The 847,385-nt window shown below is 37.5% G+C and overlaps 8 protein-coding genes, 4 long non-coding RNA genes and 1 pseudogene across 14 annotated transcripts; 6 read left to right on the top strand and 7 right to left on the bottom strand.

The window, feature by feature from the left end:
- The first annotated feature begins 164,935 nt into the window (after positions 1–164,935).
- On the top strand, positions 164,936–165,260 carry LOC110676829. Its single transcript, XR_002500759.1, has 2 exons — positions 164,936–165,039; positions 165,110–165,260. It is a non-coding gene; the product is annotated as an uncharacterized LOC110676829 (long non-coding RNA).
- A 48,738-nt stretch (positions 165,261–213,998) lies between these two features.
- LOC5569383 (protein arginine N-methyltransferase 5) lies at positions 213,999–216,635 on the bottom strand. The gene is given in 3 exon segments (XM_001658412.2): positions 213,999–214,623; positions 215,148–215,772; positions 215,774–216,635. Coding segments are annotated over 3 exon segments (1,875 nt in total). The 5' UTR covers positions 216,491–216,635; the 3' UTR covers positions 213,999–214,090.
- A 697-nt stretch (positions 216,636–217,332) lies between these two features.
- On the top strand, positions 217,333–218,008 carry LOC110675849. The gene is made up of 2 exons (XR_002499847.1): positions 217,333–217,713; positions 217,780–218,008. It is a non-coding gene; the product is annotated as an uncharacterized LOC110675849 (long non-coding RNA).
- Positions 218,009–225,392: 7,384 nt separating this feature from the next.
- On the top strand, positions 225,393–226,082 carry LOC5569390 (small integral membrane protein 4). The gene is made up of 2 exons (XM_001658413.2): positions 225,393–225,696; positions 225,758–226,082. Exons 1-2 carry the CDS (start codon positions 225,540–225,542, stop codon positions 225,844–225,846), a joined length of 246 nt encoding a protein of 81 aa, XP_001658463.1. The 5' UTR covers positions 225,393–225,539; the 3' UTR covers positions 225,847–226,082.
- LOC110676827 (coiled-coil domain-containing protein 93) lies at positions 226,077–237,437 on the bottom strand. Its single transcript, XM_021846150.1, is given in 9 exon segments — positions 226,077–226,332; positions 226,445–226,650; positions 226,710–226,915; positions 226,976–227,060; positions 227,063–227,393; positions 227,455–227,499; positions 227,561–228,026; positions 236,970–237,178; positions 237,243–237,437. Coding segments are annotated over 9 exon segments (1,818 nt in total). The 5' UTR covers positions 237,327–237,437; the 3' UTR covers positions 226,077–226,146.
- Positions 237,438–237,544: 107 nt separating this feature from the next.
- Positions 237,545–238,934, top strand: LOC110676828 (replication factor C subunit 3-like). The gene is made up of 2 exons (XM_021846151.1): positions 237,545–238,277; positions 238,388–238,934. The coding sequence occupies exons 1-2, from the start codon at positions 237,687–237,689 to the stop codon at positions 238,871–238,873; spliced, it is 1,077 nt and encodes a 358-aa protein (XP_021701843.1). The 5' UTR covers positions 237,545–237,686; the 3' UTR covers positions 238,874–238,934.
- LOC5569391 (U3 small nucleolar RNA-associated protein 18 homolog) lies at positions 238,928–240,729 on the bottom strand. The gene has a single exon (XM_001658417.2). It carries the CDS (start codon positions 240,586–240,588, stop codon positions 238,957–238,959), a length of 1,632 nt encoding a protein of 543 aa, XP_001658467.1. The 5' UTR covers positions 240,589–240,729; the 3' UTR covers positions 238,928–238,956.
- Positions 240,730–243,341: 2,612 nt separating this feature from the next.
- On the bottom strand, positions 243,342–244,017 carry LOC110675848. The gene is made up of 2 exons (XR_002499846.1): positions 243,637–244,017; positions 243,342–243,570 (listed from the first exon to the last, which is right to left on the bottom strand). It is a non-coding gene; the product is annotated as an uncharacterized LOC110675848 (long non-coding RNA).
- A 1,758-nt stretch (positions 244,018–245,775) lies between these two features.
- Positions 245,776–269,939, bottom strand: LOC5569392 (VWFA and cache domain-containing protein CG16868). Of its 2 annotated transcripts, XR_002500758.1 has the most exons (5): positions 268,939–269,939; positions 251,255–254,119; positions 247,906–248,191; positions 246,879–247,849; positions 245,776–246,372 (listed from the first exon to the last, which is right to left on the bottom strand). XR_002500758.1 is itself a non-coding variant. In XM_021846149.1 (4 exons), exons 1-4 carry the CDS (start codon positions 269,371–269,373, stop codon positions 246,987–246,989), a joined length of 4,449 nt encoding a protein of 1,482 aa, XP_021701841.1. In that variant the 5' UTR covers positions 269,374–269,939; the 3' UTR covers positions 245,776–246,986. The 2 variants fall into 2 exon arrangements, 1 of the variants encoding a protein (XP_021701841.1); XM_021846149.1 differs by having other exon boundaries at positions 245,776–247,849.
- Positions 269,940–278,187: 8,248 nt separating this feature from the next.
- LOC5572327 (angiopoietin-2) lies at positions 278,188–820,010 on the bottom strand. 2 transcript variants are annotated; one of them, XM_021846146.1, is made up of 8 exons: positions 819,676–820,010; positions 772,566–773,115; positions 324,210–325,193; positions 323,858–324,137; positions 282,581–282,712; positions 282,318–282,505; positions 281,250–281,436; positions 278,188–281,173 (listed from the first exon to the last, which is right to left on the bottom strand). In XM_021846146.1, the coding sequence occupies exons 2-8, from the start codon at positions 772,793–772,795 to the stop codon at positions 280,958–280,960; spliced, it is 2,217 nt and encodes a 738-aa protein (XP_021701838.1). In that variant the 5' UTR covers positions 772,796–773,115; positions 819,676–820,010; the 3' UTR covers positions 278,188–280,957. The 2 variants fall into 2 exon arrangements, with proteins under 2 accessions (XP_021701838.1, XP_021701837.1); XM_021846145.1 differs by having other exon boundaries at positions 323,858–324,152; positions 819,676–819,999.
- Positions 313,415–315,314, top strand: LOC110676825. The gene is made up of 2 exons (XM_021846147.1): positions 313,415–314,761; positions 314,873–315,314. The coding sequence occupies exons 1-2, from the start codon at positions 314,221–314,223 to the stop codon at positions 315,220–315,222; spliced, it is 891 nt and encodes a 296-aa protein (XP_021701839.1). The 5' UTR covers positions 313,415–314,220; the 3' UTR covers positions 315,223–315,314.
- LOC110676826 lies at positions 553,657–559,678 on the bottom strand. The gene is made up of 2 exons (XR_002500757.1): positions 559,387–559,678; positions 553,657–554,154 (listed from the first exon to the last, which is right to left on the bottom strand). It is a non-coding gene; the product is annotated as an uncharacterized LOC110676826 (long non-coding RNA).
- On the top strand, positions 636,442–637,045 carry LOC5569021 (annotated as a pseudogene).
- Positions 820,011–847,385: the final 27,375 nt, after the last annotated feature.

Here is an 847,385-nt window from a genome sequence, read left to right as displayed (position 1 = left end):
AAGCTTTTGATATGCAAACAAATTTTCAGGCCAACCATGTTGTATGCTGTACCAATATGGACTAGCTGTTGTAATTGTAACCAGGAAAAAAGCTCTGCAGAGAATTCAAAATACAATTTTGAAAATGATTCTGAAGCTTCCTCCCTTGTACATATAGTACTAATGAGTTACATAAAATATCCAGTGTTGAAATATTGGAACAAATTTCAAATAAAATAATTAATAATTTCAGGCAAAAAAGTTACAATCTTGTATTGCCACGATTAATGCATTATATATTAAGGTTAAGGATACTTATAAAGAAATTAAAAAAATGATATCTATCAAGCCTACCGAATATTTTTTCAAAAAAGGTTATAATTTTCGAGAATTTTGAAATTGAATGCCTTTTCCACACAAAATTGAATTATTAAACTTCTGCTGTTATGAACGAATAATTTCTTTAAATTCACTTAACACTTCAGTCGTCGCGATGTTGTATTTTGTACAACACTTTTGAAAAAAAAAACTCGCTTTTCGTCCTCAACAGCAGTGTGGTGGTTTTGACGGTGGTGAACCGCGCGACGACTGGAAGTTTAAACAATACACTAGTTATAGATATAATATCATGTTTGTATCTATGGAATGAAATAGTATGTTAATTGCATACCTTTTCTACGAGTACTGTAAATGTTTTATGGGAATCTTTTCTAAGCTTGAATCATCGATATTATAAACAAGATCACGAATGGTTCCAATTGCAGTTAATTTTTAAGTAAATATTGATTTTCCGAACGGGTAATAATCGATCAAATTTGAGAGCAATTTCCCGCTTTATTAAAGTAAAAGCTATGGTTTTAATGATTGATAACAAATCGACTCTCTTATTTATAAGTCGAGGAACATTGTGCACAACCAGAAAACCATGGTTTTCTTTTTTTTTTTTCTACGGAATGGCCGAGTGATAATTTTGAGTTGGGGAATTTTATTGTATAAGATCAGTTCAGTGGTACAAAGCACACATTTTTTTTCAATATAAAAAAGAACTTTTTTTGTGTTTGTTAATTTAGTTTACTTACAACTGTTTTCATCAGTTCGAAATTCACGCGCAATATTAGTGCTGCCAATAATAGTTCAAATTATCTTCAAGCGTTTTCGCGCGTCGAAGCACCACACGAACTGCTTTCACGCTTGACCACACTTTCCATCCCTCTTCGCATCGCTTCAGTATGCCAGGTAAGCGCGATTTTCATACAACATGCATGGAGAGACCTTCAACGCGTACGCTCCTCTTTCACATCCTCGCTTTCTGTCTGTACTAAATTAAATTATAGATTAGATATAGTTTGAGATTTTATCAAACATGCCTTGTCGATTTTTTATATACCGTATTGACAAGTGATCCACAAGGAGCAAGTTTGTTTTACGTAAGCCATAGTGTTGCACAAAATATCTAGATATTTCACAAAATTTTATTGAACTGGTGCTTGATATTGAATCGTAATCAAGAACTCTAGGAAAATTTCCTGTTTCTTGAGGCGTTTTACAAACAGTTACTTATTCGATCGAATTGCCCGGAACCCATAATGGCGTTGTTTTGTTTCACATTGGGCTGGATAGATTATTTGGGAGGTGAGGTTGGGACGGAATGCTTTTACCTTGAATTTCAATTTTCGATGGAAAATACATCTGAATATTTTTTTTTTTTTTCAAATTTAGATGTCAGTATTATCATTCTGTATTTCTGTTTATTTGCTGTCAAATCATCTAACAGCAAACACTCTGCTCTTCAAATCAGCAAAATGGAGTCACATAAAGCCAAGAGTACTCTGAAAATTACACAAGAGTGAATGTTCAAACTGATGAAAGTTTAAATCAAAACCTGAGCTTACATGATCAACTGATCATATTCTTCAACATCTTTTTATCTCGATTTATGAGGAAAATGTATACAGGAAACAAGACAAATAGAAATAAGGAATAGATGATTGACGAATTATAATTATTCATGATTGTAATAAAATTGTTGAAAAATCTAGATATTTAAAAGAGAGATTAGTGCTGAACAAGCAAAATATTATTCACCCCTGTTCTTGTTTATATTCAAATGCCATTTCGATCGAAAACAGTTTTTCATTTTCGCCAACAATACCAAGTAGGGATTCTTCCACCACATTTAATGATAAAAGATGTTTTGAAGTTGTTATCAACTGGAGAAAGCAATAAAATAATATAGAAAACAAAAATACTGATTACTGTGATGCATCAAAACCCGGACACCTAAGATGATACACATATTCAAATGCTTGCATACGATTGGTTAATCGTTATTTTATTATGTATTACTTTGAGATGATAGCTTTTAGGTTAGAACTTGATAATTTTCACCAAATTTACAATGAATTGAATGAAAATTGAGTTAATTCTGCATCATGTCGTGTCCATAAATCCGGACACATGAATCAAAATCCGGACATCGGTGCATCAAATTCCGGACATTCAAAAAATCGCAGTAGTTCTTAAAATAAATAAAAATCATTAAACATACCTTGATATCACGATACAAAGATTCATGTATTTGTAAAATTAATGTTGTTCCTCTGTTGGATTATACAGAAACATCATAAAACGTAGGTTTTGAAGTCTTCAAAAAATACTTGTGATATGTGCATCGTTCCCCCAATAATTTCACATAATTTACAAACATTTTCAGTTAATACTATTTAAAATCACAACGGTTCAACATTCAACGAGTTTTCCAGGTTTTCGAACAATTATGATGTTGTATTTCTTTTTGAACTTTGAAAAATTGTATGCTAACACACTGTGTCAGGATTCGAAACCACACATATAAGTATCCGGACAGTCTTCTTCTGGGAAAGAATTAAATGCTTTGTAAATTTTTTACGAAACTATTGACTTTACCGAGAACAAAATACAAACAAATCACTACAGAACATGAATCACATATGATAAGCACGTAACAAACGCGTGATGAATCGCCGAAACGCGATGGCGCATTGAGTAGAATTTCTTTGGTTATCGTTAATTTTGAAAGCAAACGCGTCCTAGCGGAACCGACTTTTGTTTTTGTCTTTAATTATGTTTTACAAGGCTAACTTGATGTCAATTCATGTTACAATGGTCAACAATAGTTAACATTAATAGTAGGAATAATATTCTCACACTAGGAAGGATATTTATCATTGAAATGATTGAATTTCACCAGAGTGTCCGGATATTGGTCCTGTCCGGATTTTGATTTATCACGGTAACAGTTTATCAATAAATCAGTTGTAATTATGATAAGTTACTAAACTTAATTCATTTAATTGTAAAATTCCCTATTTGTGGATTTAATTTACTAGCAAACGTTCTGATCCGTGCTCCATTTACGCCAAAAACGAGCGCAGTCATATCATATTTCTCTAGCGTTCACTAGCGTTCTTGCGCGTCGAAGCAGCAGATGATTTCCACAGATCTCTTTGAACCTCTTTGCTTCGCCTTCAGTATACCAGGTAAGCGCGTTTTCCATATAGTTTGCATTGAGAGAGCTTTGACTCTTTTCTCTTTTCTCCTTTTATCCCTTCTCTACTCCTGCAATATGTCATCACCCGGCAGTGTGGTGACAGTGAGCCAGACCGGTCAACGAGGCGATCGGTTGGCATTTTTTCCCTTTCCTTTTTCTCTGCTTCCACGAGATCGTGAGCCGAGACGGCGACGAGTGTGCCTGTGTCTCTCTCCCTTTCGGGTCAGCGTTGGCGAGTCATCGCGAAGAGTGTGTGTGTGCGACGCTCATCCGAGCCGGCGTTGTCGAGCAAGACAGTGAACGTGTTGCGTCTTGTTCAGCGTTCCTCTTTTCTTCGTTCGTCAAACGATTGGTGTGCGGCGGTGCTGTTCCAGTGAAGCGAAGCTGCTGTGGTGGTGCTGTTCGGTCGAAATTGCTAATGCGACGATTCACAGGAGTGTGCCGGGAGTTGCTAAGATAATATTATAGAGTCGTTTTCACGATTAGGGCGATGACATACAGCAGGAGTAGAGAAGGGATAAAAGGAGAGAAGAGAAAAGAGTCAAAGCTCTCTCAATGCAAACTATATGCAAAACGCGCTTACCTGTTATACTGAAGGCGAAGTGAAGAGGTTCAAAGAGTTCAGTGGAGAATATTTGCTGCTTCGACGCGCAAGAACGCAAGTGAACGCTAGAGGAATATGATATGACTGCGCTCGTTTTGGGTGTAAATGGAGCACGGATCAGAACGATTGCTAGTAAGTTAAATCCGCACATAGGAAAATTTATAATTAAATGAATTATTACAACTGATTTATTGATAAACTGTTAATCAGGGTTTTTGTTTTCTAAATTATTTTATTGCTTTCTCCAGCTGATAACTACTTCAGAACATCTTTTATCATTAAATGTGGTGGAAGAATCCCTACTTTGTATAGGTGGCGTAAATGAAAAACTGTTTTCGAACGAAATGGTATTTTAATTTAAACAAGAATAGGGGTAAATAGAAATCCTTTATAAGAGAGATTCGCGGAAGCTGACATTTCTGTCAAAGTGTGAGCCAATCGAGCAGCGAGAGCTGTCAAAGTGTGAGCCAAACGAACATGCGTTATGTTTGTTTTGAACTTTTCTTGAGGAGTAATGTAATCTGCTTGAAATTATTTCGGTAAAAGTAATTTTGCATGAAGCAAAAAAAATGAAATGTTTTACTTTTTTGAATTTTTGTCAATGCGATTTTTAGTTTTTGATTTTTTCGGCTGTTCATTAGTTTTGATATGTAGCTCAAAGATCTATAACGAAACAAAATACACTTTATAGCAATGAGGAAGTCATGTCAGTGTTACAATATTATTCTCGACGCCGAGCAAAATCAGCACTGCTGGTCTGTTGCCAAATCATTCCATTTTACTTCCGCTTATCTCTCTATAAAGGATCACTAGGGGTAAATAATGTTTTGCTTGTTCAGCACTAATCTCTCTTTTAAGTATCTCTGATACTGACATATTACAACACTTAGATTTTTCAACAATTTTATTACAATAATGAATAATTATAATTCATCAATCATATATTCCTTATTTCTATTTGTCTTGTTTCTTGTATATATTTTCCTCATAAATCGAGATAAAAAGATGTCGAAGAATATGATCAGTTGATCATGTGAGCTCAGGCTTTGATCTAACCGTTCAACAGTTTGAACATTCACTCTTGTATAATTTTCAGAGTACTTTTGGCTTTATGTGATTCCATTCCATGACTCCATCTAAATTCGAAAAAAAATATTCAGGTGGATTTTCATCGAAAATTGAAATTCAAGTTAAAAGCAATATTCTTCGTCCCAACCTCACTTATTTAAAATAATCTATCCAGCCCAATGTGAAACAAAACCAAAACAACGCCATTATGGGTTCCGGGCAATTTGATGGGATAAATCTTAAGTAACTGTTTGTAAAACGCCTCTAAAAACAGTAAATCTTCCAAAGAATTCTTGATTACAATTCAATATCAATTCAATAGCACCAGTTTAATAAAATTTTGTGAAATTCCGTCAAACGGGGTAACATTTCGACATGTAACCGAATTGTCGTTTCGTTCAGCACTGAGTTGAATTATTATAAATTATTCTGCCATTTATTGACCTTATGTATACAACAGAAGATTTTGGCGAGGGTTAGGGTATCGTTTCTATTTTGGTTGGTTTGCTAGAGATAAATATTATATTACACGTTGGATTGTATAAAATAATGTTGAAAAACGTTCCTCGTACCACATAAACGGTAGAATCATTCGAGGCATTTGTTATCAATTACATAACTTAGTAGTGTACAAGTGGACAATATAAAAGTTTTGATAAGTTGATGCTTATACACTATAAAAATTCAAAAACTTTTTTGACTACCCTTGTAGGGTAACATGCAACATCAATTTAGATTTAAATTTTTGGATATTTCTTGCCGTTTGTCATCGAAAATATATGAAAAGACAAAATTGAACATATATTTGGTCAGTAACATTAAGATTTTTGTACCTCAATCAATTCAATACACGTTTTATACTAAATATTAGAAAATTTACATGAATCGCATTATTATAAGATTTAGTTTTATTTTCTTCATGTAAATAATGAATAATTTTGAAAATCTGTATAAAAATTCACTTTCAAATCTGCCATTCGGAACTTTCTGCATGAAATATGATGACATTTATGTCAAAACACTAAAACGGTCTCTTTTTAAGATGACTGTCTTAAAAAGACATATGTGATACGCTTTGATTTAAATGTGTATATAAAATAAGTTATGTGAAGTATAAACTAAAATACCATTGTGTTTGTAGAAAAGTTGCATTAAAGCGTTTCAATGGCTTTCCAATAACTGTCAAGACTTATGATATGCTAGATTTTCCTTGTCTGGACACCCTTTGCAATGCCAATGGAGTTTTCAATCGAATTGGTTTAATACTCATAATTGAATCAATAATATTTTGATTTCTGAGAGTAAAGTACCTTTTTCTGATAATTGCCATGCTTTCACTGCAGAATATTATTAAATGATCATAATAACAAAATATAGGTTAAGTTTTTAATAGTGTATTTCAGATAGCACCGTGTGTTGCATGTTACCCCACATTAGGGGTAGCATTAAAAATGCATATTTTTCGTCTCTCCTGATCCCAAAAAACCAAATACTGATGAAACTAATACAGTGTGGTATTTTTTACATGGCGATTAGGGTACCAGGTGGTTTTTGACTCATCTGAATTCTCAATTTTTTCATCTATATAGCTTTGAAGTTGAAAATTGTTTCAAGTTACCCCGTTTGACGGTATCTAGAAATTCTATGCAACACTATGGCTTACGTAAAACAAACTTGCTTCTTGTGGATCAGTTTGTCAATGCGGTATAGAAAAAATCGACAAGACATGTTTGATAAAATCTCAAACTATATTACTTAGTACAGACAGAAGGCGAGGATGTGAAAGAGGAGCGTACGCGTTGAAGGTCGTTCCTTGCATGTTGTATGAAAATCGCGCTTACCTGGCATACTGAAGCGATGCGAAGAGGCATGGAAAGTGTGGTCAAGCGTGAAAGCAGTTCGTGTGGTGCTTCGACGCGCGAAAACGCTTGAAGATAATTTGAACTATTATTGGCTGCACTAATATTGCGCTTGAATTTTGAACTGATGAAAACAGTTGGGAGTAAACTAAATTAAAAAACACAATAAAAGTTCTTTTTTATGTTTGAAAAATAATGTGTGCTTTGTACCACTGAACTGATCTTAAATATTGTACAATAAAATTCCCCAACTCAAAATTATCACTCGGCCATTTCGTAGAAAAAAAACCACAATGTACCATGACTAATAAATAAGAGATTCGATTTGTCATCAATCATTAGAGCCATAGCTTTAGGTTATTACCCGTTCGGAAAATCAATATTTACTTAAAAATGAACTGCAATTAGAGCCATTCGTAATCTTGTTCATAATATCAATGATTCAAGTTTAGAAAGGATTCCCATAAATAAAACATTTACAGTACTCTTAGAAAAGGTATGCAATTAAAATACTATTTCATTCCATACATACAAGAAGTCGAATTCTTATCTAGCATGAGCCCTAGATACTTAAGGTGATTATAGAACGAAGCCACACCTCAAATTTTCAAGAGCACAAGACTTGAGAACCAAACAGCGCTCCGTGTTGAAAATTTATCGCATTGGTCACCGCCAGCAAGCAAGCAATTTGATTGGTTTTCAACTCGAACTGTTGTCAGGTTCTCTCGTCTTGTGCACTTGAAAATTCAAAGTTTGGCTTCGTTTTATAATCACCTTAACTTCATCTGACCAATTTATTGGAACTCCACTCATCGTGACATGTCTACTTGAAGGTTTCAAATAAAGAGCTTTTGGTTTATGTGGGAATATTATTAGTTGAATTTTGGAAGCATTAGGAGAAATCTTCTATTTTTGCAAGTATGAAGAAAAAATATCCAAACTTTTTTGCAATCGACTACAGATGACACGCAGACTTTGTCCTTTGGCGGAGAGGCCTGTGTCATCCGCAAACAAGGATTTTTGACATCCCTCAGGGGCCCAGATAGCCGTAGCGGTAAACGCGCAGCTATTCAGCAAGACCAAGCTGAGGGTCGTGGGTTCGAATCCCACCGGTCGAGGATCTTTTCGGGTTGGAAATTTTCTCGACTTCCTAGGGCATAGAGTATCTTCGTACCTGCCACACGATATACACATGCAAAAATGGTCAATTGGCATAGAAAGCTCTCAGTTAATAACTGTGGAAGTGCTCATAAGAACACTAAGCTGAGAAGCAGGCTTTGTCCCAGTTGGGACGTAACGCCAGAAAGAAGAAGAAGAAGACATCCCTGAGGTAACTCAGGTAATTCAGATGTGAAAATATTGTATTATATTGGTCCCAAAATGCTGCCTTGAGGAACACCAGCTCTTACAAGAAGTCTTTCAGACCTGGAGTTCTGACAATTAACCTGAAGTGTACGATTTGACAGATAGCTTTGAATTATTCTAACAATGTATGTTGGAAAATTAAAGTTTTTTAATTTTACGATCAAACCTTCATGCCAAACACTGTCGAATGCTTTTACTATGTCTAGAAGAGCAAGACCAGTAGAATAGCCTTCAGATTTGTTGGAACGAATCAAATGTGTTACACGTAAAAGTTGATGAGTGGTCGAATGTCCAAGGCGGAATCCAAACTTTTCTTTGGCAAAAATTGAATTTTCGTTGATGTGAGCCATCATTCTGTTCAAAATGACCTTTCCAAAATTTTACTCATGGAGGAAAGCAAACTGATTGGACGATAGCTAGATGCTTTTGCAGGATTTTTGTCTGGTTTTAAAATTGGTACAACCCTGCATTTTTCCATTTGTCAGGAAAATATGCTAATTGAAAACATTTGTTAAATATATTAACTAAGAATGATAAGCTACTTTCAGGAAGTTTCTTAATGAGGATGTAGAAACATCCATCAACACCAGGAGTTATCATATTTTTGAATTTTTTAATAATAGTTCTCACTTCTTCCAAATCAGTATCCCAGGAATTTTCGAAAACGTTCTCTTGATTGAGGATATTTTCGAAGTCCTGAGTAACTTGATTTTCTGTTGAACTAGTAAGACCTAAATTAAAATTGTGCGCTCTTTCAAACTGCATAGCAAGTTTTTGAGCTTTTTCGCAATTAGTTAGTAGTAATTTGTTTTCCGGTATGGCCCTCTGAGGTTTTATTTTTTTTTTTCAAAATTTTAGATAATTTCCAAAAGAGCTTTGAGCCAGGGTTCAATTGAGAAATTTGATTTTCAAAATTTTTGTTTCTTTATGAGAAAAACGTTTCTTGATTTCTTTCTGCAAATCCTGCCATATAATTTTCATAGCAGTATCGCGAGTGCGTTGAAATTGACTTCTCCTCACGTGTTTTAGGACGGATCAAGAGTTTAAGATCATCCTCTATAATCACATATTCAAATTTTACTTCACATTTTGGAACTGCAATGCTCCTGGTTTCAACAATGGAATTTGTTAAAGTTTCAAGAGCATTGTTTATATCAAGGTTTGTTTGTTAAGACATGTTAACATCAAGATTAGAGTCAATATACGTTTCATATATATTCCAGTCGGCTTGATAGCTATCAACAACCAGTACCATACATGTTTTGAATTATTTTTGTTCTCTTGAATTAATTAATTTAACTTTTTAGTAGTTATTTTGATAATATATGATAGTGATTTAAATATAAAAACTATGTCACGAAAATCTTAATTACCTATTCATTGGTTATTTAATTAATGTAGTCAATCGTGTACTCAATCAAATTAATAACAACTTATTAATTCTGTTATATGTTTTTCTAATTTTAATGTTGTATATACTCTGAATGATAGCCTATGATTGCTATTTCTGCTAGTTTCATCCAGGATGTATCGGCCCTACATTGTAATTTCTAGCGGACAGGACTGCCGAATAATGACGAAAAATAACTTGCTTCGTGATTTGAACGTTTTTCTTGCACGTCATCTAGAAGCAATGCTCCCGCTTGGTGAAATGATTTTTACCCACTTGCTATACATTCTACAGAGTCGCCTTTACAGGCGCCAGTTGATGGAGATGGACATGGGAAAAAAGAAAAAACCGAATGAAGCAGCCATGCGCGCTCTCTCTGGTTGCAGGCAGCATGCTGTTGCTGAAGCACAAAATCAATGAAAACACGGAGCGCATTGAAACTCTTTCGAAACCTCTCCCAGTATGCCATACCATTTTGAACTCTTCTCTTCTCTTTTCGCCAACACTTCACTTCACTTCTCTTCTCCTTCAGAGTGTCATCAGCCTTAGGCTACACTCCTGGTGATTTATCGTTAGCGAGCAAGCGATCACGACCCGAAATTGGAAAGTGTGAGGCATAAAGCTGGAAGTGTGAACGTGTTTTCGGCATCCTTGCCGTGGTCCTTCGTCGGAGTGTTCCTGTGCTGGTGACCGCAACGTGTGCGGTTGTCGGCATTCCGTTGGTGGCTGTGGCGTGCACGGCTGCTGGTGGTGTGTTTCCTGCGCTGGTGATCGTGACGTGCACGGTTGTCGGCAATCTCGTCTGCGTCGGACTGCTTGTGGCTGTGATGTGCACGGCTATTGGTGGCTCGATCACGAGGTAAGTGTGACGATTTCCCTCCTGAGTGTATTGAGAGTTTGAGTACCCAACACGCACCTTTATTTTCAGATCATAAAAAATCATATCACAAGAACACAACAACTTTAGTACTTGGTTTGTTTACCATTTTTCAGAATTGTTTCATAAATTCGTTTCGGCATTGAATCGACGAGGTTCTGCAGCATTGTCAAAGGAATTTTACGCCACTCCTCTCTAACAGCTGCTTCCAGCTCTCGAACTGATCCGAACTGCCGTCCTCCACTGTAAACCCGTCTTGCGAGGATTCCCCAAAGATTTTCGATTGGGTTTAGGTCCGGACTCCGCGCTGGCCAATCCATAACTGGGATGTCCCGCTCCAAAAACCATTGTTTGGAGGCCTTGCTGACATGGATCGCAGCGTTATCTTGTTGAAAAACAAATTCGTTTTCCATCACATCCTCCGTAAATGGGATCAAAACACTGTCCAGAAGCTCAACATAGTTTTCGGACTTCATTCTGGTAGTAATTGTTGCAATCGGGGTTTTACCTCTACGTGAAAATGCAGCCCAGACCATCAAACTTCCTCCACCGAAATTTCTGCTCAGCTTCACTTGCGGATCCTTCCGAAGATCGTGCCAATAATACGCGCAGCAGTCAGGACCATCAAGATTAAACTTCTTCTCGTCGGAAAAAATCACGTTGTTCCATTCCCGCTTCCAAGACATATGGTTTCTGGCAAAATCCAGTCTTGCCTGAACATGCCTCGGAGTAAGGTTGGGTTTTTTGGCCTTTTTCGTGTACACCATGTGTCCAGATCCACGTAGTATTTGAGATACTCGCCTTGTTGTGATGGAAAGCCCCAATTCCTTCTTAATACCGGATGAATCCAGCTCCCCGGCTTCACCAAGCTGGATAATTCGGTTCCTCTCACGGTTGGTGATCTTGGAGTTGCCCTTGTTTTTCTTCCGGATGCCGTAATTCTCACCTTTCTTCAGGAAATTTCGCACGACCGTCTCTCCTCTACCGATCCTCTTGGCGATTGCACGGTTACTTTGGCCAACATCCTTCAATTCAAGGATTAATCTTCGCTCCGTTTCGTCCAAGAACTTTCCTTTCGGCATCTTGAAAACTGTCAACAAACAACACTGTGCACGAATCGCGAAACTTTCCGCACGCATCCGTTTACATCGGCAGCAAAAGAAAATGACAAGTTTTTGTAGTGTGAGTGAAGCAAACACAAATGGCGTTAGCTTGGACACTGTGCGCTTATAGGAATTTCCTGGCCAAAAAATGATATTTTTATTTCACAAAATCGAAAAATTATTAATTTTGACTGTCTTTCATACAACCAAGTGGAAATATAGTAAATATCATTTTAGTAACAGATCGTCAATGTTTTACGTAATAACTAGTCGCAAATGTTGAAAAATGCGTGTGCGCTTATAGGAATTTCGGCCACTGTATAGGTGTTATGTGACTGTTACCGAATGTTGTGATGTATTCTACGATCGAACCAGAATTGTTTGCTTTGTTGAACGTGTTATACAAAATGTCTTTCGAACTCTGTTACGGAAGATTATCTTTTTTATTCTTTCTACACAACTTGATAAAATCTTGTGTCTCCCACAGTTCTTTGAACACCCTCTATTATTTTCACCAATCTATCTATCTCTATCTATCTATCTAACAGTTGTTTTATAATAAGCAATACAAGAATACTTGATTCCAAAGGAATTTGTTCCTTATCTCGTAGGTTTGGGCGCCAAAGTTGAGATTTTATGTTTCATTTTTTACACACAATCAAAATGGTCGAGATCACCCTCGTTTTTTGAAAAGAATAGGATGAATCAAGACATTGAGGATTAATTATGTTTTTGAAAATGTAACGATTAGTTGTCTATAGATGGTTATTAACGATTTAAAATCTCAGCGTTGGATGGCAAAACGACTCGATTGTCATCAAAATTTCATGTCATATCATTCATGAATATATATGCAAATGGCCTACATTGATGAAAGAAATCAAGATAAGATCGAAGTTCAAAATTCACAGCAAAATACACGGGTAGAAATCAGAATCCAAAAACAAGATTATGACTCATGATATCATGATTCTAGTGTGTTTTCATCTTATGAAAATGATGTCAAGATATCATGAGTCAAATTGCCGTAACGCAACACACGCGTTAGGTTTTCGTTGCTGAATGCTCGGAATCATGATTCAAATGCCAAAAATGCAGACGCGCGGTTTATGATCGACAAAATAAAAAAAGTTAAAAACAGCATACATTGAGATTCGAGCCAAAAACCTTCCGATTGTAAGCCACGTACTCTACCACTCAACCGCTTCGTCATCTTGAATTAGGAGTGATCAATACGAATGAGATGAAGCAAAGTGCGCCGCTTAGTGTTTTCACACTGGATGTTACGCTTATGAGGAATCATGATTATGACTCCAGGAACCATGATTTGTGATCCTGATATTATGAACTAACCAATTTATGAATTTCATGATTTGTAAATCATGGTATGAGGATCAGATTTTTATCCGTGTAGCAATATTTGATGCTCAGGAGAGCATGAAATAGGAATAAATTTGCAGTTTCACTAAATTTTTCATATGAGGTACAACATTATTTGGTAGCGCTTAAAAAAAATCATTGTATCAATTGTCTACTAACACCCAGCAACAAAGACATTGTCCTCTCTTATTCTTGTTACAACAATCCTATTCCGCAACAACAGTTTATCATAACTTGAATAGAATAAGACAATGATTGCTCTCCGCTTGCGTGACGATTTTAAGGCTTTGTATTGCAATTGTTCCAGTAACAATTTGATTCACTGAATAAAATGGATAAAGCTAAATGTTTTAATTTGGATTCTATTAATTGAAGCAGGCCTTTTCTGTACTCAATTACCTTTGTGGAAGCGGACTTATTATTTATGCTGGCAACAATGGTGAAACGGAAATAATAAAAGCTGAATAAAGGATTACCAGAAAAGAAAGTGAAACAATAAATTTTCGGCAAAATTGAAGTGGCTATAAAAAGTGTTTTGAGGTAGCTCAGAAAAATATTACTAGGATGTCAACTGTTTTTAATTTTTTTATGACGGATACATGCTGAAACGGGTAACTTGCAACACTTTTCAACTTCAAATCTATTTGGACGAATATTTGAAGGACTCAGATGAATCAAATACAATCTGGTATACTAATCTCTACGTAAAGAATACCATTTGGTATTTGTTATAATTTTGCTTCCCGGAATCAGGATAGGCTGAAAATATGCATTTTGCATGCTACCCCTGATGTGGGGTAACGTGCAACACACAATGCTTTATATCAATACCGTGTTTTTTATCATTAAATAATTAACTACAGTAAAAGCATGACAATAAACATAAAATAGGTACCACACTTTTTGAAAAATCATTATTATTGTTTGAATTATGAGTATTCAGCCTATCCGATTAATAAATCAATCGTTTCTGTATTTTATTGGTTCCACATATGGAAACTCTAGCAAATCACAAGTCTTGACGGCTAGTGGAAAGCCATTCAAAAGTTTTAGTGCAACTTTTTCATTCAAATACAATGGTTTTAGGTTTTGCTTCATATAACTTATTTTTTATTCATATTTCAACCAAAGCAACGTATCAAATATTGATAGCATGTCTTGAAATGGCTACTGTTGGTCATTGAAAATGGCTATCTTTATATTTCATGCAAAAAGTTCACAATGATAGATCTGGAAGTTACAATTGAAACATATTTTTCAAATAATCATGACTAATACGAAGAAAAATAATAAATTCCAATAATAATGCAATTAATGTAACTTTTCTAGTATTTCATACCAAACGTGTAATAAGTTGGTTGAGGTACAACAATTAAAATGTCATTGTACAAATAAATGGTCAATCTTGTTTGTACAAATAAATGGTCAATCTTGCTTTTTCATGTGTTTTTGACGACAAGCGGCAGTGAAGGGGTTGGTGGTGTAATGGCTACCGCTTCTGCTTCATAAGCAGAAGGTCATGGGTTCAATCCCAGGCCCGTCCCTTTCCTCGTACTTTGTTGTTGTATCTTTCACTTGCTTCTATATCACAGTTGATGTATCTATCACAGTTCATAGCATTTGCTAGAACCCGAGACGGACAGAAATAAATCGTTTCCCTACGCTTCCATTCGTTCATCATTATAGCATGCCTTCCTTTACGCCTGATACATAGGCAATCTGCTAACCAAACCAGCAAAGCCTCTTCTCTGCCATAAAAATTACTCTACCCTTTCACCCTTCCCGCATGAGCTGGTGTTGACGCAGTGGTATATACGGTCAACCATGAGAGCCAGTTGAATGCATCATCAATTCTTTCCCCTTCCCCTCATTGGTCAGCATTCTGACGTGGCAGGCACCATTGTTGCCTAAAAATAGAAGATCACCAGCGCTTATACACTGAGGATGCCTGTTAATCCCAAGCAGTCATCTGGTTGGTTCCTTGTGTAAGTGCAGCTGATCTAGCGATACTGGATTAGCAACCACGGGCGGCCAATCAAGCTCAAGCTCAAGCTCAAGCTGTTTTTGACGACAAGCGGCAGAGAACATTTTGCCATTGAGATTGAAATTGCTGTTACAAGGGTAGTCAAAAACGTTTTTAATTATTTTCAGTGTTCAAACGTGGTATTAACTAAACTTTTTCATAGTCCTTTTCTGCCCATAACTGCATTTTTGTAACATTAGACAAAAGTAGGCATTGAGTAAATGGCGTACCAAGTTTGCATTTTATGGCAGTATGGGAGGGAACTAAAATTTCTTAACATCATTAGGAATTCAAAAGAGCTTATTTGAGGCTGAAATTTTGTACAATTCATATTGCATATTGGGTGAATAGTCAGAAAATAATTCTGATAGAAATTTCGTTGCATTATGAGGCTCATGTATAATCTCAATGTGACTGTTATGCGGTTACAGTTGCCAATGTGACAAAATAACTTGGTATTTTTTTCGAATTTTCTAGAACAATCTCACAGATTTTAGTAAGTTGATCGAAAGAATTTATCATTTGATGACTCTCCATGGTATTAACTCCAATTTGTCAAAAATGTCGAATGTGACTGTTATGCAGTTATGGGCAGTTTTGTACACTATTAAATACTGTAACGGATAGCAAATACCTAGCATAACATTTATATCCCGTTTGTGTGGTACTCGGAACGATTTTTAGTCTTGTTTGTATACGATCAAACGTGTGATATGATTTTTTCCTCCAGCAAACTAACCAAAATAGAAATAAAACCCAAATCCGCACCAAAACCTCTCTTTTTTATACCTAAAGTCATCAACCGGTGTAAAAAAAATAGAATAATTTTACTCAATTGCTTTAGAAAACGTCAATTCAGTTACAAGTCGTTGTGTTGCAAGTTACCCCGTTTGACGGTACACAAAATTGAATACGATTCGCACAAAATCGAGCTCTTCTGAATAAACACATCATGCATGTAATTTGAAAACCTTCTGGAAAACTTCTTTTGCGTCTTTGCAAAGTATATGACACCTGAAGATACTTCGCAATATTATGCCTCTCATTGTTACATGAAATTCGTCAAAATAAAGCATAAATCAGCACAAAATTGATTTTTCAGCATGTGTGGAAATTACACGCAGGTGTTGGTCTAGAAGGGCCCGATTTTGTGTAACTTGTTTTAGGAAAATACACAATTATTTAATTGGCTAACAGCACTACTAATTAAGCATTGAGAATAAATCTAAACCAACTCTGAAATAGATGACCCTAATCCTATGAAAAGTTAGAATGGGCAAATGAATTCTATCCAATGAAATGACAAATTTTCTAGTATTTTACAAAACTGCTCGGAAAATCACAAGGTTTTAATTCCACAGCCTATATATCTTTTCAGGGAATGAGAACGTTCAAGGATGCCTTTACGAATTCTTTATGAAACTCCCTATCATTTTTCCAGAAGTTTTTCAGGAATCAATTTAAAAATACATTTCTAAATATTATTGAATTGTCTCCATAAAGGTCTTTTGAAGTGAGTACCGTAAAAATTATGTAATTGATACGTAAGTCAATTTCATTTCTCACAAAAAAAAAAAAGTACACTACAATTTGTGGGAAATGAGTCTTAACCCGTATCCGCTCAGCTAATTGATTAAAATTTGAAGTGCTAGTAAATTACACTGGATGTTTTTCTTGAAATTTGTCAAATCGGAAGTGTAACTTCATGAAATTCCAAATCCGGCTTATTTAGATTTTTAACTTCATGAAGTTTGATTGTCGTACGGAATCTTTTCAAAAACATTGGTCACTGGGTATTTGACATTCATCAGATTATTTTAATAATTGATGTGGGTGCCAATCCACCTGAATTTGACTATTATGAATAAATCAACATAAAATTGACTCACATGGGACCAGTTTATGAATTTGTGGTTTAGGAAGATCCTGCTTTAAAATATGTTGATGAAAAATGTTGATTTTCATAACCTTGGGCTTGAAAATCTCCACCAGGAGGGCAAATTCGGGCAAAATAGACTTTATGGAAATTTTTCTAGCTTGCTGGCTTACGAGGGGCCCTCAAACACGTGATAAAACTTGAAATCTAAAGATATGTACCTACGGCGGTCTGGTTTTAGCGAGACTAACTAAAGAATCTTCTTCTTCTTCTTCTTCATAGCATTACGTCCTAACTGGGACACCCAGCCAACAAATTTGTTCGCACAGCAGAGTTTCAACTCAGTAATGTGAACGCTTATTCGAAAATGATAGATTGTTTAAAATGCATAGATTCATTCTATGTAAACAAATGTGGAGGCCATATACGTACATTCCTGAAAATTCAGTGCGGTATATACAACTTCAGACGAGTGCGTTTGATGCTTTGTATAACTTCGCATATGATAGTGTTTTGCATTTTATGTAACTTTGTTTTTACAAACAAACAAAACACAAAAAAGGTAAAACATGTAGGTGTAAGCCTCCATGCAATGATCTTCAGATCGCTAATCATTCAAGCTACCACTGTGCCGTTGAGTCATTGTTGAGTGATACGAAAATTTGGCAAATATAAATGCAATAATATAGTTCATCTGCACTGCCACCTATGTGCAACAGAATTTGCCATAGGTATATTTCATAATTACATAAATTATCTCCAAGTATTACTCAGTTGAAACATGTTATGAAGCAATCGATTTGTTCTTCATTTGACGGTGACTCAAAAAAACGATCATTTATTCGGTAAAAATAAATGGTTGAAAATGCATGAATACCCATGATTCTCATAAATATGGAGGCCATATATGTACATACATTGACCATAACACAATTCCAGACAAGTTTATTTGGCGTTTACTGTAATTTCGTGTATGACTGTGTGTTGCAGTTTATATAACTTAATTTTTACAAACAAAGAAAATGGACACGAGTAGAAGATCGCGAGATAAGCTGCAGATTTCTGACCGTTGGTTATCTAATTAAAACAATAAACGTTGTTACAATTTGCCAGTGAGACGGTAAGGTGATAGTTTCTCTTCCTGTGTGATTCAAAATTTTCATCGAACAAATGTAAGTATGCAGCTGTGACAGCTCTGTAAGACTGGGGAACAAATTGGGAACGATTTGTGACCTCAGTCGCCCCTCTTCAAAGAGAAGTGAAGTGTTGAAAAATATACAGAAATGCTTATATAAAGTGATGTCATTGTGTTTCTATAAAACTTTGATTTCTAGTTGTTGATCTACTTTGTTAGTTTTATTCATTTTTTGATTTCTGCTTGGTTTTGTGATGCACCCGGCAATGTGTAAACTTCCCCTGTATGATATAATATTTACAACTGATGAACTCATATCCAATCTCACATTGAAGATTATAATAGAAGCAAATCAAGTAAAACACAAATCGTAAAAAATGACAATTTGAAGTTGCATATTTTGTCAAATGAAATTTGTATTTGATAAGATGCAAATTCAAATCAGATCATATTACTTACTCCATAAACAATTTCAATCAATTCAATTTTGCATCGTATCCGATTCCAACGTATGATCTTGTATGATCTCTGGTTTGTTAGGCAGAGCTTGCTTCTCAGTTCTGTGTTCTAATGAGCATACTTCCACAGTTTTTAACTGAGAGCTTCCTTAGCCAATTTGGGACTTGGGTTATACTCACGAACAGTGCATATATAACGATTGCAGTGACCATTGGCGTAAATAGGGAGGGGCCAGGGGGGGCCTGGCCCCCCCCCCCCCCCGAACCGTGGGCTTGGCCCCCCCGAAAGGAATGGAGAAGAAATGACAATACAGTTAAAACTAGTTTTTAGCTGAGAGAGACTCGCGAAGAGGAAAAATATCAACGTCATATGCAGCCCAGATTCCCCTCTCACGAAACGTCAAATGCAGCCCACCGTTTTTATGGCTGAAAAAGTGAAAAGTATTGTGTTCAAAGTAAACTGTTATCAAAACCCTCAGACGGCGGAGCAGTTTTTTCCAAAGTTGCTGATAATTCTAAGAAGAAGATTAATTATGTCTAATGTCTGCTATGTTTGCTGGCATGAAATTTCACTCAAACGGCTATTTATGATTCGATGTGATGCAAACTCAATCATTTTTTGCTGAGAGGTTCATGTGAGGATTTGAACAGCATGCGCATAATTGGTATAAACACAAAGTGGAAGAAGAAAAAAACTCAGCTATCACAAAAAAAGAAGACCGTCTTCGCGAGTCTCGTCTCAGGTTTTTAGTATCAAACACTTATGATACTAGACTCATGAAATGCACTTTGAATATAAATTTATGGATGACCATTGTTTGACAGGCAATAGCAATATGTAATTTTAAAACATCACATACTGCCATACTGTTTCCTTTTTGCCTTTCCCAATATTGAAATTCATTGAAGCATGTTTTAGAATCAGAAAAACTGGCTTGATCCATTTGTAGTGGTATTGTTAATTAGAAAACCAAAATCTTTTCATATTTCAAAACAAGCTGCAATATTTTGTGATCTATTATCTAGAACGAATCGTTGTTACTGAAAAATGTTCGTGTATGAGAGTTATGGTAAAGTTTACAAAAAATAAAATCTCGAAAATAAACAATGGTGCAGTAAACGAACTTTTGTTTGCATACTTTTTTCGCGGACTTCTAAATGTTTCATATTCAAATTTATGAGCCATTCGATAAATTTTTGTCTCCGAGATGTCGGGACCAGATATAATCTGCTAGTAAGTAGACGACAGTGAAGCAGTTGCATTCAAATGTGACAGCGAAACTGTGAACATTGAAATTCCTTTACATATAGTAACAATTTTTTTTCAATGTTATGTTGACATCGATTTTCTTAAATTTTTTGATTGAAAAGATAATAAGACCATGTTACTATTTGTTTCTTTAGAATAAACGTATAACTGAGTATAAGTGTTTATAATATGACCCTTTATTTTATTTATTTTTATTATTTTTTCTTGCGCCAATATTTTTGGCGTCTTACGTAGTTTGTATGGGCATTACATCAATTATTTTTGTTTGTCTTTGTTAACGAGATTTTCAACCCTGGGCTAGTTTATTTCGAGACCAACAGCTTCACGTCCCTTCCAAATGAAGTCGCCACTTTATCTTTTTGAGTCATAAGTGACTACCTCCAGAATGGGATTCGATCCCAGGTCCTTGACGTGTGTTCTACATCAGGTCCGTCATTACATCAATTTGGTTCAGAGATGTTTTTTTTTTCGTTATAAATATATATGCATTCATGTAAAATTTCTGTAATTAGAAGACGTTGCGTTATTTGTAAGAACAATAGATAAAACTTGTTTCTAGATTAATGATAAGATACCTATCGAATATTTAGGATTTCTAGCTCAAATCAAAGCTTATAAATGTCATAGTGTTCAAGTAAGAGACTTTCACTACAAATATCATAAGAATCGATTGAGATTTGGAAAAATAATGGCTATTTGTTGTTTTTTGACGTAAACATTATAATGTTTTATCAAACTTTCATTGCATGGAAATAAATAAGGATAAAATCTTATTTGATTTTTTATGCAAGGGCGTTTTTATGCATCATAAGGATGCTTTGAGGTGTATTAGTTACTACATAATTGCTTGGAATCAATTTTTGGCCCAAAGTGTAGCAAAAGTTCAAATCAGCGGGCCAAAAGTTCGACCCATTTAATCTAGCAGAGAAATTTAAAAATTACCCCAAATTCACATATTATCTTCAAGTTTAGCGAAATTTGTCTAATCGTGCGAAAAAAGTCATCAATATTTCACATATTCACCTAGTTTTGCGAAAAACGTTTTTTTTTGGCAATTTTTTGATGAAAAATTAGAGTGTATTTATCTGTAAGCATAAGTTTATATAAAGTATGTCTGTCATAAAAATGTCGAACCCCACCGATAGGGCGAAAGTTTGTTTAAGACAATTAGCGAAATTATAGCAAATATATTGAAGGTTCACTGTATGGTATTTATTTTCAACTGCTATTGTTTTTATAAAAAAATTGATTATACCACTAAGGTAAAACTTTTGCTCTGCCTTACTATGATTGGATATTAATAAATCCATGAGCAAAATACCTTCCATCTTCTTCTTCTTTCTGGCGTTACGTCCCCACTGGGACAGAGCCTGCTTCTCAGCTTAGTGTTCTTATGAGCACTTCCACAGTTATTAACTGAGAGCTTACTATGCCAATGACCATTTTTGCATGTGTATATCGTGTGGCAAGTACGAAGATACTCTATGCCCTGGGAAGTCGAGAAAATTTCCAATCCGAAAAGATCCTCGACCGGTGGGATTCGAACCCACGACCCTCAGCTTGGTCATGCTGAATAGCTGCGCGTTTACCGCTACGGCTATCTGGGCTGCTTCCATCTTGTTTTCTTCAAACAACTGCTATCGTACGAATTTGCTGACGACAGCTTTATTTGAATACAAAAAACTTCAATTCTTCAATATGATGGTAGCCAAGCAGCTTTATGATTTAAAGTTTTAAACTCTAACAAAAAAGGTATTGTTCGATCCTATGTACACATTTTGGTTTCGAGAGGTTTAGAGAAATGAATCGTTTGCTACAGAAATGCTGAGCAACAATAATCCATATTTTCAAACTAGCAAGCATTCGAGATCTATAAGATTGAGTTGAATACGTCTAAAAAAGTTGATCAGTCGGTTTTGGACGATTTTTAGGTTTTGATCTACCTCTGTATGAAAGTGCGCCACTATAATCGGTTCCCAAATATTATCGAAAAAAAAAGCATTGTTAAGTTATCTAAATCCTTTACGACTTTTATCTCTCATGAGAAGGGGCCGTGGCCCCCCTCAAGTCTGACGGCTATTTACGCCCATGGCAGTGACTACGAGTTTACTTTATCGTTCAAAAAACTACACAGATAAAAATTTTTAAATTTCATTGTAGTGTAAACTGAAGAATATAGTAAAAGTAAACCAAATTTATCTCTTGTTACAGCATCACATTAAATTTTAAACTAATGATGGTTGAATTTCACATGCTCATGTTAAATTATAGCTCATTGGATTCAAAAATAAGAGATTCATTGATGCTCAAAATATGGAATCTATGACATTTGAACGAAAGACATTTAGTCGAATGACATTTGTTCGAAAGTACGTTTGGTTGAACGGACATTTCGTTGAATGGACATTTAGTCTAAAAGCGTTTAATTGTAATAGAACGCATATGATACTTGGTCTAATAGGATCGAAACGAAGTTATTGCATACTGAGTTATTGAATAATTAATAGCAGTGCAAGCCAACAATGAATATGCAATTATCAATTCAACGTTTTACGCTCGTCATGCTATAAAATATGAACCACTGAACTGAAAGTCGAAAATAAATCCTTAGTAACCCATCAATAAAATTGATACTTTTCATTACTGAGTAACAACTCAAACTAAAATCTAATTTAGATTTGCATATATAATGCTTTAATCGCCTCATAATCACTCCCTTTCTTTTTTAGGTTTCATTGGAATGGAATTTGTCTTGAAAATTGAAATTATCTGCTACTGCGTAATTTGCACAAGATTTTTTGAAAATATCTCCAAGGATTTTATTACCCAGAGTTAAAATCGTGCACAATATTACGCTAGACTTATGCTCTTGCCAAAAAATCTGTGAAAATGATGTCCAGGATTTTGCAATAATCCTACTCAGAATTCTGTTGCAAATCTACGAAACATCGCGTGAGAAAAAAAAATAATAAAATAAAGTTTCCTAATACAATCGTGTCGTGGAATCTGTAAGGATGTTGTTCAGGATTTCATCACTATCACCCAGATATATGAGAAAAACATTCCCTGAACTGATTCAATGAGGCTCCATCCCATAATTAAATGAGGATGTGTTTAATCTATTTTTATTTATCGCAAAGTTGTTGTGAGGTATGGTCAATCAATCCATAAAATCCATAAAATCCTAAAATAAAAAGAGAGTTCTTCATTATTAAACATAACAGTAACAAACTATGACTATTTCCGTAAATCAGAACAAACATTTCATTTGATTGACACAAACAGTGATAACCATAAAAATTAACTGTTTGCCAAGGCAAACTGAGGACATATTTCCATGTTTCAGTTCAGTGGTGGTTGCCATCTTCTGTCAAATATTTCATAACATATTGTTTTTATGGCGAGTGTAAAGAGCTGGATATATGGTTATTCAATTTGATCAACCATACTCTCCTTGCATATTTATCAATCCCCTTCGTTTTAATTATTAGCCGCTTTTTAATCCATGTTCTGCTGATCTCAAATGGTAGCAAGTCTTACGTCACCCAATATGCAGAATAACTACAATTTTTATGTTCGATTACTTTGCATCCTACTATTTTCCAGTTCTCTTATCCTAACCATTCAGACAAAAATCCTGCAGAAGCTTCTAGCTATCGTCCAATCAGTTTGCTTTCCTCCATCGGTAAACTTTTTGAAAATGTAATTTTGAACAGAATGATGGCCCACATCAACGAAAATTCAATTTTTGCCAATGAACAGTTCGGATTCCGCCATGGACATTCGACTACTCATCAACTTTTACGTGTAACAAATTTGATCCGTTCCAACAAATCTGAAAGCTATTCTACTGGTCTTGCTCTTCTAGACATAGAAAAAGCATTTGACTGTGTTTGGCATGAAGGTTAGATCGTAAAATTAAAAAAAAAATAATTTTCCAACATACATTGTTAGAATAATTCAAAGTTATCTGTCAAATCGTACACTTCAGGTTAATTATCAGAACTCCAGATCTGAAAGACTTCCTGTAAGAGCTGGTGTTCCCCAAGGCAGCATTTTGAACCAATATTATACAATATTTTCACATCTGACTTACCTGAGTTACCTCAGGGATGTCAAAAATCTTTGTTTGCGGATGACACAGGCCTCTCCGCCAAAGGACGAAGCCTGCGTGTCATCTGTAGTCGATTGCAAAAAAGTTTGGATATTTTTTCTTCATACTTGCAAAAATGGAAGATTTCTCCTAATGCTTCCAAAACTCAACTTATAATATTCCCACATAAATCATAGGCTCTTTATTTGAAACCTTCAAGTAGACATGTTGTCACGATGAAAGGGGTTCCAATAAATTGGTCAGATGAAGTTAAGTATCTAGGGCTCATGCTTGATAAGAATTTAACTTTCAAAAATCACATTGAGGGCATTCAAGCCAAATGTAATAAATATGTAAAATGTCTTTATCCCTTATTAATAGAAAATCAGAACTTTGTCTTAAGAACAAGCTTTTGATATTCAAACAAATTTTCAGGCCACCCATGTTGTATGCTATACCAATATGGACTAGTTGTTGTAATACCAGAAAGAAAGCTCTGCAGAGAATTCAAAATAAAATTTTGAAAATGATTCAGAGGCTGAGATCAACTCACCTGTAAAAAATCTGAACTGCTACGGCAAATGAAATGTAATATGTTGTTAACCAAAATTTTAATAAAATCTTAGATTTGTGTTACTAAATAAGGATGATAGTGTTGTATAATAACACAGAGCACCTAGATATAAGAAATAATAAATGTAATGAAATTAAAAAAAAAATACGGAGAATATTTATTCTCTCATAAATTCAACCCATCTTCGCATTGTCGCCGCTTTCCAAGTTATTCATTCACTTCAACAGCCAACGTTAGCTGAAGAAGCAGAATGAAAATTGTAATAAAATTATAATTTCAATTTTATTTCTTCACCTCCGGAAAGAAGCTTGGAGGTGAAATGAACCAAATTGGATTGGCCGTGTACAACAACTAGAACTAGGCGACAGTCACTGCATCGGGATTGTTTTATGGTGCAATAACGTAAGCAATTTCGAGTAGCAGAAAATCGAAACAGGAGCACTCATTGGTCTCCTCCTGGATCAGTGCCCTGGACGTTCCTGGAAGAGAAAGCAGTAGCGAAAAAAACGGAACTTCTTCAGTCGATGCAATAAAAACTTAATCACCTTCCACGCGAGTGAAATGAACCTGGACAGTTTCTTATCCCTCCATTCAAGTGCCATAAAACTCATCACGTCTCGTTTAAACTGTTTGCGAAGAAAGTGGACGAACTTTCCAGCGGCTACCTACCGGTCAATAAAGAAAAACTGGGATGAAGCACATAAAGGAGAGTTAGCCGCACTGAATCGTTCCCGAAGATGAATCCTGAAATTGTCCCAATGCAAGAAGAATCCAGGGCAAGGAAATTAATCACGACAAATAGTGCGCAGACAAACAATAATTCCGAATGGATTTGGGTTCGATCTAGCCAGGACCGATCCGGTGCCAACTTTCCATCCGCTTCAACTACACTCGCTCGTATATTGGTTAGGCTATGGTGTTTCTCTTGGCGAGCTTTCGTCGCAGCACAGAGGAGTAACTAGATTGAGAACGGGGCCATTATATCGAATTTGAAAATTTGGATTTTCGATCTTTCTCTAGCTTAGAGTAAGGTGAGGTAAAAGTTCGACCATAGTGGAATAATCAATGTTTCTGAGTACAAAAAACTTTAGCAGTTAAAAAGAAATAAATACTACACAATGAACCTTTATCATATTGGCTACAATTTTACAGAATAAAGCTGTGTCAAAATATCTACCCATTTTTAGTTATAACAGTTTTAAAATTGATTGTTCTCAACGAACTTTTGCCCCACTAGTGGGCAAAAGTTCGAATCTAGTTTGGGGAATAAGTTCACTGCCTCAAGCACAAAATATCGATGCTTTTATGATAGACTTACTTTCTGTTAGTCATGAACATTTAATTGTAGAAAAATACACTCAATCACCAAAAAATTGGTTGAAGCCAAAAAATTGCAGCTTTTGGAAAACTAAGTAAAACGTGAAATAAAAATGGTTATTTAGTGAATATTAGGACATAAGAACATAAGACAATTAGGGGCAGTAAATGAATTTGACCATGCTTCAGCCAAATCATTCATGTGTGCGCAGCCAGCGGGAGGGAAAGAAATTTTATTTGTTATTGCAGCATCAAGCAGTCCGAAGGTGGGTCAGAGATATACGTGGAGCTCTAAGGTTCTGATAGCCAACAGCAGCAGTGGACGACGACCTATTTCAGCAACAAGGAGGACGATGATCCGGTGCAATAATTTGCCCAAGTTTTTACTTCAGTTGGCTTCTCGGGCTTTCTCACTTCGCTTTCCCCCTTTGCTTTTTGGTTTAACGATGATTTTATGTTCTGAAAATGGCTGCATCCATCGGAGGCAATGATTTATCGTTTTAATCTGCACATTTTGAGGCGATTTATCATGTACGAAAATGGAATGGATTCTACCGGGAATAAATTGAAAATTTTGTACATATCAGCAATCACATAAGCCACATTTCTATCGAAAATTACTTTTAGGTAGCTTCGAATTTTCTGAATATTTCAAAGAAAGGAAGCTCTACAAACTTGTTTGAACTGAAACAAAGTGCTCAGAATTTACTAAACTAGGGTGCCGGTGCCATTAGTGGACTACCTAAGCTATAAAAAATCAGAACAAAATAACAAAAAGCCTTAACAGAGATCTTTTGGCGTCAACAGAAAGATTTCAACCTCTACTATATGAGAAAAATATAAAAAGAGTGATAAAACTAATATTTTAACATAAAATCGCTTGAGCCACTATTGGTACACGTGTTCCAGTAGTTGCGCTAGTGCTCCAGTAGTAGACGTTCGGGAATGATACAAGGAATTTTAAACAAAATGGTAAATTTTTACATAGGTTTAACATTTTTCCCTCGGAACAGCAATTAATATCTTTCGAATGAAGCATAAAGATCATCTCTAGGGCTTTTCTTCATTTTTATACATCCATTTTAAAAACTGCTTCCATCCGTTGATCCACTACTGGAACATGATGGCTACTACTGGTGCAAGGGAGCAAATTTTTTGCATAAACTTAATTATTTATAGGACTTTTTGATAAAATAAAAAGCTGAAATTTGACAAGTCGACTAAACTAGAGACGATCTTTCCACCAAAAATAACACATGTCTTTTATATAAAAAAATGTTCGTTTTATTCCATAGTCCAATCTACTGGTACATTACAACCATTGGTACCGGCACCCTAGTATTGAAGTTTTTTGACAAAGTTTTTGTAAATTATTGTTTTAACCTATGTCACATAAGTGACTTTTACGCCAACATTTGGATTGTTAATTTATATTTATACTTAACATTTTGCGCTGCAGGAAAATAACGTGAACCTTTAAAACTCGTTCTGAATTAGTGTATATTTCAAGTTTCAAAAACCTGTATATGTTATTTTGCGCAACATGATTTCTCTTCAATAAAAAGTGTATTAATAATATCGCTAGTGTAAGAGAAAGATCCAAACTGAAATACAATATGCTACACTCTTCTGGAGTTCTTTTTGAGTGTTTTTCGAATACATTATACACGCAAAGGAAGGTACAATCGAAAATATTTAACTTGAAATCAACAAGAATTTCCTATTGTTTTGATAGCAATAAGATCTCTTGTAGTTTCAACAATCTGTGATTGTTGTCTATTAAAAATATTGTTTTATTTAAATAACAAGGTATCATTGATCATCCACATTATTCTTCGTATTTAACGATGCATTTCATGTCACTTTGTTCAGTTTTTTACGCATCAGTAATTTATCATTTTTGTATTCTATCCATTTTTGTTACAAATGAAACAACAAAACATTAACACTGGACGTCTTATTGAATCAATCAAAGGTTTATTGACGATCAAAGGATTTAGATATACTGTTGAAAAAAAAAATCAACAATGTCTTCAATGAGCTGTCTACCCAAGAAACATTAGTAGCTGAATGATAGTTTATTCGGTTGGAGTACGCTTGAGATTCATTTGCTCGACTTTTATTCAGCAAAAATGTTTGTTGGGTAGCGACATGCATCATTGTGAGACATAGGTGTCCATAACAATATGCATAGAAATCAAGAAAAGCAAGACAGCTTCTCCGGATCCTGCTTGGATACTAGCGCAGTTCAAAATTTAAAAATGTTTTGAGAATCCAATCTCCCTGCTTACCATCATCACCATAAAAATAATGTTCTGTGAAATTGTCAGCCTTTTAGGTGACGATTTAAAGGTGGCCCAAAGACAATGTAGGTTTATATGGAAATGGAGAAATTTTAAGATATGTGCCAAACACGCTAGTACTGTAATGTAAGTACAAACTTATTATCTCAAAGTAAAAACTTATTCTTCAAACCATAATAAAGAAATTTGCTGAAGAGAGAAATTCAATCCGACAGATATCAGAAAAGATATTCATGAGTTCGTTTGCTATTATTTAGCAAAATATGGGATTATAGCCCTGCAAACATGTACAAAAATCCCAAACAAAATTAGCTGAAAAAGGATTTGTTTTTTGAGCAACACACATCTTTCATTGAGGTTTGGAAAATGAGTTTTCACTATGGGATGATAAGTTTTTACTTATATTACAGTAGTAGCGTGTTTGGAACTATTCTCAAAATTTCTCCATAGTAATTTCCATATGAACCAACATTGTCCTTAGGCCACCTTTAAATCACCACCTAGAGAGCTGAAAATTTCACAGAACACTATTTTTATGGTAAGGATGGTGAGAAGCATATGGGAGATTTGATTTTCAAACATTTTTAAAATTTGAATCGCCTTATTGGATACCTCCTTTCCTTCCTGACCTTCTGATAATGTCCGACGCAATTAATCCTTTAACAATGTAAGAACTATGAAAACACTTGAATCAGAATCTGTCCCTGAGATTGTAATGTCAGGAGCAGGGATTGAATCCTGAGAAAATTGAGATAATCTCTCACTTATCGCTCCCTGTAACAATCATGATTTGTAGCAAATTTTGAGAGCCTGTTCATCGTGTACTGCTGAAGCCCTGATTATATCGGAAATATAAAAAAAGCCCTCTAAACAAGCTCCAAACCTGGAAAACATTATTGCTATCGTATGTTCGGGGATTGCTTATCGTTTCAGTAAAATTAAACAGCTACCCCCAATGATAAACAAAAGAGAAAAAGGATTTTATCATCTCTTTCTCTTTAGGGCTCTTGTTCGCTGTTTTAATTCTCAAACTTGTTGCAACTTGCGATACATTGACGATCATGGACCGCTACAGATAAGGATGCTTTTCTACGCTTGATTTGATCGTGCTTCTAAATCTAATGAGAACGAATTCTGCAACGCCTGCCTCCTTTACTTTCAAGCCTTGCACAGTGGCGGCCCTTCATATAAAGGTCGGACAAAACCTCAAATACGTCCCAAATCGCTTGATAATGGTAATCTATTAACTATCTTGAATACCTGATATCATCCCGTTGGAAATAACTGTCAAATTAAAAATTCGATTTTCTAGTCAAATTTGTCAAAATTAAGTTCTTTCATACAATCGAATAAAAAGGTTTTTATTACAAACAATTGGTTATAATGCAGAAACTTGTGTATAAACCTAAACTAGAGATACATATTTAAGTTCCTTGTAGTAATTTTAGTCAAGTTTTAAACGAGTTATGACACATTATACAGATTTTAACGATAAAATAGATAAATTATAATGAAAAATTAAAATGGAATTTTCACCTCTAGGGGCAAAGAGGGGCAAGAAAAACTATTGCACGTTAGAAAATATGGATGATTTGCTGCTTCATAGTGAAAGATTCATTTTCTCGAAACACTTCACATAAAACGGACGATGTTTTGAAAATTTATCAAAATTTTGAAGAAAGATTGCAAACAACATTTTTTGCTACAAATAACAACTTAATGGGTTGAAATTTCTGTTATTATAGCCAAGTCTAAGGCTTAAGACTACGCTTTCAAATGAAGCCTATTGCGCTTAAATCGATTACGATTTCGTTGAAATACAGCTGTTTGAAGTTTGTTAGGTGAACCATAGATGATGAATTTGAAGCAGTCCAATTTTGCCGACTTTCTCGCACTTACGATACTGCCAAAAATCGAAAACAAAACAGATCAATCTCAAATTTTGAGAAATCGTCACTCAATGGTAAAGAAGTCTGTAGAAAATATTAACAAGTGATTTTGAGAACATGAATTTTTGAGGTTTTGTCCGGTCATGCGCCACTGTGCCTTGTGGTAACCAATCATGGAAAGTGGCGAACGTGGCTGCTGAACGGGGACAAAAACAAACCAAACTGCTCGAGAGCATCGGAGTGCCGATTCACTCACATCTATCATGCTCGCGAGTAAACGAAGCAAAAGTAATTCGTGACCGTGTTCGTAGCTGTTCAGAGTCAATTGCGCTTTTGGTAAAAATAAGTCTGTTTTCTCTCCGAGATTTCTGGTTTTCATGGTTTTTGATTGACATGTTTATCAAAACCATAATAAATCACTCCTTGTTCGGTTGTTCGGTAATCCGAGTAAATGTTGGCGAGCGTTTGCTATTTTTGTTCATATTCTCCTGAGCAGGTGGGTGTGAACTTGCTCATATCAAACCTGTTCGCGAGTCTATCATGTTTGTTTTGCATTGGTTTTCACTCGTGAGGTACTTCGTGATGCGAATATTTTCACTACTAATGGTAACGTCCGTCGCTATAAAGCTAAACCAAGACAAACAAGGTTCGTTTCTTACTTTGGTCCGTTCATCCCTGGAAGTTTCTTTGATTCCTTTTTCACTCTGTCTTTAAGTATTATAGCTCTTAACCCTATCTGCCCAGAAAGTATAAAAAAGCTTAAATTGCAGCCAGGTCAGAAATTCTTCGTTTTAGCTCGAATTGAATTGTCTGGATGTCTAGTTTCACAACCATCATTGGAATTTTCGAAAATTTCCACCGATTCGGAATTATTTCGAAGGGTCAGTGGGCAAGTCGAGTAAAAATGATCCCAACTTCCTTTTCACTTAACATTTACTCAACTTATTGATATTCTTTTGACTCCATTCAATTTGTTTTAAAAGTTTCGACTACAGACGTCATGTGAGAACTAAATTAGGCAATGTGATCAGCTTTCGCATTGTGTATTTTTTTCGGTTATTTATGGGATCTTCGTCGAACCAGCCCTAAATAGAACAATTTTATTTTGCTTCTAAACTGGCAAGTTTGGGTATTACACATTTTCATCTTGGGAAAGCAACTGCGACCTTATCGAACAAAATCATTTTAAAGATATTGGCAACCTAGAAATAGAAGAATAGTTGACGATAATCCCTTTACTCGAAATTTTCCCATGTGAAAAACCTGGTTCACAACTAAGTCACTGGACCTATAATCTAGGAGGCCAATATCCTTCATATGATTTCCCCCAACCATGCCTTAGTTAGTTTTTGAAAATGATAAACTTTAACACCCAAACTAAGACGTTTAGGGAAAAATATTAAATTTATCTATCTTCGGCTGATTCTAAGGACTTTCTTAAATAATCGAAAAATACCAAAGGCCAAATCTGGCTTCAATGATCAATTAAGTTCTCACATTACGTCCGTAGTCGAAACTATAAAAACAAATTGACGCTTATATTGAGCTGTTCGGTAATCCAATCCGCATGGTTATTAAATTAATTAACTCATTAAGCGTGGTAAAGATGGACAAATTATGGGTGAAATTATGAAAAAAATCCACGTGCTCGGCTGGGATTTGAACCCAGGACTCTTGTATGCTAGACGAGCGCTTTACCAACTAATCTACCGAGCCACTTGGTGACCCAAACTTGTAACCAACTCAGTTATTGGGTCACCAAGCGTGAGAAGAACCTCCGCAAATCATGCATTTAGCATCCATGCGGCAATTTTTTGTACCATGACCCCACTTTTGGCACCGACGGCACTGAGTGGGGTTCTGGTAATTTCCTTCAGGTTTCTGTAAATGTTCCCATGCCACACGGACATCGAACATAAGTCTAGCTTTTCCTAAAGCTTCAATAATATTTAGATCTTTTTTGTTAAAGTGAACTAAATAATATCCTGTCCCTTTCCGAACAATGCCAGATTGAATTCTCTTTTTTCATAATGATTACTTGGACTGGGGAAAATCTAAGTAAATCATTTATTCCATTTTTGATCTCTTCAGGTCACTCGAGTCACTGCAGTCACTTGAGAGACCTTTCAAGACAACTTTGAACAAACGTTCAGTTTTGTCGTCATAAGTAAAAAAAAATTGTGCTTCTTCTCTTCAAGATGTTTGAGAAGAAGTTCGCGATCTTTAAGAGTTTACGGCAAAACGCGACAGTCTCCTTTCTCTGCGATTTGGAAGGAAACCTTGATTCCCCTAATTGAGTTCTCCTGCCTAAATCCCCCAAATTCGGAACAACTGACCACGATAGGCGGCACTCTTTGCTTCCTCACTTGAAACAAAGAGCCTGGGCTAGAGGCTGTTTCGATTTGGTGTTCGGAAAATTTGTCTAGAGCATCGAACTGATTGCTCATTTCGATGCAATTAACAAAATTATTCATTTCACCCTTGGAAGAAAGTTCGCATTCCGGAGAATCGTCCTTTCTTCCATTCTTGCCACGTTTAGTGACAGTTTTAAATCCCACTTTTTGGAAGGAAGTTGTGAATTCAGAGATTCATCCTTCCTTTTGTTTGTAGTTGCAACCATGTTTAGTTAATAAACGAAAGAAGACGAGACCTCCTAAGAGATTTTTTTCCAAGACGGTGTCCAAGAAGGATTACCACCGCTAGGTTTCGCCAACGGGTCCAACGAAAAATTGAAGGCACGGGTTCAAACAAGGATCGGAAAAGGAGCAATAGTAGAAAAAATAGTACTGAAAAGTACTGTTTTAGTAGCACTGAAAAGTTTTATAGCTTCAGGTAGTTATTAAAGAAAAACTTCCAAGAGCAGAGAGAATTCGTGTACGCACAGCACGAAGGTACGATGCGCACTAAGCAAACTACCCAAGTAACAACAGTAGCTGAACTACAGTTTATTCAGCTAACATTTTTTTAGAGTGGTTTGTTCAACTCTTATTCAACTAAAATGTTTGTTGGATAAAGCTGTTATAGGTAAACTTAGGACAGTCTGGACGTATAGATGCCATTTTGGGTTGTGTTCAGTAGCTCCGGTATTGAAATATGGAATTCAAAAAAAATCGCGTTATGAAAGTTTCGGCCTCCTATATCTGAATGTGTCATATGGTTAAGTGATTATTGTGGTTCAAAATGGTACAAATATGATCGTCCACGCCTTTTAAGGGATAAATTATTAAAAATATTTGGAGACTATGTATGCTTCATTTAAATGCAACGTATATGTACAAAAAGTTAAGCATTTTGCAACTACGCCTTCAAAAAGGAGTGACTTTGAATTTTGTTCAATTATTTCTTTTAAAAACATAGAGACATTTAAAGTTTCAATGAATATTTTTAACAATAACGCCAAATGAAGCACCGTAAGCAAATAACCATGTAACATCATCATTAGAAGAGTCATAATTTTTCCATTAAATTCTGTTTCCCCAACATAACATCCAACCAAAACCATCCGGATTCCAAAAACTCAACATTCATGGAGTTGGCAGCAGTTCGTTCCCCGAAGCAGCACCACCTTCCTGACCCCCGTCACCCAACGCATCTCTAGAAGATAAGACTTGCTGGCGTCAACGTTCTATTTCGTTTAGCGTGCTAAGCTCGTTTGCTGTGCTGCTGCTGCAGAACCCCGTAGTGCTTTTCCAGTGTTCTCTTCCATGGCTGCTTCCCTTCGGCACCACCGCGCGCTGTCACCATCAGTAATGTGCAACTGCAGAATTTAATTTTCTGTGCATGCCTCATGCTCTGAATGCCACCCTCGTTTCCGACTCAGTACCACACTGTAAAAATAAAATAGCTCCGTTTCATTCCATTCCAAACCGTGCTGCCTCCTGGCTTGCGAGCCCGGCGTTCTTGGCTGCTAAGACTATGCTTCCGTCCACTGTGGTTTAAGCTGTCGATTTCAGTGACAAATTTTTAATCTTTGGACCCTGAAATAAGCGGTATTGACATGATGTTGGATATTAGCGTACAGAATTTGGCCACAATTTGGTAAGGCGAAGGCCGATCAACTATTTTCAATATTCCATAAAATCGTAGGGAAACTGTGTAGACTTGATCCGTTTTCTTAATGTGGCTGAAGTAAACCAAAATTTGAAGATTTTAGGTTTCAGCCACAATTAAGTGTTGATTATTTTAAGTTATTGAAAACGTTTCGATCCAGTTGTTGGGATATTCTTCAGGGATCGATAGAAATCAAATCGAGCTCTGATGTAGATCCCAACAACTGGATCGGAACGTTTGTTCAACGGTTGATTATGACTGAAAGCTGAAATCTCTAATTATCATCACCAGTCGACCATCCTTATAATTTCAACATAGACTCATGTCTTATAATATCAAGTAATACGACAGTAATGCCTCGATAATGTTGTTAAGACATTCAAAACATCGTTTTTCATAGATCTTAGTATCTTCAAAGATTTGCTGACCCTTTCTCCTCTTCTGAAAACATTCAAATCAATAATTTTGAAACATATTCAATCGCTGAAGATATCGCAATTGGATTTTGAGAGGGGTTGAAATTATTTGAATTTCAGATTACTTATTAAAGATTACTTATTAAAAATCATCAAAATTCGATTTTCAATAGAAAATCCATTTAATTTGAAAAGCTTTTCATTAACTAAGTATTTCAAATCCGAAAACCGAATAAAGTCAATAACAGTTATATTCAAAACTATTATTGACTTCATTAATGGGACTTTCAGCCCATGACTGGTTCCCATTTAATCATATAAAACCTTATCATAACAAGAGGCCGTCCATTAACCACATGTTCATTAAGAGGGGGCAAATAACCACTAAATGCCATGTCGGAGTTGGTGGTTATGAGGGAAGGCGGCCTTGACCACGTGGAAGTATGGTTTTTCCAGAAAGTGTTAACTCAGCACATAATGCTGTTTTGGGTTCACTAATATTGAACTCTAGGGGCCTTCCTTAGCAGAGTGGTTAGAGTCTATGGGTACAAAGCAAAGCCATGCCGAGGGTGTCTGGGTTCGATTCACGGTCCGCCCAGGATTTTTTCTTAATGGAAATTTCCTTGACTTCCTTGGGTATCATCGAACCTGCCATACGATATACGGATACGAAAATGGCAACTTTGGTAAAAAAAAGTTCTCAGCTAATAACTGTGGAACTGCTCATTAAACGTTAAGCTGAGAAGCGGGCTATGTGGAATTTTCTATATTCTTTATCAATTTCCATTTTGTCAAAAATCTCAAACAGTCTCAACAGGGCGTAAAACGAGGTGCTTATTTGCCCGACGTTTCGACACGGGTCGTCGGTCAAATAAACACCTCGTTTTACCTTAATAAAGACTGCGTTGCCGGAAAATTAAGATTAAAACATACAGTCGATGCTTCACAAATTTGAAAATATTATTTAAAAAATTCTCAAGGAAATTCTTAAAATATTCATTATTAGTTCAGAAATTTCGTAAACCTGGAAAGTTTTAAGCTTAAACTTTATTGTTAGTAAAGAAATCTAACCTATTTCTAAAAATTAAAGGAATTGACAAAGTAATTCATGTAGAGATACAGTCGGGTCTCGTATTAAACGCATTCCTATAACGTGCACTCCTATTACGCTCACTCCTATAAGACACACCAGAACGTTATAGGAGACCCAGGGCTTATGGGATTTCATCACTTTGGGGGTGTTGTTGAATATCTCGTATGCCAAAAGAGATGGCACAGTACTGTCTTCGGCGAAGTTTCAGTGCTAAGTACGATCTACCATTAGGAATTGAGGATAGTTGAGAAATTGGCCGGTAGGGGCGCTTTTTTCTGATTTGCGCTACATGAACCATGAGGGATAAGAATGCAAAATTTTGTAACATATGATATCTGTAGATCCTGATGTTTTGGAAGGTTGGTGTCTTCGGAAGAGTTGTTCAATAGCTCAAGGGCTGACATGCGGTGGTCATTCTGATACGGAATTACGCCACCAGGCGGCGCTAGTGGGCATGGAATTTTTGTTTTACGCAAAGCTCAGTTGCCTGACCACTTAGAAAGATGGCGTCTTCGGCAAAGTTGCTCAGTAGCACAAGGGCTATGTTATTTGAGCCGAAAGTTTCGAAATTTTGCCATTAGGCGGCGCTAGTGAGCAAAGAATTTTTGTTTTGCGCATAGCTCCGTAGCCTGACCACTTAGAAAGATAGCGTCTTCGGCAAAGTTGCTCAGTATCACAAGGACTAACATTATTTAAGCCGAGAGTTTCGAAATTTTACCACTAGGCGGCGCTAATGAGCAAATAATTTTTGTTTTGCGCATAGCTCAGCAGCCTGACCACTTAGAAAGATGGCGTATTGGGCAAAGTTGATCAGTATCACAAGGACTTACATTATTTGAGCCGAATGTTTCGAAATTTAGCCAGTATGCGGCGCTAGTGAGCAAATAATTTTTGTTTTGCGCATAGCTCAGTAGCCTGACCACTTAAAAAGATGGCGTCTTCGGCAAAATTGCTCTGTATCACAAGGGCTAACATTATTTGAACCGAAAGTTTCGAAATTGTGCCACTAGGCGGCGCTAATGAGCAAATAATTTTTGTTTTGCGCATTGCTCAGTAGCCTGACCACTTAGAAAGTTGGCGTCTTCGGCAAAGTTGCTCTGTATCACAAGGGCTAACATTATTTGAGCTGAAAGTTTCGAAATTTAGCCAGTATGCGGCGCTAGTGAGCAAATAATTTTTGTTTTGCGCATAGCTCAGTAGCCTGACCACTTAAAAAGATGGCGTCTTCGGCAAAATTGCTCTGTATCACAAGGGCTAACATTATTTGAACCGAAAGTTTCGAAATTGTGCCACTAGGCGGCGCCAATGAGCAAATAATTTTTGTTTTGCGCATAGCTCAGCAGCCTGACCACTTAGAAAGATGGCGTCTTCGGCAAAGTTGCTCAGTATCACAAGGACAAGGTCAGTAGCTCAGTAGCATGACCACTTAGAAAGATGGCGCCTTCAGCAAAATGGTCAGGCTACGGAGCTATGCGCAAAAATAAATATTTGTTCACTAGCGCCGCCTAGTGGCAAAATTTCGAAACTTTCGGCTCAATCAATGTTAACCCTTGTGATACAGAGCAACTTTGCCGAAGACGCCATCTTTCTAAGTGGTCAGGCTACTGAGCTATGCGCAAAACAAAAATTCTTTGCTCACTAACGCCGCCTGGTGGCGTAATTCCGTATCAGAATGACCACCGCATGTCAGCCCTTGAGCTACTGAACAACTCTTCCAAAGACACCAACCTTCCAAAACATCAGCATCTACAGGTATCATATGTTATAAAATTTTGCATTCTTATCCCTCATGGTTCATATAGTGCAAATCAGAAAAAGCGCCCCTACCGGCCAAATTCTCAACTTAAAGTATGATCCTCAACTCCTAAAGGTAGATCGTACTTAGCACTGAAACTTCGCCGAAGACAGTACGGTGCTATCTCTTTTGGCATACGAGATATTCAACGACACCCCCAAAGTGATGAAATCCCGTAAGCCCTGGGTCTCCTATAATGCAGATTCCTATTACGCCCCTCAACCATGTGTCTAATAGGAGACCTGACTGTGTCTTTGGAAAACTAAGAACTTTGAGAGGGACTGTTAGAGAAATCCCCTGCCGATGATTCCCTTGAAAATTCTTGAAAAAAAAACAATCAATTTTTTTGGAAATGTATCTAATGAAGCGAGTACAGCAATAATTGGCATCCGTTAGAGCCTCTGAAATTATTGCGATATGGCATACATTTTGAAGAAATTAATGATTTGCTGAGTGAATTATACTGAAAAATCCAGAAGAATCTCTACAAGGTTTATGGACTAATCTTTGATTTACCGTCGTTGGGGGTGACAATGGGTCAAAAAGGGATATGTGCGATTTATTTTTTGAATAACTATCGCAATTTAACTCCAATAAACTTCAAATTTGGTGTGTATGTACTTTGATGGTACATTAACAACTGTTCAAAAAATTAAAGACAAATATTTATTCACAGCAGCACCACAAGTGAATGAAAAATGACCCAATCTCACCCCATAGAGGGGGTGACATTGGGTCACTGTAATTGAAATAACTTGTTTTTGAGAATATGATTTCTAAACCATTCACAACTGAAAAATATTGATAAAAAACGATGCAAACAAGACAAAAAGATATCTAAGATGTTTCACAAGTAGATAAACCCACTTAAAAGTACGATTATACTGAAAATTGAAGAGCTATGAGAAAAAATATGTAAACCCAACATTTATCGTCAAATTTACAAAAATTTTCTTGGTGTTTCCCTCAAATTGTCTTCAAAGTCTCATCCCCATTGCTATAAAGTCCATTCAGTTTACCCAAAGATGTACTGAAACAGTGATTATCTTAAACCTTCGCAAATAGTTAAATTTCGGTGCGACATTCCACGATCAATAAATTTCAGTTGACGTCATAATCCTAGTATTTCAGCGATCCGACTCATTTGTACTTCCGTGAGATGTTTCTATTATATGAAAACACTGATAAATACTCAAATTTAGGAAAAAAAACACCCTTTTGATAAAAATTTACGATATTGCTGCGCACGAAACACAGTTGCTGGTTTGAGAAGTTGTCAAAATGCGTTGTATTTTTATTCAATGCACGTAATACTCAAGTAAACTTGTTTGATATTTCAGAGATGCTGTATTTAGAAAGAATAAACACATCTTAATGAAAACAGAGAACACCCGGCACCGTAAAATGTCAAAAAAGTGGACTTGGAATTTCATTTACTATCGTTCTTGCTTGACCCAATCTCACCCCCATTTTCAATGTTTTAGACATCGTACCGAAAAAATATTTTTTTTTTGTGGGAAAATCAAACAGATTCCGGAAAATACCTGTGATGTGTAATGAAAAGACTTTCAACATTCTACGAATACAACGATAGAGGCTAGAGTACATGCGTGATACTTTGTACAGGAGAAATTTAATGTTGTAAATTTTGTCTAGTTTCAACATGCAAGTTTATTGATGTAGTAAACAAAAACTACTATTTCTAAAAATGCATATTGTTATGAATTATGTGTAATAATATATTTCCTAACATATGAATTATTAATTTTAGTTATATCAGCGTTATTAGCTGAAATATTTTACAAAACATATTTTTCCGTTTTGACCCAATCTCACCCCCTAGACCCATTGTCACCCCCATCGACGGTACTTTTCTTTTTTCATCTTTGAGAAATTTTCGGTAAGGTTTTGACATAAGTCCAGATATTTTTTGTTGTTGTATCATTTTGTAAATACTAATAAACTCTGAATTACGGACACAACATTTGTAATAGTTTCAAATCTGGAGTTCTAGAATAGATGGATGGGCATCTAATTCTTCCGAAAGAGGTGCACTTTGCGAAAAAGGACCACGTGATCATTGAGCTGAAATCGAATTCAGGTTAACTTCTACGTCCATGAGTCCTCTCATGGCGTAGGGGTAACGTGCCCTAACTAGAGATCAGGGAGTCGTGAGTTCGATTCTCATTGAGAAGACGTGTAACTTTTTCGCAAAACTTCACATCAATTTGTCCATTTAATCCAATTGCAAAGCATATGTAATGTTTAGCTTTTCGGTAGATGTTTTTCTACATGTTCAGACGTTAGATAGCTGCACATATCCGAAAAGATGATTTTTTGATAATAAATGTTCGAGCAGTTTAGTAGAATACCTATAAGTAGATGAAAAAAACGAATTTAGTACTATACCGTTTAATTCCACTAGAGTTTGTATCCTTTGACAGATACGAGTAATACAAAAAATGAATTTCGGCTCCGTAAAGCGTTAAACGCGATTGAGCCTTAAGTAAACGAACTAGTAAAGAAACTGGTACAGATACTATAGTAGTTTCAAAAGAAATTTCAAGACAAATGCTTTGATAAATTCCTAAAATTCGTTTATTTATGGGAAGTCCTTGGATGCATTTCTTCAAGAATCTTCAGAGGAAAAAAACGATCCATTAGTCGATTAAATTGTTGTAATGCAAGAAAATCATTGTAAAATCACTGAGGAGTTACCAGGAGTAATGTTTTAAGAAATATTGACAGCATATCTCAAGTAAAGAAAATTCATAATAGTAGTTCAGAAAGAAGTCTGAGCTAAAATGTAAAGACCAAGTTCCTCTCTTTCAAAAAAAGTAATGAGAAATGCCTGAAGGAATTTTGGGAGCTATTGTTTGAATTTACACTAAGTAAGTTTCTTCTTAAGGTCACCTTAGAGAAAACCAGTTTATAATTCAACATTTTGTACAACGAAGATATCACGCTCACCAGGATCACTTACTAATCAGGGCGAAATCTTCGGTGAATTGGACCTCCATCAATTGATTCTTAATTTTTTTATCCAGTACCGGTCTAAACCAGTAAATGAACCCTTAACCGATAAATTAAAGTACATTTTTGTTCAGAATAAAAGTAATAGAGGCCGATTTCCATAAAAATTGCTCAACTTTGACATGCTGTAACTTTGTTTCTCATGGCTTAAAATTTTGATAGATAACTATAAATATGGTTGATTCTATTATTGAAAAACTAAAAAAAATGTGGATACTCATTAGTTATTGTGCAATTATTTTCTAAGCGCTAAATTTATTGAAAAAATAGCATTCTATTAACACCACTGTTCACACCCACCACGCAGGCAGCCTCCATTTCAGTTCATTTTTCTTCCTTTTTGAAGCTCATTTTTAAATGCTTGCTGTACCAAAACATTCAAAGGTCCTCCCATGCATGGCAAGCGACTAAGACTAAGAAGCAATAAGTCTTTGGCACCAACCAGAGCCAAGAAGCCAGACGGCAAATTCTCATCTGAAGCAATTTTGAAACCGGAAAGAAACTGAAATACGCGCTGGGAATTGTTAGAAAAGTGGAAGTAATTTCATTCTCATTTAGCATCAAGAAGGAGGAGCGGCAAGTCAGCCAGTTTAAGCAGCACCGACGCGGTACGGTAGTGAGGAACAGGAACGACGATCTTGCGTTTGTCGAACTTGTAGGAAAGTTTATTAAGTTTGAAACGCCAAAAAAGAATTCCAATGAAAATCTCCTCAGTAAGCTGCATTCGAAATAACACTTTCTTTCAAGCCACTATTCATGTTTTCATTATAATAAAAGCCAGTCAAATCTATCCAGCATGTATCCATCTGTTCAATTTTTCTTCTCAGCAAAGTTCTATCAAAAATTGAAATTTACACTTTGAGGGACATAAAACCCTTAAATTTTCCAATTCCTAATCGTTTCCTATGATGTTTGACGTGGAAGTCTCTTACTTGAATAGCATTCGAACCAACAGCTGTGAATTAAAAATAAAGTTTTGCCCTACCTTACTCCGATGTTTGAAATTAGCAAAACGATACAGAAAGTTACAATTGCATTGCAGACAGCAAAACGTAATCAAGGAAACAAAAATGTGGAATTTTCGTTAAGTAAAGAAACCGAACCTGGTATCACATTCGAACGCATCTTCTACAGATTAACTGACTAACATAACCGCTCAAAAGTCCAATATAAGATCCGGAAAGCACAGAAGCAAGTGATGGTTACCAATACCATAAAGAACGCACTTGAGGATAATTGACTTTTACTACAGTTATACAATCATCGGCACTATGTACAAAACTAATTGAACAACTGCATACACTGCGATCGACACTTCCTTCTCAACAGAGTGCATTAGAATTTCTCTCATTACCATGCAAAGCCATGGTTAGAGGTCGCGGTCAGTGCAATAAAGTGCACTCATCAAGGAATCCAACTGTAGGTTACCACGTTTTCCTGCACGGGACACCATCCTCCCGATTGGGAAGACATAACAAAAGGAAACACATTTATATCAACTGTTGGTGTCAAGGTTTGCTTTATCCGGATATGCTCATTAAAAGTTGTTAACCTGACATTGATCCGACATTAGCTACAATTTAACTTTCTGTCAAGTTTTTTTTTGAAAATTCGGATCTTTTTAAACTATTGAGGTATTCTATTATGATTTTGTTATAATAAATAACACCGATTGTTATAATTATTTTTGCTCTTCAGCTCGGACTACTAGCCATTCCCATCACTTAAAATCATATGTTGGTTTTCGAACTGTAACTAACAGCCATACCCTTTGTTGCGTACTTCCTGATGGTTGATGCTCGGTTTGCTAGCAAGAGGAAGTTTACTCGAATGAGTTTCCTGCCCTGGACGTTGACGTTGTTGGATAGCGATAACTCCCGTAGTAGCTCATGGTCTGTACGCCACCCGTAATGATGCGGTGTGAATGTGGCAGGTTCGCAACGTTAAGTCAGAACAGGAGCCCTATCGACCTCGGATCGAACACATTCCTAGTAGGTACAGAGGTGGGTTGATTTCAATGAACCCCAACCGACCGCCATCCATGAGTGGAGAGAGCAAAGGACCAAATGCAATAAACACACATGATCCGTGAACCAATTTTATGGCGGAATCTCTAGCAGTGGAAACACGGGCGTAGCCGGAACCCCTATGGCGTACGAAAAATAAGTTCAAAATGAACTAGTTTGATAAAAATATTGAAGAAAATTTAATATCTTCGAATATTGCTTACAGTTTTTATAATCCTAAAAAAAAGCGTCAAAACATTTGTATCCGAGTTTTTGTGGCGAACTCACCAAGGGCAAAAAAGATGAAAGGGATAAGGACGATGATGATAATATTAATTTATTGAAGTCCATCTTAAAACCAGGCATCTGCTTAAAACTATTCAAAGAATTCTCGAGTAATCCCCTGAAAGAAAAGCCTGTTTATGCCCATGATGGAAATAGATGCACCACACTGATGGCGGCCTGGATGTTGGTGTAGCTTACCCATTTGCGGCATTTAGTCGCCAAATGGGTTCATTTTCCTAGCCGTCAGTGTGTGGGTGCTCGAATGGGAGGTGATTGTGGTTTACGAGGGGCCACATGACAGACAATCGCTTGTACTGCACTATTTAGTCAAATGAGTTTGAACAAACAAATTTCATGCGGGGATTTCATATGGTTAGACAACTAATGAACGTTGATCCATCGAACATCAAAAGACAATAAGGGGTTACTGTATACATAACCCTCTGGGCCCGAAACCCGTGTGTTAACAAGGAATCGATCAATTTCAAACGATCCGCTTTCGAAAACAAATTACTTTCAATGGAGCCATTGGCTGAAAAGCTCCCGGCATGTACATATCTTGTCACTTCAGTTAACTTAAACAAAGCAAATGATGTCGAGCGGAAGCATATTTTGACAACGTTGGCGACCGCGACGGCGCTCAATGAACATTATTGATGACATGTCCTCCTTCACTGCTATAAATTCTTCTAAGGACTGTATAGAAAAGAAGTAAGCAACATACGAGATGCTTGTTCTCAAAATGTGTTGCATGTTTTTGTACCTGAATTTCTAGAAAAAAAACCCTCAATGATCTAATGTATTGGGCTTATTGCCCAAAAGGATTTGTTGTATTGAAAATAGATAAAGTACTGCCCATTCAATTTATTTAAAATTTGCACAAATGAGATTTTGAAACATTTTCTGGTTGTATATTAACTAACTAGTGGTCCCGGCAAACTTCGTCTTGCCATCAAGTAGGCTGTTGAAAAATTTCATGGGAGCTCGCATACAAAATAACATATTAGTACTCCCCGTTCTACCAAATTTTCCGAAAACTTCCCTAAACTTTTTCGTCGCCCGAACACGTCGGAACCCTTCAAGAAGACAACAGTGAAAGAATTGTGCAAATAGGTTGTCCCGTTCTCGAGCCATTTCGTGACATACAAACACCACTCCATTTTTATTAATATAGATAGATAGATTGTTAACTAACTTCTTACGAAAAAAAAATGAAATATGAAATGTTATGTATTAATTGTTCATGACATATGTAAATTATTTTGATTGTCGTTCAAATATTATGACAAATAATACAAAAATGTCACCGTGGTATTGAAATACTATAGTATATTAAGAATATACACAGAACTTAGAACCATGAAAACGTTGGTGATATCGATACAATTTGAACATCTTGCTTATCACTTTTCGATACAGTCCTTACTGCTCCCATCCAGCAGCCCAACAGTCGGAGAGGATCCACCCTGAAGAAATAACAAGACAAACCCGCAAACCAAGGATGGCTGTAAAAGATTGATTCTCGTATTTTCTTTTGCCATTTTTCAGAGCCATGCCAGTAGCTACTTCCCATTGGATACATGTTTCACAAACTCAAACTTTTTTGGCAGCTCTCTGTGTGAGCTATTGTCATGGTGCAGTCGGGCGAGTGATGTGAGCTACCACCCCCCCATGCCAAGTGATTCTTTTGTATGGATTGATCTAGCGTGAAGGAAACTGAGAGTAAAAGCAACTCGAATAGATTTTGTTTTTCAAGCTGAAAGTAAACCCAACCATTTCTACGCTTTTCTATTCCAATTCTTTTCACACTAACTTTATGGATGGGTATTGTTGCGGCTACAGTAAGGATAAGTGGCATTTTGTAAGATTTTCTACTTGTGGTGGAAAGGGGCCGTCCATACACCCCGTTGACAAGCGTGGACATTTGGATAACCTATTGTGACCAGATGTGTCCCAGAAAAAATCCGGGACGCTTGTCAGATCTCATCCCCAATGAAACGCTGCATATATTTGATGTGCAATTTACATTCATATTCAACTTTAGACCTGTACTATAGGGGAAATCAGGGTAAAACCGACACTGTGGGTAAGATCGACACCCTTTGATTTTTCATGTTTTGAGCAGATTTTCAAGCAGTTTCCACCACGCTCTATCTTTACTTGTGAAAAGTTAATAGAAATAAACAATATTGAAAATGTAATGTCAAGTTTAAAATTGTTCTGTCCCGGTTACTTTAGGATAACCCCTATCTGACTCCTAAAATTTATAGTTAGATTATTTCTTGGAGCATAAACATTAGGGTGCCAATGAAAATCGATTTTTCGAATTTCAAAAAATGGTAGTGCTCAAAAGTTTTGTCTCCTCGAAAAAAGTCCCCATGCAAAATTTGAGCTCAATCGGACTTCATTAAGTGGACCCCCAAAGCGGTCAAAGTTTGGCCTTTTTGACCCATGAAAAATCTCCAAAGGGTACATGAAATTTCCGAAATCGAATTTTTTTTTTTTTTTTTTTTGATGCCAGATGTCTTAGAAATGCATGAAACGTCGAAAAAATTTTTTTTTGAAAAAATCGACCTTTTGAGACTTTTTGAGTTGGGGGAGTGAATTGAATTTGAAATGAACGATTTGAATTCAATTGCTGAGAAATTCAAGGCAATAGTATTGAAACATATTCTATATCATTGTTGGCCACTGAAAGCATATTAAATGTGATATTTCATTAGGGTGGTTCATTTACTTTCCATTAGGGTGGTCCTTTGAAAAATTGAATTTTCATTGAATATTGAAGACAATAGTATTGGAACATCTCTCACATTATCGTAAGCCATTTTCTACATTTAATATGTGGTATTTTATTAGGATGGTTCACTTATTTTCCATTAGGGTGGGCCTTTCTGTCGAAAAATCATAATTTAAATGGGATATTAAAAACAATAGTATTTTATCACCTCTTTCATCATCGTAGGGCATTTCCTTCATTAGATTCGTGATATTTTATTAGGGTGGCTCACTTATTTTCCATTGGTGTTTGCCGAAAATTAAAAACAAAATCAAGAAATTTTGAATTTGATCCTTTTAGTATTTTAACACCTCTTTTATAATCGTAGGCCATTGTCTTCATTTTTGTTTAGAGAGGCTTTAAATTCCTCTGAATTCATGCGCCTCTAGTTCCATTTGATATGCGACATCATCGTAGGACACTGTTAACATATTTCATTAGGGAGTTTCTCTCATTTTCCATTAGGGTGCATCATTTTTCGTACAGTTTGAAACCATGATTTCTCGAAAAAGTTTCGTCCACTTTCCTTAATTATGGTGTCATTGTAAAAATTTCAACCTTAATATCTACAGACCGAAAGATTATGGTGCGGACTACTACATAATATTTGTGTAATGTTCGACGAAAAATGTAAAGGTAACTTAGTTAACAACAAAAGATTTTTCTAGAAAGCCTCTCATTGTTAGAAAGGTCCTTTTGAAAAGTTTTGCGTGATTTTCATTCGGAATGCAATACTTCACTAAGCTGAACCAGTTCGGATTTCAGATGCACTCATCTAACAGATCAAGCATTGAGCCTCAGTGATTTTTCCAATTCCAGAGAAAACTCTGAAGGAAATACCGAAGGAAATTCCAAAGGAAATTCCAACGGAAATTCCAGAGGGAATTACGAAGGTAATTCCAGTGGAAATTCTGAAGGAAATTCCAGTGGAAATTCCAAAAGAAATTCCAGAGAAAATTCCGAAGGAAATTCCACACGAAATTTCTCAGGAAATTCCACACGAAATTTCTCAGGAAATTCCAGAGGAAATTTCGCAGGAAATTCCAGAGGAAATTCCGAAGGAAATTCCAGAGGAAATTCCGAAGGAAATTCCAGAGGAAATTCCGAAGGAAATTCTAGAGAAAATTCTGAAGGAAATTCCAGAGAAAATTCTGAAGGAAATTCCAGAGAAAATTCGGAAGGAAATTCCAGAGAAAATCCCGAAGGAAATTCCAGAGGAAATTCCAAAGGAAATTCCAGAGATAATTTCGAAGAAAATTCTAGGGGAAATACGGAACGAAATTCCAAAGGAAATTCCGAATGAAATTCCAGAGGAAATTCCGAAAGTCGAACGAAAACTAGTCGCGCATTATAAATTTTCATGGTTTCATATAAAACGTTCAACAGTGAGTTGTTTAAGAACAGATTTAAATGAATGTGGTCCACCGCATCAGAAACTACATGAATTTTTCAACACATATTTTTAAGTATTTCATGAGTTATAAAATAAGAACGGTTTACTCATTATAATTTTTAGACCATATTTTGTTAGTTTTATAATTCATAATAATGAAGAGTAAGCTTCAATAAAATTGAGTTTTTTATATATTCGGTACTAGGAACCCTAGTGGGTCCTTGAAATACCAGTACTTAACAATCCTTGTTGAGTTAATACTCATGGTTGTTATCCTAGCTTCAGGTGTAGTCTAGGGACTGACAAACTCCGAGTCTTTAAAATAGATTCATTTTCAGAAACTGTTGCCAGTAATAAGGACTTCGCACCGTAAATTCTTGAATTAACAAATCATATTACCCTAGCCCGATAAACAAAATGAGACTTGGGTTCAAATTGGTGCACCAACCCGTGTTACAGGACAAGTATTTTTATAACGGATACTTGTAGTTTTTAGTTCACCATTTTGATCACTTTGGTCACTATTATTTTGCTGTCTGACCGCTATCAGCCCTATCTACTGCTTCAAGTTTGAAAGATACATTTACCGCGACTCTAACGTGGACTCTTTTATACCCCCTATGGTACATGGGTTCACATGTTATACAGGCGGCCACGAAGTTCTTGAGTTGCCGGGAATTGTTTTTGGGTAACATTTTCCACTAGTAAAATAATGTTGAATACTGATGCTTGGCAGTTGATTTTTCCACTCTGTCACCTTCATGAAAACATCTTCTGTCTCAGCTCTTCATATGATTGGCGGGTGAGCAAAACATCCGATCAAATGGTTATCGAAGTTCGTGCAAATATTATACTTTCATGATTCCCATCAAAATAGTTCTATCATGCAGTGCGACGAAAAGACTGCAAAAACAAAGGCGAGACAGAATGATAAGTAAACCTTTCTACGTTGTTGAAATCTTCATAGATTATTTAACTGGGAAATGTGACAAAGAAGTCACTGTTTTTTTTAAAGCAGGAACGTCGCATCATTACAATCTTTTCCATTTTCATTGCTACCAGTACCACTACTCTTAAAAGCATTTGCTTATGGTGAAGATGTAACGAAGCCAATCATCCATTTCTCAAACAAAAATGAATTGATCTGGAGTACCAAACATCCATTCACGCTTAAAACTTCATCTCAAGTAATGATTAATAGATCAAGTTTTCAGTGAAAAACAGGGATGCCAGGTGAATTTTTTGATGTCCTCCAACTAAAATTGTCAATTACTAAGGCAATTTCACCAGTAATCTATTTTTTTTACTTCATTCGTGGATCAAGTATTCTATAACTCTTATCAGCAATAATAAACATGTGAAAGATTATATCCAATTTGACATTATTATTGAGGTATGAATGTGGTCATATTTGTATCGTTTTCTGAATAAAAATGGGTCAGCATAGTGCAGTTCCATCAGCCAAGTGGTTAGAGTCCGCGTCTACAAAGCGAAGCCATGCTGAAAGTGTCTAGGTTCAATTCCCGGTCGATCCAGGATCTTTTCGAAAAGGAAATTTCCTCGACTTCCCTGGACATAGAGTATCGTCGTACTTGCCACACGATATACAAATGCGAAAATGGCAACTTTGGCATAGAAAGCTCTCAGTTAATAACTGTGGAGGTGCTCATAAGAACACCACGCTGAGATGCAGGCTCTGTCCCAGTGAGAAGAAGAAGAAGAGCTTAACAAGGCTCGACATTCGATTTTCTCTAAATAATAGAATTAAAGTATGACAGTAATCATAGTATATTTACACAAAGATATCCAATAAAACCTAAAGCACACCATCACTACCAATTGTTTTTCCGAATCGACTCTTAACTGGAATCATACCCGTGTATTTTTCAAAGCTGAACTTGACTTTTTTTGGCTCCCAAAAGCAAATATACTGCCAAACCTACAAACGTCAACCTTTTCTCCCCAGCATAGTATATTGGAGTGTTTGGTACAGTTCGGGTAAGTGAACACTTAGTTATAGACGAGTAGCTTAGCTGATGTGAAGTATTGCTTGCTGTTGTTCAAACAAAGAAAAATCCCGAGAACGATCAGCCGAACAGCAGCCAGAAGGAAAACTCCAAAGCAACAACAAATGATTCTGGGTCAGGGTGCTCTCCGGACGATTGTGTGCTGAAATATGCGAATGTACAACTTCCCGAATTAGGGAGAAATGCAAATGAATATCAAATTCTACCATTAGAAAGAATATTGAAACTTAAAAGTAGATTGGAGTATCTTGTACCTTTAAAATCCGTCCTAAAGATTTATCTTTGACAGATACGCGTACTTCGACTACCACTTGCAGTCTTCTTCAGTGTCAGTAATCGTATCAGTGGATACGAGTAACTGACACTGAAGAAGATTATGGGGCCTTCCTTAGCCGAGTGATTAGAGTCCGCGGCTACAAAACAAAGCCATGCTGAAGGTGTCAGGGTTCAATTCCCAGTCGGTGCAGGATCTTTTCTTAATGGAAATTTCCTTGACTTCCCTGGGCATAGAGTATCATCGTACCTGCCACACAATATACGAATGCAAAAATGGCAACTTTGGCAAAGAAAGCTCTTTCAGTTGATAACAGTGGAAGTGCTCATAAGAACGCTAATCTGAGAAGCCGGTTCTGTCCCAGTGGGGACGTAAATTCCAAAAAGAAGAATATATTACGATTATTTTGTTATTCGCCTCCACTCAGGTTCCCAACTTACCCGCCTCACCAAAGGGAGGAGGACCATTTTAGGGTGATTCTATGCTCGTGTGCTGTTCGTGAGCAGCAATTCGGTCACGGATGGTATGCTTCTGGAAGACATGTGGATAAGTCGCCCTTAGGCAAAGCCACCGAGACTTGACTCTAGAGTCTTTTCCTTGGTTTGGCCGAAACCCGATGAAGTGTGTCTGAGCAGGAAATGGATGCAATCGCAAGTGATGAACTTGGGAAAAGGTTAACACATCTCTGCCGAAGCGCATGGAATCGATCGTGCGTGAAAAGCGAGAAAATTTTCTTTAAATAAAAGTCGTGAAATTCAATCTTCCTGGAAATCAGTACGAAAGTGGATGCGGATGCGAAATGCTTCGCTTTGCCGATTTTGCCTTCTGTGAATTCAGGCGGAAGCCTAGTGTCGATAGGGATCAATTTCTTAGCAACGGGTAGAGTAGCGGGCAGAATGGGTGGTAGGATATTTTTTTACGTCTTTCGATTCTTTGTAATCGTGAAACAATTGTGGCGTAAAATGTACAGTGAGTCCAAAAGGTGCAATAGGGAAGGTGTACCGGTATTCGTCATGTACCAGTTATTCGCCACCCTGAATTATAAACTGTTTTACGACATATATGGCTGCCAATTGTTTAATGTTCGCTAAATTGCTTTAGGATGATATGGAAACATTCTAACCTATTTTTTGCCGTTGTGTTCCTGATTCACCACCTTCCATAAGAAATCAACGTAGGTGGCGAATTCAAGAACCGAAATTTAAAACGTGGCGAATACTGGTGCAAGTGGTCCAGTATTCGCCATCCCTATTTTTAATAAGGTACCGTGGGGTAAGTGGATACAGAAAAATCAATAGTTAACTTCATTGATATGTACAGCTAACGTGAATAGTTTAACTCAAACTTTTTTCTGTGGATAACAAATAAGGGACTATTATACTTCAAATCGTCATTTATTTCGATTTTTCTGATTGTTATGTATTGAGAATGAGAGACTTAAAAATTTGCGCCAAATGATCCACTTGCCGCACCATGGTGGGGTAAGTGGATCACCATTAAAAAAAAAATCTGATCTCGAAACAAATGTAGTATGATTATGTTTATTAAGAATGATATTACCCTCGCACTTGTTATTAGTGCTAGTAATGTTACATTTTATTACTTTAAAATTAAAAAGTATCTTTATTTAATCAAAATATAATAAAAAGTATGTATATATTAGTTCATACTAATTAGAACAAAAAAAAACATTGTAACTAGAAAAAATTGGAGAAAATTCATCCATTTATACGCATAAGTTATACAGAAATATTGTAGGATTATTCTTAACGATATTTTCGAAAAGCACTCTTGGTTTAAAAATATTAGTTACATTTACTTTTGAATAACAAACTGAAATCCTTCTGTTTTATTTATGAATATATGTGTCTCATCTGTCTAGAAAAATTTATATGGTCAAATCATGTACGAGACTATGCTTTCGATTGGAAAAGTATATTTTGCTCTTTTACAACCCAGCTTAGATAAACCACGAAAAATTTCGTGTGAATTTTGAAATTATTATTCTTTTTATATTTATTTTTTATACCAGAAAGGTTAAAAAAAACTTTAAGGTGGATTAATTCAAATTTTCTATGGTCAATTTAACAAATTCAAGCTTGGAATGGAACAAAATAAAGGAAAACAATATTTGCGGGTATTGAAGCTTATTAAAATTCTCATAAGCAGTCTGCCAATAAATGATAATTATTCTTGATCCACTTACCCCACCCCACTAAAAAGTAGGGGTAAGTGTACCATGTCCAATATATTTGTATTTATTCATAAAAATGACATATTTTTCATTGTGATTCATTCAATTAGAACTGAAATGCTCACCATGTGTCGGAAAAAATAATAGAATTTGATTTTAGACAGAGATACAATGGATTTTTTATTGATGGAAAACAATTTTCAAATTAATTACTTTTTGCAGCTAACAAGTTTGCTTGTGTTAGTGTACGTGTAGTACCAGTTTTGCAATAGTATCAGTGTGGGCGTAAGAATCTAACCTAAAACGAAGCAATGGTGCGAAAACATTCAACATATCCAAGTATTTAGGCTTTATATTGACAAATGATCCACTTACCCCACTGATACACTTCCCCCACTGTACCTTACAAAAACAAAGTTTCTGATTTGTTTTTATATTTTCCCTGCTGAGTATAAATTTAAAGCATTCGTTTAATGTATTGACAGTAACCAAAGGTCTTTTGATATATAAATAATATTTTTCCTTGGGGTGGCCAAAACTGGTACACCTCCCCTACAATGAAGAAGTAGACCTTATTTTCTGGAATACATTCGAAGCACAATGGTCATCATAAAAGTATTAGTACGAGACTTCATATCAAAGCTGCTTTCAGTGGAATGGAGAACATTGGATGCTTTATATTTTAGTATTTGAAACTGGCGGTATTTTAGCATTTTTGATAGGTTTAAAAAAAACAAGACACTTACACGTTAATGATTCTAGTGGAATTCTTCTTTTGGGGGGTGGGGTGTGGTGTGATTTTTGTGCATCTGAACTTCTATTACGCTTTTGACGTTTTCCCGCCCTGTGCTCTTGGACTCTGCGCAGTCTGCCAGTGGTTTGCTCTTGCATGTTGAGCAGCTGCCTTTCCATCTTCTTCCGCTTCTCTCTCTCCTTCCGTCGTTTATCCTCTTTTCAGCTTCTTGCTTCCATCTCCTCCTGACTTCCCCCCCACGTCGGAGGTTGTCACCAGTACCGGTTGGGGAGGCGTCCGCACTGATGGTGCCCCGACTACCGACGGCTATCGCAGACATCTTCGTCAGGCTGACTCGAGTGTCGAAGTCAGTCTATCGATTCCGGTTGGAGGTTGACTTCCAGTTCATTAGCGACCTAATGCCAGGCACTGCCTGTGCCTCTCGGTTCGCAGCTCTTCCCGCACAGTTTCTATGCAAGATAGATGTTATCTCGACCACCATATTGTTCCCAAATTCCAAAGGTTAGGATCGCTTATCATTTTGCTTACCATTCTTTCTGCATTGAAGTCCGCCGCCGCACTTCGTTCCATGTTGAACCTCGATCAATCGAAGATAACATGTTCCGGCATTTTCTCTCGCTCATTACACACTGGACAGAACGGTGACAGCGAGTGCCCAAACCGATGCAAGTACTGTTTGAAGCAACCATGACCTGACAGGAACTGTGTCAGATGGATGTTCACTTTGTCATGCTCCCTGTTTACCCAGGTCGACACATTCGGGATGGATCTGTGGGTACATTTACCTTCTCAGAGGCATCCCATTCTTGCTGCCACCTCGCAAATGTCCTCGCCTGTCTAGTGCCTCTCCGCTGATAGCGCTCGATGTCTTCTTCCAGGGTGATCCCCCGTTGATCCTACATACTGCCGCCGACGATATTGTTCTGTATGCACTTGTGCTGTTGAGCTTGTCCCGAAAGCGCATGGTTTGCAGTGCTGCACCCCAAGCCGACACTCCGTATCTCAGTATCGACGATGATACGCTAGTCAGAAGACGTCTCCTACTGCTTCTCGGACCATGAACGTTCGGCATGATCCGTGTAAGTACGTTGGTCGCTTTTTCCGCCTTCTCACATGCAAAGTCGACGTGGCTAATGAAGCTTATCCGATCGTCTATCATCAAGCTCAGGTGTCTGAGCGACCGTTGTGGTGCTATAACATGTCCTCCGATGGAGCATTTTGAACCTCTAGGCGATTGCTGACTAGTAGCACCTTCATTTTGTGGTGGGCTATCTTCAGCATGACTCCATTCATCCAGTTCTCGACAGGCTTTATTCTGCTCATCTTGATCTTATAGATGAAGCGACCTCGTACGCTCACAACAATTATGAATCAGCATTCGCTGTTGGTTGAATAATCCGTGGCTGAGAGAGTGGAGAGAAACGTTGGCTCTATCCAAACGCACATCTTCCATTTGACAGCTCTAGCTTACTGCGAGGCTCTGCAAACACATCATCATTGCTTTTGGGATGAACTGAGGTTGGTTTCTCCGTCAACACAAGAGCATGATTTCGCTGTCCTCTTTGCCCTTTTGGGAGCTACAAAGAGACAACGAAGAGCTGTCTGGAAATGCTCTTCCCCGAACTGAGAAATGGGAAAACATGCTCTCCCCCAAACTGAGAAAGGGAAAAAATAATCTCCTTCTCTTTTAAGCACTGAGGTTGTCAAAACAAGCTCTTCCCCACTGTGGGAATGAAAATAACAAAACACAAACGTGTGAACTCTTCATCCCGCAGAGCTCGTACGCTCACTTTGTGTGTGTGGGTAAAATCGCTTCTCTTTTGTAGTTGATCATTAAAAGGGGGAGAAAGAGGATAAGTCAAGAGCAAGGAAGAAGCCTGGTTCTCGACCGTTCCTATTGCATCCGTGGCAAGCACTGGCACATTTGGAACGGTGGCAGACCTGTACACCCGCCTGAAACGTGAAGCGACAATAGTCGGCCTGGTGGTGAATGCGTCAAAAACAAAGTACATGCTGATAGGCGGAACCGAGCGCGACAGAGCCCGCCTGGGAAGCAGTGTTACGATAGACGGGGATACTTTTGAGGTGGTTGATGAGTTCGTCTACCTCGGATCCTTGTTAACCGCTGATAACAACGTTAGTCATGAAAAACGGAGACGCATCATCAGTGGAAGTCGCGCCGACTATGGGCTACAGAAAAACCTACGGTCGAGAAAGATTCAACCCCGCACCACATGTACCATGTACAAAACGATAATAAGACCGGTGATCATGGACATGAAGCAGGGATAATGCTGGAAGAGGACCTGCAAGCAGTTGGAGTTTTCGAATGAAGGGTGCTTAGGACGATCTTTCGCGGATTGCAGGAAAACGGTGTGTGGCGGCAGAGAATGAATCACGAGCTCGCTAGGCTCTACGGCCAGAAGGTTGCGAAAGCCGGAAAAGTGTCCTGCAAAGTTGGTGTTCGCGTCGAATCCGGTTGGCACAAGAAGACGGGGAGCACAGCGAGCGAGGTGGCTTGATCAGGTGCAACAAGATCTGGAGAGCGTGGGCCAAAATCGAAGTTGGAGAGACACAGCCATGGACCGAGTAAATTGGCGTAACATTGTTAACGAGATTTTATCAAATTAATTGATGTAACACCAACTAAATAATTAATCATAAACACCCGATTCTCGAAGTAGCAGAATTTGGCATTCTGTGCAACGCAGTGACGATGCCCTCCCGACTGGCGCCATTGAACGCGTACCTCACGTTTATCGTAACGACGGCGCAATAACGATTTTCTCTTCGTTTTCGCATCGATGCCTTCTCGACTCTCTCCAGGACCGTACGAATTGCGTCCACCGTCGACTTTCCTTTCCGGAACTGCCTTTCTGATAATCCGTGCTCGCTCTTCGTACATTTGGCCACTCTGTTTACAATGACCCGTTCCAAGAGTTTGCCCAGTGTATCCAGCTAGCATATATACAAGCCTGTTTGATGATGGTGGTTTTCCTGGATTCAGTAGCAGCACCAGCTTCTAGATCCTCCATATATCTGGGAAGTGACCTTCGAACATACCCGGGTACAATAGGATCGCCGCGATTGTGCGATATTTGCCAGAAAACCTATCGCCAGAAAACTATTCGCCAGAATGACATGTGCCAGAAAACCATTCGCCAGAATGTACCATTTACCAGAAAACCTTTTGCCAGAATGTACCATTCGCCAGAAAGTACCATTCCCCAGAATTATTTTTCTTTTCAATTTTGATCAACTAATGCATGGTGAAATATCTCGGAATCCAAAGAAGGCCGTCACAATATACGACGGTGACACTTTTCATATCTTCAAGAGCACTAAATTGAACTAATAGTGCGGTAACAATCTCGTTCTTCTCACATTAAGCTTTCTGCTAGTGCACAGAGTGGAGACAAACACTGTTATTCTACATCTCTTGCGAGATTTTTGCCTATGAGATTTTTGTACAATATTATAAGCTGTTTTACCTTGTTTTAACTTCGAGAAAATTGTATTTCCTATCACTGCAAGCTACTTTTCCTCAGAATATTGTATTTTACAGAATTTCTTGTACAACTACCAGATAATTTTTGTTTTTCAATGGGCAGTTTATTGGAGCTGTGTTACTTTCTCCCGAGTATCGATACTCCGAATGTCCTTTCCCCGAACACCAGTTCCGCAAATGCCAGTTCCTTGAATACTCCGTTTTCTCAATGTTTGGCACTCATAATTACCATAACTTATTGTATATTTCAGGGTGATGAACCGTTCATATGATATGCACCCTTCTTTTGTGATCAGCGGTTCTTTGAAGTTTCTCCTAACTCAGCATTTTTTCTTGTTTTCTTTATCGTTCTTTCTAGTTTACCACTCTTAAGATGACTCTTAAGATTGTTTCTTATTCATTCTGAACTGCATCTATTTTGGTGCCGGTCATAAACCACGTGGTCGTTCAAGGGGGGATGGGGTGTAAAAGGGGTGGTTCTATCCTAATACCACAATCCATACAAATTTTGGGTCATTCGGAAGAATAGATTGCGGGGAAAAGTGTTATTCGGATAACTGGCGTTCGGGAAATGATATTCGAGAGTACAATTTTCGGGTAAAAATAGACCAAAAGATTTTTAGTCACCTAAATTTCAGTACATGCAAAAGTATTCAAAAAAGAGTCATTGCCTATCACTACTTCATATGGTTTGGGGCAAATAAGAATCTCCATTCTTCATATATAGGATGTTCTTGTTAATTTTACAACTGTCATATTTGTCAGAAAGCTCCTTAAAGTTGTTATAGTAAATGTAACTTTGGTTTGCGAGTGGACGCATTAATTACTTCACAGAACAGACTGCACAATTATCGAAATCTTGTAAATATCCAATGAACTAGCCCTTAAGAAACAACAACACTTTAAAGAACAGATTATGATGAAAAGAAGGGAGAACCACTTGTGAAATATTCCAAATCAAAATCCCCTGTAAAACTTAATAATATTAAAATAGAAAAACATTTATTTGAAAATGAAAAATTCAGAAAGAAAATCGTATGGAATTTACTAATTATAAAATAACAATCTCATGCTACAACATCTGCATAACAATAGTTGCAACGTATATTAAAATCTCGTTAATATTCAATGAATTAGTCCATAAGAAGCAACAAAACTTTGAAGAACAGCTTAGGATGAAAAGAAGGGCGAATCTTTTGTGAAGTCTTCCAAACTATAATACCATTTAACAGGGAAAACATATATTTAAAAAAACGTACTTTATTATCTTATCCGTCATGCTGAATATCAAATCTTTACATCAGTAAGCAGCATCTTTTATACATAGTGGAACAGCGTCTAATGAATGGAATTGTAATTCTATTAAATGTTTTCTTCTTTCTAGTTCCACGGTCCCAAAGGGTTAAGTGCTGTATTTTCAATTTATATTTATAATGCTTCAGATGTTGATGTTGATCGTTGAACCACCGAGAAATCGATTTTTTTTAACCGTAAGGAAGTCATGTGTTCCTAGTCCAACAAGTAGAATACTAGAACCACAATACCCAAAACGGAAATTTGAAGCTGGCTCACTAAGTCAATTTTAGATGTTGTCCAACATATCTTGTACTTTTTTAAGTAGGGTAGATGTACCAGTTATGGACATAATAATTCCCTATTTCGCTACACGGGAAAAATTTATTTTCCTCAATTTTTAATCATTCTGTGTGTTTAAGTAGTATGATATCAAATGTATCTTGATGTTGAAATATTCAAAAATATTCAAAATGTGAAAGTTTTCTAGAAACACATATGGCCAAATAGGGAACCACTATAGCCATAACTGGTACACTTTTCCTAACTAACAAAAACAATCTCACATTTTTTTTATCGCTCTGGCTCGATTATTTTTTCCTACAACATGATTCATCTGAAAAAAAATCTAGGGGATGGTCCATTCTGGGGAATGGTACATTCTGGCGAATGGTTTTCTGGCGAATGGTACTTTCTGGCAAATGGTTTTCTGGCATATGGTACTTTCTGGCGGATGTCATTCTGGCGAATAGTTTTCTAGCGAATGGTTTTCTGGCAAATATCGCACAATCATCGCCGCTTTAAATGCCACATTCGTTATTCCATCCGGTCTGAGGGTCTTCTTCACCTTCAATGCTTTCGCCACTGCTACAAGCTCGTTATTTTAGACCTGACAATCTTCAGCGTTTGCTTCTTCCTCGTCGACATACGATGTGGGAGGCCACGGTGTCAGATCATGCGTAGGGAAGAGACCCTCAACAATAACCCTCAGCTTTTCATCACACGTTTTCACCGGCATTGATGGACCCTTAACTTTCGGCATGACCACTCGATAAGCGTCGCCCCAGGGGTTGGCGTCAGCTACTCGACACAGCTCCTTCTAGCTGTCTCCTTGGAATACGATCTTTCGCTCCTCTTTGACTTCTACGTTCCTTGCTCTCTGGTAACGCCTCCTAGCTTTAAGGCAAGCAGCGCGGAAGGCGTACGCCAGTACGCCGGACGACAATTGTTGCGGGGCGTTACCGTTTTCGTGACATCGTTGTATGACATGCTCTTGCCATCGCTACGGTATCCAAGTTCAGGGCATCGCTGTCGGTGCGAATTACCTTAGCCAAGAGATCTTTGTTGAAAGCCTTCGTCTTCCACTGCCTGTCGCCAATTGTGTTCCTCTGCACTGCCGCAGTGCTTCGCTGGCCAATCCAGTAGCGCATCGCTTGGTAATCGCTATGGGTATACTCTTCGCTTACCTTTCATTTCATGTTGCCCAGTGATGGGCTACAAAATGTTAGTTCGATGATCGACTCCCGTCCATCTTTCCGAAATGTGCTAACAGTGCACACTGGTCCAGGAAGCTAATTTAGGCGGACATGAGGTTTTCGTCAAGATTTATTGATTTTAGAGCCATAGTTTATTCTGAGAATATGTTCAGAATTTTTAGTACTTCAAAATGTACGGAACAAAAATTTTTTTACGGTGATCGCAAGAGTGACGCATACGCCAACTTTTTTATTTTAACGAATCGTAAGTTGGTATGTTCAGCAAAGTTGTAGCAAATGATCATAGAAACAACTTTGCCGAACAAACTTTTTCTCGGATTTGCTTAAGAGCCGAGATAATTAAGTATTTTTAATTAAAAATCGTTTTTTGCTCTTAAGTGTTTTATTTTTTAGTTTTATTGGCCTACTATGTTCTACAAAGTTTTTATACTTATCATTTGCTACAACTTTGCTGAACATACCAAAGTTGTATTTCTTATGGTTTTCATGTTATTTGAGTTTTTCATCTTAAAATTAGCTATTTTGTATGCCGTGTATCTCAACTATGAGCACCTCAAAAAATTATATCTTTCCACCAAATGATTTTGCAGTCTTTCAAGTACCTGTGAGCAAAATTTGGAGAAGATGATATTTTTCTATCTCGTTTAAAATCGATTTTACTAATAGACGATATGAGATAAATCCATATTTGTTGAATATTCATACATGTTCAACTCACAAAAGTCATGGCTACCTAAGCATATCAAACCAAAGGTAACACGTGTATTTATATAGAAATATAAAGTACATCGTTTTTCAGTTGTTTTCGATTAACTTGGAAGCTTCTGCAAGAAATTCATCGTCTTTTCCTCTGTCTGTATTTAATCTATTCCTAAGCAAGATCACCGGGTTGGAAGTCAACATAAGCCGTATAAAATACTTATACAAAATTTACAGTCCGATTGAATTATGTGGCATGATTTTCCCAGAATCTTCTGATGGATTTATTCCGCATTTTTTATGCTTCTTCGGCGCATACCGGACAACATCACTTCATGCGAAAGTAGTTTTTGCACCGTTGGAGAGAGTACATACCAATCGTAGAACTGGCGATACTAACAGTACGTTTCTGACAAAAACTGTTCAAATGCCTTCTCGTTAATCTTCCGATTAAAGTTGACCTCTTTTAAAATGATTGAGATCCGTGAAAAGAAGTTATTACAAGTGCGGAAACGCTAAAAAAAAGTGCGCAATTGAATCAAATCGGGTAGGTGTCTTCGGGGGACTTATTCTTCGTAAATCGAAGAATAAGTGCTCTGAAGACACCAACAGGATTCAATGCAATCCCTCACTTTTATTCACACTTTCGGACTTATGAGGCCGCACTTCGCAGCTCAGTAGTGAAAAAATACACAATATCTACTTCCCGTAAAAAATGGCATGCCGTGTTACGACCATTTGAGTTCCTACCAGCTGGAAGAGGTTTGTACAGTCTCAGCCCTAACCCTCCTTCGAGGGCTTTTCGTGGTGATCCTTTAGAATGCTGTTACACTTACTGATACGTCTACAACTATTGCACGGAAGTGGTGTTGTCCGGCATGCCGCATTACCAAAGAAAAACATGAAACGTGGAATCTATCAGAAGATTCTGGGAAAATCATGCCACAGAATTCAATCGAACTGTAAATTTTGTACATGTATTTTATACGGCTTATGTTGACTTCCAACCTGGTGATCTTGCTTAGGAATAGATTAAATACAGGCAGAGGAAAAGACGATGAATTTCTTGCAGAAGCTTCCAAGTTAATCGAAAACAACTGAAAAACGATGTACTTTATATTTCTATATAAATACACGTGTTACCTTTGGTTTGATATGCTTAGGTAGCCATGACTTTTGTGAGTTGAACATGTATGAATATTCAACAAATATGGATTTATCTCATATCGTCTATTAGTAAAATCGATTTTAAACGAGATAGAAAAATATCATCTTCTCCAAATTTTGCTCACAGGTACTTGAAAGACTGCAAAATCATTTGGTGGAAAGATATAATTTTTTGAGGTGCTCATAGTTGAGATACACGGCATACAAAATAGCTAACTTTAAGATGAAAAACTCAAATAACATGAAAACCATAAGAAATACAACTTTGGTATGTTCAGCAAAGTTGTAGCAAATGATAAGTATAAAAACTTTGTAGAACATAGTAGGCCAATAAAACTAAAAAATAAAACACTTAAGAGCAAAAAACGATTTTTAATTAAAAATACTTAATTATCTCGGCTCTTAAGCAAATCCGAGAAAAAGTTTGTTCGGCAAAGTTGTTTCTATGATCATTTGCTACAACTTTGCTGAACATACCAACTTACGATTCGTTAAAATAAAAAAGTTGGCGTATGCGTCACTCTTGCGATCACCGTAAAAAATTTTTTGTTCCGTACATTTTGAAGTACTAAAAATTCTGAACATATTCTCAGAATAAACTATGGCTCTAAAATCAATAAATCTTGACGAAAACCTCATGTCCGCCTAAATTAGCTTCCTGGACCAGTGTGCAGTGGCTTCGTTGCACAATCGTACGACTAGCTTTGCTAGAGCCTCTGGCATTGGTTACCCTGCTACCTCACTCCACGGCCCATGCATTGAAATCCATCTCCAGTCAGCACTGGTTTTTGACCAACTAGTTCGTCGGTCAACTCCTCTAACGTCCGACTAAATTCTTCGAGCGTCCATCTTGTATGGCGCGTAGCAGCTTCAAAAGTAGATTTCGTTGATTTTGGCGATCATGAATCCCGCGTTTGAGCTGGCAACCACTTCGTCATTCGTATTATTTCTGCGCCTGTGCTATCCGCCACCCAATTGGCGTTATTGAGTGGTGCTCGATACGGTTCAGCCAAAGACACATTAAAGACCTCCATGTCTCTTGTAGTTGCCCAAAACTTTATGGCTCATAAGGTAATCTAGAATGCCGTGAAAAGTGTACTGCGATCTGTCAAACTTGGGTACCTTTTGTACTACCGAGGGACCAAATGCAGTACTAGAAGTGGTACCCAATCTGAGCCCGAGTGGGACGCACCTGGTTCAGCTATTATCGCATCGTCGCACTTAGTTTCTGTTGTCGACTGCCACCACACGCTATTTCTGAACCAGACGATTATAAAAATCGAGTGTACATCAGATTTTTTCTCGCTAGAGTTTAGTATTTGGGTTTTTACTAATCGGAAAGATTTAAAATATTCCATCGGTGAAATTTTGATATTTTTCACTTTTTAGCCATTTTTCATACTATTTCCCTTGAAAATCTCGTTTTCGACGCATTTCAGCCCATACAAAATGTATGGAAAAAATTTCACCGATAGAGTATTTTAAAACCTTCCGATTATGAAAATATAGACCAAATACTGATCTCCAGCGAGAAAAAATCCGATGTACATTCGATTTTTATAATCGTCTGGTTGATCTGCGTTACCTCCGTTACTGTTGGGCTGCGATCACCTTTTGGTCCGCACGGCAATTGAAGCTGCCCGTCGAATGGGTGTTTCCTTCCTCTGACGAACAGAGCAAGCACCTTGGTCGATTCTTGCAGTCTTTCCCAATGTGAGCTCTTTCTTAACATTTCCTGCACAGTTCGGTTCTGTCCGGACCTTTACAGCTCACCGCCGGGTGTCCGAAGTCCATGTACTAGAAGCATCGCATCGGTGACCTATCTGCTCGTGTGACGAGTCTCAGTGGGTATATCGACCAGCCAATTCTCATCGCGGCTTTCTCCACCAGTTTGTTTGCCGTGTCAACTGGTATCCGAATCGTCGCTGACAGTGTGCCGTCGTACGACTTCCTCAGACGGATTACCATGGCCTCCTCTCCAAGGCTGCATTGCTTACGCAGCTCCTCACTCACCTCGTCCACTTCCTCTTCTCCTTGTGACTCTCTGTCTCTCTGTCTCGTTTTTTCGTAGGTTTGTCACCTTGTACTTTCGGGGTCCTAAGCTTGTCAGCCACTGTTTGCTCTGTAACCTTTTTTCAGTGCCTTTTCGGTAAGCTCTGCTCTTATCCTCAGTGCTTTCTAATCGTTCATGGCAGCGTTGACAGAGGATTTGATGCTCGTCAGTTTGCTCTTGATCGCGGTATGCGCATTGGGCCGGTCCTTGACAAACTGAATTCGGTATGTACACTGGACTCTGAATCCCTAATCCTCCTTGTTGTCCTTGTGTCTCACATTGCTTCGAGTTACTGCTATACGTCAGATGATTCTCCGTGGTATGCACCGGCGATCGTGGCACCTTACCGCCTTTCTGGAACGCGCCTGCGTCCTCGATTCCTGCTGCGTTGAACTCCATTGTATCGACATTGTTTTGGAAATTCTCCATTGTAATGGGTCCCCTCTTAACCCGCTATCCTCACCCGCAGTAAGTAGTCGCCTTCGTGATCCCATGGTGATGTACACTCCCGTGCAAAAGTTTGGGTTCACTCAAAAACATACAAAAATGTTCTGTCCATATCTCTGTGATTACACGTCCAATGGAAACTCTTTAAGCCGCATTTGAAAGGCAAAAAGTTATTATTACTTCGTATGTGTTTTTCCAAAAACATTTTTTGAATTTTGTATACTAAATTTATACTTAAAGTTGTGACATTTTTCAAAAAACACACTGAAAAACCATATTTAATTTCCTCAGCTTTTGGTCGACCAAAATTTTAAATCAAAGTGTCATTAGAATCGTAATCTTATATTCTTTGAAGAGACCCCACGAAATTTTGGCGAAAAAATCTGGAAAGTATTTAAAATCAATGAAACAGTCAGTCAAGTCATCGTGCAAAAGTTTGAGTTCACCCCTCAGTATGATGCAAATCGTGCGAAAGTTTGGGTTCCCCTGAGCCGCACGCACATCATTTTTGTCAATATCTCTGCCATTTTTCAACCAATTTTAATAGTTTAAAGCTTTTTTGAGCGCAAACAATAACGCGTTCATGATTGGTTTGAGATTTCACAGATTTAAGTAAGTTCAGGTGAACCCAAACTTTTGCACGACACACCATTCTGAGGGGTGAACCCAAACTTTTGCACGATGACTTGACTGATTGTTTCATTGATTTTGAATACTTTTCAGATTTTTCCGCCAAAATTTCATGGGGTCTCTTCAAAGAATATAAGATTACGACTCTAATAAAACTTTGATTTAAAATTTTGATCGACCCAATGCTGAGGAAATCAGATATAATTTTTCAGTGTTTTTCTTGAAAAATGTCACAACTTTAGGTAAAAATTTAGTATACAAAGTTCAAAGAATGTTTTTGGAAAAATACATACGAAGTAAGAATAACTCTTTGCCTTTCGAATGCGACTCAAAGAGTTTCAATTGGACGTGTAATCACAGAGATATGGACAGAACACTTTTGCATGTTTTTCAGGGGGTGAACCCAAACTTATGCACGGGAGTGTATGCAAGCAGACGCCATGCTAGGGTTGACCCAGCTGTTAATGGAGTGCCAAGTTCAGAGCCAGATCGGCGCAAGTTAGGAAAGATTCGACTGAGCCTACTTCCACCAGCTAAGATGGTGGGTTTAGAACGTACTTAGAGACCTGCCAAGGTTCTAACGGAACGGGAATAACTGTACCATTAACCCACTCATTATTTCAGGGAGGTGTCATCCATGGCTGTCAGCTCTGTAGCGTGGTTCCTAGGGGTGGTCCGTAGTCGTGTCTAGCGTTGGGCAAATTTAACCAGAACATCGATGTTACTGAATCGATTCAAATTCGAGATGTCGAATCGATTCACCGATTTAATCGAATCATTTTAATCGATGTTTTTAAATCGATTCGATTTTCAAGCTCATATGAAAATTTACGGAAAAGCTCTCAAAATAAAACCAAGTGCTATTGTAAATATTTATTTAATCCCTTCAATCAAATAACGTTTGAAATTAAAGATTATGAATTCAATGCTTCAAAACTTGGTTCAAGATTCTCCAAGTCATTGAAAAATTCTAATCAATTTCATACTTTTGAATCGGAACAAGAAATCGAATGATCCTAACATCGATTCAAAAACTCGATTAATCGAAACGAAAAAATCGATGTTCGGAACATTGACTCAAAATCGCTCATCGCTAGTCGTGTCCATATTAGCGTTGGGCGATTTTGAATCGATGTTCCGGAAATCGATGCTTGCTTTCCGATTAATCGATTTTTTGAATCGATGTTTGGAGCACCTAAAATCGGATGAATCGATACTCTTCATTCGATTTTTTGATTCGATTCAATTTGTTGAAATCGTTAAATATTTTTAATGAGTTTGTGGAAAAGAAACCATATTTTGAACTTATCTTGAAGTAGTAAATCTGTTCGATTGATTTTCGAAACTGTTTTGATTTTTTTTTTTATTTTTTTTTAAGGCACTCTGTGCTTGTGGTCACTACTGTGCCGGAATCAGTTTATCTGTAGCTTCTTTGCCGATACGATATATTTTCAACTAATCTATATTTACATCTACTTTCACTATCTCCTACTCTTTTACTCTCACACCGAGCAGGTAGGAGAGAGCTCTGTTGTTAGTGAGGCTAGCTGCCTGCGAAGAGGGTCAGTTTGTCTCAGTCACCATCTGATACTGACGGAGGATGGATGTGCTCCCCAAAGCACGGTCCTCGGTGAGGCGTCTTCTGGTGGCTGGACGGGTTTTTTTGTGGAGGGGCTGGGAATCGAACCCATGACCTTCCGCTTATGAAGCGAAAGCGTAACCCCAAGGCTACAGACCCCCCTAACTGTTTTGATTGAAAGATGTCGAAATTGAATGCTAATGCATTTGGTCTCATTCCAAGCTCCAATGTCAATTTTCATCCGATTTGAATCGATTCAAATGATTCGATTTAATCGGTGAATCGATTCGGCAGTTCAAATGTGAATCGATTCAGTAACATCGATGTTCTGGACAAATTTGCCCAACGCTAGTCCATATGCTTATGCTGCCAGTCTTCCACAATCAGCATCGCGGTGAATTGTTGTAAGAATTACTACCTCTTGATGTTAGATATTTTCAAGCGAGAGAAACAAACGACCATTTTAAGGTTATAGTATAAAAAAATATATTATTGATACACAAATTGACCACTGCTCTAAGACATATCCACAAATAACTTCACCACAAAACATTGAGTACTCCGAAAATAGCATCCCATTCATGGAACACTGGAAAAAGAACGCTCATCCAGATGGAATTGAATTATGCAGCAAGTTGAACCGCATTTTTCAAACGCTGAGTAACTTATGAAAAGGACCTAATGTTCATTTTTTTAATTCGAAACTCACGTGGTGACTCCATGCATTGATTTGGTTTTGCCAATGTATTTTCCTGAACACTTTTGCATTGGAAATAAATAGAACAATCCTTTTTTGAATATTACGTAGGAATGTTCCTTCCGAGAATGCCTTCTTGAAGCCAACGAAGCCACCTGATATGAGCTACCACCGTTCCTACCTGTTCGAGTACAGTGAACACTGGCTTCGTGGCATCACAAGTGGTTGTACAATACAGTGGCATAAGCAACAATTCCGAGGCGAATAATGGTGCTCCGGTTGCTGGGGGGAAAGCGATTGTTGAATTTCGGGAAGAAATGTGACAACTTGACAGCCACCGCAGCTGTAGTGGGATTTAAGTGGAAGTTTAAAAAAAAGTTCTCCGAACAAAGCACCTTACGAAACACGTGTTAACTGTCATGTTAAACTTTCGCCAAAAGAAGACACGAACAATAATTCTTCAATCCAAATCGAATGGAATGAAGTGTGGGATCCGGCATGATTTGATTTGATGTTTGGTCCTTTGATTGTATGGACGGACAGACTTGACATATGAATGCTATTTCGGATGGTCAGATCGAAGCATTCAAAATACTCCAAAGGGAAATGATTGTGGTATGGCACCATAGAAAATTTTCAGACGGATTTGTGCAGTAAAACTCTAACTTTATCACGTCCGGTCATCAAGGGAAAAGCTTATTCCAGACAAGGCTGAATTTATTTTATATGATGACCTATTACTTATATATTATTTTGGGCCGGATTCAGACCACATATTGCGCATTTAGGAAATCGGAACCCAAAGGTAAACACAAATTGTTAACTTTCACACCAATAAGATTTAAGCGAAGTATCACAGATCGATCGGATAATGTTTTCTCAAGAACCGATTAGTGAAAGAATCACGTACGAGGAATAGCTCTAGAATGGGCTATAGTACATTAATTGATTCACTTACTTATGTAACTTCTCACTATTAATTTGAGGTGAGTAACTTTAGATTTATACAAATGGTTTTGTTCATATGAAAGTGGACCTCCTCAATCCATTGCTTCAGTTGATAGATTCACAAATTTCATGACGCTGGAGGGGGTGGCTGGGTGTCCTTACGATGTAACGGTTCGTACAAAAATAGAAAAACATCAATACAAAAAGCGTTACATGGGGGTGGGTGGGTGTCCAAAATAGCCAATTTTACCGTTATGAAATATATTAACAAGCCCTTATTGCAATGCGTTCACTTCAACGTTCACCGAAATAAATCTGATGTGGACGCATGGTTGCTCACATTTTGATAGAGGGAATCAATTAGTAATTTCCGTTTACGCGGCTGTTGCCCTTATGGAAACCATAGACAACGTGTAGATGAAGTACGTCTTACATTCCGGGATAGCTATTGTAAATATAAATGAAACTTATTTCGACCGCTGTAGCACATTACCCACCAAAGTCCTCACACTTCGTTATTATGCAGACCGAAGGAGCGTACATTAATATGCACTTCGCAACGAAACGGTGTCAAGTGCATTTTTACGCTTGTTGCCCTACTTCCCTTGGTGACAACCCGACAACAAAGAGCCGTAGCAACGACCATCCCACAATATTGACCATCATCCTTCTTGAGCTACCTTCTGACAAGAGAATAATGGGCCTTTTCAAACGCAGGACAGCAAATAGACAGGTAAGTTGAGTCGAGATGCTTCTCTTTGAAGATGGTATAATTCTAGTTTTAAAATTTATCGATTACTGACATGTTGCACTAATCATTGAGATGAAAGGCGGTTTTCAACATAGTTTACGCTTCCAGTGCAAGTGACACAACTAGGACAGCCATCAAATCATTTTTGCACCGGACAGAAACTAAAAATATCAGATAATCCCCCTAGAATTTCGAGAGCTTCATCGCATGGCAACTGTATGCTTCACACCCAGAGATACCGGTCATCTTCTGTCGGAAAACGACATGGCCATTTAACGCTGAATGGAGCACGTGGTAGGTGTGACCCAGTTGTCGTCTCTGGAATACCGGCACGGTGTGTCTAAAATCGTTATTAACAAAGAAATGATCATCAACTCTGCACGCACCATTAGAATGATGTACCGTTTTGATTCATATTACGGACACTTAAGGCCTGAGTGTAGTAAAACCGATCGAAAAGCATATAAATTGCAACATAATATACGATACATCTGCGTTATCATGCTTTCCAAACACTAATCTTTCGAATGACGACCGAAGAGTCGGATTTTACAGCTTGAATTACCTGAAATGAATAGAAATTAGTGAACTTTCCATGATTCTTATTCCGGCCACAACCTCACTTTTGTTCCATATTGCGGACACTTTGTTTCAAATTCCGGACAGCTCACGAAAAGCAAAACTGAAATGGTTAAATCAAAAATTAAACTTTCTCATCCGTTAGAGCAACGTCAAAACTAATCGCGCATCATAAAATTTCATGGATTACTATGGTAAATTCATATTAAAACGTGCCTGAAAATTGTGAACTTTTGAACTGGAAATTTTGAAACATTTCAAGTGAAACCTTTCCCATACAAAGTAGAGTGTCCGTAATTTGAAGCTGTCCGGAATTCGAATCAGAACGGTAGTATGCTAGCATCCTCTCAGTGAATTTGAAAATGTTTTATCGAAAGAGATGAGGATTATAGTGATTTGAAGGATTAGGGATTTTCTTGTTTGAAACTGTTCCCATACACTGTATTGTTTACCATAAAAAATAGCCATCAAGTCCACATTTAAAATTTTAATTTGAAGACGTTTGAATGATGGAATAACAATTTACAGTGGTTTCTGTATTTAATAACATATTCATATGATACATTATATGATTCATTTTATTGAACCCATACTGCCTGTATGATATAGGCCTGAATGATAGAAAGAACACAAAAACTCGCGCCAACCAGCGAATACTTAACGGATTTCAATATTTTTGTCAGTATACTGAATCTACTTCTTCTTGGCATTACGTCTTCACTGGGTCACAAGATCATTGATCGACAGGAAATTGAACTCAGACACCTTCAGCATGGCTTTGCTTTGTAGCCGCGAGCTCTAACCACTCGGCTAAGGAAAGCCCCTCAGTATACTCGTACACATATTTATTTTCTAAAAGTGGCCAGAGGAATACCCTGTGGCTAGAGTTATTTTGGTGGGTGACTGGGTCAGGTTGGGTAAAAAGGTTTTTATATAACCGCAAAGGGTGAAGTTTTTCGGAAAACATTTGCCCTAAATTATTGTATCAATATAACTCGAATGAACGGCCAATGTTTAAAAGAAGGATGAATCTCTATGAAAATTTTAGTATACAAACTACAATGTAAGCTCATGTACATGACCTAGTTTTCACATTTTTAACAATTTTGGAAGCATAACTCAACACGAAGTGAATGGAAATCCCATATTTGAGTATTTTTTAACTTAATTTTGAATTCCGGCTCTCCCTTTTTTATTCGCTCCTTCTATTGTTGTCAGAGAGCAAAGAGCAAAACAACCAGAAAACCGAACCTCAGAACGTTAACTCAAAATAAAGTTAGTGGCATAGTAATTAGCGCCAACTTGTGACGTATTTAGGGGGCAACGTGTTCCGAATTAATGCGCTTCTTTTCACATAAGTAATAAGTCATATTCTGGTGAACTGTATCGAAATTAAAACAACTTTAATCCTATTAACTCAAAATTAGGTTAACGCATAAACCCCCCGATTGGGTGAAATGAACTCACTTTTGGCTACTTCATTCTCTTCATGGAACAAACAGCCTAAATCTCAGAGAAGGGAAATTTCTAGATTGAAAATGTTATCATTCTAAATAATTCATTCTCAACATAAAACGAAAGTGGTCATGTAAAAAGCATTCTCATAGCTACTGAATAAATGGTACGGGGGAGCAAAAAATATATCGTCAATTTGATTCCTATTCAGATTCAGGCAGGAGTTATATGAGATATGAGCTCCAAAATTGATTAACGTGGTGGCTAAGCTTGTTGATGTTTCTAGTTAAAAAACGATATCGAAAAGTATTTCTTAATTAGTAGCCATGAATCGGAGCAGGTCATTGTCCATATGAAGCTTTATTTTATGGTCAAATTTTTTTTTAACCAGACAAATTCTCCTTTTGTGGTGGTTGTAGGACAATTCTCAGAAAGTTAAATCCCAGAATACCCTTCCCCAGAATCATTTTTATTAATTTTCAACGAATGAAAAAAAATAATTCAATACTTGATACCTTGATGCGATACCTTGAATGCTGTTCTACAATCTTTTTCCAACACTGCGTCGGATAGTTCTCTTTAGTTTTTATTTTGTTCAATAATGCTTTATCCACTCGTATTTGTGGTCGTGGTCATGAGGGGAAGTAGAGAGATCTAGCCAAAGAACATGGTCCATACAAATTTTGAAATATGTGTATGGATAAAAGAACTTGATGGAAAAAAGTGGGGGATTTAGAAAAAAAACAATGCCACAGAGACAGACAGTGTACTCTGATGCAAACGCTGTTAAAATACTGTTTATTATATGTTCGATCAATCGTTAGAAAATGCATTTCTTTGTTTTTACAGGGTCGGCAAAAAAAACATTTCTAACTTTTTACCGCGCCGACAATAATAGTTTTATAACTGTCAAACATAAGCAACAAATAGCTGTTAAGCATTTTGTTGGAAAAAAATATATTTTCTTGTTTTCATAAAGACTATCTTAGCCTTCTTTTAAAAATTGATTGTTCTTTCTAATTACATTTTCAAGAGGGTAGTTTGTACTGGTGTTATATGATTTATATTCTCAAAATAAATTGATGTCATTTATTTCTTTGCTTTTATAGCATATTCTTCTTCTTTTGAACATTGACTGTTCTTCCTAGATTTATTTAACGATCATGAATCAACTCAAATTTTCAAATAGCTTCTGGGGGTCTAAATGAATAAAATTGAAGGGTGGAACTCGAGATTTTTTAATTAAACTTAACCATCTTATTGGGCACATTATTATCATCTTTGATTGTTCCCAGTTAAATGCTGTTGAACATTATCGGTGTCTATTTATCTGGATTTTAGCAGCCTGTTATATATTATTATTATTATTATCTTTATTAAAGAGACTTTCAGCCGTTGGCTGGTTCGTCTCTAGCTTGTTATATATTTTTTCTTTCAGGGAAAGATCCCAATCTGGAGAATAACGTTTTGGTAAATGTCATTCTGGGAAATGGTTTTCTGGTAAATGTCGTAAAATCGTCATTGTTCATGGAAAAAATATAATAATCATCCAAGGCACATGATTAGAAATCATTCTAAATAATTTACCGGCCGTTGTGCGGTTGACCACCACCTATAAACACCACCCACGCATACCTGGAACCACGAAATTATCGAAATCAAATGAACCTTAAATTTTTGTCGAACAGTTTTGAAAAATGGTCTAACCATTCAGGAAATCCTTGTCTCACAATATTCTGTCGGTCAAAAACTGAAATATTCGAGTTTTAATATTTTATATAAAAAAAAGTTCTCGGTGGACGACTTATAAGCAGTGCTGGAAAACGGTGAACAGAGTCTGGTCATGCACAACAGAAAAATGCTACCGCAATAATGATTCTTTTTGTGAGATTGCGTTCTTGATTTCTTTGCTCACGATCGCCTGAACACATATACTGTAGAGAGCGACGAATCATTTTATTTTGACACGCACTCACGCATCCGATTCCCTGTGATATTTCTACAATAACAACATATATCGTTCAATTTTCTCAATACTGTCGTACATTAGTTTGTAATATATCTATTAAAATCATAATCCACCCATAAATCATAATCATTAGTTACAAAAATAGCTATGAACGGAAAAAAAAACTGCTGTTGCATTAACTTGGCTATATTATGGTACTCTTAGTTTTTTTCAAGGGATCTGAAACATTTAATTGATAATATCGTATTATTAATCTACTTTTGCACCTTATGCAAAACAAAGGTCATTGTGTCCAATAAATCACAAACGTGGTCAGCGATGCAGCTGTGTGTGAATAAAGTTCGCTAGTTTCTTCAACTTATTCAACAGAATGTTGATGAATAGTTGATTGCCATAGGTAAGATTTAATAACTGCTATCTTTTTAAGATTCAATTGAGTCTTTTATCTGAAAAAAAAATATTCTCAAAACCATCATAGACAGCTAAATCTGACACAGAAAAAGTTCTGCAACTTATTCAGCTCCGTAATGCAATATGCTACATGAGCCCGCAGTTAAAAGTAATAACATTTCGATTTCAAATTCCTTCGAATCTTGTTTGCATGGTTTTGGACTGTTGAGAAAATTTAATGGCTAAGAGTCATGATAGGTACACCCCAACCTCTTTTTACGACCGTTATCGGGGGGTCGTAAAAAAATCAGGGTTATAATTATGTTTTTGTAAAATGCAACGTCTAGATGCGGAAATACTGATTAGAGATATTCGGCAAAGTTGAAGCATGCGTTGAGGACCGTTCAAGTTTTCATATTTTGGTAATATATGGCAACACTGCTCGATTGTTATCAACAGAGCCAGTTTTGTGGGGGTGTGATATGCAAATACCAAAATTTAAAGATAACGTTACCGAATGTTCACCAAAGTTGAAGGAAATGTTGCGTGCCGTACAGTCGGCCGAATTACAAATGTTAATGTGGCTGGCAACACTGTTAAGGAAAAATAAAGAAAATATCAAAGCAATAAAACTTGAGCGGAATAGAAAAATATAATGCTTAACAACATAGCAATACTCTTCAATTGTAATCTAGTTTTTCATGAAGGGTTCAAAATTGTGTCGTAGCTGGCAACACTGCTTAAGTGGAATTGCGCCACCAGGCAGTACAAGTGTGCATGCAACTATTGTTTTGCGGATATCTCAGGATCCTGACCACTTAGAAAGATGGCGTCTTGGGCAAAGTTGTTTAGTAGCTCAAGGACTATCATTATTCTAGAGATTCGAGATTTTGCCACCAGGTGGCGCTAGTGAGCATATTATTTTGTTTTGCGGATAGCTCTGGATTACGACTATTCAGAAAGGTGGCGTCTTCGGCAAAGTTGTTCAGTAGGTCAAGCGCTATCATTATAAAAGCTTCTTCTTCTTCTTTCCGGCGTTACGTCCCCACTGGGACAGAGCCTGCTTCTCAGCTTAGTGTTCTTATGAGCACTTCCACAGTTATTGACTGAGAGCTTACTATGCCAATGACCATTTTTGCATGTGTATATCGTGTGGCAGGTACGAAGATACTTTATGCCCTGGGAAGTCGAGAAAATTTCCAACCCGAAAAGATCCTCGACCGGTGGGATTTGAACTCACGACCCTCAGCTTGGTCTTGCTGAATAGCTGCGCGTTTACCGCTACGGCTATCTGAGCCCCATTATAAGAGCTATGAGATTCAAAATTTCGCCACCAGGTGACGCTAGTGAGCATAGAATTTTTGTTTTGCGGAAAGCTCTGGATTATGATTATTCAGAAAGGTGGCGTCTTCGGCAAAGCTGTTCATCAGCTCAAGGACTATCATTATAAAAGCTATGAGATTCAAAATTTTGCCACCAGGCGGTGCTAGTGAGCATGAAACTTTTGTTTTGCATATATATCAGGATCGTGACTACATAGACATGGCGCCTTGGGCAAAGTTAAACTACTCAACAAGTTTACCGAAGACTCCATCCTTCTCAGTGGTAAGGATACTGAAATAATCGCAAAACAAAAGTGTCATGTTCACTAGCGCCACCTGGTGGCAACATTTTGAATTTCATGGCTTTTAAATTGATAGCGCTTGAACTACTGGACAACTTTGTCGAAGACGCCATCTTTCTAAGTGGCCAGGATCCTGAGATATTCGCAAAATAAAATTTCATGCTCACTAGCGCCGCCTGGTGGCAAAATTTCGAATCTCATAACTTCTATAATGATAGCGCTTGAGCTACTAAACACCATTGCGGAAGGCGCCATCTTTCTAGTGGTCAGGATCCTGAGCTATCCGCAAAACAAAAGTTATATCCTCTCTAGCGCCGCCTGGTGGCGGAATTTTGAATCTCATAGCTTTTATAATGATAGCGCTTGAGCTACTGACCAACTTTGTCGAAGACGACATCTCTCTAAGTGGTCAGGATCCTGAGATATCCGCACAACAAAATTTCGATGCTCACTAGCGCCACCTAGTGGCAGAATTCCGCAATTCAATGACCACCATTTGTTAGTCCTTGAACTACTGAACAATTTTGCTGAACATAATGATCCTGTATTTTGAATACTTTTTAAGATAATGATCATTTATATAAACGGTCGTTAATCTGAATTTCGGTAGTAAAAAAGTGGTCGTAAAACGAACCGTCGGTAAAAAAAAACGGTCGTAAAAAGAGGTTGGAGTGTATTATCATACTCTATGTAATGAGTCGTCCACCTAGAACTTTTTCATGTAATATATTAAAACTCGAATATTTCAATTGTTCACCGATAGAATATTTGAGGCAAGGAATTTATGAAAATGAACTGCTAAGAAGTTTATTGTCTTACATGAATTTTCATACAAATTAAGCAATACTTGTACTGTTTAATTTTCCAATTGAATAAATATCTTCTTTCTGTTTGGAAGGGCACGCTAAATCTGTCTTACAATCATAAAAAAGCTTTTTTTCTCTACACAGTCTAAAAAAATAATCAAACAAGTTCACATGTAATGTGATTCAATAACAGGCATGTAATGCTCCACGAAATGATTGACGGTAATAAGTATAATCATTTGAAGGATGTAAAACATAATCGATTAATAAATCGCTGTTAAAAAAATAATGGGCAATATACATTGTATGCCATACAAATAATATCGATTGTGCTTTGTAAGAATCCACGGGAATCATATGTCTTGTAGATACTCTACTAAATTAACCTGATCAGTGAAAAGTCCGGTAGAAATTTCCCTTATCAATTTAAATTCAGATAATAAGATTGACGAAGTTAATATTAGACTAATATCACGTTGCGGGTCACGTTTCATATTGATCAATTGATTGATCCTTGTTTCACTGACCTATTTTTCACAACCAAATTTAGATGATTTTTTGGCTCTAATTTCCACAATTTTCAGCCGATTTCAATAAATTTTGACAGAACATCAAAACATTATCCAAGTTTCATGAACTGTACTAAAAACCCAAGTGGGAATGTCGGTTTTGGATTTATACGGACATCCCGTGGGTTCTGTCCAAAGGTTATGTTAGACATTTTCGTAATTATTTTGTGTAACTGAATCGTGAACCATTAATATATTCCAACTTTTTCAACTTATTTTCATTTGGTTCCATCTGGCCGGTTCCGAATTTCCTGTAACCGGTTCCTAGGGCATCAATTGAGGTCCAAAATTTATTTAGCACAAATCGTATCACACGACACATCAATTTTCAAGATTTTTCAATGCATGATGATAATTTTTTGTAACATTTTTTGTAACATATCTACAAGTAATTCCAGAATATCTTAAAGCTGGTTCTAGGACTGTAAAAAATTCAATCTCTACACCCATCAATCCGATGATTACAATCCGTATCATGCGAAACAGCAATTTTAAAGTTTTTTCGCCGGGAATATGATATGATGCATGTTGAGTAATTTCTTGCAACATAGGGTCATTTACAAGTACATCGGAAGGTTCTGAAGCCGATTCCGGAACCGTGGAAAAGGACATCAATACAATGATTGCAAACTATTTTTTTTTTTTTTTTTTTTTTTATTTGGCTTTACATCAATTATCTTGATAAAGCCTCGCCAACAATATTTCGCCAATTCCCTCGGTTCATGGCCGCTTCTCTCCATCCTCGACTGTGACCCACGCTCTCCAGGTCCTGGTGTACCTGGTCCATCCACCTAGCTCGCTGCGCCCCACGCCTTCTTGTTCCGACCGGATTCGTGGCGAACACCATCTTTACAGGGTTGTTGTCCGGCATTCTTGCAACATGCCCTGCCCAGCGTATCCTTCCAGCTTTAGCTACCTTCACGATACTGGGTTCGCCGTAGAGTTGAGCGAGCTCGTGGTTCATCCTTCGCCGCCACACGCCGTTCTCCTGCACGCCGCCGAAGATCGTCCTTAGCACTCGGCGTTCGAAAACCCCAAGAGCTTGCAAGTCCTCCTCGAGCATAGTCCACGCCTCATGCCCATAGAGGACTACCGGTCTTATGAGCGTTTTGTACATCGTGCATTTGGTGCGGGGGTGAATCTTTCTTGACCGCAGTTTCTTCTGGAGCCCATAGTAGGCACGACTTCCGCTGATGATGCGCCTTCGTATTTCCCGACTAACATTGTTGTCAGCCGTCAACAAGGATCCAAGGTAGACGAACTCGTCCACCACCTCGAAGGTATCCCCGTCTATCGTAACACTGCTTCCTAGGCGGGCCCTGTCGCGCTCAGTTCCGCCAACCAGCATGTACTTTGTTTTCGACGCATTCACCATTAGCCCGACTCTTGTTGCTTCGCGTTTCAGGCGGGTGAACAAATCTGCCACCGTTTCAAATTTTCTCCCAATAATATCCATGTCGTCCGCGAAGCAAACAAATTGTCCGGATCTCGTGAAAATCGTGCCTCGACTGTTAAGTCCGGCTCTCCGCGTGACACCTTCAAGCGCAATATTGAACAACAGGCACGAAAGTCCGTCGCCCTGTCGTAGTCCCCGCCGAGACTCGAACGAATTGGAGTGTTCGCCCGAGATCTTCACGCAGTTTTGCACACCGTCCATCGTTGCTCTGATCAATCTTGTGAGCTTCCCGGGAAAGCTGTTCTCGTCCATGATTTTCCATAGCTCAATGCGGTCGATACTGTCGTATGCCGCCTTGAAATCGATGAACAAATGGTGCGTAGGGACCTGGTACTCACGGCATTTCTGGAGGATTTGCCGCACGGAAAAGATCTGGTCCGTTGTCGAGCGGCCGTCGATGAAACCTGCTTGATAACTTCCCACGAACTCGTTTGCTATAGGTGATAGACGACGGAAGAGAATCTGGGATAGCACTTTATAGGCGGCGTTTAGGATGGTGATTGCACGATAATTTTCACACTCCAGTTTGTCGCCCTTTTTGTAGATAGGGCATATAACGCCTTGCTTCCACTCCTCCGGTAGCTGTTCCGTTTCCCAGATTCTGACTATCAGCCGATGCAGACAAGCGGCCAACCTGTCCGGGCCCATCTTGATGAGTTCGGCTCCGATACCATCCTTGCCAGCGGCCTTGTTGTTCTTGAGCTGTTGAATGGCATCCTTAACTTCCCCCATCGTGGGAGATGGTTGATTTCCGCTGTCCGCTGTGCTGACGTAGCCATCGCCTTCGCTGTCCTGACCTTCTGTGCCTGTGTTCTCTGCGCCATTCAGGTGTTCATCGTAGTGCTGCTTCCACCTTTCGATCACCTCGCGTCCGTCCGTCAAGATGCTCCCATCCTTATCCCGGCACATCTCAGCTCGCGGCACGAAGCCTTTGCGGGATGTGTTGAGCTTCTGATAGAACTTCCGCGTTTCTTGAGAACGGTACAGCAACTCCATCTCTTGGCATTCCACCTCTTCCAGGCGGCGCTTTTTGTCCCGGAATAGGCGGGTTTGCTGTTTCCGCTTCAGTCTGTATCGTTCCACGTTTTGCCGCGTACCATGCTGCAGCATTGCAGCCCGCGCTGCATTCTTCTCCTCTAAAACCTCCTGGCACTCCTCGTCGAACCAATCGTTTCTTGAGCTCCGTTCCACATATCCGACAACGCTTTCGGCAGCGTCGTTAATAGCTGCTTTGACTGTCCTCCAGCAGTCCTCAAGAGGGGCCCTATCGAGCTCGCCCTCATCCGGCAACGCTGCCTCAAGATGCTGCGCGTACGCATTGGCGACATCCGGTTGTTTTAGCCGCTCGAGATTGTACCGGGGCGGGCGTCGGTACCGTACATTGTTGATGACGGATAGTTTTGGGCGCAGTTTCACCATCACCAGGTAGTGGTCGGAGTCAATGTTGGCGCCACGATAGGTTCTGACGTCGGTTATGTCGGAGAAGTGCCGTCCATCGATCAAAACGTGGTCGATTTGCGATTCTGTCTGCTGAGGTGATCTCCAGGTGTACCGATACGGGAGGCTGTGCTGGAAATAGGTGCTACGAATGGCCATGTTCTTGGAGGCGGCAAAATCTATCAGTCGTAGGCCGTTCTCGTTCGTCAGCCGGTGGGCGCTGAACTTTCCAATCGTCGGTCTGAACTCCTCCTCCTGGCCAACCTGAGCGTTCAAATCTCCTATGATGATCTTGACGTCGTGGCTTGGGCAGCAGTACTCGCGTTCGAGCTGCGCGTAAAATGCGTCCTTGTCATCATCAGTGCTTCCGGAGTGTGGGCTATGCACGTTGATTATGCTGAAGTTAAAGAATCGGCCTTTGATTCTTAACTTGCACATTCGTTCATTGATCGGCCACCACCCGATCACGCGCCTTTGCATATCACCCATCACTATGAAAGCTGTTCCCAGCTCGCGTGTGTTGCCGCAGCTCTGGTAGATGGTATGATTACCTCTAAACGTTCGCACCAATGCTCCTGTCCAGCACACCTCCTGCAGCGCTACGATGTCGAAACCGCGGGTCTTCAGTACATCGGAGAGTATGCGAGTACTTCCAATGAAGTTGAGAGATTTGCAGTTCCACGTACCGAGTTTCCAATCGCTAGTCCATTTTCGTCGCTGTGGTCTTTGCCGATTGTTCCGGTCCGTATTCTCTCGTTGACGTTCCTGTGCTGATGTGTTTTTACGGTTGGCTTGCAGGGCCTGACACCAACCCCCTAGATTTCCGGAGGACCATGCAAACTATATCAATCGAAAAATCATTCTTCAGGTTTTTTTCTCAAGGAGCTTTTATGATGCAGTACTGTTCATGAAACTTGAAAAGTGCTGTCTCAAAATTTTATTGTTATCGGCTAAAAATTGCCAAAAGATCAAAAGGTGGGAAAAAAAGGTCAGCGACGCAAAGGTGAATAATTAAACATCACAATTATTCTCCAATTATTTTTCTTATTGATAAGATTTTAAGCCCTAGGCCAAACGGGCACCTCAAATTTACTTTGAAGTAACCAACTTATCTTTAAGCATTTAAGTAAATCTAATTACACAGTTCGAACGAAACGTGTAAATTTCTGAGACATATAATGCACATAATTGGAGCGTGGAATATCATGGATATTTACATGATATGTCATGTAAACTTCAATTATATGTCATGTAATCGAGCAGGACCCTGAGTGATTACATGACATATAACACATTTTTACATGATTTCAAACTGAAGTTTACATGACATCATGTTTACATCGCATAAATGAAGTTTACATGACGTGTAATCTTCATTATTTTTAACTGTGTAGAACGCATTATGAAAACGATTATGTTTAGCCCCTCAACCAGCAGCTTAATTTTTTAACACAAACATATATTCAAATAGCGATAAACTTTTAATTGCTCAATAGTTAATTTCTCTTCTAAATTCATAATCTGTGTCGTTATTAATAATTTGTCATATAGTTTTGAAGAAATTTTGGTTTTCCTTGGTTGACTAACATTCCCCATATCGAATTTCGTTGGCCGCCATTTTCTTTTTAGTAAATTTATCTTAAAATTAAATATTGGCTATACAATGTCAGGTTATAAAGTGCTTCCGTTAGAAATCATACAAATCGGTTGAGTTGTCTCCAAGAAATCTTGAAATTACAAAATTATATATTTTGAAGTTGTATTACAAACATCAGTGGTCATTTCTCAAAAACGGTTGTTGCACCATATTACTTCTTTTTTCACAATCGCCTCTCATCAAAGTACTGTTTCAAAAAGCGAATAACCGAACTCGCGAAAAAAAAAACTGTAGTCTGAGATATTTGATATGGCTACGGGACGGTCCCCCAAGGAATTTTGGAATCTCTCCGGGTCAATATGATCAACGATCGAAATCGACATATATTCTAAAAGTAGAGAGGTCGTGAAAAAATGGTGCAAACATATCAAAAAACAGCTTGTAGAGTGGTTCATATATATTTTTCGAGGTTTGAGACGGTTCCGTATCCAACAGCTGGGAAGTATTACCTTCAAGTTATGTGTTTTGTTTGTTTGGCGAAGATGTTTATTACATGAGTTTTTATAATAAATCTTCGAGCTATTCAGCAGAATACCTAAAAGTAAATGAAAAAACGAATTTAGTACTATACCATTTAATTCCACTAGAGTTAGTATCCTTTGACAGATACGACGCGTATTTCGACCTCAACTGTAAGTAACTGTAACAAAAGTTTAAGATATAAATTTGGAAAACATCTTTATTTACTTTAAGCTGTGTCATTCCAAGCAATGATTTAGAATCATAGTTGAAATATTCTTGATAATAGGTCCATAACTTCAAGTCAATATTTTACTTTACTCTTATAATATGTTGTCGTATTCTTAGAGAACGTGCTCAAATGCTAAATTCTTTGAAATCAAAAAATTATATTGGTAAACGATGCAGTATACAGGATTTTTGTCAAATAATAAAATATTCTTGAAAGTTTCCTTCTTCTTCTTCTTTCTGGCGTTACGTCCCCACTGGGACAGAGCCTGCGTCTCAGCGTAGTGTTCTTATGAGCACTTCCACAGTTATTAACTGAGAGCTTACTATGCCAATGACCATTTTTGCATGCGTATATCGTGTGGCAGGTACGAAGATACTCTATGCCCACGGAAGTCGAGAAAATTTCCATCCCGAAAAGATCCTCGACCGGTGGGATTCGAACCCACGACCCTCAGCTTGATCTTGCTGAATAGCTGCGCGTTTACCGCTACGGCTATCTGGGCCCCATCAATTTCAAGTTCAAGTTTCAAGTTTCCATCAATTTTGAAACTACTATAACTTTGATGTCCCTCCATGAAACATTTTCATGCAGAATGAATTATTTCGCTAATAACGATCCAGATCACACCGTGACCCCACCCCTCGCCAGCCATTTCGCATTTACTCGAAATATAGTTCGATAATGTGTAGCAACGTTAGTGGTGTTCTTCCACAAAGAAATAAAAAAAAAACTTTGTGCAGCTGCAAGCACTCTTCGCAGATGGCAGTCGAGAAAAAAATCTCTTCTGTTATGATTTGCGGAGGAATAAAAGTTTTTCAACAACCATATCGTCGTTAGGATGGGGTCAAGGGGGTGTGAACTGAATCTTGGAGTTGGGATTCGTTTTTTTTTTGGTTGTGTATGTCTGTGACGGCCGCAACCTGATTCTGTTGCAAACTGGATAAAAAGTTGTTTCCTCTGGTTAGCTCGGCGCCATCAAACCGACTGTAACCAAGGAATATTTCATGATTTGTGGTGACAATAATTGGATGCCACACACTACGAAAAAATCATGTGATTTACGTCTTTTAGGATGCACATAAAAGAAGCGAGCCGAATGACGTAAATTTGTGTCCAATTTAAAATACGTTAGTGTCTGATTCGGGAAATATCGATCACAGTTCTATCGTTTTCGTGTCCATTCGCATGTAAAATTACATTTTTTGTTCAATACATCTTCATGGACACATTTTTGTGTCATTCAATCACTTACATCATGTGTCATTCAGTCATAACCAGAATTACGTCCACAGTAATTTTCATTATTTTTAAGAGTGCAGTTAGGGAAGATATATTTGTGGCCGTATTTTCGAGCTGCAACAAACCGGGTTTCGTTCGTGGACGTTGGATTGTTCGGTGACCTATGGGTATGATTCCGGAAAGTCTTTGACGTTTTACATATGCATAAAATAGATGATTCAAGTTTGATGAATTGGAAAATCTTCACATTGGCTGTTTGTGAAGACAGATATCGGTGCATTACTTAAAGCTGGTTAATTTGATGGATTTTTTTCATTTTTCGGACAGTTTTTGGGAAAAGTCTTGGAAAATTCATAAAACAATTTAAGGAAACATTCGAACAAGCCTTCAGGAATGGTTACAGAGCATTACTTCTCACTGTTCGGTGTATCCGGGAACACAAGTGTGAATGCATTTATTGTACCAACATACCCTGCATAAGAACCACGAACTCGCGTTTTCGGAGACAAACAAATGTATTATTACTATGCGCATAATGGATTCAAAAGAGTGTAGAACAATGCAAATTATGTCTGTGCAAACATAGCTATGCAAAATACCACACAAGGCGTCTGTGATACTGGTCAGTATGAAATATGGCAAAATATCCCAAAGAAAACCAAGCATATATCCACCATATCTCAAAAACGTCCATGTTGGTACACCCCTCCAGAGCAGCACCATTTCCTCACAACGAGGAGCACCCAATTCCTGGAAATAATCATTACAATATTAACATTGGCCATTATCCATGGCAAAATCGTAGCTCGTTACCCGATGTTTCGCGATTTTCTTGGGGAAAAATATTGGCATGCCCCAGGAAAGCAATGACCATCACTTGTTTATCAAAAAAAAGCCAATGCAAAATGCAATAATTGGGTGCAAATTTGCATTTCAAAATTCACACAGATCTCGCTGAAAAAAACCGCAAAAAAACAGCTTTAAAAATTAGAAATTTTAACTTTACCCCAAAAGAAACTGGAAATAAGCATCACAATATTAGAAATTTTCCAAAGATAAGCCATTTTCTCATTCGTATATCGTAAACTCTATGGGTATCATTATACGCTATGCCCAGGGAATTCAAGGAAATTTCCATTGCGAAAAAATGCTGGAACGACCGGGAGTCGTGGCTTTGCTTTATAGCCACGGACTCTAACCACTCGGCTAAAGAAGCATGTTTTTTGGTCGTTAAGAGCAAACCGTAAATATTTTCTTAAAATATTTCAAAATGTTTAAGGTTAATTTTATTTGTTTTTTTTTTATTTCCAATTTACAAGTATTTTAATAGGAATATTAGTTGCTTATTTCTATATATTTCTCATCAGGAAATATGTTTTTAGTTTTTTTTTATTGCTTAAAATGTTCAAACTACTGCTAATGTCCAATTTATTTTTGACTACTTTTTGATAAAACACGCAGTATTCCTCTGTTATACATGCTTGTTATTTTGGCTACCATTTTTGCGACACAACAGTCTCCAGAGCTAATTTCCGTCTCATTGCTTTCTATATTTCTTTTTCTCTGGAAATTCAGCATCATCTGGAAAACATCAAACGCCAAACGAAACGGTTGACTATGGCGTCTCGTGCCAGACTATCATTAGGTATCCAAACGATGGCGAAAGCTACCCAACGACGGCCGCCGTAACAGTCTGTAATTCAGTCATCGGACAAGCGCAGACGATATCCATTATCTGCTCGAGGAAGGAGATTGGCTAATTGAAAGAGTATACCTCCTGTGATGTATTTTTATTGATTTTTTTAATCCTGGATACTTGCCTATATTATGAAATACAGGCTATGGATTCGTGGTACCAAATGCAACAATTTGCTATGAATACTCATTTGGTACATAACAAGCTCCATACATGTTTGATGCAATATTTGCGTAATGTAGCAGTAAAATGAACGACTCTGTTACTTTGGAGCACTGATTAATCCTGTTTTTTTCTGGAATGCATCCAAAATTAAATACATAACTAACAAATAACACAGATTCCGAAAAAAAATTTTTAAAGATGTGAAGCATGATGTGTATTTTCTAAATGGACACCATAATTGGATGAATCGCGAAATTTGGAGGTGTTGACCACGATTGTACCCCGTTTGGCATAGAGTCCATTGGCATAAGGTCGTTTGGCATAAAGCCGTTTGGTATGAAGTCGTTTGGCATAATGGTCGTTTGGCATAATGGCCGTTTCGAATAATGATCATTTGGCATAATGGCCGTTTGGCATAATGATAGACTTAGAATGATTATCGGCATTTTAGAAGCTTTAACAGAGATCAACACCACCACCATATTAAAACGTCAAAGAAAGTTTGGAACCGTCAAATTAATAAAAAAGGGTGCATATTAGATGGTCAGTTCGTTCACCACCCTGAAATGTATAAAGTTACGACAATTATGAGTGCCAAAAACTTTTCGAGGAAGTGGGCTAATCGGGGAAACGGGATGTTCAGGGAACTGGCAATCGGGGAACTGGCCTTTAGGAAAATGACATTCTGGGAAAAGTAGCACAACCCATCGAAGTAACTGCAGTAATCGATTTCAATGTTATCGATTGCCGCCCTTTTGTCAGCTGGAAACAAAAAAATATCTAAAACATATAGCTCTAAAGAACAGCCTATGTGTTAATTAAATTATTCAGAAGAAAAAAAATAACATAGAATAAGTAGATGAACATAGAATGTTTCGCAACTAGGGTTGTTTTGTCTATTACGGCTTAAACCAGCCGACGGTGTTTCGAAAAAAAACCTGAAGTGCGTAGACACAAAAGTCAATTTTGACAAATTGAGAAATAAAATTGTGAAAAAATAATGGAATCGTTCTGGTGGGATTCGAACCCACGACTCCCAAAACGCTAGACTGGGCACGTTAACCAACTACGTCACAGAACGGGTAACGATTCTGCAGCGCAATCGGCAAACCTAAAATCAAAGTCCGTCACGACCCTATATTCTCCCTCACATCCCTACATCTTCATGTTTGAAAGAAGGGTAAATTTGTGCAAAATATATCAAAATGATCAGTGCAAAAATTCATTCCAATAGCGAAACTCAAAAGAAGAATGAATATTTTAAAGAAGGGTAATTTCTGTACATATAATAAAATACTATTGGCAATAACTTTCCTAGTATGCTTTAGTTTCATCAAGAGCATATGATTGTTGAATAAAGTGTCATTTTGTATCAATTGATTCCAAAACAAGCCTGATATCAGAAAGATTCATTAGGAACGTAAAAACAAATGTAATCTTAAGAAATTCTTGGTTTCAGACACATTATGCCAAACGACCATTGTGTCAAACGACTTTATGTCAAGTGACCATTATGCTAAACTACCTTATGCCGAACGGCATTATGCCAAACAACTTTATGCCAAATGACCTACCACCATTGACCACATATAATATCTCTAAAGAGTATCGTCCACCTCTAGATATTAATTGACATGGAAGCTGAAGACACAGAAACACAGATAGATACTCAACGAAACGAAAGAACTCATTAAAATCGTTTTCTACCACTATTGCTACGAAACCAAAGTGATATCACAACCTTTCAGTACAGGTAGATGAAAAACATAGAGCGTTCAACACGAAACTGAACTACTTCCTTGCATGGTTAGATAACTTATTGGACAGGTCAAAATAAATTCTCGAATTTTATCTACATCTTTCCAAACATAGGTGCAGTTATGAATCTAGAAATATTTTTTACTACTAGGTTAATACGTTTCGTATTTTATGTTTCGTAGAATCTATCAGCCATTCCATAAAAAACCGATCTAGTGGGTCGCCGAATTCCGTGAAAATTTGCTATTTTGTTTCTTATCCGAAATAAGGATACACGTGTTTTGGATTTTTTTGTTAGGGTGACCATTTCTTAAATAGGGTGACCAGAAAAATTGCGACTTTGTAAAATTTTTATTATTTTAAAAATCATAACTTTTGAACCGCTTGACCGATTTTCAATTTACTTGGACGAAATGAAAGCTATAGATTTTGACTTTTCAAGAAATAAATGCTAAGAATTTCACAAAAAAAAATTTCACGTGAAAAATAAATTTAAAATTTCTGTTGTTTTCGTGTTTTGAAGGCCTCGGGACCAAATGGGGTTATTGCTGTTCTCATTTTTTCTTGAAAGTTAATATTTTTTTTTTATTTTACGTTTACTATCAAATTTTAAATGATGTATGTTTTATAGTTTTTGAGATATATTTTTTTTTTTTTTGAAATAAGATTAAAATATCAACTTTTCAGAAAAACATATAAAACTCTGAACACAAAAAAATATTACTTAAAAATATATAACTTTTATATTTTTTATGTAAAAATAAATTCTACGGATTTTTTTCTGAAAAGTTTAAATCTTAAGCTTAAATCTTTAAAAAAAATGGAAATTGGTTGACATGTTCAAAAGCTATGATTTTTTTTAAATAAAAAATCTAATGTACTGATTTTTTATTTTCAAAAAAAAATATACCTCGAAATTTAAAAAACATTCTTTTTCTTCTTCTTGGCACTAACGTCCCCACTGGGATAGAGCCGGCTACTCAGCGTAGTGTTCTAAGAGCACTTCCACAGTTATTAACTGAGAGCTTTCTTTGCCTAAATCACCATTTCACATTCGTATATCGTGTTGGCAGGTACGATGATACTCTATGCCCAGGGGAGTCAAGGAAATTTCTTTTACGAAAAGATCCTGGACCGACCGGGAATCGAACCAAGACACATTCAGCATGGCTTGGCTTTGTAGCCGCGGACACTAACCACTCGGCTAAAAAAGGCTAAAAATCATACATCGCTGAAAATTTGACAGTGAACGTGAAATTTTCTGAACTTTCAAGAAAAAATGAGAACAGAAATAGCCCCTTTGATTCCAAGGCCTTCAAAACACGAAAAAACGGAATTTTTATATTGTTTTTTTTTCATGTAAAAAGCCAATTTTTGTGAAATTCTTAGTTTTCATATCGTCCAAGAAAATTGAGAATCGGCCAAGCAGTTCAAAAGTTATGATTTTTTTTAAATAAAAAAATGCAAAGTCGTGATTTTTCTGGGAAGTCTATTTCGGAAATGGTCACCCTAATTAAAAAATCCAAAAACACGTGTATCCTTCTTTAGGATAAGGAACAAAATAGCAAATTTTCATTTTGCTATTGGAATTCGGTGACCCACTAGATCGGTTTTTCATGGAATGGCTGCTATGTGGATCAGTTTGACGGTTTATGCTTTTATTACAAGAAGGACAAAGTACTTCAATAAATTAACTCCTGTACCAAAAAACAAGCAAAATTCAAATGACATGTTTAAAAGTATAAAATGTCCTAATTCAATAGAAATTCGAGATATAATTCTTGAAGAGAATCGTTGTGCGTACCTTAAAGCAGTGGTGCTCAATCTGCAGCATATTGTCAGAACTGTGGACCGCACTAGAAAACTTAAATTGTTCTGAGAAAATTCTTATACGTAGGGGAACTTATGTATTCTTGGCAGTCTAAGCCAATGTCGCACTTCTTTTGTAATTTTCTCGGACATCAGCAGCCAAATTACGTGTTTGTTTGTTTACATTCATGCGCTGCTCAATCATCTATCGATTCACACCGACAGACTTGTTGAAATCTCTCTGGAAACGCTTTTACACGCTGCGAAAATCTCTTGTCAGTGTGACTTTTGTCGGCAGCTTCAATCTTCGGCAACTTTCCCATAAGCGCTGCAGGCGAATCTGTTCAGCAGCTCCAAATCAGTCGCATTTTGAGGCTTGTTCATTTGAAGTGAGGGCATCTCTAGTAACATTGTGTGTTCCTTCTCGGAAATCTCTGACAGAGTAAAGTATCATCTGAATATTTTCATTGGTGTGTTTTGATAAAAAAAAAACTGTATTTGGCGTTTGAAATATGATTGCCGATAATAGTCGAATGGTGCCGAAGCCGTAAGTCTCCCTATATCTTTGTTGAACTCAAATTCTAAACTAAACAAACATCCCGAAGCATTCGTTCAAGAGCCAGCTTCCCATTCAAGATCGTTCTTAGATATTTTAAAATAATAATCTTCCTTCTTTCTGGCGTTACGGCCCAACTGGGACAAAGCCTGCTTCTCAGATTAGTGTTCTTATGAGCACTTCCACAGTTATTAACTGAGAGCTTACTATGCCGATTGACCATTTTTGCATGTGTATATCGTGTGGCAGGTACGAAGATACTCTATGCCCTGAGAATCGAGAAAATATCCTTTACGAAAAGATCCTCGACCAGCGGGATTCGAACCCACGACCCTCAGCATGCTGAATAGCTGCGCGTTAACCGCTACGACTATCTGGGCCCCTAAAATAATAATGGAAGTGTTCAAAATTTTAGGCGTTCATTCTGTCATTAGGCGCCGTTCACAAATTACGTAAGGCTCTAGGGAGAGGGGGGGGAGTAGGCACAAGCGTTACGGCTCATACAAAAATTTAAAAATTTGCAAACAAAGAGCGTTCGGAAGGTGGTAGGGGGTCAAAAAATGTCAATTTTAGCGTTACGTAATAAATGGATGACGCCTTAGGCAGCGTCCATTTATTACGTAATGCTAAAATTGGAAATTATTGATTGCTTCCCAGCTTTGTCAAATTGACGGGCCACATGAAATTTCAGTATTTGGATTTTGTCAAGACTGTCAGATTCACAGTGATTTTACAGGAATTACTTCAGATGTTCCTACGTCAATTTTTTCCACAATTTTCCAAGAATTTTCCAAACAATCGTTGAAAAGCTTTCCAACGAATTCCCATAGGAACCGCAATAAAATTTCCATTATTATTTTTCCCTGGAAATCATTCGGGAACTATTCCTGGCACTCTTTTATCGATTCCTCAAAAAATCTAATGTCCCATGTCAATTCATGGAGTATTTCATGGAGTTCCTCCAGGAATGAATTGCTTATTTTCTCTAGGAATTTTCCTAGCATTTAATCTAGTAATCACTACTCTACCAGATGTTTTTTTTTAAGATTTCACGAGTAATTTCCAAGTTAATTGTCAATTTAAGAAGTTCATTTAAGATATCGATAAGGATATATTAAAGTAATTATTCCAGTACAAATTAATACAATACTGGAATAATGTTTGCTATAAAGTTCATTGAGTATTTCTCAAGACGTTTTGTAATAAATTACTTTGAGATATTTAAGATACCGGTAAGAATTATATACCGGGACTTTTTTAAATGAATTCTGGTAATAATTTCTCGAAAATTTCCTAGTGGGATTCCGGCAGATATTCATTAAAGAATCATTAAATCATTAAAAACCATTGAAGGAATTCCAGAATAAATCATTTTCTTGAGATATCTTTGAAAAAATACGGGTCGATAACTTGCAGAAGACCTTAATGCAATTATTGAAGTGTATCCTGAGAAAACCCATAAGAAAACCACTGGATGAATTTCATATAAAATAATCGAGGGCTTCCTTGAAAATTATCGTGTGCCATTCAAATAACTAAATTTCACAATCTATAGTCCGTCGAGAAGCAATTTTTTTTTATTTGTCCTCTACCGGGAGCATATTTTTTTTACAACAAAAATATATTTGAATCGCATTTTTTTTCACAAGTTATCAAAAAAATCTTTTGTTTTTAGAATCCAAGTCGGTTTTGTAAATTGGTCACCTGTTTTTGAAGATAATCTGTTTATTTATTTATTCTTCAATCATTTGTAGACTATATAGTTACGTAATTTCTTATGTTCTAAGGTTTTTCAGTGTGTTGAAATATGATTCCAATTTGGTCGGGGCATACTTATATCAATCATTTCGCAATGCTTATTGTAAAAAGACATCATTTGATTTAGAGGACTAAATTAGGCGTAAACAAATTTATGTGCATAGTCGAGTAGGAGCATAAAAGTAATTTGAAAAACAGCTCAAATGAATCAATACGTTGTGAAACGATATCGTTAACAGATGCAGCTATGGCAAACCATGGAGGAAACGCTGTCCATCCTAATTTGCGGAGTGCATATAGTAAAAACTGCTTATGAATCGAATAGAGTCGTTCTTCATGTGATTTCAAATATTAAGACCAGACAACACTACAATACCCTAATATGGATCTCACATAAGCAACGTAAAGGGTTTTGATCGTATAAGGACTCGAAAATGACTTCCAAAACGTTTAATAAAGTTTAGCATATTGCCCACTTTATGAGTTATTGTGTTTTTAATGTTCAACGAACGTTAATTTGGAATCCAAAATTACTCCTAGATCTCTAGTTTTATCACATTTTGTTTTCTTAACTTGATTGTGAAACTCGGGGTGTCTCGCTTTCTATGTTATGAGATTACATTCTTTAAAATTCAACTTCAATAAACTTTTACAACGCCAGGTATTAAGTAGGAGTATTTCATTAAATGAAATGTTTCATAATCATCATCTTTCATGATTTCTAAAAATAGTTTCCTGTCATCTTCATATACACTCCCGTGGGTTCACCCCCTCAAAAACATACAAAAGTGTTCAGTCCATATCTCTGTGATTACACGTCCAATTGAAACTATTTAAGCCGCATTCGAAAGGCACAGAGTTATTCTTACTTCGTATGGTTTTTCCAAAAGCATTCTTTGAACTTTGTATACTAAATTTTTACTTAAAGTTGTGTCATTTTTCAAAAAACACACTGAAAAAACATAGCTAGTTTCCTCAGTATTGGATTGACTAAAATTTTGAAACAGTGTCATTAGAATCGTAATTTTATATTCTTTGAAGAGATCCCACGGAATTTTGGCGAAAAAATCCGAAAAGTATTCAAAATCAATGAAACAGTCAGTCAAGTCATCGTGCAAAAGTTTGGGTTCACCTGAGCCTCATGCACATCATTTTTGTCAATATGTATCTCTGCTATTTTTCAACCGATTTTGCAGGGTTGCTGTCCGGCATTCTTGCAGCATGCCCTGCCCATCGTATCATTCCAGCTTTGGCTACCTGGTTCGCTGTAGAGTTGGACGAGCTCGTGGGTCATCCTTCGCCGCCACACAGTTTTCCTGCACACCGCCAAATACCAAGTGCTTGCAAGCCCTTCTCGAGCATCGTCCACGCCCGTAGAGGACTACCGGCCTTATGAGCGTTTTGTACATGGTACATTTGGTGCGGGTGAGAAACTTTGTTGACATTGCTTCTTGTGGAGGCCATAGTAGGCCCGACTTCCACTGATGATGCGCCTCCGTATTTCACGGCTAACGTTATTGTCAGCCCTCAGCAAAGATCCAAGGTAGACGAACTCGTCGACCACCTCGAACGTATCCCCGTCTATCATAACACTGCTACCTAGGCGAGCCCTGTTGCGCTCGGCCCCACCAGCTAACATGTACTTTGTCTTGGACGCATTCACCACCGGTCCAACTTTTGTTGTCTCGCGTTTCAGGCGGCTGTACAGGCAGTGTTGTAAGCAATCACAGTAGTCGACACGTTTTCGCTGATATTCGGCATCGCTTCGCTTAAACATTCACAACACGAGTGGTCAAACGAATGTCGAAAAGAAAAATGTCAATTGAATGCCACTGACCACGATAGCAATGTTAGTAAGTGTTATGGTGTTGTTTGTTTCTGTTCTGTTTTCACTGTAGGTGTGTTACATTCGACATAACAGACAAGATCAAATTATCCATGTTGTTTATTATCCGATGTCTGAATTTTATGCAAAACTAATGATTTATGCAAATTTTCTCGTATCAGACGACATTCAATTGACACTTTTTTGTGTTTGTCGACGTTCATTCTACCGCTCTTGCTGTGACTGCTGACCATGGCAACGAAACGAACGTCGCTCAAAGTGTCGAATGTTTACAGCACTGTGTACAGGTCTGCCACCATTTCAAATGTTCGGCCGACAATGTCCATATCATCCACGAAGCAAACAAATCGACTGGATCTCGTAAAAATCGTACCTCGGCTGTTAAGCCCGGCTCTCCGCATAACATCTTCTAGCGCAATTTTGAACAACAGGCACGAAAGTCCATCACCTTGTCGTAGTCCCCGGCGGGATTCAAACGAATGCTCGTCTGAAATCTTCACACAATTCTGCACACCTTCGATCGTTGCTCTTATCAGTCTCGCGAGCTCCGCTGTTCTGTTCTCGTCCATGATTTTCCATAGCTCTACGCGGTCGATACTATCGTATGCCGCCTTGAAATCGATGAAGAGGTGATGCGTTGGGGCCTGGTATTCACGACATTTTTGGAGATTGTGCCTATCAGCTGGTGTAGACAAATGACCAGCCTCTCTGGGCCCATCTTTATGAGTTCAGCTCCAATACCATCCTTACCAGCAGCTTTATTATTTTTGAGCTGGTGAATGGGACCTCCCTGGTTGGTTTCCATCGCCTGCAGTACTGACGAAGGCATTTCCTCCATTGTCCCATCCTTCATTGCCTGTGCTCTCAGTGCCATTCAGGTGTTCGTCGAAGTGCTGCTTCCACCTTTCGATCACCTCACGCTCGTCCGTCAAAATGCTCCCATCCTTATCCCTGCACATCTCGGCTTGCGGCACGAAGCCGTTGCGGGATGCGTTGAGCTTCTGATAGAACTTACGTGTTTCTTGAGACCGGCACAGCTGTTCCATCTCCTCACACTAAGTCTCCTCTAGACGGCGTTTTTTCTCCCGAATGAGGCGGATCTGATGTTGCCGGTCCCGTCTATAACGTTCCACGTTCTGCCGGGTCCCTTGCTGTAGCATGACCGCCCGCGCTGCGTTCTTCTACTCCAGAATTTGCCTACATTCCTCGTCGAACCAATCGTTCCGTCGACTCCGTCCCACGTATCCGACGTTGCTCTCAGCTGCATTGTTGGTGGCTGCCTTCACTGTTCTCCAGCAGTCCTCAAGAGGGACTTCATCCAGCTCACCCTCTACCGGTAATGCAGCCTCGAGGTGCTGCACGTATGCCGCTGCGACATCCGGTTGCTTGAGCCGCTCTAGTTCAAACCGGGGCGGCCGTCGGTACCGTATGTTGTTAACGACGGAGAGTTTTGGATGCAGTTTAACCATCACCAGATAGTGGTCAGAGTCGATGTTAGCGCCACAATAGGTCCTGACGTCGATAATGTCGGAGAAGTTCCGATCATCAATCAGAACGTGGTCGATTTGCGATTCTGTCTGCTGTGGTGATCTCAAGGTGTATCGGCATGGAAGGCTGAGCTGGAAGTAGGTGCTACGAATGGCCATATTCTTGGAGCCAGCGAAATCAATTAGTTTTAGGCCGTTTTCGTTCGTCAGCCGGTGGGCGCTGAACTTTCCAATAGTCGGTCTGAATTCCTCCTCTCGGCCAACCTGGGCGTTTAGATCTCCTATGACGATTTTGACGTCATTGCTTGGGCAGCTGTCGTACTCGCGTTCGAGATGCGCGTAAAAAGCGTCTTTATCATCATCAGTGCTTCCGGAGTGAGGGCTGTGCACGTTTATTATGCTGAAGTTGAAGAACCGGCCTTTGAGCCTCAGCTTGCACATTCTATCATTGATCGGCCTCCACCCGATCACGCGCCTCTGCATATCACCCATCACTAAAAAAGCTGTTCCCAGCTCGTGTGTGTTGCCGCAGCTCTGGTAGATGGTATGGTTACCTCTAAACGTTCGCACCATTGATCCCTTCCAACACACTTTCTGCAACGCTACGATGCCGAATCCGCGGTCCTTTAGCACGTCGGCGAAAATGCGTGTGCTCCCGAAGAAGTTGAGGGATTTACAGTTCCATTTACCGAGCTTCCAACCGCTAGTCCATTTCCGTCGCTGTGGTCTTCGCCGACTGCTCCGGTTCGTATTCTCTCGTATATTATTCCTTACATTCAAACGATATTTAAAAAATAGCTTCCAGGCACCTTTGGGACAGTTTTTTCATTAATCGTTATAAATTAGAAAGTGACATGGAAACCGAAACCCTACACACTGAGTGAAACCGAGCAAACGGTTCTGATGGCAGGACAGAGAAAAGTGCAAATTTGATAAGAGCGTTATTTACGACCCGCACCCGTTTACCCCTTCGGAAATGAATGAAAAGCCGGTCGGTGTGGTCCCTGATGGTGCCAAAAAGGGAAACCGCACCGCAAAAAGCATCCACATTCAAACACACACATCCGTTTATCCGATGGATGTGGAAGCAGATACACGTGTTTCCGGCGGTCCGAACCTGATACGAGGAAGGGTATACGACTGGCTGAAACTATCACAATTGAAACTCGATGTGTTATTTGGAAACGGTCATTTTTTTGTGACAACGATTATCATAAAATGAGATGAGGATATTTTTAAATAACTGAAATTTAGCACTACGGCATATCAAAATTGTAACAAATTTTATTACAAATACCACTTTGAGTAAGAATCAATTAGAGTATAAACTATATATGTTTTACTCGTTTTGTTTTGAAGTGTGTAGCTCATTTATAGAAAACGACTGAAATTTATAAAAAAAGGATTCATATTGGTTTAAAAAAAAAACGAGACTATACCGGGAATCGAATCGAAACATGCATCGTACCACCGATGTTGACCTGTGGCCCCTCCATTGAGGCTACCTCTTTTCAGCTTATTGGAACATATCGGAACATTGGTAACTATTCTTCGTACAATAAAACGCAATTAAACACCAAATCCTGTTATCTAACAACTTATTATACAATTATGTTACAATGATGAATGTTATAACAAGATTGAAACAAGATCTGTTTTTACTTTTTGTAACAAGAATTGTTATGAAAAGAATTGTAACACATTGTGATATTATCTTGTTATTAATAATTGGGGAAAATTGTCATATCGAAATGGGATATAATTATATCCCAATATGGTATAGAATCAACTCTTCCTAGCTCGATATTCGGTATCTTGATATCGGGCTAGAGAACCATAATAAAAGCTGGTTTTCATGTCTACCTCAATGGTCCCTTGGATCGTATTTGTACTTGTTTGGTTTTCTATAACTCGATGGTCCCATTAATATCGAGTTATGTAGAGTTGGCTGTAGTTTTGATACTATCAGCTACTCGGGTCGGTTGCGAGCTTTTTCGGTCCAGTTGACATTGAATGGGATTGTGGTTCCTCAAGGGAAGCAAACACGTTGCACACACGTTTCTGTGAGTGTTATCGCAACTCCCGCCCCGATTACACAACTGATGACATTCATGGAAGCTGTTGGCTGGTTAGTTCGTTGGTTTCATCACCACTCACTACCCTTTTGAAGCCGCTGGTTGGTTGGTTGCAAGCGGAAAACAAAAGAGTAGAGATTACGCAAATCACTCGGCAGTTTGCGAAGCTTTGTCGGGCTAAATATTTTGGAATGGGTTTTTGTTGGAAGTGGTGTTGAATTTATGACTCGGATGTTACCTTTTCCGGCTGTGTAATAATGCAAATAAAAATCATAGGAACCCATTTGGAAGATCAAACTGATGCGGACGTGATATTATAAAAATTCAGGTGAGAATGGGACATTCGTAAGGTCCTAAAACATGCTAGCAATACAGTGAGATACACCCCCAATTGTGGCAACAAAATGGATCCGATTTTGGCAACAATTTCAAATAGGGGAAGTGGTGGTAAAATGAACAGGGGTGGTAAAATGAACACCGTTCCTTTTACCGAGAAAAAACAAATTTCGATGAATTTTTATCACACACGGACGATTTAGAGCATAAATCTGAGTGTTCGAGTTGATACCGAGGTCAATTGAAGTGAAAATATCAACAAAAACTAAGATTTTAGAAAACCACGTTTGAAAATTAGAACTGACGTAACTTTAAGCTCGGAAGGCTTCAGGTTTTTCAGTGAGGTGAATATCGTTATGATATGATGTCAAATCTGATACCTTTATAATTCTTTTTGAATGGGTTACAATCATGATTGGATGTATTTTCGGTGGGGCAATGAAAATTTTCAGAAATATTTGTTTTGCTCACGTTTTTTGCGTGGTGTTCATTTTACCACCAACTGCTGTTCATTTTACCCACATAGTGCAGGTAAAATGAACATTTGCATCGCTTTTTGATAGCGATGAAAAAATGGGAAAATTTAGCTATTTTAGTCTGAATCCATGTCGCTGCTATAGATTACATCTTTATTTTCAATGTTATGCGATAGAACTACACAAATTCCTCGTTTTTCCATCAGAAACAAGATGATTTCCTTAAGGTGTTCATTTTACCACCCCTTCCCCTACCATTAGAATTTGTTCATAAATATCCTCGTGTCTTAGGATTTATCCATTTGAACAGCTTGTCAGTTTCACGCCGACGTATTCCAGAGTTCCAGCTTATTCGATATTTATCCAAATCCCACCAATCCACAGTGATTTTTTTGTCGATTTTGTGATTGAAATCGAATAACGTCTAAACCGTTGCACACTGGGGCAGAATCGAAAAAACGCGGAAACAACCTGTAGTTCTTCGGAATGCAGAGATAGACGTTTGGTGTCTTCAGCGAAAATGGTCCTTTCAATGAGACCGATTTTTTGACATAAAGTCATATATTTTTGTATTATTCGCATAAATGGCTCATATGCCATTTCGGCCAAATGACATTTTAGGTGTATGGTTTCTTCGACAAAGTTGTTCATTGTTTTATGCTGAAAATTATTGCTGAAGACGTCAAATTTCCAAGGCCAACTATTTTTAAAATATAGACAATTTATGAGAAAATGGTGCTCAAAAACGTAATATTTGAGTTTTGCATGTATTTTTTCAATTAAAATGCCATATATCGCCTATGACTATGTCATTTATTGACATAAAGCAGGTCTGGTAAAAATTGGATGTTAAAAATAAAGTTTTGTTTGATTTTTAAAAGAATATTTCCAAAAAAACAGGGATATTGCGTATAGGCAATTCTTGCGATCGGGCAAGTTCGGGCAGTTATTTTCATCGTCATCCACTTACGAAAGGTCAGAGCATTATTGTCTATTAATTTCTAGGATATGGTATTTAATATATTTTTTCTATGCGATCTGAAAGTATGCTAAGCTTATAAAAAGGTTAAAAATTATTCTACATCACAATGAAGCAGTTTTCCAATGAAAACAAAATTTCAAAATAATAATTAACATTCTTGCGGCTCACTGGTAGCTAAATTCACTCAAATACGTGTTATATACATTGCCTTTACATTGCTCTATTCGCAAAAATGACCTAAGCGTCAGACTCATATCAAACCATTTCGGTCGAATGACAATTAAGGTATGTATATGATTTCTTCGGCAAATTTGATCGTAATTTTATGACATTAATTGCTTAAGATGTAAAATTTCCAAAGCCCACTATTTTTGAAAAACTGATAAAATTGTTTTGGGTACTATATTCGGTTTCTCCGTACTACGCTCAGTACCGAAGTTTGGCAAACTTGTGTTACACTTGCACTCGTTTGTTTGTTATACACTCTCAGTATTTTATATGTTTGTATATTACCTAACCTGCCATCAAATTTTAGGCAAATGGAAGCGAAATGATCGTCTTTATTTCGTCTTTGATTAGAGTGAATGCATCTGTGCATTGCGATAAATTTTCGTTTTGGAATCATTGGCTGAAATCCAATATGCTACGAGTACTTCATACACGCTGTATGAATAACTGTCCAACATAGAAAAGCTGTGCAAGGCTTGACATAGTTAACCGCAAGAATATTCATCATTATTTGGAGCTTTTTTAATTGGAAAACTTCTACTTCAAGCATGTTTATAGCTTAGTCAACTTCCAGATAGCATTGAAAAATATATTAAACATTATGCCCTTGGCAAAAACAGATAAGTGGATAGCGATAAAAACACCGGCCCGAACATGACTGATCGCAAGAATAGCCTATACACAATGACCCCGTTTTTTTATTGAAACTTCCGTAAAATAATCAAACAAACAAACAGCTCTATTTCATGCCAAGAAATGACATAGGCCTATATGATATATGGTATTAAAACTGAAAAATTACAAGCACAACAATAAATATTTTGTACAAAATTTCTTAAAATTTTGTCGGTTTGTCAAAAACAGTAGGCTTCGGAAGTTTGACATCTTTAGCAATTATTTTCAGGATAAAATAACGATAAACTTTTCAGAAAAAAATATAGCTACCTATATATCGAATCGAACGATATTGTTTGACATAATGAATCTGGCGCTTATGGCATTTTTGGGAATAGAAAATACATAATTAATGTATGTAATAAATATTTAAGTAAATGTTACCACCAGTAAACCGGAAAGATGTTAATTATTATTATGAACTTTTGTTTTCACTATAATAATTTTGAAACTTTTTATAAGCTTATCATACTTCCAGATCGCTTAGAAAAAATATATCGAATATCATATCCTAGAAAATAATAGACAATAATGCTCTGACCTTTCGTAAGTGGATGGCGACGAAAACACCTGCCCGGAATTGCCCGATCGCAAGAATGGCCTATTCGCAATATCTCTGTTTTTTGGACATATTCTTTGAAAAATCAAACAAAATTTTATTTTTACCATCAAATTTGTACCAGACCTGCTTTATGCCAATACATTTCATAGTCATAGGCGATATATGGCATTTTATGTGAAAAAATACATACAAAACTCAAATATTACGGTTTTTAGCACCATTTTCAGAAAAAAATGTCTATATTTTGAAAACAGTAGGCCTTGGAAATTTGACGTCTTCAGCAATAATTTTCAGCATAAAACAATGAACAACTTTGCCGAAGAAACCATACACCTAAAATGTCATTTGGCCGAAATGGCATATGAGCCATTTGTGCGTATAATACAAAAATATATGACTTTATCTCAAAAAATCGGTCTCATTAAAAGGACCATTTTCGCTGAAGACACCAAACATCTATCTCTTCATTCCAAAGAATTACAGGTTGTTTCCGCGTTTTTTCCTTTCTGCCCCAGTGTGCGTTGGTTTTAGTGAAAAAGTTTATTCAAAGAAGTTTCTTGATTTGTAAAAGCGCTTCTTTTGATACTAGCGGCCAGGTGATTAAATAACCTAAAAGTGTGATAAAACAAAACTTGTTTTACCTGTTTGCGATAGACGGTTGGTGTCTTCAGTGGGGTTTTTTTGGACTAATAGCATTCGTTTGGAATCAGATTGACGCACATAGTAATTTGCGATTCTGAATGGACTGTTTTTTTCTTTTTCAAATGACATTAAGAACTTTTGGCCAGAAGCGGTCTATTGATTTTTATGTTTGAACTAGTTAAACCATAAAAATGCATTTTTTGCGGTTTTACGACTTTTATTTCATTTTCATTACGTTATTTCATATAAAACATGTTGCATTTGATACGTTCTGACCATTTTTATAATTTTTGATACACTCCCTCACCCACAAACTTCATTTAGCATTGCAATTACTTCGACTCCCGTACACGCTTCTCTACTTCTGGATGGTCATGTGTTTGCAACGTTTCATGAAGTAATTGATCTCTATAAGTAATTCAACTATAGTTTCAACATCTTTCCTCTGACATTCATATTTTGTAACCCAGTGGCGTAGGTAGGGTTTTTGGGACCCGGTGCGGAGTTCGATTTAGAGGCCCTCAAAATTAAGGTGGACGCCGTCACCTGAAGATTCCTATCGGGTTTTTGACGTTTCATAGCGGGATCCTTGGTTAATTTCATATGATTGGTTTAAACCATATTACAAACACAACTTCTAGCACATAATTGAAACTCTATTTAAATTAGAATTATAAAAAGCCTATTTCTATTCTACAAAATTTCGGATCGCATTTTCAGACCATGAGGACTTTTAGCGGCACGGTTTTGACAAATAGTTTAATTGTTATATACAGCAATTAATTTCAACTGCTTATGTTTGGCTGGAGGCAAAATCAAAATCACTAGAGCAAGGCGAGTAAATACCGTTACACTCTAATATGTTACATATCTTGTGATAGATAGGCCTATTTCATATGTGACTTGCAGACTTCGTCAGTGTCGAGTGCTGTGCTCTTAACACATACCTTAATAATTCCTCAAAAGTGAAAGTAAAGTTACAGAATTATGTCAAATTTAAAGCTAAATCCATTGAAATAAAAAAAAATCAACCCTGAACATTTTTTAGAATCACGTTGTATGTATTTATGTATTTAGTTCTGAGGAAACTATCAGTTCTTGAATAAAGGTCACTTATTCGATTATTATTTATACTATATATTTTAATTATTCAGATAGTTTAGCGTATAAACCAGGTTGCTATGACAGTCACCTGAAGTTTACGTCAATTCATCCATATAATCATTCAACAAACTCACTGATTAGACGGATAATTCGATGTATGCGTTTGCAGAAGACAAAAGTAAGAAATTAATCACAACTTTCGAATTTCAATCTTTAGCAAATGCAGAGATTATTTTACCGAAATTGTTGAATGATTCTCAAGAATTTAACTGGGAACACAAAAACCCATTTTTTTTCAGTAAAGATATTGTTGGTGGTTACGTCGGCCATGCAAACATGGGCAGTTTTGGCGATAAAAAGTTTTTCGATCGTTTGTCACAATCAACATTTAGGGTTTGTAGATTCATAGCATAGTTCTTCCCTACGAAAATTTGCTTCGAAGTTGACCGTACCAAACTCAAGGATAATGTAACAGCATACTTAAGGTATTTTAAAACAATTATTGAAAACTGAAATAAGAAAAAATAGGTACCGATTTTAGCACGGTTCAGTTTTTGGCAAGCTAATATTTCGACCTTGTTGCCAAAAACGAAACCCCGCAGTAATAGTAGAAACAAATTTTTATGTAAAAAAAATGATGAAGCATGGCTATCCTGTCAAATTGGTTTGGCCTCTTAATATGGTAAATAAGCGTGAGTTTTAGTGCTGTTGGTCTCACTTGACATGCAATCATACAGAAATGGTAAGCAAACATGTCATAATTTGTTATGTTTCGTTAAAAAAATCTAATCCGTTTTCTCAAAACAGCCTTTTTTATTCATAATTGTGTCACCACAATAACATGTTTTAACTTATCGTCAGTGAAGTATTTTAACAAAGTGCTCAAAATATCTTATAATTTAAAGGACAAAAACCCCAAATCAAACCGGAAAAAAATTCTTTGTATACTAATAGCAGTATATGCAACAAGTTGCAGAATGACGATTTTTACAGCACGAGTCGTACATTTATCCAACGAAGCTTGCCAAGTTGGATAATTGCGACGAGTGCTGTAAAAATAGAGTTCTGCAACGAGTTGCGTACAACATTTTTTGCAATTTCGTAGAAGACCACTTGAGGGTACCAGAAACCATATCGGAATGCATTCACCATTATTTTACAATTTCTGAAATATGTTGTGTAATGATTTATTACGCAACTCAAAACAGTTGCGTAGCGAGAAAGCGTTGTGTAATGAATCATTACAGCACTGTTTTCAGTTGTGTTATGACTATTACCACACTGCATAATTCAGTGCAGGAAAGTAGGCCGTTTCATGACAATTTTGCGTGATAAAAAACTGCCTATTACGATGAGAAATTGCAAAAATAATATTTCATGATATTGTCTCAGGTGCTTGAGGTTCTGCTTGACTAAACGAATATCTTGGATTGAAAAATCATTCGCTGTCCTTCATTTTTCTTTCATTGTATGTGTAAGTGTGTACATCACCCACTCATGAATGATTATTTGACAAAATAATACGACAAAACAATATTCTGGTTAAATCATTCTCTCGCTATTATCTGATCCATTTAATGTATATAACTAAGCTCGATTAAATAAATGTCGACCACTGTATTGATTCCAAAACGTGAAAATGCTTGCAATGAAGAATCCAAGGCTCTGATTTTACTTCTGCTAATTCGTCGGTGCTCAGACAGACCGGACTAGACGATATTTCAGCGTTACAAAGATACGTTAAGTAGTTCAACAATTCCGATGCTATTTTAAGACAGATGTATCATCAAAAAGATAAGTTCCATTATCACAACAAATAATGCAAATATGTTGATATTTCGAATGCTTTGGATACGCTTTCTTTGAAACTAATAAAAACACTTGGTTCTGTCTGTCTGAACACTGACCAATTAGCATTGAATAATTATAATCTATAAAGAATAATGAACTAATGAATATTTTGAGACTTTTAGAAAACAAAAATTTTGATGACTGAATTAAAAAGCTTCCAATGTTTTCGATTCTCTGACATAAAGTGTCATTTTAATAACATCGTGCAAAAGTATGAAAACTCCGAGATAGCTATGTAAAAAAGTTTCGTTCCAATTGGGACAGAGCCTGCTTATATTAATTCTCTTCTTAGAACTTTCACGATTATGAACTGAGACCTTGAGAGAATATTTCCCTTACGAAAAGATCCTCGACCGGCGATTATCTACTAAATATTATTGCTAATATAAAAAAGTAAAAGAAAAACTGCAACTTCTGAACTAGTGCAACATTTCTTGGTACAGGAAGTCTAAACTTCGACCAGCCTCCGTTTCTCAGCAGTCAAAAGGACGTGGTCTGTTTATCCCCTTGGTGCACGTGGTCGCAACTCTTAGCTTACAAAACACGGTAAAAGTTCAAGCAGTACACCCGTTTCGTTTCATCATCACGTCCTCTCATTCATCCATCCATCCATCCAGATCCTGTTCCGGACAGCTAGTGATGGAAGTTTATATTGTTCCGTTAGTATTGTTTTCACATCCTGGTACTTTCGCAGCAATAGCGCAATTGCGCCGGGTTTCTCTCTCGTTTGAATGCAACTTGACGATTCAAGACGAGAGGAGGCACTGGAGCACAAATGAAATTAAATTAGTTATCCCGCTGTTAAGCTTGTCGGTCTTGTACCAGATTAACTTGCTATGGTGAGACAGTTCCATTTGAAAGGGATTCAGTTCTTGGTGTACCATATTCGGGAGAAAGGCAGTCAAATTAACAGGCATTTAAAGAAAGGGAACACTCTGTCTTATATCAAGTTAAAAATCGTTGCCATCTTCTATTGTCACGATAATTGCGTTATATATTTAGGTTAAGTTAGGTAAAGTTAATTGAAAACGTTTTTTCTCTTATAAGAAATTGAAATAAACTCACCTGCAAAAAAATCTGCCCTGCTACGACCAATGAAATGCAATATGTTGCTAACAAAATGTTGATAGAAGCTTAATTTAACTTTAACCTAATTTGAATGATAGTGTTTTCTAACACAGAACACCTAGATGTAGGAAATTTTTAGTATAATATTGAAAAACATTTAAAAGACACCGACACGTTAAGGTGAAACATCTCGGAGTTCAAAGATGGCCGTCACAATGGTCGACTTGTGACCCTACTCGCGTTTTCAAAGGCACAAAACTGTAGAAATAGTAGGTAAACATTCCTGATCTTCTTATTTTAAGCTTTCTAATAGTGCATAAAGCCAAAATAAAAAGTACACTGTCGTTGGATGCTTCTTTCGCGAGATTAGTGCCTTTGAAGTTACAGTGACATCTTAGAAGTTATATTCCAAACTGTTTCACCTTATTGCTTCCAGTGGACGATTTGCCCTCTAACACTTGTCCGCCTAAGATATTCGTCACTTACACGGACGACGAAGCCTCAAAATCAGTTGGAACGCTAAATTCAACCCACTATATCTCGGCTGTCCTAAGTCCGATTTACAAAATTTTAGCACCTACAGAAATGTATGGGCTTCTAGATTCATGTCAGATTTTTTAAATATTTTTGGAAACTACTGTTTGATTTGTAGTACTTAAAACACCGGAGCAAGTCCTAAAAAAATTTCTAACCGCCAGTAATTTGTACATAACTTAGAATTTATCGCAATAACCTATAGATTTTTTTTATTGTATGATGATCGTATTAATGTAACCAAACAATTGACATTGAATTTTTGATTGTTAGCTGTTCAAAGAACTACAATATATTCACAAAACTACGTAGAATACAGAAAAAATGCATTTTCAACTATAACTTGAAATTTATCGCGATGACCCAAACATTTTATGATCTTAAAATAGACTCAAATTTAAGGCCATCAAATTTGCAGAACACTGATAATGAATTTCTGTTGGAAAAACTACAATATTTTCACAAAATATTGAAAAATACAGGAAAATATAGGTTTTCTACAGTAATTTCATATTTATCGCAATGACTCATCAGTTTTATAATTTTAAATTCTTCGTATGTTCATGAGAAACAAATTTCCTAAACATCGTTGATCGCTGTTTGTTTAAAGAACTACAATATATTCACAAAACTGCGTAGAATACAGAAAAAATACATTTTCAATTATAACTTGAAATTTATCGCCATGACACAAACATTTTATGATCTTAAAATAGACTCGTATTGAAAGCCATCAAATTTGCAGAACACTGATAATGAATTTCTGTTGGAAAAACTACAATATTTTCACAAAATAGTGAAAAAATCAAGAAAATACTGGTTTTCTACAGTGATTTCGTATTTATCGCAATGACTCATCAGTTTTATAATTTTAAATTCTTCGTATGTTCATGAGAAACAAATTTCCTGAACATCGTTGATCGCTGTTTGTTTGAAGAACTACAATATATTCACAAAACTACGTAGAATACAGAAAAAATGCATTTTCAATTATAACTTGAAATTTATCGCCATGACACAAACATTTTATGATCTTAAAATAGACTCGTATTGAAAGCCATCAAATTTTCAGAACACTGATAATGAATTTCTGTTGGAAAAACTACAATATTTTCACAAAATAGTGAAAAATTCAGGAAAATACAGGTTTTCTACAGTAATTTCATATTTATCGCAATAACTCATCAGTTTTGTAATTTTAAACTCTTTGTAGAAACAAATTGCCTGAACATCGTTGATCGCTGTTTGTTTAAAGAACTACAATATATTCACAAAACTGCGTAGAATACAGAAAAAAATACATTTTCAATTATAACTTGAAATTTATCGCGATAACCCAAACATTTTATGATCTTAAAATAGACTCATATTTAAGGCCATCAAATTTTCAGAACACTGATAATGAATTTCTGTTCTACAATATTTTCACAAAACAGTGAAAAATACAGAAAAATATAGGTTTTCTACAGTAATTTCTTATTTATCGCAATGACTCATCAGTATTATAATTTTAAACTTCGTATGTTCATGAGAAACAAATTTGCTGAACATCGTTGATAGCTGCTTGTTCAAAGAACTACAATATATTCACAAAATCTTGTATAATACAGAGAATTTTTGAATTTCTTCTGCAATTTATTGATTGTCTCTAGATCAATTAAAAGATTTGTAGTATTTTAAGTTATAAAAATAAATATATTTACATAACATTTTTAATGCTTTTTAAGAACTATAACAGTTTCACAAAACTATGAATACTTCAGGGAAATTACGATCCTAACAACAGTTTGAAATTTATTGCAATGATACATGGATTTTGTGATTTTTAAAAATTTGTTATAATGCGTCATCGCAATGAATATCAAACTACACTAGATATGAGAAAATTTATAAATTGTAAAATTCACGGGTAATAGCAATTATTATAAACCATAGCTCAAACCATTTTTTTTTTTCTGCCATATGCTACGCAGTTTAATATGTATGTTGTGATTCGCTAAATGTACAAATTACAATGAAAAATGTTTGGTAATATAAATTCGAACTTCATTGTTAGATAAGTTTCAAGTTATGTACAAACAAACGCTAATTTTTTTTAGACTAGCTCCAGTGTTTGTAGTACTACAAATCAAACCATAGATTCTAAGCACATTTCTATAACCGCACATGCATCTACAAATAAGGACAAACTAGGGCTGAAGCGATCCACTTTTTTTTTAACACCGTCATCCATGTAAGTAAAATATCATTAATTGCGTTATTATTAGTAAATTGAAAAATGATGTCATTGCAACAATAATGGATTAGCTACAGCTTGTAGTTGTAAGTCTCAAATATGAGAATAGTTTAATATCACAAAATCTATGGGTCGTTGCGGTAAATATGAAGTAAGATTGTTGAAGGTATTTTTTCTGTATTATTTACAATTTTTTGAGAATGGTTTAATGCTTTGGAGAAACTATAAAATTTGCTCAGTTAATTTATGGTTTATGATATGAAAAAATATAATAAAATCATGAAAATGATAACTCTTTGTCACAATTATTATACTGCAACGAAAATCTGATATATTTCTATTATAATAGATAATAATAATTAGATATGATTTGTGTAAATATTATCAATAAATAGAAATTGTTATACAGGTCGGACTCGATTATCCGGAGTATCGATTTTTTTTTCACTCCGGATAATCAAATCCTCCGAATAATCGCATCACTAAGAAAAAAATTGAAATCTTCGAATAAAGAACTAAAGTATTATCTTTTTCTGTTGTTTTATTTATATAATGCGGTGGCGTAGCTAGAAATTATTTCTAGGAGCAGTAGGAGTCTCTACAAGAAAATAAAAATTTTGACCAGCATACACAAAAACCCACTTTTTTAAACCCCCCTTTTCTTAAATACGTTCAAAACTACAAAACCATTCATATTGTATATTGCAATACCAAATTATCTCAGATTTATGCATAAAAATCGAAAAACAAGAACATCAAAAAAAAACAAATTCCGGATAATCGAGTCTAAAATTCCGGATAATCGAATCCCGGATAATCGAGTCACCGGATAATCGAGTCCGACCTGTATTACCAATTTTGTAAACTGCTTGTCGTGCTTTGAAACAGAATTTATAACTGCTCTATTTTTTATATATATTACGTTGAGAAAATTTCAAATCGTAAACACAACTACTATGAAAACGCAACCATAGTCAGAGACTGTTCTGTATTATTCGTGATTTTGTGAAACTATTGTAGTTCTTAGAGCAAATAGCCATTATAATTGTTGAAAAAGTTAGTTTTTTTTTTTCAAAACCTAATGACGGTTTTGAAAAATAAAATCAATAAGTCATCTTGATAAATATGAAACAAGAGCAGAAATAGTATATTCTTGTATTACATGGTATTTTGTGAAAATATTGAAGTTTTCTAACGAAACTTCATCGGTTAATTTACACAAGCTTGCCAACTCTAAATGATAACATTTAATTCAACATTTTCAAATAATAAAATCCATGGAACATTGTGGTCAATTGCAGGCTGTTATTACGATCTAACTTTTCTGGTATTTTCCACAGTTTTGTGTAGATGTTTTAGTTCTTTAAAAATTTCCAAAAATGTTCTGTGGATATATTTACTTTTATATATGAGTATGCTCCAAACCCTTAAAATTATATGGTCTGGAGGCAATCAGTGATTTGCAGTTGGCTGTCAAAACGTATTGGAAACGGAATTGGAAAAGAACGAAATGATCTTGGAAGAATTATTCTCTTCCGAAAGAATAAATAATTCGATATTTTTTTCTTTTCGATGTGTTATTCCTTTCGACGTTTTGTCATTCAACGTTTGTTGTGTTTTGATACGTTCTGTCAATTTATATGTGAATCTGAAAAATTTGAAACTGTGGAGATTATAAGGCAATGCGGCAATTTCAAAATTACAGGAGAAATTTTAAATGTTTCTGTATTATACATGATTTTCGAGCACACTTATTTTTCTTGAAAATTTACAACAATTTAGAAAATAATACAGTTGATAAAATGTTCAAACTTCGGTAGCAACAGAATATTTTTGTATTATACGGTAATTTGTGAAAATATTGTAGTTCGTTCAATAAAATTTCATCGATCATGTTGTGCAAACTGGACAACCCTATATATGAGAATATTTTAATATCACAAAACCCATAATTGCAAAAAAAATCAAACTGTTGTTAGGATCGTATTTCTCCTGTATAATTCACAGTTTTGTAAAAATGTTGTAGTTCTTTGAAAAACATAAAAAATGTTTCAAAATATGTTAATTTTTATATCTAACAATAACTTTAAATTGATAAGGTCTAGAGACAATCAATAAATTGCAGAAGAAATTTCAGAATTTTCTGTATTATACAAGATCTGGTGAAAGTATTGTAGTTCTTTAAACAAACAGCGATCAACGATGTTCAGGAAATTTGTTTCTCATGAACATATAGAGAAGAGTTTAAAATTATAAAACTGATGAGTCATTGCGATAAATATGAAATTACTGTAGAAAATCTGTATTTTCCTGATTTTTTCACTATTTTGTGAAAATATTGTAGTTTTTCCAACAGAAATTCTTTATCAGTGTTCTGAAAATTTGATAGTCTTAAATATGAGTCTATTTTAAGATCATAAAATGTTTGGGTCATCGCGATAAATTTCAAGTTATAATGGAAAATGTATTTTTTTCTGTATTCTACGCAGTTTTGTGAATATATTGTAGTTTTTTGAACAAACAGCGATCAACGATGTTCAGGAAATTTGTTTCTCATGAACATACAAAGAGTTTAAAATTACAAAATTGATGAATTATTGCGATAAACATGAAATTACTGTAGAAAACCTGTATTTTCCTGAATTTTTCACTATTTTGTGAAAATATTGTAGTTTTTCCAATAGAAATTCATTATCAGTGTTCTGAAAATTTGATGGCTTTAAATATGAGTCTATTTTAAAATCATAAAATATTTGGGTCATCGCGATAAATTTCAAGTTATAATTGAAAATGTATTTTTTCTGTATTCTACGCAGTTTTGTGAATATATTGTAGTTCTTTAAATAAACAGCGATCAACGATGTTCAGGAAACTTGTTTCTCATGAACATACAAAGAGTTTAAAATTATAAAACTGATGAGTCATTGCGATTAATATTAAATTACTGTAGAAAACCTATATTTTCTTGTATTTTTCAATATTTTGTGAAAATATTGTAGTTTTTCCAACAGAAATTTATTATCAGTGTTCTGCAAATTTGATGACCTTAAATATGAGTATATTTTAAGATCATAAAATGTTTGGGTCATCGCGATAAATTTCAAGTTATAGTTGAAAATGCATTTTTTCTGTATTCTACGTAGTTTTGTGAATATATTGTAGTTCTTTAAAAGGCTAACAATCAAAAATTCAATGCCAATTGTTTGGTTACATTAATACGATCATCTTACATTAAAAAAATCTATAGGTTATCGCGATAAATTCTAAGTTATCTAAAATTTACTGACGGTTAGAATTTTTTTTAGGACTTGCTCCGGTGTTTTAAGTACTACAAATCAAACAGTAGTTCCCAAAAATATTTAAAAAATCTGACATGAATCTAGAAGCCCATACATTTCTGTAGGTGCTAAAATTTTACAAATCGAACTAGGGCAGCTGAGATATAGTGGGTTGAATTTAGCGTTCCAACTGATTTTGAGGCTTCGTCCTCGGTGTGTTAAAGAAAGCACCACACTAGACAACGGAGTAGCATGCAACGCCCAGTGGCACAGACGAAATACATTTCTGACGAAAAGTTTTCCAGACTGAAGCGTGAATCGATCCCGCACCCCTTGACTCGATGCGGCCAAATGCTTGGTAACACTAACCGCACGGCTACGAAGCCCACAAAAACATTTAATTTTTAAATGCTGGTTTTTGATTGGTTGTTTTTTTTCGTTTCTTTCGTCGAAAAACATATTCTTAAATGCTATTTAAAAATGTTTAATTAGTAATTTACACCCAATTACACTGCGGAACACGTTTTTGTCTCAAGCACCAAAATATCGCTATTTACTAAATTAAGGGTTGTTGAATCCATTGCCGTTTTGAAAAATATCATAGCACGTCTAGTTTTTGAGATATTCACTGTTGAAAATTCTAAATTTGACTATTTCAGCCAACTTGCATGCAAGTTTGCCAGCTTGTATGGAAATTTATTTGCTTAATTTGCCGCAGAATTCAAACTTCATGTGTATAACAATTATTATCAACAAAATTCATAATACTTTCGATGCTCAAAAATAATTTTTTGATGGTTTCGAAAAGTATTGTATTTTCCCATATAAGAAAAACGTAGAATTTTGTACGGAGACTGCAAACATGTTGAAAAATTCGATATAATCTAAATTTATTCGCACAAGTTCAACCAAATTTTATCTCAAATGAAAGTTGAAGTCCTATTTTACATGCTTGGTGGTTTAGATCACTAAAAAGTTTGACAAATCATTCTTTAAATTTTGTATAAACATCAATTAAAACAGTGTTTTATACAACTTTGACGACCTGTAGCTAAAAATTGTGACGTGCTGGAACATTTCTGAGAACGGCATCATATACAGCAACCCCAAATCTGCTAGAGACACATAGTTTGATCCTTGAGACACGCAAAAATGTCATTTTTGTTTCGCTGTGTTATTGCTCATTTCAAATTATTTCATTGGCTGTTTCTGGATAAACTAGTGGTGAGTTGTCCTTTTTCAATAGAATGATATTATTTTTCCAATTCGGTAATCGATACAAGACGACTCCACATCAGCACTAATTAGAAAGCCTTTTTTTCTCCGGGGGGGTCGTTTTACTGCTGATCGAAGATAATTACTCAGCAGGACAATGTAAGAAAATTCGGTACGTAACAGCTTTGCAATTGGAATTTTGTTATTAGAATAACATTTGTTGCTCACAGTTCCTTATTACCAAACCATTACAAAATAAACGCTTAACTTCGAAAAGCTACAATTGCACAATCCGTCTTTCTCTCTCAAATGCCATTTGTTGCCACTAAATGACGCGAAGATTAAGCTGTATTTGGACATCTGGCAGAAAGTGAACGGTCTGGCGAAAGAAAATGGCGAAAATCTGACTGAAAAGCAACAGCCCATTACCACCCTCCAGGGTATTTTAACACCACTGAAGGATCGTTTAGTATCGTTAAGCCGGATATGATGGGGACAAGACTGAAGACGAGGATAATGGAGAAGAGGTAAAGCCAAGAAGGGAAACTAGGGAAACTGTGTATTTGCTTTCTTAGCGCACTCCAGTAAGAAATGTGTTAGCGGGCCTTGATCTTTTTCTTGTCCTCCTTCTACATGGATTCACCACCAGAGGAGGCATGTTTTGTTCTCGAGGGATCAGGTCAGATGGGCCACTTTATGTGGCAGGAGCAACACGATAAATAATGGAGGTTTTCTTGCTCATCTGACACTCATTTTATTGCTCTTCATTAACTCGAGAAGATGCTCGAGGGAAAACTGTAATTTACTGAATCGTTTGCATCAGTACTGGTGAAGGAGATTCGCTGACGTATCACAAATATTTTAATATTTCAATACAAGAAAGCTAGTATGATTTACCAGTTTATGACAAATTACACAAATGCGGCCCCAGAAAGGCTTTGTGCGGCACATGAACTAATTTTAGATGATGAGTTGTTTAGTGGAATACCTTTGAGTAAAAGAAAACCGAATATAGTACTATACGAATCGTATCAAAGTCGAGTCTAGCACACGACACTGAAGACGGCCTTACAGTTGCGGTATGAATATGCGTATCTGTCAAAGATTACAAACTCTAATGGAATTGAAATGATATAGTACTAAATTCGGTTTTTAGAAATGGTAAGTATTTGAGTGATGTGGCCCGCATTGCGTGAATTAATAGTTTAGACTGTTATTAAGTTATTGGACTCATAACAATATTTTTAGTGTTTCTATAGGTAAAATAATAGTTATCAGGAAACGAAAGAAAACTTTTTGAATTTCTCGGATCTCAAGTACTTATATCTGAATAATGGTTTCATCTGTTCTGATTTACCCCACGACCTAAAAGCTCTCGTTATATGAGCTCATTCAATTTGAATTTACGTATTAAAATATTGCATAGCATGAATCATGGTTTGCAATGCAGTTTACATGAGCAGCATGTTTTTTTATAAACACTCGACCAAAAAACAACTAACTAAAATGAGCAATACCACATTTTTATCTACAATACATTTCCATAGTTATCATTATTCGTCCCGTACAGAAGCACCTTGACGCTGGTTTCGTATCACATGGTATTAGGATAGGTGCAGCACTTGCATTTACGATTGTCTACCGTTCGTCGTCTAGCTCAGCAACCTTGCAGAAAACCAGGGGCAGTATAGGATATGAACTGACACAATTTTAATTAAAAAACTTTATATCGATTCAACTGATGATGACTATCAGCACACATCACCGCTTTTTTGCCGCATGCTGCCGAGCGTTGATCAGTGACATGATATAGCCCGTTTCCTGTACAGGGTTCATACAATGAATGGTGACGAACCGGAAAACTACTTTCCGCGCACATCCGCTTTTCTTCCGGGCGGATTTGTGTTTCTTTCGTTCCATGTCCTCTTGGCCTACCTATCGGAATCCATGACTCTATTCATCCAATCCTGACACGACTGTCAACTTTAATTCCGGCCTGGCCTCGACCGGTGTGTATTATGAAGACAACCGGGCAGCGCAGTCATTCGGATGAATATTCTAAATGTCAAAAGAGCTTCCTCGAATCGTTATATCACCCAGAGGCTGACCGGCTGTGGTTTGGTTCGTTGGCGGAAAGAATCTGTCCCACTACTATTCACGGCCCCAAACAGGATAATGTGAGCTATTATAAAGTTGTGAACAGCTTCCTGTTGCCTATATCCTCTAGGACGTCTTTCCACCCGAAAATGTCGCCACTATAGAGGAAAATGGCTCAAAACGATAACCTTAACTCATTTGCATGTTACAGAAAAAAAAACAAAATTCTACAAAAAAAAAAACTCTAGCGTACCACAGTAGTTTATTAGTAAATTTGTCGGGATTGTTGTCCTGCATTCTATTAACGTGCCCGGCCAATCGTATCATTCCAGATTTGCTGACCATCTGTATTCTAGGTTTACCATGAATCTATGACAAAAGGTCGAAAGACAAAAGGTCTAAAGGACAAAAGGTCGAAAGACAAAAGGTCGATTTCGACTCCTGGAACCATATCACAAAAGATATTTCATGGTTTTTTTGATGGTCCCTTCAAACAGCTTTTCATAGTATTTTTGTTTTATGACTCGATATTTCCATGAGTCGATGGTCCTTTCAAATATCGACTCATGGAAGTTTAACTATATTTCTTATCCGGTAAGCAATGTATATACTATAAATTTCATTAAAATTTTAAATTACATTGTAAACTGGGCCATTTAACTCCATGAGTGTAGTTTGCACCACTTTGCCCTACTTACTCCGCCGGGCTACCCCTCTCCAAACTAATATATAGAATTCATTTTTCAGCTATGGAAATAATTTTCTTCTGTCGCTTGCCTTTCACCGAGGGAGGAATGGAGCAAAGTTCATACTAGCAGGGAGGAACTCATCGCTCAATGGAACGGCAGAAATGCCTCATCTATCTCCTCTCTGTCATTGTGTGTGTATGGTGGTGGACATGGTACAGAAGCTGCTGGAATAGACCTTACTAACGCTGTCAGCAGGAGGCCTAGAAGAGGGCGGAAGTGCTTCATTGTATCGCTGGCTGCCGTTCGACGGGGTCCTGGCGGTGTAGAATTTGTAGCGCTCACCATGTGGGCTGATTCGTACTTATTTGTGTCGCACAATGGGGAAGCGCTGCCTGAGTGGCTGGTTAGCAGCAGTGGAGGAAGGGTTTCTGGCAAAATAATAAAGACATCGTTGATAACTGATGACGATAGTGGTGATGACGGTTCGATCGGCTCCATGACCGGAGATTATCTGAGTGCTTTTGTGTGGTTCGCCGGCGTTTTAATAAAGTTGGATGAGGAAACGTGACAGGTATTTTGCTCAATAGCATGTATTGAAATCAGTAGGAATAAGCTAGTTATGTTCAGAAATTAAAAAAAATGTTTCAAGACTCACTAGTCCAACATTGTTTTCTAATTCTCATTTTCTAAACTACACATGACCAAAGCCATATAATGAGTTACAAAATTAAAACAAGATCCGACAAAAATCATTGCAATTTTGTATTTCCACGATTAATGCGTTATATATTTAGGTAAGTTTGGTAAGGTAAATTGAATGCGTTTTTTTTTTCTCTCTTATAAGCAGGTGAAAGCAACTCACCTGTAAGCATTCTCACCTGCTTTGTATAATGAAATGTAATATGTTGGTAAACGTGTTTTTTTCTCTTTTAATCAGGTGAAACCAACTCACTTGTAAACAATCTGAACTGCTACGGCAAATGAAATGTAATATGTTGTTAACGAAATGTTAATAAAATCATAAATTTGTTTTACCAAATTAGGATGATAGATGATGTCTAATAACACAGAACACCTAGATATAAGAAATGAATGTAATGATACTAATAAAAAAATAAAAAAAAAACTTTTACCAAAATCATACTTTTGCCTTATTTTACGCTAGTGGAACTCCAAAGAATCGCAAACCAGATTTTTTTTGTAGAAGTTGTTAAAATTTTCGGATTGCAACGGCTTGTCGCACAGTAAGTGAAAAACCATATTCCACAATAAATTCAAAGCGTATCCCAGTTCTTGTGTGAGCAACAAGCCATGGTTTACGACTTCGAACCACATATGATTCTGAATTATTGGAAAAGCACACAATGCCCAAGTTATCCGAACGATTGGCCACACAAGCATACCTCGAATCTCCTAATTCTGGAACATATTCTAGTGGAATGTATCGCTCAATCTGGCAAACATTCCTAGCGCCAGTCAGACATCAGTGCCGTGTTCAACCGGAAGAGCCATTCGGTTACTGTTGCTGCTGCTGTCACGCGCTGGCTGATGACTGAGCCATCATCCATATTTATGACCGACTGTCACACGGTGTGTATGTGTGTGTTTTGCTACGATTATGAATTGGAATATTTCAGCGCAACTCTAGATGGCGTACCCAGTTTCCAATTCCGTCCATTGTAGGGTTGCCATATTTGCCATTACTGCAAAGACTACTTTTTTCGAAATTTCATAACCATTAAAAAAATAAACTTCTTCTCTACAAGATTTTTTGTTTGCTGTGGTCATTTTAGAATATTGTAAGCCGATGTCATTGAATGGGTTTATCTCAATCAGTTACAAGAGTATTGAAATTAAGAGAGGACTTCAGAAGAATCGGTACACATAATCGAAATTCTTTCTGAAAATTCGTATTCTATGATTTTGTCATAACTTGCTGAACCTACAAATGTCATTTGCATGTTTGTATAATGGATTTCTCCAAAGATTAACTAGACACTTACGGTTCTTAGGAGTTCTAAGTAATCCACAGCTATTCAGCAAAACCTTGCTTAGGGTCGTGGATTGAAATTCCACTGGTCTTGGATCTTTTCAGGTTGGAAATTATCTCGACTTTCCAGAACATATACAGTCGACTCTCCACATCTTGATGTTCTACATCTCGATATATCTCCCTATGTCGATGATGTTTTCGGTCCCTTCATTCTGCAAACATTTTCACTCTCCAGATCTCGATATCCTCCATATCTCGACATCTCCCTATCTCGATGTGTTTTTTTTTTAACATTACATTCATTTCTTATATCTAGGTGTTCTGTGTTATTAGACAACACTTTTATCCTAATTAGGTAAAACAAATTTAAAATTGTATTAACACTTCTTTAACAACATATAACATTTCATATGCCGTAGCAGTTCAGATTTTTTACAGGTGAGTTGATTTCACCTGCTTATAAGTGAAAAAACACATTTTCAATTTACTTCACCTAACTTAACCTAAATATATAACGCATTAATCGTGGCAATAGATGATTGTAACGATTTCTGCCTGAAATTATTAATTATTTCATTTGACATTTGTTTCAATGGTTCAACATTGAAAATTCTATGTAACCAATTAGTACTATACCAGGGAGGAAGCATCAGAATCATTTTCAAAATATTATTTTGAATTCTCTGCAGAGCTTTCTTCCTGGTATTACAACAGCTAGTCCATATTGGTACAGCAAACAACATGGCTGGCCTGAAAATTTGTTTGAATATCAAAAGTTGCATGAGTGTTCTTAAGATAAAGTTTTGATTTTCTATTAACAAGGAGATAGAGACATTGTACATATTTGTTACATTTGGCTTGAATGCCCTCAATGTGATTTTTGAAAATTAAATTCTTATCTAGCATGAGCCCTAGATACTTAACTTCATCTGACCAATTTATTGGAACCCCTCTCATCGTGACAACATGTCTACTTGAAGGTTTCAAATAAAGAGCTTTTGCTTAATGTGAGAATATTATTAATTGAGTTTTGGAAGCGTTAGGAGAAATCTTCCATTTTTGCAAGTATGAAGAAAAAATATCCAAATTTTTTTGCAATCGACTACAGATGACACGCAGACTTCGTCCTTTGGCGGAGAGGCCTGTGTGATCCGCAAACAAGGATTTTTACATCCCTGAGATAACTCAGGTAAGTCAGATGTGAAAATATTGTATAATATTGGTCCCAAAACGCTGCCTTGGGGAACTCTTATCTTTCAGACTTGAAGTTTTGATAAATCATGAAGTGTACGATTTGACAGATAACTTTGAATTACATATTCTAACAACGTTTGTAGGAAAATTTAAGTTTTTTTCAATTTTACAAAAAAGCCTTCATGCCAAACAGTGTCGAATGCTTTTTCTGTGTCTAGAAGATCAAGACCAGTAGCCTTCAGATTTGTTGGAACGGATCAAATTTGTTACACGTAAAAGTTGATGAGTGGTCGAATGTCCATGGCGGAATCCGAACTGTTCATTGGCAAAAATTGAATTTTCGTTGATGTGGGCCATCATTCTGTTCAAAATAACCTTTTCAAAAAGTTTACTGATGGAGGAAAGCAAACTGATTGGACGATAGCTAGAAGCTTCTGCAGGATTATTGTCTGGTTTTAAATTTGGAACCACCTTAGCATTTTTTCATTTGTCAGGAAAATATGCCAACTGCAAACATTTGTTAAATATATCAACTAAGAATGATAAGCTACTTTCTGGAAGTTTCTTGATGAGGATGTAGAAAATTCTATCATCGCCAGGAGCTTTCATATTTTTGATTTTTTTAATAATAGTTCTCACTTCTTCCAAATCAGTCTCCTAGGAATTGTCGAAAACATTTTCTTGATTGAGAATATTTTCGAAGTGATTTTCAATTGGACTAGTAAGTCCTAAATTAAAATTGTGAGCGCTTTCAAACTGCATAGCAAGTTTTTGAGCTTTTTCGCAATTAGTAAGTAATAATTTGTTTTCCTCTTTCAATGCCGATATTGGCTTCTGAGGTTTTTTTTTTCAAAATTTTAGATAATTTCCAAATGGCTTAGAACCAATTGGGAAATTTTATTTTCAAAACTTTCGTTTCTTAATTGTGAAAAACATTTCTTGATTTATTTCTGCTAATCCTGCCATATAATTTTCATAGCAGAATCGCGAGGGGGTTGAAATTGCCTTCTCCTCACACACTTAAATCAGAATGCCGATTTCAGCTGTACAAATCTCGGTTAAAGTTCGTTTGCTGACATCTCAGCAAAAGTGACGTTTCAAACGTTTCACGGATTCAAATTTTGGAATTGCAATGCTCATGGCTTCAACATTGGAATTTGTTAAAGTTTATTAAAGTTAAAGTTAGAGATTAGAGTCAATATACATTTCATATGTATTCCAGTCCGCTCGAAAATAATTGAAAGTGAAGCTGATAGGATTGAGAATCGCTTCATGGGATATTTGAAATGTAACAGGGACATGATCAAAATCAAAATCAGCAGGTGTAACTAATTGGCTACAAAGATGACTAGAGTCGGTTAAGACCAAGTGAATCGTAGAAGGATTTCTAGAAGAGGAAAAACATGTAGGGCTATCAGGGTATTGAATTGAGAAATATCCTGAAGAGCACTCATCAAATAAAATTCTGCCGTTGGAATTACTTTTAGAATTATTCCATGACCGATGTTTGGCATCAAAGTCACCAATTACAAAAAAATTGACTTATTGCGAATCAATTTTCGCAAGTCAGTTCAGAGCAAATTAACTTGCTGTCCAGAGCATTGAAAAGATAAATAGTCAGCTATGAAAGTATATTTTGCAAGCTGTGTTTCAACAGAAACACCTAAAGTTTCAAAAACTTAAGTTTCAAATGACGAAAACAGTTGATGTTTCATATGCCTATGAATGATGATTGCAACTCCCCCCCTTGTCCTATCAAGTCGATCATTACGATAAACAAAAAAGTAAGAATCACTTTTAAGTTAGGATCCAGGTTTCAAATATGTTTCAGTAATAACTGCCATGTGCGCGCCATTAACTGTAAGAAAATTTTAAACAGCTCGTCCTCTTTACCATTCAAAGAACGAGCATTCCAATTTAAAATATTTAAATTATTATTTGGATCCATTAGAAAAACGTAATCCAATAACAATTTAATTAGTAAATTTTACACCAACTTGGACTGCTTCAGTCATAGTGGTGGCTTTGAACATTGTATCAAGCATTAGATTCAATTGTTCAGTTAGAAAATTAAAATCAGAGGCAGACATATCACTTGAAGTGGGTACATTTGGTGATTTTCCGTTAGAATTTTAGGTAGACGAAGAGGCGGAGTAGGAGTTACCTGTGGCGGTAGGGTTTTTCCCTTTGATTTGAAACAAGTAGAATGAGTACTCATAGTACGAATAGGGGAGGAGTTCAAATTACCTGCTACGATATCGGCAAAGGATTTTCCTTGGGTAAATACATTAGAAATTAAAAGATTCGAACGGCTACCCGACGGATTAAAATTGGTTTGTGAATGATCATGATTATGATCTTCCTGATGAGTATGACTCCTAATCAAGCGATCGTTAACTGAAAAATGAGCATTGTTCGATACTCTACCAGACAAATTCCGAAAACGATCGTTATCGTAATGGATATTATCTTTCATCTGCCTGGCACGAGCCTCGACGACTCTGCCACCACAATTCGAGCATATGAACTTATCGGTATCTTCCTTCACTGGACAGACGTCCTTAGCTTGAGAAGAACTTCCGCAAATCATGCATTTAGCATCCATGCGACAATTTTTTGTTGTACCATGACCCCACTTTTGGCACCGACGGCACTGAGTGAGGTTCTGGTAATTTCCTCCAGTTTTCTGGAAATGTTCCCATGGCACAAGGGCATCGAACATAAGTTTTGCTTTTTCTAAAGCTTTAATATTATTTAGATCTTTTTTGTTAAAGTGAACTAAATAATATTCTTGAGGAAGCCCTTTCCGAACAATGCCAGATTGGGTTCTCTTTTTCATAATGATTACTTGGACTGGGGAAAATCCATTTTTGATCTCTTCAGGTGACTTATAGTCACTTGAGAGACCTTTCAAGATGACTTTGAACAAACGTTCATTTTTGTCGTCATAAGTAAACAAATTGTGCTTCTTTTATTCAAGATGTTTCAAAAGAAGTTCGCGATCTTTAAGAGTTTCCGGCAAAACGCGACAGTCTCCTTTCTTTGCGATTTGGAAGGAAACCTTGATTACCCCAAATTCGGAACAATTGACCATGATAGGTGGCACTCTTTGCTTCCTCACTTGAAACAAATAGCCTGGGCTAGAGACTGCTTCGATTTGATGTTCGGAAAATTTGTCTAGAACATCGAACTGATTGCTCATTTCGATGCAATTATCAACATTATCCATTTCACCCTTGGAAGAAAGTTCGCATTCCGGAGAAACGTCCTTTCTTCCATTCTTGCCACGTTTAGAGACAGTTTTAAATCCCACTTTTTTAGAAGGAAGTTGTGAATTTAGAGATTCATCCTTCCTTTTGTTTGTAGTTGCAACCATGTTTGGAGTTAATAAACGAAAGAAGACAAGACGTCCTAAAGGAGTTTTTTTCAATATGGTGTCCAAAAAGGATTACCACCTCTAGCTTTCGCCAACGGGTCCAACGAAAAATCGAAGGAACGGGTCCAAACAAAGATCGTAAAGGGATCAATAGTAGAAAAAATAGTACTGAAAAGTAGTGGTTTTGTAGCACTGAGAAGTACTGTTTTTTTGCTTTAGGTAGTTTTTAAAAAACTTCGAAAAGCAGAGAGAATTCGTATACGCACAGCGAACGTACGAAAGTACGATGCGCACTGATTTACATACGTAAACTGAATTCACCTAAAACAAGACTTCGTAAATAAGGCTCCAGTGTATCGCCAATTTACTCATGTATTCTAAAAGAGTACAGATGGTAACCTTAGTCCAGTACTGCTCCTGCTGCAATCGCCGGCACGAACCGAACGAATGAATCCGGTTCCATCCGAAGGCTCGTGTCAGTCAGCATCCACCGGTTATGGCGGTTGTAGTGCCACCCGGAGCTACCTCCACAGTGAGTGCCGACGATAATAATGTAAATTTTATTCATTGAAATATATGAACGAACATAATTTCCACACTGATAAGCATTTAATCGCGCTAGAGGTCTACTGCAGACGACTGTCGACTTCTGGAAATGCACATTCTGGCAAACTTGCCCAAACTACACCGTTGTCGTCGTGATGGTGGTGGTGGTGTACTTCCGGTGATCATCCGCCTCTCCACTTCTTTGCTGGCGATATCTAGTGAGTGGTGTCCCGCACACGAATGGAAGATAAAACGTGACTTAAATCCTGGCGCACTTATCGATTTTCCAGCTAGCATATTTCACCCATAAAATTATAAATGTCCGTTTGTGTTCGTTGTTCCAAACAGCTTCCAAGAGACTGAATTCATTATTCTCACGCTTTTTGTCAGTCATATTTTTCAGCATACGTATGGGGATAACTCTGATCGAACACAACGACCATGGTTTGATGCCATTTGACCGAAGTTATTCTGTAAAAAAAAATGCATACGATGGTGACATTCGGGAGAACAGATTTCCGGAAACCTGTCCGACATGGAATCAATTTTTTGGCACCAATCCCAAATTGATTCGTTTTAAATAAGCTGCTATGCATATTTGCCATTGGGATTTCGGTGGTGTTGTGTCTATATATTCGTTGAATAATGTGCAAATAGATGTGTCCAGGATTGAACGCGCAATGATCCAGTCGCATTGGCTGCAGGACCGATGTTTATTCAGCCGGAAAATTAAATCTATCTGTGGAATGCATAATTACCTTTTCGTTAGCGGTTGACAGTGGAGGCTGAAACGACAAAACATAATAACAGCGATATAAGTAACAATAGTTTGCAGATTAATTCTTTAAATTAAAGCTCATTTACTTCATTGGATCAATAGAGTGTGATAACTGTAGATTAATTTACAAACATTTATTTAGTTCATTGACTCAGATGCTAAATAATTTATTACTCACTCAAAATAGCACAAAGATATTCACTTATAGGTTTATGGACAAAAGGTCGAAAGACAAAAGATTGAAAGGACAAAAGGTAATTTTTCCTTCTTTGGAAAAACAAAAAATAAGGGACAATTTTTTGTTCTTCGACCATTTGTCCTTTCGACCAGTGGGCGTTTTTGCCCTTTGAAGGAAGCACTAAATAGCAAAAACAAAACAATAAACCAGCATGGAACTTCTAGTAATACAGTAGTAAAACATAACTCGCGAAGAGTTTACCGGACTAAAGCTGGAATCGAGCCCACACATCATGACACGATGCGAATAAATTCCGACGACACTTACCGCACGGCCATGAAGCCCTTTGTTATATATCGTAGTGTCTTCTTCTTTAGGCTTAGTGTTACCAAATATTGTTGATGCCACTCAGAATATATTCTGAGATTCAAAAGTACTTCTTCCAGAGTACGTTCAGTAGAGTATTAAAGTATCTTTGACAGGAAGAAGATGATAAAAAATGTAACTAATTATATTGAGGTGGTACGTTTCACATAAAGACCTTCTATTCTTGTACAAAAACCGCTTTATGCGCAACGTCCATTATTCCAATTGTCCTTATATAATATGTATTTATTTATACGAAATAGACCTCCTCCTATTTTCTAATCCTTGAAATCTTTTAAACATTTCGTAAGAGCATGTCGGTCACTTTATTAGCTAAAAGGATTTGGACACATTAAGGAGATCGCAGCAAGCCGTGCGCGCGGGCGGTTGCGTTTTGAGTTTTCTGTCATGTTTACTTCGTTCTGCGTTTTTTTTTCGGATCGGCTGATGGTGCTACACCGACCATCGATTCAAAACGAATAGGGGAGAGTGGTCCAAAATGCCACTCTGATGATTTGTACATACAATTTTTTTTTTATTTTCAACACAATTCATGAAAGGGTTTCATTTATTCAGGATACATACATTATAGATTTCGGTCGGGAGGGAGGTCAGAGTAACTTTTCTTCTCGTTTCAGAGAGCGAGTAAGGGCGCTTAAGCCTAGGCTTCATAGCCAGGACATACGGAAGAAATACCTGTGTCCCATCCTTGGAAAAGAACCACAAACAACAATGGAGTGCGCATTAACTTTCTTAGCAACAACACTCCCAACGATTTTACCCGATCTCCCTGAATGGAACGGTTGGTACGGTTGTCCCCGTTTCTTCCATCACAATATTTAAAAAATATTCCGTCTATCATGTTATTCATTCGTGAATAATCTGATCGCCGGATTTTTTTTTAAATTACCTTCAAACCACGAGTCTGCACAGTGGGCCTGGCCATTTTAATATTTGTATCAAATCATTGATATGCTACAAATATTAATGCTGACAAGAAAATACTGGATGGAATTTCGGTATTTCCAGGATGCTTTTCAATATTGGCTGTGCAAGCACTTAGAATAGAATAGAATAGAATAGAATAAAAGGATTTGGACACATCAAATTTTGTAATGAAATCAACTGAAGGAATTATTTTCTTAGTACATATGATATAGTATCTCTGTTTAATAAGTTTGGCAAAAATAATGGCAATATCCTGAATCATAAATAATAATTTATTTTATCAAAAATATTTGGAGCAATATGCCCTTCTGCTAAAGCGACCATATATGTCCCACGAAAAGCGGGACACCCTGTCAGATCTCGTTCTCAATGAAACATTATTCGTATTGGATGTGTATTCTATAAACATGTTAGGTCTAAATCACGATCTATTTGCTCAGATTAATTAAACAATTAGATTTGACGCAGTAATATCATGTTAAAAATCTCGTTGTCCCGCAAAACGCGGGCGGTCTGGTCACGTTACCTTCTGCAAAATAGTTGAATTACATTAAACAAACAAGTTTGTTAGTTATTATTTTTCTTGTAAAACTGATGGTTTAGAACATAATTTCGAATTAAATTTATGGTAATTTTGACAAAATGTGAAATCTGCGATAACTAAAGAGTTTGTGTTTAAAATATTTTGAGTTTTGGCTAAACGAATTCATGTTATTTCTGAGCTGCGGAGAAAATTTCAAGTAATTCGGAGTAGCTGAGTTCCATGCCTTCAAACGTGACGATTTCTAATTGTAAAACAGCCAATACGTACTTTATAAATAAAGTATTCTGTCCAGTACTGAATATAAAACAACCCGTGCCCTCGTAAGCCGGGGTATGCTTTCCCTACGTACAAACAAAACAACTCTCGCAAAACTTTTCTCCGACATTGCACTCAACGTCTGTATTGCTGGCCCATATCCAAGCCAAATAGATATAAAACAGTTTGTTTTACAGAGGAAGGCAGAAAAATCATCAAGGAAAAACCAACATCAGAAACGCGATATGCTCCCATGCACAATCCGCCTGGATCCACTTGTTAGGATCTCGCACGCAAAGAACGAATTACATTTTGCATTTGTTATTTTCCTGCAAATGAAGAAGATTCTTTTGTTTTTTGTTTGTTTCGACTCCAAAGTGGATCCACTCGTAGCATGAATTCGTTTGGCATAAGGTCGTTTGGCATAAAGTATTTTTCCCATAAGTCATGTGGCATATCGTTAGGCATAATGGTCCTTTGGCAAAAGGGATAAGAAAAATGGTCAGATTGAAAACCCAACATATTATTAAATAGAAACTGAACCCTTCTTCCTTCTTACATCGGATTATCATATATTCTGGCAATGTAACTGTTTTTGTAAACAAGTGCAGTAAAGTTTAGTTGTATGCAGGGTAGTCAATCTTCGAAATCACCTTTATACCAAACGACTACCACCGATCCACTTTAAGGTCGCAAAATGTGTGAAAAAAATAAAAGGGTTTGCATTCTCCGAAGCAAGAATCAACCGTAGAGAGTATAATGCATTATGAGCGTGTTCAAATTGATGTCATGCGAACTAGAGGAAAAATCACCATCACAGTGGAAAACTTCCGAAGGATAAGCTGATGTGTCAACAAGCGGGATGCAACCAAGCGCGCATTAAAGCTTTAATTGTATTTCGCAGATATCCAGGCTGAAAGGAGTAATTTTCATAATTATATCCAAAGTCGGACAAAACAGTTGATGCTTGTTGATGGATGCGCTCTTAGCTGATGAGATGCTGGTCTGCATAATGTGTACGGATAAGCTCACTGACAATCAAGCTCACTTATTGCATTAGCAGCATTAGCTCTCGCTCTGTTCGAGTTGTCCTTCATCAGTGTCCCTTGTCCATTTATCTGATATATTTTTTTACTGTTGACCATCGTTGCCATTTTAGAATTGGTTTTGTTAACATTTCATTCGTTAGAATGAAACTAGCGTTCAACGATCTAAATAGTGGTTTCTGCGCTCGTGTACATACACGTTACATGTCACAAACACTAATTAACGATTGCGGGTTGAAAATATAAACAAAGATCAGCTGTTCCCAGCAAAATCAAATGGCAGTACACCCGATTCTGTTTTTGCACGGGGGATGCGTACCGTGTAAAAAAATACCGTGCAAAAAAAATCCGTGTTATTTCGAGAAACCGTGCAAAAAAAATCCGTGTTATTTCGAGAAACCGTGCAAAAAAAGTTCCATAGAAATTATTGGAGTTCCGAAGAGATTCTTGGAAATCGATGTCCGGTACCAATTGGGAATCCAAGATGGCGACTTCCGGTTTGGGAAAATCACTTGGAACCCATGCAATATGGGTATAATTGGAACGGGGCTGACGAGTAGATGCCGGAAATCGATGTCCGGTGCCAATTGGGAATCCAAGATGACGACTTCCGGTTTGGGAAAATCACTCGGAACCCATGCAATATGGGTATTTTTGGAACATGGCCGACGAGTAGATGCCGGAAATCGATGTCCGGTGCCAATTGGGAATCCAAGATGGCGACTTCCGGTTTGAGAAAATCACTTGGAACCCATGCAATATGGGTATTTTTGGAACGGGGCTGACGAGTAGATGCCGGAAATCGATGTCCGGTGTCAATTGGGAATCCAAGATGGCGACTTCCGGTTTGAGAAAATCACTTGGAACCCATGCAATATGGGCATTTTTGAAACGGGGCTGGCGAGTAGATGCCGGAAATCGATGTCCGGTGCCAATTGGGAATCCAAGATGGCGACTTCCGGTTTGGGAAAATCACTTGGAACCCATGCAATATGGGCATTTTTGAAACGGGGCTGACTAGAAGATGCCGGAAATCGATGTCCAGTGCCAATTGGGGATCCAAGATGGCGACTTCCGGTTTGGGAAAATCACTTGGAACCCATGCAATATGGGCATTTTTGAAACGGGGCTGGCGAGTAGATGCCGGAAATCGATGTCCGGTGCCAATTGGGGATCCAAGATGGCGACTTCCGGTTTGGGAAAATCACTCGGAACCCATGCAATATGGGTATTTTTGGAACATGGCCGACGAGTAGATGGCGGAAATCGATGTCCGGTTCCAATTGGGAATCCAAGATGGCGACTTCCGGTTTGAGAAAATCACTTGGAACCCATGCAATATGGGCATTTTTGAAACGGGGCTGGCGAGTAGATGCCGGAAATCGATGTCCAGTGCCAATTGGGAATCCAAGATGGCGACTTCCGGTTTGGGAAAATCACTTGGAACCCATGCAATATGGGCATTTTTGAAACGGGGCTGACTAGAAGATGCCGGAAATCGATGTCCGGTGCCAATTGGGAATCCAAGATGACGACTTCCGGTTTGGGAAAATCACTTGGAACCCATGCAATATGGGCATTTTTGAAACGGGGCTGACTAGAAGATGCCGGAAATCGATGTCCGGTGCCAATTGGGAATCCAAGATGGCGACTTCCGGTTTGAGAAAATCACTTAGAACCCATGCAATATGGGCATTTTTGAAACGGGGCTGGCGAGTAGATGCCGGAAATCGATGTCCGGTGCCAATTGGGAATCCAAGATGGCGACTTCCGGTTTGGGAAAATCACTTGGAACCCATGCAATATGGGCATTTTTGAAACGGGGCTGACTAGAAGATGCCGGAAATCGATGTCCAGTGCCAATTGGGAATCCAAGATGGCGACTTCCGCTTTGGGAAAATCACTTGGAACCCATGCAATATGGGCATTTTTGAAACGGGGCTGGCGAGTAGATGCCGGAAATCGATGTCCGGTGCCAATTGGGGATCCAAGATGGCGACTTCCGGTTTGGGAAAATCACTCGGAACCCATGCAATATGGGTATTTTTGGAACATGGCCGACGAGTAGATGGCGGAAATCGATGTCCGGTTCCAATTGGGAATCCAAGATGGCGACTTCCGGTTTGAGAAAATCACTTGGAACCCATGCAATATGGGCATTTTTGAAACGGGGCTGGCGAGTAGATGCCGGAAATCGATGTCCAGTGCCAATTGGGAATCCAAGATGGCGACTTCCGGTATGGGAAAATCACTTGGAACCCATGCAATATGGGCATTTTTGAAACGGGGCTGGCGAGTAGATGCCGGAAATCGATGTCCAGTGCCAATTGAGAATCCAAGATGGCGACTTCCGGTTTGGGAAAATCACTTGGAACCCATGCAATATGGGCATTTTTGCAACGGGGCTGACGAGTAGATGCCGAAAATCGATGTCCGGTGCCAATTGGGGATCCAAGATGGCGACTTCCGGTTTGGGAAAATCACTTAGAACCCAAACAATAAGGGTATTTTTGGAACGGGGCAAACGAGTAGATGCCGGAAATAGATATCCGGTGCCAATGGGAATCCAAGATGGCAACTACTCGTTGGCCCCGTTACAAAAATACCCATATTGCATGGGTTCCAAGTGATTTTCCCACACCGGAAATCGCCATCTTGGATTCCCAATTGGCACCGGACATTTATTTCCGGCATCTTTTCGTCGGTCCCGTTACAAAAATACCCATATCGCATGGGTTCCAAGTGATTTTCCCAAACCGGAAGTCGCCATCTTGGATTCCTAATTGGCACCGGACATCGATTTCCGGCATCTACGCGTCGGCCCCGTTCCAAAAATACCCATATGGCATGGGTTCCAAGTGATTTTTCCAAACCGGAAGTCGCCATCTTGGATTCCCAATTGGCACCGGACATCGATTTCCGGCATCTACGTGTCGGCCCCGTTCCAAAAATACCCATATTGCATGGGTTCCAAGTGATTTTCCCAAACCGGAAGTCGCCATCTTGGATTGCCAATTAGCACCGGACATCGATTTCCGGCATCTACGCGTCGGCCCCGTTCCAAAAATACCCATATTGCATGGGTTCCAAGTGATTTTCCCAAACCGGAAGTCGCCATCTTGGATTGCCAATTGGCACCGGACATCGATTTCCGGCATCTACGCGTCGGCCCCGTTCCAAAAATACCCATATTGCATGGGTTCCAAGTGATTTTCCCAAACCGGAAGTCGCCATCTTGGATTCCCAATTAGCACCGGACATCGATTTCCGGCATCAACGCGTCGACCCCGTTCCAAAAATACCCATATTGCATGGGTTCCAAGTGATTTTCCCATACCGGAAGTCGCCATCTTGGATTGCCAATTGGCACCGGACATCGATTTCCGGCATCTACGCGTCGGCCCCGTTCCAAAAATTCCCATATTGCATGGGTTCCAAGTGATTTTCCCAAACCGGAAGTCGCCATCTTGGATTCCCAATTAGCACCGGACATCGATTTCCGGCATCTACGCGTCGGCCCCGTTCCAAAAATACCCATATTGCATGGGTTCCAAGTGATTTTCCCAAACCGGAAGTCGCCATCTTAGATTGCCAATTAGCACCGGACATCGATTTCCGGCATCTACGCGTCGGCCCCGTTCCAAAAATACCCATATTGCATAGGTTCCAAGTGATTTTCCCAAACCGGAAGTCGCCATCTTGGATTGCCATTTGGCACCGGACATCTATTTCCGGCATCTACTCGTCAGCCCCGTTACAAAAATGCCCATATTGCATGGGTTCTAAGTGATTTTCCCAAACCGGAAGTCGCCATCTTGGATTCCCAATTGGCACCGAACATGTATTTCCGGCATCTTCTTGTCGAACCCGTTACGGTATTTACAAATATTAATGGGTTCTAAGTAACTTTCTCAAACCGGAAGTCGCCATCTTGGATTCCCAATTGGCACCGGACATCGATTTCTGGCAAAGTCGCCATCTTGGATTGCCAATTGGCACCGGACATCTATTTCCGGCATCTACGCGTCGGCCCCGTTCCAAAAATACCCATATTGCATGGGTTCCAAGTGATTTTCCCAAACCGGAAGTCGCCATCTTGGATTCCCAATTGGCACCGGACATCGATTTCCGGCATCTACGCGTCGGCCCCGTTCCAAAAATACCCATATTGCATGGGTTCCAAGTGATTTTCCCAAACCGGAAGTCGCCATCTTGGATTCCCAATTGGCACCGGACATCGATTTCCGGCATCTACGCGTCAGCCCCGTTCCAAAAATACCCATATTGCATGGGTTCCAAGTGATTTTCCCAAACCGTAAGTCGCCATCTTGGATTGCCAATTAGCACCGGACATCGATTTCCGGCATCTACGCGTCGGCCCCGTTTCAAAAATACCCATATTGCATGGGTTCCGAGTGATTTTCCCAAACCGGAAGTCGCCATCTTGGATTCCCAATTGGCACCGGACATCGATTTCCGGCATCTACGCGTCGGCCCCGTTCCAAAAATACCCATATTGCATGGGTTCCAAGTGATTTTCCCAAACCGGAAGTCGCCATCTTGGATTCCCAATTGGTACCGGACATCTATTTCCGGCATCTACCCGTTACAAAAATCCGGTCGGAATCCCAGGAATTCATATGGAATCCCAAGAATTACTTTGAATAACAAAGAACCGTGTTATTTCAAGAAACCGTGCAAAAAAAATCCGTGTTATTTCGAGAAACCGTGCAAAAAAAATCCGTGTTATTTCGAGAAACCGTGCAAAAAAAATCCGTGTTATTTCGAGAAACCGTGCAAAAAAAGCCGTGTAAAAAAAATCCGTGCAAAAAAAATCCGTGCAAAAACAGAATCGGGTGTATTTTTAACCAGCAAATTTGCGCACGTGTTCGTGACACCGCTCGGCGAGAGCTCAATGAGGCAAGCATTGGCCGTGAAAAAAGAATGAATGAAGTCGAAAAATTTTGCCATAAAATTGTTGTTTGTGGGAAATTGTCTGTGCAATCGAAAATGACGCAAACAATTACGAAGTATTTTTTTATCTGACGGCGGAAGTTGATGATTCTCAGAACGGCATTAATTAAGCATAAAATGAGTACGCAATGTTGTCCATTCATGGGGCAATTGTTCACTGCGCATTGTTTTCTTGAAGCCTTCCATCATTGGTTGCACAAACATAATTTTACGAAATTAATGTTGAATTTTGTGTTATTTATTTTTTTTTTTTCGTTCTGTTTGTGCATCTCCAGCATGCTTTTTCGACTTAAACTCAGCCGACTATCATGTTAGATACATTTTTTTTCTACAAAAACCGTACGACAACTGGCCGAATATCCGGTGCATTACTAGTAAACACTGTAACGGATTGAATGAATTACTTTGTTTTCCCATAGTAATTGGCATACAAGTTTCGAATGCATTGTGCAGCATTTATTTTCATCTCAACATATTTAAATCAAACTTTCAATAACAGTTAAAGTTTTTAAGAAGTGGTTTCAACTTTTTTGAACCATGTCGATAGATTTGAAAGATAAGGTGATTTCAAAACTTCAGAACATTAATAACGATTCAAAACAAAAGAACAGATTTACCACTTTGATAAATATTACGGACAATTGTGGTCTTAGTGAAGCGAAATTAAAATAAATCGTATTAATTAAATAATGTTATTTTCTTGAGCATTAACAAGTTTTGAAAACATCTAAATTTCGAATTATGGGTAAAAGTTTCAGTTTTACTATGTCGAAACCCTTTAAACAAATAGACTTGCGTGGCTTTATCATTTTCAATGAATGAATGAATTTTCTTTATTAAAGAGACTTTCAGCCCTTGGCTGGATCATTTTCAAGTCACATTTTAGAAATTTTGTTTCAAATTCCAAAGATTTATGAAATATAGTAAGAAAAGTGAATAAGAAAAGTCATTGAATTAACAAAAACAGTAGGGAGTTGAACGTCTCTAATTGGTGATTGTCCATTTCAATTGATGTTCATGGAAAATCAAATGTTAAAGAAAAAATCCTTATATTAAACAACAAATGAAAATTCTCGAGTGTCAAATTATAAAACCTTTCCCATATTTTTTTTTATCTGGAATAAAAAGTTGACCTGAATTTGAGTGAAAGGATAATGTACCGTAATCCAAAACGAAACATCCAAATTTATTGGATGAGATTTAGTAGTGTCAATTATATTCAAAAAATTAACAAAGAATAAAAAACTATTTGGATCACATAAAATTTTGTAATTTGAAAACTACGTCATTAACCATCAAACGATTACATTGATCTCTACAATTGAAAACAATAAATTTAATCCATATGTACAAATATATGCAAATAAAAACGTTACGAAAGATAATTTGGTAATTGATTATTGTTTTTTAAGCTTTGCAAACTTGGTAAAATAACGTAGTCTTTTAAATAATCTGAATCATGAACTGTATTTGGATAAAAACGGATCATTTTATGCAGACTTATTTAAAATTTTCAAACATTTTTTTATTTAAAATTATGCCAAATTTAAGGATTTCGATAATTTTTCAAATGAACTTATTAAATGAGGTTTTTTGTACATTACCTGAAATATTTGGCTCAAGTGAATTAATTTTTTTTTTTAAATATCATCATTCTTTGTAAACTGCTGAGCAAGTTATTTTATTTCTCCACGATGTGAACATCATTTTTAATTATGTTCCATTCTCTTAAAATGTCATCGTTCTTAGTAATTAACTTCTGATATTCATCTCATGGAAGCATTCGGAGAGAGTGCTTGGGATCTTTCTTTAAATTCCGGGTCTTGCAGCTTTTAGACGTTGGTAAGATTTTTGTATGCGGAAATCAGAATTAAAACAACAGAAAAAAAATTGCTTTAAGGAAAACCTTCATGGCGAAGTGAATGTGTCGGTAACGCTACTTATGGCCAATTGGCTTATTGTGGCTACCAGCTTAATAACATTCCTCAAGCACATACCGTTTTGATTCATATTACGGACAGCTTCAAATTCCGGACACTCTACTTTGTATGGGAAACATTTCACGCGAAATGTTTCAATTTTCGCCGTCCAAAAGTTCTCATTTTCGAGGCTCGTTTTATTAGGTTTTTTCCATAAATATCATTGCAAATTTTTAATGCCCAACTAACTTAGACGTCTCTTAATTGGTTGAACGACTTCAATTGATGATTTGACTGTTCCATTAATGATTATCATGAGCTGTCCGTAATTCTAATCAAAGCGTCCGGAATATGAGGCAAAAGTGAGGGAGCGTCCGGAATAAGAATCATAAAAAGGCCACACGTTTTGATTTATTTAAAATTATTCAAGTTGCGGACGCGTATTCTTTACCCACCATCCGAAAGTTAAGGGCTTCCGACGCTCGATAACGCTAAAAAATCATACAGAATGATTTATTTTGTATGGTCCATGCTGGGTTATACTTCACTGAGGCCTTAAATGTCCGTAATATGAATCAAAACGGTATATGGCATTGCTGGCAGTGTTGATGACCTCGGGTGCCTAACAGATTTTGCAGTAGAAGCTTTGAATTGTTTAAAATGAAAATTGTGCTAATTCTTCCGCGGAAACTAAGGCGAGTTAACTAAGACTACAAGTTCCCATTTAAGATCAGCCGAGATCGGAGAACATGCCTGCACGAAAAAGCACTTGAAACGTAAAAACACAAAAGGTTCTATTTGTTGGGAGAGCGTCCATCAAATTAAATAACAAAATTTTGCTAGTTGCATATAGATTGTTGGTAAAATGGCTGATACTTTTTCAATGATTCAATCACTTCTGTTTTTGCGACAAAATACTGCTCTTGACGATAGTCACACCGAACGTAAAACTTGGTTTCCATACTATTTAGATTCGATTACTATCCTTTCCACGAAATGTTGGTTTCTGTTGCAACTAAACCTTTTCGACCAAATGTCCATTCGACGAAATGTCAGATCGACCAAATGTCATTCGACTGAATGTCATTCGACCAAATGTCTTTCGACCAAATATCATAGATTCCTTCTTCTTCTTTCTGGCGTTACGTCCCCACTGGTACAGAGCCTGCTTCTCAGATTAGTGTTCTTATGAGCACTTCCACAGTTATTAACTGAGAGCTTTCTTTGCCGATTGACCATTTTTGCATGTGTATATCGTGTGGCAGGTACGAAGATACTCTATGCCCTGGGAATCGAGAAAATTTCCTTTACGAAAAGATCCTCGACCAGCGGGATTCGAACCCACGACCCTCAGCATGGTCTTGCTGAATAGCTGCGCGTTTACCGCTACGGCTATCTGGGCATATATCTATAATATATGAATCTATGACATTTGGTCGAATGACATTTAGTCGAATGACATTTGGTCGAATGACGTTTTGTCGAAAGTAAATTTGGTCGAATGGACATTTCGTCGAATGGACATTTGGTCGAAAAGAATTAAAATATTTTAAGAAGCGTATGATATTTACTTGGAAGGACATTTTGTCGAATAGGGATTTTTGAAGTTGATGCACAGTGAGAGCATGTATGAATGGTGCTATAACCGGAGATTGCTTATGCTTGAACAACATGATAGAGTGCATTGGTGTACTGGTATTTCTTGAACAAACTGTAACCTTCAACAAGCGCTACTTTGGGATTCCAGTTGATCATTCAGACTTCCTCACAAAATCACTTCAGGCTTTTCTGCGAGTCGGATGAATTGCGGAGAGCTGATATCAAATGAAAGCAAATCAACTTTTGTTACCTAAGTAGACTCGTCTAACCTTACGCGATACAAAAAATGAACACAATTATCTTGTTTAATTATTTTCAATTGTATTATTTATCAACTTTTAATCAATCGAATTCATCGACTCCCTTGTAAAAGTCATATGTTTGCTCAAGGAATATAATTTAACTGGAAGCCAGTTATAACAATAATTCACCATGAGTAGGAAAACGTATCTTACAGGTGGATATTTTGATGCATTTCGTTAAAATCCTAAAAGCAATGAACATTAAAAGCGATTCCTTTATTCTATGTACTTAAGTACAGACATTTCAAGGTAATAAGGTTAGCCTATGCACAGATCTGGTCACCGCCATCTGGTCATCAGATTACCTTTGAACTACTACAAATCGGTTGAAATAAAACCTCCCATCTTTCTATTTACAAAACGACTGAAGACTAGAAACATTGACAAGATAAATTTATCCTTTATGAACATAAGAATAAATACTAATCGCGATGTAAAGCGTAAGTAATAATGGGCATGTAGATAGTTTCGTTTTTGACTTCTGACAAAAATTTCATTCGATGTGCAAAAATTCTAGCTTGGTTTTATATCTGCTGTACCAAACGATTTTGAATCAATCATTTCAAAATACTTTTTCGGTGAAATGTTGTAAAGCTATTCGACCAAATGTCCATTCGACCAAATGTCCCTTAAACCAAATGTACTTGCGATCAAATTTCGTTCGACCAAACGTCATTCGACCAAATGTCGTTCGACCAAAAGTGCCCTGAAGCCATAATATAATACATCCCTAACACGATGGTCCCTTTAAAATCGAATTATGGAGAGTTGACTGTAACTTAAATCAAGAAATTAACGTGATCAAAAGATTGAATCAATTTCGTCGATTTTTTATCATCGCCCAAAGCTTCTGCACTCAAGTTTTAATGCAGTTACATACTTACTTAGAACATGGTCGGTATTTAGTCAGACCGAACCAAGTCCTTTTGAATAATTTCTGAAAACGGTACTTTAAACATTAATTTTTTGCGTATTTTTGTTGTAATGTTCGAACTTATCCATTTATGCAACAGCTGTATAAAAATTGCATTGAAAATTCAGAATTGTAAGAGCTCTTGAATTATCTTCACAAGGTCAAAATATCATCTAGATCAGTCTGTCTGAACACCGACCATTTAAAAGCAAAATTGTGTTCAGTACATTCTATGATGTTCAAAAAGTTTCCTGGGAGAAAGGCCCCCAAAAAAACTCTGGTCACCAGGCCCCCACGTTAGTAAATCCGGTACTGCATCTAAATAAGGTCAAATGCTAGAAGGACATTCGAATTTTGACCTTGAATCGGTTGAGCAATGTGGAGGAAAACGATATTTTGAGCCACCCTAATGGTCATATATCCTCTTGGAAAAACCTATAGATAGCATGCCTGCTGAATAGGGCAAAAAACAAAACAAAGTATCATTTGTGCATCATGCAAAAGTGCAAAAGTTTTGTATGTTTTAAGGAGGTGATCCTAAACTTTTGTACGAGAGCACACTATCAGACTGTAAGACTGATAACTTTGTCGAAGAAAGCTCTCCATGATTAACTGTGGAAAAGCTCATAAATCACTAAGCTGACAAACAGCTTGTGCACCTATTGGAACATAATGCCAGGAATGTCTTCTTAAAGTTCCGTGGCCAAGAAAACTAGATGAGAATTTAAAGAACCGTCATGAACTTTTTGCACATCAGACCATGTTGTTTTTTCAGAGCGAACTTTCGTCCCATGCACTGCCGTTATAAGCATAATTGTCCCATGTTACTTTGTATGCATTTTGACTTGTTGTCATCAAGCAGTTTATTTTTACGTATAGTTTTAGAAAACACTTGCCAAAAAATAACTTTGTTCGGAAACTCAATGAAAAGCAAGTCAAGTCAGTTTGTCCCATTGTTTAATTTCCACGCATAACTGTCCCACTACTGCATTTCTACGCATAACTGTCACACTATACAATTCGCTGCGCTGATCTCGAGCAAAATGTTCAGTAGGCAGTTTTTAATTAGCTGATGTTTGGGAAAATTGTTTTGAACATCTTCCCATGTTGGCTTGTGGAACACAACCTGTTTTATGTGTTTGTATTATCGGGATGCATTAATAATTCATGCTAGCCTGGCGTCAAATTTGATTGGAATTTTCAATATCAAAATATTATTTCCCATCCGTTTTTCAATGAATTTCAGTTGAATTTTCAGGGTCCATCACAAAATTCTTCTAGTTTTTGGAACCGCGGTCATCGATTAGAAATTTATAGGAATTTTGGATTCATCACGGGGAGTACTGAAGTAATCACACTTGAAGAATCAGTAACCACTTTAATTTCGAACTCCATGGCTTGTGACAAATCAACTTCAGGATTTAGCACACCAAGTCTAAATAAATGGTCGAAACTGTTTTTGGATGACTTGGCCACAAGCTAGGTTGTTCCGAATACCGGTTCACTGGTGGAAGTGGCCATTATATTGGCGAATTTGAAACCTGGCTTGCGACATATCATTTCCATGAATTTGCAAATCAAGTCTGAAGGTGGTTCAAATGTATTTGAATGACTTGACCACATGTTGGATAGTTCTGAATTCCCTGTTCCCTGGGGGAAATGGCCACTAAACTGTCAGTTCTGAAACCAAGCTGGCAACATCAAACTTCTTAACTTCCCAAATCATGGCTAAAGAAGGGTAATTCAAACGTTCTTGGATGACTTGATAACATGCCAGGTTGTTTTGGATACTCTATTCCCCAGAGGAAGTGACCATTATATTGGCGATTCTGAGACTTATATTGCGACCTATCAAACTTCATGAATTTGCAAATCAAATCAAAAGAAGAATAGTTCAAGAGGTTCAAGATGACCTGGTCACATACTGGGTTATTCCGTATGAGTGGTTCTTCGGTGCAAGTGGCAAATATGTTGGCTGTTCTAAAACTTAATTTGCGATGTACCAAATATCATGATTTTGCAAACCCAGTCCAAAGAAATGTCAAGCCGTGTGAAGATTTGTGTCGTGAATTTTGAGTTAAATATTTTCTCCGCCGAATAACCTTGAATTCGCAGGTGAGTTTCTGCCAAGCCTGTAGCTGGAAGAGTCAATATAGGAATTTATTACATCTTATAAACTCTCTAACTTACTCATCCACTTTTTTTTTCACTAACTCATACATTTTCTCATTATCACACATACGACAAACAGAAAACTTTGCTTTCCATCCCAAACTATAACATCGTATTTCTTCACTTCCCCACACGTGGCTCCGTTTGGCACATGTCAATTGAGCCTTTATTAGGTGCCTTAACATAGTCTTGAGGATATACGTCCTCTACCTTCGGTGCAATCTATACGTAAGAACGGTCATCTACAGCAGTATGCTAAGCACATACCGTTTTGATTCATATTACGGACAGCTTCAAATTCCGGACAATCTACTTTGTATGGGAAACATTTCACACGAAATGTTTCAATTTTTGCCGCTCAAAAGTTCTCAATTTTGAGGCTCGTTTTAGTAAACTTTTTCCATAAATATCTTTGAAAATTTATAATGCCCAACTACCTTAGATGTCTCTTTAGTGATTCGACGATTTCAATTGATGATTTGACTGTTCCATTTATGATTATCATGAGCTGTCCGGAATTCGAATCAAAGTGTCCGGAATATGAGGCAAAAGTAAGGAAGCGTCCGGAATAAGAATCATTAAAAGGCTGCACATTTTGATTAATTTAAAATTATTCAAGTTGCGGAAGCGTATTCTTTACCCACCATTCGAAAGTTAAGGGCTTCCGACGCTTAATAACGCTAAGGAATCATACAGAATGATTTATTTTGTATGCTCTATGCTGAGTTAAACTTCACTGAGGCCTTAAGTGTCCGTAATATGAATCAAAACGGTAATTTATCACTACTATCAGTGGGACTATTAGGCGTATTTCTAGGCATAACAGTCCCACTTTGAATTTCATAGCCAAATTGACTTTATTCCCATAATACAAACTCTTGACTTCAATGAACATGCTATTCTTTATACTATTGTAAAGATTTTGATTTAATTTATCACACACCTGGTCAATACGAGGCCTAAATGTGTTAAAATCTTTAAACGCATTTTTCTCGATTGCATATTTTGGAACATTTGACAATTATGCGTATAACGGCTGTACAATATGCGAACTTTTGCCCTAACTATGGGGAAAAAGTTCGCATTTGACTTTTTTTGGATAACAAACAAAACTTTAAAAACTCTAGTACCGTTTTGATTCATATTACGGACAGCTTCAAATTCCGGACACTCTACTTTGTATGGGAAACATTTCATACGAAATGTTTCAATTTTCGCCGTTCAAAAGTTCTCATTTTCAAGGCTTGTTTTAACAAGCATTTTCTATAGATATCTATGAAAATATATACTACCCAACTTCCTTAGGCGTCTCTCTAGTGGTTTAACGATTTCATTTGATGATTTGATTTTTCTCTTTATGATTTGTTTGACCTGTCCGGAATTCGAATCGAAGTGTCCGAAATATGAGGCAAAAGTAAGGAAGCGTCCGGAATAAGAATCATGTAAAGCCCACACGTTTCTATTTATTTAAAATTATTCATGTTTCGGAATCTAAATCTTCACTCACCATTCGAAAGTCATACAGAGTGATTTATTTTATATATTTTTTTGTGAGTTATTCTTCACTGAGGCCTTAAGTGTCCGTAATATGAATCAAAACGGTACAACGTTTCGAAAGCAATATGTTGAGGTATAAATGGGCTTAAATGCTTTTAGTGCAATGGACATCGTCTGCGACAAGTTAGGTGCGAATCTTTGCCCCAATTTACTCTATTGTTGTATTTCTACTTCTATTTCTTAATTTCTATACTGGATTTTTCTAGCTGAAATTTTGTCCCAAGCAAATGCCATGAAATTCACACTACAAATACCGTTTTCATTCATATTACGGACAGCTTCAAATTCCGGACACTCTACTTTGTTTGGGAAACATTTCACGCGAAATGTTTCATTTTTTGCTGTTCAAAAGTTCTCAATTTCAAGGCTCGTTTTAGTAAACTTTTTCCATAAATATCTTTGAAATTTTATGATGCGCAGCTACCTTAGATGTCTCTTTGGTGGTTTAACGATTTCGATTTATGATTTAACTGTTCCATTAATGATTATCATGAGCTGTCCGGAATTCGATTCAAAGTGTCCGGAATATGAGGCAAAAGTGAGGAAGCGTCCGGAATAGGAATCATGAAAAGGCCACACATTTTGATTTATTTAAAATTATTGAAGTTGCGGAAGCGTATTCTTCACCCACCGTTCGAAAGTAAAGGGCTTCCGACGCTCGATAGTGCTAAGGAATCATTGACTGTTTAACGATAAACTTGTGACGATCGACGCGCCACCATATTTCATATAACGGAAGTTATTAGAACTAACTTGGAGGTGATGTTTTGGAGGTTATTTGGCAATTTGGAGGTTAAAATCACCTCCAAACACTAGCGATTTTGCGGTGGGATGTTGACGTTTAATCACGAATACAGAATGATTTATTTTGTATGCTCTATGCTGGGTTATATTTCCCTGAGTCCTTAAGGCTCAAGAATCCATCATTCAATCATCAGCAATCATCAGAAATTAAAAACCAGTTTTTTCGTTCAAATTCAATGAAATTCTCTTGAAAATCTATCATTGCATTGCAGGTAGCAAGTGTAGTGCGATGATAGATTGTCTTGAACATTGCTTCAACTTTGAGCTAAAAAACTGGTGTTGAACATTTGTAAAACGATGATGGTTATTTTCCTCTTAAGTGTCCGTAATATGCATCAAAACGGTATGAGTCCAATAAGCCTATCAGCCTGTTGTTAAAATCATCGCATTGTCTGGCATAAAACAGAAAAGGTTGTCTGATTATGCATTTAAAATGAATTGAAGGATATGGCAAATCCTGTCAGTCGGTGGTGGTAGACTATTACCACATCACGTTCCCCTCTTCTCGGAATCGAACGCAGACGAAGAAAATCTGAAATAGTTCCAAGAATCAAATCGTGTACCCCTTAGCAACGCCTCCGATTCCAAAATAGCTCTTCGAGGAAAATACTAATGATTCCCGACAGTGCTCTCTATCATCGTGGTGGCGAACAGGTTTCACGATGAAAATGAGCCATTAAAACATACCCGATAGCCAATGGCAATGGCACGAGAAATCGTCACACGAACGATAGAGCAGAAAATAGCACTCATCTTATGTAGTGGGAGAAGATGACGACCACCAACATCGCAACATCGCCATTATCTTCGTCGTCGTCGTCGTCGTCGTCTTCGGTAATTTAGCAATTAAATGGAAGATCACAACAAAACAATCAATTAGAAATTGTTCCCCTCGATGACACCCATTGACTAAATGAGCCATACAAGTGTCACATTTCCATCAGACGGAAAGCAGTCACTAGTTGCTGTCTTCTTGCCTGCCTGAGCCCAACTTAAGTCCTAGCGGGAAAGCTAACATATAGACGCAGGAAGGAATATTTTAATTCATTTTCTGTTTTATTTCTGTTTCTATTGGCGTTGGCAGCAGAAATAAGACTTTTGCAAGTGGTTGGTGCACAGATGTGGCCAGGCCCGGATTTGAAGTGGGAAATGGGGCAAGTGTTACTTTGAGATAATCCCCGTCCATACAGTCTCAGGCCTAAGGCTAGATACCCAAGCAACACACATGTTATTTTTGAGTATTCTCAACTTATAAAGCCTGTCCACGTTAAATTTCGGACACCCAAATAATGGCAGCAAAAAAAAGTTACTCATAATTCAACAAAAACAATTGTTTATTTCAGAATAAAAGAGTTATATCTACAAAATAAACAGTTGACAAGGATGTTAATCCTTCTTTCTGTAAAATTCTCGAACTTTCTGTGGTACACCCGCCATCCGTGTCCGAAATTTATCGTGGACAGGCTTTATATGACCAGATCGGGTCATATATCAGTTAATAATGCTCTATTATAACATGTTTGTTACTCGGGTAAGGGTAGTATTTTGGATATGTTGTAATAATCATCAAAATAGTTGACACTATAACTTCCTACATTATGAAAGCTTTTGAAGAAGCTTGTGCTATGCGGTCTGTGAAGTCCACCAGAGGGACCCCATGGTAGAATTCATGCTTTTAAACTACCCTTCTACGCCCACTTGTCCCATGTTCTATGTACATCTTATGAACCGCGGAACAAATATGCGTGGAATGGCAGTAAAATTTTTACTTCGGCTAACTGAAGGTCGATGCAGTTATTGCAAATTGAAAAACTGATCTCAGTCAACTCTGTTAACCTTGTATGAGTACTGTTAGGACGCCTGGTTGCCTCAAGGGCAATGGTCAGGGGTTGGTCCTTCAAGAAGAAAGAAAACGGATATTTTCACTAACACTTTTATTAACTAACTTGACCCTTTGCCAGGTCGATCGAAACTGTATGCTACAGCGTTCCAGAGGGTCCGTTTTTGTAGCCCAAAACGATTGTTTGGATCCTTCTAGAACGCTGCTACCATGGTGACAACGTCGATGCCTCCTTATATACAGAGGGTGGTAGACTGTCTAAGGTACATAATATAAACTTTTAATTTCTTCCAAGTTGCTATGATTTGTTAATATTGAAGGAAATCGTGGCTGAATACGTGGTTACCGGAGCTATCAGTTTGGGCGCGAATAGGTGCCTAGACATTTTTTCAATCCCTGGATACTGATTTGCTGATGAGTTAGATCCAGGAATTGAATCCTTAGACATTTGAGAGAATTTCTCACTTATCGCTCTCAGTAACAATCATGATTTGCAGCACATCATGAGAGCTTGTTTATGGCATACTGCTACAGCTCTGATTAGATGATAGCAGTTCATGATAAAAACTCCTCTAAATAAGCTCCAAACCTGGGAACACTTTTGATATCGGATATTTGGGGATTGTTTATCGTGCTAGTAAAATAAAACACCTACCCCCAATGGTAAACAAGCGAGAGAAATAGATTTTATCATCGTTCTCCTGTAGGGTTTTTTATCGCTACTCTTATTTAACAAACTTTTTACAACTTGCGATATTGCCGATCATGGACCGCTACTGATGGGATGTTTTCCTACGCTTGCTTTGACCGTGCTTCTAAATCAAATGAAAACGAATTCTGCAATGCCTGGTGAGATCACAATGGAGGATAGCATGACTTCATTAGTCCAGAGCAAGCTATTTCAATCTTTAAATACTGCGTGGAACTTCAGAAGCATTTTTGGGCGGCAGCTCAGCACAAACAGTGCTAGAAAGGTTTGGAGTGTATCGTTGAACGAAACTATATGATAGGGTTTGATGTAAAATTAAAATGAAAAAAGTTCTTTTTGAGAAGGTCTCATAAAAGAACATAAATATAAAGGACTCATCATAGGATTTTCTTTTTCTTACTAATCTCCCAACATCAGTAAAGTTATGACAATAACTCAATACCTTTCCATATAAATTGAAACTGGTACTACATAATTTATCCGAAGATTGAAAACCTCCATCCCAACAGACTTTCTTGGTCTCTATCCACCAGCAACGCTATCTGAAATCGGTGAGAAAAGACGAACGCAAAACTTCTTTCGATTGCAGCGGCCAGGGATATCAACCGGATACCGAGTCAGAGCGCACCCAGGACTAGCGAAATCGGTGTTCCGCCGTTTGAAAGGACGAACCGTAACTATTAATATTCATTAGGTCCCACATGGGGCGAACTGACCCGCAACAAGATGAAGGGATCTGCTCCCAACGGATTCCGAAGCTCAGCTCGACAATGGCTTTGCTGCGTCAGAGCCAGAGGGACCAATGTTCCCATAAATTACTTGAGTCGGAGACGGTTGGGCTCTGCTCGGGTGATTTGTGAGATGCGAAAAAATAGGAAACAATGTAATCACGTAATCGGTTTGTAGCAAATGAATCACGGGATTCCAGGGAGTCAATTCGGCTGGAAAATGGCCAATTTGGTGATTCAAGGTCTACAAGGCACGTCGAAACGTGGCAGCTTCGCTTAATTAACTTGTTCGAAAGCTTCATTACGAAGTTAATCCGAACTAATACAGTTTTAAATCGTTTTATTGGCATCGTAGGCGTTTACTTTTAAGAGGAATCCAAAGGACTTATTAGATAGAACCTTTTAGTTTTTTTAATATTCTGTAAAATCAAAAAAAAACGAGTACCGTAATCTGGGGTATCATTGATCAGCGGGGTAACATTGATCGGAATGACTCACCTCATCAAAAGTTCGTATTATCATTTATTGATGAAACATTTCCAAATCATGAATGGTGTTTCTCTTTCTTATATTCATAAGCTAATAAATGTTAATATTTTTGTGAAAATTGCGTTTACCTTATGCGTAAATTTGTCAACTTTTCGGAATAATGATTTTGGTTGGTTAGGATGACACTACCGAAGATTCATGTCTCACATAAGTTCTGCAAACGATATAAGCAAGGAAAATGTTTTTCGTACTAAAAATGACATCGCCGAAAACGATTCCGTTGTCAAAACTTTTATAAGTATGCTCAATTAAGCAACATTACCGAATTACTGTTAAGAATGTAAAATTCCCTTTGGAAATTGCCTACCTTTAGGCGTATTCCGAGGTTCGAGGTGTTTTTAATTTTAAAATAACTCAAAAAGTAAATGACTTGTAAGCGTTTGGCCTTCATATTCGGCTTCAGGGGCCATGATTTAAGTAAGTAACGACATTTTCAGTATTACCGAGCGTTGTTTATATAGGTGATCAATGTTACCCCATATCAACTAAATCAAAAAACCGCCTAAAACATTTTTTTTAACATGCTTAAATCTTTCAATAAAAAATAAATACAGAAATACAGTATATAGTCTCGAGCTATGGGTGGCAGTAGTTGTTTTAAAAATTTAAAACCTGCAACATTTGCATTTTCAAACGAAATATTGAAGAAACATTCAGAAAAATGATCAATGTTACCCCGGATTACGGTACTATAAACAATCTCTTGAAAAATCGAAAAAGATTTTTTTGTAATGTATGAACAAATTCCTCTGTTTTTATACATTTGAATGAATATTGAAAATAAATATTCTTAGTGATTTTAAGAAACCTTCAACTGATCTGGTATGCTATCCTAAGCTTCTTATATTCAATATTAAACTATACATTGAAAAACGTTCTTTGGCCGACTGTATTTTTTTCCGACTTACAATAACAAAAAGTAATTCAACACTTTCCAACGCTCCGAAGGATTCATTGAACCGTTTAAAGAGACACGGTGAGCAACACGTGTGACTCGCAAACAAGTTCGCGCAAAAGTCATTCGTTATGATCATCCCACTTGATTTGATGTTCGCGACCAATCACCGCACATGAACGAGAGGAGCAAACATGTTTGCTCTAGCAACCAGATTTTCGTTGAAATCATGCGGCGGAGAATCAGGATGCTGGAGGATATGTGAAACATGACAACGCGAATCGAGGGGTTTGTAGCGGGAAGCCGTCAATGTTGGGACAGCCATAAAATTAAAAATGTACACATTCAAAGTGGAGAAATGCAGCAGTTTGAAACAATATCAAACCAAGCTATAAATGTTTATGGATCACTAAAATGCCAAATCAACATCTGGAAGCTATTCAAGTGGTCTTTCTAATCTAGACATTTTGATCAAACACGTAAGTGAGTATTTTTATTTTGCATTTTTGTTATTGAAATCCGTTGGAATTTCGTTTAATTCGTCGAAACTTGAACCAGGATAGACCCCCTTCCCCTACTGGCAAAATATAATTGCCCAATCGATGAGATTTGCTGGCGACGTGAGTTCTCATGCCCCCGTAACGGTAGCTGAGCAGAAGACGCGCATCGTTGCCAGCGTGAATACGTTATCTTCGTAGGGGAAGGGGTGGTTAAATGAACACCTTAAGGAATTCATCTTGTTTCTGATAGAAAAACGAGGAATTTGTATAGTTCTATCGCACAACTTCAAAACTAGGGATGTAATCTATAGCAGCGACATGGATTCAGACTAAAATAGCTAAATTTTCACATATTTTCATCGCTATCAAAAAATGATGCAAATGTTCATTTTACCTGCACTATGTGGGTAAAATGAACAGCGGTTGGTGGTAAAATGAACACCACGCAAAAAACGTGAGCAAAACAAATATTTTTGAAAATATTCATTGCCCCACCGAAAATACATCCAATAAGGATTGTAACCCATTCAAAAAGAATTCTGAAGGTATCAGATTTGACATCATATCATAACGATATTCACCTCACTGAAAAATCTCAAGTCTTCTGAGCTTAAAGTTACGCCAGTTCTAATTCTCAAACGTGGTTTTCTAAAATCTTAGTTTTCGTTGATATTTTCACTTCAATTGACATCTGTATCAACTCGAACACTCAGATTTATACTCTAAATCGTCCGTGCGAGGTAAAAAATCATCGAAATTTGTTTTTTCTCGGTAAAAGGAACGGTGTTCATTTTACCACCTCTGTTCATTTTACCACCACTTCCCCTACAACGAGCAATAACGTTCAGATGTGTGTGTCGTCGGTCGGGGAAAATTCAATCTGTGCTTATTGATTTCCAAAGTAGAGCCGTGCCCATTCAGCAAACGTCAGAAACTCAATCAATGATGGTGAAATTGTTAGGAGACTTTTTTCCGTTCTGGAAGAAACCGTTGAACTTCAGAAAGCTGCAAAAAGAGATGGGTATGTGTCATAAACCGTTGTATCGTGAATCGCTACAAAATTGAATAACATTAACTTAATGATGCCACTTTTTTGGTGCACTGTTAAGCTTCGACTTCGACTTATCAAAACTTAAAGAATCAAATTTACATAGGATTTGAGCAAACAAGACTGGTGCATTTCATATAAGAACATTTCAAATGCGATCCTTTGGCTTAAAGAACACTTCGCACGAGAAGCGACTTTATCTGCGATTTGACAGATAACTTTGGATTATTCTATCAATGTATGTTGGAAAATTAAAGTTTTTTAATTTAACATTCAAGCTTTCATCCCAAACACTGTCGAACGCTTTTTCTAAGTCTGGGAGAGCAAGACCAGTAGCCTTCAGATTTGTTGCAACTAATCAAATTCATAACACGTAAAAGATGATAAGTGGTCAAATGTCCATGTCTGAATCCAAACTGTTCATTTGGAATTTTTGTTGATGTGGAACATCATTCTGTTCCAAATTACCTTTTCAAAAAGTTTACTGATGGAGAAAAGCAAGCTGCTTAGAGGATAGCTTAAAACTTCAGCAGGATGTTTGCGCGGTTTAGGGATTCTTTCATTCGTCAGGAAAATATGCCAACTGAAAACATTTATCCAATATATGAACTAAGAATGATAAGCTACACTCTGGAAGTTTCTTGATGAAGATGGAAAAAATACCATCATCGCCTGGGCTTTAATATATTTCGCAGCTAGAGGATGGGAACACCGCTTCCTGATCAAGGCTGTGCACTCCGTTGAAAGCTCGAAGCTGCCGCATCACACATTCGACGTTTCGCGAGTGGTTCAGCAGTTCGCATACCTCCGAGAACTACCGATCGTTGGCTTCCAGCAAGCTGGCCCGCAAATACTGACCGGGCTGCGCGATATGTACCTGTCGGCACCACTTGAGTCGCGGATAGGCCGCTCGAAGAGCTGATAGCGGTCAGGACCAAACTTTGATGGACCGATCGGCCGTGAAAATGTAGAAGAAGGAATCATCGGGCACCACAAGTGCGTCACCGTGACAAACCAAGATCTCCACGACTTACTGAAGAGCAACTATACGATTGAACAGTCCGGCATTTCCGTCGTTTTGTTTCCGAGCTGGAAGACAACATAAGAGCGACAGAAATTTTGAAGAAGACGACGAAGTGGATCGGCGATCGATTGAAAACGGGACTGCTTTGGAAGGACGATGTCCCGGAGTTCCCCTATAGCTACCCGATAGCGTTCAAGCGTCTGAAGTGCCTGTTGAACCGTTTGAGGTAGGACTCAGATCACTACGCCAAAGTCCGCTCGATGCTCGCCGAGTATTTGATCAAACGATACGCACACAAAGCAAAACCGTCAGAGCTAGTGACGTTAGACTGCAGCAAGGTGTGGTATATACCGCTTAACATCATCTACAATCCGAGGAAGAAGAAGTTCGGCTTGGTGTGGGACCCCAGAGCAAAAGTAAAAGGCGTTTCGCTGAACTCCAAGCTGCTGAAGGGTCCGGATATGCTAACTGCCCTACTGACAGTGTTCTGTAAGTTCCGAGAGCGACCGGTCGGAGTGTAGATATCAAGGAGATGTGCCACCAACTGCGGATCCAAGAAACAGACAAGCGAGCGCAGAGGTTCCCATTCCGGACCGAACCTTCAGAATAGCTGGAGGTGTACGTGATGGACGTGGCGACATTCGGATTCACAAGTTCGCCTTGTTCCACACAATATGTGAATAATTTGAATGCGAAGGAGATGGCCGGACAGTTTTCGGAGGCAGCGAAAGCGATCGACGAGAACCAGTACGTTGACGACTACTGCGATACAGATACAGATACGATCGACCAAGCAGTGAAGCAAAGAAGGAAGTTCGGCATCGAGCTCCACAACAGGGTCTCCAAACAGTTCCTGGTAGAGATGGAAGAACGTGTGAAGTCCCTAAGTAGAGAGACGATCTGGAGCCATTCCTCTCCGGCCAACAGCTGCCGACGAAAAAGATCGTGATGAGCTGCGTAATGAGCTTTTCGACCCACTTGGCCTACTATCCGTCTTCACGTTTAATGGCAAGATGCTGATCCAAGACCTGTGGCGAAGTGGATCCGAGTGAGACCAGCCGATCGACAAGGTTGCGTAGAGAAGTGGAACAACCTGGATCAGAAGATTCCCAGAGATAGAGGGCGTTCGCAAACCCCGTTACTTTTCCAGAGAGGCCGTACCCTAGACTGCAGCAGCCTTCAGCTTCTCGTTTTCGTCGACGCAAGCCAGGACGCGAATGGTGCAGCTGCATATGTCCGCATCTAGACGATAAACGTGCCGTTGTGTTTCCTCGTGATGTGAAAGGTCAGTCCCCCGCCTAGAGCTGCAAGCAGCAGTCCATGCAGCAAGACTAGACAATTCTGTCGTCTACGTTCTTTCCCTCGATGTCGAGCAACGTTTCATATGGTCCGGCTCGAAGACTGTTCTATCGTGGATCCACTCCGACCACCGATAATACAAGCAGGCGTTTAGGATCGTCGAAATGCACAGGATGATGAGACTTGCGGAGTGGCGCTGGGTGCCAACAAAGTGCAACGTGACGGATGCGTTGACCAAGTGGGTGAAAATGAACACCTTCCATTCTGACGAGCCCAGTGGATCCGCTGCAGTTCTCGAAGTGGAAGGTCCTAGTATGGACGGTCGAATGCTCCTACCGGTTCGCATCGAACTTTAGAAGGAAGCGAGATGGTATGGAGACTGAGACAGTTCCATGCAAGGCGAGGGTTAGGGAGGTGGTGAAGAAGGAAGTTCGCTCGAATGTAGTACCACTGAAGCGTGAGGAGTACCGAAAAACGGAGGTGTTCCTTTGTTGGTCGGTTCAATCCGACCACTTCGAAGACGTGATTAGGACCCAGAGAAAGAATCAACAGTTCCCAACACAGCAACGTCACCAGCTGGAGTAGTCTAGTAGCTTGAATAGCCTGAGTCCATTCCTGGACGACGATGGTGTGTTGCAGATGGAAGGCAGAGCGCTTCCCGATAATTCTACCGAAGCTGCAAAGCCCACGGGAACGTGGAAACTGTCGTGAACGAGATCCGGCAGCGGTTCAGCATCGTGAACTTGAGAACGAAGATGAAGAAAATTGAGAACGACGAGGGCTGTCCACCTTGATGGCCATACGGTGATTCATGTGTCGTAGAGGAAAACCGCTGGAGTTCTACTCCAACAACGGCACGAGCTTCCAAGCTGAAAGCAAGGCGATCGTGCCGAGATTCAAGCCACGAGCGAGGACGAGTTCACGGATCCCAGAAAACGGTGGAATTTCAACCCACCTAGCGCGCCCCACATGGGAGGGGTCTGGGAGTGACTGGTTCACTCAGTAAACGCAGCACTCTCTGTGCTGAACGACGGTCGGACGATAACAGGGGAGGCGTAGCTGACGACGATCGCGGAGGCTGAAGACCTGATTGAATCGCGGCCGCTAACGTTCGTTCGTAGTGTCGGTGCAATCGAGGTGGAACAAGGCGTTCCACAAACCAGCGAAGGTAAGGCGCTTCGGGATCGCTACAAGCGGACCAGCTCAGGGCTCGCTGGGTAGCCGAATATCTGCCGACAATCAACCGAAGGACCAATGGCACTCAGAATCGCCGCCATTAGTTTGTGGTGATCTGGTGTACATCGCTGACGAAGCCGTACGAAAGAACTGGATCCTAGGCACCGTGACCGAGGTCTACCAGGGAGCGGACGGCCGAATCCGTCAGTAGTGAAGACCGTAAGTTTCGAAGGCCGGTGACCAATCTGGCAGTGCTGGAGGTGCAACAGTAAATCCGGTGCGGCCCAAGGACCCTCACCAGAATTACGGGGAGGGGTATGTTCACAACGCCGCTCACAACCCTGCAGTGGCATGACGATTGCGTATCTGGCTGCGTACCCCGGTGGCGTGGCGTAGGAACTGTCAGTTGAGTTTGTTGTGTAAGAAAGAGAGAGGTATGTAATTCAATACACGGAGAAAATGAAGTACTCAAAAGTGAGTTCATTCCACTCAATTCCGGGGGTTCGTGCGTTAACCTAATTTTGAGTTGATGGGGTATAAGTTGTTTTCATTTACAGCCATGCGAAAAAATACTTACTGGCTAAGTTGTTTTCACTCAATCGGCAGATCAAATAACTCAACTTCCAGTACTGTGCCACTTACTCAAATTTGAGGTAACGCACTAAGGTTCGGTTTTTGGGTTGTTTTGCTTTTCGCTCTCTGACAACAATAGAAGGAGCGAATGAAATGGGGAGAGAAAAATAACTCAAAAGTGAGTTAAAAAATACTCAAATATGGGTTTTCCGTTTTCTCCGTGTAGGTCTGTACCACAATAAGGGAGAGAAAAAAAAAGAGGTATGTAAACATAAATAAAAATACAAACACAGGCATAAACATCAACAAGAAACAATGGTTAACATAGGCAAGGCATAACAAAACCTGTTTTACAAGGGAAGTTTTGTTAAAATTTAAAAGGAGAAAAGTTCAGTGGACTAGGCAGCTAAAATATAAGTTTTAGTGCAGAGAAGTGTATTAAGATTGCGGGAGAATTACCTCGTAAAGTGTGGAGAATTTCAAAGTTAGGAAAAATCAATGTTTTGTAAAATTTAGGTTCAAAAAGCGCTTTGAGGTTCAAAGAGCGCTTTGAAAGCCGCCATACCCGATAAAAGAGGGGATTATTCAGAAAACTATAAAATGTGAGCAGTCTTCCCAAACGAACACCAAACACGTTGGTTCAGGCGGTTTCGTACTATCCTTGTACTCTGTTCTCGTGTGCAAACCGAAACGTGCGAACCTGAACATAATCCCAAAAATGTTCAAAGTGAACATCGGTTTAAACGCCGTTTCTAAAACCGGTTCTAGATTGCAACCACGGTTCAAATTTTGATGCAAATCTTCGGTTACATCCGAGGTTCAGAACGATGCCACAAAAAGGACAGTCAGAAAAAAAGTTGAAATCCACGCTTATCAATTTTTACTTATCGTGTCTCTAGTAAAATCCTTGTTTTTTCATAAAATTACCGCTAAATGTTACCTGAATATTGGTTTTAGTTGATCTGCTTAAATAAACCATTTATTCAATCCTCAAGGGTCTTGCGATATGTACCAAGGAGTTCCATAAATTTTCGTATAAATTTATCTTCGTAGATTTCAACCGTTCTCTGTTTGTCTGCTTTGTGTCATCATTTGAACCAAAGTTTGAACCGAAGTACATATGTACCGGGTTTGGCGTTGTACACTGGTAGAGACGAAGCGCGTTTGTGGTTCAACACAAGTTGCAAGGTTTAAACCAAAGTTTAACATCGGTTCTGTTTATGGGAAGACTGTATGTAACTAATAGAAAAGTCAGCAGTTTAAAAAGAAAAGTAATTATATCAATTTTGTTTCGTCCTGTTCTTCTATGATCAAAAATAATATAGTTTCAAGCTGTTGCATAAACACACTAGCACTGCTTTGAGAATTCGTTTTCGATAGGGTTATCCAAATCCGAACAACCTGATAGGTATGACTTTTATGCAAGCGATTGTCAAATTAAAAATAAGCATTGTTTGATATTTTTCCTGGGAAATTCCAGTTACGAGAAATAATGCCGTTCATGTGCCTAGTACGAGCCTCAAGGTTTGCGCGTAGGGCAATCCTAAAAGTTAGACTTATGGATGTCTCCGCAATCCACGCATACAAACTTTTTTATATCTTCTTTTACAGGACAGACGTTCTAAGTATAAGAAAACCCTCCGCAAATCATGCATTTAGCATCCATGCGACAATGTTTGGTACCATGGCCCCATTTTTGATACCGACGGCACTGAGTGTGGTTCTGGAAATTTCCTCCAGATTTCTGGAAATCTTCCCAGGTCACACGGACATCGAACATAAGTTTTTCTTTTTCTAAAGCTTCAATCTTGTTTAAATCACTTTTGTTAAAGTGCACTAAATAATATTCTTGAGAAAGCCCTTTCCGAAGAATGTCAGTGATTACTTGGACTGGCGAAAATCCAAGTAAATCATTTTTTTCCTTTTTTGATCTCTTCAGGTGACTTAAGGCGAAGTAGGCCGTCATTGAAATTTGTACGTGTCGTTGATGATTGCTGCTAATTCATCTCACGATTTCGAATCAAAGAAAATCAGTTGGTTTTGCACTGACTCAGCTGAAAAAGTATCAGCATGCTTTACGCATGTAAGCGCGTACAGTGATACTTTTTCAAGTCAATATAAACTATCAAGACTGAGTTTTATCACTTTGAAATGCAAGCTGAAAAGTCATCATTGATGCCAAAACTAATGACGGGCTACTTAGCCTTAAAGTAACTCAAGAGAGCATTCAGGACGACCTTGAACAAACATTCAGTTTTGTAGTCATAAGTAAAATATGTACTTATTCTCTTCAAGATGCTTGAGAAGAAGCTCGCGATCTTTAAGAGTTTCTGGAAAACGCGACCGTCTCTTCTTTGTAATTTGGAAGGAAACATTGATTCCCGTAATGGAGTTAAAGATCTCCTGCCTAAATCCTCCAAGTTCGGAACAACTGACCACGATAGGCGGCACTCTTTGTTTCCTCACTTGAATCAAAGAGCTTGAGCTAGGGGCTGCTTCGAAGAAAGTCCTTAATTTTTTGGCGCATTCAACAACAGTTTGAAGATCCACCTTCTTGGAAGGTAGTTATGAATGCGGATGTTCACCCTTCCTTTCATTCGTTGCAGCAATTATACCTTTTAAAAAAGTATTACCACTGCTGTCGAAATTTTACTTCCGCTAACGGGTAAAAGGTAAAATCGAAGGCATGGGTGCTAACAAAGATTGAAAAAAGGTTCAATAAATATAGGGAAAAAGTATCGCTGAAACGCTTCAAATATGTTGTCATGCTGAAGGTGTCTGGGTTCGATTTCCGGTAAGTCCAAGATCTTTTCGTAATTCGTCGCTTTGCTTCCTAGGCATAAAAATCATTGTAGGTGTACGATATACTAATTTTAAAATGACAATCATAACCAAATAAGCTTTCGGTTAATACTCTAGAAGCAAACTCTACTTAAGTGGAAACGTAATGCTAAGAAAATGAATAACATTTGAGTGGTGTTGTCAACGCATATTTCACACCGATTTTCCTTCCTAGTTATCACGAACTGAAAATTGCGCCTACAGGCTCGCGTTGTTCACAAGTTCACACCCCTCCGGTTGAATTAGCGAGCTTCTTAGGAGGACGCCAAGTAACGCCGTAGGGGAAAATTAGACAAATTTCAGCACAGCGTAGATAATAATTAAAATATAATTACGCTAACTGGTGGGACGACTTTCTAGTGCGGGTGACGGGTGGCAGGATGAATGACGGTTTCACGTCTCGGTCTTGTAACCTTTGATGGTGTTGTCTGAGGAAAAGGCGCTTTTCTTGGAAATGTATCTCGATGCTGTCGTAAATAAGTACATGGAACAATTTCGCGACACACGCGTTGAAGAGAGTTCGCTGAAGTTCACACCGCTAAATGTCAACAAAATTTCCACTCTTCAGCAGAGTTAAAAAGCATTTAAACTCAATTCACTTTAAATGGAGCAAAACGTGTCCAACGAACTTTGTGATTCGGTTCAAATGCTTCAATCATCTCGTGTCCTGGAAACGTCAATACCAGCACTTGATTGATGCATTTTATCGCTATCGCAAATCGAGCGACAATCCCATTTGTCACGGTGAAAGGGTACTCACAAACTTTTCCCCATCTCTCCCACGCGAGGCTTCCCCCTTTATGCATCCAGGAAGCGTGTTGAACCATTACGAGCGACGAATCCTTTTGGGAAATAGCTGATACCGCAATGGTGGAGTCGACCGACCGCGCTCAGTTTATTCTCATAAATTAAGAATTCTAATTACTGCTCTAAATCATCATTTCTCGTCGAATTGAACACATTCGCTTGCCGGTAGGGTGGTTACCGAATCGGGAATTTGAAATGATCACCGGTAAATGTTTTCGTATCAAAATAGTTATTGTTGTATTTCATATCGTTTGTACCATTATAGGAACAGATTTACATCATTTTTAAAAGCCGCACTAGCTTCATGGCGTAAGCAAAACACATTAAAATCGCATGTTTACAAAACTTTCATACTTTTTCCGTTGAAGAATGATAACAAGTTTTTTTCCTTCTTCTGACGTACATATTGCGAAGTAAATTAAAGCAAGGTAACAAAAAATAACTAAATTTTTAAATAGAGTCTTTGACGAAAGATATTATCGATGCAGTCGCCGTCGGGTCTTTTCGAAGAGCGTCTCGCATGCTGCCTTAAAACACGTAGATCCGCCTGGAATTCTCGTCAGGCGGGCATACACAGATTACGTTTTCAACTGTGTTGTAGACCTCGCAGATTCGAGGGAATGGTGTCCCTCCAAAATTGTATCAAACCCTCGTATTACCAGTTCTCAACCGGGAGATTATTTTCTAGTCCTTCATTGACATTGAGGAAAACTTGCCAACTCTCGCAATAGGTGATGTTAAGGATGCTATCAAACAGCTGAAGAACAACAAAGCAGCTGGAAAGGATGGTATTGGATCGGAGCTTATTAAAATCGGCCCGGACAGGTTGGCTATTTGTCTACACCGATTGATAGCCAGGATCTGGGATACAGACCAAATCTTTAAGTTGCGGTAGATCTCCGAAATTAGTCGCGTTTAACAAGTTCCTACGCACCACCTATTCATCGATTTCAAAGCGGCATATGATACCATCGACCGCGGAGAGCTATGGAAGATTATGGACGAGAATGGTTTTCCCGGAAGACTGATCAAGGCAACGATGGATAGTGTACAGTGCTGTGTGAAGATATCGGGTGCGTTATCGGACCCGTTTGAAACACGCAAAGGACTTCGACAAAGCGGTGGTCCTTCCTGCCTCCTGTTCAACATTGCGCTAGAATTTGTTATGAAACAGGCGGGCTTCAACATACGGGGCACGATCTCCAATAAATCCAGCAAGTTCATCTATTTCGCTGACGACGTGGACATTGTGGGAAGAACGTTCCAGGTGGTTTCTGAACAGTATACTAGGCTTAAACGTGAAGCAAACCGGGTTGGATTGAAGGTAAATACGTCGAAGACAAAACATCTATTTGACTGGAGGAACCGAGCGCGATAGAGCTTGTATTGGCAGACACATGATGATCGACATAGATGAGTTCGAGGTGGTGGACGAATTTGTCTACCTCGGATCATTGGTAACGTCGGTAACGACTGCAGCAGAGAAATTCGAAAACGTATCATTGCCGGAAGTCGTACTTAGTCCAGATTCCACAAGACCTTGCGATCTGATAAACTTCACCTCCTTACTAAGTGTACCATGTACAAGCTGATATGACCGGTAGTTCTCTACGGGCATGAAACGTGGACGATGCTCGAAGAGGACCTGCAAGCGCTAGAAGTTTTTGAACGACGTGTGCTTAGGACGATCTTTGGCGGAGAGAAAGGCGTATGGAGAAGAAGAATGAATCACGAGCTTGCACAACTCTACGGTTAACTCAGTATCCAGAAAGTCGCCAATGCGGAAGGGTTCGATGGGCGGGACACGTTGTGAAAATGCGGGACAACAATCCCGCAAAAATGGTGTTCAACTCGAATCCGGGCGGTACAAGATGAAGAGGAGCGCAATGAGCTAGGTGTTTTGACCAAGTGGAGCGGGATCAAGGAAGTGTGGGACGATCGAGAAACTGGAGGTTAGCAGCCATGGATCGAATTTGTTGGCATAACATTGTGGCGCAGGTCATGTCTTGAAGGACGTAACGCCATCAAAAGTGAAGTAAACCAGGCAAGACACCGCATGCAATTTTCGACTTATTCAAGTTATTTATCAAGTGCTAGATTCCAGACCTTTTGAGATTTACTCTACAGCAACTTTTACGTATACTGGGTGACCTGATTCTAAATCATAACGGCTCCTTAGGCTCACTTAAGTCAGATACGAATCGCCCAATGGTTGCAGAAACAGAAGCATGGTCAAAAACTAGTCATTGAGATATACAGGGCAATTCAATAAATGGTGGGGACGGACCTGGCATGCCTCTCACGCCAATGACCTTTAATCGAATCCCATCCCCGAGATAGTCACTTATGACGTAAAAGTTAAAGTAGGCTAATATGCAACGTAATGACAGAAAAAAAATCACTTCGGCTACGCGAAAAACGAATCCGCTTGCTGGGCTTTACGAAGTGCACTCATCGGAACACGCATATCTGTCAAACGATAAAAACTCTAGTTGGAATTAAATGGCATAGTAATACATTCTGTTATCATTTACTTGTAATTTTCTAATAATTTCCAAATTTTTAACAATTTACAACCTCTTTCAAGATTGTTTTCAAATAGTTTGAATATGCTGCGGCATAGAAACCGTTATTGAAAGACCAAATAAGTATCTGTAAAAAAAATAATTTTTGGCGCCCTGAAATGGATTGTCAAACAACGTTCTACTGATAATATTGAAATTTATAAAATATCCAATGAATATCAATCGTGGTTTGCGGCTAACCAGCCGAGTGGAAGTTTAACAACTACCGAAAAGCTAAACATGACATATACTTTGCAATTGGATTAAATGGACAAATTGATGTGAAGTTTTGCGAAAAAGTTATACGTCTTCTCAGTGAGAATCGAATCTTCCGAAAGAGATGCACTTTGCGAAAAAGGACCACGTGATGATTGAGCTGAAATCGAATTCAGGTTAACTTCTGCGTCCATGAGTCCTCTTATGGCGTAGGGATAACACGCTCTAACTAGAGATCAGGGAGTCGTGAGTTCGATTCTCACTGAAAAGACGTGTAACTTTTTCGCAAAACTTCACATCAATTTTTCCATTTATAAGCGGTTTCTTCAACACCGCTTAAGCCTTAAACCTAGTTTAGCTATATGGGTAAACGTGGTTTACGGCTTAAGCGAAGGTGAAGAAATCGGCCCTTAATCCGATTGCAAAATATATGTAATGTTTAGCTTTTCGGTAGTTGTTAAACTTCCACTCGGCTGGTTAGCCACAAATCACGATTCATAATTAAAAACAAGGGACATTGGTGTTTGAGACAAAAACGTGCACCGCAGTGTTATTTGATTTTAAGATTTTAGATCAGAGTTGAGTACCTCCTGATCAAGTTTTTTTTTTGTATTTAAAAAACTATTGAATGGGAAATTTTCTACAGTTTTCGAAAATTCACAATAAATCATAATTTTCTTAAAAATAAAAAAAAAACACTCCGATTGTATATACCGCTCATACTCCTTTAGGCAGAAATGTCATGAATGTTGTATCATTCCATTAGAAATCAGAAATTTTGGATTTTATTTTTAACAAATTCAGTAGATCTGAAATTATTAGCTTTATGAAAAGTTAGGAAAACTTAGCAGCATACATTACTAGGAAATATACATGGAAAACCGGGAAAAAAGCGAGAATTTAAAAATTGAAATTCGGTGGCCACCCTGCCGCCGTTATCGCGAGGAGGAACTCTTTGCGACGAATTCTCATTTGGACAATCGCGTGGAGGTGTCGTCGCCGCCATACTAGTCACCAATGCATTGCATTGCCAGCAGATCCGGGCCGGGCGTTACTTTCCATTCTTGGTAATTTATTGCTTTGTTATTGGAGTGCTTAAGCTTCTTTGTTTAGACGCGAGGTAGGATGGTTCGTTTAGCAGTGAGACAGCGCCGTTCAGGTTTGTCCCTCAAGGGATAGCTGTCACGTGATCACATAACCTAGCTAACACTCTTTAACCCCTCTACCTGCCGGTATCATTTTCGTACCACAAAAAAAAATAATTAGTTATAGTACATGATTCCAAATTTTCTAAAACAAGACTTTCATTTTCAAAATAGAAAATAAATTTTATATGAGGAGTTTCAACCTTAAAAAAACATAGGAATATAAAAATCGATACATGTTTTAAAAACAGAAAAGTTTTGAAAACTTAAAATGCAGTATTTTTAAATACCCACCAGATAAAAAAAAATCGTTCTAGGATAATCGTACAAATTTAAAGAATTCACCAAAAGTGGGCTTCGTAGCCGTGCGGTTAGCGGCATCAGTTGTTTAGGCGTATTGTGCTACGGAGTGTGGGTTCGATTCCCGCCCCAGTCGGAGAAAACTTTTCGTCAAACGAAAAATTCTTTACTGGTCCACTGGTCGTTCTGTGTGTCCGTTGTTTAATGTTTGTTATGTTCAGTCTGTGCAGCCTATGGCTGAAGACGGTGTAAATTGTCCTTAAAAAAAAAAAAAGTATAAATGTTGATCAATGAACAATAATCAATTACGATTTATTACGACATTTGAAACATCGTCTATATTGGCATTTTTTCTGCTAAATAAAGCCATATTTTTCCTCCACACTAAAGCGTCTATTCGGAGAATCCTTCAACGATACTTTAACATGCTCATATTGGAATGAAGCTATTATCTATCAAATTGATGCACGAATGTTCCTCTTACTCATCCAACGGCTTAATACACGCCACATCCCCTGGGTGACCACTTATCCCAACTAATCCACTTTGCTATTAAAAACATAATAATCTCGGAGGATTTCACGCTTCCGAAGTGTACCGCTCTCTTTGACTCATCCTCACCCTTACTATACGCCCGAAATTGATCTCTTCTTGCCATCATTTTCATTCATCTCACAGCAGGAACCACCAAAACTCCGAACTCCCATCCCATTGCCACCACCACCCTTGCCGTCACTTGCCGCTGATAAAAGGAGGAATACCGTAAAAAGGGATATCTTTGATGATGTGAGTAACTTTGATAGTACGGGTCCTATGACTTGCTCAACGAAATAACAAATTTTTTAAGACTTCAATACAGCTGATATGCCCTATATTATCCGTATAATGGCTCTATAAGCCCAAAAAGGTGAATAAACGGGCTAGTGGTTACTTGGGTTCCTATTTGTATATTTTGATGCATAAAATCTAATCCACATATTCTATCAACATCCCCCAAACAATTTCAACCAGTCGTTTTAATGTTTTTCATGAGTTAACATACCGATTTCATGCTATACCGTTATGCTAAGTTATACCGAATCCGTTCATCAACTTTCCATTGTGTGAAAAATTGTAGATCAATTCAAAATAAACCCTTTTGCATTCCTTCAACTGCGATCGATATTTAAGATACAGGTACTTGTTTTAAAAATATATTGTTTTAAACAGAATACAGAAATAAACGAATTATCTTCCAAAAAAAACTATCAAAATTACCCCAGTTTACGGTATTACGCTAAGATTCTGCAAAGATGCTACTGACAGGAGGGCTTCTTTTCGTGAACGGTTTCCAAGAAGCAAAATCTTCACACCATCCGGTAGACCCGGTGGATCCGTGCTTCACCTGACCGCCATGTCCTCACAGTAACCGGAGCCGAGAAAAACGAGAGAAGGCAATTAAAATCAATTTAACGATCCCGTAGAATTAAAATTAATGGACACTGAAGCTCTCTGTCAAGTTTGGTTCGAAAATGGAAGGAAAAAGCAGCTGCGGACACAATAGGTTTTCAATTTGTGTTGTTATTTTCGTTGATTAGTTTTCTACATATATTGATCATTGTTTTCGATTTCGAGCTCTATGATAAATATAAAAGAAATTCAATGTTAAACTTTTAAGCGCTTTAAGGGGATCTGAGCACTTTATGTTTTCAAAAATTTTGTAGCCTTAGAAGGTTCAAAATAGAATCAACGTACTATAATATCGAAACTCATTTTCAACATTGTGTACCACACCTTCATTACCAATTTCTTACAGAAACCTTTTTCATTACGAAGAAAATTTGACATCTGCATGTTGATTTCCGCCCTACTAAACTCCCTCCATGTTTACTGACACATCAGCTAGAGAACGTGTTACCACCAAGCTTCTCCTCGTGATTCACGAACTCCTGTAATGGAAGTTCGAAAACTACTTTATAGAAAAGTTGCATTTTCCCCAGTTGAGGACTTGTCCATGTCGCATTAAGTGCATTTCGTATATGAAAATGCTTGAAACGTGTAACCGTGCTGATTCAATTCCCGGACTGCTTTATAGATAATCACCTGTTTACAATAGATTTCAATAAAAACTTATCCGTTGACGCCACGGGGTCCTTAATGAAACTATAGTTTGAAATAGGATTTGTCTAGAATTTGAGTCAATACGGTGCAACTGAGGTGAAGCTTTTCCCGCAGAGTGTGGATTAGAAAGTTTCGCTCGTTTCATGCTATTCAATCGGGAGAGCTTTGGTTAAATCCCATCTAGCCATCCAACTGCACTTTATTCGTCTTGGCACCACTGGTGAGTAAACACACAATCTCGAGGGGAAAACTTCGACACTGGGAAAGTTGTACAGATTTCACACTCGACTACTCCATTTTCCCAGCTTGATTAAAGCCGCCCCTTGACAGCACTTTCTAATGGCGTACTTGTTGTGATTGTCTCGTTATAATAGAATTTCAGCCGGAAACTTTTTGAGCCCTCGAGACACGATGCTTTCGTCTGTTAGATGAAGATGTTCGGAGAAAGCTTTGCGCAGGAAATCCGTGACTGATTTGAAGATTTAATTACGAACGCAAACTGAAGACGATGGATCCCATTTGCGAGCAATAATTTATTCGATGAGCTCGTTTGAATTGTCTTGTTTGTTAAAAAGTGTAATCACTATCTGTGTGTAAAAGGAAAAACCTGACTGACCTTTTATCCTTCCTAAACCATATGGGTCAATCCTTACCAAGTGGCCACAAAAAAAAGTAAAAACGTGTAATCGGCCATCACCGATTTCAACTAAATTTTGCTCAAATGTTCATTACCTTGAAACATACAAAAAGCCAAATGTTCATGCCAATTGGCCTTGCCCCATGGGACCTCCCGCGTGGTTGTAAAAACACTATTACAAAAAAAAACATGATTTTGCTTACATTCTTCCATTTAAATATATCTTCGAAACTTTTAGATATAGAGTAACATGTAATTCAGCTCTTATTGAGAAAATCATTCGAGGAATTCAGAAAAAATAAGACAGAATCAAAAACATAACATGTCAAACTTAAAATGTGGATTCCTTCGTGCTTTTCAGACATTATCGTTTTTATGTTAAAACGTCATAATTTTTAAGCAATCTTGGATTTCGACGAATAATTTGTCAAATTTGCTATCCGTTGGCTTTTAAGCATTTTGCATGTTTCATGTGAATGAACATTTGACCAACATTCGGTTGAGCAGTTTCCAAAATATCTGAACGGGTTATGTCAACGCGTTGGTTTCCCAAGTATTTTCAAAACCAGTTCACCAATGATCGAAATCGATACAGATTCTTAAAATATAAGATTTTTTTAAATTTGTGAAAATGTGGAGCAAATTTATTTTTTTCTTAGGTTTTCTCCGCTTTATCATTCTTGAGGCAGCTAAAACGACGTTTCGTGGTATATTTCACCTTCTTCAAGGGTTTAGAGGCGGCGTTTTGTTGTGTGTATTGGTGTCTTGTCCGACTTGTGACCGTCTAAAATTGCTAATGGCGTCCCACTACGAGCTTTGCGTATCATTTTTTGTGGCTCTCACTGTGTTCCGAAATGTTTAACTAAGCTTCTAATCTATAGATTAGCTATAGCTTTCGCCAGCACCTACGCTTTTCGATAAAAGCTCTAATCGCCCGCGCACAGTTGCTTTTGCCTTTTCTAATATAAAAAATAGCACGATTTAATAAATTTAGTAGAATATCTATAAGCAATATTTTACAGTGAAACTCCATGAGTCGATATTCCGTGACTCGATATCGACTCATGGACTAAAAACCAAAGTTCATGGCTATTATGATGATCCCTTCAAACAGCTTTCCAAAGCATTCCCGTATTAATCAATAATTCCATGAGTTTCGACTCATGAAGGTTTAACTGTATTAATTAATTTGATGGACGGACCTGCGCAACACTACATAGAACTTAAGCGTCTCACGCCGAGGACCTGTGATCGAATCTTATGCACAAGAAAGTCACTTGTGATCGTGAGGTTATACAGTCGACTCTCTACATCTCGATATCGAAGAAACCATCGAGATAGGGAGAGATCGAGACTCTCTTTCATTCTGCATGGAAATTTAATCCCATTTGTCCATTCGGCTGGGTTGAAGCATCGCTAAGCTCCAACCCAGTCGATATGACAATTAGTGTAAAAAATCTATCGCAAATCTATCTAGAAATACAAAAATATGATGTGTCGTTAGTTTGATGTTGCTTCGCGTTGCATCACGGCATTTCGAAAATTACTTTGACTTGTCTTGGCATGAAGTATCATCGCGCTCCTCACAAAACCCTCGAATGCAAAAATAGCAAACTTCCAAGTTAAGAACAGTAAAACTGATTAGAACACTAATCCGAAAGGCTGATTTTGTTTCAGTTGGGGAAGAAAAAAACGAGAAAGCACCATTCCCACATCATTCCTCAAGTATCTAACGCATGCCTTCCGCATTTTGTTTGCCGACGCAACCTTGGAGCAAATTCCTGGAGTTTTCCTTCCTGTTGACTTGCGTTAGCGTCGTCACCATTTCCGTTCCAATCAACACCACCGACGAAGGAACGACCACAAGATGGCACCGGACGTGCCTACATCGAACCGCAGCAAATTTTCTCGCTCCTTCTCGTCGTCATCGACTGTTGCGCCTTTGGTTGCCATCCCGGGCCGGGGCCCCCCGAAGAAGGAAGGGTAAATATTTTGATGTGATAATAATTTTGTCACATCATTTTGAAATTAATACCCACGGGGATTGGCAAACAGTTTTAGTATGGGGCGGTATTTCTGCTTCTTCCTGTTCGGTTTTTATCGGCACATTGCTACACGCCCACATGTTGACGCTAGAGCTGGCACCAGGGCCGTATTTACGAGGAGGCCGAGGATGGCCCCCAGAAACCACAAATCAGAACTATAAATATTTTCAATTATTTATAAATCAAAAATAAATTGAATGGAATTAAATGATACATACTTATTCAAATCACGGGTTTACGCTAAAAGATTTGGAAAACTCAAGCACGAATAATAAGCCCTAAAACAACATCACAAATGCAAAGTAATCTATCTACGGCTCATGATAAATAAGAATTTAACTTTCAAAAATCACATTGAGATCATTTAAACCAAATGTAACAAATATGTAAAATGTATGTATCCACTTATTAACAGAGAATCAAAACTTTGTCTTAAGAACAAGCTTTTGATCTTCAAACAAATTTTCAGGCCAGCTATGTTGTATGCTGTAATATGGACTAGATGTTGTAATACCAGGAAGAAAGCTCCGCAGAGGATTTAAAATAATATTTGAAAATGATTCTGAAGCTTCCTCCCTGGTATGGCACTAACAGGGGACTGACACGGCTGTCATCCAGCATACATTTCGGCTCTTCCTCACATCGTTTTGGTACTTCGTGTTTTGGTACCCACTTTCTGGTCGGTTTGCCCTAACTTTACTCCTGATTTTCGAGTATACGGCTCATACGCTGCTAGTGCTAGATTCTGGCAATTAAACATATCGCATTGAATCGTTGTTTTTGATGACGCTTTTCATTAGTTCATCATTTTGTTTAATGTTTTACGCATCAGCGAGGTATCATTGATGTCTCCTACCCATAAAAACATATGTTTTGTCCCTCCCAAAATAATCAAAACAAAAACACTGGACGCCATGTTGAATTGATGTTGGGTTGGTAAATATTGGCTCATGCCACCCCCCTGGGCACTAATGAGTTGCATAGAATATCCAATGTTGAAAGATTGAAACAAATGTCAAATAAAAGAATTGATAATTTTAGACAATAATCGTTGCAATCTTCTATTGTCACCATTATTGCGTTATATTTTTAGGTTAAGATTAGTTAAGTAAAGTGTTTTTTTTTCTTTTATAAACAGGTGGAACCAACTGACCTATAAATAGGCTGACCATAAGCCAACCAGATAAAAACGGGACAAATAAAAAACAAAAAACGGGACAATTTTAAAAGACATAGATTATGCGATTGTGCTACTTTTCCCCGAATGGCCCGTTTCTCCGAAGCCATTTCCCCGGATCACGCGTACCCTTGTAAAGCAATGCAGCTCAAAAAAGTGCAATAATAGTCTTTAGCAGGCGAAAAACGCTAAGTAATACCATATTTAGAAATGGACATACAAAAGTGATATTAACTTGAAAGATATAATAGATAAAATATCCGAAAATAATATCTAAAATTTACTCCTGGAATACTATAAGCATATCATATTAAGCTATTATAAGATCTCACCAATATCAGCGAACTATTCCTTAGATCTTTCAACATCAAATTAGAAGTTCCAGGAATAAAATTTTGAAATTATCTTCAGATCTTTTATCTCGATTTGCTTCTGCTCGGGTAGTGAAATAGTGGTGAGTTAGAAAGATCGATAAGCTACCAAAGAAGGAGATATTTGATCATTCTCGACTCAATACATACATAGGGTAACGGTCGTATTTTGGACCCCCTAAGGAAGTGATTTCAGTTTTTTGTCCCTATTAATTAATTGCACTGTTTTTCATTATTTTGGACACACTAATACATTTTGGACCCTCAAAGTATATATTTTGGACCCCCGGCATTTTTTATCGTTTGGCGACAAAGTCCACGACACTGGTTGTATAATATGCTTGCCTATAGTCTGATCAATCGATTGACAATGGAAAACCTAAAAAATTCTACGCTTTTAGTTCAGAAATTTGAAAAAAGTTTTTGTTTACATCTGGAAAATTTCTGACGGCTTCAATTTCTGTGTGTAACGTGTTGTAACGGTTGCATGGATGAACCGATTAAATTAAATTAATTTCAGATAAAATAAACACATTTTCTTTGTACAAATGGTTGATGCAAGTACGGAATAGTCCTATCTTTCCAAATGACATGCGAATTGAGTTGGCCTTTCGATTTAAACTGGGAAATTTGCAGGAAAATGGCCCAGGGGGTCCAAAATATATTGGTTACCCTATTGCCAAAAATACATATTGTTCACCACCTTGAAATGCGAAAGGTTATAACAATTATGAGTGTTAGAACTTTTCTGAGAACTGAGCTATTCGGGGAAACGGGGTTTTCGGGGAACTAGCGTTCTGAGAACTGGCGTTGGGAGAACGACATTCAGGAAACCGCCATTCGAGGGAAAGTAGCAGAACCAGATTATGCAATCCCAAGCTACCTGTCTGTATGATTTAATAAAATCACTTAAGAGCCTTGAAGCGCATTCTTTAATTTCCGAGAAGCAGCGTTTTTTTTTAAGAATTTTCTAAAAAAATCGTTACGCTTTTCAATTTTTCCAATTCAAACTTAAATTTTTCTAATATTTCATTACTTTATTGAAATATCCACTTTTTAAACAGTTAATCCAATAAATTGCGTATCAGAAGTAAACACATAGTTGTTCTTTTTCATTTTAGGTATTATAGAATAATTATCTTATGAAGATCCGTATTTTGGAAATCCACCAAAATTTGGCATAAATATGAGTAAAGAAACGCAAAAATTTAAGCAGAACCATGTACGGATCAAGTTTAACTCTGTCTGAGAAACTAATAATTACTAGGAAAATAGATGAGTAAGACAAAAAACTGTGAAATATTTCTAAAAACTGTTTGTTATGTTGTTATTTTTATTGTTTTACTGGTGTTCAAAATTATGTGCCAATTCTCCATTTCCTAAAATACGGGACAATTCGAGCATTTTCCATAAAACGACGGGACAACCCGTCGAGGGGACGAAAACGGTACTGTCCCGTTAAATACGGTACGTATGGTCAGCCTACCTATAAAAATTCTCAACTGCTACGGCAAATGAAATGTAATGTGCTGTTAACAAAATGTCAATGAAAGCTGTAAATAAATTTTTTACCGAATTAGGAAGATAGTAGACACAGAGCACCTATATCTTGCGCTTTATATCATACAAGCGTATCTGCAGTGGTCGTTTTTTTCTTATCGAGTTTCTCTTTGGATAAGTACGGGACGTTCAATCGATTTTCGGAATATTTTACGATGCAGTATGACGCAGGACCTCACGGCCAAGTAATAAGCTAAAAAGAAAATCGATTAAGAGAAATCGATCACTGCAGTTACGCTCTTATGATACTGAACGCGAGATATGAATGTAATTTTCGCAATGATACTAATAAAGAATTTAAAAAAGGCATTGTATTAAAATGCAGACACGACTAATGAAAGCAATTCTACCACGTAGAAACCCTATTACGGCATCATTCATACTTCTAAGCATGTAATCCATATATATATACGAAGTAAGATTGTACAATCAACAAAAATATGGGTCAAACTTGGAAAACTTGTCTATCATAGCAGGACCTAAAAAAAATTGTTGAATTTAATTCGGAATGTTTGTTAGCTTGAGTCAAGGCATTGAAGATGCGAGCGATCACTGTGAGTGCGATCCTGCAATGATCATAGTACCCACCCTCTGTGAGCGAACTATGCTGCTCGCTCGGACTTCAATGAATGATCAAAGAAGTTCGTTGCCATGATAAACAATGAGCTGGAGTTTTCGCATAACTTAAGGTGAAGATGCATCGAAGCCAAACATCGAATTTTCAAGAGCACAAATCTTAAGAACCAGACAACCGTTCATGCTGAAAATCTAATCGATTGGTCATCACCAACGAGTGACCAGTGAGTAGCATTTTCAGCACAAACGGTTGTCTGGTTCTCTAGAATTGTGCTCTTGAAAATTCGAGGTTTGGCTTCGATGCTTCTTCACGTTAATCGAAGTGTGCTTTTTCAAATTACAAACAGTTGACCTGACATCAGATGCATAAAAAAGAGCGAACGTTCTAAATGTCACGTAAATCCACGCGTTGCTCAAGGGAAGCGAAAGCTGCCACTGCAGGTATTCTAGAAATGGTTTCAATTCTACTGTCTAGCCTGACAAATTTATGAATTTTGTATGCCAATTCTAGGTTCTTCATCCGTAGTTTATAATATCATGAAGCGATGTTGCAGGGGAACAACCAGCAAAAAAAACCGCAGCGTTTCGATAGTACCAGTGAAGCGCCATTGTTCGTCTACATTATCGTTTGATTGGTTTAAAAAAAATCAACTTAACTTGTATCTTCTGTTTCATTCACGAACAACATATTGGTACATTGTCTGCGGTACAAAAGTAATTGTGAGTGTTCACAATGCTATCTTCGAACTTTCTGCAAGATACTGTTTTCTACTAATTGAACATATACACAGTTTAGATTTTGTGATATTATTTGTTGTGATATATGCAGTACAGAGAAAGAAACGTGTGATACGGTTAACGTACGAACTTGGAATGAAACTTTTATTTCTGGTTTGAGTAATGAACATTGGTTAGTGTGATAGTGTGCGTGTGATACATAGTGTGTGTAGTATACAAAATACACTGATCGAAAAAAGGATACTGTCTTTGTTGTAATATAGAATCAGGAATTCAACACTCCTCCTCAACTTAGACGGTATCAGCCATCAACTTAACGCCGATTGCACTTCGATGTCTCTCTAGTTTGACTCGCTCAAGGGGCTTCGTCATTATATCCGCTTGCATTTCAGATGTTGGAATATACTTCAAATCGATGACCTCTCGTTGCTTCAGATCCTTGGCGAATGCATGTTTAGTATCTATATGTTTCGATCGTTTACCAATACGGTCCGATTCAACCAGCCTAATACAGGACTGATTGTCTTCCCAAACTGGTATCGGTGTAAGCTGTTTCTCGTTGACGTCACTCGATAGCTTCAAGTGCCACAGAAGTTCTTGGCAACCCTCCGCTAAAGCAATAAACTCCGCCTCTGTAGACGATAGCGCGACGCACGACTGCTTACGTGTTCCCCAGCTTACCAGTCCACCACCGTATTTTATAAGAAAGCCGGAATTTGACTTCCTGTCTCCTTCGACGCTGGCCCAGTCGGCGTCAACGAAACATTCGAGGCCTCCGGTTCCAGAGCCAAGGTGCAACCTCAAGTCCTTGGTCCCCTTGAGGTATCGTAAAACGCGTTTGGCTTCTGTCCAATCCCGGTTGGTTGGCGTTGTTACTTTGCGTCCCAGCAGTGAAGTGCTGACACAGATGTCCGGACGGGTATTGACGGCGACGTATAACAAACTACCAACCAAGCTGCAATAGGAAGCGTTGTTGGGAAGCTCCTCCTCCTCCTTTTGTTTAACGTACGCCGGATCAATGGGAATAGCTGAAGTTTTCGCATCTTCGTGTCCGAATCTCGTGACGATCTTCTCGATGTAGTTCTTCTGGTTGAGAGTATAGTGATCTCCGATTTTCTCCACATGAATACCGAGGAATTGTCGCAGTTGTCCAAGGCTCGATAGTTTGAAATGCTTCTGTAATACTCCGCAAATTTCTTCAAACTCACGTTCTGAATGGCAGAAGACGACAATATCGTTAACGTAAATTAGAATGAATGACGATTTGCCATCTCGATTACGTACATAGAGGCAAGGGTCTGCGTCGGCCGCGCGGAACTTCATCTGCTGGAGTACGCTGTCAATTTTCTTATTCCAGACCCGCGCCGACTGTTTGAGGCCATATATGCTGCGCTTCAGGTGGCACACCAATCCATTATCCTCAGAAAAACCCGGTGGCTGCTTCATATATATGTCCTCTTTCAGCTCGGCATACAAATACGCTGTTTTTATGTCTAGATGTTTAACCAGCATACCTTCTCTACTTGCGATTGTCAGCATTGTACGCAGGGTTGACTGTCTGACAACGGGGGCGAACACCTCGTCAAAATCACTACCATATTGTTGCGAAAACCCCTGCGCAACAAGCCTCGCTTTATACCGGACGGTTTGTCCGGATTCATTTTCCTTTTTCTTGAAGGTCCACCTGCATCCGATAGCCTTTTTACCCGGAGGAAGCTGAACTAAATCCCACGTTCGGTGCTCGGTCAGGGAATCCAACTCCTCCTTCATCGCTGCTTGCCACTTAGACTTCTCGGAACTATTGATCGCCTCGTTATAGCTTCTCGGTTCGCCGATGTTGTGCGCTACAGCACCGGATGTGTTACCATACCTTTCCGGTGGCATACCTCTAGTCGAACGCTCGAAACGTCTTGTTGGTTGTCCGACTTCGACACCCAACAGTGGCTCATCGTCGCTGAATCCGTGGAAACTGTCATCTGATTCTTCCATACTATCGGCATCACGATCGTCATCTTCGTCGACTGTAGGTGGTACTGATGTTGGGCGATTTCCAGGCTTGAGCTCGAACTCGACGATGTCACTCTGCTCGTTACCGGATGCAACCTCTGGATCACGGATTGCAGGCGATCCTTCCATGAATGTGGCATCGCGACTTACGATAATCTTCCTTGTTGCTCGGTCGAGAAATCTGTAGGCTTTGTGTTCTGGGGAGTAGCCCACGAACGTAAGCTTCCGGGAAGTTTCACTCAGCTTTTTGCGTTTTTGCTTAGGAACGTAGACCCACGCACTGCTGCCGAAGATTCTGAGATGGCTCACGTCCGGCTTCCTTTTGAACCACAGTTCGTATGGGGTAGCTTCCACAGGTTTCGACGGTAGGATATTCTGCAAGTACACCGCTGTACATAAAGCTTCTGCCCAGTAGCACTGTGGCAACCCAGCATCGAAAAGCAGACATCTTACCATCTCAATTAGATATCGGTTGCGACGCTCTGCTACCCCATTTTGTTGCGGGCTGTATCCTGCTGTAAATTGTGGGGTAATCCCCTCTTGTTTGTAGAACTGTCGCAGTCTCTTGCTGGAGTATTCCCCTCCTTGGTCCGAACGCACAATTCTCGGTTTGCGCCCGAAATGATTTTTCGCATAGGCTACGTATTCCTCAATTTTCTCGGGAACTTCTGATTTTTCCTTAAGCAGGTATACCGTGCAATGGCGAGAGAAATCGTCTATCACCGTCATGAAGAATCGATACCCGCTTACCGATGGGACTTCTACCGGGCCACATACGTCCGTGTGGACGATATCCAACGGTGCCGCGGTTTTCGTTTTGGACTCTTTAGGAAATGGAAGACGTGTACTCTTACCTTTAAAGCAACATTCGCACGGTTCATCAACGTCGCACTCGGAGACTTTCAATCCAGATACCAGTCCGCGCTTCTCCAGAAATCTGATAGCATTCGGCTCCCGATGGCCAAACCGCTTATGCCAGACATGCTTACAATTCACGTTATGCTGGCTCTTCGCTACGGAAACAGTCTCGTCGGGTAGCTTCAACTGATACAATCCTTGCTTTAGACTGGCCACTGCAACTGTCACGTCGTCTCGTTTGATTTGGCAACCACTGGCACTGAAGATCACTGTCGCTTGCTTTTGTGTTAGTGCCGATACCGAAATCAAATTCATCGCTAGAGTCGGAGTGTACAGTGCTGAGCTGAGTCGCATTTTTCTCCGCTCACCTTCTTCATTGCAGCACTCGATTTCTCCAGGACCTTCGCCTTCCACTTTAGCCACTTTTCCGTCCGCCAACTTAACGTACTGAACATCACTACGGTGCAATTCGACGAAAAAATTTCGATCCGCGACGGTGTGGCTCGAAGCACCAGAGTCAACAATCCAGCACTTGTTTACACTGTCGTTCACGGTCGCACAGGCCACGAAGGCGAACGAAACACTGTCTTCTTTCTTCTTCGTGGGCTTCTGTTGGGGATTACTTCGTTTTTCTGATTCACGAATGAGCTGCCGGCAAAACTGTTGTTTATGCCCCGGCTGTTTGCAGAAATGACAGATGATTTGCTTCTTCTTTCTATATCCTTCTTTCACTTTTAGCACTGAATCCGTTACTGCGCTTTGACGTTTAGCAGCTTCGTCCAAAAGCTTTCGCTTTACCAGCTCCAACGTTAAATCGGCCTCGGCCCGACTCTCGAGTGCAGTTGTCAAGGCGTCAAAAGAGTTTGGCAGACTTCGCAAGATCATTGCGACGGCGAGATTTTCTGCCAGCTCTTGCCCGGCGTTAGCAAGCCGCGAAAACAACTCCTCCATGGCAAACAAATGTTCCTCCATACTTTCCCCCTCCGAATAGCGTTTATCGCAAATGCGTTTCAGAAGGGAAACTTTCGAGGTTAGGCTGGTTTTTTCGTGATGGTTTTTCAGTGCGAGCCATGTGTCTCTTGCGGTTCTTACGGCACGAATCAGACTATGCTGATTATCGTCAATCAGGAGCCCGATGGTTGCCCTCGCCTTAGCGTCCCCAGCGTCCCAGGTAGCGTCTACTTCACCTTCCGGCTTGACTCCTGGCTCTACATAGCGCCAGAGCTCCTCGCGGATCAATAGCAGCTCAACTTTAAAACGCCAGCTGGGATAGTTACTATTGTTCAATTTCTGGATGCTGAAGCGGGATCCATCCATGATTTATACGGTAACGGCTTTCACGGCGAATCAACCAAACTCGCGACGAACCGCGACGGAACAATAGATTTTCAACAGAAATGGTATTTCGACAAAATGGCGTCACTTTTACTTTTCTCCGCGTACAGGCCCATAACCTGTTGTGATATATGCAGTACAGAGAAAGAAACGTGTGATACGGTTAACGTACGAACTTGGAATGAAACTTTTATTTCTGGTTTGAGTAATGAACATTGGTTAGTGTGATAGTGTGCGTGTGATACATAGTGTGTGTAGTATACAAAATACACTGATCGAAAAAAGGATACTGTCTTTGTTGTAATATAGAATCAGGAATTCAACATTATTTTCTTAGCATTATAGTGGTCTTATCCCATGGACATCAAGAAGAAGGATAATTTATATAAAAGGGAATATACGAAGGCTTACTTTACCATAGAATTTTGGAATCGATCCGCTCCTTGTTCTGCTCACGTAGTAAATTGACATATCAGTATTAACTCTTCAGCCGTAGGCACAGTCTAGATCGGAAACCTTTTTGATTTAGGATCAATCAGGGAAATGAATCGTTGATACCCGTTTCTCACCACTTTCGAAAATTACCCTGTTCCGTTTTAGGGAGATTCAATATTACCAAAATATTTCCAATTAAAACGAAGTAATATCGGGAAGATGAACAATAAATTGAAGGGACGGGCTGCATTATTTTATTCCAAAATATAATGACCATTTGATGCTTTCAAATTATCCAAAAAGTAGCAAATTGCCAATAAGATCAGTTGATTTTTTATTGATGAGCGACGACGATCACATGCGGCTCTGAAGATGAACGTCAAAGTTCACTGATCGGTGTTGCTCACGGTCTACCTCTGTAATGAGCATCAAGATAGCCTGAAATCGTCCGATTTTTGATCATGAGCTGAACTTTTTCTATACCTAAGCTGCTTGACAACCATGCTGATTGTCACTTGATTCGACATTTTTGTCAATCTAGCAATCATTGTAGTTGACATAACAATCATCAAATTGACTACCTTGTATATTGAGAGTGTTTTTCGATAACCCAAGCGTGAAAAAATAACTTACGGCTGCTCGATGATGGAGAATCAATTTGGTGATCTCGTTTCATGCTTGCTTTTACATAATTGTATACTATTATGGAGCAAATTTTGTCGCAACAACGGTAGGAACGTTACCTATATGTATTTATTCAACATAATAAGTGTTTCATCACTATAAGTGGAGGCATATACCCTTATTCATCAATAGTGTTAGAACCACTTACATTTCCTTTTACATCATTTTCGTTAAATTCATTTAATTGATTAGACACTAAACATGTTGACTTACTATAGATTTACATTTTCTGACTAAGACAGATAGCTGACTTATGATCTGAGGTTGTATGAACCACATCACTTACCAAGGTGAATCCAGCTTTTGAATCTCTTTCCAGGCATAACATGGCAGTGTCCTGTCTCTAATAGTTTTTGGGAGAACTCCTGGGTGTTTTTATCAGACCTAGTGGGGAATGGATTCCGAAACGAAGGCCCCTACCGACATTTGAGAGTGAATCCACTACCCGGGCTCATCAAGCTTACAGACAAAACCCTGAAGGACTGCAAGGCGATCATTGGCGAGGCTCATTTGAAAGAGTCAAACCCTATTCTTCGACGGATTAAAGGACTTCCGAAGATTCACAAGCCGGGAAAAGAAATGTGAGAAATCATTTCGGCCGTTGGATCCCCCACTCATAAACTGGCGAAATGGTTAGTCAAGGAATCCCAGAGTATGCCGAATCCATTCCCCACAAGGTTAGTTAAAAACACCCAGGACTATTAGAGACAAGACACATCGAGGATAACGAGATGATGGTTTCTATCGACATAGCGGCTCTTTTTCCCAGCGTTCCAGTAGAGAATTCCCTAAATTTTCTCAAGGACTGGTTATTACCCCAAAGGACGGATGCAGCATGTAAAGGAAAGGTCAGGACATACATGAGGATGGCAAGATTGTGCATGGACGAGAACTACTCATGGTGAATTTTGAGGAGAATTTAAAGAAACAAGAAGTATTACCGGATAAATGGTGGAGAAACGTCGACGACATTTTCAGCGTGATCAGGCGGAACGATCTAGCTAGAATTTTGGATATAATCAACAGCGTACACTTCCATCCCACTCCTCCTCGTGGGTGAATTCGATTAGGATATTAATCGAATTCACCCACGAGGAGGAGTGAGATGGAAAACTACCGTTTTTGGATCTACTTGTCACCAGGGAAGAAAGTTCATCTTACAACTGCGAAATCTATAGGAAGCCTATAAACACCCAGCGAGTCATGCCCTACACATCGAATCATTCGTTCCAGCATAAGATGGCAGCATTTCACGACATGATCCACAGTATGCAAACTCTACCTCTCAGCGAAGACGGAAAGACCAAGGAACTGGAATATATCTACGAGACGGCAAGAATAAACGGGTACAAGGAAAGGACGATAAAAGCCATCATCGACAAAAATAGAAAGACAGCAAATTCGGAGTGCTTTGACGACACTAACCCCTATCACCGAACCCATGAAGAGAGTCTCCATCCCATACGACATACAAATCAGCAAACAGCTCCACCCAAAACTAAGGAATTTCGGAAACGATTTGATGTTTTCCAGCAGAGACAACCAACTTAAGATTTCGTTAGGCTCTACCAAGGATCCGGTAAACACACTAAACAAGGCTGGTGTTTACAAAATTAACTGTCCTCACTGCAACAGGGTATACATTGGTCAAACAAAGCGGTCTCTCGAGGTTAAATTCAAGGAACACTCAGCGGAAATAGGAAAAGTTCAGAAGGTGATAGACAAGGGGATGACTTACGATTTGGAAACTAAGGTAGCAGAATATGTCTTTTCAGAGGGTCATACAATTACGACGCCCGATATCAAAACTTTGTGAAATGTTTCTTCTTCTTGGAAATTGGATGTAGCCGAGAGTTTGGAAATTTGTAAACAGGTTCCAAGGCAAACAGAGACCAAGGCAACAGCAATACATGGCTTTTCAACCTGATACCTTCTAATCGTTCCCGTGATGGACCTTACAGCTCTTAAATTTTCTTCAAAAGAAAGATGGGATGTACCTAAAAGCTTTTAAATTTGAAGATTCTTGCAAAAAAAGATTAAGGAATTATGACTATAAATATATAATGTGTGCTTACGATGGTTTTCTTCAAGTCAAAGCTAGTAAATACACGACACTAAAGACGGCCTTACAGTTGAGGTCGAAATACGCATATCTGTTACAGGATACAAACTAGTGGAATTAAATGGTATAGTACTAAATTCGGTTTTTCACCAACTCATAGGTATTCCACTAAACAGCTCGAAGATTTATTATGATCAAAATAACATTTTCCATAAGTTTGCAGAATAGCGCAGCCACAAATTTTCTCAAACAAAAAAATATTGAGTCAAAATTTAAAATTTTTCCCAGATGATATAAAACTTAATTACGAATAACTTCTCTGGAGACATCATACGCCTAAAATCGATGAGAACATCCTGTTAAATTGTCGATTCGGACCATTGTACACTGTGATTTTTTCTACAAACTACATATCTTCAATTTCAACATTTTTTTGTCAAATTGAGTGACAACTTCGTTAATTTAAAAAACCGCGTTGCAGTAACAAAATATGATTGTTATTTGAATAAAATAGAAGAGTTGCACGCAACAAACAGTTTTATTGATTCAACCTTGCGAAATCTATGAGCGTATAAAAGTATTCTAAAGTAAAAGTATAATTTTTTGTTAAAATAAATAAATAAATAAAAGGTTAGGACTGTTTAAAACTGACTTCTAATTATTAAAATCTTATCCAGAATATTCACCAAAAAAGTTACAAAGGAAGTTAACTTTCAGTTCATTTCATAGACCCCTCAGCCCCCGGGAAAATCCGGCCCTGGCTAGCACGCATATTCGCTCTTGCTCGACTCACACTGGTCACATGTGGCTCGTGAAGATTGATAATGATGATGCGAATATGATGACCATTTATTGGCATCATTCCCATAAGGGAGGGCTTGAATTGCCACGGCGGGGTTGGCATAGGGAAGGCGCACTTCCGGAGAATATTGTGATCGGAAGAATTCATCGACTTGAGGTATAGAAGTATAGCCTTCCCCTTAACAATGCGTTCTTGAGGTGTACAGAAAGTTTAGTTGGAGTGCTATGAATTCCACCACATTCTAATGAATGAAATATAACGTTTTCAGGCATTATCTCAATTTCATGCTCATGATCCTCAGGTCCTACCATGTGGATCAATTTGAAGATGAATGATTTCAATATTCCAATTCTGATCTGTCTTCTTAAGTTAGTTGATCCCGATTTTATTCAATGAAAATGATTGAGTTTTTTATATAATTCTCCAGTATATCATCTGAATTTATTCTATGTTCGGAAATCACCTGTCGACGGCGGCTGCTTTACTCGCTGTGACTGGTAAAGTTTTTTTCTCCGAAATAGCTCAGGAGAGCAGGTGGTTAATTTAGACTGAAATTACATATCAATCAATTTCGCGGAATGTTTTCGTAGCTTGACTCGTGGTGGATGTGATCGATCTGAAATTACATGCCAATTTAAAAAATGATTGTCGTCATTATGCTGTCTAAATTTCTTCTTGCGTATTCATGAAAAACCTGTACCATTTTTTTTTCTTTTGGTGGGTTCTATTTTCTTAGGCTGCTGATAGAATACAGTGTCAAGTTACATCAGTCAACAACCTTAGCTGTAATTGCATGGAGTGTAGAAGATATTAAGTTCTCTGTACAGTGTACCTTCGGGGCCTTTCCTTAGCCGTGTGGTTAGAGTCCGCGGCTACAAAGCAAAGCCATGCTGAAATTGTCTGGGTTCGATTCCCGGTCTGTCCAAGATCTTTTCGTAATAATTTACTTGACTTCCCCGACTATGCTCACGATATACGAATGCGAAAATGGCAACTTTCGCAAAGAAATCTGTCAGACAATAATTGTGGTAGTGCTCATTAAACAAGCTTAGGAACTGGTTTTGTCTCAGCCGGCTTCCCCGCCAAGAAGAATAAGAAAAAGAAGAAGTGAACACTTAAAGCGTACAAAGTAGCCCTTTTTTTGTCTTGAATGATATTTTGGCTATTCATGTTTTTTTTTTATTTCTCGGTGGATTTACCTCATATTTTACACATTTGTCGCGTACATATACAACTGAGAAATAGGGCAAACGGTCCCTTAGTGGAGGTAGCTCCAATAGTGGAGGTAGTGTGTTTTGGCATGTTTCGCGCTAATAAATGATTATGTGATTTTTTCTATTATGCGCGATGCGATAATGATGCAAGTAATCGAATAATATTTGTAAAATTGAACCGTAAAACTATTGAAAACAATTATTTTGCTTAAAATTTTTGCTCATTTGCACCTATAGTGGTGCATCAGTACCCATAGTGGAGGGTCCCATAAGAAATCAATGGATTGCGCCACTAAAGGAACCATTCTTAAAACATACCTCCACTAAAGGAACAGTGTTCCTATTATTGGTGCAAGGCTTTTTGCAAGGAAATTTCAAATGAATCGTGATTTTTATACATTTGAATGATAGAAGGATTTGAGAACTATCGAATGATACGTTAAAATCATATATTTCATGATTTTATCACCATGTTTTAGCAGTATTCCCTTAGGTGCACCAGTAATGGTACACTTGCCCTATACAAGAATTATCCAAATCTATTTTTAATTCCTTAAGTTACAAATCCTCAAAGTTGAAGAATACTGAAATAATGTCAAAAAAGCCCCGTTTGACGGTAAATGTAAAGTGTCCAATCTTGTAATTTTATGAAACTCGACAAAACTTTCTGCTGCAACCCGTACTATAGTACTATAAGCGTGTTAAAGTCTCCAGGATGAAAATAATTTACGATTTTTTTTTTGCGATGTCTCATCTCCCATTTGTAAAAAAAAATCATCGCGTTGTGTACGCCTATCAGCGCCGATTGACTCGCAAAATAAATGAAGATTTTCCCATCGATGTGTTGTTTGTGACTGACTAAGTGACTCGACTACGAACGGAATATGTATGTGTTCATAATGCAAAAGCATAACAGTATTACTCTATGAATAGCACGCAGTGTTTCCACTCAAAACCACATTAATTTTCAAGGAAAAAATGTAAACCAGCGAAACATCAGGCTCCGTAGGTTGTAGCTCTAGGGCTATTAAAAATTTAAAAAAAAAAAAGTTGGGATTATAGAACTGCAAACATCTACAAAAATCCCAAACAAAATTTGCTCAAAAGGCATTTGTTTCTTCAGCAACGTCCTTCATTATGATTTGAGAAATGAGTTTTCACTATGGGATGATTAGTTTGTACTTACATTACAGTGCTAACGTGTTTGGATTTGTCTTCCAAACTTTCTCCATTGTAATTTCCATATAAACCTACATCGTTTTTGGCCACCTTTAAATCGCCAAGCTGAAAATTTCATAGAAGGCTATTTTTATTATAAGGGTACAAATATGTAAAAACAATATACAAAAGATATAAGAGATTGAATTTTCAAACTTTTTTTTTAATTTTGAATCGCCCTATTGTAGCTGTGGTCTTGCACACGCCGTCGACGACGAGTCCTGTCGGTCGACACCGTACGACGTAAGCCATTCGCTCGGTTTCTACGTGTCTCAAGCCGAATCAGCTTCAGGGAAAACGAAATTATGACTCTCGTCAAGAGGGCTGAAGAGGCAATGATGTTTTCCCGCATTTCTTCTAGCGATTTCAATTGAAATGAAGCAGGGTGTTTCCGTTTTCAAAAGGTGCAAGATCTCCGGCAAGATGAATGGCCTTTAGGATTCGTTCTGAGCTTGATGGCTTAGGGAAATATTGACCCCGTGTTGACAGATTTACAATCCCGTGCAAAAGTTTGGGTTCACCCCCTCAAAATCATACAAAAGTGTTTTGGCCATATCTATGTGATTATACGTCTTACTGAAAATTCACGTTTTCACTCTCATTATCTTTGAGGATTTATAATCCGAAGACGGCGGGCTGAATTACTAGACCAGTGAGGAATATTTTTCTGCGAGAATTTTTCCCGACCTTCTGGACATATGTTTTGGTGGGTTTCCAACTATTACCTACCAACTTAATAGTTTCTTACGGAAAACCTGGATCATGAGTGATATCACAAATGTTTTTGTGGGCTGAGGGCTCACTGATTTAGATTTAGCGATCAAAACTTGGCAAAAGTTTGGAAAGATCATTAAATTCTAGCTTGAACAAATATTTAATTATAATTTAAGCTAATTAGGTGATCGCATGAATCTTTCTATGGTTAGTTATCATTCGAAATAAACACACTTCTACGTTTTTACTTCAAATTCATTATCTTGGAAATACAAGAAAGAGAAAACAATTTTATTCCCATTTGCTTAAAACCAACTCGCATTTTTGTTGACCATGATGATGATGGTTCACCAATTATATATGATGAAACAAGTTGTGTGCCGGCTTTATGCAATTAAATCGATTCGCATGTTTAACCACATAAAAAATTTATAAATAAGTAGATTCATCACAAATTGTTTAATAAGTAAAGTCGAAATGTTAGAATTTTTTATCCGGGGAAACACTGGTATGATTTTTTGTTATTCAAATATATTTATTTTGTATTTCAAATGTATTTCAAATATATCTAATATTTTTCAAACAAGTAATAATCTACAAAAAACTTCATTACAAAATGGATTTTACATTTTGAAAGTCAGAAACGCGTTTAAGAATATTTTGATCAAAATTTCAATTTTGCTGATTTTTTTTTGTAACTTTCATCACCAAAATGAAGAGTATTCGTTTATTTTTAGAACATCGTTCCAAACTAAATTGATTGTCTCTAATACGGATATAAAGGTGAAATTTGTGCAACTCGTGTATTATTTTAGTACCGTAAAATCGGGTGTAATTGATCAGAAGGGTGAAATTGATCATCGTATCACACGATTTTATTTATTCGTAATGGAGCACAAATATCAATGTAAGCTGCAGTAAATGAACGTTGTTTGTCGTAACTATTGTCGAATTGTATGTTGTGAAGTTTTTTTGCGAAGAATGTTTATTACTATGAAAATAACGTAAAATTTCAAAATCATGCACGGTGCAGTATTGACAAACACCTATGAACTTTTATTCATAAGCAAGCATTTGAACATGGTATAAACCTGAAAGTTTGTGAGGATGCTTGAGATATACACAGTTCGAACGAAACGTGTAAATTTCTGAGACATATAATGCACATAATTGGAGCGTGGAATATCATGGATATTTACATGATATGTCAAGTAAACTTCAATTATATGTCATGTAATCTAGCAGGATTCTGAGTGATTACATGACATATAACACATTTTTACATGATTTCAAACTGAAATTTACATGAGGTCATGTTTACATCGCATATACGAAGTTTACATGACGTGTAATCGTCATTATTTTTAACTGTGTATCCCCAAACCAGATTTCATCACCAAAACTCGTACCAATTAGCTCATATGGTTGAAATAATTGAATTTCTGTTAGATATCATTGAATTCCTTTGGAAATTGCATACATTTAGGCGTTTTTCGCGTAATTCTTGAAATTTAACTATTCGTTATTTATATAAATATTGCATTGTTGAGAATTTTACAAGCATATTCGAATTCAGGGAGCTCAAATTTATAATATAGAGTTGTTTTGGAAACTAACAATAATGGCATTGACAAGTGATCAATTTCACCCCGAAATATGAGATCCTCTGATTTTTTATTTTAGAGATATTTGTTAACACTAAAATGACATTCGTTAGAAAATTTCGGTACATAAGTCGAAGAGGCTCACCTTCGTACTTGTTTTCTTGCATTTATTTGTTTGGCATTGTTAACATTATAGAACACAGACTTGAAAAACCGTGAAAAATGGTCAATTTCACCCGAAATTACGGTACTAGATTCTTTGCAAGCAATTATTTAGAGAAATTCTACACTTTAGGCAAAACGAGCACTTTACAATGAAGAACTTATAACATTTCGCATTTTCGAAAAATAAGGGACAGCCTAGTGTCCACTTTGTCCCGCTAGCTTGATGGTGACTACCAAATGTAAGCTTTTTTTAAACCTTATTTTGGAAACAAAATATTTTTTTCCAAATTATGCAATAACACGCAGAAGAATTTCTGTATGTTAAGATTACAATCCTGTCAATTACTTTTACTTACGCACAAATAGTTGTTTCGAAATAAAATTAACTTACGCCAACACTAACGTCAAATCTAATACACACACTTCTTTGATTGAGCTATCCACTGGTACTTATAACAATTATAATTTTGATAATTATCACTATTCGGAAACATTCACCTCCCTAGACTTCAAGTCATGCTCACAAATCTACTTATTTCTAACTTGCAAGGAATAGTGTATGTGCTAAGATGACCACCTCTCACGCAGGAGACCACATATCAAGTTTGTCGACTCGCCCTTTGTTTTCATTTTTGCAATGTTTTTTTTAGACCGATAAAGCAGCACCGATTCTTCTGTTGATAAAGCAGAACAAAATGCTGAGTAAACATTGAAAAATATTGTAAACTCAATAAAATTCACTTTGAGTCAACTAAAATATAGTTAAATTTAGACGTTTGACGTTTGTAAATTCAATCAAAAATATAGTTGTCAACAACTATATGGTATAGTTATGTTTAACAATATAGTGTCAATTCAACTATATTTTTAGTTGTCTCCAAATTAACCTTAAAATATAGTTAAATTGACCGGAAAAATGATTACGAACACTATATTTTGTTCTCCGTGAACTCCGACCAGAACCACATAACAAAATTATAACACATTCCTATCAGCAGCTGTTAAAAATAACAGAAGTTGATAAAATTTCATAATCAATATGGCTTTGCTCTCAACTTGATATATATTTAGTAACACATTTATAACAACATTCGTTATATTTTTGACATCGCTTTTATAAGTTTGTTGCAAATAACATCCGAAGTCATAAACAGTAACATAGTTTGCAATAATTTTGTTATCTTGTTACATCCTTGCAACACATTATGTAATAATTTTGATATAATTGTAACAGGGTTTGTTAAATTTTAGTTTAATTTGGTGCAAATTTTGTTAGATTTTTTGTTATTTGAACTACTAACGGTACATGTTTTATAACAAGGGGTGATATCAAAAAATCATATCATGGGACCACATTCTGTTAATATCTTGTTTCTTCCGTCTGGTCGGGATGTTTAACAAATGCTTAAGAACTCTAAAAAGCGTACTGCACATAAAAACAGTACAATATTCATATCTTACAGCCAAAATAGGCAAACTCCTTAGGGTGTCCCTACTGCCCCGTGTCCCCCTATATGTTACTGATAAGATCAAATAACCATTTCAATTCACTTTTAACAGCTGCTGATGATGTTGTTCATAGAGGTTGAGCTGATGGCTATATATTCCAATCAACGATTACAGAAAAGGTGATAGAAAACTTTACTTATTATACATATGCTTTTCACGATTTCAAATATTTTGTCGTTTAACATCACTATGTAATGTTTTCATCTCTGACTCAAAGTCTCAATTCACTTCTTTAAAACATAGAGCTTTCCATCATTTTCTAGTTCCCGAAAACAATATATTTTTTTCATTATTAGTCAAATAATTAACAAATAAATAGCGAAATACATCAAGTATTCATCTCAAACCAAGCGAAATAACTTTCTCTCCCACGACGGATATTTTTGACCCCATTCAAAATCTTTCTAATCTCATTTAGATCTTACTAATGATATATGACTAATCTGTGTACATTCCGGGCCCAGATTTGCCCAATCTCCTTTCCTTGACTTTCCTGGACATAGGGACTATAGAGTATCATCGTACTTGCCACACGATATACGAATGCATAAATGGCAGCTTTGGCAAAGAAAGGTAACAGTTATTAACTGTGGAAGTACTCATAAGAACTCTGAGAAACAGGCTCTGTCCCAGTGGGGACGTAATGCCAAGAAGAAGAAAGGTGCGGCTTTTTTCAAATGTTCTCAAAACCAAACATTCGTGTGCTCTTATGAATCTAAATCACATAAACAAAAACAAATAAACTTTAGCTAAAAATAATCACATTTAGATGTGGCGCAATCGACTTAAAGGTGAATTTTCAAGTTATAAAAAATGGCCTTCAGTGAAGTCACTATAATTTAGTTATTTTACAACCAATTTTGAAACTTTTGGCACCATTATCTTTAAAATTAAATTTATAAAAACTCTGTACAACATTGAATTTGTCTAAAATCGAAACTAGTCTTAAATTAAAAAAAAAAAGAGTTTTCTCCAAATGTTTCTTCATTTTACTAAAAAAAATAGTTTTTGTTCTACTAAACCGATTCCAAATCATGTTTTTGAAGTAAATTTAGTTGTTTTCAAACTATTCATACCACACATTTTTCTAACAAAATGGGTTTGACTAAGTTAGTCAACAAAAAATACCCAAAAACATGATTTTAAATTAAAAAATCTAATTTCTTTAGATTATTTACGTTATTTTGACGAAAATTGCATTTTTTTCATAAAACTTAAATTAAATATTCGTCGAGTCTAGTACACGACACTGAAGACGGCCTTGCGTACGCGTATCTATCAAAGGATACAAACTCTAGTGGAATTAAATTGTATAGTACTAAATTCGGTTTTTTCGTCTACTTAAATTAAATATTTTGTTTTTATTATGAGTTGAATAGTGCATAAAGTTTTTACATCTGAGCAAACATAATTTGGTTTGAAAATTATTTGAAAATTGTTGCAAAGTCCTTTTCAAAGGTTTAACAATTGAGAAATGATTTGACTGAGAAAAAAATAAAAAAATGGTATTTTCTGTTATAAAATCATTATTGTGTGCAGTTTTTGTTTGATAACTTGATTTAACGATTTCAATTAATGATTTGATTTTTTTAATTATGATTTCCATGAGCTGTCCGGAATTTGGAACCAAGTGTGTGAGGCAAAAGTAAGAAAGCGTCATGAAATGTCTACACATTTCTATTTATTGCGCTTCTCGAGAATTTTTAGCATTTCGATCACTTCCTCTATACTTCGTGTGTTACGCGCCACGATCTGGTACTAGTTGGGCACTTTGCGAATCTTTTCTCAAAACCGCAGACCACCAAATAAGTTGCGCGCCGATCGGTTATGCGCCGAGTTGTGGGTCATTAAAACGATTTAAATCGCTTACAAGTTGAAAACAAGAAGGTACGAACAATTTTATTCCATACGTTTTTTATCGATTAAACAATTATGCTCACTCTCCAGTTTAGGACTCGAGCCCTAAAAGTGATTCACTTCCTCGGCGAGATATTTTGACACTTCTTTATTTACTTTTGGCTGGCGCACAACTCGGCGCTTGGGCCACCGGCGCGCAACTTGTTGGACAGTCTGCGGATTTAAGTGTTGCGGAATCAAAATCTTCAACCACCTTTCGAAAGTTAAGTGTTTTGAAGGCTCGATTACGCGGAGGAATTACAGAATGATTTATTCTATATGTTTTTTATGAGTTATACTCCACTGAAGTCTTAAGTGTCCGTAATATGAATCAAAACGGTAAAAGGTTTGGAATTGGTTGAGTATTCATGATTTTTTCCTCAAATAAAGATGAAATTTTTAGTAAAATAAGGAAAAAATTGGAGTTAACTACTTTTAACTAGTTTTGATTTTAGACAAATTTGGTGTTCTTCAAAGTTTTCATAAATTAAATTTAGAAAAGAATGATGCTAAAAGTTTAAAAAATTGGTTGAAAAATATCAAAGTTTGTTATTAAGTTAAGTTATGTATATTTCACTAACGGGCCTTCTTTAGTCGAGTGGTTAGAATCTGCGGCTTCAAAGCAACGCCATGCTGAAGGTGTCTGGATTCAATGCCCGGTCGGTCCAGGATCTTTTCGTAATGGAAATTTCCTTGACTACCCTGGGCATAAAGTATAATCGTACCTACCACACGATATACGAATGCGAAAAATGGTAAGATTGGCAAAGAAAGCTCTCAGTTAATAACTGTGGAAGTGCTCATAAGATCAATAAGCTAAGAAGTTATCTCAATTATTCGTAGTTATAAATAGTGCTCAGATACGCATAATCAATAATTTTAAGTAAAATATTCAATTTTTCAACTGGCAGAAAAGTGGCAAAGACACGCGAAGACACGGATGAGTCCACCTGGAAAACATAGTAGAGATGTTGGTCTTTCTAATGCATGTAATTTTGTTTGCAACTTTTAGAGATATTTTAGTGTAAAAACGTGAATTTTCCACAATAAAATGCTTATAGCAAAAATGAAAATATTGTCTTGGTATGTTCAGAAAAGTTTTGTATTTTGAAAATATATACATAGTCCTAGAACATTGTAAGCCATTACAATCACTGCGAAAAAATTCAAGTGAGTATTTGTACTTTTGAAATGGTTTTTATATGAAAATCGCTATAAATCCTTTATTTGAATAGATAGAGTTAAAATGTCTTCGTCAACTTTTCTTCATTTTACAATTCCAACAACTTTGTCGAAGACACCAATTGCTTTTAACGACAAACAGAGAAAAAATGTTTTATGTCATTTATGAGAAAATTAATAAAAAAAATTGTGAATGTCAAAAGTTTCTTCTTAACATATGCAGTAGCTTTGCCGAATATAGTATGGTAATATCTTCACTCTTTGATACTGAAAAAGCTGGTGATCGTGTTTATTGGGTTTTAAGCCACTGTGCAGTAGTTTGAACCAAATCTAACAGTCTCTTTTGAGGATAACAATAAACTTTGAGGATTTTTCGGAACTAAAGTTGAATATTCTGGGGTTTTAAAGAATATTTTGTCAGAATAGAAATTGCTGTGAGATATGGGACAGTTCCATAACTCATGATTTCATAAGATTTGTTGCTGAACATTTGGACAAAATCGACGATAGGAGGACAACAACTCATGAATAGTAAACTCACAACATAATTATCTATCTAAATAACACTTTCTGGAAAACCCATGAAACCACGTGGTCGACCTTGCTGTTAATATGTTCTGTATAAACTTGTTTTACCTTTTGAAAAATCTTTACAACAACGTTGTTACTATTGTACGATTGTACAATGAATGGAATTTTATAAGCTAGCTTAAGCTGTAATGATAGCGAAGAGAATGTCTTTTACATCTATAAGGATTGAGAAAATAAAAGAGTTATTTTATCAGAAACTTCCCTTCACTAATTCGTAGACAAGTTTTGGCCATTTTTCATTCGATTAAATGTTCTGAGATCACTGATCCTGACACCGCAACGAACAAATCATATCTAAACCCACAATTGGAAAGTCAAAAAATACCGGAACCAATACAAATGAACTCACATAACCATCAATCCCCAATTACACTGCATTTGACATCAATTATCCTTACAATTTATACAAGTACCATTAATCAATGGTGCAAAAATGGTTACCTCATGAATGCCCTTCCAGCGGCGTCACATGTGCTGAGTTGAGTAGTGGTTTGGTGGGCTAGCCCTGTGTCCAATTACCTAGCTGTTCGTTATTTATGTATTCACACCGTGCTTCCTGAACACGAGTATCTACGGGTATGCTGTTATCTCTCTTCCAGTGTCGAAATGAAACATGCACTCGAGTGAGATTATTCTAAGCCATCGAATCAATCACCGGAACACCCCATAAATCACACCTAACCTGGAATCATCGACACTCGACAGGACAGATATTCACCGGCAAGAGAAGCGCTAAATCCACTTCAATGTAAATTTTTTTATCGCCGTGTTAATTCAATTTACAGCTTCTTCGCCAAGCCACACAAATTCACATCCTGACTTCTTACAGATTTGGCGTTGCCGCCGTTCCCCGACAACAACTTCGAAAAGCACTTTGGTACTCGGCGGCACTATCTCAGCACTATCGCAGCTTTTCGAGAGCTTCTTGTGACTTTGGTTCGCCGAAAGGGAAAAGTTCTGCCACAACAATTTTCCTTGGTTCCAGCATCCACTAAAAACATTTGCCACCCGGCAACGTACCGCAACACATTCTTCGGACCACTTCTTCAGCCACTTGGGCCTCCCGGGTTTCGACACTAATAAATGAAGTCCTACAATTTATTCCAACGGCAACCGACGACGACTACTCGCTTCTGCCAGTCACGCTTCTCTTCCTTTGGAGAACCGCGCGTAGAGGGGCTTCTCTTCGACAAGGACGACAAGGACACTATGGAGTCTGCCTTCGGGGCCAACTCAACAACGAGAAGATGCACCCCATGCCACTACTGCGCTGGGTCTTGGTTCAAGTTCATTATGTTGCATTGAATTATCCTTGGGTTTTCCTCTTCGCCATGCCGAGAGTTCACTCCGCAGGCATTTGCTTCTTTTGTTTTCCAATAAATTTCACCTTCTCTGATTGCACTTTGGTGTCTTCTTCAACCTTCTCCTAAGATGCTCGAGAGCAGCAATTTAATTAGCGAACTTTTCGCATCTCAAGGACCACGCTTCCATCTGTTTCCCGTTCCGTTGGCAAAGCTGTAGCCGGTCACTTTTTAAACGAACTGCTAATTTTCCTAGCACAAATTGGAGCACTTCTAAATGCAATTTCCGTTTGAACCACTAGAAGGCAGGATACCCCCCAAGGATTAGTGTATTCCATTTTCCAGGCTAATGAGTTCGAGACACCACCTCGTGTTTCGGAGTTGGATTAGATTGAACCTACCAAAGGATATACGGTATAGTCGCGCGGCGGTTCATCAGAAACTGATCCTCTTCAGGCGGAACGAAGGACACATCTCATCAGCTCCACAGCATCCACGAATGGGTTTTTGCCACGCGCTCCCGCTGTTTGTTTATCTTGGACTGGACTGGAGACTCCACTATGCGGTCGTTGCGTGCTAAGGACTCGGCGAGGATTCGACGAAAACCACCCATTCACGATGAGGATCGAAATTAAATCCGTGAGAAGAGCAAACACGACGCACGAACAACATCCATCCCGCCAGGATTGAGGCGAAACGGTTTCGAGACCGGGAGAGAAATTGAGCATTTTGCACACATTTGGCGAGATGAGATTTGCCGGTTTTCTCCACATGGCACCATTGGCGTAAGAAGGACATGCTTGAGGATCCATTGTGATTCTAACTGGTTGAATTTGTGCTTTTTCAATTTTCTTTATCAGTATCATTTCAAACATTTCATCATTTTCTTATATCAAGGTGTTCTGTGTTAGACAACACTATCTTCCTAAATTTAATAAGGTGTTATCAACACATATTACATTCCTATGCCACGTCAACTTCTACAGATGAATTGATCTCACATGCTTGTAAAATTAAATTAAAACGTTTTTCAATCAACTTAACCTAATATGCATTCACATATCGCGGAAAAAAATGGAAATGATTTTTGTCTCAATTTATTGATAAATTTTTTCGACATTTGCTTAGGCTGACCATACATCCCGTATTTAACGGAGCAGTACCGATTTCATCACTTTGACAAATTGTCCCGTAATTTCATTAAAAATGCTCAAATTGTCCCGTTTTTTTTTAATTTGAAATAGAAACTGCATAGAAAAAGATGGAATGAGACCGTTCGCCTAAGCAATTTAATTCATATGTCAAAATTAGGAAACAATAAATCCTTTTTCGACCCAGCATGTCGTTTTTCGAAGCCTTAGGCATGTCCAAAAAATATCACAGGTGTTGTTTTTTAAAAATATATATATTTCTTGAAGCTTTAAAAAAGTGATGTCTTATCACGATTATTTTTAGCGACGGGGTAAAACCGCCCACCCACGTGGTAAGAGTGACCACCACGATTTTCGTACACAATTTTGCAAAAATATATATCAGTTCCCTGTGATTCTAAAAAGTATAATGTTTTATGAATTCCACATGGATTAATGTGGATATCGAACCATTTTCAGGGTTAATTATTTAAAAAAAACTTAGATATATACTTATTATTACCTTGAAACTCCCATATTTTGGAAAACAAAATAGCTATGTGGAATTCACAAAATTGATTTCATTTTTTTTAAATTGACTGAAAAGTTAAATGTTCACAGGGGTGATAGTTCACACATTTGTAATGCAAAATACAATTACCTTAAATAAATTTGTTTTTATTTTTCTAAAATTAACGGCTTTTCAGTCTTACGGATTTATTATTAAAAATTATGTGTAGTGTTTTCTTTTTATTCTTCTTCCAATCAAGACAAAAATAATCGTTTGCCGAATCTCGGTAATAGTGTGCCGAGATTTTCAGCAATGGATTACCGATCTCTTCGTTAAATTTTGACAGCTGGGTTGATTTAACATTTCACGGAACAATCGGCACTTTGAACTTTTACCGAGATTTTTGCCGAAATCTCAGCTGTTGGGTTCTCGGCAATTATTTTTGCCGGCCTCGGCGAAACAAATTAAGTGTGTACATTTTTGTTCAAATTATAACATATTTTGTTTAGTGTAGAGGAAATTATGTTAAGTACTAAGTAGCCAAAATTATAACATATTTTGTTAGAAAAAACGCGCTAACTGAGTAACCAAATCTGTTATAACTCTGTTGTAATCCACTTATCAAGAATTCAAATCAAAACTTATAAATGTCATCAGAGGCGAATGACATTAATTAAAACCTCTATAATCAGTGCGCATCGTACCTTCGTGCTGTGCGTACACGAATTCTCTGTGCTCTTGGAAGTTTTCTTAAAAACTACCTAAAGCAATAAAACAGTACATTTCAGTGCTACAAAAACAGTGCTTTTCAGTACTATTTTTTCTACTTTTGAACCCTTTACGATCCTTGTTTGGACCCGTGCCTTCGATTTTTCGTTGGACCCGTTGACGAAAGCTAGCGGTGGTAATCCTGCTTGGACACCGTCTTGGGATAAAACCTCTTAGGAGATCACGTCTTTTTTCGTTTATTCACTGAACATGGTTGCAACTACAAACAAAAGGAAGGGTGAATCTCTGAATTCACAAATTCCTTCCAAAAAAGTGGGATTTAAAACTGTCACTAAACGTGGCAAGAATGGAATAAAGGACGTTTCTCCGGAATGCGAACTTTCTTCCAAGGGTGAAATGAATAATGTTGATAATTGTATCGAAATGATGATATTCAAGTGAGGAAGCAAAGAGTGCCGCCTATCGTGGTCAGTTGTTCCGAATTTGGGGGATTTGGGCAGGAGATCTTCAATCCATTAGGGGAATCAAGATCTCCTTCCAAATCGCAAAGCAAGGAGACTGTCGCGTTTTGCTGAAAACTCTTAAAGATCGCGAACTTCTTCTCAAACATCTTGAAGAGAAGAAACACATTATTGTTACTTATGACGACAAAACTGAACGTTTGTTCAAAGTAGTCTTGAAAGGTCTCTCAAGTGACTATAAGATCAAATATGGAATTAATGATTTACTTGGATTTTCCCCAGTCCATGTAATCATTATGAAAAAGAGAACCCAATCTGGCATTGTTCGGAAAGGGCTTTCTCAAGAATATTATTTAGTTCACTTCAACAAAAAAGATCTGAATAATATTAAAGCTGTAGAAAAAGCTAAACTTATGTTCGATGTCCGTGGGAAATTACCAGAACCCCAATCAGTGCCGTCGGTGCCAAAAGTGGGGTCATGGTACAAACAATTGTCGCATGGATGCTAAATGCATGATTTGCGGAAGTTCTTCTCACGTCAAGGACGTCTGTCCAGTGAAGGAAGATACCGATAAGTTCATATGCGCCAGTTGCAAGGGCAATCATAAGTCCAATTTTTATTCAAGTGATATGTATGCCTCTGATTTTAATTTTCTAACTGAACAATTGAATCTAATGATTGATGCAATGTTCAAAGCCACCACTATGACTGAAGCAGTCAAAGTTGGTGTAAAATTTACAAATCAAATTGTTATTGGATTACGTTTTTCTAATGGATCCAAATAATAATTTAAATATTTTAAATTGGAATGCTCGTTCTCTGAATGATAAGGAGGACGAGTTGTTTAATTTTCTTACAGCTAATAACCAGCATATATCAGTTATTACTGAAACGTATTTGAAACCTGGAACTAAACTCAAAAGAGATTCTAACTTTTTTGTTTATCGTAATGATGGACTTGATGGGGCATGTGGGGGAGTTGCAATCATCATTCATAGGCGTATAAAACATAAATTCCATTTAATGAGTGCTCTTCATGATATTTTTCGATTCAATACCCTGATAGCCATACATGTTTTTCCTCTTCTATGACATTAGCCGTTTGTTTAAAAAACCCTCCAGCAGTTGATCAAACATTTCCCAAAAAATCTGCTATTCCATGATTTTATTATATAGAATGTAAAACAAAATTTAAGAAAAACATCAGATAATGTGGCATAACATAACCTGTGATCATTGAATTCGTATTATAGCTCTCTAGACAGTCTATAATGTGAATACGGGAATGATCAACTACGATATCTTTTTTAATCCAAATCTTTGGTAATGACTAGGAACAATGGAAATCCGTGACATATAGTCGTCGACGCGAAATCCCGCGTAATGCCGTGAAATCAGTAAAATTTGGCGAAATTACATTACAATCACAGTAAATTTCTAATTTTTGCCTATGAAAATGGTTTATTCATTTTTGAGTCGAGGTTACATAAAAATGATCCAATCGTTTAGTTGCAATTTGGAAGTCTTTCCCGGTCAACCAGTCAGTAATTTTCGATAGCGATCGATATAGATTCGTTTTGAACCGTTAGCGATCGCCATCGTTGGTCAAAGATCTATAAAGAATTATGAAGACTGGTTGGTCGGGTTCTGGTTTGTTTGTTTCGTTTAAATTTTGATGTTAAACTTACAATCTCAATTTGTAAAATCAATAAAATTCGTGAAATTTACACATAAAAAGGTTATTTTTTCTGTTGGAAAAATGCGTTTTATCTTCTTCTTCTTCTTCTTATTCTTCTTCTTGGCATAACCGTCCCCACTGGGACAGAGCCGGCTACTCATCAATGAGCACTTCCACAGTTATTAACTGAGAGCTTTCTTTGCCTAAGTTGCCATTTTCGCATTCGCTATCGTGTGGCAGCCTGCACGTGCTGTAGCCTTAGGTGCAGGAGCCTCATTGCTTGTAAGCGCACGGGAGCGCTGCACATCGTGAGACCTTTTTTGGTGCGCCTCATTTTTATTGAGATGTGTCTCACTGCGGTCTCATGCGATCCATCACATGTGCTGTTTAAAATTCAGCGCAATAATTGAAGTGATTACAAAAGTTTTCAACGAGGATCGAAATTGTAACTTTTGAATCGCGAGTCTTCGATCATATCATGTAGGCTATCTAGACACCTGCATAATGAGGCGAAAATAGCTGTAGAGGCTCTTCGTTACTAAGCAGTTGTTTCACAACTTGAATACCGATGGCGAGCCATAGCGCCGAGCAGCGCATGTGACGAATCTCCCCGAGAGCACATCACCTAGCGCGCGCTTTTAGAATTTTCGTGAGTCTCCACCTAGCGCAGCACACTAGGATTCCGATGAGCTGAGAGACGGTTTGGTTGGAGGCTCGTCAGTACATTTATGTGCTCCTGAGAAATATGTAACTCTAGTGGCAGGTACGACGATACTCTATGCCCAGGGAAGTCAACGAAAATTCCATTACGAAAAGATTCTGGACCGACCGGGAATCGAACCCAGACACCTTCAGCATGGCTTTGCTTTGTAGCCGCGGACTCTAACAACTCGGCTAAGGAAGACCCGTTTTTTATGTAAAATGTGAATAAAACTTAAGGTGAAACAGTTTGGAATCATCTTCTAAGATTGCACTAAAACTTCAAAGGCACAAATTTCGCGAAGAAAGCATCCTACAAAAGTGCACCTTTAGTTTTGGCATTGTGCACTAGCAGAATGCTTAAAATAAGAAGATCAGGAATGTTTGCGAACTATTTCACCAGTTTGTGCCTTTGAAAACGTGAGTAGGGGGAGAAGCCATCTTTGGATTCCGAGATGTTTCACCTCAAAGACCGCGACAAGCCAAGAGCTTTTTAAATTTTGGTTTTATCGCCTTGGTCACCCACGAAATTTCAATACCGTCAAGCCACCATTCACCGTGCATTTAAGAAAAATCTGCACTTCAAAAAGTTATATTTTTTTTTTCAAATTATTTTAAGCGAACTAGAATACCACTACGAGGCGTACAATTATACCATAATTCAGGGAAAAATCTAAAATTAGCGATGTATAACAAAAAATACTCAAAAAATGTGTTTACAAATGTATTGTTAAGGTCGCCTCGTACCGTGCTATGTCACCATTTACCGTGCACACTGGTGCACCATTTACCGTGCGTATAGTTTTCGTCATGATTTAATTTTGTATCTTGAAGAAACGTTGTTGGTGGAGCAACTACGTTGCTAGTAGCGTGCGCACTCAGTTTTAAGGGTATTCAAACCTTATTTTACAATGAAAGCCATAGAAAGTTTAAAAAAAAACTGGCTAAATCATTATTTTTTCATTTAAATCGTTATAGGAGGTTTGACTGTATTGTCCAAACAATTTCATATTAGCTCAACAATTGAATATGGAGTAGTTAAATCATGTCATAACAATAAATCCAATATTACCCAAAAATTTCAGGCCTTTTACACTAATGCACGGTAATAGGACCCAGGTAACCACTAAGCACTGTTATAAGCGGTATATAAGACGCTTTACGGATTCTCAGTGCTAACAGGCTCCATATAACATTTTCAAGTGCTTATAGGCACTGTGACCTTGAGCACTGATATAAGCCGTATATGTGTATATAACGCTTCACCACAGTGTTTGTAAGCTCTGTGTCATCAAACAGCTCACAGCGGCTGTCAAAGCTGTCGAAAGGGTGGTATATGTGATATTTATGTCAGCCGCATCAAAATGGACTTTACCCCAAAATAAAAACACGACCAACGATGTAATGGCATGATAGAATAAGAAGTGATAAATTTGGAATTGCAGCAGGATTGTTGTTATGGGCGATTTTCAAAGGAGACGAACCTGGTGTCGTAATCTTAATAGAAATCCTCGGCATCCGGATAGTTTCAGAAATTGCAGGATTTTTTTTTATCAAAACAAACTGTCTGAAACTCACTCTCTCTGTCGTTCCGGTGCCCATCCGGATTCTGAAGACTGCGACACTTGAACACATTAATGAAATTGATTCTTCGTTGTTTGAGGGATCCTTAAAGTTGTCACTCCTCTCTCATTGCTTTTCGCTGTGTTTGGCTTCTTCCGTGTTTAGGTGCATATAATTCCAGGTTAGACCGCTGGGATTTGCAGCCTCCAATAATCTTCTGCTTTTTATACGACGCTCAGCAGTACAAACCATAAGAGCGTCGATGGAGCAGATGGGAAATGAGACCGAATCATCCAATATGCGCCTGGAGAACATCAGTTCAACTCTAAAGCACCTTACAAAAAACTCAACTTGGATAAGCTTAAAGAAAGAAAAAAAGAATAGTACAAAAGATAAACAATCTTTTTTTTCTTCGACAAACGTGCTATAAAATTTTGACATCTCTCCAGAGACTCAGTACGAGTAGGCAGTAAATCAGCCAAATAATTCGCCAAAAGTGGCTTTTAAACAACCCTTAATCACGTTATAGTTCCTATAAGCCCTGTCAACCATGTCTTGTATTCGACTATAGAACCGTCTTCGTGCCAATCTTTACGGCTTATTGGTTACTTGGGGAGCCATCACCGTGCATTTGTGTTTCGACTGAAACACAATAAAAAAATCTTATTTGCATAAAATGTCATGGTTCATACGATGGAATACATGTAACTAGAAGTATCAGGGGCCCAGATCGCCGTAGCGGTAAACGCGCAGCTATTCAGTAAGACCAAGCTGAGGGTCGTGGGTTCGAATCCCACCGGTCGAGGATCTTTTCGGGTTGGAAATTTTCTCGACTTCCCAGGGCATAGAGTATCTTCGTGCCTGCCACACGATATACGCATGCAAAAATGGTCATTGGCACAGTAAGCTCTCAGTTAATAACTGTGGAAGTGCTCATAAGAACACTAAGCTGAGCAGCAGGCTCTGTCCCAGTGGGGACGTAATGCCAGAAAGAAGAAGAAGAAGAAGTATCAATTGCGAAAAAATATTGAAATTTTGAAAAATTTGATACTCAAACGTTATAATGAAAAATGTGATTTTTTGGCGTTTCTACTAAGAGTTTTAAAAAATTCATTATTGAACATGATTTTGACTACTAGAATCAGGTTTTTCAGAAGGCTTTGTGACAAGAACTACTTAATTCCATCAGTTTTACCTTATATTGCTGACAAAAGAATAATTTGTAAAAATTGTATGAATATTCTGTAGGAATTTGTATGTGTGCACGGTGAATGGAGACCGCACGGTGACTGGTGACTTAACGGTACGTTCATTACTGTACATTCGCAGGGCTCACAACTAACCCCTTCAAGGAACAGCTGCCACCCAGTCGTCAGTAAAGACTCGTCACACCTATGTATCCACAGCTTACACCGCCGCGGCGTGAGAGGACCGGATTTTTTCTCCACACGCACTTCGGAGAGCAACCGATATCCTCGCTCTCCAAATGTGCCATCCATTCTAACAACACATGTGAGTGATACCGCCATAAAGCATGTCCTTTTTATCGTTTTTATCTCTCGCCTGTCTGGCTAATAGCCGAAGTGATAAAACGGCGCGCGAGAGGAAACCAACCGAGATCGTCTTTATTGCGCCGTTTGACGGAGTAACGGTTCGCTGTTTTTCCCGATTTCCCCGCCACTTTGCCGGTACCATTCCATCCAAGCGTCCAGACTGTGTGTACGAGCACATCTCTCAGCCGCCACTATGAATGAAATTGGGAGCAGCGTTGGCAGATCGGTGATTTGATAAAACACTAGTATTTTCTTGTGTTGATAGATGTTCTATTATCAGTTATTAGACGAATGTGCATGCTTTGAACTGAATATAACAGTTTCAAGAAACTGTTTAACGTCTTTCTTCTTGACTATTATCGCTTTAAACTTCGGGCTGTCAAGCTGTTGTACCGTAAGGACGCCATTCACCCTAAGAATGTGGCCCTATATATACTGCCCATAGTCGCATAACAGTCCCATATTATATGGAATTTCCCATTATGCGAGTTGAAATTAATTTATTTCCATTAGCTTGTTATCTTGGTTCTATAGGAGGACAACATATTAAACCGTGGCAGTTAAGAAGCATTTTTGGCTGTGCCATAATAAAATCATTGTTAAACTCATGTTATCTTGTTACTCAATGCTTCGTTCTGTTACTAAATTTTTGCAATTTCTCATCGTAATAGGCTGTTTTTCATCACGCCAATCTGTCATGAAACGGCCTACTTTCCTGCACTGAAGTATGCAGAGCGGTAATAGTCATTACCTTACTGAAACCAGTGCTGTAATGATTCATTACGCAACGCTTTCTCATTACGCAACTGTTTTGAGTTGCGTAATGAATCATTACACAACAATTTTTCAGAAATTGTAGAATGATGGTGAATGCATTCCTATATGATTTCTGATACCCTCAAGTGGTCTTCCACGAAATTGCAAAAAATGTTATACGTAACTCGTTGCAGAACTCGATTTTTACAGCACTCGTCGTAATTACCCTACTCGGCGAGCCTCGTAGGATAAACTTACAACTCGTGCTGTAAAAATCATCATTCTGCAACTTGTTCCGTAAACTACTATTATCAGTGCTCAATATTTCTATACAGCTTTGATTGTCTTCATAAATAGTTATTAATGTGTTTTCTCCAAAATCAGTGAGCAGTCGTTGTAACCACCATAGAGCTGCTTGCGATGCCTCGGACAATGCGATGAACTCAGCTTCAGCAGTAGGAATGGAAACACACGTCTGTTGTATTGACAAATTTAACAGCTGTTTGACTTCTTGTCTCCACAACAGCGTATCCAACAAGTTCTGCAGGCCTTTTCATGTTACTCAATTGTAGTTTCAGCTCGCTTGTTCCCTTCAGATATCGAACAACTCTCTTTAATTAATTCCAGTCATGTTGTGATGCAATTGCTGCCTTTCGGTTTCGGATTGATATTGAAGCTGAAATGCCCGATCTGAAATTCACCACCAAATATAAAAATTGTCCTTCATTTTTTTGATATACATGATTATCTGGGAGGGATGCTTCTTCTTCATGATGTTTTTCGTATCCAGGATCCAAAGGAAAACAACATCGAATATCTCCAAGGCTAGTTATTTCAAACTCCCCCAGTCATATTTCTTCAAGAATATCCAATATCAATTGGTATTTACTGGCTGCTATTAGGTCATCCATATAAATTAGCACGTAACTCCATTTTCCGTTGACGTACTTCCGATATAGACATGGATCAGCATCACCTTGTTCGTAACCGATAGACACCACCCAAGTAACCACAATCATTATATCATTGCATTAATTTGGTCGAAAGTCAACATTTTTTGCATTAATAATGTTATCATGCCTTTATTCAACAACTGCCAAGCAATGATACATTTGATTGACATTGTAAATGTTTTGTAGCATTATTTTAGAGTGAATATACAGTTACAGTCACTCAATCTCATTTTCGTACGGGGCACTGTTTTCATATCAAGTTGGTAAAAATCTATTAAATGGTGCATGGACTTCGATATACTTTGTCAATAATGAAGGTTATAGGTGTCCTCTATTGTTTGGCAATGACAAACTGTATTCATTTGCTTAAATCTTCGGAATAATGGAAAAGTATTGAGATTGTGTCTATAATTGACCCAATTCCATATTCGTACACCTAACAAAAAATAAATATACAGCATTGAAAACTAATTTTTAATGGACTAGATGATTACTTAAGCTCTTCGTTGTGTTGTTCAGATGCAGTAGAATACATTTGGAAAATTTAAAAGCGGGCATATTTGAAACTTAAGTAAATTTAAGAAAAATACCAGTTTTCCCATGTTTTTTGCTAAAATATTCGGTAAGTCGAACAATAAATTGCATTTTTTCCAACATCACTTCCTTAAGAATGATAACTGCGAATATTGCACAAGTTTCAAAAAATTATAATCAGTTTGAGAGTAGCTAGGAGTGGATATCGACAACTTATACTTTTGAGTCTTAGGTAGTATAACATTTATAACAAATCCAAAACTAAAAATTTTAACAACTACCGAAAAGCTAAACATTACATATAATTTGCAATTGGATTAGATGGACAAATTGATGTGAAGATTTGCGAAAAAGTTACACGTCTTCTCAGTGAGAATCGAACTCACGACTCCCCGATCTCTAGTTGGAGCGCGTTACCACTACGCCATGAGAGGAATCATGAACGCATAAGTTAACCTGAATTCGTTTTCAGCTCAATAATCACGTGGTCCTTTTTCGCAAAGTGCACCTCTTTCGGAAGAATTAGATGCCCATCCAAACACTACGCTTTCTATATATATCTAATGCCTAGCCCGAGAGCGCATTGTTTTTTAGGGGAGATCGGGGAGTCGTGAGTTCGATTCTCACTGAGAAGACGTGTAACTTTTTCGCAAATCTTCACATCAATTTGTCCATCTAATCCAATTGCAAATTATATGTAATGTTTAGCTTTTCGGTAGTTGTGAAACTTCCACTCGGCTGGTTAGCCGTAAACCACGATTCATAATTAAAAACACGTGCAAAAATTTTAGTCAATTTCTTTATGTTTGGCTCCTAAATGTATATACATAATCCATAGTTAATGTTCCTATCAAAACATTGCGTAATTATCATTTTTAATTTACATTTTACTACCAAACATGATTATAGAGATTTAAAGAATAAATATTATTGCCATAACCGCAACACAAACGTTTTTTTAAAATGATGAAAACAACAGGATATATTCTATTAAATAGTATATCAATGCTCTCTGCTCATTCAAGTTATTTTGTATTTTTCTTATTAAATCAATAAATTGCAAAATAGGGTACTATTTTGAATATAATTTGAATATTATTTCAAAGATAATTGAATATTACGATGACATCAACTATGTGGAGGTATGTACAGCGTAGTTTAGGGTACTTTATTGTAAAACGAAGTTCGTAGTTCAAATTATTTTTACAGACAAATTCAAAATTAACATTTACCTGTTGTTTAGAATGAAAATTTGGTTTACATTGATTAAAAATATCATTTTAGAAGAGCTTTGAACTTATGGCACAACAATTTTCTGAACTGTTTATGATTTCTGTAAACTATATATATTTCAACTAAATTTCTATCAGAGCTTACGAATATAATCTATAGATTGGATCCAATGACAAAAATAAACGTTATTGTTCGAATTATAGGATTTAATAGCAAAAATCATTGGAAAACTGGCATTTCTCATAACTTTACCTAAATTTCATATATGTCCACTAGTAAATTGTCCAAATGTATTTCACTACATCTGAACATCATAATAAAGCATTTCAGTAATCAAATAGAGCTTCTAAATTTAGTTTTGAACGTTGTGCGTATGAATTTTGGTAGGTGTACGAATATGGAATTGGTTGAATTTCAGACATCAATTCAATACTTTTCTATCAATCCAAAGATGAATGTAAATGGAAACATTTTGTGATTGTGGGATATGGAAGAATAATGAAATGAGTTTCTTTCATCTCGAACCCCCATTTCATGATCTAAGGATATATGTATTCATTTAGAATTGTTGTATTTTATCTATGAGACTCTTTTATTCATAAGGAGCGAGAAGAAATGTCGATCAATTTCATTCCCCTGAAATCTTTTTAATGCGCTAGGGCTTCGATTTGTGGGTAAGGTTCTGTTATTTCCTCTACGAGAAAGAATGGTGATCAAATTCTTTCTATTGATGTTTCATTTGGTGAGGAAAGGAAATCACTGTTGTTCAATCGAGAGAATTCTTTCTATTCGTAATACTGGGCGAATAGTAATGTTAACACACATAGTGGCTTCGTTTATAAGGAACTTTTATCCTACCTTATTACATCAGCAGCAACGCGCCAGGCATCCAGCACACCATCATCCTAGTTGTGGGTTCGGTTTCAAAGATTTTGATTGGTGCTGATAATGCTCGGTTGAAGCTACCCTTCAACAAGCGAGAGAGACGAGACGAAGAGCCAGTGGCTGTCAAAACGAGACTGGGTTAGACGATATTCGGTGGACGGCGAGCAACCGACACATGTGCGATGGTGCACGTACGAGATTATTTTGAAATGGATCAGCTGGGTATAACGGTCACTTCAATACTGGAATCCGAGGAAAATAGGCGTGCACGACGGATCCTGGAAGATACTACTCGGCGTACGGAACCAGGTCGGTTTGAAACCGGATTATTATGGAAGCACGATGAAGTGAAATTTCCCGAAAGCTATGCGATGGCGGCACGGAGGCTCAAATGTCTTGAACGTCGGCTACAATCGGATCCAGAGCTTCGAAAGAACGTGGAAGCTCAGATTGACGAGTATCAGGAACAAGGGTATGCTCACAAGGCCACTGACGAAGAGCTTCGAAGCTCTGATCCAAATCGCGTGTGGTATTTACCGCTGGGGATCGTTCGAAATCCACATAAACCCCATAAGGTGCGCATTGTATGGGATGCGGCAGCTTGCGTCAAAGGAGTTTCTTTGAACTCCATGCTCTTAACCGGACCCTATTTGATGACTCCGCTCATGTCAGTTCTTTGTCGATTCCGCCAAAGACAGTCTGCTATAACAGGCGATATAAAGCAGATGTTCCATCAGCTACGGATTAAAAAGGAGGACAGACAGGCGCAGAGATTTCTCGCGTAACATTACTAAAGGACCTATCTAACATTGAGAGGCTCTCTTTGTTTACTTTCTCTTTCATTAATAACTGAGTCACATTAATCTCTTCTGTTGCTTTTTTTGTATGAAACGCTAGTCAAGGAAATTGACTTTCGATCTATAGTGAAAAACTTCCCAAAATCTTTAGTATTCCACTGTTATAATCAAAAGAGAACGAGAGAGGAGAGAATCTCTCATTTGTACATAGGTCCTTTAGTAATGTTCCGCGAGATTTCTGTGGCGCGCAAAACCCGAGTCAACCCCGGATGTGTATGTCATGGACGTGGCCAGGGACGAAAAAAATCATGCTCACTATACTCAATTCACTGACATTTATGCCACCATCAAAGTAACCGCACCACCACCAATATGATTGCACCAATGAAGATGGCACAAAAGTAGATGAAAAAACAAACAACGATGTCCGTACGTCGCTGGTGTTTTTGATTATCAGAAGCAGAAGAGTGTCAGTTTTAGAAATTTGATTATCATTGAGGTTCATACTAATTAAAAAATATGCTGCTTTACGGGTAATGAACGATCCGATGCACGGAATCGATGATGTTGACGCGTCTTTACTGTGCTTTGTGCAAAAATTACAACTTCCCGAAGCGGAATGTAAAAAAGTCAAGCTGTCAAGAATTAGGGTAGAAGTACCAATTATGGCTATAGTACCAATTATGGCAATAGTGGGAACAAAAAGAGATTTTTCTTATTGATTCACTAGACTATAATGGCTTATATTCACAGGAATGATTAAACTATTTGTTTTTGATGGTAACTAAACCTTGAAAGGAACATTCGTGCAACAAGCTTTGAAAAATGAACATTTGAAAATTTTGCCTCACATATATGTCACCTTCTTAGCAGTTGGCTAAAGGACCTCCGTTACGAAATGTATGTTTTCATCCGGATAAACTGTTTCAACCGATGAATGTATATTACCTAGTGAGAACAAATGAATAAATTTAGCTGGTATGCAATCAATTATACTGTTTTAAGTTGGAAATCGTGTTATTTCCACTATGTCGATAACTGGTACAAAGAATGTATGAGAGCCCAATTATGGCAATACTCTGGAGGCGGTTTGTTTACATTTTTTGATCAGTAAAATAAAAGAATTAAAGCTATTTTACGGGTTACTTCCACGACCTGACGGTTCGGTAAGGCATTATCTTCATGTTTTGTACTCAATTACTAAGATTTTTCAATCACACGTTCGAAAACGTTCGTGAGCGGAAGATGCTAATTTCATGATAGAGAGGGGTTTTCAGCGACACTGGATTTTTGAATTTTCCCGCTTTTTTCGTTAAAAATTGGCACTGGAAAGGTAATGTGAGATCATCAATGCTGTTTTGTATCATAATTTGCATTTACACTACATTTTGACTTCTTTTTCGAAAATTAATTTTCTCCCATGAACCCATTGCAAAAAAATGATTTAACATCTATTTAACCCAAAATTTTTGGAAAATTTTATGAGCGCTATCTTTATTACATATTAGCGTTGCATTATCATTCGCTCTTCATGGCGTTTTAGTTCATTTCGTGCAAATATTCGATAGTCCATAATTGGTACACTTTTATGTCGAATGCTAGGAACGCTATTGCCATAATTGGTACAAAGACAACGCTTTTAAAAATCCATTTTTAGAAGCTTAAAGTCAATTTAGTACTAAAACTGTTTAAATCAACAGATTCGCAAGGCTTTAAACTAGTAATTGACACCAAAAAGTCATGCTTGCGTTTTAGAAACGCGGTTACAACTTGATTTTTATTACTACTGTTGACATATTGCATCCATAATTGGTACACCTACCCTAATATCATTTTTTGCTTCCGATGATCATAAAGCGGTTGAGTATCAGCAGGGTGAAGGGAACCGACAATCTTGCGGCAAGCGCTTTGCCAATCTTTGTTGTGTTGTCAAGGCGAGGATAAAAACAAATAAAAATCAACGAAGATTCTACCCTGCAAGTATCAATGTAGGCGAGGGTAGATTGAGTATTTTCGTCCCTGGACGTGGCTACATTCGGGGCCACCTGTTCACCGTGCTCAGCCCAATATGCTAAAAATTTAAATGCTGCCCAGTATGAAGCACAGTATCCGGAGGCTGCACGAGCAATTACGCAAAACACCTACGTGGACGACTACTTAGACAGCCGAGACACCGTTGAAGAAGCTAGTGAATTGGCAGTACAAGTTCGTGAGGTCCACAGTAAAGCCGGATTCGAAATCCGGTACTGGCTGTCCAATGACCGGAAGATTCTTCAGCGAATCGGAGTTGAAAATAGCCAAGATGTCTGCCCAGCAGTAAAAAGCTTCACCGCAGAAAAGACGACGATTGCAGCCCGCGTCTTGGGAATGATGTGGGAACCGTATGAGGACCTATTCGTGTTTACCATTCAATTTCATGCAGATTTGCTTCCTCTACTTGCTGGTGAAATTGTACCTTCTAAACGGCAAGTTTTGCGTGTGGTCATGACTCATGAGCCTTTTTGACCCTCTAGGTCTTATTGCTTCATTTACGGTCCATGGAAAAATACTTATCCAGAATATCTGGAGATCAGGCCTCGGATGGGATGATCCCATTATCAACAGGGACTTCATGGACTGGAAAAGGTGGATAAGCTTATTGCCAGAACTAGAACGAGTGCACATTCCGAGATGTTACTTCCCAAACTACGAGCGAGAAGCTACGGTTCACTACAGCTACACGTTTTTGTGGACGCAAGTGAACTTGCGTCCTGTAGTGTGGCATATTTTCGCATAATCGACCGCAGGCAACCTCGATGCGCCCTGGTAGCTGCAAAAGCTAAAGTAACTCCTCTGCGACCACAATCAATTCCCCGAAACGAGATGAATGCAGGCGTAATTGGGGTGCGGCTAATGAAAAGCGTTATGGACAATCACTCGCTGCAAATTACAAAGCGGTATTTTCATACTGATTCCACTGTATTACTGGCTTGGCTGCGGGCGGATCCTCGTAAGTATCGTTCATATGTGCAGTTTAGGACTACTGAAATCCTGGGGGAGGCAACCAAATGGAGCAGCGGTCCCAGTTTTGATGGACGGAGCAATTGGTATCGCGGGCCAGATTTCCTCTGGCAACCGGAATGCAAATGGCCTGTAAGGAAAGCCCAAGAAACAATTTTTGCTTTGAGAGAAGTTTCTCAGAGCTGTTTTATTGAGCTGTTAGTTGCTTAATTATTGACTTGGTTAAAATTAAACTATTATTCAAGCCCTATTCGTCCAGAAATGTAGAATCTGTTCAACAACAACCATTTTATTAACGTAATCTAGTACATGTTTATTCAATGACTTTACATCGGCTGTTAAACAGTAGTAACTTATAAATAAACTTTATAATGATTATTCAACATTTAATCCACATCCATAAATGCTTATTAGACGTTTGTTTGACAGGGTTTCATAACGTGTTTTTTCTAAATTGTCGAAGATAAGTTGTAGATACCATTATTACTCAGTGTACAAAACAGTAGACTTTGTTCAGCATTCGTTCAACAACAAAACAACACATGCTGAGCACAGTTTGTTTAAGTGTTTTGTTCAACTAAATTGGACATCATATTTATTTATAGAATTAATTATATAAACGTACAAAAAGAGGTTTGTTCGATGTTTCTTCAACATTTATTTTATAATGGAAACAGCAAAAACATGTAAGTTAATTGCGCACTTTATTTAATACCCGCATCTGGATGCCTAGGAATTTGACGCTTCATTATTAAATTTCAATTAATCAAACATTGTTGCGATGTCGGGGCTCGAACTCAGGACCTTCCGATTAACAGGCGCATGCATCTCCACTGCTCCAACCAAGGTTATATACACAGACAAACAGACGTCACACTCTCATCATTGTCCATCGACCACCTTTTTAACGGTTAATTCGAAAATACGGTAGGTGGCCAATCTGCCAACTGCAGTGCTCGCATCGTTTTTGCTCGTATTTGACGTTTACACACTACCGCCATCTGTTGGCGCCGATTTTAGCATTGAGTGCACATGTCCTCTTGACTATAATTTTGATCGAAATTGGTTCTAAGTATTACGTCTGTTTGTCAGTGTTATATAGATCAGCAGATTGAGAGCAGTATTTAAAGATAATAAGATAATCGAACAGATTATCGTACATATGTTGTTTAAACATTGTCTAAGTATGTTGCTTGCCTTCGGTGTATGTAAACATCATTGTTGAACATTGCTTGTGAAAAAGTCTCAAACGCAAGTTTTATTACAGTTTAATAGAAGATGAATAATCACCTTATGAAAATATGGTGTTGAATTAACACTGTACAAAGGTTTTTTTTGGAACGACGGTGATTATAAGTAATAAGGACTTCTTCAACTTTTCTTCCACGATTTAGGTATTACTCGTTATAAATCCCTGTTAGACAAACGCTGAACAAGCATTTCTGAATGTTCAATGGAAAACTAGTTGTGTTATTGATGAATACACATTGAAGAGTCTATTTAAAATGTTATTACTGTTTAACAGCCGATGTAAGGTCATTGAATAGACATCTACTATATTACGTTAATCAAATGGTTTATTATTGAATTGATTCTCCATTTCTGGGCGATTGACGCTTGAATAACAGTTTTATTTTTACTAAGTCAATCATTAAACAACCAATAGCTGAACAAATCAGTTCTCAGAAACTTTTCTCAAGGGAGAAATTGTTTCATGGTAAGTTTAACAACACTTGTGATTAAATATTTGAATCTTAATCGGTAATAATGGTTACTACCGCACTTCTGCAATTTTTGTACAACGATGAGCCTACAACTGTGTTTAAGAGCTTTTATATTACGGGTGGTTGAAAAGTCGAATTCAAAGCTTCTCAAAGCAAATATATCACCACTGCCGTTTCGACCCATTTAAGTATTGTTGAAAAAGTGACGAAACAAGTGTTTCTAAAAATTGTAAAAGCTTGTCGTTCAATTGTATGTCGCATATGAAACAACAGAGTCCGGATCTATAGAAACAACTCATCTTCAATTATAACAGAGAGGCTTTTACACAACTAAACTAAATTATCAACCAACGTTGCTTCAACTTTAGTTCTACTTAATATTAAAGTTCCATGAACTTGGAACTAAAGCGCTGCTAAGAATATATGCAACATTTAATCATCGCATTATACAACTTATACTTTTGTTCAACTAACACGGCTGTTGTAAAGCTTTAGTTAAGCAGACAAGTTTATTAATCGCCTACAGTTGTTTCTTGGGAGGTATAGTAGATGAACCAATGGAAGAATTGAGAACAACGAAAGTACACCGAGAAGCAGCGACGACCAACGTAATTGATTTCAGCAAGTTTTCACGTTGGGAGGATTTGGTCAAATCTCTAGCCTATGTATACCATTTTGTCAACCGTTGTTCTAAGAAACAACGTGTTCCAACGAAATCCCGCCTTGTGACACTGGTACGTCAAGACTACGTAGCGGCAGAAAATGGATTGTGGCGAATAGTTCAAGCGAAAGAATTCGGAGAGGAGATTGCAGCATTAAAAAATGTGAAATTACCTGTAAAAACAGGTCGCATAATAAAGTCCAGTCCATTGGCGAAACTGTCGGCATTCCTAGATGAACAGAATGTTCTGAGAATGGAAAGTAGGATCGACCCAAAAGCCGCATATTACCCATACAATTTTCGAAATCCAATAATTGTACCTAAACAACATCGTGCCTCTGAGCTACTGATACTCCACTTCCATGGAAGATATGGTCACGCCAATGCTGAGACCGTTATAAACGAACTGCGACAGACCTACTATATTCCTAAGATCCGCTCAGTAGTAAAGAAGGTCATCAAACAGTGTATGTGGTGTCGTGTAGCAAAGCCGGACACTCCAAGAATGGCACCGTTGCCACAGCCACGTGTAATACCATTTGTTCGACCATTTACGCACACAGGTATTGACTATTTCGGACCACTTCTAGTGAAGCAGGGTCGTAGCAACGTTAAAAGATGGGTTGCAATTTTTACATGCCTTACCGTTAGGGCGGTGCATCTTGAAGTGGTGCATTCATTGACAATCCAGTCCTGCAAGATGGCCATTCGGCGATTTGTCGATAAACGGGGAGCACCGCAGAACATCTTCAGTGACAATGGTACCTGTTTTCGTGGAGCCGCCAGAGAACTAGCTGCTGAAATAAAATCGATTCATCTGGCCATTGCGGGTACCTTTACTAACGCTGAAACAGAATGGCATTTCAACCCACCATCCGCTCCACACATGGGAGGTGTGTGGGAAAGAAAAGTTCGCTCTATTAAAGATGCCTTCAAGGTTCTAGCACATCGTGAAAAGTTGGACGATGAAGGGCTGCGTACCTTGCTTGCAGAAGCCTCAATGATCGTCAATTCACGTCCTCTTACCTTTGTGCCGTTGGAATTTCCCGGTCAAGAAGTATTAACGCCGAATAGTTTTCTATTGATGAGCTCCAGTGGCAATAACAACAGTCTTCTGCGTATCCCTACCAATCAGACGGTTTCGTTGCGTACCAACTGGGGAGTAATGCAGCATCTGCTCAATCAATTCTGGCAAAGCTGGATAAAATCCTATCTCCCTACCATCGCAAGAAGAACAAAATGGTTCACAGATGTACGACCACTTCAAGAAGGCGACCTCGTGATTATTGTCGACGAAAGTGTACGAAATGGTTGGCTTCGTGGACGAATTACCAGGACGTATCCAGGTGTCGATGGACAAATACGCAAGGTAGACGTCCATACCAGCTCAGGAACATTTCAACGACCAACGGTTAAAGTGGCTCTCTTAGATGTGCTGGAAAATAGTAAGGCCGACGACAAGTTAGGCCTCACGGGTCGGGGTGTTGACGCACAAAGCGAATAGGCCCTTTGGATAGATAGGACTGAACAGATCCATAATCCATTTTATGTGACGTTTCGAATCATATGTTTTTTGTTTGTTTACCAGCTTTGAAACTTGCTGGCGGGCCCATTTATTTACGTTTCTTCTAGTGCCACATTTGGGAGGAGCTCATTCATTAATGGCGTGCAACGAGATTTTCAATCTTCCCCAGTAAAATTAAAATTAGCAGGCAGGGAAGAATTTATTTTATTTACTGGTAACATCAGACATGTAACCGCGTAGAAAAATAGCCAGAATGAGGCGAAAATGTCATCACCAACAAAAACGTTACCAGCGCCATTCACATATCATGCTAGTTTTTAAAACAATAACAATGAGCGGCCCGCCAGAAAACGTCAACCGACTGTCTCGTAAAATGGCTTATTGAGCTCTCGCCGAGTGGTGTCACAAACACGTGCGCAAATTTGCTGGTTGAAAATACTGCCGTTTGATTTTGCTGGGAACAGCTGATCTTTGTTTATATTTTCAACCAGCAATCTTGAAGTAGTGTTGGTGATATGTAACGTGTATGTACACGAGTGCAGAAACCACTATACTATAACAACCTGACAGATGGCATTTTTCTATAGAGGAGAATAGAAGAATAGCTCACACGTTTTTGCCACAAACTTAGCAATATAATTAGTTTTTTTTTTCTTATTATTTCAATATAATTAGCCAATAGGCGATTAAATTGTTAGCTAAGTTGCTTCTACTATTAAAATAACCTCTTGAGCATTACATCAGGTAAATATCGATAACATTGAATTCGTTATGTTGATCTAGATGTGGTATACTTAACAAAGTTTACAATTATGTATCAATTCAGGAAGAATCACGTTTCTTTGGAAGAAGAGCATATTTCAGTACCCTTACGAAGTTGCGATCAGGTGTTAACCGTGAGTAGCAGTTTGTATTGGCCAAGCAAAATGTCTAAGAATTACATTGAAATACACAGGTATCTACTACAAGCTGTCCTAGCACATATTTGAGGTCGATTTCTACTACACCACTGTAAAACTTAATTGTAAGTACTAAATATGTTATTTATTATTTATTTATTTATTTTAACTAAAATTTTGAAAGAGGGAAAAACCCCTTTGAGTGATCACTTAATTAGATCTTCTCAAAAAGGCACAAAACCTCTTCATCTTTTTTAAAACGTTATAATAAATATCTTATAAACTAAAGGCTCACTCGGATAGAACCATAACAGAGCCAGATTCTTGATCTTCTGAAATGTTCAATCAGAAAAAAGGGAAATAATCACTCTTGGTATGTGTTTCATATTTGAATCCTGAAAAAAAAACAAAGAAAATTAAGGCAGATACAAATCAAACAAGATATCATATCTCATTTAGATAATTACACTCTTAAAAATAATGAGATTTACAGGTGACATAAAACATAATCTGACGTAATATTTCGTGACATAATCACAAAAACGACTAAATTTTTAGTTTTTAGTGATGTACCAGAATATCTTATTTATCTATTTTTACATCATCATTAATAATACACATCGATCTTTTAAATTCACATATATGAGTGCAGGAAATAATAAGATTGAGGTGTTCTCTTTTCAATAGTTTATTACGTAATGGTCATTGTCAGTCATAAGTCTAAGTCGATGCCTACTACAATTTAGATTTATTCACCAAAGCCTACTACAATGAGGCTATTAAAGTTAATCATATCACTTAAATTTGTGTTCATCAAAACGTGAATTTACATGGCTTCCAAATTGTTGGCGGCGTCATGCTAACCGTCAAGTTTGTTTTCAAGTATGGCCGCGGTAAGACGTTAATATATATATATAATAGTTTCAAAGTAGGATAAAATTTACTTCCAAGTATATCACGGACAGAGGTAAAGGGAGTTTGGTAAAAGATTTTCAAATTTTTAATGAATTTATTTCTAAATATCATAAATTTGGTGCATACAAACACAATATGATCAATATCTTCATAAAATTCCCCACAATCGCATAAATTTGAATCCTTCATATCAAAGCGATATAAATAACTGTTGCATATGTAATGATTCGACATTATTCGTGAAAAAGTGCAAATAAAATTTCTATTTACAGATATGTTTTCAAACCATGGGAATTTTTCAACAAACGGACAAATGGAATGACACCAACGTCCTTTATCACTCGAATTCCAAAAATGTTGCCAATTATCCATACAATATTTATTAAGTTTTGAATGATATTCTGAAGCACAAATTTCTCTATTGTAAATAATTCCACGAGCAACCCCTAATTTGGCCAAAGAATCAGCTTGTTCATTGCCATAAATATTACAATGAGCAGGAACCCACAAAAATTTAATTAAAAACCCTTGAGTATATAAATCATACAAAAGATTTTTAAGCTCCAAAAGAATGTGATGAGTTTTTGAATTAAAGTTTATGGAATTCAAAGTATGAAGAGAACTCAAACTATCAGAACATGTTATAAATAAGTTTGGAGTAAAAAGTCTAATCAAGTTACATGCAAAATATAAAGCAGTTATCTCAGCTATGAATATAGAACAAGGATTTTGTAATTTAAAAAAGTGAGCCAAAAAATTATTAAATACTCCAAATCCAGCAACATTCTGAATTAAAGATCCATCAGTGAAATAAAATTGATCACGACTGATACCTTCAAAATTACGTTCAAATAAATAATTTGCAAAACGCGGATGTTCAATTTTTGGAATTTGTTTCAATTCTTCATATAAAGATAAATCAATAAGGGGTCGAAAAGTATGAATATTTATATTGTAATTTTGGAATCCAGGGGAAGAAATTGGCGTTAAATTCTCATTTAAACAATATATAAAGGAGCTTAATATTTTACTTGACGGATTGATTTCAAATAACGATTTTAAATTATCAATAATCGGATGTTTGTACGAAACACATTGCAACAGAAATTTACAATTTAATTTTTGAAATCGAATTTTGAGAGGTTCAATTCCAGCCAATACTTCAATAGATTGAGTATGCGTTGAATTCAAAAGCTTCAAACAAATTCTTAAACAACGAAATTGCAATTTTTCAAGTTTTGAAAAATGAGTTTGAACAACATTACCAAATGTAAAACATCCATATTCCATCACAGAGCGAATAGTTGTTTTGTAAAGCGTTATTAAATCAGACGGATGAGCACCCCACCAAGTACCAGTAATTGATCGAAGGAAGTTTATTCTTTTCGAACAAACTTTTTGAATATATGAAATATGACTTGCCCAATTTAATTTAGAATCAAACCATATACCAAGGTATTTATAATCAAAAACTTGTTCAATTTCATATCCATTTAGATATAAACTAATACTAATTGTTGAATGCTTTCTTGAAAAAATCATATATTTAGTTTTTTGAACTGAAAATGTAAAACCATTATCAAATGCCCAGGTATCAATATTGTCTAACGCAGATTGCATGAAATGTCTGATAATTTCTCTATTTTTACCACTAATAGATAAAACATTATCATCAGTAAACTGTATTAAAAAACATCCATTAGGAATAATATTCATCATATCTGATGTAAATAAATTATACAAAAATGGACTCAAACTTGATCCTTGAGGTAACCCAAAACAACTATGACGAATAATTTTTGATGACCCATTATGGAAAAAATGCATTATCTTCAAAGAAATAAGTTATACAAGAAATTTGAAATTAAATTAGGAATTTTTAAATTGTTTATTTTCTTGAAAAGCAAATCAATCAAAACAGAATCGTATGCACCAGAAATATCAAGAAAAGTAGAAACTACATCTTGTTTTTTATTGAATGAAAGTTGTATTTGAGAAGCTAAACGAGCGGTACAATCACGAGTACCTCGACCTTTTCTGAATCCATATTGGGAAGATGAAAAAATATTATTTTTCTCTGCCCATAATTCTAACCGATTTAAAAGCATACGTTCCATAAGTTTACGTAAACATGATAATAAACTGATAGGTCTTCGACTATCAGCTAATGAAGGATCTTTACCAGGTTTAAGAATACTTACTACTTTCACGAAACGCCATTCAAAAGGAATAATATTTTGAGAAAGGAATATTGAAAGTAAAAATTCCTTACAATCCTCTGGTAATTTTTTAAGAACTATAAATTTAATATTATCAATACCTGGGGCAGTATTTTTAGTGAGTGATAAAGCCAAATGTAATTCCTCTAAAGAAAAAGGAACACAAAGCTCAGGAAAATAATTAACAGTTTGATTTTTAAAATTAACAAGTGTAGGAACAAAATCAGGACATATTTTTGATGCAAATTGTTCAATCAAAGCTTCAGAGTATTCCAATACATTCGGATCTGAAGAATAATAATTTCTCAAATTTCTTGCCACAGACCATAATTTAGCTAAAGAAGTTTCTTTATCAAGACTTTCAACAAAATGTCTCCAAAAATTTATTTTCTTAAATTTGGTAATTCTTGTAAATAAAGCTTCAGCTTTACAATACAAAAAATAATCTTCTCTTCGACCTGATTTACGAAATAATTTAAATGCAAGAGATTTTTCTTTCAAAGCATTTGAACATTCATCATCCCACCAGAAAGAAGGCCGATTTTTCTTTAAGTTTCCTGTAATAACCTTCTTTTTCTGAGATTTATGTAAGCATTCAAACAACAATTTTTAAAAGAGATTATATTTTTCAATTGCAGAAAGAGAAGTATCACTCCTTATAATTGAAATTGACATCAAATTCGCAAATTTAGTCCAGTCTACATTTTTACATAGATCAAATACAAAAGTCTCTTGTGTAAATTTGTCACATCTAGTATTTTGGAATTCAATCAAAATAGGTAAATGATCACTATTATTTGGATCATTAATGATCATTAATAAGGGATAAGTTAATACATGAAGGATTATTAGGAGTAACTGCAATTCTAGTGAAAGATCCATCATTCAAAATATTCAAGTTTAATTCATCAATCAAATCCATTATCAATGAACCTCTACCATCAGATTTGTGACTACCCCATGCTATATTATGAGCATTAAAATCTCCCAAAATATAGAAAGGGGAAGGAATCAAATCTAAAATATTTTTAATTTGGGGTATTGAAAAAGAAGCATTAGGAGGAATATAGAAACAAATTATACAAAAAGTAAAACCATTTTTTGTAATTGAAACAGCTACATATTCAATTTGGGATTCCACCGACAAATCTAAATATTTAAATTCAATATTATCTCGAATACCAATTAAAACACCTCCATATGAAACTGTTCTATCTTTACGTATAATTTTGAATTGTGGAATTCTGAAAAATTTGGTTCTTTCCAACCAAGTTTCATTTAAACAAAATATATCAATATTGAAGTTTGTTATCAATACTTTAAGTCTGTCAATTTTGTTAATTATGCTGCGACAATTCCACTGTAAAATTTTCAAAATTTTTGAATCCTTCGAAGCCATTACAATGAAAAAAGAGATGAAATGATGGGTCCAACTGCATTCAGTTTATTTAAAATAGAAGCCAAGAAAGGTAGAATCATTTTAATTATTTTTTTCCAGAATTCACTAAGTTCCAAAAAATCAACTAATTCTTCTAATATTTTCAAAATTGAATTGTCAGAATTTTTATTATCATTGATCTTATCGGTTTGTTTAAATTGTTCATCAAAAGAAATATTATTTTTTTTAAAACCAGGAATATTTTTTTGCTGACTACAATTTTTAAGTACAGGAAAATTTGTGTTATAAGAAGATTGAGGTTCAAAACTAAATGAATTAGTTTTTGATGAATTATTATGTGTTTTTTTTCTTTTAATGGGAGGATTGTAAGTGAAATTCTGTTGTTTCCCAAAATCATTATCATCATTATCTGGTAAAATTTCCTAATTATTTGGAGAATTGATATTGTCTGATGATTTCATAATATGTATCTGCATATGATAAAAGATTTTTGTTTTCAATTTTTTGATTTAATTTGGATTGGTTTTCAATATAAACTGTACATTGTTCAAAAGAAATATGTTTTTTTTTCTACAATGAATGAAAACACCAGAATTTTCCTTACAATCTGAGGTCGGATGCCCATCTCCGCATTTAGAACATTTTAATTTGTTTGAACAAAAACTAGCAGTATGACCAAATAGGAGACAACGCTCACAGTGCATTATCTTTGGATAGTAAAGCCTGACATGAAAAATTACATTATCAATCATTACATAATCTGGTAACACAGAACCAGAAAATGTAATTTTTATACAATTTGAATAAACATATTTAGATTCACTACCATTAAAAAATAATTTGGATAATCGATTGCATTCCAAAATCTGAACTGGTGCAATGGATTTGTTTCTGAAAATACCTAAACCGTGATTTTTAATGTCATCACAATTTAAATCTTCATCGTATATAACTCCATTGATTTCACAAGAATCACATGGAGCATATACACGATATGAATTTACAAACAATTTAGATTCTAAGAGGGCATTGGCATCCTCTCTAGATCCAAAAACAACTCTTAATTTATCTAAAGAAATTATTTTGATTTCTTTCACAGATTTATATATTTTATAAATCTCTGAAGAAATCAATAAAACATTAATGGGTCTGTCTTTTTTACGAAAGTAAACAACAAATAGACCCGAGAAAGTAGAAGGATAAATTTTTATCCGAAAAGGTTTTGAAGGAGGCGACTCTTTAGAATGAGAATTATCATTCGAATCTCCTTCCCCTCCGTCAGTTTCCATAATATAAACTAAATGTAAACAGAAATGAACAGAATAGAATAAGGAATAACGTAAGGAACAAAATAAATACAAACGATACTTAGATTTTTAAAGACGGCCCTTCGATGAATAATTCCACAAATAAACAAATCTTGAAATTTTTGAATCCCGGTTTCTGAACACCAACTCTTGAGAGTGGTCCTATAACACTTCCCCGAATACCATTACCCCGAAAACCATTTCCCCGAAAACCAGTACCCCGAAAACCATTACCCCGAATGTAACGTTACCCCGAATGACACATTACCCCGAAAACCATTACCCCGAATAGTAAATTACCCCGAAAACAAGTTCCCCTAATACGACACTTCCCCGAAAATCAGTGATGCACTTCAAGAAATTCTTCAAGGAAGCTCGCGAATTTGAGCCTGAAAGTTTTCGACTTAGTAACTACTACTATTCCTATTAGTGATTTTTTATTCAATCATCGGCTGTTCTTTCGAGGTTGTATAATGGAAGTGTAAAAATTTTAATCAATGATTTTCTCTTCATAGAGTTATAGGCTGTTCTTTCGAGTTGTACCGTTTGAGTTGAAGTCTGAGCGACAGCGGTAAAAAAAATCGACTGACAAAATTGTCTTGAGCGAAATTCAAAGTTGACAGTGACTTCAAAAAATAAATGAAAATAAGCCCCTGTATTACTTGTCTGTATTACATCTTGTCAGTATTACAATTTCCAACAAGAGATTTGTCCTTCTTTTAGTTATCGGCTATTCTTTCGGAAGTTGCACTTGCAAAGTGATTGTTGGCATCACAGTTATTGACGCTTTCAACAGTGGTTTTTTCTTCTTTTATCATAGGCTGTTCTTTAGCGATGTACTTTTGGAATAGTGGTCAGTTTAATATCAGTTATCATTTTCATCTGACATTTTTCAAACCATAGTCTAATGACATTTTAGAATATGTTGAACTCGCATTGCCTCCAGCAATATAAAAATATAATTATGCATTACCGAATAATATAACGCTTTTGAAAGAGGGCGGGAAAGGTCTCTAATATTAACATGTCAGCATTATCATCAGTTCGAAAAATGATTTATTGCTGTGAACACAATCATTCTCACAAAATCAAGTACACGCCTGTGAGTAAAATTTGGGTTCTCACTTGGCTCATGAAGAATAGCTGTTGATTAAAAGAATAATAAAAATCTTTGATAACATGAAGAACATGAATTCAAATGAAAATCAATATTCTATGAAATAGGTATATGGGATTCATTTGTCGGATCTTCAATTTTTCGTGCCAAGAAAATTCGGGGTTATGGTCCATTCGGGGAAATGGTATTCGGGGTAACGGACTATTCGGGGTAATGGTTTTCGGGGTATTGGTTTTCGGGGTACTTGACCATTCGGGGTATTGACTTTCGGGGTGATGGTTTTCGGGGTAATGGTATTCGGGGAAATGTTATAGGATCCTTGAGAGTAAGTTCAAAACAGGAAAAAACGTATTCAACATCAACGTCCCAAATTGAAATCATTGGGAAATCTCGAATGATACTTAGAATTTTGAAGACGGTCCTCCGATAAATAATTCCACAAATCGACAAATTCTTGAAGTTTTTGAATCCCAATATCTGAAGACAAACTCTTGAAAATAAGTTGAAAACAGGAAACATCGTAACCAACATCAACGTCCAAAATTGAAATCCTCGGAAAATCTCGAATCTGAAATTGGAGAAAAAATGACAAGCGAAGAAAAAAACCATGTTGCCTGGTCAAGGCCTACTTACCGAGTATGAACTAAATATGTTCAAACTACACATTATTAACATGCAATAAAATTTCAGTCGAGTCTCGCTTCGCTCGGACTACGGAAAAGTTTAACAAGAGTCATAAGGTTGAATAATAAATACCGCTTTAGATAGATAGACATAACACCCATGAACTACAAGTGTTCCAAGGAATGTGTATTGGTAATTAATCAAATCACGACTCAGTGCAACGTCCGTACTTTGTATTTCATCCAATTCCGAAAGATTAGTCAATTTCTCTTGCAAATAAATACATCTCAAATAACCACCCTGTCTATTTCCAGATCGGTTGCGCCCGTCCCTGGACGTTGTGGATGTGACTCTGCCGGGGTGCTGTAATGTTCCACTCGTACCAAACCTTGTGGGAAGCAACGCATCGCCAAAAGTTGACCACGATCTCCTCGCCGGCCCGGACCTGCACCGGTTCCGTCAGCGGGAAGAACATCGAGAACCACGAAGCGAGGCCCTTGGTATGCGTGAACGGATGAATACTGATGGTGATGTCTTTGTACAGGACGGAATCGAAATAGCCGCAAAAGCCGTGCATCACACAGTCCAACTGAGCCTTGAAGCGGAGCGTTTTGTACCGAGAATTGTCGATTATCGGATCCAGGTTCGGATGGACGAACTCGAAAACCGCCTGGGGATTGTCGATGTGATAGGCGTTTTTCAGGTAGGCCACGTAAGTGCCTTCCATGTACCGGGACGTCACGATTCGGTCCTTGGCGTGTAGACTCTTTTCCATCGACCTTATCTGGCTGTAGATCTTTGGCGCCATACATGGATTGAGATAAGATGTAGATTTGCCTGGAATTTAGATAATGTCAAAATAGTTATTCGACGAGCACAGATAAATCGAATGAAAATGATCATTGTGCCATACGATTTAATTTACAAATAGGGTATACCAATATTAATGTAACTGGTGATATTTGAGCAGCATGGAAAAGACTGACTGTACATGTCTACTCCGTGATTACTCGGAGCTGGTAAGAATTGCACTTGTATCCAAATTGATACTAAACGGGACTTTCTGCTTATTCTCGAAGTGCACGTATCATTGATCAATAACGGCGCCGGCCAAGTCCTCACAGTCAGTTGGGATGATGAAGGAATGTTAGTGTGTAATGATTGGTGCTTCTAGGTAAATATTGTTCATAAGATATTTAGAATATCCATAGGAAATTGCCTACAGTTAGGCGTTAAGCGTAAATTTATTGAAACTTATCAATTGAATATTCTCTTAAGTATTGAAATGAGAAAAATTCAGCAAGCATATTTAGATTCAATTTCACACAGAAAGTACGGTAATTCAACTCAGTAAAACTTACATGGAATGCTGACTCCATCCGGCTTCAAATGCTTCTGTGCGCCATCCAGGCATTCCGGCGAGAGCTCGTTATCCCCAAACGATCCTAAAAGCTCCGAAACCAGAATATCCGCCTTTTCCGGGGGTTCGAATTCTCGCATATCCGTAGAAATGAGTTCGATGTTCTTGTCCTTCCACAGTTCATTGATGAGGGCACTCAGTGTGACGATGGCGTTGGGATTCTTTTCGACGACATAGATCTTCACCATTCGCTTACTCTTCGAGGCGGCATTTAGGGCGGCTCGAACCAAAGGACCTCTGCCACCGCCCACAACCATTATGATGGAGGTGCGGGTTTGGATTTCAGAGGATGGGACGCGGTCCCGGAGTGCCTCTTCGATTGCATTCTGGTACAGAATATATTTGACTGGGTCTTTCTCGAACACTTCGTAGGTGAAGCTGTCCAGATTATCGTACAAGGGCTGCAGAGGGATCTCCAGCAGGTCGTCATATCCTTGCATCGGGTCTTTCTTGTAGTTCGACCGGAGGATGTACTTGATGTAATCGGCGTAATGGACTAGCCGTTTATCGTCCGGATTGGCCTTTACTATGAAATGACATCCGAACGTTCTGTAGAACAGTACCAAGCAATTCCTGATGCGCTTTGGACAAAACTGCGTAGTTGTTGGCATTGGTCAGAAAGATGTTCGAGGACAAAACCACCGCATCGACCGGTTCTCCAAGCCAACGATAGATTTCCCGTTTTTCCGGGATGTCCGCCGTAAACTCGAGGGCAACTTTCACGTGCGTGTCGAAGTCTGCATAGGATCGGAAATTGTTCCACCAGTTCCACGTATCATCCGCTCCGCATTCGTAATCCGCGTCGCTTCTCCAATTGGCCTGCGCTACCTTCGGATTGACCATCGGAACCTCGACCAGCAAGACTCCTTTCAGCCCCACGGTGGTAACCCTGGCCAGATTCGCACAATTCCCGCTCTTCAACCGCAACAGAATGTATCCATTTTGCACCAAATGTTCCGCGTAGGAAAGCTCCTGCCTGAGTGTCGATTCACCCTGCTTTCGGACATTATCGTCCTCCGAATCGCAATCCACACCGCAACTCAACCGGCAAATCACCCGATTAAGCCACTGCGTTGAACTGAGCAGCAGATCCGAACGCGTGAAGCGATTGTGGCCGGTCTTGAGCGGTTCCTGTACAAACTCCCGCTCGAATCTCCGGTGAGCCAACGGAATTGTGATCGAGTTGTAGTTCGATTTGGCGGCGTGCTCGATGGCCGTTTCCAACTCGTAAAGCGTGTCCTGGTGCAGCGAGATGGACACTTTGATTTGCGGTGGTTCGGACATTGTATCGGTGCGCGATCCGAACGATGGAATTTAACTGTTTTGGGGGACGTTTTTCCGGAAAATTTTCACTGATAAGAAAATCGGCTACAACCGTGTGTTATTCGCGTGAAAACGAGGTTCTGTTTGGGTATTTTCGAGCTATTTTGTTTGGGAGTGCGCAGAGTCGAGCAGAATGGAAATGCTGCCGAACACGAGATAATTTTTTGCGATGTGTGAACGTTTCCGAAGGGATTCAAAACCACGCGCGCAAAACAATTCAATACAGAGTCAGAATTAGGGCGAATGTGAAACTAATATAATACACTCTCAGTGAAATCGGTTTGAAGTTACACGCAATAAAATTGTGTGGTAACAACTACCATTTTAGGGGGTTAACTTAATGGCCGGTACGCTGATCATAAGTACTGTGCAAAAGGATAGGACAAGAAACGGTCAAGGAATGATTCCGGTACCGAAATTACTTGAGCTGTACGCTGCTGATAAGTAGAGCTGATTTCATAACGTCAGTAACGCCTGCCGTGCATATCAAATGGAGCTGTCACTTTTCCGTACGGAAAAATGTGCCGCTCAATTATTCCGCAAGTAAAAGTGACATTTCGCTCGTATTGGATCAGCTGTCAAAACTACTTGGGTAAAAAGGAGAAATTTTACTTGAGCGCTTTACGTTTCAGGTGCATACTACGCATAACCCGCATAGAGAATCACAGTTCGCCTTACATTGAAAACAATTAATCACTTTTATCTGTTAAGGTTAATGTACTCCGAACAGTTGGTTTTATGTTGAACTGTATTCAGTCTAAGGCTTAAGACGTTTAACAATGATTTGCGTGATGTTTGCCAAACAGTAACAATAAAAGATACTGTCCAGATATTGTAAAATTATACGGAGTTTCAAATCTCCAAGAAATGGTAAAATTATTACTTGACATTCTGCGAAACGGTCATTATCGCAAAACACTAACACATTTACATTTTACCGTATACAACCTATTTTTAACAGTTTGGCAAACAGTGGTTCGCTTTAGTGTTTGTGAGCGAAGTACCTAGAATATTTTCATCGTTTCGCCATTTGTTTTGTTTGGTTTAGGAGTGAAAAAAAACTCGTGCGGAAATAAATTTTCAAGTGGCGGATCTTTATTTGAGAAGGATTCAAGCTTCTTCCCTCTGGTTTAAGGCTTATGAGCTAGATCCCAAGTGACCCGTTTCATATCCAGATTTCTCAGGTAAGAAGAATTTATTCCGTGTAACTTAGATCCAAGTTCTAACGGGCACCAATTTGTTTTTTCCAGGATGTGTTGTTGCAGTGACCTAGAAATGAAACCAACAAATTATTACCGTTACCGATCTTCCCGTAATCTTCTAGCTGAGAAATCGTGCTTTCAAGGCCCAGGATTGTGCGAGCAAGAACCCCCCGAGTTTGGAACGGCGAAAAAGCAGAAAAAAGTGGTTAAATAAGAAACGCAATCTGTTTTACAGTGTGATTGCTCTAATATGAATAAAAATGCATAAACGATCAAATTCGTTCATCTTTCACTGATTAATCACAACAGGGATAATTCTTGGGTTAAATACTATACTTCACAATTAAACGATAATTACATATACAGTATTTGTTTTGATTTAAATTATAAAGTTCAACCATTCTCTACCTGTTTGGATTATAGTAGATTGATCAAAAAATGGAAGGTATGTGAACAGTTTGGCAGATTGTAATGAAAAAATTTTGTTCGACAAAATCGGCCTATTTAAATGGTTACATAACTTAACCGCCTATTTCCCACATTGTAATTTGTGCAAATACCATTCCCCGAACTGTAAAACCCGTTTATGGTACTGTTGGTTTATTGTTATTTTTAATTTTACAACCGAATTATACGAATACTGTTGTTAATTGTTGTGGATTGAATGGGAAACAGTAGATGTATGGTTCATAATTATGCGGGAAGCGCTCGCATCGGCAATTTTCAGCAGACCAAAAATGCGCTTGATTTTACGTCTGCAGTCGAAATCAGTTTGGTGAAAATGCTTTCTGTCGAAAATACCAGTAATGTGGTGGGATGTACCGTAAACATAGTAAAATTCCATGGTAGTATTAAGAATGGGCGTAGTCAGCTAAAATAGTAATTTTCACCACAGTATTTTTTCCCGTGTAACTGGACATAATTCCAATGGATCATTGAATTAACCGAAACGGCCGCTATGAAAAGCATAGAAAACGTGTGTTTGACAGAACAGCAATGCTGTCACATTGTCCCATATACACCCGGATAAAAAATACAATACAAAAACAATATAACATATTGAAACAGTACCATTCAATATATTGGAAATACAATACAGTATATTGTAAAATGACAATACAATTACAGTACAATATATTGTTTTGAACAGTTCACTGTACGGTATATGAGATTTTTGCAATATAATGTATGGGTGGTTAAAGAAAAAAGCAACAGTTGTTTTACGCGAAAATAGGAATTTGACCAAAATTGTAAGGTATAAAACCAATTAAAAACAATACAATGTTCTGTTACAATAGGGGTATTCACTTAACAGCGTAAAGCACTGCGTAAGCCATGCTAAATTGGGTATTTGCAATATTCCATGACATTGCATAAACTGCGAATGGAATATTTCAGAACGATCAAAACCAACGGCCCAGCAATCCATGAGCGCTCTGGTGATTTAACAAATGTCAACAGTTTGTTTTAGTACGTATTCGGAAAATGCATTTTCATGTTTCGATACCCGGCTGGAAACACTGTGAACACTGTTCACTGTGAATTGGAATTTAATTACTGACAAAAGATTGATGATTCACATTCCAATAAGAGCTTGTAGCTGGATGTTGAACTTCATATGTGTCATGGTGACGGAATTGGATACATTGATCTAGATCGGGAAAAAATTATGATCGGTTTAGCAACGGATACGGATTTTGCCTGAGAGGCTCCGGGAACAGCTAATGCTTTTTATTCATACCGATTGAGTGGAAAAAAAACAATAGACTAACTTATCTACTTCAGTGGTCTGGGAACGTTTTCAATTAAAGTTTAACTACCTCCCAATCGAATCATGCGAATCCAAGTACGAGTGGCCAAATAGCGTGTTTAGGCAATATGAATACGGAGGTATCTTCACCAATCCCTAATGTTCTGGGGTCAGCTCCAGGTACCCTGGTAAAAAAGGTCATATGTGAAATTTCTAAGCACCAAACTTCGCTGTTTTCGATATAACATTGGTACGCCAACCATTTACCTCTATTGCATACCTGTCACCATCTGTAATATCAATTCGTGTGTCGTTAAATTACAAAACCCATCTAAAATAAATCCCAAAAATAATCAATTTACGAGCTGAAATATCAGATTTAAAAAAATATATAGACGTTGACAGCGGTTAGACCTAGATAACTAGATTAAAAATATCCGTTTTGACACTCCGTCACATGCAATGGGGAATATTTCATTTGAAATATTTCCTTGCTGTAGTTACGCAGGTTTATGTTTTACGAGACTTTAAGTGAATACCCCTAATATATTATATTGTTTTTGAATTGTATATCCAAACATGAATAATATTGCTTCGACATTCAATTACAATATTTTATTTGACAGCTTCAAACTCAGCCAGATTAGGGTTTATTCACAAATTTCAGACGCCAAAAATGGCCATTTTTGACACCCACCCACCCCCGCGTAAAGCCCCAAGCACAATGTGAGCGGCAGCGCGGTACAACGGCAAAACGGCAAGCCCATCTTGAGCTACACTCTACTTGTCAAGTCAATGTTGAAAAGGATTTAGTCAACATGGGATTGATAAGTAAAGTGTAGATCAAGATGGGCATGCCGTTTTGCCGTTGTACCGCGTTGCCGTTCACATTGTGCTTGGAGCCTAACGCTGTATGTATGAATATTTTATAAATTTTGTATGAGCCGTAACATCACGTGGACACCCACCCGAATAAAAAATACAATACAAAAACAATATAACGTATTGTAACAGTACCATTCAATATATTGGAAATACAATACAGTATATGTAAAATGACAATACAATTACAGTACAATATATTGTTTTGAACAGTTCACTGTATGGTATATGAGATTTTTGCAATATAATGTATGGGTGGTAAAGTATCGTAACAATACAAATATAGATATTTTCTCATACAAACATTTTGAAAATACAATACGATATAATGTTCATGTATTGTCTTGATTAACAATTCGTGTATTGTTGTACAATACAAAAACAATTCAACGAACTGTATCATGGTTGCATTCGTCGTTACACCTAATGTCAAGTGACTTCTAAAAACCTACTTATTTTAAGTTTTTGAATATTTTTTCACCCACCATTTCTTGCTTTCTGAACTTGTTTTGTTTTTTTCTTTCAGCAAAGTTACATAGAAAAAAGCAACAGTTGTTTTACGCGAAAATAGGAATTTGACCAAAATTGTAAGGTATAAAACCAATTAAAAACAATACAATGTTCTGTTACAATATATTATATTGTTTTTGAATTGTATATCCAAACAAGAATAATATGAAAGACAAATTAAAGACTCCCATGTCGCTTGCAGTTGGCTAAAATTTTATGGCTCATAAGGTAATCTAGAATGCCGTTCAAAGTGTACTGCGATCTGTCAAACTTGGGTACCTTTTGCACTACCGAGGGACCAAATGCAGTACTAGAAGTGGTACCCAATCTGAGCCCGAGTGGGACGGACCTGATAATATTGCTTCGACATTCAATTACAATACGCTGTATTGCATCCAATACGTTATATTGTACATTAATGGTTTATTCCATTCACTGAATGATACGTTTTTATCCGGGCAACCACCCCCTTCAGCGTTATGAAATTTTTTAATGGGCCCTCAGCAAGGATGAAAAAAAAATCGCCTCTAGCGACTAACAACATAGTATTTGAATGGTCTAAGATGACCGTCGCTCTTGCCGCAGCATGATTTGAACATCTCACTACGCGCGCATAGTAAGGATACAGCGGGGATTCGCTGGTTGGAACACGATTGCCTTCCATCTAGCGAATCCGACCCGTTAGTTGGAACGACTGACAGCTGGTGAAAATGCTCCACACTAACGCATCTGGAGAGCAAATCGTCACGAAACGCACATATACATACGCATTTGTTCTATATATGGAGACTTCAATTGAGCTCTCGCCGAGCGGTGTCACAAACACATGCGCAAATTTGCTGGTTGAAAATACTGCCGTTTGATTTTGCTGGGAACAGCTGATCTTTGTTTATATTTTCCACCAGCATTTTTTAAGTAGTGTTAGTGACATGTAACGTGTATGTACACGAGCGCAGAAACCACTATGCGACGGTACTCAGACGTCAGAGTCAGTTTGACATTTTCTGTTGACATTTGAGTGCTTTTTAGTTGGAATATTTTCCAACCAGCGAACATCCAACCATCGAGTCATTCCATGTAGCGGACCTCCAACGAGCGAATCCCCACTGTATATGGAGCATCTGATGCACTGTTTGTCGCGGGACAAACCGTTTGTCGAATGTTGTAACATGTTGAGATTAACATGAATCAGAACGCGTTCACAGCATAATTTGCCGCACAAACTATGCCCGATTGGTTTTCTGATCAGAAATGACATACCAGAAGACAGATCGCGGAATAAAAGCTTCAAAATCCTCGAAATGTTATGCCTTTGATTTGCGAACAATTGATCGTTAGCACACATGCCAAGTGATTCATTTTTCGCGGAGCGGAGTTTGTTGTTAGGCTTTGACGACTAAAGGTTTATCGTTGTTGCTATGCTCGCATGATAAAGAACAACCGCGATGCACTGTAAACTCGTCATTACCGTTTAATGTGGAAAAATACCCATTATTTTCTGATATATGAAAACGTCAAAATAAAGGGTAAATTATTTTTTCGAATAATGGGTGCCCAATTAACATTTAGTGCAAATGTAAACATTCTCTAGGCCTTCTTTATACGGCTTCATGCTGAGTAAAGGCGTTGTACATACGAACGAAAGCTTCTATGCGATCCTTTTACCAACAAATCTGGCGAATCTACTCAGCTACTATTAAGCTGTGTTGGCAGCTCTTATTCATATTGATCATTGCTCTATCTCGACAGTTATACGACAAGTAGCCGTGTAACGTTTTCGGAAGGCGCTTTCTCAACCATTTCGCAACTGTTGAATAATTAATATACAGCTTCGCTGTATTATCAATTAAATATTATTTTCAAGCTGTTTCATAGCTTTCGGAATTCATATCATAAATATCTGAGAATTTAATGTTCCTAACGTTACCTGCCACCGCTTGGAATCGAACTCACGATCTCTGCATCCACAAGTCTCGACGCTGTCCTTGTTGCCACCACAGTCTATATCGAAAGGCAAAGGAAACACACCGTTTTGTTCTACATCGAAAACGGTTCACACAATATTTTATAATGATAATGCAATGTTTACATCCAATAAGCTGAGTAGATGCGCCACAAGTTGTTGTTTTCCAGCATACTGCTGTATGCTCGCTGTATAACTAACGACAAAGCGCTTCTTAAATATATATTGAGCAGCATAACAAATCATATTGTATAGAAGCAGCCGGATTGCTGATGGCGAGTTCTATTCCACATCATAAGGTTGCTATCTTTTACGGTGTTGAGTTACAGCTTAGTGAAAGCTGCAAAAGCGATAACTGACGAAATTTATCCAGCTAAGATTTGTAGCTGCAAAACGTTTGCGTTACAGCTGTATTAACGCTAACCGTTCTATTTTTGACAGCTTTCATTGTTTGATGCGTTCGCTACTTCAATTCAGCTGTTATACAGCACAAAGCAAATAATCTTGGTTTATAGCGCTAAAATTGTTAGTTGGGTGTTTAGTACCCTTTTATATATTCCGGCCATTTACTCTTTAATGGGTGAAAATTTCCTTGTAATTTGAAAATAGATTTAACTTCTCCCTCAGACCCTGCACAAGATATAATAGTTTATGTACACAAACCCGTAACAATTTAATAAAAACCAGGATAGCCAGTAATTTCAAGATATGTGCATTCAAATTATTTTCCTATCGTGTTCTTACTATGAAAACAATCAAATTTCACAGGATGTTTGCTCGAGACTTCTGATGCCAAGTCTCGTATGCTTGTCCCGCTGCACATAACCTCCGGTAGCAGCAGTATTAGGATTGCAAGTCAGCCTTTAATAAATAATGCCCCCGCATCGGACTGAATTATGTGTTATTATATTATTCAATAAAATGTTTTTTATGGTCATAGTTTTCTATTGATTATTTATCTTAGAAATGAAACATTAAAATCGATTTGCATTTTATATATTTCAAAAAGACTAAATTTTACTCTGTTTCTTAGAAAAATGTTTTTGGATAATGGGTAAAATTCACTCGTTAATCTGACGTACAAGCCGTTTACTCTTTAATGAGTAAAGACCCTTTACTCTTTTTATGAGTTAAACTAGTTTCTTTCAAAGAGGGTACTTTTTTACTCTTTAAAGGGTACTTTGATCTTACAGTGTGCATCATTTATTTTGTCATGATCGTCATGATCACTAGATTTCCATCCTTGGCCCTTAGTGGAAGTCTTCACGGTGGTTTGCGAATACCCTTTAATGGGTGAAAATTTACCCATTTTCAAATAGCTCACACTTCTGTCAAAAAATGGGTAAATACAGAAATGAAAAACGGGTAAATAAACACCCATTATGTTTTGGCCATTGCAGATTAAAAATGGGTATTTAAAACTCATTTATGGGTGAAAAAATAGTTAAAGCAAACATTCCATAGATGCAGCTGTGTTGTGCGCAGTTCCGAAGATTAAGTATAATTATAAATCTTTAAGTTCATCTTTCTATTTTTGTATATACAGCGTTCAAAGAAGAGGTAAGTTATTGACTTATATAGTAATGTTAAATTTATATTGATCACAAACTACACAGACATTTCAGATTTACCTGTTATTCCTGCCTCGGTTCCAGCCGGCTGCAGCAAAATTCCAACAATTGACAGATTAGAGGAGCTTATGTGTAAACAAAATAAATGTGTGTTTCAATTAGTTATATTTGTATAATAATGCTTATTGTTTGTAATAAAAATGTATTTGTAATTGTAATACTTTATTTCAAAACACATTATTAAAGTTGAGGTTATGCTAATTTGCATTCCCCTTCCAAAAATGGGTGAATTTTTACTCTTTTTATGCCACAAGCGAGATTTACAAAAAGGGTAAAAATTTACCTATCATGTGACAGAAACCGCTCTTACCCTTTAAAGAGTAAAGCTAAGTATGCTGTTTCGCTCAAGAAAAGTAAAGAAATTCCTTGACTGAAAGGGTCAAGAAATTTCCTACAGAGAGCCCCCTTTGAAGTGACATATCTTCTCAACTGCGTACTGCGATCAGAAAAAAGTGATTTTCTTGACCATTTCTTGGAAGAAATTTTCCACGCATCGAGATAGGCGATTCCTTTTCTTGTCAGTAGCAAACCGGCCTTAAACCGTGTTTACCCTTTAAATGTGGAGAGGCACTTCTAGCGAAAATGGGTGAATTTTTACCCATTAAAGGGTATTTGCAAACGTCCGTGCAGGTCCGTCACACTCGGGCTCAGATTGGGTACCACTTCTAGTACTGCATTTGGTCCCTCGGTAGTGCAAAAGGTACCAAGTTTGACAGATCGCAGTACACTTTGAACGGCATTCTAGATTACCTTATGAGCCATAAAATTTTGGGCAACTGCAAGGGACATGGAGGTTTTTAATTTGTCTTTGGTCCGTGCTTATGAATTGCTACGCAAGAAATTTGGCAACACTGGCGTGTACGAAACCCCTTCCCGGGAATTTGGATAAAGCATCCATTTATTTTCCATTAGTCCAACAATTGTCAGTTTTGCCCTGACTGTCAGTCGCTGCGGCCGTCGTATTTTTGCTATTTTGTTGTGATCTCGCCTGGTGCGTCTGCATGCCATCAGCGCGAATTTTGTTACATAAAATCGTCCGCGGCATGAAAAATCAGCACTAAAAATTGTTCCAATGCGCTTCCGTCGTAGCCAAACGCTCAAACATCTGCTGGACCTGTGGCCAGGCAAAAAGTACCTGGGCATCTACCGGTTTCTGCCGCTGTTCTTCGGTCTCGGCGCAACGCTGGAGTTTTCCATGATCCATTGGCGCGTGGGCGATACCAATTTCTGTGAGTATGATTTGAAATAATGATCTAAGTTGTATTAAAACGGTGCCTGTCGTGTTTTTAGATAACACATTCAAGAAGAGACAAGCCAAGGATATTGTCGAAGAGCGGTTACGACTTCACCAGCTGGAACCGATTCGGGAATCAAACTAAGAACAACGAACGGTTGAAAAATCGGCACAAACATGCCAGCAGGGGTTCCCACAAAAGAATACGTTAAGTTCATGGCTGCGGCTCTGTTTTCGATGTTTGCTGGTTCGCAGATCGTGCACCTTTATTATAATCCGCTGAAGGATTTGAATTATTATATCGAGAAGGAAATCCAGTCCCAGCGGTTAAGGGTAGTTGAACAGCAATCCGACGATGGAATAAAAAAGTAATAGTTCAAATCTCATCTCTGTTTGTGATTATATTTCGATAGCATTGGGATAGGACTAAACTTAGGTATGGAAATTATTCGCTTCGGTCGACTTCTGCTTGCAGTTGCTGGTGGCGTCGCAACAGGGCCTCGTTCCGTTGGCACTCAGCGGTCAACTGTTTTACGGTTGTAGCATATTTGCGCTGCTGTTCGACTAGACACAAAAGCTGCGCATTCAAGCCATCCCGTTTGGCACGTTCGTCATCGCACTTCGTTTTGACCTACGGGAAATGGAAAGAGCAGTGGGGGAAGTTTAAACGCAGGGCACGTGTATGTTCCGTTTCCTCTTTCAAGCGTTGTCTAATGAAATTGAAGTAAAGTCGCAACACGTACCTTAGCCTTATTGTTGCGGATGCCTTCGACAATCGTTTCGAACTGTTGCACAAATTGCTCCCGCGAGTTGAACGACTGCATGGCGTTGCCGTAGTTTTCGTAGATCGAGTTCAGCAGCGACATTTCCTTCTCCAGGTATAGCTTGGTGTCGTCGAGAGTGTTGTACAGAGTGTAGAACTGCTTCGTTTCGCGATGTGTTGCACTGACTGCAAATTTTGAATCGGATTAACTACTCCGTTCAAGAACTACAATCTCAATACGGTACCTTGATTATAAAGCTCGAGGAATCTTCTCTGATACTGAGCCAGCTCAGTACGATCTGGAATGTTATCTAGCTGGCGATTGATGGAAACATAGGCACGGTTTTTCTTGGCCAGCTGCAGACGTAAGGATTTCAAACGTTCCTGTTCGACCTCCAACTGCTTCTGATATTCGATTATGTCTTCGTCTGGGGTGGAAGTTTCGGCTTTCCTGTAATCAAAAGGACATTAGTTCCCGAGATTTCAATAGAATGTTAAATCAACTGCTCACAAAATTTTCTCTTGTAGATCAGCCAACTCCTTCTTGCACTGTTCCTTAAATTCCGTCTCCAGTTGTTTCATCCTTTCGTTTTTGAGATCAACTCCTGAACGTGAGCCAGAATTTTCTGGTTCTTCTCGTCGATTTCCAAGTTATCTAGATTATGGATTTCCCCCTCCAGGGAGCCTTTGAGATTCTTCATCTCATCCAAGTCTAATTGTTCCTGCTGCAAAGCTTCCTTCAGCTTGCCATTTGAAGCCTTGACGCGGTCTAGCTTTTTCTCCAGAGCTAACTTCGTGGCTAGAATCGTTTTGATCTTGTTCTGCTCGGACAACTGGCTGGTGTCGATCGACATCTCTCGTTTAAGATCCTCGTAGTGCTGATTCAGGGCGCTTCTTTCAGCGTCCGTCAGTTCAACCGAAATGTTTTGCTATTAAAAGAAAAATTTTAGCTTGCGATCTTTGTGAACAGAAGGCTAAAACTAAATTTACCTCTTTTGCAACTGATAAAGTTTTGAACAAATTATCGAAATCAAGCTAAAATCAATAAATTAAAACGTAAGAAGCTGCATGCCATCTCTAGCAAATCAAAATCTACCTCCTGTTCCGTCCTTTGCAGGATGCCCTCAAACACATCCTCGGAATCATGGGCATCGTCCACCTCGGCAATGTCCACATTCGTCTTTACCGAAAAGTCCCTCGTTCCGTACTCCATTAGGGTGATCCTCACCCGGCTCATAACATCGTCCGGACCCTTCTCCGTGCGTCTGAACTGCCTTTTCGGAATGTATCTATCCTCAACCGTTCGGAGATTCTCCAGCTGCTTCGAGTGCACTTGCTTGGCTTCTCGGTCCGATTGAAGCGTGAAGTGATTTTGGAACTGAGACGCCGCTAGCTTCTTCAGCTTTTCGGCCTTTTCGCTGCGATTTTCGGCTGACCGTTTGACCAACCACTCCACCACCGGGTAGATGTTGATGAAATCTAGACCCTGAATCTGGTGCGGTTCCAGCTGGAAGGGACACTTCATCTTCGGTAGGACCACGACGATCTTTTCCGTTAGGGAGCTGGAAATAGTTGGAAAATCTTTAAAAGTGTAAAATAAACAGGGTTGGTAGCAATTGAGTGTCTTAAAATAGGAACTTTAATTATTATTATTATTGTTTAATAAAGAGAAGAAACAACTTAACAGATTACTTAAATTCTATCTAGTAATCGAGTTTTCTTCAGAACTCGATCAATTTCTCCTCGTTTGCTTCGTTGTTGCTGAGAATAGGGTTGATACCCGCGTCCAACTTGGCTTCTAGCCTTTCTGTATCATATTTGCGACAATTTGCAAGGATGTGCAGCACGGTAACCTCGTCCCTTCAGACCTCGCAAACGTTGTTGTGAGAAGATTGCACTGTGAGAGATGTTGGTGCGTCCTATACGCAATCGAGTAATTGCCCTTCGTTCTTTGCTTGATTTCCTGTCCCGCCAAGGAACTGTTGAGTTCTTTATCCTCCGAAGAAAACTATCGTTCGAATTTCGCCACTCGCCTTCCCAGCTGTATCTGATGTATATTTTTACTATTTTCTTCGCTTCCATCGCAGGAATAGGTATATTAGGTTCATTATCTCCACGCCCGATTGCCGCAAAATGATACGCTTTTTCGTTTCCGGCAATTCCCACATGCGCAGGAACCCAACATAGCGTAGCGCTTTTATCCCTCTAATACCCAAGTTTTATTTATTATTATATTTTATTATTTTTATCCACAAATTTATGAATTTTGGTTTTTGATTTTTATAATTTTTATTTTTGAACGTTCCCATTCTTTTACATTTTTTTTGAAGCCTCTTCTGATTATTGATTTTTGGCAATAATAAAAATTCAAGTTTTTACAATACTTTTAAATATTAAATTTTTATTATTTTTTCTGGAAATATTTTTATTTTCCGTGTAATTACCGGAAAACAGGTTTGAAATTATTTTAATACCACCAAGCTGTTCTTCTGTGATAGGTTGATAGTAGAAAAATATATATGCATTGAAGGTTATACAAGAATACAACTTTTCAAACAATTTTCAAAAATACAAAAAAAGTATCAAAAGTCATAAAAAATGTTTTTTATATGCGTGCCATGAGTCAAGGTTAAAGCCAAAAATAAAATCATTTTGATTTCCGAGCTACGAAAAAATACACAAAATTCCAAAGTGTAGCCCGTCTAAAGGCGGGGTTGAGTATTAGAGGGTTATCTCTGGCTAGCATTTCAGCTAGCTGTATCCAGTGATGGTCTGAGGTACCGTTATCTATGGCCATTAAACAACTACCGTGTACGCACCTTACTTTGCGCAGTTCCAAACTTTGCGCATTTTTAACAAGCATGAAAAAATTAAAATTAATCAATGATTTTTTCAACAATTCTGTTTCACTAACATGTTTGTTTATGTGAAATAAGTATTTGACATACATTTGTTTACTAAGAAACCCTTGTTAATGTTAGTAAATAACCAAAAAACCTTATCGTCACACGTATTATCCTCAACTTTTACACCGTCTTAGCACAAGCACTAAGGAGTGGCTCTTCCAAAAATCAACATTTTTCTGAACAAAACTGTGTTATGAGAAATATATTTCTCGCATACTCTGAGATAACGCCCTAAAAGCCATTGGTAGCCACGTGTGTAGCTCGTTGTTTCTGAGCAAATGAAAGAATAAGCATCCAAACCAACATCACGGGCAGATAGATAATGATCCTTTCTTCCCCATAGCGTTGTGAAATAACATGAAAATCCATTCAAATGCTCAGAAACAATGAGCTACACACATGATTACCAATGGCTTTTAGGGCGAGATCAGAAGTTATGCGAGATTTGCGGTGTATTTGCAAAAACGGTAATATTCTAGTAATTCAATTAATGTTTCATATAATATGTCGAATTTTTATTTGAAAAAAAAAAGCGATGCGCAATGTAAGGACCCATTTTTTACATGAGGGTCTTAATTTTTGCGCACTTCTAGCAATTCAAAATGGATCTTAAATACATGTACGTCATTGCAAATGCTAAAAGCTGTCGATCTTACCAGGAGTCACTCAATCCATAAGGCAACGGCCACATATAATATTCCTGAAAGTACTTTTTGTATGAAGCTTAAGGCAAGGTGTGCATCGAAAAATGTCGGAAAACCCACTGTATTGACGCAGGAGGAGACTTTCACTGTAAACATATTTATGTGGCAGCCCTGGATAGGACTGACAGCTCAAAGTGTGAATGCAACCGAAACGAATGAGTAAACAAAGTATGCGAGTGTTGCCGGAGCTTCACATTTTCCTTTGTAATCGAACGGTCACTCCGATGGACTTATCCACGATCTTCTTTTATTGTCGACTTTCTTTTTCTTTTCCGTTGTAAATGCGGGCCATGTTTACATAAAATGACATCCGGACCAACATCCAGTGAATGAATGTTCACCGGATGAACATTGAGTGGATGAATGTGCAGCGAAATTGTTCATTTTTTGTAAACACGGCCCGCAGTGGAGATTTTCTTCCCGCTGGAAGTTGCGGCGTGACGTCATCGTAGATTAGTTCATTGCGAAACGTCAAAAGCTCTTGGTAAACAAAAAAACCAGCTGATCGCAGCTGTCTCATGGATTGCTTTTAACCTTTCGGTCGTCGCGCGAATTTTTGTAACGCGAATAGTCGCTCGTTGTACTTTGTACAACACCCTTGGTTTTGCGAATATCTAATGAGTCTGACCACTTAGATAGATGACGTCTTCGGCAAAATTGATCAGTAGCTTATGGGCTTTTATTACTATAGCCAAGAAATTCGGGATTTCGTCACTAGGCGGCGCTAGTGAGCATTAAGCTTTTCCCAGATCTCATGATCCTGACCACTTAGAAAGATGGCGTCTTCGGCAAAGTTGTTCGGTAACTCAAGGACTATCATTGTTTGAGCTAGTTGATTCAAAATGTTGCCACTAGGCGGCACTAGTGAGCATAAAACATTGCTTTCGCAAATATCTCTGGAGCCTGATCACTTAGAAAGATAGTGCCTTCGGCAGAGTTGTTCAGTAGCTCAAATTCTTTCTTTGTTTAATCCTTAAAGTTAAAGATTTATTAAAATAATGATAGTCCCTGAGCTTCTGAACAACTTTGCCAAAGGTGCCTGTTTAAAAAATCAAGATCCTGCAGTATCCGCAAAACAAAAATTTCATGCTCACTAGCGCCGCCTGATGGCAAAATATCGTATTTCTTGGCTCAGATAATAATAGCCCTTGAGCTACCAAACTACTTTGCCGAAGACACCATCTTTCTAAGTGGTCAGGCTCCTGAGATATCTGCAAACAAAAGTTTCATGCTCAATAGCGCCACCTAGTGGCAAAATTTTGAATCAACTAGCTCGATAGATAATGATAGTCTTTAACTTACTAAACAACTTTGCCGAAGACGACATCCTTCTAAATGGCCAGGATCCTGAAAAATCTGCAAAACAAAAGTAAAACTTCCATGCCCACTAGTGCCACCTAGCGGTCAAATTCCGAATTAAATGAGGTACCATCAGATAGCGCTTCACCTCCAGAACAACTTTACTAAAGACCCCAAGTTTCTATATTATCTGGATTATGACGATTTCAAGCTGTGTTTTTTTTTTTTTTTTTTTGGTGGGGATTGCTCATCAAACCTTCCGGTCCGCCTCATAGTTACGTACTATTTGGTGCTGGGTGTAGTTCTTGTTTTTCCAGCTGTATTGAAAAGCATGAGCCATAGTCTTTGGCATAAAATCGGATCTATCTTTAGCAGAAAAGAACCGAAATGTCTATCGACGACCGGTGATTGCTTGCAGATATAGTGGAGAGCTTGTCTTGAAACGTTCATCGCTTCAAGCTAGTTGAAAAACTGAATACACTGATTGCCTGTCGATCAGAGCCGAACTAGGCATAGATCGTATGCATACATCTGAATCTACATGTCTCCGATGTATTACATCGTTCCAGGTGGGAGTTATCTGATATGTGAATATGGTACCATAACAGAATTTTCCATCTGAACGAAGTGATAAATCATAATATTCCGCAAACTGTATCACACATCTACAGAATGTATTGCGTGAAGTTAAGACACAGCAGAGTATTGGGTACATAGGACCAAGTCCCTGCCGGGTGGCGCGAAACTGATGAGCGATAGACAATAGAATCAACAACACTGCCATAAGGGATAGTAAGCATGTGACTATTGTCGAAACTATGATTAGGAGGCAAATCAACATCCCAAGATCAAATTTTTGTTACAACCCAATGTAGGTATTATTAAATTAGGCTGTAGAAAATGATAAATATCTGATCAATTAGGAACCTTGCAACAGGTAATAAATGCTCGTAGTCTGTTTTCTTCGAATACACATGTATAAATTGTTAAAATTGCCGAATCATACGCGGAATTTATTAAACGGATCATGAAATTAGGACTGAAATCATAATGATGATAGATTATCAACTTTCCTTTCGTCTTGCTATTTGTTACCGTTAGAATCACCAAACTGATTGGTTTCCCACTACTTACACCAATACAACAGCACGAAAACTGAAGTATTATAATCGCGCGTTGGAACTTTCAATATCCATATATTACATCAATAGTGAATTCTTGTATGTAGCCAGTATAAATAACAGAATCATCAACTTCTTGAACATTCTTTAACTGAAAACAGGATGCTTGTTTTATCAAACATGCTCAATCTGCACCTAAAATTCGGATCCAAATAGTTTTCTAAATAAAAATTGTGTCTAAATAAAACGTGTAGGCCAACAAAACATAATTGAGTAGGAGTTTACAAGTTACTTAGCACATGAAAAGCAGTTTAAATTAATCTATTACTAGATCAACACTAATGCTCACATTTTTATATTCTCATTTCATCATGGTCCTCATTGCTCGAGCGGAGACGAACACCCTGGAGATGGAAAAAATCGACAGCGCTACGATAAGGAAACGTAACAGATGAGAAACTATCGATACATTTATCAATTATAAAACCCCGTTTTAATGTTAACACTTTGTTTCTGTTTTTTCTGTTTTTTTTTTCGTTTCAGCAATCAAATAACCGAACCAACTCTACTACAGGGTGTCCGCAAATTATCCGTACAAACTTTGAAGACATGGCTCTATACAATCAAGCATAATAAATTCAATATTTTTGCATGGTTTTAAATATTGGCTTATTATATTCTTAAGAAGTAAGTTTGACACATTTCCGATTTCAAATAATTGCACAACCAACCCAAATGTATTGAGGTGTCTTAAAGGGAGCTGTTTTCCGAGCTTTATGACGGGAGAGAAATGTCCATACAGTTCACTGGATTTGCACCGTACAATTTTCTATTTTCAGTCTAACTTGAAGCCACTTTCCTGTAGATTACTTCAAATAATAATAGGACATTTGGATTCATCTCTTTTAGGTTTTAGGGATAACACATCTCCAGTATGACTAGCGGCCCTCAGGAAAAACGTTTCCGAAAAATTTGAATTTGCCTATCTCAGTAACAAGTAATTATTTCGAAATTTTTTAAAGTTGTATTTTGTGTTAGCATATAGATATATTATAAAAGGTACATGGACATTGATTTTTCATTGTTTTCAATGCGAGGTCATCTTTCTAATATTTTGCTGTTCGGATAATTTGCGGACACCCTGTATCTTTTCATTTCTTCTTCGTTATACTTATAGTCCTTCTGGCACTGAACCGAGTAGTGCGTCTTCCGCTTTCTTACTGGTGCTGTTTTTCCTGTACATTTGGCATAGTGTCGGAGGTGGTGTACTGTATTTGCTATACAACGCGCTATTTTCGATATTGTGCTTGGCGTGTGGGGAAGCAGTACTAGTGGTGAAGCGGAGGGCGCCATTCGGTTTATTGCCAGAGGGACTATATCTATTTAATGTATCTGAAGCTTGTGGGACCGCTTTAATTCCGGCGCCTGCTTGTGGAAGATCCCGGTGTGCTAAACGGTATAGGACATGTTAACGGGGGAGGCTTGGTAGGTCCTCACCCAGCCCGTGTCTAGATGGGCGGATAATTGTCTGCCAGGGTGTGGATTGAGCAATAGGGTCCTAAAGCCCTGTCCCAATTTTAGTGCCAAACGCTTAAGTTTAGGCCAAAAACGCAAGTTTACTCAATTTTCTAATGTTTTCCGTTGGTTTAAGCCCAAAAAACATTTTTTTAGATTTTGTCACATCCTTTGGCTTAAACTCAAATTTTGGGTGTATTTTGTTTTCCGTGTCCCTTATGAAATGTCAGATAGGAACAACCCCAGTGGTCGAACTAAAACCCCTGTGGTGTTTTTGTCCACTAAGCGAACGTCAAACATGATCAAAAGTGTCAAGGTTCATTTATGGACAACATTTTTAATTTAAAGTTTAAACATGATACAGCCAAGTAGATGAAAAAACCGAATTTAGTACTATACCATTTAATTCCACTAGAGTTTGTATCCTTTGACAGATACGCGTATTTCGACCTCAACTGTAAGGCCGTCTTCAGTGTCGTGTACTAGACTCGACTAGTCGAGTCTAGTACACGACACTGAAGACGGCCTTACAGTTGAGGTCGAAATACGCGTATCTGTCAAAGGATACAAACTCTAGTGGAATTAAATGGTATAGTACTAAATTCGGTTTTTTCATCTACTTATAGGTATTCTACTAAACAGCTCGAAGATTTATTATGATACAGCCATTATTTGAGCGAGAAAAATTGCTAAAGTAGGTAGAGTAACATGCTCTTTCGTGTTATTAAATAAAAACAAGATTTCATTAAAAATTTTAGGACCCAATTACAATTACAATGACGATTTCAAGCTGTGGTTTTCTTGAACCGTACATAGTGCATTCATTATTATGCGACTTCCATGTACATTTTTTGATTTTACCGTATTATAAAGGGTCATACTGTAAATAAAAACTGTCGAGTATTGTTCTTAAGAAGATTCTTGAGGAATACATTTTGGTTGGGTGTCTTTTATCTTTGTTGCAAAATGCTAGAATATAAATCACAACTGTTGTACAAAGTACAACAGCGCGACAGCCCGAAGGTTAAGGCGAAAATGACGTTTGCCTTCGTTTTAGGTGGGCTGTAGATCAACTAACGGGAGCCCAATTAAAACGTAGCCCATTTAAAGAAAGTGCAACGAACGAAATTCGACTGTACTTAACTTTCATAAAATTTGATTCCAAGAATGTTAATTTTAAGAGGTCCGCAAGATGTTTCTAGAATATCGAAGAGAGCCGCGGCTTCAAAAATGTTGGGAACCACTGCTCCAGAATTATGTACCAATATTAACGATCAGCAGGATAATGTAAGAAGTGACTTTGAAGACCATTTCGAATGCAATAGAGATTTCTGAGACGTTCCATTAAAAATAAAGACTTGCATTAAATCAGTGGTTTTCAAATCGTGCTCCGCGGAGCACTTGGTGCTCCGCGAGCCCTTAGCAAGTGCTCCGCGACAGTTTTGAAAGTTTGTATCAATGCTTTGAAATACACTTAACTTTTTGATTTGAAAATGCTTTTATTATCCCAAACCAAGCCATACATAGAGAACATTTAGAGAACAAAACAACCAATCACGCTGAAAATTTGATAAATTAGTAACTCGCTGATTGCGACCAATCGATCAAATTTTCATTTAAGGCCACTTATTTGTTCTCTTGATTTGCGATCTTAAAAATTTAGCAGTGGTTCTATTCTTTCATTCATTCTCACCTTATGATGTTTTCGAAGTTATAGTGGATGATGAAACACAATTTTTACGTGTGTGTATAACGGTGTCTTGATTTCGATCATTATCGAAATTTCATGTACTTCGGATATAGTCACGAAAACGTTCAGAATTTTACTAAAAAAAAGGTTAGAAATGAAAGGTTAAACATATTCTGTTGGCGTTTGTTTGACCAGATAGTTTGATCACGAAAATTGACATTTTGTATGGAAAAGCTTTGGCTGCAAAATTGGGTTTTTCTGGATTTAGATCCAATTTTCACGAAAGAGTAATTTAAAACTTTCAGGTTGCGAAAGTTTTGTTGGGATACTTATTTTCGTCGAAAATACAACTGATGTAACTCCGATAATAGTCAAAATTTGGTCACGGTGATACAAAATTAGAAATATTTCACGGATTGACCCATAAATCCTTGAGTGTTGAACTTGTGGTTAACTTTTAATGAAGGACTCAAAAAATAATATATTTCACTGCAGAAACTCGCTGTGTTCGAACTAAAATTGAAAGTCAAAAAAAAGCAAATAGGTATAGCTCCATTTGGTTTCCTTCTTGTCAAACTTTTTGTATGAGATCTCCAAAAATTTTGTTAGGCTTGTCACTCAGTACCTGAACCTCTCCTTCCTGGAGCTTGACATAATTTGTACATGAACCCTTAGATGCCTAATTGGTACAGTTTAATTCTGAAATAAAAAAGCTTGCTAAATCAAATAAAAAAAAAATTGGAAATTATACTGAAGAGATTAAATTAAAATCGGTATTTATTGGCTTTCTCGGCGAAATCATTCCCTTTCAGAAGTTACACAAATTTACTAGAAACATCAACCACCCGTTTGTGAGTTAAATAAAATATAACTCGATTACTTACTTTAGTCTTCGAACAACTCTCTAAAAGTCATTGTAATAAATTCACAAAATTTCAGGTTATTTGTAGTTCATCATCAGAAACTACCAGAAGCTGAGATACGAAGCTCCAAACTTGGGCATTTTGTATGGAAAAACAGCAATTGGTTACTCAACTTTTGTCACTGACTATAAATCTCACTTTAAGATTTTAGTAGGAATTACAGTCTCGATTTAAGTGTGTAAAAAAATCAGATTTCAAACGGATATCAATAACAGGTGCTCCGCGCAACAATTTATTTTAAAAAAGTGCTCCGCGAGCAAAAAAGGCTGAAAACCCCTGCATTAAATAATAAGGATCAAGTCTTTATGAAGAGCCCCGCTACCAACCCTGGCAAACGAATCACTTACATCTTCTGTCCGATGGTCAGATTCTCGTGGAAGAGCAGATCTACGTCCACGTCGTAATCGCAAGCCTCGATGCACCAGGTCATTCCGCCGACGATTTTGTCGAAGATGGACAAACCCTGGATATGCGCCCGGTAGTACCCGGCCCCCACCAGGATGTCGATGATTTCCTGCTCCTTGCGCTTCTGTTCCTCATCTTCGCGACGTTCCACCTGATTATGAGGTACGGAAACATAAGAAAAGTGGAGAGATCTTTGGGGGATTTGGGGAACTTACCTGAATCTCATTGCCATCAGCGTCGAAACGAGTGGCCAGTTTGATGTTTGGAAGGTGCTTACTGAAAAGATTCTTCGAACCCATTTTCCTCACATTCTACGTTGATTACAATCACTTTTTTATGAAAAATTAAAATTACAAATTTCCGATGCAATTTATTTTGTGATAACAAAAATGCACTTTTATGTTGTCAGTTGAAAACAGCTGATTTTGACAAACTCAATGCAACTGCACTGGAGTGGTATCAGCTCCCGGGATTTTGAGCACGTTTCGAGTAGTTTTGACATGTCTGCAGCTGTAACTGTATGTTTCCGAAGGGCTTCAATCTAAAGTTGGCGCGCAACGATCAAGCGATACAAACAAAAACTTCAAGTTCCAACGCTCTTCAAAAGTTAATAATTTTTGTGATTATTCAGTGATTTCCGCCTGAAAACCTCGTTCAAAATGGCTCTCTGGGTTGACCGTTACCGCCCGCGTGAACTCTCGAAACTAGACTACCACAAAACGCAAGCCACGCACCTCACGAACCTTTGCGCCCAGGGAGACTTTCCGCATTTGATGTTCTACGGCCCGTCTGGCGCAGGAAAGAAGACCCGGATCATGTGCCTCCTGCGGGAACTGTACGGCTCGGGAGTGGAGCGTCTCCGGAACGAAGTGATGAACTTTACCACCCCCTCGAATCGCAAGGTGGAAATCATGACCGTCAGCAGCAACTATCACATCGAAGTGAATCCATCGGATGCCGGAATCTATGATCGGGTTGTCATCACCGATATGATCAAGCAGATTGCCCAAACGCAACAGATCGATCCCAGTGGGCAGCGCGAGTTCAAAACGATCGTGCTCTCGGAAGTGGACGAGCTGACCAAAGACGCTCAGCACGCCCTAAGAAGAACCATGGAGAAATACGTGGCCACCTGCCGGTTGGTGCTTTGCGTCAATTCCACTTCGCGAGTCATTCCGGCGGTGAAGAGTCGTTGCTTGGGGATTCGAGTGTCGGCTCCGACCAACGAGGAGATCGTCAGTATTCTGAACGTGAGTATTTCCAGGCATTTTCATTATTAAGACAGGGTATCGTAACGTTAATAAATTACAATTACAATTACAATTAAGAGACTATCACACAAACCTTAATCCCTTCACAGAACATCTGCAAAAAGGAAGGTCTTCACATCCCCTCGGAGCTGGCCACAAGAATCACCGAGAAATCGGAACGTAATCTTCGTCGGGCGATTCTTATGCTGGAAGCCTGCAAGGTCCAACAATATCCGTTTACGGTCAACCAAGAAGTGCCGGAAATCGATTGGCAGGTGTTCCTCCGGGAAACCGCCAACCAGATCGTCCAGGAGCAATCACCCCAAAAGTTGGAAGCCGTCCGGGAGCGTCTATATGAGCTTCTTTCGCAGGGCGTCCCATCCGATATCATCTTCCGAGGGTTGGTGGAGAATCTAGTCAAAAATTGCGACATGAGCCTGAAGACGCAAACGCTTAACTTTGCCGGAACTTACGAACATCGGATGCAGCAGGGAAGCAAGCACATCTTCCACCTGGAAGCATTCGTGGCGCAATTCATGGCACTGTATAAAAAGTTCTTGAATCAGGCCTCCGCGATGGACATGGATGACTTCTAGGCTGCCCGGAAATCTCGAAATTGCTTTTCTTTCTTTAATAAAAACTAACTTCCGTCACTTACACAATAATGTTTATTAAACTTTCAATAGTTCTGATAATGTTTCACCCGGAAGAGCGAAACCACACCCTCCCGGCTACCGATGGCCAAGAAACCACCCCCTGGGGAGAACGCTACACGTGTTACGCTTCCCAGCCCCGCTTTAATCATGGGGAAATTCCGGAACACCGTTCCACTCTTCATGTGTACCAACTTTACCGCATCCGGCACTTCCGCTGAAGCAATGGCCAACAGCTCAGAAGTTACGTTGAATGCCATCGATCCCACCGAAGTGGTCAAATTGGACACGGTTTTCTCCGGGCTAGGATATTTCTCCTTGAGGACCTTTTCCAGCAAATAGATGTTGACGATTCCCTGGCGATTTCCGGTAGCTAGGTAACGGTTATTTGGGCAAACGGTTATAAATGATCCGTTTACACAGCCCTCGTCTACGAAGACATTGACGAAACGACGTTTCTCCAAGTGGTATATCGAAACTTCGTTATCCGTGCTGTGAGCAATAAGGTACTTCGAATCCGGAGTAAAACATAAAGACGGACAAGCGTTTTTCTGTTGGATGGTGGTTAGAAGCTCCTTGCTCCTAGCGTCCAGCAAATGAATCTCCCCGAAACCCCCAGTGACGGCCAAATACTTGCCACAGTTCGACAGCTCGAAGTTCTTCATGGTCCAAGCGCCATCTCCTCTCAACTGCAACGTGTCGCTCTGGCCAGATATCAAATTATACACATGATAGAACTTCCGGAAACTCCCAAACAACACCTCGTTTCCATCCGGGGTCATCCGACAGCAAGCGATCTTAAACCTCTTCAGCCCAATCGTGTGCAGCTTTTCGTTCTTCGTGCCATCCACCGCCACAATCGAGGCTAATCCATTTAACCCAGCCATGACCGCAACCATCGAAGTGGGATGGAAGTTAATCGCCGTAATTTGTCCTTCGTTTTTGGTTTCTCGATTCAGATTCTTCAATCGCTTCAACTCAATGTTCCCCTTGGGCAAATCCACCGTTGATCCTTTCACTACATGTCCGACCGTTTTCAAAATCTCATCATCTGAATCAATCTCCCGCTCACGGTCCAAATCGGCCCACTTCGGTTGGCCAACGATCTTCTCGAAGTTCTTCCTCCGCCGATTGACCGTCGCTCGCATTTCCACCTTCCTTTCCTTCTTGGGAAAATCATCATCTCTCTCATCGTCCGAATCTTCCCAGGCCGCGGAACGTTTTCGCTTCTTCGTCTCCCCGTCATCTGACTCTTCCCCGAAATCCTCGACGGAAGCCTTCATCAAATTGGACACGAGTTCCGCGCGTCCTCCGAATACCAGCGACATTAGTTCCTTCTCCTTGTTGGTTTTGGGCTTATCGATAAGCTGCTCGTCCAACTGATCCAACACATCCTCCTCCCGATTCTCCGCTTCATCTTCACTGTCCCCATCCTCTTTTTGCTTCTTGATCAACTTGCCTTGTTCCCTATCATCATCCTCGTCCTCTTCCGCCTTAACATCCGGCGCTTCCGCATCGGATCCCTCCTCGCCGGATTCATCACTCAATTCGCCCTGACCGGAGTCCTTCTTTTGAGGCGACTCCACATCCAAACCAACTTCCTCCCGGTACGAGTCCAGAAGCTGGTTTATTGCTTCGTCGTCACTGTCGATTGGCATTTTGCGGGAAGTTTTCTGTAAATGGAATCACTTTTGTAACAAAATTTAAACAATCATTACAAAAACTCGGCAGCTTTTGGGAAAACACGTGAAACTCGCGCAGCGCAAAATGTAAACAGCATTCGAGAAAACAATCGACTGTCAAAATGTTTGAAAACCCCGCTGGAAAAGAAACGGATGAAGCGAATATGGACCAATAAGCCATTTTATGAGACGTTTCGAATCATATGGTTTCCGTTTGTTTACCAGCTTTGAAAGTTTCTGGCGGGCCGATTTATTTACGTTTCTTCTAGCGCCACATTTGGAAGGAGCATATTCAACAATGGCGCTGGTGGCAATGCAACAAAGTTTTTAATGTTCGCATGTAAAATTTAAATCAGTAGGCGGGGAAGATATTTTTCATCTACGTAACTTGTAATACATGTAAACCGGGTAGAAACATGCGCTGAAAGAGACGGGGAAGTCATCGGCAACAAAAATGTGACCAGCGCCATACAGATATCATGCTAGTTTTTTGAACAACAACAATGAGCGGCCCGCCAGAAAACGTCATTCGAACGTCTCGTAAAATGGCTTATGCACGAATTCACTATTTGACGTTTTAGCGGTGCCGTGTTATTTATGTCACCATGGAAACTAGTGAATTCGGCACCGCTGAAACGTCAAATTAGTGAACTCGTGCATCGGCCCATAGAATGGATCAATGCACGAGTTCACTATTTTGACGTTTGAGCGGTGCCGAATTCACTTGTTGCCATGGTAACATAAATAACACGGCACCGCTAAAACGTCAACGAGTGAATTCGTGCATTGGTCCATAGATCAATGCACGAGTTCACTAATTTGACGTTTGAGCGGTGCCGAATTCACTTGTTGCCATGGTCACGTAAATAACACGGCACCGCTCAAACGTCAGATAGTGAACTCGTGCATCGGTTCATAGGGCGATTGGTGCCAACACGGAAACGCGAACCAACATTTCAAGACTTAATAGACCAATGCACGAGTTCAGTATCTGACGTTTGTGCGGTGCCGTATTATTTACGTGACCATGGCAACGAGTGAATTAGGCTCCGCTCAAACGTCAAATTAGTGAACTCGTGCATTGATCCATGGACCGATGCACGAGTTCACTAATTTGACGTTTGAGCGGTGCTGAATAGGGTCCTAAAGCCCTGTCCCAATTTTAGTGCCAAACGCTTAAGTTTAGGCCAAAAACACACACGGAGAAATATTTTTACCTAATTTTTGAGTTTACTTTACCCAAAATTAAGTATATCGATTATAGTTTCAACCCAAAACCTCTCGGTTTTCTCTTTCTCCCACACGAATGTTGTCAAAAATAGAGAGAGCTACATCTACCCAATGGGGGTACTTTGGCCCAATAAGCCAAATTTGGGTAAATGCAACTTTTCTTATGTTTGGGTCGAAAGAACTCAATTTTGCGTTAAATCAACCCAAAATTGAGTATATTTTTCTAATGGAATTAAAGCCAAACTACCTAGTGGGGACCTTGGAAATTTAGCCAAAATTGAGTTATTGGGCTCAACTACGGAATTGCGTTGAAACAACCCAAAATTGAGTTGAATTCCGTCTCCGTGCATGTTTACTCAATTTTCTAATGTTTTCCGTTGGTTTAAGCCCAAAAAACATTTTTTTAGATTTTGTCACATCCTTTGGCTTAAACTGAAATTTTGGGTGTATTTTGTTTTCCGTGTCCCTTACGAAATGTCAGATAAGAACAACCCCCGTGGTCGAACTAAAACCCCTGTGGTGTTTTTGTCGATTAAGCGAACGTCAAACATGATCAAAAGTGTCAAGGTTCATTTATGGACCAATTTTTTAAATTAAAGTTTAAACATGATATAGCCATTATTTGAGCGGGAAAAATTGCTAAAGTAGTTACAGTAACATGCTTTTTCGTGTTATTAAATAAAAATAAGATTTCATTAAAAATTTTAGGACCCAATTCACTGGTTGCCATGATCCCATGGACCGATGCACGAGTCCAGTAATTTGACGTTTGAGCGGTGCCAAGTTCATTCGTTACCATGGCGACATAAATAACACGACACCGCTCAAACGTCAAATAGTGAACCCGTGCAAAGGTCCATTAATAACACGGCACCGCTAAAACGTCAAATCGTGAACCCATGTGTAAATTTCTTTGTGAAATTAACAATGAGATAAGTATTTAACAATTTACACTCATATCTGCTAATTGGGTCCTAAAATGTTTAACGAAATCTTGATTTTAAATAAAAACATAAAAGAGCATGTTACTGCAACTACTTAAGCATTTTTTCCGCTCAAATAACGGCTATATCATCCCGCATAATTATGAACCATACATCTACTGTTTCCCATTCAATCCACAACAATTAACAACAGTATTCGTATAATTCGGTGTAAAATTAAAAATAACAATAAACCAACAGTACCATAAACGGGTTTTACAGTTCGGGGAATGGTATTTGCACAAATTACAATGTGGGAAATAGGCGGTTAAGTTATGTAACCATTTAAATAGGCCGATTTTGTCGAACAAAATTTTTTCATTACAATCTGCCAAACTGTTCACATACCTTCCATTTTTTGATCAATCTACTATAATCCAAACAGGTAGAGAATGGTTGAACTTTATAATTTAAATCAAAACAAATACTGTATATGTAATTATCGTTTAATTGTGAAGTATAGTATTTAACCCAAGAATTATCCCTGTTGTGATTAATCAGTGAAAGATGAACGAATTTGATCGTTTATGCATTTTTATTCATATTAGAGCAATCACACTGTAAAACAGATTGCGTTTCTTATTTAACCACTTTTTTCTGCTTTTTCGCCGTTCCAAACTCGGGGGGTTCTTGCTCGCACAATCCTGGGCCTTGAAAGCACGATTTCTCAGCTAGAAGATTACGGGAAGATCGGTAACGGTAATAATTTGTTGGTTTCATTTCTAGGTCACTGCAACAACACATCCTGGAAAAAACAAATTGGTGCCCGTTAGAACTTGGATCTAAGTTACACGGAATAAATTCTTCTTACCTGAGAAATCTGGATATGAAACGGGTCACTTGGGATCTAGCTCATAAGCCTTAAACCAGAGGGAAGAAGCTTGAATCCTTCTCAAATAAAGATCCGCCACTTGAAAATTTATTTCCGCACGAGTTTTTTTTCACTCCTAAACCAAACAAAACAAATGGCGAAACGATGAAAATATTCTAGGTACTTCGCTCACAAACACTAAAGCGAACCACTGTTTGCCAAACTGTTAAAAATAGGTTGTATACGGTAAAATGTAAATGTGTTAGTGTTTTGCGATAATGACCGTTTCGCAGAATGTCAAGTAATAATTTTACCATTTCTTGGAGATTTGAAACTCCGTATAATTTTACAATATCTGGACAGTATCTTTTATTGTTACTGTTTGGCAAACATCACGCAAATCATTGTTAAACGTCTTAAGCCTTAGACTGAATACAGTTCAACATAAAACCAACTGTTCGGAGTACATTAACCTTAACAGATAAAAGTGATTAATTGTTTTCAATGTAAGGCGAACTGTGATTCTCTATGCGGGATATTTAAACTTTAATTTAAAAATTTGGTTTTATAAATGAACCTTAACGCTTTTGACCATGTTTGACATTCGCTTAGTCGACAAAAACACCACAGGGGTTTTAGTTTTAACACTGGGGTTGTTCCTATCTGACATTTCGGAAGGGACACGGAAAACAAAATACACCCAAAATTTGAGTTCAAACCAAGGGGTGTGACAACATCTAAAAAATAAAATTTAAAAAGTTTTTTGGACGTAAACAAACGGAAAACATTAAAAAATTCAGTAAACATATGTTTTTGGCCTAAAGTTTAGCGTTTGGCACTAAAATTGGGACAGGGCTTTGGGCTCATTCATTTATTTCATAACGCTAAAATTGACCATTTTAGACACCCACCCACTCCCTTGTAACGCTTTTTGTATGAACATTATATAATTTTTGTATGGACCGTAACATCCTTAGGACACCCACCCACCCCTTCTAGCATTATGAAATTTGTGAATGGGCCCTTTACGACCCTATTTGTGAAATTGTGTTTCGGTTGGAGAATAGAATACAGTGAACAAATTTTCCTGTAAATTTTCTTGGTTTTAAACGAAAAAAGTGCTTTTGAAAATTCCGAAATCAATGACGGATCCTGCCCTCTTAAAACAAATTTGTTGACCCTGAAAAGGGCCGATTAAATTGGGTTGTTTAGTGATGAAAAATTCACATTTTTTTTTGTAATTTGATAGAAAGAGCACATTTTTCTAAGTGTAACACGATTTTATGGACCGATGCACGAGTTCATTAATTTGACGTTTGAGCGGTGCCGAATTCACTTGTTGCCATGGACACATAAAAAACACGGCACCGCTAAAACGTCAAATAATGAACTCGTGCATTGATCCATTGCGCTTTAATATCTTAATTTTGATATAGTAAATGATTAAAAGAGATTTAATTCCGGCGACTAAATGACATTTCTATTTACATAATGACAGCTCGTCCCGAAGTAAAATTTTCCAAGGGGTGATTCAAACGCGATTTCCATACTAAATTCAAACGTGTTTTAAAAATAGTTACAGTGTACGGAAAATTGTGAAACTTTGGATTCTGGCTCAGTTTTAAACGAAGAATCAGAATATGTGAAAAACAGGATACACCTACACAAGCCAATTGTTGAAGTTGCGTAACACGGACACATTTTGACGGCGCACAGGTTGAAATCCTCCTCGCCCGATGAGCTTTGCGGTGGGGATGACAATGGTTCCACTCGCGTCCCATTGAAAACTGAGCTAAGAATGCGAAAGGCACACGAGAATTGCTCGCCAACCATGTTCACAGTCTGACCATTTTCCAAATTTTCAATAGTTTATTGTCGATAATCAGTAGTTTTTTCCCATTCGACAAAATTGTTGTTTACATTTTCGACCGATTGGTGGGAAAATATTGAAAATCTATCGAGTCGCAGATTTGAGTTATTGGCGTTCAAAATCTTACATAATTTCGTGACGGTCGCAAAATTTTAGATTTTCAATTATCACCCAGTATATTGTCGTAAGACGTAGTTAACGTCAAAAAAACATTGAAGAGTTAGAACCGTTAGAAAGGAATTGTTCGGATTCAATACAACACTGCTTGATGATTAGTCAATATTTTTTTAATACATTCATTGCAATTCGTTTCGACCATCGAATATGGGTCTTGTTGTAGTTTTCGCGGTTGTTACAAATAAAATACATTTATCTGGTACAGTTATAGTAAAAATGAGAACACCAATCAACATTACATCGATTAAAGTGCCACAAAGGAAGAAAATAGTTACCGCAGATAATCTAATTTTTATCATTTTTTTTCGTTCAGATATTAGTGTATAAATTCAACTATCGCCTAACGTTAAAAACATGCTAAAATTCGCAACAGTTCACCGACCAGTAAAGTTTTTGCCGATTGTTTTCTGTTATATAATTTGTTGTCTCCATAGAAGTAAAGCTTATTACAAAGTTTCCAATGCACCATCTGTGGGGAAGAAAGCGCGTCTTAATAGTAGAAGTGCTTTCCGGAAAGTAACAACCTTTCGTTTTTTATCAGTTAACGTCACGTGTTTTCTGTTTTCACATCTAATTGACAAACGTAAGCTTGTGTTGGATAAATCGTTTCATCGAGTAAGCTCTAACACTTCGGTATGTCAAATTGCCACGTTTCCAAGTTTGGTGTCTTGATTTAGAGATGAGTCAGTCTATTTTAGATAAAAATGATTTGGATCAAAATGACGCAAAAATGCAAGGTAAATGCGGGATTATGTTCTGTATGGTTGATGTTCTCTATCGATTAGTAACAATAAGTTTCGTTTGGAAACATTTAGCTGGACAGAAAGAAGGTATTTTGGATAGTTGTCTATGATGGCGGTTCTTATTCTCTAGCGGCAAAAGCCACACATTTTGAAGACGCAATGTAAGTATAATTAAATGCTTATTAATAATTTCAACAGTCAGTCAACAGTTAGTAGAAATTGTAGGGAGGATAAAAGGTTATACTATGTAGTAAACGTTCGTCAACATTTCGCAGTTGAATCAAAACATTGATGAATGCTGTGCCAACGGTAAAAATAGCGCAGTGTGGGTTTGAGCTATTAGTGTCAGCAATCTAACTTTCATAATTCGTTGCATGTATAGGAAATCTCTGGATACGTGAGCCTCGGTAGGTCTCATTGATAAGGTACATTTAAAGGGGTTTAATTCTTACCCTATAGCGTTGGTCTCGTTTTCTAACGGTCACACTGCGAACGAGTACAACTAATTGGTCAGCATGGGATTCTACGCCTAAAATTTATAAGTAACCTAGCACTGTTCGTTAGGAAACGTCCATGTTCCGATGGACGGTGACCGGAACGAGGATATGGTGTCCTCCACCGTAGATTCCCGTTCGCGAAACGGACGTCGGTGAAGGCAGAACCGTTTGTGAAGGATCGATGAACTTCTGCTGCTGCTGCTGTTGTTGTTCTTCGTCACTGGGAACAAGCTGCGGAGTTTGCTGCTTGGACAGAGCCAAGAAATTCTGGTGATTGCTGTAAGGACTCGAAACCGACGTATTGATCGATGCCGAGTCGGACATCGAGAGACGCTTTCCAGAAGCGTTCGGAGCTACTGGTTCGGCGTTTGATAAGCATAGATGCTCGGACTCCTCGTGATGTGTCATGGTCGAATAGCCATGGTCCGAGGATCCGGCGTTTGGGCGTTGGTAATTGGAAGACATTTGATACGGTGAAGTAACGTTCGGGAAGATCATATAGTTGGCATTGCTTTGTCCGTTCATGAGTAGGTTTTGCTTGGCATTTGTACGACCTAGATCGCCATCATCCGGTGGACTGTGGTCCTCGATATCGAACCTAGACAGCGGAACACCGTTACAGTGATCTGCTACGAGGTCATCGTAAAGCTGATCAGATGTACCACTTTGATCGGTATTCTGCCGGTAGCAGTACATGGCAAATCCGACTACCAAACAAAGAGCCAGGATGGCTCCAGCTACAGGTCCTATAGCACTGTAAGCAGGTGGCAAAACTGATTCCATAATATTACTGCTCATGACATCGCCGTAAGGAGTGGCTGAACCGAAGATTCCATTGAAACAGGTCAACTGTGACGTACAGAATGGTGTCGTTAGGGTGTTTTCACCATCGATGTCCACTTGACACCACTCACACCCGACAAGCCCTGGAAATGTATGAAGTTATAATTTGTACCCTTTACATCAATTTAATGGAAATTACCGAGACATTCGTTTTGCGTTGTGTAGTCTTCGCAGTTGATGTTGATGCAGCTTTTCAGTTCGTATTCACTTTCATAGTTGAGGGCGTTCATCGAGATCAGATCCTCCGGAAGGGGCGAACAGAGAGGAATGGACTGGGGTGATGGCTTACGTCCTGCACTAGTGCTCTCGGTTTGCCGGCACGATGAGTCCTTCGCATCATCTTCGTAGTAATCCAGGGGACATTCGCACGGACACTCGCATTCGGTTTGCTCCATTCGGTTGCAGTTGAGGCACGAGTTGCCGACCTGGAAGTAGATCATTAAAAGTTTGTTATATTTGTGCAATTGGACCTACTTCAAAATATCTACACAATTTGGAAGGAGGGGAATAGGATAGATTGGAGGAAATAGGGGTAGGGACGCTTGAGGAGGCATTGGGGCTTTCCTTAGCCGAGTGGTTAGAGTCCGCGGCTACAAAGCAAAGCCATGCTGTAGTTGTTTGGGTTCGATTCCCGGTCGGTCCAGGATCTTTTCTTAATGGAAATTTCCTAGCCTTTCTTTAGGCGCCTGACGACCATTTGCCGGTGCTGTTCCGTGAATTACTCAGCTAGTGTACTCAGCCTACTCCGACTCGACGTTGGCCGGCCAAGTGTCAGGGTCGGTTCTGCAATTCCAGTTGGAGAATTAATTCCGATTTGCAGGCGCCATGACAACTTATTACCGATACTACGATACGCCCGCTCTACTCGATCTAGTCCCCGACGGAGGTCCTAGCTTACTCCGATCGCGACCCGGAGCTCTCTGGTCTTCACGCCATCTCTTTTGCAGCAAGGACATAATCGCCGTTATGTGGCAGGTACGATGAGACTTTATGCCCAGGGAAGTCAAGGAAATTTCATAGATCAAAACATTTCTATTAGAGGTAGACGGAAATCATATACCGTGCACCCCCGCTAATTTGAACGGTACCTCATGCAAATTATCGGGGCTCATTTTTAGTTTGAACATCTAGTCACCCTAGAACCGTGCTACTGGTTACCCCTTTTGCTGTTATGTTTTGATTCTGCATTCCGTTCCACAGCTTTCCATTTCACTTTACTCCGTTCCATGAGCTAAATGAGGTTTGAACCATTTTTAATCTGAACGATGTGAAAATTATCGGGATACAGATTAAAAAGTGTTCAGATTAAAAGTGGTCAAACCAACGGGGGTACCCGGTATTTTGCTGCACATTCAAATCTTCTGGGCTTATACTGATTCTGCTAAATTCCAATTTGATCTATGAAACGATATTTTGGTCACTTTAATCGTGGAATTTGTTATGAAAAAGTTCAGTGTCAAAAAAAGTTTGGCCCTGTTTATATGATGGAATCAAGTCAATCTTTGAATGAATCATAGTTTAAATTTTAAAGGATCACAGATTTGGTAGACATAAAAGTGGATTTATCAATTGTTCAACTTTTCATGCCATAATCATCAGCATGGAATTTTTTATGTTTTATCCCCATAAATCTTGAACATTTTCACAGGACAATTATTTCTGATAAAAATAACAGTGGGGCCCAGGTAGCCGTAGCGATAAACGCGCAGCTTTCCAGGAAGACCAAGCTGAGGGTCGTGGGTTCGAATCCCACTGGTCGAGGATCTTTTCGGGTTGGAAATTTTCTCGACTTCCCAGGGCATAAAGTATCATCGTACCTGCCACACGATATACGCATGCAAAAAATGGTCATTGACATAGTAAGCTCTCAGTTAATAACTGTGGAAGTGCTCATAAGAACACTAAGCTGAGAAGCAGGCTCTGTCCCAGTGGGGACGTAACGCCAGAAAAGAAGAAGAAGAAGAATAGTTATAATTCTGAAGTTAATTAGAATTTTTGTACTATTTTTACCAAGCCCAAACAAGAAGTGAATGGCAAATCTACAATGAATATCAAAGGTTGTAAACGCATTTAATTTGATCTTAGTGATCTGCAAGCTTGCTTAGAGAAACTATCATCAAATGTTTTTAATTTACTGGTTAATTATTTACTGGATTAGAGCAAGTAATAAGATTTGTATAAATAATATGTTCTTGACTTTATTGACAAACTAGGGATTCGAATTCAGAAGCTTTTGTAAAAATCCACTTAAGTTAAGATCGTGCTGGTTAAAACATTACTTGGTATGCAAAATTTTCCCGGTGCTAATTAAAATTCCCGTATATTTCCCGTTTTCTCCCGGTGATTCGAAATTCCCGGCTTTTTCCTCGTTTTCCCGATTTCCCGGTGCGCTGGTCACCCTGCTGAACCGACCGGGAATCGAACCCACACACCTTCAGCATGGCTTTGCTTTGTAGCCGTGGACTCTAACCACCCGGCTAAGGAAGACCCCTATTGGCAATTGTCAATTATTCATAACAAATCAGATATTGTGTTATGCTACGGGAAGAATTAAGTGATTATAGCAAGTATGTGGTAAACACATTAGGGAATATTTCACAAATAACTCTTTAGTACACATATGTTGACCCTGAAAAGGGCTGATTGAATTGTTGAATTCGAGTAACACGGACACATTTTGACGGCGCACTGGTTGAAATCCTCCTCACCCGATGAGGTTTGCGGTGACGATGACGATAGGCGCTTCAACAAGCGGCTTTGGCTGATTTTCTTCAGCCATCTCGTATAAATCTTGCGTTAGCGCACCGATTCCTGCAGGGCCAATTCTGGAAGCGCGAGTCAATTTAGAAATCTTGAGCGATTTCACAATCTGGACGCCGGATTTGCAGCAGCTTGATGATCAATAGCTCTGTGGCACAGAATGAGCCTCCTGCATGACAATGACAGCGGAGCACTGGCTGGTAGCGACGAATTTCTGGCCGAAAACGATGATGCTGGTCACGTGAGAGCAGCTTTAGTCGCGGTGGATCCGATATGCGTGTTGTTCCATTTGCGTCCCATTGAAAACTGAGCTTAGAATGCGAAAGGCACTCAAGACTTGCTCGCCGACCGTTTTCACAGTCTGACGGCAAAAAGAAGAATGCGCGAAGAAGCAGGAATCGGTCTGCTTTTATAGTGCGAAGCGGAACGCAAAAGAAGCGTGAAAAACTGCTTGCAAGTGATTGGTTGCGTAAGCAAGAGGTCGACAATTTCCCAATTTTCAATAGATTATTGATGATAATCAAAACTTTTCTCCATTCGAGAAAATTGTGGTTCAAATTTCCGACCGATTGGTGGGAAAATATTGAAAATCTATCGATAAATGGCTGAGTTATTAGCGTTCAAAATCTAAAATTATTTCGTGATGGTCGCAAAATTTTAGATTTCCGTAAAAAAAAAACATATAAACGATAATTAAAATTTAATAAAATATACATAATCCTACTCACCGTACTGCACGGACAGAACGCCCCTCCGTCGTTCGTCGAGTTGACCACCCCGATGAACAGATTGGTTCCCGGGATCAGCATTATCTGGTACTTGGTCTTCTCGCCATACATCAGATTGGTCACCACCTCCGCGAGGGACATGTTGAACTGGTAGAACCGCTGCACCGTCCGGTTGACGTAGTTGTAGCACATTTTCTTCGTTACCAGCTGCTTGTGGTTGAGTATGTCATTGGCCACCTGGGACTCCTTGTGCGTGATGTGCTCCAGCATGCGCCGATTGTTGTTAATGGCCGGTTCGATGAGCTTGGGGTGTGCTATCAGGTAGCCTCGGTCGTCCATCAAGAAGCACTTGATGTTTTCTGCGTTGCAAATGCTGGACGATTCCATGAGCAGCTTGTAGAAGAACCCTTGGGTGAAGTCAAGCGAGACGACCACGATGGGTTTGTCGTTTTCGGCGTTGTGCAGAGCGTCTGCGATCCCTTCGAAGATGGTATAGGAAACACTCACGATGTAGCCAGCGCCACCAGCGTCCAGGTAGGGTTTGGTTACCACGATTTTCCCCGGGTATTCCATGGCTTTGACAAACCAAGGTCGTTTGGTGGGTTCAATGTCTGTATCGAGCAGGCCTCCGGGGTAGACTTCTAGGACGCCATTGACAGTAGCCGCGTAGCGACGAATTATGTATTTGTTTAGTTTGCTTTCGCCATGTCGCCGTCGATAGTTGGAAATTACTTTGAGCAGCGCGAGGACATCGCGACGGATTTCCGGAAGCAGACCGGGATTGGCGAAGAGCGATGTGGTGTCCTTCAGATAGGCCATAATGTTCTGAATGGCTCGAACATTATCGTCGTCGTTGGCAGGTTCTTTGTTGTTCCGGATGTGGGCATAAGGGGATTCGAACGATGAGGAACTGAGATATAACGTGGAGTCATCTGCCAGGGCCAGTTGTTTCATAAGACGGCAAACGCGGGGCGATTCGATGGACGTCTGATCGAACGGTATGGAATTGGACGACGTACTAATTGAAGGTCTCTGCAGATGAGCTGGATAGATGTCGATGCGGTGGTAGATTAGATCGGATAGAAGATTGCGACTGGTGACACCATTGCTGGTGATAAAACTATAATCTGCGTTCGATTTTAAGTGATAATACTGAAGTTGTTGCAGTTGACTGAACCGCGAGTTGGCACCATTGAGCAGGATATTAGGATTGCGGTCGGAATTGATCGTTCTAACAATACACATGATATAGAATCGCGCTCGCTTCCAGATATAAACCGTGCTTTGATTTGCGTTAGGTTTATTGAGGGTGATGTTACCGCTTTCTTCGGTAATGATAGACTGGAAGTCGGACATGGTCAGTTCCCGCTCAAGGCGGGTAATGTTCGTGATAAAGAAACTCTCTCTAGCCGCCAGCGGTCTAGGAAATGAAGGATGCATAATGGTATTTCCGTGAAGATCAATCACAAATGCATAACTCTCGTCGTCTTGCTTGTAATAGGAGACGTCTTCCACCAAATCACTCAAATAGAGATCGATTCCCATGAGTCCATTGGTTCCAACGGGGACGGAAAGCGTTACCAAAGTATCGTGCGTGGATGGTTCATGATATGGCAGATGGATGCGAACTCCGCTTTCGATAAATTTCAAGTCATTCAAGAATGGTTCCATCAACGCAATTACGAATCGATGAGCATCAAAACTGTGCTTCGAAATCATAACCATCTTTCCTGCCAGTGGTTTGAAGAACACCCCACTTAGGTTATACTTGGAGAAGTTCTGTGTTGTGACGTCTGCAATAAATTGCTTCTCGTAAGGGATCTCCCTCTCATCCAACAAAATCAAACAGGTATTCAGAACAACTGGATACGGAAGTCGAGATTGTCCTTCTGCAATTGTTCGCATCACTGTTTTAGCTGCTGTAGTGATTGGCGAAAGTTGAGCTCTGCCCAGATACAGGAAAACCACCGGAAGTTCCGTGTCTACACCCACGTAAACATCATTAATCGCCTTGAACGCATACCTAAAAGCCGTTACGTGTGTAGCAGCCGATGAAGTCTTATTAAGCGAATCTACAAAATCCACTAAGCGATCTTTATTGTCCACAGTAGCATTAACGAACGGACCATCCATGCAGTCCAGAAAGCTTTCCGTTGTTGTTAGTTTCTGACTGACCGCAACAATCGCAATCTTATCGTTTTCATTCAACAAATAGATCATGAATTTGACGATCGCTTTCGCTACTTCTAGTTGATCGAAGCTGACCGAATTGCCAACATCCAGCAGAATCATAAAGTGTTTGTTCCTCACAGAGGACAAGTACAAAGATTTCAAACGACCATCCTTCGGATGGTAATGACATTTGAATGCGCTCGCCTGGTCGAAAGACGACAAATAGAACACCTGTTTCAAGCTGTAAAGAAGGCTCTGCAAATGTGCGATCTGATCCAGAATTCGTTTCTGCAAGCTTTGATTGTTATCTTCTACGGTTTGATCACTGATTCGAATCCTGGGACGATCATCCGGACTTGCAGGAAACGCCGAAAAGTCCAGAAATCCGTTATCACCCGAAAACTGCTTCAACGTGTTCGACGAGTTTATCAGCTTGGCGTTTTGGATAAAGTTCTGCAAATCGAACTGCGGCTCGTCATCCCACGGATTGATCAGCTCACTGTACGGACACGGGTTGATGATTGTGTTGTATTTGGCACTGTGTCTAATTGCAGATTCATGAATAAACGACCTCAGTCGATCTATCACCGCAGCGGATTGTCCAAACTTGGCCGTCAGCTTTTTGGTCATCTTCTCCAACTCTTCGATGTCATTTCGAATAACCGAAGTAAATTCCATCGTGTCATAGAGTTCCTGGAAATAAGACAATCATACAATTTATTGCAAAATATAACGTGACAGAATCAAAACTTTTTTACGCGCTGAAAAATTTCAATGGATTCAATACGTTTGGGCTCGCTGTTCTCCAGTTCTTAGAATTTTCGTAACTCGTACAGTTTCTGAAGTAAATAGGGGTTGTATTCACAAATTTGTATATTTTCGCTGATATTTAACTTTTTTGTTTCACAATAATTGATTACACCTGGTTACCGAAATCTATGCTTAAAAGTCGTTTGCTGACATCTCAGTAAAAGTGATGTCAGCGGCACCCAAAGGTGCTGCTTTGAATAAATTTGATTTTTTGCTCACATATCAGTTAAAATTCATAATTCAACTGAGTGTGTACTTGCACTATACGAATAAGTGTCTCATGGCTTTTTAAATCCACGACATCACATAGGACAGTTTTGTCCATTACAACATGTAACCTTATTGTTAGTATTGCAGATTTGTTCAGAGAAATAAAAAAATGAATTTAACGAAGGTTGACCCATTTTGCCGTTAGGTTTCAAAAATGTAGTTTAATCATACGTTATGAAAACCACTCGTCAAAAGGCGAGTATCAACTTTATATCACAGACAAACAGACGTCACACTCTCACTGCTATCCATCGACCAACTTTTTAACGATCGATTCGAATAAATGTAGGTGGTCAATCGACCACCCGCAGCGCTCGCGTCGTTTTTGTTCGTGTTTGACGTTAACACACTACCGCCACCTGTTGGTCCATCGGCCACCTACAGTGTTTTTAGCATTGGGCGTACATGTTTTCGCGACTATGATTTTGATCGCGATTTGTTCTAAGTGTTACGTCTGTTTCTCTTTGTTTATATCTTTTCATTCCCTCATTATCATAGCTCATTAGTGTGTGAGATTCCAGGAAGAAAAAAATTTAATCCTTTTTTTCCCATGGTAACACAAATGGTATACCGGTTTTGCTAGCTGAATCGAATAATTGGTAGGATTAGTTCAATATCCTGTAGTAGGGTATGGTGAAGGGGTCTCCCAACCTGTGCAGTCAGGCAAGTACACAGAATGTGCTGACAGTATACTACCTGACGATCTCATACCTTCCAGTCTGCGCATCTACTACCAAAACGTCCGTGGCTTGCGTACAAAAATCGAGTCCTTCTTCCTTGCTGTTACCGAGCTGGATTATGATGTGATTGTTTTAACCGAAACCTGGCTAGACCACCGCATATTGTCAGCTCAGCTATTTGGGAGTCACTACTCCGTGTTCAGGACAGATCGCAGCGCTCTAAACAGCAATAAATCGAGAGGTGGCGGAGTCTTGATAGCTGTTTCTTCGCAATTCAATTGCTGTTCGGACCCTACACCTGTCAACGACCAGCTTGAACAACTTTGGGTTAGGATCCTGTTGCCTGACAAAAATGTGAGCATTGGGGTATTTTACCTACCACCTGACATGAAGAACGATGCGGATGTTATTCGTTGTCATATTGAGTCAATCGCAGCCGTTCACAACAACCTCTCAGAAAACGACTTAATTCTTCAGTTTGGTGATTATAATCAGTCAGACATCTACTGGGCTGCTGAAGCGGACAATCGTCTCTCTTTCGATCTAGATCGCTCTCGTATGTGCCCAGCGAGTTCTTCATTTTTGGATGGGTTTTGCTTCCATGGACTCTCTCAGGTCAACACATTGACGAACACGACAAACCGTACCCTCGATCTCGTCCTCGTCTGTGTTGCCTAATTTCACACTTCTTGCAGCGGCCGAAGCACTCACGACACTTGATGACCATCATCCTGCACAATTGAGCTGATAGTCATGTGCCCGTTACCAATTACATACGAGATGTCACACGACTACACTGGATTTAACTTCCAAAAAGCTAATTTTGAGTCATTAAATGTCGCATTAATGTCTGTTGACTGGAACCATCTGGATTCGATCCCTGATATTAATGAAGCTGTCGATTTCTTCACGAATTCTGTGCTCCAAGCAGTCACGAATAATGTTCCACCGCGTCGCCCGAACAGCAAGCCGCCTTGGTCTAACGGTCAATTACGTCTGCTTAGGCGCCGACGTTCTGCTACCCTTCGGTGCTATTGCAATAATCGATCGCAACAGACAAAATTGGCATTCAATGAAGCAAGCCGTGAGAACAGGAATTATAATGCTTTACTGTATGCTCGCTATAAACGAAGAACGGAACAGAACCTTCGTACGAACTCAAAACAATTTTGGTCGTTCATAAACTCGAAAAGGAAAGAAAACGGCCTACCGACATCGATGTACCTAGACGAGCAGTCAGCCGACTGCGCCAGCGACAAATGCGAACTCTTCGCGGCACAGTTCCAACGTGCTTTCAACAATTTCGTTGCTGCGCCATCGCAAGTTCATGTTGCATTGGATGATACTACTCGTGATGTCTTCAGCTATGAAATGTTTGAAATCTCTGAACGGGAAGTAGCAAGTGCGATAACCAAGCTGAAGCCCTCCTACACTCCTGGACCAGACGGGATTCCGCCAGCGCTACTAAAAAGATGCTCAGCGTTGCTTATACCTTTGGTGAAGCTGTTCAATCGTTCACTTGGATGCCGAGTATTCCCACGAAGTTGGAAAATGTCGTTCCTATTTCCAATTCATAAAAAAGGTGACAAACGTAGCGTGAGTAATTACCGTGGTATTACTTCACTATGTGTCTGCTCAAAGGTATTTGATATTATCATCAACGACTCCTTATTCAATAGCTGCAAACAGTACATCTCCAGTGATCAGCATGGTTTCTTCCCGAAAAGGTCTGTCACTACTAACCTTGTTGAGTTTTCAACGCAATGCATACGAGCGATCGATGCTGGTAAACAGGTGGACGCAGTGTATCTGGACTTGAAAGCGGCGTTTGATCGTGTTGACCACGGAATCCTTCTACAAAAACTTCGCAAATGTGGCGTGTCCGATAGCTTCATCGATTGGTTTGAATCATATCTCACCAACCGATCGTTATGCGTAAAAATAGGCTCTAATGAATCGAGCTCATTCACGAATTTATCCCGAGTGCCACAAGGCAGCAATCTTGGGCCTTTGTTGTTCTCACTATTCATCAACGACGCATCTCTAGTCTTACCGCCCGGGACCAGGCTGTTCTACGCCGATGATACAAAAGTCTATATGATCGTCGACTCCTTGGATGACTGCCATCACCTTCAGAGATTGTTGAATGATTTCGAAGCGTGGTGCTCACGAAACTGCATGACGTTGAGCATTGAAAAATGCCAAGTTATATCGTTTAACCGAAAGCGGAACCCTATTCATTTCCAATACACGCTATCAACGTGTCCGTGATTTGGGCGTTTGGTTGGACGAAGAATTCACGTTCAACTATCACTTCAATGACATCGTTTCGAGGGCAAACAAACAGCTTGGTTTTGTTCGGAAGGTAACAGAAGGTTTCAGCGACCCGCTGTGTCTGAGATCCCTTTACTGCGCTCTAGTTCGTTCTATTCTGGAATTTGCTGCGATAGTGTGGTGTCCGTTCCACGCCAGTTGGATTACCCGAATTGAATCTGTTCAGAGAAAATTCCTGCGCCACGCCCTTAGAAATCTTCCTTGGCGTGATCCCAGTAACCTGCCTCCTTACGAAGACCGCTGTCGTTTATTGGGATTGATACTTTGTAGAACAGGCGTTGTGTATCGCAAGCCGCTTTTGTAGCCAAGTTGCTTCAAGAGGACATCGATTCGCCATCCCTTCTGGCTGATGTTAGCATCTACGCTCCGGAGCGGAATCTGCGTAGACGGAATTTTGTCAGTCTCGGCAGTCGGAACACTCTATATGGACAGCATGACCCAACTAGATATATGGCAACGAAATTCAACGAAATTTATCATCTTTTCGATTTTAACATCACTATGACGACGCTTCGTAATCGATTTGCTGAATACTTTAGACATAGTTAAGTGTGCATTTCATGTAATGTTGATGTTTGTTACTCGTTTTGTTTTTTAGTTTTACTTATATTCATTAAGACAAATTTTATGTCAGATGGATCAAATACAAATAAATAAATAAATATTCATTGGAATAAATTGTCCCATAAAACTTCGAAATAATTGACCTAAGGGTCAATCTATTGTAGAACAATCAACTAACTATTGATGTCCATAAAAAAATTGCAATTTTTAATAATTTAGCTTACTCGGAACCGCTTTTGTTCTTCTTCTTTCTGGCGTTAACGTCCCAACTGGGACAGAGCCTGCTACTCAGCTTAGTGTTCTAATGAGCACTTCCACATTTATTAACTGAGAGCTTTCTTTGCCGATTGATCATTTTTGCATGTGTATATCGCGTGGCAGGTACGAAGATACTCTATGCCCTGGGAAGTCGAGAAAATTTCCATTACGAAAAGATCCTTGACCAGTGGGATACGAACCCACGACCCTCAGCTTGGTCTTGCTGAATAGCTGCGCGTTTACCGCTACGGCTGTCTGGGCCTCCAGACCGCTTTTGTTCTAGAAGTTTAATTCTTTATAGAATTAGACCAGACGTTCCTCTAAGATCTAAGACTTTTTTGGAAATTATTCGTGATTTTACTACAAGACAGTACTGCTAGTCAGAGCTGTTTGACCAGCCTGCGGCATAGCATAGACTGACTGTACATGTCAACGGTTGCTATTCCGTGATTGATAGGAACTGGTAAGAATTGCACTACGATCCAAATTAATAAGGGATGGGAGTTTCCGCTTACTCTCGAAGTGCAATTTTAGCAGATCTAATATTATTGATCAATAACGGCGCCGGCCAAGTCCTTACAGTCAGTTGGGATGGGGAAGGAATGTTAGGGTGTAATGATTGTTGCTTCTAGAGACCAAGAATACCTCTGCATCTCCACAATCACCAAAGGAAGGTTGTTTATTAGTGAGGGAGGAAAAGATCTGGGAGTCACCTCTGGTCGATGATGCGATCCATGGACAAGGGGGAAATATACGACTTATATCCCTAGTTTTGTATTTTTGTCTCGAGAAGTTTTTGGTAGAAGCTTTAAAAAATACGTCAACATCTATAACAGAAAATCACATGTATAAATTTTAAATTATTTGAAACAGCAATAATACCGACACTTAAAGTGACGAACTATACATAGTTTGTTTGAAAATTACATATGAGTATTACTGTGCATTTTGTCTCGATATGGTAGAAGTTTTAAAAAGTACGTCAACATTCACATTGTCGAACAATTCAAAAGATAATTTTTAGTAATGTCAAAATGAGAAAAATATATGTATATTGAAATTGTATAAGAAAAAGCATAATGCCGACACTTATAGTGACGAACCATACAAAGTTTGTTTTAATATTACTTAAAAGTTACGCTTTCAAGAAAAAATGTGTTATCACAAGCATGAAACGAACTCACCAGTTGGTAATCCATCCTCGACTGAACACAAAACTGAAACTGACAGCAAAACTTCTTGGCGTCCCGAAAACAAACCGTCTTGCTTGTGCCTTCCCAAATATCTACCCAGCAAGACGCTCCAAAACAGGAAAAAAAACTCCAGCGACACACGCGCGAAACCGTGAGCAAAATTTATCGGACGACGCAAAACCGAACTGTCCTGCTTGGGCTTCACGAAGCACTCACAGAGCTGTTTGACCAGCCTGCGGCAGTGACGAAACGAGTTTTTTTTTTCGTCACTAGACAAAACTATATTTCATGAACTCACTTCGTCATGTCTCAATGACAGAGCTCTCACGAGAGCAATTTTATTGTTGTTTTTAAATTTCAATATAATTTTGAAGACTTTCGGGAAATAAATGTGTTTTATAGGTTAAACTAATAGCTGTAGTGACGGAAAAATGAACGAGAATTTCAAGAAATTCTTTGTCATTGTCTTGCCGTTACAGTGAGGAAAGCATCTAAGTAAACGTCGCACGATAGCCTTTATTTACACTAATGCTTTCCAACAATGCTGTTAGTATTACTTTATGTATTTTTTCATGATTTTCTTCACGAATTTTAACAGAACATTTTTCAGGTATTTGCTCAGAGATTCTGATATTATTCCGAAGATTTCTTCAAATGTTCATTTAGTTATTATTTCTCAGGGAAATCTTTCAATAATTAAAAAAAATCCTCTAGGACTCTCCTTGGATACCACAAAAATTCGACCTGGAGTTTCTCAACAATAATTACAAAAATTACCATAGGAATTTTACCAAGCATAATTTCAAAAACTATCAGGTGTTTCTCTATAAAGTGTATGACAAATTCTTTAGAGGTGTCGTCAGAAATTTCATAGGATTTCCTGAAAAATGTTTTTCAGGATTTCTAGAAATTCCCACTCCCAAGCTACATCTGTTGATTCCCTGTACAATTTTGATTATTCCGGTCAATCTCGGAGTAGCAACTACGAATTGTACGGTCATCACTGCTTAAGCTTATTTCTAGAAATTCCTACACTAAGTGTTTGGGAGTAAGGTAGGCAGAAAACCATACAAACATTATAAAAATTCATCCGATCCCATATCACCCCAACATCCCCCAAAAAGAAGTAGTAAATATCCCTTTCCCGGAGATAGCCGAGGCAAGGGTTTTTAGATTGCAACATATTTTCAATGCGAGCACTTCTCAGTGCGTAGTAAGGCCCGACGGAGTCCAGATGGACTAGAACGACCATGTGTTTTACGTGTTGTAACTGTTTATAATTAGTATTTAATAATGTAAATAAATGTGTATAATAAAGTGGCCTGTTATTGTAAAGCTGTGAATTTATGGATAATAAATGGAGAGAACAAACTGTGTGTGGATAATAGTATGGAAGAAGTTCGACAACAATCTTCACCAAACTATCGAATGAAGCAATGATGGATGGATATCTACCAGTCCGTTTGACATCCCATTTTAATTCGTGTTAGGCCCTGGAAAATGTTCACTACCGAAGGTGTCATCAGGCCTAGAGTCCAACACTAAGGTATCCTGATAATGCATTTCTTTGAAATATTTTTCAAGGAAGTTTTAAAGTATTTTATCCAGGCATCATAGACTTTTAGGAAATATTGAGTATTTTTTTCGGGAATGTAATTTTTACAAAGCAACTTCAGATGAAAGTTGCTTAAGTTCTAAAGTCACAAGGATCTCTGTAAGAACTCCTGCACTCTTAAGGGGGCCGGATCCGTCATTGATTTCGGAATTTTCAAAAGCAGTTTTTTCGTTCAAAGTTAAGAAAATTTACAGGAAAATGTGTTCATTGTATTCTATTCTCCAACCGGAACACAGTGAACACATTTTCATCGAATAATTTTCAGTCTTGAGCAGAAAAACTGCTTTTGTTGTTTCGATGATGACGATGATTACGATGACGGAGCGTTGAACGTTAAGGAAGTTTTAACAGATTTCCTTGATGAATTGCTCGAAATATTGGGAAATCAATCGAATCTCTGGGTTAAATTTCTAAATGAATTCTGCTAAAAACATCGAACGGAAGCCCTAAAGAAACTTGTTGAGGAATAATCGAAGGGATTAATAAAAAACTGCTGTAGAACATCAAATAGACCCAACAGCAGTGCAGAGAAGCCAGTCGGTTACATTGGATGAATAGATATTTATTTCGTTCTGCCGATCTCTTTTGTCTGCCCGCCTATCTTTCTTCTCGACGCTAGCCGGTGATCAACTCACCTACCAGTGTGTAGTTGCCCTTTTGCGTTAATTATTTTTCTCACTGAATTTTTTTTTTTTTTTTTTTTGTAAATATTTTTTTTTCTTTTCTTTTTTTTTCTAATATTAGTGATTAATTTACCTAAAGGTAAATTTGTCTACCTCAGTATTATTATTATTATTATTATTTTTTTTTTGATCAATTTTTTTTTTTTTTTAAGGTGATTGATTCATCTGAAGTGCAAACGAACTTAACCGAACTTTTAAATTTACAATAAGTTGTTATTTATTTCCTTTTTATTATTATTGTTAAGTGTAAATATTGTTCAAAATCTAATCTAGCAGGGTGCTAAAAATTGATTGCACATACGATTTTGAATTTTTCCTGGTGGGGTAGTCTCACCCCACAATGGAACCAAACGATAAAGGCGGGGGTTCGTCGCAATACGAAATATCCTCGGATGATGAATCAAATCCAAACCGGTCAAATGTCGTTCTAACATCGATTCCGCAGAATATCACGGAAATGGAGACCAACGAAGTCTCACCCACCCTCCTTATCACCCCGCAAGGATATGCATCCCGTACAAACGGTTCATCTAGCTCTATCCCCTCGGAAGATGGTGAATCGATTGAATCTCCGTCATATGAATATTTGACCAGTGCGCAAGTAGTGTAGAACTAGCCCTCGTGCGTTAAAATACACTCTAATAAAGTTTAAAAAAAAAAAAAAAAAAAAAAAAACAGTGCGCAAGTGCCGATGGATACCTCCTCCAATACGCGTAATGTAAACCAATCCCTGGTGCCCTCCTCCTCTTCTGGTACTGTTAAGGAAGCGACCCCCCGCCTAAAAGCCTATCCACCCGGATCTAAGGGTCCCTTTCTGGTTTTCTTTCGGCCCAAAGGCAAACCATTGAACAAATTGCAAATAGAAAAAGATCTGGCAAAGTCGTTTCGGGGCATCGAATCATTAGATGCTCCTAGTCGTGACAAATTGCGTGTCACGGTTAGTGATCGTGAACAGGCCAATAAGATTGTTGCCTACGATCTCTTCTCGATGGAGTACAGAGTATACCTTCCAAGTCGAGAAATTGAGATCGCAGGAGTGGTCACCGAACCGTTTTTGAGTTGCGCTGACATCAAATCTGGTGTTGGAGGATTTAAAAACCGTGCCGTCCCTCCGGTCGCCATACTTGATGCCAGACAAATGAACCAGGTGGCTCCTGATGGCACAAAACAGCCGTCGAATTCGTTTTGTGTAACTTTCTCTGGATCGGCGCTTCCGGACTACTTGGTGATCGGGAAACTTCGGTTGCCCGTTCGCCTCTATAAGCCGACGGTTATGCACTGTGATAAGTGCCAGCAAATTGGTCATACATCACCTTTCTGCTGTAACAAACCACGGTGCGCAAAATGTGGTGAGCTACATGTGCAGGGTGCCTGCAGTTCTGATCCCAAGTGTCCATGCTGTGGTCAAGCTCCACATGAGCTCACTGCATGCCCGAAGTTTATAGAGCGGGAGAAACATCAGATACGCTCTCTAAAACAACGGTCAAAGCAATCTTACGCAGAAATGCTAAAGAAGATCGCACCGACTGTTGTTCCACCAGCCCACTCTATCGCTAGTAACAACCTCTTTACTACCCTGCCTGATGATGACCAAGGCTCTGACTCTGAGGCGGGTGAAGAATATAATGTTATACAAACAGGAACAAAGCGAAAGCGAGCTATAGCACGAAGGCACCGTCAGCAGCCTTCTCATGTTCCTGTTGCTCAACAGAATTCTCGACTCTCCCTGAAAAAGTCAAGAAGTGACGGAAATACCACTAAAGTTACTCCCCCAGGTTTTAAATTCAAACCTGGAGATTTCCCTTCACTTCCGGGATCATCTAAAACCCCAGATGTCCCAGTTTTTCGCCCGGAAAGCCAACAAACAAACATCTTCACATCTCGACAAGAACATGTCGAAACTTCCGACAAAATAACGCTTTCTGGGATTGTGGAAATCATCTTCGAAGTAATGGAAGTCTCTCCCGCAATAAGAAACCTTATTAGTAAGGCACTCTCTTTCATAAAACCTCTTCTGAAGCGACTGGCTTCAAAATGGCCGATTCTTGAATCGTTCATATCTTTCGATGGATAATACATCCAATGAGGTCGGGGATATGGTCGAAATCCTACAGTGGAATTGCAGAAGCATTTCTAAAAATATTGAAGCGTTTAAGTATTTAGTTCACAGCACACGCTGTGACGTATTTGCTCTCAGTGAAACATGGCTAACTTCTGATAAGAATCTCTCTTTCCACGATTTCAACATTATTCGCCAAGATCGTGGGGATGGTTATGGAGGGGTATTATTGGGGATCAACAAGCTCCACTCCTTTTATAGAATTGATTTTCCCCCGATGACAGGCACTGAAGTAGTTGCATGTCAGGTTACTATACGAGGAAAAAGCTTTAGCATAGCAAGTACGTACCTACCTCCTAGTGCCAGGATATCTCGCAGAGAGCTTACAGCCATCTGCTGTGCTATGCCAGCCCCACGGTTGATTGTAGGTGATTTCAATTCACACGGTACAGCCTGGGGGTCAATGTACGACGACAACCGTTCAACCTTGATATACGACCTATGCGACGACTTCAACTTGACTATTTTAAACACTGGGGAAGCAACACGTATCAAACCTCCAGCTCCTCCAAGTATTTTAGACCTCTCAATCTGTTCGAATTCATTATCATTGGATTGCACGTGGAAAGTAATTCAAGATCCCCATGGTAGTGATCACCTGCCTATCAAAATTTCAATTTCCAATGATTCGTGTCAGGTCCGCCAAATCGACGTAGCATACGACCTCACCAAGCACATTGACTGGGGAAAATATGCTGAAGCGATCTCTGATGGCGAGCAGTCGGTCGATGCTCTTCCTCCGTTGGAAGAGTATCAGTTCTTATCCGAGTTAATTATCAACAGTGCTATTGAAGCACAGCGTCGACCAATACCGGGAGCGAAAGTTCGAAGACGGCCACCCACCCCTTGGTGGGATGATGAGTGCACCGCAGTATATCGGGAAAAGTCCGTCGCGTTTAAAGAATACCGGAAACGCGGTTCTCGTGAAAACTATGAGCGCTATACCTCTCTTGAACGCAAGTTTGGTAGCCTCGTCAAAGCGAAGAAAAAAGGATATTGGCGCAATTTCGTAAACGGGCTTTCTAGGGAAACTTCCATGACAACATTATGGACCGTCGGGAGAAGAATGCGGAACGCGACAGCGGTAAATGAAGACAAAGAACACTCTTCTCGGTGGATCTTCCAGTTCGCCAAGAAAGTGTGTCCTGATTCCGTTCCAGTACACGGAAAGGTTCGCGTTAACTTAACCGAAAGGAACGAAGTTGATAGACCCTTTTCGATGCTAGAATTCTCACTTGCTCTCCTTTCATGTAATAATTCTGCCCCAGGAATGGATAGGATTAAGTTCAACTTGCTCAAAAACCTCCCAGACGTCGCGAAGAGGCGCTTGTTGAACTTATTCAATCAGTTTCTGGAACGCAACATTGTTCCGGATGATTGGAGACAAGTGAGAGTGATTGCCATCCAAAAGCCCGGAAAACCCGCGTCGGATTACAACTCGTACCGCCCTATCGCGATGCTGTCCTGTTTACGCAAACTGTTAGAGAAGATGATTCTTCATCGGCTTGACAAATGGGTTGAATCGAACGGTTTTCTATCAGATACGCAATTTGGTTTCCGCAGAGGCAAAGGAACGAGCGACTGTCTTGCGCTGCTTTCGACAGAAATTCAACTGGCCTATGCTCAAAAGGAGCAAATGGGATCAGTGTTTTTGGACATTAAGGGAGCTTTTGATTCAGTATGCATAGATGTCCTTTCAGACCAACTACACAACTGTGGGCTTTCACCATTATTAAACAGCTATTTGTACAATTTGTTGTCTGAGAAACGTATGAGCTTTTCTCACGGTACCTCAACAACTTCACGAATTAGTTACATGGGTCTCCCCCAGGGCTCATGCTTAAGCCCCCTTCTTTACAATTTTTATGTCCGAGACATTGATGATTGTCTCGTGGGAAATTGCTCGCTAAGACAGCTTGCAGATGATGCCGTTGTTTCCGTAACAGGACCAGGGGCGGATGATTTGCAAAGACCACTGCAAGATACTCTAGATAATTTGTCTACTTGGGCGTTAAAGCTGGGTATCGAATTCTCTCCGGAGAAAACTGAGTCGGTTGTCTTTTCTAAGAAGCATGTCCCAGCACAGTTGGGGCTTCGAATCATGGGTAAGGAACTAACTCAGGGTCTTTCACATATGTATCTTGGGGTCTGGTTCGACTCCAAATGCACTTGGGGAAAGCACATTAAGTATCTGTATCTGAAATGCCAACAACGAATCAACTTCATGCGCACACTGACCGGAACATGGTGGGGAGCCCACCCGGACGATCTGATAATGTTATACCGCACTACAATCCTCTCGGTCCTTGAATACGGTAGCTTTTGTTTCCAATCCGCCGCGAAAACACACATTCTGAAGCTTGAGCGTATCCAGTATCGCTGTCTTCGAATCGCGTTAGGCTGTATGAATTCGACTCATACAATGAGTTTAGAGGTATTAGCAGGAGTTCTTCCTTTATCAGATCGTTTCGCGGAATTGTCCCTCCGGTTCCTCATCCGCTGTGAGGTATTAAACCCATTGGTTATTGAAAATTTTGAAAAGCTAATCGAACGCAATCCTCAAACAAAATTCATGACACTGTACTACTGGTACATGAGTCTGGAGATTAACCCTTCTTTGAATGCTCCCAATCGTAGTTGCTTCCCAAATCTCTCCAACTCCACTGTAGGTTTTGATCTGACCATGAGGCATGAAACCCATGGAATTCCAGATCTGCTCCGATCGGAGGTCATACCACTATTTTTTGCAAACAAGTTCGGCCAGGTCAGCAGCGACAGAACGTTTTATACTGACGGGTCAAAAACAAATGATTCCACTGGATTTGGTGTATACAACGAATTTCATAGCGCCGCCCACAAACTTCAGAACCCTTGTTCAGTATACGTCGCAGAATTAGCGGCTATACACTATGCATTAGAGCGAATTGCCTCTCTTCCCTCTGATCGATATTTCATTTTTACGGATAGTCTCAGCTCCATCGAGGCTATACGTTCAATGAGGCCGGTAAAGCACTCACCGTATTTTCTCAGTGAAATACGATCTAAATTGAGTGCTTTGTCGAATCATACCATCACCTTGGTTTGGGTCCCCTCGCATTGCTCGATTCCGGGCAATGAGAAAGCGGACGCACTCGCCAAGGTGGGCGCTATGGAAGGCGAGATTTATGATCGACAAATCGCCTTTGAAGAATTTTTCACAATTGCTCGTCAGCAGACCTTGCTCAGTTGGCAACAAAAATGGGATAAAGGGGATTTGGGCAGGTGGTTACATTCCATTCTCCCGCAGGTGTCAAAGAAGTCGTGGTTTAAAGGGATGAACATGAGTCGCGACTTTATCAAGATAATGTGTCGGCTGATGTCCAACCACTACTCGTTAGGCTCGCATCTCTATCGAATAGGGCTCGCAGATAATAATCGATGTGGTTGTGGAACTGGTTACCAAGACATCAACCATGTTGTCTGGTACTGTCCCGAATACGGAATTGCCAGATCAAATCTATGTATATCTCTCAGGGCCCGAGGAAAATCAGACAAGGAAGACATTAGAGATGTGTTGGGTAGACTGGACTTTGACTACATGTTACTTGTTTACAAGTTCTTGAAGCAAATCGACGTTTTTGTTTGATAATATGCTTTTTTGTTCCGCTTGTCCACCTCGTATACCCCTTCCCGTTTTTTGGATGTCCACCTTGTTTCCCTCGAAACCCGTTTGTTTGTACCGTTACAGGTTGTCGTCATGTCCACTCTGCGTTGATCAGCACCAATAACGCCACTACAATATGCTGCTGTTGAAGATCAACGAGTAAACCCAAAATTCCCATCCCTTCCAAAAATGATTGTACTCCTTAACCTCGACCAAACCGCGAGTTTTACGGTTCCCCAAAACTAACCTAGATAATTAGAAGCAATTATGATTTTGTAAAATAAATCAATAGAATCCGGCTCCGTAATGCCTAAGAGCGCTTGAGCCTGCTAAATAAATGATAAGATAAAAAAAAAATCAAATAGACTTTTGGAACGATTTATAGAAAAATTCTTTGAGAAATGTTTGGAAGAATGTATAGCAGGTGTATAGCATATAGGGCGAATTTATGGAGGAATTTCCGGAAGAGTTTTTAAGAGTAAACGTGGATGAATTTTATAGGAATCCACATTAATAGACTAAGGAATTCTTACAGAGTTTTTTGGAAAAAATGCTCAACCATTTTTTTTTCCAAAAACTTGTGCATTTTCTCGGAAAAAAATTGAAGGAAACGTTAGAATAGCCTTTGAAACAAATCGAAATAATCCCTGAGGGCAACTATTGGGCATTTCATGAAGTAATTTCTATATAAATTCCGCTAAGCTTTCTTCGAATAATCGCTATAAGAAATTTTGGGAGAATTATTAGTAGAAGAATTTTGAGGATTTCTGGTGAAATCCTTGCAGGGTTTCCTAAAAGTATTCCAGATTAAATTTCTGGAAAAATCACTAGGATGATTCCTGAAGCTTATCCTCGAGGACTCTGAGACGAAATTCTTGAAGTTTTTTTTAACGGACGCTAAGGTAATAATCTGAAGGTTTCACTGTAGACTGTAGAATTTTGCATCTAGATTCACTACGAGCAGAATTAGGAAAAAAAGATACTTTAGAGATCATTTGGGTTAAAATTGAGACTTTATAGACCTTCCGTTGAAATAGAGACCTTTTAGAGTTGCATTGAAATACAGATCAATAGGCGAATTCCGGAGCGTATTTTCTCCGAAGCAAAGAAAATTTTCTTACTGGTGATGGATTCTATTCGAAGAAATTGTTCGCTGGAAAGTCTCTAAAAAGAAACCGCCATTTTTCTAAAAAACTAATAGGTGTTACGAAAACTCTCAGAACAGATTCGAAGACCGCGAGTCTAATTAAATTAAATCAAATTAAATCCATTGCAAAAGCATTTAAAGTACGCAAACTAGTACTGCCTAGCAGTGAAATCTGCTAGCATCTTAAAACACTCACCTGCACAACCGGAACATCCAACTCCTGGTTCCGTATTCGCTTCAATTTAATTTCCAGCGTTTGCGTCAGCTGCTGTATGCTGTTGTAGTCTCGGTCTCGGTCGGATCCAGCCACTTGTTGCTGCTGAGCCTGAATAACCGGTGCCATCGGAACGTACGGGAACACCGGAACACTGGGCGTCGAAGCCAAAGGCACTTTGCTGTTGCTGCTATTGTTATCAATGCTTATCGCATTGTTACTACTACTAGGACCACTTACATTACTACTTATCGAAGGAACTATGTTATTTACAAAGATATGATTGAAGGAGGACCCGGAGGAGGCATTCGTTTGCCGGCAGCCCCCAAAAAAGGCCACCACCACCGCCATCACCAGCAGATAATGGAAGCAATAAGAATAATACTGATGCGGCGATCGTCCACAGGAGGAAGTCATCTTGTCGCTATTACTATTTGAAATCCAGTCTCGTCTCGGGGTGTGCAATTCGCTGCTCTGTTCTGGAAGGAGACCTTCCGCTTTTTCTTCTATCGAATTCCTCCCGTTCTTATTCGTTTCGGGATTTTTGTGTCGGAACTCTTTGTTGTTTGTGATTTTCCTTTCCTTTCCACCCGCTTCTTTTTTGTTTAGCACCGCTTTTGCTTTTGCTGCTCTTGTTGATGTTGTTTTCCATTCGTTTCGGCTGCCTTTGGTTGATGATGGAACTCGTCTTCTTCTTCTTGTTGGTTGTCGATCGTCATATTTTCTTCGGATTTTTTCGTGACGAAGACAAGTTTCGATGGGGCCAGAAATAAACCTTTCCCGACGGCCAGCATTCTAATTTCACGTACAAACTACACTTCAATTCAATAAAGCAAACACTCCGGAACGATTTGTCACTAGTTTTGGCACGGAATAAGTGTTGAAATGGGGAGGATTCTAGCAAAAATTAGCGAACTACGCGAGGACTATGTCGATTCATTTTTTGTTCCTCGTTCACTTTTCGTTCGAAGCAAAGCAAAGAGCGCACACGCATACATGCATGCAACAGTTTTTTGTTTTTGACGGATGACAGTCGAGGCTCTCGTGCACGCTGATATGTAGTTACCCAAAAAATGAGTAGTTGGCGTATGATACAATAGGGTGAGCCACATTTTGTTCAGGTTAAATGTAATAACTAACATTTTCTTTCATACTGATTGCCATATTCACTGATAAGTTTCCCAAAACTCAGTTTTTCTCAGATCTGGAAATCAATCAATGATTTCTTCTTATTTTTCTTATATTTGGCATTACGTCCCCACTGGAACAAAGCCTGCTTCTCAGCTTAGTGATCTTATGAACACTTACACAGTTATTAGCTGAGAGCTTTCTTTGCCAAAGTTGCCATTTTCGCATTCGTATATTGTATGGCAGGTACGATGATACTCTACGCCCCGGGAAGTCAAGGAAATTTCCATTACGAAAAGATCCTGGATCGACCGGGAATCGAACCCAGACACCTTCAGCATGGCTTTGCTTTGTAGCCGCGGACCCATCAGGAAGATGTGTTCAGTGCGCATCGTACCTTCGTGCTGTGCGTACACGAATTCTCTCTGCTCTTGGAAGTTTTCTTAAAAAGTACCTAAAGCAATCAAACAGTACTTTTCAGTATTATTTTTTCTACTATTGATCCCTTTACGATCCTTGTTTGGACCCGTGCCTACGATTTTTCGTTGGACCCGTTGGCGAAAGACAGCGGTGGTAATCCTTCTTGGACACTGTCTTGGAAAAAACCTCTCGAAGGTCACGTCTTCTTTCGTTTATTCACTAAACATGATTGCAACAACAAACAAAAGGAAGGATGAATCTCTGAATTCACAACTTCCTTCCAAAAAAGTGGGATTTTAAACTGTCACGTGGCAAGAATGGAAGAAAGGACGTTTCTCCGGAATGCGAACTTTATTCCAAGGGTGAAATGAATAATGTTGATAATTGTATCGAAATGAGCAATCAGTTCGATGCTCTAGACAAATTTTCCGAACATCAAATCGAAGCAGCCTCTAGCCCAGGCTCTTTGATTCAAGTGAGGAAGTAAGGGCCCATTCATAAATTTCATAACGCTAGAGGGGGTGGGTAGGTGTCCTCGCGATGTTACGGCTCATACAAAAATTTAATAATATTCATACAAAAAGCGTTACAAGGGGGTGGGTGGGTGTCCAAAATGGCCAATTTCAGCGTTGTGAAATAAATGAATGAGCCCTAAAGATTGCCGCCTATCGTGGTCAGTTGTTCCGAATTTGGGGGATTTAGGCAGGAGATCTTGAACTCCATTAGGGGAATCAAGGTTTCCATCCAAATCGCAAAGAAAGGGGACTGTCGTGTTTTGCCGGAAACTCTTAAAGATCGCGAACTTCTTCTCAAACATCTTGAAGAGAAGAAGCACATTTTTTTACTTATTGCGACAAAACTGAACGTTTGTCAAAGTTGTCTTGAAAGGTTTCTCAGGTGACTATAAATCACCTGAAGAGATCAAAAAAGGAATAAATGATTTACTTGGATTTTCCCCAGTCCAAGTAATCATAATGAAAAAGAGAACCCAATCTGGCATTGTTCAGAAAGGGCTTTCTCAAAAATATTATTTAGTTCACCTTAACAAAATAGATCTAAATAATATAAAAGCTTTAGAAAATGCAAAACTTATGTTCGATGTCCGTGTGACGTGAGAACATTTCCAGAAACCTGGAGGAAATTACCAGAACCCCACTCAGTGCCGTCGGTGCCAAAAGTGGGGTCATGGTACAAAAAATTGTCGCATGGATGCTAAATGCATGATTTCCGGAGGTTATTCTCACGCCAAGGACGTCTGTCCAGTGAAGGAAGATACCGATAAGTTCTTATGCGCCAATTGCAAAGTCAATCATAAATTAAATTTTTGGTCGTGCCCTTCTCGCAAGAGAGTCGTTGAGGCTCGTGCCAGGCAGATAAAAGATATTATCCGTTACGATAACGGTCGTTTCCGGAATTTGCCTGGTAGAGTATCAAACAATGCTCATTTTTCAGTTAACGATCGCTTGATCATGAATCATACCCATCAGAAAGATCATAATCATGCTCATTCACAGACTAATTTTAATCCGTCGGGTAGCCGTTCGAATCTTTCCATTTCGAATGTATCTAGGGGTAGTCGGGGCGGTTTGGCCAATGGGGTGGAATGAGCGCCCCCTTAAAACTGCATAATTTCTTTAAATTTCATCTGAAATAACATGCAACCCCAAAGCTGATGAGGAAATAATGCAATAGGCATGTTATAAGTCAATGTTCAAAACTCAAATAAAAATAAATAAATGATGTTCGAAAAAACTGCCCATATCGCCCCGAATGATACTTTTAAATTTAATCATTTCAGAATTATGATGTTTGGCTGTTAGAATGTTTTTAAAAAATTATATCTTCCTGCACGGAGTATTTATAAATACTAATAACTTTCAATTGTGGTAACAAAATAATTCAATTTTTAGATTACATGAGATTATTTTTTGATCCGTTCCAACAAATCTGAAGGCTATTCTACTGGTCTTGCTCTTCTAGACATAGAAAAAGCATTGGACAGTGTTTGGCATGAAGGTTTGATCGTAAAATTAAAAAACATTAATTTTCCAACATACGTTGTTAGAATAATTCAAAGTTATCTGTCAAACCCTACATTTCAGGTTAATTATCAGATCAGACTTCAGATCTGAAAGACTTCCTGCAAGAGCTGGTGTTCCCCAAGGCAGCATTTCTGGACCAATATTATACAATATTTTCACATCTGACTTATCTGAGTTACCGTTTTGATTCATATTACGGACACTTAAGGCCTCAGGGAAGTATAGCACAGCATAGAGCATACAAAATAAATCATTCTGTATGATCCCTCAGCGTTATCGAGCGCCAGAAACCCTTAACTTTTGAATCGTGAGTAAAGAATACGCTTCCGCAACTTGAATAATTTTGAATTAATCGAAATATATGGCCTTTTGATGATTCTTATTCCGGACGCGTCCTCACTTTTGCTTCATATTCCGGACACTTTGATTCGAATTCCGGACATCTCATGAAAATCATTAATAGAAAAGTCAAATCATCAAATGAAATTGTTAAACCACTAAAGAGACGTCTAAGGCAGTTGTGCATTATAAATTTGCATAGATATTTATCAAAATAGCTTATTAAAACAAGCCTCGAAATTGTGAACTTTCGAACGGCAAAAATTGAAACATTTCGTGTGAAATGTTTCCCATACAAAGAAGAGTGTCCGGAATTAAAAGCTGTCCGTAATATGAATCAAAACGGTACCTCAGGGATGTCAAAAATCTTTGTTTGCGGATGACACAGGCCTCTCCGCCAAAGGACGAAGCCTGCGTATCATCTGTAGTCGATTGCAAAAAAATTTGGATATTTTTTCTTCATACTTGCAAAAATGGAAGATTTCTCTTAATGCTCCCAAAACTCAACTAATAATATTCTCACATAAACCAAAAGCTCTTAATTTGAAACCTTCAAGTAGACATGTTGTCACGATGAGAGGGGTTCCAATAATTTGGTCAGATGAAGTTAAGTATCTAGGGCTCATGCTAGATAAGAATTTAACATTCAAAAATCACATTGAGGGCATTCAAGCCAAATGTAACAAATATGTAAAATGTCTTCATCCCCTTATTAATAGAAAACCAAAACTGTACCAATATGGACTAGTTGTTGTAATACCAGGAAGGAAGCTCTGCAGAGGATTCAAAATAAAATTTTGAAAATGATTCTGAGGCTTCCTCCCTGGTATAGTACCAATGAGCTACAAACTATATCCAATGTTGAAACATTGGAACAAATGTCAAATAAAATAATTAATAATTTCAGGCAAAAATCGTTACAATCTTCTATTGCCACGATTTTCGCGTTATATGTTTAGGTTAAGTAAGGTTAAGAAAATTAAAACATGTTTTTTGTTTCTCTTATAAGTAGGTGAAATCAAGTTACCTGTATAAAATATCTGAACTACTGCGGCAAATGAAATGTAATATGTTGTTAAAAAAATGTTAATAAAATCATATTTTTTTTACCAAATTAGGATGATAGTGTTGTCTAATAACACAGAACACCTAGATATAAGAAATGAATGTAATGTTTGGAATGATACTAATAAAGAAATTAAAAAAAAATAAATAAAAAGAAGACCACTTGCTAGAAAAAAAGAGACCTAAATGGAACCAAAAAGAGGCTGAAAAGAGGCCAACCAGAAACCAAGAAAACAAAATGAAATCCAATAGGAGCCAGGAGGAGTAAATTTGACTCTTGGAGAAAAAAAATGCTGTGAGAAATTCATAACTTCTCCAAGATTTGATCGAGTGATTGATCCATCGATTTCTCTGGGACATCCTCCAAGATTGCCGGTCGAAAATTCAACCAATAACTTCTCCATAAATTTCTACGGATTTCCTTTAAAACTGTCTTAAAGAATTCATTCAAAATTCCAACTTCGCTGAAATTTTTGAAATGTACTCTTTTTACGTTTTTAAGTTATGGCCAATTTTGTAAAAAATATGCAAATGTGCCATTTTATTAATTTCTGCTGATTTTCCAATATTAGTATCTCTAGCCTGTAACTAATGGGGCGATCCCTGCCCAGCACTGGTTAGACTCCCCTCTCTACAATAGCCTCAGGGTCGGCGTACGCGCTTAACTATCGCGACCATGAACACACTAAACTACCTTTGCTGGACACAAACCCACTTTATTCCGATTTTCGCACAAAAGGTACCTTTATTACTCCCACTTTCTTAAGGCCGCACGGGACGTCATCATAATCAACCTATCCATTTCAAGAAGCAAATCCCAAGAACCACTCCATATATCGATGCGAAAATGTATCACTATGATTCTATATATGTAGTGCACACCCCGATAAATTTTCAGCTGCATCGGTTCACGAAAAACTCGAGATTTGCTTCCACAAAGTTTTGATGATTATTGTTTGAGTGAGACGAAAGATAGGGAAAATAACACGGTCTCCCGTGTCCCCTTAACGCTATCTCCTACCTCACTTATTCTCTTCTTCTTTCTTATCGGCGGGGCCCCTTCTTCGTGTCCCGTTACTTCACCTCTTCTCCATCCTGAGCGGTTCTCCTCTATTTCTCGCTTCGACTGGTCGGTCGGCGGGTACTTCACCTTCTTCTTCACGGTCTCGTTTGGGGTGGACGGCCGGCTGGCTTTACTCTTCTCTTCACTCTGCCCTTCGACTCCGAGCTTCAGGCCGTTCACAAAATAGCCGCCTCTATTCACAGAGTAGGTGACGCCTATGGCTCGCTGTGGCAGACTACGGAGTGGCACCCTTGTCGACTCTAGGCCAACTCCGAACTATGCCGAGGCCACGGTTCACGTCCACTGATGCTTCGGACGGGTCCAATCTCCGGTTCAGGGCCAAACCCAGGAGAAAGCTCAGGGTTGAACTATTGGTAAACTACGGTGAATTACGGTGAACTACGGGGTCCTGGATGTCTATCCGCTCGCTCTTATCACTTCTACTCTTTAGACCGAAGTCACTTTCTATTTTATGGATTTGAAGTTTTAAGCACTCAATTAAGCTAGCTCACTTCTTGTTCTCCCGAATGTTGCAAGGTAATTGCCGGTTCAGCGATGGCGGTTAATATTTGTCCGTTAAGAACTTTCCTCCCAGCTCATTTCGCCTCATCATGGCCCCCTTTACACCACCCACAATGGCCGCCCATCCTTATCCTTCTCGGTGTCTGTTGGTGAGTAGCGAAACTAATACAATGCGGCTGCGTTCTTCACAGTGGGTGTTGGGTGGTGTCCAGTTTTGAATAATTTAATATTTTCTTGGCATTGGTTATTTAACAACAAAACGATACACAAAATCACGATAGTCTCGCAAATCTTGGACACTTCAACACACCACTGGATGCAAGCCATTCGCTTAATGTTGCCACCGATACCATCACAAGGACCTTTTCCATGTGAGGTTGGGAAAAAGTGCCATTCTGCTTTGATTTTTGAAATTTGACATTAAGCGAATGGCTAGAGATTCTAGTATTAGAAAGTCAGCAGAAATTAATAACGCCAAACATTTTTTCGACTGAGCTGTGTCGCAAAAGGTGAAAGACTAATTTAAAAAAGATTGGGAATTTATCTATGCTACTGAAAATGACTATTCAGAGGCTGAAAAATTTCTTCAGGAAAGATTTTCTAACCTTGTTCCAATTCCTGGAACAAAACAAAAATCATTCATTTATACCAAAAGACAAACGAAGCATTTTTGCTAGTGAATTCTCAGATGCACATGAAAACCAAGAAAATACAGCATGCTTTGTTCTTAATAATACAAAGAAAAACCGAAAAAAAGTACATTTTAAAAATTTCAGCGATTAAAGCTTATGAAATTATCTATCCAAAAATATTTTTTTGAAAATTTTCCACGAGTTGGAGCATAGTTTTTCCGGCTTTTCTTTACAAATTTTCTCAACGGTGGAAAATTTTGTGGAAAACTTTTTCAGTTAATATTTTTTTTATTTCTGAGAAAATTTGCTTTTATTTTCATAAAAAAAAAAACTTTGTTTCTACGATGCTTCGTTCGTGAGTTATGATTTTTCAAAGTAAGTAGTGTCAGAGGAAAACAAAGAAATTCCAACTGAGTTTTCCGGGAAAATAAGCGACCCTGAATTTTTCTCAATTTTTTTATTCATATATTGATAAGCCCTGCCTGTGAAAAAAGTTTCATGCAAATCTAAGACCCATCGGCCCACTTTGTACGGAAATAAAAAAAATCCCCTACACTGAAAATGCTTCGCCCAAGATTTTCATCATCATCACATATATTATCCCGTATAGGCCTGAGTGAGAGCAAAAATTGTAAAACCCTCACCGCTCAGCGAATTCTCAATGGATTCAAATGATTTTTTGTCAGTATACTGGCACACATATCTAGTTTCTAGAAGTGGACAGAGGAACTCGGAAATATTCTTGTGGCCGGAGTTATTCTGGTGGATCACTGGGTCAGGTCGGGTGAGATGGGTACTGTGCGTTTGTGCCCCTGAAGGTAGGCAAATTTGAAGTAACAGATAATTTCCGGACTCAGCTATAATGTGGCCAGTACATGGCGGAATTTCAAGAAAATTGCTTCAGTGTACACCTTTTGAGAAGCGATTGAATTGGATTACTATGAGTTTTGCATTTGATTAATCCTACAAATAACCATTTTTGGCTCCCGGGACGCCTCAAACTTATGATAAAGTGGTCAATTTGCATCTGAACATCTGTGCCAAGCTTATGGGAACGCATTTTAGTGCACAATTATGTTTGATTTCTTCTTTTCGAGAGTTGAAACGATTTAGTATCCAACAAATCTACAGCCGGTTCTTGCGGGCATTACGTCCAAATGGCCACATCCGGTATATTTTAAACGGTGCAAAACTCTTCATTTATACTGTTGAATATCAGATCTTAATGATTTATGCAAATTAAAATGATTGTCATTGCAAATAAATAAAGGTAACTTGGCATGTCCCAAAAACTAGCCTTTTTTTAGCCTACCCGACTTGACCCAGTGACCCACCGGAATAATTCCGGCCACAGGAACATTTCCGAGTTCCTCTGGCCACTTCCAGAAACTAGATATGTGGGCCAATGAACTCACAAAAAATCATTTGAATCCGTTAATAATTCGCTGAGCGGTGAGGGTTGCAGTATTTTTGCTTTCACTCAGGCCTATACGGGTTATGTAAGAATACCTAGAAGCACTGGAGTGATTCTAAATCCCTAGATGTGTTTGTTTTTTCGACATTCTCAGGATCCATTTGAATATCATAGCTTACTTTTGAAAAAAGATCATTTTTCTTCCCCAAACCAACAGATTATTTTAAATCAGCAGATTATTCCATATTTTCCAGAAATTTCCCAAATTATCTTCAGAACTCCTACTTTTTTTCTAAAATTTCATGATCTTCAACTTTGATAAAAGTTTTTTTTTTCGGATACAATCCGTAGAAAGTCTTTCGTAGATCTGACATCGCTGTCTAGTGCTGTATATTTATTAAATTACACTATTGAATTCGTTCAGCCAAAGACGAAATGAAGACATAGTAATCGGGCTCAGAAACAGTAGTACTTCTTGTACTATATTTGGTTACTCGTAACTAGACTCGGTACCCAAGTCGGTCATTGTCACAATGCTATGTTTCACCACACTAAACAAATTATTGGTAATTTCGGATATTTGAAACAATTAGACCACCCTCAGTATTTTTTTACAACTATTTTCACATTCGTTTTACTTCAGTATAAAAACATCCTAACAACTATTAAATTAAAACGATATTTACAATTGGATTTCTCTGCTGCGGTTTTCGTATATATCTTGTTTTGCTTATGCTTCCGCTAATGTATGTGTGCGTGTGTATGTGTGTTCCGAAGATGATTTCGTTTCGCCGAACAGGGTTCCTATACTTTTACTTACAATTATTTCTTCAAAAATGTTGTGCATCTGTGGTGTGTGGTGGTCTGCGTTGCTTGTTTTTTCTTATATGGGTGTGTTTTTGTGTGTGAATAATTCCAATAGTTTTACTTACTGCAAACAATTGACGATTGCTGTAGATTTTTTTTTTCTTAATTTTGATTGTTTTTTTCGATTTATTATTCTGTTGAGTTGTGGCTATTTTCAACTTCGATTTTCTACACTTAAATGATCGAGTGTATAGATGATTCTATATTTATTGATTTTGTTGCATAACAGTATTATATATTTTCTTTTTCTTTTGTGGTGCAGGATGGGTTTCTTTTCTGTGACAATGTTTTATTTTTCTTAGTGACTGAACTTGAACCTTACATGTTTGTCCATAGTTTTTCACATGATGAAGATTGATGAGAGTTTTGATTTCCATGGTATGTTACTAGATTGAATAGTGACTTCGCTCGTAGTCTCGGAATGATTCACGTTAATCAATAACTGATTCATTGTCGAATTTGTTTGCTTGGCAAATTTATTGCACTTAGAAATGCTAAATGTTAAAGCTGAAGAAAACTGCCTATAAAGTAAAATTATGTATCAAAATGAGTAAAAATTTCACGCCATGTTGGAATACTTTCATATTTATGGACTTATTTAACAACTTCGTCAAAGTTTATGAAAAAACATCAAACACCCTGTTCTGATCAATTGTTTTTTTTTTTTTTTTTTTTTTTTTCGAAAAACTTTTTCTTTATGACTGCTTAATGAAATACGATAAAGCCTTTATCAATAACATAATATCCATTCGGTTTAATTGCGAACAGCCAACTTTGATTGAATTGCCATATTTTTTAAACCTGTAATTCTCATAGGGTTCAAAAATTGGCGAAAGAACTGTTATTCTGTTCCATATTGTTTAAGGTTATGAACCTGAAGGCGCATTCGTTCAACCGCATGTTTTACATAACGGCAGCTGCACTTTATGCCTTCACCATCCGGATCTAAAAACTCGTAAAAGCATCTCTTTTCACAGTCAATATAAGACCTCGAGCGTACTTAGTTATTATGATTTCCTAATGATGATGGCAAGCTTTTGCAACATAAAAATCTGTAACCACCGTTGGCTAACTCTAGAATTGTATGTCTATAGCTCAATCCTTTTGAGCGAACGAACGTCCGCATGCTAAAGACGGTATAAGGCAAAAGACTCTGTTCCGCTGAAGCGAAGAAAAAGCGAAAGGTTTTGAAAAATCGCAATCCTCGCGACATGGTGAAATGAATTATGATCCTCTTGGTAGCAGCATGGTTGTTAAGAAGAGGCGAGGTCACACCATGGCAGAATTAGGTAACGTCAAGTTGTTTGTGCAGAGTCATGGTGGTCCGCACTGTATTCACAGAGATGGCCAACGGGGAAACCTAATTCCGGAGAGATCCAAACGTGATGACCTTTCCGGTTGCACAAAGCTGTCACCAGGTGCATCTCACAGTAGCAAGGGATTGACAATGGAATGTGCCACATTTGACGTGCATTTGACATTAGATGGCGAATGTCAAATGAACTCGCCGTGGTTTATTAGGGGTGTCTTCTTGCAGAGTAATATGAAGGCAATAGTTTGTGACGGATCATAAATCTCAACGATAGACATTTAGCATTTCTCAGTAAACCAAGACACAACGCATTCCACACCCTCAATGTAGCGAATAAACCAAGTAGAAAAATAAAACATTCGAAAATATATTGTGCATGAGGGATGATCAATTTTATCTAATAAAAAACAAATACACTATCGTTAAACAATCTCTTTCAGTTCGTGATCTTCGGATATCTTCTCTTCGTCTGCGTATAAAGGCCAGAGTTTATAGGATAAGAAAAGAAAAATATCGCTTGGTTTCCATACTTTTTGGATGTTTTGGAAAAAATGTCAAAACCGTCGTTCGTGTTGTACTCTCTTTTCATCTTCTTACCGTATAAGTTTGGTCATTTGGAAGTCAAATTTTCCAGAAAACCCATGGCGGGATATACAACAATATATAATTAACGTTCCCTTCTATTTCGTGTCTCGCCACAGACCGTAAGACTAAGATATTTCGCTAAATAAAAGTGATGGTTTCTTTTGCTTTCGCTCTCACGCTCGTCCTTTCAACTAAATTTAATAAATTAAACGTAAAATACATATACAACAAAAAGGACGGAGGATTGGAGTTGCTCAAAAAGGCAGAGTTGGATAGAGGAAAGTCCCATTCACTCTAAGGGCAAGACATGGATAAATTTACAAGCATCTCTAAACATTATTGCGGGTGTTTTTGTAATTGGCGGGGGTCCCTTGGATAACCGAAACAAGGGACACATTTTTAGGCAATTTTCTATCTCGAGAGCCTGGAAACATCGTTATCTTCCATGTTTCGGCTTGCGTTTTTCGTAGTCGCATCATTTAAAGACCGATTGTTTGAAACAATAAAAACAAAACAGAAAACAATGAAAACAAAAAAGAATTTGTACAAAAAACTCTTGAGTTTGCGCGCGAATGAACCAAAAACAGAACGCCTCCTCGTTGCCCCTACTTTTTACGCCGTCGTCGCCGCCGCTGCCGCAGCCGCTATCTGTTGCTGAGCCGCTGCCTGTGGACCTCGCGGTTTGATCATCATGGTGGCCTTCTTCAGGGTGTAGTCCCAGCCTCTCCAGCGGAACCAGACGATGCCCTGCCGGGCGGTCAGATCCTGGGGATCGTGCAGGTAGAGTCCGTTCAGTCCTCGGCCGCATGACTTCCACCACCAGCCGCCCTGTTGGGAAGTGGCCAAAAAATAGAGTCGAGGTTATTCCTATTCCCGTGAATACCTAGGCACGTAAAGGGCTTACCTTGAGCATGCTGGCGCAGTTCAACGAGCTCCGATCGTTGTCCCTGTTGTACGTCGAGAAGGGGCTATTGTTGGAACCGTACCAGGGGTCGTTCAGCGAGTCGCCGGCATTGCCTTCGTAGCCATCGATTTCCAGTTTGTAGTAGTCTTGCTCGGAATGGATCTTGAAATGGGAGTATTGTGCGTACCTGTGGGAGGGATAATCAGATGTAGAGTTTCTTCACATAATGTCATAATGCATCAATGTCAAAATTGGAACAACGATAAACTGACATTTCCATACAAATTCGCGTTACAAATGAACAGGACACCTGTTCAAGCTAGAATATTATGTCATTTTCTCTTGATCTCTGGTAGATTTACCGAGGTTATGAGATAAATCGATTGAGAATAAATTTACGATTGAATCATGCTTTTGTAAACTACATTGACTAGATAGAAAAATATTCAATTTTGTAGTTGTCAATGTCAAAAATCTAATTGGGTTTTTGATGATTTTGTTCCATTTTCAGAATAATTGGAAACTGACTGATTTTTATAAAGCTATAAACAACGTAAATTATAAAAAAAAACTTGAGAATATATTTTATATTCTGTTGACTATGGTACTATGGTTAACTGCAAATAAAAATACAAAAAAAAAACCAACGTTTTTTCATACAACTAAGCGTTCTTCATTGCACCAAAAACTACACCAAAAGCTGCTGATCATGTTAATTTCGTATTATGTTATGAGTCCAATCTATACAACATTATTTCAATTTATACATACCCATCAGCAGTGTTGCCCGTTTTTTAAACTTTAAAGTATCACCAACGATAAGTTTGGATGTTATTTTGAATCTACTCCAAGTTTGCTTGCAATTTGAGTTTGCTCTTCCCTCAGATCCAAGACATAAAGATTAATTTAATTCTAGCTGAAGAAGGTTGTCAGTTGCTAAATTGCTAAATACGCTTATTTGCTATCTTGCAGTGGATCCGTTATTTCAGGACTATGAATGAATTTACTGCAGGCAGTGTTGCTAGTTTCCGAAAGTTCTCAGTGTCACCAATGAAAGGGCCCACTTACCTCTTGTTTCCTTCGAAATCTTCCAGCTCGACCCGGAGCGAGTAGTCCTCGTTGTTCGTCAGCATGTAGATGTTTTCGTTGCCGAGCCAGAATTCCTTCGCCGGATCGCCGAATCCGTTCTTGTAGTCAGCCCAGTCGCGGTTGAAGTTTTCCCGGGGCTCGCCAAAGTCGTCACGTCGTTGAATGACCTAACGTTTGGAATAAAAGAAGATTTCGAAGTCATGTTACAACCCAATTCGGTTATTCTCCAATCGTATAATTACAGTCCATCCACCGTCGGCAACTTCCTGCTCGCAGAACACCTTCAGGAACCAGTAGGTGGTGCCACGGATTTGAAGATAGTACACTCCGGATTGGCGCATTCCGGCGTTCATCAGGTCGGCACAGGAGAATCCCTGCAAGAGAAAGCGAAACCGATGACGACGGTGAGAGTTAGATAACATTTTTCGGTACGACGAGAACGGAAACGGATGAAAGCGATAAGTGGAAGAAATAATGAGAATCAAGATCAATCAATCAATATCGTTTAACACCATCATCACGGCACTCGATAGGTTTTTGGGATGAATGTCAAGCGAGAGTCAAAAGACGATTTGTCAGCTGATGGTGCTTGTGGCAGTCATCCTGTCTGCACCTGATACGATCTCGGGGTATCTTTTGGGGTATTATATCATTAACGAAAACTGATCACCTGTTTCGTATAAGGTACCGCGGGGCAAGTGGGTAAATGGGGTAAGTGAAAACAATTGATATATTTTACTGAATATGTGAATTAACATTTTAAACTCATGCGTAAACCTTTGAGGCCATTGAGAACATTACGATAGGTAAGAGATTTCTGAGATTTTTCAGCCATTATTGCATAATAGAGCGAAAAATAGTTAACCTGTCAACTGTTACTCCGTAACAAGTTGGCGGCGTACAATCTTATTTTAATATTTTCAGTGGAAAAAAGTTGCGGAAAATAATTTCCTGTACCACTTCTTAGTTGTCCTCTGTGACAGTTTCAAACTGCAATAAAAAAAATTTTAAAATTAATTCGACGTAGACCTAAAAATAACTAAATTTAAACACCGTCAATTTTCTTATCAGGTGGGGCAAGTGAAAAGTTTATCATTAGATTGAATTTGTGTTTTCTCTTTAAGTAGCCATAAATAAACATGGTTCGCAATTATCATAGAAAAACATAACGTGCTGATAATTCAAGAAACACTATACTTAAGCGTTAAAAGCTATTAGAAATCATGGAACTTCTCTAAAAGATGTTGCCAAACATTACAATATTAATATGTCTACTTCGGGCAGCCAATTAAAAGGAAGACGTTGACTGAAAAGTTGCAATATTAGAGAACACACGGAAATCTCGAGAAATGTCTATGTAAAGCTAGTTCAAAACATAAAAATGGTGTATAGGTCTATCCACATAAAAAAAATTCTAAATACGTTATTGAAGGATTCCGTTTGATTTCTCCCGAAGAGTTATCCGACTTTCTCAAAAACAAATAACGAGTGGTGGAAATTCTACAGAGCGGAAATGCAATTGCTGTCCTATAATGTAAGAACTAACATTGGAAATGTTGCAGTTATAATGTTGTCGAATCATTTCAACTAACATAACTGAACAGAAGAAAATTCAAGTGAAAAGAATAACATTTTCTTTGTTTACATGTTACTTATGTTATTGTTCATTGGGAAGCCTTAACAAATGTTAAAGCTAATAGAAATCATGAATATAACTGTTTGTTTTTGAATTTATTGTTCAAAACAGTAAACTTTTCACTTGCCCCACTTTTGAGGCAAGTGAAAAGTAAGGAGACATTTTTCAAAAACTTTTTCTGTATTTTTTTCTTCAATTTTTCATAAAAATCAATTTCAGCATGCTGCTTATATTTGGTGAGAATCAAGCTAAAAAATATACACGACCTCATTTGTTTCAATTTTAAGTCTCTAGAATTTGAAGAATCTCAACTATGCGAATTCCATTACCCACTTGCCCCACGGTACCTTAACCTTCGAGCTGTCGCGCTGTTGTACTTTGTACAACAGTTGTGATTTATATGCTATCATTTTGCAACAAAGATATCTATCTACACCAAACCAAAATGTATTCCTCAAGAATCTTCTTAAGAACAATACTCGACAGTTTTTATGTACAGTATGGCCCTTTATAATACGGTAAAATCAACAAATGTACATGGAAGTCGCATAATAATGAACGCACGATATACGGTTCAAGGAAACCACAGTTTCAAATCGTTATATCTCAAAATCCAGATAATATAGAAACTTGGGGTCTTTAGTAAAGTTGTTCTGAAGTTGAAGCGCTATCTGATGGTACCTCATTTAATTCGGAATTTGACCGCTAGATGGCACTAGAGGCATGGACGCTTTACTTTTGTTTTACAGATATCTCAGGAGCCAATCCATTTAGAAAGATGGTGTCTTCGGCAAAGTTGTTTAGTCTGTTAAGGACTATCATTGTTCAAGCTAATTAATTCAAAATATTGCCACTAGGTGGCACTAGTGAGCATGAAACTTTTGTTTGCAGATATCTCAGGAACCTGACCACTTAGAAAGATAGTGTCTTAAGCAAAGTACTTCAGTGGCTCAAGGGCTATCATTATTTGAACCAAAAAATAGAATATTTTGCCACCAGGCGGCGCTAGTGAGCATGAAATTTTTGTTTTACGGATACTGCAGGATCTTGACTTTTTAGACAGGCACCTTCGGCAAAGTTGTTCAGAAGCTCAGGGATTTTATTTTTTAAGGCACTCTGTGCTCGTGGCCACTACTGTGCCGGAATCAGTTGATCTGTAGCTTCTTTACCGATACAGATCTATTTTTAACTTATCTATATTTACATCTACTTTCACTCTCTCCTACTCTTTTACTCTCACACCGAGCAGGTAGGAGAGAGCTCTGCTGTTAGTGAGGCTATCTGCCTGCGAAGAGGGTCAGTTTGTCTCAGTCACCATCTGATACTGACGGAGGATGGATGTGCTCCCCACAGAACGGTCCTACGAGAGGCGTCTTCTGGTGGCTGGACGATTGGAGGGGCTGGGAATCGAACCCATGACCTTCCGCTTTATGAAGCGAAAGCGTAACCTCAAGGCTACAGACCCCCCCAAGCTCAGGGATTATCTTTATTTTACAAAATCTCGAACTTTAAGGATCAAACAAAGAAAGAATTTGAGCTACTGAACAACTCTGCCGAAGACGCCATCTTTCTAAGTGATCAGGCTCCTGAGATATTTGCGAAACAAATAGTTTATGCTCACTAGCGCTGCCTGGTGACGAAATTTTTAATCAATTAGCTCAAACAATGATAGTCCTTGAGTTACCGAACAGCTTTGCCGAAGACGCCATCTTTCTAAGTGGACGGAATCCTGAGATCTGCGGAACAAAAGTTTCATGCTCACTAGCGCTGCCTAGCGGCAAAATTCCGAATTTCATGGCTGCAATAATGATAGCCCTTGAGCTACTGACCAATTTTGCCGAAGACGTCATCTTTCTAAGTGTTCATACTCGTGGGATATTCGCAAAACCAAGGGTGTTGTACAAAGTACAACGCGCGACTACTCGCGTTACAAAAATTTGCGCGACGACCGAAAGATTAATCGAAAGTGGAACTAGGTATTATGTATCGCTTTTGAAAAAATGAGTCAAAATACATGGATTCGGATTATGGTAGCTAGATTTTTTTTTCCAGATTTGATTACCTATGGTCGAGTTTTCCACAAGAAAATATGGTAAATGACCAAAGATCGAAACTTTCATATCTCTCACTATTATTCACATTCATTAAATCTGATCAAAGTAAATTTGATCTTGTTCCCTGCTGATGGCATCATCAGCATGAGTTCCCGAGACGACTGCAGATAGTCTCAGGTTGCATAAAATTATCGTCGATGATTGAAATCCTACCAGTTGGCTATGTATACAACAATCGCCGTTTAATTTGTCCATGGATTCAATAAACAGGTGCCCAGGCGTTGCAGAATTCGCTCTCATTTGAGAATGAAGCACGATCAAAGCAAGCAAAGAAAAATATCCCATCTGTTGCGGTCCACGATCGTCATTGTATCGCAAGGTGTAACAAGTCTGATAAATGGAAGCAGCGAGCGAGAGCCCCAACGAGAGAGCGATGATAAAATCCATTTTTCTCGCTTGTTTACCGTTGGGGATAGGTGTTTTTCTTTACTGGCAGGATAAACAATCCACGAACTTCCAATAACAACAGTGTCCCCCAGGCTTGGAGCATGTTTAGAGGGGTTTTATCATGCACTACTATCCCCCCAATCTGATCAAACTTGTAGCAGTATACGATAAACAGTCTCTCATAATGTGCAGCATGTTATGATAGTTACAGAGAGCGATACGTGAGAGATTCTCTCAATTTTCTCAGGATTCAATCCCTGCAGGTGCCAGTGCACTTGATAGTGTTTTGCGTAATTGAACACGAAATGGAAGATCGTGAGTGAGTCCGCCTACAAATAAGTGATGAGATGGAAGGGTTGACGTGGTGTTCGTATGGTTGACCATTTGATAGGTGTTCAACTGCTTTAAGTTGTTTATTTGACAATGGCATGCATTACATAGATATATGAACTAAAAATTATTTGAACAATTTGTATGGAATCACACGAATACCCGTCCCACGTGACCATGTATGTGGCGATAGTAAGGTACCTACCAATGTAAACAGTTGCTCAGAAGAATCATTCACTAAAAAAAAAAATCCGAGATTCTCAGGTTTAGATTAAAATATTTCGAGATTCAGCGATTTAGGTTTTTTTAATATTATGATTTTTAGATTTTAGATTATTAGATATTCAGAAATTCACATATTGAGAGATTCAGAAATTTAGAGATTTAAAAAGTCATTGATTCAGAAATTCATAGATTTGGAGATTCGGATATTCAGATTTACATCCAGAGATTCAGCAATTTACATATGGATACAGAGATTAGGAAATTCAAAAAAAATCGAGATTCTAAGATCCAGGGATTAAGAGATAGACATTTTTAAAGATTCACTGACCCCAATATCCAGACGCTTAAAGACACCGACACGTTATTGCTTCCAGTGGACGATTTGCCCTTTGAAGGAAGCACCACACTAGACAACGGACTAGCATGCAACGCCCAGTGGCACAGTCGAATTTCGGACTGAAGCGGGAATCGAACCCACACCCCTTGACTCGATGCGGCTAAATGCTTGGTAACACTAACCACACGGCCACGAAGCCCACTTAGCAGTTTATAAGTTTCGAGATTAATAGTTTCCTTTCTTAAAACAGTTTATGGTGAAATTACTGAACAGATATCTGACGAACAATTAGAAAATCTACTGAATCAATTCGCGGACAATTTTTTTGAATAATCCATTAAAAAATTATTTTTTTTTGGATACCTACAATATCGGGAAAAGGTCTACCTTGGCACTTTCATGATTCACTTTCTCGGCCGAATTGTCTTGAACTTTGCAATGAGAAGCACTTTAATACGACGCATAATGTGGCGCATATGAGCTCAGCAGCTTTAGTAAAAACGCTTACCCAATGAATCAAAAGCAACTAGAATAGGATACGGCTTCCTATTGTTTGAAGAAACCACAGAGAATACCTCCAAGAATCCTATAAAGTTTTTTTTTTCCAAAATTGTATGTGTTCAAGAGTGATTACATCTAAAAAATATCTACGAAGAGCGCTAGCAACGAGCAATATTTTCTGCTAGGCAGACCTTTTGAATGACGAAATCTGTGCTCTAATGCGAATAGAAAACAAGGATACTAGCTATCTTGTCTTTAAAGAGATTTTGAGAAAATTGAACTTCGATGTACCTAAGAAAGCATTTTTGGAGAAAACTTTGGAACAAACATTTTTCACGCAACTTTTGATAAGGACCTATCTAACATTGAGAGACTATCTTTGTGAACCTTCTCTTTAATAAACAACTGAGCCACATTGATATTCTTCTGTTTCTTTTTTTGTATGAAACGCTAGCTAAGGACACCGTCTTTAGATCTGTATTAAAAAGTTTCCCAAATGCTTTAGTATCGCAATGTTATAATCGAGAGCGTTATAAGAGAAAGCGATACAGGCGAGAATCTCTCATTATAACATCTCATCTTGAAATGTTACGTAAGGATTCATCTGGTGAAATTCAGAGCACAATTTTAGTTAATTCCAAGCCATTCTTAGAATATTCCAAAAAACATCCTCATTAGTGGGCTGCTGACTTTTTTTAGAACTTATTTGTGTGAATTTTAACTCATCCGGCGGCTAGTTCTTCACTTAGTTGTGCTGCTGACGAAATTTTTGAGAATGTTGTGAAATGAACTCATTGATTGACTTAACTCTTGATCTATGACATAGTTCTTGTGAGATCTCTGATGATATTTTATGTAGAAAGTCCCCAGTGCATTCTACCCGACATCTTTAAGGGGTTTCGTAAGAAATTCTTCGTGATTTTATGAAGAGTTTTTTGGTGCAATCCTCGAGAAGTCCTTAAAGTTAAGCAGCTTGGAATCCAACTTTAATAATATACCAACACTTTCAACGCCCAAATATCGTGAAAGAAGCATCAAACGATAATGGAATTTCTAGTTTAGCTTTGTACACTAGTAGAAACTAAAAAATAAGAAGATTGACTTCTTTTATTCAATATTTCTGCAGATTAGTGCCTTTGAAATAATGAGTCAAGCCGGCCATTACGACAGCCATGTGTGAATTTCGACATGTTTCACCTTAAGCTATGGATTGGAAAATAGTCAACTGATTTCTGATAGGATACTATGTGAAATGTTTTAGGCGACTCTCGGGGAGATGCTTAGTAGCTTTATGCCAAAATATTTATTGTTTGATAGGAGCACAGACTTCTGATGGAAAGATATCAATTCTTTCGTAGACCTTTCTCTGGGAACAACCAGACCCTTGGTTGATTCTTCGTCAAGAATATCTTCATAAGAATCAATCAACGGACGTGTTTAACGCAACAATTTAAAGGCATTCTAATTACATAATTCGGGGGGTCACGAACCTTTGATCTTATCTTGAAAGCAGCATAAATTTTGATATGCATAGCGGTACTTTTTAAGTAAATTTCCAAAATTATAGGACTTCTTCTTTCTGGAGTTACGTCCCCACTGGGACAGAGCCTGCTTCTCAGCTTAGTGTTCTAATGAGCACTTCCACAGTTATTAACTGAGAGCTTACTATGCCAATGACCATTTTTGCATGTGTATATCGTGTGGCAGATACGAAGATACTCTATGTCCTGGGAAGTCGAGAAAATTTCCAACCCGAAAAGATCCTCGACCGATGGGATTCGAACCCACGACCCTCAGCTTGGTCTTGCTGAATAGCTGCGCGTTTACCGCTACGGCTATCTGGGCCCCTCATTATAGGACTATTATCAATAAATCTTAGAGCATTGTATCCAAACGTTTTAGAAGTTAAGGTCTTTTGAAATTTCTACAGCCCTTTCGTGGCTTCTTGAAACTGAATTGTTTTGATATGAAAATTCAGAGGAGTAATTAATTAACCCGAATAAAAACATTAAGTTTGCGTCCAAATAATTCAATGTCAAAATCCAAACAAATTTAGTGAAATAATACTTCATCTCATCAGGCATGCTGAACGGAGCTAACAAAGATCCTGTTCAGAAGTTCAAAACAAATCTTCCAGAGATCTATAAGAACAATCTGATATCCTTGGCGAGCATCTGTATGGAACCCATCATAGAGAAGATGAGAAATTTGATTCAAAAAATCTAGCAGATCAGGTTCTTTGGATGATTTCACTAAAAATCCCTAAAATTTTTCATTTACAATTTTTGACATGCCATAAAAATCCTCTATAGAGAATCGCTACCACTTCAATCACGAGAAAAACTACCAAAGATTACACCTGCAATTCCAAGGTAACGAAGAAATCCGCTATGAATCTACAAGATTTTTTCATCAATGGATAGAATCAGTTAATCAAGGTACTTCTTAGGAACTTTCTTGAATCTAGAATCCGAAGAACCAGAAAAATGTCTTACAATTATGGCGATTTTTTTTCCAAAGATCAAGTCCAATCAAGGAGTCATGTACAATTTATGTCACGCTCCAACGGTGGGAGAGGATGGAATCAAGCGAGACAAGCCTTACAAAAATTTAAAATTTTCGAGGTTCCATACAGTATGGCTCATAAAAAATGCGAAAAATATTTTAACATGAATTCAGTATAAGGGTCGCCTATTAACTACTTTAGGGGTTATGAGGGGACGGAGGGTTTGAGATTTCTTACACGCCATACACATTATTTTTGATTTTCAGACAAAAAATCTTATCATGTGAGGACTGGGCGTCTTAAAACTGACGTAATGTCCTTACATTATAATACACAAGATTTATTTTTATTATATTTGCGAGTGAATGAAATTTATGATTTACCCCTCTACCAGCAGCATCATTTTTTACCAACAAAATATTGAAATCGTCGAATTTTTTGTTTTTCGATTTTGTCTCCATTTTTTTACAACTTCTATTTTGAGATTTTGTATCAGTTTTGAACATTGGTCATCTGGTTCAAGAGATATTCCGAAATTCCTTGAGGGACTGACTCGTAGTCATAACCCTTTTTAATTTCTCAGGCTAAAGAATTTTCTCATGTTCGGTCACTCGCTTTTTAAAACATTACTTTGATGCGAGTCCGTTGTGAAAAAATGAAGCAAATTAGTGCGCCCGTTTTTTAGTAATGAGCATTAATGTATTTGGTTCCGCTCTAGCCGATCTTGAAAACTTCAAAAACTATCATTTTTTAATTGTCGGTTTTCTCAGAGACAACTTAACCGATCTTTTTGATTTTTTGAGAGAAACTCTTTCATACATGACATTGCTTAGCCCATAAAACAAAAAAAAAAAACTTAAAACAAAATGGCGTCCAAAGGAGATCTGATCTGATGAAGGAATGTTGATCTCCTAAGTTATTAAGGAATATCTTCAAAACCAAGTAACCAATGAACAATATCGACACAGACTCCAAAAATAGAAGAGTTTTTCTGAAACTGGTGAACTGGTACAAAAATATCGAAAAACAAAAAAGTTATTGCGATTCAACTATTTTTTGTGGTAAATAAAATATGCTGCCGGTAGAGGGATCAATGTAGTACAGTCGACTCTCCACAACTCGATGTTCTATTACTCGATATATTCTACAACTCGATGGAATTTTCGATCCCTTCAAATTCCCACACATCATGCTCTCCATAAGTCGATATTTCTATAACTCGATGTCTTCACTATTCGATATCACATGTGAGGGAAATTTCCCTCTATAACTCTATATCTACCTAAAAATCCTTTTTATACAGTGACAATGTCCATTTATGGTTTGAAAGTGAATAAAGTCTTTAACCAGTTAAGTAAGAGTAAAAAAACATGAAAATAAAAATTTGCATTTTCAGTAACAATAAGTGAAAAAGTTTTCAAACATAATTTTTCAAAATGCTATTGCTAATAATAATATTGCTTTCTTACAAAAGTGATCATAAATGTATTGGAAATACAGACATTTCATACTTTCATTTCTTGATTTTTTGTCTCGGTATGTTCTATAACTCGATAATTCTATAAGTCGATGATCCCTTGAAAATCGAGTTATGGAGCAGACAGTATATTCTGACATAACTTGGCTATAAAGAACAATTTTTGTCGTATTTTTTATACAAATCTAAATAATGTACTCAAGTAAAATAGTTTGATGGATTTGTTCTCTAAGAGTCAGAAAAAGCGAATGATCGTCATATACTCTGATGATAAACTTTCCACCCTAATTGTTGAAAACAATAGTGAATTTGGTATAAGTTGATGGAAGAGATCTCAGTGAACGTGTTTTTTTGGCCACAATAAAATATTTTGTCACGATCATCGTTATGGGAGCATTTGCCGTTGTTTTTTGTTAAAGTTTTATTAAAATATAAATGCAGAGATTTTTTTTAGGAAGACGGTTGTTTTTTTGGTTGGATACAACTTTGATCAGTACTAGCTCATAGATTTTTAACAGAGCCGCTTATCACACTTATATGAAGGTTCAAACACGGCTCTCCAGAATAAACTAGTGAAACCGTTGCACAATGGTCCAGATAGCAAGTTTAGGCGGACATGAACTTTTCGACGTCATTTTGTGGTTTTAGAGTATAGGTTGCTTCCCAGAAATTAGTTGTACTACAATTCGTACGAAAGGGATTTTTTTTTCTGCACTAATCGCAATAGTGTCCTATACGCCAACTTTTTTATGTTAATAGATAGCAAGTTGGTATGTTCAGCAAAGTTGTAGCATATTTTAATATAAAAAACTTTGTAGAACAAACTTTTTCTCTATTCCTTATAATTTCTGAGATAATTGACTTTTTATATGAATAAAAAATGAAGAAAATCATTTTTTCACTCATAAGTCATTGATTTACAAATTTTAGCAGCCTACTATGTTCTACAAAGTTGTTGGTACTGTTATATTCTACAGCTTTGGTGAATATACCACAGTTGTATTTCTTCTTGTTTTCTTATTGTCTTCTTCTTCTTCTTCCTGACGTAACGTCCCAAAGAAGATTTTAATTTAAAATCATGCCATATTAAAAGTCATAAATGGTAATATGTTGCAAGAGTTGAGAGGCATTCAATTTATTTATCTTGAGTCTTTGATTTATATATAGCAGTAATTATTACAGTACTTAAAGTCGTATTGAAATCAGTCATAGTAACCATGTCAAAAAAACTACAATTGCGATTGCTACTCACATCAGATCCAGTGATCTCACTGACAAATCGTCGAATCGCACAGAAGCATTCGGAATTGCACGAAGAAGCGCAAGAATTATTGAAAAAGTTTAGAAAATTATGTTTTTTAACAAATATAGTACACTCTACAAAATCTAAACAGGTGTTGATTATTTCATGCTGAATCGCGGCGGCCATGACTTTTGTATGTTTTATAGAAAAGATGACTAATTAATGTGTTTTAATTGCAAATCACCCGTCATTGAAAATAGTCTTAAAAATATATTAAACATAATATATTCACCAAATTTCACTGAAATACAGGTGTGTCAGGTAGGTTCATTTTCAAGTGCATCTTGGCCTGTAATACGGCATGATTTTAAATTAATATCTCCTACAATAAGAAAACCAGAAGAAACACAACTGTGGTATATTCACCAAAGTTGTAGAATATAATAGTACCAAAAACTTTGTAGAACATAGTAGGCTGCTAAAATTTGTAAATAAATGACTTATGAGTGAAAAAATTATTTTCTTCATTTTTTTATATAAAAAGTCAATTATCTCAGAAAGTATAAGAGATAGAGAAAAAGTTTGTTCTACAAAGTTTTTTATATTAAAATATGCTACAACTTTGCTGAACATACTAACTTGCTATCTATTAACATAAAAAAGTTGGCGTATAGGACACTGTTGCGATTAGTGCAGAAAAAAAATCCCTTTCGTACGAATTGTAGTACAACTAATTTCGAGACACTTTTGGGAAGCAACCTATACTCTAAAACCACAAAATGACGTCGAAAAGTTCATGTCCGCCTAAACTTGCTATCTGGACCACTGTGCGTTGGTGAGAACGTCAAAGACAATATGAAAGCGGGCTTATGAGGCCTTTGTTTTGATAATGTAATATGAAAAAATTAAATACCTACATTAATAAACTGAATAAATTCCATAGTTTATCACAAATTACCAATCTTTCAAGGAATCATTTGTCACTACCAATCGTTGATGATTCCTGCAGTTCTCATTTATTTTTTATAAGCTTCGATTCTCGGTTACGTGATTAGTAAAAGGTCAGCTTCCCATTTAGATAAGTAAATGGCATCATTATGAGAAACATAAATCTAGGGAGATAAATAAATAAATACTTCCACAAAATAAAATAATCAGATATCGATTAGTCCAACATTTTGTTGCAACAAATAAATTTTAGATAAGCCCCGTGTCCCTTAATTGCATCTCGAAAAGATAAATCTTCTATACAACTAGGTATAAAACATCTCTAACTGCATCACCCATGATTCATAGCGCGATTGTGAGTGCATCATAGTATCCCAACCGAGACGCTATCGATAGCTCCCAGCATCCGCAAGGTCACGTTCCCGAAGTGCATCGTGCAGGTGCATCGATTGCAACTTCCGTGGTTCCTTTTTCTAGACCCTAGACCGAGAGATGATTAATTTGCGTTCGCCGTTCTATTGAACGAATCGATTGATGGGCTCAAACAGACCCCCCTCGGCAAAGCGATCGTGTTTACCCAGAAGTTCGCCAAACATTCCATGTGACGCCATCGTTCCGTCACGGCAGGCAGGCACTCTTAAATCATCTCGTCATCTTTGTTGGTGTTATGGTAGCAGGACCCACAAACGTGACACAGTCGTTCCAGCAGTCGTGATTCATGTCATGCTTCAGTGATGATGAGAGCGTGCTACGCGCCAGGATCCGATTAGATTGATGATGGTAGCCAAATTGGCAAGCATTTAAAGAAAGGGAACACTTTGTGTTTTATCATAATCGATTTTGGCAAAAAAAAAATCAAAATGGCACTAAAAATATATTTTCTACCAGTACCGGGTACCGCCGTTGGTTTGACCACATTTAATCTGAACACTTTTTAATCTGTACCTCGCCAATTAGATTGATGGTAGCCCAATTGGCAAGCATTTAAACAATTATATATGAGCAAAAGTTTGAATAGGTTTACTAATACAAAATCTAATCAGGTCTGAAAAAAAATGTGTGTTTACAAAAAATATTAAAAAACAGCACTAAAATAATAAAAAAAATCTTTAGCTCAAAATAATCAGAAAATCCCAAAGAAAATTGAAACTGAATAAATTGAGTTGGTACTTGTACATTCGAAGTACACCGCCGAAAAAAATAAAATCAGCACTAAAAAAACAATAAGTTTCCAAAAAATAAAAATCAGCACTAAAAAAAGCAATAAATTTCTAATAGAATCAGTATGATTTTAAATGCTAAAATTTGTAATATTGTGATTCATATTTTCAGGTTTTCCTCGAAAAATTCTTGAACTCTGATTTTAATGACTTTTTCTGCGAAAAAGATATTCCTAATGTTATTTTGGAATTTGTAATTACTTATTTACATCCAATATTTGCTTTTTTGGAATTATGTAATTGGCTAATTTTAGACGAACAAGTGATGGTTATCCTTTTCATAGGGCATGATCATATTTTCCCCTAGATTGATCGAAGTAAATTCGCTGGGGGTTGGAGCTGGGCTGGCAATCGTAAGGTCAGCGTGCGAAGATAACGCGTGAGACTTTTTCGACTTGGGCTTTCACTTTTGGGCGTTCGCCCGTCGTCACTTCCACGATCTCTATCTCACTTCACGGCATGATGAATGGGCTCGAGTTCCGTTTTTGAATGGATTTCAGCGGAAAATCGCGACATTGCGGATGGAATGGAGTCGATGATGGTGGCAATTTTGGCACTCCAGCGTTTTAAGCTATTTTGCTTGACTTTGCTGTATTAATTAAATTATTAATATATTTATTGAAGAAAATCTTGAGAAGTGAAAATGCGTAATATATCTGAACTAATGTATTATCATAATATGGTGCGAAGGAAAGCCATTGCCGTTTTTAACACAGAGCTCCCCAACCGGTGATCCGCGGAGCCGTCACGACATCTTACGATGAACGCGAAACCATTGCAAATGATTGCGTCTAAATCTTGATTAAAAATTGTTTGTATACATATTAATGTAGGTTGCGAATGATTTTACCTCGTCTAATTTCAATGAGTTTTTTTTTCGATAAAATGTAACGTAAACTTGATAATACAACTCTGCAAATACTTATAATATATTTTCAATGTCAATATGCTTGCTTCCCAGCTAGACATAATCATTATAAAAAACGTTCCTTCAGGTAGGGCAAGATCCCCAGTGCACTTAATACCGGACGAAAAAATAATGGTCCAATTAGGATTGTATTTTTGAATCACACAAGCATGATCAAACACTTACATTTTTAATTGTGAGTATCATTAATTTTGGTCTTGTACCCCCAGTTTTGGACAGTTTGATTTTATATGTAAGGTAAATGTATGACAAAGAGGCTTGCTTTTGGTTAGCAGACTGCCAATGTATCTGGTGTGATATAATGGAAAAATGGTAGCGTAGGGAAACGTTTTTTTTGTTCTTCTCTGGTTCTAGCAAATGCTACGAACAAATAGATCAATTGTGATAGATTAAGAGTGGAAGATAGATGCAATTGAAAGATACAGCTAAAATTTACGAGTAAAGGGTTAGGCTAATGATTGAACCCATGATATTCTGCTTATGAAGCAGAAGCGGTAGCCATTAGGCCACCAACTCCGCCCTTCTTCTTCTTGGCATTAACGTCCTCACTGGGACAGAGCCTGCTTCTCAACTTAGCGTTCTTATGAGAGCTTCCACAGTTATTAACTGAGAGCTTACTTTGCCAAAGTTGCCATTTTCGCATTCGTATATCGTGTTGCAGGTACGATGATGCTCTATGCCCAGGTAAGTTAAGGAAACTTCCATTACGAAAAGATCTTGGACCGACCGGGAAGCCTAGACACCTTCAGCATGGCTTTGCTTTGTAGCCGCGGACTCTAACCACTCGGCTAAGGAAGGCCCCTACCAACTCCGCCCTATACGTTTCTAAACATTTTGATTACATGAACTCCCATTTCCAGGGTTCCACGAGATGTTTGTAGAAATTCAAAGGGAGTCTCAGCTCCGAAAACTTTGGGAATCCCTGCTCCAATTAATTAATTAGAGACTCGCCTCCGCATGGGGTAATGCAATTTACGATTCCCAAAATCCCACCCCATGAGTGGCGTTCCGGAGACCCCTGGCGAGAGTGTTGTTCACATGGAATAAAGCAAATTGTAAAAGCAGATCATTACTCATTCGTTTTCGTTCCGACCTTTTCCTGTCATCAAATTATTATTAGGAAAGAAAAGGGCGCCACAAATGCTAATTAGCACCGTCACCTATTACGAAGCGCAGCGCTAGTTCAACACTTTCTTTTCACACCTTACGTTTGGATCCAGGAGGCCGGTTCGTCGCGCACTGGAGGAATCCAAATTGAAATACCACCCGATAGGGTCCCAAACATACCACCCGCCGGACGACTAACTTTTAATGCCTCGATGGAAGGTGTTGAAGGTAGATATCCCTACAGTGTGGCTCATAAAAACATGCGAAAGTCTTCACATCATGTTTTTTTTGTATGAAAAGTGAAAGGTAATAATAATTCTATTCATTAATTATTTTTTTAATCTGTTTAGACTGTTTTTCATGGGGCCCAGATAGCCGTAGCGGTAAACGAGCAGCTATTTAGCAAGCTCAAGCTGAGGGTCATGAGCTGGAATCCCACTGGTTGAGGATCTTTTCGGGTTTGAAATTCTCTTGACTTCCCAGGGCAAAGAGTATCTTCGTTCTTGCCCAGGATATAAACATGCACAAATAATCAATCGTCAAATAAAGCTCTCAGATAATAACTGTGGAAGCGCTCTGAAGAACACTAAGCTGCAATGATCAAAAGCTTTTTCTAACTCATGGGCAACACAATCTTCGACTTGTTTTGCTTTAGTAGATTAACTGATTAGTAACAAAAATATGATACAAACAGTATTTTATGGGGAGGGACAAATATAGAACTATTTTATAAAATTTTCGCATTTTTCTATAGGCCACACTGTAGTTTTACGATCAGTAACACCAGCTCACAGTTGTGTAGCCAGGTGTTAATAAACACTTCCAACATCATTGTAAACCATTTTAACGCCCGACTGCAGCACGCTGCAGCAGTTTGAGGCACGCGGGAGGGAAGTGAAGAAACCACAATTGGTGCCCTCTGGCATCGGGCGAAGATCTCCTCTGCTCCTCTGTTCATGAACCGCACAGCTCAACTGCATTTCTGTCGCGGTTACCTATATGAAAACCATGTGCCGTGAAATGGATAATTTGACGGACAGAACGAGGTGTCAAAATGCAAAATGGGATTGTTCGCTTTCAAGAGGCGCTAAACGACTTGGATCATAAGAGCTAATTATAGGTCTTACGATGGGTGGGTGGGCGTTTTCGTTTCAAATATCTTACCTTTGAATAGCATTGGCAAAAAAGAAGTTTGAAAAGTTCTTCAGAGATTGGAGGGTCAATTTTGTTCTCATAGAATTCTGTAGCGAACACTTGCTGAAGGTGCCTGGGTTCAATTCCCGGTCGGGTTTGTTATTTAAATTTCCCAGGCTTCCCTGGGTATAGAGTATCATCGTGCCTTTCACACGATAAACGAATACGAAAATGAGAACTTTGGCTAGAAAGTTCCCAGATAATAATTGTGGAAGTGCTCTTAAAACACTACGCTGAGAAGCAACCCAAGCAGGAACGAATAACTCCCTAATAAAAAAATATCATGTATTATTGAGGTCTTGCAATACTTGATCCAATTATCAGTTTGGTGTTTGTAGAATATGCATGATATATTATTTGAGGTATTCTAACTCTTGTGCATCATCATTGGATTTTTTGAAAATGTTCACCGTTTTGGAGTTATTCCGGTGGGTCAAGTCGGGTAAAACTGACCCCAACATTTTCAATCAACTTTTACCCAACTTATTAGTATAATTTTGACTCCATCTCAACTTGTTTTTTTTGAATCTATGACATTTGGTCGAAAGACATTTGGTCGAATGACATTTAGTCGAATGATGTTTGGTCGAAAGTACATTTGGTCGAACGGACATTTCGTCGAATGGACATTTGGTCGAAAAGGTTTAGTTTCAACAGAAAGCATATGATATTTGGTCGAACCTACATTTCGTGTAAAGGATAGGGGTCGATTCTAAAAAGTATGGAAACAAGGTTTTACGTTTAGTCTGACTATCGTCGAGAGTAGCATTTTGTCGCTAATACAAGAGTAATTGGATATTTGAAAAAGTATCAGCCATTTTACCAACAATCTATATGCGATTAGCAAGGTTTTGTTATTCAATTTGATGGACGCTCTACCAACATATTGATCAACCTCTTGCGTCTTTGACGTTTCATGTTAGTTTTTTCTTTCAGGCATGTTCTGCGATTCGAGATAAACTGATCATAACACAGCCAACTTTTGTCGCCTCAGTCAACTCGTCTTACCCTATACATAGAATTAGCACAATTTTCATTTTTAATAATTCAAAGCTTCTACTGAAAACTCTGTTATTCATCCGAGGACATCAACACTCTAAGCGAAGTCATATATTTGCTTGAGGAATGTTATTAAGCTGGAAGTCACAGGAAGCCAATTGGCCATAACCGACACCTAACATTCACTTCGCCATAAAGGTTTACCTAGAAGCAAATTTTTCCTGCCGTTCTAATTCTGATTTCCATATTCAAATATCTTATCCACGTCCGTATGCTGCAAGATCCGGAATTCAAATAAAGTACCCGAGCACTCTCTCCGAATGCTTCTATCAGATGAAAATCAGAAGTTCATTACGGAGAACGATGTCATTCAAAAAAAAAAATAATATATAAAAAAAAACTTTATGTTCCCATCGTTGAGTAATAAATAATACATGTTGAGCACTTTTTCAAAGAATGATGATATTTTCAAAGAACAATAAATTCACTAGAGCTAAATGTTTAAGTCAATGTACAAAAAAAAACTACTTCTTAAAATTTGATTTGAATAATCATCGAAATCCAAAATTTTGGCAAAACTTCAAATTACAAAAAAAGGATGTATGAAACTTAAAAATAAGGCTACATTAAATGTCCCATTTTTCATTCAACAACATTTAATGATTCAGATTATTCAAAAGAATATGTTATCTTACCAACTTTGCAAAACTTAGAAAACAATAATCAATTTTAGCAAATGATCCTTCCATAAACCATTTGAAAATAAGCTTTTAACCAAATTTCCGTTCAACTAAGCGTCATTCGATCAAAATAAATTTTTCAAAGCAATTCGACCAAATGTCCATTCGACCAAATGTACTTTCGACCAAATGTCATTCGACCAAACGTCATACGACCAAATGCCATTCGACAAAATGTCCTAAAGCCTGTTTTTATAGTTTCGACTACGGACGTTGTGGGAGAACTAAACTAGAGACTGGTCACTTTGGCCTGGGGTATTTTTTCGGTTGTATATGGGACCTCCGTGGAATTAGCCCCAAATAGGCTAATTTTATTTCTCTTCAAAACTGACATATTTGGGTATCGAACATTACAACTTTGAAAAAGCAACTCATAACTGATCGATCAAGATCATGTTAAGGGGTTAAGGGTCACCTAGAAATAGAAGAATAGTTGACAATGTTCCCCAAGGTCGATTTTTTCCATATTGTAAAAAAAACTTGGTTCACGACTAAGTCCCAGGACCTGTCATCTGGGTAAACAAGTTGAGTAGTAGTTATATTTATACTAATAAGTCCAATGATGATCGAAAGACTAGACAACCAGGCGATTTCAATCGAACTAAAACGAAGGCAATCCGTTAAGAATTGCCGAAATGGCAGCAAATGGAACCTAAAATTTTCAATGAATTCTTGTTTTTATTAAATAGACTAAATGCCACAGGGGTTTTAGTTTTAACACTGGGGTTGTTCCTATCTGATATTTCAAAAGAGACACGGAAAATAAAATACACCCAAAATTTGAGTTTAAACCAAGAGGTGTGGCAAAATCTCAAAACTTTAAAAAATGTTTTTTGGACTTATACCAACAAAAATCATTTTTAAATCTAGTAGACATGTGTTTCTGGCTTAAACATAAGCGTTTGGTACTAAAATTGAGACATGGCTTTACAAACCTGAACTTTTTCTTGTTTTAAACCCCTTCACCGACAGCTTCATATTTTACCCACAAAAATATTTGAATCGCGATAACTTTTCTGTTTTTCGATATTTATGGGCGGGCAAGCGACTTCAAAAATTTTTTCACGAATCACAGTCTCTGCATCCTTTTCTGTACGAAGCTTTAAACTATGAAGGACATCTTCCCTCCTAGATCTTTTTTTTCTATCTTTTTTAGCCCTAGGCTAGTTCATCTCGGGACCAACGGCTTTACTTCCCTTCCGAAGGAAGTCGTCACTAAATTTTTTAGTGACTATCTCGGGGATGGGATTCGATCCCAGGTCCTCGGCGTGAGAGGCGTGTGTTCTAACCACTACACCAGGTCCGTCCCCGAAGAGAGATATTTCTTTGGACATTACTTCTGTTAATTTTTCTGTGACTCTGTCATATACACTCCCGTGCATAAGTTTGAGTTCATTCCCTAAAAAACATACAAAAGTGTTCAGTCCATATCTCTGTGACTACATGTCCAATCAAAACTCTCTAAGCCGCATTCGAAAAACAAAGAGTTATTCTTACTTCGTATGCATTTTTCTAAAACATTTTTTGATTTTTTGTATAATAAATTTTTGAAATTTTTCAAAAAACACACTGAAAAAACATAGTTAATTTCCTCAGCATTGGATCGACCAAAGTTTTAAAAGATGTCATTAGAATCATATCTTATATTCTTTGAAGTGTTTTTTCGATTTTTTTTGCGGAAAAATCTGAAAACTAGTCAAAACCAATGAAACAGTCATTCAAGTCATCGTGCAGAAGCTTGGGTTCACCCCTTAGTATGGTGTATCGTGCAAAAGTTTGAGTTCACCTGAACTTACTAGAAAAACGAAAATTCTATTACATCTCAAATCAATCATGTAAAATTATTAAAATCGGTTGAAAAATGGCAGAGATATTGACAAAAATGATTTGAGTGTGTCTCAAGTGAACCCAAACTTTTGCACGATTTGCATCATACTAAGGGGTGAACCCAAACTTTTGCACGGGAGTGTACTTTCCATTTATGGTTCTTCCGTCGACCTTTTTCCTGAGGGATTTATCTCAATGAAATCCATACTAGAATTTTATATAAATTCATCTCGGAAAATATCTTTGAGAAAAGCTATTTTCAGTATTTCTTGCAGAAATTATCTATAACACATCCTCTAGGATTCTTTTTAAAATTAACATCAACAGTTCATCAAAGATCTATTTACGAATTTCTCCACAGATTTATTAAGAAACTCCTTCTAAATAGTAATATTAAATTCCACATGAACTTAATATTACTATTTAGGGAGGGGCTCAGATAGCCGTAGCGGTAAACGCGCAGCTATTCAGCATGACCATGCTGAGGGTCGTGGGATCAAATCCCGCTGGTCGAGGGTCTTTTCGTAAAAGGAAATTTTCTCGATTCCCAGGGCATAGAGTATCTTCGTACCTGCCACACGATATACACATGCAAAAATGGTCGATCGGCAAAGAAAGCTCTCAGTTAATATCTGTGGAAGTGCTCATAAGAACACTAATCTGAGAAGCAGGCTCTGTCCCAGTTGGGACGTAACGCCAGAAAGGAGGAGGGGAGGAACTCTTTTTGGAATCCTTTTAAGTATAGTAGAAACAAAATCCTTCGATTTCTACATAAATGTTCGCAATTATGCTTCGAAAACACATCCAAGTGTATCTTCATAAATTCTACCTTTTACTTCTTTAAGGAGTTATCCTAGATTTCATCTTATATACCTCGCAGAAGCCTATGGAATCCAAGTAGAAAGTTCCTTTGAATTCTGCAGTTGGTTTTTTGGTGTTGCTATGGGAAAGTATAGTAAAACCTTAAGTAAGCATTAGATGATGTCATGGGGGACCTTCTTTAGCCGAGTGGTTAGAGTCCGCGGTTACAAAGCAAAGCCATGCTGAAGGTGTCTGGATTCGATTCCCTGTTGGTCACGGATCTTTTCGTAATGGATATTTTCTTGACTTCCCTGGGCATAGATAATCATCGTACCTACAACATGATATACGATTGCGAAAATGGCAACTTTGGCAAAGAAAGCTTAGAAGCAGGCTCTGTCCCAGTTAGGACGTTAATGCCATGAAAAAAAAATGATATCCTGAAAAAATCTCTGAAATTATTCCTGATGCATGTTTGGAGGAATTCCTGCTTGAATATTGGGAGAAGTCGTGACAAATCTTTGTATGTTTCAACAAGAATAATTCCTAGACCAACCAATACGATACGTTTTACAGATGTAATTCTTATTTAAAAACAAATATTATCACTTGATCCACTTCTGATTGAATTCTAAAAATAGTTTTTTTCGGAAGAAGCCTTGGAAGTTTCCAAATTTCAACAACATTTTCCGGGTAAATTTTAAGGAATTCCTCAAGAAATGGGATAAGAAATCCTGAAGTTACTTCGTAAATTAAATTCTTGAAAACATCTTTAAAGGAATCCCATACAATTGCCTAGGGAAATTAGTACATGAATTTACATATGATATTGATGTGCAGTACCTATAGTAATTTCTAAATTTAAAATAATCCAAGAAGAAATTCTCTGAAAAAAAAAACAAAATAAATATCTAAAATTTTCAAACAAATTACAGTTATCGAAAGTATTCTGCATACTTGTTTTTAAGAAGGCCAAAACGTTTTTTATGTCTAAATTTTAGAATAGTATAAAAAAACTATTTCAGGAAAATTACATTGAATAATTCCAAGCGCATTATCTCAGGCAACCCCTTCCTAAGGAAATGCTTATTAGAGATGTTACTTATTTAATTTCTAATTGAAAGCTTAAAAAAAATAAATCAGAATGATTACTGTAGCAATGTTTGGAAAATCTAAGTAGTGTCTGGTGGAATTATTTTGATTACTCACATTAAATTGAGTTTGATGTTAAATCTTAGAAAAAAATCAGAAACAGAAATTGTAAAATTTCAGTATGAATCTCTGAGAAGAATGAATGAGAGAAATTCTTGAAAATATACAAAAGACTTCATCTTAATCAAATACATGGCGGAATCCCTAAAATTTCTTAGTAAGCTCTTTGCAATTAGTGAAGGAATTTCTTTAAGTTTTTAAGAAACTTTTTGCAGGATTCCAAAGATGCATTCAAAAAATACTTCTCGGTATTCGCTGAAAACATTAAAAGTATTTTCAGAAATTCTGGAGTGGTTGTTCAAAACATTCCTTGAAGAACGCCAAAACTCGTCAGAGAAATCCCAGGGAATCTTATCCAATTCTTTGATGTATTATTAGAAGAATTCCAGATTCCTCTCAAGATATATTGCGAACTCGTGATAAAATCTTTGAATGATTTCTCGTAAGATCTTTGGAGAATCATGAAATTCTTCAACAAATCCTACGGCCAGGGATGAGGATAGCAAGGGCCAAGGGGGCAACGGACTTCCCCAGCCCGCCTCTGGTTACGCCCATGACAAGTTCTCAAAAAAATTGTATTCCTGGAATTTGCGTGAATATTGTTCGTTGATTACTTGGTTTCGAGGATATTTCAAAATTCAGTGGGGGACCGATATTTCCCATTTTAAACTTCTTTGGACGCCATTGACTAAACTATGTCAGGTAGTAAGGAGCTTCTCGCAAAAAATCTTAAAGATCGATTGAGCTATCGCCAAGAAAATTGGAAGTTACTGATGTTTTTTTAAGTTCCGTCGATGGGGGTGACAATGGGTCTAGGGGGTGAGATTGGGTCAAAACGGAAAATTATGATTTATGTGATATATCAGCTAATAACGCTGATATCGCTAGAAATAATTATTCATATGTTGGGGAACATATTATTACACATAATTCATCACAATATACATTCTTAGAATCAGTCATTTTTGTTTACTATATCAATAAACTTGTATGTTGAAGCTAGATAAAATTTACAGCATTAAATTTCTCCTGTGCAAAGTATAACGCATGTACTTTAACCTCTATCGTTGTATTAGTAGAAGGTTGAAAGACTTTTCATTACACTTCACAAGTATTTTCCGGAATCTAATTGATTTTTCCACGAAAATTTTATTTTTTTCGGTACGGTGTCTAAAACATTGAAAATGGGGGTGAGATTGGGTCAAGCAAGAACGATAGTAAATTAATTTGCAAGACCACTTTTTTGACATTTTACGGTGCCGGGTGTTCTCATTCCTCATTAAGATGTGTTTATTTTTCCTAAATACAGCATCTCTGAAACATCAAACAAGTCTACTTGAGGATTCTGTGCATCGAATAACAATGCAACGAATTTTGACAACTTCCCAAACCAGCAACTGTGTTTCGTGCGCAGCAACATCGTAAAATTTTATCTATTGTTTTTTTTTTATAAATTTAATTATTTATTAGTGTTTTCATATTACAGAAACACCTCACGAAAGTACGAATGAGTTGGATCGCTGAAATTCCGGTACTATGAAGTCAAAATTTGCCTGAAAAATATTGATCGAGGAATATCGCACCGAAATATAACTATTTGCGAGGGTTTAAAATAATCACTGTTTCAGTACACCTCTGGGAAAACTGAATAGGCTTTATGGCAATCGGGATGAGACTTTGAAGATAATTTGAGGGAAACAAACAAGAAAATTTATGTAAACTTGACGATAAATGTTGGGTCTCATATATTTTCTCATAGCTCTTCAAATTTTTGGTATAATCGTTCTTTTAAGTGGGTTTATCATACTTGTGACACATCTTAGATATCTTTTCGTCTTGCATCTTGCATTGTATTTCATCAATATTTTTCAGCATCTTGCATAGTATTTCATCAATATTTTTCAGCCCCCTCCCTCTATGGGGTGAGATTGGGTCATTTTTCATTCACTTGTAGTGCCGCTGTGTATGAATATTTTTCAATAATTTTTTGAACAGTTGTTAATGTACCATCAATGTACATACACACCAAATTTGAAGTTTATTGGAGCTAAATTGCGATAGTTATTCAATAAACAAATCGTACATGTGCGTTTTTGACCCATTGTCACCCCCAACGACTGGTTTAAAAATCTGTATACAGCCAGAGCGGAACCAAGTACATAAAACCTTATAACTCAAAAATGGTTAAACCAATTTGCTTCAACAGAAACTCATCAAACTAATGGTTTGAAAAACATGTAATCGAACATGAGAAATATTCTACAGTCTGAAACATTAACGTGGGTTATAGCTATGACTCGGTTCACCAAGAAATATCGGAATATCTAACGAACCAGATGACCAATTCTCGGAACATACACAAATTCTTAAAATAGAAAAGTTTTTTTAGAAGTTGTAAAAAAAACCGAGCAAGAATATAATGAACCAGAAAAGGTAGGGCGATTAAAATATTTGTTGTGGGTCTCGTGGTCTTGCGGTTAGTGTAGCCAGGCATTAAAACGCATCGTGTCAACCATTATTGCAACTTTTCGTTTCGCTTCAACCATTATTGCAACTTTTCGTCAGGAAAGTTTCTCGGCTGTGTCACTGGAGCATGCTTGTCCGCAGTCTTGTGTTAAGTTACAACGGTGTTTGAGACCAGTGGCAGAAATGTTCGCATCACGAAGCACCTTACGAGTGTAAATCAACACAAAACAAACATGACAGACTCGCGATCAGGCTTGGTTTGAGTATGTATGCACCCGCCTGCTCGGGAAGAAATAGCAAAAAGTTCGCGAACATTAACTCGCGAGTAACCGAAGAAGGTACGTTTTATTATTGTTATCACATACTAATCAATTGTATATCCATCAAATAGACAATAGACCACTACTGCCCATAACTGCATACATTCGACAAAAGTAGGCATTGAGTAGATGGGATACCGTAATTTCGGGTGAAATTGATCACTTTTCACCAGGGTTGCAAATATTTGAAGAAACAAATTGAATGTGAAAACAAAATAATATCAGTGTGGGCTTTCAAAGTTGCAATGATTCCCTCTCTCCATCTTCGTTCTCACGACGACGAGATACCAAGTTCATCTTCTCGCTTGCTTTGTTTTGGCTATCAGGGTTGTCATTTTCGATGATGATGAATGGACTGAGTTCATTCATCATTTTCATTTGGATGTTCCTTTTTGTTACATTCATCCGCAAACGTCTCAGTTCATGCGCGATGTCATTGAGTGCATCGAGCCGCTAAAGTCATAATTCGTTTTAAGAGGAAAACAACCATCATCGTTTTACAAATTTTCAAAACCAGTTTTCTCGCTAAAAATTTAATCAATGTCCATGAAAATCTATCATTGTATTGCATTTGCTATCTGTAATGCGATGATAGATTTTCATTAGGATTTATCAAAATTTGAAGGAAAAAACTGGTTTTTAATATTCGATGATTGCTGATGATTGAATGATGGATTCTTGAGCCTTAATCTAGTGAAATTTTCACGCGGAACGCCGGTCTTGTTTTGTGGAATTTTTAAAGTGTTGTGCGAAAAATGGCTTCTACTTCGAGCAGTTCGAAAAGAAAACGGTCCATGATGGAGATTGCCGCGTCCTTCATTATACGAGACGACGATAAAGCCCGCTGCAACATAGAACCGAACGGAGGATGCAATTATGTGCAGTCGAAGTATGACCCGGGAAACTTCATACGACATTTCCGCTTAAAGCACAGCGAACTCGCGAACGCCAATGGGTTGCTGAAGGATTATGTACCACCTCCTAAGAAACCTCGGGTTGTTGCAAAACGCCCCATCGCTATTGATTTGCAGCTACTGATCGAAGCGGTTGTCAGGTTGGTCACCGATCATGGATTGCCGTTGTCGTGTTTCGAGTGGGACGGCTTCCGCTTGCTGCTGGAACCTATTTGCCAAGCTGTTGGGTGCACGTTGAACAGGGAAACCGTCAAAGAACATCTGCGGATTATGTCCCAGCGAGTGAAAGAGATTTTGAAGGATGAGATGAAGGAAAAACTTATTTGCCTGAAGGTGGACTCTGCATCCTGTCACAATCGGCACATTCTTGGCGTGAATGTACAGTACGCCCATGGGGAAAAAGTAGTAATACGTACTCTCGGTAAGTGTAATATTATTAGGAAAAAAACGCAAATATTGCATCACAGATAAACAGATGTCACACATTCGTCACTGTACTGTGTCTGTGGTAGGTGATCAATCTACCAACCGCAGCGCTCTCATCGCTTTTGTTCGTGTTTGAAATTTACACACTACCGCAACCTGTTTGCCCATTGCCCAAGTACAGTAATTTTAGCATTGGGCGTACATGTTCTCCCGACTATGATTTTGATCGTGATTTATTCTAAGTGTTACGTCTTTTAGTCTGTGATTGGACATTTTATCGCAGCAGTTTTTCCAAGTGCGAAACGGGAATAAAAGTGCGCTATTGAACTGTACCGGTGTCTTCAGCGGAGTTGACATTCTTTGTAAATCAATTATGCATTGCAATTATGCAATAATGATTCAATGCAATTATGCACTTCATGACTATCTGCACAGACTATTATGTAGTGGAAAAAATGCATAATAAAAACACATACCACAATACCACATACAGCGCACAAACTTTGCATTGAATTAGGACAAGGCAGGGCAAGATGAGCACTTTAATAACAAGGAACTGTTTAAAGAACATATTTTTTATCATCCATAAAAATAAAGGGTTCAAAAAATAAATAATTTATTGAATAAAATGATTAAACGAAAAATATGTTTTCCTGCTGGCTTGAGTATGCTGCGGGCAAGAAAGGCAATACCTTAAATTTGTTAGCTATCAATGTTTGCTCCACAGACAAACAGAAGTAACACTCTAATAATTTTCATCACACAGCAGAATAGCGCCAAATTCTAATATTACCGCCACCACCGTGGTTGGCCAAATGAAGTATTTTTAGCATTGGGCATAAATGTTCACGTGACTATGTTTTGAATTGATAATTGTCTACAGTCAAACCTCCATGAGTCGATATCTGAAGGGACCACCGACTCATGGAAATGTTGAGTCGTGGAAACAAACTCCTTGTAAATCTGTTCGAGGGGACCATCATAGTAACCATGAAATTTTGTTTTTCGTATGGTTCCATGAGTCGATATCGAGTCATGGAACATCGACTCATGGAGGTTTCACTGTAGCTGTTATGCCTGTTTGTCTGTGGTTGCTCATTACTACGCGTTGCTAAAACACCATCCTTTCACTCCCAGCAAAAATAAAAAGCGTATTCAAAACTAGTATAGATTACTAAAGAAACTATATTTGTATAAACGAGCGCTAAATCGTGAGTTTAAACCACAGTCTTCAGTATAAATTTTACTTTTTATGATAGTTTTACTAAAAAGTCTCATACTTTTAAAATCATGTACGCATATTTAGCGATCTACAGCAAATTGTAAACGGTTTTCTCCGAATATTTCCATTGGTAATCTCAGAATAACATATTATGGAAATAATATGTGGGAAATAAAATCGATTTTATAACAGCAGTGTTGCCAATTTTGTTGATTGTCAATGTACTTTGAAAGGTCTGCTAAGAATAAAGCAATTGTGTGTCTATTGTGCTTTAAATCTGACGTAGGGGCTAAATAAGTAACTATATGAAGGCGTAAGTCATTTTTCATAATAATACTATATTAGCACTTCCGTCAGAACGTACTTTAAACCAAAAAATTCTACTCATATCAGTTCCCTTCAAATTTAAAATATTTTTCTCTAAAAAATATAGGGGAAAAATGATTTTATTATACCTGTAAAATTGTTGCTCCAATAATAACTTGATTTTTTTCATCAGGCTCCTGATTGATAATGCTTTCGAAGAACAAGATTTTTTTTCAAAATAAAAGACATGAATTGTCGAATTTTCCAGCCAATTTCTAACAATCATTGATTTGGATACCCTCCAAAAATCGACCGTTCTAATCGTTGTTCCATATTCGTGTGAAATTTAATTATTTTGGAGAATTTTTATTATCACAACATTGTACAATACTAGTCGAACTATGTACAGAAAACCGATTGAAATTTCAATGATAATTTAAAAAAATACAGCATGCACAAGGTGTCCACTTTATAAAATAAACAGTCCTTATTTTGCTGAATATTTTCAGCAAAAAAAAAACTTGAATCCATTCTTAACTTGGAGATATGCACATTTTTATTTTATTAGGAATGCAAGTAAAAGATAAGACACTATTATTCAACGGCTCAATTTTATGAATATAACCTGAACAGATGTAATCAAGCTAGAGCAATTGCTAAGGTTTGCTAAGCATATTTGAATTATTTCGAAAAAAAAAATCATATTTAAATGACGGGTGCTCATCTTGCCCCGACTTGTTAAAACAAGTTAAATCATGTGAAATACCGTAAAAAATTTTGATTATATTTTTCTTTACATACCGTCGATGGGGGCGAAAAATATTTATAATATATTCCAGCCAATAACGCTGATATTACTAAAGCAATAATTCATATACAAGGGAACATATGATTACGCATCATTAATCGAAATATAGACTTTTAGAAATAGCAGTTTAGAAATAGTTGTTAAGGAACTTAAATCTTATATGTCTTTCCGTCTTGTTCGCATTGTATTCCATAAATATTTTTCAGCTGTGAATGGTTTTGCAATCATATTTTCAAAATCAAGTTATTTTAATTACAATGACTCAATGTTACCCCATCTATGGGGTGATCTATTCACTTGTAGTGCCGTGGTGGATAAATATTTGTTATTAACTTTGATGCACAATTGTTAATGTACCATCAAAGAACATACACCCCAAATTTAAAGTTTATTGGAATAAAATTGCGATAATTATTCAATAAATACATAATTCGTACATATCCTTTTTTGACCCATTCTCGCCCCCAACGACGGTACTAAAAAACTCTCAAAAAGACTTGTAATGTCGGCTGATAAATTTGGTCAAAATACTGTTAGACAATCAAAGCCTTATTTTGTTCTGTCATTTGTTATGAGAATTTTTAATTTTTACACAAGTTGTGATAATTTACTAATATTTTCAAATTCTTATTATTTATATTAACTTTCACCAAGGATGGTCCTCTTTTCAACAGTGTATGGCGTTATCTATCCAAAGTTATTTAGCAATAGACATTTTCTATAGAATGCCATAGCATTTTGGACAATAATTCAATAATAAAATTAAATTCAAAACAGTATTCTCGACATAAAATTCATTATAGAAGTGCAGTGAAAAGATTTCAGCAGAAATATATTTTTTGGTTACGTTTAAAATGTATTTTACTATAAAAAAAAATAAACACACTTTATTTTAAATTGCTTGTTTATAAAACAATATTCAAAGCAGCGACATGTATTTTCATAAATTTGATTGCAGCAGTCCAGTGAACATTTTTGAGTAGAATTATGAATAGGATTGTTTACAGTGATGCAAAATTCACAGTTTTCTGTAGCTTGATCGACAGAGCAGATTTGCTTAATTGCGCTTTAACATCTTAATTTTGATATAGTAAATTATTGAAAAAGATTTCATTCCGTATACTCAGTGATATTTCAATTTACATAATAATAGCTCATCCTGAAGCAAAATTTGCCGAGGGGTGAAATAAACGCGATTTCCATACTAAATTCAAACGTGGTTTAAAAATAGTTCCAGGGCACGGAAAATTATGGAACTTTGGATTCTGGCTCAGTTTTTAACGTAGAACCAAAATATGTAAAAAAAAGAATACCCCTAAACAAGCCAAACATTGAATCCACTCAATGTTTGTTTTACTCAAAAATACTTCTCAACCTGTTTGCATGTGAATCAAATTCATAGCGATGATATCTAGCTTTTTCAGTATAAATTTACTTATACAAATCCAGTGAACATATTTGAGCAAAAATAGAAAATTTAGATTGCACTCAATATTGTTTTACTAAAACCTAGATTTTCAACCTTGCTGCCTGTAAATCAATGGAGAAGTGGATGAACTTATCATTAAATTTTCCTTCAAAACCTACCTTTGCTCTGCTATTATTTCATACAAGGTGAACCACTTCCCCTGGGCTATGTAATATCATTCGTTTGGCATGAACTTATAGAAATTCAGTGAGCATATACGGTGAGTAATAGTAATTTTTGAAAACGTTAAAAAAATATTTTACTAAAAAAAAACGAAAAAACTTATACATATTCATACTTGTTTGCACATAAATTGAATTCCAAAGCGATAACATGTACTAAATCTGGTTGTACAAGGACCGTAATTATATTTCTTTGATTATACTTAAAATTTCATTTAGCTACAAGAAAAATAAAATTTTAATACCACTCAAAATTTATTTGCTTAAATTATAAAAAACTCATTGTTTTAAACTATTCGCTAGGTAAATTCACACTTGAAGCAATGATATTATTATTTTTTTTTCGACATGAATATCATTATAGAAGTCTAGTCAATATGTTTGAGTAGAAATAGAAAATTTGGGAAACACTCAACATACCTTTTACCTTAAAAACTACTAAAAATCTTGTTATGTTAAACTGTTAATAATTCATAAATATAGTGTAGTTAGCCGTCAGAGAAACACAAGGTTTTAGTTTGTTGGCCCATAAACAAAATGCAAAGCTATATTTTTTGACAATAATTTGCTTTTAGATTTCCAGTGAACATGTTTGAAGAAAAATAAAAATTTTAGATAGAACTCAAAATTGATTTTACCAAAAAAAAAGAGCTAGAAAATATCCTATTATTTCACAATTTTTTTATTGTAAATCAAAGCTCAAAGTGATGATATGTTGTATTTGGACCTGAGTTTGATTGCATAAGACATGTATGTTTTAATTTATGATTTGCTGGCAAATAGTGCTGGCAAAAAGCCCTTTTATGTAGTTATTCAATAAAAATAAATTTTGAATGCAATCAAAAATTTCTACTCCTACCCAAACATGTTTAGTTCACTGCTATAATAAAAACTTATGGCGAAAAAACTAGATGCCATCGCTTCAAATTTTGATTTATTGATATTTAGTTTAAAAATAGGGTTTTGTAGTTTTGAAATTGAAATAAATTTGAAGAGTAAACAAAAAATATATTTCTGCCAAAACATATTCAATACACTTACTTCAGAAATTATGATTCGGTCGAAAAAATCACCAGTTATCACTTTGAATTATGCTTTATTAACAGTTTAAAAAAATGAAGTTTTCCGTAGTTTTCTAATTGAAAGATATTTTCAGCGTAAACTATTTTTGCTTAAGCATGTTCGCCGAGCTTCTACAATCAAATTCATGTACAAAGAACTACATACCACAGGGTCAAGTTTTACCACTTTCAATTTTTTGTTGTTTCTTAAGTAAAACAAATTTGAAAATTATAATTTATCACCTTAAAAATAATAAATTGTTTAATTTATGCCATAAATCCTAAACAAGTAAAACGAGGAGGTACATTTTGTTAAATAACTTTGGGTATACTATGTATATAAATAACTTTTCAAAGGATAACGATCATGAATAATATCTGATTCCAATGCTGGAAAATAAATTGAAAATCGCTTGAAAAACGACGGAGCCATGCATAGTCAAAGTTTAGTTTATTATGGACACTTTGTAGTAAGCGTAAATTTTCTCCCCTTGGTAGTTGAACTTTTCCAACCGATATTATTTTTTACAATACTTACTGCTTCTAAAGGTCTGAACAAAATGCAAAATTTACCCCTTGTGGAAATGTCAGATAGCGACGACATACTTTCAACTTTTTTTTTTGGAGCTTCACCATAGATCCATTTTTTGTTTTGCTGAAACTGTGTTTATTTTATGGGAACATAACTATTGATAACAACTTCGGGACTTAAGTACAATTGTGAGATACCTTAGGCGTTGAGGGGTGCTCATCTTGATCCGTCTTACCCTTTATTTTAAAATCAATGAAGATCCCCCCCCACCCTCTGTTACACATTATGTAACTTTATGTAACATAAAAATTTACGTATGAGTCATCAGCTGGCAAACTTCTGAAAAATCCCCCAGTCCTCCCCTCTGAAAGCTTAACGTAAACTATTGACGCATTCCAAATAGATCACATATGCACTACTAACAAAATACATACATTTTTTAGGGATGGTCGAAGTCAAACAGAGTCAGACCGCGGCATTTCTTAAAACTAAAATATTGGACACATTAGCTGAATACAACGTGCCAATTGAAAATATTTTCTCGGTAACAGTAGACAACGGGGCCAACATGGTGGCAGCTGTTAAAAAGTTACGCCAAGAATTGGAGCAAGCGTTGTTGGAGAAACTAGATGATGGAAATGAGGATTTTGAGAAGACAACAGATGAGCATGAACCGGAACGCGATATTTCCGCTGAACTGTGCGTTGAATTCCAGGAGCGCATCAATCTCGTGAGATGTGCGGTGCACACTCTGCAACTGTCGATACTGGATGTTGTGAACAAGTCCCACGAAAGCGTAAAAGGTCTAACTGAACTGGCGAGAAAATCAAAAAACATGAAGTACCAGACAAATTTTGACCACCACAATGCCACACATCCTCAAATTTGGTGCCAAACCAGATGGGGTGGAATCTTTGAAATGGTGGAGGCATTTAAAACTCAGAGGACTTTCTTCGAACAACTGGCTGCTCAGTTTCCAGAGCTTGGTACGTATCTCTTAATCTTTTCAGAAAAGCACACCATGAAAAACACATGAAAGTCTCAAATAACCATACTTGCATGACACTCTAAACGTGAAACATTTTCACTATTCACAGATCTTACCAACCATTGGAAATTCATAGACGACTACTATGAAGCATTCAAGCCTTTGTACATCTGTACCAAGAGGATGCAAGCGGAGCATGTTTCTTTGCCTGACTTTTACATGCTTTGGCTAAGGGCCATAAGCGAAGTGCGAAAGGTCACCGGTAATCAATTCGTTCCTGGCTTGCTTACTTCGCTCAATACAAGGCTAACAACCCTTCGAGGATCAAGGGCCTTCAAAATGGCTCTTTTCCTTGATCCACGATTCAACTATCGTGGATCAAAGTTTTTCTCACCTGAGGAGAAAATGGAAATTATGGTAATCTATTGTTCAAACAATCTTACTTTTCATGTTTGTTAACATACTGTTCCTATTGACTCACCATTGATTGACTAACTCAAATAAAAATGGAGCAAATTTTCAAAAGTGAAATAGTAGTCTCCGCCCTTAAAATCAACAAATTGAAAAGAAAATGAAAACAGCAGTTTTATTTGCAAAAATAAGGCTGTGCGTTTTGTTTTTTCGATTTGTTGATTTCAAGGGCAAAATGCTTTTTCATTTCATTTGCCATTTGCTCCATTTCTACTTGGGCCTTAACGATAAGTCATTGAATTAATTCATTTTTGAATCCAATCTCCAGGGGTACATCAACGAAACATGGCAGCGGATTCGCCAACTATAATCGCCAGCATCCACTTCAAGCACAAGGAACGAATCTCTGTCAGAGTCCGAACGAAATGATGATTTTGATGAGTATCTCACTGAGATGTACGGTGGCTCTGTCAATACTGATGGAGAACCCAGCGAGACGAAGTTTCTACAACAACTACAGTCACTGGACTTGGAACCACGCCAGAATTCTAACTACAACGTTTGGGACCACTGGTTGCGACGTAAGACAACACATCCCGAGTTGTATGCTGTGGCCATGGTTGTGTTGTCCACACCATCAAATCAGGTCTCAGTAGAAAGGGCCTTTAGTGTTCTTGGTCTAGTGTTGAGCAACCTTCGCACCAAACTCGCGGAGGATACATTAACCAACATACTATTAGTAAAGTTGAACAAAGCTCTATTCCCGCAGGCTATTGCGACGGCCTACAACTGGAAAGAAGACGAAAGAAATTAGATCACTGTTTGGTGATTGAATGTTTTTTTCATAAACCCTTCATAAACCCTCGAACATATATAAAATATATTCAAACACACCCCAGCATACAACATTATTCCTCGATTATTTTTTCAAACCTTTTTCTTTCGTCGTGTACATCGCCTAAAACTTGCATGCAATCAAGTCGCATTCATACATTAAAATAGTGTTTAGGTTTCGAATATTGAAAATTTTTCTTACGTAGTTTTGTGAATCCGAAAATAAAACGTTTTAAAAGCGAAAACCGAGTAGGTTCAAAATGAAATGTGTCAAATTTTGTTTGCGAAATACGATAAATCGGTAATTAAATTTTGCTTTTCAGAAAGCCCTAAGTATATTCTAACTCATTTTCGAGATTTCTCTTTCATAAACGCAATATGCACATTCAGGTCCCTTAAAACACGGTATCACCCACCTTTTACTACATACTATTAGTAACGATTATGCTTCGTATTTGAATCTGATGGTCAGTGGTATGATGAGGACTGGTAAATTTTGATAGATGGCATCGTGTTGTAAGAGACATGTCTGTATTGTATGTTGAAAAGTACAGTATTGGACAATAGATTTGCAAATTTTTTGATTTTCGACTTTGGTGAGCTGGAACTCAGAAACTTTAATTTTAACATATATTACAAGTTTTCTTCAATTACGAGTTTAAAAAAAATAACAATTTGACTAAATTGAAATTTTGACACAATAATCAAAACAGTATACAGTGAAACCTCATTGAGTCGATGTTCCATGACTCGATATCGAGTCATGGAACCATACTAAAAACAAAATTTCATGGTTACTATGATGGTCTCCTCAAACAGTTTTCCAAGGCATTCGTTTCCATGACTCGAAATTTCCATGAGTCGAAGATCCCTTCAGATATCGACTCATGGAGGTTTGACTGTATTTGAAAATCTAAAAACCCTTAACAAAAACTGTTTCTAGCAAGCTCGTTAAAATCTAAAACTTTGCTTAAAAAATATCATAAAGTTATTCCTTCCATTTGTTTAGGTTAAGTTAATTAAAGAAATTTGTAAAAAAAAAAACATTTTAAGCAAACCGCTATTGCCTTTGAACCAGAAAAATCATGGAAAAATCACTTAAAAATGTATGTTGATATTCAAGTTACACCTGAAGAACTGTGAAACTATCATTCATAGTAGGTCCTAAACAACTCAGATCTAACCCTCTAAAGTTCATCATTTTGCATGAGAAAACGAAAAAGTTACAAATATTCTGTCCAATACTGTATATTCCTGTAACATCACCATTATTTATTACACAAAAAAAAATAATAAGTTTGTCAATACAATAAAAGTCGTATTTCTGCTCGCAGGAAATCTCGAATAACTCCAAAACGCATAAAATTAGGGGTATGATGTGTTCGGCAAAAATTTGCCTTACAAAATTTTCCATCTTTCTAGAAAATGATTCTAGCAACAAGTTTGATACCAACTTTTGATGATATCAAAAAATGTGCTGGAAAAATCATTGTTTGCGATCATTCATAAAACAGTGTGCAAAAATTTCGTGCAATATATATGGTAAATGATTTTACCCAGATAGACCTCAAGGGAGCTGGAAAAATAACAAAAAACCGTGGGTTTTACGAAATTTTGCTGAACTGGAAATATTTCACTGACATATCTTACAAAAATCGAACTTTTTATAAAAATCTCAACATGGCAACCTCTAAAAGTCATTTCTTAGAGTTCCTCCCTCGTACAAAAGTTTGATTGTAATATTCTAAACTGTCATTGCACCCTCAAATTATCTGACAAATTGTAATTATGAGACACCCTAATGGTTATGTTTTTTGGTTAAGTCAATTATATGGTAATAAGATAAAACAAGACGAATAATGCACAAACATTGAACATTTTTATGAAATTCAAATTTTGGAAAATACTGTTTGAGCAATTCCATGATTTCCATTAGCTTGGGTTTTGACAGTAGACTTTTCTGAAACTAATCAAAAAGAAAACCCTGTGTCCAAGTGGGTCAAGTGGGTCATTTGTCGCAAATTTTCAAGTCCCTTATACTCAATATATAAAAAGCAGAAAAATCGAAACAAATACCGATCAGAAATGTATTAGTCCCTCATTTTTTATCCACAGAATAAAGTAACAATTACATTATTTATGTTATCTGAACATAAATATGAAGTTCACTGTTGATTTCACTGTATCCACTTACCCCACTGTACCTTAAATTCATCATGTTTGAAAATACGGGACAACTAAAAATTTATGTTAAAACGGGGAATAGTCCGCCGGGATCTGAAAAACGGTACCGTTAAATACGAAACGTATAGTCAGCCAGGAACACTATCCACTCTGAGTGCCTGATAATCCCCACAATCACCTAGATAGAAACACTGATATCAGATTACTACTCTGTTTGTCACTAACAGTAACAGTAAACCATGCTAATGGTGCGGTAGATGGGTTGGTAAAGTATTTCGAATAATATACATGATATAAATGGATGACTACATGTATTTATTTGTATATTCACATCACAGTTTATAAAAAATGTTATAAGTACAGTAAACTTGCTTTGTGCAGACTACAAATCCCAGGCTTTTAAATATATTTTAACGTTGCAGGTGAAGATTGAATTTCTGAACTAGCGTTAAGTGATGGCAGATGACACTTTTCAAATGCTAATATGCAGTGTATGCTGACCATCTGATCCGTTCATTAGTCGTTTCATGACGAACACTCTCACCTACCGAACTTTTCCCCAATCTTTGGCACATACCAACGCCACTCGTCGTGGTGGCCACATTGATAAATCCACTGGAACCGTTACTACACACTTTCATGCTACCTTCACTTCACTTTCGTCGCCAGTGGCACCGAAGCTAACGAAGACACTTGATTCTGATGGAAGATTCGTTTGGTCCGGCCGGGATACGACCATCAGATGCCGTGTGCGACCAGTGCGTAACGATTTAAGTTTGACGGTCACTTTGGGTGCTTTCTCCGGCCGGAGTAGGTAGAACATTGACTGCAGGTGTCGCTGGATGTCACTCCCGGGGGACGAAGCAAAAGATTCGGTGCTACACGTCGAGGTGAAAAATTCCTGTTCGTCTCCACTGTCGGAACGGGACTGCGGCGGCTGACGATGTGGGCTAGAGCTAGTTAGAGCTGTTGGTGCAGTTGGTTGGCCATAGTTGGGACTCCGTTTAGAAAGCCGTGGGATGGGTACCCGTCTTGGTACTGATCATAAGGAGTTTGCTGAAGCTGATCACTGGCTGAGGAGTCCTCTTTGCATCCGAGCAACGTCGTTTCGAGCAGGGAAGCACTGGAATATAATCACATTCATCAGAATAATAGCAAATCCACCAAGTAACAAACTATTACCTACCTTTAATATTGTAACTGCTTCGAAAACGATGGCGGAGCCGATAAGTACAAATTTTTAATTGAATCAATTCGAGGAAGCCAAAATAAAATATCAAACAACCGAACCGAATCAAAACACTGTTGTTGTTGTCATTTGAATGAAATTCATTGGACTGAACTTTTGTTTTTGTTACCTGTGCTTGCAACTGAATGAATATGACAAATTGCTGGTTCATTTTCAGTGAGGCCGATTACGAATGAGTGTGGGCAAGAAATAGAAATGAAAAATATGAAAATGAAGCAGTGCTGAAATCATGAAGATGAAATTAGTTCATTTGCAATGTGTTGTAAAGCATGGGTGAATGAAATTGATGTTGTCTCAATTCCGTAGATTGTCAGTAGAATGAGGATGACTTTTTCAACCCTGCTTTTCACTGTACACACACAAGTACGACGGTGAGCCTCATTGGTTTATATGCTCAAATTTTCATACAGTTGTGATTTTAGTGCTGAAAATCTTCTCTAAAATAAAAAATCAAAGAATTCCATTTCGGGGTGAAATTGATCACCTGTCAAAACAATTATTGTTAGTTGTGAAAACAACTTTACTTATTTAATTTGGCCTCCTGAATCGAAATATGCTTGCTAAATTCTTAACAATGCAAAATTTATGGAAATAATAAACAATTAATTTTCAACAATACCGCAGAAAACGCCTAAATGTAGGCAATTTTCGAAGGAATCTTCTGATATCTATAAAAATTCAATTATTACAACAAAATGAACAAATTGGTACGAATTCTGAAGATAAAATTCATTTTGGGGATATGTTTCAAGCATCCTTACAAATTTTCAGGTTGACACCATGTCCAACTCCTTGTTTAAAACTATAAGTTAATTGATGTCTGCCAATACCACACAGAACACGATTATGGAATTTTCTATTATTTTCATAGAAATTAACATTCCTTGACACAAAAAGCTTCACAACATGCAATTCGACAATAGTTAATACAATCAACGTTTATTCACATATGTTGCATTGATTTCTGTGCTCTATTAGAGGGAAATAAAATCGTGTGACACAGTGATCAATTTCACCAGAATTTACGGTACCAAGTTTGCATTTCATGGCAGTATGGGAGGAAACTAAAATTTCAAAAAAAAAAAAATACTAAGAATTCAAAAGTGCTTATTTGAGGCTGAAATTTTGTTCAACTCATATCGCATATTGGGTGAAAAGTCAGAAAATAATTCTGATAGAAATTTCGTTGCTTCTGCATTCTGAGGCTCATGTATAATCTCAATGTGACTGTTATGCGGTTACAATTTCAAATGTGACATATCAACTTGGAATTTTTTCCGAATTTTCTAGAACAATCTCACAGATTTCAGTAAGTTGATCGAAAGGATTTGTCATTTGATGACTCTCCCCGGTATTAACTCGAAATTGTCAAAAATGTCGAATGTGACAAATAATAAAGTTAATAAAGTCAAACCAAATATGCAGTTATGGGCAGACTAGTTTGTAGTCAACAACCCAAGAAAACCAGAAATTTCGGAGGGGAAACAGTTTTTATTTTCTCGAAAAGCGTAATTGACTCTGAACAGCTTCGAACACGTTCTCGGATCACTTTTGCTTCGCTTGCTCGCGAGCATTGCAGATGCGAGTAAATCAGCATGCTGATGCTCGCGAGCATTTTGTTTTCTTTTTTTTTCGATTCTGCAGCCATGTTCGCCACTTGACACAAAAACTTGTTCCACAGTAAAATTGATAAATTCTGAGAAAACTGTTCAAATTTAAGGCAATCGGGACTAAATGAGCCCCGTAGATCGATTTTCAGTCGCGAGCGGTGAAACCAGTCTCATTCGATATCCAAGATTTTTTTTATTTTTACTGTGTGAATTCATTTAAAACCTATCATCCCACTATTACGATTTGGTGAAAGTCAACCTTTCGGTTGTAGCGCGAAATTTTTGTAGCTACTCACTTTGTACAACACCCTTGGTTTTGCGAATATCCCACGATCCTAACCACTTAGAGAGATGGCGTCTTCAAGAAATTCGGGATTTTGCCACTAGGCAGCGCTCTATACCGCTCTATACATGAAACTGATCTTGACCACTTAGAAAGATGGCGTCTTCGACAAAAATGTTCGGTAATTCAAGGACTATCATTATTCGAGCTAGTTGATTCAAAATTTTGTCACCAGGTGGCACAAGTGAGCATAATACATTTGGTTTGCAAATATTTCAGGAGCCTGCACTTAGAAAGATGGCGTCTTCGGCAGAGTTGTTCAATAGATCAAATGGTTTCTTTGTTTAATCCTTGAAGTTCGAGATTGGGTAAAACAATGATAGCCGTCAGCTTCTGAACAGCTTTGCCGAAGATGCCATCTTTCTAGAAGTCAGGATCCTGAAGTATCCGCAAAATAAAAGTTTCATGCTCACTAGCGGCGCCTGGTGGCAAAATATTTTATTTCTCGGCTCAAATAATGATAGCCCTTGAGCTACTGAACTACTTTGCCGAGGACATTATCTTTCTAACTGGTCAGGCTCCTGAGATATCTTCAAAACAAAAGTTTCATGCTCACTAGCGCCTAGTGGCAAAATTTTGAATCAACTAGATCAAACAATGATAGTCCTTAACTTACTGAACAACTTTGCTGAAGACGCCACCCTTCTAAATGGCCAGGATTCTGAAATACTTGCAAACCAAACATAGCCGATTTCCAGCAAATCCGGGACGTGGGTTCGAATCCCACCGGTAGAGGATCTTTTCGTAAAGTAAGTTTCCTCGATTCCCCAGGGCATAAAGTATCTTCGTACTTGCCACACGATATACACATGTAAAATGGTCGATCGGCAATGAAAGCTCTCAGTTAATAACTGTGAGAGTGCTCATAAGAACACTAAGCTGAGTAGCAGGCTCTATCCCAATCGGGATGTAACACCAGAAAAAAGAAGAACAAAGACATTTTTCTACATTCTGGCGGTCTACAGAGAACTTCCATGTTCCACAGAAATAGACAACCACAATCATAAAAAAAGAGATGTAAGCCCAAATTTAATTAATAATGGTGTTGTATAAGAGACGGATAGTTCATCTTCGAAAAGTTTTGTAGTAGATTTTTTTACGAACAAATGGTTAAACATGTAACATTAACATCATGATAATATTAACGATCAAGCCACTTATAAACAAAACGTTTACAGCTCAATCAAGTTAACCGTCATCAGTTCAAGATGCACGCTTCAAAGATTGACAACCAACAGCACTAGTGCTTAATTATTTGTTAAATCTTTGATCATAAATTAACTTACAAATGGCTAGTTGCGCACTTATTGCGTGTTTACTGTAAAACTGCATCGTTAACTTCTTCGAACTGCGCACGACGAGTTCACCGCGTTCTGGTGGACACCGGTCGCCTTTACGGGCTCAGGTTACAGCCGAAAAATTAACGAGTTCACTTTTATGCCCACGTTTATGGTTGATCGAATGAATCGCTTCCAATTTGTTTCCCCGACCGCGAGATGTGAAGGAGATTAACTGAATCAGCGTGTTGACGGCTCGCTCGAATCGGCGTTACATCATATCTACAAGTTGTGGTCAGCATGAAGTGTGATGAAAGGGATACAGTTATTTAAATTAATTTCGGGGCGATTTGCGCACAACACGGATGGCGTGAGAGAAAAATTCACTGTAATGGTGGACAAGTTATTCCTGTTCCGTTAAAGTCCGAAAAAGTGTTCATCAATCTAATTTCTGTGGAAGAATAATTTATGTGCCCCAGGAGATAAATCGTTCGGGTTCACTTTACACAAAACCACAAAAAAATATATTCATTACCGTTGGGTTAAGTTTCGGCGAAGAAAAAAATCATGGCTCAAGTGAGCTATTCCGAGGCATATCAGCGGTGAAAAATGATGATTGCGGCTAAACTGTGGAAAATGATCTTTCATTTGACCATTATATTAATCAACTTAAACTCTCCGGAGCCTTTGATGACTTTCAAGGTTTTTTTTTCCTTCGAAAATGATTTGAGCTCGAGTGATAAAATCATATTATGTTGAACTAGAGTTAAGATAAACGAAATCCGCATCGTACTCTCGTGCTGCTGATGGAAGTTTTGAAACTACCTAAATGAATGAAACAGTACTTACCACTACTCATCAGTGCGTATCATCAAACAAATTTTTGGACCAGATATATTGTATGTTGTACCAATATAAATTAGTTTTCATCAGGAATATCAGGAAGAAAGCTCTATGTATTTAGGTTAAGTTTTTTAAAAAGCAGGTGAATTTAATTAACCTGTAATAATTCTGAACTGATATGGCTAATCAAATATAACAAGTTATTAACAAAATGTTAATAATAGCTTAATTGAGTTTAATCAAATTAGGATGAAAGTATTGTCTGTCTAGCACAGAACATCTAGATTCTAGATATAAGAAATAAATTTGATGGTTGAAATGATACTAATTAAAACAGGCTTACCTTAATGTCTTTGAAGAGCAGGCTCTCGCTGGCAAAGGTGTTGTTGAGCACGGAAGGCTTGTTCTTCACACTGGGGAAGATGATTCCGCCTTTACGGGACACGTTTTTGCCTCCTGCCTGAACCGTCTGCGCCGAAGCCGATGTCGTGTTGGGAAGATTCACGTTGCTAGCGGTGGTGGTGCTGCTGCTGCTGCTACTGCTGCTGGTGCTCGTCGTCGAAGATGAAGTGGGGTAGGTCGTCGTTGGCAGGGCTTCCGTGAAGTCCTCCACGATTGAGTACCTGTGTTTGTTGGAACTTGGTAACTGTTAATCACAAAGGCTAACTTATGGCTGATCAAAAAAACATTCTTACCGGTTGGGATCGTATTCAACGAGTCGGTCAATCGTGGGATCCATCAGAAGTTCAGCGGGAACGGGACGTTGTGCCAAGACTGCCACGTCATCTTCCTGTTTCTTGAGTCGCTTCTCCACCATGTCCAAGTTGTTGATGATCAGGTTCGTTTTGGTTTTCAAATCGTGATGAATTTCGCCGATGGCACGTTCCTGCCGTTGGTTCTGCGTGAGAAGAGCATCCGATTTGGGTACCAGATCGTCAACGGAGCTCTTGGTTCCCACGACAACGTCCCACACTTCGTCCATTTTCTCCGAAACGGACATGATCGGTCGGATCTGCTTCACCAGGATGTCGATCTTGCTGGCCTTCACATATGGTGGAATCGTAGAAGTCGAGTTGTAGTTGAAGTTGATGTTGTGGTCCACCACCGCATCGTGGACTTCATTCAGCAGGTTGATGGTCTTGCCCAAATTCTCCGATACGATGTTGATGTGGAATTGGAGTTTCTTATCGATACCTTCCTGGATCGCTCTTAGTTGACCCAACTCCTTAGTGATATGCCCCATCACCTCTGAGTGCATTGCCTTTGTAATTTCGGCCACATTCATGCTAACAGTCTTACGTTCACTGGCTTCAGCATTTATATCGTCCAGCGGTAAGAAATTACTGTCGATCTGATTCTTGAGTCCGTTCAGCTTGTTATCGATATCGCTAACCTTCTGATCCAACGACACCAATCGACTGTCCAAGCTGTTCGTGGACTTGGCCGTCCGGACACTGTTTGGCCTATCATCGTCTCCCGCTGCCGACAGTTTACTGTCCAGCGTCCGGAGCTTAGTGATGACCGAATCAGTTTTGTGGATATTGTCCCCCACCTTACTGTCCAACGATTCCACCCGTCGCATCAGGTGTTCCACCGCTTTGTCCAGGTTGTCTATCCGCTGGAGTTTACCCTCCAACGTCGATACCACTACTTCGAACACATTCAGCAGCTGCTGCTCCCTGTTGGAATGGAACGTGAAAAAGTGAAAGAAGTGGATTAAAATTTGTCCTTTCCTTTTCGACTGAGTCGAGTTTAATTCCCACAATTAAAACAGATTAAATCGTTTAATTTCGTAAATTAAGACACTCCCATTAACGTCGGCTTATCATTTATTTTTGCGCAGATAAGTATGCGGTATTTAGTTCCTTCCCGGAACGATCCATTTTTAACAGGTTTATTTGAGCATCTGCTACGATGAAGTTACTTGTTTGACGCTCCAGTGAGCAAAACGACGGTTCAATTAACAGAAACAGGATAAGGATGCAGTATACTATCAGCTGGTCGCATGATTTGCTGAATAAGGTTGTGAGACTTTTGTTTTCCACTTTTTCACTGCATGGAGGTTTTGATCGGCAATGCTCGTGTTGCTTATCAAGCTAATTTTACTAATTACATTTTTTTAGCTTTTGCTCCCATATGTTGGATATCTAAGTTATTTTTTCCCAATATTTTTGATTCCTCACCTTAGTACCGTTTTGATGTATATTACGGACAGCTTCAAAATCCGGACTCTCTACTGTGAATGAGAAACATTTATTACGAAAAGTTTCAATTTTTTTCTGCTCGAAAGTTCTCATTGTCGAGGCTTGTTTTAATAAGTATTTTTCATAGATATACATATATGCAATTTATATTGCCCAACAGGCTTAGATGTCTCTTTACTGGTTTGACGATTTCAATTGATGGTTTTACTTTTTTATGATTTTCTTGAACTGTCCGGAATTCTAACCACAGTGTCCGCAATATTATGTTAAAGTGAGGAAGCGTCCAGAATAAGAATCATGAAAAATCCACACATTTCTATTTATTTGAAACTAGTGGGCCCGGCAAACTTCGTCTTGCCATCAAGTAGGCTGTTGAAAAACGCCATGAATCGTCCCATACAAAATGACAGTTCCGTTCACGCTCGTTTTTTCCGACTTTCCCGGTGAATATCCTGGGATTTTTATACTCACAAACACGTCGGAACACGTGACAAACAAAACAGAAAAGTAATCATTCAAATCGGTTGACCCGTTTGGAAGCCATTTCGTGACATACAAACATAACTCCATTTTTATTTATATAGATTGTTCATATAGTGAAATCAAAATCATCACCCACCATTTAGAAGTTAAGTACTTTGAAGGCTCGAAGGAATCAATCGTTCAAAATCAAGAATATTTACTGGAAATTGTGTTCACTGTATTCTACTCTCTAAGCGAAACACAGTGAACACATTTTCATCGAATAATTTTCCGTTTTGAATCGAAAAACTGCTTTTGAAGTTTCAATGATAACGATGACGGAGCGTTGAACGTTAGTAGTTAGCTCTTAGTAGTTATTATTCATCAGTTTTTCCTGAAGTTTCTTAAGGCGTTCCTGCTTGAAAACTGTATCTAGTTGCTTAAATAATCTTTTAATAGGTAATCCTTTTAAACATTTCTCCAGGAAGGAGCTCTACGTGCTTCTTACATACAAATTTCAATCGTTAATTTCAAGTATCATACAGTTGTTTATTAATGATTTGTTTAGGATTTTCTAGAAATACTGAGAATTTCTCCAATATACTTCAGAAATCTCACCAAAATTGTCTCAGAGATCATCAAGCAAGGATGCTTTCCAAAAAATCATCAGAAAGTTTACCAACAGTTTTTCCAACTTCGCATTTGAGGATCTTTTTCATTTTCTCTTCAGATTTCTTCAAAAAATCTTCCGGAAAATGTCTTGGAAACTCTTTAAGGGTTGCTTCAAAAGCTCACAGAAAAATTATCAGAACTTCCTGCATAAACGCATTGAATGATTCTTCCAGGTGTTACTCTAAAAATTCATTCTTATATACACAAGATTTCTCTAAAAACAATAAACATAATTCTATTTGTTAAATGTTCTTAAGGATTCCTCAGAGAAATTCTCCACAAATCTTTACATTTTTTTCGCAGAAAATTCTCTTAGCGTTCCATAAATTTCTTCAAAAAATTGGGGTGGGTAATGTCTGTTACATTACCGCGGGGTTGACGTGGGACTACTATGGACACAACTTTGATCAATTCTGAGTCAGACTCTAACAACAGTGCGGTAGCTTTTTGCAGATGATAGGATGTTTGATGATAGATGATGGGTGCTATGTGGCAGGTACCATGAGACTTTATGCGCAGGGAAGTTAAGGAAATTCCAATTACGGAAAGATCCTAGAACGACTGGGAATCGACCTCAGACACTTTCAGCATAGCTTTGCTTTGTAGCCGCGGACTCTAACCACTCGGCTAAGGAAGGCCTCAATTGGCAATTTTGAATTGTCCATAACAAATGAGATATTGTATGATGCAACTAGAAGAGTTAAGAGATCAACGCAAGTATGTGGTATACTCATTAGGGAATATTACACAATTATCTCTTTAGAACACATTTGTTGGCTCTGAAAAGGGCCGATTGAACGGTGAGATTCGAGTAACACGGACACACATTTGGACGACGCACATGTTAGAAATAGGCTATATGGCATTGATGTCTTGGCAAGGGATGTACAAGATGAGCATTATGCTGTTATTGCATCCCGACGGCACTGTAGCAGCGTTCTCGGAAACAGCTTCAAATTGCCGTATTGTCGATTATTCGTAATAAATCAGTATTAAGAGATTACAGCAAGTATGTGGTAAACACATTAGGAAATATTACACAAATAACACATTTGTTGGCCCTGAAAAGGGCCGATTGAGTAGTTGAATTTGAGTAAAACCGACACATTTTGATGGCGCACTGGTTGAAATCCTTCTCGCCCGATGAGGTTTAATGATTCTCGGATGCCAGCCACAGTTTCCCAGGATTTCACTTCACACTTGCCAATCTTGTAATCTTGCCGACATCGCAGTTGTAGTTTCCGCCTATGTATTTCTCGATCACCTGCAGGAAAGACCCATTCCGTTCATTTAGGGCTGCAATGGCGGCCACAACCATCTCATTCTCCGGTAGCCTGCTTCCTCTTCTTCTTCTTGGCGGCAGCAGTGGTGATGACTTTGGCTTCAGACGGCATCTTCTCTCGGTCGGTCGACGGTCAGTTTGATTTGAGCGAAGCAAGACAAACGGGACCCCCCGCTATCGATGTCTGTGCCTGAGAAGCACTCCTGGTCAGAGCAAGCCGATCTGTTGCCTGCTGAGATGCGATCCAAGCGGAGAGTGAAAGCAAATTAAGTCAACTGTTTTTTTAGCACCCCTATTTATAGGTTTGCTTGAAATCAACGTTCTCTTTTAAAACAGTTATTAAACTATTTGGATAGGTATGTGGGATTCAGTAAGTAAACGACATGACCCTTTGATGCCTTGTCTTTCGATTGAGGTGCTAATCAAGGAATTTTGTTAAGCCAGTAATAAGTTATAAACGTTTAAAATATTGCATGCCAACGTAACGCTCTTGGTTTTGAAATTCCAATTTCACTCCTGTATAGAGAAGAAAGACGTAGTCCTACGTCAAAACAATTCGATGTTGCTCACAGTATTTCTTCTTTTCTTTCAGATTCTAGAAATTACCCCATTTTTTTGAATGTTAATCCCGGGTTTCTTCCATAAATGACATCTAGAAATCAATCAAGTCTTAATTTTTGGTTCGAAAATTTCTTCAATGTTTTAGATTCCTTTACAAATTACTTTGCGAATCACTGAATATCAATTTACGATTTATATTAGATTTTTGAAGAAACAAATACAAAAGTTTTGGAAGAATTTCTGAAGAAATTTGTTGTATAATTTCACCTTAAACTGAATTCGGGAAAATTTACTTAATTAAGTAAACTTCAAGAACTAACCGTAGAATTCGTGAAACTTTTTAACAAAATTCCTGACGGTATACCTTACAGAAAAACTGATTTTAGGATTTACTACAAAAATTATTGTTCTTTTTCCTTTTTTTTTTTATAATGGGCAATGGTTGGCGTTAAGACGGATGGAATTTTTACTGAATGTTTACAAAAAGTTTCGCATGAACTCCGAAGTTTTATGATTGTGGGCTTCGTAGTCGAGCAATTAATGTCGTCATGCAGTTAAGCGCATCGTGTCATGGGGTGTGGGTTCGATACCCGATTCAGCATGCTAGTCCATTGTCTAGTTTTAAAACATAGAACATAGAAAAACATAGAAGAATTTCTGACGCAATTTGTGATGTACTTCTGAAGACCTTTTGATGAACTTTGCAATATTTTTTGGGAGAAATGGAAATGGATTTGAATGGAAATAGCTTAGCATAAGATTTGATAAAATTAATGTTTTTTTAGAAAATGCGAGAGAAAATTTTCAACGTTTGAACGGTTAAGAATTTTACAACAACAATGCCGTTTTAATATTCAGAAAATACGATTTTTGGGAATCGATTTTCTAGGATATTGACGCTTTTTTATACCACGGCATTTTTTGCGCTGGCCCCCTACTCCTTCTCTAATGGCCTTAAGGGTCCGTAATATGAATCAAAAAGATATTTCTAGCTTCTTTAAATCAGTGTTTAGGTGTCAACGTGTTGGAGAAACACAGCCATGGACCGAGTAAATTGGTGTAACATCGTTAACGAGGTTTTATCAAACTAATTGATGTAACACTAAGTAAATAAAATAATAATAGTGTCAACGTGTTCAGCATACATTGTAACCCATGCAGCATCTGCAACACCTTACAATGAACTGTCTCAAAGCATTTGGTCAATTATTATATTCAGAAGCTTTTAAATGTCAAAATGCCATACAGTTTCATATATGTTTAACTAAAACTGCAGTTCCCCACGAATTTGATGTCGAAACAGCAATACAGTCATGTTTTACAAGATGCTTTGCAACTAGAAACAATGTATAGCTTTAGTTTGTTGGTTTCAGTTAAGTTTCCAGTATGTTACAAAAAAGCTTGTGTTAGAGCGACAACACTACTCTACCTTGTGACTGAAAAGATTCAAGAAAGTCACAAGAGACTTGAGTTCCTTTTATTGTTTGTTTGCCATTAGTTCTGTTTTTGAGGTAAGCTGAAAAAGTAAGTTCCTAGCGTAAGTGGTTGTGATGATGGCAACGACGATAGCGATTCAAGACACGGTATTAGATTGTCATTGAGTGAATTCACCAACTAACCGCTAATAAAAAGACTGTGCTTCAAGAAATCCATTCAAAAGCTATAAATTTTAAGGCATCCCGACCACCATTAGAGCATCAATGGATATCGTTAGGTGAAAGATTTGCAGTTCGAGATTCGCTCATCCTTTAATGTCCCCTTCCGTCAACCCATTTGTGCTTATCTACAGCATGTGTTGAGCATTCTGAAAAAAAAAAGCACTTGAGAGGTGCTCATTTAATCGAGCTTTTGTGATCAGCTAATTGGTGATTCATTAGCCGAAAAGTACGTTTGGCCTTCATTAACTGCAGTCGTAGGTTTTAGTCGCTTTCCAAACTCGTATATTTTCCCTATCTTTATTAACGACATTTGAAGACCCTGGGCTTATTCACAACTTTCGAAAGAAGATGCCTTGTAGCCATTAGTGATTGTTTTAGGATTAGGATTTAGGTTTTTGTCATTTATCAAGTCTAAAAGTGTACTTAGCACTAATGTTTTTGGATTGGGGAATTAATCTTTTGGAGCAGAGAACTCTCTAACTTGATTTTCAGTTGGAATAGTGAGTCCTAAACTAAATTTTGCACACTTTCAAACTGCATAGCAAGTTTTTGAGCTTTTTCGCGATTAGTTAGTAATAATTTGTTTTCCTCTTTCAAGACTGGCTTCTGAGGTCTTTTAATTTTTTTTATAGTCTCCCATAGGGCTTAGAGCCAGGGTTCAATTGAGAAATTTTATTTTCAAAATGTTTGTTTCTTAATTGAGTGAACCGTTTTTTGATTTCTTTTTTCAGAGCCTGCCATATAATTTTCAAAGATGGATTGCGAGTGCGTTGAAATTTTTTTCTCCTCACGTTTTTAAGATGAATCAACAGCTTAAGAACCTCGTCTATAATCACAGGTCTTATTACACATTTTGGAATTGCAATTCCCCTTGCTTCACCAATGGAATTAGTTTAAGTTTGCAAATAAATGTTAACATCAAAACTATTATCGAGTATTCCAGTCAGCTCTAAAATAATTGATAATGAAGCTGATAGGATTGAGAATGCTTCATGCGATATTTGAAATTAACATGATCAGAATCAAAATCAGCATGAGTATCCAGTTGGTCTCAAAGGTGACTAGAATCGGTTAAGACCAAATCAATCATAGAAGGGTTTCTAGAAGAGAAAAAACACGTAGGGCTGTCAGGGTATTGAATTGAAAAATATCCTGAAAAGCATTCATGAAATAAAATTCAGCTGTTGGAATTTCTTTTTGAATTATTCCATTTGCATTGAAGTCACCATTGACAAAAAATTTGGACCAATTACAAGTCAATTTGAGTCAATTTTTGCAAGTATTTTTGAAGCAAATTAACTTGCTGCTTAGTGCATTGAAGAGGTTAATAGACAGCTATGAAAGTATATTTACCAAACTGTGTTTCAACAGAAACATCCGAAGTTTAATGACGGAAAAAGTTTATGTTTTTTAAGCCTTTGAATAATGATTGCAACTGCCCTACATGAACCATCATGTTGATCAGTACGATAAACAAAAAAGTTTTTAACTCTTTTGAGTTTGGATCCAAGTTTCAAAAAAGTTTCTGTAATAACTGCTATATGCGTATGTTATTAGCGGATAGAAAATTAAACAGCTCGTCCTCTTCAATATTCAACGCACGAGCATTCCGATTAAAAATATTTAATAAAGTATTTGGATCCATTAGATAAACGTACCCCAATAACAATTTTATTGGTAAATTTTACACCAACTTGGACTGTTTCAACCATTGTGGTAGTTTTGAACTTTGCATCAATCATTTGATTCAATTGTTCAGTTAAATCAATCAAAATCAGAAGAAGACGTTTGTCCAGAAGTAGGTGCATTTTCTGATGATTTTTTGTTGGAATTATGCTTTAATGAAGACAGAATAGGAGTTGCCTGCACCTCCGCTGCTTTTTCCATATGATTTGAAAGAACTAGAACGGTTATCCGTTGGAAGACAATTTGAAGGGGAGGAGTTGTAACTGCCTGCTACAATATCGGCATATGAGTTTCGTTTGGTAAATCCATTCGAAATTAGAAGATTCGAACGGCTACCCGACGGAAGAAAATTAGCTTGTAGATGTGCATGATTATAATTTACCTGTTGGATATGATTCTTATGCAAGCGATCGTTAACTGAAAAATGAGCATGGTTGAAGATTGTGCCTGGGGAATTTCAGGAACGAAAAACGTTACCATTTATCTGTCTGGTACGAGCCTCAACTGTTCGCTTGCGCGAGAGGCATTCCCAAAAGTTAGACTCATAGTTGCCCCGCAATTTGCACATACAAACTTTTTGGTATCTTCCTTCACAGGACAGACGTCCTTAGCGTAAGAAGTTTCTCCGCAAATCATGCATTTAGCATCCATACGGCAATGATTTGTACCATGACGCCACTTTTGACACCAACGGCACTGAGAGGGGTTCTGAAAATTTCCTCTCGGTTTCTGGAAATGTCCATGTCACACGGACATCGAACATAAGTCTTGGTTTATCTAAAGCTTTAACATTATTCAGATCACTTGTGTTATAGTGTACTTATTAATATTTTTGAAAATGCGCTTTCCGAAGAATGCCAGATTGGGTTCTCTTTTTCATAATGAATACTTGAACTGGAGAAAATCCAAGTGATTCATTTATTCCATATTTGATCTCTTCGGGTAACTTATAGTCACATGAGAGACCTTTCAAGATGACATTGAACAAACGTTTAGTTTTGTCGTCATAAGAAAAAAAAATGTGCTTCTTCTCTTCAAGATGTTCGAGAAGAATTTCGTGATCTTTAAGAGCTAACGGTAAAACGCGACAGTCTCCTTTCTTTGCGATTGGGATGGAAACCTTGATTCTCCTAATGGAGTTCAAGATCTCCAGCTTAAGGTGAAGATGAATCGAAGCCAAACGTAACATTTTCAAGAGCACAAATCTAGCGAATCGAACGCCCGTTTGAACTGAAGACTCAATCGATTGGTCACCACCAGCGAGGGACCAATCGATTAAGTTTTCAGCTTAAACGGAAATTTGATTCTCCAGATTTATGCTCTTAAAAAATTAAGGTTTGGCTTCGTTTCATCTTCACCATAAATCCCCGAAATTCGGAACAATTGACCACGATAGGCGGCACTTCTTGTTTCCTCACTTGAATCAAGAGTCTGGGCTAGAGACTGCTACGACTTGGTGTTTGGAAAATTTGTCTAAAGCTTCGAACTGATTGCTCATCTTGATGCAATTATCAACATTAACCATTTCACCCATAGAAAAAAGCGCGCATTCCGGAGAAACGTCCTTTCTTCGATTATTGGCACGTTTAGTGACAATTTTAAATACCGCTTTTTTGGGAGGAAGTTGTGATATCAGAGATTCACCCTACCTTTTGTTCGTGGCTGCAACCACTTTTAGTGAATAAACGAAACCCTTTTTCTTTCGATATTTAAATTTTCTTTCCTTCTAAGATATTTAACTAAAACTAATTTCGTGAAGTAAAATCAGTATTTTAAGAGAATGAGGTAATGTGCCAATCCACATTTTGAAGAACATTTGTCGAATTGCAAGAACAATCGTTTACTGAATTTGAACCCAATTTGCTAGCCATTTCTTAACGGATTTCTCATACTTTGTTAGCCATAACCTACCTATTCTAAAGCTTATTCTTCTATTGACTTAAAGTGACACGGGAGACCGTGTTATTTTCCCTATCTTCTGTCTCACTCTAACAATTATCATCAAAACTTTTTGAAAGCAAATCTCGAGTTTTAGTGAACCGATTAAGCTGAAAATGTATTGGGTTGTGCACTACATATATAGAATCATAGTGATACATTTTTCGCATCGATATATGGAGTGGTTCTTGGGATTTGCTTCTTCAAATGGATAGGGTGATTATGATGACGTCTCATGCGGCCTTAACTGCACCGTCCTTCCTTTAATCAGTGCAGAAGGTGTAAATCTCGATGTTTTAATGAGAACTGTGAACAATGTTGATTTGATTATTACTGCAAGATTGACTTCGGCTCCACGCCTATCACACAGTAGCAGGGTGACGTATCGCATTCCCGACACTTGTTAGTCACTTTATCATGGTTCATGAGAGCTGTGGGATGCAGGATTGTCTGTTGGTTTCGTCGTACAACAATTTTGCACAATTCAACTCTCAAAATTCTCATAGCAAAATGAGTCACCGAGGTGCCTAAGTAGTTCTTCACCCTATGTGCATGAGGTGCAGAAGTCGATGGTCAGAATGGCTTAGATTGGTTTTTCCCTAGAACTACCGGACAAAGCTCACAACAATCGGCCCACTCACTGCCACTGCCGCCAGGTGGGTGTTCTAGTTTGGTACCAGAATGACATTTAACTTGAGCACGATTCGACTGGGCGTTGTTTCATAATCGCGTGTATGTGCATGCCCAATTCCGGTGCCTTTGGCGCGGTCCACATCGGAAGGCTTTTTTCACGACCATCCTGCTGAGTAGAATTCAATTAAATCCAGACCTCTCAGTGTGGTGGGCTATTCAAATGGTTGTGACGTGACGGTTAGAATAATCGAATAATAGTTACGGTGAACCCTGTGGCACAATCAAGCGCTAATTTGTGCAAGGTTTGTAGACGTGACGCTGCAGATATTGGGACCACAATGTTGAATCAAATCGACCTGCATTGGACCTCGGCGAATCAGAATTCCATCAAATCGCGTGTTTTTTGTCAGTGGCTGTAGGAATTGAATCTTTTGTTGTGATGTTGGAATCAGTGTAAAATAAATAGTTGAATATGCACAGAGCACTAACGGCGAGTATCGTCGGGACCAATTAAGCACGATCACCGAAATTTGCGAAACGTTAATACATTCCTGCCACGCCGGCAACGATACCAACCTGCCCCTCGGGCATCCAACCTTGCTGTTTATTACGTACCTCTGTTTTTAGCACACCTTTTGGGTGAAAAGTGAAAGGCCGCGACATGACTGCAGGAACTTTTTCGATTTTATTTGACAAGGGTAAGGCATACCTTATCGTCATCGAGAAACAATACGTGCTAATCATTGATTACCCAACGACCCTCGATCAGTCATTTACGTCTGAACATTTCCGACAGAAAACTCGATGTTTCTGTGCGGTAAATTTATACGCAAAATATAAGACTTGTCTCCCTCCATCACAATTTATTGTGAGACATAGGGCCAAAAACTATTTAGACACTTATATTTGCTAGGTCAAATTATTATTTGACGGTTCATAGTGTTGAGAGGCACTCCTTAGCCTTGTGGTAAAGTCCTAGGCTACAAAGTTAAGCCAAGCTGAAGGTGTCTGGGTTTGATTCCCGGTCAGGTTTCCTTATATAAATTTCCTTGACTTCCATAAGCAAAGAGTGCTACCGTGCCTGCCACACCGTATATCGTATATCGTATATAATGAAAAATGACAACTTTGCTAAAGTAGCTCTACAGTAATAACTGTAAAATTGCTCCTAGAATCTGAGAAGCAGGCTCTGTCCCGGTTGGGACGTAATGTTGGAAATATAATATGCCTCTCTAGAGTTATTTTTACGTACAGTCATAGAAACGAATGCAGATTTTGAGTTGAAAGTTAAGAGTATCACAGTAATATCTCGTAACATTTATTATTTATTTTCATCATAAGGTATAACATAATTCTCATCGATAAATAAGCCGACACATTCCGGCTCCTGCCAGGAAAACCAGACTAGTCATCAGCAATCTTATCCAAGTGCGTCCCTGTCCCGGCCTTTCTGCGCTTCCATAAACATCTTGAAGACCTGTTTGATGTCGGCAAAGTGGGCATCGCACCGACCGTTCCGATCCTCCATCGAGTTTGATCATCTGATGAATACAATCGGTGCAAAATCGATGGTCACACTGCAGCTTGAGAGTATTACGTCTTTTGAAATCTTCCATACAAATCACGCACTGGTCCACGTGGAATAGGTCTTGCTCGTGGTATGGGATGTGATTACTATCGTTTGCCTCGTTCTTGGATCTCTTCCATAGTTTGAGCATTATTGGTACAACGCTTGATATCAAAATATAATCTATTACTGGGAAGATGCCTCCTTTGGGGAATTGATCAGCAGTACAACTTTTACAAGAAAGTTAAGCCTACTATGTTCAATGACGAATCTGAAATTCCTAACGAAAGATCTTTTTAAAAAATTTAATCTTCAGAAACCATAATCCATTATTTCGCAATCATCATTAGATCAAATCCATTTGTTGAGTATTAAGTCAGATCAGACTAGATAATATTTTGGCCTTTTTATTTTCATCAACTTCGATTTTTTCGACGCTTTATTGATGCAAATGTTTCATGAACACCGCTAGCGCATGACGGCTCACCTTAGTAGCATGTCCGAAAGAACTTGAAGCTATTGAGAACCAGAGATACAGGTCCAAAGCCCTGATAAAGGTGGATGGTTGTGATGGCTATGACCGTGGTCATCATGTAAAGAATAAACGAACAATGCTGTATCGTGTCACAACCCTGGTTCGGTGGCCTATCGAAGACTCTTTACTAATCAAGAAAGGCAAAAGTAGAGCAAACGGATTGATTTTGACCCGGCAACGAATAAAGGACAACGATTGGAAAGTTGGATCTTAGAACGTGAGAACTTTAAATGAACCTGCGCGGTTTGAGCTCCTGGATCGTGAACTGCGGAATGTCGGTGTGGCCGCTATCCAGGAATTACGCTGGCCGAGAACCGGAGAACGTGAATTCCGAGCGGTGGACCCCATCGCCAATACTTCATTCAAGTACCACATCTACTACTGCGGTGGCGACAGAGCAGAACGTGGTGTTGGCTTCATAGTGATTGGGAAGCAGATGAAGCGAATTATTCGGTGGAAATCGGTAAGCGACCGAATCTGTGTGTTGAGAATGAAGGTCAACTTCTTCAAGCATATATGCGAACGAACGATAAGCCCGATTACATGAAGGATGAGTTCTATGAGAGCCTGCCTACGCCTATGGAGAGTGCCCAAAATAAGATGTCAAGATAGTCATCGGCGACGCAAACGCGCAGATCGGGAAAGAAGATTTCTTCCAACCCGTTATTGGGACGGAAAGCCTTCATTCCTTTACCAATGATAATGGCCTGCGGCTAGTAACCTTCGCTGCTACTAGAGGGATGGCAACCAGCAGTACCTACTTCGCACGAAAGAATATCCGCAAACCCACCTGGCGACAGACGAGTGGCGATGCCTGCTCCCAAATAGACCACATGCTGGTTGATGGGTGACATTTCTCAGATTTCATGGATGTCAGGACCTTCCGAGGCCCTAATATCAACTCGGATCATTATAGTCGTAGCTAAAATTCGGGCGCGATTATCCAGCGTCATGACTTCCAGATCAACAGAACGCTGCGCTTAAATGTACAGTAGCTAGACAAGCAGTTGGGAAGAATCAACGTTGCTGAAGATGTCAACAGCCTGTAGGACTCTATCTACGAAGCTGAGACAACAACGGCGCGGGAAGTGATTGGCACTGGTCAACGACGAAGACGAAACGACTGGTTCGATGAAGAGTACCAGAGAGTTACAGACATGAGGAATGTTGCCAGAAGCCGTATGCTTGTGGCCGGTACCCGACAGTACAGAGAGCGGTGCCGGGTAGCGAGAGCCGAAGAAAAGCGAATCCATCACAGAAAGAAAAGGCACCACGAAGAAAGTGTGGTAGCTGAAGCTCGAGAAAGCATGAACCGGAACGATGTGCGGAGATTCTATGCAACGGTCAATGGTGCGCGGCACAATACCGTACCAGTGCCCGCCATGTGCAATGATCAAGAAGGGAATTTGCTGACCGATAAAACGGCGGTGGCTGCCAGGAGGAAGGAGCACTTTCAGCAATTGTTGAACGATGAAAATGGAAATGTAGCGAGGAACAGGTTGAACATTGATGATGACGATCAAACTGTGGACACACCGACTAGGAGAGGTTAAAAAGGCTATCAGCGAGCTGAAGAACTGTAAGGCTACACTGAGCTGAAACTGCATCTAGATTGTATGTGCAGTGCAGATATATTTTTGCAATCAAGCTTCGCATTTGCACTTTATTAATTCTGCACATAAAAGTTACGACTCGGTAACGCTTAGCTTTTAAATGCAGTGCCTTTATAAAATAAATGCGATTGCAAATAATTTTAAGTAATCACGCCAATATAAATAATCTGTGACCAAAATGTTTATTTTTCCCCATTTATTTAAATAAAAAAATAAATCAAAAGCTAATTTAAGGCTCATTTGCGTTTATCGAACTCTCGGCTGCATTTTTGTGGCCTTAATATTGATGAAGTGAACTGTATGCTGTAGGTGGGATTAGCGATGGGTGTTTGCGCTAGAATTTGTTCAGAGTCGGAGAATCCTGTTAATTCTTAGGAGCCTGGCACTGATTCAATGGCAGTTCATGGCATTCACCATCGTAGAGTTTAATCCGAAGCAGTCCTGTTGCTTCTCGGAATTCGTTTGGAAAACAGGAACCATAAATACTTAGTACATAACGTATAATAAAAATGGGATTACCTCCAAAAAATGATGATACAGAAGGCGTCATAATGTTGTGTCCGTTGCACTACGAGTTTCTATTCTTGAATTCAATTTGCAACCTTAATAGGTTGTAACAACGTGACCTTCATAATGCATTACAATGCAAGTGAAAAATATGTGCATGAACATTTTATATCATTGGTATCAAATAAAATTGATATGCGGCACATAAAATCTACTGCGAGGTAAAAAATTTGCATCTATCTGATTTCTACACATAAAATATAATGGAGATTTGATTTCAGTGTACTGAGAAGGACGAGATCCCGGTCGAGCTTCTCAAGCACGAAGTGAGCAGCTTTATCAGTCGATCCACCGAGTACTTCTGAAACGTGAAAAGAACTCTACTCAGTGAAAAGAAATGAGCTTTGGCATGATGAGCTGAACATGATTTTCCGGCGAAACTAATTAGGCTGATACGTGCTACGCTGGATGGTTCGGAAACAAGTGTTCTGATCACAGGCGGGTTGAAGCGGGGAGACGCACTTTCGAATTTACTGTTCAACATTTCACGCGAGGGTGCTATTAGGAGATCTGGCGTGCAGAGAAATGGCACTATCATCACAAGGTCGCACATGTTCCTTGGCTTTGCGTACGATATAGCCCTAATTGGAATCGATCGCAGGTCAGTGAAAGAGGCCTTCGTGCCTCTGAAGAGAGAGACAGCGAGGATAGGCCTGACCATTAATTCTACCAAAACGAAGTACGTGGTCGCAGGTATAGATAGATTCAGGCTTGGTGGTGTAGTTGCTAAGGTAGTGTTTGATGGGGATATGTTTGAAGTTGTTGAAGACTTTGTTTACTTTGAACACTTGTGACATATGACAACGACGTTTCCCGTGAAGTGAAAAGACGTGTTGCGGCTGCGAATAGGGCCTTTTACGTACTACGTAACCAGCTTACATCCCGCAGCTTGCAAACGGAAACAAAATTCGCCCTGTAGAATACATTGATTTTTCCGGTGGCTCTCTACGGGCACGAAGCGTGGACGTTGAAAGAGTCAGACCGGAAAGCTCTCGGTGTTTTCGAGCGTAAAGTGCTGTGGACAATACTCGATGGGAAACTCGAAAAAGGTGTGTGGCACAGACGCATGAATCACGAGTTGTATCAAGTGTACAAAGATGCGAATATTATCCAGCGTGTAAAATACGGCAGACTTCAGTGGGCTGGTCACTTAGTGAGAATGTCGGACGAAAGAATTGCGAAAATAATATTCAGCAGGGAACCAGGTAGAGGTCGGCGGCTTCGGGGAAGACCACGAATACGCTGGCTGTACCCAGAAGTTTTGCCCAAGACCGATGAAAATGGAGCTCTACAATACGCTCGGCAATGGCGTGATGCTACGCTGTAGCCATCAAGGTATCAAGGTAGGTTTCATGAAACAAAATTCAAAAACATCAACACCAATCATACATGTTTGATCCAAAATCAAATTTTTGATAGAGAAATCGGAGGAATAAGATACGTATGTGTTCGATGAACTGAAATGATGTATTTACCGTCAACTAATAGAGAGTCTCTATAACTTGATATTGAAGGGACCATCGAGTTAGGGAGATATCGAGTTACAGAACACAAAACAAGTGCATGAGAAATTTCTTGCAAGAAATGCTCAAGAAAAGCATTTTTCTTTGATCGTAGTACGCATTTGAAAAGAAATGTCACGTCAAATGGAGCTTAATGTAGACATTTTTTTGACCATTTCTTGTGCAGAAATTTTTAGTTTTCTTGAGCGGAACAGCATACCTAGCTTAAAGAGTTGACAGTAGACCAATTCTATCCAGAATGAGCCCAAAAAAAAAAAAAAAAATAAAAATCGTGCAGACTATCGATTCGTTTTGGATTAAATTTTGCACATGTTTTTTGGTATAATACAATAAGTGTTTTCCATAGAAAAAATGATAATTTTGACTCAAGAAAAACTTTTGAAACAAAACTATTGATTTTAAAGAAAAATGTTCTTTGAAAAAGTTGTAGTGAACCGTTTGGACTATAAGAAAAAAATAAACACTGAAAAAATATTTTATTTATTTTCATAAAACAATCAAAAACAAAACTTCAATATGAAATTACACAAAAAACCCCATTTTAAATATTTTTAAAATTTTCACCGTTGATTCTTGATAGTTAACAGATGTTTGGAATAGAGTTTCATTATGGAGAAATTTTTAATAAAAAAATTGTTCTAAGAAACAACTTTTGGTCGATTTTCAAAGTTTTGATTTTTTCGTCAAAATTAATACGTTTTGATGATACAATAAGATTACTGAAATGAATCTGAACCATAATGATTATATAGATAATTTCACAAGAAGTAGCTATTTTCGAATTATATCGAGTTTAATGCCAACAATATTATTTAAATATTAAAATAGGCTATTTTCATTAGTTATTCGCGATTATCCATCAAGGAAAATAAGTAAGTGGAAAGAAATAAGGTCTCTCGAAAACGTATTATTATTGATGGAGAATCGCGAATAGCTAATTAAAATTGCCTATTTTAACATTTAAATAATATATTTTGCATTAAACTCGATATAATTTGAAAATGGCTATTCCTAGAGAAATTATTCACATTATCATTATGGTTCAGAATGATTTAAAGATTCTTATTGTATCACCAGAACGTATTTAGTTTCACAAAAAAAAAACATTTTGAAAGTCGACCTAAAGTTGTTCTTGAAAATTTTTTTTACTAAAACCATCTCCATCATAAAAGTTTGTCTCAAACATCTGGTTACTATCAAGATTCTACGGTAAAAATTTTAAAAATATTGAAAATGAGGGTTTTGTGTAATTTAAAATTAAAGTTTTATTTTTGAATTTTTCATGAAAAAACATGAAATATTTTTTTGCTATTACGTTGCAAATAAGCCTATTTTATATCAAGGTAATGCACAACATAATGACCTACTTTTCCTGACAACAAAAACAATGCTGAAAAGTGCTACTTTTCAGCACTCATTTCGGTGCTGAAAAGTAGCACTTTTCAGTTCTGTTTTGAGAGTCACCAAATCTGCGTCTCTCCATACTCATCATATACCACTAAACAGCTCGAATATTTATCGTCTCTTTATACGCCTGTATCTCAAGTTTTTGACCATGGTCATGCATACTACTGCTTCTGCAACCATTGGGCGATTGGTATCCGAGTGAAGGGAGATCGAGAGCCATTCTGATCTAGAAGCTGGTCACCCAGTGTTTGTTAAGGTTGATGTAGGGTAAATCCCAAAATATCCGGAACCTAACTTCAAGCTTCTTCACGGTTCTTGCAGGCAATTTGGTACATGAGAAATAACTTTTAAAAGTCGAAATTGTGTGCGGCGTCTAGTCTGGTCCCTCATCGAAATCCGATCAATAGATTCTCGTTTGAAGCGTGAAAATTTGTGACTGTCATAATTAAGATCAGGCTGCTGTGCCACAGCCTACCTGATTGAAAACTACGGAGTCTATGCGTCGCATGGAAGGCCATGTGGATACTCTTGAAATAGGATTGTGCTGTTAAAAATAATTCAATAGAACGGTATTTTTCGTAATAGCAAAAAACGTTGTATGCAACTCGATGTAAAACTCGATTTTTTCAGCACTCGTTGTATTTATCCAACTCGGCAAGCCTCGTTGGCAGGGATGAGAAAAGTACTGGAGCAAACATTTACCGCCTCTACATTTACATCTTTCTACACGACCATCAACATCCAAAGCAAACCATGACGGTTCAAAACAAAAAAATGTCACGGCTCTTCAAAAATGTAATCTTCTTCTTCCTAACGTTTTTCAACCCCGAATGCGAAATGACTCGAGCACAGTGGTGACACGATTTTTGCGGTTTTCGGGGTTTTGCATTTTTGCTCGATAAAGGCAGTATGAAATTGAACTTGTTTATATGTATCCTAACGGAATGATTATTGTCTTTCTGTTAGAGCTAATAGATTTCAATTAGTTGAAAACACAAGCGAAATATTAGCGATTGAATGATTTAACACTTTTTTCAATCATTCAGCTTGGAATGGCTGCCCGAAAATGGTCATAGTGGAGAGACAAAAACAGTCAAGCAGTGTGTGAACCGTTGGCAGCGCAACGCCTGATGGTATTGATGCTGCTGCTGCTTTGTGTTTTGGTGGAATGGCAGAATCGATGAACTGTGATGAATTGTGGTCACAGTTCCCAAGACTGCTCGTTGGATGAATGTACAACTCGTGCTGAAAAAATCATCATTTTGCATCTTGTTGCATAAATAACTATTTTAGTGTATATTTTGTTCTTGTAGGCCAAAGGGTTCACTACAACTTCTTCATAGAACATTTTTCTCTAAAACCAACCGTTTCGAAGTTGAAATTTTCCAAATAAGTTGCATGCAAACATGTTTAGGCTATTTTCATAAGTTTTTCAGGAGTCAAAATGATCGATTTTTCTATGGAAAAGACTGACTTATTGTATCATACCAAAAACATGTGCAAAATTTACTGCAAATTGAAGATGGTCGAGTGCTGTGACAGTAGAAGCATTAAATGCTAATGTCGCTACTGTTCGTGTTACCTACATCTAGTTTGCCACGCGCTGACAGCGTGAGTACCGGGCCTCAAAGTGTCAAATCAATTTTTAAAAACATAACAAATTATCCTCTACAACCTGACATTGAACAAACAATAAAAAACTACATTTTAAGGTAATTATAAATTGATTGAGTTTTGTGAGAACAGCGCCACTAGCGTTCTACTACTAATATTTCTATTGCTGTGACTGACCGATTTGACATGGAATTCGTCAGTACATGTGTTACTAGTTGATCCGGCAAGCGTTGTATCAAAGACAAATTAAAGACCTCCATCTCCCTTGCAGTTGGCCAAAAATTTATGGCTCATAAGGTAATCTAGAATGCCGTGAGAAATGTACTGCGATCTGTCAAACTTGGGTACCTTTTGCACTACCGAGGGACCGAATGCAGTACTAGAAGTGGTACCCAATCTGAGCCCGAGTGCGACGGACCTGGTTGTATTGCCACCCAAGAGCCCGTTCTATAATGCTTGAAGACTTCCACCGTAACAGCTTTATTTTCACTCGATTTTTTCATACTCTCCATGTGAGTTTCTTAATAGTAGTTTACGGAACAAGTTGCAGAATGATGATTTTTACAGCACGAGTTGTAAATTTATCCTACGAGGCTTGCCGAGTAGGATAATTACGACGAGTGCTGTAAAAATCGAGTTCTGCAACGAGTTACGTACAACTTTTTTTGCAATTTCGTAGAAGACCACTTGAGGCTATCAGAAATTATTTCGGAATGCATTCACCATTATTTTACAATTTCTGAGAAATTATTGTGTTAAGATTCATTACGCAACTTAAAACAGTTGCGTAATGAGAAAGCGTTGCGTAATGAATCATTACAACACTAGTTTCAGTTAGGTAATGACTATTCCCGCACTGTATACTTCAGTGCAGGAAAGTAGGCCGTATCATGACAGATTAGCGTGATGGAAAACAGCCTATTACGATGAGAAATTGCAAAAACAATTTATTCATACAAACACGTCGGAACCCCTAAACAACGAAACGGAGATAGAATAATTCACATCCGCTGATCCGTTCTCAAGCTACCTCGTGGCATACGGGATAGGACATTTCGCATAAGAACGTTTCACATAAAGACGTTTGGCATAATGGGCATTTGGCATAATGAGAATTATATGCCTTCTTTAAAATGCTACATTGTTCTTTTATGAAACTACTGTCTTAGATATCGTGGAAAGATTCAAGATTTGGTTCAAAGGTTCAAATCGCTTATTTTGATTTTTTTTTAATTTTCAAACCATTATACGCAACGTTGAATTTCAGAGTCGTTTCTTTGATATTGTCGAGATTGCACAGTAGTGCAAATCCAGGAGCATCAGAACTATTGATACCATCGTGTTGATTTTTACTGTTTACAGAGGAACAGGTCACCATCACCCAATTTCTTCCTTGCAAATTTGCCCAATTTGTAAGCAAATCCCGCCAGGTTTATTCCAACATTGTAAGGTAACAAGCAAACCAGTTCGAGATGTATCACCTTCTCCATGTGGTAAACGCTACCTTTTGACAATCTCCGTCCCATGCTCTCCTCGTGGACCTCTTCGTAATTTCGCGACATAAATATTATGCAACACCATGCGCCCCTTGTCGCGGCAAGATCCGAGCACCGAAACAAGTTTCTTACAAACATGTTTCTGCAGAAAATACGAACCGAAACTGGAGTAATCAGATCACACGATCCATATGGTTAACAACGCATGCTTGCCTGCCAAACTCCTCCACATTTTCTCCGACCAGCTCTTGGCTACAATTATAGCTGGAACCGATACTCTTCTCTCACTGTCCAACTGTGGCTGGTATGTGGTCCTCTTTTGATGCCGTAGCAACCTCGAGAATTACGAACAAAAACTTCTTGCTTTCCCCACTGACCCATAAATTGTCCAGGCAGGACTAGATGTACGGACAGGTAGATCGACCCATTCATGCAAACCGCTCGCTGTGTGAAACTACCCCCGACTGGATCAACAAAACTGAATGAATTATTCATTAATGTCTACTACTGAGGCGCAGTCCAGGTCGTGTTGGCGACGAACAGTGGACCAAAGGTGGCCAAGAGTAAAACAATAAGTTTGCAAATTCTTTCTATGATATTTTTTTCTGACTTTCTTAGTATTAAGTTATTTAGTAATAACAATTCTCCAAAGTTTTAGATTGAATGTTGCATATTTTGGGTTTTTAGTACATGTGAATTCTAAAGATGCCTGCTATTTTTTTTTCGATTTTTTTCAAATTTCTTGACTGTTGTTCCATTGAAACTTCTATTTCTGTACTCAATCTCGAAAAAATCTGGCTCAGCCGGTCTTATTCAAAAGAATATACTCTATGCTTCGTTTTGAAGTTGTTTTTAATCGTATTTGATATGTTCACTGTTTGAGAAAGTCAACAAGTGTACAACATCAAATTTATAAAAAATGATATTTTCCTAATCTTGTGCAAGCTATTTGGGAAAAGTTTTTCATTTGTCAGTTAGTCCTCCATGTATCACTAACATTTCATAATTCTAATTAAACATGACTTCATTTGTGCATTTTTACGTCAAGTTATGGAATTTTTATTTATGTTACACAATGAATCAGACTTATGACAATTTTAAAATAAGTTTAATATGCCAAATCATTTCAAAATTACATAATTTTGGCATTGTTTGGGCATTCGATACTATACTTCAAATTGGTGCGCAAATATGTACTAATATTTCAATCAATTTTGAAGTTGATTCACAGTTTAATAATTAGAATAACAGTTTTAATGAAATTGATTTAAATAAAAATTTTAATTCAATTTTGCCATAAGAAAATATTTTCTGATTTCAAAGACTATTTTTATCAAATCCACTTCGAAAATCATGTTTTGCCAATGAATTAGGATTTTCAAACGATTTGGATGAAATTTCTACTTTTGACCACCATTTCTATGGAGTGCTGCCACTGTGCGCCAGCAGGAGTCGCGCCGTGTAGTGTGTGATCGAATTAAAATTTGATTCTGGTTTGTGATATTACGATATCGTGTCCGCGAGCCAATGCCGTTAATGGACCATCAAAAGACCATTTGTTTAGAAGTGGGTACAGAAAAAAAACGAGCGCAGAGTTCTAAATGCGCAGCACAAACCAGTCCAGTGAACGGATTTGCGATTTCGCAGTGGGTCACACAGCTGCTTGCTGGTGGAACTGTGTGAACCAGTTCGGCGGGTGGGTAAGTAGTTGCATAATTGGGTTCCTGTTGTGAATTGCGGTTGGATAATAAAGGAAAGAGTATATATGGACATTATCTGTTACGATATCTGGTCACTTTCCTTGGAACAGAGTAGGGAACCGAATCTTATTCTTGGCACTTTTGAAAACAACTTTTGGCACTTTTTGAAAACAACTGAGCTCATGTTCGGCCACAATATGCATTGCATTGAAGTGCTTCTAATTGCAAAGTTTCAGTCAACACGACCGAGAAAAACCCCTCATGCCAAAGTGAATCATGGAAGTGCCCAAGTAGCTCTGCACCCTAATCCAAAGCTACTGCGACCGATGTCAAAAATATTTGATTTGGATCTCAATTGACACCAGTCCAAATATTTGTTTGAAATTAAAGGAATTTCTAGATCATCGTTACCCAAACTTTGTTTTCACGACCCCCCGACCTGTTAGCGCCTCGCTTTGTATGTACAACAAAATGCAAGTTGGCGAAGCGTTGGGGGATCTCAAAACCTAAGATTGGGAAACGATGTTCTAGAGAATCTAGAGAATAAAACTCATTTTTCAGTGGTTATTTATTGGAAGTCTGTCCTTTTTCTCTGTTCGGATGCAACCATTGTTTAGATCTATTGCGGCATTACCCGTATCCTCAGTGTATAGTGCACGTCGCATTACTCCATTTCCATTGATAGGTAATGAAGCATCGATATATGTACAGTTCTCGCTTTGATTCCTCAGAGATTGATAAACATCGAATGCGATAAAAAGGTCCCGCTATTTACACCCTTCATATAGACTTACATCTCAGCGAAAGCGCGCCCCTTAACAAACATAGGGTGCAGAACTTCCATGATTCACTTTGGCATGGGGGGTTTTTCTCGGCCGAATTGTCTGAAACTTTGCAATAAGATGCATTGGAATAGGACACATATAAACTTTGTAGCTTTTAAAAAACCCCACTGCCGAAGTGAATCAAAAGTGCCAAGAATAGGATCCGGCTCCCTAATCGATTTAATTTTTGAGGGACCATATCGGTACTACTGATATTTGACCATGCAACGGAGCTCTAGTCCCATCCATACTAGAAAAAAGGGGCTTTGTACTAGCAGCAAAACCGTATCAAGCTAGAAAATTTGTTTAGTAATCAGCATTCACGTGAGTTCTTGAATTACCAGTACTTAACCTTGTACTTAACTGTCCTTGTTGAGTTAATACTCATGATTATTATCCTGGCTTCAAGTGTAGTCTCGTGACTGACAAACTCGGAGTCTTTAACCCTCTGCTAGGTAAACGCACTATTCAATTTCAGAAACTACTGCCAGTAACAAGGACTTTGTACCGCGAATTCTAGAATTATCAGAACATATCCCGACCCGACAAACAAGATAAGACTAGGGTTCAAATTGGTAGATCGTACCCCATAACGCACCACGAAATGGTGATTTACCCGCGTTACGGGAATAAACTTAGTCCGTCTTACTGTTTAATTTTCTAACAAGTAATAACATACATACAGCAGTTATTACTGAAACTTATTTGAAACATGAATCCAAACTCAAAAGAGATCCAAATTTTCATGTTTGTCGTAATGATTGACTTGATGGAGCATTTGGGGAGGTGCTATCATCATACATAGGCGTATAAAACATCAACTTTTTCCTTCATTTGAAACCATAGTTTTTGAAACTTTGAGTGTTTCTGTTGAAACACGTCTTGATAAAAGTACTTTCACCATTTCAATGCACTGAGTAGCAAGATAATTTGCTTCAAAGTGATTTGCAGAAATTGACTCGAAAGGTTTTTATATTAGGGTAACGGTCGTATTTTGGTCTTCTGATACCTGAACCAAGTCAAAGAACATGCCAAAATGTAGAGAAAAACTTCCTTTACGAGATAAAAATGCCCATACTGTCATGTAGGATCGAGAAACGTAAAAAATAATTGAATTGTGAAGCATTGTATATCATTATTTTGGACCCCCAAAGTATATATTTTGGACACCCAGCATTTTTCATCGTTTGGCGACAAAGTCCACGACACTGGTCGTATAATATGCTTGCCCATAGTCTAATCAATCGATTGACAATGGAAAACCAAAGAAATTCTACGCTTTTAGTTCAGAAATTTGAAAAAAGTTTTTGTTTACATATAAAAATTTTCTGGCGGCTTCGATTTCTGTGTGTAACGTGTTGTAACGGTTGCATGGATGAACCGATTAAATATAAATTAATTTCAGATAAAATAAACACATTTTCTTTGTACAAACGGTTGATGCAAGTGCGGAATAGTCCTATCTTTCCAAATGGCATGCGAATTGAGTTGGTCTTTCGATTTAAACTGAGAGATTTGCAGGAAAATGGCCCAGGTGGTCCAAATATATTGGTTACCCTAGCACATAATTTTTTTTTGTTAATTTAACTAAATCAAACTACATACAAAAGGAAATTTTGAGTCTTATTTTGCAAGCTTCGTGGATTATATTGCGTAGAAGTTTGACAAATCATAGTCCGAATTTCATATAATTTTATACAACTTTTGTGTCCTGTAACACGTGCTGGAAATTTCTGAGAATTGTATAAGATTCAGCAATCCCATTTTACTACAAGAAACATATGTTTTGATCCTTGAGACGCGCAAAAATGTTATTTTAGTTCCACTGTGTTATTTGAAGTTAAGCAATTTAACTATAGCTATTTGATCACTAAGAACAACTAGCGCCGATTTTTTTCTCTGATTAATATGTGGATCCATCAACCACGTAAAATGATTATCCATTATTGACTTTGTTGATCCTTTTCATACTCTATTCCCCCAAATAAAGATTTTTTTAAAATGAAATTCAAAATAAAATGCATGGCACGTGACAAATACTTAACTGAACATTGCTTGTTATTCTTTAATTTTTTGAAAATTGTGCAGATCTGAACCCTTTTCGAACTCTACTTGAAAGTTCATGTTGTTTGCAAACTTTCCTGATTTTGCCAGCCCAAAATACATCGAGGAGGTGACAAAATCAGGTCTCCACTGTATTTTCAAACCGGGATTGATGGAAATTTTGTCTGCTTTAGGTAGACTACCTCAGATACCGTTTTGCTGAAAATCACGGAGAGCTTCAAATTCCGAACACTCTACTTTGTATGGGAAAGATTTCACTCGGAAGGTTTCTAAATTTGCCGTTAAAAAGTTCCCAATTGCGGTCTCGAACATTTTGGTCATTCAATTTGAACACATTTTTTTCACTAGTGCTAACCGTTGTTTGATTGCTTGTTTGCGATGCGTGGAAAATAGGCCAGGGGAAGTGGTTCACCTAGAGTGAATTTATATCAGAGAAAAAGTAGATTTTGTATGAAAATTGACAGGGAAATGAATGACAAGTTCATCCACTTCTCCTGCCCTTTTTCTTCACAGAAATGGTCCAGAAAATCACAATTTTCTGATCGCAGTACGCAGTTGAGAAGAGATGTCAATTCAAAAGAGGCTCTCTGTAGAAAATTTCTTGACCCATTCAGTTAAGAAATTTCATTACTTTTCTTGAGCGAAACAGCATACTTAGCTTATCGCAAGAAACCATTTTCAAGGTGCACACTTAAAATGCTTCACACTAAGCTTCTGCAATTTGATGAGGGCAATAAGTTCAGTGAATCAGCTGAAACAGGCAATGTCTGACCGTATCAAGGACCGTATGTAATTATAAATATATTTGAAAAAAGTTCTGAAAATGTTACGCATCAATAAGACAAAGTAAAACTTTTTTTTTTTCAACAGTGAATTGTTTCTGAGTCACAAAAAATGTATAACATTTTTTAGCGTGACGAAATAATGACCAACAACTTATTGGAATACTCGGATCCAAGGGGACGGACCTGGTGTAGTGGTTAGAACACACGCCTCTTATGCCGAGGACCTGGGATCGAATCCCATCCCCGAGATAGTCACTAAAAAAAATTTCAGTGACGACTTCCTTCGGAAGGGAAGTAAAGCCGTTGGTCCCGAGATGAACTAGCCCAGGGCTAAAAATCTCGTTAATACAGATAAAAAGAAAAAAAAAAGATACTCGGATCCAAGGTAGGTAGTCCAATATGTCATATTTCCCATTCCACCATTTTGAAATGCCAACAGCTGGCGAGTTTGTTTTGGTTGTTTGGATATCACGTGCATGGCGTAACAAGGTAGGTATAGAAGTATATAATGTTTCTTTAACATGTGTGTGGGCCTGAACACCATGGTACATTATCTCTTTCATCGGTGGACCTTACCAGAAGAACTATTCGGATTACATGCAACTTTTCAAGTTTGTAATCAACTTTTATGCAATTCAAAACACCGACATGGAGGTCTACAAGCAAACTGCCAAGAATATCAACGTACGATCAATATTACACAAGTCGATTTCGTCAGAATGAAAACGTATCGATGTTTGTTTAACGTCATTTGATCTTTCGGTCAACGTCAGTCTAACAAGAAAGTAAATGCTCTGCAGCAATTCTATTTATGTATACTTCCTCCCAGCAAACAAAAGCAAAGTTGTGACAGCTCTTACGCCAAACAAAGAAAATTTTGTCAATATTGCACTACTATGCAGAAAATTGGATTGGTCTACACTACATTAACGACGAAATTTTGATTCGCGACCAAAAAGCTCATCAACGCTGGAGAAAATTTTCACTTTACTGTATTTATGTTTGATGGAGTAAATATTCTCTGACATCCCCATAGAAACGGTAGAGTGAAAAACAGTGTACACAAATCCGCCAGCTAGTCAACTCGCCAGCTGTCACTTCCATCTTCCCTGCAGCTAATCACACCGCGCACCCACTAACTGCTTAGATCGGTTAACCCTGGGGCAGGGATTGAATCCTGAGAAAATTGAGAGAATCGCTCACGTATCGCTCTCTGTAACTATCATAACATGCTGCACATTATGAGAGACTGTTTATTGTATACTGCTACAACTTTGATCAGATTGGGGGGACAGTAGAGTATGATAAAACCCCTCTAAACCAGTGATGGAAAGTGGCGAACAGTTCTGCTGAACTGGAACAAAAACAAACCCGAAGGCTACCGAGCGTCAGAGCGCTGGTTTACTCGCATCCGTCGTGCTCCCGAGTAACCGAAGCTAAAAGTGATTCGTGAACGTGTTCGGAGCTATTCAGAGTCAAATTGTGTTATTGAGAAAAAAGCTGCTTCCCCTCCAAGATTTATGGTTTCCAAGGGTTTTTGACTACAAACTAGTAGTTTACTGTCGGCTTGATGGTTATGCAATTAATTTGTCTGTCAGAACCATAATAAATCACAACTTGCTTGGTTACTCGCGAGTAAAAGTTCCCGAGCTTGTTGCTACTTCTTTTGACATGTTCTTCGGGATGCGAACTTTTCCAGCACTGCTCTAAACATGCTCCAATCCTGAGGGACACTATTGCTATTGGAAGTTCGTGGATTGTTTATCGTGCCAGTAAAGAAAAATACCTATCCCCAACGGTAAACAAGCGAGTAAAATGGGTTTTATCATTGCTCTCTCTTTGGGGCTCTCGCTCGCTGCTTCCATTTATCAGACTTGTTACACCTTGCGATACAATGACGATCGTGGACCGCAACAGATGGGATGTTTTTCTTTGCTTGCTTTGATCGTGCTTCATACTCAAATGAGAGCGAATTCTGCAAAGCCTGCCCTGGGGGATGCGAAATGAAAAACAACAAGCAGCCAGGCTGCTGTCAAACAAAACTTTTCGTAAAAATGATCCGAGTATGCTCAGGAATGTTCGGTCATGGTTTCGCCACGCTAAAAAATGTTATGCAATTTATATAACACAAAGATTGCCATTTGTTAAAGAAAAGTTGTGCTTGGTCCAAATTATGCAGAAGTCTTTTACAACTTTTCTCAAATATGTTTCCTTTTAGCACAAGGCCAGAAGCTTTCTGATTAAGTCTGAAAAAAAAATCGTCAGCATTGAACTGTTTATACTTTGTGTGAAGTATTTTAAGAATGCACTTTGGATATGGTATCCTGCGAGACAAGCAAACAAACAACGGTTAGCACTCGCGGAAAAGATTGTGTTCAATTTGAACAGTTCAAATATTCAAGTCCACACCCCCTAAGGTTGACCTGTCATTAAAAAACCTTGCTCGGATCATTTTGATAAAAATTTGAGCTTGATAGCAGCCTGGCTGCTTGTTGATATTTAGTTCGCACCCCCAGATTTTAATAAACATTTTCTGTAGCAATCCCATGAAAATTTACAATGCTCAACTAGTTTTGACGTCTTTCTAAAGGCTGAGTTAGTTTAATTATTGATTTGAATATTCTAATTATGTTTTTCAAAAGTTGTCAGGAATTCGAATCAAGGTGTCCGACATATAAAGCAAAAGTGTGGTTGTGTCCGGAATAAGGATCATGACGTGGTAAGAATCGATCATGAATCAAGACTGGAAAAGCAGTTTTCTTCGGTCCGTTTGTCATAATTGACAAAATAAAGAAACGGACGTTTTATTTTTTCTATATGTTTTTTTTAGTTTGGAAGAAAACTGCTGTTTTAATTTTGGCAAACGGCAAATGACCGGTTATAAATAGAACTTATAAACAAATTCAAGATGTGAAATCCAAATCTTCACCCAACATACGATTGTGCTGAGATCTTATACAGATCGATTCAATTCATAGGTTATTAGATTAGTTGTATTCAGCTGAAGTCTTAAGGTCTGAGGTCACGCTTCTCGCGCGAGAGAGGATTTTGAAATTTTCAGCGATCGGAATAGAATTTCTCGAATCCTACTCAGAATATCGTAATTTCCAAGCGAGGAGCTCTTCGAAATCTTTCTTAGAATATTTTGTGAAGATTTCATAGTTCAGGCTTCATCCAAATTTTAATAATTTTAATAGATCATAACTTTTTACTGAGAATTTTTGGGGACTAACCACCGTTGTTTGATTTTTTAAAATATTTATAGTCAATTTATTGAAAAACCGGCTCGAGAAAGCTTGCGTTTTGTATTTATGTTCATTTTGGTATAATAATAAGTGGTGTACATGCTTTTAATTTTGAGTAGTCTCGATTTAAAACCAAGGAAATTTTCAAAATTTTCAGGATATTCTCCGAACTTGAGAAACAACATTTTCTCATTTTCTCCGAGCCTGAAAAAATACGAGAGCACCAATGATCGCAGTTGGGCGTAGGGTAACCAGCACAAGATCACTTAGTATTCAGCAGCATTTCTGTTGGTATGATCTTGCTATGAACAATGATATAAAGGCACAGCATACACACTGTATATGTTCAAAGAAATTATAAAATATTACCATATTCATAATTTGCATTGTATCAATCTGTTTTATTTTCATTTGATTATGGTAAACATGAATTGAACCAATAGTATTTTGGAAACCCTATGCGGTTAGGAATCACTCTGTCCCTTTGGCTCTCTGTCCGTAATATGAATCAAAATGGTACATAAATTCGGGGTTTTGAATGGAATTGCTGGTCTTTACAGCCTGAGGGCAAGCAAATGAAATAAGACTTATTCGAAATCAGCATATTCCTATTCGACATACAAATAAAGGGTCCTGCCCTCTTTTCTGGCACTTCTCCGCGATCGATGATCATTTGAACCACTCTTACTACTAAGACTGCATCATTGACTGGTTAGGTATGTTCTAGCATTGCAGAATTTGTTCTCATTTGATTTCGAAGTATGATCAAAGTAAGCGACATCCTTCAGTTTCGAACCTTGATCGATAGTATTTCGCAAGTTGTAACAAGCTTGATAAATAATAGCAGCGATCGAGAGCCTAAAACAGAGAACTCCTTGGTTTGGAGCTCGCTTAGGTGAGATTAATCGTGCACTGTCAGCCCCCAATCCAATCAGAGCTGGAGCAGAAGACAATAAACAAATTCTCATGATGTGTTGCGGATCATGATTGTTACAGAGAGCGAAAAGTGAGATTATCTCATTTTTTCAGAATTGAATCCTTGAGTATGTCCGAAGTGGGCCTTCCTTAGCCGAGTGGTTAGAGTCCACGACTACAAAGCAAAACCATACTGTCTGGGTTCGATTTCCGGTCGATCTTTTCGTATTGGAAATTTCCTTGACTTCTTTGGGCAACGAGTACCATCGTACCTGCCACACGATATACGAATGCGAAAATGGCAACTGGCAAAGAAAGCTCACAGTTAATAACTGTGGAAGTGCTCATTGAACCATTGAACACTAAACTGAGAAGCAGGCTCTGTCCCAGTGAGGACGTATTTCCAAAAAGAAGAAAAAGAAGAAGATGTCCGAAGTGTTGATTTCTAAACCGTTGGTTGGAATAACCTGTTATCTTATTTATTGGTTTCCCTGATCTCTTGGCAAGTATTGATCACACTTTGAAATCACGACACACAACTTTTGAATGTTTTGGATAGAAAGCGATGCAGTTGTTTGATGTTTTTTTTTCTTCCCGTATCGAAAACTAGCTGAACAAGCTTTTAGAATTTTAATAGTTGCACTTTGGTTAGTTTCAACAAGTGATTTTTTAGATTTTTTAGAGAACAGAGTTTCAACTGAGAATTCATTTGCGCAATAGGTGATCAATCTATGTACTAGGCAATAATCTTGTAGAAATGGAAAACACTAGATCCCAGGATCCCCTGTGGATTTGACGAAAATTCACTTTCATCCCACTAATTGAACTATTCCCTGCGAGTTTTGAGAAAAGGAAAAAAATCCGATAGCAGCACCTAGTGGGATTAAAGTGACGCTAACGACCATCACCGTCACTATTCGCCGCAGGAGTTATCCAACTCTTGCAGAGAGCGTTTCAAACCATCGTCATCGGATTGACCGTGTCAAAATATTTCGCCGGCAATTTTCGTACTTTATGGTTATTGGCCGACAACGGCGATAGGACCTCGACTGTGACGACAGTCAGCGTAGATCGTGGACATAGAGTGTCATTCAACCGAGAGTATCTCTAGCCATATTTATGATGATATTGCAATTGCAGATCTTTTTAGCCATTGCTCCGAAACAAGATTGTTGCAGAAAGGATACCTATTTTAGGCTTTTCTACCATGCCTTTCAGTTGGGTTAAAGAAAAAATCCAATTAGCACTATTAGCGGAATGCCGAAAGCTTGCAGTTGCAATCTCTAGGTTTTTAATTTATACGCGCATCCATTAACGCACTAACAGCTGTTGAGCTAAGACTGATTGGCCATAAAGGGTGTTAATTAACCAAGACCTTCAATGATGTATTCATCCTAATCTGTCTTTCTTGAGACAAATGTTGAATGAATTCCGAATGAATGCTTAATTCGGTGTTTGAAAAGTGATGTGAAGCTGTTACAAATCGAATATGATTTGATCAATACTATGAATCGATAAGTTTAACATATATCATTCCTTGCTGTGCGCTTGAACAAGCCAGTTCAGTTTTTGGCAGTCGGTAGTTTTTTGGTTTTTTCTTCCACCGCCCGTGTGGTTTTTACCAGTGCAGTATTGTACCGTAGTGCTTTAAACCGCGCATCGTGAAGGAAGCGAACCAGATTGGCAAGGGTCAACTGGTATCGTGCCACGAGAAGATATTGTCACCATCATCCCCTGGTGATTGGATTCCCCGTTTGCATCAGCAGCAAAACGACGACACGTTTTTTCTGCCTACCTACGGTGTAGAAGACCAGCTGCGGTCATCGAACGGGAACGGATAAGTATCAATTGTATACCTACTCCACATCCTTTTGAATTGCTTTCGCATCTCCGAACAAACAAGGTTGAGTTCAAGGTTGTTTTTCGGTTCACTTCTGTCTCTCTCCCGGTGCCAGTTTTGCCCGAATAGGGGAGGCTTGTACAAAACAGCCCTAATCGGTTAAGTTTTTTTTTCTCGATATATATTTTTTTTTTTTTTTTGGTATTATTTTTTTTTTTTTTTTTTTTGCCCGTATAGGGGAGGTGTGTACAAAATAGCCCACTGATAAGTTAACTTTAAGCATTTTTTGTTTTTTTTTTTTTTGTACTTTATTATTATTATTTTTCTTTTTTTTTTTTTTTTTTTACTTTATTGTTTTTTTTTTATAATTATTTGGTTGCGGTTGATTTTTATCCCGCATGGACGAATCGGATGGAGGCGATACGCCTCCTAAAGATCTCGTTGCTCGAACGCGGTTTTATCAACCGTCTTCGGCTGGGCCTTGGGTTGTCTATTTCCGGCGCAAAAATAAGATTTTGAATGTGCTCTCGATCTCTAGAGAGCTGACGCGTAAATATCCTGGGACCGTTATTCACCAAGTGAAGCAATCCAAGCTGCGTGTAACTGCACCTAGTTACAAAGCAGCGAATGAGATTGCTCAGCATGAGGCTTTTACTGTGGAGTATTTTATCTACATACCTGCCAGAGAGGTCGAGGTGGAAGGGAAAATTATCGACGCGAGTCTGACATGCGAAGACATTAAGACTGGCAAAGGTGTTTTTGAGAACCGGTCCATTCCTGATGTGGCTATACTGGATTGTAAACAATTACAATCAGTTTCCATGGAAGGAAATAAAAAAGTGTTTTCGCCGTCAGCCTCGTTTCGTGTAACTTTTCCTGGTTCCGTTCTCCCGAAATTTGTTTGCATTGATAGTGTTTTTTACCCAGTGCGCCTTTACGTGCCGAAGGTATTCAATTGTACCAACTGCAAACAGCTTGGTCATAGTGCTAGCTTTTGCGACAACAAGCCCCGTTGTGGCAAATGCAACCAAGCTCACTTGGAAGATGATTGCACACAGGAAGCTGAAAAATGCAGCTACTGTCGTGAGGATCTTCATGATTTGCAGAAGTGCCCGGCATACAAAAGGCGCATTCGAAATGAGAGTCGCTCCATTGTGAAGCGCTCCAAGAAGACGTATGCGGAAATGGTGAAAGCTTTAAATCCGCCTGCAAAAGAGTCTTCATCAGCCATCCCAGTTGGTAACTCTTTTCAAGAGTTGTCTTCCGACGAAGCGAACGACGACGAAACCGATGGGGGAGATTCTTCGGAGGTACACGCACCCGGAAAACGAAAGTCTCCATCTTCTCCGGGACTGCGCCGTAAGGTAATGAAATCTTCCCTCAAAAGTTTGCCGAATTCTAAAGGAGGTGGGGCAAATTTGAAAATCCCGAAGAAACAGGTCTTTGATGCTTCCGTTCCGTGTTGCAGCAAAGATCTGCCGCCCCCGCCTCCGCCGATTAAATATACTTCGAAAAGATGCTCTAGACAAGATAGCAAGAAAAAAGCTACTGAAGTTCCTCGCTCTTCCTCGAAAACCCCCCGGGCCAAGCGAGGACTGATAACTTTTACGGCCCTTGTGGATCGCATATGTGATGCCCTCGGAGTTTCAGACTCATTCAGAGGCATACTCGACCTTTTTCTCCCCGCAATAGAAGAGTATCTCAGGGAATTGACTATCTCGTGGCCCCTCCTTGCTTCGATCATATCTTTCGATGGATAATTCATCGAGTGAGGTACAAGATATGATCACTGTGTTACAGTGGAACTGTCATAGTCTAAAACCTAAATTAGACACATTTAAGTTTTTGCTTCACAATTCAGATTGTGATATATTTGCACTTTGTGAAACATGGCTTTCTTCTGAAGATGATCTTAACTTCTACGATTTTAACATTATACGCCAGGATCGAGATGATAATTACGGGGGTGTGCTTTTAGGGATCAAAAAGTGCCATTCATTCTACAGAATCCCCATCCCGACTCATCCAGGCATAGAAATCGTTGCTTGCCAAATAAACGTAAAGGGTAAAGATCTTTGCGTAGCTTCTGTTTATATTCCTCCAAGAGTTTCAATAAACCGCCGTCATCTTTGGAATGCAGTCTCTATGCTTTCATCTCCAGTTTTAATACTGGGTGATATGAACTCACATGGTACTGGATGGGGCGAATCTTATGACGATTATAGAGCGGCTATTTTCTATGACTTATGCGACGATTTCAACTTGAACATTTTGAACACAGGTGAAGTGACACGTATTTCATCCGACGGCAAAGAAAGCCGTCTTGACCTGTCTTTAGGATCAAGTTCACTATCATTCGATTGCATGTGGAAGGTGATCGATGACCCCCATGGTAGTGATCACTTGCCCATAATAACCTCTATCAGAACTAATTGTGAAAGGTCAGAACAGTCAATTCAGGTTCCTTTTGACCTCACTAGGAATATCGATTGGCAAAAATTTGCATCAGCGGTAACTTTTGGTATCGAATCATTCAACACTCTCCCACCGTTGGATGAGTATCGATTCCTAACAGAATTGATTTATAAAAGTGCATTAGAATCCCAAAAGCAACGAGTTCCAAGTGCATCCTTCAAAAGACGACCAGCCACACCTGGTTGGGATGATGAATGCACTCAGTTGTATCGAGAAAAATCTAATGCCTTTAAAGCTTTTCGTAGATATGGTACCTCAGAACTTTATTTAGAGTACTCGAAGCTCGAAAAAAGACTGAAGAATCTTATTAAAGCGAAGAAGCGTAGCTATTGGCGGCGTTTCATCGATGGCCTCTCACGAGAAACTTCAATGACGACGCTTTGGAGAGTGGCTCGCAACATGCGAAACCGCTCATCCTCAAATGAGAGTGACGAATACTCCAATCGTTGGATATTCAACTTCGCAAAAAAGGTCTGTCCAGACTCAGTTCCAGCTCATCCGCCTTTTTGGGAAACTCCAAGAGACGATGCTTTGGATAGACCATTCACTATGCTGGAATTTTCTATGGCTCTTCTTTCATCAAACAACTCCTCTCCGGGAAGCGATATGATTAAGTTCAATCTTCTTAAAAATCTCCCTGATATCGCTAAAAGACGGTTGCTTGACCTGTTCAACTCATTCATGGAACACAACATTGTTCCACCTGAATGGAGACAGGTCAAAGTAATAGCTATTCAAAAGCCTGGGAAACCAGCGTCTGATCATAATTCGTACCGCCCGATCGCTATGTTATCATGTTTAAGGAAATTGTTAGAAAAAATGATCCTATCCCGACTCGATCACTGGGTCGAATCAAACAACATGCTTTCCAGTACACAATTTGGCTTTCGCAAGGGCAAAGGAACAAACGATTGTCTAGCGTTGCTTTCATCAGATATTCAACTAGCCTTTGCGGACAAGGAGCAATTGGCTTCGGTTTTCTTGGATATTAAGGGCGCTTTTGATTCAGTTTCCATAGAAATATTGTCAGAAAGCCTGCACAATAGTGGATTACCTGGAATATTGAATAATTTCTTGTACAATCTGTTGTCAGAAAAACACATGAGCTTCACTCTCGGTCAACTGACAACTTCCAGAATTAGCTATATGGGCCTTCCCCAAGGCTCATGTCTGAGTCCCTTGCTTTATAATTTTTATGTTAAAGATATTGACAACTGTTTGGAAGAACCATGCACGCTTAGACAACTTGCAGATGATGCTGTGGTCTCTATGAAGGGTCCACGAGCGGAAATCCTGCAAAGACCATTGCAAAATTCCCTTGATAATCTATCCACTTGGGCTAGAAACTTAGGGATCGAGTTTGCTCCGCAAAAAACTCAACTGGTTGTATTTTCTAGGAAGCGGAATCCTGCCCAACTGAAGCTTAAGCTTTTGGGAACAGACATCGACCAGTCTTTGACTTCAAAATACCTTGGGGTCTGGTTTGATTCAAAAGGCACTTGGCGAACCCATATTAGGCATTTAACGGAAAAATGCCAACAAAGGATCAATTTTCTACGAACAATTACCGGAACATGGTGGGGTGCTCACCCGGAAGACCTCATAAAACTCTATAAAACAACCATTCTCTCTGTTCTAGAGTATGGCTCTTTCTGTTTTCTCTCAGCAGCAAACTGCCACCTGATTAAATTGGAACGAATTCAATATCGTTGTTTGCGTATCGCCTTAGGGTGTATGCACTCAACACATAATGCGAGCCTAGAGGTTCTGGCAGGGGTTTTACCGCTACAGAACCGATTCTGGGAGCTCTCGCTAAGAATACTGATTAAGTGTGGAGTGAGCAACACACTCGTTATCGAAAATTTCGAAGAATTGCTCAAACTGAATGCTCAGTCAAAATTCATGAGAGTTTATCTCTACTACATGTCATCTGACATTAGCCTTCCATGTTACAACCCCCCACGTGTACGCTTCACCAATGACAGTTCCTCTGTTGAATATGATCTATCCATGAAACAAGCTATTCATGGAATTCCAGATCAACTTCGATGTATTACTATCCCACGTATTTTTAACGCAAAGTACCAGAATGTCGATTCCTACAGGAGATATTTCACTGACGGGTCCCGTATAAATGGATCCACTGGCTTCGGTGTCTTCAATGAAAACTCTTCCGCCTTCCGAAAACTTCAGGAACCTTGCACGGTTTATGTTGCTGAGCTGGCAGCAATCAACTTCGCTTTGGGGATGATCTCAAACATGCCCGCAGACCACTTCTTCATCTTCTCGGATAGTCTCAGTTCTATTGAGGCTCTCCGATCGATGAAACCTGTAAAGCATGCATCTTACTTTCTTACAAAAATAAGAGAGCAGATGTGTGCACTGGTCGAAAGATCATATAAGATTACCTTTGTATGGGTCCCCTCACATTGCTTAATTTATGGCAATGAGAAGGCGGACTCTCTCGCAAAGGTGGGCGCTGAGGAAGGTGAGATTTATGATAGACGAATTTCACACGATGAATTTTTTCATTTAGTACGTCAAAATTCTCTTCACGGTTGGCAAAGCGATTGGCTAAATGACCAACTGGGACGGTGGTTACATTCCATAATTCCTAGAGTTTCCTTGCGAGCCTGGTGGAAAGGTTTGGACATAAGTCGAGATTTCATTCGCGTGATGTCAAGACTTATGGCCAACCATTACTCGCTAGATGCACATCTACATAGGATTAACCTCGCGCTGAGCAATATTTGTAGTAGGTGTGGTTCCGGTTATGATGACATCGATCACGTAGTTTGGCAGTGCCCGGATATGGACGCCTCCAGAGCGCAACTTTTGGATACCCTTGCGGCCCGAGGTAGACAACCCTATGTTCCAGTTAGAGATGTGTTGGGCACCCGCGATTTCACTTATATGGTCGCAATTTACGATTTCCTTCGCTTGTCTTGTATAAAAGTTTAATTCTCTTGTGTTCTCTTCTCCAGTTTTTTTTTTCTCTGTGTTGTCCCTTTTGTGTTGGATTGAGGATCCTGGCCATCCGGCAGACGAATACCGGCAAGAAATTGGTACCAACGCCATGACACGATAATAGAGCTACCACGCTATACCTCCCGGATGAGCTGCAGAGAACCCTAAACCCAATCCTTACCATGTCCTTCCCTTTCAAAATTGTGACCATTAACCTCGAGTTGCCACGAGTACCCTGGCTCCATCCCATACTAACTTTGGTAATGAAAATGTAAATAAATTGTAAATAGTACAAAAATGAACTTCGGCTCCGTAAAGCGTTACACGCATTTGAGCCCCAAATAAACGAACTAGTAAAAAAAAAAGTTTAACATATACATATTAATTAATCAATCTTTCGTAATTAAATAACTTCACCATCGACCTCGATATGACTTTCTCATTCCTCAGCGGCAAACATAATCTCAATTAAGTAGAATTCTTTCCGATAAATTCCGCTCTCGTCGCTGACATACATACAGGTACTTGAATCAAAACAACTATCTATCAGACCAACATTGTAACATAGAATCGCATGTCTAAATCCCATCGTTAGACCCTCGGCTCCCGCCAGCATTAGCAACAATCTCCGGCACGCAAGTCAATTTTCAAATCACCAGCCCCGTCAAGAATGCTGCCACCAAGACCGCGACTGTCCGCTGCTCCATCAATTCATTGGCTGTTATCTGAAAAGTTTTGCACGTCTTTGACTTGTCTCCGGCTCTGCTCACACGGATTAGCGAGCGGTGCTGAGTCGCAAATGGCGCTATCCGGTGTGGCTCATGGTGTTTCGCAACATTGGCCAACATAATGAACCAAGCGGCTCCGGTTTAGACGACCGATGGACGAAGTAGACTCACACGCACCAGAAGGTTTTGCCAAAGTTCTATGGAAGCTTGAACTAATCCAGCTATGGGTGGATCGTAGCTACTTGTAGAGTTTCATTACCAATTTCATTTTATTATAGTTTAACATTATTGGCAATGTTACTTTCTACACAAATTCAATTACTCTATTATAATTTTGTATAACTTTGGCGAAAAGGGGAACCATTATATCTAAAACTGATACATATACCCTATAGTAACATAAGTTTTTTTTCAACAAAATTGTAGCCATTACGTTGAAGATCCACTGAGGATATTTGCTCCTTACAATTGTTACAGTTTTATTAGGAATATTGCCTATTCCACTACGGTCGAAATTTTATTCCACCTTACTCTTTGGGCTGCAATAGTGGCAGGAGTTGATCCCATTTCAGGTTCTATCATGAGTTTCAAACTGATTGAAAATCAAAGATTAGGCTCTGAAACCGTTATAAAACCAATGTGTTACTGGTGCTCTGATCATGAACCCAATTTCTCCAAATAAATGCATGAAATTCTTTTCGAAAGTTTCAATGTACAAAATGAATGAATCATCAAAAAATTAAAACCAGTTTTTTGGATCAAACTTCAATGAATCCGCATGAAAATCTATCATTGCATTAGGTTTAGCAATTACAATGCAATGATAGATTTTCTTTAACATTGCTTCAATATTGAGAAAATAAACTGGTTTTGAAAATTTGAAAAACGATGAAGGTTATTTTGCTCTAAAATTACTTGTGAAACAATTTTCCAAAGATTCTTGGACCTTTCTGACAAGAACCGGTAAAAACTTGTGCTCTATGGTTACTTAGATTATCGTCACCCTTCTCGGCTGGGTGCACGGGGGCTTAGCGAGACCTGTTAGCACTTAATCACTCTATTAACAAGAAGGGCCCCAGCGGCCACACATTCCTCCATCATCCGTCCATCGAATGGTTGATGCGTGCAAAAATTAAAATGTTTTCGTGTCTGCAGTGCGATAATTACGCGCATGTACTACTTTTTATTACGTTGGCCGTTGTTGCCGTGGGAGAACGATGGAGTGACACGGTTTCTGGCAGCGGCACCCTTGATCGACGTTTACCCATTTGGAGGTGATTAGATGGTTGGTGTTTTTCTCAGCCTCAATATCTAAGCGAGGGATATGTTTGCAAATTTTTGCAATCCTTTGGAACATGGACTTGTGAAAGGTCACTCGCTTTGCTCGTGTTGAACGGTAATTCAAACGTTGCTCCGATTGTCCGGATGAAGGGGAAGGGATCGAAGTTATTTTTGTGGAATTTTAATAAACTGGCTCGATTTGTGACGGTATTTGAATTGGACTAGGTTACATACCCTCTGAGGGCTTACGAACTGAATTCGTGACACGGTCCGAAAGGTGAACTGATTAAAATTAAGCGGTGTGCTGATAATGTAAGTCGTGTATTTGGATGGCGACTATCTGTTTTCAAATAGTACACTAAATTGCTTAGGGACTTGCACCGAAGACAACTGTTTTGGGCCAATCTTCGGCCAGTCTAAGCTTTATTCGAGAATTGACGCTGTTCTAAGCGCTTTCTAAAACAAGAATGTTAATCAGAGCTATCTTAAACAAATTTAAAAATTTGGGATCTTCTGCACCTACCATGAGTCAATTATACATATCCTAAATCACATCTAAATTGGATTCTTTGTGATGACTTTTTCTTTCAATTCTCATTTTTTTGACGTTCATACTTTTAAATACCTTTTGTTACAACAACCCCCCCCCCCCAATTTGTGCATTTGGACCCCAGGAATCAACTGTGAAAATTTGAGTCAACCTTAAGGCAAAGCAAGCTTGAAATTTGTTTGATGAAATTCGATCAACTAAATTGACAAGGCCACGACACTGAAGACGGCTTTACAGTTGAGGTCGAAATACGCAGAGGGTTTCGTTCTACTTCGTCGTAAGCGTTATTATTCGTCGTATCAAACTTAAAATGTTCCACTACGGCGGATATTTCAATTTACCTGCAGCAAAGTTTCATTTTCCAAGCGTAATTTTGTGAAAGCTGTTATGGTTTGTACACTTGTATACCAAAAATGCAATAAAACTACTGTATTCCGATCAATTACTTCAGTTTAATTATCCACTTTGCGCTTTTTCACCGAATTCGCATGGACGAACACGATTTGAACGAAATGCTTAACGATCGACAACAGTCACACCACTTTATGACACAAGTTTCTTCCCGCCCCCTGTGTGACATACTTCGCCGGGCATTTATTTTCATTTTAGAAAACCTTCGAACTTCTTCACTGAAGGGTTTCATTCCAATCATACGCCGTAAAACTTCCATAATTCACGAAATTTTATAAAACTTCCTGATCAACCGCGTATAATTGAGAATGTAAACAAAGTTCAATCCGTCGTACTGAGAAAAAAAGCTTGTGCACATCAATGTGTGCGCGATGCTCGGCGTAAAAAACGATTCCTTTGATTGTGTTGTTTTCGATGCACCGTGAGCGAATGTCATGATTGTTCGTCCAAAAGGAATTGTGTTTAGATGTTTGAGCTGAATGTTGATGGCGAACAATGAATTTTAAAGGAAATTAATATATTTCATCATGCTGAAAGAATGGAGGTAGATGCCCGTAGATCAATATATTCTAGTAAAACATTTTATAATAGTATGGATATGTTGTATTTTGACCACTCACTATATCACAGTGACCCGTAGGTTGTGAGACGAATCTGAAAACTGATTGCGACAGAAATGAAAACGATACAATGGATTGAGAATACGGCAAGATGCAATTTCATTGCATTATTTCCAAAAAGACGATGAAGACTTATCAAAACCTTATTGTACAATGCGAAAGCCGTTTTGGGAAAGAATTGTTTGGCATCGGTTTGTATCAGCATCATTTACTGCAATACTGGGAGAATTGCAGGTTTTCACTGATCAAAGCTTAATACGATGGATACTAGCACATCACCCTATCTGTCAAAATATACAAACTCTAGCAGAATTAAATGGTATAGTACCAAATTCAGTTTTTCATTTATTTAATATTTGTATGCTCAATTAGCTTCATTATCATTGTTTGTATCATATTCGCACATTTTCAAAAATTATCACATAACGTTTTTTTGTGCGAAATATTCCAAAACGCACTTCTTCTAATAAATATTGGAGCTACAACTAAGGGAGTGTTTACTCCATTTTGAATGAATGTTATTCAATTGTGTAAACCCTTGCCTTATTGTCAAAAAAACATGATTTGTCATTATTGTTATTGTCTTTATATGAGAGATTTTCAGCCCAAGGCTGATTCATCTCAAATCAAATGTTTTTTTTTTTAGAATGTGTTCATTCAGTATTTGTAAGCCCATTAAATATTAAACTTCCACAGGTGACAGACTTACCAATACTTTCCCTATCTTCCCTACCACACATATAGTCGTTGGATACCTGTAAAGTAAAAAGAGAAGAAATTTAGTAAAGGATTTTGTTCATTGAGAGCACAAATTAATTCCAGGGTGGAGGTAGGGTGATGTAAATATCAGCTTTGTTACGGACTTTTGATGTTTTTCAAGATTTTATCTATCTTATAAGAATTCAGTAATTAGAATTGTTGGGTAGATAAAAACTCCTTCATGGAAAAAATGCTGTCTTAATTACCAGTTTAGTAGACTATGGTTATTCTAAGATATACTATACAATTTTAGTCAAATTTATCACGTATCCAGTACAGTCTGCTACATTACTGGTATCGTAATCCAGGGTTAAATAGATCACTGGGGCAAAATCGCATCGGTACCAAATATCAATTTTATATAAATATGCTGAAAGCCTCATTGCTATCAAATACATTCCATGGTCTCTAGTTTATAGATGCTTGATAATGATTTTAAACTATTTTAGTTTTTACAAAAATAGTTTTCCATAGTAAATACCAGTGAATCAATTGTCACCCAACACGCACCAACAAAGACATTGTCATCTCCTATCCTTTTTGCAACAATTTCGTTCCGCAACATCAGTTTATCATCTCTTGAACAGAATATGACAATGATCGATCACCACGTGCACAGCGATTTTCTGGGCTTCGCACTGCAATTTTTGAGAACTTTCTCCGTGTTGGTAAACATTGAAACATTATCGAACAGCATCCATAAAACAAATTTGGTTTTGTGTTTAAAATAATTAATAATGATTAATCGCGAGTTAAAAAGGTTGCAATAATGTTGCGCTCTATGATTGTCATGACAATTTTGCTTTCGATTGTATCCTTATCCGCAACAGTTGGGACAAACGGTTGTGAGCGAGCTTGCTTTGTTGTTTGTTTTTCGTCTGTTTTGATGACAATTTGATTCACTGGTAAATACACAATTTTAGAAAGTATAACCAGTACTGCTAAAAAGGCAGTACTAAACATCTGTGCTCACCAGTCGATTTCTATAGCTAAGCTGCATGTCTGGGCAAAATTTAAAAAAGTCGTAGCGCTCGTTTTGAAGTTACGCCCTTTTGATAGTGTAGGTCCACAAATGCAAAGGAAATCTGAGATATTTTAACGGGTTTTCATTGGCCTTGATCATAAGAAAAAATATACCATCAAAATTTTGTTCAAAGTTGGTATGTTTGGTTATTAAGAACCGCTTGAAGGAGTTTTAGTGTTTAGAAATTTGTTCAAAAACACTAATAATTAATAGATTACTTAGGCATTCTATTACCGTTGAGCATGTTCAAATTCACCTACATGTCGCCAAAGTCTTTCACAATTGATTGATTTTTCAAAGACTCAAGTGCAGTAAGGCATTATGGATTTTTTATGTGTTATTTTTGTTATTATTCATTATCCATTCGGCATTTCCGGCTATCTTTGTACTGCCCTTAACCTTCAATTGGTAAGTAATGCACTATCGGACAAGCTATAGAATTCTAAACTACTGTCAATACTTTCGTGATCATTTGTAACTGTCATTACTACATTTAGATTTTTAGATTTATAAAATCTACAATTTTATATTTGGGCTTACCGGTCTTTTCGATTACACAAACACGTAAGAGCCCTGGATAAATACAATAGTGAAATAATTGCATAAACCAATCAACCCATTCCCAATCTAACTCAATCTAAGTTTCAGTACTTGAATACGCTTAAGAAAAGTAAGAAACCTGCGTTATTATTTGATTTCATTGAATTTAAAATCATAATACTTGCAGAGCTTAATATTACATGTATTCCTTAAAAATCAAAACTCTCTTGAGAAAATTATACACCTTAACTCCGAATTTAATTTCCTCGAATTTCATTAAACCGAGTGTCATTACCCTGAAGGCACTATTACGCTGAATACTATTGTCCCAAATATATAATTACCTTGAATGACATTGTCCCGTGATAATGGAATTCGAAGAAATGCCATTCTAGGATCTGGTACTCGCGGTGATGGACCTCACATATTCGGGGTAATGAAAGATATATAAAATATAATGAAAATAGAATTGATCATGGATTTTACGTAAAATCTACTTTTGGTTACCGTTTTGATTCATATTACGGACAGCTTCAAATTCCGGACACTCTACTTTGTATGGGAAACATTTCACGCGAAATGTTTCAATTTTTGCTGTTCAAAAGTTCTCAATTTCAAGACTCGTCTTAGTAAACTTTTTCCACAAATATCTTTGAAAATTTATAATGCCCAACTACCTTAGATGTCTCTTTGGTGGTTTAACGATTTCGATTGATGATTTGACTGTTCCATTAATGATTATCATGAGCTGTCCGGAATTCGATTCAAAGTGTCCGGAATATGAGGCAAAAGTGAGGAAGCGTCCGGAATAAAAATCATGAAAAGGCCGCACATTTTCATTTATTTAAAATTATTGAAGTTGCGGAAGCATATTCTTCACCCACCGTTCGAAAGTAAAGGGCTTCCGACGCTCGATAGCGCTAAGGAATCATACAGAATGATTTATTTTGTATGCTCTATGCTGGGTAATATTTCCCTGAGTCCTTAAGTGTCCGTAATATGAATCAAAACGGTACCTTAAAATCGTAAATTGTTCTGTGGCCCGGATTACCTGCTGATCTACCTACCGTAATATGGTTTGAATCCCACTGAAACTGAAGATTTATATGTAAACTTTCGATCGCAAACTGTGCTTGCGATGTAAAGACTCACCAGCTACTATGAGCCTTCACAAACGAAAAAAAAATATACCTTGGTTAGCACCAAAACTGACAAACTGGCATTTAAAAGTGACAAAATAATAACGGATGTTCTAAACTTTGCATTTTTTCCATTTTATATCGCTTCTACGTAGTTAATTTATTTTATTCCATACATTTGTTGAATAACTTATGATGTCGCCCTGAAAGCCATTGGTAACTATGTGTGTAACTCATTGTTTCTAAGCATTTGAATTGAGTTACACGTTTTTTACAACGCTATGGTGAAGAAAGCATCATTTTCTACCTGCCAGTATTGTTGGTTTGGATGCTTATTAGTTCGTTTGCTCAGAAACAACGAGCTACACACGTTGTTACCAATGGCTTTTAGGGCGTTATCTCAGATTATGCGAGTCTTCTACCCATAACCGAAAACTCAACTCGTATACTCCGCTTCGATATACAAAAAGTAGCAATAAGTTGCATGTAAAATAATCTGAATCCTGAGTACATGGGTTCACAAAACTAGCACAATATTGATACGAGCACTAATTTGATTTTGATGAAATTTGCTCCGTAATGCGTTAAAGCACTTGAGCTTATAAAAAATCAGTTGATTGTGATAGACTTTTGTATAAAATGCCTAATTATTCTATTCACAATTAATGTTTTTATTGGCTACACTTCGAAAAGGGCGTAACCCCATTTATTTTGATCTTCTCATTCAAAACTCCTGCCATTAGTTACAAATAACTGTATGGACTAACTTTAATTTAAATTTCAACATTATATTTCTTCTGATAATCACGTCCATGTAAAACTCGTTTGAATGGCTTAAATTTCTTTTGAATTAGTGGACTTATACATTCAAAAGGGCGTAACTTCAAAACGGGTCCTATGATTTTTTTTAAATTTTGCCCAGACATGCAGCTTAGCTATAGAAAACGACTGGTGAGCACAGATTTTATGAAGATTTTTTTCTGATAATAACGATCAGGGGAGCACCACGGCGCTGCGATAAAATGACGTCCAGCCGGAGCAATGTAACTTATTTTCATTTTATTGGTTATTTGGGAATGTTAACTAGATTTAAAAAAAAAAAAACATTAAAATGTTCAGAAGTATCATAAATAGTTAATGTGATTAAAATATGGCAGAGTAATATTTTATTTTTCCTTTGATTAATTAAACTTGTCAGAGTGTCCGGAAATTGGTACCGTCCGGATTTTTATTCATCACAGTATCTCAGGAGCCTAACCACTTAGCAAGATGGCGTCTTGGGTAAAGTTGTTCAGTAGCTCAAGGGCTACATCATTTGAGTCAATAAAATGGAGATTTTGACACCAGGCGGCGCTAGTGAGCTTGAAACTTTTGTTTGCGGGATACTTCACGATCCTGACCATTTAGGAAGATTGCATCTTCGGCAAAGATGTTCAGTAGATCGCTATCATTGTTTTAGCCAATCTCGAACTTCAAGGCTTAAATATATAGAGCCTTTGAGCTACTGAAAAACTTTGCCGAAGACGTCGGCTTTTTAAGCGGGAAGAATCCAAAGATAAACGCAAAACAAAAAACTTATTCGCTTACTTAATAATAAATCGATCGAAGAATTCATCGAAAGGTTGAAAATTCTGCATGTACTACATTATGGTTTTCGTTACCATCGGACCTCAAAACTATTTAAGTATGTCACCACTCGTGAACTAACTTTCAAGCAATAGTTTTACCATGACTTTCTGAATATTCAGTAGGTATGTAACAGACGCCAAAGAGTGCGAACCTTTGAACTTTCTAATCAATTTTTACGTGTAAATTGATTTACCTGTTATCAAATATCTACATTGACTTCATTCCAAATCATCGCTTCTACAAAATTACCCATCTAGAGAGTATGATCTCTCAATCTGCCAAACCACTCAATGCCGTAGAGATCAATCGATTTATTCCCACCCGCGTAGCACCTACCACCTAATCTCACTTCAATTCCTTTCTATAGATCTTGATCTTAAATTTGATTGACCGTTCGGTCAACCACATCACACGCAATCTCCCTCTCCACCCTTTGAATATCCGGCGCCGTCGATTGGCTTTAAAAAAACGTGACGTTTGTTTTAGTTCACTTTCAATAGCCGCCGTCACACTGTGTCCAAGTGAAACCCCCTGAAATGATTGCTATCTCTCAAACCCTGTACTATGGGGCTATGAATTGGGGGGTGCACGATCGCAATCTTGACATTATCGTGATATATTTTCTAAAATATAAATGTGCATTCATGAATGTGTAAACAGACAGTTGCTGAATGTACTATGGGCCAATGATCGAAATTTCGCACAAACGTTACAAAGGCTATAAGTTATTGAGGAGTATACAGATGATTTTATTCTATTTATTACAGTTTTTCATTTCACTTTATGGAGTAGAATTTTCTTCAAACATTTTCATCATATTACTTTAAGTTTTGGTTTGCGGTAAAAAATCGCAAAGTAAAATGTACTCAATATTTATACTATTTGCCTTAAAAGTTAAAATTTTCCGCCGTATTATTTGGAAAAGATTGGAATTTTGTCCCAAAATGTTGATTTCTAGCACATAGTGGAACGGTACGGGATGGTGCCAGCGGCGCGAAGTGCGATCGATCAACTGATCGATAGCAATCCACCAAAGAATGAAACCCAAAGTGCTACTTCACACCTCAATTTCTGTTGAATGGTTGCTGCTGGGAAGGGAGTTTACAGGCGAATAGCTGTTAGTGTTGCCTTTTGCAATCATCGATTGTTTTGGTTAAATATTTGTCGATTGACGGTGGATCATAATGATGCCTAAAGCCGACAAATAGAGTTCGTTTGTTCAAGGTTGGTGGCCGCTGGGAAAATGGGCGGAACTCTGTATTCGTGGTACTGGTCAAATAGGCCTTCGCGGTGAGTCATGGCAACTGACTTCGACTTTGTAGACTGACCCAAAGAGATTATGTTTTAAATATTTTGTCAAGCCTTACAGCGATCTATGATGTGTTGTTCATGACATTATTGTCGCTGATTGACGAGCTCGAGACAATTCGGCATAAAGTTTTAAAGCCGTCGATATATCTGATTCATGCACTTTCTAATAACAGTTTAATTATACCAACAATTCGGCTTCCATTTTAAGCATCGGTTGAAAATGTTTGGATTTGTTGTTGATTGCCTTGAGCGCACTTCACACTGGAAGATTAAACATTGTCCATTGATCATTTGCTGGCACAGGTCATCAATCATACGAAAGTCATCCCACATTACCGAATCTCCTATGGCATCACGCCATAGTATTCACTGATATTTTCAGTTCGCTCGAAAATGTTTTCTCAATACTATGTAAACAACAGGTAGGTGCCCACTTTGAAATAGGTGGGTACCATATGCACTACGCTGGCATTTAGTCGTCATGGACCATTTATTAGCCTGTGTGTACTTTTGATATTTGTTAGAAATGAGTGTCGCTTCAAGGTGTTAATTTCTCAATTCAGTTGATCAGGTTGATGTGAGTAGGAAGGTCCCGAACGATCGAGAAACTTTTATCATGGGATTTTTTCGTTACTCATCTATTTTTGAATCATGGGCTTGTAATAACTTATAACGATCATAGATCGATACAGATAAGATGTTTTTCTTCACTTGTTTTGATCGTGCTTCGAAATCAATTGAGAATGAACTTTGCAATGCCTGGTCATGAGGTAAAAAGAACAAAAGCCTAATTAATAAGTTCAATGGTTTCATTATGCAAACAAGTTGGCTGATAATAATAATATTATTAAAAAATATTTTAGCGTATTTCTCGAAAACTACATGATTCTTGGCAAAAATTTTGCACGGAATCTGGGGAAACATCGAATAAACATTTGTGTAGCCTACAGAAGTACTATACGCTGGAAAAGATTCTTCAGAGATTTATAAGAGATTGCTTACAATAAGGTTATTCAATATTTCTTTAAAAGCTTCTTTGAGAAATACTTTACAATAATTCTTCAAAAGATCTCTCCAGAAGGTCTTCCGATGATTTTTCTAGATATGCCTTCAGTAATTTGTTCATGTAATCCTTTGAAAATTTCTTCAGCCTTTTGTACGTTGATTGCTACAGTAATATTCAAGGAAAAGCTCTCCAGACTATACTCACTTCATTGTCTACAATAAATGGCTATATGTTACTACCAGAAGGGCTACATGAAGCTCAAGCTAAATATTATGCATATAAATGGTTTATATGAAGCTAGAACAATTGAAGGATTATAAACGAAGACTTAACGTGAATTATCATCACGGGAAATATAATATCCATTTATTTCGTGAAGGTAAAATAATCGGAAGCATCATTCGAGTGTTTAGTAACAAGGCTCCAATGATTTACTTTTGAGATTTTAATTCCATTCGGAATCCTGGAAGGAATGATGATAGACCTTAAATATTTCTGATGAATCCTCTCAGGGATTCTCCATTGGATTCTCATTGAATTCCTCTCACAATTCTCACTAAAATCGGTACATAATTCTTATAAAAATTCTCGTAGGATTCTCATCAGAATTCGCCTTAGATTCCTCGCAAGATTTACATCAAAATTCCCTCAGGATTGTTTTCAGAATTCTCTTAGGATTTTCATCAGAATCCTCTCAGGATTCTCTTCAGATCATCAGAATATTCTTAAGATTCACATCAGAATTCTGTCAGAACTTGCATCAGAATCCTCTTAGGATTCTTATCAGATTCCATTAGGGACTTCTTTAACATCATCTAGTACTCACATCAGATTCGCCTCATGCTTATTATTGTAATTCTTTAAACATTATTTTTAAAACTCGAGTTTTCTCATCAAGTTTTTCTCATCACTATTCTCTTTTCTTTTTCTTTCTGGCGTTACGACCCAACTGAAACAGAGCTTGCTTCTCAGATTAGTGTTCTTATGAACACTGGAAGTGTCCACAGTTATTAACTGAGAGATTTCTTCGCTGATAGACCGGGATTCGAACTCATGACCCTCAGCATGGTCATGTTGAATAGCTGCGCGTTTACCGCTACGGCTATCTGGGCCCCTACCACTATCCTCTCATTATTCTCATTATTACCCTTAAGGGATACTTGTCGACCAATCGTAGGATTGACATCACAAATTTTTCCAGGGTTTTCATCGGATTTCAAAGTTCTCATCAGAATCCTCTCAGGACTCCCAGAATTTCATTATCATCGATGCTGAATTCCCATCAGAATGGTTCCAGGAATCTTATCAGAACCGTTTGAGAGTCCTGGAAGAAATGACGAGATTACAAAAATGTTTCTTATCAATCCTCTCATGTATTCTTCGTAGGATTCATATTGAATTGATTGTCATCAAAATTTCCTCATGATGAGAATATCCTTTTCATTTAGATTTTTGTACCAGGAGATAGGGAAGGTGTACCAGTATTCGCCACCCTAAGAAAAATATTTATACATAAACCAATAAATCATTTTTTGAATTCTGTCAAAACTTTAATGAAAGCTTTCAAGATTTTTAGCATGAAAAAATAAGATCTGGCCAGAAGCTTTGTTTTTGTGTTAAAAATTGATGTATCGAATACTGGATAACCTGCACCAGTATTCGTCACTTTTTAATTTATGTTCCTGAATTCGCCACCTACATTGATTTCTTATGGAAGGTGGCGAATTCAGAAATACCATTGCAAAATAAGGTTCAAAGGAGATAAAACTTTAAGGAAATTGTTTTTTTTTTCTATCATTTTACCAGCGATTCTTTAGGTTTCTAAAAATATTTCCGCATTGTATTAAGGTAATTTATTTAACGCCTAATTTTCATGACTATTTGCATCGCAAAACGGCATATACTATAGGGTGCCGAATTCTACGCTGATTTGTTAAGCAATTTCAACAAGGATTTTCTGGAAATATATTCCTGAATGCTGCTAAGAATTACTCAAAGGTTCTCACACTGATTTCTTATGTAATTAACAGAGTTTCCTAAACGAATTTATCCAGGAAAGTCCAAAATGGTCTTTGTGGTGTTTTAAATAACTCGACAAGTAATTCTCGAGTTGTTTCTTCGAATATTCTTGCCGATTTCTTTCAACATTTCTTACAGGAGTTCTCCAGTTTAGGTGGGACATATTAATCCAACTTCTCCATATTTGACAGAATAAAATCAAGGACGAAAAATCACACTTCAGTTGTAGATATGATACAGGTGAATAGCTGTAGTAGTTTAAATAAGAATGAAAATTTCTGTAGTGGTTTCAACAGGAGTCAGTAATCAACGAGTCCTGCTGAAGCACCCTTGGAAACATGTGAGAAGCCTGTGAAAATCCTTAAGCAGCCCATAAAAACCACTTATAACTCCATTAGTTCTTCTTTGACCCCATGGCATGGGAGCTGCTTCGGAACCTCGAGTTATGTTTGGGATTCTGTGAACATCTCTTTTATAACCTGAGAGATGCTATTGGGTCTATTTTCCCCAAATCTCTGGACCTCAAGCCTCTGGAAACCATCCTGACGGCATCGCGTACAAATCCCGTCAAAAACTGTAGAAGTATTGATCAGAACGCCAAACTGAGAAGCTAGCTCTATGTCAGTGTGGACATATCACCAGGAACCAGAAGAAACCAGTGTTGTGAAAAACTCAATTTATCATAACTCACGCTTGAGATTTTTCATGTGTGACTTGTCAATCACGCAACTCAGCAGTCAAAAAATCATGGATGAGTTGGCTCACCTTTTTGATTCATTGTCTCGTATTTCCACAGTTTACTAACATGCGGCAATAATTTATTGTTACTCAGGTATAATTTTAGTGATCCTTTCCAACGTAAACAACAACGTTCAGGTTTCACGAGTTTTTGACGGGTTTTGCGACTGAATCATTTTTTACGGTTTGAGTTGATTGAGTGATTTTGCATCAAAATCTCAAGCGTGAGATTTACAAAGCAGATTTCGGTAGCTTAGTTGGTAAAGCGCTCGTCTAGCATACAAGAGTCCTGGGTTCAAATCCCAGCCGAGCACGTGGATTTTTTTTCATAATTTCACCCATAATTTGTCCATCTTTACCACGCGTGATGAGTTAATTAATTTAATAACCATGCGGATTGGATTACCGCATAGCTCAATACAAGCGTCAATTTATGAAAGATTGGACTTTCTATTTTTTTTTATATATATTTTTGAAACGCCCCATTCAAGATCCTGCTGGATTACATCACATATAATTGATGTTACAGAAATTTCCAAGTTTCGTTCGAACTGTGTGGGATCTTCTTGAGAAGCTTGAAGTGCTTTGGCAAATCCACTAAAATCCCTCGGAACCTTTAAAGAACCCATGGAGTCTTTTTGAGATTCATAGCATGTTTTTGAAAAGTGTTCATAAAGGTTTTGCTGCAAATTACTAATCCAGAGGCAGCTAAAAGTTTTTGTCGCTGCGTGTTAACATAAACAAAACATATGATTGCTGCTCTACAAGCCCGTATGTTGAATTAACATGTTAACTGAAACGGTTCCAATGGTCCATTACTCACCGTGTGTGACAGCTAAGGTTAGCAACGTTAAAAAGTCAGGCCATCAGCATTCACCATCATAATTGGTAGCAGCTTGAGGTCTTACCCGCGATCAGCATCGCAGATACAATCACACTAAGGTTTCATTTTGCTCGTAGTGTAGTACAGTTGTACCTACTTGTTATAAACAGAGTTAAAACAAGAGCTTTCTTCCTTCAGAAGGTAGCTGTGCAGTAAAGTTAGTGCCACACATACCAAAAATTCCCATCCTCGAGTACGTAATATAGATAAAATCATGAAAGTGCAGTCGTACAGCCGCCGCGCAACAGAACAGAATGGTATCGCCGCACAGCAATCCAGTTTTTCAGAAAGCTGACAAATTCCCAAATTCTAAACCTGGGTTTTAGTTAAAACACAAAGCCGAATATTCATCTACCATATAAGACATTGAAGAACAAGCACGAGAGTACCAAAAGATGATCGTTATGCATCATGTTTGGAGGCTTAATAGGTGCACACTGCCCATGTTTAATAACCCTGTTTAAACTTCAAAACATGACTACTCCCAGATAATCTGAAAGTACGTATAACGGGATCACGTATTGCATTATGCGATGCTTATATGTGCACAGTTTCACGTATAAGATGTCACGGAAAGGTCTTATACGTATAAAAGAGGAGACAAAATACGTACACATTTTATACGATGAAAAATAATATGCAATGCGAGTGTGTAGATTTTATTGCGAATTAATTTGTACTCTTATGCGACTTATTTTGTGATAACAAAGTTCATTTGACAGCTGCTATGTTTAGACCCGACTTAAAGGGTACGAATATACGGGGCGAAACAAAATGTACATATTAACTCATAAAGTAGCGTTTTATGTGAAGAAACTCATCCATCGAACGATTTCATCCACCATGTAGTGCGGGTGTGATGCAATTTTTATAAATAAACGACTTTGTTCGTAAACTGTTATGTGACTTTCCGTTGTCTGGACATCATCTTTACCATTAACATTGTAAATTTGGTTTTTTGTATATTTGTTTCTGGTTGATAACACTCACCCTGATTTGAAACAGTTGAGAGCTTCAAAATTTTATGAAAAAACAACAATTTGGTTCACTGAAATCCAAAGATACCGTCTGCGACCCTAAATCATGTTCCACAGTTCTGGACCACTGTGTGCCACCGCGGCAGCCACATAAGAGCGGGGGATGATTTATGTTTATATGTTTAGCTAATTTATTTACTATCGTATCGCATTAACCTTACCGCAAGATTCGCGCACTGGATCGCAAGGCGCGTAGATACTGTCCACCGTGCGTCACTCCATAAGAGTTAACTGCCGACTTCTGAAGTAGGCACTACTTAAACGGCACCTTGATAGGTACCTACCTGCATGCAAATAGACGAAAGCATTACCTTGTCGGCTGAGCAGTAACGTAAAGGTCCCGCTTGTTAGCTTTTGCGACCTTTGGACGACTTGGATTCTTGGAATGGTTTAATTGGAATGGATGGGCCGTTGCAGAAGGTCTTCGGCAATTGTCTGCGAAATTAAGTGCTACAATAATGATCTCGTTCTCCGTTGGCAAAGGTTTAGAATTGGGTCAATCGGGCTTTTGCCATTCTAATCAAATGAGATTGAAATCGCCAGTTGTAATGACCAATGCTCTTAGCCAATATTTTCGGTCATAGGTCTGGGTGTGTCTAAATCTATGTTCAATTCCGTTCTTATGTAGAACGTCAGAAACAATTCAATAAGATCCGTTCGTGATTGTCTGACGGTTATCTTATTGGTTTATGGTATTGGCAGCCATTCATTCTTCTCAGATCAGATGAGGCCAAGCACAAGAGCTCTTCATCCAACAGACCTTGATTGGAAGCGGGAAGGTGTTGTTTATTGGCTATGAAATGAAACGCTTCTTATTGCTTCGCTACTTGGGAGAATTGGTTGAGCAATTTAAAACGCAGATGCAATGTATTGTGGATACTAACTGGAGATTTATATGATCATTACAATTTACACAGAGTAGCACAACAAAGTGAATATAATCCTGGCTTACCTGAAGATACTCAATCAAATCAGCAAGGCTTTAGAAATTTTTCTTCTTGGCATTACGTTGCCAGACAACCAGAATATGTATAATGAGCTCACCCTTTGCGTTATGCCCTGCTTATAAATGGTGTACGGAATCAAACTGCACCACTTTTAAATGGCTGTAATTTTTTACCAGTTGGGTATTTTCTATTGAAATTTTGGATGTTATTTGTTTAATGTGTATTTGTTTACGCTTTGTTAGTTTCACTAGCAGATGTGCAATCGTTGTGAAGATGGAGTCGGAGAAACAGTAGCGGCGCAAAAAAATTTTGCGCACGTACCGTAAATTCGGGTGTAATTGATCAGTAAGGTGAAATTGATCACCGTGTCACGCTATTTTATTTCTTGGGCATTTTTTTAAATTATCGGACAGGTTTGGGCCGGAGGTTCTCCGATTTGCATGAAATTTTCACCAGAGGTAGAGCTCGTGGATACATGACCAAAAGTGAAATTCAAAAAATTTATAGTGGCCTAATTTCCCGGAAAACTCTAGATGAATTTTCACGATTTCTCTATATACCTCAAACTTTGAAAATTCATATCTCCTGAACTATGCATCGTAGAACAAAAGTTTTTCAGTGAAATCGAAAGGAAATTTTCTCAGCAATCTTTTAAAAATATGAAAAGAAAAACATTTCTCGGAAAATTTTTCACCATGGAGAAAATTGTCGGAAAAATAGCAAAAAAACTATCGTCTGTATCATGAAAAATTTTCAAAAAAATATTTTTCGTTTCATCAATTCATACTCTAACTTTCGTCCATAGACGCCAAAGTGGTATCTTTTACCGTTTATGCGACAGAACTGAAAAACCGATGACCACCCGCACGCTTCCCATAGGAAAATGTGTTCTATTGTGGGCCTCATAACCGTGCGCTAACGGCGGCAGTAATTTACACGCATTGTAAGTGTAACACAGTAAACCATCCTTTCCTTTCCAGTCAGAAGAAGCTTTTCGTCAATCGGACCACTCTCCATTGGTCAGTTGGGTGTTTTGTGTGCCCTTCATCAGCAACGTTATTTAGTATTAAAGCTAACAGCCTCTATGAAAGCCGCACGGGAAGTTCTTGTTACAATCAATCATTATGGTAACGTTTGAAGGATCAAATCTCAAGATCCACTTTCTTTGAAAACTTATGAATATATTGTTAATATGTTGTTTCGGCCAGGACGTCTTTCCTACGTGGTGTTTTTTACGATACAACGGACGGCAAATGAAGCGAACGGCTTCACTTTAACAAATTTATTACCACTGAGAGGCAGCATGCCTACTCGGTGGAGAAACGAAAGAAACTACATTCTTACAAATTCAATGGGTGCTCCTTATATAGGCGCACTATACGGCTAGACAAAACATACAATAATTATTCATTAAGCGCGTACGCTTCTCAATACAGTTTGGCGCGCTGTTTGGTTGGCGCCAACTGTAGAGGCTGCACGCTGACTGGCAGTGGAATATTCCACAGCAGCCATCAATGGAACAATAGATAGCGTCCCTGAGTGTTATACAGTTGATTGATATTACATACATGCAAATACTATACTATATTCTTCCAAGGAACAATAAGAATTTATATCAAATAAATCACTTTGTATAGAAAACAAAACAAAATTTATTCGCGCGCTTTTAGTTAATAATCTAATTATTTGATAAATTGAACGAAATTTGAAAAAAGCAAGAAAATTACAAATAGCACTTTATGTATGCAAAAATATCCTTTTTGCTTGGCAACTATATGATACTGAGGGTCAAGCATGGGAAACACTCACTCAGTTATTGTGTTTCCCTCACTCGCTTCCACGCACAGTCGGGAGCGAGAAAGCCATTTTTTTAACCAAGCCGAACGTTTCAATTTCCAGTGCCCATTCTGCTTTTTCGGCGAGCACTAAGCGAAACAAAAAAACGGCATCTGATCAGTCGAATGCAAAACCAAAATTCGGACAAAGGACAAACATTTGAAAAGGGCCCAAGAGGTCTTGAGCCTTTTTTCAGAAACGTTGCTGTTGAGCCCTTTTTAGCCCGCCCACGCAAACTAACCCCACTATCAGAAAGATTGGTGTTAGCTCTTCCTGATAGTGGTAGGTATTGGTGAGCGTGATCGAGTTGAATTGGGTTCAACAGCGGCTTGCAAAGCCAATGTTTACCAATGTCTATGTGCCCTTTTGAAATGTTTGTCCAGGAATGATTGTTTACATTCTGATTCCGTTCGAATGGCATTCGGGTTTGAGTGCTGATGAGCGTTCACTGACTGGCAGTCCACACCACGGAATGATTCAGTGAGTAGGAATCCTCTCAGTCAGTTCAATGCATTCGGCGAGTGGATGCTAAGTGCATTAACTCGTGCCTCGCAGATACAAGTGTATTGGTATTCACTACTCTTCGCTTTCCTTCCGATTGTCGCTTTTACACAATCGGTTTCGACGCTTTCATGCTACACTCCGCCTAGGACGGCAGCTATCACTGAATGTTCGATAGCAGCAGATTTTTTGCTATTTTTCATCGGTGGCGTTCGAGTGAGTGAGTGAATTTTCCCATGCTTGCTGAGGGTCAGTTCCTATTACCTATATTACACAGTTCAACAAAAAAAGTCGATTTGAATGCACAGAGATCGGACACCCCGGGCTTGAAAGTATAAAAATAAACAAAAATAATGGCGTTTTCAGAATGTTCGTGTCTGCCCCAGGTCATTTTTAAAATATACTTGAACTTTTTGCATTTTTTATTTAAAAATCTAATCTAATCAATAAGTGTTTTATATTCAGGACAGCGGAATTCATGTGCCATATAATGTTTTTAACTTTAAATACAATATGAAGTGTTGTAATAAGATTTGCAGGGAGCCCTCCCACCTTGTTTTGTACCCTCCCCATTTTTAAAGTATTGCAAATGATGGAATATTTGAATATTTGGGGTTGTCAAAATAACTGGGACAGGCAAAAATTGGGCCAACTTTGGAATGCTGTAACTTTGACAAAAAATGACCGATTTCAATTCTTTAAGAAGTAATAGACGGGTCAACTGATCTAGTTTTGAGGTGCATCCACGGAGATGAACTATGACCACCGGATACCGGTGATAATCCGGATTTCCGGAAGCATGTCTTATGCAGTAAAATTATGACGTGATTTTAGGAAAGGTCTCGGCTAAAAAATCAAAATTTTACTACACATGAAGATAGAAGATCAAATTCTGAAGCGATTGGGGCGCCAAGTATTAAGATCGGTCCAGAAACAACGAAGATATGGCCATTTCCCTGGAATCGGTGCCGGTAGTGGATCCGAATTGGGATCAAACAATTTATTCACTCAAAATATATCGCGCAATATTGTTTTCTCCCTAGCTCATCATAAAATATCCTATTATAAATTGAAAATGAGTCTTGTACAGATTTGGCCACTCATGGCGCCGCCAAGTGCCCCGGGGGAACCTTGCATAGGGGACATTTCGATTTTGACACCAAAGCAGATCATGCGACGGCTCATTCTTCATGTCTTGTCGTAAATAGAGCAACTGTAGACTCAAAATGGATATTTGACTACAGTGACTACTTTTGGGACCACCGGAGGTCCCCGAGGGAACCTGTAATTAGGGACAATTGAAATTGAACTCCAATACATATCGTGCGACGGTTCATTTTTCATTTCTCGTGCTAAATAGGGCTATTGTAGACCTAAAATGTATAATTGACTACAGTGGCCACTTTTGTGACCACCGGAATTTCCCGGAGGAACCTGTCATTGGGAACATTTCTGTTCTTACACCGAAACATATCATGCGACGGCTCTTTCTTCATGCCTTGTCGTAAATTAAGTAACTGTAGACTCAAAATGGGAATTTAATTGAATTGGCCACTTCTGGGACCACCGGGTGTCTAGGGAACCTATGATTGGGGACAATTGGAATTGAGCTCCAATACTCATCGTGCAACGGCCCATTCTTCATGTCTAGTCATGAATAGGTCTACTTTAGACCGAAAATTGATATTAAACTAGAATGGCCACTTTGGGGACCTCCTATAGTTCCCTAAGTAACCTATCACTTTTAAGACCACCGGAATTTCCCGGAGGAATCTGTCATTGGGGACATCAGGCCTCCCTCAGAGATATCCGGTGGTCCCAAAAGTGGCCACTGTAGTCAACTATCCATTTTGAGTCTACAGTTGCCCTATTTACGACAAGACATGGAGAATGAACCGTCGCATGATATGTTTTGGTGTCAAAATCGAAATGTCCCCTGTGCAAGGTTCCCCCGGGGCACTTGGCGGCGCCATGAGTGGCCAAATCTGTACAAGACTCATTTTCAATTTATAATAGGGTATTTTATGATAAGCTAGGGAGAAAACAATATTGCGCGACATATTTTGAGTGAATAAATTATTTGATCCCAATTCGGATCCACTACCGGCACCGATTCCAGGGAAATGGCCATATCTTGGTTGTTTCTGGACCGATCCTAATACTTGGCGCCCCAATCGCTTCAGAATTTGATCTTTTGTCTTCATGTGTAGTAAAATTTTGATTTTTTAGCCGAGACCTTTGCTAAAAACACGACATAATTTTACTGCATAAGACATGCTTCCGGAAATTCGGATTATCACCGGTATCCGGTGGTCAAAGTTCATCTCCGTGGATGCACCTCAAAACTAGATCAGTTGACCCGTCTATTACTTCTTAAAGAATTGAAATCGGTCATTTTTTGTCAAAGTTACAGCATTCCAAAGTTGGCCCAATTTTTGCCTGTCCCAGTTATTTTGACAACCCCAAATATTCAAATATTCTATCATTTGCAATACTTTAAAAATGGGGAGGGTACAAAAAAAGGTGGGAGGGCTCCCTGCAAATCTTATTACAACTCATCATATTGTATTTAAAGTTAAAAACATTATATGGCACATGAATTCCGCTGTCCTGAATATAAAACACTTATTGATTAGATTAGATTTTTAAATAAAAAATGCAAAAAGTTCAAGTATATTTTAAAAATGACTTGGGGCAGACACGAACATTCTGAAAACGCCATTATTTTTGTTTATTTTTATACTTTCAAGCCCGGGGTGTCCGGTCTCTGTGCATTCAGATCGACTTTTTTTGTCGAACAGTGTTATTAAATGTTAGGATCGTTTTGAATTAAAGACTGTTGGTCTCAATAGTGAAGGTTACGAATAAAGGACATACAAAACACCCAACAGACCAAAGAAGAGTGCTCCGAGGGACGAAAAGTTTCTTCTGACTGGAAAGGAAAGGATGGTTACTGCGTTACACTTACAATGCGTGTAAATTACTGCCGCCGTTAGCGCACGGTTATGAGGCCCACAATAAAACACATTTTTCTATGGGAAGCGTGCGGGTGGTCATCGGTTTTTCAGTTCTGTCGCCTAAACGGTAAAAGATACCACTTTGGCGTCTATGGACGAAAGCTAGAGTATGAATTGATGAGACGAAAAATATGTTTTTGAAAATTTTTCATGATACAGACGATAGTTTTTTTGCTATTTTTCCGACAATTTTCTCCATGGTGAAAAATTTTCCGAGAAATGTTTTTTTTTTATATTTTTAAAAGATTGCTGAGAAAATTTCCTTTCGATTTCACTTGAAAACTTTTGTTCTACGATGCATAGTTCAGGAGATATGAATTTTCAAAGTTTGAGATAAGGTACAGTGGGGGAAGTGTATCAGTGGGGTAAGTGGATCATTTGTCAATATAAAGCATAAATACTTGAATATGTTGAATGTTTTTGCACCATTGCTTCGTTTTAGGTTATATTCTTACGCTCACACTGCTACTATTGCAAAACTGGTACTACACGTACACTAACACAAGCAAACTTGTTAGCTGCAAAAAGTAATTAATTTGACAATTGTTTTCCATCAATAAAAAATCCATTGTATCGCTGTTTAAAATTATTATTTTTTTCGATACATGGTGAGCATTTCAGTTCTAATTGAATGAATCACAATGAAAAATATGTGATTTTTATAAATAAATACAGATATATTGTACATGGTACACTTACCCCTATTTTTTAATAGGGTGGGGTAAGTGGATCAAGAATTATTATCATTTATTGGCAGACCGCTTACGAGAATTTTAATGAGCTTCAATATCCGCAATTGTTGTTTTTCCTTATTTTGTTCCATTCCCAGCTTGAATATGTCAAATTGACCATAGAAAATTTGAATTAATCCACCTAAAAGTTTTTTTAACCTTTCTAATATAAAAAAATATGAAAGAATAATAATTTCAAAATTCACACGAAACTTTTCGTGGTTTATCTAAGCTGAGTTAGAAGAGAGCAATATATACTTATTTTCCAATTGAAAGCATAGTATCGTACCTTATTTGACCATATAAATTGTTCTAGACGGATGATACAAATATATTCACAAATAAAATAGAAGAATTTCAGTTTGTTATTCAAAGTAAATGTAATCAATATTTTAAAACTAAGAGTGTTATTCGAAAATATCGTTAGGAATAATCCTACAATACTTCTGTATTACTTATGCGTATAAATAGATAAATTTTCTCCATTTTTTTTCTATTTACAATGTTTTTTTTGCTTGAATTAGTATAAACTAATATATACATACTTTTTATTATATTTTGATTAAATAATGATATTTTTTTAATTTCAAAGTATTAAAATGTAACATTACTAGCACTATTAACAAGAACGAGAGTAATATCATTCTTATTATACATAATCATACCACATTCGTTTCGAGAACAGATTTTTTTTAATGGTGATCCACTTACCCCACCATGGTGGGGCAAGTGGATCATTTGGCGCAAATTTTTAAGTCTTTCATACTCAATACATAACAACCAGAAAAATAGAAATAAATGACGATTAGAAGTATAATAGTCCCTCATTAGTTATCCACAGAAAAAAGTTTGAATTACATTATTCACGTTAGCTGTACATAACAATGAAGTTAATCATTGATTTTTCTGTATCCACTTACCCCACGGTACCTTATATAGAGAAATCGTGAAAATTCATCTAGAGTTTTCCGGGAAATTAGGCCACTATATTTTTTTTGAATTTCACTTTTGGTCATGTATCCACGAGCTCTACCTCTGGTGAAAATTTCATGCAAATCGGAGAACCTCCGGCCCAAATTGTCCGATAATAAAAAAAAATCTCCTCTTACTAATAGTTCACCAAATTCATTGCAACTAGTAAATGAACGGTGTTTGTCATAACTTATGTATATTTGTGTATAGTGAAGTTTTTTGTGCCACAGAATGTTCATTTTTATAAAAATAATGTAAAATTCCAGAATCAAGTTTGGTGTGAAATTGATACTGTAAAACTTAACATAAACTTCTAGTTCTAAACAAGGAGTTGGACATGGTTGTGAAGCTCCGAATCGTTGTTGGCAAACGGGAGCCCCACGAAGAACCTTTCATTCCATTCTGACGTTACTGTAGGAGTGAGGCGTCGAAGTTGTGCCATGCCTACTAGATCGTTTGATGTCCGATCCGATGCTACATTTTCGGAGTTCTTTCAACAGGCTTTTGATTGTCAGCCATCATAACAGGGTAGGAAGACAAAATCTATGACAATGTTCTTTCAGTACCACACATCCTCCCTCTTCTCAGGAAAAAAAAAGTTGGAAGTGATGAGTTTTCACATCGTTTTCGTAATCACGAAAGGTTTTAGGAATTCAGGATATATCTTTCACATCGCTATGAACTTCACCGACGTACACTGTCTCATAACTCAACGGTTCACTCGTACATGCGACATTTTTTTTTTTTTTTTTTTTTTTTTTTTTTTTTTTTTTTTTTTTTTTTTTTTTTTTTTTTTTTTGTATGGTATTCAGTTGGAGCTGCCTGACAGCTTAACTTGTCAAGGCTGAACCCTCGGTCTGGCTTTTGCCAAGTTTCCCCTCTACCAGGACCAATACTCAGACGGACTAGGCAATGGCGCCCACATGAACACTGTTTTTTTATTAGAATTGTGACGTGGTAGTTTTTGAAAAGTACCCATATTCCCTTGCTTCTGAGAAAAGGAAGCATTATGAAAATCAGCAGCTCCATTAGCATTTGTTTGAAATAGTAGTGTAGAATTTGTTTGAAATAGTAGTGCATTACTAATACTGTCTAGTCGAAATGGTTTTGAATAATTTGTCATTCAAGTGCTATTCTGATTACTATGGACCGATGTACGAGTTCACTTATTTGACATTTAAGCGGTGCCAAATTCACTAGTTGCCATGGCCACCTAAATAACACGGCACCGCTCAAACGTCAAAAAATGAACTCATGCATTGGTCCATTGTCTTTTACGTAAGATTAGAGTCTTAAATGTCAAGTGTCGTCAAGTCTTAACAAAATTAGGCTGTTTAGTAGTAGTTCCAGTTAATTTCATTTTTTGTTGTTAAAAATATTTATTGCTCATTACGTTCATATATCCTTAAAGAAAAAGTCGCTTTCCTTGTCTGTTCAACAATTTTTCGAAACTAGCAAGTGTACCCTAATGATCGATCTCAGCGTCTTACTTTCCATAGTCATTTTTATAGTGAATATTGAAGAGTAAAGTTACCTTAGGATTCTATTACAGTCTCCTACAAGATTCACTTTTCGGTGGCAAATGCAATGCTTCACAACGCCTACTTTCTACTTGTAAATTTTGCGAAAATGAAGCTGGAATTAGATTATTTATACCGCTGTTACAAAAGAGGTATTTCTTATTATGGCAATGTAAAAACCATATTAAAATAAGATTGTCGCCACTCATTTCTACTCAGTGAATCTACTAGTCATTTTCCTAAGAGTTCCTATGTATTCCCTACGTCGTATATGATAACGATGTATCTAACTAGCTAATAGTAAGAGCGGCTACGGATCATTCTGGTTAGCAAAAGGCAAACTGAACGTCACCAATAGTATTAATGTCCACTTCGAATAGATTAATTATTTGAAATGGGCATCAATTCTATCAATGACGCAGAATGTCCGTTGGATCACATCCGAGATATTATTGCGTCTATGCCATATGAATTATGACGCGGCTTTAAGCAAAAAGTGCCAAAATGTGATACCACCACTACAGGTTACGCCTTTGGTTTCCATCATATGGGCTAATGGATTATGCCCTCCCATCGCGGCAAGGTCGCATAACCAAGGGGAGGGGTTCACTCGTACATGCGACATTGAAACATTTTTCCGCTATAGGATACCCACACAATCAGAACGGCGTTGAAATTATTGATCGGTTGAATGTCGGCAAGCTAATTCTATGTAATGATATCTCTAAGACGAACTTATTTTGGACAAAACATTTCTATTAATAAACTGACATTTACGTGTTCAACAAAGTAGCATCAGCGTTTGATTTTCATCTTGTTGTACATTCAAACCACCGTATTTTTACGAAATACTCACTCGAATACTTGTTTGACTGTTGTTACTTGTTTTGATATAACATGTTTTGATCTACTAAATTACTAGACATATTGGGCTTACTATCTTATTCTATAGATACATTTTCGACCGCCAGTCGCGCATGCATGTGAGCATCACTTTTATTAGGAACCAATTTGCGACCACTAGTCGCGATAGCAGTTGTACGTCACCATTGCTTATAGCAAATATACATCCACTAGTCGAGCTAACAACATCAACCATACTAACGCTAGGAACAAAAGTATACGACCACCAGTCGCGGTAGCAAGTGTACACCACCATTGCTATAAACAAGTATACGACCACCAGTCGAGTTAACAACATCAATAGCAGTTACTAAGAACAAGTATGCGACCACTAGTCGCGGTAGCAAGTGTACACCACCATTGCTCAGAACAAATATACGACCACTAGTCGAACTAACAACATTAACCATACTAATTGCTAGGAACAAAAGTATACGACCACCAGTTGCGGTTGCAAGTGTACACCGTCATTGCTAAGAACAAGTATACGACCGCCAGTCGCGGTGGCAAGTGTACACCACCATTGCTTAGAACAAATATGCGACCACCAGTCGCGCTAGCAATATCAATAACATTGGTTGATAGGAACAAGTTTGCGACCACCAGTTGCGTTAAGGACATATTCATTGCAACCATCTGTCGCGTTAAAGACATTACTTTTTTATATTTGCAACCACCAGTCGCTTTAGGGGCAATTTTTTTTATTGCAACCATCAATCGCGGCAGGAATATTTTTTTTTATTGCAATCAGCAGTCACGTTAAGGACATTTTTTTTTGCATTGCAACCACCAGTTGTGTTAAGGACATTTTTTCCATTGCAACCACCAGTCGTGTTAAGGACATTTTTTTTTGCATTCAAACATGTATTTTTTTAACATGGCAATTGTTTATAAATAATAATGAATTAAGCACACGGTGCTCCAATTACCGTTATTATCAATTAAAATATACCATTCAAACGGCAGTCAGCAGTTGATTCCTGACGTTGTTCTGCACCTCTGGGTCGATTTTTTAAAAAATCCTTAGGCAGAATTTTGAGTTAAGCCCTTTTGAAGTTTATATGATAGATATCACACGAAATATGCCACTTTAACTTGTTTAAACAAAGAGATTATAATAAAATTTTGTAGTTTTAATTTTTTATATGGTTTTAGATATTAAAAAATACATTTTTCTAAACATTTTCTCGACCGACATTTGAAAAGGGCCAATGCTTTGTTTGATTATTACTAATTTGATTATTACTAATAATACACGAAAAATGATATCTACCAAATTAACGCCTGTTAGTGATTTTAGGAAATTGTCCAAAGCATTTAAATTTGTATGAAAAATTCTTGGACAGGATATGCAGATACGCCCTTTTGAAATGTATGGAAAGAATATGGAATATGGGATATGGTGGATTCTGCTCCATCTGTAATCAACGGTTAGCTAGGTGCATACATAATCATTACACTTTTGCGGTTGTTCTTATTTCATTCAATTTAGCAAGTTGCATCCTCCCAGTTCCTCACCCACGTTACAGCTTTTGTATGGAAAATGTATGAACCGTAACACTACCAAACCTCCTCGTTACGTAACATTTGAACGATTCCAAATTTACACGTACACATGTTGTCTATACTGACATTGAAAAAGGACCAAAGTATAGTATCAATACAGTTGAACAATGACTGTATCAAAGTTGACCGGAACACTCGAACATCACTTATCTTTATCTATATTATATATTCATACATACATACTTCTATTCTAATCGGTTCTATTCTATTCAATAATACTCTACTTAAATTTATTCTACTCTGATCAACCCTACTTGTTCTTATACATATTTTTACAAATAGACACTGTAAAAATTACCAACTGCGCTCAAAAGATTTGAACGATACTCCTTCGATATTTGTATGGCTTTTTAGCGCTCCCAGCTCTGTAAAAAAATGCTATGCACAGATTCTGACTCCTAATGCGTGCTTCTCATATGATCCATAAAAATGAAGATTTGAATTATCATTTCACAGTAAGTCCAAATAAGGGTTTCAACTTATATATGATAGTTTTTATGTATTTTAAGGAACTTAAGCTTTTTGTATTAAATGCTTTTCATTTGAGCTGGATCCTCGTTTTAAAGGTAATTTGAACAAGTTTGTCGAGAGCTGGGAAGAGCATAGTCTGACAAAATCTTCGAAATATCATATCACCATGTTTAATGTAAAAGACTTCTGCAATGCAACTGGTCGAGGACTAGGCTGACATAATGAGCTGGCGTCGGATAACGCTGTGCATAACGCTGTTTCACAGACCTGTCTGCGCTATAAAGTCGAACTAACATCGAAAGTGTATCGTTCAATTCTTTTGCGCGCAGTTGTTGATTACAACATTGGCATTTGTAAAAATATGTTTAAGAACAAGTAGGGTGGATCAGAATAGAATAAATTTAAGTAGAGTAAAATTGAATAGAATAGAACAGATTAGAATAGAAAAGAATTAAATAGAATTCAATAGAAAATAGAATAAAGAATTGTGTAGATACAGATATGTAATGTTCGAATGTTACGATCAACTTTGATGTTCAGCTATATTGATGTGTATATATTTCAATTATACTTTGGCCCTTTTATAATGTCAATCTAGACAATATGTGTACGTGTAAATTTTGTGCAACTTGCTAAATTGAATGAAATAAGAACAACCGCAGAGGCGTAATGATTATGTATGCACCTAACCGTTGATTATAGATGAAACGGAATTCACCATGCAATATTCTTTCCATAAACTCCAAAATGGCGTATCTGCATATCCTGTCCAAGAATTATTCATTCATATTTGAATGCTTTGGACAATTTCCTAAAATCACTATCAGGCGTTAGATTGTTAGATATAATTGTTCGTGTATTGGTTGATAAGTAATAACTTAACATAGCATTGGCCCTTTCCAAATGTCGGTCTAGAATTTTTTTTATGAAAATGTTTTTCAATATATAAAACCAGATAAAAAATCAAAACCACATTTTTTGTATAATCTCTTTGTTTAAACAAGTAAAAATGGCATATTTTCAGTGATTTCTATCATATAAATTTCAAAAGGGCGTAACTCAAAATTCTGACTAAGGATTTTTTTAAAAATCGGCCCAGAGGTGCAGAACAACGTCAGGAATCAACTGCTGACAGCCGTTTGAATGGTATATTTTATTTGATAATAACGGTAATTGGAGCACCGTGAAGCAGGTTTGAATGGTTTGGATCTAATCGATTATCGACACAAAATTCACAAAAAAACGCAGATTCAGTACGCTTCACACTTAACTTGTTCGGTAAACATTACTGGATACACAATGTACTGAAGCAAATAGGAAATAAAACAATCATGTGCAATATTGGGCAAATTTGACCAAAACATCGAAAATACTGAATGGATTCAAATTCGGTACATCAAATCGATTCGTTTATTAAATCGAATCCTTTGTATCGACTTTTTTCTAAATCGATTCGATTTTTTTCACTCGTAAGCAAATTTACAAGAACAACGGCTCAAAATAAAACCAAATCCCTAGCATTAGGATTTCATGTTTTTTCAACATAAAAAAATCCATTAATTGGAACGAAAAATCTACTCTTGGAACATCAATTCAAAATCACCCATAGCTAGGAAAATTTTCACACACTAACATTCATTTTTCACTCTATCTTACTTTATTAAAACTGCCTATTTTGTTTTAATTTGAAAGCAGGAGAGATAAGATATAGAAATGTATGTATTATCACAGAAGAAACGATAAAATGATCACATACAACCAAAGCGAAGTTTCATTATTGTTTATATAAAAATTTGCAGAGTTGATAAATGTTACGGGAGTTTTTTTTGTACGATTGAAATTACTAATTGATAAGTTCACTTCTCTTTTGCAAAATCACATTATTATACAAATTATACTTTATTGTACGATATTTTTATACACATTTTGCACGGATATGTTCAATTGACTTCTGCACAAAAATAGTTCAGTTCCTAACGTTATTCTTTTTCCGTTCAATTTATGCAGAAAATAGGTCCCTGATAAAAGCAGCAGGCGCACTTCATAACTTAGATGAATCAGCTCGAAATGAACATAATCTTTGAATCGGATAAAACAGATGAAACACTTTCTCCATTTGTTTTACATTCAAATATTTCCATCCAAGCAATCTGTTTGAATTCTAAAGCAAAACAAAATAATCACTTCAAAGCCTGCATCGCGCAACTCAAATAGGTGATGCTGGTGTTCAATAAGAGCAACCACAAGAACAGAGAGAAACATTGCTGCTTCAACGAGAAGTGAAGCGGCTAATACATATTCATGTCATATTTCCTCTTCAATCAGTTTTCTCTTATTTGTAGAAAATATCACATTGCTATTTACTTACAGATATATGCCTTATTTATCAGATTCAAACTTCACTCGACAATCACTCTGAATATTTTCACACGCGGTTTAAGAAGCACTTGACATAAATACATCTTCTGGTGGACACTCCCGCTTGCTAACGAATCCAGGCTCTCCAGGAACACGAAAATTTATTTAAAATTCTGGCAGGATCGCCAAATGTGAAGCTCCGAATCGTTGTTGGCAAGCGGGAGCCCCACGAAGAACCTCTCATTCCATTCTGACGTTACTGTAGGAGTGAGGTGTCAAAGTTGTGCCATGCCTACTAGATCATTTGATGTCCGATCCGATGCTACATTTTCGGAGTTCTTTCAACAGGCTTTTGATTGTCAGCCATCATAACAGGGTAGGAAGACAAGATCTATGACAATGTTCTTTCAATACCACACAATGGTGTAAACCTAGAAGTTTGTGAGGATGCTAAAAATATATCTCCAAAACAGATTTTACTATCAAAACTCTTACCAATTTGCTCGTTTTGTTGAAAAATTTGATTTTCTGCTACAAAGTAGAGAAGTTCTTTGGAAATTGGCTACTTTTAGGCGTTTTTTGCAGTTTTCGTGAAATTTAATTATTGATTATTTCCATAAATATTGTCTCGTTAAGAATTTGGGAAGCATATTTGAATTCAGGAGGCCCAAATTAAGTATGTAATGTTAATTTCATAACTAACAATAATCACATTGACAAGTGATCAATTTCACCCCGAAATGGGATTCCATTATTTTTAACTTTAGAGCTGATTTTTGGCACTAATATCACATTTGTTAGAAAATTACGGTGCATGAGCCAATGAGGTTCACCGTCGTACTTGTTTTCATGCATTTAGTTGTATGTTATTGATAAAATTTTAGAAAGCATACCAAGAAAATAGTGAAAAATGATCAATTTCACCCGAAATTACGTTACCTCTAAAATCCGGATCTATCTCATCGTGCCATCAGCACAAAGCTGGGAATGGTACATTCTACGGTGCCTTGTGTTTTAAATCGGTACCCTAATCCGGGGTAACATTGATCATTTTTTTTAGTTTTTCTTAAATTTTTCATTTCACAATACAAATGTTACAAGTTTCATAATTTTAAAACAAGTACTGGCACCCACCGCTCCTAGCTATGTACTTTATTTTGTTTTTCGAAAGATTTAATTATGTTTAAATAAATGTTTTAAGTGATTTTTTGATTCAGCTGATATGGGGTAACATTGATCACCCAAGTAAACAACGTTCGCTAATATTGGAAATGTCGTTACTTACTAAAATCAGGGCCCCTATGAAGACCAAACTCTTACAAGTCATTTACTTTTTGAGTTATTTCAAAATTAAAAACACCTTGAACCGCGTAATACGCCTAAAAGTAGGCAATTCCTTAGGAAATTCTACATTCGTAATAGTAATTAGTTAATGTTGCCTAATTGAATAAACTTATGGAAGATTTGACAACGGAATCGTTTTCGGCGATGCCATTTTTAGTAACACCCGCATTTTCCTTGATCACATCGTCTGCAGAACTCATGTGAGACATGAATTTTCGGTAGTGTCAGTGAAAATGATAGAAATCATTGTTTCAAGAAGTTGACAAATTTGCGCATGAACTAATCGCAATTTTGGCAAAAACCTTAATTATCATTAGCCTTTAAATATACGAAAGAGAGGCACCATTCATGGTTCGAAAATGTTTCATCAATAAATCTTTATTTGAACGTTTAACAAGATGAGTCATCCCGATCAATGTTACCCCGGATTACGGTACCACGAACGTTTGACCATCGAACAGAAAGAAAAAAGTGGTAAAATTGGATCTCTGTATAGTGTAAAGGGTCACAAACGGGTAGTTCAAGCTTTCAAGAGTAATTGGAGATATGGCGAAGAAAATGAATCTGTCCATCCATCCATCCATCCATTTGTAGGTACATACGTACAAAGTACAAAAGGCGCCTAATCGCGATGAACTGCAAAATACGGTAGGTAAAACACGTGCACGGAAGCTCTACACCTAGATGTTGACGAAACCACATTGTCTTGTTATGGATGATGAGACTGTGAGGTGTAGAATAAACTGTGTTATAGAGTGCCAATGGACCAATGCACGAGTTCACTAGTTTGACGTTTGAGCGGTGACGAATTCACTCGTTGCCATAGTCACGTAAATAACACGGCACCGCTCAAACGTCAAATAGTGAACTCGTGCATCGATCCATAGGATTGATCACAGCAATCGGTTTTATACGTTTGTCTGTGATACACATTGTCAGATTGACAATGTTGGCATCCCTGTTGAAGCGCAACTGTCACTCGCTCACTAGATGCATTCATGCAGCTTCACTTGAGAACCGACACTTGCCTGGGTAAGTACAGTGTACATCTCGTGGAGGGTGAATCTTTACCCGGTGATAATCTAAACTCCACAGAGACGTATGTAAAATCAGACTTACATGTGTTGTTTAGGACCTTATATGGAGTTGGATATAGAGTTGAAATTGAATAAAACAAACATTGGAAAATATTCCTAACATGTTTTAATTTACTCTATGAATGTTTGAAGATGATTGGTTGAACTTGCGAATTTTGTCAAATATTTGTGTGTACCACAATTGATCAGATTTTTCCATACTCCATTTAAGACCTCTATCATGGAAGCTGCCCTAGATGGAATTCAGTGATTCAGCGAAAGTAAAGATAAACCTCTGTAGATACAGAGTAGATTTATCACCTTTTTCATAATTAACCACTTTGTGACAGCTCTGCGTAGCTCCTCGCATTCTAACTTATTGGCAATTCATGAGACAACTTTAATTACGGTAGGCGTCTATCGTATTTTTGGCTTAGCAATGCCCACATGTATAAAAGTGCGTATCGAAAGCAATTTTTTCAAGTTTACACCACCGTCACAAATCCGATAGCCAATTTGAATATGCAGGTCGAAAGTGCCAGGTAATGCCGGCCAAAAGGTGGCCGAGGTGATTAATTTTGGCGAACGGTTCTTTCTCCACACATATGATTGGCTTAACGCCGCGGCGAAAGGTGTGTTATTATGGCGCTTAATCGCAAAATAATAGGCATCTGTTGGCTGCCGTGGGATCGTTATTTTTCGGTCGGTGTTTCCTGCCGAGAAAAAATGGAGCGTTATTAAGATGAATTTAATTTGGCAAGTTGGCACTGCCTATGCTCTCATAACTTCCTTTCAGAAAGGTGTCATTTTGGCCACGAGTTGTGGTTATGCAAGCTGGGTTATTTTTAATTTCTTGATTACGTATATTTTATTGGGTTTTGTTACTGAACTACAGAAGTGTAATACTGTAAAATTACTTGTAGTATTTTCTTCTTCTGAGTAATACACTCCCGTGTAAATGTTCAATGCCACCCACTAAAAACATATAAAAGTGTTCTATCCATATCTCAATGAAACTCTGTACCTTTGCCTCATTGGAAAGGCAATAAGGCAAATCTTACCTCATAAATATTATTACAAAAAGGTTTTTTTTTTTTTTGCTTCAAGTTGTGACATTTTTTAAAATACACTTAAAAATCATGGCTATTTTTCTCTGCATTGGATCGATATTTATTTTAGATCAATGTATCTGTCAAAGAATACAAACTCTAGTGGAATTGAATGGTATAGTACTTAATTCGTTTTTTTTATTTATTGATAGATATTCCACTAAACAGCTCAAAGATTTATTATCAAAGCTATTTTTGTTTTCATATTTTTTTTCCTTCGAGAAAATGATTCTGTGTTCAAACTCCCGTTATGTGCTCTATCCTGTACTATTCTAGCTATCCCAAACATCATCAAAAGTTTAAACAACCCAGTAAAACCGGTACGGCTGAAACCCGTTTTTGGCAACATCAGTTTTTGTTTACAGCGATGCAACACTCTCCTTCATCTTCATTCCATCAGATGTTGTCCCGCATGATCGATCAACTGCCTTCCAGCCAGGTGTACAAGCTTACGAAGATGACACCACTAGTTCCGAACAAGCTCGTAGAAGAAAGGTCGTTGAACCTCCCAAGCTGCACGCGTATTCCACTGAGAAAACGGAACGTATGAGGTACATAAGAATTTCTTATGGAATAACGACATAAGAAGTATTTTGTTCTTCATTCGAGAATCTTATAACATTCCACAACAGACTTATGAAATTACACTCATTACATAGACAGATATAATTCCATAAGAAACTCTTTTTGGATATCAAACGCATTGCTCATTGACATTCATAAGACAATCTAATGGAGTACGGTTTTCTTAACAATTTCATACGAAAATCTTATGGATTACGTGGAGAGATGCTAATAACAAAATATTCACGATTGAGATTCATAAGCGCGTGTATGACAATGATTAGTAACACTTGTGAAAAACAGTCGACTTCCTATCAAAAACCACGTAAGAATTTCATACGAAATTCTTTTGGAATAAAGACATAAGAAGCATCTAATGAGACTCATAAGAAAAACTTGTGAACTTCCATCGATCATTGCGTTCATAATACAAATAGGTATAATATCATAAGATACTCTTATGAAGGATCATAGATATCAATTATGGAATTCTTTAGGACCATTATGTATTTAGAGAATCGCTCTTTGAATTTAGGAAAATAAAGATATTCATAAGATCTCTAATGATAACGACAAGAATTTCTTGTGAATATCGGACGTTTTGTGTTTCATAAGAATCTTATGAAAGAGAGAAAACCAGTCAAGAAATCAATTCACAAGCGTTCTCTTATGAAATTCGTACGCAATTTCTGGCTCAGTGTCCGATCCCCCTAGGAGAATATCCCGCAGATTTTCAACATTTCAATTCGCCGAACGGTGGCGTCTTCGTGGCTAAGCCGAGATGTCTCATCATCCGCTAATAATTTAGCGCTTAATTTATTAATCGCAGTTAAAATTAACAAATGGATACCGTCGCATTATCCATTGTGTGTGCGAGAGAGAAACTGCAACCAATCAATTTGACAGCGAGCGACGAAAAATCGATCCGCGACCCGGATGATCAACGCACGCACATGGAACGGATCGCAAATGGCAAACAGGTGCGACGAAAAGCTGCGAAATTTTGGAATTCGGAAATTGGCTAGTGAGTGGGTTAAGTTGTGCAAATTAGAAGCTGAAGGGGGGTTGAGTTTCATGTGGAAAATTTCCGTTAACTTTATTTTTATTATTATGGATGTTGACTTTCGCAAATCAGATGCAGATAGGAAAAAAGCTGATGCCGATATTTATGGGATTAGATTATGGTTTTGGATATTTATAACTCATTTGTTGCCACTTGAGCATAATTTATTCCGAGGAAGAAAACGATGTTTTACGATATTATATTGATCGGTTTTATGCTAATACGGGGAAAGATGAACCAGATAAGCCATAGGGTGATGTGCTAGTATCCATCGTATTGAGCATTGATCTGTGAAAACTGCCATCTTCCCCGTATTGCAGTGAATGATGATGATACAAACCGATATCAAACAATTCTTTCTCAAAACAGCTTTAGCATTGTACAATAAGATTTTTATAAATCATGATCTCTTTTTGGAAATAATGCATCTTGCCGTATTCTCGATCCGTCATATAGTTTTTATTTCTGTCGCAATCAGTTTTCAGATTCGTCTCACAACTTACGGCTCACTGTGATATAGTGAGTGGTCAAAACACAACATATCAACGCTATAATAAAATGTTTTACTAGAATATATAGATCTACGGGCATCTCCCTCCATTCCTTCATCATGATGAAATATACTAATTTCCTTTAAAATTAATTGTTCGTCATCAAAATTCAGCCCAAACATATGAATACAGTTCCTTTTGACTGTACAATTATGGCATTTGCTCACAGTGCAGCGAAAACAACACAGTTAAGGGAACCGTATTTTTACGTCGAGTATCGCGCATACATTAATTTTCTAGACAATAAAGTATTATCGTGATGCCACACGTAATACACTCAGGCGAACAAAGTTACGAAATAAATAAAATAGCATTAGCAATAAATGAAAAACCGAATTTAGTGGTATAGTAAAATTTAAGATATGTTAGGTACATTTTAAGTTTCTACGAAAGGGGGAAGGAATTCTGACTATCCCTAGTTTGAATATATAGTGTATGCATACGATGATTTTTTTCAAGTTGAGTCTAGTACACGACCCTAAAGACGGCCTTACAGTTTAGGTTGAAATACGCGTATCTGTCAAAGGATACAAATTCTAGTGGAATTTAATGGTATAGTACTAAACTGTGTTTTTCATTAATTTGTAGGTGTTCCACTAAACAGCTCGAAGAGCTCAAAGTCGACTACAGAAATGTTTTTTTTTAAGGAATATACGGTCGCTCAAATGGTGAACTACACCTGTTTTGCTTCACTGTATTACTAATAGAATTGAGTTGCATTAGGTATTTCAAAATTTGACTTGATTTTCCTAACGTTTGGACAAATATTTCATTTTTAAGTTTTATACATATAGTTTTATATATTATTGATATACTACGACAACTCAAGAAATCATAATATAGGTTTATGAACCTATCTTGACTTGAATATAAGTTCATAATATGATATAACGATTTCCTTAAGATTAAAATTGGTCCATATTCTCTTGTTTCATATTAAGCTTTTAAAACTTACTAATGCTCGTGCAAATAATAATGAACCTTCGAGCTTCTTCTTCTCGGCCTTAACGTCCTCACTGGGACAGAGCCGGCTACTCAGCATAGTGTTCTAAGAGCACTTCCACAGTTATTGACTGAGAGCTTTCTTTGCCAAGCTTGCCATTTTTGCAATCGTATATCATGTGGCAGGTACAAAGATACTCTATGCCCAGGAAATTTCTATTACGAAAAGATCCTTGACCGACCGGGAATCGAACCTAGACACCTTCAGAATGGCTTTGCTTTGTCACTGCGGACTCTAACCACTCGGCAAAGGAAGGCCCATGCCAAATACCAAACATAAATTTCTTTATTTTCTTTCTCATTTGCGTTACTCATTCCATCAAGAGTTCTTCCCGAGATATGTGCAATGTTTTCATCAGCCATTTCTCCAGACAATCTTCCAGAAATTTGTCTAGGAATTCCTTCGGAGATTTCTTCAGGGATTTTTTTTCAAGATAATCTCTATCGTAATCCCTACAGTGATTTCTCCAAGAATACCATTGTGGTTTCGTCGGAGATAGCTCCAAGAATTCCTCCAAGGAGAACTTTTGATCGTTACCAGATTTTTTGTACCGTTCTTCAAGAATACCTTCAGCAATTCCTCCAGGAATTGTGTCAGGTGTTTCTATAGAGATACCTGCAAATATTATTCTAGGGATATCTGCAGGAAAATCTCTAAGGGTTCATTTCTTCACCGTGGCTTAAGCCGTAAACCACGCTTACCCGTATAGTTAAACTAGGTTTAAGGCCTAAGCGAGGGTGAAGAAATCGAACCTAAAAGGATTTTTCTATAGATTTTGCGAGTTATTTCTCCATGGGTTCCTCCAGTATAATCTTTACTGAGATTCCTCCAGGTATTTCTCTGGGAACTTTCCAAGCAATTATTAAAGGGATTGCTTCAGGAATTCCTTCGGAGATTTCTCCAAGAATTATTCAAAAGGTTTTTTTTCCTGCCCAAAGAGTTTCCTCCAGAAATCTTACCAGAGACTTCTCCAAGGATCCCACCAGGAAAGTCTCTACGAAAACTCTTGGCTCTATCCAGGAATTTCTACATGGATCATAAAGAATTACTCCTGTTTTTAATCCAGTGATTTCTTCAGAAATTCCTCCAAGCATACCTGCAGAAATTACTCCAGATAGACCTCTCGATATTGCTCCAGGATATATTCCGGAGATTTCTTTAGGGATTCCATCAAGCATTTCTTCAGAAGCTCCGCCGGGAATTCCTACAGGAATTCTACAAGAAATTAAAACAACATTTTCCTTTAAGAATTCTCCAAGGAAATAGCTGAATATTCTTGCAACTTCTCCAAAAAATGCAAATTTTAATGTCATGTTTCAATATACTTTCATTAGGAGCATCCGCAGCATAACTTCATTGCATGCAACCTGCGTTTCAGTACGTACATCTCAAGAAGATTCATCCCAGTTGCGTGAAAGTTGCACTAAACTACGTGTTTGACAGCTAAAAGTTTGTTTGTTTCAATCAAGTTGCAGTATAGTTGAGTTGCACTTCACTTATAGTGTAACAACGAAAACATGTTCTAGCAACAGTTTGTTTATTTACATGGTGTTTCTCATATGTTGCACGAAAGTTTTTGCAAAATCTTTAGCTCTGAGGGGCGTGTTCATATTTTGCCAGTAATGAACTTGTATTACGAAGGGTGCAGTAAAGTAATAAGCAACAAAGCAATGTGGTCGCTTATATAGTGCATTGGTGTGGCAGTTTTTCGAAGAACTGGTGGAGTAGTGCGTAGAGGAGAAGATTTATGATCTAAAAGTCGGAAGTTCGATTTATATTTTTGTTTTCATTTTTTTTCCTCTTAAGTGTTTTGCAACATATATGCATTATCTGTATTACATAAATATGTTGCAAACAGGCTCTGCCTATTGCGCTTTTCGGGTTGCTATTCAGTGCAATTATAAGTTATATTTTCAACGATTTTCAACTCAGATTTGTTTCAAGAGATATTTTTATTCTTGATTTGAAACAAACTGTGTTGCTTGGGTTATACCTGAGGAGGATACTTGAGAGAGTCACTATGATTATTGTGAAGGAGGGATTCCTGATGAACTCCCTGCGGATATATTTCTGGAGAAATCCCTGAATGATCCTTGGAGGAATCCATGGAGAAATATATGGAGGAATCTATGTAGGGATTTCACTAGAAAAATCTAGGTAGAGATTTTCCTAATGTTATTCCTGGAGAATTTTTTGAATGAAATTTTTTGATAAAACTCCAGAAGCCTTATTTCATGGTTAATCTTCGGAGAATTTTTTAGAGGAATTCTTGATGAAATCTCCGCAGAAATTTGTTGAAGTCCAAAAAGGAATCTCTGACGAAATTTCTGATGTTATCCATGGAAGATTTCCTGGAAAATTCCTTGGAGTAATTCACAAATTCAAAAAAATCATGTGGTAAATAATCCTTGAAAGAATTTCTGGAAATTTTCCTGGTGGAAACTCAGGACCAATTCCTTAAGGAATCCATGGAGCCCTGAAGAGGACTACCTGGTGAAATCCCTCTATGTATCCTTGGAGTAACCCATGGAAGAATTTCTGATGCAATATCTGGAGTTATCCTTGATGAGATTGTTCTAGTGTAACTCCTGCAGAAAGAATTGGAGACATCTCTGCTAGGATCCCTATAGAGTTTTTCCTGGATTAATCCTTGAAGCAGTCTCTGAAAAAATCTCTGATATAATATCAGGATAAATCGCTTGAAGGATTCGTGGAGGAATATCTGGTAGGATTCCTGGAATAATCCTTGGAGGAATACCTGGAGAAATCCCAAAGAATATTTTACCCTGTAGAGATTTTCCTGCAGAAATCCCTGCAATAATCAACTACGACAACTTTTATATGTAGAATGTACGTATTTCCCGGTGGTTGTTCGATATTAGATTGGCTTTTCAGTCTTCATAAAAATAAAAAAAAACTGTTATTTTATTTTGTCCAGCGTTTTGGTCCGTTTGGGACCTTCTTCAGGGACTCAATTGTTACAATTCTTTTGCACAGTGATTCGGTAGAACTACCAGACAGTTACAGGTTTTGCCGAACCACACTGGACAAAAAAAAAAGATCCCAAACGGACCGAAATGCTGGACAAAAATAAAATCACAATTTTTAATTTTGTCAAGATTGAAAATCCAATATAACATGTACGTATATCGCCTCCTCTTTTGTACTTTTTTTCACTATTGTATAGGATTCGGTGTTTAATGGGCCATTTGTAGAATCTCAGTCACAATTCTGAGAAGGTGGGAGACCACGTTTGAATTATGTTCAAATACTGTTGAAATATTGATAGACTACTGAATACGATTGAAAATCCGAAATATATTTGAACTTGCTCTTGAATAGCCCATTAGAACATAAATGTTGTTTATACACCTCTGAGCGATTACTGGTTTCGTTTGAGACCTATACCGTGTTGATTCATATTTCGGACACTTAAGACCTTTTTGAAGTGTGAACCACCTAAAAGCATATGAATTAAATCAATGTTTACGATTCCTCAGCGTAATCATGCTATCAGGACACCTACCTTTCGAATGGTAGGTGATGATTTAAATTCCACAACTTCAATCAATTTAAATAAATAGAAATGTGTGCCCTCTTCATGATTCTTATTCCGGACACCACCTCACTTTTGCTTCTTATTCCGGACGCTTCGATTCAAATTCCGGACAGCTCGTGAAAAGCAAAGTTGGAAAAGTTAAATCGTTAAACAAACACTACCAGCCATCGGAAAAACGTCAACACTAGTTGAAAATTGTAAATTTTCATAGATTGCTATGCAAAAATCATGTTAAAACGAGTCTTCAAAATGGGATCTTTTGAAGGGCAAATTTTGAAACATTTCAATTGAAACCTTTCCCATACAAAATTGAGTGTCCGGAATTTGAAGCTGTCCGGAATTTGAATCAGAACGGTACTCACGAGATAAACATACAACATTTTCAAATAGGAAAGAAAGCTCCAATTAAATAACTGTGCAAGTGCTTATAAGAACATTAAGCTGGGTAACAGACTCTGTCCTAGTAGGAGCATATTGCCAGAAAGGAGAAAAATATCTCGAAGTAATGCTTGCAGAATATCACCTAAGAATCCATTAATTTCAATTACATCATCTGAATTTTCCTTACGAAAATTCCAGTATCAACTCTGAACTAATTCATAAAAGAATTTCTAAAATTATTTTATAAGTAGCACTTGAAGATATGTTCGGAGAAAATTTTCAACGAAATGCTAGAGCAGTACTCAGAGGTCTTTAAATTAAAATATCTGGTCAAACCCACATAGAAAAAAAGTTTTTATTTTCGATTGTCACTTATAAAAAAGTTTTAATTGAATTTTGTTGTTGCAATTATCACAGAGTTCCAGAAAATTTATTAGAAATTCTCTTAAGTAATCTCTAGAATGGCACCTTACATGGAAAAAATCTGGTACGAATTCCTGATCCAAATTACCGGCATTATGAGTATAACTTCTAAAAGAGTTTGAGATGAAATGCTTGAAGATATATCGTAAAAAATCTCTTGAAAAAATCATCGGGGTTTCAAAATTGAAAATCGTTAAAGAAAATTTGAAAGAACCACTAAACATTCTTTAAAAGAAAATCTCGGAATAGTAGTTGTAATTGTAGCGTACCAGAAGGAATATATTTAACATACCTCCACAGTTTGTGTTCACCCAATATTTTGCACGATACACCATACTGAGGGAGAACCTTAACTTTTGCACGATGACTTGAACGACTAGTTTATTCATAATAAACAGTTTTCACATTTTTTCGTCAAAATTTCACTAGTGCTTCTCAAAGAATTGAAGATAACGGTTCTAATGACGCATTAATTTAGAATTTTGGTCGATTAAATGCTGAGAAAATTAGCAATGTTTTTCCAGTGTGTTCTTTGACAAATGTCACAACTTTAGGTAAAAATTTTGTTAAAAAAGTAAGAAAATGTTTTTGTCAAAATACCTACGATGTTAGACTAACTTTGTCTTTCAAAAGCACCATAGAGAGTTACAATTAGACGTGTAATCAAAGAGATATGGACAAAACACTTTTATGTTTTTGTGGTGGCGAACCCAAAATTTTGCACGGGAGTTTATTGATTGATGCGGTCACAGTGTTTACTGTTGTTCTTTAATAGTTCTACATGTGTTTTTGCATCACAAACCTTTTATTTTTATCGTTAATTTGTATTAAACTGATAGAGTAAAGTGGGTCAAAAGTTCGAGTGGGTGAAGAGTTTCTTTTTAAGATTTCTAGCTCAATTCAAAACAAATCTCATAAATGTTACGGTGGTTCGAATGCTATTCAAGTAAAAGACTTTCAATCCAAATATCATAAAAATCGATTGAGATTTGGAAAAGTTATGGCTATTTGTGAATATTGTAATTTTTGGTCAAACTTTCGTTGCATGGAACCAATTGAAGATAAAATCTTTTTAATATTTTATGTAAGGGCGTTTCTAGGCCTATCATAAGGTTGCTTTGAGGTGTATTAGTTTTTGCATAAATGCTTGAAAACAATTTTTGGCCCATAGTGGGGCAAAAGTTCGACCTATGTATAAAATAACGGAAAAATTTGCAAATCGCCTAAAATCCACATATTATCTTCAAATTTAGTTAGGGAAAGTGTTCCCTTAGTTGTGGGTGTTCCTATAGTTGCGGTAGTGCCGTTTTCACTGATTTTATTACATTAACTACAAAATCGACACTGCCAATCGACGTTTTGGCTTGTTGATACACGGAATAGTTAAAAAGAGCGTTCAAATTGCTTAAAAACTGATGATATATCACTAAAATTGCTAAAACTTCACTTGCTTGTACCAATAGTTGCGGTAAAGTGTTCCTTTAGTGGAGGATCCCATAAGAAAACAACGGATACCGCAACTATAGGAACACAAATTAAAAATATACCGCAACTAAGGGAACAGTGTACCAATAGTGGAGGTATTATTTTTCACTGACATGCCGTGGATTACTGCGATGAAATCATTTTTCTCGTTAAGCCAACGGTCGTTACTTCCCGTTACAACATTAACATGTACATTAATTGCGCTTCTTGAATTTAGGCGTTTAAATGAAGTTCAATAGTCCTTAGTACCTCCACTATTGGTACATCTACCCTAAATCAGTCTGATCGTGTGAAAATTGTCACCAAAATTTTACATTTCTACTTAGTTTTGCCAAAAACTGCTATTTTTGAGTATATTACAATTAACCCGGTTTTGGGTAATTTTTTGATGAAAATTTAGTGTGTATTTTTTGTCAAACTTAAGTTTACGGCTGGTGTAAAGTATGCCTGTCATAAAAGAATCGATATTTTGTGTTTTAGCCAGCGAACTTTTGCCCCACACTAGATTCGAACTCTTGCCCCACCGGTGGGGCAAAAGTTCGAATAAGACAATCAATTTTGAAACTGTTATAACTAAAAATGGGTAAATATTTTGACACAAGTTTGTTCAGCAAAACTATAGCCAATATGTAGAAGGTTCACTGTATAGTATTTGTTTTGTTTTGACTGCTATTGTTTTTCTGGAAACTTTGATTATACCAGTAAGGTCGAACTTTTGCCCCACCTTACTCTACGACTGAAAGAATCCTGTGCTTTGTGGTTCTGAAGTTTCTGAAGATAAATATATTTCATAAAGGAAACAGATCGACTAAGCCGAGAATCGTGCTTCTTAAATTTCAAAATAATTTAAATCCTGCTTCACCGAACCCAATAAAACCGCGTTGTTTTTTGTGAGCAGAATAATTGGTAAGATGCTGTTAATGCGTACATTCAGGATGCAATCCATCATTTAATTAGCTTGACATCCTACCTTTCCTCATACACTCCGAGTTGAACCATGAGTTGTAAGAAAATAATCGTCGTTGTCTTTCCGTCATTTTACGGACCCACGTAAAAGCTGCGACATCCCATCATTCGAATGGTCGTGTTGCCAAGCGTGTTTGCTTACCTGTAAAACAAGAGAAAGGGACACACATCAGTGAGGAAGTTATTGAAATGTTTCGCGCTTTTTTTCGGGGGGAAAAGTTATCAGTAAGTCATGACCGAAGGCAGCCGATTATTGGCACTGCACTATGGTCCAGGAATCAGTTTTACGCGGAAAGATGCATTTTGAGCTTTAGAATTAAACATTAGACAAAAACGGTCTTCTACAAAGTTGTTTGTATTAGTAAGGTCCTTTGTTTGGTGTTATTTAAAATTAGGGTGGACCACATTTTCATAGAAATTGTGTAACTAACTTTCTTATTTGTAGAAATTATACTATACATGCTTCAGCAAAGTTGTAGACCATTCAATTTCAAGCAACTTTGCCAAAAAAAGTTTTTTTATATCTCTTAAATTGACCGATTTAGAGCTATTTTCCTACGGTGACATAGGGTGGTCCGAACAAAATTGGTTTTCTGGCTCTAGAGTTTTCAATTCAAATTTCTCATCAAAGTAGTCTATGAAACACTTTTAGAGCTTTAAAAAATGCGTAGTTTGGTGAGTGAAGAAACTCGCTATCTCTTTCCGTTTGGGAGTTATTATTGTTTTTCTCTCAAAAACATGCCTACTTCGATTGTGAATATTTCTGATTGGGGCAAACATAAAAAATATCTTTTGACGGCATTCAAAAGACAACAAAAAATTGTAAATTATATCAAAAAATTACAGATGTGTTATTTTTGTAACTCTATTAAAACACCTTGAAAATTAAATATTTTTTATCACAAAAACTTTAATAACTTTTGAACTAAAATAGATATCAGCAATATTTTTGCATGAAAATTTGCGTTTTGTTAAGTTCTAAAAGTCGTTCATAGACGACTTTGACGAGAAACTAATATTAAAAACACTAGAATTGAAAAACTGATTTTTGTTGGACCACCCTTTGATGATTAGGAAAAAATGCTCTAGATTGGTCAAATTTTGAGCTACAGAAAAACTTTTTTTGGCAAAGTTGGTCAAAATTCTAATTTCTTCCGCTTTGCCTAAGAGTATATACCAGTATTTTTGCAAATAAAAAAGTTGATTATATGATTTGTGTGAAATTGTGGACCACCCTAGTTTTGAATGACTCAGTATGAAAGCCTACATTTTTATAAACAATTTTGTAGAAGATCATTTTTGTCTAAAATTTTATTTTCATGCTCAAAATGCAAAATAATAAAGAAATACATACTATGAAAATCTTCAAAATAGTTTTAAAGCCCTATCTTTCTTATTTCAGATTTCTGGTCAAAGCGGTCTATGAACTTAACAAAACGCAAATTTTCATGCAAAAAGATTGATGATATCTTTTTTAGTTCAATAGTTATTAAAGTTTTTCTGCTTAAAATCATTTGTTTTTAAGGGCATTTTATTAGAGTTACAAAAATAACACATTTGTAATTTTTTGATATAATATACAATTTTATTTTGTCTTTTGAATGCCGTCAAAAGATATTTTTTATGTTTGCCCCAATCAAAAATATTCACAATCAAAGTAGGCATGTTTTTGAGAGAAAAACAACAATAACTCCCAAACGAAAAGAGATAACGAGTTTCTTCACTCACCAAACTACGCATTTTTCAAAGCTCTAAAAGTGTTTCATAGACTACTTTGATGAGAAATTTGAATTGAAAACTCTAGAGCCAGAAAACCAATTTTGTTCGGACCACCCTATGCCACCGTAGGAAAATAGCTCTAAATCGGTCAATTTAAGAGATATAAAAAAACTTTTTTTGGCAAAGTTGCTTAAAATTGAATGGTCTTCAACTTTGCTGAAGCATGTATAGTATAATTTCTACAAATAAGAAAGTTAGTTACACAATTTCTATGAAAATGTGGTCCACCCTAATTTTCAATAACACCAAACAAAGGACTTTACTAATACAAACAACTTTGTAGAAGACCGTTTTTGTCTAATGTTTCATTCTAAAGCTCAAAATTCCTCTTTCCGCATAAAACTGATTCCTGGACCACTGTGCACTGGTGAAGATAATGGCACAGCATTATTGCGTGACTTGATTGTTTTACGTACGATTCGTTGATGGGCTACCGCGGGTTGATTGGAGGTAACGGAATCGGGGAACAATAAGATGTTGCCTAAAAGCAGGATGGAAATTTTTGATGGAACACGTTTCCCACCGGCTCATTGTATTGATATGTTGCGGAAGTTTAAAAGTAAAGGCCACATCATGGCCAACGTCTCTCAATGTCAACCCTTCAAGGGTTGTGTCCAGAGTGAGATGTTGTGTAAAATATGAATAATAAATTTGGTTGATCTGAAGTTTCTGTCTAAATTTTCTGAGGTGTTGGATTTATTATCATAATGTAGGATTTATTCTTTCCAAGTCTTGATTATGGAAGTCATTCATCCATGAGCGAAGTTTGGCATCAAAGTCATCAATGACAAAAAAAATGACTTATGGCGAGTTAATTTCCGCAAGTCAGTTTAAGGTGATTATAGAACGAAGCCACACCTCAAATTTTCAAGAGCACAAGACTTGAGAACCAAACAGCGCAGCGCGTTGAAAATCTATCCCATTGGTCACCAGCAAGCAAGCAATTTGATTGATTTTCAACGCGAATTGTTGTCAGATTCTCCAGTCTTGTGCACTTGAAAATTATTCACTTTAAAGCCAATTATTTTGCTTCTCAGTGCATTGAATAGGCAAATAGGCAGCTAGGAAGGCTTATATATCGAGCTGTGTTTCAACAGAAACACCTAAACTTTCAAAAACTTTAGTTTCAAATGACGAAAAAAGTTGATATATTTTACGCCTATGAAAGATGATTTTAACCATTCAAAAACCATGTTTTCCAATTCAATATATTCAAAATATCATTTGGATTCCTTTGAGAAACTTAATCCTAGTATGATTTTATTCATAAATTTCACGCCAACGCAGACTGTCTCATCCATAGCTGTTGTTTCCAGTTCAGAAAATTCATAAATTAAATGCATTACTGTTGAAAAAATCTCATATTTCACAATCCTGACAAATTTCCCTTCTGTCCAATTACCGCAACCGTCCGCCTATCGAAAACCGTTATCAGACACACTCGATCACTGCCGAGTACCTCCCAGAGAGTGCAAAAACCATCTTTGCATCCAATTTCAACCCGGTCCCCTTTAATTAAGAGACAAATCGTGAACATATTCCGCCTGCAATGATTCGATAATGAAAGTTGTCCTGACAGTTTGCCGCAAAGGACCTCATGTTCCGACTCGTATGCATGCTTTGCTTTGTATGAACCAACCTCCGGCGGGCATCCGTTTGTCGTTCAACCGGCAGCAGAAAAGCCAAATTTATTAAATTAACGAAAGAGAAGCAAACAAATTACGGAACGTGAACGGGAAAGTGATGGTGAATTGTAAAGGACGGGATCTACAGTACTGGACGGAATTAACTTCGCATTGGCATGGATCTCCAGTACAAATTGATAACAAAATCAAACAAAATTTGGTTACCTGGTTACCATCATTCGATAACTGAGTTTGTTATCATCTTGGTTGAATTGACGGTCAAAATAATAAGGAAGGAAAACACAAAATTGTTCGACCAAATAAATTTATGAATTTCATGACTTTTAATCATGATGTAAGAATTATTCCTGTGGAAAAATGCTCAATGCTTCCTTAAATATATCCAGTACTGTGGCTTTGCGGTACCCTAGCCTGGGTGGAAAGCGGACGATCGTTCCGAACTGGGAAATTATGCGAGTCCAATCTGTTCGGACAAGGTGGTTCACGGACATAAGAAAGTAATAACCGACACGCTGACAATGAGCGATGTAAACGAAAGCAATAAACAACGCAAAGTGAGATCGGCAGGTTTGGAGCTTTTCGGTATTAATTAGCACCGGATGCCATTTTTTGTTACGTGGAGTGATTGGCTGTGTTGCTCGGTTGAGGCGGTTCAAGAATTCGTCAAGATTGATACTAAACTATTGAATTACAGATCAAATTGTGGCGACGCGCCAAGTTCAGATTACGTCAGCATTGTTATGAAGATCGTGGGATGGGAAGAATTTGGCTTGAGTGCTTCCTCTATTTATACCTCTATTGTTAATATTGCAATATCAAGGTTTCCCGAAATAGACGTCTCTAAAACCGCCGCATGCTGACCATAACTTCTTAATTGTTAGAGCCTATATTGAATGGTTCCTCAATCCAGTGAGTCAATATTTTCGTTTCCTTCCATTCAACGCCCTCGACCGGTGGTTGCTGTGTGGTGAATGAATGGGTGTAGTCGGAGGGGGCAGAGAGGGGCCAACTAAAATTCAGACTTCTTCCGATGATGTTCCCAGAAATCATACAAAGAATTAGAGTTACCCACCTCTTTCCTTTTCTGAAGCAAAAAAAAAAAAAAATGTTTCTGAAATTTATATTGTGTTTGAGTTCTTGGGAGTTTTTTTCAAGCATTCATATTTATGAAAAAGTTGCATCTTGATAGATTTTCTCATAGAATTTTAGGACTATACGAACAACTAGACTTCTGCAGAAGATTTTACCAGACACCATTAAAAAGATTTCTCACCAGTAACAAATGGATGGGGCCTTCCTTAGCCGAGTGGTTAGAGTCCTTGGCTACAAAGCAAAGCCAAGCTGAAGGTGTCTGGGTTTGAATCCCGGTCGGTCCAGGATCTTTTCGTAATGGAAATTTCCTTGACTTCCCTGGGCATAGAGTATAATCGTACCTGCCACACGATATACGAATGCGAAAATGGCAAGTTTGACAAAGAAAGCTTTCAGTTAACAACTGTGGAAGTGCTCATAAGAACACTTAGCTGAGATGCTCGGAATTAACGATTACCTTAAAAGAATAAAGAATTTACTTAGGATATTGCCTACCTTTAGGCGTATTCCGCGGTTCATGGTGTTTTAATTTCAAAATAACTTGAAAAGTGAATGATTTGTAAAAGTTTGGCCTCCTAATTCGGCTTTAGGGGCCATGATAACAAAAAATATCAACATTTTAAAGAATACCACCGATAAAAGCTCATTATAATACCAAACAGTGTTTACATAAGTGATCAGCGTTAAAAATAATAAAGAAAACGCCTTAAACTTTGAATTTGTAAGAAAGCTTAAAACTTCCAGAAAACAAAATACAGTTCACTGTCACGAGCGATGGGTGCCTGTACTTGTTTTAAAAATATTAAACATGCATTATTCGCATTTTTAAATAACTTTTTGAAGAAATATTTGAAAAAAAAACTGATCAATGTTACCCTGAATTACTGTACTTTAGGAATTTTTCGTAGTGATTACAAGAATCTGATAAGGGATAGCGCCAAGCCACACATTCCTCTTTAAATCGTTCTAGACTTATTTCTTGTAATTCTTTGAGGTTTTGTTTTCAATAATCAAATCCAGGGTTAATTCCAGAAATTGTTCGAGGGAGTAGTTCGAACTTATTCTACGAGTCCTTAACAGTATTTCAAGGCATTTTTGCAAGAATGCCTCTAATATTTTTCCAGAAGTTCAATCATGAATTTCTTCGATAACTCTACGAAAATTTCACAATGGATTTCTCTTAAGATGGCTGAAAGAATTCATCTCTGCAATTCTGACAGAACATTCTTCAACTCTCAAGGAATTGCATCATGAATTGGTTCAGAAATGCTAGTGAAGGTCATACTTGGAAGTTTCTAGGGTTTCCTCCATATATATTAGGGCTCCTTCGAGAAACCTTCTATTGATTTAAATAAAACATCTTCATGCATTTTCCTTTGAATTCGGTCAGGAAAAACTACCAGAATTTCACTTTGCAAATAATTTATTTACTACATAGTTGCTCCAATAAATTTCGTCTTGTCATCAAGTAGGCTGTTGAAAAACACCATGACATCTCCCATACAAAATGGCAGACTCGTTTTCTCCCGTTTTGTCGACTGGTCCGAAGACTTTTCTAAACCTTTTCGTCACACGTACACGTCGGAGCCCTGGTTGAATGCAACAGTATTGTTCAAATTATTCAAATCTGTTGATCCGTTCTTAAGCTAATTCGTGACATACAAACACCATCCCATTTTTATTTGTATAGAAGTAGGATTTTCTTTGAATCTCATTAAGATTTTTTTCAGTATACAATTCGTCCACTTTTTTCCTTTAAATATTTTCTAGTAATTGCTTCAAAAATTCAAGCGTGTGCAAAAATAAGGTTGTGAGTAACATGATCCATTTCTCTTCATCGATCATCTCTTCTACGAATAAAAGTGACAAGATGGAAGTTTGTTGGCATTTTTTTTTCATTTCAGGACGCATGATAGTATCGCTGCCAAGCGTGAAAAAATTCCAACAAACTTGCATCTCGTCACCTTTATTCGTAGAAGAGAGGATCGATGAAGAGAAATGGATCATGCCCTTATTCGAGCATCGGTTTGAATTTCTCCTGACAATCCTCTTGAGATTTAGGCTTCACTAACATCATAAACTCTTCAAAGATCTCACCAAAAATTCTTTTTTTTTTTATTTTCTTTACGAATCTTGATGAAATGTATTCTTAGACTAATAATAAACTATTCAGTTCAGAGATACCACTGTGAAATCCTCTAAGAACAGTTTAAGAGATTCTCTCAGAAATTCAAATAATTTCGCTTCTACAATTCTTAGAAAAATTTACACCAAACTGCATGCTTCCAGATCTTTCTGGGTGGCTTCAGAATTGAGAGATGCTTACATCAATCATTTTAGGGATTCTTCAATAATCGGATCAGGAATTAAGCTAAGAACAACTCCAAGCATTATCTAAGACAGGTAGAGGCGCGTCCACGTTGGGTAGGACAAACGTTGGCAAATATTTTGTGCAAAGTGAAGCTAAGAAAACGTTGGTAAGCTAAGGTAATGGACAAAATCAATCGAATCTTGGGATAGGATTTCGCAGGATTTTCTTAATAAATTCTTAAAAACATTGGACACAATCTCTTCAGAAATTTGTGTAGAAAGAGTTATTGATGTAGGAGGAGTGATTGGAAAAAATGTTGCAGTATTAACTGGTGTGAAAAACTTTTGAAGATTGCAAGGAAATTTTTGAGAATCTTTAAAAAAAATGTGGAGTGATACTTGGATGAAATGAACTCGTAAATTTCGTTTGAAATTCTTCAACAATTCTGCAAAAAAAAAAATCATCGAGAGAGTGTGCTGTGAGAGTTCTTTAGAAATTGATCTGAAAATCGTCAAGAGATTCAGCAATGCTCTGAAGAATGATTGCACGTACAGAAATCGTTAGGACCATCACGCTCGTGCTGTGTATAACATGATGTGACTACAGTCACTCTATTCACAGTCTGGCGGATAGAACTATCAGAACCAATCGGATCGGAGCAATGACAGGTAGAGAGTACTTGATCCGATGGTCAGTATGGTGACCGTAGATATATTTAAATCAAAGAATAACAAAAAAATAATTTACATTTAAAAGCAAATTAACAAGAGTTCATTGATTTTAAATCGTGCAGTTCATAATTATTCGACAAAATTTGAGCTCAACGAAACTTATTGATTGATCGAGAAAACATTTTGTTTTGTTAAAACAAAAAGACTACTTGAATGCTTAAACTTTTTAGCGAGATTATCACGTTGCCAGTTATACTCGCCAGACTGTGAATGGAGTGACTGTAGATTCGACTTATATTAGATTAATCCATTACTTCACACACAAATTCTGCAATAGTCTTCTGATAATTCTCTATGGAAGACTTCCTCGTGTCTTCCATCCTTCATAAGAATAAGTACGACGTTGATCAAATTTGTATTAATATTAAACAGGTGATAAATAGTTTAATTTATTTGTCAAGCTTTTTGCTTATCTTTTTTTTTTTGTTGAATCGTAGGTAGGACAATCCATTCCTTGTCATACCCAGGTGTTGTTGTGGGTAGTACATGTCCTACCCACTTCTCGCGCCACTGTAGACAGGTATCCCTAAGACCCTTCAGGGATTCTTCTAGTAAATTGCCTTAAGTTGTTGCTCTAGTAAATTGCCTTAAGTTGTTGTTGCGATTAGAATTTTGATAACGGGTAAAATTGTAGAATAAATCTGTCAAGAAGATCGATTTGAGATTCATTATAAAAAAGTTCATTAGATTATTTATGTTAGAATTATGGCGTTATTCTACTATGGTTTTCTTCAACGTTCGATAAATGATATCTGGACAAAAGGCTGCATTTTCAATTTACGCAGAATTCTTGACAAAAAAGGATTGAAGGGGATTTTTAAAGAATGTTTTACACGAGTTTCATGGATAACATGAGCAGAACTGTCACAGAGTCTTCAACAGGGCTCCATAGATTTCTGACCAGGATTTACACAGAATTCAATACGTTATTTCCTAAAACCTTTGACAAGACTACAATATAACCCTATGTAAGATTTTGACAGAATCTTTAACGTTTTCATAATAGGATTGTGAGTAGGTCTCTTTGAAAAACTGGACAACACGACGCAGTACTGACGAAGACATTTCCTTAGTTGTAAATAATATTTATTTATTTATTTTCGTCAACCGACGTAGACTAGTACATTTTACATATACATATTTTTGTTTTATTTCTTAATACTAAAATTATGAAATTTATAAAAAATATTGAAAAAGAAAGTGTAGTGTAAGTAATGTTAATTTCATTTTGTTTTATTTTATGTGTTGCGATTTCTAATGGATTTGAAGTATGTTTTTAGATTTTGCCGAGACATGGTAAAGTCAATAGTTTCGCAATGATGATTGTAAATGGCCATCATTTGATTTAGAGGCCCGTTTTTGGCATAATTTGTTCGATGATGATTTGTCAATAATAAGTTACGATTTCGTAGTTGCCTAGAAGGAACGTAGAAATTTAATTTTGATAAGATTTCTGTAGAATCAATACGTTGCGAAACGATATCATTTACAAATGAAACTCTTGCGATTTCACGCCGCTCTTTCAAAGTTTGTATGTCAATAAGCATGCAGCGTGCTTTGTAGGGTGGAAGTGGAAATGATGTCCAACCTAATTTACGAAGAGCATATAGTAGAAATTGTTTTTGTACAGATTCTAATCTTTCTTCGTGTGTCATTGAGAAAGGAGACCATACAATGTTGCAGTATTCCATGATTGATCTTACATATGCAATATATAGAGTTTTAATTTTGTATGGGTCATGAAAGTTGTAGCAGAAGCGTTTTATGAACCCTAGCATGTTATTAGCCCTGTGAATTATTGTATTGTAAATGATATTAGGTTGCATTTTTTTACATTCAGTTCTAATAGGCTTTTTTTTTGCACCATATGTAAAATTTTTCTATTTCATTGCGGAATACATTGATGTCTTCTTCATTTCTTATTTCCAGGTAGAGCTTCATGTCATCGGCATAAATTAACACTTTGAGTTTATTGAAAATGAAGGAAATGTCGTTTACATACATAATAAAAAGAAGAGGTCCCAAATGAGAGCCTTGAGGGACACCCGAAGTGACTTGAATTGGTTTTGATTTGTTTCCTTCGAATTTTATTATTTGTTGGCGGTCAGTTAAATACGATTCAAGCCATTTCAGCAGTCTTGGCTCGATTCCAATTTTTTTTAGTTTGAAAAGTAGCATTGGTATGTCTATGCGATCAAATGCCTTGCTAAAGTCCGTATAAAGAGCTTCTACGTGGTTTCCATTGTGCATTGCATTCAATGGTGTTCACCAAAATGCTGTTTCCACATTTCAATCACGTCGAGATGCTGCCATCCTTATCCCTGCTCAGTGGTAGAACTACAGTGTCTCTTGAGAATGGCACAGCCGTTCCATCTCCTCACACTCCGATTCCTCCATGTGACATGTGACGTTTTTTGTCTTTCAGAAAAGGCAAAATCCCTGAAAGAAATCTTGGTAAACACAAGAAATCTTGCGTTGTACAACTAAAGCAAAACAGTTTATAGAACATATGGATAACATTGGCATATCATATTTATCTTTTGTAAGATCTACCAAATATCTGCGAGCTATTCATTAGAACTGCAAGCCTCAAATTTTGCTATGGATCAGAAGTTTCAAGACCAAAAATTTTATATTATCTTCAGATCTTTAATATCTTATGTTAATCAAGTCAATATCACATTTTGATTGTCACAACTTCGCTTTTACTCGTGATATGTTGAGAAAAATTTGAAAGAACATCTTCAAGATTTCCAAATATATGGAGAAGGCACTAAAACAATTTTCAGAGAAATTTCTACAGGAACCCCGAGACATGTTCTTGGGAGAATTTTTGTTGTATTTCTTGAAGACATACTTCGAAAAACAAGTTCAAAGATGCACGTTGAAATTTGGGAGCTATCTTGGCAGAAATCCAGATAAAGTCTAACTAAGGAATCATCAGACTCTTTTAATCGAATCCTCAGACCTTTTCTAGGATTTTTCAGTCAAAAAATTAAACCAAGATGCGATTTGAACTCCTCTTTGTTCACAGTGAATGAATAAGAAAACCTGGCTACGCCCATGGGTATATTCATCGCCTATGAAGCCAAATCAAACAACACCCTCGGCAAGATCAATGTCAACGACAATGAGCATCGCGCCGCAAATTTGTACTTTAAACTATCTTGTTAATAGCATACTCCAACAAACCCCAACCAGGTTCCAATATGTACGTACTCAATCCCCGTTTCATCAACAATACCCGATCATCATCCGGCTGCACTCTCGCGGAGGTCACGGTTCTCACTCACACGCACATTGTTTGCATTTCCCATTATCTACCTTCAAGTTGGTAAACGGCTGTCACAGAAATGTCAAACGAACCTACTCGCTTCAACCTGACGAACCCTGGCGAGGCGAAGACGAGTCTACAATGCAAAGGTGGGTGGCTGGAATTGTCAACGACAACGCCATACATGGGACCTGAGAGCGATTCGCCATGAAGATATCAACCTTAACAGCACAATCAACTGGCGATGTGTCGCCGCAGGACTAAGCAATTGTCTCGCTGATGGCTTTCGACGAGATAACGAGAACAAACTTCGAATGCATTGTCAGCCGTTTTGTACCGAGCATAGGTAACTCACATGACACGAACTGTTCGCATAATGAAGTGCTAATTGTTCTGCAACGATAGACCCCATGGACCCGGATGAACGTGATTATCTTCAGGGCACTTGAGTTTTCGTTTTCGGCGACTTTTGCTGCGATCTTCTTTGAAGAGAAGAATACCTGGTTTGGAACTTGAACTTTTGACAGCTGAAGGCTTCTGGTGAAAAGTTCGCAAACAAGTGCGTGAGTTTACGAGCACTGACTGTGTTGTTGAAGCTATAGGTGATGAATGATGGATGACGGCCAGAAAGAAGAGCACCAGAGATATGAATTGAGTCGTAAAGCGGGTGAAGTTTTAATTGTTTTAACGTGGAACCCCGCAGCATCAGCGACCTCAAGGCTGCGTTTACGCGGTCAGAATCACTAATTAGGTTGGTGCATGTTCTTGCAGTTTGTTGGAAAAGGTCTAGAGAGTCATTATTGGCACGAAGCGATAAAAGACCGGATGGGTCTTTGAAGGCGAATGAAACAAGTGCTTTGGGGGTGAAATGTCAACAGGATCGGTATATGATATTAACTTTATGATAAAGAGTTGTTCGTGGATGATTTATTTCCAACGCATTCAAGACCGTTCTTGGAGGTTAAAAGAAATAAGGCCAGAATTGAGTTTCCAGTGAACACTGCTCTACTGGGTAATTACTATTTCCTGACAGTTAAGTAAATTATCACACAGTTTAACAACAATAAGCTTTTTTCGTGTCTCAAAGGTGTCTCTAGTAAATTTGAGGTTGCTGAAGCTGATGTCGTTCTTAGACATGTTACTGCAAATAAAACACTTGTTTTATTTATTTATCGTTTTTTAAATTATCAAAAAATAACTTTTGAGCGTGAAAGCATTGTGAACTATGCTATATCTATTGTTTAACATATGAAGTTTGAAATCTGTTGCAAATTAAGTAAATAAATCGTCATACAAGCGGGCAAACTTGGTCTCAAATTATGCATTTTCAACAGCCAGCGTCTCAAAAACTAGACGCTCTATGATACATTTTAAAACGGCAATGGAATTAGCAATCGTAAATTAAGCAAATAGCAGTATTTTTGTGCTTGATACACCAAAGTTTTGCGCAGTGTCATAGAAAAAATATTCATGTATGAATTTGAATTTCGAGTGTACATCCTATTTTGTACATCTATAACGTTTATTTTGACAAAGATATATTTAATCTCTGCGATGTTACACAAACTATGTCAGGATAAATCGAGACTTTTTAGAATTTCTGAAATTATTGTGAATTTCTCAATGGAACCTTGGACGAAATGTTTTACACATAAAAAAGTATCTTTTGTGAACATTTTGTTTTGCACTTTTTTCAAATCATAATTCATAAACCGTTTATCACGGTGCTCCCCTGACCGTTATTATCAGAAAGAAAATCTTCATCAAATTTGTGCTCACCAGTCGTTTTCTATAGCTAAGCTGCATGTCTGGGCAAAATTTCAAAAAAATAAATCGTAGGGCCCGTTTCGAAGTTACGCCCTTTTAAATGTACAAGTCCACAAATTCGAAGAAAATCTGAGATATTTCAACGGGATTTTAATGACCGTGATTATCAGAAGAAATAAACCATTAAACTTTGGTTCAAAGTAGATGTTCTTAGTTATTTGTAATCTCTGGGCGAAGTTTTGAATGAGAAAATCGTCGAAGTTTTGATTGAGAAAATCGTCGAAGTTTTGAGTTACGCTTTTTTTGAAGTGTAACTATTAAAATCATCAATTTCAAATAGATTAATTAGGCATTCTAATACCGGTGTTCGCGCCAACGCGAAGTTTTTGAGTTGTGAGTCCTTCCCACCCCTGTCCCATGTAACCTCGAGCCGCCGCGAGTATTTCGGCCTCTCATCCCGACCACTAACAACCACCCCAAATAACACACACACACACACCACGTCGTTAGTTTTGCCTTGCACCCCATCCATTCGAGCGACATGATCAAACATGTACCTGTACGCAGTCAAGCCGACCAACCATCCAGCTATGTACAGCGTGAAGCAGCACCCAAAAGAGTTTCCACTACCACCACCACAACAGACACCAGTTAGGGCGATGACATATTGAAAGAGAAGAGAAGTGAAGTGAAGTGTTGGCGAAAAGAGAAGAGAAGAGGTAAAAATGGTATGGCATACTGGAAGAGGTTTCGAAAGAGTTTCAATGCGCTCCGTGTTTTCATTGATTTTGTGCTTCGGCAACAGCATGCTGCCTGCGACCGGAGAGAGAGCGCGCACGGCTGCTCTATTCGGTTTCTTCTCCTTTCCCATGTCCCATTCGCATCAACAGAGGCCTGTAAAGGCGACTCTGTAGAATGTATCAAGTTTGTTAAAATCATTTCTCATCAAGCAGGAAGACTGCTTCTCGATGGCGTGCGAAGAAATCTACATTCTTTGGATGTGATCCATAACCGTAGTAAACAATCATTTCCTGGTCCATATTATGGATCACTAGTTAGAAGTGCTAATATTTGGTATTTAGAATCAACAATCAAGAAATATGTTTTCCAATGATGAATTCATACTGAATCGAAGCGAACGAGCATGTTTTATGCTATAACATTTGAATTTTACCACCTGTGGGAGCTTATGAATGCTGACGGCACTTCTTACAGAAAACGACCATATAATGATAGCTATGTGGTACCAACTAAACATTTGTCAAATACACCGTTATTTAGCGGTTGAACATTACAAATGGTAGAAGACAAATAGTGTAACATGGGAAAAACATGTTTTACGTAAACGTTTATGTTTTGGGCAAGTTATTCGATGTTGAACGCCAAAGTGATCCGTCACTGTGGGTGATCCGTAACTGCGTGGGCGGAACAACATAAAAATTGGAGAAAAATATAACAGAATAAATAAGAAATCTAGAAACGTTTTTCTCAATTAAGAAACAAAAATTTTGAAAATAAAATTTCTCAATTGTACCTTGGCTCTAAGCATTTTTGGAAATTATCTAAAATTAAAAAAAAAACCTCAGAAGCCAATACCGGCATTGGAAGAAGAAAACTTCTATGCAGTTTGAAAGCGCGCACAATTTTAATTAAGGACTTACTAGTCCAATAGAAAATCAAGTTACTCAGGACTTCGAAAATATTCTCAATCAAGAGAACGTTTTCGAAAATTCCTGGGATACTGATTTGGAAGAAATGAGAACTATTATTGAAAAATTCAAAAATATGAAAGCTCCTGGCGATGATGGAATTTTTTACATCCTCATCAAGAAACTTCCCGAAAGTATATTTTTAACAAATGTTTTCAATTAGCATATATTCCTGACAAATGAAAAAATGCTAGGGTTGTACCAATTTTGAAACCAGACACAAATCCTGCAGAAGCTTCTAGCTATCGTCCAATCAGTTTGCTTTCCTCCATCAGTAAACTTTTTGAAAAAGTCATTTTGAACAGAATGATGGCCCACATCAACGAACATTCATTTTTTGCCAATAAACAGTTCGGATTCCGCAATGGACATTCGACCACTCATCAACTTTTACGTGTATAAAAAAAGTGATTCATTCCAAAAAATCTGAAGGCTATTCTACTGGTCTTGCATATCTAGATATAGAAAAAGCATTCGACAGTGTTTGGCACTGAAGGCTTGATCGTAAAATTAAAAAAAAATAATTTTCCAACATACATTGTTAGAATAATTCAAAGTTATCTGTCAAACCGTACATTTAAAGTTAATTATCAGAACTCCAGATCTGAAAGACTTCCTGTAAGAGCGGGTGTTCCCCAAGGCAGCATTTTGGGACCAATATTATACAATATTTTCACATCTGACTTACCAGAGTCAGGGATGTCAAAAATCTTTGTTTGCGGATGACACAGGCCTCTCCGCCAAAAGACGAAGCCTGCGTGTCATCTGTAGTCGATTGCAAAAAAGTTTGGATATTTTTTCTTCATACTTGCAAAAATGGAAGATTTCTCCTTATGCTTCCAAAACTCAACTAATAATATTCCCACGTAAACCAAAAGCTCTTTATTTGAAACCTTCAAGTAGACATGTTGACACGATGAGAGGGGTTCCAATAAATTTGTCAGATGAAGGTAATTATCTAGGGCTCATGCAAGATAAGAATTTAACTTTCAAAAATCACATTGAGGTCATTCAAGTCAAATGTAACAAATATGTAAAATGTCTCTATCCCATTATTAATAGAAAATCAAAACTTTGTCTTAAGAACAAGCTTTTGATATGCAAACAAATTTTCAGACCAACCATGCTGTATGCTGTATCAATATGGACTAGCTGTTGTGATTGTAACCAGGAAATGTGGGCTTCGTAGCCGTGCGGTTAGCGGCGTCAGTCGTTTAGGCGTATTGTGCTATGGAGTGTGGGTTCGATTCCCGCCCCAGTCGGAGAAAACTTTTCGTCAAACGAAAAATTCTTCACTGGTCCACTGGTTGTTCCGTGTGTCCGTTGTCTAATGTTAGTTATGTTCAGTCTGTGCAGCCTATGGCTGAAGACGGTGTAAATTGTCTTTAAAAAAGCTCTTCAGAGAATTCAAAATAAAATTTTGAAAATGATTCTGAAGCTTCCTCCCTTGTATAGTACTAATGTGTTACATAAAATATCCAATGTTGAAATATTGGAACAAATGTCAAATAAAATAATTGATAATTTCAGGCACGATTAATGCGTTTTTTCTCTTATAAGCAGGTGAAATCAACTCACCTGTTAAAAATCTGAACTGCTACAGCAAATGAAATGTAATATGTTGTTAATAAAATCTTAAATTTGTTTTACAGAATTAGGATGCTAGTGTTGTCTAATAACACAGAACACACAGAAGAAATGAATGTAATGTTTGAAATGATACAAATAAAGACATTAAAAAAATGATATCTATCAAGCCTACCGAATATTTTTTCAAAAAAAGTTATAATTTTCGAGAATTTTGAAATTGAATGCCTTTTTCCAATCAAAATTAAATTATTAAACTTCTGCTGTTATGAACGAAAAATTTCTTTAAATTCACTTAACACTTCAGTCGTCGCGCTGTTGTATTTTGTACAACACTTTTGAAAAAAAAAAACTCGCTTTTCGTCCTCAACAGCAGTGTAGTGGTTTTGACGGTGGTGAACCGCGCGACGACTGGAAGTTTAAACAATACACTAGTTATAGATATAATATCATGTTTGTATCTATGGAATGAAATAGTATGTTAATTGCATACCTTTTCTACGAGTACTTTAAACGGTTTATGGGAATCTTTTCTAAACTTCAATCATCGATATTATAAACAAGATCACGAATGGTTCCAATTGCAGTTTATTTTTAAGTAAATATTGATTTTGCGAACGGGTAATAATCGATCAAATTTGAGAGCAATTTCCCGTTTTATTGAAGTAAAAGCTATGGTTTTAATGATTGATAACAAATCGACTCTCTTATTTATAAGTCATGGAACATTGTGGTTTTCCTTTTTTTTTCTACGGAATGGCCGAGTGATAATTTTGCTTTGGGGAATTTAATGTATAAGATCAATTCAGTGGTACAAAGCACACATTTTTTTTTTTTTCAAATATAAAAAAGAACTTTTCTTTTGTGTTTGTTTATTTAGTTTACTCCCAACTGTTTTCATCAGTTCGAAATTCACGCGCAATATTAGTGCTGCCAATAATAGTTCAAATTATCTTCAAGCGTTTTCGCGCGTCGAAGCACCACACGAACTGCTTTCACGCTAGACCACACTTTCCATCCCTCTTCGCATCGCTTCAGTATGCCAGGTAAGCGCGATTTTCATACAACATGCATGGAGAGACCTTCAACGCGTACGTTCCTCTTTCACATCCTCGCTTTCTGTCTGTTCTAAGTAATATAGTTTGAGATGTTATCAAACATGCCTTGTCGATTTTTTATATACCGCATTGACAAGTGATCCACAAGGAGCAAGTTTGTTTTACGTAAGCCATAGTGTTGCACAAAATATCTAGATACAGTGAAACCTCCATGAGTCGATATTGGAGGGACCATCGACTCATGGAAATATCGAGTAATGGAACAGCAATTCTTTGGATGATAGTGTTGCACACAATATTTCACAAAATTTTATTGAACTGGTGCTTGATATTGAATCGTAATCAAGAACTCTAGGAAGATTCCCTGTTTTTAGAGGCGTTTTACAAACAGTTACTTAAGGTTTATCCGATCGAATTGCCCGGAACCCATAATGGCGTTGTTTTGGTTTTGTTTCACATTGGGCTGGATAGATTATTTTAGATAGGTGAGGTTGGGACGGAGAATATTGCTTTTACCTTGAATTTCAATTTTCGATGGAAAATCCATCTGATTTTTTTTTCTAATTTAGATGTCAGTATTATCATTCTGTATTTCTGTTTATTTGCTGTCAAATCATCTAACAGTGAACAATCTGCTCTTCAAATCAGCAAAATGGAGTCACATACAGCCAAGAGTACTCTGAAAATTATACAAGAGTGAATGTTCAAACTGATGAAAGTTTAAATCAAAGCCTGAGCTTACATGATCAACTGATCATATTCCTCGACATCTTTTTATCTCGATTTATGAGGAAAATGTATACAGGAAACAAGACAAATAGAAATAGGGAATATATGATTGACGAATTATAATTATTCATGATTGTAATAAAAATGTTGAAAAATATAGATATTTAAAAGAGAGATTAGTGCTGAACAAGCAAAATATTATTCACCCCTGTTCTTGTTTATATTCAAATGCCATTTCGATCGAAAACAGTTTTTCATTTTCGCCAACAATACCAAGTAGGGATTCTTCCACCACATTTAATGATAAAAGATGTTCTGAAGTAGTTATCAACTGGAGAAAGCAATAAAATAATATAGAAAACAAAAATATTGATTACTGTGATGCATCTAAACCCGGACACCTAAGATGATACACATATTCAAATGCTTGCATACGATTGGTTAATCGTTATTTTATTATATATTACTTTGGGATGATAGCTTTTAGGTTAGAACTTGATAATTTTCACCAAATTTACAATGAATTTAATGAAAATTGAGTTAATTCTGCATCATGTCGTGTCCATAAATCCGGACAAATGAATCAAAATCTGGACATTCAAAAAATCGCAGTTGTTCTTAAAAAAAATAAAAACCATTAAACATACCTTGATATCACGATACAAAGATTCATGGATTTGTAAAAATAATGTTGTTCCTCTGTTGGATTATACAGAAACATCATAAAACGTAGGTTACTTGTGATATGTGCGTCGTTCCCCCAATAATTACACATAATTTACAAACATTTTCAGTTAATACTATTTAAAATCACAACGGTATAACATTCAACGAGTTTTCCAGGTTTTCGAACAATTATGATGTTGTATTTCTTTTTGAACTTTGAAAAATTGTATGCTGACACACTGTGTCAGGATTCGAAACCACACATATAAGTATCCGGACAGTCTTTTTCTAGCACAGAATTACATGCATTTCATTAATTTCTTCGAAACTATTGACTTTACCGAGAACAAAATATAAACAAATCACTACAGAACATAAATCACATATGATAAGCACGTAACAAACGCGTGATGAATCGCCGAAACACGATGGCGCATTGAGTAGAATTTCTTTGGTTATCGTTAATGTTGAAAGCAAACGCGTCCTAGCGGAACCGACTTTTGTTTTTGTCTTTGTTAATGATTTACAAGACTTGATGTCGATTCATGTTACAATGGTCAGCAATAGTTAACATTAATAGTAGGAATAATATTCTCACACTAGGAAGGATATTTAACATTGAAATTATTGAATTTCACCAGAGTGTCCGGATATTGGTCCTGTCCGGATTTTGATTCATCACGGTAACAGTTTATCAATAAATCAGTTGTAATTATGATAAGTTACAAAAGTTAATTCATTTAATTAGAAAATTCCCTATTTGTGGATTTAATTTACTAGCAAACGTTCTGATCCGTGCTCCATTTACGCCAAGAAGGAGCGCAGTCATATCATATTCCTCTAGCGTTCACTAGCGTTCTTGCGCGTCGAAGCAGCAAATGATTTCCACAGATCTCTTTGAACCTCTTTACTTCGCCTTCAGTATACCAGGTAAGCGCGTTTTCCATATAGTTTGCATTGAGAGAGCTTTGACTCTTTTCTCTTCTCTCCTTTTATCCCTTCTCTACTCCTGCAATATGTCATCGCCCTTAGCAGACCGATTGCAGCATCCAGTATGTAGTAAATAACAGGCAGTGGAATTTTCCACCCTCGTCTCCACAACGTTGTGCATGCAACGCTTTTGGCTACCTGCCACCTATAAAGGGAGCTTGCATGCGCAAGGATATTATTCAGTTTTCATTCAACCTTTGTACTATTAACATCGAAGAGAAGAAATACAGTAGTAGTTAAGTGATCAAACCGCCTTTCCCTCCACCAGTGGAAGCCAAACAGCCTTTTCCAAGGCTAGAGTTGCAAGAGCCCCCTCCAGTCGAGCTATCGGTCCTGTGCCCTGTTGCTCCCGGCAACAGGTGGACGGAAGATCAACAGATCTTTCCGTTCCCGCTCACCCGAGCCAAAGTCCCAGTTGCACGCCGCAACATATGGTCCTTCGAGCCGGATAAGGAAATTCATCATATGGTCCAATCGAACCGGATATAGGAGCCAGTTCCTTGAAGGCTGCAACAGCAGCAGAGTCAGTCGTCAATCAACAGATTGAGACAAATCCATTCCAATTGCTATCGCCGATAGCAATCAGCTTTCCTACCAAAGGATTGCTGTTGTTCCTGCCCGGTAGCTCGACACATGAGCGAAAAGAATATTCCTGGTTTCCATTGGCGGAGAGGAGACGAAATTCCCCAAGTGAAGTGAACAGAGACAGTGAAAAAGTCCCGAAGTCCGAATCATTTCCACCCCGAAAGTAAGTCGCGCGCGTGTGAAGTGGTTCCAGAATGGCCGAAGTGAAAAGGCTGTTCGCCCAACGTAGCCTCATCGAGGCAAAAGTGAAGCGGCTCCAGGAACAGTTGGTTGACAGGGATGGTACCAACCGACCAAGCTTTGCACGAGTGAAGCTTTATGTAAGTGAGCTCCAGTTTCTGTACCAAGAATACCAGAGAGTGTATGGCGAGTTGCTGTCTGCATTCCCAGCCGAGCGGTATGCAGATCTTGACGAGAATTATGAGCGCTTCGAGGACCTCCATTTTGATGCCTGCTTACTGGTGGAAACGTTGTTGCTATCCTTTCCGACCACCGGTAACAGGTACCAGCACAGTAAAGCGTTATCATCCAACTATTTCGCTGCGACCACTGCGCCACGCTGGCGCACCCCGATCATACGAAGCCGATCACCGAGCCCAATGACGGAACAATCCGTTCCGATTGCAGACGTGATGAAGGAGCCAAACACGTCGCCACCGAAAGAGTTGTCCCCAGAGCAGCTGTTCCCAGCCCAAGCGAACGAGTTGAAGGTGAGCCAGTTTGCCCTCAACCCAATCCACTCCTTGCAGCCACCAAGCGCTGAAACTTCAGCCATGAAGTTAATTCCTGTGTGTGGAGCAGCCCTGGTCCGTTCCGAAGGTGATCTCGCCGAGGTCATCAAGAGCAAGTCGGCACCAATGCCGATTGTCCCGCCTTCTGTTGCTCCAATAGCTCAGAAGTGCCATCGTGAAGAAGATTCCACCCACCGTGGAAAAATGTCAACGACGTGTGAAGAGGTGACAACCGTTGCCTACGAAGACGAGTCGAACCCTCCGTGCAAGCAGACAGTTCATCAAGCGACGAACCCGATTCCAGTTCCAATCAACCTGGTTCGAACCCATCCGAAGCTGACGTCGTTCCAAAGTGCTACCGGATTTGTGCCCAAGAATCCAGTAGCAAGTTCCCAATCGTTCCATTGCGCAACCAGTTCCCGTCCGGTGCTCCAGCGGTTCCCTTGTGTGAGTGGATTCCGCACAATTCCCATCAAGTTCCCGAGTGTGATCGGATTGTGTCCGGTTGCAAAGCGATTCCCATGTAGAACCAGATTCCGTCCAGCGATTCCATCCCGGTTGGCCGGATTCCATCCAACGCCGCAGCGATTCCCGTGTGTGGCCGGATCCATTCCGGCATTGAAGCATTCCTCCAACTTGACCGAATCCAATTCGGTAGTGAAGCCTTTCCAGCGTGTGTTCCCGGATGTGGCCGGATTCTCTCTGGTTATGAAGCAGCCGTCCAGTGTAATCGGATACCAGCCGGTGTCCCAGAGATTTCCAGCTGCAAGCGTGTTCCATTTGGTGGCCAAGAAGTTCCAATGTTTGGCCAGCATCCATCTGATTCGTGAGCAGCCATCTTGTGCGACCGGACCTCGTTCGGTTCTGAAACAATTCCCGCCTAGTGTCGGATCCCATCCGGCACCAGAGAAGCCTCCAGATGTGACCGGTATCCCTCCTCCGGTTCCCAAGCCTCCAGGTGTGACCGGTATCCCTCCGGTATCCAAGCTAGCCATGCCGTCTACAGAAATACCTGCGAGATTCAAGCCGATTCGGATGTCAGCCGGCATCCCTCCGATCAGCAAGCCAATCCTGAAGATGAGCGAGATATGTCCAACAAAGCACATGTGTCCAGTGTCAACCGGAAGCCATGCGGTATCCAAGTGGTTGCGGTGTTCAACCACGATTCCACCGATACACTGAAATCAAATCTCCATTATATTTTATGTGTAGAAATCAGATAGATGCAAATTTTTTACCTCGCAGTAGATTTTATGTGCCGCATATCAATTTTATTTGATACCAATGATATAAAATGTTCATGCACATATTTTTCACTTGCATTGTAATGCATTATGAAGGTCACGTTGTTACAACCTATTAAGGTTGCAAATTGAATTCAAGAATAGAAACTCGTAGTGCAACGGACACAACATTATGACGCCTTCTGTATCATCATTTTTTGGAGGTAATCCCATTTTTATTATACGTTATGTACTAAGTATTTATGGTTCCTGTTTTCCAAACGAATTCCGAGAAGCAACAGGACTGCTTCGGATTAAACTCTACGATGGTGAATGCCATGAACTGCCATTGAATCAGTGCCAGGCTCCTAAGAATTAACAGGATTCTCCGACTCTGAACAAATTCTAGCGCAAACACCCATCGCTAATCCCACCTACAGCATACAGTTCACTTCATCAATATTAAGGCCACAAAAATGCAGCCGAGAGTTCGATAAACGCAAATGAGCCTTAAATTAGCTTTTGATTTATTTTTTTATTTAAATAAATGGGGAAAAATAAACATTTTGGTCACAGATTATTTATATTGGCGTGATTACTTAAAATTATTTGCAATCGCATTTATTTTATAAAGGCACTGCATTTAAAAGCTAAGCGTTACCGAGTCGTAACTTTTATGTGCAGAATTAATAAAGTGCAAATGCGAAGCTTGATTGCAAAAATATATCTGCACTGCACATACAATCTAGATGCAGTTTCAGCTCAGTGTAGCGATGCCATTCCTAACAACAGCCGGAATCCATCCGGTAAAGGAGTCAACCCCGATGCCCACCGGAAAACGTCCGGTATTAAGCGAAGCCCGAAACCAGAGATTGACCAAGAAGATGTCAACCCGACTGGTGATTCCAAGCAATCCCTTACCAAGTCCAGGCCGGAGAAACCACCAGATGAAGCCCCCATGCGACGTCGAGCCAGCGAAGCCATCCCGGAGTGCGTGTCCCGAGCGCATCCACCCAAAGATGTTCATCAAGTGGTAAGCAAGCTTTCGATTTGTGGTGTGTGCCTATTCCCTATCCTGGCTCAAAGTGGTTTCCCCAGTCCACTTTTGAAGAATCCCATAGAAACATTAGTGTTGTTGAGTTTCCATTGCCAACTTGAAGTTTTGTTCCATTGAGTAAGATGTGTATCCATGTAAGATTTCCACCCACAATACAGTCCACTTGACGAGTCCTACAAGAAATGATTATTCCATCAAACGATCTTTCATGTTTTGTGCCCTACCAAGTTTGTTTCCCTAATGTTGATTCCTTATCCTAATGTGAGTACCTAATATTGCAACTAGTAGTATTCGAATCCCTGTGAAGTGTTTGTCCAGTTATCCAAATACAGTCCACAAGTATTGATACATCCGTGTAAATCCCCAACATTTGAGTTAGTATGGCAGTCTACCATAAACTGCCCACCAATATTTTCTGTAACACCTGTGCCCTTTGTGTAATGAAATTCAAAGTTCCTTGCAGTGCCTGAAGTAGAATTCCTTTTTATCTCGATTATTTCCCTTTGTGACATACAGCCACCAAAGTTGACCTATTCCAGAATTGTGAAGAGTATCTTCTGCCTCAAGTGTGTCACCAGTTGATGATTCCATTTTTGTCATCTCCTGTGAAACAAGCAGTTCCTTCCGCAAATCAGTCCGTAGTTCCTTCCATCCCTTTGAGCTTATTTGTTAATACGTAGTAAGCTATTGTTTCCACCCTGACAGTCCTTTAGAGTTGAGTTCCTGAGTTCCCTTTTTTGCGATCATGTTCGTCCTTACTATCAATGCAACTTCCCTTTTCCATTTTTGGCCGGGGAGTATGTTCGCGCCAACGCGAAGTTTTTGAGTTGTGAGTCCTTCCCACCCCTGTCCCATGTAACCTCGAGCCGCCGCGAGTATTTCGGCCTCTCATCCCGACCACTAACAACCACCCCAAATAACACACACACACACCACGTCGTTAGTTTTGCCTTGCACCCCATCCATTCGAGCGACATGATCAAACATGTACCTGTACGCAGTCAAGCCGACCAACCATCCAGCTATGTACAGCGTGAAGCAGCACCCAAAAGAGTTTCCACTACCACCACCACAACAGACACCAGTTAGCAGACCGATTGCAGCATCCAGTATGTAGTAAATAACAGGCAGTGGAATTTTCCACCCTCGTCTCCACAACGTTGTGCATGCAACGCTTTTGGCTACCTGCCACCTATAAAGGGAGCTTGCATGCGCAAGGATATTATTCAGTTTTCATTCAACCTTTGTACTATTAACATCGAAGAGAAGAAATACAGTAGTAGTTAAGTGATCAAACCGCCTTTCCCTCCACCAGTGGAAGCCAAACAGCCTTTTCCAAGGCTAGAGTTGCAAGAGCCCCCTCCAGTCGAGCTATCGGTCCTGTGCCCTGTTGCTCCCGGCAACAGGTGGACGGAAGATCAACAGATCTTTCCGTTCCCGCTCACCCGAGCCAAAGTCCCAGTTGCACGCCGCAACAACCGGTAAGCAAGTTCACATGTTTTCAATGTTTAATTGCACTTACATGGCGTCATAATTGACTGATTGTTCATAGGCTCAAGCGATATAGGACATTACTGAGCCAATTTTATCATGTAACCAAATTAGTTTTTATTCAACAATATTCTGGATAGTGAAGCAATGAACTCATGATTCAGGTTATTTAATATTACGTCAAAGAATACATTTGAACTTGAATTTTCAGTTATGAGTAGCAGGATATGGAAAAAAAAAATGAAATTAACGATGTAGACGGCAACGATACAAAATGGAAAAAAAACAATAATGCAAAGTAAAGAATATCTGTTATTTTGATGTAATTTATTGAAATACTAGTGGGCCCGGCAAACTTCGTCTTGCCATCAAGTAGGCTTTTGAAAAACGCTAAGGATCGTCCCATACAAAATTCCAGTTCCGTTCACGCTCGTTTTTCCGACTTTCCCGGTGAATATCCTGGGATTTTTATACACACAAACACGTCGGAACACTTGACGAACAAAACGGAAAAATAATCATTCAAATCGATTGACCCGTTCTCAAGCCATTTCGTGACATACAAACACTATTCCATTTTTATTTATATAGATTACAGAGCTTAATTTTAAATGTTTTGTCACCTATGAAAGGTTTGCTTAGCAAAGTATGATTTATTTTCGTTTGTCTTCAGTAATCATAGCAGCGGGTGAGTCTTTACTTAACAGGCACAGTTTGCGATGGAAAAAAATGAATCTTTACAGATCAATTTGTGTAGGATTCAAACTATATTATGGTTGATAGATTAGAAGGTAACCAACACGACTACAGAACAATTAAAGATTTTCCGGCAACAACTACTGGAGGTTAAGTCTTCTTTAAATTATACCCATCTGATTTCCATTACCCCGAATATCATAAACCTGAAGAGCATAACCTCGAGTTCCAGTTCCTAGAATGGCTTTACTTCGAATTCCACTATCACGGGGCAATGTCATTCAAGGTGAATATAAATTCGGGACAATAGCATTCAGCATAATGGTGCGTTTATGGTGATGACTTTCGAGCAAGGTTCTGAATTTTCGTATCAATGATGCGAATTCTACGATTTTTCGCACGTAAGGAGAATGCTTTTATCGCTTCCTCTCGTGAACATCTTTAATTGCTCACACTAATTTTCCCTGGAGCTACGATGGTGGATAACCGAAAATCACTCCACTCCGGGGATAATATATTTTTCACTCTATCATATTTTCGCTCACCAACTGCTCCCGAGAATTATCACTATGTGGATAAACAAAAACTAGTGCCGGCGACGGGATTCGAACCTAGAACATTGCTAAAAACAACCGCGATGCGTGCACGCTAACCATACTACCACACCATCTTGACGAAAGCAGCGGTTAATTTGATGCATAAAAGCAACTGCTGCTTGTGGCGATGGACACATGAAAAGTTCTCCTTGGAGAGGAGAAAGATAAAATGAAATTCTCGCAGCTGTGGAGTTGTACCATTATCTATTTTTGCTTTGTTTTGTAGACGGATAATTTCGCAAGGCAGCTTTTCGCTGAAAATTGTGGTGAGGGAGAAATCCATTATCGTGAGAGTGAGTGAGAATTCGGAAGCTTGGTTGGGAGGGACCACCAGGGCACCCGAATGAAGCGATTTGGACAGGGAGCGTGGGACTGCCTCCTCCCTGTTGTTAACATCTCGTGGATTGAGGGCGGGCTCTTCGACCCCATCTATTGGGAGTATTCTGTCAATCGAGAGCTTGATTGTACAGTTGTTCGTGAAAACTTTCTTCTGGAAGGAGATTCTTTTCCCCTGCCGCGGGTTTCGTGCAAGTGTCTCTGCTTGCGGGTCCGCACATCCATTTTGGCCCTTCATACAGGAGACTGCCTGCTCACAAACAACAGAACAATCTTGTTCAAATCGCTTTTCAGATTATTCCAGTGCTATAGGCAGGTGCCTTGCTACAATAGATGGTAGAATACATCATCATCATCATCATCATCATTGGGGTGGAATATTTTCAAGAGAGGTTTGATTTGAGTATTGATTTTTACGGAAGACTTATTTATTTCACAAAAGCTCTGCAAGTTTTATGATTTCATGATCAATGAATCCAAACAATACCGAATATTTCTTCTTTTCTCATGCGTGTTTCGAGTATTGATGCTTTCTCTGCACGAGTTGGCTTGAGAATGGGTTGATTGATTTATATAATTCTTTCACTATTGTATTCTAGGATCCAGGACTCTTTCGTGTTTGTGTGATCGAAAATACCGGGTTTTTATAGATATGTGAAAAATCTAAATGTTGTAATGTATGATACAAATGATCACAAAAGTATTGATAGTGGCCTGGACTCTGGAGTGCCACAGTTTGGTCAATAGTGCATTACTCAGCAATTGAGGTTTAAGTTCTGGGGCAGTACAAAGTTAGCCAGTACAGCCGGGGGCAGCTAGTTGGGTTATAACAATATTTTATGACAAATAATAACAATATAAAATTGGCTCCGTAATGCCTTATATCGCTTGAGCCTATGAAAAATCGGTCAATTGTGAAAGAATTCGACGGCATGTGAGTGCAATGTGTCATTGAAAACATTTGAACATGCTTATCGATATTAGAATGCCTAATTAATCTATTTGAAATTGGTGATTTTAATAGTTACACTTCAAAAAGGACGTAACTCAAAATTCCGACGATCTTCTTATTCAAAATTGCGCCCAGAGGTTACAAATAACTAAAAACACTTACTTTGAAATAAATTTTAATGGTTTATTTCTTTTGACAATCACGGTCAATAAAAACCCGTTGAAATATCTCAGGGGGTTTTAGTAGTTTGGGTGTGTACTTTAAAGAAATGCAGTCAGGATCTAGTTTACATTTTGTGTGTGGCACTGTGATATTGAGATTTTCGACGGCAATACTTATTTAAATTTAAATTAGACGAGGAATGTTTCACATATAGGAAATTTAATGCCTTTTAAAATGCTCCTTGTTGTCGTACGAAACTGCTTCATGCGAAATGGGGCACCCCCGCATTACCACGCGTTTTCTAATTCACCTTCAAGCCGTTGCGCCACCTATGAATCTCAAAAGTTTTGGTTCAAACTTTGAGGTTTGTCTTTTTCTGTGATTTAAATCCAGAAAAGTACAGGAATTTTTAGGTTTGAGAACTTTATAACAATAAGCTTTACCCTATTGAAATTGTCTTGGATTTCGTAATGATTGAAATTTATGAAACAAATCTGAAGTAATGTAACCTGCTCAATCTAAAGATCGTTAGAGCCTAGATCGTAATAATATTTGAGGTGGTACTGGACCAAGCGATGTGTGGGGCGAAATGACAAATGTTTACCTAGAAAAGGTTAATAGGTACGACTTTTCAAAAGTAAAGAAAAAAGAAACTACAGAGCTACGGTTACGCTCAGGCTGATAGCTTATTGTCTGGTCCATGTATTTTTAAATTTTTGGGAGCCCAAAATTTTATTTAAAAAAATCTTGGATCGAGGTTTGCTAACCTTTTTAGTGAAATGGATCAAATGTGATCGATTAAACAAATGGTTTATAAAACAATGTAAATCAGGTCTTTTGAGAAAAAAAACAGGCAATGGCAAAAATTCGTGACATCTTGATTTTTGACAGAACTCAATATCATAAAATTGCAATTGGTTATTTGTCTTTTCAATAAATATTTTTAAAATTAAGCAGCCAAATTAACAATTCAACCAGATATCGTACGTACTCGTAGCAACTAGTAACTGTATTACCGAAAGAAGGTGAAAGAGAAGGTGAGCACGATATTACCATATTCGGAGAGTGTAACAGTTCGCGAACCATAACAGTTCGTGGCACATCGCATTCATAGAGTCCTTTGAATGTAAACATGCACTCTCTCGTTTGGTACGTGGCACGAGAGCGTTCAAGAGCAGCAACTCTCACCGACTGTAACAGTATCGAGCCATCCGGGTGATTTATGTTTTGCATAAAATTGGTGATAACTTTCATATTTTCTGGTAATGCAGCCTTTAACAACCTAATTTTTCTATAGGACCATTGGACCTAATAATCTATTGGACCATTGAACATTCCTTTGGTTACAAACATAGCACAGAAAATGGAAAATATTCGCCTCTGTTTCTTGATCAGAATGAGAGTGGGTCAGTGAATGTTACAAGTGTTGACACACAATAATCGGCGCCAAACAGTGGGTGGTGAGCGTCTGTCTTGTTTTAGTTCATGGCTCGTTCTCTTCCACGAAACATAAATGTCATGCGTGTTGTATGAATGCAGGCGAATAAATGGGATGAAATTATGGCTCGTGTGTCAATGATCGTTAAATTTTCCAAAGCCTGGCAAAGCGTGAAACGTTATAAATAAAAACTTAAACAGTAGACCCGGCTCTTCCATAAGTTGTGCCAGCCTCAAGAAACACGCCAGTTCTATCAGAATCTCAACGCATACCGTGGGTCGATTTGTGCAAGAATAAGGTTGAGAGCATATTGACGGACGAAAGTGAAATGATCGAAAAGTGGAAGCAACACTTTGATAAACACCTGATTTGTATTGAAAGCACAGACATTGAGCATCAACACATCGGTGGCACAGACATATGTCTATTTATAGTATACTTTAGTTAAGTGAACTGATCAAGCATGGGAATATGCAACTCGACAGCTCAAGAATTACCCCGGCCCAGATAGAAGAGTAGTTCAGCCCAGCGGTAAACGTGCAGCTATTCAGCATGATCATGCTGAGGGTTCAAAGCCAGCCGGTTGAGCTTCCTCGATTATTCCTGCTTGCCATGCAATGTACCAATCTCGAAAACTTTTTGAATCAGCCGTATCTCAGAAAACTGAAAGCGACTCTGAATCAAAATATCGTTCATTTACTAAATTTTAAGATTTTTTTTTATTTTATTGTACAACCAAAGTTTATTCAAATGTGTCTATCGATGTATTTACCAACTAACAGAAAGAGAAAAAAATCAAATATCTACAATAAAGTAAAATGAAAATGATCTCGAATCTTTTAGGCTACAAAAAGTGAGAAGAAGGGATAAAGTAAATCAGTTAACAGTTATAATGAACAACAAAAAAAAAATCTGATATTACCATGGCACGCAAACTTTTTGATTGTCATGTATAACGAGTTATAACTGAATATTCAATAGTTCAATAAATGGTTTAATTTTCAATGTAAAATCGCGTAAACTGACCGGTTTTGCTTGCAACATCCTTTGAGAAAATACGTCGTGCGTTCAATATTTGGGATTTTGCTTAAAATGTGTAATACAAAAGCTGTGTTTGTATGATTCTTCAATAAATAATACATTACATTTGATTATCATAAGAACGAATTATAAACAAATATTCAACGTTAAATACTGTAAACTACCACATTGCATTTATGAATACTTACAATCTTGAGTGAAACTGAAGTAGTTCATGATCCATGATCCAACATTCGATAATATTGCATGCTTTCTTGCATCTTGAAAGTGAAAATACAAACAAGAATGCTCGGTTTTAATGATTAGGGGGACTGGGGGTAGTTTATCCTTGTTAAGGAAAAGCGCGATTCGAGGTGTGAAAATCATTATTCTATGCTCTTTTTTAATTATGGTTGGATAAACAAACATGTTTTCTACCAAATAATAAAAACAGCTATCCATTTTAGCTTTTCTTTGGTTTATAAATCAATTTAAAAAATGCTTGTTTAGCTGTTTAACATATGTATTGTTTTGCGGGGTTAAACATCCCCGAGTTCGGCGTTACTTGCATTGCATGAGCATTATTTAAAACTGTGTTTTCAGCGTAAAATCATGTAAACCGAGCTGTTCTGCTGTTCTACGCATATTTGTCCCGCGATCCATAAGGTTTGCATAGAACATGGGACAAGTAGGCGTAGAAGGTCAGTATTTTGCTTGCAACATTCTTTGACAGAAGACGTTTCGCGTTCTTCGGATTTTGCTAGCAATGAACCGATGCACGAGTTCACTAATTTGACGTTTGAGCGGTGCCGAATTCACCATGGACACATAAATAATACGGCACCGCTAAAACGTCAAATAGTAAACCCGTGCACAGGTCCATATTGGATGTGCTTGTAGGTTTTATCATTGAATAGCTTTACATGATTGAAGTCAAAATTACGATATGTGTAAATTCAAGATTTTTTTGGTGTTACTGTATAAAATTGGGTTGCAGTGTAATAAATTGTACTAATTTAGCAATCGTAGTCAAATTAACCAAATAATTAAAACATCAATCCTGTAAACGTAAACCATTCCAATTATTCCATGCGGCCTGCAACTCTGATAAAAAATCGTGAATTTGTCCGAAATATGCTGCTTGAGCATGACTGAATAAGAGGCATTAGAGATAGATGAGAATGCGATTCGTATGTGCTCTAGTTATGGAGAAACAACAGGAAACAAACAGTGGATTATTTGTCAGTCCATCTAGTACTATCTACTAAGGAAACGGTGGATATCTGTTGTACGATGTAAATCATGTGAACTAGGTTGTTAGATGTATTGCGTCAAGAAAATTATAGGGTTTTTATAAAAATTCCCACTAATTACGTTAAGAATTTGATAAGTTTATATCTAAGGTTTTTGCAGTATGATTACGTATCAAATTTGTTATGGATTTTGAACACTAAGAATTTGGACATCAATAATTGAAATGAATTTCACGTTTTCAAAAATTATAAATCAGCTAATACCAACCGGAGGTCCGTGGACTCCTAGGGGTCCTGAAGACCTTTCAAGTGGTCCTCAAAGTCACTGCAACAAAAAGTGCTGATTTTGAAGAAAATTAATAAGATATAAACAATAGCTATCAACATACCGAAATCATCGATTTTTGATAATCGTCAAATTTATGCAAATTAACTTCTCTTTTAATAAAAATCTGGTAATAAGAGGCGCCCACTGAATTTCTTTTATCGGACCAACGCTGCTCTCTTTGTGTTTTTTTGTCATATTCTTGAGTGGACTGTTCGTGGAACCTCTGAAAATTCTTTGAGAGCTGCTTGACAGAGTAATTATGAAACTCTTTGCAATTTTCTGTCATGTTTGAATGTTTCCACTCGAATCATCACACTGGTACTACGTTGACGAATTCATCTCGGAGCTATCAGAAAAAACAATACAAAATACGAGACAAATTTAAGTTTTTTGTTAGACTCGGCAGATTGCGTTTAAAAAACTCTAAGTGCCACAGTTGATTAGAGATTCCTAATGGGTTTTTCCAACAACTTTGATAGACTCCCGGTGACATTCTGATGGATTGTTTTTGTTTGTTTTGGCATTATTTGTGACAGTTTTTTTTTTGCTGGATGTATTACCACAAAATACATCCAAGATATATTGTTGGCTCCTCCAATGGTGCTTTGCATGTTTTTCTAAGATCCTTGGAGAGTTTGAAGCGTAATCCACTTTATAATGTAGTGCAAGATATTTGAACAATTCTTGGTAAGATCTTGACGGAACTTTCGTGAGATCTTTTTATTTTTTTTTTTTGAAAATTTTCATTTATTATTTTCGAGGAAGTTTTATATGAATGTTCAGAGTAACTTTGACGGCGAATTGTTGTATGAAAAGCGCCCAAGATCTTTGTCGGAAAAGTTTTTTCGAAAAATTCTCAACTATAACATGTTCTTTAAAAATACTTGACAAAATGTTGATAACAATTTCAAACGTTAACTATTGGACTTTCGATCAAATTTCCTTAAATATCAATGGTAAAATATGAAAGTTTCTGATTTCACTATGATTCAGATGATTCTTTATTTTGAAAAATTATACATCTGATTTCAAACACTTCTGATAATGGTTGAGAAATATCCCAAATCCTTGTTAGAAAAAACACTAAAATTTCTTCATAGAAGAAGGTATAACGGTACCTTGAAATCCGGACACCTAAGAAGAAGTGTATCTTTAAACTTGATTTTTGTCAGCAAATTCGTATATTATTCAAGCTTGAGTGTATTTTTCCAACGATCTAAGCTTCTTGTTTGCTATAATGTAAAGATAATTACAATTTCTGACGCAAATTTCATAAAAATAGTAAAAATTCAACTATATGTCTTGCTTTGAAATCCGGACATCGTTTCAAAGCTGATTCAAATTCCGGACACATTTGCTTCGAATTCCGGACACTTTCATTTGACTGTTGCTCATAAATTGTATCTACATTTCAGTCAAATGGCATTTTGCGCATTTTATCAAAGACACTTCCACTAGTTTTCGGTTTTAGTTTCAGTCAAATTCACTATTATACAACCAAAAATGATGTGAAAGATGAGGGTGAATTACAGAACTCCCATCAATAGCCGCACTTGGTTTCACGACATTCTTCATCTATTATATAACAGGTCACATTTCTTTCGAATACGAAAGGCACGGCTTGAGTTTTTCGCTTTAAAATTCTTGGGAACACTTCTGTGACCCTCGAATAGCTGTTTCTGATCATTTTGGTTCAAATCACGGCACATTTCATTCCACAATCACGGATGTCCGGGATTCGAAGCAGCTGATAATCATGCTCCGTAATCCGGACACTGGCCTTTAGCTATAAATATCGACATTTTATCGCGTTTATCAAGTAAATTTCACTAGTTTTCGACGAAAATACACATTCTTCGTTATGTTCATTACTTTTTATGGAAACGAAACACATACTGGCTATCAAAATACTGGGCACAAATCCAAGCACCGTTCTTAGGAAACTGCTTACCAGGCTAGAAAACTAGCAGACGGCTTGACACGAAATTCATTTTTATTTTTATTTTAACATTTTGAAGCCTACTACGATGAATTGATATTTACGCTTTTGAAGCGTCCGGCAATTCGAAGCAAACGGTATGTCGTATTCAGACTATGGACATGCCCTATACCGCTATGACTCGAAATCCAGACACTTAAGCACCGGATTAACTTCAAACATCATTTTTACAATTAATGATAGTTATTTTCTTAAGGTATTGTGTATTTTTACGTTGTTAAATATTTATTAATTAGCAAAGTGTAATGAAAATAGCGTTTATTTATTCAAAAAAAAAAAAAAAAAAAAAGTTGAAATATGCAAAAAAGAGATGTGTCTTGCTTCGAAATCCGGACACTTCTTTTTGACGAAATTATTGCATATTTTGTAATAAAAATCAACTTACCGGAATAAATTAAAGGATTTTGAACAGTTCGCTGCACGTAATCACAAACGTTTCGAGTTGCGAATATTTCTGAAGCTACCAGAGAGGTAAAAAAAGTTAGGTCAAAATCGCTATAGCGCTACTTCCCACTTCATGGCAACTATAAGATGCAGTCCAACACGCGCTGAAATGTGTAAGTATCGATACGCGTTTCGTTCTTTTATTTTTGTAATTAATATCTTGATGCCTAAAACGATACATTAACATCTATAATATAGAATTGAAGCTAAAGAATAGTTTAGTGCATAAGTGTTATAAGAAAATTTAATTTAATGTTATGAAAAAATGTGAAAAACATCAAAGTGTCCGGCTTTCGAAGCGTCCTGCAATTCGAAGCAAAACGGTATCAACTGCAGCGATTTGCAGTAGACAGAATGTCCCAGGCTCGATTCATCTGACAAGCCAATCGGGCTCTCTGTCACTATAGAAGATGGTGTCTACATCCATGTCGATAGCCTGGTCGTATTAGTCACTCAAACGTCACTTTAAATTCTCTGTTTATCATATTTCGCTATCTGATCTCTCTCTGAACAGCCTGAATGCGTTCTAGCTCGCATGACTTACTCAAAGTGTGTTATTAAATTGAAATCTGCTAACAGTGGGTCTGCGAGAAATGCCTGGATCTATTCCATTTTTTATGTGATTGTGCCTGTGGATTACAATGTGGTTCGTTCAAAAGTTGCCGGAGGAACACTTGGAAGGATCATGTCAGCTTCTATCGTTTACCGATGGATATAATGAAGCTCAAGTGATAATGATGACTTTGACAACAAATCCACGCATGGTGTGTTTGATTATTCCATCCGTAACTTATTCCATCAATCAACAAGGTGGGCTCAACTCGATACCTAGCATCAAACCGAATAGCATCGAAAGCATCGATTCTAATGAATCAATTTCGGAACCATTAAGGCGTCAGCATCTTGAATGCTCTTACTGTATTCATTGCTCAATTTATTGTAATATAAAAAACAACAAAAGCAAATAAAATTTTTATCTATGAGATAACAATATTTTGTTTAGGGATCATGCACAAATTACGTCACGCTCCGAGGGGGGGGGGGGAGGTGGTCAAGCCAAGCGTGACAAGCCTTACAAAAATTTCCGAGGACTCATACAAAAAACGTGACAAAGGGGGGGAGGGGCTCAAAAAAGTTGAAATTTAGCGTGACATAATTTGTGTACCATCCCTTACCTTTTCTCACAAACAACATAACCCCAATCTCAAATGTTTGGCTCTGACAATCAGGCTCCCGTTTGACAAGCATAATATGCATGTATTCAATATAGGCCTACTCACATGACGTCTCAAATCAGCTGATCGGGAAGCACTTTGACAGTTCTTCTATGAAAATGACAGGCCCGTGTTAGCACCGGTCCTCCACCGATGTAAACAAATGCATAGACGGATCTGTCACATGAAAAGGCCTATTATTGACTCATTCCGCAGTATCCAGGATCACAGACTGTGATTCACAGTATAAAATCTTCACCACTAATTCACTCTGTACCTGTCCAGAAATGTTATCCACAGTCAGGGAGAAATCATCATAGAAATTATCAGAGCGTATGCCACCAAGTATTATAGAAAAATACAAATCTCTTTTTTTGGAAGAACAACATTGAAAACCTTGGGATGATTCTATTAAAAAGTTTGTCAGGAATGAATAAAGAATCTTGAGAATGCTTTACACAAGGAACTCTCCGAGAAATCATTAACCCTCCATAGATTTCATCAACCCCGGAAATTCAAGCCTGCCCTGAAAAGTGTTATGCAAGGTAGAAACATGCACAATTATTGGGTTACAATTTTCACAATATTCAAACAATTTGTCTGCTTCGTTTTACCATGGTTTTTGGGATTTTACTACCTCAAATCCATCACTGTTATGGATTACATGGATAATCGCATATTTAAGTTGACTAGCTCTGAGCTCTTAGAGGTGCTTGAAGTAGTGGAAGTTCGCGCACTGCGTGACGTCTCCGACTTTGCATACCCACCAATCGCTTCAAGCTTTGTTTTCCAACCAAACGTCCTAATCTGCCAAACAACCGAACATTTCTCACGCTTAATCAAGAACAACTTTTTGTCCGCTTTCCTTTCAGGGACATTTCGAGAGGGCGCCGCCGATTCGTCACTGCTCGTTACCGGTTCTGCAACCCTCAATCCAATCAATCTTTTTCTCCACCGCCATCCATCCATCCATCCATCCAGTTCGAGGCGGATCCATCACATCACTCAAATTGAGCCCGCATCAGTGTTCCGAATCGCATACGCCGGACATCGTATTCACACTCCAGGCAGCAAAGGAACATGAGTGAAGCGCATAAAACAAGTCGTCAAACACACGCGGTCCAACATCAACGGATCTGGTGAGCAATCAGAGGAACCGGATCCTTCCGCTAGCCTGGCGCAGGTTACTAAATACATCGGTTAGCCGGGTATCATCTACCGAATACAGCTGCGCTGGCGGCGTCCAAAAACAAGAATATCCCGTCGCAAAATTGATCGATATCGGTAAGCAACGTGTCCCCCGGCAGGCAATACAACACCGCCCTCGCTTTCATTCTCTCTCATGGTATGTTTATGGTGCATGAAAATTGATGTAATGAAGATAAATTACTTTTACTCGGGCCCTGCTCTCGGCTGGCGACCGGCGAAAGGTTGTTGGCCCTTTTGACGCACTTTCCTTCCTGTCTTCCCAATTAAGCTGCGGCCGCGCCGCCATGACAAGCTCAACCGCCAACTTCGGAAATATTGATCGGTTTCATCAGAGGACGATCGACAGTGGTCGGGTTTCATGTAAAGAGACGGTCAAAACTACCAAAAATGATTTTGAAATTTTTATATTGTTTATTATTTTTAAACATATCACGTTTTATGCGAATAAGAAATTCTTTCTGAAACAATAAGAATATCAAAAAGTATGTAAAGGTAAGTAATTTCTTCGATCAGGGCGATACATTTAGTTTTGGCCAAACTTATATTTTGTACGACCATGGTGCGGTGATGCGATGAAAATTTGTTCGGCGTCAAACATCACCGCCACACTCACCCCAATACCTCTCGATCACGATCGATCAGTGATACGCATTTATGGCCAGGGTGCCTGTCAAAACTCGTTGTGGTGAAGCTGTGCCGTAATAATTAACATTGAATCTCACAATCATGGCTAGCCCTCTTCGAGGGGTCGTAAATTGCTCATCTTCACGGGTCTGTGTCGGAATTTGGACGGGTCCGATTTGAACCGACCCATTATAAGGTTAAGAACCTAATGAGTGAAACAAAACAAACGATTAGGCATCGATCACTGAGCAAATTGGCCAAAGAGCTGCTTGGACAGTGTTTCTCAATCATATCAAGATGAGCTGAAGTTCACCATTTATTGTTTTCAATAACTATAGGTATTGCTCGGTAACTTTTGTATTGAAGGCGTAAAAAGTCCGATTGGAAATGCAAGTAGTCTAAGTGAAAGATATCGCAATTAAATGATAACATGATAGCATAACGAAAATCATTAAACTCACTTTAACCTTGCTATTTTATAAATTGATGAATCTCAAACTTTAGAACATTTAAAATTTTAAGATACAGTAAATTCTCTTTTACTCGATATTACGTATCTCGATGTTTCCTCTTACGCAATGGAATGGAAGCAATGGACCTGTTTAACCCTCCTAATGCATTAAGAAAATGTAACACATTATGTATAGGGACAATGGAAATTCGCAATTTCGCGAAATCCGCCAAGAACTGTAGTGAATACCAGTTTTTTTTTTCTTATAATAGGATGTCCCAGAAAGTATGAGAACGGCTTTATCATATTACCATTTCGAGATTAGTGCAGATAAAAATCTGATACTCACGCATTTCATTCTTGCACTTATTAAGAGCAGATTTTAAAGTACCATGCCCACACAGTTACGGATCACCCACAGTGACGGATCACTTTGGCGTTCAACATTGGATAACTCGCTCAAAACATAAACGTTGACCTAAAACATATTTTTCCCATGTTATACTATTTGTCTTCTACCATTTGTAATGTTAAGCACAACATTCAACCGCTAAATAACGGTGTATTTGACAAATGTTTAGTTGATACCACACAGCTATCATTATAAGGTCGTTTTCTGTAAGAAGTACCGTTAGCATTCATAAGCCCCCACAGGCGGTAAAATTCAAATGTTATACTATAAAACATGCTCGTTCGTTTCGATTTAGTATGAATTCATCTTTGGAAAACATTTTTCTCGATTGTTGATTCTAAATACCGAATATTAGCACTTCTAACAAGTGATCCATAATATGGACCAGGAAATGATTGTTTACCACGGTTATGGATCACTTCGAAATAATGTAGATTTCTTCATTGGATTCGACATTTTCAGACAATAGCACTAAGGATAAAACTAATAAAACAACAAGGTTTGTAAATTTCATTTTTTAGCAGACAAAAATAGGTGGAAAACTTGGTGTGGAGCGAAAACAGTACATGTCTCACTTACTACAATGCAGTATGACAACAAAAATGGCATTTTACCCATGTTTCCAGCTCTAACACTGCTATTTTTGCAGTAATATGTGACATATTGATAACTTTCGCCAAATCATGGAATACAGATACATTGAGTTAAAAATCTCTTGATTTTGCGCACTGATCCGTAATATGTCACAATTTGATTCACATCATGAAAATTGATCCATAATATGGTTTTCAGAAACCGATACAATTTTTAATTTTTATGCAATCCTATGTAAATATTGAACTCAAAACAGTTTACTAACCGAAGTTCCAATTTGAAACGATTCAGTTCGTGGTTTTAAATTACAATTTTACGTTTTCCATGACGTTTTATTGAATTTTATAGGTTGGACTCCACACTATTTGATCCATAACTGTGGGTCATGGTATAAGCAAGTTTTTGGCTACCCGTTTGTTGATGGTGTTAGATTTCTGAAGATTCTCTTATCAGTTTTGCACGAATCGCGTTATATAAATGATCAGACTATTACTTATTTTATTGGAAATTATAAACTTAAAAATTAAAAATTAAATTTGAAAAGAAACTTAAAATCCGTTTTGAGCTGTGGTCGATTTTTAAAAGGGTCAAAACCAAGTTTTTAAATTTACTTTAAAACATGTAAAATACCAATTTTTTTGTTGCCTATCCCATATTATAGATATTTGACATGAGTTAATTTGAAATGAATAATTTTTATTTATACTGAAAATACCTGAAAAGCCATGATTTCATAGATAACTTAATGTAGAGAGAAAAACTACCGATTTTTAAGAATTTTATCATATTTTAAATGTTTCCTAGCAAAGCCAAATAAAATGTTAATCAAAAATTCTTGTGGAACATCTTAGATACAATGTACTTTGAACTCACCACACCGATGGATTTGGAAAAAATAAAATCTTTACTACGAGTTAAGTTTCAACAAAACACAAAAGCAAGGTCTGTGCTGACTAGAAAGAATTGAGAATTGATTTTTAAGAATCAAAAATTTCAATGTAAGAGATTATTTTATGAAACAAAATTTTCCCAGGCAGCAAGGAAAAATAAAAATGTATAAAAATATGAATTTGTTTGAAAATATATTGTGATTCTCGTTATCAAAGTCGTGCCCAGTCGTGTTTTCATAGATATCTATGGAAAATGCTTAATAAAACGAGACTCGAAAGTGAGAACTTTTGAACGACAACAATTGAAGCATTTCATGAGAGTAGTTTTTGATTCTTCGACCTTGTTGCTTGCCCCTGCGGGGGCGGGCGGCGAGGGCAGGATCGAATATGTCGCGCGTCGTTCGTATTAGAGTGAAAAAGTGCCGCGAGTGTCAGTAGGAGTGAATGATCCTTCGGTAGTGTCGCTTGCCCCTGCGGGTGTGAGGAGAAGAATCTGGATCAATCGACAAGCTTAGTCTTGAAGAGACGACAATCGTTGATTTTAGTGTTTTATTTCTTTTGTAGTAATTATAAGTTCTCTTTAAGAAGTGGTCAGGTAAATTCAAAGTCAGGTAAATCTAAAATCAATAAATATTATTATTTCCATTACCAAAAATGCTCTTAATTGTCGAACTGAGCTGATCCTTATATACACCCTACCCTAATAACACAATCTCCCTATCCCGTGACGTCTATGAAGATAGTTTGGGTTCCCTGTATCTTCTTAAGTAGACGTTGGACTAACATTCCTTCCCTTCCCCTAGCGATTGTGAGGACGTGGCCAGGTGTACAATGTGATGCTTGTTTTGTGTATTTCTATTATGTAGATAAAGACGTTCATCCCAAACGTTTTTTTTTTTTTTGCGACACTACATATAGATTTCTCAAAACCAATAGAGTTGAGCATTGTACATCCACTTACGATTTGTACAGTCGTTAATGCTATGATATGCAACAATTGAAGCATTTCATGTGAAATAAGTAAAAAAACGGCAAATCGAGAAAATTTCCAATCCAAAAAGATCCTTGACCGGTGGGATTCAAACCCATGCCGCTCAACTAAATCTTGCTGAAAAGCTGCGTGTTTACTGCTACGGCTATATGGGCCTCTAAAACATAAAATTTGTATATCCGATTACCATTTTCATTACGGCCAAATTAGAAAATAAAGATAATATAAGGAATTGGCATTAATCGGCACGTTATGAGTTTCCTTCAAAAATTATTCTCGAAACATCTCCAGATACTCTTTCTGCGATATCTCCAAGAATTCTGAAGATTTTTCAAGGGAGTTCACCAGAAATTTCTCCAGGAATCGGTTCTGATAAGGCTCTAGGAATATCTTTAGTAATTCCTTGGATTCAACAAGAAATTGCTCCAAGCTAACATCATGAAAATATCTACAGGTATTTCTTTAGAGAATTCGCCCGAGGTTTCGGCAGGAATGTCTTCAGTTGGTCCTTCATAGATTCCACTAGTGAAATTTATACTGGGATTCTGCCAGGAATTTTTCCAAGGATTTCTCTGGGGTCTGTTACAGCAATTCTTGTAGGAATACTCCGGAATTTATGCGGAGACTTCCAGGGATTTTTCAGTCGAGTTCTTCTCATATTATTTCAGAGATTCCTTAACAAAATCTTCCAGAGACTTCTCCAAGGATTTTTCCAGGTATATATCTTTAAGGATTCTTGCAGAGATATCTTCAAGGCTTTCTTCACGAGTTACACTAGGACAATCTCTCCAAAGATTTCCTCCGAGGATTCCTCTACAAATACAGGAAGTCCTCTCAAGATTCATCCAAGAATTATTCCGGATACTCTTCCGGGATTCTTCCGCGGATCGCTTTAAGAATTCTACCAGGAATTCTTCCAGGGATTCTTTAACGAATTCCTCAAGGGATTCGTCAATAATTGTCTCCAGGAATTCTGCAACAGTTACCACCAGCAAAATCGCTACATGAGTTACTACAAGGATTTCTTCAGATAATCGTCCAAGGATTCGCCGGGAATTTTTCCAGCGATATGTTCTGGGCCGACGAAACATCTTCCGGTGATTCCTTCAAGAGTTCGTCCTTAAACTCCTCCAGAGATTGAATTCCTGCTGGAATTCCATCAGAAATTATCCTAAGAAGTTCTCCAGGAAAATCTCTACAAAAATTCCTTCAATAATTATTCCAGGCATTTCTCCAGAAAAATCTTCACAGTGTTTTTTCCCGGGATTTGTTCAGAGATTCCACAAGCAAAATCTCTACAGTAATCCTTCCTAGGATACCCCCAAGGATTCCCCCAGATATCGCAGTAGAGATTTAACTGGAAGAATCTATGAAGGATAAACTGGAGCACATTCCTGCAGGAAATCCTGGCGAAATCGCTAAAGAAATACCTGTAGATATTTCAATGTTGGAATCCTTGGAGGAATCACTTGTCGAACCCCTGGAGGAACTCTTGCCGAAGGTGTTCCTGGAGCTCTATCAGAACCGGTCTAAAATGTATCATCGGGGAAGGGAAAAAATGTTAGTATAACATCCATTGTTATCAAAGGCCGAGTATACCTCTGCATCTTCATGGTTGCCACGGGAAGGAGTTTTGTTTGTGGGAGGGTTAAAAAGCCACATGATCAGGATTAACCTGGGTAAGTGATGCTATTTTATGTAATCTCTGTTTATGAAGTTATTTATCAATGCGTCGACACATATAACTTCAAACTATTCAAAAGTTGAAATGAAACATAAAACGAGCTCACCAATTGATAATCCATCCTCGGTTGTGTAGTCACGATCTCGGCATCAACACGCATAAGCTGGGATATAAAATCACTCCGATGGCGCGCAAATGAAGAACTAACTGAAAAAAAATCTTCACAGAGCACTCATAATCCGATTTTTTTTTGGAGTTTGTTTAAAAAGTATCAAGTAGGTTAATATGTTGAATTTTAAAAATAATAATTTGAATCTATTTTGTCAAAATTATGAAAACTGTGTTTGCGTGTTCTGTATCTCGATACCTTCCTAACCCCTTCAATACAAGTTATGAAGAGTTGACTGCATATTTATTATACATGCACAATGGAAACCCTTAAGAGCATTTCTAACTCAATTCGAAGATAAATGCCAATATGTTCATTTATTCATTTCCAATTGATATGATATTTTTCAAAGAACATGGTACAGTAAAATAGAAAAAAAGATTTGAATAGGGTTTATTTGATTGAAAATAATGCATAAGGAGAACAATTACGACATTACAAGATCTTGAAAAATATTCTTAGGGAAAAAATGAAAGTAAACTCATTGAGCTCAACTTGAGCATATTTCCATAAACCTCTGTGAACTGCGTTAATTTACCAATGAATTTGTATTATTCTCTAACTGAATGCCTTTCGCCTAAGAATTCATTTGACTACCCTCCACGCATAAGTGCCCCTAAATTTGTTACAAAACCACATACATTTCGGTATTTATCAATGTTGCCTTTGCTTTTGTGGTGATTGAGAAATACTCTTCAAAAAGGCTCATAAAGAACTTCGTGAACCATCGAAAAATGAAGGAAAAAATAAATGTGATACTTAAAAGCCGTCTCTTTCAATACCACAGATAATCTGTAGTCCAAGAAATCCTAAAACATGTACGACTTTGATGAATGATATACAATTTAGAATCAGACTCAGATTATGATAAGTTGTTTTCCTTAAAATTCATATTGGAACGGGATTAGTCCAATTGCGGCCTTCTGAAGCATGAAGACGTTTTATAGTATATTCTCTGGAGAAAATGGTGTGTACTGAATTAGGCTTTCACGAATATGTACAATTTTTAATTATGTTTATTGTGCGTAAAAGATATGCCCCAAAAATTGTTACTACCTCCGTTTTACAATTATCCTTGATTGGGTGGTATAGTCCAATTGTCAGATACCTTAAGTACTTTTATACGATTTTTATATACAGGCCTCAACGACAATGGTTTAAACATTTGATTTGAAATGCAATTCACCGTGGCGTTTGGCCTCGGTGTGTTTTGAAAAATTCTTGTGGTTATCTTAAACTTCTACAAAGAAATTATTTGAATCAAATAAACTGTTTGCGAGTTATGTAAATACTTTATCAATTTTATTAAAGAAATACATAAACATATTTGTTGTATTATGCGTTTTTAATTTATTGTCTAGAAAAAATATTTGTGAATTTCGTTTTGAATATCTACAAATAAGTACATGCGCATTTTAATCGGAAGCAGTGAGGGAAAGTGCTGAGCTGAAACAAAAACAAAATGCTCGCGAACATCAGAGTGCTGATTTACTTGCAACTGCCGTGCTCGCAAGTGAACGAAGCTTAAGTGATTCGTGAACGTGTTCGAAGCTGTACAGAGTCAATTGTGCTTTTGGGATAAAAAGCTTTTCCCCTCTGAGATTTCTGGTATTCAAGGGTTTTTGACTACAAACTGGCAGTTTACGGTCAATTTGATCGATATATTGATTATATATTGTCTGTCAAAATCATATTAAATCACACCTTGTTCAGTTACTCGCGAGTTAATTTTCGCGAACTTTTTGTTATTTTTTGGTATGTTCTCTCGAACAAGCGAGTGCAAACTTACTCACTCCAAGCCTATTTGCGAGTCAGTCATGTTTGTTTTGCGGTGGTTTACACTCGTGAGATTCTTCGGGATGCGAACATTTCCACCATTGACGTTGATTACTTTTTTCACCGATTCAATTTAAACATAAGCCTCAATGTTTTTAATATTAATTTATTTTAGGTGAAAAATTGAAGCAGTTTTGTTTCATTCCTTTTAAAATTATAACGTTGCTGATATTGAAGCTTATTGAATGTTTAGATAGAAAATTTTTGAAAAATGTCACTAGCTTCATCCAAGATGTGTGCATTTTACACTGTAGCCAGAGTAAGGTAGAGAATTGAACCCGCCTTGGCTCCACCTTACATTTGAAACAATCTAATCATCATGAGGTAATTTTTTGCCGACTGAATATTTTTGCCAAAGACACAAACCTCCTAGCATATGTCCCAACTGGAACAAAGCCTGCTTCTCAGATCCTTGACTGGCAGGAATCGAACTCACGACCCTCAGCTTAATATTGCTTAATAGCTGCGTGTTGTGGGCCCAGATAGCCGTAGCGGTAAACGCGCAGCTATTCAGCAAGACCAAGCTGAGGGTCGTGGGTTCGAATCCCACCGGTCGAGGATCTTTTGGGGTTGAAAATTTTCTCAACTTCCCAGGGCATAGAGTATCTTCGTACCTGCCACACGATATACACATGCAAAAATGGTCATTGGCATAGTAAGCTCTCAGTTAATAACTGTGGAAGTGCTTGCTCATTAGAACATTAAGCTGAGAAGCAGGCTTTGTCCCAGTGGGGACGTAACGCCAGAAAGAAGAAGAAGCTGCGTGTTTACCGCTACGGCTATATGAACCCCTAATGTTTTTTGTAATTCGTAAAAGAGTTGAAAGAAGAATTGTTTTGTAAGGATTTTCGGTAGAAATGATGTGATCATGGAAACATTTTTGAAAAAAACATTGGGAAAGATATCATGGATTTGTGAAAACATCATTATGATTGAAGTTTGATAAATATATTGGTTTAGGAATCACTGCACCCCCATCGCCGAGCATCACGCATCAGACATCGCGAGTCACAACATATCGAACGGAGGAGCAAAATCGATCATAAAATTATCATAATTATAAAATTAAAAGTCACAAAAAGTTACATCTCTGTCTCGGAGCGATGAATCCTGTACATATTCAGCCAAACCTGTTCGGCTGCCGCCGGTTACTTGCCGGACTCCGAGCCGAGCGAGAGAAAGATTGTGCGTGAGGAATGGAACGCTGGTGCTGCTGCTTAGCTAAGTCAGTTGATGGGAAATCCAAGTCAAGGCTAAATCGCGCACGTCTCTTAAAACTCTCGTGCTCTTACCCTGACAAGTTGCTGCACAACAAAGTGAGAGAGATCTGCATATCAGGATATTGTCGCTGGCTTGGCTGCTGCTGATGGGATCGCGTGGCGCATTGAACTTGTGAGAGGTTGCAATGCATGGCGAGACAGGCGCTTAGAGGATTCCCGATTAGGGGATTACAACAGAATTGGAACAGATTATGTTATTCAGTAGCACGTTTATTGTATGTATGTAAGATGACATTCGAGCAGATTAGATAACTTACTTGAGTTGATATTATTTTGCTTTAACTGTGATATCGTTTCCTTTACCAACTCAAAAAAGGAAACAAACTTTGTTATTTGTATTTATTACATTTAGATATAATTGCGCTACAATTTTGCTGTAATCCACTGATCGGGTGTGTTTGATTCGAAAACGACACCCCAACGATGATCCACTGGTCGTTGGAAACACGGTGTTAGACCAGAAGAGGTAAGGAGAGCCGCAACAGTGAAATCAAACTGGATCGGGCTGGTCTTGGCGCGGACGATAGCACGGTAGGGCGGGTTCTCTTTTGGATGACAGAAGGTGTTTGGGTTTGGGCAACCGGGTGGTAGACATTCCAGCAGTGAGTGTACCTCCATATGATTGAGATATCGGTGTCAGAAATGTTATTTTGAAGTAGCTCAATTAGTTTTGAAATATGCCCGATCGGCACCGATACGTAATAAACCAGATGGACATCGCGGTGAATCGATCTCGGACTGTGATGATTTGAATTGTTTTCGATGGGGATGGGTGCAAGAATTTCAAGGTCTATGAAATGCTTTGATTGCTTTTGAACCTGCAAATAATGTTGCTGTCGCAATAATTCACTTTTTGTTTCACTCTTTGAGACCTAGACATGGATAGAGCTATTTCAGTAATATGAATATTGTATATCGTTTATCATTCGAAAATTGCAATTTAATGATATATTTTCTAACTTTGCTTAGAAAATTATATAAATCAAAGCATTTGACGGAGTTTGTGGTCTAATAGCTATCGCTTCTGCATCATAAGCAGAAGGTCGTGGGTTCAATCCAAGGCTCGTCCGTTTCCTCGTACTTTCACTAACTTCTATCTTCCACTCTTCGTCTATTACACTTCAATTATTCGTTCATAGCTATCGCTAGAACCAGAGTCGGACCAGAAACCGTTTCCATACGCTTCCATTCTTCCATCATTATAGCACGTTTTTCCTTGCGCCTGATACGAAGGTAGTCTGCTAACCCAACAAGGCTTGCTGCCATAAAATTACCACCCTTACAATTTCCCGCATGAACTGGTGTAGATGCAGTGGTACATCCGGTCTACCGTGGGCCAGTTTTAATTACACCATCAATTTATCCCCGTTCCCCCCATTGGTTTACATTTGACGTGGCAGGCGTCATTATTGCCTGAAAATAGAAGATCGCCAGTAATTATACACTGATGGTGTGTGTTATTCCAAAGCAGTCATCTGGTTGGTTCCTTGTGTAAGTGCAGCTGATCAGGCGATACTGGAGCAGCAATCACGGGTGGCCAATCAAGCTCATGCTCAAGATGATATGGATTTAAGTATTACGTGTGTGGAGAAAGTTGGGTCTACACCAGTGCTGTTAAATGTCAAAATTTTTGAAAAATTCAATTGCTTTTAGCACTCTTCCATACGAAATATGACATTAGTAAATATTATCAACCGATAATGAATCGGGAAAGGCCACCGGGGGAAAAAAATTCCGATGACTATTAGCAATATTCAATTGCCAAAATCACGTGATACCCGACTAGAGGCTTGTAACAAAAATATAATAAAATTTTAATAGAATATGATATGCATATCATATTATGATATAATTTTGTTAGGCTCCGTTATCCATAGTACATAATAAAACAGAAATATAACATAATGTGTTTTATTTCTCCTTAAGAAATTTTTTTGTTCATTTTTAACAACTTTATAACAACATAAATAGATAGTTATGCATTTCAATAATATACAATATTATCGTATATCGAACAGTATTATAATTTTGATACTTTGTATCAAACATTATAACTTGGTTTGATATGTTTTTGATAGAATTAAAACACATTGTGTTATGTTTATGTTACTATTCATACACTCTTTGTTATAATTTTAGTTATTTTAACAACATCCTGCATCAAGTTTGTAACAACCTATGTTCGAAAAAAATTTATAACATAATAACATATGCTGATATAATTTTGTTATGTACCCTTAGTCGGGTATTCATAATATTTAACAGCTTTGGTCTACACAATTGCTGATCAAGTCAAATTCAGTGGAAATGCAATTCCATTTTCCGCTTCCCAAATTCTGCTAGGATCCTACTAAGAATCACCAAGATTACACACTATCAGGCTACCATTAGAAATCCATAGGGTCTACTAATCTCATTATTTTTTTAGGAATTACCACCGCTTCAGTGTTGAGAGCAGGGTTGGGAAAAAATCTGAAATTCATTCTACAGTAGCCAAACAAAGCCAATCGCAGTCAGCGAAGCCAGTGAAACTCACGCCTATCGCTGCTGTAGGCAAAGAGCCTTGAAAATCGCAAAACACCCGTTGCTAAGGGCAACCCAAAATTACTGTAGAAAAAGCTTTCTGCATTGAAAAACGTATTGAATCTGCCATGAAGACAATTTTTATCTCGCGTTCATTTTTCAGCTCCTTTGGGTTCAAATTTTTGAACTGATCAATGTTTAAGCCTACCCGACTAAAGGCTTGTAATAATATTATAATAAAATTTTATCAGAATATGATATGCATATCATATTATGATATCATTTTGTTAGGCTCCGTTATCCACAGAACATATAAAAACAAAAATATAACATATTGTGTTTTATTTCCTTTTAAGATATTTTTTTGTTCAATTTTAACAACTTTATAACAACATTAAATAGACATTTCAATAATACACAATATTATCGTATATCGAAAAGTATTATAATTTTGATACTTTGTATCAAACATTATAACTTGGTTTGATATGTTTTTGATATAATTAAAACACATTTTGTTATGTTTATGTTACTATTCATACACTTTTTGTTATAATTTTAGTTATTTTAACAACATCGTGCATCAAGTTTATAACAACCTATGTTCGAAAAAACCTTATAACATAATAACATGTGCTGATATAATTTTGTTATGTACCTTTAGTCGGGTACTTGATCTCCCGTTCAAAATTTTGAACTGGAACGCAAAATGAACGCGTTCAAATGCAACACTGCGCGTAGCACGTTGGAATAGTATCGGATCGCGTTAGCAGTGTTTGATCCTATGATTTTGTCGCTTGCTCCTGTGGGGCGAACGACGAACATTTGTTCGGCGTTCAAAGTGTGTATTAACTAATATCGCGAATCCGGTTAAGCGCATTCATTTCAAATTATATATTTATCGTTTACCAAAACGAATCCTTGACCCAAACCTTTCCCATATCCAAACTTCCAGTGTTTACTTGTGCTTCCATAAAGCAAGTAGCACGTCAACATTTCCCTCCCATCCCCAAATTGACCTGCATTCGGACGCAGCCGGCGCCGTGATTGTTTGTTATAATAATGAGAGTACCAATACTTACACATTGCGGATGCTACTGATCCCGAGTAGTGTCTGTTGGTTCCCTGTGTAAGTACAGCTGTTCTTGCAATAACGGAGTAGCATCTACGGGCGGTCAATCATGCTCATACTCATGCTCAATTACCACCGCTTCAGTGTTGATAAAATAACACTCAAATCTCAATCAAAACGCTCTCCAGTGAGAGCAAACTCATTAGGGATCTGCTTCGCAAATTTCACGCTTGAGATTTTGATACAAAATCACTCAATCAACTCAAACCGTAAAAAAATGATTCAGTCACAAAACCCGTCAAAAGCTCGTGAAACCCGAATGTTGTTGTTTACGCTAGAAAGGATTACTATAATTTTACCAGACTAACAAGAAATTATTGCCGGGTGTGTGTAAACTATGGAAATACGAGACAATGAGTCAAAAAGGTGAGCCAACTCATCCATGATTTTTTGACTGCTGAGATCCGTAATTGACAATTCACGCATGAAAAATGTCAAACGTGAGTTATGAAAAATTGAGTTTTTTACAACACTGCACCGCTTGGGCTCTCCATGACCCCGCAAGTAACACGAAGAAGTTGCTAGCAATCCCTAGATCCAGATCAGTATTCGGAAGATTCCGCTGGACATTCCCAAAAGCACACCAGGAATACCAGAATTTCATTAAAATTCTTAAGGGTCTATTTGGAACTTCTAGACTCCGATTGTAATCTATAGGGTTTCGCAAGATCCCGATGAGAATGCAATGTATAGATTCGAGATCTCGTTGGATTCCTCCGGGTTCAATTGATTTCATTTGAATCCCAGTGAGGTGTACAGAGTCTGCGTTATAAAAAACTTAAGTAAATTAAAATAAAATGCTCATTCATTGCATGTCATAGAGTAAAAGAGAAGGATTGATTGTTTCAGTGTATTTAGCATTTGTTCTGTACACGATGAGCATTCTATACGAAAGACGTGGGCTAGCAAAAGCTCATATTCGGTTTTATTTGAATCGACTAAAACAAGAAGCGAACACACACATAGCCTTCGGTTGTATCAGACAAGGCAAAAAAATGCGCGTTCAATGGAACCCATGCACACGCACATTCAAGCATCGCCGCAAAAAAAAATCGTCATTAAAATGCATATGGACATATTACCCAATTTGATTTTTTTTTATCCAAGAGGTGTTTTTTTGAGACAACTACATCTACGAAAGAGCACCCACACCATTGAGCGTGATAACCACTATGGAAATGACAGCCTCGTTATTGCACCGTTCCTCCACCGATGTAAACAAATGCATAGACGAACCTGTCACATGAAAAGGCCTAATAATTCTCAAGGTCCACCTAATCCACAAGTTTTTGCAAGAAATTCTCAGATTCCACATCCGATATAAATCCCGCTGATTTCTCAGATTTAGCTGAAACCTTTTTGAAAATTTACAGTAATCAGCTGAAAAACCTCATAGAGGTCTACAAGCAAAGTGTCACGAATACCAACGCACGATAAATCTTACACAAGCCGATTTCCTCAGAATGAAAACGTATTGATGTTTGTTTCCCGTCATAAGAGCTAACGGTCCACGTCAGTCCAACAAGGAAGGGAATGCTCGGCAGTAATTCTGTTTAGAGTAAGCTGGGGCAAAAGTTCGACCTTAGTGGTATAATCAAAATTTTCAGGAAAATAATAGCAGATGAAACAAAACAAATACCATACAGCGAACCTTCAACATATTGGCTATAACTTTGCTGAACAAACTTGTGTCAAAATATTTACCCATTTTTAGTTATAACAGTTTCAAAATTGATTGTTTTAAACGAACTTTTGCCCCGCAGATTCGAACTTTTGCCCCGCTATGGGCCAAAAATTGATTCCAACTGTTTATGGAAAAGCTAATACACGTCAAAGCATCCTTATGATAGGCCTAGAAACGCCCTTACATAAAATATTGAAAAATATTTAATCTTCATTTGGTTCCATGCATCGAAAGTTTGACCAAATATTACAATTTTTACGTCGAAAAACAACAAATTGCCATAACTTTTCCAAATCTCAATCGATTTTTATGATATTTGGAGTGAAAGTGAATAGCATTCGAACCACCATGACAATTCTAAGTTTTGATTTGATTTGAGCTAGAAATCTTAAAAAGAAACTCTTGCCCCACTCGAATTTTTGCCCCACTTTACTCTATGCTTACTTTCTCACAGTAAACGAAAGCAATGTTGTGACACTTCTCACAGCAAACAAAGGAAATTTTGTAAACATTGCACCACTACACAGGCAATTAGATTGGTCTATAAGCTCGTTCAGACTTATCTAAAGTTCATTGGATATTCTTATAATCTCCTTATGGTTCTATAGGTAAAGACTTCACTTGTAATCCATGAATTCTCCATAAGAATACCCATATTGCTTTGAAAATTCGATTATCCCATATGGAACTTCAACGGTTTGCTAGGAATCCCTAGATCCAGTTAATTGGTTTATTTTATTTTATTAGAGAGGTTTTAATTATCTGGTGATCATTCACCTCTAAAATAGATCCAGTTTAGAATTCTCAGGAATTTACTGGATATTCTCAGGAACTCATCACAAATATCAGTATTTCATTAGAGTTTCCAAGGACTCAGTTTGTAAACTTCTAGATTCTATTAGGAATCTCTAGAGCATAGAAACCACATTGCCTCGTTATGAATGATGAGACGTCTGTAAAAGTAGACTTCCGGCAGCTTCCGGGCCACTAATTTTTCACTGCTCATTATAAACTCGATGTCTCTGAGAAAGTTAGAAAGTAGCAGATGTCAAAGTTGTCCAAAAAATATATGATTTGGCAATCAATTTGCTCGTGTGGAAAGCGGAGCACCCCATTCGTGACAACTGGAATGGTCAATAGGCTGGTGTACCTAGAGGATGGCCTCCAAAAGCGTCTACTTATTGTTTTAGGTCACACGATGGTCCTACGATTTTCTAGCCGGATTTGGCTTCGTGTCATCACTCAAAAGAAGTTTAGGAGTGGTACAAAGCCAAGGAGGTCGATTTCGTGCGGAGGAAGCATCTCAACCCCCCGAACGCACCGCAACTGCGACCATGAAACAGACACTTCGGAATCATCCTAAGGAAGTGAAATCGGAGGAAAATATGAAGAATAAATGGACTGCCAATGAAAAAAAAATGGCCATAGTGTTGTACAGGACCTTATGAGTAGTGTGAAGAGAAATGTTCGTGCGTTTGGATATGCAATTGAAATTGAATGAAACAAAAATGGAAAATATTCATGACATGTTTTATTTTACTGATGTTTGCGTTGAACGTGCGAATTATGCCAAATATTTGTGTGTGTCGCAATTTGATTCCGTACACCCTTTAAAATATTTTTTGACATTTTTTTTTTCAATTGTTCCTCTAGGTTTTCCTCCTATATATCAATGTTCAACTTAAGATCGTGTAAGCTTTAATCCATTAGCACCATCCATGTTAGCTCAATGTGAATCACTGCGATCTTACCAACTTTTTAACAAATTGATGTATCATTTATTCATAGGCAACAATACTGAAAATATCATATTTCGTATAGGCATGCTCCATTATGCCCACTGTTCAGCCATCCTAATAGCCACACTGGTTTACCTTTGACAGTTGGTAAGCATCTACCTGTTGTGCATACAAAACGCCTTTTGCCACCTGCATCACTCCGCCGGCCGGTCATATGTCGAGCGATCGATCATTACGATCGAGTTCAAGCGTGTTGCGGGTCACAGAAAAAACTGATTTATAGCCCCTATTAGCGTGTATGGAGACAATATCGAGCCCCTATCGGGACGGAGATCAGAATCCAGCGAAATGCCACTGCGTAAATGTTAAACTGCTGATAAAGGTTACCTTATGGTTGCGTCGCTAGGGGAAATAGGTAAAACGGATCGCATTACGACCTTCGTTGAAATTTCTTGCTTGCATGTTTACATTCGAAACTGATCGTAGATTTCCGTTTGACCGACTTTTCCCCCCGAGTCGTTTCACGTGGTGGAATCTGCTTCGAAGAAGCAGCAGAAGGAAAAAATCACAAGCATTTCTACTGAAGCGCAAAGGGAACGAGAAAATGCACATGCTAACAGCCGTGCTCGAAGATGCGAGGGCAAAAAAATGTGCACAATCCAAAGCAAAACATGTGTGCATTAGGGTGTCCCAGAAAGGGATCAATGCTCGAAAAGTATGTTGCTCAACCCTATAATGAAATATATACTTTTTTATACTATTTTTGTTGAATCATTCAACCTATTTAAAAAAAAGTTTAGATGGTCCTCCAGATTGATTGATAGTAAAAGGGTATTTTGATTGAAAATGCTCATTGTTTACTGTTTTTGGTGCATCGCAATTCCCTTATTTTTATATTTTCTTTTTTGATTTTTTGAAAATATCAAATTCTCTTGTGCACAAAAAAAAAACAGACAAGAATATTAAATATTTTCTAAATTCATACCACACAAATGTCTAAGAAATCTTTAAAAATAAAAAATAGAAAACTAGCTTTCATTTAAAAATTGCTATTTTTTCATAAATCGATCAAACCTTCGAACGATTTTTTTAGAAATTTTATTTGTTCTACATAAATGCTTTGAATAAGTATAACAACTTTCGTTCTAGGGTTGACCAAAATGACTTGTAGTGTATTGTTTTTTATGAAACACCCTAGTGTGCAATCGCTTCGGTGGTGAATCGTGAATGGTTTGAACATTCAACGAACAATGGTCAAACACGATCGGCAACTAAATGGGCGATCGGAACGAAACTGCAACCCCTCTGCCTTGGTAGAGAGAAGCGAGGAAAACCGGCGTAAAAGCATACCACTCAGTTCGCTGTATCGACATTGATCTAGATATTGAAAGTGACTTTTGGAGGTCTGGTGCAGCAGCAGCAGCACCGGCATGTGAGGTCGCGCTTTCTGAAGAAGCATGACAGCGGGTGCAGATTATCCACTGATGATTGTAAGGGCAACACATCATGAGCGAGACTAGTTACAAGAGAGCAGAAAGTGAAAATTTGTGATAAGGTTATTTAATACCAATCGATTCATCAAGGAGCAGTACGATGTTTGTAACTAAACTTTTTCATGCAAATGTGATCTGAATGTTTTTTTTGATTGGATAAAGGATCGATAGAGGATCTCATCTGTTTTTTTTTCTGATATATCATGCTCAACAATATATTTTGATACCTTCTCCAATCATATATAATCAAAAGGTCGTACACATTAACGGATAAACATCAGATCCGTTACATGTCACCCATGACGTTTAACAATATTTGCATCGGCTAAGTGATCAGTAACCTTCTTAAAGATTACATAGCATGCGACACTAATCTACTGTAATTACGAATGATTTAAATGAAGCAACTCGATGTAGAGCTACTACGCCTGCGTAAAGGCTAAGTGCAGTAGCTACAAGCATTTAACGCAATTTGAGATCATTATCGCCCATACGGAAATGTTAGTAGCATACTTAAACAGGCAATTCATCTCGTTAGAGACATGAGTGGTAATTTGAAATTAAGAAACACCGTGAGTTGGAAAGTCTCGTTTACTTTTTGTTGACTTCCGTTGATGGTGCAGTAATTAGGGCCGTTGTTTGACCTCCTGTGTCAAAAACGTTCCTTCATCGAGTGTGAGTTATAATCCAAGCATTTTTTTTAATCAAAAACATATAAAAAAGCTGTTAGCTAGCGTATTGAACCATTATCATGTCCCAGAGTTCGATTTCTTTATTAAGTTGGACTGTCTTGCATTTCAATACGGTTTATTGCGATTTATGTTTGCAATCTCTGCATGGTTTTAAAGCATGATAAGGCATTGCAAAATTCGTTCTTATTTGATTTCGAATCCCGATCAAAGTAAGCGAAGAAAAACAACTCCTTATCTGTATCGGTCCGTAGTCGGCAATGCTTCGCAAGTTGTTACCTGAGAGAGAGAACACAGCTCACTGACAGTTGGCATTTTTTATTGGCTTCTTTGACTTCCTTTTTTAATTCTTGGGTAGCGCACAACGGTCAGATGAACTTATTTTGGTCAAAATCATATTCACTTCTTGTTGTTCACTATGAAAAAGGATATGCATCTAACAACCAAACATTCCTTGGCAGTATAGGCTGACAGTAGGGTTTATGGACAAAAGGTCGAAAGACAAAAGGTCGAAAGGACAAAAGGTCGAAAGACAAAAGGTCGAAAGGACAAAAGGTCGAAAGTGATTTGCTTGATGGGAAATTTTTCCTTCTTTAAAAAAAGATTTTCGACCTTTTGTCCCTTCTTTTTTGTTCTTCGACCTTTTGTCCTTTCGGCCTTTTGTCTTCCGACCTTCTGTCCTTTCGACCTTTTGTCTTTCGACCTTTTGTCATAGATTCGACAGTAGATAGCAGTCTCGCCACCCAGAGTAGAAGAAGAAGAAGAATAACAAACCAAATGCAATCAACCAGGAACCAGAAACATACCGAACAGAAATCATGAAAAACCTATTTTTTCCTTAAATTTCCTTCAAATCGACCAGGCATTTCTCTGACACTTCCAATAAATTCTTTGGGAATTTTTCGTAATATTACACCTGAGATTTTTTCAAGATTTTTTAAAGTAAATTATAGAAAAATAAAATCATTTATTTGCCCAAAGTTTTCTTCGTTTTTTTTTTCCCAAAGATAGCTTCAGGAATTCATCATTAACAATTAATCCAAAAACATTTTAGCAGTACAAGAGATAAACAAAGCTTTCTTAAACATGATTTAAATCAATTTTCTCAGCTATCAATGCTACACGTAAATAAAAATCATTTTTTAATTTAACCTCAATACATGCTGTATGCTAAATTTGTCGCAAATATACTCTGCACATCATGTAAAGTTACATTTGTATCATTTTCGCTACGTCTCACGTAATCAACCATTAATTCTAACCAATAACGTGACGTTTCGTATAAATTTAGATGACTCCTATTTAATAGACCACGATTTGCAGTATAAATCTACGATGAAATTTACATGAAACTTATTTTTGTGTACTTGAATAGTCAACCTACGAAACGGGTTGACTATCCAGAGATTTCTCCAAATAGTGCTCAAAATTTTTTCAAGGGTTTCCTCTGCCTTCCAAGAATATTTTCAGTGCTCACAATCAGGTCTCCTATAAGACGCTGCCACCCACTTTACTCTCACTTAAATTTCTTAACTGTTTTCAATCGGATGAAGCTCATTTTTCGTTTGTAACTGAGGAAAGGTATGAACGCCTTACCTACCAAACTTCACTAGAACCGGTGACAGCCGAGAAATTGCGGTGGGCACAAAGTGGGTGGCAGCGTCTAGTAGGAGACTTGACTGTAGTTTGTGGATTCCCCCGATGATTTTTGATTAGGATTTCTTTGATAGTTAAACCAATGAAATCTCCCAAGGATACCTTCAAATAATTACCGGAGACTCTCGGAGATTCTTCCAGAATTTTTTTAATGATTTTTTCTCAAAATTCCCTTAGCAACTCACACTGTATGAGTCTTCTACGAACATCTCTAGGAATAACTTCAAATGTAGTTTTCGATATTTTTTTAAGATTTTCATTATAAAATTAGTTCAAATATTGAACGAACTCTTGAAGATAATGTATATATTCGGAGAAGATCCTAAACTTATCTCTGATGGAACTTTTCTTAAATACTCGATGCACACCTGCAATGATCCCTGAAGGAATTCTGGAAAAAGTCATTCATTAAAACTCCAAACTGTTTTTCGAAGGAATATAAATTTTAAACAATAGAGGAATTCTTAAAGATATTTGTTTAGGACTAATCGAAGTAATTACATGGATAATTGCTGTGGCTGTTCCTGCTAAAAACCTATAATTAACATTTAGAAGAATCCTTAAGAAAAGATGCTTGAGAAATAAATCGAAAAACCTTTTGATAGGTCTGCTAAGGTTATCGCTGGATGAAACTTCTAGAACACATACATAAAATCAGTCTTTTGGGATTTTGATCCGAATAAGCCGATCGAACAATATTTAGAGAGTGTAACAGCTCGTGAACCATAACAGTTCGTGACACATTACAAACGGAGGGCCCTATGAATGTTAATATTTACTCTCTCGTTTGGCACGTGACGAAAGAGCGTTCAAGAGCAGCACTACATCGGTATCAAGTCATTCGGCTGATTTACATACGTTTTGCATAAAATTGGTTATGATTTTCATACCTTCTGGTAATGCAACCTTAAGGTGAAGATCAATCGAAGCCAAATTCCAAATTTTCAAGGGCACTAATCCGGAGAACCGAACATCCTTTTGAGCTGAAAACTTAATCGATTGGACAACGCTAGCTAGTGACCAATCAATTAAGTTTTCAGCTTGAACGAATTTGTTGGGTTTGGGCTTTTGAAAATATTCGCCTCCGTTCTTTATCAGAATGAAAGTGTGTCAGCGAATGTTACAAGTAGTGACACGCAGTGATCGGCTGTGTGCGTCTGTCTTGTTTTCTTTCGTGGCTCGTTGTCTTCCACGAACGACAAATGTCAATGCGGTGTCATGTAAATGTTGTGTGAATGCAGGCGGATAAATGGAATTAAAATATGGCTCGTGTGTCAATAATCGTTAAATTTTCCAATGCCTGCAAAGAATGTAAGGTTTAAACACGATACTGTGTTGTAACCCTAAATTGAATGCCTAAAAATTTAACATTATCAGTATTAAAACCTTATAAATTTCTGGAGTGATTTCTGAGAGAATACCTGATGGTGATTTCAAAGCAATACCTGTAGAAATATTTGAATTTTTTACTGAAAACCCTCAAAGGAATGTGATCAAAAAGCCAGAAAAAATATTTCTGTGTTTTCTTCTAGTAATTTTGGTATTGGCATCTCTGGAAGATTGGTGGAAATTACTCAACGAATAAGAGTTGGGTTACTGAATGATTTTCTAGAATTTCACCTTCGATTAACCAGTGGAGGTCATTCCTTCATTCTTTATAAAATGGGACTTAGCCTGCTTTTCAGCTTAGTGTTCTATGAGTACTTCCACAATGATTAACTGAGATCGTGCTATGCCAATTGACCATAATTCTCCGAAACCGTAATTCTCAGCATGATCTTGCTGATTAGCTGTGCTTCACCGATACCGATTGGGGCCCTGAATTGTTGCATATATTTTTGGGGAAATCCTTGCAGAAATTTATGGAGGTGTCTCTAGAGGCATTTTTACAGGCATCCTGGATGAGCCCCTGAACTTTCTTATATAGTCACTCAAAGGATTACTGAAACTCTATTTCGAGAAATCTGTCGAGAAATTACGTAAATTCAAAAATACATATTGATTATTCAAGGCACTGTTTTTGTTGCACGATTGGGCTCAATGTTTGAATATCCGATTTGTACGCAGCATACCAAATGAATTCTAAAACTTCAAGATATCAACTAACAGATGGCACTGTCCAATACCTAAAGCCTAAATGTTAGCAACTGTTGTTAAAAGGGCAATATGCCACGAGAAGTGGATGAACTTGTCATTTGTTTTCCTGTCAATTTTCATACAAAATCAACTTTTCCTCTGCTATAAATTCACTCTAGGTGAACTACTTCCCCTGGCCTATGTTGGATATAAGCATTGTAGTAGATGAGATCTGCCAACTGGCCAAGCATCCCCAGCAGCAGTGGCGTAGCTAGGGTTTTCGAGGTCCGGTGCGCAGTAGGGGGCCCTTCAAAGTAGGGATGTTTGCTAATTTGAGTAGTTAATTAATCTAAACAAAACGTTCATTATCAAAGTTATCGACATCAATTGAAATAATACTTTCGATAAACATTCATATTTGTGATTGAAAATAATGGACATTTGTTGTTTAAATCGTTTTTAGCTTTTTATTTGTTAATCAAGGTGTCAATGAAGATGTCGAAACGAAAGATGTCGAAAGATGCTGATAGTCTGGCTAAGTTTAGGCTAAGCGTCTGAAAAAAAAGCTTTAGAGATCGCATGCCTGAAAAGTGAAACGAAAAAGAGACTGATCAAGAATCACGTTTCAATAAGTAATCCTTAAGTAATCTGACCTGGTAATTCTCAAAGCGTCTTTCTAGAAGCTTATGTGGGATTTATTGATTTGGTAAAAAGTCATAATGAAATTTGTATCGGCCATACTGCCATGAATCGCAAATTAGTCCTATCTGCATTTTCGTCAAAATTGAGTTGAGTTTAGTTTCAAACATATCTTCCAGCTGCACTAATGAGATAAAATGATTTGTTCGGAAAATTTAGAAAAAAAAACAGCAAGTCCTATAATGAAAAGTAATCGCATATCAGTCCCACTTCAGACTTTTGCACCTTGTAACATAAAAATGAATCGTGTTTTGATCATCTATATATTTTTCTCGGAAAGATATCATAGTAAAAAGCAAACTGTGAAAGTTTCATTATCATTTTCTCAATGCTCACTTCTTTCAGATGGGACTGACTTGAGATTCACGGCAGCTCACTTTAGCTTACTATTAAATCCAAATTGATGGAGAAAAGTATGAGGAAAAAAATCCCCTGGTTGAAATTATTTTGAAATGCCTGAAATAATTCTTTAAAGATTTTGTGGAATAATCCGTGGAAGAATTTATAGAGCAATGAAAATAGCTAGTTGTAAAAACAGCTGGAAATATATCCTGCCGTTATACTCATAATTGTCCCATGTTACATTTTATGCATTTTGACTTTTTGTCATCAAGCAGTTTATTTTTACGTATAATTTTAGAAAACACTTGCCAAAACGGAAACTCAATGGAAAGCAAGTTAAGTCAGTTTGTCCCATTGTTGAATATCCACGCATAACTGTCCCACTACTGCATTTCTACGCATAACTGTCACACTATACAATTCGCTGCGCTGATCTCGAGCAAAATGTTCAGTAGGCAGTTTTTAATTAGCTGATGTTTGGGAAAATTGTTTTGAACATTTTCTTACGTTGGCTTTACATCCCATGTGGAACACAACCTGTTTTATGTGTTTGTATTATCGGGATGCATAAATCATTCATACGAGCCTGGCGTCAAACTTGATTGGAATTTTCAATATCAAAATATTATTTCCTATCCGTTTTTCAATGAATTTCAGTTGAATTTTCAGGGGCCATCACAAAATTCTTCTAGTTTTTGGAACCGCGGTCATCGATTAGAAATTTATAGGAACTTTGGATTCATCACGGGGAGTACTGAAGTAATCACACTTGAAGAATCAGTACCCAGACAACCAGAAGTCGCCTAACAGTTAACGAACAAAGTAGTTTAGTTACATAAATTTCATCACACCCGCACTACATGGTGGATGATATCGTTAGACCGATGAGTTTCCTCGCATAAAACGCTATTTTATGAGTTCATACGTATACTTCGTTTCGTTCCGTATACTCGTACAAAGTAAGTCGGATCAATCCGTAGCAGCTGTCAAATCTACTTTGTTATCACAAATTAAGTCGCATAAGAGTACAGAATAATTCGCAATAAAATTTACATACTCGCATTGCATGTAATTTTTCATCATATAAAATATGCACGTATATCGCTTCCACTTTTGTACGTATAAGGCCTTTTCGCGACATCTTATACGTGAAACTTTGCGCATATAAACATCGCATAACGCAAAAGGTGATTTCGTTATGCGTACATTCTGGTTGTCTGGGTAACCACTTTAATTTTGTGTCCATGGCTTGCGACAACTTCAACTTCAGGATTTAGCAAACCAAGTCTAAATAAACGGTCGAAACCGTTTTTGGATGACTTGGCCACATGCTGGGTTGTTCCGAATACCGGTTCACTGGTGGAAGTGGCCATTATATTGGCGAATTTGAAACCTGGCTTGCGACATATCATTTTTCATGAATTTGCAAATCAAGTCTGAAGGTGGTTCAAATGTATTTGAATGACTTGACCACATGTTGGATAGTTCTGAATTCCCTGTTCCCTGGGGGAAATGGCCACTAAACTGTCAGTTCTGAAACCAAGCTGGCAACATCAACCTTCATAAATTCCCAAATGAAGGCTAAAGAAGGGTAATTCAAACGTTCTTGGATGACTTGATAACATGCCAGGTTGTTTTGGATACCCTATTCCCCAGAGGAAGTGGCCATTATATTGGCGATTCTGAGACTTATATTGCGACCTATCAAACTTCATGAATCTGCAAATCAAATCAAAAGAAGAATAGTTCAAGAGGTTCAAGATGACCTGGTCACATACTGGGTTATTCCGTATGAGTGGTTCTTCGGTGCAAGTGGCAAATATGTTGGCGGTTCTAAAACTTAATTTGCGATGTACCAAATATCATGATTTTGCAAACCCAGTCTAAAGAAATTTCAAGCCGTGTGAAAATTTGTGTCGTGAATTTTGAGTTAAATATTTTCTCCGCAGAATAACCTTGAATTCGCAGGTGAGGTTCTGCCAAGCCTGTAGCTGGAAGAGTCGATATAGGAATTTATTACATCTTATAAACTCTCTAACTTACTCATCCACTTTTTTTTACTAACTCATACATTTTCTCATTATCACACATATGACTAACAGAAAACTTTGCTTTCCATCCCAAACTATATCATCGTATTTCTTCACTTCCCTACACGTGGCTCCGTTTGGCACAAGTTAATTGAGCCTTTATTAGGTGCCCTAACATAGTCTTGAGGATATACGTCCTCTACATTCGGTGCAATCTATATGTAAGAACGGTCATCTACAGCAGTATGCTAAGCACATAATTTATCACTACTATCAGTGAGACTTTTATACGTAGAAATTCACCAAAAACCGCGTATTTCTAGGCATAACAGTCCCACTTTGAATTTCATAGCCATATTTACTTTATTCCCATAATACAAACTCTTGACTTCAATGAACATGCTATTCTTTATACTATTGTAAAGATTTTGATTTAATTTATCACACACCTGGTCAATACGAGGCCTAAATGTGTTAAAATCTTTAAACGCATTTTTCTCGATTGCATATTTTGGAACATGGGACAATTATGCGTATAACGGCAGCCGAATAATTGTGTGTATTGGACTGCTAAACGTTTTTCTGGAACAAATTTGAAGGAATTCCTCTTAGAATATCTTAAGAAATTCTTTAAGTTATATCAAGACGAATAGCTAGGAGAATTGCTAGAGGAACATTTATAACAATTTCTTGAGGAATCCCTGGAGAAGTCTTTGTACGTAGTCATGAAGAAAGCTTTCAATGAATGTCTAGAAAAAAATCCTGAAAATAAAAAGTTATTAGCCTATGAAACGGACGTGAAGTTATCTCTAGAAAAAAAACTTTACATAATAACATGCTTTGGGACTTTTCATGAATTTATAAAATATTGTTTACATGTATTCATTTCTGTTTGGTTCAGGCTATGACTGATAATAAAATATTTCCAAACCAGTGTCTGGCTTCTTAAGGCTCAAGTTACAGAAGGCCTTATGATATTAGATGATTTGATGAATCCAAAACCACTATGTTCTGTTAAAAAAAAAATCTATTCTAAAGCGTTGAAATAAAAGATACTTTTATTAATATACTGGATGATATAAAGACCCTTACTTATTACCAATTCAGTTTCTATCCAAACCTGGTTTTCATTACCTTTAATCATTTTAGTTTGGTAAAAACTTAATTTCAATTATAAGAAATTTTCACCTCGATTTTAAGGTTTCTTAAGCCCGGGGCCTGGTGCGGACCGCATCCACCACATCACCGTGTGGTGCACGGAAGAGTGAGCGTGGCATTTGGAGAAGAGTTCAAAATATAAGAAAGGGACGTATGACCTTTGGGTTAAAGCCCCTCTAAAACAACAACAACAACAAGTTCAAAATATCCATATGGACAGAAAGGAGGCATTAATTAGTTGGTCTAGCCAAGAGTCTAAGACTGTCTCGCTCAACCTTCTAGATAACACAGGCTCAAAAAACATAATTTTCGTTGCACAGTTAATTAATGATCATGTAGGCAATTACCGCCTAGGAAATATTGATGTTATAAGGTTTAATTATCGTACTGAAAATTTCAAAATTTGAAGACGTTTATCTGGTTGAAATTTGAATAAATGTTAAATATTTTTATACTGTTTTTCGAACAGACAGTGAAGTCGATAAGGCTTCGGTTGTGAGTTTACAGAGTTACTGGGAATTTGAGCCAAAAACTAGTCACGGTAATATGAAAGCAATGTCATTTAGATTGGATAACGGGGCCTGATATCTGAATTTCCAATACGTATTCGAGAAAACCCCATAACCATATCTTGAACCTTTCATAAGACGAGAAGTTCAGCCCGAAACCTTCCATTTGTGTCACTTCAGCATACGTTGGAGCAGTTTATTTCCGCAAATATTTTCAATAATTTGAATAATCAGATTAAAAGCCCTGGTTCTCCTTTACTCCAATGCCCCCCCCAGGTTGACCCCCAGTTCCTTCGTTTCCCATCCGTATTGTGTAGGCTGTGCGAAATAAAAGAAAAAGATAAGCCGCCTCCATAGATGCAAGCCGGGCAACCGGTAGGAACGGATAAAGGACGCAGCACTCCGGAGGTACGTAAGCAGCTTATTTGCATACACATACGCAAAACTCGATCGAACGAATCGTAGGGGAATTAGGTGTGAAATACGCTGTCGGGGTAAAACGCTCCACCGCAATATCTCCAAGATAAAAAAAATTCAGGATAACGTTTTGACGAAATTCACAGTTGAAATCAAATTCTTCCTCAGGTGGCGCAAATTACCCCGTCTTCCCCTACTGATGTGAACTGCGTGTATTATTCCACCCGATGTCGTTGAAGCTCGCTGGTGTAGTGCATATTGCATTGATAGTGAACTTGCTGCACTTGAAAAAGAAAACGGATATCGGACGCACAAAAGTCAAGTGTACAACGTGTCGTGTAGTCGTCGTCATCCGTTGAGCCGAAGGCGAATGGTTTTTTGCATGGTGGATGGCAGGGAGTTGGTGCAATTATTATGATTGCTCGTAATTGCAACACGGGTTTTCCTCTTGGTTGTGGTCGTCGTCACTACCGTTCTTAGTCAAATTTCGGAGCACTTAAAATTTAGGACATTGTACTTGTACAAATGTGACTCCCAGATCCTTACCTTATCCGACCAACTCTATATCCCTTTTATGACAATTGTGGACGTGTAGAGGTATACTCGGTCTCTAGTAACAATGGTTGTCTTACTAACATTCCTTCCTTTCCCCGATAACCGTAAGGCCGTGGCCTGTGCCGTGATATGCATTTAAATTGTGAGCTCTCGATTTGTGCACATTGAGAATGGTTAGCTAATCCCATTCATTGAATCTCTGTGCAACTTCGATTGATCTGGAGAAAAATGGAGAAGCAAATACGAATTGCACAATCATCTATGCTCATGTTCTTGAAATCAAAATCATTGTCCACCAATTGAAAGTAAAGCATTTCCATTGCCTGATAACGATTAGGAAACATTAATATTAGTTTAATTCATATGCTTCAAGATGATTCTTACTTTATGGAGGCCTCAACTGTCCGTAATGTGGACCAAAACGGTCTTAGCTAGGGTATATTTGCATGTGTTTCGTTCAGTTTATCGCCTTCAGCCTACAACTTCTCAGGGTGTTATGGGCGGCAACGGCAGCAACAACGAACGGACAGGACGACCATACCGAGATGCCGGCTCGGGGGCTCCGGTTGTTTGCATTGAAGGTAAAAGTGGGAAATTTAAATGTCAATAACTAGACCATAACGGAAATATATGGGTTGCACGAAGCGATCGTGATGCCGCCGATGATCAATGGTGGGAATCTTAGAAACTGGATGGAACCAAGCCAGTAGCTTTCGTTTTCGTTCGAGGAACTTGTTTAGTGTATTGTGGAGGAACGGGTTTGTGAGGCTTAGTAAACTTGATCGTGGATAATCGCTATTCAGGGATGTGTTTGTTTGGTTTTATACCAAGGTAAAAGTTTGCATGTACCGATTGGATTTTTTTGGCCAGTGTACGAAACTTCGGCTTCTTCTTTTTTTGGTATTGCATCTCAACAGGGACAGCTTCTAAGCTTAGTGCTCTAAGGAACACTTCTGTAGTTAACAACTGAGAGCTTTCTTTGTCATTTTCGCATTCGTATATTGTGTGGCAGGTACGATGATACTCTATGCCCAGGGAAGCCAAGGAAAGTTCATTTACGAAAGATCCTGGACCGACCGGCAATCGATCCCAGATCTTGAACATATTATTATTTTGTAGTTGCGGACGTTAGTACTACACAGCAAGATAATCTTATATTTACATGGCATGTTAACTTCTATGATAATCATGTTAAACGAGTTATTACTGAATGTTCAACGATAAATAATGTAAACTGTCTCATTGCATTCGAAAATGCTTGCAATCTTGAGTGAAACTGAAACATTTCATGATCTTACATCCAACATTCGCCAATATTGCATGCTTTCTTGCATCTTGAAAGTGAAATTGAAAACAAGATCGCTCAGTTTACATGATTCCACGCTGAATATTCTTCCAAAAATAATGCACATGGGTGGAGCGACGGCGTGTCATTCCATGTGCATTATTTATGATTGAATTTTCAGCGGGAAAATCATGTAAACCGAGCCGTTTTACAAGCAACATTCTTTGAGAGAAAACGTTTCGCGTTCAATTTTAAGGAATTTGGCAACAATGTTGGATATAATAGATGTGTTTATAGGTGTTATCATTGAATACATGAGAGATGCCTTTGCATGATTGAAATCAAAATAACATTACGTGTAAATCAAAGATTTTTTTTGGTGTGTATGATAAGGAAAACTTCTTATTCGGTTTCAGCTTGCCAAGTCTGAAACGGCTTGCTCGATATCCCACGGGTCAAAGATATTTCTTTGTTTCTTCCACCCAAATGCGAGCTTGGTGATTCATATTACACTTGCATTTCGGATTCAGGTTTTGTAAACCGTGTTTTCGATACCAATTTTCAGCTAAATAATTAGTTTGCCAACTTTGAATATGGAAAACTAGGTGTTTACAAACACAAAAAGTTATCATGTTTTCTCGAAGGATGCATTCGAAAATAAAACTTTTTTATGATTATAATAATATTGATGATGCATATTTTGATATTAAGCATTTTAATGAAAACTTACAATAAATGACCAAAACTGATGGGAAACCGACCTTATTTTGACGTACCTGCAAGAATAAAGAAATAAAAATAAAAATTAGAAAAAATCAAATTATACTTGAGACAGTAAAACTTAAAATTGTGAGTATATGTTTGTTTAAATTGTATAAGATTTGAAAATCAAGTACCTCCAGAACAAACGGAACACGCTGTAATCTATCTATATATAAATAAAAATGGGTTGGTGTGTGTATGTCACGAAATAGCCTGAGAACGGATCGACAGATTGACGTAAATTTTTCAACGTTGCAGCTGAACGAAAGCTGCTTATGGTAAATAGACTATTTGACTAGATTTTATATGTAAATTTATTTGATTATTTCTTCGTTTTTTTATATCCGGGGTAAATCGGTCCTGCCAGAACGAACTTTGGAATCAAATAGTTTTCCACAAGTTTCAGTCATTATCACACACTCAATCACGATTTGTTTGTTCGGTACTTTTTATACTGGGTTTGAATTGTTACTCATAAAAAAATACTGAACATTCAGCTTTTTGGTTGAAAACTTCAGTTCAGTAATAAATTTAGCTTTTTACCGAACTACCAAAGACGAAATAAAAATCTCCATTGCAGATACCCAAAATTTTATGGCACATAAAGTAATAGAGCAAAATCTAGAATGCCGTGAAAAGTGTACTGCGATCTGTCAAACTGGGTACAATTTGCAGTAAAGGCCGGTTTGCTACTGACAAGAAAAGGAATCGCCTATCTCGATGCGTGGAAAATTTCTCCCAAGAAACGGTCAAGAAAATCACTTTTTTCTGATCGCAGTACGCAGTTGAGAAGAAATGTCACTTCAAAGGGGACTCTGTAGGAAATTTCTTGACCCTTTCAGTCAAGGAATTTCTTTACTTTTCTTGAGCGAAACAGCATACTTAGCTTAACGAGGGATCAAATGCAGTACTAGAAGTGATACCTAATCTGCTACGTCTCAATTCGTCTCTGGAGCTACGGTAGCTGTCCGACCTATTTCGACTCTAATATTGCAACATTACCGAACAGGCCGAAAACTCAGTAAAAATAATTACCGACTATTCAGCAGTTGAAGTATTTTACTGACGTGTCACAAAATCAAATGAAAACAAACTGATGCGCATGCGGGAGTGTGTCAAAGGAGAATCTCCTGCTGTAGAATCATCCGGCATCAGGAGACGCGCCTGTCGCTTTTCCTGCACCTATTTTGCGCTTTCTCGTAGTAGTCGAAATATAATGACAAAATGAACAACTTCAAACAACCAATTCGGCTCAGCATGATTTTAACCGTTTGCACTGGTAAATTTTGATACAAGAGGTGAATTCGTCACCTTCATTGAGTTTGTCTCTTGTATGGAAACCAATGATTTTGTCACACATTTTTCGACTACTTCCATGAAGATAAGAGCTTATGGTAGATAATTATTTTCACGAAAAATGTTCGATAAGGGACATGTCCATGTCGATTTGTTTTTTTTGTATTAGTATTATTTTTGAAATAATCAGAATCCGAAATTGCAAAGGGTGAATCATGGGAAACTAGAAAACCCAGTATAACGCTCTACAACTTAACTGGCTAAGGTTAGTAATTTCCATCAATCAAAACATATTTTGGTTTACTGGGTTTTCTAATATAGCGTTACGTAATTAGTGGATGCCGCCTTACGTAATAAAGGGTCACTGCCTTTTAAGAACGGTGTTGTAATAAAGAACAAAAGAATTCATTCCGTTTGAATGAAATTAAAAATAAAACCTCTATGGAAATGTTTCCAAATTCAAAAGAAAAAAAAACATTATCCCTTATATTTGAACCGTGGATCTTCTGATCTTCAGGTCCAAACCTTGCCATCAACTCTATTCTGAATCGATGGTGATGTGACTATAGAGTCAATATATATGGCGTTCAGTATTAGTATTTATGCGTGACTGCGTATAACCATGGAACGGATTAATATATTTGATCCGTCTCTATTCCGTATAATTAAATTCCTCTCAAGAAAAGTTAATGGTTCTTCTTAAGTTTAATAAATCATAAATTTCAAAGAAATATTGATAATTTGGAAATTTATTTGCATTGGTAAAATACCTTGTAATGCACAATTATTGCAAGATATGTGTAACTAATAAATCATAATGAAAAAGTCAATTGGTTATTATTTTTGAAACCTATCGCAATAAATTTTGTTTGGGCTTTTCATTATATGAGTATTAAATGGAATTAAAAGCCGTGAAAGAATCACCGTTTGTTGCAAAAAAAAAAAAAAAACAACTCTATGCGCTATATTAAGGTTCTCTGATCCCGATAATGCTTGTTTAATTCTTTGCAACTTGATATGCTAGATACAAAACACGAAAATAATGTTGGAAATACAGTCAACTCTCTTTAACTCAATATTTCAGGGACCGTCAAGTTGCATAACGCAAAACCAGAGCAACTGCTATCCTAGGGACATCGAGCTTGCATGAAAACCAACTTTTAGTTCTCTATTTCGACATCAAGATATGAAATATTGAGTAAGGGACCCCGATTATGGGTACATGACAAAATTATATCACCTTATGTTACTATGATATAAAGATTTTATCGGACATAGGTTGTTACAATTTTGATGCAGGATGTTGTTGAAATAACTAAAATTGTAACAATTGTGTGAATTGTATCATAAATATAACAAAATGTGTTTTAAATCTATCAAAAACATATCAAACCTAGTTATAATTGTTGATACAATGAATCAGACTCATAATTCTGTATTATATACGGGGTAACTCAGTTTTTTGATCAATTATATAAAAAATCTAATAAGACATGATATTCCGCGCAATAGACAAAAAAAATGTTTGTTTTGCCATAAATCAAGCAATTTAATCTCCCCAAATGAAAACACAGTAACTTCATTTTTATCATATGCTAAATAATATTTAACAAAATATTACATGGTGTGATAAACAACAATTTGAGTAAATGTTGAAACGAGAAGGAATGGTGATAAAACACATACCGTTTTATGGGGACGGACCTGGTGTAGTGGTTAGAACAGACGCCTCTCACGCCAAGGACCTGGGATCGAATCCCATCCCCGAGATAGTCACTAAAAATTTCAGTGACGACTTCCTTCGGAAGGGAAGTAAAGCCGTTGGTCCCGAGATGAACTAGCCCAAGGCTAAAAATCTCGTTAATAAAGATAGAAAAAAAAACATACCGTTTTGTCTAAAATTCCGAACAGACTCATATTCCGAACACTTGATTTTTGTATGGCGATTTTGTTGAAATGTTTCTTTGAAACATGTCATCAAATGACCTGAAAATGGCAGTCAACTGCATTTAAACTTTAACATCTTCCAATTTATTTTATACCTCGGGAGTAGTGATGATTATGTAGTTCAAGATCAGTAAAACTAGCTCAGATATATTTGTTTGCGAAATTGGTCATTTGAATACGGTTTATCCGTGCTGCTCGGAATTTGAATCAAGGTGTTCGGAATATGAGACAGAATAAACACAGTGTTCGGCATTTGAATCAAAATGTTGTTACATACTTTAAGTAAAAACAAGTTTAAATACGCATTTTTCTCAGCACACCCAACAGATAACAGTTAGACTTTGCAAAGAAATTAAAATTTTCACAAATATCAACGAATTTATGCCCATCAGATGCATTTGAAGTCACTGTTGGCCTTAAGTGTTCGGAATATGAGTCAAAACGGTACATTAAAATATATTTGGCTTTGTAAATCAAAAACTCAAGTATTGAATATATTGAAATTAACGGGATAAAAAAATTGAAAACAGAACAATCGTAAGCCCAAACAAAAGGCAAATTACCAAATATTATAACTTATTAAAATGTACTGATATCGTTTTAAATATTTAAATTTTATTTTAAAATTCCTAAAAATAAACAAGCAGAAACATATTCGAAACAAATACAACATATTATGTTATGTTTTTGTTTTAATATTTTCTGTGGATAACAGTGTTTTACAAAATTATATCATAATAAGATATGCATATCATATTCTGATAAAATTTAATTATTTTTTGTTATGTTCCTCCAGTCGGGACCCCCTTACTCAAAGAAAGAGTTGACTGTATCACGATTAACATCCAATGGTTGGCAATTTTTCTTAAACTTTTACTCAACGTTATTAACAAATTCGTACAACTTTTGCTAACAATATCTGCTTCGAGCCACGCATCTTTTCATACTATTGGTCTGACAACATTATTAAAACTAAGTTATCAAAATATAGTTTCAAATATCTTTCAATACGGTATTTCAAAGAGATACACTCATTTTGAAGAAACATCAAAAGTAAATATCGATGGTGGTAAAGACGATTTGCGTTTGTTTACTACACCTCTACAACTTATATTTAATACATTAAATTACATTTACCGAACAGGCCATTCACTTCTTACATATATATTGGAGCTACATGTGTGAAAAGAAAAATCGTGTTGTACATTGACCCGATCGTGTTGCACGATATCAGTACCCGATTTTACAGTGACAATAAAAAAAAAATTAAAATTACAATCTTATAACAATATTTTCAAATAGATGTACCTTATGGAAATTTCCTGAAAAACTTCAAAGTCGTCAAATCTAGAGAACTGATCAGTCGCTTACGACGAAAGTTGGGTCGTTTGGTGGGTGGCGACTTCTAATCTAGTGAATATCTTAATCTTGTGTTTTCAAAAATTTTGAATTCGCTACTACCCGACCATTGGATTACAACAGAGTTGTAAAAGATTTTGTTACATAGTTAGCGCGTTTTTTTCTAACAAAATATGTTACAATTTTGGCGTGTTAGTAGTCAAAATAACAAAAATTATAACACAACATCCTCTACACTAAACAAAATTGGAACAAAATATGTTATAATTTAAACAAAAATGTAATCCATTATGTTTCAAATAAAACAAAAGTATAACTCATTTTGTTATTTTTCATAACTGATTTATAACAAAACTTGTTATAAACAATTGAACTTAATTTTTTTACAACAAATTGTGTTATAATTATGTTTGATTTTGACACAAATATGAAACAGCCTTTGTTATTATAACTGATTATGTTTTAAATATGTGATAATTTCCTCCATCAACTCAAAGTACTTCTTTGTTTCGTAACGCGGGTAGATCACCTTTTCGTGATAAGATCTACCAAACTGTGGTGACCAGTGCCGGATTTGAGCTTCGGGGGGCCCGGGTCAGATCTCTAGAAGGGGGCCCTTGGTACAAAGCATATGAAATTTTAGTATACCGTAAATTCGGGTGAAATTTTAGTATAATGCCATACTATTTTATTTCTTAATAACAGAGCTGTAGGTATTTGTTACGGTAAGGAATGTTTTTTTTTTCAAATGAAAATAATGTAAAAATCCATTTTTTTTTTGGTGCGACAATGACAGACATCTATAAACTTCTAATTTCAAACAAGGATTTAGACATGATGTCAACCTTTGATGTTTTGAAGGATTAAGTATGTAGAGTTGTTTTCAAATCTATAAATAATTGTTTTGAAAAGTGATCAAATTCAACCCGAAAGTGAATTATCTGATTATTTTTATTTCAGAGATGATTTTCAGCACTAAAATAAAATCTGTATGGAAATTTCGGTAACTGAGCCAATGAGGCTCACTATCGTAATAGTTTTCCTGCTTTTAGGTGATTGGCATTGTCAACATTATGGAAAACAGACTAGAAAAACCGAGAAAAATTATCAATTTCACCCAAAATTACGGAAACGAAATTCAAATATCCGCAAAACTCCAAAAAATTGTAATACTTCTCGAATTTGATTATACTCACTTCGTGAATGTTGCGTAACATAAATCATCTATATAAAATACCTATACAATTGTACATAATAGATGATAATATTGAATTTTGACTGCATTGTTCTTATTCAAGTCCAAAAATTAAAAATGTTTTAGTTGAAATTAAAACTAGATTCATTCATTCATCAAAATTTGGATAATAATAGCAAATATTACATAAATATTTTTTTAGTGTTGCTTCAGATATTTCGCTTCAATAATTTTGAATGACAGTCTTTATTGAAGCAATAAGCGAATTGATTAATTGTGTTAGCAAAACTATTTTGATAATCTATCCACTTGGCCCAGTTATTCAGGGACCAAGAAAAATATAATTGTGTTCATATTTTGTAGATTTGAATCAATTTTAGTAGTAAAAATTGCAAAACTTCAACAAATTCAGAGGATTTGGATCAAAATTATGGTAAATTTCAAGTTTTTAAAGAAATTTCAATGTTTTAACAAAACTATGCAAATATTAATATAAAAATCTAACACATGCATGGAAAGCAGTACATCAGAATATGTAAACATTGAATTTCCCGTAAATATTCAGATGTATTTGATAGAATGACAAAGCCCTGATAGTGACAATATGAAAATGTATAAATTATCGAGTATCTCCGTCTTTTTGAGATCACTCCAGGACATAAAGCACTATAATTTTGAAAGTATCTTTCGAGAAAGCTGTGACATTTTGCTATATTATATTAAGCCGAGACATATTTCCAAGTTTTTAATTTAACCATAATGGTTTTCATTAACGAAAAGAAGGATTTGCATTGAAACTAAAAAAAATCAGATAAAAATCGTATAGAATATACTTCTACCTATATAGTCTTACAATCCTAACAACTCTTGTATGTCACTCCTCGGGGGCCCCTTGATCGGGGGCCCGGGGCATTTGCCCCCTTGGCACCCCCCCAAATCCGGGCCTGGTGGTGACAAACAGTTCTCTCCAAAAGGTATGAATAGCGGTATCTTTTTCTAAAGAGGCTCTATGCAAAATGGTAAAGAATGATAATTGTACAAACGACTACTTCATTATTTCTCAACAGGAAATGGAGTAGAACGACATGCACTAAACAAAGGACACGGGTGTACCACAAAAGATCAAAGAAAACTTGTCACAGTGGTTAATCTCGAACAGAAAAAAGTGCTTCTAAAATATGAAACACATTTTTTTATTTGTAACAAATCTTGATATAAATGTGCTACTTTTTTTTGTAATCCACTGGTCGGGTACCACTCTGTCCATCGCAAACCAATCGAAATGACTCACAAAGGTTCTCTGCTGACATTGCAAAGGCAGTCCAGTTCTGGCGCGGTATTGAAGCTGCAATCACACTTGTTAGCGCTTTCTGCACCCTCCCCCTAGAGACACTCCAAGAGTCGTATATACCTACTAATCATACACAGTTAGCCCATGGAAAAAGCAAATCGAAAATAAATCCAATCACTCCGCCAAAGACATTGGCTGGTATGCAGATTCGATTTCGGATCTCTCGAGTCCGCATTTGCATCACCGACTGCCGCCGGTGCGCTCTGGCTGTTCTGTAAGGTAAAAAGGTGTAATACGCCCCCCCTTAAGGAAAAACTGCCCTATTGTAATAACAAATGCATCACTTCTAAAGTTTTCTATGTCAATGTGTTGCTTACTTAGTTGGCCATGCTCTGCACGCAATTTTTTCTTTCCAGATTGCTTCAAAAAAGTGTACAAGATGTTTTTTTGTAAACGGTTCCAATGTTTACGTTTCAAAACAACCCGGGCAATATGCCCCTCCCGTAGAAAAAAGGTCCACAGCGTAATAGAAATGTTTCCAAGGAGAATTCCACCACCTGCTAATCTTAAAAGGGTCCATTAGCAGTCGTCTTCCGGTAAAAGTTTTTGTATTAAGTACAATATTAAAAGATGGGCTTTATCCCCCCTGAGGCTTGCTTATCAAAAGCAAATTTTTAAAACCAAAAATCTGATTTTCGATATTTTTAGAATTTCTATCGATTATTTATACTTTTCAAAGAACACATATGCGTAACATCATTTTTTCGCGAATATTCAAGATATGTAATCATATTTACGTGTGAAAGAAGCCTCAATCCCGTGAAAATGAAGAAGGGCGTATTGCCCCGTTGGGGCGTATTACACCCAGTTACCCTACAAGGTTGATTCTCAGCGGCAAGAGCGTGCTGGACAGCGACGTGAGGTTTGGTTGGGCTCGAGGGCCTTAGAAGGACGTTTGGAAAGCGATTGTTTCGTTCTTGCAAGTCGAGGGGCTTAGAACGTTGATATCACACATGTTCTACGGGGAGGTTCTGACAGGCGTGGCCGGCGGGGTGTTTCAATTGAACCAATTGCTGAAGTTGCAACCGACAGTCAGCTTTGACTGGCACGGTATGTTTCCCAGAATATTTTTATGACAAAAAAATAACTGAAACAATAATTAGTATTTCCTCTTTCATTTAGTGCTTAAAAAACAAATCCATCGGAGGTTTAAAACAGCACTTAACGCAACAAGTTGCGGAATGATGATTTTTACAGATCGATTCTTACATTTATCTAACGAGGTTTGCTTTCGGAAGCAATTTAAAATTTGGCCTTCTACTCACAAACGAAAGGGGATTGTCTAAATAAATGTATGGTAAAATTTCAGATTTACTTTTTTTGTTTTGAAGTTTGCTTAGAAGACACCGTGCTGGTTTGGCGAGCAGCATTCAAATGCTTGGACTGTCTGAGGGCGTGAAGTTGAGCGGCGGTACGGCAAATGCTTGCCGGTCGACGGGCGAACGTGTTCCCAGAGACAATTGATTAATGAGATGTTGGAAATAGATAAAAGAACAGCCGGCCTTGAACGATGGAGCTTGGTGGGGAGTAATCCGATCGAATTGGGTATCATTGAGGAAAATTGCACTTATGCCTATTGTGAAGAACAGAGGGTATTCACGCTTCAGCAGTGCAGATTGTTGAATTATTTCAATTGAAAGCACCATTTGATTGAGTTTAGAATATCGTGGCATTCACGATATTCTGGATTCAATCAAATGGCCAATGATGCTTTTAATTGAAATAATTAAACAATTTGCATTGCTGAAGCGTGAATATCCTTTGTTCTTCACGAAATGGTAAACCGATTCATTCATAATAGGTCGAAACATTCAAGAGACGACAAGTTTCTTATTAGTCCTCTGACATTTGAAACCCCCAATTAAATTCAATACAACGTGCAGAGAGCATCACAAAAAACTCAAAACTCACCCTTGCCCACATTCGTATGGCTATAGGGGATTTGCAAAACTCACGTCCAGGTTGTCAAACACTTGTTCAGTTTTTGTTTTGCTACTTCAATTCGTTTACTCACGATATTGTTGCACCGCACCAATCGTGGACGGTTCACTTGCCGATCTGTTGGATCGGAATCCATGCCCATTGGAATATCTATCATATAATAACACTGATGTTTTGTGCTCATACAAGCATTCAGAGCTATTTTTATAGCTTGACCTTCATAAATCACCCGTCAGTCGCTGTCTTTCTGTGGTCTTATTGGTTTATGGGCAGCAGGTGCAATTCGCACATTTTACTCCACTTGACGGCGATTGTTTGGATCTGAAACTATTGTTAGAAATCAGACTATAGATCTGAATTTCGATTGTTATCGCTAATGACCACAGCGTGATTGTTTGATGATTGGGCTCGGACGTGGAATGTCACAATGGAGAATGGCATCGGATGAAGATCGGAAAGGATTTTTCGATATTTTAAATATCTAATCCATTAATCGTCAAATGGTTACCTGCACGATTAAAAAGGTGTGATATTAATTGGAAGCATTGATGTCTTTTAAACAAACAATACGTTTAATTAGAATATTTTTTTCAATCGCACCCAATCGATTAGTGATTGGCCAATAACAATGATAAGAATATAGCAGGAATGTGAATGGCACAATTATTCACAACAGTTAATTGTCATGCACAAGAAGTTAAATATATTTCGATTTGTCAATTGGAATTTCATGAAGAAGTAATTAAAAAACAAAGATTTTCACTTTTATTGAATAATAGAGCTAATCTGGAGTAACATTTTCTTTTATAGGAAACTTAATACAGTATACATCAACTCGTGATACTTTTTTAATGGCATCCAACTTGTAGAAAGCACAAACGCATAGCTTGTCAAACGGTAAGTATATTTTTGGCGCCCTCCTAAAGACATTTAGTAGGTATTCCAATGTGTTAGGTAAAATGAATATGAAAGTGCCTAAAATTCGTATGACAAGATAGGGACTATGACGATGATTGGTACACTTATCTTCCATAAGAATTCCTTGAAGAGATCTTAAGACGAACAGCTCATGTTATTTTTGAAGAATTTAATGATAGATTAGGAGCTGATATTTATTACACTTTGCAAATGGAGAAATGACAAATTGAATTTTTAGGGGAACAAAACGTTAGAACGTGGACATATTGAAATAATTTAAGACGAAATCTATCGTTTATTTTTACTACAGTTAGAGATAACATCCTATATATCCATCACTCTGAAGTGATTAATAAAGTAATTATTGAAAGAATTTCTTAGAAATTTTGATGATAAAATAGTTGTAATAAAAAAAACTGTCAAAAAATATATAACTAATTATTTGATACGAAATTTCAAACGATTTTTAACCTTCCAATCGTCGCGCAGTTTGCCACAGTCAGAACCACCACGCTGCTGTTGTGAACGAAAGCGAGGTATTTTCAACAGTGTTGTACAGAATATACCAGCGCAATGACTGTAGTGTTAATATAGTTTAATTATTGTGGGCTAAATTTTTGGAATTAGTCTTGATTTTTTTTTATTCCAAAAAACTTCTTGCAAAATCATTTAAACGAAACAAAATTTTAGTTTGTCAGTTGTATTGCTGTATTTCTTGGAGAATTTCTGAGCTATTTTAGTGGGACATCTATGGTAGTGATGATCCAAAGGATGAAAGGGGAAATTTGTTTCCATTCAAGGTATAAAATTCTCAACTGTACTTTCTTCTAGATGTGGAATAAGAGAAAATATATCAGAAAAAAATGGCTATGGAAACACATCGTATGAAAAATGTGAAAAATTTTCTGATGAAACCCTAAACACTTTATTGATGGAGATTTTGAATGAAAATCTTTCTGTTGAGAAGGGCAAAAGCAACAGTTTTGGCCAGCTTAACCCTATGTCTGTCTTTTGAGGGGGGTGAATATGGCCCCAGATAACTGTGAAAGGCTGTAACTTTTTTGTTAGCGAATCGATTTGTGAGTATTTTCACATATTGGTGCGTATCCACGAGTTATTTGTTTCGCACATGAATTTTGCGATTGAAATTCCATGAAATTTGGGTTAAGAAAACATATTTATTTAAAGTACATGACAAAATTTTCATGTACTGCAAACACGCTAAATGAAACCTTTCAATCCATATTATGTGAGAAAAATATCAGAACTGCCTATACGCCTTATTTTGGCATTGAAAATCACGTTGGTTAATATACCCGAGCAAAGGCGGATAACTGGATGATATCAAATTGATAACAACTTTTATTATCGCTGTTATCATTTTGATATTATGTTATCAATGATAACCGAATGATAACAAAATTTGTTATCATTGTATCCTTGACAGACATTTTGATTTTGACTGACATTCTGTCAGGTTGATAACAAAAAATGTTATCATACATATTTTCTATAACATTTTTATGAAGCGTGTGTTATTAAACAAAGTTGACTTTTCGTCATACAAAATTCTGTAAAATTATTTAAAGCGTAAGTTTAATCCAAAACACTCATCTCTCAAAATTTTACCCTGATTTATGACCATAAAATTCAAAATTATAAGATGATGATAATTTAGTTATCAACTTGAACTCAATCATAACATAATTAACTATTACTTTATTATTCGACAAACAAATCTGAGTTCTCATTTTGTTAATTCAGCCAAGGTGATAACCAAACCAGTTAACAAATGATTATAACCAGGGTACAAGATTTGTTATCATTTTGCTATTCAACTCTGATCGGGTAGGCTATCAAAACCAGTTTCAGCAAAACTGATAACATCGATTCCTTTATTGAACAATCAGAATGATTTCTTATAAGAGTGGCCAAATTAGGCGTATAGAAGTAAAGTTGCTGAAAGTCTCTATAATAAATTGATATACAAGAGTGTGTTGAAAATAGTGACTGTTACATCCATAAAAACTTTAAATCCTACCAAATTAATGGAAAAGATCCCTCGAAAAGCCCCTTGTTTCATTTAGATTACTGTATTCTTTTTCCTTTGGGGGTGATTCCCACCTGACATGTCTACCAGAGTCGAATCCAAGTCGAGTTAAATTGTACCCGATGTTGGACCAATGTCAGGTTGACATAGGATTAAAGTTAGGTGAGTGTTGGTTCGGCGATGAAAAAGTATTTGGATCGATGTCAGGTTAATGTCGGGTGTAATCCATCCTATGTGGAGTGTAGGTATAAACCTCAGGAGCCCTACTGTTCAATGTATTGAAAATAAATTATAATTTGAATTGTTATTATCATGCTGTTATGATGAAATGTTTGCAGAATTTGTTCAATATGAATATCTGAATAAAATATCAACAGTTGATGTAATTGAGGGGGTTAGAAGCAAAGGGGTGTGAGTGACAAAAATCTAGTTTTTAGAAAATCGATTTTTAAGTTTTTTCATTAATGATTCATTTCATACAAATTGTATGGGAGCCAGAAAAACAAGCATACCTTCTGCAAATTGTGTTGTTTTTCCTGTTGTACAAAAAAACACCTAAAATTACCATTGACAAGCTTGGAAATTGCAGTATTTATTTGGTATAATTAACTCAAAACTGACCGAAAAGTCACTTATACCCCTTAGCGTTTGGGCACCTCAATTGTGTATTAATTTTGTTATGTTTTCCTATTCGGGAATGTCGTTAAAAAGAACAATAGAACTTCGTTCGATAGGCCTTAAGGTGAGCTATATTTTGATTGGACGTATTTTAGGTGATTTACTTAAACATTTTTTTTGAGATCCAGTGGGATTCCGACCTTGGCGACAAAGTCTACCGCATTCCTGAGTACCATACACTTTTCGGCGAACCGACAATCGGGGGAAGTAGACTACCCATTAGGATGTTGTTTCGTCATCCTCATGATGGCCTGAAGCTAATTTCTGTGAAGTAGGATTATCCTTTAAAACCATAAACCCGTAATATTAATTAAAGTCGCCTAAATGTATTCAATGATTTTATAAGCTTTATTCATACTATTTGTATGTATGAACAGGTATGGGAAATGTTCACCGAATTCAGGTTAACTTCTGCGAATTCAGGTTAACTTCTGCGCAGCCCTGTCGTCCTGCTTAGTCGCGCTTAGTCGACGACTAAGAAGCTTTTCTCAGATATTTTTTAACGCCCTTTGGGAAATTCAAGCTGTATCATCGACCTGAATTAATTTAACTTTGTTGCATGTAGATCAGGTGCAACTAAACGCCCTGTGTAACATCAATCGAAATTGTCAAGCTGTATCAACGCCCTGGAGTAATTTGACCTTGTATTAATTGGATCAGTTGCATTTAACGCCCTGTAGGATATCAGTTAATAATTACAAGCTATATTAACGCCCTGAAGTAGTGACTTTATTCTTTGTAGATCGAGTGTGTATTAATGGTCTAAAGACATCAATTCCTAGTTGTATCAACGCCCTGGAGTATTGTGACTTTGCTCTATGTAGATCAGGTGTAACTCAACGCCCTGTATGACATCAATAGATCAAGCTGTATCAACGCCCTAGAAAAGTTTGAAGTTATTCCACACAGATCTTTGCGAGATCGGGAGCATCTCTATGCCCTGTAGAAAATCAATCAAATTGTCTTATCTGTATCAACGCCCTGTAGTTATTTGACCTTATTATGTGTATTCGGCGCATCTTGATGCTCTGTCCTACAGTCAATACAGTCAATACAGTCAATCGAAATTTTCAAATTGTTTCAACACCCTAGACATATTTGACTACATTCCACACATTCCTTTGCGAGATCTGGAGCATATTTACGCCTTGTAGATAATCCATCAACATTCCCGAGTTGTATAAACGCCCTGGAGTGTTTTGACTTTGCCCAATGTAGATCAGGTTCATCTCAACGCTCTGTAGGACATCAATTGAAAATTCTAAGTTTTATCAACGCTGTGCAGTAATTTGATATTGCTTCACGTAGATCAGATACATCTTAACTCCCTGTATGACATAAATCGATCCATCTGTGTCGACGCTCTGGAATGGCTTGACTTTATTCCACATAGATCTTTGTGAGATCTGGAGCATCTCAACGCCCTGAAGAAAATCAATAGAAATTTTCATGCTCTATTAACTAGAGTAATAAGACTTTATTCCATGTAGATCTGGTGCATTTTGACGCTCTGTAGGACATCAATTAAAACTTCCTAGCTTTGTCAACGCCCTGGACAAAATGGCTTTATTCCACACAGATCTTTGCGAGATCTAGAGCATCTGAACGCTCTGTAGAAAATCAATCAAAACCTACGTGTTCCAGGGCGTTAATACACCTTGGAGTAATTTGAGCTTATTCCATGTATATCAGATGCAACTTAACGCCCTGTAGGACATTAATTGTATACTCTGAGCTGGATCAACGCACTGGAATAATTTGTCCATTTTCCATGTACATCAGGTGCATGTGACCGCTTTTTAGGACTTAATTTGATAATTCCAAGCTGTATCAACGCCCTGGAGTAAGAGTCCACAAAGGTCTTGGCGAGATCTGAAGCATCTTTACGCCCTATAGCAAATCAATCGATTTTTTCTTGCTGTATCAAACCCCTACGGTCATTTGACGTTATTCTATGTAGATCATGCGCACCTCATAGCCCTGTATAATATCAATCGAGATTGTCAAGCTGCAAAAACGCTCTGGAGTAATTTGATTTTTCCTCAAATAGATGAGCTGTATCTTAACGCCCTGTAGGAAATCATTTAATAAATTCATTGCTGTATCAATGCCCTGGAGTAATTTGTTCTTATCCTTTGTCGATTAGGTGCATCTTAACGCCCTGTAGAACGTCAATTGTAAATTACAGGATGTATCAACACCCAGGAGAAATTTGACAGTATTCCAAATAGATCAGGTGTCTTCGAACGTCCTGTATCAAATTAAAATTGGTCCTATATCAATTTTAATTAGTAAGCTATATCAACGCTCTGGAGTAATTTGACTTTATTTCACCTATATCTTTGCAAGATCTGGAGGATCTTAAAACCCCTTTGGAAAATCAATCGAAATTTCCAAGCTGCTTCAATGCACTGAAATTATTTGACCTTGTGTTATGTGGATCAGCTGCATCTTAATGCCCTGATTAATATCAATTGCAAATTCTAAGCGGTACCTGCGAAAAAAATGAGCTTATCCTATGTAGATAAAGTGCGCCTTAATGCCCTAAATGAATTAAAAATTCCAAGTTGTATCGACGCCCTGGAGTAATTTGACCTTATTTCAAGAAGATAAGGTGCATCTTAACGCCCTGAAGGATATCAATTGTAAAATACAAGCTTCTTATACGCTCATGCATTTTTGAATGATCTGACATTGTCTTATGTAGATCATTTGCATCTTAACACTCTGTATCATTTGAAAATTTCAAGCTGTATCAAGGCCCTGGAGTAATGTGACCTTATCGTACATAGTTCAGCTGCATATTAACGCCCTTTGTGGCATCAATCAAAATGGTTAAGCTTCATTCACGTCATGGAGTTTGACCATGTCTCATTTTGGTCAGACCTGTAGGACATAAGCTGAAAATTCCAAGCAGTATCAACGTTCTGAAGTGTTTTGACTTTATTATATGTAAATTGGCTGCATCTCATCGTCCTGTAGGGCATCAATTAAAAATTTCAAACTTTATCAACGCTCTGAAGTATATTGAACTAATTCCACGTAGATCATATGCATATCAACGCCCTGTATGGTATTAATGAAAATTGTTAAGCTGTAATTTGATTAATTTGATATTGTCTCAGATAGCTCATCTTAATTCTCTGTAGAAAAATAATTTAAAATTTGTGGGCTTCGTGGCCTTGCGGTTAGCGGCGTCATTCGTCTAGGCGTATTGTGCCACGGGGTGTGGGTTCGATTCCCGCTCCAGTCGGTGAAAACTTTTCGTCAAACGAAAAATTCATCGCTGGGCTACTGGGTGTTTCGTGTTGTCCATTGCCTAATGTAAGTGATCGTTCAGTCTGTGCAGCCTATGTGCTGAAGAAGGTGTAGATTGTCTTGTAAATTGTCTTTAAAAATTCAAAACTTTATCATCGCCCTGCAGAAATTTGACCTTAATCCACATAGTTCAGGTACATCTCTACGCTCTGTAGGACATCAATCGAAATTGTCAAGCTGTATAAACACCCTGGAGTAATCAGGAGCAAATTAACGCCCTGTAGAGAATCAATTGAAATTGCGACCCCTTTGTCACCACTGATTTCTGAAATTCTGATATTTCTTTGGTATATAAATCATTTTTCGTGTGAAAAGAAAAATAATGTTGAAATTTCGACATAACTTCAGCATGAAACAATATCGATCGAATCATCTCAAGTTGCTCTTGAAGTTTTATGAGATTACATGAAATTTTGAAGCAGAAAAAAATCATTTCATATCTAAAAACAATCAGTTCGTATTCTTGTTCATTTTGGGCCAATAGTATTCAAGTGATAGTGACGAAAATGTATTATCAAGTACGCATCAAAAACGGTATTTGCTGAAATGAGTTTGAAAACCTGCTGTAATGAATAATCAACAATTCTCAAATCTACTAACAGATCCAACGCCAAACTACTATAATAAACAATAGCGTAATATTTTGAAATCCATGGCAATTGTCAATTTTTGCACTTTGATATAACTTTATAACGACATTTTACTTTAAAATTAAGTGATATATTTGGCTGAAGTTCGAACCTCTTGTTTAAGCCAAAAATAAAGTTCAAACTTTCTAGACGTCCTGCTTTAAGAAATTGAGCATTTGTTCGTGAATCTGTTCGGCAATTCCACATAAGCCGCATTTTGAGGCATGTTTGTTTCAATCAATGGCATCTCTAGCGAAATTGTTTGTTCGGAAATCTCGTCAGGGGGAAGCAAGCATATTAGTGGATCCCTCTAACGCTAGCTAGCAGTTTAAAGAGAAGCTCATATTTTGATACATTTCAGGTATTTCTTCACGTATCTTTCTTTTCATATATCCTAAAACACAAATCAAACTGAGAAAGTATGTAGCTTACATATGCAATTAATTTGGCCATTTTAAATTTGATCATCTTGAATTTTATCAGAAAAATCTTGAATTTCAACATTAGTGCACCATTTGTTTTAAATTTTGTGGTCACCATCAAAAAACTAACTAAGGGGTCACCCAAAAATGACACTCATCATTTGAGGGAGGCGGGTGGTCTATGAAAGTGTGATTGATCATTTTTTTTGAATATTTCTTAAATATTTCGTTTGAAAATGCAAATGTTGCAAATTTTATATTTTTAAAACTAGTACTGCCAGCCATAGCTCGTGACTACATACTGCATTTTGTTTTTTGGAAGATTTAAGCATGCTTTAAAAAATGTTTTAAGTGATTTTTTGATTATGCTGGTATGGGGTAACATTGATCACCTATGTAAACAACATTCGGTAATATTAAAAATATCGTTACTTACTTAAATCATTGCCCCCAAAGCCGAATATGCAGGTCAAACGCTAACAATTCATTTACTTTTTGAGTTATGTTAAAAATAAAAATACTCCGAACCACGGAATACGCCTAAAGGTAGGCAATTTCCTAAGGAAATTCCATATTCTTTACAGTAATTCATTAATGTTGCCTAATTGAGCATACTTATGAAAGTTTTGACAACGGAATCGTTTTCGGCGATGCCATTTTTTGTAAGAACCTCATTTTCCTTGTTAATATCGTTTGCAGAGCTTATGTGAGACATGAATCTTCGGTAGTGTGATTCTTACCCATTGAAATCATTGTTTCGAAAAGTTGACAAATTTACGCTTAAGGTAAACGCAATTTTCGCAAAAATCTTCACTTTCATTAGCTCATGAATGTAAGAAAGAGAAGCACCATTCATGGTTTGAGAATGTTCCATCAATACATGATGATACGAACTTTTTACGAGATGAGTCATTCCGATCAATGTTACCCCGCTGATCAATGATACCCCGGATTACGGTATTGAAAAAAGCATGACAGAGGGGGGCTGGAGGTCTAGAAATCCCAAAATATGATGGACGTCATATTTGAAACTTCCCTAAGAAAAAACTGAGTTAGAACAGCTGCAAAAACTAGGTGAGCAATAGTATTAGCCGTTTGAAATGAATTTATGAAAACAACATATTTCGTACAACAAAGTAATAAGTACTCAATTGCAGGTTCTTGCCTCGAGTAAACTGTAAAGTGGGATTAAATTTTGGGTAAAAATTGGGTGTCCATATTGTATTATGACGCCATCTTGATTTAAAGCAAAAGTATTAGTTATTTAGTATAACGATACTTATCATGTTGAAATGAAATAAACATTGAGTTTAAGCAAATACTTTCCATTTTGAGAATCTGTGTGAATTTTGATCGTTTGTCCCTGGTTCTGAAGATATTCCAATGTATCTAGAGGGCTCGACATTATCCATATATTTTTTCAAATTTATAGGTGTTTCTCCGTTTCACATTTTAATTTGAATGAGCATTGAACATAAACTTAACACGTGCAAATGCATATTAGTTCTCATGAGCTTGGAATATATATTAATTTGATACAATTTTCTTTTGACGCCTGGGAGTACAACCGCCCTCTGGGCTATAGTAACGCCCTCATCAAAAGGGGATGACTAAGAAGCTCATATTTTACGACGACAGGGCTGCTTCTGCGTCCATAAGTTTTCTCATGGCGTAGGGGTAACGCGCCCTAACTAGAGATCAGGGAGTCGTGAGTTCGATTCTCACTGAGAAGACGTGTAACTTTTTCGCAAAATTTCACATCAATTGTCCAATTGCAAAGTATACGTAATGTTTAGCTTTTCGGTAGCGGATAGGATAGTTAATTTATTATTGTCTAGAATAGTATCAAATTCAAGAAACTGAACTTCTTGTTCTTAACACCAAAATTCCAAACCTCTTAATTGATCGTGCGATGAGTGTCTTTAGGGGCCGTTTTACTTGCAATGTATACCAAAGTTTGTGGAGTTTTCGGAGTGGCAAGGTTTCTAAAGGGCTATCCAAGTGATTCCCAATTAGTTTCCAGGAATTTAAGTGACTGTTTCCAGTGAATCCAAAACATTTAGGATGGTCCCTAGAAAGCCCTATTACTCGTAACTCCTTGTTCCAGAAAGTAAATTATCAAGCTTAAATATAATTCGTCTTGGAAAGAGAAATTTGTATCGTAGTTGAAATCTTAATGAAACTGTCATTTCTCTTAGTTTGCTTCAATTAATGCCAAGATTACATTTCATCTCAGAAGAAGTGAGTGCTTTCTCAAAACAGTTCCTTCCATTCATTGACCAGACTGATTCAATCACAATCCCATCAATGACCATTAACGGACAGAAAGGTCACGAAGAGTCCGTCCTGATAGAAATGATTGAGCCTGTCGGAATGGCATATTTCCGCATTGCCAGACGTTACTAATTGCTTTATTTATTCTCCTCACCAGTCAGTGCCAACATTTTGCCGTGCCGAAGAAAAGAAAACTTAAGGGCGAGGTTGACCCCTCTTTCCCCTTTTCACGCCTCCTTTTGGCAGCCTCTATTACAGCATCGGATCGCTCTGCACGACATATTAGCAGCCATCCCATCAGCACGACGCACTATGGGCCAGAAATAGAAATTTCGCGACAAAAATTTAAGAATCTACCGATGATTTTATTCGGTATATTACAGAAATTAATTGCACTTTTTGGACTTGAGTTTTGTTTAAATGGAAAAACCACAATTACCTTTTTTCCTCATGGTATTGTGAATACCATTCAATTCAAAATACATCAGAATTACTTCATTCATGACTTTTTTTCTTTTTTTTATTCATTTATTTGGTAGGCTCGAGGCGCCATTACAGCATTACAGAGCCAAAATGTTGAAACTAAAACTAGTTAAAAATTCATTATTTTGAACTTTTACGAGCGGTCTTTTTTGGTCGTAGTTCAGTAGAGCCTGATTTTGCAAACTGCGCCCGTCTTTGAATCGCCTGTTCCTTACTAGGGAGCTCGTCAATCATTTGTGATAATTTGGCAACATTTTCCCGAAAGTTCTCCAAACCAAGTTGCTCTGCTGCTTCATCGATTTCCCTCAATTGCTCCTCGTCCATGCTTTCCACATGCTTTCGAAAACTTGATGAACACGACTCTTCCGTTGCATGAGCTTCCTGTGACAAATCCGCTTGATCCAACTTGATTCCTCCTCCACTATTTCAATAATATCATTATCGATATTGTCCGTTTCTCCTGGTAATGCTGCTTCTCCCAATTGGACAACCCCCGCATAAGAAGTATGCTTCCGATTCTCCACAGGCTTCTTGGTTGGACAGCTACTCCTTTGATGACCCTCACACTGGCACAAAAAGCATTTCTCCTTCAGTCCATCATAATACAGCTTTGCTTTCCACTTGAAGACATCCATTGCTGGGGGGATATCATTTTCCATCTCCATAAAAACTCCACGAACACCAGTATACAAGTGGTCCATTCCTAGATTTGCGGGAAATTTTTCCCGCACCATCCGTTCAATCCTTCCGAACTTCCCAATCACCAATGCCAATTCCTCATCGGTAACTTCTGGAGGGATGTCGAACACCCGAACATAGTGAATCTTTTTTCCCGCTGTAAGCATCCGTACTTCCACTGCCTTTCCATTAGTGAAATGAAATTTAATTGCATCTGGATGCCGTCTTAGGGCATCTCGCATAGCCGCTTCAGACTTGTATTTGATGCATAACGATTTGTTTGCACCTATTTTGTAGACAGTGTCCATGTCCTTCGCATCAGAGTCCAGATGCTTCAGAAATCTGGCAATTTCATCCCAAGACGGCCTAGGCGTGCCCGGGGGGAAAGCAAATTGAACCGTATTGAAAATTATTCCTTCACTCATTGCGTGCGGTATATCGAATCGTTTTGCATGAAACAGATCGAACGGCAAACCGAACAAAGAAAACCAATTGTAGGAGAAAAAAAAAACTACCTACGATTGAGTCTCAAACTATTTCATCCACTGCTAGATCAGGCGCGTCCGACGTTTGCGAGTGCAGAACAACAACTGGCCATTCATGACTTTGTATTATGTGTACATGCATTTTTATTACTTTAAGAATATGTTTTGTTAATTTTATCGCAAATGTTGATTATTGGCCCACAGTGCTCGCTCGCGGTTCCATCTGATTTATGCGGGAGAATAATAACGATAATTCATCCGAAAAGTATACGCCAGATTACAGACTTTCGCTTGTTAACTTCTACCTTCATCGGTTCCGAACGCTTTGGGTATAAGTATAGCCTTTATTAAATCACCGTGCAATTTCAGGCGCTCTTTCCGCCTGAATTATTCAATCAGTGCAAGTGGTGCAGGCCACAACTAGGAGGTATGGGTATCTATCTCTCCTTGTGGGCTTCCCTCGGTTAACTGCAGCACCGGGGCAACGGGGTAGGCTTTTCAACGAATGTATTTGAGAAGCCTCCCCATAGCTGTGGTCCATTGAGCCGGCTGATTGACAGCCTGACCACTTGGCTTTCCTTCCGTTTCCCTTTCGACCATTTCACATGGGAGTAACAGGGCCAACTTCCAGGCCAAAATTCTTCAACCCATTTGAATAGTTTTTAATTCTTTTTTAGTATCATTCCAAACATTACATTCGTTTCTTATATCTAGGTGTTCTGTGTTATTTGACAACACTGACATCCTTATTTGATATAACGGAGCTAAGCTTTTATTAACAATTCGTAAACAACATATTGAATTTCATTTGCCGTAGCAGTTCAGATTTTTTACAGGTGAGTTGATTTCATCTGCTTGTAAGAGAAAAAAAACGCTTTCAATTTACTTAACCTAACTTAACCTAAATATGTAACGCATTAATCGTGGTAATAGAAGATTGTAACGATTTTTGCCTAAAATTATGATTTATTTTATTTGACATTTGTTCCAATGTTTGAACATTGGATATTCTATGTAACTCATTGGGGGTCGTCCATAAATGACGTAGCTTTTTGGGGGGGAGGGGGGTCTTCACGAATTTGTGACGATGTGTGACGAGGGGGAGGGAGGGGTCCTAGCTAGTGGACGTAGCATTTTAAATCACGTCGGTAAAATGAGAGGCGCTGAAAAAATAACATTCAATTATTTTTCATCAAACTTCTTTTTTCTTTGTTTGACTTATAAAGTTGGGATATAAAATGTTGATTCAGCTTTAAAACATTTATATGGCAAGATTGAGAAAAATCTAAGAAATTTTAGATTTTCTGTAGTCCAATCAAACAGATTTTTTAATGCTTTAAATAATTATGTGAACGTTACATTCATGTCTTAATAAATTAATTTGCAAATAAAAAAATTAAAAGATAAATAAATTATTAAAAAATCGATGCTTTAACAAATTGGAAAACTTTGTTTTAGTTTTATTAATACCGTCAAGCTACCATTCACCGTGCATTTAAGAAAAATTTGCACTTAAAAAAAATATATTACTTTTCAAAATAATTTGAAGCGTATTAGAATACCACTACGTTACGTACACTTATATAATAATTCAGGGAAAAATCTAAAACTAGTGATGCATAACTAAAAATTACTCAAAAATTATGTTTGAAAATCTCATGTTAAGGTCGCCTCGTACCGTTCTATGTCACCATTTACCGTGCACACTAGTGCACCATTCACCGTGCGTATAGATTTCGCCATGATTTAATTTTGTTTCTTGAAGAAACGTTGTAGATGGAGCAACTATGTTGCTAATAGTGAGCGCACTCAATTTTAAGACTGTTCAAATCTTCATTTACAATAAAATCCATAAAAAGTTTAATAATTGGCTAAATAATTATTTTTTCATTAAAATCGTTATAGGAGGTTTGACTGTATTGTCCAAATCATTCCATATTCACTCAAAAACTAAATATGAAGTAATTTAATGACGATATAACAATAAATCTTATATTACCGAATAATTGCATGCCTTTTACACTAATGCACGGTAATAGGAACCATACGTACTGAGAGGGATCCATTCACCGTGCATTTGGGTTTCGACTGAAACACAATATAAAATTCTAATTTGCATAAAATCTCATTGCTCATACGATGAAATACATCTTACTAATAGTATCCACAATGAAAACTTATTGAAATTTTGAAAAAAAATCATACTCTATCGTTAAAATGAAAAATGTGAATTTTTGGTGTTCCTACTAAGAGTGTTGAAAAATCTTATTATCAAACAGAATTCACATGATTTTTACTACATAAACTAGGTTTTTCAAAATGCTTTGTGACATAAACTACTTCATTTCATCAGTTTTATCTTATTTTGCTGACAAAAAGATAATTTGTGAAAATTGTATGAATATTCTGTAGGAATTTGTATATGTGCACGGTGAATGGAGGCCGCACGGTGACTGGTGACTTAACGGTATATTCTGTTAGAGCTTTTTTCTTAAAAAAACATTTGTTCGTTTTGGCAAATATTACATAAAAATAAAATATTTATTCCGTGAATTTTGCTCTCAATGTTGCAGAAGATCTCCACTCAATCAACTCATCGATTTATTTGATATATCAATGCTCTTGATAGAATAGTCTGAATGCAACTTGGTGGAAAAGCCTGGACAACAGTGTTATCGAAATTGTTCTATCCAGTGTTGATAGACTCACACTCAAAATTTCAATCAATACGCTCTCCCGTGAGAGCAAACTCATTAGAGATCTGCTTGGCAAATCTCACGCTTGAGATTTTGATGCAAAATCAACTCAATCAACTCAAACCGTAAAAGATGATTCAGTCGCAAAACCCGGCAGAAACTCGTGAAACCCGAGTGTTGTTGTTTACGTTGGAAAGGATTATTATAATTTTACCAGTCTAACAAGAAATTATTGCCATGTGTGAGTAAACTGAGGAAATACGAGACAATGAGTCAAAAAGGTGAGCCAACTCATCCATGATTTTTTGACTGCTAAGTTGCATGATTGACAACTCACGCATGAAAAATCTTAAGCGTGAGTTGTGAGAAATTGAGTTTTTCACAACACTGGTTCTATCATTCAATTTTCTTAATAACTCGGTAATTTGAAGAAAGATTATTTTTAGTATTCAATTGTTTCGTTATAGGTTATGTTAGATTATTCCAGTATGGGGAACGATAATGAAGTTAAGCTGAAATATTAATAAAGATGAATAGTTTATATAATAATCGCTAAGATTTTCTGAAAATTCCAAATATTGCAAGTGTATTCTTTTCTACATCTGGCACTTGATTGCTAAATGGATTTCAATTTGGATAATAATAACGAATATCCATTTGAAATTAAGCTATATTGTTGATGATTTTCATTGAAATCTTTTTCCTAACCACGAATAATTAAAAAAACAATCCTCTAATATAACAAAATTTCTTTTCAACATATTATAAAATCTATTGTACCCTAACTTGTTACTGTTAGCTTCATCAATTCAATCAAAGATTTTTCCATTTTTTCTATATTTTCGGCTGTTAAACTTGTTTTTCATGGTAACAACAGCAAAAGTAACACAATTCAACAAACAACTTAAACAGGAAAAAGTTTATTTAAAACTGTTTTCTAAATTACTTTTGAGCGCTACTGCAAATCAAACTTTTATTCGTTAGATTATCTTTACGTTTCAGTCAGAAATTAGTATCAAACTAAACTAAAAAATCAGTGAAAAAATGCTACGTAATTTATGGACGGCCCCTTGGTGCTATACCAGGAAGGAAGCTTCAAAATCCTTTTTGAAATTTAATTTTGAATCATCTGCAGAGCTTTCTTCCTGGTATTACAAATCTAGTCCATATTGCTACAGCATACAACATGGCTGGCCTGAAATTTTTTTGACAAAGTTTTGATTTTCTATTAATAAGGGGATAGAGACATTTTACATATTTGTTACATTTGGCATGAATGCCCTCAATGTGGTTTTTGAAAGTTAGTTCTTATCTTGCATGAGCCCTAGATATTTAACTCCATCTGCCAATTTATTGGAACCCCTTTCATCGTGACAACATGTCTACTTGAAGGTTTCAAATAAGGAGCTTTTGGTTTATGTGGGAATATTGTCAGTTGAGTTTTGGAAGCATTAGGAGAAATGTTCCATTATCTCAAGTATGATGAAAAAATATCTAACATTTTTTGCAATCGACTACAGATAACACGCAGGCTTCGTCCTTTGGCGGAGAGGCCTGTGTCATCCGCAAACAAAGATTTTTGACATCCCTGAGTTAACTCAGGTAAGTTAGTTGTTGAATTATTGTATAAAAATGGTCCCAAAAAGCTGTCTTGAGCAACACCAGCTCTTACAGGAAGTCTTTTAGACCTGTAGTTCTGATAATTAACCTAAAGTGTACAATTTCACAGATAACTTTGAATTATTCTAACAATGTATGTTGGAAAATTAAAGTTTTTTAATTTTACAATCAAACCTTCATGCCAAACACAGTCGAATGCTTTTTCTATGTCTAGAAGAGCAAGACCAGTAGAATAGCCTTCAGATTTGTTGAAACGGATCAAATTTGTTACACGTAAAAGTTGATGAGTGGTCGAATGTCCATGGCGAATCCGAACTGTTCGTTGGCAAAAATTGATTTTTTATTGATGAGGACCATCATTCTGTTCAAAATGATCTTTTTAAAAAGTCTACTGATGGAGGAAAGCAAACTGATTGGACGATAGCTAGAGGCGTCTGCAGGGTTTTTGTCTGGTTTTAAAATTGGAACAACCTCAACATTTTTACATTTGTCAGAAAAATATGCCAACTGAAAACTTTTGTCAAATATGCCAATTAAGAATGATAAGCTACTTTCTGGAAGTTTCTTGATGAGGATGTAGAAAATTCCATCATCGCAAGGAGCTTTCATATTTTTGAATAGTTTTCACTTCTTCCAAATAAGTCTCCCAGAAATGTTCTAAAACGTTCTCCTGATTGAAAAAGTTTTCGATGTCCTGAGTAACTTGATTTTCAATTGGACTAGTAAGTCCTAAATTGAAATTGTGCGCGCCTTCAAACTGCATAGCAAGTTTTTGAGGTTTTCCACAATTAGCTTGTAATATTTTGTTTTCCTCTTTCAACGCCGGAATTGGCTCCTGAGTTTTTTTTTCAAAATTTTAGATAATTTCAAAAGGGCTTAGAGGGTCCCATTGAGACATATTATTTTAAAAATTTTTGTATCTCAATTGGGTTCTAAAATGTTTGATAAATTCTTGTTTTTATTGAATGACACGAAAGAGCATGTTCCTGCAACTACTTTATCAATTTTTCCCGGTCAAATTACGGCTATTTCATATTTAAACTTTAATTTTTTAAATGGTTCCAAATATGAACTTTTGATCATGTTTGACATTTACTTTTTCGACAAAAACACCACAGGGGTTGTAGTTTTAACACTGGGGTTGTTTCTATCTGACATTTCGGAAGGGACACGAAAAACAAAATACATCCAAAATTTGAGTTTAAACCAAGGGGTGTGACAAAATCTCAAAAATAGTAAAACATTGTTTTTTGAAATTAAACTAACGAAAAACATTTAAAAATTGAGTAAACATGTGTTTTTGGCCTAAATTTAAGCGTTTGGTACTAAAATTGGGACAGAGCTTCGGGACCCTATTGTGAAAATCGTTTTTTAATTTCTTTCCGCAGATCCTGCCATATAATTTTTATAGCAGGATGCGAGTGCGTTGAAATTGCCTTCTTATCACGTTTTTAAGACGGATCAAGAGTTTAAAATCATCGTCTATAATCACGGGTTCGAATTTTACTTCACATTTGGGTATTGTGATACCCCTTGCTTCAACAATGGGATTTTTTTGAAGTTTAAAGAGCATTGCCAATATCAAGTTTACTATCGATATATGTTAAATATGCAATCCAGTAGGCTCGAAAATAATTGAAAGTGGAGCTGATAGGATTGAGAATCGTTTCATGGGATAAAAGTGAATTGATTGAAAAGTGGCAGGGACATGAACTGAATCAAAATCAGCATGATTAATCAGTTGGCTACAAAGATGACTAGACCAAATCAATCGTAGAAGGGTTTCTAAAAGAGGAAAAACAAGTAGGGTATTAAATTGAAAAACATCCTGAAGAGTACTTATCGAATAAAATTCTGCCGTTGAAATTGTGGATCATTCTATAAGAGATATTTGACATTAAAGTCACCAATAACAAAAACATTGACTTATTGCGAGTCAATTTTCGCAAATCAGTTTGGAGCAAATTATCTTGCTGCCCAGAGCATTGAAAAGATAAAAGTCTATGAAAGTATATTATTCAAGCTCTGTTTTAGCAGAAATATCCAAATTTCGAAAATTTTGGTTTCGAAGGACGAAAAAAATTGTTTTTTTTTATACGCACATGAATGATGATAGCATTACCACCACATGCTATATCCAGTCGATTATTATGATACACACAAAAGTTTGGATCTCTTTTGAGGATCAAGGTTTCAAATAAGTTTCAGTTATAACTGCTATATGTATGTTATTAGCTGTTGGAAAATTAAACAACTCGTCCTATTCACCATTCAAAGAACGAGCATTCCAATTTAAAATATTTTAATCATTATTTGGATCCATTAGGGAAACGTAGTCCAATAACAATTTGATTAGCAAATTTTACACCAACTTTGACTGCTTCAGTGTTAGTGGTGGCATGGAACATTGCATCAATCATTAAATTCAATTGTTCAGTTAGAAAAATAAAATCAGAGAGAGCAGAGGTGCGTCCACGTTCGAATCCATGAGTAGGACAAACGTATGCAAATATTTTGTGCACAGCGAAACTAAGAAAAAAATTAGCACTTTGGAATTTTGACTGGAAATTGAAAGTGACTATATTTGAGGCTTTTGCAGGGTGTCTCCTCATTTGTAGAACTGAAATTTTCTGATATTTTCTGTTATTTTAGGTTGAATCAAATTCAAACCTATCAGGAATCACGACGTAATGGATTGATTCCTCATTTGAACAGACATTTCTCTAAGAATATTTCTTAGACTTTTTTGGAAGTTACGAGAAGAATTACTGCTCGTTTCACTATAGTTTTTCTCCACATATTACTCCGAAAAAACTCTTAGAATTACTTAGAAAAATCGTTAAAAGTCACTAAACAACCTCCAGTGATTTTTCACGACTTTTCTAAATAATTCTTCCTAGAATTTCGTTTTAGATACCTTGGGCTGTCTTGGTAGTATTATTCTAAAAACACACCAAGCCATTCCCATAGGGGACGTTAGCCACAAGGAAGTGTAGTATCTAGATTACTATTATAGCAATAGATAAATTAATTATAGCACGTAGCTTTCTTTAACGATCGGACTACTATGATCAGTCTCTTTGGTTCCGACCGTTCACCCGAACGGACGCAAGTGTAACAAGTCTCCCTAATTAAAAGTGAAACAATAAAGTTAGTGCTCAAGTGAAACTCCAAGTGGTTATAGTCTTATTTCGTCCTCCGTCCCAATACTTTAACTTGGCGACGAGGATGGGATAACGACGAGGATTCCTAATACTTTAGGAAGGACGTTTCAAGTAATACTGTTTCATATGGTATGCCCTCTTCAACATCTAATCCAGTTTCTCACGCCGTTCCCTTACGGTACCTATCCATCTAGTAGTCATTGCTTTCTTCTCCATGCTCGTAAGAGGGAGAAAAATAGACCGATATGCCGATAAACAAATAAAAAAAAATTGAACGTAAGTCTTGATTTTTAATATGATTTGAATTTGTTTTGATAGAGTGAACTAAGTTATATTCTTGAGAAAGATATTTCCCAAGAACGCCACATTGGGTTCTCTTTTTCATAATGATTATTTGGACTGGGAAAATTTCACGTTAATCATTTATTCAATTTTCTTATTTCTTCAGGTGACTTACAGACACTTCAAAACGATCTTAAACATACGTTCAGTTTGGTCGTCATAAGTAGGAAAAATGTTCTTCTTCTCTTCAAGATGTTTGAGATGAAGTTCGCGACCTTTGAGAATTGCCGGCAAAACGCGACAGTCTCCTTTCTTTGTGATTTGGAAGGAAACTTGATTCCCCTAATGGAGTTCAAGATCTCCTGCCTTAATCCCTCAAATTTGGGACAACTGACCATGAAAGGCGACACTCTTTGCTTCCTCACTTGAATCAAAGAGCCTGGGCTAGAGGTTGCTTCGATTTGGTGTTCGGAAAATTTGTCTAACGCATCGAACTGATTGCTCATTTCAATTATCAACATTAACCATTTTATCATTGTAAGGAAGCGCGCATTTAGGAGAAACGTCCATTCTTACATTTTTAACACGTTTAGTGACAGTTTCAAAAACAGGAAGTTGTGAATTCAGAGTTTTGCCCTTTCTTCCAAGACTAGACTTCTGACCAGGCCTTTGGTCTAATTTCTCCTATGTGCGCTCGACTTACCGATTTGATATCAACGACCATACAGGCCATAAATCATCAACTGATCCACCAAGTCGAACAGCGCCCATTCGCTCAATCCACTGCATCATGACCAATCGATTCGATTTCGATTCTCTTTCCCGTGCCTTTGTGCGGTTGTTGGGTTGATACAGATCACTCAATTCATCACACACCGCGCGCGCATTGATCTAGATTCGGGACAGCGAGACGCCGCCGTATCGGAAGTTGTATGCGATTGGACTTGTTGAGCTTGCTGTTATATCACTTATCGCACCCTAACAAGCTTCGACACGAGTTGGACATCAATCGTTATCGTAGGTAACGGCCATGCAGTGACCAGTAGGGTGGTTCAGAATTTCTATTCTCAATACATTGTTTTACTATCCTTATGCGTAGAATAGTGAAAATTTTATCATTTTCGCTTATGATTTCTATGGAAATTACTTTGGAAACATTTTGGAAAATGTCTCAATAACGTAAGTACTGCAATGTAAGTATAAACATATCATCTCATATTGAAAACTCATGTTTCGAACCATAATCAAGGAAGTAGCTTAAGAAACAAATTATTTTTGGGATTTTTGCAGATGCTTGTAGGACTATAATACCATATACTGCTAAATAATAGCAAATAAATTCAAAAATATCTCTTCTCCCTTCCGTCAGTTTGAATGTTTTCCTTTAGCTACTTTCTTTATAATGGATTGATGAATAAGTTTTCACTACGAGATGGTAAATTTGTACCTCAATTTTAGTAGTAGCGTGTTTGGATCGTTTTTTTTTCAAAATCTTTCCATAGTAATTTCCATATAAACCTACATTGTCTTTGGGCCACTTTCAAATAACCACCGAAAATGCTGAAAATTTCACAGAACATTATTTTCACCGTAAGGATAGTAAGGAAGATATGGATTTTCAAACTTTTTTGAATACTGAACCGCCCTACTGACCACACCTGATCATGACTACTCAATCAGCAAACGTCCATCGATCGCTCACGCACCGCACGAAGAACCCATTATGTTCAATCAACATTTCTTGATTTAATTATTTCGCATAATGGAAAAATGGATTTGCTAGAGTTTTTTTTTTTCTTGCTGCTCTGCTTTTGAGAGCCAATTAAATCCCAATTTGGCGATCGATGAACGCGTGAGCTTGTGAAATGAAAACAGACACACACACCTTCTTCCGTGGTGGTGCGCAATTATCGACCATCGCAACACGGATGAATGATAGAGAAAGGCTCGTTGCTCCCAGGCAATTATGAACTTAGACAGGTTTTATTTCGTAATAGGCGGCCTGCATTATTTGTTGGGCATTTAAAGCCATGAATTGCAATTGATCGTTAAATGATAGCGCCCCGCCCATCGGTTGTTATCGATGATAGATTCATTTCCTGGGTGTGATCTGCAGTATGAACTACATGTGGCATTTAAAACACTAGGTGCGTTAGATACGTTTCCGGATATTGTTTTTCAATTAAGCGTGTTTAAAACCAATATGCTTTCGAAAATAGTTGGAAAACAAAATAAGGATAATAAGTACGTATGACTAACAATAAAACACTTCACTCTTGAAGAAATATCACAAGTGAGCATCAGGTATAAGGAGATCAGCTTCGAAGGCACGTTCCCCACCAGTTGGGAGATTTGTGACATCGCTATATTTGAGCCTGAGCGCCCTAATAAGGGCACTGCAAAACATGTGAGCGTAAAGAGAGCCTATAGTCCATTAAGTACCACAGCGGGTTAAGAATAACAAAACGTTTTGTAGATTGAGGTTTCTGACATCATTTTCACTTAATAAGTGTTAGCCAAGTAATTTTACTGACCAACAGACTACAGTTCAGCTTTGACAGATTTTTGAAATACTTCGCCACCCGTAAAGATGGCTCAGTAATGTACCATTTTATTTGACAACACGACTCCAAGCTATTCCAGTATTGCTTGTGTTGAGTCATTCAAGAATTGATCTGATGCTGAATTGTTGACTCAGGACCAATGAAGTCATGTGAAGCTCCATTGCGACCTAGCTTATCAGCCAATTTATTTCCAGCGATGAAAGAATGGCCAGTTATAACGTTCACAGAATTCGACATGCAATAACAAGCCTCGATTTTAAGTTGGCCAAAGCATAAGCTATTATAGCAGCATGACCATTGGTGTAGTTACAGGGAGGGCCAGGGGAGCCAGCCCCTCCACAATCATCCATGCCCCCTCCAGGAAGTTTGAATGATAATAATTTACATGAATATTACGTGAAGACAGATCTTCTGAATCAATTGACAAATATTCTTCAGTAGTTATGTTCTTTTATTTTGAACAACAATAGTGGGAAAACCTCGCTTGTCGTACACAGCATCAGTGTGGCGGGTCTGACTTCGCGCGACAATCGGAAGATTTACTGTACGGCTTTCACTCAATTGGTTACTGCTTGATCCAGCTTGTTGTTGTGTGCGATAAACGGAATTTCTCGACATCTCCGTTGTCAAAAATACCATGATACCAATGATCGGTTCCTTAAATTCGTATTTTCTGAACAATGCAAACAATACTGTTTCACATTGTTTAGCATAGAGCAGCATATTCAGTGCATTATGAATTCCCATGAAAAACGATGTTTTTCCAAGAAAAAGTTTCTCATTTTTTTTGTATAATCAAATAATTCAATGACTACTGAAGAATCTTTAATTACCTTATGCTACAAATTTCTTACAAATTCGTCAAATAATATTGTGAGATTTGCTTATACTTCCAACGTGCATTTCTCCTGGAGTACATCCATTTCGGTTATGTCTACTCTATCTATAAATTTATTCCTAAATATGTTCCTGGATTTATTAAAAAAAAACTAATTGATTCCGTCAAATTCTTTCATATAATCCCCATAAAAAAATCAGTTAATTATTCCCATCATATGTCTTTCGAAAATAGTTTCAAAATACATCACATATTTCGTCGCAAATTCTCCCATGTTTTTTTCTGTAAAATCTACTTCAAACCTTCGGAATTATCTACAAAAAGTATTTTTGAATGTATCTTGCATACGATTCTTGAGACGAAATTTTTGAAAAACTCCAGGCATACTTTTGCTTCCAAAATTATCATAGCAGTAATAAATCAGTGAAAAAAACATTTTGCAAAATAACTGGAAATCCATTGAGAAAATTTGTAAGGATCTTCCTTAAAACATTACTTTAGAAATAATTTCATCTATTCTGCAAATAATCCATATTCTGGAATTGAATTCTTGTTCCATGACGGAATTCTTAGAGGTTTTCTGGCAGAATTCTGTGGAATCCAGAAATTAAAGAAGAACTATAAAACTATTTCTGCAGTTCCTGATTTCTGAAAGTTCAGCAGGAATTCCTTAACAATTTTTCAAAGTAATGCAAAAATTTTCTCCAAGATTTAAAGTCGAATAGAATAATCTAAAAAAAAACTTAGAGGTTTTCCTGTAAAAAATGCAGATAGATATTTGGAGAACTTCTACGAGAAATTACTAAGAACATGTTCCCGATTGAACCTTGCTTGGTTGTATATGAAAATCTTGTGAAATTTATAAAAGATTTGTTGAATGATTCGATTTTCCGGAAGAATCTCAATGGCATAGTTTAAACAAAAACTGTTCGTACACTATCTGAAGAATTTGTTAAAAGAATCCTTGCTTGGTGGGCTTGAAGACAAATTTGGTGATTATAAAATTATTAATGAACAACTAGATGACATTCCTGACTAACAATTAGAAGTTATGTGTAATAAGTACGTAGCGGACTTTCGTTTAGAAATGTTTAAAATCCGTAATTCTTCAATACAGATTTCTCGAGAAATTTTCTGGATCAGAAAGACTTTGGAAACAAATCTGTTGAATAAAAACTATGAATCCCAGGAATGCTGGTCCGTGGGTATCCCAGGAGGAACTCTGTGAAAACCGGTAAAGTAGTTCTTTGAAAATGCACTGGCAAAGTACGGAAATCATTCATGAGGAAAACTCGTGGAAGAATTGTAAAGGAATATTTCTCATGAGTTTTTTGGACGAATTCAAAAGTACAAATCTATTAAAACAACGAAATGTGTGATGGAACAAGTTTTTTTTGTAATCCACAAAAAGTCTTTTTAATTATATCGAACAAAATCAGCCAAAAAAAAAAAAACAGATATTTTTATTTGATAGAGATACTTACAGCTTGCTACCCTTATCGAGTTTTTTTTGAGCATTTTGCCTTGAATTGATGATAATGAAATTCAAAGTTTTGGTAGTCTTGCCCAAAATTGGATTTTTTAAGAAAGCTACCCAAGATTTTGCCTAGGGTTAAATGAGAACTATGCGCAGTATTGTGTGAAAATTGTGCATAGTATTATGTCAGAATATTGTTTAAGATTTGTTTTGTAATCCTGTCCAGTAATATGTGAAACTGCTGTCTAGTATTTTATTTGAACACTACTCAGAATTTTATTAAAATCCCACCTAGGATTATGTAAATGCCCTATTCATTATTATGTTTCAGATTCAGTGTTTATTTTATCGAGGATACTGCCAAAGATTCTGTAAGAATTCTGACCAATACACATGAGAATCTTGCACAAGTTTTCCATAAAATTCTTGTCAATGGTTTTATAAGAATCATGCCCAAGATTTTTCTAAAAATCTTCCTAATATTTTCAATAATCCTGTCCAGGGCTTTGTTTGACATTTTCCTAGAATTGTGGGAAATTAATGCCCCGGATTTAGTGAGAATCCAGTGAGATTTTGTTTGACTAATTTGACCTACAACTATTATTGAAGTTCGATGGAAGTTCAGTATATTTTTCTATCAAGAAGTGAAAAATAGGCTTTCTTATTACGAACTTTAAAACCTCAACTTTAAGTTAAATTTATATGAAGAATAATTTCAAGGGGCATTCAAATTCTAAAAAAAAAACATGCTCCAACTTCAAATATTTCTGCCTGAAAACGGTGCACTGTCTACCAAGTGAGTAGTCAGCCTTATCTAATGAGAATACACACCAGCACCAGCTCTACCTTCAAGAAAGGAGCCATCAGTGTAACACTACATATATTGAAGGGAATTGTGTGGTAAATATCCTGCAAGGAAAGCCGAAAGTAATTGTGAGATCACTTGAAACAAGGACAATTTTGTCATGCGTGTATTCTACGATTCACTGGATGTTTTTTCAATACATCGAATACCCATTAACGAACGAATCTGATCAGTCACATTAATCTTAGTGCCAAAAAGACGTAAAGGTCGAGTTCCATCGTGTTTTCGTCTTTCCGCAAATAGAAAAATAATGTTTTTTGTTTGGATCAACCGAAAGGTCATATTGGCGACACCAACTCTCGACTACCTGAAGAGCACTTAGCATCAGATCGAACAGGGTGCGTTTATGCGCATATCAACTATCAAAGCTAGATAGTCGTTGGCAAATCCATAAGTTGTAAAATCGCTATGAGCATTTGAGGAATTCAATTGGTAATCACTGTGGGTAGCCCATGGTTTCGTGCAGCTTTCAATATGGCATCGAACAACTTTGTGTAAAAGAGTCACTGTGGACTTTCCAGATTGGTAAGCATGTTGATTCAAATGAAATGTTTGTCAAAATAAACATCACGGATGTGATGATGGATAATACGTTCCAGGTATTTAGAAAAAAAGAAGTCAGACTGATTGGTTAAAAACTCTTCGTTTCTTCAACGACTCACGTCCTTCTCTAGGGATAAACTTCACGGTAATATTACGAATCGATAAACTTCACAGTAATATCAAGAATCTGGGAATATATCCGGCAGCAGAACTGCTTACAAGTAGCCTTTTCGATTCATGTTTGATAAACTCAAATACCTTCTGGAGTACAATAGGATAAATCCCATCTACTCCTGGAGATTTGAACTATTGAGTGCCCATTGAATGGATTCAGAAGTTACGATGCGAGCCGAAGCCAGAGATTCATAACTACATGAAAAGACATTTGGTATACCCGTAGATGCTATGTCCACACATCCAGAGAAGTCTGTATTGAATAAACATTCCAAAACTTCTTTAACAGAAGAAATAAAGTCACCATTAGGTAAGCGAATTTCGTTCACTTGGAAAACATTTGTATAAAAGTTTTTTTTTTCCAGCCGGATCGATGAGCAGATCGAAGAGCGTCTGAAGGCGTCTGTTCCAACTCCTTCTACATTGTTTCCTGAGTCTGGTCAGATCGGAATTCCACCATGGGGCCCTCTTCTATCTAGATAGAAGTTTCCCTCACGAAAGTAAGAAAACTACTTTTTTTTCGTAATTGTTGTAATTTCAAGTCCGGTGTCTCTGTGTAATGCAAAACTAAAGTATCCTGGTCATTGAAATGTTTCCCAGTCTACGACGAATGCTGAACACACATTTGTTACTTGCCTCAACCTCGCCTTTCTCCTATACTCCTTTGAACATGGAAATGTGGATTCATATTTCAATACGTCACATACTATTGCGAAATCTTGAAGTTGACGCCCACTTCAGCTTCACTTTCAAGTGCCATTTCAAGCGCTGCACTTCAAGCACCTTCTAAGCCAGACAGCTTAGAAATGACTTCGGCTACTGCACATTCCCCGCCCACCCAGATAATTGATTTCGATGACTTTTGTGCATGGCACTGTGCATAATTTCAAATAAGATTAATGACCGTAATCAATCAAATCGCGTGTCCCTAATTCGACATTTGGCGGGCTTCGAGTCGTCGTCATCGTGACTAGCACCAATATATTGATTTGTAGTGCAGTGCAGATTTTTTTTTAGTCTGCTTTCGATCATTGGCCTTATCCCACCGAGTTGCACACCGTGTGAATATTTAAAATTGCACCACATTTGCGAAACTGGAGCGCAAGTTAATTAATAATTATACACGCCCCACGGAGTGCGACACCAGCTGGTTGGTTGCTGATCATGTTGTAGCGGCTACTTTTCCGCGGCTACTGCCAGGGTTATGTCGCTATGCTAATGTTGGCTTATCGCGAAATGTTATACCTTGTCTGGTACGTGTCTGTAATTTAGAAGCTGGCGGTAACGTGATGCAGTGGTACACCGAAATCTGTACACAGTGTCAGAATTCAGCCAGGCATTTGAAATGATACAGGAAAATTTAAATAGGAAAAATGTTTTTTTTTTTATGAATGCTCACATAATCTGCTTCGAATAATGCCAAACACTTTCATTTTTGATCATCATGCACTGAATACCTTAACTTTGTATTTATCCTTCATTTTTCTGACAAAATTAAATTTTTCATGCAATTTTACTTGAAACAAATGAACCGTTTAACTTAAAAACGCATATCCACGAAAAAGGTACAAAACAGCTCGGAGACTAAAATGTTTTTGACAGGAAAAAATCTGATAAAAATAGTGAAACAAACAATTTTTAGATTATATTTTGTGAAGCAACGTTTTCACTTTTAAAACTCGAAAATAAAACAGTGTATCCTTGAAATGATTATTTTTTTAGATCCCTCAAACTACTTTCTTCAAAAATGCTGAAGGTATTTGTTTTGCCGAATAGTTTTGAAGATAAGATAAAAATGAAAGAAAAAATAACAAAATTATTAGGGTTTTTTTTCGAATTCTTAACACAATATAGTACATCTTACTTTCCTTTCCTGGAAAAAATACGCGTAATGAAATATTCTTATCACAAACTAAAAACTTAATATTATAAATTATCTTATCCCTAATCCCTAAGCAGAAACAGACATAGTGAAAACGCTATTATGTTTTTTATAGGGGTCATCCATAAACTACGTGGTCATTTGAAGGAGAGGGTTGTCGAACAAATGACCACGTAATAATAATAACCTTCAATAATTTTAGTTTTTTTTAAGCTACGCAGCTAGTTCAACACTCGTTAGGAGATGTCACCGGAATGGTGCCTCTAAAGTAGAGTTGGACCCTTAAGGGATGTCCCTTTCGAGCCCAACCCTCCAGTGAAGCTATCTTAGCTGCATTGATAATCTGTCGTCGCGTCCTAGTTATACATGTAAGGAAAGAGCACCAATTTTCGACCCAACACTAATTTTTGACCCATTCATACGATTTTTGCCTACTTTGTATGAAAATCTGAAAATTGGCACAGAATTCTTGTAGGTCGAAAATTAGTGCTTTTCTCCTAACACCCACAGGCAGCCTTAATTTGAAAATCGTAAAAATGCGATATCTCCCTATTTTGAAATTATTTGATAACATCATTCTCTGTAGCTGCCGAAATTAGCGGTAGTCATCTGCCTAGTGATTTTCACATTCGAAAGCTCGATAGAGCTGCGAAACCAAGATGAAGTGGCTCTTGGTGTGTTGGCTCAGATTTGTTCGTATAGGTTGAAAGCTTTTAGGAATCCTATCATTTCCTAGGGCGCTGCGGATACTTCCCTAAATTCCGAATGATCTCCGGACTGATTCGTATTGTGGACATGCACATATAAAGTATTCGACAGAGTTATGAACGCCACAAATAGAGCATATTTGTCTAAGAGAATCGACTATTTTTTCACGAAACAATGGTTTTATACTTTAAATAGATCGTTTTTTCTCTTTAGATTGCCTTCATTTAAAAGATTAAACTAATAACAATTGCTCCGGGTACATCTCCAGCTTTACAGGCGAATCCTTACCTAATACCCAACTCCTTAGCTCTTATGAGGGTGTCACTGAATCGGAGGCCTCTCGTTAAGTAAGTGCTACATTAACATTTCCATCCCCAATCCCAAGCTACGGCAAAGATGGGCGTGACTTGGAATAGTGGAATTCATGGTTTCGGTATTCTTGTCTAAGATTGGATCAAGGTTAACTCTCAAGCCTTGTTCCTGAAAGCAGTTTAGATGAGACGATCAAAGAAAAAAATGAATATTGCTAGTATCCAATTTATGAAGTATACCGTAACTACGCTAAAGCTAACGCTAATAAAAGAATTTATACTTTTCCTGTTCACCCAAACCTTACCTTCAATTTACGCCATTTTTAGTAGTCGCGAATAGTTTTTGTGATTGGAAATTTTATAGAACAATTTATCTGAATCGCCATCTTTTCATGTGCCACTTGCCCCGGGTACCTTATTTTGGTTTCATTCAAATCTCTCTAATTGTCGCAAATTATTGTAGTTTTCAGAGAAGCTCCTGGAAAAGTAAATAAAAATGCAATAAACCCTTGTGTTTTGTAGTCTACATTCCCAGTGATGATGTAATGCAAAGAAGAAAAATATATTTATTTTGAGAGGGGAAGATTATTCTACACTTGAACCGCACTCATAAAGGAAACGAGGAAAACCTCGTGTTATGGATTGATAAATTTCATGGGTTCGTTTTGGTACTATCAGTTTCTTTTCTATACTTGATTCCAAGTTATTAAAACTTTAAAAAGTAAATCAAATTATTGATTTATCAAAATTATTATGCATTGTTCAACGGAATTCCTGCAGCTACACGAATCTGAGCTGAGAGAGTGAAAGTAAACCCACGAAATGATTTAGCCACTTGCGACATCAGCAGAATCATTTAGCCCAAGCTACAAAAAGGGTAAGGTATGTACCCTACTTATGAGAAAGGCTGTGCTACGGGTAATGCAGTTCCAATCAATCGATGCATGTTTGGGCTCTCGACTAAGGCCGATGGTTTTGAAAGGCTGCTAAACAGCACTGATCCCTTAGACGTCGTCACTGTCGCACAGTGGCCGCATTCCATGCAAAAATTTACCAAAATTTTTCCCATTTGGTGCAACAATACGCAAGCAAAGCCATAGCGCATCGAATACTATACAGCATTTGCAACACAAAAAGGGATGAATGATCATTTTAGAGTGTTTCCTATAGGTTACTTACATTATCTATGAATAACTGCATGTTTTATGAAGTTGCACGTTATACATTTGTTGAGGTGGTTAACATTTTAAATACTATTTGAAACACCGTCAAAACAAAGAATAAGATCCAATCTTATGAATGCAACTGTTTGAGCTAGAATTGATTGGAATTAAGTACAGGAACTGTAGTTTCGAAGGAACAATTTGAAAATGTATATTTTTTTCATGATATATCTACAATCAACATGATCCGATAAATCGATCTAAAGCATTGGGTTACTTCTTATCAAAACTAGAGTAAGCAAGGAATAATATCAGTGAAAAGATTTGCAAACTTTTTTTTTACTTTAAGCCAGCTTTGGGTTACTGTGTGTCGTTTGCTCTCACGATCGAATTCGCTTGGGCAAATACGTGATTCATGTGCCCGCCGCCACAGAACGTGTGCGCCACAAATTTAATAAAACCCACAATGGCAAATCTGCACGGGGTGCGACAAACGCGAGATACCGATAAATATTTGGTAATAGGTGGCAATTTGGCGGTGGGTCTGTTTTTTTTTTCTTTCGTGAGCTGCCAACTGCATAAATCATGAATTATCTAATCTAGTTAGACCAATCGCGCAACAGGAGTACGGTGGGAAATGAGCAATTTTTGTTTGGAAATAATATAATGGTAGTGGCGTTTCGTGACTGGGTCTGTCCGGTTATGAGCCTATGCATGCTATAAAACGTTTGACTTTTACTGTGCGCCCTGTTTTCAAGTTGCCCGTGAGAGAGAACGAGACAGCACCAACACACGGCGCACAGTAAAAGTCAAACGAACAAAAGAATTTATAGCACGTACAGAGGCTCATTATTACATATTGACTGTTCGCACAAGCGAAGAAGGAGACGGATTCGACACCTTTTATGGCATCATCATCATCGATCCTCGAGTTGCGCTTCCCCCGTTCGTCGATTACCACTACTACGACAGACGACAGCCTGCGTTTTTTGACGTTTCAAGTTTTCCGTCCGCCATCAACTTCCGTCAAGTGACACCTATATAAGTCCTTAGCGGCCCAGATACCATCTCTTTTGGTCTTCGATTCAACCGACAGGTGGAAGCTCAGTCATCATCGACGAGTGGTTGGCACGAAAAATTCTGGTCATCAAAAAGAAAACATGTGAAAGTGAACTAAGGAATTTGAATTTAGTAAATTAAATTAAAGTGAATAAATTAAGAACTATTGTAGTAAAGTGGAGTAAAGAAAAATAAAGTTTAGTGAATCTATTGAACTATTAACCTATATGAAACGTGGTGTAAGTGTCTGACGGACTGTAAAGGAATTTGAGAGAAGTGAAGGTTCCTGAAAATAAATTTGTGTCTCCCACCGCTGTGCTAATCGACACTGGTCCTTCGAGCCGGATAGCGTGAACTCCGCTAGTCCGCCGGCCAGGAATCTTCGCCGAATCCGCCAGATCCACGCCAGCCACGTGACGTAGAGGTTAGCTGTCCAGAACTTTCCACCAATACAAGGCATACGAATTGCCTTACGAAGGTAATTATATTTCCAACGCCCTTACCCCTTCTCGTTTGAGCTGCGCGGTCTTTCGCCTTCCAGATCACTTCACGTCTTCGTCCTCTTCATTCCGCCACGATGTCCACGGAACGCCGCATCAAGTGCCTCAAGAACCGCTTGAAGGGCCTGCTGACGTCATTCAACCTCGTCAAAACCTTCGTGAGCGAATACAACGAGGAACGAGACGCTCTACAAGTCCCGGTGCGTTTGGAGCACGTGATCAACCTCGTTAGTGCAGCTCAAGAAGAACTCCAATCGCTGGACGAGGAAGGCTTGGAGCAGTACCTGAAAATTCAAACGGACTTCGAGAATGGGTACTTCCATGTCAAGGGATTCCTGCTCTCGGCCAATAAGCCCACTACTGCCAACGCTACTCCTGCTCTTCAGCAAGCCGCCCCAGTCCCTCCAACGTCTTCGGTTCGACTACCCGATGTGAAGTTGCCTGTCTTCTCTGGCCAGCTCGACAACTGGCTAAACTTCCACGATCTGTTCGTCTCTCTCGTCCACTCGTCGCACGAACTCTCGAGCATACAAAAATTTTATTACTTGCGGTCTTCCTTATCCGGAGATGCCCTCAAACTGATCCAAACCATTGCCATTAGCGCCGCAAACTACCAGGTGGCTTGGAACTTGCTGGTAGACCACTACCAGAATCCCGCTAGACTGAAGCAGTCTTATGTTGACTCCCTCTTCGAATTTCGCTCCCTAAAAAGGGAATCGGCTTCTGAATTGCACTCGCTTGTTGAGCAGTTCGAAGCGAACGTTCGTGTACTCAACCAGTTGGGAGAGCGAACGGAGTACTGGGATATCCTCTTGATCCGTATGCTGAGTATCAGACTCGATTCAACCACCAGACGTGACTGGGAGGAGTATTCGTCGTCGAAAGCAAACGTAACCCTCAAGGATTTGACGACTTCCATCCAACGGAGAGTCACAGTTCTGCAGACGATCAACAAATCACCCGAAGTTCCAACCCAAACTGCCCCTAAGAAACCAGCTTTTCGTCCCGTCGCAAGCCACGGGGCCAGCCAACCCAACTACCGCAAGTGTCTCGTCTGTTCCGACCATCATCCCTTATACCAGTGCGCCGTTTTCTCCAAGATGACCATCGAAGACAAGGAAAAGGAGGTCCGACGTCACCAACTGTGCCGTAATTGTCTGCGAAAAGGCCACCAAGCTCGTGAATGCCCCTCATCTAGTACCTGCCGCAAGTGTAGAAGCCGTCATCATACGCAACTTTGTCCCGGTGAAGCTCCTTCAGTCTCGTCGAACTCCAAGACTTCAGAATCTGCACCACCAAAATTCACATCTGCTCAATCCACCGAAGACCAACCAAGAAACGCCGTTTCTGCCATCTCCGAACCTGTTAGCTGCGCCTCTACTGGCCTGAAGCGGAAGAGCGTCCTGCTGGCCACAGCGGTGGTCATTCTAGTCGACGACATTGGAACCGAGCATATAGCTAGAGCACTCCTCGACTCCGGAAGCGAGTGTTGTTTCATGACTGAATCACTCGCTCAACAGATCAAGGCCAAACGCACCAAAATCCACGTTCCGATATCTGGCATCGGGCAATCCTCGACACACGCTCGTCACAAACTCCAATCCACGGTTCGTTCCCGTCTCAGTGACTTTTCCAGTGCGGTCGAATTCTTGGTCCTTCCGAAAGTCACCGTCAACCTACCATCAACATCTGTGGACATCTCAACCTGGGAAATCCCGTCTGAAATCCAGCTTGCAGACCCGTCATTTTACGACACCAATCCCGTTCAGCTCGTACTGGGAGCAGAAATCTTCCTCTACCTCTTCAAAGTACCCGGTCGGATTCATCTCGGCGAGTCCCTGCCAAACCTCGTCAACTCCGTTCTAGGTTGGGTCGTATCTGGTGGGATAACCAACTGCCAACCAGCTTCCGTCGTAGCGAACGTCGCTACGGTTACAGATCTCCACCGTCTGATGGAAAAATTTTGGGTCATCGAAGAGGGCAACGACTCCACCAACTACTCCGTAGAAGAAGCTGCCTGCGAGGCACATTTCCGCCGCACCGTTTCTCGTTCGAGTGACGGCCGCTACAAAGTTCGTCTTCCACTGAAGCAAGATGCTCTGATCACCCTTGGGGACAATCGCCGATCAGCACTTCGTCGTTTCCACCTCATCGAAAATCGTCTGCAACGGAATCAAGACCTAAGTGACCAATACCGTGAGTTCATGCGAGACTACGAAGAACTGGGGCATATGCAACAAGTCCACGACCACGAAGCACCACCTACGCCGAACTATCATCTCCCTCATCACGCCGTTATTCGTGAAGACAGCACGACCACAAAGGTGCGTGTGGTCTTCGACGCATCCTGTCGAACCATCGAAGGATCATCCCTAAATGACGCCCTAATGGTCGGACCAATCGTCCAGCAGGATTTACGATCCATAATTATGCGCTCCAGGACCCATCCCATTATGTTAATCGCCGACATCAAACAAATGTTCCGCCAGATTCGCGTGGACGAACGGGACACACCGCTTCAGCGAATCGTTTGGCGATCTTCGCCGGACGCACCCATGAACACGTACGAGCTAAAGACTGTGACTTACGGCACTGCTTGTGCACCCTTTTTGGCCACCCGAGTACTTCGCCAGCTTGCCGACGACGAACAAACCCAATTTCCGAAAGCTACCCAAGTTCTACGCGAGGACTTTTACGTGGACGACCTATTCTCTGGAGCAGACACCGTGGAAGAAACCATCGAACTTCGTAGGCAGCTAGATTCCCTTCTTTCCGCTGGAGGCTTCGAGCTGCGTAAGTGGGCCTCTAATGTCGACGCCGTCCTAGAAGATGTACTGGAAGACAACCGAGCGCTGAAGACATCGGTGGACCTAGACCGTGACCAGTGCATCAAAAGTCTAGGGCTCCATTGGGAACCCGCAAGCGACCATCTACGTTACAAGATCGACCTACCGACGAACGACAATACCCCACTCACGAAACGAATCGCTCTGTCCCAAATAGCTCGCCTGTTCGACCCACTTGGCCTGGTGGGACCCGTCATTACAATGGCAAAACTCTTTATGCAGGAGCTATGGGAACTAAAGACCGACGACGGACAAATCTGGGGCTGGGACCGAGAGCTTCCATCAGAATACACGCAACGCTGGCACGAATATACTTCTAAATTACCCCTTCTGAATGAATTGCGCATCAATCGGTACATCTTCTGTCCAAATTCCACATCCATCCAACTGCACTTCTTTTCCGATGCGTCGGAAAAAGCTTACGGTTCCTGCTGCTACATCCGGTCTACTAACTCCACCGGTGTCACCAAAATTGCACTACTGACTGCCAGGTCCAGGGTCGCTCCTCTGAAACAGCACCAAAGCATTCCACGTCTCGAGCTCTGTGGAGCTCTTCTTTCGGCGGAGCTGTACGAGAAGGTAACGGCATCCTTGAAGATCGCAGCCGAGACCTACTTCTGGGTGGACTCAACCATCGTCATCAGTTGGCTCAACTCTCCACCATCGACATGGAACACCTTCGTAGCGAACCGCGTCTCGAAAATTCAACTTGCCACACAAAACTGCAACTGGAACCATGTATCGGGACAGCAGAATCCAGCGGACCACATTTCTCGAGGGTTGCCAGCAGAAGATTTCCTACACGACGAACTCTGGTGGAAGGGCCCACAATGGTTGACATTTGCACCAAAATTCTGGCCATTCCAACAAGCAACAGACGAACCTGACTACATCGACATCCCAGAAACCCGAAAACATTCCCCGGTAGTGATTTCAGCCACCGAAAACCCGACGTTCATCGACCTGTTCGTCACCAAGTTCTCTAACTACAACAAGATGCTCCGTGTGACGGCCTACTGTCGTCGCTTCTTGCAACACTGCAGACGCAATTCGAGTCCAAATACAACCATCATCACCACCGAAGAAATACAGGCTGCAGAGACCCAAATAATCCGCCTGGTCCAGCAGCAATCTTTCACTGCCGAGTGGAAACAGCTCGAACAGTCCCAACCAGTCCCGGCGAAATCACGCATTCGTTGGTTTAATCCCTTCTTGTCATCGGATCAGGTAATCCGTATCGGTGGCAGACTGAATCGAGCACAGCAGCCTTTCGATAGCAAGCACCAGATTTTGCTACCATCTACCCACGCAATCTCCTCTCTACTCATCCGCTCGCTGCACGAAACTCATCTCCACGCCGCACCGCAACTACTGCTTAACATTCTCCGCCTGCGGTATTGGATAACCGGGGCCAGAAGCCTGGCCAGAAGAATCGTCCAACAATGCGTCTTCTGCGTCCGGTTACGTCCAAAACTCGTCCAGCAGTTCATGGCCGAGCTCCCTGTCGAACGAATCACAGCTTCAAGGCCATTCACTATCACTGGGATCGATTATTGGGGCCCTATTCCACTCAAACCGTTTCATCGTCGAGCAGCGCCCGGAAAAGCATACGTTGCAGTCTTCATTTGCTTCTCAACGAAGGCTGTGCATCTCGAATTGGTGGGAGACCTCAGCACCGCCAAGTTCATCCAGGCACTACGCCGCTTCGTCGCTCGCCGTGGGCTGTGTGCTGAAATTTTCAGCGACAACGTCAGAAATTTCCTCGGAGCTGCCAACGAACTGAAACAAATCGTCCAAAGCAACCAGCATCTGCAATCAATCGCCGAAGAATGCGCCACCAACGGGATTCGATGGCGCTTCAATCCTCCCAAGGCCTCTCACTTCGGTGGACTGTGGGAGGCAGCAATTCACTCCGCCCAAAAGCATTTTTTCCGAGTCTTGGGCAGCCACACTCTTCCGATGGAGGACACGCAAACGCTTCTGGCACAGATCGAGTGTTGTCTCAATTCTCGACCGCTTGTTCCACTCAGCGACGATGCTTCGGACTTCGAACCGCTTACTCCGGGGCACTTCCTCACTGGGTCGTCGTTGAAGGCCGTTCCCGACGTTGATGTCACCAAAATTCCACTGAATCGCTTGAAAATTCACCAGCAAATCCAAAAACTGCTACAACAAATTTGGCAACGATGGCACGTCGAATATCTCTGCACTCTCCAGTCCCGCTCGAAGTGGATCAACCCTCCTACAACCATCAGACGGAACCAGCTTGTGCTGCTGAAAGAGGACAACACACCGCCTTTCCAGTGGCCTACTGCACGGGTTCTCGAAACGCATCCTGGAGCAGACGGGGTAACGCGAGTAGTGACCCTAAAAACGCCAGCCGGAGAGTACACCAGACCAGTTTCGAAGATCTGCCTACTGCCAATTCCTCCTTCTGATGTCAACATTCCAACGTAAACAAAAACAATCCAGCATTAATTGAAGATTTCCAACGATGAGCACCTAAAAATGAAGAATTTCAAGGTCCTTTTACCAAAGGGACAAGGTAAGCACCTGTCCTATTAGTTTAGTTGCCTTTGAACCCGCTACCGGGTCTTATGTTATGATTCCAGAAGTGCAATCATTCGTCACACCTCAAGCATCAAATGACGTTTTCCACCACTACATCGATCAGCTAGAGGGCAATCATCATGTTTAACATCGACGCAACTGTCAGAGTTCGATCTTCGACGGGGCCAGGATGTTCGCACAAGCGAAGAAGGAGACGGATTCGACACCTTTTATGGCATCATCATCATCGATCCTCGAGTTGCGCTTCCCCCGTTCGTCGATTACCACTACTACGACAGACGACAGCCTGCGTTTTTTGACGTTTCAAGTTTTCCGTCCGCCATCAACTTCCGTCAAGTGACACCTATATAAGTCCTTAGCGGCCCAGATACCATCTCTTTTGGTCTTCGATTCAACCGACAGGTGGAAGCTCAGTCATCATCGACGAGTGGTTGGCACGAAAAATTCTGGTCATCAAAAAGAAAACATGTGAAAGTGAACTAAGGAATTTGAATTTAGTAAACTAAATTAAAGTGAATAAATTAAGAACTATTGTAGTAAAGTGGAGTAAAGAAAAATAAAGTTTAGTGAATCTATTGAACTATTAACCTATATAAAACGTGGTGTAAGTGTCTGACGGACTGTAAAGGAATTTGAGAGAAGTGAAGGTTCCTGAAAATAAATTTGTGTCTCCCACCGCTGTGCTAATCGACATTGACCAAATGAGATTAACCCATATCCGCCCAGCGTCCTAAAAATAGGACAGAAGCCCCGAACGCCCAGCGTCCTATAAATAGGACAGTACTTGTAGTGCAAATATCTTGAAAATAAAGAGGTTAAGGAGAAAACTGTCTTCTGCAAAGTTGATCACAGGACTGCTGACTTCCACTTGGGAACTATTTTAATTCAGAATTAACTCACCAGGTGGCGCACAGACGCCAACAAATGTCGCATTTATAAGCAACATATGAAACAACTTTCCAGCGTACAAATATTTGCTTCGTTTATATCTCAGTCCAGCGATGAGATACAAAATTGGTGTCTTCGACAAAGTTGAACAACTAAATAATACCTATTCGCATAGAACCTTACAAATTCGGAAAACACTCGCAAGATGGCGCTGGTGAGCTAAAGCTTTATTTGCTTATATCTTAGCCCAGTTATGAGATACAAAAATGGTGTCTTCGACAAAGTTGAACAACTAAATGATACCTATTCGCATAGAACCTTACAAATTCGGAAAACACTCGCAAGATGGCGCTAGTGAGCTAAAGCTTTATTTGCTTATATCTTAGCCCAGTTCTGAGATACAAAAATGGTGTCTTCGACAAAGTTGAACAACTAAATGATACCTATTCGCATAGAACCTTACAAATTCGGAAAACACTTCCAAGATGGCGCTAGTGAGCTAAAGCTTTATTTGCTTATATCTTAGCCCAGTTCTGAGATACAAAAATGGTGTCTTCGACAAAGTTGAACAACTAAATAATACCTATTCGCATAGAACCTTACAAATTCGGAAAACACTCCCAAAATGGCGCTAGTGAGCTAAAGCTTTATTTGCTTATATCTTAGCCCAGTTCTGAGATACAAAAATAGTGTCTTCGACAAAGTTGAACAACTAAATAATACCTATTCGCATAGAACCTTATAAATTCGGAAAACACTCCAAAGATAGCGCTAGTGAGCTAAAGCTTTATTTGCTTATATCTTAGCCCAGTTATGAGATACAAAAATGGTGTCTTCGACAAAGTTGAACAACTAAATGATACCTATTCGCATAGAACCTTACAAATTCGGAAAACACTCCCAAGATGGCGCTAGTGAGCTAAAGCTTTATTTGCTTATATCTTAGCCCAGTTCTGAGATACAAAAATGGTGTCTTCGACAAAGTTGAACAACTAAATAATACCTTTTCGCATAGAACCTTATAAATTCGGAAAACACTCCCAAGATGGCGCTAGTGAGCCAAAACTTTATTTGCTTATATCTTAGCCCGGTTATTAGATACAAAAATGGTGTCTTCGACAAAGTTGAACAACTAAATAATACCTATTCGCATAGAACCTTATAAATTCGGAAAACACTCCCAAGATGGCGCTAGTGAGCCAAAACTGTATTTGCTTATATCTTAGCCCAGTTATGAGATACAAAATTGGTGTCTTCGATGAAGTTGATCAACTAAATGAGAACTATTCGCCTTAAACCTTATTTGTACGGAAAACACTCAAAAAATGGCGCTAATGGTCGAACATTTTGATTGTTTATATCTCAGTTCAGTGATGATATACGACGTTGGTGTCTTCGACAAATGTGTTTAACTGAATGAGATCTAGTCACCCGAAAGCTTATTAGTTAGGAAAACACTCACTAGATGGCGCTAGTGAGCAGAGGTTTTATTTGCTTGTATCTCAGTCCAGTTATTACATACAAAATTGTTGTCTTCGACAAAGTTGATCAACTTAATGAGACATATTCGCCTTAAACCTTTTTAGTTCGTAATACACTCAAAAGATGACGCTAGCGATCGAACATTTGGATTGTTTATATCTCAGTTCAGTGATGAGATACAACATTGGTGTCTTCGACAAATGTGTCCAACTAAATGAGATCTATTCGCCCGAAAACTTATAAGTTCGGAAAACATTCACTAGATTGAGCTAGTGGGCAAATATTGTATGCATCTAAGTTCTGTTATGAGATACAAAATTGTTGTCTTCGACAATGTTGAACAACTAAATGATACTTAGTCACATAAAACCTTATAACACTCACAAGATGGCGCTAGTGGGCAAAGATTTTATTTGCTAATATCTCAGTCAAGTGATTAGATACAAAGTTTGTATCATGGACAATGTTGAACAACTAAATGGATCCTATTCGCCTAAAACCATATTAGTTCGAAAAACACTCACAAGGTAGCGCTAGTGGTCAGATATTTTATTTTTTCTATATCAGTCCAGCGATGAGACTGAAAAAAATCGAACTCTCGAAATTGGTATCTTCGACAAAAGTGTTCAACTAAATGGGATCTATTCGCCCAGAAACATAGTAGTTTGGAAAATTCTCCCAAGGTGGCGCTAGTAGACAAACATATTATATGCTTTTATCTCAATCTAGAGATTGGATACGAAGTTAGCGTTTTTGACAAAGTTGGAGATCTGAATGAGACCTATTCGCCTGGAAACTTATTATTTCGGAAATCACCTAAATGGCACCACTGGGCACACATTTTATTCGCTTATATATCAGTCCACTGATTAAATCCAAAAAAAAAACTATTCGCCTAAATCCTGCTTAGTTCGGAAGTCATTCTCATGATTGAAGTCCAGTGATGAAAAATTTGGTATCTGGAAAACGATGATCAACTAAAGGAGATATTTTCGCAAAAAAATATATATATTAGCTGAGAATTGCTATTATGTGCGAAACATCAAGGAAACAACCAATAAGAAATTGGTCTGCCTAGATCAAAACAATGGATACTTACTATCGATTCGAGCAACAATCGCTTATTTCGGATGCAATGCTCCTTACTCCTTAGATGAACCTTGACACCATTTAGATTTTTTGATTTTTTGAAGGGAGTGAAGAACGAAAAAACCGACAAATTGACTTATCCATCCATGAACTGAACTCCAAGGGTGAAGGGCGGCTGTCAAATGAGAGTAAAATTGAATAGCCGCCAACCTAAGTCCAGAACCAGTTTTATAACTTAAAGGTGGAAAAGTAAAAATTATTATTCGCAAAATTACAGGTAATAAATGCGCTTGAAAGATATTGTTTACAAGCAGTTATTTACTACGCGCTACTGCAGTGCGTTGTTGCCAATTTAATCAGAAAATTTTACTTAATTCCCAAAATGAATGTTTTCGAGAAAATTGATTACGCCTTCACCATTGTTTGGTCGTAGTTTTGTATGGTTGTTTACTTTTTAAAACAAGCGACGCGTTGAGGTAGCAATAAAGAGCCTTCCTTGCTGAACTCACTCGGACCAAGAATTGTGACCTTTGAGCGGGCACGCTTCAGTATGCTCCCCAGGTAGTCTGGCCAGCTCTAGTGTCAAAAATCTTGGACCGCGTGGATTCGGTTCTATCGGTGAATAAGACTATATGCATCAGTGTTGCAGTAACTTCAACGTTATAGCCGAATAATGTTAGCTTCAAATATTCACATATGTAAAGCATGTAATAGTTGGAGTCCAATATTTGACTGTCATTGGACTGAACGACAAACTTTTAATTAGCACTAACGAAATTTTGATATTTTCAAATATAAAGGATTTGGATCGCTGTCAGATCCGAGCCACATTGTATACTAATAACTTGACTGAGAAAAAATATTTTGATAGTTACACCACAGACAAACAGACGTCACACTCTCATCGCTGTCCATCGACCAACTTTTTAACGACCGATTCGAATATATGGTAGGTGGTCAATCGACCACCCGCAGCGCTCGTGTCGTTTTTGTTCGCGTTTGACGTTAACACACTACCGCCACCTGTCGGTCCATCGGCCAACTACAGTATTTTTAGCATTGGGCGTACATGTTTTCGCGACTATGATTTTGATCGCGATTTGTTCTAAGTGTTACGTCTGTTTCTCTGTGGTTACACGCTCAAAAAAGAATTCTGGAAAACGTGAACTGTCAAAAATACACCATGAACTACCACCAATGGTCACATAAACATGATCTAGTTCACGGTGTATTTTTGTTGTTGACGAGTTCACGTCTGCTGTTCACGGATACGAGAACGGATTTTTTGCTGTGTATGTTTCCATTATCAGCTGGCAAGTTTTATATAATCTTTTTGAAGACTATTCTGAAACATCTTTATGTTTTTTGTTAAATCAAAATATTTGATGTAAGATTTTATTTTGTTTTTGGTATAAATGGTTTAAGTGTGCATAATTGTACATGTACATGAATTGAATTGTATGTATGTCTGTATCTTACTTACGTGGTAGAGCAGAAAATTGAATTGAAGTCACTAAATGATTTAATTCTGGCATACTTCAACCTTTCGCCTCTGAAATTTTTATTCTTTATGTTGCAATTTCTTTATCAGGGTACGTCCATAAATTACGTCACGCAAAGTTTTGCCATTTTCATCCTCCTCAATTTTCCTCTGTTTCACACTTTTTGTATGGATTCCAATTTTTTTATGGGTAGTCACGTTTCATTGTAACTCCTTCCTTCCCTTCCTGTACGTGACGTAATTTATGAATTACCCCTCACCAGCAGTTTTTTCCAACTTGTTTACATTGTAATGGGTCGAACTGCATGAAAATATATTTGATTAATTTCGAAAATAAACTTATAGAACAGCTAGATATGGACGACACACTTTCAAGAATTTTTTTGGATCCCCACCATAGACTTGAATTTTTTTTGGTGAAATAAGGTTTAATTTATGGGAATACGACTATGAATAAAGAAAACGGAGCTGAATTCCAATTGTGAGATACCTTGGGCGTTAACGGGTTAAGCTCGATGAGGTTCGTGTTTGGAACTCTCGTTGAAGTCTTTCGTTTCCTTCAAGTTGGTTGAAGTTACTTGTATATTGCCGTATGTTTGGTCATAATTAGATGATTCTCTAAGGTAGGAGCCGAGATAGCAATATTAGTGAACGCCTAGCTATTCAGCAAGGCTAAGATCTGGGTAGTGGGTTCGAATCCCAGCGGTTCAGGATCTTTTCGGGTTAAACATTCCCTGGGCATAGACCATACTGCCATACGATATACACTCCCGTGCATAAGTTTGGGTCCACCCCCTAAAAAACATACAAAAGTTTTCAGTCCATATCTCTGGGATTACACGTCCAATTGAAACTCTCTAAGCCGCATTCGCAAGGCAAAAAGTTATTCTTACTTCATATGTATTTTTCCAAAAACATTTTTTGAATTTTGTATTCTAAATTTTTCTTAAAGTTGTGACATTTTTCAAAAAACACACTGAAAAAACATAGCGAATTCTCCTCAGTGTATCGTGCAAAAGTATGGGTTCACCTGAACTTACTTAAAACACGAAAAATCTGTAGTATCTCAAACGTGCCATTATTTGCGTTTGAAAAAGCTATGAATTTTTTAAATCGGTTGAAGAATGGCAGAGATATTGACAAAAATTACCTCAGGTGAACCCAAACTTTTGCACGATTTGCATTATACTGAGGAGTGAACCCAAACTTTTGCACGATGACTTGAATGATTGTTTCATTGATTTTGAATAGTTTTCAGATTTTTCCGCAAAAATTTCGTGAGCGCCTTTCAAAGAATATAAGATTACGATTCTAATGACACCTTGTTTTAAAATTTTGGTCGATCCATTTCTGAGGAAATTTACTATGTTTTTTGAAAAATGTCACAACTTTAACAATAAGCAAGCACAACTTTAAGTAAAAATTCTGTATACAGAATTCAAAATATGTATTTGGAAAAATACATATGAAGTAAAAATAACTCTTTGCCTTTTGAATGCGGCTTAGAGAGTTTCAATTGGACGTGTAATCTCAGAGATATGGACTGAACACTTTTGTATGTTTTTTAGGGGGTGAACCCAAACTTATGCACGGAAGTGAACATATGCAAAATTGGTGAACTGGCAGAGAAAGTAGTTTATAACTGTAGAACTGAGAAGCAGACTTTATTCCAGATAGGACTTAACGCCAGAAAGAAGAAAAAACGAGAAAATAGGGTAGGATCAAGTGTTTCCGGATTTTATGGACAAAAGGTCGAAAGACAAAACGCCGAAAGTACCAAAGGAAAGAAAAGATATAATGTCCAAAAATTTTTGCTTGGTGGGAAACATTTAATAATAATTTATCTGAAACCCGTTATGGTCGATTACACATTTTTACTTGTTTTGTAATTGTATGGAATGACTCGTAGATCAAACTATTCCTTGTACCTGCAACGATTATGATTACAACATCTCTACCAACTTTAATCGCATGTCGTCCAATTAAATCCAAAATCGATCCATTCCACAAACCTGCAAAGAAAAGAAATGGAAATTCCCTATTAGTCAACCGTCGATAATCAGTTTTACACTCCTTAATCAATTCCATGATTCGTTACCAAATGTAACCCCCTTGGGCAATTTCTGTATCTCTGTCGAACTGATTAATTTTATTCCCCATCCCTCCCTGGCGACTGCTGCAACGTAACTAACATAGATTGGGACATTTCTGCCAACCAAATTGGCCACTCCAATAATATCGATGGCATCGTCAAATGTCTCAAAACATTTGACTCTGAACCCCAATCAGCCACTTATCCGAGCCGTGGTTGCACCTGTTGCAAAATCGCAAACCCTGCCGTAAGGTAGCCCCTAATAACCGATCCATTTATCGAATTGGACCTGTCAACCTCGATTCGATCGCGATCTCCGTTATACAATTGAATTAGATTCGGATCGGTGGTGGTAGAAGTGGTCGAAGGATGGTCTGGTCATTTGGAATCGAGAATCTGGTGGTCAGCCAGCAGGGCGCGTGCTCGCACCATAAACGAGTGTCAAGAATTGGATACGGCCTTGATCGCCGCGTGGTCACCGCGGTCCGTTGCGTTGGTCACTACTGCCTACACAGAACGTTGTACATCTGTGGGGGAACTAGGTGTAAAATGCGCCGTCGGGGTATAGCGCCCTTTTTACAAAATCTCTAAGACTAGAGGTAATCTTTGGGGCCAGATAGCCTTAGCGGTAAACGCCCAGCTATTCAGCAAGACCAAGCTAAAGGTCGTTGGTTTGAATCTCGGTGGTCGAAGATCTTTTCTTGAAGCAAATTTTCTCGACTTCCGTGATCCGGAATCCCAGTGAGGATCTGTCCCAGTGAGGACGTAACGACAAGAAGAAGGAGGACTGTGGGTCAATGAAAATATTTTATTCTGGTAAACAGCATGCCCAAACCGTTAGCTTTTTAGCATTTTGAACTTTTCTCGAGGGCCAAGATTAGACTAGTTTTTTTTTATTTACACTGGTACCACGACGAGGAGAAAACTTTTTGGCGTGAGCAAAGCGCCAGAAAGGGGCATTTGAAGCATTTGAAATAATTGAGATAGTATAAATTAGAATACGACCATTGGCGTAAATACGAGGGGGGCTAGAGGGGAGTTAGACCCCCTAGAAAAGTTGAAGCCCCCCAAGAAAATTTAAACTCTCATGCTAAGTATGCACCTTACTTAAGGGATTTGTTTGAACAAAAGTGTCAAGCCCCCTCTAAATTTGAGTTCAAGGTACGCTAATGAATACGACTGTTGTTTAACTTTTGAAATGAACCGAAAATCAAAACGCTAAGTTTCTTTAAAATCCAACGTTTTGGCCTTTGCGCTTGGTCTTCTTGAGGGTTATAAAATTGTACCGTTTGAGTGCGTTACAAGATACGGTACACTTTTATATCCCTAAAAATGCCAAGTCGAAAGGCCGAAACGTTGAATGTTAAAAAAATGTAGTTTTTTGATTTTTCTGTAGGACTGAAGAGCCGTTAGTTCATAATGTTGAAGTCCAGTTTTTCCTTAAAAGGCGCATATTACCCTGTTTTACCCTACCAGGCCATGCGCATGGGCGCAAGGTGAAAAGCCGGATTTCGCAAAATCGAAGGAGAAAAACACAAAATGTTTTCGATTGATCCATTCCGTTTGAGGAGCTTGCCCGTGTGCTGGGGGACAACCTTGATCGTTTGATTGGCTGGTAGACGGCTATTTTACGATTGATTGAATATGTTTAGAATTGTTTATTTATTTCGTCAATTTGTTTATACGAGAATCGAATGATTTAGGTTAGCTTTGCCGATAAAGAAAACTCTCAATCTGTTTTGGGAATGTTGCAACTTTTGCGAGTACCTCCGAACATTCAGAAACCATTAAAATTACTGCTTATCCCAAAACTTTAGAGCGTTAATTGGTACCACTAACTCGAAGACCTTTATTACCTAATCGGATTGGAGTTCTGTTGAATCATCAAGATGTATGAACTGAGAACTAAAAATATTTTGGGAGCTAAATGTCAAGGGTGGGAATCCCCTTTAGGAAGTTATACGAGCTCATAAAGATCTTCATAAGGAATTAGCAAAACATATTTAAGGTATGATAATATAATCTACTTGCTGCATTCTTTTGGTGACCCAGTAGAACTTCATATATCGCTTTCATTGCGTAGTCTTGCACACTAGCGCTGGGCGATTTTCAATTGATATTTAAGCAGCTGATGTTTTTCCTGCGATGAACCATTTTTTGAAGCGATTATGTTTGATGCACTTATAATCGAGTAAATCTATGTTTTGTTTTGATTCATCATAGCGGAATATTTCTACCATTTTTAATTAGTTGTTCAAAATAATACAAATTTATTATAAAATGAGTACAAATTTATAATAAATTTAGTACAAATTTATTATAAAATAATTTAGTATTGATATATTCAAGTTATTGTTTTGAAATTAGGAAGTAAGAAAAAACAACACAGAATGAAAAATTAATGCAAATTTTAGCGTAAAATAATGCATATGGAAGAAATGCCAGATATGTCGCAAATTTACACGTCGCTTCGTGTAAAATTACAATAACATCATGGACTCTATGACACTACCCCGAACGCCACTACCCCGAATGCACTTAAAAACCAACTTAATAGACAACCGTTCCGCTATAGCACTTGTACACTTGTACATGTTAGAAAAACGGCGTCCTCTGATTGACGCTACATTAAGAACTTTCGTTGGTTTGTGGGATCATTAATTTGAATTTATGTGAGACAACCATTTTTTTTTTTATTCAAGGCAATGAAAAATGATGATGGCAGAAATGTGGTGAGACCTGTCTGTTTTAATACAAGAAGATAAATATAGGGAAAATTTCTGATTAGAATTATAGCCGGATTCACTTTAGTGAATGCCTTCAGGATATATTCCTTTAAAAAAAGCTGTTCTATATGGAAATATTAGTGACTAGCTTATCCAACGAAAACTTGAAAAACAGCCTATTTTAGAAAGAAGGGCAAATTTCTGGTGAAATGTTTGGAGCTTTGACGTGAATGATCACTGTAACAACGTGATGCTATGGCAAAACCTATATTTATAAGGAAAGAAAATATTTGTTAAAAAAACAATATTGAAATATAAACACCACCAACAAGTCCAAGTACCGGTGGTCACGCAGCTGTTCAGCTAGACCATATTGAGGGTTATGGATTCGAACTCCTCCGGGGCGGATCTTATGCATTGAACATTTCCTTGACGTTCCTGGGCATTGGTGTCAAAAATGCCAATTTTTGGCGTTATGAAATTTGTGAATGAACCCTTGAACTGCGAAAGTGTCCACTGAGCTGATAAACAGGCACTGTCTCAGAAAGAGGGAGAAGAAAATAGTTGTCAACATTATATTTCGAACATTTCGAACATTTGGACATTTTACCAACGAATATTACGCGATCTTAATTACCAGCTTTCATTAGAGACACATTTTTGCCCGCAAAACAAGATACTGCAATGTATCTCATACTATTCGGGGTAATGACTCATTCGGGGTAGTGGCGTTCGGGGTAATGACCCATTCGGGCTAATGGCTTTCGGGGTAATGGCGTTCGGGGTAATGGGATGGAGCCACATCACACAGAACAGATAGCCATCCTAGAACAATAAGCAGATTTCTTCTAGAGTACGAGAAAGTATGTAGCAGAGTAGGCGAATAAAACAATGTTTACCCAATTGGAGTTTACTGTACAGAATATTGACGTTAGTCTCGTCTAAAAAGATCTCCTTCGCTCGTATAAGTTGTTTGACGTTATGTCAACTTTGTTGATTCGCCGGCACAGTAAGCCTTGCAGTCAAGTAGGTAGGGTAGGTGTACCAGTATTCGCCACCCTAAGGAAAAACATGTTTTGTAAATAAATCAAAAGACCCTTGATCACTGTTCAAGTGAACAAAAGTTTCCAATTCATGTTTAGAAGGAAAACTGAAAAATATAAGTACTGGTCAGATTTTTTTTTTGAATACGCCATTTACGTAGTTTTCTTATTGATGGTGGTGAATCCAGGAACACTATGATGCAAAGAAGCAAATATTATGAGGATTTTTTTTTCTATTATTTTCTGAGGAAAGTTCGAGATTTCTAAGAATCTTTCCGTATAATTGTAAAACGATTTGACTAACACGCTATGGTTTTTGCCTATATGTTTCGTACAACGGTATATAATTCGGGGTGGCGAATACTGGTTCATCTTCCCTACATAAATCAAAATATATGCCTACAAAAACCTGATAGGCTCCGATAGGCAAACATGAACGATTTTCCGCTGAATATTGATTTAAGCATCCTTTTGGGTTTAAATTTTCTTTGGAAATGTGTAAAAAATTGTGTGGTAAGTGGTAACATCCTTTATGGGCGACCGGAGTTGTTGACCTGAACCAACCATTTTCAAGTTCCCCCCGTCCCCTTGCTTCACGGGGAATGAATTTGTTATTTAACTTACAAAAAAATCTCTAATTTCAATTTTCTTCCATCCAGTAAAGAAAAAGATGTCGAAAAAAAGTTTCCCTTCATGCAAAGTGTGCCACAAATACTGTATTTGCTTAACGAGTTTGATTTTTCTGTTCAAACACAAACTCGTGCCCCCAAACCTTTTCCAACATATTATTTGTTTTGTTTATTATCTTCACCAAAGGTTTGCTATGATGTAAGAGAAGCAGGAAAAACAGATGTCAGTTTGATGTGGAAATTTTTAGACGAGTGCAAGGTTGATTAATTTGACGTGGTTTAATGCTCTTTCTTTTCGTTGAAATAAATTAATACATATCTTCTTTGCTACAGCACCACTAGTTTGGAATGCATAAACAAGATTTTTCTCCAAATCCTCAAACTAAGCACTCGATATGGCGCATTAGATCCGCTATCCAGAGTAAATGACTGACGTCTGGTTCATAACCAGGGAAGATAAATTATTAGAAATTCCGGTATTCCACCAGTGTCGAGTTCTACAAAATCAGAAAAACGAGTGAATTTATAAGTTGTTGTTTATTTTTCCAATGGGATTTATACTAATTTTTGTCATATATCTCCCCGATCTTAAATAGTGTGGATCGTAGTACGGGATGTCGAATCAAAGTGTGGGAATAAGTCGGATCGATTAGGTGTCTTAGGGCCGATTTCTTTACTTTCGCTTAAGCCGTAAGCCACGTTTACTAAACTGGGGTGAAGAAATCGGCCACTTGTAGCGTGAAACGACGAATAAGCGCGGTGTAGACAGTAACCTGATCCGACGTAATCCCGATACTTGACTTCATAAGTGCACATTGTAAGAAATGCAATTATTGGTCAACTAAATTTATATTGATTCATGAGTTAAAATAATACCAATGTGACTTAAGATGATGATTAATGACTACATCAAGGTTTTTTTTACTGAAATATGATCTACGATTGATCATAATAGTTGCAAACTCTAAAAAAACTCCTTTTGACTATTTTTTTTAATTTATAGAATCATTATTGTTCGTATGGTATCAAAATTTTAAATCTAATTCCATAATTTTTCACCAAAAGTACCATATTTTTTACCTAAATCTGAGAGAGAGAGAGAGCAGACAGCTCATTGACATTTGGTATGTTTTCTTGCCTTCTTTCTTTAATTCTTGGGTTGTGCACAACGCTCAGAAGAACTTGTTTTGTTTAAACCATATTCACTTCCTGTTGTTCACTATGAAAAAGGATATGAATATAAAAAAATCAATAGCAGTTCGCCAACACACAACTATATTTAGGTATTCAACTTTTTAAAATGTGAAATCATCGAAAAAAGTCTAAAAATTTAAATCACGTTGACTTTTTATTGAATTTTTACGGTATTTTACGCTCTGCCCTTCAAATGTGCGGTTTTTCGGTAACAATAGGTGACAGATACCCTTGACTTTTGGGGGCTCGCAATCTAAGCTAGCAGTCTCCTCTCTCTCTCTCTGACCCAAGTAACTAAATTTATCATGGATGACCATTAGACCTATTCATTTGTCTAGAAATTTCCCAGTCAACCAATTCTTTGATTTTTTATGTCAAAATGAACTTCTGGTCAAAACTTCAATCATTTTGGAGATTATTCAGGTGTGCTTCAAATCGATTATGTGTTTCTTAGCTAATTTCAAGCTTTAAAAATTGATAACTATCGAACGGAACACCAAAAATGATCAAAAATACCTCTACATAGTAGTTGATTCAATTCTACGAACTTTTGTCGAACACACTTTTATGATTGGAGCAAGTTTTAACATAGTTTGGTTGAGATTTGTGCTTCGAGGTTCTTGAAAATCACTATTTTTAGGGAGTGTTCTCTCTGAAAAACACACCTGTATGAAAATTTCGGATTTTTTATTTCCTGATCATGATGCCTGTACATATCTTAAACTCAATCCCGATTTAGGTCACAATTTATCTTACGACAATAAATTATAAAAAATAGAAAATTAGAAAGCACTTTTATAAATCCGCTCTGGGTGAGCCAAGAGCACCACCGTGAGCTTTGGCGGGTGTAAAAAATGAACACGTTAGCACTGCTTTTTCTCAGTCGATGATGATGATTGTTTTCAAATCGTTCTGAATCGTCAATGAAATGCGATCCAAACAATCATCACTCGGAAAGAAAAAGCAATGCTAACTTGTTCAATTCATTCATTGGTTGGTACATGTGTCATGCGTGAATTAACTATCATCAGATTGCGATGCGGTGTTCGATCTTTGGGCATTTTTTGTAATTTATTGCCTAAAGCAACATGTAAGCTGTTAATGGTTAATGAATTCATAGATTTATTTCGTTTGATTCCTGTTGACTAGGGTCTGAAAAACTAATGTCAATGTGTTTTTTTCTACCATATATATTCAGAAAACTGTGATTTTTGGGTACTGTGGAGTACGAATTATGATCAAACAATGTATAAACTCAATTTAATTATATTTGCGCATTCGACAAACTTGAACAGAATAGAATTAGCTTTCAAATAGTGGTAATAGCAAGTGGTTTGGATTTTCCACATGCTAGTTATGATTTTTCAAAGCTTTAAATTAGCCCTAAAACACATTTTTAACTTGAAGCATACTGAAATCTTTATCAAATTAGCTGAAAATTTGATCAGACATTGTTTTTAGTATGAGAATTCAGGATACTGCTTGACCGGAAGATTTCCAGACATTTTTTTTTCAAATATGAACAGGTCTAATGACCATGAACCTAGTTCAAAAAACCAGCAAGCTGATGAAACGTCAAAATGTGTACGAGGCTGGGAGGGAGGCACCGATATTACACACGAAATATGACACAAAGTTATTTTGAATTTCAAGAAAACTCCAGCTTGCCAACGACAATCAAGGCAGACTTGATGAAAATTGCTAGTTTGCTTTTGTTGTGTTCCTTCGATCGTTCTGGACAAACATGGGAAAAGGGCCAAAGTTTTCTATGCATTTAATTTTTATTTTTATTGGAAAAAGTTAAATGATGCGTATTTGAATACTTTATAGTCAATCAGGATAAAAGGTGCCATTGTGACATTACTTGTGAAAAAGTATGAATAGCTTTTCAATCGATTTTTTGACACATTTGATGAAATGCAATAATATGTTTTAATCAATTACGCGCTTTTATCATGTTTGTCCATTGTTTTAGATCTGGGCTCACAGTGACAGTTCGTGACAGCAGAATCTCGGCTCACCTTGACGTACATAAATTTCGTATTGGTTTCTCCCTCCCAGGTACGAGGCAAAGTATCGTTTTCTTACATACAGTACTGCACAGAATAAAGTACGCGTTATCATCGCAGCCACCGAAAAACGGTCAATGCGTGCTTAATTCTGCCCAGTAATGTAAATTAAATTTCCGGTCATCAGTTATATTTAGGTCATTAAAGTAATTAGAAGAATTATTGATTTCTAAAATATTTGAACCCAAATCGCGTGGGTTCATTCTTACCAAAGACAAATTAAAGACCCCGATGTCCCTTGCAGTTGCTAAAAAATTTATGGCTCATAAGGTAATCTAGAATGCGGTGAAAAGTGTACAGCGATCTGTCAAACTAGGGTACCTTTTGTACTATCGAGGGACCAAATGCAGTACTAGAAGTGGTACACAATCTGAGCCCGAGTGTAACGGACCTGTTCTTACTCTTTCTCTATGAGGATATGAAAAATAATACAAAACAACTAAAAAATCTATTTTTAATGAACATTTACCATTCATATTCGAATTCAATTGAAAAAACTATTGTAGAATCTGATTACTAAAACAGAGAGAAAGTGCAAAACCATTTTTCGTTACCCTCAAAATAAATGAATATATTGCACTCCCTCTGGAGATTACCTTCGTTTTGCATCAACCTTGGAGTAGAAATCCTAAAAAAGATTTAGACGAGTTTTCTTGTCTAATTCTGTACATTTTTCGAAAAATTTACTGTGTAAAAAGCTTGCCCGCCGCCACCAGGTGCGCTAGTGTTCACGTTTATTTTGGCAGCTGTTTTTGCTGCCATCTTTCCTATCTGTTCTGTGCACATCATGTAATACATACATACATACGCTATAGGGAAAGTGTACCAATTTTGGCCATAGTGGTTCCCTATTTGGCCATATGTGAAATTTCGATAGGTTTCACATTTTTAATATTTTTGAATGTTTTAACATCAAGATACATTCTTTATCTTACTCCTAAAACACACAAAACTTTTCAAAATGTGAATGAACTCTTGAGTTCATTCACGTATGGTGAAATAGGGAACCACTATGGCCATAACTGGTACACTTACCCTATATCGTGTAATCTAGCATGGACTCTAACTGATTACGCGATAATTCGCATACATTTACATGGTGTTGATGTAGTATTACACAATGTTTCACGTAAATTTGCAACAAGTCTGGCATTCCCTTTATGTACAGGGGATAGGCAAAATGATTGAGATAGGCAAAATTTTGCCCAAATTCAAATGCTTATAACTTTATGAAAAATTGATGAAATTGGATGCATCTGGAAGCAGTCGACGGCAAATTTGGTCCAGTTTAAGGAACTTTCTGGGCCATGCATATTTGCCACTGGACACCGGAGATGTTCCGGATTTTCTGAGGTTATGTCCAAATGTCATTTTTTCTGTCGCTTGTATTTTTGTGTGGTGTAAAGTTAGATAGATGGTTGCAATTTTCCTAGAAACTAGAACTAATAGGAAGTTGAATGCCACCGGACGCATTAAGATTGGTTGGAAATCTTCAGAAATATGACCATTTCCGTAAAACTGGTTCCGGAAAGCATGGTCAGTCATGTTTGTATTTCCAATCATGTAAATATTATCCGGAGCTATATCCAAGCGGACACCAACCTTAAAAATGATGTTTCCTGCAGCGTATTTAGAACCATTAGATGCACAGACCACTCTATAGAACGTTCCAGGTGCCCTGGGGGAAGTGGTCAATTAGGAACATATCCGGAACCATATCAATATGGGCACCAAACTTCATTATTTTCAAAGGTTATGCTTTCCGAAGCATTTCCAGCTTCACCGGCTGCCATAACCACTTTATAGTAGGTTCCAGGTGCCCCGGGGGATGTGGCCAATTCGGAACATGTCCGTTCATCTGTTTAGAATCACATTCTACCATAAACAGTAAGATCCATGTGACTTGGAAAATGGCGAGCATTTTCAGAACCACAAGATATAATAATCACTCTATAGTATATTCCAGGGGCTCCTAGAGATGTGGCCAACTCGAAACATGACCTCATCCCCCAGGGCCCATGGAACCTACTATACAGTGGTCATATAAATAAGTTGCGCTGTAAATACTTCTATTAGCATCACCTTCAAAAATCTTGATGATTTTACCCATATTGATGTGTTTTCGGGCATGTTTTGAATTGGCCACATCCCACACTGTAGCCGTCGCTGAAAAAACGTGATCGAAATTGTTTTGACCTTGAAAACATGAGTTTAGTACTATAGTGTCTTCGGGAAAGTTTTTCCATAAAATAATCGCTATTTTATGAAAGTGTCAGTTTGGTGATTAATCCACCTATAAGTGAGAACGAAATTTTATTTTTCGTATTTATGAATTTAAAAATAAACTTTATTCGGGAAAGTTGTAGGTAATATTAGAAGAGACAACTTTGCTGAAGACACCGTATGCATATTTTTTGATTTTCATGTACATTTGTGGAGTTTTTTGTGGAACACCCCTAAAAATCACTTTTTTCATCATAACTTGGTTGGATGATTTTGTACAATTTTCAACTGTTCTAGTGTTATTTGTTACTTGCAAAAACGCATAACTTTCTCCAAAAGAGCATATTTTTATCTCTCATACTTTTCGAGTTATTGAAGGTTTTATATAAAATTTTGCACCTTTTTGACACTAAAAATCATTTGGACGCGCACATTTCCGCAGTCTGAGACATGTTCATCCAATGGTTTGAAACTAATACTATGAAATGCAGAGAAAGCCGCTTTTAGCCTGCTTTAGCCTGACGGTCAAAAGAAAGTTTGAAAAAATGTTTACTTACATGCAGATATAATTTACACTTATTCACTACACCCTATATTGGCTTAACTTGAATATCTGGCATCACTGTATCGAATTTTATGCAATAAAGTCAACAATATAATCAATCAACAAAAGGTCGGAATAATCTATTCAGACAAGTTTATCACAGACAAACAGACAACATATCCAACACACTTTTCGTCGTTCACCTTTCCAACGTTAGCTGTTTATTTTGTGCAGAAAAACACTTATTGCTATTTTTTCTGCAGGAAGTCTCAGTCCTTTCTTGAGAATTTTTCGGAGCTCGCAGCAAAAACTAAAATGTATAATGTAACTATAAAACATTTATTTTTTCCTTTAAAATTCATATGCAATCCATAAATCAGTAAATATTAATGTTTAAGATTATCATCATTATATTTAGCTCCGCTATCACTGGTTTGTTCGTTATCTTTTTTAACCAAAAGATTTTCCCATCCTGAAAAGGAAACACTTTTTTCTCGGGAATGCTCTAATAGATGTAATCACAGGATTTGATGTCGCCAACAAACAGTGTAATAATTCTTAGTCAGTATCAATTCTGGAGATCCTCCCTGCAATTCTTAGTATCCTTGTTACATCCTCTTGAGCCTCTTCGGTCAACTGTCCAATAGAGACCAAGAAAGAAATTACCTCACTAGTATTAAAGGGACGAATGACCTTCGGGTTAAAGTCCCTCTCAAACAACAACAACAACAATTACCTCACATCCTCGTATAAGGATTCAGTGTACAAAGCGTTGAGCAAATTTCTCCATAGCATCGATGTTACTGAATCGATTCACATTTGAACTGTCGAATCTATTTATCGATTTAATCGAATCCTTTGCATCTATATATTTGAATTGAAATTTATGAAGTTTGGGATGGGATCAAATGAATTAGCAGTCGACACCAACATCTTTCAATAAAATCAGTTTTCATATTCGATACAACAAATTCACTAATTAAAAATTTGGTTTCTCTCCCATCAATTCATTAAGAAACATTTATCGATTTCTACAAAATAAATCGAATCAAAAACTCGAATTAAAAAAATCAATTCATTCGATTCTAGATGCTCCAAACATCGATTCAAAATATCGATTAATCGTAATGACAACTTAAATATTCGAAATATCAATTTAAACTCAGCCAAAGCTAGTACGGATGCTGATATTGGGTGCCACTCATATAAACCAAGAAGCAATTAAACAGTTTGAAATGCATACTTACCGATTTTCTCGCATTTACACAATTATGAAGAAACAATATGGTTGTAATTTATTAATGGTCCCTTTTATACATGGGTTCGATCACCACAAATGAACAAATTCAACAAAATGTTATCATAGAAAAATGTATGAACAAATTTTGTTACATGATCTTTAATATGATCATCTTAAGATTTCAGTAATTCCGCTGTTTTATTTTGTATGATGCTGATAAATAACCTTCGCCAATCGTATCATCAATCAAGCGGTTCTGGTGATGGCAAATCACATGACACGATAACTATTACTAATATTCTAAAATATTTCAACAAATGTATATTTTTTCATTCTCCACAAATTATCAACTATTTATTGTAAAATGCATAAATGTTATAATTGTAAATAAAACTAAAATATAGGGATTTCTTATGAACAAACGAAAACTATAACATTTTTTATTGGTTTAGTGGGAAATAAAATCATTATCGGTATTTTACTAGTACTACCGATGAATCTATGACAAAAGGTCGAAAGACAAAAGGTCGAAAGGACAAAAGGTCGAAGAACAAAAAAGAAGGGACAAAAGGTCGAAAATCTTTTTTCAAAGAAGGAAAAATTTCTCACCAAGCAAATCATTTTCGACCTTTTGTCCTTTCGACTTTTTGTCTTTCGACCATTTGTCCTTTCGACGTTTTGTCTTTCGACCTTTTGTCCATGAACCCTACCGATTCTGATCGATGTAGTACCGTTGAATCGGTATTCAGCAAAAGTAGTCGGAGCCGGAATCCCTAATTGACCACCTACTTCATAAATGAAACTAACGTTAGAAAAGTGAACGATGAAAAGAGTGTATGATATTTAGTCTGTTTGTCTGTGGTAAACCTGTCTGAACAGATTATTCCGATCTGTTGTTGATTGATGTCATTGTTGATTTGATTGCATAAAATTCGATATAGTGATGCCAGATATTCAAGTTAAGCCAATATAGGGGGTAGTGAATAAGTGTAAATTATATCTGCATGTAAGTAAACATTTCTTCAGACTTTCTTTTGACCGTCAGGCTAAAGCAGGCTAAAAACGGCTTTCTCTGCATTTCATAGTATTAGTTTCAAACCATTGGATGAACATGTTTCAGACTGCGGAAATGTGCGCGTCCAAATGATTTTTAGTGTCAAAAAGGTGCAAAATTTTATATAAAACCTTCAATAACTCGAAAAGTATGAGAGATAAAAATATGCTCTTTTGGAGAAAGTTATGCGTTTTTGCAAGTAACAAATAACACTAGAACAATTGAAAATTGTACAAAATCATCCAACCAAGTTATGATGAAAAAAGTGATTTTTAGGGGTGTTCCACAAAAAACTCCACAAATGTACATGAAAATCAAAAAATATGCATACGGTGTCTTCAGCAAAGTTGTTTCTTCTAATATTACCTACAACTTTCCCGAATAAAGTTTATTTTTAAATTCATAAATACGAAAAATAAAATATCGTTCTCACTTATAGGTGGATTAATCACCAAACTGACACTTTCATAAAATAGCGATTATTTTATGGAAAAACTTTCCCGAAGACACTATAGTACTAAACTCATGTTTTCAAGGTCAAAACAATTTCGATCACGTTTTCTCAGCGACGGCTACAGTGTGCATCCCCGGGGCACCTGGAATCTACTATAAAGTGGTCATGGCAGCCGGTGGTGCTGGAAATGCTTCGGAAAGCATAACCTTTGAAAATCATGAAGTTTGATGCCCATATTGATATGGTTCCGGATATGTTCCTAATTGACCACTTCCCCCAGGGCACCTGGAACCTTCTATAGAGTGGTCTGTGCATCTAATGGTTCTGAATACGCTGCAGGAAACATCATTTTTAAGGTTGATGTCCACTTGGATATAGCTCCGGATAATATTTACATGATTGGAAATACAAACATGACTGACCATGCTTTCCGGAACCAGTTTTACGGAAATGGTCATATTTCTGAAGATTTCCAACCAATCTTAATGCGTCCGGTGGCATTCAACTTCCTATTAGTTCTAGTTTCTAGGAAAATTGCAAACATCTATCTAACTTTACACCGCACAAAAATACAAGCGACAGAAAAAATGACATTTGGACATGACCTCAGAAAATCCGGAACATCTCCGGTGTCCAGTGGCCAATATGCATGGCCAGGGAAGTTCCTAAAACTGGACCAAATTTGCCGTCGACTGCTTCCAGATGCATCCAATTTCATCCATTTTTCATAAAGTTATAAGCATTTGAATTTGGGCAAAATTTTGCATATCTCAATCATTTTGCCTATCCCCTGTACTGCCCATAACTGCATAACAGTCACATTTGACATTTTTGACAAAATGGAGTTAATACCATGGGAAGTCATCTAATAATAAATACTTTCGGTCAACTTAATGAAATCTGTGAGATTATTCTAGAAAATTCGAAAAAAATACCAAGTTGTTTTGTCACATTGGCAGTTATAACCGCATAACAGTCACATTGAGATTATAAATGAGCCTCGTAATGTAATAGCAATGAAATTTCTATCAGAATTATTTTCTGACTATTCACCTAGTATATGATATGAATTGTACAAAATATCAGCCTCAAATAAGCACTTTAGAGTTCCTGGTAATTTTTTGAAATTTTAGTTTCCTCCCATACTGCAATGAAATGCACACTTAGTATTCCATTTACTCAGTGCCTACTTTTGTCGAATGTTACAAATATGCAGTTATGGGCAGTGTACATTACTTTACGCAGAAATTTACATGGATTTTTATGTCTGTGTAAATATAAGAAAAAATCTGTAGCCTGAGATATTCGTGTCAGTTGTGGTTTTGGACTGGTCTTCAAATAAGTTTCAGAATGTCTTCAAAATCAGGTTTAAAATAGATATAGATTCTAAAATTGAAAGTTTTCTTAGAACTATTTATAAGTGGCGCAAATATGTCAAAAAAAAAAAAAATACTGGTTTCATTTTTTGTGCAGTCCATAATGGCCCTAACACCTTTATGGTAGAAGAAAGAGTGCGTAATTGACACGCTTATGACACTTGTTTGGATCTACACAGAGAGAGAAAGATCAATATATAAGGTACACCGGGGCAAGTTAAAATGGGTGGGGCAAGATTAAATGGGAAGTTTTGAATATGATGCTAATTGATGTTTTCAGATTTTTGTTCCCCAAAAGTTTGTTCCCTCTGTTAAGTTAACGTTTCTATAATAAAATTTCTCATCATCATTCGATTTCGCTATGATACCTTGCCATTTAATCTTGCTCCGGTGTACCTTACTTGAAGCATTTTTATTAGACTAACATAAACGAAAATAATCGCCTTAGGGTTTGGCTTAGTCTGGATTGCTAGTTTATCCCAGGACTGACGGCTTAATGTCTTAAATGAAGCATGTATAAGCAGTTTGTGGTAAGACATTTCGTTTATTTAAAAAAATCTAGGTTATACTTATGAATCTGTCAAGAAATCACCCTTATTTAATTTAAAAGGGAATTTCTTGAAAAAAATGTCAAAAACTGCTACATAGTGAATTGTTTCCTTTCATTTTAGAATCAGTTCAATATTCCTCAAAAATACAAATAAAAACTCAACGAGATTTCACCTCATATCTCTTCAAAATTCGCCAAGAAATTTGTAGAAAACCTTGAAAAGAGCTTATCATTGGAATTCACCTGAAGCGATTAAACCTTTAACACACGGTGATCTATTTTAAGATCAGTTGCTTTTATAAATAGAGTAACTTTTTCTGGCAAAATTGCTGAATGGTATCTTCGGTAAAGTGTTAGAAAGCTCAACGTAGTTTTAGTCACGTAGGTTGCACTGGAAGCATTAAATATTTCAATACTTTGAACTGTCATATCGATGGCTTTTGCCGGCATTACCACGCTCGTCTTTTGTTACAAGAAGCATGGTTTCCAAATCAAAGATTCCTGAATGATTGAGGGATGGATTCTGGATGTCAGTGCGAATTTTGAGATTTCAGATTGCATCCTGGTATTTGAGGATGGATCCTATTTCAGTATAGATCTTGGGATTCCAGTGATAATACTGGGGCTTCGTAGTGGATCCTGTGATTTCAGTGCACATCTTGGGATTCCAGTGTGGATCTTCGGTAAGTGTTGACCCTAGCATTTCAGTGTGGCTAATGGTATTTTAGTGTGGATCTTTAGATTCCAGTGTGAATCTTTTGATTCCAGTGTGGATCTTAGGATTGTAATGGAAATCGTAGGATTTCAGTGTGGATCCTGGGATTGTCGAGTGAATCCTAGCATTTCAGCCGGGATCATGGGATATCAGTGTGAATCCAAATGAATGAAATGTGGATCCTTTTATTCCAGTGTGAATCTTAGGATTCTAGTGGAGATCGTAGGAGTTCAGTGTGGATCCTGGGATTATTTTGTGAATCAAGTGTGTCCGTGTTGGTCCTTAGATTCCAGTGTGGAATCTAGGATTCTAGTATGGATCCTGAGATTCCACTTTGGGCAGTGTTGATCCAGGGATTGTAGCGAGGATCGTAGCATTTCGATTTAGATCCTGGGATTGTATTGTGAATTGAATGATATCAGTGTAGATATAGAGATTCTCGCAGGGACTCTAGGTTTCCAGTGTGGATCTTGAGTTTCAAGTGTGGATTTTGGTGTTCCACTGTGAATCTTGGTTTTTCAGAGTGGATTCTAGAATTTGAGTGTGGATCCTGGGAATCTCGTGTGGATTCTGGAGTTTCAGAGTGCATGCTAGGATTCCAGTGTAAATCCTTGAATTTCAGTGAGAACTCTGGGAATTCAGTATGGATCCTGGATTTTCAATATGGATGCTGGGATACCAATGTGGACGCTGAGTATGGGTATTAGCCTGGGACCAGGGGAATATGAAATTTTTTAATCTCGCTCCAGTCCTCTTTTCGAATTGCATTTAGGTTTCATAACAACTGTACCAAATTTCAGCTCGATCGGGGAAACTATATTTACGCGCCAGCCGTTCAAAGTTTGTGTGGGATTTACTATGGGAAAACTTACTTTTTCAAAGAAAAATCGCCAGAGGTCGCTCATTGACCTCTATAAAAAATCTGAACACGGACCTAGATAGGTATTCCAACGATGAACAACATTGTCGAAGAACGCAAAGCAATCCGATGCTTGTGGAAAAAGTTATTAAACAAATACTAATCGGAAATTTTGCCCGATTTTGTTATTATTGTTATTCCTTTACGTGTTAATCAACTTCGCCTTGCTAATAGGTTTTCATTGAATAACTTTTTTCACAAGTGTCGGATTGTTTCGCGGTCTTTGGCAATATTCTTCATCGTAGAAATATCTATCGAGGTATGTGTTCAGAATTTTTATAAAGGTCAATAGGCGACCTCTGGCGATTTTTCTTTGAAAAAGTAAGTTTTCCCATAGTAAATCCCATACAAACTTTGAACGGCTGGCGCGTAAATATAGTTTCACCGATCGAGCTGAAATTTGGTACAGTTGTTATGGGACCTAAATGCAATCCGAAAAGTGGACTGGAGCGAGAGTCTAAATTTTGTCCCACACTAATGGGTATGGATCTTGGTTTTCCAGTGTTGATCCTAAGATTATAGCGTAAATAATGACATTCAAGTGTGGAAGCTGGGATTCCAGAATGGGTCTTGGGATTCCAGTGTAGATTATGTTGTTCCAGTGCGGTTCCTAGGAATCCGGTGTGGATTCTGGGATTCCGATGAGGATTGATATCCAGTATGAATTCTGGTATTCTATCTGGGTCCTGGGAGCACATTGCGAATCCTAAGATTCTAGTGTGGATATATGGATTCCAGTGCGACTCCTGAGATAGCAATGTGGACATAGGGATTTCAGTGTGGAATCTGGGATCCAAGAATAGAAATATTAGTAGTAGAACGCTAGTAGCGCTGTTGTCACAAAACTGATTTTAATTATTCGTACCTTTAATTATGGTTTTTCATTGTTTGTTCAATGCCTTGTCGTTGTTTATGTTTTTATAATTAATTTGACACTTTGATGCCCGGTGCTCAGCCTGTCAGTTCGTGGCAAACTAGATGTTGGTAACACGAACAGCAGCGACATTAGCATTCTTAGGTTAATGCTTCTACTGATCCAAGCTCCTGAGATTTCAGTGTGGATATTACAGATAAACATTCATAACTGTTAGAACAATTATCAGTTTAAAATATATTACCGCTAATATTGATGCATTTTGTTAATAGAAATATTAGTAGTAGAACGCTAATGGCACTGTTCTCAAAAAACTGAATTATTTTATTATCACCTTTAACTGTATCTTTTCATTGTTTGTTCCATGCCATGTTGTAGTGGATGATTTTAAAATTTATTTGACAATTTGAGGACCGGTACTCAAGCTGTCAGCGCGTGGCAAACTAGATGTTGGTAACACGAACATTAGCGACATTAGCATTCTTAGGTTAATGCTTCTACTATTTTGTTGTACGATGAAATAAATCCAAATGTTATGTCTGTTTGTCTGTATCGTGTGGAACCTAGGATTCTAATGTAGATATTAATATTCCGGTATGGCATGTCGTATTCCAGTGTGAAAATGTGGATCGTAGTGTATAAGTGTGGATCCTAGGATTCCAGTATAGCTATTGGGATTCCAGTGTTGATCCTTGGTGGGTCGTTCAATTACTCTGTGTGGAACCTGAGATTCAGGTGAGGATCTTTGAATCCTGCGAAAGTTATGTGGGAAACCATTATAATTCCTGAGAGAATTCTGTGGGTTGAGAAAAAACTATGAGAATCATGTAAGAATCCCCTGTTGGAATCACTTGAGAATTTGTGTGATTTCTATGAAAATCCTGGGGAAATACCATCTATGGGAATCCGTCAAATATTATTTGATATTTATTATTCCCTTGGGAATATTGTAAGAATTTCGTTTGATTCTTGAAAGAATTTTGTGGGAAATCTTCAAGAGCTCTGTGGGAATGATATGGTAATACCTTGGGAATCCTCCTGAATTCTCTGTGGTTTCCATTACGGTAAACTATTACCATACTCATAAAAAATATTTATATTTTCATAAATAAGTTTCTTGAAAAAAGTGTGATCATGGAATGAAAAAAAAAAAAAAAAAATAATAGGACAAGATTAACAAAGTGATATAAACGTAACAATGATAGAGGAATAAACTTATACTTCTAAAGTGTAATAGCCATAAAAGCGTTTCAAAAAAGTTTTACAATATATCCAAAAAAGTCGTGTGATAGAAGATTGATATGTGATTCTGCTTTAACTTGTTTAAATTTCACCCAATAGGTGGCAAAAAACTACTTGGGCACTTCCATGATTCACTTTGGCATGGGTGGTTTTTTTTGGACGAATTTCCTGAAACTTTGGAATATGAAGAAATTTAGTACGACGCTTATTGTAGCAAAATAGTTCAGTAGCTTTTGAAGCATAATTTTGAGTGTTGTTTTTAACATCTCGTTATGTTTATGGCATTTTATTGCGGCTTAAAATGCGCCATATCACCTTCAAACATTTACGTTATATATTTATTTTTTTCCAATATTTTGTGTGCTGTGTGTGTTGCGTGCCCATTGTGTACTGCTAAAAAATATCACCGTATATTTCCATTCAAATTACAGTTTTTGCATTCTCTTTTCATAATGCGATACTTCAGAAGTAATTAGGTTTATGTTTTGAATGCGAAATAATTCGGGTGAGTACACAGATTATAAAAATCTGCCTTCTATTTTATTAAAATTTATAGAATTATCAATTCCATAAATAATTAAAATTTTAAATCGTATTTGAAATTAATCAAATTCTACGTAAATATTTAACAATGATTTAACCAAAATTTGCTTAGAATTACATCGCCAATCCATTGAATGTTTTGTAGGATTCTACTAATACAAACTAGATTGATATTCCATGGTTTTAGATCGTAAGCAAACAAGAAGCTTTGTGAAAGACTGGCACTCCTCCAGAGATTTGAAGAAAAATCTCACATGTATTCCATGTCAAACTATTTAAAGATAGATCACCAATCTCACAGTAAATCCATCAACCATCTTGTCAAGTTTCGGGAAGGATGTTGGGAGATAATGTTCTTAAAGTTCAGCTAGAAATCAGTCAGGAAGTCGCCATTTGTTTTCCATTTGCTAATATTCATTGCCGGCAGCGATACTCTCCTCTAAGTGCACACCATAACGTAATTTTCGATCAACGATACAGAGGCCATTAACTGTTTTCAACAAAAAAAAACCCTAGGTAGAGGTCAAAGACTTCGTCAAATCCCACGCGTGACATCCATTTCCACGAGCTAGGAAGATTTAAGATCCGAAACGGCGAATTGTTAGCATAACATCCATTAACACCTGACCTGCTTCGCTGAGATCGCTCGTATAAAACAGTCAGATCCACCCAAACCGCCATTTAGTTTAGAGACAAAGCGCTAAAACTGATTGATGGTTGCGGGTCAAAGTTTGTGAATGGAACAGCGGAATGACAGAGATGATAATCGATGATAGCGCAGCTGCGAGAGCGCACACCTTTCCTCCCGATGCGGAACAACTTTTTTGGCGCTCCTCTGTCTGGTGGAGTGATCAATATTCGTATTAGGGAAGGTCAACGCTATTTTTACTGCGGCAATCGTTGCCGGATGGGACGCAGATATATCGTGCGATACCGGATGCGATTTGGGAAATCATTACTGGGCATGTTCGCATAATCGACGTAAGCGTCAATTTTATCGAAATGCATTTTATTACTGCTTTGTATTGTGAATTGTATACGTTCACACATATTCCTCTGTCTACTTTCGAACTACATTTTTTATGGAATGCACTGATCATTTGACTGAAATTGTCAACAGACGGTGGTTACGTCGGTCATGCGAAGATGAGCAGATTATCGCTCGCATTTGCCTGAACAACATTTAAGCCGGTCAGCGGAGCAACGGATAGTCTGCAGAGGAGTGCAAGCTTTTTGATTCAGTTTCAACGAGTGGAACCGTTGTTGGGACATGCTAATCGGTGGCAAAACTGCCTCAATGATAGATTATCTGCTGTTTATTGGAATATTAACGAAATGGACAGACGCGATCGGAATTGATTAACTTTGTTCGGTGTTCGGTGGGAAATGTGCATGGTGTGAGCTCGAAATGGGCAAATATTTGGCAGGTTGCCATTTGGGATTCAGTTCGACTTTCTCCGTGAGGTTAAAATTAATGTATCGAAGACAAATCGGGGTAATGTTTCGGGAATTAGTTTTAAACAGCTTTAAGGATTTTTAGTTGGTTTGAAGACTTTTAAAAAAGTTAGACAGTGTTTGTTATTTTCATAATTTAAACATTCATATAACTGGAAGGTAAATTGCAAACTATTAATGTTAGCTATATTTAAAATGGAAAATTTTCAGCTTCAACAGTAGAGAAAAATAAATCCAAAGTAAACTGATTAGTAAAAATGCGCCATGATGAATATTTTGTGATGCAATTAAAAATAGGCTTTTGTCAAAGATCAGTCATGATTGATGGTCATTCAATAGTATTCTTGCAAAGAATCTTATTCGCAGATAGTTTTTAAATAAATACCCTCTGGAAGGATTAGATGTACTCAAGGGATTCAGCTCAGCGATTCTTCTGATTTCGTGTGAAAATGCGTTTCAGAAAATCAATTATGAATTTAATTTAAAACTTCATCAAGACAGCGAAATATAAATTTAATTAAAAAAAGGTAAATGTTCCATTTCTTCAGTGAATTTGGCAACCATATTAATATTTTTCAAGGACTCCTCATAGTATTTGTTCAATTTATTAACAAATTCTTTAAGAAACTTCTGCTGGTTTCTTTTTAATTGTCCTGGAATTACAACAGGATTTTTTCATTCAGATTTACAACGCATACCAGTCATGGCCATAGTGGTACCCAACAGGAACAGGAAGGGTCCAAAATTGGTTTCAAACGAATATCTCAACATACAAATGAGCAAAGCTGTTCAGCAGATCAAGGGCTACCTGGCGGTGATGAGTCTAATTGAGAATTTTTCCGCTAGGCGGCGCTAGTGACACATTTTCTTCAATTGTATGTATCTCAAGATCCTTAACAGCTAGAAGGTTGATGTCTTCGGCAAATCTGTTCAACAGTTCAAGGGCTATCTGGCATTGAAGAGCCTGATTGGAAATTCATCCGATTGGTGGCGCTAGTAAAAACAAATCTTCAATCTTCTCTACTTCAAGAGCCTTATCAGTTAGAAGGTTGGTATCTTCGGCAAAGTTTTTCACCAGACTGTTTCTGGTGGTAGAGGACCTGAAAGAGAATGTATCCACTAGGTGGCGTTAGTAGCATAGCATAGCATAGCACAGACTGACTGTACATGTCAATGGTTGCTACTCCGTGATTGATCGGAACTGGTAAGAATTGCACTATGATCCAAATGAATAAGGGATGGGAATTTCCGCTTACTCTCGAAGTGCAACTTTAGCAGATCTAATATTATTGATCAATAACGGCGCCGGCCAAGTCCTTACAGTCAGTTGGGATGGGAAAGGAATGTTAGGGTGTAATGATTGTTGCTTCTAGAGACCGAGAATACCTCTGCATCTCCACAATCACCACGGGAAGAGTGTTTATTAGTGAGGGAGGAAAAGATATGGGAGTCACCTCTGGTCGATGATGCGATCCATGGACAAGGGGGAAATATACGACTTATATTTAAAGCTTGTTTTGTATTTTTGTCTCGAGAAGTTTTTGGTAGAAGCTTAAAAAATACGTCAACATCTATAATGTCGAACAATTCAAAAGATGTTTTTATAGATGACGAAAATTGAAAATTACATGTACATATTTTTAATTATATGAAACAGGAATAATGCCGACACTTGTAGTGACGAACCATACATAGTTTGTTTGAAAATTACATATGAGTATTACTGTGCATATTGGTCCGATATGATAGAAGTTTTAGGAAATACGTCAACATTCACAATGTCGAACAATTCAAAAGATAATTTTTAATAATGTCAAAAAGAGAAAAATATATGTATTTTGAAATTGTATAAGAAAAAAGCATAATGCCGACACTTATAGTGACGAACCATACAAAGCTTGTTTTAATATTACATAAAAGTTACGCTTTCAAGAAAAAATGTGTTTTCATAAACATGAAACGAACTCACCAGTTGGAAATCCATTCTCGACTGAACACAAAACTGACACTGACAGCAAAACTTCTTGGCGTCCCGAAAACAAACCGTCTTACTTGGGCCTTCCCAAATACCTACCCAGCAAGTAGCTCGAAAACAGGAAAAAAAAAACGGCGACGAAACCACGCGCGAAACCGTGAGCAAAACCTATCTGCCGACGCAAAATCGAACCGTCCTGCTTGGGCTTCACGAAGCACTATCCAGCAAGACGCTCCAAAACAGGAGAAAAAAAAATCTCCGGCGACGAAAACACGCGCGAAACTGTGAGCAAAATCTATCAGACGACGCAAAACCAAACTGTCCTGCTTGGGCTTCACGAAGCACTACCCAGCAAGACGCTTCAAAACAGGAGAACAAAAAAAATCTCCGGCGACGAAAACACGTGCGAAACCGTGAGCAAAATCTATCGGACGACGCAAAACCGAACCGTCCGGCTTGGGCTTCACGAAGCACTACCCAGCAAGACGCTCCAAAACAGGAGAAAAATAAATCTCCGGCGACGAAAACACGCGCGAAACCGTGAGCAAAATCTATCGGACGATGCAAAACCGAACTGTCCTGCTTGGGCTTCACGAAGCACTCTGTATCCACTAGGTGGCGCTAGTAACAAATTTTCTTCAATTTTCTATATCTTAACATTCTCTTCAGCTAGACGATTATTCTCTTCGGCAAGGCTGTTCAGCACAGGCTTGGGAACTGTGACCACAATTTACCACAGTTCATTGATTCTGCCAGTCAACCAAAACACAAAGCAGCAGCAGCATCAATACCATCAAGCGTTGCGCTGCCAACGGCTCACACACTTCTTGAATGTTTTTGTGTCTCCACTATGATCGTTTTCGGGCAGCCATCCCAAGGTGAATGATTGAAAAAAATGTTAAATAATTCAATCGCTAATATTCCGCTTGTGTTTTCAATGAATGGAAATCTATTAGTACTAACAGCAAGAGCATAACCATTCTGTTGCGATACATATAAACACTCACGAGTTCCCTGATCTCTAGTTAGGGCGAACTCACGATTCTCTGATCTCTAGTTAGGGCGCGTTACCCCTACGCCATGAGAGGACTCATGAACGCAGAAGTTAATCTGAATTCGATTTCAGTTCAATAATCACGTGGTTCTTTTTCACAAAGTGCACCTCTTTCGGAAGAATTCAACAGTATGCGCCGCCGCCATCTTTTCCAATCCAACATGTTCTTAGAAATCGTTGGATACTCAAATGTAGTTCAATGCGGCTACTGTCAAATGCATTAGGTGGGATTGGGGTTGCCATACAAGTGGAAGAATTAGATGCCCAATCAAACACAACGCTTTCTATATATAGCCAATGCCTAGCCCGAGAGCGCATTGTATTTTTAGGTATTGAAATAGCACACTACACTAGCCAGCAACTGCGCTGGCTGAGGTTTCTATTGTGTGGGCTTCCAATGGGTCGCGACGTTCTCAAACGACCGGTTACGGAACATGAGTCCGTTGCTCGATAAATACTTGTTTTTTTAATTATGAATCGTGGTTTACGGCTAATCAGCCGAGTGGAAGTTTAACAACTACCTACCACTTGAACCATCTACTCGTAATGAAGCTAGTAATACATTTTCTTCAATTGCCTGTATCTCAAGAATTTCGAATCGCCACCAGTTAGCCCTTATAAGCTGAACAGCCTTGCCGAGGACACCAACCTTCTAGCTGATAAGGATCTTATGATAGCAGTTTTTTAGCAGTTGAGAACCTTGAAGTAGAGAAGATTGTACATTTCTTTTTACTAGCGCCACCTAGCGGATGTATTCTCAATCGGACTGTTCGCCGTCACATAGTCCTTCATATGCTGAACATCTCTTCCGAAACGCTAATCTTCTTGCTTTCAAGGTTCTTAAGATACACACAATTCAAGAAAATCTGTTACTAACGCCACCTATTGATTAAATTCTCATTCTGGCCCTATACCCCCAGATAGCGTTCAATCTGGTGAATTACTTTCCCGAAGACACCTTCTTGCTGATAAGACTCTTGAAGTAGAGAAGATTGAAGATTTGTTTTTTCTAGTGCCACCAAGCGGATGATTTTCCAATCAGGCTCTTCACTGCCAGATAGTCCTTGAACTGCTGAACAGATATGCCGAAGACATCAACCTTCTAGCTGTTAAGGATCTTGAGATACGGGCAATTGAAAAAAAAAATTGTCACTAGCGCCACCTAGCGGGAAAATTCATAATCAGACTCTTCACCGTTAGATTGTTCTTAAATATCTGAACAGCTTTGCCGAAGACAATTGAAGAAAATTTGTCACTAGCGCCACCTAGCGAAAAAATTCTCAATCAGTTTCATCACCGCCAGATAGCCCTCGATCTTCTGAACAGTGCCACCAAGCGGATGATTTTCCAATCAGGCTCTTCACTGCCAGATAGTCCTTGAACTGCTGAACAGATATGCCGAAAACACCAACCTTCTAGCTGATAGGGATCTTGAGATACAGATGGTTGAATAAAATTTGTCATCAGTGCCACCTAACGGATGAATTCTCAATCAGATTTTTCATCGTCGGATAGTTTTTGATCTGCTGAATAACTTTGCCAAAGACACCAACCTTCTAGCTCATTTGGATGTTTAGATATCCCCTCCTGTCCACGCTTTTTCCGCTACCAAGAGAAGGGGGAGGGGTCAGGAAGGATGTCTCACACAAAGATTGCAAGACCAAATAACCGCATTTACTTCAAAATTTATTTCAAATTAATTGATCTATTAGTCTCTGAATTGTGGTCATTCAAAAATTCAAGGTTCGTTTCGGGATTTTGAGGGTTAATAGCAAGATGAAGTTAGCATTAGATTTTTCTGTATCCGCTTACCCCGTCCTACCTCAATATAATGGGGAGAATTCTCGTCTTTCATAGGATAGAGTTTCATATACCAATCCACGAGTTCATTTATTTGACGTTTGAGCGGTGCCAAATTCACTCGTTTCCATGGTCACGTAAATATTGTGCATTCAGATTAACTTTTGATCGAAGCTCATAAGAGAAATTGAAATATCACCAACAAAAGTTCGCCGTCAGCATTCTAACGAAGTGCTACGCCGACAAAGCCAATCCTTATGTGTCGGCGAAGCACTAAATTAGAATGCCGACGCCGAACTTCGCCAAAGTTTTGACTGCCGAACTTCTAATTGTCTCTCGAATTGTCAATAACACGACACCGCTCGAACGTCAAATAATGAACTCGTGCATCGGTCCATGGACCTATGCACGTGTTCACTATTTGAAGTTTTAGCGGTGCCGTGTTATTTTTGTAACCATGGAAACCAGTGAATTCGGCACCGCTCAAATTAGTGAACTCGTGCATCAATCCATTGCAGAATTGATTGATTCCGACACGGTAAAAAATCAGCACGTTCGATTGAATAGATTGATAACTTGACTCAATTCAAAACACCAATCACCATGATTTGAAGAGTTCTAACTTTGGATTTGCTCTACTGTCTCTAGAACTAGACTCTGAAGTGAAAAGTCGTTGATTTTGAACATCATGTCTTTTGTGTAAAAGCAATCATTGACAGCTCGTTGTAGAAATTGATTGAGATGAATTCAACCCCTTTCAACAGATGCGAGTTGGTGTCGAGGTAAGACACTAGACTTGCACTCCGAAGATTGGTGGTTCGAATCTGGGTCAGGCGAAAATGTTTATTTTAACTTTTTTTTTTATTTCAAATCAAAACATGTAATGTGGAATTCAAGTGCTGTTACCTTGATTTTGTTAAGATTCAACAGTAGTGCAAATCCAAGTGCAGAACTATTGATAGCATGGTGCTTATTTTTTACCGTGATCTGCATCTGTACAGATCATTACAATGAATCGCAAGCGGTGATGAAGCGAGAGAGAGCGATGATAAAACCCATTTTTCTCGTTTATTCACCATTGGGGGTAGGTGTATGACTTTACTGGCATGATAAACAGCCCATGACCAATAGTGCCCCTAGGTTTGGAGCTTCCCAATTAACCACTAGCCCACTAATTCGTCTTTTCGGGCTTATAGGTTTACTATACGGCTAATATGAGGCATGTCAGCAGTATAATAGTACTATACCAACACGCAGGACAATTAAAAGTGCTACAGTCGACTCTCGACATCTCGATGTTCTATATAACGATATCTATCTCTATGTCGATGATTTCTTCGGTCCCTCCAGTCTGCATATATTTGCTCTCTCCATATCTCGATATCCTCCTTATCTCGATATCTCCATATCTCGAATTGTTCCATTGGGTTTTATATATATACAAAAAAAAAAGTGACGAGTTCGCCGAGGACGAAAAGCCATTATAAAAAAGACAACATTGAAGATTGTGTTCCCAGCTGGAGATCCCATAAGTACACGGTAAAAAATCAGCACGTTCGATTGAATAGATTGATAACTTGACTCAATTCAAAACACCAATCACCATGATTTGAAGAGTTCTAACTTTGGATTTGCTCTACTGTCTCTAGAACTAGACTCTGAAGTGAAAAGTCGTTGATTTTGAACATCATGTCTTTTGTGTAAAAGCAATCATTGACAGCTCGTTGTAGAAATTGATTGAGATGAATTCAACCCCTTTCAACAGATGCGAGTTGGTGTCGAGGTAAGACACTAGACTTGCACTCCGAAGATTGGTGGTTCGAATCTGGGTCAGGCGAAAATGTTTATTTTAACTTTTTTTTTATTTCAAATCAAAACATGTAATGTGGAATTCAAGTGCTGTTACCTTGATTTTGTTAAGATTCAACAGTAGTGCAAATCCAAGTGCAGAACTATTGATAGCATGGTGCTTATTTTTTACCGTGTATGAAATCGTAGATGGTGTTGGACGAAAAAGGCTATGGTAGGCGAATTAGGGTGATTGAAGTACTAGAAGCAAAAGTGTAACCTAGGCTGAATTCTAGTTAGAAAGCTTCCGAAAATTGCCGACGTCCGAAAGATTACGAAGCGACCGTTTCTTTTCGTCAATCGTGATAATATAAAAGCCGCATCATCCATTTTAGATTGTTAGTTGTTTAATTGTATAGCGCACCCGGTCACCGATTTGTAAGAAGTAGTTTGTAGAATATATGTATAGTTTAAGAACGTTAAAATAAAGTGTTGCGTTAATAGTCCAATAAAATGTGTAAATGTAAAGAGTGTGTATGAAGTGAATAAAGTAGAACTGCTCGAAAAGCTGTGTGTGGTTGCTGCAGTAACTAACTGCTAGAAGAAAGTCTCCCAGTGAAAGCTTTTGAGCCCGTGAATACTACCCACTCTTAAACTAGAGGAACGACTCGATTTGTGGAACTGGCAAAGGTAATACGCCTCGGATAATTTACCAGAACGCTATTTCCGGAGGTCACAACATTGGTGCCGTGACCAGGATAGCGTTTCTCTGGAACACACCGACGCCATTGAGTCGACGGACAATTGGATTGGCGCCATTCCTACTCAACAAAAAGGAAAGCGCGCCATAACGGTCATCGTACACGTGAGTCCACTGGGCGCTGCCATCACGAATTTCATGCGCATGGACTATTCAACGCAACCATAAGGGCAATCTTATAATCGGATTCATAAAGGGATTGAGAATTTATTCAAGGCTTGTGAGACAGGCCTACAAGGTGAGGACCTGTCCAACTATTCTTTATTTCGTTTCATCCCTACCTGGTCATTTCTTGGTTCTATCTATCTAACTACTTCGACGGAGTCTACGGTGGCCGGATTTTTCAATATTCCCCCTTCCAATTCGGAAAAACGTTGGACTCGGAAGGGTTTGGACCGGCTAAAGCGCGCAAAGGCCAATACTTCACTACACACACGGGAGACAAAGGTGGACCAACGGTAATTGAATAAAAGGCCTGTTAGACAGGCTCAACAGGTGAGTCTCTGTCTAAGCATCACAATTATCCGTTGGAAGGTGCTTCTCTTGGTGTTGTTTAACAGAACAGTGCATTCACGCTTGGACACGACTGTGTGACGTCATCCATCATCGCTTTATTACATCTGGTTGACTCTGAACCGTTGATGAGGGTTCTTTGAGGAAGATTCTATACGCATACGCCTTACACTGTCGCTGCGCACTCCAGAGACCACGATTTAATACAAGGCCTGATTTGACAGGCTCACCAGGTGAGTTCCTGTCCATCAAATTACATTCTTATCTGGAAGGTGCTTCGCTGGGCATATTTTTTACAGTTGCTACATCTGGTCGGAGTAACGATTTGATACAAGGCCTGTTTGACAGGCTCACCAGGTGAGTTCCTGTCCATCAAATTACATTCTTGTCTGGAAGGTGCTTCGCTGGGCGTATTTTTTACAGTTGCTCACTGGTGTAACTTGCTTTCTCTACATCTGGTCGGAGTAATCAACATGTCGACGTTGAGGAAGTACAAGGGTCTCGTACGCAATCGGGACAGTATCATCGAATTTCTACAGCGGGTCGCACACTTCCTGAAAAGCACAAAGGAGTTCGATGAGCAGGCAGTAAAAATTCGTCTTGAGAAACTCGAGCAAAAATGGGAAGAATTTGAGGACCTCCAGAATGATCTCGAAGGCATGGAAGACAACGAAGACAGTATACCGGAGCACAAACAGTTGCGGGCTGAATTCGAAGAGAAATATTTTGAGGTAAGGGCAGGATTGGCGAGAAAATTACAAATGCATGCGACACCAAGCACTTCCATTGCACACACAAATCCAATACCTAATGTTCAAGCGTCCGTACGACTTCCTCAAATTAGCTTGCCAGAATTTGACGGCAACTACCAAAACTGGCTTCCATTCCGTGACACCTACGTAGCGTTAATCGACTCCTCGGCTGAACTAACCGACATACAGAAGTTTCACTACTTGCGTGCATCTTTGAGGGGTGATGCTCTGAAATTGATCGATCCTTATTCGATGACTGAGGCCAATTATAGGGTTGCTTGGGATGTTTTGGTTGAGCGGTTCTCCAACAACTACCTCCTCAAGAAACGTCACCTGAATGCTCTTTTCGAGTACCCTAAAATGAAAAAGGAATCAGCGGCGGTCTTGCATGAGCTTATCGATTGTTTCGAGCGTAACACAAAGATTTTGGATCAATTAGGAGAAAAGACGAATGGTTGGGGTGTGATGCTAGTCCACTTGATGGTCTCAAAGTTGGACGAAGTTACTCAAAAACGGTGGGAGGAAACTGTCATGCCAGACAAGGAACCCTCGTTTGGGTTATTGGTCGAATTTCTAAAAAAGCAAACCAGGGTGTTGGATGCGGTTTCGGTCGATCAACACATCTTTTCAACAACGACGTCTTCCAGTGTCAGTAAGGTTCGTCCCACGAAGGTTTCAGTCAACTCGGCGACTGAAGTTTCATCATCACCACCTAATTGCTTCGCGTGTAGTGAAAAACACTGGATAACACGGTGCCCAACCTTTGCCAAGCTTCCTGTAGACAAACGTCTCCAACTTACAAACTCCAAACGACTCTGCAGCAACTGTATGGGCCGGAATCATTTAGCACGAGATTGTCCTTCAAAATTTCGATGCAAAACGTGTTCGAAGAAGCATCATTCTTTGTTGCATCCCGGGTTCCCTGGGTCAGGTTCAACTTCTACTCCCAACCCCACTCCAGTTGCGGATGAAAATGCGAACATTTCTGCTCCAACGATTATCGGCGGTGTCTCGAACTCTGGTAACTCGATTTCTAGTTCGATGGCTTTACTTTCTTCTCACGTGGCGATGGAGCAGCCAAGGTCACACCTGTTTCTTCTTACCGTATTGTTGAATGTCAAGGACGCTCATGGAAGGACACATCACGCAAGGGCGCTTCTGGATTCTGGGTCTCAAGCTAATCTTATGTCTGAAAATCTTTGCGAACTGCTTCAGTTGCCACGGCGAGACAAAAAAGTGGAAATTACTGGGATCGGACGATCACGGAGTCGCACAGCTTATACAGTCTCTACCACTATCACCTCTCGTGTGCAGAACTTTTCAACGCCCATGGATTTTCTGGTCTTGGAACAGATCACTGACGATCAACCTTCTGTATCGATTTCGATAGCTCGTTGGAAAATCCCATCCAGTATGGCTCTTGCTGATCCTGAATTCAATGTCTCCGGTCCGATAGATCTGGTTTTAGGCGCACAATATTTTTACGAATTTCATATACGCGACGGTGGCCGGCTGCAGGTTCGTAAGGTCGACGATACGCTTCCAGTATTTGTCAATACGGTATTCGGATGGGTGGCAGCCGGTGAGACTAAATGCACTGAGGAACAATCACGAGTCAGTTGTCACGTCGCTATAATGGAACCACTAGACAAGGCAATTGAAAGATTTTGGGTGGTGGAAGAACTAACGATAAAATCCCCACGGTCTCAGGAAGAAGAAGATTGTGAGGCGCATTTTGCCAACACAGTTTCTCGTGACGACACAGGCAGATACGTCGTGCAATATCCCAAACGCATGGATTTCAATAGCATGGTCGGCGAATCGAAGCAGACAGCGCAACATCGATTTTATCAAACAGAGCGACGGTTGGAGCGCGATCCAAATCTGCAAGCCCAGTATTGCGACTTCATGAGGGAGTATATCGAGTTAGGTCATATGCGATGCATCGGCGAGGTTGACGATTCCCGTTTGGATCAAGGCAAAACAGTCTGCTATCTTCCTCACCACCCGGTCTTTAAGGAAGCTAGCTCCACTACGAAGGTCCGAGTAGTTTTTGATGGATCTGCTAAAACGTCGACGAATCATTCGCTCAACGAAGCCTTGTTGACCGGACCTACGATTCAAGACGAACTGCTGGATTTAATGTTGCGATTCCGCAAACACGCCGTTGCATTAGTAGCAGATGTCGCCAAAATGTATCGACAGATCTTGGTCCACGACGACGACAAACCACTCCAAAGGATTCTCTGGCGATTCAATCCATCGGAGCCGATTCGAGTCTATGAATTGCAAACAGTCACTTATGGTCTATCACCTTCATCGTTTCTCGCCACTCGAGTGTTGAAACAGGTGGCTTTGGATTCGGGCTCGAAATACAAATTAGCTGCCAACGCCGTACTTGAAGATTTCTACATGGATGATTTCTTATCAGGGGCGGATACGTTAGAAGACGCCACACTGCTTCAAAAGGAAGTTCAAGCTCTGCTAGCAGAAGGAGGTCTCGAACTTCGAAAATGGTCCTCGAACAAACCGCAAGTACTGCAAAATCTACCAATCGAATCACTCGGAGGAGAAAAAACCCTGCACTTCGAATCGGAGCATAAAATCAAAACGCTAGGAGTGGGGTGGGAAACAGCATCAGACCAACTATGCATTGAGGTACAACCATTCACTATCGACGGCGGTTGGACGAAGCGAAAGGTCTTTTCTGCAATTGCCAAGCTGTACGACCCTCTAGGACTAGTTTCACCCGTCGTGGCTTGGGCAAAAATCCGGATGCAACATCTATGGCTGGCTGCAGTGGACTGGGACGATCCAATACCAGAGGACATTGTTGACAAATGGGAAGATTTTGCAGCACAGCTGCCACTTTTGGAAGGCTATAAGGTTTCACGATTCATCTTCGCATCCGATTCAAGCTCCGTACAATTTCACGTCTTCAGTGATGCATCCGAAGTTGGGTACGGTGCTTGCGTTTATGCACGTTCAACCGATAAGGAAGGAAAAATTAACATCGAGCTCATTGCGGCAAAATCACGGGTAGCCCCACTCAAACGGCTTAGCTTGCCGCGACTGGAGCTCTGTGCTGCACTACTGGGGGCAAAACTCTATGCCAAGATTTCAGCAGCGCTGCGGATGGAGGGAATTCCTTGTCGGTTCTGGTCAGATTCGACGGTCACACTCCACTGGATTCGCGCACCACCCAACAGTTGGCAGACCTTTATTGGAAATCGGACTTCGGAGATTCAACGATTAACCCATGGCCATAGTTGGAAACATGTAAAAGGGATCGACAACCCGGCGGACCTTGTGTCTCGTGGTATGCTACCGCAGGAATTTATCATCACCAATATTTGGCGCCATGGGCCGGCTTGGCTTGCACAAAATGAAGAAAAATGGCCTGAACGACCGATAGAAACACCACCTGAAGATCTGCTAGAGCGTCGAAAGGTCGCACTCATAGCTCAACAGCCAATAGAGCATTGCTTCCTTTTTTTTCGTTATGCATCCTTCTGGCGATTAGTTCGGATCACTGCTTTGATCCTTCGCTTTGGGAACCGCTGTCGCCGCAAACCAAATATCAAACCTAACTCATTCGTCACGGTAGAAGAACTGGAGAATGCCAAGACAACTCTAACGAAGATCGCTCAACAAGAAATGTTCGCTCAAGAATTGAAGGACCTAGCCCATAGTCGATTTGTTTCCAGTAAATCATCATTAAGATTGCTTGGTCCTTTCCTCGACGAGAAGGGTATCATCCGGCTCGGTGGGCGCCTTGAACACTCCTCAGAGAATTTTCGCACCAAGCACCCTATGCTTCTACCAAAAATCCACCCACTCACACGCCTCATTACAAGACATTATCACGAACTCTGTATGCACTCCGGTCCTCGCATGACGCTCGCTACGATGCAGCAAGAGTACTGGCCGATAAATGGAAAAACTGTCGCTAATTATGTGTGTCGCAAGTGTCCGCAATGCTTCCGCCATAATCCTGTCCCCGTTAATCAACCTGTCGGCCAGTTGCCAAAGCCTCGTACCACCCCAAGTAGAGCCTTCACTGTGGTCGGAGTAGATTACTGTGGCCCCGTTTACATCAAACCTGTGCATCGACGAGCAGCTTCCCGAAAAGCGTTCATTGCTGTCTTTGTTTGTTTTGCAACCAAGGCCGTACATCTTGAACTGGTGTGTGACCTCTCCACCGATGCTTTCATAGCAGCATTACGACGGTTCATCGCACATCACGGCATGCCTGCCGAAATCCATTCGGATAACGGTACGAATTTCCAAGGTGCAAATAACACGCTAGCCGAGCTGTATCGCTTGTTTGAAGCAAAACGCACCAGAGAAGCCATCCGCAAAGAATGCGCCATGCATAAAATCCAATGGCACTTCATTCCACCAAGAGCACCTTCGTTCGGTGGCTTATGGGAGGCAGCAGTAAAAACGGCTAAAACATCATTGGCGAAAACGTTGGGTAGTACCCAGCTCTCCTTCGAAGATTACGCCACTGTACTCGCTCAAATCGAGGCTAACATGAATAGCCGCCCTCTCACAACACTGTCCAGGCGATCCTACAGAAGTGGATGTTCTAACTCCTGGCCATTTCATCACCGGATCGCCGCTTATCAGCCTTCCGGAACCGAACTACAGCAATATTCCTAGCAACAGGCTAACTCATTACCAACAGCTACAGAAATTGATCCAGCAGCATTGGGACCGGTGGCGGAAAGAATACCTTACGGAACTAAACCGTCAGCGCGAAAAATCAATGTCTCCAACAGATATCCACGTCGGGCAAATTGTTTTGGTTCAGGAAGATGGAAAACCTTCTGTGTCTTGGCCTCTTGCACGCATCGAACAAATACATCCCGGAGCGGATGATGTGGTACGCGTCGTGACATTGAAGACTTCCAGCGGACTCTATAAACGACCAATTTCCCGAATATTTCCACTTCCTTTCGACCAGCCACCATTTGCCGACTCACCAGAAACCTGAAATGCTAAAAAGATAAGGAAATAATTAATAATTACCGTCGAAAATTGCATTAATTTGATGGAACTGATGCTTTGCAAATCATCTTCCATTATGGCGTTCTGTTTAGGTAAATTTGAGCTTTCAAATTTAGGTGGCCGGCTATGTTGGACGAAAAAGGCTATGGTAGGCGAATTAGGGTGATTGAAGTACTAGAAGCAAAAGTGTAACCTAGGCTGAATTCTAGTTAGAAAGCTTCCGAAAATTGCCGACGTCCGAAAGATTACGAAGCGACCGTTTCTTTTCGTCAATCGTGATAATATAAAAGCCGCATCATCCATTTTAGATTGTTAGTTGTTTAATTGTATAGCGCACCCGGTCACCGATTTGTAAGAAGTAGTTTGTAGAATATATGTATAGTTTAAGAACGTTAAAATAAAGTGTTGCGTTAATAGTCCAATAAAATGTGTAAATGTAAAGAGTGTGTATGAAGTGAATAAAGTAGAACTGCTCGAAAAGCTGTGTGTGGTTGCTGCAGTAACTAACTGCTAGAAGAAAGTCTCCCAGTGAAAGCTTTTGAGCCCGTGAATACTACCCACTCTTAAACTAGAGGAACGACTCGATTTGTGGAACTGGCAAAGGTAATACGCCTCGGATAATTTACCAGAACGCTATTTCCGGAGGTCACAACAGATGGAAATGAGAAAAAACGCTCTGCTGTCTACGCCTATGATTCTATGAGTATTCCCACACAATATAGATTTGAGGCAAATATATTAAAGTAATAATAATAGTTCGTTCCAAATTGGCTAAGAAAGATGTATTGTACCTTGCAGAGATCACAGGATCTAATCCAGACGCCTGAAGCAGTTAGAACAATCTAATTTGAGTTTTACATCCATCCACCTCGTTGCCAGCCCTGTTTACGTGCATGTCCGGTCCGCCTCCACAATTTGTAGCTCGCGCGCGTCAAAACAAAACTCCTAAATCCATCGCGATGCGCTCACGCTTCGCTGGATGAGGATGATGATGGCGATGCTAATCGATAATTTATTGCGGTAATTACTCTCGGTTCGCAATCGCGTTCGTGCTTTTTAAGCACGCCAACATCTGCGCGCCGCAAAGGAGCTGAACACTAGGGTGGGTTAAAAACCCACAAAATTTTATCTCCCATATATTTCTTGTAATCTTTATGATGGAAGTAGCGTGCTGTAAAATGTTCAGTCATTTTGGTGAGGATTCGAAAAAATATAAGAAAAAAAAAAAACTCAAACCGTACATTCTGCACTGGTACAATAAAGCAATTCAAAATTAAAAAAATGTTTGAAAATTCAATCTCCCATATCTTCTATATCATCCTTATCATAGAAATAGTATTCAGTGGAATTTCAAGCTTTTTTTGGTGGCAATTACTATGAAGAAACTTTGAAAAATGTTCATCATCACAAAACATTGTTAATCTCGTTTCTATGGAGAATGTTGTTAAAATAACAAACTTGTTTTATGCTAATTTGGTTTGGGTTTTTCTAGAAATCTTAAATAAATTTCACATTAGTTTATAAATATCTTTCATTTTACCCGCTGGAATGTTTTTTCTCTATGGTTTGAATAATATGTAAGGTTAGATTCAGAGATGATTAGTCATTCAAGAAATGTACTACAATCATAATTCCATTTTCATTGGTTGTGAAAATGGTATGGTAGATTAAATTTTCAATTTTTTTTGTAATTTGAATCACCCTACCGCAAACATGGCACGAGACGACGCCGATGTCTTCCACTGACTGCCACGCGGATGAGACGATGTAGTACAACTCACTTTTTTTGCCTTCATCCCGCCAAACATGGCGGGCAACCGTGAAATTTGTAGCGCTTTGAGTCTAATCTGCGCGCCTTCACCGCATCATGTTACGGATTTGTAAACATCGAGGTCTTCCTCCCGCTCTCTCTCTCCCTTGAGGGTCTCAAGAAATGAAATTCATGCACTTGTTTATTGCCTCTCGGGTACTAAATGGTGTGTACAACTTCATTTACCTCTCCTTCCCATCCGATGGGGCCGGAAAATGATACTCAATTTGCGGCACCTGTTACAGTTAAACGATTTGGACATGGATGCGGCAACAGATCGTGGCTTTGACTGTCGAAAACAATGAACAATTCTCGATTACTTTTTCAAATCGACGTAAGTAACTTTCATACGGTTTTGAGAAAATTAATTCAGAAGAATCATAACCTGTCTTCTAAAACTGTTTTAAAATGAATCACCTTTTCAACATTTTTTCGCAGTGTACACCACTTAAATTTAGCATACAATCAGCTCGCGTTCAAAAACTACGTAGTTTCTATTATTTCCCAAAAAAAATAATTATACAAAATGATAAGCCGTTTCATCAAGTTACTTTCGACGTTTTTCTATCAGTGTAAAATCGGCTCAAGTAGTGTTTTGTTTTGATTCGTGGTTAAGTCACTTTGTCTCTCCATACAGCGGGTCGGCGAAAGTAGTGGTTAGGTTGCGAAAGTTGAAAATCTTACTTTCGTCGTTTTGTAAACCCGGAAATTAAACGTTCTAATAGTGAAAAGTTGAGTTGGTACAGAGCGGTACGTGTAGAATTCCGCCTGCCTAACACGTAGGATCGATAAAGTAAGTTTGTATACTTTTTTGACTTGAGTCTGTATGAATAAGTTTTCGAGAATTGAGGAAAATGAGTAAATTGCGAATCATTGCGATTTGGCATGGCTGTGGGCGCTCCGGCGAGTGAGATGTTGGATTAGTGAACCATTTTAACGGATCATTAGATATGGATACTGATGAGCTAATCCGTGTGAGAATATGACACTATAGGGATATTAGCAAACTTACCCAAAGCTATGTGCAAACTAGATATGTTTTGTCATCTACACATTTAAAGGCACATATTTTTGCTTTAGGTTTTCTTTTGGAATATTTGCTTCGAGATACACTCCGCCCTTTTTGAACTAAAGTTGAAGCATGCTTTGAGTACCTTGCTTAATGACAATTTATGAATTCAAAAACTTTGTATAGTATCATTTGATTGTCTTCAAAAGGACCCATTATATGCGCAGTGGTGGAAATGTACGCATCACGAAGCACCTCACGAGTGTAAACTAATGCAAAACAAGCATGACAAACTCGGAACAAACTTATTGTAAGTTCACACCCACCTGCTCGGAAGAACATACCAAAAGAAATAGCAAAAAGTTCGCGAACATTTACTTGCGAGTATCCGAACAAGGTGTGATTTATTACAGACAAATCAATTCTCGCGTTTAGTATCATAAGGGCGCAACTGCAATGATCGATTTCTCTTCATCGATTTGCTCTTTAGCTTACTACTTGGCCGGTTGACTATTTTCGAATGCTATTTTTGATTCAGTAGATAAAACTTATCGTCCTTCGTCATTTTGCATCATAAAATGTCACCAAAATCGATTGAATTTTGAGTACTAATCCATAGAGAAAATCGACGAAGAGAAATCGATCACTGCAGATACGCCTGTATGATACTAAACGCGAGAATTTAATGTCCATCAAATCAACAGTAAACTATCAGCCTGTAGCCAAAAAACCTCGGCGTTGAAATGTCTTTTTTCCTAAAAGTGCCATTGACTCTGAGCAGCCGTTCACGAATCACTTTAGCTTTGTTTACTCGCGAGCACGATAGATACGAGTAAATCAGCAATCAGATGATCGCGAGCATTTTGATTTGTTCCAGCAGACATGTTCCCCACACTTCATTGCTATGTATGGACGCTTTTAAATTTTAAATCGAATGATGCCTTGTGGTATCAGCTACAAAGCAAAACCATGCTGGAAGAGTCCGATTTTGATTCCAGGTCGGTCCTGAATATTTTTGCAATTGAAATTACCTTGATTTCCCCGAGCAAAGTCTATCATCTTGTCTGCTACACGATATACGAATGCGTGAAAATTGTGACTTCATCAATGAACATGTTATTTACCATCACTAGAAAATCGTTTTATACAAGCTATTCTACGTAAGTCTTATACTACAAGAATGCAATGATATACCAAAAGGTTGAATAATACTACACTCAGTAAAATTATACCAAAGGGAAGACAAAGTGTAGCCAAGTATAAAGGGGATTAATTTATAATATGTATAAAGGAGCTTAATTTATAATATGTAGCATTTCAACCCTTTTTATACATTCAATATTTTAAAATTTGCTTGAAGTACGTGTTAAAGGATTATCCAAAAGAGGACTCCACACACTTAAAAAAATACGGATTACGGTGAAATTGAATGAATCGATCTCCCGACCTTTCAATCAGGAAGCAGGCTTGCTACCACTAAGCCAGCTTTCACTGCTTGATAATGGTGTGCAAAAACTGAAACAAAAGGAAGCTCATGCCTGCCAAAGCGGCTGTCACACGATTTCACAGAACTTCGGTGAAAATAATGCTTTTACCGAACTGTTCGTTAGTATTTCACAGGGTTACAGTAAAATTGTTTGTTTCACGAATTTTTTTACGGTAAAATACAGTCGAAGCTTGTTATAACGACATCGCAAGGGACCGTCGTTATAGGGAGATGTCGCTATAAAAATGTGTCGTTATAAAGAACATCGATGTCGTTATTAAGAGCAATGGTAGAAATTTTAATATCATTCTTCAATTTCATTGTATTTCACTCAGGATTAAGTTCGTTGTAACAAAAATAATAACAATACTATATAAGGGATTTCAAATGCCAATTAGTTTCACTCATTCATTTCTTAACAGTTGTTTCTTCAAATCAAAAAAAAAATTGAAGCTATTTTTGTCAATGCCTTCCTTGGTCATCAGTTCTGAATAATTAACTTCGAAAGCTTTTGATAAGTCGGCATCAGTAGGAGTGGTTAACTCAATTTCGCTCCTTCCTGCTACCTCGTCTGTGCTGCTTGCGAAACTTGTTGATGATTCCCCATGAACTATTTGAATTATGTCATCATCAGACAATAGTTCACTTGAACATATATCGTCATCGAAAGTAACGAAATCTGTAAATATAATATTTTATGTTTAACTTAAATGTTTAGATACTAAATAAAATTACCTTACCATCAAATGACTCGAATCCAGACTCCGAAAGTTTTTCAAAGCTGCTGTGACCATCTATATTTTCGTCATTGAGATCAATCTCGTCTATGTGAATAATCATAGAGGGTTTTGTGAAACCAGCTTTGACAAAGCAGTTGACTATAGTAGACTGCTTCACATTGTTGTGCCATACATCGCTAAGCATATTGATACATTGCAATAAGTTTACTTGATAATCTTCTTGTTTTTCCATGGCATCAAGTTGTTTTTTAACTAATTTATTGCGGTAATGCACCTTGAGGCATTTGATTATGCCAAGATCGAGGGGTTGGAGCACCGAGGTCATATTAGGAGGAAAAAAGTGTAATTCAATGTTTCTCAATTTAGTTTGCATTTTTGGGTGACTTGGGCAATTGTCGACAAACAAAATTATCTCCCGATTTTCATTTCTCATTTTTGAGTCCAATGCTAATGCCCACTCCTCAAAAATTGGACTCACCATCCAAGATTTCGAGTTACTTCTGTAAGTCACAGGAAGATTTTTAACATTTTTAAAGCATCTAGGCTTAGCGCTCTTGCCTATTATGAGCAGTTCCAATTTTTCAGATCCATCCATGTTCGTAGCAACAACAACAGTAATGCGCTCTTTAGAATGTTTGCCACCATGACATTTGTCATTTTTTAAAAAGTATGTTTTGTTTGGCACACATTTGAAAAATAGACCTGTTTCATCCATGTTGAAAATGTTGTTGGGACTATACTTTTCAAGTAGCGTAGGTAGGGTTTTAGTTTTGAAACAATCCGCCTCGTTTGAATTAACAGCTCCACTGTCACCGCTTGCTACTTTGTACGAAAGATCATGCCTCTTTACAAATTTTTGGAGCCATCCGTCGCTCGCTTGAAACGAATTCTGGTTCAGCTTGCGTGCCAATTCGCTTGCCTTCTCTTTTATAATTCTGCCGGACAATGGAATTCTGCAAGCAATTGCTTGTTGGCAAAAAATTATCAGCGCTTGTTCCTGCAAAATAAATTTGGGCGATCGTGACTTTTTCATGTGGAGCGAAAATTTGCTGGCTTGAAATTCATAATTTCTTTAGATGAACCGAACGAAATAACATGGTAGCAGAATATTTTTACCTTTTCCAGAATATGCTCCTTATTTTTCATAATAGATGATATTGTATTGTGCGGCACACCATATTCCACAGATAATTGTTTGTTTTTAGCACCTGCGTCGAACTTTTTTATAATTTCTAATTTACTTTGCAGGCTTAGTGATTTTCGTAGCTTCGCACTCATTTTATAATAACTTTTATACGACAAAACTTATTGCTATATAAATCAACCACTGTGCTCTATTCACCAAACAATATTGAGTCAATTTCGTTATCAAGTATGAGTGAAACACACTTGTTATTGGAAATTGTCATTATAAAGAGTGTCAACCATATATTGCTGAAATAGAGAACGGTCGGTAAAGAGAAATGTCGCAATAAAAGTTAAAATTAGTATGAGAATTTGAAGGGACCGTTGAAAATGTCGTTATAGAGAGATTTGTCGCTATAAAAATTGTCGTTATAACGAGCTTCGACTGTAGTAGATTTCACGGATTTTCTCCTTTAAAATAGTCGATTTCACGGATTTTTACGGTAAAATAATAGATTTCACAGGAAAATCTGTATTTTTGTTGTTTACAGTTCGAATTCGGTGATTTATTTCACAGGATACTGCGATTTATTTTAAGTGTGCACAGTTAGTACTGTAGTTTATAAAGACTTTTGCAAAGCTTTTTGCATCAGTTTCTGAGCAAACGTCTGTAGAGGTTTTCACAGAGCTCTTGGCAGGAGTCTCACTAAGGGTATTTACAGGTTAAATTTCCCTCAGACCTTCCATAATTATCTCTATAGCTTTTTCAACTGTCAACTTTTCAAGGGTTTCCGAAGATGTCTCTGTGTAGAGGTTAACTGTGATTGAGTTTATGTTGCTATTGATTTTCGGCTCCAACATCTAAATAACTGTGACGTTATCTCCAAAGAAATTTTTACAGAAGTGTCCACAGAAGATTCTCCAATATCATTCACAGTGATATTCACAGAAAAGTCTCCACATGGGTACCCTGAAAGGTTGTTGGCCACAATGGGCTCCTCAGAAATCTACAGAGAGTATTCACAGTAAACTGAACAGAGGGTTCCACCCCAAATGTTTTCAACAAAGTCTCCACAGAAGTTGAGACATTCAAGTTTTTTTATTTCTTCAATTAAATATTTAAGTTCCCATAGTCATCCTAATTATAGCTAATACATCAATAATAATAAAAGCCAATAAGAAAGATAAACAATTTCGAGCTCAGACAATAACAACATTTGTTATTAGATAGTCTTCAATCTAGTTTGTAACAAATGTTGTTATTATTGCTCACTTGCTCAATCTCAGATAAAACAATCATGTTGTGAATTCGATAAAATGGTGTTTAAATCCGTAATAATTGAGATCAGTGAAAATACTTTTGTTATTTTAACATTGTGCTATAAAAATGCCTTTATATAAATATCACAAATTGATACAATTTGTAGAATTTTGGTTTCATATAGCCAGCTTGTTCTTAACTCATGGGCGAAACTTGTCAGAAAACAAAACTACATTCTGCGTCAGAATGTACTTATATTGTCTGACATCTTGATTTGAATATAAAACTTTGCATCAAAAGTAACTACATCTCAGATGAAGTAGAAATTCTCGCATTTTTTTTTCTCAAAATTACAGGTCTACGATTTATTTGTGATATACCGCCGTGCCGGGTGACATTGGGCCTAGGGGGTGACTTTGACCGCCTCTTTCGATGCATTTCAATGCTAGTAGGAACGCCAAGAAAAATAATCTATGACCATCTATTGACTATTTGTAACATATTCTTGAAGCTTGACATATTGTTTTCATTATTCTGACATTAGCTTACTGTAAAAATATTGGCCCAAAGTCACCCTTATGGACCAATGTCACCCCGACGGTATTTCACACTGCATTGTGGGAGAATGATAATGCTGTTGCAATAATAATGATAATAATAATAATAATGATAACAGTGTTGCATATTACAGGTGATCCCTTGAAAGTTTTCCTAATTTTGCTTATTATCGATATTCGACATGTCTCTCTCCTCTGTGATTGAATTATTTATGAGATCTTTGACAGACGCTATGCAGCATCCACGCAGTATTCGTGAACATATTTTTGTCGAATTCCTGGTGATTTGCGAGATGATTCTTCTTGGATCTTGGACGCTCAAATACTTGATTATTGGCGTATTCTTAGCGATGTTTTTGGAATGACTTCAAGGGTATAAGATCAGCTATATGTATTTTTATTGTTCAAGGATTTAAATTAAAAAAAAATCGAGTACAATGAAAACATTAGCCTCATATGGTCGGCGTTAAGTCAGAGGGGACCAAGTACAAAACTTCGGAAAATTGGATTACTCTTTCATTAGATGCGAAATAACCTTACCTCCATTTCACTTTGATCAGATTTGATTAATGCTGTAAACTACGAGAGATGTGTAATAAATGTACTTTGGATGATCAATAAATGTCGATAAAAGTATGAAGTCAGAGTGCACCAAGTGCTTATTATCATTACAGCGAAAATAGTCAGCGCGCTGAGGAATGCGAGGAAATTAAAAACATTTCAAGAGATTTGTCAGGTTTTTCGACATCTAATGATTCCTTTATTCATCAATAGGAATTCATATTTTTTTCTTAATTTGATGCATTTGATTTTGGATTTTTCACTATTTACCATATTTGGATGGGTGGTCAGAAAATGCACTGTCAGTCCACTCGGACTGAACGCATATTAGAATATTCTTGGTCTTCAATGCTTCGACTCTGCAAAACCTTAATTTTCAAGCTATCGTAATGCCAATGATTTCGGGATTGGCGATATAGATTATTGAAGAGTTTACGATACTGAAATCGAAGGGTCTTGATAATCTGTTTATTATAGAGAAATGCACCCAGTTTGACCATGCGAGCATTAAATGATTGTTATTTTCCAAGAAATTGTTCAGTCAGCTTGAACCAACTCACTGAACGGTGGTCTTTTGTTCAGTCAGAGTGGACCAAGATGATTATCACTTCACATTTTATTGTTTGAAAGTAACACAAAGTAGTGTAAAAATATTGAATCAAAATTTAAACGAGTTCAAAAATTACAGAGCTTTAGACTTTAAACCCATTTTTCTCAATATATGAAAAATGTAACTTGGTCCACTCTGACTTAACGCCGACCATGTGTGTAGTGTCCGGAGGCAGGAACCGGCATGGCTCAATCAACCGAATTGCAACAAGAGCAATTCCAGCGCAACTTCATCGCTCTAAACACTTTACAAGACTGACGTGTCATTCGTCTCTGTTTGCTTAGGTTTTCCTTGTTACTCAAACTATATGACTTCTGCTTATTTTATATCTTCTCTAGTACTCCTCTCAATCCCTACAATATGTTGGGCTAAATTTGTTTAGAAGTGGTGGGCTTCGTGGCCGTGCGGCTAGTGTTACCAAGCGTTTAGCCGCATCGTGTCAAGGGGTGTGGGTTCGATTCCCGCTTCAGTTCGGAAAACTTTTCATCAGGAAGGTTTTTCGACTGTGCCACTGGGCGTTGCATGCTAGTGTGGTGCTTCCTTCAAAGGGCAAATCGTCCACTGGAAGCATTAACGTGTCGGTGTCTTTAAAAAAAAAAAGAAAAAGTTGCCCAGGAACTTTCAAAAGGTCATGTAGACGTCATAAACTGCAAAAACCTTGTTCGACACAAGGGTCTATAAAAACCAATTGTTGAATATGTGAGATCGATTCATATTACAAAATTCTCAGCACCTTAACTCACTTGCAACATTACCAATATTTGATTACCTTCCTAATTAGATTCGCTGAACATCCTGCTGTGCATTGCCACTACAATTGAAGCAAAGATTACTCAATTTGTTTGCCCCCTTATGCACCCCCATCAGCAATCAGCACGAAAGTTCGATCATCTGATCGACACCCACCCATCTTCCCAACAGTAGTAGGAGGGTACCGACACACGGTTCATGCACTGCACTATCGTAAAGGCGTGCAAGAAATGTTGAAAATTAATAACCGAGTTCAATGGAATTAATGATTCGCCCAGTTGTGCATAATTTATCGATAATTATTGACAAGCGCATGGTGGCAGCAAATCGACGACGAACCCCAGCCGTCTTCAGCGGTTTCAGATTTTGTGCGGCGTGTAGCATTCATGTCACTCCGTCGTCACTGCCCGGTCAGGAAAAATCTTGTGCAATTTGAAGTCGTTCGCGCGGTGTCTAGCCGTCTTGAACGGCATCTACAAGACCATCTAACCAGATGCAGAATAACACTTGGTTGGTAATCTGCGGGGCAAGTGTTGAACTTTGCAGACACTTGCCAAACGTTCAAACGCTCACTATCTTCTCGACGGTGCAGATCGGCTCGGTAATTGATTGCGCGAATTGTGCGTCTAACGCGTTGCATGCTCGACGGTGGTCCTGTGAACACCTTTAGTTAGTAAAGTAACACCACGGTGCTAACCAGACCGTTATTATCAAAATAATGTATATCAAATCTGTACTCTTCGGCCATGGCTTTCGAAGTTCACAAATTCATAGGTGGATTGTTACAATGAAAAGTTATTTCACCGTTACTATGTGAAGAAATGCCATACCGATTCTATACCATTACCCGGAATGCAATTTACAGGAAGACCATATACTGGAAAACCTCTAACGGAAATTCATCAGTATCCGAAAATCAAAATCTTCCATTTTTGAAGATTTTTATCATGTACATTTCAACACAATTTGTATTTCCCATAGACATTTCCTAGAAAGACATCCCTAAACTGCTATAGACCAAATGGAAGGGGGGGGAGGGGTCCAAACGTTCAGGGTGTAAGTGACATTTTAGTCGGGTTTGAGTTAAGTAGGGGAATTCGGGGTAAAACCGACACCCTAAGCTTATTGATAAAATTTGTGTACTTTCGCTTGTTAAATGAACCTAAAATTGTTGTAGAATCACATATTGGTTATAAATCTATCAATCCTTGCGATCGCTGGATGATATATTAAGCCTATATAGTGATTTCAAACAAATTGAAATTTCATCATTTTTAGGTGAGACAATTTAGAGTGCGGGTAAGATCGACACCCTGTTGGGGTAAAACCGACACTTCCATTTTGAGTAGAATTTATACGTTGTGAACATCGCCATCACAATGCATATTTAAAAGAATGCTTTAAACGTGACTTTCGACATTTATGACCCCTTACTCCAAAGGATTAATCACATATTACGTAAATTATTGAGGAGAGGCCAAAGATCCACTAAATATATGTGAAAATTTCAAAAGTCCCATGCTAAGGTTACAAAGTTGGGGTGAATACACATGGATATTATTAATTTGTGTTCATGGAATGCTTACGAAGATGAAGTTGTAGCGAATGATTGGTTTTGAAAATAAATACTGTTTTATTATAACAAAACAGAAAAGTGTTATTATTTTTAGATGATAAAAACTGTCGAACCTCATAGTTTGTAAATAAACAACAAGATTAATTTATGTGAAAATATTTCAAATTCTATTAATTCTTCAATTTAAAATGAGAAAAATTTCTTCAAGCTTCATCAAATTAGTTGAAACGTGATAACATATAAATATTTTTTTAATACTTAATGATAGCTTGTGGCAAGTCATATAGTGTCATATTTTACATGTTAACAAATTCGCCATCCATGAACTTCACTGTAATTCGAAAATAAAGACTCACATAAACTACAGAGATAGTCATCCGATTAGAAAGATTCCTTGAAGTTAGATTATGAAGCAAAGAAAGGTGTCGATTTTACCCTAAATGAAAGTGTCGATCTTACCCCGAGTGGACATTTATTGTTCAATAGCGTTTTCAGCTGTCGAAAATCCAAAAATTAATTTCTTCTTCATGTTGTATCAACGTAATAATAGTTAATGATGATGTAGACGCAGAACAAAACATGACATCATAAAAATTTCACATGCGAAATAGTTAAAGAATAACAGCGAAATATTGCAACTGCTGTTGCTTCTATGTTATCCAATATGGTTTTGTTATTTATTTTGGCAGTTTATTGGTAGCGTCAGTTGTAATGTCATTCGAAACACAACATTTTACAAGTTAAGATAGACCGTGGAGGAAATTGCATGAAAATCTGCTCAAAACATGAAATATCAAAGGGTGTCGAGCTTACCCACAGTGTCGGTTTTACCCTGATTTCCCCTATACCAAAATAATTTACCGTATTTAAACTTCCAGTCGCCGCGCGGTTTGCCACTACCAGAACCAACACGGTTGTAAACGAATAGCGAGGTTTTTCCAGCAGTGTGGTATACCAACAGACCATTTTCTCATTCTTTTATAGTGTGACATGCATGAAAGTACAGTGAGCTCTGGATAGTCGGGAAAATTTCCATCCAGAAATAATTTTCAACCGGCGGTATACAATACCAGCACCCTCATCTTGTTGAATAACTGCACATTACCAGTAAGATTATGTAGGCCCTAAGATATGACCAAACGTCACGATAGCAAAATTTGGTTATACACGTACAATAGTTTGCGATATTTGAAAAAAAAATCGCTAGTTTAAGATATGAGAAAAATAGTTTTAAATTTAGGTCGGAAATTTTAAGGATAGGTGCAAGGATTGAAAAAAAAAATTTTTTTGTAGTTTCGTTAAATGCCAAATAATATCAAGGTTAGACTGATGCAAATTTTGAAGTTTTTGCTCCCCTATGCTTAAACGATGTTAATTATGGTAAAAATGATCCTCCCAAAATTTGAAGTGATTCAGAAGAAATTTGGTTGTGCACACGCTAATTGAAGTTTACATGGAAAATACTATGGGAAAGGCAAACCTTTTGTGTTCAGTCCTCTAACTGCTCGTCATAATAATCTATGGAAAAGTGAACACACGCATCTCATGTGAAAACTTCCCAGCTACAACTTTGCTGAAGACCACATTTCGATGGGACGTAAGGATAATTTGTTATTATTGATAACAAAGTCTAAATCATGCTGAGATGATCATTCAATTACATTCAGAGCAACACTGTTATTTTGCTGTAGAACATAGTAGCCTGGATATCTTTGATCTATTCTTCCCGCCAGGAGCACCACTGTTGCCTGCCGAACAGCTGGTGGAGCATGCTACAAGCAAACCAACTTTATGATGATGAATAACAATTTATCCTGACGTCCAATCAAAAAGTGGTCTTCGGCAAAGTTGTAGCCAGGAGGATTTCACATAAGAAGAATTTGTTCACTTTTCCATAAAATATTATGACGAAGAGATAGAGAGCTGATCACAAAAGATTGGCGTTTTCCATAGTAATCTCCATACAAACTTTAAATGGCGTGTGCACAGCCAAATTTCTTCGAATCACCTCAAACTTTGGGAGGATGCTATTAACTATAATTAAAATCGTTTAAGCACTCTAATCAAGGTACATGTAATTGAAGAAAGCTGTCTATCAAATAAAATAGCGTAGATTTCACTAAATCAGATATCTCAGCATTTAAGAATATTTAAAATTGTGACGGTCTTGTTAGTCTTAAGTTAAAACAATTAAGAATCTAATTTGATTGTTGTATCAAAATTCAAAGCTTTAATCTTGTGAGGGAAGCGACATAAAACTGTAATTTCTCTAAATATTTTCATTTCCAATTTCAGTGCCATGAAGCTTGAGCTTGAGCTTGATTGGACGCCCGTGGATGCTACTCCAGTATCGCTAGATCAGCTGCACTTACACAAGGAATCAATCGAATGACTGCTTGGAACTAACAGACACGCTCAGTGTATAAGTGCTGGTGATCTTCTACTTTTAGGCAACAATAGCGCCAATTGATCCGAATTCCGTCGCTCGTTGGTGTGCCCTCAAAGGAGCATTCAACAGATTCAACGGATCAAACACTACTCGCTATGAACGAATGGTTTGAGTGGGATAGATTAAGAATGGAAGATATAAGCAAGTGAGAGATATACGAGAAGTACGAAGAAAGGGACGGGCCTGGGATTCAACCCATGACCTTCTACTTATGGAGCAGAAGCGGTAGCCATTAGACCACCAACCCCGTCTCCAATTTCACTGCCATGGAGATTAAAATGAAAGAACGAAGAAAGAATCATAATAAGAAGACAGTTGGTCATCATTAGTCATTATTTCCTAAAATGCCGAGATCAGTGGAATTCGAGGCAATCGCCAATTAAAAAAAAAGAAGGTGTATATAAGATGACTGGTTCGTTCACCGTCTTGGAATGCTTAAAGTTTTGACTTTTATGAGTGTCAAAAACATTTCGGGAAATGGATAATTTGGGAAAAAGAGGTTTTCAGGAGATTGGCATTCGGGGAATTACCATTTGAGGAAACAACATCCGGACAACCGACACTCGAGAAAAGTAGCAAAACCAATCTATTGAAAATTCTAGCTATTGCGCACCGACGTTCGAATATTCAAAAAAGTTGCATGGTTTTAGCCATAGTTACCCAGCTTAGTAATGACAGGCTGCACGAATTTTCGAAGGAGCAGCTTATTTAAAAAAAAAAGGGTGAGTCATCTGTGAAATGCAAATTTTGAAAGATGAAGCATATAAGTATGAAGAAATCTTAGCTTCCTCGATTCTTACATAATTTGAAGGAAGACTTCCCTTGTTTATTAATTCCAAATAATTGTCAGTCAACATTGTAGAGAAATAATTTTCCGTTAAATGGTACTTCCGGATAATGGTTTTCCGATAAATAGTCTAAAAATTTGCTTTTCGGGTAATGTCGGAGAGCCACCATACCATCAATACGGTTAAAAAATATTACAGGTAGGGTGATGTGCTAGTATCCATCGTATTAGGCATTGATCAGTGAGAACTGCAATTTTCCCAGTATTGCAGTGAATGATGCTGATACAAACCGATGCCAAACAATCATTTCTCAAAACGGCCTTAACTTTGTACAATAACAACTACCGAAAAGCTAAACATTACCTATAATTTGCAATTGGATTAGATGGACAAATTGATGTGAAGTTTGCGATCTTTGGTGTTCAAGTGTACAAACCGTAACTGCTTTCACAAAATTACACTTGGAAAATGAATCTATGTTGCAGGTAAGTTGGACCATCCGCCGTAGTGGAACATTTTAAGTTTGATACGACAAATAATAGCACTTACGACAAAGTAGAACGAAACCCTATTCTGAACCTTTGGGAGCAGTTTCAGTATAATCGATCGACAAATTTTAGTGTAACACCCTTTGGAAGGTTGATGCTAAAATTCAGCAAAGTTAATCCAAAGCAAAGTTAAACTCAAAACAAAGAATCCGACTTTTTTGGTTTAGAATACAGTGTTTCATAAAAAAAAATGGGCTCAACGCATTTTCTTTTCTATTTTCTCCAGAAAATCCAGCATAAAATTGAATCAAACTCAGATAGTTTCATAAGGCAGTATTTCACTACTAACTAGCCACTAACATTCTCCATAGCAAAAACTCGTTCTCGCTTTCTTGCATGCTTCATGGAATTTCATTGAATTCCATTTCGTATCTGCTGGTAACAGTTAATCACAATTTTAGGGAATTGGGGATTACAGTGAGAGGCAAAATAAAGTGCCCACCTTACCAGTTTTCGAATTTCTCTCATTGATTTGGTTCAAATTAAAGTTAACACACCTAAATCTTTTGTGATATTTTATTTTTGATGTTCTTTTAAAGTTGCACTTACGAAATTTTGATAAAAAAAAGAATTTTACTTAAAGAAAAAGAAAATCAATTTGTATTGAAAAAAAAGTAGTGACAAAAATAAGTGCCCACTTCCTTCTTGGCCCCAGAAAAGATGATTTAAGAAAAATAAAAAGCAATTTAATAGTTAATGTGTCCTCCTTTGGCCTTAAGGACTTGCTGGAGGCTCTTCGGCATGCTTTTCACCAGGTTTTGTAGGTGTTGTGGATCTAGTTCTTCCCAGGCGCGCTCCAAGGCTTCAAAATAATTATTTTTGTTGGTAACACCAGTTTTTTTCAACCCTGGCATCGAGAATCGCCCACAAATTCTCGATGGGGTTGAGGTCTGGGCTTTGTGGAGGCCATTCCAGCGGTTTAATCCGACAAGACCGGAAAAAAGACTTGGTCTTCTTTCCAGTATGCTTCGTATAAACAAGTGTTAGTATAAACAAGTGTTAGTGACAAAATCTAGATATGAGAAAATCGACTCTGATGTTTGTTTCATTCCATACAAATTGTTTGGGAATCAAAAAAATAAGCTTTTCTTTTACGATTTGTGGTATTTTTTTCTGTTAACTGAAAGCCATCTAACGCACTATTGGAAAGCTGGAATATATAAGATTTTTTTTAGTGTGCTTAACTCAAAACTGAATAAAATGTCATTTGGGCCTCCAAATTATATTGATACTTTTTTTCTGGAATGAATAAATTTGCCTGTTAATAATTCCCAACTCTTATTAAATCCTGAAATAAAAGCCGATACAATTTAAAAGTGTTATAAATATTACTTCATGTCACCTATTAGTTGGACAAGTTCATTTATTTGCTACTACTTGGGACTGAAAAACCGCAAAATTAAAAACCAACTTTGTTGACAGTAAGCTGGTCAACACCACTATCGACTAAATTTGCTGAAGTTCAGAATTTTGTGGAAGATTACTGATGTTCAGTATACACGATCCAATCTACTGAAACTTCCCTGGTTAGGTCATTTTTTCGTGGTGCGTAACAGGGTATGATCTACCAATGTGAACCGATTCTACCACATTACCCCGAATTCCATTTCTACAAATGTACCATTACCTCGAATTCCAGAACCCAGAATGCACAATTACCCTGCATGACATTGGGGTATATTTTTCTGACCCCTATTCTCATCCTGCTTGCCGGGTTATGGTAATATTGTCTGGTAATGCAAGGATTGCAGTACAAAGTCCTATTTTACCTAGTAGATGGAAAGACTCGGACCTTGCCGGTGCAAAGACTACATTTGAAGCCAGAACAATGATCATGGGCAGGGCTTTGAATGGTAATAGAAATAGGCATGAATTTAGCGAAACTCACGTGGCTCTTCTCATTACAGTAGTTTAAAATTGTGAATCGCGGGAAATGCAGCAGCAAATAGATCATTTTTCTACAAGAGTTTCCTTTTGGGCAACGAGTGTTTTGTTGTTTTCAAGACATTTTGTCTCAGCAGCAAAAGTCGTGAGTTTCACTGGCTACGCTGACTATGGTTTCCTTCTCTTAGTTATTGTAGTGTGAATCTCATGACTTTTCCTAACTCTGATCATGAGTATTTACTCAACAAGAACTGTTAAACACTGGTAAATCAAGGACTCGTGTAAAAAACGATTACTAGACAAATTTCCAAGCTAATACAAAGCTCTCTTTTTGTAGTTAACTAACCTAGAAGGGAAATACGTACGGGACTAAAGCTTCGTTGCATGGTCAATTATCAGCAATATCTATTTGATTCTTCAGAAATCAAATCGATTATGTTTGATAGGGGTGTGCATTCACTGAGATGTAGGTCTCTGTGAAAGGGTAGATACAGGGACCTTTCATCACATTCAATTTTCCATCAATCTCGGAGGAATCAAAACAAGAAACGTACATAAATACATAAATACAGGGTAGACTGGCCCAGCTTGGTATGGGAGAAAATCAAAGTTGTATAATTCCACGGGGCACCCTCCAGAATTATTTCTTAGAGTTAGAAGAAGACTTCCTGAAAGTTTCAGCTCATTTGGTCGTTCCATGAGCTGGCGCATTTGAATTGAAGTTAATATGGGATTTTCAGCTCAAACATATGGGATTCAGCGCATCATCTAATGTTTGGTTCAGGAAAATCGTTGATCGCGTTCAATTGCACCCAGAATATCAAAAACACTACTTAATACCATAGCAAACAATATTGTAGAAGGTTGTATCATGATTAAAATTGATAAAGTTGGTGTTTTAACTATTTGAAGTAGATTTGCTAAGCTCATGCTATACTGTTTTGTATTTCCTCAACATAGCCACTAAGCGCATCATAGCCACCTATGACGCTGGGCGAGCTGCTGCACAAGGCACATGCCTATATGTGGCTGTACGGGAGGCTGATCTAAGCCTAACTTTCAATAACTGAATTGTTAATGAAAACGAGCTTAAATCTAAAGACAACCTTCTGCAATTATGTTCATTAGGGTATCAACTAGTGTGTTTGACATTCTGGGCTCAATTGAACGCGATCAACTAGTATACGGAACGAAACAGTGACACTGGGTCAATTCTCAATATATTTGGAACGAATATTCCATACAAACTTCAAATTGAATGCGCCAGCTGGTGGAGCAACCAATCGAGTTGAAATTTTGTGAGCGATTTTTTCTTACCCTAAGGCACATATCTAGGGGGTGCCCCGTTGAGTTTTACAACATTTTTGTTTTAGGGCCAGTCTAATGCAGGGGATAGGCAAAATGATTGAGATAGGCAAAATTTTGCCCAAATTCAAATGCTTATAACTTTATGAAAAATGGATGAAATTGGATGCATCTGGAAGCAGTCGACGGCAAATTTGGTCCAGTTTTAGGAACTTCCTTGGCCATGCATATTGGCCACTGGACACCGGAGATGTTCCGGATTTTCTGAGGTCATGTCCAAATGTCATTTTTTCTGTCGCTTGTATTTTTGTGTGGTGTAAAGTTAGATAGATGTTTGCAATTTTCCTAGAAACTAGAACTAATAGGAAGTTGAATGCCACCGGACGCATTAAGATTGGTTGGAAATCTTCAGAAATATGACCATTTCCGTAAAACTGGTTCCGGAAAGCATGGTCAGTCATGTTTGTATTTCCAATCATGTAAATATTATCCGGAGCTATATCCAAGCGGACACCAACCTTAAAAATGATGTTTCCTGCAGCGTATTCAGAACCATTAGATGCACAGACCACTCTATAGAACGTTCCAGGTGCCCTGGGGGAAGTGGTCAATTAGGAACATATCCGGAACCATATCAATATGGGCATCAAACTTCATTATTTTCAAAGGTTATGCTTTCCGAAGCATTTCCAGCATCACCGGCTGCCATAACCACTTTATAGTAGGTTCCAGGTGCCCCGGGGGATGTGGCCAATTCGGAACATGTCTGTTCATTTGTTTAGAATCACATTCTACCATAAACAGTAAGATTCATGTGACTTGGAAAATGGCGAGCATTTTCAGAACCACAAGATATAATAATCACTCTATAGTATATTCCAGGGGCTCCTAGAGATGTGGCCAACTCGAAACATGACCTCATCCCCCAGGGCCCATGGAACCTACTATACAGTGGTCATATAAATAAGTTGCGCTGTAAATACTTCTATTAGCATCACCTTCAAAAATCTTGATGTTTTTACCCATATTGATGTGTTTTCGGGCATGTTTTGAATTGGCCACATCCCCGGGGCACCTGGAATCTACTATAAAGTGGTCATGGCAGCCGGTGGTGCTGGAAATGCTTCGGAAAGCATAACCTTTGAAAATAATGAAGTTTGATGCCCATATTGATATGGTTCCGGATATGTTCCTAATTGACCACTTCCCCCAGGGCACCTGGAACCTTCTATAGAGTGGTCTGTGCATCTAATGGTTCTGAATACGCTGCAGGAAACATCATTTTTAAGGTTGGTGTCCGCTTGGATATAGCTCCGGATAATATTTACATGATTGGAAATACAAACATGACTGACCATGCTTTCCGGAACCAGTTTTACGGAAATGGTCATATTTCTGAAGATTTCCAACCAATTTTAATGCGTCCGGTGGCATTCAACTTCCTATTAGTTCTAGTTTCTAGGAAAATTGCAAACATCTATCTAACTTTACACCGCACAAAAATACAAGCGACAGAAAAAATGACATTTGGACATGACCTCAGAAAATCCGGAACATCTCCGGTGTCCAGTGGCCAATATGCATGGCCAAGGAAGTTCCTAAAACTGGACCAAATTTGCCGTTGACTGCTTCCAGATGCATCCAATTTCATTCATTTTTCATAAAGTTATAAGCATTTGAATTTGGGCAAAATTTTGCCTATCTCAATCATTTTGCCTATCCCCTGTATAAATGAATAAATAGATATAAATAATAATAATAGTAAATAAATAAAATATAAATGAATTCATAAATACATACATACTTCATGTGACATACACTGCGGCACGATCAATGCCACAATAGATCAAAGCAATGGTCGCAGTTGCTTATCAGATCAGAAGAAGAAAACTAAAAAAAACTACTAAAATATCAGTTAAACGTCATAATGCTGATTGAATTTCAGCGAATTATTTTTGTGAATTTTCAAATCCGTTTTTGGTGAGTACAGTTAACCTAAAAATCGGGATTTTTTCCTCGGTGTAGGATTGAAACCAATTTATGGCAGATCAGTTTTAAATCAGTATCTTTTAGTTTTAAGCTATTATTTAAGCTGAGCTTTCTAATTCTAGTGCTAGTAGCACACTAATAAGATGATAGTTTTTACATTAAAATAATAAAAAAAATAATGTAAAATAATGAGTTAAATTCCATGAAACAAAATAGTAACGAACATGTATTACTTTTCATAAGCATTTTTAAGCTGCTGCGCCTTATTCCAAAGTTTGTTTATACACGGCCCTACACTGAGCCCTACATTGATTTCATTTATAGTGCAAGATTCATAATTTTCTTATCAAAACTATACAAAATATACAAGAATCGTCATTTTCTTATCAAAATGGATTTGTTCCTAACTAGTTATATTCTTTGAAACAGATTTACTACGACGAATGTTATATTTTGACTTTTGACGTTTTGTTAAAACATCCAAAGATGCCGATAATAACATATTTTGCAATAATTTTGTTATTTTGTAACATCCTTGAAACACGTTCTGTAATAATCTTGTTTAATTAAAATAGGATTTGTAGCATTCTTGCTATATTTAGCACGGCAGCATGCAATCATACGCTCAAGTTCCGAAAATAGGCAAAACATTAAGAAAATGTAAAATTTTAGTACCAAAGCATCGAGCTAACTCTGAGTTACTCTCATTTGCTCAAAAATCTGCAAACCAATTTTTTTGCTGCCAGATTTTTTTCGATCTTACATCATTTTACAACAAATGTCAGGTGGAAGTCTGGGATTTGAGAATTATTGTCGTTATGAAAAAGGAAGATAATAATGAAAGAGATTTTATATCACTGTAACATATTTATAGCTTATTTTGTTCGATAATTCCCGTATAATAATAAGCGAATCTCAAAGAACATGTTTTCATTCTGCCAATGAGCTCTGATAAGAATTCCCGGCTGTATATGACACGATACGAAAACTTTTGACTGTAAAACCAACAACTCAACACTTACGGTTGCTATGAGCACAAAATGACGAACGAGTCGAGTTGCTCTGAGCTGCTCAAAAGCAACTCATGATCTACCTCAAGATCAGTAGGCTGTCCCGCCCCTTGTGCCAAAGTTTGCATTTTTTCAACTCTCCATTACTTGATATTTCCCCAAACTTGATGGAAAACGCAGTCTCTTCAATCTAGAATAGTTTGATCGTTCTGTAAGTAGATACCTCTCTTACCCGATGTTTCAGTTTTCTTTGCAAGTTTACCTCTCTAACTCGATATTTCCATAATAGTTTTAAAATATCCTCAAAATGTTAATGAATTAAAAAAAAATCGATTTCAGGATAAGAAAACTTATATTTGTTAAAGACTATTCGAAGGTTTCACGTAGATAAAAGTACGAAAATTTGGTATTTTTCTCGTTTAGATTTAAATATTGAATGGACTTTGTCAAGGTAATGAAAATTAAAAAAAAATTAAAAATGTGTGTTCTATATCTTGTTACCTATACCAAACTCGATGGTCCCTTCAATATCGAGTAAAGTAGAGTTGACTGTAGTATCATTTCAAATATTACCTTTATTTTTATATCTAGATGTTCTGTGTTGGAGAACAACATCAATCTAATTTGGTAAAAGTGAATGAAATTATTTTAAATAATTTAATTATAAAATTATTGTTAACGACATACTACATTTCATTTGCCGTAGCAGTTCAGAATTTTTAAAGGTTAGTTGATTTCACCTGCTCATAAGAGAAAAACGCTTTTAATTAAATTAACCTTAATATACAACGCAGTTTTCGCGCTAATAGAAAAATGCAATGATTGTTATCTAAAACTTCGATGAATTTAATTCGACATTTGTTCCAATGTTTCAAAAAAGGATATTCTATGTAAAATCAAAATCATGTTCAAAATGTTACTTTGAATCCTCTGCAGAATTTTCTTTCAACATGACTGGCCTGAAAATTTGTGTGAATATCAAAAGCTTGTTCTTGGACAAAGTTTGATTTTCTGTTCTTGAGTGGATACATTACATTTTTGTTTCATTTGACTTGAATGTCCGTAATGTGGTTTTTGAAAGTTAATTCTTTTCTAACATGAACCCTAGATACTTAACTTAATTCGACCAATTACCTGGAACCCCTCTCATCGTGACAACATATCTACTTGAAGGTTTCAAATTGGAAGCTTTTGGTTTATGTGGGAATATTATTAGTTGAGTTTTTGAAGCATTAGGCGCAATCTTCCAGTTTTGCAAGTATGAAGAAAAATATCTAAACTTTTTTGCAATCTACTACAGATAAACAACTCATACCATCATAAATACGTTGCTTCAAAGCGGGTTCTGCGTTCAATTTTACCCATATATGCAGCTTAGCAATAGAAAACGTCTTGACTTGATGATTTGATTGAGATTTTTTCTGATAAAAACGGTATGAAGAGCACCGTGAACCTTCAAAGAACGACTGCAATATTTGGTGGCGATGGTGGCGGCTGTGGTAACGACGTGAATGACGATGTCCTAGCATGGACGATAACATTTGCGACAACCTGCAGCCTGCATGATGAACGGCTTAATGGAGCTGCAGACATCCCCTACATGCTGAGGAACTGCTCCGAAGAAGTTTGCGCTGCAATTGATGACTGCAAATGGTGGTTCGAAAATGTTGGAGATCTGTTGAATGTCAGTCACAAATGGTCGCTTAAAAATGTCAGCAAAGAGCAGTTGCTCTTTGTTGCTACCGCACTTGCGAGAGGTTTGTGCGTAATGGAGCATTTGTCTGCCGAAGGTGCAAAATGGATTACATTTTGCAGTGTGGTGCAATGGCCTTTGCAAAGGACTGCGTTTAGAAGGCTTGAAAATACCAAGCCAACTTGACAATTCGATTATAACTTACGTTAAATATGTGGGGTCACTTAAGTGGGTTGTAAAGATTACCTGAAATAGAAAAATAAAATAATAGATTATTGAAAAGAGATCTTAGAGTGAGCTTAACTGAATTAAAACAACATTTATCAAATAACTGTCAAGGGCGTAGATACATACATTTCATACTTGAAGTTTTCTGGTTTTTTGGGTGAGTGGACTCTTATATTTTTCACAAAATGTACGTCAGGAAAAGTCCATTTTTGTCATCTCCCACATTATTTTTTTCTTAATTGTAACACTACTAGAACGTTTTCTACCCCATGGACTCTTGCAATGATGCTTGAGCTTGAGCAAAAGTTAAACTACAAACACCCGGGGTGGCGATTACCGTTACATCTACCTTACTAGATTTTTTCCTAGATTCTGTAATGCGGTGCGTCTGCCGCATGAACTGGAACTGGAAGGCAAAGATGTACTGCACGTAACATATCTGTAGATCTCTCATGTGCTCATCCAAACAGTTATAATAAAATAATAAAACAGTCATACAGTTTTTCGCAACATAGTCAACATTTTCGTGTGCCTTCGAGCAACTACCATCCAATTTGGACCAGTATTGTTTTCTAATAACTTTAATTGCATTAACCACTGTTTTCGTGCACCTATGCGTTTTCCGCGTCGGTATTCGCTCACATTGCTGTCGAAAGAATCGTTTACCACGACCTGCCATGGAAGCTTCTTACAAGAGTAGGTATCCACAACTTCAACCCCCTCTGAGTAAGATCACAAATCCACAAATTGAATGAAACCTTTCAACACGGTTCGCAATCGTATGGCTGCCTAACCGTCCATTGATGTTGCTGTCGTCGCCGTCCATTCAAGTGATTTTCGATCTGTAGTCGCAGTTTTAGAACATTGTTTCCCCTCTGAGCCCTTTCGGTTGTTATTGTTTTTTATGCGATGTCGGCTACATTGCTTTGTTGCTATTATTTTAAACAGCTATTTTTTTTTCGTCGGATTCCTAACCAGAAGGCAGCACAACGCTATTGGCGTAGAAGAGAAACAGAATAACAAACCTGACCTATGCGTGCCCCGGTGCAGTTGCATGAGTTCTCGTTGCATTTTTATGTAAGTCCCACTGAGAGCGAGTGGGCGCCATTGGCGTAGGAATGCTGCTGCCCCTCGAAATTCTTCAAGATATTAAATAGAAAATTCAAAAACTTATAATGATTTTTTTCAAATCACATGCAATTGTAAAACTCATGAAAACATATAAATTAAATTTGAAGCATAAATATTATTTCTGTTGAATATTTTACTTATTTAATAACTTCCGCCTTTCGCGAAATTGTTTGCATCTGGATCAGGGTTGTTTAAGTTAATCAAAGATCAACGCCGTTTCGCTAATTCGTCAACGTTAACCAGTAATGATTAACGAAGATTGCGTTGATTCGTTCGAAAATCGATTTAACGATAACGTTAACATACAGCGTTGATTTAACGTCAACGACTTCGTTATTTTTAACGTTAACGAAAATTTTGGTGTCTAAAAAAATTAATAACTTTTGTCATGTGATGTATTTAAAAATAAGTAACTCTGAAACATGACATGTCCTTGAAAGAGAAATATGCGTGATCTTATTGCAGTTCTTATAAAATGTTAACTGACTTCCTCTTAGTGGGCTCCACAGTCTTGCAAGTAAGAAAATCTGTTCCCCGGCCATTGCGTGTTTCGATTTAAATGAAAACTTTTGCCTGTCATGTTAAGTTATGGCTACTTGTATTTGAAAATGGGAGATCGGGGTCATCCTGGGGGTGGTCACTCAGAAACATTTTACTTGTTTGCTAGGTAGAAAAAAGGATGCCGTGTTCTTCATGGAGACAAAGGAAGCCGCTCTCTGGCAACGATTTTGGCCCATTGCTGTGGGGGCTGGAACGATGAGAGGATACAATATATTGCTTGGAAAATCTTTGCATTTAATGAAAGTTCTTCCAAGCAATATTTCTGACGTTTAAAGAGGCTGACTGTTGGGAGCCAAATCATTTCTCTGCACAGTGAACTTAGATTGTTTAATCAATTTTCCTTGGATACGGGATATCAGCATGGAAACGTGTTGTTTATTGATGCTTGGAAACATTCTCTATAAACCTGTACGGAACATAAGATCAACGCTTTGGTTAGCGCTGATCGTTGACGTTGATTCAACGCAACCTCGTTAACGTTGACGCTAACAACCATGAAAATCAACGCAACGGCGTTGTGTTGATCCAGAGCAAAATCAACGTTAGCGGCGTTTATCGTTGATTAACGTTAACAACCCTGATCTGGAAGTATCTGTTAGGGGCCAAGATAGCCGTAGCAGTAAACGCGCAGCTATTCAGCATGACCATGCTGAGGGTCGTGGGTTCGAATCCCGCTGGTCGAGGGACTTTTCGTAAAGGAAATTTTCTCAATTCCCAAGTCATAGAGTATCTTCCTGCCACACGATATACACATGCAAAAATGGTCAATCGGCAAAGAAAGCAAAATACAGTACATTTTATTCTGAACTATGTATCAAGGACATGCCATTCCATATTAACAATATTGTGTAATTCTTCAATGCATCATCTACAGGAAGTTCATCTAATAAGTCTTTCAAATGTTCATCAATAGGGCGCTATTTGAAACTCAAAAGCTAATAGATGGCTCTTTTTCAGTATGAGTAAATATGAAATCCTGAAACAAAGAAAGCACCACAGAAGATAAACTGAAAATAATTAGTTATGTAGTCACGTTACGTTTGATTTCTAAACACTATTTTTTCGATCCAGTTTCCAATTGCAAGTAATCGTAAAGAGAACTGGCAACAAGCTCCTCAATCACAAAACATTTTATTATTCTGACAACCTATTTTACTCTATACACTAAAAAACAGTTAACCCTTTTTTTTAGTTGACTTTACCCAAAATTAAGTAAATCGATTATCACAACCCAAAATCTCTCGGTATTCTCTCTCTTCCTCACCAATGTTGTCAAAAATAGAGAGAGCTGCACCTACCCAATGGGGCTAATTTGGCTCAATAAGCCAAATTTGGGTAAATGCATCTCAAGCTTGGGTTGAATAAACTTAATTTTACGTTGAATCAAATAAAATTTAAGTAAATTTTTCTTATGGCTTCAAAGGCGAAGTACCTAATGGAGACCTTGAAAATTTAGCCAAATTTAGGTTGTTGGGCTCAACTACGGTTTTGCGTTGAAACAACTCACTACTTTGTGTAGATCCGCGTTACCGTGTAAGGCACTTGAACTTTTTTCTTCCAATAATAAGATTAGATGGGATTTTTTGTTTGTTTTCATACGGAAACGGTTTCACCATTATTTTTCAATTTCTGAAAATAGTTGTGTAATGATTCGTTACATAACTCAAAACAGTTGCGTTATAAAAAGGGTTGTGTAATGAATCATTACATCACTGGTTTCAGTTGCGTAATGACTATTACCGCACTGCACAATTCAGGGCAGGAAAGTATTCCATTCCATTCCATTCCATTTCATGACAAATTGGCGTGATGAAAAACAGCCTATTACGATGAAAAATTGCAAAATAGTAGTTTACGTAACAAGTTGCAGAATGATGATTTTTACAGCACGAGTTGTAAATTTATCCTACGAGGCTTGCTGAGTAGGATAATTATGACGAGTGCTGTTAAAATCGAGCTCTGCAACGAGTTACGTACAACTTTTTTTGCAAACTCATAGAAGACCACTTGAGGGTATCAGAAATTATATCGGAATACATTCACCATTATTTTGCAATTCCTGAAAAATTGTTGTGTAATGATTCATTACGCAATTAAAAAACAGTTGCGTATTGAGAAAGCATTGCGTAATGATTCATTACAGCACTGGTTTCAGTTGCGTAATGACTATTCCCGCGCTGCATACTTCAGTGCAGGAAAGTAGGCCGTTTCATGACAGATTGGCGTAATGAAAAACAGCCTATTTCGATGAGAAATTGCAAAAATATGTTTTGAGCATTGCTCATCATTCATGTAAATGTCTAGTCAACTCTGCATAACTCGATATTGAATGGATCATCTAGTTAGGGAGGTATTGAGTAATAGAACACAAAACCAGTACAAATGGTATCCAAGAGACCATGAGGGTGATTCTATGGTTCTATAACTAGATATCGAGATACAAAATATCGGGTAAGGAAGAATTGATTATGTATTTTATATGTGGTTGTGCTACTTTTCTCCGAATGTCGATTCCCCGAATGTCGTTTCCCTGAACGCTAGTTGCCTCATTTCCCCGAAAAGTTTTTGGAACTCATGATTGTCTTACAGTATTGGACAAAACATTTACAACTTCTTGATTTTTCATACAAAATTACCAACTTTGGTAAGCTAGAATTCAGTTATTTATGGACCGATTCGTATGAAATTTTCACAGAAGATCAGACATAACTTGAATTTTTGAACAATTTTTCTATCAAAGAGTTTAACACTTCAGTCGTCGCGCTGTTGTATTTTGTACAACAGTGGTGAAAAAACTTCGCTTACCGTACACAGCATCAGCGTGGTGGTTTTGTTGGTGGCAAACCGCGCGACGACTGAAGGGTGAAATGTAATAACGATTTACCTAATATGACATTTTCGATGCAAAATTCAAAACTATTTATCTCAAAATCTGAAACTGTCTTCAGCAAACTTGTTTATTTCGTCAAAATCTACAACTTTTCAGAAGATACCCTGAAACTATTCCTTCAATGTGCTTAGTTATGTGAATTATAAAAAATCGTCAAAATATTGACTTAGGTCAAACCGTTACTGCTTATAAACTCGTGTATGGAAAAATCACTCAAAAATATATGTCAAAATTTATGTTATGTCTGATCTTCTGTGAAAATTTTATTCAAATCGGTCCATAAATAACTGAGATCTAGCTTACCAAAGTTGGTCATTTTGTATGGAAAATCGAAAAGATTTCATATGTTTGTCCAACACTGTAGCTTCATACATTTCATGATGATTAATGAAACGGTTATCTGACATGCACCATTTTTAATTTGATTGGTGGTTCTTTCCTTCCTTAGCAACTTTGACATTATATGACCAAATATCTCCTTCTCTGGATTGCTTATCGTTCTTTCTAGTTTACCACCTTGTCACTGAAGACAATTCTTGTACCCTATTCAACGGCATCGCTTTTCAGGGAAACGGGTCCTTCGGGGAAATGGAATTCACGTAAAAGAGCTATTCAGGTAACTGGCATTCGGGGAAATGACACTCGTGGAAACGACATTCGGGAAAAAGTAGCACAATCGTTATTTGTAACTAATGTGGTCATATATTAGGTGCGGTGCTAGGGAAATTCTGGAAATTTCTTTTGGATTCTTCTGGAATTTAATGTGGAAGTCCACAGGAAATCTCAGTTGATGATTTTAGATAGCAATCGATTATTCCTGGAATATCTATGGGATTCTTCCAATGTTTTCTCCGGGATTCTCCCGAAAGGTTTCTAAGGTTATGAATTGAATCACTCTTAAATTCTTGAAGAAATTACACTGGGATTCTTCCGGATACCTTTTAAAAATTCATAAGGAAAGCCCTCTATGCTTCTTCCATAATTTTCTCTAAGATGCTTTCAGACAGATCTCTGGGATTCTTCTAGAAATCCTTTTTTGGTAAGTCTCACCGAGATTGTTCCTAAAATGTCTCAATAATTCTTCCGCAAATTTATCTGGAATCCTTCCAAAAATCTCTCTGAAATTCTTCTGGTAAACGTCATGAAAGCCTTTATAGGAAATCCTTCTTAAATTGATCAGGAAATCCCTCTGTAGTTTTTTTTTATGATTCTAAAGACAATCTTTCAGAAAACCTTTCTAGAATCCCCGCAGTACCGAGGATGGAGAGATGCGGCCATGAACCAAGTATTGTGGCGTGAAACTGTTGATTCAGTGTTATCTGTTTAGATGTTATGAATAAATGAAATAAATGAATCCCGATGGTATGGGGATTTATTAGGATATCTTTTTTTAAATCCCTTCGATTTTTTTCGGTAATATCTTTGAAATTCTTCCGGAAATTCCTCTGAAATTGTTTGGAAATCCTCTTGGCACTCTTACACAAACCATTCTTCAATTCTTACGAAAATCCTGTTTTAGTTTTTCCAGAAATCTTCCGAGAATAATTTCGAATATCCGTTTGGAATTTCTCCAAAAATCCCTTTGTGAGCTTTTTTTCAGAGATTTGGGAAAATAACCCTCTGGGACTTTGTGATCCTACAGGAAATTCTTCTTCTTCTTCTTCTTTCTCGCGTTACGTCCCATTTGGGACAAAGCCTGTTCTAAGATTAGTGTTCCCATGAGCACTTCCACAGTTATTAACTGAGAGCTTTCTTTGCCGATTGACCATTTTTGCATGTGTATATCGTGTGGCAAGTACGAAGATACTCTATGCCCTGGGAATCGAGAAAATTTCCTTTACGAAAAGATTCTCGACCAGCGGGATTCAAACCCACGCACAGTGGTTCGATCTAGAACAAATGTCGGACAAAACCTCAAACTCTCTTTTATATAGCTGAAATCATATATTTGAGATATTTTATGCCATATTTAACTATTATGGACTTTTGTTTTCAATTTTTCTCTTGTTTTGGACTGATAATTAGAATATTCAGGTTTGGACAATACATTTTCAACTTTTTCAATCTTCTATACAAAATGGTCAACTTGGACAGGCTAGTTCTCAATTATTTATTGACGGATTGAAATGAAATTTTCACAGCATGTCAGGCATTACTTGAATTTCAACATATGTTTTTGAGTATTTTTTCCGTGTACAACTCCAATAGTATAAACAACTAGACTAAAGTGAAATATTTGACAAAAAAAAAATAATTTATTCATTCAAAGATATGGAAACTCTACGCCAATTTTTCAGATTTGTAAAACAAATCACTACGATGAACTTGTGGTTGAAAAAATCACTCAAATATATATGTTGAAATTCATGTGATATCTGAAAAAAATGTGAAAATTTCATGCACATTTGTCCATAAATATCTCAGATCTAACCCTGCCTTGATGCAAGTATCATCCATTTAATCCGTTTCAGCATGATTGTCATGTCTATAGCTTCAGTCTGTTATCATACTTGTTTTAAAAGCAAAAAACAAGTCCACGTAGGGAATGATTTTTCCAATTTGTTTCATTTTATCTGGAGACTGCACGTCGAAGGAAATAGTTTCGTTCAACCATTTATATAAGCCGAGATATTTTTTACAAGACACCGACACATTAATGCTTCCAGTGGGCATTTTGCCCTTTGAAGGAAGCACCACACTAGACAACGGACTAGCATGCAACGCCCAATGGTACAGTCGGAGAACATTTCACACGAAAAGTTTTCCGGCCTACAGTGGGAATCGAACTCACAATCATTAGTACGATGCGGCTAAATGCCACGGCTACGAAGCCCACATTTGAGTTTTATTATTTAGTGACAGTTCAAATTTGAATTCAAAGTATTTCAATACCCTAATAATATCAAATATAGGTGTGGAAAATATTTAATTATGGGTCGAGGGTCTTTTGGAAAAGTAAATTTTCTTGACTTGCCAGAGCATAAAGTATCATCGTACCTGCCACACGATATACACATGCAAAAATAGTCAATCGGCAAAGAAAGTCCTCAGATAATAACTGCGGAAGCGCACATAAGAACACCTGCCTGCTTAGAAACATACTTTGTCCCAGTTGGGACGTAATGCCAGAAAAGAAAAGAAGATAGCAGCGAGTTTTTCGTTTCTTCTCGGTATGCAATTCATGGCTACTGCGATTGCAATGCACGTACTAGCGTATCACAGGATTATTATTATTTAATTAGAATTGCACTCCGTACACATTCAAAAGCGTTGAAAGTGGTCTATCGCAAGTTTTCGCAAAATAATTTGTACCCTACTTGAAAGCTCTAGTTTTTAGCTTTCGAATGAACTTATTCTCATCGCGGGCATTCGCGGGCTACTAATATCTTAGGGTACTTTTCTGAAAAATAATATGATTTTTGAACTATTTTAACTTTAATTCACTTTGTATGAATTTTATGAAAATTTTTATTCAACTCAGGTGTACTTTATGTATATACAAACAACTTCTCTGAAGATACCATTGCGGCTTGAGCTCTTTTTAAATTCATAAATAGCTTGTGGAAGATGGATTGCAAATATTCATTTTCTTGAAAAATCATGTCCACGGTCCACTCTAGGAGCTGTATAAAATTCAAAACCCAATGAATCTGCTTCAAACTTTGGATTTGAACCACAGAAGAGTCAAGGAAGTTGGGAAAAATATAACTGTTCAGATAAAACAACTTTGATTTTTGAGGTTTTGGGCGCCTTCGGACCATTGTGCCACGACCCTCAGCATGGTGATGCTGAATAGCTGCGCGTTTACCGCTACGGCTATCTGGGCCCCTACAGGAAATTCATCGGGGAGTTTTATTGACTATTTTTTTGTGATTTAGCATTTAATTTCCTTGAAAATCTTCCGAAATCTGTGTTAGAATCTTCAGAAAACTCGTCTTGAATCGAAATTAACATCTTTCCGTACAGCGCTCTACGACTTTTAAACATTACCTCTGAGATTCTTTCGGAAAGGTTTCTAAGACACTCTTGAAAGTTACTCTTAAATAGTTCTGGAAATCATGTTTCAAATTCTTCCGAAAATCTTTCTAGGGTTCTCCGTATATCACTCTGGAGTTTCCCGGAACATTATCATGTTTTTTTTACGGATGTCTTAGTGAATTCTTCCAAAAACTCAAGGAATTTCCTGAAAATCTTACAAGGATTTTAACAAAATAACTTTTTCCGAGAATCCTCATGGGATTCTTAAAGATTTTTAAAGAAATCCTTAAGTTATTCTTCCAAAAATTCCTCTATAATTCTTTATGATTAATTCGCAAGTTATCCTAGGATTCTTCTGGAAGCTCTCCTATAATTCTAAGGAAACTTCCAAAAGGATTTTCAGAAGAATTATTATCCGAAGAATTCCAATGGTATTTCTGGAAGAATAACAGAACGAATCACGGTAAAATCTAAGCAAAACTTCTGGTAGAATTCTTGAATGATATCCGAAAGTATTTAAGTGGTATTCTCAGATAAATCTCAGAAGGTTTGGGAAGACTCTCAGCAGCACTTATGGAAGAAAAAATTGGAAAAATCTTCAAAAAATATGTTGAAGCCTTCTAGCAGGATTTGTGAAAGAATTCTTGGGGCATTACAGAAGAATGTCCAAAAGAATCTTAGGGAAATACTTAAGAGAATAATTACAGAGATTTCTTCAAAAATCCTATAAAATCCTAAAAATCTAGTAGATGCTCAGAAAGATTTCTGAAAGGATCCCAGAAGGTTTTCCAAAAGATTACTTCAAAAATATTCAGAAGAATTTCAACAGGATTTTTGAAAGAGTCCAAGGGTATTGACGAACAAATCACAGACGTATTGGTAGAAGAATCCCAGAAGGATTTTCAGAAGAATCATCGAAAGATATCCGAAAAGGATTTAAGAAAGCATCTCTGATGATTTCCGGAAGAATCTCAGAGGCATTCTTGTAAGAATACCAAGAGTATTTCCGGAATAATCTTAGACACGTTTTCAAAAGAATCCCTGATTAATTTCAGGAGAAATTCCATAAGAATATCTAGTAGTGTCCTGGAAGAATTTTTGTAAGAATCTTCTAAAAATATCAGGAAGAGTTGCATCAGGATTTTCAATAGAATCTTTCGTAGTATTTCTGAAAGAATTTTAAGAATTTCGAATAATCAAATTTCAAGGCTTTAAAAATAAATCCAAAGTAGATACTTGCACTGCGGATTTCTGCAAGAATCCCAAAAAAAATCCTAAAGGATCACAGAGGGATGTTCAGTAGAGCCTTGAAGTAATACCAGAAGTGTTCCGTATTTTTTTTTGCTGGAAGAATCCCTGAGCGGTATCGAGAAGAATTCTAGTGTTTTTTTGGCTTCCCTTTGCGTTCAAAAGTCCTGTAGAAATCTGAGTTCTCAAACAATTCAGGAAAAAAATTCTACGGTTCCATAAGCAAATTTCTTGATAATTCCATCAAAGCTCATTGGGAAAGCTTTACAAAATTTCCTTAGGTTCGTTGTGTGAGTTTAGGAGTTTACTTCTAAGAAATTTCTCAAGGAACTTCCGAAGTGAGACAAAACGATAAAAAAAAGCAATGGCCAAAATTGAGCATAAACACAGATGCCCGTAGAATCCGTAGTTGCTACTCCGTGATTGACTAGTTGCACAGATATTTAATTAATGGGGCTAAGAATTAGCTTACCATTCTCAATGTTCACAAATCGGGACCTCAAATTTTAAAAGTAAATAACGGTGCTGGCCATGTCCTTACGGTTATCGAGGAAGGGAAGGAATGTTAGTTAGACAACCGTTGTTACTAGAGACCGAGTATACCTCTGCATCTCCGCAGTTGTCATGGAAAGGATATTGGGTTAGTGGGATAAGGTAAAAATCTGGGAGTCACCAATGGTTGGTGATTGGATCCATTAGACAATCACGCCTAATCGGATTCGCGATATAATTCGATAATCCCATTGTACGCCAAACAAGTGTTCATCACTCGCCCACGCTAGAGCAAGTGACGTGATCAATAGATCAAACATTACTTACGATCTGCGGCACTTTTTTCATTTAATCATCATGACCAAAATTTCACAAAAAACTATGAAACTCTCAAAAATTGTCATCGTAGCGACGGATATCACATCTCTTACACCGAGACTCCCCTAGGTTTTCCCCATAAAAAACCTAACTACACCATTGGTGAACGCGTGGCTTCAAGAACGATTACGAGCTAACTGATATTTTCCACCAACTTCGACTGGCGACGACGACCACAACGTAGTGACGGGGAACGGCTGCTCGAAAGGGAAAACATACTCACGGAACCACGATCTGGCCGGGCTTCTACGACTACGACGGAGACTATGGGAAACTCAAACAGCATTACAATGGTTGTTCATAAGTTTCCATCCAAAGAATGGCGCAAAGGGAGTCGGTGCTGCTCCAATAGGGTTTGTGGAGGGAGAGAGGTAGGAAAGCTTTATGCCAAGCAGTGACTTTGGCTGCCGCCATTGCGGAATGGTGGATGGATATCGATTTCATAATTATTTAAATTTATGATTGCAAACGGTTTGGAACGGTTGCGGTACTACTGGAGGGATCTACCCTAAGGAATGGCTAACGAACTTTAGCTTCATGAATGGTTTCGGCGAGTGGGTGCCTTTAATTGAGGAAATATTGAGAACTGGGGTAAATATTAATTGGGTCGTTAGAATTGGCCAAACAAGGATTCGTTATTGATGTTGCTATAAAGAAATAATGAGGTTAAATATGTATTATTTCTCTGATCAGTTGGTATGGGCACTGCTGTGTAGCAATTTCATACTGATGGCGGTAAAGCCACTATTGCTTAAACTATACATTTCTTGGTAAGATTCAAAGTCGACTTAGTAAATCCAGTTGACACATTAATGTAAGAAGACCACTACAAATGAATGATATATACAAAACTCTCTCTACAAATGACAGGGAAATTCAATCTAAATTTGGGAAAGGGTTAAAAAGCGACCTTGTCTTTATGGGGCAAAATGCCAGGAAATTGTTCTTATTGTTCCGTAGGGAGAAATGAGAGTAAATAGAACTGTCATAAGTAATATGTACATTATAACTTTGTCGTTAATTCAGTATGAACTTTTTTCCCTTAAAATTCGGCTCTTTGTTCCCACTATGGCAGGTAAGAACATCATTTTGGTTATAACTATGTGCTCAGTTTGAAATAATTGGTAGTTTGTAAGAGTATTTGTTGCATTTTTGTTGGCACTCTACAGGACGTTTGCATGTTTGCAAACTGCTACATAACTTCACCTACGAGTATGAGGAAGTATGCTGGGCAAACATAATGATTGGTGTGGTATTTTCATATTCGTCTCACAGTTTGTTTTCTCAGAAACATTTTCCACAGGCTCGAAAGGCATCCACCAACAAACTACAAACTGGCAGTGCAATAATGTTCCATTCAAATCCGTGGGTCTCGATCGCCAACGGCAAATCACCGCCGATCGCGCGTGGCGACGTCTAAAGGTTTTGTCTTTCGCTGACAGCTGACTGCTGCGCTGCGCTCTCGAACCCTTATAACCTACAATAGGTTGCTGACGGAAACTCCAGTGTAATAAAATGCCATTAGCTCATTATAAACCCTTTTCAAACTGCGATCTCCCTGGCGGCTGCTGTGGGTCGCCGTGGTCAATTTGGCAGTAAATTTCGCACCATATACAACATGAGAGATCTTTGATCAACTATCGTATAGCTGGATTAAATGGACAAATTGAAGTGAGAAAACTGTAACAAAAAAAAACTTTTTTTAATCTGAAAAGTTCTACAAAAATATCTTGAAAACGAGTACTTTTGTATGCTATGTAACTAACTTCTAACTTTTAAAACTCCCTACAACTCAATTTTCAAAATCTGTTTTTCTTAGATAATGTATTTGTAACCCAAGAAAAGTATTTTAAACATGAAATTTTGATGTAAATTTCGAAGGTTTTGCCCTTCTTTCCGCCACTGTGCGCCGCAGCGAAAGACAGACCCAGTTTTGATCTTTTTGGGGGCTCGAAATAATTTACGATCCAACGGCAGAGCGAGCGGTGCGAGGCCACGCCAGATCAGCTCGCGGTTCGTGTCATTAGATGTTCGCGGGAATGTTACAATTAACCAGAGCGCTTCCGTTGACGATTTATTATTAGCGACTGGGCCTCCCCTCCGCCACCAAATGCAATAAACACAACCAGACCGAGAATTAATCATTCGTGTTGCCATGGGGTCTTGGGGAGGATTGGTTCGTGTTTTTAGGGGTTGATAAATGGAAACGCATTACCAATAGATGCGAGATTGAAATGATCAATGGCGGGGTAGGATGGAAGGACGGGTTGTTAACATAGTTTTTTGAAAAGGGTAGCCTCCGATCGTTTCGGCGCCCTTGTTGAGCATTTAACATATATTTTTTGAAAGGAGCGTTTAGTCAAATTGATTTTGAAATTGAGTAGATCTTTATGTAACCTGGTTAATCTCATCCGATTTGTGTAATTTTGTTAAAGAAGCTCCTTGATACCTATAATACTTAATACCTATTGCTATGAAATTTTACTTTTTGCACATTCAGTAAAATTGAAACGATAGTAAAATTGAAATTTTCTGCTTTTATGTTGATTTGTTTCAAAATTTAAATTGGAAACTACCACTTGTAATAATTTTGAATAGCTCCAACGGAGTCTCTATTCGGAGAACCATGTCATGGGATATACCATTTCCTACTAGACATCACTGCACTATGGTCCAGGAATCAGTTTACGCGGAATGCATTTTGAGCTTTAGAATGAAACATTAGACAAAAACGGTCTTCTACAAAGTTGTTTGTATTAGTTGAGCCCTTTGTTGGGTGTTATTGAAAATTAGGGTGGACCACATTTTCATAGAAATTATGTAACTAACTTTCTTATTTGTAGAAATTATATTATACATGCTTCAGCAAAGTTGTAGACCATTCTTTTGACGGCGTTCAAAAGACAAAACAAAATTGTATATTATGTCAAAAAATTACAGATGTGTTATTTTTGTAACTCTAATAAAACGTCTTGAAAATCAAATATTTTTTATCACAAAAACTTTAATAACTTTTGATCTAAAATAGATATCATCAATATTTTTGCATGAAAATTTGCGTTTTGTTAAGTTCTAAATGTCGTTAATAGACGACTTTGACGAGAAAATAATATTAAAAAACTAGAGTTGAAAAACTTATTTTTGTTGGACCACCCTGCGATGATTAGGAAAAAAAATGCTCTAGATTGGTCAAATTTTGAGCTACAGAAAAACTTTTTTTGGCAAAGTTGATCAAAATTTCAAGTTCTACCGCTTTGCTTAAGAGCATATACCAGTAATTTTGCAAATAAAAAAAGTTGATTATATAATATGTGTGATATTGTGGACCACCCTAGTTTCAAATGACACAGTTTGTAAGCTTACATTTTTAGAAACAATTTTGTAGAAGATCATTTTTGTCTAAAATTTCATTTTCATGCTCAAAATGCAAAATAGTAAAGAAGTACATACTATGAAAATCTTCAAAATAGTTTTAGAGCCCTATCTTTCTTATTTCGGATTTCTCGTCAAAGCGGTCTATGAACGACTTACTAAAACGCAAGTTTTCATGCAAAAATATTGATGATATCTCTTTTAGTTCAAAAGTTATTAAAGTTTTTCTGCTTAAAATCCTTTGTTTTTCAAGGCATTTTATTAGAGTTACAAAAATAACACATCTGTAATTTTTTGATATAATATACAATTTTGTTTTGTCTTTACAATGCCGTCAAAAGATATTTTTTATGTTTGCCCCAATCAGAGATATTCACAATCAAAGTAGGCATGTTTTTGAGAGAAAAACAACAATAACTCCTAAACGGAAAGAGATAGCGAGTTTCTTTACTCACCAAATTACGCAATTTTTAAAGCTCTAAAAGTGTTTCTTAGACTACTTTGATGAGAAATTTGAATTGAAAACTCTAGAGCCAGAAAATCAGTTTTGTTCAGACCACCCTATGTCACCGTAGGAAAAAAGCTCTAAATCGGTCAATTCAAGAGATACAAAAAAACTTTTTTTGGCAAAGTTGCTTGAAATTGAATGGTCTACAACTTTGCTGAAGCATGTATAATATAATTTCTACAAATAAGAAAGTTAGTTACACAATTTCTATGAAAATGTGGCCCACCCTAGTTTTCAATAACACCAAACAAAGGGCTTAACTTAACTTTGTAGAAGACCGTTTTTGTCTAATGTTTCATTCTAAAGCTCAAAATGCATCTTTCCGCGTAAAACTGATTCCTGGACCACTGTGCACTGTCATATGTCACGACCTCGTCCAATCTTGTAACCCTCAATCACCTTGAACGCGTTACTTCCTATATGTATTTTTTCACAGAGATCACAAACCAACTAACCTTCATCACGTCAGCAGCTTATCTTCCTGATTCATCAATCTGACCCAGCAGAAAACCACCCTTCATCCCATCAGCATTTCTTCGCTCAACCTCAAGGTGACGTGCACTTTCAATTAGCTGACAGCGCAATTAAAACTTCGCACATTATTTCGTTCCCAGTCACAGGTGCTGAATTCAAGACCCCCGGGAGACCTCTCTTGAGCGTTTCGCTTCGCAAGGCCTCTCTAGTAGGAAGCCCCCCGTCAAGATCACCGGGCAGATACCTATATCAAAGGTTCCATCCTTCATCAAAATACTCCATCAGTTCAGTAGGTTGGTGGGATGATCTCGTCAGTGGCAGCACGAGTTACATTTCAAGCATTCATTTCCACAAGTAGGTACCGTAAAACGGGGTATTTTTGATAATTCGGGTAACTTTGATAGAGCAAGACCCACAACTTACTGAACGATATAACACAATTTCTGCTCATCATTTAAGCAAAATTAATTTGGAAGTAAAGACTAATTAGTAAGACACTTCATGTCAGAGCTATTTTCGAATATTGAAAGTTGATAAGGTTTTAGCATTTTTGAAAAGCCTACCAGAATTTAAAGATAATTTGATTATTTGATATTAAAGTTGCATTCAAAATGAATCGTTATGTAATTTTTCAAGTACAATCGAAAGCTATCATACCGGTACTTGTTTTTTAAATAGTAAAACCCTTTTTTTTTTAACTGGATGTAGAAATAATCCGATTTTCTTCCAAAACACTATCATAGTCACCCCGTTTTACGGTACCTGCATGAGGCGCGTATGTTTGCATAAAACTTAATCCACGTGCGCGCGCAGATGCGAAAACCTACCATCAAATGGCACCGTCCGCCTTGCTGCAATTAATCTTTGCGCGATTCTCCCCCATTTCGAAGAAGTAGCGATCTCTGATTCGCAGTCCGAGGTTTTCTGTTTCAATCTAAGTGATTTGCAGTGACACTGGCATCTCGTGCTGAGCCTTGCGCTATAGAGGGATGTGGTGAATGGGACGATTGAATGGATGAATGGAACGCCTAATTGAATGAATTGGACGTGTGAGGAAATTCAAATAAATTCTGCCGGTTAGGTACGCATTTTGTACGTCCAGCAGCGGTAGTGATCGATTACTGTTTCAGTAGTTTCAATAATTGCATTCGTGGTCACGCGATTCGAACATTAATTACAACAGTGGTTAGAATCAATAGATTTTGGCCCGCTGGCGCTGAATTCGAATTCGGTTTCCGATTTTTTGAGACAAGTTTAAAGAGGTGTATTTCTTTCACAAATTTTGGATGGAAATTTTACTATTTTAATAACTAATAACTTAGGCGTCCAATTTGAAAACGATCATGGACCAAGTTCTTCTCCTTCTTCTTCTTCTTCTTCTTCTTCTTCTTCTTCTTCTTCTTCTTCTTCTTCTTCTTCTTCTTCTTCTTCTTCTTCTTCTTCTTCTTCTTCTTCTTCTTCTTCTTCTTCTTCTTCTTCTTCTCCTTCTTCTTCTTCTTCTTTTTCTTCTTCTTCTTCTTCTTCTTCTTCTTCTTCTTCTTCTTCTTCTTCTTCTTCTTCTTCTTCTTCTTCTTGGCATTACGTTCTCACTGGAACAGAGCCTGCTTCTCATCTCAAAGTTGTTGCTGACGAATATATCTTATAGTATCAGTGTAACTCTAACTCTCTAGAGCACATAGGTGAAAAGTATGACCGGTTAATTGCTTATTTTTACATAGTAATTTCCATTCAAAGTTTGAAGAGCTTGTGCAGTCTCAGTTTTCATCCAAATGAGCTCAGCTTTTGGGAGGATACTCAGGAATTGTGTGGAACAAAAGCGATTTTTTGAAACACCCGAATGTATTGTATCACATGATTTCGTGGAAAAAAATCCTTCAGTTTTAGTTAGATATAAAATAATTTGAGCGTTATCAAACGAAACGATATACAATTTGAGAAATATCGATGATAAGGTTTTGAAAAGTAAAACTGAATTCATATTTTAATATATACTGCCAAACAACTTTTTACGCCCCCTCTTTTTACGCTCCAAATTTCAACTTACGCTCCTATCTGATGACGACCCACGATAACTAATGCTATATGGGTAGTTCTAGAACGGGACCGATGAGAAGATAACAGAAATCGATGTCCGACGCCATTTTGGAATGATAACTTCCGGTTTGTGAAAATCACTTCAAATTTATGCTACATAAGTATTTTTGGAACAGTACCGAGAAGTAGATGACGGAAATCGATTGTCGATTTCATTTTGGAATCCGAGATGGCGACTTCCGGTTTGTGAAAATCGCTTTAAACCCATGCAGTAATGGTATTTTTGCTACGCGATCGATGAGTAGAACGCGAAAGTTTAATTCTGACGCCATTTTTCAATCCAATATGGCGACTTCTGGTTTAAGAAAATCATTTGAAAATTATTCAACATGGGTAACCCATGCAGTTTAAAGTGATTTACATAAACCAGATGTCGCCATATTGGATTGCAAAATGGTGTCAGAGTTAAGCTTTCACCTTCTACTCGTCGATCCCGTTCCAAAAATACTCATCCCGAGTAGCACACATGTTATAATTGAGGCAGAATAACTCTTATATGATCAGATCTGGTTGTATAAGAGTTATTCTGCCTCAATTATAACATGTGTGCTGCCAGGGATATTGCATGAGTTTTGAGTGATTTTCACAAACCGGAAGTCACCATTGGAATCCAAAATAGCGTCAAACATGGATTAAGACATTTGCAAAACTTGCAGAGACAAAAACTGCAAAACTCCTTGGGAACAAACGAAAAGCTTTTTTATGTTTTTAATTCTTTTTAGGGGCATAAAAAGAGGTTTGGCTGTCGTTTTACTGAAACAAAGCTTTAAATCAAAAAAAAAAAATATGCGGAATATCATGAAAAAACAAAAAAAAGTAGTTTTACTTTGTATGTAATAATTGTTTGCGGTTTATAATATAGCCAGAGGATTTGTATCCAAGAAGTGCTTTGATTTTGAAAGACAGAGTTAAGATTTATAGCTCTAAAACAATAAAGTGTTATGTGGGAAGTTACACTTTTCCACGAAAAATATGTGATACAGAAGCTGAGGGTGTGGTTGAGGTAATTGAAGACTATTGAACAAATTCATAGCACGGATTGCAGTGAGAAGGTTTAATCAATTTTTTAGGAACATTCGTGAATAAAACCAAATTTTACAGGGTTGGTTGGCGACTGAGTGTTTTGAAATAAGAACTTAGAGAACTGTTGCATAAAAAAAGGCCAAAAAGAGACCTAACAGGAATCAAACAGGAACTGAGAAGAATGACAACAAAAGCTAACAAAACAAAATGAAACCTAATAGAAGCCATGAGATAAGAGCTTGAATTTTCACAGAATCAAACTACGCAATTATCTAAGATGTAAGTTTTATCTCAGGAATTTCTTGTGACATTACGATAAGTATTACAGTTAATTCAGGTATTTACCTAAAGATTCAAGTGTTACTCAAAAGTATCCTCCATGTGTGCAATTGGTTATTATTTACTATGGAATTTCTCCAAGAATTTTCTTAATAAATTCGTCCAAGAATTTTCAGTGGTGGACACCTCAAGAATTCCACTGGGATTTTCCCAAGGATAACCACAGAAATAAACTTAGAGGTCATCAGGAATATTTTTGAAAATTCTTTCAGGAAATTATTAGGGAGTACTGTATGATCCTTCGACCTTGACGCTTGCTCCTACGGGGGTGGTTGATGAGGGCAGGATCAATCGTGTTGCGCGTCGCTCGCGTGGAACGGTGGAATAGTGTCGCGTGTCGTGGAACGCGTTAGTAGTGTTTGATCCTTTGATCTTGTCGCTTGCTCCTATGAGGGCGAGTGACGAACACTTGTTCGGCGTTCAATGCGTTTATCGAGTAAAATTTAGTGTGTATTTTTAGGCAAACTTAAGTTTACGGCTGGTGTAAAGTATGCCTGACATAAAAGAATATTTTTTTTGTGTTTTAGCCAGCGAACATTTGCCCCACACTAGATTCGAACTCTTGCCCCACCGGTGGGGAAAAAGTTCGTTTAAGGTGAAACAGTTTTGAATCAACTTCTAAGATTGCATGGAAACTTCAAAGGCACAAATCTCGCGAATGAAGCATCCAACAACAGTGCACTTTTAATTTTGGCTTTGTGCACTAGCAGAAAGCTTAAAATAAGAAGATCAGAAACGTTTGCCAACTGTTCCTCCAGTTTAGTGCATTTGAACACGTGAGTAGAGGTACAAGTCGGACATTATGCCGGCCATCTTTGGATTCCGAGATGTTTCACCTTAAGACAATCAATTTTTAAACTGTTATAACTAAAAATGGGTATATATTTTGACACAAGTTTGTTCAGCAAAATTATAGCCAATATATTGAAGGTTCACTGTATGGTATATGTTTTGTTTCAACTGCTATTGTTTTCTTGTAGACTTTGATTATACCACTAAGGTCGAACTTTTGCCCCACCTTACTCTACGGAACTCTATAATGAGACTGATATGCGATTACTTTTGATTATGGGACAATTTGACTGGCAGTTTTTTTCTAATATATCAAACAAATCATACTATCTCTTTACGACAGCTGAAAAAGCATTGAAAGATATGTTGAAAACTGAATTTAACTCAATTTTGACGAAAATGCAGATGGGACTGACTTGCGAATTACGGCAATTAAGATCTCCAAGATTTTATCTAGTGATTCTTCCATCTATTTCCCTAGGACATGCTTCAAGATTTTTCATTTAGAATATCTTATAAAGTGCATCCAAAAACTTCTCCTGATATGCCTTCTGAGATTTCTGGGGATTTCCTATAAAATTGTATTTCTGGATTTCTTTAACATTTCAAATAGGAATTTCTTTAAGGATACATTCAAGAATTACTTCAAAGATTCCTCCTAGAATTTCTCCAGTATTTTTTTTTTATTAATTTTTTTCAAGGAAGTCTTCGAAGATTTTTTGCAGGCATTCTAACAGGAATGTTTTAAGGCAAATGTCAAAGAGTATTTTCAGAAACTATAAAATAAATTCATGAAAAAAAAAATAGTGGGGTGCTGAAATATTTTAAAAAATCCTAAAGTAATCTTTGATTAAACTTGTTCATCCTTCATTAACATGGATTTCCGACAGAACCCTTAGACTTTTGAGGAAGTTTTCCTTGAAGAATTCCTGTAATTAGGTACAAAGAAAATGTTATTTGCTAAAAAATATCAGGATTTCATAAAGGAATTTATAGGAAAATATTGGATGTAGTTCCAAAAAAATCGGATGAATTACTGAAAAATTACTGGTACGGAACCTTGAATAAGCTTTTCAAAAATCTATGAAAATCTCTTGAAGAACTCCCTGAGAAATATTTCAATTAACTGGGGAGTAAGTAATTCATGGATGAAATGCTGGAAGAAGTTAAAGAAAAAATAATTACAAAGGCTTTATGATAAATCTCAGCTTGAATTTATATAGGGATTTCAGGAAGAGTTTTTATTAGATTAAACCCTCAAGGAAGTAAACTCTGGGAGTAAACGTGGATGAATTCTCAAAGGAATCTACTTGAACGGGTACAGGGGATAGGCAAAATGATTGAGATAGGCAAAATTTTGCCCAAATTCAAATGCTTATAACTTTATGAAAAATGAATGGAATTGGATGCATCTGGAAGCAGTCGACGGCAAATTTGGTCCAGTTTTAGGAACTTTCTTGGTCATGCATATTGGCCACTGGACACCGGAGATGTTCCGGATTTTCTGAGGTCATGTCCAAATGTCATTTTTTCTGTCGCTTGTATTTTTGTGCGGTGTAAAGTTAGATAGATGTTTGCAATTTTCCTAGAAACTAGAACTAATAGGAAGTTGAATGCCACCGGACGCATTAAGATTGGTTGGAAATCTTCAGAAATATGACCATTTCCGTAAAACTGGTTCCGGAAAGCATGGTCAGTCATGTTTGTATTTCCAATCATGTAAATATTATCCGGAGCTATATCCAAGTGGACATCAACCTTAAAAATTATGTTTCCTGCAGCGTATTCAGAACCATTAGATGCACAGACCACTCTATATAAGGTTCCAGGTGCCCTGGGGGAAGTGGTCAATTAGGAACATATCTGGAACCATATCAATATGGGCATCAAACTTCATGATTTTCAAAGGTTATGCTTTCTGAAGCATTTCCAGCATCACCGGCTGCCATGACCACTTTATAGTAGATTCCAGGTGCCCCGGGGATGTGGCCTATTCAAAACATGCCCGAAAACACATCAATATGGGTAAAAACATCAAGATTTTTGAAGGTGATGCTAATAGAAGTATTTACAGCGCAACTTATTTATATGACCACTGTATAGTAGGTTCCATGGGCCCTGGGGGATGAGGTCATGTTTCGAGTTGGCCACATCTCTAGGAGCCCCTGGAATATACTATAGAGTGATTATTATATCTTGTGGTTCTGAAAATGCTCGCCATTTTCCAAGTCACATGGATCTTACTGTTTATGGTAGAATGTGATTCTAGACAGATGAACGGACATGTTTCAAATTGGCCACATCCCCCGGGGCACCTGGAACCTACTATGAAGTGGTTATGGCAGCCGGTGATGCTGGAAATGCTTCGGAAAGCATAACCTTTGAAAATAATGAAGTTTGATGCCCATATTGATATGGTTCCGGATATGTTCCTAATTGACCACTTCCCCCAGGGCACCTGGAACGTTCTATAGAGTGGTCAGTGCATCTAATGGTTCTGAATACGCTGCAGGAAACATCATTTTTAAGGTTGGTGTCCGCTTGGATATAGCTCCGGATAATATTTACATGATTGGAAATACAAACATGACTGACCATGCTTTCCGGAACCAGTTTTACGGAAATGGTCATATTTCTGAAGATTTCCAACCAATCTTAATGCGTCCGGTGGCATTCAACTTCCTATTAGTTCTAGTTTCTAGGAAAATTGCAAACATCTATCTAACTTTACACCACACATAAATACAAGCGACAGAAAAAATGACATTTGGACATGACCTCAGAAAATCCGGAACATCTCCGGTGTCCAGTGGCCAATATGCATGGCCAAGGAAGTTCCTAAAACTGGACCAAATTTTCCGTCGACTGCTTCCAGATGCATCCAATTTCATCCATTTTTCATAAAGTTATAAGCATTTGAATTTGGGAAAAATTTTGCCTATCTCAATCATTTTGCCTATCCCCTGTTGAGGATTTGCAGGGTTTTTTGAAGAAAAAAAAAACCCTTTGTCATTATCAGTAATTTCTCGGAAAATTCTTTCATAAATCATCTGGAGATCATCAGGAATAAGTTCCAAACTGCGCTTTTTTTTCAAGAAAGGAATGAAATGCTGGAAGAAGTTAAAGAAAAAATAATTACAAAGGCTTTATGATAAATCTCAGCTTGAATTTATATAGGGATTTCAGGAAGAGTTTTTATTAGATTAAACCCTCAAGGAAGTAAACTCTGGGAGTAAACGTGGATGAATTCTCAAAGGAATCTACTTGAACGGGTACAGGGGATAGGCAAAATGATTGAGATAGGCAAAATTTTGCCCAAATTCAAATGCTTATAACTTTATGAAAAATGAATGGAATTGGATGCATCTGGAAGCAGTCGACGGAAAATTTGGTCCAGTTTTAGGAACTTCCTTGGCCATGCATATTGGCCACTGGACACCGGAGATGTTCCGGATTTTCTGAGGTCATGTCCAAATGTCATTTTTTCTGTCGCTTGTATTTATGTGTGGTGTAAAGTTAGATAGATGTTTGCAATTTTCCTAGAAACTAGAACTAATAGGAAGTTGAATGCCACCGGACGCATTAAGATTGGTTGGAAATCTTCAGAAATATGACCATTTCCGTAAAACTGGTTCCGGAAAGCATGGTCAGTCATGTTTGTATTTCCAATCATGTAAATATTATCCGGAGCTATATCCAAGTGGACATCAACCTTAAAAATTATGTTTCCTGCAGCGTATTCAGAACCATTAGATGCACAGACCACTCTATATAAGGTTCCAGGTGCCCTGGGGGAAGTGGTCAATTAGGAACATATCTGGAACCATATCAATATGGGCATCAAACTTCATGATTTTCAAAGGTTATGCTTTCTGAAGCATTTCCAGCATCACCGGCTGCCATGACCACTTTATAGTAGATTCCAGGTGCCCCGGGGATGTGGCCTATTCAAAACATGCCCGAAAACACATCAATATGGGTAAAAACATCAAGATTTTTGAAGGTGATGCTAATAGAAGTATTTACAGCGCAACTTATTTATATGACCACTGTATAGTAGGTTCCATGGGCCCTGGGGGATGAGGTCATGTTTCGAGTTGGCCACATCTCTAGGAGCCCCTGGAATATACTATAGAGTGATTATTATATCTTGTGGTTCTGAAAATGCTCGCCATTTTCCAAGTCACATGGATCTTACTGTTTATGGTAGAATGTGATTCTAGACAGATGAACGGACATGTTTCAAATTGGCCACATCCCCCGGGGCACCTGGAACCTACTATGAAGTGGTTATGGCAGCCGGTGATGCTGGAAATGCTTCGGAAAGCATAACCTTTGAAAATAATGAAGTTTGATGCCCATATTGATATGGTTCCGGATATGTTCCTAATTGACCACTTCCCCCAGGGCACCTGGAACGTTCTATAGAGTGGTCTGTGCATCTAATGGTTCTGAATACGCTGCAGGAAACATCATTTTTAAGGTTGGTGTCCGCTTGGATATAGCTCCGGATAATATTTACATGATTGGAAATACAAACATGACTGACCATGCTTTCCGGAACCAGTTTTACGGAAATGGTCATATTTCTGAAGATTTCCAACCAATCTTAATGCGTCCGGTGGCATTCAACTTCCTATTAGTTCTAGTTTCTAGGAAAATTGCAAACATCTATCTAACTTTACACCACACATAAATACAAGCGACAGAAAAAATGACATTTGGACATGACCTCAGAAAATCCGGAACATCTCCGGTGTCCAGTGGCCAATATGCATGGCCAAGGAAGTTCCTAAAACTGGACCAAATTTTCCGTCGACTGCTTCCAGATGCATCCAATTTCATCCATTTTTCATAAAGTTATAAGCATTTGAATTTGGGAAAAATTTTGCCTATCTCAATCATTTTGCCTATCCCCTGTTGAGGATTTGCAGGGTTTTTTGAAGAAAAAAAAAACCCTTTGTCATTATCAGTAATTTCTCGGAAAATTCTTTCATAAATCATCTGGAGATCATCAGGAATAAGTTCCAAACTGCGCTTTTTTTTCAAGAAAGACCTCCAAAATTTTAACCAGTTTTTCTATCGATTTCTCTGGTACATTATCTAAGATTTTTGTTCAGAATATCTTCTCAAATGCATCCAATAACTCCTTCTAAGGGGTTCTTATAAATTTGTATTTCTGGACTCTTTTAACATTACAACTAGCAAGTATACCTCCACAAATTTCTACAAAGTTCCTCCTGGGATTTTTTCAGGTATTTCTCCAGTAATTCTTTGAAATTTCTCGAGGAAGTCTTCAAAGATTTTTTCCCGACTTTCTTGCAAGAATGTCTTCAGGAAAATGTCAAGGATTTTTTGTCCAGAAATTACAAGAGTAACTTTTGAAAAAAAAAAAAGTCCATTAGGTATTCTGGTATTTCTTTAAAAAATCGGGATGTCATATTTTATTAAACTTGTGTGAGTTCAACCAAAGATCTCTGAAAAAACTCCTAGGCTTCCGAGGAAGCTTAAGAAGATTTCCTAAAAAAAGTTCTTGGTAAATGGCTAAGGCAATATTTTTTGGCAGAAATTCTGGAATAGACCTTTGTGAATTTTCTTGGAAGAATTACTGTAAAAATCTTTGAAGACCTACTAGGTCCTAGGATTGTTGAAATTCTAGAATAGTCGCTGGAAAAAAATCGAAGAAATATCTGAGGAAATTATTAGAATTTTTGGTGAGATAGCTGTAGGAGTCTACGGAATTATTCACTAGGGAATCTTGAGATGAAATTCTCAAGAAAAGATCCTGGACCGACCGGGAATCGAACCCAGACACCTTCAGCATGGCTTTGCTTTGTAGCCGCGGACTCTAACCACTCGGGTAAGGAAGGCCTCGGTATTGCTCACAAGGGAAGGTCACGATGGTGTTACACGGGGTTTTCAACCGGACTATTTTTGTTAGATTCTACATGTCGAAATGTGAAAACCCCAAAGTCTTTCGGGTGATGGACCAGTGGTGTAGCCAGGAGGGGCTCTAAAAGGGGCAATTTTGTACGTACATTGTATTATTCAGCTAATTGAAAAGATGACAAAAATATTTTTTTTAGTATTTATTGTGATGGTAGAGAACAGAGTTGAAATTTATACATGTTTAGAATGCGTTTTTGGCGTAACTAACAAGGAATACAGACAGAAACCAAATTTGTTTTGGTTTTATAAGAATAGTAAACCAATAAGAACCCATCCCGATTGCGCCTATGGCATGGAAAAAAATACATTTAAAACATACATTAATGTCAATTCTGTTCTCTACCATCACAATAAACACTAAAAAATATTTTTGTCAAATTTTCAATTAGCTTAATAGTATAATGTACGTACAAAATTGCCCCTTTTAGAGCCCCTCCTAGCTACACCATTGGTCCATCACCCGAAAGGCTTTGGGGTTTTTCATATTTCGACATGTAGAATCTAACAAAAATAGTCCGGTTGAAAACCTCGTGTAACACCATCGTGATCTTCCCTTGTGAGCAATACCGAGGCCTTCCTTAGCCGAGTGGTTAGAGTCCGCGGCTACAGAGCAAAGCCATGCTGAAGGTGTCTGGGTTCGATTCCCGATCGGTCCAGGATCTTTTTGTGGTGGAAATTTCTTTGTCTTCTCTAGCAAAAAAGCTCCCAGTTAATAACTGTTGAAGTGCTCATAAGAACACTACGCTGAGAAGCCGGCTCTGTCCCAGTGTGAACATTATTGCCAAGAAAAAGAAGAATACCGGCGCCGGCTGCGTCCGAATGCATGTTAATTTGGGATGGGTAGGAAATGTTGACGTGCTACTCGCCATCAAGAAGCCATTGAGTCCTCTGCATTTCCACGAGAAAAAAAACTAGGAGTTTGGATAATAGGAAAGGGTAAAATAATATGATTCGTCTTGGTAAACGACACGCTTGATAAAAAGAGATCTAGAAGTCAACTAGAGATAACGTATCATTTTCACAGGTTACAACATCTCCAAACATAGTCAATAATAGTGCCTCAATTTAAAACGCAATGAATCCATCTGCATAAAACATGACTGAGCAACTCAATAAGTCGACACCTTTGATGACGAACAATTGCAAAATTTTGCGTGATGCTAATTGTTCTGTCGTTAAAGCTGAAACAATTTATTATTTATTTTAAGTATCAAATCAGTTACTCACAATTTTGGTAAACCGATAGTGTAACCAATAGTGGTGAGTTAACAAATTTCACGATATATGTGTAGGCTAGATTTAGGTTAAGATTACATTAATTCACTGTATTAGGCTAGATTTTCAACAATAAACTTACTTTTTGTATAATAGGATTTGCACGAATAGTTCTATTTCAATTAATGTTTACTAGTTCAATGGAGGGTGTCCCAGAAAGTATGGACACGACTTTGACAACGAGAATCACAATATTTTTTCAAACAAATAAATATTTGAATATTTTGGTAATTTTCCTTGGGGCTTTTTAAATGCTGCCTTTGAACATTTTGTTTGATGAAATAACTTTTCACAATGAAATTTTTGATATAAAAAAAAATCATTTCTTATTTAGCCAGCAGAGACTCTATTTTTGTATTTTTTTAGAACTTGACTAGTAATAACTGTTTTTATCAAAATCCCTTGATGTGGTGGGTTCAAGTACATTGTATTCAAGATGTTTCACAAGAATTGTTGTTCAAAATTTGCTAGAAAATATTTAGTAAAATGTAAAAAATCCATACAATCGCTTGTTTTTGTCTCCACATAATATAATTTCACGAAATCATAACTTTTCTGGTAGGGGGAGATCCCCCAGTACCGGACACTTAAGCCACTAAATTCATAGTTCGAAAAATATTGATTTTATGGGCTCGTGTAACCCATTTATGATAAATATTATCATTTTTATAGTGTACAAAAATAAATTTGAAAATATAAACATGAATTTTGACATTACATTTTGATGATGTATTTTAGTACCAAATTGATCGATCTTGAAAGGTGGCACCCAATACCGGACACGATATAAAAATGCCTCGAAATCTGAAATTTGAACATCATTGAATGTGTACACTATAGGAATAGTTTATAATTACCAATTCAATGCATTTGCATCATTTACAAGAATAATTTGAGTTTTTCTTAGTTTGCAATATGCCTATCAAAAACATCTTCCATATATGATGAAAAATAGCACATATTACGATGTTGTTCTGAATGTTAATTCTTACTAATTTTATATCATCTTTGATACCATGATAGACGGAACCCATGAAAAATGAAAGTATTTTGAGACACTGACGCAATAATTACAAAGATGTCATATAACAAATCAAGCTGTCCGAAACTGAGGGACAGGAGGTGCTTAACGAAAATTGTAATTTGTCCATATTTAGTTAGATTAAGGTACAAAATACATTCATACTATCAAATTAGGATTATGTTCGATCATGCTTGCGTGGTCCAAAGTATTTTTTCTTATTCAAAATAATTACTAAATAGGCTCAAAATTAAGGGGATACGTCAATTTTTCAAAGATTTTCAAACTTTTCTACTTTTTTAAAAAGGCATGCATATTTCAAGGATGTGTTATTCTACGCAAACATTAGTCTCCATAATAGCTTTCTTTTCTACTAATACACCTTCTTGATTGGACCATGATTTCTCAATGTTTCGACTTTGTCCGGTATTGGGTGCTGTCCGGCACTGGGGGATCTCCCCCTATTTTCAATATAAATAAAAATGTTTCATTTCAAATTTAATTATTTCAATTATTTTGGATAGGCAACAAAAAATAGGCTTTAACATGTTTTAACGGATTTACAAAGACTTGGTATTGAACCTTTCAAAAATCGACCACAGCTGAGATTGTATTTTTTGTTTCTTTTCAAATTTCATATGCTTAAGTTTATAATTTACAATAAAATAAGTGATGGTCCGATCCTTTATCGTATCGGCAATGAGAAATATAATTTTTCAGATTTTTACTGTACGTATTTTTTGACCTAGCATAAATTTCGTACAACAAAGTCACTCAAATATAACGCAATTTGTGCAAAATTGATTAGGGGAGCTTCTAGAAATGTAACACCATCATCAATCAGGTGGCATAAAAATTGCTCGAAATTCAAATTCTGCTCTTGATCACACAAACGTAGTATCCTCTTCGCTGTCTCGGTACTTTTAAATCATTGGAAATAAAAGCATGAAACGAGCTCACCAGTTGATATTCCATTCTCGTCTGTTCAACGAGAAGCTGCCCAGCAAAACGCGAACATAAAACCAAACTTTTACACCGGCGATGCCAAAAACGTACTCGCTTGCTGGGGATTTACCAAGCGCACTGTCGGCAAAATTTTTTCAGGATAAAAATAAATTCATCTGATCGTTGTGCACAACCCAAGAATTAAAAACAAGTCAAACAAGGCAAGAAAACATGCCAACTGTCAGTGAGCTGCCTCTTTTCTCTCAGATAAAATCATTCTGCATTATTAGCATTGTTTTTCAAGTATTAAGTCGTTTGTTCTCTTAAAATATGCTTTTAAAGTTAGAAATGCTGAAATTTTCCGTCACATTGAAGTTAGTATTGTGCGGGCCACAACATTTTTTAGTCACATTGGACGTAATTTCACAAGAATATCGCATTTTAGGGTACTTACAGAACTTGTTATGAAAGTTCTGGAAACAGATTCAAAAGCAGGCCACAATCTGTGAAAACCTTTGCAAATGTTTTTTTGTCACCTAGTTTTTTTCAAAGAAGAATTTCGAGGATAACGAAGCAGGTACAGTATGGCCCATTAAAAAATACGAAAATGGTCATATCATGTTTTATGGTAGTTTTTACACAGAAAATGTGAATGAAACATAAATATTATTCATTACTTGTATTGCTTAATCTATTTAGACTCAGTTTTTCACTTTGGATATGCTTTTTATCTGCTACTTTCACCTTACCAGAGAAGAATTGGAAGCATACCTTTAAGTTTTATCACGCGGGCGTCGAGTTCAATATCTGTGTGATGAAAGCTTCTAAGACATCAACGATGGCGTGGGATTCTTCAAAGGCCTTGTCTCCAGCATACGCCCCTATCAAATGATAGAATTGGTTCATATCTGGGCAACTGGAGACTTAAACACATTTTCGAAAAAACGACTCATTTTGGAGAGCTTTGATTGAACCTTCATATAAGTGTGATAAGCGGCTCCATTTTGCTCAAAACCTATGAGCTAGTATTGATATAAGTAGTCTCTAAACGATGGAACAAATTTCATCCTCAAAAATTTGTTATAGGCCTCCGTATGTATTTTTTATTCAACTTTAACAAAAAATAAAGGCATATCAAATCTATAAGACGCAAATGCCCTCAAAACTATGACTCTGGCAAAATATTGTATTGTGATCATGAAAAACATGTTCGCTAAGAACTCCTCCATCCTCTGATACCAAACAAACAAAAATTTTCAACAATAAAGTGTAATTTTTGAAGGTGGAAAGTTTATCACCAGACAATCAGACGCTGTTTCTAGCTTTGGGCGGACAAAACCTTTGAGCTTATTTGCTTTATTACATTATTCAGGACAGTAAGAAAAATATGACAAAAATTCTCCTGGATAGCGAAATTGTGTCAGAATGCTATATTAACGTTCAAACAATTTTCGCATTTTTTATGGACCATACTGTAGGTATATCCCTTATTTGATGGTTGATAATCAAGCTTTGTATCATTTTCGATAGAATTGCATCATGCAGATCCACATGAGCAATGGAAACGCACAATTTCGAGACCCTTGACAACTGTCAGCTCTCCGGTTTGGCGTGTCCCCATTTATTCGAATCGAACGATCGATCGCATGCTGCGTGACCACTTCTGGTTCTGGTTCTGGGCCCAGTTGGTTACCATCCGCGCTCGATGATAGGCCTAAGGTCGCATTCGAAAGTGTCTCAAAATGTCGCAACCTTGATGGATCGACAGGGCTCCACCAGCAGCATGGAAGGGTTTTATGGCGTGTCTGTTGTCGGCAGATATGTTTTATATTTTCCACTCCTCGCGTTGATAAATGTCGACTTTGGCTGCACCCGTCCCTGGAGGTGTCCGCCGTCGTCGTCGCTCGCTGACTAATCATCCGGTCGATCAGATTGGAAGCTGAACTTGTTTGTTGTTAATGATTTTATTTTCCCAGCCCAACAGATAGTAATCAGCTGAAGCTGAAGCTTGGGTGAAGAAGTAAGATCCGGTGATTTGTCGTAAAATTGAATTCGATGATTAATGAGTTGGAAGTTGTTTAGATCTTAAAGGAAAGGTACAATAACTTATTTGTGTCGATGGAAATCATCGGCAAATTGAGGCGAGATTCAATGAAATTCTCAAATGTACTACATATTAACATAGTCGTTTGGAGAACCAAATAAATTTTCTTTGGAAGCTTCTAATTTTCTAAAAATGTGACGTATATGGCGGTAAAATGTGTTGCTTAATAGTAAACAAACCTACGAAAAGTCAATTAGAGAACCTGTAGTCCAGTCTATAGCATGATGGCATGCAAAATGTGTTAACTTCTTAATTTGTAATAAAATACAATATTGATTCTATAGCTCACCGTTCAGCCTTTCGAAGCAACCCCGATCTAGTTACTCACGATCTATTTCATTCCATAAGGAGACACTGTGTATCAGCTTCCACATCGCATTTATCATTTGGCAAACTGCTGCTGCACAACAGTCGCCCCACTTTCCGCCACAAAATGGATTTTGTCACTCAACAAATGAATTCGATTAACCAGCACCATGTCGTCATCATCCGCCGTCGTCGTCCTCGTGGATACTTTTACCTCATTTTTAGCAGCATGGCTAAAAGCTCCCTCGTAGTTCCATAGTAGCGGAATTTGAGGAAACTGTGCAAATAGCCGAATTTCAGAGATGTTTTTTTTAAATGCGTTATTGGATTATGTTTGAAATGCTCTAAAACTTACACTTTTCGTATATATTTTCATTTTAAATGGCATGGTGCTTGGGAGAAGATTGGTAGATTTGGACAAAATTAGGCAACAAATTGCTAAAAGTGGCACACTTGCCCCAAATTCCGCTACTTAGGTACACCTTGATGCCCTTTGGGCATCGCTTACCGACGACTGCGACACTTTGGCTTTTAAACGTCGTCGCTAGGTATTTACCTATATAATGGGCTCCCACTTTAGCGCGAGTGCACGATTTCGAACGCAAGTCTATGGCCAAGTGTTGATTAGGCCTGGCCAGCGCACTACTGTGCAATAGAAATAATCTGCCGGGGTCGTGTGCAAAACCGTCAACCACTCCCCTTCACAACATCCGTTCGTCCGCGAGGTGATGTTATTGGAAGCAGTCTACTTAAGGTGTAAGCTAAGGCTTTAATGTTCTTCGAGAGGTGCGATTGATCTAGCTTAAGCCGTGGCAATAGCGTTGATGACGAAGGTGCGTGTGCTCTAAATTACGCTAAATAATAGCTGCAGACTTGTGGTGGATTAGGCTAATATCGGTGATCTTGACTGGTTGTGCTTAGATGGTGGTATTTGGAATTGAACTAGTTGTTCGAGTCAGAATGTTACATATTCAATGCTTCAGACAGTTAAATTTAAGGGATACTGATACCCGTAACGTGGGTAGATCACCTTTACGAGGTGCGTTACGGGGTAGGATCTACCATATTGTACTCTTGTTGTATCTGTTCTTGTGAATACTTATAAGTTACGGTCGGAAGAGTATAAGAGAGTAACAAGCCACTAAGATCCACCTATTTGTCCTAGATGATGAGGAGGTCGAAGTGGAAAAATGGCTCAATCAGCAACTGAGGTTGGTTTCAACTCATGAGACAATTTCTTTCCGAGTTCATAAGTTTATCATTCGATATCTAGGAGGGAAACGATTCCAAATCGGTGGAGTAGCAGAACTCTTAAATTCTAAAATTAGCTTTCTGTTTCAAGGAATCTAAATGTCTCAAGCGATGAAACTTGTTCACAGTTTCAAAAAACGACTTTGAATCTTATAAGTAGAAGCAATAACTTGATACGCTAGAGTACCGATGCATGGTCAAAATCAGTATCATTCAACCAGCTTAGTGGCCGAACCTGATTAAGGGGCGCGCTTTTGAGAGTTTAATGGTGTTTTCTCCAAAAGGTATAAATAGCGGTATCTTTTTCTAAAGAGGCTCTATGCAAAATGGTAAAGAATGATATTTGTATAAAAAACGACTACTTCATTATTTCTCAATAGTAATGGAGTAGAACGACATGTACTAAACAAAGGACACGGGTATACCACAAAAGATCAAAGAAAACTGGTCGCAGTAGTTCATCCCAAACAGAATAAGAAAAAAGGGCTACTGAATTTAATGACGAAGTTTATATCTTTGGGGACTCATAATATAAAATTAATTTCAATTTTTTTCGTTTGAATGGAAAATCGTTAATCGATAGGCATCGAAGTTCCATTAAATTATTTTTTTAATTGATATAGGACATAAAAGACACAAACTTCGTTATTGTTCAATGAAACTTCTCATTCAAAAATAGCATAAGCTATTCTTTTATTGGGGAAACAAGCATACTTGCACAAGAAACCAATGAATGCTACTTGGGATTAGTAGCACCCTCAATGTGCAAGTATTGGAGCTCTCATTCTTCGTATTTAGCAACACAGGCTGCGTCCAGATTAGAGACGGGCAAAACAAATCGGAGCTGCTCAAAAGATCATGATCACTCAAAAGAACGAGTTATCCGTGGCTCTATTTTTGGCGAGAGTCGGTTCATTTGATCAACACGTGTCAGACAAAAAGGGCCCGGAAAAAGAATGAACCAATTCTTACCCTCTTCGTTCACTTCTCAGCTTTGTTATAACGCTTGACACGTGCCTTGCTTTGCGCGCCACGGCATACATGCAAGCACTGTTTGCTGCAGCTCCGCACTCTCAGCATACACGGCAAACAACTAATTTGCCCCGCCCATCTTCATACAGTCAGATGCAAGAGAGGAAAAGTAGCGCTCCCTAGACGACCACTATCTAGCCAATATTTTCATTGCCAATACTTTACGGCAATGTTTTCAACGAGTTTGTCTCTGGGCAGCCATGTTGTTTCTGAGCATTTGAATGGAATAACACGTTACTTAACAGCGCTATGGTGAAAAAAGGATTATTATCTGTCTGCCAATGGTGTTGGTTTGGATGCTTTTTCATTCATTTGCTCAGAAACAACGAGCTATTCACGTGGTTACCAATGGCTTTCAGGACTTTATCCCAGATCAAGCGAGATATTTGCATAAATATATTGTTATCACACTCAGACGACATCTATATATTGAGGAGTTACATCAATCCATCAATATATTGATGTCTTTTAGGAGCTGCTAATAGCAAATTATATTTTTGCTTCTCTCTTTTGAGTTGGGTAGGGGAAATCGGCCGAGTATATCGTGAGTTCCTGCGAAAAAAGGCACGAAGAATGAGAGAGCGAAAGATACGAAAGGTATGTTGCACTTCGCGCAACAAGGAGTAAACCGCTCTTTTTTTCGTTTGATCGGTTCAGTTCGCACTCTCTTGGTTAGACGCTGAGCCACTGAACCGTTTAAAAGATCCGGTTCACTAAAATGAGTGATTCGGATCGGATCCGCTCACTAAAATTACCCGTTTTGCCCAACTCTCGTCCAAATGCAGGTCAATTTGGGATTGGGATGACGTGTTACTCGCTTTAAGGAAGCCATTGAGTCCTCTGCATTTCTACGAGACAACACTAGAAGTTCGGAAAAAGGGGAAAGGGTTGAATTACAGGATTCGGGTTGTTAAACGATACGGTTAGTTAAAAAGGCCCTAGGGGTCATCCATAAAAAAAAGTATAATTCCCGATGGTTACTAATACAAAGTAAAGTAAATTACGATGCATCAATTGAGAAAGAATGATGTACTGTATAAAACTTGCTTGAAAGCACAATATGTCGACACCTTTGATGACGAACCATTCAAAGATTTTGCGTTATGCTAATCATGCAACCTCAATTCAAAAAGACATCTATCAGTATAGTCAGTCGAACCAATCAAAGATTAAACAATGTAAATTGGAGTACCTTGTACCTTTTGATTCCGCCCCAGTGTAGATACGAATATGTTATAATGAAGAAAGCTACGAGTGGTAGTCAAAACACCCGCATCTGTATAAGATAAGTAATTAGGGCGGAATAAAAAGGTACAAGGTACTGCAATCTGCTTTTCTAATTCTTGATTGAGATTCTGCTCAGAGGAATCAAATACATTAAAAAGAGCAATCAAAGATGTAGTATATTGAAAAAAAAAAAAAAAAAATATATATATATATATATATATATATATATATATATATATATATATATATATATATATATATATATATATATATATATATATATATATATATATATCAAGAGATAAATCATGCTGTTCTAAACATTAGTATAATATACATAACGTATAAAGTGAACTCTCATATTTAATTAATATGTAACATAAGAGTGCAACGAGCTCTCTAGTTGATATTCCATAGTTAGTTGCGCAACAGGAAGCTACCAAAAAAAAAACGCGAAAATCAAACAAAACTTCCACTTCGGCAATGCGAAATATCAGTCTGTGCAACATGAACTCATGGAGATTGTACTGCAACAATTGCTGAAATAATCTATTGAAAACCTTTGTAATGACCGTTATTATCAGAAGAGAATCTCCACCAAATCTGTTCTCACCAATCGTTTTCTATGACTATATATACATATAATCTGGGCAAAATTTGAAAAATAAAATCGTGTTGCCCATTTTGAAGATACTCTTTTATGAAGGTCTAAGTCCTGGTAATTGTCCTAAAATTCAATGGAAATCAGTGATATTTTAGTGATTTTTAATTTACTGCAATATAATAAGAAGAAATAGACAATCAAAACTTGGTACAAAGATGGTTTCTTTAGATGAATGTAACATATGGGCGGAGGTTTGAATCGAAAGATTGACAACATTTAAAGTCACGCCCTTTTTTAAGCGTAACCTTTAGATGTAGTCATTTTCAATAGATTGAAAAGTTTAATATAACGATATTGATGTTTTCAATGATAAATCACAATTATATGTTAAAAAAGTTTCTCAAAATAACTGACTGTTTATAGGCTCAAGCGCTCTAAGGAGCAAATTTGATCGTATAACAAAATATGTTTTGTAGCTAAATATTCTGAATAAATTGATGATTCCATGGACTCACGTTCAGATACGTTTTACAAGCAACTCATGGTTACATGTTGAATTACAAAGCACTAGTATACCTCAAAAATATTTCCAGACCCTAAGTTTTTGGTTGTGAGTTTCTAACTGTCATACTTTATTAAGTTTTTCGTTTCTGTTTTGATTTTTTGAAAATACTTCTAAATCTTACAATCAATTTGAATTTTGTTGCCATTGAGTGTAGTGTAAAATGGACTTAACGATATTAAAATTCAAGGATGGTAGGGTTACCAAATACCCGATGAAGATTTTCAACTTTGATATAAACCTAAACATTGAGCTTAGAAAAACTGTATGGATTTAAAGTTCAATGAAACGATATAAAATTAAGTCTTTCTTGTTTTTCATGAACATCCCTTAGCGTTGCTTATCCTGTTTTCAATCAATTTTTGTTCACACACGACTTACGTCAATATAGATCGAACTAGTTATCTATTCTACTGGGGTATAACAATTATTTCATGAAAAAATAATAATTTTAAATTGGCTTCGTATTGCCTTATAGCGCTTGAGTCTATGTAAAATGAGTGAATTGTAAAAAACTTCTGCGAAGTGTTATTGCAGTTTGTTTTTAACAACATTTGAACGTGATTAACGATATCAGAACCCAAGTAACCAAATAGCACGATGATTCGCCCGGCGTGATTATATAGGGCTATAATACAACTGGCATGCCCCATATCAGCCCTATTACAACCCTATGAGCTCCAAAGGGCAAATTAGCGGGCTGGTGGTTACTTGGGAATGACACTTTAATCTATTTGAAATAAGGGCTTCTACGATTACGCCCCAAAAAAGCGCAACAATTTTTTTTTCATATGTCGGTTCAGAACTCCACCCAGTGGTTAGAAAAAATAGACATTCGAACATTTAATTAAATGACGGGGTTAGAAGCGAAGGGATGTAAGTGACAAAGACCTAATTTTGATAAAATTGACTTAGAAGTATTTGTTGCAATTTGTATGAGAACCAAATAAGAAGTTTATCTTCCACGAATTATGACATTTTTTCTGCTAAGCGTAAAAATTACCTTAAAATACCATTGACTAGCTTGCCAACAGTAGAACAATTTAATGTACTCAACTCAAAATCGACTAAAATGTCACTTACGTCCCATTGCGTTTGGGTCACCCAAATTTAAGTATAGTATATTTTTAACAGTTATAATACCCAACGATTCATCAAAAATGTTGTCCAGACAATAACCTTAGTCATAGAAATCGACTGGTGAGCTGATTTGACGGAGTTTTTTTTTTCTTATTAATAACGGTCTGTGGAGTCTTAAACTTTGAATTTTTACCAGGTACTTATTAAAAATGTTATTATAATATTAAGCAGATTTGTAGTTCTTTTTAAATATATCATACCAATTTCTCATAGGGAAACTAGAGTAAAACTTATCAAAATTGGTTGGTTGGTTTGACTTTATTAACAAGATTTTTAGCCCTGGGCTAGTTCATCTCGGGACCAACGGCTTTACTTCCCTTTCGAAGGAAGTCGTCACTATAACTTTTTACGTCATCAGTGACTATGTCGGGGATGGGATTCGATCCCAGGTCCTCGGCGTGAGAAGCGAGTGTTCAAACCACTACACCAGGTCCGTCCCCTTATCAAAATTGAACATTTTGTATGGAACTCGTCTTTCAATTCTATAATTTTGAACGCAACTGTTTGTGAATAGTACGTAAGCTGAGATTTTGAATAAAGGATTTTTTAGAAAAGTATTCGAGTAACCACTGAAGATTCCCAGGAATAATCCTAATAAAGGATTTTTGAGGTATCATCTATGGAATCTTTGGGTTACTGTTTGGATAAAATGACGATGAATAACATTTGCTAGACAAATTTCTTGAATAGTTTATAGAGAAACCCTCGGAGCAACTCTTTTCAGGTTTCGCTATGCACTCCATGGAAGAATATTTTTAAACATTGTTTAAAGAACTCCTGGAAAGTTTAGTGATATCATCGCAGACTTAAATAAAACAAAATGGTAACCCCTTAAGTAATCCTCGAAGCAATTTCTGAGAGATGTCAAAAAGTTCTTGAATAATCTCTTTAATTTTTTTGAATGAATTCTTAACGAATCAATTCCCGATAAGTTTTTGGAGAAATCCGAGTTGAATTTTCAGAGAAATGCAAAGATTAAAATAATAACTCTTTCAGGAATTCACAAGGACCTCCTAATCTTTGGAAGAAATTCTAAAATCCTCGCACTAGGATCGAACTCCTTTCTTAGAGAAACCTTTTACGATCCATCGGATTGGCTCAACAAATCAAATGTGACATCTAACAACTCGGGCCAATTCGGAAATCAAAAAGATAGCACGTTGAGTTACTCGATAATAAGGGTTCAATTACTTAGTTTTCTTTTTTTTTCATTCCTGTTGGATAAACGAATAACGTAAAAATCATGAAGCCAAACATTTAAATTGTTGATTTTTCATAAATACTCCATTATGTTATCATTAGTAAAGGGTTGATAACATGTTTTATAATACATTCAACTTTTATCATTGGTAACTCATTATGATAAAGTTGTTATCAGTTATAAAGGTTGAATGATGATAATGAACATTATAACAAACGTTATTCGCTAATCGATCTGACAGCAGTGATGGCAAGTGACGAACATTTTTTTTTACTCAACCCGTTAACGCCCAAGGTATCTCACAATTGTAATTCAGCTTCGTTTATGTTATTCATAGTCGTATTCCCATATATTAAACCTTATTTCACCAAAAAAAATCAAGTCTATGGTAGGGATCCAAAAAAAATCTTGAAAGTGTGTCGTCCATATCTAGTTGTTCTATAAGTTTATTTTCGAGATTAATCAAAAATGCTCTTCGACCCATTACAATATAAACAAGTTGAAAAAACGGCTGGTGAGGGGTAATTCATAAATTACGTCCCGTACAGAAGAGGAAGGAGGGGTTACAAGAAAAAAGAGGAATATAGAAGAAAATTGAGGAGGATGAATGTGTCAAAACTTTGCGTGGCGTAATTTATGGACGTACCCTGATAAAGAAATTGCAACATAAAGAATAAAAATTTAAGAGGTGAAAGATGCATGCCAAAACTAAATCATTTAGTGATTTTCTGCTCTACCACGTAAGTAAGATACAGACATACATACATTTCCATACATGTACATGTACAATTATGCACACATACACCCTTTATACCAAAAACAAAATAAAATCTTACGTCAAATATTTTGATTATAAAAACCTACAGATGTTTCACAACAGTCTTCAAAAAGATTCTATAAAACTTGCTAGCTGATAATGAAAACATAATTATCAAAATATTTTTGCTGGATCAATTTATTAGTATACAATGTGGCTCGGATCTGACAGTTATCGAAATATATATTTGGCAATATCAGAATGTCGTTAATGCTAATCAAAAGTTAGTCCTTCAGTCCATTGACAGTCAAATATTGCACTCCAACTATTACATGCTTTACGGACGTGAATATTTGAAGCCAACATTATTTGTCTATAACATTGAAGTTACTGCATCCCTGATGTATATGGTCTTATCCACCGATAGAACCGAATTCACGCGGTCCAAGATTTTTGACACTAGAACAGGCCAGAATACCTGGGGAGCATACGGAAGCGTGCCCGCTCGATGGTCACAATTCTTGGACCGAGTGGGTTCAGCAAGGGAGGCCCTGTACTGCTGCCTCAACGTGACGCTGGGTCTAAAAAGCGAACAACCATACAAAAATACGACCAAACAATGATGAAGGCGTAATCAATTTTCTCGAACATTCATTTTAGGAATTTAGTAGAATTTTCTGATTAAATTGGCAACAACGCACTGCAGTAGCGCGTAGTAAATAACTGCTTGCAAACAATATCTTTCAAGCGCATTTATTACCTGTAATTTTGCGAATAATTATTTTTAATTTTCCACGTTAAGCCCTAAAATTGGTTCTGGACTTAGGTTGGCGGCTATTCAATTTTATTCTCATTAGACAGCCGCCCTTAACCCTTGGAGTTCATTTCATTTTCATGGATGGATAAGTCAATTTGTCGGTTTTTCGTTCTTCATTCCCTTCAAAAGATCATCTTTCTCATTCGACGGCTAGGAAACATGTGTTTTCTTCTTTTAGTCTTCAATAAATGGTGTCAAGGTTCATCTAAAAATGTAAGAAGCATTGCATCCGATATAAGCGATTGTTGCTCGACTCGATAGTAAGTATCCATTGTTTTGATCTAGGCTGACCAATTTCTTCTTAGTTGTTTCCTTGATATTTCGCACATAAAAGCAATTCCCAGCTAATAAGTTTTTTTTTTAGAAAATATCTTCTTTAGTTGATCATCGTTTTCGAAGATACAAAAATTTTCATCACTGGACTTCAATATAGGCGAATGAAATATTTGCCGATAGCGCCATCTGGAGAATGACTTCCAAAATAAGTGGAGTTAATCAGTGGACTGATATATAAGCGAATAAAATTTGTGCCCAGTAGTGCCTTTTAGGTGATTTCCAAAGTAATAAGTTTCCAGGCGAATAGGTCTCATTTTGTTCTTCAACTTTGTCAAAGACACAAACTTTGTATCCAATCACTGGATTGAGGTATAAGCAAATAAAATGTTTGTCTACTAGCGCCACCTTGGGAGAGTTTTTCAAACTACTATGTTTCTGGGCGAATAGATCCCATTTAGTTGACACTTTTGTCGAAGACACCAATCTCGAATCTCATCGCTGGACTGAGATATAAAAAAATGACCACTAGCGCCACCTTGTAAGTGTTTTCCGAACTAATAAGGTTCTAGGCGAATAGGATTCATTTAGTTGTTCAACATTGTCCAAGATACAAACTTTGTATCTAATAACATGGCTGAGATATTAGCAACATAAAATCTTTGCCCACTAGCGCCATCTAGTGAATGTTTTCCAAACTAATAAGTTTTCGGGTGAATAGATCTCATTCAGTTGAACACATTTGTCGAATAAACCAATGTTGTATCTCATCACTGAACTGAGTTATGAACAATCAAAATGTTCGACCACTAGCACCATCTTTTGAGTGTTTGCCGAACTAATAAGGTTTTAGGTGAATAGGTCTCATTTAGTTGATCAACTTTATCGAAGACACAAATTTTGTTTCTCATAACTGGACTAAGATTTGAGCAAATAAAGTTTTGGCTCACTAGCGCCATTTTAAGAGTGTTTTCAGAATTTATAAAGTTCTATGCAAATAGGTAATATATAGATGTTCAACTTTGTTGAAGACACCAATTTTGTATCTCATAATTGGACTAAGATATACGCAAATGAAATTTTGGCTCACTAGCACCATCTTGGGAGTGTTTTTCGAATGTATAAGGTTCCATGCAAATAGGCATTATTTAGTTGTTCAACTTTGTCGAAGACACCAATTTTGTATCTCATCGCTGGACTGAGATATAAACGAAGCAAATATTTGTGCGTCGGAAAGTTATTTCATATGTTGCTTATATATGCAACATTTGTTGGCGTCTGTGCGCCACCTGATGAGTTAATTCTGAATTAAAATAGTTACCAAGTGGAAGTCAGCAGTCCTGTGATCAACTTTGCAGAAGATAGTTTTCTCGTAAACCTCTTTATTTTCAAGATATTTGCACAACAAGTACTGTCCTATTTATAGGACGCTGGGCGTTCGGGGCTTCTGTCCTATTTTTAGGACGCTGGGCGGATATGGGTTAAACTTTATTTTACAGGTTCAAAAACGACGGATATGTCTGTTGAACCGGAACAAAACAAATCAAAGTGCTCGCGAACATCAGAGTGCTAATTCACTCGCATCTGTCGTGCTCGCGGGTAAACGAAGCTAAAGCGATTCGTGAACGTATACTTTTATACTTATTACGTTATACTTTTCATAAACCAACACAAAATAACTTTTGAGCATCGGAAGTATTATGAACTTTGTTGTTAAGTATTGCTATACACTTCTTCTTCTTCTTTCTGGCGTTACGTCCCAACTGGGACAGAGCCGGCTTCTCAGCTAAGTGTTCTTATGAGCACTTCCACAGTTATTATCTGAGAGCTTTCTGTGCCAAATGACCATTTTTGCATGTGTATATCGTGTGGCAGGTACGAAGATACTCTATATCCTGGGAAGTCAAGAAAATGTCCATTACGAAAAGATCCTCGACCGGTGGGATTCGAACCCACGACCATCAGCTTGGTCTTGCTGAATAGCTGCGCGTTTACCGCTACGGCTATGATTCTACCCCATTACCCCGAATGCCATTAACCCGAACGCCATTACCCCGAATTCCAAATCCCCGAACGACCCATGACCCCTAATGACATTACCCCGAATTCCAAAATCATTGGGAAATGTCATCAATATCATTATGTCAAGATAATTGTAAATTCGGGGAAATCGCATTCGGGGTGATGGAATTCGGGGTAATGGTACATTCGGGGTAATGGAATTCGGGGTGATGGCATTCGGGGAAATGGCATTCGGGGTAATGGGGTAGAATCAAGCTAGCAAACTTGCATGCAAGTTAGCTGAAATAATCAAAATTTAGCATTTTAGACCGCCAATATCCTAAAAACTAGACGTGCTGTGATATTTCTGAAAACGGTAGGTCTAGAAATGTTAACAGTACCATGAAATCAAAATCAATAAACTTCGTCTGTCTTGAGTGGAATCATCAATATGGGTCCATTACATAAAACAGCACTCAAACTTATCCTTCCTGATTGTTAAAAACATATTTTATGAAGTAGACCTCAATCCAGCGATCCAATTATGCATCAAGCAGATTCAAAAGCAAGTATAAGTATTCCCCTTATGCTTCACGTAACTGCATCTCTCACGTAACAACGCCATGCAGTGACAAACCACGCTTCCAACTCACCCAATTCGAACAATGATACGCCTCTCAAACAATCCACTCAAAACCAGATCTTCAACAATGGATCTTACATCGTGCCAGGTGCCCATACTCATCTCAAATCACGAACCATCGACTAAAGTATACTAGTTCCATTTCACACCGGGCGGGGTGGTGATACAGTTCACGTCACATACCTGTGAAAAAGAGAAGAGTGGAAAAATACCTAATTAGTGATAGGTAATTGAACGCGTAACGGCGCTAGACTGTGAACTAGAAAAATCAATAACGGCGGTGAAGAGCCACTCGCTCGTGGACTGCTAATTTGGCATGGACAGCAAACGACAGAGTTATACCCAGCTGCGTAGAGGGTGGCTATGGGGTATCGATAATGAGGTAACAAAAATTTAGAAAAATGGTCTTGATCTGCCGTCTGTGTGGTTGGCAGCAGCGCGTTTTCGTTTGCAAGATTGCAAACTAAGCCACGGTGTTTCTCAAACCGTTATTTTCAGAAAAAAAATCATTGAATCTGTGCTCACCACTCGGTTTCGAAAGGCAATGAGTAATTCTTACTTCGTAGGTATTTTTCCAAAAATATTGTTTTCAATTTTTATTTGATGTTATGACATTTTATTAAAAAATACACTGAAAAAACAAGGCTAACTTCCTCAGAATTGGATCGACCAAAATTTTAAATCAATAAATTTAGAATTGTAATCTTTTATTCTTTGAAGAGCACCTACAAAATTTTGGCGGAAAAATCTGAAAACTATTCAAAATCATGAAACATTCATTCAAGGCGTCGTGCAAAAGTTTGGGTTGATAATAACGGTCTGGAGAGCAGCGCGCACGTCGTTCATAAGGTATGCTCATTGGTTTCGTGATCACTTTTACCCATATTGGTCTACCTGTGTCGACCGAGCTGGCTTGCACTCCTCCACTCTCGACATATTTCACACGGCAGGCATAACTGCGAATGGTTGTTACTAACCCACTACGGCGGCGCGGAACGGAGGCTGGATGATAGTCGGGGGAAACTAGACATGAATGAAGTGCAGCGGCGGTGAAAAGCTCTTTACAAGATAATTCTGCCAATATCTCACAACGACACGGAGCGGACTAGAGGGCCTTACGCAATGCAACTATTTTCATGCGTTTCCTCCTACTAGTCGGCTGGTCTGCGAGGATCGTTCGTCGTGGGTTGATCATTTAGGCGGTGGTGTTTGCTTTCGGAATGAGTCGCAATCAGTTTTGACTCCACTACTGGTTGTACGTAGATGTGCATGATCGATGGAGAGATGGAGTATTCCGTCAGTCAGTCTGTCAGCTGATCAGTCAGACACATAAGGGAGTTACGGAGTTGTAGGGAAGGTAAATGGAGGATCATTAGTGTGATGGGAGGAACTCGGTCACGATCATCGTAATTCGCTCATTTGGGTTCGGGGTACGATGAGAAAGGTCGAGATATGTTGAATTTTATCATGTATTTTTTTTTTGTAGAAATGCTTACACGTCATGAATTGGTTGGACTAATTGATTTTCTCTTCTATGAGATCTCACGTTTACCGTAGTAAATAATTTTTGATCGTTTTGGTTCTATCAGAGGTGCATACTTCGGCGATCCGTTTCCGGAAACAGATTTCTAGAGATAATATGGTTGATCACAGATACTTTTGAAAGCAAATGACGCACAATTTTCCAGTTTTCCAAAAAGCTCTTCATACCTCAGATATAGCAAATAATTGAAGGTCAGCTTCTTCATACCGTACACCTCGCTCCCCGCCACTCCCCTCGGAGATATCTTGCTCAAATGTACATTCAAGACTAAGGAATTGATTGCAGAAGATTCTTCTTGCCTAAGTTTGCATAAACGTTAGGTTTTTGCAAAAGTTGAGTGCTTCAAAATGTATGAAAAATTGCAGTTTTGTTAGAATTTTGTTTCATGGGAATCAAAACATTGTAATCATGTCAAAAATGAAGTCTTTAACCTTAAATCATGTTCCAATACAGTTTTCAAGGCTGAAAATAGTAAAATATGAATATTTCTGTATTTATTCCATATCTGAACCACTGTGTGACGTCAATTGTGGATCTATAAAAATATCGTTGTTATCACTTTCGGTCAATTGTTACAAGTGATCCCTGCTTGTAACTTTTTTCACAGGATTCCTCAATCTCCCTTCACGCAAACATGATATACACTGATGACTGCAATCTTAGAAGTAGAGCTGGTGCTGGTGTATATTCGCGTGAGTTAAGGTTGCATGAGCTCAACCTACTTAATAGACACTGTACCATTTCTAAGACAGCAATATTTCATTTATGTGCGCTTCGGCATCCCGAAACGGGTAAAGTAATTTTCTTCTGTTCAGTTAGTCAAGCGATATCCAAGCTTTGCTTTCATCCAACGCCAGCTCTCAGTTAGTTATTGAATGTTGAAGTCAAACTCCAAATTGAAGAACTGAATTCATTCAACACTATGAACTTTATCCCTTGGCATTTATTCGTTGTTAAAAATTAAATGGTTCATTAGATAGCTCGTTAGCATGGCATGAAATCTTTTTTCCCGAACCAGTTATTCTACAGCAGAAATTGTTGATCAAAAGAATGATTTCATACTGCACAGTCATTAATCATTAATCGGTGAAATTCTGATTCCTGATAAAGTATTTTCTCATAGGATTTCTCATAGGCCTCTTCTATAAAGTTGTCCATCGATATTTTGAGTGTTTTATGATAATCCTTCTTGCACTTTTGTTTAGAATGGAAAAAGCAAAGCCTGCATGTGACCTGCAACGAGACAAGTTCTTGATTGGGAGTGTACGGGTCCCCGAAACAGGAATCCTGGAGGGATTTCATTAGATTACCTTTCGGAAACATGTTCAGTTATATTGCTAAGTATATTTTCAAAAATTTAGGCAATTCTGCTAAAAACAATTTTATTTATTCCTCCACACATCTCTGAGGTGATTTTTTTAAATGGTCTTTGAGGGGCTCATCTTGAAATTTCTTCGATAATTCTTCCATGAGTTCATCCTGATGTTTTGCGAACACCACTTTCGATGTTTCCGCCGAGCATTTCTCAAAAATTCTCAGTGGTGTTTGTTCGAAGATGGTTGCTGTTTCAACAATTATTCCAGGGGTTTGGTTATTCCATGATAATATTTCTCTATAATATTTTCAAAATTCTCGTATTACTTCTTTTCTGGTGGTCTTCTACCAAGAATTTCTCAACAGATTTCATTTGGATTAAGGATTCACAATAAAGCAAATTAATTAAGAATATTTTAAACTTTCAGTAATGATTTCCATTGTTTCCTCTGCAAAAACATTTTTAGTTTTATTTAGTGATTCTTAATGAGCTGTAAATATTAACCGCTCCAAGCTTCATATGCCTAATTCCAATCCGCCGTAGATTCCTTCACGAGTTTCTACAACAATTCTCCCATGAATGTTTGTAGGCAATTTACATTTGTTTTTCTTCTGGTATCATCTTCCTTTTATTCCTTCTTAGACCAATCTAACGATTACTCAGGGATCCATCCAGGCTCTTCTTCTAGTGTTTTTTTTTTCAGAGATTTATCAACTGTTTCTTAAGAAAGTGTATTAGATATAGTTCATTTGGAATCCAAAAAAAATCCATTATTAAATAATTATTTCCAGTACATCTTGCAGACTTTTCTCTGGCAAGCTTTGCACAGAACTAATAGTTTTCCCAATATTTTTGAAAGTTTGCTGATTGGTTGTAAGAAATCCCTTTAGGAATTTACTTTGTTTTTTTTTTCCAACGGTCCATATCAGATTTCTTCCGTCAACTTCTTCAAGCTCTTCTTCATCCTTATTCCTTTTTATTTGAATTTCACTCGAAATACTAGAAATAATCCGTTAAATAAATTTTGCATGAAATTCCATAAAAAGCTGCTCTAAATTATCTTCCAGAGATCCGTCCAACCATTATTTAAATATTCTTCCACAAAATTTAACACGATTTTTATTACAGGTTTTTGTAATATTTCGTTAAATATTTGTTCAACAACTCGGGGCTTCGTGGCCGTGCGGTTAGTGTTACTAAGCATTCAACCGCATCGAGTCAAGGAGTGTGGGTTCGATTTCCGCCTCAGTCCGGAAAACTTTCCGTCAGGAACGTATTTCGAATGTGCCATTGAGCGTTGCATGTTAGTTCGTTGTCTAGTGTGGTGCTTCCTTCAAACGGACATAATCGTCCACTGGAAGCACATCCGAGTGTGTGTGTGCTTATGCGAGTGAGCGAGCAAAAAAAAAAAATCAAAATCAAACATGTTCAGTAAAAATCGCGTCGGTAGTGTTTGACTTACTCCCGAGAGGATATTCTGCTGACTTTCTAATACTAGCATCTCTAGCCACTCGCTTAATGTCAAATTTCATAAATGTATACCACCATGAAAATGATTTTAAAATTAAAGCAGAATGGCACTTTTTCCCAATCTCACATGGGAAAGGTCCTTGTGATGGTATCGGTGGCAACATTAAGCGAATGGCTAGAGATGCTAGTATTAGAAACTCAGCAGAAATTAATAACGTCAAACAATTTTTCGACTGGGCTGTGTCGCAAAAGGTGAAAGACCAATTTAAAAAAAGATTGGGAATTTATCTATGCAACTGAAAATGACTATTCAGAGGCTGCAAAATTTCTTCAGGAAAGATTTTCTAACCTTGTTCCAATTACTGGAACAAAAAATATCATTCATTTATACCAAAAGACGAACGAAGCATTTTTGCTAGTGAATTCTCAGATGCACATGAAAACCAAGAAAATACAGCATGCTTTGTTCTTAATAATACAAAGAAACAAAAATCTTCTAGCAACCAAAGACAATCTTCCCGGTTGGAAAAATAGATAGTATTAAGATGAAAATGTAAGTTATATAGAGTAAGGTGGGGCAAAAGTTCGACCTTAGTGGTATAATCAAAGTTTCCAGGAAAACAATAGCAGTTAAAACAAAATAAATACCATACAGTGAACCTTCAACATATTGGCTATAATTTTGCTGAACAAACTTGTGTCAAAATATTTACCCATTTTTAGTTATAACAGTTTTAAAATTTATTGTCTTATTCGAACTTTTGCCCCACCGGTGGGGCAAGAGTTCGAATCTAGTGTGGGGCAAAAGTTCGCTGGCTAAAACACAAAATATCGATCCTTTTATGACAGGCATACTTTACACTAGCCGTAAACTTAAGTTTGACGAAAAATACACACTAAAATTTCATCAAAAAATTGCCCAAAAGCGGGTTGATTGTAATATACTCAAAAATAGCAGTAAGTGGAAATGTGAAATTTTGGTGACAGTTTTCACACGATTAGACAAATTTAACTAAATTTGAAGATAAAATGTGGATTTTAGGCAATTTGCAAATTTTTCCGTGATTTTATACATGGGTCGAACTTTTGCCCCGCTGATTCGAAATTTTGCCCCACTATGGGCCAAAAACTGTTTTCAAGCATTTATGCAAAAACTAATACACCTCAAAGCAACCTTATGATAGGCCTAGAAACGCTCTTACATAAAATATTTAAAAAGATTTTATCTTCAATTGGTTCCAAGCAACGAAGGTTTGACCAAAAATTACAATATTCACGTCGAAAAACAACAAATAGCCATAACTTTTCCAAATCTCAGTCGATTTTTATGATATTTGGATTAAAAGTCTCTTACTTGAATAGCATTCGAACCACCATGACATTTATAAGATTTGTTTTGAATTGAGCTAGAAATCTTAAAAAGAAACTCTTACCCCACTCGAACTTTTGCCCCACTTTACTCTACTGAATAATTGAATAAATAAAATTAAAAATAATAATAATAATCTTATTTGTTCCATAGAAAAGAAAGAATCCCTTTTCAGTATAATGAAAAATTGAGGCAGAAACAGTTTTTTTCAGTTTTTCTTAGCGGTGTAATTTTTCATGAAAAATATCATCCATTCCGACTTATACTTCATTAAAACTAATCCCATATCTTCTTTTCAGATGTTTTGGAAAATTTGCAATTGCTTTGATAAAAAATCTTTGTTTTTCCGATGCTTCGATTGAAATATGGGTTTTCAAAGAAAAGGCTTCCTTTTCAAAAATATGTTTTTGAAAGTATTCCACTAATTGGAACAGAGTTTTTCCGGCTTTTCTTTACGAATTTTCTCAACGGTAGAAAATTTTGTAGAAAACTTTTTCCAGTAAATATTTTTTTTATTCTTGAGAAAGTTTGCTTTCATTTTCATAAAAAAAAAACTTTGTTTCTATGATGCTTCGTTCTTGAGTTATGATTTTTCAAAGTAATTAATGTCAGGGGAAAACAAAAAAATTGCAACTGAGTTTTCCGGGAAAATAGGCGACACTAAATTTTTCTCAATTTTTTTTATTCATATATTGATGAGCCCTGCCTGTGGAAAAGTTTCATGAAAATCTGAGACCTTTCGGCCCAAACCAGTACGGAAATAAAAAAAAATCCCCAGAAGTTTGTCAATCATTAAAATATATTGGAACCTTTCAAACATCCGAAGCACAATAAACTTTTTAAGTTGACTCAGTGTTGAATCTGAAGCATTTGTGTGATAAGTTTGTCAATCATCAAAAGATATTGGAACCTTTCAAACATCCTAAGCACAATAAAATATTTAAGGTGACTCAGTGTTGTGCCAAATTTTATTACTTTCAGAGCATATAAATTCCCAAAGTAGCGATTCTTCAGTTTTTAAATATAACGGAAAAAGCTTTATTTTCTGGATTGCCAATTCTTTATTGAACAATTTTGTTTCCACATACAATGAAGGATATGACGCTTAAAGAACAATAAATATGAACGGCATCACGTATATGTATTTTAACCTAGTTTAATTTATAATTTCTATGCCTGTCAGAGCAAAATATACGTATAGTCTTCAACCTATTTTTTGATTCAAACATACTTTCCCAAAAAGCATCTCTTTCAAGATATAAAACTCCCCCAGAATCAAATCCTGGTTACGCTACTGTTTAGAATTCTTATGCTTTTTGGTGGATTCGTTTTGAGAACCCACATGCATTAATGGTTCATCAACATTCAGATTCAACACTCATTTGGACGAATTATCGTGAGACACATTTTCAAGGGGAGAGCCGATATGGCATGAAGCCGTTTAGTATAGTGTCATTTAGAACAATCGTTGGGCTTAAAACCATTTGGCATAACTTTATCAGAGTAGCCATTTGGCATAATGGTCATTTCGCATAACCATGTATCCATCATTATTATGCTCTTTCTTTTCAAACATATTGTTCCTAATATTACACCAAATCGTCGTTATATTTGAAGAGCATTTATGCCAATTATGCAAAACAACTTTATGCCAACAGAGCTTATGCCAAATGGGACATTCAAGGTAGCCACATTTTAGTGTAGTGCGAATCCAATCCAAACCTCCAAAATTTTGAAGAACGCAAATCTGAAGACCCGAACATCAGATTGAGCTGAATGTTTGATCGATTGGTAGCTTGCTGGTGGTGGTGAGCAGTAGAGTTTCAATTTTTCCCGGGATTTGACTTCCCGGGAATCGGGAAATAAAATTTCCATTTCATAGGATCCCAGAAAATTCTCAAAAACGTGAATGTAAAGCAAATTTGATGGAGTTTTCGCTAAACTTCAAAACAAGAAAGTTTATAACACCAAGCAAAACTCCATGTCAAGCTTATTCTTTACAGATCGTATGAAGTTCTTATAATATTTAACAACATTGAAACAATCCCTTCATGCACTAGAAAAGAAAAACAACAAGAGTCTTACGTTGAAAACTGTGGCTGGTATATCCATGAAAACTCTATTAGCCTGCTCAATTCATGGAAAAGATCCCTTGAAAAAACTTATATTTTGTATAGCATATAATCTTTTTTGGAGAAACATGTCGTCCAAAACGATATCTATTTTAACAACCAGTACTGTTAAATGCTAAAATTTTGTAAAATTTCAAATACTTATAGCATACTACCATACGGAATATAGCTTCAGTAAATATTGCCAACCGATAGTACTTCAGGAATGATCACCGGGAAAAGCATTTTTCGATTTATTTTCTCACGGGGAAGGAAGCTATTCGCAATAATCAATTGTTGAAGTCATGTAATTTTCATGTCATTTTACAGTACTGTTATCAGTTGACAGCCGCTTTTCGTGCGCGATAGACGTGTTTTCATAGAGCTCTTTATAGCTCTCGTTGTACTAGTACCCCACGATCACTGCTACGAAACACAAGATGTCTTCGCATCGAAAAAACACTCTTGTTGTAGATTTCAGTGTTCTGCCGCATCGTATTTTAACAGATCAGGTGGAGGAGTTCCTCAAGGATGTCGTCAAGCTCGACATGACCGATGTAAGGAACATCCAGCTGCACAACCTTGACAACTGCCTGTACATCGAAATGCGTGACGCTGGCGTACCTCCACGCCTGGCAAAAAAGCATCATTTGCGACACTATCTTGAGTATCAAGGGATACTCTACTACATCCCGATGTACGTGGATGGTCCCACCACCACTGTTAGAATCCACGATTTACCACCGCAGATGTCTAACAGCACCATATCCGACTACATGCAGCAGTATGGTAAAGTCATCTCTATCCACAACGAGTTATGAAGAAAGTATTTTGCGGGAATTCCGAACGGTGTGCGAGTCGTACGCATGAGGATGGAGAAGCCGGTGCCATCGCGAATAACAATTGACAAACAGCATACACTCGTCACCTATTCGAAAGACGACAAATCGAAACCAGTCCGTCACGAGAAAGGGGACAGTACAACAACGCATCAAGAACAAACGTCCAGCTCTACTGTTGCAGATGGAACTAACCATACGAACAACGACGACGATCACTCACCAACACCGCATGACGACGACGACGAGAACAACGATAGCGAACGAGACAGCGAACTGGAAACATCCCCGAAACGACGGCTGTCGGCTAGAACATCGAGCGAAGAGAAAGAAGGGACGCAAACACTCGGTGCGGACGAAGAATCTGGCAATGAAATGGGCAGAAAACAGTCTCCTGATTTAGGCTGGAGAGTCACTAGATCGAGAAAGTGTAGGAAAATAAATGAATGAATTTGATATGTATATGATTCGTGAATTAGGTGCTTAGAATAATTAATTAATGAATTTGTTTAAATATCCGACACGAATGCACGGTTTACGTGTAAAGTGTCGTAAATAAAAAAACAAACAAACAAACAGTACTGTTATCAACAACTATTTGATTACAGAAAAAAAAAAACAAAAAATCTCGCACAATTTGTGCTCTTGCCTTAAAAGCCAGAGTGTGACTCCTTGTTTGTAAGCAAATGAATGGACCAGGATGAAAACTATCACCACTAGGAGATGAAGGAGGATCTTCTCTTCATCGTAGCATTATTGAGTAACGTGTAGCACGTTATTATTTATTATTACATTATTACATTACATTACATTACATACATTACATTATTACACGTTATTATTATTCCACGCGTTTGCACGATAACAACAGGCTACACACTCGGTTTCCAATGTCTTTTAGGGTGAGATCACAAGTTATTCGAGAAATCAACAACGAAATATAACTACAAATCTAGTGAGTGAAAAGTAAATTGTGCGATGGTTTTTATTCAAAATATGTTGTCTATTCTTGTTGTTTTTCAATAGATATACCCGGTAAATACGGAAATCCAGGGAAACAGAAAAAGCTTAAGCTCATTTCCCGGGAAACGGGAATCCCGGGATATCTCTTTTCCCGGGATTGGAAACTCAGTGACTAGTTGATCAAATTTCCAGCCCAATCGGATGTTCGCTTTTCCCGGTTTGTGCTCTTGAAAATTAGAGTTGTGGCTTCGATTCATCTCCACCTTAAAGCAAACGTGTGGATTTATGGTTGAAATGCAAACTGGCAGCAATAAATATCTCAAGGCTTAGAGGCGAACTCCTGACTATGTCCAGTATAACAAATCTACATGAATTCTTCTCTTCCCTGTAAAACAAACTTAGTTCAAAGCCTCTGTTGATGTTTAGAGTCGTTATGCTTCTCAGCACACTTCCATTCACGATCCCTCACAAACTTTCGCTAAACGTGATCCGTGATCTCAATCACCGCCCGACTTGTTTTCTAATCCAATTGATTTTTATTACACATCAATTTGTTGCTTATTAAACGGAGCCAGATTGGTATTTTCGGACCAAGGCGTCCAAATGGGAGCATTCCTAGCAATCGCAGGCACCAACCTACTGTCCAAATGTGTGGCGCTCTCGGTACGATGGCGATCAGTGACGATCGATGTTGGAAAACGGTGGTTGACAAGCAACAAATAACCGTACAACATATTTAAGCCGATAAGGGTGGCTATTAAATTATTAATAACTGCGCCCCGCGTATACATAAAACTATATTGATTGAATAATTTATTGGCACCGAAATGTGCTGCGACGACCGGAGCGATGGTTCGGAGTCGTGAACGAGCCATTAGAGATAGATCGTGCGTCGCACAGTGGTCGCGCTTCGTACAAAAGTTGGCAAAACGAGCGAGCCATGCTCGAACCCCTAATTAATCGATAAAACGTGATTTTTGGAACAAACATTTTACATTGCCGAATAAAATCCTTTGAATAACCCTTACGCATATCCCAACACCCAATGTCTTCTTGTGGAAAAGCAGAGGACTCCTCGGCTTCCATGAAGCTAGTAACACTCCCATCTCCAAATTGACCTGCATTCGAACGAAAGTACTTACACAATGAGGATGCTACTGATCCAAAGCAGCATCTGTTGGTTCCATGTGTAGGTACAGCAGTTATTGCAATAACGGAGTAGCAACTACGAACGGTCAATCATGTTCAAGCTCAGTTCCGTGTTATACACTTGATGACATTCACAAATGGTAAACGCATCAAAAATGATTCGAAACAAATTCAAATAAATTATAATGTCTATTCTTCTGAAAGGTCGAACTAGATTTGATTGAGATTTAGTACATAATGATTTTGAAATAACAACATTCACGAAATTGAAACAAATGAAAACAGCAAATTTTAGCACATATCTCAACAATTCATATAATGCGAACAATCAATCTTAAACTTCGAGGATTGAAAAAAAAAGAAGCCAAAACCTTTAATTGATGTTTTTTCTTGCTTCATCTAGTATCAAATAGCAATTTAATTGATTTTGGCCAGCTTTTAGCCACTGTGCGTCGTGCCGTTGACAAGCAGAAGAAGGGGGGTGTCCTGGCGAGAGAGCGATCGTGTTGAGCTGAAAATAGTGCGTATCATTGATGAACACTCCCTCATTCTGTTTGCGGTCGCCTCCGGTAAATGTTCCTAGCTAGACATCGAATCTCATTTTAATTCCGAGCCCAGTATTTTCATCAAAAACCATGAAGCCAGACCAAAAATGCATCCTACGGTTCGCCAAGCTCACGGATCAAGCCTTCCCACCGTCCAAAGGATCCGTCAAGGCCGCCGGATTTGATCTCAAAAGTGCGTACGAGTACACGGTTCCTGCCCGGGGCAAGCAGTTGGTGATGACCGACATCCAGGTGCAACTTCCGGAAGGGTGCTACGGCCGAGTTGCTCCCCGATCCGGACTGGCCGTCAAAAACTTCATCGATGTGGGCGCCGGAGTTGTGGACGAGGACTACCGGGGCAACCTGGGTGTGGTCCTATTCAACCACTCGGACAACGAGTTCAAGGTGGCCCGGGGGGATCGCATTGCGCAGTTCATCTGCGAGCGAATCTTCTATCCGGAACTGGAGGAGGTCAGCAGCCTGACGGAAACGGAACGGGGCAGCGGCGGGTTCGGATCCACCGGAACGCAATGAGACTGATGAGCAGGGGTAAGAAGGTACCTATTCGATTTTCTAGGAGTAGTTTGTAAGATGTTTGTTAAAATATAAAATATACGAATCATTTGGTGGTGACGACGACGATGACGGTTTGGTCGTGAGATTTGGCCCGATTTGAAAAGATGGATGTCGGATTCCGGGGGAGGGGTCGGTGGTGGGGCTCGAAATGTATGCTGAAATCAACTAGCCATTTTGGGGGCTTTCGACGTATGCTGTTTGATCAAGACTCATGTAGCAAACTACCGTCGGCAGTCGGTGACATATGTTACGGTGGGAAACTTTTGGAATATGGTTGAAGTGATGTAAAGCTTTTGAAAATGTATGATTGGAACTGGGTTCTTTGCATGGAAGGTTGACTTGATCAATTTTTTGTTAAATGACACAATTGTTAATACACTTGAAATAGTTTTGAAAGAGCAATGCATCTTTGAAATTTTAAGGTTTGTTCCTCATTGATAACATACAATCTCTAGAAGAGATTTTTAGCAAACCATGATAAATTCTATAAAAAAAAAATTCCTCAAGATTTTCATGGAAGCGTATCTGGCGTACTTCATAAAACAAAACCTGTAGAAATCTCTGTAGATGAATTTTAAGAAGTTTCTAGGAAAAATAACCTTGTAGAATTTGCTAAAAAATCCCCGAAGAAGCGCCTTGAGGTATTTCTTGAAAATTTATAGAAATGCTCTAGAGAGCAACTTATTAAATGTATCAAAAGAACTACTGAGCATATCCTCGTAGGATTTGGCAGTGAAAAGTTTGAACAAAAAAAAAAAACTGGTAGAGTAAGGTGGGGCAAAAGTTCGAACTTAGTGGTGTAATAAAAAATTCAGAAATACAATAGCAGTTGAAAAGGAATAAATAGCTCGCAATGAACCTTCAACATAGTGGCTTTCATTTTGCTTAATAAACTTTTGTCAAAATAGTTACCCATTTTTAGTTATAACAGTTTCAAAATTGATAGTCTTAAACGAACTTTTGCCCCACCGGTGCGGCAAGAGTTCGAATCTATGTGAGGAAAAAAATCGCTGACTTAAACACAAAATATCGCTACTTTTATGACAGGCATACTTTAAACCAGCTTTAAACTTATGTTTACAGAAAAATACACACTAAACTTTCATAAAAAAATGCCCAAAACAGAATTAATTGTTATATACCCAAAAACATCAGCTTTTCGCAAAACAAAGTGAAAATTTTGTGACTTTTTCGCACGATCAAGCAAATTTCGCTAAATTTAAAGATAATATGAGGATTTCAGGCAATTTGCTAATTTTTCATGAGTTTACATATGGGTTGAACGTTTGCCCCGCTGATTCGAATTTTCGACCCACTATGGGTCAAAATTTGTTTCCAAGCATTTATGCAAAAAAAAAACTAATACACATCAAAGAATCCTTATGATAGGCCTAGAAATGCCCTATCATAAAAAATCGAAACATATCGTATCCTTATTTGCTTTTATGAAATGAAAGTTAGACCAAAAATTACAAGTTTTGTTATAAAATGAGCAAGAATTTTAAAAACAAACTCATGTCCCACTCGAACTTTTGCCCCATTTTACTCTAAGGATCCCTGAGCAATAAATATTAGAATAAATTAAAAATAATTTATAGGTAACTCTTTGAAAAAATCTTTTTGGCAGTTTCTGGGTAATCTCTGGACAATAGATTGGAGAAATCTCTAAAATAATCTCCAAAAGGTTGTTCGAAAGATTTTCGAAACTATACTGATTTTTTTCTAAAATTATTCCATTTTGGTTAAAAATGACTGATAGATAAATCTTTGGGAGAAAATTTGACGTAATGATAATGGGACTTTCCCAAAATTATTTTTAAATATTGATGAAAAAAGGCAAGTAAATGAAGAGGATCTTCTTGAAAAATCTTAATAAATAATGGAGAAGTCGTTGTTTTAATCACTGAAGATTTCCAAGAGGTGTATTTAGTGAATGCTTAGGAAAATACCGATACTAAATATAAAGTTTTAGGCAAAATTGTAAAACCGTCTAAAATCGTATCCTGAATAAATAACCTGGAATTAGTACTGGGTTGATTTCCTGCAAAAGTCCAGTCAGAATCCATATAAACCAACGGGAAATTTCTTCAGTTTGAATTCCAAGAGGATTCATTGAATTTAGTTTTGAAGCAGTTTTCCTAGAAACATCTAAGAGCTTGAGATGATTCTTAAATTACTGAAGAAGAAAAAGTTGCTGAAGGATTTTTTAAGAAATACTCAGAGGAATTATGAAAAGCCGTTGTGCAGGTTATAGTTGTAGGAAAAATCTTTCGAACTAATATTTTAGGAAACTCATTTTGAAATCTAAGGAATTTATTGTACGATTCTTACATGACATTTCCGGAAGATAAACCAAAAATATATGTGAATGATTGCTTAAAACATTTATCTACTTTATTTCTGAAATAACTTTGAAAATATTCTGTAAACCACAACGAAATTAAAAGCTGTGCAGGAATTTCTGATAGAATTTAAAAATAAACTGTAAACTGTTATGGGATCTTTGGAGCAGTTATTGCAATCACAAAAATGATCTACAGAGTACTGTTACGTAACTACTTGTATAAGAAATAACTTTTTTCGTCGTTGTGCAGTGTATTCAATTGTACTAAAGTATTTGAGGCAATATGAGGAAGAGAAATCATCCATTTCTAATAGTGAAGGTGCTATAACAAAATTTTTGGTTTACCATATTAAGTTCAAATATGATACAAAATGTATTCTAACAGTCTAATTATGATGGTTTTCCATTATGCATGTGAGTCAAAATTATTTTTACATATTCAAAATCATCATTGACTAAATTCAAATTTAAGGCGATACGTCTACTTTTTATCGGTATTCTAACATATATATTTTTTTAAAGCGTGCATATTTTAAGAATGTTCTATGCAAACATTACTCTGTATAATAGCTTCCTTTTCTTCTAATACACCATCTTGATTGGACCATGATTTTTAAATTCTTCGACGGTGTCCGGTATTGAGGGATCTCCCTCTATCATTTTCAGCGAAGTGTTAAGTATTCATGTGAATCAAAAGCTTTACGGTTAGAAAAGTCAGGTAAACATCAAACCCGACAACATCCTGATTGATTGAATAACCGTATCAATTAGAAATCAATCTATTCTGAATGAACATACCTCATAGCAGAATCAACTCTGTCACTATGTAATATAAATGCAATTTACCGACCCATAGCAATCAAAGCCCGTTCCACAACCCACCGGTCACTATCTAAACATCATCATGCATACCATGAGGCACCACATTAGTTATGCGACAGACCTCCCGCCAATTCCGTAGGAATCCAAATGAACATGCATGTAAGGAACTGGAACACTGATTTATCGAAAGAAAAATTCAATGAAATAATCATACATAAGCAATAGTTTGAATATTAGCAATCAAATGTCCAAAAAAGTACTCAAAAATATGTGTTTTTCTCGGAAAATAGATAAAAAAAAAACTATTATAGATTGGAAACTTGCTATAAAAAATCAATTCCCATATCAAGAAAAATGTAAATAAGCATGTTAAAGAGCAATCAAATATTGAAAATTAGCACTTAAAAACAAAATGAGCACTAGAAAATTAGAAATATTTCGAGAAGAAAAAAATAACACTAAACAAAACATCAACAAAAAAAAAACAAAACTCTGAAAAAAAATCCAATAAAATCTGTAAAAATATCATAAGACTTTATGTTAATTTACTTTGGAAAATTTCTAATGTTGTATTGCATTTTTTCAGTTTTTCCTTGGAAAACATTTTCTTTCTTATATATCGATTTTCGACTTTTTATGCTCTTTTCTGCGATTTTGTTTTGTGATAATGCGATTTTTATCAATACCTATTATGGAATTTTTAATTTCTAGTTTATACTTAATAATTGCTTATTTCAGATTATTTTATTGGCTGCTAGTGAAGGTTATCCTCTTTCTAATGCATGATAATATATTTCTCAATTCCATGTGTTACCATTAGTAAGAACCCTCATTGTGAATGGTAACTACCACCCTGATCAAACCCCCTTACCTTTGTCATTACCTTGGAGTTCGTCTGAAGCTGTCCTCACCGCATGGCACACGCGCATACAAGTCGAAATATCGCGAAGTGATAGTGACGTGAATGAGATTCAATTCTTGCCAAGCAATCCATTCAATATACAACCGGCACCATGATTGGCAAATCTTGGCAGATCTCTCTAAAAGCCTTCTCCCCCAAATTAGCCCAGTTTTGTGCAATGGCTTTTCCACAATATACCGAGCATGCTTGCAACAACAACAATAAAAACCGATCCGATAAAACAGGCTAAAAAGTGCATGTGCACTGCAGTCGGTCCTCTTTACCAATCGACCGATCGACCGACTGACTGACTGACTAACTTGGCTTGACTAGCACCGAGCGACGACTGGAAAATAACTAGTTCAGCTCCGTAATGGGTCCCCAGCGTAAAAGAAATAGGTTACAGAGTGCAAAAAAAATCGCAATCTCATAACCGCATTTCGAGATCGGTACCGTAAGGCGGGGGTGAAATGATCACCGGGATCAGTTCGGGATCAAATTGGATTTCTGTACATGGATGCTTGGTGTTTAGTTCATAGCGAGAATGTAATTTATTAGAACTCCTACTCTCAATACAAAAAAAAAATGTTAATGTGGACCGTGGTCTTTGATCAGATAACCCCTCATCTCCCCTATATGTCCAAGGAATTTATGAACGGTCCCTATGCAGAGTTTTCTAGTTCTTTGATGTCTTATCATGACGATGATTATTACACAACGTAACAAAAAATGATATTTTTGGGTGTCTCAGGGATTAAATTATGTATCTTTAGTAGATTTGGGATTGCTGCATCTATTGCCGTTCTCAGAAACGTTTCAGCGTGTCACAATTTTTAGCTACAGATCGTTAAAGTTGTATAAAACACTGTTTTTATTGATGTTTACATGCAATTTTAAGTATAATATCTTATACTTTTATGTGATCTCAACCACCAAGCATGCAAAATGTGACTTAAACTTTATGGTCTTATATGGCAAAATACAATACTTTCCTTAACAGGACTATGGACTGATACAGATAGGATGTTTTTCTTTGAATGCTTTGTTCGTGCTTCTAAATCAAAGAAGGAATTGTGCAACGCCTGTTTTCTATATAAACAATAACAATAAATTGTGAGAAGAACTGATTTTCTTGAAATTCATCTGATTTTTTAAGGATAGTACAACAAAAAGTTGAAAAATATTAATCAATTAGCCCCCGGTTTACGGTACCAGGCTCGCCAGGCAGGTCGCCCAAGTTGGTGATGGTTGTCGTCCCCATCGCCATTGCTGACTGGTTGCTTCAACTCCACGAACCAACAACCTAGGTTATCTGACTGTGGAGGTCTCGCCTGATAGCATGACTTTTGACTACTGTTGTATCAACTTTGCAGTGTCATGGCGGTGAGGGCCTTTTCCTGGGTTGAATGAGTTCTGGCGCACAAGCAATTTCTGGTAGAGGGTGAAGGGGTGTTATGTTATGCGCGATGGGAAAATGAAAGGGATTGGAATGATAAATTGGCGCGTTGTTCAAAGAATTGGTAGCTTTATCGCAGACAATCGGATGTAATAGTTGAATATGTAATCATTGATGCTTTGAAAGTGATCAATTATACATTACTAGTTCTAGGAGAAGTTTACGTAACGGATACAGATTAATTTCTAGAGCTGTCATGTCTCATAGGGGTCTCGCAATTTATGGGCGTGGTTATTTATAGGATATCAAACATACAAGCAAAAAAAAAAAAGAAATTGTAGGTCTATATTTTTGACCATAACTTCTCCTTTTCCATAAGAAGCTACGAGGTATAAGAACGACCTCATAGTATTAATTTTATTATGATTATTTTGTGTAACACTCTCGTATTTTGATTCTGCCATCCTTGACAATGGAGGCTTCAACCATAAATAATAGACTTTCAATTAGATGAAAATGTGTTTTTCAAGTTAAATTTTCTCAGTAGACCAGTAATCTTATCTGCAACTTTATTTTTAACATACAAGTTCACATTACGCAGTATCGAAGTTGGATGGTGTATATGTTGCTGAGTTAAGCTATATACTATACCAGTGGTTTCCAACTTTCTTGAAGGTGCGACTCCTTATAGATTTTTATAGCTTTCCAAGGACCCCTAAAAATAATTGTTCTTGAAATCCAAATTTATGAAGACAAATGATTTGTCTGAACTAGAACCATTGAGTTAGTCTTATATAATATAGGCTGCAGAGCAACTTTGGCAATACGACATATATTGTGGCTAAATATGAGCTTAGGAGCTTTCAAAAAACCCCACTGCCGAAGGATCCTGCTCTCTATATTGTAATAACGGTTCTCCGACATTACCCGGAAAGCCATTACCCGGAATGCAATTTACCGGAAGACCATTACCCGGAAAACCATTTACCGGAATGAACCATTTACCGGAAAACCATTACCCGGAAGGACCATATACCGGAAAATTATTTTTCTATTTCTCGCCTTTTTCATAACGTCCTTTTAACCGTTTTGCGGTCATTCAGGTCAGTATTTTGTAACGATAATGGACAGGGGAGGTTCTTCCTTCAAAATACCTAAACATCGAAGAGGAGTCTAAGATATCTTCATACTTGATCATGTCAATATGCACCATCTTCATATATTTGCATTTCATAGATGATTTACCCTTCTTTTAAAAATAAGCTGTTCTTTCAACTTATTTTTGCAGCTTGTCTTGGCTGAACTGGCTAAATTTGGTTACAATTATGTAACTTTACTTTTGACATTCGACCGTCCGTTCTCCAAGCGTCCAATTGTTAATTAATAAGCAATGATTAGAATTTTGAACACGATTAGTTGTGCTTCTTTTCGTCGAGTGTCAATCCACCGAATGTCGTTTCTGTAAACGTCAATAACCAAATGCAAATCCTCCGTATATTCCTTTTGTCTAGAATGACCCATTTCAGGCCATCTGATATTCACCCTTCTTTATTTGGTTGGCGGTTCTTTCGAGTTCCACCGATCTCGGCATTTTTGGTAAAATGTGTTTTGTCGAAAATGACCAAATTTATGACAATATGATTGCTTACTGTTCTTTCTAGTATATTATCCTGGCATTGGATTTGGGGTACAGACATTCAGAGTTATGACATTCGTAGTATATAGCATAATCAAGCAAATTCAAATGAAAAGTAGATCTAATTAGGTACAATATTTCGGAATCCAAAGATGGACGTCACAATGGCGAATAGTGTCTCTACTCTCAATCACCAAGGCACTCTTAGTTTCGTTTTGATTGTTTAGATTTCCTCTAAAGGCTCCCTTAAATCAAGGCGATTTTTTTGCGGTGACAGCGACATGCACATGCGCTGCATGCAGTTGATGAGCGTGTCTAAGCCACAGCGACGCAATTTCGCAGCGATTTTCGTCGTGTCGATCTAGATGGTTTCATATAAAAGTGCTTGCAGCGACTCAACCACAAAACCGCGTCGATTTTTTGTCGATGTCGCTTTAAAAATCGTGTTGATTTGGGGGAGCCTTAAAGCTAAAATGAGAATTGCACTGTTCTATGTCCCTTCCCTCGCAAGATTAGAGTTTTTTTGTGATACAATATTTAAAATGGATTCTAAATTGTTATTTGAAGGGAATAAGAAAACCATCATAGATCAAAATAACATTTAAATAACATTTTCAAATGCTGAGATGTTCTATTTACAATAATGCACCCAACCTTAAGAGCACAAATCTAGGAAACCAGGCAGCGGTTCAAGCTGAAAACTTAATCGATTGATCACACGCTGGATGTAACCAATCGATTATGTTTTCAGCTTGAACGGGTGTTTAGTTCTCTAGATTTGTGCTCCTCAAAATTTGAGGTTTGGCTTCGATGCATTTCCACCTTAATCGTTAGGCGATTTTTTTCGATTTATATTGACCTCGTTAATATTTGACATCAAATATACATAACAAAAATAATTCTCTTCATTCTTTTTATCCTTGCCTGTAATGTTTAGTTCTTCAGCCTAAATTTGAAGACATAGTTTTCATAGATCTATAGGAAGCTTTGGCACTTTTGATTCACTTCGGCAGTGGGTTTTTTTTAAAGCTACTTAGTTTATATTTGACCACAATGTGCGTCGTACTGTAGTGCGTGGTACTGCAGTGCCTCGTTTTGCAAAATTTCAGATAATTCGGCCGAGAAAAACCTGTGGAAGTGTCCAAGTAGCTATACACCCTATTAGGCGATTCCTTTCTAATAAAATCCCAAATAAATGACACGTGCAATTTAATTTTGGTATTGTAATATTCGTTGCGGCAAAGTGCAGCTATTCAGATTGATCAAGCTAAGATTGGTAGAATTGAATACCGCCGATTCAAAATTATTTCTAGTTGACAAATTTGAGGACGTTTCAGAGCTAGAGAACTTATATACTTGTGAAACTATGTAAGAATGCAAAAGTGGTCAGCTATTAACTGTAGAAATGCTACTAGAATAGCTTTGTTCCTATTGACTCGTAACGCCGGCAAAAAGAAAAACATATTTGGTCCATAGCTGTTTGAATTTGTCTTTTGAAAAAGTGTTTATAGAAACCGAGGGAGTCAAGAATGTCCATGGTTAGCGTGACATAATTTGTGCTGAGTATCATTGAAAGAGAATCAAAAAAAATATACAAATATACTGAAAATGGTCGTCGAAAATGGAAGATTTGGCTTTCCGGGTAATGGTGCATTCCGGTAAATTGTACATGCCGGTAAACGGTTTTTCCGGGTAATGATACATTCCGGTAAGTGGTATTCCGGTAAATTGCATTCCGGGTAATGGTATTCCGGGTAATGGTATAGAATCGTAATAACGTTAAAATTATATTTTTTTGAATTACTATTATCATCCCCAGGCAGATATTCAAATCCCAAGACAGATGTAGGCGGCATCCATCTATTCCGTAAAGCTTAAATAGAAAATTTGTGAACCGACCCCCTCCCCCCCTCCTTAACGCTTTTTGTATGAACATTTTTAAATTTTTGTATGAGTCGTAACGCTTGAGCATACTCCCCCCTCGTCCCCCTTGAGCGTTACGTAATTTGTGGACGGCGCCAAAGGATCTTGGGGAAAAAGCGCTAGTGATATTGTCTGATGACGAATTCCATCCAGAATGAGTCGTAAAATAATTAAAATCGTGCTCGATAGTTTTCGATTTGGATTGAATTTTGCACATTTTTTGGTATGGTAGAAAAAGTGTTTTCCATAGAAAAATTGATCATTTTGACTCAAGAATAATTTTTGAAAATGGCCTATACATTTTTGCATTCAACTTAATTGAAAAATTCTAGCGTTAGCGTTAGCGTAGTTACGGTATACTTCGTAGATTGGATACTAGCAACATTCATGTTTCTTTTTAATAATCTTATCCTGACTACTTTCAAGAACAAGGCAGGGGAGTATACCTTGTTCAAATCATAAACAAGAATAATAAAAGCATGAATATCGCAATCCCCGGCCACGCCCATCTTTACCGTAACTAGGGATAGGGGAAGGAAATGTTGATGTAGCACTTACTTAATGAGAGGCCACCGACTCAGCGACACCCTCATAAGTGCTACGGAGTTGGAGGTTGGGGAAGGTAAATTGTCAGGATTCGCCTAGAAAGCTGGCGATAGACCATAAATATTTGTTGTTTAAGCGTTTTCAAATTTATCTTTTGAATGCCGGCAATCAAAAGAGAAAACAATAGCTTATTTATAGTATAAATAGTATTTCGCGAAATGCTTGTCGATTGTGCAGTAATATTTTTGCTCAATAACCAGTAAAAAGCAAAACTGATCCCTCCAGGGTCATCGGATTGTATAAAATAACGATACGCGTAAAAAAAAATCACGCCCATTGAAAAACTGTACTGGGTGGTACTGTATTTTTAGATAATCGAAAAACGAAAGGAAGCGCGTTCGAACTAAACACCCTAGGATAACACAGTCGGTTTTTCTGCTCAAAATTATACGAAAAGCAGAATCGATCCCTCCAGGGTCATCGAACGGTTAAAAAGCATCCACAACCGATTGTTAGTTGCGTAACACCCGCCCGGACAGAATGCGCAATCTGACGGACCTGGTGTAGTGGTTAGAACACTCGCCTCTCACGCCGAGGACCTGGGATCGAATCCCATCCCCGACATAGTCACTTATGACGTAAAAGTTATAGTGACGACTTCCTTCGGAAGGGAAGTAAAGCCGTTGGTCCCGAGATGAACTAGCCCAGGGCTAAAAATCTCGTTAATAAAGTTAAATCAATCAATCAATCAATAATTATAAAACTCCGAAAATAACATTTTCCGTTCAAGAAACGATCAGAAGTTCCACGACGCGGACAAAAACGATCCGGAAGGCTCACAAAAGAAAAAGTATCATACTGGAAGAAACTCACCGGATTGATTCTCTAAATTTATGTGCTGCATGTCACTTCCGGATGGTTCGGTGAACTTAGGGTAGCCAAAAACCAACAGTACTGAGGACACAAAAAAAAAACAAATCACTTTTTCATTTTTCACTTTTCACTATTCCATTTCAGAATGTAAAAACTGTCCTGCTTGGGCTTCACGAAGCACTACCCAGCAAGACGCTCCAAAACAGGAAAAAAAAATCTCCGGCGACGAAAACATGCGCGAAACCGTGAGCCAAATCTGTCGGACGACGCAAAACCGAACTGTCCTGCTTGGGCTTCACGAAGCGCTACTCTCAACTTAATTGAAAAATTCTAACTCCGAAACTGTTGATTTTAGAGACAAAAGAGTAGCCATTTTCGAATAATATCGAGTTCAATGCAAAAAATATTAGACAAATATTAAAATAGGCAATTTTTAATAGTTATTTGCGATTCTCCATCAAGGAAAATAAATAAGTGCAAATAAATATGATCTGAACTCTCGAAAACGTATTATAATTGATGGTGAATCGCGAATAGCTAATAAAAATTGCCTATTTTAATATTTAAATAATATTTTTTTGCATTACACTCGACAAAATTTGAAAATTTCTAAAGAAATTATCCATATAATCATTATGGTTCAGAAAAATTTCAAGATTCTTATTGTATCATCATAATATTTTTACTTTGACAAAAAAAAATCGAAATTTTGAAAATGAAATTTTGATTTTTTGAATATTTATGAAAAAACATTAAATATTTTTTCAGTGTATATTTTTTTCATGTAGGCCAAACGGTTCACTACAACTCTTCCATAGAACAGTTTTCTCTAAAATCAACAGTTTGGAGTTGGAATTTTCCAAATAAGTTGCATGCAAACATTTATAGGCCATTTTCAAAAGTTATTCTCGAGTCAAAATGATCGATTTTTCTATGGAACGCACTTATTCTATCATACCAAAAACATGTGCAAAATTTACTGCAAATCGAAGATGGTCGAGTTCTGTGACTGGCCGATTTGACATGGAATTCGTTTGATATGACAATAACATCCTTACCAGAAGCAAGTTTTTTTTTTAATCTTCTACAAATCATGTTATAAAAAAAACTCTGGAGTAGTTCACCGATGATATTGGAAGATGACTTTACCTGAAGTCCACTGAATAATTTTCTAAAACGATCTTGCCAAGAATAATCAAAATTTTATAGGTCTTGTTCATAAGGAGATTCCAACAACAGATCTTGCCAAACATTTATCAGACTTTTCCGGGACTTTGTTGACAGTCACCTCAGAAATGTCACCGAAAGGACTTCGAAAGGCTTGAAATATTTCTTCAGGATTTTGACTAAAGATATTATCAGAAAACCCTATAAACCTCCTTAGACATTATCTAATGATTTTGACGGAAATACATAAGGTATTTTCTCTTGATAGATAGATGTTGTAAGGAACATTAATGAAATTATTAAGAGCTTGTGTTTTTTGGGGAGATATTGTTGAACTGGAATTTTAAGCAGACTTAAAAAAAATCATCCAGAATCATCCTTAAAATCTCACCATAATCAGTGCTATAGATGTGGAATGGTTCCTGTATGATTAGGAAATCTGCGAAGAATCTGTAAAAAAGCTTTTGATAATAACTTTAAAAAAATACCCGCTTTTCCAATAGAATCAGTCAAGCATTTCGGATATGCATTATCTAGAGTCCCTCTAATGGTTAGGCAATAATCCCCCAGGATTTTTTCCCTGATTTCAGTACGAGCCTGGTAAATAATTCTTGTGAAATCTGCAACTGATTGAGCCAAAAAAGTTTGTTGAAAATATTCAGTGGATACCTTCAGAAACGATCTTTATAATAATTTCTAATTGAGAATCACAATAAGAACCTTCATAATTTGAGTAAATTTTTGCAGTGGTTTCGCGAACCCCCTGAAAATGCTTCACGGCCTCCTAGGGGTCCGTGGACTACCGGTTGGGAAACCCTGCACTAGACCTTAGAGTACATAAGTTCATACATTCCTTTCGAGCAGTAATTTCTATTTATCGACAGTCTGTCTATGTCCTATGGAGGCTTTGCGATCAGTGAAGTCGATAGATTACCCAGACAACAAGAAGCCGTATAAAAGTTCACGTTTTAACTCGTTTATTCAAACATATTACATCAAATCCGCAAAACACGGTGGATAAAATCGTCAGATTGATGTATTTCCTCGCATTAAACGCTTTTTTCTGACTTCATTTGTACATTTTGTTTCGTCCCGTACACTCGTGCAAAGTAAGTCGAATCAATCCGTAGCAGCTGTCAAATCAACATTTGTTATCATACGTTAAGTCGCATAAGATCACAGGATAGTTCAGTAGAACATGTATACACTCGCATTGTATGCTATTATTCATCACATAATATATACACGTATATCGTCTCCACTTTTGCACGTAGAAGGCCTTTTCACAACTTATTTTAAGTGAAATTTTGCACATACAAAGCCTCCAGGTGATTCCGTTATACGTACCTTTTGGTTGTCTGTGCAATTATCGTAATTTCTAAATATAATACGGCGAGAATCGAGTGCTATGCCAAATCGCTTATATACTGTTACCCTGGCTTGGGTACCTTCTCATTGCTCCATCACGGACAATGAAAAGACTCTCAGACTAATGTATGTTCTAAAGAAGGCGATGTTAACGAGCTTCATATCTTAGAATATTATTTTTTGCATAAGCATATTGCGCACATTTGCCAAACTACAAGAAGATACTCCAAAATTCAGTGTGTCTTAGATTCGAGCAGTGTGTAGAAATATTCTAGGATACAGGTTGTGGCTTCTGGAACCGGCTTTTTGATAGTGCAGATCGGGTCATCATTGCAGCTGAACCAGACTTCTTCTTCTTCTTCATGAACGTAATACCTGGGACAGAGCCTGCTTCTTAGCTTAGTTTATCATGAGCACTTTCACAGTTATTAAGGTGAAACAGTTTGGAATCAACTTCTAAGATTGCATTGAAACTTCAAAGGCACAAATCTCGCGAAGAAAGCATCCCACAACAGTAAACTTTTTATTTTGGCTTTTTGCACTAGCAGAAAGCTTAAAATAAGAAGATCAGAAACGCTTGTCAACTATTTCTCCAGTTTTGTGCTTTTGAAAACGTGAGTAGGGGCACAAGTCGGCCATTGTGACGGCCATCTTTGGATTCCGAGATGTTTCACCTTAACTGAGACCTTTCTTTGTCATAGTTGACATTTCCGCATTCATGGCAAGTACGTTGATACTCTATGCTTAGAAAAGTCAAGGAAATTTCCATTACGAAAAGATCCTGGACCGACCGGGAATCGAACCCAGATACCTTCAGCATGGCTTTACTTTGTAGCAGCGAACGCTAACCACTCGGCTAAGGAAGGCCCCTATTTGGATTTTGAGTATTATGGGTTGGGAATTTGAATTTCTATTATCAAGTTGCTGAGTTGATTCTGCAGTGAAGTTCAGAAGTAATATATTTCTGATTTATACTGTTTCGCAATCTATAAGTATTTCACTATGTTCGACGTTTCGTGTATAAACTCATTGTGACGTACCAAGAGATCAAGTGTCATGTAATCCAACAGCTATTTTATATCAATCAACTGATGTAACGTACATACCTCTTTGCATTAATGAGGCTTTTGCAAACCCAAACCGTGGTTCAGCCTTTGAAGCCGTGTATCAGATGCGAATTCCGTTAAAGGTGATCCATAATCCTGTTGAAGCATAACAATAGATCTGAAGTAGGTTACTTCATTTGGAACTTTATATTCAATGGCTGTGCCATACCAGAATGAATATAAAAAGTCAAATTAGGAGAATTATTCAATAATCAACTTGGACATATGCGTTTCTGACCCATTCACACCTTCCGATGACGTACGTCAAAGATGCAAAGAAGCCATCTAAATGTCTAACGACGAGCTTGTAGAAGCGGCGAAACGCCTGAAATCGAAGAAAGACTCTGGTCTAGACGGAATACCGAGCGAAAGCTGCCAGCCTTACATATCCGGAAATGTTCAGGAATGTGTTGCAGAAGTGTCTTCACGAAGGTAACTTTCTACGATTATGATCCAGAAGCTAGAGAAGCCACTGAGAGATCCAGCCTCGTTAAGGCCCGTTTATCTGCTGGATACTTACGCTCGGAAAACTCCTGGAAAGAATCATCCTCAACAGGATGATGGAGTACGGAGAGTGAGAACGGGTTGTCGAAAATGCATGGATTCCGCAATTCGAACAGTACTCAAGTGTGCTGTAAAAGCGTCGAAACAGAAACGAAGCGGAGATTGACACTGCGTCGTGGCTACAATAGACGTGAAAAACGCATTCAACAGCTCCAGCTGGGAAGCCATCGCCGCAGTACTGCACAGAATGCAGGTCCCCGACTTTCTGTGCAAGATCCTGGAGAGCTACTTTCATAGCAAAATTTTGGTGTACTAAACAAATGAAGCGCTGAAGTCAATGCAAGTGACAGCGGGCGTTCCTCAAGGTTCCATTCTCGGTTGAACTCTTTGGAACGGGATGTATGATGGAGTCTTGACACTACGGTTGCCCAGGAAGATGAAAATAGTTAGTTTTGTGGATGATGTGCTATGCTGTATGCGTTATAGCCGGTATGAACCCCTTTTGCATCACTTTGGCGGGGAATATCGAGTGCTACCATCATAAACGTACGAAAGATGGTCAGAGCCGGTCGAATCTATAGCGAGGTGGCAGCCCGAGTAGGACTACGCGGAAAAAGGAAGACGGACCTTTCGGCTTATCCCAAAAATGTCGACGTGGATGAATAGGAACCATGGAGAAATGAACTTTTACCCAACACAGCTCCATCCATGACCTGATACATGGATGTTTTAGAAAGCATCTCCATAGATTCGTGCACGCAGAGTCACCACACTGCCAAGATAGCCCAAACATCGAGAAAACACCGCGACATGTAGTTTTTGACTGTCCAAGATTCGCGGAAGTGCGGAACGAAATGCTTGGAAGCCAACGAAGAATATCTAGACAACATCGTACAGAAAATGTGTCAACACGTACACTCTTAAAAATAATGAAAATTACTCTGGACGTAATTCTGGTTATGACTGAATGACACATGATGTAAGTGATGGAACGACACAAAAACGTGTCCTTGAAGATGTATTGAACAAAAAATGTAATTTTACATGTTAAAGGACACGAAAACCATGGAACTGTGCTCGACATTTCCCGAATCAGACACTAACATATTTGAAATTGGACATAAATTAACGTCATTCGGCTCGCTTCTTTTATGTGCATCCCAAAAGACGTAAATCACATTATTTTTTGGTACTGTGTAAGTACGTGGCACTCGGTGAACAGTGCGATAACGCAAATCATGTCGTCGCTGCAACAGAAATAGCGAGAAGATCAGAGGGCGTCGAGCCACGATTGGAGTAGACTAGATCCTCCGTCGGTCGTCAAGGCACCTGTGAACTGGTTGTCTTCCTCCACTGGGATCGCAGGACTGAGCTCGGCAGCAAGCCGACCAGCATCGAGCTAATGGTCGGGGTAGACTAGGTCCGCCGTCGAGGCGCCTGTGAACTAGGAGTTTCCATCCACCGTAATCGCAGGACCAACCTCGGTAACTGCCCGGATAGTATTGTTTCGGAAGATCTTCCACCGGGGGGGATCTTTGTCTGGGCGATCTTTGTCGGAGTAGGATAGATCCTCCGCTGGGGACTATTCCGAGTTGTACGTAGCGTGTCACCGGCTTGAGTCGTCGGAGCGCTAGTGAACCGGAAGCCATCCTTCAACCGGAATCACTGGGCTGACTTCGGCACTCTACCGGCCATCAACGAAGTAAGAACAACGCGTAATGTTGTCAGTTTCGGGAGAAATTCCTCCGTCGGGGAACTCTCCATCGGAGTAGGCTACCTTCGTCGTCAGCAACTACGCCAAGTAGTATATATTACGACGGACCGCCGGCTTTGGGTCGCTGGAGCGCTTGCGTACCGGAAGTCACCCCTGGCTCCATTCACAAATTTCATAACGCTGAAGGAGGTGGGTGGATGTCTTCAAGATGTTACAGTTCATACAAAATTCAAAAAAATATTCATACAAAATGCGTTACGAGGGGGTGGATAAGTATCGAAAATGGTCATTTTTGGCGTTATGAAATTTGTGAACAAGCCCCCTCAACCGGAATCGCAAGATCGACCTCAGCATCCAGCTCCAAGATCATGACAAGCAGTACAGTAGAGTCCAGAGAACCAACAAGCACATGAGCATCTATCATAAAAACTCTCGCCTGGCCCAGGTATGCGGCTAGCCCCAAAATGTAAGTGACGAGGCCGAAACAAATCGCAGCCAGAGCAAATAGAGCAAGACATGACGAAAGAGCTTAGTGGTATCAACAAGCCCTCAGCCCGTCTGAAGTAATACTATGAGGTAGTTCCGGAGGGACATCGGCCTTGTAGTCGTTTTCCCCTTTTTTCTTCTGTATCAGACTCGAAACATGCATACATAATAGACCGTTGAATGAGAACCCCATAGCCTAAGCCCCATTAGCACCCTAGATAATCAGGTTAGGTGAAAATTTCAAGCTTTGCAAGAAGTGCGATAATAATAAAAAAAAAAGCTTGATCAACTTGTCATCAACGGCTTCACTTCCCTTTCGAGAAAAGGCGTCAATGTAACTTATTACGATATAAGTGACTCTGGGATGGGATCCGATCCCAGGTCCTCGGATGATAGGCGTGTGTTCTAACTTCTACATCACGCCCGTCCCCAAAGGGAGGATGTAGCGTGTGGTTAAGTATCGTTTAAGAAGATATATATGGAACTCTATAATATGGTCAGCAATGGAGTTGCTGTAGGCTGTAGCAAACGTATCATCCAAATAGGTATGTCACGTATAATTTAAAAAAGTTGCATAAAAATCTGAAAAACTATCATTTTCAAGAATGTTTGGAAGTGGGCCACCCTGTTGCTAATTTGAACTTCCAAAGCACTGCTCTGGGAACACGGTGTACAGCATTAGGAAGGTGATATATTCCAAAAACTGAAGCGAGAGTTGAACGAAATACGTGAACAGCTGGATAAGAAGAAACGGGAGACTGAATTGAAGTTTGAGAGGGCGCAGATGGAGAAGAAGATCGCCGAAGAAAAAGCCCACCAAAGGAAACTGGAAGAGATGCGGACGTAGATGGAAGAGAGGCTGCAGCGGTTGAAGCTGAAGCGGATTACACAGTCTACGGATGGAGAAAAGGAGCAGGAAGAAATGGCGAACAATGTTGAGCAGTAAACTCGAAGAGGCAAGCGCAAAAGTCGATGAAGCCTAAGAAAGTGAAGCCAGGAGAAAATCTCGAGAGTAAAAAGTCGAGAAAAACAAAGCCTGGAATAGTGAATCCGGTTGCTGAGAGTACGAGCGGTTCTAAAGGAGCCTATCGTAAGCATTCAACGCCGAAATTTGCTCAGAAGCTCACTGAAAAGTCGGCTAAAGGTCCATCGAGTCTGCCGGAAAGTCGATCCACAAAAGGCGCGGTGAGACGATACGGAAAATAGTCGAGCAAGAGTCGGCAGGTGCAACAACTTACGATGAAGGTCTTCTGTCAAGTTTTGTTTCTGTAGCCCGTGCATGAGAAAAAAAAGCAACTGAGTAGGATCAACTGTAAAAAGGAAATAATTATCCCCGTTTTAAAAATGTTTCAAACCAGTTCTTTCGCTCATCTTCGGAATAATGTTTGTGAAAATGTAACATTAAACTGCTCTTGCTTTTTTTCAATTTGAACAAAAGAACTGGTTTTCAGTTTCTGATGATTGCGGATGATTGGATGACGAATTGTTGAGCCTTAAAACTTAAAATTTGTGGAATATTTGCGGCCTAATCCTTTAGATTTTGCCAGCTTACTGACGAGATCATCGGAAAGTTTCTCAGACCTCCGGTGTTTATTGGATGGATTAAATTAAATAGAGCGAAATTATTCATTGCTTCCACACAAACCATTCGTGGCACTCTTTTTAGTGAAACTTTCGACCGGTATCTTTCACAGTGACCTTTGGTAGACTTCTTTTAAGATGGCTTATGGTTATCTGACAAGGTGTTCGAAGATTTCCTGATTTGCTGACAATTATCCCAAGGACAGATAATTGGTTCTTAAGAAACCCATGAAATCTGCAATTACCTGGATATATGTATTTTATACTTGGAACTCATGATTTACTTCGATAGGGTTTTTAGAACAACAGAGCTCATATTTGGTTACAATATGCATTGTTTTAACCCCGTTGAAGTGCCCAAATTTTTTATTCTGAACCATTCGTACATGCAGTTTATTGTTGTTTTTTAGACAATTGGATGATGAAAAACCACAAGTGGCCTGCATGAAATGTTGAATTTTATCAAGACCCTTCATGAAAGTTTCTTATTGTAAAAATAATAGGTAAATTTCTGGTGCAATTCTAAGTGGACTCTTCCAAAGGATCACAGCAAGATTCTTGCATTGACGATTTCACCATTAAGATCTGTGTTGGATTACAGATATGGTTGTAGGATCAGATAACACTTCTATAGTCGCATTATGTGCTTTTCACAGCAACAGCGTGGTGCTTTTGGTGGTGGTTAACCGCGTGACGACCAGAATGTAAAATTATTTTGAGATATTCTATGTTTCCATAAGCATTGATTACACAGCGTAACAAAAATGACATTTTTGCGTATCTCAAAGATCAAATTATATGTCTCTTGTAGATTTTAGGTCGTTGAATCTGATGCCGCTTTCAGAAATGTTCCAGCTACAGGTCGCCAAAGTTGTATAAAACACTGATTTTATTGATGTTTACATAAAATTTAAAGTATGATTTATCAAACTTGTTGTGATATAATCTACCAAACATGCTGAATAGGACTTGCATTTTCAATTTAGATACAATTTACTTGAAATTTTACGATAAAATATAGTTTAAATCCATTTTTAACATGCTTGCAATCTTCATATGAAATTCTTCGTTTCTCTTAAATGGCAAAGTACAATATTTTTCTGAACCACCAAAAAATGACATTTTACCAACGAATATATATTAAACTTTGTTGATAATTATTGTTTTATACATGAAGTTTGAATTCTGTGAGTAATCAAGCAAATAAATTGCCGTACAAGCTGGCAAACTTGCACGCAAGTTAGCTGAAACAGTCAAATTTTTCATATTCAACGGTCAATATCTCAAAACTTAGACGAGCCATGATATTTCTGAAAACGGCAATGTACTCAGCAACCCTTAACTTAGTAAATAGAGGTATTTTGGTGCTTGAGACAAAAACGTGTTCCGCAGTGTTATAAGAACATCGATCTCGAGGGGTCCGCGAGACGTTTGTAAAGCTTCAAAGGGGGTCGTGGATCCAAAAAGGTTGGGAACCGCTGCTCTATCCGATTGTAGGAGACCACTCTAGCAGACATAGGAATTACCTCGATTAATAACACCTCTGTTGACCCAAAAACCCAACAAACGCTGCAAACATTAACCTACCTTTCTAAAACATATAACGCCAATGTGAGTCTAATCTTCAATTTGAAATCTACCTTCGCAGCCTTGCAATGAACATATCGTGCAATACTTGATCTCGGATGCGACCAAATCTGTCATTTGGTGATGTTCGTGATGATCTGTGTACCAAAGCAAAATCCCTATACTGTGAGCGGGTTAATTAGGGTGGATCATTGTTGAGTTCACAAATACAAACATTTGGTAAAATCATATCACTTATATTGCCATTTTAGATTTTTGTTAAAAAATATCGATTTGCATTCTAATTTCTTCTATAACTTCCAACCATTTGTTGGACCTTAGATTTACTTTAAAAATATAAATCTGCAAAATTACTGTCATTGACCCACTCTAAAGTTGTCTTGAAAGCTCTTCTAGAGTTTCTAGCGCATCCTACTGTGCAGCGATGTGCAAGGCCATTAAATCACCAAACTCACAAAAACCAAGATCCGAAAGGCCCACCACAATTGGTATTGTGTGTGGTTCGGCTTCTCGCACGTGGGGTGAGTGCCTCATTTCAAAGCCGAAAAGCCGCCTCCAAATGATGGCGTCTTTCTGATCGTCCATAGTCCATCGTTGCTGCCGATCTGTTTGTTTGCCAAATTTGCCTCATCCTCTCGCCTGCCGACAAAGTGTGCTGTGCAATTGTGTGCTCTTAGCTGAGAGAGCCATAAGCGACGAACCTGAAATCCCCCATCTGAAACCATATGTGTGTTTGCGCTCATGAAGACAAGTGAATAATTCCTCATTAAAAGCACATTGCAGCTGTTCATTTCGAAGTGGTGCAAATTTGAAAAATCATGGTAAAAATTCCGGAACGGTATTTGATGTAGGGTCGAGGCAGGTCCGTCGCACTCGGCCTCAGATTGGGTACCACTTCTAGTACTGCATTCGGTCCCTCGGTAGTGCAATAGGTACAAAAGTTTGACACCATCGCAGTACACTTTTCACGGCATTCTAGATTACCTTATGAGCCATAATGTTTTGGGCATTTGCAAGGGACATGAAGGTCTTTAATTTGACTTTGGTCGAAGACTCTATTTTGAGCGTTACTGTGCTTGATTTTTATAAATCAAATTTTTTACAAATTCGTTGTTGTTCATGTTTTTTTAATTCTCGTTTGTGTTCTTAACTATCTAATATTGTAGATGAATGTTTAACTTTGTTTTTCAATTCAAAACTTGCTTTTGAAATTGAACTTCGTCAGCTTTTTGAAAATCTGAACCACTTTTCACCCGGCTGGCAGGAGGAGAGAAGTCATGGTGGGAAAATCGATTTGTTTGATTACCTAACTTGTGGCACTTGTGGCGCAGTCAGAGTCGCCCCCAGGCAATGCGACCAGCATTCAATCAATCAATCAATCATTAATTAATTGTTTCTCAACAGCTCCGCAGAGTGACCGATGAGAGTATGCAAGTGAGCGAGCAGGTGAGTACAGGTGCGAAATCCTCTTATCGATTCGCGGCGTAATAGCTATTCGGAATTCCTTCGTGCGTTATTGGCAAATACAATAGAGAGGGATTAGTGCCTTTGGGATAGCTATTTTAGGATGTTCCTTTGTTAGGAGTGTGCTTTCTATGAGCAGCGTGAAAAGCATCATTTCTCTATTGTGTAATATCAAACAAAAGTGTCCAGATGTGGTAGGTTTGATTTCTGCTGGGGTTAGTCAAGTATGATTTCATAATTTTGGTAAAAGAAAATAATGGCTATTTAAAATTGCCTATCAGTGTCTTAACTCTGCTACTATATTCAAAATGCTGCCATTTCAATAATTATGGATGTATTTCCTTCCTTTTAACTCTAATGGAATACTACATTGCCATATTCAAATAATGGTATTATGAAAGGGTGTCCGGCCATTTGGCCGAATGTCGTTTGGCCAAATTACGGACAAAAATAATCAAGCTACAAAACTGATTTGTGAATTATTATGATTAGATGAAAAACCGAATTTAGTACTATACCATTTAATTCCACTAGAGTTAAGTACTGGAATTAAATGGTATAGTACTAAAGTAACTCTAGTGGAATTAAATGGTATAGTACTAAATTCGGTTTTTCATCTACTTATAGGTATTCTACTAAACAGCTCGAAGATTTATCATCAATTATTATGATGTTATGAGACGTCATGTTATCGCTATCTAAGTGCTACAAGAGAATGATAATATCGATTCGTCAATTCAGGACGAAGTTGTGGATTCCACACACCGTGTCAAGACTCTAAGATGATTGTTGGTTCGTCCACGGTCACCAACGGTTTGCTACGATTCAAAGTGATTTTATTCATTTTATTAGAAATTTTCCCTTCTTTTAAACATTCGCTTTTCTTTCGAGTTAAATTGGTTTCATTACTATTGGCAATAATTTAGCTTATAATTTAATTGGGAATTTTTCCTCCTCTAAATCATCGACAGTACGTTAGAGCTGTACTGATATAACGATTTTTTACATTGCCTACATTACAATTGCTTAAATTTTCATTAGAGATTATTCCTTCTCTTGATCATAGGCTGTTCTTTCAAGAGAAAACTATTTTTCATATATTTTGGCAGTTAAAACTAGTGGTTTCATAGTTCTAAATAATCTACTTAGAGTACGATTCGACAGATCGAAGTAAACCGGCAGCTATTACCGCTAGCAGGAAAGTGAATAATTGCTTATATTTAGGATGTTCTTCTTTCGACACTGACTTTTTCTTGAACTAACATTGAAGAACTTATCATTTGTATATCAATGACGAATTATCCTTTTTTAAGAAAATCTGTTTTTTTGAAATTCATTACAAATGCATGCTAACTGTAGTTTACTATTGTTTTTAATTTCAGCCAAACGGCATTTGACCAAATGGAATTCGACCAAATGGCATTTGGCCAAATGGCATTCGGCCAAATGATTCGAAACAATTTTTTTCTGGGGATTTGGTTGAAATGTTTCGCTGAAATATGTAATCAAAAATCGATTGCATTTAAATCAAATTGTTGTTCCACACTTTTATGTAAAACCAATACTAAACAAGATTAAATAAACATTGTTATCGGTTCACCAGCAGTTGGACTTGCGAATAAATTAAAATGTTCACGAATATTATCTAATTTATGCCTATCAGATGCATATGAAGCCACTGTAGACCTTGAGTGTTCGGAATATTAGTCAAAGCGGTATATTGTGGAGTATAATGCCTCAGTAGAACTGAAAAGCATATGTTCAAGCTCAAAAAGCAGTTTTCGGCGTTAAAAATCGATAAATTGAAAAAAAAAAAAAATAACACTCAGCTGTTTTATTATAAAAATAAAACAGCTGTGTGTTTTTATTTTTTTCTGATTTGGCGATAGTGAAACAGAATACTGTTTTTTCAGTTTTGAAATTTGCTCTATTTTTAATGAATTTCAAAGAACAGTTTATCCTTAAAAAAAGGATAAATCATCATCTTTAGTATTAGTTCAATAAAAAGTCAGTGTCGAAAGAAGACATACTAAATATAAGCAATTAATAGCTAGCAGTAAATCTTGTGTTCCGCCATGCTGAGCAGATGAAATGTAATGATAAAATTATGAAGTATTTTATCCGTTCCATGAAAAGCTCTAAATTTGTTTTTGAATCCTGGAAGTCGCATCAAAATTCACACAATAACTCGTTTATTCATACAAATCACATCAAACCCAAAAAAACAACACAGTGGATAAAACCGTCAGATGGATGAGTTTTCTCGCATAAAACGTTTTTTTTTAGTTCATTTGTACATTTTGTTTCGTCCCGTATACAGTAAGTCGAATCAATCCGTAGCAGCTGTTAATGTTGAACATTTGTTATCATAAGTTAAGTCGCATAAGATCACAGGTTAGTTCGGTAGAATTTTTTACACTCGCATTGCATGCTATTATTCATCACATTATATATCCACGTATATTGCCTCCACTTTTGTACGTAAAAAGCCTTTTCACAATATCTTATAAGTGAAATGATGCACGTGCAAAGCCTCCAGGTGATTTCGTTATACGTACATTTTGGTTGTCTGGGTAGGGAAGCTTTTTCAACCAATTAGCCTTAAAGCGTACTGAACTTTTTGAGATCGCATTTTTCATGTTATCTTAGAAATGGATCAACTCGAGGGGAAGATTTAAAATTTTAAAGAATAAAATAATTTCTTCGGCTTTATATAAGTTTTACAATTCTGTTGAAGTAGCATTTCTTTCTAAATAGACTTAAATTGAAAATACATTTCAAATTATTGAAAAAGAATCAGGAGACCGCAGAAATATCTGCAAAACAAAATATATACTTTGCATCAAGATTGCATTGTAGATTTGCTGGGAACAGGGATTTTCCATGAATCAATATTTTTTAATGATAAATTTCTATTTCAATACAGAAAACCCTATAAGTATCTTAAAATGAAAATTAAACGCCATTATTGCTAAATTATTCTAAAAATCCCGAATATTCGGTTTCTATGCCTAAATGATCGGCACGAATGCCTTTTCAAAATTACAAAACTTGTGCGGATTAAACCAGCTCAGAGAGTAGATGTTAGAGATATTTCAGCATTAAAAAGAAAACGCAATTTTTATGTCCAATCGAGGACATGCTCAGCGATCTTTTTTAAACCTTTAAAATTTGAAAGATAGTATCCTTCAGGTGAAAAATAATGAATGACTCAAGGAAGTTGTAGCTACTGAAGAAGGGTATTTTTTTGATTATCTTTAATACCGTCAAAAAGAATTCTTTCGTGCCTTGCGGCCCGCTTCTTGTTCTGAGATAACCGAATAGTCAGTTAGGCTGAGGACCACTGAGATAGACCATGCTGAGGGTCGTTGATTCAACAGGCTCTATTCAAGTTGGGACGTAACACCAGCAAGAAGAAAAATATGCCAATTGTACTTTCAAAAGACGACAATACATTATAGAACACAACAACATCTATTCAATAGATTTTTCGATAGTGTTCGGTAACATTCTCCCAAATAATTCGTCGACTGGAATATTTGAAATCTTTCACAGCAGAAGAAACACTACAACATTATTTAACCTCTCAGTCGTCACGTGGTTTGCCAACGTAAGAACCACCACGCTGCTGTTGTGAATGAAAAGTGAGGTTTTTTCAACAGTGTTGTACAAAATACAACAGCGCGACGACTGAAGTGTTAAGGTTGTAGTTATTTGAGATTAGAATATAACAACAGTATTTAGGCAACGTGCTCAATGGAGTATGGCTAGAGCATAAATTAGAGCGATTTCGCAGTCTTTAGTGCCATACGTGTGTCAATGTCGTGTTATGTTAACCCTTCAGTCATCACGCTGTTTGCCACCGTCGACACCACCACGCTGCTGCTGTGTGCGACAAGCGTGGATCTTTTAACACTGTTGTTCAAAATACAACAGCGTGGCTACTGAAGTATTAACAAGATTATAGGCATACTTTTTCTAGATGAGTAGGTCATGAACAATCAGAGACTAGAGAAGAGGAGAGAGTACTCCTTCTAGCGGACAGTCTTCAACACGTGTTACCTATACAACTGAACGTCCTTGATATGCTGATATTTTCCTCATAGACAGCATCTCTTATATCCGCTCAATTTTTTTCAGGAAACCCTAGATTTCAATTCGACGTAAACTAGCGTTTTCAAATGCGCCTTTGACGTCAAGAAACGCAGCCAGCAGTATCTTCTTAATGTTAAAAGTTTTTTTTTTTCAATTTTTGAATGGAGAGCCAAAAGTGTCGACTTACCAGTCTTATAAGCGAACTGAGCTCTACTTGATGGTTTATTTGTTAGTAAATTTGATTTAATATAGGGGAACCTGGTCCAATTCGGACCCTGTCCTAATTTAGACCATCAAGCATTCTCAATATAGGCGCTACTGTAAAGATCGTGTATACTGTTTTTCTACCCTCTGTCTGGCTTGGATATAACACAATAAATTTGACTCCTTTCAGTTATTTCGTTTGTTTTTCATATTAGTTTTTTGTTTTGAAGTGTTCTAGTGTACTGTAGGTTAGTACCTTTTCCAAGCTTCTGTAAGTGACAACAAATCTTCAATTTTTCTGTGTTATCTTATAATTGAAGCCCCTCAGCCTAAGCTTTCATCTGACCATATGGTTTTGATATACCTATGTACTGTTTGTGTTCAACTAGTTTGAAAATCTCCTCGACTTGGTAGAAAATCATAGAAGTTGCAATATTGATCGATGGTGCCTTTGTTTCTTTTGCGACCAAGAAAAAGTATTCGGAAAAACTAAAGCATACTGTGGACCACCGAAAAATAGAGAAAATAATAAATCATCTACTTGAAAAGCATCTTTATCAATACCACAGCCAAGCTGTATCCAAAATAGTTTGACAATACGTTACAAAACACGTTTACGAGTGCTGAGAACAATACAGTCAACCTTCCCTTACATGATTTTCTGTGTTTTAGTTCCCTTGCTCGATGGAATGCGCAGTTCCTTCAATATAGCAAACTTTGACTCCTAAGTGTCAGTCGACAATTCTCCAACTTTATGTTCCCAGATTCGATGCTGTCTGCTTCAGTATCCCATACAAATTCACCTCATTTCCATTCAAAGTTTCAATGTATTGACATTTTACTATATTCAACATTTAAATGACTTTCTCTAATACATTTTGTCAACATAACAAAAAGATCCTAAATTGAAAAATATGTATTCTTCATCTCGATACCTCCCATACATGATTATACATTCAAAAAGTCAGGGAGAGTTGACTGCATCCATTTATTATCAGTTTCGGATTTCACTTTTTATTTTTTTTTTTAATAAAATCCACATTTTACTTAGACTAGTTCTGACTCTAATTCAATTGAAATTTGACGCGCATTCAGTTTATCTTTTAGAGCTTCCGTTTACAGGAGAAGTTCAAAAGCATGATACCACACAAATCAGAATTATATTTTATTACTACCTGAGCAATAACCCATAAAATATAACGTGGTCCGAATTAGAACATGGGGGATCCGAAATGGAACAGGGTTGGTCCAATTCGGACCTTCTGAAGAATTTTGTTCAAACATGTCTAGTCATGTCCTGGTAGGAGATATCACAACACTATCTGAGAGAAAAGTGCGCGCGCTGAATCAGGCTTTCACACAAACATGTCATGTATTGTACTAAAAAGACATGGTCAAAAACCGTTACTAGGTCCGAATTGGACCATGTTCCCCTACTCATCTATTCCATTTCATCAATTTTGAAAATGTTGAAGTAAGTCTTTTTGGCGTAAAGTATTTTTGCGTAGATTTTTCATTAGTCTTCGGTATAAACATTACCTGGACCTGCTTCCATTTAGTTGAAAGAAACGCCAGAAGGAAGCATGATTCGAATAAAGTCTCTAGAATAGGGACAATAGTTATCTTGCATTTTTGAAGATACGCCGAGTAGTAGATTCAAAACCCACCTAAACCTGGTGTTTTGATGCCCATCAAATCTTAGAATATGCAACTTCAATACTGAATCTATCAAATCCATCTGGTGAGTTACTGATATCTTGATTTCTCGATCGATTTTTTTTATGAAGAGGCATCCTGGAAAATGAGTTTTCACCATTAATTCCAAACTTTCTTGTGTATCCGTAGTGAAGGAACACTCGATCTTTTCAACGGTTCTATTCCATAAGGTCGAATTCCGTTAGGCTGAAAGCCATTAAGCCGAATGCCGTTAGGCCGAAAAGGTCATTGGGCTGTAAATGGTTGATAGTTCAAATGGATTGTAAGGTCGAGTGGGTAACTAACAAGGGTAGGTCGGGATAATTTGCATTACTCAGAAGCCGCCGAATGGATTTTTATTCATTAGATCAGGAAAATTTGGCATAGAATAGAAGCCCAACATATCCGCTGTGAAATATAACTAGAAGGAACTGCCTATTATCAAAAGAAGGAAAATAAAAAGCTGCATGCTTCAGCCATTTGAAATAGTAGTAAATGGTCAAATGTTATTTCGGCGTAGATAACCTTTCGGCCTATCGACCTGCTCCCCTTTTAAGCGTGCCTAGACCATTATTATGAATCTCAGAGAGAGCTTTACGAAGTCTTACAGCTTGTTGAGAACTTTTTATGCCTTCGCACATACATATCTAATTTTTGAGCTTCGATCTTATCATTTCTCTATTATGATTGATTTGAACAGAGATCAATTACGTGTCAACTTCGCTCGATTAAATTGTTTTAGAGCATTTTTCCTAACCTTCTCTAACCTGTGGTTCCAACAAGGGATATCTCTGCAAGTTGATCACTTCTTTGCAGGACAGCTTTCATTGTACGCATCAATGATGGAAGTAGTTAAGCAGTCAGCTATTTCTTCTAGTTCTAAAGATTTAGTTATCTTGGCAGAAATGGATTCCTTTTGATCCTCTAGTCAGGAATGAAATAATTCACAGTTTTATTTCTAAGGGTCTCTGAAGGTTTCCCTTAATTTCTCCTGTTCGCTGAATCCAAATAAATTTGAACCCTTTTAACGTCATAAGGCTTCTAAACAACTTTGTTGAAAACCGCCACATTGTATATAGAAAGAATTCCAAGATATTGCTTCATTTAAGGTGATGATACACTTTTTAAGGTGTGCTGTAATATTCAACTGGAGTATTGCAATATATAAAGTGCGATTTCATATCTATGTGTAGCTGTTCATAATTAACGATCACCTTGACATATGATTATATATTAAAACGTTGATGTATGTAGGAGAAGGCAAATATAATATAATCCATAACACACATGAAAAACCATGGACTCTAATTTGGGTAAATTGGGTTATAGATCTCTTACGCAATCAACAGTGATGCATTAGTTGCTAGAACAACACATTTGAAAAGCAAATTGGAAATGTTTGATACGCGATCTGAAAAGCTCCACCGACCCCACATTGGAATTAATTTGAGTCATGTTTGCACCATGCCTAACTCAGATTGCTTATCTTCCATCAAACCCCTGTTCGCAACCAGCAATCATTTGCGAAACCCTCGCGCAGCGCTTATCTCGCCGTCGCGTCGGACGTCATAATTTCTAGTCGAGGGCTAAAACACGCAAAATGAAATTAAGAAAGAGAAGGAAAAAACTTTGATGCGTGCAAATATGGTGCGGCTTAACGCAACTCAGCCAGTGTGTTTGCAAAAGTTGAAATCCAGCTCCGGTATGGTATGTATATGATGTGTGGTACTACTTGCCTTGTGATCGCAATTTGATCGGCTTTTGATTAGCTAAAGTTGTCTGACAGCAGCACCAGCTACTGACTGCGGAGCTGGATTGCAAAAAAGCTGGGTCGACTTCACATGCAGTCATTGACTGATGGATGCCTGTTTAGCCCACCGAACAGAATATGTTTGCCATATTTCAGGTTAGGTGCTGCTAGAGGAGATTGTGCAAAAAGTGAACCACACAAATGAGCTGAAGCTCATTCAGAAGCACTCACGCATCGTGAGTTAGGAGGTTACGGTGGTGATGGTGGAAGTGACTCAGAAGCAGTCAACATTCGCTAAATAATCAAAACAACAAGCCCCATATGGGTCTTGATCGCTCCGATTAGAAGCAGCAGCCCAGACAACCGACATCAGCCGAGCAGCTGTCGAACTCTCCAGGTTAAGGGTATATTATGTGCAGTTCATAAATTGTATCAAATCGTTAAACATGGTTTCAAATACTCTTAAAGGAAAACCAGGGGTTTGGAAAGCATTAGCATAGGTTTGCATAGCGTTCCCAAGAGTTTCCAATTGATTTCGAAGGGAGTTCCATAAAAAAAGAGAAATAATCCGTAAAACGTATTAAAGTTTGTTTAGCAGTTTTCAGAGTAGAGTCTTTCAAATATTTAAAAGAGGATCCAATGAAATTTCAGAATTATCCAAAGGGTTTCATAATATATTATCAGAGGCTTCAGAAGATCACTCGATTTCCAAAGTGTTCACAAAATCTCCCAAGAGTTACCCAAGAGGTTCTTGAATGTTTTCAGAGATTCCAGAGAACGTCTTAGGCTCCATCTACAAAATCCTTAAAATCAACTCTGAAGTAAGAACCTCTTACCGATGTACAGGGAAAATGTGGAAACCTTTAGGATCCCGTTATGATTATTCGAAAACACTTTTGGCACTATTGGTAGGGGTTTCGGGACTTTTGGTTAACTTGAAACCCCAGTTTGGAAACCCAGGAAGCTTCTAGGAATCTTTTGATAAACACTACTAGAAGGACATGAATCCTCTTAGGAATTTCTTGGAAATCTCTGGGAACCTCTGTGAACTTTTCAAGAATACTAAGGGTAACTATTGGTACACTTCGAAAACTTCTGGAATACTCCCGTGAAACTTTAGAAGGTCTATGGCAGCCTCTGCAAACTATTTAAGATCTACCGACCATTTTGCTGCTAAGGTGTCCTTAGATCATTTTCCTGTTTTCATCAAGTGAAAGAGGGCAGTCGCAATTTGCAAAATTAAGAAAACGATTAAATTATTTTTGATGATTGTATTTTCTTTAAATTTTTGTCAGCAATATCGAAATAGATCGATATTTAGAAATATTACTGTTTATTTCGTTTTTTTACAGAACAATTTCGGCAAGACTTCTTGATTTTGACAAAACGAAATAGAATCTGAAAACTTAAAATTGTGCATTTTTGGTTTACGTGGAACTCGACGGTTTTCTTTTTGGAACATTCGAGGTATCGCATATCCATACCCTAGATATATACATCGTCGATCATGATGCGATTCGTGCTACGGTTTTCTAATCAGAGCTTGAGAACCATCTTGATAGGTATAGTTACCCTCATCGAACGCAACATGTGCAACATTGTTGCAGCGTGTGGAAATTGGCCCAGAACGTTGATTTTTTCATTCTGCCCTTCGGTGGGATGCCACAGAGGACCGGTTTGTAGCATTCATCAAATGCACACGAAAAGCTTTGAGCTCACTCGACCGATCCAGTTTCAGTAACCCATGCCACCCTGAGTGCGTTTTGTGAAACCCATTCGGGGACCATGGGCGATGGAAAGCAACGGTTGCCTTATGAGCAATAAATTATGAAATTTGCTAGGAATTGACGTGCAGTGTGCAGAGGGTGTTGTTGGGTTACACCCCCACACATTACTGTAACAAATAAGGACTCGCAGTAGAATATGATCACTCAATCTTGTTAACGTTGGCCTGTTCGAAGGGGTATGACAGGAGCAGTTGATTTTCATTTACAATCTTAAGGTGTCAACGATGTTGTAGAACAGATGATTACACAGCGTAACAAAAATGACACTTTCGCGTGTCTCAAGGATCAAATTATGTGTCTCTAGTAGATTTTCGGTCGCTGAATCTGATGCCGTTCTCATAAATGTTCCAGCACGTCACAATTTTTAGCTACAGGTCGCCAAAGTTGTTTAAAACACTGGTTTTATTGATGTTTACATGAAATTTAAGGTATGATTTATCAAAGTTTTATTGTGATATAATCTACCAAACATGCTAAATAGGACTTAAACTTTCAATTTAGATACAAATCAGTTGAAAATTTACGATAAAATTTAGGTTAAATCTATTTTTTTCAACATGTTTGCAGTCTTCATATAAAATTCTTCGTTTCTCTTACATGACATAATACAATACTTTTCTGAACCACCAAAATATAAAATTTTACCATCGAAAATATTATGAACTTCGTTGATAATTATTGTTCTATGCATAAAGTTTGAATTCTGTGACAAACTGAGCAAACGAATTGCCGTACAAGTTGGAAAACTTGCATGCAAGTTGGCTGAAACAGTCAAATTTAGCATTTTCAACCGTCAATATCTTAAAAACTAGACGTGCCATGATATTTCTGAAAACGGCAATGGACTCAGCAACCCTTAATTTAGTAAATAGCGGTATTTTGGTTCTTGAGACAAAACCGTGTTCCGCAGTGTTATTTGACATCTCAATCCATTCGTCAGAAGGCCTCAGATCAACAATGATTTGTACTTGTAGTCTCAATTACCATGTGAGAATCATTTGAATAGTGATCAGATTTTTTCCAATAACAATTAACAATTCATTTGATAATTGACTTACTTATGGGAAGTATGCACTCCAACAGAAATGTAATCGGCTATCTCGATGCGTGTGAAATTTCTTGCAAGAAATGCTCAAGAAAAGCATTTTTCTTTGATCGCTGTACGCAGATGAAAAGTAATGTCAATTAAAATGGAGCTCACTGTAGCAAATTACTTGACCATTTCTTGAGCAGAAATGTTTACTTTTCTTGAGCTAAACAGCATACCTACCTTTAGAGGGAAAAATGCGATTTGAAAGATAATTATGAATTCATTATCAATGTATTTTGTTTATTTTAATATTAGAATCAAACCTTCATAAACTCTATCGAATACTTTTCCTTTGTCTAGAAGAACAAAATTTGAATTGAAATTGAACTAGTGAGGCATAAGCTAAAATTTTGCATGTTTTCAAACTGCATAGCAAGTTTTTTAGTTATTGATAAATAAATTCCTTTGCTTTTCTCAACAATGCAATCGGTTTTTGAGGATTTTTCAAATTAAAGATAATTTCCAAAAACGCTTAGAGCCAAGGTTACTACGTCACTAGTCACTGATTTGTATAAGTATCACAACCAAGGATGAAAAAAAAACGTCTCTAGTGACAAACAACACAGTATTTGAAAGGTCTAAGAGGGCTGTCGTTCTTGCAACAGTATGATTTCAACAGCTCACTACACGTGTGTAGATCGGATATATGACGCATCCGATGCACTGTTTGTCGTAGGACAAAGAGTTTATTGGATGTTGTTACAAGTCGCGGTCAACTGTAATCATGCCGCATTCCCGCTATTATATATCGCTCAAACAATTTTCGAACGATATCGGAATCACAAACAGCCGGAGTTAAATCAATAAGTAAAAGTGGAAAAATCTACAATATAATAAAACTTTGATTCGCGAACAATTAATCGCTAGCACACATGCAACACGATGCGTTATGTGGAGAACGTAGTTTGTTGTGATATCTTGACGACAAAAGGTTGATCTTTGTTGTTGTTAATCATGTATTTTGTCATGATCACTAGATTTCCATCCTTGATCACGACCTGAGAGAGACTCGCGAAGAGGAAAAATATCAACGTCATATGCAGTCCAGATTTCGCTGTCACGAAACGTCAAATGAAGCCCGTCGTTTCTATGGCTGAAAAAGTGAAAAGTATTGTATTCAATATAAACTATTATTTAAAACCTTAATCAGCAGAGCAGTTTTTCCAAAGATGCTGATAAGTTTAAACACAAGACTAATTATTTATAATGTCTGCTACGTCTGCTGACATGAAATTTCACTCAAAATGCCGTTTAGGCTTCGGTGTGATCAAAGACTCTCGTCTTTTTAAGGCGACACGAAAAGCGTCGCTTTGGTGAGTCAAAAGCAAACTAATACGTAACATTCTCCTAGTGTCCACCAGATGACTAAGTGTTCGTTTATGACATTCACGCTCAAAAATAGTTACCCAGCTAACACGGGATTGTGCGATATTATCAATCAGCTCTAAATGCCATAAAATGTAGAGAAAAGAAGAAACAATCAGTACAGGAGCAATTTTTTTTATCATGTGTAAAAATAAAACAAATTTTGTGTTGATTCATAAGAGTCTGATTTTAAGTCGTAAATCGTTCTCAATTGTGTGTGACTTTTTTGAGCGTGTTTGTTTTGATTTCTTTTTCTTTCATTGTCGTTTTTTAATTGCACGGTGATTTGGATGTAGCCGAAAAAAAAATGTTTACGCGCTTTTCACTCAACAGATGGCAGTAGGGTAGCTTGAATGGCGTGTCGCCGGTAAAATGGCAAAAAAAAGAGTCGTCCATCTTTTTCCTTTTAACAATCTTTGGTGTGATGCAAACGCAATAGTTTTTTGCTGAGATCGTCATGTGAGAGCTTGAACGGCTTGCGCAAAATTGATGTACACACTGAGTTGAATAAGAAAAAAACTTAGCAATCGCAGAAAAAGAAGACCGTCTACGCGAGTCTCGTCTAAGATCACAACTAGAGTTCCAACAGCTTTCCTCAGGCAATCATACTATGTAACCAGCCTACTTGAGTCTCTTCCGGTAAATGATACCACCTAATTAAAATATTTTTTCTTCTGGTTTGCAACGCCTCAGCACTGAAATAAAAGCAAAAAATCTATGAACCAAAAAAAGCTTCAACCATGAGTTTCGCCCAGGCTTCCCAAATGTACCGCCTCACGACAGTATTTCGACGGCTGTCATCAACTGCTTCCCCCGACAGCCTTTTGAATGAACTATCTATGACCGCCTACCATGAGGTGGTCATGCGACATGCAACGACAGTTCGATCACATAGGGCAGGAGAAGTGGATGAACTTGTCATTCATTTTTCTGTCAAATCTCATACAAAATCTACTTTTTCTTTGACAGAAATTCACTCTAGGTGAACCACTTCCCCTGGCCTATTGCTTGTTGTGTGTTCGTTTGCCGATGACAAGCTCGGTTATTCATTCATAACATGACTCGTACACCCGAGCGTCGCTCTGGCAAAATGAATATGCAGTCGGAGCCTCTCGTGTTCGGTATTTCGGGCAACGTGATACGTCATGCTTAAACTGTTTCACACTTATTTTTTTGAATCTTCAAAAAGTTTGCCATGCTTTCACTAGACTATGCACTCACAAGACGAACATAGTGTTAAAAATGATCATATTATGAATGCTTTCCAAATCATGCTACTTAAGTAACGTTCATAATCACACTAGTGTACAATATTGTAATCTTATGTGTAAAATGTTTAGCGTGAATTTCAAGTTGCATGACAGCCCACGACAGCATTTTCGCGACAGTTGGCTCGAGTAGCCGAAGACTGTTAGGGCGATGACATATTGCAGGAGTAGAGAAGGGATAAAAGGAGAGAAAAGAAAAGAGTCAAAGCTCTCTCAATGCAAACTATATGGAAAACGCGCTTACCTGGTATACTGAAGGCGAAGCGAAGAGGTTCAAAGAGTTCTATGGAGATCATTTGCTGCTTCGACGCGCAAGAACGCTAGTGAACGCTAGAGGAATGTGATATGATTGCGCTCGTTTTGGGCGTGAATGGAGCACGGATCAGAACGTTTGGTAATGCATTAAATCCATAAATAGGAAAATTTATGATTGATGTATTAACTTTTGTAACTTTTTTTTTGTAATTTAATTTTAATCCTTTTACAGTCATCTCTCCCTTACTCGATATTCTGTACCTCGATATTTCCCCTAACTCGATTGAATGTGCGGTCCCTTCAATCTAGCATGCTTTGATACCTCTGTAAGTCGATACCTCGATGTTCCCTAACTCGATGCTATCTGTTTCAGTTTCCCAAGTAAGCTTACCTCTCTAACTCGATATTTTCATGGAAAGTTCCAAATGTCCTCGAAACGTTAATAAATTTCATGAATTTGATTGTTATGATTAAATTGATAGTAAAAATAAAGTTTACTGCCAATTTGTGGGTGCTATTTTTTTTATTTTTGCTGAACGGTAAAAAAGTGTCACATAGGTAAATGTGGTAAAATTGTATTGTTTTTTACGTGAAAATAACTATTCTGAATGTATTTTGTCAAAAATATAAAAAGTTTAAAATTATCAAATATATGTGTTCTGTATCTCGATACCTCTCTAACTCGATGGTCCCTTCAATATCGAGTAAGGGAGAGTTAACTGTAATTACAACTGATATATTAATACACTGTTAATCAGTATTTTTTGTTTTTCAAATTATTTCATTGCTTTCTCCAGTTGATCGCTACTTCAGAATATCCTTTTTCATTAAATGTGGTGGAAGAATCCCTACTTGATTTTGCTGGCGTAAATGAAAAACTGTTTTCGAACGTAAACAAGAATAGAAGTGAATAATATTGTGCTTGTTCAGCTCTAACCTCTCTTTTAAGTATCTATGATACTGACATATTACATTACTAACATTTTTCAACAATAAAATAACAATGACTAATTATGATTCGTCAATCGAATATTACTTATTTCTATTTGTTTTGTTTCCTGTATATATTTTCCTAATAATACAAGATAAAAATATGTCGAAGAGTATGAACAGTTGATCATGTGAGCCTGATGTTTGATTTAAACTATCAACAGTTTAAACATTCGCTCTTGTATAATTTTAAGAGTTTTCTTGGCTATATATGACTCCATTTTGGCGATTTGAAAAACAGATGGTTCACTGTCAGATGGTTTAGCAAGCAATTTTGTGAAGTTTTCAGAAATTCTGTGCAATTCTATGGCATACATAAAACAAACTTGCTTCTTGTAAATTGCTTTGTCAATGCGGTATAGAAAAAAACGATAAGACATGTTTGTTAAAATCTCAAACCATATTACCTAGTACAAACAGAAGTCGAGGATGTAAAAGAGAAGCGTACGCGTTGAAGGTCTCTCCATGCATGTTGTATGAAAATCTCGCTTACATGGCATACTGAAGCGATGCGAAGTGGCATGGAAAGTGTGCTAAAGCGTGAAAGCAGTGCGTGTGGTGCTTCGACGCGTCAAAACGCTAGAAGACTATTTAAACTATTTTTTGCAGCACTCATATTGTGCGTGAATTTGGATCTGATGAAAACAGTTTTGAGAGAATTCAATTGACAAACACAAAAAGGGTTCTTATTTATATTTGAAAAATAAAATGTGCTTTGTACCACTGAACTGATTTTCAATATTAGTCAATAAAATTTCCTAACTCAAAATTATCATTTGGCCATTCTATAGAAAACAATAAAATCTCACAATGTTCCATGACTTATAAATACAAGAGTCGTTATATTTTAAATTTTTATAGCCCCAGCTTTTACTATAATAAAGTGGTAAATTGTTCTCAAATTTTACCTGAAAACGAACTGCATTTGGAGCCATTCGTGATCTTTGTTATGACATCGATGATTCAAGTTTAGAACGGATACCCATTAAATGTTTACAGTGCTCGAAGAAAAGGTAGATTTTAAAAGAATATTTCATTTCATAGATACAAACATGATATTAAATCTTTAACTAGTGTATTGCTTTAGTAAATGTAAAGCAATTCTTCGTTCGTAACCATAGAAGTTTGATCATTTAATTTTGTGTGAAAAAAGGCATAAAACTTCAAATTTCTCGAAAATTATACTTTTTTTTTAATATTCTATTGATTTGATTCTCGCTCCAGTCCACTTTTTGGATTGAATTTAGGTCCCAAAACAACTGTGTAAAATTTCAGCTCGATCGGAGAAACTATATTTTAGCGCCAGCCGTTCAAAGTTTGTATGGGATTTACTATGGGAAAACATATTTTAGCAAAAAAAAATCGCCAGAGGTCGCCCATTGAGCTCTTTAAAAATTCTTCACACAGATCTCGATAGGTATTTCTACGATGAACAACATTGCCGAAGACCGCAAAGTAATCCGATGCTTGTGAAAAAAGTTATTAAGCATAGACTATTGGGCAATTTTGCCTGATTTTGTTATTATTGTTATTCCTTTACGTGTTAATCAACGTCGCTTTGCCAATAGATTTTCTAATCTATTGTGTACCAAATATGTTTTGATCTTAAATTAATCAATTTGTCTTTTTAATAGTTATTTTGGTAGTGATTCAAATTTAACTATTCATTGGTTATTTCATTAACGTGCTCAATCGTGTGATTAGTCATGTAAATTAACAACAACTCATTAATTATGTTAAATATATTTTTTTTCAATTTTAATATTGTATATAAGGTACCGCGGGGCAAGTGGGTAAATGGGGTAAGTGAAAATAATTAGCATATTTTACTGATTATGTGAATTAACGTTTTAAACTCATGCGTAAACCTTCGAGGCCATTCAGAACATAACGATACGTAAGAGATTCCTGAGATTTTTCAACCATTATTGCATAATAGAGTGAAAGATTGTTAACCTGTTAAATATAACTCCGTAACAAGTTGGCGGCGTGCAATCTTATTTTAATATTTTCAGTGGAAAAGAAGTTGCGGAAAATAATGTCCTATACCACTTCTAAGTTGTCCCCACTGACAGTTTTAAACTGCAATGAAAAAAGTTTTAGAATTAATTCGACATAGACCTAAAAATAACTAAATTGTAATACCGTGAATTTTCTAATCACGTGGGGCAAGAGAAAAGTTTCTCATTAGATATTGAATTTGTGTTTTCTCTTTAGGTAGCTATAAGTATATAAGGTGCGCAATTATCATAGAATAACAGAACGTGCAGATAATTCAAGAAACACTTTACTCAAAGCGTTAAAAGCTATTATCATGGCCAAATCATGGAACTTCTCTAAAACAAAGGTTGCCAAATATTACAATATTAAAATGTTTACTTCGGACAACCGATTAAATGCCGATTAACGCTCCAGCTTGATGAAATGATTTTTACCCCCTTGCTATACATTCTACAGAGTCGCCTTTACAAGCGCCTGTTTATGCAGATGGACATGGGAAAAGAGAAAAAACCGAATGAAGCAGCCATGCGCTCTCTCTCTGGTTGCAGGCAGCATGCTGTTGCTGAAGCACAAAATCAATGAAAACAAGGAGCGCATTGAAACTCTTTCGAAACCTCTACCAGCATGCCATACCATTTTTACCTCTTCTCTTCTCTTTTCGCCAACACTTCACTTCACTTCTCTTCTCTTTCAATATGTCATCAGCCTTACTGCCGTTCGGTGGCTGTAATGTGAAACAGCCCGTTCGGCTCGCTACGGCATGATCATGAATGCTGTCAGCTGAGTTCGTTAGTCAGCGACTGTTCCAATAGGCCAGGGGAAGTGGTTCACCTAGAGTGAATTTCTGTCAAAGAAAAAGTAGATTTTGTATGAGATTTGACAGAAAAATGAATGACAAGTTCATCCACTTCTCCTGCCCTATAAAGCCAACATTCATGCGTATGTGTCTGGTTGTCATCACGTTCCATGTTTGATGCGAAACGTACAGCAGCAAAAAGCAGTGAAAACACACAGCGACTGTCGGTTCGGTATTTTCTGCTGCTGTCGAGTCGATGCTGTACATTTGGAAAGCCTGGTTTCGCATCGTCTCACTGTTCTTTTTTTTTGAGGAATTACACGCTTTTCATGTGCCAAAGCTTATCACAGTAATAGGGTTCAATAGGACCAATAGGCAAACAAATCGAGTCTCTTAACTATGATGGAATTTCATAAAGTAAAATAATTTCATAAACCCACCGGCATCTAATGTCGCTCATTTCTTTACTAATAATGCGTGAAACATGAATAAAATCGATCGACATTGTGAATTATGTGTAACGAAAAACGAAAAATAATACAATGGGCCAAACCAAACTGTTATCCAATATCCTGTCCTGATATTATTAGATCCTGCGAATCCTTAGCTGGGACTAGGAATTTCCCAGCTGGATTCTATAGGATTGTAACAAGATCCTTGGTTTTTCTTGTGGGTTTCTGATACAGTCAAGTCTCCTATTAGACACATCGTTGGGGGGCGTTATAGGAATCCGCGTTATAGGACACCTAGGGTTTATGGGATTTCATCAGTTTGGAGGTGTTGATGAATATCTCATTTGCGTTAAGAGACATCACAGTGCTGTCCTCGGTGGAGTTTCAGAGCTCAGTACTATCTACCTTTAGGAGTTGAAGATCATCCTTTTAGTTGAGAACTTGGCCGACAGGGGCGCTTTTTCTGGCTTGCACTATATAAACCATGAGGGATAGGAATGCAAAATTTGTAACATATGATATCTCTAGAACCTGATGTTTTGGAAGTTTGGTGTCTTTGGAAAAGTTTTTCTGTAGCTCAAGGGCTGACATGCGGTGGATATTCCGGTACGGAATTACGCCACTAGGCGGCGGTAATGAGCATCGAAATTTTGTTCTGCCGATAGCTCAGTAGCTTGACCATTTAGAAAGTTGGCGTCTTCGGTGGCGTGAGTGAGCTAGTGAGAAAGTGTGGGCTTCGTGGCCGTGCGGTTGGTGTTACCAAGCATTCAGCCGCATCGTGTCAAGGAGTGTGGGTTTGATTCCCGCTTCATACCGGAAAACTTTTCGTCAGGAAAGTATTTCAACTATGCAACTGGGCGTTGCATGCTAGTCCGTTGTCTAGTGTTGTGCTTCCCTTTAAAGGGCAAATCGTCCACTGGAGATATTAACGTGTCGGCGTCTTTAAATGCTGCTGAGCTATCGGTAGAACAAAATTTCGATGCTCACTAGCGTCGCCTGGTGTATATGATACAAATTTTGCATTCCTATCCCTCATGGTTCATATAGTGCAAGTCAGAAAAAGCGCCCCTATCGGCCAAGTTAATTCCATAATGGGGCATAAGCATGGGTCAGGACCCTTAATAATATTGGTATTAACCCCTTTACCGGCAGCTTCATTTTTCTCCACTAAAATATACTTAAATCGCGATAACTTTTTTTGTTTCTCAATATTTTTTTATGATTTTTTCACGAGCCCTCAAAAAACTTTTCTAGTTTAAGATATTGATAATTGGTCATCTGGATCCGAAGATATTCCAAAACTCCTTGGGGGACCGACACGTAGCTATAACCCACTTAAATATCTCAGGCAACAGAATTTTTATCGTATTTGGATATTCGCTTCACGGAATGATAAATTAATGCGAGTATGTTGTGAAAAAATGAAGCATATTGGTGCAGCCGTCTTTTGGTAATGAGAATTTATATTTTTGTAATTTATGTAATTTATTTATAATTTTATGTAATTTTTATTTTGTAATTTTCAAATTTCTCGAATAATACTGAACAGATTTGTATGATTTTTTTCAGGGTAGCTCCTAATTACCTGCCATTGTTTAGTACGCATTTTATTTATTTTTTTTTTTTTGATAAATTGACCAAAAACAAAATGGCCGCTAAAGACATTTTATATGAAGAATGTCGGTCCCCCAAGGAACACCGGAATATTTTCAAAACTAGATCAGCAATGATTAATATCGACATGGATTCTTAAACTAGAAGAGTTTTTTGAGATCTTGTGAAAAAATGTGCAAAAATATCGAAAAATAAAAAAAGTTATCGCGTTGTTTATATATTTTTAGCGGTAAAAAATGAAGCTGCCGGTAGAGGGGGTAATATCTGTTAATATCAATTAATATACAGTCAGTGACATAAGTTAGTAACCAAATGCTGTTTTTCCATACAAAATGCCCAAATTTGGGGTGCTGTATCTCAGCTTCTGGTAGTCCGATTTGGCTGAAATTTGGATGACGAACTACAAATAACTTGAAGTTTTGCCTGTAAAAGATTTATTACATTGCTGTCATTTTCCATAGAGTTTCAGAGGGTTGTTCAAAGACAAAAGTAAGTAATCGAGAGACTTTTTAATTTAATTCTAAAACGGTAAGTTGTGGGTTGTTGGTATGTTCCACAAAGTTGTTCAATTTCAGAAGTCACACAAATTTGCAGAACACACCAACATTCCACGACTTACCGTTTTACGATTAAATTAAAAAGTCTCTCGGTTACTTACTTTTGTCTTTGAACAACCCTCTGAAACTCTATGGAAAATGACAGCAATGTAATAATTCCCCTGCACGCAAAATTTCAAGTTATTTGTAGTTCGTCATCCAAATTTCAGCCAAATCGGACTACCAGAAGCTGAGATACAGCGCAACAAACTATTTTATATGGGGAAACAGCATTTGGTTACTAACTTATGTCACTGACTGTATATTAATTGATAAATATTTTCGAAACACATCGAGGTGGCTATGACATAAAGACAACTGATGTTTCAAGATATCAACCTACATGATGGACTCGATCATGTCGAGCTTTGATCTTTACTTCAAATCTTAATGCAATGCATATATTATTTATAATGTTTTAGGATCATTCACTTTTCTGGGAGCGAATCCAAGCAGCGGTCGGTCTGTTGCCAAAACATATACATCCTTGATCTTCAAGGATATGCTCTTCAAGCTGTGCTCTTGGGGAAATCCCAAATCGAAAACGATCTGAGGCTGCTTGCCCCTATGAAAAAAGCATCGCTTGATGTAGTACAACTGCAACATTTATACGAGCATTTTGCAGTTTCGCCCGAAAATTTTGTATTTCTGAACGGTGATCTTGCTTGGTTTGTAGCACTACCTTTTGAATTGGATGACTTTTGATTTTATGGTATCAAAATACTGTATTAGATTCACATCACCAACCAGCCAAATAAAACAAGTGGGTGGGTACTCTGCTGCTTACGCATGTTAAAGTGTCCCTTGTTTCCATCCATGAAAGAACAAAAGTCTTTTAGGACACAGTTGGACATTGCATTCTATTTTATCCACATCCATCATTCAATTTTTACACGTTTTTTTCAGGAATGATGAAACACGCTATTTACAAAGCTACCTACTCCCTAAATTGATATTTCAAGATCTAAAAGTGAAATAGGCTCAGAAGTGTTGCATTTCGTAATTCTTACAACCACGTCTCATATACTAGATCAAACTACGAATCTGAACTAGCTCCAACTGGCGTAGTGTTGTTATGAGCACTTCCACAGTTATTAATCGATAGCTTTCTTTGCCTAAGTTGCCATTTTTCGCATTTGTTTATCATGTGGCAAGTACGATGATACTTTATGCCCAGGGAAGTCAAGGGAATTTCCATTACGAAAAGATCCTGGGCCGACCGGGAATCATACCCAGATACCTTCAGCATGGCCTTGCTTTGTAGCCCCGGACTTAAACCACTTGGCTAAGGAAGGCCCCGGGTCAATGGATTTGAATAATTCTTTCACTGCTGCTGTTTTCCAGGGCAAGAAAAAACATGTTTTGGGAAGTCTCCGGAATAGTTAAAAAATGGGAGGAAACAAATCAGTCGTTTTATATGAAGGTATGATTTATTTATGAAATTTATGACCTTTAAAATTGTCACTTAAAAATTTGATATGAAAACATTTTGTGGTAAATGCTCTATTTTTACAATCACATAGTACATGACTATCATGAGAATTTCTATTGAAAAGCAAATGCTCCTCCTCCTAATTCGTTCTTATTGCGAATAAATTTTTGGTAGTTTGGTACAATGTCACCTCCTTGAAGGTGTGAGAATAGGTCGGTGTTACTATTTAACGAATTATGAACACATTTGAAAAATCTGTTCAGTATTTGCAAATTAATTATTCATGAACGTAGTTCCATATCAAAAAAAAAAAAACATTTCGATCCAAAATATGAAAAGTGAATTAAAATCAATCAGGCCATACGCATTGAAAATACTTTTATACTATAAAAAAAAGACATGAAGTTTGTTGACAGGCTTCTTAAAACGCATATACGTCTAAGATATAATGGCAAAAAAGCGTCGAGATCAAATCTCAATCTTAACTACTATCTAAAGAGTCCATTACCAATAATGAAACCCTCTTAAGAACTAGAATGAAACTCATATAATATCCTGAGGACGTTGTCAAGTTTGTTCCAGTTAAGCTGAAATACGATCCAATTTCCTCCATCCGTAATGAACATACATTCATTTCACACCCATGTCAGTAAAACGCAATCTCAGTAATAATCTTGATCAGAGAATGCTCAGTTGTCGCTTTAGTAGGTACGTAATCTCAGAAGGTGTCGATTCCAATCCTGTTTTTGCAGTGCAGTGCTTCAGGCGATTCCATCAATTCTAGTGAGAAAAAAATGCGGTGGGTGTTCAGCTCAGCTGTGCCGAAAGCGTGTAGTTATAGAACACCTCCAATTAAAAAGTCGTGAATAGAAGCTTGTTGGCTCTGTTTCGTTGATCGTTTTGTCACGCCAACTAGTTTTCTACAAGTGTGGTGCAATTTTCGCACATTTTTGGCGCGTAAGCTGGTTGCAGCGGTTCAAGTTTCGTTTTTATGAATGAAGCATCACCAAATGCTAGGGTTGTTCGAATTTTTCTGTATCGGGATTAATTACAACGTAGTTTTACAATTTTCCAATGAAATCGTTTCCTAAGGCAAAAAGAAATCTACGAATTTGAAAAAAAAAAAAATGTCATTAACAGCGTTAGTATAGGCAAGCCTCCCCAGCACTAGATCAACGCTCTCACTAACGAGCACTATTTGGCGCGCAGCCCGGAGACCAACCACGATTAGCCAATTTGAAAGAAATGCAGACAAGAGCCCATGTCCAACTTTGTAATTATTTCCAGAGTTGATATACATTAATGAACATGGGGCTACCTAGCAAAAGAAACGACACCTTCTTGAGTGGTCCGTCCATCTGCACACGCATAGCCATTGGTCCATTTAGGACCTTGCATGGGCCTGCCTGAATCTTAATCGATGTCTAATGAATACGCAGCAATTAAGTCGTCTATGAAATGATTTTATGGCCACAATAAAGAACCTTACACGAGTTGGAAGAGAGCTGCTTGACTCCTCGCTTTTCGGATACTGACTCGCCTCGCGTTGCATTTATGATTAAGAGTGTGCGATATTTCGAATAACTTTGTCAAATACCGTTTGAAATGAAATTCCGGGGAATTCCACTGTTACACACTAGTGTTGGGTAAATTCTATCAAAACATCGATTCGATTAGCAACTTCATATAAAATTTACAAAAACAAGCTCTTTAGGGGGGTCTGTAGCGCTTTCGCTTCATAAGCGGAAGGCATGGGTTCGATTCCTAGCCCCTCCACAAAAAACCCGTCCAGCCACCAGAAGACGCCTCACGGAGGACCGTGCTTTGGGGAGCACATCCATCCTCCGTCAGTATCAGATGGTGACTGAGACAAACTGACCCTCTTCGCAGGCACCTAGCCTCACTAACAGCAGAGCTCTCTCCTACCTGCTCGGTGTGGGAGTAAAAGAGTAGGAGAGAGTGAAAATAAGATGTAAATATAGATAAGCTGAAAATAGATCTGTATCGGTAAAGAAGAAGCTACAGATCAACTGATTCCGGCACAGTAATGGCCATGAGCACAAAGTGCCTTAAAAAAAAATAAAAAAAACAAGCTTCCGAAATAAGACCAAACATTTCATATGATTTTAAGTTAAGACTGATACAAAACTAGGTTTATAATTCATTTCCTCAATAAAAAGTTCCAACCAATCTGAAACTTTCGAATATCGCCAAGGATAAAAAATGCATATCGCATACCCTTATAACGATGATTGGTCAGTATGCAATTGGCATTTGAAACACAAGAGCTAGCAGTTAGAGGAGCAAACGATTCAGTGCGCTTCAGGTCTTGTTAGAAAAGTATCTACACGGGAAGATTCAGCTCTGCAGAAGTCGCGGTAAATTGGTCCCGGTCAGTTTATGGCTTGATGCCGGCCGTCTGGCTGCTGGTTGGGTGTATGAACTTCACTCAACATGTCAAGGGTAATTTGATACAGTCTCAGAAGAAGTGGCAGACGGGGCTTCCAACAACATCTCTTTCGCTGCATTATTGCGGGCAATTATGGCGATGCTGATAATTCTGCCCCTCCGCGCTTAATTGAAGGCTGAGAAAATTGACTGGATGGAAATAAAGCTGCAAGTGCGATGGTAATTGCCAAATGGGAGAAGTTATATGAGATCGGAATAATGTATGATTGTTGTTACAAATGGAGTAAAAGGAATTTAGATATTTATCACATTGCATTACCAGAAAAATTAACTCACGGATTGATTGGAGTAAAAGTTGACATTGAGTTTTGTTCAAGAACAATAACTTACAAGGAGACTAGAATTGATTTAACTTTGAAGGAATGATTCGCAAGTTTGCTTTATTTTATTGAAAAAAAGACGTAGGCAGTATCCTTGTTTAGTATTTTTCTACTATTATCTCTTGCGTTTCATTGCAACTTGCTGCTTAGCTTGGCGACCTATGAGACCTTCTTCTTTTGTTTCTTTTTCACACATTTGCAAGTTGATGTGAAATCATTTTTGTTACCTAGTGAAAATGATGTCCTCCGTTATAAACTCTGGAAACTGTTTGCATTACCTGGAAAAGAAAAAAATAACAAATATTACTGAAGCTGGATATGATAGAAAATAAGTTTTATGTTGAGATTTTTACCAAGGTTTTATCTGTTCTAACTGTTTTTCGTAATTGATCCAATTTTTAATCGAAAAACCAAAATTTATAATTATTTAATTGCGCAACAATTCATGTCATGCTTAAGCAAAGTTTTACAGACTCCAAAACGAATTCCGACATATGAAGATCATCTGTTTTGGTCTAGGATCGGTAAATTTTGCAAGTTGCAACAGGCTTGATACATTACAGAGGCGTACGACAGCCCCTCAAAGAAAGCGTTAACCACATACTTGAAACCTTTTTGTGCACTTCAACCATTTGAAATGAATCCACAAGGGTTTGCCAATCTGATTTTAGAATTTTTGTAACAGGCAGTTTTTGAAAAAGAAAAAAATGGGTATGTTATTAAGCAAGCTTCACAGATCGGAGAAATTTTGTTTGCTGTTTTTTTTCCCTTCGGGTTGTCGGGGGGATGTCAGCAATAAGCAATTAAATCGAAAAAAAAATAAAACTCATCGGATTTCTTAAGGAATTTTGTGAAAACCCACAAATTTTGATTAATATAACCCGACAATTTTGAAGAGAGGGGGGGCGTCTTGAGAAAAAGGCCAATTCGTATCGGTCCAATTATATATCAATGTTCACGGTCCAAATAAATTCAATTGACTTGATTAGCCAATCCATAACCTCAATATTTATATGCAACGTTTATTTTTCTCGAGAAAAAAGTGTCTTAAAGGTTTATATATTTATTGAAAACTTATTATTTGCTCAGCATTAATTTTTATTTACTATTAGTTTTTAATTCGAAAAATTTCGTATTTTTATAAAAATTCAAGCTTTCTGTGCTCAGAGAATACATTTTATTTTTAGTACAAATTATGTTGGATGACCATTGTTAAGTTCAGCTATTACATCAAATTTGAAAAATACGTGCATTTCTGTTTATTGCTTTTGTGGGAAATACGTTGGGTGGTAAATGGCTGACAATGCGTACCTGCAGGTATAAAATAGACCTCATTTGTGATTCTTAGCTTCTTGTCCAGTAACTCCTATCCCTAGGTCCCCGTGGTGCCGCCTGGGATACGAGTAACCGTAGGGAAGATCGGGTAACCAACCCCGATGGGACCTTGGTCGTAAGCTGACAGGGAAGCGGGGCTCCTCTCTTCTGAGAGTGTAGCTTATCAGAGAGTCTGTTCTCCATGTTAGGAGCGACTGATCATCGTCCTAGTGCCAGCGTGGTACTCTAAACAGTGCTGTGCACGATGGTCCTCCGGCAAGCCATAGGGATGGTTATACCATCTACCAGAGCTGCGGCAACAGACATGAGCTAGGCACAGCTTTTATCGTGATGGGCGAAATTCAGAGGCGCGTGATTGGATGGTGGCCAATCGACAACAGAACGTGCAAGTTGAAGATCAAAGGCCGTTTCTTCAATATCAGCATAATCAACGTGCACAGCCCTCACCTAGCAACTGACGATGACGATAAATACGTTATTTTCTACGCGCAGCTGGAACGTGAATACAGCTGCCTAAGCCGGAACACTACCTTGTGACGGTTAAAGTGCGCCAACGAATTTCCGTTGTGAACAACATTCGGTACCGACGCCCGCCACGGTACAATCTGGAACAACTCAAGCTACCCGAAGTCGCAACTAATTACGCGCAAAGCCTTGAAGCAGCGTTGCCGGAGAAGCCTCACCGAAGCCCCTCTTGAGGACTGCTGGAGTAGTGTCAAAGCAGCTATCAACAACGCAGCGGAAGGTGCCATTGGGTTCGTGGAAGGAAATCGAGGGAACGGTTGGTTCGACAAAGAGTGTCAGACGGTTTTGGACGAGAGGAATGCAGCACGGGCAATTATGCTGCAGCAAGGCACCCCTCAAACGTGGAACGATACAAACAGAAGCGAAGACAGCAAACCCATCTATTCCGGGATAAAAAGCGCCGCCTGGAAGAGTTGGAGTGCGAAGAGATGGAGCAGCTGTATCGTTCTCAAGACACGCGTAAGTTCTACAAGAAACTAAATGCATCCCGCAAAGGCTTTGTGCCGCGAGCCGAAATGTGCCGGGATAAGGATGGAGGTATCTTGACGGACGAAATGTGAGGTGATTGAAAGGTGGAAGCAGCACTACGATGAACATCTAAACGGCGCAGAGGAGAAAGACTAAGGCAGCAAGAAGAATGGCTTCATCAGTGAGGGAGGTGTACCATCTCCCACAATAGGTGAAGTTAAGGATGCTATCAAACAGCTCAAGAACAACAAAGCAGCTGGAAAGGATGGTATTGGAGTGGAACTTATTAAAATGGGCCCGGGCAGGTTGGCCACTTGTCTGCACTGATGGATAGCCAGGATCTGGCATGTAGAACAGCTACCGGAGGAGTGGAAGGAGGGAGTAATATACCTAATATACAAAAAGGGTGACAAGTTAGAATGTGAGAACAATCTAGCGATCACTTTTATTAACGCAGCGTATAAAGTGCTTTACCAGATCATCTTCCGCCGTCTATCGCCACTGGCAAGCAGATTTGTAGGAAGTTATCAAGCCGGTTTTGTGTACGGACGATCGACGACAGACCAAATCTTTATGTTGCGGCAGATCCTCCAAAAGTGTCGAGAATATCAAGTCCCTACGCATCACCTATTCGTCGATTTTAAACCGGCCTATGATACCATCGACCGCGAAGACTATAGATGATTATGGACGAGAATGGTTTTCCCGGGAAACTGACTAGACTGATCACGGCAACGATGGATAGTGTACAGTGCTGTGTGAAGATATCGGGTGCATTATCGGACCTGTTTGAAACACGCAAAGGACTTCGACAAGGCGATGGTCTTCCCTGCCTCCTGTTCAATATTGCGCTTGAAGGGTTATGAAACGAGCGGACTTCAACATGCGGGGCACGATCTACAATAAATCCAGCCAGATCATCTGTTCTGCTGACGACGTGGACATTGTCGGAAGAACGTTCCAGGTGGTTTCTGAACAGTATACCAGGCTGAAACGTGAAGCAGATCGGATTGGATTGAAGGTAAATACGTCGAAAACGAGATATCTGCTGGCTGGGTAACCGAGCGCGATAGAGCTCGCATTGGCAGAAGCGTGATGATCGACGGGGATGAGTTCAAGATGGTGGACGGATCCTTGATAACGTCGGATAACAACTGCAGCAGAGAAATTCGAAGATGTATAATTGCCGGAAGTCGTGTCTACTACGGACTCCACAAGACCTTGCGGTCTGGTAAACTTCACTTCCGTACTAAGTGTACCATGTACAAGACGCTGATAAGACCTGATGCCTCTACGGGCATGAGACGCGGACAATGCTCGAAGAGGACCTGCAAGCGCAAGGAGTTTTTGAACGACGTGTGCTTAGGACGATCTTTTGCGGAGTATGTGAGAACGGCGTATGGAGCTTGCACAACTCTACGGTGAACCAAGAATCCAGAAAGTCGCCAAAGCTGGAAGCGTATGATGGGTGGGACACGTTGTGGGAATGCCGGAAAACAATCCCGCAAAAATGGTGTTCAACTCAAATCCGGCCGGTACAATACGAAGGGTAGCGCAACGAGCTAGATGGTTTGACCAAGTGGGGCAGGATCTTGGAAGAGTGGAACGATCGAGAAATTGGGGGTTAGCAGCCACGAATAGAGTTAGTAGGCATAACATTGTGGCGCAGGTCATGTCTTGAAGGACGTAGAGCCATCAAAAGTAAAGTAAGTAAACAGTTTTAAATATTTTTCAATGGTTTTGTCATATTACAGATTTTGATTCATAGTCAAACTTAATCTGTAGGCAACAAATACTTTTGATGAATGTTTTGCTTTTTCATGTTCAAGTGAGTAATTTGCCAATTGAGTTCAAATCCATACTTAAATTATTTCATTCTTAAATATTGAAGCCAATTTTTGGCCCATACTTCAAAACATGAATCTTATTTGAAAAGTTTTCATATAAAATAATGCAGACTCATCGAAAATATGTTCGGTACATTAAATGAAATATTCTGAAATCCATCCTAAACTTGAAGCTGATCTTTAAAACTTGGGAAGATCAATTTTTGAGTCCTGGAATCGAACATATTCTCAATCTTAATCCAAATTTTCAACTTCTTCTGAACATGAGTTTTTACTACATAAATGTAGCAGAGAAACGTAAACGCTTGCGTTTAACATTTCATTTGAATTTAATTCTAAGTTTAAATATCATCTGTGGGGATCTTAAGATTGTAGCAACAACGCTGGGAATTTGAAATTTTAAAGATTACTAAAAAAAATCATGTAGGATTTAAAACACCATATTGAATATCAATCATAAATATGGGATTCTCGATATTGACATGGTTTTCTCAGTTTTCTGGTAGAACTCCTACAATTCTGATAGTATCACTGAATTTTTTTCCAGGTTTAAACATTATGAAGTGGTGGTTGGAATCTTTAATACTGCAGAGATAGTTTTTGGAATTCTGATTAAAAATCTCAAGATTTCAATTAGATTTCTGGGTTTTTGATGGGAAAGCTCTAAATTTCGAATCATCGGATTCTTATGAGAGTCTTTGGGAAAATTCCTACATATTCCGAAGATTCCTACAAATATTTAGAATGTACATCAAAAAATCTCAAAGATTTCCAAAGGATCAAATGGAAATTAAAGATATAGAAAGATTATCATCGGAACCATTCTGCATAGCTTGTTACGAATGGCGAAGTTAAACGCGAAGTTGCCTGAATCAGCGTGGATGAACTTTTCATTTTACTTCAAAGTTTACAGACGAATTAAATTAAAAAAAAAAAATTCAGAATTTTCAAAACAAAACAATGTTTCAAAATAGTTCCAAAGTTTAAAAAGTCTTGACACTCTTAAAAAAACTACATTAATTCATGATTTATCATCATAACGAAAACATTTTCGTCTAACATTTCCTTAAACCTGATTCTACCAGCTCAAAATAAAAATAGTTGATTATTTAAAACAATCAACGCTTAGTTCGTAACGGCAAACCGAAATTTCCAATTATTATCATCAAAGTCCAGTCAATCTTCCTTATCAAAATATAAATCAATCAATCAGGTAATGCGACATCCATGAAATTGTGATACTTGAAATCTGATCATAGCTCACTAGACAGTGTATACATGTGAATACGAATATTATCAACTTCTTCTCACTGATAAACTGCACCCCGAATAACGGGATGAATAAGAAACGAATCTGTTGATAACAGCATAATTAAGAAGAACGATATTCAAGTGATCTAACTGAACATGACTGGACACTTGAACTGGACAGTGAACATGAACAGAACTGCTGGAGAACAGTGAAAGTAGCCATCAACAATGCAGTTGAGAGCGGATACGTGAAACGGAGTCGACGAAATGATTGGTTCGACAAGGAATGTAGGCAGATTCTGGAGGAGAAAAATGCAGCAAGGGACCAAGCAGAACGTGTAACGTGCTGTGCCGGTCGCAAAAACACGTAACTTCTATCAGAAGCTCAACGTATTCCGCAACGGCTTCGTGTCGCTAGCCGAGATGTGAAGGGATAAGGATGGGAGCATTTTGACGGAAGAGCGTGAGGTGACCGAAAGGTGGAAGCAGCACTTCGATGAACACCTAAATGGCTCTGAGAGCACAGGTTATGAAGGGCGGGACATCCCCCGTGCTGGCCATTTGTCTGCACCGGCTGATAGGCACAATCTGGGAAACAGAACAGTTACCGGAGGAGTAGAAGCAAGGGATAATATGCCCTACCTATCATCGATCATTATTCTATATGCGGCCTGAAAGGTATTATCCCAGATAATCTTCCATCGTCTATCACCTGTAGTAAACGAGAAGTTATCAAGCCGGCTTCGTTGACGGCCGATCGACAACGGACCAGATCTTTACTGTACGGCAAATCCTCCAAAAACATCGTGAATACCAGGTCTCAACGCATCACCTTTTCATCGATTTCAAGGCGGCATACGATAGTATCGACCACGTATAGCTATGGAAAATCATGGACGAGAACAGCTTTTCCGGGAAGCTCACGAGACTGATAAGATCGACGATGGAATGTGTGCAAAATTGTGTGAAGGTTTCAGGCGAATACTCCAGTTCGTTTGGATCCAGCCGGGGTGACTTTCGTGCCTATTGTTCAATATTGCACTAGAAGGTGTTATGCGGAGAGCCGTGCTCAACAGCCGGGGTACGATTTTTACGAGATCCAGTCAATTTGTTTGCTTCGCGGATGATATGGACATTGTCGGCCGAACATTTGAAAAAGTGGCAGACCTGGAACGCGAGGCAGCAGAAGTTGGACTGGTGGTGGATGCGCCCAAGACAATGTACATGCTAGTAAGTGGAGTCGAGCCTGACAGGGCTCTTCTAGTTAGCAGTGTTACGATAGGCGAGGATACGTTTGAGGTGGTCTACGAGTTCGTCTACCATGGATCCTTGCTGACGGTTGATAACAACGATAGCCGCGAAATACGAGGACGCATCATCAGTGGAAGTTAGGCCTGTTATGGCCTCCACAAAAAGCTGCGGTCAAAAAATATTCACACCCGCATCATGTGTACTATGTACAAAACGCTCATAAGGCCGGTAGTCCTCTATGGGCATGAAACGTGGTCGATGCTTGAGGAGGACTTGCAAGCACTTGGAGCCTTCGAACGTTGGCAGCTTATGAGGATCTTTGGCGATGTGCAGGAAAATAGTGTGTGGCGGCGAAGCATGAATCACGAGCTCGCCCAACTCTACGGCGAACCCAGTATCCAGAAGGTGGCCAAAGCTGGAAGGATACGATGAGCAGGGCATGTTGCAAGAATGCCGGACAGCAACCCTGCGAAGATGGTGTTCGCGTCGGATCCGGTTGGTACAAGAAGGCGTGGAGCGCAGCAAGCTAGGTTGGCGGATCAAGTATCGATTTGGCGAGAATGGGGCACAACCGAGGATGGAGAGATGCGAGCACGAACCGAGTATTGTGGCGTGAAATTGTTGATTCAGTGTTATCTGTTTAGATGTTAACTAAATAAATGAGAATGAAGTGAACATGATTCAGGGCAAAGCATTCAAGCTTCAAGTGTGAATGGAATACAGTAAAGCATTTTCCTAACAAAAGGTAATCTAGAATGAACCTTTAAAGATTTGCCATTAGCTAACGAAAGCCAATTCAATGTTTCAACTAAGTCGTCATTGGACTTTTTAAGATTGATCAGCCACCGTTCACTATCTACAGCACTTCCAATTAATGGTACCCTCCAGCATAACTCTAAGTTTGCACATAATTAATCATTCCTTTTCTGCGCACAAGCGCCTATTAGCTTCCAGAAGTGACAAAATTGATAGCCATCGCGAAATTTGTACCACTTAAATCCATTCCCCATAGAGAACCATTTGTTTCACAAACGCAACACCCCTTCTTTAGCGTCAATGGATTCCGTCATTTCGAGAACGTTATCATCCGAGAGAAATCATGCTACAATTGCGACTAATTAATGGACTACTCTCCAGTCAAGGACGAGCTCCATTCCCTTCTTCTGGTCGTCACAGACATTCGGATCCAAATAGACTAGAAAGATCGAGACTTGGTTGAGCATTCGTTCCGACTTCCATGTTGGTAAATCTGGTTCCTTCTTTGGGAACCAGCGTGCTGTGCTGTTGGACTTGATTTTTTCTCCTTTTTACGTGAACCACTTTTGCGAGTTGAGATCGCTACGAAGATGCACAGTGGATGCACTCCATGGAAATTTTGGACAACAAAACAAATACATTTTCAAATTTTAGTAAAAAGGTGCAAATGAAGACTTGGACCACCATTTGTGACACTTTGAGATATAAATGATCATTGAAGAGCATTTTCTAGAATCTTACGCAACCTTAGTAAAGTGGCAAAATTCTTGAAGAATTTCAACTTTACTCATTTGAAAAGTGCTGAAATGATAAACAGGTCCAATGTGATTGTAAATATTTACAATCACATTAAAACAAATACAGTAAGGACCCGATTTTGTCAGCCCCTCGATGAATTTTAGGCTGACAAAATGGGGAACCTGACAAAATCGGGTTATTTTATTTTGTCCTGTTTTTCAAAATTTGACGTGTTACATGGTTACATGGACTTTTAGGAGGGCGATGGACATGGGAGTAGCCAGTTTTTTTTATCAGGGGCTCCCCCCTCCCTTATATTGGTAATATCGATTTTTAACACTTAATAAAAAGCATTGCCATTGCCTCCTCTGGCTACGCCCATGCGTGCATGACATCAAACATCATCATTAATTTTAATGTAAACGTGGTAAAACATGACGATAACAATTTTTTGACAAATTTAACATAGGCTGATAAAATCGGGTCGAAAAGCTGACAAAATCGGGGGTAGACAAAATCGGGGGCAGACAAAATCGGGGGCTGACAAAATCGGGTCAGTACTGTAATAAAATCTGTTGTTTTGAAAGAAACCGGTTGAGCCAGATTTGGTTGAGATTAAGGATTTAAATGAGACAACATACAAGACATTTGAAAATTCAAATAGATTGATTTTAGCTGGCATCTTTACAGTTCACATGATGCAAATTATGTACTCCCATTGATCTGAAACCTTGAAGTTTTCTATGTAATACTTAAATAAGCTTAAAAAATATCAAGGAAGAAATTTTCAAACCTTATTTCATTGACTATTGACCAGCTTTTATGGAATGGCGTGGCTTTGCCACGGTTCTTCTCGTTTACTTTCTCGTTTACTTTCGTGTGCGCACAGCTTACAATGCCGATGGGCCATTAAATCACGTCGTATATACACAGTGCAGAGCTTTGGCGGTAACAACAAAATGTTAGCCACTCTGGATTTTTTGAACAGCTGAAGTTGCCGTAAAGATACGAGCATAAGCACTCGACAAGTGCAACTTACAATTGGAAAAATTGAACCCATAAATCGAAATAAGCACTCGTGCTTGTGTGTTTGTATGGACTTATGGACTTACCAACATATTGATCCACAAACCGAAACCGAGAGAGAGCGAGATCGGGGTGCAAGTTTTCAAAGTGAACTTCGCCCGGCTTGAGAAGAAGGTGATGGAGGTTCGACCTTGGCGTGACTATTAAACGGTCTCTCGTTACTTGCCGGTGGAAATCTCCACAAGGCACCAGTTTTGGATTGAAGCACTTGTTTTAATGCCGTGGTAAATCGATTCCTCGAGCGTTGGTTCCACTTTTATTTGTTGAGTAATGTACTGCAACTTTGATACCGTTATTAACTGCAGTTGATGTTTTATCCGTGGGAGGCCAAAATTAATGGATTTGGGAAAAGCTGTTGACCATGCTCCGGAATTGGAGAGGCGAGATAGCGGGAAGGGAAGAGAATAGTAACAGCGACGCTGTTTGAGTAAAATGTTCTTTATGAGGCGTGAAACAACAGGTGTAAAAAATAATTGGCTAAAGTTGGGCGGCCTTGAATTGGCTATGGGACGATTGTGGAACTTTAAGAAATCTTTAAGGAATCTCTGAAATATATCCTACCAATTTGTTGGATCAATTCTAGAAGTATCAAATTATTAATGGTATCTCAGGAAGATAATCTCCAATATATTCATAGAAGAAAATGTTACAAAAATCTCTGGTGTTTTTGAGAAGAAATGAGGGGTAAATGATCATTTAAGTAGGTTTCCTGAATCCTTGGAGGAGTTAACAGAAGTATCTATGGAGATTTATTTTAGTCAAAAGTATTAATGGAGTTTATTTTATGAAAAGACTTCTAACGAGACATCTCAAAAGGTTTATTAAGAGACTTTTGAAGAGTTTTCTTCAGAGATTTTGAAGAGACTTCTTCACAAACTTCTAATGAAACTTCTTAATCGAAAAGTGTCTGGAGAGACTTCGGATGAGACTTTGAAGAGACATCTCGAGAGACTGATTAAGTGGCTTCTGAAAAGACTTCCGAAAAAACATTTGAAAAGATATCTGGAAAACATCAAAAGAATCTTCTGAAGAGACTTCTGAAGAAACTTCTGAAGAGATTTTTGAAGAGACTTCCGCAGGGACTTCTGAAGATACTTCTGAAGAGACTTGAGGAAGGGACTCATGAAGAGACTTCTAATGAATTTTCTGAAGAGATTTCTGAAAGCATTTCTGAAGAGACGTCTGAAGGGACTTTGATAAATATTTCTGAAGAGACTTCTGAAGAGACCTCTTAAGGGACTTCTGAAGAAGCTTCTTAAGAATTTTCTGAAGAGATTTCTGAAAAGATTTCTGAAGAGGCTTCTAAAGACTTTAGAAGAGACTTCTGAATAGACTGCTGAAGGGACATCTGAAGAGACTTCTGAAAAAACTTCTAAAAAGACTTCTGAAGAGAATTCTGAAGAGATTTCTGAAGGAATTTTTGAAGGAACTTTTACAGAGACTTCTGAATGGGTTTCTGAAGAGATTTCTGTAGAGACTTTAAAGAGATTTCTAAAAATATTTCTTAGGATACTTCTGAAGAGACTGCTGAAAATACTTCTGAAGGAACTTTTAAAGAGACTTCTGAAGAGTTTCTTAAGAGACTCCTGAAGAGACTTTTGAAGAAACTTTTAAAAATATTTCTAGAGAGGTCTAAAGAAGTAGACTTCCGAAAAAAAATTCGAAGAGACTTCTGAAGAGACTTCTGAAGGAACTTTAGAATAGACTTCTGAAAAGGATTCTGAAGAGACTTCTGAAGGGATTTCTGAAGAGTCTTAAGAAAGAATTTCTAAAAAGTCTTCCGAAGTGACTTCTGAAGAGACTTCTGAAGGAACTTTTGAATAGACTTCTGAGAAGGATTCTGAAGAGATTTCTGAAGGGATTTCTGAAGAGTCTTAAGAAAGGATTTCTGTTCCGAAGAGACTTCTGAAGAGACTTCTAAAGAGACTTTTGATAAGACTTCTGAAGAGACTTCTTAAGAGACTTCTGGAGAGACTTCTGAAAAGAGTTCTGAAGAGACTTCTGAAGAGACTTTTGAAGAGACTTCCGAAAAAAAATGTGAAGAGACTTCTGAAGGGACTTCTAAAAAGGCTTCAGAAGAGACTTCTCAAAAGACTTCTGAAGAGCCTTCTGAAGTGACTTCTGAAGAGATGTCTGAATAAACTTTGGAAAAGACTTCTTAAGAGACTTTTGGAGACCCTTCTGGAGAGACTTCTGAAGAGGCTTCTAAAGAGACTTCAGAAGAGACTTATGAAGAGACTTTTAAAAATATTTCTGAAGAGATCTCTAAAGAGACTTTCGTCTATTCGAAAAAATTTCCGAAGAGACTTCTGAAGAGAATTCTGAAAAGATTTTTTAATAGACTTCTGAAGAGACTTCTAAAGAGGCTTATGAAGAGAATTCTGAGGAGACTTTTGAAGAGACTGTTAAAAACATATATGAAGAGACCTCTAAGAAGTCTTCCGAAGAGACTTCTGAAGAGACTTCTGATGGAACTTAAGAACAAACTTCTGAAAAGAATTCTGAAGAGTCTTCTGAAAAGTCTTCTGAAGTGACTTTTGAAGAGATTTCTAAAGAGGCTTTTGAAGTGAATTCTGTAGAAAAGTCTGAATAAACTTCTGAAGAGACTTCTGAAGACACTTCTGGAGAGCCTTCTGAAGAGACTTCTGAATACTCTTCAGAACAGAATTCTGAAGAGATTTTTTAAGAGACTTCTGAAAAGACTTCTAAAGAGGCTTCTGAAGAGACTTCTGAGGAGACTTTCGAAGAGACTTTTAAAAAATATATATGAAGAGACCTCTTAGAATAATTCTGGAGAGACTTCTGAAGGAATTTAAGAAGAAACTTCTGAAAAGAATTCTGAAGAGTCTTCTGAAAGGATTTCTGAAAAGTCTTCTGCAGTGACTTCTGAAAAGAACTCTAAAGAGGCTTCTGGAGACATCTTTGAAAAGACTTCTGAAGAGCCTTCTGAACTGACTTCTGAAGAAACGTCTGAATAAACTTCTGAAGAGACTTCTAAAGAAACTTTTGAAGACACTTCTGGAAAGCCATCTGAAGAGACTTCTGCAGAGACTTCAGAAGAGACTCCTGAAGAGACTTCCTAAAAGACTTCTGAAGAGACTTCTGATGAAACTTCTGAAGATACTTCTGAAGAGACTTCTGAAGAGTTTTCTGAAGACACTTATGGGGAGATTTCTGAAGAGACTTCTTCAGTCTCTAAAAAGCATCCTGAGAAGTCTTTAGAAAAGTCTCTTCAGAATTCTCTTCAGAAATCTTTTTAGAAGAAGAAGAATGTTTTCAAAAGTTCCTTCAGAAGTCTCTTCGGAAATCTCTTCTGAGTTTTCTGAAGATTCTTCTAAAGTTTTTTCAGTTATACCTTCGATTATTTTTTTTTGCTAAAGTCTCTTTAGAAGCCTTCTGAAAAGTTTTCTAAAGAGACTTCTGCAGAGACATCGGAAGAAACTTCTAAAGAGACTGCTGAAGAAAATTCTGAAGAGAATATTGAAAAGATGTTAGGGACTTCTATAGAAACTTCTGAAGGGACTTCGAAAGAGAATGCTGAAGTAACTTTTGAAGTGATTTCCGCAGAGACTGCTGATATCACTTATGAAGAGATTTCTGAAAAACAATCTCCGATCTGAAAAGACTTCTGGAGAAGCTTTTGAAGTGACTGCTAAAAAGCCTTCTGGAGAGATTTCTTAAGAGACTTTTGACGAAACTTCTGAAGATACATCTGAAGAGGCTTCTGAAGAGAAGAAACATCAATAGAGACTTCTGCAGAAACTTCTGAAGACACTTTAGAACTTTCTGAAGAAACTGCTGAGGAGACTTTTGGAAGGGAATTCTAAAGAAAATCCTGAAGAGAATTTTAAAGAGTTTTTTGAAAAGTCTTCTGAAGGAACCTCTAAATAGACATCTGAAGAGACTTCTGAAGAGACTCCTGAAGAGACTACTTGAGAGACTTATGAAGAGATTTTTGGAGAGATATATAAAGAAACTTTTGAAGACACTTCTAAAGAGACATCAGAGGAAACTTCTGAAGTGACTTTCGAAAAGACTTCGGAAGAGTGTTCTGGGAAGACTTCTGAAGAGACTTCTGAAGAATCTTTTGAAGAGATTTGGAAGAGACTTTTGAAGGGACTTCTGAAGAGACTGTCGATGAGTCTTATGGAAAAATGTCTCTAAAAATTTCTTAAAAGTATTGTTTAGATAATCCTGTAAAAACCTCCGTGGTGATATCTGCGAAAACTTCTATGGAAGCTTCTGTAGACATTTTGGTAAGTTCTTTCATAGAAATTTTGATACTTGTTTATACAGTCAGTGACATAAGTTAGTAACCAAATGCTGTTTTTCCATACAAAATGCTCAAGTTTGGGGTGCTGTATCTCAGCTTCTGGTTGTCCGAATTGGCTGAAATTTGGATGACAAACTACAAATAACTTGAAATTTTGCCTGTAAGAGAATTATTACATTGCAGTCATTTTACAGAGAGTTTCAGAGGGTTGTTCAAAGACAAAAGTAAGTAACTGAGAGACTTTTTAATTTAATTCGAAAACGGTAAGTCGTGGAAAGTTGGTGTATTCTGCAAATTTGTGTGACTTCTGAAATTGAAAAACTTTGTGGAACAAATCAACAACCCACAACTTACCGTTTTAGAATTAAATTACAAAGTCTCTCGGTTACTTACTTTTGTCTTTGAACAACCCTCTGAAACTCTATGTAAAATGACTGCAATGTTATAATTCCTTTACAGGCAAAACTTCAAGTTATTTGTAGTTCGTCATTAAAATTTCAGCCAATTCGGACTACCAGAAACTGAGATACAGCACCCCAAACTTGGTCATTTTGTATGGAAAAACAGCGTTTGGTTACTAACTTATGTCACTGACTGTAAATTCATCTTTAATTTGTATATTGACTATGATTTATATGAAGAAGTTTCCCTCGATTTTGGCTTTTCTGGTCTGGATTTAAAAATACAGCGGATTAATTATATCACAACCAACGTTTCGGCCCTTTATTGAGGCCTTCTTTAGGGAAGTAATAGGAGTGCCGCAATCGGCAATGGACTAACAGTGGAACTTCCTGAAGAAGGCTTCAATCAAGGGTCGAAACGTTGTATTTTAATTCCTGACCGGAAAAGCCAAAATCGAGGGGAACTTCTTCATAAAAACCATAGTTAATTTAGCTAATGATAAACAATTTTTCTAAAGAAACGACAAGTTAACAGAACAAGTATTTTTTGGGAAAGAACAATATGTTAACACGTATTTACATTATGATCAAAAATTTGCATTTCATCTTGCTATATCGATTCAACGTACTCCGCTTAATCTAATGCAAGTTCTTCTTCTTTCTGGCATTACGTCCCAACTGGGACAAAGCCTGCTTCTCAGATTAGTGTTCTTATGAGCACTTCCACAGTTATTAACTGAGAGCTTTCTTTGCCGATTGACCATTTCTGCATGTGTATATCGTGTGGCTCTACTTTTGCCTTTCTTGGTTGGTGAAGAGTCTTCGATAGGCCACCTAACCAGGGTTGCGCTACCTACATCGTGCTAGAGGGGCTGCCTCCTCGATGCTGACACGATACAGCATCGTCCGCTTGTTCTTTACATGATGACCACGGTCATAGCCATCACAACCATCCACCTTTATCAGGGCTTTGGACCTGTAGCTCTGGTTCTCAATAGTTTCAAGTTCTTTCGGACATGCTACTATGGTGAGCCGTCATGCGCCCGGCAATGGCGTGATGCTACGCTGTAGCCATCAAGGTATCAAGGTAGGTATATCGTGTGGCAAGTACGAAGATACTCTATGCCCTGGGAATCGAGGAAATTTCCTTTACGAAAAGATCCTCGACCAGCAGGATTCGAACCCACGACCCTCAGCATGGTCATGCTGAATAGCTGCGCGTTTACCGCTACGGCTATCTGGGCCCCTAATCTAATGCAAGTGTATAAAGTAAATCAACAACTTAATTTTTTTTTTTCAAAGTTCGAATGGGACAGTTTTAAGAGTCTAAATTGAGCCTATCCCTGTGTACTAATGGTAGACTTTTCTGTCTCCGAATGGAATAGTCTGCTCAGGATCAGCAGTTCCCATCGCTGAAGAAAAAGAAGAAGAACAATGTCCGAGTGAGACACTTGTCAATGTGTAGTGAGACACTTTTCAGTGTTAGAATGAGACACTTCTAAGAGTCTAAATTAGGCACATTCCTGTGTCCTGTTTGGAAACATTTCTGAGTACGGATGAAATAGTTTGCTCAAAACCATCAGTTCAAAATTAAGAGAACAATGTCCGAGTGAGACACTTTTCAATGTTGAAGTGGGACACTTTTTAGTATTCGAATGCGACTCTTTTAAGAGTCCAAATTGGGCCCATTCCAGTGTTCTAATGGGAAGACTCGGACAATGTGAGACACTTGTCAATGTTGAAGTGAGACACTTTTCAGTGTTTCAATGAGACACTTCTAGTAGTCTAAATTGAGCCCATTCCTGTTTCCTAATGGGAAATTATTCTGTATCCGGATGAAATCGTTTGCTCAGGACCAGCAGTTCCCATCGCTGTGGAAAAAGAAACAGAACAATGTCCGAGTGAGACACTTGTCAATGTTAAAGTGAGACCCTTTTCAGTGTTTGAATGAGACACTTTTCAGAATCGGAATTTGAACCTTTTCTTTATCCTAATGGAAAGGTTTTGCGCAGATGAAGTAGTTTTCATTGACAGTTGGAAAATTTTTCAGTGCAAGAATGGGACAGTTTTATGTGACTAATTGAAATTCTATTCGGCGTCTGAATGAGACAATTAACTGTATATAACAAATGAGACACTTTTCTCTGTTATAATGATACAAAATGCGTCTCAATTCAGTCCAGGTTTAGAAATCAAAACCGACATAGATTTTATTTGGATAGTCAATAGAGTTATCAGATATTGAACCACTTATGTATTTCCAAATACAGTTAACTCTCCCTTACTCGATATTGAAGGGACCATCGAGTTAGGGAGGTATCGAGTTACAGAACACAAATCCAGTGCAACTGCGTTTCAAGGGACCATCGAGTTAGCCATGAAAACTAACTTTTACTATGGTTCTCTAACTCGATATCGAGATACGAAACATCGAGTAAGGGAGAGTTAACTGTAGTACTTTTTTGAGTGTTCAAATGGGATACTCTGTGTCTCAATTCTGGTTCAAGTTTGGATAATAAAACCGACAATCAATTTATTTTGGAAAACTCAAATAAAATTAGCATTAAGCAAAGCTTAGCAAAAGATCAAGTACATAGCATTAAAACAGAGAAAATTAAGCAAAGCATAGAATAAAAAATGACTTAAAATCAATATCTAAAGCACAATCAATCTTGAGCGGTAAGAAAAAAAGTAAATGACAGAGGAACAAAAAACAATGACAAACATCACAGAAATCAAGGGTAAAGAAAGTCAAGAAACTATAACAAAAAACAAATATCAGAGAGATGAGAGGAAAGAGAAAAATGTGCATAGCTAGAATAAAAGAACTGCGAAGAGGTCAAAATCATGGTTTATATAGAGAGAATTGACAAGAATAAGCAGATAAGAGAATTGAGAAATATATAAAATGAAGTTGACAACTGACTGTATACATCTCTGAGAAACTAAAATAAAAAAAAAGTATGAAAAAGAGTGCAACGAACTGCATAAAATCAAGTTTAATAAATTGTAGAACCTAGCACAGAGCACGAAAGAGCATTGAGCAGAGAACAATATTCCGAATCACTTTAAAAAAATGCAGAAATCGGATGCTTAAATGTCAGAAATCTGTAACCTTGCAGGAAGAAAAGTAGTCAAATATTAAAAAAGTTTTACCTATATCGGACATATAAGGAGAAATTTTAAGACCGTTGAAGATAAATCAGGGAACAGACAAATGAAACTGAAGAAATGGGAAAACATCAAAACAAAATACATTTAAATAATCTGAGAACACAAAGAAAAAAATCAGAAAACGAATAAACAACCATAAACAACAGAAATAAATTGAGTCGTGTAGAAAAAGAAATCTTTGAAATAAAAAAACAGAATATGAAACATAAGAAATATACAAATAAATTCCAAAACTAGAGATCCTTAAAGAAAATACGTAAAAAAAAGAGTAAAAAAATTTGCAGAAAAAAGAGTAGAGAAACAAAGAGCAGAGAGTCGATAACAAAGAAAACAGAGACCAGAACCGAGAGGCTGGAAGCCAAAAAAAAAAACGAAAAATATTAAATATTTAATTTTGAACAAGATCTCGAGTCACATTTTATACGCAGAGATCAGATGATCAAACCTCAGAGATCTTTACCGTTGCAGGAAGGAAACAAAAGCAAAATCAGATTAATTCAAAATCTGGAAGATTATGAAAAATACGAAAGCAATTGAAGATGCATCAGGGAACATGCAAAGATAAATCGAAGAAACGAATTAAATCAAATGACAAAAATAAAATAATCTGACAAGCGCTGAGAAAATTTCGAAGACAAATGAAGATAAATTTGAGAAAAAAAATAAAGAAAGTTTCTCAAATCAGAATGAAAATAAATGTAAGCATTAAGAGGGAGCACTCTGGTTATTTTAACAAAGAACAAACAAATTTAAGAAGATGAAGAATGAAACATGGAAAACAGACAGCAGTGAACAATTACAAAAGTTCGCAACAAACACAGATTTAAGAGAGCTATCACACAGAGAGACAAACATGCATGGAATGAAGAGCAGAAATTAGAGTACAGCATACATGTAATAACCATGATCGAAATACAGAGAGAATCTAGGAGAGAATAAAGTGGAAGGTAGAGAAAAGATAACAGAGCTGAAGAACAAACGATCAAAAACAAAGAAAACTGGAAAGTAGATCGAAGCCCAGAGACAAGATATTATAAATCAGAGAATAAGCAGATAAGAGAGAACAACGAAAACAGAAAACAAATGGTAGATAATTCAAAACAAAGAGTAGAGTTAGAAATCATGAGACAAGAACGAGTGTACTGAGCCAACTACGTTCAAATGACAAACGCAGAAAGAAAATTCAGAAAACAAATAAAGGTAATTTAAAAAAAAACTGGAATCTCATGGCAGAATGAAAATAAATGCTTATCTTAACAAAGATATATAGAAGCATAAATTGGCAAATTTAAGAAGATGAAGAATAAAACATGGGGAACAGACAGCAGAAAACAATTACAAATTTCCACAACAAGCTAAAAGCAAGGAAAGCTAACAAACAGAGAGAAAGAAACACAAAGAGGAAAAGGTGCGTTGAATAAAGAGTTAAAATTAGAGTACTTAATAGATGTCAGATCGAATTGCGGAAAATCTAATTAATTGGTCACTCGATTGTAATCAGTAGACTGGCTCTTAAACAAAAAAGTTGTAAAATTCAACAAGGCACCCCCTAGATATGTGCCTTAGGGTAAGAAAAAAGCTCTCTCAAAATTTCAACTCATTTGGTTGCTCCCCCAACTGGCGCATGCAATTCAAAGTTTGTATGGAATATTCGTCTCAAATATATTGAAAATTGACCCTATGTCACTGTTTCGTCTCGTAAACTAGTTAATCGCGTTCAATTGAGCCCAAAATGACAAATTCACTAGTTGATACGCTAATGAACATAGTTGCCCAAGGTTGTATCTGGATTTAAGCTCATTTTCATTAAGCTTGTTAAAAGTTGTTAAAAGTTAGGCTTAGATCAGCACTCCCGTACAATCACACATGTGCATGCACCTTGTGCCGCAGCTCGCCCAGCGTCATAGGTGGCTATGATGCGCTTAGTAGCTACCACCCAACTAAGTTGAAGGAATACTAAGCAATATTGCAAATCTACTTCAGATAGTTAAAACACTTTATCAATTTTAATCAACATACAACCTTCTACAATATTGTTTGCTATAGTATCAAGTAGTGTTTTTGACATTCTGGGTTCAATTGAACGCGATCAGCAATTTTCCTGACTCAAACAGGAGATGATGTGCTGTTTCCTATATGTTGGAGCTGAAAATCACATATTAACTTCAATTCAATTGCGCCAGCTCATGGAACGACCTAATGAGCTGAAACTTTCAGGAAGTCTTCTTCTAACCCTAAAGAATAATCCTGGCGAGTGCCCCGTGGAATTATACAACTTTATTTTTCTCCCATACTAAGGTGGGCCAGTCTAGTAATCAGTAATACATTCAAGGTATTGCTTCAATTCATTACCACTTTTATAATATTTGGTGTTCGGTTTGTCATTCTGAACCGCTGAACCATGTCCTAGATCAACAAAGTTAGGACTAACAAATTCGTCAATTAGGAAAGAATAAAAAGGTCATATAAACTAAACAGAAGCAATGATTTCGAAGCAAAGGAGGGTTTTTGATGACTACATATGTTTATTGCAAGTCCTTCCATCCACCATCAAGTTCATGTTTCACCATAATTGATGCACACTGTTGAAATTACATTTAACGACGGTGTACATCAAAACCAGTCGCAAAAAAAGACCATGTACGAGCCGAATCAGAAACATTGAATTCACATCCAAATGTGGCATAACATCTCGTCCATCAACGCGATGACATAGCTGCCCTTCATTCCAATGTAATGCCGCCGAAAGAAAAAAAAAACTACTCACTCGTATCATTTAGACAGAAGTAAAACAAAAAAAGCATCACGATAGAGAAAAATCATTAGCCGATAATGCCCTCAAGGGAGATTATGCCCAACGCCATCATCGGCACTTTTGCATGCGAGAAACACTTATTATTAGAAGGCGAGTGAGCAATCGGTTAAGTGAAAAAGAGGCGCTCATTTCACTCGCACTCGATTATCATTCGGATGGTCGACTCAGAGTGGCACAATTTTCTGTCATTACGTCCCAACTGGGACAGAGCCTGCTTCTCAGTTTGGTGTTCTTTTGAGCACTTTCAAAGTTATTAAAACAAAGATACTCTATTAGCTGGGAAGTCGAGAAAATTTCCAACCCAAAAAGATCATCAACCGTTGGGATTCGAATCCACGACCCTCAGCTTGGTCTTGCTGAATAGATGCGCGTTTATCGCTACGGCCATCTGGGCCCCCAGAGTAACACAATCCGACGGCCGATTAAAACAGTTAACGCGATATTTTGTGGGTTAAGCTTCTGATCGAGATAGTGATGCTGCGGCGGAGGCGGCCTAATGATGGGCACAAGTTCATAACCAGTCATGATGACGCTGATGATGATGATGATGAGATGGATAATGAGAGGGTTTTAATTACGACGAACGCATGTTATGATGGATGTAGGGTTGTGTTTAGGCAAAAGTGTTGAATTTATGTTAATTGGAGTACTTGTAGACGCAGAACATGGTTTTAAGGGTGGTCGTGCTTAGAAAAGGGCGATAATGAGTACTGAATGTGGTTGCATAATTGTCGTTAGGAAACTTTGTCGCTAAGGCGTAATACGTTTAAATATGGCGATCATGTTGTAATCATCGGGGGCCTTCCTTAGTTGAGTGCAAAGCCATGTTGAAGGTATCTGGGTTCAATTTCTGGTAGGTCCAGGATCTTTTCGTGATGGAAATTTCCCTGACTTTCCTGGGCATAGAGTATCATCGTACCTGCCACCAGTGATGGAAAGTGGCGAACACTTCTTCAGAACTGTAACAAAAACAAAACCAAACGCTCCCGAGCGTCAGAGCGCTGGTTTACTCGCATCTGTCGGCTCCCGAGTAACTGAAGCTAAAAGTGATTCGCGAACGTGTTCGGAGCTGTTCAGAGTCATATTGTGCTTTTGGGAAAAAAGCTGCTTCCCCTGCGAGATTTATGCTTTTCTAGGGCTTTTGACTACAAACTTGTAGTTTACTGTCGATATGATGGTTATACAATTAATTTGTCTGTCAAAACCATAATAAATCACACCTTGCTCGGTTACTCGCGAGTAAACGATCCCGAACTTATTGCTACTTCTTTTGACATATTCTCCCGAGCAGACGGGTGCGGACTTACTCACATGCGTTGGCTGCTTCGTGATGCGAACTTTTCCAGCACTGCCTGCCACACGATATACGAATGCAAAAATGGCAACTTTGGCTCACAGTTAATAATTGTGGAAGTGCTCATAAGAACACTAAGTTGAGAAGCAGGGGCTGTCCCAGTGAGGACGTAATTTCAAAGAAGGATTAGAAGATATGAGGACAAGCTAATGCCTTAGTTTTGAAGCAAATCTGTAGACTCTTAAAACAGTTCAACGCCCCCACATTGAATGTATCCATACTTTCGCGAAAGCTGCAAAGACATTTCCCAAAGGCACCAGCTTCATGCATATTGCTGCTATGTTTGCTTTTCCTAAGCACCTCCCCAAGCAGGTTATAATATGCAAACGAGTCCCATCAAAACGGTAGTGCGCGCAACTTTCGTCACGATGAAAGCGAAACTCTTGGTGGCCAGTCGTGGCGTCTCACTCCCATCCCATCACGACACGTTCACCGCGCCGTGATTTAGAAACTCGTTTTACGTCACGTCATGAACAGACGGCCGGCATTTTCGCTGTAACCTTGAATCCGCTAGCAGTTCATCCATCGAATCGATCCATTGACCGCTGCTGCCCGCAATAGTTAGACGGATCAAGATGGGGGTCGCCTTTGGTGCCTATCACCTTCTTAGCATAATGACTTCGAGAGCTTGGAAAAGGGAACACCAGGTCAGCCGATTAATAACCGCGCACGCCGCCGCCGTCGCAGTCTTGGCCGAATTTGAATGAGTCAATAAACGATTGACAACTTTGTAATCTCAGCCGGACCGCTCGATATGTGGATGCGGTGTGGTCAGTAGGGTGGTTCAACGAAATTTGATGTGTTTACAACTATTTTCCTTATTTCTTCATTGTAATCTTCACATAAACATAAATCGTTTTTTGGCCACCTTTAAATCATCACCGAAATATATGAAAAAAAAAAACAGAACTCTTTACTCATCAAACGATTGTTTTGTTTATTTAACAAAATAAATGGGAAAACGAATTTTCCAACTTCTTGGTAATTTGAGTCACCCTACCGCTCAGTTGGCCTACCACAAATGGAAACAAACACACGCCCTCGCAATTATCCGAAAAACCTCACATGGCGCAAGGCCCCGCGACAGGGGAACCCCGGGCAGAATTCTGTGACCGCAATCCTCGGGGGCCGCACGTGGTCTCTTTCCCAACTCCCCCTTTTTCGGTACGCCAACACCGAGCCACGCCACCCCAGTGAACGATGGGCGAGGCTCCGCTACTCTGTTAATCTGGTTTTTGTCTTCACTTTGCACATTTTCGTTATTGCCATTCAATTGGCATTTGCCAATAATCAAATCCCAATCAAACTCGTCCGGCGAGATCTTGAACGAGAAGAGAAACGCTGATTGGGGTGTACGAAACGCCAAGGGGATCAAGGAGGGGAACTGATTGGTTGAATAATATACTAACCGACAATAATTGAGCGCTTATGGCGCAGGGCTTTCTGACGAGATTTGTGGTTTCTGATCTTGGATAGGAACGGCAAATGGATTTGGAAGAACAATTGTCGGCAATGAGCAAGATCCATCCATTTGCTGCAAGTTCAAAACATTCAAATGAAGTTCGAAAGTGAGGCGCATCAACTTCATGGATGCACGTTTATCTCAAGTAGAGGGTATATTTTGCATTAGATTGGTAAAAGATAAAAAATAATTTTAAATGATTGCATTAACATGAACATAGATGATCCATCGCTCGCTCTACAGAAGCATGCAACAGAATCAGCTAATCAAACGCTACAGACTAGTTTCGACCCGAACGATCAGAAAAAGTGTCCATTTTTCGGCCATTTGGATTGTACCGGTATTCCTGACGAGAATTGAAGCTGTTCCCTGGAAAATCTAGAACCATAACCGACAATAACATAACGACATTACTACGAATTCCATTATCGCGAGGCAATGTCATTTGAAGTAATTGTACATTCGGGGTTACTGCATTTGAGGTTATGGTATAGAATCGGACACGATTGATCCGGCTCTTCTCTCCGTGGCTCTCCTAACAGAAACATGTAACAAAATCAACAAATCCAACACTACTTGGTTTTATCCTGGCCGTATAACCTACTTTAAAACTTTAATAATCAAATCTGGTACTATAGATAGGATCTTGCAAGAAAATGGTCATGGATTTCTTCAAGCTTGTTCAGGGTTCTTATTAATAAAATTAATTATTCATACGTCACATTATACCTAAATGGGATAATACCTAAGTCATGCGTTGATAATTGCTTTTATAGTAATTTATCACTTTGACAAGGTATATTAAAATTGGTTGTGTATCACAAAAGATCAATCATTGGTCGCAGTAATTATATACCCAACAGAAAAAAAAAAAAAATAAAAATAACCAATTATCTTATATTAAATTAACCTAAAAATCTTTCAAAGATATGGAAATCTTTCCAAGGTATCTAAACGAATTTCCATTAAATATCAATGAAATTTCGTTGAAAAATTTCTTTTAAAAAGCTAGCAATTGTGCTAAAAAATTGAAATAGATTAACAGAGAGTAGTCGACACTAGTCGACAAAATTGAAAGATTGTCACGCATTTTGACTCTTTTGCACTATGAGCCAGGGGCTGATGGGACAAAATTAATAACTCGCTTCCGGCATTTGGTGCCTTCGGCAAAGTTTTTTTTTGTAACAACGAAGACCATCTACTGATATAAACTAATAGTTGAGCGGTTCCATTTGAATTCGAATGTCGGTTTACTTTTATATTTTTTGATTTGGCTGAAATTTGGCATATGCTTTCTTTATACCCAAAAATGCCTATTTGCATCATCGGTTGGCCATTTTTACCCTAGCGTTACTTTTGAGAAGGGCCTAAGAAAAAAAGCCTTAACAATTTTCAAAACATTAAAACTCAGAAACTATTTGTCTGATCGGTTTGGTGTCTTCCGTAAAGTTTTAGGTTATTGTTGGAACTATCTGGAAAAAATGTACAGAGTAAAAAAAAAATTTTGTAATATTTTTTTATTTCAAAAATAAAGCTTAAAAATCTATTTTCACAAAAATCGTATTTCTGATATTTTTTTTATTTTTTTATATTTTAAAGTAGACAAAAAATGGAGTCTTTTGCACAGTGGGTCAAGATGGAGAAATCATAGACAAAAAAGTTATGATTTTTTGAAAAAAGGTGAATTTTTGAAAATGGTCATAATAAACTTTTTAAATATTTTTAAACTCGATTTTATGAAAATACGTAAAATTTACAACAAAAAAGGTTTACGGAAAAATCAGGCTAACTTTTACCGTTTTAAAGATACAGCAATTTTAATACAAAATTATGATATAATTTTCAATTTTCGGTCATTATAATATAACTTAGAAACGGTTTGTCCGATCAGTTTGGAGTCTTCCGCAAAGTTTTAAGTTATTGTTGGGACTATCTTGAAAAAAATATACACTGTAAAAAAATGTTGTTATTTTTTATATATCGAAAATAAAGCTTAAAAATCAATTTTCTCAAAAATCGTATTTTTGTTTTTTTTTTAATTTTTTTTTATGTTGAAGTAGACAAAAAAATGAAGTCTTTTGCATAGTGGGTCAAGATGGAGAAATCATGGACAAACAAGTTATGATTTAAAAAAAAAGGTGAATTTGTTGAAAATGGTCATAATAAACTTTTCAAATGTTTCGGTAGCAATTAGCAAAATTTTCTCATATACCTTTTTTGTTGAAAATTTTGAGTACTTTCATAAAATCGGGTCGAAAAGCATTCAAAAAGTTTATTTAGACCATTTTGAAAAATCAACCTTTTTTTAAAAATATCATAACTTTTTTGTCCATGATTTCTCCATCTTGACCCACTGTGCGAGAGACTTAATTTTTTGTCTACTTTAACATATAAAAAAAAATAAAAAAAAAATCAAAAATACGATTTTTGAGAAAATTTATTTTTAAGCTTTATTTTCGATATATTAAAAATTACAAAAAAAAAATTTACAGTGTTTATTTTTTTTCCAGATAGTCCCAACAATAACCTAAAACTTTGCGGAAGACTCCAAACTGATCGGACAAACCGTTTCTAAGTTATATTATAATGATTGAAAATTGAAAATTATATCATAATTTTGTATTAAAATCGCTGTATCTTTAAAACGGTAAAAGTTAGCCTGATTTTTCCGTAAACCTTTTTTGTTGTGAATTTTGCGTACTTTCATAAAATCGAGTTTAAAATTATTTAAAAAGTTTATTATGACCATTTTCAAAAATTCACCTTTTTTCAAAAAATCATAACTTTTTTGTCCATGATTTCTCCATCTTGACCCACTGTGTAAAAGACTTCATTTTTTGTCTACTTTAACATATAAAAAAATAAAAAAAAATCAAAAATACGATTTTTGAGAAAATTGATTTTTAAGCTTTATTTTCGATATATAAAAAATTACAATTTTTTTTTTACAGTGTATATTTTTTTCCAGATAGTCCCAACAATAACCTAATACTTTGCGGAAGGCACCAAACTGATCGGACAAACCGTTTCTAAGTTATAATTTTTTGAAAATTATTAAGGATTTTATTCTTAGGCCCTTCTCAAAAGTAAGGCTAGAGTCAAAATGGCGAGCCGATGATGCTAAAAGGCATTTTTGGGCATTAAGAAAGCATGTGCAAAATTTCATCAAAATCAAAAAATATAAAAATGAAATTTGGGAAAAAAGTCGTCATTTTCTGTGGAACCGCTCAGTTCGTAAATCGTCCGCATAGGTAGCGCCACGATCTAACTTTTTACTGTGACGTTCTAGAGACTTGACATGTTCGGCAAAATTGCTTATTTTGATAAAATAGAGAACTCTCTCGAAGACGTCAGAATTCCACAGCCTAATGTTTTCGAAATATTGGCAAAATTAGACCACATTAGTGAAAAAAACGGTTTTTTTTTTCACCAGATTTTTCTAACCTCAATGTCTATAAAAGCACAAAAAATCGCAAGTACAGATTTTAAGGCAACATAGAACAACACTTGATAAAATGAATGTCAAAATTTCAGAAAGGTATATTTTGATTATTATTTTTTATTATTATTTATTTGCGACACTTTACCATTAATGTGGCATTCGTGTCGAGTATATTTTGATGTTTTTGAGATTTTTTCATTTTTCAACGGTTTTCTTTTCATTACGCGCTTATTATTTAAAATTAATTAAATTAAAAATCCAAGGATCAACGCTCTTTCCGCTTGAAAACAAATCTTCAACCTCATGACAAGAGATCGTGCGCTCTTAAATTTTAATATTTAGGTATATCGACATGAATATGATTTATAATTTGATTTCCCGTTTTAAAAGTAACACAGTCCTTTCAGATTGACTCATTTAAATTTAACTGTATTGGAGTAATTTAATCATTGTAAAAAAAATGAAATATCTCAAAAATACCAAAATATACCTCTCTGAAATGTTAACATCCGTTTCATCAAGTATTGTTCTATGTTGCCTTAATATTTGAGCTTGCGATTTTTTGCGATTTTAAGATAATAAGGTTCAAAAATTGCTAGATTTTTCAAGTTTTTTTTTTATTATTTCTTAATTTTTAAGCGTCGTTTTAATAAAAATTTTCCACCAGACCTTCTGTTTGTTATATATTTATCAGCAAAAAATATTATATGACATGATTCTTAAGAAAAATGTCAAATTCGGTCAAAAAAATCGTTTTTTCACTAACTTGGTCTTATTTTGCCATAAACTCTAAAACAGTAGCCCAAAATGAACAACTTTGCCAAACATTCCAAGTCTCTATAAGGTCACAGTAAAAAGTAAGATTGTGGCGCCACCTATGCGGACTATTTGCGTACTATCCTTTCATGTCAGAAGATGTTCCTCGTTGTTACAAAAAACTTTTTCGAAGACATCAAATGCCGCAAACGCTTCGTTACCAAGTTATTAATTTTGTCCCGCCAGATTGCGTTCCTGGTCCATCGTGCAATGGATTCAATGAATTTTGATCTACTAAGTGAAACACTGTTTTCAGAATAGTCTTAGGAAGTACAGTGTTTTAGCCTGTCTTTGATTCACATAATCCATATCTTCATGTAAATTTGAATTTTTGATTCTATTATATAATTGTCCGTCGAAGTTTTCCTTGAACGTAATTGGATAACAGGTATATCTCGATCAACCTTCCTCGTGCATTTGGGTCATTTGTGTCCAATCGGCAATTTAAAGGAGCTGTAACTTTGTAGAGAAAAGAGATACATTTTTCTGACATTTCCTAACTTATGAAAACAAAAATTTTAATAGGCTTACAGTGACGAGTGGTGCTACAAAAAAATGGCACATTATGAATTATGGATCAGATATGACCCATGACTTTGAAACGCTCTCAAAAATCAATTTGTGAACCGATTTTTGTTCTTTTTGCTTTATATAAAAGATATGAAATTGGCGAATGGGAACCCTGAACATTTTAGTATGTATGGCTACTTTGGACACAAGGGCACGAGTAACCTTTTTCAGAAGCAACTAGTACGTATCTTATGCAGAAGTTCAAACGCATATATATCACGATGGTTCAAATTTCATGATTTTTCATTCGGATTTACAAGAGCGCTAGGGTACCAACAATTAGATATGACCAGATCTGGAGCAGCTCATGCGACAGCTTAAAATTCATGATTTTTAATCAAGATCTAAACAAACACCATGCCAACTGCAAACTGGCGCCTGCTTCTCAGCCACAGTTATTGACTGAGAGCTTTCTTTGCCAGAGCACTGTGTATTATTTTCTCGATTAAATGCGCTTTTTGAATAGCGCCCAAACCGTTGATTTTAGCGATATAGTTTGTTCGGAGAAGTTTCTTGGTATATTAAAGCGCAACTTTTGACGAAAAAAGTTTTGTGATCAATCCACCCAGCAGTGAGATAGAAAAACTATTTTTTTAAAACATTTAGATAGACATATGGTGTCTTCGGCATAGTTGTAGAATTGGCAATTTGAAACAACTTTGTCGAAGACACGATTTTTCTATCTCTTATACTTTTTGAGATATATGCCGTTGTATGTGAATGGCCCCTAAAAATCATACTTTTTATCATAACATTTTTCCATAATTTTTAACATTTTTTGTGCTTGCTACAAAGTTGTTTGTCATGAAAAAACCCGTGTTTTTTCTGAACATATCATCAGTCTATCTTTTGAAGTAACTAAGCTATTCATGAATTACTCTTTTTCCAAGGAATAGTTTAGGCTTCTATAACTGGCTTCGGCGCAAAACGGCGCAGACAACACTTACAAATCATGAAAGTACCATATCTTCCCTTTCGGCATTTGATAAAAACTTTTGTCTATAAGCGTCTTTGCATGGGTTTTTACTATCAAACAAATAAGCTTTATTAAAACGAATTCGACTGATAAATCTTTTATTTTAAGAGATAGAGAGGTGCGATGTTCAGCAAAAACACGCGTTTTAAGATGTTGAACAACTTTGTAGCAGACATGAAAAATGTTAAAAATTTAAGAAAAAAGTTATGAGAAAAAATGATTTTAAACAAGTTTTTTCATACAAATTTGTGTACTTTGTGTTAAAAAATTCGTAACTCTTTTACAAGATTTTTAACATTTTTCATGTCTTCTACAAAGTTGTTCAACATCTCAAAACGCGTGTTTTTGCTGAACATCGCACCTCTCTATCTCTTAAAGTAAAAGAATTATCAGTCGAATTCGTTTTAATAAAGCTTATTTGTTTGATAGTAAAAACCCATGCAAAGACGCTTATAGACAAAAGTTTTTATCAAATGCCGAAAGGGGAGATATAGTACTTTCATGATTTGGAAGTATTGTCTGCGCCATTTTGCTCCGAAGCCAGTTATAGAAGCCTAAACTACCCCTTGAAAAGAGAGTAATTCATGAATAACTTAGTTACTTCAAAAGATAGAGTGATGATATGTTCAGCAAAAACACGGGTTTTTTCATGACAAACAACTTTGTAGAAAACACAAAAAATGTTAAAAATTATGGAAAAATGTTATGATAAAAAGTATGATTTTTAGGGGCCATTCACATACAACGGAATATATCTCAAAAAGTATAAGAGATAGAAAAATCGTGTCTTCGACAAAGTTGTTTCAAATTGCCAATTCTACAACTTTGCCGAAGACACCATATGTCTATCTATATGTTTTAAAAAAATAGTTTTTCTATCTCACTGCTGGGTGGATTGATCACAAAACTTTTTTCGTCAAAAGTTGCGCTTTGATATACCAAGAAACTTCTCCGAACAAACTATATCGCTAAAATAAACGGTTTGGGTGCTATTCAAAAAGCGCATGAAATCGAGAAAATAATACACAGTGCAGAGTGGCTATTTTCACATTCGCATATCATGTGGCAGGTACGATGATACTTTATGCCCAGGGAAGTCAAGAAAATTTCCATCACGAAAAGATCCTGAACCGACCGGGAATTGAACCTGGTGTCTGCTTCAACATAGCTTTGCTTTGTAGCCGCGGACTATAACCACTCGGCTAAGGGAGGCCCATGCCAAATACCAAACATATATTTCTACGTCTTGTTTTTGGCGTTACGTTCCAACCGGGACAAAGCACGCTTCTCAGCTTAGTGTTTCCATTAGAACTTCTATAGTTATTTACTAAGAGTTATCTATGCCGATTGAACATTTTTGCATTATTCGAAGATATTTTATGCTCTGGGCAGCCGAAAGAAATCCCAACTCGAAAAGATCTTCAACCGATGCACTCAGGTGAATGGACTATTTATCGAAATTCATAGGAACCCCTTATGAAAATTCGCTATAAGAAATTAAGTTGAAATTCATAGCTTTGCTTTATTTATTGGTGTGAGGTGATGCGAAAACGATTTATGTATCGCGCTCTTAATGCATATATGAATCTCGATAGTCTAGTTCGAAGTGTGTGGGATTCGAATACGTGTCCCTCAGTTTGGTCTTGCTCATATGATGCGCGTTTACCGCTATGGATATCTTGGCCTCACAGATACCCATAAGTAAAAAAAAACGTTTTATCCCTGAAGAACAATAATTTTTGAAAGCAAACGCAATTTTGTGATCCGTTCAAACATGGCCCTAGGATATCCCTAGAAGTTCTTTCAGGAAAATCTCCAATGATTGCTTGAAGTATTCCTCCTGATATATCCTAAGAGCTTTATTCAAGGAAGGGACTCTTGCTGAGATTTCTCTAGCAATTACTTCGAAAAGGGTTTTAACAAGAAATTCATCCAAGATAAACTACAGCGATTTCTCCGGGGATTCCTACAGTACATCCTTCGGAGAGAACTTTTGATCACTATGATTTGAGAACAGCCCCAATAGAACTCCAGGCATTCTGCGAGAAGTCCCTGTAAGAATACAGGGGTTTTTCAAGAAAACTTACAAGGAGTTTCCGCAGGGATGCCTCCAGTGAATCCTTCAAAAATTCCACAAGTAAAATTTTTATTGGGATTTCTCCTTGAATTTATCCAAGGATTCTTCCCGGAATTCTACCAGATATTCCTCCACGAATTCTTTAAGCGTTTTATCCTGATATTATTTCAGAGATTCCTCCAGAGACTCCTTCAAGGATTTTTCCAGGAGAAACTGTATAGGGATCCTTGCAGAGATGTCTCCACGTCTTTCTCCAGGAGTTTCATTAGAACAGTCTTGGTTAAGGATTACTCCAGATATTTCAGCAGAAATTCTTCCATAGGTTAACCCAAGGATACATGCATGGCTTCATGGCGGAGTCGCTCCAGAGATTTCATCAGGAGAATTTCCAGGGATTCCATCAGAAATTCATTCAAGGATACTTTACTACACGTTTTTTTTTTCTTATTAACTACTGGAAAATCGCAACGTTAATTACTCCAAGGAATTTTCCAGGTAATATTTCATGAATTGCCTCGAAAATTTGTCCAGAGATTAGTTTTGGCCTTCAAAAATTTCTGCGTAGGTTCCTTCAAGAATTCCTCTAGAAATTTCTTCAAATATTAATTATAGAATAATCCTCCAGGAATTTTATCAAAAAAATAACTAAGAATTCTAAGGAAAATCTCCACTTTGATTCCTCTAGGGAAATCCCTACACGGATTTCTCCAGATATTTCTCCAGAATTTTCTACATGGATTTCTCCAAGGATAGCCCAGGGATTTTTCCAGAAATATCTCTTCGGGAGTTCTTCAGGGATCCCTCCCACATAAAAACCACAGTGATTCTTCCAGGGATGCCTCCAGGGATTCATTGATTCATTCAACGATTTACCCAGATAATCATTCAAAGATTTGTACAAGAATATCTTAAGCAATTCCTTCAGAGATTTAGCCAGCATTTTTTTCAGGAATTTCTCCAAAAAAAACTACAGAAAAATTTCTACATGGGTTTCTCTTAAAATTGTTCCAGAGACCATATAATTTTCCAAAGAATTATCCAAACAATCTTCCAGGGATTAGGCAAGGATTCCTCAAAAGATTCTCCCAGATGTTATTCTAGAAATTTCTCTAAGGATTCCTTCATGTAATATTACAACATTTCTCCATAGTTTTTTTCTTAACGAGATCATCCAGGGATCTCTAGGGGTTGCTCTCAGGATTTCTTCATAAAGTTTTTCATGGCCCAAAAAGTTTCTCAAAACAATTTCTTCAGCAATTTATCCAGAAGCTTTTCGAAAACTTCTTCAGTTCCTAGAGCAATATTCTTAGAGGAATACCTGGAGGCCCTCTTAGGGTTATTGCAAATTAAATCTTTGGAGGAATTCATGAGCGAATCTCTAAATAAATTGAAACATTAATTTGCGGAAACCAATGAAAAATCCTGAAACCTCTGAAAAAATTCCTGGGGGAATTCCTAAAGAAATCATCGGAATAATTCCAAGAGGAATCTTGAAAGGTCTACCTGGGGAAATTTCTGAAAGTATGCTTGGAGCAATTTCTGCAGAAATCACAGGAGAAATAAAAGGAGTAATGCTTTAAGAACCATGTAGGAATTCCTGGGTAGAGACAAGAGTTTTAGAAAAGATTTTCCTGGTGGAATCCTTGAAGGAGTCTCTGGAATGATTTCCCGAGAAACTATAGGAATATCTGCAGAAAACGTTCGAAGAATGCTTGGAGAAATATCTGAAGGAATCCCTCGAGCAGAGCAATCCCTAGAATAATTGCTTGCAAAGTTCCCGGAGAAATTCTTGAAGGAATCTCAGTAAAGATTATAATAAAGGAACCTACAGAGGAATAACTCGCAAAATCTCTAGAAACTCCTGACAGAATTCCTGCAGGAATCGCTGAAGGTATTTTTTAGCCCTTTCGAAAATGGTCTAATAATCGAGTAACGATCAAAAGTTCTCCTCAGAGGAATTCCTATAGGAATTATTGAAGCAATCTCGGACGAAACCCCAGTGGAATTCCTGAAAAAATCACTGTAGAGACTATATAGGAAGAATTTCGGGTACATTCTCTGGAAGAATCTTTGAAGGAATTCCTGGAGAAATTTCTGGAAGAGTGTCTGGAGGAATGGGTAATGGAAACATTGGAGATATTTTGGGAGGAAGTCTTGATGGAATATCTGGTAGTTTTGTTGAGGGAATTTCTGGAGCTATATTTGAGCTGGTTTCAAAACATGAATAATGATGACAATCAATATTAGGTTTCAAGATAAAAATCTCATTTATGTCTTGGATAGAAATAATTTTGCCAAAACGTTCCTAAATGACCCCATAGTCGAAAACTTCAAATACAGTGAGCATGTTAATAGTGAATAATGAAAATGTTAATAATCACTAAATACATAGAAAAAAAATCCCATTTGAAAAGAAAAATAATAAAAAGTAAGCATCGTAAGTTGTGGATCAAAATATAATAATATGTAGTATTCGGTCTCACAATGACATTTGAAGTAATAGCATATAATTACCATAAAAATGGGGCTAAAGTTTCAATAGCCCTGTTAATTTCTAAAAATGTATTTATCTATAAAGAAAAACCATCTAATAAAAGAAGGGCATATTTCGATGCTACTGATCTGCAAGCCGAACCATATTAACACTGCAAAGTTTCAAATAATTGCCTACGATGATTCGAAGGCGAAACTTGCTTTTAAAATTATCTACTATTTCGATGCCAATGATAATTGGACCCGAACAACCTATGTTCTGAAGAAGGGATAATTATATTTATAGGCTTATTTGAAAATGATAACGTAACAACTGTAGTCATAGTAATAAATATTCTTTAACTTCACAAAAAAACTTCACAACACAAAGTTTGACAATAGTTACGACAAACAACGTTCATTCACTGCAGCTTACATTGATATTTGTGCTCCATTACGAATAACTAAAATCGTGTGATACGATGATCAATTTCTCCCTTCTGATCAATTACACCCGATTTTACGGCACAATAAAAAAAATGCAGCCAGAGGCTTCCACCGTGGATGATGCCCACGTGGCAGTCCTACAAATGATTTCTGAATATATCAGGTACCAGATAGTTGAAACTTACAATCAGTGTAAATACTGAAAATTGAAGAATTTGTGGGCAGCCTGTTGCAAATTACATAAAACTATCTTATAACTTAAACACACGTGGTTCAAAATTATTTTCAAGTTACCAAAAATTATTTTTTGAATAATTAATGCAGATATATGACCGAAAGGACGTTTAGCTGAATTTTGCCTTCTTCATTTGAGGTATAGCGATATTTCACAAAGATAAATTCTGCAGTCAAATATCCATTCGACTAAAATATGTTTGCCTAACATATTCGCTCTTTTTTCTCAGGCCAGTTATGCAGGAAAAAATGGAAATCTGATGACAGTTCCGCCACGTTATGAAAATTGCATAAAATTGTAAGCGAAAGATTGTAACAAAATGATTTGGCGCAACATCCACGACGCGAATGATATGTTGCTGCAGTAGGGATGCTAAAGTCCAATTCAGTTTTCGCAGTAGCTATGCAGTGCTAGTAGTCCGCTCTTCTGGATAAAATTCGAGCTATAAGTACAAAAAGGGAGCTGGATCCTATTCTCGGTACTTTTGATTCACTCGGTAGTGGTTTTCTTAAAGCTACTGGACTCATTTGGACACAATATGTGTCGCATTCATTTGCTTCTTATTGCAAAGTTTTACATAATTCGACCGAGAAACACACTCCAAGCCAAAGTGAATCATGGAAGTGCCCAGGTAACTCTGCATCCAAAATACTCAAATGACAATTATTAATACTTCGGTAGCCTTAAGTTTTCCATAAATTTTTTGATCAGTAGATTTCATATCAAAGTTGAAAATTTATTAAAAAAAAAATGATTCTGGGGAATGGTTTTCTGGCAAAAATCATTCTGGCAAATGGTTTTCTGGCAAATGTCATACAATCGTTTGTAGCAATATTGAATGTTTTTTTAATGCTACGGCCCATCTGAGGGTCTTCAGTTTAAATCCCGCCGATCCTTTCGGGTAAGTAACTTCGTACTTATCACACGATATACACATGCAAAAATTGCCAATTGACAGCTCTCGAATAATAACTGTGGAGTAGCTCGTAAGAACACTAAGCTGAGAAACATGCACTGAACTAGTTGGGACGTAACGCCAGAAAGAAGAAGGAAAGGGTGTTCACTGGTTGGGACAAACTGCATTAAATAATTAAAGTCTCCATATTTTCAAACCATCTCATCTTATAGAGGCTCTTTTATATGTTTGCTATTTTTTGTAACAAAACAGGGCTCCATCATTTTGTAAGCATGGAGCACTTCATGAAACCCATTGCAAATTTTCAGTTTTTATAACGCACGTTTGGAATTGATAAAACATCATGAAAATAAAACATGAAATTTCAATCGAGGTTCATATTCTTGAAATCAGAGTAAGAACATTTCAATTATTTAAGAGCTCTGTAAAATATAAACAAAACATATATCAATGATGATAACTTCTTTTGTAAACTTAATATGAATTCGAAATCTTAAAGAAATATACAAACTTTTCAGAAAATTTTTGAACAGTTAATTTTTTTTTCGGAGGAGCAATCAACGTACTCCGAGCATCAAACACTACTCAACTTTCATAAAGAAATATCATTCTGATAAAAGTGACATTTAAATTAAAGCCAATTATTACTCAATCATATTTTCGTAACATTCTTCAACATGCCGTTACTCAATCAACACACTTTCTCAAATATCAATCGTCTTAAACAAGTAAAAGTTAAGTAGGCACAAATACACATCACCCATAAAAAACAGTGTTATACCAAAATGATAAATATCACTTGAACTAAAAATAAAATATCATTCGAATATCAGCGGAAAGCGACCTGCTACTTAAAGTCTAAGCATAAATTTCCAACGATAAAAAAAAAATCCTCCACAAAAACAAAATCCTCTCGCAACCTCAACAACCCGATAACCTAATGGCACACTGAACTTAGCAGGAAAGAAATATCGTTTATCGTTAACCCAAATTTGGCCAGGGGTTGCCCGATGGACAATCAAAGCGCAATCTGTGATAAATATGTTTGCTGCTGCTGCTTCTGCCTGCCAACTCCTCTCGATGATAGAGGTAGGTGTTATTTAACAGATGGGGTGCTCCAGCGATCGCTCATTAAACCGACCGACCAAAACGACCTGCCGAACGATTTGACACTCTCTTCACCCGGCATCATTTGCCAATCAAAGTGCTAATAGGCGATGCATCGCTAAGTAGCTTCTTCGGGATTTCAAGTTTGTGACCTATTGAACCGCGGATGGAGTCGGTGTCATCGACTCTAACGGAGGAGACAACAAATGGCCGTTGCAGCCAGAGATGCCAGATTGGGAGACATGTCTTCTATTGGAAGGCATTTGAGTATAGTGGAAGATTTTTAGAAGATGTAAGAAATTCGGAGGACATTTCAAACATGTTCAAACGAAATCCTTTTGGAGTATGTTGAACAAAATGAAAATGGACGAAAAAAACTATCTGGCATCCCTGGTTGCATCGACCCGACCCCAACCTGCTAAAACATTCACACACTTTCATCGGGGAATGATGCCAAAAAACAGCTAAACATCCTCGTCTTCAAACTGCACCGTCTCTTCTATCACTTCAAAGAAATCCACATGGCGTTGGGGTTATACAACTGAATGGGATTGTTTGCCTTGAATTGGCCATTTATCAGCTGTCGCTAAGCTTCTCCACTCGGAGGACCAGACTGGTAGACACCACCACAAGCGCGCTAGTGGCACTTCTTAATCAGTCGGCTTGATTTGTGCTTATGTTCAATCATATGCGGAGAACTAGCTTTCGGGCCACCTCAACATAAATTAATCTCGAATTGACAGTCTGCACGCAAAAGTTAACCCATCGGATTCTTCAGCTTCCCAGCATGATAAGTGCGTCAGGCGCGTGGCTTGGCCACGATGACAAGTGGATGGATGCCGTATGCTGTTGATAGCTGAGTTGTATGATTTATGATCGCTCGCTTGGAGAATGTCGATGGATGGGAATTTGCTACGTCCCACAGTGGCTGAATTGGCTGCCACACTGAATTCCGTGTCCCATATGCATTCGTTTGACACACTCACCGGTGCAGTATCGGATTTAGACTTTGAGGGCTCAGGTAAAATCTTCTTTTTTTCAATTATTTTAAGTTACTCCATGCTCAGCATTTTTGCAATAGGGTTTCGATCATATAGCGCTTGCGACGACCTATTATTCGTCGTATCTAACTTGAATGAGAAAAATCTGGGAAATCACCCCATTTGCTCCCACATTCCTCAAGTACGGCCCTGCTTCCTGAGCTTTCCCGAGAGCTGACAAATCGATTGTAAACACCAACTGTCAATAGCGCGTGGGTACATCGCTCAATGGTTGAAGGCACCCACGCATACACTGCCCGACATGACCCCAAAGGGGCCGTCCATTAATTACGTAAGGTTTTATGGGGGGAGGGGGGTGTGAGATTTCTTACGCGCCATACAATTTATTTTTAATTTTCATACAAAAAATCTTACCATGGGGGGAGGGGGGGTTCAAAAATGCTCAAAATTGTCTTACGTAATTAATGGACCGCCCCAAAGGTCATTTGCCTCAACCGTTTTCATGGTACATGATCACTCACAAATAGTGACGGTTGGGTGCTCGTTTCACATTTCGTCTCCGAAGGTAAGTACCGTAAAACGGGGTAACTTTGATAGTTTTTTCGAAGAAAACTTGAATATTTATGCTTGCTGTTTCAAAGAATAATAATTTATATTTTTAAAACAAGTACTGGCATCCTAGCTTTCGATTGCTGTCGATAGATTTCCAAAAGATTTATTATGAATGGATATATAATTTTTCATATAATCGAAAGTTGGTTTTCTGTTTTGGGGTAACTTTGATAATGGAGTATGAATCGAACAAAATTGAATGAATAACGAACATTTGTAGGGCATTGCATACCTCTAGGCGTTTAACGTTATATGGAAATATCTGACTTAGATTACAAAAATAGTCCCAGTTTGTGAGAATGCTATTCGCTAAGAGATTTGAGAACGTATTCAAGTTCTATGATAACTAGGCTGTCAAAGATAAGAGGCCAACTATTCAAAACTACATCAAATAGTGATCGTAGAACAGATTGTTTGTAAGCGTTTCGAAAATGCTAAAATTTTGTCAATTTTTAATATTCGTATAAAAAGCCTCAAATGCACTTGATTAGAATGAAAATAGCTTTGACATGAAGTGTCATACTAATACTCTTGACTTTTGCATTCGTTTTGCTTAACTGATAAACAGAAACTTCGTTATTTCGTTTAATATGTTGTGGGTCTCGCACTATCAAAGTTACCCGCATTATCAAAGTTACCCCGTTTTACGGTAAGTCAAACCGAAACAGAAGCTGTGGTGGCGGTCAGTTGTTCGAACACTGAATTGCAATTACAGGGCGCTGGTACTCTACTGGCCGTTTTCTTCGTTCGAATTGTTGGCCTGTGTCAAGATCTATTGAACCCTCTTGACGATGGGACTCAACAACCGGTAAAACCTGAACTATAACGGTACGATATGATGCACGCACGGTGTAACGCTGAGGAGAGGTGTGTTTGGCTATTGGCCAATTGCAAGTTGAATAATTACCGGAGACGACCCTGGACAAATTCGGCTGAACTATTCAAAGGGGTTTATTCAACAATGTTGGTCTAACCTTGGGTGGGTCGATACTAAGTGCATGGCAGAGCTGCGCGAAATCAAGGTGTGTTTTTGCAGTGATGCATTACCTGAAATGAAGAGAAAATAAAACGAATTACAAATGATATTGGGATGAGTTTCGGTTATTGTTCGCATATTTTTAAAATATGTTTTGTTATACTTGAAAACGCTGCAGTTAGGAATGACGAAGACTGGTAACATTGATGTTTTAAGTAGTGGAAGATTCTCCAGTACCGGGCAAAGTCGCAAAGTTGAGAAATCATGGTCCGATCAACATGGTGCATTAGAAGAAATGAAAGTTACTATGGAGAGTATTGTTTGCGTAAATATATGCGTACATCCTTGAAATATGCATGTTTTTTTTTGTTAAAAAATAAGATTTGTTTGAAAATTGTTAAAATTTGAGCGTTATTTAAATATGCTTAAATAATTTAAATAGTTCCCAGTTAACACAAACTCGTATACAATAGCGTATAAAAGTACAAAAGTGGAGGCTATATACGTACTTGCGCCATTAGGCTACATGAAAATGGTACGTATATCGCCTCCACATTTGTATTCTAATTTCTTATTATATACGATCGTGTGTTTACTGGGTTTGGATCGCGCAAGCATGATCTAACATAACCATAATTTGAATGTAGGAATATATTTTGTACCATACTTAAACTAAATGTGGACTAGAGATGGGCAAAACGGCTCGTTTCAGTGAACGGATCCGATCCGCAAAGCAACAGCGAACTAAACCGAGCGAATTGAAAAAGAGCGTTTTATTGCCTGTTGCGCGACATGCATTGTTCCTATTGTATCTTTCTTTCTCGCATTCTTCATTTTCCCAGAAACTTACAATACATTCGGTCGATTTCCCCTAACCGAACCAAAAGGAAGAAGCATAAAATGTGTCATTCAAGTGGGCACTTTTCTTCTCTATCCTACATCTTCATGTGTGCAAGTGCACGGTGCATCTGAAAACTTTACTTGCATGTGTGGCGTGGCGCGCAAAGCAAGGCAAGTATCAAGTGTTTTAATAAAGCCAAGAAACGAACGAAGGAAAATAGGGGAAAAAATCAGTTCGTTCTTTTTCCGGGTCACTATTTGTCTGATCTGCAAGCTTGATAGAAACTCCTCTGCGATGGAAAGGAGAGGTGATTTTACCGTTTTTCTGATGAGTAAGAACTGAACTTAAAATTTTCAACTCGGATCCTCAAGCGTTTCGAGTGAGAGTGCAAAAAACTGCGAGGATTTTTTCTAGTACTCACTCTCTCTTGTTGCGATGCTCACCTTTATTAACGCTTCAAAAGAACTCTTGAGTGTGCAGCCCGAACAAGACAGACCTCGGGGAGCTGTGAGTTTACTCTGATGTGTTTTGTGCTGCATCTTCCTCGCTCATTTTACGTTGCCTCTCTGCTTAGCATTTTTTCGCTCCCTCGCAAAGAAACAAAGGCAGCACGCCACTCCAGATTATGTCACCGAGCTCTTGTGATGTTGAGGAGTATTATCAAGCCTGCTGATCCGTGCTGTGCTGATCAAATGAACCGGCTCTCGCCAAAAAAAAAAGCCACGGATCACTCGTTTTTCTGTGTGATCCGGATCTTTTGAACGGTTCCTATTCTTTTTGCCCATTTCTAATGTGGACAAAATTGCAAACTAAGTAGAACAGTTCAAATTTTTCTTGAAAGTGGTGCAAATGCATTAAATTGGCAATGAAATACTGTTACTGGAGAAAAACATTAAATGATGAATACATTTACAGAAATTGAGCCATTTCCAGATTGTGTCCGGTATTGTGAGCCTCCTTTTAAGATTGGTCAATTTGGTGCTAATTCTTAGAAATGTAATGTCTATAAATTATAAATCTTGTTACTTATATACATTTTTTTTTTTTAAATTATGTATTTAGTGGCTTAAAGTTCGGTACTGAGGGATCTCTCCTACTTTAGGAAGCCTAATCAAATGATATGCACTTTCCAGCTGAACGACAAATGACAAATGATAGAGTTCAATCCATTGGAACTTATATTTTCAATTCTATCGCCAAAAAAAGGCAAAATATTATCTCTCATAGTTTGAGACCAGTAATTAGTGAGAGGAACGCTGCGTATGATTAATTCGAAAGCATTAACCCCAACAGGAAATAAAAATAGCTTATAATAAAAAATATATCGAAATAGCTCTATTGATAAAAATACTACAGAAATTCTCAATGTAACGGTGGTCTAATTAGCATTCCTTAAAAAATCTTGCAAGAATTTTGAGAATTTCTACGATCAATCTCTAGAAATTTAGCTTGGTCAAAGATTTCTTAATCAATTATATTTTTCGGCATGCCGCATTCTCTTCAGCATTTAGCAATTTATAAAAAAAATCCTAGGATAGTTTCGAAATACCTAGATTTGCTGTTTTTAGCTAACAATTTCAAAATAATCCATTTGATAATTCCTCAACAATTTCGAAAAACTTTGAGAAACGCCTACAAAGTTGGCCAAGTTGTTTTCAATAATTATATAATTGTTATTGTAGTTATAGGTTGAAATATTCATAAATGACTTAACGTACCAAACTGACGGTGGTAGGTCATTTGGCATAAAGTCGTTTGGCATAAAGCCGTTTGGCATAAAGCCGTTTGGCATAAAGCCGTTTGGCATAAAGCCGTTTGACATAAAGTCGTTTGGCATAATGGTCATTTGGCATAAACTCGTTTGGCATAACGGTCGTTTGGCATAATGGTCGTTTGGCATAATAGTCGTTTGGCATAATGAGTCTGAACCCAAGAATTTCTCATTTTTCGTTTTTACCTTTCTATTGAATCTTTCTGATGACATCAGGCTTGTTTTGGAGTCAATTGATACAAAATGACACTTTATTCAACAATCGTTCACTCCTGAATAAATTTAAGCATATTAGGAAAGTTATTGTCAATAGTATTTTATTATTTATCCAGAAATTACCCTTCTTTCAAAAATTAATTCTTCACACTCAGTTTTTTTTCACGAGCTCGGCTGGGCGAATCTCAGTTTCCCGATTTTAACCGAGACTCAGCTAACAAATTGTCCGGTTGCTTAGCAACGCAGCATGATTTACTGAAGTCGGCTCTTATTTGCTGAGATCCCAGGAAATTTGTTTGCCGATTACTCGGTTGTGCGGGTCTCGGTCAAAATTAGACGAGATTCGGCATTTTAAACTAAGTGTGTTCTTTTGAGTTTCGCTATTGGAACAAATTTTTGCACTGGAAATTTTTATATATTAGGCACAAATTTACCCTTCTTTTAATTGTTCTATTTTTTTTTTCGGGAAGAATATGATGCAACCATAATTATAGGAATGAAAATTGTTGATTTTAAATTTCAATAAATTTCTCCTTCATTTATGCATGGGCTGTTCTTTGGAGGTTTATTTTTTAAGTATTTTTTTGTTTCCAACTGACAAAAGGGCGGCAATCGATAACATTGATCTGCTCAAATTATCAGCGAAAAGAGAAATCGATTACTGCAGTTACTTCGACGGGTTGCCAGTTCCCCGAATATCCCGTTTCCCCGACTAGCGCACTTCCCCAAAAAGTTTTTAGCACTCATAATTGTCGTAACATTATACATTCATGGTAACGAACTGACCATCTAATATGCACCCTCTTTTATTTAATTGGCGGTTCTTTCGAGTTTTAACGTCCTCAGCTTTTTTACAAACATGTGTATTGCCGAGAATAACAGAATACTTCCTTCTTTTGAATGTTTATCGTTCTTTCTTGTCACCACTTTTCGAGGAAACCAGTCATTCAAGGAAATGGTATTCGGTGAAAACTAGCACAACCACTTCGATGATTCTGTATGCACTTTTTTATGTCTTTTCGTTTTATTATGCCGAAACATTTTGTTGCGTCCATTCTTCTAATGGTTTATTATAAATTTTGCCTTCTTTTAAAAATAGGCTGTTCTTTATATATATACTGTTTTAAATTTTATTATTTAGTAAACCTAAATGTTAACTATTTTATCAATTCTTGCCAGATGTGTTGTTAGAATGATAATTACTTTAGAACCTGCCAAATTTCAACATATACTTTTTTTGGGGCAAACGCGTAATCTCCTTCTGAGGTATGCCGGAAAAATATTATTTCAATCACGAATTTTCCCTTCTCTCGATAATAGACGGTGTTTTTGATATACACTTTCAAAATTAGAATTTACATTGAACCGTTGAAAAGTTTCGCCACAAATATTTTCTTTTAAAGATGTGTTGTTCATTTGACCTATGCTGTGAACAGACTTTTTTTACGTTAGAGCCTTAATCATTTTAAACGAAAAATAATCTGCTCTCGTATATATGCAATTTTTGCATTAAGTCGCATTGATAGGTCTTTGGACTATAGCTTTAGATATTTTGCAATAAAAAAATCCATTCTTTTATCAAGTAATTTCTTCGAGTGTTACGTCCAAACTGGGACAGAGCTTGATCTGCAGCGAAATATTCTATGAGCGTTCTCTTGATGAATAACTGCGAACTTTCTTTGCCAATTTACTGTTTCAAATTTGTGTATCGCGACAAGCTCAAAGATACTCTATGTTCTGAGATGTAGAGACCCGTCACGAGTTTAATTTAGTAATGCTCTTAAATGTCACAATAATTTTTGAAATTCTCTGTACGAACACCACGCTTGTTTAGAACCTACCAACATTTTTTGCTATGGGCTCGGTGGTGTTGATCTCGGTAAAAGCTTAAACAATGCCGATATTTATTTTAAGTAAATCATTATGCCAAACGACCATTATGCCAAATAACCATTATGCCAAACGGCCATTATGCCAAACAATCATTATGCCAAACGACTTTATGCCAAACGACTTTATGCCAAACGACTTTATGCCAAACGACTTTATGTCAAACAGGGTACAATCCCAAACTGACAAAAGTCTGTTCTTGAATGGTTTAAGTTTTTTTTGCACTCAAATGTTGTTTTCTATGTTCAACCGAATGAAAGGTAAAGAAATGCTTCAAATTCATTGTTGATGTTGATATTCTGAACCAAGTGATATGATAGTAAATGTAGCACAATAATAATTAGAAGAAAGCATATGATTGCAGTTCTAGTCAATTACTGCTCTTACTAACCTTTTTTATGTTAATTAGGATGATTCTGCTGCAGAAAAAAATCTGGGTAGAACAGTCAAATGATTGTCCTATCCACGATTCAACAAAATAAATAAATAAATAAATAAATAAACAAGATCAGCAGAAAGCTTGAGAAGTATATTCAATTATTTATCATCTGTTTAATATTCTTATGAAGGATGATGTGATAAGGTTTTTCATAGTAATCCCATCCCAGTGAAGCGTGGCATGGTTTATACATGGCCCCCAAAAGTTCTGGCTCGTGTGAAGAATGATTGAAAAAAGCTATAGTGAATATCCTGGGAAACTAACTGTAAAAATGTCTACAAGGCATTCCTATAGAACTCTCACAGCACACTCTTTATAAGTTGTTGGCTGATACAGTATTGTTGTAAAAATGGCTGGAAGTAGTTCTTAGTTAACTCATGAAAAATTATTTGGTTAAATTCATGCTGATATTTTGTGGCATCATTCACATAAGGTACCGCGGGGCAAGTGGGAACGAAAAAAACGATAGTTCAAACAAATTGTTCAATAAAATTTTCAAAAGTCAATATTTTTCAAATTCAACAACACACTCACGTTTTGGCAACATATTTGCTGGTGTGTGCATGAAAATAATCGAATAATTTCTAAATTGTGAATACCTTGGAAAAAAGTTTTAGAATGAGCCAATGGACGCAGTTACCTCGCTAAGCGGGGCAAGTGGGACACATCCAGTTTCATGCGTCAATCCACATCAGTAAGTCAACCATTACAATAATAGGATTGATAAGTCATAGATTTTTAGTTTTACGTACATATTTGATGTACATTAGGGATCAACCATAAAATACGTTACGTTTTAGGAAGAACCCCTTTATTTAATAGTATGTCACCTTACATTTAATATTTACTGAAAATTTCTCAATAAAAGCGTAATGAGGAATTAAACATGTTCAAAATATATCATTTATAAGTTTTTAATTAAAATGTAGCACGTAAACAATCAATAATTGACGAAATTATAAATATGTTTTGTTATAATTTATATGCATGGCAGAAAACCACCTTATGGGATGGAATTGTTTTCCATCACTACTTAGTTTGGTAGAAATAACAAATAAAGTTAAAATAACATAGAAAAGTTATCGTTCTCATGATGCATTTCAAATTTCAGCTGTGTTTTTTTCAATTTTGAAGTCGCATTTCAAAAATTAAAAAATAATTAAAAAATCAAGAATAATAACACTTTTCTTCTCCCTCTTATGCAATAACGTAATTTGAGGTTGATCTTTTTTGATAAAAATCATTTGTTTGAATGTTTTAGTGCTACTCTCTAGCAAAATGTATGAAACGTGTACGAAAAGTTTTGATTCTGGTTTTTGTTTTGATAGGTCCCACTTACCCCAGGTACAAATATATTTAGGGGTAAAATAGACCATCGAAAATTTCATATGAAATGAAAACAAAATACTGGTTTATCGTTAGCAGCTTGTAATAATACTAAAAATTATAGCTTACTGATGGAAATTCGATTTAAAACACATTTATTTTTTGCGAGTCAATGCAAGACGTGAAACGTGTCACAATTTGTCATGCAAGTTGAAAATGGCGCTGAACTGACAACTGTTACATGAACCACATGGTAATAAAAATAACAATATATTTAGTACTAAATACATTCCTTGTCATTGTATCTTCAACTTTCTAGAAGAATACCCCCATGAAAAACTTTTCCTAGTTGAGCTATGACGAAACGCCTCGCTTACCCCGGATTCTCACTTGCCCCGGGGTACCTTAAATATTTAGAGCCAATTGTTCCAATGAATGATCATATAGACAGGACTGTTAGTAGGATTCTTTTTACAGACTTGGTCTCTATTTTTATGCAAGTCTCTGAAAATGTACATTTTCAATGGAAGGTTCTAAAGTATCCATTTTATCTAAATTGGTCTCTCAAGTATCCTTTATCTTATTCTGCTTGCAATGAATCCTGATACAAAATTGTACAGGCTCCGAACAAATCTTCGGAGACGTGTTCAACAGGCTCTTCAAATATTTCATCTCAGATTCCCCAAGGAAAAGCTTTAGGAATAGTGGTTCTATTTAGAATACTGTCAGGGCTCTCTACAGGGATCTCTTCAGAAATTTTTCTAGAGACTCCTCTACCAATTCTCCCATAAAGTCTCCACGCGATTCAATAAGGAAGCTTAGAAGAATTTTTTCAGAACTTGCCCAAGGAAATCCTTAAGAACTCCGAAGCTACTACCTCCAGGAATTTCCTCAGGTATGCTTTGTTTTTTTTTTCTTTTTTCTTAAGACTATCCTAGAATTTCATCCAGATTTTTTGACCGATCCTTCAGCTAATTTCTCCAGCTGATACTCTACGAGATCATCCAAAGATTTCTACAGAATTTCTTTCGAGATTCATACCAGTGCATAAAAACAAAAACAAAAGACCAAGGTTTTTTTTTTCAAGAAATCTTGCAAGAATTCCTCTGCTTGTTCATGTGAATTTCTTCATGAATTCATTCTCGTTTCCTCTCAGAAATCCAAAATTCTTTGAGGTGTTCTTCGAATAAATTTATTTGTTGCTAGGAATTATTAAAATATTTCTTAAAAAGTTTCCTAAAAAACATTTAATTTTCAAAAGTTAAGGTGATTATAAAACGAAGCCAGACTTTAAATTTTCAAGTGCGCAAGACGAGAGAATCTGACAACAGTTATCGTTGAAAACGAATCAAATTGTTCGCTTGCTGGTGGTGACCAATGGGATAAATTTTCAACGCGGAGCGCTGTTTCGTTCTAAAGTCTTGTGCTCTTGAAAATTTGAGATGTGGCTTCGTTCTATAACCACCTTGAAGTTCAAAATTTTCAGTTTTATCACCAAATTATACTACAGTATTTTTTTTGTAATTCCTCCGAATTTATCCCTTACAAATTTTTATAGAGATTCTGTTCAACGTTTTTCGAGAATTATCCCGATTTTTTTAGATTCCACAGAGTATTATCCCGAGATTTGATTGATTTTTCTCGCTTATCTGAAGAAAATATCTAAGAAATTTTCTAAAACTTCAGAGATCCTTGTTTTTTAAGGGTGACTTTGAAACTTACCCAAGTATTATGAAAGGTTGAGCTTTAAGAAGAATTTCTTCGGCATTTCCTTGCAAACATTCCTGGAAAAATTACTGGAAAAAAAACTTTCAAGACTTATTTGATAAAATTTCAAAGAATTTCTGGGGGAATTTCGGTAGAAATCCTAGAAGTCTCCAACCCATTATCCTGAACGCCACTACCCCGAACACCACTACACCGAATGAGTCATTACCAAAGTTGTCATAGCCAAAGTTGCATATGGAACCGTACAGTTGTCTCCCTACCATCTCATCAGAATTAATCTAAAAATGTTATGCATTCGGGGTAATAGCGCTCGGGGTAATGGTGTTCGGAATAGTGACATTCAAGGTAGTGTCATAGAGTCACCCTAGAAGGAATCTCTACCCGAGGAGGAATAAATAACTCCCCAATAACTTATGCATACCATATTTTGGTATCATACCAAAATTAGGTATTGTTCAGTTGTCAACACCTCAATTTGATATTATAATGGTATTGAAAAAAAATCTTTGAAACAATTAAAAATACTTCATTGAGGTATAAGACAGCTATTGAGGTCTGCTGGAGGTATTGAACTACTATTGAAAAATTTCACTTTTATATGAAAATCCATCAAGTATTATTGAGGTACAGTTAACTCTCCCTTACTCGATATTGCGTATCTCGATATCGAGTAAGAGAACCATAATAAAAGTTGGTTTTCATGGCTAACTCGATGGTCCCTTGGATCGCAGTTGCATTGGTTTTGTGTTCTGTAACTCGATACCTCCCTAACTCGATGGTCCCTTCAATATCGAGTAAGGGAGAGATGACTGTATTTCAATACCTGATCTAATTATCAGTTTGGTGTTCGTAGAATTTGCTTGAGATATAATTTGAGGTATTTTACCTCTTACCTATTGAATTCTTGAGGTATCCCAGACAAAATTTTTGGAGAAATTTCCAAAAAAATCCATGGAGAAATTCCTTGGGAAATAATTTCTAATCACTCCTTAAGAAATTTTCAGAGTAATATTGGAACATTTGGACAGATATCAGAATAATTGTTCGATAAATTTCTACAGAAAATCATGCTATACTTTTCGTAATGTCGCGAGGAATTCTTAAAAAAGTCTTAGATTTAAAAAAATGTCTGCTCTGGTGCTATGAAGAATCGAACACTTTTCTCCCGACTCCTATTAGGTTTCGTTTTGGTTCCTCGGTTCCTATTTGGTCTCTTTTCGGCCTCTTTTTTATTCCTTTAAGGTTTATTTTTGGTCTCATATTTCTGGCAAGAGGTTTTCTATTTCCCATTTTAAGGCATTCAGCTGCCTTCAGAGCTGGCCTTCTGAAACCTGATACCTGATAGTTTTGTGGTAACGACTGACATGAACGTTACGGGGTTGGAAGCAAAGAGGTGTTGTTAAAAATATAGTTTTAAGAAAATCTACTTTGAAGTTTGTTCAGCAATTTTTCATACTATACATTTTTTTTTTTTTTAAGGCACTCCGTGCTCGTGGCCAATACTGTGCCGGAATCAGGTGATCTGTAGCTTCTTTACCGATACAGATCTATTTTTAACTTATTTATATTTACATCAATTTTCACTCTCTCCTACTCTTTTACTCTCACACCGAGCAGGTAGAAGAGAGCTCTGTTGTTAGTGAGGCTAGCTGCCTGCGAAGAGGGTCAGTTTGTCTCAGTAACCATCTGATACTGACGGAGGATGAATGTGCTCCACAAAGCATGGTCCTCCGTGAGGCGTCTTCTGGTGGCTGGACGGGTTTTTTGTGGAGGGGCTGGGAATCGAACCCATGACCTTCCGCTTATGAAGCGAAAGCGTAACCTCAAGGCTACTGACCCCCCTTACAAATTGTATAGGAGTCGAATAAAAAACAAGCCAGTCTTCTAAGAACTATGTTATTTTTTTCTGTTGAAAGGATAAATCACCTGGGAATATTGTTAGAACACTTGGCAACAGTAGAATTTTCTTAACTCAACTCAAAACAACCCAAACCACTCACTGTCACTTGCACCCCTCTAAATTTGAGCCCCTCAAATATAGTAACTTTAAATTTCCAGTCCAGGGTTAAAATTTTTCAAAGCTCCACTGTGCACCAAATTACCAAAGTTTGTCCTACCCATAGATTCGAACGTGGACCCGCCTCTGCGTCAATACAAGAAGGAATAGACATGGATGTCGTCCACAAGGTCGCCGACCTCCATCTGATTGTTTAAATTTTTTCTTCCGAAATTCGCACTAAATAACCAGCTCACTGAAGTATGTCGTATTACATTTGCTTCGCTCTTTTGTGCACATGACGCAACTCGTGATATATGTATCTGCACCACTGCCACATATAATTTATAGTTTATCTGCAGTGATTGAAGTTCAGAACACTGAAGACTTCGCGTGATTCGTGTCCTTAGAGAAGGCAAATCGGCATCGATTGAATCATCAATTTTGGTTTATGATTGCTCTCGTCGCATTCTTATAAAAAGCTAATTTACTTTTTGAAACACTTTAATGTGTTGTAGAATAACAGATCGACGTATCTATACATAACATAGAATCAATCAGGTAGAAACATCAATGCAATAATCGTTTCTCATAAAATTAGTACTTCCTATCAGCATCATACTTTTTTCAAAAACACATTTATCTCAGTTGTTCAGTGTTCCAAAGCAACTAACATAAATATTTACATTTGATCGTATTCAATCTCCCATCTTCACCAGGAAGTGATAAAAAGGCATGTGATCAAAACTACCGTCTCCCATTTGAAGATACCATACTCGCTAAGTATGTAGCCACACTTTGACTCGCACCATAAAAGTCAACATCACGACCTCTGGCTGATTCAGTACGCTTTCTTACACCAACACGGGTACTTGACGATCGCAATCAATCCGGACGTGGTTCATTGGATGAGTTTGTCTAACAACATGGGACGACCACACGCACTTTGGACCGAGATTTATGTTGCACGTACTTATGCAGCGAGGTAGGTACATATAGAGTTGCGTTAGAGCATAGCATCTTATGGTGTCTCCTCTCGATGTCCCCCACAATGGGCTGATGTGAATAAATATAAGCATATAGAGCTTATGTATCGTGCTTATGGCCAGAGGAGAGACGAGTCCGGTTGCAAACCAACGAAGAAACTGGTTGCGAGTGGCCCAGACATGGCATTATTTACGACAGGCTTCGGAGTTGGTTTGGCCAAAATAGAACTTCGTCATGTCTCGAGGAGACGGTGCTGCGGTTGATGGGGTTACGTCAAGTGCCGGTGCGAAGAGATTTCAGTCAGGTGCTGATTTGCAATTTATAATTGTTTGTCTATAAATTTATGTTTTTAGCATTTAACGATTGGGCTGTTAATCTTTATGTCTCTATCCATTAAAGCTTACGGCAGGAGGTTCCGCCATTGGCTTCGGCTAAGAGTGTGCCGTTTGCTCAAGGTGGTTCTTAAGTGAACCAATTGGCTCTTATGGCTTTGGCATGGGTTTGTCGGTGCGTTCTATGAACATTAAAAATAACACTGTTATGACTTGTCTATCAGTGTATTAACCATGATTAGTCCCAATCTGAAGCATTTATGGCATGGGTCCGCCTCTGGATCAACCGTCATTATTTTCAAATAAGTTTGCTCCTAAGTTCAGCTAACGAAAGCCTTCAAAAGGTACTCCTTAGGTCTGTACTCGAAAAACATCCACCAGACAAAAGTGTTCGCTAAAAATTTATTTGAAATCGGATTTTTTTGAAACTATCTGGGAATGAACTAATACATATGGATTATGTTTCGGCATAATTACTTTATCCAATGTCCTTCCCTTCGCTGAAAGCCCTCACCTTTCCCTTAAGACCCCTCACTACATTTTGTGCAAAGTTGGAGCCAATCTTTTTGGAAACTTTCATCCATACTATCATCAATTCCAGCCCGTTTTTAAACACCTTGGATGATTTTCAAACTTTGGCCTTCATTATAGCCCAAAATATTTCCATCGAACGAATTTTGGCACAAAACAACGTTATTGTCTCTGTACCAATCCAACGTCGATCGCGCGTAATGACATGATACCAGATCCGGCCAAAATAATGTTTCGCCTCCGTGAGACCGCAGGAATGGCAACATACGCTTCTGGAGGCACTCGGTGTGGTAAATTTCGATGTTGATGGTACCCGTTGTAATGTACGTTTACTCAGTTTACCGCTTTGACATATGGCCTGCCAGAACAAGTATTTTTTGGCGAATGTGTCCATTTTTTCTTCCTTATGTCTTCTGGAACATCAAACCGTGATTTGGCCACTTAGAACTCCAGCTCCGGTATCTGCTTTGCGTCTGCCTTGATGTAGGTTTCGTCATCCATAACCACACATTTCGTTAACCACTCTCGATACAGCTTCCTTGCGCGGGATTTGGCCGCCGTGTTTTGCTGATCACGCCGGTTCAGTGGCTTCCGGACCCTGAATACACGAAGCCCAGTTCGTTTCATGGTTTGCTGAACGAACCAGGCGGAACACTTGGCCTTCAGAGCCGAGTAGCGAATCGAATGGTTCGGATTACGCTTGAAATAATCCAACACCTTCCGGGCCATCACAGGGTCATCTGTCTTCGACTTTCTTCCACTTCCAACCCGCCGCTCGGTCGTCTGGGACTCCTTAAAAGATTTTACCACCCGAGAGGCAATTGTATGGGTGATTCCCACACTGAGGCAAAAATACTGAACCGAAAGTAAACAATACACTTCAATCTAGTTTTACCCAGATTTTCATCACTGCTTACCCACGTGCAAAAAGGTTAAATAGTGCATTTTTTTCTAGTATAGGCCTTGATACTATGAAATTCAGATGCGGATGATATCGAATTATTCGGAATTGATAGTTGAGCCGTAGAAGAGACATTTGTGCCTTTTAAAAGGGATACAGCTAGGATTGAACTTACCGTCAATACCAGTAAAACAAAGTACATAATCGCTGGTAGACAGCCTGGTTCCAATCATGATGTTGGTAGCAAAGTGGTGCTGGGTGGTGAAAAATTTGAAGTAGTGGAATAATGTGTGTATCTTAGTACTTTAGGAACGTGCGAGGTGATAAGAGGTCTTGCAGCTGCAAATAGGAATTTTCACGGCCTTCGTAACCAACTGAAGTCCCGTAACCTGCAGTCGAAGACAAATTTCTCGCTATACAAGACACTCATCCTTCCGGTTGTTCTATATAGTCATGAATTCTGGACGTTGAAAGAGGTCAACCGAAAACGTTTGGAGTTTTTGAGCGTAAAGTGCTGTGAATCTAGCGTTGTCGCATGAATCATGAGTTGTTTCAAGTGTATAAAGAAGTGGATATAGTCAAGCTCATAAAATTCGGTAGGCTTCTTGGGCTGATCGCGTGGTACGAATGCCGAAAGAACGACAAGTAAAAATAATACTCAGCTGAGAACCTGTTCGAGGCCGTTGGCTTTGTGGTAAGCCGCACACACGTTGTTTTTTTGCGATTGAAAATGACTTAAGGGCACTCGATGTTCGGACTGGAGGCGATTGGCTCAGGAACGAGCGGAGTACAGAAGAATTATCGGTTCGACGTAGACCCAACCTAGCGGATTCTAGCCCATCAAGTAAGAAGGTGTATGCAACTAGAATAATTGAAAAGTGTGCAAAATCATCGAACGAAATTATGATGAAAAAAGTTATTTTCAGGGGCGTTCCACAAAAAACTCCACAAATGTACACGAAAATCAAAAAAATAACCATACACTTTCTACAGCAAAGTTGTTTCTTACAACATAACCTGCAGCTTTCCCCAACCATTTTTTTTTTAAATTCATAAATAAAATCAATAGACATCTTCCGTGTGAAGTTAGCTACGAACCTCTGCCCATTTCCAAATAGCTTGCCTCCGAAAAGATTCAGCAAATAAAAGTCTCCAAAAGGTTTTTCTACCTCGCTGAACTGAAACAGCAACCCCATCAGCTGCAGCCATAGATCTAACCTTGAAGGCACGGGCCTTCGCAGTCGCAGCGGCCACCACAACCAGATTCGCGTTTGATTAGACCCACGAGAATCGGCAACATCAATCTTGCATCGCGCCATACCCTCTCAACTAGTCGGCGAGATTTGAATTCAATGGCAAACCACCGTCATCATTTGAGAATCGATCGGACGTTTATACGATCGGATACTCTGTTTACATTGTGGGCAAATTGTGATGCCGGGCGGTGTTGATGACGAAGACTTCTCAGATAGATGGAAGAACCATCCTTTGGCCCTCAGGGGGGACAGGTGTTAGGGCGTGAATGGTTAAGTGATGGTTGCGATAATCAGTGTAATTTCCTGCTCATTGCAGATGGTATTGTTTGGTGGGCTTGGCGATGACAGAAGCCGGTTCCGATAGGTTCTACCAGCAGACGTCAAGTCTGGCGTGCTAAGTAGAGAAAGAAGGTAGAATACGCTCGCTTAAGCAAAAATGGAAATATCTCAGCGCGCGTTACTGCATTTTTCACTAAATATGCAATAATTCTAGCACAACCTGTGATCTCGCCCTAAAAGCCATTGGTAACCTAGTGTGTAGCTCCTTGTTTCTAAGCAAATGAATGGACCAGGATGAAAACTATCACAACTGGGAGATAGAGAAGGAGCTTTTCTTCATCGTAATGAGTTGAATAACGTTTAAATCGAATCATTTGCTCGGTAACAACAAGCTACACACTCGGTTACCAATGGCTTTTAGGGCGAGATCACAAGTAATGCGAGAATTGAACGGATACAGTATTAGACCACGATGTATAATAAGTTTTCAACAGATATTACTATATTCAGAACATATCATCGTGTTTTTTAAACTAACGGAATAATAGATTCATAAAAACAAAACGCATCACAGTAATACTGTTCGTTAAGGCGTCTTATATCACTTTCCCCTAATACGAAGAATCGTCGAATGCAAAATAGCTTCGGGGGGAAACCGCCTGACAATGATCAGATAATTGAAAGACGTCAACGCGGCGAAGACGACGAACGCGCAAGAATCGAGGTCGAAGCATTCGTTAGCCGGTAAGGCACACGAAAGTTGCGTGATTCATGGGCACACTTCGTAGTGACGGTTCTACTCAGCTGTTGAAGGATGCAGAGTATTTCAAAGGGTGTAGTCGACATTGAACGGTATCGGCTATGACGACTAGCACCTGCAAATTTCATTCAAATCGCCCTGCCCCCGTAGAGCTGCCTTATATGGAAGCGATCGATCGGTTGATCGATCCAGAAAAGTGCTACCACTAAGTGGATGATCGAATTTGTGAGATACGCGTGCTAAATCTATAGATTGACCGGTTCGCATTGTTGCGGCTGGTCGTATCGTGGGTCGTTGCAAACTGTTACTCGGTTGCCGGCCAGTTCATTCTATGCGGGTGCTGTTCTTGATGGAGTACTGTCAATATTTTGACAGATTGAGTTCATGGTTTGCGATAAAAGAGATAAGATGAATGGATATTGATAAATATTCGGGAGCGCAAATACTGCAACTTTTTGCATGGTTAATTGCATGAATCATTCAAAATAAGAGTCTATTACTCTTTTCAATAAAAAAAAACAGACTAATATAAAAGAAGGACGAACCAATGTTTGCAAACCGAAGCTTCTCTCTTCTTTGCTAAGAGAATACATATTTCTGAATAACTTTACAGTATCTATACGTAACTGTTCTTGCTTTATCTGGGATCAACTAAAAAATGTGACAATTTTGCATAAGGTGACAAAGATCTCGTACCGTTTTGAAAGTTTTCCCAGGCTTAAATAATTACCAAGGGTACTTAAGGATATAAACTAAAGAATCCAACAAAAAAGCTGCACATGTTTGCACTTCCTTAATTTGGAGCTTTTGACTTTTTCAATATTTATCAGGCATTGCATTTCATCTCATAATTTGATCATCTGAAAAAGATACGGTTGGAATATATCATCCTAGAGCTGTTTGATCGAGCTTTGAACCAAGTAGGAAAAGTAAAAATTTCTGCAAAAGAAATGGGCACGAAATTTTCTACAGTGAGCTCCTTTTGAATTGACATTTCTTCTCAACAGCGTACTTCTTTCATCAACCTGCTTTTCTTGACCATTTCTTCCAAGAAATTTCCCACGCATCGAGATAGGCGATTGCTTTTCTTGTCAGCAGCAAATCTGACTTTAGTCAATATGTTTGGTTCTTTTGATACTAGATAAAATCTGTCAACTCAGTAGTCCAAGAAATTATAATTCGCAAGAAATTATAACGAATGAAGCTAAGTATGCTGTTCCGCTCAAGAAAAGTAAAAATTTCTGCCCAAGAAATGGTCAAGAAATTTCCTACAGTGAGCTCCATTTGAATTGATTTTTTTGCTTTATTAGTATCATTCCAAATATTACATTCATTTCTTATATCTAGGTGTTCTGTGTTATTAGACAACACTATCATCCTAATTTGGTAAAACAAATTTAAGATTTAATTAACATTTTGTAACAACAGATTTCTTACAGGTGAGTAGATTTCACCTGTTTATAAGAGAAAAAAAAACGCTTTGAATATACTTAACCTAAACATATAACGCATTAATCGTGGCAATAGAAGATTGTAACGATTTTTGCCTGAAATTATTTATTATTTTATTTGACATTTGTTCCAATGTTTCAACATTGGATATTCTATGTAAGTCATTGGTACTATACCAGGGAGGAAGTCTCAGAATCATTTTCAAAATTTTATTTTGAATTCTCTGCAGAGCTTTCTTTCTGGTATTACAACAGCTAGTCCATATTGGTACAGCATACAACATGGCTGGCCTGAAAATTTGTTTGAATATCAAAAGCATGTTCTTAAGACAAATATTGATTTTCTATTAATAAGGGGATAGAGACATTTTACATATTTATTACATTTGGCTTGAATGCCCTCAATGTGATTTTTGAAAGTTAAATTCTTATCTAGCATGAGCCCTAGATACTTAACTTCATCTGACCAATTTATTGGAACCCCTCTCATCGTGACAACATGTCTACTTGAAGGTTTCAAATAAAGAGCTTTTGGTTTATGTGGGGATATTATTAGTTGAGTTTTGGAAGCATTAGGAGAAATCTTCCATTTTTGCAAGTATGAAGAAAAAATATCCAAACATTTTTGCTATCGACTACAGATGACACGCAGGCTTCGACCTTTGGCGGAGAGGCCTGTGTCATCCGCAAACAAAGATTTTTGACATCCCTGAGGTAACTCAGGTAAGTCAGATGTGAAAATATTGTATAATATTGGTCCCATAATGCTGCCTTGGGGAACACCAGCTCTTACAGGAAGTCTTTCAGATCTCATTCAGATTCTGATAATTAACCTGAAGTGTACGATTTGACAGATAACTTTGAATTATTCTAACACTGTATGTTGGAAAATTAAAGTTTTTCAATTTTACGATCAAACCTTCATGCCAAACACTGTCGAATGCTTTTTCTATGTCTAGAAGAGCAAGACCAGTAGAATAGCCTTCAGTTTTGTTGGAACGGATCAAATTTGTTACACGTAAAAGTTGATGAGTGGTCGAATGTCCATGGCGGAATCCGAACTGTTCATTGGCAAAAATTGAATTTTCGTTGATGTGAGCCATCATTCTGTTCAAAATAACCTTTTCAAAAAGTTTACTGATGGAGGAAAGCAAACTGATTGGACGATAGCTAGAAGCTTCTGCAGGATTTTTGTCAGTCTCCCAGGCATTTTCGAAAACGTTCGCTTGATTGAGAATATTTTCGAACTCCTGAGTAACTTGATTTTCAATTGGACTAGTAAGTCCTAAATTAAAATTGTGCGCACTTTCAAACTGCATAGCATGTTTCTGAGCTTTTTCGCAATTAGTTAGTAATAATTTGTTTTCCTCTTTCAATGCCGGTATTGGCTTCTGAGGTTTTGTCAAGATTTTAGATAATTTCCAAAAGGGCTTAGAGCCAGGGTCCAATTGAGAAATTTTATTTTCAAAATTTTTGTTTCTCAATTGAGCAAAACGTTTCTTGATTTCTTTCTGCAAATCGTGCTATATAATTTTCATAGAAGGATCGCGAGTGCGTTGAAATTGTCTTCTCCTCACGTTTTTAAGACGGATCAAGAGTTTAAGATCATCGTCTATAATCACGGATTCAAATTTTACTTCACATTTTGGAATTGCAATGCTCCGGGCTTCAACAATGGAATTTGTTAAAGTTTCAAGAGCATTGTCAATATCAAGTTTAGTTTCTAAAGAAATGTTAACATCAAGATTAGAGTCAACATACGTTTCATATATATTCCAGTCAGCTCGTAAATAATTGAAAGTGGAGCTGATAGGATTGAGAATCGCTTCATGCGATATTTGAAATGTAACAGGGACATGATCAGAATCAAAATCAGCATGAGTAACTAATTGGCTACAAAGATGACTAGAGTCGGTTAAGACCAAGTCAATCGTAGATGGATTTCTAGAAGAGGAAAAACATGTAGGGCTATCAGGGTATTGAATTGAGAAATATCCTGAAGAGCACTCATCAAATAAAATTCTGCCGTTGGAATTACTTTGAGAATTATTCCATGACCGATGTTTGGCATCAAAGTCACCAATGACCAAAAATTTTGACTTATTGCGAGTCAATTCACGCAAGTCAGTTTGGAGCAAATTAACTTGCTGTCCAGAGCATTGAAAAGGCAAATAGGCAGCTATGAAGGTATATTTACCAAACTGTGTTTCAACAGAAACACCTAAAGTTTCAAAAACTTTAGTTTCAAATGACGAAAACAGTTGATGTTTTATACGCCTATGAATGATGATTGCAACTCCCCCACATGCCCTATCAAGTCGATCATTACGATAAACAAAAAAGTTAGGATCTCTTTTGAGTTTAGATCCAGGTTTTAAATACGTTTCGGTAATAACTGCTATATGCACGTTATTAACCGTAAGAAAATTAAACAGCTCGTCCTCTTTACCATTCAGAAAACGAGCATTCCAATTTAAAATATTTAAATTATTATTTGGATCCATTAGAAAAACGTAATCCAATAACAATTTGATTTGTAAATTTTACACCAACTTGGACTGCTTCAGTCATAGTGGTGGCTTTGAACATTGCATCAATCATTAGATTCAATTGTTCAGTTAGAAAATTAAAATCAGAGGCAGACATGTCATATGATTTCCCATTAGAATTTCCGGTAGACGAAGATGCGGAGTTACCTGTGGCGGTAGGGTTTTTTCCATTTGATTTGAAACAAGTAGAATGGGTACCCATGGATCGAGCAGGGGAGGAGTTCAAATTTCCTGCTACGATATCGGCAAAGGATTTACCGTGGGTAGATACATTCGAAATTGGAAGATTCGAACGGCTACCCGACGGATCAAACTTAGTTTGTGAATGAGCAAGATTATGATCTTCCTGATGGGTATGATTCATGATCAAGCGATCGTTAACTGAAAAATGAGCATTGTTCAATACTCTACCAGGCAAATTCCGGAAACGACCGTTATCGTAACGGATATTATCCTTCATCTGCCTGGCACGAGCCTCAACGACTCTCTTGCGTGAAGGACATTCCCAAAAGTTAGCTTTATGAGGGCCCTTGCAATTGGCGCATTCAAACTTTCTGGTATCTTCTTTCACAGGACAGACGTCCTTAGCGTGAGAAGAACCTCCGCAAATCATGCATTTAGCATCCATGCGACAATTTTTTGTACCATGACCCCACTTTTGGCACCGACGGCACTGAGTGGGGTTCTGGTAATTTCCTCCAGGTTTCTGGAAATGTTCCCATGTCACACGGACATCGAACATAAGTTTTGCTTTTTCTAAAGCTTTAATATTATTTAGTTCTTTTTTGTTAAAGTGAACTAAATAATATTCTTGAGAAAACCCTTTCCGAACAATGCCAGATTGGGTTCTCTTTTTCATAATGATTATTTGGTCTGGGGGAAATCCAAGTAAATCATTTATTCCATTTTTGATCTCTTCAGGTGACTTATAGTCACTTGAGAGACCTTTCAAGACAACTTTGAACAAACGTTCAGTTTTGTCGTCATAAGTAAAAAAATTGTGCTTCTTCTCTTCAAGATGTTTGAGAAGAAGTTCACCATCTTTAAAAGTTTCCGGCAAAACGTGACAGTCTCCTTTCTTTGCAATTTGGAAGGAAACCTTGATTCCCCTAATGGAGTTCAAGATCTCCTGCCTAAATCCCGCAAATTCGGAACAACTGACCACGATAGGCGGCACTCTTTGCTTCCTCACTTGAATCAAAGAGCCTGGGCTAGAGGCTGCTTCGATTTGGTGTTCGGAAAATTTGTCTAGAGCATCAAACTGATTGCTCATTTCGATACAATTAATCATTTCACCCATGGAAGAAACTTCGCATTCCGGGAAAGCGTCCTTTCTTCCATTCTTGCCACGTGTAGTGACAGTTTTAAAACCCACTTTTTTGGAAGGAAGTTGTGAATTCAAAGATTCACCCTTCCTTTTATTTGTTGTTGCAACCATGTTTAGTGAATTAGAAGACGTGACCTTCGAGAGGTTTTTTCCCAAGACGGTGTCCAAGAAGGATTACCACCGCTAGCTTTCGCCAACGGGTCCAACGAAAAATCGAAGGCACGGGTCCTAACAAGGATCGTAAAGGGATCAATAGTAGAAAAAAAGTATCGAAAAGTACTGTTTTAGTAGCACTGAAAAGTACTGTTTTGAATTTTAGCACTGACAAGTACTGTTTTTGTAGCACTGAAAAGTACTGTTTTATTGCTTTAGGTAGTTTTTAAGAAAACTTCCAAGAGCAGAGAGAATTCGTGTACCGTTTTGACTCATATTCCGAACACTTAAGGCCAACAGTGATTTCAAACGCATCTGATAGGCATAAATTTGCTGATATTTGTGAAAATTTCAATTTCTACGCAAAGTCTAACTGTTAGCTGTTGGGTGTGCCGATAAAATTGTTTATTTTACCTTGTTTAGTATTGTTTTTACGCAAAAGTATGAAACAACATTTTGATTCAAATGCCGAACACTGTGTTCATTCTGTCTCATATTCCGAACACCTTGACTCAAATTCCGAACAGCATGAATAAATCGTATTCAAGGAAATAATTTTGCAAATAAATTAATCTGAGCTAGTTTTACTGGTCTTGAACTAGAGAATCATCACTGCTCCAAAGGTATAAAATAGATTGGAAGACGTTAAAAAAGAATTGCAATTGGCTGCCATTTCCCTGTAATTTGATGACATATTTCAGCGAAACATTTCAACCAAATCGCCATACAAAAACCGAGTGTTCGGAATATGAGTCTGTTCGGAATTTGATACAAAACGGTACGCACAGCACGAAGGTACGATGCGCACTGATTGAATTGACATTTCTTTTCAACTGCGTACTGCGATCAAAGAAAAATGCTTTTCTTGAGCATTTCTTGCAAGAAATTTCCCACGCATCGAGATAGGCGATTACTTTTCTGTTGAAGTGCATACTTCGCTTTTGGTCGAAATTAGTGACAGCATTCGATGACATTAATTTTTAGACTTTTCAACACAAAACAGTTAATCATTCCATGTTTGACTACTGAGAAGAAAGGAAGAGTGTATTTTTTCTCGAATCTTGGTTGTTGGATTTTTGCATAATATTACTCTTAATTTTCCGGCAACGCAGTCTTTATTAAAGTAAAACGAGGTGCTTATTTGCCCGACGTTTCAACACGGGTATTGTGTCTTCCTCAGGGGGTAGATATAGTTTTCAGTGGGGGTAAGGCTAACATGCAGGAGCCGGAAGGTTCCTAGAGAGCCGTTTGGGTCGCCGGTCCCCCAATATCATGGGCTACAAGCGGTCAATCGACGGAGATGAGACACGTCAACCATAGTAGCGAAGCGATAAGATAGCAAGAAACCTTCGGAGAACAAGAACCACCTGCGGAGACAGTGCCATACCGCATCTATGTTGAACTGAGGAAAAACACAACGGAAAGGAACACAACCATTAACAAATTATCGCTTGGCACAACCTTGCGAAAAATTCATGGATTCCGCGGACACATCATCGACATGAAATACCTGGGCAGTTTCTAGATCATGGTCCTGGTCAACAATTTCATCAAGGCCTACACACTCGTGGAAACGATCAACGCATCTGAAGGAGACTACCGAGCTTACATCCCCAGCCACTTGACTATAATCGCTGGAATCATTGCTGGAGTACCAGCAGATATCACTGAGGAAGAGGTACAAGTTTTGGACAGTGAATGTCCCGTTGTTCGGGTACGCCGTCTGCACCGGAGGGAAAACAATGCTCAAATTCCGCTGAACCTGATGAACGGAAGTCACGTTCATCAAAACTACCAGAGAAAGTGCGGCTGCTTATCTGTATCACCAGAATTCAACCGTTCATCAAAAAGGTGGAGTTGTGTGAAAAGTGCCTAAGATATGGACACAGAACACTCAACGTCAGACGGTGCAAGAATTGCGGTGACCGTCACGAAGAAACAAACCAATACGGTGCTTGTGAAAACCCGATGAAATGTGCTTGTTGCAAGATGAACCACAAAACAACGGACTCAACATGCCCTGAGAAGAAGAATCAAGCGAACATCAACGCGATCCGTGCAAAGCAAAACCTCACTCACGCAGAAGCCAGAGATATGTGTTCAGTGTTCAGTCAGAATCAGTTTGAACTGCCGAACAACTACGAAGGCTATCCAACCCTACCGGAGACCTTCGCGGAAGTGGCTACGGAGAGTCGGGAGTCACTGAAGAAGCAATGGGAGCGAACGAACTTTCCACGACAACCAGTTCAGCCGGCGGTAAAGCTGTACAAGCTGGACCGCAAATAAAAGGATAAAAAGAAGAATACGAAACGATGAGGAATCGAATGCAGAGAAGCAACAGCGAAAAAGCGAGCAGTAATCATTAAGAAGCGAACGGGAAGACCGAGTCACCGAAAAGGAACATCTGGAGAAGATGATCAGTGAAGCGAAGCAAAGTACAATGGAAACCGCCAACCGAGGTTTCCAAGAAAAGAAAATGAAATTTCATTCATTGTATATTGATCAAGATATGAAAGAAGATTTGTAAGATAAGTTCAAAACTATCTCGAAGCAGTGCTTCGATTTAGCCACGAAAATCTTGTAAGGATCTTCAGGCCGGAAATAAGCAGCTCCTTCAAGATATTGCAATGCAATGTCCAAAGCAAAGCAAGAACAAAGCAACGAGTACAACAACGAGTATTAACATCTGGAGAATATGACGCAGCATTACTCTCAGAGACATGGACAAGTAAAGAACACGAGAAGACTTTGAAATATAAAATTTCAACGTATCACCAAATTCCGCCAAAGAAAGATTTCAATTTTTCTCACATAACACTACCTATTCTGTCAGATTTCACTCAAGCTACTGATTTGAAAGTGATATCTTTGAAGCTGATACTAATGTCTATTTATGTTAGTCCAACTGCTGAATACAAAGTAGTTGAAGACGATCTAACAAAAATTTTCGGAGTCGTGATTGGTGGAGATCTAAACGCACACCATCATTGCTGGGGTGATCGTAGAGATAAGCGAGAAGAGGTGCTAATACAACTCGTGGACGATTTAAATTTTCTTATCCTGAACGACGGATCGCCAATGTACGTTCCAATTCAGCTAGACCAGACAGCAACCGCTATAGACCTTACGATGAGTTCACCCAACATATTCACCGATATGGGTTGGAAAGTGTTGGACATGGGTAATGGAGGCCAACGAGAGCCGAAATTCTGGTGCACGGATATAGTCGACGAAGCTTGGAAGCAGAAAACGGAAGCAGGAAGGAAATTCAATCGTGAGTCCAATTTGGAAAACAGGATAGATTTCAAATAGAAGGCAGCAATTTTCCAACGCACTATAAGGTAAGAAATAAAACTTAAATGGCAAAGTTTTCCTGATGAAATCAACCCATTCATTGGATCGAAAGAGCTTTGGGGAAAGATAGGACGATTAACGGGTAGGAGAGGGTTCAAAAAGGAATATAATGTTATCTACGATTCACGGGAAGAAGCAGAGGAGTTCATGGACACCCACTTATTATTAAATAGAAAAATGAAGCGGTCAGCCCCTAGAATGTACCGTATTACTTCCAAAATGCTCCGGTAGTTGAGTCAAGAAGTGAAACGCAACATGATAGCAGATCCGAATCGGATGTAGAAGAACGGAAGTCCGGACGACGCTCTGAAGATGATAAAAGTGGTAGCAATATTGAAGCCAGGCAAGGATCAGAATACTGCTGCCGCTTGTACCTAAGACAACGAAGATAAACAAATCACTGTACCTAGTATTGGATAGATTACAAAAATTCGTTGAAACGCGCAGTATATTACTTCGAACCTTCTTTGGATTCCGAAAACATTCGTCTACAAGCACTTACCTCACCTAAGTGGTGAATCTCATCAAGGCCAATAAGCGTCAAGGGTTTGTATCTGCGGTGATATGCATTGATCTATCGAATGCTTTTAATGCCGTGCAGACGGAAACGTTGAAACGGATCTTGTTATCGTATTCGATGCCGAACGACATTGTGACATGGATAACAGGATTTCTTCGCAATCACCGGGTGATTTTGTACCTGAGAGATGGCATAGTTTCAAGGACAATCAGCAAAAAGTTGCCGCAGGGAGACGTACTCTTGCCGAACCTATTCAATTTCCTAGTTTTTCAAGAAAAACTGAGAACAGCAATAGCCCCTTTGGTTCCAAGGCCTTCAAAACACTAAAAAACGGAAAATTTTGATTTGTATTTCATGTAAAAATAGAACAATTTTTGTGAAATTTTATATTTTACTTGAAAAGTAAAAATCTTCAGCTTTCATTTTTTCCAAGAATATTAAAAATCGGTCAAGCGGTTCAAAAGTTTTATTTTTTTTAAGTAAAATTTTACAAAATCGCGTTTTTTTTGGTCACCCTTTTTCGGAAATGGTCACCCTAATCAAAAAATCCAAAAACACGTGTATCCTTATTTTGGATAAGGAACTAAATAGCAAATTTTCACGGAATTCGGTGACCCACTAGATCGGTTTTTCATGGAATGGCTGTATCGTTGTGAGATCTAGTCGAAATTCATAAATATACTTGTGCGATGTAGTCAAAATTCCGCTTTTTTTATAGTATTGCCATATATTCCTGAAACTAGAATCCATTACCATTTGTGCTATTCAAAAACAATAAGGAATTCTAGGTTTTATTTAACAAATTTTCATAAAGATTTCCTAGATTGCTTTTCAAGCGAAATCCAAAAGGAACATTTTGGACGTACGTGATTCTACGTTGGTCCAATGTAAATTTAGAAGTTGAATTTAGAGCTATCATCTGTAGTGAAGTTTCTGGGACGATTTTCCGGTGAAAATCCTTAGAACTTTTGACGGTATTTGTGGTGGGCAATTCAATGAAATTTGTTAATGAATTCATAGTGGGATTTTAGGAATATATTCTCCATACGCGAGTTTTTTGATTTTCAGTTTATCGTCGGGATTGCGCTGACTCCAGTAGCGTTCGGATATCACTTAACATTCGGTTGTAGCAGATACTTTATTATATACTGCTTCGCGACTCAAAATGGGTGAACCAACGTGCGAAGTTCGATTTTCGACCAACTTCACCGTGTTGCGAGTCGCTTCGCTATAGTGCGCATCTATGCCCTCCACCGTGTGCATTATACGCACTATTGAGAATCGAGTTGCGATGCGGCAAAGTTGGTCAAAAATACAACTTCGCACGTTGGTTAACCCATTTTGAGTCGCGAAGCATTATATAATAAAGTATCTGCTACAACCGAATGTTAAGTGATAGCCGAACGCTACTGGAGTCAGCGCAATCCTGACGATAAACTGAAAATCAATAAACTCGCGTATGGAGTGAGAACCAATCCGCATACGTGCACGTAACTGGAAGACATGAAAGAAGGCGTTCATCGTTCAACGCGAAACAGTATATTTATCGGTAGCGTTCAGGTGAGTGAGTGATTTTTAGCTGAATAAACCGTTATTCAGCTACCATACCTGAGATATTTTTGGGGAAAACCGCTATAAGTTTGACTGAAACTTATGGACATACATAAGGAAGACACATGTTCGGAACGTTTTTTATGCTACGATTAGTTAAATCGATTCATTGCAAAAATGTGGAAATTATGCAATCTTCTATCTAAGTAGATTACGGCAGTTTATCTCCATTCCCATGGACATGTAAGCTGCGGCAAAGGAGAGCAGCTGCCAACAGAAAAAAAACTCAACATGACCAAAATGGCAAAAAACGAACCTGACCACACAGCCACAACCTAATCGATTTATCACCTCGTCAATCGAATAAATAAACATGGATCTGGCAGGCTGAAAATGGCCGCACTGCCCCTTCTGATAGCGATAGATACCGCGCTTGTAGGTACTCTTGGAGTGTGCGAACTCCGCGAACTGGTCTCCGATCTGCTGAAGCGAGGGGGGCTTTGAAAATGCCTTATTATAATCGCATACAAAAATGAAACAGATAATACTACGGCTGGTTTGTTCCCATGAGGTTGCATAAAAATGTAAGTTGGAGCACATTTTCGTCGCACCACCACTCGGAATAAGTACACATGTCTGGCACGACTCATGTCTACATATCTATGCTCTGCTAGCTGCTTAAAGGTAGGTAGTGCACAATCAGCATCGCGCGAGATGTCGATCGTGGACTGACTTGCGAGCGACGACGACGAGACTCGAATTCAATTCATGTTACGGTTGTTTGCAAGGCATGAGAATAATCGATTACAAAACCATAAAATTATTGCTTTTTTTTCTGCGCCGCGCTGATTGCAAGTAAACCATCTCGAGTTGCCCAAGTTGACGTGAGTTGCAATTCTTGGCGACCGAGGGACACATTCTTGTTCTCGAGCTGCGTGGGAGGGAGTTTTCCGATCGAATTTGTCAAAGCACGGTTCTCGGTGGTAGGCAGCTGAAAGAGTTCAAAGCCATCGATCGGATCGCAAGCTCTCGATCCAGGTCGAATTGGCAAATATTTGAGCGATTATCATTGATGACGAGTCGAGACTCGATTACGCGGGAATAAATCAATCCGGTAATTATGGTTCTTGGCAAGATGCTTTCCGATCGTGTTTATATCTAGATCGAATCTTTTTCTCCCAGGGTGGTCGCAATGCTTGAGATTGGAAACAGATCGCTTCCGTTGTAGAAGCAAAACTGATGGTATCGCAATCCAGTGAAATTAGCATAAACCCCATTAGCGAGTGGATCTGCAATAAAGAATCGAATCGTATTATCATGGGCTGTTTAGGGAAATAAGCGAACAAATGGCCTACAAAATGAACACGTTTTGGTTCTATATTGCGACGTGGTCAAGATTTGACCAAGATTTCCTTGTTTAGCAATTTGATAAGATGGGCGACATGTGTGAATATTCGGACGATATGTCAATCAGAAATCTTGAAGGGATGATTTCCAAATTTATGTGTATGGGGAAGGAATCCTTATGTGAGTAATCAAATAAGTTTTCTTATATCAAACGTACGTGAGTCGGGGAGCACTGCGAGTGAGATGGCTTGATCAGGTGCAACAAAAGCTGGATAGCGTAGGCCAAAATAAAAGTTGGAGAGACAAAGCTATGGACCGAGTTAATTGGCGTAACATCGTTTACGAGGTTTTACCAAATTAATTGAGGTAACACCAACTAAATCAATAATAATGGATAAGTTACTGGAGAGATTTCTGAAGCTAGTCATCTCTAGAGGAATCTCCAGTAATATTCCTGGAAAAAAATCCTGAAAAATTTTTGCAGAAGCCTATGGAGGGATTCCCGAGGAAATCTCTGGAGGAATTCCTGAAGAAATCTTTGGAACATTAAATATGCTTTTTGGCTACGCAGTTTTAATTTTTTTTTCAACAACTTTTTTATGATAAAGACTGCGTAGACGGAAAATACACTTCGTTAAGGTATACAGTTGATTCCCTACCAGCTCATCCCTGGAACAATTTGTAGAGGAAACCTTTAGGGATTTTCTGGAGCATCCCTTGTATGAATTCTTGAAGAAAAAGCTGGACAAATCTCGACTGGAACCCCAGCAGATTTTTCTAGAGTACGCCCTGGAGAATCTCCTGTACGAAGGATAATCCAAGTTATTTACTGAAAGACTCTTGTAGGCATCTCTGGAGGAATCCATGAAGAATCCTTGGAGGTATTCCAGGAAGAATCACTGTAGAGATTTTTCTTGTGGAATCCTTACAGGAATTCCGGAAAACCCCCCTATAGAGATTTTTTTTTCCTGAAGAAATCCCTGGAATTATTGTTGAAGGAATCCATGGAGAAATTTTTGGTAAAAATTCATCTGCGAAGTCTCTGGAGGAATTCATGAAGAGATTGTCTAAAAGGAATCAAAGTAGATATTTTACTGGAGGAATTTTTGTAGACATATTCCTAAGGTAATCCCTAATCCAATTTTTGATAAAAAGCCTGCAGGAATTCATGAGAGAATCTTCGGAAGAGTTTCAAGAGGAACTCATGGAGGAATCCCTGGATGATTTTGTGAGGGCTAGAACGAGTCTCTCGAGAATCCCTGTAAGATTATTTAGAGAGGTTTTTGGAGTAAGACGAATTCTATCCAGAATGAGTCGAAAAATATAAAAATCGTGCTCGATAGTCTTCGATTTGTATTAAATTTTGCACATGTTTTTGGTATGGTAGAATGAGTGTTTTCCATAGAAAAATTGATCATTTTGAATCAAGTGTAACTTTTGAAAATGGCCTATAAATTTTTGCATGCAACTTATTTGAAAAATTCTTACTCCGAAACTGTTGATTTTAAAGAAAAATGTTCTATGAAGAAGTTGTAGTGAACTGTTTGGACTATAAGAAAATAATATACACTGAAAAAATATACTATTTATTTTCATGAAAAATTCAAAAATAAAACTTAAATTTTAAATTGCACAAAAACCTCATTTTTAATATTTTTTAAATTTTCACCATAGAATCTTGATAGTAAACAGATGTTTGAAACAAAGTTTCATGATGGAGAAATTTTAAATAAAAAAGTTTTTCTAAGAACAACTTTTGGTCGATTTTCAAAATGTTGATTGTTCGTCAAAATAAATACGTTCTGATAATACAGTAAGCATCTTGAAATGATTCTAAGCCATAATGATTTTATGAATAACTTCACTAGAAGTAATCATTTTCAAATTATATCGAGTTTAAAGCAAAAAATATTATTTTAATATTAAAAAAGGCCATTTGCATTAGTTATTCGTGATTCTCCATAAAGGAAAATAAATAAGTGGAAAGAAATATGGTTTTACTCTCGAAAACGTATTATTATTAATGGAGAAACGCGTATAACTTATAAAAATGGCCTATTTTGTTATTTAAACAATATTTTTTGCATTAAACTCGATATAATTCGAATATGGCTACGTTTAGAGAAATTATTCATATGATCATTATGGCTAAGAATCATTTCAAGATGCTTACTGTATCATCAGAACGTATTTATTTTGACAAAATTTCGACCAAAAGTTGTTCTTAGAGAAACTTTTTTATTCAAAATTTCTCCATTATGTCCTTTGTCCTAAACATATTTTTACTAACAAGATTCCATAGTGAAAATTTAAAAAATATTAAAAATGGGGTTTTTGTGTAATTTAAAATTTAAGTTTTATTTTTTATTTTTCATGAAAATAAACAAAATATTTTTTCAGTGTATATTTTTTTCTTATAGTCTAAACGGTTCACTACAACTTCTTCATAGAACATTTTTCTCTAAAACCGACAATTTCGGAATTAGAATTTTTCAAATAAGTTGCATGCGAAAAACTATAGTTCATTTTCAAAAGTTACACTTGAGTCAAAATGATCAATTTTTCTATGGAAAATACTTCCCAGGTAACCAGTAAGCACTAAAAAGAGCATCTATTCAGCAATATATGCGCCTTTACTGCAGATCATTTAATGCTAGCAAGCCGTATATGCGCCTTAAATGCTACCAAAATGCAGGTTTTGGCCCGATATACGGCTGTTTAAATGCTAGGCCTTCAGAAATTTCGTGTCAGGCTGTCAAAAATGATAACGTCTAAATCGTAAAAACCTAAAAACAAAAATATCTCTCTCTCTCTCTCTCTCTCTCTCTCTCTCTCTCTCTCTCTCTCTCTCTCTCTCTCTCTCTCTCTCTCTCTCTCTCTCTCTCTCTCTCTCTCTTTCCGCCGCCCTTCTTCCAACTTTCGTACCTATCTCTATCTTCTTTTGATTCTATTTTTGTCATCGTCTCACAACGCTGCTGTTTTCTGTTCTAACACTTTTGTTTTGTTGATATATGTGATGATAATCGTTTTTTTGTCAATCCACTGGGATTCGAACCAGCGATCCTCGGATTGTTAAGTATCGGTTGGTGGTGCGCCTACAGGATGAACTATAGATGAAGCAGTAATGCGCGTAGAATTTTTGCAATACTTAAACTTTGCTGCTACAGGATTTCATTCCTGCTTCGAAAACAGTTTGGGCAATCGAATGAAATAGATATTGAGAATGATTTTTCTTCCATCATAAGTGGATAATAGAAAAAGAGAGAAGGAATGATGTTTCGTCGATCTATAGTGTTTGGCATGCACGTGACGCTCATGTAGCCCACCAGCATACCCTCTCCTGTCATTCTAGACGATCGAAATAAATGGACGTGGAAAAAGTTACGTATTGTTTTCTTGTTTTTGTTTACAATTTTAATAAGCTACATAAATAAGAACAACAATGTATCAATGTAGAAAAGTAATTTGAATATAACACTGAACCTCGCATAAATGCATTACCTATCGGATGTTGCCCTTTTATTATTTCAAAGTAATTTTAAAAGTTTTGAAGATTATCTCTATGCGATTTTGAGTTAACGCAAACATATGAATCATATAATAATGTGATTCATTATTATAGTGTCCTCTCTTCTATTTTAATGTTGATTTTTTTTTATCTATAATAACATTACGTTCTCGTGAATTCTCTTAAAAGGCATGAAAGGGTGTACTTTTGCCAGCGCGAATGATGACAGTTTGGTAGCGTACAAAAATATTCTCCTCTCTAAGCAGTTTCGTGGCAGTAAACGAGCAATTGAGATGCCTGGTAATCATGACATGGTATGCATTCGAAATGCTGATAGACAGTTGCAAACTTTTGAATGGCAGTGTATTTGCTATTTTAAGGCAGCTAAGCAATCAGTCTGCTATATTAGGGTAGTGAGCATATAGAATGCAATTAGAAGACTGATTTACGGCTTATTCACATGCTTATTGGTTACCTGGGTTATTCTACCATACCAAAAACATGTGCAAAATTTAATCCAAATCGAAGATGGTCAAGTTCTGTGACTGACCGATTTGACATGGAATCCGTCGTAAGTCATTTGACGATTTTTCTGTTAGTAACTCTGGGAGAATCCCATGAGGAATTCGTGTGTTGTAGAACAATACAATACTAAAGCTTTAGGGGTGTATTATAGATCGAAATACAATGTCCTTGGCTAGCGTTGCATACAAACTAAACAAAGAGAACCTATCATGTTTGATAGGTCTTTTTGAAAGGTTACGCGATGTTTTTGAAAAAAAATCCACTGATCCTTAAAAAAAAATAAACGAAACAAATGTAAGTCCTTAAATCCATCTTTCAAAAATTGTGGATTGCTTTCGACTGTAATTTACCAGTATTTTTCAACAATTTTTGGATCTTAAGTCTGAAAAAGCAGCTACAATGCCTTTTTCGTCTACTTTCCTATGTCTCGGTGTATATTTTGCTTCGCCGTAACCTCTAAATCCCAAAATAAGACGAAATATGCACTGAAACTGAGGAAAGTGGACGAAAAAGACGACGTTTAGTTGCTTTTTTAGATTGAAAGAGCCGAAAACCGTTGCAAAATACATCCTCAAGACTTCAAGACTTGACAAGACTCATGACTTGAACTTAAATCGAAAGTAGGGAGATTAGGGGCATAATGAACACACGGGGTGAAATGGACACCCCTTTTATCTCTGAGAATACGCATACTTCATCAAAAATTCATACACTGCTCGAAACCTGTATTGCATTTGAAGTGTTTGATGGTATAAAAGTTTATTTTTTACTTCAATTGACCTTTGAAATTTGACTTTAGGTTTTTCTCATTTTCAGTTTGGCTTATAAGCAAGACGGTGGAACAATCTAATTGTTGAGCAAAGTCAAGAAACCAGAAAGGTTCTTTTTAGCTATTATGAATAAGAAAGAGCCCTTTTACATATCGGAACTATTCACAGTCATCAAATTTATTGGAAGCATTAAATTTTATGCAAGTGTTCATTTTGCCCCGATACCTCTTTATCAGCCTTGTTTTCGACTCAATTTTCTATCTCACTTTTCTGACATATGATATGATTCTTCATTACCATGAATTAATGTAGCACGTCGTACTAACATCAAACTTGAAAACTAGCCGGGAGTAATTTTAAAACATAGCCATTTTTTGGTCTTAAGAAGAACATTTGCTTAACGTGTTCATTATGCTCCTTATTTCCCTAATCCGCCAATAATTGCCAAAATTCCTTTTTGATAGGCGAATACGGATTTACCTATGAACATGACTAGGGTAGTTATTAGACCTATTCATATTTTCAAGAATGTCGGGAAATCAACCAGTCAACCAATATTTAGATTTTTCATGTTAAAATGAACTTCTGGTCAAAATTTCAATCAATTTGGAGACAAATTAGGTGTGCTTCAAATCAATTATGTATTTTTAGGATAATTTCAAGCTAAAAAAAATCATAACTACCGAACGGAACACCAAAAATTATTGGAAATACCTCTACACAGTAGTTGATTCAATTCTACGTACTTTTGTCGAACATGATTTTAATATTGGAGCAAGTTTTAACATAGTTTGGTTGAGGTTTGTGCTTCGAGGTTCGTGAAAATCACTATTTTTAGGAAGTGTTCTCTCTAAAATACATACCTGTATGAAAATTTAGGATTTTTATCTTCCAGAACATGATGACTACACATATCTTTAACTCAATCCCGTTGAAAGTTACAAGTTATCTTACGAAAATAAATTGTAAAAATAGTAACTTAGGAAGCTCATATGTGAATCCGCTGTGGGAGAGCAAAGAGCACCATCGTGAGCTTTGTGGAATGTAAAAAATGAACACGTTAGCACTGCTTTTTCTCAGTCGATGATGATGATTGTTTTCAAATCATTCTGAATCGTCAATGAAATGCGATCAAAACAATCATCAATCGGAAAGAAAAAGCAATGCTAACTTGTTCAATTCATTCATTCGTCGGTACATGTGTCATGCGTGATTTAACTATCATCAGGTTGCGATGCAGTGCTCGATCTTTGGGCATTTTTTGTAATTTATTGCCTTAGGTAACATGTAAGCTGTTAATGGTTAATGAATTCATAGCTTTACAATGTTCTATTCCCGTTGACTATGGTCTGAAAAAATAATATCAATGTGTGTTTTTTGTACAATATATATTAAAAAAAACTGTGATTTCCGGGTACTGCGGAAAACAAATCTCGATCAAACAATGTTAAAACTCAATTTGATCTTATTAGCGTGTTCGACAAACTTTAACAGAATAGAATTAGCTTTCAAGTAGTGGTAATAGCAAGTGGTTTTGATTTTCCAAATGCTAGTTATGATTTTTCAAATCTAAATATAAGCTCAAAAACACATTTTCAACTTGAAGCATATTGAAATCTTTATCAAATGAGCTGAAAATTTGACCACACATTGTTCTTAGCATGATAATTCGGAATACTGCTTGACCGGTAGATTTCCAGACATTTTTTCAAATATGAACAGGTCTAGTAGTTATGCTATAATTTGTGAAATTTATGACACTTTATGTTGCATACTCTAGTTTGAATACTCTTAGGAGGTTTAATTTTTTTCTGTTTTTTTTTATATTTCATGTTTTCTATTCTTTACAGTTGTTATTTAGATTCAAACTATTTTTTCTTTCAACGCAAAATAAATATCTTAACGCTCTTGTCAACCATGTTAATTTTCGCTCACCCATGGTGCTGGTTTTAGCCTATAGACCACGATGAGCCAGCCTCGGGTTGCAAATGTCGTTTATAGAGATAATGATAATAAGCCTACAGAAAATTATATACAATTTCCACATAAAATGCCACTGCAAAATTTGTTTACTAGGGACGGACCTGAAGTCGTGGTTCGAACACTCGCCTCTCACGTCAAGGACCTGGGATGGAATCCCATCCCCGAGATAGTCATGTAAAATTGTTGAAGTGGTGACTTCTCCCGAGAAACAAACCGTTGGTCCCGAGATACACTAGCACAGGGCTTAAAATCTCGTTGATAAAGATTGAAAAAAATCTTGTATCCTTGCAAAACATTATGAAACCCATGAAAAAAACAATTAAACCTTTTGTGGTTCTTTGAGTAGACTAGTGATAGTATTTCATACTTCAACAACGAACGATGATAATAATTTGCCAAATTATTTCTTGCACTTTTTTAGAAGAAATCGTTGTTTATTCAACGCTTACAAATATTTTCTCGTAAACCATATGTCGTATTTGCAGTATATGTATTAACAAGATATGGGTAACAAGGCATTTCCGGCATTTGGTACTGACATAAACGAATAGTTCGTAACTCGTCCGCATAGGTGGCGCCACAATCTAACTTTTAACTGCTACATTCTAGTAACTTCGCATGCTGAGCAAAGTTGTTCATTTTAGCTTTCTCGAAGTCGTCAAAATTTCATAGCCTACTGTTTTCCAGTTTTTAGCAAAACAATACTAAGTTGGTAAAAAAAGGGGTTTTCTCCGAGTTTGACATTTTTCTTAAGAACCATGTAATTAAATATTTTTTGCTGATAAAAAATACCGTTTTGATTCATATTACGGACAGCTTCTTATTCCGGACACTCTACTTTGTATGGGAAACATTTCACATGAAATGTTTCAATTTTTGCAACATGAAATGTTTCAATGCGAAGCCGAAGTTATGGCGAGTCATACCAATGGAGCCGTCTTTTTCATTAGGAGTAGCTTCAAATCATCTGCAAGAGTTTGAGTTTTATCATATCTTAGGTAAAATCTAGCAAATTCAACGGTTGTTTAAGGTTTTCTTAGTTGTTCATTGAGAGAAGGTCTTCAAATCAACAAGCTATCCAGTAACCAATTGGATATCAATCCAAGTTTTTTTTGTCGAGTAGAGGCCACCAGATGAACAAATACAGGCATCCAGATTGACAAGCGAAATCAGTAATTTATGCGTCATATTAAATGATTTTTTTTTTTTAACATTGCTCATCAATTTCGAAAAGATCAACAGTTATGCTGAAGACATGTAGTAGAGCTTCAGAAAGCTCGGTATTTATGCTGAAGACCTGTAGAAAATATCTTGTTTACACTGGAAGTACAGAAGAAGTCTGTAAGTCGCAGACGAAACAGGCCTATTTGTCAAGATAAGCAACATATTAGCACAGATAACAGATGTTTATGCTAGAGCAAAAAAAAATCTGAAACCCTGGGTAAATATTCAAATTGAAACTCCTTGCAATCACTAGCGCCGCCACACAGCGAATTGCGTCAATCAGTGGTGAATATCAGTATCTTGAAATATTTCATATTCGCCACTGATATCGTCATGGGCACTTAGCGATGACAGCGCCACCACGATGTTGCTACTTGTGTTGCCACTAAAACTGACCGTTATTTGTCTTACACAGTTTTACAATCGGACATCAACGTCTGTTATCTGTGATATTAGAGTTTTAAGGTATTTGCTCGCCTTACTAAGTGATTTTTGGTATTTTATTTGTTTTTTTTTTTTGCAAAAGTGAAGTGAAGTGTTAAAGTTTAGTAAAAAGTTTACTTGAACATACTCTATTAATCCGTCCATAAATTTAAAAAGAAAAATGTAGGGTAAATGGAGGTACTAGTGTACTTACTTGAAGTATCAAACTTGACATATCGATTCATTGAAGTTTTACCTTCCCGAGGACTTCGACTATATTGAGAAAGTTCCACCTTCACCGAGTCAATATAATGTTTGCTAATTAACCAACGCTGTTCCCATGTTGATCCCTCCGCAAAGCGCACAACCAGTTTTCGGCAATTGACAATCGCAAACGTGTTTTACCGTCACAATTTTCTCCCCTATCGGTGCTTACGCATCAGCAGCACTTGCAACCAACAAATTAGAAAGCCCATTCACCACTGCTTTGGAGCCTTTCTTGGTCTAGGGGGAACGTTCACGGCTACAAAGCAAAGTCATGCTGACGGTGTCTGGGTTCGATTCCCGGACGGCCCAGGATGTTTTCGTGATGGGAATTACCTTGATTTCTCAAAGCATAAAGTATAATCGTGTCTGACACACAATACACAAATGCTAAAATGGCTACTTGGGCAGAGAAAGCTCTCAATTAATAACTTTGAAAGTGCTCTTAAAACACTAAGCTGATGAGCAGACTTTGTCCCAATGAGGACGTAATTCCAAGGAGAAGATTCGCCGTAGATAACGGCACAGGTTCAATCGGCTATCAAATCAGCCCCCAAACGACAACGCAAAGCATGTAAAGGTCACGACATTCACTATTCGCTTGAGCGCACATAGCGAGAGAGAAACTGCCCAGCGGAACGTGCGCCGAAATCACGCAAGGTGCCAAATTACCGAAGCATTGTGTGACATATGCTTAGGTACATGCAGATAGCAAACTGCCCCCCCCCCCAAGCTTAGAGCCCGCTATCTTGTTGAGCACTTGCCCACACATATGCAAAAGGTCAAGTAGTTTGCTTCAACCAACGGTCTTCTTCGGCGTTGATGATCAGATGTGCAGAAAACCCGAGTTTGGCACCTCTGTTTGACCGTTTGCTTTTTACCACCGAAACCAAAAGTGGCATCAATTGCTGTCGCAAGTTTGTATTTGGGATGCTGATAATCGTACTTACAGTGTGTGTCGAAAGTTAGTAAGCAAATGCTTCTTCTGTCGGGTAACCATTCGAATCTTTTAATTTCGAATGATATTTCTCAAGAAAATTCCTATGGAAATGTAGTCGCAAATAGTTTTAGTACCTCCCCTTTCCTCTGATTTTGAACTTTCAACTGAACAATTGAATCAAATGATTGATGCAATGTTCAAAACCACCACTATGACTGAAGCAGTTCAAGTTGGTGTCAAATTTACTCAAAAAAAGGTAATAAGATTACGTTTCTCTAATGGATCCAAATATTTTTTTAACTTTTTTGAATTATAATTCTCATAATTACTGAAACTTATTTGAAATTCGGATCCAAACTCAAAAGAGATCCAATCTTTTTTGTTTATCGTAATGGTCGACTGGGGGGCCTTCCTTAGCCGAGTGGTTAGAGTCCGCGGCTACAAAGCAAAGCCATGCTGAAGGTGTCTGGGTTCAATTCCCGGTCGGTCAAGGATCTTTTCGTATTGGAAATTTCCTTGACATCCCTGGGCATAGAGTATCATCGTGCCTGCCACACGATATACGAATGCGAAAATGGCAACTTTGGCAAAGAAAGCTCTCAGTTAATAACTGTGGAAGTGCTCATTAGAACACTAAGCTGAGAAGTAGGCTCTGTCACAGTGAGGACGTCAATGCCAAGAAGAAGAAGAATGATCGACTGGATGGAGCATGTGGTGGAGTTGCTTTCATCATCCATAGACTTATAAAACATCGACGTAAACGCCATTCAAACTTCAGCGAATTCGGACTACTAGAAGCTTAGATAAAAATTCTCAAAACTTGGGCACTTTGCATGGGAAAACAGCATTTGGTTACTAACCTTTGCCCCTGACTGTATCTAACACTCATCGCACAGGTACTTCTTGCAGCCCAAAACCAGTCGTTGACATTAGCCGGCAGGTGAGCAAACGGCAAATTGGCGGCGACGACTAATAAGTCGTAAATCAAAGTTTAATGAAAATCTGCACGCATCGGTCGAGTTAGTACTACCGGATTCAGCTGACTATGAAGTTACAGCTGGATAAAGTCAGATCCAAAATATTGATAGAAATCCATTGAGTTTATGAGAGGTGCATTTTGTTTGATTGTGCGTTGCACACATTTATTCGTCTTTGTGCGCGCATATTTGCGTTAACCAATCGACGATCATCGTGATTTATTACCAGAAACAAGTTTCCCGTTTTCCTGCAGCAATGATCAACGTCATGCTTGAATGAGTATGATTGGAACTATAGATAAAACTGGTTATTTGATGTCAGAAATACTCTGCTTTAACATGAAAGTATGATGAAGATTAAGCGGATGTGCTCTCAAGAATGTGAAACGAAAACCGTGTCTAGTATATTCTCATACAAATTCAAGGAACAATCATTTCACTCTAGTCTATCTGACATCATCAGTGGCGAGACAAATTTGAATCTGTTTTCAGTAGTTCTTAACTTGTCAGTGAAAAAATCCCTAGACATAATTCTTTTGGAAATCCACATTCTTGAGACATACATTGTTATCTCATTGAAATCACAGGCAAGTGAAAAAAGCTTCCATGACCCTAAAGTAATACGGTTGCATAGCGCGTTAAACTCCAAGTCTTAGTAGCTTCTACTAGTCAAACTTTCATTACTCATTAGCGTCTGTTTCGCCGATGTACGAATTCACGCATAATTATTATTTTGTGCAAACAACCTCTCGATCGTAGCCGGAGTCAATATTCGACCCACCGACCGACCGCCTAATCGATCGATCATAGCCACCAACTAATCCGACCCAGCTGGCACGAATGAATATTTGCACAAGCACCGCAGTGAGTGACGAGCACGCCGCGGTAACCTTTTATTAATCCGTCATTTCGGGTGATTTAATTAGTGTCAATATGTAATTTTGAACGATGTTCCCAATCACCTTCACTGCCTGCGCGCGGTTTGTCTTAATTGTTCGGCGTGAATCGGTGTCGTCTGGGGCTTTCTGGTAACCCCGGTGCTACTCAGATCAGTTTTACGAGAAAAAAAAAGTCTCTATCAAATCTGTACTCACTAATCGTTTTCCATAGCTCAGCTACATGTCCAGGCATTTTTTTTTTATTTAAGGGCCTTGGGTTACGCTCTTTTAAAGTCGCAACCATCAAAATTCCGAATTTTTAATATTGCTAATCATCAATGCACAATCGCATGCAGAAATATATGAACTGAAGTTTCATTGGCTCAATCTCTATAACACATTACGGAGCCAAGTCCATCATGTAATCAAATATTTCTCTCTAGCACAATTATCCGGACAGTTCTGCAAACCCAAGTACTCACGTTTCATTACATTTTATATGCATCTCATTGGTGCATGTTGTAGAGGAATTTACGTATTCTCGGCAGTCTAAGCCGATGCCGCTCTTGTTTTGTAATTTTCTCGCTCATACGCATACAAATTACGTGTATATTTGTTTACATATATGCGCTGCTCAATCTTCTGTCGATTCACACCAACATACTTGTTTAAAAATTTTTGGACACGTTTTTACATTGCTTTGAACATCTCTTTGTTAATATGACTATTGTCGGCAGCCTTCCATAAGAACTGCTGTTAAATTCCAAATCAGCCACATTTTGAGGCGTATTCATGTCACTTCTCCGGCGAAATTATTTGTTTAGTCTTGGAAATCTCATCAGGGGGAAGCTGCAAAAGACGAATTTTATCCAGATTGAGTCGACTCGATAATCTTCGATTTGGATTAAATTTTCCACATGTTTTTGAATAGGTGTTTTCTGTAGAAAAATCGATCATTTTTGCTCAAGAATAACTTTTGAATATGGCCTATAAATTATTGCAAGAAACTTGTTTGAAAAATTCTAACTACAAAACTGTTGATTTTAAAGAAAAATGAAGAAATTGAAATGAACCGATTGGACCTGGGGGTGCGATCTGGCTATCAACAAGCAGCCAGGCTGCTGTCAAGCGAAAATTTTCATAAAAATGATCCGATTATGACAATTTATAACACAAAAACAGCAAGCTTTGAAGAATCATTGTACTTGATCTAGTGTATGTATAAGTTTTACATTTTTTTAATAAACTGTTTTTCTACAAATTTACGGTCAGAAACTATCCGGTTCAATTGATTGGTTGGACCTATTGACAGTATCAAGCTGCAGAAGCTTTTTGTGAAGTTTTTTAAATGTGCATCTGGAAAATGGTTCCCTGCGAGACATGCAAACAAACAACGGTTAACACTGGTGGAAAATGTTGTGTTTAAATTGAATGACTAAAATGTTTCAGTCTGCACCTCTCAGGTTTGGACTATAAGAAAAAACTATAAACTGAAAAAAAAATGTTATTTATTTTTATTAGAAATTGAAAAACAAAACTTAAATTTTTAATAACACAAAAACACCATTTTTCTTTGTTTTTAATTATTATTTTAACCATAGAATTTTTTAGTTAACAGATGTTTGGGACAAAGTTTTATGATGGAGATATTTTAAATAATAAAATTTTTCTAAGAACAACATTTGGTCGATTTTCAAAATTTTGATTTGTTGTCGTTCTCATGATACGAGAAGAATTTTGAAATTATTCTCAACCATAATGATTACTCTGAGCACTTATTTATTAGTAGCCATTTTCCAGTGCGCATCGTACCTTCGTGCTGTGCGTACACGAATTCTCTCTGCTCTTGGAAGTTTTCTTAAAAACTACCTAAAGCAATAAAACAGTACTTTTCAGTGCTAAAATTAAAAACGGTACTTTTCAGTGCTACTTAAACAGTACTTTTCAGTACTATTTTTTCTACTATTGATCCCTTTACGATCCTTGTTTGGACCCGTGCCTTCGATTTTTCGTTGGACCCGTTGGCGTAAGCTAGCGGTGGTAATCCTTCTTGGACACCGTCTAGGGAAAAAACCTCTCGAAGGTCATGTCTTTCTCGTTTATTAACTAAACATGGTATCAACAACTAACAAAAGGAAGGGTGAATCTCTGAATTCACTACTTCCTTCCAAAAAAGTGGGTTTTAAAACTGTCACTACACGTGGCAAGAATGGAAGAAAGGACGCTTTCCCGGAATGCGAAGTTTCTTCCATGGGTGAAATGATTAATTGTATCGAAATGAGCAATCAGTTTGATGCTCTAGACAAATTTTCCGAACACCAAATCGAAGCAGCCTCTAGCCCAGGCTCTTTGATTCAAGTGAGGAAGCAAAGAGTGCCGCCTATCGTGGTCAGTTGTTCCGAATTTGGGGGATTTAGGCAGGAGATCTTGAACTCCATTAGGGGAATCAAGGTTTCCTTCGAAATCGCAAAGAAAGGAGACTGTCGCGTTTTGCCGGAAACTATTAAAGATCGTGAACTTCTTCTCAGACATCTTGAAGAGAAGAAGCACAATGACGACAAAACTGAACGATTGTTCAAAGTTGTCTTGAAAGGTCTCTCAAGTGACTATAAGTCACCTGAAGAGATCAAAAATGGAATAAATGATTTACTTGGATTTTCCCCAGTCCAAGTAATCATTATGAAAAAGAGAACCCAATCTGGCATTGTTCGGAAAGGGCTTTCTCAAGAATATTATTTAGTTCACTTTAACAAAAAAGAACTAAATAATATTAAAGCTTTAGAAAAAGCTAAACTTATGTTCGATGTCCGTGTGACGTGGGAACATTTCCAGAAACCTGGAGGAAATTACCAGAACCCCACTCAGTGCCGTCGGTGCCAAAAGTGGGGTCATGGTACAAAAAAATGTCGCATGGATGCTAAATGCATGATTTGCGGAGGTTCTTCTCACGCTAAGGACGACTGTCCTGTGAAAGAAGATACCAGAAAGTTTGAATGCGCCAATTGCAAGGGCCCTCACAAAGCTAACTTTTGGGAATGCCCTTCACGCAAAAGAGTCGTTGAGGCTCGTGCCAGGCAGATGAAGGATAATATCCGTTACGATAATGGTCGTTTCCGGAATTTGCCTGGTAGAGTATCGAACAATGCTCATTTTTCAGTTAACGATCGCTTGATCCTGAATCATACCCATCAGGAAGATCATAATCATGCTCATTAACAAACAAATTTTAATCCGTCGGGTAGCCGTTCGAATCTTCCAATTTCGAATGTATCTACCCACGGTAAATCCTTTGCCGATATCGCAGCAGGTAATTTGAACTCTAACCCTATTCGTTCCATGAGTACCCATTCTACTTGTTTCAAATCAAATGGAAAAAACCCTACCGCCACAGGTAACTCCGCTTCTTCGTCTACCGAAAATTCCAATGGGAAATCATCAGATGATATGTCTGCCTCTAATTTTAATTTTCTAACTGAACAATTGAATCTAATGATTGATGCAATGTTCAAAGCCACCACTATGACTGAAGCAGTCCAAGTAGGTGTAAAATTTACAAATCAAATTGTTATTGGATTACGTTTTTCTAATGGATCCAAATAATAATTTAAATATTTTAAATTGGAATGCTCGTTCTCTGAATGGTAAAGAGGACGAACTGTTTAATTTTCTTACAGCTAATAACGTGCATATAGCAGTTATTACCGAAACGTATTTAAAACCTGAATCTAAACTCAAAAGAGATCCTAACTTTTTTGTTTATCTTAATGATCGACTTGATGGGGCATGTGGAGGAGTTGCAATCATCATTCATAGGCGTATAAAACATCAACTGTTTTCGTCATTTGAAACTAAAGTTTTTGAAACTTTAGGTGTTTCTGTTGAAACACAGTTTGGTAAATAGCTGCCTATATGCCTTTTCAATGCTCTGGACAGCAAGTTGATTTGCTCCAAACTGACTTGCGAAAATTAACTCGCAATAAGTCAAAATTTTTTGTCATTGGTGACTTTGATGCCAAACATCGGTCATGGAATAATTCTCAAAGTAATTCCAACGGCAGAATTTTATTTGATGAATGCTCTTCAGGATATTTCTCAATTCAATATCCTGATAGCCCTACATGTTTTTCCTCTTCTAGAAATCCATCTACGATTGACTTGGTCTTAACCGACTCTAGTCATCTTTGTAGCCAATTAGTTACTCATGCTGATTTTGATTCTGATCATGTCCCTGTTACATTTCAAATATCGCATGAAGCGATTCTCAATCCTATCAGCTCCACTTTCAATTATTTACGAGCTGACTGGAATATATATGAAACGTATTACTCTAATCTTGATGTTAACATTTCTTTAGAAACTAAAATTGATATTGACAATGCTCTTGAAACTTTAACAAATTCCATTGTTGAAGCCAGGAACATTGCAATTCCAAAATGTGAAGTAAAATTTGAATCCGTGATTATAGACGATGATATTAAACTCTTGATCCGTCTTAACACGTGAGGAGAAGGCAATTTCAACGCACTCGTGATCCTGCTATGAAAATTATATGGCAGAATTTGCAGAAAGAAATCAAGAAACGTTTTGCAGATTTAAGAAACAAAAATTTTGAAAATAAAATTTCTCAATTGGACCCTGGCTCTAAGCCCTTTTGGAAATTATCTAAAATCTTGAAAAAACCTCAGAAGCCAATACCGGCATTGAAAGAGGAAAACAAATTATTACTAACTAATTGCGAAAAAGCTCAAAAACTTGCTATGCAGTTTGAAAGTACGCACAATTTTAATTTAGGACTTACTAGTCCAATTGAAAATCAAGTTACTCAGGAGTTCGAAAATATTCTCAATCAAGAGAACGTTTTCGAAAATGCCTGGGAGACTGATTTGGAAGAAGTGAGAACTATTATTAAAAAATTCAAAAATATGAAAGCTCCTGGCGATGATGGAATTTTCTACATCCTCATCAAGAAACTTCCAGAAAGTAGCTTATCTATTTAGTTAATATATTTAACAAATGTTTTCAATTAGCATATTTTCCTGACAAATGAAAAAATGCTAAGGTTGTTCCAATTTTAAAACCAGACAAAAATCCTGCAGAAGCTTCTAGCTATCGTCCAATCAGTTTGCTTTCCTCCATCAGTAAACTTTTTGAAAAGGTTATTTTGAACAGAATGATGGCCCACATCAACGAAAATTCAATTTTTGCCAATGAACAGTTCGGATTCCGCCATGGACATTCGACCACTCATCAACTTTTACGTGTAACAAATTTGATCCGTTCCAACAAATCTGAAGGCTATTCTACTGGTCTTGCTCTTCTAGACATAGAAAAAGCATTCGACAGTGTTTGGCATGAAGGCTTGATTGTAAAATTGAAAAACTTTAATTTTCCAACATACATTGTTAGAATAATTCAAAGTTATCTGTCAAATCGTACACTTCAGGTTAATTATCAGAACTCCAGATCTGAAAGACTTCCTGTAAGAGCTGGTGTTCCCCAAGGCAAGGGCAAGGGACCAATATTATACAATATTTTCACATCTGACTTACCTGAGTTACCTCAGGGATGTCAAAAATCTTTGTTTGCGGATGACACAGGCCTCTCCGCCAAAGGACAAAGCCTGCGTGTCATCTGTAGTCGATTGCAAAAAAGTTTGGAAATTTTTTCTTCATACTTGCAAAAATGGAAGATTTCTCCTAATGCTTCCAAAACTCAACTAATAATATTCCCATATAAACCAAAAGCTCTTTATTTGAAACCTTCAAGTAGACATGTTGTCACGATGAGAGGGGTTCCAATAAATTGATCAAAGGAAATTAAGTATCTAGGGCTCATGCTAGATAAGAATTTAACTTTCAAAAATCACATTGAGGGCATTCAAGCCAAATGTAACAAATATGTAAAATGTCTCTATCCCCTTATTAATAGAAAATCAAAACTTTGTCTTAAGAACAAGCTGTTGATATTCAAACAAATTTTCAGGCCAGCCATGTTGTATGCTGTACCAATATGGACTAGCTGTTGTAATACTAGGAAGAAAGCTCTGCAGAGAATTCAAAACAAAATTTTGAAATGATTCTGAGGCTTCCTCCCTGGTATAGTACCAATGAGTTACATAGAATATCCAATGTTGAAACATTGGAACAAATGTCAAATAAAATAATAAATAATTTCAGACAAAAATCGTTACAATCTTCCGTTGCCACGATTAATGCGTTATATGTTTAGGTTAAGTTAGGTAAAGTGTATTCAAAGCTTTTTTTTTTCTCTTATAAGCAGGTGAAATCAAATCACCTGTAAAAATTCTGAACTGCTACGGCAAATGAAATGTAATATGTTGTTAACAAAATGTTAATAAAATCTTAGATTTGTTTAACCAAATTAGGATGCTAGTGTTGTCTAATAACACAGAACACCTAGATATAAGAAATAATGAATGTAATGTTTGAAATGATAATAAAAAAAAAAAAAAAGGTACCCATTTTTGGATTATCTAAAGTTAAATGCAAAAAAAAATAAAACTTTAATAATAAAATAGGCCATTTTCATTAGTTATTCGGTTCTCCATCAAGAAAAATAAGTGAGTGGAAAGATATATGGTGCTCGGCAACGTATTGTTATTAATGGAGTATCGCATAACTAATGAAAATGGCCTATATTAATATTTAAATATTTTTTTTTTTGAATTTAACTTGATCTTATTCGAAATTGGCTACTTCTAGAGAAATTATCCAGATAATCATTATGGTTTAGAATGATTTCATGATTTTTTTTGTATCATCAGAACGTATTTATTTTCACAAAATCCAAAAATTTTGAGAATCGGCCAAAAGTTGTTCATACAAAAACTTTTTTATTTAAAATTTCTCCATCATGAAACTTTGTCTTGAACTTCTGTTCACAATCAAGATTCTATGGTGAAAATTTAAAAAATATTGATAACGCTGTTATTGTGTGATATAAAATGTAATTCTAATTTTTGAATTTTTCATAGAAAAAACATGATATATTTGTTCAGTGTATATATTTTTTTGTAGCCCAAACGGTTCACTACCACTTCTTCATAGAACATTTTACTCGAATGTCAATAGTTTCGAAGATAAAATTTGTCGTTTAAATTGCATGTCTTTTAACCTTTTGAGAAAGTTATTCTCGAGTCGAAATGATAGATTTTCTATGGAACACACTATTCTATCAAACCAAAAACATGTGCAAAATTTACTGCAGATCGAAGATGGTCGAGTTCTGTGACTGATCGATTTGCCATGGAATTCATCTTATAAAAAAATAAATGTCCGCTTTACAATGTCAGGTAGTAAGAAGTTTCATTGAAAAAATCGTGCAAATCGGTTGTGTTGTTTCCTTAAATCTAAAAGCGAATAACCTAACATGTTTAAATAGTTGTAGTTTTAGATATTTAGGTGGGTTGTGGTTACACATCGGTCCCACAAGGAATTTCGGAATACCTTCGAATCCAGATGACTGATGATCAAAAAAGATGCAGATTCTTTAAATAGAAGTTGTATGAGAACTTTTGGAAAAATGGTATTAATATATTGAAACCCAAAAAGTTATTGAGATTTAAATAGATTTTTTTGTACAACAAAATATCAAATTTTCAATGGTTCCTTTTTCGAGTCCAAAGAACATTACAACCATAATTTAGAATAAACAAAATTTAGCAGACATTTTGGATTTTGACGCCTTGGGATTAAGTAGTTGTTGAATTTCACCTTATTATCCAAAGCACAATAACTACAAGAAATATTCCATAACTAGTTGTCCCGTCAAGCCATCAAGTAGGCAGTTGGAAAATGTTTTGCAATTTTCCATACAAAATGGCAGTTCAGTTCCTTCAAGTTTCCCGAGTAGTCCGGAGACTTTTCTTTTTTTTTTTTCTCTACGCACGAACACGTTGTTGCTCTTAACGAAAATAATAGTGAAAGAATTGTGCTAATCTGTTGAATCGTATTCACGCCATTTCGTGGCATTCAAACACCATTCCATTTTCATCTGTATAGATAAATACCAAAACAAATTGGCTCCGTAGTTGACAAAATTCAAACACGATTAATTATATAAGAATGTTACCTTTTACCCATTTTTATGAAAACAATCAACTCATAAAAATCTTTTGGCTACACTCCACAAATTTGATTATTTGGACCTCCAGAGGCCACTATAGAAATTTGAGTGAAATCTGTCAACTGTAAGGAGAGTCTCAACGAGTTTGAAAATTGTATTTAGAAAATCGACCAAATAAATATGGAATTTTCGCCTTTATTGAATGGTTTTTGATCCATCATCTTAACTTCATTCTGTATGATTTTAATGTTTCTAGTAGTTGTGCAATTTTTCCCCAGAGTTCGGTCGAAAAACTCTCCCAACCAACTTAACTAGGCTGTGTATCATCCGAACGGTAAAATTTATGAACATACGGATTTTATAAGCACTCGTGATTAGTGGCGTAACTAGGGTTTTTGGGGCCCGATACAAGGTTCAATTTAGGGACCCTCAAAATTAAAAAATGAAGGTGAACGCGGTCTATATGTAATGCGCTAAAAAGAAATCAACTGTTGAAATAAACGAAGAATAGTTTTCGCAGAGTTATGACGAAGTGATGGAACTTATATTGATATGTTGTTGTAGTAGTTGAATAGCAAAAATGTCAATTAATCTGCCGTGTTTTCGAGTTGTTGAACTACAGTTCGGTTCACATTTTTATTGAAAACGTTTCTCAAATATCATAACTTTCACACATTATATTAAACTAAAACTTGTGGTAGACTCGGCGGCGGTATCACCAAAAAAACTTGCACTGTGAGAAAATGACGTCTAACTGAAGCAGCTTATTGTTATTACTTTTTAATGATTATCAGGCAATGGTTACTAGATTACAAATGCTGATAAAATGCTCAAAACTATTGGAAATAGAAGTTATGAACAAAATTCAAAATAATTATGCAACATTTTCCTCTTATTCAATGAATTTCATCAGAGTGTCCGGATATTGGTACTGTCCGGATTTTGATTTACCACGGTATGTGACTGTCAGGGAGTACTGATCTAAGCCTTACTTTCAACAACTGGAAAGTTAATAAAAAATAGCTTAAATTCAGATACAACCTTCTGCGACTATGTTCATTAGAGTATCAACTAGTGAATTTGTCATTCTGGGCCTTATTGAACTAGATTAACTTTCGATTTTCTATCAAAACACATCCATGAAAACATTCAGATGATTCTTTGTTCTCCCCGCTTCCTGCTGGCAAGATTTCCGAGACTGAACAATCAATATCGCCCATGATGTCATCAATTCAAATGAACACGCCTCAAAAAGCGACTGATTTGGAGCTGCCGAAGAGATTCACCAGCTGTTATTATAAGAAAGCTGCCGAACAGAATGAGGCTGCCGACAATAGTCACACTGACAAGAGATGTTCGCAGCGTTGTAAAATTGTTTCTGAAAGCATTTTGACACGTCTGTGGGTGTGAATCGGTAGAGGATTGAGCAACGCATAAATGTGAACAGACAAACATGAAATTTGTCTGCTGATGTCCAAGAAAATTACAAAAAAATCTCGGCATCGGCTTAGACTGCCGAGAATACGTAAGTTCCCCTATTAGAAATAAATATCTCCTACAAACTTTGAATTGAATGCGCTAGCTGGTGAAGCAACCAATTGAGTCTAAATATCTAGGGGTGCCCCGTTAAATTTTACAACTTTTTTATTTAAGGGCCAGTCCAAACATGAGTTCCAAACATGACGCATATTCCGAACACTTACCTTGTTATAGTGATTTTTCAAGACAAACACTCAAATATATTCTTCTCAGATTCAAATCGTCTACAATTCAAATTATGAGAATATCAATTTTTTGAGACAAACTGGTATTAAAGGTTTTGTTTGATTGTATTCAAAAATTTGAAAACTAAAACACAACAAAATCACTTTTCCGGTGTTTTCAGTATTGAAAAGTTTAAATTCGGTCAAACAAAAACGTCCATCGAATGTTTTTTGACAGAGATACAGTAGGGTGCAGTGAGCGTAGCGATTGGATGGAAGGTTTTATCATTCGTGCGATAAAATCGTTCCAGACTCACGGTAACCTGGGGGAGAACTGAACACCACTAAAAACATGAAAATCTCACATAGAATCAAGTAAACATGATGGTTCAAAGATATTGAAAGATAATCGAATCTCAGTTCCCAGGTTGCTGGGAATCAGCTGAGAAGGAGCTCAGCTCCTCACAAAATCAAGGGTAGGATTCTCACAAATTTGTTGACATAAATTTTATGAAAGGATTCTCCCGAGTGATCTGCTGTATTCCCGCAGAATCCTCAGCAGGACAGGATATATACTAAATCAGGGAAACAACTCTCACAAAATTTGGCTAAAGCATCCATTTACTGACAGCATTTTTAGCAAAATTCATATTTAATTATGGACAGCAATTTTGCTTATTCCATAACGTTAATCTTGGGCAGGATTCCTACAAAATCCTGGGTATTAAGTTATAGGAATCCTGGAAGGATTTCCAGGGACGAGAATTTGTAACCCTTTGGGCCTTTGCGAATTTCTGACAAATGATTGAATTAAAAAAACTTGAATTTCTTGCTTGTTAAGTTCTAGCCTTGATTCTCAAAACAAAATGAACTAGATGACGCAATCATGATCGTGAATATTATAAAATGTTTCATGGGATGCTCAGCATCAAGTTGTTTTATTTTTAATTTATCAAAAAAGCTCTTTCATCAACTGACATTTGCTTGATATTACGGAAATAGATTTTCTTTTCCATTACAAAACAAATTAGCCCGCCACCAAACACTGTTTCTGAAATTTAGTCCGCTGATTAAAAAGATTGGATAAGATTACCTGTACAAACCAGCTTTGAACTAAGTATTGCTAATAAATTTCTGTCAATAATAACAGTAAATAAGACTTGTTTTAATACCACCTATTTCCATTTAATTACCACCAAAAGGGCGTAACTTAGAAGTGGTCCTACGATTGTTTGTATGTGCCAAGGCATACAGCTAAGAAAAAGAAAACAAAGGTGAGTACAGATTTGATTAGGGCTGTGCAAATGTCGATATTATCGAATCAATTTTATCGATACGATATCCAAAATTGAATCAACACAATATAGCCGATACCGATAAATCCTCGTAGTGCACAGCCCCAGATTGGATGGAGATTTTTTTTTCTGACAACAACGGTCTGGAGATCACCGTGACAGAGCCATCCAACACCTGGGGAGATGCTTTCGTGGGGACAAGCAAGCGCATGTGGTCTTGTTCGTCCACCACACATTTAGCGGGGGACCCATCGAAGCCAATTCGAAACTGGGAACCGAATGGCTAATCATGTGAACTTTTTTGCCTGCACGATTTGGTCTTACCGCATCGTATAGAAATAGGTTGCCTGCCCAGACTGGGACGCAGACGGCTTATCGGTTTAAGGTGATTATGCGACGAGTGCTGAGATTTGTGTGTGATATTTTCCCTCGTTTTGTGAAAGAAATGGAAACGATTATCGATTGGGTGGCTGGCTTTCGAACGATTTAACCAGAAAGTTTTTTGTCGTTAATGGAATCGTGGTTGGGCTGCACCTGTCATGTCGTATGAATATCAACAGGTGTTTTTGGGAAATATTATTTACTTTTGCATATCTATCAATTAGACTGACGTTGGATTATCTTCTTCTTCTTTTTCTTCTTCTTGACATTACGTCCTTACTTGGGCATAGCCTGCTTCACAGTGCTTTTTTTAACTGAGAGCTTTTTTTGCCAAAGTTTCCATTTTCGCATTCGCATATTGAGTGGCTAGTACAATGATACTCTTTGTCCAGCGAAGTCAAGGAAATTTCCATTACGAAAAGATTTTGGACCGACCGGGAATCGAACCCGGACACCTTCTGCATGGCTTTGCTTTGTAGCCGCGGATTCTAACCAGGGGCTAAGGAAAGCCCCCAGCGTTCAGATAACTGAAATACTCCAGGAACTGGATAAATAAGTTCAACTATCGATTTTTCGTCAAGGCTGGAAGGCAAGTGAGAATTAAACTAGCGACAACCATCCATGACTTCCCTGTTTCGACAAATACGCTCTTAAGGAACTGATTCTGGACTTAATTGATAGTTAGCTAATATTACTTGCTTCTTTCATAATGATTTACGACCTACAGTTTAAAATACATTTGCGGCAGATCAATTTCAAAATGATGATGAACATCTTTCAGAACGACCTCTGTGAGCACTTCACCGTTACAAAACAATAAAAGCACACTCATTTCACCATCGATAATATCGATTCAACCTTTCATACCTTCCACCAGTCATTCTGTACCACAAAAACCTATAAGTACCATAAGGCCTCATACGCAATTCCAAACGCATCGCCCATTCACACATCTAATTTCACACCTTCGCCTCGGCACGTACCTAGATCATCACGCGCGCCCGGGCACTCTCACAAACACACAAGGTGCGTGATTTGAATAATTCAGCACAGCTCCGCTTTGTCTACCCTCGTGGAGCTTATCTGCACAACCAGCTCTGTTTTGCACTCACCTTGATCTGTAGTTCCCACGTCCTCCCTGTTGGGCGGTAAGGTTCTTGGCGGCCAAGTTGCGCACTCCGGTGCTGTTGTTGTTCTGCGCGGACAGCTGGCTGGCACTGGTACGAGGCAAACGCGGCGACGGATTACCGGTACCGGGCCGCACCGGAGTTCCACTTTGGACCAAGGACCCAAAGTAGAACAACAGTAGCACTGAACAGTAATAGGCCCTAAAGAAGGCCATCTCCGGCGGTGGGTTCGGTTACAAATCTACGGGTGCCTAGACTGGGTTCGAAAAGATGGTTGGGAAAAATTGGGTAACGACCCAATCGAGGGGGCTTGGTCCACCGTGACTTCCGGTTATTCTGAACACCGCCACCTATTCTTCACTGTTTTATTGCACGTTTCACTGAAATTCCGGTCAAGCGGCGCAAACCGCAGCCCAGCGCCAACCTCTACGGACACGGGTCTGTGGCTTCCTGCAGAATAGCACTTCTAATCAATCGAAGATCTTCTTCTAACACGTCGCGAGGGGGATGGAGTGACGACGACTTCGCGGCTTATCTAGATTTTGGGAAAGAGGAAAAACACATTAGTAAAACGGTTGTTGGCTCGTCTTCGCCTTCGCTGACTGAGGTTTTGTCGTAACCGCCGACGAAAACTTCCATCAACGACAGCGGAAAACAACAATGCATAATTAATTGGCTGCCGGGTGGTGTTTTGCACCGGGGGTTGGTTGGCTGTTTCTCGCTTTGGGTATCTCTTTCGCCCATGATCATTGGGCTTTGTTTTGGGGGGTTGGAAAACGCCATCACAACACAGTATTATACCACCAGATTCCTCTTAATTGGTAATTAAAACTTCGCCTAATTTCGATGTGCTTCTTGTTGGGGAGTTTTAGTTGCAGCATTGTATACAATGTCTTCCAGTAGGTGAAGAAGGAGGGACGATCTTCCGTATTTGGCATTCAAATTTTTGAAACTTTTGGGGGAAGCATTGTCTGAGTAAGTAAGGCATGAAAAATGTTAATATTAAACAAAAAAGTAACTTTTATACCATTTTTTCTCCTTCAAGGATGGAAAAAAATCAGCTCTAACGACAAACAACACGGTATCTAAATGGTCCAAGAGGGCCGTCGCTCTTGCAGCAACATGATTTCAACACGTCATCACGCGCGATGATCAAATATATATCGAGCATCCGATGAACTGTTTGTCGTAGGACAAAGGGTTTGTCAGATATTGTAACATGTTGCGATTAATGCGAATCAATTCAAAATTCACGGATAAACTCTCTCACATACCACGCACGATTGACTTTCAGATTAAAAACGACAAGCTAGGAGATAAATCGTGGAGTGCAATCAGAAAAATCCTCCAAAATTATGACTTTGATTCGCGAACAATTGATCGTCAGCTCACAGGGGGAGCGATTCATTTTTCGCGGAGTGGAGTTTGTTGTGATGGCTTGACGACTAAGGGTTTGTCGTTGTTGCTATGATCGCATGATAAAGAACAACCACGATGCATCATTTGTTTTATCATGATCACTAGATTTCCATCCTTACTCCTAATTTTTCATTTTCACGTTCATCAAAACATAATTTACCTCTACCTCTTTAACAAGCTCTATGGTTTCGATTTTTTTTTTTTTTATGGAGTCGTGAGTTCGATTCTCAGCGAGAAGACGTGTAATTTTTACGCAAATTTTACATCAATTTGTCCATTTAATTCAATTGCGAAGTATATGTAATGTTGAGTTTTACGGTAGTTGTTCAAACTTCAACTTGGCTGGTTAGCCGTAAAACGATGAAAATACTCTTTTGTTCTTATATCTATTGATAGCGAGATAATGTGCAGTTTATTTTTTAGACGAAAGTCCCATATATTTACGACAGCTGATGGAACAACAATATACTGAGTTGGGCGTTCATTTATTTATATATAATTTTAAATATTTTAAAAAGATTGCACAACTACCATGGTGGACCTGACTTGGAATTCAATATTTTCAACCAGATATGGTTTGTGACGATAGAATGCAACTGATGCAACAGCAAGAAACTCTTTACCTCTAGACATTCCCCAAAAATTTATCGAAGAATTTCAATTGATATTTTTAGAAGGTGCCCTCCATAGGTTTCTCTAGGAGCTTCACTACACATCCCTTCAAAGATTCCAACAAAAAGTTTATCCGGAATCATCTCAATGAGCTCTCTTCGCATTCCTCCGAAGACTTTTTCAGTGGCAGTAATCATCACAGGGTAATTCTTTACATATTTTGGAAAGGATTAGACTGGAGACTTCATTGGCCATTTCCTAAGAAACTCTAATGCGGATTCCATTTGGAAAACCAGAAGAATCCTACTGGATTTGTTAAAAGGATTTCTCCAGGAGTTCCATCCCAAATTTGGGGCAAGTGTGCCACCTTAAGCAAATTGTTTTCTAACTTTGTCAAAAGCTTGTCAAACCCACCAATTTATTATCATGATGTTAGTTTCTTATCTTCTTACAAGGACTGTAGCATTTAAAAATAAAATAACTTCGAAAGTATTAGTTTTGAAGCTTCTCAAATATCATCCAAAATAACGTATTTTTCAGAGCTATGGAGCAAGACGGCCACCGAACAAAAATTGAATGTATTTCAACGTGTAATTAAAGTGTCTTTATTTCTTGTTTATATTATTTTCAAAGCAGACGCTAATTGGTAATTTTGAAGGTATTTCATAGGATGGTTCTTTATAACAGGATTTATTGCAAATCTCTACTAGTGAATTGGAATTACTGAAATTGTTAATTTTGTCTCCATTCCATACGAAATGTGTATTGGCATGGACTTTGGCGGATTTGTTTAATATTACACTAGATCCGCATTTATGAACTGTAAAATCTTGATGTAGAGAAGTAAAAAACACTTAAAACGCCAAAAAATGATGTTTTTATAAAATATTTGAAAAAAAAAATCACTTTGGAAGCAAAACTCTTAGCTTTTTCTCATTCTACACTTCAAGTTCCACTACCGGTGCCTCGTAAATTCTTATTTTGTTCAAATGCAATAAAAACTGACACATTTGAACAGTTACATTATGTACAGGGCATTAGAAAAATCTGAATACATGATAAATAGTGCAAGATTCATCATATTTTGATAATTGCACTCAGAACCACAAAGGAACATTTTGTTGAACTCAGAGTGAAAATTTATAAATTTATTTTTTATAAAGCAACGGCAGTGCTACGCATAATTGTCCCATGTTCCAAAATATGCAATCGAGAAAAATACATTCAAAGATTTCAACACATTTAAGCCTCGTATTGGCCATGTGTGCGGTAAATTAAATTAAAATCTTTACAATAGTATAAAGAAAACCGTGTTCATTAGAGTGAAGAGTGTGTATTATAGGAAAAAAGTAAATTAAGCTACAAAATTCAAAGTGGGACTGTTATGCCTAGAAATACGGGGCTTTTGGTGAATTTCTACGCATAACAGCCCCACTGATTGTAGTGACAAATTATGTGTTAAGCTTACTGCTGTAGATGACCGTTCTTACGTATAGATTGTACCGAATGTAGAGGACGTATATCCTCAAGACTATGTTAAGGCACCTAATGAAGGCTCAAGTGACATGTGCCAAACGTAGCCACGTGTGTGGAAGTGAAGAAAAACGATTTTATAGTTTGGGATGGAAAGCAAGGTTTTCTGTATGTGTGATAATGAGAAAATGTATGAGTTAGACATGTCCCAGGCTTCGCTTGATTATCGGTATAATAAACTGAATTCAGTAAGTTTAGTTGTCGCTTCAAATGAATGGTTCTCTTATGAAAGATTTGAATCGAAAAATGACAGTCGAGATATTACGGTTGCAGAAAAACTGATGACCATTTTTTTTTTAAGTATTTCGAAAAATAAGTTCGATATTCAAATTCAACTATGTTCTTCTTTTGTCGGGACATAATTCCTTGAAATGACATCTGGCTGAACGGGAAAATGTAGAATAATGAAATTAAGACTGGTTGAGAACAGTTTTCAGGATTCAAATGCTTCGCCCAATAGGGACATCATGATCTTTACCACATACTAAGTTCAAGATAAAACAAATATGTTGATTGGTTTGTTTGGAAGGCATCTGAGAATTGAGCACACGATTACGAGGCTATTATTCGATCATTAGCACTTTAGCAGTTTGGGTTTCTCAAAACATAAGCAGATATTTTATTATTTTTTTCGTAGCTATAATTAATAACATAAAACTGTCTTGTTTTCAAATATATAAATATCTCTTCATTGAAACATTGATTGTCCTTGCTCATATTATTAATCTCATAAACTCGCCTTATTTTAATCGTAGACAGTTCTGTAAAGTATAACTGTGTTAATATTTTTTGCCTGAAGGTGCTTATGATTTTAGCAGAAATATTCCCTTCTTGCACCAAAATGCTTATCTTAGATCAAGTGGCGTTTAATATCAGCGGCACCAAATTTTGTTTTTTGTTTTGCTGACACATCAGTGAAATTTTTTGCTGCCCACTGTTTATCTGTAAAGAATGAAAAAAAGCCCAAACTGAACTGAGATTGCAGATAAACATATCAATAAAAGCTACAGAAACTTCAATCAACTTCGATTTTTTTTCTGGAATTTATAATACAAAATTTAATATTAAAGCGATTACTTCAGATTCTATTTTTTAATCCAACATGTTTAAAGCGATCTACTCTAAATAAAGAAATTTTTTTAATAGGCAATCTTTTCTACCTGAGTAGTATTTTGAGTACTCAATACTGCTCTTCATGTCACATTAAGTTCAATGAAATTAATACTCTTAGCCTAATGGACATACATATGCCATAAGAACCTTTGACCGAATTATGTATGTTTGCGAAATAATGCGCAAGAAATGGAAAGAACAGCCTATCATCGAAGAAGGTAATATTCTAATGCGATATATTTTTAGCTTAGTGCCAATAACTATTAGAACAGTTTAAGTCTGAAGAATAGCCTATTATTCAAAGAAGGCAAAATTCTGCCAAACATGTAGTCAGCCAAATGTTCATAAGCCAAACATGTATATTATAAAAGTACCGATTCTAAGGAAACTGCCTTTTTTTCATGTCAGGCTATCACAAGAACGATTTTCAAGTTGTTTTGAGTGTAATGCACTTGTCACTTCCTTTTTAACATCAGTTACTTTTTATTAATATATTTTATACAAATTTAACAAATTGTCATTTAAACTTACACCAGTTAGCACGTTGAACAGTTTTTGACAGAAGAATCATGGGTAGTTTTCAGTTTTTTGGGTACATCACGTTTTTTTTCGGGAAAATAGTTTCGGGAAAGTAGTTCATTCGGAAAAAAAGTCATTCAGTGAAATTACATTCGGTTGAATGTTAAATGTTAAATGTCAGACAATTGGGAAGGGGAGTGTCAAAAATTTGCCAAAAATGCTTCTTCATTGTTGGACATTCCCTTACCGAAACCTTGTAAATGAATGTAAAGAATTGCTGGGATAGATCTTAAAAGAAACTTCTGGAATAAGTAGATATTGAAAAAAAAAATCTCCAGAAAATGGTGAACAGTTTGCGCTACTTTCCCCCGAATGTCAGTTCTGCGATTTCGATTCCCCGAACGCCGGTCCCTCGAACATCCCATTTCCTCGAATAGCCCATTTCCCCGAAAAGTATTGAGCACTCATAATTCTCATAACTTTTTATATTTTAAAGTGGCGAACAAACCAGTCATCGGATAGGTACCCTTATTTGTTTCATTGGCGGTTCTTTTGAATTTCATCGATCCTGGCATTTTCGGCAATAAGTATTTATTCGCCAAATTTATTTTCAGAGAAACGTGTTTTTCGGGGGACTGGTGTTCAGAAATGACATTCTGAGAAACGACATTTGAGAAGCACAATCGTTTTAACTAGTGAATAATACTGGAATAATGTAGGTATTATTGAAAGACTAACCTATCATTGGGAGACAAGAAATGTATGAAAGTGTCTCAGGAAAATCTCTGTAAGTTTACCTATAGAAATGTCTGAAGCCATCCTAAAGAAATCGCTGGAAAAGTTCTCGGATAAATCTTTCATTTTTTTTTTTCTCAAATGTGAATCCCACAAAAAAATTTGAAAAGGAATTTTCGGATGAATCCTAGAATTTGACAAAAGCTCTCCTGTGTCAATCCCGATTCCCTGAAGAAAGCGCTCTACAAACCCTTCAAGTATACTTTTTTGAAGATTTCCTTGATGAATCAACAAAGTCAATGATCAACAGAAAAATTATGATCAACAGAAAAATCATTTATTCTGATGAAGCTTTATGGAAGTCCTCAAATGAATCGTTCCGAACAATAACGGTTGCATGGAAGGAAGAATTTAGAGATGAATCCATGGAGGACGTCGAGGCTTTATTCTTGATGAACTTCTCGGAACAATCTCCGAAATATTTTTTTAGATTAATCTTCGAAGAAATTCGCGGAACAATCCTTGTTGATACTTCTGGATCTATTTCACAGGCAAACTTCTAAAAGGATCCTTAGAGTATATGCTGTACGAATGTCTCGAAAAATTCGAATTCCAATAGAAACTCAAGATCTTTTCCCAAAAATAATTCTGGGAACACCAAAAAAGAAAAAAATATACGGAGAAATCACAAGCAAAAATTCAAAGAAAATTTTCCAAATCCTAATGTGTACTTGGTCTATTGAATTCAAATCCTTTCCAAATAAGCATTTTTATCACAAAATCATCTAGATACCATAACATATTGTTGATAAACGAGACGTGAATTGTAAGCTTTACTCACTTTATTAAAAAAAAACAGTTTATAGCAAATCTTTAAAGTTTACCACTTATGTCATGTAAAAATATTGCGAAAAATAAATAATAGACTGATTGGTAGGTTTTGTGTAAACGTTTCCATTATTTTCGACAATAACTATGACCAATTTCGAGCCTCATTTCAATGTATTATTGCGTCAACATAAGATTAAATAATTGGTCACAGCTATTATCGAAAATAATGGAAAGCATTTCCACAAAAACTGTCGACTAGCTTTCCCCTACATAGAAGTGCAATCGAGAAAAGTAGGGACCAACAACACAACATCAATTACGGGGAGTCCCCAAAAGCATGTCCCAATGCACTTGACTCGGCCAGTAGGTCTCTGTGGCAGCTCATTGTCTTCTCCGTGTCCACAGTTAGCACCTCCGTACCCGCATCGCCAGCCTTCAACGAAAGTGAACATGGAGATAGTTGCAATGCACCAGAAAGCAAATTTAAATGCCCCTTGTCGACGGCGATGGCGCGCTCTCGGTCGTGCTTGTTTTCGCTTCAAATCGTCCCCATCCTCTCCGCGTGACTGAGCTGAACCAGCAATCTCGTTGTAGCTCTACAGAGTCTACATGGCTTAACCACGCGTTCGCTGTCAGTCAGTCGTGATATGGATGTTTCCGTGGAAATTGAAGCCAACGAACTACGGCGACGATGACGACGACGCGCTGCTGATGTGATGTAAGTGCGACGAAATTTCAATCGCGTCTCTTGATGATAGCCGTAATTACATTTTGAACACACATTCATAAAAAAGTACACTCAATTGCGGCCGCAGCATCAACCGATGAAAGCAGTCAGCGGGAAAAGCATGCGAAATAAGTTCAAATTGCGACGACGCGGCGACTTATTTTGAGCTGACATTGCAACGGTGATGACGCGTTTTCAGACGCAGACTGTCAGGCGACGCGTTGTAGTCTGTCGCATGCATCGCTTTGGGGCCAGGTGTCGTCGAAGCGGTGTGTGCCGAAATCAACATATAAAATTATGTGCGTCGTACATTTTATGAGATTGCACATCGCATCTGACGGGTCCGGTGTCGTCTCGGTTGTTGGCATATGAACTTTATAGATTTTTAAGGAGGCATTTTTGCAACGGAGGAAGACCATTTCGAGAAGCCTGATATGGAAATGGATAAAGGCATTTTTGTGTCGGGTTGCAGATAAAATTGCATTTTTTTTGCGGTTGAAATATGTTTAAGGCGAAGATGCATCGAAGCCAAAGCTCAAATTTTCAAGAGCACAAATCTAGAGAACCTGATTTGTGCTGAAAATTAAACTCATTGGTCACTCGTTGGTGATGATCAATCGAACGGTTGTCTGGTTCTCTAGATTTGTGCTAAATAAAACATAATTTAAGGAAAAACCATTTTTTTTTAATAAAAATTATATATCAGGTGAAGATAAACTATAGCCACACCTCGAATTTTTAAGAGCACAAATTTAGCGTTATCTCGACTTGTAACAGGTACATGATGGTGTAGGATTTGCTCTATGGCATGAACCACTGAGAATGACCGAAAACATTAGTAGATCGAAGCGTTCGGTAAATGATACGTTTTAATATTAATTTCACCGAAAAATCCGATTAAATCATCTACAAAATCATACAAATTCAACTTGATTACAAGCAATGAGCTTCCAGTCTTTCCAAATTATTTCTGAGAGGTTCTCAAGGATTTTCAGGAGATACCTGGTGGTTCCCAGGAAGGATTATAAAGGGCTACCGTAGTTTCCATGAGTTCACAGATAGTGTGAGTAATGAGTTCCCAGAAATTCACTACGATTGTATTGGAATTCCTAGGAGTTCCTTAATTAATACCAAAGGTTACCAGAAACCCTTTAATGACCACAAGATTAAAATCTGAAATACTTTCTAGGATTTCCTAAGCAGTTCCAATATTCCAGGATTAAAGAAGCTCGTCATCCCATTTTCGAAAAAAAACAATAGTTTTTTAGCGCAATTTTAAAAACCTTTATCCATCCTCAACAACCCCACAGCCCAAACAACCAGAAGTCGCATAACAGTTGGCGAAAAAAATCGTTTATACAAATTGTATCACATGGTTGATGACATCGTGTGATCCATGAGTTTCCCGAACAAAGTTGGATAACTGGATGATATTAAATTGATAACAATTTTAATTGTCGCTGTTATCATTTTGATATTCAGTTATCAATGCTAACCGAATTATAACATAATTTGTTATCATTGCATCCGTGACAGATATGTTTGATGACAACACTTTTTAAATTGGAGCATAAGCTTAAGCCAGAACACTCATCTCCAAAAATTTCCGTGATTTATTACAATAACATATAAAAATCATTCAAATATCAACTTGAACTCAATGATAACAGAATTCTTTGTTGTTTTGTTATTCGACGAACAAATTTGAGTTCTCAGTTTTGTTATGTTGGCTGTTAATTCATAACAAAACCAGTCATCAAATTATTTATTTCTCATCATTTGGTATCTAACTCTACTTTGGTTCCTCGCATAGAACGACTTCTTATGGGTTCATATGTACATTTTGTTTCGTCCTGTATTCGCGTACAAAGTAAGTCGTATCAATCCGTAGCAGCTGTCAAATTGACTTCGTCAGAAATTAAGAAATTAAGTCGCATAATGGTACAGAATAGTTCGCATTGAAATCACACTCGCATTGAACGCTATTTTCCATTGTATAAAATATGCCCGTATATTGCCTCCACTTTGGAACGTACAATACCTTTGTGCAACATCTTATACGTGACACTTTGCACATAAAGGCGTTGCATAAAGTTAAAAGTGATTTTGTTATTCGTACCTTCTGGTTGTCTAAGCGGACTCTGTTATGATTCTCTGTACCTCATAAGAGGATATAGAAGAAAGTTTAGGGGTATCTAGAATTCATGATGGATTTCGAGAGGATTTTTAATGGGAAAAGTAAACAATTTAACAATTAACTATACTAGATTCCGATATGGCTCCAAGGAAAACGGCGTGAACGCAGGGTTGCTACATATACGGATTTTCTCGAATTTTATTGTGCAGATACAAATCACTGATTTTAAGAAAAAATAGAGATACCGTAATTTCGGGTGAAACTGATCATTTTCCCCGGTTTTTCTTGTCTGTTTTCCAAAAAGTTGATAATTGCAAACAACTAAGTATATAGAAACAAGTACGACGGTGTGGTTCATTAACTCGTGTACCGAAATTTTCTAACAAATACGATTTTAGTGCTGAAAATCATCTCCACAATAAAAAATCGGTGGATTCCGTTTCGGGGTGAAATTGATCACTTGTCAATATGATTATCGTAAGTTTTTAAAACAACTCCACATACTGAACTTGAGTTCTCTGAATCTGAATATGCTTGCCAAATTCTAAACAATACAATATTCATAGAAATAATGAATGATTAAATTTGAAGAATTATGTGGAAAACGCCTAAATGTAGGCAATTTCTTATAGAATTTTCAGTTATTGAACAGCATCCTTACAAACTTTCAGGTTTATACCATGTTCATAACCTTGTTTAGAACAAGAAGTTTATTGATGTTTGTCAATACTGCACCGTACATGATTTTGAAATATTTCAGTATTTTTATAGAAATTAACATTCTTTAACGCAAAAAACATCACAGCATACAATTCGACAATAATTCCGACAAACATCGTTCATTTACAGCAGGTTGCATTGATATTTGTGCTCCATTAGGAAGAAATGAAATCGTGTGACACGGTGATCAATTTCACCCTTCTGATCAATTTGACCCGATTTTACGGTATACAGATTTTTGCCAAAATTATACAAATCTTTGGACGAGGATACAAATATACAGATAATTCAAGAAAAGGATACAGATTAAGATATAGCAACCCTGCTTGAACGGACCTGAAACTCGGTTTTGATCCCCATGAGCCCCTTCCGACACTATTTATATATTTAACCACTCCTGTACCTCGATAAGGGATTTGAAAGGGGGAGGCCGAAATAATAAACATCAAGTTTATATGAGAAAATGTTAGATTAAATTTTGAAAGGATAAACCACACTTACACTTTAATTGATACTGGCTATGAGCTCCCTAAACAAGTCTCTAAATGTCCTGGAAATCAGTTTGAATCCTTTAAAAAATTTCTAACATCACACTGCGGAACAAGTTTTTGTTTCATGCACCAAAATATCGTGATTCATGAAAAATTACTTCAGCAAATAATTTTACTCCTCTTAACTCCTTTGATTTTCGTTCATGATGAATATATCCTGAGGTAAGGATTTTTTATTATTACAGCCAAACCTCTTTTCACGCTCACTTTGTTAATGCTCCCTCTTCTTACGCTCCAAATTCCAACTTCCAAGAGCAGTGTTGATAGACTCACACTCAAATCTCAATCAATACACTCTCCCGTGAGAGTAAACTCATCAGAGATCTGCTTCGCAAATCTCATGCTTGAGATTTTGATGCAAAAATCATTCAATCAACTCAAACCGTAAAAAATGATTCGGTCGCAAAGCCCGTCAAAAACTCGTGAAATCCGAATGTTGTAGTTTACGTTAGAAAGGATTATCATAATTTTACCAGACTAACAAGAAATTATTGCCGTGTGCGAGTAAACTGTGGAAATATGAGACAATGAGTCAAAAAGGCGAGCCAACTCATCCATAATATTTTGACTGCTGAATTGCGTGATTGACAACTCACGCTTGAAAAATCTCAAGCGTGAGTTATGAGAAATTGAGTTTTTCACAACACTGTCCAAGAGGGAGCTTTAACGCTTCAAATTCCAACATACATGTTAGTTCGATGGCGACCCACAAGATCCAATGTATTGGAGGGTATTAGGAACAGGACCGATGAAGAGATGCCGGAAATCGATGTCTGGCGTCATTTTGGAATCCAAGGTGGCGACTTACAGTTTGTGGAAATCATTTACAGTTAAACCTCCATGAGTCCATGTTCCATGGCCCAATATCGACTCATCGGTCCCGTTCAAAAAATATCTATATTGCTTGTGTTTCAAGTGGTTTTCACAAACCGGAAGTCGCCATCTTGGATTTCAAAAATGGGATCGAACTTACACTTCCGCCATCTGCTCATCTATCCTTTCCAAAAAATACCCACATTGATTGGTTTTTAAGTAACTTCTAAGAACCGAAAAGCACCAACTTGAATTTCAAAATTGCGTCAGACATTGATTTCCGCCATTTACTCATCACGCCTACTTGTCCCATGTTCTACGTAAATCTTATGGACCGCGGAAAAGCCCCATCTATTTGCAAAACTCCTTAAAATCAATTGAATTCTTTTTACGCTTGAAATTCTTACTTACGCTCCTTCAGTTAGGAGCCTAAAAAAAGGTTTCTCTGTACTATGTAATACACACTTTTAAAACTACAGTCGACTCTCCACAACTTGATATTCTATTACTTGATGGATTTTTCGATCCCTTCATACATCCCTTCATACATCGAGCTCTCCATAAGTCGATATTTTTGTAACTCGATATCTCCACTAGTAGATGTCACATGAGAGGTAAATATCTCTCCATAACTCAAAATTATTTTGAAATCATTCTTATTTGGGTATGTTGAATGTTTGGAGGTGAATAAATACTTGCAAGAGATAATAAAAGTTGAAAAGCATGACTATTAAAAAAATACATTATTAGTAAAGTATCGTGATTTTTCGAGCATTTAAAAAAAGTTTTCAAACAATAGCTTGTAAAATACCATCAACAAAAAAAAAATGCTTTCTTACAGAACTGATCAGGAAAGTGGTTACCAACAGCTGTCCATTTTACCTACATAGTGCTGGTAAAATGAACATTTACATCGTTATTTGCCAACGATAGAAATATGTAAAAATTTAGCTATTTTAGTCTGAATTCGAGTCGCTGCTATAGATAACATCTGTATATTTGATGTTGTGCTATAGAACTATACAAATTATTCGTTTTTCTATCAGAAACAAGATGATATCCTTAAGGTGTTCATTTTACCACCCCTTTCCCTATCAAGTGAACCTGCGGCAAATGAATGTTGTTTGTCGTAAATATTGTCGAGTTATATGTTGTGAAGTTTTTTTGCGGTAAAGAATGTTCATATCTATGAAAATAATGGAATGGAATAGCAAAATCATGTTTGGTATGGTATTAGCAGACATCTATAATATTTAAGTTCAAACCAAGGATTCGGACATACAGTAAGACTGATAGTTTATGAGGACGCTTAAAATATATCCCCAAAGCTGTATGTATCATCAAAATTCATACCAACTTGGACATTTTGATAAAATAATTAAATTTCAGTTTGATGAGAGAAAATTTCATTGGAAATTGCATACATTTAGGCGTTTTCCGCGGTATTCTTCAAGTTTAATTATTAAATTTGTCCATAAATATTGTATTGTTAAGAATTCAAACACCATAATCGGATGCAGGGACCCCAAATCAGTTATGTAGAGATGTTATCAAAACTAACAATAATTGCATTGACAAGTGATCAATTTCATCCCATAATGGGATCTCAAGATTTTTTATTTTAGTTATGATTTTTAACACTAAAATCACATGTGTTGGACAATTTTTGTACTTGAGCAAATGAGGTTCACCGCCGTACTTGTTTTCCTGTATTCAGTTGTTTGGCATTGACATTCAAGAAAACACACCTGCAAACCCGAGAAAAATGATCAATTTCACCCGAAAATACGGTACTTTTCTATGGTAGCTCTGAAACTTATAAGTGATAGAATAGTTGTTTCTTCAGGAAAAAGTGGCACTATGAAAAGTTCTAAAAGTTCTCAGGAAGAAGTTTTTGCGAGAAATTTTCGTATAACAAGTTATTGAGAAAAATATGATTTTTCAAAAACCACAAACTTATTTAAAAAAAAAAAACAATAATCGCGAATCATAGATCTTGGGCTAAGTTGCTCCAGATCGATTGTTCTAAAATATTGTAAAACATTGCACAGGTCCAAGTATATCCACAAAAAAGTTTATATTCATATCCTTAATTCCACATAGCTGAAAAAATGTCGAAAAAATATGTCCAATTTGTTTCGAAGACAGCGCATATTTGAAATTGACGAATATTTATTCATTTGTTTTTTATATTTTTTAACTGGAATTTTGAATGAGGGATCAAAAAAACGTTCTAAAAAATTTTTATCATTTCGAAACAACATTACAAAATATTAATAATAATGAAATATTATTCTATAGGCTCAGGCGGCATTTCGGATAATCGACTAGCAATAGGTAAAATTGAATAACATCATCGGACACTCGTCCAGATTTAAAAATTAATGGCAGAAATTACTCATCCCCTATATTTTACTAGTTTTAGCCATCAAAAGTGTTTTGGAACATGATTTAGTTTTTAGTACTCTATTTTGAGCATAGTCACAATTTTTTGGTTCTCATAGAGCAAAATTCTAACAAAAATGCTGTTTTTCATATAATTTTCAGCTCTCAACTTTTTCAAAAAACTATCGTTTAGGCAAACTTAGGCAAGAAAAATCTTCTTCATTCGATTCCTAAGTCTTAGAAGCGCGTTTGGGCAAGATATCTCCACGGAAAGTGGCGGGGAGCGATTTGTACGGTATAAAGAAGCTCTTCGCCAATTGTTTAAAGCATCTACAACAATAAGTATCAATGAGTTATCAACAAGGAAAATAAATGCTGCAATTCTTATTTGTACGGGTTTGGATTGACATGAGTCAGTAGAGTTTTAAAGCAAAAAATAAGATTTTTGAACATGTGCAGCTATTTAACGTTCGAGCATGTAGAAAAATGTGTTTCTGTTCAAATTCTCGTATGTATTTTCAACTATCTGGTATAGTAGAGTAGTGTTACACTTTGTTGTTCAACCATATTTGGAAATGGGGGTTTTGCCAGCTATTTGAAAATCTGGACGATTGTGCATTGTCCTTAATCACTGAAGTCCCATGATAGCTGACAATCATTTAAACAATATATTTTTTTTTAATCCGTAAAATATTCAGACGATGATATCTGTTTAAGGAACTTACTACGAACCCCTAATTTTGCTAAAGAAAAAAATAACAACAAAATATTGACGGTTTAGGCGCAAACTTTTTTGTCTTCCTAGCAGTGTTGTGAAAAACTCAATTTCTTACAGCTCACGCTTGAGATATTTCATGCGTGAGTTGTCAATCATGCAACTCAGCAGTCAAAAAATCATGGATGAGTTGGTTCACCTTTTAACTCATTGTCTCGTATTTCTACATTTTACTCACACACGGCAATAATTTCTTGTTAGTCTGGTAAAATTATAGTAATGCTTTCTAACGTAAACAACAACATTTGGGTTTCACGAGTTTTTGCCGGGTTTTGCGACTTTTTACGGTTTTAGTTGATTGAGTTGATTTTGCATCAAAATCTCAAGCGTGAGATTTGCGAAGCAGTACTCTAATGAGTTTGCTCTCACGGGAGAGCGTATTGATTGATATTTTTTAATGGGGGTCTATCAACACTGCTTCCTGCCCAAGTAACAATTTTAGTTTTACGAATTACTTCCAGGGTGCTATAAATAAACGCAAATAAAACCATGGTAAATGAACTTTTGCCTTCATCGCATCCCCCAAAACCTCTTGGAGGCTAGAACGTGACTAGTTGGCCCACTCTAAAAGAGGCTATGAAGTGTTTATTTATGTCACCCAAATAAATCAAAATAGCATTAATGGTAGCTATTTTGAGGTCGCCTGTTCTAGATGAATGTCGCTTCATCTTGAGAATGATTTTATCATAACGTCGATCTTGCTGGATTTATTCCAACGTAAGCAAAACAAAATAATATTGAAATCAATTCTGTGATAATTAATTTCGGGGCCCTTTTTACTGGAAGTGATTTTTTTATGTAGTGCTCAAATCTTAAGTGCCAAGTGAGATTTATTGTGAAATGTGATGAGAAAGAAGTGAATTTGCCTGTGCCCCCTCTGAAAGTGGCATATATCTAGTTATTTAGCAATCTATATAAATAAAAATGGAATGGTGTTTGTATGTCATGAAATGACTCGAGAACGGGTCAACCGATTTACGTGATTTCTTCGCAGATTCGTTCCTCAAGCGTTGCGACGTGATTGTGTGGAATAATATTTGCGAAAAACTCACCGAAAAAGTTGGAAAAACGGTGACCACAAATTTGACATATTTTGTAGAGATTTTCCATAGCTTACTCTAAAGCCTACTTGGCATTACGAAGTATGCCGGGACAACTAGTTGCTAAAATAAATCCCCAGGTGAAGAATTCAACATTCCTTTGTTTGATTGGGCAGTAATAGTGCTTAAAATTATATTCAGTCAGTTTAATCATCACACCATAGCATCTTATGAGCAAATTCATGGAGATAATATGATTTGAAAAAATGAAATTGTGGCAACCGGAGTGAAATTAATATGGCGGAACCATAATTGATAGATTGCCATCGACAAATGCTGTTTTGTCATCATAAATACACTAATAAGGGCACACGGTTATGCTTCGGCATTTGTGGATGTAAATTGCTTCAATAAATGCTGATTGAAGATGATTCAGCTTTTTTTTCGTTTTTATGGTGACTAAGCAGCATTCAACAAAGTTTGCAGTTTGGGTATGTTATTATGGAGAATATTCGCAAAAACAATGAAAACAGACATTAGGTTGTCGTTTTTTCATCAGGAATAAGTGTTTGCAATGCATCGCAATGCATTCGCAATGCATCTGAAGGGCCCAAATGCTGATTTCAGAGGTATAAATAAGGTAAGTTATCAAGATTCAAGTGCAAGTCAATCAGTTCAAAAGCAGTTTTTATGGCAACAAGGTGTATTATATTAATCTTTTATCATAGCCGTCACAAATAAGTGTCATTCAGCCACCACTAGCAGTTTAATGGTGGTAAGCTCCATCGAAGTTACGACGCCAATCGCGTATTATCCTCGATTTTACTATAGTAAAATCGAGGATAATACGCGATTGGCGTATTAACTTCGATGGAGCTACCACTATAAATGAGGTATAATATGCTGCAATAAAACTGGTTTTGTAGCCACAAAATTTTAACTTTATACGTTGTCTCTAAAAGGTTTTGAAAACAACTAAGAGCTGACTTACAAAATATCAACTTCTAGCAACGTTAAATGTCGCCTCTAGCTATCATAGCATTAACGTAACTGTCATAAAACATTAATAAATCCACACGAATGCCAAATTGCTGTGGAATTGTTACTTGGGTGGGTAATAATATTCAATGAAAACCTATTGGCAACGCGACGTTGATTAACACGTAAAAGAATAACAATAATAACACAATTGGACAAAATTTCCGAATAGTCAATGCTTAATAACTTTTTTCACAAGCATCGGATTGCTTTGCGGTCTTCGGCAATGTTGTTCATCGTAAAAATACCTATCGAGATCTGTGTTCAGAATTTTTATAGAGGTCAATGGGCGGCCTCTGGCGATTTTTCTTTGCAAAAGTAAGTTTTCCCATAGTAAATCCCATACAAACGTTGAACGGCTGGCGCAAATATATAGTTTCACCGATCGAGCTGAAATTTTGCACAGTTGTTATGGGACCTAAATGCAATCCAAAAAGTGGACTGGAGCGAGAATCTAAATTTTTCATATAACCGTGTCCCAGGCTAGTGGGTATGGCTTTGGAACCAATGTGCAATGAGTTACATTAACAACTCATAAAGGGTACCATCAATTCTGGAGCGTTACCATTTAGCAAGAGAATTTCGATCACAGAGCTGGACGATTGTCTGTCTTGAAGGGGATACAGTTGGCATTAATAATGACAGACGGCCATTATTCCGAAATTTTCAAAAATGTTTGTTTCACTCACATATTTTATATGATGTTCATTTTACCTTTTTAGTGGTGGTTACACAAATACTGCAGGTAAAATGAACATTCCAATGATTTTTGGTGACGATGGAAATATGTGAAAATATAGCTATGGGGTCGTCCATAAACCACGACCCCTATCTTAGTCTGAATTCACTGCGGAAGATAACATCTCTATGTTTGATGTTGTGCGGTAGAACTATACAAATTCATCGTTTTTTTCCATTACAAACAAGATGATATCCTAAAGGTGTTCATTTTTCCACCACTTCCCTCATGATATAAGATTGAATTGGTAAGAAATTCCATTTCTGGGGGGGTTTTCGGGGTAAAACGGCCTCCTCTCCCTGCGACAAAACAATTTATAAAAAATACCAAATATATTTTTGAAATTCAAAGCTGCAATTCACAAACACTGGAGAAGTAAGTTTTATTAAGAGTTATGTTTTTTTAAGTTGTGGCTTTCCGTTTTGAAGACCACCCAAAAAATGATAAACCGTACATGTATCACGGTGTGCCAGAAACCGTTATTAACGCAAAAAAATGTCCAAGAATTTGCCACCTACCATTCGAAAGATATAGTATTCAAGCATCTTCTCCGTGAATTTGAAAATATTTTACCGAGGGAATAAAAGCTATCGAGATTTGAAGGTTTTGAGCTAATTTGAAAGGGATTTTTACATACTTCACAATTTTCCCCACCAGTGCATCATTATTAGTTTGTAAACTAGCCGTGTAACCATCAAGCATTCAGCACATATAATATCTAAGCATCTTCTCTGAAAATTTGAGATAATTTCTTCGAGAAAATCAGAAGTTACAGTGATTTGTATATTTACCATTATTTCTATGAAGTTTAAATAAGAGCTTATTTATATGGCTTTGTTTTATTAATGTACATAATTTACAGAAAAAAAAATATTTATAGGACTGACACTCAGCATTCAAAAGGTATAGTTGACTTCACACACTAGTTGACTAGCATCTCCGCAGTTCGTTTGAGAAAACTTTACAAAAGACAACATAACTTGAGTACTTTGAAGTTTCGGAAGGGCAAATGTTGAATATTTTCAATTAGCACATTCAATGTTTTTACCATTACTAAATCCAATAAATTGTTGTCAATATGTTAATCAATGTGATTAAAGAGCGTAATTGACCGCCCCCTGTAGCTTCTTTGTTATTATAAGAGCAACTATACTTGCACAATGAACCAACGGATGCTATTTAGGATTTGTTGCACCACCCTCAGTGTATAAGTAATGGAATTTTCATTCCCTGTACTAAGCAATATCGATGCCGGCTGCATCCGAATACAGGTCAATTTGGGTTATGGAATAAATGTTTTACGTGTTGCTATCTCTGCAGACCCAAACCTTCTGCACTTTCACGTGAAATCATTGGGAGTTTGTCAAATGGAAAGGGGTTTTATAACAGGATTCGTCTTGGTAAACAAACTACGTTTAATTACAAGAGTCCTTGAGATCATCGCATCATATTCACTGGGTACACAAACATAATAAAGTCAACAAATTAAAACTAAAATAAAAAGGAAATTCTTTCATATACACAAAAGTTTACTGAAGACTCAATATGACGACACCTTTGGTGACGAATCATTCAAAGATTTTGCGTGATGCGAATCATGCAACATCAATCTAAAACGTAGTATCTAAAGGAATAGTCGATATTTATAGTATCTAACAATTCAAGGATCTTGTGATATTAAGTAAAACTAATTCGAATATTAGAAATGCTGCATTTAAATATTTGAAAAACTTGAAACAAGGTTTATTTTGACAATAACCGACTACGTACTATTATTTGAACAAATATATTTCGTTGTCAAAATAAATTCTTAACATTCATATTTAGTCCATTTAGAACAGTAACATAAAACGATCTCAACAGTTTATAATCCATCCTCGACTGAGCAACAAGGAATCACTTTCAAATTGTTTAGGTTCACCAACACGCTTATTTGCGCCATAACGAATCATAGCCCAGCAAAACGCTGAAAATGAATCAAAATGAAAAATGAACACATTTGCTTATGCGGTAATGAAGCACTGCCTTTCTTGAATGAAAGGTACAAGTTCAATACAAATCTGTTAAGTTAATTTATGTCGTAATGATAAAATGCGTGTTGCGAACATTATTCCAGACGATTGAAAAACTAATCTTAAAGAAAGGTCTAAAACTTCAAAGTACTCCAGTTATGTTGTCTTTCGATAAACTTGTATCAAACTAACTGCGAAGATGCTTGACTACTATATCTCTTGAATACCGAGTGTCAGTCCTAATTGTCCTAATTTATTTGTGACTTGTGTACTTTAATATAGCAAAGCCATATAAATAAGCTCTTATTTAAACTTCATAGAAATAATGGTAAATATACAAATCACTGTAACTTCTGATTTTCTCGAAGAAATTATCTCAAATTTTCAGAGAAGATGCTTAGATATCATATGTTTTGAATGCTTAATGGAAAGCTGATGGTTACTTGGTAAGTTTACAAATTAACAATGATGCACTGATGGGAAAAATTGTGAAGTATGTAAAAATCCCTTCCAAATTAGCTCAAAACCTTCAAATCACGAAAACTTTTGATTCCCTCGTTAAAATATTTTCAAATTCACAGAGAAGATGCTTGAATACTGTATCTTTCGAATGGTAGGTGCCAAATTCTTGGACATTTTTTTGCATTAATAACGGTTTCTGGCACACCGTGGTATATGCATATTGAGTTCTTCTTTTGACAACCTGTTGATTCAAAATCCTTCAATGCTTCAAAAATCAATTAGTCGGCTCAGCATTTAGCCAACCTTTTGTTTCTCAAAGAGTATTTAGATTCCCGAAGAAGCAATTCTTTAGTTTCAATTATTACAAATAAAAATCCTAGCAAAGATTAAGGAGGATGGCAGTTTCGTTTCGAGGTCGTAAAATCACAAATAGTTGTCTACAAACTGGAAATGCTATGTTGTCTGCAATAATGATTTTCATTCGTTCAATTGGTTGGTACAGGTCGGACTGGATTATCCGGGGACTCGATTATCCAGGGACTCGATTATCCGGTATTCGATTATCCGGAATTTTAGATTCGATCATCCAGAATTTGTTTTTTGATGTTCTTGTTTTTCAATTTTTATGCATAAATCTGAGATGATTTCTCGAAGAATTTATGATCTCGCCCTAAAAGCCATTGGTAACCAAGTGTGTAGCTCGATGTCACTGAACAAACGAATGGATTTACACGTTAGTCAACAATGCTATGACGAAGAGGAGATCCTCCTCTACCTCCCAATGGTGCTAGTTTTTATATCGGTTCATTCATTTGCTTAAAAACAACAAGCTGCACACTTGGTTACCAATGGCTTTTAGGGCGAAATCCCAAGTTATGCGAGATTTAGTATTGCAATATACAATATGAATGATTTTGCAGTTTTAAACGTATTTAAGAAAAGGGGAGTTTAAAATAGATGAAATTTCGAACAAGCTACGAAGGCTGTAGTTTATTATTTATATCAGAATATTGTAATTTCGTTTGGCCAATCATATTGAAATATTCTTCGGGACCTGTTCTTCTATCCCTCACAAGCGTATTTCAGAAATTTTTTGGAAAAATACACCCAGTGCAACAGATTCTCCTTGACTAGTTTATATAAAAATAACTAGGGTGGACGAGAGAAGTTTAAGTAGGCAAATGTTGTTTCGGTCTTTTGATGTTAATATTGAAATTTTGTTTTAAATTTTTCTGATCGAAATTTTACACCTTCGCTTTGCTTCCCTAAAAAACATTGTCTTTAAGTTTACAAAACCTATGACATCCTGTTTATAAAACAGAAGCGATAGCCATTAGATCATCAAGCCATTTAAATAAGAAATCCTATTTAGGATAAACAACCTAAATAACACTCATCGCACCTTTTGGTATTCATCAGTACAGAAGGCGCTTCACAAAATAAAAACCAGATCAGTTATATTGCACAATAGGGTAGGAGTACCCCACCCATCGCCAGCTGTAACTAACAACATGAAAAGGCCAGTTTTACGTCACTTATTATTATTTGTTGAAATTATGTCTTCCTCTCGCTTTGTTGAATTTACCGGATCTTCGTGCTCCGTCGAATCCCCGACAAAGGGCGCTTCCCTTTCTGCAGCCCAGATTCCGGCAATCAACTGACCAACCCTCTTGAAGTGAACGACAGCCAGCGCTGCGATCGGACATAATGCCACGAGACAAGTGAAAAGTTCCGCACCGCAAATGCAAACAACGCCGAAAGCTGCTTAAGCTCCGCACCGAAATGGACAAAATCCGATAAAAGCCGCCGTTTCGACCCGATTAGGAAAACTTAACAAACGAATACCATATCTTGATATTAAAAAATGATAATTATATACTATATTCAGGACGCTCTTCATGTAATAAACGGCATAATATCAAAAATAATACCATAAATTTATATAAATAATACCTGTACAATAACATACTGAAGGAGTGCAAAGTGTGCATATGTTCTCAAAGCTCTATAAGTTATTGAGTGGGTATTGAAAAACAAATTCGAAGGTTTATTATTCCTTTTTGATTTTCACGATATCTTCACTCTTAATCATATTTGATCAGGAAAAGTATAACAGCAAATCTATAACAAGTAGAGGACCGAGGTTCGATAGCACAGTTTGGCATATGATTGAGACTTGCAATCAACTTCTGATCGGGGACTTTGCCGTCGCTGTTGAAGGGTTTTTGTTGCATCGGGGTGGATTTTAATTTGGGATTAAATTTTATTGGTGACTTTTTTCCGTTTTGGTTGTAGCCCTGCTTGTGAGGCCGTGATGGCAATAAACTATGAAATTATATGCGCTCTAATTGCTTTCATTATGTTGGGAGCGACGGTTGACTGCTGTCGAGGGATGTAATTTGGGGGCTGCTTATCCCGACAGTTACGACGTCGATAAACATTTTAATCGAGTATCAGGGTGCTAATGTGGCATGTACCTACTTTGGCTACCACTGGTTATCTGACTTGTTTTGTGTAAGAGGAGAGGCTTTCGTTTTCTGGGAACTGCAGCCTTACAAGGTATGGCTTGAAAAGGTGTTTTGTCGGTTGTGGTTTCGTTTGACAGGTGATAATTGTTTGGAATTTGAACTATCCAATTTGGAAAGCTGATAGTAGCGCTTTTCAAACAGGATTTCTCAGTGGGAGGTAGTAGAAGCCACCAGTTTCAACGAATACCTCCACACAGTGCAAACTATTTCAAGGCTCCATCAGATCAAACCACTCTTGCATACTTTCAGTCAATCAAACGTTCATATAAAGAGCCAATTATTACAAAACTGCAACAAGCTTAGAATATTTCAGCATCAAACGTTTCCGATCTCTCAATTCCAAGCAACAGTAATCTCTGTATTGGCTCGTGGATCAGAGCAGCGGTCGTTTTGTGGAGTAACTGCTGCAGCAATAAAAAGTGCTCCACTTTTGAACCGTCTGAAACAACACCTGCCAACTTGAGGCGAAGTGTTTCCACCTCGGGCTGATCCTGCCATCGACCTGAGCTGCAGGCTGTGCTTGGCTAGCTGGTTAGCTGGTGGCCTCCTAACGATTTCAAAGAAGCAAATGCGCCGGTCATACTCTCTGCAGTGTGGTGGTGTGGCATGATCATTTCGCGTACATTCATTCCCTGCCCCCACAGATGGAGCTGATGTCGATCTCACAACATTAGAGATCACGACCAGCAGTAGCACAATTAAATGTTTCAATTTATTGACAAACTCCTCACCCCTCCTACATCCAGTCACTGACCGCACCAATGCGTGAGGACAACCATGTATGTAGCCGGGAGGGGGGCAGAAGGAAGGAGGAATACAGGTATTTCTCGAAGAAGTAGTCCGAGAATATCTTCATGTATACCTCTATATATTTCCCTATATATTCCTCGAGTAATTCCTCTATATATTTTTTTTCTATCTTTATTAACGAGATTTTTAGCCCTGAGCTAGTTCATCTCGGAACCAACGGCTTTACTTCCCTTCCTCTATATTATTCTAAGTACGTTTCTTACATTTTTTTTCTATATAAAGTGTCTACTCCAGGTTTTCTTCAAGGAATTCTACGAATTCATCAAGTGAATCCTTAGTAAAACCTCCATTTTACCATCAATATTCCTCAACATACTTTAACAGTAGCTCGTCAAGTATCAATTTCAATGCTTTTTGATCTTAGATGTTACTTATTGAGGTTTTATTGGAGATGCATTAATCCTAACAGATTTAATAAGAGGTCTAAAAGGTCTTTTCAGTAAAACCCACTTTAAATTGCTTTGTAGATACCTATAAGTGCTTCTGTTAAAACTTGTTTGCTGGCCAAATTTGTTGATAATAATGTATTAATTGTATGAATATGAAGGAGCTGTGCAGTGTCTTTTAAAACCTATACTTAAAACCTCAGCTTGCTTGTCTTACAAAGTCATCGATAAAACTCATTATACTGCACTAAGTTATGTTAAAGCCTTCTTAAAACTCAACTGTATGATGTATGTTGTTGAAATGCAGTCTGCGTGTGATTACCGATATAATTATGTAGATAATGAAAATCTTGTAGAGTATTATGAGTTAATCAGAACACGAAAATAAAATGGCAAACTTTCCTCTCGTAGAATTATCTGACTACCGTGTGCAGCATATTTTCCCATGCTCGCCTGAACTTCCAGTTCTCATGAGACAACTATGCTGCACACAACAGCTGAGATACACAAAAAAAGCATTCATTTTCAGCCACGCAAAAGTGTTTATTTTAATGTATTATTATGAGTCGGCAGACATCATGATGGTTTCAATATTATAAAAAAAGTTATGATTAATAAATAATGTTTGATCGTCAGCTCTTTACATTGGTTTTGTTCCGTGTTTTAGGATATCGCAGAAGATTTAATACCACTAGTTGAGATCAACAAGACTGTACAATAGCTCTTATTTATGTTTTATAGTACACTACAAGGGTAGATGTATTCATATTTAACAAAACTAAGAAGTTTAGAAACGGTTGGTATAGTTTAAACAACTTCCTGTAGTGTGGGCCATTTCGGGTTTAATGGAGTTTTATTAAGGTTGTCAAAACTAATAATTTCTAAAATAAGTTTTAACAATATGGCCTCAACAACAGCTTGAAGTATGTGAAAAAACTAAATATGTTACATGGGTCGTAAATGAATTCCTCCAAGATTTTTGATTAGAATTGAAGATTGAAAATTGAATTTCGCTAAGTAAGAATCTCTCAAAGAAACAGCGAAAAAAAATATTTTGAGGTAGCTGAATCTGTTGTCGTTCCCAAAAATTCCATAAACGTTTGGCTTTCAAAGTATTGATTGTTAAAAATGCTTTATTTATCGATTTTAGTCAACTTGCATGCAAGATTAGTAGCATGTACGCCAATTTATGTGCTCTTTTTTACTATAGGAATCAGTTTTCAGATGCTTAAGAATGGGGCCTTCCTTAGCCGAGTGGTTAGAGTCCGCGGCTACAAAGCAAAGCCATGTTGAAGGTGTCTGGGTTCAATTCCCGGTCGGTCCAGGATCTTTTCGTAATGGAAATTTCCTCGACTTTCCTGGGCGTAGAGTATATTCGTACCTGCCACACTATATACGAATACGAAACTGGCAACTTTGGCAAAGAAAGCTCTCAGTTAATAACTGTGGAAGTGCGAATATGAAGAACACTAAGCTGAAAAGCAAGCCCTGTCCCAGTGAGGACGTTAATGCCAAGAAAAATAAGAAGAATAAGATGCTTAAGAATGCAAAACTTTAAAGTATGTATTATTAAAAAGATACTTAAAATCATTAAGAAAAGTATTTTATTTGACTATATAAAAAACAACAAAATTTTTATATTGGTTGCAAGCTTGTAAAAAATCGATTTAATCGATATTCAGCCAGGCAATTTTAATCAAGCTGTGTCTCATACAAAAGTTTGAGCATGCTCGATGGATTGAGTTGTTGAAAACACTTTACAGTTTAAAATTCATTCAAACGTGAATAACGCTAGCATGTTCTGCAACTCTAACGACATGTAGCACAAAATTGTGACGTGCTGGAACATTTCTCAGAAAGTCAACGAATCCAAATTTTCTGAAACCTCATTTTTTATTCTTTGATACACGCCAAAACGTGTGTAGTTTATCTATACAACCCTGAAGCATTTTTTGGTTTAAGGGAGAAAATTCCTCCATGAACTGTTCCTGGAATTCTGGAAATATAAAACACTATGGAAAAAATTAAAGGATTTTTCCAAATATTAATCTAATCTTCAAAGAACCACCTACATAATCTCTAAGAAAAAAATATTTCGCATTTTCTTTTAAGAAATTACATTTGAGTTTCTTTTTTTTGGCATAATAGATGTTTGTTTCCAGCAATATCATGAATTCATCAGTAGTCTTCTTTTTTTTTCAAAATATCCTCAGATATTTCCTTACAAAACTGTTTCTTATAAATTCTTGGAATTTTTCCGTGAAACTTCATTTTTTTAAATTTTCTATGAACTGTTGACTGGAATTCTGGAAAACTTACTTTAGAGAAACTTCGAAGTACTTCTCCAAAAAATAAGTGCGTTTTCAAGAACTTGCATGCACTTGAATTATTTGAGTAAATTCTGGGCAAATGCAAAGATTTTCGCAATATTTGTACATTAATTTGTTCAGGATTCGATCAGAGTTTCCAAGCATGGACAGGTCTTCCCCAAGAAATTTATTTAAAGAAATGTTCGAGAATTCTATCTTGAATTGCCCCAAATATTTATTGCATTAAAAATATAAATATTTACCATGGACAAAAAATCACAAGTGGAGAAAGAGTGTCACGAAGTCCAAAATAAATGGCCACGTTGTTAATGGACGGCTTTTAAGGAAACTATTGATAATATTTTGGACTAGATTAGAGAGAAAAATCTGGAGAGTTATATATCTGAAAAAATGAAGTGTTCAAAAGCAAAACTACGTACATTTTTTGCAGTAGTAATCGATGGGAATTCTTAATAAATTCCAGAAGATATTCCTTTGGAATTCACAAAGAAGTTTCTTAAGATAAAAAAACAAGTAGAAATTCTTGGGGATATTCGAAGAAAAATATATTGCAGATGTAACAGAAGAAATATCTTGAGGATACTTCAAGAAAAAAAAATGGGTGTATTTTGCAAGGATTCACGAAGAAGATCTTTTTTTTTTACCAAAAAACATTGTCAGTATCCCTGAAACAATTCTGAATGAATTCCAAGTAGAGTTCTTGAAGAAAAAAAAAAGAGCAAACAAATTCAAAAGAATGGAAGTGTTACATGACTATCATATTATTGAATTGAAACTACTCGAATGCAGTTCAAGGAGAAATTTTCGTTTGAATATTTTTTGGAATACTTTGATCATATTTTGGGATACTCTCTGAGGGGTGTCTAGAAAAATTGTGGAAGTTCTCTCTGTTCTCGTTGATTTGAAAGTAATGATGTCTTCATAGAAATTGTTCGTAATTAGAGATTTCCGTTTTCTTTGAAAAAAGTTGAATACGATGGTCCATACTTAGATTTTATTATGTATGAAACTTTTTTGTTTGAAGAAATTCGTAGTTGCGCTCCTCAGTAAACTTTTAGAAAATGATTTTAGGAACAAGTTTTCTGAAGACTCTTTTGATTTTACTTTTCATTTGAACTCAGTAAAATAATTCCAAAAGGCTTAACATAGGATGATAAATCTTGTTTTTTTTTTTCAGTTTAACATGAATATGTTCTTCAGAAGAATTGTAGAGGGAGTAATGATACACATTTTTGGCATGAGGCAACTTTTGCTGCTTAAACTGCAAGAACGTTATGTTTTTAAATTAAGTTAATTACCCTTCGAAACTCGGAGTTCAGCTGTAACTCCCAAGATTCTGAAATTATCGGCGTGCTGGTTTCAGCTAATTTGTAAGCAGCGTTGCCAACCTTCCAGATTTGTCTGGAATATTCCAGATTTTTGAGGCCTCATTTTACAAAAAATCTGGAAGATCCAGATAAAATTTTAAATGAATTTGTAAGGTTTTGTAAATAATTTGTAAGGTTCTCCATGTACGACAAAAACAATCCAGACTTTTCCAGACAAATTTCCAAAAACTTCCAGATTTTTAAAAATTTGACTTGGCATCTCTGTTTGTAAGTGCTAATTAGATTTACAACTTTTCCATATACTTTTAACTATGTAATTGTATCAATTGTTAATGTGAATTAATAAAATAGGACCAACTCTGAATTTTACTTTAAGTTATTCAAACATTGCTTCAAAAAGCAGCAATATAATTTAAGTTATATTCTCTAATGTTTCCTAATCCTGTAAACCTTTCAGTAACCTAAGCTTCTTCAATATTTAAGATTATTCCACCGCTGCCACAGCATTGTACCACTCTGAAATAACATTCAAGTTTGTGGAGATGCATTGGCATAACTTTTTTCATGTTTAATTATGACATAACACTGAGTACTAATAATATCTCATAAATCATAAAAAGTTTGCGACAACAAATAGAGTGCAGAGCTACTTGGGCAGAAAAGTAAATTCTCTTATTTTTAAAAAATAAGTTGTCATAGTTTTTGCAGCAAAAGTTGGCTTATGTATTGGCTTCCGAATGCCGACAAAAGAAAAATATCAGTAAATATGTCTATATTACTTCAACTACAACTCTTCTAAACACCACATTCACGTAAAACTGAAAACAAAAAAATATATGCAAAAAAAGTTATTATTTGGGTTCATTCTGAGTTAACACTTTAAGAACTATGTTACTGAATTAAAATGAAGACTTAGATCAAAAGTTTTTTAGGCAAAGTCGTCCATAATAATATGGTCTAAAAATTTGCTTTAGAACACAATCACGAATTTCCTCAAACAGAAAACTTTGGTTTAAAATTGCAGTTTAAATATGAACCACCATTTCCAATTTTTGTTTTCCTATAAGATGCAAGACTCAAACATAAGCAACTTTTCTAAAGACAGCATACGTCTAAAACCAACGAGAACAGGGTTTTTTTCTTGTTGAATTGGCGATTCAGACTATTGTGCAATTGAATCTAAAACTATTATTTTTTCCAGTATAAAATTCTTGCATAACTTATGATCTCGCACTTAAAACCATTGGTTATCGAGTGTGTTGCTCGTTGTTTTGTGGCAAATGAAGAAAAACTACCACCACTGGGAGAAAGAGTGAGTGATTTGAAGATGAATTTCATGTTATGAATGTGTCCTGTAATTTAACTGCAATTTTTTCACCATTTTCATTATTTTTGCACCATTCTTTTCAGAATAAAATCATGAAATGTTTGTTAAACGGTGTATAGTATTTGTATCGTGATCGGTAAATTTCGTGGTTGCTCGCCAATCCTGTTGGAAAACCTAGCTACTCTCATGAGGACACCGAAATGGACCGGCCGGAATGATCGAGCTCGCTTCCATTCCCAGGATCTAGTGCACACTCTGTATGTGTATCATTGTGGCAATTAAGATCGCGATTATTACCGAAACGGTGCACTAAATCCTGCTCCATCGCCAAAAAACCTTTATTGATCCGGGCACGACCGCCAGCTCGGCCACGCCCCAATATCCTCACAGATATCGCCTGCGAACAGTGGTCCAAGGCTTTGAAAATCGTGGGAAAAAAATACACATTCTTAATATTTTAATAGTTTTGATCATGACAAGTGTATCATCGGGGCATAGAGTATCATCGTACTTGGCACACGATATACGAATGCGAAAATGGCATCTTTGACATAGAAAGCTCTCAGTTAATAACTGTGGAAGTGCTCATAAGAACACTAAGCTGAGAAGCAGGCTCTGTCTCAATGAGAACCTAATACAAAAATTAATGTTTTTTAATCATTTGTACCTATTCAATGTCCAAACACGAAGAAAATCAATTATCTTTATTTGTAGATGTATGTTAAGCTTTGTATTGTATTGAATACATGTTGAGAAATTGGAATATTACCAGATTTTTAAAAAATCGGAACTATGTGCTTCACACTTCGTCGTTGCCTCAAGGCAATTCTTTTCCCTGTCCGTAATGGGGTCATTACTGTGTAGCACGAGAAAGGAAATTCGGTACTTACTTTATCAGATTTATTTGCTGCAATAACAATAAATGAAACTGTGCGACGGGTCGAACTTTTGCAAATCGTTTCCACGCCGGTGCGCGTTTTTTCGTAAAGCAGCAATAAAGAGAATAGCACTCGACCCAACGGAAGTCGCATTGCGTTGCCATATAATTTTACGCATCATTGCAAGTGGGTGAGTTGCAGCAGCTGCGTACCCCACGCAAAATGGGAGCTTGATTTTTTACATGCTGACCCTTCACCAGCGCGAACAGATCATTAAAACAATAGCATATTGGAAACTTTTTTTCCAATTTCAAATTCGACACAGTGTTTACGTCTAATCGAGGAAAATTCCAATTGGACATGACAATTAAGTTGTGATTGAGAAATTGAGCCCCTTTTAATGAGTTTGACCCGGTCATGAGGATTTGAATACAGTCGACTTCTCCACTTCTCGATATCTCTCCTTATGTCGATAATTTCTTCGGTCCCTTCAGTCTGCATACATTTTCATTGCCCATATCTCGATGTGATTTTCATTTCAGATTTTCTCTCCGTATATCGATATGCCCAGTATCAAAGGCTACTAGATTAGATTTTAGGGATTTAGTTGCAAAGACGAAATGACGACTGTTTGTTTTATGTTTATCTAGTTTTTATAATAAAAATGTTCTATGTCTCGATCTCTCCCTATCTTGATGGTCCCTTCGATATTGAGATGTGGAGAGTCGACTGTATATAGGTCCTTTAGTAACGATCAGCGAGCTTGCGATTCTCAATATGTTTTCAGGAGATGTTCTTTTCTATTGAAATCGAGATCGTGTTTTCCGGTCCTTATGTGTAGAAAAATGTCAATAGTTGTTATGTTTCGACAAGAAAAAAATTGATCATTATTAAGAAAGTTTTGGATTTGAAGATAATATAAAAAATACGATGTTTCAGTATTTTTTCGAGCACATCAAACATTTTTAGTATAACACATGCCAATGTGAAACATCACTTTTTTAAAGATCCCAAGCCTCAGCAACACTGCATTAGGCTGTGCGCTCTATAAAATTTCTGACTTTTACTGCGAGCCTTCTTTTCAAGACTCCCGTGAGCAAAAGCACGAAAACAGGACTCGCAGTATAAGTCAAGAGAACAGAAGAACTATAGCGGCGTACACAGCCTAATTGTTATCTCAGAGATAAGAAAATAGTTTGGTTTTCAGATGTTTTCAAGACAGAGGTTTGCAGTTTATGAAACCTTAAAAAATATATATTATTTTTTTCAATACGGCTTTTGCAGTCAGCTTTTTATACTTTTAGAGGTTTGTTTGGCGGGTCGTTTTTTAAATGCACAAATATTCGCATGAAATCTGACAAGAGTCAGTAAATGAAGCACATTTCTTTAAGAGAAATGGAAAACCAAATAAATGCTGTTGAACGTCCTGATAGATATTGATAGAGTCCCATCGAAAATATGCAATAATTTTGTACAGTCTACCGTTTCGATTATTATTATGAACAGCTTCAAATTCCGGACACTCTACTTTGCATGGGCAACTTTTCACACCAAATGCTTCAATTTTCGCCACTCAAAAGTTCTGACTTTCGAAGCTCGTTTTAATAAGCATTTTCCATAGAAACTTATGAGCATAATGGCCAGGTGCCTTAGACGACGTTTTAGTGGTTTTACGATTTCAATTGATGATTTGACTTTTATATGTATAACTTTCACGAGCTCTCCGTTATTTGAATTAAAGTGATTATGAGGCAAAAGTAAGGAACTGTCCGGAATAATAATCATGAAAAGTCAACACAAAGTTAATTGTTTTGAAGGCTCAATAACGTGGATAAAACATACATTATGATTTATTGGTGTTCGACCATTTGGCCGAATACCGTTTGACCGAGTGCCATTTGGCTGAACGCCATTTGGCTGAATGCCATTAGGCCGAATGCCATATGGCCGAACGGGTATTTGACAGAATGCGAAAACCTATGCTGGCAGCTATTACCGTTAGTAATGAAGTGAATAATTGCTTACATTTATGATTTTCTTTTCTCAAGCATTGACTGTTTCTTGATTAAAGAACTGTATTTGAAATTCATTACAAATTCATGCTAATTATAGTTCACTATTGTATTCAATTTCGGCCAAACGGCATTCGGCCAAATGTCATTCGGCCAAATGGCGTTCGTCCAAATGGCGTTCGGCCAAATGACCCGGAACCGATTTATTTTATATGCTTCTTGATGGGTTAAACTTCACTAAAAAACGGTTTGGCCCTTATGAAACGCCCATGGTTTTGTAGAAATCATACTTAAAATTCTGTCAGAGTCTAACCTTATATTATTTGAAATCCAGCATAGAATTTTGTGAGGCTCATGACTCAAAATAAGGAAGTTTTGCAAACATCTTGGTCAGTAAGAATTCTGTCCAGGATTATACAAGAAGTATGCCTTAGATTTCAAAATCATACCTCTGAAATTCTGTCCAAGAATTTGAGAAAATAACGTACTGAGTTCGATAAAAAATCCTGGACAGAAGTCTATGGAATCCTGTTAAAGATTCTGTGAGAATCCTGTTCATTTAGGTAATTCAAAATATCCTTTTTACTCCACATATTTCAATGCATTCTAGGTCAAATTCTGAGTATTCTACCAAAGCTCGAACATATACACTCCCGTGCATAAGTTTGGGTTCCCCTCCTAAAAAACATGCAAAAGTGTTCAGTCCATATCTCTGTAATTACACGTCTAATTCAAACTCTTTAAGCCGCATTCGAAAGGCAAAGAGTTATTCTTACTTCGTACGTATTTTTCCAAAAACATTCTTTGAACTTTATATACTAAATATGTACTTAAAATTGCGACATTTTTCAAAAAACACGCTGAAAAAACATTACTAATTTCCTCAGCATTGGATCGATCAAAATTTTAAAACAAGGTGTCATTAAAATCGTAATCTTCTATTCTCTGAAGGGCGCTCACGAAATTTTGCGAAAACATCTGAAAACCATCCAAAATCAATAAAGCAGTCATTCAAGTCATTCTGACAACTTTTAATTAAAAATGGCTCCGAAAAAAATTTTCTTTATTTTATTTGTGTTCAGTTCTACGTTAATGTGGTCTTCAGAAGAATTGTAGAGGAAGTAATGGCACACATTTTTTCTGGACATTGCGAGTTTGTAACGTTTGAAATTTGAAAGTTATTGGCAAGTTTAAGTGAAAAACTATGAAATCTTTAGATGCCTATAACTCATGGAGTTGGCTCGATAAAATTTTTCTTTTAGCGGTATTCAAAAGGCCATGCGTTAGACAACTTTTGCAGTAAACACCGTGAGAACGTCATTTTTGTAAATCGTGACAATTAACTACAAAAATTTGCTTAAAAAACATGGAATTAGACTGGACCTCAGATGATTTTAAACTTATCGGCGTGCTACCCTCAGCAAAAGCTGTAGGTTTCAACTAGATCTACAACTTTTCCAAACACAACTTTTCAGAGAAATGGAAAACTTCATGTAGAACTGTAAACAAAAAGTTTGACCAAAATATTTGATTTTTCGGTCCACTCTAAGTAAAAACTTTCAGTATCAATTTACTTAGCTCAAATGAAGAGTTAGATCAAAAGTGTCTTCAACAAAGTTGTTTTAAATAACATTTTCTTAAAGTTTGCCGAAGAGCGCAGACACAAATTTCCTCAAACAAAAACGTTTGAGCCAAATTTCAAATTTATATGAGCGCCACCCTACACATGTTTTTCTAAGAAGATGGAAAACTCAATTACGAATAACTTTTCTGCAGACATCATGGATCTAAAATCGACGAAAACAGAGAAAAAACTTTTTTCTGCTAAAATGTCGATTGGGACCATTGTGGCACTGGAATAATGATATCATGAGTTCGTGATGATTTCATGATTTCGGGATTCTGATTTCTACCCGTATGTGTACCTCTTCAACTTAGTGTTATTATGAATAATTTCACAGTTTTTTACTGAAAGGTTTTAGATGTTGTATGAATATGTACAGTATCTGGGACGCTTAATGAAATACTAAAGAAGTCGAGAAACTTTCCATCCGAAAAGATCCTCGACTAGACCGCAATACCAACTCACCGTCTTCGGATTGACGGTTCCAAATATTGCTCACCAGACTTACTGGAAATCCAGAAATCGAATCAGCTCTCAATCCAAGATTTATATCTCAATTATCAACCAGTAAGTTATTCTAATTTATCCAAATGTTTGATCTCGCTGAACATAATCATTCTACGCAACTGTCGACAGATTGACGTACGCATTTAAGGTTATCACGCTGTCCCATCGGTCGTAAACCCTTTGTTGCCCGTTTTCGACTAAGATCACAAAAACATACAGCTACCTACCTTCCCTTGCCCTTCCGAAACCACGTGGATTGAACCGAAATCTAAACTATCTCAAACATTCGCCACCCTGCCACAGTCCAATTTGTCTTTTTGTTACGGCGTATCCGTATCGGATGATAACAGTCCACACAAAGTTCAGCTGCCCGCAGCCACCGCCTCTGCTGCGTCCAAACGAGAAACGACTTTTTTCCGTCGTTTTGTTCAACAACACTAAATGTCACGCTCGCTGACTTCAGGGTTCTTGGTGCGTCGTCGTCTTGGTGCTGGTGGTGGTGGTTGACTGATCACAAACAACAACAAAACTTCGACGACTTTGGCCATACACTCACGCGACTTTGCGACGAGATTCGATACACAGAGGAGGAAAACTTGTTCCCCGGTCGGTTGGTTCTTTTCCCGTCAATCTCCGCCCGGCCCGCGCGAAACTTCCAACAATCTGTGTGACATTGACGGACAACCCATAAATATCAGAGCGTTGCGTACCGATCACTGATCGCTGACTCTCGATCGTTTGATTTTGTTTTATTGATCACTCAAACGGCGATTGGCGCAGGGCTTAACACTAGGCCGTTTTTGAATAGGACATTCAGCGATTGTTCGGGCCATAGAATTGATTTTTTTGCAAATGGCTCTGGGAAGACCTTGATCGCGAGTTGCGTCCACCAGAGCCAGAAATCTACGACGATATGACGACGACGTTCTGAATGAAACGCGCTCGGTGACCGCATAAAGGCAGCCTTCGAAATTGCCCGCAGCAGCAGCACTGCGGTCAAGTTGCATAATTTATCTCCCGAGAGAGGTGCCGCGTTCAGTTGAGTTCCTCAAAGCCTACCGCAAACCGAAAGCTGCCTCGACACTTGCACACTACTGCCTTTTTTGCGCCATCGACGTTATATGGCTACAACAACAGCACTTTACTCGGCACACTCCATCCGGACAACTTCTTGTTTTCATTTGTGCCGTGGAGATTTGCTTCACGATTTCTATAGCTCTATACCTAGAGCGTACCTACACAGAGTACTTCACAGACGTTTCTTCTCTCAAGTTTCAGTTCTATGATTTCCACGTTGCACTTGTGGAGAAACACCTCCTTGGAGTTCACAGTCACCGTACTTTTGTCACTAGCCAAAACTTTCCATCGGTCCTTAGCGCGAATTGTTTTTAAATGTATCACTTTTCACTTTCTTTTAAACCGAAAATCCTTAGTCCTTATACAGTCATCTCTCCCTTACTGGATATTCTGTATCTCGATATTTCCCCTAACTCGATGGAATGCGTGGTCCCTTCAATATCGAGTAAGGGAGAGTTAACTGTATTAGAAACATGAAGTATTAGACACCACACTCTAGTCGAATAGAATCATAGAATTTCATAAATGTTCTCCATTCATCAAGCATTGCTGAATTCGTTCTCAATTGATTTCGAAACGCAATCAAAGCAAGCGACGAAAATCATCGCATCTGTATCGGACCATGATCGACAATGATTTGCAAATTGTAACATAAAATAGCAACTGCGAGAGAAAGCCCCAAAGAAAGAGCGAAGATACATCCCATTTTCTCCTTTATTTACCATTGAAGGTGGGTGCTTTATTTTACTGGCATGATAAACAACCCAGACAACCAGAAATCGCATGAAAGTTCACGTTACATCTCGTTTATTCATACTAATTACATCAAACCCGCAAAACACCGTAGATAAACTCGTCAGATTGATGAACTTCCTCGCATAAAACACTTCTTTTCTGAGTTCATTTGTACATTTTGTTTCGTCTCGTACACTCGTACAAAGTAAGTCCAATCAATTCGTAGCAGCTGTCAAATCATCATTTGTTATCATAAGCTAAGTCGCATAAGATCACAGGTTAGTTCTGTAGAATATTTATACACTCGCATTGTATATTATTATTCATCACATAATATATGCACGCATATCGCCTCCACTTTTGTACGTAGAAGGCCTTTTCGCGATATCTTATAAGTGAAACGTTGCACATACAAGGCCTCCAGGTGATTTCGTTTTACGTACATTTTGGTTGTCTGGGAATCCCCGAATGTCCGATAGCAATAGTGTCCTCCAGGTTAGAGGGGTTTTATCATGCTCTGCTATCCCCCTGATCAAATTAGAGCTCTAAAAGTATACGTTAAAGAGTCCCCTTGATGCTACAACTAGGTAACTCATAAATCAAAATTTCAAACTATACTATAAGTTTGACCGTTTAACAAGGTGATGGTTAATCACTGCGAATATGATTGGAAATTAAACTTTGACTTGTTAACTTTGGATCACATGCTTATGATGTGTGAATATCTGGCAGATTTAATTAAGATTTATGTTCTGAGAAATTGAACTCTAAAAATCGAAATTTCGATTTATCTAGTTGTAGCATTAAGGCTCAAGAATCCATCATTCAATCATATGGTGGAACTCCGATCTAACTAGACTTCAGATTTGCAACAGACGCCTTTGAACTGAAGCAGAGTCGTAAATGGCAGCTCACACGACTTACAAGAAGGCTTTTTTGATCTGCTGAACGATGTTTTTGTACAAATATTTTCAGTTTAAGTGAAATCAGTTTGGTTGAACAAAACCCTTGCAAAATCTAGGGTTTCCAAGTGAAAGAAATTCGTTTATCTTTTGGTGACTACTTCTTCTGATGAAAACAGTTATGGAAATTTTAATCAATACGCACTACTCCAAAATATATGGCATCTACGGATGAACAAAAGGTCTTTTGATATAGCAACGAATCTCTGGCTACACGGAAATACACTACTCCAAAATAGTCAACATAGCATCTACGGATGAACAAAAGGTCTTTTGATGTAGTAACGAATCTCTGGCTACACGGAAAAAATAGTCTGTTGCCAGATTTATGAAAGTCATGAAATCACAAAAAAAAAATATCATGACTGCGAGTCATGAAACCATGACTCTTATCCAAGAATACATGACTTATATATCATGGATCAATAAATAAATTTCGGCACTCGAGGCGTTACACAAACAAGCTTTCCTTTTCATTTTGTCCAAAAAAAAATGTTTGCGATCAGCCGTGTTATCTGATAAAAATTTCAAAAATGGATTTTTTTTTCAAAAAAACGGAAATTTATTACAAATTTTATTTAATAATAAGGATTACGAACTCGCTGTTCAATTTGCAGTGAATGGCAGCGAATTGAGTGTGCGTATTAAAGTGTGTTGAAATCTTTTAAAACGGAAGGATATTTGATAATAAAGCTTTGCTTTTCTCACTTCCATGACAATAAAGTTTGGTGGAAGACTTTCCACAGTTTAATATCTGTTTTTAAAGACGTAACAAAATATACCGATGGTATCATAATTGACAAAATGCGCTTGCTTTTATTAACTTTATTCGTGGTTTTAGATAAATGCTTTATCACGGAGCTTCACAGACCATTATTATCAGAAAAAAATCTCCATAAAATCTGTGCTCACCAATCGTTTCCTATGGCTAATCTGCATATCTGGGCAAAATAATAAAAATAATTGGCCAGATATCCAAAAGAAATTAGATATACTAAAACGGTTTTTCATTAGCCGTGATTATGTAGCGTTAGCGTTAGCGTTAGCGTTAGCGTTAGCGTTAGCGTAGTTACGGTATACTTCGTAGATTGGATACTAGCAACATTCATGTTTCTTTTTAATAATCTCATCCTGACTACTTTCAAGAACAAGACAGGGGAGTATACCTTGTTCAAATCATAAACAAGAATACTAAAAGCATGAATATCGCTATTCCCGGCCACGCCCATCTTTACCGTAACTTGGGATAGGGGAAGGAAATGTTGATGTAGCACTTACTTAATGAGAGGCCACCGACTCAGCGACACCCTCATAAGTGCTACGGAGTTGGAGGTTGGGGAAGGTATATTGTCAGGATTCGCCTAGAAAGCTGGCGATAGACCATAAATATTTGTTGTTTAAGCGTTTTCAAATTAATCTTTTGAATGCCGGCAATCAAAAGAGAAAACAATAGCTTATTTATAGTATAAATAGTATTTCGCGAAATGCTTGTCGATTGTGCAGTAATATTTTTGCTCAATAACCAGTAAAAAGCAAAACCGATCCCTCCAGGGTCATCGGATTGTATAAAATAACGATACGCGTAAAAAAAATCACGCCTATTGAAAAACTGTATTGTGCCCATTGAAAAACTGTACTGGGTGGTACTGTATTTTTAGATAATCGAAAAACGAAAGGAAGCGCGTTCGAACTAAATACCCTAGGATAACACAGTCGGTTTTTCTGCTCAAAATTATACGAAAAGCAGAATCAATCCCTCCAGGGTCATCGAACGGTTAAAAAGCATCCACGACCGATTGTTAGTTGCGTAACAGCCGCCCGGACAGAATGCGCAATCTGAACATAATTATCAAACTCCGAAAATAACATTTTCCGTTCAAGAAACGATCAGAAGTTCCACGACGCGGACAAAAACGATCCGGAAGGCTCACAAAAGAAAAAGTATCATACTGGAACAAACTCACCGGATTGATTCTCTAAATTTATGTGCTGCCGGTCACTTCCGGATGGTTCGATGAACTTAGGGCAGCCAAAAACCAACAGTACTGAGGACACAAATCAAACAAATCACTTTTCATTTTTCACTTTTCACTATTCCATTTCTGAATGTAAAAACTGGGTTTTTCATTAGCCGTGATTATGTACCATCAAAACTTGATTTGTTTTGTAAAGTTATTCGTAAACTCTTGGCAGATTTTTGAATTAAATTACTTACACAATTTTGAGTTTTGCCCTTTTTGCGACGTAACTACCTATAGCATAAATTTTAATATAAAAATAAAGCATAATACAATTATTTTGCAATTTATAATGTGGCAAAAGTTTTAAACTTTTCTCTACCCATTTTCTTAGGCTCAAGTGATGTAAGACATTACGTAGTCAATTTTATTTTGTTATTCCAAGAAACATTTTTATTTTACAATGATCTGAATAACTAGGTGAATGAGCATTCACATAACATTTTCTTAACTTACAATCAAACATATTACTCCCAAAACTAGTTTGCAATCGTAATTAGCAATAGCAAAAATACTTATGTAATGCTAGAAGTATCCTCTAATTAGTTCTCAAAAAATGCAAAAACATACCACTTACAAACTATGATTTACATGTCTTACTAAAAAAAAACAAAATAGTTTTGGTGTAACTAACACAAGTTACAATTTCAGCAAAGATCAAAGCTCCCATTTGAAAATAAGAATTTGATACAGAGCTGTTTACAGATTTTTAAGATCTAACATAAAATTTTTCAATTACTTAACAACTTGAAAAATTTCTTGTATGTTCTCGTTTATTCTGTGAAGTTTTTATTGGTTTGGACACACCAGCCTAATGTTTACTGTGTTAGCTAATATTGAAGTTGAAGATCTTTTTCGGGTTGCTAGATAAACTTTTAATTTATAAGGCAGACAAGCCTAATTTTAAATATAAGCTATGCTCTGCAATTTCCGTGGAACCAAGTGATAGAGGATTCCCTATATTCTTTTTTTAAACTATTTCTTCCATTCGGATTTTGTTATCATTAAATATTCAGTGTAAATTGTGTATGAAATTAAAGGAAATTAATGGCATTGATAGCAACGCTATGATGCTATCAATGCCATAAATTTCCATTTATTTCATACACAACTTACACTGAATGTTTAATGATAACAAAATCCGATTTTACTTAATTGTTATTATCTTTATTAAGGAGATTTTATTCGATTTTATTGTTAGTCAAAGGAATTCTAAAAAAATGTAAGAAAAGAAAGATTGGACAAATTTAACAAATAACTGAACAATCGAAATTTAAAAGCCCAATAGTATTCATTGAGATATACTTGCACTTTGTTAAACATAATGTTTCCATGAGTTGCACATAAAATGCATTTCAACGTGAATACATGGGTTCATATTTTGCCACAAAAACGAATGTCACATAATAAAACTTGCTCCGTAATGCCTTATAGCGCTTGAGCCTATGAAAAATCAGCTATTTGTAGAAAACTTTGAATGCTTTTCATCGAGATTTGTCCTTGAGAACATTTAATCATTATTAACGGGATAAGAAAGTCTCATTTATCTATTAAAAACCAATAATGGTTATGCTGTCAAGATATTGTTCATATTGTTCTAAATGAAGGGAATTAGTTTAAGTTAGATGAATTGTTTGTTGTCTTTTGTAATTAAATGTAAATTAAAATAAAACGACGTAAGTGAGATTTTCAACTTCACATCCTAACCACTACTTTCACCGCTCCGATAGATGTAGAGACAATGTGACTCAAGCACGAATAAAAAAAACACTACTTGAGTCGATTCTACACTGGAACAAAAACGTGATAAGTAACTGAGTAGAACAGCTTATCATTTTGTCATACAATTTTCAATTATTTTTTTCAAACCCCTTCGAAAGTTACTTACGTTGATTTGAATGAGTTATCAAGCAGTTATGTTGGAAGAACTGTGAAAATTTCATTCAAATCGGTCCATAAATGACTCAGATCCAACCCTCTAAAGTTGGCCTTTTTGTATGGAAAATCGAAAAAATTGATAATAAATCTTCGAGCTGTTTAGTTATAAGTAGATGAAAAAAGCTTAGGGGCCCAGATAGCCGTAGCGGTAAACGCGCAGCTATTCAGCAAGACCAAGCTGAGGGTCGTGGGTTCGAATCCCACCGGTCGAGAATCTTTTCGGGTTGGAAATTTTCTCCACCTCCCAGGGCATAGAGTATAATCGTACCTGCCACACGATATACACATGCAAAAATGGTCATTGGCATAGTAAGCTCTCAGTTAATAACTGTGGGAGTGCTCACAAGAACACTAAGCTGAGAAGCTATAAGTATAAGTGGCTATAAGTAAATGAATATCGAATTTAGTAGTGTACCATTTAAATCAACTAGAGTTTGTATCCTTTTAAAGATGCGCGTATTTCGACCTCAACTGTAAAGCCGTCTTTAGTGTCGTGTATTAGGCTTGACTTAAATATCAATAATGATAATTCGAGTCTAGTACACGACACTGAAGACGGCCTTACAGTTGGGATCGAAATACGCGAATCTGTAAAAGGATACAAACTCTAGTGTAATTAAATGGTATAGTACTAAATTTGGTTTTCCGAAAAAATGCAAATAAATCACGGAGTTGCAATGATATGTGTAGTCAATTTAAGCTAAGGAAAATCGGAAAAATTGCAAATGTTCTGTCCAATGCTGTATCCAGCTTTTTATGAGCACTAATAGCTGCCATGCATAAGCTAACTTTCTGGTAGGCTTGGGTCGTTTTAGAGCTGACCGATAAGTTTGATGATCGATCTCATCGATTTGCTGTCAAACGACCCAACTCAAATATTAGAACACTTGATCCTTACCAGAATGTGAGTTTTGCTTGTGGTGACCATTAGCGTATGTAAAAAGCTGAATAAAATCAAAAGGGTGAAACTTCAGAACGGGCACTACGTTTTTTTTTTGTCAAAATTTGCAGGTTAGCAATAGAAATTGACTGATGTGAGCATAGATTTAAAGGAGATTTTTTTTTCTAATAAACACGGTCTACGGAGCACCGTGTTGATGATTTCATGAATCAAATTGACACTTTTTAGCGCCAAAATTGAAATCATTATCAGCTGCCTGTATCCATGGATATTTCTTATGTTTTCATGGATCGCATTCATGATTCAGATCAAATATTTCATGCTGATTTTCTACTCCTAAACAGGAATCGTAAATGGCAGATACCTAAATTTTGAATTTTTCCCGTGTACTAATTCGATTAAATAGGCTCTTAATAGTTTTATTCGTTTCAAGTCTCAAGCAGCAGATAAGATTTATCCTGTTTTGCTCCAGAAAGGATAAGGATTTCCCAAACATGTTTTGCAAACGCTACTTGTAGTGCAGTTTTGCTAAGAAGTATTTTTCAAGATCCTGGCGTGATATTACTGTAAAGTTTGACCAGTAAAGAAGACATGCGTCATATGAAGAAGTAAAGAGCTTTAGACCAATCAATCTGACCTCTTTTCTTCTTAAATATCTGGAACGACTTATCGGTCATCACATTCGTATAGTTTATTTGGTAAACATGTCTCTTCATATGAATCAACATGCTTATTAATCTGGAAAGTTCATCTATGATCCTTTTATACAAAGTTTCATAAGATACACATAACACATGTAGATTACCTTGTCAAGGTGCGTTACGGGGTAAGAGCAACCAATTTGAACCCTACTCTCATCTTGTTTGTCAGGCTTGGACCAGGGCTGTTAAGTATCATGACCGACTTGCAAAACTGACGAACGAATCTTCTCACTGTTACTAGACGAAGGTATATTTCATATGCTCACTTCGTCAAGTCGTAATGACAGAGCTTTCACGAGAGCAATTTTTATGTTGTTCGGCTGTTAGAATTTCTATCTTTTCTTGGATAATTTCGGGAAGGAAATGTGGTTGATAAGGTAAGTGGATATCCTACAATGCTTCCAGTGATATAAAAAACAATCATATCAAAAAATGAACTTAAAATTGTCAAGTTTGCAATTCCGTCACAAGCCGTAGCGAAGGAAAAATGAAAAAGAATTTGAAGAAAATCTCGGTCATTTATGCAAACGTCGCACGACACGCTCTAATTACATTGACGCTTTCTGGCACTGGCAGACTTGATGACCCCTCAATATCATCAGAGATCAGTAACATATTGTCTTTGCCTCTTGATGAGTGAGCGAAAAAAAATGTCAAGCAGAGTGGCAACGAAAAATGATCGAGGAAGATGCGACACAAAACAGAACGGAGGAAAATTCCATCAAAAACGTGTGCGATTACACTACGCGAGGTTTGTTTTGTTCCGACGGGTCACTCGCAAGTTCTTTTAAAGTGCGCGTAAAAGTGAGCAAGCAGCAAGAAAGAAAGAGTATCAGAAAAAAATCCTTGTATTTCGAAACACTCTCACACAAATCGTTTGAGGATCCATGTTGCAAATTTTGAGTTTAATTTTAACTCCTCAGAAACAACTCGCAATCGCCTCATTTTTGAACCGCAAATGAGTATCTTAGAGTCCGGGCTAGGGTAATTCGCGGATTCGTGGTACAAAGTCCTCGTTACTGGTGACAGTTTTTGAAAACGGATCTTTTTTTACCTAGCAGATGGATAAAGATTCGAAGTTGGACATTCTCGAGACTTCACTTGAAGCCAAGACAAGAATCGTGAGTACTAACTTAACAAGGACTGTTAAAAACTGGTAAATCAAAGACTCACGTGAATGCTGATTACTAAATAAATTTTCCAGCTTGATTCCGTTTTGCTGCTACTGTAGATCTCCTTTAACGTAGTTTTTTGGGACTAATCTAGAAGCGAAACTAGGATGGGACTAGACTTCCGTTGCATGTTCAATTCCAATTTGATTCCTCAGAAATCAAATCGATAATGTTTGATAAGAAGCGCGCAGCTTTGCTGAGATGTAAGTAGAAGTAGAATAAGAGTATAAATAACGGTACCTTTTCATCAGGGATCAAACAATGAATCTATGACATTTGGTCGTATGACATTTGGTCAAATGACGTTTCGTCGAAAGTACATTTCGTCGAATGGGCATTAGGTCGAAAAGAATTTAATTGATTTAAAAAGTGTACGACATTGAGTTGAAGGGCATTTAGTAGAGAATTTAGTCGACTATGGATTTTTCAGATTATTGAACAGATTCACACATTGTCGTTACTACAGTGGTTGAGTGATTGAAAACGAGAAGTGCGTATATGGTACTGCTAGAACAACATGATAGAGTGCAAGAAGTCAGCTTTCTTGTACTTCTGAAACTTCTTGAATGAACTTGAAGCCTTCATTATGCGACGAGCGATATTTCGGGGATTCAGTTTATTACACTCTCCCACAACATCGATTGACTTCTTGCATTTTTGACGTTTCTTGCTGACATTTTTCTTATTCAGACTTATTCGTCCATTCGGATGAATCGCGTCGAGCAGATGTTATATGGAAGAAATCAACTTCTATCGCTTCAGTCGACTCATCTCTTCTAACCCGGTACACAAAAAACTTGTTATCTAAACAAATTATCTTGTTGGATAATTTTAATTGAATTATTTATCAACTTATTATCAATCAATGTCTATAGAGCTTGAAACTTTAATAAATAAGCATCGTACTTGTGAGACATTTTTTCCCAAGAATTATGATATTCTGGAAGAAATATTAATATCAACATATCTTTATGTTCCCAACGTTTAAGTACTCTAGTTAAAGAGGAAAATAACCTTCGTCGAATAACCTAATATTCAAAAACTTTTTTGCGCAAAATTGAAACAATGTTTATGGAAATCTATAATTGCATTGCTCTTGTTATCGGTAAAACGATGATAGATTTTCAGATAGATCTATTTAAAGTAGAGCTAAGGACTGGTTTTTGTTTTTTGATGTTTGCTGATGATTGAATGATGGATTCTTGAGCCTTAAAGAAAATTTTTAGCAGCTGAATATTTTGGTTAACATAGGAAAACTATTTCTATAGCGTTCGACCAAATGTCATTCGTACTATCAACCAAAAGTCGTTCGACCAAATGTTCTAAAGCCCAGCAATAACTGTACAGAAATAGATACTTCATTTCTATCAATTGAAATGGAGTAATTCGACTTTATACACTGAGGATACGAGTAATGCCCCAATAGATCAAAATAATGGTCGCACTGGTTCATACGATCAATCTCTACGACTCCTTGAGGTAATGTTTGACGTTACATCACTTCACAATACATCTTGAACAACACTTTCTTGTTCTTACCGCTTATGAGTACCGTTTTGACTCATATTCCGAACACTTAAGGCCAACAGTGACTTCAAATGCATCTGATTGGCATAAATTGGCTGATATTTGTGTAAATTTTGATTTCTTCGCAAAGCCAAACTGTTAGCTGTGGGGTGTACCAATAATAATGTTAATTCAATTAGTTTTAGTATTGTTTTTACGTAAAAATATGGAACAACATTTTGATTCAAATGCCGAACACTGTGCTTATGCTGTCTCATATTCCGAACACCTTGATTCAAATTCCGAACAGCACGAATAAATCGTATTCAAATGAATAATTTCGCAAATAAATTTATCTGAGCTAGTTCTACTAGTCTCAAACTCGAGACTCATCACTACTGCCGCGGTAAAAACTATATTGGAAAGGTTAAAATTGAGTTGCAATTGACAGCCATTTCCTTGTTATTTTGTGACATATTTCAACAAAACATTTCAACCAAATCGCCATACAAAAACCGAGTGTTCGGAATATGAGTCTGTTCGGAATTTGAGACAAAACGGTACTAGATCAACTGGAGAAAAAATCGAGTAGATCGTAGATCTACACACATTTCGTTGTTTCCACTTTTGGTAGATTGGGACATAATTGTCCTTGCTCCAAGTGATCTCACTATTGCTGGCCACTTTTCTTACGGGACATTTACCACACAATTTCCCCTTCATAGGAAGAGAAGAACGTCTAGCTATTTTGAATGAACTGTATCAAACAACACTTTGTGTAACACTGGTTGCTCCTTTCTTGTAGGTAAAGCAGGTGTTAGTGTATTCTCTCGTGAGCTAAGGAAGCATCAGTTTTACGCACTTGCTAGTCACTGCATCGTTTTTAACGCTGAATTATTTGGTCTCTTGTTTGGGTGCAATCAGCACTTCAATAAGACGTAATAAGTAAAGTTATATATATTTAGATAGTCAGGCTGCCATAAAACTTTTTGCTATGGCCTCGATATCGAGACTTGTTATCGCATGTCGAGCTAAAACCGAGGAACTAAATTCAGTCAACTCCATAAACCTTTTATGGGTACCTGGCCATTCTTCCATCGCTGGAAATGAATTGACTGATGAGCTAGCTTGCAATGGAGCATCGCATAACTTCATTGGCCCTGAGCCAGCTATTCCAATTTCGGAGTGCTATGTGAAGCTTCAGAACAATTCTTGGACAGCACAATCTTTTCTTGAATAGTTTGGAGTTGTTCTGTCAAACAAAATTGTACATAATTGAGTCATGTTCAGGGGTGACCAAGTATTTAACAGATCTTTCAAAGCAGAATTGCAGTGTCTTGATCAGGCATGGCGAATATTCAGCATGTGATATTGTAAATCCTATCGTGGAGCTTCGTATTTTCTGATATGTAACTGTCCAGTTTTTGCGCAAATACGATTTCACTTACTTGGTTAACACAATTATTAAGTGAGACTGATCTCAAGAGCCTGGATATTCTTAACTCAGTATGTAACCGCATACTATCATTTCAATTATGCTATTTTCCCTCTTCAAGGGATCACACCCCTGATTTATCTTATCTTTCCCTTTTTTTTACTTTCCCATCGGACAGATGATGGAATAGGCTCAAATTTGGCGATGGCAGAAATCTCCTAATAAGCGAGGAACGTGTCTCTGGAGCCGGCCTTCTGATATCTGATACCCAATTGCTCGGCACACTCTATCCAAATAACTTCTTGTTGGCGTTTGTGCGATGAAGATTTGTTTCGCGATGTCTACACTCTGCTATAGCGTACCTTCAGAGTACTTCACAACGTTTCTTCACTCAAGTTTCAGCTCTTTTTTCCACGTTGCACTTGCGGAGAAACCTCCTCACCAATCCACCGCACTTTTGTCACCAGCCAAAACTTTCCATCGCTCCCTAGCGCCAACTGTTTTCAAACGTATCACTTTCTACTTTCTTGCAAGCCGAAAATCCTCTTTGCAAAAACAAAATCAGCCCCAACATCCGTCACCAAAAAATAAATCACATACAACGGGCTCCGGACCAAATAGATTCACAAACCCCACGTAGACTAGAAAAACGAGAAACAGACGCCCAAAAAAGAAATACGGTTGATAACCAGATCCCGACCGGCATTGACACCAACCAACCAGCTAGCCAGCCTAAAGTGCCCCAAAAAAAAAACGCACCTCGTCCCGATTGGACCACAAAATCCTGTGCGTACGTCGAAAATTTCCCTTCTGCGACACGCACTTCAGCCACAGTCTTCAGAAATCAGACACAAAAAACGCGGGCGCGATCAAAACTTAAAATCCACTTGATTCGACCGAGAATCGTTTCGATGCAACGCGCGTGTCCTAATGCACCACAGAAGACACATACAGACACGGAAAGTTTGGAAAATAAAACAGCGCGCGAAAAACGCCAAAAACACAACCGATTCGTATCGCGGTTAAATAATTTCTGCGCGCCTCAGCATGGCCAATACGCGACACGAGCTGCTGCTGCACGGAGTTGGAGTCTGGCGCTGAACGATCGCTCGGTCGATCGATCGATCGCGCCTGGTGAGCGGTTTCTACGCGATGCGAGAGAAAATGAGAGTCGGATCGGAGTTGACCGAGTGAAGCTATTTGGCAGGCACTTCACTCAAACAATGTTTGCGCGAAACGTGATTCTCTGCGCGACAACGAGCCGAGCGGAGTTTATGTTGTTGGTGCTGCTATTCAATTGAGGCAAGTGATCGAGACCGACAAGCGGCAGGGGATCGGAGAATTGAGTTATGCTGCTGTGAGAGCAGCTGGGTTGGGTGCGTGGGATATATGCACTTGTGATATTATATGCAACTTATGGTATTTCATGTTGAATGAGTTGGGACACTTTTTGATAAGGTTTTATGTCAAGTCATGGCATTCTGCTCTAAGCTCTCCACCCAATGTTTGAAAAAGCATTAGCTCTTTAATCGAAAAGCTCAGAACCTAATAAATTGCGACATTACAGTGATCTTATTTGTTTTACATTTGTTTTCTTGTTTCTTCGGAGTCTTCCAAGAAATCATGAAATAAAGATCATATGGCTTGTAACGTGATTACGTTATTCAAATATTTTAAAAACAGTTTTAACCTAAGACACACCCACTTTAAGACTTTTAATATAGATCGTTAAATCCTTAAAATTTTTAATTTTCATATCATGAAACGCGTTGGGGCCTAGATAGCCGTAGCGGGGAACATACAGCTTATCAGCATGACCAAGCTGACGGTCGTGGATTCAATTTCCGCCATTTGAGGATCTGTTCGTAGTGGACTCGATATTCCAGGATATAGAGTATCTTCGTGGTTGCCACACGATATACTAATGAAAAAATAGTTACATTGCAAAGAACGCTCAGTCAATTACTGTGGAAGTATTTATTAGAGCATAATGCTGAGAAATAGGCTCTGTCCGAATTGATACGTCCCATCAAAAGGTAGATACAGTACTTTTCCGATTGTGTCAACAACGGGATAATTTTATGTTGCCAAATTCGGAAATAATTTTTTACTTGTTCTTTTTTGTCAATTATAAGAATATTATCCGTTATTGGCCAAAATAAATCAGTCAGCACAGTAATTGTCTTGGGAATAGCACACCATTCTTAATGTGCATAAACCCAGAGCTCAAAGTTTATAAATCACTTAGGGCGCCGGCCACGTCCCTATAGTTTTCTGGGAAGGGAAGGAATGTTTGTTAGGCAACTACTTTTACAAAAAATCTTCTGCATCTACATACTGTCGTGAATCGCAAGTCAGTTGATTTGAGTTCAGTTTTCAACATATCTTCCAACTGCACTAACGGGATAAAATGATTTGTTCAGAAAAAAATAGAATAAAACATCTAGTCGGATTGTCCCATAATGAAAAGTAACCGCAAATCAGTCCCACTACCGATTTCCACACCGTGCAACACAAAAAAGAACCGCGTTTTGGTCATTTTCATATTTTTCACGGAAAGATATCAGAGTGAAAAGCAATTTCTGCACAAATCATAAAAATTTGAACATATTTCAATTTCCTGCAATTTTTGGAGTATTTGTATGGAAAATGAGTTTAGAAACTTCACAGCCCGTTTTCTCTATGCCTACTTTTTACAGATGGGACTGACTTGCGATACACGGCAGCACAGATGTTGTGGAAGAAAAATTAAGCTGGTAGTAGGGGAAGGGGTGGTAAAATGAACACCTTAAGGATATCATCTCGTTTCTGATAGAAAAACGAAGAATATGTATAGTTTTATCGCACAAGATCAAAAACAGGGATGTTAGCTAAAGCAGGAATACAAATTCGGACCAAAATAGCTAAGTTTTCACATATATTTATCGCTTGCAAAAAACCATTGAAATGTTCATTTTACCTGCACTATGTGGGTAAAATGAACAGCTGTTGGTGGTAAAATGAACATCATACAAAAAATGTGAGCAAAACCAATATTTTTAACAATATTCGCTGCATTCCCGAAAATATATCTATAAATGATGGTAATCCATTCAAAAAGAAATGTAAAAGTTTCAGATTTGACATCACATCACAATGATATCCCCACCACTGAAAAACCTCAAGACCTCCGAGCCAAAAGTTACGTCAGCTCCCATTTTCAAACGTGATTTTCTAAAATCTTATTTTTCGTTGATATTTTCACTTCAATTGACCTCCGTACCAATCTGAACACTCGGATATATGCTCTAAATCGTCCATGCGTGATAAAAATTCATTGAAATTTGTTTTTTCTCGGTAAAAGGCACGGTGTTCATTTTACCACCCCTGTTCATTTTACCACCACTTCCCCTATGTAATAAGGAACTCGGAGTAACCTTCAGTGTGTCATACAAACTATGAAACCTTCTTCTTATTTTTCTTGGCATTGCGTCCCTTATGGGACAGAGCCTGCTTCTCAGAATAAGAGTAGCTATTTTAGCATTCAAGCATCAAAGCACAATGATATGATACTCTTTGCTCATGGAATTCAAGGAAGTTTATATTACGCATAATCCTGGAGTGACCATAAATCGAACTCAGACCTTCAGCATGGCTTTCTTTAAAACAGCGGACTTGTCACTAGTCTAAGGAAGGCGATCACATCATTCCCTAAATGGATTCACGATATTTTCCGATAACCGCATTGCACGCCGAACAAGTGAGATCGCAATTTTATTGTTTGCCCCGCAAGAACGAACCATAGAATCAAAGGATCAAATCAAAAGCATTTAATTAGTTTGTTCAACTCAGTTGCTCTATGTACTCTCGATATATGATGAAATAAATTTTCGAGTTGAAACGAATGCAGAATTAGTCAAAATCAGTCAGATAATATCTGTGAATGCATAATTGTACGCTGTTTTAGTAGAGTTGAAATGTTTAGCAGAAGGAAAAGTGGACCCTAAGAAATATTTAATAATGATAAAATAATTGAATTCTAATGTTTACTCTAAGTTTTTTCTTGAGGTTTAAAAATAGTTGACACCGTTTAAAAATTTTTTGGTTATTGAAATTTTCACTTCTAATTCTCATGTATGTCATGAAATAGTAATCGAAAAATTATGTCCTTTGAACAATCATTGATTCATAAGATATCAGCTACAAAAGTGCTGATTCTCGAAGTCGCCGCAAATACAATATACTCATGGCTTCGCTGTTTGTTTCAGCACGCAACTCAAAATTTTCTACAATTTATTTCGCACACTAATCTTATTTTATCGGAATTCGTGAATTTTACCGTAATCTCTACAGCTTAACCGTTCAGTAAAATAAAGCATCGTAGTTCCGTTGAAATTTTACTGAAACGGTGAATGTTTGCCGAAAACTGTAAAATTTTACCATACTCGTTGCTTAATTTTACCGAACTGTTCAGCTGTACAGACTTAACCGGAATCTATTAAATAATTTAAGTGTATAGTTGACTGGATGAAGCTTTTGAGAACAGAACATGGAACGGATCATTGTGCAGGGTTTCTTGAATGCCAAATGACAAAACTGAAATGAGCATAGCTTCAGAAGTCCAAACGCAAATATGTTCCGCATATCTATATAACTGAATTGTTTTTTTTTTCGACAATTTTTCGGGAGCTGCTAAAATGTTTGGGGTCTAATTTCATAACTCAAGACTTCTCCAAGTCAGACCTTGTAAAAGTGAAGCATTAATGATTGTCTAAACTACCTTTGGCTTCGCTTCTATATGGTGTAAACCCTCAGACTAGATGATATGACTAGAAAACCACTACGATGCGTGTAATCAAAGACAAATTAAAGACCTCCATGTCCCTTGCAGTTGCCCAAAATTTTATGGCTCATAAGGTAATCTAGAATGCCGTGAAAAGTGTACTGCGATCTGTCAAACTTGGGTACCTTTTGCACTACCGAGGGACCAAATGCAGTACTAGAAGTGGTACCCAATCTGAGCTCGAGTGTGATGGACCTGGTGTAATTACAGGTAAACCTCTTTTTACGCCCCTAACTGGGAGAGCTTAGCTTAGCTTAGCTTAGACTGACTACACATATCAATGGTTGCTATTACGTGATTGACCGAAGTCAGTGAAAATGCACAAAGAATCAACTAGAAGTTCGGCTGGGATTGGCCATAATCTTCTTCAGTGTGCATAATTCAGTGCCTCTATTTATACATGGTCAATAACGGCGCCGGCCACGTCCTTGCAGTCAGGTGGGATTGGGGGAAGGAATGTTAGTGTGTAACCTTTGCTATTTGGAGACCGTGTTTGCCTCTGCATCTCTTCAAAGGTTACTGGGAGGGATGTTTGTTAATGGGGAGGATCGTTGGGTCACAAGATTCACTTTGAAAAGCGATTAGACCATGATAAATAATTATTTGTGAGATATAAATATGTATGTAAATATAATATTTTCATTTGATACGAACAATATCTATGTAGAGAAAAATTATGCCAACACTTGAGGTGACGAACCTTTCAAAGTTTGTTGAATAAAGTGAACCTTTCGCAAGTCTACACTTGTAGTGTCGAACTATTCAAAGTTTTTTTTAATTACAAAAATTAAGATAAAAAAAGGAGTTTTGAAAAAAAAATAGACATAAGTAATTTATGAATCAGAGTTTATGTCGACACTCACAGTGACGAACCATTCATAGTTTGTTGAAAAATCTTATTTACGTCTAACCGTTGTAACGATTAAAGGTGACTGCACATATTTTATAGATTAGAAATAGTAGCATGAAACGAGCTCACCAATTGATCCGTCATCCTTGAGCAGCAACAATCCATTTCAGTTTCACTCGTTTGCTCTCGTTTGCACTCAGAGAAAATAGGCGCGCAACCCCAGAGGGAAAACAACTGACGACTGTTCGGGCTTTCTTGACGCACTGCCCAGGAGCAAGCGTCAAGGTCGAAGGATCAAAAAGAACTAATCGATCGCGGCACTTTTTCACTTTACTTGACCGATGCGCGAAATGTTTGATCTTGCCCTCATCGCCTGCCCCCGCAGGAGCAAGCGTCAAGGTCGAAGGATCAAATACAACTCTCTTTTTACGCCCCTAACTGGGAGAGCGCAAAACTAATTGGAGCGTAAAAAGCTCCCACGAGTTGGAACTCGGAGCGTAAGAAGAATCAGAACCGTAAAAAGCCTAATGTTCTCAATAAGTTTTGCGGAGAGGTGGGGTTTATCCGTGGTTCTTCATGAGGGTATCAATAGGGATGACGTAAACCATAGTGTGACACCATTTTGGAATCCAAGATGGCGACTTTCGGTTTATGAAAAACACTTTAAACCCATGCAATATGGGTATTTTTGGAACGAAACCGATGAGTAGATGACGGAAATTGATGTTAGACATCGATTTCCGTCATCTACTCATCGGTCCCGTTTTAAAAATACGCATTACTACATTGGTTCTCGTGGGTCGTTATCAGCCAGAAGCGTAAGTTGGATTTTTTGGAGCGTTAAAAGAGGGAGCGTTATTTGGAATTTCGAGCGTAAATGGAGGGGGCGCAAAAAAAGTGAGCGTAAAAAGACTGTATTCTATCGGGAATTCCTGCAGAAGTGCCTTTATGAATGCCCCCACTAATTCTTCAATCGCATCCTCCAGTAATTTTTGAAAATGGTTTCTGGAAGTTTTAACGAAACTTATTTTAAGATTTTTTTCCAGGGATTTATCTAGGAATTATCACGGTCTTAGATAAGATTAGTGGTCTTGAAAGTTAGTCCTGATCAGTGGCGTAGCTTGGAGTTTCGGAGCCCGGTGTGGAGTCGAATTTTAGGACCCCTAAAATAGAGGAGAATTTCACTTTGACTAGTGAATAAAAAAGAAAATGGGGCATGCAAATGTGTGGCTAATCAATGGTACTGCATCTTTAAAAAAATAATAAAAGTTGATGTGTTCTGAATATCTCAACTCTATCGAGCAGAACTTCTATCTTATTATTAATCATCATAACATTTCTATATTTATCTATTTTATCTATTTCTGTTAGTTTAAACTGTGATCGTTACAGAAATTGAAAAAAAAAACTTCAAGATAAGCTCCAGTCAATCTTTTGCAGCTCTCTCAGAGATATTTATAATATTTTTCACTTTTCTTACGATAATTTGAGATGATGTTTATGATTTTTTTTTTTGAAGAAGTCCTCATTTTTTTTAAATTTGGTGTTTTGGAGCTCAACTTAAATTCAATAGAAGAAACATCAATGCATCGAAACAAATTGACCAGCTAGGCTTTTTGCACGCAATCTTGTAGATTCTAAAGCTTTTCATGCAATCTGAATCTTGTGCTCCTATTATCATTAGTATTACTCTAGTTTCTCAAATGATAACAAAGTTTTATCAAATTACAATTTTGTCCTATAAAAATGCAGGCAAGATTTTTTTCACTTTTTCGAAATACATGTTGGCCAGCCTGGTATGAAAGCAAAAAATTTACATATAATTTGTGACTGTGACGAACTTCATCTATACGTTTAGGTTTATTCTGTTTAATTAGCAATGGTTTCAAAAATATGACATGCATACATATAAAGCTCTACATAGCTTTGTTTATCTTTGACTATAGGTAAAAAGCTATAAAAAAATATTTTTCATCAAATGGACAAAAATCTCAAGCACCAACTTTGGTTAAGAGAAAAACAAATGAAAAAATAGGAAAATACTATTGTTAACTTTCACTTAAACCGATAAGTCGAAATGAATACAATTAACAGAAAGGTTTACAGTTTTGATCTTTTTACAATTTGGGGTCCTTGGACGAGTGGATTTTTTTTTCAATTGTTAAGGTGATTATAAAACGAAGCCAAACTTTAAATTTTCAAGAGCACAAGACTTGAGAACGAATCAGCGCTCCACGTTGAAAATCTATCCCCTTGGTCACCACCAGTAAGCAAGCAATTTGATTGGTTTTCAACGTTAACTGTTGTCAGATTCTCTCGTCTTGTGCACTTGAAAATTCAAAGTTTGGCTTCGTTTTACAATCACTTTAAGCTTTGGAATTCTATGAAATATGTGACAAAAAACATGCAGAACCAGAAAAGTGACAAAACCTGAAACACACAAAAGAAGTAAAAACCTCATTCATAGAATGAAAATATCTTCCATTGAAAGGCACACCATAATAGAAAAAATCATTCATTCAAACGCACACCAGAAGTTTGTAATTTTTGGAAGATATCGAGATATATTTTTTGTCGAAAAAAACTGATTTTCATGAAAATTTAATAAATACAGTACAGTCTGGAGAACCAAGCAACGCTCCGCGTTAAAAACATATCCCATTGTCCACCATCAGCAAGCAAGCAATTGTGTTTATTTTTAACGCGAACGATTGTCAGATTCTCCAGACTTGTGCACTTGAAAATTCAAAGTTTGTCTTCGTTTTATAATCACCTTAAATTGTTGTTGCAACTTAAATTTTACCAGTAACGTAATGGTTTGTGCGATATTAAGTCAAAAATGGAAATAATGCAAATAACTTCCACTAATGGTACACAAATTTAAAAGCATATTCTCAAACATCAAAAGCATTTGAAGAGTGGAAACGAACTTAATAAGACAGATACAATACCTTTATCAATACCATAATACCTTTCAGAATGGTAAGGGGCCCTCATACATTGTCAAAACTGGTCTCGTTGTAACAGGCTTTTTTTACGCATGTCTATTTGTTAGTTTGTTAGGTACTGAATTTTTACTATTACTCTCATTATGATTTTGTGGCCCCTGCCGTACGAAAAAAAATCATTTTAGTATGGAGCGTAAAGGTTGACAAGGAAAATATTCCCCCTCTCAAGAAGCATGCACCTAGACCTAGGTTTTTGAACCATGGTTGCTTTTACGTTTCCTATACATTGATACATTACTGTCTACTGTATGAAAATACTATTTTCTTGTAAAGTGTTCGCCCCCCTTCTGGCAACTAGAAGCAGTATGGTTTCCATGTGAAAAATCGAAATAGCGGCTCATAAGTGAGAATTGAAATTTGCGTTAAATGATTTTTCAATGCCTCACTGTAGCCAATGGAAGAATAACTGTAAACATATCAATATAACCTGGAAGAAAATCCTGCCAGAACTCCTAAGAAATCCATGAACGGGTTGTTGAAAGAATCTCTGGAGGGATTTTGGAAGAATTCTTATAGGAATTTTAAGGGAAATCTTTGGCCAAATCTCTGGAGAAATTTCTGACGTTATCTCTGGAAGCATCCCTAAAAGAATTTCGGGAGTAATACAGTTGTAGCAAGAGAATACCTCTGAAGAATTAAAATAGATGAATCCCATTTAGAATTATCGGAAGAATTCTTGCAAGACCCTAGACAGAAATTCAGATTAAGTTCCTAGAGAAATGCCGTGAATAATTATTTGAGGATTCAAAGAGAAATAACTCGATATCAAGTTAGGAAACCATAGTAAAAGATGGTTTTCATGACTACCTCGATGGTCCCTTGGATTGCATTTGAACGGGTTTTATGTTCTAAAACTCGATACCTCTCAAACTCGATGGACCCTTCAAAATCGAGTTATACAGAGTTGACTATCTAATAATTTCAACTTCAGCAGAACAAACGAGCACAGCCCTCCCTTCGGTTACAATGATGATGTCAAGGACGCAATTTACGCACAACTAGAACGCGAGTAATACCGTTGCCCCGGCCACAACATCAAGATCACCAGATGAGATTTGAGGGCTCAGGTTGGTCAGGAGGAGGAGCTAAGACCAATGATGGGAAGTTCATTGCCCACTAGCTGGCGAACGAGATCGTCCTACGGCTGATAGATTTTGCCGCCTTCAAGAATATGGCCATTCGTAGCACCTATTTCCAGCACAGCCTCCCGCATCGGTACACCTGGAGATCACCTCAGAGAACAGAATCGCAAATCGACCTCGTTATGATCGATGGATGGCACTTCTCTGACGTCAGAATCGATCGCGACACCTATTCCGGGACAAAAGCACTGACTAGAAGAGGTGGAAAGCCAAGAGATGGAGTTGCTTTACCGGTTTCAAGAAACGCGGAAGTTCTATCCGAAGCTCAACACATCCCGCAAAGGCTTCGTGCCGTGAGCTGAATGTGTCGGGATAAGGATGGGAACATCTTGACGGACGGACGCAAGGTGATAGAAAGGTGGAAGCAGCACTACGTTGAACACCTGAATGGCGCAAAGGATACAGACATGGAAGGTCAGGACAGCGAAGGTGATGCCTACATCAGCACAGCGAACAGTGGAAATCAATCAGCTACCACAATGCCTCCAAGTTAAGGCTAAGTAGCCCGTCATTCGTTTTGGCAGCCATGTTGACATAGCAGCTCGCATTCTCAAAGTGATAAGTCTCAGTCTTCATAGATCATATTGATTCGAAAAAGTATCACTATATGTGCTGACATGCGGAAAGTATGCTGATACTTTTTCAGATGCATCAGTACTTTACCAACTGATTTTCTTCAATTCGAAATTGTGGTATGATTTCTCAACAATCATCAACGACACGAACAAACTTCAATGACGGCCGAGCACGTGGATTTTTTTCATAATTTCACCCATAATTTGTCCATCTTTACCACGCGTAATGAGTTAATTAATTCAATGACGGTCTACTTCGCCTTAAGGATGTCATTAAACAGCTCAAGACCAACAAAGCCGCTGGCAAGTATGAAATCGGAGCCGAACTCATCAAAATCGGCCTGGAGAGCCTCGATGCAGGTCATATGGCCGCTTGTCTGCATCGACTGATAGTCAGAATCTGGGAGACGAAATAGTTACCGGAAGAGTGGAAGCAAGGCGTCATATGCTACATCTACAAAAAGGGAGACAAATTTAAGTGTGAAAATTAACATGAAATCGTTATCCTAGACGCCGCCTACAAAGTGCTATCCCATATTATCGTCCATCATCTATCACTAATAGCAAACGAGTTCGTGAGAAGTTATCAAGCAGGTTTTATAGACGGCCGCTCTACAATGGACCAGATCTTTTCCGTTAGGCAATTCTGCCAGAAATGTCGTGAGTACCATGTGAACATCGATTTTTTTTTCGAGATCCGGACAATTTGTCTGCTTCGCGGACGAAGTGCATAATACTGTAAGAATATTTGTAACGGTGGCAGATTTGTTCACCCGCCTGAAAATTCTGACTGGTGGTGAATGCATCGTAAACATAGTACAAACTGGTAGTCGGAACTGAGCGCGTCTAGGTGGGAGTGTCACTCACGATAGTGTATCCCCTGTCGTGGTAGTTGACGAGTTCATTTACCTCGGATCCTTGCTGACGCCTGACAATAACGTTAGTCGTGAAAAACGAAGGCGCATCATCTGAGGGGCTAAAGGGTCTTCCTGATCCAAGCGGTTAGAGTCCGCGGCTACAAAGCAAAGTCATGCTGAAGGTGTCTGTGTTCGATTCCCGGTCGGCCCAAGATCTTTTCGTAATGGAAATTTCCTTGACGCCCCTGGGCATAGAGTATCATCGTACCTGCCACACGATATACGAATGCGAAAATAGCAACTTTGGGCTCCAGAAGAAACTGCAGTAAAGAAAGAACACAGCACCAAATGCACGATGTACAAAACGCTTATAAGACCGGTAGTCCTCAACGGGCACTATGCTCGAGACGGATTTACAAGCTCTTGAGGTTTTTGAACGTCGGGTGCTAAGAACGATCTTCGGCGGCGTGCAGGAGAATGGTGTGTGGAGACAAAGACAACTCTAAGACGAACCCAGAATCCAGAAGGTGACCAAAGCTGGACAGATACGCTGGACAGGGCATGTTGTAAGAATGCTGGACCAAAGCCCTGTAAAAATGGCGTTCGCTTCAAATCCGGTCGGAACGCGAAGGCGTGGGCCTGGAGAGCGTAGGTCGCAGTCGAGGATAAAAAAAAAGCGTCTATGAACCGAGTGAATTGGCGAAATATTTTGGCGAGGTTTTATCAAGTTAATTGATGTAGAACCAAATAAATTAATCATAATAAACCTTCCAAAACCGTCACAAACGAATGAGACATCAATAGTTGACCTTCTATTAAAACTAGCATTGAAGTCTTTGGCGAATTAAAAAAATACTCCCAACTATCCTGAACCTTATACGCTGATAATGACATAACTATGCCAATCATAGCCCCGAAATAAGTGTGACACACTGACCAGCACCCGGTTCAGGTCTGTAGATCAAGAGATCAGTTCACCTTCTGGGGTGAGACGAGTTCGCGCACACTTCTCAGTCAATCTGCTCTTGCCTACTGGCAGCACAAACGTCCAAGTGCGAGACACGAACCGGACCCGACCCGATCTTCGGTCCTCTTAGCGCTTGGAGAGCCCTGCTCAAATATGGTCGGAGATCGTTTGGCACGGTGAATGTATAACCTGTAATCAAATCATATTTGGTAGCCGTTTATCGTGGTGGAGTAATTTTTTTATTCTTCTTCCAGAGAGCATAGGTCTCGGTGTTGCGAGTTTGCTTTTTATCTCCTTTGGTACTCTCTCAAAAACGGCTTGATGCTTGCACTGGTGTTGCCTCATTCACTTTTGAACAACTCTCGGATCTCGCTCAGAGTCGAACAGCAGCCAGTCGGGCACACTTTCAGTTTCAATTTCAAGCGGCAAGCATTGCTGTTTTTGCGAGATTTTTGGCTGAGAGTTTAAGCATAGCATTTGAAGAGATTTGGATCTATGTTTGTTGGGACAGAGTTTTACGCTCCTTTTTAAAACCTCCCACGCTGCTGTTTTGGTTCCTCTGGAAACAAAGAAACTCAAATAAAAGTATTGAAAACGTTCAACATTGTTATTCATAACTTAAACACATAAACTCTTTTCATTTGTTATGCCAGGGCTCCAATCTTGGAGATATCTTGTTGAGCTTGTGGAAGAGATGCTAGGGTGCGGCGATGTGCAGCGCCTTATGGTCTATTGACGATCTCTCGATGGCGTTTTTTTCTGTTGTGCGACTTTCTCACTAAACGAGAAGGTACTTTAAACTGGGGCGATACGATCGCAGTGGAATGTTTTCATTGAATTGTGATCTTGAGAATCCGGAAAACAGCCGTTTATGATGTAATTTAAATTGATTCGAGTGCTGTTGTGTGTGGGTTACTATTGGCGTGGCGCTGAATGGAAATGAGATAAAACCCGAGTTCGTCGCTTTTGGAGTTGATGTCTTTTGAATTCGTTGCTCGAGTTTGGTGAAGCTATGAATAGCACTAAATACCTAATAACTTGGGGTAGAGTGCGTATCGTACATTTGTGCTTTACGTATACACATTCTCTCTGCTCTTGGAAGTTTTTGAAACTATCGAAAGCATGAACTTCTCAATACTACAAAAACAGTATACTTTTCAGTACTATTTTTTTTACTTTTGATCCCTTTACGAGGCTTTTTTGGACCCGTGCCTTCGATTTTTCGTTGGACCCGTTAGTAGAAGCTTGTGGTGGTAATTCTTCTTGGACACCGTCTTGGAAAAAAAAAATACTAGAAGGTCACTTCTTCTTTCGTTTAATCACTACACATGGTTTCAAACGCAAACAAAAGGAAGAGCGATTCTCTGAATTCACAACTTCCTTCCAAAAACTCGAGATTTAAAACTGTCACTAAACGTGGTAATAATGGAAGAAAGGACGTTTTTCGGGAATGCGCACTTTCCTCCAAGGGTGAAATGGTGAATGTTGATGATTGCATCGAAATGAGCAATCAATTTGATGCTTTAGACAAATTTTCCGAACACCAAATCGAAGCAGCCTCTAGCCCAGACTCAATGATTCAAATGAGGAAGCGAAGAGTGCCACCTATCGTGGCCAGTTGTTCCGAACTTGGGGGATTTAGGCAGGAGATCTTGAACTCCATTAGGGGAATCAAGGTTTCCTTCCGAATCGCAAAGAAAGGAGACTGTCGAGTTTTGTCGGAAACTCTTAAAGATCGCGAACTTCTTCTCAAACATATTGAAGAGAAGAAGCACATTTTTTTTATGATGACATAACTGAACGTTTATTCAAAGTCGTCTTGAAAGGTCTCTCAAGTGACTATAAGGCACCTGAAGAGATCAAAAATGGAATAAATGATTTACTTGGATTTTCCCAAGTCCATGTAATCATTATAAAAATGAGAACCCAATCTGGCATTGTTCGGAAAAAGCTTTCTCAAGAATATTATTTAGTTCGCTTCAACAAAAAAGATCTAAATAAAATTAAAGTTTTAGAAAAAGCTAGACTTATGTTCGATGTCCGTGTGACATGGGAACATTTCCAGAAACCTGGAAGAAAAATTATCAGAACCCCACTCAGTGAAGTCGGTTCCAAAAGTGGTGTCATGGAACAAAACATTGCCGCATGGATGCTAAAAGCATGATTTGCAGAGGTTTTTCTCACGTTTAGAACGTCTATCCAGTGAAGGAAGACACCGATAAGTTCATATGCGCAAATTGCGAGGGCAATCGTAAGTCGAACTTTTGGACTTGCCCTTTGCGTAGGCGAGTCGTCGAGGCTCGTGCCAGGTAGATGAACGGCAATTTCCGTTTCGATAGCGGTCGTTTCCGGAATTCTCATAGTAGAGTATCGAATAATGTTAATTTTTCAGTTAACGATCGCGCCTCCTATCGCGCCTCTTCATCTACCGAAAATTCTAACGGAAAATCATCAGATAATGTACCCACTTCGAGTGATATATCTTACTCTGATTTTATTTTTCTAACTGAACAATTGAATCATTGATGCAATGTACAAAGCCACCACTATGACTAAAGCAGTTCAAGTTGGTGTAAAATTTACTAATCAAATTATTATTCAGCTATTCCATGAAAAACCGATCACCGAATTCCGTGAAAATTTGCTATTTTGTTCCTCATCCGAAATAAGGATACACGTGGTTTTGGATTTTTTCCCAGACAACCAAAATGTACGAGTAATGAAATCATGTGGAGGCTTTGTATGTGCAAAATTTCACTTATAAGATGTCGCGATAAGGCCCTCTACGTATAAAAGTGGAGGCGATATACGTGCATATATAATGTGATGAATAATAGCATTCAATGCGACAGTATAAATTTTCTACCGAACTAACCTGTGTTCTTATGCGACTTAACGTATGATAACAAATGTTGATGTGACAGCTGCTACGGATTGATTCGAACTTACTTTGTACGAGTATACGGGACGAAACAAAATGTACAAATGAACTCAGAAAAAAAGCATTTTATGCGAGGAAACTCATCAATCCGACGATTTTATCAACCGTGTTTTGCAGGTTTGATGTAATTTGTACCGTGATGAATCGAAATCCGGACAGCACCAATATCCGGACACTCAATCGATGTTTATTAATTTAACAATGAAGTCTCAAATAATCCGGTCATATTTTGTTCGTATTTCCAAATTAAAACTTTTTAATCATTTTACTTTTCATACCATCAGGTAACCTTTGCCAAAAATAATATTAAAAATAAAAACCAATTTGCAACCGCAGTTTGGCATTTTTCCTGCGCGACACAAGTTCGCGTTGTGATGATTTGCACTGGCCCACCAAGCTTGGTTCATTCGAAGTATTGTTGCTAAACGTTTGATTTAATAATTGTTTGGTTCGAAATAGTGATCGTGGTGATAAATTATAAGCTACAATGGAGGCAAGTGGTGCGTGTATGTGCAAATTACCTTATTAATTGATTATTTCATGCATAGATAAATGCTGTCCGGGTTTGCGAACCAGTGATTCTAAATCTGGACATAAGGTGCTAACGTTACAAATTGCAATGTAAACGCAAATTTGTGAAGAATATTTGTAGAAAATTGGTAGTGACTGAAGAAATAAACATTATAAGTGATACAACAATAGTTCTACGAAGAAAATCTGCTCGAAACAATGCTAATTGCAATGGTTCTACTACATAACTTCCGGTATCAAACTACAAGCAAGGAATGGAGGTAATAAAAGCTTGAATTTAATATGAAGTTATGTGTTTCATAGTATTATGTGGCAAGTGCATATAATACGGTAACGGTAATTCAGATCTTTTCCAGTTTAATCGGTTTTCCCGGAGAGGTTTAAGGTTTTGAACACTTCAAATTAAGCTGTCCGGATTTTGATTCACCAGCGTCCGGATGATTGATTCATGTGTCCGGATTTAAGGACATGACAAGCTGAATTATTTTCACGATTTTTGTATAAAAGTTTATTTTTTTGGTAAAATATTCTTCGTTTTCATGATCGTGTGACCTCAAACTAGTTGTATGCAGACCACTCTATGATAAAATAATATAATGAGGTAGTGAAAAAAGGTCTGGAAGATTTGGCGTGTCTTAAGCGTCCGGATATTGATGCAGCACGGTATGACTAAACGAGTTATTACGTGAACTTTCATGCGACTTCTGGTTGTCTGGGTTGATTAGGGTGACCATTTCCGAAATAGGGTGGCCTATTCTGAATCTTTAGCCTCCATTCCATAAAAAAAGACTGAAAATCGGTTTAGATGTTCTTAAGTTATGATTTTTTATAATAAAAAATCTAATGCACTGAGATCTACAGTGTGTGCCGATAAAAAATCATGGATTTTATATTTAAAAAAAAATGTATCAAAAACTTAAAAACATACATCGCTGAAAATTTGTCAGTAAACGTAAAATTTTCTGAACTTTCAAGAAAAAATGAGAACAGCAATAGCCCTTATGGTCCCGAGGTCTTCAAAACATGAAAAAACGGAATTTTTTGATTCGTTTTAATTTCATGTGGAAAAACAATTTTTGTGAAATTTTTTATTTTTCTTGAAAACCTTTAGCTTTCATTTCGTCCAAAAAAATTGAAAATCGGTTAAACGGTTCAAAAATTAGGATTCCTTAAGAAATAACATATTTGCAAAGTCGCGATTTTTATAGTCATCCTATTTCAAATGGTCACCCTAATCAAAAAATTCAAAAACACGTGTATCCTTATTTTGGATAAGGAACAATATATCAAATTTTCACAGAATTCGGTGGCCCACTAGATCGGTTTTCATGGAAATGGCTGTATTGGATTACGTTTTTTTAATGGATCCAATAAATAATAATTTAAATATTTTAAATTGTAATGCTCGTTCTTTGAATGGCAAAGAGGACAAGCTGTTTAATTTTCTAACAGCTAATACCGTGCATATAGCAGTTATTACCAAAACCTATTTGAAACCTGGATACAGCTAGCTTAGCTTAGCTTAGCTTAGACTGACTACACATATCAATGGTTGCTATTCCGTGATTGACCGAAGTCAGTGAAAATGCACAAAGAATCAACTAGAAGTTCGGCTGGGATTGGCCATAATCTTCTTCAGTGTGCATAATTCAGTGCCTCTATTTATGCAGGGTCAATAACGGCGCCGGCCACGTCCTTGCAGTCAGGTGGGATTGGGGGAAGGAATGTTAGTGTGTAACCTTTGCTATTTGGAGACCGCGTTTGCGTCTGCATCTCCACAAAGGTTACTGGGAAGGATGTTTGTTAATGGGGAGGATCGTTGGGTCAAAGGATTCACTTTGATAAGTGATTAGACCATGATAAATAGTTTTTTGTCAAATATAAATATGCTTTTATGAAAATATAATATTTTCATTTGATATGAACAATTTCTATGTAAATGAAAATTATGCCGACACTTGAGGTGACGAACCATTCAAAGTTTGTTGAACAAATATCTAAATGTAACATTCCTACAGCTGTCAGGACGAAAGCATGTGTTATTATATTTTACTTATTTGAAAAGAAACAAAAACTCGATTGGCTGGAACATCATAGAACACTCTTATTCTTATGTGAACCTTTCGCAAGTCTACACTTGTAGTGTCGAACCATTCAAAGTTTTTTTTATAATTACAAAAATAAAGATAAAAAGAAAGGGGTGTTTTGAAAACAAAAAAATGTTAAACATAAATAATTCATGAATTAGAGTTTATGTCGACACTCACAGTGACGAACCATTCATAGTTTGTTGAAAAATCATATTTACGTCCTACCGTTGTATCGATTACATGTGCAGTCATACATATTTTATAGATTAGAAATAGTAGCATGAAACGAGCTCACCAATTGATCCGTCATCCTTAACTGAGCAGCAACCATTCATATTCAGCTTAACTCGTTTGCTCGGCTATATAAAAGCACTCAGAGAAAATAGGCGCTCGACCCGAGAGGGAAAACAACTGACGACTGCTCGGGCTTTCTTGACGCACTGCCAAGGAGCAATCGTCAAGGTCGAAGATCAAACAGAACTAACCGATCGCGAAACTTTTTCACTTCACTCGACCGACGCGCGACATGTTTGATCCTGCCCTCGTCACCCGCTCCCGCAGGAGCAAGCGTCAAGGTCGGAAGATCAAACAGAACTCCCTATTTGAAACCTGGATCCAAACTAAAAAGAGATCCTAACTTTTTTGTTAATTGTAATGATCGACTTGGTCCATGTGGGGAAGTTGCAATCATCATTCATAGGCGTAGAAAAAATCAACAGTTTTCGTCATTTGAAACTAAAGTTTTTGAAACTGAAACACGTTGAAACACAGCTTGGTAAGTATTCTTCCATAGCTGCCTATTTACCTTTTCAATGCTCTGGGCAACAAGTTAATTTGCTCCAAACTGACTTTTGAAATGTTGAAACATACATTTTACAAACAAACTTGATATTGACAATGCTCTTGAAACTTCAACGAATTCCATTGTTGAAACCAGGAGCACTGCAATTCCAAAATGTGAATCCGTGATTAAAGACGATGATCTTAAGTTCTTGATCCGTCTTTAAAACTTGAGGAGAAGGCAATTCCAACGCACTCGCTATCCTGCTATGAAAATTATATGGCAGGATTTGCAGAAAGAAATCAAAAAACGTTTTGCACAATTAGAAACAAAAATTTTGAAAATAAAATTTCTCAATTTGACCCTGGCTCTAAGCCCCTTAACTGCCGTTATACGCATAATTGTCCCATGTTACTTTTTGTCATTTTTTAGTTTTTGTAGCCAAAAAGTCTATTTTAACCTATATTATTATAAAACAATTTAAAAAATATACTTGTTCGAACACTCTATGAAAAGCATATTAAGTCAATTTGTCCCACTGTTGAATTTCTACGCATAACTGTCTCGCTACTGAATTTCTACGCATGTTTGTCCCACGATGTATTTTCCAAAAACAGTTGCAATTGGAAAACTTAATATAAAGGATTCATTGAGCTGTGCAAATCGTTTTATTAAATCTTTTTTCTTTGGCTTTACATCCCATGTGGAACACTGCCTGTTTCACACAGTGTTCTAAGACAGGTGTTGTACACTGCCCATAACTGCATATTTGTAACATTCGAAAAAAGTAGGCATTGAGTAAATAGGATACCAAGTTTGCATTTTACTGCAGTATGGGAGGAACCCGAAATTTAAAAAATTCAATAATAATTCAAAAGAGCTTATTTGAGGCTGAAATGTTGTACAGCTCACAATTTACCCATTTGATGAATAGTCAGAAAATAATTCTGATAGAAATTTTGTTGCTACTACATTATGAGGCTCATGTATAATCTCAATGGGACTGTTATGCGGTTACAAATGCCAATGTGACAAAACAATTTGGTATTTTTTCCGAATTTTCAATAACGATCTCACAGATTTTAGTAAGTTGATCGAAAGTATTTATCATTTGATGACTCTCCATGGTACTAACTCCAATTTGTCAAAAATGTCGAATGTGACTGTTATGCAGTTATGGGCAGTACAGGGGATAGACTAAATAATTGAGTTAGTTTTTCCTAAATTCAAATACTTGAAACTTTTTGAAAAATGAATAAAATTGGATGCATCCAGAAGCATTCGACGGAAAATTGTATCTAGTTTCAGCAACTTGCTTGACCATGTATATTTGTTTGATGTTTCTGGTTTTCTGAGCTCATGTCTTAATCTATTTTTTCTGTTGCTTGTATTTTTGTGCGGTGTTAAGTTGTATTCATGTTAACGATTTTTTTTAAAACTACAACTAATTAAAATTTAATGCCACATTATAGTTCCTTTGGTTGATAAATACTAGGCATGGCATACCATTGGTACTTCGCGTACTTGAAGGAATAAAATATACACTTCTTCTTCTTTCTGGCGTTACGTCCCCACTGGCCTGCTTCTCAGCTTAGTGTTCTTATGAGCACTTCCACAGTTATTAACTGAGAGCTTACTATGCCAATGACTATTTTTGCATGCGTATATCCTGTGGCAGGTACGAAGATACTCTATGCCCTGGGAAGTCGAGAAAATTTCCAACCCGAAAAGATCCTCGACCGGTGGGATTCGAACCCACGACCCTCAGCTTGGTCTTGCTGAATAGCTGCGCGTTTACCGCTACGGCTATCTGGGCCCCTTCGTGTAATTTTTAACCTTCTGCCCTATCCCTAACCTCTCGGGGTAACTTCCGGAGTTCGAACAACCTAAGAGAAGATCGGGTAATCAACCCAGATGAGTACTTTGGTCGTGTGCTGACAGGAAAAAACCCCACACCCACCCGCACGGTTTGCTTCTGCAAACCTTGAGCGTCTGTTGCCCATGTCAGCGGCGGGTGATCATCGTCCGAGTGCCAAAGAAAAACTCTAAGCTAAACTGTGCACTAAGGCTCTCCAAACATTACGGGGAATGGTCATCCAGAAATCTAGGGGATTTGTGTCAAGCCCTGCAAGCCAGCCGTAAAAAAACATCAGCACAGGAACATTCATAATAAGAGGTTATGAACCACTCAAAGGAGTCTAGTTTATTCCTTCAGGTACACAAGGTTCCCAATGGTATGCCATGCCCAGCATTTACTAACCTGAATCAGTGTGGTTGATTCACATACCCACCCCGGCTCCACTTTGCTACATACCACACGTGCCTTCGTTTGGACCCTCAACATATGCTTTACAATACACATTTTCCATTTTCGGTATAAAGCTTTCGTCGAAGCTACCATCAAGAACAATGTGATTGTTCAAAATCGGTCTGCTACAATTAGTGGGACTCTTATGCGTAGAAATTCTCCCAAAACGCGGTATTTCTAGGCATAACCGTCCTACTTTGAAGTTCATAGTAAAATTCAAATTCTTTCGCTTAAACCAATTCTTGACTATAAAGAACACCTATTGTCTCATATTATTATGAAGAAATTATTCAAATTTGTCATAACCTTCACCAATATGGAGCAAATGTGCGAAAAGCTTAAAAACTTGCTATGCACTTTAAAAGCGCGCACAATTTTAAGTTGGGACTTACTAGTCCAATTATAAATCAAGCTTCAAAAATATTCTCAATCGAGAGAAAGTTTTCGAAAATTCCTGGGAGACTGATTTGGAAGAAGTGGGGACTATTATTAAAAAAAAAAAAATCAAAAATATGAAAGCTCTTGGTGATGATGAAATTTTCTACATCCTCATCAAGAAACTTCAAAGAAGTAGCTTATCATTCTTAGTTGATATATTTAACAAATGATTTCAATTAGCATACTTTCCTGACAAATGGAAAAATATTAAAGTTGTACCAATTTTAAAAACATACAAAAATTCTGCAGAAGCTTCTAGCTTTCGTCCAATCAGTTTGCTATCTTCCATCAGTAAACCTTTTGAACAGAATGGTGGTCCACATTAACGAAACATCAATTTTTGCCAATGAACAATTCGGATTCCGCCATGGACATTCGACCACTCATCAACTTTTACGTGTAACAAATTTGATTCGTTCCAACAAATCTGCCGGCTCTTCTAGACATAGGAAAAACATGTCTTCATCCCCTTATGCTATATGCTGTATGCTGTAACAATATGGACTAGCTGTTGTAATACCAGAAAGAATGCTTTGCAGAGGATTCGAAATAAAATTTCGAAGCTTCCTCGTTGGTATAGTACTTATGAGTTGCATAGAATGTCCAATGTTGAAACACAGAACACCTAGATATAAGAAATACTTAAATGTAATGTATTGAAATTAATACTAATAAGGAATTAAAATAAATTAACCGGATGTTCTTCCCTGATACAAGCTGATCTAGATTTGTTTTGATTCAACACATATTTAAGTGAATTTCAGTTATCCCTATTTCGAATGTACCCTTTACTAACTTTGCCCTAAACGAATCGTGTGGAATGTGTCTCGTTTACGTGTTTTATAGAATGCAATCACGCTTTCACGCATTCGGGACCAATTTGTTCAGAGCACTCACTGTCAATTTCGCGCCAGAAAATCATTGAAACCTCCTACCAATCAATTTGTGCCCAATCGCGCACACGCACATACACGCACACACACACACCCCAAACGCGCGCAATCTGAGACGCCTTTCGAAACGCGGAAAAGTCTGACGTGTCAGACAGCTTATCCAGTTCTTACCATATTTCCTACCGACCCGAGTTAACGACGACGACAGCTCGGGCGTTACGCAATGACAAATCGTACCATTTCTTTCCCTTCGAATGTGTTTTTGAGAAAGAGCACTTGCACACCAGAACAACACGCATGCTATGCTACCAGGTTTACCTCGCGCGATCGCCTCCACGGCCACCAGACGTCTCTTATCAATTGTGTGTGCGATGTGAAGTAACAGATGTGCCGAACCATTCAACCCGTGCGCCTTTACCCCCATGCTACTGATGGGCAGTTCCAGCTCAGAATGCAAATCGCGCTGGACGCTATTTTATTCTGAATGGAAGAAATTTTATACATTTGTAGCTATTCGTTATGACCATTAAGACAGTTCCCATCAAAATTTTGCTCAACTTCTTAAACTACATTTGAGAAAGACCTATCAATTGAAAATATTTTTTGAATTTGAAAATTTGGAATTCTATCTTGAGAAAGCCCTAAGTTTGACCACATAGTTCGAATGGTCAAGTGCTTCAAATCGATATATCAAATATCGGACAGTATTTTGCCCATGTTGGAAATGTCGACGTAATCACGTAATGTGTCCCCGGCTGAATTCTTGTATCTTGTAAAAATTTCAATAAAAAAAACTGTTCATTTGCTTTAGATTGAAATTCGAATGTAGATTGGGGGAGACATTTTGTTTCATGCTATACTTTTGTCAACGCATACATCATTTTATACGACCAAAGGATCAGTTTGATGAAATTTTATGAAATAGAGAATGTTATATCGGATTTTTATTAATACACGCGCAAATTTTCATTTAGATTTGAAAAATGCTATTTTTATTCGCATTTTGAGCTGGAAATGCTCCGACGTGAGCCAAGACCTAGCACCAGCACGCAATCTCCGAACAACTGCAGCGGCAGCAGCAATGGGCAACCACCCCCGCCGATACGATGCAGTCTTTGAGTGCCGCAATGAACAGTGCTGCTGCTGCATTGCTCCACAAATCTTTTAATTGAACATAAATCATTCCGAAGTGCACACATTCAGCGACAGTTTCGACGGCCGGCTTAACTCCAAAGTAGGAGAAAATTGCTTAAAACGCACGCGCCTTGATTTGTGCAGTGTGGTTTGGTGAAGCTTTCTTCTTCCTCGCAAGATTCGGTCCCAATCTATCGGGGAAGTGTGACTTCTGTATTAGGCAGCTTTGGTTGATTTCGATGCACATAAGATTGTTTATCCTTATGGGCCATCAATTTCACCCGTCTTGTCATCTGTCTGCGGTTGCACTTTGGTCCATTCAACAGCGGTGATTGGTTGCTTCCTTGTAACTATCATCGTGTGACTGCACAAGGAAACGATTTTATGCACTCTGCAACTAGCAACCGATTCAATGGAAAACCAATCAATGCAATAAATCAATCGAAAAAATTTCCTCTGGCTTTCCAAGCCCGGGTGTCGTTGGGCTCGATCATGTGTCCGCTTAGGTCTTCTATTGGTTTAAAGTGTTAATAAGTTGCGGATGGGGCGGATGCGAATAATTTATTCCCAGTATAAAAACTTAAGGTGGAGATCAATCGGAGCGAAACGTTAAATCTTCAAGAGCACAAATCATAAGAACCAGACAATCATTTCAGCTGAAAACATTATTGATTGATTGCACGCTGGAGGTGAAAAATCAATCAAATTTTCAATATAAACAGCTTTTTGGTTCTCAAGATTTGTGTTCTTGAAGGCTTCGATGAATCATCACCCTAACTCCAACGAATGTGAACATTCAAAACCGTATTAAGCACCCCAAAACTTTTACTGCGTTGTGTCATAGATATATGAAAAAGAAGATAAGATAAGACTAGATAAGTTATCGTGATTTGGATATTTTTTGCGATAAAAAATGAAACAGCTGGTAGAAGGGTCCTCCTTTTTCCCTTTCTTTTGAATTCAGGATGTGTTCTTATGCCTCCAAATGTTTGAATAGAATTTTAAATTTCAAGGTTCTTTATTTGCTGTTCATCTTTCCCTAAAAAATCTATTAACTTTCAATCAAATTTTTCTTGGACCAGAAGCTCTACGATAAATCACCATTAGTGTGAGATGCTTACAGTATGACAATTATTCGCTTTTGCACACCCGACAGGTTGTGTTTGCTTTGGCTCAAACGCATTGAGAGCTTGCGTGTTTTCCTCTCAACTTGCAATCCGCGCTAGCAAGAAAAATCAAAAACCAACCATCAGCACAAATCAACATCACAGCTTCTGGGCTGCTGCTGCTTCTGCGCCGAACGGAATCCCTAGCAAAGGCTGATAACAGGATTATATCAAATTGATCAAATGATTCATTATCGCTGTTATCATTTTGATATTTTGTAATCAATGATTAATTAATTATAACAAAATATGTTATCAAAAAGCCAAAAGTCGTAAGCTTTCTGTAATGTACTCGATGATCAAATTTGTGTTCTTATTTTGGATGTGTTGGCTGAATTATCGCCATCGGGATAACAAACTCAGCTATCAAGTTACCATTATCAGATAAACAGATTTCTTTTCATTTTGTTATTAATCTCTGCTAGGGTAGGCTACCGAGTGAGCCTTTCGTTAAGGTGCGGTTTGCGTTGCGGTCTGTGAACAAATCGAGATGTTTTCATTAAAAGAAATTTCTCAGCTGCGTCTATAGTGTGCGGTGCAGGTTTCCTTAACATTATATCGGACGTTTTTATTTTTATGGATCGCATGCTTTATTAACGTCCATTAATGGGCTTTTTTTTCCTTATTTTTGTGCAACCGATTCTACCATCATCGCCAGCGATGGACTGAAAGCGTTGAAGCTTCTATTTTCCTACAAATTCGACGATAATTTGTCTTGAAAGTTTTAACAACTCAAACTAAACGCCAAGTATAATCATCATCACCATTATAGCGTTTCAATTGTGAAACATTGTAACCTGTGAAGAAGTATTCCGTCGGTGCAACCATTTTCTTAGTAGAACTGTCAATTTACTTCAGATGAGTGTTGTGCACCGTGCACCTGACTTATTGAGATTTGTTTCAAGTAGGTACATGGAAAGTAATAAAACTGTTCGTTTTATGGACTCTTAGTATTTATATTCAAAGACATCTCCACTGAGATTTGTAAAGCACAGAGCACAGAAATTTTCACAAAGGTCTTCCTGTTAGGGTAGGGCAGGGGTTTCAAATACTGGAAATACTTCGTGCGTAGAAAAGGGTTCACAGCAGATTACGATCGAGATCACGGGGACTGGACAAGAGAAACGGCATTAACTGCTGAACGCTAGAACTATTAGCAACCTTGGACTACCTGCACAGTTTTTCCAACTAGAAGAAGCAGAAAGACAGTACAAGCACTTGAAAGGTATTCCGATAACCAGTTACGAGAACGAGGTGCCGAAAATTCTCATCGGGGTGGACAACCTACGTCTGGCAGTGTCACTCAAAGTACGGGAAGGGCATGGATTAGCACCGGTGGCGGTAAAAACCAGGCTTGCTTGGTGTGTGTGTGTGTACGGCCCTCGAGGGAGCAGCAAACAGACATCCCACAGTTTCCATGTCTGTGAATGCTCATGCGATGAAGCACTTCATCAGTCAGTGGAAGACTTTTTCGCCATTGAAGGAGCTGGCCCGAGACCATCGGAGATTCCGCTGACAAGAGACGAAGAACGAGCGCTAACGATCATGGAAGCAACTACCAGACCGTTACTTCATGGCAGTACGTAGACTAGAGTGTCTAGAACGCCGGATGGATCGTGTCGAAGTACTGAAGGAGAATCTCCATCGACAAGTAAGCGAGTACGAAGCGAAGGGCTATGCTCATCAAGCAACGATAATAGAACTGGAAGCCGCAGATCCACGATGGGTGTGGTATCTTCCCATCGGAGCTGTGATGAATCCCAAAAAACCAGGAAAGGTTCGTGTCATCTGGGACGCAGCAGCCAAAGTAGATGGCGTCTCGCTGAACAGCACGCTTTTCAAAGGTCCAGATCAACTCTCCTCTCTTCCGGCTATTCTGTTTCGTTGTCTGTTGTACGGGGTGGCAGTCAGCTCAGACATCCAGGAAATGTTCCACCAAATCCGAATCCGAGAAGAAGACAAGAACTCGCAGCGTTTTCTTTGGCGTGCCAATACGTACGAAAAGCCTACGGTCTACTCAGAGGCGCGTCCACGTTCGAATCCATGGGTAGGACAAACGTTAGCAAATATTTTGTGCACAATGAAGCTAAGAATAATTTCAACTCTGAACTTTAAATTCAAAGTTTCTATGTTTGAGGAGTTCAAACGCTAAAGGGTGTATGTGACATTTTGGTCGATTTTGAGTTGAGTTGATGAAATTCTACTGTTACTGTACAACAAATTTGTTCAAGATCCCACAAGAATTCAATCCTAATTTTCCCAATGAGAACCACAGAAATAGAATTTTTCCAACGATTATTTCAGAAATCATCTGAAGAGTGTTGTTAAAAGGCTTCAGAAATCATTCCTCCAAAAATTATTTGATAAATTTTTCAAGGAAGTCCCAACTGCTCCAACATTTTAGCTAGTGATACATCCATAGATTTCTGTGGGACATCCTACAAGATTCCTAGTCAAAACATCTTCTAAACTTCAATCAATAACTTCTCCAGAAATTTCAACCAATTTCCTTTAAAGTTGTCTCTTACAATTTATATAGGACTGCAAGTAGTGATTTCCCTTTAGATACTTTCAGCAATTGTTCCAGATATTCCTTCTTAGATTTCTACACAAATTCTTCCAGTAATTCTTTGAGTTTTTCTCAAGTACGTCTTGAACGTTTTTTGTCACGAATTCTTCTAGGAATGTCTCCAGCAAAATGCCAAGGAAATTTTCCGAAAATATAAATCCTTGAGATATTTCTAAAGAAAATCCTAGAGTAATCTCTGATAAAACTTGGGTAAGTTTCAAAGTCACCATTAATGAGCAAGGATCATGAAATAACTCCCTAGAAATAACTTCCTAGATAATCTAAAAAAAAAATCAATCGAATCTCGGGATAGTATTCCGCAGGATTTTCTAAAGAAATTTATCGAAAACCAATGGACAGAATGTCTTAGAAATTTGTGTAGGAATGATCGAAGGAATAATTGGAAAAAATTCTGTAGTAAAAACCGGTGTGAAAACTTAAATAATTTTGAAGAGTGCATGAGAATGTTTCGTATTGAAGGAATGTTTGCTAAAACTGCAGGAGTACTACCTTAGATAAATGCTGGAAAAAAATGTTCAAACCCCTCAAGGAATTACAGATTTCTGGGTGGAAACGTGGATGAAATTTTGAAGGAATCCACATGAATAGACAGAGGAATTCTTGTAGGGTTTTTTTTTTAAACACTTTTCCTCGAAAGAAATTCTGTAGAAATCTTTGAACGATCTCCTAGAGAATTCGGTAGAAGGATTAGCGAAAAAATATCTGGAGGAAGTTCTATAATAGTTTTGGAAACACAATCATTACCTGAGAAAGTTACTGGAGGTAGTAGCTTTAGAGTGTTCAAGGATTCCCTAAAGCAAATTCTGAAGAAATTCTTCAAAGCATCCTTTTGACAAATTGCTTGAAGAATTTCTAGTAGAATTGGTAGAGAAAACTCTAGAAAAATTTCTATAGAAATCCCTGTGGAAGACCCTGAAAGTGTTCTAAATTAAATCACTGATAATTCATGAAGTTTTTCCTCTGGAAATCTGAGACGAAATTCATCAAGAGCTTGTTGAACCAGTTATAGTCTCTAAAGGTTTCTTCGGAGCCTGTACAGTTCAATGCAAGCAGGATAAGTAAATAAGACTTTAAAGACCATTTTGGTTACAATATATACTTTAGAGACCTTCCACTAAAAATTGGAACTTGCATTAAAACAGAGACCAAGTCTCTATAAAGAATCCTACTACCAGTCCTGTCTTTAGGATTCATTGGATCAACTTTCCTTATCCTTCATATTAGAAAATATATTGAATTCCCTTCAAAATCAATTTTATTAAACAAATTTGACAAAAACAGACCAAACTGTTTTTATTTAACAATTAGTGAGGTTGTTCTAATTTCCTCATCTATTTCTAACATGGATAAACAGCAAATATTCTGTGAATTTGTAT

Source organism: Aedes aegypti, chromosome 2 (genome assembly GCF_002204515.2).
Source record: "Aedes aegypti strain LVP_AGWG chromosome 2, AaegL5.0 Primary Assembly, whole genome shotgun sequence".
NCBI lineage: Eukaryota > Metazoa > Arthropoda > Insecta > Diptera > Culicidae > Aedes > Aedes aegypti.
Note: the sequence above shows the minus strand (reverse complement) of the source record. Positions and strands in the feature narration are given on the sequence as shown.

Excerpts from the sequence above, each read along its gene's own strand:
- LOC110676828 (XM_021846151.1), top strand. The coding sequence starts at position 237,687 with ATGGCTCTCTGGGTTGACCGTTACCGCCCGCGTGAACTCTCGAAACTA. Across the intron at positions 238,278-238,387 it reads AGATCGTCAGTATTCTGAAC|AACATCTGCAAAAAGGAAGG; the intron begins GTGAGTATTTCC and ends ATCCCTTCACAG.
- LOC110676825 (XM_021846147.1), top strand. The coding sequence starts at position 314,221 with ATGGTCGAAGTCAAACAGAGTCAGACCGCGGCATTTCTTAAAACTAAA. Across the intron at positions 314,762-314,872 it reads TGCTCAGTTTCCAGAGCTTG|ATCTTACCAACCATTGGAAA; the intron begins GTACGTATCTCT and ends CACTATTCACAG.
- LOC5569392 (XM_021846149.1), bottom strand. The coding sequence starts at position 269,373 with ATGACTTCCTCCTGTGGACGATCGCCGCATCAGTATTATTCTTATTGC. Across the intron at positions 254,120-268,938 it reads TGGATGTTCCGGTTGTGCAG|GAACTCTATGACACGATGGA; the intron begins GTGAGTGTTTTA and ends TCTTATTTCCAG. Across the intron at positions 247,850-247,905 it reads AACGCAAAACGAATGTCTCG|GGCTTGTCGGGTGTGAGTGG; the intron begins GTAATTTCCATT and ends ATACATTTCCAG.
- LOC5572327 (XM_021846145.1), bottom strand. The coding sequence starts at position 772,795 with ATGGCCTTCTTTAGGGCCTATTACTGTTCAGTGCTACTGTTGTTCTAC. Across the intron at positions 324,153-324,209 it reads GTTGAATACGATCCCAACCG|TTCCAACAAACACAGGTACT; the intron begins GTAAGAATGTTT and ends ACAGTTACCAAG. Across the intron at positions 281,174-281,249 it reads ACTGCGCCAGCATGCTCAAG|GGCGGCTGGTGGTGGAAGTC; the intron begins GTAAGCCCTTTA and ends ACTTCCCAACAG.
- LOC5569391 (XM_001658417.2), bottom strand. The coding sequence starts at position 240,588 with ATGCCAATCGACAGTGACGACGAAGCAATAAACCAGCTTCTGGACTCG.
- LOC5569390 (XM_001658413.2), top strand. The coding sequence starts at position 225,540 with ATGCGCTTCCGTCGTAGCCAAACGCTCAAACATCTGCTGGACCTGTGG. Across the intron at positions 225,697-225,757 it reads CGTGGGCGATACCAATTTCT|ATAACACATTCAAGAAGAGA; the intron begins GTGAGTATGATT and ends TCGTGTTTTTAG.